Source organism: Orcinus orca, chromosome 14 (assembly GCF_937001465.1).
Source record: "Orcinus orca chromosome 14, mOrcOrc1.1, whole genome shotgun sequence".
In the NCBI taxonomy this organism is placed as follows: domain Eukaryota; kingdom Metazoa; phylum Chordata; class Mammalia; order Artiodactyla; family Delphinidae; genus Orcinus; species Orcinus orca.
The window spans coordinates 24,662,460-25,815,892 of NC_064572.1; the positions used below are offsets into that span (position 1 = coordinate 24,662,460).

General features: G+C 36.4%; 5 protein-coding genes, 1 long non-coding RNA gene and 2 pseudogenes across 6 annotated transcripts in view; 3 read left to right on the forward strand and 5 right to left on the reverse strand.

The window, feature by feature from the left end:
* Positions 1 to 83,017: 83,017 nt before the first annotated feature.
* LOC101281286 (E3 ubiquitin-protein ligase RNF13-like) lies at positions 83,018 to 83,970 on the reverse strand (annotated as a pseudogene).
* A 115,844-nt stretch (positions 83,971 to 199,814) lies between these two features.
* On the reverse strand, positions 199,815 to 201,289 carry LOC101281032 (BUB3-interacting and GLEBS motif-containing protein ZNF207-like). Its single transcript, XM_049697204.1, has 2 exons — positions 200,924 to 201,289; positions 199,815 to 200,834 (listed from the first exon to the last, which is right to left on the reverse strand). The coding sequence occupies exons 1-2, from the start codon at positions 201,030 to 201,032 to the stop codon at positions 199,999 to 200,001; spliced, it is 945 nt and encodes a 314-aa protein (XP_049553161.1). The 5' UTR covers positions 201,033 to 201,289; the 3' UTR covers positions 199,815 to 199,998.
* Positions 201,290 to 211,113: 9,824 nt separating this feature from the next.
* On the reverse strand, positions 211,114 to 969,920 carry LOC101279843 (catenin alpha-3). Its single transcript, XM_033407650.2, has 12 exons — positions 969,909 to 969,920; positions 968,858 to 968,938; positions 953,547 to 953,699; positions 797,696 to 797,788; positions 712,066 to 712,222; positions 616,790 to 616,990; positions 542,555 to 542,706; positions 394,442 to 394,534; positions 353,809 to 353,990; positions 283,004 to 283,109; positions 271,237 to 271,371; positions 211,114 to 219,444 (listed from the first exon to the last, which is right to left on the reverse strand). The coding sequence occupies exons 1-12, from the start codon at positions 969,918 to 969,920 to the stop codon at positions 219,157 to 219,159; spliced, it is 1,653 nt and encodes a 550-aa protein (XP_033263541.2). The 3' UTR covers positions 211,114 to 219,156.
* LOC101280519 (capZ-interacting protein-like) lies at positions 252,884 to 255,420 on the forward strand. The gene has a single exon (XM_033407648.2). It carries the CDS (start codon positions 253,079 to 253,081, stop codon positions 254,219 to 254,221), a length of 1,143 nt encoding a protein of 380 aa, XP_033263539.1. The 5' UTR covers positions 252,884 to 253,078; the 3' UTR covers positions 254,222 to 255,420.
* On the reverse strand, positions 655,022 to 655,336 carry LOC101280782 (40S ribosomal protein S21-like). The gene has a single exon (XM_033407649.2). The coding sequence runs from the start codon at positions 655,281 to 655,283 to the stop codon at positions 655,032 to 655,034; it is 252 nt and encodes an 83-aa protein (XP_033263540.1). The 5' UTR covers positions 655,284 to 655,336; the 3' UTR covers positions 655,022 to 655,031.
* On the forward strand, positions 722,212 to 793,453 carry LOC105748578 (transmembrane protein 33-like; annotated as a pseudogene).
* A 150,480-nt stretch (positions 969,921 to 1,120,400) lies between the features above and the next one.
* The window catches only part of LOC125961073 (uncharacterized), a 131,697-nt gene continuing 98,664 nt past the window's right edge, over positions 1,120,401 to 1,153,433 (reverse strand). The window contains exon 2 of the long non-coding RNA XR_007471399.1: positions 1,120,401 to 1,122,254. This is a non-coding gene — a long non-coding RNA (uncharacterized LOC125961073). The remainder of the gene's footprint in view (positions 1,122,255 to 1,153,433) is intronic.
* Positions 1,131,748 to 1,153,433, forward strand: part of LRRTM3 (leucine rich repeat transmembrane neuronal 3) — a 199,551-nt gene continuing 177,865 nt past the window's right edge. The window contains exons 1-2 of the mRNA XM_004280831.3: positions 1,131,748 to 1,132,308; positions 1,132,654 to 1,134,185. Of these exons, the coding sequence (XP_004280879.1) occupies positions 1,132,305 to 1,132,308; positions 1,132,654 to 1,134,185 (1,536 nt within the window). The 5' untranslated portion in view covers positions 1,131,748 to 1,132,304. The remainder of the gene's footprint in view (positions 1,132,309 to 1,132,653; positions 1,134,186 to 1,153,433) is intronic.

The following is a 1,153,433-nucleotide window of genomic DNA, read 5'->3' on the forward strand; positions in this document are numbered from 1 at the left end:
CAGTCAACACCTGCTTCCTTAGGGGTCACCCGAAACACATGGACAAACCAAAATTCTGCTCCAAATAGTAATAATAATAAACAGTGACACTGAAGAAGTGACAAGCCCCTGAAATAACCCTCTGTCAAACACAGATTATGACCAGAAACACCAGAAAGCTGACTCCAGAAAGTACAGTTCAAGTGACCCATTATTTCCACTGCTCTAAGGGATGCCCCCACCTGGGCTGGAATCTAACCCCACAGAGTTTAGACAATATTTTGAATATTCCAACACGAAGGAGATTTGGGTAAAGAAAGACATGGGAGCCATTAACAGACTCAGTAAGTTTTCTTTTTCTTTTTTTTTTTTTTAACATCTTCATTGGAGTACAATCGCTCCACAATGGTGTGCTAGCTTCCGCTCCACAGCAAAGCGAATCAGCCACACACATACACACGCCCCCACATCTCCCTCCTCCCGCGTCTCCCCTGATCCCACCCTCACTACCCCACCCCTCCAGGCTGCCACAAACCACCAAGCCGATCTCCTCATGCCACGGGGCTGCCCCCCACCAGCTATCTATTTTACGTTTGGCAGTGTATATATGTCCATGCCACTCTCTCACTTTGTCACAGCTTACCCTTCCCCCTCCCCATGTCCTCAAGTCCATTCTCTAGTAGGTCTGTGTCTTTATTCCCATCTTATCCCTAGGTTCTTCATGACCTTTTTTCTTTTTTTTCTTTTTCTCTTAGATTCCATATATATGTGTTAGAACAGTATTTGTGTTTTCTCTTTCTGACTTACTTCACTCTGTATGACAGACTCTAGGTCCATCCACCTCACTACAAATAACTCCATTTTGTTTCTTTTTATGGCTGAGTAATATTCCATTGTATATATGTGCCACATCTTCTTTATCCATTCATCTGATGATGGACACTTAGGTTGCTTCCGTGTCCTGGCTATTGTAAATAGAGCTGCAATGAACATTTTGGTGCATGACTCTTGGAATTATGGATTTCTAAGGGTATATGCCCAGTAGTGGGATTGCTGGGTCGTATGGTAGTTCTATTTGTAGTTTTTTAAGGAAACTCCATACTGTTCTCCATAGTGGCTGTATCAATTTACATTCCCACCAACAGTGCAAGAGGGTTCCCTTTTCTCCACACCCTCTCCAGCATTTATTGTTTCCAGAGTTTTTGATGATGGCCATTCTGACAGGTGTGAGATGATATCTCATTGTAGTTTTGATTTGCACTTCTCTGATGATTAATGATGTTGAGCATTCTTTCATGTGTTTGTTGGCAATCTGTATATCTTCTTTGGAGAAATGTCTATTTAGGTCTTCTGCCCATTTTTGGATTGGTTTGTTTGTTTTTTTGTTATTGAGCTGCATGAGCTGTTTGTAAATTTTGGAAATTAATCCTTTGTCAGTTGCTCCATTTGCAAATATTTTCTCCCATTCTGAGGGTTGTCTTTTGGTCTTGTTTATGGTTTCCTTTGCTGTGCAAAAGCTTTTAAGTTTCATTAGGTCCCATTTGTGTATTTTTGTTTTTATTTCCATTTCTCTAGGAGGTGGGTCAAAAAGGATCTTGCTGTGATTTATGACATAGAGTGTTCTGCCTATGTTTTCCTCTGAGTGCTTGATAGTGTCTGGCCTTTCATTTAGGTCTTTAATCCATTTTGAGTTTATTTTCGTGTATGGTGCTAGAGAGTGTTCTAATTTCATACTTTTACATGTACCTGTCCAGTTTTCCCAGCACCACTTATTGAAGAGGCTTCTTTTCTCCACTGTATATTCTTGCCTCCTTTATCAAAGATAAGGTGACCATATGTGCATGGGTTTATCTCTGGGGTTTCTATCCTATTCCATTGATCTATATTTCTGTTTTTGTGCCAGTACCATACTGTCTTCCTTACTGTAGCTTTGTAGTATAGTCTGAAGTCAGGGAGCCTGATTCCTCCAGCTCTGTTTTTCTTTCTCAAGATTGCTTTGGCTATTTGGGGTCTTTTGTTATTCCATACAAATTGTGAACATTTTTGTTCTAGTTCTGTGAAAAATGCCAGTGGTAGTTTGATAGGGATTGCATTGAATCTGTAGATTGCTTTGGGTAGTAGGGTCATTTTCACAAAGTTGATTCTTCCAATCCAAGTACATGGTATATATCTCCATCTATTTGTATCATCTTTAATTTCTTTCATCAGTGTCATAATTTTCTGCATGCAGGTCTTTTGTCTCCTTAGGTAGGTTTATTCCTAGATATTTTATTCTTTTTGTTGCAATGGTAAATGGGAGAGTTTTCTTAATTTCACTTTCAGATTTTTCATCATTACTGTATAGGAATGCCAGAGATTTCTGTGCATTAATTTTGTATCCTGCTACTTTACCAAATTCATTGATTAGCTCTAGTAGTTTACTGGTAGCATCTTTTGGATTCTCTATGTATAGTATCATGTCATCTGCAAACAGTGACAGCTTTACTTCTTCTTTTCTGATTTGGATTCCTTTTATTTCCTTTTCTTCTCTGATTGCTGTGGCTAAAACTTCCAAAACTATGTTGAATATGAGTGGTGAGAGTGGGCAACCTTGTCTTATTCCTGATCTTAGTGGAAATGCTTTCAGTTTTTCACCATTGAGGACGATGTTGGCTGTGGGTTTGTCATATATGGCCTTTATTATGTTGAGGAAAGTTCCCTCTATGCCTACTTTCTGCAGGGTTTTTATCATAAATGGGTGTTGAATTTTGTCAAAAGCTTTCTCTGCATCTATTGAGAGGATCATATGGTTTTTCTCCTTCAATTTGTTAATATGGTGTATCACGTTGATTGATTTGCATATATTGAAGAATCCTTGCATTCCTGGAATAAACCCCACTTGATCATGGTGTATGATCATTTTAATGTGCTGCTTGATTCTGTTTGGTGGTATTTTGTTGAGGATTTTTGCATCTATGTTCATCAGTGATATTGGCCTGTAGTTTTCTTTCTTTGTGAGTTTTTTTTTTGTTTTTTTTTGCGGTACGTGGGCCTCTCACTGTTGTGGCCTCTCCCGTTGTGGAGCACAGGCTCCAGACGCGCAGGTTCAGTGGCTATGGCTCATGGGCCTAGCCACTCTGCGGCATGTGGGATCTTCCTGGACCGAGGCACGAACCCGTGTCCCTTGCATCGGTAGGTGGACTCTCAACTACTGCGCCACCAGGGAAGCCCTTTGTGACATCTCTGTCTGGTTTTGGTGTCAGGGTGATGGTGGCCTCGTACAATGAGTTCGGGATTGTTTCTTCCTCTGTTATATTTTGGAAGAGTTTGAGAAAGAGAGGTGTTAGCTCTTCTCTAAATGTTTGATAGAATTCACCCATGAAGTCATCTGGTCCTGGGCTTTTGTTTGTTGGAAGATTTTTAATCACAGTTTCAATTTCAGTGCTTGTGATTGGTCTGTTCATATTTTCTATTTCTTCCTGGTTCAGTCTCGGCAGGCTGTGAATTTCTAAGAATTTGTCCATTTCTTCCAGGTTTTCCATTTTATTGGCATATAGTTGCTTGTAGTAATCTCTCATGATCCTTTGTATTTCTGCAGTGTCAGTTGTTATTCCTCCTATTTCATTTCTAATTCTATTGATTTGAGTCTACTCCCTTTTTTTTTTGATGATTCTGGCTAATGGTTTATCACTTTTGTTTATCTTCTCAAAGAACCAGCTTTTATTTTTATTGATCTTTGTTATCATTTCCTACATTTCTTTTTCATTTATTTCTGATCTTTATGATTTCCTTCCTTCTTCTAACTTTGGGGTTTTTTTGGTTCTTCTTTCTCTAATTGCTTTAGCTGCAAATTTAGATTGTTTATTTGAGATGTTTCCTGTTTCTTAAGGTAAGATTGTATTGCTATAAACTTCCCTCTTAGAAGTGCTTTTGCTGCATCCTGTAGGTTTTGGGTCGTCGTGTCTCCATTGTCATTTGTTTCTAGGTATTTTTTTATTTCCCCTTTGATTTCTTCAGTGATCACTTGCTTATTAAGTAGTGTATTGTTTAGCCTCCATGTGTTTGTATTTTTTACAGATCTTTTCCTGTAATTGATGTCTCATAGTGTTGTGGTCAGAAAAGATACTTGATATGATTTCAATTTTATTAAATTTACCAAGGCTTGATTTGTGACCCAAGATATGATCTATGCTGGAGAATGTTCCATGAGCACTTGAGAAAAATGTGTATTCTGTTGTTTTTGGATGGAATGTCCTATAAATATCAATTAAGTCCATCTTGTTTAATGTATCATTTACAGCTTGTGTTTCCTTATTTATTTTTATTTTGGATGATCTGTCCATTGGTGAAAGTGGGGTGTTAAAATCCCCTACTATGATTGTGTTACTGTCAATTTCCCCTTTTATGGCTGTTAGTATTTGCCTTATGTATTGAGGTGCTCCTATGTTGTGTGCATAAATATTTACAATTGTTATATCTTCTTGGATTGATCCCTTGATCATTATGTAGTGTCCTTCTTTGTCTCTTGTAATAGTCTTTATTTTAAAGGGTATTTTGTCTGTTATGAGAATTGCTACTCCAGCTTTCTTTTGATTTCCATTTGCATGGAATATCTTTTTCCATCCCCTCACTTTAAGTCTGAATGTGTCCCTAGGTCTGAAGTGGGTCTCTTGTAGACAGCATATATACGGGTCTTGTTTTTGTATCCATTCAGCCAGTCTATGTCTTTTGGTGGGAGCATTTAATCCATTTACATTTAAGGTAATTATTAATATGTATGTTCCTATTCCCATTTTCTTAAATGTTTTGGATTTGTTATTGTAGGTGTTTTCCTTCTCTTGTGTTTCTTACCTAGAGAAGTTCCTTTAGCGTTTGTTATAAAGCTGGTTTGGTGGTGCTGTACTCTCTCAGCTTTTGCTTTTCTGTAAAGGTTTTAATTTCTCCATCAAATCTGAATGAGATCCTTGCTGGTTAGAGTAATCTTGGTTATAGATTTTTCTCCTTCATCACTTTAAGTATGTCCTGCCACTCCCTTCTGGCTTGCAGAGTTTCTGCTGAAAGATCAGCTGTTAACCTTATGGGGATTTCCTTGTGTGTTATTTGTTGTTTTTCCCTTGCTGCTTTTAATATGTTTTCTTTATATTTAATTATTGATAGTTTGATTAATATGTGTCTTTGCGTGTTTCTCCTTGGATTTATCCTGTATGGGACTCTCTGTGCTTCCAGGACTTGATTAACTTTTCCTTTCCCGTATTCGGGAAGTTTTCAACTCTAATCTCTTCAAATATTTTCTCAGTCCCTTTCTTTTTCTCTTCTTCTTCTGGGACCCCTATAAGTCGAATGTTGGTGTGTTTAATGTTGTCCCAGAGGTCTCTGAGACTGTCCTCTGTTCTTTTCTTTCTTTTTTTTTTCTTTATTCTGCTCTGCAGTAGTTATTTCCACTATTTTATCTTCCAGGTCACTTATCCATTCTTCTGCCTCAGTTATTCTGCTATTGATCCCTTCTAGAGTATTTTTAAATTCATTTATTGTGTTGTTCATTGTTACTTGTTTCCTCTTTAGTTCTAGGTCCTTGTTAAATGTTTCTTGCATTTTCTCTGTTCTATTTCCAAGATTTTGGATCATCTTTACTATCATTATTCTGAATTCTTTTTCAGGTAGACTGCCTATTTCCTCTTCATTTGTTAGGTCTGGTGGGTTTTTACCTTGCTCCTTCATCTGCTGTGTGTTTTTCTGTCTTCTCATTTTGCTTATCTTACTGTGTTTGGGGTCTCCTTTTCACAGGCTGCAGGTTCGTAGTTCCCGTTGTTTTTGGTGTCTGTCCTCAGTGGGTAAGGTTGGTTCAGTGGGTTGTGTAGGCTTCCTGGTGGAGGGGAATAGTGCCTGTGTTCTGGTGGATGAGGCTGGGTCTTGTCTTTCTGGTGGGCAGGTCCACGTCTGGTGGTGTGTTTTGGGGTGTCTGTGTCTTTATTGTGATTTTAGGCAGCCTCTCTGCTAATGGATGGGGTTGTGTTCCTGTCTTGCTAGTTGTTTGGCATAGGGTGTCCAGCACTGTAGCTTGTTGGTCGTTGAGTGAAGCTGAGTCTTGGTGTTGAGATGGAGATATCTGGGAGATTTTCACTGTTTGGTATTATGTGGAGCTGGGAGGTCTGTTGTGGACCAGTGTCCTGAAGTCACCTCTCCCACCTCAGAGGCACAGCCCTGATGCCTGGCGGGAGCACCAAGAGCCTTTCATCCGCACAGGTCAGAAAAAAAATTTTTTTAAATAAAAAGAAAAAAAAGAAGAAACGGTCGGACAGAACCCTAGGACAAATGTTGAAAGCAAAGCTATACAGACAAAATCTCACACAGAAGCATACATATACATACTCACAAAAAGAGGAAAAGGGGGAAAAATAATATATCTTGCTCTCAAAGTCCACCTCCTCAGTTTGGGATGATTCATTGTCTATTCATGTATTCCACAGATGCAGGGTACATCAAATTGACTGTGGAGATTTAATCCGCTGCTTCTGACATTTTTGGGAGAAATTTCCCTTTCTCTTCTTTGTTCGCACAGCTCCCAGGGGCTCAGCTTTGGATTTGGCCCCGCCTCTGCGTGTAGGTCGTTGGAGGGCATCTGTTCTTCGCTCAGACAGGACGGGGTTAAAGGAGCACCTGATTCGGGGGCTCTGGCTCACTCAGGCCGGGGGGAGGGAGGGGTATGGAGTGCGGGGTGGGCCTGCGGTGGCAGAGGCCGGTGTGACGTTGCACCAGCGTGAGGCGCGCCGTGCGTTCTCCCGGGAAAGTTGTCCCTGGATCCCGGGACCCTGGCAGTGTCGGGGTGCACAGGCTCCCCGGAAGGGGGGTGTGGATAGTGACCTGTGCTCGCACACAGGGTTCTTGGTGGCGGCAGCTGCAGCCTTAGTGTCTCATGTCCGTCTCTGGGGTCCACGCTGTTAGCCACGGCTCGCGCCCGTCTCTGGAGCTCCGTTAAGCAGCGCTCTTAATCCCCTCTCCTCGCACCCCAGGAAACAAAGAGGGAAGGAAAAGTCTCTTGCCTCTTCGGCAGGTCCAGACTTTTCCCCGGACTCCCTCCCGGCTAGCCGTGGCGCACTAACCCCTTCAGGCTGTGTTCACGCTGCCAACCCCAGTCCTCTCCCTGCGCTTCGACCGAAGCCCGAGCCTCAGCTCCCAGTCCCCGCCCGTCCCGGCGGGTGAGCAGACAAGCCTCTCGGGCTGCTGAGTGCCAGTCGGCACCTATCCTCTGTGTGGGAATCTCTCCGCTTTGCCCCTCGCATCCCTGTTGCTGCGCTCTCCTCCGTGGCTCCGAAGCTTCCCCTCTCCGCCAACCGCAGTCTCCGCCCGCGAAGGGGCTTCCTAGTGTGTGGAGACCTTTCCTCCTTCACAGCTCCCTCCCACTGGTGCAGGTCCCGTCCCTATTCTTTTGTCTCTGTTTTTTTCTTTTTTCTTTTGCCCTACCGAGGTATGTGGGGAGTTTATTGCCTTTTGGGAGGTCTGAGGTCTTCTGACAGCGTTCAGTAGGTCTTCTGTAGGAGCAGTTCCACGTGTAGATGTATTTCTGATGTATCTGTGGGGAGGAAGGTGATCTCCGTGTCCTACTCGTCCACCATCTTCTCCACACCAGTAAGTTTTACAAGATTTCAAGGTTCCTTTGATGGTGGGACACAACACACTGACACTGGGATAGATGAAAGGCAGAACTCTTTGTTACCTATAGCTTCAAATGAGAGAAGGTCACACAGCGGCTGTACGTGGAGACCGGGTAACATAAAGTTGGAACTGTATGGGGCCCCTTCTACATGGCAAGTTGGGTGGGGTATCCATTTTTCTTGGCCTTCCGGTGGATTAGCTTATTTGAATAATTTCCCAGGCCCTGAGACAAGGGGGCTGCTGCTAGTCATTTTATAACTGGCCCTGGTCCATTGTTGCAGGTGCGTAACAGCCCAAAGTGTGAAAGTTCAGTAATGGAAGTAGTTAGAATATAGACTAAATTAGCTGCTCAATAAGGGGAGTTTTAACCTCAAAACTAGGTTAAGACATCCTTTAGAAAACAACTACAACAAACAAAAGGCTATATTGCAGGACTTATCCAGGCCTGTTGAATCCGAATCTGCATTTTAATATCTCCACAACCTGCCAACGCACATTCAAGTTTGAGAAGCACTGCTTTAAGCAGTTCCTTTTCAGAGACAGTTGAAACACTGGAAATATTTAATTTGGAAAAGAAGAAATGTTGAGATGAATATTGGAGGTGAGTCAAAATGCATTTTTAAAATCTAAATATATGAGGGCTCTCATGATATTACTGGTCCCTTAGGAAAGAAAATGAAGTATTAAATACGAGTTCAAGAATATCGATTTTGTTGAAATAAGATCATGATCAACCCACTGTATGGTTTGGTGACCCTCTCTATAGAAGAATTATACATCCTCATTCTGTTTAACTTAGGCACAGCAATATAACTTGTCCTGGCCAATGAAATGTGAAAGAAAAAGACATTTGTTGTCTCCATGTGGAATCTTTAAGAACTTCCCACATGGAATATTTCACCATTTTTCCTTTCCTTGCTTCTGGGATCATAAAAATATAGGTCAAGACAGAGCTTCCTGTAGCCTGTGTACCTCAGGGCATATAATAAGTAGTGTTTTGCTATCCTGCAGTGGACATATAGTGTGAATAGGAACCATTTTTGTTTTAAGAACCTTTTTTAAAATTCATTTGTTTCCTTCTTTTAAGCCTCTGAAATTTGGAGGTTGTTTGCTACGAGTGTAGCATAACCTAGGGTGACCTGGCTGAGACAATGAGGAACTTTCTGAAATAAGAAGTATGCAAAAAGGCAATGCACTTTCTTCTGAGGAATGGGAATAAGGCTTTGCAGTCAATTAGACATTGACTGAAATCCCAGCTCCACTGTTCCCAGCCAATTACATGTATATGGTCTGGCACCTCATGAATGTTTGATAAGTGTTACTTTCCCTCCACTAATGCAGCAGTTTTCAAGTAAGTCTGTGGAGCTCCATGTTCCCATAGGGGTGCCTCAGGGATCCCAGTATACCTCTGAGATGCTAAAGGTCCAGAGCTCCAGGTCTACAGTCTCCTGTTCAATCAGTGTGACCCTACATGAATATTTTTACATATTACAGTGGCATTTAAATTTAGCTGACTAAAAACCTCCAAAGGGGCATGGGATATAAAACTAGTGCACTAGAGAATTCCTTGTGAATGGGAATATACTAAACATTTCAGTTAACTATAGTTGAGCAAAGCTAGGGTGGAAAATATGCTAGCTTTCACAGGCCTGACTACTTAATTAGTAATTGTTCCCTTTCTGTGCTCTCAAAAGTTGCCCAGTTTGGATAATAAATTATGTGGTAACCCCAATAAAAAGTTGAGTATAATGGCCTTCTGAATAAATGATTATGATGATGATAATAAGCAGTTAACATTTACATAACTGCTCACAATGTACTGAACAGATTTCTTTCCTTTTTAAAAAGTGATTCTTTTTCATCTGATGAATAAATGGACTAGATATACTTTAAAATACATTTCAACTTTGAAATTCTATCATAACATAAACAACAGAAATAGCCTAGAGTAATTCAATCTCTTTAGAGGATGAAGAAACTGTCATTGCTAAAAATAATAAATATTGATAACACCAAATAAATAGAAGCCATGAGAAGAAGAAAATTTTCAATTGGCTATCATTTTTACTATTTGAAAGCATTATGTGGTTCTAAGATATAAGATATATCTTATAAGAATGCAGGATTCCATTATGTTCAAAAATCTTTAGAGTTGCAGGGAAAAGTCTACTATATAACTTAAAAGCAATAAAAATAATATCCAACTGAGAGCCAGAGCCATCAGGTACCAGTTATATACTTTAATCTAACTTAAAATATAATTTTTAAATCTAAGGGGCATGTTCAGAATCACCACTTACACCTTTTTGTGATAGAGTCACTGACAATTATAGAGTTCACATGTATCCTCAGTCCTAACGTCAAGGGTTCAGCTGCATCCTAGCCAGTAGTTCCAGTTCTTAAGTACTCAGAAAATCAAAAGAGCAGCTCCAAACATGTTGGTTTATGAAAGCAGGGCTTCAAGTTATGTTGGCTTATGTCATTGTGGTGTGAGTGGTAAGCATTTTAAAACTTATGAAGGCTTAGAATCACTTATAAAAAATAAAATTGACTTTATATTATTTTATATGAGGAAATCTAAGCATATACCTTTATATTTTAGCTATTTAAGACAATATGACTTTTAGGGAAATGACTTCAATATATGACTCCAATTTCAAAAATAAATAATTGCGAGTTTAGATTTTAAGTTGAAATCGTCCTAAATTTAAAAACAATATTGGAATGTTTAAGATAACTTAGAATCACTCTACTAAAGTTTTAATGTGTCACAATTTTAAGAGTCACCTGAGTGCTTTCAAAAGTTTATCAACCAAATAATGGAGGAACTTAAAAAGGTAATCCAGTATTTCAAAGTATCTGATTGGCATAAGGACTATATGCAGAACCTAGCATAGTTTAAGTACCTCACATTGTCATTTAAATTGTGTTGGCCAATATAAACCAAATTTAGAAAATTCATCCCTGTATAAGCATCTCTGTGGGGAAAAGAAACAACCAAAAGTGGTCCAATATATATAAATGTGTGTTTTCCTAAGTAGCCACACATCCATCCTGTTTCCTGATAACTTCCATCCTTACTTTTCAGGTGTGAAAAATAATGACATGTGGCCACAATGAAGTTTAAGTATTTAAATGTAATCATAAATTTGACAAAATACTAGCCTCTTGTGAGCAATGGGATTTGGGAGTAAATCTAATCTTCTCCATGCAGAACATTATTTCTATATCTTATTAATGAAAATAGACAATTTTCAAGCCATAAATGCAACCCAGTGTGAAAAGTCTAAAGCTCAGACCTTGAGTTCTTAACTGATGAAAAGTTTAATCATGAAATCAATATTTTGTGAACAAAACTTCTAGTGAGTTTTGTGTGCCTGGGGACAACATTTTTATGGCTCAATGATGCTACTTAGTAAGTGAAAATCATTGAGGCATAACCTAAGAATGAAGTTAGTGAAACAGAATATTCAGCTGTGTTTACAAGATATTGAGCAATGCAAATTATTTTGTCTAACCGCTTTGCTTTTTTTTAAAGCTTGCCAATTCCTATATAACGGCCCATTAGGGTACTATAACTTGTAGTTGTGTGTGCTTTTTATTCCCTTGAGTTTATTGATACCTAATTCCATATTGTAAGTCACTGTACATAGCATTGCATAAGGTTAAACAAAGTTTTTAGAATCAAAAGAGATTTGGGGTGGAGAAAATTGTGGCACATCCTTTTCTTTCTCTCTTTTTTTCAAGGAGAAGAAAGAGGCTGAAAGAACTAGCTCCGTATGCGGTCATATAAGCATCCACAGAGCACTGGGGCAGGAGTATTCACATTTAATCTTTCCCGTACCTTTCACGTGAGGTTTCTATAATTTACCATAACCATGACCTCCCCACATGCCACAAAGCTCCACAGCGATAAGTCATTTTGGTGATGACCAATGTTCTTGCATGGTGACTTCCCTGATTCTAGAAAACAGAGCAGAACAATCAACAGGAAGACATTTTCTTTTTCTGTGTAAGAGTGAAAGTAATGAGGTTAAAAAATGAAAGAATAAATACAAATATGAATATAAGGGAAATTCTGGTCAGACAAAATGCCACTTACTCAGGGGAAAGATCAAATAATTAAATAATTGGTTGCCTCTCTCTAAGTAGATAAATGGCTATGTTGACCGGATACAAGTGAAATGTACTGCTGATTCTCTCATCTTTTCGTTTTGGGGTTTCTTTCTTTTCTCTTGTTATCCCACTATTCCTATTCTATGAATTGAGGGATCTAGGCTTCCCTAGTGGGTAAGAAGGACACACGTGATATAACTCACCAAAAGCAAGATCTGTTTCAAGTCCTTCAGCAAATCGTGTGTCTGTCATTGTCTCATTGAATCTAGGCTCAGTTCATTTCTTTTCAAATGCAGCTAGTTAATCTAAGTGTGATAGACACAGTGAGTGCCACCCAGATCCCCCTCAAGAAAGGACTGCCCTGCTGCAGGAGTATTGTCAGCAGAGAGCTTCCAACAGTCAGCTCTATTATGATCAGTTTCAGCTGCAGAGAACAGCTTCATCAGAGGTTGCAACTCCCTGGGAAGTTCATACTGGAAGAATGAGAAGGCTGGGGTATAAATGCGCAGTCATTTCAGCTCAAAATATAACAACTCTAGTGGATAATACCCCTCCTGCAGGTTTACCAAGTCTTTGTAGGACCTACATCAGACAAACTTCTTCTGTCCAATCCTGCTTCTTCACTTTTTTTCCCCGCAAGTCTTGATATCTAATAAATACTATGTACCCAAAACTTCATCTTAGTGTATGCTAAGCCCTCCAACATGTAATGTCAACAAATTCCTATTAAAGTATTGCTAGTAAATAACAGCTTAATACACAATGCTCTGGGTGCATTGTAGCTGAAGAAGAAACCCTTGAAAACACAAAGCCTTTACCTGCAAACAGTCAGTTTGTAATGCTAGAATTCTCACAACTTGGTAGTGCAGAAGTTTTTGCACCTGTTTGTAGGGCAGGAAAGTCTTCCTAGGTTCATTTTAAGGGACCTCTTTAGTAGGTGACTCAATCTTTATCGACCGTTTTACCAATGCAGATAGAATGAGAAAACATCAAATTCTCTCTGAAAGACAAATTATTTCATTGCTGATAGTATTTACAATTATTTTAAAACCAACACTGTATCAGATACTGTATTAAATTATGTACATTTATTATAACTAATCCACTTATGGGGCAATCTGTATTTTACTCTATAGATAAGAAAACTGAAGCTCAGAAAAGATGAATGAATGAATGAAGAGATAGATAATAGATAGGTACATAAATAGTGAAGCAAAGCAAAGCAAAGCCATCGGCCAAAATATATCTGAAGACTGTGTTTCTGTCTTCCTGGGGGAACAAAAGGATGAGATCTGGGAAGAGGAGATACTGCTGATGCCTCCACTAGTATACCCAGGAGTTGGGAGCAGAGATTCAAGAGAAAGAAAGAGAAGGAAAATGTAGAGGCCTGAGAGAATTTCTCAACTATTTATTTTTCCCTTTGGAATTACCCTAACCAGAGTCAAATACTTCAAAAAATTATTTTTGCATGAAGTTTGACATAAAATAATAAAAATGAAATGTTTTAACTTGAATTCCCTATGTATAAACTAAAGCTTTTAAGAATGTAGTAAAGAGGAATAAGTATAACCTTATCAAGACCTTTGCTAATAACTGACTAAAAATGTAAATAGCTCAGCATTATTACATATTTATTGAGTCTCTAGGAAATACCATGTGAAGCACAAAGACACATTACCTTGATTGCTTTTATTATTTACTTGCAGTCAGGGTTTTCAGGTATCTAATGATAAACTCCTAAAGGCAGTAGGCAGAAGGATGGTTACCTTGGCAACTGAGTCTAACCAACCACAGAAATATCTTAGTATGACAGCAGCACTGTCAGTGATAAACAGAACCAGTTTGACACAGGAGTAAAATTGGCACACTGAACCTGAACAGGACAGGAACACATATAAGATAGACACAAACAAATGCTGCAGTAGGATGTGTTCTAAAATTCTACTTGCAAGAAAAATCATTGCAGTTCAAAAACGTATTCTAGTTGCCAGGGGATGTTTAATATTCCATTGTGCCCTGAGTGCTCACAAGGTTGAAGCTATAGTTGACCTGCCATAATATTTAACAAAATTATTGGAAGGTTACACTCAATCAAGTCTAGGCACACAGATGATATTTTGAAGTGGGCTTTCAGGGCACTAGAAAGCTCTTAGTAAAGTGCTCCATGAGTGCCTTTGAAATAAATGGATGCAGAGATGGCGCTGAAAGGTCGAAGCTTAATTCATTGATCTCATCTGTTAAGTAGGTGTGGAGAACTAGGAAAGTGAGAAGACTTCAGTCTTCCTCATGCCTCTTCAAACATATCACAGGGGGCTTCCCTGGTGGCGCAGTGGTTGAGAGTTCACCTGCCGATGCAGGGGACACGGGTTAGTGCCCTGGTCCAGGAGGATCCCACATGCCGCGGAGCGGCTGGGCCCGTGAGCCATGGTTGCTGAGCCTGCGCGTTTGGAGCCTGTGCTCCGCAACGGGAGAGGCCACAACAGTGAGAGGCCCGCGTACCACAAAAAAAAACATATCACAGGGACAGTTCCTCCTCTCTTGATTTGTGAGACAGAGTTTAAGTGAGACAGAGTTTAAGTTGATGGCCTTCCAGGAAAGTTCATTGAAATGTCTTTTTTTTATAGGCCAGACTAATCCCTACGGATTGGTTTTGGATCCACAAAATAAGATAACTCAGTTTGCAGATAATATGCTGAACAGTCAACTGAGAATCCTACACTATATTTCAGTATGTACAGGTAGCTGGATTGCAAACACCACACTAAAATTAGCATATTTGCTCAAAAATAGTCCATTTGTTGAGGCTGAATAAATATGGGCATAACACAACTCTAAAAAAGAATCGTACTTTGTATTTCTTGTATCACTGAGCCCTATTAGAGATAGTGATAATTTCAGTGTGGCCTCCTCTGGCCTGCTTTTTCAAGGCGGGTTAGGTACCCCATTTTTTCATCTGCCTAAATAACCTTAAAAAACTATTTATTGAATTATTTTTTTATTTTTGTATACTGGCTTGCATCTTCTTTGTACTGAAAGCTCTTTGAGAACAGTAATCCTATTTATATAAATGCATATCCCCAGGATGTTATCCAGCATCTAGCTCAGAGTATATGTAAAGTAAATGTTTTTTGACTGCACCAGTAAAATAGTAGAGAACACGTGTGAATTACAGTTATTATAGCTAGTGGGACTCCTGCTGACTTCTCATCTCCTCTCTGATGCGGCTGCCTCACACAGAAACTTGGTAACTTGGGCTTTCTTGATCTACAAGAAAATAAACTGTGAGTGGGAGGGCAACTGCTGTTTTCCACCACCCCCCCTTTTTTTGTTGTTAGACTCACATTCACTCTGAATTATCGGTTGTCTAGTGTTGGTTTGAAGCAATCTTACCTATTGGAATTTTCCCTTCCCAGACTCCCCAGACGTAAACCTCAGATCTAAGATCTTAAATTTATCACATGGACTGATGACTCCCTACACTCCTTGTCTTGACTGGTTGCTGCTTTGAGAAGCAGCGGACTGAGCCCCACTCAGGCTGTTGAATCTTGGTCCCTGACCTGTGCCTGCCTCCAGATCTGCTTAGTGTAAATTATTAACATTGATGACCAAGGATTTTGTTTTTTAAATTTTGTTCAGTTTCTTTATGCCAAGAGATGCTCAGAAATTACATACATTTGCATCATGAAAAGTGAATCACATAAAACTGAGATCATATAGAATTTGTCTTTCTGTGACAGGCTTACTTCACTCATCAGATTGTCCTCCAGGATCATCCATGTTGTCACCAATGAATAGGTTATAATCAACGTGAGAGTATAGATACCTCTTTGAGATAGTGATTTCATTTTCTGTGGATACATACTCTACTATGTTCTGAATGTTACTAAACCCCCAAATTCCTGTGTTGAAATCCTAACCCCTAAAATTGATGATATTATTAGGTGGAGCCTTTGGGAGGTGATTAGGTTATGAGGGAAGAGCCCTCGTGAATGGGATTAGTGCCATTATGAAAGAGACCTCACAGAGACCCTTAGCCCCTTCCATTTTATATGAGGATAAAATGAGAAGTCTGCAATCCAGAAGAGGGCCCTCCATACTGGCACCTTGATCTCACGCTTCTAGCTTCCAGGATTGTGAGAAATAAATTGTTGTTTCTAAGCCACCCAGTCTGTGACATTTTGTTTTAGAACCTCAGCCGACTAAGACATGCACAGAAGTGGCATTTCTGGGTCATATGGTAGTTCTATATTTTTTTGAGGAACCTCCATACTGTTTTTTATAATGGCTGCATAAATTTATATTTCCACCAACAGCATATAATGGTTCCCTGTTTTCCATATGCTCACCAACATTTGCTATCTTTCATCTTTTTGATAAAAGCCATTCTAACAGGTATGAGGTGATATCTCATTGGGGTTTGGATTTGCATTTCCCTGTTGATTAGTGATTCTGCTTCCCTGTTGATATACCTGTTGGCTATTTGTATGTCTTCTTTTAAGAAATGTCTACTCAGGTCCTTAGTCCATTCTTAGAAGCAGAGAGCAGAATAGTGGTTGCCAGGTGTTTGAGGGGTGGGAAAAATGCGGAAATGTTGGTCAAAGGGTACAAAGTTTCAGATATGCAGGATGAATGAGTTCTGGAGATCTAATGCGCAGCGTCATGACTATAGTTAATGATACTGTACTGTACACTTGGTATTTGCAGAATAAAAGAGTAAATCTTTATTGCTCTGGCAAAAAAACATGTTAACTCTATGAAATGAGGATGTGTTAGTTATCTTGATTGTGGTGATCATTTCACGGTAATACTATATCAAAACATTATATCATGTACACGATTTTTATTTATCAGTTAACACCTCACTAAAGCCGGGGGTGGGGTGGGAAGTCTACTAATCATCTTATCGTCTGTTTGAAAAAAATATGTATGTACAGGCACACTACATCTTGATCATTTTTCTTTTTATCAGAGAGGAATATTTACTTGGAAGTTACCATTTGATCTTTGTATTAACAGTACCATTGCACTCAAGATAAATATTCTATCCCTTTTTTAGATGAGCAAACTGAGATTCTGGAAGTTATGAGTGAACTAGCACTTACAGAGCCTGGACAAAAATCCAGGTTTATTTTCTCCTTGCGACCCCTACAGATAACATCCCATATCAGGAAAAACAACAAAAAAACCCCACCTTACATCTTTATTAATTCCACTTGGGTCATGAAAAAATGCTGTATTATTCATACTGTTCTCAAATAAGAGGGTGTTATGATGATTTGAGAGGATTTATATATACTAGCAACAACATAGTAGGTGCAATATTAAAAAAAAAGGCTTTTGTGTATAATTTGTCAAGTTATTATGTTGTAAAAAAGTAGAAAAGCCTTTCAGAAATGTTTATTGAAAAAAATCTGGCAAAGATATCTTTGCTTTGCTGTATATGGCGCGGTTTGTATGCGTTAAAGGTCTCCTACTTGAAGACACCTCATAATTCATTTTAGGTCACTCGTATTAGAAGCTTATCTCTATATTTTTATCCATTGTATCATTTCTCCCAGAAATCTGTGCAGTATTTTTTCTAGGAAAATATCTTCCAATTTGATGAGCTAGGAAGCTACATTATAATAGGCTTCTTGATAGACAGGCATAATAAAAATTTATTTAAACTCATGTCATGAAGACAAAACAAATGTCATATTTTTTAAAAAAATTACAAGATGACCTTTTGAAGCAAGGCTAACGATCTCATACCAAGATGCATAAGTGATATAGTTAATATTACTTCTCATTTGTCATGATGCACAACCACACAAATGACATCTGTATTTGAAAAGGTCAGGATGGATGATGTGATTGCTTACTAAGATTAACACCCAATAAAATTTAAACTAGGCATTTTACAATTGCATTATTGAAAACTTTTAATGGCCATGGGGATAATTGAGAATTGAGTCTGAAATTTTCCCATTCTAAAATTATCATGGCCATGTGTAATTGTCTATGATTGAGAGTGGTAAAAATGTTAGATCTCAGAATTTTTTTTCTGGGATCATATCTTGGGCCTGCAGAGAAAGCTTGGGAAGTGTGGCTGTATTCCAACAGAACTTCATTTATGAAACTGAGAGTGGCTGAATGGGCTGTAGTTTGACTCTTGATAGAATAACAACATCTACAGTTTTGACAGACAAAAATTATTCTGAAATCTTAGTATACAAGTTACCGAATAATCTATTGTGAACAGTATTAGTCATGGGATTTTCCTTGAAGGAAAGGCACTCCTCTCATTTCACCAGCTTCCTATTTACCCGAGCCTTTACTGAAAAAAATAGTATTTCTATGCAATATTATTAGGCTATTAGTAATTGTGTGGTTTAAACTTATGCTAGATTAAAAACAATGTAATAGGCTTTTTGGGAGCAAGAGTTATGGTAATTTTTAATATAACAAAGTGCACCATGAATCTTCAAAAGGGGCAGGAGAGTTTTTCTAAATTTATTTTATGTGCGAGCCTCCTTCTTTAGTATTCTTTTTTTGTTTTTAACAAAACATTTCTCAATGAATAGTTTTTTGTGGGACACAGTTTGTAAGAAAATTAACTTTAGTTTGTGAGGGAGTAGGTAGTGATATGTTCAGTTATTTAAACTGTTATTTTAGGTTTTTTGTTGATGTTGTTTCTTTATAGATTTGGTAAGTATCCATCTTAAGAAAGCTGTGAGTTACCTCACAATATATGTCATATAAATCTGTGCCTTTAAGGAAGGTTTGGAATTAAGATAAAATAGAAGAAACATAAAATGACAGTGCTGTCATCCTACTACTCATGAAAACTTCACAAAGAGAAGTATAACCATGCTAACCTGTCAAAGATTTCCACACAATTAGGATTTCTACATTATAATGCTCTTGGCCATTTAAGTAATACAACTTTCAGACATTTTTTCCACTGCGGTCTGTAAGTGAAAACAAGTTTATTAATATTAAAGGTAATGTGAATTCATGAAAGCATACCCAGAATATTTAAATCAATTTTCCTTTTGTTAACTCAATCCCCAGACTTCTAATTGCTTTAATACATAATTTCAAACAGACCTACCTCATATAACTCCTTTCTTTTTTTTTTTTGGCGGTACATAGGCCTCTCACTGTTGTGGTCTCTCCCGTTGCGGAGCACAGGCTCCGGACGCGCAGGCTCAGCGGCCATGGCTCACGGGCCCAGCCGCTCCGCGGCATGTGGGATCTTCCCGGACCTGGGCGCGAACCCGCGTCCCCTGCATCGGCAGGCGGACGCTCAACCACTGCGCCACCAGGGAAGCCCATATAACTCCTTTCTTAATAATTTTTTGTTATAATGGCTCTTTCGAAAGTATTCCACTTTTGGAAAACAACTTAAAAAAATAGGTGAGGAATAATAAGAGGTACAAACTTTCAGTTGCAAAATAAATGAGTCATGGGTATATAATGTACAGTGTGGGGAATATAGTCAATAACTATGTAATATTTTAGGATGGTGACAGATCATAACTAGCTTATTGTGGTGATCATTTCAAAATGTACAGAAATATTGAATCACTGTGTTGTGTAACAGGAACTAACATAGTGTTGTAGGTCAAATATACTTCAAAAGTAAAAACAAACAACCTCATAGAAAAAGAGATCAGATTTGTGGTTACCAGAGGCGGGGGTGGGGGAGGGAGGGGGTGTGGACAGGGAATTGGATAAAGGCAGTCAAAAGGTATACACTCCAGTTATAAGATAAATAAGAACTAGGGATGTAATGTACAAGATGAAAAATATAGTTAACACTGCTGTAATGTTATATCTGAGATTTGTTAAGAGAATAATTCCTAAGAGTGCTCATCCCAAGGAAAATTTTTTCTATTTGTTTACTTTTGTCTCTATATGAGATGATGGATATTCACTAAACTTACTGTTATAATCATTTCATGATGTATGTAAGTCAACTCATTATGCTGTACACCTTAAACATATGCAGTGATATATGTCAATTATATCAATAAAACTGGAAGAAAAAATATATATATAATCACATCTTATGCAAAAGACACCAATGTGTAAAGTACGACACCTGGACATTAAAAATTCAAGTAAAGATGCCGTCACAATTTTTTCAACCCAACCCTCTTCATTCACAGAACATCATATGAAATAAATGTGAATGTACACCATATTTGGACAAATCCACCACAGTTTGCCTTGCCTACTTTATCAAGGATGACAAAAAATGACTACACTCTCTTATGATTCTTCTATATTCCTCATCCACCAACCACTGCCCACTGTCAGCTTGTCTGTTCCTCTTTGGTGATTATGTATAAACTCTATGTTTATGTTTAAATTGTTCTTTACAAATATAAACTCTTTTCTGTCTTTTTGTTTGTTTCTCCTACTTTTATTGAAATATACTTGACATATAGCACTGAATATGTTTAAGGTGTACAGCATAGTGATTTAACTTACATACATCAAGAACTGATTATCACAGTAAGTTTAGTGAACAGCCATTATCTCATGTAGATAACAAAACTAAAGAAATAGAAAAAAAATTTTTTTTGTAATGAGAACTCTTAGGATTTACTCTCTTAACTTTCATGTGTAACATAAGCAGTGTTAATTATATTTATCATGTTGTATACTACATCCCTAGTACTTATTTATCTCATAACTGGAAGTTTTTGCCTTTTGACCACCTTCAGCAAATTCTCCCTCCCCTCATCCCTGCCTCTGGTAACCATAAATCTGTCTTTTTCTATGAGTTTGTTTGTTTGTTTGCTTACTTTTGAAGTATAATTGACCTACAACACTGTTAGTTCCTGTTACACAACATAGTGATTTTATATTTCTATACAGTGAATATAAATTTTTTATATGTTCAATTGATATGCTTTTCCTTTTGTGAAAATTGTTTGAATTTCCTTGGTTAGGATGAAATGTATCATTTTCATTTAAAATTGATAATATTTTTCTATTAGTGTTTTTCTTTATTTGCAGAAGAAAGGATTAAAATCATTAAATTGAGGGATAGATGTGATAGGTATCATTTCTATTATTGTCTGTCAAATATTCCCAGTTAATTTTAAGTTCTTGGAATGCAGAAATCATGTTCCATTTTTCTAATATCTTCCATAGGACATAATATTATGCTGGGTATCAGGTAGATTGATGGAGTGATTAAACTTCCTCAGAGAGCAACTGATGAGGCTTTCCTATGGCTCATATTCCTTAGGGATTTTTATTTAGAAAAACCAATCTTCATAAGAAGCAATTTTTATAATAAAAGGTTGGTGTATATTATAATATTAGAACTAACATGGGAAAAGCATATGATATATGTCCAGGGAACATGAGTTTAAGTTTCTGCCATTGTGGTTATTAATAGTATCATTATAACAACTTAGTTAACTAGTCTGAGCCTCATTTTTTGAAAATTTATTTTAATTTTTATTGGAATATAGTTGATTTACAATATTGTGTTAGTTTCGGCTGTACAGCAAAGTGAGTCAGTTATACATATACATATATCCATTCTTTTTTAGATTCTAGTCCCATATAGGTCATTACAGAGAATTGAGTAGAGTTCCCTGTGCTATACAGAAGGTTCTTATTAGTTATCTATTTTATGTATAGTAGTGTGTATATGTCAATCCCAATGTCCCAATTTATTCCTCACTTCCTTTCCCCCTGGTAACCATAAGTTTGTTTTCTACATCTGTGACTCTATTTCTGTTTTGTAAATAGGTTCATTTGTACCATTTTTTTTTACATTCCACATATAAGCAGTATGATATGATATTTGTCTTTCTCTGTCTGACTTACTTCACTCAGTATGACAATCTCTAGGTTCATCAATGTTGCTACAAATGGCATTATTTTGTTATTTTTTATGGCTGAGTAATATTCCATTGTATTTATGTACCATATCTTCTTTATCCAGTCCTCTATCAATGGACATTTAGGTTGCTTCCATGTCCTGGCTATTGTAAATAGTGCTACAATGAACATTGGGCTACATGTATCTTTTCAAATTATGGTTTTCTCCAGATATATGCCCAGGAATGGGATTGCTGGTTCATAAGGTAGCCCTATTTTTAGTTTTTTAAGGAACCTCCATACTATTTTCCACAGTGGCTGTACCAACTTATATTCCCACCAACAGTATAGAAGGGTTCCCTTTTCTCCACACCCTCTCCAACATTAATTGTTTGTAGATATTTTCATGGTGGCCATTCTGACCAGTGTGAGGTGATAACTCATTGTAGTTTTGATTTGCATTTCTCTGATAATTAGTGATGTTGAGAACCTTTTCACGTTCCTCTTGACCATCTGTATGTCTTCTTGGGAGAAATGTTAATTTAGATCTTCTGCCCATTTTTTTATTGGGTTGTTTGTCTTTTTTGATATTGAGCTGTCTGAGCTGTTTATATATTTTGGAGATTAACCCCTTGTCTGTGGCTTAGTTTACAGATATTTTCTCCCACTCTGTGGTTTGTCTTTTCATTTTGTTTATGGTTTCCTTTGCTGTGCAAAAGCTTTTAAGTTTAATTAGGTCTCATTTGTTTACTTTTGTTTTTACTTTCATTACTCTAGGGGGTATATCAAAAAAGATCTTGCTGCAATTTATGTCAGAGAGTGTTCTGCCTATGTTGTCCTCTAAGAGTTTTATTGATATAGTATTCAGTCTTACATTCAGGTGTTTAATCCATTTTGAGTTTATTGTTGTGTATGGTGTTAGAGAATGTTCTAATTTCATCCTTTTACATGTATCTGTCCAGTTTTCCCAGCACGACTTATTGAAGAGACTGTCTTTTTTCCATTGTATGTTCTTGCCTCCTTTGTCGTAAATTAGGTGACTATATGTGGGTGGGTTTATCTCCAGGCTTTCTATCCTGTTCCATTGACCTAAATTTCTGTTTTTGTGCCAGTACCATATTGTCTTGATTACTGTAGCTTTGTAGTATAGTCTGAAGTCAGGGAGTCAGATTCCTCCAGCTCCATTTTTCTTTCTCTTGCTTTTGCTATTCCTCATCTTTAAATGATAATAACAGAACCAGCTTTTCAATATCACTGTGAAGATTAAGTGAGATAATGAAAGTTCACAGAAGGAGGGAAAATTTAATATGTCGCCATGTTCCAAATAGACAACACAAGCACAAATTCACAAATAATCACATGAAAAACTAACAAGTAAAAAAGTAGCAAATAAAATGTCAAAGGGTATAGAAAAGGAAACATTATCTTTAACTAAGGGTGCCCCCCAAAAAGGAAATGGTGTAAGAAATGGGTGTTGCCCTGTGGACTGTTCTAAGTAGAAGTCAATGAAATACATTTCAAGTGTAGGTGAATATGTGAATAAAGGTATAAGAGTTGTGGGTAGAGAGAAAGACACATTAGGGAAAAGAAATTAGGTATGTTTGCCAAATGTCTGGAACTTCCTTTGAAGAAAGTTGTAAAGACAAAGTGACGTAGATCTGTGCTGACATTAGTACTATGATAATTATTTTAGATTTCATTTGATAAAGAAGGAAATGGATGGTACATGCTTCTAAGCAATGGAATCTCCAGGACATAATGATTAACTAAATATGCATTAAAAGAAGGTGAAGTTGGTGTAAAATTAATTTCAAGTTTGCCTGGGGTATAGGTGATGCTAATAACAGGAAGAGAGAGAACAGTAACAGAGCCAGATTTCAACCCAAGAACTAGTAAAACAAAGATTAACAAAGAACATTATAAATATATCTGGGAAATAAAATAATTTAAAAGCACATATAAATTGAGTGAAGTCATATATATGACTTGCTTGTGTTTGGAATAACTGAGACCCTTTCACTATGAGGACATTTTGTGATTTCAAGTTTATTTACACAATATGATAGAAATTTTAAGAAGCAGAGTAAAGCCTCAGTTAGATGTTGATCTCAGGAGCTGTGATGAATGGCCGTCTACTCTCTCCTTATTCTATTTTGCTAATTACAGTAATTAGCAATAAAGTAGCTTTAAATTTTTTGCCTCTGAAAGAAGTTTAAGAAGCATAAATATTGTACAGCTGAATTCTTATATCATTCAGTTCAAATTCTTTATTTTATAGAGGCCCAGATGACTTACTGAAGGATTCAGAACATGATTTCCAAATCATGATTTAAAACCATCTTATTTTCTTGTAGAAAACATCACAGTTCATGGTGATAAAGTACAGAATATCTTTAGCATTAAGAGAATTTAGAAATCCTGGTCTTCCTTGGTGGCGCAGTGGTTGAGAGTCCACCTGCCAATGCAGGGGACACGGGTTCGTGCCCCAGTCCGGGAAGATTCCAAATGCCATGGAGCGGCTGGGCCCGTGAGCCATGGCCGCTGAGCCTGCGTGTCCGGAGCCTGTGCTCTGCAATGGGAGAGGCCACAACAGTGAGAGGCCCGCGTACCGCAAAAAAAAAAAAATTTCAATCTATAAACTTTAACAGCTATGTAGTCTTATGAAATGCATCACAGCATCAAAAATATTTTTAAGCTGTATTTTTTGCATATACATGTGCAAAAATGAAAAATATGAGAAAGAGTTACCTAATATAAAAATCAATAGCAAAACAAATGGGCACTTAAAAATGGGCAAAAGACTTGAATAAGCATTTCTCTAAAGGAGACCAACAGGTGTGTGTGTGTGTGTGTGTGTTTGGGTGTATTTCCACTTGCACATGTGTGGAAATTCACATGCTAATTCAATAATGTATATGGAGATGCAAAGGATATGTAATATTCAAGCCAATTTTGAAAAATAACAATGATAGGAAAAAACTATTTGATTTTAAGATGTACAATAAAGAAATTGATATGTGTAATCAAAAGAACAGAAGAATATAAAGTCAAGAAATAGACTGACACATAGGTAGTCATTTGATCTTCAACAAAGGCACCAATGTGATTTAATGGTTAAAGCTTAGTATTTTCAATAAATCATGTTGGACAACAGGATATATATCTATGGAAAGAAACTAACCTTGACCCTTGCCTAATATCACATTAAAAAAATACTCGCAAGAAATTATAGTCTTAAAGATAAAAACTAAAATAATAAAACATCTACAGGAAAACAGGAAAAAAAATCTTGGTAGCCTTGGGATTGGTAAAGATTTCTTAGATCACACACACACACACACACACACACACACACACACACACACACACACACGCATACACCCCATAAAAGAAAAGCTGATAAATTGGATCAAATTGTGATTTAAATTGTCTACTCCTCAAAAAACACAATAGAGAAGGGAAAAAGTAAGCCACAGACTGGGAGGATACATTACAGTTACTATATCAAACAAAAGAGTTTTATATGTAACATATGAAGAATTCTAATAATTCAATAATAAAATTAACCCTGAGATGTGTAAAAAAATGTTGAAAGACATTTCATAAAAGATTTATGAATATCCAATAAACTCATTCAGAGAAGCTTACATAATTAGTAATCAGAGAATGACTTTGAGATACCTCAAAACACCCACTGGATTGGATAAATTTAAGAAGGCTGGCAATACCAAGTATCAGTAAGGATGTGGAACCAATTGGTGTTTAGAGTGTAAAATGGTACAAACACTCTGGAAATGAAGTTTGGCAGATTTAGCAAAGTTGAAACACACTTATATGAGACACCAATTCCACTTCTACATATTTTCCAAAAAGAAATTAAAACACTTTATTAGCAAACCAAATCCAACAATACATTAAAAGGATCATACACCATGATCAAGTGGGATTTATCCCAGGGATGAATAATAATTCAATATCTACAAATCAATCAGTGTGATACACCATGGTAACAAATTGAATGATAAAATTATATGATTATCTCAACAGATGCAAAAAAAAGCTTTCGACAAAATTCAATATCCATTTATGATAAAAACTCTCCAGAAAGTGAGTATAGAGCAAATATACCTCAACATAATAAATTCTGTATATGATAAGCCCACAGCTAACATCATATTCAACAGTTAAAAGCTAAAAGGATTTCCTCTAAGATCAGGATCAAGACAAAGATGCCCACTCTTACCACATTTGTTCAGCATAGTCCTAGCCACAGTAATCAGGAAAAAGAAATAAAAGGAGTCCAAATTGGAAAGGAAGCAGTAAAACTCTCACTGTTTGCAGATGGCATGACACAATACATAGAAAATCCTAAGGATGCCACCAAAAAACTACTAGAGTTCATTGGTAAAGTTGCGGTATACAAAATTGCTATACATATATCTATTCCATTTCTATACACTTAACGACAAACTATCAGAAAGGGAAATTAAGGAAACAATCCCATTTAAAATCTCATCAAAAAGAATAAAATACCTAGGAATAAACCTACCTAAGGAGATAAAAGACATGTTCTTGGAAAACAATAAAACACTGATGAAAGAACTGAAAATGACACAAACAGATGGAAATCCATGTTCATGGATTAGAAGAATTAATATTGTTAAAATGACCATACAACCCAAGTAAATCTACAGATATAATGCAATCCTTATCAAAATACAAATGCTTTTTTTTTTTACAGAACTGGAACAAACATTTTTAAAATTTGTATGGAAACATAAAATACCCTGAATAGCCAGAAAAATGTACAGAACTGGAGGAATCATGCTCCCTGACTTCAGACTGCACTACAAAGCTGCAGTAATCAGAACAGCATGGTAGTAGTACAAAAACAGACACAGGTCAACAGAACAGAGTAGGGAGTCCTGAAATAAACCCACACCCTTATGGTCATTTAATCTATGACCAATACAATGGAGAAAGGATAATCTCTTCAATAAGTGGTGATGGAAAAACTGGACAACTGCATGTAAAAAAAAAAAAAAATGAAATTAGGGGCTTCCGTGGTGGCGCAGTGGTTAAGAATACACCTGCCAATACAGAGGACATAGGTTAGAGCCCTGGTCTGGAAAGATCCCACATGCTGCAGGGTAACTAAGCCCATGAACCAAAACTACTGAGTCTGCGCTCTAGAGCCTGCGAGCCACAACTACTGAAGCCCACACGCCTAGAGCCTGTGCTCTGCAACAAGAGAAGCCACCGCAATGAGAAGCCCATGTACCACAACGAAGAGTAGCCTCTGCTTGCCGCAACCAGAGGAAAAAAAAGTCAGCATGCATCAACGAAGGCCCAATGCAGCCAAAAATAAAATAAATTAAATAAGTAAATTTTTTAAAAAATTAGAACATTCTCTAATACCATATACAAAAGTAAACTCAAAATGCATCAAAGACCTACATGTAAGACCAGATACCATAAAACTCCTAGAGGAAAACATAGGAAGAACACTCTTTGACATAAATTGCAGCAATATTTTTTTGGATCTGTCTCCTAAAGTAAAGGAAATAAAAGCAAAAATAAACAAGACCTAATTAAACATAAAAAATTTTTGCACAGAAAAGAAAATCATCAGCAAAATGAAAAGACACCCTACTGAGTGGGAGAAAATATTTGAAAATAACATGACCAATAAAGGATTAATATCCAATATATATAAACAGCTCATACAACTCAACATCAAAAAAAAATCAAACAACCCAATTAAAAAATGGGTAGAAGAAATGAATAAAAATTTTATCAAAGTGGAAACACAGATGGCCAACAGGCATGCAAAAAGATGCTCAACGTCACGAATCATCAGGGAAAAGAAAATTAAAACCACAAGGAGACATCACTTCACACCTGTCAAAATGGCTGTCACCAAAATGAACACAAATAAATGATGGCAAAGATAAAGGATAATTTTATGTTGGTGGGAAAGTAAATTGTTGTAGCCACTGTGGAAAAGTGTACAGTTTTCTCAAAAAACTAAAAATAGAGCTATCATGTGACCCATCAATTCCACTCCTGGGTATATATCCGGAAAAAGAAACATACTAATTCAAAAGCATATATGCACTCCAGTGTTCATACCAGCATTGTTTTCAATTGCCAAGATATGGATGCAACCTGTGTCCATTAACAGATGAATGGACTTGGAGGACATTATGTTAAGTGAAATAAGTCAGAGAAAGACAAATGTTGTATGGTATTACTTATATGTGGAATCTAGGAAATAGAACAAACTAGTGAATGTAACAGAAAAAGAAGCAGACTCACAGATATAGAGAACAAACTAGTAGTTACCAGTGGAGAGAGGGGGGAAGGGGCAATATAAGGATGGGGGAGAAGTAGGTACAGAATACTGCGTATAAAATAGGCTTCAAGGATGTATTGTACAACATGGGGAATATAGACAATATTTTGTAACTACTGTAAATGGACTGTAAACTTTAAAACTATAAAAAATGATTTTTCCTAAAAAAAAAAAATACGTACATACATACAAAAAAAAATATGGAGGCAAGAGGGTCTGACATTATATAATCTTTTGAACAAGGAGATGAAAGTGCAAGTCATTGAAAAGACTTCTAGAAAAATTATTTTAAGTGAAGGGGCTTTCCTGCCGTTTCCTTTCACTTATTTCTATCTGAAATGCTGATGATATGGTGTTAGTAAAGCAACTATTATGCAACCACGAGGTAATAAGATGGAGACTATAAACCACCTTCCGAAGATGACTAAGCAGAAGTTTTGACAGTATTGTTTCACTGACCACATTCTCAAACTACCATATCAGCTCCAGATCAAACATCTTTTTAGTTCTTGTTAGATGGGGAAAAATTAAACTGATTTAGATACACTCATTAGTTAGATATTCTGTTACACTCAGGTTTATTCCCAGCTAATGTAGAAAGAAAGTGTTGTCTTATTTATCTTATTTAGTAAGCACAACTGTGATCAGTTGTTCCCTCTACTTCCTCACCTGGTTTGTCCCTTAAGATACTTTAGCCCACTACAAGTCATGTATCAAGTCCCTTTTGTAAATCAGGAAAAGATTTCACAGAGTATGTCCTCCTGCATGTTCAAGGCATACCTAGACTTATTCCAGTAGTATCCCTTTGAGAAAAGATTCATAAAAGCATATAAACATTTTTATAATTTATAACAGGAATAGTCCTCTGTCTCTTTTTTAGAGTCTGAAATGATGTCTTTTGTTCTAATCTGTTCTCCTGTTAAAACTTATTTCTTGCTATAATTCAGCTAAACCAACATAGCATAGCTATTTTTAGGTATAGATGAATTTGCTTTCATGTGATTTTTTTCTTTTATCTACAGTGAACACAGGTCCAAAGAAAGTAATTTTCCAGAAGTTTCATGACGATTTTTCCGTTAGCTTAAGAAATAAATGGCAGCCATTCAGAGAAGCAGAGAAACTAAAATATTGTGCATTTCCCAAGAAAAGAAATCATAATATAAAATTAGATATAATTAGACACATTGTCTCTTGCCTGTTAATTATCCATGTTCAAATCCAGTTAAAAATACCTTACCCACTTTATTCTTTGTTCCTATTTTCATCCAGAGAACAATTAATATCCTAATATGCCATAAAGAAAGACTGCTGTACTATATTTTTTTTGAAGGAATGAAAGCTAAAAGCAGGGGGTGAAATGATTGTTTACCTTGGTCCGAGGTAAAATTGCTTTAATTTTCCCAGCTATGTTGCTGCAGTAATTTAAAAGCCTGAGCACGTCCTCCCAGTATCATTAAAACAAAACTGGAATTAAGACCCAGCCCACTCAATCCATATCATAAAGCAGTCAAGGAAATGCTGATGGTGTTTGAACTATTGACAGTGGGTTGAATTTTATGAACTAATGGAATATATATCATCACCGATTATGCTGATAATGAATTGATGATGTTATGCTTAAACAAAGAAAAGGGCTTGCCTAAAAGATTTCCTATTTGAGTAATCATTTTTCTTTCACTTCATGCCTACAACACGGATATGGGTAAGAAAAAAATTACCCATGAAAAGAGATACTGTTACATCTGAAACTCAAATGTGAACCGTGTCAGCCAGATAGAACGCTTGGGTTCTACAAAAGTATAGTTAGAACATTCCATTTTGCGGTGGTGATGTGTTTATGTGAAGTACTTAGCACTAGAGAGAGATCTCCATCCCTGCAAGAGTGTCTCTGTTTTGAAAATTATTGTTTAGTACCTCTCCTTTAAGTGGTGATGGTGGTGGTGGTGGTGGTGGTGGTGGGGTGTGTGTGTGTGTGTGTGTGTGTGTGTGTGTGTGTGTGTGTGTGTGTTGGGGAGCAGAAGTGGTTATTGAGGGCTAGTCAGCCAAATGACGATGATTATTAGGGATATCAACAGAGTTGGTATTGAAACCAAAGGAATCAGTGGAGCCAAAATTCAAAGGAGACGCTGTGATCAGTAAAATAAACACACACCTTACCTACAACCCAACAATTCCAATTCTATGTAGATAACTATGGACACTCTGGCATAGGAGGCATGTACAAGAATTTTTGTAATATAAAGAAAAAGGGAGGGCTTCCCCGGTGGCGCAGTGGTTGAGAGTCCGCCTGCCGATGCAGGGGACGCGGGTTCATGCCCCGGTCCGGGAAGATCCCACATGCCGCGGAGCGACTGGGCCCGTGAGCCATGGCCGCTGAGCCTGCGCGTTCGGAGCCTGTGCTCCGCAACGGGAGAGGCCACACAGTGAGAGGCCCGCGTACCGGAAAAAAAGAAAAAGGGAATCAACCTAAATGTCACCAATATTAGGCTGAACAAATTAATTATTATTTATTCATTCAGTGAATCATATGCACAGTAAAAATGAATCAATAAGCCATATGCATCAGATATGATGAACCCTAAAAATGTAATACTAAAAAAAGGAAGCAAGTTACTTTTGAAACTTTAGTTCAAAAGCAGATAGTACTAAGTAATATAATTCGAAAGGACAATTAACATGAATTTAAGAAGAGCAATTTAAGGGAGCAATTTTGAAGGGTATGGTGAATGATGGCTAGAAAAAGTTTTCCAAAATACAGTAAATATTCAATTTTTAAACTTGGTTTGGTAGAAACAGGAATGTTTGTTATGTAAAAAATGTGAACCACTTTTATTGGCTCTCTTTCCTTGAGAATTGTCTCATGGAATTTTCACAATTTATCATATATTACCATTATCCTACTTTATGTAAAGGCAAACTTAAGCACGTATTAACCTGGCCAAAGTTGCACAGAGTGAATTATCCAAAATAACACAGCTAGCAACTTTCAGAACTGGGATCCAAATCTCGGTAATTTGACTGTAGAGCAATGCTCTTAACCACATGATTATAGACCCTCTGTGCCCAGGGCATTATCAAAGCACATGCATAATTTTAATGTAGCTATAATCATATCCTGCATTTTATATGTAATATCGCATTTAGGGAAACAGTCTGTGTCATTATTACCTTCTGAAAATATACATATTAATGGTTGCATAGTATTTTATCCTGTCTGTGCCATACTTTATATAAAAAACAAATTTTGATTTCCAATGTCTTGATATAATAGTGTTTCAGAAACATCCTTGAAAGTATCCATTATTTTCCTAAAGTAAATTTTTAGAAATCCGATAACGGTAAAACATAAAAACACAATTTTTAAACATTCTGTCTAATTACTCTCTAAAGGGTCTTTATCAACTCATTCTCTTCCTAGCTGTTTATGAGAAAACAAGCATTTTGAAAATTTGACACATTCTGATTATATAATAGTGCTGTTTTAGTTTGTATACATCTAATAAGTAATGGAATTTTATATTCTTTCTGATAAACAATTTTTATTTCTTTTGATGATCTTCCTATAGCTATATTAGCATTTGTTTTAGTGTTTGGTAAGATAATTTTCTGTAAAAAAAAAAAGAAAAAGGGATTCTCTGTCATATTTGTTTAAATGTTTTATTAGTCTACAGATACCTTCTAAGTTAATTTTTAACCTAAAACTTTTTCAGATTCTTCATAAGTCTATGTGGCGTTAAAATTTTTTTAATATGTTTAGGAGATAATTTTCACCACAAAATGCCATATGTAGGCACCTTTTTTCCTTCTCTTCATATTTTTAAAATCATAAGTTCTCATTGCACCTAAAAGTATATGTTATTGTCAGATGTAAGATAAGGATGTCACTTTTTTCAAAATTATTTCTTAAATTTCCAGCAATGTTTGTATATTTACTCTTTTTAATTAATTTGGGTATTTCAAAACTTATGCATGTATATTATATATACAATGGTCAATTTCTGGGCTGTCATTCTTTTCCATTATTTTCTCTATCATTTCTTGCCCTGTTGATTTCTAAATCACTGACTTATCTATCAACTTTTGTACTAATCTCTACTCCTACAAACGTAGTAGCATCATCAATTTCTTGGATGATTGCAATGACATCCTCACTGGTTTATCTACTTCATCACTGCCCTCCATCATCAGTTCACCATGTAGCAGTCAGAGTAAATCTCAAATAAGTCAATCACATCATTTCTCATTGTAAATACTCTAGCAGCTTTTATTTCATTTTTAAATTTAAACTAATCATGGATTACACATCTCCATAGCACCTGACCTCCTCACCCTGGCCGTAGTTTTTGACTTAATTATCCATTTCTCTCATTCTTCTCTAGTCATTTCTGCCTTCTTAGTATACTAGTGACAAACCAAGTATACTTCTCTCCATACAAAATGTTAAAATTTAATAACATTTTCAGTACTTCCATGCTTATTTCAGTAGTGATTTGGAGGAGAATAAACCTGTCACTGCTAGCTCTCTTAGTACATTTTAATCAGAAAACACTTGACAAGATTTATAGATCTTGAAATGATGTTGGCATCAATTAAAAATAATATTACTGTCATTTTCCAGTTTCTAAATGCAATAAATATAAAATAAATTTGTATTGCTCAAGCAGGCTTACCAACAGACTTAGATAAAAACTTTTTTTTTTTTTTTTAACATGAAAGGAGTACCATGTTACTTACTGATGAAAACATCTAAATTGTAGCCCCCGGTTAAAATCTAATCACAAAAATGCTACTCTCTCTGAGATTTGGGAGTGACTACCAGCCCATTTGAAAATTAGGGGTAGGTGAAGCTCAGGAATTTGTGTCAGCACAAGAGTCTCGGGGAAATTAGTTACATCCCACTCCCAACCCTCAATTTTCTTGTGACAAAAACTATAGTGAAAACACATCCAGTAGTCATATTCTATCTGTTAAAGGCACAGTGTGGTTAAGCAGAGGTCATTGGCTACCCAATGACTTTCCTGGGTTCTTAGTTTATTTTTCTTATGACTCTTTAAAACAGCCTAAGAATACAGGAAGAGGAAATTATTATCAGGCTTTGTTTACAGATGAAAAGATTAACAAACAAATTTTCTTTTCTTTTTTTTTTTTAACATCTTTATTGGGGTGTAATTGCTTTACAATGATGTGTTAGTTTCTGCTTTATAACAAAGTGAATCAGTTATACATATACATATGTTCCCATATCTGTTCCCTCTTGCGTCTCCCTCCCTCCCACCCTCCCTATCCCACCCCTCCAGGCGGTCACAAAGCACCTAGCCGATATCCCTGTGCCATGCGGCTGCTTCCCACTAGCTATCTATCTTACGTTTGTTAGTGCGTATATGTCCATGACTCTCTCGCCCTGTCACAGCTCACCCTTCCCCCTCCCCATATCCTCAAGTCCGTTCTCCAGTAGGTGTGTGTCTTTATTCCTATCTTACCCCTAGGTTCTTCATGACATTTTTTTTTCTTCTTAAATTCCATATATATGTGTTAGCATGCGGTATTTGTTTTTTTCTTTCTGACTTACTTCACGCTGTATGACAGACTCTAGGTCTATCCACCTCATTACAAATAGCTCAATTTCGTTTCTTTTTATGGCTGAGTAATATTCCATTGTATATATGTGCCACGTCTTCTTTATCCATTCATCCGATGATGGGCACGTAGGTTGTTTCCATCTCTGGGCTATTGTAAATAGAGCTGCAATGAACATTTTGGTACATGACTCTTTTTGAATTTTGGTTTTCTCAGGGTATATGCCCAGTAGTGGGATTGCTGGGTCATATGGTAGTTCTATTTGTAGTTTTTTAAGGAACCTCCATACTGTTCTCCATAGTGGCTGAACCAATTCACATTCCCACCAGCAGTGCAAGAGTGTTCCCTTTTCTCCACACCCTCTCCAGCATTTATTGTTTCTAGATTTTTTGATGATGGCCATTCTGACTGGTGTGAGATGATATCTCATTGTAGTTTTGATTTGCATTTCTCTAATGATTAATGATGCTGAGCATTCTTTCATGTGTTTGTTGGCAGTTTGTATATCTTCTTTGGAGAAATGTCTATTTAGGTCTTCTGCCCATTTTTGGATTGGGTTGTTTGTTTGTTTTTTTGTTATTGAGCTGCATGAGCTGCTTGTAAATTTTGGAGATTAATCCTTTGTCAGTTGCTTCATTTGCAAATATTTTCTCCCATTCTGAGGGTTGTCTTTTCGTCTTGTTTATGGTTTCCTTTGCTGTGCAAAAGCTTTGAAGTTTCATTAGGTCCCATTTGTTTATTTTTGTTTTTATTTCCATTACTCTAGGAGGTGGGTCAGAAAGGATCTTGCTGTGATTGATGTCATAGAGTGTTCTGCCTATGTTTTCCTCTAAGAGTTTGATAGTTTCTGGCCTTACATTTAGGTCTTTAATCCATTTTGAGCTTATTTTTGTGTATGGTGTTAGGGAGTGATCTAATCTCATACTTTTACATGTATCTGTCCAGTTTTCCCAGCACCACTTATTGAATAGGCTGTCCTTTCTCCACTGTACATTCCTGCCACCTTTACCAAAGATAAGGTGTCCATATGTGAACAAACAAATTTTCTATGCATCAAGTACCTTTATACTGGGGATAAATTTTCCCAAGCAAAAAACTCAGCTTTCAAGAAACATTGTCTTTTTTTTCTCTTGGTTGACTGAAATTTATTTATAATTCAAGGCTTTAGTCCACTAGAAGAAAATAACTTAATCTAAGTAAATTGAGTTATTTTCTGTGTACACAAGGATCCACTTTCATGATATCTGCTCTTCTACGGATCAAATCTAATTTCCTGATGGGAGTTGCATACAAATCAGGCATTTTGTTTAATATCATTATCCATGGTGATATGACTTGGGCACCCAGATTCCCATTAGCTCTCACAATTCACAAGGTCCAGGAAGATCACAGCTATAATCTTTTGACCTCCAACTGCATGAGCATTTTAGATCCTACATTTTTCAGTTATTTTCATGACCCAGAGAAGACATAGGAAATGATTTCATGCCCTCCTGCACATCTCTGGGGCTATGGAAAAACTCTCTTAAAACTACCAGCTCCTGGGGAAAGAATAGTCTCTTCAGTAAATGGAGATGGGAAAACTGGACAGCCACATGCAAAAGAATGATGTCGACCCCTGTCTTACACCATACACAATAATTAACTCAAAATGGATTAAAGATGTGAACTTAGGACCTGAAATCATAAGACTCCTAAAGAAAATATAGGCAGTAAACTCCTTGACTTAGGTTTTGGTGATGATTTTTTGAATCTGACAAAAAGTAACAGAAGCAAAAGTAAATAAGTGGGACTATATCATACTAAAAAAGCTTCTGCAAAGCAAAGGAATCCATCAACAAAATAAAGCAACCTACTGAGTGGGAAAAAATATTTGCAAGTCTTATATCCAAAAAGCAGCTAATATCCAAAATATATAAAGAACTCAAACAACCCAATAGCAAATAAACAATCTATTTAAAAATTGGCAAAGGATCTAAAAAGATATTTTTTTCCAAAGAGGACATACAGATGGCCAACAGGTACATGAAAAGATGATCAGCATCATTAATCATCAGGAAAATGCAAATCAAAACCACAATGAGACTTCACTTCACACCTATTAGAAAGGCTATTATCTAAAAGACAGGAAGTAACAAGTGTTGGTGAGGATGTGAAAGAAAAATCCTTTTACACAGTTGGTGGGAATGTAAATTAGTACAGCCACTATGGAAAACAGTATGGAGGTTCCTAAAAATATTAAAAATAGAACTACCATATTATGAAGCAATTCCAGTTCTGGGTATTTATCTGAAGAAAATGAAAACACTAACTTGAAAAGATATATGCACCTCCATGTTTTTTGCAGCATTATATACAATAGTCAAGATATGGAAACAACCCAGGTGTTCATCAGTGGATGAGTGGTTAAACTGTGAGATATATATTTATATGTATGGAATATTTTTCCACCATAAAAAGGATGAAATCTTGCCATTTACAACAACATGGATGGACTTCAACAGTATTATGCTAAGTAAAATAAGTCAGAGAAAGACAAGTACTATATGATCTCAGTTATATGTGGATTCTGCAAAACAACAACAACAACAAAAGCTCCTGTATACAGAATACAGTTTGGTTGTTGCCAGAGGCAGGGGAGGGACTGGGGAAAATGGGTAAAGGGAGTTAAAAGGTAAAGAAAAACAGCAACAACAAAAGTAAATATGGTGCAGCATTACTGAGCAACAAAAAAGAAAATTTTGAAATGAGAATCTCTGATTATTTCCTGGAAGGTAGGTAGAAGAGGAGAAATAGGGAGGGAAGAAAAAGAGTAAAATATTCCTTGTCTTATTTAAAGATTATGATATAGATTCTGATTAAACTCTAGAGGTGCTCATATAAATACAGTTCTAAATATTTGTATTAAAATTTTAAGGGTAGAGAACTTTCTGAAAAACCAATAAAATGATGGCAAAATATTTTTAAAAGATATATTTCCCAAAAGGGTGGAGAATGGTAAAGAAGACAATAAGTAGATGGACAAGTGGTAAGTGACGCAACAGACTCAAGAAAGCTGAATCTTAGAGCATAAGTTGGAAAGCTGGAAAGGATACCATAGAAAAGGAACACTCAGTGTAAGAAATGAGCATTTGGAAATTAAAAACACGACAGTAGAAATGAAGAGATGGAAACTAAAGTGAAGGAAATCTCCCAGAAAAATAGAACAAGGGATACAAGAATAGACAGTAGAAGAGAAATAGAAGGTAGGAGATCAATCCAGGAGATCCAATAGTCAAATAATTAGTCAAGAAAGAGAAAATGGAGAAGAGGAAATTATTTACAAAATGATTTAATTTGATACAGTTTTCCAGAATTTTTGCCATGATGTGCAGTACTGCTGTGAACACTTGTATATTGTTAAGAACACACCACCATCATTTAGCCTGTGCATATTTTCTCATTTTATGCATTTTGATTTGCTCGTGTATGCATTTATGGATGCATTTATTTATATAATGAATTTCCATAAACCCACTACCCAACTAGCCAATAACCAGCTATGGTATTCTTGCCTTTCAATAAACAAACCAGCAAATAAATACGACCTCCCATATTTTAATCCCTTATATTGTCCTTTCTACTCTTCTGTTCCCAGAGAGTTAAGAGCTTTGCTCTTTGAAAATCTACTTGGGAAACTGGTCACAAACTCCACACTCATCAATTCTCATAACCTCCTAGAGAATCTGTTCTTCAGTTCATCCATCTATACCCCAGGAAGCAGTCCTTGTAGTATGGCAGGTCAGAAGGCTTTTTTCTCAGGAAAATATACAGGTGATTAACTCCTTTCTTGCCATCAGACTTCATTTTTTCTGCCCTTTCTCTAAGTGGGGGAGAAAACTGACTACTACTAAGGAAGCATTCTTCTATGCTCAGTATTAGCTTGTAATGCACATTTATGTCTACAGTTATTATGGGTTGTGGCTTTTGTAATAAAAAAGTAATTTTCCTTGAGAGATTATACTTCTGTGGTGATTTTAAAATCCCATTCTGAAACTCAAAAGCCAATACTTGATAAGTTTTGTTCTTCGTATTTTTATGTGGTATCTTTTACTGAATGGACCAATTAATCATTCTGAATGAAGGGAAAAGGGCAAAAGACAGGAAAAAATTCTTGAGAATTAAAAAGACATGCATCGATATATAAAAATAGTCTCATTTTAAAATGAAACTACTCAAGAAAATAAAATCAAAGATGGAAGCTCCTGTTTTCCAATTTCTAGTATATTGCATTGAATAAAACTGGCTTCATTGGAATATGGATGATCAGAATGTTAACTGAATCCTAGCCCTACTGGCCATCTTTTGAATTATCTCCCTATCTATCTAATCTCTATCCAGTATCATCTATCTATGGACATGCAAATAAATAAGAAATATAGACACATAAAACTAACACTTGTGATTCACAACTCAGTTGAAGAAGTAGAGCATTACAAAGAACTTTCAAAACTGAAATACCCTTTGAAGTCTCCTAATTTTTCTCTAGTATCAAATACATTTCTCAATTTTATGCTTATCACTCTTTTGCTTTTCACAATAGTTCTAATGCAAGTGGATGTGTTTTTAAATATGAAACTTATACTTTGTATTCTTAAAAATTTATATTAATAAGATTATACTAAATGTATTATTGCCATTTTCTTTTTTCACTCAACATTGTTATTTAATATTTATCTGTGTTATTTCACACAGATCTACTTGATTTTTTTTAATGCTATCAGTATTCCATTGGTTGGATATTCCACAATTTTTACATCCATTCCAGCATGTTCTGCATGATACCATTTTTTGAACTTTTTTGAGATACGCTTTTTGCCTCAGTGCAAAGTAAATTTTCATAATTTTGTTCATGGGCAAGAATATACTTGGGTTGAGATGATTGCATTTAACATCACAGATCAATGATTCTAATATAAAATACAACACACCCTTCTTTCCTCTTCAGTTTCATGCTCTGAAAGCAACCCTGTGCATTTTATTCGTTGGTAGATGTGCCTATGGGGAGATATCAGTCCTGCTGCCATGAGTATTACAACCTCTTTGGTAGTATTGCTTTTCTCCTTGCAACCAATATATTGGACTTGTAATTTATATGTCAGTCTCTTGTGAATCTTACTTGGAGAGAACAAATCAATTTTCTGGAATGGCAAATTCGAGGATCAAAACCCTTTAGCCTCAAGCAATTTTGTTTCCCTAGAAGACTTTTCATCTTTCTTCTTACTATGCCACACAGTTGCTCAGAGAATTCCTTCTCAGAAAACTATAGGAACCCACAGTAGCTCTACTGTATATTCTCTGAAAAAATGTGTAATCAATGAAGTGGCATATGACCAAAACAAATAAATAAAAGTCCTCATGATATAATACAACATTGGTCACTCTTTATTCTTTTAAGATATTGGTTGCAGTATAGATTAACACACAATGGAAAAAAAAAAGTCTCCTTTTTTTTCTCATTTTTTACTTTCCTTTTATTGTTCCTTATTTTCATCATTCATTTTTTGTTTTTACTTTAATTGCTTTCCTTGTTGATAGTTGAGAAAAGCTGCTAAGGTTTAAGATAGGGTTATGAAGGAAAAGCAGTAGAAAATAATCATATGCTATTTTAAAAATTGTAATGTATCATGATAATTCATGAGATAAAGAATGGTAGAAATCTGTTGAAACCTGAGAAATAATGTCATTTAAAGATACTTGGTGGGAGCCAAGATAATTTCTAATTAATTATTGACAGTTAAATAGAGGCAGATAAAGTAAAAAGTATGAACTAAATTTGGAGTAAGATTGCCTTTCTAAAGAAGCATATGTTGACTTCCAAAGCCTAAATTCTGTCAGAATTTTTTATCTTTGAGCAAACCAACAATTGAATTTTCTTGTAGATTTAAGGAAAATTATTACTTAAATATGATGCTAGTTCTTGATGAATCTACTGTGTGAATTTGATGAATCAAATTCCTTGCTCTACTCTAATTGTCTTATGTTTGCCTGAGGATTATGTTTGGATGTTATCATGGTAGTCTGCTTATTCTGATATTCATAAACGGTCTATTTATTCATACATATTAATGCTATGAATCAAATAAACTGTGTCATTGCCACAGGCAAAACTGTATGAAAAAGGAAATCTGAAAGGTAGCTTTCTCAGATCACATTAGTATTGTTCTGTGTCTGTCTTATCCTTCATTTGTCTATAGGTAAATAATAAAAATATAACTTTCAAGGTAATTCCTCTCCTCACAGAATTATTTTCCCAACAAGTTTCAAATCATATGTTATAGAGATTAATATTTTCTAATTTCCCCTTTTTTGCTAATTTCTCCACATTTGCATATTTCCTTTGTGAAATACTACATACATGTGATTATCATTGAATATGCCCTGACAGTGCATGTCAGACTCATATCATCTACATGTATGTGTGTATATATATATATGTATGTATGTATGTATGTGTATATATGTATATATAAAGAGATATATAGATAGATATCCTCATTATTTGCTGATCCCATATTCATATATTTTTCTACTTGGGAAATTTTATATGCGATACTTGGCAGTACTTCTGCAGTCACTCATGGACATACACAGAGTGGTAAAAAATTTAAGTCCCCTAAGGTACATGCTCCCAGCCAAGGTCAAACAAGACGATGCTCTTAGCTTTATAGCTTTCATATTATAAACAAATGTGTTTTTTTCCCACAGTCTGCTTAGTGCCGCACTCTTCACATTTTTGTGCTTTTTGTTGGTTGATGATTTTACTGTTTAAAGTGGCCCACAGGCATAGTGCTAAAGTGCTCTCCAATGTTCTAAGCACAAGAAGCTGTGATGTGCCTTACGGAGAAATATGTGGGTTAGGTAAACTTAGTTCAGGTATGAGGTATAGAGCCAGTTGGCTGTGAGTTCAGTGTTAATCACCTATATATACTTATATTTATATTCATATTTATGTATTTATTTATATTATATAAAGTGTCTTTAAACAGAAACACACATAGAACAAGGGTACTTATAAATCAGTTGAGGAAGATGTGGTGACCAGGCTCACAGGACTCTAACCTTGTGAGACTCTAAACTTTATCTTAGGGCAATGGTTCAGATTTCATTAATTGAGATTTTGCAGAGCCTATAGATTATAATTACTATTATTAAGGAGAATTGACTGTAAATGGATGATAGATGGTTGATAGACAGTTATATAGGTGTATGTATGCATACATAAAATAGTGAAAATATAGGTGTTTTAATAACTTTTCTACAATGAGCTCTGATATATTTCCCACAGACACTTTTTTTTGACTGTGTATGTCATGCAAATACATGAACATTACACAGAAATATTTTGTAAACTTATCTATATTCCTGAGTTTCTGTTTTAGCACAGATAAGTTATAATTTCTGTTTTCGCATAGATCTGTGGTTTTCGAAGTGCATTCCCTGAACCAGCAGCGTCAGGATCATCTGGGAAGTCGTTAGAAAAATCTCAAGCCTCACCTCAGGTTTAGTAATTCTGAGTCTCTGGAGGTGGGGCCCAGCGATGCTGTTTTTAACAGGGCTCTAGGTGATTCTGACACACACCAAAGTCTGTGAACTGCAGGTCTAGATGATTGCAGTGGCCACACAGAGATTTGGCAACATTCTATTATCACAATTCAAAAGAAGAATCTTAATTTGAATGAAATAGTAGATTTATATCAACTTAATATTTGGCTTCTCTACTTGACTACATTATAAATAAAAATGATGACACCTTTCAATTTCAATTTCTTTCATTGCAGCTATGATTCTTAGGAGATAATCCTTTATAAACAGTCGTAGACACCTTCAGTCAATCATACATAACAACATACCACATGTTCAATAATGCAACATGTCACATGCACATGTACAAACACACACCTAAGCACACACACATTAAGTCTTTATTCAGGCTATTTGATGGCAGGTCTTACCAATGACAAGTAATTTCAAAAATAATTTATTTGTGCTTATGTTACAATAAAAATACGAAAGATAGTTTCAAACTACTTATCTCAAGGACAAACATAAACTCGTTAATATGGCATTCTTCATTTTCTGAGGATCTTTGTATATGATATAAATTATAGTTCATTTATATTCTATGAACATTATTAATATGGGATTTCAACAAGGAAATTAGATTAACTGTAAACACCCCGAAAAGAAATTCAGATGCTCAAAGATAGTAACTATGCAATATCTTCAGGTATAGAAAACAAACCTACATCTGAGAGATATTACTAAGAAGATAATTCTAGTGTCTTGGCATTTTCCTAAAAGAACACTGATTTCAGAATGAAACACTACAGAATCTGCTTAGGTTCATCTGTCTTAGATATCCACATCTGCCAGTAACTTATTTTTAAATTTTTTTTTCACAATTTCCATCATGCCAATGGCAAGTTATATGGTGAAGCCAAACCTTAGCAACTTCTAGGACTAAAATCAGTAAGTCAAGGATCTCTTGTGACTTCATCTGGGTTTTAAAAATATCTTGGGCAAGATCATCAGCCTTGACTCTTGACATCTCTGAATGACTTCTCGAAATGTCTTCACACAGACCTAAAGGTAGAAAGAAGACCTGAAGTAAACGGGAGATACAGTACTGTAGTTAAACTAGTAAAGTCTAAGGTTGCAGCAAGCATAATGATAACCTTGTCCTTTTTTTGTTTTGTTTTGTTTTCCCTTTTGCAAGATAATTTGACTTTCTCTCATGGAGTGATTTTATAGGCTTAGAAATAAACACTAATTTGCAGGTAGTAAATATTTCTCAAAGGGTTTACTGCAGCCCAAAATTAAGAACTGGAGAAAGCATAACTACATGTTGTGTTTACAGAACAAGAAGCTGTATTTTGACCAAATTCTAATATTTCCAGTTTGAAAAAGAATAATTGAAAATGTGCTGCTTACAAATGTAATGAGAGTTTCACTGTATTGTTGAGACGTCTCAGCTTTTTAACTGGTTTTGTTTTTTTTAATGAATTTATTTATTTATTTATTTTTTGGCTGCATTGGGTCTTCGTTGCTGCACACATGTTCTCTAGTTGTGGCGAGTGGGGGCTACTCTTCATTGCAGTGCTCAGGCTTCTCATTGCAGTGGCTTCTCTTGTTGCAAAGCAGGGGCTCTAGGCGTGCGGGCTTCAGTAGTTGTGGCACGTGGGCTCAGTAGTTGTGGCTCACGGGCTCTAGAGCGCAGCCTCAGTAGTTGTGGCACATGGGCTTAGTTGCTCCGTGGCATGTGGGATCTTCCTGGACCAGGGCTCGAACCCGTGTCCTCTGCATTGGCAGGCGGATTCTTAACCACTGGGCCACCAGGGAAGTCCTTAACTGTTAAGTGAACCCCTTTGAGCCACTTTACGGAACAATCTTCTATGACTTTAGTGTTTTTGATTCTTTATCATCAGGATTTGTCCAGAGCTTGAGATCTGCCTAGAACATTTCTGGGCCTGTATCCCAACCAATCATAATTCATACATACATGTAATTCATGAAATTTCCCGAGAGCTGTTCTGCCAAGTAAATCTATTCTGAACCTTGTTATGTATATAAAGGTTGGACTTATGATGTGAGTAGAGAACAAAATTATTATCTTCAGATGATGAGCACAAACATATTTTATTTAAAGAAAACTCCCAGTTGGTGCAGAACTGAGAACAGATGGAACCAGCAAAATTGCCTACTTGCTTAGGCTCAATGCATTAACTATTTCAGATCACTAGGAAACCTCTAAGTAAATTACTGTTCTGAAAAACTCCGATGGTGGGATAATACAGCTATGCTAATTAGAATGGTTCAATAAATACGTGGGCCTGAAATCTAGGAGTCTATTGGTAAGTGTCGGTCGTTTAATACAACGTGAAGTGATACTGCTTTCTAGGGTATTACTTACTAACATAATCAGATTTTTCACATTTTAAGGGCAATGTGAGAGCAAGTAAGAATTGAGAAGGGAACGAAGTATGATAATATCTTTGAAAATAAAAATATTTAAATTCCTTTCTAGAGCTGCTTTATATTAGAGAATACCTCAATGAGATAACTAAGCAGATAAGAAGTCTTAATTTACTTCTTATAGTTTTTTTGATGCTATAAAATGCCCCACATGTTTGCATACATATTTTTTTTTTCTTCTCTGAGAACATGAATTGCTCTGGTCCATTGCCTGTTTTTGTTTTTTTGGGTATTTTGGAATAAAATACACGTAATGAAAGTTACCATTTGTTATATTTAGTACATTCACAATGCTGTGCAACAATTACCATAATTGAGTTTGAAAACATTTTAATCATCCCAAAAGGCAATCAGACCCATTATGAAGTCACTCTCCATTCCCGCCTCCTACTAGCTCCTTGAATCCACTAATTTGCTTTCTGTCTCCATGGATAGTCTAATCTGAATATATCATAGAGATGAAATCACTTAATGTGTGACCTATTGTGTCTAACTTCTTTCACTTAGCATATTTTCAGGGTTCATCCAAGTAGTAGCATGTACGAGTACTTCATTTGTATTGCCAAATAAGATTTCACAGTATATATCATTTCATCAGTTGATGAACATTTGAGTTGTTTCCACTTTGGGCCATTGGGAATAGTGCTGCTCTGAACACTTGTGTATACGTTTTTGTTTGAGTACCTGTTTACCATTCTTTTCGGTATTTACCCAGGAGTAGACTCAAATGGTTATATGGTAATTCTATGTTTAACTTTTGAGGAACTGCTAAACGATTCTCCAGAGTGCTTGTACCATTTTACATTCCATCAGCAACATACAATTTCTCCGTAATTTGGTCAACACTTTTTCTTCTACAATAGCGTTTGTAGTGGGTGTAAATTGATATCCCATTGTGCCTTGATTTGCATTTTCCTAATGACTAATGATGTTGAGTATCTTTTCATGTGCTTGTTTGTGACTTGTAAATCTTCTTGGGAGAAATGTTCATTTATATCCTTCATCCATTTTTTAAAAATTGGGTTGCTTTCCTTTTTGCTGTTGAGTCATAATAGCTCTTTTTATATTCTGGATACTAATTCCTTATCATATATATGATTCACAGATATATTTTCCCATTCCGTGGGTTGTCTTTTCACTTTGTTTATAGTGTTCTCTCGTGCATGAAATTTTTAATTTTAATAGAGCCAGATATATTTCTTTTTCTTTTTTACCTGTTTTTTTTAATGTCATGTATAATTAACCATTACCAATTCCAAGGTTGTGAATATTTACCCCTAATATTTTCTTCTAAAAGGTTTAGGGTTTTAGCTATTATATTCAAGACTCTGAACCATTTTGAGTTAATTCTTGTATATGGTTTGAAGGATCCAACCTCATTCCCTTGCATGTTCCCAGTGCCATTTGTTAAAAAGACAGTTCTTTCCCCATTGAATGGTCTTCACACCCTTGCCAGAAATTACTTGATCATAAATGTATGGGTTTATTTCTGTACAGTCACTTCTCTTCTATTGACCTATATGTATATCCATTTGTAATATCAAACTGTTATAATTACGGTAGCTTTATAGGTACTTTCGAAATTGGAAAGTGTGGGTCCCCTAACGTTATCCTTTTTCAAGATTGTTTTGGCTACTTGGGGACCTTTGCAATTCCATACAAATCTTAGAATAGGCTTTTCCATTTCTGCAAAAGAAAAGAGCAGGGGCTGTTGGGATTTTGATGGAGAATGCATTGAAAACATAGATAGCTTTGAGTGGTAGCACCATTTTAACAGTGTTATATCTGCCAATTCATAAATACAGATGTCTTTCCATTTGTTTATTTTCATTTCTTCCAAAGATATTTTGTAGTTTTCAGTGTACATATTTTGTAGCTCCATAGCTAAATTTATTCTAAGTATTGTATTCTGTTTGATGCTAATTATAAATGGAACTGTTTTCTTTCATTGTGTATAGAAATACAATTAAATTTTTCATGTTGTATTATATTCAGCATCTTTGATGAATTCTATTAGCTGTAATAGTTTTTTCATTGATTCTTTAGGAATTTCTATAAGTAAGGTCATGTTTTCTGCAAATAGAAAAAAATTTACTTTTTCCTTTCCAACTTGGATGCTGTTTGTTTCTTTTCCTTGCCTAACTTCTTTCACTAGAACTTCCAGTAGAACATTGAATAACAGTGTAAAAATGTGATGCTTGTCTTGGTCCTGATTTTAGGGGTAAACTTTCAGTCTTTTACCATTTAGTAGTATGTTAGCTGTGGGTTATTCATAAATGTTCTTTATCATGTTGAGAAAATTCCTGTATATTCCAACTTCCCTCTTTTTTTTTTTCATGAACCCATGTCCCCTAAATTGGCAGGCAGACTCTCAACCACTGCGCCACCAGGGAAGCCCTTCCCTCTTTTTTATTATGAAAGGATGTTGGATTTTGTCCGAAGCTTTTTTCTATGTCAACTGAGAGAATTGTGTCAGTTTTCCCTTCATTCCGTTAATGTAGTGTATTATATTTATTGAGTTTCATATCTTGAACCACCCTTGCATTCTTGAGATAAATCCCATTTGGCCATGAGGAAAAATCCTTTTAATACTTTGCATTTGGTTTGCTACTATTTTGTTGAGAATTTTCACATCTGTCTTCCTATGTGGTCTATTGTTTTCTTTTCTTGTGTAATCTTTGTCTAGCTTGGTATCAGGATAATTTTGACCTTATAGAATGATTTAGGGAATGTTTCCTCCTTTTCTATTTGTTGGAAGAAATTTGAGAAGCATGGATGTTAAATCTTTTAAAAATCTCTGAGAGAATTCACTAGTGAAGTAATCTAGTCCTAGTTATTTCTTTGTTGGGATGTTTTGATTAATAAATCTGTCTCTTTATAAGTCTGCTAAGATTTACTATTTATTCTTGAGTTAGTTTTAGTAATTTGTATGTCTCTAGTAATTTTTCCATTTATGTAGTTTTTTCTAATGTGTTAACATACAATTGTTTATGGTATTCTTTTAATATTGTTTTTATTTTTGTAGGGTTAATAGTAATATCTTCACTTTCATTTCAGATTTCAGTTACTTCTATCTTCCCTCTTTTCGTAATAGTCTACTCTAATGTTTGTCAATTTTGTTGCTCTTTCCAAAGAACTAACTTTGGTTTCATTCCTTCTATTGTTTTTCTATTTTATTTCATTTATCTTCATTCTAGTCTTTATTATATTCTTCCTTCTGCTTGCTTTAGGTTTAGTTTGTTATTTTTCTAGTTCTTTAAGATATAAAGTTAGGTTATTGATTTGCCATCTTTCTTCTCTCATAACTTAGGCATTCATAGTTAAAGATCTCCCTCTGAGCACTCCTCAGAGGTGTTAAAGAGTAGTAGAGGGAAAGTGTTCTATGGCCTTATGATTAAACCTCAGTCTTTAAGTGGGCCTCTTCCTAAGAGCTGTGACCTTCACGAGTTTCTCTTACCTTCTATTTTTTTTTTCCCTCTTCTTCTTACCTTAGGTGAGACAGGAAGGTTAGAGCTGGGTGGTTTTGACACCTGTCATCTCTGTGAATTTGACTCCATATTATGTTGTCCGTGATCCTCACGGACTAGCTTATAGCTCTCTTGAAAGTGACTCTTGGCTTACTCCTTGTTTCAGTCTGGGTGCCCTGAATCTCAGCTGATGCATGTCGGGCAGGCAGAAAAACATCCAGAGAAGGGCAATGTCCAATAAATTTAAGAAAAGAGAATTTTGGAAAATAGGAAATATGAGCATTGACAAATGTAATGGGACTACAAAGAAAATCATGTTTGAGAGGCTTGGCCAAACACACACACACACACACACACACACACACACACACACACACAAGGAATGTTTTTGAGGCCCTTTGAGACAGTATAGTACTGGATACACAGACAGGATCATTGCTGGTTAGTTTGATTTAATAGATGTGTCTGTTTATTTTTTAATGTTTTTAGACTTGAAGTAATTTGTTTTCTCCCCTTAGAATATGTGTATATCTACAATATTCACTAATTTATCTTTTATTTCTTCAAAAGTAAAAGCAGTAAAAGAAAAATGTCTCAACAAAGAAAATTAAATAAGGAGTAGACAAATATTCTATCATAATTCAGAGTAAATGACTATTATTGCTTTCATTAAAACAAGTTTCATAAGATATCTTGTGAAAGATGATATCTTTGCATGGAAAAGTGACTTTATCTAATTTTTTTTTCAAAAGCAGCATCAGTTCAATTGAGAACAAGCTATGAAAACCTGTATAAACACTGTCAGAATGCATTTATAGAAATTTTATTCAAACATCAACATCTAAAAAACATTAAATTACACTTCCCATTAGAGTTGGCACATATCTAACCCTTTACAGGTGCCCATAAATGTAATCTTACATGTATATTTTTCAGTGTCACATATTGAAAATTTAGTGGTAAAAGGAATTTTAGAAAACACCATCATCTATTATGTCTTAATTTGTACAGCCCTCATTTAACATTTATGTTCATGTAATGACTGGGTTGAAACTCACATAACAGTGAAATTCTAGGACATAAAAAGAAGCGAAGTTCTGTAGCTATTCTCATGAGGATGCTAGGGTGACAGTTAAGATAGGTTATAATTGACACTAATTGGTGCTCTGGATTGCTACAGCATTATCTTCTTTATAATAATGTGTGCAGAATAGCTTGATACTTTCAAAGCATCAAAAACATGTCTTTTATGAAATAAACACACTGGTATCTATAACTGAATAACAGCAACAAATAGAGGTGACATTTTGAAAAATTCATTATTGTTTTACAAAAATATTCAGAGGTGATATAGAAATGCTGTAGATTCCATATATTTTTTCTTTCTAAAGTGAATTTTTATTATATTAATTAAAAGATAAACATAAATATTAAAAACTATGCTATCTGAAGCATAACTATTCAGTCACAACTATTCTCTATGATGTGTGTAGTTCCTTCAAGTTTTCTTTTTGTAGACAATTGAAATATTAAATATGATTTTAATGCTGATTTTTTCTTCTCTTATCTTCAACTAATAAATATTTTCCCAGTATATTCCAATAACATTACCTATTAACATTTTCAATGGCCACATACAATTTTAAGTGGTTCATCACCATTTACTTAGCCTTTCCCCTATGTTTGGAAATGTAAGTTATTTCAGAATTGTACAGTTATAAAAACACACTACCTTTAGTATCTTTGTGCTAATCAATGTTTCCAATTCATAATTATTTCTAAAATAAACAGCTGTAAAACTTCTGGGATAGACACATAAACATTTTAAGTGTGTTCATACAAGGATATATATTGCCAAACTGCTTTATAAAAAGATAAACTCACTTGACAGTCTCAATAAAAGATCTTATGAATACTAACCAGCCTAGGTAAGTTTTTTCTAATTCTGTTTTAAGCTGTATTTCTCTTATTACTAAGGAGGCAGACAATTTTTATACATTTGCCTAATACTTATATGCCAAAGGGATTATCAGTTCTTTATCTTTACTCACTTTTTAATTAGGGTCACAATGTTGCATCTTATTGCTATATAGGTTTCTTATTTAGTAAAATATAAATGTATGTCATAATGACAATAAATGTATTCCCTGTTTTTGATCTGTGGCTTCTGGTTACTATTTTACATATCCAATTTTCAAAATTTTGTGGAGTTAAAATCTATCCATCTTCTGCTTTATAATATCTCCTATTATTTTAATAAAAATTAGTCTATCCAAAATAACTATATTTTTATCCATTTAGAATGTTTTGGTTTGTGTTGTAAGATAGGACTCTATCATTTTTCCAAGTGGTTTATCAGTTGTCTCTACACTGTTTAATATAAATTCCATTCCTCCTTGATTTATGCTTTCTCTTTTATCATATAATAAGCTGATATGTAATAGGTCCTGTTTCCTGGCTGTCAGCTCTGTTTTATTGCTCTGTTTCTCTAATTTTATGTCGTTTCATACTATTAAAATTAGGCATAAAATGGCTAGTGACCTCTCATTGCCCTTCTATATTAGAATTCTTTTTGCTGGGCTTGTCTGCTTATTTTTCTTGATAAGTTTCAAAATCATTTGGTCAAAACTCCAAAATAAGGTCTACTGTTTTTTTGTAGAATTGAATTAAATCCGTTAGTGAATAAGAGTTAAAATTTGTCTAAAAGTGGCTTCAACCCAAATTAAGGAAGCTATTCTGAATTCATCACTGAGATTACGAGGATTAGTAGTCAAAATTAATTTGGTCAATATTTCTTCACCATTGTCCTCCAAGATTTATAAATATTACTGTTAATCCATGTAATTCAGCATTTCTTATTTATTAAATGTTACCATTCAGTCCCTGTGAATATTCCAATATGTAGGAATTATGAGACTTTCACTAGTCATCCCGTATGATTTCACTAGTCATGATGCTGGACATGAGGAACAATTAAGCACTGGGATGTAGTACTGAATGTTGCAAAAACATGAATGAGCAAAAAGCAAGGTTCACAGTACAAGGCTTACTTTCCCTGTCATAAGAGTGTCATATATTTTCCCACATTTTGTTAATCGTGGGAGGAGAGTGGACTGTGTGAATATTTGCAAGGGGAGGAAGGACTGTTTCTTCTTTCTCTATAAACACTGTTAAGAGTGTCAATTTCTAAGTTAGCTGGGAGAAGTTCTTCCCCTAGTTGCATTAGTATATTATATTTCAGGATCCTTCTCCACAAAAGTGAGATTTGAATTCTACATAATACTCAGGTCCTTCAAAAGTAGCCTTGATATTGGAAACATTATCTTCATCATATTTATTTGTATTTTTCCCATGAGAGATATCATTCATGCATTCTCCTTTATGCCAGAAAAATTAAAAAGGGCAGTTGCAATAGTTTTCCATTTTATTTATTCAATTATAGTCCACTTCATTTTTCATAAGATATGAGGAGTCTTGAATGAATTAAAGTAATTTAGGAGGAAAATTTGATAAAAATCAGGATCAGAAAAAATACAAAAAGAGGAAATGATCAAAAGTGAGGAGCAGTATGAAATTTATATATGTATATATATATTAAACCAAAGTTCTACAGAATTAAGGTTGAACTGCAAATCCGGCTCAAATAAAATAGATACACTTTCAGCTATGTGACTCACTTTGTTCATCAGGCCCACATATACTGATTTCTCAGAGGAAAAGGATCATTTCCCAGGCTTTTGTTAAGGAAGAAATTTCAGACATGAATCTCATCGTGCAGGCAAGACTGATGATGTGAGAAGTGTTGGCGCCTATATCCGTTTAATAAATGGAATAACCAAAGCTGTACAGATTGTTACCGCAATCTTCAATATTGGTCAATGTGATGGTGTCAAAGTATAGGTCTGTTATCACCCTTTTGGGTGGGGAGCAAAACGGAATGACCAAAGCACCCAGCTTTCTGATCATTTGCCTTGATTCAAGATAATAACAAAAGGATATAGAGTAGATGAACTGTGAATCGCAAGCTGCCTTACAAATATATCAATTCTTTCAACCTGACCTTTAACAAAAGTTACAAATCAAACACTTTGAAATCATAATCTTTGGCCTGGTCTATGTTGTTCATTAAAGAAAATTTATATACTTTACAACTATATGAATAAATAACATGGTCTGTTATCCTCTTGTGAAAGTAGGTAGTAGCTGCTGAGTGAGTGTCTAGTCATTATACCACTGAAGAGGGCTGAGATTTTTTTTCTCAAAACAGAGAGCTTATTCCTCCACTGGTTCCAATTATAGTTGACCTTGTGTATTGGAACTACATTCTGCTTACATTTTGATTGATTAACTTGTTTCTAATATTGACATTTTTCTGTTTTAAATATTGCTTCATTGAACAGATATCTTATCCCGATATTAAATTACCAGTGGGCATTTTGTTTTCCTTTTATTCATTTTCTGAAAATGTTACCTGAACTGATGGTGATCTACCCCAAAATCTCATCTATAACCACTCTTCAGCATCTTACTACACAGGTCTTTGCTTAAATGTCACTTCCTGAGACACAAGTTCATGGACCCCTTTGTCCAGTGTATCTGCCCACGCTCTCTCTGTGCCACCACTGGCTTTTATATTCTTCAGAGCACTTACTGTAGTATTTGTCCCTCTCAGTAGAATGCAAAACCTATGAGGCCAAGAACTTTTAGAACCTAAAACAGACTATAACACAATGAATATTTGTAGGATCGATGAATTAGAGAAAGCTGAATGAATACATGAATAAAATTGTTAATGTAAGTAACATGTGCTGACTTCTTAATTATAATAATGACTGGTAATTGCAAGTAAACATACTTTAGCACACTAAAATGTTTACCTCTGTCTTCTCTAATAATTGTATAATATGAGTATTGGATTTTATCAAAATTTTAAGAATAATATTGATGCATTAATTATTTTATCTGACCTTTCAAAATCATATACTTTACTACTATATATCCCAATTTTCCTTGTGTATTTGGGTAAACCCTACCTAGAGGATCACCTTTAAATATACTCTTCATTTCTATATGCTATTATTACATCAAGGATTTTTACACCTACACTTCACAGTTTTTAATTAGTTTATATTAAACATAAATAGATTCATTTAGTTGTATACCTTTTAAAAATATTAAAATTTTCCTTTCTTAACCATTTTTTCTTTTATTTTGGGTGTGAGCTATAAAATGGTCCATGCAAAGAATGATCTGTTATATTTAGGCCTTCAAGGTGTTATCCCTTAAATTAGCCAATTTGATTGACATCACAGTTAATATTAGATGAAATATATAAAATATTTTCTGAAATATCTGTTTCAGATGGATATTTAAATTTATAGAGAGAAATTATTTTAACTCTAATGGAAATTAACTTTTTAACTGAAGAAGTAAATATTGTGCATATGCTTTTTGTAGAGGGTGTGTGTGTGTGTGTGTGTTTGTATGTGTGTCTATTACTTACCTTTCAATGTATCCAAGAAAATTTGGGATAGCCATAACTAAAGGAAAATTAACACAATAGATATTGAGATGCAACTAGCACAACTATGTATAAACTATACAAGATTATACATAGATCCCTCAACCTGGGATGCATATTTCTTTGTACTAGATGCAGTGTTAGTTCTTCATATATTTGTGGTAACATGAAGAGAGCCTTAAGGACAAATGACATTTAAGTTATGAACTGGAAGAAACCAGCCACTCTGCTTTTGTACTGGAGGATGACATGGCCCTTAGGTCTTAGTATATTTTGATATGTTCCACAGGATCTATTTTATTTTTCTAGCATGCCAATCTCTTGTACTGTGTTAATGCCAATAAGTTATACCAAATATTATGACAAAATGTCTAGTATGCTCAACTGGGGTAATAAAAATGTCCTTGTTTTTTCCTGCCTGAGGTAACGTTCAGTTAAAAACAATTTCTGCTCACTGAGATTCAATAGCTAATCAGAGATATATATATATATATATATATATATATATATATCTTGTACTTGTTGATGGGCTGTAGAGGAAAAGAAAATTAAAACCCTTTCTTTGACCTTTGCAATTTGGAAATAATCTTTTATTACACACTGATTTGACATATCAGTTAAAAGTGCAAATTTTAAATGGCAGTTATCCCTCTCCCATCTACTGAACCTTTTGATACACATACAGAAGCACAGAGAATTAAAACGAAGCAGGAAATACTGGAAACTTGCCTGCTTGCTGCTACTTTTATGTGTTGCATCGGAAAATGAAGTTAACCTCTTTGCTTCCATCTCATTTTTCACTTATGTGTTGTGATAGAGGGAGTTAGCTGCTATTTGTAAAGAGCTTCAAAGCTGAAAACTAGGTGTGTAACCAGCGAAAGTGCTTCAATTAGATTTCAGATGATGTAAACACAGCCCAGTGTAAAGCATCTCCTCAAACACCTGCTCTCTCTTTTCAAATTAATGTGTTTTTCCACAGAACATGAGTTCATTTGAATTACTTTTTAAAATATATGCTTCATACACATTTTTAGAGTCCTGTTCTATTAAAGAAATTGATTCACATCTCATGTAACTATGTTTTGAAATGACTGAACTTTCCTCTCTCTTATAATTTGCTTCCCCACTCAAAGAATAAGTAAGAAAAAGTATGGACTAAATGAAACAACTGACAAAGCTAAGAAAGAGCTAAAGAATGCATGTATTGGTTAACCCTAACTACGTTGCCTCCTACGTGAGATTTAATAAGTAAATGTAAGTTACATAGCATAATCTTTGTGAAATAATCACTAAATGTAAATACAAATACGTTATAACATTTACTGATTAAAATTCTCCAGAAAATTCAGTATTTCACTTTCTTCTTTATGAAGTACATTATCTCCTTGGCATTTTCAAGTTTCCAGTTTTAAAGTGGGAAAGCAAGTTCAAGTTTGTGGGATGTTTGTGGTATTCTAAGACAACTTGATCTTGCCCATTGTGAGGCTTGTGAGCAAATGGGAAAAGATTTCTTTTGCATTTTGGAAAAGAGTACATATTTACTAGTATTTATTGAATTCATAACAGCTTCTATTTTTTAATGAAAAAGTAGCTCAATTCGTATCTACCTAGTAGTGCTTAAATGCATGTCAATACTTGTAGCTGTTATACAAGCAAAACTCATAGTTGTAGTTCATCCTATAATATTTAATAAAAATACAACTTCTTTCTTTTTTAAAAAAAAATTATACCTGGGGCTTCCCTGGTGGCGCAGTGGTTGAGAGTCCACCTGCCGATGCAGGGGACACGGGCTCGTGCCCCGGTCCGGGAAGATCCCACGTGCCGCGGAGCGACTGGGCCCGTGAGCCATGGCCACTGAGCCTGCGCGTCCGGAGCCTGCGCGTCCGGAGCCTGTGCTCCACAACGGGAGAGGCCACAACAGTGAGAGGCCCGCGTACCGCAAAAAAAAAAAAAAAAAAAAAAAAAAAAATTATACCTGAACCATTATGTCAAAATATCCTACCAACAAAATTTCTGGAATTTAGCCCCCATTTAATGGGTTTTTCATTTATGTCTGAGTTTCTCAGAAGAAGGCCTTCTGATTCTTCTTGCCTTGACAATATTGACTTTGCAATTCAGAATCCTTGAGATGCTGTCATCTTGCTGCTCAGAGCTGGCCCTCATTAGTGACTACTGCTATCCCTCACACTATTCTTTTTTCTTTTTTTTTTTTTTCTGGTACGCGGGCCTCTCACTGCTGTGGCCTCTCCCGCTGCAGAGCACAGGCTCCGGACGCGCAGGCCCCGCGGCCGTGGCTCACAGGCCCAGCTACTCCGCGGCATGTGGGATCTTCCCAGACCGGGGCACGAACCCGTGTCCCCTGCATCGGCAGGCGGACTCTCAACCACTATGCCACCAGGGAAGCCCCCTCACACTATTCTTGATTGTTTCAAGGGTAATGAGAGTGTGTTTGTGGTGAGATGGTGCACTTATCTCCTCATCACCTAAAAATTGGTGTAGACCTAACTTCTACAAAAGAAGTTTGGATATACAACTAATAAGACCTTACTAAGGATTTGAGGGTAAACCAAAGCACATCACACCACACACACACACACACACACACACACACACACACACACACACACAGAGTTTTTACAAAGTAACCTAAATTTGCCGCATAAACCCACACTACTTTAAGAAGCCTTAATCTTATTTCCCTATGTTGCTCACTACATCTTACACCTAGGCTTGGAAATTTGGATAAATTGACCTCAGGTTCTAGATAGAGGCAATATTTTTATTTTAAGCAGATTTTTAAGGCTTGCTTCCAGAAGTTCTTATTTTTTGCCCCTTTTTTTTCCAAGGTGACTGGCACTTGGACTGCACATTCCATGAAGGCAAATGTCCGCCCTCCCACTATGCACGCTTGCTTTATGGTCCTGCCAAAATATCATAACACATTCCAAAGCTGATAATTTCCTAAGGTCTGGATTATTTATTATCTATAGCAACTGTTGTATAGCAGTTTGAAGATTTTGATATAGTGTATTATGTTTGCAAAATGAAAATCACAAATAAAAATTGCATCATTTGTACATTATAGAAATCTGTGAATAGTTGAAAAACGTAAAATTATACAAAATAGTACCAACTACAAGATCACTGCTATTTTTCATTTTGGAACACTGATTTATCTATAGCAATCAAATAATTGATAATCTACTAATGGTTACTAGATACATATAACACTGTTTTAACCATTTAGAAAATCTTGATAACATAGCTATATATTTAACATAAATAATAAAACTATATGGGTATTTTTTTTAAGTTTAATAGGAGTTTTAAGGTATTGCTGTTAATGATTTCATTCAAAACATCTAGAAGGATGTGAGTGTGTGTGTGTGTGTGCATGTAGCACACATGTGAGTGTTTTGAAAAGCTAAACAAGTGTGTACCAGAAAGTGTGTACAGCTTCATACACTGTAACTTCTTAAGGAAATGTTTGCATTTCTTTGTGTAATTTGTACCAGCTTATTGTACATAACAATAGATGTGAGAAAGATAATTCTACTAAAATTCTTTTCTAAAAATCTTTAAATGATACTTGCTTTTAGAGAAACTGTGAAGTTGTTGCAGCTCATAGAGAAGTACAATAATTTTGAACAAAATGTGAAATTGCCAGTATAAGTGATCAGCTTCTAGTTCACAGTGTAATTTAAAACCATTTTTTCTCTTAATTCTTACACTGTTTTTGCAGAGCTATTGTGTGCAAGGCAGTCATTGTGTTTGAAAGATCTAAAAACACAGTCTCTGCTTTGAAAGATATTTCAGTATGGTGGCGGGTTTGGTGAGAGAACAATCCTGAGATTAGGTATGAACGTGAATATAATGTATGCAGAATATGTAAAATGTTCCAAAATATTAGAAGGATTTTGCATGAAGATATTATTACCTTCTGTAGGGGGACTTCAAGAAGGATTAAGGGAATATTTGGATTGTGAGGTTGGGACCCTATTTGAAAGGAGTTACATTTAAGTGAGGTGAATTAGATTTAAAATGTGGAGTTGAGAATGGAGTTTAATTTGTAGGTTTTACACTAGAGATAATTATAACAAAAATAATTACAGCTACAATTCGTAAAGTTGAATTAAGTGCTATGGGCTAAGATAAATAGTTGGGAGGCATTATTTCATATAGTTGCAACTAATTCCTTATAGCAAGGCACTGCTTACTATCATCCCCATTTTATAGGTGAGGAATCTGAATCGTAAACATCCTGGATAATGTTCACAACTTGTAAGAGGTGGACTTGAGTTCAAGAAGCAAAAACCATCTTTGTAAATGTAAAGGCCATGCTCTAAATTAAAACTGTATAGTTTTCCCACATAACAAGGATCAGAACATGGCTTTGGTCATTGAAACAGCATAGGCCTCCTTGGTTCTAAACAGCAGATTCAGAGAAACGATATGGAAAGATAAATGTTTATAAGCAGGATATACTGGATCTGAGTGTCATAATATTTTTAGCTCTGATGAGCTCAAATATGTACCCCCAATAAAAATGATAGTTATAAAATAGATTATGTGAAGTAATGGTTTTTCATCCAGTAACATTAACTAGCTTGCTATAATTATGTATAATGCTTTAAGGTTTTATCTATTGATACTACAATACTATAACAATTAACAAGACATTTAGAAGTATTATATCTCAAATGTTTACTTTTATATTTTATATGCTTTATAATACACATGAAATAGTAGTTCAGGTACATATAAGGAGTGAGGACTCTAAATTATTTTAGACAGACATAATATAATCAAGCTAATTTGCAGACCACTGATTAAAGAGGCTGCCATCACAAGGGTCCACATCTAAAAATTAAAAATGTGACCATAATACTTAATTTTAAAAACCTTCCACTCTCTTTCAGCAGAGTAATATTTTAGTATTTGGCTTCACTTTTAACTCTGTGAGTAGATTTTTTCAGTAGCCTACTAGGAGACTTATTTCTCATATATAGATTTGCAGTAATTTTCAGTAATTCTTCCCATGACAGATTAAAGAAAAATGCATTTCTGCCAAATGCATGCAAAACATTTTTACTCCCTTCTTCTTTTCATTTTTCCCCTTATCTTTCAAACTGACTGATTCTTGAGTTCCATGTATACTGTAGCATTATTTTAAATGTTTATTGTGAAATGTGATGCAAAATAAATATTCTTCCATTGAATAGCCTTGGAACCCTTATTGAAAATCAAATGACTGTAAAAATTTAGATTTATTTCTGGACTCTCAGTTCTATTCTGTTGTTCTATATACGTCTGTCTATATGCCAATACCACACTGTTTTGATTATGATTACATACCTCTGCAGTAAGTTTTGAAATCAGGAAATATGAATCCTCTTTGTTCTTTTTTTTTCAATGTTGCTTTAGTTATTCAGGCTCCCCTGCATTTCCATATGAATTTTAGTAGCAGCTTGTTGATTTCTGAAAAAGAAGCAAGTAAGATTTTGATAAAGATTTTGTTGAATCTATGGATCAATTTAGGGAATATTGCCATCTTAGCAATATTAAATATTTCAGTTCATAAATGTGGGAGGTGTTTCCACACAGTTTGATCTTTAATTTATTTCAACAATATTTTGTAGTTTTCACAGTACAAATTTTACATTTCTTCTGTTATGTTTGTCCCTAGGTATTTTATTTTTTTGGTATTATTGCAAATTGAATTGGCTTTTTAAAATTTCATTTTCTGATTATAGCTTTGTATAGATATAAAATTATTAATTTTTGTACACTGATCTTGTACCCTGCAACTTTATGGAGCTCACTTTTTTCTAATACTTTTTAGTGGATTCCTCAGGATTTTCTGTATGCAACATAATCTTATCTGCCAATAGAAATTGTTTTACTTCTTCCTATACAATCTTTATGCCTTTTATTTGCTTTTCTTACCAAATTGCTCTGGCTGGAAACTGCAGTATCATGATGAATAGAAGTGGTTAACATAAGTGATAGAAAGAGAAATACTTGTCTTCTTTTTGATTGCAAAGGGAAAATATTTGGTCTTTCACCATTAAGTATAGTGTTAGCTGTGTATTTTCATAAGTGACCTTTATCATGTTAATGCCCTCTAACAATTACATAGATATACTTTCTATTCCTAATTTTTTCATTGTTTTCATCATGAAAGGGTGTTAGTTTTTTTTCAAATGTTTTTCTGCATCTATTGAGATGATCATGTGGTTTTTGTACTTTTATCTACTGATGCTATAATATAACATTCATTAGTTTCATCTCTTAAGATAATCTTGTATTCTTGGGATAAATGCCACTTCCTCAGGGTGTATAATCTTTTTACTATATTGCTGGTTTTGGTATTTTCTGAGGATTTGTTTGTTTGTTTGTTTGCTAAGGATTTTTGTGTCTATGTTTATGAGATATTGGTAAATAGTATTTTTCCCTGTGAGGTAAAAAAAAAAACAAAAAAAAACACGTTATTTTCCTTGTTATTTATATAAAGATAATACTAGCCTCAGAGAATGAATTGATAAGGGTTTCCTCTTCTTTTTTTCTGGGAAGAGTATGTTAAAAAATTGTATAAATTCTTAATTAAGTATTTCATAGAATTCACCAGTGAAGCCATTTGGTCCTTTTCTTTTGGAACTTTACTTTGCGGGGTGCTTTTTCATTACTAATTCAGTCTCTTTCCTTGTTAAAGCTCCATTCAGATTTTCACTCCCCTTTTGAGTCAGTTTCAGTGGTTTATGTCTTTGTAGAAATTTTTCCATTTTATTTAAATTATTTATTTTTTGACATCCAGTTGTTCATAGTATTCCCTTGTGATTTTTCTATTTCTGTAAGGTTGATAGTGATGTCCTCTCTTTCATTCCCATTTTAGTAATTTGAGACTTTTCTTTTTTCTCTAGGTTAATCTAGCTGAAAGTTTGTCAATTTGTTGATCTTTCAAAGATCAAATTGTTTTGTTTCATTGATTTTCTCAAATGTTTTTCTATTCTAATTAATTTTTGCTCCAGTATTCATTATTCCCTCTTTCTGCTTGCTTTATATTTAGTTTACTCTTCTATCTTCAGTGTATTAAGGTGGAAGGTTAGGTGATTGATTTGGGATCTTCTTTTTTTTGGGGGGGGGTATCTTCTTTGTAATATAGGTATTTATACTTACAAATTCCTTTCTAAGCACTGCTTTAGCTACACACAATATGTTTATTATTTTTATGTTATTTCCATTCATCTCAAAGTATTTTCTAATGTGTTTTGTGATTTCCTCCTTGATTTATGTTATTTGGAAGTATCTTGATTGCTTTCCACATATTAGCAAATTTCCTAAAGTCCTTTCTGTTACTATCTCTAGTTTCACTCCATGGTGGTCAGAGAACATACTTTATATGATATCAATCTTTTTAAATGTAATATTTTTATGGCCTAGTATACAGTCTATCCTGCAAAATGTTCCACGTACACTTGAAAATAATGTATATTAGGCTATTGCTTTGTTGAGTGCCATACAAAGATCTGTTAGGTCTAATTGGCTTATATTTCTATTCAAGCATTTCATTTATTTCTGTGTAGTTATTCTATCCGTTTGAAAGTGGGATACTGAAATCTTGAGCCATTATTATTGAATTATATATGTGTCAGCTAGATATTGTCAATTTTTGCTTCACGTATTTTAAGTCTCTCTTGTAAGTGCTTGCTTATAATTGTTATTTATAATGGTTAATTTTTTATAATGTTTCTAACTATAAATATTATTGTATATTTGTATTAAATATTCTTCATGTATTAACCTAATTATTAAATCTTATCTCTAGTAACATTTATTTGTTTAAAAGTCATTTTGTCTCATGTTAGTAATGCCATTCCACCTCACTTATGGTTGCTGTTTCCATGGTATATCTTTATTCATCTTTTTATTTTCAACCTACTTGTACCCTTGAATAGCAAGCATATCTCTTTTAGATGATATATTGGACTTAGCATTGTGTATGTTTTCTTTTTAATCCAATCTGACTCTCTTTTCTTTGGATTGTTTAATCCATTCACATTTAATACTATTATTAAAATAGTTGAATTTACCTCTGCTGCTTTTTTTAAAAATTATATCTTATTTACTTTTGTTCCTTTGTTCCTCTTTTATGTTGTTTTCCTTTTGCATTAATGGAGTATCTTTTAGTGTAATATTTTAATTTCTTAATGATATACACTACATTAAAATTTTTTGTTTTAGTAATTGCTCTAAGGCTAACAATATACAACTTAATTTATCAGAACCTACTTCGTATTTACATCACCTTTATTCCAATGAGATATAGAAACATTATTCATAAAGTTCTGTTATCTCATCCACATTTTTGTGCTATTATGGTTATGCATATGACATCTATTTATATTACACACCCAACAATATATAGTTATAATTATTACTTTCTATAATTTTATGTATTTTAAAGAAGCTGGAAAAAGAAAGGATAGAAAGTATATACTTCAGATTTTGTTATATTAACTTTTTTTTTTTTTTTTTTTTTTTTTTGCGGTATGCGGGCCTCTCACTGTTGTGGCCTCTCCCGTTGCGGAGCACAGGCTCCGGGCGCGCAGGCTCAGCGGCCATGGCTCACGGGCCTAGCCGCTCCGCGGCATGTGGGATCTTCCCGGACCGGGGCACGAACCCATGTCCCCTGCCTCGGCAGGCAGACTCTCAACCACTGCGCCACCAGGGAAGCCCTGTTATATTAACTTTTATACTTAGAATTCTGGGTATTCTTAATTTTCTATTTCAGTTTTAAGGTCCAGGCTTTGGGCAGCACACAACTTAAATGTCAGCTGTGATCTCCCCTTGGTATCTTTCTCATGATTTATTCTGTGGTGAAGAACAGCAACATGTGTCTCTTTTTACTCCACGTGAATAAAAATATTAGTGAGAATATATAATTTAGAGCACACTACATATTTTATAACACGTTGATTTATCCTTCGACCAGAGACAACATATGTTTGATCAACGTTCATATAAGCAATGAATTTGTGTTACTCTTCAGTAATTCATTTGAGGAAATTCTATGCGTGGGATGAACACTGCATGCCATGTATAGAGCTTGGGTCCTCTCATCAGAATTCATTTTACAAATTTCTAATTGGATTGGATGGGACTTAGATTTATTGTTTCTAATCTTTAGTCCTGCTTGGACTTCTGATAATGCAACTACCCCTCTCAAACTAGTGGGAAACAGGAAAATGCAGCTGGCAAAAGAAAAAAGCAACTTTAATACTCCCAAACACAAACCTGAAAAAGATTATATAGTACTGGCATGTTTACATGAAGGTAACATGTTACTAAAAAACATTAGGAATTTTAGCAAATCAAAGATACCTGTAATTGTTGAATAGCAGGTGGTTTGGCCATTATACTAGTGAGATCCATTTCCTTCACTAACTGTTCTAAATACATTTCTTCTGCAAAGAGGAAACAGTAGGATGCTGATTATTTCTCATCCTTTCTGGCCTTGTATCACACTTTCAAAGGAAAACTGCCCTTTTAACTATAATTTATAATGCATTATGTAATTTACTGCTACAGTGAACATGCAGAAAGTATTTGTTTGATTTGCAATTTGGGGACTGCTGAGCTTGGACCAATTAGTGGCAAAGCAGAAATCTTTTACTTTTGCTGAAACTCCACATTCCACACTCAATACTTGAGCAAACTTTTTTTTTTTTTAACATCTTTATTGGAGTATAATTGCTTTACAATGGTGTGTTAGTTTCTGCTTCATAAAAAAGTGAATCAGTTATACATATACATATGTTCCCATATCTCTTCCCTCTTGCGTCTCCCTCCCTCCCACCCTCCCTATCCCACCCCTCTAGGTGGTCACAAAGCACCGAGCTGATCTCCCTGTTCTATGTGGCTGAGCAAACATTTTTGATATGTCAGCTTAACCATATGTCATTTCCTTTGTAAGTTGAATTCTATCAATCACAATTTTGATTCCCACTTATGAAAACAAGCTCTTTATAATGACTCACATATATCTCAACTTGGCTGCAGGTATTCCATAATAATAAGTCATTTCCTTTTTTACAGATGATAAGCAATTTAATAACATTGATCAAGGGTTTTGGTCTTCCTACATTCTAAGCTAATAAATGATGATGGGAGTGCTATATGTTTGTGTGTGTGTGTGTGTGTATGTGAGTGTGTGTATATCTCTATATATGTATATATATGTACATATATATGAAAATAATTTTATTAATATTTTCATATAATTTGTGAGTGATCATTAATCCTATTTGAAGCTGACCTACTCTTTAATATATGTGGCCAAATACCTAAGGAATGTTTCTTAGCATTTATCTTATTTCCACCTGATTAATTTGGGAAGCCACAGAATTTAGATCACCAGTAATTTATAAAGGAATGAAAAGACATTATTTGGACACCTACTTATAACCCAAACCCCAAAGGCAATACTGGAAACCTCAAGATCCCAAACCATTAGCAGCAAATCAAGACTGACATTAAGAATTATTGTTTCCCAGTTATCCCCCCAGGAAGTCAGGCCCCCTGCATATATTTCCAGAAGTTGTGTACTACCCAGCATTAGGGAACTCTAGTCATATCAGCTTGTGAACATCAACCATCTTCAGTTTAACTCCATTTGTGACTCTTTGCCCTCAGGAGAGCCAGCAGACCAGCTTCAGGCAGGGTTAATTCCACTTCTCTGATGGGATCTGTTTTATGTAGAATAGAGACATTCACTCTCCTCTCCTTTCCTGCTTCCATCTCCTCTTCTGATACTTTCCTGCCCTGCCTCCATATTCAGTATTTCCCAATTGGTAGGGATATCAGAGATTTCTTATCCATGAAGCAAGGGATGTTTAGTCTGTTTTCAGCAGTTTTCTTGGAGATATTTGGCTAATTTAACACTGGGCCCTGTCCCCACCTGGTTAGTGAAGATAAGTCTCTCCTGTTCCTGGTAAATTTTTCGCTTTTTAACTAGTGTCATCTGCCTTGCTCTCAGTTCTCTGAACGTTCATTTTTTCACTCAGATTGAGAAAAATATAGATGCACATAATTTAAATATACCTTCTAAAAACCATGGAGGATAGATATTATTATCCCAATTTTATAAATATGGAAACCAGATTTTATAATTCACCCAAGTCAGGCTACTGATAAATGGTAGAATTCTAGTCCCATTCTATCTTATTTCAGTATCTTAAACTCTTTCTGCTAGTTAACAATTTCTTAAGATTGCATTTAGTGTTCTTAATTCTCCCTTTCCATCTCCCTGACTCTTACACTTTTGATCTTGTTGGCAAGCTTTCATAGTAATATCTGGATGTAATATATTTTTCTTTGAGGGCTATGTATTCTCATCAGTTTTCTTCTAAATTGTGTATACCTACCACATTTTGTTTGTGAAGAGGGCTGGATTATAAACCTCGGGAGTCAGTGACATCTAAAACATTATTTTTTAATTAAAAAGATTTAGGAAGATACCACAATAGGTGAGCACAAAGTAAGGGTAATTTTATGATACTGATTTTCATCAGGAGACCTCATTCCAGGAAACAAATCTGACTGATGCATTGACACATTCTGCTTGCAGATCAGTGTTGCCCTGCTGGATGAAAAGCCCACTTTAAGCCCCAAGTCCCTGAATGCAAGATTGCAGCCTGTCTCTTAGAGTTTAAAGAGTTTTCAGGTAAGGACATTTGGTATTTCATAGAAATTAGAAATTTAAAATCCTTACAAATAAAATATACCTCAGATGACAATGTCACTTACATGAAGATTGGGAAGCACCTCTGCTTTGAGAGTTAATTTTACTCTGTTTGCTAGAAGAGATTGCCCAGGAAAATCAGAATCTTCGGAGCAATAGTTGAGTTCAAATCTCAATTAGAGTGTGCATTTTCACTCCCATGTTCATTGTAGCATTATTCACAATGACCAAGATATGGAAACAGCCTAAATGTCCTTTGATGGATAAATGGACATCTATCTATCTGTCTACCCCTATCTATCTATTTAGATATAAATATGTAATGGACTATCATTCAGCTATATAAAACAAGGAAATCCTACCATTTGTGACAACATGGTTGAAACTGGAGGGTATTATGCTAAGTGAAATAAGCCAGACAGAGAAAGACAAATACTGTATGATCTCACTCTTGTGTGGGAATCTATTAAGAAAAAAAGAAGAAAAAGCAAATTTCATAGAAATAGAGAATAGAATGGTGGGAAGGGAAAAAAGGAGGGAGGGCGAATCTGTAGGTCTCAAAAAGTACAAGCTTTCAGTAATAAGACGAATAAGTTCTGGGGATCTAATGTACAGCATGGTGACTATAGTTAATGATACAGTATTATACACTTGAAAGATGCTGAGACTAGATCTTAAGCATTCTCACCGCTCAAAAAAATGTAAAAGTTAACTATGAGAGGTGGTGAATGTGTTAATTATCTTAATTTTGGTAATTATTACACAACATACTTGTATATCAAATCAACACATTATACACTTAAAATATATTCAATTATATTTGTCAATTTTTCCTCAATAAATTTGGAAAAAAGGGGAAAATAAAAGAAGAGAAGAAACAGACCTATGCCGGTAAAACTGAAAACAAAAGAAAATAGCCCACACAGCTTATGTCAATTAATTTGAATATCAATGTGAAGTAAATGTTTTGGGGAAAATAAATATTACTGCTATTGACCCAAGAAATCTAAAAAAGAAATCATCAAGTTAATTGAAAAGTCAATTAAAGATCTCTCTGTAGTATCCAAGGATCATGTAATTAATGTACTCTTTGTCTCTTAGTACAGAAAAAAATTGGAAAACTCCAAATTCACTTTATGACACTAAATTATGTTGATAATACAATGGTTAATGTTAGCCCCCAGAAGAAATGTACTGGGGGACCCACAACTGGTGTATTACATTAAGAATATGCAGATTCTGATCTGCTGAAGAAGGCGGCACAAGCCACGCACACGTGGTCAGCGGGTAGCTCCCAAAGAATCCAAGCTCCTCCTTTGGGGAAGTGAAACCCACAGTATCATTTTGATTCAAGTCACGTTTTCAATACACTGACACAAAAGAAATAGTCACAAGATCCCAGAAGCAAAGAGGCTCAATGAGCTGAGTCTTTCCTCCAAGGTCAGAAGTGAGCAGAAGATAAGGAGCAGAATAGAAAGCAAAGATGGTTGGGGTGAGGGTTACTAACTTTTCCCAGGCTTAACTCTGAGTGGTTACTATTTTTAAAAGTGCCCAGGAAAAAGGAAAGCAAGAATTTATGATAGGCATCCTAAATTCAAGTTCTTATCTAAATGTCCAGACTCTGGGTATGAGCAGGGTTATTATACTGTAAAATGCCTAGGCGGCAACTCAGAAAAACAAAAGTTGTTTTTCTCCACAGCTGTTTTTCTCATCACAAAAAGTTTGTTCCAATTTCATTTACTAAATTGAATTAAAAAAATTATAAATAAACTGTTAGCAAATAACATTCAACAGTTCTTTAATTCATACTTTGTCCTATCTTAGAAGGCATTATACCCCCAAAAGTTGCAAGGATGTTACAAATGAAGAATTATTTTTATAATTTACCACATTGTCAAATGTGGTTATTTGAATAGGGAGTGACTATGGGAAAGTCTGGAGGTAGGAAGATATAATTAGGTATTCATGAGTAGCACTAAATGACCCTGATCTTGGTGACTATCTATGAACAAGAAATATCTGTCAGTGTCATTTTATCAACAGACACCCCTGTGGGTAGGAATAGGCTTTACCTTTGTTTCAGCCATCTATCCCTGCTGAGAAACTATCCCAAAATTTAAAAGGAAACTAACTTTCTATTTCTCATGATTCTGCCATGTGTGCGTCGCTCAGCTGGGTAGTTTATCTGCTACATGGAGTGTGTTAGGGATAGAACTTCCAGGATGGCTGTATTAGTTCTCTAGGGCTGCCATAACAAAATCCCACAGAATAGGTAGTTTAAACAACCTCAATTTATTTTCTCACCGGTCTGGAGACTAGAAGTACAAGATCAAGATGCCAGCAGGTTTGGTTTCGCCTGAGACCTCTCTCTTTGGCTTGCAGACAAGAGGCCTTCTCAGTGTGTCCTCAGGTGGCTTTCTCTTTGTGCTTATGCATTTCTCATTCTTCCTCTTTTATAAAAATCCAGGCCTATTGGATTATGATCCTACTCTTATAACCTCGTTTAACCTTCATTACCTCCTTTAAAGTCTATATTTCTAAATATAGTCACCCTGGAGGGTTAGATCTTCAACATGAATCCAGGGGTGGGGGTGAGGGGTGGCACACAATTCAGTCCAAAACGGTGGCTTTATTACTCACCTGTTCTAATTCCTCAGTTGGGATGGTTGGAACATCTGGAGGCTGGTGGGATACTCTTCTCTCTCCAAAATGCTTCTCACTGTGGCTAGCTTGGGATTTCCTACAGCATGGTGGTCTCAAGATAGTCAGACATCCTATATGGTGCTGGCTGTCAAGAAAATAGAAGCTTTGAGGTCTCTTTCTTGAAGGTTAGGCCAGAAACTGATAGAGCATTATTTCTGTCACATTGTATTAATCAAGGTAATTAACAGTTCAGCCCAGATTCAGAGTGGGAGGAGTGGAGATATGGACTCTTCCTTCTTCATGGGTGCAAGGGCACACATATGTAAGGAAGAAAGGAATTACTTTTTAAAAGTTTTTATTTATTTTTGACAAATAAATATTGTATATATTTAAGTTATACAATGTGATGTTTTGATATATGTATACATTGCAAAATGATAACAACAAGCAAATGAATTAACATAGCATTCTGTAGTTACCCCCCCTTTTGTGTTTGGTGTGGTATTAACATGAGATCTACTCTTTTAGCAAATTGCAAGTATATAATACAGTATTATTAACTATAATCACCATGCTGTACATTAGGTCTCCAGAACTTATTCATCTTACAATGGAAAGTTTGTGCTCTTTGATTAATATCTCCCCTTTTCCCCCACCCCCAGGAAGGAATTGATGAGTTCTTTCTTCTAATGCTTTCTATCACACACCTAAAATGAATTAGTGTTCCCAACGTCAAGCAACCTATGAAGGTTAATCCTGGATAGGGAATAAATTTCACTAAAGAGACATTATACCAACTCAGGAGAGAAGCTTCTTTTTTTTCTGGGCAATAGAATAAATGTCCATATTCCAAGCCCTCTGGAGGCCTGAAGCAGTTCTAGAGTTGTTAGAAAGATTGGCTGAAATTGATTAAGAGACCCAACGCTTGGCCAGAAGTTTTACTTTACTCTTGTGCTGTAATTTCCATTCGTTGTCCATACCCTTTCATTAAACTCTGACTAAAATTACAGCCTGGTATTGGTTCTGCTCTCTGGAGAGAGGAAAGGGTCTATGTCCATAATTGAGATGAAATGATACAAAGGGAAAAGCAGTGCCCTTTGCCCAAAGACTAGGGAGGAAGTATTAGGGGTGATCACTAACAGGAAATAGCCCAACCAAGGCATTGCAATAAGGCAAATATTATTTATAATAGAGACAGTAACAAGGTTACATCAATTAACAGTTCCTAATCTCATGAGAAGCTATAACCTAGGAAATAATGTTGGTGAATATTTGTGCCACTGTGATTGGATGCAGAAAGACATCATACTAATCCCTGTTCCGAATTAAATTACTCATGTCTTCTAGTGTATCTGGTCCCATTCATGTATCTGGTTTCATTTAAATCACTCACATCTTAAAGTGCATATAGGATAAAAAGTAAACATCATAGCATAATATAAAAAGTCCTCTGTGATCTTGAGTCCATGGATGGACATAATATTGATGAAAAATTCTTCACAAAATAGAGTGTGTGTCTTTTCTGATTAAGACATTTTCCCTCAGATTATTAGTAGAATTCAATATCCAAAAAAAAAATAAAAACCACTGTCTTACTACCTTATTTCTCACTGTTATTTCTGTGACCTTCAGTCACATTGTTTGCTATTCCCTGAAACTGTTTTGTTCTTCCATATTAGCATGCCTTCGTTTGTTGTATTTCTGAATCCTGGACTCCCCTATCCTTTCTGTGTTCCCTCAGAAATCAATTACTAAGATTCAGTGCAAGCCTAACTCTTCAATGAAACATTTCCCAATAATTCTTAGCTCCTGACAGTTCTCCGCTACTATATTGTGAACTCCTTGATGGTAAAGACCACACCTTACATACATCTCCAAGGAAAAATAACAGGAAACATTTTTAAATGATTAAAAGAATGATATAATATCACACTCAGATTTTAAATGGAGATTGCACTGGCTTTCAATCCCATGAAACTTCAATTTTGAAGAAACCTGACAAAACAACAAATTAATCTCCATATGTTCTTCTTGGAATGCATATGCATACTGAATCGCAGGGTAAAACCTCAGAATTACATAGGTTCTTAAAATAAATGTGAAAAGTAATTCTAATGATAATATTTTGTGGCATATGTTTTGGTCAAATAAAAGAAACCATAGCAAATATGCTGCAAAAATGCTTTGGTTCAAAATGTCCTTTTAGATCATCTTTTCCCAGGCAAAGATAAATGTGATTCTAACAGTATTTGGCCAGTAAATGTGTTTTCATTGATGTAGGTTGGCATTTTCCTTTTGTAAACTAAAAATTAATAATTTGAGGGATTGAAAAGACATGTAAGGTATGGTAACTGAGAAAAGAGACATTTATAACATCGTTTAAAAGAGTAGAACTTTCATGATATGTTTCTTCTTGGTATGCAGTTATAAAAATGTTTTTTTAATGTTCATAGTGTAACAAGTTAGTTTTTTCCCTCTTGATGCTAAAGAAAAATAATAAAATATTATATTCTCCTTTGGAGTGTTATTTCTGATACAAGAAATCAAGTGGACATCAATGCATTCCTCTGTATAATCAGATTGCTTTATTGCAATCATCAGAAATTAACTTTGCTTAAGCATAATAGAAACATTTTGGAAGAATATCAGGTCTTACGGAATTACACTATAGGCTAGATAATCAGGTCCAGAAAATGAACAGACTTCACCACCACTCTCTAGGTTATTGCCACTGACAGCCTGTGACACTGATATTAATAATTTCTCAACTTTGCTATACCTTTGACTCAGTTCTGAAGAAGTCAAATCTCTAGATGACCCTGCCTGATGGGGAGCAGGGACTGAAAACATCTTACCTCTTTCTCACTTGTTGTAGGAGGTGGGACATAGGTAAGGAAGATTTCCCAAAACATAAAAAGAGTGTTGAGAAATTGGTAGCCTTCACATGTATAACTATATGGTATACATTTTTAATACATCAGGAGATAGAACATATTACACATTTTGGCTCTTTTCAAACTCAATATTTGGCAGTCTCCATGTTAATCTAATATAAAAAGTAAAGATTGTGAGAGGACTCATTCTTTTCTATTTGAAGTTAATTTTCATAATATACATGGGAATAAAAAGATAAAAGATAAAAATATGTTACTGTAGAGTATGGAATCTTCCCTTATATTAATCAGACTGTTTGTACAGCATAAACTTGACAATTTTAGAGTTGACATAAAAAATAATCACCAGAAGTAAGATTTTTGTTTTAGTGCCCCCAAACTGAGTCATTTACTAACTAGTGGGGATTCCAGAGAAGATTATGTCATTTGTTTGATGAGAGTTTAAAACCCTGCATACTGTGATCCTGTGCTGACTCTTATTTTTAATGCTGTAATAACAAAGTAAATGCCAATGGTTATAATTCAGAAGATAAAGACATTTCTTATGGAACTGCTGAAGGCAAATCAAATCACCAGAATAGTGTCAAGTGGTGTCAACAGAATGGAGATTATTAAAGAACATGAAAATACTAACAAAGTATCCTCACTGAAGTTTCAGTAGCATGATAATTCTTGAAATGGTGAACAACCATCACAAATAATATGTATCACCACTGCTATTAAAAAGCCATTAGCCTAGATTGGGAAGAACTATTCAAACTTAGAAGTAATAGAAGAAATTACAAACAGAGGTATAGGCATATTAAAATATAAAACACTTGAAACTGATATGTATCAAAGTAAACATCACATCACAATTAAAAGCAAATAATATGGTACTTAAAATATTTTCAGTAAATATGACAAAGGATTAATATTCTTAATGCATCAAAAATGCTTTCAAATTGATAGCCTTTTAAGATCTCAATATATAGATGGATAAAGAGCATAATTAGAATCAAGAAAGAAGATGCTGAAATAGCTTGTACAAATATAAATATATGTACACATTCCTCAACATTTTTGTAATAAAATAAATACAATTAAAAGCATCATATTTCACTTAGAAAGCATCAATTTTTTAAATGATAATATGCATTGTTCAAAAAGTACAGTAATAAAAGGGCACTTGTATTTATTCACTCTCATAAGACCCGAGGATATGATAAGTTTTTTGAAAGCAATATGGCTCTAGGTATCAAAGCAATACATTCATAAACTTGAACTCAGTAATTTAAATTATATGGATTTAATTTGTCACAATATAAAAATACTGTTTATCTCTGTATTATTTCTTGTAATTAGAAAACAAAAACTAAATGCTTAACAAGAAATAAGTGAAACAAACTATATTCAGATAAAATAGTTCGACCATTAAAATAGTTATGAGACAGTTTTAGCTCCAGAGAAATAGTCACTCCCATCATTACAACAACAATTTAAAAATGCCTCTTTGACTCGTCAGAGAAGTGAGATTTCAGGGCACATTATTTTCATGAAATTTAGAGAGACAGGTGAATTCAGAAAGTTATAGCAGAGATCTGATTACCTGGAACAAAAGTCATTGGAACCATAAAATGGTAGGAGCACTGAATGGTAATTTTCATTAATTGCTTTAGATTGAATATAGACTAACGTGAGAGGAAGAAACTCCTGGAGGCCACAGTCTTGGTGGAATGTGGGCAGCAAAATGTTCATGAGCTTTACCTCTAGGAACTCCACTAGGTTCTCATGGTTGAATATCTAAGAAAGGGCACCTTTTGATTCAATCAACTAGAAAGAAAGAAAAATCATTCTGAAATATTACCACCACATTGTCTATAACAAAGGCCTTCTCTCCAGGATAAAGACTTTACCAGAGTCTTGTTCCAGAGTCATGGAGGAAGGGTGTTCGTCTCACTGCAGCCCCTTCTATCCTTCCTATTTTACCCAAGTACAGGACTGGAGTGGGAAACTCTACGAGAATAAACACTTGTATAGGTCACAGGTCACAGACATGAACACACTAAAAGACAGATTTACCTAGAATGCTTCCAACTCCCACACCTTACCACCACACCAAGAGGGCTCCAGTGTAATAGTGGATTATCAGATATAGTAGATAGCTAGTATCTCTGAGGAAGGGTATATAAGGAAGACCAAAGTCAATACAGGAGACAAAAGCAAAAACACTACAGGATTTTGAGATCCCTAGGGGGTACACCTACTGCAAACATTAAACATGGCACAACTCTTAGCCAGATTTTTAAAAAAGCACAGTGAAAGAGACAAAGCAGATATTAGAGCCAGATCCAGGTATGACACAAATATTTTTACACACAGGAATTTCAAAACACTATAATTAATATGGTAAGGGCTCTAATGGAAAAAATAGACAATATGCAGGAACAGATTGTAATGTTACTAGAAAGATGGACATTCTAAGAAAGAAACAAAAGAAAATGCTAGAAATAAAAACACCCTACTAGAAATGAAAGCAATCTTTGATAAGCTCATTGGTAGACTAGACATGACTTAAGAAACAATCAGTAAGCTTGAGTTAAATCAACAGAAAGTTCCAAGACATAAATGCAAAGGAAAAAAAGACTGACAAAACAGAACAGAATATCTAAGAACCATTTCAAAAAGTGCAAAAATGCATAACTGGAATACTAGAAAGAGAAGAGAGAACAAATGAAAGAAATACTTAAAGTAGTATTAACCAATGACTATGCAAAATTAATGGCAGACACCAAACCACAGATCTAGGAAGCTCAGAAAACACTAAACAAGATAAATGCTAAAACATAAACATATGTTTATCTTATTTACATTGTAGAAAATTAAAGACAAAGAAAAAATCTTGAAAGAAGCAATAGGTTAAGAATAAGGATAGGAATTAAAGTGGATTTTTCATCAGAATCCATAATAGCAAGAAGAGTTGTGTGAAATACTTAGGTGCTGAAAGATAAAGCCCTAAGAAGTGAGAATTCTATATCCGATAATATAACTCTTCAAGAGTGAAAAAGAAATACTTTCTCAGACAGACCAAAACTGAATAAATTATTCACCAGAAGATCTGTCCTGCAAGGAATGTTAAAAGAACACGTTTGAGGAAAAGAAAAATGAAACTCAAACCTAGAAACTCACACTCAAAACTCAAATGAAGATAAAATAACCTTTTTTACTTTTCTTGTTCTTAATTAGTCTAATAGTTAACTGTTTAAAGTTATAATAGTAATATTTCATGCAGTGATTATAGCATATGATAAGTAAAAGGAATGATATTAACATCAAAGGGACAGAAGGGAGGAACTGAAACTTCATGTTAAATGGTATAGTGTTATTTCAAGGTGGACATATATTAGTTACAAATGTGCAATTGGAAATTCTAGGGCAATCACTAAAACATTTTTTAAAGCATAATTGCTATGCTAAGAGAGGAAGTAAAATGGAATAAAATACTCAATAAAAATGCTCAGTTAAAAGCAGAGAAAGGAGAAAAAGAGAAAACAAAGAACAAATGCAAAGATTAAAAACCAGTTACCAACGTGATATATATTAATCCTGCTATATCAATAATCACTTTTTTATGATAGTTGTATGGAATCAGTTTATTCTGCAAGACTAAAATAAAATGTGTGTATATTTAAGGAGGTGGCATTCCATAACGATTTGGAACAGTCTTTAGAGTCAGACAGAACTAAGCAGCTCTGTGTCCTTGTGGAAGTTTCCTAAACTATGTCTTCATTACTTCATCCTTAAAATGAGTTTATAATACTTCAAATTGATTTAAATGAGGTTATGCATATAAAGCTCTTATCCCAAAGTCTGGTATGTGGTAAATGTTAAATAAATGGTAAGTATTATTATCAAACTTTTTATATTCCTATGGGAAGAAAGTCCCACTCAAGGTAAATTTCACATCACTAACAGAAAATAAGGGCAGACACATTCTATATGGATGTTGCAGAGAGGAATTCATTCATAGGGTAAATTGTTTCTATGTCTTCTCAGTTGAAATGTACAGTGATGTTATGACTTTGGTCTCCTAGTCAGTGTTTTCACTTGTGAATTTCAGGAGGAAATAGAAAAGGCATTATATCAATAATCATTTTAAATGTGAACGAGCTAAACACACCAAATAAAAGAAAGAAACTGCTAGAATGGATAAGTAAATAAGACAACCCAGGTATATGTTACATATAATAATGGATAGATCAATATATGGATGGATAGATATATATATAGAGAGAGAGATAGATGACAGATAGATAAATTAAAACTTAAAGGATGGATAAGATATGTCACACTAACGCTATTCAAAAAAAGTTGGAGTACTTATATTAATTTCAGACAAAGTACACCTCAGATCAAGTAAACTGATGACATATATAAAGAAAGGAAGTACACAATGATAAAGGAATCACTTATCCAAGGAGATATAAGATTCTTAACATATATGCTCTTAACAAGAAAGCATCAGAATATGGGGCACAAACTGCTGGAAATAAAAGGAGCACTAGGTAACTTCACTATTACAACTGAAGACTGCAACAGCCCTCTTTCAATAATTGATACATCAAGCAGGCAGAAAATCAGTAAAGATAATAGTTGACCTAACAGGACTATAAATCAACTCGATCTAACTGGCATTTATAAAGTACTTAATTCAACATCAAAATACACATTCTTCTTAAGAAACATGAACATTCACGAAGATATACCACTCCTGGTCTATGAAGGACAGCTTAATAAATTTAAAAAACAAATCCTATAAAGTATGTTCTCAGACCATAATGGGCCTGTATTCAAAATCAATAACAGAAAGATAGCTGGACGATCACCAATTACTTGAAAATTAAACAATACAATTCTAAATAATACATGGAGAAAAAAGAACTCTCAAAATAATAAAACAGGGCTTCCCTGGTGGCGCAGTGGTTGAGAGTCTGCCTGCCGATGCAGGGGACACGGGTTCGTGCCCCGGTCCGGGAAGATCCCACATGCCGCGGAGCGGCTGGGCCCGTGAGCCATGGCCGCTGAGCCTGCGTGTCCAGAGCCTGTGCTCTGCAACGGGAGAGGCCACAAGAGTGAGAGGCCAATGTACCGCAAAAAAAAAAAAAATAATAATAATAATAATAAAACAATATTTTTAACTAAATGAAAATGAGACTACATCTTAGCAAAATATGTGGAATGCAATGAAAACAGCATTTGAAAGGGAATTTATGTGTTAAAGAAATATGTCAGAAAAGAAAAAGATCTAAAAACTATCTTAAACTTCCATCTTAGGAAGTCTTTTAGAACACCAGAGAAAGAAGAATTTAAGTCTAAATCAAGCAGAAGTAAATAAATAATAAAAAACAGAGCAAAAATCAATGAAATTGAAAGCAGGAAATCAATAGAGGAAATCAATGAAATCAAAAGCTATTTCTTGGAAAAGATAAATATAATTGATACACATGTAGGCGGGTTAACCAAGAAAAAGAGAGAAGACAAAACTTACCAATATCAGATATGAAAGAGGGTTCATCCTCGCTGATCCCACTATCATTAAAATTATAACAGAGAAATACTATAAAAAGTTCTATCAATTTGATAAATTACACATAAAGTATCAATTCCTTCAAAGACCAAACCACCATAACTAGGTAACCTGAGTTTCCCTCTTTCTATTAAAGAAGTGGAATCAATACTTAATAACCTTACAAGAGAGAAAGCACCAGGCCCAGATGGTTTCACTGCTGGATTCTACCAAACATTTAAAGACAAAATGTTATCCACTCTCCACAATATATTTCAGAAAATAGAAGCAAGTAAAACATTTCCTACCTCCTTCTATAAGGCCAATATTACCCTAGTACCATTAAATACCATTATAACCAGATAAAACCATTACAAGAAAAGAAAGCCACAGACGAATATCTCTGTGGACATAGATGAAAAAGATTCTCAACAATATATTAGCAAGTGGACTCCAACAATGTATAAAAGGAATTATACACCATACCCGACCTCATCCATAGTTTTAAGAGGAAAAATCATATGATCATATACACTACTCCCTCAAGGAGATGGAACATAAATCTCCACTCCTTAAGTGGTGGCTACACAAAGTGATTTTCTTCCAAAGAGTACAGTTTGGAAAGTGGGAGAAGGAGAGTAACTATACAATGCAAAAGTTGATAAATACCACTTCAGTTAGGTGGTCAAGGTTAACATCAACAAGTATAAATCATGTTGATAGTTTGTACCCTTAATATGGTAGGATGAAAATGGCCTCTTCTGTGGTCTCCTTCCCCAAATCACTTACACTAATCTAATAATAAGAGAAATATCAGACAGATTTCAATTTAGGGGCGTTCTATCCAGTACCTGACCAGGGATCCTCACACTATCAACATCATTTAAAAAAAAAAAAAAAAAGTCTGAGAAGTTGTCATAACTAAGAGGATCCTGAGGAGATATGATGACTAAATGTAATGTGCTATCCCAATACTGAAACAAAAAGTATATCAGGAGAGAATTAAGTAACTCTGAATAAAGTGTGGACTTTAGTTAATAATAATATATCGATACTGTTTCATTAACTGTAACATGCACCATTCTAATGTAAGATGTTAATAATAGGGGAAACTGCAAGTTATTTGGGAACTCTCTGTACTATTTTGCAATAAATCTTCAAATCTAAAAATTTTCTAATATATAAGGATTATTTTTAAATATGAGTTTTTTAATGACGAGGAGGCATGCTTATATTATAAGATGACGTGAAATACAGACACAATTAAAAATATAGTAAGATCTCAGCTAGGTTAAACAATGCTCATGCAAAATAATCTGAAGAACATCTACTACAGTATTATCAGCATTGTTTGTTTTGGAGAGGCTGTAGCAGAATAGGTGATGCTTATTATTGTTTTTATACTTTGTACAATTTCAAATAATAATTAGAAAAATGTTACACTAAAAGGTATAAATAAAGGTTGATACCTCAGCTTTGAATATTTGAAATCACAGAATATCACACCTCAACATATTTTCTCAGTTTCTGTAACAGTGTCAATGTCAGTAAAAGAATAAAAATTTTAAAAAATTTTAAAAAAACAACAACCTCTTTGAACTACTCATGCCAAGTGTTACTATGGCAATATTCTAAATGAATAATTAAAGTACATTTTAAAATTAATGAACATTTGATAGTTTGGAAATGTTCCCACAGTTTCTATGGAGATAATTATTATGCCTATTTGAACAAATATTTCTCTTGATAAATGAGACAGTTTATTTTCAAAATTAAAACTAAGACCTTCTTACTTTAATCTACTTAACACAAAACAGAATTAAACAAGTAAAGTACTCTTAACAGTCACTGAAGACTAGAAACCACAGAAATTTCTGCACTCTATGCTTTAAAATATGAATATGCTGGATCTTTTATTGCAAGGAAAGAGACACTTCGGGCATTTAGCTTTCCCTGAGAATGAGTTTTCAAAGACTGTAGAATCAAAGATGAACTGAGGTTACTTTTCCAAAATGCAGTGTTTAGGTTAGAAGTTTTATTATGAAAGAAACAAAATTAAACTTGAGCAGTAGTTTAGGTTAAAGGTCATTATAAAGCAAAGATTTGTTTGATTAAAACATGTCAAGCTTTGTCTTAAACTCTAGCCCTGATAGAAAATATCAAGGATACTTTCTATCTGAACTGAACAAGGAAAGGGTAGAAAGAGTGCCCCTAAGTCTAATATGATGACTTGTAAGGCGATAAATTGGCTGGCTAGTAATTCATATAGCTCTCTACAAACTTACATTATATGAAAGATCTGGAGCGGGCGGTGGGGGTGAATGAATTTGATATTAGGTAGACAAGAACCAATTAGGATTGTCTTCAATTTTAAGCAAAAGACCCAAGTCTCTCTGGACTCCATGTGACTTTCCTATGATAGATTTGGTGGGACCATGATTTTGATTTGTCCTTTCTGACTATTAGCTAGAGAATTCAAGTATGCTCAGGAACAACATCAATGCATGTATTATATGAGTAAAGAAATGTGATAATAATGTGAAGTGTATTATCTCTGAGTTTATAAGACAGTGAAAATAGCATTTGATATTTTGTGAGAAAACTGCTCAAAAGAAGTTTGAATGCTAAAGGTGCTTAAACATGTCATTTAGAGGCAAAGAAGAAAAAAAAAACATTTTCACAAAAACTGTATGAGAAATCAATATTAAGAAGACAAACAACCCAATCAAAAAATGGGCAGAAGACCTAAATAGAAATTTCTCCAAAGAAGACAGACAGATGGCCAAGAAGCACATGAAAAGCTGCTCAACATCACTAATTATTAGAGAAATGCAAATCAAAACTACAATGAGGTACCACCTCACACCAGTTAGAATGGGCATCATCAGAAAATCTACAAACAACAAATGCTGGAGAAGAGGGATCCCTCTTGCACTGTTGGTGGGAATGTAATTGATATAGCCACTATGGAGAACAGTATGGAGGTTCCTTAAAAAACTAAAACTAGAATTACCATATGATCCAGCAATCCCACTACTGGGCATATACCCAGAGAAAACCATAGTTCAAAAAGACACATGCACCCCAATGTTCATTGCAGCACTATTTACAATAGCCAGGTCATGGAAGCCACCTAAATGCCCATCGACAGATGAATGGATAAAGAAGATGTGGTACATATATACAATGGAATATTACTCAGCCATAAAAAGGAACAAAATTGGGTCATTTGCAGAGATGTGTATAGACCTAGAGACTGTCATACAGAGTGAAGTAAGTCAGAAAGAGAAAAACAAATATAGTATATTAACACATATACGTGGAATCTAGAAAAATGGTACAGATGAACTGGTTTTCAAGGAAGAAATAGAGACACAGATGTAGAGAACAAACGTATGGACACCAAGGGGGGAAAGTGGAGGGGAGGATGAATTGGGAGATTTGGATTGACATATATTCACTAATATGTATAAAATAGATAACTAATAAGAGCCAGCTGTATAAAAATAAAGATAAAAATAAAAATACTATGTGAGAAATGTTTCAGGGTAGAAAAGTTGCAATGATTTTGAGAGGCTCTGAGTCACCTATGGACCTTATTATTGTAGGTTTGATGAAAGTGGGGTTCAGCTCCTCTGTGGGGTTGACCTTGTGGACACACCTTGTGTGGCTAACTTGACCTGGTCCTCTAAGCCTTTTGTCTCTTATATTATTCATTTGTTCTCTTACACTGTTGATCAGTTCTTTTTTCTGTTCTCTTAAAGACTTTTAAGCCTGAAACCATAGAAATTCACAATGAGAGTTAAATGTTCCATGCTTAATCAAATGCTTTGTCTCTGACTGTTTTTTTTCATTTTTAACCTTTCCAACATGAAAGTAAATATTAAAATATGTGTATTTTTTAATTTCAATAGAAAGTCATTGGATCTTTTTATAGTTAAGGCCATTTTTGAATCTAGAAGCATGACATTGTCTTTCTTGGAAGTATTCAATTTTACATCTTAATGTTTTAATACAAAGAACTCTTAGAACTTTCTAAAATCATGGAAGACTTTTTGATTTCTATAGTGGGGTTGATTTTTTGTAATTTATAAAATTAAGTTTCTTGAGATGTGATTTATATACAAATACAACCATTTTAACAATACTAGGTTTTGTTTTGTTTTTATTTTTATTTATTTTTTACATCTTTATTGAAGTATAATTGCTTTACAATGTTGTGTTTCTGCTGTACAACAAAGTGAATCAGCTATACGTATACTTATATCTGCATATCCCCACCCTCTTGTGTCTCCCTCCCATGCTCCCATCCCACCCCTCTATGTCATCACAAAGCATGTAGCTGATCTCCCTGTGCTATGCGGCTGCTTCCCACTAGCTATCTATTTTACATTTGGTAGTGTATATATGTCACTGCTACTTTCTCCCTTCATCGCAGCTACCCCTCCCCTGCCCCACCATGTCCTCAAGTCTATTCTCTACGTCTGCATCTTTATTCCTGCCCTGCCACTAAGTTCATCAGTACTGTTTATTTTAGATTCCATATATGTGTGTTAGCATATGGTATTTGTTTTTCTCTTTCTGACTTACTTCACTCTGCATGACAGACTCTAGGCCCATCCACCTCACTACACATAACTAAATTTCATTCCTTTTTATGGCTGAATAATATTCCATTGTATATATGTCTTTATCCATTTATCTGTCTATGGACATTTAGGTAAGCATACTAGTTTTGACAAATTTAAATTTTTGAGTAATCACCACCTCAATCAAGACACAGTATTTTCATCCACCCCAAATGTGCCTTTCCCAGGCAATCATCTCCTCCCAACACTGGCTCCAGGCAACCACTGACCATCCTTCTGTCACTATACATTCAATTTACATTTTCTAGAGTTTCATGTGAGTAGAATGATATGGTACATAGTTTTTTGGAGTCTAGCTTCTTTGTCTCATAGTGTATGTAATATTTACAATCCTCTTGTGTTCCTCAGTAGTTTGTTTCATGTTATTTTGAGAAGTAATCTATTCTTTGAATATACCACAATTTGTTTATTCATTTAACTGTTGGTAGATTTGAGCTATTTACAGTTTGGGGCTACAACAAATAAAACTGATAGGAACAATCATGTAAAGTCTTTGTGTTGATGTAAAGCTTAATTTCTCCTAGAAACATCTAGGAGTGAAATTGTTGGGTCATACAGTAATTGTAGGTTGAAATTAATAAGAAACTCCAAACTGTTCCAAATTGGTTGTATCATTTTGCATGTCTACCAGCAGTATATAAGAATTCCAGTTGCTGATATCCTTACCAAAACTGGTACAGCCAGTTCTTGTAAACTGAGCCAATCTATTGATATGTAGTATTATCTGCTTGTGATTTAGTTTGAATTACCACAGTGGCTAAATATCTTTTCATGTGTTTGTCTATATATCTTCTTTTGTGAAGTGTCTGGTTTAAATAGTTTGTCCTTTTTTTTTTTTTTTTTTTTTGCGGTACGCGGGCCTCTCACTGCTGTGGCTCTCCTGTTGCAGAGCTCAGGCTCCTGACACGCAGGCTCAGCGGCCATGGCTCACGGGCCCAGCCGCTCCACAGCATGTGGGATCTTCCCGCACCGGGGCACGAACCCATGTCCCCTGCATCGGCAGGCGGACTCTCAACCACTGCACCACCAGGGAAGTCCGTTTTTTTAATTGGAGTTTTAGTCTTATTATTGAATTGTTAGTGTTCTTTATACATTCAGCATACAGTTCTTTTATCAAATAAATACACATATATATTTATTTATCAGAATTACATATAAATGTACATATTCATATGTCATATATATTTCTTTGAAGTATGTGATATGCTTTTTTATTTTTTAGTTGTATCTTTGAAAAAGCAGAAAATTTTAATTTTTTTAAGTCCAATTGTCAAGTTTTCATATTATGTGTGTATTTGTACAGTCTTAAAATCTGATAATATTATGTTCTCCAATGTTGCTATTTTCTTTTTAAATTGTTTATTGGTCCTTTGCAATTTCACATAAATTTTAGAATTGCCTTGTCAATTCCACCCAAATAAGTATGCTGGGATTTTGAGCAGGATTATATTAAATCTATAGATTCAAATGGTGGATAATCTTAAAAGATATTGAGTCTTCCAGTCCACAAACATAGTATTTCCTCTTTTGCTATATGTTCTTTAATTTCTTGGCAATTTTTTTTTTTTTAGATTTTTTCATTGAATAGGTCTTTAAATATTTTGAAATAATTTATCTCTAACTATTTTAGGTATTTTTATGTTTTATAAGTGTTATTTTGCTTCCAAGTTCCAATTGTTTATTGCTAGGCAGTAAGAAACCAAATGCATTTTGTATATTTATTTTGCATTTGGGAAATATTAATCTCACTTATTTTAATAAATTCTTTGCAAATTTTGTGAGATTTATATCATATAAAATTGTCACCTGCCAGAAAAGACAATTTTGTTTCTTCCTGTCCAATCTGTATGCCTGTTATTTTTTGTTTGTTTGATTGTATTGCACTGAGTAGGATCAATACAACATTGAATAGAAGTTGGAAGAATTGTCTTTCTTTCATTTTACAAATCTTACCAGGGAAGCTTTCATTAAGTATGATGTTAGTTGTAGTATTTTTATTTATTCATTTATTTATTTATTTTTTGCCAGTTCTTAAAGTGGAAAACGTGTTTATTAACATTCAAACTCCCTTCATACAAGGCCATATAAAAATTCTTAACATTTTGACTGTACATAAGTCTATATTTTCTACATAGTTACAATAATGTATAATTTAGCTTTTCATAATACATTGTTTAAATACATCATTAGTCCTGTTAAACATAAGCAATATTTGCAAATCTAATACTTGAACAATTTCCTCTGTTCATAGTTTAGCAGGACTAATTAGCATAAGATGCTCTTTTTTAAGAGGTATATAATCTGAGTATTAACAATTACTGAAGTTTGGTATTTCTATACAGCATTTTCTTTTTGCTTTGATCACAATAACACAAAAAATCCTTAAGGATACTGAAATTCAGTGACTAAAGCCCAGAGACATTAGCCAATAAGTCAAGTTCATACATAACACTATAGTATTAAAAACCTTAAAAAAAAAAAAAAAAAAAAAAAACCTTTTGCAATCTGCCCTAGTAGAGACTGTTCCTCTCAGGATAAGACTACTTGGCAATAGAAAGGAAAAAGACAACTTTGAGTCTCTGTGGTGCTGATCGGAAGAAAAATGTTAACTTACCTTGTCGCCTCTCTCTAATGATGGCAGTAATACCAGAACAACCATATTCCAGCTCAACAACTCTAGGTAACTTTATGGAGATGGGAGTTGGCTTAGCTCATGCTAGGTGACCACAGCACTGACCTTGTGTGTAAAAACATGGAACATTTGCATATTGTGATCTAGGTCTTAATTGTAAGCTATACTGAGGAATTTTTTTTAATGTTTTGGCTATATTTCATTCCAAAAGAAGAGTTGATTTGATGCTTGAGTTACAGCACCAGTCTGTATTAGTTATTAGTGAAATGAAGTACACTCCTGCAGATAAATACCAGGTCAAAAAAACCTGTTTCAGTAATCTGATTAACCTGTGGAATACTAAAAAATAAGTTATTTCCACAGAAATCTCTGAAGGGAGCAAAATAACTATATGCCTAAATAAACATTTTAAAGGGAAATAACCCAATACCCTCTGAAGGTCAAACAGTGTTTGCTATGTTGTAATCCTATTCATCATCAGGCTGCAGTTGGACCACAACACTATGTTCATTAGCTTCGTTTTCTGCATCACTACTGTCAGTATCTTCATTGTCATCTTCCTCATAGTCTGAAGATTCTGTCAAGTTCTGATGTGAGCGGGATTCCGGCAAAGCCCCAAATGACTGGGTGCTGACAGAAGCCAAAGGTCTGAATAAAGGCGTATGTTCTGACACTTCATTTTCTTCTTGACTACTCTCTGTGTCAGAGTCTGAATCGCCTTGAGAAGGAACAACTTTTTGCTTGCAGACTGGACAGGTTTTTTTGGTTTTAGTTAGCCAAGGATCTACACACTTGCAATGATAAGCATGGGAACACGGAAGGATTCTGAGCTTGTCTCCATCTTCATATTCATCCAAATCAATGGCACATACCTCATACTCATCTCCTTTTTTGAATTTATGTATAGGGAGTTTCTTAAGTTGATCTTTACGAAGTCAGTTTCTTCTAGCTCTATGTCTATCCTGGACAGATTTTGTGATCTGTACTTACTGTCCCTGGATCCCATGTTAATGAGGTCATCAGAATCAACAGTGTGAACTATGGCTGCTTTGTATCCTGCTCTCTGTGCATTTAAAACCTTTTCATCAAAATTACAATCAAGTCTTCTAATTAACCCGATGAAAGGGCCAGATGAATTGTCTCTTAGTGGCGGAGGCACTATGAGTTCACAGGCATCCTCTGGTTTTGAGTTAATCAAAAAACCCTTTAAACCTTCAGCTGGAAGTCTATAACCAAATCATGCTGGAAGGTCATCAATGTCAGACGTGTTTTCAAAATTACATGCTAAAATGTCCACTTCTACAGGCAGTAGGTTTAGGAATGCAAACAGCTGGGCCGTCAAGATGGTATAGACTTGTGTGGCCGACAGCATAAGCATCCCTATGGAGAGCAGCATCTCACTGTAAAGTCACCTGGAAGCCTGACGCCACAACACAAATAGGCTCGCCAGCCACATCACTGCGGGAGAAGTCCCTAATCCTGACTTCATGACTGAATCTCCGCACCGACCCCCACCCTAGCTGTAGTATTTTTATTGATGTCTATTATCAGAGTGGGAAAAAAAGTCCCTTTTGATCTAAGTTTGCTGAGTGTTTTTATCATGCATGACTGCCGAATTTTTCAAGTGCTTTTTTCTGCAACAATTATCAACAAAATAGGTGTTGAGGTGGTCAATTGGACAGAAAGACTGAAAGTACTAATCAAGCCTTTATTCACTTACTGTGACAGTGAATAATGCAAGAGGTTAAAGGAAGCTCTGGCTCCCTGCTATTTTGTTTTTCTTCATAGAATGGCAGGAGAGGGTCAGATGGATGGAGCGCAGAAAGGGGTAGCTGTCTCTGAGGAGAGGCTTAACAAAAGGCTCTTGTCTCTTCATGGACCATGGGCTGAAGGTAAGGAAAGAAAGAAGAGGTTAGGAGTTGGAAGGTACTGAGTTGAAGTACAGTGCCTTAGCCACGGGCACTGAGATGGAGGCCTCAAAATAGGTGGTCAGGGCTAGGAGTGCCCATATGCCTATGAGGATGCAGATGAGTGGGGTGGGGGAAATCTGAGTCCTTGACTACAACTTTCTTCAGAAAATTGCAGTGTAACGTTGTGCACCAAATCTGGTGGGGGGAAAGCAGCTTTCACTCATGAGGCCTGTCAGGCAAAGCTTGGTAATTGCCTATAGTTGGGCCTAAGGATTCCACACAGGATTTGGGGATGGAGCCAGACTCCTCAGTCACAGGTTTTTCTCCTTTATTGTCTTGATAAAAACAATACTTTAAGTTCATTCTTCTTTCCTAATATATGCATTTGGAGCTTTAAGTCTCCCTCAAAGCACCACATTGGCTACATATCCTGTTATTAGCTATGCCTTGCCTTTTTTTTTTTTTTTTTTTTGGCGGTTACTCATGGGTTGACATTATGCATCTTTAAATTTTCCAGTCTGCCTTCAGATAATATTGAACCACTTCACACAGAATCAAAGGAAAGGCTGAAATGAAAACAGGGATCTGTGATGTATTATTTTAAAGCAGGATACTTTTTAGCTGGCTTGCTGGTCCATGAGATTAGGATAAGTTGAATGTGGAGGTACAAAAGTGTGATGTGTTATAACTGATATGAAGATATGAAGGAGGTATTCAGGAAGGCATCAAGTGCCCAACTGAGTTTGGAGAACACAAATTTGTAATGGCACTTGTGCGTAAGGCTGTATGGTTTTCTCCAGCAGATCTCAGCAACCTGAGTAATAAGTGGAAAAACGTGGGTTGGAGTTGAGTAGGACTGATGGGGTAGAAAGAAAAAGCTCAAGTATTGATGGTGAAATTAATTGATTGAAATGACACATCATCTTCCCTAAACTGGATAAGAGAGAAAAGGAATTGATGAGGTAGGTGAAAGATTAGGAAACAAGGAAATTCCATATTCAGTCTAACATTTCATTTTCATGATAAGTGTGAGATGAGAAGAAAATGTACAAAAATTGAGGGAGAGAGGGAAAAAAAGCATGAGAAAAATTTTAGATGTAGCAGAATTTAACAATGATATAAAATCTCTATCAGATCCAATTTGCACCATTCTTCACTGTACTCTTTGCCCTGAGAGGATAGCCTGCATAGAATTATATCATCAATAGATTTCCTTTACCTCAAGCTTCTTTCTAGGTTTGAACATTGAGAGGCACTAGCATGAGATCAGAAGACAAGACAGGTCAAGGTAGTTATTCTTCTTGATGCCTCTTTGCCAAGCCGCAGCTCCTGCCAGGATGTTCCTTCTATAAGGCTCCTGTCTACAGATTCTAATATTTATTTCCTTTCTTTGTCCCTTAAGAAGTAGGGTCGTAGCCGTTTCAGGTGCCGCATTATTCCCAAAATGCTGCTCACACCTTTGTAGAGCATCTCCTTATTAAATTGACCCTGAACTTTCCAGTTTGAGTGTGCCATCTGTTTCCAGTAGGACCCAGGCTAACACACATGCACACGCATACACAGTAATAGCTCAATGTGATGTCAGATTTCCTTCCTCACTGAAAATCAGTATTTCTCTTGGATTTGTCATACAAGTTCACATGTTATACAGGTTCACGTGTAAGTGGAAAGTATGGCCACCAAAGTGCTATGTCTTGAGTGGACAAACTGTCTGATCTTTATGCCCCACTAATTTTGGTGTCTAAAATCATATTATTAACCACTCTAAAACAAGATAATGAATCCAGAAAAACCTAATCCAACAAATATTTATTTAAATGCTTGGTATGTACCTGGCACTGACCTGATGAAATGAACATGACTCAATGTGTGTCATGAACACTAGTGCAAGTGATTTATATGAATTATCACTGCATTTCTCCAGCACCTAATGTCTTCATTCTTCTTTAAAACTTCATAGAAAGTTCTGTTTGAAAACACATATTTTAAATGTCTAGCTTAGCTTATACCATTGTTTATCTTTGTATGTCTAATATATATATTTCCCTGTCAGATTCAATGTAATTCATTTTTATGAATTCTGAATTGCCTGTATTTTTCAATACCCTTCATTTGCTACCAATCAACTTAAGACTCATAGAATTTGAACAGTTTTTTTGGTTTTTTTTTTTCAGGATGATATTGAAGATACTCATGTTGTTAGGTCAGCAATCATATTTCTAACTGCCTCCCCCCAATATCTGCCTTCCTCTTCATATGGCATTCATCCCCTGTGCATATCTGTGTCTGCATTTGTCCTTTTTATAAGGATATCTGTCATGTTGGATTAGGGGCCAACCCTACTACAGTATTACTTAATCTTAATCTTAACTAATTACATTCCAATGACCCTATTTCCAAATAAGGTCACATTCTCAGGTACTGGGGGTTAGGACTTCAACATATGAATTTGGTGGGGGGGACACCATTCAATCCATAACAATACTCAATAAATAAACTACTGCATTATTTGCCAAGTGCCTCAGGTGGACCCCAACTCTGAGACTTAATACATTTATCTTATTATAAAATACTGACAAGAAACTGGTTAGGTATACTTTGCTAATCATAAGGACTAATTTTATTTTCTGTACTCCTGATAGCAATTTATGGAGGTAGACTAGAAGTACCTCGTGAATGAATCCAAAAGACTACCTTCAAAGCTTAGAGCACAAAAGGTGGAGTATTAAATTCCAAGCGTAGGCACTTGTCTGATGGATGAGTTCTTTGATCCTTCTCTCCCTTTCTCTGAAGAGGATTTAGGGTAAAGAACTGAGTATATATAAGTACAATCTCTTTTTCACTCTCCTCCTCTCCAGTTCTTCCATTTCACACCCTATTTCTTTGTATAAAAGACTTTGGAGAGCCCAAGAGCATAGCAGGCGTTTTTTATGTGTGTTTCAAATCAAAGAGATATCCAGTCAGCAAAAATCAAAGATCACAAGTAGCAAATCTGTCAGGTCTGAGATGTAACCCTGTGTCTTTTTTTCCAAAAGAGACAATTGACCTTCTCAATAAGTCATAACTTATGTACTATGTACAGAGGTATCAAGGGTTTTGAAAGCACAGCATGTTTAATACAAAAAGGTGTATTCTGCTATCTATAAGTAACAGAAAATAAGAGAATAAGTGTGACTGCGTCCACTTTAGTCTAATTTTTATGCTAATAATAATGTATCCTAAAGAGCACAGATTGTTTTTCCCTTAGTAGGTGGAAAGATATAGAAACAGATATAATGAAAGCTAGATAACATAAAATATGATTTTTAACTACTTATTCATTTCTTTTGTTCTTGAAAATGTGTCACATTCACTACGTAAGTGAGAAATAAGTGATAAGAAAGAAGGGCACCCCAAGCTTGAAGAAATAGCAGAACATGGAAATAAGTCTGAGGTGAGAACCATGAAATAAGATTCAGATCAGGGAAGAGAACAATTCTAACTAAAATACACTCTGAAGAATAAATGTAAGAATAAAGGCAATTTTAATCTGTCATCCTATTTGAAGCTTAAGTCCACATTAAATCTCCTACTACTGGAAAAAAGGAGGTGGTAAGAAAATACAAAGGAAGAGATTATTGGAAACTGCATAAATTAGTTGATGAGGATTCATGCATAGGAGCTTTCCAAAGTTTCAAACACATATTCTGTATGTGTGTGGGTATTTGTTTGCATAACTCATATTTTGTCAAGTTCAAGACAATTGTGACTCGCAGGATTGCTGAGGGTCTGAGAGGGAGAAAATGTATCTAAGAACAACTGCCATAACAGTTGACATATACTGGAGGATTAAAATTAGAAGTCAGTTTCTGGTGTTGGTTTCATTAGTATTGGCAGCAAAAGTTTTCACTTTGATTAAATAATTTTCTCTTTTATATTCAAAAGCTGGAAAAAGATAACCTACAAAATAACATTAAAGGAGAAAAAGTAGGATGATAAAGCAGCTTGTTCCCAAGAAATCCTTGAATCTCAAAAAAGAGAATGATTGTTGTTTCTTGTTGTTGTTGTGTGTGTGTGTGTTTTAGGAAAACAGCTGTATATATCAGCAGGGGATGGTTAGGTTGGGCAGAGGTCATGAGAGAATAAGTGATATGAGAGCATTTTATTTTTATTGTCTGGAACTTTTTTCTCTGGGATGGAGCTTCAAAAATGGAACCCTCTCCCCTCAAGGTTTTCTCCTCATAGATATTTTGAAAAAAATCTTTATTTTAAGGATTTTTTTCCATGATGGGTTAAAATAACTACATAAATTATTTTATGTAGTTAAAAGGCTCCAGATAGGTGACAGGGAGATTGAAGAAGGAGGATGATATGGTCCAGAAAAACTATTTCCAAGAAAACCCAGCCCCTGAAAAATCACGTGAAGTGTTTGACCGTATAGCAAGGTGTTTTAGATTCCTTTTTATTTTCAGTATCTTTAAGGGAAAAGATGGATAGGTAAGCACCTAATGAGGCATTAACTAAACTGGGGTGGAAGGCGGGGAGATGCATAAGAAGGGAAATGTAATCATTATGGTATGTATCTCAATTATGAATAATACTATGAATTATTATGTATTTCATAATAATGAAAATATGTAATACAATTTGCCCCCATATTTGGATATGATTACATTGGAAGAATACCTTTAAGGTGAGGAGCTTTATAAGAGTGCTAAACCCTCATTTTACAGATTAGGAAGGCAGTAGGTAACATGTGTAACTGAAAAATACATTACATTATAAGTGTGTAATTTAAACATATAGTGCAAATACCTCCCAAAATAGTTAGAAATGTGTTTCTCTCTGTGAGTGAGCAAAGGAGATTGGAGGGTGGAAGGTGGGGACTGCTGACTTATACAATGAATCTAAACAATAAAAACATATATTTTTAAGTCAAGAAAGAAAGAAATGATAAATATAATTTTTAAAAGCTATCTAGTTTTTCAGGAATTCCCTGGTGGTCCAGTGGTTAGGACTTGGCACTTTCACTGCCAGCACCTGGGTTCGATCCCTGGTCAGGGAACTAAATCCCACATGTCATACGGTGCAGACAAAAAAAAAAAAAAATTGTCTAGTATTTTATCATAAACATAGAATAATGTTTGGACACTGTGACTAAATTAAAAAATAAATTGTTTCAAAGATAAAAGCTATGCTTGTCTGTATCTTAAATAAGACAGCGGGAAGAAAGACAAAGAATGTGAAAGAATAAAGACCAGGTTGCATTTGTGCATATGAATATGACATAGCACTTACTTTTGACAGCACATATGTAGCTAAAAATGCATACATACATCTAAATGCTAAGCAGTTCTACTGCCATATATATGTAACATATTCACATCAAAGTTAATTAATGTGTTATCATTCTAAAAATAAATACCAGATTTTACCTTATGTGTTTCCCATGTCCAGGCTTCAAGACTTTATTGTGCCATTTATTCCTTTAAGCAATTGCTACTCAGAGGAATATTTAGTTTGGTTTGGCAATTAACAGCATAAAGAGCTTAAGTGGCATTTGTTGAGAACTTTTTAGCCTTGGACAGAAGCCTTCTCATAGAACAAAGTTTCATATATATTCTTCAGAGAAATAATACCAGAAGGTGCTCCTTCAAAAGAGTAGTTCCAAGACAAATTATTTTGGAAACAACATATTACACTTTCATTTTGGATTTTGACCAATATATCCTTAATGTTTTCCTCAGCTTGACTACACATTAGATAGGTTTATTCCTGAATCTAGTCCCCTTTTTCTTAGAACAATGGCAGTTAGAAATATGATTGCTGAGCTAACAACATGATTATCTTTAATATCATCCTAAAAAAAAAAAAAACTGGTCAAGTTCTATGAGTCTTCAGTTCCCTTTTTCTTAGAACAATTACTATAGAAACCTTGCAATTGTAAGTTCTTTCTCTGTCCCTTTGAGATGTAAATCTTCCCTCAGTCAATTACCAGTTTTACAAACCAGGAAGGTCTCTCTCAAACATCTGCGAGCCATTCCTGTGAAATGTAGTCATAAAGAAAGATAAAGTCCCCATCTTCCTATCTCTGGGGCAGGTATCACTAGCAAATAGAGATGCCCTGATCGCAGTCACCACCCTTCCATATAAAGTCATCTAGTACATTTTCACTAGCTCACCTCACGGCTTCAAAACTCCTAACTTTTGTTTCAGTAGAGAGGAGTTCAATCTCTCTCCCCTATTTCAATAGTCTTGAATAGTTTTCCCTGCCTGTTTAACGCCACCTGTTGCAGTATTGCTTTGGCAATATTTATAAAATACATTTTATATTAAATATTTTCAGGAATACTGCAGAAAAGAAACGAACCTACCTGAGGTTCCTAACCAAATGTTCCCAATTCATAGCAAAATGAAAACTTTTATTTGTTAATACATATTCCATTATACCAGTAGTTTTCTTCAAAGCATGGCTCAAAGACCAGCAATATCAGCACCAAATGGGAACTTGTTAGAAATAAAGTTTTCAGGCCCCACCGAAACCTTTTGAATCAGACAATTTGGGGGTGGGGCTCAGTAACCTGTGGGTTACCAAGTCTACCAGGTAATTGTGATGCATGCACACTAAACCAACACTTTTTATCACATGTGTTGGGAAATTCAATCCTAGGTAACAGCAATAAAGAAACAAAGGCCAGCTAAGAAAGAGCATTACTCTATTTATTTATTTATTGCATTTTAATAATTGAAATTAACACTCAGACAAATTTCTGTCCTAAAATTAAGAATGCAGAGCAAACAAATATATTTATATTTCATTTATGACTAAAGGCTTTTTAGGTTTCCTTGTTAGCTGTCCTCTCTGCCATGCACTCTTCTTTCCTGCTCCATGCATTATATGAATACATTTTTATTTGTCATTATTCTAGAACTAATATAAAAGTTTTATGATCAAGAATCTGGAGGTTTATTTGCACTCATTACTGTTAATTCTGGGAAGTCTTTCTCTTGTCATAGTTTTTGACATCCCATGAAAATACAAAGCAATTCTCCAGCACCTAATGTCTTCTTTCTTCTTTAAAACTTCATAGAAAGTTCTGTTTGAAAACACATATTTTAAATGTCTAGCTTAGCTTATACCATTGTTTATCTTTGTATGTCTACATATGTATATTTCCCTGTCAGATTCAATGTAATTCATTTTTATGAATTCTGAATTGCCTGTATTTTTCAATACCCTTCATTTGCTACCAATCAACTTAAGACTCATAGAATTTGAACAGTTTTTTTTTTTTCCAGGATGATATTGAAGATACTCATGTTGTTAGGTCAGCAATCAGATTTCTAACTGCCATTACTAAACCAAATATTGTTTCTTGTGATTAATGTATTTCCTTCCAGATGCATATATAAATTGCATGTTACATTCAGAAGTAGTACAGAGTCTGCAGAGAAAGCAGAACTCTGAATTAGAGGCGATAGCCCTTACAGAAAGCTCATGTGACTTATTTTTTGGGTTTTTTAGCTGTGGAGAAATGACACTAACTACCCATATTATACAAGGCTGATTTTCTCCCTCCTTTACAAACAAGATCCATTCCCCACCCACATCTTTACCTTAGGTCTTTAGACAATATTTTTAACACTGAAGCTGGAAAAGCTAGGACTGAGAAAGTGGGAAGCTATGATCACTACATACCAAAGTGTACTTAATAATCACAGTCATGCACAGAGATAAAGTTCACCTTTTATAATAACATTTGTGAATTTTTACATTTACATAAGTGTAATAAGCCTAGCAGTTCCTCCAGGTATGCATATTAAATCTTCAAGCAAAGACAGGTATACTGCATATTTCCTTGCATTTGCATTAATATTTGCCACTTTTTTTCATTGTCCCATCGTGAATCTGTTGGAATCTACAGACTTTCCAGTTGGTTTTGTTACAGCATTTTCTTTTGTTACCAATTTGTCACCACATTATAGATGAGAATGACACCAAATATAACTATCACTGAATGAAATTTGAAATTTTTAGCGCATTGGGAAGGACTGTTGGTTGAAAAATCTACTCATTCCCATTTTCCCAGAAAAATCAATGAGAGGAAATGAATTCAAGTGCTCTTCTTGAATTCATATTCACTAAATATCTTCTAGAAGATATTTAGTCAACAAGCAAACTGTTTGTCACAGATTGCTTAGGGTAAATTTTACTCTGAGACAGAGAATTGTCTACATGAGAGCATTAGAATTCTTGACAGACATGGACTATGTCTGGAGGAACATCTTTGAACTTGGAAGCTGAAGATCCTGTTTATAAATATAAACCTACTTCATATTTTTGTAAATTTCTCTGCTTTTCTATTTTCCTTTGTGTTTTGAAGGTGTTCTGTGCACTGATTTAAAAACTATTGGGGACCCCACTGGGGTTAATGAATAGGTAGAACCAAATACTTTGATGTCACGAAGACACTGATTGGCAGTGATTGTGCTGGCAAAACACTTTCCTCTCTTCTCTAAATTCTCTATGATACCATTTTCTGTTCTGTTAGTCACATAACTGTGTGGAGGATAAACCTTTTCAGTTTCTAATTGCACTTGTTGTTTACTGTAAATTACTCTTATGAAAATATTCCCATGTATTTGCCTGTGCAAGTGTGCATGTAATTGCATTTTGGCAAGAGGGCAAAAATACATCCACTTTGAAAATGAAGTCTAAGGGGTGCTTGTACATAGACACTTTTAGCTTGACTCTTAGTTGAAATTTCTTTTGTACTCCTAAAACTGACAAGATGACAGTCTCGTCATCTTAGCTTCTCCAGCCACAAGATAGGTACAAAACTGATGCTTCTAGGTTTTTCCTGACATTGAACCTTTGTCGAACATGCCACATTTAAGGATAAAGGGAATTCTCTTGTAAACTCTCATATCTTGCTGTGGGCATGCATATGTACCTCTCAAAGCCCATCACCAAGTCATATGCAAATATATTCCAAAAGGTGCCATTGCTGTCATAACAGGGAGGTGAATTGGAGGTCTTTCCAGAATAATGGTAGAAAGCTGAGCTGAAGGACTGCTGTCTGCTTCTACCTATGAATAACCTATCAAAGGTGGCACCCCAGGCAATCAGCTCACTCATGAGCAGATGATAGCTGTCTGGAGTTTCATGTCATAATTACTGAAAAGGAAAACTTCTGAAGTGAAAAAATAGGTTTGATAAATACACAGTCACCACAAGAGTACAGAAAAATTATTTTTTTATAACTACAGTATCAAAAATAGGCTATACATGTTCCTTCTCAGAATAAAAAGTACTATTATGAGGGTGCTAGAGCTTTGTATAATCTTTGTTTTCCCAGGTAGAGATCATTAGGAATTTTACAGGCTTGAGCAAAGTGATCTGGCAATAATAAATGGAAATATGAGTTTATAAGCTCAGCTGTCTTGCCAGGCTGCACTGTCTGCCCATCTCTGGACTATTATTTGTGTAAGAAATAAACTATCTTATTTAAACTACAAAAAAAAAAAAATGGAAAGAATAGTGAAAGGAGAAAAATAGGAAAACTAATGGTGTTTCTCTTTTATTATTTGGATTTTATTTTATTTATTTTTTATACAGCAGATTCTTATTAGTTATCTATTTTACACATATTAGTGTATATATGCCAACCCCAATCTCCCAGTTCATCCCACCACCAACCCCTCTCCGGCCACTTTCCCCCCTTGGTGTCCATACGTTTATTCTCTATATCTATGTCTCTATTTCTGCCTTGCAAACCAGTTTATCTGTACCATTTTTCTAGATTCCACATATATGCATTAATATATCATATTTGATTTTCTCTTTCTGACTTACTTCACTCTGTATGACAGTCTCCAGATCCATCTGCGATTCTACAAATGACACAATTTCTTTCCTTTTATGGCTGAGTAATATTCCACTGTATATATGTATCACATCTCTTTATCTATTCACCTGTCAATGAGCATTTAGGTTGCTTCCATGTCCTGGCTATTGTAAATAGTGCTGCAAAGAACATTGGGGTGCATGTGTCTTTTTGAATTATGGTTTTCTCTGGGTACATGCCCAGTAGTGGGATTGCTGGGTCCTATGGTACTTCTATTTTTAGTTTTTAAGGAACCTCCATACTGTTCTCCATAGTGGCTGTATCCATTTACATTCCCACCAACAGTGCAAGAGGGTTCCATTTTCTCCACACCCTCTCCAGCATTTGTTGTTTGTAGATTTTCTGATGATGCCCATTCTAACTGGTGTGAGGTGATACCTCATTGTAGTTTTGATTTGCATTTCTCTAATAATTAGTGATGTTGAGCAGCTTTTCATGTGCTTCTTGGCCATCTGTATATCTTCTTGGGAGAAATGTCTATTTAGGTCTTCTGCCCATTTTTTGATTGGGTTGTTTGTTTTTTTAATACTGAGCTGCATGAGCTGTTTATATATTTTGGAGATGAATCCTTTGTCCGTTGATTTGTTTGCAAATATTTTCTCCTGTTCTGAGGGTTGTCTTTTCGTCTTGTTTATGGTTCCTTTGCTGTGAAAAAGCTTTTAAGTTTCATTAGACCCCATTTGTTTATTTTTGTTTTTATTTCCATTACTCTAGGAGGTGGATCAAAAAGATTTTGCTGTGATTTATGTTGAAGAGTGTTCTTCCTATGTTTTCCTCTAAGAGTTTTATAGTATCTGGTCTTACATTTAGGTCTTTAATCCATTTTGAGGTTTTTTTTGTGTATGGTGTTAGAGAGTGTTCTAATTTCATTCTTTTCCATGTAGCTGTACAGTTTTCCCAGCACCACTTATTGAAGAGGCTGTCTTTTCTCCATTGTATATTCTTGCCTCCTTTATCAAAAATAAGGTGACCATATGTGAGTGGGTTTATCTCTGGGCTTTCTATCTTGTTCCATTGATCTATATTTCTGTTTTTGTGCCAGTATGATATTGTCTTGATTACTGTAGCTTTGTAGGATAGTCTGAAGTCAGGGAGTCTGATTCTTCCAGCTCCATTTTTTTTTCAACACTACTTTGGCTATCCGGGGTCTTTTGTGTCTCCATAGAAATTTTAAGATTTTTTTGTTCTAGTTCTGTAAAAAATGCCACTGGTAGTTTGATAGGGATTGCATTGAACCTGTAGGTTGCTTTGGGTAGTATAGGCATTTTCAAAATATTGATTCTTCCAATCCAAGAACATGGTATATCTCTCCATCTGTTTGTTATCTTTGAATTCTTTCATCAGTGTCTTATAGTTTTCTAAGTACAGGTCTTTTACCTCCTTAGGCAGACTTATTCCTAGGTATTTTATTCTTTTTGTTGCAATGGCTAATGGGATTGTTTCCTTAATTTCTCTTTCTGATGTTTCATTGTTAGTGTATAGGAATGCAAGAGATTTCTGTACATTAATTTTGTATCCTGCAACTTTACCAAATTCATTTGATTAGCTCTAGTAGTTTTCTGGTGGCATGTTTATTTATTTATTTATTTATTTATTTATTTATTTATTTATTTATTTATTTATATTTTTGGCTGTGTTGGGTTTTCATTGCTGTCCATGCGCTTTCTCTAGTTATGGTGAGTGGGGGCCACTCTTTGTTGTGGTGTGCAGGTTCTCATTGCGGTGGCTTCTCTTGTTGTGGAGCACGGGCTCCAGGCATGCAGGTTTCAGTTGTTGTGGCACACAGGCTCAGCAGCTGCGGCGAATGGGCTTAGTTACTCCACAGCAGGTGGAATCCTCCCAGACCAGGGCACGAACCCATGTCCCCTGCATTGGCAGGCAGATTCTTAACCACTGCGCCACCAGGGAAGCCCTGGTGGCATTTTAGGATTATCTGTGTATAGTGTCGTGTCATCTGCAAACAGTGACAGTTTTACTTCTTTTCCAATTTTTATTCCTTTTATTTCTTTCTCTTCTCTAATTGCCATGGCTAGGACTTCCAAGACTATGTTGAATAATAGTGGCGAGAGTGGACATCCTTGTGTTTTTCCTGATCTTAGAGGAAATGCTTTCAGTTTTTCACCATTGAGAATGATGTTTGCTGTGGGTTTGTCATATATGGCCTTTATTATGTTGAAGTAGGTTCCCTCTATGCCCACTTTCTGGAGGGTTTTTATCATAAATGGGTGTTGAATTATGCCAAAAGCTTTTCTGCATCTATTGAGATGATCATATGGTTTTTATTCTTCAATATGGTGTATCACATTGATTGATATGCATATATTGAAGAATCCTCGCATTCCTGAGACAATCGCACTTGATCATGGTGTATGATCCTTTTAATGTGTTGTTGGATTCTGATGCTAGTATTTAATGAGGATTTTTGCATCTTTATTCATCAGTGATATTGGTCTGTAATTTTCTTTTTTTGTAGTATCTCTGTCTGGTTTTGGTATCAGGGTGATGGTGGCCTCATAGAATGAGTTTGGCAGTGCTCCTTCCTCTGCAATTGTTTGGAAGAGTTTGAGAAGGATGTGTGTTAGCTCTTCTCTAAATGTTTTATAGAATTCACCTGTGAAGCCATCTGGTGCTGGACTTCTGTTTGTTGGAAGATTTTTAATCACAGTTTCAATTTCGTTACTTGTGATTGGTCTGTTCATATTTTCTATTTCTTCCTGGTTCAGTCTTGGAAGCTTATACCTTCATTTCTTCCATGTTGTCCATTTTATTGGCATAGAGTTGCTTGTAGTAGTCTCTTATGATGCCTTGTATTTCTGAAGTGTCCATTGTATATTCTCCTTTTTCATTTGTAATTTTATTGATTTGAGTCTTCTCCCTCTTTTTCGTGATGAGTCTGGCTAAAGGTTTATCAATTTTGTTTATCTTTTCAAAGAACCAGCTTTTAGTTTTATTGATCTTTGCTATTATTTTGTTTCTGTTTCATTTATTTCTGCTTTGATCTTTATGATTTCTTTCCTTCACCTAACTTTGGATTTTGTTTTTTCTTCTTTCTCTAGTTCCTTTAGGTGTAAGTTTAGATTGTTTATTTGAGATTTTTCTTGTTTCTTGAGGTAGGATTTTATTGCTATAAACTTCCTTCTTAGAACTGCTTTTGCTGCATCCCATAAGGTTTGGATCATCGTGTTTTCATTGTCATTTGTCTCTGGTATTTTTTGATTTCCTCTTTGATATTTTGGTTATTTAGTAATGTATTGTTTAGTCTCCATGTTTTTTTTTTTTTTTTTTTTTTTTACAATTTTTCCCTGTAATTGATGTCTATTCTCATAGCCTTGTGGCCATAAAAGATGCTTGATATGATTTCAATTTTCTTAAATTTACTGAGGCTTGATTTGTGACCTAAAATGTAATCTGTTCTGGAGAATGTTCCATGTGCACTTGAGAAGAAAGTGTAATCTGCTGGTTTTGGATGGTATGTACAATAAATATCAGTTAAATCTATCTGGTCTATTGTGTCATTTAAAGCTTGTGTTTCCTTATTAATTTTCTCTCTGGATGATCTGTCCATTTGGTGTAAGTGAGGTATTGAATTCCCCCACTATTACTGTGTTACTGTTGATTTCCTCTTTTATAGCTGTTAGCAGTTGCCTTATGTATTGACGTGTTCCTCTGTTGGGTGCATATATATTTATAATTGTTATATCTTCTTCTTGGCTTGATCCCTTGATCATTATGTAGTGTCCTTCCTTGTCTCTTGTAACATTCTTTATTTTAAAGTCTACTTTATCTGATATGAGAATTGCTCCTCCAGGTTTCTTTTGATTTCCATTTGCATGGAATATCTTTTTCCATCCTGTCACTTTCAGTCTGTATGTATCCCTAGGTCTGAAGTGGGTCTCTTGTAGACAGCATACGTATGGCTCTTGTTTTTGTATCCATTCAGCGAACCTGTGTCTTTTGGTTGGAGCATTTAATCCATTTTTGTTTAAGGTAATTATCGATCTGTATGTTCCTATTACCATTTTCTTAATTGTTATTGGCTTGTTTTTGTAGGTCCTTTTCTTCTCTTGTGTTTCCCACTTAGAGAAGTTCCTTTAGCTTTTGTTGTAGAGCTGGTTTGGTGGTGCTGAATTCTCTTAGCTTTTGCTTATCTGTAAAGCTTTTGATTTCCCCATCGAATCTGAACCGAGATCCTTGCCAGGTACAGTAATCTTGGTTGTAGGTTCTTCCCTTTCATCACTTTAAGTATATTGTGCCACTCCTTTCTGGCTTGTAGCGTTTCTGGTGAGAAATCAGTTGTTAACCTTATGGGAATTCCCTTGTATGTTATTTTTCATTTTTCCCTTGCTGATTTCAGTAATTTTTCTTTGTCTTTAATTTTTGTCAGTTTGATTCCTATTTGTCTCGGTGTGTTTCTCCTTGGTTTTATCCTGCCTGGTACTCTCTGTGCTTCCTGAACTTGGGTGGCTATTTCCTTTCCCATGTTAGGGAAGTTTTTGACTATAATCTCTTCAAATATTTTCTCGGGTCCTTTCTCTCTCTCTCCTTCTTCTGGGACCCCTGTCATGCAAATGTTGGTGAATTTAATGTTGTCTGAGAGGTCTCTTAGGCTGTCTTCATTTCTTTTCATTCGTTTTTCTTTATTCTGTTCCACAGCAGTGAATTCCACCATTCTGTCTTCCAGGTCACTTATCTGTTCTTCTGCCTCAGTTATTCTGCGATTGATTCCTTTTAGTGTATTTTTCATTTCAGTCATTGTATTGTTCATCTCTGTTTGTTTCTTCTTTAATTCTTCTAGGTGTTTGTTCTTTAATTTTTTTAGGTCTTTGTTAAACATATCTTGCATATTCTGGATCTTTGCCTCCATTCTTTTTCCGAGGTCCTCAATCATCTTCACTATCATTATTCTGAATTATTTTTCTGGAAGGTTGCCTATCTCCACTTCATTTAGTTGTTTTTCTAGGGTTTTATCTTGTTTCTTCATCTGGTACATAGTCCTCTGCCTTTTCATCTTGTCTGTCTTTCTGTGAATGTGGTTTTTGTTCCACAGGCTGCAGGATTGTAGTTCTTCTTGCTTCTTCTGTCTGTCCTCTGGTGGATGAGGCTATCTAAGAGGCTTGATGGGAGGGACTGGTGGTGGGTAGAGCTGGGTGTTGTTCTGGTGGGCAGAGCTCAGTAAAACTTTAATCTGCTTATCTGCTGATGGGTGGGGCTGAGTCCCTTCCCTGTTGGTTGTTTGGCCTGAGGCATCCCAGCACTGGAGCCTACCTGGCTCTTTGGTGGGGCTAATGGCAGACTCTGTGAGGGCTCACGCCAAGGAGTACTTCCCAGAACTTCTGTTGCCAGTGTCCTTGTCCACGTGGTGAGCCACAGCCACACCCTGCCTCTGCAGGAGACCCTCCAACATTAGCAGATAGGTCTGGTTCAGTCTCCTGTGGGGTCACTGCTCCTTTCCCTCAGTCCCGATGCACACATTACTGTGTCTGTGCCCTCCAAGAGTGGAGTCTCTGTTTCCCCCCGTCCTGTGGAACTCCTGCAGTCAAATCCCACTAGCCTTCAACGTCTGATTCTCTAGGCATTCCTCCTTCCATTGCTGGACCCCCCCTGATGTGGGGCTCAGAACCTTCACAACAGTGGGTGGACTTCTGTGGTATAAGTATTCTCTGGTTTGTGAGTCATCCACCCAGCAGTTTTGGTTTTTGATTTTATTGTGATTGCACCCCTTCTACTGTCTCATTATAGCTTCTTATTTGTCTTTGGATATGGGGTATCTTTTTTGGTGAGTTCCAGTATCTTCCTGTTGATGATTGTTCAGCAGTTAGCTGTGATTCCAGTGCTCTCGCAAGAGGGAGTGAGAACATGTTCTTCTACTCTGCCATCTTGAAGCAATCTGTCTTTTTCTGACTTAATCTTCATCTGCTTGTGACACTATTGACCTCCCCCTTTATAATCCAATCCTAAAATATCTTGCCAAAGTTTCCCACTTTAACGTTCTGGTATAGTCAAATATATTGTAAATATAACTTTATTCTAAATGTGCCTCTTTCTTTCTATCCTATGTGACTTTATTTATCTTGTACTCTCATTTTGGAAGCCCTTCTAATTGCATGAAAGTTGACGGTGATTGTCCAGAAAGAACTCCTGCTCAGTGACTCTTGCTGCATTCTCAGTTTCTATTTGTACTTGACTGAATGGATGTCTTTCACTCTTATCTAACTGTCAATAAGTAAACATCTCAAGCCTTTCAGGTGGTGGTTCCCAGACTTAAGCTTCTTTACATTTTCTATTATGCTTTGTACAAAGAGAAGGCATCCATATTTCTTAGTAAAGTGTTTTATAATAGGTTTACTGGCCTTGTGATTTAATAGCTGACTATTAGGAGGATTCTTCTATCTTATTAAAACTCATGACCACCCATTATCACTATCAGAGGGGGATTAAAACAAAGGGCTATGCTTGCTGATGTTTGTAAAAGCAAGACAAGTGGGAGAAAAAGATATGGAAAAGCTGATTTAGCATATAGAATACTGGTATCATGGTTCAGTTTCAGGGGTTCTGGCAACTAGGGCAGTAGTTATAAAATGGGATGATCAGTTTTAGAATCAAAGTAGGTATTATTTTAATGCACATTTCTTTTTCTCCTTGAAAATTATTCACATATTGGGAAGAAGATTATTGGAGGTGAGTGGAGTATGCATGTGCATTTTGACAAATATACCCAAACTATTTAGAAATCCCTGTTATATATTTTCTCCCACAGGTAGGAAAACAATAACATAAGGATAGAGAGCCATAAAAGAAGAGATATAAGACTGATTTACCCCCAGAACTTCACCTTTGTGGTTCCTGGGCCTAGCACAGTGTATGTCATAGAGTAATTGTATAATACATTTGTCTTGTTAAAAAGAAAAAGAAACAGCACTACTTCCACAGTGGCATTGCATACCTACAAACAGTTCTGTAGTCAGATTTGCTTGGGAAATTCTGGATTAAATGAAGCTTAACCAAGTCTTTCCTGAAGTCTTCTCACAAATGTAAACATGCTTTGTAAGTTTTCAAAAGAAGCCATATGTTTCCCAAACTGATTTTACCAAAGGATCCTATCCCTGTGTTTTTCCAGGGATTCTAATGGAGCTGTGATTCCATGGAATAAACTATTAGAGATACTGAATTAATTTTTAAAAATTAAAGAAAACATATGTTAATATAAAAGATGAAGTCAAGCTAATAGGTCATTTGTGTTATGCTTTAACATTATTTCTCTAAAAATTTACCTTTGTTATTTACCATTTTATGTTTAAAAATATAGTTTAGCTGTTTGCTAAACTATATTTAACAGGATATAGTGAATGCAGGATTTTTTGATTATTCTTTTGTTAGTGAAGTGTGCTTCACACTGACTCACACCTCTTAACCCAACCATCACCTGTAGAAATGGAGATCTTCTCTATTCAGAATTCTATTTTACATCTGAAAGAACAAGGCCATTAAATAATTGTGCTCTTATAACAGAGCTTGGACTACAACCTGGATGTCAACTCACCAGCAGTGGGTCTTCATATACAATCTTTGATGTCACATTTCTGTCTACCCCTTGATCTCATGTTTCAAAATTCTCATGAGATACTCCTTTCAAAATTATTAAAAGAAACAATCAATTCATATTGTCAAGTGTTACTGATTTGCCTATGTAGATTCGCCACTTCCAGGTTTTCAGATAGTATAATTCACTTCGTTAAATTACTGAAGGAGATTATTTCGTCTGTATCTATCAAAGAGGAGAGAAAAATACTGATAGAAGTTGTAATGCTTTAACAAACATTTTAATGATTTCGTATAGAAATAAACCATTGTTTTGAAATATTTAAGTAATAGAATCTGTCGAAAGTCAGATCCACAATAAATAGCTACCTCCAAAAGTGACATATATACTTTATGCAGTTTTCCATTTTTTATTAATCATTATGAATTTATAAATTTCTTCATGAAAAAAGATAAATACAAAAAAGTAAAGAGAGTGGTGTAACAAAACCTCATGTACTGCCTACTTCACCTCACCAATACCAATACAAGTACAATTTTGTGTCATCTCAAACATTATACCCTCCCACTACTGAATTATTTCTAAGAAGAAAATCCCAAGCATCATATTTTACTCATAAATTCTTTAGTACCTTATGTAGTTTCATACAATATATGTGTTGCAATAAATACAATCAGTATTATCCTAATCACATTATTTTCTTTTTTAGTTCAATTCTAATGAGAGCTTCCCCAGGCTGATTTTAGGACACTGGAGGGTCCTAAAAATGGCTGCTCTCTATTTACTCCTAGGACATGCTATTTCCTATCAGGATGGCAATTTCTCATTGTTCTTGTCTTTTTTAATTGAATTATTTTATTTTTACACAGAAATTCCTCTAAGTTTCTGGGGAAATGGAAAATATTACCATCTTTGTAGGAAGTCTGGGTAAGGTTAGAAACCTCTGCTTACCCTTCTTTTTTGTACAAAGTTCAGATCCTGATGATTAAAAATGACTCGATTGGGCTTCCCTGGTGGCGCAGTGGTTGAGAGTCCGCCTGCCGATGCAGGGGACACGGGTTCGTGCCCCGGTCCAGGAAGATCCCACATGCCGCGGAGTGGCTGGGCCCGTGAGCCATGGCCACTGGGCCTGCGCGTCTGGAGCCTGTGCTCTGCAACAGGAGAGGCCACAATAGTGAGAGGCCCACGTACCGCAAAAAAAAAAAAAAAGACTCGAACATTATTATTCATTGTATATTTTAGGTTATTTGAAATAAATAAATAAGTAGGCCAGAGCGTTCTGCATTTGTTTTGGAAGTAGCTCTTGTACCAAGTCTTTAATCTGAGAGTTGGTTATTTAAGTATTTTTTTCTGTCCTTTCTAGTAGGACCTATATTTCAAGGTAACCAAATAACTCTAAGTGATAAGGAAAAACTCTTCTTTACAAAATAACCCCATCTAATATACAGTGAAAGAAAATTTTAAAATTCACCACTTTTCTTACTAAGTAATTTCCTCAAGCTAAAACCATTATATTAAGAAAAAGTGTTTAGGAATTGAATATTTACAGTGTCCAAAGTGTCATCTGGAGTAATATAAAGATTTGTAATGGAGGAATTAGAGTATAATCACCTGAACCCCAAGCTAATTTTATCCAAACTAATAGAAAGATAAATAAGACACACCTGTACACTGATGTGATCCAATATGTAATACACAGCTTCATCTCCAAAGTATTCTTGCCTAATTTTTAAATCTGAATTCAGTTAAGTCTCTTTATAAGAAATGTAGGGGATAGAGGGATATGTAAAAGGAACTACCAGGATGAATTAGATAAATCCATAAAGAAAACTGATTTTCTCCCAACAAGTTCATGGAGTAAAATACAAGGGAAGAGCAGTGGCGTTTCTAGGTTAAAAGAGATTAAAACGACATAATATCTGACTCTCAGTAATTGATTGTAGAAAGATACTTCAGGTACAATTGAAGAAAAGTGAATATGAATTGAACATCAGATGATATTAAGGCACTACTGTGATTTTGGGATATGATAATGATACTGCTATGAGAGAAAACTGCTAATGCCTTTGGTCATGCATACTAAAGTAGTGGTGAGATATAATGTAAATAAATGTAATTTATATAATAAATATATAAATAATATTTCTGTTACCCCAGAAGTTGCCCTGGACCTGCTTCAAGTCAATCCATTCTTCCACAGAGGCAACTGCCATTCTAATTCTTATTATCACAGATAAATTTTGCTTGTTCTTTGGCTGCTTATAAGGGTTGTCAAATAGATGTAATTTTTGTATGTGGCTTCACTCAGCATACTGGTATCATGTTCTTTTGTATAGCTGTATTTCTTTTTTATTTCTGTGCCATATTCCACTGTATGAATATGCCAAAATTATTTTTACTTTGCTCAGAGTTTTTACTTTAAAAGGGAGAAACATTTTATTAAATGTATTTTATACATGTATTTAGATGATAATATATTTTTTTATTTTTTGGTGATGAATTATATTGATTGACTCTAGGTTCTTTGAATTTTAGGATCAGCCTGTCAGTTTCTACGAAAATCTAGCTGAGATTTTATTTTTTAAAAATTTTTAAAGTATTTTTATTCTATTTATTTATTTTGGTCATGCCACACAGCTTGTGGGATCTTAGTTCCCCAGCCAGGGATTGAACCCAGACCCTGAACAGTGAAAGTGCAGAATCTGAACCACTGGACTGCCAGGGAATTCCCTAGCTAAGATTTTAAGTGTGATCTGATCAAACTATAGATCAATTTGGAAAGAACTGACATAACAGTATTGAGCCAATCCACAAACAAGATACAGCTCTCCATTCATTTGCATCCTTACTTTCTCTAAGCAACGTTTTGTAGTTTTCAGTGTACAAATCTTTCATATCTTTTGTTAGAATTATTTCTAAATGTTTCATATTTTGGTGGTATTGTAATATTTTATTCCAACTTCTTATTTTTCAATATAGCAAATAGAAATACTTTTTATTTTGACCTTGTATCCTGCAATATTGGTAAACACACTTATTATTTCTAATAACTATTTTATAGATTTTATCTAATTTTCTTCATAAACTTTAGTGCCATCTGTAGATAAAGACCATTTTATTTCTTGCTTTCCAATCAGGATGCGTTTCATATATTGGGTTGGCCAAAAAGTGCCTTCGGTTTTTAAGCAAAAATGAAAGACACATTTTTCATTTTCACCAAGAACTTCATGGAGCAATGTATTCACCCTTTTGTTCCACTACCTTCTGCCATTTTTCAGGCAACTTCATAATTCCATCTTCCCAAAACTTTTTTATCTTTTTGAGCAAAGAACTGGTCCAGGTGCCTTTTACAGTCTTCCAGGGAATTGAAATTTTTTCCATTAAGAGAATTTTGTAAAGACCGAAATAAATGGAAATCCAAAGGTGCAATGTCTAGTGAATACAGTTGATGAATCAGAACTTCCCAGCCAAGCTGTAACAGTTTTTGCCTGGTCATCAAAGAAACTTGTAGTCTTGCATTATCCTGATGGAAGATTATGCATTTTCTGTTAACTAATTCTGGACACTTTTTGTTGAGGCTGCTTTCAGTTGGTTTAATTGAGAGCAGTACTTGTTGGAATTAATCGTTTGGTTTTCAGGAAGGAGCTCATTTTAGAGGACTCCTAATCCCACCATATATACAACATCACCTTCTTTGTATGAAGACCGACCTTTGGTGTGGTTGGTTCATTTCACTTGCCTCACAATCTCTTTCATGGCACATTATTGTACAGTATCCACTTTTTGTTACCTGTCAAAATTTGTTTTAAAAACAGAATGTTTTTGTTACATTTAAGTAGAGAATTTCATGTGGAAATAGGGTAAAGAAGTGTACTTTGGCTTAACTTATGTGGAACCCAAACGTCAAAGTGATTAACCTAACCAAGCTGGTGCAAATGATTTTCAGTGCTTGATGGATATTTTGAGTATGTTGGCTGTCTCCCATATGGTATAACGTTGATTGTTCTTGTTGATTGTTCTCAGTTAATGTCTCGATTTGATCGCTATCAACTTCAACTGGTCTACCCGCCCGTGGAGCATTGTCCAGCGAGAAATCTCCAGCACAAAACTTCGCAAACCACTTTTGACATGTTCCATCAGTCACAGCACCTTCTACACACACTGCGCAAATCTTTTTTTGCGTTTCAGTTGTGTTTTTACCTTTCTTGAAAATATAAAGCATAACATGCTGAAAATGTTGCTCTTTTCTTCCATCTTCAATATTAAAATGTCTATACAAAAATTCACCAATTTTGATAAACCTTTTTTTAAATACACACTATGACAGCTGTCATAATCTAACAAAATTGTTTTGAATGAAGTAAAAGACAAATAAGTGCTACTAGAGCCATCTTATGGAAAAAAAAGGAAGGAACCTTTTGGCCAACCCAATATTTTTCTACTTGATTACACAGGCTAGAAACTCCAGTACAGTGTTGAATAGAAGTGGCAAGAGTGGATATTCTTGTCTTGCTCTTGCCCTTAGAGGAAAATCATTGAGTTTTTCTATCAGTATTATGTTAGTTAAAGGATTTTCAAAGATACCAATTTTCAGTTGAGGAAGTTGCCTTCTTTGCCTAAGTTGCTAAGAGTAGGTTCGGTTTGTTGGTTGTTTTATCACAAAGGAATGATGGATTTGTCTAATGTTCTTCCTGCATTTACTGAGTTAATCACATGAATTTTCTTTTTAGCTTGCTAATGTGGTGAATTATCTTGATTGATTTTTGAATGTTAAACCAAATTTATATTCCTTGGAGAATCTCCCACTTGCTCATGATACAATGTTCTTTTTTACATATTGTTGAATTTCTTTGTTCAAATGCTATTTTTAATCTTTTTGTCTACATTCATGAAGACATCGATTTGAACTTTTCTTTTTCCCCTCTTTATCCTTTTTCAATCTGATAGAATGAGTTGGAAAATATTCCTTCTTCTTCAATTTTATAGAACAGTTTGTGTATAATTGGTATTATTTCTTTCTTAAGTATTGGTTGAATTTGCCAATGAAGGCATTTGGGCCAGGAATTTTCACTTTAGGAAGATTTTTAACTCTAAAGTTAATTTCCTTAGGGGATATAGGACTCTTCACATTATGAATTTTTCTTGAGTGAACTTTGGTACCTTGTGTCTCAAAAAAAATTGTCTATTTCACCTAAATCTTCAAATTTATTGACATAAAGTTGATAATAATATTTCTTCATTATCTTTTTGATATCTGGTGAATATCTCACCTTTTTCATCCCGCTAATGGTGATCTGTATCTTTTCTCTCTCTTACTCTCTCTCTCTTTTTTTTTTTAAATCTATCTGGCTAGACATTTATAAACCAGTTTTCATGCTTTAAACAATTTTTCTCCATTGTTTCTGCTTTATATTTCATTAATTTTTTATCTGATTCATTTTATTTTTATCTATATAACTTGGTTTCATTTGCTCTTTTTTGTCTAGCTTCTTAATGTGGAAGTTAAATTCGTTGCTTTGAGATCTTTCTTATTTTCTAATACAATAAGTATAATGCTATAAATATTCCCTAAGTATTGCTCTAGTGGCAACTCACAAATTTTCTTGTGATATGTTTTCATTTTCATTCAGTTCAAAACTCTTTCTAATTTCCCTCTGTATTTTTTTTTTTTGACCATGCTATTTTGGAATTTTTTTCCCCCTAAATATTTGGACATTTTCCAGAGATCTTTCTATTTTTTTTTCTAATTTTTATTTGAGTGTAGTTGATTTAAAATGTGTTAGTTTCTGCTGTACAGCAAAGTGAATCAGATATATGTGTGTGTGTGTGTGTGTGTGTGTGTATATATATATATATATATATATATATATAGTCACTCTTTTTTAGATTCTTTTCCCATATGGATCATTACAGAGTATTGAGAAGAGTTCCTTGTGCTTTACAGTAGGTCTTTATTAGTTAGCTATCTTATATATAGTAGTGTATATGTGTCATTCCCAGTCTCCCAATTTATCCATCCAGAGAGCTTTCTATTGATTTCCAATTTAATGTCATTGTTTTCAGAGAACATACTTTTTATATGTCATGAATCCTTTAAAATTGATTGAGATTTGTTTTACAGCCCATAATACGTTGTGTACATGTGTAAGAAGAATTTGTATTCTGTTGTTTTGGGTGTCAGGAGAGAGCGTAGAAATGTTAATATGTCAGTGTTCTTTTATATCCTCTTTGATTTTCTCCAGAGTTCTCTGGGCCCTACATAGTCTGTGTAGTGTTTCCCTGAATACATGACGTTTTCTTATAAGTATCTCCAAGGGGCAAGACACCATGTTTTAAGGAGGAAGGCAGGCCAATGCCTGGTCTCCTGACAAGTATAATTCCAGGGATAGATGGTGCTTTTATTAGAAAAAAATATTGTTGTTTATTATTGTTGGAGCCACTAGGTAAATCATTCTTCAGTCAGACAGCAGGTTTATAGTGCTTAAGGGACCTCCTGTGGAGCCTCCTAGACAGCTGATAAACCTTAAAGTTCCTCTTCTGCGGTGTATCACACTGCAAATTCAGATCACATCTAGCCCACATCACATCACCCTGTGTGGCTTTGGACATGAGGAACTCATGAAATGTTCACGGGGAACATGAGAAGCTCTCAGTGTACTCTTCTGGCTGTGAGCAATAAATGGTCTATTCTTCTGAACCAGGGATATTTTGTATTCTGTCAGTATTCATTAGCCTGCACGTAAAGTAAGATGTCAGACCCTTCAGTTTCTTACTTAACAGAGGTCTGTTAGGATTCTTGGAAACGAGGAGTTTTGTTTTCATCAAATTTGGATTTTTTTCAAACATTTCTTCTAATATTTTCTGTCTCTTCCTCTCTCCTCTTCTTGGATTCCAATCACATGTACATTAGGTCACTTTAACCTCTCTCACAGCTCACTGATACTCCTTTTTTTTTTTAACATCATCATCATATCATTCTCTTTTCTCTCTTTTGTTTTGGATAATTTCTATTGCTAAAATTTTCAAATTTACAAATCTCTTTTTCTGCAATGTCTAATCAGAAGTTGATCTCATCTAGTGTATTTTTCATCTCACACATTACAGTTTTCATATTTGCAACTTAAATTTTTGATCTGATGAGTATAGTCATTGGTGAGAGACAATTCTTTATGAACTGTTTCTACATATCTTGCCAGCAGAGGGACTGACAGTCTTTATGTTTTCAAGGATGGTTGTAGAGCAAACAGGCTTGGAAAATAGAGATAGTGTCTCTCTGTGGAGTAAAGAGCAGAATTGTTTATTTTACTATAGCAAATATAATGTTTTCCTCTGGGGCAAAGGGCAGGTTTATTTGCACTTCATTTATAAAAGATTCTGATTGTCTTTAAGGTTCCTCAGCTGTGATAAAACTCACTGTAGGTACAACTTTCACCTAGGCCCTTTTGTGTGACTCCAGAATTTGGAGGCAAGAGGTATAGATGTCAACATAAGTTCATGGTTTTTTGCTATGAATAACAAACTCCTTGGTCCCTGACCCAAGTGTCCCATGTCTTGTGAGAGTATCCATAAAACGATGGTAGTCTAACTTGTCAGCTTGCAACTAGTATAAAATTTCAGACCCTTCATGGTTCTTGACAGTTACCATAATTAGTTTAATATCCTTATCTACTAATTCTAAAATTTGTGTCAGTTCTAGATTAGTTTCAATTGATTTATTGTTTCATTTTAGGCTTCATTTGCCTTCTTCTTAGTATCCCTGGTAATTTTCGATTGAATTCTGACACTGATTTTTATCTCATTGGGTACTGAATAATTTTATGTCTCTATACATACACTTTTTTTTACACATATATACATTCTTTTTTTATATTCTTTTATATTATGGTTTATCCCAGGAGATTGGATATAGTTCTCTGTGCTATAGAGTGGGACCTTGTTGTTTATCCATTCTAAATGTAATAGTTTGCATCTACTTACCCCAGACTCCCAGTCCATCCCTCTGCTCCCCCTCACTTGGCAACCACAAGTCTGTTCTCTATGTCTATGTGTTCGTTTCTGTTTTGTAGATAGGTTCATTTGTGCCATATTTTAGATCCCACATATAAGTGATATCATATGGTATTTATCTTTCTCTTTCTGACTTACTTCAGAAAGTATCATACTTCAGTATGATAATCTCTAGTTGCATCCATGTTACTATAAATGGTATTATTTCATTCTTTTTTATGACCAAGTAGTATTCCATTGTATATATATGTACCACATCTTCTTTATCCATTCATCTGTCGATGGACATTCAGGTTGTTTCCATGTCCTGGCTATTGTGAATAATACTGCTATGAACATAGGGGTGCATGTCCTTTTACATACTCTTGAGCTTTGTTCTGGAATGCTGCCAAGTTATTTGGAAACAATTTGAACCTTTAGGTTTTGCTTTTAAGATCTCTAACTTAAGCTAAACCATAGAAGTTCTCAATCTAAGGCTCTGGCACTCCCGTTGCATTTAAAGCCTTATCCCTGTCATTATATTCACCATATTATAGTGATATTTATTAGTTTCCTTTCATATCAGACATACAGCCCTTTAAGGGAAATATCAAACATGCACATAATAGATACTTAACAAATCTGAGCTCTTCTGAATTTTTATTCTTTTCCTACGTTTGTATCAATATTCTGCATCCAAAGATTCACTTCATCTAGCGCCATCCACCCACTTCCTAAGAGGCAGCTCTCCTCATATAAACAGATCTCTTGGCCATTCTAAAATTAGAAGTTCCCAGTGGAACTGTATATAAAATAGCTAACTAATAAGGACCTACCGTATAGCACAGGGAGCTCTACTCAATACTCTGTAATGGCCTATATGGGAAAGTAATCTAAAAAAGAGTGGATATATGTATAAGCGAATCACTCTGCTGTATACCTGAAATTAACACAACATTGTAAATCAACTATACTCCAATAAAAATTTTTTAAAATGAAGTTCTCAGTGGAATTATCTGAGTCTCTCTCACAGCCATCTCTCAGTTTTACCATTTTGTTTCAACCAGTAGATCTTATGTAGCTCTTAAGTCATTTAAAATGTTGACCTATTATTGGGATAACATATGAAAACTCCCTCCATATGACAGATAATAGATATCGTGTAAGTACTAAAGACTAATTCCATAGAAAGAATTAAATCATACCATATATTTATTAGTTAGTACTACATCTGATTTTTTTCTACTAAACATTCATTTTTATAGACAATTTTATGGAAAATTTGAAGAAAACGGGCAATATGATATTCAAAGAAGTCGGTCTCCACCTTTTACACTCATGGCACTATATTATGCCTTGAATTCTTTGTTGCTTTCTTAAACTGTGCAGCAAACACTTTTCAGAGGCTGAAAGAACTTTGGTAGATACATATAATATGCTTTTAAATTCTTTTAGTAGTTTTATAGAGAAGTACCTACCAGCAATAATTTAATTACACACAAGTTATGTGGGTGTTATAGTTTAACTACACCCTGGTGATCTGCTTTGCCTGTGTCAGATTACCAACCTCAAAGACAAGCTAGCCATGTGCCAGTTACTGAGAGACCTTTCAACACTTAAGACAGTTGCTTCTGCATTTAGTGTCTGTTTTGAGCCACACATATATTTTTGAATTGACGTTGTATTCAACTTTATACTTTAAACATGGAAAGATTGTAACAGAATGCTCTGGCTGGAATATTTTAAAAAGATACAAATATCTCAGTGCAATTAATTTGCTGTCTTCAGAATCATCATTATTGACAGCAACAACAACTACAATATGGCTTTTTCTTCTTCTCTTTGGTTTTACGTTCCAAATATATGCTCTTTTTTTGCAATAGTTATAAAAAAGAAGAGTTGAAGGAGAGCTATGCGATGGGCATTCTCTCTCCTTAAGCTTTTAAGAGAAAATGGTAAAAACAGCTTTCTGTTGTATTAAACTTTGTTTCACAAAGAAAATGCAAATAATTTAATAAAAACAATCTGAACAACAAGACTTGTTACAAGTGTCAGAAAGTTTAACAAGTAACAAATCTACTAATCATTGCTTTTAAAAGTAGTCACTATCTAAATAAACAAAAGAAAACATATATTAAATATTTTAATCACTGTTTTTTTAAGACACCAATCCTCCATCCCCAATGAGACTTCTTCCTATATATAACCTTTATGTCATTTCTTTGACATGGATGGTTTACATTCTGGGCATTTTCAAAATCTTTCCTGCTAATGCTTATGCTTTTCTCTTTGAATTATTTTTCAATTAATGGAATATGCACACAAAAAATTAAGAACACAGCCATTATCTGAATTCTTCTACTATTGCAGTAAATATCATACAAGGTTGTCAACTATGTTTTTCTGAATGATGCAATACTGGAGAAACAAGCCAAGTAAATATTTTTTTCAATTTTATAAATCTGTTTTATATTATCATGGTGCTTAACTGACATTATTGCTCATCATGGTATCTATATTAACATTTTTCCTATGTAACTGTTCTATCAGAGTAGAACCATTATATTTTTCTATAGTGCATAGGTTTTTTTTGTTTTACATGTAATCATGAAGGTCCAATTTAAATTTTATTGAACTCTAAGGTATATTTCTAAGAGGTAGGAAGGTAGCATAAATGCAACAAATGCTCAATTTAGTAGGGTCTGTGCAGAATTTAATATGACGAGATCATAATTCCTGACTTCTCAGTATTCATAATCCAGTTAGGGTGAACAAATACCTGTAAGGATAACTTAATAACAGAGTAGAGTGTTATAAATGCTCAATAAAAATGTATTTTCATACAATAGGAGTTTGGAGTGATGGAGATGCTTCTGAGTTAAGGGATCTAGAAGACTTCTCATGGGAACTATAGATTAGCTTTCTCTGGAATTATAGATAAGACCTTTATAAGCAGTTACAAAAATGGAATGGGATTGAGGGAGACTCTGAGTAGAGTGAACCAACATATATAAGCAGAGTAATCAAATTTAGATTAATAATTTTTTCATTATCAAATAGAATTGTTTGTTTCATCATTTCCCAGGTGTGTACTGAAAGTTTGTTGCTTAACTTCTATGAGCTCCTCTAGGTTTTTTCCTCCTATTACTTTGAGAGTAAAGGGTAATTTCATATAAAGTAGTGAGCACAGCACTCAATAAACATTTACTTGTATATATTTAGCATTGTTATTATTTTGTTAAATTAAAAAATATAAAAACTTTTACCAAAGTAAATTTGACAAGGATTTTAATATTTATCAGGGCGAAGCTTCAGCTAAAATTATACTAGCATTATGTACATTATTAACATTCTTTATTTATTCAATTAGTTGAATAATGGTAGGTGACATGTTTCTCCTATTGAATTCTTCCTTTCTCAGTATTGAATGTCCAACATTCCTACATAATTTTCATGCTAATTTGCTAAGAATATATATTGAATCAGTGGGCTACATAAGGAAATTGATAAAAGCCAAAAATACAGTGATTGAAAAAGTAGTCATGACATAGAACATGTTTTTTAAAAAATCAGTTCTTAACTTGGAACCATGTATCATAACCTTTTTATATTGCATTAGGGAGAACTTCAGTGTCTGAAAATGGACCAGGGGATTAAAATGGCTAAGAATAGTTTATGGGCTAATTGTAATTGTCTAGGTTATATTAGTTATCTCTACACTAGCAAAGTTAGGTACAGACCTCAAATCCTCTTATTCATACCAGCCATCCCTGACTTGAAAGAAAATAATAGATTTCCTATGTGTTTGTTGAAACAACTGCTAAGTCATTTCTACTAAGGTCTCTTTCTAGAGAAGGTTAGGGAAAGAGACAGTATTTATCAAATCATTATCATCTTTAGTCAAGTGGGATTTGTTATAATAATTCAGCCCGCTAGTTCATAAATTGTCTCCTGAACTAGCGTTATCTTTATCCTGTGTCTGCAAATGAAAACTCTTTTTACATTGAAATCCTCTGGAAATTGACATTGAATGAAAACTGACAACATCAGTCTAACTCTTGCAAATGTATTTACACATTCTCTGAAGTGGTAGCATTTATGATTTACCACTCGTTTAGCAATTAAGGCAGTATTACATTTATTGTGCTTTTGTTCCGTATAGGTAATTAGCATTTCCTCTATAGAAGTCCTTTCTCTCCCAATCTAGAATAAATACACTAGAATAAATAAATACAACAAGAGGCAAGAACAACATCAACGGTAACAACACCACTGGAGGGCAAAGGCTACCCATTAGTCTTCAGATCTCCCTACAGAATGAAAATAATGTCCCCTTTGTGTCTTCATATATAGACATCAATTCAATGAAATCAGAGAGCTGTCCATTGTTAGTATTTATAAAAGCTCTGATTATTTCTCCTACTTTCATGTCTTTCTATTCCAAAACAGCTTGACACAATTTGTGGGATATGATTTGATTTCTATGATAGTCCTATAATTATTTGATAGTCATCACAAGTATATACTGTACTTTTATTATTAAAGAGAAGCTGTGTTTAGGGATATAACAGAGAACGTCACAAGAATATCTAAGTTGTTTTCCTTAACCTCCTGGAAAGCTCAAGATTGGGTTGTCGCATATAACTGTCAGGCTCTCTAATAAGAGTGTTTTAAGCTGTTGATTCTTTCTTCATTAGTGCATGGATAAATGACATAATAAACTGTAATAACTTCAATTACATAAATACATATTTAGGAACTTTTTAGGATGCATACTTTTGACACAATCCACGCTAATAGCTTCTTCAAAGATCTGTTGTTTCACAGTCTGTTTGAAGGTGCTTCGTAACATAAATTTTCAACTCTTTAACATTCATATTACTGACAAAAATGTAAGATAAAACTTTTTGTTGTTGCAGTTATAGCTTACAATGAAAATAATTTATGTTCTACTTGAATATCACTAATTTGTGGTTTCTCTTTTACAGTCCTTAAATGTGTGTATACGTACACAGAGATTGAAATGCCAGCAAACAAAACTGGGTGCCTTTTCATAACTCTTAAGTAAGTATCGAGCACATTTTTATAAATACAGTCATTTAGCAATATGGCTTAAGTGTAGTTTAATCAAAGGCATATGGCTTTTAATTTAAGCTTAATTAAAATACAGTTATTTTAAAATATTTGTATAATTATTTGGCAGTAATATTGTTAAGCGTGATTATATAATGTACATTACTTATGTAAAATGCAAGCCATTTGTAAAAGCACACATGAAACAAAAGTTGTGCTTGATTAAAATAGTATAAGTGTACCTACATAGCAATCAAATTCCAGATCAGCTTAAGAAGTTGTCACTGGAGTACCCTCATCTAGTGATTAAATAGTTTTGGCACTTTAGTTCAACTCAGCAGAGGTCTGAGATATGAATTGCATATGGATCTTATTCTTTTTTTTAATTTTTATTTATTTTTTTAAAAATTTATTTTTGGCTTCATTGGGTCTTCACTGCTGTGCGCAGGCTTTCTCTGGTTGTGGTGAGCAGGGGCTACTCTTCGTTGCAGGTGCGGGCTTCTCATTGCGGTGGCTTGTTGCAGAGTATGAGCTCTGGGTGCACCGGCTTCAGTAGTTGTGGCTCGTGGGCTCTAGAGCGCAGGCTCAGTAGTTGTGGCGCACGGGCTCAGTTGCTCCGCGGTATGTGGGATCTTCCCGGACCAGGGCTCAAACCTGTGTCCCCTGCATTGGCAGATGGATTCTTAACCACTATGCTACAAGGGAAGTCCGGATCTCATTCTTAAACATACCTAATTGTTTGGTTAATTTTCAGAGATTCACGTTTTCTGAGAACTAGTCTATACATCAGTTTTCTTGACATTTCATGTGTTAGTATGCCAGTGTGATGCTCTCCTTCTTAGCACAGGGTTTGCACTTACATTCTAAAGGTGTTGAAATTGTTTTCTTAATTCCTCAATTATATTTCCTGCCCTCACTTTCCACCTCCCCATACCACACCTTACCACCTGGAAACCAAAATATATCTATTAATAGTATATGTGTCCTTAGCACATCCCGTTTAAATTAACAGAAGTTCTGTTTGATCTGAAAGTCAAAATTGGTCTCAATGATATTTCAAGTGAGATTTTTATTTATTCAGCTACAAACCTGAGGGTTTCCCATGACTATAGTTCCAAAGAAGAGTTTTATACATTGGACAAACTTGGATTTTAATCCCAGTTCTGCCACAGAGAAGTTATTATCCTTAAACTTACTGTTTGAATCTGTAGATGTTGTGAGAATTCACTGAAATCCCATATGTAAAACCCCTAGCTCTATGTTGCCATGTCTGGGAAAACATCCTCAATTCCCTTTATATTTCACTTAAATTTTGATATATCATTTCGTACAATGCTACTAAATTTCTCTATGCAACTCTTGTGTTTGTGTGTCTGTTTGCTTGTTCAGGGATTCCAAAGCATATTGCTTACATGAACTCTCTTTCCATGAGAGGGCATGCTTCACAGCAGCAGCAGATTTTTCTATTCCTCCCCTGAGAAGCTCAGATGTTTTTCCTTCCATTGAGCAACAAATAGATGCTAATTAGAATTTGGTCCCAAGATAAGGCTTTCTTTTTAAAAATCTCTCATTTACAGGTTAATTTGTATTATATGGAATTTTGGCTCCATTGTCTCAAAAATCACAACACATTATTCTATCATCCTACCACTGTTCTTTTGTTTCATGGCTTAAAAGCAGAGTCAGAAGGGCCTTTAAATATACAGCCCTGGATCCATATTTTGCAGTTGAGAAAAATTCGGAAAACTGGAAGGGACATAATCTAAGTCACATTGGAAGTGGCATAAACAGATTTGAACTAGGAGATGCCTCATTTAATGCCTTTTATCTACTATACAATTTGGCTTCACTGAAAACATTTCCTATTCTATGAATAAACATCCCCATCCCATGCACATACATGCACTACCCCTGTTGCCTTCCTGAGAAAGGAACTTCTGAAACCTCATGATCAAATGAAGTATGAAAAGACAAAAACAAACAAACAAAAACAAAAAAGAGAAGACACTGCCACGCCTGTCTACTGCAGACTTTGCTAGCATTCCTTTCAATAAGCATAAACATGACCTGACCAGCAATAACAGTCAAATTGATGTAATTGTCATGTATGGGATACTCCACCCAATTAAAGCAGGATATACATTCTTCTGTAGATTGCATGAAACATTCACCAAGGTAGAACATATTCTGGGTCATAAAACACACATTCACATATTTAAAAGGGTATAAATAATACAAAGTATGTTCTCATACTGCAGTTCACTTAAACTAAAAATCAATAACAGAAATATAGCTGGGAAATCTTCCAATCTTTGAAAATAAATAATACTCATCTAACCTAAACCTATGGATAAAAGAAATCTCAAGAGGATTTTTAAAAAATATTTTGAACTAAATAAAATTGCAGTATGATTCATCAAAATTCGTGGGATGGAGTAGAGGGAGTGCTTAAAAAGAAGCTTATAGCTTTAAATACGCATGTCAGAAATGAAATAAAAATGAAATAACCAAATTTTCTACATTAGAAAACTGGAGATAAAAGAGCAAATTAAATTTAAATCAAGAAGGAGAAAAAATAACACTAGCACAGAAATTATTGAAATTCAAAAAAAAGGAAAATAATATAAAAATCATGACACCAAAATCTAGTGCTTTGAAAAAATCAGGGAAGTTGATGAACCTGTTCCAGTGGACATTAAAACGATAATAAGTAACATCATGAACAATTTAAGGCCCACAAATTTGATAATATACATCAAATAAAACAATTTCTTGAAAGACACACCTAAATGATTTTTATAACCTCCAAATAGGAAAAAATCAGGTCCATATGACTTTCATTACTGGTGAATTCTATCAAACGATAAAGGAAGACATGACACAAATTCTCTAAATTTCTTCCAAAAAAATAAAAGCAGAGGTAACATTTCCTAATTCATTCTATGAGGCCAGAATTACCCTACACCAGAACCAGATAAAGATATTACAAGAAAGGAAAATTAAAAGCTGTAATACCTATCTAAAAATGTTTATGGCAGCTTTATTCATAATCACTGAAAATTGGAAGCACCTTATATATTCTTCAGTAGTTGAATGGATGAACCAAATGTGGCACATGCATACAATGAAATATTATTAAGTAATAAAAAGAAATGATGTATCAAGCCACAAGGAGACATGGGTGAATATTGGTGAATACTGTTGAGTAAAGGAAGATAGATAGCCTGAAAGGTCTACGTACTACACTTTTCCATTGTGGAAAAGGCAAACCTGTAAGGACAATAAACAGGGATTATATGTGAAGGGAGGATTAATTGGTGAGGCATAATGGATTATCTATGAATAACTACATGCAGAAAAATGAAACTGGACCCTCATCTTACACCATACACAAAAGTTAACTCAAAAAGTATTGAAGACTTGAACATAAAACCTCAAACTATAAAAATCCTAGAAGAGATCCTAGTAGTGGTAAACTTCTTTACATCAGTCTTGACAAAGTTTTTTGGATTTGACACCAAAAGCAAAGGCAACAAAACCAAAAACAAACAAGTGTGACTTCATGAAACTAAGAACTTTCTACACAACAAAAGGAAACCATCAACAAAATGAAAAGCCAACCTATGGAATGGAGTAAATATTTGCAAATCATGTAAGGGATTAACCAGTATGGAGGTTCCTCAAAAATTAAAAATAGAACTACCATAGGATTAGGTGATCTCACCTCTGGTTATGTTCCCAAAGGAAAATGAACAATATCTTGAGGAGACATCTGCACTCATGTTTATTGCAGAATTTTTCACAATAGCCAGATTATGGAAACAATGTAAATGTCAATAGATGAATATATAAAGAATCTATCTATCTAATATAGATACAGATATATATCTCACATATATTTAAATATTACAGATATTATTTAGCCATGAGAAAGAAGGAAATCGTGTCATCTGCAAAAACGTGGATGAAACTTGAGGGCATTATGCTGAGTGAAATAAGACAGAGAAATTCTTTATGGTATCACTTACATGTGGAATCTAATATAGCTGAAACCGTAGACTAGAATGCTGGTTCTGGAGGCTGGGAGGGTAAGGGGAATTGAAAGCTATGGATTCAAGAGTACAAACTTCCAGTGTTAGATACACACATTCTGGGGATCTAATGTACAGCATGATGATTACAGTTAATAATTCTGAATTAAATACTTGAATGTTGGTAAGAGTGAATCTCTGGTGTCCTCACTATAAAAAGAAATGGTAATTAGGTGACATGATGGAGATGTTAGCTAAAGCTAGCTATGGTTGTAATCATTTTGCAATATATAGGTGTATCAAATCAACACTTGTTTTATTGGCGTGTAAAAACATTGCTTTACAATGTTGTGTTAGTTTCTGCTGTACAATGAAGTGAATCAGCTATATATATACATATATCCCCTCCCCCTTGGACCTTCCTCCCACCCCCCCACCCACCCACCGACCGAATCCCACTCATTTAGGTCATCACCGTGCACGGAGCTGAGCTCCCTGTGCTACACAGCAGGTTCCCACTAGCTATCTATTTTATACATGGTATTTTTAAAAACAATTATTGGAGTATAGTTGTTTTACAATGTTGTGTTAGTTTCTACTGTACAGCAAAGTGAATCAGCTATACGTATACATATATCCCCTCTTTTTTGGATTTCCTCCCCATTTAGGTCACCACAGAGCAATGAGTTCCCCGTGCTATACAGTAGGTTCCCATTAGTTATCTATTTGATACATAGTATCAATAATGTATATATGTTGAGCCCCATCTCCCAATTCATCCCACCCTCCTTACCCCCTTGGTGTCCATAGGTTTGTTCTCTACATCTGTGTCTCTATTTCTGCTTTGCCAATAAGATCATCTATACCATTTTTCTAGATTCCGTATATATGCGGTAACATATTTGTTTTTCTCTTTCAGAAAGAGAAAAACTTCACTATTATAAACTTCACTACACTAAAAACTATAAACTATTATAGTTATAAACTATATAGTTTATATTATAGTTATAAACTATTATATAGTTTATATTATAGTTATAAACTATTATAAACTATTATAAACTTCACTACACTAAAAACTTCACTATTATATATATATCAATCCTAATCTCCCAATTCTTCCCACCCTCCCTTCCCCCTCCGTGTCCACCTGTCTGTTCTCTACATCTACGTCTCTATTCCTGCCCTGCAAATATGTTCATCTGTACTATTTTTCTAGGTTCCACATATATGCGTTAATATACGATATTTGTTTTTCTCTTTCTGACTTACTTCACTCTGTATGACAGACTCTAGGTCCAACCACATTTCTACAAATGACCCAATTTCATTCCTTTATATGGCTGAGTAATACTCCATTGTATGTATGTACCACATCTTCTTTATCCATTCATCTGTCGATGGACATTTAGGTTGCTTCCATGTCCTGGCTATTGTAAATAGTGCTGCCATGAACATTGGGGTATATGAATTATGGTTTTCTCAGGGTATATGCCTAGTAGTGGGATTTCTGGGTCATATGGTAGTTCTAGTTTTAGTTTTTTAAAGAACCTTCATACTATCTCCATAGTGGCTGTATCAATCTGCATTCCCACCAGCAGTGAAAGAGGGTTCCCTTTTCTCCACACCCTCTCCAGCATTTACTGTTTGTAGATTTTTTGATGATGGCCATTCTGACTGGTGTGAGGTGATACCTCATTGTAGTTTTGATTTGCATTTCTCTAATACTTAGTGATGTTGAACATCTTTTAATGTGCCTCTTGGCCATCTGTATGTTTAATGACACAAAAACAAAAATAAACGGGACCTAATTAAACTTAAAAGCTTTTGAACAGCAAAGGAAAACATAAATAAGATGAAAAGACAACCCTCAGAATGAGAGAAAATACTTGCAAGCGAAGCAACTGACAAAGGATTAATCTCCAAAATATACAAACAACTCAGGCAATTCAATATCAAAAAAACAAATAACCCAATCAAAAAATGGGTGGAAGACCTAAACAGACATTTCTTCAAATCAACACATTTTACACCTTGTTGGAATATGTTACACAACATTACATGTCAGTTATATCTCAGAAAGAATTTTCAGGACTTAACAACGATGTGGGAGATAAGAAAGACATGTCAAGAAATGGCATTCAGATTTCTACCCTCTTGAAGAACTAGAATTTGTTCCAAGGAACACATTTTAAGAGTGCTGGAGCTGAGATGAATCATGGTCCTTTTTTACCTACTTAATGTTCTGTCCATAATATTTTGATACTGAATATCTTGATATTGATAAAAAAATATTATATACTAAGCCCTTGAATTTGATATGAATATTGTTCAGCAATTCTCAAATTATCAAATATAATTTCTCCCATTAAGTACAATAAGAAAAATTTAAACTTAGTAAACTGAAAATTCAAGACACTTCTTCAGTTCCTGATAAGCAATAATGAAAGATCTAAAGCCACATCATGTGGGGATGCTAGGAAGTGACTAAACTCTCACTGTCTTCTCTGTACACAGAGTTTCACACCTGCACCTAAATAAAAGGACAAGTTATTTTGGGTTATACATTTTCAAGTTTTCATGTGACTAGTGGTAAATAAAAATATTATCCAGTACAAATAGCCTCTGTAGCAGTTAACATTTTGGAGAAGTAAGCATTTATTTTACTATTTTTTAAAATTCATTTATTTTATTTATTTATTTTTGGCCATGTTGGGTACCCGTTGCTGCACATGGGGTTTCTCTAGTTGCGGCGAGCAGGGGCTACTCTTCCTTGTGGTGCACAGGCTTCTCACTGCGGTGGCTTCTCGTTGCAGAGCGTGGGCTCTTCTAGGTGCACGGGCTTCAGTAGTTGTGGCACTCAGGCTCAGTAGTTGTGTCTCATGGGCTTAGTTGCTCCTTGGCATGTGGGATACTCCCAGACCAGGGCTCAAACCCATGTCCCCTGCATTGGCAGGTGGATTCCCAACCACTGCGCCACCAGGGAAGCTCTGAAGAGGTCAGCATTTAAATTAAGCTATACTGGAGTTGATTTTGACCCCAAAGTCTGTTGTTTCAGAGACTATGAGGAAGATTTAAACTCCCAAACTATGTGAATTATTGCAGCTTACTCTAAAATTTGGGGGGATAACCTGCACTCCAATTTATGTGCTGACTTACCTTCTTTCAGTCGAGAATAAAATGGAATCTTAAAGAAAATATATTAACAATTTTTTAGTCTCTCAAAGGGTAATCAACTTCATTTATGACATTGACTTTTCTCTCAACATCTAAAGATATTACTTCAGTGTAAAATTCCTGTTAGCTGGGAAGTTAACATTAATACTTATCCCTATATGACTAGTGATTATTAAAGATGTAGAATGAGCAGAAACATTGTGTTAGATCTTGGAAAGAGATTTCTAATTCTACCGTGTACTTTCTTTATAAGAAATGTCTTGAGAAATTCATGCCACTTGCCTGGAGGCAAGCATATCTCAGTCCTGGTGAATAAAGCTCTGAATGAATTAGCCCAATTCCATTATGTTAAGTCTGAGAAGTGTTGCCTTTACCCATTGAAAAGTTTATAATTTATTAAAGCCTCATGATCATACAATTCAGCCCCTTGAAATGGAGCTCAGCTTGATTAATTAAATTGGAAACATACGCCTTTCTTGCAGTTAAATAGAGAAAACACATTGTTTAGGATGCCTAAATTGCTGGTATATGTGTATTTGTGGATGGAAAAGGATAAGCTATCGAATAATCCAGTGACAATTAAAATACTTTCTGAAGAATATTTTGGCTACTTTTACCCTCATTAAGTGGAATTTTACTGAGCTAAGGATCGTCTGTTGGTTCCAGAACCATTGCCATCGGTCAAAGTTCAAACCTCTGAAGTTTCAGAAAATTAAATATTAAGTCACAGTTACCGGATTGTTCTTGAAGTACATAGAAACTTTAAAAATGGCCTATGAAGGTAGCTATATGTCCAAGGCAATTAAGCTTAGAGAAAATTTGAGGGTCTAGAAATGTTTCTCAGAGTCTAGTCCTTCACTCTCTACCTTGAGCGTGGGAATTTTTTCTCTGTTACACTTTTAGTATTGTGATTGGTAGCCAATATTTTATGTTGCTGAGAATGGATAGAGGAAAACAAGAAGCTAACCTATTAATATGAGAACAAACACTAGTCTTCTCTAAAAGAGTCAAACTCTGAGCATCTCATCTAATCCCCCAATTCATTATCTCTGCCATCTCAACTTGCTACCTCCACCTCATCATAATCACTTCCTGCCCCCACCCCCACAAAACACAAGTGCAGAAAGCCACAAGGGTGTGGTCTCCATTGTGGTTCTATGGGCTCTAGAAGACCTTTTAGAAATAAACATTCAGCAGAAGAGAAGTAGTCATAAACTGATAAATACAAGAAAGAATAACGTGAACTCTTATTCTGTTCTTGTTGGAACCTTAAGCAAGTCACTTAATTTCTGAGTCTATTTTTTTTTCTTCTTTAAAATAGATGTAAACTGTCCATTTGTACAACTGATTCAAAAACACCTCCAGATTTGTCCACACCTTTTTCTCTTGCAATGTATGTTTTTCTGAAGATGACTGATTGGCACCATTGCAAAAAAATCCAGTCATGATTTTTCAAAAAAAAAAACCTCTAGTTATTGAAGGTGAGCTTGCATTCTGCCTCAGCATGAAAATATGTGCATCTCACTTCTCTCATTTTGCAATAAGCTCAAATATACTTCTTTGTCAACATAGAAAAACTCATTAAGAATAAAGCCAAATTGGAGGTCACTCTTCATTGTTTCTGAGTGAGAACACACAGATTCTGTCCCTAGAAGACCCCAATACTTGCCAAAAGTAAATTGTCATAAGTTGTGTGCTCATTTACTCTACACTCATGTGATGACTTTAAAATAATGAAATAAATGAAGCATTTAATTTAAATGATACTTCATCTGTTAATGGTATTTGTGCCAATTTTCAATAGCTTTTGGTAGTGTTAATGTTATTTGATTTCTGAATAATTAAGCAATACATTTAGTACTGGCAAAATGATTAATTAGAAACGTTGGACAATGTGCCAAAAAAGTTATCTTTTCCTTCTTATGTTATTTATTTTTGAAGCATTACAGGAGACTAGATTTATATAATTTCAGGCTTGTAGATCTTAGAGGCTATATAGTCCAACTGCCAACCTGAGGCATATACCAGGTCTACATTTTCCCAGGAAAGTAGCTGCTTAAAAGGTATTGCAACATACATTATTACTTTCCAAGGAAAACTAGGCCATTGTTGAAGGGCCTGAACATTAAAAACAAACACAAAAACAAAACAAAAAAATTAAACTACTTACACTATCTATCACCCCTAATGTTGCAGAAACTCTATTTGATGCTGGAAATGCAAGGTTGATTTAGGCAAAATTCCTGCTCCCAGATAACTTGCAGTCCAGTAGGAGATTAACAGGTAAAACAGATAATCCTGACTCAGGACACAAAATTTTTGATAGAGGTGTTTGTAGGACACAGTAGGAAGATGGAGGAGGGCAGTTAACAAAGATTCAGGATTGAATAAAAGCTTGTCTAAGAGCTGAGGCCTGATCTGAATCTTGATGAAGAATGAATGCCTATAATAACCTAGCGGGATATTTGCAACGGACAGTTGAGTATATAGGCTGAAGTTGAAAGGGTTAGAGAGATAGAGCTGGGAGTCATTAGCACACGCATTTAGAACTCAGAAGCATAAAAGGGGGCTTCCCTGGTGTTGCAGTGGTTGAGAGTCCGCCTGCCGATGCAGGGGACATGGCTTCATGCCCCGGTCCGGGAGGATCCCACATGCCACGGAGCGGCTGGGCACGTGAGCCATGGCCGCTGAGCCTGCACGTCCGGAACCTGTGCTCTGCAACGGGAGAGGCCACAGCAGTGAGAGGCCCACGTACCGCAAAAAAAAAAAAAAAAAAAAAAAAAAAAGCATAAAAGGGACTGAAATTGCTCAGTGAACGTGTAGAGAATGAAGAGGAGTACACCAAGAATGGGTAGACAGAGGAGAGGCCTGTGAAGGAAAAGGAATGGTCGGGGGTCTTGTACCCAAAGGTATGTAATAGAGAGACCAAGAAACAGCTATCTAGAGTAGCATCAGTCAGGGACCCTGAATGTTACTGGGAAATTGTCCAAAAGCAAACCATCAATTTCATGGAATAAATTGAGAGGCCAATCCAAGTACAAACAAATTGCTTATCAAAAAAACTGGATTAATTCAGGTTTGAAATTTAAACTGCAAAAGCAAAATGAAGAAAAAGGCCAAGATTACATAGTAAATGGGGTTGTCATTGAAAGCGTAAGTGACAAAGCAGGTGGGTTGGGAGGATGAGCAAAAGTCCCTGAGTCAAAAAGCATATCATTAATTCTAATGTACAGCATAGTGACTATAGTTAATAATACAATATTGTATAGATGAAATTAGCTAAGAGAGTAGATCCTAAGTGTTCTTACCAAAACAAAAACAAACAGAAAAAGTGACTATGTGAGGCGATGAATGAGTTAATTAACTTGATTGCATGTAATCACTTGACAATCTATGCATGTAGGTACCAAATCATCACATTGTACATCTTAAACTTTCTGTTTTTGTGTAATTTATTGACCATATTAGGGGCATGGCCTAGGTGTAGTATAAGTCTTAACGATTGATTTTTTTTTTTCCATGCAGTTACCTGACTTAAGCTTTGATTGCTGTGGCATCCACTTCAAAGAGGGCTCTCTGAATAAACACACTGTCAACCACATGGCTAGATAAAGAGCCAGGATGTGCCCCCTGCACTCCCCTCTCCCCCACATACATACCCAGACTCTTGGTTTTAGAGATCTTGGTTGATTTTAACAACTGACCATTTGGGCCTCTTGTTTTTCTCTTTCTAAGCTTTACATTTCCACTCTTACGTTTTAAATTCACCAATAAAAAGTGAGCCCACAAAACCCTTATAAAACAAGGGAAATAAAAGAGCATCGCTTACCAACTAGTTCTACAAGGATTGAGTCATTAGTCACTGCAGTCACCAACCAACAGTGCACCCTGAGAAGAATTCAGAATGAAAACCAGGATGAGGCACTCTGTGCTTTGGATAAACAGGCCATATGGGTAGTTAGATGCATATCTCAGGAAGAATTCTAATGAACGCAGATTCTTGCATCTTCCCATACATAGAAAAGCACTAAAATCATGAACTTGGGATATCCGTTCTTTGTGACTAGCTGTAATCTTTTACCAAGATGTACGTATGCTGGACTGCACATATTCCCTAGCCAAAAGTTATATACTGGTTTCTCCCCTACTTCTCTGGAGCAATTTCCCCAGAGCTACTGAGAGGCTATCTCCTGGGCTATAGTCCTAGGTAAGATCCTGAGTAAAACCTAAACTCACAACTCTTATGTTGTGCATTTTTCTTTAAGTTGACACCGTAGGCCTCCACCATTCAACCCAATAAAAACAGAATTTCAGGCCTGCGTGTTCTCTCTGTCTCGCTCTCTGTGACCTCACTGTGTGGCCCCAGAACCTGTAAATATGAAACCTGTCTATTTAAACGTTTTCAAATGGTTATTGCTGAGGGTATCTTGTAATCATAAGAACAAGGGTTGGTCAAGCCACAACACAGGTTATTCATATGCAGAGACTGTAGGCAGATAGGGTTAGGAGTCCCCAGAAAAAGAAGGGAAAGACATAGCTTTCTTGACATAAGAGAAGCCATTTTAGGCCCCAAGGCATTCTGTGATCTATGCCTGACCTCAATACTTGCCCAAGCACATTTCTTGCAGAACTTCCTGGTTGAAACTGTAGAAGAAGAGGCCTCAGTAGTTAATGATTTTAAAGGAACAAAGAATGCAAGAACAAGCATCTATTACCAGACCAGGAAAATAGTTTGACCATATCTGAGACAATAAATCAGTCCCACAGACTCCCAGTTCTGTTTGAAAGTAAAGATCAGCCTGACGCACATTGCACATTCTTGAGCTCTTTTGCGGGTTTCAAACCCCTTGAGCACTCAACCACTGGACTAACTGGAGCCTGAGAATCAATGAGGCCAACCCTTATTGGCCCTCATGACTTCAATCAGAGCCTGGACTCTGTCAACCTAGAATGACCTTTGCCCCAGTTCTGTGATGAAATCTCATCTCCACCAGGCAAGCACCCCTAGGACTCTGTCTCTCTACCTGAAACGACTATACCTTTCCTTCACATAGTATATGCATGCACCCTTAGCTTAAAATTTCCCTGATCTTGCTATTTGGTGAGACACTACTTTGGGAAGTATCCCTGGTGTTCCCCTTAACTTGTTGCAAGGAATAAAATCCTCTCTTCTCTTGCTCCTTAACTTGGTTGTGCCCTCTGACTAGATACCCACCAAGAGGTGAACCCAGTTTTCAGGTAACAAAACCAGCACAAAACACCTGGGCCTCTAGAGACATGACTGAAAAAGGAATATGCTAGGTATAGCTTATGGCTGAGTTCTAGAGTGGGTGTGCCCCTCCCCCCCTTTAAGGACAAGATATCTTTTTCTAAAGAATGGACTTTTAGACTTCTTGTGTTTCAACATTCTAATTTGCATCTAAAGCTTGCACTCAGCGGGTTAAAACTTTTATGATATTGGTCAAATAATTGGATAATTCAACTTTTTCCATTAATTTGTGTTTTGAGCTCCGCAATGTAAACAATATTAGAAACTCAATTCCAGAATTCCTCCTAGGGAGGGAATTGTCTTTGCTTTCAGAAATTCATCAATGAGTGATTAAGATAGAAAATTATGCCCTGAATGCCTGAGGGATGGCTGCCAGTAAAGCATCAGAGAAAATGGTTTATAAATAAATAAAGAGATGCATTTATTGCTGACTTGGTATTGTTTTCTCCTAGGAGGAGGGATAGTGTTGAGATTAGAAAAGATGACAGAAAACAAGAGATGACAGCGGGGCTATGAAAGCATGTGCTCTTGGCTGCTGTGGAAAGATGGAGAGAGCAGCCACTGGGTACATGTGAATAAAGAATATTTCACAGAATAGAAATTTCTAATAAACTGTTTTATTTTTTTTCTCTTATGTTCAATATATGTTATAAATCCCATGCAGCCATTATGCGGTTGAATTATTTCCAGAGGCTAATGCAGCTGAAAATGCTGAGCATTTTATGTATTTTAGACATGGTACAGAAGTCCACATGGAAGGAACTGCTCAGAGGGAAAGAAGTAAGCTTTGATGGGAAAATGCATAATTGAGGGATTGTGTCAGGCTATCACAAGGTATGACATGGGGCTGAGGTATAGGTGAAAGGTTAAAGATAACTTGATTTTACCAATAGCTGATAAAGGCTATTTTGTCCTAGCTCATAGGTAGATTACATTGTAAAGAAGGATACTTCACATTACTTGTTTAAATATGGAGTTTGATTATTGGCAAAAGACCAAAGAATTGCTGGGTTTTGACTGGTTAAATGTCCTTAAAGTGTGATTGGTCCATAACAAGTGACACACATTTGCCTGACTGGGCTGCAATAACGTATCTTGCAGGGAAGTGTGGTTGTACCAGTTTCATATTTTACTAGGTACAATTTAAATTTTTTAGATTTGCTTTATTTGTTTGAAACATTTTACAATATCAATTTCAATGGATTCCATAATTAAATTCCTCAAAGAAAAATGCTCCCAAGATAAATGGCTGAAAATGTTTATTTGTATTATAAAAATTATACTGTGAAAATGGAGCAGAAACATGTTCATTGTCAAATTCACATTCTCTTGTTAGACCAAGAACATATTGGTTGTAGTCTAGTGTTAGGCTGATGGTCTACCAAAATTTCTAGTATAATTCAACACATAGTTCATGACTTATCTTTCATACCACACAGCTGCTTTTTGTCTTTTGAGCTATTTTTTATAAACATAATTTAGCAATTATATTCTTTGTCTTTTTAGGTTGATGTTATACAAAGTCCTAACACTTCTCAAATATCTAAGGCAGAAATAATGAAGGTATATCTTAGTATTGTTTTCATTAATATTTTTATTTCCAAGAAGCTTCCTTTGTGATGTTAAGCTCTGTGCACATAGCTTAATTATCAGGATTGAGAGTAGAGAACAACATTTTCTAAGGATTTCGTGATCAAGAAGAAGGCAGTTAAACCAATACGTAACTTCACTGCAAAACAATTTATCTGAACAAAGAGTTTGCTCATCTGAGAAAACAACTTACTTTTCACAGAATAGTTTACTTACATGGATTCATTTCAGTTCTCAGTTTGCTGTGTCTACCAACCCTAAACTGTTATATTACAAATGTCGCCCAATTATGATTTTTTCCCCTTTAAAGTAAGTAAGTTAAGAAAGTAAGAGCTAAATTTGATTGATCAATAGTTTTTCTGGTGGTCTTTTTATGGAAGATGACAGTCATCAACCTTATCAGGTTATTTATGTCAACGTGTCTGTTACATTATTTGTAAATAGAATCAGTATGTTTTTTGTGATTACATGAAATAATTTAAGTAATATACTAATGACAGTTCCAAGAACATAGTGATTGCTCAGTAAAAATTGTTTATTATTAATCAAAAGCATTAAGAGCAATCCCATTGTTCTTAGAAATACATGGACACAATATAATAGTTTGATTTTTTTATGATAACAACATTGTTTCCCCTATAGAAAATTATGTTAAATGAAAACGATGTTAAACTATTTCTTAACTTCTTTTACTTTAATCTGTTTATTTAAACCAGGTGAGGTGGCTTGATATTTTATTGAGCACTAGGTGCAGTTTCCTCAGGTGATAAATTTAAAGAGGAATAAAGCATTAACAAATACACTCTCAACCATCCTTTATGTGAGATGCACCAGGGAAAGGAGTGTAGATATTTCTTGGAGAGAAAAAACCTATGAGAATATGAAAACGTGAATCTGGTTGTAGGTCAATAACGTCTAGAGAATCAAGGAACAGAGTGAGAAAGAGTAAGTGATAATCAGTCAAGGAAAACATGTTTCTTTTTCCCTGGTAAAAATCCACCTATAAAATTAACTCAGCATCACCTTTTCATTGAACTGTTCAAACGTGGCCAACGTGGTTTTATTCTTGCATTAAAAGTGTTTTTTTTTCCACAGGTTTATAGAACAAACCTGACACAACAATAAAGCTTTCACAAACATGTTAGTCTGTCTAAATTTGGCCATATTTTTTGCTTCAGTATGTTTTCACACTTGTCCGAGTCAAAACCATCTTTAGATTGTGAGGAAATACATTGCAGGAAACTTGTTAAGCTGAAGCCATCTTACCTGTTAAGAGAAAAATGCTTCATAAAATTCTCATAATGACCAATAGAGCAAACATCCTTATTCTATAGTTGCATTAGTGAATTTATTACTTAATGTGTCTCAAACATTTCTGTAGAGGCCTTTGGTTTTCTTTTATTTAAAATTTTTATTGTGAGTCATATGAGAAACTTTGCTGTGTCCTATAAAACAAGCTACCTCAGTTTTCAACCTAGCTAAAATTCTATCTTTAATGTGATGGGAAATGTCTGCATTTTCTGGAGCTCTATCTTTTTATGAATCCCATTTCTTTAATTGCCAAAGAACTGAGTGGTATCTTTATTGACATCACAGACATGGCGACAAGGGACTGACTTTCCAATTCTTAAATTATTTAAAAACAGACAAATGAAATATCTTTGGGTGAGGATGGGTAAAACTCATCACTTAATCATCAGTTGTCTTCTCCTTCTTCCTCTCCCTCTTCTTTTTCCCCTTCCCCATCCCCTTCATTTCCATCATCAGTACAAGCAGCTGTCCTCTTATGGCCACATATTGACCCTTCTCATTTCATAAGAGTTTTATAGGGTTAAATATAAAATTTATGGAGAATAAAGCCATATTGAAATTTCTGTTTTTGCATAATCAGATAATTTCACTCATTAATCCAGTGTTTATCAAACTCTGGGTCATGATATCAGTGTGAACATTAAATACATAATTAGATTAAATATATCATGATAAGAAAATGAATCATACATAGAAACATTAACAGACTTTTACTTGATTATCTGTTGTAAATGCTCACCTGTATTCAAGAGAATCCTGGAACTAAATTTTGTAGAATCTCCTTCTATGCATTTTTCCTTGTTTAGAGGCTTCAATTAAGAAGCACTCAAGTGGGTAAATTCTGATGACAATTTAGAAAGACTCACCCATAGGCAGAGTTTGAGCTCTTGAGCATCGTCTCCCTTAAGGATATGGGCAAATAAAATCTGTGGCAGTGGTGGCCACTCCTGCATACCTAGAGCTTCAAGTTGTTGAAACTGTGGGTAATCAGTCAAATCCATTTCACCTGCTTTCACTAATCAAGATCGTTTTAATTATTGCTAAAAAGACTTGCATGTCCTCCAAGAGGCTCGTAGCCTAAACAATAAGATGTTTGCCTGAGTTGTGTGTTTCAGGAATTTGGAGTCAGCTGTGTCTACTTTGAGCTGAGCTGGTTAAGATTGAAATTGAATGTGAATAGGCCTTGTCGCTTAGTTACGCCTGCGCAGAACGGTGATTACACACATTTTCCCAATCATCTTTCCCCACGCTCCCCACGTATCCCACGTTCCCTACGCTCTCTACGTGTCAGAACGTCTTTCTTTCTTCCTTATTTATTCCGTAGGTAGCCCAGGCCCCTTACCTTTGGACGCCAAAGGTTGCAGTATCCTGACTTGCTGCGCGTTGGGCAAAACAAACCTGGTTGTCTCCGGACTGGTGAAGCTAAGATTTACCATCTACATTCTAGCATGAGGTTGAGACTGTCTTCAGTCTTCAGCGTCTCCCTCAGTAGTCCTGAGACTCATGGTGGCTTCCAGGTGAGTTCCAATGAGTCATAGCTTTTAAACGCTGCTTTTATTTTTTCTAATTCCACCAGCACTCCCAAAGGTATACGTAAATCTAATGTTATGATTTCTCTGACGAACTCCCTTCAATTGCTTTTTAGTTCTGTATTTTTTGTTGTTGAGTTGAATGAGCTGTTTGTGTATTTTGGAAATTAAGCCCTTGTCCGTCTCATCATTTTGCAAACATTATCTCCCAGTCTGTAGGTTGTCTTTTCATTTTGTTGATGGTTTCCTTTGCTGTGCAAAAGGTTTTGAGTTAATTAGGGCCCATTTGTTTAGTTTTGCTTTTATTCTATTGCCTTGGGAGATTGACCTAAGAAAACATTGTCGGAGAATGTTTTGCCTATGTTCCTTTCTAGGAGTTTTGTGATGTTGTGTCTTATGTTTAAGTCTTTAAACCATTTTGAGCTTATTTTTGTGTATGGTGTGAGGATGTGTTCTAACTTCACTGACTTGCATGAGGCTGCCCAATTTTCCCAGCACCACTTGCTGAAGAGACTTTTCCCCATTGCATATTATTGCCCCATTGTGTATTCTTGCCTCCTTTGTCAGAGATTAATTGACATAGGCATGTGGGTTTATTTCTGGACTCTTTATTCTGTTTCATTGATCCATATGTCTGTTTTTTGTGCCAATAACAAATGCTGTTTTGATTACTGTTAGCTTTGTAGTACTATCTGAATTATGGGAGGGTTATACCTCCTGATGTGTTCTTTTTCCTCAGGATTGTTTTGGCAATTCTGGGTGTTTTATGATTACATATAAACTTTAAGATTCTTCTAGTTCTGTGAAAAATGTCATGGGTAGTTTGATGGGAATCACATTAAATCTGTAGATTGCTATGGGCAGTGTGGCCATTTTAACAATATTAATTCTTCCAATGCAAGAGCATGGGATATCTTTCCATTTCCTTGAATCAATTTCAGTTTCCTTTATTAACGTTTTGTTGTTCTCAGCATATGTCTTTCACCTCCTTGGTGAGATTTATTCCTAAGTTTTTATTTTTGTTTCCTTGATTCGATTTTAAAAGGGATTTGTTTGTTTACATTCCCTTTCTGATATTTCATTGTCATGTCCCTTTAGTCCTCCCCAATCTGTGGCATTTCCTCAGTCTTTTTTCATTCATGACGTGAACACTTTTGAAGAATATTGCCCAATTATTTTGTAGAATGTCCCACAGTTTGGGTTTGACTGATTTTTTTCTTCATGACTAAATTCAGGTAATGTGTTTTTAGTAGAAATGCCACCAAGTGATGTTCTGAGTTGTCACCTTCTCAGTACACCGCATTGGAAGGCACATAACATCAATATGCATCAGTATTGGTGATGCTAACCTTAGTAATTTGGTTAAGGTGATGTGTGTCCAGTTTCTCCACTGTCAAGTTACTATTTTGCCCTATATTATTAAGTATATTATGGGAAGATATTTTGAGACTATGCAAACATCCTGCTTATCATATTTTTGCTCACCAATTTTAGAATACAGTGATGATTCTTGTTGGGAACAATTATTACTGTACTGTTTGCCAAAAGACACTTTTCAATTTCTGACATTCTTTCCATATTTATGAAATTGAATTTTTACTATTAAGAAGTTTTCTCCTCTCAATTTATGTATACTAGTATTGTTTTATTCTACTTATATTAGAATGAAATCATAGGTATTTTGTTTACATTATCTCTGATTTCTCCATTGACAGCCCCTTCAAGTTGTTGGCTATTGACATAACACCATTTTTTGAGCATTTCTTACTTTCCATGACTACAAGATGTTCCAGGATCACCTTGTGTTTTCCCTGTCCCAGCAGTCTTTATATTAGTCAGTTATATTTAGAAAATAAGATATGAACACTAGATATTCTCATTACCATTCATGTATATTTTGCCTCCAGGCCCTCTAAGCAGATATACATACATATAACTAAATCTATTTATCTATCTATATATACAAGACATGAGTTCATACTGATAGCTCTGAGTGCAGTCTAACTCCATAGGGTTTATTCTAACCTTTATTTATTTATAACTCCTGTATGGAAAATGAGAAACCTGACTCATTTCCTCAGGTATTTCCTTATTTACTCAATCCTGGAGTACTTTAAATTTTTTGTTAAATACCTTCAAAATTGTTAACCTCTTTAACCCTCTGAAAAACGTACTGGCTAAATGGAGTATTTTGTATCCTTCTTTTTGTTTTTAACTTTCCAGTATACAGTCAAAATTCCTTTTTCAAAGTTACTTAGATGAGTTATTTTCTATTCAACATTCTTCACTGTGATTATGTCATGAATCTGTAATGCAGTCAGGTTCATTTGTAGATCATGGAATCTAGAAAGAGAAGAGAGGGAAATCAGAACAGAAGAAATATTTTAGAAGATACTATTTGAGAATTGTCCAAAATTAATGATGAATACCAAATCACAGTTCCAAGATACTCATAAGTCAGCAAAGCAGGATAAATGCCAACAAAAGCACACACACACACAAAACTAAACATATCATATTCAAGCTGATGAAAACCAAACACAGACAAAAAAATCTTAGCAACCATAAAAAAATGGCATACAAATAAAAAATATAATAGTAACAGTAGATTGCTAATCAAAATCATGCAAGCCAGAAGAAAATGGAGTAAATCTTTAAAGTACTGAAATTGAAAAAAAACAAAAAACTGTCAATCAGAATTCCATACTAAGTGAAAATAACTTTCCAAAATAAAGGAGAAATGGATATTTTTTCATATAAACAAAAACAGATAGTTAATTGCCAGCAGACTTCAACTAAAGAATTGTTGAAGGATTCTTCAGGTGAAAGTAATATGTTTAAATCAAACCTAGACCTAAGGGAATGAAGGTGTTGTAAATGGCATAGATGAAGGTAAATAAAACATTTACATTGTCCTTATATTCAATAGTTCTAAAAGATAACTAAAGCAAAAATAGTAGTATGTGCTGTGTTCTTACTGTATATGCAAAATTTAAAGGTATGACCAGATATCACAAATGATTGGTGGAGAATTTTAAATTACAGGTTGTAAGTACCTTACAGGATATGTGAAGGTAGACGTTGATTTATTAATGAAATATATTGTGGTAGAGTATCCATTAATTTTGTTATTTGTGTATTCATCTACTCTCATTTCCACCTTTGTTTTAGTCTTGCGTCTACACATATATGTTAAAGTATTTACCATCAGTCTTTTTGCTGAAGGTTGGATGAAGCTCATCCTCTAGTAGTTTCTTTAAGAAAGACTCAGGGATGCAGAATTCCCCTGGTTCTTTTACATTTAAAACCATTTTTTCCAAAGCTTTGATTAAAAGATTTAGGACTTGTAAAACGCTCAGAATGGTATCCGACACATAGGCAAGTGCTTCACTGACAGGTGCTTTCATGTTCTGATACAGTGAAATTTTCTGGGACAGATTGGGGTGTATTTGATAAATGGGATCAGGCAAGGATCTAAAAATATCCACAGTTCTTCAGTAGAGTTGAATTAGTGAGGCTAGTTTGGACCTGAAGCCAAGGTGTAAGCATTGTACATGCCCTTGGAATGAAAAACAGTCACGTCTATACACCCTTAAACACCTACCTTATTTTATTATCACTAGAAAATATGGAAAGGAAAAGGATGGTAAATATGCAGAATTAGCTCAGTCTGCTTACCATAGGGAGAGAGGAAGTACAGGTGTTCATTGTGATTAGGTGCAGGTGGACTCAAGGGACTGTAAAGCCGAGGCATGAACTGTGTGTGACCTTTAATCCCACCAGCCAGCGAAACAAGAGCTGCTGGATATCAAGCTCTCACAAATTAGTTTATTTACTCCTGTTTCTCAGAAGAGGGGCGAAAAGAGCGTGGAAACTAATTCCAACATTCTCCTTTTCTAGGTAACTTTATTGAGCACTTATTATGTGCTTCATTGTACAAAGCATTTAATATGCGCACTATCCCTCTTATCACAGTAATTCTATAAGGTAGAAACAATGATAATGAATATTACACATGAGCAAACTCTGATGAAAGAAGGTAAAGAGTCATCTACAGCAGAGCTTCTCAAAATTGAGCGTATTAGAACCACCCTGAAGGCTTGTTAAAATACAGATTTCTGGGTCCCAACCCTCTGCCTTTGATTCTGTGGGTTTGGAGTGGGAGCCCAAAATGTGCATTTCTAACAAGTCCCTGGGTGATGTGATATTGTTCTTAGAGGACCACACACTGAGAACTACTGCTTGGTAGAAACATGAGGGTAAAGTGAGAATACCCTTCTTCACCCTCCAACATTCCCCATGTTTGTTCTCTTTATCTTAACAACCAAGCATGGTATTAATTAGAAACTTGGGTCTCATTAAGGCCATTCCTGTGATTTCTAACAATATTCCTTGGGATTTCTCTGTGATAATCGGTAGAGAATTTAGTTTATGCCCCAAGAAATATCCAAATTCTGTCAAGTCATATTGCACCACAGGTCAGTTATTTACTGCCTTTTCTGTTACGTGTTTCAAATTATACCAACCATGTTTTTCAGTGTAACTCACCAGAGATTACACAATGAACTCTAGTATATAATGAACAAAAACTCAAATGTGAACACTATCAAACGCATATTATTCAATTTCCACAGAAAAACTAAAGTAATAAAATAAAATAACCTTAAGCTGAAGTTCAAAGACATTAAAAGCCAAACACTTTTCCTATTCATTTGTTTGTTCAGTTTCCTCCATCGTATCTTAGCAGATGAAAGCCCAGTTCCTTGTTTCATTTTTCTTCATTTTTTTCCCAGTAGAATAAATTTGGCTTCTCTGAATGCTCCAAATTTGAATAAATCCAATTCCAACCTGATCCTGGCTTGTCTTCCTTTTCCATAGATACTGTTAATGGATTTAATATTAAAAGAGGATAAAATCAGGATTCTCACATAAAATGAACACATTAAAATCTTTATTTTACTCACACTAATGAGAGAACCAGGTAGTTATTACAGCTAGCTCAAAGGAGAATCCAAAAAGACAAACACATTTATAGATCAGAAATACTGAAATAAACTTGTAAATGGATATAAAAGTGACTTTTTCAAGGTGGGAAAAGAGTTTTCCCACGAACAGACAGGATTCTTTTGAATACCTACAAACAAAATTAATTCTACATTGCTGCCACTTATCTGTGATTTACAAAATTGTAAAATAGCTCAAAGGAATTTAATGGCTAGAATGGATAACCCATAAGGCTATGCCCCAACAATGTACATTCTTCCATTGGATATACCCAGTAATCTTTTTGCTTATTCCAAATTTCCTTAATACTCCAAGGGTCATGGGGTATGTCTATATGATTATCATAATACCTACACACATCTATAAAATTTTGAAAACACATATAATTTTTCAAGTCATATAATAATCATTCCAAGAAATAATTTTTCTTGGACACAGTATAGAGTATAAGACAAATCTCCAATGTCTGAAAATCAGGGGTTATGGTAGAGACTTGAAAAGAAGCTAGAGAGAAAAAAAAAATCATTAAAGAGATTTCATTATGTTTTTCAGCCTCTTCATATTAAGAAGTTAATTGAAATACTAAGCTTGCCACGTGATGTTGGAGGAGGTAGTTCTAAATAAGCATACACCCTCTATTGTCAGAGGGCAGCATTTGAAATCTTTTGCATTTTCTTGAAAATTTTAAACGTATGTACAGTGGTGACACCCACCTCCTCCAGCTTCCCATCTTCTGAGACTCCCCTTTCCCTTTAATACTCATCCCACATATTTAAAACCACTTAACATTTTGCCTTTGAGTCTTAGATATCTGGCCTTCTCTATATACAGGCTTCGTCCCCTTTCCTCATTCCAATTAGAATATCTGATATTTATAACAGGAAACACCATAAGCACAGTTTATTGTCATGCATTTTGCACAGATACAATATGCTGTTCTTCTTTGTGCCCAAAGTGATCTTAATACATTTTTAGTTGCTCCATACTTGCAGATTCTGCTTCCTTTTCTGTAATTTTTCAAATGCATAGGTTATTTTTGCCTCAGTTGGAGGATCTCCACAATAACTTGTTGAATTGAAACAACTGGTGATGCTAGAAAATAAATCATCCGTGACAGGTCAACATCCCTCACATTCGCTGTCCCTCAGCTATTGAATTTTTACCCAGAACATACTTTCTTTATACATCTTTTCTTCAAATAATTATCTATAATTCTAATGTTTTACTTCCCCCCTCCCAGTTATTGTAAATAAGTCCAGCTATATGTTTATCACTTCAAACTACTTATTTTAGTTCTTTCCTTCCCCACTTCACTCATACTTTTCACTGGACTTAGAGACCCTCCTTCTTCTTGCTTTCAGGTCCAACCTTTACCTTCTGTCTTGTACTCCAGATTCTGTCTTGCAGAGTCTCCTGTAGTGAGACATATAAAAACAATGGGTTTTGAATTTTTCAAAAGCATACACCATTTAAGTAAATTCACATAACCTTCTCTCTCATGAAGACTTGATTTTGGTTTTTCATCTCTCTGTGCTTTTATTTAGAATTTATTTAAATTTGCCAATCCATCCTTCATATTAACTCTATTACTTTACAATGTATTTCATACTTTCAAAAGTATTGTACATTAATTTTCTCAGGACTTCTTCATTCAAATTCATCCAAATGTTGAATCATCTCATAGCTAATTTAATCATTATGGAGCTGTTTCTCAATTGCTTTCATAATTGATTTTTGATTAACAGCTTAAAAAGGAGTCCTCATTATAGATTTCGGGGGTCTTGGTTCCTCTGGAGGAATCAATTAGGCATCTGAGATCTCCTCTTTGTTTTGTTGTTTTCCTCTTGTTTTGTTGTTTTCTTGGTTTTTCTATTTTTGTTTTTTTATTTTCAGCTCTAGTGACCCTCCTAACCAACAACAGCTCAATTTTCTCCTATTCTTAGTTCCATCTTTAAGGTAGGCCTTCTCTTCCCATTTGATAGATAGATGATAGAGTGATCAATCAATTGATAGATAGGTAGGTAGATAGACTAATAGCTTGGTCTCTAAGATCTCAGTCTTTCTCAAAATAAAATCACTTCTTTCCATCAGGCAAACCATGTGTCTTTCTTTTTTCCATGTTTCTATTTGAACTGCAAGATCATTTTGGATTTCAATTTATACCATTCATTCTTCTACTGAACAAACATGGCAACTAGAAGATCTGGGTTTAAGTAAGTCTTTTTTTTTTTTTAAGTTTATTTATTTATTTATTTTTGGCTGCACTGGGTCTTTGTTGCTGTACGTGGGCTTTCTGTAGTTGTGACGAGCGGAGGTTACTCTTCATTGCGATTCCTGGGTTTCTCATTGCAGTGGCTCTCTTGTTGTGGAACACAGGCTCTAGGCACGCAGGCTTCAGTAGCTGTGGCATGAGGGCTCAGTAGTTGTGGCTTGTGGGCTCTAGAGCACAGGCTGAGTAGTTGCAGTGCACAGGCTTAGTTGCTCTGTGGCATGTGGGATCTTCCTGGTCCAGGGCTTGAACAGTGTCCCCTGCATTGGCAGGTGGATTCTTAACCACTGTGCCACCAGGGAAGTCCCTAAGTAAGTCTTTTTAATTTCCTTCCAAGATTTTATTTTTGTAAAATTACATTAAATTATTCCTCTACTTCAATCTAAGAAAATGACATATTTCCATATAATAAGGATCCTCATTTTTATGTTATTTAATGAGATGTACTATTTGAGCATAATTAACCTACAGGCTATGTCTCTGAATTAAACAGCGATAATCAGAGCTTATAAAATAGAACAAAATTTATACTGTGTACATGTGATTGAAAATAATTGTCTGCGTTCTGGTGATGGCATAATAAAAGAAGAGAATGCAAAACAAAACACACTTCCCTAGCCAACCCAACTATGCTTAAATAGCCTATATAGTGATGTTATTCTTTCTTTGAGGTGAGCCTTACCTGGAAATTAACAAAAAAAAAATTCCTGATAATCTAGCATCTAGACCATCTAGGCCTTTAGGAATATCCATGGTCACAGTATAAGAAGCTACTGAATGTGCAGTTTATTTCTTGCTTGCCCTAGGTCTGCTAAAGCCAGTTACAGCACTGGCACCTAAAGCCTGATTCACTATACAGTACTTTGATAAAACCCAAACCCGTGTCCGTGTTTATTCATAAGGATTTCTTGTTAATCTCTCAATATTTGCAGTGGCATGGGGAGATATGAGAGTAAGCCTAATACTCATTCCTCCTTGCTTTGGAGTATAACCAATGAAGAATAGACCCAATGAACTAGGCCTGGAATGGATTTAAATTGGGGATCAATATGTTAGTTTTAATAACTGGTCAGGAAGGTACCCAGCAGCTCAGTACTCTGAAAGAATAAGGCCATCTAATAAAGTTAAATTGGAAAATGCAGCTTGAATCAATAATCAAAGTGGAGGGCTCCTTACTATCTCCCCACATTTAGAACTCAGTTATCATTGATGGAAAGAACTGGGTCTGCAGAGATATTATAGCTGTTGACATTGAAGATTTTAGACTTACTTCATCACATAATTGTTGGCAAGACACTAAGAAGAAAGGAGGGAGAAAGGGTCACACACTGTCTTAATGCAGCAATCCTTAACTCCTAGTATAAATGTTAGATGCTCGGTAATAAGAGAAAATCTCTATCTCCCTGTAAGAAGAATGAGTTAATTAGATGAAAAGAGAGGCTCAAAGCATTTATTCTTATAATACACCCTTGTGGGGGAGAAAGAAAAGCCACAAAATGTGAACAAGACATAGATGGGTCCTAGTGCATTCCAATATTTAGATGGAAGGGTTGATGGTCTAAGGGTCATCTTTTTCATGAACATCCACAATTAGTAAAATTGTCAAAAAATGAATAGGTTAGAGAAGTAAAAAAAATGATTTCAGTAATATTTTTTTAAAAGATGTCAAGGAAAAAGTATGATCAAAATACACTAGTGTAATTTAAAAAGAGAGAATGGGAAGAAAGAAGATGGAGGCAAGGCTACAGGATTATGTTTGCACAGGAAACATAATTGGAAACAAAACTGGGAGTAGAAACCAGATAGCAAGTGAGGGACCACTTACTGGGAGTACAAACCAGATAGCAAATGGAGACAAAGAAAGCACATCCCTCATTTAAAAGTTTGGTAGAGCAAGGGAATGAGGGACATAGTGAAGATGTTTACATGATTGGACAGAACTGCACACACTTACAAAGACAGATGGATCAAGTAAAGAATTAGTAAAACTACCTAGGACCTGCAGAAAGGATGAAAGGGGTACTCAGTGAGAAGAGGCTTCTTGATTTGGTCCTGTATACTTAACCTTATCAAAAATCTACCTGGTTCCCCAACTACTGAAAGTTAAAATAGTTAATTGTAGAAATGAAAATGCCAAGAAGGGATGGTGTCTGGGTGCAGTAATCTTTAGAGGGTATGAGGGAAGACCTTCTTAAACTTAAGGGAAGGATGAGAAGATAGATTTAGAGCTTAGTACTCAACCTTCGTGCACACAAGAATGATCAGCAGAGAGTTTTAAAATTCTGATACTCCAGTCACACTTCTGCCCAACTACATCAGAAGTTGTGGGAGTGGGAACAGGAATCATTGATGTTAAAATTACCAAAGTGATTCCAATCGGTAGCCAAGATTGAGAAGCACAAACGTAAAGCACATTTCCCAAACATGTTCTATGAAACATTAATATGCTCTTGAAATAGTTCAGATATTGAAATGACTTGGGGAAATTGTCTCCTCTATATTCTCTTTCTAATTCAAAATGTGTAGAATATCAAAAAGCCTGAGAAATCCCACAGTTAAGGAAAAAAGCCAATTCCATATTGATAATCCAGCATTTCCCCCAAGTTATACACCACAGAACTTGAGTTCAATAAATCTCATTTTAGAACTTGGAGGTATAGGGGAAATGGGCTAATTAGAAATGAGATTATGCATAACATTTATAGGTGACATTAATCTCTTTTTTGAAGTAGGTGGCAAGGAAGACAAGAAGACAAGACATATCATGTACTAAGCTAGCATGTGGTGAATGAGATTATGGACATGAAGCCTAGAGAAAAAGGTTTCAAAGAGTAGATATGGGAGTGTGATAAGGTATCAGAATAAGGAAGGGGTGCTATGCAGTGGTATTGCTCTTAACTTTGCTGCTGAGGTAGCATTACTTTTAATTCTTTTTTAAATTTTTGGCTGTGTTGGGTCTTCATTGCTGCTCATGGGTTTTCTCTAGTTGCAGTGAGCGGGGGCTACTCTTCGTTGCAGTGTGCGGGCTTTCATTGCAGTGGCTTCTCTTGTTGCAGCACACAGGCTTTAGGCACGTGGGCTTCAGTATTTGCAGCACGCGGGCTCAGTAGTTGTGGCGCACGGGCTTTGTTGCTCCGTGGCACATGGGATCTTCCTGCACCAGGGATTGAAACCTTGTCCCCTGCATTGGCAGGCAGATTCTCAACCACTGTGCCACCGGGGAAGTCCAGCAGCATTACTTTTCATGAAATAAAACTACATAGTGACAGTATGTCTTCATACATAAATTGAGTTTCTAAGTGGATAAGCCAATGTCACACAATTTATGTTAAATTAAGGATCAGAAGGAAATCTGCAGGATATAAATGATTTTGTTTCAAATTTTCAAGCTTAAAACAAGAGTTTTAGTTAGAGCCTTATTTTAGATCTAAAAACTGTAATGAAATTGTGAGGTGTGATTATTATTCAATTGTTAGGTAATAAATACGAGAATGATGTTTGTGGTATTTTTAAAACTTGGCCGTTAGTTTTAGGGGCATAGAGTCAATCATTTGTAAAAGAATATAGGATTCTGCTGTACTTATTTTATGTTGTATGAAATGACGCAGGAACATTCAAAACAAGTTTTCCTAGCTTCATTGATAGTGCTTTTATGCTACCCTATGTTTATATCCTGTTCAAGTACTGAGGTCCAGGGAAGCAATTCAATGATTATATTTCTTGAAGTTTCAATACTAAAAGCAAAATTGAACTGAGCATGTACACTTGTAATTTATTCACTAGGCTTTTGCCAGTAAGATATTAAAGGTATTTGTTTGGTCATGAAATTTTACACCCCCAAAACAAATTTACCAAGCTAAGAAATATACTGAATAATCTCAATAGTATAATGTTCATGGATTCTTCATCCAGGGATTGTTCATTAATGGAATTCTTAGATCTTTCGTCGAAAGCTATTTTCAGTAATGCAATAAACACTCTTATTTGGAGAAGTGGAGGCAGGGACAAGGGAGTTAGAATTTTCTGCTATTCCAATATTGGATTTTCATCATGTATCGAGGGCCCGTTTTTAAACACTTAAGGGAAAATGAAATACATTGACATCATCTTAAATACTGTTTGCTCTTTGGTAAGTTGATAACTAACCCACTTGTGTCAGTTGCTTCAGGGTTCCTTAAGGGCATAAAATTTTATCACACTGTAGAAGGTGGATAAGAATGATTGTGCTTCAGGGAGATTAACTCAGTGCTTTGTGACAACCTAGAGGGGTGGGATAAGAAGGGTGGGAGGGCTAGAAAAACTTTTTTTTCTAGATAAGGGTAAGGGGCCCTGTTTAACTTCTTTTCATGGTGAAGTTATAAATTACAGTTTAAATTACTTCACCGGATGATTTTGTAAAAAATGAATCAAGCTATGTGTATGAAAATGATTTGCAATGTATTGTGTATTATTCAAATGTAAGGCATTTTTAAAACATTATATGGATGGCTTTTTGATATGTCCTATTTGCTGTGAATCTTCATCATTAGAAATAAAAAGATGAGGCAAATTTGAACAACGTCTGAATCACAGAGTTAATGTGTCATCATTCCCAAGTGTCCTGGGGCCTTATCAGTAATGTATGTAAAAGATTTGTCTGCGAAACATACCAAGAGAATGGCAGATGGTAGCAGGCTTCTCTGACCCACGACCCAGGGCCATGGCCACATGTGTTTGCTATCTTTTTGTTCACCTAAAGGGGAGCAAAGTATTTGTCTATGAATAATTCTTAAAAAATCCATTGAGAAACGTTTCACATAAAGCCACAACATGCTGAAATTCCAAAGTAAAAATAAACACACTGTCTTTCTGCAGTTTTTCATTGCAAACTTCATGTTTCTAACTAACAGCAACTTACAAAATTTTTATGACAGACAAGATCAAAAGAATTTCCCTTTAGACTATTTTTAACAAAACTCTTTGGAGAATTTTTCAGCCAAATATACTCTTTACATGTGACAGTTCTTTCACACTCTAAACAAGTGTCATTTTAATCAAGTATGTGAATTTACAAAATGTGGTATCAGCCTCGACATTTCTGCCACAGAGAACATTTCCTCCTAAAGGAGCATTGACAAACATTGAAAATCATTAAATATGTTTAGGTTTTTCTAGGCAGTAATTTTGAGAGATTATGTTAGAGTGATGACAAAATGAACACAGGTGAGAGCTATATGGCATTTAGACAGCCTCTTGGAGGATAGGGAGCCCTCTGGCTTCACAAAATAGAGCAGTGGCCTGAAAAGAGGGCAGACAACCGTGGCATGGAACCACACCTTTCTATTCTGGATGATCTGCAAACATTGGTGATAGAGGGAGTTTACAGTCATTCACATGAAATGCAGAGGCTGCTAAGGGCAAGGACGAAGCACTGTGGGAGAATCACATTTCAGAATTCAGTATTTCCCCATCACATCAGGCCAGGTTTCTTTGCCTGGAGTCTGTGTTTTATAATGAAAGTTTTTTGGGTTTTTTTTGTTTTTTTTTGTGGTACGCGGGCCTCTCATTGTTGTGGCCTCTCCCATTGCGGAGCACAGGCTCCGGATGTGCAGGCTCAGCGGCCGTGGTTCACAAGCGCAGCCGCTCCGCGGCATGTGGGATCCTCCCAGACCCGGGCACGAACCTGCGTCCCCTGCATCGGCAGGCGGACCTTCAACCACTGCGCCACCAGGGAAGCCCCATGAAAGGTTTTTTAACTCACTCAAGAGTTAGCATCAATATAAAGGCTGTGGTAGTGTTTAACATGACTTGTTAACTGATGTTCCTCCCATCACATTAACTGTTTTTAAAAGTCATCTATTTTTATTTGAGAATACTTTTGCACATATAGAAAAGTTAAAAGAATATTACAGAGAGTTCCCAAATACTAGTTTTCCCTATTGTTAAGATTCCTGTGGTGCATTTGTCACACTAATAAACCAATATTCATACATTATTATGATCTGAAGGGCCTTTATAAGGCTTTGGCTCCCTTCCCCATAACAGTCTGAATTTTACCCACATCTGTGTCTCCCAAATGCAATCATTATTATTATTGAGATATCTTTAGATTTTATCTAATATCCTTTCCATGTTCTAGAATCCCACCCAAGGTACTACATTACATGTAGTTGTCAAGTCTCCTTAGCCTTCTCTAGACTGTGAGAGCTTCTCAGAAGTGCATTGTTTTTTTATGACCTTGACAGTTTTGAGGAATACTGGTCAGATATTTTACTGAATGTTCCTCAGTTTGGTTTGTCTGAAGTTTTTTTCATGGTTGACCAGGGTTACGTGGTTTTCAGAGGAAGAGCACAAAGGTAAAGTATAATTTACATTATATCAAAAGTGCATACTGGGCTTCTCTGGTGGCGCAGTGGTTGAGAGTCCGCCTGCCAATGCAGGAGAGGCGGGTTCGTGCCCCCGGTCCGGGAAGATCCCACATGCCGCGGAGCGGCTGGGCCCATGAGCCATGGCCGCTGAGCCTGCGTGTCCGGAGCCTGTGCTCCGCAGCGGGAGAGGCCACAACAGTGAGAGGCCCGCGTACCGCAAAAAAAAAAAAAAAGTGCATACTATCAATGTGAACCATTACTCACGATGTTAACCCAGCTCACCTGGCTGAGTTAGTATTTGTCAGATTTCTCTACCATAAAGTTACTCATTTTCCTTCTTTCCAAACTGTACTCTTTAGAAAGAAGTCACTATGAACAATCCACACTCTGGAATGGGGAGAAATTTGCCATATCTTTTAGGGAAAATAATCTATATAAATTATTTGGTAATTTTCTGTATGAGAGATTTGTCTTTCCTATTTATTTATACATTTATGTATATGCATATGGGCTCATAGATAGTTATTTTGTACTTTGGGCTATAATCTAATACTATGTTATTTATTTTGTTGCTCAAATTCTTTGGCCATTGGGGGCTATTTCAGTTGGTTCCTGTGCTCTTTGACAGATCTCCATCATTTTGTGTTTTTAAGCTTCCTTATTTTCTGGCACCATAAGATACTCCAGGTTCATTTTGTATATTCTCTGCCCCAACCCTAGAATCAGCCATTTCTCCAAGGATCTTTGATTCCTTTTATTGGAGAATATTAGAAACCAAGATACAGGTGAAGGGTGTGTTTGTTGCCACCAGTGTATCATTGCTTCAAAACTCTCAGTGAGCAAAACTAGTTAAATATGTGTGTACCACCTGTGTATACACATATATCTATGAATATTTCTGTATGTAACCATCTGTATATATTGTGAAAGGAATATCAAAATGGAGTCAGTGTTGCTAAGAGAGCTCTCTAAAATGAAACCAGGAAGTGTGAGGAAGTGTGACTTACGCATGTCTTAGCCTGAATGGAATCTGACCTTTTGACCACTTTTTCTCTTAACATAGGCATTCAGAACATCTACCAAATGTTCCAGAAACTCAAGATACTTATTGGGCCCTTGCCCTAAAATAACTCATGACAGCCTATCCCTTAAGGACAAATATTCCCTTTCCTGCGCCAGAGTCAATTATAATTCCTGCTAGACAGCTTTAACAACCTTGTGGGTTTTGCTTGTATAAGCCCCTGACTCACTTTCCCTTAACACTCTTTTGGTTTTACTGTTTTGAAATTCCCAAGGCCCCAAATAAAGCTTTCTTCTTTGCAGCCTTGATACTGATTACTGCCTCCCTCTCCCTCCCTCCCTCCCTCCCTCCCTCTCTCTCTCTCTCTCTCTCTCTCTCTCTCTCTCTCTCTCTCTCTCTCTCTCTCTCTCTCTCTCTCTCTCTCTCTCTCCCCCTCTCCCCCCCCCCCTCACACACACACACACACACACACACACACACACACACACACACACTTTATACTTTCGGATATAAATCTATCCAAGTATTCATACTGATGTTTCTTACTCCCACGCATTACCATATATTTCTTTCTAAGCTTCACCCTTTGCTTATTGGTAACCCCTACTCCAACAGTGAGAAACCTACTTCCCTTTAACCACCATCCTACCCCAGAATCCATGCAGAGTCATTTCAGAGCTGTTTACCTGTGTCCCATACTTGGGGCAGGGTGAGGAGAATTTATCAACTAGAGTACAGTTCTTTTTGTCTTTAATCTTACAGTTTCCAATTATTTTCAAAATTACTGAGATCAGCATCTTTTTCCCTAACTCCCTTCAGTGAGGTGATGTCAAACATTTGTGATACAGTTAGATCTTTTTATTACAGTCTACATTCCATCTTGGGGTTCCTCAATCTCCTAACTTATTTTTTCCCAATTAGTACACATTAAAGCTCACTCTTTATGCTGTAAGATTCTGTGTTTTGACAAACTCATAGTGTCATGTATCCACCTTGATAACATACAGAATAATTTTACAACCCTAAAAATTACCTGTGCTTCTCCAATTCAACCTTCCCCAAACTTCCAATCCCTGGCAATGTAGACCTATTTCCCATCTCTACAAGTTTTCCATTTTCAGTATGTGATATAAATGAAATCATATAGTATAGAGTCTTTTCAAGTTGGCTTCTTTCACTTAGAAATACACGTTTAAGATTCACACATGTTGTTTTGTGGATCGAAAGCTGATCCCCTTTTATAACTGAATAATATTCCGTTGTATGGAGGTTCCACAGTATTTACCCATTCAACTATTAAAGGACATTGTCATTGCTTCCACATTTTGGCAAGCCTGGATAAAGCTGCTGTAAGTATTGGCAAGTAGGTTTTCCTGGGAACATCAGTTTTGTATTCAGATGAACAAATTCCTAGGAGGGAAAATGTTTAATCATGTGGTAAGACTGCTTATCATTGTAAGACATTGCCAAAATGTCTTCTAGAATGTCAGTACTGTTTTTCATTCCCACTACTAATGAATGAGAATTCTGGTTTCTTTGTATCCTAGTCCGCAACTGAATATTGTCAATATTTTGGATTTTAACATTCTAATAGGCTTGTAGTTATATTCATTTTTTCAACATGGAATTGGGTGGTTGACACAATTTTAAATTGAAGTATCATTGATTTACAATACTATAGTAGTTTCAGGTGTACAACAAAATGATTTAATAGTTTTGAATTTGAAGATATTATAAAATATTGGCTACATTCCTGTGCTGTACAATATATCCATGTATCTTATTTATTTTATACATAGTAGTTTGGACCTCTTAATCCCATACCTCTGTCTTGCCCCTCCACCCTTTCCTCTCCCCACTAGTAATCACTAGTTTGTTCTCTGTATCTGTGAGTCTGTTTTTGCTCTGTTATATTCATTGATTTGTTTTACTTTTTATATTCCACATATAAGTGATGACATAGGTATTTGTCTGACTTATTTCACTACATAAAATGCTCTCTAGGTCCATCCGTGTTGTTGCAAATGGCAAAATTTCATTCTTTTTTATGGCTGAGTAATATCTCGTGTGTGTGTGTGTGTGTGTGTGTGTTTGTATGTGTATCACCACTTCTTTTTCCATTCGTCTGTTCATGAACACTTAGCTTGCTTTCATATCTTAGCTATTGTAACTACTGCTGCTATGAACATTGGAGTGCATGAATCTTTTTGAATTAGTGTTTTGTCTTCTTTGGATATATACCCAGGAGTGGAATTAATGGATCATATGGTAGTTCTATATGTAGTTTTTTGAGGAAGCTTCATGCTGTTTTCCACAGTGGCTGCATCAATTTACATTCCCACCAGCAGTGTAGGAGGGTTCCCTTTTCTCCACACCCTCTCCAGCATTTATTATTTGTGATCTTTTTGATGATAGCAGTTCTAACAGGTATGAGGTGATATCTTGTAGTTTTGATTTGCATTTTTCTGGTGATAAGAAATGTTGTGCATTTTATTCATGTGCCTTTTGACCATCTGTATGTCTTCTTTGGAAAAATGTCTATTCAAGTCTTCTAATTAAAAAAAAAAAATTATTGAATGAGCTGTTTATGTATTTGGGATATTAACCCTTTATCATTCATATCATTTGCAAATATTTTCTCCCATTTAACAACTTGTCTTTTTGTTTTTCTCAGTGGTTTCCCTTACTGTGCAAAAGTTTTAAGTTTAATTAAGTCCCGTTTGTTTATTTTGCTTTTGTTTCCTTTGTCTTAGGAGACTGATACAAAAATACATTGCTACAATTTATGTCAAAGAGTGTTCTGCCTATGTTTTCTTTTAGGAGTTTTACTGTTTATGTTATTGCATTTAGGTCTTTAATCCATTTTGAGTTTATTTTTATATATGGTGTAAAAAATGTTCTAATTTCATTTTTTTACATGTAGCTGTCCAGTTTTCCCAGCACCACTGATTGAGAGATTGTCTTTTCTCCATTGTATATTCTTCCTTTGTCATAGATTAATTGATTCTAAGTATGTAGGTTTATTTGTGGGCTCTCTTTTCTGTTCCATTGATCTCTGTGTCTGTTTTTGTGCCAATACCATACTGTTTTTTTTTTTTTTTTTTTTTTGCGGTACGCGGGCCTCTCACGGCTGTGGCCTCTCCCGTTGCGGAGCACAGACTCTGGACGCGCAGGCTCACCGGCCATGGCTCACGGGCCCAGCCGCTCCAAGGCACGTGGGATCCTCCCGGACCGGGGCACGAACCCTTGTCCCCTGCATCGGCAGGCTGACTCTCAACCACTGCGCCACCAGGGAAGTCCCATACTGTTTTGATTATTGCAGTTTTATAATATATAGTCTGAAGTCAGGGAGTGTGATACCTCCAACATTGTTCTTTATTCTCAAGATTGCTTTGACAGTTCAGGGTCTTTTGTGGTTCCATGTAAATTTCAGGATTATATGTTCTAGTTCTATGAAAAATGTCATAGGTATTTTGATAGCTATTGCAGTAAATCTGTAGATTGCTTTGCATAGTATGGACTTTGCTTTTTTTTATTTGCTGATTTCTTTATTTTTCTTTTTTTAATTTTTTTTTTAAACATCTTTATTGGGGTATAATTGCTTTACAATTGTGTGTTAGTTTCTGCTTTATAACAAAGTGAATCAGCTATACCATATCTCTTCCCTCTTGCATCTCCCTATCCCACCCCTCTAGGTGGTCACAAAGCACTGAGCTGATCTCCCTGTGCTCTGGCTGCTTTCCACTAACTATAGGTTTTACATTTGGGCAAAGTGAGAGAGTGGCATGTACGTATGGACGTTTTAACAATATTAATTATCTCAATCTATGAACATGGAATATATTTCCATTTCTTTGTATCATCTTCAATGTCCATCAATGTTTTATAGTTTTCATGGTTTCTTTTCCACCTCTTTGATTAAGTTCATACTTATGTATTTTATCATCTGATGTAATTTTTAAAAGAGTTGTTTCCTTGTTTTCTATTTCCCTTTAAAAAAATTTTTTATTGACATGTAGTTGATGTATAATAGTATATAAGTAACAGGTGTACAATATAGTGATTCACAATATTTGAAGTTTATACTCCCTTTATAGTTATTACAAAATATTTGCTATGTTCTTAGGGAGGAGCACTATAGTGATAGGGGATTAAGAGGTACAAAATATTAGGAATAAAATAAGCTACAAGGATATTTTGTTTTCTATTTCTGATAGTTCATTTTTAATGTATGGAAAAGCAACACATTTCTGTATATTAATCTTGAATCCTTCAACTTTACTGAATTCATTTATTCTGATAGTTTTTGGAGGGAGCCTTTAAGGGTGTTTATATGTAGTATCAGGTTATCTGCAAATAGTTTTACTTCTTCCTTTTCAATATGGATTCCTTTTCTTTTTCTTACCTGATTGCTTGGCTAGGAAGTCCAATACTATGTGAAATAGAACTGGAAAGAGTCAGCATCCTTGATTTGTTTTCAATTCTAGAGGAAAATATTTCATCTTTTCACCAGTGAATATGATGTTATCTGTGGGTTTGTCATAAATAGGCTTTATTATGTTGAGATATTTTCCCATTTATACCAACTTTGATGAGATTTTTATCATGAATAGACGTTGAATCTTCTGAGAATCATGTGATTTTATCCTTCCTTTTGTTAATGTGGAATATCACATTGACTTGTGGATATTGAACCATCCTGCATTCTGGTAACAAATCCCAATTGATCATGGTGTATGATCCTTTTTATAGCTTGTTGAATTCAGTTTGGTAGTATTTTCTTGAGGATTTTTGCATCTTTATCAGAATTATTGGCCTGTAATTTAATTTATTTTTTAGTGTTTTTGTCTGGTTTTGATATCAGGGTAAAGATGGTCTTGTAGAATGAGTGATAGAAGTGTTCCTGCATCTTCAATATTTTGGAATCGTTTGAGAAGGATAGGTATTATCTCTTTATTATATGTTTGGTAGAATTCCCTATGAAACCACCCAGTCCTGGACTTTTGTTTGCTGGGAGTTTTTTTTTTTTTTTTTTAACTAATTCAATTTCAGTACTAGTGATTGGTCTGTTCAGATATATTTCTTCCTGATTAACTCATGGAAGATTTTTTGTTTCTAGAGGTTTATCTCTTTTCTTGTAAGTTGTCTAATTTGTTGACTAACTGTTTATAATACGCTTTTATGATTTTTTTTGTATCTCTGTGGTATCAATTGCAATTTCTCCTCTTTCGTTTCTTATCTTATTTGGGTACTCTCTCTTTTTTCTTGATGGGCCTGTTAAAAGTTTTATCAATTTTATCTTTTCTAAAAATCAGCTCTTGGTTTCATTGATCTTTTCTATTGTTTTCTGATCTCTTTTATTTATTATCTATCTGATAATAATTCCTTCCTTCCTTCAGCTGACTTTGGCCTTTGTTTGTTCTTTTTCTAATTCCCTTAGAAGGTAGCTTAGATTATTTGAGATTATTCTTTTTCCTTGAGCTAGGCCTGTATCACTGTATACTTCCCTTTTAGAACAGCTTTTGCTACATCCCATAGATTTTGGAAAGTTGTGTTTCAATTTTCTTTTGTCTCAAGGTATTTTCTGATTTCCTCTTTTTTTTTTTTTTTTTTTTTTTTTGTGGTACGCGGGCCTCTCACTGTTGTGGCCTCTCCTGTTGCGGAGCACAGGCTCTGGACGCGCAGGCTCAGCGGCCATGGCTCACGGGCCCAGCCGCTCCGCGGCATGTGGGATCCTCCCGGACTGGGGCGCGAACTCGTGTCCCCTGCATCGGCAGGCGGACTCTCAACCACTGCGCCACCAGGGAAGCCCTCTGATGTCCTCTTTTATTTCTTCACTAACTCATTTTTTAGTTACATGTTGTTTAGTCTCTACCTGTTTGTGTTTTTCCCATTTTTTTCCTGTAATTATAATTTCATACTGATGAGGCCAGAAAAAATTCTTGACATAATTTCTATACTCCTAAATTTGTTGAGAATTGTTCATAGCCTCATGTGTGATCTATCCTGAAGAATGTTCCATGTGAATTTGAGAAGAGTGTATATTCTTCTGTTTTTGAGTGGAATGTCCTGTAGATATTAAGTATGACTCCTGTAATGTGTCATTTAAACTACCGTTGCCTCATTGATTTTTCTGACAGGATGATCTGTCCATTGATGTAAGTGGGATGCTAAAGTCCCCTACTATTTTTGCATTATTCTCAATTTCTCCCTTTATGTCACTTAATATTTGCTTTAAATATTTAAGTGTTCCTATATTAGGTGCATATAAGTTATTGAATGTTATAGCCTCTTCTTATATTGATCTCTTTATCTCTTTATCCCTATATAATGACCTTCCATGTCTTTTTATAGACTTTATTTTAAAGTCTACTTTATCTGGTATGAGTATTGCTATCCCCACTTTCTTATCATTTCCATTTGCATGAAAAGTCTTCTTCCATCCCCTCACTTTCAGTCTGTGTGTGTCTTTAGCTCTGAAGTGAGTCTCTCATAAACTGCATGTAGATAGGTCTTTTTTTAATCCCAATCAAACACCTGTGTCTTTTGATGGTAGCATTTAGTCCATTGACATTTAAAGTGATTATTGATAGGTCTGTCATTGCCATCTTGTGGTTGGACCTTTTGGTCTATGGTTGTTTTTATCATTCTTCTATGTTCTTTTCTTCTTTCAGTTTCTTAATTTCTGGTTTGATGATTTGCTTTAGTAGAGGCTTGTGTTCCTTTCTCTCTAGTTTTTGAGCATTTATTGCTGGTTTTTGAATTCTGATTATCATGGGGTTTATATGTGTTGACGTATAACTATATCTACTTGTTTTAAACTGATAGTCATTCAGGTTCAAACACATTCTAAAAGATCTACATTTTTCTCCTTTCCCCCATATTTTTTCTTTTCGATGTCCTAGTTTACATTTTCAAGTTTATTCCTTCACTGGTTAATGTAGTTATAGTTGCTTTTTACAATTTTTTGTCTTTTAATCTTCTTACTAGGTTATTTAAGTGGTCAATCCACAACCTTTACTACATATTTGTGTTTACTGGTGACATTTTTCCTTTTCTATAGATTTTTACTCTTTGTAGGTTTTCTTTTCCACATAGAGAAGACCCTCTAACATTTCTTTTTAGGGTGAGTTTAGTGTTGATGAACTCTTATGTTTTGCTTATCTGAGAAGTTCTTTTTCTCTCCTTTTGTTCTCAGTAATAATCTCACTAGGTAGAGTATCCTAGGTTGTAGAATTTTTTTTTTCTTTCAGCACTTTAAATATAACATGCTGCTCTCTTCTGGACTGCAGAACTTCTGCAGAAAAATCAGCTGATAGCTTTACAGCAGTTGTCTTGTATGTGACTCTTTGTTTTTTTCTTGCTGCCTTTAGAATTCTCTCTTTAACTTTTGCCATTTTAATTATGATATGTCTTGTTTTGGTTCACTTTGGGTTCATCTTGTTTTGGACTCTGTGCTTCCTGTACCTGGATATCTCTTCCTTCTTTAGCTTTGGGGAAATTTTAGCCATAAATTCATCAAATACATTTTTGACCCTTTTCTCTCTCTCTTCTACTTCTGGGACCTCTGTATTGTGAATGTTAGTACATTTGATGTCCTAGAGGTCCCTTAAACTGTTGTCATTTTTTTTTTCTTTTTGCTCTTTTTATTGGGTGATTTCCATTATTCTGTCTTCCAGATCACTTAAGTGTTCTTCTGTATCACCTAGTCTGCTGTTAATTCTTTCTACTGTGTTTTTTATTTCAGTTATTGTATTCTTCAGTTCTGAGTGGTTCTTTTAATATTTTCTAGGTCATTGTTAAAATTGCCATTGTGTTCATCTATTCTTCTCTAGTTCAGTTAGTATTATTATTACTAATGCTCTGAACTCTTTATCTCTGTTTCATTAGTTGTTTCTCCAGGGTTATTTTTTCTTGTTCTTCTGTTTGAAATAAATTCCTCTGTCTTCTCATTTTGCTTAACTTTCTCTGTTCCTATGAAATTATGTAAAACACTTACCTAACTTGGTCTTGAAGGAATGTCCTTGTGTTGGAGCACCACTATGTAGTCTACACATACCCAGTGGCTTTGGTGGGAGAGCTGGTTCTGAGATGAGTGTGCGTCTCGTCCTTCCCCAGTAATGCTGCTAACTATCACCTTGGTGCTAGGTGTGGCTGGAGTTTGAGGGGCTAGAGCCAGAACCATGTGTTAGGGCTTTGCCTATGTTCAGTGGCCAGCTGCCCTATTGCGGGCAGGATCTGGCCCCAAGGTGGTAGAGCTGAAGCCCTGAAGGTCGGGTCCAAGCTGGTTTTGTACTCTCTATTTTTGCGTTTTCTTACCTCCCAGCAATGGCAACTTTGCCCCTGAAGGGATTAGCCCTGGAACAAGAGGAGCCAGAGTGGGCACCTGGTACAGGGCAGAACTCATGCTGGGACTCTCCCACCATAACAGTGAACTCTTGTTCAAGACAGCTCCCAATAAGCCCCTTCACAAGTGCCAGTAACAGCTGCCCTTGAGCTATTTAGATGCCTTGATGGGTTCTAGCCAGCTCTGTCCCCAACAACTGCACACTCTCCTTAGCGATGGCAGTCTCCACCCTAGTAGGGAGTTGCACTGGAGCAAGAGGGGCTTGAGTGGGCACTTAGTGTGGGCCATAGTGCGCTGGGGCTGTCGTGGAAAACCACCCATAGTCCCAGGCAGTTAAAATCTGTACCCTCTGCCTTACTGTGGGTAGTAAGCAAGCCAGTGCATGCTCTTCATACTGAACCTAAGTTTTTTTACAGCCATCTTGTTAGTCCCACTGGTTTTCAACCAGCTAAGGGAACTGGTCTTCCAAGTGTCAGACCTCAGGGCCAGGGTGCCCAAAATGTAATTTGAACTACTGAATCCCCAGGGGGCGGATCTCTGAGCTCATGTAATCCCTTTCTTCTTCTATGTTTCCTCCTAGTGGCACAGGTCCCGATTTGATCACTTCTCTTCCTACCTGACTCCATGTGATTCTACAACCTTGGTTGTAGAAGAGTCTTTCTGCCAGTCTCCAGTTTGTTTCCAGTGAGAATCACTCCACATCTAGATGTATCTTTGATGTGTTCTGGGCGGGGTGGGGGGCGAGGAGGGCTCAGCATCCTCCAACTCTGTCATCTTGATCGCTTCCCTATTCCTTGTTGCTTTAATTTGCATATCCATAGTAACACATGATATTGTACATCTTTTCATATGATCATTTGCCCATCTGTATATCTTCTTTCCTGAGATGTGTCTTTAGAGACACCTCATTTTGCTCATTTACTACTTGGGTTGTTTATTTTATTATAGTTGAATATTAAGAGTTTTTATATATTGTAGACATAAAACTTTTATCAAATATGTGTTTTGCAAATACTTTCTCCCACTTAGTGCATTGTATTTTTATTCTCTTAGTGGTTTCTTGTATTTTTTTTATTGAGGTAGAGTCATGTACAATATTATAACTTTCAGTTGTACAACAGTGATTCACAATTTTTTAAAGTTATACTGCATTTGTAGTTATTATAAAAATATTGGCTGTAGTCCCTGTGCTGTACAATATATCCTTGTAGCTTATTTATTTTATACATAATAGTTTGTATCTCTTAATCATCTACCCCTATCTTGCCCCTCCTCCCTTCCTTCTCCCCACAGGTAACCACTAGTTCTCTATATCTTGAGTCTGTTTCTTTTTTGTTATATTCACGTTTGTTGTATTTTTAGTTCCACATATAATTGAAAAGCTATAGTATTTGTCTTTCTCTGTATGATTTACTTCACTAAGCATAATACACTCCAGGTTAATCAATGTTGTTGCAAATGGCAAAATTTTATTATTTTATATGAATGAGTAGTAGTCCATTGTATGTACTTGTAAGACATTATAACACATATTCTTTATTCATTCATCTGTTGATGAACACTTAGGTTGCTTCAGTATCTTGGCAACTATAAATAATGCTGCTGTAAACATTGGGGTACATATATCTTTTCAAATTAATGTTTTTGTTTTCTTCAGATGTACACCCAGGAGTGGAATTGCTGGGTTATATGGTAGTTTTAGTTTATTGAGAAATCTCTATACTGTTTTCCACGGTGATGCATCAATTTACATTCCCACCGACAATGTATGAGTGTTCCCTTAGCTCCATATCCTCACCAACATTTGTTATTTGTACTCATTGATGATAGCCATTCTGACAGGTGTGAGGTGATGTTCTGTTGTGGTTAGTATTTGCATTTCTCTGATGATTAACAATGTTGATCATCTTTTCATGTGCCTGTTGGTCATCTGTATGTCTTCTTTGGTAAAATGTCTATTTAGGCCTTCCTCCATTTTTTAATTAGGTTGCTTTTTTTATATTGAATTGTATGAGCTGTTTATATATTTTGGATATTAGCCCTTTATCAGTCATGTAATTTGAAGATATTTTCTCCCATTCAGTAGGCTTTTTGTTTTGTTGATGATTTCCTTTGCTGTGCAAAAAATGTTAAGTTTAATTATGTCCCATTTGTTTAATTTGTTTTTATTTCCATTACTTTAGGAGATGGATCCAAAAAAGATATTGTTGAGATTTATGTCTAAGAGTGTTCTGCCTATGTTTTCCTCTAGGAGTTTTATAGTATCTGGTCTTACATTTAGGTCTTTAATCCATTTTGAGTTTATTTTTGTATATGATGTTAGAGAATGTTCTGATTTGATTCTTTTACATGTAACTGTCCAGTTTTCCCAAAACCACTTATTGAAGAAACTGTCTTTTCTCCATTCTTGTCTCCTTTGACATATATTAATTGACTGTCAGTGTGTGGGTTCATTTCTGGGCTCTCTATTCTGTTCCATTAATCTATGTGACTGCTTTTGTGGTAATACCATACTATTTTGATTACTGTAGCTTTGTAGTATAGTCTAAAGTCAGGGAGCATAATTCCTCCTGCTCTGTACTTCTTTCTCATGATAGTTTTGGATATTTGGGGTCTTTTGTTTTTCCATACAAATTTTAAAATTATTTGTTCAGGCTCTGTGAAAATATCCTATACAAAGGACATTGAATCTGTAGATTTCCTTGAGTAGTATTAATTTTATATCCTGCAACTTTACCAAATTCACTGATGAGCTAAACTAGTTTTTTGGTGGCATCTTTAGGATTTTCCACGTATAGTACCATGTCCTCTGCAAACAGTGACAGTTTTACTTTTTTCTTTCCAATTTGGGTGTGTTTTATTTTTCTTGCCTTATTTCTGTGGCTAGAACTTCCAATACTATATTGAATAAAATAGTGGCAAAAGTGGGCATTCTTGTCTTGTGCCTGATCTTAGAGGAGATGCTTTCATGTTTTCACCATTGAGTATGATGTTAGCTGTGGGCTTGTTATCTACAGCCTTTATTATAATGAGATATATTTCCTCTATGCCCACTTTCTGGAGAGTTTTTATCATAAGTGGATGTTGGATTTTGTCAACAGATTTTTTTGCATCTATTGAAATGATTTTTATTCTTCAGTTTGTTAAAGTGGTGTATCACATTGATTTGCAGATATTGAAAAAGTCTTGCATCGCTAGAATAAATTCCACTTGATCATAGTGTATGATCCTTTTAATGTATTATTGGATTTGGTTTGCTAATATTTTCTTGAGGATTTTTGAATATATGTTCATCAGTAATATTGACCTGTAATTTTGTTTTTTGTGATATCTTTGTCTTGTTTTGGTATCAGGGTGATACTGGCCTTGTAGAATAAGTTCAGAAACACTGGCCCTCTGAATTTTTGGAATAGTTTGAGAAGAATAGATATGAATTCTTCTCTAAATGTTTCGCTTAGAATTGACCTTTGAAGCCATCTGGTACTGGATTTTTGGTTTTGTTTTGCTACCGATCTAATTTTATTACTGGTCATTAGTCTGTTCATATTTTCAATTTCTTCCTGGTTAAGTCTTGGGAGATTGTACATTTCTAGCATTTCATCTATTTCTTCTAGGTTGCCCATTTTATTGGCATATAGTTGTTAATGGTAATATCTTATGATCCTTTGTATTTCCATGGTCTCAGTTGTAACTTCGCCTTTTTCATTTCTGATTTTATTGATTTGGGCCCTCTCTCTTTTTCTTGATACATCTTGCTAGAGGTTTATCAATTTTGTTTATCTCATCAGAGTACCAGCTCTTAGTTTCATTGATCTTTTCTATTGTTTTTGAGTCTCTATTTTATTTCTGCACTGGTTTTTATTATTTCTTTCCTTCTGCTAACTTTGAGTTTTGTTTGTTCTTTTTCTAGTTATTTTAGGTTTAAGGTTGTTTGGGATTTTTTGTTTGTTTGTTTTTGTTTCCTGAGGTAAGCTTGTATCTTTATAAACGTTCTCTTAGAAATGCTTTTGGTGTATCCCATAGATTTTGGATCATTGTGTTTTCATTTTCATTTGTCTCCATGTGTTTTTTTATTTCTTCTTTGATTATTCAGTGATCCACTGGTTGTTTAGTAGCATACTGTTTAGCCTCCACATGTTTGTGTTTTTTGCAGTTTTTTCCTGTATTTGATTTCTAGTCTCATAGCACTGGTCAGAAATAATGCTTGATATGATTTCTATTTTCTTAAATTTACCAAGGCTTGTTTTGTGGTCTAGTATGTGATCTGTGGTGGAGAATGTTCTATGTGCTCTTGAAAAGAACATGTATACTGCTGCTTTTGGATGAAATATTCATATATACCTATTAATTTCATGTGGTCTGAAGTGTCATTTAAGGCCAGTGTTTATTTATTGATTTTCTGTCTGGGTGATCTGTCCATTGGTGTAAGTGGGGTGTTGAAGTTCCCTACTATTATTGTGTAATAGTCAATTTCTCCCTTTATGTCTGTTAATATTTGCTTTATATATTTAGGTACTCTTATGTTGGGTGCATATACATTTACAATTCTTATGTCTTCTTCTCTGATTGATCCATTGGTTATTATGTAATGTTGATCTTTGTCTCTTGTAACAGTCTTTGTTTTAAAGTCTATTTTGTCTGATATTGCTACCCGAACTTTCATTTTATTTCAATTTACATGGAATACCTTTTTCCATTCCCTCACTTTCAATCTGTGTGTGTCTTTAGATTTGAAGTAAGTCTTTTGTAGGCAGCATATATATGGGGCCTGTTTTTGAATCAATTTAGCCACTCTAGGTCTTTGAGCATTTACTCCATTTACATTTTAAGTAATTATCCATATGTATCAGTATGTTCTTGTTGCATACTCTCTTTTCTAATTTAAAAAAATTTCTACCTGTGGGGCTTCCCTGGTGGCGCAGTGGTTGAGAATCCACCTGCCGCTGCAGGGGACAAGGGTTCATGCCCCAGTCCGGGAAGATCCCACATGCCGCAGAGTGGCTGGGCCCGTGAGCCATGGCCGCTGGGCCTGCGCGTCCGAAGCCTGTGCTCCGCAACGGGAGAGGCCACAGCAGTGAGAGGCCTGCGTACCGCAAAAAAAAAAAAAAAAAAAAAAAAAAAAAATTCTAGCTGTGACCTTTTCTTTTCCACTTAGAGAAGTTCCTTTAATATTTCTTGTAAACCTGGTTTGGTGGTGCTGAACTCTTTAAGCTTTTGCTTGTCTGTAAAGCTTTTGAGTTCCCCAACAAATCTGAACAAAGACCTTGCTGGATAGAGTATTTTTGGTTGTAGCTTTTTTCCTTTCATCACTTTAAGTACATTATACCACTCCCTTCTGACCTGCAGAGTTTTTGCTGAAAAGTCAGATGATAGCCTTATGGGGGTTCCCTTGTATGTAACGTGTTGCTTTTCCCTAGCTGCTTTTAATATTCTCACTTTATCTTTAATTTTTGCCATTTTAATTACAATGTATCTTGGTATGGTCCTCTTTGGGTTCATCCTGTATGGGACTCTCTGCCCTTCCCGGACTTGGATGTCTGTTTCCTTTCCCAGGTTAAGGAACTTTCCAGCTATTATGTCTTCAAGTATGTTATCAGCCCCCTTCTCTCTCTTTTCTCCTTCTGGGACCCCTATAAGGCAAATATTAGTGTGCTGGATGTTGTCCCAGAGGTCCCTTGAACTGTTCTTATGACTTTTCATTCTGTTTTCTTTTTTTCTGTTCAGCATCAGTGATTTCCACTACTCTCTCTTCCAGCCTGCTGGTACATTCCTGTGTTTCACATAGTAGTATACTCTTGATTCCTTCTAGTGTATTTTTTTATTTCAGTTATTGTATTCTTCACCTCTGGTTGGTTGTTCTTTATATATTCTAACTCTTTGTTAAAACTTCTAACTTCTCACCCTGAGCATCTGTTCTTCTCCCAAGTTCTTTCGTCATCTTTACAGTCACTCTCCTGAACTCTTTATCAGGTAGATTACTTATTTCCACTTCACTTAGCTCTTCTTCTGGGGTTTTATCTTGTTCCTTCATTTGGAACCTGTTCCTCTGTCACCCTGTTTTTGCCTAAGGTACTGTCTTTATTTTTATGTATCTGGTTGGTTGCTTACGTTTCCCGATCTTGGAGAAGTGGCCCTTTGTTGGAGATGGCCTATGCCTCCTATCAGTGCACTCCCCTTTCTTCACCAGTACTACTTGATTTAGGGGTTCCTCCTATGAGGGCTGTATGGGTCTTTCTGGGCTGACTATATGGGTGGTCTGGTGGAATTTCATGGCCCCAGTCCAGTTGGTAGTTAGCCCCTACCTTGTGTGGAAGCTGTCTTTTGCTGGTTGGCAAGACTGGGTCACAAGGCTGCTGACTGTGGGACCCTGGGGGCCATGGGGCTAGTGCTGCATTACTGGTGGACGGTGTCAGGGTGCAGGTGGCCCTCAGGCTGTTGCCTGCCCACTGGTGGCTGAAATAAGTACCTAGGGCTAGTGCCAACCTAATGGCTGGTAGAGCTGAGTCCTGGGGTCTGGTTGCAAGGGCCCAGGATCCCAGAATTGGTGTTGTATTGCTGGTGGGAGGGACTGGTTCCTGAAACAGTTGGCTGCAGTTTCCAGTGTGGCCCAAAACTTGTGTTGGCATACTAGTGGACTGGGCCAGGATCCAGCCAGTCCTAGGGTAGGTCTGGCCTCCTGGTGACCGGGCTCCTCCACAGATGCACAGCTGCAGTTTTCTTGAGGCTGGTTTCTGCTCCCTGGTGGGTGAAGCTGGGTCTGAGGGTAGAGCAGCCATGCTGTTGGGCAGGGCCAGGGTCTAACTGATCCCAAGGCAGGGTTTGGCCTGCTGATAGGGAGGCCTGGTCCACAGACTATGGGTCTGCATTTTCTTGAAGCTGCTGTCTGCTCCTGGTGGATGAGCTGGACCCAAGGCTAGAGATGATGCCCTAGTGGGCAGGGCTGGGGCATGGGGATTCTGGGGCTGGTACCTGCCCACTGGTGGGTGGAGATGGGTCCTGGGTTCTCTGGCTGGAGGGCTTTGTGAGCCCCATTCTAGTGCCTATGCACTGATGTGCCTATGCATATCCAGGGTGGCTGTGAGTTAAAATCCCCCACTATTATTGTGTTACTGTCCATTTCCCGTTTTATGGTTGTTAGCATTTGCCTTATATATTGAGGTGCTCCTATGTTAGGTGCATATATATTGACAATTGTTATATCTTCTTCTTGGATTGATCCCTTGATCATTATGTAGTGTCCTTCTTTGTCTTTTGCAGTAGTCTTTATATTAAAGTCTATTTTGTTTGATATGAGTATCACTACTCCAGCTTTCTTCTGATTTCCATTTTCATGGAATACCTGTTTCCATCCCTTCACTTTCAGTCTGTATGTGTCCCTGGATCTGAAGTGGGTCTCTTGTAGACAGCATATATACAGGGCTTATTTTTTTATTTTTTTTAAAGAAGATGTTGGGGGTAGGAGTTTATTAATTTATTTATTTTTGCTGTGTTGGGTCTTCATTTCTGTGCGAGGGCTTTCTCTAGTTGTGGCAAGCGGGGACCACTCTTCATCGCGGTGCATGGGCCTCTCACTATTGCGGCCTCTCTTGTTGCAGAGCACAGGCTCCAGACGCACACAGGTTCAGTAGTTGTGGCTCACGGGCCTAGTTGCTCCACGGCATGTGGGATCTTCCCAGACATGAACCCATGTCCCCTACATTAGCAGGCAGATTCTCAACCACTGTACCACCAGGGAAGCCCCCCAGGGCTTGTTTTTATATCCATTCAGCCAGTCTGTGTCTTTTGGTTGGAACATTTAATCCATTTACATTTAAGGTAATTATTGATATGTATGTTCCTAGTGCCATTTTCTTAATTGTTGTGGGTTTGTTTTTGTAGGTCTTTTTTCTTCCCTTCCTTTTTGTTCCCTTGTGGTTTGATGACCATATTTAGTGTTGTGGTTGGGTTGCTTTTTCTTTTGTGTGTGTGTAGCTATTTTAGCTTTTTGGTTTGCATTTCCCATGAGGTTTTGATAAAACAGTCTATATTTATATATACACAAAGTTGTTTTAAGTTGCTGGTCTCTTAACTTCAAGTGCAATTCCCATTTCCTGCATCTCCTCTTCTCACAGTTGTTGGTTTTGATATCACACCTGCTTTTACTATATGTTTGCCTTTACCAGTGAGCTGTCCCATTTGTGATTTTCATGTTTCTAGTTGTGGCCTCTTTTTTTCCCCCCCTTGCCTAGAGAAGTTCCTTTAGTATTTTTTGTAAAGCTGGTTTGATGGTGCTGAATTCTCTTAGCTTTTTCTTATCTGTAAAGCTTCTGATCTCTCTGTAGAATCTGAATGAGAGCCTTGCTGGGTAGAATATTCTTGGTTGTAGGTTTTTCCCTTTCATCACTTTGAATATATCATGCCACTCCCTTCTGGCCTGCAGAGTTTCTGCTGAAAAATCAGCTAATAACCTTATGGGGATTTCCTTGTATGTTATGTGTTGCTTTTCCTTTGTTGCTTTTAATATTTTTTCTTTGTATTTAATTTTTGTTGTTTTGATTAACTTCTGTCTCAGCGTGTTTCTCCTAGGGTTTATCCTGTATGGGACTCTCTGTACTTCCTGGACTTGGGTGACTATTTCCTTTCCCATGTTAGGGAATTTTTCAGCTATTATCTCTTCAAATATTTTCTCAGGCCCTTTCTTTCTCTCTTCTTCTTCTGTCACCCCTATAATTCGAATGTTGGTATGTTTAATCTTGTCACAGAGGTCTCTGAGACTGTCCTCATTTCTTTTCATCCTTTTTTTCTTTGTTCTGTTCCACAGCAGTGATTTGCACCATTCTGTCTTCCAGCTCACTTACCCATTATTCTGCCTCACTTATTCTGCTATTTATTCCTTCTAGTGTATTTTTCATTTCAGTTACTGTATTTTTCATCTCTGTTTGTTCTTTAATTCTTCTAGATCTTTTGGTGTTGTACCAGTAACTCATCTTCCAAACCAAGTTTATGCCTATCTTCACCTATGTTTCATTTTAGAAGTTTCATAGTTTTGCATTTTTCATTTGGGCCTCTGATCCATTTTGAGTCAAGTTTTGCTTGAAGTGTGAGGTCTCTGTATAGGCTTATTCTTCTGCATATGGAAGTCCAGTTTTTGAAAAGATCATTCTCTTTCTGTTGAATTGCCTCTGTGCTATTATCAATAGTTAGTTGACTACATTAGTGAGTCTGTTTTGGGCTCTCAGTTCTGTTCCATTATCAATGTGTTTATTCTTTTGCCAGTATAATGCTGTCTTGATTACAGTGTCTTTAAAACAAATTTGAAAATCAGGTTTCAAGGATGAGAGTGATGACTTCCAAGTTCTTTATATATTGGAGCTGAATCTAGATATTTCATTATATTAATGTTTGCATATATTCAAATTGTCATAATTTAACGCATGTCCACACCAAAAGGAGGTACAGTTTTACTCTACCACCACTTTCTACCTTTTAGGATTTCTAATTTCCAATGACATTTCACATAATCTTTAATCATCCTAGTATCTGTGACAGTAAGGGAGAACTAAGTAATATATCCTTATTTTTCTGTTAAATAAATTAAGACAGAGATAAAGTAGCTGACTTATCCAGATTCATACAGCTAGAACATGGCAGAAAGAAGTTATTCTTTTAGAAGACTGAAATTCTACCTTTTCAGAAATAAGAGAAATACAGCTCATTATCAAAACTTTCTTAATTCATTCTGTCATGTTGAATAAATTTTAATTCTTGTTTTTAATAGAAACACAAACTGGGACTTCCCTGGTGGTCCAGTGGTAAAGAATCCATCCTGCAATGCCGGGGATGCGGGTTCGATACCTGGTCGGGGAACTAAGATCCCACATGCCACAGGGCAACTAATAAGCCCATGAGCCACAACTACTGAGCCTGCACATTTCAACTAGAGAGCCTGCGTGCTGCAAACTGCAGAGCCCATGCACTCTGGAGCCTGTGTGCCACAACTAGAGAGAGAAAAACCTACACAACACAACTAGAGAGAAGTCTGTGCACTGCAATGGAAGATCCTGCATGCCGCAACGAAGATCCTGCATGCCGCAACTAAGACCCAACACAACCAAAATAAAAAATAAATTAAAAAATTAAATATTAAAAAAAAATAAAAGAAACAGAAACTCAAGTCAAAATTCCCAAAAGTCTTACAGTGAACAAGTACCATTACTTTATAGTCACAACCCACAAATAATCATTTGGTTTTTCACAAAGTTCTTTCTGTGGTTATAGCACCAAGTGAAACATAATTGTATAGGTTAAACATTTAGGAGGTCAAGGAAGATAATCACCATTGGTTTATACTAGCCAAAATCCATTTGTTATTTAAAATATTTACTCTTCCCTGATTCTGAATTGCTCTGGATTTTCCTCTGGTGTCTAGATGTAGATTGCTGGCTGAAATACTGAGTTTTAAATTCACATCTTGGCAATGTTTGTAGAGAAAATTGAATCTACATCGCATTAGTAAGTTCACGCCCCCAAGTGCCTGGATATTACAGCTTTTGTACGGAATTGGGGAAATAAGAAACCTTGTTTACAGTCCTAATTCATTATGACATTGCTTTGTCCCAGCTGTAGGAGTTCCTTTCAATGAGCACTTTACCCAGAATACTAAAAGTTCTTTTACACTTTGAAATATATTATGGCATTTGACAATTTCTTTACATTTTTTAAAAATTAATTAATTTACTTTTGGCTGTGTTGGGTCTTCGTTTCTGTGCGAGGGCTTTCTCTAGTTGCGGCAGGCGGGGGCCACTCTTCATCGTGCTGCACGGGCTTCTCACTGTCGCAGCCTCTCTTGTTGTGGAGCACAGGCTCCAGACGCGCAGGCTCAGTAGTTGTGGCTCACAGGCCCAGTTGCTCTGCGGTATGTGGGATCCTCCCAGACCGGGGCTCGAACCCGTGTCCCCTGCATTGGCAAGCAGACTCTCAACCACTACACCACCAAGGAAGCCTTTCTTTTCATTTTTGATCTAGTTTGTTATATACATCAATTTTCGTTCTAGTTTGTTATATACAACAATACATCAGTGTAATACAACTTCCAAACTTACGAAGGTGCCACCTATGACGTTTCAGAAATACCTTATATTAGAGTATAAAGTTCAAGGTCTAAACTCCAGGCCTAATTACCATTGTATCCTAGAGCCTCAGTCTGGCATATAGTTTGTACCTAATATTTTTTAATAAATTATTTGGCACAGTGGATATCATCTAACCTGCCATTGTTTCTCAGTTCTAGCAAGAAGTTGATGGGTAGTTTTTAGAGATCAGTGAGTAGAGCCTGTATTTCATGGAAGACTCTAGGCAAGTTTTTGCTCTAGTCTTCTAAATGTTTACAGTCAGTTTGGAATATAAGACTTAGGATTGAAGAAAAATAGTAAAAAAAAAAAAAAAAAAAAAAGAGACACTGAGACAATGATGTAAACATTTTAGAGAATATAGTATATCTCTATGTTTTAAGTATGTTTTAAATTGATGATAAATGTAGCATTAAGTTTAGAAAGAGGTAAATTTTACCTAGGTGAACATTAAGACTGTATGAAAATATTATTTTAAAACATGTTGATAAACTGTTTTTAAAACTTGTCTGCCACCCTTTCCTATTGCATTCCCCGCATAGCATCAGGGGCTCAGAATTTATTTTTTTTTACATAGGAGGAAGACAAGGAGAAAAAAAATTAATTTTCATCATTAGGCTTTAAGATCCAAGGGACCATTTTAGACACGAAAAGAGTGAAAGCCACAGTTTAATTACAGGGAATTTTTTGTGTGCTGTTTTTGTAGAGGTATAGTTGATTTACAATATGATATTTGTTTAATGTGTACAACATAGTCAATATTTTCAGATTATACTCCATTTAAAATTATTGTAAAATAATAGTTATATTTTTGTGTGCTGTACAATATATCCTTACAGTTTATTTTATACATAGTAGTTTGTGTCTCTTAATTCCATACCCGTATCTTGCCCCCCTTCCCTCTCCCCACTGATAACCACTAGTTTGTTCTCTATATCTGTGAGTCTGTTTAGTTTTTTCCTACCTTCATTTGTTTTATTCTTTAGATTTCCACATATAAGTGATAATATAGAGTATTTGTCGTTCTCTGCCTGACTTATCTCACTAAGCATAATTCTCTCTAGGTTCATCCATGTTGTTGCAAAATGCAAATTTTCATTCTTTTATATGGCTTAGTAATATGCCATGGTATATATATATCACTTTATTTATTCATCTGTTGATGGACAGTTAGCTTTCTTCCATACCATGGCTAATGTAAATAATGCTGCTATGAACATTTGAGTGCATGTATATTTTTGAAATAGTGTTTTTGTTTTCTTTGGATATATGACCAGAAGTGGAATCAATGGATCATATGGTCATTCTATTTTTAGTTTTTTGAGGAACGTCCATACTGTTTTTCATAGTGACTACATCAATTTACATTCTCACAGACAGTGCATGAACATTTCCTTATCTATGCATGCTCGTCATCATTTGTTATTTGTGGTTCTTTTTTGATGATAGCCATTATGACAGGTGGGAGGTTCTATCTTGTGGTTTTGATTTGTATTACTCTGATGATTAGCAATGTTGAGTATCTTTTCATGTGTTTGTTGGCCATCTGTATGTCTTCTTTAGAAAAATGTATATTCAAGTCTGTCCATTTTTTAATTGGGTTGTCTGGTTATTTTGGATATTGAGTTATATGAACTGTTCATGTATCTTGGACATTAACCCCTAATGGTCATATAATTTGCAAATATTATCTTCCATTTAATAGCTTGTCTTTTTGTTTTGTCAATGGTTTCCTTTGCTGTGCAAAAGCTTTTAAGTTTACTTACATCCCATTTGTTTATTTTTGCTTTTATTTCTTTTGTCTTATGAAACAGATTAAAAAAAAATACTGCTATGATTAATGTCAGAGGGTGTTCTGCCTATGTACTCTTCTAGGAATTTATGGTTTTGGGTTTTACATTTAGGTCTTTAATCCACTTTGAGTTAATTTTTGTATTTGGTGTGAGGTAATGTTCTATTATTAATCTTTTACACATAGCAGTCCAATTTTCCTAGTACCATTTATTTATCTGTATTTCTCCATTGCAAATCTTGCCTTCTTTCTCAAAAATTAATTGACCATAAGTGTGTGAGTTCAATTCTGGGCTCTCTGTTCTGTTCCATTGATCTATGTGTCTGCTTTTGTGCCAGTACCGTGATGTTTTGATTTCTGTAGCTTTGTTGTATAGTCTGAAGATAGGGAGTGTGATATGCCCAGCTTTGTCTTTTGGTGTTTTTTTTTTTTTTTCTCCCTCAAGATTTGCTTTGGTTATGCAGGGTCTTTTGTGGTTCCATACAAATTTTCGTATTATTTGTTCTAATTCTTTGAAAAATGTCATGGATATTTTAATAGAGATTGCATTAGATCTGTAGATAGCTTTGCATAGTATGGACATTTTAACAATATTAACTCTTCCAATCCAAGAATACAGGATATCTTTCCATTTCTTTGTATCATTTTCAAATTTCTTCATCAGTGTTTTACAGTTTTCATAGTACAAGTCTTTTACCTGTTTGGTTAAGTTTATTCCTATGTATTCCTTTTTGATACAATTTTAAATGAGATTTTTTTTTTTGCTTTCTTTTTCTGATAGTTTATTATTAATGTACAGAAAAGCAACAGACTTCTGTATACTAATCTTTATCCTGCAACTTTACTGAATTCATTTCTTAGTCTTTTGATGGAAACTTTAGGGTTTTCTATATGTTGTATCATGTCACCTACAAATAGTGACAGTTTTACTTCTTCCCTTCCAATTTGGATATCTTTTATCCTTCTCTGATTGCTGTACCTAGGGTATCCAATATTCTGTTAAATAGAAATGGTGAGCATGGGCATCCTTTTCTTGTTCCTGATATTGTAGGAAAGAATTTCATCTTTTCTCCATTGAGTATGGTGTTAGCTGTGGTTTTGTCATAAATGGCCTTTATTATGTTGAAACATGTTCCCTCAATACCAAATTTGATGAGAGTTTTAGCATGAATGGATATTGAATTTTGTCAAATGCTTTTTCTGCATCTATTGAGATTATTATGTAATTTTTATCCTTCATTTTGTTAATGTGGTAAATCACATTGAATTGCAAATGTTGAGCAATCCTTGTGTCCTTGGAATAAATACTGTTTGATTGTGGTTTATAATCCTTTTTATATATTGTTGAATTCAGTTTAGTAGTATTTTTTTTGAGGATTTTTGCATCTATATTCATTAGAGGTATTGGCCTGTAATTTTCTTTTTTATAGTGTCTTTGGTTTTGGTATGAGAGTAATTGTGCATCATAGAATAATCTTGGAAGTGTTCCCTCCTCTTTATTTTTTTAGAATAGTTTGAGGAGGAAAGGTATTAGCTCTTATTTATATGTTTGGTAGACATCACCTGTGAATCTGTCTGATCCTGGACTTCTGTTTACTGTAAGTTTTTAAATTATAAATTCAATTTTACTACTAGTGATCAGTCTATTCAGATTGTCTATTTTTTCCAATTCAGTCTTGAAAGATTGCATCTTTCTAGAAATTTGTCCATTTATTCTAGGTTGTCCAATTTATTGACATTTAACTGTTCATAATATTCTCTTTTGATTTTTTTTGTGTGTTTCTGTGATATCAGTTGTAATTTCTCATGTTCATTTCTTATTTTGTTTATTTGGGTCTTCTCTATCTCTCTCTTTTTTTAATGAGCCTGACTAAATGCTTATTAATTTTGCTTATCTTTAAAAAAAACTCTTGGTTTCATTGATCTTTTCTATTCCTTTTTTTAATCTTTATTTTTTTTTTTTTCGGCTATGGTATTTATTATTTCCTTCCTTCTGTGAACTTTGGCTTTGTTTGTTCTTCTCTTTCTAACTCCTTTAGACAGTCAGTTAAGTAGTTTATTTGAGATTTTTCTTGTTAATTGAGCTAGGCCTGCATTGCTATAAACTTCCCTTTTAAAACTGCTTTCACTGCATCCCACAGTTTTGGAAAGTTATATTTCCATTTTCATTTGTCTTAAGGTATTTTCTGATTACCTCTTTGATTTCTTCACTGACCCCTTCCTTTTTTAGTTACATGTTGTTTAGTCCCCATGTGTTTATGCTTTTCCCAGTTGTCTTCCTATATATATAATTTATTTCTGGTTTCATACTGTTGTGGTCAGAAAATATGCTTGACATAATTTCTATCTTCCTGAATTTGTTGAGACTTGTTTCTGGCCTAGCATGTGATCTATCCTGGAGAATGTTCCACGTGCACTTGAAATAACATGTATACTGCTGTTTTGGGATGGAAGGTCATGTAGATGTCAGTTAAGTCCAACTGTGTCATTTCAGACCATTGTTGTGTTACTGATTTTGACAGGATGATCTGTCCATTGATGTGTGGTGTTAAAGTCCCCTATTATTATTGTTTTGTTGTCAATTTCTCCCTTTAGGTTTAATATTTATTTTACATATTTAGGAGCCCCTGTTTTGGGTGTATATATGTTAATGAGTGTAATTTCTTCTTGTATTGATTCTTTCATCACTGTATAATGCCTTTTTTTTTGTCTTTGGTTATAGACTTTGTAAGTATTGTTAACCCTACTTTCTTGTCATTTCCATTTGCTTGAAATATCTTTTACCATTACCTCACTTTTGGTCTGTGTGTGTCTTTTGCTCTGAAGTGAGTCTGTTATAAGTAGCATATAGGTGAGTCCTGTTTTTTAATCAAATCACCACCACCTTATGTCTTCTGATTGGAACATTTAGTCCATTGACATTCAAAGTAATTATTAACAGATATGTCCTTATTGCCATTTTATTATTCGTTTTCCTGGCCATTTTTTGTACTTCTTTTTTCTTCTTATTTCTTGCACTTTTTTGGATTATTTTCTAAAGTAGTATGCTTGTGTTCCTTTCTCGCTAGTTTTTGTGTATGTATTGAGGGTTTTTTATTGTGGTTACCATGGGGTTTATATATGTTGACCTATAACTATATCTGTTTGCTTTAAACAGGTAGCACTTTAATTTCAAACACATTCTAAAATATCTACAATTTTAATTTCCCTCCCCCACGTTTGTTTTTTTTTGATGTTGTATTCTACATCTTCATGTTTTTCCCTTTTCTGATTATTGAAGTTATATTTGATTTTACAATTTTTTGTCTTTGATCTTTGGTCTAGCTAATTTAAGTTGTTGTTCTTCAGCCTTTACTATGTATTTGCCTTTACTAGTGGGATTTTTTAATTTCCTATGGATTTATTCTCTGGTAGCCTTTTCTTTTCCACTTAGAGAAGACCTTTAACATTTCTTTATAGGTAGGTTTACTATTGATGAACTCTTTTTGTTTTTTCTCGTCTGAGAAGTTCTTTATTTCTCCTTCACTTCTGAATAATAATGTTGCTGGGTAGAGTACCCTAGGTTGTAGATTTTTCCCTTTCAGCACTTTGAAGATAACAGGCCACTCCCTTCTGGCCTGTGAAGTTTCTCAGAAAAATCAGCTGACAGCCTTACATGGGTTCCCTTATATATAACTCTTTGTTTTTCACTTGCTGCCTTTAGAATTCTCTCTTTCACTTTGCCATTTTAATTATAATATGTCTTGATGTTTATTTCTTTCAGGGTTCATCTTGTTTGGGACTCTCTGTGCTTCTTATACCTGGATATCTGTTTCCTTTTACAGGTTTCAGAATTTTTCAGCCACGATTTCCTCAAATACATTTTTGACCTTCTATCTGTCTTCTCCTTCTGGGACACTATGATGCATATGTTAGTCCACTTAATGTTGTCCCAGAGGTCCCATAAATTGTTTTCATTTAAAATTTTTTTCTTTTTGCTTTTTGACTGCATGATTTCCATTATTCTATCTGCCAGATCACTTATACGTTCTTCTATATCACCTGGATTGCTATGAATTTCTTTTTGTGTGTTTTTTGTTTCAGTTATTATATTCTTCAGTCCGACTGGCTCTTTTTTATATTTTCTTTTTCCTTGTTAAAATTCTCACTGTGTTCATCTATTCTTTTTCCCTAATTCAGTTACATTCTTATTACTAATGCTTTCAATTATTTATCTGGTAAATTTTTATTTCTGTTTCATTATTCATTTTTTCTAGAGGTCTTCTCTTGTTTTTTCAAATGGGACCAATTTCTCTGTCTTCTCATTTTGCTTAACTTTCTATTTCTCCATGAAATTAAGTGAAAAAAAACCTTCCTATTGTGGTCTTGAAGGGGTGTACTTCTGTGGGAAAGTTCCTCTACAGTCTGCATGTGCCCAGTGACTTCGGTGACAGAGCTGGATCTGTTGTGAACACAAGTCACATCTTGATCAGAGTGTGCTGGCAGCTGTAATGTTGGTAGGAGGTAGGGTTGGAGATAGAGAAGCTAGGGCTATATCCAGGTGTGAGCCAGGATTTCTCTTCTGCTCGGTGTCTGTCACTCCCCTATTGGTAATGTGAGAGAGTCTCAAGTCCCTGGAGCAGTAGCCCTGAGGGTCAGGTCCAAGCTGACTCTGTTTGCTTTGTTTATCCTCCCCCTGCTCCCAGCCACAGTACGTTCACTCCAGAGGGGAGTGGTGCTACAGCAAGAGGGGCTGGTGTGGGCACTTGGAGTATGTCAGGGCACATGCTTAGGTGGTCCAGCTGGGGTTGGAGATATACACTACTTCTCACATCCTGCCTGTTAATTGCAACAAATGGCTGACCCTGCCCTGCTCAGATATCTCTTCAGGTCTGAGTTTCCTTTGTCCATCCATGCTCACCACCAGGGACATGCATGAGAACCAAGCCTTTGCTTTAGGATAATCTGTCATCATTGAGATCCCTAGAAGTTTTCTCTGGAAGAGCTCTACTATCTGCCATTTTGATTGCTGTCTAAAGAAGGCATCCCACACACAGCTGTTATCACTGATTAATCATTCACTTCTAGTAACCTCTCCCTGGACATAGTTTTGTAAGCCTATCTGAATTCTCCTGAGTGATGATTTTCCTTAAGCAGGAGTGAATGCAAGATACCCAGAGGGAGTAATAGTTGTTAAAATGGAAAAACATGGTCTGTCACCTCTGCTGGTTCTGCTTTACCACTCATCAGTTGTGTTCATTGTTCTGTATGCTTTATTTTTCTTATTTGGGCTGAATTAGTTAGAATCATTCCCACCCCAAAATAGACAAAGATAAAAATCTATCCCATGTGCAGGTATCCAAGTTATATCTGTTGCAAAAATGAGACACAGTGAGAAAAGTTGAGTACCTCTGTCTATTCCTTCCTATTAATTTAAAATTTGGAAGCATAAGGATCCAGGAGCCCCAGTACTTACCTTATTAATATAATGAGACCAATAACATGATTCATATAAGCATTTTGAGGAATAAATAACTAAATATATACTTAATAGCTTAGCAGTGTTCAACACAAAGAACATACTAATTAAAAATATGTACACCTCTCTCATTCCCCAACAAAGAGATGGAAGTGAAATAAGCTAAAGGAGTAAAGGGAAATCCACAAACAGCCTAATCAAAAGTCCATTGGGAAAGGGAAAGAGAGGAGGAGTCAGAAAGGCTTCTCTCCTTAACACAATTGGCCAATCGGAGATACAACCAATCCCTTCATTTTGGTTTTCTTCATTATCTGCAATCTCTGGGCCGAACAGAATGGGCTTCCATGCACTAACTGTGAAGACAAATGAAACAAGTGAATTGTGTGAGCCATGGTCTGTTTGTTTTATGCAGTTAGGCATCAGCTGTTCTCCCAGAGAACAACCCACGACCAAATGAAGAATGTGACGTTTTAAGTAGAATTCATCTAAGAAGCACCATCTCCCTGACCGCACATCACAAACAGGTGGCATTCATTTTCCATTACCCTTCGGAAGTCACCAAAAACATCATAACATTTCATTTGAGCTGCAGTTGAGAGTAAATGTCCATTTTATTATCTCTTTAAGCATTAGTAGATGAGCAAGGAGGGGAGAATTTAACTGTCTGCTCTTTTCTTTTTATAGCCTTTGACAGAAGTAGAACCTTAACCAACGGATAGACAGTGGCACAAAGAGGCACTAAAGTTATATTAGTTATGTTTGCATCTTATTATTCAGGTCCCATCTTGAACAGATGTCTCAGCATCTTCAAAGGGGATTTAGAGCATTAGAAAGCAGTGCAGCAGCCCACGTAAAGAAAGATCTCTGAGAAGTCAAAGTCACAGATCTGTGAGGAACATAAGTCAACCCAAACATTATCACTAATTATCACATGTGCTGGCTAAAGTCATAGTTTCATTATTGGTATTATTCCAGAAAGTTACAGATAATTTACAGAACTTAGGAGAAACTTGAATTATGTAACAATCTTTAGCCTACTGCATGAGCAACAGTTGAATTTGCCAGAGTCTAGCAAACACAGTGATGGGACAGAGGAGTTGGTAGTGATAATGAGTAATGAGGGGAGATTGGGGGAAATCCAGCAATCATTTTTTATTCCCACACCCCAATACTACTTTATTTTCATTATATTTAGAAAGGAAAAGAAAACCCTGGCATCTGGTCTGCCTTCACACTCTGAGGGATTATGCTCGGTTCTAGGCCTTCAGCATAATCACATTGGCTGATTGAATTTGGAGGTCTGTGGACCATCTTAAAATATTTAGAGTTCATCTTAGAGGAAAGCTCTTTTTAAAAAAATTATAATCGTGAACATTTACTATTGCTACTGAGGCCTGTCATGTCTGTGAACTCTACTTTATCCCTTATCACTTAGACTCATTATTCTGGATACGTTTCAGTTTTCTTATCTATGTGTTAGAGAATAAAAATAGTAAACACTCCTACTGTGATTGCTATTATTAAGTGACTATATTCATATAAAGTGCTTAGCACAGTAAGAGGTATATAAAAGCACTATTATTATTATTTTTGGTTATTGTGAAAATCCTGTGCCACTACAAAACATGACTGAACATCAAGGAATGTTCTTTTTTTTTTTTTTTAGGAATATTATTTCTCATGTCAATCAGAGTCCTACCTGAAGATACGTAATCTTTTTCTGAATGTTATATTGTCCCTGTGGACATTCTAAAATTTAATATGCTAATCCTGTTTTTTGTAAAGTCTCTTAAGATTTTATGTTCTTTCCAGTATGGTTAGAATTTTATAATACAGTATTGAAATTGTAGTCTGCGGCTTAATAAAACCTCCAAGGGTATCTAAGATAACTATATGTGTGTATGTGTTGTAGTAGTAGGAGTAGTAGTACTAGTATAGGAGTAGTAGCAGTAGTAATAATTGTAATAGTGTTTTTCTGTTTATGCCCTGAATAGGACAAAAAAGGTGCTTCTACTATGTAAGAAGAAAAGAAAAGAAAAAATAAAAATGCCACCATAATCAGTAGACTGGATTGAAGAGGGCAATGATTACAAATAGAGTTTTGTGGGCTACTTTTAATGTAGCCTATCACATACTATTGAAAGCAATTTAAGTTCATTGACAAATTTCTGAAGCAAATTTGTGAAAGATGCCACCAGTAAACCCCACATATGTGAAACCAAGTAAAACCTTTAGGGTGTGCTAACTGCCTTCTTCCCCTTTTCTATCTCAAAGGGTCATGTATGCTCTCTCCACAAAGTCAAGAGAACGGTAGGGAGAACGTAAAGAAAAGAGAAGGAGTTTTCAGTGCAAAGGAGATCAAAATTAAAAAAAAAAAAAAAAAAAAATCACCAGTCATGGAAATTTAGCATTACACAGCAAAGAAAACTGTTTAGAAGACCTGAGTGGTAGCTCGGAAATTCCATTCACTTAATTTTGATGGCATTATTTTTATTATTTTTTGTTAATGTCTCTAGTTTGGAATGGATGCAAAATATGCCATTTTCCATTCTAGAGTGTCTAATATTGTTTTGAAAGGTATTCAGACTTATGAAAAAGTGAGATAGAGTGTTTGCTTTTTTCATCTCATTTTCTTTTTTCTCTTCCTTCTTCCCATCTACACATTTAATTAACAGTTTTTATGGAATCTTTAGGGTTTTCTACTACTATGTCATCTGCAAACAGATAATTTTCTTTTTCCAAATTTAATGTCTTATTTATTTTTTTCCATTTGTCCTGGCTAGGAATTCCAACACTGTGTGGAAGAGAAGTGTGGAGAGTGGACATCCCTGACTTGTTCTTGATTATAGCAAAATTTTCAATGTTTCACCACTGAGTATGATGTTAGCTATTGGCTTGTCATATATGTCCTTTATTATGTTGAGATACATTTCTTCTATACCCAGTTTCTTGAGAGCTTTTATCATGAAAGTGTATTTAATTTTATCAAATGCCTTGTCTGCATCTATTAGGATAATCATGTGATTTTTACCCTCTGTTCTGTTAATGTGGCATATTGTACTAATTGGTTTATATATATTGAACCATCCTTGCATCACCCCCATAAATCTGACTTGATAATGTATTGGCATCTTGATTTCATTTAGTTATCTCTCTGTGTTCTCTTATAACTCACTGAGCTTTTTTAAGATGATTACTTTGAATTCTTTCTCAAACAATTCTTAGGCCTCCACTTTTAAGGATCATTTACTGGAGATTTATTTTGTTCCCTTTTTTTTGGTCATATTTCCTAATTCTTCATGTTACCTGTGGCTTTGCATTGATGCCTGTGCATTGGAAGAACAGTCACCTCTCTGAGTCTTTACAGAATTGCTTCATCAAGGAAAGACCTTCACCAGTCAGACTGGCTAGAGATTCTGGGAAACTCTTGAAACTTTTCTATGATTGTATGCATTTTATTCCTCTTCTTTCCTCCTGGGAGAGTAAAGGTGTAACTTTTCTTAGTCTCAGAGATGTGCTGGTCACAGTAAGCCTCCTACCCCTTTCCTGAGGCAGTACACAAAAAGACAGGAACAGTGGATGCACACTCAACTCCTCTCCCTCCCTCGTGATGACCAAGTCTTAGCATTGAGCATCTTCTCCCAGTATCACAGAACCATACTGGCTGCTGGGAGCCACTCATTCCTTTTCCCTAGGTCAGTGTACTGAAATTCTGGGACATTGAGTGGAAGCTCCACTTCTCTTTCTCCTGAAGAAAAAGTCTAAAGATTATGTACCTTCTCCCAATTTTGCAGGGCCATGCCAGCTGCTGAAAGCTGTCTGCCCCTTTGCTTTGTTCTTTGTCTCCAAGTGTTGTAATTATGCCAGTTCCCTCAGCATTCTGGTTGAGATTATACAGTAACAGGTCTCTCTGAAATGCCTTGAGACTTGTTGCACAGTTAACTCTTTCCACTTATGGAGAAATTGATGGCTGAGGGGATCTATCTGGCTGCTAAGTTATGCTGGTTTAGTAGAAGAGCTGACACAGGTAAAATGCAACTACTCTTAACTATTTCAGTGTGACTATTCTCAGTTTTGAACTCATCTAATGTACTGCAACTTCTTAACTGGATTCTGGAGTTTTCATAAAGGCATTTTGTTCCTTAAAGTGTTATTAAATTAGTGCTTCTGTTGGGGGGTGAGGGCTGGGACTTCCTATTCTGCCATCTTGCTGATATCACTCCCTCTAATCTAACTCAGTTTCTGCTCTTCCAATCAGAAGAGTCAGGGAATGTCTGTAGTGAGATATTTAGCATAGAAATAAGAGAAAATAAGGTTTTGTTTATTTTATGATATTATATCAAATATTGTTTTGGTAGGTGTTTATTTTTATCTACTTTGAATCTGTTTATGGCCTCTAATACAGACTTTTAATGAATCCTAATTGAAATTAACCCTACTCATCATTAAGAGAAAAAAATATTTTTTCACCCCACAGCTCACTTTGAGGTAGAATAACACCTCTGAAAATGTAATTACCAAATACCCTTTGAGTGAAAAAAATGGCCCACTCCTTTGTTCATTAATCCATCTCAAGTGCATGATTACCTATATATCTGAAATGAGTTTATACACTTTTGATATTCCCTCTGAACATACCAAAACTTTACAACTGGAAAATCATATTGCTACTATGCCATCGAGGTTCACACAGATTATTTTGAGAATCAGAGCAGAATAGGATAAGCATTCTTGTAGAATTACAATGATTCTACAATTACAGTAAGGACTCAACCCACATGTTTCTGAAAATCTGAAAATATGTAGGTGGAAATATTTGTATGATAAACGTCATTATTGAAGAAAAACTCATAAGGTCATATAGTCCTATATTTTCTGATCTTCAAGATGTAAAGATTAGTCACTGAGTTTCTATATAAGATGACTCACAGCTTATCTAAATGAAGCAGAAAGCCACTGTCATGGACCAGTGTTTCCACAGGATACCTGAGATGCTTCAGGCCACCACATTTTGGGGAAACTGGATTTAGGCTTCTGTTATGGTGGACCAACAGACAAATCAATTCCATAGTTTTGTACTGAAGCCAGTTATACTTTTTACTGAATAGAGTATTCAGTGATTCCACTTACGATAGCATTAAAAAGACATGTCAAGGAAAAAATATTTTTGGAAGTAGAATCGTTTTTTGTTGTTAACTTGAATTATCACCAAATTTCATGACCTCAATTCCATTATGAAAGTCCATTTTTAACAGATTTAGTAATTGGAAAATTAAAGTTCAACCATTACCAGGTTTAATAATTTACTCAGTTCAGATCTTAAATATTTTAATTATTCAATATGTTAAAAAAATCTGTGCAAGAAAATGTCTTACAAGATATAAATCAAGAACTCTCTGCTAAACTATGTTTTAAAAGCTGTATCTTCTACCTACTCAACTGCCCGTTCTCTCACTCCATACCAACTCACTACTTACCTCTGCCCACAACCACTCCATACTCCCCTCTTTCAAGTTTCTGAATTAGACTCTCTTCTGAACTGATAAATATCAGGATTATAGTTAATTCCATAAAGAGCAATTTGCTCTTATATACACGGACAAAGAACTTTGTGTATTTATTTTTCTACAAGGGAAGCATTTGTAGGAAAGTCTCTAGATGATGTCTTTAACAATTTTTTGTGTCCTAGGATGATACCTTTGTGGTTTCACCTGTGTGAAAGTTTGTGGCAGTCACGTTGAACATTTATATTTAGGAAGGAAGAAAAACATAAAAATAAAACTGTTAGGGGAACACTAACTGCCAATTCTTATTTGAGCTGACCTTCCCTGTCCACAACATGTGTTGTTCAACACAGTCTAGTTGAGAATTGCTGAGTAATGATGGAGTTCTTGGCTTTTGTCATCACCTCATTGCTGGTGCTCTGGAGCTCTCTAAGAAGCCAAGTCCTTCATCCTTACCTCATTACTTAATGAAGTCCAAATGCTCATAATTGGTCAATATACTTTTGAGAAATGGAAGGTCACTTTTTTCCTTTTATTTTTTAAATTTTATTTTATATTAGAGTATAGTTGATTTGCAGTGTTGTTAGTTTCAGGTGTAGAGCAAAAGGATTCAGTTATATATATATACACACACACACACACATATATACACACACACACACACACATATATACATTCTTTTTCGGATTCTTTTCCCATATAGGTTATTACCTAATATTGAGTAGAGTTCCCTGTGCTATACAGTAGGTCCTTGTTGATTATCTATTTTATATACAGTAGTGTGTATATGTTCCCAAACTCCTAATTTATCCCTCCCCCCACCTTTTCCCTTTGGTAACTGTGAGTTTGTTTTCAAAGTCTGTGAGTCTTTCTCTGTTTTGTAAATAAGTTCATTTATATCACTTTTTAGATTCCACATATAAGTGATATCATATGATATTTGTCTTTCTCTGTCTGACTTACTTCACTCAGTATGACAATCTCTAGGTCCATCCATGTTGCTGCAAATGGCATTGTTTCATTCTTTTTAATGGCTGAGTAGTATTCCATTGTATATATGTACCACATCTTATTTATCCACTCCTCTATTGATGGACATTTAGGTTGCTTCTGTGTCTTGGCTATAGTAAATAGTGCTTCAGTGAACATTGAGGTGCATGTATCTTTCCTAATCATGTTTTGTTCTGGATATATGCCCAGAAGTGGGATTGCTAGATCATATGGTAATTCTATTTTTAGTTTTTTAAGGAACCTCCATACTGTCCTCCAATTGACATTCCTACCAGTAGTGTAGAGGGTTCCCTTTTCTTCACACTCTCACCACCATTTATTTATTTATTTTAACATCTTTATTGGAGTATAATTGCTTTACAGTAGTGTGTTAGTTTCTGCTTTATAACAAAGTGAATCAGCTATACATATACATATGTCCCCATATCTCTTCCCTCTTGCATCTTCTTCCTCCCACCCTCCCTATCCCACTCCTCTAGGTGGTCACAAAGCATTGAGCTGATCTCCCTGTGCTATGTGGCTGCTTCCCACTAGCTATCTGTTTTACATTTGGTAGTGCATATATGTCTTCAGCATTTATTGTTTGTAGACTTTTTGAAGATGGACATTCTGACTGGTGTGAGGTGATACCTCACTGTAGTTTGGATTTGCATTTTTCTAATAATTAGTGATGTTGAACATCTTTTCATGTGAGTTTTGGCAAAAATGACTATACCACCCAAGGCAGTCTACAGATTCAGTGCAATCCCTATCAAATTACCAATGGCATATTTCACAGAACTAGAACAAAAAATTTTACAATTTGTATGGAAACACAAAAGACCTTGAATAAGCAAAGCAATCCTGAGAAAGATAAACAAAGCTGGAACCATCAGGCTTCCTCACTTCAGACTGTACCGCAAAGCTGCAGTCATCAAAACAGTATGGTACTGGCACAGAAACGGAAATATAGATCAATGGAACAGGATGGAAAGCCCAGAAATAAACCCACATAGCTATGGTCAATTAATCTCTGACAAAGGAGGCAAGAATATACAATGGAGAAATGGCAGTCTCTTCAGTAAGTGGTGCTGGGGAAACTGGACATCTACATGTAAAAGAATGAAACTAGAACATTCTCTAACACCACACACAAAAATAAACTCAAAATGGATTAAAGACCTAAATGTAAGACTGGATACTATAAAACCTTTAAAGGAAAACATAGGCAGAAAACTCTTTGACATAAATTGGAGGAATGTCTTTTTGGATCTACCTTGTAGAGTAATGAAAATAAAAACAAAAATAAACAAATGGGACCTAGTTAAACTAAAAAGCTTTTGCACAGCAAAGGAAACTATAAACAAAACGAAAAGACACCTCACAGAATGGGAAAAAATATTTGCGAATGAAGCGACTGACAAGGGATTAATCTCCAAAATACACAACAGTTCATGCATCTCAGTATCAAAAAAACAAACAACCCAATCAAAAAATGTGAAGAAGCTCTAAAGAGACATTTCTCCAAAGAAGACATACAGATGGCCAAGAGGCACATGAAAAGATGCGCAACATCACTAATTATTAGAGAAATGCAAATCGAAACTACAATGAGGTATTACCCCACACCAGAATTTCACCATTTAATATTGGAGTAATTACTAGGAGTAGGAGTGTTAGTCTTGTTGGAAAGATAGACATATAAACAGATATTTTTAACCTATGAAAAGCAAGTTTGAGATGTTATGGGTTAGAAAAGGAGCACCATTGCTTGCTATGTTAGTATTGAGGGTAACCAAGAGTGCCTTAATGTTCCCTTCAGCTTGAATAAATTTAAGACAGCTTTCTTCCTGACTATAAGCCCCTGACTTCCTTTTTCTTAGTGTATTTACTTTAGAAAACTCATGATTGTAAATCCTTTCTCTGTCCCTACAAGGTATAAATATTCTCACAGCCATTTTACAACCCAGGTATGTCTTTGTCAAGGACCTGGGCACCATCCCTTTGAAATGTAATCATCAAGGAAGATAGAACCCCCACCTCCCAGTCTCCATAGGGGAGTCCAGGTCTATCTTAGATCAACACCAATTAGCCAACACAGATGGCCTAATCATATTGACCAACCCCTCCCATTAAAATCTTCCAGCATTTATCCACTAGCTCACCCCAGCATTTCACAACTCTCCCACTTTTTGTTTCAGGGGAGTTGAGTTCATTCTTTCTCCTTTATTGCAATATATTGAATACAGTTTTCCTTGCCTGTTTAACCTGTCTGGTACAATGAATGACCAAATACAAGATCCCAGAAGAAAGTTTAGAAACTAGTGAAAGCAGGATAAATAAGCATTATCATGGTTGTATGAATTTGGCAATTTCTAGGGTCTGGGTCAATGCTTCCTGCTTTTCTGAGAACGGCACAAAGCACTGATGATTACAGGTAGAACCATTCTATGCTTCCCAGCAGCTACGAAGGAATTCTCTAATATGACAAGGGGAGAGAGTCCTTCAGCCTGTACATGGATTTTCCTTTAACATTCTTCTCTGTCCACCCTTATTCATTCTCTCTTACAAGCCAGTTGTAACACTCTTTTGCTATTTCAAGCTTCTTTGTCCTTCCCCTTCTGTAAAGTTTTAAAAATTAAAATATTTTTTTTTTAAAAATTTGAACACTCTATTAAGAAATTTTACATTTTATTACATAGGCTTGATTTTAAAAATGCATTTCATCCATCCCCATACCTCAAATCATAACATATCCCTTTACTCTGGCCCTTTTTAAACAGAAGGTAGTGTAAACATTTTCCAAGGCTTGTCTTTTCGGGAGGTCAAATTCTAGCACATGATTGCTGAAATGCAGTCTTAGACAATCTACTCCATAGTTTTAGACTCTCTGCCTGAGGGAGTCTCCATTCTGATTCCTCTTCCTAATACCATGCCGGCCTTAGGAGAATATTGTTGTCCCTTTCTCTATTTCTTCAAATGGGCAAAATATTAAATGCTCCTTCTTTTTCCCTCATCAAATAAAAGATGTACAGTCCATGGGAAACCAAAGGGGAAATTGACAGCAACAAACATTTAAACAGGATACAGCTGTTCAGTTTGTATTTTTTCAAATTTGAATTTCATTAAAATTTGTAAAATATATAGAAATGGATTACTCTCATTACAGTCAAGTTATCTAGAGCTTCTCCTCCTTCTTGTTCTCCCTCCTGTACCCTGTTATAGTCCTGAGAATCTTTCATTAAACTTTAGGTCTTTGAGAAACTCAAATTGAAAACTATTGATCTAGAAGATGGGAGTCATTGTGGTTTTCAAACGTTAGGGTGCAAACAATCATTGGGAATCACTTGAAAGTGAAAATTGGAATAGACCATTATAAAATGGGAATACTGAGACTATCTTAATAGGGAAAATCATGAGAAATTTTATTTTAAAAAATTGAGGCTTAGGTTATTCCTGTGGGGGGGGGAAATGTTTTAAAGTTAAAAGTGACTTTGAAATTGAAGGGAAACGTAGACAGCTGCAAAAATTAGTAATTAGTTAAATTACACTCTTCAAATGGTTAGCAAGTTCATCTTCAATTCTGCTGAATAGTGCCTGTTTCTCATTTTGAGTTCCAGGGATCCTAGAATGCTATCTTCTCTAACATTAAAAGAATTACTTTGGAAATACAATTTAGACATCTAACAAAGAGCAAGCATCCTTTATTCTTCTTCCTGCCTCCATTTCTGTGCTTTAAAAAAAATGTTGCTGACAGTTGGCTTGCCATCTGTTCTAGCAGAGCAAAAGAATAAAATTTTGAGATAGTTTTCAATGGAAGCAGTTGATTATAGATAACATTATTTTCAGAAAATACGTCTGTTAATGTCTCATTAAAATATTAACCAACAAAGCATTTAATCTGAAAAGAAACTTCAAGAACAAAGTTGGCACATTTGTTCCCAAGGTATCCATAATTTTGTTTTTCATGTTAAAGCTACTAAAACTTTGAAACATATGTTTGGGCAAAGTGTAGGGACAGCGGAGTGGTACACTCATAACTTTCCAATCTGACATTTTTGACTGCATGGGCTGAAGACTAAACTGGTCATTATTATTATACTAAATATTATTATAATGGTGGAACAGGGACAACTGGTAAACTGTTGTGGGATGATAAGTTCTTTGGTCATTCAATGAGAAAATGGAAAATGTAATTTCTTCCAATATCATTTTGTGACTAGTAGCAACTACTGTTTATTTTAAGCCCTCTGGAAAATTTGTGTAGTGAATCCACTTTCTAGATCACAGTTTTCTCTCCTGTAGAATGGGAATATCCATATGCACATTTTGCCTTTATTCTACTATCAAAAGAGAGCCCAGTTACTCAGCCTTACTGATCTTTCCAGTAGACTCAGAAATATGACTCTTACCTGCAGTCTAGGTATATGGTGACAGGAGGTCCACAAAGTCATATAGTGGGACTCAGGTCAGCTGACAAACCATGTCAAGGGTGCAACTTATTTACATGTGTCCTAATGGAAAAAACACTGAGAAGAGACTCCACAGATATTAATCCTTAGCCCACTCTACCCATTTTTCCCCATAATTAACTACTAGTTTCCCACTTTCAGTTATTTAAGATATTAGTATCAAGTTATTGGCATGGTAGAACTTGGAGAAAAAAATCCATCCTTACTACAAAACCATCCTAGACTGATGCAGTCATTCAGTTTTTCATGTCCTTGTCCAATTTCACCAGTAACAACTTTCTCTCTCTTACTCAGATAGATTTTAAAACCATGGTCTATAACCAGAATTCTTCCTATTGGGTTTCCTCTTATTCTGTTATCAGTGCTGACAGTGGAGAATTTTCACTGCAAGTCTCCAAGCAAGATTTTAAAGTGGATCCTTTGCCCTTAGTTAATTATAAAATAAGTACTTCTCTTCCTTTAAGTGCCCTCCTGTCCAGCAGGGATTGTGTTGGAGGAAAGCACACCCCAAGAGTCACTGTTCTCTCTCTGGGAAGTCTCCACTTATGTGAAGAACATTATTACTTTGCCCTTCAAGTTGCTTCTCTCCAAAATGAATAAATTCAATTTCTTTCATCTTTCCTCTAGGGCTTTCTTTTCCATGCATTTGTCATCTTCTCTTTGTATGAGACATCCAGAAATAACAATCTATGAGTGAACAAAGCCAAATGTTATAAACGTACAATTAATATATCCAATTAATTCCTCAATGCTATGTGGGAAAAAGTAGCTTAAATGTTATTTTGCTTTACTTTCAGAATATTCAAACTAAAAAATACTGTATTTTTGTTGTTTATACATTAGTATTAATTTTTCCCTAGCCAAAAATATCACTTGTTATGTTATTAATCTCTTGCAATGGATACTGTTTAAAGTAGAGCAGGATTGTTTTAACTTCTGTCCCTCTTGACCTTCTGTGTATAATGGTTTATTTACTGAACAAATACAGATCAGAGATATTTAGTCTTCATTAAAGCCTGTTGGCTCAACAAAAGTGTAATAATAAAAAGAAATCTGATAACAATGGAAGTGAAGAAAAGAAATCAAAATTTATTACTCTGTTAATGTGCTGGCACTCCCTAATGAAGACAAACTCTTCCTGGCCAACTGAAGGTCAATGTCAACTTGAATCTCCTGTATTTATATATGTCCCCGGTACCTATAAAGACCTTGGGAGACTTGAAGGAATAATTTGTGTGTTACTATGTAGAATAAAGTCTAATAACACTCTAAATCTTACTTCTAACCCTAAGTAACCAAGACATGACGTGAGGATAGACTTAAAATTGTTTTCCCACTCACTCTAACAATACAGACCTGCTGCACTTACACCGCTGTAGATCTGTTCCAAGCTAGTATTTTAAACCTTCAAATGCCTGAAACAATAACCATAAAAGTGTATAGAAACTTGTATAAATATACACCAAAAGGTCCTTAAGGGCCCACAAGAACATTTAACAGTGGCCGCCCCCTTTAAAAAAAAGGAGTAAAGTATGTACTGGGAAGAAGGGGATGGTGGTTGTGTCTGATTAAAGGGGAATTTTAATTATTAGTTAAAATATTTCAGTATTTTTGGATTCTTTTATTGTAATACTATATCAATGCATCATTTTGTACAATTTAAAAATAATGTAAAGCAATAACCTTTGAAAAAACTAACATTCTCAAGTAGTTCAAAAAAATCTCCATAAGTTGATTAAAATTTTTACTTGAAATACAGTACCCATTAATCCTAGGTGTTTATAGTTTTTCTTCTTTTCTGGTATACCTTTGTGTAAGCTGAAAACTGACAACAACAACAAAATTTGGATGTACCTGCATATCCCCAAATGTCCAACATTAAGAATTACATTCCTGGAAGTAGCAGGAAAAAAGCCATCATACATCCCAGATCAATTCAATCACCAGAAATAAAATCTCTGGCTACAGTTCTGGTTAATTGATCTGTTTGCATTGGCTTAATCTCAAGACTGAGTCTGTCAAATTCATATATTCTGTTGCAGGGTATGTAGTTCTTTTTTTAGAAAACATTATTACTAGATACCTTAAAATACTGCCTAATAAAAATGAATTTTGTTACTCCCTTCACAATATTTAACTGAGAGGTAGGCCAATATGCCATCAAAGCAATAAACAAATTGCTACGTTTAATGCAAGATGTTCCCTGACACAGAACTTATTCAGCAGGTGCTCCATAGAACACTGATGACATCCAACGGTCAAAACAATGATTTGCAGAGTTTCAGCTGCTCAGTAGCAGGGCCTTCCCTCAGGTGGTATCTATCCCTCTTGGCATCACCCACATGTGGTATCTTCTCCATAACAAAAAGATTCAGTATAGTCTCCTTATATGGAGAGAGGCATGAAGAAACCAGAAAAAAAAAAAAAAAAACAGAATGGGAAATGGAGAATAGCAATCTTTGAATTACCTTGCAAAGGCAAACTCTGAAGGAGATCATTTCTGTCATGAAGCCTCATGGGAAATCTCATTTAGATCCATGTTTCTATGCTTCAGCTACATTTGGTGTGAATGCTGCTTAGATGATAAAGTTTTGATGATAATTAGGTTTTTTGAAATCAGAGGATCCCATACCACAAGTTAGAAATATTTGAGGAAATTGAAGACACAAAGACACTATTGTAAAATACACCTGTTCTTGTGGTGGATGAGTTCTGTTCCCTGATTTTGTTACAGTTACATCATGTCCATTAACTCTGATAACACAGTTGCTAACTTCCAGAATGACTGTTACTATATCATTTTCTTCTTGGTTAACAGCCTGCTTCATTACCATTACCTTAAAGGTGGCTTGTGACAAATTAAGAATGAATCAACTGTGAAACAAGAATGAAAAATGGGGGGCTTTCCTGGTGGCACAGTGGTTGAGAGTCCGCCTGCCGATGCAGGGGACACGGGTTCGTGCTCCGGTCCGGGAGGATCCCACATGCCGTGGAGTGGCTGGGCCCGTGAGCCATGGCCGCTGAGCCTGCGCGTCCGGAGCCTGCGCGTCCGGAGCCTGTGCTCCGCAATGGGAGAGGCCACAACAGTGAGAGGCCCACGTACCGCAAAAAAAAAAAAAAAAAAAGAATGAAAATGGGGAATGTTTTGTGTAGCTCCTTTGCACCTGTTCTGTGAATATGTTGTGTGCTTTTACAGTCTTTGCCTTTGCTTTTCCTGATCCCTAAGACTGAAGTCATATTCTTTCTACTTCCAACAGGCTAAAGTCAGCTCATACCATAAGTTATAATTTTATATATTTTTTCCACTTTATTTTTTATGAAGTATAGTTGATTTACAGTATTTTATTAGTTTCAGTATACAACATAGTGACTCAGTATTTTTATAGGTTATAATCCATTTAAAATTACTGAAAAACAATGCTTATTTTTCTCTGTGCTGTACAATATATCCTTGTTGTTTATCTATTTTTTATATAGTGGTTTGTATCTTGTAGTCCCCTACCCTTGTCTTGCTTCTCCTCACTTCTCTCTCCCAACTGGTAACCCCTAGTTTGTTCTCTATATCTGTGAATCTGTTTCTATGTTTATATATACATTTGTTGGTTTCCTTTTTTTAGATTCCACATATGAATGCCAACAATATTTGTCTTTCTTTGTTGGACTTACTTAACTAAGCATAATACTCTCCAGATGATCATGTTGTTGCAAATGGCAGAAATTCATGCTTTTTGTGGCTGAGTAATATTCCATTATACATATATACACAATATCTTCTTTATCCATTCATCAGTTGACAGACACTTAGGTTGCTTCCATATTTTGGCTATTATAAATAGTGCCATGAACATCGGGGTGCATGAATACTTTCGAATTAGTGTTTTTGTTTTTTTCAGTTATGTACCCAGGGGTGGAGTGGCTAGGTCGTACAGTAGTTCTATTTTTAGTTTTTTTGAGAAACCTCTATACTGTTTTCCACAGTGGCTGCACCAATTTACATTCCCACCAACAGTGTGTGAGGGGTCCCTTTTCTCTACACCCTCACCAGAATTTGTTATTTGTGGTCTTTTTGATGATAGCTATTCTATCAGGTGTGAGGTGATATCTCACTGTGGTTTTGACTTGCATTTCCCTGATGATTAGTAATGTTAAGCATATTTTCATGTGCCTGTTGGCCATCTGTATGTCTTCTTTGGAAAAATGTCTACTTAGGTCTTCTGCCTGTTTTTTATTGTGTTGGTTTTTTTTGATATTGAATTGTATGAGCTGTTTATATTATTTGGATATTAACCCCTTAAGTCATATCATTTGCAAACATCTTCTCCTATTTAGTAGGTTGTCATTTAGTTTTGTTGATGGTTTCCTTTGCTGTGCAAAAGCTTGTGAGTTTAATTAGGACCCATTTGTTTATTTTTGCTTTTGTTTCTTTTGCCTTGGAGACAGATCAAAAAAAAATATTGCTATGAGTTACATCAAAGAGTGGTGTGCTTATGTTCTCTTCTAGGAGTTTTATGGTTTCACGTATTACAGTTAGGTCTTTAATCCATTTTGAGTTTAGTTTTGTATATGGTGTGTGAATATGTTCTAAGCTCATTCTTTCACATGTAGCTCTCCCGTTTTCCTAGCACCACTTACTGAAGAAACTGTCTTTTCTTGATTGTGTATCCTTGCCTCCTTTGTCATAGATCAATCAACCGTAAGTGTGTGAGTTTATTTCTGGGCTCTCTATTCTGTTCCCTTGATGTATGTTTCTGTTTTTGTGCCAGTACCACATGGCTTTTATTACTGAAGCATTGTAGTATAGTCTGAAGTCAGGGAGCGTAGTACCTCCAGCTTTGTTCTCTCTCAAGATTGCTTTGTCTAGTCGAAGTGTTTTGTGATTTCATAAAGTTTAGGATTATTTGTTGTAATTCTGTGAAAAATGTCATGGGTATTTTAATAAGATTGTATTAAATCTGTTGATAGCTTTGGGTAGTATGGACATTTTAACAATGTTAAAAGTCTTCCCATCCAAGAACATAGGATATATTTTCATTTCCTTATATCACCTTCAATTTCCTTTATCAATATTTTTATAGTTTTCAGAGTGTAAGTATTTTAGCTCTTAGGTTAAGTTTTTTTCCTGGGTAATATATTTTTAGATCCAATTTTAAATGGGATAGCGTTTTTACTTTCTCTTTCTGGTAGTTCATTATTAGTTATAGAAGAGCAACAGATTTCTGTATTTTAATCATGTGTCCTGCAACTTTACTAAATTCATTTACTAGTACTAGTTTTCTGGTGGAGACTTTAGGGTTTTCTATATAAAGTATCATGTCTCCTGCAAACAGTGACTGTTTTACTTCTTCCTATCTGATTTGGATGCTTTTTACTTTTATTTCTTGTCTGATTGCTGTAGCTAGGACTTTGACGACCATGTTAAATAGAAGCGGTGAGAGCGGGTATCTTTGTCTTGTTCCTGATTTTAGAGGAAAGGCTTTAAGCTTTTCCCAGTTGAGTATGTTAGTTGTGGGTTTGTCGTAAATGGCCTCTATTATGTTGAGGTATGTTCCCTGTATAACCACTTTGATAAGACTTTTTACCACGAATGGATGTTGAATTTTATCAAATGCTTTTTCTGCATCTGCTGAGATGATCATGTAATTTTTATCCTTCCTTTTTTTAGTGTGGTCTATCACATTGCTTTTGCAAATTTTGAACTATCCTTTCATTCCTGGAATTAATCCTGCTTGAATATGGTGTATGATCCTTTTTATGTATTGTTGGATTTGGTTTGCTAGTATTTTGTTTAGGATTTTTGCATCTAGATTCATCAGAGAAATCGGCCTATAATTTTTTTTTTTTTGGTAGTGTCTTAGTCTGATTTTGGTATCAGGGTAATTATGGCAACCTAGAATGGGCTTGGGAATGTTCCTTCCATTTCAATTTTCTTGGAATAGTTCAAGAATGATAGGTATTAGCTCTTCTTTGGTAGAATTCGTCTGTGAAGCCATCTGGTCTTGGACTTTTGTTTGCTGGGAATTTTTTAAATTGCAAATTCAGTTTCATTTCTAGTGATCACTCTTTTCAAATTGTGTTTTTCTTCTTGATTCAGTCATCAGACTGTATGTTTCTAGAAACTTGTCCGTATCTTCTAGGTTGTCCAGTTTGTTGGAATATAACTGTTTATAGTTTTCTATTATGATTTTTTACATCTCTGTGATATTGATTGTTATTTCTCCTTGTTCATTTCTTATTTTATTTGGGTCTTCTCTGTCTTATTTTAGGTGAGCCTGGGTAAAGGTTAATTTATTTCAACCTTATAAAATTATTTTAATTTATTCTCATTTTTTAACTTTGTTTTTCTTTTTGCTGTTCTGATTGAGTGATTTTCATTATTGTCTTCCAGATCATCTATGCATTCTTCTATATCACCTAGTTTGCTATTAATTTATTCTAGTGTGTTTTTCATTTCAGTTATAGTATTCTTCATTTCTGACTGGTTCTTTTTTATGTATTCTAGTTCCTGGTTGACATCTCCCTGTGTTCATCTATTCTTTTCCCTAAATCAGCTAGCATTCTTATTACTGATGCTTTGAATTTTTTATCTGCTAAATTGTTTATTTCTGTTTAATTAGTTATTTTTCAGGGATTTTCTCATAGTGTTTCATTTGAGATAAGTTCCTCTGACTTCTCATTTTCCTTAATTTTCTCTTTCTTTATAAAGTTATGTGAAATACTAACCTATTGTGGTCTTATAGGGGTGTTCTTATGTGGGAGCTTCCCTATCCAGTCTGTGTGTGCCCGTTGGTTTTAAGAGCTGAATTTGATTTGAGCACAAATCATGTCTTTCTTCAGGGTGTGCTGGTGGCTATCTCCTTGGTAGGCAGTGGGGCTGGTGATGCAAGGGTTTGGCTGGAGCCAGGTGTGAGCACAGACTTCTCCTTTGCTTGCTGGCTGTCATAGCCCTATCAGGGGACGTGGGCAGGTCTCAAGTTACTGCAGCAGAACCCCTGAGTGTCAGGTCCCTTTTATGGTACGTTTCCCCCCTCCAAGTACCTGCACCTCCACACCATAGGGGCAGTGCTGGAGCAGTAGGGCTCGCATGGGCACTCAGCTTGTGTCTGGGTGCAGGCTTTGGCAGTCCAGCCTGGGACAAAAATCTGGATTGCTTCTGATATGCTGCCTGCGTAAGTACCAGCCATGGCTGCCTCCACCCTTCTCAGATGCCACCTTGGGCCTAAGTCTCTTTTGTTTTTCTCAGCTGGACTCTTCCCCCCAGCCTCTGGTACTGTTCTTGCCCTAGTGTGGGCCATGCTGCATGTTGGGCTGGGCCTGTGTGGGCTCTCAGTGTGTCAGGGTGCAGGCTGTGGAGGTCTGGCCACAGACGGAAATAGGGATGCTTCTGATGAGCTGCCTGTGTAAGTGCCAGCTCCCGCTCTGCTCAGACGCCACTTTGGGACCAGCCGTATCTGTATCTCACAGCAGCATTCCCAAGCCGGGTTGGAGAATTTGCTCAACTCAGGCTGATGTATGCCCCGGGGTGGTTGCAGGAAACTGAACAGCCACTCATGCAGGCTTCTATCCACTACCCCCACCTGACTTGCTAGTAAGGATGCAAGCAAGCATGTGCTCCTTACGAGTGGAATCCAGGCTTCCCAGAGCCCACCTGCTATTCCAGTGGCCCTCCAACCAACCAAGGGGCTCGTCTGCCCTGTGTTGGACCCTAGTTCTGGGGCGCCCAATATATGGCTTGAACCCTCCCCAAAGAGGGTCTCCACCCATGTAATCTTCCTTTTCCTCTGTGTCCCTTCTTAGGGGCACATGTCCTGACCTGACTGCTTCTCTTCCCTTCCTACTGATTCTCTGTGGATCCTTCTTACAGCCTTGATTGTATGCGAGTCTTTTTCCAGTCTCCTGTTAGTTTTCAGTGAGAATTGTTCCACATGTAGATGTATCTTTGACGTGTTCATGGGAGGAGGTAAGTTCCTTGCCTTCCTTTTCTACCTTCTTCATCCCTCCTGATAATTCAGTATTTTAATATAGGTTTCTCGAACCAATCTATTAGGAATTACACATTCTTTCCTAGGTTGAGCGACAGCTTTGTTTCCTCACTTTCTACCAATTTCCGTCACATTTTACCCTATGTATCAATTCCCAGCTCTCAATTTTGAGATTTTCAAGAGCAAGAACCAGATATTATCCATGCCTGGGTCTTTCATAGTAATTCAGCACGTGCTCAAATCATGTTGGTTTAGTTAATGTCTTCACATTATTACATGGTCTTGTCTATTCTCAGTAGTCATATTTTTAATCTGTTAACAACATTAACACATTGGATTATTTTTCTGTTTGGAACACTTTGTTCATTTGGCTTTCAGGACAACACGATTTCTTGTTTTTTTGTTACTCTCACTGGCTATAGTTTTTATTGGTTTTGGTTCATCGCTACAGCTTCCAAGGTGGTGGATTGAAGATTCTACATTCTCTACCTACATCTGTTTCTTTGGAAGACTCATCCTGTCACAATATATTAAATTTTATCTATATTTTGATGAATATCACATTTCTGTTTCTAGCCCAAACCGTACTTCAGACCCCAGGTAGTCATCTGAACTACTGATCTTCATCCTGAAGCATTCCTCTCCTATTGTCTTTTTGAAAGCAGCAAATGGGCAGTTCTACCTTCTGGATGCTTAGGCCAAAGCCCTTGAGATGATCCTTGCCGTATGTGCTTTATTCACAATGTACAGTGATCCATCATGAAATCTGGTCGGCTCACTTCTTTTCTCACCTGTCCAAACGCTATAATGTTTAATGTGGATATAGCATTAATCCTTGAACTTGTCTTTCTGCTTCTGCCATTATCTCCATTCAGTTTGTTTTCAACCCAGTAGTCACAGAGATTCTTTTAATATAAGCCAGATTAGGGAATTTTTCATCTTCAAAACCCTTCAGTAATTTCTTTCTTAATCCAAAGTCCTGCAAGGCCCAGTATAGTCTAACCTCCTTGACCTCATCTCCTTCTACTTTTCTCACTCATTCCTCCTCAGACTTACTGGCTTACATTTCAAATAACTTCTACTTCAGAGCCTTTGCATTGCTTTTTCATTTTCCTAGAATACTGTTCTCTCAGAGAGACATAGCTCTCTCCCCTACTTTCTTGTCTTCCCTCCCAAACATCACCATTTACAATATTTGATATTGTCTGTCTCTACCTGATCACCACATGAAAATAGAACTTTTTGTTTGTATTGTTTTATTTATTGCAAATAAGTAATGATATTTATTATCCCTAACACCTAGAATAGTACACAACAAACAGAAGGCACTCAATAAAGTTTCCTCGAATGAAAGAATAAATGAATAAATGATTGAAACAACATATTTGCTCAATTTTTCCTTGTGTTCCTAATACTAGGTAGGAGAACCATGACTGGACTGTCCTCAAAATACATTCAAACAACTACTTAGAAACATAACGGATGAATACATCTGCCTCTTTGCAATTTAATCATTTCTTTCCAAAATCCTAGGGCAAGACAATCTATAGATTATATTTTAAATATATAATAACTTATGCAGTTATATAAATTGATACTGTAAATCTCTATTATATATTAAATATTTTCCATGATTTTTGTTAAATAAAAAATGGTGATTATAAACGATTATATACAGCCATTTTTCTTCGATGAATGGAGTAGAAAGGAGGAAGGAAATAAAGAAGCCATTTGAAGACTATAGACCAACATGTTATCAGAAGTTATCTATGTGTGGTAAAGTCATTTACTTCTTTTTTTCCCAATTTTCCATTTTTTATACATTTCATAATGAGCAATGTTAATCAGGAAAAATGTGGAAAAGCTAAAGTTTCATACTGAAAGAGATCATGAATTCTTGTGTTTGGACTACCATTTTTCTTATTTAAACAAAGTAGAAGGAATAGCTAGTTGAATAGGGCCTTATTCTTAAAATAAAGTGAAAACAGACTCTTTTACTTTTTCCTTCCTTTAGAAATTCCTGTCGGATCCTCACCTTCACTCGCTTATACATTTTCTTCTACATTCTGCTTTTGGTGGAAGTTGATACATACTTCTTTAGCGATCTGAGATTTAAGACTTTTACTCCTTCTCTCTGCTTACTTAATTACTATAGGAACAGTTGTATTTCTTGTCCGTTCCATAGTTTGCCCCTCCAAAAAACCAACCAAACACACAAAAAGCTCCCATAAAAAAGGAAAAATACATAATAAAGTCACAAATAGCTTTCTGAGAAACAGTTTTTTTAAAACCTCAATACTTGTCAAGGCAGAGCCTGATCATGCCAGAGAAATAATTCATCTCTAAATATTTTTTGAGAACCCAGCTTGCTTGAACAGTAATGAAGAAAACAACTGCCATCTCTTGTGTTCTAACAATTAGATTTATTTACAATTCACTTTTAATTTTAAAACAATATGAAAGTAAATTTAATTGTCATTAGCATGGATCTCATATTAACTAATGAGTATTTTCTGGGTGGCATTGTTTTCCCTTTTCAGCATTTCTCTGTAATATTTATTTTCCCTCTCTTTTCATACCTTGCTTTTTGCCTTACAATTTTACATCTTTGTTTTTATGTCAATAAGAAATCCTTTTTTTCTGTGGTTTTATTTGTTTGACTACACTTTTGTCTTTCTTGAGCATTGAAGCACTTTGGCATTCATCACTTGAAACTATAGGGACTAGTTAGGTAATGAATGAAGCTAAAATATCAGACCTATAACAGCAAAGGATCATTTCTTGTTCAGGGTATTTATCCTGTTGACCCTGGAACAACAGAGGTTTGGACTGCATAGGTCCACTTTTGTGCAAATTTTTTTTCAATAAATGTATATTATATGATCCCTGGTTAGTTGAATCTGCAGATGTGGAACCATGGATATGGAGGGTCAACTATAGAGTTATACACAGAGTTTTGACTGTGCAGAGGGTGGGTTGCCCTAACTCTGGCAGTGTTCAAAGGTCAACTTATGTATATGTATGTGTGTGTGTGTGTATATATATATATATATATATATACACTTCTACATGTTGTCTTCATTCTAGTATCCAACTTGAGGAGGAAGCCCTTATCTGGAATATGGCTGGGCTTGTGTTAAAAGAAACATGGTGGGGAATTTCCTGGAGTTCCAGTGGTTAGGACTCCACAATTTCACTGCCGAGGGCACAGGTTCAATTCCTGGTCGGGGAACTAAGATCCCACAAGCCACACGACACAGCCAAAAAAATAAAACCCCAAGAAACAAAGAAACATGGTGAAACACAGCAGGCTTTTTCTTAAAATTTCTACCTGGAAACAACACATGTCATTGGCACTCTCATTCTATTACCAAAGTAAGTCAAATGACAACTTACAACTTCGGTAAGATGGGGATGTATGATACTTGTACAGAAAGAAACAATAAATGTTCATTGCTTTATAACTTATCACTTATCCCAAGTCTAGGAAAATATCTCAAGTTTAGGAAAATAAATCAGAAATGTAGTTCTAGTGGAGGTGAGCTTGGAGTAGGGTTTTTAAGAGGAATCACTAAGTTATGATATAAAGGGTCACACATAAAGGCAGGGGAAGAGAAAGTATGGGAAGGAGGCCAAAGTAAAGAGTTTTTCATGGCATGTGACTCTCTACGTTATGAAAATTAGGTGGTTGAGATTGTTAGTAAAGGAAATGGGACTGGTAAGGACTTAAAGGTTAGCAGTATTCACACAGAAAAAAAAAATGGACCACAATAATCTTTTGTGTATTGAGCTGATGTAACTTTAAAATAGCACTATGATGTAGGCATCTAACATTCTGTGAGTATAGGCAGTGAAGTTAAGGTGCTTATTTATCAGCTGGTGACTTCCAGCATGCTGTGTTTGTCTTTGGATGTATGTACTTCTGCAAATGTGATGTATGTTTACTTGGAGTTTTGTGATGGATAACTACCACTGAGTGACTGCTGTGACTATAAAAATACTCTCCCTGTCTAAGTTAAAAGGTTTTTTATCTTTCATTTTTTTGCATTTTTTCTTTTTTTTAAGGAAGTGTAGTTGATTTACAATATTACATTTGTTTCAATGTACAACATAGTGATTCAGTCTTTCCATAGGTTATAATCCATATAAAATTATTATGTCTGCCAGAAAAAGACATACGCTGTTATCACTTACATGTGGAATCTAAAAAGTAAAACAAACATGTATATAACAAAACAGAAACAGACTCACAGATATAGTGAACAAACTAGTGGTTACCAATGGGAAGAGAGAAGGGGTGAGGGGCAAGATAGGGGTGTGGGATTAAGAGATACAAACACTGTATAAAACATATAAGCAACAAGGATATATTGTACACCACAGAGAAATATAGCCATAATTTATGTCAGAGTGTTCTGACTATGTTCTCGTCTAGAAGTTTTATGGTTTCGGGTCTTACATTTAGGCCTTTAATCCATTTTGAGTTTATTTTGTATATGGTATGAGGAAATGTTTTAAACTCATTGATTTACATGCGGCTGTCCGGCTTTCCCAGCACCACTTGCTGAAGAGGCTGTCTTTTCTCCATTGTATATTCTTGCCTCCTTTGTCATAGATTAATTGACCGTAGGTGTGTGGGTTTATTTCTGGTCTCTCTATTCTGTTCCATTGATCTATGTGTCTCTTTTTGTGCCAGTACCATACTGGTTTGGTTACTGTAACTTTCAAATATATTCAGAAGTCAGGAAGGGCTATACCTCCAGCTTTGTTCTTTTTTCTCAAGATTGCTTTGACATTCAGGGTCTTTTGTCATTCCATATCAATTTTAAGATTTTTTTTTATAGTTCTGTGAAAAAATGTTCTGAATATTTTGATAGGGATTGCATTACATCTGTAGATAGCTTTGGTAGTATGGATATTTTTAACAACATTAATTCTTCCAATCCAAGAGCACAGTGTATCTTTCCATTTCTTTGTATAATTTTCAAACTCCTTCATCGATACTTCATAGTTTTCAGAGCATGTCTTTCACCTCTTTGGTTAAGTTTATTCCCGGATATTCTATTCTTTTTGATGTAATTTTATATGGGATTGTTTTCTTTCATTCTCTTTCTGATAGTTCATTTTTAGTTATAGAAACCAACAGATTTCTATATATTAATCTTGTATCCTCAACTTTACTGAATGCATTTATTCTAATAGTGTTCTGGTAGATACTTTAGCGTTTTTGATATAGAGTATCATGTCATCTGCAAATATTGACCATTTTCTTCCCTTCCAGTTTGGATAGTATTTATTTCTTTTTCTTGTCTGATTTCTGTGGCAAGGAAATACAACACTATGTTAAGTGGAAGTGGAGAGAATATGCGTCTTTGTTTTGTTCCTGATTTTAGAAGAAAGGCTTTCAGCTTTTCACTGTTGAGTATAATATCAGCTATGAGTTTGTCATAAATGGCTTTTATTATACTGAGATATGTTCCCTCTTTACCCATCTTCATGAGAGTTTTTTTTTTTTAAACATCTTTATTGGAGTATAATTGCTTTACAATGTTGTGTTAGTTTCTGCTGTATAACAAAGTGAAGCAGCTATACATATACATATATCCCCATATCCCCTCCCCTTGTGTCTCCCTCCCATCCTCCCTAGCCCACCCCTCTAGGTGGTCACAAAGCACTGAGCTGATCTCCCTGTGCTATGCGGCTGCTTCCCACTAGCTAGCTATTTTACATTGGGTAGTGTATATATATCAATGCCACTCTCTCACTTCGTCCCAGTTGACCCTTCCCCCTCCCTGGGTCCTCAAGTCCATTCTCTACATCTGCGTCTTTTTGATGAGAGTTTTAATCATGAATGGATGTTGAATTCTGACAAATGCATTTTTTTTTCTTCTTGTATTTGTTGGGATGCTGTTGTGAGTTTTCCCTTAGATTTGTTAATGTGGTGTATCACATTGATTGATTTGTGAGTGTTGAACCATCTATAGAATAAATTCCACTTGAATATGGTATGTGATCCTTTTATATAGCACTGGATTTGGTTTGCTAATATTTTTTTGAGGATTTTTACATCTGTAATCATCAGAGATATTGGCCTGTAATTTCCTTTTGTGTAGTGTCTTCGTCCGGTCTTGTAATCAAGGTAACGTAGCCTCATAAACTGAATTTGGGAGTGTCCCACCCTCTTCAATTTTTTGGAATAGTTTGAGACTAAAAGTTATTAGCTCTTCTTTATAAAGTTGGTAGAATTCCTCTGGGCTATTTTTTTTCTGCGAGTCTTTTAAATTTTAATTCAATTTCATGTCTAGTTATCAGTCTGTTCAGACTGTCTCTTTCTTCCTGATTCAGTCTTGGCAGGTGGTACAACTTCTAGAAATTTGTCCATTTCTTCTAGGTTGTCCAGTTGGTTGGCATATAACTATTTGTAGTAATCCCTTATGGTTTTTTTGGTATCTCTGTGGCATGAGTTGTTATTTTTCCTCTTTTATTTCTTATTTTGTTTGGCTTTTCTCTCTTTTCTTCTTTAGGCTGGCTAAAGGTTTATTTTGTTTGTCTTTTCAAAAACAAAGGTTTGATTTCATTGATTTTTTAAAATATTTCTGTATTTATTTACTTTCCAATCTTTTCTCCCTTCTGCTGGGTTTGGGCTTTGTTTGTTCTTCTTTTTCTAATTCCTTTAGATGATAGATAGGCCTAGCATGTGATCTATCCTAGAGAATGTTCCATCTGCACTTGAAAAGAATGTGTATTCTGCTGTTTTTAGATGGAATGTCCTCAAATACCTATTCAGTCCACTCTGTTGTGTCATCTAAAACTTTAGTTGCCTTTTTGATTTTTTGTCTGGATAATCTTTCCACTGATGTCAGTGGGGGTGTTGAATTCCCCCACTATTATTATGTAACTGTTAACTTCTCCCTTTTTGTCTTTTGGTATTTGCTTTATATATATAAGTCTTCCACTATTGGGTACATATATGTTATTGAGTATAATATCCTCTTCTTGTGTTGATCCTTTTATCATCATATAATGCCCTTCTTTGTCTTTTGTTATAGACTTTGTTTTAGTCTATTTTATCTGAGATGAATATCGCTATCCCTAACTTCTTGTCATTTCTATTTGCGTGAAATATCTTTTTCCATTCTCTTACTTTTAGTCTGTGTGTGTCTTTAGTTCTGAAGTGAGTCTCTTTTAAGCAGTATAAGATCTACATTTTTTATTTCCCTTCCCCACATTTTGTGCTTTTGATGTCATATTATACATCTTCAAATTTATCCCTTTACTATGTATTTTAGTTATAGTTGCTTTTACAATTTTTTTCTTTCGTTCTTTGTACTAGCTTATTTAAGTGGCTAATCCTCAGCCTTTACTATATGTTTTTCTTTACTAGTGGGATTTTTCTGTTCCTGTGGATTCTTTCTTCTTGTTAATGCCTTTTATTTTCCACTTAGAGAAGACCCTTTAACTTTTCTCTAAAGTAGGTTTAACATTGATTAACTCTTTTAGTTTTTGCTTGTCTGAGAAGTTTATGTCTCCTTTAGTTCTAAATGATAATTTTGCTGGGTAGAGTATCCTAGGTTGCAGGTTTTTCCCTTTTATTTTTATTTTTTTTAAATTGCAACTTCAGGAAAAGTTCCTGCTTTATTATTCCAAATAAATTTTTGCATGTAAAATAAATGTCCAATAGTTCCTGGTATGTGGGAAGATAATGTCTGTTAAAGTCACAATGAAGCCTTATTGACAGAAGCTTGGCTATATAAACAGCACAAGTTGAGAAAAGGTTTAATCTCCAAACCTATTAGACTGGATGAAGTAAGATCAGTAACGGCCACCTTGCAACATTACAGGAGGTCTCATTCCTATCCGAGGTTGAGGAGGCCCACCTTGGTAAGGGGGCACCATTGGCAGTCCCTGCCCATACGGCAGCATAGCACCAGGAAGATAACCTGGCATGCCTTGATGATGACCACCATACTGACCATGAGGTGGCATTGGGGGTCTCATTCCTTGTTGCTGTGGGATGCCTGGCTGTGGTGGCCTCATACCTCCAATTGGTCCAATGGGTGGATTACCAATGGGAGCCTCTCCTGGTCGAGGAAGATTACGTTGATATTTAGGTAACTGTGCTCTTCTCTCTTCCAGCAATATATCCTCATCTGGATGGATCAACTTACTGGTTGCACTGGTCATCATAAGTGTAGCAGGCTTACTTGTTATTGAAGCTGCTGGTTTAGCTGCAGTGCTATTTGTTGTACTAGTGGTTGAAGCTGTAGACTGTGTATATGCAGGGAATGTAGGCTTTGGGGGTTCTGTAGTTGTTGCAGGGGTACTATTTAAGGGCTTGAAATCTGTACCAACAGGCCCTTGGACAGCTGCCTGAGCCTGTCTCACACTGGGGAAAAGAGGCTTAGTAACTGGAGGCTGTGGAGCTGGAACTGTTGCTGTTGGTGTAGGTGGTCTGTAAAGAATATCTGGCACTGAAACAGCCTGTGCTTGAGTCATTGGAGGAATTCCAGGACGTGGAACAGGAGGGGGAGTACCTGGTGGCATACCAGGCATCAGAGGTGGTATTCCCGGTCCAGGTGGCATCATTCCACCCATTGGCATCATTCCAGGTGGCATTCCTGGTGCTCCTGGAGCTGGTGGTAGTCCTGGTTGTGCCATTGGGGGGATATAACCTTGTTGAGGTTGAACAGGCTGTGGTTGAAATGAAGTTGAAGCTGCAGAGTCATCATCATCATATTCATCATAATCCTCTGGTTGCTTCTTTTTTTGACTCTCTGCTTGTGTTTTCTGTTCAAGAAGTCATCTTCTTTCATCCATGTCTTTTTTTGGAATACTTTCCATACCATATATTTCCAACTCTATGTCTGTTCTCCCAGGTATTGCATTTGGTACTGCATCTATTGTCTCTTTATGCACCTGCATGCAATGAATAGCTAAGCCAGGTCCTGTATACAGTTTCTTATGACATATATGACATTTAAAATGCTTTGCTTTTTGGTGCTGTATAAGGATCTTCTCATCATCAAAATCTCTATTACAATACCAGCACCATGGCTTCAGCTCCTGCTTCTTCTTGTGACCCATAACTACGCTCTACCGACAAAAAAAAGGGAGGAGAGAACAAGCAGGAAAAACTAGCCGAAGAGTCGCTCACTCTTCCGACCCAACCGCCACCACCGTGTCCCACAGGAAAACCAGGTTTTTCCCTTTTAGCACTTTCAATAATGATGCCTGTCCCTTCCAGCCTGCAAAGTTTCTGCAGAAAAATCAGCTTATAGCCTTATGGTGGTTCCTTTACATATGACTCTTTGTTTTTCTCTTGCTGCCTTTAAATTCTCTGTATCTTTAACTTTTGTTATTTTAAGTACGATATGCCTTTGTGTGGATCTGTTTGGACTCATCTTGTTTGGGATCCTCTGTGCTTCCTGGATTGCATAGCTGTTTTCTTCTGAAGTTTTGTGAAATTTTCAGCCATATTTTCATCAAATATATTTTCATCAAATATATTTTCAATCCCCTTCTCTCTCTCTTCACCTTCTGGGACCCCTATAATGTAAATGTTGGTATACTTGTTGTTGTTCCAGAGATCTCTTAAATTGATCTCATTAAAAAAAAATTCCTTTTGCTGTTCTGATTGGATGATTTCCATTATTCTGTCTTCTGGATCACTTATGCATTAATCTGTATCACCTTCTCTGGTATTAATCCTTTCTCGTGTATTTTTTATTTCAGTTATTGTATTCTTCAATTCTGACTGATTAAAATTCCACTGTGTTCCTCTATTCTTTTTGCTAATTCAGTTAGCATTCTTTTTACTAAGCTTTGAATTCTTTATCTGATACATTATTTCTCATTATTTGTTTTTTCAGGGGTTCTTCTCTCGCTTTTTCAAATGAGACCAATTTCTCTTCCTTCTCATTTTGTTCAACTTTTTTGTCTCTAGAAAATTTGGTGAAACAGTTCCCTGTTTGAGATCTTGAAGGTGTGCCCTTATGTGGGAGCCTCCCTGTACAGTCTGTGTGTGTCGTGTGGCTTTGGTGGGAGAGTTGGATTTGATGTGAACGTAAGCCATGTCTTTGCTGTTTTGCTGGCAGCTATCATCTTGGTGGGAGGTAAGGTTGGAGAAGGGGGAGCCAGGGCTTGAACCAGATGCCAGCTGGGGCTTCCCCTCCTCTGCTCAGTGGCCATCATCACCCTATCGGGGGCAGGGGCCCATCCCTCGTTGCTGGAGCAGAAGCCCTGAATAACAGGTCTAAACTTTCTCTGTTCTCTTTAAGTGTGTGATCTCCCCTCTCCTAGCACCAGCAAACTTCCCCCATAGGGGAGAAGTGCTGGGGCAAGTGGGGCCCATGGAAGCACTTGGTATGTGTTGGGGCATGGGCTGTGGTGCTCTGACCACATACAGAAGTCTGAGCTGCATGTGATGCACTGCCTAGGCAAGTGCCAGTGCCTGGGTCAGCTGCCTATGACCTGCTCCACTCAGGTGCTACTTTGGGTCTGAGTCTCCTTTGTCCCTCACAGTTGATCTCTCGTCTTTGCCTCTGCTACCCCTGCCCTGGTTTGGAGCTGCACTGCAGTGCAGGCAGGGCCCATGTGGGCTCTTTGTATGTATCAAGGCACAGGCTGTGGCGGTTTGGCCACAGACAGAGTTTGGGCTACTTCTGATGCACTGCTTGTGCAAGCACCGGTAGTGGCTGCCCCAGCCCTGCTCAGATGCTGCTTCGGATTTGAGCTGCCTCTGTGTCACGTGGTCGAGCGCTTTTCCTTAGTCGTAGAGCTGTGATGTGAAGTAAACAGGCTGGAGCATTCCCTTGGCTCAGGTTAGGGCTCACGCTGGGGATGTCATGGGAAACCAGTCAGCCTCCTCAGCAGTTTCAATCTGTCCTCTTTGCCCTGTCTTGGGAGCAAACCAACTCATGTGTGCTCCTCGTGAGTGGAGTCCAGGATTCCCACGGCCCTCCTGTTAGCCCCACTGACCCTCCAGGCAGCCAAGGGGACTAGCCTTCCCTGTGTTGGACCCCAGGACTGGGGTGCCCAATATGTGGCTGGAACCGTCCATTCCCTAGGGAGGATCTCTACCTGTGTAATCTCCCTTTTCCTCTGTGTCCCCTCACAGGGGCACAGGTCCTGACATGATTGCTTCTCTTCCGTTCCTACTGATTGTGGGTGGATCCTTCTTATAACCTTGGTGTACAGAGTTTTTCTGCCAGTTTCCAGTGGGATTTGTTCCATATGCAGATGTATTTTTGGTATGTTCCTATGGGGAGGTGAGTTCCACCTTTTCCTCTTCTGCCATCTTCATCTCTCTCTCCCAAGTTAAACATTTTAAGAAACAGAAACTGACTTAGGATGGATTAAGCCAAAAAATATTGACAAGTTTATTGTAAGTATATTGGGCAGCTAAAATCAATGGGAGAGCTGGAATACCGGGAGAAATGGCCAGAACCACATCTCAAACCTGGGTTGATGTGGAAAATTCTTCTCCCCTCACTACCTCTGCCAGGAAGCAACCACCTAAGCCCTTGGTTTTTGCTGCATTTAGCTCCTGAGGCAAAGACCAGAATGCATGTATCGAGTGCTGTAGCCAAAGATAATGCCAGGGCCTAACTGCAGGAAAGTCGCATAAGCAAGTGCCTGGCAACTCGCTCTTTAAAGAGAGACGCTTTTCCCATGTCAAATCAGACTCGAAGTGTGAAAACCCTAAATATCAAGAGGCATTTAGATGCTAATTGTCAAAATGAAGGAAAATACCCATACGAGTAGAAAGTAAAGAAGTGACTGATATGAAAAGAAATAAAAGAGTTGATTGGGAAAATGGGTATTGAGAGATGGCAAGAGGAGATCTGAAATTAGTTTGGGGAGTGTTTGTGCTAAGGGACCAGGAAGATACACATACTTTGATGGCAAGAAAATCATGACCTTTGGAGCCAAAGAGAAGGGAATTTAAATCCTTGTCTTGATGCATATTAGATGTGTGTCTTAGTCAAGTTACTCCAGGAACCTCAGTAAATTGGAGATAACGATATTAGTATGAAGATCAAATAAAATATGTAAAGATCTGTCATTCTGTCTACCATATGGTAGGTACTCAACAAACATTACCCACTCACCTATTCCCCCCAAAGCTTTAGGATAAAAGCAATGAGGAAAGTCAGTACAAAGATTTCCATGTTGTTCTAGCATCTAATGTCCTGAATTCCTCAGGAGATGATGGTTGGTAAAGGAACAATAAGAGAATAAAATTTAGAGGTAAGTTTTGTTACTGGTAAGGGATAGACTCTTTTTCTGGAACCTAGCTGGATCACAGGTTGCCCTATGGTTATCTTTAGTTTTCTCTCAACCAAGGTGCTGAAGACAGACTAGTCCTTGAACAGTCTTAGTGAGCAGGTGTACCCCCTGGATTTTCCTCTGCTTCTGCACCATTTCTGTCCAAGTAGATCTGGATTTCCATCCAGTCTTACCTTCTTCCTTCTTTTGAGTCCTTTCTGGAAGGAAAAAATAGGAAGCAGCCAATCTAAAGGGAATTCCAGTTAAAGGCATTAAGAGTCATAAAAGGTCTACAAAAGGGCCCAAATTCAAATATATTGATAAATATTAGCATCATCCTTGGGCAAGACAATTGTAAGTAGTGAGTTGATAGGACTGAGGTTTGTTTGAACTTAAAGGAATTCAAATTCAAATTGCTTATAACTCAAGCAAAGTGAAATATAAATGAAGGCAGATCGCTGTCAGGTTACAGATCCTAGCCTACATCTGGGGTTTCTTCTCAGAATCCTCTTGCCTCTGAGGAAACATGGGTTGGAAGACCCAAGGTGTGAAGACTTTCTGTTTTGAACTCAAGCAGCTTTACGTTGCATCTCTCATTCACACTGAGGTCACACAAGATATTATTTGAAAACAGGGCTGTGTGGCTAAAAAGGACATTTAGACTGTGATGCTCTTTTATGCAGATTTGCACGACTCTCTCATCAGATTTATAGTAAGTGAAGACTCCACTTTTCCCAAAGCACTTCCACATATAGTCTTTCAATGACCCTCTTAAGACCCTAGTGAGGAAAGCATATGACTTGAATATTGGTGATCAAGAATATAGCCACATATAATTTTCAGTCAATGGAATAAAACGATGATTTTTTTGAATGGTGGAAGAGAGATTACTATTTTCTTCACAGTCAGTGGTTTTTGCTAAGTCTCTAACAGGCTTATTCTGACCAGGAAAAATGGATTTGGGTTGGGAACATGGAATGTGAAATCAGTGTTTCAGGGGTATGGACTTTCACAGAGGCCTCTGCAATCACCATGTTCCTGGCTAGTAAAACCCACTGAAATTATTTTCTTGCTATAATGTGATTTACAACTTAAACGTGTTCTAGTAAATAGAGATGCTTCCACGGCTCTACCGCTTCCCACCCTTTTTGCCAGATCTAGGCACATCTGAGAAAAATTATGAGATCTCATGTTACAAGATCTAATGGTACATGAATTGTGTTTCTCCTTATGTCTTGATGTGATGGGGAAAAACAAGTCTCTAGAATTGGCTATTTCATTCTCAACGGCACCAGTTATTTAAAAGTGTCATTTATATACAGACCCTGCAGCTACATCAGTGCAGCTGGAATTTAATTTAATCCATTTACTCATTTGTTCAATTAACGTTCAGTGAACACTGAATGGTACCTGTGGTTGAGCCACAATAATGGGAAAAGTTATGACAAAGGAGACAAGAATATACAATGGAGGAAAGACAGCCTCTTCAATAAGTGGTGCTGGAAAACTGGACAGCTACATGTAAAAGAAAGAAATTAGAACACTCCCTAACACCATACACAAAAATAAAGTCAAAATGGATTAAAACCTAAATGTAAGGCCAGACACTATAAAACTCTTAGAGGAAAGCATAGGCAGAACCCTCTTTGACATAAACCACAGCAACATCTTTTTTTGATCCACCTCCTAGAGTAATGAAAATTAAAACAAAAATAAACAAATGGGACATAATGAAACTTAAAAGCTTTTGCACAGCAAAGGGGATCATAAACAAGATGAAAAGACAACCCTCAGAATGGGAGAAAACATTTGCAAATGAAGCAACTGACAAAGCATTAATCTTCAAAATATATAAGCAGGTCATACAGCTCAATATCAAAAAAACAAACTACCCAATCAAAAAATGGGCGGAAGACCTAAATAAACATTTCTCCAGAGAAGACATTCAGATGGCCAACAAACACATGAAAAGATGCTCAACATCTCTATTAGAGAAATGTAAATCAAAACTACAATGAGGTATCACCTCACACCGGTCAGAATGGCCATCATCAAAAAATCTACAAACAGGACTTCCCTGGTGGCGCAGCGGTTGAGAGTCCGCCTGCCGATGCAGGGGACACGGGTTCGTGCCCCAGTCCGGGAAGATCCCACATGCCGCGGAGCGGCTAGGCCCGTGAGCTGTGGCTGCTGAGCCTGCGTGTCCGGAGCCCGTGCTCCGCAATGGGAGAGGCCACAACAGTAAGAGGCCCGCGTACCGCAAAAAAAAAAAAAAAAAAAAATCTACAAACAATAAATGCTGGAGAGGGTGTGGAGAAAAGGGAATCCTCTTGCACTGTTGGTGGGAATGTAAATTGATACTGCCACTGTTGAAAACAGTATGGAGGTTCCTTAAAAAACTAAAAATAGAACTACCATATGACCCAGCAATCCCACTACTGGGCATATACCCAGAGAAAACCATAATTCAAAAAATCACACACACCCCAATGTTCATAGCAGCACTGTTTACAATAGCCAGGACATGGAAGCAACCTAAATGTTCATCAACAGAGGAACGGGTAAAGAAGATGTGGTATATATATACAATGGAATATTATTCAGACATAAAAAGGAATGAAATAGGGTCATTTGTAGAGAGGTGGATGGACCTAGAGACTGTCATACAGAGTGAAGTAAGTCAGAAAGAGAAAAGCAAATGTCATAATAATGCATATATGTGGAATCTAGAAAAATGGTATAGATGATCTTAGTTGCAAAGCAGAAATAGAGACACAGACGTAGAGAACAAATGTGTGGATACCAAGGGGGAAAGGGGTGGGGAGGGGGGAATTGGCAGACTGGGATTGACACATATACAGTATTGATATTATGTATGAAATGGATAACTGATGGGCACATGCTGTATAGCACAGGGAATTCACCTAGTGCTATGGTAACCTAAATGGGAGGGAAGTCCAAAAGGGAGGGGATATCTGTATGTGTATAGCTGATTCATTTTGCTGTGCAGTGGAGGCTAACACAACATTGTAAAGCAGCCATACTCCAATAAAAATTAATTTAAAAAATAATGGGAAACGTTAATGGATGTATAGAGCTTTCTATATATAAAGCATTGTTTTAAGTGCTTTTATATATATTATTTGTTTAATTCTTTTACAAGTCTAAGCAATAAGTACCCAATTTACAGATGAGGTAACACAGGTACAGAGATATGAAATAATTCAAACTTGGGTTGTCACACTCAGAGTTCTCACTTCTAACCATTGTACAGCCCTTCCTCAGAGTCCCTGTGGGGAAAGCACCTGTCTCATCTGATCGTCTTCCTGTCTACTCCAGTGAAAGCCCATCCAGGATAGACCCTCTAACCAGGTACTAAGCAGATGTCTATGAGCTATTTGATATCTTCACTTTAGTAATCAATGGAGATCATACATACACAGATGGGGGTGTGTGTGTGTGTATATATATATGTATCTATATATGAACTAATGGAGGTTTTAGTATCTATGCATATAGAAATGATGTTTTACGTATATGATGGACGTTATATATAGAAGGATTATATGTATATAAATGGAGTTTATTATGTATATATATGTAATTACAAATTTCCTGCATCTTCTCCTCCTCTTCCTCCCTCTCTCTCGTCTCTTTTCCTCTAAAATACCTCATAATAAATGACAAAGGAGGCATTCCCTTTTGGACCTCCCATTGTAAATTCTTCCTAAGGATGAATAACTCGACCTCGAATTCCTCCCGTCATGTGTGAGTTTCACAGAGGGACTGGAAATCCCATTTCTAACCCACCTGCGAGAGGAAGAGCCCCTGTGCAGGGGTGAGATGGGGAGATGGTTTAGACAGGACAGAGCCCTGAGCAGAGGAAGGGGTCCAGAGCGGAGGCTGTGACTGACACAGACAATTTGTAGCTGAGGAGTTGTGCCTTCTATTTGGTTTGAAGTATTTCCGTCATATTCAGTAAAATGGATGGCAGAAATAGAAGCCCATGTACTTTGTCCATTTGTAAGAATGCAGCCTAGGGTCATACATACTCTCCCTCCCTCCCATGTCAAGTTGCCATGAGGGCCAGCGGCCTGGGGGTGGAACAGGGGCTCTGAGCGACGGCTGAGCTTCCTTAAGGAGCGCATCCACGGAGCTGGGCTCTTGCCTTGCTGGCCCTTTGGGGAATCCTGAGGGCAGGATTTGTCTTGGCCCTTCATTGTCTCCCCCACCATTTCCACCTGGAACCTGGCTGCGTCTCTGACTTCCTGTTCCCCCAACCCAACCTGCACGTTCTCCACTAGCCTGCTTTCACACGCTGTGCGCGGGGGCCCCGGCCCACAGACAGGAGTTTTGCACCTACTATTAACTCTGTTTTCAACACTCTTCCCATCCCGCTTCACCTGCTGAAACTCTACTTGTTCCTTTGATTTCAGCTTAAGGCTCACTTCCTCAGACCAGCCTTTCCAGATTGTCCTAATTCTGCCAAAAGCCCTTCATTTTAGCCTCATGGCACCTGTGTGTCTCTTCTGTGGCCATTGTCAAAGATACAGTTTTACACTGTTGGACCCGTTATTTAATTAACTCCTAGTGTCTCTGCTCATCTTTAAATCCTAGATGAAGGAAGATTGTTTTTACTGACCAGCACCTAGAAAAATATCCAGCCCACGGGTATACGTACCTGTTGGCTGGGTGAATATGTCAGCTACTCTCTGCCATTCCCTGGCATGCTATGCTCTCCTGCTCCAGGCTTTTCTTTCTCCCTGGCCCTCCTATAAAGAAGCTTTCAGAAGTCTGTTCTGTGTGTGTTTAATCTTGAAGCTTATAAATTGTATACATAATAATAATGGTTAAATTTTATATTGTGTTTACCTTGTGCCAGGCATCCTTCAAAAGTACTTTACTTACATTCGTTCATTCAATGCTCATAGCCATCCTGTGTGGTAGGTTCTATCTCATTTCATTGAATATGAGGGACGTTGATTGTAAAACACATCATTGTTTTGTCAGTCGAACTCTGAAACGTCATCTCTCTCTTACAAATGAGAATTTCAGGATAATGAAAGGTTTAGCAACTTGCCCAAGAAAGGCTGGTGCTAAAAATGATGGAGCCATGTTGCAGATGTGGTAAGGCAATGCCAGAGGCCATGCTTTTCACCATGGGGCCATCTTGCCACACAAAGAGTCACACACCTGGGCTGTTTCTGCATTTCTTAAATCAGATACAGCCATCCCAGCGGATCTCAGAGGCCACGTGAAGTCACAGGATAAACACGGTGCCACCTACTTGACTATCACTATTTGACAGGAAAATGTTAAATTGCCTTTATAGTAAAATATACTTTATTAAAATAAATAAGGATATATTAAATAGTAGAATGCAAAATGTATCCACGTTTTAGATAGAACTTAAAACCTGTGATTGTTTATGTTTGATGCTTTATAGTTTATTTTGAAAATACTCTTTTAATTCCTAATGCTATCATTTCGCCCAGGCACTTGTTTATATCACACAGGATTATTACAACTGATGTTTCCTATTCACTTTCCTTACTCTGAATACCAACCCTGCATTTCACTGTCTAACTAGTCATCTTACAACTCTGCTTGTATTAGAGAACTTGTTTGCTAGGAGATATGAGTATTGTCCCCATTTACAGATTAAAGCTTTAGCACCTTTGCCTGACATTGAGATCCTCTGTGACTTAACCCATTCGTGTCTTTCTGAGCTCCTATCCCAATGGGGTCATCTAGAACTCTTTGCTTCAGCCAGTTGACCCCCATGTGTGACGTTCTCATTCCTGTGTTTGTGACTTGGGTCATGTCCATCCTCCTGGAATGCTATCTTCCTTCATCCTGCTGAACTCTACTCTCCTATTAAAACCTCTATAAAGGTCCCCCTTGAGTCCTGAAACTTGCATTGCTTTCTTGTGCCCTGGGTGAGATTGCCACGAGCTGCATTTTTATTTCCCTTCCTCTGCTATTTACTTTAATTAACTTGATGAGTCCATGTCTTGATTCCAAAACATTCATGCTTCTTTCTGTCACCCATAGCACCTTTGCATATAACAGTCCCTCAAGAAATATTTTTGACTGTTGAATAAACAAATGAGTGAGAAACAGCCCATGGCTTTTCCTCATCAGTGACTTTCATTTATCTAGGGCGGCAGTGATGGTTTTGGAAGAGTAACACGGAGAATTAGGAGTTTTCAAATCCTGTCCTTGACACTAGTTACTGTCTCTGTAAACTTGAGGATCAGAAGCAGAAACATCAGTAGAGCCAATGGTATTCCGTGCCCACCCTGTAGTATGTGTTCAGTCTTAGAAAAATTATTGGTTCTTTTCATAAAGTCTTAAGCTAGAGAACAGTTCTTTAACTACACAGACATTATTTAAAAAACTTAATGTCCATATTGAACAAAAAAATGCCATTTAAACTGAAAATTTAATTCTATCCCATATGGTCTATGTTACTTGTGTTCATACGGTAGTTTGTGAAAGTACCCTCCCAAATTGTAGTACATATAAGTGAAAGAGAGTAGCAATGAAGGTAATACCTAGACTAGTGGTTAGACTACTCAGCAATTCCTTACCTTCCCTTTTTTGTTCCCACTCAAGACACATACCACAAAAGATAAACGCCAAATGCATAAACAGTTCTTTCAGTTTTATTGCTTTAACATACATAGTTTAATTATCAGTTGAGCAAATTATTAACAAACTACAGTGACATGAGTTGAAATAAATATTGTTTCAAATAATACTGCATAATTTCAAAACAAACCCAGTGTTACATGCGTGAAAAAATTGAGAACACAATGAAAAAAAAATTTTGATTCAGTTAAGCACAAAAGGAATGCAGAATCCCAAACAAGGAATATCTGACCTTCTATGTCAATGTCGTGAGGGTATTAAAGAGCTTTATCTATTCCTGGATAAATAATTCATTTTTATTGATTGGTGAAATTGACTTTAAGGATAAATAATGACCAGAAAGCTCTACAAGTGCTTTTGCCAAAGTCTATCTATGGCCAAACCATAAACCTACTTTGAATTCGCAGTTACTAGAGTGGATGCTTCACTCAGCCCCATTCTGCCTTCTGCACAGCAGGGTGAGGTGTAGAAGCCAAGGTACTGATAGGTTGAAACACCTCAAATGCCACTAAACTTAAGTTCTCAAGATATTGCTGCAATAAACATGACTATTATCAGCTGCTTGCTTTTACTTAATCTCAGGCTGTCAGCTTAAATCTCCCTTCATCCTGATTTACAATGTGCGTTCTACCTTCGGAAATGTCACTAAGTTTAAAATGTCAAAGTTGTTGCCTGTAAAAGTACATAAGGTAAAGTAAGTGAATTTTTTTTTTTTTTTTTCCCAAGTCAGTATGGAACTAAAACGTAATCAAAATGGAAAGCAGGGGCATCTGGAAATCTTTCACTGGAAGTTTTAATTCATATTTAATCACCCAAAAACTTGCTCAAGAAAATTTTGTTTTGTTTTTTAAAGTCCCAACTATTAGGTACTAAATTGGGCATAACATATGGCTACTTCTGTTTTCAGGGAGTTGTTAGTCATGGATATCAAAGAAAAATTATTATGCTGTCATTCAGGGCCAATGAAATTTTCTTTGGAGGAATTTTACCACACAAGGACAATTTTCAAAATCAGTCAGAAGCACAGCTTAACCCTGCAAGACAGTTGCTGAAATTCTCATATTTATATCTCATTGTATACCAGCACATAAAAATAGAGTTATAATGGTATAAGATTCAGCAAGCAATGGAATACTATCTCTACAGTATTTTCAAAATTAATTTTATGTTTAAAGCTTAAGGAAGAAGAAAAGTTCTGTGTAACTGAGAGTGTGAACTAACCTCTCAGACTTGCCCCTTTGCCTTATGAATAAACACTCCAATCCAGATTTGATGTTAGAAGCCCAGACTTGTCAGTCTTAGCTAGACTATCACTGAATATCACAGAGAGGTTCAGGTAATTCATAAAGATGGGAAACTGATGGACATGTTGAGGGCTGGCCTGGGACTACATAATACATGGTTGTCTGAATAGAAAAAGTAATCTGCCGGCTTTGAACTACTGATATAATTATTGAAAGGGGGCTTTAAGATGTTTAGAGATGCTACGTATCTTTAAGACCGAATACTCAGAACAAAAAATAAGCATTCTTCTTGAAAATGCAAAGGAAAGAAAACTTTATAACTAAAAAATACCTCATTTGGAATGAAAACACAGGACATAAGTAGAATTAGTATTTTGCTAATACCATTTAAGTGGCGGTTGTATATATCCTACATTGAAGAGATTTTTAGAGATGGTTGTTAGAAATCTGAGCCTCTTTCAGAAAGAGTTTCCCTCCAGAGCTTCCTTTTATGACAGTTGGCAGCAGGCACCATCATGACTGCCAGGTACCCAAAATTGAAGACCCCAAATAAATACATTCCCAGTTTAAGGAAACATTTCTGGCTCTACTTTAAGATTAGAAAGTCATTTAACTACCCCAGGCCTGAGATAGGGAGGTCTATCCAGCAACATGGGCAAGAGGGAGAGTCTAGACTTCAGTTGTCTCTAGGAAGAAGGACCATGTAAAGTTAAAGGACTAAATTTGCTTACAGTCAGACACATACTGTATACATTGTTACCTCTATAAAGAAGGAAACATACATTTCCTATGGTTCAGTCAGTGTGGAATACAAAGAAACTTTAGCTTATTTCAATAACCCTTGGCCCATCCTCCCTGGGATATATAATTTTAAACACACATTAGCAGTAAAGAAGGAAAGAAATGGTGTCAACAAATTGTTTTCACCAGTCAATGCTAAAGATGGATTTTAAACAGGCATCTCCATGGAAGATTTCACCTCTGTGGAAGTGAAAGTAATTTGGTGTTTTCATCTGATTTCAGATCACGTAGATGAAATATTCACTCCTCATATATCTGATATTTTTATTCAATTATTAGAGGTTATAACATTCAGCTGATTACTTATGTACCTGCTTTTTATTTGCTTTGAGTGATGTAGGCATGGATTTATATACCATATATATTTAAGTTTTGATCCTTTTGCTCTTACATAGGAAGCCAGCCAGCATTTGAAATGTGCATCTCATTTTCAACTAAAAAATCCAATCCCATTTTCCAGGAAATCTGGATGGTGTGGTGGCTAAAAGTTCAGACTCGAGAGTGCAACCAAATTTTAAGGCCAGTGAGTTTTCAAGCAAGATCCGTCTCCTTAGTTTCTTTTTCTGAGGAATAGAGCTGATAATGTTTATCTCCTAGGGTTATTGAAAAAATTAAATAAGGTAATAGCATTCAGCACAGAGTCTGCCCATAAGGGCAAGAATCACTGTTTGTTTTGTTATCTGGTATATCCTAAGAACCTAGAGCAGTGCCTGGAACATCAAAGTTGCTCAAAAGATATTTGTTAAATATATAATATCCTGATTAACTCTGATACTGGGGAGAATTTCACCCACCAACATGCTAAAAAATTGGCTGAATTTCAATTTCTCATTTGCAAACAATATCACTAAATGATCCTCAAAAGTTACATAGTTTGTCCTCTGCCCTGACACGACTTCACCCAAACTGCCAAAGATAAGTGCCCTATCCTATCCTTAAAATCTTCCTCAGGAGAAGGCTGCCTAATCTTCATAGAACTCAAAACTCTTCCTCCCTCTGGTATAAAAGTTACCTGCTTCTGCAACTACCTTTCTTATTCCCTCCTCTACCTCTGCCACTTTCTTACCCATTTTCTTTTAGAACTGCTCTGTATTTACTGCTTTTTCCCCCTCCAACTTGTTAAATTCATTTTGAAGTTCATTCCTTGGGTTTTGTTCTCCTAAACCAGTGGGGACTGTTGGATTCTAGAAGCCAGCCTGCAGCCATGAAACATCTCATCCCAGGATCTACATAAAGGCCAGCCCTACAAACCATCTATTGTCTGTAGGTGGGATTCTGGTAAGGTTGGGTTCCATTTGGAAGCGGTTCTCTCAGTTAGTATAATCTTCTTTTGAAGTGTTCAGGAATAAGTCCTGTCTATCTTGGTAGGGGAAGAAAATTCACATGTAAAATGATTAATATAGGAAATCATTCTTTCTTTTGCTTTAATAGAAAATGTTTCTTGTTCATGTAAATTAGTTAAAATGGCAAAAGAATGCATTAAAAATTTTAATCCTTCTCTCTTTCAGATGTCTAGGATAGTGTTAAAACCTTGATTACCTCTTTAGTTGCATACACCTGGTTTTAGTAACATCCACATTTTTATATCCTAATAGACCCAAAGAACCAAAATGAAAACTTTAAACTACTTTGTGTGTAGACTCTTCTGTGATTAGGCCTGGCTTGTTTATTTGGCAGTAACATGCAAAATATTTACTAATATTAAAGATATTATGATGATAGGGAAAGAGAGTCATGACAAAAAATGCTATAGGGTTTTTGTCCGATTAAGTGTTGTTTTCTGGTATGTGACATATAAATGAAAATGATAAATAAATATAAATTTTTAAGGTTGCAGACCTTTCTCTAGTTGACTTAAAAAGAATTATTAAAATGATATGGAAGTTATAGTCTTTTAACTGGATGCCCCTAAATTTTCTGATGCAGTCAAACAGAAGTATTTCTGACTTTCCAAAAAGAAAAATGGCTGTTTGATACCTAAATATGCAATAAGTAGACTGTCTTAACAAAAGACAGGCAGACAAAAGAAAGTACAGATTTTACTCAACTTGATACTCTGGCGCTTGCTTTGCTAACCTAGAGAATTACTTACAGTGAAGGTGAAACAGGCTGGCAGCTCTGCAAGGACTTCACTAGAGAAAGGTGAATATCACCAGGAAAAGTCTCGATCTCACTCTGCTCATTCTACCACTGTACAGAAATGTGTATCCATGGGAACCACAGTGTCTAGCATGGAAGTGTTCAGTTGACACCGAAAAAGATAAGAATGTTTTCTGGAATAGAAAAAAAAAAGAAAAAAAAAAAGATAATGGCATTGGGAATTAAAATTAGTAATTTTAACTAGAATGCTACAAAATGTATTAATCAATTGATATGTGGGATGGTCTCCTAAGGGGATGAGAGATGAGCGAGAGAGATTTTGGACTAAGAAGGAAGGACATTATTTGGGGGTAATTGATTGGGATGAGCAGGCCTGCTGCATCATTCTGGTAGCAAACTGTCAGCAGTTTATAGGAAGATACGGAGCTCAGGGATGGTGAGATGAAAAGACCACCCTGAATGTGAAGGTGTAGGAAGTCACTGGAAATACTTTCTCTGTTGTCAGACATTAGTCTTTTCAGCCACTCATGAGTACTCATTAGTACTCATGAGGAGTACTAATTATTAGGTTTGAGGCCCAGATTGGGCACTTAACGGTGTGTTCACAATTTTAAATATCTTGCTTTACTGTGACTTGAAAACTGACCTCTCTGAAGATGTTAAGTGTGCAAGGATGTCAGCCTGACGACGCGGGCCTTTCTATAGAGTTGTGGAGGTACTTACCCCTTATACAGAAGGAATTTTATGGGGAACGTATATGTTATCTTAATACTGATAAATTCAGAGATTTGCAAAGACCAGAGGCAATTTTAAGAATATTGTATTTTCTAATACATTCACAGTTTTCGTTCATGTCGTAAGACAAGCAGAAAGGGAATAATTAACAAATTTCCTTAGAAGTTTAGTGTTTGATTTTTTTTCCAGACTCATTCATTTAGTCCATTAGAAAGAAGGAAATATTTTAAGCCATTAATTTCCACTTGTGATAAGTAAAAGGGAAAGATTTATATTTATCACCTTTCCTATTTAATGGAAACTTTCCAGTTTTTCTAACTAAAAAATCTTGAGTGGATTCACAGACATTTTCTAACTTATCATTCTGATTTCAGTCTAATGTTTGCCAGTGATGCTGGTGGCTAACCAGGACGGAACTGCTGTCCTTCAAAGGTGATATAAACCCTCTCCTCCCTCCCAAAGATTTTTTTTCCTTCATAAATTAACATAACTCAATTTCACTAAAAGAGAAAGGTGAGTTTTGATTAGCAAGATAAAGCAAAAGTATCATTAGAAGAAGCACCAATCTCTGTGATGCAATTTCAAAAGATGCATAGATGGGCCACCAAGCAATCACTCTCATTAAGAAATTTCTGTCATTCCCCTGCCAGAAGAAGGGCTTAGTTATAAATACATACACCACCTTCTTACTTACTGATTAGATTCATTTAACTAGGTTTTATAATGGGAGGATTTGTTAATATATTTGCTGCTAATTTTTCTTCTAAGTATTATACTATTAGCGGGTTTGAATTGAATTAAATCCTGAAATGCTGCCCACTGCAGGAATTGAGTCAGGTGGACAGATGTTCTTCTCAGCTCTGTACATCTTGTTCTTATTGCACCTCTGATTATTGCACCAGACTTTACTCCTGGGACATTCTCCAAGTTAATGTTTTTTTTTTCAATTAAGTTTTGCTTAATTATAGTTGTTTGCTTTGAGCTAAGCTGGAAATCCCTCTACTTTGAAGAGGAGGACTTGTTCGCATCTCATTTTTAAAGAGTCATTTTCTTAAGATAGATACAGAGGTTATTTGATAAGTGTATAATTTCAAATTAGTTATGTTCTTTTGGCATCGAGCGCTGCATTCTAAACTCTAACCTGTGGAAAGCTGATGTAGAATTAAACAGACATTAGATTTTGTAAATGAGACTCTTAAGATTCTTGAGCATGTGGCTTTAGGAACTAAGATATACTAGTAGTTTGGTAATTTTTTAAGAAATTATTTTCTCAACTAAATTGTAAATTCACGCTTCTACCTGACAAAAGGAAGTGTCATAGATGTAACTCTTGTAATGTCTATCTTAGAACAGAAAATGATGGTAGCATGTCAACAAAAGAAATTCCCTGTTTTGCCTCAGTTAGCTAGCGAGTCCTGGACAATATAATTATCTGGATTCTCTAATTCCTTTCTGCACTGCCTTTTCTTTTAGGGAGTGGACTCTGTCCAGAATAATATTGATCGTGGGCCAGTGCACACTGCAAGAGAGGCAGGAGCGTATTGCTTTCACTCTTAGAAAGTGTATGTATCAATACTGAGCCCAGGTAACCTAGCATTTTGGAAGAACAATATAACATATTACAGTGAAAAGTTCACATTTTCCCTATAATTTATTAACATATTGACCGATTAAATCCCTTTCCCATACCATTTTGTTCAACATACTCCCATACCATTTTGTTCAACATACCACACACATCATGCTCTCAACCTTTATGCCTTCTTATGTTTCACACATTCTTTTACCCAAACTGGCCGTTCTAACATCAGCTGATGTTGCATGTTTAAACTTTACCTAGTCAAACTAAGATGACATGGCTGTTGAAACAGTTCATTGATGGAAACGTTTTACAAGGTGAAGTTACGATGTGGGTATAATTTTGATAAAGTAGAATAGGAAATTCATGTTTAAAATCCTGTGAATGGGAACTCTATGCATGAGAAAAGGTAAAACTGAAACTTAACTCCTCCAGAGACAGACAGAAAGAAGTAGAAAGAGAGAAGCAACACACTAGACTCTGAAACTATTATAAAGTGCATTATGAACTCAATTCGGCATCAGCACAATGACTGCAGTTATAAAATGACCTCAGACTTCTATTTTAAAAAATGTTATTAAAATCACTCCAGCTTCATTGCCACTAACTCTACTTCAGAGTTCAGCGGTACCACACACATTTTTTGAGTTGTATTTTACTCAATGACAAAAAATATTTTTCAAACTGGCCTTTTCCTTTTAATTATACTTGCAAGGTGATACAAACGGAGTCATGCAGAACTCCTTGCATTTCTGTTATCAGTCATAACTCGCTTGGGGATAGAGTTAAATGCCCATTTCCCCAACGGATGATAACGCTTCCTCCATATATGTAGTATTCTGGTGGGCCTTTTTAAATCCAGAACTCAACGTGCAGAACAGCTGAGCACAGTGGAGTCCTGAAATGCACACTTGTGGCATGAAAACTCATTGTAAACTTTATAATGTTAATAAATTGTTTCATAAATAATTAAGGCGGACCTTGAAAATCCAGAAAGCAACTTGATTGCTCAAGCTTGGTTAGTTTCTGATGGATATTAGCCCAATCAGTTGACAACAGTTGTTACAAATATCTAGAGATTGAATTTTTTTTTTTCCTGTAGAAGGAATCACACATGTCTGTCAGGTTACATCAGATAAAGGAAGTATGGAGATTAAATGGGAGAGTATTTTATGAAATCTTTTGTTTCCGTTGAAAACCAAGTCAAGAGCTCATATCACTATTTTAATTTAAAATGAAGAGGGTGAGTATACTTAAGCTGGTACAGGTGAACAGGACTCATTTGAGTCTCCTGTGTTCATTTAGTAATGAATATAAGATATTCTCCGTGATGGGAGAGGCTGAATGACCCTGAAGATTTCATTCATTCAGCAAGCATCTGTTGATTCCTTATTAGGTGCTGGCCATGCAGAAATGACAGTGGCATGATCCCCAAGATACGTTGCTCGTGTTGGTTAGGCTTTCAGTGTTTTACATTATTTGTGGGTTAAATTCTAAGTTAGTGAACTTACAGAACTAATCAAGTGTAAAAATAAAGCAGTGTGTTTAGCCAGGACTTTGTCATATAAACACTAGAGTAGAATAGTGGTTTCAGTAGATATGTCTTCCTCTAAATTCACTCATCACTTGCACTGGGTGGATTTTTTTCTTTGCTGAGCCTCGTCTGACAGCTGCATAAGTTTCCTCTGGTTTCTCTCTTTTAATCAAGGGTTTTTTTGCAGGAGCCTTCATTCTCCACATAACAACTGGGTGCCGGGGCCCAGCAGGACTCTGAATTCGGATGATCTTGGTTGAGGCAATGTAAGACATTTTCACTGTTTGCACTACAGCATTCATTAAATTTTTGGCTGCTTGGATCAGGGAGGTGACACTGTCCAACTGTAGAAAAAAAAACAAAAAGCAAATTATTATTCAGAGAATGTAATCAGGAATTTAAAGAGATTTAATGTTACAGAAAATGAAATGTGCCACTTTGTTTTTATCCCAGAAACGAATGAGTTATTCCTCATTTTATACACCTAGGTAAATTATCACATCAATCTATTTTTAATCATTTATCTAGTCATCTGATGCATAAGTAGTTCCATATTCTATTTTCTAAGATGATAGCTTAGATTTTTTCTTTCTTGGTTTTCAGTGAAATCAGTTCTGTACCTTCTATATCATACCATAAGAACCAGATGGTCACTGCTTTCTTTGTAATGGATCTCCATACTTCCAGGGTTAATGTTCACCCCTTTTGTAAGAAATGACTGTCTACAGTAAAAGCTATATCATATATAAGTAACTTAATAAAACAACAACTGAAAAATCTCAGGGAATTCACAGTCTACAATAAATATCATACACACGTATGCATATACACATGCATGTATACCACTCATTTTCATGAATATTTCCCAAATAATTCCACCTACAAGAGTCTCTTTTTTAAAAACACATAATTCTTACACCTATCAGGCAGTGTATTAAAACAGATCTTTTCAGTCAAAGTTGGTTTAAATTCCAGATCTGCCTGCCATTTAGTAACATAAACAAATCATTTAACTGTTTTCTCCTAGTTTCCTCAGATATAAAATAGGAAAAGAGTACTTACTGAAGTTAAATAACATGTGTAAAGAGCCTAGTAGACTGCCACATAGTTGTTATTAATTATTTCCTTTGTTTCTTGGGAAGGCTGACAAAATTGCTTAATTATAAAGATATACCAATGAAATTACTGAAAGACACCTTTTCCCACATGATTCTATTTTGTAATTGTTGTTATGTTTTCTGGGTTGTTCACTAAAACCATCTCAGGGCAAAACGAGGTGACAGTCCTAGAATCTTGCAAAATACTTTAGCGCTAAGCCCAGTTGGTTCATTTTTATATAAATAATGCCTCTTCCATTATTTTAGTTTGGCAGATTGTCACCCACAGCCAACTCACACAGGAAGATGTGCTTCCGCTGTCACCTGGCTGTGATGTGTGCTGTCAGGGTGAGGCTCAAACACTGCCTCTGTAGTCACTGAAATCCATCAGCAGCTGACTGGCCTGAGTACTCTACTCAGTTTGCAGTTCGAGGCATCTCATCTCACACAGAATAAATGAGCGAAGGAAAGTAGTAAGCTCAGGTTATGTGCCTGGGGCAGTGGTCTAGCTGGCTGCTTCCTCAGTGAAAAATTTAATTAGCCCCATTATAATGCTAACCCTGAAATCCTTAAAAAGGTAACACCAAAAAATATGTAATTTGAAAGGCAGTAATACTTGAAAAGTACACATCTTTGAGTCTTTTTACTTATTGAAGCCAGAAATGTAAAATCTTTGTATGTGTCAGGAATGACAAAATTTTTTTACAAACATTAAACAGGATTTCATGAAGCACTCACATGTATTTCACAGAACACTCAGAACTTCTGAATCTGTACACAACTTAAAAAAAAAAAAGACAGACTTTGAATAGAATAACACACTTCGTAATTAACGTTACACTGTGGACAAACTGCATGCTAAAATCTGCTGTTTAATAATTAGCAGTTTTCATTAAAGACCTCCTAGAACTAGTTAGTTAGATTCTGAAAGTCGTTTCCAATCTCACTGTAGTAAGAAGAAAGTTTTTCTAAGTGATGAATCAACCTGAATAGTATTGAGGATCCTTGGTCATCTCTTTCAAACATGAAACTATTTGGTGTATTCTCAGGGCTCTGTGCTGCCATTAAGTCTTCTGGAGAAGAAGGTCCTAGGGACCTGCTGTCATTCAAGATTTCACCAGAGCCTCTGGCCTTCCCACCCTAAAACTTACATTCTCTTCTCCTTTTGACTCTGTAATCTTGTCATGTATAGATTGTATTTATTTCATTTGCTTTTGAAGCAAATGAACCCACCCATACAAGTGGGTTTTATATATAAACCTATAGTCTTGAAAGGAGGTTTAAGTTAAATTCATGACTTAAAATGTGGAAATTGACTTGTCTTCTTTCCTCACTGAATCAGCAAAGCCCTGTCTGTGCCATTGTGGTTTCTTATTCTGGCCTCTGACAAATCTTTTTATTTAAAAATCCCAAATGCCTGTAGTAGGACTTCTCCAGTAGACTGAAGAAAACCACAGGACAAATTATCCCTCTAGGAGAGCATGAAAACTAGTTTTGCAGACAGATTAGGACAATTGCTGCAAGAATACTGTTATTTCACGAGGAAAGCTTGTAAGACATTCTATGAGGATCTTTGAGGTCCAAGAGCTATATGCCCTAAGAGGCCTGACTTTTTGCTATTAGCCAAATCACAGGCCACACAAGCAAGGGGCACAGGCAAGCCAAGCAAGTGGTAGGGAATTTTGTTTGAGGCCTAAGCAGTGCCTCAGGCCTACTCATAGAGAATAACTGCACAATTTCATGTCTCCAAAAAGTATTGTAAGTCCTTTTACCAGGCTTAGTTTAATGAAAAATCCTCCAAGGGAAGAATTCAGAAGAATTCCCTTTGTGGAAACAAAGCATATTTGAGTAGGCTAATGTACCACTTTGGGATCTCTGTGTTCAATTTCTTGAACAAAGTTCTCTGAATTTCACAAGTGTACCTGTGCCAGCGAGAATGTTATTTTACTCTAAAGCCCTGGTAAGCCAGTCAGACTATAAAACTCAGGTCCAAAAATTCTCTTACCATTACAAATCGCTTTCATCAACTGAAAAGGCTTCTACGTAAATGTAACTTGAAATGTTTGCCATAAAACGAGCTATTTTTCCTAACATCTGGTAACAATCCTCTCTGATTTGGATGAAGAGTTCTTGATCAGGGTATCAACTGAGAAATGAAATGGCTTCTAAGGCCCTGAAACCTCCTAAGGTTATATGTAAATATTTGCATGCAAGTACATATAAGCAGCTTCCTGTTGCCTTCTTTCCATAAACGTGGATGAGGTTAAAAAAAATAAGATCTTGATCCAACTTAAAGGCCTGTGATCTATATAAACTGGAAGTCTGTTCTCCTACCATAGTAAATAGGAATACAGCCATCCTTCTTATGGTAGTGACTTGTGCTTATTCTTACAATACTGATGTGGTTTCAAAATAACTTATGGGTCTATTAATGTCACAATAAGATCTTCAATATTGTCTATGTTCAAAAGTAAATCGGGCATAGTTCATAAGTTCTGCCTCTTTTTTTTTTTGAGGATCTACATGAATATAGAGATGATGCCCAGTGTTAGCTCGAACTGCAAGATGTATTTTGCAAATAATCCAAATTAAGACCATCTAAATAGAGTCCTTCTCAATATTATCACTCTACAGATCTTAGTTCATTTTATGGTAATGTCTCTTTTGTGCTTTGTGGTATGTGATCTGTGATTTCAGTTAAGCTGCAGTACAAATCTGTCCAGTTCTAAGAATGTTTTCAGACAAAAGGCTTGGTCCTAGTTAGACATGTGTCTGCAAGCCTTTGTTGTGGAAAAGGGTTAGAACAACAATAAAAGGTATGTTCTTTTCCCTCATAAAATGTCAAAATTTTTGTTCATGTATACATAAAATGGCTGGATCTTTTTACAAAACTCGAAGTTAAATACCTGTGATAAAAGTCCTCAACAACCACATCAGAGTGGAATGTGTGCTGGCAAATCTTTGTTCAGATCTTACTGTAATTATTGATAGTTAAGAGGAGTATCCAAGAAAGACATGCTAATTATTCCTTCTTTTAATTTTGTAAGTTCCTCATCCACGTTATGTCAGAACACCAGAATGTCTTGTACTATACTACTCTAACTCTCCACGTTCTGGGTACAAGACCTTTGTCAGAAATGTGTTTTGCATGAGGTTGCTAACGCCCATTGATGTAGATCCCATACCCTTGCGCCTGGGCTGTCACCTGGGGAAAGCATAGATCGCTCCCCACCCCCTGTGTGAAGTGCCATGGCAACTACAGTTGCTGGGACTCCTGTGGAGAGAAAAGCCTGGTGTTGCCTGGAGAAATACATTTCCTGTCCTATAACCTTCTAGGTAAACTGGTGCCAAGGTAGCCTATGATATTCTTGTAAGTCTCAATGTTTACCTGAACTTAAAGACCCCTGGGGGATGTAGCACCTGCACAAAAGTAGTACTTGAAAGGCAAATGTGTGCGGTTTGGCTCCAAGTATAACAGCGTATAATAATTGCTAATATCTATTGTGTGCCTCCTATGTGCTGGCGCTGTTCTAAACAGCTGACATAAATTAACTCACAGCAATCCTATGAGGTAAGTACTATTATTATCTCCATTTTAAAGATGAGGAAACAAAGGAACTAGGTTTGGAAGCTATCTCAAGGTGACACAGCTATTAAATGGTAGAGTTGGAATTGGAGCCAAGGCAGTGTTGTTCAAGTACCTGGTACTTTTACCCATCACACAACACTGCCTCTCAGTAATATGTCACTTCCGATGTGTATTTATTTTCAGATATTGTATAGTTGAAGAAATTGCACCAACATTAATACAATGTCTAAAATTTTAAAAAAATGACTATTCGATAACTGTTTTTAGAAAGGTTATAGAATTTTTGTATGCATGTTGGTACTAAGAAAAATGAGGGTATCTTACTTGCCAGTGTATTTTGTTAGGATGATAGTTTGATAATGTTTATACTCCATTATTTTCCAAGCAGCATGCTTTTGAAATAGTAAATAGAAATACTCAGTCATCCTCATAAGCCCCAAACAGTTTGAAGACTTTGAGATTAAAGATATTTTCTAACAAAACCTTTTAAAATTTTAAAATGTAGATCTCAGTAAACATATCAATAAGGCAAAGATAAACCATAAACAAATCATATTATAGTTTCTAGGACATGGAATTGTATAACATTTACTTCATCTTTAAAATGTGTCATACTGTAAATACAAAGAAAACTTTTTTTTTCTGATTCTCAAACAAAATTAAATAAATTTGTTTGCCTTGGTTTTGCAGTAGAAACCAGGATTTTGTCCCCAGACCCTGGAGTTGCTCGCTAACCTGTACTTAGTTTTAAAATGCTCAGTTAAAGTATTTGGAAATAAGGTTAACATAGGTAAGTAACGTTAAAGGGCATTACATATGTGTGTTGGTAGATAACAAGTGACAGCTTAAATATTTCTTAAAAGTAAACACTGTTATAGTCTTTCTAACTTATGATTGATCTAATAATGGTAGTTGTACACCATAGGAAATATTTAAATACACATTTGTTGGCAAAAATACATCATCTAATTCAACATGTTTTTAGTATCCACCCTGAACTTTTCTTGAGGACCTAATTTTATCCAAATACGTGCTTCACACATCCTTTTGTTTCTGAACAGATTTTTAGAAGAATGGCCTGTATTGAAAACATTCTCCTTTTTAGGTTGCATTCAAAAATGTTAAAGAGCCAGCCTGGCTTAATGGGAAGATCAAATAAGGGGCTTTGTTAAGGCTAGTCAAAATGGAGTTATACATCCAAATTGAAATTGTCAAGCTTATAATTAAATTGAGAAGGTGGCGCCTTCTTTGAATATGAAGAGTTATTCCACTGGGCCACTGATAGGATTCATCTTGTAAATTTGTCCTTTGCCAGCTCTCCATCAGATCATAACAGAAAAGGACAACTTAAGTTGAAAGGGGGAAAATCAATGTATGGAATAACTAAAGAAATTTAACACTGCTGAAAGGGCCATACATGAAGTGAAATATGACATTTATTCAGTTGTAATATATTGTCCTGTCAAAAAGCAATTTTCAGATCTTATTGTTTTCTAAAGCACATCTTCCAGGCCAAAAACATTTTATGTCATCTTAAAAGGAAATAATAAAAAACATAACACCAATTCAGGTGGCTACTCAGAATGCTTTTTAATTCTATCTGAAATGGCCTATTTTGGAAATACTATTGGTAATGTTAGTGATTAGCTATCCTATAGTCATGTTGGCTTAAGGCAAATGATTAGCTGAAGAACTAATTTTCTATAACAATTATACCCCAGCTACTAGTTACACAGATTCTTTACTAAGTAGTGCTAGCAGGAGGGGCTGGGTTTGGCATGGTTCTCTGACCTTCTGTGTTTCAGCCTGTGCTGTTCTTCTCTCCAGCATCAGGCAGCGCTCTGAGTTCTGCCCTTTTCACAGACATCTACTGATAATACTCAACCTGACATCTTAGTGACGTTGCAAGGACTCTGTGCTGAGAGTAAGAAAGCACCGTTGCTGGTCCTAGATCGTACACTCATCTCTTGCATGACCACAGGTAAGGAAAAACTAGGTTGTGTGAAGCTAAAAATCCAAAGAGCATCGTTCTCCAATCCATGTAAGGACTTCCATTTCATAGACCTTCTCACGTTCCTCAGTACTATTTTTCCACCTGTTTGATCATCATCATTCTACCATTTTAAACATTTCTTGGCTTGCTTCTGTCTGCTACAACCAACCAGTAGAAGACAGATGTCCGTGCTCCCAGCACTGATCCATAGGTTACTCTCTCTTAGAGAATCCCCTCATTGGCCAGATGGGTTTCTAGATAAATTGGTGGCCACCAAGCTGAAGCTGACAGACAATGCTTTTGTGTCTTTAGCCAATTATTGCACCCATTCTACCCAAACACTATTTCAAACTTCCACTCTAATCAAACCTTTGTCACCTCACATTCTCACTTGTTCTGCAGATTACTTCACTTAAAATATAAAACAAACAAGAAAGCAAGCAGACAAAATAGTAACAAAAACAGAAGCAGCAAAATGAAACTGCCTAAACTTGTCCTTAATTCTTGTCCATTTTTATTAAAATGAAAGTTATCTCTTTTTCTCTCTATAAATGATACTTCTAATTATACCCTAGACTCTATTCCCTCTCTGCCTTCTTGGAGATTTTGCACAATTACTAATTATTTTCTACCAATGCATCTTCATTCTATTCCTTTCTATTGGCTTTTTCACTGTAGTATTTGTTTATTTTTTATATATTTTATTGAAGTATAGTTGATTTACAATGTTAGTTTCAGGTGTACAACACAGTGATATAGATCATAATACATTTAAAGCTTTTACAACATATTGGCTATATTCCCTGTGCTGTACATTATTACATACTGTATCTTATTTATTTATACATAGCAGTTTGTATCTCTTAATCCCATACCCCTATCTTGTGTCTCCCCACTGTTAATCACTAGTTTATTCTCTATATCTGTGAGTCTGTTTCTGTTTTGTTATACTGACATTTGTTGTATTTTTAGATTCCACCTATAAGTGAAAAAATAGTGTTTCCTGATTCAGTGTTGTGAGACTGCACATGTCTAGGAATTTGTTTCTTCTAGGTTGTCCATTTTATTGGCATATAGTTGTTCTTAGTGATCTCATGTAATCTTCTGTTTTTCTGTGGTGTCGATCATAACTTCTCATCTTCCATTTCTCATTTTACTGATTTGGGACCTCTATTTTTCTTGATGAGTCTAAAGGTTTACCAATTTTGTTTATTTTTTAAAGAATCAGCTCTTAATTTCATTGATTTTTTTAATAGTCTCTATTTCATTTATTTCTCCTCTGAGCTTCATGATTTCTTTACTTCTACCACCTTTGGTTTTTTTTTTCTTTTTCTTGTTCCTTTAGTTGTAAGGTTAGGTTTTTTATTGGAGACTTTTCTTGTTTCCTGAATTGGTCTTGTATCACTATAAACTTTCCTCTTAGAACTTTTTCCTCTTTAGATGCTTTTGCTGCATCCCATAGATTTTGTATCATTGTGTTTTGCTGCATCCCATAGATTTTGTATCATTGTGTTTTGCTTTTATTTCTCTCCAGGTATTTTTTGATCTCTTCTTTGATTTCTTCAGTGATCCATTGATTGTTTAGTAGCATATTGTTTAGCCTCCCCATGTTTGTGTTTTTAGCAGTTTTTTTTTTTTTTTTTCTTGTCGTTGATTTCTAGTCTCATAGAGCTTTGGTTGGAAAAGATGCTTGATATGATTTCAATTTTCTTAAAATCTTTTTGGGATATAGGGCTAGAGTTGGAGGGGCTGGAGCCTGAGCCAGGTGCACACTGTGGCTTCTCCTATGCTCAGTGGCCATCACAGCCCTAATGGGGTTGGGAGTGAGCCCCAAGGAGCTGGAGCTGAGGCCCTGAGAGAGCTGGGTTTCTCCTGGGTGTGGTGGCAGTCTCTGACTTGGTTTCAGATGTGGCCAGAACCTAGGGGCTTGAGGCTACACTTCTGTGCTTGTTTCACTTTTCCCTGTGTGTATTCCTTGGCTGGAGACTGGATCATTTTTGGAGAGGTTGATGCCACACCACTGAGCTGGCCCCGCCCCTCCCAAATGGGCAAGAAACACATGCTCCTGTGATGGTGGTTTCTGCCTGGAGCTATCACTGCTCCCTCCAGAGTGTGTGCAAGGACAGATGAGAGAGTTGGGAGTGGCTGCCTCTGCCCCGATCAGAGGCAGGGCCGGGGTCTGAGCTGCCTCCATTCTCTCCAAGTTTGTGCACTCTTGTTGGCAATGGTTGCCTTGCACTAGTGGGGAGCAGCACTGAAGCAAGAGGGTCTGGAGTAGGAGCCTGGTGTAGGCTGAGGGGCACAGAGCCCCGGGCAGTTTTAAATTTGCTGCCTCTGTGCTGTGACTGAGAATAAGCAAGTCTGTGTGTGTATTCTTCAAGAGTAGAGTATTGGTTTCTTTCTTACAGCCCTCCAGTAATCCCCACCAGTTTTCAAACCAGCTAAGGGGGCTCATCTTGCCAGTGTCAAATCCCAGTAATATGTGGCTTGAACCATGTTTTCCCCTGGGAAGATCCCCTAGTCTGTGATATCCCTCCTCTTCTTTGTCCCCCACTAGGGATGTGTGTCTCAACCAGATCACTTCTCCTCCCTTCCTACCAGACTCCATGTGGATCTTTCTTTATAGCTTTGGTTGTAGAAGAGCAGTTCTACTAGGCCCCAGGTTGATTTCATCAAGAGTTGCTGTACATGTAGTTGTAGTTTTGATGTGTTTTTGAGGGGAGGTGAGCCCAGTATCCTCCTACTCCTCCATCTTGATCTCTCTCCTCATTCACTGTAGTATTTAAATGTTTTTGAAAGGTTTTCTATACTCCCTGACAATATTTTCTTCACTTCTCACTTATTCTCAAGCAGTCAAACTCTTAGTACGTTTTCCCTTTTTTCTACTAGATACTGATAGATATATACACATATTAAATATATAGGGTTTAATATATAATTAAAATATCTAACATTACATATGTGTTAAATATACAACACATGTTAAGTAATTTAATGTGTAATCTTGTATATTTGGTTTCTTTCAATCATTTCATTTATAAGATCAATTAATTCTCGTTCTGCCGTACTATTCCATTACATAAAGAGTATATAGTTTGTTTAGCCATTTTTCTGTTGATGGACTTTTACATATTTTGGGGCTATTATGAGTAGCAATTTATAAATATTCTGGCATGTATGTTTTGGTGAACAAATATATGAAACTTTGTTGGGTAGATACCTGAGAGTACAATCGCAGAGTCATAAAAATGCATATCCACAGATTTCTAAAGTGCTGTTGCAAATTTACACTCCCACCAGCAATATATGAGAGTTCCAATTGCAACACAAGTTCACCTATGCCTTTTTCCCCATCATCTTTTTCACATTAGCCATTTTGTCAGGTTTATATTTAAGATTTTAATTGGCACTTCCCTGATAACTAATGAAGCTGAGCATATTCTTCTATGTTTATACTAACCTGCATCTAGAGACCTTGCAGAATGCTCTTAATAATTCTTAAATATTTTTCCAGATTTTTGGATTTTCTTAGTATACAAAGCATGTCATCTATGAATACTGACAATTATATTTCTTTTTTATTTTCTCTCTTTTTCCCTTGCATTATTACACTACATAGAAATACCAGTACAGAAGTGGTGATACCAGGTATTATTTTATTCATCTTCCATACCAGAGAATGTTTTCAATATTTAAGCATTGATTTCTTTGTTACCTCATGGACTAGATACTTTTTTGAATTTCCTGGTAAGAGAGGATTTACTGGTTTTCTTCTTATTTTCTACGTAAAATACTATTGTAATTCGAGAACATGCTCTGAATGATTTCAAAAATGTACTATTTGTTGAGGCTTTCTTTATGACCCAACATGTGGTCAAATTTGATATGTGTCAGGAATACAGGAAAGTAAACTTTAGTATTGTTATATCAGTGTTGTTTTATATCAGATAGTTTCCTTAAGCCTCTTCTCAGTCAAGCCCATCCCCATCCCAGGTTTCAGGCAACAACTGATCTTTGTATCACTATATAGATTAGATGTACCTTTTCTAGAGCTGCATACAAATGAAATTCTAGAGCATGTACTTTTTGTGTGTTTTACAAATACAATGCTGAGGGAAAGCAAGCTTCACCCATGGTACTGCATGTATCAGTAGTTTATTATGTTTATTGTTGAGGAGTATTAAATTTTATATGTATACCAAAACTTACTAATCCAATCATCTGTTGACTAGCTTTTTTTTTTTTTTTTTTTTACAATTTTCATTATTATGAAAAAAGATGCTATGGCCATACTTGTACAATTATTTTGTAGTATGTTTTTATTTATAAGAAACTATCAAAATGTTGATCAAAGTTATGTTACCATTTTAAATTACCACCAGCAATAATATTAAATTATAATTACTCTACATCCTAGGCCATATTTGGTTTTTTTGATCTTTTTAAATTTTAGACATTCTGGTGAGTATGAACTGAAATGTTACTGTGGCTTTTCTCTGATTGTTAATGAGGTCGAGGATATATTAGAGTACTTAATGAATCTTCACACATCTTCTTTAACTGTTAAATATTTTGCTTCATTTTTTAGATTACCATCTTTCTAAGTTTTCTTTATACATTCTGGATACAAGTCCTTTGTATATTTTCTTCCAGTCTTATTTTTCTTTTCATGTTCTTGTCTGAGTCTCTTGAGAAGTGCAAGTTTTTAAATTTGATGAAATATTTATTAAAGATTTTCTTTTATGATTTAGATGTTTGAAGTTTTAGATTTATGTTTAAGGCTAGGGCCAACTTTGTATTGATTTCTGTTTATGGAGTGATGTACAGTACATTTATTTCTTATTGATAACCCACCAGTTTTCAAGCACCATTTGGTGAAAATACTATTTTCCTTTGAATTATCTTGGACTCACTGTCAAAATTAAATTGATCATCATATGTAGCTGAGTCCATTTCTGGACTTTCATTTCTATTCCATTTCTATGTTTCTCTTTATCTTAAATACTATATAACTTTATGTTTGGAAGTAAAATATATTGAATATAAACTTGTTCTTTTAAACCATTTGATTATTTTAGGTCATTTGAACTGCTATATGATTTATAAAAATGATTTATAAAATTAAGTAGTTTGGTAAGTAAGCCCTACAAAATGCCTACTGGGATATTGATGGGGATTATGTTTAGTATATGGATCAAGCTGGATAGAAATGACAATTTAGCAACATTGACTCTCAACCTATGAAGAGAGTTTGTCGTTTTTGGTTTAAACATCTTGCACATATGACAATAGATTTCTTGCATATATAACAATAGATTTTTCCCTATTAATTATTTTTTGATGCTACTGTAAAGGTTATTTTGAAAATGTCATTCTCCAATTTTTCATTGCTGACATATAATGGATTTTGTTGTTAGTTTTTTGTATTTTGGTCTCGTTTCTTGCAACATTTCTACAGTCCAAATTGTCTCTAGGAAGAAATCTGGAGTTGATGTAGGGCTCACCTTGTTTGTTTTCCTTCTCTCAGAGATTGTGGTCTTCTGATATTTATTGACCAGTATTTGAAAATAGTTCTAATATATATCTCATTCAGTGTTGTGGTTTCTCAGGTTATGTTTACAACTATCATATTACTCATTGTTTCATTTTACATATTTTCATATTATTATTTTCTTCTTTCTTGTTTTGGGAGGCTAATGAAATATTTTACATTATTCCTTTTTTACTCCCTAGTACCTCCTCAGTTATATATACATTTAGACTACTTTTGATTGATTTACTAAGGTTTAATATAAAGTATTACTTATACCACACTTCTGTAATGCTAGAATCATAGAAAATTTGAATTCCACCTACTCACTCATTTCAATTTTTACAATACTGTCTGTCATCCTGAATTTCAATTCTAAACAAACATTGTAAACTCAATAGGGAAATTTTAGTATCACTTTGTACAGTAAAATTACCTTGGACTCGCCATTCTCCTTCACCCGTAACATTTAGTCAATCACCAAGGTCCGTTAGTACAGAAGGAAAGTATTGACAGGATTAACCTAAACTATTACTACCTTAGAGCAGGTCATTATCCATTTTGCTCCCCTCTAGTCCATTCTCTACATTAAAACTAAAAATGATCTTAAAAAAAAAAAAAACAAAAAAACCATTTCTTTTACAGTACACTGATGGATTTTCATTAGACTTATCTTCATTCTAAGCTTTTGTTACAGATCCCAAAGCCTTAAATTATCTTGTCTCTTCCTGCTTTAACCAACTTTATTTATTGCTTTTACATTATGAGGTCCAGCCATACAATGAAACTAAACTAATTAAAATATTTTAAATATGCTGCATATTTCTCCTCACCTCCAAGCCTTTGCATAAGGGAACTCTTCTTCCCTTAGGTGTTACATTAATATCACTTTCTCAGGGAAGCATTCCATGATACCTAGACTAGGCTGGAACACCTTTTTATATGTTGTTATAGCAATTTATATTTCATCTAACATTAGAGTCATCATAAAGCAATGAGGTCCATGTAGAAGAGATAATACTCTCATTTTCACCCTAATTGTTTGTTTGACACAGGTTACAGGAAATATTAGACACAAAAATAACTTGAAATATTTATGAGTCCCTGTGTCTTTCATCACAAGAAACTTGAGGAGGAAGTTTGGAGCACAATGATCCAAACCCTATGGGATGCAGCAAAAGTATTTCTAAGAGGGAAGTTCATAGCAATGCAATCTTAACTCAAGAAACAAGAAAAATAAACAAACAACCTTACACCTAAAGCAACTAGAGAAAGAAGAACAAACAAAACCCAAAAAGTTAAGTCAGCAGAAGAAAAGAAATCAATCATAAAGATCAGAGCAGAAATAAGTGAACTAGAGACGAACAATAGAAAAGATCAATGAAAGTAAAAGCTGGTTCTTTGAAAAGATTAAACAAAATTGATAAACCTTTAGCCAGATTCATCAAGAAAAAAAGGGAGAGGGCTCAAATCAATAAAATTAAAAATGAAAAAGGAAAAGTAACAAAGGACAATACAACTACAAGCAACTCTATGCCAATAATATGGACAACCTGGAAGAAATGGACAAATTCATAGAAAGATACAATCTCCCAAGACTGAATCAGGAAGAAATCACAAGTACTGAAACTGTAATTAAAAAGCTCCCAACAAGCAAAAGTCCAGGACCTGATGGCTTCTCAGGTGAATTGTATCAAACATTTAGAGCAGAATTAGCACCTCTCCTGCTGAAGCTATTCCAAAGAATTGCAGCAGAAGGAACACTCCCAAAGTCATTCTCTGAGGCCAACATCACCCTGATACCAAAACCAGATAATGATACCACAAAAAAAGAAAATTACAGGCCAATATCACTGATGAACATAGACGCTAAAATCTTCAACAAAAATACTAGCAATCCGAATCCAACATGATCAAGTGGGATTTATCCCAGGGATGCAAGGATTTTTCAGTCTCTGCAAATCAATAAATGTGATACACCACATCAGCAAACTGAAGAATAAAAACCATATGATCATCTTAATAGACACAGAAAAAGTTTTTGACAAAATTCAACAGCCATTTATGATAAAATCTCTCCAGAAAGTGAGCACAGTGGGAATATACCTCAACACAATAAAGGCCATATATGACAGACCTACAGCTAACATCATCCTCAGTGAAAAGCTCAAAGCATTTCCTCAAAGATCAGGAACAAGACAAGGATGTCCACTGTCACCAGTTTTATTCTACATAGTCTTGGAAGTCTTAGCAATGGCAATCAGAGAAGAAAAAGAATTCAAATTGGGAAAGAAGAAGTAAAACTGTCACTGTTTGCAGAAGACATGATACTATACACAGGAAATTCTGAAGATATTACCAGAAAACTACTAGAGGTCATCAATGAATCTGGTAAAGTTGCAGGATACGAAATTAATAAACAGAAATCTGTTGCACTTCTATACACTAACAACAAGAGATCAGAAAGAGAAATTAAGGAAATAATCCCATTTACCACTGCATCAAAAGGAGTAAAATACCTAGGAATAAACCTACTTAAGGAGGCAAAAGACCTGTACACAGAAAACTGTAAGATACTGATGAAAGAAATCGAAGATGACACAAACAGATGGAACGATATACCATGTTCTTGGATTGGAAGAATCAACATTGTGAAAATGACTATACCCAAGGCAATCTGCAGATTCAGTGCAATCCCTATCAAATCACCAATGACATTTTTCACAGAACTAGAACAAAAAAATTCACAATTTGTATGCAAACACAAAAGACCCCGAATAGCCAAAGCAATCTTGAGAAAGAAAAACAGAGCTGGAGGAAGCAGGCTCCCTGACTTCAGACTATACTGCTACAGTAATCAAGACAGACAGTATGGTACTGGCACAAAAACAGAGATATAGATCAATGGAACAGGATAGAAAGCCCAGAGATAAACCCATGTACCTATGGTCACCTAATCTATGACAAAGGAGGCAAGAATATATACAATAGAGAAAAGAGAGCCTTTTAAATAAATGGTGCTGGGAAAACTGGACAGCAGATGTTAAAAAAAAATGGAATTAGAACATTCTGTAACACCATACACAAATATAAACTCAAAATGGATTAAAGACCTAAATTAAGACTGGATGCTATAAAACTCTTAGCAGAAAACATAGGCAGAACACTCTCTGTCATAAATTGCAGCAATATCTGTTTGGATCTGTCTCCTAGAGTAATGGAAATAAAAACAAAAATAAGCAAATGGGACCTAATTGAAATTAAAAGCTTTTGCACAGCAAAGGAAACCATAAACAACATGAAAAGACAACCCACATAATGGGAGAAAATATTTGCAAATGATGCGACCGACAGGGGCTTAATCTCCAAAATGTACAAACAGCTCATACAGCTCAATATTAGAAAAACAAATAGCCCAATCAAAAAATGGGCAGATCTGAACAGACATTTCTCCAAAGAAGACATACAGATGGCCCAGAGGCACACGAAAAGATGCTCAGCATCGCTAATTATTAGAGAAATGCAAATCAAAACTACAATGAGATATCACCTTACACCAGCCAAAATGGCCATCACCGAAAAGTCTACAAACAATAGCTGGAGAGGGTGTGGAGAAAAGGGAACCATCCTACTGTTGATGGGAATATAAACTGGTACAACCACAGTGGAGAACAGTATGGAGGTTCCTTAAAAAACTAAAAATAGAGCTAACATATCATACAGCAATCCCACTCCTGGGCATATATCCCTAGAAAAACATGGTTCAAAAGGATACATACACCCTGATGCGCATTGCAGTGCTGTTTACAATAGCCAAGACGTGGAAGCAACCTAAATGTCCATCAATAGATGAATGGGTAAAGAAGACATAGTATGTATATACAATGGAATATTACTCAGCCATAAAAAAAGAATGAAGTAATGCCATTTACAGCAACATGGATGGACCTGGAGATTATCATACCAAGTGAAGGAAGTAAGTCAGACAGAGAAAGACAAATATCATATGATATCACTTATATGTGGAATCTAAAAAAAAATGATACAAATGAACTTATTTACAAAACAGAAACAGACTCACAGACTTAGAGAATGAACTTAGTTACCTGAGGGGGAATGGTGGGGAGAGATAGACTGGGAGTTTGGGATTGGTATGTACACACTGCTATATTTAAAATAGATAACCAATAAGGATGTACTGCATAGCACAGGGAACTCTGCTCAATATTCTGTAATAACCTCAATTGGAAAAGAATGGATACATGTGTGTGTGTGTATATATATATATATATATATATATATAAAACTGAATCACTTTGCTGTACACCTGAAACTAATACAACATTGTTAATCAACTATATTCCAATATAAAATAAAAAATTTAAAAATTATTTGAAATATTTATATGTTATAGAACTATAAGTACAGAAACCATATATAAAATATTTTCAAAGATAGGCATGATTTCAATTATTCTCTTCTATTCTTCCCCCAAACAATATTTCCCAGACATTCCACCGCCAAGGTCCATAAAACAAACTTTCTGGTGTCTAGAAATGGCATTCTTGATTAAATGATGCTTTTCATTATTTGGCAGAAAATTACAAATTCCTACATTTAGATAAAGATCACTGAGTGATTTAAATGTAGTATCAATAAGATATGTCTAATAGCCTAAGAATAAAATCATTTTTGTAGTATATAACCATTATATTTGATTCTCAATTCATCACATCCTAGATATGCAGTCAGGGAAGAAATTAATTAGCTTCCCTGAGCTTCTGTTTCCTTTCAGGGTTGGTTGTTAAGATTAAGTGTGATACTTAGGTAGGGCTCTACACATATATGTACAGATGCACATAATGAAGCTATGACTTTTACAAATCTATAAAGTCAACTGGCAAATAATACAACACAGAATTTGGAGATGTGGATGGAACAAAACTAAGGACAAATTCTACCTACGTTTTCAAAGCCAGGAACAGCACAAGAACATTTCTTGAGAATAAGGTGCAAGAACAAGTACTAAGACTCTTTCTCATCCCAGCACACACAAACACACACACACACACACACACAGAGATGTCTCAAATTAGCATGAAGCCAGTTCTGCTCATCACAATTCTTTCAGTGAGTGTATCAGTCAGGGTCCAGTGAGGAAGATATAAACTATTTCAGGTGTTTCAAACATGGAATTTAACACAGAAAATTGATTACTGTGAGGCAGTCCTCAATTTGCCATCAGCATGAAATATTACCATTCCTAGTACTGAATGAAATGGAAAAGATGAAGCTATGACAAGCAGCTAAAACACCAAAAGTGGATGACTGCCTGCCAATAGGATGCCAATTGCTCCCACTGGTTAAACCTAGCTAAAAAGTAGTAGTCAAAAAAATCTTGGGTAGAGAAAGGTTCTGGGAGCAAAAGTGACCGTGACTAGCAAAATAAGATTTTTGCCTGAGCTAGCACATCCCCTCAGTTTCAGTGTGTCATGCTTTCATTCATAAAATCTCACAGAACTTACCTTTCCATTATGTGTTCGAAAAAGAAAGTTCATGTCTTTGCTGTCATTAAATCAAACAAATGCTTACACAAAATCAAGTGGTTCTTTTCCTACCTCTATTCTTAGTTAAAAAAAAAAAATATGGAGGAATGCTGGCTTCTTTAGCTCTCAAAGATTTTACATACTTAACGATCTTTAAGATGCTGTCAAACACATCTATGATTCTTTAGAAAATTTTTGCTATTTTGCTGGGAAAATAGAGGCTACAGGAATAAGGGAGTGCATAAATGAACTCTAAAATATTATATAGATAAGCACATACATTTTATATATTTATATAAAGGACGTGGTTTTCCGACAGTAAGATGCCACCTTCCCTGTTTTGAAGTACATCTGAAATTCCACCTCATGTTACAAATTTCCTCTCCAACCTAGACTTTCCAGAGTCTTTGATGTTGACCATGGTTTAAACATACCTCTATAAAATATAGCATTAGTCTCTATTTTAAAATTAAAAACAATTTCACAATTATCTATAAAATAAGAGCTATACTGAAACCATGACTCGCTTTAGGTAACTGCCAGTTTTCTGGACTCTTGTGTACCTTTTTAATATCGTATGCTTCCTGTGATCTCACTTAAATGGTAGATCTGGGTGTGACTCCAGCCTCATGCCCACTATGTCCTACAGACATTACAGTCATGTTCTGTGTCAGTGGTTTGAATCTAGGATAGGAAGCAGCTTAACTCATACCATTATTGCTTCATCCACACACTGGAAGGAAAGGGCGGCAGGTAACAAGACAGAGCAGTGCTTCAGAAATTATTCCAGGGAAAGCCTGGAGCAACATAATGCTGTTATCTCAAATGTGAAGCATGGAATATGTCAGGTGTAAAAACCGTACCTCGAGGAAAACAAAGTGTTTTGAAAAATGACTGTCTTCTATTTATTTGAGACTCACAAACTTTGTATCTGAGTAAATATCAGAGGTTAGAAAAGCATCCACAATGGGGAAATACTAAAATGTTCTGTTCTGGAATTTAGTCTCTTTTCAAATCAGAAATCTCTCTCATCTTGCCTAGAATGCGTTATAAAACAGAAAACCCTCTTCCAGAGTCTTTCTATAGATAATCACAGCTGTCTCTTAGTTGAGGAGATGAGATTCAAAGGCATTTCAGAGCAGCTGGTTGTTTCCTCCCAGCTGCTTGGAAAATGGGAAACTTTATTGGCAGCAAGCCCCAGGCCCAAAGCAGTAGATATGTAAACTAGCTCTCAGGCACTGGGATTCAGCAGGCAGCCAGCAGAAACATGAAGCCGTGAGTGTTTTTAAATCACCGTGATCTTAGCTTTTGTGTGAATTTAAAGAATAAAGCCCACAGGGTTGGTAGGTTACTGTATAGGTGTGCAGGTATGTGTGGGGAGAGGGGAGGAAGGAAGGAGAGCCAGGTGGTTAGGAATATGGACTCTGGAGACAAACTATTTAAATCCAAACAAGTTCTTTCTCTAGGTCTCAGTTTTCTCCTCTGTAGAATGGAAAACCAACAACATCTACCTCGTAGGATTGCCATGCGGACCGATTAAGGATATAGCACAATGCACCATATATATACACTGATTCACTGTCATTATTATATTACTAAGGTTTTGAAAACAACAACATTCCATTCCCACTGGTTATTGCAAAAAGTAAAAGAATGAGGAAGGGGGAAGTTGTAATAGTGACCCCTATTTTGTAAACTTGTGTCAAGACCATATGCTTTAAAATAGTATCTATAATCCTAATAACAACCCTATGGGGTAGGTATTATTTTTCCCATTTATCAGATAAGGTATCTAAGAACTATGACTCAGAGAATTTCAATGCCTTGTCCCTGGTAAGAGGTTTTGGGATTAAGCCCAGATCTCTATAACTCCAAATCCCCTGCTCGCTCAACCATCTTGTGCTGCTACGCTCTCAAGAAAAATATTTTGTAATTTAGTGAAAAGTCTTGTTTGGGACTGTTTTGTTCTGGCTGAGACCTCCCAACCCACTCTTCTTGTTCTCCCTCAAATATGTTGCACTGAGGTATTCCTCCTTTTTCTCTGGGGAGTCTTTTAAGCCCTGAACATTTAACTCTGTTAGTGATCTCCAATCAGTTTCTCTGAATGGCACTCCCCAGTCTTGTACTCCAGAACTGTGTGCCACATGTGATTGCTCATAATTTTCCTACTGCATCTTAATCAAGAGAATGATTGATTTTTCTGATAAAAATTGTTTGAATTTATAGGTAAATCTCTATTTTTGTAGCACATGATTTTTGACTGTTTATTACATGCCTAACAATGGGCTGAGTGTTGTGTGTATGTGTGTGTGTTTACCACTTCAGATGCCTAGGGTTTTCTCTTCTCTTTTTAATCTCACTATTCAACTTGAACATCTACACGTCCAGGGAATACAACAATGTAATGACAATAACAGAGTGGTCACAAAGAAAGAAGAGGGCTGTCCTCTAGTTGAAAGCTTTTAACCCAGAGTTCAGACACACTGGTGCATTTCAATTACTTGTGCCATGTGTCACAGGGTTCAGAATTTGTTGGTAATAATAATAGTTCAAACACTGAAATTGGGGAATGATATATTGTTTTCCCATAAATTAGACTGGCTTCAAGGTTATCCCTCTAATTATATCCTTTCACTCACTTGCATTCTGATATACTTCTTGGAGTGAAAAAGAAAAGAACTAAAACTAGTTTCCTAATAATTAAGCTAGAAGCCCACTTTATCAATACAGTGTTCAGTGAAGTGTGTCTGCTCATAAGAAATATGTTCTGTATATGAACGCATGTCATGGCAGCAAAACAAAAACAAAAAGTTACTGTTCTCTGGTAACTGGAGGCTGAGACTAAACAGATTATTCCCCTTCAAAGGTGTTCCCCATAACACCAATATGAAATAAATAATACGGTCATCTTCTAAGATTCAAGGTCTAATTTACTTTTAATAATCTCTGTTTTATACATTTCATAAGTATCCAATTCATGTTGCTTCATATTCCACAGTGTCTTCTGTGGTGGACACTAGCAGCTGAGTACCCAATAGTCATTTCCCTATTCTTCCTTAATAACTAAATTTCTGCCTGATTTTTATTCAGGCAGAAATTTACCCACCATTGAGAGATGAAACATTGGTCTATGACCGTTTACAAATGATTGGTCTAAGGGTGTTTTATGTGACCCAATCCTGAACAACTGGGTAGGGGAAAATCTCCTGGGCGTGATTCTGGGAAAGATATTTTTGTAATAAAAAATCATGTCATATAAAGAGAAAGCTCATTATTTTACTTCTTAAAAAGCTGTGTAAAAACATGAAGTTTGCAGCCGCTGCATTCATACTGAAATTATAAGGGAACATTATAATTTAATGTTATCATTTAAATTATAAGAGATGACGGTAGAGGGAAATATGGAAAGAATCTAACTTTAATGATATTATTAAATATTGGAGCAACCACTATCTGGACTTCTTGTTATGGTTTAAACCACTGACAGTAAATTTTGTTACTTGCAATTAAAATCATTCTTCTCTCAAATCCTATTACCACTTCTGTAAGCCCAGCCCAAAATATTCAGAGGAAGATGATGCCATCATATTCCTAGCTGGTATTCCACATCCCAAACATCATGGAAACATTGGTTGCAGCTATTTCCCTCCAGCACTATTCGTTCAAGAACATACAGAAACTCTTTACTATGGGTTTCATACTATGGGTACTCGGTTTTGCACTCACTTATTTTTCTCCCGGGTCATATCTTTACTTAAGCATGACCATTGCATTTGCTATTGCTCACCTACACCTAGTTCATTCTGCCTCACAATTTGAATCGCAAACTATTTACCTATGAAACCACACCACACTCACCTAATTTGTATCGATTTCCACCTCTAAAATCCAGGTTTTAAAGCAAAGTAATCGATTATTTCAATGAAAACAGTGTCTGTAGGTATGGAGCCAATCAGCATGATACTGAGATCTTGTTCAACAATCTGAGAAAGAAATAAAAAACGAACAGAGAAGTCTCTGAAAAAAGGATAGGATAAACTTCTGGGAGAATGGAAAGAGGTCAAGGCACAAATGTTGCTGCATTGAGGACCAAAGGCAAGCTCCCTTAGGAGTGAAAGACCTTAGGTACAAGGAGGTCAGACTTTTCACCTTAGATAAACATTGATTGGGGACCTATAAAAGACAGTCACTCCTTTTAGGAAGCCGTGTGGCTTTTTAAAGCAGAAACTGGGGCCTAGCATTGCAGAACTGGAGATTTCACCACCTAATAGAACCACAACATCACCGAGAGAAAAGGGACTTTGCCACCTTATTTGCCACCAATCCAACTATTCATAGTTCCTTTCTCATAGCATACAATGAAAACCATGCCACCTTGCCTTTGTGGATGTTTGCCTCTATTTCAAGAATTCTTTCTTGAATTGATATTTATTTTTCAAGACTCAGCTGGATTATTCCAGTAATTCCCCAGTGAGATGGTCACGATTTCCCCTACTCCATTTTCCCCTTTCAGATAGAGACCAACATTAGTTTCTCTGTGCTCCCTATTTTACTTTGCACATACTTCTATAGTAGCACTTACCACAATGAACTGCTGTTTACTTTCATTGATCTTCACTGTGGAAAACAGAGATGCAAAACTAAAAATGTGGGATAAACCAAACTCTAATTTTATTTGGTTGTTGGCCCACATTAACTGGTGATTACATTTTTTAAAAAAATCCTAGATAGATGGCTATCACTTTCTTTGATTTTGTGGATCTAGTAAATCATGACACTTTGCAAGCATGTCTGCCACACAAGAACAATCAGAATAAGGAGTTGAAGAGAAATGCCAATTAGTCAAAACAGGTTCAGATTTACTGTCCTATATCCAAAAATTGAAAACAAAAACAAAACATATTAGCAGGCTCTTTTGATGTTGCCTTAATACACACCAAGAACATTTAAAAGAATGGAGGCGGCCGAATAAAATACTCCATCAAGGAAAACAAAAAAGAGATTTTTAAGGTGAACAATGGTTGTGAGCAGTCTCAGTAAGAATGCTATAGTTGAGGTGACAGTTATCTCTGGATTGAGTGTGAAAAATCAATAACCCTCTGAACTTAGTTGAATGTTGTATTCTGCAGTACTTGACTCCATTAAAACTGGAATCTTAATGCTCTGTTCCACTTTCCTAACACTGATACTTAAATATGCTTCTTAAACCACCCTAACCAAAACACCTGAGTAATCTGTATGTAATGTAATGGCACCAGGAAGAGAATACACAATTTCTTCTCAGCCCAATTTGTTTCTCCCTGTGCTGTGTCAGAGATGATGCAAAATATCACTGATGCCATGACTTGACTGGCCACATTTACAACCCTGACACTGTTTACTGGAATTAAGTAGGCAGTGACATTGGTTGGAGGCTCAAAGGGGTTGGTAAAGACTTGACAGGAAGAAGTCTGATTTATAAACTTTCTCATCTATGGGTTTTCAAGAGAACTCTAATGTTCTAACCTTTGTGGCAGTGTCCAATTTATCCAATAAACTGTCCAATAAACAGTTCTTGAGAGGTTTGTGAGGTCTTGCTGCGACTATCCCCCCAGGGCTCAACACAGAGAGCAGACAGAAAAACCCATCTCCCAGTCTTTCCCTGGAAGAGGCCTATTTGCATACTATAAAAGCTGCTGCCTAAGGGTCAGGCTTCTGATTCAGCGCACATGTAGGAGCTCATTGCCCTCCTTCCCAGAGACTGGGGAGGCCAATGGGTACCATTTCCACATTCTCCGTCTGGCTCACTCCGGGTCCTGGAGTCTCCCTGGAGGGAGCTTATAAACGTGTGGCATCGCAGCTTCTGCAGCTGCCACCCAGAGGATGGACCCCTTGACTGCCTGGCTCTGGTGAACAGTGGAGCTTGTGTTCCCAGGCCACACAGGACTGTTGCAAACCAAGGAACGGTTCTTAACCAGCTACTACCTACCCCCTCTTCCCACCAGGGCTCAGTGCAGAGGGAACAGACAGAAATTCCCATACCCAGTCTTTCCCTAAAGAAGGCCTAATTGCATACCTTAAAAGCTGCTTCCTGCGGGTTAGACTGCTAATTTAGCACCTACGGGCTGAATATGATCTTCCCCAGAGACCAAGGCAGCAAGCAGACACCATCTCCACCTTCTGCTGATACCTCCCTAGAAGGAGTTTGTGCTCAGGCCTGGCAACATGGCTTTTGCAGCTGACACTCTGGGGACACACCCCTGGATCGCCAGGCTCTCACTGGCTTGTGTTTGCCTCTTCCACACAAGAGCAGCAAACAGTTTTCAACCAGCTATCTCTCCCCGACCCCCACCCCTCAGGGGCTCAGAGGGAACTGAGAGGAACTCTCATCTCTTAGTCTTCACCTGAAAGAAGTCTATTTGAATAATTTAAAAGCTGCTGCCTTAGTGTCTGGCTTCCAATCAACCTGCATCTAAGTGTAGAGTGTGATCCTCTCCTCTGGTACACTGACAAATCTTGGTACAACTTAAATCTTGGGAGCCATTAAGAACAAAAAGGTGGCTTTAACAAACAAAAAGGTTTGTTTTTAAAATGATAGTTTCTTCACAAAAAGGTTATGAGAAAACTAGACAGCCACGTACAACAGAATGAAACTAGACTACCATCTTACACCATCCACAAAAATTAACTGAAAATGGATGAAGACTTGAATATAAAACCTTGAAGACATAAACTCTTAGAAGAAAAGGAGGTAAACTCCTTGACAGTGGTTTTGGCAAGGATTTTTTTTTTTTTTTGATTTGACAAAAAAAGTAAAGGCAGTAAAAGCACAAATCAACAAATGAGACTACATCCATCTAAAAAGCTTCTGTACATTTAAAGAAACCACCAGAAAATGAAAAGTCAATGTACAGAATGGGAGAAAATATTTGTAAATCATACATTTGACAAGGGGTCACTATGTAAAATATATAAGGAACTCATGCAACTCAGCAAAAAAGCAAAACAATACAATAAAAAATTGACAGGAAAAAATGAATAGATATTTTGCCAATGAAGACATAAAAATGGCCAACAGGTACGTGAAAAGGTAATCAACATCACTAATCATCAGGGAAATGCAAATCAAAACCACAATAAAATATTAGAGTGGCTCCTAATCAAAAAGACAAGAGATGATAGTCATCGGCAGGGATATAAAGAAAAGGGATCCCTTGTGCACTGTTGGAAGTTTAAATTAGTTCAGCCACTATGGAAAACAGTATAGAGGTTTCTTAAAACTTAAATAACTACTGTATGATCCGTAAATCCAACTTCTGGGTATACATCCAAAGAAAATTAAAACCGGATATCAAAGACAAGTCTGCACTCCCATGTTCACTGCAGCATTATTCACAATAGCCAAGATATGGAAACAACCTAAGTGTCCATCAACAGATAAATGATTAAAGAAGTAGTAGTATATATACGATGGAATACTATTCAGCCATGAGAAAGAAGGAAATCCTGACATTTATGTCAACACGAATGAACCTTGAAGGTATTATGCTAAGTGAAATAAGCCAGACAAAAAGAGAAATACTGCATGGTATTGCTTGTATTTAGAATTAAAAAGAAAAGTCAAATTCATAGAAACAGTAGAAAAGTGGTTTCTAGGGGCTGGGAGGTAGGGGAAATAAGGAGAGGCTGATGAAAGGGTACAAACATGCAGGTGTAAGATAAATAAGGTTAGTCTAAGAAAATAATATAAAAGGTAGTGACTATAGTTAATAACACTGTATTGTATAATTGAAATTTGCTGAGAGAGTAAAACTTAGATGTTTTCACCAAACAACAAAAGAATGTCAGATAGATGTGTTAATTAACTAAATGGAGGGAAATTCTTTTAAAATGTACGTGTACAGTAAATCACCACGATGTACACTTTAAATATCTTCTAACTTTTAATTATATCTCAATAAAGCTAAAATTTAAAAAATGTTAAATACAGTCATAAGGGTGGGGCTCGAATCAGATAGGATTAGTAACTTAAGATCTCTCTCGGGGCTTCCCTGGTGGCTCAGTGGTTCAGAGTCCGCCTGCCGATGCAGGGGACACGGGTTCATGCCCCAGTCTGGGAAGATCCCACAGGCCGCGGAGCGGCTGGGCCTGTGAGCCATGGCCGCTGGGCCTGCGCGTCCAGAGCCTGTGCTCCGCAGCGGGAGAGGCCACAACAGTGAGAGGCCCGCGTAACGCAAAAAAAAAAAAAAAAAAAAAAAATCTCTCTCTCTCTTTCTCTCTCTCTCTCTCTCCACCATGTGAGGACATTGCAAGAAGGCAGCCATCTGCAAGCCAGGAAGAGAACTCTCACCAGGAACCAAATCAGCCAGCACTTTGATCTAAGACATCCCAGCCTCAAGAACTGTGAGAAAATAAATTTCTATTATTTCAGCCACCCGGTCTATTGCATTTTGCTATGGCAGCCCTAGCAGACTAAGACATCACACATGCCACTTGTTCTCCTGAGTTAGTAGAGATATTTGGAATATAATCCTGTACTACACAGATATTTTACCCACTCCTCATAATTTACTAGAAACTACACCCTAGCCTAATGGAATTCTATGAGTTTGCATTATCCCCTAGTGCTAGCCTCCCTGGTGTATCCCTTCTAAATTCTCAATGAACATATCAATTAACAAAACATCATCTATTTACATATATATTAGATTCTCAAACTATTATCATAGCACAGTTTGGTAATATGAACAAGCATGAATGTGCTAGAGTGTAATTATTTGATAAACTGGGTAACTGTACGATTCTTTCTGCTTTAGCAAGATTACAACAAAACACAATATGGTGGTGTTTGGGGCAAAAGCAACTTGAACACCAAAGCTTTTAATCTTGATCAATAAAGGGGGAAACATGAAATATCCAGGTAGGGAACTGTGTATTATTCATGGAAAAATAAGTCAACTTGAATTGGGCAACAGATTTTTGTTGATTAAATAATGTATTTGTGTACCTACTAACTGATAAATTTAATAATTAATAGAATACTCCAACCAAAAGACAAGACATCCACTTCTAATTTGTATTGATAATTCAATTTCAGTTTGATGGAACTCAGTATTTCCTTTAGTGCATAAAAAGCATTTCTAACTCTGTAAGATGGACCCTAAATAATCAATATGTTGTAAAAATTCAGATGGACTACACTATTAAGCATGGAGTATAATTGTTCCTTGCACTTCTAAACCAAAATAAACTGTAAAAGACCTATTCAATATTATTTCATAATAACAGGGAACTTAGCAGCTACTTATTGAGAGGGAATATTATATTCGATGATATCTAGCCCCAGATTAGTCTAAAACATTAATAATCTAGAGTATGGTCATTTACAGCTCTTGGCCTCACCCTACCATAACAGAAAGCTAGCGAAACATATTATTTTACTATGTCCTTTATATATTCATGACCAATATATACTATATTTTGTTAGGCAAGCTATACTGCCCCTCTTACAACATATTGAGAAGAGATTAGATGAGACTTGGGACAAATGCAAGAGTACTGACATATTTATTCAGAAGATCTGGGGGTTCATTTTACTTACAGACCTTGGTTGTATACACATGGGTTTTTAGCAAAAACAGAATTTAGATGCATAGGCTTCTGTGCGTGCACTGCAACAAAATTTATCTGATTTAAGGATAACAGTCTAAGTATTTCAGTCTTATACATGGCAAAATACTGGCATTTACGGATTCCCAATCAAATTTGGGGATTATAGCTTATTCAGAAATCAACTTGTAAAACTTGAAATGCTTTTCAAAAAGAAAGCAATATTATACATGGTAGTAGTATGCTTTCTCAGACTATCTACTAAATCTTTCTTATTTAACTCATGTTATATATAAAGTATCTATGGTTATCATGAATCCCAAAATAATAATTAGTATCTACTGGTTCATTACAACAAAAATATTACATCTATTATCACATCTATTTCTGCAGATGAACCAAAAAAATTCAATGGGATATGTGAAATTGAAATTCCCATTTTATACTAGGTAAAGGAGGTTTATTACCTTTTCCAAGATCACAAGTCTAGTCTAAATAGCTAGTATTTATACAGTTTAAATGCACAATAAACAGAACTTGTTATCTGCTAAGCATTATTAAAGAGCTTCCCTTGTATTTAAATAATTTAAAACCATCACTCCCAATTTTTGGTTTAATATCTTTATTAAATTGATTCTAATGTTTACCTCCCAAATATGATTGTGGCTTGTTCCACATGCTTAAACCTAACCCTGAGATGTGTAGTCCCAAGATGTTCTGAAGATGTTGATGACTTGCAATAATGGGGAGAATGTAAGTGGGTAAAAGTCACATTTTTGGAAAAGTTCAACTCCTGTTTATGATTTATTTCTGGTGTTTCTGGGTCACTCCATTTTAACATGGAATGTTCATATCATGTAAATTCCTGCCCCAGAGCCCCCATCACTTGTTTTGTTTTAATTTAATGTTTGTTTAGATAGTACAGATGAAAAAAAAAACATATTAGACATAGGTGAATCTTTAAAAGTGTCAAAGGAGTAGTTTTTTTGTTTTTTTTCTTTTTTGCGCGGTATGCGGGCCTCTCACTGTTGTGGCCTCTCCCGTTGCGGAGCACAGGCTCCGGACGCGCAGGCTCAGCGGCCATGGCTCACGGGCCCAGCCGCTCCGCGGCATGCAGGATCTTCCCGCACCGGGACACGAACCCATGTCCCCTGCGTCGGCAGGCGGACTCTCAACCACTGCGCCACTAGGGAAGCCCCAAAAGAGTAGATTTTACCTAGATTTCAGAGAAGAACTCTATACTCATCTGTTCAATTTTCATGAAAGCAAGCTGATCTTAAAATCATTAAAATAAAATTTAGAGCAGGATGAGGGACAGGCTCCCTGGTGGTGTGGAGAGCTGCTGGAGATACACGAGAGCTTGGGGATGACAGCAAGGAAACTGCCACTGTCAGAAGACACATCCCTACAAATTCATTTTTATTTTATTTTTTGTCTCTTTTCTCTTCTCCTTAATAATATGTCTTCCTATTGAAACTTCTTATAGGGAGAATGAGAACTAAAAAGATATTTAGAACAGAGGAATTTTATATCATTAAGCTAAAATTATTCATTTACTTAAAGAATTTAGATTTGAGAGACGGCGAAATATCCTGGGTTAGGAGTGCAAGCTCTGGAGTCAGAAGGCCTCGATTTGAATCCTGGCTCCACCACATACTAATTGTGTCACTTCAGGGGCCAGATACTTAATTTTTGCCTCAGGTTTTAATTTGCAAAGTTGTGATAGCAATAACATATCTAATTTAGTTATTTTAAAGATTAAATAAAATAATTCATGTAAAGAACTTAAAACACTCTGGCATATAGCAGGCCCCAGTAAGAGTTAACTATTGTCACTGTTGCTATTGGTAATAGTAATGTTATTTCTAAATATGCATTGTGTTCTAGATGCTAAGGTGATAGTTTTACACAGAGATCTATACAAATCACAACCACAACTACTCTCCAATATTGCTGATGGGATACTCTAATGAGAAACAATACCGTATTCTGATATGATGTAGGAAAAACAAAATCTGCAAATGACCTTACATCAGCGGTCCCCAACCTTTCTGGCACCAAGGACCAGCTTCGTGGAAGACAATTCTTCCACAAGAGGGGGGTAGTGGTGATGGCTCAGGCGGTAATAAGAGCAACAGGGAGCGATGGGGGGCGGCAGATGAAGCTTCGCTTGCTCGCCCGGGCGCTCACCTTCTGCTGTGCGGCCACGTTGCTAACAGGCCGCAGACCGGTAGTGGTCTGCCCCCCAGGGGTGGGGGACCCCTGCCTTACATCAAACCCATTTGCTGCATGCAGCTAGCAGGGTGAATGGTAGAGTGGCAAAGTGGAACTTTCTATCAGGATTTCCATTTCCATAGGCTCTTGGACCCACAGACGTGAACATTATGGGGTCTCTGGAGGGTTTAGGCATCGTGGACAGGTCCCTATTTTTTTATTCCATTTCTTTAAAAAGCAGGAGAACCTCTTAACAAAGCATATGGGTGAACTTTAGAGTTAGAGAAGCCTGAGTTCCCCCCTTGGCTTTACCTTACAATAGGTTTGTGAACCTGAACAAATTATTAAACTTCTATGAGACACAGACCCAACATTTGTACAGTGGAGACGATAATACATACACACTAGGCAGATGAGAACTAAAAGGGATGATGTATATAAAACATAGTTGCTTATATATAATGAGGCTTTAGCAAACTGGCTATTCTTGTATTATAATATCTAAACGTTAAATTGGAAAATCAAGCACAAACTTACCTTTTTTTAAAAAAAAAAGCTAGTATATGTGTACATATGTATGTATTTTCATATTTAGGCAAAGGCCCTTGGTATACGTCCCCAGAGATCATGGCTAAAACAAAATCCTTTTTACTTGAGAAGCCCTTTAAATCTGAAAGGTTGGCAAGAGCAGATTCTTAAGTCCCCTTGTATGAATTAGTAGACCATATTTCTCAGCTTTCAAATTGCTTTTCCCAACATAGACCACAGTCCAAATATTTACACTGACCCCTCCAAAGTATAAGCAAACTGGGCTGGTACTGAAGCTTTGTTCATCACCTTCCCATTTCTTTGCAGCTCACTCCCAGGCACTTAATGCCATTAGGCAAAAGTATGCCACTGATGACACTTCACTTGGCAGGGCTGGTGCCCGCAGGTGGAGAAGCAGATGAGATGTATGATGGACCTATTTGAAAATGCTACATTAGAGAAAGAGCTCTACAAACAAAATCAGTGAGATAATGCCGAGGATTGCTCTTCCTTTTGTGCCATCATAATTTATCATCCAGAAAAAGGAACTGCCAGGTAAACCATGGAGGAGCACAATTAAAGGGGAAGGCAAAGTGAAGGAGTTTTGAGGTGGCAGACGTCCCCTGGATATCGTGCAGGGAAAGAGAATGCAAACTAAGGCATTCGGCTCATATGTCCGTGCATGTTAAGCCATTTAGCTGGCGTATGGAATGTTGCAGGTTGTCCCAGGGGTACAGACAAGGAATTAAATATTGACTCAGCAAGAGCTCAAATGAGAGGTCTAATTTAATTAAATAGTACAAAGGGGAGGCTTTTTTCATAGACTTCAGTAATTGCTTAAAACTCAAAAGAGACTAAATAAAGGTCAAAAAGGTAGAGTAACAACCAGGCAGGTACATGTAGTGAGACATAGCATAGAAATGAACAAAAGTTCAAAGGCTATTGTTGGCCCAATTCTGAAAAATGATTCGATGTTGTCATGACCATAAGTAATTAGTGCTGCCTTTGAAGTCTGGCATTGACACGTGCAGCAGCATGTTAGTTTTAATTTTACTTTAATGGCTGGCTATGTGCAGAAATGCCTTAGGGTAATGCCCTTTCCTTGGACGGACTTGATTAAGAGCTCATGGAGAATAGATGTAATACTTTTGAGCTCTAAAAGTGCTGTGTTTCAAGTTCCACTCCAGAAAGGACAGTGTGTAAAGGACAATGAGGATGACTCCAGTGTACTCAGGGTTGGCTATTTCATAATACAATGTTGGAAATATGGGATAGCATTATGTGAACAGGCGGAAAGATGAAGAAGGACTCTGATTTTATTTCTGTGACCCCAAAGCTACTATCACTGGACACTGGGGGCAGCGGAGCCCCTCCTAGATGAGAGAATGAAGGTGGCAGAGAGGAAGAAAGAGATCTCCCTCGTTGTACTTAAGCTCTCTGAGCCTTAGTTTCTCATTTTAAAATGGAAATAATAGTGGGACTTTCCTCAGAGCATTGTTTGTATATAAAATAATGAATATATGTGAGGGATTTAAAATATCTGGTCATTATTAAGAGATCAATAAATGGTTATCATTGTTGCTATCATTATTCTTCTTGTGATTATCACAGAAGTGAAGAATAAGCACCTTGTCCTAAAAAAGTGCCTCATCTGCTCACATTTTGAGATATGGACCCCGAATCTACTCAATTTTCCATTTTCACTACAGCTTCAGTGTGCATTGCTGGGCAACTTAGTATTACTTATTTATGCTTTAGAATCAGAGGACTGGGTTTAAGTCTTGCCCTGCCTCTTAACAGCTTTGTGGTCTTGGAGAAGTTGTTCAACCTCTTTAAGTTTCAGTTTCCATATCTATAAAATAGCAATAAAACTTTCTGATAAAAACTATGAAAGCAAATGCATTTCAAATATTTAGGGCAATACCTAGCATTAATGAGCACTCAGTTTCATGTACATACACAGACATCCATATATTACATATATGGTTTACATATATGAGCTATACCTGCATGCACACACACACACGCACACACCACCATTTATTCCCTAAAATCTAGAGTCACAGAAGTTTTTAGCTTGATGAGACCTAGTCATATGGTTCATTCTCTCTGTCCTCGTCAGTCTCTGTTTCTATCTCTGTCTTTCTCTCATTCTCATTCACATTCATTCATTCACACAACACACACACACACACACACACACACACACACACACACATGCTATGCAGGGAAAATGTTTAGGGGTTTATACTTACACTATTTCTTAATCCAGACATGCCTTTCCTGATTTATTATTTATCTAGCATTTATTAAATTATCTGACATTTTAGAGCAATTCATAATTTCAGCTCAGTTTCATAGACCTTTTCTTCTCTCCACCTAACCAAATTCTTCCAATTTTTTTTTATTATTTAGCTCAAATTTTCTGTGAAGTTCTTCAGACTATACAAATCAGAGTGCTTTCTTTGCTGCAGATCTTGGTCATTTATTGCTTAAAACGTATTTGTTTATTAATTTGGTGCTACTCTTAAGCATTTCTGTAACATATTGACTTAACGTCCTCTGCCCAACATCTTAAAATCCCATGCTATCAGAAATGTTGGTCTTGCCAAAACAGTTCCCCTGAAATTTGGGGTGGCTTAAGTTCTACTCTGTGTTGCAATTGAATAATTCTGAACATATGACATTTGCATAAACATTCTAATGTTGAATAAAAATATTTCTGTGCCCAATCTTTCTTAAAGTCTAAGAGTTAAATGTCTCCATTTGCATTGGCAACAAGTAGACTACAGTCCAAATGTCTACCTGAAGATCGTTTATCTTATGCTGAATGCAGTCAAGGATAGCCTAAGCTGTACTTTGTACAATTCTTCCAATACTCATCAGACTTGCATGGACCAAACTCTAACCTTGGCTCAGAAGCAAAGATAATTATTCTTCCTCAAAGCCCTTATCAAATGCCACTGCTAAAAAAGGGATGGGCAATAAGCAGTCTTACGATATGCCGAGGAATTATCTCACTAAAAGGAGAACGTTTTCCTAGGCTTCTCCTTAAATGTAATTTGAAATAAACATTTATAACTAGATGAAACACATCAATAAATAATATCACTTCATGAAAACTTATCATTAGCCCACATTAGCTAATATTATGACTACTGCTACTACTACTATTACTGCCACCAGTTAATATTTAATGAGCACCTGCTATATGCCAAACACTATGCTAAGACCTTACATGCAGTATTTTATTTCCCTCCTGGAAGGTGTTTATCAGCCAGTGAGCAACACTTCTAGCCTTTCGTTTCCTAGTACAGAGATGTTGGAGGTCTCACAGTGAGATTTGAGAAAGTACATAAACACTCTTTCTGATTAACTATGTAAGTAAAAGCTCCCTAACAACTTGTATCAATCTTAAAAGTGACCAAAAAGTAAAAACTTTGTTGTTTCAAATCACTGAGAATTGGGAACCATTTGTTGTGACAGCAGAATCTAACCTAAATGGACTAACTCAGGGTTGTTGACTAGAAAAACTTTCTTTTTTCCATTATAGATATTCTTTTCTATGCTATTTGATGCAGAACCTGAGTCTAGATTAAAAATGATTTATTTTTGTGCAAAGGGGAGTTAATCTGTACTCTACATCTGCTCGAAAGTATAAGTGAAGCTCCTAAAACATTCATAAAAGGATGTCGTCCTTCCTCGTTCTCTAGCGCAGGGCGCGGGCGGCCCGAGCAATCCCGCAGCCAGCGAGCCGGGCGCGCAGCCGCCCACTTGCGCTGTGCCCGCCGCAGCCGAACCCGGCCCAGGCGGGAGCCGAACGGAGAGCGGGGATCGCGAGCCCCGGCCAGAGCGAGCGCGCGCGGCCGCCGCCGAGTCGGCACCTGGAGGACATGGAGGAAAGGCCGGCAGAGACCAACGCCAGTGTGGACGACTCAGCGCCCCCCTCGGTGGCCCAGCTGGCCGGGCGATTCAGGGAGCAGGCGGCCGCTGCAAAGACACCAGCCAGTAAGCCAACAAGAAGGAAACCGCCCTGCTCCCTCTCTCTGTTCCCCCCCAGGGTAGAGCTGGGCCAGAATGGTGAAGAGAAGTCACCGCCCAATGCAAGCCACTCTCCTAAAGTCAAGGTGAAGAGCTCGCCTCTGATCGAGAAGCTCCAGGCCAATTTAGTCTTTGATCCAGCGGCCCTGCTGCCTGGGGCCTCACCCAAGAGTCCTGGACTCAAGGCCATGGTGTCACCATTTCACAGCCCGCCTTCTACCCCCAGCAGCCCTGGCGTGTGGTCTCGGGCCAGCGAGCCGGAGGAGGTGCCCGTCAGCTTTGACCAGCCTCCTGAGGGCAGTCATCTGCCCTCTTACAATAAGGTGCGGACAAGGGGCTCCATAAAAAGGCGCCCTCCCTCCAGGCGATTCCGAAGGTCTCAGTCGGAGGACTGTGCGGACCTGGGGGGGCTCAGGGCCGAGGAGTCCTCCCAGGAGAATGGTGCCAAGGAAGAGAATGGGGACGAGGTGTTCCTAGCCAAGAGCAAGACCCCAGGATCCCCTCCTCTGAGGAGGACGCCCAGCTGGACAGAGAAGCAGGAGGAGAAGGGCAGGGCTTTGAGGGTAGCCCAGCAGCACGAAAAGGCCGTGGGGAGCTCCGAGGAGGGGGCCAGCCAACGTCCAGCCCGAGCCTCCAGCCCAGAGGCAGAGGACGGGGGTGGGAGCCCCACGGAGGAGAAACCGGCTGAAGGGCAGATGGAAGAGCCTACGGAGGTGAAGGAGAGGGCGGCCAGCGAAGAGGAGGAGCCTGAACAAAGCAGCCGAGACACAGAGGGGCTGGAGGAGGGAGCTCTGGGGGAGGAGACCCCCCAAAGCCCCCCTGGAGGAGGGGAGGGCGACCACAGTTCTGAGCAGGGGGCTGGCAAGGAAAAGCAAGATGACGGGACCATCCTCGAGCCAGGCTGTGACCCTGTCACTGACCACGTCCAGCCGGACACTAGCAGTGAGGTCCCCAAGACAGAGAATAATACCCCTGTCCAGGACACTAAAATGTGAAGAAGATCTCACTGTGCCTAGTGATGAAGCTGCTGGAGCCGTGTCCTTGAAGTAGCAGCAATGATTGTAGCGGCAGCAAAGGAAGCCATCGCAGAAGCAGGATGGGCTGAGGGTCTGGAGTCAGCCTGAGAACACAGGGTGCCATTTCCCGACCTCCGCACCATTGTGGACAGAGATTGGATCTGAGGGCAGCAGACTTTTATCAACTTGATAAAAGTTGTGTCACTTGATGGACTTGGTTTAAAAAAAAAAAAAAAACTTATTTAAAACAATTTACTATGGTGACAACTCCCCAGGGATACTGGTCAAACTGTGGGGCCCATATACTGTCCACACCCACCTAACCCTATAGCTGACCTCAGAACTGGACTGGGATCTACCTAATCAGATTGTGTTTGTGTAAGGTGACAACCTTTTTATTGTTCTTAAGTTTTCATGATTCTCAAGCGTAAGTAAAAACTCATTTCAAGTAGCTAGAAACAAAGTAGTATCACTGGAAATATAAATCCTGTAAGTTACAGAAGACCTTAAATTGTATGGAGACCCTGAGACGACCTTTCAGCTTGGTCCAGATTTGACTGGCCAACCAATTTTGAAAACATTGGCCGAGAAGAGATAATTCTTGAAACATTGAAAAATATGTGTCTGTTCCAGCAACAGGAGCTTTTCCATCAGGTAATTCTCTAGCTGGTGATACACTGGGAGGCGACCAGCTCGGCTCACCTGCTTCTGCCAGGGGGAGAGCAGGCAGAGGCAGGCAGCAACTCCTTTGGAGAGGCAGGATGTCTCTGTGCTGCATTTCCTCATCCTGTAAGCAGAGCAGTGACACCTGGACAATGCCTGCCCTCTGGTTAGGATGAAGTTTGTGCTTCCAGAGGGGGAGCCTCGAGCATGGATTAGATTTCTCCTGGGAAGTGCTTTGAGCATCGTGATGTGCAAGCTACATAATGAGAACGTCCCTCCTGGCTTCCCTGACTTGAATGGAAACCCAGGCTCTCCTCCCCGACTCAGGAGGGGTGGGGCGGGTCTTCTGTCTGTTCCCCCTGGGTAGCTCTTGCTTCATCGGTCTGTTCGGAGAGTGCATGAGGCTTCGCCGGGGACAGGGGGCCTGATACCCCTTCCTTGACATATCCTCTTCCCACACTCCTGCTGAAAGATGCTCGTCCAAATAAATGTTTAATCTTAAGGGTTGGCCCTTATTCAGATTTGAGTATTTCAGTATCTCAACATGCTGACTTGGTAGCTGGAGCAGTCATTTTTCTGGAGGTCTCTTAGACCACACTCTACTCTGACCGCAGAAAGTAGTTTCCCAGACTTAAAAGGCCTTATCTCACTGCTGGTACCTCAGTTTATCACCCCATTTACAGTTTTTCTAAATTTACAGTTTTTCTAACTCCAGGATAGTGTTAATATTTGGGATATATATTTTTTCAAAAACTATTTTTAAATCAAATGCAGCTTCTAAACCTTGTAATCTAGTGAAGACTGATACCATAATAAGCTGTGTATTTTAGCAGAGTTTGGGAGATATGTGTGTCAGTTATTTTGAGATCTGTATAATATCTATCATCTATCAAACCTATCATCTATCTGTCATTGACAGAGAAGTATACCCCCTAAACAATACATGGATTTATTTATTAAAAAAAAAATTAAATAAATAAAAGGATGTCAATTTTGTCATTAGCAATAATACCATGCATGTGTACACGCGCGCACACACACACACACACACACACACAAAAGCACACACACATATACACAGTACTTGCTCAATGTTTGCAATGTATGAGTGATATCTAAACTGTATGCACCTTTTGGAATAAGCACAGAGCTTTTTCATAAAATTCAACCATGAATTGTCTGTGACCCAGGCCTTGACCAGAAACTTTCTTGAGACATCTAATGTTGCAAAGAGATGACTTAATGCATTTGTTTCCCTTGGGGTGTCAGAGCATTATTTTTGTCATCAGCTACAACATCCGAAAGCAGCATTTCCAGACCATATTATCCTAACTCCCTGCTGAAAAGCCTTGACTAAATTGAGGTTTTATGTGGCAACTTTAGGTTTATTGAGGGTCAGTATTACAAAACGTCTGTCTGAACATTTCTGTCTTTTACAGACCCCTAGGTTAGGACATCATTCATTACATTATCAATTGTTACTCAAATAATAACCACACACACTACATTTCTTTGTAAATTTAAAGCCTGATAACCTTTTTCTCTCTAAAGAAATTTCTGTGCTGCTTATCATCAAGCAATGAAAACTATATAATACAGTTACTTATTTAATTTCCAGATTAATATACTCAACTAGAGCAATTTAGCCAAAAGCTTGGTAATACACATTTCTTTGTTTTTTAAAAAAATATTCTTTAAAGTATGTTTTAAGTTTTAGTGTTGAATTCTTATATTTTTCTTGATTTATAAAACTGCTAAAACTTTTCAGAAGCATGAGGAATACAAATTCTATTTGTGAGTTAGCATATCCTAAAATTAACTTTTTTTTCTTTTTTGCTGTTTTTTTTTTTTTTCAACTGAATTCCTTTAGAACAAGGATTGTTGACTCATCTCCATATTGTTTCAGGGCAGCAACGTGAGAATAAATATATGTTAGTGCAGAGTGACACAAAGAGCTCTGAAACCAGAGCCTGGATTCACATTTTCACTCTATCACTTACTAACCATATAACATTTGGCAAGTTTACAAGTTTACTTGTAGCACTGTTGAGAGGATAAGAGAATATATACAAATGTGTCAATAAGAGTGGTGTATTCAGCAAATTCTCCTATCACCTCTTTTCTATATGCAAAGAAATTGACAGTAAAGGACACAGTGATGCTATCATTTGTCTCTGGAGTAGGTACCTACGAAGAGAGCTTGAAAGGAATTTGTGCATGTGGTTTACTGAAGGTCTGTCCTCAGAAAAAGGGTAAGAAAGAAAGAAGAATAGGGTGGGTGAGGGTAAAGCTAAATAACATTACTAGTATCAACCAGAGGCCAGCTTTGGCCTGATTGCACAGGGGGCTGTGAAACTGCACAGCAGAGTTGATTCCATCTTGAGGCAAGGAACCTGGACTTTTGTATCCTCCTCTCAAGTCAGTCACTGGCTATAGGCTTCCAGGCATGCGGGGGGGGGGGTGTGTGTGTGGTGGTGGTACATAACCAGACAGGGTGATTCCTGCTTGACTGAAAACAATTATCCAGAGAGGGGAGCAGCTGTGAGATGTCAGCAGCCAGAACTTGCAGCAGCTGGAAGATAGGAGAACTACCAGGTTAAGGGATCTGGCAGGAGTAACAACATCAGTAGCAGCACTATTCCCTTAATTCTTATCTTCCCTTAGACCACTAGTTCTCAACCAGGGACAATTTTGCATTTGGCAGTGTCTGGAGACATTTTTGGTTATCACAACTGAGTGAGAGGGTATGGGGTGGGCACTGGCATCTAGTGGGTAGAGTGCAGGGATACTGCTAAACATTTCACAATGCACAGGACAGCCCCCCAGAACAAATAATTATCTAGCCCTAAATCCCAAATGCCAATAGTGTCAAAGATGAGAAATCCTGGAATAAACAGATACAGAAGTCAATGTGTAGTATTTTTTATTCACAGTTATTGATTTGCTATTAATATTATTCAGACTTTAGGAATCAAAAGGGGAAAATGTCAGACTTCCCTGGTGGTGCAGTGGTTAAGAATCCGCCTGCCAATGCAGGGGATACAAGTTTGAGCCCTGGTCTGGGAAGATCCCACATCCTGCAGAGCAAATAAGCCCGTAGCCACAACTACTGAGCCTGCACGCCACAGCTACTGAAGCCCGTGCGCTTAGAGCCTGTGCTCCGCAACAAAGACCCAACGCAGCCAAAAATATATAAAGTAAATAAATAAATTTATAGAAAAGAAAAGGGGAAAATGTATTGATTTCACACACACATACGCAAACACACCCTCACAGGAACTTTTTATCTTGTAAATGTAACTACTATTACTTCATAATCTGCATCAACAGGCACAAATTCAGCATGAGATGAATCACAGACTGAAATGACCACTTTTGCAAATGCCATCCATACTGCCTTGTGCCTTTTTTTCACTTCTGTCACGTCTGCTTTTGCCCATGCCTTTATGGGTTTTGACACCAACACTTTGCTGTCCTAGAATCTTCAGCTCCTTGATTTTTCCTTCTCTCCCCTTTTCTTCTGTGCTTTTTCTCCCTGGCTTGCAGCTGAACTCAGGATGAAGTGAACATCAGGATGTTTGCATCCAGCTCTGCTCTTTTCCTTCAGCTGCACTTTGTCTAATGGGGAATTTGGCACCATCCTACAGCTGTCAAATACATCACGCTCGCTTTCAAGGCCTCTCTTCCCACCTCTCTGAAGTTCTGTGTTTCAGGTTGTTTAGCACACAATAGAAATAATGAGCCCCTTATCGTCTTTTCTAAGGATTGTTAACAATTAAGGTAATTCTTTTTTTTCTAAAACAGAAATAGTCTTTTCCATTAAATTTTAAATTCTTCCAGTATTTTCCTTTTTAATAATATAGAACTATTTGACATACAATAAGAACATGGCAACAATTATAAGAAGTAAATTTAACAGTAGAGACTCTCACATCACATTTATATTTTTCTTCCTTTTCCCCCTCCATTTCTTTTCTTCTTAACTTTTGTGTGTGTGTGTATATGCATTATCCAGACGTTTTATCCTCTCCATCTCTTAACTTCACAAAGAAAATTTCACAAAATGGATCACTGCTGTTCTGTGAGAGAGACCACAGCAGTCTCAGTAAAGCCATGTCAAATCAATCCTATACTTATGGACAGTATATTGCACCATTTTAATACACATCTCTCACTTTTCTCTAGGTCTAAAATTAACAGGTAACTCCTAAAGCATCTGATCTCATTCTCACTGATGGATATTGTTTAAGCAAAATTCCAGTAGCAGTCTTTTATTAAAACAAGTAAAAATAAAACATCTTGCTATGTCATATTATAATTTGGCAATTGGTGCTTAGAGGAAAATTCTGTATAAGAACTGGGAAGAGAAAGTGAGAGCAAAAGGAAATGAGAAGATTCTGAAACGATAGTGAAATAGGAAGCACCAAAAATCTGTCGCCCCACACAGACCACAACTGTACCGTACAATTGTCCAATCTGACTTATGTAACTATTTAGGAACAATGGAGTCTACTGAAGGCATCCAACTTCCAGAGGAAGTTTTGGAAGGTACATTATGGTTAATTTATGTCAATTTCAGCTCTTAGCACAGTAGCAGCTATCCATCCCCCACTCCTTAGCCACTTGACAGGCAGCCGTGCACATGTTCCTGTAGTAGCTTGCATGCAACTTATGAGAGCTAGGGTGGAAAAAGTATGCTGTCTCAATATCAGAAATCTGCGATCTTATCCCTGAGTGCTGCTTCTCATCACAAAGGTACAGACAAAGTGGCAGAGGCCACTGTTGTTGCACCTACCCTCATTGTTATAAGCCCTTTCCACTCTGGCTCAAGTGACTTCTAGGGGCACCTGTCTTTACCCTCATTTTTCTTTTTTCTTTCCTCTTTTGGAAGCCAGATACTGAAGATTAGAACATTCAAAACTAACCACAAATACATGGGGAATTAGAAAGTCACTGCACATACCCAGGGGAAGGCACAGGCTCATAAAACACCTGAGAAGACCGCCAGGTTACACTTTAGGCTGATCACTGACACAGAGATAGACTGCAATAATCAAAAAGCAAAACAAAAGACCTCACAAAAAACCAAAAGCAAGCACACACATACACAGCAAACCCTTGGGGAAGAAGGAGAATCTGATTTGCAAAATTACATTCAAATGACTAGTTTTCAACATAAAAGCACACAACATACAAAGAAATAAGAAAGTATGTTCTATTCAAAGGAAAAAAAAAAAAAAACAGAAATTGTCCCTGGGAAAGACATGATGGCAGATCTACTAGACACAGACTTTAAAACAACTGGTTTAAAGATACTTAAAGAACTAGAGAAAGATATGGAGAAAGAAAATGATGTATGAACAAAACAGAAATATCAATAAATGGAAGCCAAAAAGAATCTCTGGAGTTGAAAAATACAGTAACTGAAATGAAAAATTAACTAAAGGGATTCAAAGGCCAACTTGAGCAGGCAGAAGAAAGTATCAGCAGCCTTGAAGATAGTACAAAGAAATGAACAAGTCTGAGAAGCAGAGAGAAACAAGATTGAAGAAAAGTGAAGAAGAGCCTAACAAACTTGTGAGATATTACCAAACAGACCAACATACCCATTTGTGAGAGTCCCAGAGGAAGAGAGAAAAGGGGGCAGAAACAATATTTAAAGAAATAATGACTGAAAACTTCCCAAATTTGATGAAAGACATGAACATAAATATCCAAAAAGCTCAGTAAACTCCAAGTAGGATGAACAGAGAGACTCACTCCAAGACACATTATAATCAAACTGTTGAAAGACAAAGACAAAAAGAGAATTGTGAAAGCAACAAGAGAGAAGCAACCCATCAACTACAAGGAATCCTCAATAAGATAATAATCAGACTTCTCACTGTAAACTTTGAAGACCAGAGGGTAGTGGGATGATATATTCAAGGTGCTAAAAGAAAGACTGTCAATTGAGAATACTATATCCAGTATACTGTCCTTCAAAAGTAGGGAGAAATTAAGACACTCCCAGGTGAACAGAAACTGAAATAGTTCATTACTACCATTAGACCTGCCCTGAAAGCAATGCTAAAAGGGGTCCTGCAGGTTGAAATGAAAAGGCACTAGAGAGTAACTCAAAGTTGTATGAAGAAATAAAGGTCTCAGTAAAGGTAAATGCATGGGCAATTATAAAAGCTAGTATTATTATAACAATAGTGTGCAACTACACTTTTTGTTTTCCATGTGATTTAAGAAGCTAACATTTTTTTTAAAAAAGCAATTATCAGTCTAAAAGTAAGTATGAATGTATTTTTGGTTTTTAACTCCACATTTTGTTTTCTACATAATTTAAGACACTAATGCATTAAAAATTTTATTTGTTTATGTTTTTGGACAATGTATAAAAATGTAATTTTGTAGCATCAGCAACTGAAAGGAGTGGAGAATAGAGCTGTTAAGGAGGAAAGAATTTGTATGTTATTGAATTTAAGCTGCTACAAATTCAAGTTAAAATGTCATAACTTTGGGATGTTAAACATAATCCCCATGATAATCACAAATAAAATAGCCACAGAATATACAGAAGATGGAATGAGAAAGAAATTTAAATATTCAGTACAAAAGAGAATAAGATCAGAAATTCTGACTTGGAAGGAACCATAGAGCTCATTTAATTCCAAACCTTAGTTTAAGAGATAGATAAAGAAACAAACCCAAAGAGATCTAGACTACAATCTGGGTCTCCTAATTTGGAGTCCAGTAGTTTTCCCTCCTGTTAGCTTCTCATGTTCAAGATGAAGAATGTGTTCTGGTCAGGCTTTCTTAAAAATCTGAGAACATTAAGTCATCATTTTTATCAGTTAATACTGTGTTCAAGTCAGTGTTTTCCAAATCTTTCTATTAAAACCATTCCTTATCTTTGGGAGACTGGGATTGACATATATATATATATATATATATATATATATATATATATATATACACACACTAATATGTGTAAAATAGATAACTAATAAGAACCTGCTGTATAGCACAGGGAACTCCACTTTGCTGTACATTAGAAACTAACACAACATTGTAAAATGACTATACCCCAATTAAAAAATAATTCCTTATCTCTTGATGTCCACAGCAACTATCCCAGCTGAGTATACCAAGACCACCTCCTGCCATTTTGCCGCTAACCCCACTCGGAGGCTACAGAGCTTACTTTCAGTAGTGATGGAGTAAAGAACTTGAGAATTAGATTCTAGCCCTGACTCTGCTTTTAGATACTGTCATGCACTAAGGCAAGTCATTGAAAGTCCTTGACCTATTTCATTGTAGAGCTAATTTGAGTTAGTTATAACATGAAGAGATTATAAGATTCCTTCAAGTGTTATTACAACCAGATGCATAGCACAGTCAAGAAAATCTAATCCACTGTGATATCAGCTTACCTAAATACTAAGAGAATTTCATAGACTACTTTACTACATTGCAACGAAAAAAAAAAAAAGAAAAGAAAAAAAAAGACAATACCCCCACACCCTTTCTTGTTTTTAAAATATATTCTGGGCTTCCCTGGTGGCGCAAGTGGTTGAGAGTCCGCCTGCTGATGCAGGGGACACAGGTTCGTGCCCCAGTCCGGGAGGATCCCACATGCCGCGGAGCGGCTGGGCCCGTGAGCCATGGCCGCTGAGCCTGCGCGTCCAGAGTCTGCGCTCCGCAACGGGAGAGGCCACAACAGTGAGAGGCCCACATACCGCAAAAAACAAAACAAAACAAACAAACAAACAAAAAAATAAAATATATTCTTTGAATTACTAAGGTCTATTACTTCCATTTCCCTCCTATTCAGCATTAAAAACAAACTGAAAACTCCCAACATTCTTGAGAGTTAAATTTATTGGCCAGGTGTCTTCTTCCTTCTCTTTACTTTTTCTCCTCGCCCTTCTCCCCTTCGTCATTTCTTTCATCTCTCCCCATTCCATTTCATACATCTCCTAGTCCTTCTATAAATCTCTAAATACTTCAGGTGATTTTCCAAATCTTCTTTTAGTTTTCCCAGTGTTCTTGATGACTACCAATGACTGCAGCAGGTTCAGAAAGCTCATTAACTAATTCCCTTAATGTCTTAACATGGCAAGCACATTAACCTACTAAATCATTCTGTATGCAATCCATTGCCTGCGTTCTGCAGGCCCTAGTGGCTCTTTCAGTCAATAGCTGCATTGTTACTGTTCCCTATCATTCCTAGTTGAATGCGCACTGCCCCTTGATTTCAGCTAAAGCTGAAGTGCTGTTGTTTGGCAGATTTTCCATCGTGCTGATCTCTCCCCCCCTGACTGATTAGTTTTATTATTTATCCAATTTTTAAAATTGTGGCTTTGGCACACCTGCTCAGGGTAAGACAGCACAATTAAACACATTAAAGGAAATGCACAAAACATGGTGATTATGTAATTAATCAGCTTTAGGTAGTATAAAAAATTGCTAGCCTAGAAGCATAACACTTTGGGAAAGAGTAATTTTAAGAATTTAAAACAATTTTAATTATTTGATTTTTTTCTCTTAAACTTTATATATATATATATATATATATATATACACACACACACACACACACACACACACACATAGGCTAGAATATAAGAATATTTATTTCTTTATAGCAAGACTCCTTTCACAAGGTAAAATATCTTCCGCACTTGGCACCATGCTTAAGGACGCTAGAAGAACGATTGACAGATAATTTATTGGAATGCCCTTAGGTAACCCAGGTACATTTTAATCTTCTTAGAGTTATATTTGTAATGTATTCCTAATTAGTACATTAATAAGTCAAGAAGCCTATGGAAAATGATCTGCAACAGTAAGTTTAATTACATGGTTTCACTGTGTTTTGCTATCATTTTTTTCAGTTAAGCTTTTATATATTCCCCCTTTTTGTGAGAGAGGATAGCCATTGGAAGGCTTCCTTTTCATGTGACTGAAGGATAAAATGAAGCTGAGTCAGTTTGCATAATCCAGGCAATGTCCTGGAGCTCAGCACTGGTAGAATAATGTCTAGCATACACTATATCTGATTACTATCTCAAATCATTGGTATTAACTTAGATTATTTTCTCTTCTAAGCAATACTGGAAAGTCTTTGAATATATGGACATATTTACTTTGTTCTTTTGCCAAAATAAAACTGTGGATAGAGCACTCAAGTCTTAATCTTAATGGGAAATTACTGCTCCCATTTTACCAAAATGACTGTATCTAAATGTTTTTATATCCTCATTCATCTGTATCTAAATGTTTTTATATCCTCATTTCTCTTCATTTATCTGTATCTGTTGCTCAGGAGAAAAGTTCTTTTTTTCCAAATCTACACTTTCTACCTGTTATCTTAATTCTACTCCTTCTCCCTTGCTTAAGATTTTATTCTATCAGCTACAGTCTTAATCCTTACAGATTCATTCTTTTCTGGCTTTTTGCTCTTTACGTAAACATTTGCTCAATTACTACCATTTAAAAAGTACATAAGTAAAATGCTAACGAAAAAAAAGGGAAAAAAAGAGTAATAAGAAGAAGCTTCCAGCAATTCCATTTGCCCAAGTCTGTCTCAGTCTCTTCCCCAACCCCGACTTTCTCCTTCCTTTCAACTACAAACTGCTGGAAAATCTAGTGTAAGCTACTATCTTTTCTCTCTTACTGCATACTCATTATTCAGCCCACTATGGCCTAATTTTTGCTTTCACCATATTACTGATCCTGCTTCAGAAAAGATGTAAAGATACCTTATAAATGTAAAATCCAATATGTGCTTTAAGGCTCAGTTAACCTGAATTTTCTGTGTTTCTAGTTACTGGCTATTGTATCTTCAATCATTCAAAAATATTCATGGACTTTATAGTCTAAAGGAGAAAATGTATAAAAAAGCAGATAATTAGAATATATATGAGTACTGCTGTGACTTTTGTCATAATAGAGGGATATGGTATAATTGCTAGTTGTCACCCAATAACTATGCTCTCTTCATAGAAATAAAACTCTGATTTAGTTGGGGAAAGCAACATGCCTAGATTAAAACACACAGAAACAAACAAACAAATTTTACATTTTGTGGTGTCCTTTGCAGTTATACATAGCCATATAACTGAAGTCTTGGCAATAATATGTAAGAGAAAGCATTTGCAAGAGACTTATTTTGATACTAATAAAAATGGAAACCAGAAGCCAAGCATAATAAAGCAAAAGACATAAGAGCCTGATTCCCTGATGACTTTGTGAAGCTGACATTCAGAACTGCCCATTCTTGGATTTATTTATTTTTTTTTTATGGAGATAGTAAACTCCCAATTTCTTTAAACGACTACAACTAAGTCTCTGTGTCTGACACAGGCACATTAGAATAACATGTGTAGGAAAAACATTCTTTCTGGATCTCTGTCTCAGCTATTTTTGGTCTTATTCAGCATACTTTCACTGGATGATCCCATCTATTTCTCCTTCATACCTCTCTCCTCAGTTCCAAAACCATATACCCAACTTCTCCTAGACTTTTCTCCTTGGATACCTCTTAGTTGCTTATGACTAAGTCACTTATGACTAAAACCTGAATAAGCTGCCTTACCCTTCTGGATCTGCTCTTTCTTCTGTGTATAGCTTTTGGCTAATGATGCCACTTTTAACTATGAAAGCTAACAACTCTCAAAACATTGGGGGTAAGTCTTAATTATTCCTTCTTCTTCATCCTTAAAATTCAATAGATCATTGATTCTAATCATTTCTACCTCAGAATTTTTTCTTGCAAGGATACATACATCTCCATTCTTACCAAGACTGCCTTAACCTGGGTTCTCACTGTTAATGCTCTCGGACTTTAAAAAAAATCATTCCTAAAGAGTCTTCTATCTTCCAGTCCCTCATCTTTCCATCTATCACCACCCTGGTAAAATAAAGATGTAGCATGCAGATGCATACACACACACACAAACACAAACACACACATGGGAATATTATTCAGCAGTAAAAAGGAATGAAATTCTGCCATTTGCACAAAAAAACATGAATGGACCAAGAAAGTATTATGCTTAGTGAAATACGTGAGTTAGAGAAAGGCAAATACTGAATGCTATTACTTACATGTGGAATCTAAAAAATAAATGAATAAATATAGCAAAACAGAAACAGACTCATAAAGACCAAACCAGTGGTTACCATTGGAGAGAGTGAAGTGGGGAGGGGCAAGATATGGGTAGGGTGTTAAGAGGTACAAACTACTACGTATAAAATAAATAAGATACAAGGAGTCTCTCAAGGCAATAGAAATAAAACAGAAATAAACAAATCAGATCTAATCAAACTTACAAGCTTTTGCATAGCAAAGGAAACCATAAAAAAAAACAAAAAGACAACCTACAGAATGGGAGAAAATATTTGCAAATGATGTGACCTAAAGGGCTTAATTTCCAAAATATACAAGCAGCTCATACAACTCAACAACAAAAAAACAAACAACCCTTTCCAAAAAATGGGCAGAAGACCTAAATAGACATTTCTTCAAAGAAGACATAAAGATGACCAGTAGGCACATGAAAAGACGGTCAACATCACTAATTATTAGAGAAATATAAATCAAAACTACATATAAATATATACTAAATATAAAAAACTACATATAAAATATAAAAAAACTACATATAAATATAAATCAAAACTACTACTACTGGTCAAAATGACCATCATTAAAAAGTCTACAAATAACAAATGCTGGAGAGGGTGTGGAGAAAAGGGAACCTTCCTACACTGTTGGTGGGAATGTAAATTGGTACTGCCACTGTGGAGAATAGTATGGAGGTTTCTCAGAAAACTAAACATTGAATTACCATAAGATCCAGCAATCCCACTCCTGGCCATATACCCAGATAAAACTATAATTCAAAAAGATACATGCACTCCAATGTTCACTGCAGCACTATTCACAATAGCCAAGACATGGAAACAGCCTAAATGTCCATTGACAGATGAATGGATAAAGAAGTTGTGGTACATATATACAATGGAATACTATTCAGCCATTAAAAAGAACGAAATAATGCCATTTGCAGCAAGACAGATGCAACAAGAAATTATCTTACTAAGGGAAGTAAGTCAGAAAGAGAAAGACAAATACCATATGATATCACTTCTATGTGGAATCTAAAATATGACACAAATGAACCTATCTACGAAACAGAAACAGACTCACAGACATAGAGAACAGACTTGTGGCTGCCAAGGGGAAGGGAGAGAGGGAGAGGGATGGACTGGGAGTTTGGGGTTACTAGATGCAAACTATTACATTTAGTATGGATAGACAACAAGTTCCTTATGTATAGCACAGGGAACTATACACAATCTCCTGGGATAAACCATAATGGAAAAGAATATAAAAAAAAGAATGTATATATGTGTATAACTGAGTCACTTTGCTGTACAGTGGAAATTAGCACAACATTGTAAATCAACTGTACTTCAAGAAAACAAAAAAAGATGCAAGGATATATTGCACAGCACAGAGAAATATAACCATCATTTTATAATAACTATAAATAGCATATAATCTATAAGAACACTGAACCACTATGTTGTACACCTGAAACAAATACATTATTATAAATCAACTATACTTCAATAAAAATAAAAGGTTAGGTATGAACTCTTTAAAAAAATGTTAACTTCCGAATACATATATTGGTTTATACCTATTTCAAACTTCAACTTTTTCAATTACTCTCAATTGCCTACAGGATAAAGTTGAAATGTTGTTAGTGATCCTTTAGAAACACTCTCAGTTTCATTTAAAGCTTCTTTTCTATTTCCCACCCCCCTTAACACACATCAACAGACCAAGTACAGTTGTTTGCAATCACTTCAGACTGTTTGTTATTTCCATAAAAATCCTCATCTTTCCCTATTTCTATCTTTCTACTTCAGTTGTTCTATCTACCTCAAATCCATTTCCCCTCCTTCCCTCATAAATATACAGCTTTTTTGTTTTGTTTTCTTTTTTTACCTATTAATCAAGGACCAAATTAGAGTCAAACCACTTTCTGGAGCTTTCTCTTGTTCACTTGCCACATCAGTGGAATTAATTATTCCTTCACCTCTTACCATATGCTTTTGTTCATTCAACTATCATATGGCCTATTACATTATTTTGAAGTCATTTTTGAATATTTAGGTATATTTTATGTACATTAATTTTGCACATATTTGAGGATCTTAAAGGAGGCTTTGCATCTCCCAGATGTTCTCAGATGCCTGGTACTGAGAGGATGCTCAATTCACAGCTGGAGTTTTGGACTAACTACACTTTGGTTTCGTTATAAATAAAAGATGTAACTTCAGGCTAAATGCTTGCAGATAGACATAAGAATCATTGGAAAATTATTTTAATTAAATGGTCTATTATGAGAATGATTTCAAATTCCTTTATGTTATGAACTCATCTTCTTTATCCTAAACCCTGACACTCCAGACCCAGAATACATTCTGCCCATTCACTCCAGAAATGCATTCCATTCATACCTATTTCCTTCTAACCAAGTATATTTGTTAAAAGTAATGTTTCATGAACCTGATTTTGGAATGCAAGCTTTGAAAAGTGTAGTTTTGAATACCAAATTTCTGTAATTTTTAATGGGTTTCCCTGCTTTACAATCAGGTTTATTACTTTTCAGAAGACCTCATGGAAAAATGATGGTTTAGTTTAGAACTTCTTCTCAATTTAAAGAAGAAAGAAGACGAGAACTCAGGATCACAGAGAGAATAAAGCAATTGTGCTTTGGCACACACAAATTAAATGTATTTTATAAGCTTTCCAGGATCTACCTGCAAGCAGATGGCAGTAAGGCATGTAAAAGGGTGCATGACATGCTCCCTTTCTTCAGAGTTATTTTTTCTAATGGAAAATTGTGGGTGAAATGATGACAAAATAGCTTTGGATTTGCAATGCTATTCTTCATTTTATATAATGACAGCTTTTAAATTGTAAATAATGGATTCTAAATGGTTCATGCTTAATCTATCTAAAATACGTAAAGTTCATGAATTTGAATTGTCATATCAAACAGGAAGGGATAAAAATTCAATTTGTACATCTGGAGGAAATTATATTTGGAGGGACCATTAACAGTAATACATTTTAACACAATGTATAGGCCAAACTTCTATCAACATTTTTGAAAGCTTAGCTTCAGACAACATGAAGAGGTAAATATATAATTGGAAAAGAAAATTCATATGGATTTAGACCTTGTGAATGATGGTAAGTGTGAGAAACTGAGAAAAGTAAACAGATGACAGGCTTGGGTATACAAATAAATATATTTTTTACACATTTAAAGTACTATGATGGGAACTTCCCTGGTGGCGCAGTGGTTAAGAATCCACTTGCCAATGCAGGGGACACGGGTTCGAGCCCTGGTCCAGGAAGATCCCATATGCTGGAGCAACTAAGCCTGTGTGCCACAGCTACTGAGCCTATACTCTAGAGCCCAGAGCCACAACTACTGAGCCCGTGTGCCACAACTACTGAAGCCCACACGCCTAAAGCCCATGCTCTGCAACAAGAGAAGCCACTGCAATGAGAAGCCTGTGCACCGCAACAAAGAGTAGCCCCTGTTTGCCGCAACTAGAGAAAGTCCGCACACAGCAAAGGGGACCCAACACAGCCAAAAATAAATAAATAAAATAAATGAATTTTAAAAATATAAAAATAAAGTAGTATAATGTTAAGTGAGAAAATGAAGACTGAGTGTCTAATAATCCAAAATAAACATACAATATTTTTAAATGTTTATATACGTATATGCATTCTGTTTGTATATATGCATATATGTAGTCACACATGGAATCATATACCCACACACATGTCTGCGTGGATAGACAGTGACTACTTAAAATGCATTTTCCTTTGAAAAATGATAGGGAACCAATATAGCACAGGTTATGTTGGTTTGCATTACTGTTTTTGTACAATTTGAATATCAAGGAAACTAATTTTTTATCTCTAATAATTACTTAGACATAATTTCCAAATTATTCACTTTTAATTTTTGGTTTTCAGTTTCATCATAGATTCAAGCCTGTCCACCTGAACAGAGACGGCAAGACCTTTGAAGGTAAACCCCCAGGTCTGATTTACTAATAGGAATTTGGGGAAGCTATTTAACCTTTCTAAATTTCCTTTTTTTCAAGTTTTAAAGAACATAAAACAAACAACTAAACAATCTATCTGGTATGTTATTGTGAAGATTAAATGAGACAAAATATAGGCAAGAGATAGTCAGTAAGGATTAGTTCCCAGCCGTCTACCCTTGATGGTAATTCTTTGCTTTCTTTTTTTTTTTTAAGCCAACTGTGCAGATTGCCGGATTTTAGTTCCCTGACCAGGGATTGAACCCGGGCCCTTGGCAGTGCAAGTGCAGAGTCTTAACCACTGGACTGCCGAGGAATTCCCTTTGCTTTTGTTTTTGCAACTATGTTCTTTTGAAAAATGTTAGTTCATTGGGGGAAAGACCAAAGTCTGGCTAAAGAGCTCCCAGACTTACACATTTATATGTATGCTATCATTTTAAAAAATTTGTCCTCATGAATTTAAGTTCCTAGAATGTTCATGATGTTTCACTTTAACTTAAATTTATAATCTTGGTCAATGTCCTTCTCAAAGTCACTGATAACTGAATCCAATATAGACATCAAATATCATTTTATTACAGACCCACTCTAGAGAAATGATCTACTGTTGTTATTAAAAGATGAGTAGAATAGGTAGACATTATTTCTACGATGGTCATTTTATAGCAATTTGAAACTCAGGGTCACCAAAGAATTTATGAAGGTTCCTCTAAACCTATTTACATTCTATCATATTCTACTGCTACAATTACATCTGGAGATAACAGTTTTCAAGACCTGAACTTCTATGATATAAAAATGAATAATGAGAAAGTGAATATTAATTAATAGTAATAAAGCAATTATTTCATTGATTTGCAATTACATATGCCCTTATTTTTCTAAAAAACTAGAGGATTCAATTCAGAAAACCATGCTGTAAATTCACATCCATTTCTTATACAAGGGGCTTACCAAACCTGATTCACTGTAAAATCGCTGAAGTAAATAAAGACAAGCTATACTGACTTAACATTTCTTTAAGAAATCTGGCAAGCTTTCTTGCTCCTTTAGTTTCATGCAATTTTAGATACTCCAGCTGAGTTTTTTCTAACCTACGTGGTCCTAAACGATTTGGTGGGTAAGGTGGGGTGTAGCTTCTTTGTTTCAAGCCTCTTCCACATGTGGTGGGGTAAGGCTGGGGCAGTACTCACCGCTGACATGATGAGCTCTCCACCCAGGCTCTGGATCTCAGCTTTAACCTGACTGCAGATTTTCAGCTGGTGAGAGTAGAATTTAATCTGTTCCAGGTAGGCCAACAAGTCCTGTTTGCATGATGGATCTGGGCACTAAACATGCATGAGATAAAAATGGAAATAGCAAAACAAAGAGTAAGTAGATCAGAGCAATTCAATATTGAGATTGCAAGTATCTTATAAGGCACTGACTTTATTTGCATTGAGTCCCGTTTCTCCGACCAAGGCCATGTAGATTCTGATATGCTTCCACCATTAGAAGAGTTTCTCCATGTTCCAACCTTAACTACTTTAGCATAGACAGAAGAAGTAGTAAAGGAATTTCCAGACATGAAAAGGTACATGAAATAATTGCCTTTAATTTATGATAAGGTTAGAAGCCTTAGATTTCATTTTTAGGTAAATCTGAAGAAGTATTTAAAATGCAATTATTCCCTTCATCTAAAGTTGCTATTAGAATACTCCTCGGGACCCATAGTTCTGCATTGTCTGTCCTTCGTTATTTATATGGGCATTAAAAACATCTGCAACAAAACATATATTATGTTCTATTACTTCCAGCATTTAATGTTTTTAGCTATTACTGACAAAAGAAATCATTTCCACCTTAGCTAACAGCTGTGGATCTACCTGGAGCCAAGAAAGAGGCAGCAGCATACATGTTTTAGAGATGTATTATTATTATTATTATTTTTTTTTTTTTGCGGTACGTGGGCCTCTCACTGTTGTGGCCTCTCCTGTTGCAGAGCACAGGCTCTGGACACGCAGGCTCAGCGGCCATGGCTCACGGTCCCAGCCGCTCTGCGGCATGTGGGATCTTCCCGGACCTGGGCACGAACCCGCGTCCCCTGAATCGGCAGGCGGACTCTCAACCACTGTGCCACCAGGGAAGCCCTAGAGATGTATTAAATTTCTTTACGAAAAACAGTCTCCTACATTATGTTAGCTTCTGTGAGGAATTTCCTGGAGTAGAGCTTTGTGCTTAATCATAACATGATAAATATCTGTGGTGTTTAATGTTTGTGTTCTTTCTCCTATGCAATTAGAATAGATTTTTAAAAATCCCCGATAACTTAATTTCACTTTAAAAACATTCATAAGGATATGGAAATATGAACTGTAACTTATATGCAAAGATATTCACTGCAGCCTTACTTACAATAGCAAAATTTGGAAATAAATATTCTATAATAGTGAAAAGATTAAATAAGGATACATATCTATATAATATGATATTATACAGTCTCAAAAATTAGTATTTTCAAAGGAAAATGTTTTTGGAAGGAAAAAACACAGCATTTAAAATTTCACATACTGGGCTTCCCTGGTGGCGCAGTGGTTGAGAGTCCGCCTGCTGATGCAGGGCTCACGGGTTTGTGCCCCGGTCCGGGAAGATCCCACATGCCGCGGAGCGGCTGGGCCCGTGAGCCATGGCCGCTGAGCCTGCGCGTCCGGAGCCTGTTGCTCCACAATGGGAGAGGCCACAACAGTGAGAGGCCCGCGTACCGCAAAAAAAAAAAAAAAAAAAATTCACATACTATCTCAAAGTATGTAAAAAATATGTGTTTATGCTTGTGTTTAAAACATAGAGGGAAATAAATATGTGAAAATGGTAAATAAACACGATATAATCAATATTTTTCACTCTTCATATTTTACATATCTTAATATATATTACTTAAATTATATTATTTCTATAGTAATAAAAATGTTATTATTTAAAAAGCTTTAATTCTAATAGCCTAAAATGAAAACTGAAAAGCAGGACGAAAGACCTGAAAGTATTCCATGCATTTCTGCTTTTACGTAGTAGTTAATAAGCTGGAGTGTTGTTGAAAAAATCCTGAGAATCTTCTTCTCTTTTATATTTGCTAAATAGACTAATCTACATAGCTCCAGAATGTGTGGACAAGATGAGAACAGGTGACTTTTGAGTAAAATTTAGTCAACAAAGGTAGCAAAGCTATCAATTCTTCTGCAGAAATACTATCAACCTGCTAGATAGGCATGGACAGATGACATGACACATGATAACCAGACAGACAGACAATCAGATAAGATGATAGAGAGACCGTGATATTAAGGGCGTTTCTCAAATTTTTAACACAGAAGAAAGGATACTCCCACAAGTCTCATCAGGAGGATTAAACTGTAACTAAGTAAGAAGAAAGAGAAGGAGAGGAAGGAAAAGAAGAGGAGAGAGAGAGAGAGAAGGGAAGGGGGGAGGAGGAAGAAGAAGCAAAAAACAAGTAAAGGAAGGGATTTCTCCAATTTACACATGAGAAATGAGAAGTTTAGAAAGCATAATAATTTTCCCAGGATTGAAGAGCTTATGCTAGAGCCAGTATTTGAATCCATATCTACTTGCTTTTAAATCCATTTTATTTTCAATCGCTGAACTTAGGAGAATTTGGAGTGAATTTTTTTTTTAATCACAGATTACCATGGGTTGCATAATTTCAAGGAAAAAGAGAATTTATGGGAAAACTATGTCTATTTTGAAATAAAGATTGCTTAGATTTTTTTAAAGACAAAAATTAGCTATCTAGAATTACCTATAATGATGACAGGCAAGTCATCTCATTGTTTTACCACGACAGGAAGTTGATCTTTATTAGGTACTTCTTATGTGTCAGGCACTGTGCCATGTCCTTTACATGCATAATTCTAAGTCAGTATTCATAGGGTCATTTTACTGAGATCTAATTATTGTCATTTTGCATATTTGCAAGCTAGGTTTTGGATAGAATTTATGATTTGCGTAAAGATTTGAATTGAGTTTTCTCTGTTTCATTCACTACACAATGATCTCCTATGACATTCATTCAAAACGTTGCTTTGTCTATCCTGAGTAATGAATGGTCTTATCTATTGTTTGTTCTTATGGATGGACTCAATGATAATCTTTGCCACATACAGTGTTCTATCTGTCATATACTCTTCTAGGTGCTTTACCTATAATAACTCTTTTAATAATCACACAACTTCATGAGGCAAGTTCTATGCCTCCTTCTCTATGCCTCAGTTTCCTCCTTAACAAAGGAGGAAACTGAGGCATAGATAAGTTAATTGACTTGCCCAACTGAGAAATAGTAAAGCTGGTATTCAGACTCACATGATCTGGCTCCAATCCCTACCTCTAAGGTCTAGGAACAATATCAGTCTTCCTGCCAGTTTTGTCTTATATATAAACAGTAAATTGCCACTCTGATTTGTAAATTGGTTGCTTAAATTGACACTCTTATCTGTATACTGTAGGTAGGATTTGGGTGAATTTGTTCCTTAAAGACCAGCACCACTACATAACTTCCGATAAAATCAAACTTGCAAATTAATAATCAGATTGTTAACTGATAACCAATGTTGCAATCACCTAAGTTTAAGCAAAACATACAGTCTCTCTCAAGACACTTTCAAGGCCATGCTAGAAGAGTCTAGAATTGTGTTAAGCAAAGAATGAGTCAAATGAGTAGAAAGTTTGAAGTTGAACTTTGGAAATTAAAAGTTACTTGACCCAGGGCTTCCCTGGTGGCGCAGTGGTTGAGTCCACCTGCCGATGCAGGGGTCATGGGTTCGTGCCCCGGTCCGGGAAGATCCCACATGCCGCGGAGCGGCTGGGCCCGTGAGCCATGGCCGCTGAGCCTGCGCGTCCGGAGCCTGTGCTCCGCAACGGGAGAGGCCTCAACAGTGAGAGGCCCACGCACCGCAAAACAAAAACAAACAAACAAACAAACAAACAAAGTTACTTGATCCAGATTTATCCTTCATTCCCAGAATTGATGAAAATGTTGGTTACACCTAAAGACAGTAGTTTTATAAGTGAAGTATGAAAAACATAGTGATTGGTAAATTCCATACTGTAAGACTTGTTAAAGCCTTCTTTTCTATTGACATTTGGAAAGTCTTTCTGAGTCACTTTTAGCTGCCCAGAAGCAGAACCAGGAGAATGAATCATTCCCACTTTAAGAATGCTCTTCTACTATTTGCCAAATCTCCGTTATTAAAATCAAATTATGTTTTCCTCACCTTTTATATTTTTACATAAAGCTAATTGAAAAAGTTTGGGACCTAGATTGGTACTGGGTGGGCCAAAAAAGTGCCTGACACATTTTTCATTTTCACCAAGAACTTTATTGAACAACGTATTCACCCATTTGTTCCACTACCTTCTGCCATTTTTCAGGCAACTTCATAATTCCGTCTTCCAAAAACTTTTTATCTTTTTAAGCAAAGAACCGTTCCAGGTACCTTTTACAGTCTTCCAGGGAATTGAAAATTTTTCCATTAAGAGAATTTTGTAAAGACCAAAATAAATGGAAATCCGAAGGTGCAATGTCTGGTGAATACGGCGGATGAATCAGAACGTCCCAGCCAAGCTGTAACAGTTTTTGCCTGGTCATCAAAGAAACATGTGGTCTTGCATTATCTTGATGGAAGATTATGCATTTTCTGTTGACGAACTCTGAACGCTTTTTGTCTAGTGCCACTTTCAGTTGGTCTAATTGGAAGCAGTACTTGTTGGAATTAATCATTGGGTTTCCTGGAAGGAGCTCATAATAGAGCAGCGGTCCCCAACCTTTTTGGCACCAGGGACCAGTTTCATGGAAGACAATTTTTCCACCGATGGTGGCTGGGGGCGGGGGGGATGGCTCAGGTGGTAATGCGAGCGACAGGGAGCGATGGGGGGCGGCAGATGAAGCTTCACTTGCTTGCCTGCCGCTCACCTCCTGCTGTGCGGCCCGGTTCCTAACAGGCCGCAGACCGGTACCGGTCTGCAGCCTGGGGGTTGGGGACCCCTGTAATAGAGGACTCCCTTCCAATCCCACCATATATACAACATCACCTTCTTTGGATGAAGATTGGCCTTTGGTGTGGTTGGTGGTGGTTCATTTTGCTTGTCCCACGATCTCTTCTGTTCCACATTATTGTACAGTATCCACTTTTCATCACCTGTCACAATTTGTTTTAAAAATGGAATGTTTTCATTACATTTCAGTAGAGAATTGCATGCAGAAATATGGTCAAGAAGGCTTTTTTCTCTTAACTTATGTGGAACCCAAACATCAAAGCGATTCACATAACCAAACTGGTGCAAATTATTGTCAACACTTGATTTGAATATTTTGAGGATGTTGGCTATCTCCCAAGTGGTATAACGTTGATTGTTCTCAGTTACTGTTTTGATTTAACTTCAACTCTACCCGACCATGGAGCATTGTCCAGAGAGAAATCTCCAGCACAAAACTTCACAAACCACTTTTGACGCATTCAATCAGTCACAGCACCTTCCCCATACACTGCACAAATCTTTTTGTGCGTTTCAGTTGGCTTTTCCCTTTCTTGAAATAGTAAAGCATAATATGCTGAACATGTTGCTTTTTTTCTTCCATATTCAATATTAAAATGGCTACACAAAAATTCACTTTTGATAAGTCTTTTTTATAAATGCACACTGATATGACAGCTGCCACCCATGATCTAACAAAATTGTTTCAAATGAAATTAAAGACTACTAAGTGCTACTAGAGCCATCTTAAGGAAGAAACCTTTCAGCCCACCCAATAGAACATTCATGTCCTTTACTTTTCAAAAAAATAAAATTTGTACAAAAACACTTTTAAAGGAATACTGCTAGGGACTTTTAGTCAAATCAAGTGGTAGAATATCATAACACATTTTGGTTATTATGTCCCAGTTTATTAAGATAGGAGATGTTAACCAGGACACCTGGTTAGCTTTTTAATTCATGGATTTTCTTTTTTTTAATTTAAATTTTATAACCACCAGGACACTCACTACAGACAAGCAGATGGCATGTCAGCCTAAGTGGTTTTGGCACATTAAACCGGCTTTCACTCTTCTAGTAAGATGCTTCATACCAATACAGAATACATCATTTAGTAATGAGAGGAAAAGTGAAGAACATTTATTACCTTTCAGTTTGAATTTTAAGGGTATTAGCAAAGTGAATACTTTTAAAGACCTTTATTCCATTAGTTTAGCTATTTTTTTTTTGCTCATAATGGAGTTTAAACTTTATTTAAGACACAATTAAAATGACTTTCGCAATTACAGACAACAAATTCTGCTAAGCTGGCAAAGTTTGTTAAGGGAAAGTTATTAGGTGTCATTGTGAATTTCTAGAGTAGAAATTTCAAGCAACCAGTGAGAGCAGAAGCATTCTGTGTCCATGACCTTTCCCTTCCCACAGGGCTCATTTCTTCACCTATACTCCAGCCCAGAGGCTGTCTCATTTCACCTTCCTCAGGGTCACAGATCACCCACGATCCCATCTTTTTCTGTACTTTTAATGTCTTTTTCTATCCTTGAATTTATCAACATAAAGTCCCTCAAACCAAAATCCCTCCCTCAACCCTGTAATCCCATCTTTCTCTCCTCTTGTTCACGAACATGCTTTCTAAAAAATTTCAATGCCACCCTTATTGGTGTTCTGAGTTTTCATTCTTGGGTATCTTTTCACTCTTACCCTCTTCTTGGATAATACTATCAATATATGCTGCTCTGGCTTCATTGATCACTTACAAAATAAACATGACTAAATCTCTATCATCCAGCCCTGTCTTCAGAAAATCCATATACATATTGTATTGCCCCAGCTCATCTCACTGTCTTACCAAGATTTCACACTCAACACATATAACCCCCCACTGTCTCATACTCCATCTTGCCTATTATAAAACCATTTTTCCGGTTCTATTAACTATCTCAATAAAGAGTGCTTCCTTCCTCTCTCCCATCTATTAAATTTGGTCAGTCATTTATTTGGGTTGATTCTACATCCAGAAATCTCAGCACACTTTGAACGTTTTTCTTCTTTGTTATGCCTATCATTGCTGCTCTTTAGCAAACTACGGTTTCTAAGACACAAAAGAGAAGGGTATCTCTGGAAGTATGGTAAAAATACAGTGGGACTCTTTTATGATGTCATGATGGAGGACGACATTGATTCATATGGTCTACAGTGGACCTGCTGACTTGTGAGAGTTATATTTGGGAAATTATACTTTGGCATTTTTCAATGCATAAATGTTGTTTTACCAGAAATTGTATATGTTGTTCAAATTTTGTCACATCTCCTTATTTAGACTAAAATGGTCTTTTAAAAACAAATTATTTATTTTTGGCTGCGCAGGGTCTTCATTGCTGTGTGCAGGCTTTCTCTAGTTGTGGCAAGTGGGGGCTACTCTTTGTTGCGGTGCGCGGGCTTCTCATTGCGGTGGCTTCTCTTGTGGCAGAGCACAGGCTCTAGGCACGCGGGCTTCAGTAGTTGTGGCATGCAGGCTCAATAGTTGTGGCACTCGCGCCCTAGAGCACAGGCTCAGTAGTTGTGGTGAACGGGCTTAGTTGCTCCGTGGCATGTGGGATCTTCCTGGACGAGGGCTCGAACCCGTGTCCCCTGCATTGGCAGGCGGATTCTTAACCACTGTGCCACCAGGGATGTCCCTAAAATGGTCTTTTTTAAAAAAAATATTTATTTATTTTGGTTGTGCCGGGTCTTAGTTGCAGCGTGAGGTCTCTTAGTTGTGCATGCAGACTCTTAGTTGCAGCATGCATGCGGGATCTAGTTCCCCGACCAGTGATCGAAGCTGGGCCCCCTGCATTGGGAGCATGGAGTCTTACCCACTGGACCACGAGGGAAGTCCCTAAAATAGTTCTGAGTTTAAGAACTGCTTCAAATTCATTTTTAGTTTCAACTTGGTTTGGACATACAATCATTGAGAGACTGCTATCAGTGACATATCCTTTGAACACTAATACAAATTAAAGACAAAGATATTTTCCATCTTCATCAAAGCTTCATCCTTTAGTAGGTATAAAGTTCTGGCCCAACCTACTTTTCTGCTTTATGCTGACTTCCATGAGAAATTCTCAGAAAGACTGGTTTCCCTATGTATTAGATTAAAACTCAAAACACATCATCTCCCTCCCTGAAACCTGTCAACTGAAGAGTTACGGGATTGAAATAAACTTATACAAATGTTTTACCCTGTATAAAGAATATGGATATGGTAAGGATGGTGGAAAGGTAATTCAGACAAATTTTGATTCTTTGGAATTTTTGGTTAAAGTCAGCCAGCCACCTGTAAGGAGAAACTTTCCTCATCTTTCGTCTTCCCCTCTTACACCAAATAGCCCCTTCTTCCTAGACCCTAAAACACCTTATTCTGGGTACCCAAGGCTATAGTTTTGCATACATGAAATAATACTGAATATATAATCACCCTCAAATCATTTAAGGTATTGTTTCAATGGGAAAATGACAAAGACCCAATAAAAAAGAAAAATAGTAAAGCAGCATGCCTTTTAACAGGAAACTCTTACTTCAAGGATGCAAACAGATAAAATATTTTCAGTATTTTATCTATTCCTATTTAATTTCTGAGAACCTGCTATGCATTCATTTTTATAAAGTAGGGGTTCATTAATCTGGAGAACAAATCTAAGTATCAAATTCTCTGTTCAAGATAAATTCCAGACAAATAATTGTGTCAAAATACAAATATTGTCACAAGATGCATCTAGAAGTTATATTCTTAAGAGACATGTTAGAATGATGTAATTAATGCTTCATAAGTTTCTTTTTAGTGTAGTTTTATTACTTTTTTTACTCATAACATCAGCAGGAAACAATACAAATAGGCTAGCCACCAACAGTATTTTGTCAAAATATCAATATAAATTACCCTTGGAGATTGTTTTGTTCATAGTTGAGTGCACTGTGTATGATTTGCCTTGTAATTCTTTATCTTGTTTTTTAAATGTCATCTTTCTTAAATTAGTTTTGGCTTTCAATATATTTAACACTGAAAATTCATTTTAATTGTGTCCTGTTATGGTTAGGTGGGAGTACCCAGTCAACAATCTGGATATCTTTGCTTTGGAAAATTTACAGTGAAGGAGTATTAGGATTCAGACACAACACTCAGGGATTAGAAAGTCCAATTTTGTCCTCTTCTTGCACAAAACACTTTAGCAGATGTTAATTTTATTTTGTTTCCTATTCACCTCTTTTCTATTTGAGGTAGGTTGCTTCTGTGACTAATTGAGATCTTTCAGTGTATTATTCCTACCTTGTGAGGTATTTTCCAGTTCATCTAATTTAGAATACCTGCTAACATGATGATTTATCATGAAGAGTCAAAGAATAGAAAGAGATGTGTACCAAGAGTCCAAAATACTAAATTTGTAAGAAGCATACTTCTCCAACTTGTCATTCTCTTTATTCATGGGGAAAATGTTTAAGAATTGTGATAACTAACAACATCCTGACCCTCAGGAATATACTGGCTAATGGAGACAGGATTTGTACCAGAGTTCTACAGGACTTAAACGACATGGTCTTGGATGGCATATGAAATCTACCTCACCATCTCAAGATAATTCTAAATCCAAGAGATGTTGAGTGATTGGGACAAGTAAGCTTACATTATGCTTCTGTATGTTACAACAGAAGATTTTCAATCATCTCTTCCTAGCTACCTAATGGTAATGCCAGAGTAGTAAATTGTATGTAGTTATATACAATAAACATATGTTCAAGGAAGCAAGACAGGGAAGAAGGGTTAAAAAAAAAATCCAGGAAGGCAGAACTAGAAGTCTCAATTTGATTTCATTTCATTCTCTCTGCATATGAACTTTGACTATGAAACTTTATAGAATGAAACTAAATTGGCCCAACTATATATATATTTCACAAATCCATGTTGGATAGAATTGAAAATTGATTGATGTTTGACCTTCTGACACTCTAGCCAAAAGCAGACTGGAAAGCATCATAAAAATTATTAAAAGGTTTTTGGGCTATTAGTTTGTTCAAAATTAAAAGCAAGCGATGTTCTGGCAGAGTTTTTTCATAATATACATTGACACTGTAAAAACTGCCTTACTTATTTACATTATTCAATTGTATTCCACAACCAATTTCAGTAATTATTTTTGTCTAAATTTTTTATGTTGACCTATCAAAAAATATCCGAAGCACAATCATAGAGAATCTTCCCAGATAGTCACTATAATAAGTGATTCAATTCTGATTCTTCAGAGCCGTATTTCTTCAGATGAAAATTAAATATATCATTTGAAACTACTTTACTATATGAAATGGAAAAGGCCAAAGAGAGTCATCCATAATTCTTCATTAGTCAGTGACTGTTTCTTTAAGCTTCTTTTAAAATGTCAAAGGTATATGGAAGTGAGACAATACTTTTGCTTTCTTCCATGCAATGTGAATAATGTTAAAAACAATAGCGTGATTTAATACAGCTATGTTATAGAAGCACCTACTGCAAGGTGACCTAATCCAATTAAAGAAGTATATCAGTTAAGAAGAAAAGGACAACTTCAAAGTGACACGATTATTTGGACTTTGAAAATTGTGCATTCTAAAACAAACAGAAGTACACTGCTAGGAATCATTAGTATTTTAAAAGTTATTAGAACACATGAATCTGTTTAATGTATTATGGTTTCATTTGTCTTACTACTGTTTTGTCTCATAAAAGTGAATGCAATAAAATTCTAGAACACAGAAAACCATGGGCAGATTTGGGCTTCACTCATTTATTCATAACAGATTTTGAATTATATTAGAATAGAGTTTGTTTTTAACTGTAAATGCTGAATACTAAAAAGATTAATAAAATGTTTATAGAGTAGTAGCAAGAACTTGAAAAAATATATATGACCATATATGTGAATATATATATTCAAGTATGTTTTAAAATATTTGTCTCTGTTATTATTTTTCCTTGTTTATTTCTCTTCCCTTATATCCAAAAATATAATATCTAATAAGAGAAAGTTCCTCAGGTTCCAAGAAAAAGAGGATAAAAAAAATAATAATAATAAGTAGCCTAATAAAGTTTCTCTTAAAGTATATGCACAAAAAAGATATGAAGTCATTTCAGACTCAAAAAGACAAGTGTTTTTTTTTTTCCTCAAAGATAGATAAATATGTATTATGGAGTTGAATAATGTAAAACCTGCAAAGGAATACTATATCTCAGTTTGAAACAGTAATTGAATATCTCAGTACATTAACTAAAGAAACTGACAGATTTCTCAATTAAAGTTAAGCAAAAGGTAACTCTAATAATGTAGCTGCTGCTTAGAAAACTGGAATAGAGACATCAGAAATCTAAAGAAAGGAAACCAAGTATTCAGAGCATCTATAAGGATTAAATGCTTCCTACATTTTATATCTTCACTTCAGTATTCTACTAATTACTATTTGTCTCACAGTTTTACACAGAATGCCAGAACATATTGTTTACACAGAAAACCTAACATACGTCTGAAAAGCACTAATTTTGAAGAGCAAAAATAAATCTGAGATATTAAGAAAAAGAATACTAACATTGGGTATGACAGCCAATTAAAATAATTTGAGTACATCTGAAACTCATAAAGCTGATATTTAGGATAATTTGAATGTATTTGAAGCTCAAAAATCTTAAAAATAATCCAACCCTAAATAATAATAATGATAATAGTAGTAATAATAAAGCACCAAGAAATAAACTTCCTCAGAATAAATTTTCCACTACTTGTGTGTTAATTATGCAAAAAAAATTAAAAATAATTCAATAATAATTTAGGAAAAAACAATCCAACAGAGTAAAAATTCAACTTTGTTTTAAACAATGTCAAATGACAGAGAGCAATTACCATGAACTTTCATCACATCCATTTGTAAAGAACTCACCTGGTTGGCAATCTGCCGAGCAAGGACGTCCATCCTTGATCCTGATTCTGATATCATTTTAGCTGCATAGATCACATCAGTTGTATGCTTCAGTGGTCCTTTTCCCCTTAAAATAAAAGAATACATGTTTGTTGCAGTGGTTCATGCTAAGATACAAACACACACACATAAGATTTGTACCCCAAAGTATAAGCCATTGGTTTTACAAACTTAGTTTTAAACAGGCCATGATTAGATTCCAGTATTAAATGAAAAATTTTAAAAAAAAGAAGGCCTATTTTGTTAAGGTTCAGGATACTTTGCCAAGAAGATGGACTCCATTTGATCTTCATTCCCATGTATTTTGTACAATAAACCTTAGCCCAGAGATACTTTTGGTGGATGTAGACCCCTGAAGGCAAAGGTATTTTCTTCATTCTGGGTGGAAACATGAGATTTTGGACATCTTATATGTTCAACAGTGTACTTTGATTAGCAGGGATGCTGTTAATCCTCCTATTTTTAATCTTTTTTTTTTTTTTTTACAGTCTTTTGGTTAACTGTACTTTGTTTTTATCACATTACCTCTCCTCCACAATTATTTCCTAGTAATATCAGAGTAGTTGAGTATGAATCTGGAGTCACACTATCGTGGACTGTTTCCCCACACAGACTGCTTCTTACCATTTGTGTAAGTCGAACAAGATAAATACCCACTTTATGCCCCAGTTTCCCAGTGAGAGGAAACAGGAGCACCCACCACATGAAGTCATTCTAGGGACTTCATGATTTAATTTCCACAAAGTGCTCAGAACATTGTTTTAAACAAACTAAGCATTCAATAAGTTGTTATTTTTGTGCTTGTTATTTTAAGATAATTTTGGTTTCTAATGCCATGGAATAAAAGTTAGGTTTATTTAGGGATTTGCAATGTAGTTAAGAAAGAAGTACACTTCTTACATAGTTGGAGTGGGATAAGGAGATATTCTTCTGTCTTCTCATTCCTCAAAAATAAATGAATAACTGACCTGAATGAATATAAATGTTCCTTCCACCTAAAACTGCTCCTCTCCTTACTCCTTTAGGCCCAATTCCTAACCCTCTACTGAGTATCGACACACTGGCTATTCTAATTATGTGGTTTCTGTTCCTTGTTCCTAGCAGAGAATAGGACCCTGAAGAAATCACTCACTAATGCAACTGTTTTGATGCTTTGCCATCTGTTTCGATGCTTTGGGAGTGAGAAGAGTGAGGAAGGTGGGAAGAAGGAATAAGCCAGTCAGGGTGAGGAAAGGGAGATTTTGAGAGGCCAAAATACAGTGGAGTTGAAGAGGAGGGGAATGGACACAACCTTTGTCCAATATCTTATTTACATCTTGGACCAGTCTTGAGGGTAGATGCCCTAATGTTAAATCTAATAAGATGTGTTGTTAAGAGAAAAATCTCTGTTCACGTAGGGACTATCATTCTATACTAATACAACATAGGGGGATTCATGCAAAGGAAAATGATCAGAGTATTCTACACCTGAAAACCTGAACATCAAATCACTTGTGACTAGTATGTCAAAAAGGCCCTTTCACTGCATTTTATTCGTGGGGCCTCTCAAATACGTTACAAGCAAGTTTTCCTGTAAAAATGGAACCTCACAGCTAAGAGGATGAAAACCTGGCCTCAGTAGATAGTTATCACCATACTTCTCCTCTTTGAATCTGCTGACACAGGTTGCTTTGAATTTTTCTAAAAAATCAACATTAATCGTTACAATTTTTTTGACTTGCTCTTATCAAATTTACTTTATGAATCAGGCAGGACTAGATGTTATGTACATGGTTATGTTCAAGACGGGCACTGCATTTCATTATGTCTATGCATCTCCAGAGAAAGTTAAACTTAAATAAAGCTGTCCAAGCTCCCAAAAGGCAATGCATCAATTTTCAAGGTCTTAAACAATGGACAAAATTTGTTACTAAGGAGAGGGGCTAATGCTCACTTAGCTTAAACAATGGACACAGAGTTTTATCTAAGGGATGTAGCTAACGTACCCTTCCCCTCACAAAGAATATATGTCCCCGTATAAAAACCCTGGGCTGATGAAAAGGAACTTACCTCTAGCTTTAAATACACACCTTGTTATGCGACGACTATCTTAAACACATATAGAACTTAAAAGTAACAATAATATATTGTGACAGACTACAATTATTCTCTTTTCCTCATGCTCCTAATTAAATGTATTGCCTGGCAAGCTTCCTACTGAGAGCCAAACAAAATATACATTTACAAATGATTCCATCTTATGCCAAGTTCCAGAGGAAGCTGCAATTACTGAAACTATGATAAATTTTTAACATTCTCAGCCTGAAATGTGCTATGTCATGAAGGCTTTTTAAATTGGAAAATACAAAGGTTGTTTCTGCCTTCATTTTCATAATGGGTTTTCGGGATCTCTGTCAGCCACTTCTGTCTTAAATCATTGAATTTGGATCCTGCAGAGAAAGATACCCAAGGAGGAGGGGGCAGACTTTGGAAATATGTTAAGGAAACCAGAGGCCAGAAATCTTTCATAAATAGTGGTTACAATAATAATCTATCTCCTCAAAAAAGAGGGCAGACCAAGCTCTGGAGTAGACAGTCTGCCAGTTAATCTCTTAAGTTATAGCTTAGAAGGTATAATGAGAAAGGCTGAAATAACCCAGTGATGTTGATACCATAGACAATTTTATTAACAAGTGAAAGGGATGTCTTTGAAACTTGATTTATTGGTACAACACAAACCTCTCAGCCATTTTTGATACTGCCCCAACCTGGATTCTCACTCCTCTCCCTGCTCTCTCTCAAGTTCTGGCATCCACCCCTCCCTTCCTTCTACTGATTAGCATGAGAAGCAAGAAGATGGTATAGCTGATCAGTAACAGCTCAACTAACTAGAGATCTGGTTTGATAATAGAAAATATCAAATAAGTGTCGTGGACTTATTTTATCTTTTTAGGGACAGAGAATATCTTTGAAACGACTTGGTATTTTCTGCTACTGATTAAAACAAAAGGCTTGTTTTATATCTTTTGCACTTTGTAGCCCCTAAATCTTTGATAATGTAACATTATTCCCCCTTTCACGACCAAAAACTTTCCCTTTAATCCTTTTCTCCTTTATATTTTTATAGAATAAGTCTCATGACATTGTGGTTAACGTAAGAGATGAAAACAATGATAGCATATATTATGGTCCATAACAGTAGTTAACACACTTAGTATTTTCTATGTGCTATATACTATCCCATACACAAATTAATTTGATTAAAATAATCCTATGAATTTAGAATTATTATTATCCTTATCTTGCAGATGAGAAATCTGAGGGAAAGAGATATTACATATATATTTTATCAAGTTACACAGCTATTAGGTATCAGAGATGGGATTTGAACTCAGGTAGTCTAGCTACAGAATCTGCTTTTAATGACTATTCTACACGACTTCCAATAAAATATACTAAGATGACATTACAATATTTAAAAAGATCTCCTTAGACACTGGTGGGAGTTACCGTGAATGCAATAGAGAGCAAAGAGGAGGCTTAGATTTAGACACCAGGTGGCAAGGAGGCCCCCCAGCAGTTACTTGCTCATACACAACAGCCTCAAGGAACACAAACCAAATGTGTCCCAGACCCAATGAAATAAAAATGTGCCACATTACACAGGCTTTTTCAGTCTCGTCAAAGTGTTGAAATAGCACCAGCACCAGTTTTGAGATTTCTTTCTTGAGATATTATAACTTTTCTTCATTACTTTTCTTGGTACCTTTCCTCCCTCTCCCTTTCTCCCTGGATTCTAATCACTAAAGTCAAAACTCAACCGCTATAAATGCCATACTAGGATGAGAGATGGAATGTTGATTTTTATTTATAATACAACAAATAGAACTTTTACCTGAGAATCTCAGCTATAGACATAGTTATTTAATTCTAACACTCAAATTTAGTGCCGCAATAAAGTACAGCGAAATGAATACGGACTTGGGAAATACATTTTGTCTGTGTCCTAATACTTATTAGCCATGTAGCCTCAGGTAAATGAGTTTGTTGGTCTGAGCTTATTTTCTCTTCGTTAAAATAATAACTGCGTTACTTGCCACATGGTAAGGATACATAAAATCATGTATTTTACACAATATTTGGCACACATTAGGTGCTCAGCAAATTTTATGTTTTATTTTCCTAATCCCTTTACAAATATTTTATAAAAATTTACCTTTTGAATTTTTATTTAATAATTATAGCACTTGCCAGACGATATGAACTGACGATTAAATTGAGTTCCTTCTTACACCTGCTGACAATATAACTCTGTACAGCCTTGTCCATAATATCCTTCTACTAATAAAAAAATATAAATATACCTATAAACTTCGTGTGTGTGTGTGTACTTGTTATTGTTGTTCAAGGCTGTTCTTTAACTGCTTTTAAGGAGCTGAATTACATTTAATGACAGGTCTTTTTGCTGTTATAAATGTCCCAAGATTAATGATTTAGCTCTACAAGGGTACTGTCAGAATTCTCTTACTTATAATTCTGACTTCAGATACAAAAGAAAAAAGTAATTATCATGGAAGCAGCTGAAAATGATGAGATAAAGAGAGATGCCAGACTCAAGCAAGGACATACTGTTTCTGTACTATTCAAACATGAAACTTGAATTAGGCAACTCTCTCCCTCTGGGTGTTACTTTCACTTGTAAAGTGTCATTCTCAAGTTTTGAGGACTCTATAAAAGTCCTTAGAAAATAAGCTAGTGAGTTATCAGCTAACAACCATCCTGAGTAATTAGTATCCTGAGGAATCTTTGAGATTCAAGTCTGAAAAAGGTGTTGCCCCATGAACGAGGGAAAATATGGTCTGAACATTGCATATGTATATCTTTTCATTTCTGCTCCCCTCATTCCATATTATTCAGAGTAGCCTGGCTGCTATAAGAACAACATAAAAATATCGTAAGGGCTTAACCCAATAAAGGTTATTCCTCTCTCACATCACAGTCAAGGTGGATTGTGGGTGATGGGTCATGTACCACACAGTCATTTAAGAACTCAGGCTCCTTCTCATTATAAGATAACCTAACCTCTAAGGCTTCACAGCCCTCAGAAGGATTCACTGCATCCAGACACCTGACATGGAAAATGAGTGAGGATCTCACGGGAAATTTTAGGGATCAGGATAAGAATTAGAATACATCACTCCCACCCGTATTCCAGAATCCAGACACACAGACTCATGTAACTGCAAAGAAAGCTGGAAGAAGTATTCTATCTGGGCACAGGAAGAAAAGAAAACAGCGCTTTATGAAATCATAGCATTTCCTCTATATACAGTCCCAGAGGTGCTAAAATCCTATATTTTCTTTTGTCGTTTTAGCAACGAAAGTGTGTGCTCCCTGTGAAGGGAATTTTGGATGTCACCAAGTAGGTGGGGAAATATTGGGAAAATCCCAAGTCTCTTCACCAATACAGCTGAAATTATAGGAGATGTACTTTGCCTGGGCAGAAGACCAATTCTATCTTTTGTTTGGAAATTGTCACTATGTAGATGGTTTATTATTAAAAATAAAAATTACATAAGTTTACTTTGTGCATGGTGATAATAGCCTTTCATGTTCAATGTTGTGTTTGTCTATGAAACAAGGATAGGGCTTATTTTAGAGATCTTTTGGGGGATCAGCCTGGAGAGAATACTTTTAAAGTTATTAATATTATTTTAATATTATTATTGTTGCTGCTGCAGTTGTTGTCTGTGTGTATATGGGCTCTGTGTACATGCATGAGTGTGTGTGTGTGTGTGTGTGTGTGTGTGTGTGAAGTAGGAATTCCCTTCCTCAAATGTAAAAACTAATTTTCTAAAAAAAAACTGAGACATAAATCTTGTCTATTCTTAACTCTCAAATTTTCTAATTTACTCTCCACCTGGTAATGTTGTTTCAAATCCTAGACAGATTGTAAAATTTAGAGGAGATTTCATGGAATACCCTTAAAGAACCAAAAACGCTAAACATCTAGGTGGAAGCAGAAGAATTAGAATTCTTTAATTATAATTCTATATAATTATATAGGGATAGACCTTATTTAGCAAAGCTCATTTGTTTCCAACTTGTAGGCAAAGAAGAGGTCACCTAGCCAGACAGTCTTCTTTTTGTCTTTAGCAAAACAGATAGACAACCTTCTTCAGTTCTTCCGAAGTGTGAAGATTTTACTATTTTCCTATGTAATTTTGTACTGAAAGCATATATAACAAACTTTTTGTGTGCTTACTATGTTCCAGACACTGTTAAGTTACTCAATTTTCTCATACCCGGCACTGCTGCATAGTGTTGTGCAGGTTGTTCACTGCAGAAATTTAAGAGTTGCCATTCATATCATGGATACTCCCATAATAGTGCATATCACAATTTATGCAGCCTTACATGCTCATTCTGCTCCTAGAATCTATTATCTTTGTCCTACAAACAAGAATCAAAAGCTTAGAAGTTCAAAGTCCCTTAACTTTTCTCCAAGCTATATGAATATCAGTTGGTCTAAATTTAAAAGCAAGGAGTTTAAGTCATTGGTACTTTCAGAGCCAATTAAAAAGAAATCATGTAGATGGAAACTGTCATAAGTTTTCTGTCAGTATGCATCTTGAAACACTGAAATTCAATGGACAGCTCTGAATCAGTGGAATGTTTCATATACTGCAAAGAAATATACAAGAGCAGAGATTCTTAGCCATTGTCCTGAGTGGGGTCCTATTAAAACATCATTATCTGTCTATCTGAACATTCCCAAGGGTTATGAAATAAATAACCTCTTTTTCAATGAATGTTTTTTTATCAGTAACCTAACATTTATCTTTCTCTTTCTCCTTTTTCCCCATTCTACTTGGGGCTAAAAGAAGATATATGTAGGGAGAAAGAAAATCACAATTGTTTTTTTCCCTCTCAACTGGATTTTTGAGTTTTGGTTCAAAGAGAGATGTAGCCCAGTGATGGGGGCCCATGATTGATCATCAGAAGTTTGCTAGAACCAAAAATGAAGCCATTAATATTCATTTGAGAATTGTAGCACTGTTGAAATTTGTGGTGTATAAGTCTAAATTTTTTCTAGTGAACTCAGCCCAATTTGTGAGTAATAAAATAAGCTGTTTTACTATCTCACCTAAAGATCATAGACGTCTAAGAAACACTGTCACTATCAACCACTTTTCCAATGGCAAGGAAATGCCTGTATCAACCTAAAGAGAAAACTATAGTTGGTAGTCGCACGGATGCCGATTCTCACTGCTCCCTCTATATTTAATCCATTGTCCTCCTAATCTTTCTTCAAGAAGAGTCACTTTATTCATTTCCTACTGCTGTTGTAATGAACTGTCACAAACTCAGTGGCTTAACACAACACACATATCATCGTACGGTTCTAGAGGTCAGAAGTTCTAAAGAATTTTCACCAGGCTGAAGCCAAGGGCTTGGCAGGGCTGGTTCCTTCTGGAGGCTCTGAGGCCAGAATCCATTCCTTTGCCTTCTTCAGCTTCTAGTGGGCACCTGTGTCCCTTAGCTGTGGCTCCTTCCTCTGTCTTCTGAGCACATCACTGCAATTGCTGCCTGTCATCACATCGATGGCCTTCTCCTTTCTGATTTCTTGCTTCCTCTCGTGAGGACCTCTGTGATTACATCAGGCCCACCCAGATAACCCAGGATAATTTTCCCATCTCAGTATCTCTAATGTAATTACATATACGAAGTCTCTTCTGCCATAGAAGGTAATAGTCACAGCTTCTGAGGACCAGAAGGTGCACACCTTGGGGAGCCACTATTCAGGCTGCCATAATCCTCCAGAGTCACGACCAAGGAGTCAGACTTGGCTCCTATGAGGGAACTACTGGTCTTCCTGGACTTAGACCAAATCAGCTCGAACAACTTGACAGCACTCTGGTGGTTGCTTCTCCAGCCTGCTAGCTCTTTATTTTTACAATTGCCAGTGAAAGTTTCAGGTTCTTAGTTCTTAATGGTTTGCTAGCTGTATATTCCTTTCCTTACAATTCATATCAAAGGGTGGCGCCTGAAGAAATCTGAAGATCTGGGAAAAGCAGAGTTACCCAGAGAGACTATTTTTGTGCCGGGTGCTGCCCTTTCCCCATCCAGCACACAGTGATTTCAGCGTGCCTCTCTCTCCTCCTGGAGCTGCCCGTGAAACACACACAACCACTGCCTGAAAGCATGTCAAAGTCTAACATGGGGCAAAACGAGAGGGGAAGTCCTCTTCTGGGGGAGATGGGGAATGGTTTTCAGATGATTATTATAAATATTCATTTTTTTCTTTTGGACCTACAGGCCTTGAAAACTCTGAAACTTGTTTTCCTAAGACATTCAAAAAGTGTACCTGCTGCTTACGTAAAGGGGTCATTTAGGGACACTATGGTTGCAATCATTTAAGAAACCTCTTAGAAGCAATTGGTTAAGAAACTGTGAAATAAGGGATAAACGTCTCAGTGGTGGCTCTCCAGACTCACACAGGGGGTGAAAACTGACAAGGAAATCCATTTGTATGTCCCCTCATTCATGGGAAAGTACCCCTCCAGCAGCAGCAAAGCCCACCACCACCAAAAAATAGGACGGTATGTCATTATTCATCGATACTTTCTCAGGACATAATGGAAAACCCATACTGAGCACCAACATTTGAAAACAGGTCTTTTCTCGCCCTCTATACATTACTTCTCTGAGCACACATCAGCCCAAGCCAATGCACCGTAAATACAATCACACTCTCCGACTGTGGCGGTCCCTCTTTTTCCTGTTGGCAGTGGCCTCGGCATTAAATCACGTACACAATCTCTTACAGAGCCTGGGCACCTTTTCCAGCTTCCCCTTAAACCACTGTGATATACGGGCTGCTCCTGTTCCTTTAATATCAGACCAGATTTTGGGGCTCAGAAAATAATCATTTTCAATTTATGAAAACAATATAATTTAGCTTTTATTATTCAACATTTAGACCTTCTTAAAACTAACATACCAACTCACTTCTAAATCTGGTCATGGCCCAATGTTATCCTAAGGTCCAGTTGAAGAAACATACAGGGGGTGAAAAGGCCACTAACTTCGTAAAGGCTTATCACAGCTAATAGATTGAGTACAGAGGGGGTTCAAGTGTCTGGCTTGCCACCAGTATCTGACCTTGATGTTTTGGAGATGATAAAAACTGCCAGTAAATTTTTGGCATGCCCTCCCTCCCCTAGTCTAGTCAGATATAGCTGCAGTTTATTAAATATTAGGACGCTATAAGGCCTACCTTTTTCATTGGGCTCATTCAGATTGAGTATGACTTGAGATATCCTGATTTCTATAGCTAGTCTCTTTGTTAATGTGCCACTATTGCTGCTCTCCAGTGATTTGCTATATTGAATTATTTTATTGTACAGTGACCCAAAGCTGATTTTCATTTAAGTAAAGGGTATGATTTTAAAACGTGAATGAAATAATCAGTGCTAGTTTAGACACATTATTTTTTACTTTCTCCCCCTATTTGGCCTAATAGTCAACTATTTAGCTAATGCTATGTGAGACAACATATGTAATGCCTCCTCAAGTAAAAGTTAAAACAATATTATTGTAAAATAGCAGTCATCCAGTATTATGCCCAGCTGTGTGATCCACCCTCTTGTCTGTAGGTGCCAGCCTTTGCCCTAAAAATCTCTTGCCTTGGGGATAAGATAAACTCATACCATACCCAGGTATTTGGACCTGCTTTTATACTGTATGGCTCTGTCTAGAGGGTCACATGGTGATATCAGACTGAAATATATTAAAAGGACTATAAACTAGTTTCGAATTGTATACTTTATTTCTGATTAAACCAAAATTACAATAGAAACATATAGAAAAGAAAAGTCAGGGCTGAGATTTTTCTTTTTCCTTCCTTCCTTTTTCTTTTGTAACTTTCTTAGATCGTGTTGCTCTTTGTTAGGTGCGAGTGCTTTGGTGCTGCCCCAGCAGTGTGCCTTGGGCCATGGTGCCAGGATGTATCATAGCACACACCTCCTCCACCCTTTTCTACAGGGGGTCTATTTCATTTAAGGCCTGTCAGTTCTGTCTTTCTGAAAATAGGCCTCAAATGTTTCCTGAAATTCTTTTGAAAACTTTAATGATGGCATGCGAGCATATCAAACTTGACTCAAATAGCTGCCTTTCTCTCCGGCCTAAAACTCTTCTCCAAACCCCAGTGTTTCTTTTTTGAAAATGTTCTTCGAAATGTGAGACACTGGGATTCCAATGAAGTGTGGGGGTTATTTAGGAAGAAAAGAATAGGAAATGAGAAAATAAATGGCCACGTGCTAGGATGGTTACTCTGAATAAAATCCAAATTTGCACCTCTCACGAGGAAGCTCATAAAATTCATTTCTATGGCTTAGACTCTGGTGCTGAATAACTTTTATCTACCCCCCAGATGGAAAAACATGACACCTTCCCAGAGGCTAAAATCATTAAGATTATGCCTGTTCTATGGGATTAGCTCTAAGAAGGCAAACATGTTTATGCTAGGAGCTGGCATTCTGAAGACCTCTTCATATTGAACTGTTGGTGTTTTATTAGCAAAACATTCATATTATAGCCAAATAGGTTGCTTTGGGGCCTTTATACATCCTACTCTGTCAAGCATAGAGTAACACATGTTTTACCTTCATCTTCTATATATGCTATTTATTTATGTTACGTGTGTACTATTGTGCTAATAAATTATGTATATTACAAAACATATACAGAAATGTAAATTGTAAAGAGATCAATTAAAGATAAAAGAAACTATTCTAAATATCTTGCTAATGATAATGTCATTAAAACAATCTCAAGATGCAATACTCCCTTAAGGAGAAATTTAACATGAGTATTAGGGAATGTAAATTCATAATTCAAGCAGTCTTCTTGATAACTAATTTTATTAGCCCGGTTCTTGTCAGTTCTGATTAGATCATCATTGATCTTCCTTTGTAATATGGCTCACCAATAACTCCTTCTAGGAATAGAGAACTGTTAACTCTGACATCTTGTTTTTTGCTTGAGCTTGTCTTCTAATGATCCTCAATCCATGTTTTCATTTTGTTTCGTTTTGTTTTTTTGGTTTGTTTTTTCTGAAAATTTTAAAGCAATGTATCCTATTTAATGAAGGTTAGGTTAGCTTAGTTAAAACTAGATAATGTAATTCATAAATCCAGTTAAACAGGTACATTAATTGTGATATGTTGAAAGCTACTGAACAAGTGAAGGCACCATAATCAGTCCTTCTAGGCCACTGAAATCTCTTGCCTGAGATATGCAGGGCAGTACCAGTGTCAGTCATATATTAAATACTGTTAAGAATACAATTCTTTTCGTCTTGTTTATGGTTTCCTTTGCTGTGCAAAAGCTTTTACGTTTCATTAGGTCCCATTTGTTCATTTTTGTTTTTCTTTTCATTTCTCTAGGAGGTGGGTCAAAAAGGATCTTACTGTGATTTATGTCATAGAGTGTTCTGCCTATGTTTTCCTCTAACAGTTTGATTGTGTCTGGCCTTACATTTAGGTCTTTAATCCATTTTGAGTTTATTTTTGTGTACAGTGTTAGGGAGTGTTCTAATTTCATTCTTTCACATGTAGCTGTCCAGTTTTCCCAACATCACTTATTGAAGAGGCTGTCTTTTCTCCACTGTATATTCTTGCCTCCTTTATCAAAGATAAGGTGACCATATGTGTGTGGGTTTATCTCTGGGCTTTCTATCCTGTTCCACTGATCTATATTTCTGGTTTTATGCCAGTACCATACTGTCTTGATTACTGTAGCTTTGTAGTATAGTGTGAAGTCCTGGAGCCTGATTCCTCCAGCTCCGTTTTTCTTTCTCAAGATTGCTTTGGCTATTCAGGGTCTTTTGTGTTTCCATACAAATCGTGAAATTTTTTGTTCTAGTTCTGTGAAAAATGCCATTGGTAGTTTGATAGGGATTGCACTGAATCTGTAGATTGCTTTGGGTAGTAGAGTCATTTTCACAATGTTGATTCTTCCAATCCAAGAACATGGTATATCTCTCCATCTATTTGTATCATCTTTAATTTCTTTCATCAGTGTCTTATAATTTTCTGCATATAGGTCTTTTGTCTCCTTAGGTAGGCTTATTCCTAGATATTTTATTCTTTTTGTTGCAATGGTAAATGGGAGTGTTTTCTTAATTTCATTTTCAGATTTTTCAACATTAGTGTATAGGAATGCCCTTCTGTCTCCACACTGGTAGCCACTAGTTTGTTTTCTGTATCTATGAGTCTGTTTCTGTTTTGTTATATACATTCTTTTGTTTCATTTTTTTAGATTCCACATATAAGTAAGAGCAAACAGTATTTCTCTTTCTCTGTCTGACTTTTCTCAGTAAGCATAATACTCTAGGTCCATCCATGATATGACGAGTTTTATGAAGAGCTAAGGTGTCAGAATTGACATTTTGCAAAAGAAGCTGTGGAAGGCTGGTGACTTTATGGAAAGGGAGGGAGGGATCAAGAGAGAAGAGAAGTAAGGAAGAGAAACAGTAACTTTTCTGTTTCAACCTTCAGTAGGAACTAAATTTATAGTAAGATGATATTTGCACTTTAACATAAAACTCAATGTTCTAGCATTTAACCGTATGGACAAAACTCACTTTGTTAATAAATGGAAACAGGTATAAATTTCATGGCCATATCAATTTTTAAACATTCACTATGGTTAATTTCCCATCCTCTGAAAGTATGCGTGTGTGTATGTATCTACGTATGTATGTATCTATCTATCTCTGACTCTCTTCTCTATTAACAAAGTTTCGTCTCCTTACAGACAGTATTCAGGCTATATTCAGCTTATGTAGCACCCTAACATTTCTCCCTCGGTTGTTTGTTTTTATCACCATCCTTGAATTTTTATACTACTCCATTTAATGACTGGTTTCTGCCTCTGTCAAAAGTGATGCTGTGTCAACACCAGGAATCTGGATGCTCATGTCAGTGTGCTGTAATCTTGAGGTGTGAGGCACAGGAATCACTTACAGGCATTCTCTACTTAACGTCTCTCAGTATCAGATCTCGCCTCTTTAAAAAGGGCATACATAGTATGTCAGTCTTGCCCATCTCATGGAATAATTTCTAGAGTTTAATGGGTTAATGCATATGAAAGTACTTTGTATACTTCAAATTTCTGCAGAGATATATGAATGCCATTATTAATAATATCTGCATATGATGTTGAAATTCTTTGAGACAAATACTTTAATAATCTGGCATAGTTAACTAGTAGACACTCTCTTAAATTGATACCTGCCTTATATAAATGTGCATAGGAAATTCTCCATATCTGGAGTTGTGCTGAGAAAAATAAGCACGTCTATACAATAAAATAACCCCTCCACTCAACTGTGGATAGAGACTATTGTTGGTCTTGTGCATGCATTTGTTTCTTTGGTAATATACACTACATATTACATTTATTCAAATAATCAATATTGTTTTACATATGCTATTTGTCTATATTATTTTCATGAAATATGCTCCTAGAAGAGAATACATTAGTTTCAGTAGTTTAGTACATTATAAAACCATTGTATTGAGTGGACCAGTATTCAACAAATAAGCCGTTTGTCAAAAACTATTAATCTATGTAATTTACATATATTAGTATCAATTAAAATTACATGTATTATCACAAATTTTAAAATAGCATACCCTAAATTGGGTAATATATATGTGTTTTATACACACACACACACACACACACACACACACAACCTCTCATCAGTATTTTGTTAATGTACTTTGAAAGTTTCAAATGTTTGTGCAATAGGCTTTGATTTCCATGAAAACCTTTTATGTTTAAAATAAACATTTTCTATTGAGAGAAATTATTTCAGCAGTTGAAATTTAGTAAAACAAATAAATTATAATATTTAATTTAGGTAACACATTGTAGAGGAATATGAACAGAATTTTTAAATTTACATTTTGGGTTAGCTGTGTTTCTAGAACATCTGTTATGCTATTATGACAGGTGTTTATTAATATGGATATATAATCAGATCTCTTGGTTGCTAATAGCTTGGCAATTCAACATCTAAATATTGTCAAAATCCTTGATTATATGTTGAAAACTGTAGGTAATTGATTCAAGGCTGTTTGCCTTGACTAGATTAAAAAATTAAAACTTGTCCTGTGTACTTCCCTTAAGAATCTCAATTTTTTTCTGAAACTTCTAAAACATTTCAGTAATAAGAGCTTGTGAACAAATAAAAGCCTTCTACAAGCCAAGATGTGTCTTGATTCAAATTTCTTTAGGCTGTTCATTATATAAACACAAATAAATTATTTTTAATGCCCTGGGCTGGAAGTGAGTTCATAGAGGGGAAATAATGAAGTAATACAGTTCATATACACACACATACACACACACACATATACATACATAAAGAGAAGAGCCTACAGAAAACCCCCTTTTGGGTGCATGAAAGCTCAGATTTTTAAATTAAATTTTCTTAAAATTATTTAATAAATTCTGAGTAACAGAAGTCAACAAGAAGCAATTTAGTTGTATAGCTTCTTTACATCACAGACCCAGAGCTAGAATTTTCCTTTGAATATACAAGGGTATGACACAAATTTCTAGGAAATTTCTGTGCTAATAATATCAAACAGAAATCTTTGCCAGTATGAAACTTGTAATTGTAGATTCTGAAAGTTTAAAATTTATTTCCTTCTGGCACACTTTAATTCTATCACTTACATGAGAATGTTTGCTTTTTTATCTTTAATGGTTAGGTACGTGTTCTTAGTCGAGTATCAGCACTGCCCAACAGAACTTTCTACAAAAAAGAACATGTTCCCTGTGCTATTCAATATGGTAACCACTAAAATCATTTGAAATGTGTCGTGTGCAGCTAAAAAATGGAATTAATTGTATTAATTTTAATTAATTTATACTTATTTACATAGCCTCACTTGGCTAAGGGCTACTGTGTGGGACAGTGCAGTGATTTAATAAAATTGCTTCATTATAGTTCAGAATAATGCTAAATTACTTGCATAGATACTTCTGCTAGAATGCAATGATTTTTTATGTATGAGAAGGAAAACAATATCAGCATCTAATGGACTAGTGATCTTTCTAGATATTGTTTTGCTGTGGCAGAAATGAAGTCACAATGACAATGAACATAGTTTATTAGAGGGTGAATATATTCAGAATTTTTTCCACATGACCTAGACCAGGAGTTGACAAACTATGGCTGACAAGCCAAGTTCAGCCTACCACCTGTTTTTGTAAATAAAACTTGATGGGAACCAAGCCACACCGATTCATTTATGTATTGTCAGTGACTACTTGTGTGCTACAACTGCAGAGTTGAGTAGTTAAGACTGAGACCATATGGCCTGCAAAGCCTAAGATATTTGCTACTTGGCCCGATATGAAAAAGTTTTCCAGCCTCTGTTCTAGATGAATGGTTATGCGATAAATGTTAGGATAAAGTCTCTCTTATGGAGAAGTATGCATAATATGTATTATATTTATATGTAATATATAAATATATATATTATAATCTATATAGCAATTTAGCAAGTGAGATGATAAAATCATAGATATGTATGATATATATATATAATTAAATATTTAACAAATAAAAACTTATGTTTTCATCCATTTTCATGGTAAATTTGAGGCACAATCATTTATAGCATCTGCTTTCTAGTTTAAGAAAAAAAGGAGAGCTAACATGTCTTTGTAAAGAACCTTGGTGATCAGAGAGTACTGGACCTAGAGTGGAACATACGAGTGTATTTCAAACTCATTTTATGGATAATAGCCTAAGAAGTTCTGAGATGCCTAAGGACACACAGAGATAATAACCAGTTAATCAGTACTCATTTATTGAGATACATCTGTTGTATAACCACCCAGTTAAGCCTATGTGGTATGTAGAATTCAGAAACATAGTACTTTAAGAGCTCTGGATACAGCCTGGGAGGGAAACCCTGTGAACTGTCATTGTGACTATGCCATATATGACATATGCCCTCATCTCAATCCAATAGAGAAGAAAGACAGTCTTCAAATTAGATTCCCATCTTGGTTTCTGTAGCGTGTATATTCCATGCTATCAACTGCTATTAGGACACAGAGGAGAGTGGCATGCACAAGGGAAAAATTATGGTCTACCATTTAAGGACACAAACAATTGGCAATCACAGATGACTTTTCTATCTCAGAGGATAGACTCTAATTGCTCAATATAAGCACTCAGATTTTAGACCTCACTTTACTCATAAGTAATTTTGAGTTAGTTTGAAGACTTACACCAAAATAGAAACATGCCCCTTTGGATTACATTACAATCGTCTGAAAAGCAAGTCTAATTGCATTGAAATTTACTTAAAGAATTCCATTCACTGTTAGGAAAAATCCTTGAATTAAAATTTACTTTCTGACCTCAGTAGAACTGGGTCTTTTTATAGGAAAAGGAAATGTATCATAAAGCAATAGACTTTTTATAGACTTTTCCTTTTTATAGGAAATGTATCATAAAGCAATAGACTTCTACTCAAATATAATCTGAAATTTGGTATAAATTTTAATTTGGTATGAATTTCAAAGTAAGACATATGGCATTACTTTCATTAGGGACTTTCATTAAAACTTTATATATGAGTTTCTGGAAGGTGTGGAAGAAAGCAGTTATAAATTCAAATTAATGTATAATGGTAGAAAAGGGTATTTCAAATTCTGCATTGGTAGAGCCTTTAACCTAAGCAGAAAACCATCTGGTTTTCACTAACCAGATGTTTAAATAAAAATTAATATCACAACTTAGGATTTTTTGTCTCTTCTTTCTGTCTAACAGTATAGATCTTGGGTTCATAATACAATTAAAGTGCATAATACAACCTGAGCTTTATAGATGCCTGAACTACATTTTTCTTTTTCAGCAACGTGTATGAATCTAGATCTTTGAATGGATTGTAAAATGCAGACGTACTCAAAAAGAGATCCAATTTCATTACAATTGGATCATTTCAATTACATTACATTGTACTACCAAGAATATTTGAGAATATGCTTCTTACACTTTTCTGAAACACTGTTCTTATTCCTGTGTGATGCCTTATTAGTCCTATGAAATCAATCAGGTGGGGATAAAGGTGATAAAAGAGACTTTTGTTATTCCAGAGTTAGCTCTGACCACAGCAGCCCACGGAGAGATTCCAAATAAAGCCCTGGATAGCCAATAGTGAGTACTACAAGTAGCAAGCCTTAAAACATTACCTTTTGCATTCTGTTGGAAGAGATAACTAAAGATCTCCGTAGATTCTTTAAGTTATTTATATTACCAAATGAAATACTATTGAAGAAGTTTTATTTGAACTGCAAGCAAAGGTAAAGCAAAGTCACTACAGGTGGTGTTACAGCTGAGAGAATTTAGCTGTTTTACACCATGACAGCGGGTTGATATATTAGGACTAGAGATCTCCAGCAGTGAGAGAACCTCTGAACCTCTTATGTGTGAATAGGCATATAAACAGGAGACAGCGTGAAGCATCCTAAATACCCCTTAATTATAGTGCCAAACAGAGCAATTGTTATCTGACAAGATGCTATGCATCACATTTTGGGTTTGACAACCGAGAAAATGGATTTTGTTTGTTGATGCAGTTCAGAATGACATATACATAAATACTGGGATTTATACTAATTCTCTGAAGAATAATTCATTTTCTCCCAAAGATATACATGATTTGTTCTCATATCTTCTATGCCCTTCTTTATCTTTATTGTACTGATATTATCACGGCTAGGTATATCAAAACACATGTGTTTGGGACAATCTTTTGTATCATCTTAACTCCTTGACCACAGGAGAGGATGACTGGTCCTACAGAGATCTTTTCAGTTCTATCCCAGAAACGTGTGACATGACCCAATATCTGTCATATTAGATACAAACTGCAAAAGACAAACACACCCATGGTCCTGGAGCTCAAGTGTTTATCTAACTATACTGGGAAATAAAGTTAATAAAAATACACATACATAAAAATAAAATACGCATACATACACACATTCTTTTACTGGTTGACAAAGAATGAGTGCAGAGGTGTTCAGTATATAAAATAGCCTATGCTGAAACAGCAAAAGTATTTTTATTCACTACTTTTAAGTTTTATTCAATAAAGCACTACACTACTTAATTAGTTTGTAAAGGTTGCAGTTGCATACAAACCATCACATATAAGTATGGATGTTATCCAGGTGGACAATGAGGAGGACTTAATATATCATCAGTATTATTCTAAAGGAAAATACTCAGTCACACACAGATAAACATTCAGATTGCTTAATGAGCACAATTAGGACATATATTTTACCAAAGTCATTCTTTATGGGCACTCCAAACTCATGTAGAGCAATTACACTGCAATATGTTTTACTTATTACATAATCAACACTTCTGTTTTGTGTGAAATGTCACATTAAATCTAAAGCCCTGAAGTTCAGTGGCCTTCAGAGAGATATCAACCATTTCTCAAACCATTCACCCTAGAAGGGATATTGAATTTTTTAAAACAGCAATTATCTTCCCTATCTGTAAAATGAGAGGGTTGCAAAAGATAATCTTGTAGGACCTTCTAGGTCTTAGATCTTATAATTTTATGTCTTTTTCCCTTTCAATAAATAATTCCGCAGAATAAATAAACTATACATTTGTCTTAAAAAAAGTATACTTTATAGTGATGATAATCAATCATATTTATATTTATAAGTGAAAAATATTTATCTTCTGTATTAGTTATAAAGCAAACATGTTTTCATTTTCAGCTATCTGAAACCAGTTAGGAAGACAGCTGCACAGATGATCGACCATATGGCATTAATAAATATATAACCAAGACAGACATGAAACATTTTATATTTTAACCAAACTGCTAAACTAACTCATGAAAATGTCATATATTACCTATTTAGCTGAGAATTTTATTGCAAAGGAATTGTGTCATAATTTAAAATAAACAGAGGACCAACCATTCTATTTTATGATTACTTCTCAAATTTTTTTAAAAAGATGAATTATCTTTCATCTACATTCAGTTATAGCTCCATATAATTATATGTGGGAATATATAAATATCTATAATTATATGAAAATGACTCAATCAGCTCTATGAGTAGTATTTACACAGAAGGCATGATGGGGAATATAATCAGTACAGTTAAATACATAGAATTTTTAGGTAGATCAGTAATTCTCAAACTGTCTTCCACTGAGGTGTCCAAGGATATAGAGAGTAGAAATGAAGAGCTAGAAAGAATGCCAAATTGGAAGACCTCATGCCTCTCACTACAGCATCCTCTAGTTTATCTTCTGTCTGTACTTGTATGATGTAGTTGTATCTATGGTTCTGATTTTTAAAAAGATCCCAAATACTTTAGAAAATTAAAAGAAAAATCTGTGATAGTGAAATACTTTAATACTATATTAAATGATCTATATAAACACAGGACTACAGGAAAAAAAAAGGGAAGAAAATGAGAAAAAGGGAGTAACTGATAAAAGCCCAGGGGAAACAGACATTTAAAGAAAAGATGCAGACATAATAAATATATTTAAAAATTTGTTAGTATAATTTGATGGTACTGTACTTCCCATGTCTATAAAATGAATAAGGTAAGAAAGGAACTTCGATTATTTTGTCATATGTCTGCCTGGAAATGGAAATATTTTAGCATAGCTAGCCCATTAGTCCTTTAGTGTTTCCTCCATTTTATCTCTGTAGTATTGTAATTAACACAATATTACATTCATTATAGATCTGAGAGCAACTATTTTCTGTAGGGGAGTTGCAGTGGAAATAGATTGAGTTATCCAATCATACTGGATTTTCAAGCATTCCAAATTTAATATAGATAAGACATTTACTTCAAAACTATTCTTCCCACCATTGCAAAATTCTCAACAGCAAAACAGTTGAATATGATTTTATATATTTCAATCGTGTCAATAAAAATGGCAAATGACATCAAAACAAATTCCACGATAATTTCAAAGCTTATAAGACCAATTTTTATTTGGAAGAAAGGCATACTCTGCACACATCTATCCCAGAAGGTTAATTTCAGGAGTATAAATTTCAGGAGTATAGACTTGGGCTGAAAGAAAATGGAGGAAGGCTTTGCCGAATGGAAAAGAGGGAGGGGGTAGCACATGCTAGTTACTGAGTTGCTCTGGGAAAAGTCATCTAATTTGACCAGACCAGAGAATTTCTACAGCAGAGTGCTGAAGAAAGAAATAGGACAATATGTAAGGACCAGATCTGGAGATCTGGGAATGCTGACATGTCTGGGACAACTCTATTCTTGCCACTCTTCAACAAAAACTAAACACGTCTGCAGAGTAAAGAAATGGTGTTAAATATTTAAGCAGCATTAATTTCTCTTTCAATATAGCCAGTAAACTCTCTGATGCTCAAAGAGCGCTGGCTGGCCTCAGGGGCGATTTTCCAGTTGGCTGGGTCTTCCATATGCTCTCAGGAGTGTGGTTCCTAAGTCTAAACACTTGATAATGATCTGAATTTTACTCATCGTTAATCACTGCCCGTTTCTTGACCCTCTCTGCCTGACCACCAGTAGCTATTAAACTTCTCCTTTCTCTGCCCATTTAATCTTCACTTTCTTAAATATTTTTATGGCTGTCATCTATCTCTCTATTTCTCAAGGACATTACTTAAAGAGAAAGTCTGGTCTACGTATTTTTTGTATAGTCCCAAACACAAGGATTGTGAATGCTCAAACACTGTCAGTAATTAGTCTGATTACATCAAACCTAATGCAATAATTTAAAAGGCTGAATTTATCTACTCCCTTCATATGCTGGAAAATCAGTGTTATTAAGGAAAAATATAGATTAATTTCTTATAAGAGGATTGCCAAACTGGAGAAAATTGTAACAATTATCTACCGGCAATTTGTGTTTGACATTATTCTGTGTAATTTGAAATGTGAATTATTGTCTTAAGTACTCATAATAGTATTTTGAAAAGAGTTTACATTAAGACTAACTTGGGGAATCTGTAAATAGCACTATGTTGACAACACGTAGTGAATGTTGGCAGAATTCTTACTCACTGATTCACTCCTATTTGCATTATTTATAAGATACTAATTGGACTCTAAAAGAGATGCTAAATATGGTACTCTACAAGAGCTCTAATTTAATAAAGACCAAATAACAAATATTCATAAAGCTCTCAAATTTTGAAGATTCCATACTTGATAAACCACAATATTAGTGACTAAAATTGAGAAAAATAAAAGATTAAATGAAAATAAAAACTATTTTAGCTTGACTGAATGACTACTTTAACTGACATGTTCTTCTCAAAATAATCTGGAAATTCTATATATAGTACCTTTGCTATGTTTTCTGTTAGATGATGTCTTTCATAAAGGTGAGGAGTTAATTTTTGACCTTGAATTTCCCTGGTGATACGTTCAACCTTCACATGCTGGGTTCTTCTTACTTTTACACCACCCTCCCCAAATAAATAGCAAACACAGAATCTCCAGGAGCTCTGAACAAAAGTCATATTCCAAAAATGAATAATGTATGTAAGTATCCTCAACCTATATGCAAAGTACAAGGTTGAGGAGAACTTCTCTTTTGCTTTAATGAAAGACAGCTCTGCTCATGACCCTCTTCAAATTCTTCAGTGTAAACATTTGCCGAAAAAAGTATTCATGGTTCTATGACCTGTGATGCATTAAAAATTACATGACAGTAACTATTTTAGAAAGGAAGGGAAAAGGGGACTGTGCTTGTCCCACGTACACATGCCTTACCAACAGCACAGCACCCAGAGACAAGCATATGATCTGATATTAAACACACATACACACCTCAAAAGCAAGCAAGCTTCTTAGCAAGGCATACAAGATTATTTACCATCTGGGCTCCACCTATCCAGCCGCACCCTGCCATATGCAACCATTCCTCACCACACGTTTTACGCCAACTATGTGGACTCCTTCATCCTTATATGCCCTTGCATTTTAATCTCTGTCATTCTGTTTCCTTAGCCTATAATTTCCTTCCTCCGTTGTCCACCTAGGAGTCCCAATTCATTTTCTGGCATCTAATGTTTAATGTCCACCTCTTCTCTAAAAAATAAGTGGATAAGACCTTCAAGATGGCGGAGGAGTAGGACGTGGAGATCACCTTCCTCCCCACAAATACATCAAAAATACATCTACAAGTGGAACAACTCCTACAGAACACCTACTGAACACTGGCAGAAGACCTCAGACCTCCCAAAAGGCAAGAAACTACCCATGTACCTGGGCAGGGCAAAAGAAAAAAAGAAAAAAAAGAGACAAAAGAATAGGGACGGGACCTGCACCAGTAGGAGGGAGCTGTGAAGGAGGAAAGGTTTCCACACACCACGAAGCCCCTTTGCGGGCAGAGACTGCGGGTGGCGGAGGGGGAAAGCTTTGTAGCCACAGAAGAGAGCGCAGCAACAGGGGTGTGGAGGGCAAAGTGGAGAGATTCCTGCACAGAGGATGGGGGCCGATCAGCACTCACCAGCCCGAGAGGCTTGTCTGCTCACCCGCCAGGGCGGGTGGGGCTGGGAGCTGAGGCTCGGGCTTCAGAGGTCAGATCCCAGGGAGAGGACTGGGGTTGGTGGTGTGAACACAGCCTGAATGGGGCTAGTGCGCCACAGCTAGTCGGGAGGGAGTCTGGGAAAATGTCTGGAACTGCCTAAGAGGCAAGAAACCATTGTTTCAGGGTGCGCAAGGAGAGGGAATTCAGAGCACCACCTAAATGAGCTTCAGAGACGGGTACAAGCCACAGCTATCAGTATGGACACCAGAGACGGGCATGAAATGCTAAGGTTGCTGCTGCAGCCACCAAGAATCCTGTGTGCAAGCACAGGTCACTATCCTCCCCTCCCCTCCCAGGAGGCTGTGCAGCCCGCCAATGCCAGGGTCCCGTGATCCAGGGACAACTTCTGTGGGAGAACACACAGTGCTCCTCAGGCTGTCGCAATGTTACCCCAGCCTCTGCCACTGCAGCTCGCTCCGCATTCTGTACCCCTCCCTCTCCCCGGCCTGAATGACAAGACACCTTAATCAGCTGCTCCTTTAACTCCCTCCTGTCTGGGAGAAGAACAAATGCCAGAGGTCAACCTACATGCAGAGGCAGGGCCAAATCCAAAGCTGAACCCAGGAGCTGTGCGAACAAAGAAGAGAAAGGGAAGTTTCTCCCAGCAGCCTCAGGAGCAGCAGATTAAATCTCCACAATCAACTTCATGTACCCTGCATCTGTGGAATGCCTGAATAGACAACGAATCATCCCAAAATTGAGGTGGTGGACTTTGGGAGCAACTGTAGGCTTGGGATTTGCCTTCTGCATCTAATTTGTTTCTGGTTTTACGTTTACCTTAGTTTAGTATTTACAGCTTATTATCACTGGTAGATTTGTTTATTGATTTGGTTACTCTCTTCCTTTTTGTTTTTATATACATATATATCTTTTCCTTTTTGTGAGTGTGTATGTGTAGGCTTCTTTGTGTGATTTTGTCTGTATAGCTTTGTTTTAACCATTTGTCCTGGGATTCTGTCTGTCCTTTTTTCCTTTTTTTTTTTTAGCATAGTTTTTAGAGCTTGTTATCATTGGTGGATTTCTTTATTGGTTTGGTTGCTCTCTTCATTTTTTATTACCTTTTTATTTTTAATAATATTATTTTTTTTTATTTTAATAACTTTATTTTATTTTATAATATTTTATTTTCCATCTTTCTTTTTTCTTCTCCATTTTCTTCCAAGCCATGTGGCTGACGGGGTCTTGGTGCTCCAGCTGGGTGTCAGGCCCAAGCCTCTGAGGTGGGAGAGCCGAGTTCAGGACACTGGACCACCAAAGACTTCCTGACCCCATGTAATATCAAACAGCAAAGTCTCTCCTGGAGATCTCCATCTCAATGCTAAGACTGAGCTCCCCTCAATGACAAGCAAGCTACAGTGCTGGACACCCCATACCGAACAACTAGCAAGACAGGAACACAACCCCACCCATTAGCAGAGAGACTGCCTAAAATCATAATAAGTTAACAGACATCCCAAAACACACCACTGGACGTGGTCCTGCCCACCACAAAGACAAGATCCAGCCTCATCCACCAGAACACAGGCACCAGTCCCCTCCACCAGGAAGCCTACACAACCCACTGAACCAACCTTAACCACAGGGGGCAGACGCCAAAAACAATGGGAACTACAAACCTGCAGCCTGCGACAGAGACAAAGAAATACACAGCAGATGAAGGAGAAAGGTAAAATCCCACCAGAACAAACAAATGAAGAGGAAATAGGCAGACAACCTGAAAAAGAACTGAGTAATGATAGTAAAGATGATCCAAAATCTGGAAACAGAGTGGAGAAAATACAAGAAATGGTTAACAAGGACCTAGAAGAACTAAAGAGCAAACAAACAATGATGAACAACACAATAAGTGAAATTAAAAATTCTCTAGAAGGAATCAATAGCAGAATAACTGAGGCAGAAGAATGGATAAGTGACCTGGAAGATAAAATAGTGGAAATAACTACTGCAGAGTAGAATAAAGAGAAAACAATAAAAAGAATTGAGGACACTCTCAGAGACTTCTGGGACAACATTAAACGCACCAACATTCGAATTATAGGGGTCCCAGAAGAAGAAGAGAAAAAAAACGGGACTGAGAAAGTACTTGAAGAGATTATAGTTGAAAACTTCCCAAATATGGGAAAGGAAATTGTCAAACAAGTCCAGGAAGCACAGAGAGTCCCATACAGGATAAATCCAAGGAGAAACACACCAACACATAATAATCAAACTACCAAAAATTAAATACAAACAAAAAATTTTAAAAGCAGCAAGGGAAAAACAACAAATAACATACAGGGGAATCCCCATAAGGTTAACAACTGATCTTGCAGCAGAAACTCTGCATGCCAGAGGAGAGTGGCAGGACATATTTAAACTGATGAAAGGGAAAAACCTACAACCAAGATTACTCTACCCAGCAAGGATCTCATTCAGATTCGATAGAGAAATTAAAACCTTTACAGACAAGCAAGAGCTAAGAGAATTCAGAACCACAAAAGCAGCTTTACAACAAATGCTAAAGTTCTCTAGGCAGGAAGCACAAGACAAGGAAAAGACCTACAATAACAAAACCAAAACAATTAAGAAAACGGTAATAGGAACATACATATCAATAACTACCTTAAATGTAAATGGACTAAATGCTTTAACCAAAAGACATAAACTGGCTGAATGGATACAAAACCAAGACCCGTATATATGCTGTCTACAAGAGACCCACTTCAGACCTAGGGACACATACAGACTGAAAGTGAGGGGATGGAAAAAGATATTCCATGCAAATGGAAATCAAATGAAAGCTGGAGTAGCAATTCTCATTTCAGACAAAATACACTTTAAAATAAAGACTATTACAAGGGACAAAAGAGGACACTACCTAATGATTAAGGGATCAATCCAAGAAGATATAACAATTGTAAATATTTATGCACCCAACATAGGAGCACCTCAATATTAAGGCAAATGCTAACAGCCATAAAAGGGGAAATTGACAGTAATAGAACGACAGTAGGGGATTTGTAACACCCCACTTTCACCAATGGACAGATCATCCAAAATGAAAATAAATAAGGAAACATATGTTTTAAATGACACATTAAATTAGATGGACTAAACTGACATTTACAGGACATTCCATCCAAAACCAACAGAATACACTTTCTTCTCAAGTGCCCATGGAACATTCTCCAGGACAGATCATATCTTGGGTAACAAATCAAGCCTTGGAAAATTTAAGAAAATTGAAATCGTATCAAGTATCTTTTCTGACCACAGCGCTATGAGAGAAGATATTAATTACAGGAAAAAAATCTGTAAAAAATATAAACACATGAGGTTAAACAATACACTACTCAATAACCAAGAGATCACTGAGGAAATCAAAGAGGAAATCAAAAAATACCTAGAAACAAATGACAATGAAAACACGATGACCCAAAACCTATGGGATGCAGCAAAAGCAGTTCTAAGAGGGAAGTTTACAGCAATACAATCCAACCTCAAGAAACAAGAAACACCTCAAATAAACAATGTAAACTTATACATAAAGCAATTAGAGAAAGAAGAAAAAAAAAACCCAAAGTTAGCAGAAGGAAAGAAACCATAAAGATCAGATCAGAAATAAATGAAAAATAAATGAAAGAAACGGTAGCAAAGATCAATAAAACTAAAAGCTGCTTCTTTAAGAAGATAAACAAAATTGATAAACCTTTAGCCAGACTCATCAAAAAGGGAGAAGACTCAAATCAATAGAATTAGAAATGAAAAAGGAGAAGTAACAACTGACACAACAGAAATACAAAGGATTAATGAGAGATTACTACAAGCAACTCTATGCCAATAAAATGGACAACCTGGAAGAAATGGACACATTCTTAGAAATGCACAACCTTCTGAGACTGAAACAGGAAGAAACAGAAAATACTAACAGACCAATCACAAGCACTGAAATTGAGACTGTGATTAAAGCTCTGCCAAAAAACAAAAGCCCAGGACCAGATGGCTTCACAGGAGAATTCTATCAAACATTTAGAGAAGAGCTAACACCCATCTTTCTCAAACTCTTCCAAAATATAGCAGAGGGAGGAACACTCCCAAACTCATTCTATGAGGCCACCATCACCCTGATACCAAAACCAGACAAAGATGTCACAAAGAAAGAAAACTACAAGCCAATATCACTGATGAACATAGATGCAAGAAACCTCAACAAAATACTAGCAAACAGAATCCAACAGCACATTAGAAGGATCATACACCCTGATCAAGTGGGGTTTATCCCAGGAATGCAAGGATTCTTCAACATATGCAAATCAATCAATGTGATAAACCATATTAACAAATTGAAGGAGAAAAACAATATGATCATCTCAATAGATGCAGAAAAAGCTTTTGACAATATTCAACACCTCTTCATAATAAAAACCCTCCTGAAAGTAGGCAGAGAGGGAACTGACCTCAACATAATAAAGGCCATATATGAAAAACCCACAGCCAACATCATTCTCAATAATGAAAAACTGAATCCCCACTAAGATCAGGAACAAGACAAGGTTGCCCACTCTTACCACTATTATTCAACATAGTTTTGGAAGTTTTAGCCACAGCAATCAGAGAAAAAAAATAAAAGGAATCCAACTCGGAAAAGAAGAAGTAAAACTGTCAGTGTCTGCAGATGACATGATACTGTACACAGAGAATCCTAACGATGCTACCAGAAAACTACTACAGCTAATCAATGAAATTGGTAAAGTAGCAGGACACAAAATTAATGCACAGAAATCTCTTGCATTCCTATACAGTAATGATGAAAAATCTGAAAGTGAAATTAAGAAAACACTCCCATTTACCACTGCAACAAAAATAATAAAATACCTAGGAATAAACCTACCTAAGGAGACAAAAGACCTGTATGCAGAAAACTATAATACACTGATGAAAGAAATTAAAGATGATACAGATGGAGAGATATACCATGTTCTTGGACTGAAAGAATCAACATTGTGAAAATGACTATACTACCCAAAGCAATCTGCATATTCAATGCAATCCCTATCAAACTACCACTGGCAGTTTTCACAGGAGTAGAACAAAAAATTTCACAATTTGTATGGAAACACAAGAGATCCCAAATAGCCAAAGCAATTTTGAGAAAGATAAACGGAGCTGGAGGAATCAGGCTCCCTGACTTCAGACTACACTACAAAGCTACAGTATGGTACTGGCACAAAAACAGAAATATAGATCCAAGGAACAGGATAGACAGCCCAGAGATAAACCCACGCACATATGGCCACCTTATCTTTGATAAAGGAGGCAAGAATATACAGTGGAGAAAAGACAGCCTCTTCAGTAAGTGGTGCTGGGAAAACTGGACAGCTACATATAAAAGAATAAAATTAAAACACTCCCTAACACCATACACAAAAATAAACTCAAAATGGATTAAAGACCTAAATGTAAGGTCAGGTACTATAAAACTCTTAGAGGAAAACATAGGCAGAACACTCTATGACATAAATCACAGTAAGATCCTTTTTGACCCACCTCCTAGAGAAATGGAAATAAAAACAAAAATAAACAAATGGGACCTATTGAAACTTAAAATCTTTTGAACAGCAAAGGAAACCATAAATAAGACAAAAAGACAACCCTCAGAATGGGAGAAAATATTTGCAAACGAAGCAACTGACAAAGGATTAATCTGCAAAATATACAAGCAGCTCGTGCAGATAAGTATTAAAAAAACAAACAGCCCAATCCAAAAATGGGCAGAAGACCTAAACAGACATTTCTCCAAAGAAAAACACAGATTACCAACAAACACATGAAAGGATGCTCAACATTACTAATCATTAGAGAAATGCAAATCAAACTACAATGAGATACCACCTCATACTGGTCAGAATGGCCATCATCAAAAATCTACAAACAATAAATTCTGGAGATGGTGTGGAGAAAACGGAACCCTCTTGCAGTGTTGGTGGGAATGTAAGTTGATACACCCACTATGGAGAACAGTATGGAGGTTCCTTAAAAAACTAAAAACAGAACTACCATACGACCCAGCAATCCCACTACTGGGCATATACCCTGAGAAAACCATATTTCAAAAAGAGTCATGTACCACAATGTTCATTGCAGCTCTATTTACAATAGCCAGGATATGGAAGCAGCCTAAGTGTCCATCGACAGATGAATGGATAAAGATGTGGCACACATATACAATGGAATATTACTCAGCCTTAAAAAAGAAACGAGAGCAACAGGGGTGCGGAGGGCAAAGCGGACAGATTCCAGCGCAGAGGATCGGGCCGACCGGCACTCACCAGCCGAGAGGCTTGTCTGCTCGCCCGCCGGGGCGGGCGGGACTGGGAGCTGAGGCTCCGGCTTTTGTCGGAGCGCCGGGAGAGGACTGAGGTTGGCGGCGTGAACACAGCCTGCAGGGCGTTGGTGCGCCGCGGCTGGCCGGGAGAGAGTCCGGGGGGGGGGGGGGGGGTCTGGACCTGCCGAAGAGGCAAGAGACTTTTACGTCCCTCTTTGTTTCCTGGTGCGCGAGGAGAGGGGATTAAGAACGCTGCTTGGGAGAGCTCCGGGGACGGGCGCGGGCCGCGGCTAAGAGTGCGGAGCCCAGAGACGGACAAGGGACGCTAAGGCCGCTGCTGCCGCCGCCAGGAGGCCTGTGTGCGAACACGGGTCACTGGCCACACGCCCTTCCGGGGAGCCTGTGCAGCCCGCCACTGCCGGGGTCCCGGGATCCAGGGACGGCTCCCCGGGAGAGCGCACGGCGCGCCTCGGGCTGCAGCGTCACGCCGGCATCTGCCGCTGCAGGCCCGCCCCGCACTCCGTGACCCTCCCTACCCCCCAGCCTGGGTGAGCCAGAGCCTCCGAATCAGTGGCTCCTTTAACCTTGTCCTGTCTGAGCAAAGAACAGACGCCCTCCGGCGACCTACACGCACAGGCGGGGCCAAATCCAAAGCTGAGCCCCTGGGAACTGTCAGAACAAAGAAGAGAAAGGGAAATCTCTCCCAGCAGCCTCAGAAGCAGCGGATTAAAGCTCCACAATCAACTTGATATACCCTGCATCTGTGGAATACCTGAATAGACAACGAATCATCCCAAATTAAGGAGCCCTGTGGATGAAAGGCTCTTGGTGCTGCAGCCAGGACTCAGTGCTGTGCCTCTGAGGTGGGAGAGCCAACTTCAGGACACTGGTCCACAAGAGGCCTCCCAGCTGCACATAATATCAAACAGCAAAAATCTCCGAGAGATCTCCATCTCAATGCCAGCACCCAGCTTCACTTAACGACCAGCAAGCTACAGTGCTGGACATCCTATGCCAAACAACTAGCAAGACAGGAACACAACCCCACCCATTAGCAGAGAGGCTGCCCAAAATCATAGTAAGTCTACAGACACCCCAAAACACACCACCAGACGTGGACCTGCCCACCAGAAAGACAAGATCCAGCCTCATACACCAGAACACAGGCACTAGTACCCTCCACCAGGAAGCCTACACAACCCACTGAACCAACGTTAGCCACTGGGGACAGACACAAAAAACAACAGGAACTACGAACCTTCAGCCTGCAAAAAAGGAGACCCCAAACACAGTAAGATAAGCAAAATGAAAAGATAGAAAAACACACAGCAGATGAAGGAGCAAGGTAAAAACCCACCAGACCTAACAAATGAAGAGGAAATAGGCAGTCTACCTGAAAAAGAATTCAGAATAATGATAGTAAGATTGATCCGAAATCTTGGAGATAGAATGGACAATAGAATGGACAAATTGCAAGAATCAGTTAACAAGGACCTAGAAGAACTAAAGATGAAACAAGCAACGATGAACAACACAATAAATGAAATTAAAAGTACTCTAGATGGGATCAATAGCAGAATAACTGAGGCAGAAGAACGGATAAGTGACCTGGAAGATAAAATAGTGGAAATAACTACTGCAGAGCAGAATAAAGAAAAAAGAATGAAAAGAACTGAGGACAGTCTCAGAGACCTCTGGGACAACATTAAACGCACCAACATTCGAATTATAGGGGTTCCAGAAGAAGAAGAGAAAAAGAAAGGGACTGAGAAAATATTTGAAGAGATTATAGTTGAAAACTTCCCTAATATGGGAAAAGAAATTGTTAATCAAGTCCAGGAAGCACAGAGAGTCCCATACAGGATAAATCCAAGGAGAAATAGGCCAAGACACATATTAATCAAACTGTCAAAAATTAAATACAAAGAAAACATATTAAAAGCAGCAAGGGAAAAACAACAAATAACACACAAGGGAATCCCCATAAGGTTAACAGCTGATCTTTCAGCAGAAACTCTGCAAGCCAGAAGGGAGTGGCAGGACATATTGAAAGTGTTGAAGGAGAAAAACCTGCAACCAAGATTACTCTACCCAGCAAGGATCTCATTCAGATTTGATGGAGAAATTAAAACCTTTACAGACAAGCAAAAGCTGAGAGAGTTCAGCACCACCAAACCAGCTCTACAACAACTGCTAAAGGAACTTCTCTAGGCAAGAAACACAAAAGAAGGAAAGGACCTACAATAACGAACCCAAAACAATTAAGAAAACGGTAATAGGAACATACATATCGATAATTACCTTAAATGTAAATGGACTAAATGCTCCCACCAAAAGACACAGATTGGCTGAATGGATACAAAAACAAGACCCATATATTTGCTGTCTACAAGAGACCCACTTCAGACCTAGAGACACATACAGACTGAAAGTAAGGGGATGGAAAAAGGTATTTCATGCAAATGGAAACCAAAAGAAAGCTGGAGTAGCAATTCTCATATCAGACAAAATAGACTTTAAAACAAAGACTATTAGAAGAGACAAAGAAGGACACTACATAATGATCAAGGGATTGATCCAAGAGGAAGATATAACAATTGTAAATATTTATGCACCCAACATAGGTGCACCTCAATACATAAGGCAAATACTGACAACCATAAAAGGGGAAATCGACAGTAACACATTCATAGTAGGGGACTTTAACACCCCACTTTCACCAATGGACAGATCATCCAAAATGAAAATAAATAAGGAAACACAAGCTTTAAATGATACATTAAACGAAATGGAGTTAATTGATATTTATAGGACATTCCATCCAAAAACAACAGAATACACATTTTTCTCAAGTGCTCATGGAACATTCTCCAGGATAGATCATATCTTGGGTCACAAATCAAGCTTTGTTACATTTAAGAAAATTGAAATTGTATCAAGTATCTTTTCTGACCACAACGCCATGAGACTAGATATCAATTACAGGAGAAGATCTGTAAAAAATACAAACACATGGAGGCTAAACAATACACTACTTAATAATGAAGTGATCACTGAAGAAATCAAAGAGGAAATCAAAAAATACCTAGAAACAAATGACAATGGAGACACAACGACCCAAAACCTGTGGGATGCAGCAAAAGCAGTTCTAAGGGGGAAGTTTATAGCAATACAAGCCCACCTTAAGAAGCAGGAAACATCTCGAATAAACAACCTAACCTTGCACCTCAAGCAATTAGAGAAAGAAGAACAAAAAAACCCCAAAGCTAGCAGAAGGAAAGAAATCATAAAAATCAGATCAGAAATAAATGAAAAAGAAATGAAGGAAACAATAGCAAAGATCAATAAAACTAAAAGCTGGTTCTTTGAGAAGATAAACAAAATAGATAAACCACTAGCCAGACTCATCAAGAAAAAAAGGGAGAAGACTCAAATCAATAGAATTAGAAATGAAAAAGGAGAGGTAACAACTGACACTGCAGAAATAAAAGAGATCATGAGAGATTACTACAAGCAACTCTATGCCAATAAAATGGACAATCTGGAAGAAATGGACAAATTCTTAGAAATGCACAACCTGCCAAGACTGAAACAGGAAGAAATAGAAAATATGAACAGACCAATCACAAGCACTGAAATTGAAACTGTGATTAAAAATCTTCCAACAAAGAAAAGCCCAGGACCAGATGGCTTCACAGGCGAATTCTATCAAACATTTAGAGAAGAGCTAACACCTATCCTTCTCAAACTCTTCCAAAATATAGCAGAGGGAGGAACACTCCCAAACTCCTTCTACGAGGTCACCATCACCTTGATACCAAAACCAGACAAGGATGTCACAAAGAAAGAAAACTACAGGCCAATATCACTGATGAACATAGATGCAAAAATCCTCAACAAAATACTAGCAAACAGAATCCAACAGCACATTAAAAGGATCATACACCATGATCAAGTGGGGTTTATTCCAGGAATGCAAGGATTCTTCAATATACGCAAATCTATCAATGTGATAAACCATATTAACAAACTGAAGGAGAAAAACCATATGATCATCTCAATAGATGCAGAAAAAGCTTTTGACAAAATTCAACACCCATTTATGATAAAAACCCTGCAGAAAGTAGGCATAGAGGGAACTTTCCTCAACATAATAAAGGCCATATATGACAAGCCCACAGCAAACATCATCCTCAATGGTGAAAAACTGAAAGCATTTCCACTAAGATCAGGAACAAGACAAGGTTGCCCACTCTCACCACTCTTATTCAACATAGTTTTGGAAGTTTTAGCCACAGCAATCAGAGAAGAAAAGGAAATAAAAGGAATCCAAATCGGAAAAGAAGAAGTAAAGCTGTCACTGTTTGCAGATGACATGATCCTATACATAGAGAACCCTAAAGATGCTACCAGAAAACTACTAGAGCTAATCAATGAATTTGGTAAAGTGGCAGGATACAAAATTAATGCACAGAAATCTCTGGCATTCCTATATACTAATGATGAAAAATCCGAAAGTGAAATCAAGAAAACACTCCCATTTACCATTGCAACAAAAAGAATAAAATATCTAGGAATAAACCTACCTAAGGAGACAAAAGATCTGTATGCAGAAAATTATAAGACACTGATGAAAGAAATTAAAGATGATACAAATAGATGGAGACATATACCATGTTCTTGGATTGGAAGAATCAACATTGTGAAAATGACTCTACTACCGAAAGCAATCTATAGATTCAATGCAATCCCTATCAAACTACCACTGGCATTTTTCACAGAACTAGAACAAAAAATTTTGCAATTTGTATGGAAACACAAGAGACCCCGAATAGCCAAAGCAATCTTGAGAACGAAAGAAGGAACTGGAGGAATCAGGCTCCCAGACTTCAGACTATACTACAAAGCTACAGTTATCAAGACGGTATGGTACTGGCACAAAAACAGAAAGATAGATCAATGGAACAGGATAGAAAGCCCAGAGATAAACCCACACACATATGGTCACCTTATCTTTGACAAAGGAGGCAGAAATGTACCGTGGAGAAAGGACAGCCTATTCAATAAGTGGTGCTGGGAAAACTGGACAGCTACATGTAAAAGTATGAAATTAGATCACTCCCTAACACCATACACAAAAATAAGCTCAGAATGGATTAAAGACCTAAATTTAAGGCCAGAAACTATCAAACTCTTAGAGGAAAACATAGGCAGAACACTCTATGACATAAATCACGGCAAGATTCTTTCTGACCCACCTCCTAGAGTAATGGAAATAAAAACAAGAGTAAACAAATGGGACCTAATGAAACTTAAAAGCTTTTGCACAGCAAAGGAAACCATAAAGAAGACCAAAAGACAACCCTCAGAATGGGAGAAAATATTTGCAAATGAAGCAACTGACAAAGGATTGATCTCCAAAATTTATAAGCAGCTCATGCAGCTTAATAACAAAAAAACAAACAACCCAATCCAAAAATGGGCAGAAGACCTAAAGAGACATTTCTCCAAAGAAGATATACAGAGTGCCAACAAACACATGAAAGAATGCTCAACATCACTAATCATGAGAGAAATGCAAATCAAAACTACAATGAGATATCATCTCACACCAGTCAGAATGGCCATCATTAAAAAATCTAGAAACAATAAATGCTGGAGAGGGTGTGGAGAAAAGGGAACCCTCTTACACTGTTGGTGGGAATGTAAATTGATACAGCCACTGTGAAGAACAGTATGGAGGTTCCTTAAAAAGCTACAAATAGAACTACCATATGACCCAGCAATCCCACTACTGGGCATATACCCTGAGAAAACCATAATTCAAAAAGAGTCATGTACCAAAATGTTCATTGCAGCTCTATTTACAATAGCCCAGAGATGGAAACAACCTAAGTGTCCATCATCGGATGAAGGGATAAAGAAGATGTGGCACATATATACAATGGAATATTACTCAGCCATAAAAAGAGACGAAATTGAGCTATTTGTAATGAGGTGGATAGACCTAGAGTCTGTCATACAGAGTGAAGTAAGTCAGAAAGAGAGAGACAAATACCGTATGCTAACACATATATATGGAATTAAAAAAAAAAAAAAAGTCATGAAAAACCTAGGGGTGAAACAGGAATAAAGACACAGACTTACTAGAGAATGGACTTGAGGCTGTGGGGAGGGGGAAGGGTAAACGGTGACAAAGCGATAAAGAGGCATGGACATATATACACTACCAAACGTAAGGTAGATAGCTAGTGGGAAGCAGCCGCATAGCACAGGGAGATCAGCTCGGTGCTTTGTGACCGCCTGGAGGGCTGGGATAGGGAGGGTGGGAGGGAGGGAGACGCAAGCGGGAAGAGATATGGGAATATATGTATATATATAACTGATTCATTTTGTTGTGAAGCTGAAACTAACATACCATTGTAAAGCAATTATACTCCAATAAAGATGTTAAAAAAAAAAAAAAGAAACGAAATTGAGTTATTTGTAGTGAGGTGGATAGACCTAGAGACTGTCATTCAGAGTGAAGTAAGTCAGAAAGAGAGAAACAAATACCGTATGCTAACACATATATATGGAATCTAAAAAAAAAAAAAAAAATTGGTTCTGATGAACCTGGGGACAGGACAGGAATAAATACACAGACATAGAGAATGGACTTGAGGACACGGAGAGGGTGAAGGGTAAGCTGGGACGAAGTGAGAGAGTGGGATGAACATATATACACTACCAAATGTAAAACAGATAGTGCGAAGCAGCCATATAGCACAGGGAGATCAGCTCGGTGCTTTGTGACCACCTAGAGGGGTGGGATACTGAGGGTGGGATGGAGACACAAGTGGGAGGAGACATGGGGATATATGTACACATATAGCTGATTCACTTTGTTATACAGCAGAAACTAACACACCATTGTAAAGTGATTATACTACAATAAAGATGTTAATAAATAAATAAAATAAAAATGGGATTAATATGTGAGGATTAAAAAGTAAATAAATAAAAAATAAATGCACCTCCCCAAAACAGTATTACTCTCTCATTGTTCTCCCATAGCACTTAGAAAAGAACATAACCAGCTCTTTTGTTGTTGATCTGAATAATATATTTGCTTCTTCGCTATAATTTGAATACCTCAGAGTCTGCGTCACAGTTTTTTGACTGTCTCTAGTACTTAGAACAGAGCATGAACTATGTGCTTAATAAATGTTTTAAGAAAGGCTTTCACCAACCACTGTTGTCTATGTTTGCTTAAAATCTTAACCCAGAAAAACAATGTTGAAACAAGCATTAAAATAGCTTTCAGGAGCTTATGGCATTACTATTTTTTCTTATGTTGCAACAGAATAATAAGTTACAACTTTGCATTTAAAAAGTATTTTTGCCAAATACAGAGAGCTTTTGAACTTGGTACTTCGTCAGCATTAACAACTGATGAATTTAAAGTAGCAAACAGAGAGACAATGTTTGAAGCAGGATGTTGACTCATACTGACATCTGCAAATTTTGACTTAGTCACCTGGCTTCTCTATTTCCAGTAATGAAAGAGATGGAGGCGATGTATACCACTGTCTTACTACAGAAATAAAGGTATCAGGCAACTTAACTAAAATATACCTACGAATGTTACAACAAATTTTACTTTAAAAATACCAGCACAAATGTGTTCAGTGATGAAATGTTGCTTTAATAAGGAATCTGAGTTCTCCCCAGATGTATTATCAAATTGCTTCCTGAAGCCTTTCTAGTCTCACTTCCTCACTTGTAAAATGAGAAGGTGGACTATATGAACATTTAGGTCTCCTAAATATTTGAAATCTAACACTTGATAAGATAATTTATACAATAACTGAATTGCTAAATCACTACTACAGTCTCCAAAAAGCCCTCCTTCAGAAAAAATCACAAGTATTTACACAGTTAGAAAAACCTCCAGACCCTACATGTACCTTGTTCCACTAAATTTTAATCAAGTCAAGTTTATGGTGACTATTCAGAAACACTTCTCACAAATGGAATAGAATTAGATTTCTTTTCAGTAGCATAATTTGGTTCAGTAAGAATCAAAGATATGCACCTCTTCTAATCATTTGAAAAACTGATGAGAAGTTTAAAAAAAAAAAAAGACTTTGCCCAAAGCCATTGAGACAGTTTCCCAGATTGATAAGTGGTATGAAAATGCCCATACTTTGGTGTATGAGCCTTTTAACAAAATGATACCATCTTCTGTAAAGATGGACTCTATCAATGTATAGTTCATAAAATCTATATATTACATATTCTTTCATAAACAAATCAAAATAAGAAACAATCATCAAACTCTATCTCCCAGGCAACATATTAGTTCAACACTAAGCTATCTGATAATGTAAACAATGGCCAAATTAAGAAGTGGAACATATGCTTGCAGAGATGAGTAGCAGATTTGGGAAGCTAATTAAAGACTGATTCAAATGATGAAACTAATCTATGACTAGCCTGAGATAGACCAAGACAAGTTTCATGAATGAGTAAAAGTAGCACAAGTTAAGTGACTTAAGATTCAGTGTTCCAGACAGCACAAGACTATAGCCTCTGTAGCAGCATCTGGCTTGATAATACATCATGGCCTGAGGAGACAGACTGATTTGACACAGATCACCATTTCTAAACCACAGACATAGTAATATTCCTAACAGTAACAGCATCATCTCTTACGGGGTTTTTTTTTGCATTTTTCTTTTTATTTTTTTTGGAGTATAGCTGATTTACAATGCTGTGTTTAGTTTCTGCTGTACAGCAAAGTGAGTCAGTTATACATACACCCATATCCACTCTTTTTTAGATTCTCTTCCCATATAAGTCATTACAGAGTATTGAGTAGAGTTCCCACTGCTATTCGGTAGGTTCTTATTAGTTATCTATTCTATATGTAGTAGTGTATATATGTTAATCCCAATCTCCCAATTAATCCCTCCACTCCTTTCCCCGCCGGTCTCTTATGTTTTTAAATGCTAAATCTAGTAGTGACAGTTTTGTATCCAGTTGAATGCTTTCGTTAACACTGATTAAGAAGCTAATGCTGGCTTCTTCAAGAAAGCCTTTCATTTTGTGAAAGAAATATAGAAAATACTGCCAATGTCCATCATGTTACATGCCCTGTTTTGGTTTGTCTGCTGTTGCAAACAGCACACACACTCCAATATGAACTGGAGACGTTAATTCAGTTGGGTAGAGCACTGGGTTAATGAGGACAAGGTCACAGATTTTATCCCCTTTCAGCCCAGTTAACTTGGCAGAGAAAAACGTTGCTACACAAGCTACAGCTGTTATTTCATCAAGCCCAAATGTAAATGCATAGTGTGGGTAATGGCAGAGGGGATCAAAACAACCCACCCATCCAGTCTCCTAGAAAACAATTCCAAATGTGTGTGGTTCAAGTTAGCAATTGTGTATTTTATTTAAATGACACCATTTTTTTTTTTTTCAGATTTTGCTGGGCTCTGAATACTGATGGAAGATGTAAGTTCAGAAAAACTTGTTTTACATCACTGAATGTGTTCTTGCATATGATCTACTGTCTGTTTCAGGTGGTTTGTCCACCTGTAATGAAGGAATAATTCATACATCCTAAGCTGCAGAATTCAACTTTCATCAGGCAGAAATGGTGAATTCCAAGGGTATAATTATGTAAAATGGAATACATTTTCTGAGCCTCAGACGTAGAGGAGGATTTTCAGCAATGGAATATGTTGAACTACACTAATAACAGGCATTCTGCTACCTAAGCATTATGAGTAGGAGACATCCTGTTTCATGAAAAGAATCATGGTTTTAAAGTGAGTGTATGTGGCAGATTAGCAAATCAGCTATAAAAAAGATTCTGCACAATTATGCCAATGTTAGAAGCAACCCACACTAGTCAATTGTACATGTGTGTGCCAGGACACACACACACACACTTAGATCAAAAGTCAAAATGTGAGTTCCATCATCTAATATTAACCTATATTATATCTCCCTATGAGCCTCCTATCAAATTTGTGAGACTTTATCATTAATGATCTTTAAAATCTAATAGACTCAAATCTTGAAAGTGAAGTAAACTAGCTCCTTCTGATTTCTAGTTCTGCTGATGAATGTCTGTGTCCTACTTACATGTGCTTTATGTGAAGGACTATGGCATCTGCTTCATGTAGGAGAAAAGAAAAACAAATTGGCTCAACATGCAAGTCATTTTACAGATCCCTATACACCTACATTCCAAAAAGACTTTTCATATTAACTTTTACTTTAGTAAAGATGTTTTCACTGAGTTAGGTTCTATTATTCCTAAACTTTGTGCCTTGCTCTTACAGTTACTTTCAATTGATTTCTAAAGAACAGAAAAGTAAAGGCACACATTTAAAAATTCTATCTAGGGGCTTCCCTGGTGGCGCAGTGGTTGAGAGTCTGCCTGCCAATGCAAGGGACACGGGCTCGAGCCCTGGTCTGGGAAGATCCCACATGCCGTGGAGCAACTAGGCCCGTGAGCAATGGCTGCTGAGCCTGCGCGTCTGGAGCCCGTGCTCCGCAACAAGAGAGGCCGTGATAGTGAGAGGCCCGCGCACTGCGATGAAGAGTGGCCCCCGCTTGCCGCAACTAGAGAAAGCCCACGCACAGAAACGAAGACCCAACACAGCCAAAAATAAATAAATAAATAAGTGCAGAGTGCATTAAAAAAAAAAAAATTCTATCTAAACAAAGTAAAGTATCAGAATCATTACACTCTTCAGGAATATCTGCAGAATGATAAAAGTCAAGAAGCCTTCTTCAAGTGAAAGTGTTAAAAATTTAGCATTCTATTAGACCCTGTTTGACTGATAAATACTTTCCCCTCTATTTCTGTCCCCTAGAATGCTGAGCACCAAACTCTGTCTACAGTTTCTCTATTTTAATATTACTGTTATTTTCATCTTGCTCATTTATTAAGTAATTTCGCAAGTCTATTTGTATTACCTCGTTAGCAATGCAGACACAAGATTTGGAAATCATACAGTAAGTCAGAAGAGAATCAGTTTAAGGGCTTTGATTGTTGGGCTCCAGTTTTCAGAGGTAACATGATTACTGTAAGAAAATGGTGCTTCTAGGTGATATTTGTAAAGTTCAAACAATAATACTGATCCTGTATTAGAATTTCTATGTTTTTTCCTTTCTGTTGAGTTCAGTTTTGTTTTGTTATTCCAAACATTGGTATATGTTAAGAAAAATAAAGTGAAACAAATAGGTGTTATGAAAATTAATAAAGAGAAACCTTACTAAAATGCAGTTGGGAGGCTGGAATGGGGAGCTCTCATGCAGTACTATTTGATGTCAATTACAGAAAGAATTGTCAATTACAGACCCCAACAGAAGAATCATTAATAGGAAAGAATCATTAATTACAGACCTGTCCAGTTTATACAGGAAAAAAAATGTGCACTGCATCTCCCACAAGAAACTGACTATCCAGCAACTGATACAATGAGAAACCATCACCACCCTGAACTCTCATTTTTCTCCAACAACTTCCATTCTTTCAAAACAACCCCTCCCAACTTCCACCTTTTACTCTATAAAACAGTGTCTCTCTCCTTTGTCTGTTGGACTTGCCTATATTTTTTTGTTGTGATTTGCTCACCTCGAATTCTCTGCTATTCCCAAATAAATCCATTTTTGCTGGTAAAATAACTATTTTATTTTGAAGGTCAACAGTATACAAGTCCAGAAATTTTAAAGACTATCTTACTAATCTGTATTTTTTTTTCCTCTTTTTAGTTGAAATATAGTTGATTTACAATATTATATTAGTTTCAGGTGTACAATATAGTGATTCAAAATTTTTGTAGATTATGCTCCATTTAAAGTTATTATAAACTACTGGCTATATTCCTTGTGCTGTACAATATATCCTTGCAGCTTATTTATTTTATACAAAGTAGTTTGTATAAACTATGGTTTTATTTTACAAGGCATTGTGGAGCAGAGTTGCAATGTGAAAACAAAACAATAAAATAAAATAACAATAAAAAAGCTTAAATGTGTATCTCGTTTACACGATGCTCCCTCATGAAATAAAACCTTTGAACATGCTATGCCAGGAATATGCTTCCTACCATTTTCACCTTGTTAACTCCTCCTTATACTCAGATCTCTTCATAATTGTCACGACCTTAGGGAAATCTTCTCAACCTCACTATGTCAGGTACCTTGCTATATTTTTAAAAGAAAATAAGAGCACTTATCGCTTATAAAATATATTTTCTTATGGTTCACAGGAAAGGAAGCCTCAGTTTAGGATCACGTACACAAGCAACAGACTTGGCAACACCAATTTATAGCAAATAATGAGGCTGAAATTCTTTTTGCAAATGGTCAATCCTTTTCCAACTCCAATAACTCTCCTCTACCCTGACTCACAGGTGACTGACAGTCACATATTTCTCTTGTGGGCCAAAAGGTGAAGGCTTCTCTTCTAATAAAAAAAAAAAAAAAGTATAAAAAGTATATTCTGAGTTCTCTTTTAATACAAATGTTGAAATCCTAATTCAAAGTGTTTGGAGTCCTCCATCTTAAAGGCCAGATTCATCCCACTTATTCTTGGTCAAGTGAGACAGAGACAAGTCTCACCTAAGTACACAAGTGTACAAGTTTGCTTTTCTTTGGCTTATTCTTAAATATAAGCAGAGATCCAAGAATTCTATACATTTAAGAACAGCCTTAAACATGAAAAAGAAATAGTAAGATAAACAGGGGAGAAATGACCCTTAAGGAGGCTCAGATTATTCAAGGAAAATAAGCAAAATAAAACTAAATTGAATCAATCCAAATAAAACTCTCAATACTAAATAAAAGGATTTATGAAGACAGTATATCCATAATGCAATAACTGGATAATAAGAAGAAAATAAAGGGACTTCCCTGGTTGCACAGTGGTTAAGAACCCGCCTGCCAATGCAGGGGACACAGGTTCAAACCCTGGTCTAGGAAGGTCCCACATGCCACAAAGCATCTAAGCCCGTGTGCCACAACTACTAGAACCTGGGCTCTAGAGCTGTCAAGCCACAACTACTGAGCCTGCGTGCCACAACTCCTGAAGCCCACATGCCTAGAGTCTGTGCTCCACAACAAGAGAAGCCAACACAATGAGAAGCCTGTGCACCCCAACGAAGAGTAGCTCCCGCTCGCCGCAACTAGAGAAAGCCCGCACACAGCAACAAAAACCCAACACAGCCAAAAATAATCAATTAAAAAAAAAATAGAATAAAAGCATTTAAATACAGGTAAATTAATTCAAATGAAATAATTAGAAAATAAAATCAAGGATAAGAGGCAGAACTTTGGAGAGGAAAACTAAGAAATATATAGAATCAATAGAGAAGATCCAGCATTCAACAAATAGGAGTTCCAGAGAGATAGGAAATAGCAAAGTGATGGAAATCTCAAAGACATAAAAGATATGGAATTCTCAGAGGTGGAGGGCACATCGTATTTTTCCTCAGTTTTTGTTAGAGCTACAAATTGCTCTCTTTGCCTTTATCCTTGCCTCATATTATTTTTCTCAACACAGGAATCATCTGTTTAAAATGTACTACAAAGCAGTGAACATCTTTACTCAAAACTCCAAAATGCCCCATTACATTCAGAGAAAAAGCCAAAGTTCTCACATGACCTGACTTGCACTCCCTATCACATCTCTGACCTTATCTCATATCACTTAGCCCAGGCTCAAAGATCAGGCATGCTCCCCAGCAAGGTTTTCTCTAACTGAGCCTTCTGCCTCAAATTCTTTTTTCCCAGATATGCATGTTTAACTTCCCCATCTCTTTTAACTTGTGCTCAAATGAGGCCTATTCTGATCACAATATTTCAAACTATCACCCCAACCTAGCGATACTGGTCTTCCTCACTCTTCTCTATGTTTTGATTTTCCCATATCTTTCTCAAATATGATCAAATTTGCTTATTTATCATATCCACTCTTTAATGTCTGTTTCTATTCAGTGGGATATAATAAGCTCCATAAGGTCAGGCACTTTTGTAGTTTTTATTCATTATTGTGTTGCAAGAGCCTGCAACAGTGCCTGGCACATAGAAGATGCCCTATAACTGTTTATTGAATGAATAAATAAATAAACAAATAAATGAAGAATTTCTCCACTGAGTGGCATAAAACCTGAATAATGGCATTGTAAAAAAAGAAACTACAACCTGAGCATACCATCCATTGAGATAAACAATATTTATAGCATGAGTAATATAGATAATACTTACTGGTTTTGAAACATATACAATCAGCCAATAGACACCACATAAATGTTATAATGATGGTTATAAAGTAATATTGCCAAGTAAAAATCAAGATACATTCCTAAAATTTGGTAAGGTAGGAAGGTGGCAGGATAGGTTAAAAAAAAAAAAAGTTAAGATAGCTACTGTGTCCTCATCACACAAACTGGGAGTACAGACAAATCCTGTTCTCATCATGGAAAGTGGATGATTGGTTAACAAAATAGTTATTAGTGTGATTTTTTGAAGTTATAGAGATGGCTAATGACAGAACTAAAAACAAAAACAATGATGGTATAAATTTATGGGGAGTCAAAAAACAATGATCATGGCTGGTAAATTATAAAATAGCAATATAGTCATTTAGTGAAACCTAGATAGCTAAAAGAAAAGCTAAATATTAAAGTAGCTAAAAGTGGTTATATGTTGGAATTTGAATTAGAAGAGGGAAGGTGTATGTGCAAGAGAAGACTTTAAAAAAAATATGTTCTGGGCTTCCCTGGTGGCGCAGTGGTTGAGAGTCCGCCTGCCAATGCAGGGGACACGGGTTTGTGCCCCGGTCCGGGAAGATCCCACATGCCATGGAGCGGCTGGGCCCGTGAGCCATGGCCCCTGAGCCTGCGTGTCTGGAGCCTGTGCTCTGCGATGGGAGAGGCCACAACAGTGAGAGGCCCTAGTACCGCCAAAAAAAAAAAAAAAAAAAAATATATATATATATATATGTTCTTATATACTATTAGATATTTTAGTGCACAGTATTTCTTTGATAAATTTTTTTAAATATTTGAAAAGAAACAAAAAACAGCCTGGAGAATGCATATTAATAATTACTAACCAGTCGACATTCTTTTCATTCTGTATGTGAAAAATGAATGATTTTATTACGTAGAGGTATTTTTCAGGTGAAATACAACAAAACATGGCTACAAAACAGAAAAGGAAAATAAGAATAAAATTAAAATGAGAACCCTGCTACTAACCCTTCATCCTGAGACCAAGGCCGGAATAATAGGTCTAGATAACAGTACAGTATTTTTTCCACAGTCCAGAGGTTGAAGCCATAGTCTCTTTAAGGTGGAACAATGAAAGTACTGGTGAAAATCAGAACTTGACATTCACTCGTTTGTACAACTCACTTATTTTTTCATTCACACGTCAAATGTATATTGTGTACCTGTTAGATTCTAGGCAGTGTGTAACATTTTATGAGAGAAAACTCATATAGCCACTTTCTCATTTCTAAGTATTATTATCTCATTTCCAAGCATTATTTTGTCATGACCGAAAGCCACAGGAATTTGATAAGCAATAACCACCAGCTGGAATCATTTACTAAAATATCAACAGAAATACATTATTAACAATATATTAATTTTACACATAAAGTTATAAAGTATATTCATGTAAAGTAATATGTTGCTTCATAACAACCCTGTGTAGCAAGTAGTTTTCTCTTCCTAACTTACAGAGGAGGAAATAAGCTCAGAGAAGGCAAGGGACTTGCCTAAGACCACATATTTCGAAAGAGGCAAGTTCACTGCAGTTGCCGCCACACTTCACCTACTTTTGCATCATTCTAATGCTTCAGTTGGACATGTTCGTGTCATCCTTCTAGTTATTCTGAAGACATATCAAGTGCTCCTCTCTGGAAGTTAGAGTGATTCAGTTCAGGCACAGTAATCGCTTCCTTATCGGGATTCTAAACCTTGTATGCTTGTATGTGCATGTGTTTGCATGTGTGTGTGCACATGTGAGTGTCTGTGTGTGTGTAGCATTTATCCTATTGTTTCAACATGCTTGCATATTTTTTGGACTAAGAGTGCCACGTAATACCTGCTAGCTTGTATGCTGCCTCATGGAAATACATTCATCGTGCAGGCTTAGAAGAACTTTAACTTCTGATCCTGACTGATTAAAAAGCTTAAAGGCTGGATTTCATAAAACTTCACACCCAAACAGATGACATTTTTCTGTACTTCTGTACGTCACCTAGAGACATGCATTAGGAATCACAGAATTACATGATCGCACAGCTTCTACCTCCTTCTCTGCCATATGTGGGGGACAGACTGGGGCTGACTCTGGAGTCAAACTGGGTGGATTCAAATCCTCTCTCTAGCATTCACCAACTATAGGCCTTGGGCTGTGAATATATTCTCTCCATGCCTCAGTGTCTTCATCTATAAGGTAACAGCAGTATATGCGTCATAGGATTGTTCAGAAGGCTAAATGAATTTATTAAATAATTTAGAACAGTGTCTGAAACACAGTGGCACTTAATAAATTATTATTAGCTATTTCATCTTCCTCACAGGTGATATGGATAATCAAATTAGATGGTGCATGTGAAAATGATTTGAAAGTTCTCTTACTATTTCTCTAAGTCATATATTTATGAACAACGAAATGCACAAGTTTAAAACATGTTAAATGACTCATCATTCATCTTAAGGATTACATGAAAATAATGAAATACTATCTAGTAAGGAGTGACTGATATTGTGAGGTCCTCAGAGAACTCCCTGTCAATTCAGTTATCAATGATTTCTGATTCATTCTACCATAGAATTCTGAGAAAAGAAAACAAAAGGGAGAGCAGGCTTTTGCCCTTCTGGGGCCCATATATTCCTGGTTACGCCCTCGCCAGCCCGATTCTTCACAACTGTCACCTAACTTCAATAGCACCGGTAGCACAATGCTCAGTGATGGGAACATTACATGTTTATTTAGATAAGTTGAAAAGCTAGCTTCTACTCCTTAACTGCATTTGCATAATTGCAAGCTGAATATTATTTTGACCATTTACTAGCTTTATGCCATTTATAAAACAGTAATTTATACACTGAGTATTCCAGAGAACTCCTTTAATAGCCACTTACTTTCAATTTCCTGTGGCTGAAACATCATTCAGTTGAATGACAAGGGATCAGTGTTAGTCAATTAAAGCTCATGAAAGGAAAACAGACACTACCCATAAGGAGAACCCTGAACTGTGGGTTAAGAATGCAAAATGTACTGTGTACCTGCAAATCGGAACCTGCTGTGATTTTCCTGAACATTCAATTATACTCTACTATGCTTAGAGTCAAACTTATGTCTCAGTCTCAACAAGAGTTTCAGATTTTTATTTTTATGTTTGAGTCTCACTCAGTGCAATTTTACAACCAAATCCTTTTTCCCTTTTTGCCTTGTACATTTCACTTCTTTCAAATTTTGTTTACTTCAGGTATTTGACATGTTTTTTCAATCTAAATTAATTGTATTTCAAAATAAGCAGGGAGGATAATTAGATGGATAGATGGAAATTGAGTGTATTTTGGAGGAGTCTATATAGCAGAAAAGGATACAGGTAGGGAATGAAAGGGACATTCCAGGGAAATGGAATAGTATGTATACAGAACACTGAGTCCCAAAATGACGTTTTCATTCATTCACCTCCATCCTCCCTTGGGTGGCATCTTGGCTGCCCAAGAATTTATAATAATCCAAGAATAATATTCCATTGTATATATGTGCCACATCTTCTTTATCCATTCATCTGTCGATGGACACTTAGGTTGCTTCCATGTCCTGGCTATTGTAAATAGAGCTGCAATGAACATTGTGGTACATGACTCTTTTTGAATTACGGTTTTCTCAGGGTATATGCCCAGTAGTGGGATTTCTGGGTCGTATGGTAGTTCTATTTTTAGTTTTTTGTTTTTTTTTTTTAACATCTTTATTGGGGTATAATTGCTTTACAATGGTGTGTTAGTTTCTGCTTTATATCAAAGTGAATCAGTTATACATATACATATGTTCCCACATCTCTTCCCTCTTGCGTCTCCCTCCCTCCCACCCTCCCTATCCCACCCCTCCAGGCGGTCACAAAGGACCAAGCCGATATCCCTGTGCCATGCGGCTGCTTCCCACTAGCTATCTACCTTACGTTTGTTAGTGTATATATGTCCATGACTCTCTCTCACCCTGTAACAGCTCACCCTTCCCCCTCCCCATATCCTCAAGTCCGTAAGTCAGAAAGAAAAAGACAAATACCGTATGCTAATACATATATATGGAATTTAAGAAAAAAAAATGTCATGAAGAACCTAGGGGTAAGACAGGAATAAAGACACAGACCTACTGGAGAATGGACTTGAGGATATTTTTAGTTTTTTAAGGAACCTCCATACTGTTCTCCATAGTGGCTGTATCAATTTACATTCCCACCAACAGTGCAAGAGGGTACCCTTTTCTCCATACCCTCTCCAGCATTTATTGTTTGTAGATTTTTTGAAGATGGCCATTCTGACCAGTGTGAGATGATATCTCATTGTAGTTTTGATTTGCATTTCTCTAATGATTAATGATGTTGAGCATTCTTTCATGTGTTTGATAAGAAGAAATGAAATTGAGTTATTTGTAGTGAGGTGGATGGACCTAGAGACTGTCATACACAGTGAAGTGAGTCAGAAAGAGAAAAACAAATACCACATGCTAACACATATATATGGAATCTAAGGGGGAAAAAAAAAGGTCATGAAGAACCTAGGAGCAAGACGGGAATAAAGACACAGACCTACTAGAGAATGGACTTGAGGATATATGGGGAGGGGGAAGGGTAAGCTGGGACAAAGTGAGAGAGTGGCATGGACACATATATACTATCAAATGTAAAATAGATAGCTAGTGGGAAGCAGCCACATAGCCCAGGGAGATCAGCCGGGTGCTTTGTGACCACCTTGGGGGGTGGGATACGGAGGGTGGGAGACGCAAGAGGGAAGAGATATGGGGATATATGTATATGTATAACTGATTCACTTTGTTATAAAGCAGAAACTAACACACCGTTGTAAAGCAATTATACTCCAATAAAGATGTTAAAAAAAACGGAGAAAATAAAATCAAACATATTAATTCAAAAAAAGAGAGAATAATCCAAGAATAAGACAGAAACTTACAGTACTACAGAAGAAGCACAGGATTAAAAACAAAATCAAACCAAACAAAATAAAGGATTGGGAGGAAATAGATCAATATTCCCATGAGAGACAGAGAGAGAGAATAGTAGCGTAATACAAGGATAAACAGTATTTTCTACCTTAACCTTTGTAATAAACATATTAGATTCTCAATAGAAAATTCTGACTCACACATAAACCTTTTTAGATGAGGTATTTGGGATGAATTTATATTACACATATTTCTTCAGCTGTTTATGTTTCTACTGCCAATATTTGAGGTTAGCAACCATATGTCACTTGCCTTATATTCCCAAAGTCTAGCATAGGGCCTGGTCATAGGAGAACTCTATAAATACTTAATTATGTGGTAGGGGTTAGGGATGGGGGAGGGATGAAGAATGGGCAAGACTGCTCATTATGCACATTAACTGATGATTTTTTAAAAATGAAAACAGAATTTTTCTTAGGAGAAATCAAAATTTACCTGGTGTCCAGATGAATGCAACAAAGTATCATATACTTTTCTATATCCTTTGATTTTACACACACCATGCCCTCATCTCCCACATACCCGCACCCCCTTCCACATACATACATGTTTGTAAGCTAGAAACTTGTGAAAAATAGTTTCAGGTGACTTCAATGGATAAAGCTTATAGAGTAAAAAATAAATATCCCTTTTACCCCTGCCTTGTCCCTCTGTCCCCTTGTCTAGCGGAAAACATCCAAAGATGTTTTATAGATACACAAGCACAAGCACAGAACACAAGCACAAATAACACACATGGATGGCAGCAGTCTACACAAAGAGTTGTATACATCGTTATTTCCTCCAGATGATGGCGAATTATATTAAACATGCATTTTAAGCCGGTATTTTTGAAACAGTTCACGGCAGAATAAACTAGGAAGCTACAAATATTCTCAATCACTACACCCTGACATTCAGATATTTCTGATCACAGTTTGAGAACAACTGTTCTAAATGGGTTTACTTTTGTTGAAACTACGCACATATACACAGCTGAACTCATCTAGGCGTTCAGAAAGAGAATTATCTGTCCAGGCTTCTATTACAGAGGCTTATCAGAGAGATGCACGCAATTTATACAGTACTTCCAAATTTTAAAATGATTCAGATTTGAATCATATCAGAAAAATTATACATCTATACAGGAAAATGTTGCTTAATAAACTCAGTTTTCTAGAATATTATGCCCTCCTGGGTCAGGATAGTTCAGAAATAAATCTGGTTAAAAGAATAAACACTGGTTAATGTAAACAACACTCAGATTAATTCTAATGTAACTCTCCCTTGCAATCCAAGATTTTTATACTGCTAAATATAATCTGACAGATCCCTTCAATTAGTTTATGAGGTTAGGCCATAGTCAAGCTCCTCACAGGAACCATAATTCAATCCATTTTGTCTTCCTTACTTGCCTGCTGAATGAATGAATACCCAATTCATATCACAAATCCTCATCTTAAACCTAAACCTTAAACCTAAACATAACTTTAATAATATGGGGGATGGAGAAAGAGGATTCAATTTATTCAAGGACCCTCATCATTGCCACCACCTAGAAACACACAGTAAATGAAGCATGATGTGATGACACATTCACATAGCAAAGTGGAGTCAATTCCTGGCAGAGTGCCCTTCCTCCTACCTATGCTCATTCCCCATTTGAAATGAACATGAGAGCAGAGCAGGAAAGGCCTCTGTTATCATCAGCCTCCCCTGTGTTGTTACCGCTACTAGAAAAGCAATTTCTCTGGTTTTCAGCTGGGCTGGGAGAACACAGAGGCCTTTGTTTTATACCAAACACTTGCACATTGCTTTGAAAATAACGTCTCTGTCTGTATTACAACTCCACAGGAATACAAAACAAATGTGCAGCAAATGTGAAAAGATTATTAGGATGAATCTGAGAGTCATTAATACAGTCTTAAGCCTATATGTAACACACATATATATAAAAACATGGGTCTGCAACATACTGTGTGTATATGAACTATTTGTTTATTAAGGGTGAATTCTAAGCCAATTGGTAGCTTGCTTTTGCTTGAAGGTGTCTCTTCAAGTGATAGAAAATTTCTGTGTAGGAGGTACTGAATGGTATGCGTTACTGTGGCAGAGTTACAGGTTAAGGATGCACCTAATGGGGATCATCTTTAAAATTGCTCATGTCTGTGAAGCCAGCGCCTTCATGGCTGCATCACCCAGGCCGGCATCCCAGCAGCCTAATGCCAGGACAGGGTCTGAAGCTGTCTAACTGAAAACATTTTGAGCATTTAAATAACCTACTGTCACTAGGATATACAGGTGAGAAAAGGCTTTTTCAATGCTCTTATCTGAAAATTGTGGATATTAACTGCTCAACTTCAGAGAATTCTCATGAGGATTGATTAAGTAACAGATAGGTGAGAGCTTGAAAAATTATGATCCGCTTTAAAAAAACCAAGTTATCAATATTATTGGAAGACCGCTAGGGAGGGAGAACAAAGGATAAGCTGCTCCTCTGCCGTGTTCCTCCTCTCTCAGCTTCTGACGTCATCGTCCTCTTCCACCTCGTTACTCCAAGAATCATCCTTTCCCTTACTACCCATATTCAATCAGCAATTAAGTTCTGTCAACTTTTTCACATAAATAATTCTTGAATCTGCTCTCTCTGGTATTTTTCTCTTTGCCATCCTGATCCAGATTTTCATAAAACAGTCTTCAGCTGGCAAGCCTACCACCATCCAAGTATATCTCTCAAGTCTATTCTCTAAATAGCTGACCAAATATATGGTCAAAATGAGTATCAGTTATGGCTATTTCCTGCTTGAAATGCATCCAAGATTCCCATTCATGTCCATGCTTCTCAGTATGACAAATCATTCCCTCTACCGCAAGACCATTTCCTGTCTTCAAGCTCCCTCTCTCCACATTCTCTGCCTTCCATTTACACTCCAGCAATGCCAATTTACTTACTACTCGTCCTTCAAGACTTAGCCAAGGTAACACACCATCTAGGAAATTTTTTCTTGATTCCACCCTCTCCTAAGCCACAGCACATTCCCTAGGGCTTCTATAAAATCCTGTATCTCTTTGTATCCCTGCATTTTCTACATATTTATCTTATCTTGTTGATTTATATGTCTGTCTCTTCTAGATGGGAACTCCTTAAAGGAAAGGTCTGTGTCATATTAGGCCCTTATATTGTCGGCATGTAGTGAACCTCAATAAATACTTATTTCTAAGTGTGAGTAAAGGAGGCTGAAGGAAAAAGAATGATATGGAAATAACTATAAAAATATAAGGAGAAAGAGATGGCACAGAAACATTGGAAGTAAGTCACTTGTAAGAAAGAAGCAAAAAATGATAGGGGCAAAAATAAAGGGAAAGAATCATTGATGACATATGGATAAGGAGGGTCATGGGGAAGAGGCAAATGTTGAAAGGAGAAATAGGAGAAGGTGGAAAAATAAAAAAAGAATGGGTTGATGGAGAATAGGTCTATTAGAGGACAAGATAAGAGAAGCAGATTGTAGAAGGAAAAGGCAAAATTGACAAATAAAAACCAATTATGTTGAGCCCAGACAAACAGAAGAGAAGAAACCAGAAGGTGTGTTGATAAGCAATAACCATGGAAAGTAGCAAACATAAAGTAGCTATTGGGGTAGTAGAAGAAAAAAACAGCCTAGAATAGAGAAATATAAATGATTTAATGTCAATATGAAGGAGGGAACACCTAAAAGTAAACAAGCAAACATGGAAAAGAAAGAGTAAGAAATTATGACTTGGAAATATACTAGAGGCTGTCTTTTAAATACTGAACCATTTGTCTGTTAGAATACGGAATTTGTTAAAAACAGTAACTTTTACATATCTTTCTTTATTAAAAATAGGGACAGATATTGACACCAAAGTCAGCAATTCCACTGGCAATGAAGTCATTAAGTACTACACAGCTATTCAGGCCTATTTTTTTTAGGTTAATTTTTCCATGTAATTACATTAAATGAGTTTTGCTCTCATCAAGGGCAATTGCGATTTAGTATCTGCCCTTAACTATAACAAATTAGCCAGACTTGAAATACAAAATGTTCTTTTCTATCGGTACACTGTAAAAGACTACCAGTCTCCACTGGCATCTTAGAGTTGCTTCATTATACAAGGAGAAAATTGGAAGAAAAGCACCACGGGCAGATGTCCTGAATGCTGTCAGAGCAGGTGACATTTATGTGATGTGACTCACCTTGACATCTCTTGGTATTCCATTACAAATCTGAGAGAGAATGTTTTCGCTTGTGGGTTGCAATTGCCTCAGGTACCCTGGTACTATCCATGTTCTTCAGCAGGGGTCAGCCCATACTCATTGTTAAACACCAGTCTAACATATGGTGACCAGCTGGCAAATTGACAGTCCTGCAATGCATCAATCTGCCCTTTCTAATAAAATATTTTGTAGGAGGTAGACCTCAAGGGATATCATGATGTTAGTTATGATGTGTCTAAAAATGTAATAGGTCTACTTCTGTTTAAATGTAGTTTCATTGCTTTATAATCACATTCTTTATCCAGAAAAATCAAGAGTATACCAAAGCAAATTTTATAGCTATTTTAAACAACACCCTTCAATAATTGTCTCTTTTGAAACTGACTAGAAATGCCTACCTGAGGAAACTTTATCTTCTCATTTCTGGCAACGTAGAATATAACCTATTCCTCTCCCTACTGTACTTCATCCTTTGGCTCTCCTTTACTATTATTAATAATGGATTAGTATCCATGATGATTGATCCATGCCATTTTATGGCCAAAATATGTCAACCTCTCTTTGCCATCAGCTGTTGACTATAAACTTTCTCATTTCCCCACCATGCATTATGCCTGTATGTCCCATGTTCTCTCTAAATTTTGTGGGATTCTGTAAGGAATTTAAAATTCCACACCCACTTTTTCTTAGGGCTTTTTCTCTTGCCAATCCACATTAGTTTTTAAAGAATTTAAAATCAGTTGAAAATATTAGTCACCGTTTATAGTATCCCTACTCTACAACCCAGTGGTTTTTATATGCATTATCTATATAATTGTCACAGCAAGCCTATCAGGTGGGCTTTGCTTTCCTCATGTTAATGAGGGAAACAAACAAACAAACCTGAATTTGGAGAGTGTAAGTGATGTATGCACACCACAAAAAGCATCCAGTAGCCAAGTCAGGATTTGAACCTGGTGTGTTGGATTCTAAAGCCAGTATTTATCATTAAACACCAGACAAACAAATGATAACCTCTTGGCATTTTCCATGTGCATAGTACTTTCATATGCACCTGGAAAAATTCAATGAGAAAAATAATCTGCTGGGAAAACAAACAAAAAAACCTGAAAGTCTTATACACTTAGAATTTTGTTGGCACTGTTTATCTCAATTAAGCAGATACCAGAAAGCTTCTTGTGTACTCTGAGCCTAAAGAAACATCTCAAAAGCCAAAGTACTCCATATTGGGAAGAAATGAGAGTCATTTCCAATATGCACTCATGACATATTGCTAGGTTTCATCTACCCAAATCCCAAATTGTTGTGGCTTTCTTTGTTTTCTGCTCAAATTATGTACACTTGAAAATTTGCTGTGGCACTACAACCCCTGCTCTTAAACCACACTCAAAAAGCAAAGGGTAAGGTAAAAAGCATTAAACAAAAATATTACTAATCGTTATAACATTAAAATATTCTGTGTAGAGTACATTTATATATTTACTTATTATTTTGGTATTTCTAGTGACATCTTTACTAAAACTGCCTTCTAATAATATAAGGTGCTCTAGCTTTAGCTTAAAAATGAAATGAAAAAGAAAGTTTTCACTGCTTGAACCCTGTTGCTATTATATATTCCTACCCCAGGGCAAATGAGAGTACTGTGGTACAGATTCAAAGTTAAATTTTCATTTCTTTTTTTGTTACATTGAAGGACTACTGAAAATATAAGTATATCTCCTTCTAGACTACTAAACTCCAATCTGAAAAAAGGAACTGAGCAAAGTACAGCTCTTTTTTCCATAGAGACATGACCATTTGGGTCTGCAAGGGATCCATGGGACACATAAAATCCCATTTCTGGGCCCATTAAGATGGTACATTATCACATATACAAGAACTTTTAAATAATTTATGAAAGAGAAGCAGGCTAATGAGCATTTTAATATTTTAAATTTTTGAATAGATTTTATTATTTTTTTATTTGTAAATTATTATTTTTTATTATTATTATTTTTGGCCATGCTGAATGTGGCTTGTGGGATCTTTGTTCCCTGACCAGGGACAGAACCCTTGCCCCCTGTAGTGGAAGCATGAAGTTCTAACCACTGGACTGCCAGGGAAGTCCCTTGACTAGATTTTAATACTCAGACTACAGTTTTCTTCTTTTTTTTTTTTTTTTTTTTTTTTTGCGGTACGCAGGCCTCTCACTGTGGTGGCCTCTCCCGTTGCGGAGCACAGGCTCCGGACGCGCAGGCTCCGCGGCATGTGGGATCTTCCCGGACCGGGGCACGAACCCGTGTCCCCTGCATCAGCAGGCGGACTCTCAACCACTGCGCCACCAGGGAAGCCCCAGTTTTCTTCTTCTTTTTTCACATAGCCTGCCTTGAGAAACTCATTGACTCTTAACAGCTTTAACAACAGTCTCTTTGAGAATAATTCCCAAATTTATATCTATACCTAGTATTATTCTAAACTCTCATTCCTCTGTTCAATAGGAAATTAGATATTTTCACTTACATGTTTTATCTGAAATTCAAAATATCTGTATTTGAACTCCATCCTCAAAATTATCTTTTCTTCAAAACTCAGATTCCAGTAAAATTAAAAAAAAAAAGAAAAGCACCTTTATTTTCCCCTATTTTTCATATGCAACACATTAGGGTCATGTTAAACACTGGCATCCCCAGGTTTTTATAAGTTGAAATTCCAATTCCAAGTTCTTTATGATGCTGCTCCCAACTCACCCTAGTACATCTCCTGCTTCTCTTCCTTCTAATCATGCCCTACATTTCACATTCCTTCTTTGAAGTGCTTTTCTCCTTCTTACCCTGGGAAACTCCCACTCATTCTTCAAGACTGAGCTCAAACAGTTCCTCTTCTGCAAAGTATTTTGCTCAAGGCATAGCTGGTCACTTCCTGGGTTCCTAATAGCTACATTTATTCCTTCCCTAATTTCTACAAATCCTTGAGGGCAAACATTGAATCCAAATCTAGATTTCTGCTTTCTATATGAAGAATAGAACCAACGTATAATAGGTGTTCACTAAATATTTTTAAATGCATGCAGAAATAAATGAGTGAGTACATGAATGAACAAATAGTTCAATTAATATTGACTTCTCTTAGCATCTTCATGGACTTTATATCACTACATTTTGTTTTTCCTTTATCTACTTGAAAAATAATTCCTTAGGTAGTTAATATCTGTTTAAACTAAAAAGTCAAAACTTCCATTAAATATAATTCAGCTTCTTTTTCCAAGGTCATAATATGTTGATGAACTTTAAAAACATTTTGTAGGTCCCAAATAGTTGCAATAAATTATCCATAAGACAACTGTGAATATGTTCCCTGCGTATGTGGACAAATTATGATGACCACCACCAACAAAAGAGCTTCAAAGTTCAAAGGGAAAAATAATATATTTAATGTTTTTATTCCTACAAATCAATTTCCTTTCATTTTTATTTCTACTCTCCCACATACTATCAATTCCATCAGATAAGAAATATGATGGAAACGCTTCCTGAAGTTTTAGTTTTTCCTTGTAGGACATAAGGAAATATTCTCTGCAAATAATGGTGGAATTTGGGGGGGGTTAAGGGTGTTTCCCTAAGGAAAACTCGAAATATAGTACCCCCTTCTAACACATTTAATTCCCAAGAATATCTAATTTAAAACTCTGGATGTTTTGGTCTCTACAATAATGGAATTATGATTTTTTTTGTCTTTTGTTGTTATTATTAACAGACAAAAATACTTTAATCCAATAAAAAATCCATTAATAAGCATCTGTAAAATAAATCCTATGTTTATAGTAAAAATGAATCTAAGAAAATAAACATAAAAATTTGAAAGCAAAGAGTAAGCTTCCATGGAGAAATCACTAAATGGCCACTCTGATGGCCTTGACCTTTCCTATGAGCAAAGGAAGGCAGCCTCACATTTTAAGCGTCAGGATAATTACAATGATAATGAATATTTATATAGCTGCATGCAACTGACCAGTGCATTTGTTGGCAAGACAAAGCAGAAAGGACCTGGCTAATGAGTCTGCGAGCACCAAGGTGAGGGCACTGAGATCAATTCTTACCCACAATCAGGGAATATGGTCACAAAATGTAAATATCAAAGACTGCCTTCAATGTGGATACTTATTCCAAGCGAAGGATGGGACAAGAAGAGGAAATTACCTGTAATCAAGGTAGAGTGCTCAACAGAACCCAAAGGCTTAAAGAAAGTAAGAGAGAAGTTCATCTAGAGGGAGGATCCTTCTGCCCCAAATTAAAAATGACAAGCAACTACATACCAGAGTAATAAGAATTTAGTATCTCTTTGAGGCTCCCTCTTTCTCTAACACCTCCTGGTACAAACACACCCCTGATCATAAGGAAAGAAGGGGTGAAATTCAGTCTGAAGCCCAATCAAAAGACAGAAGGAGGCAGTGTTTGGACTGAAGCAGTGTTGAGATTTTGCATGTCATGTGGTCGCGAGAGACAAAGAGATCAAGAGAGTGGTTGTTACAGTGTAGGCCAAGTGGTCTAGGCTGTATAAGAAAGGCAAAATAAAATGACTAAAAGTAGAGGAAAAATGAAAGGATCTGAGGCCAGAGAACATGATAAGGTTGAGGATAAGGTGTTAAAACTTTTAGACGTGAGAGAGTTAGACATAAGAGTGGGAATTTAAGTTATCAAAGTGAAAAAATAGCCTATTTGTAGATAATACTCATCGAAGTACTATAGAAGGGAAAATTAACTCCAAACTTCACTAATTAATGGTTCTTGAACCACAGCAAGAATAAGGCTGATAAAATTAGTTATATTTACAAAGATTCCTCTATTGGAATATATCACTGTTTTTTTTCTTTTAACCAGTTACTTTTAAACTCACTGGACATTGATTTAGGATACAGATTTTCACAGACTGCTCTTCTTTTTTAAATACAGTATTTTGTTTTTAAATATAAAATTAATCCAATATTGTTTGCATAATTATCTATCCATCACCAACTCAAATAAATGATTATCAGTTAAATTTCTGAGAGACTGAAAAGACAAAAGGACAATGACCAGACTAAATATGACAAGAGAGCTTTGACCCACAACTTCTGCCGCAACTACGTCAAGAAATTAAACCACAGTCTCTGTAGCAATTGGCCCAGAATGGACTTGAACAACAAAAGCCAGCCTAGCTCTATTTGCCCCTGCTTTAAATTCAGTAACAATCAGAGAAAGCAAAATGTGCTACCCAAACCAATGACGTACATATGATTGCCTGCTTCTTCCCTGTGTCATTAATCTCCAATCAGAGATACCTGAAGTCTTCCCTTTTTTCTATTTTAAAGCTTTGTGTCACTGCCAAAAGCAAGTGATGATGGCTACAGTGAGCTCTGAATAGTCTCTGCATGTTTTAGTTTGGCTGTTCTTTGTTTATTCCCACATTTATAACAGTTGAGGCTCCAGTGTTCTAAGACAATTCATAATTTAATTCTACCCTCCTGAAATCTCTGCAGATTCACACAATACAGAACCGTTTTGCCTCTTGGAAACTGGCAGAGTCATTTCACCAAATTCTCTGATAAATTCCCCACAGCCAGACATTGAAATACCAGATTTCACATAAAAGTATGCTCTCATTCTCAGTGAATTTTTGTTTGTTTGTTTTTTTACGGTATGCAGGCCTCTCACTGTTGTGGCCTCTCCCGTTGCAGAGCACAGGCTCCAGAAGCGCAGGCTCAGCGGCCATGGTTCACAGGCCCAGCCGCTCCGCGGCATGTGGGATCCCTCCTGGACCAGGGCACGAACCCGTGTCCCCTACATCGGCAGGTGGACTCTCAACCACTACAACACCAGGGAAGCCCTCTCAGTGAAATTTAATAAACAATTACTAAGGTGTTATATAAACTGATTTTTGCCCATTACTTATCATATCAGAATACATGTAAATTTTTATCATGTAAAAATAAATGTCAGACAGAATTATTCTCCTTTATGTTAAAGTATTTCTCATTGGCATTACTGTATAATGTTTCCAGTGATTCAAGGCTCTACGAAGTAAAACAAACCAATTCTTTACAGGAGAATATTCATGCAAAAGGCAATAATAATAGCCTATAATTACTCTAACACAATGACCAAGAGAAAGAAAGAGGGCCATCATTTAGAGCACAGAAAAATAATTCCTTCTCCCTGATACAATATTTATTTCAAATATGGAATGAATGCCTTCTTAAAGTTATAAACTGGAAGGCCTTTTCAAAATCTTAAGTGATCTACATATCTCATATTTTATATTTTCAATTATTTGCTATATATTTATGTATATTTTTAACACATAAGGGAAAGAGAATTAGGTAGTTTTATCAAGTAAAGCAAAAGTCACCTTTCTCTGCTCTTATAGTTTAAATCATAAGACATAAAACTGCTTTTAAAAGGAAGAAACATAAAACTCACCAATATTTCTTATTCCCTTTGCTGTGTGGGCTAAAACATTTAAATTGCTAATATCGTTAACACATTGTGTTAGAATATAAATGCTTCACCTCAGAGAGTAAAACAAACCATGTGCAAAGAGATTCTGTATTTACCAAACAAAAGGATGTAAGGCATAGAACATATGAATTTCATACGTTTATGCTTCCAAAAAGGCTTTAATTCTGAAGTTCCAGCTGAAGAGAAGAATGGTGAGCTTCTATCCTTCTCTCTGCTCATTTGCTATTTCATCCCTCAGGATTGCATCTTGGAAAAGGAAGGTGGGGCAAAAGGGTTTCTTAGATACAAGCTTGCGTCCAGTGGGAGGTACACAGATAGTGAGAATAAAAGCACCCCGACTTCCAAACAGTTCGTCATCTGCCATCACTCTACAGTTGCCTCATCCAAGGACTCTCTTTCTACAGATGAATGCAACATGATTTCTACATGAATATTCATGAGGGCTCTTCTCTTTTTCCTTCACTTGGACAGCCTTTATTGCCCAGTCATTACTTAGGATACCCTGGATATAAGGAAAGCTGAGAGCTCAGTGTTTTACCGGAAACCCCTTTACATCTACACACTCCTCCATATTTTAGGTTAACTTCTTTTGAAATGCAGTTCTTGTATTTTCTTTTCTTCTTTTTAATTTTATTGAAGCATAGCTAGGATAACTCTTGAGTGCAGCAGGCCATGCTTAAAATGGTTAGAGTGATAAAATGCCTGAGAAAACTGGCCCATTAGCAGACAAGTAGGCTTAGCTTGCTGGTTTGGCCGAGATTCTGAGAACATACAGATAGTGTAGAAAAATAAAACCAGAAGAACTGCTGGTTGTGGTATTAACTACATAGGATAAGCCAGCCCAGCCCTTTCCCTATTTATATCTCAACTCCTAGCAAGCTTCTTCAGTTTCTCTCAGAGCTGAATGTCTGCTGTCACCATGTCTACTCCTACTTTATTATCATTCCTTCAGATCTTTTTTCTTTCATCTTTCTGCCTTGCTGTCCATCTTCCTGTTCTCCTCACCTCTTCTATCTTAGGCTACCCTAGTTCAAAATTCTCCACTGTAGGTATTGGTATATCCTTCATACCAGGACAGTGCCTGATATTCTACAGGTGTTCAGTAAATGAACCCAAAAAAAGTTATAGAAAAGCCTACAATCTAGTACATCATTTTTTCAAGTGAAAATTGACACTGCATTGTATCTTAAAATATAAAATTTGATGAGGATAGATAAACCACCTTGGTATATTTCTGAATAAGTAGTTTAAAGAATATTAATGCTTAAAGCAGCATTACTTTTCTCTAGGTATTTTCAGTTTTTTAACTGTATTAATAGTAACATTACAGTCGGTACACACTTAGAAATCACTATTTTTTGACAAAGATGAAGTTTTGTATTTCTTATTTGAGGAAGAGTTATCATTTTTATCTTTTTCCCATAAATTTTCAGCAACTTTTAAAAATGCATCTTAAGTGACCATAGAAGATACAATTATCTAGAAAGTTTTACCTAGAACTTGTCTCCTGTTCAAATGAGGGAAAAGAATTAGATGTTCTCAAGTGTTATGTAAACCATGAAATGTAGAAACTAAGTTTAGCCAAGATATTGCTTGCACAGAATTTACCTGAGGTGAGAAAAGGAAAGGGGGGAGCATTATTCATGAAGAAAACATTAAATATTCTAACTTCCAAATATCATGAAGAGAAAACTTTCACAACCCTAGTAAATCCTAGTGGGTTTGCAGGTTAAGATGGCAAATTGTCACCTATATATAACTTTTCTTCTTCTCCAAGCATCATTGAAAATACAGATGAGTTGTCTTTCCTTTTTTCTTTTTTTTTTTTCTTCTTCTTCTAAAAACCTAAACCTATTAGGATGCAGAGGACAAAATATGAGAAGAGGCAACAGCAAGAAATATTAGGAAACTAGGAAGCAGATAGCAAGTGGGAAATACTACAGTCAATCCAAGGAAGTCAGAGTCTAAATCAGCAGTGGGAAAACTAAGCATCAAACTGATTTAAACAGAAAGATACATATGACTGAAATTTGGGGTGAAAGGAGAGACCAAAAGTAGCAGTTTGATTCCATCCCCTGTTCTACACCATTGAATATCTGCCTCTCTCTCATCCCAGGAAAAGTCTGGAGATTACTCCCTGAAGAGAATAAAGTAGAGTCTTTGCGTTAGAGGTTTTTAGACTTATTTAAATGGTATAGTACCTTTTACTGACAACAGGGGTATTAAGTGAACATCCGAATTCTTAATACTAAATGTAGAGACTACCAGCGACTCCACGCTCCACATCTCTGCTCCCAGAACCCTTACATTTCAGGCAGGAATTTGGAAGATGCTTCCCTGGGAAACTAATCAGTGCAAGGGGGAAAGGCTTGCTTTCCTCTAGCAAGCCTTAAGTCCTTCAGTCTGATTCTGGAAAGTCCCAGAGGATGAAGAAAAGGAATGCTGAATTATGAGAAGATGTCACAGGTTCAGTGTAATAATGTAACATAGCTTATGTGACTGTGTGGATGGTCCTTCACCAAGGAGAAATCATGTTTAAAACACTAAAGCCTTACTTTTCTGCCCTGGAATGAGTGTATCACGATCGTAGTGACAGAAATACACAAAGAACCGCAGTAAAACCTGCTCCACCTCTCCCCTTTAAGCTGGAAGAAGCACTAAATGGTTGGTGAGCCAAGGGGCTTGTGTCAAGGCTCAGAAATGGTTACATCAAGTTTTACAGAAGTAATTTTTCCAGCCCCTGGTACAATACTTTCTAGGAATTTATCAAGATTCTATTAGCCACATATATATACTACCAAATGTAAAACAGATAGCTAGTGGGAAGCAGCCACATAGCACAAAGAGATCAGCTTGGTGCTTTGTGACCACCTAGAGAGGTGGGATAGGGAGGGTGGGAGGGAGACACAAGAGGGAGGGGATATGGGGATATATGTATATGTATAGCTGATTCACTTTGTTGTACAGCAGAAACTAACACAACACTGTAAAACAATTATACTCCAATAAAGATGTTAAAAAAAAAAAAAAGATCCTACTAGCCTCTATCAGAATTGTCAGAGCCTGTCTAATTATTTGGGTCTCTCAGTTGCGGCTAGATCCGCATGGGTTGAGTCTCTGCTGGCACTGCCATCCAAAAGTGCCTGTCCTTCCTACCACATGTCATACTTAGATTTATTTTTTTCTATCATGCCACCATCCAGATTACAATTCTTGAATAGTTCCCTATTTTCTACTTCATTTAAAAAAATAAACAAAAAACCTGTCCATTTTCTAATGACTTATATAAGCTATCACTTTCTTCATGCCCATCTTAACTTCTTCCTGTATTTATATAGTTTTCTGAGAGCCCCCAAATGGATCTAACACATTCCTACTTCCCAGCCTCCATCCTGGGGGTTTTATCACTTATATCATCTCACTCCGCAATTCAATCCCCATATCTCACTCAAAGTCAAATACAAACTTCACTTGTTCAGGTTTCCTTCTCTGCTTACTCTGGTCTCCACTGCTAATCCCTCTCTTCCGAAATCCCAGTGTATTTACAGCTAGAAGCATACCATTATTCTTATTTTTAATGTGTCATTTTTGTTTCTTCTTGAAGAAAGGACTGGTTCTTGTGTTGTGTTTAGCACGAGGGTGAAGATTTGTAATACAATGAGTAGGTACCCAGATTCTGAAATTGAACCAGCTCCAATTCAGAGTCATTTGTGTGTCCTGGAGCAATTTACCTGACCTCTATGAATCTCAGTTTAACAATAAATTAGAGAATATAATAATCAAACTGTCCTGAAAATAAAAACGAGAAAACATGTATATTCATCATAGTGCAGTACAGAGTAAGCATTCAAAGTTTACTATTATGCCTCTTATTAATAATAAAATAGTAGTTAAAGAAAATGAGAAAACAGAGCATTCAGTGGCACTTTAGAGAATATAATTTATTATTTTTTCTTATTTAAAAAATATACAGCTATTTAAAAATCTATATGTGGGACAGAGACTGTATGCCTACCAACTGATCGACTACTTGTTGATAAATATTATACTGGCAGCTCCCACTGCAAACAAACTAAAACACCTCCAATGAGATAAATGTGATATGGCCAGAATTAAGGAATAATCTGTAAATAAAACTGCTAAACTTAAACCTCAGTAAAACATTGCAGTGTCTGAGAAAAACTCTTAAAACAATTGGAAGTGAAAATAAGAACAAGGTTTCCTCCATTTTAAAACAATTTGAGATTTATCAGTTTATATGAACTGAAATTAAACTGAATGTGGGTGCAGTTCGAGTGTAAAAGATTGTCAGAAACTGAAATTCAATTTTGCTCCCCTACCTTTACTACAATTTGAACACACAGTATTCCTGTTCTGCAGCTGCCTTTGGCAGCAACACCTATAGGTTGTGAGAATGTTGGACTGATTAGTTTTTGCAAAACATGACACATGTCTTATTTTCCAATGAGTTATCACTCTGTGGAGTTGTGAATCTTCTTCTAACACACTAGTTACAGATTACAACACTCTCAAAGTCACTGAGCATCCTTTCCAAAGTCATATTTCAGCATCCCTTCCAACTTGATTCAAAGTATGTCAACAGCAAAACATTAATTCCTTTGGGAGGGAAACAGATATAGAGTAGGGAAAACTAAAGTCTATATCTTTATCACCTGTTGGTGACATATCCTTACCTTTCCACCTTTTGTTCTACTCTCCAACCTTATTTCCCTTCTGTCCCAGTCTGGGTCCAGTCAGTTATTTCAATATATTCTTTCTAGTAGTTTCAATTCTCTCATCCCCCTGAATTCTACTGAAAATTCCTTAACATCCTAGGACTTCAGGTAAGTCTAATTCACTAGTTCTCTCAAAACAGGTGAAGAGAATCTATTCACTCTGCTAATAAATGTATTAGGTTTTGAACTGGTGACTAACTCTAAGTAAATGACTGAAAGAATAATCTTTTAGGTTAACTACTTTTTTTTTTTTTTTTTTTTTGCAGTACGCGGGGCCTCTCACTGTTGTCGCCTCTCCCGTTGCGGAGCACAGGCTCCAGACGCACAGGCTCAGCGTCCATGGTTCACGGGCCCAGCTGCTCCATGGCATGTGGGATCTTCCCAGACCGGGGCACGAACCTGTGTCCCCTGCATTGGCAGGCAGACTCTCTACCACTGCGCCACCAGAGAAGCCCAGGTTAACTACCATTTATATCCCCATATCTGTTTCTGTTTTGCTACCCAAGCTCTCAATCCATTTTTGCCTTTTCAAGGCTTCACATATTCCACAGTTGACATCACTTAGCAAGTAGAATCTATTAGGCATATACTTCCTTAAATTCTCTCCGTTTATTCATACATTTCCTTCCTCTTTTAGAAAGAGATGTTTCCTCCGCTTTCCCATGGTTCCTAGAAAAAGTATTCCTATATGTCTCTGTTAAATGATAGATTTTTCTGTTGTTGCTGTTTGTACTTATAGTAGTATTGTACTTACACTTTTTAAAACTACTAAGCTTGCTACATTTACACATTAGAAATACTGATATACCTAGCATGTTTCATAAAATGATTGAATTTTTATATTCACGCCACATTTTCTTCTCTATATTTTTCTCATTTTCTAACTTCTAGCCCTCCACATTAATTTAATCTATTAATATGAAAATTTCAGAGATCCCTTATAAATATTAAAAGGCACTATACGCATTCTTTATGTAGCAACGTATAGTATTAATACTTCTAAATTTTCCCTGAATATAAAAATAGACCATTTAACTCTGATCTCACTTACATGTTCCCTGTGTAATGTTGCTACTTCACACAGTCCTTCTGTGTTGTCGTCATTGTTCCGCCAAAGCTTATTTGAATAGACCAGCATGGTTTCTGATTTATTTGCTCACCATTGCTTCTTGCATCTTAATTCTTCTCTAAAGGTAGCCTTTTCTGGTTACGTAATTTGAAATTCATCAGTTTAATAGGTCATAGACTTGAAGTCACTATTTCTTAAAGACCTTTATTTGACCTAGACTCCAAGGAAAATAATTTTGATGTTCCCTCAGGCTGTTGCATAGAAAGATTTCTAGTTTCCTTTTTAGAGGCACAGCTCTAGGCTTTTCCAAGGACCTCATCTCTAGCTCCCGACTATGTGTCTCCTCTTAATGCCAGGTGGGCATTAAAATTAAAATCTTTGTGTTCAACATTTAGGATCTATATATGGGTTAAAGAATAAACACAACGAGTTGGTGTCAAGAGCTTAAATTTATGTTACTCCACTGTTTTTTGTTTGTTTGGGTATTTGCTTATTCCTGGCTCCTTCTGAGTTCAAGTTGTTTTTTTCTTTTTAGTTAATTAATTGAAATTGTTAAATGTCTTAATTCATTCAACACATTATTGTATACTATACATATATATGCATATGAATATGCTATAGTATGTGCAACTACATATACGTGTATATATATATATGTATTCTATTTAGGCTGTTATAAGTTCTGGGTATAAAAAAAATAAGTCAAATTTCATATTTTCACACCACTTATGCTCCATTAGGGATATGGAGGAAGAGCATATGTAAACAAATGAACTAGGTAATCCAAGAAGTGCTAACTGTAAAGTAGAAAGTAACAGGATGTTGTAACATAGAGAGACAGGCTGGGGGGAGTCTTTATGCCATTTGGCCAGGAAAGGCTTCTATGACGGACATTCTAGCTAAGATTAGAAGATACACCATGTAAACTCATGCAGGTTAATTCTTATATCTGTTTTTGTTTACTTCTTTCTTTCCCTATTTCTCAGTGTTTATGCTCTACCCTTTTGTCTCATTTTTGGCTACAGCTATTGAATAAAAGTTGAATAACTTTTACAGTTTCATTCTATCCCTCCCCATTTCCCCTGTCCCTTCAACCTAGAATATATTCAAGTTATTCAGAAATCTCTAAATCTTGTCTTGATCATTTGCCTCCTTTAAGTTACTACTTTGAGTATCTTTGTTTTATCATCTGCCCTTTTCTCATCTACTTCATAATGAATTAATTAGGCTTTTTAATCTCTCACCTAAAATTTAGTGAAGCTACTCAAACAAAAGTAACCATAAATTGAGAATTGCCAAAACTATACTATCTTTTCAATCTTTACACTAATTAGGATCTCTTCAAGTAAAACACTTAATTGATAACTCACTGAAACTTCCTTAACTCTGGCCCAAGAATCGTTCTTTGCATATTACACAATTTCTTATTAAGTGCTCTGTCTTTATGGGATTCTATCTCCTCTGACCACTTCTTAAAAGCTTTTTTTTCTCATGGCTTTGTCCTTGATTGTTTTTCCTTCTAACTTTATATTCTGCCTATATATATACTCTTTATACAATATGGTGAGAAAGATTAAGAGAACTCTCATTGACACATTTATCAAACTGATGTTAAAACATAGTTCTTAGTTCAGGTTTCTTTCCATGATGTGTTGTTTCCCATATAAATATATGGGTACTTCATGTATGTCTAAACTCTAATTCAACTTTCTACTGGAAATATGTTTCCTTCATGTGTGTTTCCTATCTAGGTTAATTATATCAGTGTCATAAACATTTTATTTATTAATCTTCACTTTCAGAATAAACCAGTAGAATAAGCATGGGTGATTTAGTTATTTAGAAGAATGTAAATGTTACATTAACTATCAATATAAAAGAGGTATACTAGAAAGAAGTTGGGTTACAAATGAGATGTAGAAGAGGAAGCAGTAACAGGCAAAAGAAAGAGTAAGAGTGGGTATTTCTTCAACATACAGAGTGAGAAGTTGAGATATAACTAATATACATATAGCGAGAAACACTTTATGGATAACATAATATTATCAAGGTCTATAAATATAAGTAATAAAATATATAAATTCATGAAACCAAGGAAAATATAGACAAAGAGATGAACAGTCATATAAATGACCTACATTCTCATTTGCAGGAAAAGTCAGTAAACCATATCTCAGAAAGTGTATTGTTTAGAGATACAGAGATAATCACATGGAATGAAATCATAAGGTTAAAAGTACATGCCTCCCCTTTGTGGAGGTAAGGATGTTTCTCATAATTTTTTATTATTTAATTGGTTTCACTTTGCTATTTCTCTCTCCATATACATATAATATGTAGAATATAGTATTGCTATATATAATGTATTGGTATTTTTTACATATGAGGAAAACGTACGTGCATGTGTGTGTGTGTGTTTAGTGTTGTCTGGGTCAAATTTCCTAGGAATATGGTAACGCCTTTCTACATGTCCATTTAAGTTTAGTATTATGTATGGAAAACTTTCTTGGTTTATACTTTTAAATATTGGCTGTTTTATTATTTCTTTTTTTTCAAAGTGTCTAACATATGTCTATCAGATCTCCTTTGCCTCTTCTCCATTTCAAGCTATTTTTCTCTGAGCCTTTTCTTATTTTTTTTTTAATCTTTATCTCACAGTCATTCTCTTGGTTAATCCCCTGCTTGTCCTCCCCTTATGGAATTTTTATCTGAATCTATTTTCCTTTGGACACTTTATAATTTTTTTTTATTTTTTAGATATTTTTGTCCTTTAATTTTTTTCCCTAAGTTTTATTAACTCATTGCATTCCTCATTGCATTTTTTCATTTTTTGTTTTAAATTTACCTTCTTAGTTTTTGATCTTCTGAGTCCAGGTTTTAAAAACATGTATCTTCAACTCTTAGTTTTTGAAATTCACTGTAGTTTGGAGTGTTGTGTTATAGTTTTATTGTTGTTTTGTATTTGTTTTCTAGATGGAAGGTTTTCATCCGCTGAATTGTTTTGATTCTCACTTTTTTCAGCTTTATGGAGGCATAATTGACAAAACTGTAATATATTTTTAGTGTACAATGTGATGATTTGATATATGTATACAATGTGAAATGATTACCACAATCAAGTTAATTAACACATCCGTTACCTTACATAATTACCTCTTTTGCATGAGAACTCTTAAGATCTACTCTCAGCAAATTTCAAGTATTAATAGCTGTGGTCAATATGCTATATATTAGATCCTCAGAACTTACTCATCTTATAACTGAAAGTTTGTAATCTTTGATCAGCATTTCTCTACTTCTCCCGCCCTCCAGTCCCCACCATGCTATTCTCTGTTTGACTTTTTTAAGATTCCACATACAAGTGATACCATCCAGGACTGGTCTTTCTCTGTCTAGCTTATTTCACTTGGCATAAGGCTCTCCAGGGTCATCCATGTGTCACAAATGAGTAGGGTTTCCTTTATTATTTAAATTTATCAGATACACAAATTTACTTTTTATATATGACATTTTCTCTATCTATTCATTCACTGATGGACACTAAGACTGTTTCCATATCTTGACTACTGTGAGTAATGCTGCAGTGAACCTGGGAATACCAATAACTCCTAAAGACAATTATTACATTTCCTTTGCATATTCATTTCCAGAAACACGTTCATTTTCTATATCTCATTACGTAGCTTTGCATGTCATCGGTCTGAATCTCTTTCATTTTAGACAGGGCTCCTGGACCAAGAATACTCTCTTTAATCATTACTGTGAAGTATACTTTCTTTAATGGATAACATTTTTGGTGGTGGTGGTGGGGAAGGGGAGGGGTTGACATATATTGTGATTCTCTTTCATTTCTCCAGGTTCCTTCTTATTTCCTATCTATGTCCTTTTCGATCACTGACATACCTTCAGTGTCACTTGTCCTGTATTTTCCTTTTTTTCTCAAAAGTGACATTTCCCAAATCCAGACCCATTCAATTTTAAGCTAAATCTCTATAGTTAATGTTGTAAAATGACAAGTCCCAGGCCTGTGGTTCAGTATTTTAGCACTTAGCATCAGGTGTTCTCATTTTGGTCCAATTTTCTTTTGTGCTTTATCTATTGCTTTATCTATCACATTCCTCCCATTTCTACTAGGTGTTTTAATTTTCTCAATGCCTGCTTTCCAGATCCACAGGTTTATGTTGATGACAGAGTACCAGCAGTAGCTCTGTTGGAATTTGGTGTTTATTTCTCTACTTAAAGGTAGTACTTTGAAACTCACACTATTTTCTGTATCTTAATAATGTTGAAAGCTGACATCACTTAAGGTTTTATTTGTGCTTCTTTTTAGTCTTAACTTTTGGGAAAGTTTGCATGAAATGATTTAAGTTTAGTCAATTTCCACTCTCCTAGGACTAACTTGAAGCAAAATTATAAATTATTTAAAATACCTATATACTCATCATAGAAAATTAACAAATTATAGAAAAGTAAAAGTAATTAACTTACCCACCACTAAACTACCAAAACATAGTCAGTATTTAATATCACTGTAGTATAGTTTGTTTCTTATACACAGGCACATTCATGTCTATGTTTTATATATATATAAAATATACGTGTGGAGTAGAGGGGGAGAAGTTTCTCAGAATCTTTGTAGAGACTGAGCAATAGGTTAAAACTGAATTCTGTGTATGAAAGGAAATGGTAAGACATTTAAGAGTCATGGTAGGGGGTTAGAAAAAAATGGCAAGAACCGAGAGGGGCAAACATAAACTGATATCTAACAGGCATTCTTTATGAAACTGTATATATAATATACAGATATAGATAGATATAGATATTAAAAGTCTGTGAAAGTTTTTAGTTTATATATAGTGCCAAATTACCACAAGGCTTATATCAATATATGCTTTCATTACCATACCTTCTCTGTAAAGGGCTATTTTAAAAGTTTTGGCCAGTTTTACAGAATTAAAAGGTACGTTATTTAAAATATTTTAGGTTAAAATATTTTCACATACTTACGCCTCATATCTTTTATGGGGAGAAATTGGTGAGCTATCTGCTCATATTTTTTGCCCATTCTTCTACTAGGACATTTAAAAAAAATTAATGCCTGTAAGTATTCTTTACATACAAATGACATCCAATTTTTGTTATTTTTTGTTATAGATGTTTACCTAATTATCCATTTATATTTAAGTGTTGTTTAGGACATTCTATTGACATTTTGAAATTTTAATGCCACTCAATTTAATGATCCCTTTTTATGAGTTCTTTGTCTATAATGCTTAGAAAGCTTTCCTCAATCTTAATTTTAATGAAATATTCATGTATATTTTTTCCATTTATTATTATTTTAAAATTACATTTATTTCATTACTCCATCTAAAAGTTATTTTTGTGCTTAATGTATAGGGATATAAATAAATAGTTTTGTAATTATACTAGGACTGTTTCAGAGTATTCTTCTGTACTGTGGCTTTTATAATTACATCAAGACTAAATTATTTTAATTGTTGTAGTTTTGTACATTTTAGTAACTGGTACTGCTCTTTGGCTAGCTCTGTAAAATAATAGTTTGAAGCTATAAGAAACATGTTTATTACTTCTAGAATACACAATGTATGATTCCTTTGTGTATATCATTAAGTCACTGTAATTTCAAATATATCTAGTTGATATCTCAGTATGTAGCTAAGAAAATCAATCATTCGGATAGCTCCAATAGAGATCATAACTTGATTTACCACTTTCTTTGTAATAAAAAAAGGAAAAAAAGCTAATACGATACACAGAGAAGGTTCCTGATAGTGAGGACATAAATTGGTTTCTAAAATTATTCCTCAGCAGTTTATGAGAAACTCTGCCACAAAACTTTACCAAAACCTCTAGAAGAACCTACGTACAACTTTCTAATTCTTTATTATTTGCTTTTCCCATACCACTTAATATTTAGCACCTGACACTCAGAGAAACTTAAGGTTTCACTAATGTGACAAATGTTTCTAACACTGTAAATTTACACATCATTTCCCACATAATTACCTTGTGAAGTCTGTCATCTCCATCATGATCATACACATCTTCTTGGCAAGAACAATGATATCGTTGCTCGTATCGTCCCATATCTCAATCTCAGCATCCAGCTTACTCTTTACTTTCTTGAAATCAGCAACTTGCTCAGCTATCTTTTCCTTTTCTGCCTCAGGCAACTGAGTCATCTTAGCCTAAAACAGGTGATAATTAGATTTAGAATCATTCCACTAGGTCAAAATACATTTTAGGAAAAAAGCGATCATTATAAGATGTTCATAAAACTTGTTCATTTAAGAATAGAGACATATCATTTTTTTTTAAAGTCATATAAAAACTTTCCAGGTTTAATTTTTCATATAAATATCTATTGAATATAATTGTTTGCTCTAGAACTACAATGTTAAATTTAATACAAAAGTATAATTTAATATCTGACATATTTAAATCTACTCCTTAATATAAGTGTATGACTTCTCACATTTCTAACGTATTAAAATTTTAACTTAATTCAAACTTAATGTAATTCCTCACATACGTTAGAAAAGCATATACCTTATTTAATTTTATTAATAGTATGCTTCAAAAGGTAGAAGTATAACAAACTATAGCTTGAAATGAGACTGTTTATCGATGTATGTATATACATTGATAGATCCTTATGTAAACGATGAATACACACTGGTAAATAGTACAGTATACATTTATAAACTGTATGTATACAGACAAGCACATATATAAAATCCTAAGGATTAATATATGGTGCATATAAAGTGTGTGTGTATGTGTATTCAAGTGTGTATGTGTATTACAAACTGTCTGGGGAAGAATAAAAATGTTATGGGCAGGGTTTATTAAGCCAGCCCTCCCTAATTAGCATCCTGAGTTTTGAGGTGCTATTTTCTTATACACAGTAAACTTAATGCACTGGCATAGTACTATTCTTTGTATATGTCATATTTTGAACAGTATGCAAACTTGCCTCTTGCACTTGCAATTTAAAATGTGGGATGGTAGAAAACTATCTATACCCCTAAACTACCATATTCACAACCATAGCACCTGGGACCTAAGACTTTTTGTCAAATAAAAAAGAACTTTGGGGCTTCCCTGGTGGCACAGTGGTTGCAAGTCCGCCTGCAGGGGACACGGGTTCGTGCCCTGGTCCGGGAAGATCCCACATGCCGCGGGGCGGATGGGCCCGTGAGCCATGGCCGCTGAGCCTGCGCGTCCGGAGCCTGTGCTCCTCAACGGGAGAGGCCACAACAGTGAGAGGCCCGCGTACCGCAAAAAACAAACAAACAACAACAAAAAAGTCCGTACATAATCCAATAGTAGAAGAAGTAAATAGGTTTGAGAAGGAACATTTAAAAAGGATAAATCATATAAGTGGAATTTACTTATTTGATTATTCACAGGGAACATGTGATACCTAAAATGCCTATATATTAATATTTCCAGATGCTGATTTCTAGTTCACCTATAAATGGGGAAATTGGAAGAAATCACCTCACAAAGCTTTACAAAAACGTGGTTGCTAGGTTCAGAATACTAAAAACACACTTTATTGAGGCAATAGTGTACAAGAGCAATAAAATTAAATATATGAAATGAAGGAATTATAAGAATGGTCAATGGAAAATCCGACCAAAATATAAAAATCAAAGAAGCAATATCAAATATGTGTCATTTATTATCTATCATAAGCCTAATTTGGGGTCTAAAATAACTTGACATTTGTAAAATCTCAGGATTAGTTATCCATGCTTCAGTTCTAACCTATTAAAGAAACTAAACGATGAAGCTTTCTGAAGTTTTCTTTAAGCTCCTTAGCATAAGGCTTGATACATATTGAGTTCACAATAAATGATAGTTATTCCATACTGAATAAAAAATAAAAATATATTCACATATCTAGCACTTAAAATTTGCTTTCTTTTCATTATATATTTTATTTTACTTTAAGAACTAAACTAAGCTATGAGACTCAGTTTTTTTTGTTGTTTTGGTTTTTTTTGCGGTATGCGGGCCTCTCACTGTTGTGGCCTCTCCCGCTGCGGAGCACAGGCTCCGGACGCGCAGGCTCAGCGGCCATGGCTCACTGGCCTAGCCGCTCCGCGGCATGTGGGATCCTCCCGGACCGGGGCACGAACCCATGTCCCCTGCATCGGCAGGCGGACTCTCAACCACTGTGCCACCAGGGAAGCCCTAAGTTTTTAATTGATGAGTGTACAGATGACTCTTCCTTAGGAGCTGAAAATAGTTTGTAGTTTCTTTTCTCAGGAAATGTGGCCTATGTGACACATTAAAGGAAGAGCAGCTTTTACTGCTGCTGGTATGTGGCAAAGCATGTAAATAAAGACACAACTCTCTTATGTCTGAAATCAATAGTATACAAGCCATTAAGAAAGCTGTAAGCTACTAATGCACTAAACTAGCTCTAAAATAGAAATGAATTTTCTCCTTCTTAACTACTGGTCATTATCATTCTCTCCATTTTCATAAAAACATATTTAAACTTCCAAATGATAATAGCTATAGACCAATTTGTTTGGGGTCTCTTTTTACAGCCTTTATCTCAGAGATAATAAATGCATGACTCTGGATCTAAGAAGTAATTTTGACGTGTATACTGGCATACAGTGGAAAATTTTTCACTATCCTCATGCTAAAGTTTAAACCATTTAAGAGATTATCTGGTTAAGTGTATTCCAAGTTCTGTTCCTTGGAATGCCATTGATTCACAATATGACCTTGAGGAAGTCACTTAACTCTCCTGTCTACATTTCCCCAGACACAAAATGACAATAATTGCAACTGCTATCCACCTACCATGCAGGAAACAGAGTCGATTATTGGCTAGCATTGACTGACCCTGTCCTGGACAAGAATCTCATGGGTTGCACTCAGTTTCCTTAATAACATCTCAACTCACATGGTGAATTACAATTGGCAGATATTTACTTTTGCCAAGATAAGGGCCAAAAGTTGGGCAATAGTTTACAAAACTAAAAGTTCTGGAGAATTCTGACTCTTTTTTTACAAGAGGAACAACAGGGACAAAAAAGCATTAAATTACTGACACCTTTACTGAAGATTTTTAGTGCTTCTGTGAATGATTTATCATACGCCATCAATCAATTGCAATCACTATGAAAATGTCAAAATAGAACTTCAGAGAATACTTGATATTTAGGAATTCTGGGTGAATGTTCCTTGTTGGCTTATTTTTTGCTGGATAAGCAGAGAAACTGAGGTACAAAGCTTAAGACAAATCACGTAAGTGGAATCTCTGATATTTATTGCTAGCTGGCTAAGTGGCTCTGCTGCTGCTCACATATATAGAATACAACTCTGATATAAACAGCTAATAAAGGCTTTTGGAATCCCTGCCATCCAAATGAAATTACATTGTATGTTAACTGATTCGAAAATGTGTTCCCGAAGACAATGAAAATAACATGTATATATGCCAAACACTCTTCTAGGCGCCTTAACATATATTTAAAATTTAATCTTCATAAGAGCCCTCTGAGGTAAGAACACTATTATGCTAAGATTACGAAGCTGAGTCTCTAAAAGGTTAAGTGATTTACTCAAGATTGTAGTGTTAGTAAATGGTAGAACCAGGATGAAAACCCAGAAACTCTGACTCGAGTTTTTGTTCTATCACCATCCCTGCAAACAAGAGGAATACTGCCCACCATAGGCCAAAATATCTACATTCTCCTCACTGATATTTCTCTATCACCTTCTACTTTTGAATGTAATTGTTCTCCAAAATATAGCCACATATCTTTTACAATATAAGTTTCCTTATTTGCAAACTAGAAAAAAATGATATTCACATCATGGGTTATTTTAGATATCAAAAGAATGTATATGAATATACTTTTTAAAATTCTTAAGTGCTGGGCTTCCCTGGTGGCGCAGTGGTTGAGAGTCCACCTGCCGATGCAGGGGACACGGGTTCGTGCCCCGGTCCGGGAAGATCCCACATGCCGCGGAGCAGCTAGGCCCGTGAGCCATGGCTGCTGAGCCTGCGCGTCCGGAGCCTGTGCCCCGCAAAAGGAGAGGCCACAACAGTGAGAGACCCGCGTACCGCAAAAAAAAAAAAAAAAAAAAAAAAAAGAAAAAAAAAAAAATTCTTAAGTGCTATTAAATGCTAACTGTTACTCATACTAAGAGATTCAGTTCTTCACTCTATACAGTTAGTGATCCTCAGAATTCTACTTCTCAGGTTATTCTCCTCTCTTCAACAAAAGTTGTGTGTTCCCATTAGCCTATTAGGCATTTTCAAGTATACATATATCATTTATAATTTTAGCTCTAAAACAGAGGTAAGCAGAATTTTTCTGAAAGGGCAAGACAGGACACAGTATACATTTTGCAGGCCGTACCATACCAATCTATTGCATTACTTAACTCCACTGCTGCTGTAATGTGAGAGCAGTCACAGAACCTGTGCTAACAAATGAGCATGGCTGTGTTCCCACACAACTTTATATGGACACTGAAATTTCAATTGCCTATAATTTTCACACATCACAAATACTATTCTGATTACATCTATTCTAATTTTTTTCAACCATTTAAAAATGTAAAAAGAAAGCAAACCCCGAAACAACAACAACAAAAAGCCCATAAAAAACCCAAAACAAAACAAAACAAAAACATTCCCAGCTCATGGGCTGTACAAAACAGTCAATGGGCCAGATTTGACCAGCTGGCTATAGTTTGCCAATGCTTGCTAAATCCTTTATCTTTATGTTCATTTCTGTCAGTAGTACTACCTGCCATCCAGTCTTGAAATCTCATTTAAAAAATAAAAATTCTCCCCTTTTATCTATCCTGTTCTGATAGGCACAATACCACATCCATCTCTTTCTCTGTCTTCCTATTACTATTATACAAGTTTGGGTCTTAATTTTCTCTTTCATTTTCAATCCTTTTGTCTTGCCACCATTTGATTCAATCTTTCTGATAGAATTGTGCAATTCTTCAGCTAAAAAACACCTTTCATGTCTCCTTATTGAATAAAGACTATAAATTCCTCAAATATCACCATTAAATTGAATTAAAGTAGAAAATTCACATAGAAAAATGCCCAAATCTTAAATGTACAGTTGAACAACTTTCACAAACTGAGGGAATCCGTGTACCTAGCACCCAATTAAGAAAAAAACAGCATCACCCCCAAAAGTCAGTATCTCCCAAGAGCAATCAAATAACTACCCGTATATCTAGAACTATAGATTTTCCTGTTTCTGAACCTTATAAAAATGGAATAATAATATATATACTCTTGTACCTGGCTTTTTATGTCCAACATTTATATATTTGAAATACATCCATATTATTGCATGGAGTTATACTCTGTTTATTCTCATTGCTCTATACAGAGTATTCCACTGTGTAAACATATACCAGTCATTTATCTGTTTTTCTATTAATGGCCTTTTGGGAAGCATAATATTTTTGGCTATTATGAATAGTAAATATTCTTATATTTTTCTTTTGGTGCACTTATGGGTGCGTTCTTCTTCAGTCTACATCTAGGAGTGAAATTACTATGACACAGGCATCACCATTACCTTTGCCCCTACCAGCTTTTCTTTTTATTTATTTATTTACTTATTGGCTGCATTGGGTCTTTGTTGCTGTGCACGGGCTTTCTCCAGTTGTGGTGAGTGGGGGCTACTCTTCATTGAGGTGCGCGGGCTTCTCATTGCGATGCCTTCTCTTTGTTGCAGAGCACTGGCTCTAGGCACGCGGACTCAGTAAGTGTGGCTCACGGGCTCTAGAGCACAGGCTCAGTAGTTGTGGTGCACGGGATTAGTTGCTCCGCGGCATGTGGGATCTTCTGGGACCAGGGCTCAAACCCATACCCTCTGCATGGCAGGCAGATTCTTAACCACTGTGCCACCAGGGAAGTTCCCCTACCAGCTTTTCAATGTCATTTCATCTTCCACTGTACCCTCAAGCTAAACCAAGCTATTTGCTGTTGCATTTAAATACCTTAAGATATTGTCCATTAATTATTTTGTTCATCTTCTTTCCTTTCCCCATCTCTGTTGGTCCAAATTTAATCATATTTCCAAGCCCAATTCATACAGTATATCCCCCTTTCTTCTCCAGAAAAAAGGAGATATATTATATAATTATATATTATATTACATAATATATAATTATTCTTTTAAAGGTTTCAGAACATGTTATCAGTTTTTCCCTCAGGATGTTTATACTGTTCTCTATTGTAGCCTAATTATTTGTAAATGTGACTATCTGTCTATCTTATTTGCTTTTTTGCGGGTTTTTTTGGTCTTCTGCCCCAGACTATAAGATTCCTGAATGTAGGAACATATACATGATAAATGTTTGTTTGCAGTTGTTAATAGAAACTGTCAAGACATAAAGAAGAACAGGCTTGTGGGATCAAAATTTTATAGCACTGATCTTGCATTTTGTCACTTACATTTACACATTTTCTAAGCTTCTACCTGTACAAGGTAGAAATTAATTTCTCTTATTTTTCCAGTCCACTTTCTTTTTTAAAATTTAATTTTTATTTTATATCGGAGGATAGTTGATTTACAATATTGTGTTAGTTTCAGGTGTACAGCTAAGTGATTCAGTTATACCTATACATAAATCCATTCTTTTTCAGATTCTTTTCCCATGTAGGTTATTACAGAATATTGAGTAGAGTTCCCTGTGCTATACAGTAGGTCCCTCTTGTTATCAACTTTATATATAGTACTGGGTATATGTTAATGCCCAAATCCTATATTTCCTGTCCAGGATTTTGTTATTCCTCTAAGACTATATTAATAGCACAACTGATCTTCTCATTTTTTATCTACTTTTTAATTTCATTATGCTCATCACTACTACTTAAAATGTTGATATACCTATATTAGTTCTTTACTTAAACACTTTAAATGATTTTTATTAACACTTAAAAAAGATAAAAAGGGGGCTTCCCTGGTGGCACAGTGGTTGAGAGTCCGCCTGCCAATGCAGGGGACACGGGTTCGTGCCCCGGTCCGAGAAGATCCCACATGCCGCGGAGCGGCTGGGCCCGTGAGCCATGGCCGCTGAGCCTGCGCGTCTGGAGCCTGTGCTCCACAACGGGAGAGGCCACAGCAGTGAGAGGCCTGCGTACCGCAAAAAAAAAAAAAAAAAAAAAAAAGATAAAAAGAAAAAAGTGATAATAGAAAAAAATGCAAAACTTTGTTGTCATACAGACCTCCATTCAAACTCCAGCTCTGCCAAGTACTAGCTTTGTAGATAGTAACACAACCATCCTAGACCCGAGTTTCATCACATGCTAAATGATGACAATCTTATTAGAGATTTTCTGACAATTAGAGTTATGTCTGTAAATAGTGATACCTAGAATACACTAGGGACTTAGTAAATGGTGCTTACGATTAATGTATATAAATATGATAGCCTTGCCGCCAAGACTTTCTACAACATCGTGGGAAAGGACAGTTAAAAATATTCACTTAGCTACCTCACAGAGTTTAGGCAGAGATCAAATAGTATATTTTGAGTGAATATATTCCATAAGCAATAAACTATATGGTAATAGAAGCTCACTATAATTCTGTTATTTTCAGAAGCTCTAGAATCCAAATTGCTTATTTTACAGATAAGGAAACTGAGTTCCAGGGAAGAGAAATGTCTTGAAAAATATTACCCATCTGGTTAATGGCAGATTTGGTACATAAATCCACCTGTTGCCATTATCAATAGTTCTCTCTTCCCACAAAAATGTTCTGCTTTACTTAGCTATAACTTTTTTTTTTTGCTACAACTTTTACATGAAAATTGAATTCTTAAGTAAATCATATGACTCTGTTACATTCCCTATCCATAAATCTGGATAGAACACAGAAATAGTATTTTATTAATAAGTAAGCCACAATTACTAGTTTTTATAAATATTAGGGAATTCCTAATCAATTAGTATTACTCGTGTGGGTGGGTAGCTAGAACTCAACATTCAAAATGAAATGTTTTATAAACTTTTAAAATGTATGTATGCATATTGGTTAAATATTACTAAAAGGGGAATTCTTGTTCTTACCTTCAGAGTACACCTAATTTAATAATATCATTTATAATTTTTAAAATAAGCCCAGAGGCATTTCGGAATGGATATATTTTTAATATATCAAAAACATAAGCAGTAGAACGTTTCACTGGAGTTTAGAAAATCTGAAGTACTGCCGGCAGAAATTCAACTTAATTAAAATTGAGAGAACAAATTCATAAAAAAAGATTTTTGGACTGATTTTTTAAGCATACTAAATTGTGATTTCAAACATATTCATGAGAATTCATTAGAGAAAGTTTTCCATAATATTTTAAAATGATATTTAGGGATTAAAATTGGACTCTGCTTTAAGGAATAATATACATTTCTACATTTTTATATGTAGTCCTTTAAATCAAATTTATAAATATATTACCTTTAAAAAGTTTTCAGCTTCCCCACCTGTCAAAACTAGCACTCTTAAAACCTTGTGGGGTACACTCACAGATTCCTATCAGCTATAAAACTATCTCATTTTATTATAACACCTTATAGGCTTCAGGGGCTGGGTTGAAACAGTATTAAATCATTAGGCTTGATTGATTGCCTATTTTCATACCAAATAAACCTGCAACCCTCTTTTCAATTTTTAAAATTTTTGGAATTTTATTTATTTTTTTATACAGCAGGTTCTTATTAGTTATCAATTTTATACATATTAGTGTATATATGTCAATCCCAATATCCCAATTCATCACACACACACACACCCCGCCCCACCACCACCCCTTTTTTTTCCTCCCTTGGTGTCCATACGTTTGTTCTCTGCATCTGTGTCTCAATTTGTGCCCTGCAAGCTGGTTCATCTGTACCATTTTTCTAGGTTCCACATATATGCGTTAATATACGATATTTGTTTTTCTCTTTCTGACTTACTTCACTCTGTATGACAGTCTCTAGATCCATCCACGTCTAAAAAATTATCCAGTTTTGTTCCTTTTTATGGCTGAGTAATATTCCATTGTATATATGTACCACATCTTCTTTACCTATCCATCTGTTGATGGACATTTAGGTTGCTTCCAACCTGGCTGTTATAAATAGTGCTGCAATGAACACTGGGGTGCATGTGTCTTTTTGAATTATGGTTTTCTCTGGGCATATGTCCAGTAGTGGGATTGCTGGGTCATATGGTAATTCTGTTTTTAGTTCTTTAAGGAACCTCCATACTGTCCTCCATAGTGGCTGTATCAATTTACATTGCCACCAGCAGTGCAAGAGGGTTCCCTTTTCTCCACACCCTCTCCACTATTTGTTGTTTGTAGATTTTCTGATGATGCCCATTCTAACTGGTGTGAGGTGATACCTCATTGTAGTTTTGATTTGTATTTCTCTAATAATTAGTGATGTTGAGCAGCTTTTCATGTGCTTCTTGGCCATCTGTATGTCTTCTTTGGAGAAATGTCTATTTAGGTCTTCTGCCCATTTTTGGATTGGGTTGTTTGTTTTTTTAATATTGAGCTGCATGAGCTGTTTATATATTTTGGAGATTAATCCTTTGTCCACTGATTCATTTACAAATATTTTCTCCCATTCTGAGGGTTGTCTTTTCGTCTTGTTTGTAGTTTCCTTTGCTGTGCATAAACTTTTAAATTTCATTAGGTCCCATTTGTTTATTTTTGTTTTTATTTCCATTACTCTAGGAAGTGGATAAAAAAAGACCTTACTGTGATTTAGATCAAAAAGTGTTCTTCCTATGTTTTCCTCTAAGAGTTTTATAGTATCTGGTCTTACATTTATGTCTCTAATCCATTTTGAGTTTATTTTTGTGTATGGTGTTAGGGAGTGTTCTAATTTCATGCTTTTACATGTAGCTGTCCAGTTTTCCCAGCACCACTTATTGAAGAGACTGTCTTTTCTCCATTGTATATCCTTGCCTCCTTTGTCATAGATTGGTTGATCATAGGTGCATGGGTTTATCTCTGGGCTTGCCTTACTTGATTGATTGCCTATTTTCTAATGGTAATAATAATAATGGTAATTAACATTTGTTCATGCTTCCCATATGTCAGTCACTTTGCTAAGCACTTTTGAAAAATTATACCATTTAAATAATAATATTATAGGGTTGATATTGTTAATATCTACCTTTTACAGTCATGGAAAAGAGGTCTCTAGGGGGCATATACATGTCTCCTATAAATGAAGAAGACCTCCTCCAATTTTTTTTCCTTTTACATAATACCTCATTGTTTATGGTTTCATTTACAACATAGTTTTTAGCACTAGGGTTAAATGTTAGTTTTGAAAAAAATTAGTCATATATTATTTGTAAACCAACTTGTGTCCTGGGTCTAGGAGAAAATAAAGCTGTAAAAGGCATTTGGAAGACAAATGGAGAAATCTGAATATAGACTGAGTATTAGGAAACATTAAGAAGTGATTGTTAATTTTCTTCCATGTGATAACAATATTGTGGTTATATAAGAGCATACCCATTATTTTAGGAGACACTGGCTGAAATATTTAGGCACAAAATGCTATGGTGTTGCAAATCATTCTGAAGTGGTTCAGAAATAAAAAGTAACTATGACTCTGGAAGTATGTTAAAATTACTATATCTAGATCATGGAAATACGCATGTACATTGTATGAGGGTTAAATTTTTCTATACATTTTAATTGAAAAAATAAATCAATAAATAAAATAAAATGTAAATAAAATGAAATAAAGTTAAAACTTTTAAAGAATTATTTGAAAAAACTTTAAAAGCTTGGAGAACAGATAATATTTTCTATTTTCTTATTTTGTCATGGTATCAGGGATTTTATAGGCCATATAATCTATTCTCTTAACCCAAAATACCATTCCGTCTGTCATATCCCTGAAGATGCTTCAGCCTCTCCTTGGACATACCTGAAGGCTCAGTTCTGAGTTCTCCGGTGCTAAGAGATAAGTAAATTTTACCAGTAAAAACCAAAACTGAATGAGATTCATGACCTGCAAAAGTAATCCTCACATAGATTAGTGTGGCTGAAAACCCATAAGAAACAAGTTCACTCAGAATCTTGGTGTATATCATATGACTGAAATTTAAATACATGTGGCTATAGCATCAACCTTTCTCTAAAAAGAAAGGTTGCTAACTCAGAGTTGGTGATCTACATGGAGGCTCAAAAAAAGTGGTGCTGGTGGGAGGAGGTACCACAAATCTGACATGAGAATCCCAATCATTTTGACAGATGTGACCCTACCATGGCCATATAGTTTTTGCACTACATGTTTTAGCTATAGGGTTAACACTAAGCCTTTAACATCTTTCCTCTGGTTCCTTTCTCACCAAAACAGGTAGGTTATTATAAGTTGTCGTCCAAAGTAGCCTTTCTCAATTGGAAAGGCATACTTTAACAAGCTTATATGAGTATTCTTATCTAAATGGTTCCATATATATTTTTTAATCTAAACATTGCAAGGATTTAGATTAATTTAAATTCAATTGAATCATGTTTCCTTTAGATCTTCGTTCCAGGTTTTTGTAATACTTTTTGTCTTGGGTATTGCCAAGATGGAAAAAATAGAAATACTCATGTTTTGAAATTACACAGCTACACATAAAAAAGGAACAATTCAGGTCTTCCCTGGTGGCGCAGTGGTTGAGAATCTGCCTGTGAATGCAGGGGACACGGGTTTGAGCCCTAGTCTGGGAAGATCCCACATGCCGCGGAGCAACTAGGCCCGTGAGCCACAACTACTGAGCCTGCGCATCTGCAGCCTGTGCTCCGCAACAAGAGAGGTCACGACAGTGAGAGGCCAGCGCACCGCGATGAAGGGTGGCCTCCGCTTGCCACAACTAGAGAAAGCCCTCACACAGAGACGAAGACCCAACACGGCCAAAAATAAAAATAAATAAATAAATTGAAAGAAGGCTCAACATTTAAAAAAAAAACGAACAATTCAATAAGTAAATATTATAAAGGCTGTGAGAAACTCAATCATGTTTTAGAAGCCCATTCATTTTAATCACAAGTCTGCCTTTAGGATGTGACTCAGAGCCTAGCGTATTTTACTTTGCACACAATTTAAATAAATTTAGTTGCCTGAATTCCATGCCCACTTTACAGTAAACTGGAAGTAGAGAGGAAGAGTGCTAGTCGGCTCCCAAGGAAGGAAAATAAAATCTATCAAAGACGAGACAGAAAGCTCAGATAACTGGGGTCTTTCAGTTTATGAATAAACTTTCCTGCTCATATCAGGACACCTCCATCCTATCACTGTATTATAGCATAGTACAGTTATGTTGGGTCATAATACTGACAATGAGTCATCTACCACATCATCACCCAGCATTTACTGATTTTCTACTGCATGGGAGTTAAAAAGCACCATTCCTGCTCTCAAGGAACTTAAAATCTCTGTGCCCAGAAAATATCAAATTATATTTGGAATATTTTAGTTGGTAAGTTAAATTGCATGGAATACAATTTGAAGACAAATTCAAGTAGATATTATTTTTGAAGTTAAAAATGTATCTTCGTCCAAAACAATTTGTTCTATAACAGTTCCAGGAAAGCAAGTGTTTTACTAAATATAGTTTTCGTATATCTTTGATGGTGTAATATTTAATGTTTGTTTATAATTAATTAAAAATTTTTTCAAACATAAAATCCTGACACAGTATATGAATAGTGTACCACTAAAATAGGTATACCCACTAGAACAGGTATAATTTGAGAAGAAATTCTACATCTCTACTGATAGTTAGCATAGTTCCTTCTTTTTTTTAAGTTTTTTTTTTTTTTTATGTGGACCATTTTTAAGTTTTTATTGAATTTGTTACAATATTGCTTCTGTTTTATGCTTCGGTTTTTTGGCTGCAAGTCATGTGGGATCTTAGCTCCCCAACCAGGGATCGAACCCGCACCCCCTGCACTGGAAGGTGAAGTCTTAACCACTGGACCAGCAGGGAAATCCCAACTCCTTCTTAATTATACTTTTGTAATGAATATAATTTTATAAAATTATACATGTATTAAATGTATAACTGAATATAATTAACAGATTTCTTCCCAATAGTTTATGGAAATCTGAACACTTTATCTTTCTAACAACATTTTTCTTCATAGAATAACAATCTGAGGAATGTAGTATAGAATTGCAAATAACTGTCCATATATTATGCTTATATATGTCTATATTATTATGATTTCATATAGTGCCATGTTTATGAACTATATAAATATGCTGAGAATGCTTGCCATCATATATACATGGTAAATTTTAAAAATCTCATTAGATTAATGTCAGTTGAATACAGGATATGTAATCCCCAAAGAAAAGTGAACAGTTATAATTTGTAACCTATTTAAGACTTGCTAGGTATTTAAAAAAGAAAAACATATATCAATTTAGAAAATTCACAAATATTGTTTAGTGACTACATTACTGGGTAACTGTCCATTTTTTCTATTCTGACCCACAGTTAGCTGAAGTTTCCATATTTAAAAAGAAACTGTCAAACTCCTTATCATACATTCTTTGAAAATTCCCTAAGAGCACTATAAATTACTGAGGACTTACATCCCCATTGACCAACTTTCTACTCTGCATTTCTGCCCTTACTGATCTATTCCTTTCACTTGAGACTAACCTTCCATGACTATTCCCTTCTCACTATGTTATAGTGGCCCAACATTTTTAAACTCTTTAAAAATCATCCATATACATAATTTGTGTAATGAAAAAATTGTGAAGTTGTTTAGGGGTAATATGGGAATTTCACAAAGTGGGAATGAAAATATCTTAAAATTATAATCTATCTTGTTTTTATCTGAATATTTAGAAAATTGGAGAAAACACTGTTTCCACATTAAAAAGAACAAGTCAGAAAATCTAAAAGTTCATGACCATTTTATTAACCTATCAGAGACGTCAATGAAAAATTACACTGGCTAAATTAAACAAGCAAGGAAAAATTTATTCAACAGTATTGCATACGGGAGAGAGACTGAACTCAACTCTGCTGAAACAAAAGTTGGGAGAGTTTTTAAGCACTGAGGTGAGCTAGCAGAAAAGCATTAGAGGACATTAAAGCGGAGTTGGTCAATGTGGTTAGACCATCTATGTATGGTAATGATGCTTATGAAAGTTTGGCTCCTACTATCCAGCAGAGGCTGGTAGATAAGAGACACTATCTTTCTTGATTATTATACTTCAAAGGGCTAGCTCCCAGGTCCTTGTGAAAAATATTCCTGAATTGTAAACCTGGCAAGATGCTGGGAGAATATTTGCATCTCAAAGGGACAGAGAGGGGCTTCCCTGGTGGCGCAGTGGTTGAGAGTCCACCTGCCGATGCAGGGGACACGGGTTCGTGCCCCGGTCCGGGAAGATCCCACGTGCCGCGGAGCGGCTAGGCCCGTGAGCCATGGTCGCTGAGCCTGTGCTCCTCAACGGGAGAGGCCACAGCAGTGAGAGGCCCGCATACCACCAAAAAAAAAAAAAAAAAAAAAAAAAAAGAAAAGGGACAGAGAAAGAATTTACAAGTTTTCTAAAGTAAATGCTCTAAAAAAAAGTAAAGTCAGTGACCTATAGTTAGGAAGAAACCTGTCTAAAGCTTAGTCAATCTGGAATGAACAATAAGGTCTTCTTGTTTAGAGGTCACAAGGCAACCAACTAACCTGAAGTCTAGGGGGAGTCAGGTGCCTGCTGGAAGAAGTCCTAGCAAACGCTTGCTTGTCTTGGGCAGGTGCCATTGGACATTGGTAAGATGAATTTAGTTAAAAGAGTTGACAAACTGGTTGAGCTTGGATCATCTTATGATAACAAAAAGTAAGCAATTCCTCAAAAAAGGGGAGCCAAGGGGCTTCCCTGGTGGCGCAGTGGTTAAGAATCTGCCTGCCAATGCAGGGGACACGGGTTTGAGCCCTGGTCTGGGAAGATCCCACATGCCGCGGAGCAACTAAGCCTGTGAGCCACAACTACTGAGCCTGCACGTCTGGAGCCTGTGCTCCACAACAAGAGAGGCCACGACAGTGAGAGGTCCACGCACCGCAACGAAGAGTGACCCCCACTCGCCGCAACTGGAGAAAGCCCTCGCACAGAAACGAAGACCCAACACAGCCAAAAATAAATAAATAAATAAATAAATAAATAAATAAATAAATAAAAAGAAACAGGAACCAAACTCTAAAAGCTTCCAGTAGCAAAGGTGGGACAACTGGTCAACAAACTAGGGTTAAATCCACAGAATACAATAAATATGCAGGAACCAACTGTGACAGAAATAAACTGAATAAATAATGTGAGAGAAGGGGTAGCTCTTCCTATTAGTTCTAATTAATAAATTCAGAAGAAATAGGGATATAAAAAATGACTTAGGCAAACATCACTGTAATATCTGTGGTTAGATTAAGTGATGAACATTAAAATTAGTAGATAAACACTTGAGAATAAGATTTGGATAGCCTTAAATCATTTTCTCCAAGATATTTATTAATTACAAAGAAAAAATGATCATAAATTTACAGTAGAGAGAGCTAACAACCAACACTTTAGCCAAGTGATAAAGGCCAACATCACAAGAAATTTAACATACTGACATCTTGTACCTCCTGATTTGATGGACAGAGAACATAATATAATCATGAGAAAAATATCAGACAAATCCAAATTAAGGGACAGTCTGTAAAATACCTGATCTGTATCAAGTATCAAGGTCATAAAAGACTAAGAAAGGTAAGGAATTGGCATAGTTTATAGGAGACTAGGAGATTTGACAACCAAATACAATCTTGGCTTTAATCTTAGAACAAAAAAAGAATGTTAGTGGAAAAATTGAGGAAGTGTATATACTTTAGCTAGTAGTATAATACCAATGTTCATTTCTTAGTTTTGACAAGCAGACCTTAGTTATGCCAGATGGCAACATCAGGAGAAACTGGGTGAAGGGTATATGGGAACTCTCTATATTATAACTGTAACTTTTCTATAATTCTAAAACTAATTCAAAATGAAACTTAATGAAAAATGTACATCTCAATGGTCAAACATACTTCAGAAAGCACATGATAATTTATTTTTTAGTGGTCACCTTTCTTTTAAGGGTCATCTTCTTAATTTGCCCTTTTCTCTCCTATGTGTTCTCCTACAAAAAAAAAATACTGTATATTTTTAAGCAAACTTTTAAAGTATTGTCTGATATCTATTCACACCTCAGAACCTCATTTTCCAGCACCGCACAGTATATATTCCTGAAGAAAGAATCCTCTCTCTCTAAAAGAAAGTCTGAAATTATTAAAAATTTTTTTTCTTTGCTAGAGTTCTTTTTTTGAAGAAGTAAAAAGAAGCAAGGGCAAAAATAAACATGAAATTGTTAACCCAAATAGGAATTTATTCCAAGGACACAAGGATAGTTCAACATCCTCAAATGTGAAACAACACATTAACAAAATGAAGGATAAAAGTTTTATCATATCAGTAGCTGTAGAAAAAGCTTCTGACAAAATTCAACATTCATTTAAGATTAAAAAAACTCTCAATAAAGCATGAATAGAGGGAATGTATCTCAACATGATACAGGTCATATAAGACAAGCCCATAGCTAACATTGCACTCAATTGTGAAAAGCTGAAAGCTTTTCCTCTAAGATCAGGAACAAGAATGACCACTTTCACCACTTTTATTCAAGATAGTATTGGAATTCCTACCTGGTTCAATTAGGCAAGAAAAAGAAAGAAAAAGACATTCAAATTGGAATGAAAGAAGTAAAACTGTCACTATTTCAGATGACAATATATTAGATGTAGAAAACCCTCAAAACTCCATCAAAAAATTGTTACACTAATAAACTCAGTAAAGTTGTAGGATAAAAATTAACACACAAAAATCTGTTGCATTTCTATACACTAATAATGACTATCAGAAAGAGAAATTAAGAAAATAATCTCATTTACTACTGCATCAAAAATAATAAAAGTCCTAGGAATAAATTTAACCGGGGGGGGGCGGTGAAAGAACTGTATATTGAAAATTATATTATTGAAATAACTTGAAAAAGACACAAATAAATGGTAAGATATTTCATGATCATGAATTGGAAGAATATTGTTAAAATTCATATAATGCCCAAAACATTATACAGATTCAGTGCAACCCTTATCAAAATTCCAATGGCATTTTTCACAGAAATAGAACAAATAATCCTAAAATTTGTATGGAATCCTATAAGACCCTCAATAGTGAAAGCAATCTTAAGGAAGAAGAACAAAACTGGAGGCATTATGCTCCCTGATTTCAAACTATATTACAAAGCTGTAGTAGCTAAAACAGTATGGTATTGACATAGAAGCAGACATGTAGTTCAGTGGAACAGAATACAGAGTCCAGAAATCCATGCATATACAGTCAATTAATGTAAACAAAGGAACCAAGAATATACAGTGGGGAAAGAACAGTCTCTTCGATAAATGGTGTTGGGAAAATTGGATAACAACACACAAAAGAATGAAAATGGAACACTATCTTACAGCATACACAAAAAATAACTCAAAATGGATTAAAGACTTGAATTAAGACCTGAAACCATAAGACTCCTAGAAGAAAACAAAAGAAGTAAGCTCCTGAACATAGGTCTTGGAATGATATTTTAAAACCTGACACAAAAGCAAAAGCAACAAAATTTAAAATAAACAAGTGGCACTAAATCAAACTAAAAAGCTTCTGCATAGCAAAGGAAACCATCCACAAAATGAAAAGGCAATGTACTGAATGGGCAAAAATATTTGTAAGTCATATATCAGATAAGGGGCTAACATCCAAAATATCTAGAGAACGCATACAAGTAAACAGTAAAAACACAAACAATCTGGTTAAAAAATGAGCAGAAGACCTGAATAGACATTTTTCCAAAGAAGTCATAGATTGCTAACAGGTACATGAAAATATGCTGTACATCTTTAATCATCAGGAAACTGCAAATGAAAATCACAATGAGATTATCACCTCAAATCTGTTAGAAGGGCAATTATCAAGAAGACTAGAAATAACAAGTGCTGATGAGGAGGCAGAGAAAAGGGAACACTTGTGCACTGTTGGTAAGGATGTAAATTGGTGCAGCCACTTTTGAAAACAGTATCGAGGGGCCTTAAGTAATTAAAAATAGAACAACCATACAATTCATCAATTCCACTTTTGGTTATTCATCTGAAGAATCAAAAACACTAACTCAAAAAGTATGTGCACCCTCATGATCACTGCAGCATTATTTACAATAGCCAAGATATGGAAAAAACTTGATGGATGAATGACTAAAGAAAATGTGGTATATAAATATATATGTATGAAAATGGAATCTTTTTCAGCCATCAAAAAAGAGAAGGAAATCCTACCATTTGCAGCAACATGGATGGACCTTGCAGACATTATGCTAAGTGAAATAAGACACAGAAAAGACAAATACCATATGATCTCTCTTATATGTGAAATCTAAAACTATTTTTTAAAAAACCTCATAGATACAAATACCAGATTGATGCCTGCCAGAGGTGGAGGGGTGTGGGAGATGCATAAATTGTTTCTGTTTTTGTTTTATACTTTAAAAAAATTGATTCTTTTAATAAAAGAAATTATTATCCTAAGATTCTAGATTCCTACCAAAGCAAAATCAGAACACTTACTTATAAGCTGAGAAGCTGTAAAAAGTCCACCTATTTTTGGATAACATCATCATTTCTTAAAGGAACTTTTCCCAAATCTTGAAGCTAGAATACCATCATTAAATGACACCCAAGTTATGATTTAGAATGTTTAAATGGGCTTTCATACCACAATAAAATAAAATGTGGTCCAGACTATTCCTACCAAGAGAAAATCTGTGAGAGTAAGGCAGCTGGGCAAAGCAACCTGTGCTACTCTTCCTTAGATTCATCCTCTGCCCCACTGGGTAGTTTTTCTTAAATACCACTGCCACCATATCCTTGGTTTCACTTGAGGGCCAGAGTGTCTCTTCCTACATACTTCCTACTAGCATCTTGCTTGTGTGGACAAATAAAATTTCTCTTAACTACCTCTGGCCAGCTAACATAAGACTCTATTATATATATATAACAACGTTATATAAAATATTAGAAATAAGAAATGACAGTCAGATTAAGAGTAACATGGTCTTGGGCTTCCCTGGTGGCGCAGTGGTTGAGAGTCCGCCTGCTGATGCAGGGGACACGGGTTCGTGCCCCGGTCCGGGAAGAACCCACATGTCGCAGAGCGGCTAGGCCCGTGAGCCATGGCCGCTGAGCCTGCGCTCCACAACGGGAGACGCCACAACAGTGAGAGGCCCACGTACCGCAATAAAAAAAAAAAAAAAAAAGAGTAACATGGTCTTGGTAAAGAGACATCTAAAAATGGCTTATTATTCCATCGCAGTTATTGCTCACCCTCTATAGTGAGAAAGTCATTTCAGTATCCATTGCTGACCTCACAGGCACCTTATTGGACATCATTGTGTCCCAAATATAATCATAGGTGACCAAGTCCCAGATAGAAAGGATTTTTCTATTCCAGCTCCCTGAGCACCCATTTTTTCTCAAATTGACTGACATTAGGAACGTGAGTTAGCCTTCAGAAGAGACCAATGTACTTTCTTTTCAAGTTTGTTACTTTCCTTCCAGTTATACTGATACATAATTCACATAAAGCACTGTACAAGTCTGAGGTATAAAACATAATGATTGACTTATATACATCATGAAACAATGACCACAATAAGTTTAATGAACATCGATCATCTCATACAGATACAAAATAAAATATAAAGAAAGAAATATTTTTTCCTTCTGATGAGAATTCTTAGGACTTACTGTCTTAACAACTTTCATTCAACAATGTTAATTAATCATGTTATACGTTACATCCCTAGTACTTATTTATCTTGTAACTGGAAGTTTGTACCTTTTGACCACTTTCATCCCATTCTCCTTCCCCCACGCCCCGCCTCTTGTAACAACAAATCTGATCTCTTTTTTTTTAACATGTTTATTGGAGTATAATTGCTTTACAATGGTGTGCTACTTTCTGCTGTACAACAAGGTGAATCAGCTATATGTATACATATATCCCCATATCCCCTCCCTCTTGCGTCTCCCTCCCACCCTCCCTATCCCACCCCTCTAGGTGGTCACAAAGCACCTAGCTGATCTACCTGTGCTATGCAGTTGCTTCCCACTAGCTATCTGTTTTACATTTGCTAGTATATATAAGTCCATGCCACTCTCTCACTTGGCCCCAGCTTACCCGTCCCCCTCCCCGTGTCTTCAAGTCCATTCTCTATGTCTACATCTTTATTCCTGTCCTGACCCTAGGTTCTTCAGAACCACTTTTTTATTTTTTTTATTTTTTTAGATTTCATATATATGTGTTAGGATACGGTATTTGTTTTTCTCTTTCTGACTTATTTCACTCTATATGACAGACTCTAGGTCCACCCACCTCACTACAAATAACTCAAGATGCCACCAGAAAACTACCAGAGTTAATCAATGAATTTGGTAAAGTTGCAGGATACAAAATTAACGCACAGATATGTCTTGCATTCCTATACACTAATGATGAAAAATCTGAAACAGAAATTAAGGAAACACTCCCATTTACCATTTCAACAAAAAGAATAAAATACCTAGGAATAAACCTACCTAGGGAGACAAAACACCTCTATGCAGAAAACTATAAGACACTAATGAAAGAAATTAAAGATGATACCAAGAGATGGAGAGATATACCATGTTCTTGGAATGGAAGAATCAATATTATGAAAATGACTCTACTATCCAAAGCAATCTACAGATTCAATGCAATCCCTATCACATTACCAATAGCATTTGTTACAGAACTAGAACAAAAAGTCTTAAAATTTGTATGGAGATACAAAAGACCCCGAATAGCCAAAGCAGTCTTGAGGGAAAAAAATGGAGCTGGAGGAATCAGACTCCCTGACTTCAGACTATATTACAAAGCTACAGTAATCAAGACAATATGGTACTGGCACAAAAACAGAAATATAGATCAATGGAACAAGATAGAAAGCCCAGAGATAAACCCACGCACCTATGGTCAACTAATCTATGACAAACAAGGCAAGGATATACAATGGAGAAAAGACAGTCTCTTCAATAAGTGGTGCTGGGAAAACTGGACAGCTACATGTAAAAGCATGAAATTAGAACACTCCCTAACACCATACACAAAAATAAACTCAAAATGGATTAGAGACCTAAATGTAAGACAGGACACTATAAAACTCTTAAAGGAAAACATAAGAAGAAGACTCTTTGACATAAATCACAGCAAGATCTTTTTTTATCCACCTCCTAGAGTAATGGAAATAAAAATAAACAAATGGGACCTAATGAAACCTTTTGCACAGCAAAGGAAACCATAAACAAGATGAAAAGACAACCCTCAGAATGGGAGAAAATATTTGCAAATGAATCAACAAAGGATTAATCTCCAAAATATACAAACAGCTCATGCAGGTCAATATTAAAAAAACAAACCCTATCCAAAAATGGGCAGAAGACCTAAATAGACATTTCTCCAAAGAAGACATACAGATGGCCAAGAAACACATGAAAAGCTGCTCAACATCACTAATTATTAGAGAAATGCAAATGAAAACAATGAGGTATCACACCAGTTAGAATGAGCATCATCAGAAAATCTAGAAACAACAAATTCTGGAGAAGGTGTGGAGAAAAGGGAACCCTCTTGCACTGTTGGTGGGAATGTAAATTGATACAGCCACTATGGAGAACAGTATGGGAGTTCCTTAAAAAACTAATAATAGAATTACCATATGATCCAGCAATCCCACTATTGGGCATATACCCAGAGCAAACCATAATTCAAAAAGACACATGCACCCCAATGCTCATTGCTGCACTATTTACAATAGCCAGGTCATGGAAGCAACCTAAATGCCCATTGAGAGACAAATGGATAAAGAAGATGTGGTACATATATACAATGGAATATTACTCAGCCATAAAAAGGAAAGAAATGGGGTCATTTGTTGAGATGTAGATGGATTTAGATACTGTCATACAGAGTGAAGTAAGTTAGAAAGAGAAAAACAAATATTGTATATTAACGCATATATGTGGAACCTAGAAAAATGGTACAGATGAACTGGTTTGCAGGGCAGAAGTTGAGGCACAGATGTAGAGAAGAAACATATGGACACCAAGGGGGGAAAGCCATTCAGGGCTGTGCGTGGAGGTGTGATGAATTGGGCAATTGGTATTGATATGTATACACTGATGTGTATAAAACTGATGACTAATAAGAACCTGCTGTATAAAAAAGAAATTAAATAAATAAAAAGATTTACCAAACAAAAATGAGATATTCATTTGAAAACTTTAAGATTGTATTTTAATTCAGTGTTAGTAACAAAATGAGTATGTTAGTGAGAAAGATATGACTGGGAGAAGTCAATGGGGAGGAAGGGCAGATGGATAGTGATAAGCAGGGGAAATGTGGTAATAGAGAAAGCACTGAGTTGGGTCTCTCATTAAATGGTTGACCTACTTTGGACAATTCATTTAGTCCAACATGAGTTTTCCATGTAACAAAATGAGAACTTGTGACTGTTGTTATAATTTAACCAGTTATTATCCAATCACTTGGACCATAGTAATTCTCAGAGTAATTTCAAGTGTACCTGGAATAAAGTACAGCTTGTCTGTGGAATGAGTTAATAATGCAGTTTTTGAGTAATTTCTTTCCTTAATTATAGGATAACTTTACTGTTTACATTTTTCTTGTTTATTTTTTAAAATTTTATTATCAATTGAAAAAAAAAGAAAGAGAATATGGAGAGTGTTCTGAGTCATAACGTTGGTATGTTATTCCAACCGTTCCCAAAGAATCTAAGTGTGCTGATTTTAGCACTTAAACTTAGATTCTTTGGGAACTGGTTGAATCTAAGCTTAAGGCCTAAAAACAGCAAGTTTATTTTACATATTTATGCTTATCATTACACTACCAATAATATCCATAATTCTCCAATTACCACCAGGCTCAATATATCTACTTCTTCACGTATTACAATGTTAGATATCAATTAAAGCCCTCTTCCCTCGACACAAGATGGAGGTATTTCAATTCCTTTCTTTCATGCAGTTCCAAAAAAATTATTTTACATGTCTGAGATTCAAAATGGTTAAAACTCCTTTGCTGCTGCAAAACGAAAACACAGAGTTAATAGTGATATGTGTTCCACGTCAGCAGCCCTAACAATACATTTAAAGTATACAGGCTAAATCCATATGGTCAGAACACACACCAAAGTTAAACAAACAAAATATAATTCTTCCTGTCTTCTGAATGTGAATTTGGAGAGGCAAACCTCTGGATTAGGAAGGCACTTAGCAGCATACAGGTTTTTCCAAGTAAAACTCCATTCAGGAACTAGAAATGAGACTCTGCTCAAGAGGCAGCATCTGACGTGTGAGCCTAACTTAGCACTGAGACAGGATGTAGATGAAGCTGTGCCCATGGATGAGCACAAGCAGATAATAAAATTAAGGGCTCAGTGAGTCAGGCTTTCAATGGTAAAACTCCAGGGTGTTTGGAAAAACCATTTTTACTGCAGCCTCAATGTAAACAGCTCACAAACAAAATCTATAGTGTTTAGAAACATTTTCAAAGTAAAAGATGAAACAGAATGCTTTTTGCCAAAGGTACTCAAGTATGGAATTGCACAGGCCTGTAAATTTGTTTTAAATGAGAGGAAAAACATGTGGCAAATTATTCTGTTTTTCCAAATAAGGTCATAAAACACACACAAACATCTGCATATACACACATTCAAAACAAACAAATGATGGTGGGGGAAGAAAAACTTTATCGCAAAAGACTTACCATCCACTATCACTATTATTTATTTTTTTTTAAAAAAGAGTATTTTAACATTAAAAAAATTCAGAAGGACCCAATTGAAAAAGACAAGCTTTTCTCAGAAAGAACAACTGATACTATGGTTGGTGTTACCTTTCTCCCACCCCACCTTATTGTCATTTGGCAATCTCTTGAGATATTTTTGGTTGTCACAGCCAAGGTGGGGTGCTACTGGCATCAACTGGGTAGAAGCCAGAGATGCTGCTAAACATCTTACAGTGCACAGGACAACTCCACACAGCAAAGAAGTATCTGACCCCCAGTGCCATCAGTACAACAGTTGAGAAGCTATGCCTTACACAAATGTTCTGCCCAAGGGTCAGTGGATGCTGGCTCTGATCCTGATGTGCTGGTCAGATTGAGAAGTCAGTGATAACCTGGTGAGCTTGTATGTCTTTTAATTTGTATTTTGCTTACAATCATTCTTAACAATAATAATTTAGCAATAGAACTGCAGTGGTAAAGTTCTACTCTACCAATTAGGACCAGACTGAAACACTGGTCACTAAACTGCAGGCCTATCACTTTGACATAGATCCCAGTTGCTTATTAGCTGGTATCTAAACATCAACACATTAGAGTCGATTAGGAGGTGGTGTTATTTTTTACTGGGAGGTAAAAGAATATTTTGCCAGGTTTTAACAACACATGCTTCATTAAATATTCAGTAAAAGAGCATATACATTTTATTAATGTAACTTCTTAAAGACTGGGAAAATAGAATGAATTTATAACCATGATTCCCTCTCGTTAGTAAAACTATAGGCAGCTTCTTTTTTTTTCCTTAAGTTTATTTGGACAATATGCATGTATAAAATTATGAATTAAACTGTAAATAGTACGGTTGACTTTTAAATTTTATTTATAAAATACTTTTTCATATACCAAAGATTTAGCAAGTGAAATTTCAATGACTATCCTTGAATAGTACACATACATGTGATTATTTCTACAAATTATATTACAAAATGGGATCTTACCTTGTATGCTTTTCTGTTATTTATTTAACATTTTTATATAAAGTATTTACATATTTGTAAAACGCAGTTTCATCACTTTATTTATTTATTTTTTTTGCGGTACGCGGGCCTCTCACTGTTGTGGTCTCTCCCGTTGCGGAGCACAGGCTCCGGACGCGCAGGCTCAGTGGCCATGGCTCACGGACCCAGCTGCTCTGCAGCATGTGGGATCTTCCCGGACCGGGGCACGAACCTGTGTCCCCTGCATCGGCAGGCGGACTCTCAACCACTGCGCCACCAGGGAAGCCCTCATCACAACTTTAAATCTCTCTTATCCACCATACAGATCTAGTATCATCTTTTTACATGTCTGTAATGGTTATCAGGGGTTTTCCATTTCTGTATATATGTATGTATACATGGAGATAAGTAGGTACATATGTTTGTATATCTGTATGTATATATGTGTATTGAGTAGGCTGTGACAGATATCTTTCTACATTTCTCCAAAGGTATCTGGAGGGAAAATTTTAGAAGATAAATCAATTCTATAAAGATTTTTAATACATAATTTCTAATTTCCCTCCAGAAAATTTACCCTAATAAACATCCCCACAAACTGTGTTAAGTGTCTACTTTCCAAGATATTTTCTGTCCAGATATCAACAATTTTTTTTTTTATTTTTGCATTAAAAAAAAGACAAGGAGATAGTTTTTCATGTTTGTTTTTGTTTGCATTTCTGTAATTTCTGATGAGATGGAACTGTTTACATGCTTACTTTAAATGTGCATGGATTCTTTGTGAATATCCTGTTCAGGAACTCTGCCCAATTTTCTGTTGGTGGGGTGAGGGGTGAGAATCTGTTTATATACAAACACTTTCTTACATAAATTGTGCTTATCTCCCAAATTTGATATTTCTCTTTTAATAGTTTTTCAGACTTGATTTTGTTTTGTTTGTTTTGGTTTATTTTACTTTATTTTGTGTTCTCAGGAGTAAAAGCTTGCCTGCTTTTTCTTTTCTTTTTTTTTTTTGGATTCTCCATTTTTATTGTAATATACATGTTCTTTGTTTAGTATATAGAGTTTTAAAATTTTTATATTGGAGTATAGTTGATTAATAATGTGTTTCAGGTGCACATCAAAGTGATTCAGTTGTACATATACATGTACCTATTCTGTTTCAAATTATTTTTTCCTTTGTCTTTTTTTTTTCCTATCTTGGAATCATAGTTAGAAAGATCCTTATCATCCCAAGGTTACAAAAATAAGTATTTACTTTTTTATCTAGTACAGACTGTGTTAGTCATATTCTGCAGTTCATTGCACACTATCACTCTTGGTAAATAGAGTGCTCTCCAAACCCCAAGATAATTCCTTCCTTCCTTCCCTCCTTCTTGCCTTCCTTGCATCCATTCCCATTCCTTATGCCTATTTCTCTATTTCTTCCCTGAAAATTAAAATACAAACTGTTGTTTTATTAACCGACTCTGGTTCACCTTGACTTAGAGGGTTGTTTTTAATTCACTGCACAAATATATGAGTCCCTTATGATTAGACATTACTGTATTTCACAAACACTATATTTTAATAAGACTGATCCTGTGTCAAGCATGTACTATGTTTCCATCACTGACTAGATCCTTTACAAACATTCTTTCTTATTACAATGCTTCAGGAGAGGTATTATCTAAATTGAAATATAAGGAATCAGAATCTCAAAGAAATAAATAAATTACTAAGAGTCATACAGTCACTAATTAAAGGAACCAACATTCACCCTAGCGAAGAAGGTGGCTTTAAAGCCAGAGCTCTTTTGTTTACCTCTTAGTGCCTCATAAAAATGAAAGCAAATGGAACCAAGGGAGTTCTGCATATTTTCAGAAACTACGCTTTGCAAATAAAATCCCTTTTCTCTATCACATCATTTTATGTAATTTTAAGAAATTTCAGTAACAGTAGTTTCTAACTTTGTCATTTCACAGAACTACACTAATTTAATGTGACATGCACGGCTACACAATTGCAAGCAGATGGATGTGGGCAGCAGGTGTAATAACCGCCCTGGTTCTGCTTCTATGCAGCTCGATTTCAAAATGTAGATTCCTGCCATTTTAAACGAGACTTGACGCCAAACTTGCACTTGCAAATCAGTCGCAGTTTCCCATAAATCTAGCACATTTTGCCAGGAGTATGGAGACAGGTTTCATTCACACAGTCCCATCAAAGCCTGGACTGCAAGGAGGGGGGTTGTGTTGTACAGAGAGAAGAGCAGGGGCACAGGCGGATCCCTGAGGCAGACACACCTGGGTCAGCCTCAGCTGTGTCACCTCATACTACAGGATATTGGGTACTTGCACAAAGTCTCTGTGTCTCTTTTTCTAGGTTTTTGAAGTGGGGATAGTAATACCTACTTCAGAGGGTAGTTGTGGAGAAAATTTAACAAAGTACCGGCTACATACTAAGCATTAATTAAATAACTGTTGTTTTTACTGTTATCATCATCATCATCACCATCATCATAATAGGCAACTGTGATGCCTAAGGTATACTCATGCATTTTACAGATAAAAGCATAATTTGATAATAAACTTGGAAATGTTTTAAAACTGGGAGGATAACTTCATGCCACAGTGACTCCTCCATGGAAGGCTGTGTTAATTCCAACTTCCCTAAAAGTATACTTCAGGTACCAATTCTATGATCCTGATCTCCTAAAAGTCACATTTATCTAATTTCAAGTATATCGTTTCTTCTTAACTTAGTAGGCAATAGAAGACATGCTTATTCAAAAGCACATAGCTATGAAAGAGGAATAGGCATGCAACTTTAGTACAACAGGAAATTGAAGGAATTTTTTAAACTGACATTATTAAATTCAATTTTAGGAATGTGTAAAACTTCAAAGTTCCATCAGAAAGCCAGTAAAGATCAATGTCATTCACAATTTTAAAAAGAACTATTAAAAAGGTACATATGCTTTACTGCTAATTTTAGAAGACATTCCTTTCTTTTAAAATTCTAACCTTCAAGTCAATTGAAACTATAAAAAACTCTGTTGCCACCTAGATTCTTTACTCTCCTCTGCACCCAGGATTTTGCGTGTAGAAGAGTCTGGACCTCTTATCCCTAGTGAAGCCTAAGAACTAGGAGAGAAGACTAAAGTGGTTCTGTCACTTTAAATTTCAAAGATGGGCTGATAGTAGCTGAAGAGCAGAGAGATCAAAACCTTCCAAACTGTTGCTTTGGAAACACATAATTTACACTTTACATGACAATCCCTTGGACTGATGAGGAGAAATCTGAGTATCTCACTGTGTCTACCTAGCCTAGACAGACAGCTGAATATTCTCAAGTCACAGACTTCTAGAACTTACTCAAGTTCTCTACTTGTACAGTGCACTTGCCATTATTAGCGTGGAAGGTGAAAATTTTGTTTGCCAGGTGGTGATGTCTTCACATTTCTATTCTGCTGACTACATATCCCCTCTACACAGTTCAATTGCTATGTCTTAGATTGCAAGTTCTAAGTGACCCAGGACCATGAATCATATAGGCAAGTGCTTCGTGAACATTTCTTGGACGCAGATGACTCTTACCTTCCTTGGCAACAGTCTGGTGTGGTATTATTATATTCTGTGTGCCTATCTTAACATCCAATGCACCCAATATCCACTTATAGCCTGATTTCCTCTATCGCCTTCCACTCAAAGAAACAACATAGACCTCATTTTATTTTCATACACAGCTTGAAAGTAGACCAGGGTGGGCCATCTACCTTGATTCAAGGGCTCCCTATCCATAAATTAACTACAAACCCATGAGAAGATCCATGCAAAGGGATAGAGGAGGGACTTTATTTAGCTTTGCCAATCAGGCTGGTTCTCTCCACAGATGTTCTGGAAAATCTGAAGAGGACTAATCAGTAAAGTGAATGTTGCCAATCTGCAGAATTAGCAGAGGTGTCATAAATGTGAAACCATTCAACAAATGATGATGATGATCATGATGAAGGTGGCAATGATAGTGGCATTGGTGGCAATGATCATCATGATGATAGTCACCTAAGTCTGAGCAGTTAACTCTGCATCGCGTTGTACAAATATTAACTCATAAGCTTCACAATAACCCTATGATGTGAATAGATCCATCTAAAAAATAAGCAAACTGAGACATAGAGGATTTCAGTAACTTGCTGAATATCAACAGTTATAAGTGGCAGAATCAGGATTTAAACTTGGGAGTTTGACTCCAGAAATTGTGTTCCCTCTCTCTAAATTGTATTAGAATCAGAAAGGAGGAGACGTGTCTGGAGATGACATTTTTAAAAAGCTTTGTTTCTCACAAGTACATGAGCTTTATAGAGCCAATGACCCCACACCAGGGGAAATGTTTGTGTTCTATGCCCATTCATATTTACATGTGATATTAACCAAGCCATATATATATACACATACACAAATATACATATACATACCTCATTATAAGAAATATAGCCAGTATACCTCATTATAAGAAAAACATGTTTAAATTTATTTAAAAAAAAAAGGTAGGTTAATAATCACTCACTAATTGAAAATATGCATATAAACACACAAGATTTACAAAAAATGGGCAGAAGACCTAAATAGACATTTCTCCAAAGAAGACATACAGATGGCCAAGAGTCACATGAAAAGATGCTCAACATCACTAATTATTAGAGAAATACAGATCAAAACTACAATGAGGTATCACCTCACACCGGTCAGAATGGCCATCACCAAAAAATCTACAAACAATAAATGCTTGAGAGGGTGTGGAGAAAAGGGAACCCTCCTACACTGTTGGTGGGAATGTAAATTGATACAGCCACTATGGAGAACAGTATGGAGGTTCCTTAGAAAACTAAAAATAGAACTACCATACGACCCAGCAATCCCACTCCTGGGCATATACCCTGAGAAAACCATAATTCAAAAAGAGTCATGGACCACAATGTTCACTGCAGCACTATTTACAACAGCCAGGACATGGAAGCAACCTAAGTGTCCATCGACAGATGAATGGATAAAGAAGATGTGGTACATATACACAATGGAATATTACTCAGCCATAAAAAGGAATGAAACTGGGTCATTTGTAGAGACGTGGAGGGACCTAGAGACTGTCATACAGAGTGAAGTAAGTCAGAAAGAGAAAAACAAATATAGTATATTAACGCATATACGTGGAATCTAGAAAAATGGTACAGATGAACTGTATAGATGAACAATGTAACTTTGCAAGGCAGAAATAGAGACACAGATATAGAGGACAAATGTATGGACACCAAGGGAGGAAAGCGGGGTGGGCGGGGGAGGGTGGTGATGGTGGGAGGAATTGGTAGACTGAGATTGACATACATACACTAATATGTATAAAACAGATAACTAATAAGAACCTGCTGTAGAAAAAAAGTAAATAATATTTTTTTAAAAACCCAAAAAACCCAAGCTGTAGATTGAGGTACTTTAGCATGCAAAGGTAATTTTTATAATATCAATTTTGCTTTTGAGCTCTTTTTTTTTTTTTTTAACTACCTTAACCATTACTTGATACACATTGTTTTTAACAGGAAAAGGAGTAAGCACATATATCATATTTCACCAGAGACTAATCATTCAGAATTATTTAATTTAGATACGTTAAATTTTCAGCATTAAAAGAAACAGGACTTTTTTCAATGACAACAATTAAAAGAATGGGATAAAGGGCACTACTTTGTAGCCACATGTTCATTACAAACACCTATAAACTCGAGAAGGCAAAGAATCACCTGCACACTTTAGCCTCAGAAAATTTTTCCAAATGACTATTGTTTGGGTAATTATCTATTAAAACACTAGTTTTGAAAAACAAGAATTATGTTATTTATCTTGCAAGCTTTTATTGGCTGAATATAAATGCTGTATCCGAAACAGCTGCCCTCCTCTCCAGCTTTCTGCACACGTTTCTTTTCCCAAAACACACTTACGGTCAACATCATTCATCCACTTATTCACTCAGTAAACATTTATATAGCATATTTATTATGTGCCCAGCACTTAAGTTTGGGGAATATATCATGGGAAAAAGGATTAAAATTGTTGCCTTCATTGAATTTACTGTATAGTAGACATACTAAACCAACGAAGATGTAGTATGTCAGATAGTGAAAGGAAGTGTTAGGGAGAAAAACAGAGAGGGGAAGAGGTTTATATGGGGGTGGGGAAGGGACTGCAGTTTTAACCAGGGTGGTCAGTGGAGATCTTCCATCAAAGGTAATAGTTAAAAAAGCAACTGTATCAGAAAAGAGAAGATTTGGCGAAAATGAGGTCTGAAAGTAGAGGGAAACTAGACTTAAACTAAAATATCAGCTTCTTTGAGGAAAAAAAAAAGCGGTCACCATGTAATATATAAAACTTCTCTATAAATTGAGAAAGTTGTAAAATTGTAATATAAAGCTATGCATGTGAAATGAATTCCGGTCTGGTTTGCAAATTTCAAATCTGTCTACTTGACATCTTCAGTTGGTTGTCTAATAAGACTTTTAAGACTTAGATATATTCAAAATTAATTTCTGATCTTCTACCATCTCCAATGTGCTCAACTGTCTCCTCCAAAACGATATAAATGGTAAGTCCACATTCTCAGTTCTCAAGACAAAAACCTTGAGTTGTCCTTGATTCCATTCTCTCTCTCTTATACTCAATATCTAATCTTCAGAGAACTCACTGCTTCACCCATCTCTATATATGTTCAATCAACAACTTTCAACCTCTCTATTTTTAAAACCACAGTCTCAGCCTCCATCATTTCTTACTTGGATAATAGTGATAGTTTTCTAACTTCCAGCTTTCTCCTGTACCACTACTCAGACTGTTTTCAACACAACATAAAGAAAGACCCCTTTAAAATAAAAGTCGTACATCACTCTCTGGCTCAAAGCCTACCGTTCTCCAAATAAAAGCTAAATGTCCTACAATGGCTTTTGTGACCTACAAGATCAGGCCTCCTTTTTAGTCTCAGACCTCCCCTCACCTCACTAACACTGGCTTCCCAGAGCATTCCTTCCTTGAGGCTTTCCTGCTTGCTATTTCCTCTTCTATGAAAGCATCAATGAGTAGAAAACACTCTATTTAAAGCTTGATGGAAGGTTAGGTTCACTAACTAATAATAATGAAGATTAATTATTTCTAAAGATAAATAAGACAATTAGAAACAAGAGACAAACATACCAGGCATTGAAGATTAGTTACTAAGCATTAATTTTAACTGAGAACTTCCCAACAACCAAGGTAGGGTGAAACGTATATAGTTTAATGTAGTTCCACTGTCTGACAAGTGAGAGTATGTTAAGGTATTTGGTAACAATCTCTCCTGGATTGCCATTTCAAGAGCTATTTATTAAAATATTATAAAAAGTTTCAGATAAAATAATAACAATGCTTTAAACTTTAATTTTCTCTGCCTAGATTTTTACACAGTGACTTGTAAAGTCAGAGGAATGACACTAAATTTCAATTCGGGTAAAGAATTTGTATAAAACGAAGTTGAAACTTCCAGGTACGATACTTCACTGTAGATACAGAAAGATAGAGCCTAGTGACCTTAGCACATAAAAATCCAAAATGAGTAAGCACACTGTCCTTTAGACTGCTTCTCAGTAGAAATTTTTGTATCATTAAATCAATAGTGGCTAAGTATAAAGAAAACCTCTTGGAAATTAAGGGAGTCGAGCTCACCTTAAAGTACTTTTGTATTTGACGGAGTAAAAAAGGACAAAAGGTAGACAATTCAGACATGGGAAAAATCATAGCCTCAGGGATAGTTCTAACTACCAGGAACACAAGAATCAGTTTAGCAAATAAAGAGAGTTTTTGGATTTGTATGCCTAGAGGGCCAGGAATAAGGAGGCACTGTGAAGGACTTTGGCAAGTAGAAGAACAATTAACATTTATACTAGCAGGTACTGGGTAGTAGGGAGCCACTGAATACTTCAGAGTAGTGACCTAGCAATTTATAGTAAGATTTATCTGGTTCAAGTAAGTACAACTGTTGGAAGGGAGAAAGATCAGGAAAGAAATTAATGTAATCCCCTAGACTTAATCTATTGAAGACCTAGTGTACTTTTGAGGCAAGGTGGCTTACAAAAGGAAGGTGATCTTTATCTTTTTTCATCTAAATCTACCAGGCAGTGTATGAGGCTCTGTATATATAACACTAAATGAGACAAAAACATGTTCTCTGCACTAATGAGGTTTACTTAGGTTTACTGAATGGAGGAAAAAAAAGCCATCATGTAAGAAATTATACAGGCACAAGGAATGTCATGATATGGGAATCTCCATGTATTACAGATGGATGTTGGGAGGAAAGTACACTCGGACTTACATTTCGGTGAAGTCTAAGCTAATCTGGAATCCTAATGATAACCAGGTATTTAAAGATGAAGAGGAAGACGGGGAGTTGAGGGAATTGTTTTCCTAAGAGACGGATGTGAGGGGAGAGCCTGTGCCTTCTAGGAAGAATGATTTACACACAAGGGGTCAGGTTTGGAGAGAAAGTGGTGAAATATGAGGCAAAAGAGAGGAGCGGGGAGCAGATCCTGAAGTTCTCTTACGTAGGGCATTGAGGAATTGGATGGGGAGACACTGAGACCTGTAAGAGGTTTAATGCATGGTGATAGATGACAGATTTGAACTTTAGAAACATTACACGAGTTCATGGTAATTCAGTATAAATTTAAGTTATTGGGAGTGTATTATGATAATAAATAGGACCTATTAAAATGTTTCCGGGCTTCCCTGGTGGCACAGTGGTTGAGAGTCCGCCTGCCGACGCAGGGGACACGGGTTCGTGCCCCGGTCCGGGAAGATCCCACATGCCGTGGAGCGGCTGGGCCCGTGAGCCATGGCCGCTGAGCCTGCGCGTCCGGAGCCTGCGCTCCGCAACGGGAGAGGCCACAACAGTGAGAGGCCCGTGCAAAAAAAAAAAAAAAAAAAGTATTAAAATGTTTCCAATTCTTAAAATACACCACTTATTCATGGCAATTTTTCTCTTCTCATGGTTGAGGATATTCAGCGGACTACATGTTAAAAAGCAGCAATGAGGGTGTTCTCCTACCATCAACATCATATTTAAGTGTACATGGCTTTTTTCTTTTTAATACCAAGAATCACCTCCAGTATTTTAAGATTTGATACGCTCCAATTCATTTGCTGCTGTTGACATTTTGGGGTTGTGTCGAGTAACCTAGCAACTGTTCTTATTTCCGTCCTAATTTACTTCTATTTATAGAGCATATAGAGACTCAATGGCCTCAATGATATTAAGGCAGGACCGGTTTACAAATTGTATGTTCTTAAGTGAGCATAAATGTTAAAGATAGGACATATATTAGTCATCGCATTGACTACAAGTCACAACTTCTTTAATTCTGGGTCATCAGTAAATATGATGAATCTTTAAAAAGGTGTCATAACTTTATCATGCTGAAATATGATATGACTACAGCTGAAATTACAAAATTTTAAGTGTTTGTTTTTAATGTTATATTCATTAAATTTAATTTCAGCAATTAGAGACCACAGCATCAAATGCCTTCAAATAAAAATCTGGCCCTATTCAGCACTGTTAAATGAGTTCCCTTTTTCACTCCTTATCTATAAGACACTATGATCAAAGTTTAAATTATGTAAGGCAGAACAGACTTTTTGATTTCGTTTTTAGACCTTACTGGCTTTCAAGCTGTTTAGGCAGAGGGAACAATCACTAGAACGTCTGTCCGTCATGGACAGGGGTAGAGAAAGGTGATTTTAAATGACTCCTTGCAAAACTGTCTCCAACATGCATCCTATAAAATATCAGGATGCTTTTTCTGTTTTTATGAGTATGTACCATAAAACTAGAAAATTAAGCCCTATATACCTTGCTGAAGGTAACTGAGGACTCTAAGATAGAAACTAATAGATCACCAAGCTACTATAATTCCACAAAGAAGAAAAACTCCCAGTGCAGGGCCAAGCATTCTAAAATCATTGAAGAAAATAAGAACTTGACAACTTTTGGGTAAAACTTTCTGTTCCTACTACCAAAAGTTCCTTTTTGTGATCATTATTTCAGTTCTACATTATGAATATAAATGTACATAAAAGTGCTAGCATCATTAAGAATCATATTAATACCATCTTCCTTTCAACCTTTTAAGGAAGTTCCAGATATGTCCCCCTGCTGAGGGAAAAAGAAATTTCAAAAGATTTTTGGTAATAGAGTGCTAAATATTTACCCCACAAAACCAGGAGACCAAAGCAGTCTTACATTGAAAGACTGAGAGATTTGTATTTACAAAGCTCCTTGAACTACTCAAAAGGAAGTAAAGTATAACATTAGCACACACAAATCTATACACGTCTTGAAATTCATTTTTGGAAACATCAAAATTTATTGAGCATTTCCTTTGTGTGAGAAATGAGTTTTCATATATCTAATCTTCAAAAGCAACTATAAAATAGGCACTATTTTCTTCACCCTTACTTTGAGCATTTTTGACCCCCCTTTACCCATTTCTCCCACTCCATCTATTAGTAATAATAGGTATTATTATTATCACAATTTTACAGATGAGAAAACTGTAAGTTAGAAGTATAAACTAACTTTCCCAGGGTCATATGGATAGTAATTGGTAGAACCCTGATTTGAACCAAAGTTTATGTGACCCCAAAGTGCATACTTTTAACTTCTACATTATATTTATATAGCAGGGCCAAAAAAGGCAAGTCACTTTCTCACCCATTCTATTCACAAAACTCTTTCAATCCATTTTATTGAGTCCTTCTAAATCCACAGTTGTCTCCTAGGTAGGCTTGAGGAATATACTTTTAGCTACCACCCTACTGACACTCGCAATTTCCTGAGTATCTATGGCTACTGCTGCCCAAATTGCCCACAATAAACCAGGGAAAATTTCTAAAAATTAGAATGTTCCCTTTATTCAAATATCACAGAAGCCAATGCGATAAGAGGCTGAGTGAGGAGTAACTGCCTCTGTCTCCGGATCCTTTGCTTGGAGACCCCAGATTGCTGCCCAAGAAATTCCTCCACGGTGTGATTCTACTTGAGTAGAATCCATCTCATCAGTGCAAAGTGATCCACCAGGGAGACTATCAGGATCTGGGCATCGCTACATAGTTTCCAAGTAGTACCCAACAAACTGATTTTGTTATTGATGGGAGACTGCAGTATTGGGACATTTAGAAATTTGTGAGACTTAAACAGATCTGATACTAAGGTTTATGGCCTTCAGTTTCACGAGTCATCTTTCTGTTAGAGGAATTACAATATTGACACCATGATATGGCTGTAGCGATAGTACAGCAATGAAATCTTAAGGAATCATGAGATTCTACCCAAGTTTATAAGCATGCTACACTGGAAAGAGTGTGGCTGGTACCAGAAGACCTGGGATTTGGCCCCATTTCTATACGACTTGCATAAACTATTGAAACTCTTTGAGTCTAATTCCCTAATTAGTAAAATCAAGAAAAAATTACAAACCAAAACCCAGGGCTTTTGTTAAATAAGACAGCAATTTGGAAATATTCTATGAACCATAAAGTGTTAATGGTAAATGACACGCCTCTGTTTAAATAGAAAATATGGCTTAACTTATACTTAATAAAATTTTTAAGAAGCTTTTAGGATTTACAAAAAAATCTTATTATCAGTGAGTTTAAGAATTTTATTTTCTTAGTCTATTTTAATTTCTTTCTGAGTTTTTAAGATAAAAGATGTCTACTTCATCCTTGCTAAGGGCATGAACAGAATAAACAATGAGCTCTGACGAACGCTCTATAAACCTGTAGCAAACCCACTCTCCTGTATCACCATGGAATGCCTGATCACTGGATATAACCAGAGGATCAGTCCAGTGAGTATTCATGTATAATAATTAAGATAATCACTAATTTCCACCACTGTTCCCCTGCCACCTCATAAGGCATGCACTATTGGTCTTTCAGTATTTTGCTCTCATTAACTGCGGACTCTAAATCATTATTTGTTGGTTACAGACCTTTACAATGCCCAGTGGCATTTGCCACCAATGACAGCAGTAACAGATGATGTCGAGCCAAAGCTACTGGGAGTGAAATGCAGAAAGTAAAATGACAATAAATAACTGCCACTCCATTACTAAACAGTGCCTAAGACTGGTTCTAGTACATGTACAATAGAGCAGAGCCTGCATAATCCCAGAACCAAAAAGGCATTTACTCCTCAGTAATAGCTGCAAATAAAAAGGAACCCAAACACTTGTCTTGTGCAGTGACAAGGAATTCTTCATTGAGAACGGCGTAAGTATTCAAAAAATTCTCGACAAATTCCACTTCAGTATCTTCTCAAATTAACGGTATTTGGCAAATATGTCAAAAGGTATACTCTGGCCAGTGGACACAAACTTCAGGAAATGCTGGATAGAATACAAAGTCTCAAATGGCCATAAGACTGAACATATGGACTTCCCTGGTGGCTCAGTGGTTAAGAATCCGCCTGCCAATGCAGGGGTTCAAGCCCTGGTCCAGGAAGATCCCACATGCTGTGGAGCAACTAAGCCCATGTGCCACAACTACTGAGCCCACGCGCCACAACTACTGAAGCCCGCGCACCTAGAGCCCATGCTCTGCAACAAGAGAAGCCACCGCAGTGAGAAGCCTGCACCAACCGCAATGAAGCACGGCTCCCCGCTTGCCACAACTAGAGAAAGCCCGCCCCCCCAGCAACAAAGACCGAATGCAACGAAAAATAAATAAATTTATAAAAAATAAAATAAAATAAAAAAGACTGAACATATGAATATACTCTAAGTACAGGGATGCAATTATAAGAAATATGGGAATATTAGGGATATAAGATGCCTGGGAGAGAACATAAAACCTATCTAAACATGATCTTAGTTCTGGTCAGGTGATTTAGGTAGAGGACAGATTTGAGCTATCCTCCTTAGCTAGTCATATAAACTTCAGGTATGACAGCAGAATCTGTTGTGATAAACTCACAAGATAGATATTCAATAAGAGGGTGTTATTGGAGTTAAGTTATCCATACCATACAATAATTATTCTTTAAATTTTAAAAAATGTATACTCTTCCTTTCTTTCAGATTGCTGGAATATCCTTTATTCTGTTCTCTTTCATTCCACCGATGATCTATCAGGTATGTTGTGGTGGGGTTCTCTGTCTACTTTTTAGTAAAGGATTCATTCTGCTAACTCTATGTCCTAAGTAAACTGACATGTGGTAATCACTAAAGTTCTTAGTGTGGAAACATAATCCACTTATTAGACAAGTTATATAAATCGGAGCCTCAGTGATCTTATTAGTAAAACTGGGATAATAGTAGCAGTATAGCATAATTAACACGATAATTAAATAAATAGCACATGTGATGTGACTACCTTTTCTCATTTTACCCCAAAAGCAGAGACTAAGAATGGAAAGTATCTGGGGGAATAGATCTTAAGGAACAGAGCTAAGAGCCTAAGAATGAATCAGGAAAGAAAGGAGAGCCAATCCAAAGATATGTTATCAAGCTGGTCACTGCTGCTGGAATTGGCTTGATCCCTTGGGGAACTTTCGGGGACCTGTGGAAAATGCAGTTCTATATGGTTCATCCAAGGAATGGAAGAGTATTGGTTAAGAGTTGTTCTGGGAGGTGTTAGTGCCTCACATAAGGTTGTGTATGTATTAGACTATCTGATTTGCTTCCTGAGGGATTCCACACAGCAATTACAGGAAAGCCTCAAGGCAGGAAGTGAATAAAATCCAAGCTATTTGGAATGTATAGGGGAGATTTACAAAAACAGAGAGTGGCTGTGTTGAATATAATGTTGCTTCCAGTAGATTTGATGGTGACGGATCTCTTTTACTAGATAGTGGTAAGGGTATAGCCCACAGGCATTACAAATGAACTGGATTATCAGGAAACTGCACAATGGAACACAAAGCCAGGATTCAGAGCACTTTCAGGGTGATTGCCACAAGGTTAGAAGCAGTGGCTTCTATGAAAGGGTCTTAAGATCTGGAACCGTGGAGGTCATCAGCTTTATAACCACCATGGGCAAGTGGTCATTTAGCTGCTGTTTTTCCCAGAACAAAAATATAAATAATAATAAGAAGAAGAACCTTCTCCTCTCAGCATATAAAGTTTATGAAACAGTCTCGTATGCATTGCCTTCTTTGGAGTTATGAACGATGCTGTGAGAAGGTGTAGTATTATTCTCATTTTTCAGATAAAGAAATTTGAACTTTCTAAATTTTAAGGTTCTTAACCCAGGTTTCATTGTCTACACGTGATAAGGCAGAATGAGAACTAGGGCATGTTTATATTAATCCTAGCATCCTAAAAGGTGCCTTTATTTTAAGAAAATTCCCTCCGATCAGTTACTTTGTGCGCCCTGACACACACGCTCCACCTCCAGTGGCCCAAGTGCATCAATCGTTCACTTCGCTGAAAGCGTAAGCAAAGTTTACCATTGCCAAAATTCATTTCCAATTCCATGGCCATTTGTAAGATTTTATCTCCTACCGAGAATGCCTACCAGATTTGAAGGAAACTAACTCCAGGTGCTGTGTGTCCCCTGGCTACTACAGGACTTATAGATCAAATAATCAGCAAGAAATTAAAACTCAAGATAACCAACATTTCTAATAAAACACAGGTATTGTGACTGACATATACCTGTTCTAGGGAATTTGAATATTTGAAAACACAGGACTGTCTTAAATTTATCTGTTTCATACATTTCCAAATTTTATGACACTGAATTAAACTAATTAAATAATAATAATGACGATGCTGATAATAATACTATCACTACTTAGTTCGTTCTCAATAATCATTATTGAGAACTTACTAAGAGCTAGTCACTGTGTTAAGTGCTCTATTCATTAATTTAGTTGATTCCCACAGTAATCCTCATATAGAGAATACCATTAGTATACTTACTTTACAAATCAGAGAACAGAGGTAGAGAAAGGCTAAGTGAGTTTCCCAGTAACCCAGCAAGGAAGTGGCTGATTTAGATGTATTCCCAGGCAGTCTTAGCCACTATGCTATACTACCTGGCTTTCAGACTCAAGTCCTATAGTCTGTTCTCCAGTTGCAAGCTATCAGTAGCTAGGAAATCAAACTTTCACAAACTCCGAAGCATTGGGTGTAAATAAAGTGAAACAGAACATCTCAGAGTAATTCAAAAATTGATGAACATCATTGGTGTGCGTGTGTGTGTGTGTGTTGATGGGGCAGAAGAAAGCATTGTAGAAAGGAAGAAAAGTAGAGGAATATTGCCTCAGAAGTTGATTTTTCTCCCCTAGAATTTCCAAGTGTATTTACAACTTCGTGGTTTCTCTTTTCTACTCTAAACAAACAGGTACAAATTTCACTTTGATATTCCCATGACTGCTATAAAGACCAAAAGTAGCACGGAGTGATTCACTACCTAACCAGAAATGGCCTCACTGTGAGCTCTCAAGGTAGAGGACATCATTCCCCTCATGACGGTGCTCCTGCATTCTAAGGCTCTTCTCCCTGTGCTTTACGAGACCAGCCCCAAATGCAGGGATCCCTACTGTGAGAGGCTGCCTGGATTGACAAGGAGAGGGCATGGCACACGGCTCTCCCCCCAGGGAGGGGACTCACCCGGTCAGTTTTCCCTTCAGTCTGAACACTGGTGTGACTGCGGACCTCGTGATCTTCTTCCAGGTCAGAAACATCCTCTAGTTCCTCTGGAGTCTATAAAAAGAAAGCAAAACACTGCTGGTGGAAATGCAAAATGGTAACCAGGCTGGCAGCACATTAAAAAGGAAGCACAGAGTTATCAATATGACCCAGCAACTCCACTCCTAGGTATGTATGTAAGCAGCTCTTCGTAGGAAACTGCCCTCAGTAGGAAGCCCCTTTCACTGTCGCTTTAGCAAAGCTATATTGTAACTAACTTTTAAACCAGGCACCTCCATGCTCTACTCATCTCTGGCTCAAGCACACCTTTCAAATCTTTTAATCACACGAAACGTTGCCTAACTTGTCTGATCTTTCCATAGATCAAAGAAGTAGAAATGAAGAATAAGTAATTTAACAAATGACCAAATCTCTTCCCTAGCTTCCCCTTCAGTAATCTCAAGAACAAACTAAGATTACTTCCTTTCTTCCCTTTAAAAGCTTTCAGGCCCGAGTAGAATCTTCGGAGGTGGTTTCTGGAGGATGTTGAATCCACCGTCTCCCCAGATTGCCAGCATTTTGATTAAAGGCACCTTTCCTTTCTTTATCTCTTGAGTATTCATTGTTTAAGTGGCTAGCAGCAGGACCCAATCCATTCGATGACATACCCGAGAGAAATGAAAACATATGTCCACACAAAAACTTGTAAATGAGTGTTCATAGTAGCACCAATCATAAAAGCCAAAAAACGTATCTAGTGATGAATGAGCAAACAAAATGTGGTAAATCCATACAATGGAATATCACTTGGCATAAAAAGGAGTAAGTACTGATACATGCTGCGACATGGGTAAACCTTAAAAATATTATGCTAAGTGAAGAAAGTCAATCACAAAATAGCACATTACTGTATGATTCTATGTATTGGAAACTCTAGAACAGTCAAATTTATAGAGACAGATATTTGATTCCCTGTTTCTAAAGGAAGGAGTGGAGGAGAGGGTTGGGAGCAGTGACTCTAATGGGTGTGTGGTTTCTCTTTGGGATGAAAACAATGTTCTGCAATTAGATAGTGGTCATGGTCACATGATCTCATGAATATATTAAAACCACTAACTTTAGTACTTTAAAATGGTGAATTTTATGGTATATGAATTATATCCCAACAAATTTTGAAAGAAAAGGAAAGCAAAAATGATCAGAAGGACATTTTTCTCTGAGGAGCAATTTGGCTAACCACTATGTGCTTACCGCAAACCAAGGCGTTTACAGGTGATAAATGGAATAATTATCATTAAAACCATATGACAGGGCTTCCCTGGTGGCGCAGTGGTTGAAAGTCCGCCTGCCGATGCAGGGGACACGGGTTCATGCCCCGGTCCGGGAAGATCCCACATGCCCGTGAGCCATGGCCACTGAGCCTGCGCATCCGGAGCCTGCGCTCCGCAACGGGAGAGGCCACAACAGTAAGAGGCCCGCGTACCGCAAAAACAAAACAAAACAAACAAACAAAAAAACCATATGACATCGACATCAAAACACCAGAAATTGAGAAATTAAATTTTCTCAGAACTTAATAAGTTAATATCAACTTTAGTGTCTATGCTAAATAGTTAACCTACTTTCATTTCTTTTTTTCTTTTTTTTTAATGTCAGCTTAAACATCTCTTGTTCAGGGAGGTGTCTTGATTAAGAATCCCCTAGACTGGCTTGAGCTCCTCCACCAAGCATTTCCTGAAGCCCTTTGCTTTCACTATCACAGTGCTCATCGTACTTTATTGTAAGCATTGTTTGTTCAATTAGTAAGCCGACGGTTGAACTGTCTGTCCTTTGAGGTAAGGACTAGGTCTGCTCTGCTTACTATCATCTCACCACAACCTAGTATTCATGCATACATGCTTTTGAATGAATGAAGCAAAATTAACAGTGATAGCCAAAAATACAGTTGGATATGAACAGAACAAAACATATCAACAGCAACAACAATTTGTCCTCACTGAACCTCTACTGTGCTTCCATCTTCTGTATTTCAAACTAAATTGCTTTATTTGCTTTTTGTTGTTTTTCTCTGCTCAAGGTTTCCAATCCCTCGGTCCCGCCGGGGCAATAATTTAAAGATATCAGTCATTATTGCAAATACCAGTATTGCAAAGTAAAGGCGTTATTGCAAATATAAAGTACTTAATGAGAATTCGTTTAATATTTTAGTTTACACAGTCTCCATTTTAATCTGATTCCTTTGTTACAAAGCTCTGGTGAGAAATCCAAAAGACAAACGTTTAGGTTTCGTGAAAAATATCCAAAAGTGGAAGTGGAAGGTGTCTTGCATATACACCTGGCTATTAAAGGGTGGAAAGGGGCAGGACCTGCCTCCTCAGAACAGCTCCGGTTTCCCTTATACCTTGCTCTGCACACAGGCCCTTTGTTTATTTTCAGGGCTGTGAAGAGCTTTGCTTCCCTGGGGCCACTCCAAGAAGTGGGGATTTGCAATGATCAGCTCACACTGTGGGGCAAAATGACCAATTTCCTAACTACTAATGGTCTCAGAGTCTTTCTCAGCTCATGGATCTTTAACCAGCAATTTCTTTGTTCTCTGACACTTGCACTGAGCAGCTCCCATCACTTTGCACTGATTTCAACTGACTCTCATTGGATATTAATATCCACCCTCCCACCAAAGCCTCCAGTGTGCTAAGTAGTTGTTATCTGTATGGTGATCTCTGTATGCAGTCCTCCTTTGCTGCAACTACGTGCAACTATGATCACAGGGAAATTTACGGGCAATTTACTCTCTTCTGAGGTATTAATAGCATGAGTTTGCCATGAGGGAATTTCTGTACAATCACATATTTCGTTATTAGCTATTTTTGTGTATTCTTCCCAAATAGTCTTCAGAAAGCATCTTTACAATTTCCCTCTTGATACACTACCAGCCCCTGTAACATCTGAATAAGTTCAACTGATCAAATTCCTTTTCTTGAGTCCTGTTGTTTTGCAGCTGAAGGCTGTCTGGTGCCCCTACTGTGATCTGTTTCTTATAAATGTCTGTTGTTTATTACTTGGATTATACTCTATCACGTGGTGACATATAACTTCATCATCAATCCCAGTATTCTGTGCAATTCGAAAATAAAGTGACATAACGGAAAGTAAGAGCAACTGATGCTCTCAGAAGTCACAAGTACCATTTTTGTTGGTGATACGGCAGGAAGAGATAAGCCTACCATTTACGCCCACGTACTTATGTACTTTTCCTTATCTTTAACAAGGGACTAATAGTTTTCTTGCAAAACCACCACAACTGACCTCTTCTTTTCATGAACAAAATCAGTGCGGGAGCGTTCAAAACACTTGCTGGCAGCATTCTGCATTCTGTAAGGTAAGCAGTTGGATGGTATTGTAAAAATAAAAAGTTAAATACACAATGTTACAGTTTAAGTGGAAACTAAGAAAGAAATAGGAGTCCTCTAATCATTTTGGGGGTGTACATTAACACCTTCAAGCTGAAGACAAATAATAACAGAAAGAGCAAACATTTAAAAAAGGGAGGAGGGAGGATGGGCTGCCCCATATTTACACTCTTAGAAACAGCTTGCTTTTACTCATCTAGTCACTTTGGAAGGTTAAACTTCTGGAAGGTGTGTGTATGTGTGTGTGTGTGTGTGTGTGTGTGTGTGTGTGTGTAACTTGTGTGTTTCTAATCAATTTTCAACCCGTGGGAGGGGAAACCAACTATCTTAGATCAGTGTTATATAGGAGAAAGACCATAAACTGTTGAATAATACAGACCTGAATTTGAATTCTGCCCCTCCAGTTAGCAATTACAGAACGTTGGGCAACATGTGTCTCGTTTTAAACTTTGATTTCTTCAGAAAAAAAATTTGGATAATGATAATTAACCCTGAAGATTGTTGTGAGACTCAATTGTACTGAGAACGCTTTAATTTAAGAGCTTAGTCCACAGAAACAGCTGGGGTGCAACAAAAGTTTTTTCTTTTTTTTCTTTTTTTTTTTTTTTGCGGAACGTGGGCCTCTCACTGTTGTGGTCTCTCCTGTTGCGGAGCACAGGCTCCGGACGCGCAGGCTCAGCGGCCATGGCTCACGCGCCCAGCCGCTCCGCAGCATGTGGGATCTTCCTGGACCGGGGCACGAACCCACGTCCCCTGCATCGGCAGGCGTACTCTCAACCACTGCACCACCAGAGAAGCCCAAAAGTTGCTTCTTTCTGTCTATAGTGTTTGTTCTCCTCTTCCCTCACTACCTTATCCCTCATACCATCACAACTTAGATTTGCATGATAAAACTTTTGTGGCAATTTGGATGCCTCCATTTTACTCCATATCCGTTACTCTGTAACACGATATTTACTAGCTGCCTCTAGTTATGTTCACCTGATTTTTAGTATACAATGTCATTGTGCTAACAGGGTATAAAATAATTCCACATACAGTGCTTTCTTCTAAATTTCAAGTAAAGATCTCTTTTGATCCAATTTTAATCATGTATAAGAGTAAGATTATCTCTTAAATTGGTCCCAGCAGAGATACACTCTAACATAGATTCTCAGGGATGACTGAAATAACTTTCCTTCTCTAAGCTGAGCTGTCTCTAAACCAGACCAATAGAAAGATATCCTATTTTTTTTTCTGGAAAAAGTGAAGTTAAACTCAGTTATTACTCATTTATTTCTCCTATAGGAATTCAGGAAAACTATTCCGTATATTCCTATTTTAACTCTTGCTTATTGTGAAGCCTTCCTTAGGCCACCCAAAGTGATTTGAAATTACCTGAGTTTCCTCCACCTTTAAATCTCACCCTCCACACAAAGGAGCTCAATGCTTCCTACAGACTTATCTCATTAATTCTTTCAGCATCCTTAGTGAGACAGGTAGGCAGTATTATTATACCTTAAAATTCACTTGCACAAGACTTTATAAATGTTTAATATTTAAATATAAGGAAGTAAATTCATGGTCACCAAAACAGCAAAAATAAGGAAAGAAAGAAAGAGGGAAAGAAAGAGAAAGAGGGAGGGAGGGAAGAAGGAAGAAAAAATAAAGAAGGAAAGAAAAAGGAAAAAAAAGATAGTCTAGGAAATAGGAGTCATGCTTGGCGTTTTCTTCTCAGAATTAAGGTTGAGTTCTAAATCATACACATGATTTGATCATAAATCATACTTCTCTGATGATCCCTCAATGGCTTACTACAATCAAATAACTGCGACAACGTCAGTGGTGGTCTGACACAGAGAAGGAATTATGCTATCGATAGTATTCTGAAACAGGAAGCTGCAGTAACATGTTCAGTGAGATTATCTTAGCTGAGGTGATAACAGGCTGATTTTGGAATGTTAGGAGAGACCAGAATTAAAATAAATTAATTAAAAAAAAGGAATAGATATAACAACAGCACAATTCAAATTACAGAAAACTAAAAAACACCCCTTGTTGAATGCGCACACACACACACACACACACACACACACACATACTTTTTTCTTCAAGAAATCAATATTCTGTTCTTGGCATTTATTGACAAGGTTGTTGATCCTTTTCCTGAGCCACTGTTTTTCTAGTTTCCAAGTCCTATAAATTATTTAAAGGGTCACATCTCAGAAAAATGTAACCATCACATTTAACTGTCAAGCGTTTCAAAATATTACTAGAAAATAAAGTATACAACTGGTTGTGTGTTACACGTGGGCTTTTGAAACCTACAAACCCCTGGAATCAGCCTTTGAGGGAGAGGCCCAGTAACCTATATTTTTTATAAAGTTGTACAAATGATTCTGATGTGTAGTTCTTCATGAGAACCATTGGCCTGACATTGAACTTATTTTAATTTTTTGATTGGTTTGGGCTTAGTTAAGTGTCCCTGTAACAATATGAGTTGCAAGACTGTAGCGGCAATAGTTAATCCCAGTTTTTCCCTGTCACCTGAAATGCAGCCATTTTGCATTTTAAGTATGCCTTCCATTGCTTGTCAGTTGGAGGGTTAATTTATCACATTCTTGGACAGATAATAAGTGGCCAGAAGCCATTTTGACTATTAAACTAAATTATACAATCAGTTGGAGTTTCCAGAGTTGTCAGAGACAAAGGACTTTATTTCTCATGGCAAGCACTATGGATCCATAACACGTGGACTTTTTCTGCTCCTCAAATATGCCCCAATCATCAGTTCATTCCGCATCAAGATCTTTGGCTCCTAGTATCTACTGCTCTCCTGCCTGGCATGCTCATCCTGCAGCTTTCACAGAGCTGGACCTTTCTACCATGCGAGTTCAGACGGCCTATACTCAACCCTATCCAGTCTTCCCTGGTCAGCCCATCTGAAGTTAACCCTTTTTCCTACTTCATGTATTAATTGTATCACACCCTGTGCATTTTTCTTTAGCCGCTTCCCTGCCACCTATCTTGAACCATAAAATGTCTTTGAAAAGACAACTCAAAAAACCCTGCTCGTTTCTCAGGCTGGCACACTGGCTTTAAGTTATACGAGCTTGAAACCAATTCAGTTTTGGCCCATAATATGATAGCATGAGCAAAAGCTTGCCAATGGATCTGCCAAAAAAAAACGCTCCTGAGTTATTTCTTTTTCTTCTCTTTTCTTTTAAAGTTCCATGTAAATTAGGCTATACTAATCAGCAAAACTACTAAATGCGTTTTGGACAGAGCTGAGTTTATATCCTATTTATAACCTATTTCCAAATTATAAACAGAAAACCTAAGGTAAGTAACTTGCCAAAGTTCTTATAGCAAGGCAGGGACTCTGATGCAACAGAACATAAAGACTGCATATCTGGATTCTAGGTCAAGTGCTGCCTTCAGTAGCTGTGACCTCAAACAAGTATTTAACTAGTTGAGAACTCACCTTCTTCAGAAGTGAATGAAAGGACTGAACTAAATGATTTATAAAATCTCATTCAATTCTACTGTTCACTCTATAAGTCTATTGCAGGTTTGGTGACACTGTATCGGGAAAGATACTTTTTTTTTCAAGAAAATTCTGAATTAGCAGTATACCCTTCTTTGGAAATGCTAAACACAATTTTAGATCCCAAGTCCCTTTTGGTTTGTTAACCTCTCAGGAGCATAGAAACAACTTTTAATACTTTGTCCAGGACTACATAGGACAAAGTTAGGCTCTTCACAGGCAGTAATTGATGATGCCATGGAGAACTGTGGCAGTACAGTTACGGTCATTGTGCTATAGGTGAGAATGTGCTGTTGGAAATGAAGCAATAATAAAAATAAGCGTAGTAGTGGAGATGGTGGTAATGGTGCTGGTGGCAACAGAGGCAGCACATGACTAATCACGCAACCCAATCTTTAAGTCTTAGGTGTACACACTGCTACCATGAATATCAGACACATTCTGCTGTATTTGACGAAGGAAAAGCTCAACTTTTCCATCAAACCCTATGCCAAACAGACTCTATGTGAATGTGTGTTCTTATCTTTAGAATAAACAGCTGAAGAGAGGTTATCTAACTTAAAAATTATTTTTTTTCAAAAAACTATTCTACAGATGTTAAAACGAGTTTCAGAGAATATCTAAGGGCAAAGGAAAAGCATTTAATACTCTTAATACTCTTAACAATGTATATGTACATATATTCTAATTACATAAAACAATGCATATATATATGAGAGTGTTACAGTGTTCTATGTGGCTTTCTTCTTTATAACTGATTTGTTTCTATATTTTTACAATATATATTTATTATGTTTATCATCAGGGGAAAAAAACAAGCAATGAATGTTACAAGAAAATCTGCTTAAGGTTGAATATGCCACTTCAAGGACATGTCAGCAATAAAAAAAAGAGCAAGATTGCAAAACTCACTGCACGGGAGCAGAGCTGGCCTTGTCACTGCAATAGGTCTATCAGTGCGGCACTGTATTTGAAGCTGGTGTGGACACAGACAAAAGCTCTCAAGAGGGGAGAGGAAAATTGCAGTGTAGCTCTTCATTAGCAGAGCAAACACTAAAGAAGACTGATAGCAGATACAGAGATCTATACCTCATCAGGGCCTTACGCTGTTCCCCCATATTGCATGGTCTCCTTCTTAGCTCTGTGGATCCATGAAAGCAGTTGCTTTCTTATTTCATGGATCACATTTTCAGTGTCCTGGAAATTGGTTTTATAAAAGTATTCTGTAATAAAGATTCTGTGGGAAAGAAGAGTTGTGGTGTGACTTCCCAGCAGGGATATATATTTTTTAACCTATAGGAAATCTTTTACTTCCAGAAATTGTTAGGCAGCCAGGCATAATATCTACGGTCCTAACCAAATTCATCTATCTAGATTTGCAAAGTAATCCCAGGCACAGTAATGAAGCAAAAACCTGCCTGATGTGTTCCAGCCACGGGTATTATGTCAGGCTAAGCAGGATGTCCGCACCTGACACCCCTATTTCACACTGAACTAAAGAACGGAAAACTATGAAAGAAGTTCCACATTACAGAGGAGATGTTGCTCGATGAGACAGTAATTCAGATCTATGTTAGGCTTTTGTACATATTATTCAGGGTTACTGGATTGAAGTTTGCTTTATGGGACATAAGAATTCCCTACACTAGTAGAATAAAGTCGCCTAAGTTGGCAGCTTATATATGAAATAGAACACTAGAATGCAGCAAAACAAATATTTGGACAACCCCTAAGGAAGAATTATGCTCTCTCTAAAAGGGATTTTTAAGTCCCCAAACTAAAAGGCCTATTTGTAGAAGCGAGTGAATACATCATCGTTGAAGATGTAGTCAGATGTAAATGGCTATGAAACTAGCTCACGGCAATGCATTGTGCTGTTTCCACACAGGTCTGTCTTGATCTATGGAATTAGGACAAGAGGTAGAAGCAAACCTAGTGGGGAAATTAGATTTAAAAATTGCATGTGTTCCTTAACATGATATACATACCATAGAATCTGGTCACTCCACTCCTAAGTGTTTACCCAAGAGAAATAAAAACATATATTCACAAAAACGCTTGTACACAACTACTCATAGCAGCTTGTTTTGTAATAGCCAAGTAGCAGGAATGACCCAGATGTTCATCAACAGAGAATGATAAACTGTATGATATTCAATAGAATATTACTAACATTACAATAGTAATATTCGATAGAATATTACTCAGTTAAAAAAGGGAATGGATTTTTTTTTTTTTCGTTACGCGGGCCTCTCACTGTTGTGGCCTCTCCTGTTGAGGAGCACAGGCTCCAGATGCGCAGGCTCAGCAGCCATGGCTCACAGGCCCAGCCGCTCCGCGGCATGTGGGATTCTCCCGGACCGGGGCACGAACCCGTGTCCCCTGCATCGGCAGGCGGACTCTCAACCACTGTGCCACCAGGGAAGCCCGGGAATGGATTATTGACACAAATAACAACCTGGCTGGATCTCAAAATAATTATGCTGAATGAAGGAAGCCAAATAAGAGTACATTCATATGATTCTATTTAGACAGCATTCTAGAAATTGCAAATCAATCTACAGTAACAAATCAGTTTGGTCTGTGGGACCATTTGGGGTCTGCAGCAAGGAGTGATTAGATTACAAAGTGTCATGAGAAAGTTTTAGGTTTTGATGTATATATTCCTTATCTTGATTGTGGTGATAGCTTCAGGGTTAAATACGTATGTCTATAAAACATATCAAATCGTATGCTTTAATATGCATAGTTTATTAAATGTCAGTTACACATCAATAATGCTGTCAGAATTTGCATCTACTTATTCAAATGCCTACCTAGACATATACTACATAAAGTAACAATTGTTTGCTTAGCCCAAGACTATAATTACAACTGGGACCACGCAATGTGAATTTCTGTTGAATAAGTACATGAAAGGAGTAATACTGCAAATTCAGTTTTAATCATTTAATATCTCTCTTGTTTTCACTATTTAATAAAATGGACTTCAATTTGTAGTAAGGGACCACATATTTAATTAAAGATTGTTAATTTTTGTTATCAATGTTAAATGTTCAGTTCACAGAAACCTTATCCATGGGTCATATCACTAGGGGTGCTTAGAAATAAAAAAGTCACAGCTTTAGTAAAATAATACCAACTGCAGGCTTTTATATATGGACTCAATGTGAAAAGACCACTGATAAGAATGGTAAGATGTTATAGCAGCAATGTGATTTTTCTATCACTTAACGTGTTTATAAAATATCAAACCAAGCTTTAAACTTTTTTTTCACTTCATTCAAGGCCATGGTTTTCAAAAAAATGTAGTATTAAAATCCCTTCTTAAATGAAATTAGAGAATGCTAATATTCACAGCACTGCAAAATATGTAATGATTCTGACTAAAGCATAAATCAGTAAAGCAGGTGTGTGTGCATGTGTGTGTATGTGGGCATGTGTGTGTATACATGGTGCAAAGCCTGGAGAGTCAGGCCTCCCTCTTGCCCATCTTTTATTGCAGTCTGGGAAATAGTTCTACTCATACCGACCACCCAGAGACCACTATGCTTTCACCCTGGAGAGTCTAACCTCCCACGTTTAACCAGAAGTTGGCCCATGCTATTTCAGTAAAGTATCATGAGACTCCCAGTTAAATGTGCAGAATTAATGATAATTACATACCTGCACTTCCTCTTGTATATGATTAATGTGACTATATGTTTAGTTCATTTAAAAATATAACAGTAAAATAATAAAATAGCAATTACAAATGTTCACTGCAATAAATACAGGGGTCATCTACTGCATTTCATCTACTCTACTCATGTGCGTCTCCCTCTGGATTTATCCAGAAGTAGTCTTAGATGTCACAAGGCTCATGTCGTGCATGTGTAGATAAAAATATTGTTTTCAAAAACCTACTCAGACTGTCTTTGGATGAACAATATTAGAGTGTCATTTATATAAAACACTGAAGCTGTATGCTAAATAAAACTAAAGATAGCATATGCTATATATAAAGTCAATAATTCTTTTTACAGCCTGATGAAAATTAATCCTAAGTACTCTTCAGCTGAACTATCTTTTCTTACTTTTCAACTCCCACCTTTTATTCTTATCTTTTCACCGATTCAAAGTAATTTAATATGCCAATCATTTTTTTCTAATATTGTTCTATCTTAAAAACTCCTTTTCCCTGCAGATCTTATCTACTATCCAGAAACCAGAAATAATATTTAGTCTCTGGAAAGGAGAAATCGTTTTCAAAATCATTTTACAATGAGAGAGACAATCTGCTTTGGAACAGGATCCCTGTTATCAATGTGGCAAGATGAAAAAGTATGCCATGTTCTATGTAAGAGAACTTGCTAGGCTTAATTTAATTAAACTCAGTGACTGTCGGGGCTGGGTGTGGGTGTGGGTGCATGTGTTTCATGTGCGTGTGACACTATCTTTTTTTTAATTTAAAAGTATCAAACATTTCTTTTTTAAAATTTGAAAAGAGAAAAAAATTAAATAGATACAGATTCTATTCCCAAGATATTTACAGATAACTGTATGAAGTGCAGCCGAGTTAGGTGTTATGGGACTGTCATAAATCGTGAGGTCACCACCTTTATGAAACTAAGTTCTGTGTATGGAGTTTTAGTGAAAATTTCATGAGTATTGAAATACATTATTCACATTCTCCTATCAACATACACCTTCATTTGCACAATGAAAAACTTTGATTCATGCAAAACATCCTGTTTGACTTGTTTTGTTAGACTCTACGAGCTGTTCCTTATTACACTCTCACTAATATTTACAAATTGTTTTAGCTTCAAGCTAAAGTGAATAATGCAGTGCTCCTCAAGATTTTCCATGATCTTATGGACAGGGTAGTTTTTAATTCCTCATGTTGTTTAACCATCTTTTGATCCTACTAAGGAATTAGACCATCTAAACACAGTTTTCACTTAAGATCTCAGCTCTGGAATCTTGGTATAATTAAAATAATAACAACTTCAGTATTATATTTTAAACTAAGTAAGGAATAAGTTCCGCATTTTGGGGCAAGAAGTCAGAAAAACTAGCTTCTCATTTTTGCTTTACACTCATTCATTCATTCACTTTTTCATTTAGTAAGTATTCATTAAAATGCCAGACAAAAAAGAATTGATATTGTACCAAAAGTGTTTCCTCATCTAATTGGAAAATGACATTTATTTATTCTGTGACCCTAGAAGGTTATTTGGTAATTGGTCTTATGTACTATAAAAGAAAGATAGCTGTCCCTGACTTCTTCATGTTCTACATTTCACTACCTCCTCATCAAGATGTTATTACGGGCAACTCAGGTGATAAATATAGACTTAACTGTATACATAATGTAAGACAGTCTTTTCATTTTTATGTGAAAGTAGTTTTATAAAGCCACTTTCTCACTTCAGGGAACATAGTAGTTTCTCACTAAAATTTTCTCTTTGTTCTTTCTGTCCTAAGATGCAGTATAGGAGATAAATTAAGACCACGCACGTTGGAATGAAAAAAAAAAATTAAATTCCAATCCTGATACACCACAGGTTAATTGTGGGTATGGGGGAAGTATATCAAACTCCTTCAATTTTGATGTACCTATCTTATAGGGCTGTTATAAGAAATATATGAGAAAGTAATATGTATTATTCAATCTAGTACCAGGAACACAATAAGCACTCACATAAATATTAGCTATCATGTCATTCTAACTTATGTCAAGAAATATTAGCTATTATGTCTGATTAATATTGTATTGAAATGCTAAATAAAGAATATTAGACCAGGAGTTAGAAGACTGGTCCTGGCTCCATCACTTACTCACTAGATAATATCAATCATGTTATTTTTAACTTTTAGAGTCTAAATCCTTTCTTCTATAAAATGGGATTCATTATATCTGAAAGGGCTTGAAAGTCTAAATAAGTATATAAAAATTATTAAAGTATGTTATAAATGTCAATTAGATGCCAGCTGTGAAGATTATTATTAAGTTGCCTCACCTTTTACTTTCACTCAGTTTATTAGATCATTGAAAACACTCCGAAAAACCAACTCAAAGAAGCTAAGTTGGGCTCAAACAGAGAAAACTTGAGATAATTAAAAAAAAAAAAAAAAAAATGAATGCTTCATTTCTTCAACAGGTATACTGAAGGTAAAAATAAGAGGCCCAGGAGAGGACAAGAAAGCAGCAGAGACCCGAAATTATGTAAGTGGTTCAGAATAGAAGGAATTGCAAACTACTTTTAGTCACCTAATGCAAATGGAAGTAAACAACAGAAGCTATGAAAATAGCCCAGGTGAAAAGGCCAGTGGCTTTCACACATTTTGTGCTCCTCTCTATAAAGTACATTTTTCCATATAAAATCTCAGCTATCATATACACGCACATGCACACAAACACACATGCTTACATGATATGACGACATGATTCAACTGAAGGTAGGAAACCAGAAACCCTGCCCACTAAAGCCCTCTCTTTCACCAGCACAGAGGCCCCTGATTTATTTCTTTGGAAGGATCAGTAAAACATAGTAGTTCAAGAAGTAGAGGTCGAGGCTTCCCTGGTGGCCCAGTGGTTGAGCATCTGCCTGCTAATGCAGGGGACACGGGTTCGAGCCCTGGTCTGGGAAGATCCCACATGCCGCGGAGCAACTAGGCCCGTGAGCCACAACTACTAAGCCTGCGTGTCTGGAGCCTGTGCTCCGCAACAAGAGAGGCCGCGATAGTGAGAGGCCCGCGCACCGCGATGAAGAGTGGCCCCCACTTGCCACAACTAGAAAAAGCCCTCACACAGAAACGAAGACCCAAAACAGCAAAAATAAATAAATTAATTAATTAAAAAAAAAAGTAGAGGTCAACAGTTAAAATTATGTCAGGTTTCTTAATTGAACAAAGCCTTTACTAGGCTTTGGTCTAATTTTGGCAATTCACAGTTAAACAGTGGAAATTAAAAATCACTAAATACTGTTGCTTATAAATCTCTACACCTAATTTAAAACACTGCCAGTTGCACCTAGATAGAGGGACCTATTTCTTTCAGCTCTCTATTACTTAGAAAAACCTGCAAAGTTCTTTGATTACACATCTTCCTCAGTATTTCCTCAGTTTAATTTTTATGCCATACACATATATATACACATACACATATACTACATTATATATACTAGCTTAATATGGCCATCGCTTTGTATTTCAGAAGAGATCAACACTCTTAGAGTGATCATGTGAAAAAAAACATTGTTGAGATTTAGTAACTCTGAAATATTTGCCCTAAGACAACCAGTGAAACTGTGGTACAAAAGATTTTCATGGTCATTTTTCATCTCATTACAAATTAGAATCTATTACATGTTGTAGTTTTTTTTACCACATAAACAACATTATCGACTTTAATATTTTTGTTGCAACAAGTGCCCATGAATGAGACAGTGAATTGATTTTAAATATGGTACTATCTCTCCTTCTGTGCCAACAACCTAAACCCGATTTTTATTCCAGTCAGAGCATCTGCTCCATACGGCACATCTCCAGGGAGTTCTGATTCGTCTAAATGACTCCTGGTATTTAAAAATCAAGACCAGGAAAGAGGTGTGCTCACTGTAGCTAAGGCATCATTGTTCTAAGCCCTTTTAGTGAAAGGACCTAGGAAGTTATTTTGAAGATTATGACTCCATACTCACAAATAACAGTACATAAAAAAATATCACATGGCAAAGTGAGATATACTCCAGAAATTCAAGAATGCTCCACTATTAGGAATTCCAATAATATAATTCACATTACTAAAGTAAAAAAAAAAGATTCCTCCAGATACACTGAAAAGCCTTTGACAAAATTCCATCTTTCCCTAATTAAAACATTCAATAAAATAGAAAGTTATTGCTACTCCCTTAATATGCTACACCTATTTCAGCTCTAAAGTCGGTATGCTAGTTAAAAACACCACAGGCATTCCCACTAAGGTTAGAAACAAAGTGAAATGCCAAATGTCTCTATTATTTAACATTGAGAAAAACATCATAATTGTTTGGGAAGATTAGAAATAAACAATCTCTATTTGCAAGTAATATGATGTTATACATGAAAACCAAAGAGGCAAACAAAAATCTAAACAACAAAATAACTCATGAGACTTCTGGTTTCAGCTCTGACATGTGAAGAGCTTAGAAGTTGTCCTCACTGTAAGAAAAAAGCAGAACAAACTGAAAATGACTGACTCTTCTTAGCTTCATCAGAAAATTGAGGTCACAGGACAAACTTCTACTCCATAATCTAGAGAGAAAGGTAAATAACATGAAGAGAAACTCAACTAAGAAAAGCTTACCTTTGGGATTGGGATTGACATATATACACTAATTTGTATAAAATGGATAACTAATAAGAACCTGCTGTATAAAAAAAATAAATTAAATAAAATTCAAAAATTAAAAAAAAAAGAAAGAAAAGCTTACCTAAAGCAGAAGCTGCAGAAGTCGTAACTGGTGGAAACACTTACATGGTAATTTTTATCAATTGTTGAAGACTGAGAGTGAGCTAGCATGAAAGTGAGAAATTCCTGGGGGCAGTCACAGCCTTTGGGGGCCCCCATACATTTTCAAGGGTTTTACTTCCAGAAACTCCACCTGGTTCTTATGGTGAAGATTTAAGGAAAAAAACCTCAGGTCTCTAAGATGAGATGGGAAAGAAAAAATATTGTGAAGTATTCCTAGAGTGTTCTCTGTTTTATATGCTTCCTCTCTCCAGTTCTTTATCCAACTTGGGAGGTTATCCAACTCCCACCACCTCTAGCCTTCCTGTATCACCTAATGTGGGGCTAGGAATAGGAAACACTTGTGAAGCTCACATGCCAGGTGCAGGCCACTAAAAGACTCAGATATAATCACAGGTTCCCCTCCCCCGCACCCTACCATTACATTAAAACAAGACCCCGGTATAATAACAATGGATTACACATATAAAGTGCTGCAAAGAGCAGACGCTATTAAGAAAGAGTTCCCAGAGAAACCCAGTGATAACAGAGGAGAACGCAAACAGGTACAACAGAGGAAACAAGGCTCTGGCACCAAAAGTGCATCAAACAATAAACACAGCCCAACTCCTAGGCAGCGTAACATAAAAACTCACACTAGAGCTTACGGGAAGATGGCGGAAGAGTAAGACGCGATCACATTCCTGCCCACAGATACACCAGAAATACATCTACACGTGGAACAACTCCTACAGATCACCTACTGAACACTGGCAGAAGACCTCAGACCTCCCAAAAGCCAAGGAAGTCCCCACGTACCTGGCTAGGGCAAAAGTAAAAAGAATAAACAGAGCCAAAAGGATAGGGACGGGACCTGCACCAGTGGGACGGAGCTGTGAAGGAGGGAAGGTTTCCAAACACTAGGAAGCCCCTTCGCGGGCGGAGACTGCGGGTGGCGGAGGCGGGAAGCTTCGGAGCCGCGGAGGACAGCACAGCAACAGGGGTGCGGAGGGCAAAGCGGAGAGATTCCCACACAGAGGATCAGGGCCGACCGGCACTCACCAGCTCAAGAGGCTTGTCTGCTCACCCGCCGGGGCGGGCGGGGCTGGGAGCTGAGGCTCGGGCTTCGGTCGGAGCGCAGGGAGAGGACTGGGATTGGCGGCGTGAACACAGCCTGAAGGGGTTAGTGCACCACGGCTAGCCAGGAGGGAGTCCGGGGAAAAGTCTGGACCTGCCGAAGAGGCAAGAGACTTTTTCTTCCCTCTTTGTTTCCTGGTTTGCGAGGAGGCGGGATTAAGAGCGCTGCTTAAAGGAGCTCCAGAAACGGGCGCGAGCCGCGGCTAAAAGCGCGGACCCCAGAGACGGGCCTGAGACGCTAAGGCTGCTGCTGCCGCCACCAAGAAGCCTGTGTGCGAGCACAGGTCACTATCCACACCCCCCTTCCGGGGAGCCTGTGCAGCCCGCCACTGCCAGGGTCCCGGGATCCAGGGTCAACTTCCCTGGAGAACACACGGCGCGCCACACGCTGGTGCAACGTCACGCCGGCCTCTGCCGCCGCAGGCCCGCCCCGCACTCCGTGCACCTCCCTCCCCCGCGGCCTGAGTGAGCCAGAGCCGCCGAATCAGCGGCTCCTTTAATCCCATCCTATGTGAGCGAAGAACAGACGCCCTCCAGCGACCTACACACAGAGGCGGGGCCAAATCCAAAGCTGAGCCCCTGGGTCCTGTGACAACAAAGAAGAGAAAAGGAAATCTCTCCCAGCAGCCTCAGAAGCAGTGCATTAAAGCTCCACAATCAGGTTGATGTACTCTGCATCTGTGGAATACATGAATAGACAACGAATCATCCCAAATTCAGGAGGTGGACTTTGGGAGCAAGATATATTATTTTTTCCCCTTTTCCTCTTTTTGTGAGTGTGTATATGTATGCTTCTGTGTGAGATTTTGTCTGTATAGCTTTGCTTTCACCATTTGTCCTAGGGTTCTGTCTGACCATTGTTTTTTTTCTTTTTACTTAAAAACATTTTTTTTTTTCTGACCTCTGTGGATGAAAGGCTCTTGGTGCTCCAGCCAGGCATCAGGGCTGTGCCTCTGAGGTGGGAGAGGCAACTTCAGGACACTGGTCCACAACAGACCTCCCAGCTCCACATAATACCAAACAGTGAAAATCTCCCAGAGATCTCCATCTCAACACCAAGACTCAGCTTCACTCAACGACCAGCAAGCTACAGTGCTGGACACCCTATGCCAAACAACTAGCAAGACAGGAACACAACCCCACCCATTAGCAGAGAGGCTGCCTAAAATCACAATAAAGACAGACACCCCAAAACACACCACCAGACGTGGACCTGCCCACCAGAAAGACAAGATCCAGCCTCATCCACCAGAACACAGGCACTATTCCCCTCCACCAGGAAGCCTACACAACCCACTGAACCAACCTTACCCACTGAGGACAGACACCAAAAACAACGGGAACTACAAACCTGCAGCCTGTGAAAAGGAGACCCCAAACACAGTAAGATAAGCAAAATGAGAAGACAGAAAAACACACAGTAGATGAAGGAGCAAGGTAAAACCCCACCAGACCTAACAAATGAAGAGGAAATAGGCAGTCTACCTGAAAAAGAATTCAGAATAATGATAGTAAGGATGACCCAAAATCTTGGAAATAGAACAGAGAAAATGCAAGAAACATTTAACAAGGACCTAGAACTAAAGAGGAAACAAGAAACAATGAACAACACAATAAATGAATTTAAAAATACTCTAGAAGGGATCAATAGCAGAATAACTGAGGCAGAAGAATGGATAAGTGACCTGGAAGATAAAATAGTGGAAATAACTACTGCAGAGCAGAATAAAGAAAAAAAAATGAAAATAACTGAGGACAGTCTCAGAGACCTCTCAGACAACATTAAACACAACAACATTCGAATTATAGGGGTCCCAGAAGAAGAAGAGAAAAAGAAAGGGACTGAGAAAATATTTGAAGAGATTAGAGTTGAAAACTTCCCGAATACGGGAAAGGAAAAGTTAATCAAGTCCTGGAAGCACAGAGAGTCCCATACAGGATAAATCCAAGGAGAAATACGCAAAGACACATATTAACAAACTATCAATAATTAAATATAAAGAAAACATATTAAAAGCAGCAAGGGAAAAACAACAAATAACACACAAGGAAATTCCCGTAAGGTTAACAGCTGATCTTTCAGCAGAAACTCTGCAAGCCAGAAGGGAGTGGCAGGACATATTTAAAGTGATGAAGGAGAAAAATCTATAACCAAGATTACTCTAACCAGCAAGGATCTCATTCAGATTTGATGGAGAAATTAAAACCTTTACAGAAAAGCAAAAGCTGAGAGAGTACAGCACCACGAAACCAGCTTTATAACAAACGCTAAAGGAACTTCTCTAGGTAAGAAACACAAGAGAAGGAAAACACCTACAATAACAAATCCAAAATATTTAAGAAAATGGGAATAGGAACATACATATTGATAATTACCTTAAATGTAAATGGACTAAATGCTCCTACCAAAAGACACAGACTGGCTGAATGGATACAAAAACAGGACCCGTGTATATGCTATCTACAAGAGACCCACTTCAGACCTAGGGACACATACAGACTGAAAGTGAGGGGATGGAAAAAGATATTCCATGCAAATGGAAATCAAAAGAAAGCTGGAGTAGCAATTCTCATAACAGACAAAATACACTTTAAAATAAAGACTATTACAAGAGACAAAGAAGGACACTACATAATGATCAAGGGATCAATCCAAGAAGATATAACAATTGTAAATATTTATGCACACAACATAGGAGCACCTCAATACATAAGGCAAATACTAACAGCCATAAAAGGGGAAATTGACAGTAACACCATCATAGTAGGGGATTTTAACACCCCACTTTCACCAAAGGACAGATCATCCAAAATAAAAATAAATAAGGAAACACAAGCTGTAAATGATACATTAAACAAGATGGACTTAATTGATATTTATAGGACATTCCATCCCAAAACAACAGAATACACATTTTTCTCAAGTGCTCATGGAACATTCTCCAGCATAGGTCATATCTTGGGTCACAAATCAAGCCTTGGTAAATTTAATAAAATTGAAATCATATCAAGTATCTTTTCTAACCACAACACTATGAGACATCAATTACAGGAAAAGATCCGTAAAAAATACAAACACATGGAGGCTAAACAATACACTACTTAATAACGAAGTGATCACTGAAGAAATCAAAAAGGAAATCAAAAAATACCTAGAAACAAATGACAATGGAGACACGACGACCCAAAACCTACAGGATGCAGCAAAAGCACTTCTAAGAGGGAAGTTTATAGCAATACAATCTTACCTTAAGAAACAGGAAACATCTCAAATAAACAATCTAACTTTGCAGCTAAAGCAATTAGAGAAAGAAGAACAACAACAACAAAAAAAAACCCAAAGTTAGAAGAAGGAAAGAAATCATAAAGATCAGATCAGAAATAAATGAAAAAGAAATGAAGGAAATGATAACAAAGATCAATAAAAATAAAAGCTTGTTCTTTGAGAAGATAAACAAAAGTGATAAACCATTAGCCAGAATCATCAAGAAAAAAAGGGAGTAGACTCAAATCAATAGAAGTAGAAATGAAATAGGAGGAATAACAACTGACACTGCAGAAATACAAAGGATCATGAGAGATTACTACAAGCAACTATAAGCCAATAAAATGGAAAACCTGGAAGAAATGGACAGATTCTTAGAAATGCACAACCTGCCAAGACTGAATAAGGAAGAAATAGAAAATATGAACAGACAAATCACAAGCAGTGAAATTGAAACTGGAAGATCAAAAATCTTCCAACAAACAAAAGCCCAGGACCTGATGGCTTCACAGGCAAATTCTATCACACATTTAGAGAAGAGCTAACACCTGTCCTTCTCAAACTCTTCCAAAATATAGCAGAGGGAGGAACACTCCCAAATTCATTCTACGAGGCCACCATCACCCTGATACCAAAACCAGACAAGGATGTCACAAAGAAAGAAAACTAAAGGCCAATATCACTGATGAATATAGATGCAAAAATCCTCAACAAAATACTAGCAAACAGAATCCAACAGCACATTAAACGGATCATACACCATGACCAACTGGGGTTTATTCCAGGAATGCAAGGATTCTTCAATATACGCAAATCAATCAACGTGATACACCATATTAACAAATTGAAGGAGAAAAACCATATGATCATCTCAATAGATGCAGTGAAAGCTTTCGACAAAATTCGACACCCATTTATGGTAAAAACCCTGCAGAAAGTAGGCATAGAGGGAACTTTCCTCAACATAATAAAGGCCATATATGACAAACGCACAGCCAACATTGTCCTCAATGATGAAAAACTGAAAGCATTTCCACTAAGATCAGGAACAAGACAAGGTTGCCCACTCTCACCACTCTTATTCAACATAGTTTTGGAAGTTTTAGCCACAGCAATCAGAGAAGAAAAGGAAATAAAAGGAATCCAAATTGGAAAAGAAGAAGCAAAGCTGTCATTGTTTGCAGATGACATGATACTATACATAGAGAATCCTAAAGATGCTACCAGAAAACTACCAGAGCTAATCAATGAATTTGGTAAAGTAGCAGGATGCAAAATTAATGCACAGAAATCTCTGGCATTCCTATACACTAATGATGAAAAATCTGAAAGTGAAATCAAGAAAACACTCCCATTTACCATTGCAACAAAAAGAATAAAATATCTAGGAATAAACCTACCTAAGGAGACAAAAGACCTGTATGCAGAAAATTATAAGACACTGATGAAAGGAATTAAAGATGATACAAATAGATGGAGAGATACACCATGTTCTTGGATTGGAAGAATCAACGTTGTGAAAATGACTCTACTACCCAAAGCAATTTACAGATTCAATGCAATCCCTATCAAACTACCACTGGCATTTTTCACAGAACTAGAACAAAAATTTTCGCAATTTGTATGGAAACACAAAAGACCCCGAATAGCCAAAGCAATCTTGAGAACGAAAAACAAAGCTGGAAGAATCAGGTTCCCTGACTTCAGACTATATTACAAAGCTACAGTAATCAAGACAGTATGGTACTGGCACAAAAGCAGAAATATAGATCAATGGAACAGGAGAGAAAGCCCAGAGATAAACCCATGCACATATGGTCACCTTTTCTTTGATAAAGGAGGCAGGAATGTACAGTGGAGAAAGGACAGCCTCTTCAATAAGTGGCGCTGGGAAAACTGGCCAGGTACATGTAAAAGTATGAGATTAGATCACCCCCTAACACCATACACAAAAATAAGCTCAAAATGGATTAAATACCTAAATTTAAGGCCAGAAACTATCAAACTCTTAGAGGAAAACATAGGCAGAATACTCTATGACATCAATCACAGCAAGATCCTTTTTGACCCACCTCCTAGAGAAATGGAAATTAAAAGAAAAATAAACAAATGGGACCTAATGAAACCTCAAAGCTTTTGCACAGCAAAGGAAACCATAAACAAGATGAAAAGACAACCCTCAGAATGGGAGAAAATATTTGCAAATGAAGAAACTGACAAAGGATTAATCTCCAAAATTTATAAACAGCTCATGCAGCTCAATAACAAAAACACAAACAACCCAATCCAAAAATAGGCAGAAGACCTAAATAGACATTTCTCCGAAGAAGACTGCCAACAAACACATGAAAGAATGGTCAACAGCATTAATAATTAGAGAAATGCAAATCAAAACTACAATGAGATATCATCTCACACCAGTCAGAATGGCCATCATCAAAAAATCTAGAAACAATAAATGCTGGAGAGGGTGTGGAGAAAAGGGAACACTCTTGCACTGTTGGTGGGAATGTAAATTGATACAGCCACTGTGGAGAACACTATGGAGGTTCCTTAAAAAACTACAAATAGAACTACCATATGACCCAGCAATCCCACTACTGGGCACATACCCTGAGAACCATAATTCAAAAAGAGTCATGTACCAAAATGTTCATTGCAGCTCTATTTACGATAGCCTGGAGATGGAAACAACCTAAGTGTCCATTATTGGATGAATGGATAAAGAAGATGTGGCACATATATACAATGGAATATTACTCAGCCATAAAAAGAGACAAAATTGAGCTATTTGTAATGAGGTGGATAGACCCAGAGTCTGTCATACAGAGTGAAGTAAGTCAGAAAGAGAAAGACAAATACTGTACGCTAACACATATATATGGAATTTAAGAAAAAAAAAATGTCATGAAGAACCTAGGGGTAAGACAGGAATAAAGACACAGACCTGGTAGAGAATGGACTTGAGGATATGGGGAGGGGGAAGGGTAAGCTGTGACAAAGCGAGAGAGAGGCATGGACATATATACACTACCAAACGTAAGGTAGATAGCTAGTGGGAAGCAGCCGCATAGTACAGGGAGATTAGCTCAGTGCTTTGTGACCGCCTGGAGGGGTGGAATAGGGAGGGTGGGAGGGAGGGAGACGCAAGAGGGAAAAGATATGGGAACATATGTTTATGTATAACTGATTCACTTTATTATAAAGCAGAAACTAACACACCATTGTAAAGCAATTGTACTCCAATAAAAAAATTAATTAAAATAAATAAATAAACCTCACACTAAAGACCTATTTACTTCAATTCCTATTACCCATGTCCAGCTTTCAATAGGAAATTACAAGGCACAGTATAAGGCAAACCAAAAACATAGTCTGAAAAGACAAGGCAAGTATCACAACCAGATTCAGATATGACACAGATTGTAAAATTATAGACAGAGAATTAAAAAAAAAATCTATTCTAATCTAAAAACAAAAAAATACAAGAACTGATGGGTAATGTAAGCAGAGAGATAAAAACTAAGAATGAATCAAAAGGAAATGCAAAAATTCAAAAACAATGAAAATGAAGAATTCCTTTGATGGGATCATCAGCAGATTAGACACAGCTGAAGAAAGAATCAAAGCATTTCAAATTACATCAATAGAAACTTCCCAATTTAAAATGCAAAGAGAAAAAAAGAATGGGGGAAAAACCACAAACATCCAAGAACTGTGGGACAATTAGAAAGGTATAATAAATAGATAATTAGAGAAAGAGAAGAAAGAGAAAACAAAGCAGAAGAAACATCTTAAGTGATAATGGCTGATAATTTTCAATAATTAATGACAGATAGCAAACCAAAAATCTCACAGAATACCAAGTAGGATAAACAACAATAACTAAATCTAGGCATATCATATGCAAACTACAGAAAACCAAAGATAAAGAACAAAATCTCAAAGAATTTAGAAGAATAAAACACTTTATTTATGGAGGAAAAAGAATACGAATTTCAGGTTACTTCTTACCAGAAACCATGCAAGGAATAGAAAAGTAGAGTGAAATATTTAAAGTGTTTATAGAAAAAAAAGAAAAAACACCAACCTAGAATGCTATAAACAGAAAAATTATCATTTTTAAATGAAGAAATTAAAAGTTTCTTCATTTTAACAGAAGTACTATATTAACAGAAGATGTTAATAATAGGGAAAACTGGGCACGAGCTATACGGGAATTCTTACATCAGAGAAAATAACAGTAGGCTTATTTAGTATAATTTTTTATGTATTTTGCCCATTTAGTTATCAAAAGCCTCATTTCCAGGACTAATGTACAAGGATCAAACATCTGGATCTTTATACACTCTCTCAATGACAGTAATTTAAAATTAATCTTCATTTGTTTACAATTTCAAATTTCTATACTGAACGACCAGAAAAGCCAAAGCTCCCCCAGGTTTTCTGGTCATATTGTGTTCCTCTGCCCTGTGTGATTTTCTCCCTACTGACTGAAAGGAAACCTAAAATCTGACAGATTAACAATGAAATCTTTTACATCATTTCCTGAGATTCATCTCAGATTTATGGCTGCACACTTAGAGATATCATGATACAGAAATGATGGGCAAGAAGTAAAACTGTATTTTCCCCTTTCTTACTTCAGGGGAGTACAATTTCCATTTATTCACACCGTATTTCCTCACACTGTACGTTCTTCAGTCCAAAGGCTATCAATCTGAACAGATTTATGGGCAAGAGTACCCCTGATGCCATGTATACCTTGCTGGCATTTTGTTCCAGCTTGGGAGAGCCACTCATATCGCATATGAATGGCTCACAACATGTACTCACTTAGATGTTCCTCTGTAAAATGAAAGGTCATCCTTTGACTACAATACTCTTATTTTGGTTAGTTATTTATAACACAAACTTGATAATGAGTTAAAAGAAAATCTGTTTATGAGTGTTCAGAGTTTACCCAACTTTGCTTTTTTCAGGTGTTACAAATTAGATTCAAATTTGCAGAGTGAGCAGTCCCCTGCTTTGTCTTATCTCTATTTCTAGAAAGAATATTTAGGGGCTTCCCTGGTGGCGCAGCGGTTGAGAGTCCGATGCAGGGGACACGGCTTCGTGCCCCGGTCCGGGAAGATCCCACATGCCACGGAGCGGCTGGGCCCGTGAGCCATGGCCTCTGAGCCTGCGCGTCCGGAGCCTGTGCTCCGCAAGGGGAGAGGCCACAGCAGTGAGAAGCCCGCGTACCGCAAAAAAAAAAAAAAAAAAAAAAAAAAAAAAATTTAAAACATTTAAATTTTAACATTTCTCATACTAGAATAGAGAAGCACAATGATCCCTTTCAAGGTGCTCATGTATTTGTCAAGTGAACGGCATGGAGAGACACCGCAAGCATTGCACAGCTCTAGGAGGAACTCAGAGACAGCAAGCCCCAGTCTTGAGTCATCCCTGACATGATGTTTGGATCAGACAAGGATGGAATATTCCGGGTTGAGCCCTAGGAAAGGAGTTCTGTCTTCTTGCTCTTTTTCCTAGTAATTTAGTGAGGACCCAGGAGGGTTGAAGGGGCATGTTGCAAGAGGGGATTTTGTGGTACTGAAAGGAGCCGTATTAGTGAGTAAAAGGATCTTGCAATTGCATGATGGATGTCCAGGGTGTTTGCTAACCATGCTTAAAGCACTGTAGACCTTCGGGAGAAGTTGATGTTTTGAGTAGTTGCTCCTTTGTCTGCAGGATACAGACCAATATTCCAACTAACTCATTGCCAGACAACACAAAGAGACCCTGGAAATTCTAAAGAAAGACATACTATCTGTTACTCATCTTTCAAATTTTCCCATCAAAATCAGAGCTAGAGGAAGTGTGATTTTTATTTAGTTAAATCCCATCCTCCTTCCAATTATTTCCAGAGAAGCATGGTAAGAACCAATAAACTATGAGAAGGAAATTTAATTTTTAAATACATTTTAAGGGTGTGACTAATCCAAGAGCAAAAGAGAAAATTAAGATAAAAATTCAGTTTCCTGACATTTTATGATACTCACAATGAACCCGAGGAACAGAGATGCATACCACACTTTCTTTTTTAAAATTCTTAAAAACGTTGTATACGTTATTTACAGATTACTTTCCATTTACAGTTATTACAAAATATTGACTATATTCTCCAAGTTGTACAGTACATCTTGAGCTTATCTTACACCCAATAGTTTATGCCTCCCATTCTCCCACTCCTATCTTGCCCCTCTCCCCTCCCCACTGGTAACCACTAGTTGTTCTTTATATCTGTGAGTCTGATTATTTTTTGTTATATTCGCTAATGTGTTGTACTGTTTAGATTCCGCATATAAGTGATATCATACAGTATTTGTCTCTGTCTGACTTATTTCACTTAGCATGTCCTCCAAGTGATATATATCATACCTTTATAAATGACTCTTTTTTAATGATTTAAGCCTGATCCATAAAGGCATCAGGCATTGAGGGTTACATTTGTCTTCACGTATTTGCCCTCTTTGACAATAAAATAACCACTGTTTATTGGCCACTGTTGAACAACAAACCTGAACAGGCATCTAGGAATGTTCTGTCCTACCCGGCAAACCCCACACTCCATGGTTAAAAGAGAAATATGACCAGCTCATTTTTTGGAACTTCTGTGTAAGAAAGTGTCAACTGATATTTTTAAACAGTTGGTTATAAAAGAAGTGAATTTTGACTTTTCAGTCTCTTGGATGGTTGATGGGAAGCGTCTCCTCTCTTAGGTCATGCTTCTTGTGTGTGTGTGTGTGTGTGTGTGTGTGTGTGTGTGTGTGTGTGTGTGTGTGTGTGTGTGTGTGTGTGTGTGTGTGTGTGTGTATTTTTAATTTTAAAGGAATTTGTTATTCTTATTGCTGTTGGTGGTGACGGTAGTTGAGGAGAAGCTGAGGTTAGGGGAGGTGATAATCTAAGAGCATTAGATAGAACATTTTAAGACAAAGATTTTACTTGCAGTGTAGTTTGTTTAATGGTAATTAGTTTATTATTGAAAATCTGGGGAATTCATGAGATTATAAATTTACACTAAAGAATGCTGTTAGTGATACAAAGAACAACAAAGAGATGATTTCTCAGAATTTGAGATTAAAAAAAATAAGGTGCCCTCAGACAATTTAACATATAAACTGTAGAATGAACACAGAATTGCTCAGATTAGAGACATAAGATATTGTCAGTTGCAAAGAAACTTTCAAACCTAAAACAAACTTAGCCTAGCTTGACTCAGAGATACATAAAGTAAGATTTTAAGGGATGAGGTACAGTTGAATATAGATGAAAATTTTATTAATTTTTCTAGCATTCCAATAGATTATGTAACCCTTGGGACCATTTCCTTATCTGATAGTGATAAATTACCCAAATAAAATAATGTTAAACATAAGAAGAGATGATTTAAATTGAACTTAGGGAGTCACTGAAAAAAAAAAAGTTGCCTTCCAATGTAAGTACTGCCGAGAAGTTGAAAATAATGTGTATTTTAAGGCAGATGTTTCCTTATAGAGAAGATGGACATCCAGGTTATTAAAGTTGATATAATTAGTAAAATCCACATGTCATCAACTGCTTTTAATTTGTTTCTATTCTCATCAATCTTCTAATAATTTGGCTTCCTGTGTAGTTTTCCTTTAGTTGGAAAACATACTAGGTGAAACTTGTGGGAACTTGTAAGTCTTCTTGAGAGTTACATATTTCTTATTATAAATTAAAACATAAAATCACGGTTTATAGCCTTTATTTTCTAATGAGTTTAATTATGAATATTCAGTGTTCCATCAACTAAAGCAATGTCTGTGATGAACTAACAAGACTTTTTTTCCCTGAATGTACAAAATCCTGCCTCTTGAAGGGGTTTCAACCACATGACCTCCCTTTTGATAATGTTATGAAATTGTCCTCTGACTTCTTTCAGATATGTATAAACTACATCACAGGAAGTGAGTTATTTTTTTAACAGTATAGTACACTAAGTATCTTGTTCATGCAACTTATTATATACTTGGCTCTCTCTACCAAAACCTAGCAGTACCTATTTAGTACTGTGCCCAGTTTAACAAACATCACGTATACAATCTAATAACCTCTACACAGCTATCAGTTTATTAGACTATTGAGAAGAGTGGGAAACAATTTTGTCCCTTGCCTATCATGCACCAGTCATTGGTAGCATTTTCTCCACATTACAGACTCACAAGAAGCTGAAGATCAGAAAATTTATCCTGTCATTCTGCTAAGAACTGGTAGAGTTAGTTTTGGGCCAGGATTTATGCAAGATCTGTGTGACTCCAACATGGAACTCTTTCTGTGACACTGTGATAGTAACTCAACTACCATAAGTACCAGGTAGAGAATGATACATTATAAGGATTAAGGATCTGACAATAATGTGTAACACTTGTTTTTTTCTTTGGTACTATTTTCCCCCATTTAATTTGAATACTATAGATACTACTGGCAGAAATTATTTAGAAAAAAGAGAAGCATATAAAAATAAATAAAACAACCATATGGAAAGAAAAGTGAATTGCAGAGGAGGGAAAGTTAGAAGAATTGTTTTTTTTTTCTAAGATGGTGATAACACTTAGTAAATTGTTCCAACTCCTTCTGATTACTGGCTTTACTGCCAGAACAGCAAAGCCAAGTTAAGCAGTTAAACCACCTGAATTTATGATAATGTAATGTATTATTATATTTTGAGTATTCTGGGGGAAAATATTTTAATACATAAGTGCTCATTTTCTCCCTAATGGAATACACCACCCAACAGTATTATGGAACTCAGTTATAAAAATATGAATCATTTGGGCTTCCCTGGTGGCGCAGTGGTTGAGAGTCCGCCTGCCGATGCAGGGGACACGCGTTCATGACCCGGTCCGGGAAGATCCCACGTGCCGCAGAGCGGCTGGGCCCGTGAGCCATGGCCTCTGAGCCTGCACGTCCGGAGCCTGTGCTCCACAACAGGAGAGGCCACAACAGTAAGAGACCCGCGTACCGCCAAAAAAAAAAAAAAAAGAATCATTTAACAGAAATTTGCTATCCTGAAAACTGGAATATATATGAATTATTGATTGAAATATGCTTACAGTATCAAAAATGTATGGAGTTTTTTCAGTGTTTTAAAAGCTTGATATAAAGACATCAAGTAATAGCTACTGAAATACAAGGGGGTTTTGAAGCATTACAACCATGCTTTCTATTTTGCTCAGAGAGCTAACTGAGCTATAATTTTTTTAAGTTTGTTTCTGAAAAGTTGGAGTCCCAGGAAAGGAACTTAGGGCACTGATAAAGTAAAACTGCCACTTTTCAACTTGGTAGTTAAACATATCTTCCCTCTGTCTATTAAGCACAGTAGTTCTGTCACAAATCTTGTTTCTTACTTATAATTAATTAAGTAAAACTAAATCATTTAAAACTGCTACAAATCAAATTTAATTTAAATGGCTATAATAACTTAAACAAAGATAAATGGAATGGCTTTCTTATGCTTCATTACTTTCTCTAACTTCTTTTAAAACATTTCTATAAGAGAAGTCTAAGGATGGAGAAGGAGGAGGGGTTGACCACTGGAATCCCAATTAAACTACCAAAAGAATACTTAAACCCCAGTGGTTCCAGGACTGGTTCTTTCCACTTATTCCATTCCCTTTGTCATCTCAACTTCATAATATGAATTTTAAATATATATATATAACTGTTATAGTCTAATTTATCTTGAACTTTAGACCATATTTCAGTTCTAATGTGGAAATGTAATGTTGATTTAGGGGTCTAATTAAAAAGATGGCTAAATTGTAATTTACTTAATTACAAGTTTAAAATATGTCATATAGTATGTTCCAAGACTGTACTCTTTTACCACTAAGGGGCATCTGAATGAATAAAAAAAAATTCCATACCCTTATAAAATCCTTTTTAATGTTTTTGTTAAGGCAATCTATTTTTGTTATGTCATGAATTCATTGCATTATTGTGATTTCTTTTTTTAATATAAAACCCCTAAAAGCTCTATTTATAGTTTATGCATAGAACCAAGAGCAGAATGGAATTTATTAAAAGTAGGCTAAGCAGGGCTTTCCTGGTGGTGCAGTGGTTGAGAGTCCGCCTGCCGATGCAGGGGACACAGGTTCATGCCCCGGTCCAGGAGGATCCCACATGCCGTGGGGCGGCTGGGCTCGTGAGCCATGGCCACTGAGCCTGCGTGTCCGGAGCCTGTGCTCCGCAACAGGAGAGACCACAGCAGTGAGAGGCCCGCGTACCGCAAAAAAAATAAAAAAATTAAATAAAAGTAAGCCAAGCAATTTTTTAAAAAATTCAGATCAGATCACATAATGTTTCTGTTTTGTTTCCATGGCTATGCAAGAAAATTAATTTTCAGTCAATTATATAACTTTATGCAGAACTTATTTTTGCTTATTTAATCTTATAATTTTATCCAACTGAATGGTACATTGCTAAATTCTGAAAATGTTGGGAATTTAATTAATCATTTATTTATTTCTTGAGCTTAGAATATCATATGAAAAAGAAAATGTGCTGTTGTCTGGTTAGCTCTTAAGTTTTTAGTAGGTCAAGCACTCAAATAATTTAGCAGTTGAAGCTACACTGAACAGTGTACACAGGGAAATCTCACTACCACACTTGATACACACAGCCAGGCCCCCTACCACACACACACTTTTAGAGAACTCTATCTCTTAGTTTATTTTTCCAGTATTTCTTTTAGCAAAATGCAAGAAAATGTATATATGTGCCACTTACTTCACCACTGCTTGTATAAAAGGTAGCGATGTACACTGTTCTCTTCCTTTTTTCACTTAATATATCCTTGTAAATACCCCACATCAGTACATAGATATCTTCCTAATTAATAAAGGGGAACCTGTTTCCTACTTGTTACCAGGAATAAAAAATAGCCTTTTAGCCTTCTCCCCGCTGTCTATCCACATGCTGTTGAAAATCTAACATCTGTAAGTTCTGCTCTATAGCTGTAGCACTTGGCCACTCCTTTGAAGGCCATTTTCCATGTAAGGACAAAAGGGAGTGCAGATTATCACCACACTGTACAGATATAGAAGCATCAGAGAGGGACATGGCCCCCAAGGCACCATTATGCCACAGAGAGATCTGCTTGGATAGATGGGACTAGCTGAATTATACACACTATGGAGAGGTCCCCCCAAAAGAGACCCTGGTCCACATATGTCTCTATATACTATTTATAGGGAAAATGGGGCAGGAGTTCTCAAATGACCATGTGAAAATAGGCACTTCTTGGTGGAGGAAACAGTCTGTAGAAAGGGGTAACCTCTGGGTCTCAAAGGCCCTTACCAGCAAGGTTTTTCATTGTGCTAACTCAGATCTCCTGAGTCAGCTTATTGCTAAACTACTGAAAGGGGGAAGGCAATGAGCCTCCAGGGCCACCCGAGTTTGTCTCTCTTCATGAAGTGTTTTTATTTTTTCCTGAGCACTGAGGCTTATTCATCGATATGGAGAGAAGTAGAGTCAAAATGAAATGTGCATGCTGGGTCGACGGCTAAGTTCCCTTGCTAAGCGGCTCTTTCTTATATCTCAGCCTTACGTTATGAGATCCAAATCTGAATCTTAGTAAAATTAAAAATACTGGCCTTTCTAGGCCATTTGCAATGTTAAACCAGGATAGCAACGTTCTCTACTGAATAAAACAAAATGACATAAATCCAAAATAATAAAAGGAAATAGACCTACTTCAGAAGAACATCAACTGAATTGTAGGCAGGAAGGACTCCAATGTCACTCTCTAGATACCACTTAGCACCTAAAGGAATATTATTTGGGGTCCAGCCATGGAGAAGATTTTAGACACTAGGATAAGACAAAGGACACACACATTATAAATAAATCACATTAGGATTTTTTTTTTAACCTGTACATTAAAACATTAGTGCTTAGGAAATCTAATGGAGGCAGAAGCAGTAAAGGGTAGTTTTATGGGAATAACATCACAGATTTTCTGTAGAATACACAGATTTTGACTGGTTAGAAAGTCAAGGAGGATTGCTTTTGTTCTGAAGATATAAACCCTCTTCTAAACTGAGCTGTTATTGGAAGTTAGAAATTTTTTGTTGCTATTATATTGCTTTGTGTTTTCATTATTATTCTATTTGCATCTCCCTTGTTAAGCCTTTGATTTGGGGAAGAGTGCCATTACTGGAAATGAGTTTACAGAATTAATCTCAAAAACAGAAGAAAATTTTTCTCACCTAAATATTAAGAAATAATCTCTATACTGATGTACTAGCAGAATTATGATTCAGGGGTAATAATTCTATGATATGTAATTAAACACACAATATATATTTTTTTCTTTTAAATTTCCATTGTTACCTTTTTAAAGTACAATTATAATTCAAGTTCTTTGTAACAAGTGAAATTTAAAAAGATTAAAGGAAAAGACAGTATTTTACCACTTGCCCTCCTTTCCCACTCCCTGAAATGACCAGCATAATGTGTAGCTTTCTCATTTTATCCAGGTGTTCTGTTCTATGCATCTGTAACATAATGTTTCTCACTGTAGAAAAACAGATTTAGCTCTCACTCTTTTTATAGGCTACATAACAGTCCATAGAACAGATGTACCATGTATTTCAGACTTAGCTTTTTGAGGGACACTCAGGTTGCTTTCTGTTTTATTTTGCTGTTCTGCTAATCTGTTTAACAGCAGAAAAATATTTTTTAAAATATATATCTATTTGAAGTGTTGCTTTTATTTCTGTAAGATATGTTCAGAAGTGGAATTATGGGTTAAATTTTAATTTGAATAGAAACTGGCAGTTTATTTCCTATCACAACCTACATTTTCATACACTCAATAACATGATGCTATAACTTGTTTCTTCCTCATTTTTGTTCATCTAAAGGGTGAAACAAGGCAGCCTATTGTTGTTTTATTTCATATATCCCTGATCATAAATGAGGTTTAAAGTCATATCTTTATTTCTAAAATGTTTTTCTTTCTTTCAATTAGGCTATTTTATGGATGAACTGTTTACTTTTAAAATTATTTTTAAGACCCCTTCATGTATACTAAGGATATTAATGCTTTCTAATTTATAATCAAAATATTTTTCTTAGTCAAGATTTTTCTTTTTACTCTGTTTATGGTATATTATGGTCTATATTTTTAATTTATATTTTTATATAGTCAAACATATCTACTTTTCCCTATGTCTCTTATTTCCCTGTCTTCATTAAGACCATCTCACCATGACAATGTTACACAAATATTATCTCCTAGTTTTTCAAAATAAATACATACGCATGTATGTGTGTGTATAAACATTTAGATCATACATATACAAATATATATGGTATATGCAAATATAAAGCATATTCATTATATATAAGACAAAAATTAACATATAAAAGTACATTTAGGGCTTCCCTCAGTGGTTGAGAGTCCGCCTACCGATGCAGGGGACACGGGTTCGTGCCCTGGTCCGGGAGGATCCCACATACCGCGGAGTGGCTGGGCCCGTGAGCCCATGGCCGCTGAGCCTGCGCTCCGCAACGGGAGAGGCCACAATGGTGAGAGGCCCGCGTACCGCAAAAAAAAAAAAAAAAAGTACATTTAGATTTTTAACCCATTTAAAAATTATTTTTAGCATGATGAAAAGTATCTGTCAGTTTTGTTTTTGTTTTTCTTGTAAATGTCCAATAATGCCAACCACATCTATTAGCTAATCATTTCTCCACTAAATAGGCACTGAATTGAATTATTTTTTAGAATCTATTATGTAATTATATGTTTCCCTCCTATAATTTGTTTTCATAACTTATACTATTTGTTTTTCTAATATATAAGCATCTCTATACTTTTGTAATAAGTATACTTAATCACAAATAATATTCTTATTGCACTGTTAAATTTGATGTACTTTTACTTTTTTTACAATCTTGGCATCTTCAAGTCATAAGGGAAACTTGTTTATAGTTTTCATTTTTTCACCAAGTTATTAGTATTAACACTATTTACAAAATGAATTGAGTTGATTGTCCTCTAGTCTCATAGTCTGCACTTTAATAGGAATGGAATAACCTATTTCACCTAATGTTAAAAAAAAAAGCCATAAAAATATCAAACCCTTCTATTTGTTCATAATGGTAAATCTTTAAAAAGTTTTTCCGAACTTTAAGAGTTTTCTTCTTCCTAGTTTCCAAATTTTCTTGGGTTAATACTAGAATATTATTATACTGTCATAATCTTTCTAATCCATAATGTAGCTTATTTTGGCTTTATTTTGTTTCCCTTAATGGTGTCTGCAAAGTTATATAACTGATCTTTTTAAAAATTTTTCAATTTAATTCATTGTTACTAGCTCAGGCTTCTTACTTCCTTTATTATGATTGCATGTTTTTCTTTTAATTTAATTTATTATGATATAGCTCATTCTTTAACACCTTTAGTGAAAAATAATTTTATAACATATAATTCACCATTATAAGTATATAAAATAATAATTTAAAATAAATTCATAGAGTCATATAACCATCACCACAATCTGATTTTAGAACATTTCCATCACTCCCCAAAATTCCATCACACCCATCTGTAATCTTTGCAAATCCCAATCCCAGATCCTTTACACATTAATCTGCTTTCTTTCTCTATAAGTTTGTCTTTTTCTAAACATTTCATATAGATGAACTTATACAATATTTGGTATTTGGTGGTCTGACTTCTTTCATTCAGCATTTTTGGAAGTTCATCCATGTTGGAGCATATATTATAATTCTATTCCTTTTATTGACGAATAGTATTCCATTGTTTGAATATTCCACATTTGTTTATCCATTTGCCAATTAATGAATATTTGATATTTCCCCACTTTCAACTATCATGGATAATGTTGCTGTGTACATTTGTGTACAAGCCTTTGTGTCTACATAATGTCTTCATTTCTCTTGGGGAGATATCTAGGAGTGGAATTGCTGGGTTTATGGTAAATGGATATTTAACTTTTTAAGAAACTGTCAAACTGTTATTCAAAATAGCTCTATCATTTTCAATGATACAATGTTCATGTTTGAGGGTACAATTTTTCTACTTCCTCCCCAAACACTTGGTATTATCTGTCTTTTAGATTACAGCCATTTTAGTGGGGTGAGTAATGACATCTCATTATTTTAATTTGCATTTCTCTAGTGACTAATAATGTGGAACACCCCTTTAGGTGCTTCTCATTGGTATACCTTCATTAAATGTCTGTTAAAGCACTGGACTATCTTTATATTAGATTTTTTGGCTTATTATTAAATGGTGAGTTATTAATTTTTTCTTGGTACAATTTCTTTATCAGATATATGATAGGAAAATATTTCTCCAAGTCTTTGGCTTGTCTTTTCATGCTTTCAATGAAGTACAATTTATCTTTTATTTTCTTCTATGGCTTGTACTTTTGGTATATTATCTAGGAAATCTTTGCCTAATACAACATTCTGAAAATTTTCTCCTTCATTTTCTTCCAAGTTTTATAATTTTACCTCCTTACATTTGTGTATAATCTATTTTGAACTCATTTTTGCAGAAGGTAAGAGTCTAAATTTGTTTATTTGCTTATGTACATACAATTATCCTAGTACCATTTGTTGAAACAAAAACAAAAAACAAACCTTTCCCCATTTCATTGTCTTGCCACCTTTGTCAAAAATCAATCGATTGTAAACGTGTGAGTTTATCTCTGGATCCTCAGTTCTGTTCCATTGATCTATGTGCCTACCCTTATATGAATATCCACTATTTTCAATACTGTACCTTTATAGTAAGTTTTGATTTCACGTTGTATATGACCTCTACCTTTGTTTTCCTTTCAGAAAATGTTTTGACTTGAAGCTTATTTTTAAATTTTTAATTGCATTTATAAAAATTATTCCTAGATTATTTCTAACAATAATCCTCCAGTTAATCCTTGGAGTACAGTTTTTGCTGTGCCCTCAAGGTTTTGCTATTGGGGATTTTAATGTTTATCATAGTATATATAATTTATAGTTTTAGTTTTTATTTTCTCTTTGATCCTGGAAGAATCGTTGTAAATAATTCTCAATTTCTAAATAGTTTATTTTATTATCTTAATATTTATTTGATTTTATTCAGAAAATATTCTATAAAGTTTCTTGTTAGGAAATTTTAAAAAATATTTTCTGGGCATTAAAGCGTCTGTGTCTGATTCTCTATTCTCAATTTATATTTAAGAAATACAAAGCTCCATGCTTGTGGTTCATCAAATCCAATGTTTTTACATATTGTTTCCAATGTAGTTAGCCAAAAAATACTATAATTTGTAGAAAAAATTTGATCTAAGATTTTATGATTAATAACTTTAAGTGTTGGGATTAAAACTTGTGAGCTAGGAACTCCCCTGGTGGCACAGTGGTTACAAATCCGCCTGCCAATGCAGGAGACACAGGTTTGAGCCCTGCTCTGGGAAGATTCCACATGCCGCCTGTGTGCCACAACTACTGAGCCCACATGCCACAACTACTGAGCCCACATGCCACAAGTACTGAGGCCCGTGCACCTAGAGCCCATGCTCCACAACAAGAGAAGCCACCGCAATAAGCACACACACTGCAACGAAGAGTAACTCCGCTCGCCACAACTAGAGAAAGCCCACCCGCAGCAACAAAGACCTGTGCCCCCTCCAGTGGAATTGTGGAGTCTTAACCACTGGACCGCGAGGAAAGTCTCTGAGGATGTTTATTTCTGATGCTCATCAGTTTGTTTCTTATATTTGGTAATATGAAATGCAAAAAGACAAAACTTAAAAGTTCCATAAACGTAAGTCAAATGTGACACTTTTGCAAGAAAGAATTCTTGATTTACCAATTCTTGGCTTTCTATAATATATTAAAGATAGAAGTATCTCCTGTAAATATCTAATAAAAAGAAGTATACCTCCCTCTGCTCTTCAGCTGCTAAAGGGAAACAAGTACAGACTCATCCCTACAGATGATATCAATCACCTCCCTAATAACTTTAAATGTCTCAATATATTAAAGTTTGAATTGAGCTATACCAGAATTAAAAGCATTAATCAGGTCCTCAGTCACTTTCCATATGTATTTTGATTTCTTTTTAAAAATTACATAAAGTCATATCTTAATTATGTATTTAACAAGGAATGACAGCCATCTGGTACATACTAGTACAGGAACATATAAACTGAATGCTACATGAGTACAATTTACGTGACTTCATTGCCATCAGAGAATTTAAGAAGTCCTATAAATCACTACTTCTGATAGTCTTAATAACCCAGAACATGGAAGTCATATTGTATCTATGACTATGCTTGTTTATATAATCATGACAAATTATTTGTACATAATTGGCACAGAATCATTTCATTCCTGCTGCAATAGGAGGAAAAATAAGTACCATTTGAAGACATTCTACTAAACTTGACAGAAATATTAAGACAGCACAAAATTTCTTCAAGGTACTAAATTATGAATAACCAGAATGCTAACCATGAAAGTCAGTATACATTTAATTTAAAAAGTAATCAGGGGCTTCCCTGGTGGCGCAGTGGTTGAGAGTCCACCTGCCGATGCAGGGGACACGGGTTCGTGCCCCGGTCCGGGAAGATCCCACATGCCGCAGAGCGGCTAGGCCTGTGAGCCACGGCCACTGAGCCTGCCTGTCCGGAGCCTGTGCTCCACAACAGGAGAGGCCACAACAGTGAGAGGCCCGTTTACGGCAAAAAAAAAAAAAAAAAAAAAAATATATATATATATATATATATATACACATATATATATATACACACACACACACACAATTATACTCATTATATTAATAATTATATTACTAGAATAACATTATAATAATAATATATAACATAGTTTATAACCAGGAACACAAGTGAAATTAACAGATGATTGAAGTGAAAGGGTAAATGAAGGTAAGCATGATCAGAGTTATTTCTGTGGAAGAAAAAGAACATGAACTCTGTCCTAAAAGATACATAAGATGTGAGCACATGTGGATAAAGTTAATAAAATGCTAAGGGGAATTCCAGGCTTGGGCTTGGTGATTGTGTTGTGGGGAGCAGTGGAGAGGAATTTGAGAGGAGCTTCAGACACACAATAGAGGTTAGGAGGGTACGAAAAAAAGAGAGGTAACTTCACTTAAAAAAAAAAAAGAACTTTGAAAATCAGGCAGAGGAGTTTAGATCTGATGAAATGTCATTTGCTTATAAAAACTTAATTATCATAGAATGTAATATGTCCTATCACAAGGTGGTCACATGTGTCTCTTAGAAAAAAAGATATATGCATCAAGGGAAAGGGACACAGGACTCTGTCATATGCAAAAGAAAATGAAGATTAAGTCAGACAAAGTTTTGATTTCTACTTTTAAAGTGAAAAATACCACTTTCCTGCCAAAAATTATTATTGTACAAGAAGAGGTTAGTAAGAAGAAAACTATTCTACATGTCAGATTACTAAATAATTCAATAATTATAGTTATAATTACAGTATTTGAATTATAAGAATTCTTATAATTGAAATTCTATAAGAATTGAAACTAGTTAGAGAAACAGCATAGTTTACAAGTGTGACAGTAAAATTTTAAGCCCCCTGTGAGACTGTGAAGTGGCTTTGCACCTTCCCTAGAGATCATCGGGGTTTAATGGACCACCAAATACAAAAGAATAGTTTTTAAAAATTTGTTAGATAGGAACTTTAATTGACTAAGTAAAATGTGTTAAATTAAAATCATTGAAAATAAGAATGTTTATGATATTATTTTAGTTTAAGTCTTGGCAAGACAGGAGAACTGAGGTGTCAAAAGCAAATTGATCTGCTTTACCACTTTGTTAGTCTGGGTCCTCTGAGAAGCAGACACTTAAATGGGATTAAATATGCAAAGATTTACAAAAGAACTGTCTGTGAGACAAAAATAGGAGGAAGTTGGAAAAGGCCGAGAGAGTCATTAGACCAATGAAAGTATGACTCTGAGTGAAGGAGTCAAGGAAGGAAGGAAATGAAAACTTTATGCGCAGTTTAAGGAAAATGAGGCAAAGTCACTGGAGAGTCCTCAAGCCAGAGTTAGTCATTAGAGGCATCCAGGGTCTCCAGGAATGCGCCTGCCTTAGAATCTCAGATGCACTTAGGCATTGGCGAGGCACAGCCCATGGGGCACCCAAACATACTCTTAGCATGGGAGCAGCAATGGATTTCAGAGCATAGCAGCTGGAAGACTTGGTCAGTTCCCCTCCTTGCAGTTGGAGGTCTGAGAGGGGCATACCCGTGGATTCCACGATCACTTTGCTTAAGGCTGGTCATGGGTCTCATATGACAGTAAAAGGAGTTTCTGGGCATTTTATTTTTGATGGACAACATATAATTGTAAGCTGTGAACTCTACCAAAATCTAGTAATTTGGTCATTTTGTGAAGACTCCTCATGCCATATTGTCAAATTATATTTTGAAAAACAGTGAGAGCCACAGCTGTAGGCAGGGAACCATTACTTCTGGTAGGCTACTGCGTCATCCATCCATTCATTCATTTAATCTATCAACTTATTAAATTTAAAAAAAACCACACATAGTCTGACGCCTGCCTGATTTCTCAACTTCATCTTCCACACTATGCCCATTGCATACTGTACTGTTCAGTGAACTTTTTCTAGCCATTGAAGAAAACTAAATACTTCCCAACCTCAGAATATTAGCACTTGTGGTCCCTCTTGCCTGGAATGTCCTTCCTTTCAATTTTCACATAAATTAAATGTGCACCTTCCAAGGCTTTCAGCTCTGTATGGTATCCTGTTAGAAATGCTTCTAGAAAAATTTTCCTTTGGTTAGGCTCACTAGGGTCGGGTTGGCCTATTACAGAAGAGAACTAGTTTAATACTGTCTTGAATAACTGAATTAGCTGAATCGTGGAGCCATGATTTTACAGGTGGTGTGATGGAGAATGGCAGGCCCTGGATATAAGGAAAATTTAATTACACATTTAATACAATTAAATCATGAAGTCATGAGGGAACATAAAAATTAAAAATATAGGGCTTCCCTGGTGGCGCAGTGGTTGAGAGTCCGCCTGCCGATGCAGGTGACATGGGTTTGTGCCCCAGTCCGGGAAGATCCCACATGCCGCGGAGCGGCTGGGCCCGTGAGCCATGGCCGCTGAGCCTGCGCGTCTGGAGCCTGTGCTCCGCAATGGGAGAGACCACAACAGTGAGAGGCCCGCGTACCGCAAAAAATAAAAATATATGATCTATGCTGCTTGGTAGCTGGAAACATTTTCACATTAGAGACCTAACTTCTATTATCAGTGTCAATATCTATATCATGCTTTAATATTTCATAAGTATTCCACTAATGAAATTAGGAACACAATCAGGTGGCAAGGAGTAGAAAGCTCCCTTATTAATAAAATACATTGGCAGTGTTTGCTCTCTTCTCCACAGCAGAGGAAACTTTGCTTACCCTTCACTGGTCTGAATTATATGCATCTCTTCTGAGATGGAAATCTAATTTGTATGATTAATGTTACATGCTTCCTGAAAGTTTAAAGATATGACCAAACAGGCGATAGCAGCAAAGCACACAATTTTCCTTTACCATAATTGTGAAATGATTAAAAATTGAGTTGGATTCCCTATATTTAGTACAGAGTACACATTTATGCAATAATCACTCCATTAGTTTAGCAGTCTTTGTCTTTCTGTCATAAATATATAATTCCAAAACCTAATTTAGTATTTGGCTCAATTAACTCTTTTACTGTCAGTTCTGATACTTTTGGAGTTTGCATAGTTGGACATGTTTTACATTGTCTCATATAATTGTTTTTCCTAATTTTTATATTAATGTTCTTATTTGTATTTTATCTACATTCACACACACACATACACGTATGAATATAAAATATTCATTTTCTTTTGAATATTTTCCATTCAGCCATTTTGTTATATTTTTATGACACTTTAATACTGATGAACAGTATTTAAGAGAAAAATCCAAAGTAATTTTTTTTTTTTTTTTTTTGTGTTACACGGGCCTCTCACTGTTGTGACCTCTCCCGTTGCGGAGCACAGGCTCTGGACGCGCAGGCTCAGCGGCCATGGCTCACGGGCCCAGCCGCTCCGCAGCATGTGGGATCTTCCCGGACCGGGGCACGAACCCGTGTCCCCTGCATCGGCAGGCGGACTCTCGACCACTGCGCCACCAGGGAAGCCCCCAAAGTAAATTTTAATTCATCATATATATGCTGAATCAATGATATTTCTTTGGGAAAGAAAGTCTTGTTTAATCTAACAATCAACTTCAGGGAAATTCACACAGAGTCAAGGGGAAGGAAAGGACCACCTATCTCAAGAGCTGTATCCACCTTGGAGCCTTGTGCTGCAGTCTGATTGTCCTCACATACATACCTAAACCATGAGTTAATAAGGAATTCATTATTTAATCAGAGGACTTGTTCAAAACAAACACATAAGCAAACAACAACAACCAAAATCTGGTACCCAATTTAGATATTATAATAGTCATCTTGGGGGATATAAAGATAAATAAGAAAACAACCCTCAGCCCTAAGATAATGCACATTTTAAAGAAGAGCAAAAGCATACACACAACCAGTGTAGTCTATGATAAGGGTCTTAAGGGAGAATACACAAAAAACTGGAAATTCAGAGGTGGTGGTAGGGCAGTCACTTCTAGTTGAAGAGAAATTTTATGAAAAAGCATAACATCTTTTCACATGCATCTTAATAAATTAGAAGGGCTTTACTAAATGAATAAGGATATTATTCATTTCAAAATTTAACATGATAACTGAATTGTAGAACCTTGGGGGAACATCTGTTTATGTATTCAGGAAAAAGAGCGGGCAAAAACGGAAACAGTGGGGTATGAGATATTTTGGGGAAAACCGAGAAACAACATAGATGTAGAAACCAATTGACAAGAGGTCAATGGAGAAGGAAATAGCTAGCAATGCCACACGTTCAAAGTGATCAACAAGGATTCATATGGAAGATATATCATTTAATGTGGTAACAAAGAATATCAAGTGACCTTCAAGAGTTTTTCAGAGACGTTGAAGGAGCAAAAGATGGAATGGTTTAGAAATTTGGAGATATTGGATACACATATTAAATTTAATATTTAAATAATAACATAATCACAGCCATCATTAATTCATGCATTCAATATTTATTTGCACCTACTATGTTCCAAGCACTCTTATAAGAACTGAAGATATAAAGAAATGAAACTGAGGCACAGAGATAACTTTAAGTAACTTGCTCAGCTGGTAAGTAAAGATGCCAGGATTGAAAGCTAGGCAGTCTGACTCCAGAATCTGTGTTCCTATCCACAACAAAATATGGCCCCCTTTCCTCTGTACCAGGCACTCTACTAAGTACTTTATGTACTTTATTCAATTCTCACTACTGCCTGCGACATATTGTTTAGATACCCGATGTTTAGATAAATAAACTGGGGTTTTGCCAAGTTACATAGCTTTCCAAAGTCACACAGCTAGAAAAAGGTAGAAGCAGAATTTTAGCCTAAAGAAGCATAATACCAGAGCCCAAGTTCTAATTTATTCTACTACATTACACAGAGATATTTAGGAGAGATGTTGGAAAACAGTAAAATATATAGAATAAAATACTTCTACCCAGAGAAAGCTACTATTAGTATTTCAGCATATTTCTTTGCAATATTATTGTAGACTTTTACATTATTGAAAATTTGAAATATATACAATTTTAGAACACACATTTTTTCCACTGAGTCTTTAATATGTTTGTACCTCTTTAAACACTCCTAGTAAACATAATTATTGGACAAAAGCTTATCTCATGGTTATATCAAAATTTATTTACTCTCCCTCAACATATTAGGCATATAATTTGTGACTTTTGATTATTAAAAACAATGTGGTAAATTATAACTTGTTGCAAATTTTTAAAGCCCTTGATATTTATTGGTAAACTGTTCTACAGAAGATTTGTAGCAATTACAATTGAAAAGCAATTTGTAAGATTGCTCATTTCACTATATCTTTACCAGCACTGCATATTATTATTATTAAAAGTCACTCTTAATTTTATAGGTAAGAATTGGTATCTCACCTAGAGTAGAAATTTTATGATGAGATTTTTTCTTCCCAGTAATTGTGCCTGACACATTTATTGAGGGTGTTCAATAAATATTTGTTGATTCCATTAATTCTTTTTTTTAAATATGGATATAGGCTTTGAAGATTTTGGTAACTAAAAAGGTATAATCATGAGGGCTGCACATGTGTTTGCCTACCATGCTAAAAAAGAAATATCAACAAAGAACATACACAGAGACCTGATGGGGCAACACTCACCCAGGAGGACCTCACAGAAACAAAAGAACTTGCAGGTCTGTAGGTCCACTGTTACCCACTGCCTTCTAGGGCTTCACTGAGATCTAGAATTGCTGGAAAGGTCTCTGACTCCTGGAGTATGATGATTTTAAACAGCATGATCAGGGGAGCCCCAGGATAGAACACAACAGCAATAAGACCGAGCAGAACCCACCTCTCTGCTGGAGGATCAGCATATGTGGTTGGTATCGGGTGACAATTCTCTATGGATCACCCACATTGCTGAACATCTCGGTAGTGACGCACTGACTGCCCTTTGTTCAAGACTATCTTTTCAATGATGTCTGCATATCAAACTGCCTCGGGTGACACACAGAGTGTGTCCCTTTAGAGCAAAGAGCATTTTTCCCACAGCCTTGGAAAACAGTGTCTCTTTCTGAAACAAAAAGCAGGCATGTTTACTCTTCACTATAATAAAGATATCTCCCTCCAGAGCAAAGCATATACATGCTTACCTCTCATTATAAAAGATTCAGTTTTTCTAAGCTCAGTGTTTCTCTTCCGTATCACAACTTACTGCATGTGCAGATACCATCCAGCCCTCTTTATGTTCCAGTGTAGGAGATGAGGCTTGAGTACCTGGTGTAAAAGTGCTCGTACACTGGCTGCTGCTATTGCTGTAAGTAACAAAATAGCCCTCACATCTGACCTAGCAGTCTCAGGTCATTTCCTAACATCCAAGAAACTGTGGTAACTACATTGCAAGCCTACACATATGGTAAAATCTCAGAACCTTCAGAATTTCTGACAGTTGGGAGGTTCACCAACCTCTCCCTTGGGTGGGGACAAAGCCTCGTTGCAGCTCTATAGCATGGCTAACTAGCAGCAATTTCAGCACATCAACATTAATGATTAGAAAGCATGAGTCTTTCTTCTGTTATGATAGAAGAGAGGCTGAGGATAAGATTTGTGGTTACCAGGAGCAATCATCTCCATAATGGACTGGAGTCACTGGAGTTTTACAGGAAGCCAGGCTGCAGGAGAACTGCTTTAGACAAGTTAAACCCTCAATGCCAGCAGTAACGAAATATTTTATTTCCAGGGTCACAAATAAGTACGGTTTTAGTAAATAAATGAGGAGTCAATGAGAACTAGTGACTAGAGACGTTAGAAAGAAGGGAGACACTGGATTAAGCAGTCCTACGGTAGGAAGGAGTGATGTGTTGAAAGCATATGAAGTTTAAAGTTAGCTGCAAATAAAACAAGGTTTGCTTTTTTTTTTTTTTTTTCAGAAATGGGAGAGTAGAGACAAGGGAAAACTGAGACAGGGAAAGGGAGAGAGGGAATTGGTAATGAGACAGAAATTTTGATGTGAAAAAGGAAGGCTGTTAGGGTTCATACTGGGATTACTTTGGGTGGGTATAAAAGTAGAAGTAAGGTAGCGGGAGTAGGTGGAATTGGAGACTTGGTATAAGTGAAGTAACTTTGAATCCTCTTACTGAGAGACAGTATGGCAGAGAATCAATAGGCAATGAATAAAAAAGACTGTGTGGAATGAAAGAGCACGTGGCTGATATGCATATAATGGGGATCATGTACTTTTTTTTTTTTTACAGATCTTTATTATAGGATACCATTGAAATTAGAAAGCAGTCCCACGTCTTTCAGATTGAACTTTGAGCTCTTTGACAGCAAGAGCACTGTTTGAAATATTGTGGTTTCTTAGTGTTACTGTAGTTTCTGGACCACCGATGCTCACTACAATGACTGAATTAATACTGGACCTTATCCAGCAAAGTTGAGCCAATTTGAAGAAGTAGTCAATTAAGAATTGGTTAGTTTTGCCTCTGGGTGGGTGACTCACAAACTGGAGAACAATAATGCCATGGAAGTCCACCCACTGGAGTGAAGGTTCAGGGCCCCAAGTCAGGGTGCCCAACTTCCCCGGGGGTCCAGCAACGGGAGGAGGAATTCCAAGAGAATCAGACTTTGAAGCCAAGTGGGATTTGACTGCAGGACTTTGACAGGCCTGGAGGAAACAGAGACTCCACTCTTGGAGGACACACACAAAGTAGTGTATGCATCAGGACCCAGGGGAAGGAGCAGTGACCCCATAGGAGACTGAACCAGACTTACCTGCCAGTGTTGCAGGGTCTCCTGCAGAGGTGGGGGCAGCTGTGGCTCACCTCTGGGAAAAGGACACTGGCAGCGGAAGTTCTGGGAAGTACTCCTTGGTGTGAGCCCTCCTGGAGTCCACCATTAGCCCCACCAAAGGGCCTCACGGTAAACAACCAATAAGGAAGTAACTCAGACCCACCCAACAGCAAACAAACAGATTAAAGTTTTACTGAGCTCTGCCCACCAAAGCAACACCCAGCTCTACCAACAACCATTCCCTCCCATGAGGAAGCCTGCACAAACCTCTTAGACAGTTTCATCCACCAGAGGGCAGACAACAAAAGCAAGAAGAACTACATTCCTGCAGCCTATGGAACAATAACCACATTCACAGAAAGACAGACAAAATGAAAAGGCAGAGGGCTACGTACCAGATAAAGGAGCAAGATAAAACCCCAGAAAAACAACTAAATGAAGAGGAGATAGGCAACATTCCTAGAATTAAAGAACACCTAGAAGAATTAAAGAACAAACAAACAGAGACAAACAATACAATAACTGAAATGAAAATACACTAAAAGGAATCAACAGCAGAATAACTGAGGCAGAAGAACAGATAAGTGACCTGGAAGACAGAATGGTGGAATTCACGGCCATGGAACAGAATAAAGAAAAGAGAATGAAAAGAAATGAAGACAGCCTAAGAGACCTCTGAGACAACATTAAATGCAACAACATTCGCATTATAGGGGTCCCAGAAGGAGAAGAGAGAGAGAAAGGACCTGAGAAAATATTTGAAGACATTATAGTTGAAAAATATCCTAACATGGGAAAGGAAATAGCCACCCAAGTCCAGGAAACGCAGAGAGTCCGATACAGGATAAACCCAAGGAGAAACATGCCGAGACACATAGTAACCAAACTGACAAAAATAAAGACAAATTATTAAAAGCAACAAGGGAAAAACGACAAATAACATACAAGGGAACGCCCATAAGGTTAACAGCTGATTTTTCAGCAGAAGCTCTACAAGCCAGAAGGGAGTGGCATGATATATTTAAAGTGATGAAAGGGAAGAACCTACAACCAATATTACTCTACCCGGCAAGGATCTCATTCAGATTTGACAGAGAAATCAAAAGCTTTACAGACAAGCAAAAGCTTTACAAACAAGCAAAAGCTAAGAGAATCCATCACCACTAAACCAGCTCTACAACAAATGCTAAAGGAGCTTCTCTAAGTGGGAAACACAAGAGAAGAAAAGGACCTACAAAAACAAACCCAAAACAATTCAGAAAATGATCACAGGAACATACATATCAATAATAACCTAAATGTAAATAGATTAAATGTTCCAACCAAAAGACACAGGCTTGCTGAATGGATACAAAAACAAGACATATATATGCTGTCTACAAGGGACCCTCTTCAGACCTAGTGACACATACACACTGAAAGTGAGGGGACGGAAAAAGATATTCCATGCCAATGGAAATCAAAAGAAAGCTGGAGTAGCAATCCTCATATCAGATAAAATAGACTTTAAAATAAAGAATGTTACAAGTGACAAGGAAGGACACTACATAATGATCAAGGGATCAATCCAAGAACAACATATAACAATTAAAAATATATATGTGCTCAACACAGGATCACCTCAATACATAAGGCAACTGCTAACAGCTATAAAAGAGGAAATCAACAGTAACGCAATAATAGTGGGGGACTTTAACACCTCACTTACACCAATGGACAGATCATCCAGACAGAAAATTAATAAGGAAACACAAGATTTAAATGACACAATAGACCAGATAGTTTTAATTGATATTTATACAACATTCCATCCAAAAACAGCATATTACACTTTCTTCTCAAGTGCACATGGAACATTCTCCAGGATAGACCACATCTTAGGTCACAAATCAAGCCTTGGTAAATTTAAGAAAACTGAAATCATATCAAGCATCTTTTCCAACCACAACACCATGAGATTAGAAATAAATTACAGGGGAAAAAAATGTAAAAAACACAAAATCATGGAGGCTACACAATACGTTACTAAATAACCAAGAGATCACTGAAGAAATCAGAGGTAATCAAAAAATACCTAGAGACAAATGACAATAAAAACACCATGATCCAAAATCTATGGGATTCAGCAAAAGCAGTTCTAAGAGGGAATTTTATAGCAATACAATCCTATCTCAAGAAACAAGAAAAATCTCAAATAAACAATTTAACTTTACACCTAAAGGAACTAGAGAAAGAAGAACAAACAAAACCCAAAGTTAGTAGAAGGAAAGAAATCATAAAGATCAGAGCAGAAATAAATGAATTAGAAACAAAACAATAGCAAAGATCAATAAAACTATAAGTTGGTTATTTGAGAAGATAAACAAAATTGAAAAAACTTCAGCCTGACATTTCAAGAAAAAGAGGGAGAGGACTCAGATCAATAAAATTAGAAATTAAAAAGAAGTTACAATGGACACCACAGAAATACAAAGCATCCTAAGAGACTACTACAAGCAACTCTATGCCAATAAAATGGACAACCTGGAAGAAAGGGACAAATTCTTAGAGAGGTATAACCCTCCGAGACTGAACCAGGAAGAAATAGAAAATATGAACAGACCAATCACAAACACTGAAATTGAAACAGTGATTAAAAATCTTCCAACAAACAGAAGTCCAGGACCAGATGACTTCACAGGCGAATTCTATCAAACATTTAGAGAAGAGCTAACACCCATCCTTCTCAAACTTTTCCACAATATTGCAGAGGGAGGAACACATCCAAACTCATTCTATGAGGCCACCATCACCCTGATACCAAAACCAGACAAAGATACTACAAAAAAAGAAAATTACAGACCAATATCACTCATGAATATAGATGCAAAAATCCTCAACAAAACACTAGCCAACAGAATCCAACAACACATTAAAAGGATCATACACCATGATCAAGTGGGATTTATCCCAGGGATGCAAAGATTCTTCAACATATGCAAATCAATCAATGTGATACACCATATTAACAAATTGAAAAGTAAAAACTATATGATCATCTAAATAGATGCAGAAAAGGTTTTTTACAAAATTCAACATGGTTTATGATAAAAACGTTCCAGAAAGTGGGCATAGAGGGAACCTACCTCAACATAATAAAGGCCATATATGACAGAGCTACAGCAAACATCATTCTCAATGGTGAAAAACTGAAAGCATTTTGTCTAAGAACAGGAACAAGACAGGATGTGCACTCTCACCAGTCTTATTCAACATAGTTTTGGAAGCCCTAGCCACGGGAATCAGAAGAAAAAGAAATGAAAGGAATACAAATTGGAAAAGAAGAAGTAAAACAGTCACTGTTTGCAGATAACATGATACTCTACATATATCATCTTAAAGATGTTACCAGAAAACTACTAGAGCTAATCAATGAATTTGGTAAAGTTGTAGGATACAAAATTAATGCTCAGAAATCTCTTGCAATCCTATACACTAACAATGAAAGATTAGAAAGAGAAATTAAGGAAACAATCCCATTCACCATTGCAACAAAAACAATTAAATACCTAGGAATAAGGCATTTTACCTAAGGAGTTAAAAGACCTGTACTTAGAAAACTATTAGACACTGATGAAAGACATCAAAGATGACACAAACATTTGGAGAGATATACCATGTTCTTGGATTGGAACAATCAATATTGTGGAAATGACTCTACTATGCAAAGCAATCTACAGATTCAATCCAATCCCTATCAAATTATACCAGTGGCATTTTTTACAGAACTAGAACAAAAAATCTTAAAAGTTGTATGGAGACACAAAAGACCCCTAATAGCCAAAACAATCTTGAGGGAAAAAATGGACTGGAGGAATCAGACTCCCTGACTTCAGACTATAGTACGAAGCTACAGTAATCAAGACAACATGGTACTGTTACAAAAACAGAAATATAGATCAATGGAACAGGATAGAAAGCTCACAGATAAACCCACACACATATGGTCAACTAATCTATGACGAAGGAGGCAGGAATATACATTGGAGAAAAGACAGTCTCTTCAATAAGTGGTGCTGGGAAAACTGGACAGCTACATGTAAAAGAATGAAATTAGAACACACCCTAACACCATACACAAAAATAAACTCCAAATGTATTAAAGACGTAAATGTAAGGCCATACACTGTAAAACTCTTAGTGGAAAACATAGGAAGAACACTCTTTGACATAAATCACAGCAAGATTTTTTTGACCCACTTCCTAGAGTAATGGAAATAAAAACAAAAATAAACAAATGGAACCTAATGAAATTTAAAAGCTTTTGCACAGCAAAGGGAACTATAAACAAGACCAAAAGACAACCCTCAGAACGCGGGAAAATATTTGTGAATGAATCAACGGACAAAGGATTAATCTCCCAAATATATAAACAGCTCATGCAGCTCAATATTAAAAAAAACAGACAACCCAATCAAAAACTGGGCAGAAGACCTAAATAGACATTTCTCCAAAGAAGACAACCAGATGGCCCATAGGCACATGAAAAGCTGCTCAACATCACTAATTATTAGAGAAATGCAAATCAAAACTACAGTGAGGTATCACCTCACACCAGTTAGAATGGGCATCATCAGAAAATCTAGAAACAGCAAATGCTGGAGAGGGTGTGCAGAAAAGGGAACCCTCTTGCACTGTTGGTGGCAACGTAAATTGATACAGCTATTATGGAGAACAGTATGGAGGTTTCTTAAAAAACTAAAAATAGAATTACTGTATGACCCAGCAATCCCACTACTGGGCATATACCCAGAGAAAACCATAATTCCAAAATATACATGCACCCCAATGTTCACTGCAGCACTATTTACAATAGCTAGGTCATGGAAGCAACGTAAATACCCGTCAACAGATGAATGGATAAAGAAAATGTGGTACATACGTACAATGGAATATTACTCAGCCATAAAATGGAATAAAATTGGGTCACTGTGGAGACGTGGATGGACCTAGAGACTGTCATACAAAGTGAAGTAAGTCAGAAAGCGAAAAATAAATATTGTATATTAATGCATATATGTGGAATCTAGAAAAATGGTACAGATGAACTGGTTTGCAAGGCAGAAATAGAGACACAGATGTAGAGAACAAACGTATGGACACCAAGGGGGGAAAGTGGTGGTGGGGAGGTGGTCGTGGTGGTGGTGGGATGAATTGGGAGATTGGGATTGACATATATACACTAATATGTATAAAAAAAGATAACTAATAAGAACTCGCTGTATAAAAAAATTAAGTTAAATTAAAAAATAAATTCATGCTAAGTTCAGCTTACTTTATATTTACCACTTTTAATGCTATTTGTACCTAAAATGTGCATATATACTATAAAAAAAAAAGAATTGGTTAGTTTTGTATAACAAAATTCAAGGTGTAGAGGAGTCTAAACACATAGGGAAGAGCACATTTAAAGACTACTTTTCTAAAAGAGAGAATAAGGTGTCAAAAGACAGCCAAGGGACAAAGCAAAAGCTTACTCAGAGGTAATGGAAAAGGAGTAGAAGGAATCAAGCTTAGGGTCAAATAAAGAATGGCCATATGATCCAGCAATCCCATTTCTGTCTATATATGCAAAAGAATTGAAATCTGGATCTCAGAGACATGTGCAATCCCATGTTCACTGCAGCATTATGTATAATAGCCAAGATACAGAAACAACCCAAGTGTCCATCAATAGATGAATGGATAAATAAAATGTAGGGAACATATAATGGAATATTATTCAGCCTTAAAAAAGAAGGAGAGCCTACCATTTGCAACAACATGGATAAACCTAGAGGACATTATGCTAAGTGAAATAAGCCATTCGTGTAAGAACAAATACTGCATGATTCCAATTATATGACGCATCTAAAATAGTCAAACTTACAGAAGTAGAAAACAGAATGGTAGTTGCCAAGGGCTAGGGGGAGGGGAGAAATGGGGAATTGTTTGTGTGGGAGGGAGGGGCAACAGGAAATGTGTATTTACATACAAGTACATTGGAAAGCAATTTCCATTCATCTTTTTTTTAAAAAAATCTGCTACAAAAAGTTATTAATATATTCATCTTTTGCATGCAAAGTACATGGTTTTTGTTTTTAATCTCAGTATGAATTATCTCTTAATAATAAAAACTTAAGCTACAATGGACAGTCAGATGATTTGGCAATTTACAATCTTTTTTCAAGAGGGAGTGTCTGAATTTTAAAAGACAGTACATATAGGCAAGACATTGTATATTAAAAGGACTCCTTCAAAACAGAAAATATGAACAGACCAATCACAAGCACTGAAATTGAAATGTGATTAAAAATCTTCCAGCAAACCAAAGCCCAGGACCAGATGGCTTCACAGTGAATTCTATCAAACATTTAGAGAAGAGCTAACACCTATCCTTCTCAAACTCTTCCAAAATATAGCAGAGGGAGGAACACACCCAAACTCATACTACAAGGGCACCATCACCCTGATACCAAAACCAGACAAAGATGTCACAAAGAAAGAAAACTACAGGCCAATATCACTGATGAACATAGATGCAAAAATCCTCAACAAAATACTAGCAAACAGAATCCAACAGCACATTAAAAGGATCATACACCAAGATCAAGTGGGGTTTATCCCAGGAATGCAAGGATTCTTCAACATACACAAATCAATCAATGTGATACACCATATTAACAAATTGAAGGAGAAAAACCATATGATCATCTCAATAGATGCAGAGAAAGCTTTCGACAAAATTCGACACCCATTTATGATAAAAACCCTGCAGAAAGTAGTCATAGAGGGAACTTTCCTCAACATAATAAAGGCCATATATGACAAACCCATAGCCAACATCGTCCTCAATGGTGAAAAACTGAAAGCATTTCCACTAAGGTCAGGAACAAGACAAGGTTGTCTACTCTCACCACTCTTATTCAACATAGCTTTGGAAGTTTTAGCCACAGCAATCAGAGAAGAAAAAGAAATAAAAGGAATCCAAGTCAGAAAAGAAGAAGTAAAGCTGTCACTGTTTGCAGATGACATGATCCTATACATAGAGAATCCTAAAGATGCTACCAGAAAACTACTAGAGCTAATCAATGAATTTGGTAAAGTAGCAGGATACAAAATAAATGCACAGAAGTCTCTAGCATTCCTATACACTAATGATGAAAAATCTGAAAGTGAAATTAAGAAAACACTCCTATTTACCACTGCAACAAAAAGAATAAAATATCTAGGAATAAACCTACCTAAGGAGACAAAAGACCTGTATGCAGAAAATTATAAGACACTGATGAAAGAAATGAAAGATGACACAAACAGATGGAGAGATATACCTTGTTCTTGGATTGGAAGAATCAACTTTGTGTAAATGACTCTACTATGCAAAGCAATCTACAGATTCAATGGAATCCCTTTCAAACTACCAATGGCATTTTTCACAGAACTAGAACAAAAAATTTCACAATTTGCATGGAAACACAAAAGACCCCGAATAGCCAAAGCAATCTTAAGAAAAACGGAGCTCGAGGAATCAGGCTCCCTGACCTCACACTATACTACAAAGCTACAGTAATCAAGACAGTATGGTACTGGCACAAAAGCAGAAACATAGATCAATAGAACAGGATAGAAAGCCCAGAGATAAAGCCATGCACATATGGTCACCTTAACTTTGATAAAGGAGGCAAGAATATACGGTGGAGAAAAGACAGCCTCTTCAATAAGTGGTACTGGGAAAACTGGACAGTTACATGTAAAAGTATGAAATTAGAGCACTCCCTATCACCATACACCAAAATAAACTCAAAATGATTAAAGACCTAAATGTAAGGCCATACACTATCAAACTCTTAGAAGAAAACATAGGCAGAACACTCTATGACATAAATCACAGCAAGGTCCTTTTTGACCCACCTCCTAGAGAAACGCACATAAAACCAAAAATAAACAAATGGGACCTAATGAAACTTCAAAGCTTTTGCACAGCAAAGGAACCATAAACAAGACAAAAAGACAACCCTCAGAATGGGAGAAAATACTTCCAAATGAAGCAACTGACAAAGGATTAATCTCCAAAATATACAAGCAGCTCATGCAGCTCAATATCAAAAAAACAACCCAATCCAAAAATGGGCAGAAGACCCAAATAGACATTTCTCCAAAGAAGATATACAGATTGCCAACAAACACATGAAAGAATGGTCAACAGCATTAATCATTAGAGAAATGCAAATCAAAACTACAATGAGATATCATCTCACACAAGTCAGAATGGCCATCATCAAAAAGTCTACAAACAATAAATGCTGGAGAAGGTGTGGAGAAACTGGAACCCTCTTGCACTGTTGGTGGGAATGTAAATTGATATAGCCACTATGGAGAACAGTATGCAGGTTCCTTAAAAAACTACAGATAGAACTACCATACGACCCAGCAATCCCACTACTGGGCATATACCCTGAGAAAACCATAATTCAAAAAGAGTCATGTACCAGAATGTTCACTGCAGCTCTATTTACAATAGTCAGGACATGGAAGCAACCTAAGTGTCCATCAACAGATTAATGGATAAAGATGTGGCACATATATACAATGGAATTACTCAGCCATAAAAAGAAATGAAATTGAGTTATTTGTAGTGAGGTGGATGGACCTAGAGTCTGTCATACAGAGTGAAGTAAGTCAGAAAGAGAAAGACAAATACCATATGCTAACACATATATATGGAATCTAAGGGAAAAAAAAAAAAAGGTCATGAAGAGCCTAGGAGCAAGACGGGAATAAAGACAGAGACCTACTAGAGAATGGACTTGAGGATATGTGGAGGGGGAAGGGTAAGCTGTGATAAAGTGAGAGAGTGGCATGCACATATACACGCTACCAAATGTAAAATAGATAGCTAGTGGGAAGCAGCCGCATAACACAGGGAGATCAGCTTGGTGCTTTGTGACCACCTAGAGGGGTGGGATAGGGAGGGTGGGAGGGAGGGAGACGCAAGAGGGAAGAGATATGGGGATATATGTATATGTATATGTATATGTATAACTGATTTACTTTGTTATAAAGCAGAAACTAACACACCATTGTAAAGCAATTATACTCCAATAAAGATGTTAAAAAAAACAAAAAAAAAAGAAAAGAAAAATTGCATCAAAAGAAAGAGAAAATAAAAGTCTAATTCATTCTGGTAAAAACAAAAAAAAAAGTACTCCTTCATTAAATCCTAGAAGATTGAATGAGTGTTCCTCTCCAGCATGAAATGTAGCTGTCCTTTAAAACAATACAGAGGACTTTAGAAATTCTCTGTGTGATGACAACTCAATTTCTACAAGGCTGAAGCAATCTTCCTGAAATTGATGATCATATGTAAATGCTAGGCTTATTGAAATATCTACAGTTAATACAATATTTTGTACTTTCAAATGTTAAAAGGACAGTTCTCATGTTAAATGTTCTTACCACAAACACAGACGTACACACACACAAGAACAATAGAACACAAGGAAATTTTTGAAGGTGATGGATAAGTTTAGTTACTTGATTATGGTGATGATATCACAGGTGTATGCATATGTCCAAACTCATCAAACTGTATATACTATATCTGTATTTTTTTATTTATATATATATATATATATATATATATATATATATATATATATAGTTTACCTCAATAAAGCTTAAAAAAAGAAGTTTAAGAAGTCAAAATCTTGACCGATGGAATTCAAATCAAACTGAATTTTTTTAACGTGTAATCAAATAAGAATCTACTGAACTGGCAGCAGCGATGAGTTTTACTAGAATCCTGTAACTCCTGATAATAACCAAGGTAAAAGTGATCAGTAAGAGTATGACTCTAACAAAAGTAGCCAGGTGAAGAGAATTTGAGCCACATTTGAAGTCACTAAGGAAGCTGGAAAATACCGAGGGATTGGAAGATGTGGGGAGGGGGTGCTGGAAGTATATAGGTAATAAATGCAGAGACACATGTCTGTAGAAAAAGCAAAGGGTTTGAAGACAGGCAGGCAAGTCTCAGGTGGACCAACTGTCAACTGTGTCATAACTGACATTTTGTTTAAACAAACTGAAAATCAGTTTCAATTTCCTCATCTCCAAAATAAAGATAATAGTATGATGTGTGGTAGCTAGTCTCCTAAAATGACCCTCCATTCAGGACCTTCCTGACATTCACACCCTGGTGTAGTCCCCTCCCCTTGAATATGGCCTGGCAATGTGCTTGCTTTTGACCCTTAGAATGCAATGATAGGGGTGCTACGTGACTCTAGATTACAAGAAACCTTGCGGCTCTCTCATGGGTCTAGGTGACCCTAGGGGATGCCAGCCAGTAGGTAAAACTTCTGACCACTCTTATACTGCTCTACTGTGACGAAGCCCAATATGGTCCCATGGAGAGAGGTGTCAGACATGGGATTGGAGAAGCCATCTTAAATATCCAGCCCAAATGAGCCTTCAGATGGAGGTGTGGGTTGAATTGTGTTCCTCAAAAAGATATGTTCAGGCCCTAAACACTGGTATCTGTGAATGTGACCTTATTTGGAAATGGGGTCTTTGTGGATATAATCAAATTAAGATGAGGTCATATTGGATTAGGATGAGTTCTAAATTCAGTGTGACTTGTGTGCTTATAAGAAGAGGGAAATTTGGACACACAGACATAGAGGCAGAAAGTCATGTGATGACAGATACAAGATTGGAGTGATGCAAGAGACCAGGAACACCAAAGATTGCTGGCAACTATCAGAGCTGAAAGAGGCAAGAAAGGATTCTTCCCTACAGCCTTTGGAGGAAGCATGGCGCTGCTGACACCTTGACGTGGGACTTCTACCATCTAGAATTGTGAGACAATACATTTCTTTTGTTTTAAGAGACTCAGTTTGTAGTACTTTGTTACAACAGTACTGGGAAACTAATACAGATGGCTTCAGATACAGGCACCATCTGACTGCAGCCGCATGAGGAAACCCAAAAAAGCATCTTCCAGCTGAGCCCAGTCAATTCCCAGAACTGTGTGAGATAATAATAAATTGTTATTTTAAGCCACTAAGTTACATGATGATTTGTTACATAATAAGTGACAAATGAACAAGTTATTATCAAGATTTAAGTTCATATACACAAAACACCAGCTCTGCATCTAGAACACGGTAGGCATTCAACAAGTGAGTGCAACTGTATTATACATTTATAATTTTAATTATATTTACATGTTTAAATAGTGTTTTAAATGTTTAAAAAGTACATTCATGTATACTATGTTATTTGCTGTTCGATGCAGTCCTAATAGAAAACATGAACTTTGTTATATTCACATTTAACAAATGAGAAATTCAAACTGTGAATTTAAGTAATTTACCTAAAGTTATACAAACAAGCAGTGGTAGTGCTTGGCCTAGAATGCTAAGTCAAATAAAATACATGTAAGTGTTAATCAGAGTACATTGTCTCAACGATTGAGAAATGAAGTCAGGTATTTAATTTCTACTGAGAGCTTACTGTGTGCCATTTTCCACTCCCTGTGCTGGACGCTGGATGCTATCTTACTTCACTCCCACAATAGCCCTTGTTACAGGTGTTATCCTAGTCCCACAGAATCAACACACACACACACACACACACACACACACACACACACACACGCGCGCGTGCGCGCTGCACAGCTGAGGCTCTGAGCGGTTAAGTGACTTGCTCATACCCATGCTTCTTCCATAACATCATGCAAGGAGTGTGCATTCTTTTCCTCTACAACCAAGGGGGGAGAATAAGCAGAGTAACATGAGAAAGATGTAGAATATGAGGACTCACATGAGGAACTCCCACGAAGAGAAAAGACCAGGTCAAGGAAAATAAGGTCAACTTAAAGCAGCTGAAAGCAGTGTAGGGATATTCATGTAGAAGACAGGGTGATCACCAGACACTGAATAGCTAGGGGTGATGGACAGTATTGAGAGACACACGCTGTCAAGAAAAGGAAGGGGTTGCAAAAGCGCAGGACTTTATGTCCAAATTCTTCTGAACTGACCGCTCACGCTGGTGGCAATACATTAGTTGGCTAATCTCTCTGCCGCTCTCTAACTTATCTCTCAGGTGCTGGCCCTCAGCTGAGGGTAAACACTCAGGATTCATCAGCAATATTTGCTTAAAGAACAAAAATATGCCATTTCTTGGAAATTGCTTATAAAAGTACCTCATAGCAAAAGAATTAGCATGGGTTAAACCTATGATGACACCGACCCCAAGGAAGAGTAGGTTTTCAAAATTATCTCTGCTGCCAACTCCACAATCGTCTTACAAAGGGATGAGCTCAAGGATTCTTTGGAGTTCCATTCAGCTTCTCTAATTAGGTGATTTCTCTATCACGGTCAGCTGGAGACTAATCAACAGTTTCATTTACTGAACTTCAAGAAACTTAATTGGTGATAATCATAAAATTGTAAAAAAATCTGCAGAGATGTTCCACTGCTGCTGTAACATCGGCTTTAATACAAATTCGGTAGCTGTGGGTGTATTTGTCTCTGTGTCTGTGTTTGTGTGTGGGTGTGTTTGTAAAGAGTGGATATTCAATCGGATGAAGAAGAAAAGAGATTTTTAAGGGAATGTTACAGATAACGGTCTGAAGGTAAGGACAAGGAGAAGGCTTCTGAAGATAATCATTTAGATACAAAAATGGAGGCCTATATAAACCCTGTTCTGACCTTATGCATATGAAGTATTTTTAAACCACTGAAGTCTTCAGAAACTGCACATAGTTTCTTATGGGAAAAAAAAAAAAGTGTTCTCACTTAATAGGAACTCCTGAACTTAGAGAACTGAGCAAAGGAGAGATGAGACAGTAACTTATAATTCTCAAAAAGTATTAAATCCATATAAAACTCACAATGCAGAACAGTCACCCATGCACAGCCTAAATCTAACCACTTACTGCTTAAAAATCTGAATGTCTTTGGGAAGTGTACCAGGAAAGTCTAAGGATTTTTAACTTTTCCTAACCTCTTTATTGTCACCGAATTGCAGGTATACTAAAAACAATATGTTCACATAAACTAGAGTAATATAAATCAATATAGAATTTTCCAAATCTCCTGGATTGTTTTAAGATTAGAAGCAAAAAAGGAGAGAGAAAAGATAATTTTTTTAAATTAATGAATAATCTGATTAGGTTCAACAAATAAGGAGAAGCATATTATCTAAAAGCCACCATAAAACCAGAACATTAAAAAAAAATTGGTTCTTAATTTTAATAATAAGACTGCATTTTTGAAGGGATCTACTTTCCAGGGAAGGAAATATGAAATTCTGGTTGGAAAGAGAAATCATTACAATTTATCTTTTTGAATTCTAGCCAAATTATAAAAGGAATGATTCCATCAGTGATTTTTTAAAAATGAGTTTTGTAATATATTGCTAGTGTTAGACAGCAGCATGTTACCATTTTAATGACAAACTGTAGCAATTACTTTATGCTAAAAACCTTAACATACAAAAAAGTGAACATTTTATATGAATATAAATTATGTCTACCGACTATCTATATACATATTTTAAATTTCCATGACTTAACCAAATATCTACTCAGAAGTAGGTCATTTTGATAAAAGAAGGTCTTTAAAACATAGATGAATAATTCAAAATTTATGCATAAACATCTCAACTATTCATAATATAAGTACAGACACATTTTTCATTATTAATTTCCTTTAAAATGTATTAAATTTGATTGTTAATAAAATTTTTATTTAAGGCAGGCATATTTCTATGAGGAAATGTTTATGCCTAGCTAACACACATGTTTAAGTATATGATACTAGAAATATTGATGCAAAGACCCTATAGTTTTACTTTGTAAACCTCTTATCATTTGTACTTAACTTTGAATCCTTTTTCTCAGCTTCTCTTTTCTAGTTAAGCACATTAAGACAATACTAAAAAAAATTAAATATAAATTAGCAACTCTTTTGTAAAATAAAAGTTAATTTTCAAGACTTCCACTTCTGGGAAGATGCAGTAGGCACACTTTTCTATATTCCTCCTACTAAGTATGATGTACAGCTAAAAACCTTGGAATAAAGGTATATACGTATTACAAATTCTGAAACAGAGCAAAAGAAAAATGTTTGCCATCTTTGCACACCACATAACTAACAAAGGACTAGTATCCGGAATATTTAAAGAATTCTCAAAATCCAACATTGAAAACAAACAATCCACTTAGAAAACAGGTAAAAAACATGAGCTGACATTTCACTACAGAATATACAGATGACAAATAAGCACCTAAAAATATGTTCACCATCTTCAGCCATTAGGGAATTGCAAAATAAAACCACAATGAAATATTACTGCATACCTATGAGAATAGCTAAAATAAATAATAGTAATAACATCAAGTGCTGGTGATGACAGTGAAACTGGACCACGCATGCTTTGCTAATAAGAATATATCAATAAAATGATACAACCACTCTGGAAAACAGTTGGACACTTTTTTTTTTAGTTTGTTTTTTAAAACACTAAACATGTAACTACTATAAGACCCAGCGATTGAACTCCTTAAAATTTGCCCCAGAGAAATGAAAAGTTATGTCCACACAAAAAGCTATATATGAATGTTTATAGCAGCTTAACTCATCATGATGGCCCCAAACTGGAAACATCCAGTACTTTAATGAGTGACTGCTGAAACAAACTGTTATATCCATACCATGGAATCTCACTTAGCAAAAATAGGACTGAACTACTGATGGATGCAAGAAACTGGATGAATCTCCAGAGAATGGTGTTGAGTGAAAACACCCAATCCCAAAAGGTTACATACTGTGTGATTCCATTTATATAACATTCTTCAAAAGGCAAAATTTAGAAACAGAGAAGAGATTAGTGACTGACGCCAGTTAACGAGGGGTTGGGAATGGGGGCGAAGTATGTATGGCTATAAAAGGGCAACAGGAGGAATTCTTGTGATAATGTTAAAGTTTTGTACCTTTATCACAAAAATTCCTCCTGTTGCCCTTTTATAGCCATACATACTTCACCCCCATTCCCAACGCCTCGCTAACTGGTACCTTAACCATATCAATACAAATGCTGGTTGTGATATTGTGCTATAGTTTTATAAGATGTTAACATTGGATGAAACCAGTAAAGGGCACATGAGAACTCACCATATTATTTCTTACAAAGGCATAGGAGTCTACACACTTCAAGTAGATTGTTCAATCTAAAATTAAATAAATAATAAAACTGCAAGCCCTGAAAAGATATTCACAAAGGGGGTCACAAAGGAGATCTCTAGGTTTGGGATTTTTTTTTTCTTCTATTTTTCATTTGTATTCTTTTCCTACAGTGAACTTATATTGCTTTGATAATAAGAGAAAATACAGTACTCTTATAATCTAAATTTTACACATAAGCACATCCTTCTGTTCATATCATTATAAGGTTCTAAGACTAAAAGTCAACTTTTACATTCATCCTCTAATATTAAAAACACAACCTGTGGTCAGGATATTTTATGGTGCGAATATGAACTTGTAATTTGAATAAAGTGAACGAGTTGATAGTAGGAGAACTGGCCTTACATCATTTTCTACCCTAGGTTCTCTTAGAGCCATTAACATTTACGAAAATTAAATTTTCTTTCAGAGCTTAAAAGTGTTCTGAATCTTAGAGATTCTGACCTAATGGCTGTATTATGACTTTATCCTGCCAATTAGATAAAGTAGCATTGGGAATCACCTCATATCATTTTATCATTTTTGCTTGGCTGGAAAAAGTGTGTGCACACACATACACAAGCTTCCAATTTCTGCAAAGGATTCCTCTTAGTTCTTTAGAAAACTGCTGGCCTATTTTCAAAAGCTGAAAATAAGCTGGAGCCCAGTGCTCAGTTTCAGAAATCAAGAGGCTATTTAAGTTATGGTGATGGAGGGTTTCAGCGAACACAAAAGATGAAATAGAAGGGAGCTGGATAAAGATAATTCGGTTCCAGAACCCAAAGCATGAGAGAAAATCAAGAAGTTAGAGGTCAGTATCATTGAAGAGGGAATGGTTTTGTAGCTCTAATTGATTCTGTAGTCTCCTAGAGGGAATGAACTTTTGGGAACATAAAAGTGTAGGGCATAAGCGTAAAATATATATCAGCTACGGAACCAATAATTACCCCAGAATCATCTCAAACTGTAGTATAATTAAATTCTGGAGGCTTCAAGCAAAATTCTTCAAAGTTATCTCCTTGTAGTCCTCTAAAGTAATAACCTTGACCATATGCCCTAAGAAAAGATGTTTTCATTAATAATATGGCAGAGCTTACCAGTCTTAATTTAAAACATTACTGTGAAAAGGAATATAAGTTCGTAAACTGTTAAAATCTTACATGAATGTAAAAGTGTTAGGTCACCTCCATTATCCGCTCGCCTTAAAACTATAGAATGTGATTAGTCTGAAAGGCTAAGTTAAGCTTGAAATAAACCTTGTTGTGTGATGCAAATTACTTGGGTAATTTGCTTTGTGCCTAACTTCTGTTTAGTGTTAGGTCTGCCATCTAGTGGCCCAATAAATAAGTACAAGCTGCCATCATAAATTAAAGATCATATGAAAATTTTAGGTCATCCAAATGGGCTATTTCAACACTGTTGCCAAGCATAAGCAGACAAAAAATTAACTGGTGGTAGGAAAATTTTTATTCAAGGATTTCATTAAATATAACTGCTTACTTAAAACACTTAAAATTTGCTTTTTGAGTACAAAAGCAAATTAATAACTTTTTTATATTTATGCTGACTTCAAAATAAAAAATTATATTCATAAACTTTCACCGAGTTTAAAACAAATAAAGTAACTGTCTTGTTAATTATTTTCACTTAATTATCTTTTATTTTAATCACATGTTTCTCTTTCCTACTTCTTAATTTAAACAATGAAATAAAATGTTCTTCAGTACTTGGATTTGTGCTATCTGCCAATTTGCCAAAGAATCAACAGTTATAAAATAAAACATAGGGCTTCCCTGGTGTCGCAGTGGTTGAGAGTCCGCCTGCCGATGCAGGGGACACGGGTTCATGCCCCGGTCCGGGAAGATCCCACATGCTGCGGAGCAGCTGGGCCCGTGAGCCATGGCCGCTAAGCCTGCGCGTCAGGAGCCTGTGCTCCGCAACGGGAGAGGCCACAACAGTGAGAGGCCTGCGTACCGCAAAAAATAATAATAATAAATAAAATAAAATAAAACATAAACACAGTTTCAAAATTTGAACTCTTAAATACACAAATATAATATTAAAAAGATGCAAAGACCCTTTGGAATTAAAAAAATTAGTATTGTTTTATTTGTTAATGTAAGTGACAGATAATGTTAGGCCCTCCACACTCAGTCTCCTGGCATAATTTTAGTAGCTGTTTGTCCAAAGCTATATGCTTCACTCCCACCCCCATTTCCTTCCAGAGTTCTAATCTGATGGCTTGTTTTCTAAAAGCCCCAATATTTTAAAATGGCTTATTCATATGACTGAAAATGCCGCTTGCAGTATGTCCAAGTATACTGAATACACCCTTAGAAGTATTTACAAGCTAAATTCATTAGACAGATGCCCAATATTCATGTTTCAATGTTACAATTGTTATCTTAATTTGTTTGTTTTCTCAACTGGTATATCTATGCAAATTACAGTCCTTTGACATTCTAATCAGTTATGGTAAAAGCATTCAAATGAAAAAAATATAAAAAATCCAATAGCCATTAACCATGTTTCTCATTACTGCCGCATGCAGTTAAATCGCCTCTTCAGCTTATTATTGCTTGAGATAACAAGTTAGCACCACATTGTTCAAGCTGGAAGTACAGGTAATTCTGCAATTGCTAATACTGTGTTAAAATGTCCTATGATAATCCACAATCCTATATTCCATGTTGTTGACACCCAAACAAGTCTGCACAAGGCAGCCAAAATAATGGAATGATACGCAAACTGCTTAATCCTTGACTTTGTGTTGCCCATTTAATTTTAATTCATAAATATAACCTTCTGCAGCCAACTATGGGAGCGTCAAAGTACAATAAACTCCAATTTAAGGCATGAATGTTAGTGGATACACTTATTTCTAAGACAGTATCTCACGTGACTTCTGAGAGTAATTCTGTTAAGACTCACTCTGAGAATAAGCACCCCAATGCGTGGACTGTTCTTTTTCTACTCAATCTGAATACTTTCTAACAATGTGGCCAAACTCCCAAGATCTTGTGAAAGAAAGAAAGAAGAAAAGAAAAAAGGAAAGAAAGAAAGGAAGGAAGGAAGAAAAAGAAAGAAAGAAAGAGAAAGTGTGAGAAGAGAGAGGGAGGGAGGGAGGGAGGATGGATTTGTTTTTACAAAAAAAAATAATTTCAGATTTCTAAATGAGAGCAAAATATCCATACTCATAGTAAAATCAGTCACAAGATTAAAGCCATGATCTCTAAGAATCAGAAGTCCTTTACTTATTACTCTACTATGTGTCAGAGACCTATACAGGGCCAGGCTCGTGAAGGGGAATGTAACATTAAATGAGCATTTTTTTAAAACTACAGTGTGGTAAAATGAGCCCTCACTATGAAGTCTGGCTCCAGAAGCCTCCCTAGAAAAGTCCTCACTACCAGGACAGCTTTTGCAGCAATTTCCTCAGGGGAAAATCCATCAAGAAAGGGGATTCATTTTCAAGAGACAAGATGGTTACCATATCTCAAAGAGGATACAACACTCAGAGGTGGGGGTCAGAGACACAAATCTTTAGACAGCCCATCCCGCAGCGCAGGGTTTGGACGTCACAATCCAAGGGCCAAATCCAGCCCTCCATCTGCTTTTGTAAATAAAGTTTTACTTTCTATATCCCTTTGTTTCCATATCATGTATAACTTCTTTGCAATGTAACAATAGAGTTGAGTAGTTGCCACAGTGTCCCTGTAGCTACACAAAGCCTAAAATATTTATTATCTAGCGTTTTACAGAAAAACTTTGTCAACGCAACCCTTGTCCAGATAGCAATTGCACTTCTCATTCCCCATACATGCCTCATACTTTTCTTTTTAGAAAAAGAAATCCCTTCTACTGCTTCATGGACATTTGGGTTGGGTCTAATACTTTGATTTTTGCTCAGTCCTGTTTCTATGATTCTCTTGTACATGTCTACTGATTTACAAAAGATTTAAATAATCTTTTGTGGTTTTAGTTTGCATTTTTGTCATTACAAATGACATTGAGGGACTTCCCTGGCGGCACAGTGATTAAGAATCCACCTGCCAATGCAGGGGACAATGGTTCAAGCCCTGGTCTGGGAAGATCCCACATGCCACGGAGCAACTAAGCCCGTGTGCCACAACTACTGAGCCTGCGCCCTAGAGCCCATGAGCCAAAACTACTGAGCCTGTGTGCCGCAACTACTGAGCCCGCGTGCCTAGAGCCCATGCTCTGCAACAAGAGAAGCCACCACAATGAGAAGCTCGCGCACCGCAATGAAGAATAGCCCCCGCTCGCCGCAAATAGAGAAAGCCCGTGCACGGCAATGAAGATCCAATGCAGCCATAAATAAATAAATAAATAAATAAATAATAAAACAAATGACACTGAGTATCTTTTCAGATAGGGTCATTAATAACCATTAATATTTCATCTTCTATGAAAAGTCTATTTAAATCTTTGGCTTCTTTTCCCTTTTAGTTTGTTAACCTTTTTGCTTTATCATATTGAAGGGTTTTTGTTTATATATACCAGATACTAGTTCTTTGTCAATTATATATTGTAAATGTCTTGTTAATTTTATGGCATGTCTTCCCACTCTAGATATGAGGCCTTTTCACAAGAAATTCTTAATTTGAATGTAGTTGAACTTAACTATATTTTTTCTGTATGGTATGCAATTTCATACCTTGTTTACTAAAACCTTCCCTATCCTAGGTTCACATAGGTATTTTTCTACATTATACTCTAAAAATGTTACCTAATCTGGAATTTAGTTTTGTATATAATAAGATAGGGAGATAATTCCATTTTTATGTAACCATTTTTTTTCCAGCATCATGTATTGAGAAGTCTTTTTCCACTGTTTTATAATGCTAATAACTCTGTATCATAAATCAAGTTTGCTTATGTTTAAAGGTCTCCTAAATTCTATTATTTCAGATTGTTCCAACTGGAACAAGATAATGGTGTCTTAATCTTTTAATTCTGTCTATATTCAATTTGTATATTTTGAGTCAACATTATTTCACCATTAAAAAATTGTTATATCTTTCTGTCAAATCAAACCTCTTATCCTTATGCATTGACTCTCTTTATTCATATTCTTTATTTCTACTAATGCATTTTGCTCTGAAATTTTTTCTTTAATATAGCTACATGAGTATTATCATGAAGAATGTTCACCAGATGTATCTTAATTCATCTATTAACTTTCAATCCTTGTATGCACAGAAATCTTATTTGTAGAGCAAAACTGTTTTGCAATGAATTGTACTGTTGTTGAACAAATATTTGTAACCTATTTTTGCATGACCTTGCTATAAACTTTCTGAATGTGATAATTATCATCATGCTTCATGCAACTCTGCATAGCACCCATCACTAAAGAAACTGCATCATTGGGTGCAACACATAATGACCTCTCCTAACCTTCCCACTGAATCATCTAAAGCAGTGCAATTACTAATTAAGAAGCAATTTACTGATCAATGAGTTTTTTACTTTATCAATAAAAATTTAAGTAAGGGAACAGAAAAAGCATCACCTTGAATGATAAATTTAGTAGACACACTGATAAGATGGCAGACGCCAGTAATATAACAGTAATAAAGAACAATTTTAAACAAAAGTTTACAGCAGATTGATGACTATACAGATATAACTGTGTCCACTTAGTATTAACAGTTAGAATACTTGAAAACAAATGCTTGAATGAATATAACTTGTTCTGCAAATAAGTAAAAACCAAAATATTGGAAATGAGTTATTCAAAGTTGTAAGTGAATTCATGAAAATGAATAACACATTTGCAAAATGCATTGTACATGCAATTACAATACTGATATTGTACCCTTAAATGACATAAAGGTATAGAGTTTTACATCAGGAAACTGTTGAAAATCCTGAGATTTCAATAATATATTTTTATTCACAGAGAAGCTGATCCTCCTATGTAGAATTTTCCTTTAAATTTAATAATTAAAGGGATATCTTATTAGCGAATCTAAAATAATCCACAGTCCTAGAGTCCTATATATTTTCATGTTTAGATAAATAATTGGAATCAAATGATTCACTCCATTGTTTAACAGATAAAATGTTTGCCTGAAGTTTATGAGTTAAACAATACAAAAAACTGTGAAAGAGTCATGCTTTACAGATTGTGTGAAGGGTAGTTCTGGATTTTAAAAATGTCTATTTAACTGTTGTGTATTAGAATCTGAATAAAGTATAAGGGCAATGTGAACATGTGAGTTTGTGTGTGTGTGTAAGCACTTATATACATATGTATTCACACACACACATATGTTTATCTCTGGAGACACATATGTATGTAGTCATACATACACACATGCATAAAAATATATGAGCATGTGTTGCAAAATTTATGGACTTAGAACAAAAATTCAATTTTGGAAAAATTCACTAATGATGTTTAGTCAATGTTACAACTTGAATCTTAAAAGAAAGATTATGAAGGTGGGAGCAGTATCGCCTGTGTACGCTTAAGGAAAATCTTCATCATTATCTTAAATATTTAATGTAAAAAAGAATGATATAAAACTAAAAATGTGTTTTCATTATTATAATAAATATCAACATTTTATGTGTTAAATATTTTTTAAATTCTCACACACTTAAATGTAATTTTAGGGCTTCCCTGGTGGCGCAGTGGTTGAGAATCCGCCTGCCAATGCAGGGGACACGGGTTCATGCCCCGGTCCGGGAAGATCCCACATGCTGCGGAGCAGCTAGGCCCGTGAGCCATGGCCTCTGAGCCTGCGCGTCCGGAGCCTGTGCTCCTCAACGGGAGAGGCCACAAGAGTGAGAGGCCCGCGTACCGCAAAAAAAAAAAAAAAAATGTAATTTAAAAAATAAAATTATCTTAATTATTGTAACGTGCTTTCCTTCTGTCAGGAGAAACATTTTAGGCATTTGCTATCAATTACTTGTACAAACTTTACCAGCAATGGAGACTATGAAGAATTTGATGTGGTTGATATCACCAGGAATGCTGGTGAAAGGACCTCCAAAACTCTTTTCCTCCATAAAAGCAAGAGGAACACTGGCAAAATTGTCAAAATCAACTCTTTTAGAAATCAAAACTAAGCAAAAGCTCTTAATAATACAGGTAGTGTTTATTTGAGAAAAATGACTGAATCTTGGTAAGAACAGGAGGTTCTGTGGTATTTTAATTTGCCCTAATACCATCCTTCTCTCTCCAAACATTTCCCTTGAAAACCAATAACCCCATGATCACAGTAAAAACTTTTTAGAAGTGTAACCATGTCTGCAGGGGGCAGAATGAATTTAGAGCAACTCCAAGGCCTGTTTTCCAGAAAACTGTCATTATTTGATCTGCCCGAAAGTTCCCTGGAAAATCCCATGTGCAAAACATCTCTTTACCTGACCTGACTCAGAGAATTCAAGAGCAAGCAACCTTTTCCCCATGGGCATTTGTCATAAAGAATCATCAGCAATTGTCAAACATTATAGATAGCAGCAGTGGTATACCAGTTGGAGAAAACAACAAATTGGCCAAAAAGGTAAGAGGAAAAGTTGGGAATGAGGCGTCCACAAGTGGATTTGAAAAGCTGTGACATAATCCTGGGAGTCTAGAATGTCATGCTCATGTTCACAGCTGTGTGCATACCCAGGAAAAGCTAGGGGAGGCCCTAAGCTGTCACCTTGGAAGGATATTGAGGTTCTGTGCAAGCAGGAAGTAAGGGCTAAGGTGGAATTGTAAACTGCCTGTATGATCATTGAAGGTGTGCTACAACATGCACACTGAGCTCTTAAAAAAAAGCTGTGAGTCTTACTGGTTCCAGGCATTTAAGGAAACCTCTGTCAATCATTAGCTGACTCATAAATTAAGCAGAGACTTCAATGACCACATAGGAAAAGAATACTGATATTTCAGAATTAATTCAGAAAAGTCATTCAACAAATAAACAGCAGCAGCATCAACAACAAACAGCAACAACAAGCCATGGAGAAAGATGGGGAAAGTCTGATTTTCAGAGTTGCCACAGCATATTATTTAAAATTTCCAGTTTTTCAGTTAAAAAATTATGAGGCATACAAAGAAAGACAAGACAGTGCACATAAAGGAAAAAAAAAAGCAGTCAATAGAATCCATCCATAAAGAAGCCCTTACATTGGACTTACTAGACAAAGACTTTAAGTAAGAAGTTTTAAATATATTCAAAGAAATAGAGAAAGTATGTGAATGATGTCTAACCAAATAGAGATTATAAATAAAGAGACAGAAATTATTTTTAAAAACACAATAGAAATTTGGGGGTTGAAAAGTACTATCTCTAAAATAAAAAAAAAAAAAAATATCACCAGGAGGGCCCAATAGCAGATTTAAATAAGCAGAATTAAGAATCAGCAAACTCAAAAATAAGTCCATTGAGATTATGTAGTCTGAGGAACAGAAATAAAAAAGAAGGAAGGAAAATGAACAGAGCCTCAGAAACTTATGCGACACCATCAACTGTACCAACATACTTATAATGGGAGTTCCACAAAGAGAGGAGAGAGATAAAGGGATAGAAACAATATATGAAGAAACTATGGCCAAAAAATCTCAGATTTAAAAAAAATAAATCTGCATATCCCAAAACTCAAGAATCTCTAAGATAAATCAGAGACACACACACCAAAATACACCAAATCTACCTAAAATCAAGACAAAGAAAGATTCTTGAAACAACAAAAGATATGTGACTCAATACAAGGGATCCTCAACAAAATTAATAGCTAATTTGTCATCAGAAACCCAGGAGGCCAGAAGACAGTGAGATGACACAAAGTGTGTGGCAGAGAAGGGGAGGAACAGTCAAACAATAATTCTATAGCTAGCAAAAATGTCCTACAAAATGAAGGAGACATTAAAATAGTACCAAACAATTTGTGTCTTACACCTAAAGGTTGTAAATAATAAATAATGCAAATAATAACCAAAAGAGAACTGCAGAGGCTATGCTGACACCAGACAAAATAGACAAAGACTTTAAGTAAAAAAGTGTTACTAGAGACAAACAATGATACTTTATAATGATAAAAGGGTCATTCCATCAAGAAGAAGATATAGTATCTATAAACATATGTGCTTGTGGTCTGTTGAAATTTGCCCCACCCAAAGATATCTATGTCCTAATCTATGTATCTTGTGAATGTTACCTTATGTGGCATATATTATTTTTTAATTATTTAATCACACTTTCCAGATGTAATTAATTTATGGATCCTGAGATAGGAAGATTATCTTGAACAGTGGGCCCTGAATGAAATCCCATGTATCTTTACAAGAGGGAGGAAGAAGGAGATTTGACACATACAGAGGAGAAAGAAATGTGAAAATTGACCAAAGAGAGATTTGAAGATTGGAGTGATGTGGCCACAACCGAAGGAATGTCAGAAGTCATTAAAAACTGGAAAAGGCAAGGAACTGAATCTCCCCTAGAACCTCTGGAGGGATGGCACCCTTGTGGATGCCTTGATTTTGGTCTAGTGAAACTATTTCAGACTTCTGGCCTCCAAAACTGTGAAAGACTGCTTCTGTTGCATTAAGCCACCAAGTTTCTGGTAATTTGTGACACTAACCACAGGAAAATAATACAATAATCCTATACACAGAGTGCCAAAATTTATTAAATAAAACTAAAAAAAAAAAATCAAAGGAAGAAACGGACAATAATGGTTGAAGAGTTCAAAATCTCACTTTTGTTAATAGATACAACTAGACAGAAGGATCAACATGGATATAGAAGATGTGAACATAACTATAAACAACTTAGAACTAACAGATATCTGTGGACCACTCCAGCCAATAAGAACAGAGTACATACTGCTCTCAAATGCATACAGATTATACTCCAGGATAGACCATATATAAATATTAGGCAATAAAACAATCTCAAAATATTTAAAGGATAGAAATCACATAAAGTTCCCTGACCACAGATAATGATATTAGAAATAAATGCAAGAGGAAAATTTGGGAAATTCACACATATAGGAAATTAAATCACATACTCCTAAAAAGTCAGTAAATCAAAGAAGAAATTACAAAGAAATTTGAAAATACTGATAGGTCAATGAAAATGAAAACACAATATGTAAAAACTTGTGGGATGCAGCTAAGGCAATACTTGGGAGGAATACACAGCTGCAGAAGCCTATATTTAAAAAAAAATAGAAGAGTCATCCTAAACCAATAACCTAATCTTTCTGCTTAAGAAACTAGAAAAGAGGTAAAATTAAACCCAAAGAAGAAAGGGAGATAATAAAGATTCGAGTTGAAATAAAATGAATTAGAGAATAGAAAAACAGTAGAGAAAATCAACAAAACTAAAAATTGGTTCTTTGAAAAGATCAATAAAATTAACGAAACTTTAACTAGACTGATAAAGAAAAAAAAAGAGAAAACATATTACTAAAATAGGGAAGGAAAAATGGATATCATTTTGATCTTAAAGAAATAACAATTTTATGCCAAAAAAATAGACACAGATAAAAACAAATTGCTAGAAAGACCAAAAAATACCAAATGACTCAAGAAGAAATAGAAAATCTGAATAGACCTTTAACAACTAGAGATTGAATCAGTAATCAAAACTCTTCCCACGAAGAAATGCCTAGGACTAGAGAGATACACAAGTGAATTCTACTAAATGTTTAAAAAATAATTAATACCAATTCTTCACAAACTGTTTCAAAAACTAAAAGAAGGGGAAGTACTTTCCATCTTGTTCTATAAGGCCAGTATTACTCAAAAGCAGAAAAAGATAGCCAAGAAAGGAAAAATAGAGAACAATATCTCTTATGAATATACACAATAAAATCTTCAACAAAATGCTAGTAAATTAAGTCTAGCAACATGTTACAAAATGATACACCATTACCAAGGGGGATTTATCCCAGGAATGCAAGCTGGTTCAATACAATCTATATAATATATTAATGAATAAATAAACATACACACACACACACAATCACATCAATAGTTGTGGAAAAAAGTATTTGACAGAATTGAAGAAAATTTCATGATTAAAAGACAAAAAAAATGGAAACGGAATAGAATTAAGCTCCCTCCACATGATATAGGACATCCATGAAAAACCCATAGATACCATCATACTTAATGTTGAAAGTCTCAAATATTTCCCTTAATATCCTGGAACAAGACAAGAATATCCACTCTCACCATTCTATTCAACATTATCCTGGAGGTTCTAGCCAGAGAAGTTCAGCTAAATAAATAAATAAATAGTATCTAGATTAGAAAGGAAAGAGTAAAACTGTCTCTATTTGCAGATGTCATACTCTTCTGCACAGATAATCCTAAGGAATACACACATACACAATTAGAGATTATAAACAAGTAGAGCAAGATTGCAGAATACAAAAATCAATATACATTACCAATTTTATTTCTATGTATTATATGGGCAATCTGAAATAAAATCAGAAAGCAATTTCATTTCCAGTAATACCAAAAAAGAATAAAATGCTTATGAATAAACCTAACAAAATAATGATATGACATGTATACCAAAAACTACAAAACATCGAAAGAAATTAAAGAAGACCAACATAAATGGGAAAATATCCTATAGCCATAAATCAGAAGACTTAACACTGTTAAGATGGAAATACTATCCAAATTGTTACACAAATTCAATGCAGTTCTTATCAATATTGCAGTTGCCTTTTTTGTAGACCTTGACAAGTTTATCTTAAAATTCATTCAGAAATGCAGCAAACCCAGAATTGCCAAAACTATCTTAGAACAAAAAGAAAGTTGGAGGACTTACAACTCATGATTTCAAACCTTAACTAAAGAACTATGGTATTCATAGTACTATAGTTTATGTTGTACAACCATAAAGATAGGTGTGTGTGTGTGTGTGTGTGTGTGTGTGTGTGTGTGTATTTCTCTCAGTGGAATAGAATTGAGAGTTTAGAAATGAGCCTTTACATTTATAGTCAATGATTTTGAACAAATGTACTAAGATAATTCAATAGGAAAGAACAGTGTTTTTGAAAAATTTTACTTGAACAAGCAGATATCTACATACAAGTGCTTAAAATTGGATCCCTTCCTCACATCATAAACAAAAACTAAATTAAAATGCATTAAACACCTAAATGTATTAGTTGAAACAATAACTCTTAGAAAAAAAGAGAGGTATAAACACCACAACCTTGAGTTTGGCAATGGTTTCTTAGTTATGATACTGAAAGCAAAAGCAATAAAAAAAAATATACATATATTGGATTTCTTCAAAATCAAAAATGTTTGTGCTTCAAAGGATATCATCAATAAAATGGAAACCAAACCTACAGTATGATATAAAATATTTGTGAAACAAATGTCTGATGGTACGTATCTAGGATATATAAATAACTATTACAGCTCAATAATAAAAATACAAAATAACCTAACTTTAAAAAATTGACAGATGATTTAAATAAACATTTCTCCAAAGAAGATATACAAAGGGCCAATAAACACAAAAAGAGATGCTTAACATCATTAAGCATAAGAAATTTTAGGAAAAAACACTGTTAATTCTTAGTAGACATACAACTCAACTGATAGAAGTTGAAGTGTGTGTCATAAGGAAGAATGGTCTTCTGGACCTGGGAGTGCCCTACGACTAGCTGTAGAGTGCTGTGGACTTCAGATGGAGTGGACTTTACCATTAATCTGTTTACTAAAGGTTAGTTGGAAGAAATTTTATTATACTGTACAAAATCTCATGTCACAGAGCGTTTAGTATAGATCTTGTTCAGCAGTGATTTTCCCTTTAGCCACTCTTCTCACAAACACCTAACTTAGTCAATGTCCCCCGTACATGGTTCATAAGAAGTCTCTGATGAGTCATTTTCCTGGTTATGCATACTCATTACCTGAGCTAAGTTTCCTTTCTTCATTAGCAAAACCTGAGTTTTAATCTGTTCTTTTTTTTTCCCCTTATGTCTTATGCTTGTTTTATTTCTAATGTTCTATCTGTCATGAACTTCTTTCTACATCTTCTAATCTCGTAATGTCTTTCATAAGGTTTAGAAAGGCTCCGAGCAGGGTAACTGGCCCATCATCATCTCTCTGTAGCTCCAGAACGAGGAGAATTCAGTGAAACAAGTTAAATCTTCACAAAGATCCTGCCTACCAGCTGGTAGATTGTTCCTGAAAAACAAGGGTCCTTCACTTTCATAGTCTGGGTATAAACTGTAATGACTCCAGTGCATACGACCTGCAGAAAGTCTACCCAACAAGACCTCTCACAATTGTATTCCTGGAGCTTATGGCCATTAATAAGTTTCCAATATCCACATTTATTCATATTATATTGGAAGTAAAGGATAAGATTTCTAGAGCAAATCAGAGTATTATACCTTCTGGGATAATGTGATGACAGCCAGATGGACAGGCCTGCACACACAAAAGGGGATTCTATCACTACTGAAGAGTAACTCAGAGGTTATAAACTGGACAGCTTATATACACATGGTTCCATTCACTTCCTAAGAGAGGGAGAAAAATTTTGCTCCCTACTTGTAGTAGGGAGCAAAAATTCTCTTAGAGAATTTCTAGATTCTTGTGTTCTTACACTTTGGAATGGAAATAAATGTCCCCACAGAAAAAATAAGACAAGACTCTATATGCTTACAACCTTTGAAAAGTCTCCATGGTCTCAGGCTTCATCCTTCTTTGAAATGTAAACACGTGTCAGGGGAGGTAAATTTCTCCAGATACTCTCTCACTGTCTTATCATCCTTTAAATTCCAAGGGTTATCCTTTAAACCAATTAGGAGGTTTCTTTATTCCCGAAACCCAAACCACACAGAAACCAAAATGTATCCTCTACAGCTCCACAGTTACACTTCCGCCCTCACAGTCTCTGCTTTGCAATGTTGCCCAAGCCTTGGCCCTGCCTCCATGTAAGCTGTATGACTTTTTTTCATTCCTATGACACCCCTGCATTTTTCTATTCATGGCTTAGACTAGATACTCAGATTCAGAAATATTACTGCATGATTTCCTAATCTTGGATCTGTGTCCCATGGTCTGCCTACTGAAATTTTCTGTCTCTTTTTTGGGGGACAGACTATACATAATGAGCCTGAACACTAAAGTCCCCAGAGTGGTCAAGTTCTGAGATGGTTGTTCCTTGAGTCCAGCTCTCATGGATGGGTGAGGCTTCATTGTGAGGCAGCCTGAGGCACCTCTTCTTTCTCCAGGCTCATTTTCAAATGTCAAGATATCCAATTATTTTTGTGGTCTCAAGCACCTCATAATTCCACCAGGAATCCCATTTACTTCCACTTGACCATCAAGAAAGTCTATCTTTTTGTTCTGAAATCCTCCCTGAGCAAATTAAAGACATCTTCAGTTAGCTTTTTGTTTAATTAATACTTTTAACCCTGCCAGCTAAATACCTCCAACTACATCATGATTTTTGAGAAAGGATTTTCCAAATTTTAGTAATATCTCCACCTCTCTCAACATACTCTCAGTAGTTAAATACTGCCTATGGATTGATTGCATACAGAAAATAGTTTACTGTAAGAAAGGAGTTTCACGTCATACCCACATATCCAGCAAATATTTGGTGCTACGGAATAGAAAGAACTTTGTGAAATATCATCCCAAAGATTTACCCTGTGTTTCTGATGTCCCAGTAACTTTAAGTTGATAAGAAAACTTGAAGTAAGGTAAGTGAACTCCACAAATTCATAATACTTTCAGTAGCTTTAGGGACTAAATAAGCATGACTATAATGACCACATACAAATAAATTAAAACCTTTTTCCCCCCAGTATTTTAAATATAAACACTCAAATGCTTAACAGGAACAGCAAAAACTGTGCATGATCTGACCCTTGCCTTCATTCTTAGATTTACTGCCCGTGGGCTTTAAACTAGTCTGCCTTTATTTTTCAAGAATAACATTTTCTCCCATTTTAGGGTTTTTGCAATTTCTCTGCCCCTTGCCTGAAACATTTTTTAAGTCTCCCACGTTGTATAACTAAGTTTCTTTGCATGTAAGTTGTCTTACAATTGTGTTTCTTTCATTTCAAGTGGTTAACTCTCATTGAAATTATCTTGTTTGCATAATTATTTGATTGATTACATCTCTTCCACCAGCCTTACTAGTTCCCTGAGAACAGGGGCCATCTGTTTTTTGCCCCCTATTGCATCTCTAGTGTGTAACACAGTGCTTCACAAAGAAAAGGTCTTCAGTAAATTTTTGTGAATAAAGTTGGTGAATAAATCATAGAAAGATTTCCTTAGAAAATATAAAGGTGTATGCCTCTATTTATTGGCAGTAATGAAAGCCATGACAATTTGCCAGGTCTGTTGGGAGAAGGTAGAGTGAGAAGAGGGTCAAGAAATAAACCTTGAGGGACTCAATAAATAATGGCTGGTCAGAGAAAGACGCTACTGCAAAAGAATCTGAAAAGACATAGACAGAGTGTTGGATAAACACCATAAGACCATGGTGTCAGAGAAACAAGGGAAGAGAATGGCTATGGAAAGACCAAGTGAAGCAAATGCTCAGACATATCCATTGGATTTGACAAGGAGGTCACTAGTGGCGATAGTGAAAGTTGATATGACAGCTTGATGAGAATGGAAGTCATATCATATCAACAAATCTCAGGGCCAATACTGAACTACATAATCTGAAAGAATTATCAACCCAGAAATTGTCCCTAAAAATAATGCTGCATTATCTAAAATCAAATGTGAATCTGATTGAGGCTTCTCAGTGTAATTACATATTAGTAATTAATTCAGTTATCCTTATTCCTTAATGCACTCCCTCATTTATTTCAGTATGAAAGCACAATTCACAGAGGATTTCTTTCCAAAAAGCATGGCAACATATACTGGGCTATTCTTTATTTGCTAATAACCCATCTCATAGCTCTTGTGGGTGCATAATATTCACTGAAGTCAATAAGAATTATGGGCACAGAAGTGCTGCAAGGCTGAGTCTTTAATACTCAAGAATATATTGTCTATACACAGCCAAACAGCACTTGTGAATATAATTCTAATAAAACCTAGCATGTCTTTTCTTTCAGGGAGGAAGAAAAAAATGATGGAAATTTCAATATGGTATATTCTGGAAACAGTGTGCTTGTGGAACAGCCAGAGGGATTTTCAAAATTTGATCATCTAAATGTAGACAACTATTCTAATGTAGGAGCAATATAGTAAGAGGCCACAGTATTAGACTATAGGTATGACGTGGGAGAGACTTTGTAAAATAGCGGAATTAACATTTTTCTTAGGAAAGTATTTCAATAACTATAACTAAATTTCTCACTAAGCATTCGATATGCCAAAATAAATTTAAAATATAAACCAACCTACTATTGAAAATACTATATGAAATTTGTATGAATACTCCATGAAATTTACTTATGTCAAGAATTTGAAACAGACACGTAAGAAAGGATATCAATACCCACTATGTTTCTTTTCTCAGATTTACCAGGTACGCACATCCTATTCTCTGTCCTTGTGACATGGCTCTGCAGAGTGTCTCATTATTCACCAGCTGAAGCATAGTTATGTTAGACCAGCATTGGGAAGACCAAGTTAAGTAAATTTATGTCTAAAATCAGGCTTGATTCTGCCTTGTCCCACCACTGAGGTAAGGAGAATTCCTGAGTATATTTCATGTGTTATTCAAGTGACTCAAAGGAATATACTTTGTTCTAGGAGCAAAATTAATTTGCTATATGAAGTACAGGCAACCTCTTAATGGTGTATCTGCACACACACTTTAAAAATGACATTAAATCATTTAGGTAGACTCCTATGTATAAATGTTTAGTTTAGATGGAATATCTCTAACAAAATGAAAGGAGTTTTATCATACTGGCCACTGATAAATGGAGCCTACAGTTTTCACTGCAGCTAAATATCACTGAGAATTAGAGGACAGATCAAAAGCTTCCCTGTATCATTTTTTTTAGATGACCCTTTATTTCCTCTATAGATAACACTACTGAAAACAGGTTAAGATGTTTCTATCAATCAGCAATATCTAAAATGCAATCTTTGAACTGCTATCATATACCACAAGTGGGGAAGGGGAGGAAGAAAAGAGAAAGAAAATAGGCAATATTTACATTTAACTAAGATTGTGAATATTCTGGACATTACTGATAAAGTAAATAATATTTATTAAGAATTACTACAGATTAATTCATTTGTATTGCTGGGATCAAATCCTTTTGGAAGATGTGTATACCTCTTTCTGTTATCAAGGTAGTACATTTATTCAATGCCAGTAATATACCAGGTGCTGCAGCAGAAGCAAACCAGATGGTCCCACAGTTTCCACATGGAGAACAAACTTGGGCAAGTCCTTGAATGCATTTTATTTAAATCTTCCCTATTTGCTATAGAAAAGTGTCAACTAGAGTAAGTTACTGTGCTGTCTAAGGCAGAGTGAAATTAATGGAACATTGTCAATATCTCCTCTAATTTTTATTGCTTCTGCTGACTTAGACAAAATATTTTTATAGTGAGATGAACATATATACAGAATGTTAACAGATTCTGAAAAAAGTAAAATCCTCCTGGGTGAACACATGTTAGCTAGGACCACAATAATGAACTATAAATTAAGGTTGTAAAACACTGCCAACAGCTTGTAAAAACATCTATCTATAACTACTGCCTAGCTCCATACATACACACACACACACACACACACACACACACACACTTAGCCATAGGACATGTTTACCAAGGATATTTGTGATATTAGAAGCATTCTAAATTCTTCAAAGAAGGAAATTATTAAAAGAAAGTCATATAATATTTACACTAAATCATTCTATGTAAACGTTAAAAGAATGTGGTTTATTTTCAGCTTCCAAATTGGAAAGATATACATAGTATAAAAGAATGAAAGAAAGTTTACGGAAATGTGGAACAGAAGTTAAAATTTTAAAAGTCTATATAGGCCAGCCAGATAACATTAACGAAAGAGGTAGGTGTAAGGCCCAGACTCCTTGGAAAACTGTCTGAGGCAAAGCTTAGGTGTTAAAACTTTGTTGAGAGCTGCAATCTCAAGCAGCAAGCACAGGGGAAAGAAAGAGAGGCGTGGAAAGCCAGGCAAAGTCAAGGTGGTGTTTTACCAAGGTGGTTATGACTTCATGAAAGGATCCAATTGGTTGCTTGGCCAAACACATCTCCAGGTCAGCCTTAGAGAACTTCCTTCCTCTGTACATCAAAGGAAGGAAAGGAGAGGGATCTAACTCCTTGAGACCTCCTGCCCCTCACTGATGTGCATTTGCATTTACTACAGGCATTAATTCCCTTGCTTCCAGGTTACTCCTCGGGGCTCCTTGGATGGCTTCTGAGGAAACCATATCCCACCCCCTGTTGCGGGGCACAAGTAGTGGGGGAAACAAGAGCCTTTTCGTATCTGATTAGGTTAAGCAGGATGGCCAGGCAGGAAGGAGCAGTGGAGGCCATCCCAGAGCCCATAACTCATTCCAGAGGCAGCCAAGACCCACAGTGCTGTTAGAAGCTGAGGCAGATTCAGCTGCAGTGGTGGCAGCAGCAACCAGGATCCTCCGTGAGCTAATGGCCGAGGGCCCAGTAGACAGCTGAAGCTAAGTGAATCAGAGCAGGCTCATAAATTGGACCTGTTAAATTAGGTGGGACAAATTACAACTGACATTCATCCCCAGTGAGGGGAATATCATAAGGAGTGATAGAAACTGTGGAGAATGTGAGAGGGCATGCTGCTACCCAACTCTAGGAAACTGCCACAATGCAAGAACATGGGGCCAAAATGCTGCATTAATTTATAATTTACATCAATATTGGACAATACACAAGATTTCTATTCTCCCTGGAGTCTGGAAGCCCAATGACAGCCACAAGGTGTGGTCTTAAGGAGAAGTTCTTGAAAAATATCACAAATAATTTTAGTTATATTTGAGATTCAGGGATTATGGTAACACATGCAAGCCTAGTAATGACCTGCAGTTTTGTGGTGTGTTTCTCTTCCTAAAACGAACACTAGCTTTTTGTAAGCCTCCTTGATCTTTAAGGTATAAGAAAATGACTTATGTTTACCAACTTGAGAGGATAAAGATTTGGTTCAGGGATGACTGGAAAAAGTAACATATAAGGGAACTATACAGGAAAAATAACTCTAGGGAGACAAAGGTGAATAAGAATTATTAGTAAGAGACTTTTTTTTTGTAGGAGGCTAAACATTAGATTGAGAGTAAAGCCTCCATCCTTGGAATCCGTTAGATCTAGACTAGATGTATGTCTAATTCCTGAGCTTTTCCAAGGATTGAGAAAGCAAATTTTACTAGATCCTTGATTGCTTTCCTCTTTAAGAATATTTAAGTTTGTTTCTATTTGAGTCAGGACTACTCAACAATTTTTTAGTTATCCAAAACTTCATTGGCATTTCTCATTTGAGGCAACCTCTCTTCCTGAATTCTGTCCTCATGTTTATATATATTTTTTTCTAAGCATTTTTTAGCAAGATCTGAAGAAAGAACAAAGTGTAATTTGTATATGATCTGTCATCTATAACTAGAAGCAAGACAATCCCTATTTTATGCAAACTCTTTCATAGAAGACATAAGAAGGATGACTACTTGACTTATTTGGTGAAACAGTCTAACTTTGGTAGCAAAAACCAGACAAGAAGAGAACAAGAAAGTAAAATCATAGATGAATGTCACTTATGTATATAGGAAAAATATTAAATAAAACACTCCTAGCAAATTCAATTTGCCAAAGTATGAATAATAATACTCATAGGAATTTAAGATTGTTCAACATCACATAACCTATTAAAATATTTACTATATTCATATTAAAGAAAAAATCTATCTTCTCAATAGTATTAAATAAAATTCAACATTCACTAATAATGAAATGACTTAGTAAATATGAAAGAAAACCTTCTTAATCTAATAAAAAAGTATTTACCTAAAAACCTACAGCATCTATCTCTATACTTATATCTATATCTATATCTATCTATCTATCTATCTATCTATATACATATAGAGAGAGAGAGAGAGAGAGAATACATTAAATTGCATGAAGTCTTTAATTCCATGTCTATTGCATTGTCTTTATTACTTTAGTGAGAACAAGTAATATTCTTGGGTCTTTATCTTCCTTTTGAAGATTTTGAAGAAATGTGTTTTCATTCAGCTGGGTTTCTAGATAATTAAGATGATAGACACTAGTTTTTCAACTGCTCTAGAAATAAGTGTTAGTATCCAGCACTTGAAGCTGAAATCTTCCTTTTATCCTGCCCAAAATAAGATTTCCTCTTTTTTTATTGAAGTGCTGTTTCCATCATGTGAATAATGTTCCTTGATACTAACATGACTTCCTACTTTGTTTTCCAACCTGAAATTTCAAAGTTGGCATCATATCCTTGGCTTTCTTCCTAAGGAGCCTGAATTCAAAGGTGAGCCTAGCTGTTCTTATCAAATCATTTAGCAGGAAGCTAGTGGAAGCAGCACCAGTTTTAAATTAAAATTTCAATGATTGACTTATTAAAAACATTATAATGTAACGTATTAAATTGGTTTTAACCTAATATCAAGAAAATGCCAACAACCCATATGAATATATTTCCCTCCTGGTAGCTGACTCTATCTTTTTTAATCACACAAAAATAATCAATTTTTGTAGACTAACTAAAATGTCCTTTCACTAATAAACATTTTAATGAGTTGAAAAAAACTCAGTGTCATGTTATCTCCTACTTACAATTCAAGATCAAAAAACTATCACCATACACCATCTCACTGCACTTTAATCAACTACCTTTTGACTGAATACTCATGGGCCTCACAGAAACAAGAAATAGGACTAGAAAAAAACAATCATTATCAACTTACTTTAAACTCCTTTCTACTATATGATGCAGTCATCCCACTTTGGGGTATGTACCCAAAATAATTGAAATCTGGATCTCTAAGAAATATCTGCACTCCCATGTTCACTGCAGAATTATTCACAAGAGCCAAGATATAGAAACAACCTAAATGTCTATCAATGGATGGATGGATAAAGAAAATGTGTCTTATATATATATAAACATACACATATATATAACATAATATTATTCAGCCTTAAAAAAGAAGGAAATCTTGCCATATGCGACCACATTGATGAATCTGGAGGATAATATGCTAAGTGAAGTAAGCCAGTCACAGAAGGACCAATATTGCATTATTTGACACATACAAGATATCTAAAATAGTGAACTCAGGTGCAGAGAGTAAAATGGTGGTTGCTGAGGGATATACGGAGCTATTATTCAGTGGGTATATGGTTTCAAGATGAATAAGTTCTGGAGATCCGCTGTAAAACACAGTGCTACAGTTAACAAGACTGGACTGTACACTTAAAAATCTGTTAAGAGGGTAATTCGCATGTTGTGTTCTTATCAAAATAAAACTCCTTTTTACAAATTTTAAATAATGAAGACCCACTTAGAAGCACGCATACAGACACACACACACGCACGCACGCACGCACGCACGCATTAACTCATTGTGTCTCACAAAGAGTCAGGCCAGGGCAGAGTTTCCAAGCAATAGACTGAGGGTGGTTTTCAGGGGAGAAGAGAAGATATTGAGTCAGGGTTAAGAATCAATGGGAAAATGTTTCACATCAAATTCATTAGGGATGGGCAGAGAGACAAGAATACAATCAGAAGCAAAGGGATCTGTAAACAAGCTCAGAAGAATGAAGTGAACAGTTTCTGAAGCATGAACAAAAGTAAAATAACCTGGAGTGATTACCTGACCACCAGCTCTTATAGGGTTATAGAATTTTTAAGATGGGAATGGAGCTATTAAATGTACTGAAGCAGTTTGAATAAATACTAGCTAGTTTTGGAATGATGATTTAAGTTCCGAGATGAAGTTCAATATAAAATATGGATGAGAGTATCACTGACTGGACTTCTCTTTAGAATTGCATTGCAAATGTGTCCAGTAAAATTTTCTTGATGTAATTTCTAATTTATGACCATGGGCAGTCTTTTTATATTTTTATTCAATCCTTCTACTTCTGAAATATGCATACGAATCACATCCCTGGGGTTATGGTATTTTACTGAAATCTTACTGTATTAAACATTATTCAGCATATAAAATCTAACTTAACAGCTAAGGCCTAGGCAGTATTTTGCTATAAGGCAAAACTGCTTAAGGTTGCAATTTGTAGAAAACATTCCAACTATAATGATTAAATATTTTAAATCACCCTTACTCCTCATAACTCCAGCATTTAGATTAGAATTTTTATTATCCATGTTACTGACACCTTTGAAGCCAGTGTTGCCAGTTTATATGACGTTTGAAATTCAGTTTCTTTAGCTCATTTACTACACTGACTTCTAACATAGAACTTATCACCCAGTATTTCTCCATCCTCAAAATCTAGAACTTTCTTAGGGATATCAATTCCACTCTCATTAGCTATTAAATTTCCACATCATCCACATCAAAATCTCTGTATCATTTACTCCTCTTATCATTTATTTCTCTAGCTTCTGACTACACTTGACTCACTACCCAGACTACGATTCAGTTTAATTCTGTCATTGTTGCCTTCACTAACAATGCCTGTCTTCCAAAGGCTCTTTACTGTCCCTCTATCTCAGCTACTATCCCCAATCTTCTCTGGGTTGCTAATCTTTTATCCTGAATCATTTCTACTACCTTTTTTGTTAGCGTTAATTTTTTTTTATTATTATTGTGGGGATTGTCACCTCTCTCATCACTTTTCTTGTTTTTTCTTTTTAAGGTGTACATGTGTTAATTTTTTTTAACATCTTTATTGGAGTATAATTGCTTTACAATGCTGTTAGTTTCTGCTTTATAAAAAAGTGAATCAGCTATACATATACATATATCCCCAGATGTTAGTGTTAATATTTTTGAAAAGGCAGAAAAACAGATTTTCATTAGCAACTGGAATTCCTTTACTCATTTTGTATTGGTTTTATGCTGAATTGTCTAGACAATACCCAATCTCTTTTTTCCATAAGGAAGCCAAAAACCCCACTTTATTTTCTCTAAAGTAGATGTTGCCAGAAGAACCATGCAGTAGTAGTTTCATCTACTCTTCCCAGATTTCAAAATATTTGTCACTGTAATACCCTTACCTCTCTCTTTGGAAGAATATATTCTACTTTTCCAAGGTTTGCTTTTTCTTCTAGACTTGCAATAGATCCTACTGCTCTCTCAACTCTTTGGGTTGTTTGATTCTTATCTTCTATTTTTAATCAAAGAAAGCTATTGCACCTACTTCAAATAAATTATTGTTTAACATTCCATAGTTCCACACAATCTCCTCTTAGCCCCTATAACATACATTTAAATTTCTAGCATTTTAAAGTGATCAAACTTTTATTACTTTTTGGTTTAACCACTGATATGTTTCAATCTTCCCTGAGCTTTTTGTACTATCTATCTTGCTGTATTTCTTTTTTTTTTTTTCTTGAAACTCTGGCTCTTCTGACGTATCTTTGCTTTTTAGTTGCACTTTCTGTGAGCACTGCCCAAGTTTCAAGTCTTGGTCTTCCTGGTGAGAATTTAAGCTCTTTTAAGGTGGTATAAAATTATTGATAATTAGCAATAAATCATTTACTAAACGTGTTTTAATTTTTAGATATCCTTGGAAGAATAAAAGTTAACAAGGTTCTTGCCCTTCAATGAGGGCTTCTTTTACACTTGTATTAAGAAGTGTAAATATGAGAAAAGAAAGTCTCTATGCGGACCTTACTGCTGAGGTCCAGGCTACACTTTATGAGACAAATCACTGAATATTACAAGGAAAAGTTTGGAGTTTAGGTGAGAATCAACCTTACAAATCCACCTTCATCACTCTCTTCTAATGGAGGTTCCAACCACTGGTGAAAAAACAGCATTAACACCATATTTGGAAAATTCAGTAAGATTCCTCAGAACAGAGAAAGGAATAACTGTGACATTAGCTGAAATGGCAAAGTATTTGAGGCAATACTATGGATTTAGAGAACAATGCAAAGACCCAATGAATTTTAATTATAAATCAGCAAAGTTGTAAGTATAAACTAACAGTAGTAAATAATGCTTTATAATACTGTTATGGTTCAAGGAATACCAGAAAAATGTTTCTGAATAGTGACAAACCCAAATTTGCTGAAATGAAATTTCCGAGTCTTCAAGACGACCTAGGTAATGGAGGGAGCAGTCCCACTCTTACAAAAACAAAGCAATAATCATGGAAATGTCATAGGAATAAAAGAAGATATGAGGGCCACAATTCTGAACTAGACATAATCTCAAATGTTCAAACATCACCAAAGAAATATGCTATGGTTTTGAACACTCTTTTTGAAATTATTTTCTTTCCAAGGAAAAGAAGAAATTAAAAACAATAAAATAAAATCAACCCAGCCATTCCACTTCTAGATATTTTAAGAATACAAAAATGCTAATTTGAAAAGATATATGCACCCATATATTCACTACAGCCCTATTTACAATTTACAATAGCCAAGATATGGAAACAACATATAAATATCCACTAATGTATTGATATATATATGTGTATATATATATATATGTGTGTGTGTGTGTATATATATATATATATATATATAACTCAGCCATAAAAAAGAATGGAATCCTGCCATTTGCAACAGCTAAGTGAAATACGTCAGATGTCAGATGGAGATAGACAAATACTGTATGATTTCACCCATATGTGGAATCTAAAAACAAAACAAAACAAAAGAACAAATAAAATAAAACAAGAACAAACTCACAGTAAAGGGAACAGGTTAGTGGTTACAAGAGGGAAAGGAGTTGGGGAGGGGAGCAAAATGGTTGAAGGGGGTCAACTGTATGGAGATGGATGGTAACTAGGCATGTGGTGGTGACCACTTTGAGAGTATGCAGATGTCAAATTATATAATGCTGCACACCACAAACTTATAAAATAAAAAATTGACTAAAATTACCTAATTTTATTAACCCACCAGAAAAAATATGAACATCTAGGGTTTACAGGCTAAATATGCCCAGTTAAATTTGAATTTCAGATGATCAGCAAATAATTTTATTATGTTTTTAGTATAATTATTCATTATTTATCTGAAATTCAATTTTAAATTGGTGTTTTATATTTTTATTTGCTAAATCTAGCTACCGTATAAGGACCTAACTGGTGAATATTATTTGTGTTCATATCTAATTACTTCTGGTCCACCTCTCCACCCCTACGAAGATTATAACTTCTAGTAGGGACCATAATCTTTCTAGTAGGTACCATAACTTCTGCATGGAAAATTCCAAATTCGTAGCTAAAGAATTGACATTTGAAGGTGGGCCTAGGATGAACTTCATAGACTCACTTCCATCCTTGTTTTCTAATAAAGCTACCAAACATTAGTAAAAAACAAAAATCTCCATCACATCCTGAAAGCTGAGTAGATGCTCCTTCACAAAGAGTAGGGTCTTGTAAAATAGTTATTTTAAATAAAGGGATGAAGACAAAAGACTCGCACTGTTCGCTCTCTCCATTTCTTGGTTACTCCGTACAGCAGTCAAGTTCTCCTTGGTTGCCAATACTACGTGGTGGCTGACATAAGCCATCAATACATCTAAATTTTGCATTCAACTCTCTCTCATTCTCTCTCTCAGCTTCTCTTGTCAGACAAAATAATGACTCAGCTGGGCTGACGAATAACAAAATTTTGGAAGAAGAAGGGATAGAAAACAAGTTAATATCCTTTATTTTACAGATTAAAAAAAAATAAAGTTCACATAACTACAAGAGTACGTTCCCAATCAAAACCTTTCAATAGCTCTGTTATATATAAGACAAACTTTCTAAAATCTTGGTATGGTGTAACTATCCTCCAAAATTCTGCCTCCATCTTCCTCTCCAGATATGTATCTCATCACAGTACTGGATATTGTATACTTACGCTTATAACTAGTATACCTGTGCTCTCACTGACCCATAGGTGACCACTTCCTTCCCACCCTTGTCCTCCCATCTGTTCATGTTTCTATTACAGCACTTCTAACACTATGGAATTTATCAGTTTAAACATCTGTCCTCTCCTCTTAATATGAATTGTGTGATTGTAGGGAACATAGCTCATTCCTGCTGGAATGCCTATTCCAAGTACAGAGTAGAAGCCCAAGGAGCACTTGACAATTGAAGAAACACATACAGTAGTAAGGGCATAAACAATACCAGAATTTGAGTACTGTTATGAACCTATAGGATTAAGCTAAGGATATATCAATATTAATGTAAAAAAAGGCAATGAATTTGGAGATGAAATTTGTCGTAAAAAATCACTGTCAGCAATCTCTGAAGCTCACAGACATGCTGAAAAGCCTGCTTTAGAACATTCACAAAGTTTTCTATTTTCCACTTTCCTGTCCACTAAATAAACTTGATTTTCTTTCAGGAATAGTTTTGAACTTGAGTATCTATTTCTTATTCCATTCTGTTTAATTTCTGCACGACTGTGTTCTGCAATTATTTATCACGTGAGCGCACACACACACTATTTTAAAAATAATGTGGATTGAGATTTTAGAAGACTATTCTGGGAATCAAAACACCTTCGATCACATTGTTTCTATAACTATTCCAAGTTCTCAACTCTCAATTTAGAAATGGATTTCTGGAATTCAACTTGTATGAAAACTAAGACTTGCCATTGTATGCAAGGTGGGAATAGCAAAAAAAAATTCTGCATCAACTTGTAAACCCCAAATCTGCATATGGTTATAGACATGCTTTTCCCTTGTAAATATGTTTTAAGCAAAAATTTTAAATGACAAATATATGTATTAGTTGATGCATAACTGCATCATTATTTTAAAATTTTTAAATTTCATTTAGATTCAGTTTATAAGCAGATATAATAAATTTAGCTACATGGCCTGTCATAATGTGTGGATGCATTATTTATGTCTACATCTTTTAATAGAACATTTAATAGTTAACATTAAAAAATACAGTATAAAATCTGTAATTTGTTTTATAATTATAAGAAGTTACCACATATATGCCATGTTAAGTACTAGCTATGTGCAAGGCACTAAACTAAATGTGTGAATTTAAACTTCATTACTCTCCAGAAAGTTCAGTAATAGCATTACCCCTAATTTGACCAAAAAAAAGGAGACATACAAATTTAATGAATATATCCAACTGTAAAAGAAGGGCTTTGTAGTTAGGGAATTTGAGATCGACATGTACACACTGTTGTATTTTAAATGGATAACCAACAAGGACCTACTGCATAGCACAAGGAACTCTGCTCAATGTTATGTGGCAGCCTGGATGGGAGGGGAGTTTGAGGAAGAATGGATACATGTATATGTATGGGTGAGTCCCTTTGCTGTGCGCCTGAAACTATCACAACATTGTTAATCAGCCATACTCCAATATAAAATAAAAAGTTAAAAAAAAAGAAAAGAAGGACTTTGTTACATAACTATTACTTAGAAAAAAAGTGGTCAGTTGATATTTTATTCCTTACAAATTTAGTCATTTTACCAGATATGTTCTCAATTATTTTATTTTGATCACCATCATTACGGAATTAATTCTAGCTTGACTAATTATAGAGGTCACTTATGTGAGTTTAAAAGAAAAAAGAAAAGAAATATAACACAAATTTAGTAACAATTCCTGGGAATACTGTCTCACAATTATTAAGTATCAGATATAATTTTAAGCAAATATTTTGAAAATCACCATATCAAAGTAAGTGGTTACCTTTTGGAGATCATGACTATATACCTATGGAATAAATGAATAGGTGGGAATGACCTAATTTTCTGAGACAATGCTTGTGAAATACATGTTACAATGGTAACATCACCCACACTTTCATAAATTTGAGTATTTCAAACAGAGTGATGTTCTTTGGACAATTGTTTTAGATGACGCCAAGACTCAGAGATTAAGCTGCTGAGGTCTCAAGATGCAAATAAAGAACGCAAAGAATGCAAAAAAAAAGTGTTTTATTACATCTAAGCAAAGACCAAATAAACTTCTAAACTTCTAAATTAATGTTATACAATTTGTATTATAAATATAATTTAAATTAATATATTAAGTTATTTTCAGATATTGGACTGTTTCATCTACACCCTTGAAAGATTTTGTCATTAAATTGGCCAATTATAAAAATGTCTCTTCTCTGTAAAATTAAATATTGGCTTATATAATGGGATGTTTTATATTTGTAGGCATGTATTAGCATGTAACCACCATTATACGGATAATAAATTGTAGAATCAGACTGACCAAGGTCTGCCCACCTCCACAGCCTAGGAATTTAACTAAACATGTATATCTGCTAAAAATGTATATCTACTTTCCTTCCTCTAAACTTTTTAATATTAATTGATAATATAAAACTACACATTGGTAGTCTTTAATACTTTTTAAAGGCACTGTCTTGGTAGAGGAAAGGATGTGCTTGTAGATTTAGTATTCATGTACTTTCTCAGAACTTGGTATACTTTGGTGAGTGCAAATAAATAATATCTAACTACAATTCACCTTAAAGGAAAAAGATTGTAAGACTAGATACAGAAGAAAATAATAAGCTTTCATAATATATGATTTGGGATGTTATTATTTAATATATATTGACCTAAAAGGTATGAATATTTTGATCCTTAAAGGTCACACTGTGATTGTATGACATTCCTGAAATTTATCCATTATATTTCATGAAAAAAAAAGTGTCTAGGCACTCTCAGGAAGGGTTATTTTTTTGTATGGGGTCAATATGTTTCTTTTGTATATAATATAATATGCAACCAAAGAGAAAAGTATCTCTCCTTCCCAAAGAACATCATTGAAAATAGACAATGTACAATTCCCCCATGTCTGAGATATCTGCATAGCCATGAAATGGCTAGAGAATCTTTTCTAAAATGTTCCGCATGTCTTAGCCACATATCTCACTCTTATTTTATTTCTACCCTCAAAATGAGCCCATCTTCTAGATATGCCATCAATTTATTTTTCCAAAAAAAACAATTTTAAAAAGTTGTGCCTTTTACATTGTAAAACTAATTATGGCAGAGGTGATAAATGGAGTAGGCAAAGTGTTTACTGATTATATTAATTTATTTAGACCTAGATATATTAATTGCTTTCTAAATATATGAATTCAAATTTTAAAAAGATGAGAGCTGGTGGTAATCACGTGGCTCTTATCATACTATTGTGCTCATTTGGATTGAAGTAGTGGGGCAATGCCAAAATCACTATTTGGAAAGTAATTTTCTACCTGGATTTATTTATTCACATTAATAAAAAAAAATATTTTGCTGTAGTCTTTTGGAGCAGCTGAAACAGCCAGACACAAGTTCGTCTAGGATGATGTAATTTGTATTTGCCTCCACAGTGCTTCTCCCAGGCATAATCAGCTACTCTGTCAGCATCAGTGAACCTCTTCTCTGTAACGTTTAAGGAAAAATGTGGAGAAGGAATATCAAAAACATTTTTATCGGGGCTCAATTTTCTACCCCACTTACAGTTCCAAGATTCCTAGGCAGTAGATGAGGCTCAAGAAAAGGTGAAAACGGCTAATGATCTTGGTTTCTCACTTCTGGAGTAAGAAGTAGGTAGATAAATGGAGAGGGAGATTGTAGAGGATCTAGTAATTCTGTAGCCACTCAAACATGGGAAGGAAAAATGAAAAGAACTTTAAACCTGCCAACGTCTCTCCCTTTACATATTCGCAGGAGGTAGATTGCAAAGAGAAAGTACAGCCACAAATGATATTGGACTTCTGTGATCATTCCTCAACTGACAGTATTCTAGGACAATATAGTAAAGCTTAACTGAATCAAAATATATATTGCCACTACGAGCGCGCCATAGGGTGCTGTGAATAACTTCCTTCTCACAAAGGGGCTGAGGAATATCTGGACTGAAGGCTCAGCAGTGCCTGTTCACCAGAAACTAGAGCACACAGAACGACACACACATAAACACATACGCTAGGCACCGCAAAGTGGCTGTGCCCTGCTAATGACACGCAGGTTCTTACGTGGGGCTGGGGGGAGGTAAATTCTAGTCTTCTAGCTCCCCATGCTACTCAACGATTCCATGAGTCCACCGTCTTAGAGAGGGGTGTCTGCTCTACTGTTAGGCGGTAGACAAAAGTACAACAGCGGTGACGACAGGTTCCCAACAATGTCGAACGCCTGGGTATAGGCCTGGGTAGGAATCCTGGTTGCCTGGGACAAGTTTCTTTACCTCTCGAGCCTTTTTCTCTATTTCCCAACTCTATACAGTGAACAGTGAGATCACACGTATTAAAGTGCATGTTGCCCGAGGCCTGGTGAGAGCCAACTTTAGAAAAGCAGTAGCTGCAATATCAGCCATCACTCTGTCCTTAAATATATAAATGCGTGTGCACAGAAAGAAAAAAAAATATATATATATATATAGTCACTAAGTAATAGTAATTAAAATAAATAGAATTTGTACTGTGCCATTTCTGAATTATTTGGATATACAGCACTCTGTGTTTATATCATCTTTAGCAAACATAGAAAACCAAACTTCCCCAGAGTGGTTTAAGAAGAAAAAAATCAAGGACGCACTGAAAAGAATTTAAAAAGGAGAGATGTATGTAAAAGACTATACATCGGTAGAAAGTAAATGTACGTTGCAAAGTAACATTTAATGGCCTTGTATTATGTTTCCATGTACTGTTTTGTTCAACTGTGTAATTAAATACCACTGCCTTCTTCATATATACATCACACACTCCACATTCCCACATAAGCACCACTGTTTGAATAATGAGGATTCTCCTCTCTCAGTCACCAGGGGAGTCAATGCCCAGAGCGACTGGCTTTAGTCTTCTGCACTCCAGTGTCCACCACTGCCCTCCACCAAGAATACTATCTGAGTAAAGGTAATGCATTTTATGCAAATATATATATATTTCAAAATTCTCCAACCCCATCTCCATCTATTAAGGAGACGGAGATACCCACAATGGAGTTTAGAAGCTTGGATACATTAATAAGAGTTTTTCCAATTAGAGTAGCAACATAATTTTGGCTATGTCCTACATTTAACGTTCAATAAATATGTAACTTTACACCATGCATTGTTGTAAGGTATGGGGACACATAAGTGGGGGGAAAAAAAAAAAAAAAGACAAAAATTCCTGCTCTCTTGAAGCTCACACTCTAGTGAGGGGAAGACAAACAATGCAATGAATATGTTAATGACACTGTATTTTATAAGGAAAGAAGTGCTATAAAATCACAACAGGATAAGAAGGATGGAGAGAACGAAACCATTTTAAATAGGGGAGTTAAGGTACATCTCATCAATAAGGTAACATTGGGAAAAGAACTGAAGAAAGTGAGAGAGACGTCCACTTATACATCAGAATTAAGAACATTCTATGCAAAGAAAAAGCTAGCTCCAAAGCCCTGAGGCAGGATCATACTGGCTGTGTTTAGGGAACAGTGAGTGTGAATAAGTGGGTGGATAGATAAGGTAAAGTAGAAAATGCAGTCAGACTACAGGGATTTTAGAAAGCAATTTGTTATAAAAGTCATGAGAAAAACAGAAGAGTCAGGGATAAGCCCATTTTCCATATTTTCCATACTTTATAGTAATAAATTACTATAAACGTCTCCTTAGAAATCAGGGCTATAGGAGAGCAAATCAGACGGACTCAGGAAAACTTCAGCATCTGTTTCTCATTTTGGGTTAAAATAGGTATATGCGGTAGCAGATATTTATGCATATTATATATGATTTAATATTAAACATTCCAGTCTATTCTCCAACTAACTTACATGTGAGAATAAGAGAACACCGAGAGAGAGAGAAGTAAAACAGAAAAATGTAGTAGCTAAGGAGGCAGTTCTCTAACGATGTTCCTTTCTGGCTCTCATGTTTTGAAAACACAGTCAACTGTATTACTTGATATCGATTTGTAAGAAAATTCATCTGACATATAATATCCAAGGTGTGTTAAATTAATGTTTGATTGACTATTTAAAGTAATGGTATTGTACAAACCAACTGAAGTAAAATAAGTATGGGAAAGGAACCTTTGGCACTGAAAACAAACTTTGTCATATATGGGAAGAAAAGGCTTAGGTATGCCAGGAAGCATGATCTCAATATATAGCTGTTATAGGGGAAAAATGGCCATGACGCTGAAGTCCTTTTTCTAAAATTTAGTAAAGCAAACAAGATAATCAAAGAATCAGATACAGAATCTTGGCTTATTCAAGTAATCACACTTCATTTGGGTCAAGGATACTTGCATTAAAAATAAGGGAGTACAGGGCTTCCCTGGTGGCGCAGTGGTTGAGAGTCTGCCTGCTGATGCAGGGGACACGGGTTTGTGCCCCGGTCCGGGAAGATCCCACATGCCACGGAGCGGCTGGGCCCGTGAGCCATGGCCGCTGGGCCTGCGCGTCCGGAGCCTGTGCTCCGCAACGGGAGAGGCCACAGCAGTGAGAGGCCGGCAAAAAACAAAATAAATAAATAAATAAGGGAGTACAGATTTTTTATCTTGATAAGAAAAAAAAGCTGCAGTTATTATGTGATGTATTACGCCTAGCAATAAGCAACTTTTTTTAAAGGGAGGTCTATTTCACAATTCCAGAGCAAATCACTGCTTGGATACAAATATTTCTTTCAGTGGATGTTTACAGTGATGCTAATGTTGTTTTCAGGTAGCCAGCAATTATACTTTTAGTGCCAATAAACGTATACATTCGGGTACACTGTTATTTTCACAGAGTTTAGATTTGCACTAACTACAATAACATAACATGTTTTTGTAACGCAAGATACCAGTGTCTCCTGAACATATTTACAATTCTATGCTAAGCAGATGGGGGAAGCAAGCAAACGAAAAACCCCAACACAGCTGCACAAGGTTCAAAAAACAATTCACATGCTGTTTATAAAATGGGTTTAAAACATGATCTGATTGAAAATGACTGAATTATTGATGACATTTTTCTAGGACCTAGGCCACTTTGTAAATAGAGGAAGTCACAGTTCTTGGGAGGCTTAGCCACACTGAAATGTTCTCAGATTTTACATTGTCGAAAGAATACTTCCCATAAACAGAGAGCTCTCTGGGGGCATCTACAGGACTAAGTGGTAACTCTCAGTGAAGCAACGGTTTGGGAACTTTCGGGCATGCTGTACCATTAATGAATTGCCTGATTTATAACCAATGTAAATTCGGAGCTGGCTCCTTTCCCAGGATGCTTCTAAGGAAAAGCCCAGCAGCAACAGTAATACCATCGACACAGAAAAACACAGCAGTTGGAGGAATTGAAAAAAATGGAAGTTTTGGCCAAGGCATAAAGATATAACGGATGCTGAGTTCCAAAGGAGAAGCTAGACCTCGTGCAGGATATAAAAACTGAAATAGTAAAAATGAGTAATGTTACATTTCAATCCTCACCACGCTAAAGACTTAAAGGGTTCCAGATATGTGGACAACCAACATGGGCAACATCTGTGAAGACATTATTGTAGGGAGAGTGATGCTGTGAGTATACCTTTTACACAAAAAGGGAAGAAGGGGAGGGTGCGGCCAGAGGAATTGAAGGCTAAAGCTTTCAGTGGTGTACTGTCGCGATTAATTTTCATTTACTATTTGCATAATTTATTTATAAAATTTGTTTAGCTCTCTCTCAGGAAAATACCATTCAAGACAAGGAGTTTCCTTTCTGCCCTATGTTGTACAAATAGCTTCATTAACACCTACAAATGTATCATTTATCCCACTCTTTTTCCAAATTTTTCAATTAAGATAGTTTTCCTTTAAATTAAGGACATTTTTCTTTTACTGCGTTTCTACTTATAATTCACAGGATACTTAGATAATCTTTAAATAGACAAAAAATATTTATTGTGATGTTAGGTATCCTCATATTTGAAGATGGATATAGGAAAGAAATCCCCATAAACTGCAATGCCCCATACAGGATTCCAAATGTCTTTACTTGCTTTGGTACTTCTGACGTAGCATTACAGACTAAAAAAATTTTAAGCAAAAAGTAATTAATTCATATATCATACTAGCTAGATGAATTACTGATTAAGCTGCATCCTTTCTATGCCAAGGGAAAATTATAACATTGTATTAGTACTTAAAATAGATATAAGCAGATGATTTCCAGCATAATTTCACTATTATCTTACATTAGGGTATGAGCTAGATTGATGAAAAGAAATATTGAAACTGTCTTGTAAACATCAGTGATACTAACCTACCTCGGCCTCCTAAATCAGTTCTAGACACGCCCATCACAGACCATGAACTAACTTGAGACTTCCAAACTTTTTAATTCACGGTGTTCCTAAGTGCCTACAATTGTAAGACACATGTAAGGGAGAATGAGGTGACTAAATGCCCAATTCATAATGAGATAATGAGTAGTATGTAAGAAATGGCAGGATACTGCTTAGCAAAGCTGATTTTCTGCTTTGGCTCCTAGCCATATTTACCCAAATTTCTTGGCGGGCGGTGGGGGGGGCAAGAATTTTTCCTTCTTTAGAATTGCTTCACAAAAGTGGAATTCAAGAAATTTTAAGTCACGTAAAATGGGAAGCGAGCAGAAACTGGGGTTTTGGTTGATAGTAGCCAAAAACATTGTAAGGAGCATTGGAGGCTGTATAATTTTGAAATGATTGTTTCTACGCATTGTATTCAACAGTCTACAGGAGCAAAAATGATAAGAAAAAACGATTTAGCAAAAAGCTCCATTGCCAGGGATGTTGGCAGCCTGCCGAACACACAGAGGTAGCAACTATTCCACTTCCTTGACTGTCTTTAGAGTAACATTACCCTTCCCCACTAAACAAAAGAAGAGGTGCAGCCTGCATTCATGCCTGCTCAACTTGTGCTTGCTTTTCCTTCATACAAAATATTTGTGTATCTGCTAGCAGGACGTTACATCTTTACCTAGCATATAAGTTGAAGAAAATAGCATGTTAATTTTTGACATGATGATAAAGACATAAAATCTTAGGTAAGTGTATTTCACTGTATTGTTTGTAATTGTACATTGGAACAGGCTTGTTGTATTAAATTTATTTTTGCTACTGTGTGTGTATGTGAGAGAAAGAGAGGAGAGAGAGAGAGAGAGGGAGCTGCTGCCTGAAAAGTCCAACAAAATGTATTCTTCATTGTTCCTAGAAGTGAGGGTTGCCTCCTGTCTCTTACTGTTCATTATAAACACAGCTATTTGGTTAGGATACCTTCTCATTTTCTATCATATGACTTATCATATGTCATATCAGTTTTAGATATTTCAGGAAAGAGAAGGGGGAGAAACATATTGTTCAATGACTGGATTTCCTGAACACAAAATGAGAAGGGTAGAGAAAGCAAATAGTGCTCCCTTCTGATTCTGTAAAGGACATAATAACCTTGTCTCTTTGGAACAAGAAGTCTATTTGCTTGAGAAACTGAGCAACTTCCTAGAAAGGGTTCATTCTATGAGAAATAGAAGTGATGTTCATAATTGTGTCCAAAAATGCAGGTTGGCTGCCTGAGGTCAGAGGAGATTCTTAGTGGGGTGTGATGATTTCCCTAGACGTAGCCCCCAACTCAATTCCCTACAGACTTAGGACTCATGAGTGAGTCTCAGGAAAAAAGGATACTTTCTGTTGTGGAGTATAGAGCAATACCTAAAGAGAACAAAATGGAAGAAAGACCTCTTTTCAATTTGGCTTCTGTCCCTACTGGAATCTAATGGGCAGAGTCATGCACAAGAAATGACAGAGGTGATGGGACACATAGGAGGTGAAAGTACCCATAAAATATGACACAACTGTGGACACCATTTGGCTGTCATTATGGGGCAATGCAGGAAACAGAAGGTCCATGAACAAATCCAAAGGGAAGCACAGCAGAGGAAAAATAGGTGCTGGCAAATTGAGTTACTGTTCATTCAGTGTTTAAGCCAACATGGGCAATGTCCTATGCCTTTTACAACCATTATCTCATTTGATCCCCATAGCAAGTCTTTAAATTAGATATTATAATCCCATTTTGCAAATGAGGAAAGTGGTTATTTTGAGGGAAATACCTACTTATGGGTACCATCCTCCTTTTATGCATGAAAAAATGCAATGATTCCATCTCTAGGAGCTCTGGAAATGAAAGCGCTGGATTGTAAATCAATATTCAAAAGCAGGAAGTAATATAGTTAATAAGAATGTATAACTAGAACAATACATGGCAATTGTTTATACATACACTTAAGACAGAGGCAGAGAGATTATTAGCTATAAATGACTTAAAATGAAACTGTATTTTACAGTCTAAGATAAGACACAATGAAATTACTAATAGTACTAAATAATAACCATGGATTGGGGTGGGGGATGAATAACACAAAAGCTGGGACCAATAGTTTAGGAAAGTATCAAAGGCTTATGCCGTGGCCACAGTCAAGGAAGAAAATAAACCTTTCAAAAATGCCACCCCATGGTAAGAATAACACAAGTGATGACTTACATTAAATTCTAGAAGGACTTCACTCTCCCCCTCTGCCTCTCCCATACTACCTCTCTGGAACAGATTTGAAAAGTAGGAAGAAAAGGAAGATAGAACCTCAAGTCTCATGTGCTTTCACTTCCAGATGTTTCCTTACTAACCTCAGCATAAAATTTATGTCACTACAAATTATCTTTAAAAATTAACTGGAATTTTTTAAACCAATAAAAAAAGATTAAGCAATGTATATCCACTGGTACACCGTTAACAGGTGAAAGAACTGGGATTTGAATACAGTCTCTCTGACTTGAGAAGCCATGTTTTATTTTTTAACTCTTTATTTTGAAAAGATTATATATCTACAGGAAGTTTCAAGATAGTACAGAGAGAGCCCATGTACCCAGTTTGCCTCATGGTTACATTGTGTACATAAATAAAGTATAATATCATTTGCTACTGGTGCAAAGTGTGTAGAGTTCCATGCCATTTTATCCCATGTAGAGATTTATGTAACCACCACCACAACCAAGATTCAGAACTATTCTATATCACAAAGATCTCGCTCACACTCTCTTTTACAGTCACACCCACACTCTCCCCTCAACTATCTCTAAACCCTGGCAACTGCGAATCTGTTCTTTATATTTTTATCTCAAGAATGCTATATAAATGGAATCATACAGTATGTGACCTTTTGAGATTGATTTTTTTTTTCACTCAGTATATGCCCTTCAGGTCTATTCAAATTGTTGCACCTATCAAGAGCTTATTCCTGTTTTTTTTTTTTTTTTTTTTTTTTGCGGTACGTGGGCCTCTCACCGTTGTGGCCTCTCTCGCCGCAGAGCACAGGCTCCGGATGCACAGGCTCAGCGGCCATGGCTCACGGGCCCAGCCGCTCCGCAGCATGTGCGATCTTCCCGGACTGGGGCACGAACCCGCGTCCCCTGCATCGGCAGGCAGACTCTCAACCACTGCGCCACCAGGGAAGCCTGAGTTTATTCCTTTTTACTGCTGAGTAGTAGTCCATTGTGTGGACGTATCACAGTTGGTTTAACCATTCATATGTTGAAGGCCGTTTTGGTCATTCCATTTTTTGACTATTACAAACAAAATTGTTATTTAAAATCATGCATATGTGTTTGTGTGGACATAAATGTTCATTTATCTGAAATAAATACCCAGGAATGTGATTGCTGGGTCACAAGGTAAGTATAAATTTAGGTTTGGGTTGTTTTTAAGAAACTGCCATTTTTTTTCCCCCAGCATAGGGAGCTGTGTTTTAACCCCTCCTTTTCTAGCGCTTTCTAAATTTGAACAGACAGCATCCATGGCAACTGGATGATGCCAGCATCACGGCAGCCCAATGATCCCTGCCTCCTCCTGATATTCAAAACTGCGTCTAGCTCCCTCCACATTTTACTAAGGCTGGAATGTAGGGCCAATAGATTATTACAGAAGTCATGGTGTACTTCCAAGATTAGGTTTTAAAAGCCTGCCTTTTCTCTCCCTCTTTCATCATTTGCTTTGGAGGGAGTTATCTTGTGAGAAGCCCTCTGAGAGAAGCCCAGCAGTGAAGAACTGAAGCCTCCTGCTAAAACCACATGGGAGAGCTTGGATGTGATCCTTCAGCCCAATTAGAACTTCAGAAACTATAACTCTGCCCAATACCTTCTGCAACCTTATGAGAGACGCAAAGCCAAACTCAACCAGCTAAGACATTCCAAGATTACACACACACACACACACACACACACACACACACACACACACACACACACACCCTATGAGACAGAAAATATTTATTGTTGTAAGAAGACAAGTTTTGCATACTTTGTTATGCAACCATAAATAGCAAATATATATTTTCATACAAGAAGTTCTTCCATAATAAAAATTTAAAATGTTAGAAAAGCTTTGTAACTAGGTAACAAATGGAGCTGAATAAACTGTAAGAATTCTGAGGAGCATGCTAGTGAGGTCTTAAAATACCTTGAATACACTATTCATAGAATTTTTATTTTCTGAAAGCTAGGGGTGAGGACTTAAAAGAAAGTGAGCAAAATCTTATTAGAAACTGGCAGAAAGAGAACCCTTGTTATACAGTGACAGAAAGTTTAGCCAGTCACATGTGGAAATGTAGAAGGTAGAAAATATACCTAATGAATCGGGTGATCTAACTAGTGACATTTCCAACTAGAGTATGGAAAATGCCACCTAGCTGCTTCTCCCTCTTTAGAATAAAATGCAATAGAATAAAATGCAATAAGGGAAAGATTAGCTACAAAAGGGAGGAGGAGGCTGTTAAACAAAATCTAATACTTCAAACAAGTCTTAACTCCAAGATCCGTGCCTTTGTTAGAAGTCAAACAATGGGAATATTAATAAATGGCTCCCAAGCAAGGACCATATGCAGGGAACTCTGGGGGAAAGTATATATAAAGATGAAGCAAAAGTGTGCCTGTAAGATCTTGAAACGATCAAAGGGTAAGCCTCCGATCAAAGGCCTTTCTTAAAAGCATGGCTCACCAATCCTCTCAAGCGATAGTGGTTTAAGGTTTTAGGAATCAACCTTCACTGTTTCAGCAGAAAACCAAGACAGAAAGAGGCTTATCTCAAAGAGACTTTTGGGGTGGCTTCTGTCTACTGGAGTATCCATCAAGAGATGAACGAATCTGTTTTTATTTTTATTTTTTTTTTTGCGGTACACGGGCCTCGTACTGCCGTGGCCTCTCCCGTTGTGGAGCACAGGCTCCGAACGCACAGGCTCAGCGGCCATGGCTCACGGGCCCAGCCGCTCCGCAGCATGTGGGATCTTCCCAGACCAGGGCACGAACCCGTGTCCCCTGCATCGGCAGGCGGACTCTCAACCACTGCGCCACCAGGGAAACCCACGAATCTGTTTTTAAAAGAATTGTATCAGCAGAAACACTGCCAGCTTAGAATGAAAGAAATAAAAACGGTGCAAATAAGAAGAGACTTTGGGCCACCAAACTTCTAAAAGCAGGAATCAGACTACTCAGAAGACTACTGAGCTGGAAGCATGTGCTTCCTTTCATGAGGAAAAAAGTGTGACTCGGGTTAAAGCCAAAATGGAGCCACACTCCATGGAGAGTAAGTCCTGGGTAGGGGTAGGACAGAGTCCTCATCAAGAAATTCCCAACATTCTTTTGGTTGGATTTTAGGACTCTTAGGTAGCAAAGAATCCTGTGTATCTTCTGTTTTCCCCCTTTCTTATTAGAAATATCTACGGTGCTTATGCTATGCCTGGCTCACATTTGTATGTTGATTATGAAAAGACAGATAACCCATCGCTTTAGTCTACAGGCCTTCAAATGAAGATGAACAGTCCTGGAGAAGTTACACCTACAGAACTACAACCAAGGAATGTTATACATACATGAACCTGATCCATGTAGTGAGATTCTAGATTAGGAGCTGATACTGTAATGAGATGAGGCTTGGGGTGGCCTTGGGAGAGGGTGATTATAGTTTGAATGTGCAAAGGTTATGAATCATTGGGGGCCAGAGGGCAAAGTGTGGCAAACAATCTCCAGGATCCTCAAATCCTGGTATTCACACCTTTTTGATATTCCATCCCATACTGTGGCAGGATTGGTCCATGTGACCAATAGAATATGGACAAAATTAATGGTATGCCACTTCCGAGATCAGGTTACACAGAACTGATTTCTGTTTTGACGTGTCTCTAGTTCACTTGCTCACTCGTTCATGCGTGCACACACATCTTTCTCTCATCACTTCCTCGAGGAAAGCCATTTTGTGTGTAGCCCACGTGGGGAAGAACTTAACCCTCATGTCAACAGCCACAGGAGTAATCTTAAAACCAGATTCCTCAGTCCCAATCAAGTCTTCATCTATTGCAACTACAGCTAACACCTTGACTGGAACCTCATGAGACAATCTGAGACAAGACCATTCAGCTAAGTCACCCTAGGATTCCTGATCCACAGAAACTGTGAGAGAATAAATGGTGTACCTTCAAGCCACTAAGGTTTGGGGTAATTTGTTATGCAGCAGTAGACAACTACAGTAGCTGCTAATAAGGCTTAAGAATTAGGGTATCCACAAATAGAGCAACATGGATTACCAGAGGCAGCAATAACTTGAGAAAATGTCTATAAAAATGTGATTCTAAAGGCAGCTAAGATGTCTAGGATGTTATCTCAGAAAGGCAGAACTGAATTGTGATTATAATTGAGGAAACATATCTCTAATACATTGCAGCTTACATTCTTTGAAGAAAATATAAAGCAAAAGGGGCTATCAGTGTGTCTTTTACACTATTAAGGCAAGCATATACCCTGACCAGCTAATGTGAATTCACTGGACCCATGTTTCCTTTTATCAGGGATTACATAGAATTGGTGACTCTCTGTCATTCAACCAACTGATCTGGTTCTGATCCTACACTCACCAAGCCATCTTCTAATTATAAACTGGCTTTAGTATATAAATTTTCCTGGGGGGAGCACTTCACTAGTTAGCTAATGTTAGTTTCTAAGCTATTCAATACTTGAGACCAAAATCATAACTAAATAAACATTCTGATTAAAATATAAGTATGTTGTGGCCATGTTAGCAGAAGCCAGTTACTGTCCCATACCATCCTGATCAATTCTGGATGTCCTGAAAAAAAAAGTGTTTCTTAATCTTTAAGTCCAAAGAATATGGTAAATACACTGAGATCTTAACAACTGGTGAGTTTCCCTCTGGTCTCTCTAAATTCAGTACAGCTATTATTAAATCTTACTGTGTCATCCATATAGCCAAAATGCACTTAATAGTTTTCAGAAAATTATGAACATATTTCCATTGAATTTTTTTTACTAATGAAACAAAACTAAAAAAGCTGAATGAATAAATGATAAGCCAGATGAATTTGTGAATTCTTTGTTCGAAACAGGCATTTTGAATGTATTAACAAGGCAACATAACCTGCCAGTGGGAAAAAAAATTACATGGCATAATGTTTAGTGTGGGTACGTGCTTCAATTTTGTCAGCCAAGTACAATTTTACAAAGCCCTTGTATTTGGAATGATAGTGCTTAAAAGTATAATAATTTTGCATCTGGGGATTTGCCTTAAGATAGACAGAGGGCCAGAGGCTTCTGGGTTGAGTACAAATTACAGAACAGGGCCTTGCAATTTTTATGACCTAGATTATTGTCCAATCAATGGGTCACTGGATCTTTATTATTTTAATTAAAATCAGTTCACTTTAATGACATAAAATATATTGATTTAGGCTATTCTGTTCAGAGTCTTGAAAGTTTTGCTAGAAAGTAGCAGTCTCCACTTTCTCAGGATACCTAGTCTGTTTCTCTTGGACTGATTTCTCTTTTCTTCTTTGATTTTACTTTTATGTGACTTTTTATTTCTATTCATGCTTCTGAGTAATTTTATGAAGATGACACCCCATCCCTGAAGAGTAAATACCAGGAGTCATAACTACTCTGTACTTGATAAATTTACAAAGGGCCCATGATCATTCAAAATGTCTACTCATTCCCTACATTGCTACTTATATTTCTGCACTCTTAGCTTCACTATATTTTAATTCAAATACCATCATTTTGACCACTGTTTTTTTTTTTCTCATTCCTGTGTTTGTTCATTTATTCAAAATTTAGTACTTACTGTATACTACACAAGGTAAATAGAAAGGAAGGAAACAAGGGAGAGGGAGAGTGTGGGAGGGAGGAAGGAAAGTAGACAGAAAAAAAGAAAGAAAACAGACTCTACTCTCAGATGTCCCACAATCCAGCAGAAGGACACGAAAACAAATGAGCGCACTAAAATGTTATAGGTGTTCATACAGCAGAAAATATTTCAAAATAAAGTGCATTCTTTTCTACGTGGGTATTCTCTTCTAGAAAAAGTTCATCTGGTTAAATGTCCTTGTTTTTTTAAAGTTACTTGGTAATAACTGTCCTCCTAACCCTATTTTATTTATTTCATTTGGTGTATTTGAGATGTGGATAATTAGATATTTGGATTATAAAACCCATGTTATTATCATCCCTGCTCTCAGCTCTGAGATTAAAAACAAAAACAACAAACAAACAAACAAACAAACTTTCACAAAGTGTCTACAATTCCATTAAGCTGACCTTTCAAACATCCCTGAAATGTATCTTTGGCTCACAATTTTTATTCATAATGTTTTAAATGGTATTTTTAAAAAATCAATAAAAGCCAGGTAAAACAAGTAAGGAATAAAAATCTAAATGTCTAAAGAATAATACCAGGTAGCAGAAAGGAAGTTAGCATTCTTTTAACTACTTATGCATACTAGGTATTGTGTTATGTATGAAAAGTCAGTACATGTCCATAACATTTTTACAGAAACTCTTTGGAGCAAAATATGTTATAGAATTTTTTTTTTTTTTAATTTTAGAGAAGACATGTATTCATTTCTCTTTTCACTACATAATGTTTCAACAAGATAATTCGCACTAGATAGGACTGAAAAAAAGACTATCAATCATCTCATAACACTTTGCACAAATTTTGATCTATTTTACAGATGAGGAAACTGAGGTTTAAAAATATAAATTATCCAGCCTATCAATTAGTGGCCAGATAGAAATGCCCAAGATCACTACATTAATATTTAGTAGGAAGTGTTCAGTTCAATAAAGATTTATCCAGTGGAGATTCAAACTCATGCCTGCCACATTTCATAGGCCATACTTTTCTACTACCCCAGGTTGTATCAATTAGTACAAGATACTTTCTCCACAAGACTTGGCATTGGAAATGTCATACAGCATATTGCTGCTCACCATGATAATAATGTGGAGTACAGTGATTTTATTCAAAAATATTTGCTTTTAAGTTTGGAACTTTTTCAATTTTTCTTCCCACAGGGTGGATATAAATGAGAGTCAGACACTGCTGCAATTCTCACCTGCTCAGTGATACTTAAATAATACAAGTAGAAAGAGGATGAAATAAAGGACTTGATCTAACAGTTAACTAATATGTTTTAAAGTCCTGAGAAAGTTCTAACTCCAGTGGGGAGGAGGTAGCTCTCCTAAGATATGAGCTAACCATAGATGGTGCTTTATAATAGAGCTCTCATGTAGCAATTAAATGGCATTATAAACTGACATTTATAGTCCTAACAGGTTTTCAAAAGCAGTCTCAATTTACTTCCTAACTGTGATTTTCTTCTATTTCTGAATCCAACCTCGTTCCAAAGAGTCTTTCCATATAGAATAATTTCATAATTGGCAAAACTCAAGATTTACTGAGTCATCAAGTACTCTTCTTCGTTTCTGATGAAGTCACTTGAAATTTCCTAATAGCCAGCAGTCATCCCTCTGAAACACTTTATGGTAGGAGGCAGCTCTCCCAAAATATGAAGGTTTAAGGACGTAACCTGATATAACAGGAGCTTGACTTCTTCGCTCCTGATTTTAATGCTGTTTCCCCTCATTTTACACTAAGACAGCTTCATACAATATAATTAGTGGTTTTAGTCACACACTCATTTCAAAGGGCAAATAAAATGAAATGTTTGGAATGGGTGTATATTTTAAATTAATAAAGTTACTTTATTTGATCCTTTATTTGATCTTTTACTAGAGAAGCTCAGTGCAAAACTGAGTAAATAAGCTAGCAATTATTATCCAATTATCCACAAATATGTGTATGATTTAGCTCTATTTGTAAGGATGCCAACAATGAGAAAGTTGAGAGTTTCACAATTATCTGACAAACCAAGTCCCCTTCTCTCCCCACTCCTCCTTGCTGTCAGATTTCAAAAGATCAAATTAGCACTACTGAATAAATTATCTTAATGCTATACTACTGCTTCTAAGGAAGAAATTCTGTTACCATTTGAGCAGAAAATTTGGTTTCACCGTCTAAACAGAGGAGAGGGATCTAGGGAGATCAAAAGGAATATAACCTGCAACTTGGGCTTATCACTGTATAGTTGGAGGTTTTCAGAGTTAAATCTTACAGAAAGTGATGACTGCTGCAAGGCTCAGCTGAGATAGCAGTCCTGGGCACCACCTTGCTTTTAGCCTGGTGAGACCCTGAATAAGAATCCAGCTAATTTGTACCCTGATTACCAACTCATAGAAACCCTGAGACAATAAATCTGTTTTAAGCTGTTAAACTTGTGGTAATTTGTTATGCAGCAATAGACAACAAATACAATTTACCGTGTTCATTCATGAGAAGATTCAGGATTGTAAAGATGTCAATTCTCCTCAAGTTAGTCCAGAAATAGATCGACATATATACAGTCACTTGATTTATGACAAAGCTGACCTTGAAGTGAAGTGGGAAAATGATGGATTCAGTAATTTTAACAAGTCTATAGGATATCCACATGGGAAAAACGTATCTTGACTTTTATCTCGCAACATAGTCAGACGTCAATTCCAGGTGGACTGTACATTTAAATATGAAAGAAAAAACAATAGAGCTACCATGCAATCTCATGACCTTAGAAAAAACAATAGAGCTACCATGCAATCTCATGACCTTGAGGTTTGGCAATTACTTCTTAAACAGGACAAAAAGTTATAAGAATCTTATAAATCGATTTTAAAAAACCAGAAGACTCATTTATAAAATAGCTAAGAGTCTTAAATAGGTACTTCACAACACAGGAATTTCAAACGGTCAATAAACATATGAAAAGGTTCTCTATGTCCACATCCATCAAGGAAATGCATACTAAAATGCAATACCACTACACAGCAACTAGAATGGCTAAAATGAAAAGACTAATACTATCAAGTGTTGGCTAAAATGTGGAACAGCTTAAAAACCAACCCTTGAGCACTTCTGGTATATATAAAATTGATCTAAAATAATCTTTAGAAACTGGCAATATCTTCTAAAACTGAATACATCATATATGATGACCTAGGACACTCCTAGGTATGTATCCATTGGAAATGTATTCATATGTGTTAAAAGAAATGTACAAAGAATGTTCACAGCAGCACTACTACTAATTGCCAAAACCTTAGAATACTTTTTTTCACCCATGAAAATGAACGAAACTTGCAAGACAAAATGTCGTAGTTGAATCTCACAAATCATTTTGAGTAAAAGCCTGTGGTAAATGTGTACATACTTGATTCCATTTATACAAATTGAAAAAATAACAGACAACACTAATTTACGATTGCTTTTATGGACTGAATGTTTGTGTCCTTTCAAAATCCATATATTGAAACCTTCCTCTGTCCCCTATGTGGTGGTATTAGGAGGTGAGCTTTTGGGAGGTCTTTAGGATTAGATGAGGTCATGAGGGCTGACCTCATGCATGAGATCAGTGCCTCACAGGAATCACAAGAGGGCTTGCTGCTTTCTGCTCTCAGCCATGTGAGGATACAATGAGAATACGGCAGTCTGCAAACCAGAAGAGGGTTCTCTCCAGAATTCAACTATACTGGCACCCTCGTCTCAGTCTTGGAGCCTCCAGAACTGTGAGAAGTAAATTTGTGTTATTTACAAACCACCCAGTCTATAGTATTTTGCTATAGCAGCCTGACTGGACTAAGATAGTGGTAGAGAACAATGGTTACTTTTTAGAAGGTTAATGACCGGGTAGGCACACATGGCATGCTCCTAGCATACTGATAACATTCCATTTCTTGATTACATGGTGCTTTCGCTCTGCAAAATGTCATGAAGCTGTACATTTCTGAGTTTGCACTTCTTCGTATGCACGTTACACTTCAGTAAAATACCTATCATATAATAATCCAAAGAAATATGATTTTGTTATAAATCAGGTATGGTTCTTCAACACAAATCCATCTCCCTGTATTAAATAGCAGGATTTCCTTGTCCAGGGCCCCCATGGAGTCACGCGTGCATGCGTACACACGCACACACACACGCACATACCTGCCAAATACTGTTACATTGAAGATACACTTAAGAAGCATCACAGATAAACACTGACTTTTAAAAATCCTTGTTGTTATGTACCCCATATATTCAATGTGTTATCTGTAGTTTCTTGATGTAAAACAGCTAATTTTTATAAAACTGTGTTAAAAGTATTTGAGTGAGACTGACCTGAGTAAAATGGGAAACCTCTATCTAGTGACCTATACCCTTGAGGCTGATAAAAATTATCACGAGGATAACTTGTTATTTTGCAATGTGTGATAATCAGCTTCTAAAATGGCACCCAATGACCCCTGCCTCCCAGTATTTACAGCTATGTGTATTCCCCTTCTCTTCAGTGTAGGCTGGATCTAGTGACTTGCTTCTCATGAATAGAATACACCTAACATGAGATGTCACGTCCAAGATTAGGTTATAAAAGACTGTGCCTTTTGTTTCCCTCAAATGCTCTCTCACCTTATCACTTCGCTCATTCTGATGAAACCATCTGCCATGCTGCGAGCTGCTTTTTGGAGTAGCACACATGATAAGGAACTGAAGGTGGACTCTGACAGTCAGCCTAACAACCTGAGATGTACTGAATCCTGTCAAAAACCACGTAAGTTTGAAAGCAGATACTTCCCTGGCTGAGACTTCAGATAGACTGCAGCCCCAGCTCACAACTTGACTGAGACTTGGGACAGATCCTCAACCAGAGGACCAAGCCAAGCTATGTCCAGATTCCTGATCCACAGAAAATGACAGATGATAAACACTGCTGTGTAAGCCACTAAATTTGGGGGCAATTTGTTACATAGCAAGAGACGAACATGCAATACACCAAACTATGCCATTTCTTTATTCTATTCTTTATAATTTTTACTTCCAATTTTTAATTTTTAAGATATAATTCTATATAATATGTAATTATGTATAACTATAATTGTATATACTTTTGATTATATATTTATTATATATAAATATAATTATATATAATATATACTTATACACAGTAATGTATAATAATATATTAATATAATACAAAATAATTATTTTACTTCTTCTTATTAAAAATAACCATATATAATCTTAATTCAGTTATATTTCAAAGCTATCTGATGCCTTCTTTCATAAGTTTAACACCCAAAGATTAGTCAACTATTTGTAAGTATATTTACAGTAATTTCTTTAGATATTTATAAGTAAATTGGTCGCACATTTTGTTGTTGGAAACAAACAAAGAAAAAAAATCCACAAGAAACATATATAGAATGTGAGGAATGAGAGAAACATATTTTCAGATGGTTACAAGAAAAACGAGCAGGGGAACTAATCTGGCAATATGTAGGACCAGATTTAGTAACGATTTCAGATTATGTATTACTTTACTGGCCATTTACATCACCTATCAGATCCATAGCTCTGTCCTACACTGGAGTAAATAAACTATCTGTTCTATTTTTTTTAAGGCATATTTAATTTAAAATATTTTTTCTCATTATCTATTTACTCACACTAGTACATTTGACACACCGATTTCCCCATTTGGGTTTTGGAAAATATAGTCACTGTAATTATGGAAATGTCAAAGGAAACTTTAAGTTTCTCTCCTTGAGTTGTTTTTAGTCTCATTTGTTTTTAAAAAAAAACAAAACAAAACAGTAGTCCTCCCAGTGGAGGCCTGAAACCCAGACGGTACAAACCCTATATGTGCTGTTTTGTTCCTACACATACTGATGGGTGAGCCGCATATACAGTGTGGAGAAGCTGGACAAAGAGATGATTCATGTTCCAGACGTGATGAAGCAGGAAAACATGGATCTCGTCACTACTCAGAAGGCACACATTTTAAATTTGTAAATCACTTATTTCTGAAAACTTCCATTTAATAATTTTGGACGACAGTTGACCATGAGTAACTGAAACCAAAGAAAGCAAAACCTTGGATAAGGGTGTACTACCATACATGAAGTGTATCTTCATTTATCTTCCCTTAATCCCTGTAAATGAGGGAAATTTATGGTTGGAAAAATAGATGAATAGATGGAGAAAATGAAGCATAGAAAAGTTCAACCTTAGAGAAGCAGTCAGAACTAAATTCAAGTTTTTTTAATAATCAATTCTGCCTTCTTAATTTATGTTTATTTTTTCCCTAGGTAAGTAACTCTTACTGAATTAGGCTGTCTAATACCCAAATAAACTACAAATATATCAAGCATATAAATTCATAGGAAGGCTACGCTTATGACTAGATATGTGCCAATAAATCTAGACAAATCTAACTTATACTCTGAATCTGCTGTAATTATCTAAATATTTGGTAATATTTAATCTTTAAAATATTCTTATGGGGTTGAGTGAGGATGCATAATTTCTTCTTTTTTAGAGAAAATGTCACCTGCTAGTCTTTGTAAAATATATAGAGTTTGAGAAACCTAAAATCAGAGCCATTCATAACTTTCAATAAGAATGTAAAATTATTAACAAGAGTTGTATATTTTTTTCTGAAATTGTTCCCCCATCCTCGCCCACTCTGTGGTAGCTAATCCAGTTGTCAGACAAAAAGCACACAGCAGATAACAAAAGTAGTTTTCCAGGTTTAACTTTCTAGCATACTTGTATTCATTTAGAATTTGTTCAATTGTTGATTTTAAGTTTATTTTCTCATTCACAATAGTTACATATAGTTGATAAGAACCTCAAATACCTAGTCTATTTCCACATTTATGAAAACAGGAAAGAGGTTTTATATTTAACAAATGAATGTCTATCATTCATTTGTTAAATATAACAAATAGAGCCAGGCAGTCTTCCTCTCTATCACCAATAGAAAAGTAATTTACAAAACAAGCAAAGACTTGTGCCTACCTAAATTTCATATAACATTCTGTGGCTTCCTACTGGAAATTTAAGGGAATTATTGTATCTTGCAGGAATAGAAACACAATTGTTAGAATCAAGCAATGACTAACGTGACATAGTTTGCATGTTTTGTTAGCCAATATTCTCTGGGTGGAATGCTAACTACTGAATACAGGATATACCTTTCTTTGCAATTTGAAGGCATGATTAGGCATCATAGTGAACACTTATTTGTAATTTGCTCAAAATATCATTTTCCTTGGGTCAATACTGGAGTTTTGTGATTTAGAACAAAAAGGTATGAATTTGTAGTACTGCAATTCCAACAATCATCTGCAGTACTGGTGATCTAGGAGTTGCTATTTAAAACTGTCTTTTTTTTTCTTTCTGGATATGAAGAATTCATTACTTAGGGGAACGCTGTTTTACAAAACGCTGATAGGATGGTTTCTGTCATTTATGCTCTAACTTGAGGGTCTCTGAAACAAAACGGGGCCTGTGAAGGTATCTGGCTAATCTATACAGCTAGCCACAAAAGGACTACCTTCATTATATGTCTGACATATAATGCTAAAATGGTGTGATAGGGCAGGTTTAGAAAACAGCAGTAAATGAGGCTTTGAGTGGGGAGGCTTAAACTGGGGGGTGAAAAACAGAGATTGGAGAACAATATGTATAATCCGATCCCATTCTGGAATACTAATAAATTTAGAAACATATATGTTTGCATACATCTACATAGAAAATGTCTGAAAGAACATATAGTAGTTATCTCCAAATGGTAAGACAACTGATAATTTTGTTCATTTGTTTCTATTATTTCTAATGTTTCTATTACAAATCTGCATTATTTTTCTAAAAAATTGCATAATTTAAAAAATTGTTTAAGTAACCATGAAATAAGCATTCATTTTTTCCAATGTGAAAAATATTGTGGTAGATGTCAGCATTACATTGGTGAGTAAGATAAATATGGTCCCTATTCAGGAGAAGCTTATATTTTAATAGAAAAAATAGAGAATCAACAAAGAAATTCTAATAACAAATAGTAAGTGCAAGGATAAGTTAGACACAAGGTTTTATAAGAGCATATATCAAAGGTGTCTAACATAGTCCAAGAGCTAACCCATGGCAAAAGAAATAATAACCTTAATTATAAGAAATTCTTAAAAAGATGGCAGTTTTATCATTAATCATATTTTACTTTTTCTAAAATATAAAGTATACTCATATTCTGTTTCAACTTTTCATTCCCTTAACACCGGGGGTGAAAAAGCTAAGGTACTATTTGCCCATCCCCAGCCTCCCGACTCCAGGGTATTTTACCATTAAAATCAGTGGGTGCACTGTTCACCTTTGAAAGGCCGAATCCTATCATTGCTCGTTTTATTTATTTATTTTTTTTTGCGGTACGCGGGCCTCTCATTGTTGTGGCCTCTCCCATTGCGGAGGACAGGCTCCAGACGCGCAGGCTCAGCGGCCATGGCTCACGGACCCAGCCGCTCCGCGGCATGTGGGATCTTCCCGGAGCAGGGCACGAACCTGTGACCCCTGCATCGGCAGGCGGACTCTCAACCACTGCGCCACCAGGGAAGCCCATATCACTGTTCTTTGATAGTCTTCTTCTGTCCAAAAACCGTGTTGAGAAAACCTAATAGATTAGGAACTTTCAAGAACAACATCATCATCACCACCATCAACAAAAGTACTTTGCAATCATTTAGAAAGAAAATGAGGCAATTATCACATCACCAGTAGCATTCTACAGTTTACTCAGAAATATCCTTTGAAGTGAACATGTTCCATACTTGCTTTTCATCAGACACTTCAAGTATTTCCTTTATGAGCTTCAGCTGGTATTGATACTGGTTTGTTTACTGTTTTGTTCATATTGTCTTCAACTATGTACACTGTTTGGGACAACTCATGATGTTGTGACATATACTACTAAATATTTGTTTCACTGTTAAGTTGGACAGTTTTTCTTGACACAAAATCCTATATATTACCTTTTCCCATTATGTTCAGTTTAAATTCCTCTGCCTTCTATTCTAAGAAGAATTCCTCTGCCTTCTATTCTAATAATAATTCTATTATTATTTTTAATAATAAATATTAAAGCAGGAATATTTAAAAAAGTGTTGTCAATTTAACAGAAATATATATACAAACATATATTAATATATATTATTTTGACAAATGTATTCCCTATAAATATGTGTTAAAAGATAAACTGAAGTAATTAAAATTTTGAAGAGTTTATGGTATTTGAGCAAATATCAATTTGAATTGCCAACACAATACCAAAAACGACTAGGAGTCCTTCAGTGGAGCTATAGGAAAGGCTTTTATAAAGCAGACATGGAAGCAAAGCAAGAAAATTATTTGATTTGCTATAGCTTAAGCAGTTGCCTTATTTGGGAAAGCCTAAGTTGGCCATTTGTGATTGGTGGTTTTTAACTTTAATTTCTTAACTTTGAGGTGTTTACAGGAATAGACTCTGGTTTAGGTTTCAGTTTGCTTACATAGGTTGCCAAGGCATTAGAACAATCTCAGTTTAAAGGCCTCCTTATTTAATTACTTTAACATATGTAATCTGTATTTCTGTATTTTCCTTGTAATGATAACTTATACATTGGGTGTATTTTTCCACTCAAGCCTGCTTAGTGGGAAAGTCAGGGTTGTAATTACCCCATTTTGGCTTTCTGTTCTCTTTGGGAACTCCAGGATTCTAAAAGTCAAGGCCTATGGAAATGAATTATTAATATTTTAAATGAAGAACCAAACTCAGGAAATGCAAATCACAATTCTGATATCAACACTAACTTATGCAAGTGGCCCATTTGCAATTACCACACTTGACTTTTCTGCTTATAAAACATAGATATCTTAACCTTAAGCACTGCCTCATCCATACGTGTTTCCATCTTTGGGCTTCTGAATATATACCAGCCAAGCAAGACAAATAATACTCTTTATAATACCTACAGATCCCTGCAAGAACCAAATAGATAGTCTACTGGGTTACCAGATGCACTGTAGTACTACAAAATTAAAGGAACAGATGCTCTTTGTTAACGTTATTTTCTAACAAAAAGTAAAGTTTTAAAAATAGAGATTGGGAGAAAACTCAGAAGCCTATTATCTCCAAACATCGGGAATTTTAAAAGAGAGGGATAATTGAAAGTACTTGTTAAAATCATAAAGCTAAAGATGAAATGATATTCTTTGATAACAAAGAAGACAGACATAAGGAAACAAAGGATGAATAACTATAATGCATGGTGGTAAATACAAAACATGCAACAAAGAACAGGAATAAAAGTTAACTAGGCAATCTCAAAAATATTTTTTTTAATTACTGAAGAACAACGCTATTATATAATCTTTGTTTAGAAAAAAGAATAAAATTGTTCGATTCAGTCATGGTAAAAACAGCTAATTTTAAGGAAATAGCAACCTAAGGATTTCAAATACATATAAATACAAAAATGATATTTTACATGTAGTGACCCATGCATTGCCTTATAAGTAAGAATGAGAAACTATTAGGGAGATTGAGGAAAAATGAGGAACTTTTCAAACTCACTCATATTGTCCCAGATAAACCACAAATAAAAAAAACAAAACCTTAAACTGTCTTTGTCTTCTTAGAAAGGTTAAAAAATAAAAGATGTGCACACATACAAGGAGTGATGTAAAACTGGTGAAATTTGAATAAGGTCAATGGATTGCTTCACTCTTAATTCCCTAGTTGTATAGTGCACTATAGTTAACCAAGGTGCTACAGTTGAAGGGTACATAGGATCTCTCTGTATAATTTCCTGCAGCTGCATGTGAATTTACTAGTATCTCAAATAAAAGTTAAAAAAAAAAGGAAAAGAAAAGATGCCCAGTAGAATCATATTAGAGTTATTATTCCAATGACAAATTAATCTTACAAATTTCCTTCAAATGGTCTGACACCCTATCTTTGAGGATATAACTAAGATCCTGGGCTAATATAATAGGAAATTATTTAAAATTAGTGAACAAAGAGAAGAATCAAAGGCAATCAGGTGGTCAGAGTGAGAGTATTTTATGACTACAGTCTGAAGAGAACTCAGTAAGTCTTAAAAAAATAGTGAGCCACTTAACTGAGCAATCATAGAGCTATAGAAAGAAATCAAGAATGAAAATACCAGAATCACCAATCAAAATAAAAAGAGGGGGCTTCCCTGGTGGCGCAGTGGTTGAGAGTCCGCCTGCTGATGCAGGGGACACGGGTTCGTGCCCCAGTCCGGGAAGATCCCACATGCTGCGGAGCGGCTGGGCCCGTGAGCCATGGCCACTGAGCCTGCGCGTCCGGAGCCTGTGCTCCACAATGGGAGAGGCCACAACAGTGAGAGGCCCGCGTACCGCAAAAAAAAATAAAAATAAAAATAAAAAGAGGAAAACCCAAATAATTGTTTTAAATGTTAATTGGGAGAAAGGATACTTGTAAAATTAAAATAAATAAATAGCATTTTAAAATTCCACATACACAGGAATACTCAAAATTTCTTTAAGATAGATAATAAACCCCAATGTAAAACTTGAGACCATTCAGCTCCTAGAAGAAAATGTAGGAGACTGTTTTCACAATCTTGGAGTAGACAAAGTTCTTTTTAATCCTTTTATTTTATTTTATATATGATACAAAAAACAGTAACCATAAAAAAATTATGTTTTTTACAAAATTAAATTTTTCTGCTTATCAAAACAGAGAAACACACCACAGACACAGACTGGGGACAAAATATAATCACAGTACACAAATCCAACAAAGGACTCCTAACAAGAATATATTAAAAACTCCTACAAATCAACAACAAAAATATGAAAAATTTGATCAGTATACGGGCAAAGGATTTGAACAGATACCTGAAAAAGGAGATACACAATCAGCCAATAAACAATGAAAAGGTGCTCAACATCCTTAATCAACAAGAAAATCCACATTAAAACCATCAGGAGATACAATTTTGCACTCACTAGAGTGAGTAAAATCAAAAGGACTGACAATAGTGAATGTTGAGAAGTGGAGCAGTCAAAACTTTTCATGCATCGCAGATGGGAGTATAAAATGGAAAGGAGTTTGGGAGTTTCTTAAAAGGTTAAACGTATATCTACCCTATGCCTTTGCAATTTCACTACTAAAAATGGAATTTGTGAAGGAGAAATAACAACTCCACAAGAAAATGTGAATAAGAATGTCCATACTGTCCTCATTCATAATAGTTCATAAGATGAGAAACACCTAAATGTCCATTAATAGGAAAATGGATCAACAAATTGTGGCATAATACAACTGAATACTTATCATCAATAAAAAGAAATGTACTATTGACATGAACAACATGGATGAGTCCAAAAATATTATGCTCAGCCCAAAGGAGACCCACACACAAATAAATAATTCATAATATATAAAATTCATCATGAAGTGATTTATTAAAACTAACATCTTTGGATTTGTAGCTCAACTTGCTCATGAGAAAATAATGAACAATTACCCTCAGAGTTTCGACTGCCCTCAGGATTCTCTAGTCAAAATCCATACTAACCTCAAACTTCTCATACTGATTTATATCTAGATTTATTTTCAAAAAGCAGTACAAGTGATTATTGAAATGAATTTTCTCTAATCCGGTTTAATGCTATTGACATTGCATCATTTTCTGTTCACACAGCATGCAAAACTATTAATATTTCTGCAAATTGTTCCACTCTAGAACTCTGAATTTACCTACGAGAATGATTACAGCATTTAAAATTACTAGTTGAATTGTGAAATTTCTCTGTTTACTTCTAGAAATGTTACACACTATAGTCTCACTATACATAATAATGACAGGGCAAAGATCCTCATTAGTCCAAAGTATAGGACACCAGCACAAACCTACTTCATAATCTTGGAATCAAAACACCCTCAGGGGCACAATAATGGATTCAAAATGGCAGGTGCAAAATTTCCTGCATATCCAGATATGTTGCAGCTCTAATGAACTTGCTGTTTTATTATTATCCTATCAGCAGTTGCCTATTGCTCTCAATCCAATTGTCTATGGTAACTCAACTACTCTCTGTGCCTCTGTTGTTTCTTCTCTTGCCATTAAAAACTCTACATTCTTTCAAAGTTTATTTCTGCTTTTTCAGAGCTTTTTCTGTCTCGTATTGTCACCTCACTACTGCCTTTTATTTTTGTGTCTCTGGCTTCTGGAATTGCTTCTGTACCATTGCTACTTCTGACTTTTTATATCATCCACTGAAAAATATCTGACTGAATTGGCCAATTACCATATATGGCAAAGAATGTAAGTACTGGATGGTATAGACCTCTCATACTGGTCTACTTTATAAACTATTGATCATTCTACAAGAATGACTTTGGATGAGAAATGATCTTTGCTCCAATAATCTATGGCTAGTTTTACGGAGACATGTGGAACTAAAGACAGTAATCCATGCACCGGAAATCCCTTAGAAAGGAACCATGAAAATGCCAAGCACAAACAAGCTCTCCAGAAAGAAGACTGTAGCCAGAAGCCACCTTGAATGGCCTGCGCCAATACATTCATTGATTAGGTCTCTTTCAGGGACATCTCTTTTATTCTACTGATCTGTCTTTGTATTGGTGAAGCAGTACCAGATGATTAACACCATACATTTGAAATTCTTTAAATATCTGACAGTTGAAAATGTCTTCTCACATTCTTCATTTTCTAAATTTTCTTATCCACTTGGTTAATTTTTGTTCTTGTTGTTAGAAAGTAATTTTAGAATAATTTTGTCCATTACCAAAAATTCTCCCTCAAAAATTAGGCTGGAACTGCATTTTTATAGGTTATTCAAGGATAAATTAGCATCTAAAATATTGAAACTTTCCACCAAGGCATTGTAATAAAATCCATTGAACCAAACTCTTGTAATTCAGTAGTTCCACACTGGCAACCTAAAACTAAACAGGAAAATACCGAAAGCAATACAGCTCCACATGTACACAAGAAATATTTTGTGATATTTTATGACAAAATGATTTGACAATATAAGAATGATACTAACTACTCTTTAACATAGTTCAGAAATTGGAAATATAAACATTGTTTGAATAATAATAAAATAATAACTATTTAGTAAGCATTTACTATGTCCCAGAGTTCCAAGTACTTCCAAGGCATGGAGCATTTAATCCTCAGTGGGGATTTATCAACGCCATTTATCAAATGAGGAAACATTTACAGAGAGGTTAAGCAACTTGCCTAACATAACACAGCTATCAAGTAATGGAAGCAGAATTTGCTCTCCAGGCAGCTTGATCTAAAATATACTGTTGGGCTCCCCTGGTGGCGCAGTGGTTGAGCGTCCGCCTGCCGATGCAGGGGACACAGGTTCGTGCCCCAGTCCGGGAAGATCCCACATGCCACTGAGCGCCTGGGCCCGTGAGCCATAGCCTCTGAGCCTGCGCGTCCGGAGCCTGTGCTCCACAACGGGAGAGGCCACAGCAGTGAGAGGCCCGCGTACCGCCAAAAAAATAAATAAATAAAATAAAATAAAATAAAATATACTGTTAAATATTATACTATATCTATCTACAAAATATGAAAAGCATCAATTTAATCTAGCAGAAGCATTTCTTTGAGATATATATCAACTTTTATATATATTAATGAGAACTTTAAAGCAAATGAAAAGTTTTGTGAGCATAAAAATCTATATATATTAGTACTATCTTATTTATAGTTCCCTAATCTTTATATGATTGTCAAATGAAGTATCAAAACCAACCTACTAATTTGAGAACACATTTTAAATTTTATTTGCCCTAGACATCAATGTATTTAAAGATATTAATCACTTATTAATTAAAAACATTATTCTTGTAATTTTTCATCTTAATATTCCTCTCTAATTTTAAATATGGGTACAAGCCATTCATTCATTTATTCATTCAAAAACTAGTAACTCAGTATCTACTATGTGCCAAGCATCATGATGACACTTCGAAGGAAAGAGATTTGGAGCCATAGTCTTGGATTTCCCTGGAGTTTAGATCCTAACAGAAAATATGATAAACAGTCATAATCAATGTCATAATTGGCAGGCATAAGAACTACATGAATATATGAGAGTACCTAATTCATAAGTAGGGTTGAGAAAATCCTTCCAGAAGGAAATAAAAACAATCAGATATCCAAGCTTGAGTAAAAATTATTGTAGAGAAAGGGTACAGCGTTCGGACAGAATGACAAAATGATTGACTATCCACAGATGGCAGGAGTGGGTGAATAATTTGAAGAGGTACTGTCAGAGCATAATGGCCAAGTTTCTGGCTCCAGTGGTCAGGTAATTATTATTTCCTGAAATCTGCATTTCTAAACCGTTTTCATACCCACCATCTCTATAAAATCTAAGAACAACTCTTTGGAGGATACAAAGGTATTTTATAACTGAAAATATAAAGGGTTTGCATGGTTTGTCTAAAATCTCAATTGGAGGGAAAGTCGTTAATGGAAAGCACATGGAATTAAATTCTTTTTACCATCATTCCTACTCAGTTTTAGAACACATGTCTAATTCTATTGTTTAAAATACATGTGTTCTTTCAATCTAGATTGTTATCTGGATTCAGGCCTATGTTATATTACCCGCTTTGGGATCTAATGTAGAAATTCCTAACTGGCTGTCCTGACAGGAGCAATCTGTCATCATTGCGCCATGGCTAGTGGAACACTTTGGACCAACCGTGTGAACACCCCTATCATTACCACCAAGTGCAAATGCACATGGGTATTCAGTGTAGTGGCCAAACAGATGCAGAAAGTCAATATATCTCTTCAAAAGAGGTCCGCAGGCCTCTTCCTTGTCTAGTCACCTTCCCTCTTGCTTTCTAATCCATATTAATATTTAGCAAGCTTTGCTCATATTTTCCAGTTGAGATATAAAACTCATCTGACCATACTACAAGGTTATGTATGGTCACGAGAATCCCTTTCTCCATGTACCTACACTGCCCCTTGTGAACTTAGATAGAAGTGAAATAGCCAATGAGGACTCGGAAGCCATAAAGCGTCCTCTTGGGGGGCTATCTTATTGAAATAGTGGCAGAGTTTACCAATTCTCTAGCTCTGCCTGAGGCAGGCACCTCAAACTGGTTAAACTGTATCCACCACAGTACTAGTACTCTGAACCTTTTCTTTCACAATGGCTTTGCTTTTGAGGGGTGTCCAAAGCCCTGCTTGTTGACTCTCTCTCTTTCCCTTTGTTTGTTTTTGATGGGGGAAGGTTATTAAGTGTTCTGTCACTTAAAGGGGAGTTAGCCTGACAGCAGTTCCAACAGGGAGGAACAAAGTCTAGAGACACCAGAAGAGTCACTTCTGCATAATCCAGGCAACATGTGGGCAGCTACCCTTGAACAGTAATAGGAAGAAAGAGGGTTTTCAGTCTAGGTGACAAATTATCACTCAAGTGGAGATTGACGCTCTGCAGGTGTCGGCCCGGCCCTTCCACTAGGCTCCTTGGCCTAGCTATGAAAGCATTCATCCTCAAAGAGGCTGGGCAGCCTCAGATGCATTTTCCTCTTTCTCCTTATGGTCCAGACAAGCCTAGTCCCTCAGACTTTCTTTGTCACTAACCTTCCAAGGCAGACAGCTCTATTAAATACACCTCCTGGGGGGTAATGGTATTTAGTTCTTCCTCTAACCTCTGTTAAATCTATTTATTGATGATAAACTTTATATTCCTTCAAGACTGGACTTTTGCTTTTCAAAATTTTTTTCTTCTTCACTCTAAAAACAAATGCCCTGTACTTGCAATTCATCAACTTTAGCTTTAAAATGATTTCTCCTTAAAGAGGGATATGAATTCAAATTAGCAAATGGTAGAACCAGGTGAGGCCTATCTGACTGAAGAGCAACTCCATGTATATGTAAAACATTAGCAGGATTCTGGGAAAATAGAAACGTTCTGTGTTAGAGTCTATTCCTGCCCCATGTTGACTCCAAGTCTCTACATCTGGGCCAACCTGCAGAATCAGACAGTGAAAATGAAAGTCTCGACCTGCAAGTAGAAATCTTAGTGACAAGAACAGTTTTGCAAGACTTGCCTTGTCTCCTTGACTATTAATTCCTGTCTTTACCTACTCAAATTCCTACAAGCTCTAAACATGCTGAGTTATAAGCAGGGAAAAGCAGAATAGGTAAATGACAGGAGGTTTATATTCAAAAAATCTTTGCAAAATAATGTGCAATGTCTAACATACCACCCTTTTTTCCCTTAATCTTACCTTCTTTATACTTGAATTTAATTGTTTTCTAAATTTTTAAGGGTAGTTCAAAATACTAAAATTAATCTCCCATACCCCTGTATCCAGGAAATCTAGACATAACATAAAGATCATTTTCACTTTAGTGATTAATAAAGGCAGTATGGGTAGCACAGTGAACATGGGCTTTGGAGCCAGACAGAAGTTCCAGAGTCTGAACCCTGCTGGACCACTGTCTGTCAGAGTGACTTTGAAAGAGTAATTTTAAATTATTTGTTTCCTTTCTTGTCAATAAAATGGTTATTTAAATCCCTTCCTTAAGGGTTTCCTTAAGGGTGAAAGGAGAGAATTATATGTAAAGTTCAGGTCAGGTAGTGATCTCTCAACAAAACTTTCTTCCCTTAAGCTAGATTTCTTTATCAGCAGCTCAAGGGTAAGCCTTTACCTCTACTGGATCTTCTCAGTTTCTGTTGGGAATTTTATTTTAAACTGAAGGGCATTTTCTCTTTGCTTCATTTCTTAAACAAATTCAGTACATTTAAATTATTTCACTTGATCCTACCTCATCTTCTCTTAGAGAAAAGCGAATTTGACCTTCCCTCCAAGCGACTTGTCCCTTGTCCCTTTATCTTTATATTAATGAATTACTGCATTTAATTACTACAATATGCTGCACTAAACACATTTAATTACAATTATATTTAATTAATACAATGTATTTGCTTGTCTTTTTGTTAGTTTGCACTTATGGTTGTGGTAACATCAAAAGTGCACTGAATTTGGAGCCAGGAGACCTGAATTGTAATTCTGATTTTGACACTAATTAGCTATATGCACTTAAGTCACTTGGCCTCTATAGGCCTCAAAGCCATCTAAGGATTTTGATCCATGTGATTTTTCATTTAATTCAGCTCTATCATTTCAGGGTTTTATGATTCAACTTTTGCAGCAATGCAATGCTCCATTAATGACATTATATTGGCTTCCCCTATTTTTCAACCCATGACCTTCAATGACTACTTGCTTCCATTTTTCCTTACATGTTTCCTGTGACTGTCTTTCCCATGTCTTCTCCTTCATTCTTTCTCTACCTACAGGAAAAGCTTATCAGCAAGGGATGTGTCATTGACAGTAATGGTCCTGTGAGGGAACCATTGACCAAAACCACCCACCTTGGCCAGGCAGGATGATAACTGCTTTTCTGAGTTGTCACAACAAGAGGTCCTGATAAGGAAAATGGTGCTGCCACCGAAAACTAACTGGGAAAATCTGTGAGGGGACAAAAGAGAGAGGAGACAACCAACCTCCCAGAGTTCTTTGCTTTGGAATCCATCTTGGCTGCGAGATGCTCGTGCCACAAGGAAGGAACCTGAGTCAGACTATGGGCCAAGAAAGATGAATGGCAGAGCAGTTCTCCTGGGTTCCCTTACCCTGCTGCTCTCCACCCGGGTGCCGCTTCCCAATAAAGTATTTTGCTTTGTCAGTACATGTGTCTCCTTGGACAATCCATTTCCAACTGTTAGACAAGAGCCCACTCTCAGGCCCTGGAAGGGGTTCCCCTTTCTGCAACAGGCCCTTGCTAACTTTTATTTGGGGTTGAAACTAAGAGAACCTGATGCATGAAATTGTAAAATTATAAAAATCAAATCAAGTTTCATAACAGTAGCGTAGAATGGTCTTATTTTTGCAAAACCAACCAAACAAAAGATACAAATACACAATAAGCAGATGTGTTAGGATTTACGTAGAAAATGATCTTAAAAGATATATACAAAATTGCTAAAAGCAATTAGCTCTGAAAGAAAAAGTGTGAAATGGAAGAGTAATAGCAGTAAGGGCTTAAGTTTTTACTATAAACTGTCCTACATTAATTTTTTATCACAAGCATGGGTTATTTTTATAACAAAAGTGCTATCATTTACTAATATTGATTTTCACTTATATAATTTTTAAGTGACTTTGTAGTTTACCATATATTGGGAATAAACTTATTAATAAGATAGTGAGTTGAGGTGGAGGGATGTTCATTAGTATTACACAGGAAATGCATACACATAGCCAGTGGGTGAATCTAATTTCACCTCTGACCCAAGCAGGAACTGATACCTTCTTCAAAAAGTAACTTGAGACCACTGCTCTCATTGCATCTAGGGTAATAAAACTAATTATGGTAATTAAAATATAATAGGAAGAGGAAACACAGGTTGAACTAAATCTTACATTAGAAGAAGTGCTGAGAGCTAAGCAAAAGCCAATATTGGAGTTATGAATAGAATAGGGTGGCAATGAAAAGGAGCAGGACCCTCTGGGGCCCTCCCACCCCTGTCTCCCCCCCACCAACCCCACCATGTAAATAGGCTTCATTCAGACTCCTTGACCTTCCCTGAGTTCCAAAGGGCAGATTCAAACAGTTGCCAATCAGGGAAGAGAGGGAATGCAGAAACAAAGGAGGAGTAGTCAAGAAACAATAGTGTAATGATGGGGCAGGGTCCTGGTTCCTTCTCAAGGAATATACATAACAATATCCTTGAGTTCTTCTGTAGGAACTAAGGCCCCCACCCAGGTGGAGGATGGTAACTTCAGGCTGAACACAGGATTCCTGGAACACCACCCTGTTACCTCACCACCAACAATCAGAAGAAAATCTGCAAACAGTGGAAGATAAAGAAGGTTCTGACCCCATCCCCTAATGATTCTCCCTTTAAAAACTTTCATGGTCAGCTGAATCTTCAGAGTTGTTTTTTGGACAGGAGTCCACCTTATCCCCAGGTTATCAGCCTCCTGAATAGAGCAAACTTTTCTTTCCAACCAACACTTGTCTCTTGAGTATTGGTTTTCGAGCAGCAATCAGCTGAACCTGAGTTTGGTAATAGTAAGATTTTCTAGAAGATACTGGAACAAAACAAATCAATAGAAACAACTGGCATTTAAAGATAATTCTTTCAAAAAGTACACAAAGACAAATGACTCTGTAAATATTCATAAGGGCACAGGAAAGAAGAGGCCTTCCAAGCAAAGAGCATAGTTCAACAGCAAAAACTGTAAGAACAGCAAAAAAAAAAAAAAATGGGGCAGGAGCCTAGAACTGAGACATTAACAGTCATTAACAACTAACGTTCTTGTGAAAAGCTATATATAATGTTTACAGTGTATGACTTTATGCCTACACAAAGCATAGAGTTCACTTTCAGAGTGTGGGTTCAGTCGCAGGGTATCAGGCTTATTTTGTTATTGTTCCTCCATTTATAGCGTGAGGACATCACAGAGTGGCCCAAGGGCACTCCAAAGGGAAAGGAGAGAACTGTTTAATATCTCTTTCAGAACACTACACGTTTCAAAAAATCTAATCTTTTTGTCCCTGTCCCAAATCCCCTACTTATATCTAAGCTCTATGGAAGTGTACTGCTCCCAAAAAATTGGCATTTCTCTCAAACTACAGTTGGAATATTTAGCTCATTTTGCTAGCTTCAGCCTTAGTCATCAGTTCCAGGAAACCCTGACATCAATACACCACATATCTAAATTTACATTACCTACTTGATCATCTATGTGTCCAAATACAATGCACACATCTCATTTTATCAGTCCTCTAAGTGACATTCTACACAGTCGAAAAACTCTTGCCCTGGCTTCTTCGATAGCACTCTCTTGATTTTCTTCCCATTTTTCCTGTTACTTCTTTTCAGTCTCCTTTGCTAGCTCTTCAGCATGAATTCTAAATATTTTTTTCTATATCACTTTATTCTTTTCTTATACACTTTCTCCAAGTGTGACTACATTCTACGCTAAGGGAAATCAAATTCCAATCACAGGCCAAATTTTTGCTCTACGTTTCAAAATCATATACTCAATGACCCATAAAACATGTCTGTAAAATAAGCAAATTTAACGTCTAATGAGCCCACTAAAATGGAATCAAACTTCTACCACAAACTGTTTTATCTAAATCTCCCCTAGTTCATTAAGTAACACTCATATACATGCTATGTCCCAGAACAAGAAACCTAAGAGCTAAATTTATTTCTCTAATTTATTTCCAAATTTAATTTCCTTAAATTCCATATTGATTCCTAGAAAATCTAGTCAATTTTATTTCCAAAATAAATTTCAAATCCATCTACCTCTTTTGCCAACTCTCTAGTCTAGCACTGTCCAATACCAATATAACGCAAGCATCCTATAGAATTTTAAATTTGCTAGTAGGCACATTAATAAAATAATAGTTTGTATAGATCAAATTGATATTTTGATATATTTGGTTAAAACGTATTTTTTAAAATCAATTTGTCATGTACCAATGTAAAAATATATGTGAAATATTTTATATTCTTTTTTTCTTACTGAGTCTTCAAAATTTGTTGTGGGTTTTACACTTACGTAGCACATCTCAATTCACACTAGCCAAGTTTCAGGTGCTAAACAGACACAGGTACCTATTGTATTGCAGAGTGCAGTGCTCATCTACATCAGTGTCATCCGCTGCCTGGAAAACTACAGCACTCATATTTGGTATTCTCACGTCTATTCCTGCCAACCTCCACCTGGAACAACATATTTTCATGGACTAGTGAGAAATGAAAACAACATAATTCCCTGATCCTGTGTCAAACAATAATGGGACTGGGTAGACTTTCCTATTCCTGTATTCGTAATAGAAAGATTAAGCAATAATAACTTAGCTGCTTTCCCCAGGAAATACCTGCTCCTAGAAAAGAAAACTGATCCAGCTAAACTGATCGGTTATAAAGAATAACAAAGTCATCCAGATTCATTTCATAATCTTCAATTCACTGTGTCCACCCACCCAAGTCTACTATGTCACCTAATCCCAACCAGTTCTCTCTCTCTTGAAATATGCCCTTTAAAATCTCTCAGCACAGGCCTTAAAATGACATAAAGAGCCTTATCTAATTTCCGCATTTTGAGACACTAGTAAGACTGTCAAGGTGGTGTTCTACTTTACTGCACTAAGTCTAATAGACATAGTTTTGCTTGATTAACATATTTTCGGAGATCTTTTGGAAAGTGAACCTTCACCAAAAGCAAGAGGGGCCTTCTTAAAATGCAAATGGGATCATGTCATTCACCTATTAAAGATATTTCAATAGTTCCCAATGCTTTGGAACAAAATCCAAACTGTTTAATATATCTGACAAGGCCAAAATAATCTATTCTCTGTCTAGCTCTCTAAAATCATATTAGATCACTCCCCTCTTCCATTCACTAAGTTTTACACACAGTGTCTTCTTCCTTTTCTTTAGGTATAACTAGCATTTTCCCAAACTTGCCATCTTTGCATTTACTCTATTCTGCCTGCAACATTCTTCCCTGTCTTAAAAGGGATGAATCATCCTGATTCTTATTAACTAAGTCAAATTTGATCTCCTCAGAGAGGCTTTCCCCGACTCCTGTATTTAAGGTGTTATTATCTCTTATGCCAATTTTCTCTCCATCACATCATTCTACTTCCTTAATATCACTCATCATAACTGCCTTGTCTATATCTTTCTTTGTTTACTTTCTCCTTCCACTAAGAATATAAACTTCTTGTAAACAGAGGTCTTATCTATCTCTTCCATCTCTATATGCCTAAATATTGGATAGATTTATTGACACGTAGGTATTCAATAACAATTTATCAAAATAAATTAATAAAAAGGATCCAATGAATATATTAAATAATGAGGGAAGGAGAAGGAAAGAAGGAAAGAAAGAAGAAAGGAAAGACCCACTAAAATATGTGATATAAGCATTACAAGTTTGATTATCCCCCCTTATATATCAGGACACTGTGTAACAGTGTGTTAAAGGGACAGATCTGGGAATCCACAGCTACTATATAATGTAGCTGAGACCAGGATCAAGGTCTTCTGATTTCTAATCCAGTGCTCGTCACAGCATAACACACTGTCTTTCAACCTTCTGATTGATGTGGTTCTTTTGAAGTAAACATGTAAAGCTTCAGATTTAATAAAGAAACAAGGCATCTGAAGGAGAAAATGATTCTCTCTGCATTCATTGGTGAGTTCATATTTTTTGCATTTATATCTCCCACTTGCATTTTGACTAGCAATTTCTTCCATCAATTTAACACCAAAATCCTCTGTAATCAAAGACATGTAATATTCTGGAATAGACTCAGTGAATCCCTGCAGCTGGAAAGACAGTCCTTCAATCCTTCACCTTGGCTGCTCTAGTGGTGAACATGCCTGACTGTCAGTCTGATTTCCTAAATCTCCTCAGAGACAGTTAGGCAGTTAAAAATGCTGTTGGCATATGCTTGGCTTCAGCTCACTGCAAATACAAAAATGCTGCTTGGTTCCAAACACTAGCTTCACTTCTTTTCCATTATTATCATCATCATTACTAATATTATTATCTTTATCACTCTTCCAATCTCCCTTTTGGAGATGTTTCATATTCTAAGGAAGAGCAATTCCTGAAAATTACATTTGATCAATATATTTAGTGAGGCATAAACCATAAATTGGCATTTGATGAAAACTCCTGTCCTTCTCTAATAGTAAATATACTGTAAGGGATTTGTTGTTGTCTACCCAATTACTAATTTCTTCTACTGTCTTGCTAAAAGAACCAGAATTTTCAAATATTAGGCAGCTTGAGGTGAATGACTGTGGCAGGTGAGACAGAGCATTACTGCTCAACCCAAATCCCATGGAAAGAATCTTGAATACTCTGTGCCAAGCCTAGTGATTCTGTTCCTATTACCATTTGGCCAAGTCATGTCTCTTTGAAATGACATAAAAAAATATTAACAATCTGGAATCCTCCTACTTTTCAGTCTTCCTACACCTGTATACTGGGGTCCAGGCACCTTGGCTTAATTGCAGTTCTCTAAACATACCTTTACCTCTATATTCTTGCAAAAGGCCTAAGCCACAATGCCAACTACACAACTCTTACTCTTTCATCAAAGCCCAACTCAAATGTCACCAAACGGTTACATCTTTGCATAATTTTCTCCATGGCAGAATTAAAAACTCTATATTTCCAACAATGATTCTATATGCTTCCATTATAGCACTATCACAATAAAATCCTATCATTTGCTTACGTATCTCTTTACTCCATGAGAATGCCAGTTATTTGAGAACAAGGATTACATCTCACTCATGTTTGTGTTCTTAAAACCTAGCACAGTGCTTGAAAGACAGAAGATTCTCAAATATTTTTCAAGTGGTTGACTGAGGAGACTACATAACAGATAGAAAATTATTCCTTAATATGGTACCTTCTTCATTCCGTGCTATCCAGGTTCATGATAATTTCATATTCTACACATACTTCTCAAGACTTTTATTCTATTTTGTATTTCCTAGATATTTATTTCAAAGGCATTTATTTTTCAAAGAAGATATAAAAAAGACTGTGCATAGCTTAACATCTTAAATAAGAAAATGGATACATTTAGAGAAGACATTAAAATGTGGCAATTTAAAACTCTTCTAATTAACTAGCATATCTGATTAATCAGAACTCCCAAAACTCTGTAATTAAACAAATGATCACCTGGAATAGTTTAAGCATATTTCCATTGATTTATTTTACTACTTAATAAGAAGAAGCCTGTTTAAATTAAACGACGGTCACAAAGTTAATCAGTAAAAAATTAGTAATAAAGACGATGACAATAAGAGTATTATAATAAGGCATATTGCATTTTCCAAAGATGGGCACAAATTACTTCCCAACCTATATGTTCCTTTTGACCTTTATACTCCTTCCATTGAAAGGTAGGGTTCATGTTTCCTCTTCTTGAATTGAGGAGGCTTTTGACTTGTTTGTAACCAATAGATTATAGCAGAAGTGACGCTGCATGATTTCAGAGGTTAGGTTAGAAAATAAAATATTATATGTGCTTTTTTAACTGTAACACTTATTCTTGGATTCCCTAAATGCCATGAAAAAAGCCCAATATCCATAGGCTGTCATACTGTGAGAAAGCCAAGCCTCATGAGAGGCTAAATGCAGTTTTCCTTAGTCTTCCAGTCCTCAGTCCAGACATCAGACGTGCAAGTGAACAAGCCTATGCCCTTTGTGAACTTCTGACCCAGAGAATCTGGGAGCATAATATATTGATTGTTGTTTTATGTCACTAAGTTTAGGGTAATTCATTGCACAGCAATAACTACTGGAAGAAAGAGTGTGTGACAAGGAATGGTCAGATGTTCACCAATCCCATTTCTTTTTGGACGTAAAGGAATGAGACATTTACCACCTCCTTTGCAGTTGATTTGCATCCTATTTGAATGAGTGTTGGCCATTGGGATGCAGAAGGAAGTATGCCTCATAGAAGTCTGGTCATCAAACGTCCTGTTTAATCATCTACTGTCTGTTCCCTTTCTGCAGTGACAGTGAAGGTCACATTATGGCAGGATCAAAAGATTGGAGGACGGTGACTCACTGAGTTATCACCTAGTAGAGACCTATCCAGGAAACTAGCTAGCATCAAACCAATGTATGAACGATAAATAAACCATCACTGAGATAAGCTACTGGGATTTGGGGGTTGTATTACAGCAGCTAGCATTTGTTGCTCTAATACACATAACAAATTTATTTTATTTGCATTACTAATTTGTTATACTGATACTGCTTATTGAGCACTTAAACAACGTGTTGGAAACTTCACTGAATGCTGTGTATGTGTTATCCCATTTAAACTCAGATCAAATGCAGGTATATTTGTTTTCCCTGTTTTGCAAGTGCAAATCCAACCTGAAAGAAGACCTGAGTTATTCACGGTCACAAAGGCATTTCAAAGAAAGAGAATTTCCTTGAAGATGGAGCACGGTGAGGCAAACCTAAAGTAAGGTTATGTTCTAAGAGTTAAATTAGCAAAACTCATTGGAGAGGTTAGCTGTCTATAAATTTATTTTCAATAAAAATTTCCATTGAACAGGCACTCTGAATTTATTCCCAAACCATGAATTTTACTGATAATGGACAATGTGCAAAAACACCTGGTTTGAGAGAGGAACCAACAGGGTGGAGTAGAAGGACGTGCTCTCACTCCCTCTTAGGAGAACACCAGAATTACAACTAGATGCTGGATAATCATCAACAGGAAGACACTGGAACTCACCAAAAGAGATACCCAACATCCAAAGACAAAGGAGGAGCCACAATGAGACAGTCGGAGGGGCTCAATCACAGTATAATCAAATCCCAGAAATGCTGGGTGGGTGACTCACAGACTGGAGAACACTTATACCACAGAAGTCCACCCACTGGAGTGAAGGTTCTGAGCCCCACGCCAGGCTTCCCAACCTGGGGGTCTGGCAACGGGAGGAGGAATTCCTAGAGAATCAGACTTTGAAGCCTAGTGGGAATTGATTGCAGGACTTCGACAGGACTGGGGGAAACAGAGACTCCACTCTTGGAGGGCACACACAAAGTAGTATGTGCATTGGGACCCCGGGGAAGGAGCAGTGACCCCACAGGAGACTGAACCAGACCTACCTGCTAGTGTTGCAGGGTCTCCTGCAGAGGTGGAGGTGGCTATGGCTCACTGAGGGGACAAGGACACTGGCAGCAGAAGTTCTGTGAAGTACTCCTTGGCATGAGCCCTCCCAGAGTCTGTCATTAGTCCCACCAAAGAGCCCAGGTAGGCTCCAGTGTTGGGTTGCCTTATGCCAAACAACGAACAGGGAGGGAACCCAGCCCCACCCATCAACAGTCAAGTGGATTAAAGTTTTACTAAGCTCTGCCCACCAGAGCAACAGTCAGCTCTACCCACCACCAGTCCCTCCCATTAATCCTCTTAGATAGCCTCATCCACCAGAGGGCAGATAGCAGAAGCAAGAAGAACTACAATCCTGCAGGCTGTGGAACAAAAACCACATTCACAGAAAGACAGAAACGATGAAAAGGCAGAGGGCTATGTACCAGATAAGGGAAGAAGATAAAACCCCAGAAAAACAACTAAATGAAGTGAAGATGGGCAACCTTCCAGAAAAAGAATTCAGAATAATGATAGTGAAGATGATCCAGGAACTCTGATAAACAATGGCAGTGAAGATCTCGAGGAGATGCAAGAAATGTTTAACAAAGACCTAGAAGATTAAAGAACAAACAAACAGAGATGAACAATACAATAACTGAAATGAAAACTACACTAGAAGGATTCAACAGCAGAATATCTGAGGCAGAAGAACGGATAAGTGACCTGGAAGACAGAATGGTGGAATTCACTGCTGCAGAACAGAATAAAGAAAAAAGAATGAAAAGAAATGAAGACAGCCTAAGAGACCTCTGAGACAACATTAAATGCAACAACATTTGCATTATAGGGGTCCCAGAAAGAGAAGAGAGAGAGAAAGGACCCGAGAAAATATTTGAAGAGATTATAGTCGAAAACTTCCCTAACATGGGAAAGGAAATAGCCACCCAAGTCCAGGAAGAGCAGACAGTTCCATACAGGATAAACCCAAGGAGAAACACACCAAGACACATAGTAATCAAATTGGCAAAAATTAAAGACAAAGAAAAATTATTGAAAGCAGCAAGGGAAAAACGAAAAATAACATACAAGGGAACTCCCATAAAGTTAACAGCTGATTTCTCAACAGAAACTCTACAAGCCAGAAGGTAGTGGCATGATATACTTAAAGTGATGAAAGGGAAGAACCTACAACCAAGATTACTCTACCTGGCAAGGATCTCATTCACATTCAATGGAGAAATCAAAAGCTTTACAGACAAGCAAAAAGTAAGAGAATTCAGCACCACCAAACCAGATCTACAACAAATTCTAAAGGAACTTCTCTAAATGGGAAACACAAGAGAAGAAAAGGATCTACAAAAACAAACACAAAACAATTAAGAAAATGGTCATAGGAACATACATATCTATAATTACCTTAATCGTGAATGGATTAAATGCTCCAACCAAAAGACACAGGCTTGCTGAATGGATACAAAAACAAGACCCATCTATATGCTGTCTACAAGGGACCCACTTCAGACCTAGGGACACATACAGACTGAAAGTGAGGGCATGGAGAAAGATATTCCATGCAAACAGAAATCAGAAGAAAGCTGGAGTAGCTATACTCATATCAGATAAAATAGACTTAAAAAACCAGAATATTACAAGAGACAAGGAAGGACACTACATAATGATCAAGGGATCAATCTAAGAAAAAGATATAACAATTATAAATCTATACGCACCCAACACAGAAGCACCTCAATACATAAGGCAAATGCTAACAGCTATAAAAGAGGAAATCAACAGTAACACAAGAATAGTGCGGGAGGGCTTCCCTGGTGGCACAGTGGTTGAGAGTCTGTCTGCTGATGCAGGGGACATGGGTTTGTGCAGTGGTCTGGGAAGATTGCACATGCTGCGGAGCGGAAGCCCGTGAGCCATGGCCACTGAGCCTGAGCGCCCGGAGTCTGTGCTCTGCAACGGGAGAGGCCACAACAGCGAGAGGCCCGCATACCGCCAAAAAAAAAAAAAAAATAGTGGGGGACTATAATAACACCTCCCTTATACCAATGGACATATCATCCAAAATGAAAATAAAGAAGGAAACAGAAGCTTTAAATGATACAATAGACCACAAAGATTTAATTGATATTTATAGGAAATTCCATCCAAAAACAGCACATTAAACTTTCTTCTCATGTGTGCATGGAACATTCTCCAGGATAGATCACATCTTGGGTCACAAATCAAGCCCCAGTAAATTTAAGAAAACTGAAATCATATCAAGCATATTTTCTAGCCAAAATGCTATGAGATTAGAAATGAATTACAGGGAAAAAACGTGAAAAACACAAACACATGGAGGCTAAATAATATGTTACTAAATAACCAAGAGATCACTGAGGAAATCAAAGAGGAAATCAAAAAATACCTAGGGACAAATGACAATGAAAACAGGATGATCCAAAACCTATGGGATGTAGCAAAAGCAGTTCTAATAGGGAAGTTTATAGCTATACAAGCCTACCTCAAGAAACAAGAAAAATCTCAAATAAACAATCTAAACTTACACCTAAAGGAACTAGAGAAAGAAGAACAAACAAAACCCAAAGTTGGCAAAAGGAAAGAAATCATAAAGATCAGAACAGAAATAAATGAAATAGAAACAAACAAAACAATAGCAAAGATCCATAAAACTAAAAGCTGGTTCTTTGAGAAGATAAACAAAATTGATAAACCATTAGCCAGACTCATCAAGAAAGAGAGGGAGAGGACTCACATCAATAGAATTAGAAATTAAAAAGAAGTTACAACAGATACCACAGAAATAAAAAGCATCCTAAGAGACTACTACAAGCAACTCTATGCCAATAAAATGGACAACCTGGAAGAAACAGACAAATTCTTAGAAAGGTATAACCTTCTAAGACTGAATAAGGAAGAAATAGAAAATATGAACAGACCAGTCACAAGGAATGAAACTGAAACTGTGATTAAAAATCTTCCAACAAACAAAAGACCAGGACCAGATGGCTTCACAGGTGAATTCTATCAAACATTTAGAGAAGAGCTAACACCCATCCTTCTCAAACTCTTCCAAAATATTGCAGAGAAAGGAACACATCGAAACTCATTCTATGAGGCCACCATCACCTTGATATCAAAACCAGACAAAGATACTACAAAAAAAGAAAGTTACAGACCAATATCATGGATGAATATAGATGCAAAAATCTTCAACAATATACTAGCAAACAGAGTCCAACAACACATTAAAAGGATCATACACCATGATCAAGTGGGATTTATCCCAGGGACGCAAGGATTCTTCAATATATGCAAGTTAATCAATGTGATACACCATGTTAACAAAGTGAAGAATAAAAACCATACGATCATCTCAGTAGATGCAGAAAAAGCTTTTGACAAAATTCAACACCCATTTATGATAAAAAAAAAACTCTCCAGAAAGTGGGCATAGAGGGATCCTTCCTCAACATAATAAACCCCACAGCAAACATCATTCTCAATGGTGAAAAACTGAAAGCATTTCATCTAAGGTCAGGAATGAGACAAGGATGTTCACTCTCACCACTATTATTCAACATAGTTTTGAAAGTCCTAGCCACGGCAATTAGAAAAGAAAAAGAAATAAAAGGAATACAAATTGGAAAAGAAGAAGGAAAAGTGTCACTGTTTGCAGATGACATAATACTATACATAGAGAATCCGGAAAATGCCACCAGAAAACTACTAGAGCTAATCAATGAATTTGGTAAAGTTGCAGGATACAAAATTAATGCACAGAAATCTCTTGCATTCCTATACACTAATGATGAAAAATCTGAAATAGAAATTATGGAAATACTCCCATTTACCATTGCAAGAAAAATAAAATGCCTAGGAATAAACCTACCTGGGGAGACAAAAGGCATGTATGCAGAAAACTGTAAGACACTGATGAAAGAAATTAAAGATGATACCAACAGCTGGAGAGATATACCATATTCTTGGATTGGAAGAATCAATAGTGTGAAAATGACTCTACTACCCAAAGCAATCTACAGATTCAATGCAATCCCTATCAAATTACCAATGGCATTTTTTACAGAACTAGAACAAAAAATCTTAAAATTTGTATGGAGACACAAAAGACCCCAAATAGCCAAAGCAGTCTTGAGTGAAAAAAACGGAGCTGGAGGAATCAGACTGCCTGCCTTCAGACTATACTACAAAGCTACAGTAATCAAGACAATATGGTACTGGCACAAAAACAGAAATATAGATCAATGAAACAAGATAGAAAGCTCAGAGATAAACCCACACACCTATGGTAAAGTAATCTATGACAAAGGAGGCCAGGATATACAATGGAGAAAAGACAGTATCTTCAATAAGTGGTGCTGGGAAAACTGAACAGCTACATGTAAAAGAATGAAGTTAGAACACTCCCTAACACCAACCACAAAAATAAACTCAAAATGGATTCAAGATCTAAATATAAGACAGGAAACTATAAAACTCTTAGAGGAAAACATAGGAAGAACACTCTTTGACATAAATAACAGCAAGATCTTTTTTGATCCACCTCCTAGAGTAACGGAAATAAAAATAAACAAATGGGACCTAATGAAACTTGAAAGCTTTTGCACAGCAAAGGACACCATAAACAAGACCAAAAGACAACCCTCAGAACGCGGGAAAATATTTGTGAAAGAATCAACGGACAAAGGATTAATCTCCCAAATATACAAGCAGCTCATGCAGCTCAATATTAAAAAAACAGACAACCCAATCCAAAACTGGGCAGAAGACCTAAATAGACATTTCTCCAAGGAAGACATACAGATGGCCAAGAAGCACATGAAAAGCTGCTCAACATCACTAATTACTAGAGAAATGCAAATCAAAACTACAATGAGGTATCACCTCACACCAGTTAGAATGGGCATCATCAGAAAATCTACAAACAACAAATGCTGGAGAGGGTGTGGAGAAAAGGGAAACCTCTTGCATTGTTGGTGGCAATGTAAATTGATACAGCCACTATGGAGAACAGTATGGAGGTTCCTTAAAAAACTAAAAATAGAATTACCATACGACCCAGCAATCCCACTACTGGGAATATACTCAGAGAAAACCATAATTCAAAAAGACACATGCACCCCAATGTTCATTGCAGCACTATTTACAATAGCCAGGTCATGGAAGCAACCTAAATGCCCATCGACAGATGAATGGATAAAGAAGTTGGGGTACATATATACAATGGAGTATTACTCAGCCATAAAAAGGAACAAAATTGAGTCATTTGTTGAGACGTGGATGGATCTAGATTCTGTCATAAACAGTGAAGTAAGTCAGAAAGAGAAAAACAAATATCGTATATTAACACATGTATGTAGAACCTAGAAAAATGGTACAGATGAACCAGTTTGCAGGACAGAAGTTGAGACACAGATGTAGAGAACAAACATACGGACATCAAGGGGGGAAAACTGCTGTGGGGTGGGGATGGTGTTGTGCTGAATTGGGTGATTGGGATTGACATGTATACGCTGATGTGTATAAAACTGATGACTAATAAGAACCTGCAGTATAAAAAAACAAACAAAGAACAACAAAAGAAAAAAAAACCTGGTTTTATTTTTTTATATTTTGTAGTATACAGACCACTATGCACTGGTTAAAATGTATTTTACAGCCATTTTTAAGGATTAGAAATAATTTTTGTTATGATATCTTTCTATATTTTATGACTTTAATTAAATTTCTGATTTCTGTTCCAAACACTGCAATATAAGACAGTATAAAACACATTTTAATCAGTAAATTTGTGGATAATTTTGTGATTTTTTTCAGAGCCTATAACACCAAGGGACTGATAATACAAGATAATGTGTATAAAATACACTTCAGCAAGTTCCACAAACTCCATCCTCAAGGATCTTTCCTTCTCTCACAACCCAACAGCTAATGCACACAATCAAGAAGTCACATCAGGGGTGTTCTACAACTGCCATCATCTTTAAAGAGGAATCTTGTCATGAGCATTAGGTAAAATAAAGGACATTTTAAACCAACTACATATATCCTACTTTACAGAAGCTCGTAGTGAGACAAATAGCATTGACACAGATGTGTACGCACATTTGTGACAGCATTAGTGGTCACAGAGTACAATATTTAGTAAAGATCATTGGCACTGTCAAAATTATCTTAAACCAAAGATCAAGCAAATTTTAATTCTTCGTGAAAATATTTATGGAGATAGTTTCCTATTATCCATCACTATTTGTAATATAAAACATAACAAAGTAACATTTTTCTTGCCCTTAATTCTGTGAGGTCGAATGATTATATTTCAAACAAATGTCAAATTTGGCAACCAAATCAATCACTTTAACTGTGAAAAAGCCTAACATCTTATTTTAGTTTAAAGGTCTAAGAATTCCTTCTTTTATATAGCCTATATTCTTGTATGGGGAGACAGGCAATAGATAAATAAGCACATAAGTATATAATGCCATCTGTCATGGTAAACATAAACTTCAGGAAGAAGATAAAGGCTGTCTGAAGTGGAAGATGCTATTTTTATTCATGATTCTTAAAGGGCTTATGCAGGATGTTATGTAAGGTAATGATAACTCAGACCTGAAGAAGTCTGCTGAGCAATTCTTGTAGAAAGCACATGGTTAGAGTACAGGTCTTTTGCCTCCTTAGGAAGATTTATTCCTAGGCATTTTATTCTTTTTGATGCGATGGTAAATGGCATTGTTTCCTTGATTTCTCTTTCTGATATTTCATTGTTACTGTATAGGAATGCAAGAGATTTATGTGTATTAATTTTGTATCCTGCAACTTTACCAAATTTATTGATGAGCTCTAGCAGTTTTCTGGTAGCATCTTCAGGATTTTCTATGTATAGTATCATGTCACCTGCAAACAGTGACAGTTTTACTTAAAAGAACATGAAAAGATGCTCAATGTCACTAATTATTAGAGAAATGCAAATCAAACCTACAGTAAGGTACCACCTCACACTGGTCAAAATGGCCATCATCAAAAATCTACAAACAATAAATGCTGGAGAGGGTGTAGAGAAAAGGGAGCCCTCCACCTCACTGTTGGTGGAAATGTAAATTGGTACAGCCACTGTGGAGAACAGTAGAGAGGCTCCTTAAAAAATTAAAAATATAGCTACCATACAATACAGCAATCCCACTCCTGGGCATACATCCGGAGAAAACCATAATTTGAAAAGATACATGCACCCCAATGTTCATTGCAGCACTATTTACAATAGCCAGGACACGGAAGCAACTTAAATGTCCATCGACAGAGGAATGGATAAAGAAGATGTGGTGCATATATACAATAGAATATTACTCAGCCATAAAAAAGAATGAAATAATGCCATTTGCAGCAACATGAATGGACCTAGAGATTGTCATACTGAGTGAAGTAAGTCAGGCAGAGAAAGACAAGTATCATATGATATTGTTTATATGTGGAATCTAAAAACAGGGTACAAATGAACTTATTTACAAAACAGAAATAGAGTTACAGATGTAGAAAACAAACTTATAGTTACTGGGGGTTGGGGGTGGGGAGGGATAAACTGGGAGATTGGGATTGACACATACACACTACTATATTTAAAAGAGATAGCTAATAAGGACCTACTGTATAGCACAGGGAACTCTACTCAATGCTCTGTAATGGCCTATATGGAAAAAGAATCTAAAGAAGAGTGGATATATGTATATGTACAACTGATTCACTTTGCAGTACACCTGAAACTAACATAACATTGTAAATCAACTATACTCCAATAAAAATTAGAAGAAAAAAGAAAGAAAGGAAGCACATGGTTAGAGAGGGCAGTAAGTGGAAAGACACCAGAAGTGTAGGCATGTCTGCCAAACTGGAGAAACAGTCAGGAGGTCTAGGTATCTGAATTTGAAGGTGCAGGGAAGAGAGTTGTAGGGTAAGTATTCTTCAACAAATTGCCCCAAAAGTGGTTCTTGGGATTTCTGTGTTTATAACTAAGTGGCCCATCAACAAAGGGGAGTCAGTGAGGTACAAGGGCTCCTGTTGAGTGCATAACAACACTGGGCTGTTTCCTTCTACCGAGGTAAAGGAACATGTCCTGAACCAGGTGCTCAAAGACTCTGGATCTTATCCTGTTACTTCCCCATCAGTGTGTGACCTCAAGAGCCTCACTTCATTTCCTGACCTTTGCTATCAGGCTCTAGAATATTTCTCCCTTTGAAACTCCATCGTTTACTTTACGGATACTGGAAACACAAAAGTCTCAATATCCCTTCTACTATGAGTTATGCCAAAGTCTGTATCTTAAAAGTCATCACTTCATAAATTGTATCTTTCAGACTTTTTTTCTCTAGAAGGCTTATTCAACATTCCAAAAGTTACTTTTGAAATGTGGGCAGCCAAACATTTCACTTGAGTTAAGCGATCAGCCCCCCATAAGAGTTTTTAGGATGAAAACAAAATAGAAAATAATGAAAACGTATTATTAGATTTAACACTTAATATATTTACTAATTTAATTACTAATGCAAGTTTAGTTATAAAAATTGAAATAAATTATTTAATAATTAACTTACCAGAAACAAACGATAAAAAAAAATCCCTTAAGATTCCACAACTAAACATCCCCCCATCCTCCCCATATTATTTTTCTATTCACAGTGCTAGCTATTTCCCCTGAAGGTACTTTCAAAGAGAGATGCTTGGCTCCTTAAACTCAGCTACTCTGAATCAGAGGCTCTGCATAGCACTTGTGTAGAGTTCCCTGAGTGCAAGGCTAGTCTGCATCAAAGCCCTTTTGCACCATGGACTCTCCTGCCAGTCCACGGCTCTGACCCTTTGGTGAAAGACCACTTCCGAGAATGACTTCAAGCTGAACCTCTCTCTCCCAGCATGAGCAACAGAGATCACTGACTGGTGCTGCTTTGTAGCTTAACCAACAGGTTTCTCAATGAACACTTTTTCCTACTCTAGTCACCTCTGTTCCCTTAGTCAAAAGTCTCTTCAAATGGTGCACACATGAGGAAGGTCATTAAGTGCACTGAGAGCATACAGTCTCACCTCTTGCTGACCAGCGCTAGCAGGCGATTCTGCTTTTCCTTGCCTTAAACTCTTTGTTTTCAGAGGAAACAGCAAGAGCCTCACTACAGAATTCTTCCCAGTAATGTCTGATTTAAATCTGCATATAAAGCTAAGGTTACTCTGCTGCACGTCTTTTATTAAATTTCTTTAGAAAGCCCCCTGGAAATTGGCTTCTCTACAAACTGGCTCTGACACTACAAAGGAGTCATATCATTTCCAAAAAGGACAAAGTGCTTTAATTGGTATTCCCTGGCAAGACTCCTGTGAGAATGTAGAGTGACTAAGATGAATTCAGGAAATCTGCTTTCCACTGAAAAATGAAAAGGTGTAAATTCTTGAACGTTAAATAAATGTGAATGGTGCCTGAATAGATTCTCCACAGCCAACAAAGGGTCTGCAGAGCATGAAGAGTGGAAGGGAACATTTGCTAGCAGTTAGGCCTATGGAAAGAAAGTGTCGGAAAACCTGGCTTGATAAAGTACTGTGATCGTTAGTGCCCAGGCACTGTGGAACGTAGTCTGGTGGGTAAAAATGATGCAACATGGGGCCTCAAGCAGCATAATCAGGACCCAGAAACTAGAGTGAACATAACAATATATCGTCCAAATTTGATACTTTTGAGAGTGAAAAGGGGGATAATCCAAATCTGTCCTAAGGAAACCAAGACATACACTTACCCTAATTCACTGCATGTTTAAATTCACTCAGCAAGTACTTATTTTATGAAAATTCATTTGCAATCCAATAATCTTTGGACAAATTTGTTACTACTATAACATAAAAAAAAAATAAGAAGTAATGGTTGAATAAAGTTGATGAATTTCAACATCATGTAGGTCTCAAAAAGTGAATTTCAAAATGTATGATAATCAAAGGCTAAGCTAAAATTTAATTTTATCTGCTGAATGAAAATACCAAGAACGCAAAAAAATTCCATTCAGCTTTTGGAGAAGGGTGAGTCCTAGTAATTAAAGGACTCTCTCTGCAGGAATATAAAATTTGCAAAGGAAGAAGCACAGATAGCTCAAACTACAAAAGAAAAGGTAAAAAAATTTGAGCACCTAAGGCGTGGAAGCCCTCAGGGTAAAAAGGAGGATGGAGAAAGGAGGCTGGGACACTTCCTATTCATCCCTTCCCGTGGGAATAGAAAGAATTAGCAGAAGTTGTTCTAGGTGGTCACATGATTCAAGGAACTTGGAAGGAAAAACAATTCTAATATTCAAATGTTTTGGACAATTGGATTTATAAGGGAAAACTAATAAAGGAGTGATTGGATCCTTGGGCAAGTCATTCAAGATTTTGGTAAACAGTCAAAACAGACTATCTAAAACAAGGGTGAGAAAACTTACTCTGTAATGAACCAAATAGTAAATGTTTTAGGCTTTGTGAGCTGCATAGTTTCTGCTGTAGCACAAAGAGCAAGGTATAATATATGGGTGTGTCTGTATTCCTAAAATTAGAATTTCATATAATTTTCACATTTCAGAAATTCTTCTTACAAATTTTTCAACCATCTAAAAATATTAAAATCATTCTTCACCTGAAGACCATACAAGACAGATGGTGGGCTAAATTTGGCCCTAAGGCCGTAAGTTTGCCAACCCCTGATCTAAGATAATAAGTAATGAGTCACAAATATAGGGAATAAAAATCAACAAAAGAGGAGACATGCATTAGAAATATCTGGTAGGCAGACAGTTATAAAGTAGAAAGGTGTTAATTTTATAGTATTCAAAGTGTTAGCATTTTCAGAAGTCCAAGCAGGCCTTTCTAATTAGTCCTAATTAATACTGTTTGGTAGGACTTTAATTAAAACTGCCTGTGGGGGCTTCCCTCGTGGCGCAGTGGTTGAGAGTCCGCCTGCCGATGCAGGGGACACGGGTTCGTGCCCCGGTCCAGGAGGATCCCACATGCCGTGGAGCGGCTGGGCCTGTGAGCCATGGCTGCTGAGCCTGCGCTCCGCAACGGGAGAGGCCACAACAGTGAGAGGCCCGCGTAACGCAAAAAAAAAAAATAAATAAATAAAGAACTGCCTGTTTTCTAAGGTGTTGGCTACTGGGCAAAACATTAATTTCTTAAATTATCTTTATCAATATAATTTACAAGTAATTTTATGTGTACAATTTGATGAGTTTTGACAAATGTATATACCCATGTAACCACCTTGGACTATTAGTCTTCATAAAAGTCTGCTGAGAATTTGTTTGGGACATCATTAAATCTAAAATCAATTTTGGGGGACTTCCCTGGTAGCACAGTGGTTAAGAATCCGCCTGCCAATGCAGGGGACACGGGTTCGATCCCTGGTCTGGGAAGATCCCACGTGCCTCGGAGCAACAAAGCCCGTGTGCCACAACTACTGAGCGTGCACTCTAGAGCTCGCAAGCCACAACTACTGGGCTCATGTGCTGCAACTACTGAAGCCCTTGCGCCTAGAGCCCATGCTCTGCAACGAGAAGCCACCGCACTGAGAAGCCCACACACGGCAACAAAGAGCAGCCCCCGCTCACTGCAACTAGAGAAAGCCTGCACGCAGCAACAAAGACCAAACACCGCAGGAAAAAAAAAACCCAAAAAATCAATTTGGGGAAAATTGACACCTTTAGCAATACTGAGTCTCCCAGTCCAGAAATATGATAAACTCCAAATATTTAAGTAATTTTAGTTTTTCTTAGTAATATTTTTGAATATTTGTAAAATTGAAATTTTTATGATTTTCGGAGTTTAGATCATGTACGTCTTTGTTAAATTTATCACTAAGTTTATTTTATTTTTAATGCTGAAATATACTGTACTTTTAAAAGATATATTTTCTAGTTGTTAGTTACTACTATACAGAAAAATATACTTTGAGTTTCATTGTATTTCTCTACTGTACTTTTCTTTTTTTTTTTTTTTTTTGCTGCACCCTGTGGCATGCAGGATCCTAGTTCCCTGACCAGGGATCGAACCTAAACCCCCTGCAGTGGAAGCGCCGAGTCTTAACCACTGGAGGACCAGGGAAGTCCCTGTTGTACTTTTATTTCATTAATTTTGCCCTTATTTTTATTTTTCCCTTGCTCCCATTATAAAATTGTTTTTTGTATACTGACCTTGTATTCTGTGATCTAAACTTATTTATCAGTTCTACTAGAATGGGTTTTTTTGTTGTTATAAATTTATTTTTTAGGATTTTCAATGTAGTTGAGAATATAATTTACCAATCTAGACAGTTTCACTTTTTCCTTTGTAACTAATATACTTTTTATTTATTATATTATTATTATTAATATTATTATGATTATTGATTTACTGTTCCGGCCAGAACATCCATAACATTGCACTGCTTTGGAAAATGGACATTCTCACTTTGTTCCTAATCTTAGGGAACAGTGTTTTGTCTTTCATTTTAAGTACAATTTTAAAGCTACTTTACTAGGTAAAAGTAGTAATTTAATGGTATGCTTTCATTTCCCTCCACAGCGAAGAAACTAATGATATCATTGTTATTGATATCAAATAACAATGTAAGTGGTAATGTAAAACAGGGACTTCAATGCACGTCTTGATTTTACACAGTATTTTTTTCACTATTTCTTCATTTCCAAGTTGCATTACACAGAGTTCTAACTGTACAAGATAATATTCTACACTGGTTAGCTTCTAACTGACACCACCGTAGCCGTTCTCTCTGGCAGTGTGAGTGAGCCTTCAAAGAGAAAAACAGCAGCTCAGTCCAGAAGACATATAAAGAAAAAAAAAATTTGAGGTCATGAAGAAAAGACACTACGGTGGACAATGAAAGAAGTTCAAAGAAATCATGACAGTGCAAGTAATTTAAATTTTAAAAATTATATATTATTCCAGTAAAAGCTATAAATCTATCTACTTCTATACACATAGTAGAACTGGACACAAAAGGTTTTTCTGGCTATATAAGCTGAAGTTGTATATTAAACTATGTTCCAATTCTAGAATCCATTTAAATGATTCAGGTAAAGATGGTCCATGTAAACTGGGACATGTAAATGCTTTTTTAATTTATTTTATTTTTCTTTGTTTTTTCAAAAATTAATTTCCATCAAGTGAGATATCCAAAATATGTTCCTCTTCCCTGAAACATAAAGTTAGAAAACTAACACAGAAAATCTAAATTTATGATGGTCCTGAAAATCTTCACATTCATCTTTGGAAAGTTCTCTGTATTCTCAGAGAACTTTTGATAACTCACATGTGAAAATGCACAAAGAAAATATATGAAAGTCTACATTCTGAACACCTGTTACAGGATGAATTTTTGCTGAATCTTTTCCTCTCTTTGAGAGTATTTCACTTCTGGCCACCCACGCTAGTCTCTCACAATTCACTTATGCCATCCTTTTCAAATTTCCTCTATTTCTGGTTAAGCACCTTTTACCAAAAAGATGAGCCACTGAGCCTCCTTGTATGTTTCAAGAGGTTAAGAAAAACAATACGCAGAATTATAACGCTAGCTTAAAGTAATACGGGTTCAAAAGCAAAATTTGCATTAAATCAACTATAATTCAGACACCCAATGCTGATAAACATGGCTATCCTCTTATACAATGTAAACGGTACGGTGAGAAAAAAAAATAATGCTTTGAACTTCACCCTTTCAAGTTACTTTTTGGGTTTCAGCTTCACGTTGCTCCATGAGCATATTTCTACAGCTTCTATAGCTAACATTCTTCAAGATATACAAAATCATAGGCAGCTTCAGTAGTACTAGTTCTATTCACAGTGGTAACAGCAGCAGAAGCTATCTTCTTATTAGACTATTTACTAAGTACTTCATTTCTGTTAGCTCATTTTGTCAGCATAATAATCCTTTAAAGTAGGTATAATACCAAGTTCATTTTACAAAGGAGGAAACTGAAGCTTAGTGAGATTTGTTACTTGCTTTCGTTTTAACCATTATATTATTAGGGTTCTTGCTGGGCTGCACCGCACAGGCCTACAAGCCCTATGCTTGCCCAGCTTCAAGACTGAAGAAAGCTGGGAGTCAGCAACAGAGACGTCAGTGGTTTAAGGGATGGGGGAGCTTACGCGTCTGAAGCAAGGTCCTGGAGAGACACCCCAGCGTGTGCTTCAGAAGACAGGCAGGACATGGCCGCCGTGCTCACTCCCGGAGAAAGGGGAGTTTGCCAGTTATAGGGCAATTGATTTCAGATGGGCTCATTAGTCACCAGGGAAACCAGCAGAGGGGAATGCTCTTCACAGCCCCCTTTAATAATAACAATCACTAGCTGGGGCCTGGGGCAAGTATGTAGGAAGGTCAGTCATATGCATAAGATACAGGTGAAGCAGGCACTGGTCGGGGAGGGGAGGTACAGAGAGCAAGAGAACAGCCATCTTAAGTGGCCTGACCATACAGCTCTTAATCACTGTAAAATTTACACATAGATATTAAACACCAAACAGATAAAAAATATTAATACTTCCTACTCTCCAAGGTTAAGAATGAGATTCCACAAACTCAATTGTCCATACACTGAATCCAGTGGAGATAGTAATAGTAAATGTCACAGTATTTGACTCAGAAATTTAAAAAATAATCTAAACAATGGCAAACATAGTTATTCATCAAAATAAATATTAAAGACCAGTATAATCATATTTTTTTGTAAAACTATAAAATATCAGGCTACGATCTTAAGTGAGTATTTTATCATCTCAAGAGCACTGAAGAACACTCATGAAAATTCAGGTGCAAGACTGGATTCTGTAACACGCACACACATTCTCAAGAGCACAGCTTAGCCTTCCCTGAACTTGCATAATTATACATGTATTGCCTTAATGTTGACACTCTTTAGATACTCTAAATAAGTTTTGCAGTTCTAAGTTCAGGATACTGGTCAGCATTACATCTGACCTTTGAAAGAGAAGATTATATCAGATCAATTTTATTATCGTCTATGATAAAGGGACAGTCCTCAAAGGGAAAAAAAAAAGATTTTCATTAATTACACCTGAGTTACCCTTCTATTTTTTTCATACTATAATCAAATTAGCAGTTAAGTACAACGGTTTCTGGGTCATCATCCAAGGAATCCCTGCAGAAGTGCTGTACAGGTGCCCCTAGCAGCTGTCTAGGAGACTGGGGGTGTAGGGACAGAGATAATGGGCCTCTAGACTATCCTGCATCGTTTCAAGCACAGGATTTCTGCTTTTGTCTGTTTTTCTTTGGCCATAAAATGTGTTTGAAGAAAGAGTATCTTTACCTCAACAATCAAAAAAAACATTCTTTCAAACCGAACACTTACCAGTATGTTCTCAGCTGGCTGGAGCATCAGATTCTAAGGGATCTTAACACTAATGCCCTTAACTGGAGCTATCTAGCAGGGATTAAGGGCCAATATAATTTAATATTTTTATTTGTAATCTAGATGAAGGAACTAAGATTATAATCTCATATTTCTAATTCATACTAATTTAGGTATGGTCACCAACCAAAATTAAAAACAACCTGATAAATTACATGAAGAATCATTTAGAAATATAATGCAGGTTTAATAGCATTAGGATTTGGGGCCAAGAGCAAACACATCAAATCAAAATGGAGAAGGGATATACAAGCAACAACAGTATAAAAAATAAAAACAAAAATGTTATTGTCTATCCAATAATCATGGTGTTTAAGAGGGGAAAAATTAGGCTAACAGTAGTTGGCTGTATTAATAGCCGTAATGTAAGAATATATCTTCCACTTTATGTGACAACGGACTGGCTCTAATTAGAGTATGCTTTTTGATAGTCTCATTTGAGAAGTTTGTTGAAAAGTGAAATAAGGACTAGTAAAGAACACAAAATACTAAATTATTGGGCTTCCCCAGTGGCGCAGTGGTTGAGAGTCCGCCTGCCGATGCAGGGGACACGGGTTTGTGCCCCGGTCCGGAAAGATCCCACATGCCGCGGAGCGGCTGGGCTCATAGCCATGGCCGCTGAGCCTGCGCGTCCGGAGCCTGTGCTCCGCAATGGGAGAGACCACAACAGTGAGAGGCCTGTGTACCGCAAAAAACAAAACAAAACAAAACAAAAAAACACAATTATTTCTATGAGGAACAGTTAAAAGAAACTGAAGCATTTACCTTGAAAAAGAGATGGCTATAGGGAAAAATTACTGCCCTCTAAGTCTGTTAAGAATTACAATAAATTGTTCTCCTGCCCTAAACAGGACTGCTGCAAATGAGGGATATATAGAAATAATGGCAAGACAATTTAATTTGCTGTAAGTAAGCTATTTTGATAATAATAAAATTTTTAAATACTAGAATATTCAAGTGGGAGAGGTTATAAAACTTTTGTCCCTAGATAGCTTTTGCAGAAAAAAACAAAACAGAAACCAAAACGCATTCCCTGCCCTGGTTCACCTATGCTATTTCACTGGTTTATCTTCTCAAACCTCCACCAAGGGATACTGGAAATGTGGGGCTTTCACTCTTGTAAAGCTACCTCCTGAAGTTTATGTGCCTTCTTCATACTTTCAGTGTTTCCCTCCTGGTTCCACCTATCCAGCTCTGAATTAATACTAGCCCACTAGTCACCTAGTCCACACAGGTAAGGAATAAAAACTTTTGTTAGAAGAAGAAACTATTTGGCAAAGGTACTTTGCAGTTCAGACATAGTACTAGTACACTACCACTGTTCCCAGTCACATACGAACAAATACTTCTAGACTGTTCGTAAATATATACTGAGGTTTCTCCCTGTATAACTGGCTTGCTGGCAGGTTTTCCCGAGCTCTGAAGTGCTAGATCCCATGTCTTGACACCTCTAGACTTTCTCTTACAATTTCTTCCATAAGCGTCCATCTGCCCTGCGAGGCTCCTCGACTTCTCTTGGCCCTTTTCCCTACAAGGTCCTCAGTTGGCTCCATTTTTATGAACTGCTCCATGTAACCTATGACATTCAGACCTGTCAGATACTACTGAGGCTCCATCCTTATCTCCTCAGTACATCCAATTCCATCTCACAGTCTTACTAACAGTTAATTCCAGAGGCCTTCAAATTGAACTCTACTCATACTTACAAATTGCACTCACCAGTCTTACTGATTCTTCTTTCCTTTACTCTGCCTCAGGGTGGATTTTGGCCACAAGAGCTTGATTGGTCCTGCAGGAGGCTCTGGTAACACCTCTGAAGAGAGGTGGCCTTTAACCAAGGGTGAATAGGTGGATAAGCTGGATTTTGTTTCCCTAAGGTAAGATAATTCTGAGGTGTGCTCTACAGTACCCTCCTAGAGTTGCCCAGGCTCAAGCCCAAGTTGTCTGCAGTGACTCATAATCGCCACTTGTTGGTTCTCTGTCTCACTTTTTCCTAAACAGACTAATGTTAACACAAATATTTGACTCTGCCTCCAGGTGAACCAATCCTAAAATAATCTATCTCCATATATTTACATGTGCATTTTCCCAAGAACTTCTACTGTTTTTTTGTTTTTGTTTTTTTGCGGTACGCGGGCCTCTCACTGTTGTGGCCTCTCCCGTTGCGGAGCTCAGGCTCCGGACGCGCGGCTCAGCGGCCATGGCTCATGGGCCCAGCCACTCCCCGGCATGTGGAATCTTCCCAGCCCGGGGCACGAACCCGTGTCCCCTGCATCGGCAGGCAGACTCTCAACCACTGCACCACCAGGGAAGCCCTTTTTTTTCTTTTTAATAGCATTAAAAAAATATCCCACATTAACATTTTGAGTAAAAACAAATAATCTTGGTCTGTGTATATGCGGTGTGCCCACAACAAACGACTCAATTTCACACTCAGGAAGATGGTATGTATTCTCCCCAATAGACAACTCTCAAACATTTCTTGTTTCTGGCAGTTACAAGTGAGATTTCTTACAGAACACTCTGATTCTATGATCTAGTATGAGAGGGTTCAGCCATAGAAATACCTTGTTTTAGACACATTTTTCTATAAATTTCAGTAGTGATGAGAAAGATCCTCTCCTTTCTGCTCAAGAAAAGAAAGTAAATTACTTTATGTATTGTTCTTTGGCTTTTGATATGCTATGTGACACTTCAGCAAATCCTGCACACAATGATTTCTATCATTTCTGCACATGTGGCAGTTAAAAGTGCTCATTTGCATAAGTTACAACCATATACATAAGTAAAAGCGTTGTTTTTGACAGTAGATCTGATTTTGGGGATACATATGAATTTCTAAAGTTCTAATGGATTTCAGCGTTGACGTTACGGCATAGAAATAAAACATTTCTTGCAATCATTCCAGGCATACCAGATGGTGAAAAGTGTTACAATAATTCAATAGAAGGTAAAGCAAACTTACCCGAATCATCATGACTGAACATCTAATATCATGAATTGTATCATAGATCTTTTTTGAGATGTCCACAAACTGATCATCATCAAACACATCCAAAGAGTTTTTACTTAAGGCTTCCAAGGCAACATTCACTTGTGTTACAAATTCCGGAATTACTGTTAAAATGAATAAGAAAGAGAAAATTGTCCTATTTGTATTTTCAGATTTCTGGGGTTTCCGGGAAATGGGGAATCATATTTTTAAACAAATACTTGATTAATAATATTTCAATTATTTTTTAAATGTAGGGAGACAAAACATTCTGGCAGGATAATCTTGAATCTCTGAAATACAAAGGTAACCAAAGACAAGAAAGGCATCGTTATGGAAATGTTTTAAAAGATTATCTTTCTCCTTTATAGCATTTTTGTTTTGACCAAGGTTGGAACCATATAATTATTTTTCATCCGATCCAGTGTAAGCTCAAAGAAATGACAAAAAATAATTGGTGTGAATAATAGTTGAAATTGTAAACATAAAAATGTTTAAAGAAAAGAAACATTTGAGTTGCTAAATAGAAGAAAATTAACTAAAGACACTAATTCTATCTCATAGAAATAATAAAACTACTGTAAACTTTCTATTGATAAAATATTTCCTCCTCATCAAAAATATTAATGCGAAGAAACTGGTGATCTTATATGCAAAATGTTTCTATGTAAAATAACACAACATTGAATGAGTTTAGGGATATATCAATCAGTAAGGCCAATTCATAGAATGCCCTTTTCTTTTATTAAGATTTCAAAATAGTCTCAATTAAAAACATTTTTCTGACTTTACTTTTAAGGTTAATGATAACAACATTCATTAACTCTTCAGTAGATTCAAGGCAGTTTTCTAAGTGTTTGCTGTGATTTAAATCTTAAAACAACCCCAGTATTAACCTGGGGTTCATACTTAGTTGAATGACAAAGACACAGAGAAATCAAGAATCTTTCACAGAGTCATTCTGCTAATATGACTTTTAACTACTATACCATATCATATTGAATAAGTTTCTTCCCCATGTGAATATGCAGGATAAAAGCAATTGATTTTTAGAGCAATGATTCCAAACCTGGAAGATATAGTACTTTATCTAACACAAAAATATTAATAAATATTATTTTTTCCTCCATCCAAATCTCTATCTGCATGTATGGCACACCATGTCTTGCAATCCTACCTGCCATGTTCTTGATATGGGGAAATGTTGGCAATATACATAGGTACCCATATTTTATCTAGTCTCATCTTTCCTCCACCTACTAAAATGTATCACCTATACCCTAATTCTTAGCTACTATACCCACCAGGATTATCCACTGTGCTTTTCTCCTCTGTCCATTCTCCAGGTGTACCATCCAATAAAAAGGGGCACCTGGCCACATAGGGCCACATATGACTAGGACACATTAAATTCATTAAAATTTAATTTAATTTGAAATTGAGTTCCTCAATCACATTTACCACATTTCAAGTGCTCAGTATACACCTATGGCTATTGAATTCTGTTTTGAGAGTGGCAAGATGGAATGTTTCTATCATACCAAAACTTCTACCGGATAATATTATTCAGTAGTGAGATTTCATGAAATCATTGTCTCACTTTCAGTGAACAGAATAACAAAGGCAAGGAGAAAGCTAACTCACACCCCTTTGCGTAGGAGAAACACTCCTGAACCACAATTCCCACTAATTTAGGTGTGACTCCCAAAGTGTATCTCTAATCTAACCTTTTCCCTGAATTCCAGAGCTATAAATCCAAAATGGTCCACTGCAAAATTCTACCTAAATCTTTCGTAACACCACAAATCCCAGTCATCAAGGAAAAAAACTCAGGTGTTTTCTTTTACCTCCTACTCTTTTTTAACCTCTATATCCAAATGTCCTCTAAGTGAAATCTCCTCTACCATATAAGTACATTTTAAATCCATTGCCAGTGCAGCCCCACTGCCTCTAGCCATCATTATCTCCTGCTTGAGCCCTCACTATAGTCCTCCTGCCTAAGATCTTCTCATCCTTCACACTCATCGTAAGTATAATCTTATTGACAAAGCCAACTCTTAGCAGTGAGTACAACAGTGTCTGTCACAAAACAGATTCTCAATAAGTTGTTTTATTAGTGAGTCACATCCCTACACTGTTCAAAAATGTTCACTAGTTCCTTGAAACTTTTTCCTGTTTGTATCCCAAGTGTCTAGCCTGGCACATGGTAGATACGTAATTGAATTAAGTAATCGAATGAGTTAATGAATGAATAAATATAAAAACCCCACAAAAATGTAGGTACAAATTTAACATGTTAAGCTTGCATTTCAATGTAATTTAGGTTTTGTTCATACTAGGGAATCTCCAAAAATATACTTATGTGGGCTTATAAGAATATTTGACATATTTAATGAGTTAATCTTTACTTTTTATAGTGTTGAGAAAGGAGGAAACTCTTACAGAAAAGTGTCCAGTTATTTCACATTTCCTTCAGGTTCTTGGGGTGAACAGCAAACCCCCCAACAAAACTTCTACTCCAAAGAACACGGCAGAGAGTCTCCTGATCACTTTGACATCCTCTATTAACCCTAAAGACATAGATAAATACAAAGAGATGTGGTTTCAAAACTTCTGGTGGGGCTTCCCTGGTGGCTCAGTGGTTGAGAGTCCGCCTGCCGATGCAGGGCACGCGGGTTCGTGCCCTGGTCTGGGAAGATCCCACATGCCGCAGAGAGGCTGGGCCCGTGAGCCATGGCCACTGAGCCTGTGCTTCCAGAGCCTGTGCTACGCAACGGGAGAGGCCACAGCAGTGAGAGGCCCGCATACTGCAAAAAAAAAAAAACCTTCTGGTGGTCTACCACTGACAAAACTCTTTTCATAGTCTTCCCCACTAAAAAAAGGTTTTTCTCATTCACCAAACACCAAAGTGTTCCATACAGTAATAATTTAACTCTATCTACATCTTCAGTTTGTTACTAACTGCCTCTACAATTTGAAACTGCTCCTATCATCTTCCTATGTAGATCTTGGCCAAAAAAAGAGACAAGCATCAAATCATGTAAAGGTCTAGTTTTCACTGCCATGTGAGATAATGTGAGAAAGATTTGGTGTATTTTAAGGAAAATACATCATAGCCTTTTCATTATTGCAACATGATTTCAATTTAACTCCCTTAGGGGCCTCTTACTAATAAACTAATATTAGTTCCAATTAAAATAAAATCTTTGAGAAGCCAATGTTTAATTTCTGAAGTACAGATGGAAACTACTACTTTTTTCACTCTAACAGCATAAATGAACTATTCAAAGCCGACATGTAATACATTTCTCATTTCATTAGCTTAAACATCAGCTGTGGGTGTGTTTTATTCATACTATGGACATATGGTTGCTTGGATTAGAGTGGGCGTGAAATTTTTTAATGCTTTCAAGAAAATACAAAGTGAGTATAATTAAGTAGCCAGTTAGTGGTAATTTAGAAGGAAAAACAAATTGACAAAGCTATCTCAAATCCATAATCTACCTACATTTCAAGAAAACAAGGTTTACACACAGTATACCATCCATCATGTTATACAATCATTGATCAGAGAGGGGGACACCTTAAACAAATTCACTCTAATCATTTGACATCCCAGGTAGGATCAACTGTTCTGAACTTTGGAGTGTAGATTTATTAAACACAAGTGGCCTTGGGGTCAATACCTTGTCAACTTCAAAGTATCTTGTCTATTTTATACTGCCAAATTCTAAGCCAGTCCTGAACTCGTTAGAAGTCTGTACTTTCTCTACCAACCTTATTCAGAATATGCAGAATAATAATATCCATTGAGTGCTTACTCATCTGGGCACTGTGCTAAGCATTTTGTATGCATTGTCTCATTTAATCCCCACAGCAGCCCTGTGAGGCAGGAACTATCATTATCCTGATTTCACTGATGAGGAAACTGAGGTCAAACAGCTAGTAAGTGGCAGGCTGGTAACTGAGACTCCAGAGCTTGCTCTCCGAGCCCCAAAGCTGCACTGCCTCCTTTTTTTTTTTTTTTTTTTTGCGGTACGCGGGCCTCTCACCGTTGTGGCCTCTCCCGTTGCGGAGCACAGGCTCCGGACGCGCAGGCTCAGCGGCCATGGCTCACGGGCCCAGCCGCTCTGCAGCATGTGGGATCCTCCCGGACCGGGGCACGAACCCCTATCCCCTGCATCGGCAGGCGATCTCTCAGCCACTGTGCCACCAGGGAAGCCTCACTGCCTCCTTTTGATAAGTAAAATACTTTGGGCTTCTTAATTTCAGTGCTCCTGGGGCACTGAAATTAATGTTAATGTTAATTAACATTAATGTTAATGTCAATTAATTTCTAAATTAATGTTAATTTCCTGGCAATAGAGCCAACTTCTCCCAGGCCTTGAGTCTCGCTCTGGTACTAACTCAGGAATATTTTATCCCTTCTCATTTCTTGCTAGGTTTATTAAGTGCTTTTGAAAGTAGGTAAGGGTACATAATTATTGGATTAAGTAGGTCAGAAAAAAATCCAGACTCATTATAGGTAATCATCTCCAATGATGTCACTGAATTATGTTTCTATCATTAATAAAATGCAGATTAAAATATTTCTAATCATACTATTATCTTTGAAAATTACCAATGATAGAGGTATTTGGCTTTGAAAATTCACATAATGCTAAGTCACCATTTCTTTACATGATGCTAAGTGGGAAGAACTTACAGCAGAAAGTGCAATTAAGCATATATGCATGACTTCTATAAATGCCACATACTCTTCATTTTTTAGATTGATTGAACAAACATTGATTATCAAGATTCAGACCTTTTTTTTTAAGGAAGCAAAGAGTATGTATCAGTACTGTGTTTGGTCCCTCACAGATTACGTATCATAAAAGTCAATAACTGGTGAGAATTTTTCCTTTTTTCAAATGAGAGAATCAAGGATTAGAGTGAGTGCTTTATGACACATCACACAGTTAACAAGAGCCATACTGGCCTCACTATTCTGCTCTACCCCTACCTTTCAAACATCTGGAATAGCTCAAAAAAAAAACCCTAAGAAATAACAGAGAGAAAAGACTTTGTTGTCATGGCTTCATGATACTATACTGATACTTTTTTCCCCCTTTGGCAGAGATGTTTTTTCTATATATGAAATTCTGGATCATTTAATTAGCCTGAGTGTCCAGCTTTGGGTATCTCCAGTGCCTTAGGGACTTAGCTGTTTTCCCTAAAGCTTAATCTTGATGTTTCTCAATAATACATTAATATTAATAAATAATATTAATTTATTTAAATGTTTTAGAAATTAGTCATGACTACTTAATATAAAATTTAGCTCTTTCACAATTTTCCTCATAACATTTTCAAATTTGTTAACACCACAATAATTGGGTAAATGGATGTAACTATTTAAGTATTTAAAGTTGGACCTGGACCAAGTAATGGTCTCTGATGACCTCTGCTCATTATGTAACACACTATTTTAATGGAGTTATTAACAAGTTGCCTCTGAAAAAAAAATTTTTGTTAGCTGTTTTTGTATTTCTTAGTATGAATTCTCAAATATTTAAACTATCAATGCAATTTCCTATACTATCAAACCTCTCAAAATTCATCAATGTAAATTTTTACCAGGTGTAAGAGCCAGCACTCAACATGGTCTCTAATGATCCCAGCCTCCAGGTATTCACGTCTTAGTACACCCCTTCCCCACATTGTGCCAGACCTGTGTGCCAAACAGAACGTAGTATAAATGATGGGATGTTGCTTCTTAGGCTACTTAAAAAAGACTTCAAGAATTCCATCTTGGTCATTCTCTCTCATGTACTGCTTGCTCTGAAGAACTTTAGATGTTATGCTGTGAACAGCGTAATTGAGATGTCCACATGGCAAGGAACTGAGGCTGCTAGCCAACAGCCAGCAAGGATATGAGGCCTTGGACCAGCAGCCATGAGCTTAGAGGTGGATCCTCTAGTTTCACTCGAGCCTTCAAAATAACTGCAGCTTCAGATGACATCTTGACTGCAATGTCATGAGACTGAGGCAGAATCACACAGCTAAGCCGCTCCTGGATTCCTAACTCTCAGAAAATGTGAAAGATAATAAATGTTTGCTGTTTTAAGCTACTAGATTTTGAAGTAATTTGTTTTACAATGGATATATACCACACTAAGAGACTGGAAAGGTCTAAGAGAATACATTAGTTTTGCCTGTTTCAGTTCATTCAAATGGAATCATACTGTATATATTCTTTTTTTGTTTTTAACATCTTTATTGGAGTATAATTGCTTTACAATGGTGTGTTAGTTTCTGCTGTATAACAAAGTGAATCAGTTATACATATACATATGTTCCCATATCTCTTCCCTCTTGTGTCTCCCTCCCTCCCACCCCTCTAGGTGGTCACAAAGCACCGAGCTGATCTCCCTGTGCTATGCGGCTGCTTCCCACTAGCTATCTATTTTACGTTTGGTAGTGTATATATGTCCATGCCACTCTCTCACTTTGTCACAGCTTACCCTTCCCCCTCCCCATATTCTCAAGGCCATTCTCTAGTAGGTCTGTGTCTTTATTCCTGTCTTGCCCCTAGGTTCTTCATTACCATTTTTTCCCCTTAGATTCCATATATATGTGTTAGCATACGGTATTTGTTTTTCTCTTTCTGACTTACTTCACTCAGTATGACAGACTCTAGGTCCATCCACCTCACTACAAATAACTCAATTTCATTTCTTTTTATGGCTGAGTAATATTCCATTGTATATATGTGCCACATCTTCTTTATCGATTCATCTGTTGATGGACACTTAGGTTGCTTCCATGTCCTGGTTGTTGTAAATAGAGCTGCAATGAACACTGTGGTACATGACTCTTTTTGAATTATGGTTTTCTCAGGGTATATGTCCAGTAGTGGGATTGCTGGGTTGTATGGTAGTTCTATTTTTAGTATATATTCTTTTCTATCAAGTTTCACTCAACATTAAACTTACGTGATTTGACTCATATTGCTGAATGTAGGTTTAGATTTCTCATTCTTATCACTGTATAGTATTCCAGTGTATAATTATACCACAATTTATTTATCCATTCTATAGTTAATGGGCATTTGGATAATTTCCAGTTTGGGACTACTATACATAGTGATGCTATGAAATATTGTGCACTTTTTGGTGCTAGGAATATATGCACATATTTTCAGGGAATTTACATACATATTTTCAGGGACTATACCTATCAGTGGAATTTCTGAATCACAGAATATACTTTTGTACCATGTTAATAGACACTGACAGTTTCCAAAGTGGTTGGAACACATTTTACTCGTATCAACAGTGCCTGAGAGTTCTAGCTGGTTTACATCCTCACCAACACTTGGCATATTCCAGCTTTTACATTATAGCCTTTCTGGAGGGTATATTTCCCTCTTCCTTTTTAATATATTGATCAGATGTGTGTGTGTGTGTGTGTGTGTGTGTGTGTGTGTGTGTGTGTGTTCTACTGGGTAAGCCTCCGGATTACTTTCATTGTTTATCTACTCTCTTGTTGTTCTTGAGTTTTAACAGTTTAAATTTTCCTCCTTTAGAATCACCTACCATCTTATCTATTGCTTAAGCTCATTCTTTAACCTCTTCAGTTTCTACTATCAAGAAAAGCACAGGACTTCCCTGGTGGCACAGCAGTTAAGAATCCACCTGCCAATGCAAGGGTCATGGGTTCGAGCCCTGGTCCGGGAAGATCTCACATGCCGCGGAGCAACTGGGCCCGGGCACCACAACTGCTGAGCCTGCGCTCTAGAGCCTGCGAGCCACGACTGCTGAAGCCCGCAAGCCTAGAGCCCGTTCTCCGCAACAAAGAGAAGACAGCGCAATGAGAAGCCCGCGCACCACAACGAAGAGTAGCCCCAGCTCGTCGCAACTAGAGAAAGCCCATGCACAGCAATGAAGACCCAACACAACAAAAACAAATAAATAAATTAATTTAAAAAAAGAAAAGAAAAGAAAAGCACACACAGGAAAAGAGTGAAAGAAAAATAGAGAAGTAAAGGAGCTCCATGATCTGTATCTCTAGCTAAATACAGATCAATGTGCAGGGGATCACACACTGATGACCATAGGAACATGGACCATAGGAAGAGGTAAATGTAAACATTAATAAACAGAAACCTCATTTTAAATGGATTTGGGAAGACAGAAGGGGCAGCTCTTGATAACCCTACCTCTTGTTATCAATTGCAGACCCAACAGGAAGAGACATACCTTTGCATCTCTGAAAGGAAGAAAGTTCCTATTTTACTACCCAGCAGGATGAAGGAAGAACTTCTCCTTGCCTGGCAATAGCCCAACCAATGAGAGACTGTCTCAACTCTGCCAGTGAAAAGCCCTACACTTCAAACTCCCAGTTTCTTCCAATGGACATTTTGTTTGTAACAGCCCCGCCCACTCTTCCTTCTCCATAAAAGAATGTTCCTCTCCTTTGTTTTCCAGATCTGCCTATAGTTTGCCACAGATTCCATGTCCTGAGTTGCAGTTCTTTGCTGTTCCTGAATAAACCCATTTTGCTGGTAAATTAACTGACGGTTTTAATTTTTTAAGTCAATAGAAATGTCTAGGGGGGAAATATCTTTAAAGATGCTGAGGTGTACAAACAGATTGGGAAGGCTTCCAGTAGGAGAAACATATCTTTATTTGACATATCTTTGTGGTGTTGAGGTTGTCCTTCACATGTTGCTGGGGATTTCTTGGATGAGAAGAAAAAGAGTTGATCTCAGCTCCCCAGACTCCAACTCTCTCTGTCCAGCTGTCTATGATTATATGCCTGAGAACAGCCCTTTTCCTAACCCTGTCTACCTGGTAACTTTCTACCCACAATTCATATTTATCTTCAAAGATATCAGTTCTTTGTGAAACTTTCCCTGATCACCAGCCCACCCATGCTTCTAACCGTGTTAGGCAATCTTGTCTCTTGGACTTGCTGACACTAAAGACATACATTTGCTAAAGATCCTATGACTCTAACTGCATGTGTTTTCCTGTACTCAGCCACTTCCAAAATCCTGACAGAGAGCTCAGAAACTCTGTCAAGCCACCTTAGTTTCCTCAGGAAAGGGGTAGGTATCAGGGTCAGAATTCAGCACCAGGTATTCAGACTCACAGCCTGTACCCATTACCACTACATTCTACTGCTGGATGCAAGGATAACCACGCTGAGACATATCCTCAAACATTAAAGAACAATGAGGGTAAAGAGAAGAACTAAATCTTCAAGAGAGAAAGGGTCATGTATAAAGTATTTAAATCAGATTGGTATTAGGCTTTTCATGAGCAACACTGGATACAAAAAGGAAAAATATGAAGCAACGCATTCAAGTATTAAGTAGAAATTATTTCAGAAATGAGATTCAATACTCAGCCAGTTAATTAAGTGAACAGTGGGATAAAGATTTTTTCAGGCATGCACGTACATAGAATATTTAATCTCCATGAACTCTTCATTAGGGAGATACTTGTCAATAATTCTCAAAACAAAAAGTGAGTCAAAGGAGCAAGATATGGGGCTGAGGAAATAGTGGAGTCGGAATACCAGTCAGAAATACCTGCGGGTATTTCTGTGTGTTGTACGTGGAAACAAGGAGTAAACGTGTAGCTATTTTTGAGAGCCAGGGTTCTCACTATGGAATAAGAGAGGTACTACAATGGAATGTGATAAGACAAAGAACCCTATGGGACGGGATTGGATTGGAGGTGTCAGCACGAACTTATGATTTCATACGTAGCAATATATTACCTTTTGTGTAAGAGTGAAGAGGAAATAAAAAAGCACATCCTTAATCTGCTTATTTTCACAAATATTAAAAAAAGACTCACATGAAAGATACAGGAATAAGGAAACTTGTTATTTACAAGGGATGCTAAGAATTGGGTAGAAGAAATATGAGAAGATAGATCAGCAGCTGAGTATATTTTCTGTATTTTTAACTCTTGTAAGCGTGTTAACATTATACAATTTTAAAAATATAAAATTGACAACAAACATATGGGCAGGGGAAGGAAACCTAAAACCAAATGTAAGTAGCAACAAATGAACAAATGAATTTGTTTTGAGGTGTGTATCATCGAGGTACATATCATCAGGTTGCTTACACTTGACTACTTTCTAAAGTCGTGCTGCCCAATCCGCTAGCTGCTAGAAATAGCCTGCTATTTAACTAAATTTACATTAAATTGATACAAATTAAATACAATTAAAAATTCACTTCCTCGTCACTCTAGCTCACCACATATGGCTATCATTTTAGACAGTATAGATATAGCTCAGTTCTATCCTTGCAAAATATTCTGTTAGCACTGTTCCAAATACTTGCAATCAAGCATTTGTTGAGCACCTGTCCTCTGTAGGACACTGGTTTAGATTCTGGAAGAGTGAGTATCACCTGTGTAGTTTTTCTATGTATATTTCACAAATACAAGTTATAAACCTTTGGAAAAAACCCTCTTTCGCACCTAGAAATGTCCTGGGCCATTGCAAAATTGTGTCAGGTTCTATTTACTGATACCATTCTTAGCTTTTTTGGTCAATATATATTCACCTTTGTATAAATATAGATGACTACCTAAACAAGAAAATGTATGTTTTGTTTGTGCTTTGAGAAACTACAGGTATCTTTGCTTACTGTGTGAATCCCTTGAGGGCTATGGAATTTCACATCTGCTGAAATTATACTAGTTGAACTATATGTTAAAAATGTTCTGAAATTTCAGTGCCAACTTGTTATTTTTACTTTGACAGAATTGTCATTATTTTTAGTGAGTTATAATATTACAGTGAAAGAGTAGAGACTCAATCTCATTGACAGTAGTGATTTTACTTTCCCTTTAGTCATTCAGTATCACAAGGTTTGTAAGGGCTTCCTATGTACAAGTGTACAATATTAAGATTTTTAAAGAACAAATTCATTTTTCTTGTATCTGATATTCATTTATCTTGAACCTTCTTGCTATTATAATCAATATATTAAAAATTTCAGGGAGCCCAGATTAATATGATTTAAATATATATGCACGTATGATTCATTCAATAGATGTTTTTCTAGAAAGTCGAATAAAAATTGATTGTGAACTTCTTGAGTGAGAGAGCCTGTTGTATTGAATTACTCCTTTTACTAATATTTCTTGATCAAATGAAGAAAAGTCATATTTTAAATGCAGCAGGGCAGCTTCTATTTAAGGCAACTGAAATTACTTATTTTATAAATATTTATCCCTTAAGCTCTTTTTTTGTAATGCTGGATTTATGTACATTGGTTACAAACATTATTATAAACAAGTTTACTGAAGTAAATCAAGATTTATAACTCTGCTAAAATTTTTTTAAATAGTTACAGAAATCCAGAAACCTCTGCATCAATGTAAGCTAGGATTGTGGAAGGTTAGTCAATTTTTTTTTTTAAGGGAGCTAAAATTCTGTAAAATGAAGAAACTGGTCTATTTCTAGCATAGACTCTCTGGATCCGTAGGTCTATTCATAATCACACATGCACTGTGCTCACTTTTTCTAGCTACATTTGGTTACAAGCAGAAAGACATTAGAAAAAGATAAATGAATGGACAGGAGGATAGCAAATGTATGCACAGATGAATGGGTAGTAAAGTAAAGCATGGGTTGTTGGAAGAAAAGATAGGTGTATAGAATCATGGGGGTAAGAATTTGTGAGTGGATGGAAGGAGAGATTAATCTTTATAACTTTCCTATTTCCAAAACAGAAAAAAATTCAAAGAAGCTCAAAAAAGAGGCAAGGGTACAGTAAGCTTTTAAAACTTAAAACAAGGCCAAAATAACCAACAGCCACATAACGAAAGTTAGGGAAGACAAGTGTAATTACATAAAAACTTCTAGAGTTAAGGTACAGCAATTAATTATAAAACTGATCTGTTGCATTCCAGGCAAAAGTGAAGCAATGTACTACATGGTTCATATTATTTACTAAAATGGGGCTCGGCACTTTAAAGTTTTCACTGGGAATGACTTAAAAAGATCTTCCTCTTCAACACTATATGCTAAGGGGAGTGAATGTACCACTTATGTATTTATATTTCTCGTTATTAAAAAACATAACAAAAAGAGTCTTCACAAATAGTGTTATAAAAGATGTGAAGGCATTCTTCAAAAGAATATTTATTTTATACAACATTATCATCTGCTTCTTCAAAAAGTTGAAGTCCTAGAATTTTTGGTTGGCACCTTTTTGGATTTCTGATATGATACGATACAAAAATAGGACTTGGAAAATTTTGATTCTAGGCAGAAATTTAATGGATAAATGAATGAATAATCTCAGCATGGCTCTGACAGGAGTGAATCATACAATATTTGAAATTGATGTCAAGAGTGAATTAATTCTTGAAGGATGGGCATTCAGGGTTATCAGAAAAAAGAACTTCCATTTGTTTTAGATACTAAGTGCTGACAGGGTAAATTGATATTTTCCTGTGAAAATGTAAGTAACTTGTATTCTTGGTGCAGAAAGTCTCAGATCTGGATTCCAAACATGATAAGCTATCTGAAAGTGACCACCACAATACCTCATGCATAATACGGTTCCAGAATAATAGCGGACCAACATTTATTGATTACTTACTAAGTACCAATAATCTTGCTCGTGTTTTACCTATGTTGAAATCAGTAAAGCGTGATGGTGACATGTCTAGACTTGCAGTCAAACTTCCTAGTAGGGGGCACTTTCTTCTTTGCACTTTATTCACATTGTACTCTCTGGAGTTGTGCAAAGCTGTAGCTCTGAGCAAATAGTATTAATATATTCTTTCCTCAGTAAACTTTATCGTGACACAGTGGTTTTTGAACTTGGCCCTGAATCAGAATCACCTGGAGAGCCCATTAAAACACAGAGGGCTGAGCCCTACCCACAGAGCTCCTGATAAAAAAGTCTGATATGGAGCAGAAGAATTTGAATTCTAACAAGTTCCCAAGTGATATAATGCTACTGGTCCAAGGGATCAAACTTTGAGAATCACATGTAGCAGATAAAGTTGGTTGGCTACCCAATACTCATTATTAACATCCTTGTTAAAAGAAACATGGATTTGTTCAGCATCCAAACAGCAGAAAGGTGATGTAGCTCTCAGTTTAGAGGTAAATTCTGATTATTACCCAAGCATTTCCTCTGGCAGTGATTGGTTTAAAGAGAACCTGAAACCCTGTTCTAGCCAATGACATTTAGGAAGTGTACTGGGGGAAGATTTATGGGAAAGTTATTCATGCTCAAAGAGAAATACTGGAGAGATGGTCCCTCTTCTTTCTCTGGACATTTTCCTATCTGGATGTGACTTCTAAGAACTGCTGTGGTCATCTTACAACAAAGAGAAAGCTGTCATATCGAAATAGCAAAGAAAAAAAAATATGTATCTCTATTAGTGTTAATGAACTGGTGAATTAAACAACACTGGACTTCGTGATATATAGCCTGTAAAAATTTCTGTTACTCATGGTTTGAAGAGATATAACTGATTAAATGTAATATAATTTAATCCTAAAAATAATCCCACTTTAAAGATGAGAAAAGTAAAACTTTGATAGCTGCTCACATTTATAGTTAATAATTAACAGAGCCAACTTTTATACATAGTTCTACTGACTCCAAAGCCTGTGTTATTTCCACTGCTCTTTATACTGATGGACATGTTTTGAGGGGGTTTTTTTTGTCTGTTTATTTTAATTGTTCTGCCTATCTCAGTGATTTTTTTTTTCTCTAAGCTAAACAGGAATAAAAGATATAATTCAACACAGATGTTTGAGATCACTCTATTCCATATATTTTTAAATTCAAATGTTAGGAGGGAAAAAGAGAAGAAGTTTTAGTATTATATTTAGCAATAAATAGGCAACACAAAATATGCCCCCATTAACACTAAAGGGTTCTCTTTTATACTTGTGTCTTAAATTTAAAAGATGTTTTTATGGTTTGTGATATTAACTCAATAACAAGGACATGTGGTAGGATGACTACCTTTAAAATACTAAGAGAATCTTCAGAAAATAAACATACAAATGAAACCGAAGACATAAAATATCAGGGATTTTGGAACCAAGATCAAACACCAAATCCTAAATGGTCTTTTCTCTTTTTACAATAGAAAATATGTACAGTACATGCTTTCTTTAAAAAGTCTTGAGTTCTCCAAACATACCTAATTGACTCCATTGTATGATTTTATAAAATCTTTATCCTGGGTTGCTTAAGAGCAAAACTATGTATTTCCTACACTTTAACCCAAATTACATTGTTCTTTGTGATAACTGAAATGCTGAGTGCTAACTATGCTATTGATAATATAAAGTATTTGAATTAGATGAGGTACATCTGTTCTTTCTTGTACATTCCATTTACTACCTATACAAACAGAACTTCCGAACTACTACACTTGGCTCTCATTTCTCTCCCTAGCCTCACATTTGTGGCCTTCAATGTATCTCAAACTATGTAAACTGTAAGTTACCTTTCAATTCAACATGTACAAAAATGAAGTCATCACCTTCTTCTCCCAAATTTGCCATCTTTCTTGTAGCTCCCATCTCAGCAAATGTGATTACCATCTACCCAAGGCCCTAAACAAGATGACTGGGAGTCATTCTTGTCTCCCCGCCGTCTACCTCTATCTCCCCTCGATCATCAAATATGGTTACTTTTTGCATCCTGTGTAATTCTTGAATCGGAATTCTTTTGGAAACCCCAGGTCTTCCTTACCAGATCTCATGCTGACTGAGCTGATAGCCTCCCTAACTCTTCTGCCATATCTAGTTCTCAGATCTATCCATCCCACTACTATCACAGCAATCATTCTAACCATCAATGCTCACCATTTCTCTGACCTGGTAAGACCCCTTGGTGGACCCTTAATTTTCGAAAGGATGATATTCAAAATTTTAGTCACAGAATTCATTGCCTCCATTTAACTCATTCCTCCTCCTTTAGCTCCATCTCCAATAATTTCATATCTGTCATTGTACGCCTCGAACACTCAAAGCAGCTTATAGCCTTCCCAAAAAGCTAGCTTATTTACACCTCTCTATATTCGTTCATTATTTCCTTTCTAAGGCATGCCCTTCTTCATGTTCCTCATTACAGTAATTTTCCTCTCTTTTTAAAGAGTCGATACAGAGAGTACTTGTTCAGGGAGCCTTTTGTGGCTTTCTCTTTTCTCTACCCACATCTCAGATTGGATTAGTATTCTGCTTCTGTGCCTGATACACTATCATTTGTCACTCTACTTTACGTTCCACAAAGATAAGGTACTTAGAAGGTGTGTGTGTGTCCTAACCTTCTGTGTCATCAGCTTCTCTCACCAGATTTACTCCTGCCTCTCCCTATGTAGCCTCCACCCTCCATATTCAGTCAGTCACTAAGCCTGCAGATTTTAGCTTCCCAAATACGTTTCTAGCACATAGCAGTTGCTCAGTAACTGTGCATTGAGTGAATTTGCTTTTCTAGCTCAAGTTCTTATAATTCAATAATCCTACTTCTATGTATTCTTGGACTGGGAGAGTACCTCATAAGTTGCCTAATTTTACAACTAGAACTCGTAGTGAATTTATTTTGAAATAATGCACTTAGTAACTTTACCATTAGTTAAAAGAATTATTGAATCAGTTGCAGAACATTTAAGTTGGGTCTCTCCCTATGGAAAAGTTCACTCTTCAAATCTGTCCTGTTCTTGTTCACTAAAGTTCTGCCCCTGAAATGAGTAGCTTTGCCTCTATACTGCCCACGCAGTACATTTAGTATACTACGGAATGACAAAGGTCTGAAGTTAAGAGGATTAATTAGGATAAACCCCGAAATACCCAAAGCTAACACCAATTCCATGGGTCAGCAGAAATGTTCTGAAAACCTTTCCTTTGAGGTGAGAAAAGCCTCTCACTCTGGAATTCTCTAAAAGTTATCAGGAATCTGCAGAAGTAGAGAGAGAAAGTATATATAAGCATTTTTGTTGTTTTTATTCTTAATAGTCTTAGATTTATCTGCTTCTTTCTCCTCAGAGCACCTCATCACTGTGCTTAGGTGTCAACTGTCCTCAAGATTCCCACAGATGTCCAGTAAACTCTCATATCTCAGGCTATTTTTGTGCATTGCTTTTTTCTCTACTATGGGAAAAAAATCATTTCAATAGATATCTATTTACCTATATGTATAGTTAGCTCTATTTGAAGAAGAAGAAATCAAGGTTCAGTGAGACTAAATACATGTGCCTAGAATTGCATAACTAGTAAAAGATGGTCCACAAAATCATTCTAAAAAGCAACCTTTATCCCTTATACTTTGAAAGCCTACCTTTAAAAGGTTAACAGTCTGTTTGGTGATGCAACAAGTACATAGCAAACTACATGGGGCCACAAAGGCAGGTTTTGAACATGTATTATAAAGTGATCTCAATAAGTCATCTGTTATATATTTACTCGTGTTTCCTATTACCTGTAGAAAACAAGACAGAAAAAGGCAACTACAATAAGAGAAGCACATTAAAAGAATGGTGAGATTATATCCAATTAAAGATATTTTGGAAAATTCTCATCGAAGAGGTGACATGGAAAACCTTAGGCCTTGTAGAATGACTAAGACATAAAGAGAGAAACATAGGAAGGCAAGTTGGGGGAGAAGTATATTACACAAAGAATAGAACATGAGGAACTACAGAGAATGGTTGTGATTAAGAAATAAGCAAAAGTAGGGTTTACACGGTCATAACTGTACAAGTAGTAAAATAGCAAAAATGCTAACAGTTAATTTGAGTTCATACCAGGTTTTTATTAAATTCCAAGCCAAAGACTATGTTCTTCATTTGGTAGATAATTAATGGCCTTTGGAAATTTTGAGTAACATTCTAACATGACTAGTGGTGAGAAAGAAAATCATTTCCTACCAGAGCTGGGACAAATTTCTTATATATAATTCATCACTTTTTCTGGGAAGTAATTAACACTCCTGATAAAATAACCAGTGTAAGTTTTTTGATACTCATAAGGTTATGACCTCTTCTAGGAATTTCAACCTACCTCAACTAACCATCGTGCTAAGAGCCTGTTGAATTTTTGGTATAGTTGTATACAATCTAATAATGTTTATCTAATTATCTTTTTTCCCCCATAAACCATCTTTATTAAGATGATCCATTTGAATTTACTTTTTCTAAAGCTTCTACCCTTGTAGCATATTTGAAATACAGTTTTATCATCTGGTCATGATTAATTTGTTTAAGAATATGTTTTAACAGTGGTTCTCAACTACATTCCGATGAGAGTGTCTCAGGGAGTACCATGGGTGGCAGAGGAGCAGTAGGTAAAGAGAAGCGTGAATGGGACTAGCTGTGAGATCCCATACTCAATCCCTGCTTCAAAGAAAGCAGCTCTGATTTATATATTTGGGTTCCATTTCATTTGAATAAAAGGTTGCAATACTAAAAAGATTGTTTGGAAAGCACTGCTTTACATAATTGATTTAGAAGTGGTGTATAACTGTCTTGTATAACTGAAGCAGGAAGACAAGTTAGGAGACTTAGAGCAAAGCTAAACAAAAAGTTTATAAAGATTTGAATGAGGATGTTTGCAATGGAAAGGCTGAGCCATTTGGTACTGAGATAGAAATGTCAAGATTTTATTACTGACTACATGCAAGAGGTAAAAGAAAGGAAGGAATGCAAGACAACTAAGGTATTGATACTGGATATCTAGAAGAAGTGGGGGAAACTATTATCATCATAAAGAAGCCAGGAGGAAAAGAGGTCTCAGAAAGAGGATAGTCTACTCATGTTGACTTAGGGGTTACCTTCAAGTCCAGATATCTACCAGACAGTCAAGAAGGAGACTGAGATAATGGGGAGGGGTAGGGCAGGAGGGAGAGAGAAGGGGAGAATGAGAGACAGAGAGACAAGCATTTGACAAGCATTTGCATAGAGATGACATTTGGTGCTGTGACAGTAGGCCAAATCATGGAACTGTGAAGAAGATATTCATCTGGGGGAAATATGTGGAAGTGGAGTTAGCCAATGTGACAGAGATTGAGCTGAGAGACAGTTAGAAGGAGAATCAGGGAAACATGTACATTAAGATACATATGCTTGGTGCCATACTAATTTTCCTATAGTTTCAAAGAGGAACGTGGTCGTCAGAATTAAATGTATTTTTATTGATAGCATTTCACAGACTTGAGACAGAAGGAGCTTTGTCCTTCAGGTGATTAGCTATATATACTGCAGGAATATCTGTACTGTATCCTAAAAAGCTACAGAAATCAAAATGAGTTTTCAAATGTAAGATGGAAGTATTTTTGACACTGTTGTTACTCTTAAATTATGACAGAGGCTTATCAATGTAAGACTTTTCTCTTTTTTCAGCATTCATTAATGAAACTGCATTTATCTAATGCATTGTAGGAGCAATGTCCTACTCAAGCAGTCTAAAAATAGGTTAAAAAATGCATAATCATTGACTTAGTAGTCTCTTTATAGGCAATGGTAGTAGAACCAACTTTCCAGCAGGGAGAGCTGAGTAACTCAGGTTCTATCTGCATGTGACTCTATCTGCATTGGAACGGGGCTTAACTTATTTTGCTGTTAAGCTAGTAGGGAAAATGGCACCTGAACTGAAAGGCTGTGATTGCACAACATGGGAGGTGATTGTGTATATAGGGGGCTAGGACAGAGAGGATGCATGCAGAGACCATTTGCAACAAGGCAGCATCAGTAACAGTCAGCAAGACAAGACAGAAGTCAGGATACCATAGCAGCCAGAAGGAATCAAAAACAGACTCTGCTGACCCAAAGGCTACAAGGCCACAAATGTCAAGCTCTCCCCTCAGTGACTGCTGCTGTCAACGACAAAATAGTCTCTCTCCTGGCAAGGACAGCAGTTCACACATTTCAGTTATTGTTCAGGAAATAACCTGTCAGCACATCATCTCTGAACACAAAGGACAAGATAATTGTCCCAAGTTCTGTCAGCCAAAAGTCCCAGTCATCTGAGGAAGTAGTAATATGGAACGTGGGGCACTCTTATTAATATTATCTCTCACTGTCCCTTGCTTTAGTAGGAAACAGTCTGGAGGTGGCAGTAACATTTTGTAGTATTGGGTTGTTTTTTTCAATATCTTTCTTAATGCAGGGGATTTATTTCTAAAATTGTAGATAATAAGTAAGGAGTTCGATGTTGAATGATTATCATAATCAACAGTGATTTTTTTTTCCATTTTCTGTTTTATACTTCAACCAAAATAGAACAAACACAGAGGTAAGTTCCAAACCCACTAAGAGTATTTTTGGGTTGTGTGTAGGGAAATTAACCCGTTATTAAAAATAGATTTTAAAGGATGTATAGGAGGAGGCAAGTAGATGAAATGGCCCTGTCAGGATATTTCATGACTTTTATGGGATAAAGGTAAAACTGTATGATTTCTATTATACTTTCTCAGCTGTTATTCAAATTGATTATAACCATAAAGGAATTTCATATTCTGATTCATCTCCATGTTAAATGACTATGAAGTCTTCTAAACAAAAGCATGAAATTCTGCTTCCTCTTCCTAGTACTAGATTTACACAGCAAGGTCTCTCTAAAAATGGTCATCACATTTTTCTGTTTATTCCTAAATGTGTTTTTAAAATAGCTAAAGTTGGAATTTATAAACAAAATAAATCAAAAAACTGATCATGCCTGTTGACTGATTTTGGAAACTACGGGGAACTGTGTAATGCTTATAATCCAAGGGAAGATTATCTGTACGGATTTCAAGAAGATCCTAACTCCCTAAATGTCTTGACATTTTAGAAAATGTTGGTTAAGTGTCATTCTTTTTCCCAGGCTTTGAAAAGTCACAATCCAACAGAGTTTGAAAGCTTGATTAACAAACACAAATAACAAATAGAAAAGTGGAATTACTCCAGAACAATATATTAAAAAAAAAATGGATGTGTTAAATTGAAAGCAAACAAAGAAATAGGCATGTCTTTCTTGCTCCACTGAAAATCCATACCCAAGATACTAATGACTGTCTTTTCTTTTTCTTGTTACTTTTGGAAACTGACATTCCCAATTTTGTCTGTACTGAACAAGACTCACAGTGTTACATCATTTCACTGAATGAAAACATTAATGAAATTTAATGTGTGAAAAGATATATTCTGTGAATTTATGTGTGAACTTACACAAGAAAGGAAAGTATGGCAGTAGATATGGGATGGGAGTGAATCTAGTCCTATATACTCATTAGGGAGGAAAATAGAATCATTCCAATGAATAGATTCATCCTTGAAATAGAAAACTTTAAAATAATTTCTGGAAAAATAATGGAAGTATAAACTTGGAAAGAAACATTCTAAAAAGATGTAGAGACACAGATGTAAAGAACAAACGTCTGGACACCAAAGGGTAAAGTGGGGGGCTGGTGGGATGAACTGGGAGACTGGGATTGACATATATACACTAATATGTATAAAATAGATAACTAATAAGAACCTGCTGTATAAAAAATAAATAAAATAAAATTCAAAAAAAAGTAGGTTCAGAATATAATTAATCATATATTTTAAAAAAGGAGTTTTATATAGTAAGAGGCAACTTTTACATTGGTATCAAAATCCATAAGCTGAAAGAAAAAAATCACATGATCATATCAACAGATGCAGAAAAAGCACTGGACAAAATTCTACACCCATTCATGGTAAAATTTCTCAGCAAACTAGGAATAGGATAAGAAACACACCAAGGCTGTCTGTTCTCACTACTCTTATTCAACATCATACTGGAAATCCCAGGTAACAAATAAGACAAGAAAAGGAAATAAAAGGCATATGAATTGGGAAGGAAGAAACAAAACTGTCTTTGTTTGCAGATGACATGATTGTTATTGTAGAAAATACCAAAGAATCAACAAAAAACTCATCAAAATAAAAAGTGATTATAGCAAGTTTTCAGTATACGAGGCTAATATACAAAAGTCAATTGGTTTCTTATATACCAGCAATGAACAATTGGAATTTGAAATTAAAACATAATACTATTTACATTAGCACCCCCAAAAGAGAAATGTGTAAGTGTAAATCTACCAAACATGTGCAAGATCTACATGAGGAAAACTACTAAACTCTTGATAAAGAAAAGAAAGAATATCCAAATAAATGGAGCGATAGTCCATGTATGTGGATAAGAAGACTCGATGTGGGCAAAATGTCAGTTCTTTCCAACTTGATCTAGAGATAACACAATCCATATCAAAATCCTAGCACATTATTTTGGATATTGACCAACTGATTCTAAACTGATTCTCCTTAACATGGATTCTAAACTTAGCATGGAGAGGCAAAAGACCCAGAATAGCCAATACAATATTGAAGGACAACAAAGTTGGAGGACCGACACCACCCAACTTCAAGACTTACTATAAAGCTATGGTAATCAAGACAGTGGGTTTCTGGTGAGTAAGTAGACATGATAAACAAGGAAACTGTGAGAAACTACCACATTTTGGAGGACACTGAGAAGACATGGCAAGTAAATGCAATGTAAGATCCTAGATTAGATCTTGGAACAAAACATGGACATTAGTCGAAAAACTGGTGAAATCTGAATAAGGTCTGTAGTTGAGTAAACAGCCTTGCACCAATACTATTCTTAGTTTTGACCAATGTAGCATGATAATGTAAGATGTTAACTTTAGGAGAGGCTAGTGGAAGGGGATGGGGGAATTTCACTATCTATACTATCACTGAATCTCTTCTGTAAATATAAAATTGTTTTTAAATAAAAAGTTTTAAAAAATTCTAGACTAGTTGTCACTCATGTACATATATACTAAAATCCTAATATTAGCAAGCAAAAATCTGTCACCACATAAGAAAGATATATACCATGCCGAAGCTAAATCCATTTCAGGAAGACTACTGTGCAAGATTGTTTTAAAATTAGAACATTTATTAATTTTCTAATTCACTTCATTAACAGATGAAAGGATAAATTACATATAATCTTCTCAATAGATACAGAGATGAACAATAATTCATGATGCAATCTCTTATCAAACTAGGAGAATGAAACATCTTTAGTTTGGTATAGCACATCCACAAAGATCTACAGTAAATATCACTTTCAAATGTGAAAAATTAAAACCATAATTTCGAAATAAAATAAGATAAAAACAATTAGGATATGTACTAACACCATTTCTCTTTATTATTGCCTGTATATTACTATGAGAGAAAATAAAATTAAAAGCATAAAAATTAGAAAATAAACCAACCACAACAAAGGGTAAGAACAAAGGTAAGAATAAGTAATATGCTCTGGAAAAAAGAAAAGCCCATAGGTATGGAAACTTTCCCTACCAGTTATCAAGGTATTGTAAATTTAGAACAATTAAGATGCATTGTAAAATAATAGAAATGGACATGTGGACTACTGGTTCAAAACAAAGATCTATGTACAGACTGTGCGTTTACGTAAACTTTATATATGGTAGATATGGCTCTGCACATCGATAGAGTAGGAAGAGCATTTTAATAAAAAGTTCTTGTGAGGGGCTTCCCTGGTGGCGCAGTGGTTGAGAGTCCGCCTGCCGATGCAGGGGACACGGGTTCATGCCCCGGTCTGGGAAGATCCCACATAACGCGGAGCGGCTGGGCCCGTGAGCCATGGCCGCTGGGCCTGCGCGTCCGGAGCCTGTGTTCCGCAATGGGAAAGGCCACAGCAGTGAGAGGCCCGCGTACCGAAAAAAAAAAAGTTCTTGTACAATTGTCTATGCAAGTGGAAAAAACAAAAATAAAATCCTTCTCTCACAATATACAAAAAATTCAAATTTATTAAGACCTTAAATGAGAAAGGCAAAACTTGAAACTTTGAGAGGCAAATATAAAAGAATATTTTCAAGCCCTCAGTTGAAAGAAGGACATAAAATGACAAATCTTGAACTTTTCTTCAATAGTATCATAAAGAGAATGAAAAGGCAAATCCAAACTGGGAAAAGATAAAATACATAAAACCAATAAAACAACCGAATAGGAAAATGGTTCAATGTCAAACAGGCATTTCATAGAAGAAGAAAAAGGAAATGTCAACAAACATATTTAAAAAGTGCTTAATGTCACAGGAAATCAGAGAATGCTAATTGGAAACAGGTTATTATTAGATATTTCATATGGTATAGACTGTCAAAAATTCAAAATCTCAGTTTGCACCGAGTCATCGAACACCTGAATTTTGCCTTCATTACTTTTCGGTGCCTAAAATGAAAAAATCTTTTGAAAAACAACTTGATATTGCCTCTTAAATCTGAACAATCACATAACCCAGGACTAGTCCTTTGTTCTTAAGTATGAATCCTTAAAAACTTTTGTACCAGACACACCAGAACTAAAGTGTTCACGGTACCTTTATGCATAATAGAAAAAGAGAAAGGAAGAGACAAAGAAGGAAAAAGAAGAAGAAATGTCCCAATAGTCTATACGCTCCTTTCAGCAGCAGAATGAATACATTTTGATATATTTATATATTGGATTAATGAATGCATTAGTGTTTTGAAAACAAAATGTGAAAAAAGCAGGTTGCAGAGAAATAAAAAATAAATTTTAAAAAATAAAATAATACTGAAGTATATCCTCACACATACACTACAAACACATATCTAAGTATTCTATTACTATGTTACTTTAAATATGTACAATTATAAAAACAGACAAGAAAACGATCAACACAACATTCAGGTCACTCTAAGAGAGAAGAGACTGTCATACAGTAAAGGTAAGTCCATAGATATTTAGTTGATTTATTAATATTATTTAAGTAACATATGTTATATTCACTCTAGTATGTGAGATATATTAAATATTTTTCAATAGCAAAAAAATAAACAAAAAATTTGAATTTTTTGTTTGAATTTTTTATGGTTCCCAGCCCTCCTCTTGCTTCTCCCTGGTCCCTGCCTGTTCTGGCAGCCTGATCTTCACCTCCTGCCTCGTACCTGAGCCGTGGTTTAACATAACTAAGTTATTAGTTTCTCTCGCTTGCGTCCAAGTATCCTGACTGAAACACAACATGAAAATAACAGCGCCAACTCAGAATGACAAATATTATGCCCCTAGGTATTCAAGTTCCATTGGTTTTATTAATTTTATTGCCTACACCTTATCAATTTCCAAGTACTTTTGCAGATTTCTAGAAAATGATTTATGCAAAACAGTGCTGATAGTGTATTCAACATAAAGACCAGGAAAAAAGAAAGAAAAAAGAAAACATGGTGAAGTAAACAGAGTCAATCTTGTTTTCTCAAGTGTACTACACATTTGGTTAATTATCCTTAATAAATCTTTAATCCTTTGTTGTGTTCCTCCCATCATCCTACATGAAATCGGCGAAAGTAAGTTAAAATTCCATTAAGCAAAATATAACCATCACAAAGAATCAACTGAAAGAAAAGTAAATCATATATGACTTAAAATTCTGATGGTGCCTTATATTTTTCTGCTGCTTTCGTAGCTGAAGTCTTTCAGTTAGTGAAGTAGTCAGTTTAGGAATTGCCTGTTTTACAAATAAGGAACCCAAGGTCCAGGTAGGCTAAAAGTTTCATCTGAGGATGAAGGATGACTCTGACACTGATGCCACAAATTCAGAGAGAATTGTCTACTTCAATAAAAGGGACAATTTATATAAAGCACTTGCTACAGTGATGAACACATGGTAAGTTCTCAACAATAAAGGTGAATTCTCTCTCCTATCCCCTGCATTTTGCTTTATCAGTTCATTGCAACTGACTCTTCTGAGCTACAGATCCCAAGTTTCAGCAAGAGTGTTGAGTTGACAGTATCCAGTCTCATAGTGGTTTTTCTATCCTGACCCAACTAAATGTATTTTGGCCAATCTGTCACTTGTCAATTATTACTACATTTGGATTATCACATGATCCCAAATTCCAAAAAAAAAAAAAAAATCTAGAATGTTAGAAAAACTCTAGATTTTAAGCAATACATATATGCAGTGTCCAGATAGTTAACTGATTTTTTTTCCAGCTTCCATTTGGTATAACCCATAGGGTTCAGACCATAGAACTGGACATCAGCCACCTGGACTTTGTTTTCTGTGGTTTGACCTTCAGCAAATCATGTAACCTCCCTGAATTTCAGCCTCCTCACTTCTGCATCTGAAAACAGAGCTGGTTTAACTAGACATTCAATCAGGTTCCTCCCTGTTCTGAGTCTTTTTTTTTTTTTAACTGCCACAGATTTACAGTATCTTCTGATTACTGCCAATACAGAAAGCCAAATGACAGCTTTAGGCACTGGTGTTTCTCAATGATGCATTTTAGGCTATAGCACAGAAGGCTTAGTGAATCAGAGGTGGTGCCAGAAAGAGAATTTATAGTTGCGTCTAATCTATTGTTTTTCTACTGAGCCATACTGCCTCATACAGACTCCATTCAACAATAAAACAACACTTAAAGGGCAAAACTTCATGATCTCATTTCAGCATATGCAAGGGAAAAGGGAAAGACGCTGCTGTAAAATCATCTCACCATAAAGACTATTGAGTATTTACACTGTTGCAAAAAATGTGTACTTGTGGGCTCTTGCTTGACAGTAATATTTGGTTCAAAGACTATAGCGGAGTTTTAAAATAAAATTAGATCCTGGTTACCCATATGTCTGAAAACTCTGCATACAAAGGTACATTTGAACAGCCCTTATTAATAAAAAGGATAAGTGGACTTCTAAAAGTTCTCGCAACTTTGTACTTAAGGGACTTTGGCACTGAAGGGATATAAGGCAATGAGCTTAAAACTCAGGGCTGAAAAGAAGTGCTAACTGAAGCAAACCTTATCTATTTCAAGATCCCAAATTACAAAAATAATATTTCTAGGAACAGTTACTGAACATGTGTTGCTGAGGTAAACACTACTATTATTCCCAGTTTATATATGAAGAAACAGAGGCCTGAAGTTACGTATCTAGTACAGGGAAAAGCAGGAAGCAAGAATGGTTTCTGTTAAACACCATGCTTTCTTCCTGTCCGTAAAATAGCCGTGTCAATGAATATTTCACATGTGACTTTTACACGCTCGTAAAGGAGCATGCATTAAAGTACACATTCTCCTATGATGTAAAGTAATTAAAAAAAAAACTTTCAAAGCTAAAATTAGTTTTCTTTATCAGTCTATTGATCTCAAAACTTTCACATATTACTTGTTTAGGTGAAGTTAACTGTTTTAAATGGAAGTACACTAAAGCTTAAAAAATAAGGCTTGCTTCACAAATGAAAACAAGTAAATTTTTAGTCATGGTTTTACAAATGCTTTTATTGCATATTGTAACCTAGAGAGGTGGGATAGGGAGGGTGGGAGGGAGGTGCAAGAGGGAGGGGATATGGGGATATATGTATATGTATAGCTGATTCACTTTGTTATAAAGCAGACACTAACACAACAATGTAAAGCAATTATACTCCAATAAAGATGTTAAAAAAAGAAAAAAGAAAGTATATATGCAGCTCCAATCATCTCCAAAACTTCCTTTTATTCAGAGATAACATTTGATACCTCAAATCCTGATGTTATTTTCTCATTAGCTGTTTCTTTTTCTTAAACTGACAAAACCATATTTAAATTTGATTTAGAGCGAAAATAAATGAAGTCTATTGTTGATTCTAATTTGCAAACTTTGACACTTGTTATAAAGTTCATAAAAATCATAGGCACTGTAATTTATTGGTCGGGAGACCTGAGTTTCATTTTTAGTTTATTTCCTGAGAATTCATTTTGTGACACTGCCTGAAGCATATCCTTTGCAAATACACAAATTTGTTTCCTAAATAAGGTTTACTAGCTGAGACTGAACTTCCTCGTCAAATGTGGCAAGAAATTCATGCTGCTTCTCAACTCCATTAAGCACTCACTGTCTGCTGCTATAAATGTTCTCAGTGGTGGGCATTGGTGCCAGAGACATGCCTGGAACACAGGGTGATAGGATCACCAAGCGGCCTCCCTAATTTTCAGGACTGAAGTCTCATCTAAGCAGTGTTTTCATGGATGCCCATGTCTAAATCATACCTTTGTTTTTACTGTAGGTGGCAGGATTTTTATGCTTTACATCTTGCTATAACCCTATATTTTCTTGCAAATGAAAAATTAACGTGCCCTATCCATCAGATCATGTTTTATGAAAATATTCACATGGCTCCAGAGAGAATGGCCAGGCCCTTGAAGGTGGGTACTTTTTGTTCTTGTTCTTGCTTATAAACTAATACACATTTTTTGATCTGATCATACTTTACATGTTTTATGTTTTCCTTTTATCCTGCAATTTTAGTCTTTTCCTAAATTTTGAAAATTATTCCATAAATTAAAAACAGTAATTATTGAAACTCTTAAAAACAAAATGCACTCCTGTTTAAATTTTGAAAATTTATATCTCATGGAATCAATTATTCCAAATGACTTTACTTCAGACTGTTGATAAGCATATTTATCCCTGAAACAGGGTATCATTTTAGCCATTAATAGCTGAAAAAAATAGCAATTTAAAAACATAAAACAAAAATTAACCAATTTTTTACGCTTATGAACCTGTGACTCTTAAAATCTTTATATATGCCTCCAATAGTATAAAATACTACCATTCACATTTTTGTGATATTTACATAGATTGGTGTATAGTTAAAATCATCATTATTTTTTCATTCTGTATTAGAACATTTTCATCATCTGTCTTTTTAAAAGCACATTATGTCAGTGAAGATAATTTTCTTGGCCAACCCTTGGAAAGACTAATTTACTTATATTTTAAACACCCATAAAAATTCACGCCTTATTATTTATTTAAAAGCTTTAAAACAAAATAATTAGGATGGCTTGAAGTTCATCAAAATGCTTTGGCTTCTCCTTTATTTGAAGTCAACATATGCTCTTCCTTAATAACTGTTACTTATTCTACTCGTGGCAAATAGCAAATTATCTAAAAGGTAAACAACCCAAATAGCTTAATATTCTATTTTAGCCCCTTCACATGTCTTCTACTTGGCCCATACTCTCAATTAACCCATGGAAAAATCTCTGTACAAATCACTACATTTGCAAATAGTAAAATGGCTGTCATTCACATCTGCTTAAGGAGAACCACAAAAGTTATACTTTGTGCAAATATGCTCATGCAGGCATTTTAAAGGGAATTTTAGCTTTTTTTAGGTCTAACTTTATGAATATTTCTGGGTAAAAAACAATGAAACCTAGAACTATTCTCTGCTCTCATTTTAAAATCTTCATGACTTTTCACCAAAAATTTGCCACAGTGTTTGAAATACTTAAGTGTGTCAGCATGGCAGTAACACACACACACACGCACACACACACACACACACACACACACACACATCCCTTACTAATGATACTTTTTTGTTTCTGGAGCTCAAGATTGTGTCACTAAGGCTAGATAATAACATTATTATAAATGGGAAACTTAGGGGCAAAAAAAAAAAAATCTCCTAATATACTCTCAACAGACTGTAGACTTTCTCACAAAGAAAAACATTTTCATTTTTTCTTTTGCACACAACAGATCTTAAACTTTGGATGATATCTTCCATTAGTTTACCACTTTCTTGTCTACAAAATACTTACACAGGGTATCATCTGAGCTTTATGGTAATTTTGTGATTTAGGTATAAGAGTAGCATTCTCATTTAAGAGAACAGAAAAAATCTGAGGCCTACAGAGGTTGATTTGCTCAACATCATGCAGACTGAACCCAGGTCTTCTAATTCTAAATTTAGTTCAGTACTTTACCACCATCAATCTCCGTACGATAAAGTATTTTTCTAAATTGCTTTCCCTTGGGCAATAATGCATAATAATTGTTCCAGAAAACTGGGTACAAAATATGGCAAGATTTCCTTGGAAATCTGTGCTATGGTAAATTCAGTTTCTCAAATGTCCTACTATGTGTTCATCCTGGCCTCTCCCACCATCGTCTGCAGAGGACAATACAGAAAGTAAACATTTATGCCTGATTATTCCAGGCCATATTCCAGTTGGGCAATAATATTGGTATATGTTTAACTTAACTCTTTCTTGTGGAAATAGCATTGATTCACTTTTACATAGATTACGGCTCCAAATGCAATGATGTTCCACATCCTGCCATAATACAGGCACAGTGTATCCCAGAATCATTAGCATCAAGTAACTGCATGTCCACCTTATGCAAAATATTTTATGTACAGATACACAAAGAAGGCTGATGCTCCACAGATCTTGCAGAGCAGATGACGAGGTAGGAACTGAAAACCCAAATGCATAAAAGTAGCTACCTTAACGTTTTTATCTGGTTAAGAGGAAGGCAAACATCAAAGAGTTTGTTGCTCTTATTGACATTTTAGGTTTTAAGTGTTTTCCCTCTGTGGTAACTCACACTACCTAAAAGTGGCATGGGTAGAATCATGTTCAGGTGTAAGGCAAAGCTGAACCGCTGAGCTTCTAAAGCCTTTGTGGGTAGCAGTATCTCTGAGACTCAGAGAAAATAAAAACCCGGCTCAAGATTGGACAGCTAGTAAGTGACAGGTCTGCCAGATTTTTAAGTCTAAGATTTGCTCCTGTTTCATGCGGCTTTGGGAAGGATTAAATGAGAGTTCCCAATGAATTTAAAAACAAATCATATTATAAGCAAGCATCTGCTCTTGCTATCTATTACTCATGTCTATGCAAAAGTGAGGTCCATTAAAAAGAGAAGGACAGCAACATGGTGAGTAGTGTGTTCCTTTTTCACTTTTTCATGGGCTGTACTTTCATCTCAGGAAGATATAGAAAGAACTGAAGAAGGGAAAGGTCAAAATTTTCAAAGGCAATTAACAGTGAACTATGGTGACTTAGTGATCAATTTTACAAAAAAACAATGTATTGTTCCATTTTTTTCATTACAAAGAAGTAATTTCTCTCTTAACTACAAATATTTTGTGAGTAAATACTGGATTTACAAAAGTTTCAGGAATCTCAATTCTGACGTTACAATTTCTAACAACTATTAGAAGAATATATCCTCTATCCTGTTCCTATTTTGTTATTAAAAACAACAATGAGGTGCAAATATGGGTCAGATTTGTACAAGGGGTTTTGTATATTCTACCTCTAACGTCTACCACAACCATGCAAGGTAGGGCTTATTCTCTTTTTATGGACAAAGAGAGACTGAAAGGAGTTGAATGACAAATTTTAAAGGAATCTGTATTTGAATCAACTCAGGGCTAAGTGGCTCCAAATGACTTGTTTCCCACCAGTGTGTGTGTGTGTGTGTGTGTGTGTGTGTGTGTGTGTGTGTGTGTGTGTGTGTGTGTGTGTGTGTGTGTGTGTGTGTGTGTGTGTGTGTGTGTGTGTGTGTGTGTGTGTGTGTGTGTGTGTGTGTATTTACATGTTGTTATTTGAAAATTGATAAAAATTAGATCCATGTTTATATACAACTTGTTAATTACTTCTGGTATTTCAGATATATACCACAAAGCTTGTTACTAACCTGCTTAAATTTCAGGCCAGATGTTATAGAAAAGAGTGAAGGTGATAAAAACCAACCTGTTAAGAATTTCTTGTTAACTCACATTGTGACCCACAGAGAAAATTACTGTGTAATGTTCTGCCCTCTAAACAAAGGTTACAAGTTCATTCTTCTAAGTAGAGGAAAAGCTAAAGCCTATGTTCTCAACAACATGATAAAAATCTAAAACATAAAAGCAAATAAATGATATCCTTAAGCCAGTCTTTGGAAAGATTTTAAAGTCCGACACCCTTTTGCTCCCCTCATCTTAACATCATAACCTCAATTCAGATTTCAATTATCCAGTCAACAGATAAATATTTTTAAAAGATTTCATACAAGTTTACCTTGTCTGGATTGTCAAAATCTGTGAAGTTTTCTCATGAACTGGTGACTACAGAATAAACCTAATTATATATAACTTTTATTACACAGAATTAAATAGCAGAATGATTAGTGATCTTAAAAGTAGTGAGGAGATAGATAAAAGCTTATAAAATATACACATTATCAAAAGCAGAATAGTTCACTTTTGCATCACTCTCAAAACAGAATTTTATTTCCTTCAGAAATTCATACTTAACAGTACAATTTTATCAGTATAGCCTAATGATCAGTTAGACAATGAAATAAAATTCATGCGCCAAATTTCTGGTACGGAAAGACTATGTTAAGTACATTAAAATAAAGAGAAAATAATGATGCTTCAAATAAGTATTCATAGTTTAATATCTGATTGTCCAAGGCATGCCTTTGAATAACTTAATTCTTTTTCTCAAAATAAATTTCTGGTTAGTTAAGTTTTGCCATTTCTACCTAATCCTCAGTTCATTTGGGGTTGTTCATCACACAATTTTGTAGGAATACTTGTAAACATTGTTAAATTCCTTTTTAATTTATCCAATTAGTTTGGTTTAATGTCAATGACATGAACAGTCTAGGAATGTACAGTGATTAATTTCTAAGGTGTTCTGTTGGAATGGATATTTGAATTTTCCATTTGCCAAGGTAATGAAAACAACCTCCAAAAGCTCCCAACGATTTTTATCAAATAACACAGAGAGTGGTATTTAAATCACATTCACTAATATGTTCTTCTTTTATTTCATAAAGTTTGATATTTATTAAGTATTTACATTTTAGGAACTACATGGACCATATACTAAAAGAAATGTAAAAGAGGTAGAAAGTGTTGTGGAGTATACTTAGAAATACTCCTTGGAGGGCTTCCCTGGTGGCGCAGTGGTTGAGAGTCCGCCTGCCGATGCAGGGGACACGGGCTTGTGCCCCGGTCCGGGAAGATCCCACATGCTGCGGAGTGGCTGGGCCCGTGAGCCATGGCCGCTGAGCCTGCGCGTCCGGAGCCTGTGCTCCGCAACAGGAGAGGCCAAAACAGTGAGAGGCCCACGTACCGCAAAGAAAAAAGAAAAAAAAAGAAATACTCCTTGGAAAGTTTTAAGCTCACCTACAGACCCCTCTCTGCATGGAGGCCCTTATTTCTTTTGCCCATGAAGCATCTCAGCTACAGTCTAGCTGACCCAGTGGGATATCAGGGCTTTACTCTGCCCTCTTTCCCTGGAACCAAGTCACCTATGAATAGTCAGTGGAATCAGCTGAGTAAGGTCATTTGCAGATGTAGTAGCTGAGTTAGAAAAAATAATTATATGAATATAAATACAAATATATATATATATGTGTGTGTGTGTGCTAATTTAGATAATTGATTATTTTCTATAAAATAATTCAGATTCTATATTCCTGATGGTCACAGTAATCCCCATACCTGGATGCATATATTTAAGTCCAGTGTCTTTCTTTGTATTCTGCCCTTGTGATCATTTGAGACCAATTACTCCAGTCTCCCCTCATTTCAATCTGATTACTCCCAACTCTCCTTTGTGCACTCCCAGCTTCCTCTCTGATCTCCATATGCCGCATACTTTTCCTCGTCTACGTCATCCCTCAACCTACTCCTTCCATGTGAACTTTTATTTCCACGTTTAAGTCTCTCCTACTTTCTAAAAACAGCTTTGGAACATGAGGATGATTGTTTAGGCAGCCATATTTTAACTCCTAGGGCAAGTCCAAAAGAATCACAACATCCTTACCCTGATATTCTAAGGTCAGTAATCATCTACCTCCAAAATTCTTGTCATGAATAAAAACCCAAACCACTATGATGTTTAAGTCACTGGTAATGTCAGTTAATTGTACTCAAATGCAATTTCTAACTGAAACAACTGTCTTCCACTTCTTACTCCTACTCTTCAAATAAAGAGAGTATGTATATATTTGTAAGACTGAGAAAATAGTATATAGACCCATCACCTAGTTTATCTGCTCTCTTGGGTGACAGCAGATGTTCAGCTTGTGACTAAAGCTGCATGGGTGAGTTTAATTCTGAGGAAAACCTATTAAGAAGGCCATTAGGAGTCTAGTTTATTCACAGGGTTCATTGCACTCTCAAATCCATCCAACTGCCAGTAATAAAGCTGGCATTTTGACCCATCGTCAAGCCTACGCTTTACCCACACTGTGGGATTGTTGTAAGGTTTAATGCAGCATTGAATATAAAACGTACAGTCTAGCACCTGATGCGTAAGTATTTGCTACCATAATCATGATCATCATTATCACCATCATAATTGTGAAAATCATTTTTACTGGTGAGTCCCAGCTGTCCTGCTGGCTTTAGGCTGTCCTTTTAATTCCTTCAAGCCTCTCTCTAGTTGTAATCTTTGGGTTTGCTTTACTTTGTACCATTTATGCATTTCTTTTTCTTGCCTGCCTAATTCTAATTTTCCCTGCTCCTGGCTAGTTGGCACATTGCTCCCTTTGATGTGTATCTTGGCTTTAAATAATGTATAAATAGTATTGTTAAAGGGATCAGCATACTGTCTTTAACAAAAGAGACATTCAACCAATGTAAATTGAATGTGAATCCTAAAAATCCTTGTCTTAGCTTTTTCAGTTCCTTGTCCCGCGGGCTATCTTCACAGCCCTTGTCCCCTGGAGCATGGTATATCCACAGTTTGGATCTCTGCATATCATTAAGACTTTGCTGCAGGTCTTGGTCCCCTCTTCCTTCCCCTAGCTTGAGACATTCTGTTCCCAACAACAACAAAAAATTCCCAAATAAAACACACATTTCTTTTTTATACATAACAATCTATGTCTTCTGATATCCCTGTAAAAATATGTTTGACCTTATGATTTAACAGATACTTGTAACATCATGGAAAAGGGACATATTGTTAAATGTGAACAAAGGGGGGAACAGACAGAAATAAGGAATAATACAAAATGAAGCGTCTCATATATACTGATGCATTTAGATAAAATGGCTGAAAAAATACTCTTTTGTGCGAAGAAGTGAGCAAATATAACCATCTTCCAAGCTTATGACCTATCATCGCATTTACATTATGTATTATGATCACATCAGGAATGCAAGTATAGGGGCTTCCCTGGTGGCGCAGTGGTTGAGAGTCCGCCTGCCCATGCAGGGGACACGGGTTTGTGCCCCGGTCCGGGAAGATCCCACATGCCGCGGAGTGGCTGGGCCCGTGAGCCATGGCCGCTGAGCCTGCACGTCCGGAGCCTGTGCTCCGCAACGGGAGAGGCCACAACAGTGAGAGGCCCGCGTACCGCAAAAAAAAAAAAAAAAAAAAAGAATGCAAGTATAATAAATAACTCTATCTCCAAAAGCAATGACTTTACCTTCCAGACCAAGGCCATCATGAACAGCTGGCCAGCCTCTCCTCTGTACAGCTGGAGGGGGTCCTGTGCATACGGACTAGGATGTGAATAGTGTCCTTTAAAGCTGTTTTACATGGTGGCCAAACTCCAGGCTCTGCCTCAATAATTTTTAATTGTTTAGGGCTGTCTTTGTTGAAGAGATAAAAAATAAAATTTAGATTTGAAAAAAAAATCAGTTATTACATGTTGGAAGATCTTTCTGCAAATGATAATTCAGGGAAAATCATGTTTATTTTTGGGGATCAGAATTTTATCCATTTTATTAAGTAACTGGACAAAAAATAATAATTAGAGATAGGTAGTATACCTTGGTAGATTGCTAATGTTTAAAGATTGTTGGTGAAAAAGGGTTGGACTTGTTGGTAATCCTTAAAAGTAACATAGTGTAAAGTGAAATATTGGTAAAATCAGAAAGTGAAAACTGATATAAAATTTGTAGCTTGTTTTAGACTCATTCAACTTATTATCAATAATTCTATTATGTTTCTTCTTAATGTTCTCTTATACTCTCATTAGTTAACTGCATATAGTATTTTTTTACAACTTGTAGTGAATACTCTTTTATAAGAACTACTTAAATGCCGATATATATATATATATATATATATACACACACACATATATATATATATATATATATTTTTTTTTTTTTTTTTTTTTTTGCGGTATACGGGCCTCTCACTGTTGTGGCCTCTCCCGTTGTGGAGCACAGGCTCCGGACGTGCAGGCTCAGCAGCCATGGCTCACGGGCCCAGCCGCTCCGTGGCATGTGGGATCTTCCCGGACCAGGGCACAAACCCGTGTCCCCTGCATCGGCAGGCAGACTCTCAACCACTGCGCCACCAGGGAAGCCCTAAATGCCAAGATTTAAATTTCAAAATACTATTTTTCCATGATTAAAACCATAATAACATAGTTTTCATACTCTCAAAGTTTGATTTTTATTTTACCAAAGTGCTTTATGTAAGTAATAAACTTTTTAAAAGTCTTTACATTTTAACATTTGCCTACCGCTACCAGAAAACTCCAAATAATACTCTTAGATTATGCTGAACCAGTGGAAACGTGTATATGCTATGCGTTTTCTAGTGCCCAGGCTATAATATCTGACCTTGAGTTCTTGTCCAAAACGGAGTAATTCGGAAATAGATACCTGCTGATACAAGCTAGGTTAGAGTATCTGTCTCAAGGATTTACATTTGAAACGGAAGCAAACTGAAAATTAATGATGAAGTGACAAATCCCCAATTATACACCTTTTTTTTATTCTGCATCTCTAAACTATTATTATAATTTTAAATTTTTATTTAATATGTATTTATTTTCTATTGCTTGCAACGAAACTATCCTTTACTAATACATATAGCAGTAGGAATGTCTTATCTTTCTCTCTACTCCAGTCAAGAAAGCCAATATAACTGGCATATCGCATTACTGCCACAACAACTGTAATAAATAACGATTTTGAACATGGCACTCCACTGCTTACTTTTTAATGAATCATTATTGCCTCTAAATAAGAGCTCTCTGAAGTAGGCACTGCTGCTATTTGATAAACACTCCAAAAGGTTGAGTAATCTGTTAAACCAAACAAACAAACAAAAAAAAACATGCTTAGAAAGGGACAGAACTTGGAACCCAGAACTATCAGCTTCTAAAGCCATACTTTTTTATTAAAAAGGAAACATGTTTAACATATTCGTATAGAACTTTAGATTACATAATGCTTTCCCAGAATGACTTACTTTTATATTCAATAGAACCCTGAGAGAGAATGTATATGGCATTTATGCTTATTTTATTCATTCAATAAATTTTCTGATCTCTTATTGTGATCGTTTTGATCATATAGTTATAAATAAAAGATAAAACATTTCCTGATCCTATCAAGCTTACCTAACAGTGGGTAAGCATCAAAGCAATACATAAACATATATTTCCAGTCAGGAAAAATTATTGCAAAGGTGAAGGACAGGGTGCCAAGCACTGTAAATTATCTGAGATTTTAAATACACTATTTGAAAACTAACAAGTTATTTTGTCACAGTTTCACAGATGCTAGCAGGAGACCTGAGATTCTTAGGTCAGAAACAAAGGACAGTTGTTGCTCACAGCAATAGCAGCACCCAGCAGTATCAGCACTGAAGCAATTTCTCAAGCCCCAGTTCCCACAGGGCAATATGAAGAGGACAGGTGACACCTACACACACACTGAATCATACCACAGGAAAGGGAGCCCGAGCTTAGGGAAACCAAACATTTTATAATGTACAGTAAGCCTACTTGACCTTTGCTGTAGGGAGAAACATTATATTTATCATACTCAACAGTGAAAAAAAAACCCAAAATAACCCCCTAACTTTTGCTAAAGAGCCCCACAACCTCTATCTTTCTAGTCTGTTTGCTAAACAAATATTCTTGAAAAGATAGTCTAGGATCAAAGTTCAGTTTGAAGACGTGAGGTAGCTGGAATCTGTGACATACTGTATCAGAGAAGAGGGAGCTATGCAGAGAAAGAGTTCCAGAAATCTACATATGGGCCTCCTGGAGTCTTTGAGTCCTAATCTTTGAATAAAAAGACATCACAAGACATTGCGAAGAAAAATTCTCAGGGAAACAACAAATCCTGGGGAAAGGACAACTACCAGGGACTTATGCAAGGTCATGGAAGGAGTACCTCAGTTCTGAACATTTTGGAAAGGGTCCTCCAATCTTTAGAACACAATGAATATTGCTGACTGTACATTATCGGCTCCACTTTAGTGTCAACCTGAGGAATAAAAGATTTTTACCAAAACATGGAGACTTGAGTTAAAGAGAAATTACATGGGATACTTGTCAAAATGGGAAGACAGATTTTAACGAGCTACTGTGATAGCAGGGAGAGACCTCAATACAGAATTTAACTCAGGGTCACTGAAGCAAAGATGGGAGAGTTTTCAAGTGCTGGGCTGAGACTGTAGAAAAGTTCCTGAGGATATCAGTCAATGTGATTAGGCCATCTATGTTTTCTAATTGGCACTGATTAAAAAGGTCCCTTTCTTCCCACAGAGGGAAACAGGAGTGCTACATTTCTTATACTTCAAACCAGTAGTTCCCTGTTTTAGGAGAGGAATTCCTGGGTTGTACAACTGGCTGTAGGCCAGGAGAAAATTTACATCTCAAAGGCCATAGAAACAATTTACAATGGCAGGCTTTCTAAAGTAAATGCCCTAAGATTAAGGAAGTCAAGGACAAAAAGAAACCTGTCTAAAGTGTAGTCAAGGTGAGGGGAATGTTAAGGTTGTGTTGGTCACTTGTTCTCGGTGGTACATCTTACTTAATGCACCACTCCCACCGGGACAGGGAGAGAGCAGGGAGCTTCTTTTCCAAACTGAGATCTCTCACGGGCCTTGTACCAGTCCCCATGAATTCTCAAAAACCTCTCTCCTTTCTGATCATTTCCATCTTCTAAAATCCAAGCACTCACATTGTCCTTCCAAAACAACCCATCATAATTCGTCTGAGCCCAGACATGAACAAGCAAAAGCCAGAAGTAAGTTGGCTGATGGGTTCCTGGTAACTTCTGCTTTCAAATGTGCAGCACAAATGTCTCTGAGGTAAGACACCACAGGACTGGATTCCTTTTAATTTTTTAAAATGCATTTTAAATGACAGAAGAGGTAAAAATAAACCTAACAGCATTAAGAACAAAACACAAACTACTGTCTCAATAAATTAAACTGCCACATTCTCTAAATTCAAACCAAATGTTTTTAACCATTAAGTGTTACATTTAAGGTCTTTCTTGACTTGCCATCTGCATATTCATTTTGTGGACAAAATGCTCTGAGAAGCCATCATTTAACCTGATGGATGCTGTTTGTCTTCAGCTTGCTTCAGTTAGTTTATCATCATTCTTAAACCAGATTTGGGGATTTAAAAGGAACGAAGGTGGAATTGAGCAGAGTCCTTATCTGACCCATTCAAATGTTGGAGGCATGGGAATAATTATATTTTGAATGTTTCTAAGTCAGAAATACAGAGTTGTTATAATTTTACAAACCAAACATTGGAGGCACTTTCTGGACCTAGCTGCAGGCAAGGTAAACCCAAGCAGAGCATAGAAGTCTTACTCAGCTGTGGAGAGAGGTCAAATTTGGAGGAGTGAGATAGCTGGATTTGTGGGTCACTGCACCAGAAAGGAGGAAGCTACACAGAGAAAGAGTTCCAGAAATCTCCAAGGAAGTCCTCTTGCATCTTTGGGGACTAAGAAGCAAATGTTAAAATAGGAATAGGCATACAAAAGTCAGGAGAAATTTACCAGGGACGACTATAGTCCCTCAGCAAAATGCACCTTGGGTTTTTTTGTTCTGTTTCTGTTTTCTTTTTGCTTAGTTTTTACAGGTTTGCTTTCTGTATTTTAATGGATAGACGAAAAAGAAACATTAAAAATGTGCTGAGCATCTTCTATGTGCAAATTTTGAAAGACAGAAATGATTCACATTTCAAGGGATAGAAAATAATAAAACAGGAATAAAGGTTGAGTTGTTAGTGTTTTGGCTGCAGAAAGAGAACGTCGTTGTTTTTGTTTTTAAATAACTGTCTTCATGATACTATACATAGAGAATCCTAAAGATGCCACCAGAAAACTATCAGAGCTAATCAATGAATTTGGTAACGTAGCAGGATACAAAATTAATGCACAGAAATCTCTTGCATTCCTATACACTAATGATGAAGAATCTGAAAGAGAAATTAAGGAAACACTCCCATTTACCATTGCAACAAAAAGAATAAAATACCTAGGAATAAACCTACCTAAGGAGACAAAAGACCTGTATGCAGAAAACTGTAAGACACTGATGAAAGAAATTGAAGATGATACAAACAGATGGAGAGATATACTGTGTTCTTGGATTGGAAGAATCAACATTGTAAAAATGACTCTACTACCCAAAGCAATCTACAGATTCAATGTAATCCCTATCAAACTACCAATGGCATTTTTCACAGAACTAGAACAAAAAAATTCACAATTTGTATGGAAACACAAAAGACCCCGAATAGCCAAAGCAATCTTGAGAAAGAAAATGGAGCTGGAGGAATCAGGCTCCCTGACTTCAGACTATACTTCAAAGCTACAGAAATCAAGACAGTATGGTACTTGCACAAAAACAGAAATATAGATCAATGGCACTGGATAGAAAGCCCAGGGATAAACCCACACACATATGGTCACCTTATCTTTGATAAAGGAGGCAAGGATATAAAATGGAGCAAAGACAGTCTCTTCAGTAAGTGGTTCTGGGAAAACTGGACAGCTACATGTAAAAGAATGAAATTAGAACACTTCCTAACACCATACACAAAAATAAATTCAAAATGGATTAAAGATCTAAATCTAAGGCCAGGAACTATCAAACTCTTAGAGGAAAACATAGGCAGAACACTCAATGACATAAATCACAGCAAGATCCTTTTTAACCCACCTCCTAGAGAAATGGAAATAAAAACAAAAATAAACAAATGGGACCTAATGAAAGTTCAAAGCTTTTGCACAGCAAAGGAAACCATAAACAAGACCAAAAGACAACCCTCAGAATGGGAGAAAATATTTTCAAACGAAGCAACTGACAAAGGATTAATCTCCAAAATATACAGGCAGCCCAGGCAGCTCAATATGAAAAAAACAAAGAACCCAATCCAAAAATGGGCAGAAGACCTAAATAGACATTTCTCCAAAGAAGATATACAGATTGCCAACAAACACATGAAAGGATGCTCAACAACACTAATCATTAGAGAAATGCAAAGCAAAACTACACTGAGGTATCACCTCACACCAGTCAGAATGGCCAGCATCAAAAAGTCTACACCAATAAATGCTGGAGAGGGTGTACAGAAAAGGGAACCTTCTTGCCCTGTTGGTGGGAATGTAAATTGATACAGCCACTATGGAGAAAAGTAGGGAGGTTCCTTAAACAACTAAAGACAGAACTACCATACGACCCAGCAATCCCACTACTGGGCATATACCCTGAGAAAACCATAATTCAAAAAGAGTCATGTTTTCATTGCAGCTCTATTTACAATAGCCAGGACATGGAATCAACCTAAATGTCCATCTACAGATGAATGGATAAAGAAGATGTGGCACATATATACAATGGAATATTACTCAGCCATAAAAAGAAATGAAGTTGAGTTATTTGTAGTGAGGTGGATGGACCTAGAGTCTGTCATACAGAGTGAAGTAAGTCAGAAAGAGAAAAACAAATAATGTTTGCTAACACATAACTATGGAATCTAAAAAAAAAAAAAAAAGGTTCTGATTGATGAACCTAGGGGGAGGACAGGAATAAAGACACAGATGTAAAGAATGGACATGAGGCCACGGGGAAGGGGAAGCTGGGACAAAGTGAGAGAGTGGCAAGGACATATATACGCTACCAAATGTAAAATAGATAGCTAGTAGGAAGCAGCCACATAGTACAGGGAGATCAGCTTGGTGTTTTGTGACCACCTAGAGGGGTGGGATAGGGAGGGTGGGAGGGAGAAGCAAGAGGGAGGAGATATGGGGATATATGTATAGCTGATTCACTTTGTTATACAGCAGAAACTAAGACACCATTGTAAAGCAATTATACTCCAATAAAGATGTTAAAAAAACAAAAACAAAACTATCTTCAATGAACGAGTGTTCTAAGAAAGTTCCTGCTTTTCTAAATCTATCCTTCAAGCAAATCCAAATGCAATGCATTTAGTTCAGATCAAGTCATAAGGAATGACCTCTTGACCCGAGAGGTTTAGCCACAACAACTATGAAAGTGGGTCCAAACAAGGTTCTGCTACTAGAGATCATTAAACCTAGGACTGACAACCATCTGTCTGAGATATTTATCTGCTCATTTAAAAAAATTAGACAACCAAATAGTTTGAAGTGGTGAGAGCAAAAGTGCAAAGCAATGTCTATTATAAAAGAGTTTCAGCTTGCTGAATTAAAGTGCTTGTTTAAGTGGAGCAGAGGGATTTCACAGTCAAAGTCACACTCAACCATACATGAAAAGAGTCACCCTTTAAAAATAGTTGAAAAAGCCAATTACTCAACTTTAAATGTCTTCATTGTTTAAAGTAATTGATTCAAACTTTGGAGAACTAAGTCAAAACTCTGTAAAATGAACAATGTCATCCAACTAATCCAAATATGGAGTGGTGTTGATAATTTAAAAAGTAATACTAGGATGTGAACGACTACACTGCAATTCATAATGCTTTACCATGCAATACAGAATGACTTAAAAGATTCTTTTGACATGTAGAAGAGAATATCTCAAACAGCAGAAATTGGTAGACTGAAGGAAACTGATACTTGATCTACCTGCTGTACTTCACTATTGTCTTACAATGTGCCCATCATTCCTTATGCACATTCTTCTTGTAGATAACCAAGAAAAGTTTCTCATAAGGCAGATGATGCTACCTTGATATTTGGCACAGGTGGTACTTATAAATGTCTTACAGTATGGCATCCATTTATGGGATTGACATAAAGGGCAAATTCATATCTAAAGAGTGTATTAAGTAAGGTATTAAATGTTTTTTCAGAGATAAATTCAGAAAAAGTACAGGGGTATAAATTACACGTCACACAAAAAATTAATGTAAGTTACTCAAATGATGCTTAGGAATGCAGAATATTGAAGGGTAAAAACTATACATTATCACTATAAATAAAAAATAATTGTTACAGTCATTAATTGACATGTATCTTTAATCCAGACTTACAAATTAATATTTATTTATGTGCTCTAAAATCATATGTGAGGGGGGTTGTTGCAAGTTCTTTTATGTGCATTCATAGTCTGTATTATCCCCTTTTTTGGCTAAAAAATTGTTCTTTTACACTTTGGTTCATTCACATTTGGGACAGATGGCGGAGTAGAAGGACCTGAGCTCACCTATTCTCATGACAACACCAACATCACAACTAACTGCTGAACAACCATCAACAAAAAAGGACTGGAATCTACCGAGAAAGATATTCTACTTCCAAAGACAAAGAAGAAGCCAAAACGAGACAGCGGGAGGGGCGGGGCACTTTCATGATGCAATAAAATCCCATACCCGACAGGTACAGGAGGTACTTATAAATGCCTTAAAGTTTGGCATCCATTTATGGGATTGATATAAAGGGCAAATTCATATCAAAAGACTGTGTTAAGTAGGGTATTAAGTGTGCTTTTCAGAGTTAAATTCAGAAAAAATACAGGGGTATGAAGTATGAGTCACACAAAAAGTTAACGCAAGTTACTCAAATGATGTTTAGGAACACAGACTATTGAAGGGTAAAAGATATACATTATCACTATAACTAAAATATAATTGTTAGTCATTAATTGATATGTACCTTAAATTAATACATATGTATACATTCATATTTACATATGTACTCTAAACTTGCATGTCAGGGGGTGGTTACAAGTTCTTTTATACGTATTCATAGTTTCTATTACCTCCTTTTTTGTCTAAAAATAAAAAAAATGGTTCTTTTACCCTTTGGTTCATTCAGTGAATGAGTTTTCAAAATAAAGTTTTCAGTATATGTTTTTATTTTGATTCATAAGAGGAAAACAAATGTAGGTTGAGAGTGCTTTAGATTTTAATTCCATCATAATTACTTATATGTGCAAATACATAGAAAAGTTTAGGCACACAGTTAGGCAGCTAACTGTGTTGAAAATACAATCGCATGCTCACAGAGATAATCATGCCCCTAGGGTGTACACTTCTGTTCCAGAACTATTTTTAGGCCCTCAGGAACTTGAGCCACCTCTTGACTCTTGGAAAACAAAGTCGAAATCTAACTAAATGTAACCTAGCATTTATTCCAAAGCAACAAGCCTAAATTTGATTGCAATGTAGCAATAAGAAATTAGAAGTTTAAAAGCTGTCAACTGTGAATGTGACAAATAGGAATGCTCCTGCCATGAATTTTCTCTGTATACAGTGAATAATTACATTACATAAGGAACTGATGTTCTTCACAGTAGGAAAACAGTCATTTATTGCAAACCTTAAACTTGATAGGAAAATTTACTTTCTGTTCTCATTCTTTGTGAAAAAGAAAAATAGTTGGCACATTTCAGAAGACTCTGAGATTTCAATTGTTTATCTAATTAAAAAGTAGATACATTAAAGTGTTAAGAACCTTAAGAATTTAAGAATGTTCTTCATCAGGGAAAAAAAAAAATCCTGAAATTTCTCTACCCTGATGGCACGTATTTCTTCACCATTCTATTTCAACTGTTGTATTCTAGAATCAAGTCTCTTATAATACCCATTTTCTCTTGAAAACATTCTCTAATCTTATTCACCCCTTTAATTTCTCAAATGTACCTCTTAGGAACCTAAATTGAATTTTTAAAAAAATGTCCCTTGTGTATACTGATGTTTAGAAAGAAAAAGGGAAGAGAATTAAGATGAACATAAATTAGCTGAAACTTATCAAGAATAACTTGCTGTATGTTACATTTTATGCACTAATTCGTAAGTGCTATATTATTGTGCTATCTTGCACTATAAGATTTTCTGTCTAAAAGCATTTCTGAGCATATAAATGTTTCATAATTTTGATCTGTTATCCTTATTTTACTCTTTGCTATTAATCATTTTATATAGATGGCCAATACACACATGAAAAGATGCTCAACATCGCTAATTACTGAGAAATGCAAATCAAAAATGTGATGAAGTACCACCTGACACCAGTCAGAATGGCCATCATCAAAATAGTCTACAAATAACAAATGCTGGAGAAGGTGTGGAGAAAATGGTGGGACTACACTGTAGTGGGAATTCCCACTACACTGTTGCTGGGAATGTAAGTTGGTGCAGCCACTGTGGAAAAAAGTATGGAGGTTCCTCAGAAAACTAAAAATAGAATTACCATATGATCTAGGAGTCCCACTCCTGGGCATTTTGTCTGGGTACAGGCAAAACTATAATTCAAAAACATACATGCACCCCTATGTTCATAGCAGCACTATTCACAATAGCCAAGACATGGAAACAACCTAAGTGTCCATTGACAGATGAATGGATAAAGAAGATGGGGTACATATATACAATGGAATACTACACAGCCATAAAAAAGAACAAAATAATGCCATTTGCAGCAACATGGATGCAACTAGAGATCATCATGCTAAGTGAAGTAAGTCAGAAAGAGAAAGACAAATACCATATGATATCACTTACATGTGGAATCTAAAATATGACACAAATGATCCTATCTATGAAACAGAAACAGAATCATGGACATAGAGAACAGACTGGTGCTTACCAAGGGGGAGGGTGTTAGACGAGGGATGGAGTGGGAGGTTGGAGTTAGCAGATATAAGATTTTATATATAGAATGGATAAACAACAAGGTTCTACTGTATAGCACAGAGAACTATATCCAATATCCAATGATAAACCATAACGGAAAAGAATATATAAAAAGAAAGAAAGCGTGTGTGTGTGTGTGTGTGTGTGTATGTGTGTGTATATATATATATATATATATATATATATATATATATATAAATGTGAATCACTTTGCTGTACAGCAGTAATTAAAACATTGTAAACCAACTGTACTTCAATTTAAAAAAAACATTTTATGAGAGAGATGCCATAGTTATTTGCTCCAGAAAAAAGACTTTAAAATATGGAAAAGGAGATTATTTCCACTAAGAGAAGATCAATGATGGGAATTTAAGACCACCTTCTCAGCCAACCATTCTCCCAGTATTGGCATTGTACCATGTCAACAGCATTCCAAGTGTGATTTCTGCCAGAAGGTAGGTATCTGGGGGATGAGGATCCATATATCCAACAATAGCAATCATTTATTTGTGGGCCTCCTAGGGGTCAGACACTGTGCTGAGTGCTTTCCACCTATTATATTTACTCCATATAATAAAACTGTGAGGTAAGCATTATTCCCATTTTATACATGACAAGCCAAGTCTTGGATCATTTCCCCAAGTTATAAAGCTAGTAAGCAGTAGAAGTGATATTCCAACCTAAGAATCCATTGTTTTTAACTGCTCCTAAAGTGGTGTCAAGTGACAGCTGAGACAGGAGACTTGAGCATGAAGAAGAGGACCTACAGGGATATCAGCTCGGTGCTTTGTGACCGCCTGGAAGGGTGGGATAGGGAGGGTGGGAGGGAGGAAGACGCAAGAGGGAAGAGATATGGGAACATATGTATATGTATAACTGATTCACTTTGTTATAAAGCAGAAACTAACACACCATTGTAAAGCAATTATACCCCAATAAAGATGTTAAAAAAAAAAAAAAAAAAGAAGAGGACCTAAATGTGATGTCATGGTACTTCCCTGCCATTTTCAGACAATCTGAATCCATGTGAATCCAAACTCTATTCACTAGGAAAAAGTCTCCCTTTTTCCTTTAAAATTAGTGCATCTCAGATTTATTCTCTATAGAGAAATCTTTCTTGATGACCACAAGATTCTTTCTCAGGAAGGTCATGGTCCATTCTGCATAAGTTGTAATAGAATATAATAAGTGGTAGTGCTCTGTATACACCACGAGTCTTCACTTCTCCATGTAGAGAACCTAGAGGTTGATCATATTTCAGAAAATAAAATATAAAATACTGAGCAAAGCACTATAATATGTTAAGATAAAAATGAAAGAATGAATGAGCAGATAAATGAATGAGTGAATGAGCAACACACCCAGTTAAATGAGCATATTTTTTCCCAAAGACAAAAGTTATATCAAACACATTTAGAAAGTTTCTAGTGTTTTAAAACTCAAAAATTAATTTTGAAGAAACTGCTTTCAGTTTATTTAACATCCTGTGAGTCATTAAGCCCAAATAATTTGACTGTAAATTAAATTACTTGGACTCATAATATACAGGTTATTCCTCATGCCAGTTTTCATCAGAAACTCTCATATGATATTCTGGAATTTATTCTTTATCATGAAATAAATATTGTATACCTGGTTAACTGGGACATGATTCCAAGCTCGAAAGAATAAAATACAGAACAGCCACTTCATTGGTTGGTTGCAAGATATGGAAGATACATAAAGAGATACATTCTTCTTCCCAATTTCTGACCATCTAAACTTCAGCAATCTTTTATTTGTCCAGCCATTCAATAATAACTTTGGAATTCTTGCTTATGTGAAGAAAATGCAAGGACTTAAAAAATCTACAAAACCATCTCTAATCCTAAATTGTTATATAGCTTAAGACATTCCTCATCAACACCTCACAATCATTTCCCAGTTGCCCAAAGAGCCTTTGTTCATACAATATTTTTTTGTAATATTGTCTATTCATACAAGTCCCTGTTTTCAAAAATCTCACGTTTCATTTCCAACAATAGATTAAGTTCTTCAAAAGTAAGCCCCAAATCATTCATACTGTGCACAGTACAGGGTCTAATTAATTGGGCTGAAAAACTCCCTTATATTCCTTTCAGCAACGGTTCTCAAAGTGTGGCCTAGGGCTTTGGGGTGAGGGGGGTCCCTGAGAATCATCAAGAGATCTATAAAGTAAAAATATTTTCAAAATAATACTAAGACCTAATTTGCCTTTTTCATTCTCATTCTCTCCTAAGTTTACTATGGATTTTTTTCCAGAGGACACATGCAATGATAATACAACAGACTGAATGCAGAAGAAGATTTGAGAACCCAGCTATCTTCTATTAAGCCTAATATTAAATAGATTTGCAAAATGTAGAACAATGTCACTCTTCTCAGTAGATTATTTTTTCTGAAAATATATCTGTTTTCCATAAAATGTTATTTATTTGACTTATAATGGTTTTTTATAATTATTTCAAAAATAAGTAAAGGAATATTTTTAGAGTTTCTCAGTTTTAAATTGTAATATAATAAATGTCAAGAAATACAATGCACATAACACAAATTCTTTGGAGTGTTCAATAATTTTTAAAAGTGCAAAGAAGTTCTGAGACCCCAAAGTTTGAGAATTACTGCTTTTAAGGGTTTCTCAAAAGGATAAATACTGATAAAGTTATTAACAAGAATAGTAACTACCATTTATTGACTTTGTCCAATCAGCTAGTCATTTCATACACATTATATCATCTAACCCGCCACAGCACTAGAAGTCAGGTGTTGCTCTGCTCCTTTTATGGGAAAGAAATCTGCATCTCAGGATGGTCAGGGTGTTCACCCAGAGATGGTAAGAGGAAATGGCCAGAGATGGTAAGAGGAAATGGCCTTTAAAATGTGTGACTAAATTTATTTATTTATTTATTTATTTATTTATTTATTTATTTATTTAACATCTTTATTGGAGTATAATTGCTTTACAATGGTGTGTTAGTTTCTGCTTTATTGACTAAATTTAAATTCAAATTCTTAACCATTGCAATAATCAACTTCAAAAAAGACTCATAAACACGTTGCATGAGCACACGAAGACATCACTATCATAAGTCATTAGGGAAATGCAAATCAAAATCCCAAGGAGCTGCCACTTCATACCTATTATAACAGCTCTAATAAATAAGCCAGACAAAAACAAATATTGGTGAGGATATAAAGAACTGATGAATACTCATATATTGCTAGTGGGAATGTAGAATGGTACAGCCACTTTGTAAAACAGTCTGGTAGTTTCTCAGGCAGTTATACATAGTAATTATCACATGATCCAGCTATTCCATTCCTAGTTGTATAGCCAAGACAAATGAAGCATATGTCCATGTAAAAACTTGCACACAAATGTTGATAACAGCATTATTCATAATAGCCCCAAAGTAGAAACAACCCCAAATGTTCATCAATTGATGAATGAATAAAATGTGGCATATCCACACAATTAAATATTATTCAGTCATAAAAAGAAATGGAGCTCTTATACAAGCCACAACATGGATAAATCTCAAAAAAATGATGCTAATGAAAGAAGCCAGACACATAGGACTGCACACTGTATGATTTCATTTACATGATGTGTCTTGAAAATGGGAATTTAAAAAGCCAAGAAGAAATGAAAAGAGAAGAAAAGAGTAGATAAGTGGTTGACTGGGGTTGGGAGTGGGAACAAGAAGTAACAGTAAACAGGCATAAGGAATCGTATTGTGGTCATAAAAAAGTGCCCTAAAACTGATTTATGATAATACTTGCACCACTCAGTAAATATACTGAACACCATTGAATTGTATACTTGCAATGGGTGAATTTTATGATATATAAAATATGCCTAAATAAAGCTGTTTACAAAAAGACATGTTGCACAGGTTTACTGACAGCTATTTGAAAATGTCTATTACCAATTACTGAAGAAATTTATAGCAGTTAAAGAAATATCAACCTAGTAGTTGAGTAATAGTAAAGAAAAAGATGTTAACTTAGTGACTGAAAGCCTAATACAGATTAGGGAGACAATACAAGAAGATGGTCAACACAGGATAAAGATGGGAATGAAAAAAACTTAAACAGAAAAGAGTATGAGAATAATGAAGCAAAGACCAGGGAACCAAGTTGGTACTGTTACTTCAAATTCTGAGGGCAAATTGGTGCTGGCCAGATTAGAACAGCCTTTGTCCAAAGCAATGTTAAAATAGACATCAAGACTCCAAAATTTTTATTTCCTTTGAATCAGGGATTCCTGCTATGGGAATTTATGGCAAAGAAACTGTCTTAGCTACAGAAAAAAATGATTTACACAAAATAATTAAAATGTAAATCCTTATCATTATTCACAATGATGGAAAAATTGAAAATTACCTAAATTCTTTAAAAAGAATACTTTAAGTAAATAACTGTATTCATATATGAACTATTATGCAACAATTAAATTGATTTTACTAATGAAACTGTGACAAAAGAAAATACTTATGTCAAAATGTTTAATGTCAAAAGCAAAATACAAAACTGTATACACCATGGCCTTAAACAGAACAACATAGAAAAAGGACTGAAACTAAATATGCCAAAATATATATTTTAACATTTCATCATATGAAAATAATAATGGTCACTTTTTCTGAATTCTGGAAATCTAGATGATTTATTATTTTTTCTTTTTAAATCTTTTTTGAGGGGATCACTAGATTTTCTAAAATTAGCATGTGTTAAAGTTGTGATGAAAATTGTTTACTTAACAAGCATTTTTAAGGATATACTGTTTATTCATATTTCCACTGACTTCAACCTTGAGCCTTAATAGAATTTTAATCATAGTTTAGGTTTCTATTTTTGAAGTGGGTCTGGAGAAACAGTCCAATCCCAGAGACAAAAGAAATTTAAAAATTTTTAAAAAAGAACAAATTTTAGAGGTTTGAGGGAAGGGACTTATTTGTAGAGACCTAAGGAATCAGGGTTTAGACATAGGAGTACAAGGAGGTACTTCATTGCCTGCAAGCATATATAAGATGGAAACACAAAGCAAAGCAATGCCAGACCTTCTCAATTACTGTAAGATTTATGAAAATAAGATTAAGTAATGACATTTTAAATAAGGACCAACTTACTCCACAGAAAATTTGATTAAAATTTGGAAAGACGACTAAAGGAGTTAAAGAAATCACTATTCGGGCTTCTCTGGTGGCGCAGTGGTTGAGAGTCCGCCTGCCGATGCAGGGGACACGGGTTTGTGTCCTGGTCTGGGAAGATCCCACATGCCGCGGAGCGGCTGGGCCCGTGAGCCGTGGCCGCTGAGCCTGTGCGTCTGGAGCCTGTGCTCCGCGACGCGAGAGGCCACAACAGTGAGAGGCCCGCATACCGCAAAAAAAAAAAAAAAGAAATCACTATTCATGAAGGTTGCTTAAAGACTGCTTAAGTTAGCCAATAACTTATTTTAAGTTAGGAAGAGAGGGCTTTTACATAAGGGGAACAGTAAGGCAAGCAGTTTAAGTATTGAGTCTCTGGAATTGAATGACTTGGCTGTACAGCCTGAGTTTTTTACCTACCCTTACTAATGTTCGGTGTATTTATCTGTATAAGAGTTAATACTAGAGTCTGCCTTTACCAACAAAAATTATGATTTTTGTTGAGGTAATTAAATGGAGCTAACACATGAAACATATGCATTATTAAATACAGTGAGTGACACATGTTAAGTGATTATTTAAAGTTAACCTCTTATTGAGATAAATTGACTCACAGGAGACTCAAAAAAGAATAAGAAGTAAAACAGAAACCTAATTTAGTTAACGATTAAGAAAACAATATTTTTAAAATCACATTTATTTCCAAGCAAATGACAGAAAAAAAATTAGCATCAATATGATCAGTATTTAAATCAAACTTAATTTCTGTAATATAAACATAAAAACTGATTGTTCTGTCTTAGAAATATTTTATAGGGTCAGCAGGAATCTTAAGTTCACCAATTTTGATTTCCTCCTTTGACAAGAGAAAAAGAAAGATTGGAAAAGAGAAAGAAACATAAGCTAAAATAAAAAGACTGATGAAGACAGTAAAGGAAAGAACTAAGCTCAATCAGGATAGATTATCATGTTCTGCTTAGTTTCTTAACCCCCAGATTTATTATTACCTCCACAAATAGTACCATAGACAGCTTCCTGATGGCTGCGTTCAATCTAATGTCCCAATTCTTATCCTTTCTCTAGTGAAAAGGGGATTTTAAAAGATCAATGCTCAGAAGAGTCAGAATCTACTTAATCTTGTAGATAGTCCAGTACTGACCTTGGGCTAATTCTAGTAACTGGACTTCTGGTTTACCCATGACAGTAATGCAATACTTTCTACTTGATTTCAACAACTTGGATTCTTCATTGCCAGAGTTCTTTGGTGGACCTCCTGTTCACTATACTGGTCCTTTACTGGATCTGTCCTGTTGGAACTCCATGGATCTCACCCTTGAAATATAGCCCAACGGCCAGAGTCTTGTAGATTTCCCTTATGCTGACTGCCCATTTGACTTCATAGTTAATATTACATGCACCAATAATGCCAAAGATTGTGCACACCTGTTACATATTCATAATACAGTACAGGGTTATATCTGTCTGTCTTGGTTAATATTAACTGCTTGTATAAACTGCCATGTATTAGCTGTCATCACATACTCAAAAAACTCAACTTCCCTTGCCTGATTGGCTTTCTTCACTTATGATATTGATTATTAGATCTGTTTCTCCAAACACAAGTACTTATAGCATCCAAAAATTCATGTCCAGTATATAAAGTTTCAACTCCACTAGGGGATTTTTCCAATTCAGATAAGAAGTCCATTTCTGGACAGTTCCAGAGATAAATTTTAGATTTAGAGAGGGAGAGAGGTTAAGGGTATATAAGAAGTCCCTCAGGTAATTATACCTAAAGACTTTTAAAATCTATACTCCAATTTTTCCAGGAAATTATGCTACTTCCTCTACAATGTATTTTTTTTTTTTTTTTTTTTTTTTGCGGTAAGTGGGCCTCTCACTGTTGTGGCCTCTCCCGTTGCGGAGCACAGGCTCCGGACGCGCAGGCTCAGCGGCCGTGGCTCACAGGCCCAGCCACTCTGTGGCATGTGGGATCTTCCCGGACCGGGGCACGAACCCATGTCCCCTGCATCGGCAGGCGGACTGTCAACCACTGCGCCACCAGGGAAGCCCTCTACAATGTATTTTTAATAGAATATTTGAGCTAAAGCTAACTGAAATCAACTTAGGAAGTATGACTTTATTATTGAAATGAACTCCAGATGTCTTTATAATGGGCAAGTGGAGAAACATTAAATGCCACTGAGAATACGAATTTTGAGTCCTCCTAGAGTCCTATGTATTCTCATGGCTATTGTTAGAGATGTTTTTCTGAAACAAACATGCTCATTGATGAGTTACAAGTAGATGAAACAAGATGATAAAACCAGACTCCCTTTAGGAAACTACAAACACTTCAGCAACCATCAAATTCCTTACACCTTCATCCTAGTAAATTATGAGCTATCAAAACTGCACACATTTTGAAAGTTTACTGAATGCAATAAAGTCATCTAGTTGCTATGCTGTAACTTGAGATAATAAGGGACTTAAAAAATAGATTCAGTGGAAGCAAAGCCTGATATCTTTGGGTGTCAGAGGCTACTTTGACTAAGCTCATTTCAAATTACAACATCAGCAAAATTAAGCTATTAAAACTATAAATAAAAGAGTACTGTTGGTCCTAAGAAGAAATAGGACTAATTGGATACTCACATGCCTCTTAGGCTATATTTCTTAAATGTGCGGCTCATCAGTAGTTATTACTAAAGTTGGCAGAAATGACAGACATAGCAAATTGCATTTCTAGACTTCTTTTTATGCAAAATGTTTCAGGTCACAGAATAAATGTTTGAGTCACTGAATAAAATCTAAGAAAATAGATGTAAACACGCAGACATCAAAACACATAATTACTTTTGCCTTTACCTTTTCATACTTGCTTTTGCAATGATGCATGGTTAAATGAACCTCATAAATTTAAATTCCAATAGAAAACAAACACTTTCTATATTCTATTTAAGTATATGAATTGGGTGACCTAATTGAAAAAAATAATACCAATAATACACAAACTCTTAAAAACAATTTGAGGGAAATTGGAAATTGAGAACGGCTGCTGAGTCTCAGTGCTCATCGGGGGTTGTCTCCTACCGCTGGTACCATGCTCAGAGCGGGAAAAAATTGTGGAAACAGAACGGAATGATAAGTCTTCAGAAATCATAGCAGAAAGACCAATACTCCTATCACCTTTAAGAAGTAGGCATCATTACCTCTGTGTGTGTGTGTGTGTGTGTGTGTGTGTGTGTGTGTGTGTGTGTACAACAAGTTATTTCAAAATAATGAGCTTGAGGTACAAGGACAGTTTATAACTCACCTAAGATCTCACAGACTTCAAAAGCAGAGTCAAAGTTCTAATTCAAACCTATCTGATTCTTAGGTGCGGATGGTAGTTCTCATCTAGGTCATAGATTACATTTCATTCTTGCAGCAAACTTTAATAATCCAAACAGTGCCTAGTTTATACTGTTTTTAGCAAGGTTTTTAGACTAAATCAATGCACTTTGAAGATCAGGTCTTCACCACTGTTTCCCCAGAGGTCAGAAAAATGCCTGGCACAGATCAGTCATTTAATAAAGAACAGTAAATGAACAAATAGTTTAGCAAATGAAAAGTGCATTCATTTAGAAAATTGTGTTTATTTATAAACACTAGAATTGCAAATCAAACATTTTCAAACTCACAAAATCTCTAGATGGTTAAATCCATAATTAATGTACAAACGGGTGAGGAGAAATTTTTTTATGTAAGAAAATATTATGCTCTTCCATAGAGTCAATAGAATTTTAGAGAACAATGTCCAAAATTTATGAAATAATCAGTTGCTTACTGTGATCATCAATAAAAGAGACCGTTTTCTATTTAATAATATATTGTGAAGCATCTATATATAGAAGGAAAGAAATAGGTTCTATCTTATAAATACTGGTCATGTAAGTTATTAATTCCTTGACTTATCCACCAAGATAAATGGACTATTTGAGGTACTATCATAAGCTACATCATAGGATCTTTATTCTTCAATATTCTGGATTTATTCTTCAATATTCAATAATATTTGGAAAATACTATATTTGTTAAATTCTTTGTTCAGTGCCCACTAATTCCAAAGAATTATTTGTTGATTAAAAACTGTGAGCAAAATACATCAAGCTTTTCACTGTATTACTTAATTCTCACAACAAATCTATCATGAGTTCACCATTTTACACATACGAATACTACTTTTCAGAAAGATTATGCACTTTGCCTAAGAACGCAAAACCAGTGACAAAAGTCCGAAGTCAAGACAAGCACTTGTAATCTTCAAAATCAGTAATTTTACTGTGCTATGATGCTTCCATAAAATCAAACATTGCATATTTTTGTATGTTTCAAATTTAAAAAATCAAAATTCTTGCCATTGTTTAATGATTTACATAAACCTAAGTTCAGATACCACTACTTTCTTCATCTAAAGTCTTCTCTCTGGTTCCAAAACCAGTCTCTCTTTTTTTTTAAGTTTATGATTTCTGTAGAAGGAACTATCCTCAGACAAACTGACCAATGATGCTGGCAATGTACAGAAGGCATCTGGTTTGAAAGCCACTTAGTAGGACCACAGGCTCCTCATACTCAACCCCTCTTGGCTTTAGAATTTTCAGAGTATCCAGATATAAACATGAATGCTTTTCTTCCCACAAGTATATAGCAAATCATGTTCCTTTAGTGGAAATTTGGAAAAGAGAAAAAATTCTAGTCCTGCACTAACTGTACTTAAGAGATGTTTTAGGAAGTATATTAAATATAATCCACAGGTAAATTTCAAAATACAGAAGGAGAGTGATGCAGTTAAGGGATAGGAGCAGGACAAAGGGCTAAAGATTTTTAGTAACTTTAAAAAATATATATGGCATAGTCTTCATATTTTCAGCCATAAATTTTTTGTAGCACTCCCAATCATAATTTCTGCTGTTGAGATAATATTGTCACTAAATAACACTACATGATGGGAACAAAAGCAAAATGCCAGAAGACACAATAAAGGCTAGAACGTTGTTTAGAGGCAATTTGGAATATGTCAATGGTTTCTGGAAAATCTATAGCATCATAAAAACCTCAAAGTCACATTTCCTCTGAAAAATATTAACCAAAGGTATCAAAGATAAAAATGCTTACTTATATATTGGCTGATGACGAAGTTTAAATCAAGCAGTATGAATGGCTGATGTGCTCTACTCCTCTGTGTCATTATTCCTACCACTTCATTCTGAGAGGAATTACTGTATCCTTATCAGATAGAAATAATTTTCAAGCCTCTGGGAGACTTTTTTTTCTTTTAAATAAATATGAGAATGCCTATTTTTGAGAAAAAAATGTACTCAAAAAAGCTGGAAGTTTGGAAATTTGGTATGGCCTTTAAAAACAAAGGTGTGATTTCACTTTGGTAAGTATCACTTGGTTGAGTTTTTCATGAAATAGCAAGACTAATTTTGGGAAGTCCTTTATATAATGATAAGCTATGTATTAAAAAAAAAGTAAAATAGAAGAAAGCTTCTGAATCATATTAAAATATCTAAACTAACATTTTAAACAATACTCACTTTGAAACCATAGAAAACATCTGCCAATTTGTTGCAATGTAGCAAACTAAATTGGATAGTAAGTATATTTGTAGCAACTAAAAATTCTTCCTGGGTAGCTTCTCTTGTGAGAGTTTTGTATGACTGGTAATGACAAGACTAGAGACTTTTGCTTGCAGTTTCACGGTAGAATAAACAATTTTAATTACTTGATCACTACATAATAACTTACAAAAAAACATTTTATCACATTTCCAGGATCTAAATAAGATAGGAGACTTATTCCAATGACAAACTAATGGATAAAGAAGATGTGGTATATATACAAGGAAAACTAATCAGCCATAAAAAAGAATGAAACAATGCCATTTGCAGCAACATGGACGGAACTAGAGATTATCATACTAAGTAAGTCAGAAAGAGAATGACAAATAACATATGATATCACTTACATGTGGATTCTAAAATATGACACTAATTAACTTAGCCATGGAACAGAAACAGACTTGCAGACATAGAGAACAGACTTGTGGTTGCCAAGGGGGAGGAGGGGTGGAGGAAGGATGGATTGGGAGTCTGGCATTAATAGATACAAACTATTATATACAGAATGGATAAACAACATAGTCTTACTGTACAGCACAGGGAGCTATATTCAATATCTTAAACCATAATGGAAAAGAATATGAAAAGAATAAATATAAATACATATATATACATATACATATATATATATATATATATATATATATAACTGAATCACTTTGCTGTATACCAGAAACTAATACAACATTGTAAATCAACTATACTTCAACAAAATTAATTTTTTAAAAAAGGAGACCTATTGAAAGGGAAAAAGAAAGTGTTGTAACCAAATATGAAATAATTGTCTTTTAGGGCACATATTAGTATTGTAATGGGCATTTAGACTTAGGTAGTAGGGAAATGGAGGTGATGAAAAGAAGAATCTTGATTAGAATTGGAACTCTGGAATGGGGCTAATGTGTTCTGAGATCTGTAGAAGCAAATGTGTATCTTCTCCAGGGGAAAAAAAAAAATCCTCATAAGAATTCATAGAATAGCAAATATCAGATTTAGATTCTCAAGGACTTCATGTGCTGAAAATATATACATATATACCTGTATTGCTTACAATAGGCCAGGTGCTGTTTAAGAGCAGCTTTAAATATATCAAATGATTAAATTATCCAACAACTGTCCGAGGTTGAAACAATTTTTATATTTCCATTTTACGTATGAAAAGAGTGAAGTACAAGGAAGTTTTATGTTTGTTCAAAGCCAAACAGCAAGAATCTACCAAATATGTAAAATTCAAAAATACATGTGTTTAAAAAACCAGAAAGGATGGATTAGCATATAACATACAACTGAAGAGAAAATTAAGAATAGAGAATAAATAAAGTCAACTGACCTTTGGCAAAGGAGAAAGGGAAAACAATGCAGCAAAGATAATCTCTTCAACAACTGGTGCTTGAACATTCGGACATCCACGTTAAAAATGAAAAAGAAGGGACTTTCCCGGTGGTCCAGTGGGTAAGACTCTGCACTCCCAATGCAGGGGACCCAGGTTCAATCTCTGGTTGGGGAACTAGATCCTGCATGCATTCCACAACTAAGAGTCTGCATGCCGCAACGAAGATCCCACATGCCACAATTAAGACCCGGCGCAGCCAAAATAAATAAATATTTTAAAAAAAGGAAAAAGAATCTAGACACAGACTTTACATCCTTCACAAAAATTAATTCAAAGTGGATCATGGATCTAAATGTAAAATAAAAACCTATAAATCTCCTAGAAAAATAACATAGGAGAAAATATAGATGACCTTGGGCATGGTAATGACTTTTTAGATACAACACCAAAGGCATAATAATCCATGAAAGAAATAACGGATAAACCAGACTTCCTTAAAATGAAAAACTTCTCTTCTGTGAAAGACAATGTCAAGAGAATGAGAAGGCAAGTTATAGACTTGGAGAAAATATTTGCAAAGACACATCTGATGAAGGACTGTTATCCAAAATATAAAAATAACTCTTAAAACTCAGTAATAAAAAACAAACAGCCCAATTAAAAAAAGGGCCAAAGGCCTTAATAGAAACCTCACCAAAGCTATACAAATGACAAATAAGCATATGAAAAGATGTTCCACATCACATGTCATCAGGGAAATGCAAGTTAAAACAACAAGATACCACTATACACCTTTTAGAATGGCCAAAATCCAGAATACTGACAACACTAAATGCTGGAGAGAATGTGGAGCTACAGAAACTCTCACTCATTCACTGCTGGTCAGAATGAATGCAAAATAGTACAGCCACTTTGGAAGACCATTTGGCAGTGTCTTACAAAACTAAACATACTCTTACCATATAGTCTACCATTTGTGCTCCTTGGTATTTACATAAGGGAATTAAGAACATTATGTCCACATAAAAACCTGCACATGGATGTTTATAGCAGCTTTATTCATAATTGTAAAACTCTGAAGCAACCAAGACGCCCTACAGTAGGTGAAGAGATCAGTAAACTGTGGTACATTCAGGCAATGGAATATTATTCAACACTGAAAAGAAATGAGTTATCAAGTCACAAAAAAGACATGGAGGAAACCTAAATGCACATTGCCAAGAGAAAGCAGCCAATCTGAAAAGGCCACAGAATGTATGATTCAACTACATGACATCTGGAAAAGGCAAAACTATGGAGACAGTAAAAGATCAGTGGCTGTTCAGAGTTAGGGGAAAGGGAGGGATAAATAGGCAGAGCACAGAAGATTTTCAGTGCAGTGAACCTACTCTGTATACTATAATGGTAGATCCATGTCTTTATCCATTTGTCCAAATCTATAAAATGTGCAACACCAAGAATGAACCCTAATGTAAACTATGGTCGTTGGGTGGTAATGATGTGTCAATGTAGGTTAATCAATTACAACAAATGTACGTCTCTGGCGGGGGATACTGATAATGGGGGAAGCTATGCACGTGTTGGGGCAGGAAGTATATAAAAAAATCTCCGTACCTTCCTCTCAGTTTTGCTGTAAAACTAAAACTTCTCTTAAAAACTAACAAAAAAGGGACTTCCCTGGTGGCACAGTGGTTAAGAATCTGCCTGCCAATGCAGGGGACACGGGTTTGAGCCCCAGTCCGGGAAGATCCCACATGCCACGGAGCAACTAAGCCCATGTGCCACAACTACTGAGCCTGAGCTCTAGAGCTCGCAAGCCACAACTACTGAGCCCACGTGCCACAACTACTGAAGCCTGTGTGCCTAGAGCCCATGCTCTGCAGCAAGAGAAGCCACTGCAATGAGAAGCCCGCATACCGCAATGAAGAGTAGCCCCCGCTCATGCAACTAGAGAAAGCCAACGCACAGCAATGAAGAACCAACACAGCCAAAAATAAATAAATAAAAATAAATTTAAAAAATAAAATGAACTTACATAAATCAACAGGAAAAAGAAAAACAAAAAAAAGAGAAAACTAATGAATTGGAAACATGATACAGAGAAATTAATTGATTTTCAGTACAAAGAGTGAAGCAAAGATATGGTAATATATAAACCTGAGATCAAGAATATAAAGGATAGAATGAGAACAAACATCATGTATACTATCAGAGTCTCAGAAAAAAAAAGAATAGAGAGAATGGAAGAAATTACCTATTTGAATAGAGGATAGCTATTAATTTTCTAAAACTGTTAAAGACATGATTTCACAAATAGGCAAAATGTATACCAAGCAATATAAATAAAATATATATCCGCACTTAAGTACATCATAGTGAAACTGCAGAATGCCAAAGATAAAAAACAAAACAAACTTAAAAGTACCAAGAGCACCTAAAGATGAAAGAGAATTAGCCTGGGAGCAGACTCATAAAGGAATATTGTCTTTATTCCCCATGTCTACTCTTTCTTCAATGCTTATTGCAAAAAATGAAGATATAACTTCATCTTAGGTAAAATGTGCTGACATAATTAATAATTATTCAATCAATTAATCTATATTTTTAAAATCAGTCCTAGAATAATGGTTGAAAGAACAGGCTTTGAACCACAGACCTGTATTTCAATATTGTTCCAGTCTCTTAATTAGCTGTTTACTGTTGTAAAATTAGACGAATCACATAAACCCAGTGAATTTCAGTTTCTTCATGTATACAATGTATATTATTCCATGATAGCATTGTTTACAGGGATTTTCCCTGGAACGTAGAAGACAAAATACATGGGAAGTATCAGGTTGACCCATATAAAATTATGTTATAGGTCAAAACAGTTGAAAATCAGTTATTATATTTAGGCCAACTTAATATTTATAGTAAATATGGTTTTCATTAGAGAAAGCATCAAGTTTACTTTTAAATTCATATACAATGAAGAGAAAAACTATTTTTCAAAAGAAGCTAGTTCAGAATCAGCCTTGCTGTCTACCCCATTAAAGTCTGTAGGAATTACTCTAGGCCTGTCTACTTGTTTCATTAGGTTCAGGCACGCTTTTATTGAAAGCTATAAAGTATTTCCCTGGTATGTCCAACAGACCATTAAGGTGGCCACCATAATACTCTTATCTTGAGTTTGAGCAGGAACTATGACTTGCTTATAACCAATAAGATATGGGAAAGTTGATAGAATATATGTGATTATGTACACATGATTATAAGATTATATTACATAAGATTATAGCACTTGCCTTGCTGAGTGTCTCTTTCTTGCTGACTTTGAGAAGACAAGCACCTGTTTTGGAGAGTTCCATAGTAAGAACTGTGGGAAGTCTCTGGGAGCTGAGAGTGTCCCTTGGTAGACAGATAGCCAAGAAAAAGAAAGTGAAGCCCTCAGTCCTAGAACCATGAGGAACTGAATTCTGCCAACGACCTGAACGAGCTTGAAAGAGGATATTTCCCTAGTCAAGCCTGAGATGAGGCCACAACCCTGTCTGACACCTTGATTTATATTTTACAAGATTCTAAGCAGAGGATCCAGTTAAGTCTTGTCTGGATACCTGACCAACAAAAACTGTGGGGTACTAAATTGTATTGCTTTAAGTTGGTAATGGTGTGATATTGTTACTCAGCAACAGATAACTAATACACCTAGAAAGAGAAAGATAAATCATCAGACAGTGGCTCATGATAGAAGATAAAAGGCAGGTTATTCTTTCCAGAGCCATTCACAAATTCCACAACCATACTAACTTGTTCTGCAATAGTTGCAATCTTTAAAAAATTGCATTATCAAAATAATCTTTAAAAGTAATATTTTCCATAGAAATCATTTTCACACTGGTAATGGCCAAATGAAGAGGCCCTGAATGGACAATTACTGATATTCTTCAATTCCCCAGGAAGCCACATTTCTCCTACCATAGCAATATATGCCACTGGTGGTATGGAATTGTGACATTCAATGTATAGAATAATTCTGTGTTTTTAGTGTAAATTGCTCTAACTAGCCAACATAAATTGGGTATTTTGTTGAGAATGTGCTGTCCGAGTAGCCGCCATATACCGGCTTTTGTGAGACACTTCAAAGTGTCTTCATTGGCTCTGCTGTGAGCATTCTTAGCTGCTCCACTGAAAGATCCTTAGGGCTGCACATGGAGAGAAGAACCATGGAGGAAAGATTCAGGTCAAGGCATCTAGCATGAAGTATTCATGGAGAGGACTCCTTTTTCCAATTGTTCTGCTTTGTCAATCAATCAACTTTATTAAGGCTCCCAGGTGAGCTGTGCATTCTGTTATTTATTCATCCACTGAACCTATATTTATTGTCTACTGCATGGCAGGTTCTTTGCTATGTTTCCAAAATTAGATGTTAGACCAGAAAGCAGGGGGGTTGAGAGATATAACCACTCCAAAAAGTATAGTCTATTTGTGGACATGGAAATAGATTGAGCATATCCAGAATATAAAACACTTAGCAGTTGTGGTAAGCAGTCTGTAAAATGGCTCAACGGCCTTGCTTCCTGATATTCATACTCTGTCTTTAAGTAACTTAGTAACCCATTGAATTTAGTAACTCCCTTCTAACAAATTGAATATAGCAAAAATGACGGTATACTACTTCAGAACTTAGGTTATACAAAAACACTGGCTTCCATCCTAGGGTCTCTCTTTCTCTCTCACTCTCTCTCTGGTTTGGATTGCCTGCTCTGAGGGAAGCCAGGTGCCATGTTGGGAGAATACTTAGGCAACATAAGGGAGGCCCACGAGGCAAGAGAGCAAAGTCTCCTGCCAGCAACCGTGTGAATGAGTCCAGCCACACCTGGGACTTGGATGAGGGCGCCCAGGCCAACAGCCTGACTGCAGCCTCATGAGGGACCTTGAGCCAGAGCCACCGAGCCTTACTGCTCCCAGATTCTTGATCTCAGAAACCACAGGACAGTAAATGTTTGTTGTCTTAATTTGCTAACTTTTAGGGAAATTTTTTAAAATTCAGCAATAGATAACTATTAATATAGAAAGGATAAGCTTTGTTATAGCTCTGCGTTTTTAAGGGGGCAGAGTAGTGAAATGGTAATTGGGTGGAATGATCTCACAATTGGCGGAAACAGGCCATAAAAGACTGAGTCAGTACTGATGAGAAATGTTTGTCCATTCACTATTGCTGTGTATTGTGTGAGTCAGTTATTCTAAATCAAATGAAAGTTTAGCCACTAAGGTTTCAGAGTTTAGAAAGTCCTCTGAGGAAAATACAGCATGATCCAGTACTTTTGGCTGCATAATGTCCAATTATGAAAACTTACTAAGGACCTTCAAAAAAGGAAAAAAAAAGCAGTTAACAAAACCAAATGTAACCATTTGCCCACTTGCCTTGCTCTGTACGTTTAAGGTAAATGTGTGTGTGCTTCTTCTTGGTATCTTCAAATACATTTTTTTTTGTAAATAAATGAGTTATAACTGCAACAATTATACAAGGTTGAAGAATTTAAAGGGTCTGCAAAATTCTGTATAACACACTCACATAAAACCTATTCAAGATAAAGCATGCAGCAAAGCAGGAGAAAGAATGTACAAGCCAGCATCGGGGCCTGGGACATTTGCAGGCACACCTACACAAAGTCTTTTCTTAGTCACACAGGATGCACTTCATCTCTGGGTTATGACCTGCCAAGAGAGATATGCAAGAAATTGTGGTTTTAGGAGAGTTAAGGCAAAAGATTCTAGCGGAGTCTTTTATGCCCCACTGGTCATATAGCCAAGCCGAGCTATGAAACCAGTGAAATAGTTGTAAGCCATCAATCTACACATCCCTAAATAACATAAATAAGCTGGCCCTGGGTGCCACCAGAGGGATTTCGCACTTTAGACAGTGCATTATAAATTACTAGCTAGTCAATTATTTCTGTCATAGCCAAAGTCGGTACTAGACTTCCAGATGTCCCTGGAGATATGTACGGATCTGTTCAGGTTGTTCTGTATGATAACTCTATTTTATACAAAGACCATTAAACACACAGGCAAAAACAATCAATAATTTTGTATATAATGTAACATATGCACTATACATATATAGTTACACTAATACTAAATATAATAAATTATAAGATATCTGTATATAAATATTACTATCATAAATGGATATAAACATATGCACATATGTATATGTGTGTATGCCATTTATACATACATATATATAAATACATATTCATAATAGACATAATAGGTAACATTTACCATGTGACATGAAATCTAGTTTCTTAACAATGACAAAAGACATGACAAACACAGACAATAAACAAATACAAATAGTTAAGCATAAGCTGATAACAAGGTAACCAGACAGTTTTAAAGTTTTAGGATTATGTAGTTGGGTTCACAATATTCTAAGCTAGCTAGGTGACATCTTTTGGAAAGGATAGTGAATTGCCTTCTTTATCATGTGACTAATTTAATGATTCTGTTTGTCTAAATGTATTCTAGGCTCCTTTTACAATTATTTTTTCTTGCAGCCCATGACTTTCTATTCTAATTTGGATCAGTTGCTTTCTAGACCTGCTAGAGATCTGCCATCTTGTCATTTTATTCATTACATTTCTGAGTTAGCTTTACTATTTCAATTCTCCACATTCTTACTATTTCTGATTTTTCCTCATTTTGCTTGAATACATTTTCAAGTCATTTCTCAAAAAGGGTTTGTGTAACTTAAATATCCTGGGTTCTTACGTATACAAAAAGGTTTTATTTTGCCACACATTTTGGATGAAAGTAGTGTTCTAAGTTCAAATTAATTGTCTTACTGAATGTGAGGCCATATTATTTCATTGTTTTCCAGAATTCAGTGATGCTAACAGGAGAGCTGGAACCCTCCCTCTCTGACGACCTCTGCTTGTGCATACCCTGGATTGAGGTGTTTGCTGCTCTTTTCCATCTATCTGCACGTTTCCAGCTGCTTACTATCTTCTGGATGTTGCTTTTCTCTGATGAGCCAACACCCATGCATTTCACGTTATGGGCTCATTCCTTTTGTTTCCCTTTACTGTTTTATAAAAGCGATGTTAAACTATAGAGTGAGGTAGAAATATTTTGTGAATCTGCCTTCTTGCTAACTTTTTTAATAGATGAAAAAGGAAAAAAACACACTGCTAGTCCCTGAGCTCAAAATTATTTGATTGTAATTGTGAAGATAGGATGAATACATTAATAAATACAAATAATGAAGAAGGGATAACTATTTACATACTGAAGTAGTTGGCAGAAGGAGAATAAATAAATATGGTAGGGGAGATGGTAAGAGAAGTACAATATTTTAACTTACTGCTTCTTCCCTCAAAAATAATTTTGTTTTTTATCAATATCAGTAATCTATTTCCTCTTTCTAGTTACATAAGAATTTTAAGGCAAGTAGTAATTTTGCACAGCAAAGGAAACTAAAAACAAGACGAAAAGACAACCCTCAGAATGGAGGAAAATATTTGCAAAGGAATCAATGGACAAAGGTTTAATCTCCAAAATATACAAACAGCTCATGCATCTCAATATTAAAAAAACAAACAACCCAATCCAAAAATGGGCAGAAGACCTAAATAGACATTTCTCCAAAGAAGACATACAGATGGCCAACAAACACATGAAAGGATGCTCAGCATCACTAATCATTAGAGAAATGCAAATCAAAACTACAATGAGATATCACCTCACACCGGTTAGAATGGGCGTCATCAGAAAATCTACAAACAACAAATGCTGGAGAGGATGTGGAGAAAAGGGAACCCTCTTGCACTGTTGGTGGGAATGTAAATTGATACAGCCACTATGGAGAACAGTATGGAGGTTCCTTAAAAAACTAAAAATAGAATTACCATACGACCCAGCAATCCCACTCCTGGGCATATACCCAGAGAAAACCATAATTCAAAAAGACACATGCACCCCAATGTTCATTGCAGCACTATTTACAATAGCCAGGTAATGGAAGCAACCTAAATGCCCATCGACAAATGAATGGATAAAGAAGAAGTGGTACATATACACAATGGAATATTACTCAGCCATAAAAAGGAACGAAATTGGGTCATTTGTAGAGACGTGGACGGACCTAGAGACTGTCATACAGAGTGAAGTAAGTCAGAAAAACAAATATCATATATCAACGCATATATGTGGAATCTAGAAAAATGGTACAGATGAACAAGTTTGCAAGGCAGAAATAGAGACAGATGTAGAGAACAAATGTATGGACACCAAGGGGGGAAAGTGGGGGATGGGGGGTGGTGGTGGTGGGATGAATTGGGAGATTGGGATTGACATATATACACTAATATGTATAAAATAGATAACTAATAAGAACGTGCTGTATAAAAAAAATTAAAATTAAAAATAAGAAACTAAGCTTTACCATCAAAAAAAAAAAAAGAAAGTAGTAAAGGAATGTGCCTTTAACCTTTGTTAAATCACTATAACCTACATTCAAAATCAACTTTAAAATATCTAGAATCTTAAAGAAATACTGGCAGCAGTGTTTATAATAAATGATAATCCCTATATCAGCAGAGAAATTTTATAATATAAATTGTTCACTTAACTTTAACTGCTACAGACTTTGGCAGACAGTAAAATTCAATGGTGGATGCTCACCAGAATATATTATACTTTCTAAGATGCTGCTGGGTTACTAATACATGTCAGGAGAAGAACCATTCCTAAGTCCTTAGCCTGCTGTGTGGGGTTGTTAAGCAGTAATGCTTTCTTTTGTAATTGACAAAAGAGGAAGCTGTAAATTACCATGAGCTACAGAATTCAAATATGTGAAATGAAAATATTTGTCAGCAGAAATCAGCATGGGCACATGGTGGGAAAGAATTTCCACATGCCTAAAATCCCTTTGGCTTTTCTTGAGCTACATCCTTACTGAGCTGGGTAAACAGGACACCTGATCAATGTTTCCAGAGACTCTTTTATTCCACTTGTTCTACTCCCAGCATTGTTATCCCAACTGTGGCTATCATTTAAAATATACTTCCCTTCCTCAGTCAAACAATCCTTTCTTCCTTCACTGAAGATCTTGAGATATCCACTAAGTTTATAGTATTCCCCAAGTTTACAGTTTTCACCAAAAGGTGAAATAATCTTTAACTCACCCAATCATGATAAACGACTTACATATGGACTTTATGTGAAAATATTCACATCTATTCATAAAGCTTATAGATAACACTGTCCTTTGAAAGTATTGGCCTTCTGACAGTGTAAATGCAACATTGCCTTCTTTTGGCAGTAGATACCTACTGTTCACCTTTGAAATGCTTAATCCTTCACTTACTACACTTACTCTTGTCTTGAAAACTTGGCAATATCATCATGGCTATTGTGACCACCCTCATCCAAGCAGCACTACATTTGAGGAATCCCAGAAAAATGGACATGAAGGACAGGTGGGAAGGAGAGGCTGGGAATGAAATGGCTAAAACTATTGCCAGTTAAGCTCTGCTATCTACACCAATTACTTAACACCAGAGGAAATGCAGTCTGTTTCATACATTCAACTTCACATGGTTTATGCTCTCCCCAAAGCCAGAAGATGGAAAATCTGAGAGATGCCCCACATCAGTTTATTTTCTAGGCTCAGTGACCTTGAACCTCAAATACAGTTTTTCAGATGAGTATGTAAATGTACCAGCTCACAGCAGTAACTGTATAACCAGACTTTCCAGGCCGCATATAATGATCTTAAAAAAGTAAAATTAACTTGTCTTTACAACTGAGGACTATTAATACATGAAACAGATACTTGTAATGACTGGAGTTATTTCATTAGTTTCATAAATCGGACTTTCAAGACGGAGTACAAGGAAGGAGATTCCTACCAGATATTAGCTCCCTTTTAAAAACATAAACTATGTTGCAGTTTATAAAACATTTTACAGTAATTCTATTATAAAGAGACAATTGTTGGATTACCCAGGTGATAAAAGGCTATTCCAGAGCTTCCTAACAACTGTTAGGGTGTGTTTTAGAGGGTTACTGGGGTGTTGAGATATTGATGCCCATAGCCCTCAGAAGGGCTGGGAAAGACCTAAGACTGTTTACGACTCCAGAGCCTCTGATCCTCTCTGGCCTTGAATAGCCACTTCTCTTTTCCCAGTGGCTGTGCAAACACTATGATTTTAGAAGGCACTAGTCTCCTCTCTTACAAAGAATGTCTAGTACTTAGTAAATCTTAAAATGAATGAAGTCAAAGTCCCCATCCCTTTAGGTTTAAAATAAAATGATATAGTTTGGTACAGTATTACTGTATTTGAACAATAATAGGATTACAGGCCTATTAATTTTTTGTCATTATTGTCGTTAAAGAAAGAAAAAAAGAAGAAACCCCTGAATGATCCATTTTTCTACTTTTCACAAAACTTCATAGACACCCGTATGTTTATCTTGCCACTATCTTGGTAACAGAATCACATTCACATCGTATATTCTAAGGCACATCATCCCTGAAACACTTAGATTTAAAGTGGTATCATAATACCTCATTTAATAAAACCACCAGGCATAAAGCATGGCTTTATGCTTATTTTTAAAATTTCATAAACCATCTGAAAGAAATGGGTTTGGAAACAAGCTGCTGAAAGGCCGTGCTCCTGTTTGGGTGATACGGATGGAAGCATTTCCATTGTTCCAACACAGATGATGACCAACCAAGTTGGAAAATCAGTACTCAATTTCCCTTCTCTGGGTCCTTTCACTCCTTTTTTTTTTTTTTGGCGGTACGCGGGCCTCTCACTCCTGTGGCCTCTCCTGTTGCGGAGCACAGGCTCCGGACGCGCAGGCTCAGCGGCCATGGCTCACCGGCGCAGCCGCTCTGCGGCATGTGGGATCTTCCCGGACCGGGGCACGAACCCGTGTCCCCTGCATTGGCAGGCGGACTCTCAACCACTGCGCCACCAGGGAAGCCCCCCTTTCACTCCCTTTTTGATGCTACTCCTCTCGTGCTCCTTGCCACCCCCACCTCCCTTTGCTCACAGACTCCAAAGCCCTTTCTGTGCATGTTCAAATTCTCCACTTACTTTCCCAACGATCCCTTCCTTTTAACCCGTGCCATTTCAGCTCATCAATTTTTAATCTATCCTTCATTTAGCATCAGCTTCACAGTTCCATATTTTATATTTTCCAGATTTGGGAAGGTATCAGCCCCTCTTTATGACTGTCTGAAATCCACCCTTAAGCCCTCTATACCATTTCCTTCCTTGACAATAAAACGTCTACTAGTGTGTCAGAACGCCTTCTTTTTATTATTAAGGACAGTACTAACAGTGGCTTTTTAGATTATTCCACGTACCTACCTTTCTTAGGACCTAACTATATCAAAAATGTCAAAAAAAAGCCTTTGCATTACCCAGTACACATAGGGGATTTCAGTTCTGATGGTACTTTTTATCTGACAAGTTTATATTTCCAATAACTTAGAACGTCAAGATAAGCACGTACCCTCAGCCCGCTCACTAGATCTGGGTCCTATTCAAATCCAGGTCCCTTTGGACAAAAAAAACAGGTTTTCCACTCAGAAGTTCTAGAAGCTTCTTTCTTCAATTCACAGTGTCAGTTCAAAGTGCCAAACGCCTGCAGCAGCAGCAGCACTTCTAAGGCCAGGGGATCTTACTCTTCTTTAAAGAGGCTAAACTGTCATTTAACTTTTGATTTTGGCATCACCAACAAGAAGACACTGGTTCTGCAGGCTGGCCAAGTGATATGCAGATAGAAGTGGTTTATTAATGCTCTCTGACTAACTGTGTTCAAGGGTGTCAGATTAGGGCTGAAGCCAAAAGGAAGAAAGTGCATAATCCCAGAGGGCTGTCTCAGACTGCTACCAGGGGGAGGAAGTTTGCCAGCATATGCTTCTGAATTTGAAGGCACGGCTGCTACCCTTTAGGGGGATTTGCGGGAACCATTAGTGAAAATAGGTTTAGTGGGATCTTTCAACAGATGCAGTTCAAGGATGGTTCTTGGAAGTAATTATTTATACAAAAGTCATGATCTCTTGTTCAAAAGCTTGCTAAAGAACCTTTTAAGAATCTGATCCGAAGTTCTCTGAAAATGGCTAATATCTGACTCCGGACAGTAATGCATCACCTCCCTGATCTTTTCTCTGCCCCAGCCTTTGACATAGGCCACTGCTCTTGGGTTTTGTTTTTGTTTTCTTTCCCCACAAATTGAGATGATAGCTTGTCCTCTTGCTTAACTGTAGTAGAATGTGTCACAGTATAATCTTACAATGAATTTTAAATTTAAAATTGGGAGAAGGACTTGAGTACTCCTACAATGTATAAAATGCTATTGGGAAATATGAAAATAAATAAAGTGTGGTATCTACCTTTAAGTACGTTACAATCTAGTGGGAGAAACTTGTATGTAAATGGCTGATTATGATACAAGGCAAAGTGAAATAAGCATTAACTAGAGGATAAGCTCATCCATGGTAACACAGGTAATGGAGCAATTAATTCTAACTGAAAGGGAATCAGAAGCTCCTTTGTAAAGGTGGTGGCATTTGAGAAAGTTATAAAGAATAATTATAACTGTAGAGGGCCAGTAGAGAAGAAAAGGTGTTTCACTGCTGGAATAAAATTAGCATAAGCATATAGGTTCAATTCAAGAGTTGTTTTGTTCTGTTTCATTTTAATCTGGCACATGCAAGACATTATGGTAGGCTTTGGAAGAGAAGCAAAGAGAAACAATACAAGTTTTCTTTTCTCCTATAACTTAACTTCTGTTTTGAAAGAAAAGTCATTTCTAGATAAATATACCTGAAGAGTTCATCAGTAACATACAGTTGCCTGTAACAATGCACCTGAGTGGCAAGTCCTTTAAAATCTACAGCACAGGGGACCAAGAAGAGCTCACTATTTCCAGAGAGTAAAAGAAAAGGTTTCTAGAGTACACAGGGGTATGAGCTGTTTCTTGAAAGGTGGATAAAATTTGATGTGATAAATAAGGCGCAAGGGTATTCAAAATGACAGGTACAGCATGGACAAGACCTAAAGGCAGAAATGATCCTGGTATGCCCATGTGATTGTGAAAGCAACAACTTAGATGGAGTAGAAGGTGCCTTTTGGCCCATACTAGGAAGAAGAAAACAGAAATTCACATTTAGGTGAATTCAAACGCCTACAAAGTTCAGGTAGGTATATTAAGTGAGCAAAGCAGACTGGGCATACAATGAGAGGTAATAAAGGAGACTATGGCCCAGTCTCAACCAAAAGAAAGACACTACTAAGCTCCAGCCATTTTCGTTTCCATGGTAAACTCTGCTCTAGTGTTGCCAGACCCTCCAATTTGTTACGATAGGCCATTAATCTGGATATATATATATATATGTATGTATATGTATATATGTATATATGTATATATATTCATATATATAATTAGAAAGTAATTCTTATAATAAAACATAAAACTTTGTTGGTCAAAACTCTACTGGACACATAAGAATTCTCTGAGTCACACTGAATCACATCCAGTATATGGACCACTGAGTTGCAACCTCTGCTGGATGGTAGTGGGCAAAGACGGCTGGAACTAAAGCTTCTGTTTTATATCCTATAGCCATTTAAGATTATAAACAGAGATGCAACATAAGGACAGTAGCTAAAAAATGTTTCAATTAGGCTACAAGAATGCAGGCTATTTGTATATGAAAACTATTAAATGAAGGAAATTGATCGGAATTACTAACTGCTATTAAAGTTTTTAAAATGTTTTTTAGAGAAATTCATCTTAAAAGTCTATCCATTGTTTCAACCGGTCACAAGAAAAATTTACAACAAAAATTTGGAAATATTTATTGGCTCTAAATTGTTCTCAACTGTCTCATTTGCCTTTAAGAAGAAAAATTGCAGCTATACGACTCTTCTCCACTCTAACAGGGGAAAGCGTTCAAGTTTGGGCCTGAAAGAGTACTTGATGAATGACACTTTATTTGCCATCACTACCAGTTGCCAATGTTGGAGGCCACCAGGATGTCTTGGTCAGGTTCATCTGTGTGTTTGTTGTGTTTTGGTCCATGAGCCTAGCTGACTTTGAAACCAGGTGGAGTTTGAGTGTTTGCAAAAGATGATTTGGGTCCTGCTGATTTCTGAATTGATAGAATTCATAAATCACTTACAAAAAATATTATGTGTGTCCACTCTTGGTTTAGGTTTTCTCCCAGCCTAGTGTGAAAAAACTGAAAATGATGTTAGGTATACAACTTCTAAGCCTTCCCATTGCAATCCAGAAGGCTTGTTATTTAACACAAAAGCTAATATTTTCTCTCCCCTATTGGGAATTCCTGACAGGTAGAGGAGCTTAGTAACAGGGAAGAATTGGGCGGAATAAAAATTTCTCATGGAGATTACAATACTCCGCCTCAGTCTGAATGAAATGCAGCATTCCAGATGTTGCCTACATTTCACTGAAAACCAGCTGGTTGATTTCATGAACCATGCAAATCCTGCAATGTAACAGGGCTTCTCTAAGTGCTGATAAAACACTTAGAAGATCAACAAATCTTGAAAATGTGCTAATGAGCCACAAAGTCTGATTAAAAGCAAAGGTGCAATGTTCCAAAAACATTCTTTGTGACTTAGAGAAGTATGACTTAGGTTTCATCATTGATGACAGTACTTTAAAGGCAAATTGTGCAAAGATAAGAAAGTCTCATTAATAAGAACAATTCACAATAGCTCCTTATTGAGTTATTTTCGGAAAAAGGGTTAAGACCTGAGAACTGCATAAAAGGAAAAGAAAGAAAGAAAAACAGGTCACATATACAGACCGTTCACTTGCTAAAATATGAACTATTAAGGCTTCATAACATAAAACATGACATTTTGAATTATTTAATTTGATGATTATTTATAAATAATAAGTCCAAGTTATGGGCAGATGTGAACAAAGATGAACATCTTCTGTTAATTAATTGTGGAGGATAGAATAGTTGGAAGTATTTTTCATAGACAATATCTCTATGGGAGAGAAAATGCTCATATATTTTAGCTTTGGTTAAGATCAAACTGATCAAATTAGCATTTTCATCTAATTTATTGCTCAGAATTCCCTTTAGTGAGGAATGCTTTTGATAAATTTCAAGGAAAGCTGTTGCAGAAAAGTTTGAAATTAGACATAAAAAACCCCAAATGAGAAGATTTTAAGATAAGCCAAAAAGTATCTAAAAAACTAAAACGACAAAATTGGAAAATCATAAACTATACTGTTATATTACTAATAAGATGTGACTTATACAGAATAACCCAGCATTATTCCGTATTTATTGTATTTGTATTTGGGGTACAGGACATAATTTACCTGGAGAATTTCAATTAAAGTTACATACAAGTAATTAGAGGAAAAAGGATTTCTCTCTCTTCTGATTGAATGATAATGTAGCCATATTGGTTAGTTATTTTGTAAGGTCATCATAAATCATACAGGTATTGACAAAATTGTAATTAAATGTGTAAATAACTTTGTTTCATTTTTGTTTTCTGATTTCAGATTATAAGAATTGATTGTGAATGGAGTGTTCCCACAACACATTTCACATTCTGGACACTTCAAAATTTCACTTCCACTTCTTTGCATGTGAAGTCCAGATATGGGCGCTATACTATAGAGAATAAAACTATAATCTTAGTACCTCATACAGACATGGTGACTATAAGAGTGTGTTCACAAGACATTACCAATACGATTACAAAACTGAGACAGAAACAAGATGTAGGTACAATTTCGGTAGACTTTAGTCAGTTCCCTATAGGACATTTTTCACTGGCTAAAAGGAGAACCACTGATGCCTTCTTCTTTTTACTTACAATGCTATCCCCAGAAGGTAGAAAAAAATCAGAGAACTCTGTACTTGATTTTGACCAACAGGAAAGGACCAGCTAAATTTAGTTTAGGGAAGAGATGCTGAACTACTCTAACACAATTATCTCCTTAAGCAAGTAAATGTATCGCCACACCTCACTGATAAAGCAACTACCCTGTACCCTATTCGTGACACCAGTGACTTTTGAGTAGTATAGAAATATCATATCAAGAGTTGCAAATACACCTCCTTCATCTTTCCTTAGTATATCTTAAGCATTTCATTGTTTTAGAAATATTTTAAAAGAGCTACTGAGAAAACTATGCGCCAAGATTCATTAATGAGTTCTGTATCAACATGCTAGGAAAAGAGCAACACTAATCCTCAGTTCTCTACAAAACTTGCCAAGGCTACCTGTGGTATAGCTCTTCAGAACTATTCCCTAATGAAGGCTATTCAAATGCTGATAAGCTTATCTTTATTAATTTCAAGGAGCAGCTTCCTCTCCCCCCAAATCACCCATCTCCATCCCTTCTACCCCTTTCACAAAACAAGTATGTACATCCAAACACAATATGCCCCATGCATAATATGAACAATTCTCTAGGTAGGATCAATGACTTAAGTATGGAATTTCAAATATTTTAGGAATCATGGGTCCACTGTCACTCTCCTCTTATGAAGTAATTAATAAGAAAAATTCAGCCTGAGGTTTTCACAGATTACAAGGGCTTTTCACAAGAAAAACTACTGCCATGATGACTTCTAAAGATGGTTGGTTGCCCTCATTCAAATTGCATCCACTGTTTTTGAATTCATAGGAATTTAAATGCTTTTTTGAATGTTCTATAAGTGTCTTGGAGAAATGTTAATAACAGTGCTAAAATAAGAATACTATTTTAATGTGTGATTCAAAAACTAAGCATTTATTAGCTGATTTCAGAAAATATTAACTTCGGTGCTGCAACCAAAACAAAATCCTGGTCTGGTATTTCTTAAGTAATCAAAGATTATGTGAAAGAACAAAATAGTGTTTTGCAAACAGATTGCAAAAGAAGGTAGAAAGCATTTCTCTGGAAACATAGGACAAGTTTGCTCTGTTTAAGCAATGTAAACAAAAACCTGGGGGGTACCAATCAGACAGCTAAAAGAGAGCTTGGAAACTATTACATACTTATCACATCTGGCCTAATTATATCTCCTACCAACTCTAGCATTAATAAACATTCATAAGTGGCTAAAGGCCTGTGGGTAATTTATATAATGCATATATGTATAAAAGCCTTTTTTCTCCAGTGAATATATTTACTTCCCAGAGATAAATTTCAAATCACACAACCACAGGATGTAAGCCCCTATCAGATAGTAGAGCAATCTATTTCAAAACAAGCCACACAGACTGAGATCTCCTTTCTATATGTATGAATATTTGGTAGCTATGTAGATGCAAATGTCAGGAAGAGAGCAGCTGTTATTGGGGACAGAGACTTACCAGTACTTGTCAGGAAGTTAACATTTCTCATCACACCTTCTGTGTAAGCTCCTGGCTCGTAACTGTCCATTTCACCTGTGACAATGTGAGCAACTCTTGCGGCCCGTCCTCTGATAGCACCTGCAGCTCGATCTAAATTATCAGCATCCTGGTCTCTCAAGGCTATGATACATTTGTTGACATCTTCTAGGATATGGCTCTCTGTAAGTAAACAGGTCAAATTAGTTTCGTGTTTTTTTTTTTTATCACACAAATCTAGCATACTATAATTCATGTTAATTTCTGGTTGTGGATAATGTGCACATTGGGAGTAAAAGACATTGACAACTAAGAAGAAAAAAATACAGATGTGACTTTGATTATACCTTTTTCAATAGCTCATCTTGTAAAACAAAAATTTTGCATTTTTATCAGCAAGTTTTACAGATTGCATCTTATTTTAGATTCTAGTTCCAGTAGGTTAGATTTTAGATTTAAGTGACTTACAGATGGAAATTAAGGAAAGATTCTAGATGGAAACAAAAATAAAATGTATAATGATGGAATACTTAATCCTGATTAAGCACAATACTATGCAGATTATGAAACTCTTAAAAAAATCACCTGCCCTAAATATATAGAAAAATAACTACGGTGTTCCATTCAACTAATGTTCACTGATGTACAATATTTAACACAATTACAGAAATATTATAAATTAGCAAATGATGAAAATGGTGAAATATATAATTTTATACTGTAAAGCAATAACCTCACTACATCTGTGAAAAGACATATATAAAAAGGGCTTTAAAAAGATTGATTGATTTGAAGTAAATGAATCCCAGAGAAATTTGCTCACTCTGAAGAGTATCTCCAGACCTCTTTCTCTCCTTCCTTCTTTGCATGATTAAGGCATGAAGACCGCTGGGAGTTATTACTATAGTCCAACAATGTTTACTTTTTCTATAAAATGATTAATACTCCCGGAATAAAACTAATGAGTGGAGCTGAGTAAATATGTAGAATATCAACAAGCATGGGCAATGATATTTCTAAGAAATTAAAAGAATACTAAAGAAATGGTTTCTATTTTTATTAAATGAATCCCCACCCCAAATCTTTAAAGACTCTACTACTTCAAAACACACAGAGAAAACAACTACAACAAAAAGGCCTCAGTAATTCCAGAACATATTGTTAACTTCTCCTTCCCCCTCCCCCTCCCCTTCTCCCCCCCTCTCTCCCTCTCCCTCTCCCTGGATTTGCTGACTTTCTGCAGGTAAGCTACACAAGACAGGTATTCATAAAGCTATTTCCTTGCAGAGTCACACCTTCCTCTTATTTTGTAGAGCATAATATCCAAACCATCAAAGAATATGGTCGTTGGTGAACTTCTTAGACCTGATGTCTACTATTCCTCTGCAGGTCTCTCATGCTTTAGTTATTTCTATTTTACAATTTTCCAAATCTGCCATGTTTTTTCATGTCTCTGTGCCTGTGGGCATATTAGAACCTTGACCTAGACTGTTCTTTTGGGTTCCTGGACCCAATGTCAACGTGTGTGTGTGTGTGGGGGGTGCTTCCCCACAACAACAAGCAACTCTTTGTACACCAGCTGGGTGACGTGTAATTCAACTCAATTCTGACACCATCTACCTGGAGATAGCATCAGATTCCACAGGTTAAGGGTTTAGTCCCACAAGACTGCCCCTTCCCACCCCCCTACAGACACCAGTCAAAAGCCTAGATCGTTACCTGTGCTTCTGCTACAATTTGAAGGTTCCCCCCTTCTGGACTTCAGACGCTGGTCCAACTTCAGGTTGTTACATATATTTCTGACCAACTAGCTATAAATCAGAGGTTCCCACAACCTCCTTTTTAGGTTTGATTATTTTGCTTAGAGTAGCTCACAGAACTCAGAGAACCATTTTACTTACTAGATTTAACTTTTATAACTCAGGACCAGCCAGATGGAAGAGACGCAGAGGGTAAGGTATGGGGTAAGGCCCAGAGCCCCATGCCCTCTCCAGGCATGCCACTCTCCCCAAATCTCCATGTGCTCACCAACCTAGAAACTCTCCAAAACCCATCCTTTTGGGATTTTATGGAGGCTTCATTACATAGGCATGATTGATTAAATCACTGGCCGTTGGCAACTGATTCAGCCTCCAGCCCCTCTACCCTTCCCAGAGGTAAAGGGCTGGAACTAAAAGTTCTAATCACATGGTTGGTTGCCCTGTCAACCAGCCCCCATCCTACGGCGGGGGCGGGGGGGTGGGGGTGGTCCCAAAGTCATCTCATTAACATACAAAAGACAGCTTTACGGGCCCTCATCACTCAGTATATTCCAAGGGTTTTAGGAGTTCTGTGCCAGAAGCAGGAAAAGACCAAAGATACACCTCTTATTCTAAATCACAATATCGTAATTGCCAATCCCCTCTCGTCTGCTTGCTCAACCCCTACTATTCTTTTTTTTTTTTTTGGCCATGCCTCATGGCTTGCAGGATCTTAGTTCCCCTACCAGGGACCAAACCCGTACTCCCTGCAGTGAAAGGGCCGAGTCCTAACCACTGGACCACCAGGGAATTCCTTACTATTCTTTTAAGACACTAGTTAAATGTCCTGCCTCAGGAAATCCATGCTGACCTAGAACAAGGCAAACTTTGTTCCAAGTTGTTTGGGGTTCACATAAAATGTTTTGTATGTTTTCATTAGAGCTTCTTTCTGTGTTTTAGTGATATACTAATGAAACTATCTCTCTAGTAGACTAACAAATATATATGAGTGCAGGAATTTTATCTTATTCCTTGAGGTATCTAGCCCTTGGTACAGTACATAGCACCTGTTAGGTTAACCAGAATGTTTGTTGAATGAATGAATGAAGTCTTCTTATAAGATGCACCTGGGAACAGTACATTATTTTGTCTAAATCCTAAATCATGGGTTATGAACATTGGTAGACACATTTCTGTAGCCTTAAAATTAGTCAATTTAAGCCACATTAAGGACAGTAAGTTCATTTGCATGAAAAAGATTAAGTACTGAAAACCTTCATTATAAATTCACTGGAGTTTTAACCTAATTTGTAGCATTCAGTTACAAATGTGTCATTAAGGCCTGTAATAAATCGAGGCAAAGTCCCATCTCAACAGAAAGCACATGTGTATCATCATCATCATGTTTCCCTTGGAACTGAAGTACAAGTATAAATGTGGAAGGCGTAATAATGATCATTTTTTTAAAAATCCACAGATGTGCCCTTTAATGACACATTAGGAAGCTGTTATTTTCCAAAATATGTTGGTAAGTGTTTTTAAAAGCAAACACAATATATATGTATTCAATGCATGTTTAATCTGTATTCACTAAAGGTGCTTAATTTTAGATTGCAGAGCTGTTTTTCTCAGTTCTGTGAAAGTGAAAAGATATTTAGGAAAGAAAAAACATTGTTCATTTTTGGAAAATTAATTATCTAATAAACTCAGTAATTTCTGTTTAATTAAAGGTGAAATTATAGCTGTCACAAACTATTTTTTTCCTATGAATTTTTCACTGGAAAAAATACAAAAAATATTCACTAACAATGAATGTTCACTTCTATAAAACAATGATATATATGCTTCACAATTTATTTTATTACTTTAAATGAAGAATAAAATATACAGTAAGAATTTTTCTGATTCTTTTTTGCTTGGCCTTATAGAAGTTTGTGTGGTTATTGCTTTAGATTGCCCAACACAATCAGAAGCCCTGGTGTTAATTATGTTGAAGAACCATAGAGTTAAGGTCAGATATGGAAATAAAAACCTTACATGAAAATATACAATATAAAAAATAAGGAAAATAAATGACAAGAAGCATATACCCAGCGTTTATCTGAAGCAGCTATATTGAGAATGTCGGAGATGATGACTAAATGATCTTCTGAATTACTAAGATTAAATATAGCGCAGAAGCATTAGGAAAGGTTTGTAAGATTTCCATTATTGTGACACTTCCCCATTATTCTGAATGTTTCACAAAATGCCAGCAACAATTATTTGCATGAAATTCTAAACACAGAGTACCAGAAAAAGAAAAAAAAATATTGGGCACCTCCCATATACACAGTAACTAAACATTAAGCTAATGTCTTAAAAACAAGTATTTCTTTATTTAAGGTGAACTTAAGTAGTTAAAAAGGCCTTCATGATAGCTTGAGTTTTTATGTCTAGATATATAAATCCACACCTATAGGAAAGAAATAAAACACCAAATACTTTGCATAAAACTTTCTACTGACATATCTCTTAAGTCTTCGCTGATGGAATGAGTTTACTCATTAGATGCAGAAAAAATCATTAGGAACTCTACCTCCAATTTATTTTTTTTCTCAACTGCACATGTACTTGGATTTAACAATTACGTAACTTTTACAATGAGGTTTAAAAGAAAGAAAATATGTTATTATAAAACAAGTACACTTGGAAAACAGTTGACTGTTGAACAATGCTGGCGCTAACTCGTGTATAACTTGTGTCAATAGTTGGCCCTCCGTATCCCCAGTTCCTCTGCAGATTCAACTAAGCATGGACGGTGTAGTACTGTGATATTTACTGTTGAAAAATATCCTCATGAAAGTGGACCTGCGCAGTTCAAACCCATGTTGTTCAAGGGTCAACTGTAGTATATGTTTTGAAGGATTGATTGAAGATTTGTCTTAATCGTTTCAAAGTGTCAGCTTAACATTTGATTTGGGGTGAGGGGTGAAATGTCCTAGTATTACTGCAAATCCTGAAGTACATTATTTTAAGAGCAGAGAATAGCTGAATGACTAGCAATTACTGTCACTCATTTTATAGCTATCCTGAGAGGCAAAGGATGATTTTTATTATGCTGGAAAACAGTAATAAAGAGGGCAATAAAGGAACTGATCTTAGACTGCAGGACATTTCATTTGTTGCAAACTTCTGCGGGTGGCTCCATCTTCAGTCATCGCAGCAAGTGTAGCACAAAAAGATTTTGAAATATATTTTAAATTTTTTTTGACGATTTTTTTCTTAATTCTTCAGTTTTCTACAATTAAAGCTACAACTTGCCTCAGGGAAAGTAGAAAACATACAAAGCAGAATTTTATAAATCCATAACCCAAAGAACAGACCTAAAGTAGAAGGACATTTTATTCGCAAAAGCCACACTTAAAGTTGCTTTCTTTTAATTCCCAAAGCTGGGCTTTGAATACATCAATGGCAAAGCCTGAAGAGGTTTATGCTATAATCCATTGAATGGGGAATAATCTACCACCAACTGTTTCCTCCCCTGATATCTGCATATGTAAAACAAAATTCTAAGGAGGAAAGGAGAAGAGAGAAAAGAATCTTTTTCTAAAGAGGAAACTTTCCTAAAGAGACTGAATTATAAGCCAAAAGAGATTGAGTTTCTTAAATTGGCAAGATAAAGTTTAGCAACCCATTGTATATGAGCTCAGAGATTTAACTATGTATAAGAAAATGTTTCAATTTTGCACACCTGAATCTCTACCTGTAAATTTAAAATTCATTACACAGGCAACTACACAGTAATTTTTCTCCTTCACTCTCCCCCCAAAAAAGAAGCTATAAAGCCAATGGAATACACCAGTATATAAGTTAATTGTTGTTTATGTATCTACTTAAAGGTGGCCAAAATTTTTTTTAGTAAGAATTTGATCATGATGATTGTTCTCCAAATAACTAATATCCTGCATAAATATCTAGGCAAATACTATTCTGAGAATAAAGAACATGTATATAGCTAAATGTAAAACTTTTTGAAATTTCATATCCCTTTTCTACATCCTTAGAACCTTTCCTCTGTCTCCTTTCCTGAACCTAAGTATTGCTATGTGTTAGAAAATGTAGATGATGTAAAAGATAAAGGTAAATCCCCTTCTGTAAAAGGTTTAAAAGCTAGAAACCAGAAAGAATTTTCTTTTTAAAAATTAAAAAGAAATTATTGAAGTACAGTTGATGTAAAATATTATATAAGTTATAGGTGTACAATATAGTGATTCACAATTTTTAAAGGTTATGCTCCATTTATAGTTATTATAAAATATTGGTAAGAAATACTTTCTTTCATTATCTTTTATTCTTCCCAAAATACGATAGTCAAAATTATCTCATCATTTTAACGAAGTTTTGTTAACCTTTATCACAAAAGTTTGCCTAGTTTCTCTGCACTATAAGCTATTTATTCTTCATTGGACTTTAACCAGCTCAAACTTACTTGACCCACTTCTGACAATAATCAAAAGAAAAATAAAGATTGCTATTCCCAAACTAGTTCTTTACCAAACTATACTTAAAGGAATTCTGCAGTACTTATGCAGACACAGTTCTATAGAAATAAACACACACACACACACACACACACACACACACACACACACAAAGTCACTGAAGTCTTCATATTTCTTTTCATAAGTCTCAAGTAGGCTCTTACAACAGTTTTCTCTGTGAAGTAAAGAAATTTATCAAAAGCTTAGAAATAGGCAAAAGGTACTATTGCTTGTCCCTTCAGTGCCCTCCTGGGCAGACATTGTGAACCAAGCCTACCTGGCAGATATCTAATTCTCCAGCAGTGTGTATCTTTTTACCACCTGCTATTTACTATTGGTTAGGATGTTTTACAATTCTGTAGGGGTTTTACAGTTCTGTAGATGCTCATTTTGTTAAAAGGGATAGCTGGGTAAATAATTCTTGTCACACAGGAATGCAAATAAATTTTTATCTGAGATGGGAATAATTTTTATAGAAAACATAATACTGAAGGTTACATTTTTACCGTTCTACAGGACCATCAACCAGTTTTTTTTCTAAGTTAGAATTTTATTTAACCATTCTTTCTTTATCCAGTTTTCCTTAAACAAGTATTATCATCTTGGTGTCTCTCAATAGTGAATTTTTGACAGCTGTTCACTTTAAATTTGTAAAAGTCTTGCTTTCAGCTTCGGAAAATTATTCTTTGTGTGTTTTGTCTTGAAAGCTACTAACTTTTCAAGTATTTTTTCTACCCATGGGGAAAAAATGTAAAGGATAAATTACATGTGGAATCATAGACCTACATGTAAAGTGCAAAACTTTAAAGCTCCTAGGAGAAAATCTAGGTAGCCTTGAATTTGGAAATGACTTTTTAAATACAACACTGAAAGTATAAAAAATGAAAGGAAATATTAACAAATTGGACTTCATAAAAATTTAAAACTTCTGCTCTGTGAAAGGCACTGTTTGTTAAGAGAATGAAAAGGCAAGCACAGATCAGAAAAAAATATTTGCAAAATATATTTGCAAAAGGACTGGTATCTGATATCTACAAAGAATTCTTAAAATTCAACAATAAAAATTAAAAAGTCTATAAATATTAGCAAAAGATCTAACAAAGACACCCAAACAAAGAAGACATATAAATGAAAAGTAAGCATATGAAAGGACACTTAACATCACATATCATCAGGGAACTGCAATTAAAACAACGAGATACCACTACACACCTATTAGAATGGCCAAAATTCAGAACCCTGAGAATACCAAGTACTGAGGAGAATACAAAGCAACAGGAACTCTCATTCATTGCTGGTGGAAATGCAAAATGGTACAGCCACTCTGAAAGACAATTTGTCAGTTTCTTATAAAACCAAACATGCTCTTACCATGTAACCCAGCAATTGTGCTACTTGGTATTTACCCAAATGAGGTGAAAACTTACATCTACACAAAAACTTCACATGAACATTTACTGAAGCTTGGCTTATAATTACCAAAACTTGGAAGTAACCAAGATATCCTTCAACAGGAGAATGGATAAACAAACTGTTATACATCAATACAATGGAATATTATACAGCAATGGAAATAAATTCACTATCAAGCTATAAAAAGACATGGAGGAAATTTAAATACATATTGATAATAAATTAAGCCAATATGAAAAGGTTACATACTGCAGTATTCCAACTATATGACATTTTGGAAAAGGCAAAACTATGGACACAGTAAAAAAAACATCAGTGGTTGCCAGGGATTCAGGGGTAAAAAGGGAGGAATGAATAGATGTAACACAGGGGATTTTCAGCATAGTGACACTATTCTGTATGATACTGTCATGATGGATGCATGTCATTATTACATTTGTAAAAGCCATAGAATTTAAAACACATAGTGAATCCTAATGTAAACTGCAGAAGGTAGTTAATGAATCAATATTGGTTCATCAATTACAACAGCAAAGAAGATTCTTGAAACATTCACTATTCAGTGCCAAGTCCACTTGAGACCTTTAACAAGCACTGTGTTCAGTTTCTAAACTGGAAGAAAACTGATAATGTTCAATCTTACATATTCAATAACATTCATTATTTACAGATATCTATAATTAATGTGATAGGAATTTTGAACATTCTTCAATTTTCCAAGAATATAATTAAGAAAAAGTTTGATCCTTTCCCCAACTCTTTCCTAGCTTTTACACAGTAACATCTCTGATCGTCAATTTGCTTGAGTTTTTTTTTTTTAATAAATCATCATATTAGGGGATATTATTATTTATTTATTTATTTATGGCTGTGTTGGGTCTTCGTTTCTGTGCGAGGGCTTTCTCTAGTTGCAGCAAGCGGGGGCCACTCTTCATCGCGGTGCGTGGGCCTCTCACTCTTGCGGCCTCTCGTTGCGGAGCACAGGCTCCAGACGCACAGGCTCAGTAGTTGTGTTTCACGGGCCTAGTTGCTCCGCGGCATGTGGGATCTTCCCAGACCAGGGCTCGAACCCATGTCCCCTGCATTGGTAGGCAGATTCTCAACCCTGTGCCACCAGGGAAGCCCTTGAGTTTTTAACAAATAATTTTGGAATGCCTGTTTTCCATAATGTGCATATCATAATCAACATATATGCACATTATTTCATTAAATTCTTATAACATTCCTAAGAGGTAGGTCTCTTACCTATCATTTTTTTTCAAAACATAATGAACTTTGTTTTTAAGGGAAGTTTTACATTCACAGCAAAATTGAGCAGAAAGTACAAAGGTTCCCACTTACCCACTCATGCACAGCCTCCCCATTATCAACATCCCCAACCAGAGTAGTACATTTTTTACTGTCCATGAAGCTACACTGACACAATATTATCACCCAAAGTTTAATACATTAGAGTTCACTCTTGCTATTTTACATTCTTTGGGTTTGAACAAAGGTATAATGACATATATCCACCATCGTAGTATCAGAACAGAACAGCTGCAGTGCCCTAAAAGTCCTCTGTGCTCTATTTATTTATCCCCCATGCAACCCCTGGCAACCACTGGCCTTTTCACTGTCTCCACAGTTTTGCATTTTTCAGAATGTCACGTAATTGGAATCATACAGTATGTATCTCTTTCAGATTGGCTTCTTTCATTCAGTACTATGTGTTTAAGTTTCCTCCATGGCTTGTTGGCTTATTTCATTTTAGCACTGGATGATATTCCATTGTGTGGATGTACCACAGTTTATTTATTCATTTACCTACTGAAGGACATCTTGCTTGCATGCAGATTTTGGAAATTATGAATAAAGCTGCTATAAACATCTATGTGCATGTTTTTGTATGGATGTAACTTTTCATTTTATTTTGGTAAATACCAAGGAGTGTGGTGATTGTTAGGTCGTATGTTAAGAGTATGTTTAGGGTTGTTTTTTTTTTTTAATTTTTATTGGAATATAGTTGCTTTACAATGTTGTGTTAGTTTCTACTGTACAACAAATGAATCAGCTATATGTATACATATATCCCCTTTTTTTTTGGATTTCCTTGCCATTTAGGTCACCACAGAGCACTGAGTAGCATTCTCTGTGCTGTACAGTAGGTTCTCATTAGTTATCTATTTTATACATAGTATCAATAGTGTATGTATGTCAATCCCAATCTCCCAATTCATCCCACCTCCCCTTTCCCCTTGGCATCCATACGTTTGTTTAGCTTTGTTAGAAACTGCCAAACTGCCTTCCGAAGTAGCTGTATCATCTTACCTATCAGTTTTAAAGATGAAGAAATAAGGCTTTGAGCAGAAATGTATAATTCCAAAATTCATAGTTACAGCAATTGAGCCATAGCTTGAAATCAAGTTTATCCCACCTACTAAGGTCCTAGAAATGCTAAGGTCTCATCTGGCTTTAAAATATGGTTATTCTATAATTATATTATTCAGCTACCCCAAATGTACAATGAGAAGGAGAAATTATAGGTCTAAAATATTTTCTAAATTTTATAAAATGGTGCAAAAGATTGTTTATAATATTATGTACCTGAATGCATTATAAGTTTTCACATTAATTTTAACTGAGCATGAAATACCATCTAAGCATACTTAGAGGGAGAGTTTTTTTTTTTGTTTTTGTTGTTTTGTTTTTGCGGTACGCGGGCCTCTCATTGTTGTGGCCTCTCCCGTTGCGGAGCACAGGCTCCGGACGCGCAGGCTCAGCGGCCATGGCTCACGGGCCCAGCCGCTCCGCGGCATGTGGGATCTTCCCAGACCGGGGCACGAACCCACGTCCCCTGCATCGGCAGGCGGACTCTCAACCACTGCGCCACCAGGGAAGCCCTATTTATTTATTTTTTTGTAAAATACTACTATATGTCATAATACATAAGTTTCATCATTTTAATGATTACCATTTCAAATTATACTCTATCTTTAATTAACGGTGTTATTAAAGAGTGCACCTCAATAGGTAACATTTAGATGACTAAGCACACACCAGTTGTTAAGAGCTATATATTGCTAAGGTAAATATATGCCTGATGCCCCCTAATATCAAGAACTAATATCATTAGTTCTTCCAGGATTATTTTTCCTCTCTCTCAACTTTCTGCCTGAAAACTAGTAGTAATTGTAAAGTGGTATTTTTAAAAATTCATTTATTCAATGAGTATTTACAGAGTTCCTACCACTAGATATATTGCCGGGTAAAGGAGATGACAAGATAAATAACTCATTGTCTTTGCTTCAAAAGAACTCACAGTCTAATGCCAGAAAAGAGCACCTAAATTAACTACAAGAAATGTGATTAGTGTCATACTATACATGGGTAAGAGTGTGGCTAAACCATTTCCTTTTCCTACGGTGCACTGCCTCTTTCTATGTTCGTACATCGTTGCATTACATACCATGGATTGTTCCATTAAGATCAGATTGATCCAGAGAGTATGTCTTGGTCTTTTTTAAGTTCATTGTGTATTTACATGTTCCTTGATGACTGTGAAAGTAGGGGTGTAGTAATTTTCCTATCAAAATGATATGTATATGATCAATAGTCTCTAATGGCTCTAACTATGAGAGTTTGAAGACAAGTAACTGATGTTCTGTCCTATTAATTGCTAGCGTGATACCTGTATAAAAACTGAAGAATTATTTAAAAGGTATTTTAGTGGGAGAGTTTTATGTTATATAACCAATTTATAAATATTATTTCATTAGCTCATTTATTGTTAACATCTTTTTTTTTCTTTGCACATTTTAATTGTTTTTAGGTGCTCCTTTTATAACTTGTTAAGTACAATCCATGTCCTTTGTGTGTGGACATCTTAGTTCAGCTTAGATTCAATACAGGAAAAGACAGGCATGGAAATTTTAAAACTTCCTATTTAAAGATCAAAAAAATTAGTTCTTTTTTTTTTTCCCCAATTCTGTGCTTAAGAACAAGTTTTTGCATCATACAGAAACTTCCAAAGTAAAAATTGGCACGAATAGCAGTCCTGTCCAGCAATTACAACAACTGCATTGGACCAGTACAACCTATCTACAAAATACTGCAGTTAAAAGAAATTTTTGCCAAGATTCAAACATGATGAAAGACAGTAGCACATGACACAAACATTCATATACTAAAGATCACAGTAGGGGAAGCTAGTGGAGGTACTGTAATGAGGCTGATGATAATAAAATGAGGAAGAAAAGTAATGTGACAGCAAAAACTGCTGATAGTAATAAGAGGTAAGCTGCTAAAATGACTCCTAAAAATGTGAAACAAACAGGTTGTGGGGTTTTTTTTGATGCTATGTCTACATAAAAAGCAGAAAAATATAATCTTTGTTCAAGATCTTAAACAAAGATATGAAACTTCTAAAAAAAGTGCCAACAGCCCAGTTGGCCTACAACAGCTTATTCTTTCAGTTTTAAACCTCTACTGTCAGACCATCTAATCAAACCATCTTGAACCAATTCAGTGTTACTATCTCAGCAACCTTGCCTGGAAGGTCATTCCTCCCATTTAAACATCTGCGCATGAAGCCAAAATGCAGAATTTCTTTGCTCATTACCCTGCCATACCATAGATCTATGCCATCATCTGAAGAAAATTGTCACCTACTGCTGAAAAACCTCTGGGATATTCTGCATCCGAAATCAGGGACTACCATCATTCTGAAAAGACAACAACGTACAACAAAACATAGGGCAGCAATAAGACACAGAGGCATTAAAGCACAAATAATTTATGTGGCCTTATTGTCAGAGTCCTAGATGATAATTTTGGCTCTTCTACTTACTAGTTCTATAAACTTAGAAAAAACAATATCCCTAAGCCTTAGTTTCTTCATTAATAAAATGGAATGAATAAGATTAACAATCTCTGAGACTGTTGTTAAGATTAACTAAAAATATACATAAAAAACATAGTACATGGCATCTAGTAAGCAACCAAATACAGTTTACCCTTAAACAATATCAGTTCGAACTGTATAGGTCCACTTATATATGCATCTTTTTCATTAAATAGTAATACAAGACTATACAATCTGTGGTTGTGGAACCTCAGCTACAGAGGGAGGGGGAAGACCACTGTAAAATTATACGTGGATTTTCAATTGCACAGGGGTTGGCAACCCTAACCCCAAATTGTTCAAGGGTTAACTGTATTATTTAATGTTTGTACTTTGATTTTACTTTTGCAAATCAGTCCCATTCCTAAATTAGTCCTTTTATTTTTCTAGTGGTAAATAGAACTCAAACTATCCATTCACTTACCTAATTTTTTCACTCAATTTTATGTAAGCAAAAGGTATTTCTTATTATTATCCTTTAAATTCATCCATTTAAATAAACCTTGTATATATTTAATATGTACAACATGATGATTTCATATAGAGTGAAATGATTACTATGGTCAAGCTAATTAACATATCTCCTCACATAGTTATCATCTTTTTGTGTGTGATGAAAGTACCTGAAATCAATTATTTTAGCATCTTTCCAGTGTTCAATACAGTATTGTTAAATACAGTCATCATACCTGTACTTTAGATCTTTAGACTTATTCATTCAATATAACTGCAACTTTGTACTCTTTACAAAGTACATCTTCCCATTTACCCCATCTCACCAGCTCCTGGTAACCAGTATTCTCCACATTTGAGTTCAACTTAAAAAAAAAATTATATTCCACATATAAGTGATAGTAGGCAGTATTTGCCTTTCTGTCTGGCTTAATTCACTTAGTATAATGTCCTCCAGGTTCATCCATGTTTTCACAAATGGCAGGATTTTCTCCTGTCTCATGGCTGAATAAATGTTGTGTGTATGTATATATATATATATATATATATATAGTTGTATATATGCTGTATATATGTATAACTGTTGTATATATGTTGTATATATGTATAAATGTTGTGTATATATATATATACCACATCTTCTTTATCCATTCATTTGTTGACCCGCACTTACGTTGTTCCCATACCTTGGCTCTCGTGAATAATGCTGCAATGAACATGGGAGAACAGATACCTCTCTGAGATCCTGATTTCATTTCCTTTGGATATATACCCAGGAGTGGGATTGCTGGATCATATGGTAGTTCTATCTTTAATTTTTTGAGGAATCGCCATACTGGTTTTCTTAATGGCCATACCAATTTACATTTCCACCAACAGCGTGCAAGGGTCCCTTTTCTCCACTTCCTCGCCAACACTTATCTTTTGTCTTTTTTGATGACAGCCATTTTAACAAGTCTGAGGTAATATTTCACTTTTGTTTTGATTTGCATTTCCCTTATGATTAGTAGTGTTGATAATCTTCTCATACATCACTTGGCCATTTGTATGTCTTTTTTTTGAGAAATGTCTACTCAAGTCCTTTGCCCATTTCAAAATATGGTTATTGGTTTTCTTGTTATTTAGTTGTTTGTGTCCCTTATATATTTTGAATATTAATCCCTTCCCTGATCAGATATATGTTTTTTTTTGTTTTTTTGCTGTACGCGGGCCTCTCACTGTTGTGGCCTCTCCCGTTGTGGAGCACAGGCTCCAGACGCGCAGGCTCAGCGGCCATGGCTCACGGGACCAGCCGTTCTGCGGCATGTGGGATCTTCCCGGACTAGGGCACGAACCCGCGTCCCCTGCATTGGCAGGCGGACTCTCAACCACTGCGCCACCAGGGAAGCCCCAGATATATGTTTTGTAAATATTTTCTACCATTTAGCAGACTGTCTCTTCACTCTGTTGATTGTTTCCTTTGTTGCGAAGAAAATTTTTAGTTTGCAATCCCATATGTCTAGTTTTGCTTTTGCTGCCTGTGATTTTCGGTTCATAATCAAAAAATCATTGCCCATACCAATGTCAAGAAGGCTTTTCCCTATTCAAGAAGCTTTTTCCCTATCATCATTTACTTATTGAGTAAATGAGGGAAAAACACTCAAAATGGAAAACTCTCAATGTACATATTATCATTACTCAGTTTGGAAGTACATTTAACGAGGCAATTAAAACACTTCTGAACAAAAGAGTAACTGATTTCATCTCACATGAGCCTGGAGTACCTCAGGTATAATTCATGTGATTAACAGAATGGCTGTTATCATTTCATACTATATTTAATGTTACTGATAATTCAGGGAACATAAGAAGGTAATCACCAATCCAAGAGGTACATAGCTTTAAAGAGAACATACTGAATTTAATTATTTGAATTTTTGATTATCAAAACTATTGATTAGATGCATAGAGCTTATTAATGGTCTGGCTGTTCATATCTCTCTTTACTTGTTTGTTTCCCTGTTAGACTATGAGCTCCTCGAGGAAAAAACACTGCTTCTTCCTCATTTATTGAAGCTTCAGAACCAAGATTGGTGTCAAAAATATAATAAACACTCAATAAAACTTGTTAAAATGAACACTGTACATTGGTATTTTCTTACATTATTAATTTACAAATTATATTGTTTATTCATATGTTAATATATCAACAATAACAGACCTGAAATATTATTTGCAAGACAGGTACTGTATAATATTTTATTCATCTACTTAGCACATTATTTACTGGATTTCTATTATGCACTGGGCACTCTGCTAATTTTAAGGTAAACGGTAATTATATTTTTCAAAAGTCTTGGCTGTCTTGACTTGGTTTCAGTCCTTGCTACACAGCTCTAGCTTAGACCTAATCAAACTTTTTGATAGAATGTTCCACATGAAAACCTAGGGTTGTGATGTTGAATTAGGTAATTTATATTAAACGATTTGTCTGATGTTTGGCGCATAATATATACTTAATAAATCATAGCGTTATTATTTCAATTAATCAAGGAATTACTTAAAAAGAAGTATCTAGTGAGATGATCTCTAAATGAATTTTTATTAATTAACTTTAAACAGTTTGTCTAATTTCAAGTGTTTGCTACTTATTTTGCCTCCTCAAGGAGGTGATAATGTCTCTCCAGCCATGAAGAGTATTTCTGAGCTATATTAGATTGACCCTCACTTAATGCTCTTGCAACCATTTGTGTCCAGTGTTCTTCTCTTTACATATGAGTGATGAAGGAATTCCTACACATTACACAACTCAAAACCATATAGATACCTCTGGGACATTTTCTTTGGAACCATCACCCTTCTCTGCGTAACACTACTATCACATTTCTTATTCTTTCACTGCACTCTACATTTGAGTAGTACATTAAAATGTACTGGACCCAGATGACCTGTGTTCCTGCCTTGTGCCACACTGGCTTGCAAGGTTGTTATTTTTCTTGGCAAGTTATCTCTTAAAACAGGCTTCAGACTAAACCCCCTGTCTTTCTAATTTGTACAAACTCTCTTCTGGTCAGAATATTGGTGACTGGATTTGTTACACCTGTTCCTTTTAGCCATACTAACCACCAGGTCTGTGTTGGTCACATATTGAAAGCAGCATCTTTAAAGACTGACTTTTCTGCCTAAATAGACATTTTAACCTTTTAGCTTTTACTACACAGTAGAATGAGACATTTATCCAACATCATGATTTGGGGAGGCAAAGAAACATTTTTTCTGCAAGTGTTATCTACAGTATCATCTCTCCATGAAGAACAAGAAAAGGACACTATCTAATGGCAGCTAATCTAAATAGGAAAGAAACTGAGAACATACGAGAATCATTTTGAGGAATGTTTTCCAACTATATGCATCCTCCTGACCCCCAAAGAAGGCCTGCCTCCCCTTTTGAGGGTCAGCATTTAGAATAGACAGGAGTGGGCTTCCCTGGGGGCTCAGTGGCTGAGAGTCTGCCTGCCGATGCAGGGGACACGGGTTTGTGCCCCGGTCCAGGAAGATCCCACATGCTGCGGAGCAGCTGGGCCTGTGAGCCATGGCCGCTGAGCCTGCGCGTCCGGAGCCTGTGCTCCGCAACGGGAGAGGCCACAACGGTGAGAGGTCTGCGTACCAGAAAAAAAAAAAAAAAAAGAATAGACAGGAATTATGACCCATTGGTGTGATGCAGAGGTAATGATTGAGATGCTTTAATCCTTCATTTCTTCATCTTTAGTCACTCTCCTTCATTAAGACAGAGAATGAGAATGGAATACAAAATACTGTGGGGCTTTTATCTCCATTGAAGGGTATTTTCCTCTCCACCATCTACTTTATATGTGAGATCTATAAGCTTTGTTGTACGGATTTCCAGTGTGACAGGGAAAAAGTCAATAGTAATGTGACTTTGTTTTCTGTATCAATCTTCAGATATTTAAACCTGAAACTGTATAAAGAAAAGCCATTATAGTTATAATAAAACCCTACTTGTATGTTTAAGGTATATATGTGTATACAAGTAAACGCAAGTACAAGTACTTGTATGTACAGATACATACATATATACAAGGAACAAGTACATACAATATACTGGTATGTGTATTGTTTGTATATTAGAATTTCCTTTAATTGTCCAAAGAACACAAATAAATAATTACTATTATTACCCTCATTCTTATCAAAGAAACAAAGGCAAACAGTAATCAAATGGCTTATTCCAAGTTCAAATACTGATAAGTGGTAGAGCTGGGATTGACCCCAGGAAGTTCACATCAAGAGCTTTTGCTCTAAATCACTTCTTGATGCTGTTACTTTAGTATAATTATGTTATTAAAAGTAATAAATACATAAGTTTTCCATGCCAATTCAATGAAATAAGCATTCATCTCCGTCACAGAAAATGTAGATTGTGTTGATATGCTTTACTTTCTTGAGGTTTAAAAGCTTTCAGAATAAAATTTTCTTTCCAAGGACTTTATCTAGAACTCATTAAATTGTTGTTTTGTTAAACAGCTTTAGGGGCCCTTCTGATAGTAATGAATGTCTGTCATCTGACTTTCCAAGAACATCAAACACCTACTAGCAGATTTATGTGAGAGTGGAAAACATCCAATTACTTTCAGCGAATGCTTTCTTAAAAGGGCATGCATTCTAACTATACAGGGAATTTAAACAACTGTGCTTAAAACAGAGAAAACAGGAAAGGAAGATTTGAGTCAATTCATCATTTTTATTAGGTACTCTCAACCCTACCCAAACCACACCTAAAAACCACATTTCAGTGGCATTTACTACTACTTCCCCACTCCATTTTTAAAGCAGCCTGTGCACATATCAAATGGATGGACTTATATATCACATAATGTAGGAGGAATACTTAGCATCAATAATAAGAAGAATTAAAGAAATTCTTTGAACATTGCTGCTTTTTAGATCACTCCTAATATCTGATTATTCCTTCTTTCTCTTATTTCTTTAATTAGCTGTGGCTTTGATACTAGGCATACATTTATTGGAAGCCAGAAGACCACTCTTAACAACTTGCAGATATTCAAAAATGTTTTCACTCATTATTTACAGTTCTACTTTAACACTTTCAAATTACTTTCTAATAAATTTCCAATTGTATATATTTCTCATTTTTCAAAGGGTGGTTTCTTCCTCCCTCAAATGTAAAATTATAGTTCATTCAACCATTTCTTTCTCTTGATAAAGTACATGTTATCTTTGAGTCTCAAATTAGAAGCTCCACCACACACAACAGAGGAAGCCCCCAGATCATTCTTATTGGCACAAAGGACCAGAAGAGACTGTGAAGTGAACAAAGATTCACTTCAATGTCCTTCTTTCTTTATGTCACTTTCTAATGTATCTTCTTCCAAAACCCAAATTTTAATTGTTCTTAAGCTCTCCAAAATATACCACCTAGGCCTGCCACAGAGATCTCCTTGATATATAAATATCCCTCCCACTCCCTATGTATTCTTTCAATAATACTCTTATTCTTTAGTAAAAATGACCTTGGCAATCAACGTTTCGATTAAAGAAATTCAAACTAAAATGTCAATGACTGTAATTCAGATGTTTAAAGAGTACATGAAACCTTTTAAAAGAACAGTGTGGTAAACTCACTGAAAATGAATGTGTAATTCGCAGACTGGAATGGGGAGATATGGTACAGCTAGACACACTGGTGCAGTGTGATAGATATAAAACATCTCACCACATTTGACTTTGTAGAATTTGATTTGAGAACACTTTGAGAAATCAGAACTCAAAATGTAAGCTCGATAGCAGTGAGCCCATAACCATATACTAGATCACTGTCTTCTAGCTGAAGTCACTATAGAGACATTTGGTTTGTGTATAAAAATAGCAAAACAAGACTTAAGATTGAGAGTTCTCCTTCTAAAATGATAATAGGTCGCATTCCAAAACTTTAAAATGCAATGTCTGAAACCTAATTATACAAAATTCAAATCAGAGACCTTCTCTTTTGTTTAGCTTCTCCTACGTAAGCCCTTTTAGAGTGCTCTGAATCAATCTCTTCTGCCCTTGGAAACCTCCAAACTCAGGAAGCACTGAGTGCCCCAGATCTTTCCCACTTTTCTTTCCTTACTACCTGTTTCCACTCCTTCAGTAGCCTGAATTGCTCCCTGCTACTCTGATTAAGTAATCCGTACTAAAAATAGGCAAAGAACATACAGATAAATACACTTGTAGTTTTTTAAAAAATTCCTAAAGGGAATGTCCTAATTACAAAATGCTACAGTGAGACAATTGAGGAATGACTCTGCCTAAAGAATCAGATCAAAAAGAAAAAGATCAGCCTTGGCCTTGGGATAAACTTTGGTGAAAATAATTATCCTTCAGCTGGAGTCAAGATCCCAGACTCGCCTGCTCCTCAGAGAATCTTTTTATCTGAAGATAGGACCACTTTCCTCCATCCAGCAGTTCCATCATACTTTAGGGACCTACCCAAGCCTAGCTCTAGGAAAACATAGGGTTAACTTTGCAACCCAGTACCAAGTCAAGAGTACGCTAGTCTTACTCTGATGTCAGGCCCTAGGCTTCTGCATCTTGGCCCCATGTCTTTATCTGGTAGAGTTTCTCCTCTAGAATGAGGCTCTACCTCTGATCCTCAGCCCTTGGGCTGAGAGCATCCAAAGTACTGATAGACTTCCCCTGTGGTTTCCCTTTACCTCTCCACATATTACCTGCACCTTGGTTCTCTGTCACTATGTTTCCTCTGCCTTCTAGAATAATTAATCACCGCCAGGACATTCTTGTCACAGATCATTTGCCCATATTTTCAGATTGTATCTTTTTCTACCGTCAGCAGATACTACGTTACAGCTGCCAGAGTGGCACTTCTTGCATCTGGAATATGCACTGTGTTTCCAAGATCCCTTCTAATCCTAGTGCAGGCCTTAAACTGCCTGTGTTTCCCAAAGCTTACTCTGTTGGTAAACAATTAGGATGAGCTAGACTAAGGATAATTGATCTTTCTTTTTCTTATGTACACAAGAGTACAGAGGTCTAACAGATGAGGTGAATCACCCCAGATGGCACAGTTCATAACTGTCAGACCTGAGAATATAATCCCAGTCTCATGACTCCTACGGTTTGGGCTCCTTTCTCTATGCAATTTTGGTGGATTACAGACAGCCAAATGCCATGCCATTCTTCAAGTAAGATTATGCAAGGAGGTGAAAATAAACATGTTGACTTGCCGGACTTTGAAGTGGAAGAAAGTATTAAATTGAATTACCTGATTTATAGGATATGTTACCCTAAGCAGATATTTAGCTTCTCTCAACTTCAATTTCTTCTGTTTGCAAATAATAATGTCATACTTGCAAATACTGTTTGAAAATTTAAAAAGATGTGTTTATGTGCTTAAAATTCTGTCTGGTATAAAGTAGGCCTTCAGGGGCACCTTCAAGATGGTGGAGAAGTAAGACGTGGAGATCACCTTCCTCCCCACAAAATACATCAAAACTACATCTGCATGTGGAACAAATCCTACAGAACACCTACTGAACACTGGCAGAAGACCTCAGACTTCCCAAAAGGCAAGAAACTCCCCACGCACCTGGGTGGGGCAAAAGCAAAAAGAAAAAAAAGAGACAAAAGAATAGGGATGGAACCTGCACCAGTGGGAGGGAGCTGTGAAGGAGGAAAGGTTTCCACACACTAGGAAGGCCCTTCACTGATGGAGACAGGGGGTGGTGGGAGAGAAGCTTCAGAGCCACAGAGGAGAGTGCAGCAACAGTGGCGCAGAGGGCAAAGCAGAGAGACTCCTGCACAGAGGATGAGTGCTGACCGGCACTCACCAGCCCGAGAGGCTTGTCTGCTCACCCGCCGGGGCAGGCGGGGCTGGGAGTTGAGGCTCAGGCTTGGGAGGTTGGATCCCAGGGCGAGGACTGGGGTTGGCTGCGTGAACACAGCCTGAAGGGACTAGTGCACCACAGCTAGCCGGGAGGGAGTCCGGGAAAAGTCTGGACCTGCCTAAGAGGCAAGAGACCATTGTTTCCTGGTGCATGAAGAAGAGGATTCAGAGCACTGCCTAAACAAGCTCCAGAGACGGGCACAAGCCGCGGCTATCAGCGTGGACCCCAGAGACGGGCATGAGATGCTAAGGCTGCTGCTGCCGCCACCAAGAAGCCTGTGTGCGAGCACAGGTCACTATCCACACCCCCCTTCCGGGGAGCCTGTGTAACCCACCACGGCCAGGGTCCCGTGATCCAGGGACAACTTCCCCGGGAGAACACACGGCACACCTCAGGCTGTTGCAACATCACACTGGCCTCTGCCACCGCAGGCTCGCCCCGCATTCTGTACCCCTCCCTCCCCCACAACCCCGCCTGAGTGAGCCAGAGCCCCCTAATAAGCTGCTAACTTAACCCTGTCCTGTATGAGCAAAGAACAGACGCCCTCAGGAGACCTACATGCAGAGACGGGGCCAAATCCAAAGCTGAACCCCAGAGCTGTGCGAACAAAGAAGAGAAAGGGAAATTTCTCCCAGCAGCCTCAGGAGCAGCAGATTAAATCTTCACAGTCAACTTGATGTACCCTAAATCTGTGGAATACCTGAATAGACAACGAATCATCCCAAAACTGAGGCGGTGGACTTTGGGAGCAACTGTAGATTTGGGGTTTGCTTTCTGCATCTAATTAGTTTCTGGTTTTATGTTTATCATAGTTCAGTATTTAGAGCTTATTATCATTGGAAGATTTGTTTATTGATTTGGTTGCTCTCTTCCCTTTTTTAAAATATATATACATATTTTTTCCTTTTTCTCTTTTTGTGAGTATGTATGTGTATGATTCTTTGTGTGATTTTGTCTGTATATCTTTGCTTTTGCCATTTGTCCTAGTATTCTGACTGTCCGCTTCTTATTTTTTGGTATAGTTTTAGTGCTTGTTATCATTGGTTTATTTGTTTTTTGGTTTGGTTACACTCTTCTTTCTATTTATTTTATTACTTTTTTATTTTTTAATTTTTAATATTTTTTTCCATTTTAATAACTTTATTTTATTGTATTTATTTATTTATTTTTTATTTCTTTCTTTCTTTTTCTCCCTGTTCTTCTGAACCATGTGGCTGACAGGGTCTTGGTGCTCTGCCCGGGTGTCAGGCCTGAGCCTCTGAGGTGGGAGAGCCGAGCTCAAGACACTGGTCCACCACAGACCTCCTGGCCCCAAGTAACATCAAATGGCAAATGTTCTCCCGGAGAGCTGCATCTCAACACTAAGACACAGCTCCACTCAACGACCAGCAAGCTCCAGTGCTGGACACCCTATGCCAAACAACTATCAAGACAGGAACACAAGCCCACCCATTAGCACAGAGGCTGCCTAAAATCATAATAAGTTCACAGAAACCCCAAAACACAACACCAGACGTGGTCCTGCCCACCAGAAATACAATATCCAGCCTCATCCACCATAACACAGGCACCAGTACTCTCCACAACCCACTGAAACAACCTTACCCACCGGGGGCAGACACGAAACACAATGGGAACTACGAACCTGCAGCCTGCAAAAAGGAGACCCCAAATACAGTAAGTTAAGCAAAACGAGAAGACAGAGAAATACACAGCAGAGGAATGAGCAAGGTAAAAACCCAACAGACCAAACAAATGAAGAGGAAATAGGCAGCCTACCTGAAAAAGAATTCAGAGTAATGATAGTAAAGATGATCCAAAATCTTGGAAATAGAATGGAGAAAATACAAGAAGCACTAAAAGAACTAAAGAGCAAACAAACAATGATGAACAACACAATAAGTGAAATTAAAAATTCTCTAGAAGGAATCATAGCAGAATAAGTGAGGCAGAAGAACTGATAAGTGATCTGGAAGAAAAAATAGTGGAAACAACTACCACGAAGTAGAAAAAGAAAAAAGAATGAAAAGAACTGAGAAAATTTCAGAGACCTCTGGGACAACATTAAATGCACCAAAATCCAAATTACAGGGCTCCCAGGAGAAGAAGAGAAAAAGAAAGCGACTGAGGAAATATTTGAAGAGATTATAGTTGAAAATTTCTCTAATATGGGTAAGGAAATAGTCAATCAAGTCCAGGAAGCACAAAGAGTCCCATACAGGATAAATACAAGGAGAAACACGCCAAGATACATATTAATCAAACTATCAAAAATAAAATACAAAGAAAAAATATTAAAAGCAGCAAGGGAAAGGCAACAATTAACATACAAGGGAATCCCCATAAGATTAACAGCTGCTCTTTCAGCAGAAACTCTGCAAGCCAGAAGGGAGTGGCAGGACATATTTAAAGTGATGAAAGGGAAAAACCTACAATCAAGATTACTCTGCAGAAGACTCAAATCAATAGAACAGAAGACTCAAATCAACAGAATTAGATATGAAAACGGAGAAGTAACAACTGACACTGCAAAAATACAAAAGATCATGAGAGATTACTACAAGCAACTCTATGCCAATAAAATGGACAACCTGGAAGAAATGGACAACTTCTTAGAAATGCACAACCTGCCAAGACTGAATCAGGAAGAAACAGAAAATATGAACAGACCAATCACAAGCACTGAAATTGAAACTGTGATTAAAAATCTTCCAACAAACCAAAGCCCAGGACCAGATGGCTCCACAGGTGAATTCTATCAGACATTTAGAGAAGAGCTAACACCTATCCCTCTCAAACTCTTCCAAAATATAGCAGAGGGAGGAATACTCCCAAACTCACTCTACGAGGTCACCATCACCCTGATACCAAAACCAGACAATGATGTCACAAAGAAAGAAAACTACAGGCCAATATCACTGATGAATATAGATGCAAAAATCCTCAACAAAATACTAGCAAACAGAATCCAACAGCACATTAAAAGGATCATACACCATGATCAAGTGGGGTTTATTCCAGGAATGCAAGGATTCTTCAATATAAGCAAATCAATCAACGTGATACACCATGTTAACAAATTGAAGGAGAAAAACCATATGATCATCTCAATAGATGCAGGAAAGCTTTCGACAAAATTCAACACCCATTTATGATAAAAACTCTGCAGAAAGTAGGCATAGAGAGAACTTTCCTCAACATAATAAAGGCCATATATGACAAACCCATAGCCAACATCATCCTCAATGGTGAAAAAATGAAAGCATTTCCACTAAGATTGGGAACAAGACAAGGATGCCCACTCTCACCACTCTTATTCAATATAGTTTTGGAAGTTTTAGCCACAGCAATCAGAGAAGGAAAGGAAATAAAAGGAATCCATATCAGAAAAGAAGAAGTAAAGCTGTCACTGTTTGCAGATGACATGATACTATACATAGAGAATCCTAAAGTTGCTACCAGAAAACTACTAAAGCTAATCAATGAATTTGGTAAAGTAGCAGGACACAAAATTAATGCACAGAAGTCTCTTGCATTCCTATATACTAATGATGAAAAATCTGAAAGAGAAATTAAGGAAACACTCCCATTTACCATTGCAAAAAAAAAAGAATAAAATATCTAGGAATAAACCTACCTAAGGAGACAAAACACCTGTATGCAGAAAAGTATAAGACACTGATGAAAGAAATTAAAGATGATACAAACAGATGGAGAGATATACCATGTTCTTGGACTGGAAGAATCAATATTGTGAAAATGACTATACTACCCAAAGCAATCTACAGATTCAATGCAATCCCTATCAAACTACCAATGGCATTTTTCACAGAACTAGAAGAGAAGTTTTCAGAATTTGTATGGAAACACAAAAGACCCCGAATAGCCAAAGCAATTTTGAGAAAGAAAAATGGAGCTGGAGGAATCAGGCTCCCTGACTTCAGACTATTCTAAAAAGCTACTGTAATCAAGACAGTATGGTACTGGCACAAAAACAGAAACATAGATCAATGGAACAGGATAGAAAGCCCAGATATAAACCCACGCACATATGGTTACCTTATTTTTGATAAAGGAGGCAAAACTATAGAATGGAGAAAAGACAGCCTCTTCAATAAGTGGTGCTAGGAAAACTGGAAAGGTACCTGTAAAAGAATGAAATTAGAACACTCCCTAACACCATACACAAAACTAAAGTCAAAATGGATTAAAGACCTAAATGTAAGGCCAGACACTATCAAACTCTTAGAGGAAAACATAGGCAGAACACTCTATGACATAAATCACAGCAAGATCCTTTTTGACCCACCTCCTAGAGAAATGGAAATAAAAACAAAAATAAACAAATGGGACCTAATGAAACTTAAAAGCTTTTGCACAGCAAAGGAAACTATAAAAAAGACGAAAAGACAACCCTCAGAATGGGAGAAAATATTTGTAAACGAAGCAACTGACAAAGGATTAATCTCCAAAATATACAGGCAGCCCAGGCAGCTCAATATCAAAAAAAGCAAACAACCCAATCCAAAAATGGGCAGAAGACCTAAACAGACATTTCTCCAAAGAAGATATACAGATTGTCAACAAACACATGAAAGGATGTTCAACATCACTAATCATTAGAGAAATGCAAATCAAAACTGCAATGAGGCATCACCTCACCCCGGTTAGAATGGACATCATCAAAAAATCTGCTGGAGAGGGTGTGGAGAAAAGGAACCCTCTTGCATTGTTGGTGGGAATGTAAATTGATACAGCCACTATGGAGAACAGTATAGAGGTTCCTCAAAAAACTAAAAATAGAACTACCATATGACCCAGCAATCTCACTACTGGGCATATACCCTGAGAAAACCATAATTAAAAAAGATTAATGTACCACAATGTTCATTGCAGCTCTGTTTACTATAGCCAGGATATGGAAGCAACCTAAATATCCACTGACAGATGAATGGATAAAGAAGATGTGGCACATATATGTGCCACATATGGAATATTACTCAGCCATAAAAAGAAACGAAATTGAGTTCTTTATATTGAGAAGGATGCACCTAGAGACTGTCATACAGAGTGATGTAAGTCAGAAAGAGAAAAACAAATACCACATGCTAACACATATATATGGAAGCTAAAAATAAAATAAAAAAAATTGTTCTGAGGAACCTCGGGGCAGGACACGAGTAAAGACTCAGACATAGAGAATGGACTTGAGTTCACAGGGAGGGGGAAGGTTAAACTGGCATGAAGTGAGAGAGTGGCATGGACATATATACACTACCAAATGTAAAACAGATAGCTAGTGGGAAGCAGCCACAGAGCACAGGGAGATCAGCTTGCTGCTTTGTGTCCACCTAGAGGGGTGGGATAGGGAGGGTTGGAGGGAGACCTAAGAGGGAGGAGATATATGTACATGTATAACTGATTCACTTTGTTATACAGCAGAAACTAACACACCATTGTAAAGCAATTATACTCCAATAAAGATGTTAAAAATAAAAAAAGTAGGCCTTCAGTAAGTAACAGGTATCCTCTGTCACTAAATCTTTCCCCGTACCTTAAGTAAAATAATTGATACTTAAAATATAGCCCAGAATATTAAGCAAATTAATATAAAACAAGGTGTGTATATGACTAAGTTCTCTAAATTTTTTATTGTAATGGAGCTGTTGAGTATATGGGAACACCTCAGAGATACTGCAGGTTTGGTTCCAGACCAGTGCAACAAAATAAATAGTGCAATAAAGTGAGTAACAATTTTTTTCGTTTCCCAATGCATATGAAAGTTATGTTTACACTATACTGTAGTCTATTAAGTGTGCAATAGCATTACATCTAAAAAAAAGCAATGTACAGACCTTACTTTAATATACTTCGTTGCTAAAAAATGCTAACCATTATCTGGGCTATCAGTGAGTCATCATCTTTTTGCTGGTGGAAGGTCTCGTCTTGATGTTGATGGCTGCTGACTGATCAGGGTGGTGGCAGCTGAAGGTTAGGGTGGGGTGCTGTGTCAATTTCTTAAAATAAGACAAGAGTAAATTTTGCCATACTGATTGACTCTTCCTTTCACAAACAATTTCTCTGTAGCGTGCAATGCTGTTTGACAGCATTTTTCCCACAGTTGAATTTATTTCAAAATTGGAGTCCATCCTCTCAAACTTTATCAACTAAATTTAGGTACTTTTCTAAATCTTTTGTTGTCATTTCAACAATCTTCCACAGCATCTTCACCAGGAGTAGATTCCATCTCAAGAAACCATTTTCTTTCCTCATCCATAAGAAGCAACTCCTCATCTATTAATGTTTTATCATGAGATTACAGCAATTCAGTCACATCTTTAGGCTCCACTTCTAATTCTAGTTCTCTTGTTATTTCCACCCCATGTGCAGTTACTTCTTCCCCTGAAGTCTTGAACCACTCAGTCATCCATGAGGATTAGAATCAACTTCTTTCAAACTCCTGTTAATGTTGACATTTTGGCTTCTTCTGATTAATTACAAATGTTTTTAATCGCATTTAGAATGATGAATTCTCTTCAGAAGGTTTTCAATTTACTATGCCCAGATCCATCAGAGGAATCACTTTCTATGGCAGCTTTAGCCTTACAAAATGTATTTCTTAAATAATAAGACTTGAAAGTCAAAATTACTCCTTGATCCATGGGCTGCAGAATGGATGTTGTGTTGGCAGGCATGAATCTCATTGTATACCTCCATCAGAGCTCTTGGGTGACCAGATGCATTGTCAGTGAAGAAATCTTTTTATTTTCTGAGGAGTAGGTCTCAACAGTGGCCTTAAAATATTCATAAACCATATTGAAAACAGATATGCTGTCATCCAGGTTTTGTTGCTTCATTTAAGCAGGACAAACAGAATAGATTTAGCATAATTCTTAAGAGCCCTAGGATTTTCGGAATGGTTAAATGAACTTTGGCTTCAACTTAGTCACAGCTGCTTTAGCCCTAACAAGAGAGTCAGCCTGTCCTTTGAAACTCTGAAGACAAGTATTGACTTCTCCTCTCTAGCTATGAATTACTAGATGACATCTTCTTCCAATAGAAGGATGTTTTGTCTACATTGAAAATCTGTTGTTCAGTTTAGCCACCTTTTTTTATTATCTTAGCTAGATCTTCTGGGTAACTTGCTACAGCTTCTACATTAGCACTGACTGCTTCACTTTGCACTTTTATGTTATAGAGAGAGCTTCTTTCCTTAAACCTCATAAATCAACCTCTGCTATCTTCAAACTTTTCTTCTGCAGTTTCCTTACCTCTCTCAGCCTTCACAGAATTGAAGAGAATTAGGGCTTTGCTCTGGATTAGGCTTTGGCTGAAGGGAAGGTTGGGGCTATTTTTGATACAGACCATTCACACTTGCTCCATATCAGTAATAAGACTATTTCACTTTCTTATCATTGGTGTGTTCACTGGAGTAGCATTTTTAATTTCCTTCAAGAACTTTTCCTTTGCATTCACAACTTGCCTGTTTGGTGCAAGAGGCCTAGCATCTATTTTGGCTTTTGACATGCCTTCCTCACTAAGCTTAATCACTTCTAGCTCTTGATTTAAAGTGAGAGATGTGCAACTACTCCTTTCACTTAGAGGCCATTGTAGGGTTATTAATTGGCCTAATTTCAATATTGTGTCTCAAAGACTAGGGAGGCCTAAGGGGAGAGAGAGAGATGAAGGAAAGCCTAGTCGATGGAATAGTCAAAAACATATCCTACATTTGTGGAGAAGTTTGCTGTCTTACATGAGCATGGTTACAAGAGTAACATCTAAGATCACTGGTCACAGATCGCCATAACAAATATAATAATAATAAAAATGTTTGAAACATTAAGAGAATTACCAAAATGTAACACAGAGACACAAAGTGAGCAAATGCTGTTGGAAAAAATGGCACCTATAGACTTGCTCTATGCAGGATTGTCACAAATCTTCAATTTGTAAAAAAAAACTTAGCATCTGCAAAGAACAATAAAATGAGGTATGCCTGTACTCCTTAACTTATTTTGATTTTCTGTTTTTCTTTGATTATGTTTTTCCTTTTGATATGTCAAAACTCTAAAATTTATCAGTAAATTAAATGTATAACATTACTTATATTTTTTTAAAACTTTTTTCTATATAATAATCATGAAAGTAATCATTACTCTGTAGTGATTTTTATATAGATACAGGATTCACAAATCCATTTAAGAAGAATTTACAAGATCATCAGTTAAGAATAATTTTGGTATTTGAGACACAGTGCTAGACAGGAAAGACAAAGTTACCAACCCAAGAAAGCCTACATTCTATTAAAGAGGAATAACAGCAACAAAAAAACCCCAAAACAAAAAAAAAAATGGGGGGATGGATAAGTATAATAACTTCTGATGCTGATAAATACTGTAAATAAAATAAGGTAAATAAATAGAATATGGTGGAGGTATAATTTTAAATAGGGCATATCTTAGATTGGTTCTAAGGAACAGATTTGTACATGAGGAACTGCATGCAGATTTGTTGAGGAGCTCTCCCGAAGATACACCTAGAAAGAAATGAGGAAGGTAGAACTCTGCTAAATGAGAAGTGGACCCACTGAGCTCTAAAATGATACTCTTAGGTGCTCTGGAGCCTATTAGAATTCTCCCAAATTGAAGCAAGGAGTTAATATATCCTCATATAAATATAAGCCAGTCCCTAACTGCAGGCCACCACTTGGGAGGCGGCATAACTCTGGGAAAGGAAGTTTCCTGCAGTGAAAGGTGAGTCCCAGTGAGGGGCACAACCATGAGACACTGGCAACAGATATTCCTAGTGGCTGAAGGACAGTTGCATAGTCCCTAAAGATGATGGAGTACTGCAGGACCTACTACAGTCTATCCCTTGTACCACTCATATTTACTTGTTTCTTATCATAAATTCACTATATCTAGGAATAGCTTCTCTGGGGGATCCTGGCTGGTGTTGTGTCCTGGGTAACTTACACGTAAAGAGTTAGTGAGACGAATTACAACCTGCACTAATGTAGCTGCTCTTGGGGTTGTAACCAAGACTCATGATTGTCTCTTCCATAATCCATTTTATTTTCTCCTAATCCTTAGCCAGCACCTCTGCTAATCAAGGCAGCTTGAATGGTGAGATGATCCTGACTCATCCCTGAGAGGTCCAAACCTCTAGTCACCTTTCCTCCCCAGGTCATATCTACTTGTACTTGTCCATTTTTTTAAATTAAATCTTGGTGTGAAAATACCAAGAGGTGTCAAGAAATCCATCAAGTTTCACACATTACTATTCTCTGCACCAAATATGTAGCATAGCCCTACCTTCCTGTTAATCAGGATTAATTACTTTTACCCACATAGTTACTCCATTTGTTACTTGCTGGCTTGACCTGGAATGAGTAAATGGAAGTACTTATTAAATGAAATGAATAAGACTGGAGAGGAGTAGCTTTAGAAGAGAGAGGGAAATCAGGAGTCTTTTTTTGATCATGTTATTTCTGAAATGTTCATACATATATGCCAGTAAGTGAAGATGTCAAACAAGTAGTGGGATATACAAGTCCCAGCCAAAACCAAGGTTGAGATTAATGTTAAACAATTGGGAGTCATCAAGTTGAAGACTGACGACTGGAATGGGTGGCTAATAATAGTGTTGAAGAAAAAAAATCAACGGAAGTGAAGACGCCATGAGATTGAGAGGCTAGGGTACTGGATAGTTCATATGAACAAATGTGAGTCACATGTAATCAGGACAAAACAAAACAGTGGAAAGGAAAGCCAAGATTTACATATTAATCTTTGTTTAAAGTAAATCAATATCTTTTTTTATGGTTCATGGAACATTATTCGGTAAAACTTGAGAAAAAGAATTAATTCCATTACTAGTTTAAGAAATGCCATGGTTAAAGAAAGTTAAGTGGGTAAAATAACTTTAGAATTTCTTGAAATATTTACCATATTAATATTTATTTTAAATATACAAAAGTAAGATAAATATACGGAGTATCCCAACCTTATTATCTTATAGGACTAGCATCTACAAGAAACATACTAAGGAAATACTAATCAAGACTTTATAGAGGGGTAGGTCACACAAGTCTTGAGAATGTGATAAAACTTACAGGTACTCTCCCTTGAAAATGCACACACACACTCTGTGCACAACATCATATAGTTCACACAAACCTTGAGACTCCTCCATGGAGCCTAGGTTACAAACCTCTACACTCTATTCTTGCTACCGATGTCTGGTGTATTGACCAGCACCATGAGCATGACTTAAGCACTTGTTAGACATGCAGAATCTCAGGCCCTATCTCAGACTTACTGAATTAGAATCTTAAAAAGACTCCCAGGTGGTTTCAAGTTTGAAAAGCCCTGCTTTAGAAGAAGGTCATATCGTTCATTTTCATACTCAATAAAAAGAAAAACTGTCTTATATCACTAGACAATTTCAATAATTTCCAACATTCTTCTGAATTTCCCCCAAATTTTTATGCTGAATCATATTGACCTTAATCACAGCTGGGAATTAGTTCTTTTAATATTTTGCCACTTTTATAAAACAGATAATGGTAAAATGGTATTAACCACTAATTATTTGGTGCAAGCTATGAAGCTTGAAGAGGCATCCTCTTGTACCTTAATACTAGTAAGGTACAATTTACAAAGGCATGGAAATGTAATCTCAGGAGTCTTCATGTTTCTTTAAAAGATTAAACAGCCACGAAATTCCATTATCTAGAAGGTTAGACAGAAATGGCACTGCCTGGGTGTCCCACAATGTAGAGTGACGATTTGTAATAACAAAACACAAGGTCTTTCTTTCAGAGGTTTATGTCTGACTGCGATTTTCCATGTCCAGATACCCATAATCAATAATAGGTACAGCTTTAACTACCAAAATAGAATTTTAAAATATAAAAGGGAAGATACAGAAAAGAAAGTGGAAAAATAGTCCCCATGCATTAAATCTTCACAGCTAAGTCCTGCTGTTTGATATACTCAGTCTATTCCTTCTTTCCTTCAAACTACACTATTTAAGAGAAAAACTAATAATTATCTGATTTTCTTAAATTTGTTCCACCTGTTTTGTTCATTGGTGAAACAGAAGGACTATTATAGCATTTAAATATATAAATATTTTCAAAACAAATGGTGCTCTGGTTAGGCAATTTAATTCAAAAGGGGACTTTAAAATTCATAAGAGCTTCATGATAAATGTGATATAGATATGAGAAAAAAATGAGCTCAGAAATACAAAGCTGAAATGAACCCTGCTGGTTCCAATTCTTTACAGAAGTAAGTGGGGCACAGTTTGTATTTTTTCCAAATGGAATTTCTAGAGATTGCCATTTCTGGGGCCCTGACTTCATGCTGTCTATAAATGTTCAATGTTGACACTTCTCGACTGATCTTTAGAGGTGACCATTACACAAATACACTCTTTCTTTTATAGTTACTACTTTAGTTATAGTCAATGACTTCTTGCAGCAGGTTATTTTTTTAATGGTGGTGACAAACTGCTCAAAATCAGACTGATAAGGACACTTGAAAATGTTTACTCCCCATCAATCCTTGCTAAATAATAAAGGTCCGATTTCTTATGGATGCCTCATTAAATCTATTTTCTATTATTTAAACTTTGTTTTTCTCCAAGACCACTCCTATTTTTCTGTATCTCTTACAAGAGAAGAGCATGTATGATTCTCAAATCAAGGCTTGATCAGTTACTAACAGAAGAATATTGATTTTCTTTCATGTAGGTCTATTCTATTTCATGTACAACATTATGTTCATTTTGTTTTTAAATTTTTTTTCAAAAACAGGAAGTTGTTACTGTTATTGATAGTCCATTTTACAGTGAATTGTGTCTACTCATTTTTCTGATACATATCTCTAGGGTAGATTGGTTCTACAGAAAGGCTATTTTTATATCTTACCATTGTACTTATCTCTTTGCTTTTTTCCCAAGTCATTTAATCTAGCCACAGAATTGCTATTGTAATCTCAGAGAGATGAAGGAGAGAGAGAGAGAGAGAGAGAGAGAGAGAGAGAAAGAGAGAAAGAAAGAAAAGAAAAATGAAGAAAAAGCAAAAAAGAAATTAGCTATGCTAACAGTGGCTTGGGAAAGCTTCAATCCCTTCACAATCTCATCCAACACAACTACCCCTGGTGGTGGTTTTTATAACCTCCTGTTGAACCATAATCCTCTCCCATATAGAAATTCTAGAGCTACCAGGCTTTTACTGAATATAATCATTTTTAAGAATAATAATGCTACTTGGTCATGATGTGTTTCTTTACATGTGTGGCCATTTTAGATTTAACTTTTAAGTCCTTTTAAGGACTTCATATTGCATATATGTTTATATATAAAATTGGCCTGTAATTTTTGTTCTATTTCTGACTGCTGTGGATGTTAAAATTACACTGATAGACTTAATCATGTGACTTTGCATCTTTCTTTAGTCTTGAAATAATTTGTAAAAGACAAGACTAATCTCCTTGAATATCTGGTAGAATCTGCTTGGAAAAAACATCTAGATCTGATATGTTTTGCTGGGGGCAAAGGTGGAGGATTTAATTTATTTGCAAGTTTACTCAGGTTTTCTGTTTTACTTAAGTCTATTTTTAGTATAATTATTGAATTTTCATTCATGAAAATTGCTCATTTCATCTAAATTTCCAAGTGTATTGAAGTTGCATTCCTTAAATGCAAAATTCCTTAACATGTTTCATATTATTTTCAAATGATATTTTTGCTCTACTCTATTTATAGTTTTATTTCCCTTCACAGTTAGTGTTTGTAATCTTTAAAAGAAAAAATTGTATTCTGTCTTGCAAGAGCTTTATTTCATTGACAAAACTTGTAAAGAACCAGCTTTAAAATCTGTTTTATTTTCTATGATTTTCTTGTCTACTCTCTATTTTTTTCTACTTTTTCCAGCTTAACTCTGTTGTTCATTAGCTAGTTTCTAGAGATGAATGCTTAAGTAACTTTTTTTCCCATTAAAAAAATAAGTTTAACACGATAACTTGCAGTTATTACAGACTTAGATGCATTTTATAAGTTATAAAATGGATTCTTATTGTCTTTCAGGTATATATATTTCTTACTTTACATTATGAGTTCCTCTTTAACCTGTTATTTAAGAATAATTTCTTTGCTTTCAAACATGTTTTTCTGCATATTTTTAGTGCTAATTTAATCATATTATGGTGAAATAACATAGTTTGTACTGGACTCATTCTCTGGAACTAGATAGACTTTTTTCCTTTGTTATATACTATGTGGTCAATTTTTATAACACTCCATGTGTATTTGAAAAAAATATATTTTTTCTTTGCTATAGAGTATTAATCAAGCCTTTGAGATGACTTGTTCAAATCACATATAACCATTTAAAAATTTTTGCTGTTCTGTTTGAGATTTCAGTTTCTGATAGCTGATGAATTTGACCTATTCAGATTTGGGAAGCTACTTCCCTGAGGAAGTTATGCTTAAACTGAAATCTAAATGATAAGCAGAAATTATTCTGGAGAAAAGGGAAAGAAAGGCCATTCGTGTAAATTTAACTAGGTAAATTAATGAAGTTATAGCCTCAATTCATTTTAAACTACTCTTACAAATAAGCACTATTTCATAAACAGTAGTTCTAAATACCACTTGGTGATTCAAAGATTAAATAATTAAGAATTCCTTCTACTCAAGTTATTTGTGAGAACTACATAATGCAAACATTTGTAAAGGATTGATTACTTTTAGAAAGGCTGATATTGAATTTAATTTTTAATTTACTGTCTTGCAGAAATACCTATTGTATATTTTAGAAAAATTCTGCCATTTTTCCAGTATATAAAGACACTTTGTACAAAGTTTTGATACACATGTAGTTAAACAAATTTAAAAATCCTAGAAAATATTTCCTTTAAATGGTTAATAAAATGAGAGATGAAAGAAATAAATGAAAGGAAATTAAAGGTGCTGGGGTTGCATGCACCAACACGAAGTGGTTGTATCCACAAGTTATGGGACAATTGGGTGAAAATTGCACTGTAGAGCTTTGGGGATTTTTTTTTTTTTAGTGCTGATTGGAAATCTGTAGTGTATAGAAATGCGAAGCAATAAAGAAGCAAGAGGGGAGGGGGAAGAGGGAACCAACACAATGGAGATCCCAGGCGCTGCACTGGGCCCTTTTCTACATGCAGTATAATGTGGTGAAAAGCATATGAGCCATGTTATCATTTTGTTTTTCAATTGCTTGATTTGGACATTTCAACAACTGAAATTAAAACTGAGGTTTTATAGTTAAAGTTTTAGCTTGATAAATAATCTTAAGTAAAAAATTATAAATGAATGCCTTTAGAAAGCTTTTTCAATTCCAGGAAATTCCAGGAGCTGTGCTTTTTTGGTTCCTATAAATTATAACATTTAGCAAAAGGCAGTAACTACTGCATTACCAAAGGGCATTCATCCAGCAAATCTAGATTCCAGACAACACCATCATTTTAGGGAAATAATTTAATGACTCAGAGTCTAGCAATATATCTTTTAAAATAATAACGTGCTACAGAGTGTTAACCTGCTATTTTTGTGGCAAGAATACATGCATTTCTTTTTGATTGTTTTCTACATGAAAATGGAAATAACTGAGTTGACAAATGACACTAAAATACTAAAAGTGCCTAACTTTATAATGGGCTTCATTTGTGAAAGGAAGATAGCATTGGCTTTGATTAACAGATTTCCTACTGGGAAATAAATTATCTTTTTCTCCATCTTGGGTTGTAGTCTAAGTTTAAACTCATTTTTTAGATGTAATTGCTATATTAAATAATTTTCTATAAAACTCATCCTAACAATCAAAAAGCGAAACCTTCAACCGCTCTGAGTTCCATTCCACAGCTCAGAAAATAAAGCAGTTAACAGCCCAACCTACCTCCAAATAATTGTATACAAGATGTCAGCCAAATATCTTAAAAGGATAAGCTCTTTTTAGAAACTCATGCAATTTTAATTTATTTTCTCATTTTGTTCTTTTGCAGTGATAGTGCACATGGTAGAAGGTTTTGGTATTCTTTTCCAAGAGTTTAAAAAATCTACTTTGTTTGAAGTGCTAATATAAATACAGTTTGAATAAATAACCTGTAAGGTGAAAGTGAATCTAATGTATATAAAGAACAGTTTGTTGTCCATTGTTTCTTGTACAACACAGTAAGGCTTTAGACCTCACTTTATTCTATTAATGTTAAAGGGCCACCATTCAGCAAAACACTAAGAGTTTTACATTTCAGGTTTAGTAGAAATAAAGTGGTAAATATTCATTTTATAGTGAATGAGTAGACAGGGATGATATCAGGGAACATCATAGAATATAGTAAGTGACTGCATTTTACAACACCGAGAAAACATTTCTTAGAATATTTACACTTAAAAGAAAAATCTTGTTCTGCTGCATCACCTCTCAAAGAAGAAATAGCAACAGAAGAAAAATGTACTGGGTTTAAGATTCTGCTATAGTAGTATTTAAAGTGCTGCCTCATTTTCTCACAAGCTAGAGAAGTTACTTTGCTCAAAATTAATTATTCCTTTTTTTTCAAGTTGCTTATGAACTAGATTTGTAAAGATTCCTAATTAGCCTAATCATTCCAACCACAGTTCCCTGTCCAAGTCACAAGCTTAGCTTTTTTGAAGATAAAGTAAGACTAGGAAGATTTTTCTAATTTTAGCATTCACCAACCTTGTGACTATGGGCTGATCACTTGGTCTCTCTGTGTTTGTTTCCTCCAATATAAATAGGACTTCGCAATAGTACACACCACATAGAGCTTTGAGGGGATTAAATAACCATGCACACACACACATATACATACTTACATTTAGTACATTGCCTTGTATGTGACAGTACTTAAGCAAATCTAATTAATAATTGGTTGTAGTAATGATTATAGTCCGAGTTGCAAGAGCATGGATTAAGATGGTATACGTATAATCACGAGTAGCTACAGACAATATTTAGTGAGCAGTCACTATGTGTCAACAGATACTTTTTTATGCTTGACTTGTATCACCTTATTTAACCAGCAAAACAGTACAATGAGATAAATAAAATGCTCACCTCCATTTTATGGATGAGGAAAACACTAGGGCACAGAAATTAGAGAAATGAATGCAACACAGAAGAGAGAGAGGCATATGTGTTTTAGAAGGTAATAAAATAAAAAGGTTAGAAGAGAAAAAATATTTTCTAGATGCCTAAGAAAACATATAAAAATTATCTAGATTCAGAGACAATTTATTAATTAAATGTTAAATGTAAAAACAATTAAGAACAATACAGTTGTAAAAATTTCCTTAAAACTTTAAGAAAATACTGATTTATTGGACTCCTGGATTTGTAATTCCTTTTTTATAAAATATCACTGGAAAATTAAATTATAAAAAAATTTGGCTGACAGCTCTCCTGAAAAGTTTCAACCCTTTTATCATAACACAAAGCAAATACTAACTCCTGTTATCTCTTTTTTTGTTTTCTTAACATCTTTATTGGGTTATAATTGCTTTACAATGGTGTGTTAGTTTCTGCTTTATAACAAAGTGAATCAGTTATACATATACATATGTTCCCATATCTCCTCCCTCTTGCATCTCCCTCCCACCCTCCCTATCCCACCCCTCCAGGCAGTCACAAAGCACCGAGCTGATCGCCCTGTGCTATGCGGCTGCTTCCCACTAGCTATCTACCTTACGTTTGGTAGTGTATATATGTCCATGCCTCTCTCTTGCTTTGTGAGCATCCTGCCAAGGTCAAACCTGCCACGCTTTCCAACGTATTATCTGTAACCATATTTCATGGTAGTTCAAAATTTCTACCTGAAAGATTTGGGAATCATTCTAATCCCAGATTTGAATAGTTCCTGATTTATAAAGGTCTAAAAAATAAAATCACGTACTCTTTCATTTATAAAATTTCTCCTATACTTTTATATTTTTAATTACAAAAAGTCAAACAATATAGATATATCATGTAAAATGTTAAATCTCTTTTAATTATTTCCATTCCATCCCATGGATAGCTATACTTAACAGTTTATCTATATCCTTCCAGTTCTTCCTCTGTAGTGTTCTCTTAAAAATAAAACACACCAAAAATTTTGTATACTATATATTTATTTGTGACAAGCTTTGTTTTTACTTGTCAATTACATATACGAGACATCAGTACCAACAGATCAACTTCACACTTTTTTTTTTTTTTTTTAGGTTTTCACTCTGTATTTATGACACACGTTCCACATCCAGGATCCTCTCCAGTCAGAAGTTCTTTGAGACAATGCCGTCAAGCTTGGCCAGTTGGAGAATGGAGTCATCTGACTCGCCCATCCTGAGAATGGCCTCGCAGATGGCATAGGTTTTAAACTGGCCGTTGAACCTGCCTGTCACCTTGTCAACCTTGGCCACGTTCATCTGGATGGACGCGTGGTCCTTGGCGCCTATGATGCGGTTGCTGGCAGAGCATTTCCGCAGCATGTACAGGTCCACGAACTCGCCGGCATTGTTCTGCATGTTGAGGGAGCGTCTGGTGGCACCACAATGAGCGCGAGTGCAGAAAGAACTTCACACTTTTTTAATGACCATAAGAACCCATGATGTACCTGAATCATAATTATTTATATCCTTTTCTATAGAAATTTTATCTCTATTTGTTGTTATTACAGAGTAATTAATATCTTTATAACCTTGTTCGTATGTGAAAATATTTTTGTAAGATAGATTCTTAAGACTGGAAAAGCTGGATCAGTACATTCTCAAATTTGTAGAGTCTGCCAAATTGCCCTCAGAGAACATTTTCACCAATCCGCACAAGATAAATAATCCTACCAAAAGTGAATAAGAATATGATTTACAAAACCTCAAAAATATTTTGGTATAAATCTAGCAAAACATGTACAGGATCTTTATGCTAAAAGGAACAAAATGCTGATGAAAGATGCCAAAGACCTAAATAATTTGAGAAAAATACTATGCTCAGGGGTTGGAAGGCTCGACATTGTAAAAACATCAGTTGTTCCCAAATTGATACTTATATTTATTGCAATTCTAATGAAATTCCAAGTAGGATTTTTTAGATATAGACAGCCTGATTTTTTAAAGTATATGAAAATTCAAAAGACCTAGAATAACTAAAGTGATTTTCAAAAAGAAGAATAAAGTTGGAGGAATCATTCTACCTAAATTTAAGATTCACTGTAAAGCTATGGTAATCAAGACAATGGGGTATTGGTGAAGGGATAGACACATAGATCAATGAAACATAATAGTCTAGAAATACATGGATAAGTGATTTTTCACAAAATGCAAAAGAATCCAATGGAGAAAAAAATAGTCTTTTCAACAAATAATATTGGAAAAATTGGATATCCCTATGTAGTAAAAATAATCTACCCTAAGCCTCATATGTTATCAAAAATTTAACTCAAAATGGATCATGATCTAAATATGAAATGTAAACCCATAAAATATTGTTTTAAATATAGGAGAAAACTTTTATGACCTGGTGTTAGATAAAGAGTTCTTATACATTATACCAAAAGCACATTCCATAAAATAAATAATTATTAATTAGATTTCAACAAAATTTAAAACTTTTGTTCTTCAAAGACACTGTTGAGAGAACGAGAAGATAAGCTTCAGAATTAGAGAAAGTATTTATAAATTATATATCTGATAATGATCTTGTACCCAAAATATATAAAGAATTCTCAAAACTCAATAATAAGAAAACAAACAACTCAATTTAAATGTTCCTGAAAATACCAAGTTCTGGTGGGAACGTGGAAAAACTGGAACTCTCACATATGTGCCGGTTGGTAGTTTCTTCTTTACCATATGCCTCAACAATACTATTCCTGGGAATTTAAATAAAAATTTATGTTCACACAAAAATCTGTAATGAATATGTAGGTAAGCTCTATTCATAATTTCTAAAAAATTGTAAATAATTCAAAATCCTGGCAAAGGACTGATTTGTCTTCAAAGAAACAAGAAATTCCTGTTAGATCCAGACAATTTATAACTTACAAGAAAGCAAAAGAAAGATGAGCAAAAGTGCCAGCTCCCCATGTCCCTGGTCCCCAAGGATGACACTGAAACAAAAGGGGCCAAATAATATGACGATGTGACATGAGTGTCAGTGTAACCTGTTACTCACTGAGAAGCCAATTTCAATTTAAAGGTAAGCTGTTTTATAGTCTGTCGTTGTACACTAATGGCAGCAAGGCAAAAATTCTCACATCTATTCAAAACACTGGAGGTGATAAGAAACTGCCTCATGACACCTTCCTGGGAAGATAGGTAAGCAGGTGGAAAATGGTCTTGTTCACAAGCTCCGGCATGCTCTCATGTTCCAGGAATATCGCAGGGAATTCTGCCAAGACTTAGATCTGCTGTAGTTAAGCCTTTCCCACATGGCCTATGTGGAGACATGCAAGGCAGATGCTTACTGTATGCCTCAGAAATCCCACTCCTGGGTATTAACCTTAGAGAGTGAAAACTTACGTTTACTCAAAAACCTGTACATGAATATTTATAGCAATCCTAGTCATAATCATACAAACTGGAAATATTCCAAACGTCCTTCAACAGATGGATGAACAAATGTGATACATCCGTTCAATGGCATACTACTCAGCTATAAAAGAATGACTGATGTGATCAACAACTTGGATGAAAGCACTGTGTTATGGATTCTAGATTTGTGTTTTGTGTTTTATATGGTAGAATTCCTTTACTCTTTAAACATATTATCCTTATAATTTCATCAAAACATTTGTGTTTTTTCTTTCACATATATTATGAACTGAACTGTGTCCCCTCAAAATTCATATGTTGAAGCCCTAACTGCCAACACGACTGTATTTGGAAACAGGACCTTAAAGGAGATGGTTAAGGTTAAACAAAATCATAAGGGCAGGGTCCTAATCCAATAGGACTGGTGTTCTTATAAGAAGATGAAGAGACACCAAAGCTCTCCTTTTCAGCTCACACACAGAGAAAAGACCATGTGAGGACATGGCGGGAAGGTAGTCATTTACAAGCCAGAGAGAGAGGTCTCACCAGAAACCAACCCTGTCAGCATATTGATCTTGGACTTCTAGGCTCCAGCACTGTAAGCAAATAAATGTCTGTTGTTTAGGCCACTCAGTCTGTGGCATTTTGTTATGATAGCCCTAGCAAGCTAATGCTATGGAAATTACTTTTTTGTTATGATGCGAATAATGGACTTAACATTTGTTTCTGCCAACATAAACAATGAAATGTCAAAACAAAATGTATTAAATGTTTTCCCAAATGGTCCAAAATGCCACTTTTCTTAGATTAAATTCCTGTTTCATATGGATCTGATCTTGGTTTCTCTACTGTTTTTCATAGATCTATTTGCATATTCCTGTGCCTATACTATACTGTTTTAATTATAGTAGCTTTTATGCTTCGTTTAATACCTGGTACAATAAGCCTTCACTTATGTTCTCTTGTCAGTTTTCTTAAATAATTTAATTCAATACTGCCCTCAGTTCCATTTGTCTATACAAATACTATTCAAAGTGCCAGTTCACAAGGAAGTAATAATCTTGCAGCAGAATGTAAATTAAATACAATACTTTGTGTACTGTTTATCTGACAGTTTTCATAGTAAGGCGTTTTCCATAAACAAACCAGTGCATTGATTCTGACACATTCTAATAATGAATTGGAGAAAAAACCATCTACTCATATAAGTTGCAGATTTGTGGACCACACTATAGTAACATCGGCTTAGACTTCCTCAACCATGAATAAGCTAAAACCAGGGAACCATGTTTGACCTAGAGGTTTTTAATCAGCCTGCAATAGGGCACAAGTCCCTTATTCTTACGTTTCCTCATCAGTGTTTCTGTTGACTTTCCCACTCTTCCCAGTCTGGGGTACAGAGAAGGAGAACTAGGACCTTCTCAAGGGTTTAGGAAGCATATAATCCCAGGTAAAATTTCTCATATCATTTCTCACTTACCAAATGGTTGAACTTTTATTTTCTTCACAACTGCTGGGTACATTGCTCTGACATCAAATTCTGTATTCTTTCCTGCTCTATTATTTATAGTATAAATTCTGGTTCTTTGGAACTCACAAATCCCTTTTTCTCTCAAGAAATTTCACTTCTTATAATAAAGCCTTGGTGTCTAGACTACTGTTTTGGTTTGTTGTTTTAAAACATTTTTCTTTGTGTGTTTTAAATTCCTTAAGCTATCCTCAGCCCTTCAGGAAAAAAAAAAAGTGTTAAATGTTAGAGCTTGGTGTGGGTTGAAGTGATAAAAGAGGGAAAAGTAGTAGCATGGAGAAACAGTTACAATCTGGCAAAAACTGACCAACAGAGGAGCCTGGAGTTGGAGTAGAGAGTGAGAGAATACAAGCACAAGTCAGACATGCTTGTGGGACATGAGTATTTCCCAGGGATCTGAAAAATTTGTGGAGCGAATCTCATAAAAAGACTGGACATTGTACACTCATGGAAGAGGAGTCATAGGCAGACAGATCATTCTAGATGAGTCGTAAAAAGAAGGGTGACCCCCACAGTTGAAGAAGTTATAGATATTCAGATTCCATATATATAGTAGACACTTATATGTAGCATATATTTTAACAACAGTCCATTTATTACGGCTATTACACACTATATAATTGAAATAAAATTTTAAAAGAATAGGGAATATGTTGCTGAGTGATTAGGTCATACATTTTCTATAAAAACTGATTTTCTATGAAAATGATTTTCTGTGAAATTAATGAGTAGAGGAATAAAACAGTACAGGATGTGACCCTGGCTTTTGGATGGCAGTCCATCTATAGACGCTCTAGCAGACAGGATTGATGTCTCAGTATTTCACATACATAGCTTCTGTTTCTACTTGCATCTTATCTCTTACAACAAGTTGTAATATTTCAAAAGTACTATAATCGTTTCCTCATCTCAAAGAGTGCTCTTTTTTCATTCATTTACTGAGGTAATATTCTTGTATGTCTCCAATTATTACTTGCAGAAAAAAAAGTTTTATTTAAATTCCCTCCACATGGATAACCTCTCTACTCCTCAAAAAGAATGTACATTTAAAAGAGAAAGAATGCAATAAACTGGTTTCACATGCCATTTATTTATTGATAAGAAAGTCTCCAAATAAAGTTGGAGGGGGGTATGATTTGATACCATGTATAACAACTTTCTATAAAGTTCAATTTGCTTTTACTTTGTAACAGAATGATTTGAAATCTGAACTTTACATATGAATAAAACTTTATATATGAACTTCATATATTACCTTCTTTTTTATTCTTGGTAGATAAAACTGCCTGTTATTTTCCCTCTCATATGTAATATCAATATAATTATAATCTCATTAGCATTTGTATACATGCTTCTTCCTATTCTATTTATTACTACCATCCTTTCCTCTGTTTCTTTCCTATTTTGTCCCAGGCCCATAATACCAGGTCAGCATGTACCTGACAGTGACACTAAAAATAATGAAAGCCAAGATTTATAGAAGGCTTATAAAATGCCAGTCCTTATGTTAAGCATCTTATAATCGTACGTAAATTATTTCATTTCATTCTCACAACAATCCTATAATACAGGTAATAACAGTTTCCCTTGTTGACGAGGAAACTGAAGCTGAATGACTGAGTAATTTCACTGAAGTCCTAAGTAGCTGGAAGTGGAAGAACCAGGATATGAACTAAGATCTGAGTGCAGAGTTAGTGTCATTAGAAATTAAAATAATCCTTTGTACTTAAAACAGTATTCATCTCCTACAAAATTTTTTATTTTCCAAAATTTTCTTTAAGGATGATTTTCTAAAGTTAAAGGTCAAACTAAGAGAATGCATTTGCATTCTCAGAGGATGAATGAACACAAAGCAGTTCCTTTCACTAAATTGCTATCTCCTATCATTAAATTATTATTTCTTACTGCAGTTTTCCTAGCTTCTGTGTTCACATGTTTTCTCTTCTGCATTTCTATTACTTCTAAATGATCTAGCTGAAATTCTTCTTTCAACTTGAAAACTTTCCAAATAACAGACTTCAGGCTAAGATGTGAGTAGAAGAACATGCAGAAAAAGTGACTCCCCAAACTCCATAAAAAATGACCAGGAAAGCATTAGCACTATATGAAAAGTCATTCCCAAGACCAGAATAAGCTATGAAAGTTATGAGACTCATGTATACTCTATAATCTGAAAGGAAATTAAATAATCCCCTATATGACAAGAAGGAACTCAGGAACTATTCCTTCCCTTGCTCCAGCCTGGAAAAAATAGGTTTAATTCAGGCTATGGAAGAAAAGTTGGAACTGGGCAAGGTATTTTGGAGAAGCAAAGAAACTACATGGTCGGAGTAGAGGAGCGGCCCCTTCTCTATTTTTTACAAATCAGCATAAGGAAGGAACACGTTTCATAGATAGGCGGTAAGGAGTGTAGATGTTTAACTGGGGGCACAGGATCCTTCCGGTTCCATGTGCAATTATATACTTAGTATTTTATTTATTTATTTTTTTTTTGCGGTACGGGGGCCTCTCACTGTTGTGGTCTCTCCCGTTGCGGAGCACAGGCTCCGGACGCGCAGGTTCAGCGGCCATGGCTCACGAGCCTAGCCGCTCCGCGGCATGTGGGATCTTCCCGGACCGGGGCACGAACCCACGTCCCATGCATCCGCAGGTGGACTCTCAACCACTGCGCCACCAGGGAAGCCCTATACTTAGTATTTGATGGAAAATGGTTTAGTATTTTCTATCAAAAAATCGTATTAATATCTTTATTTTAGAGTCTCCGAAAAATTATGAGGAAGGGAAAGTATGTTATCGGGCAAAATTTCATGAAATTAAATCTCTGGAGAATTTTGACTTTCGTTTCAGGCCTCCAGTGAATATGCATTATTTTGAAATAGAAAAAATTCAACTAAAATATTTCCAGGAAGTGCATGATAGTAGGTCTAAATTTCCCCTCTAAATGTCATCTCCTATTCAGCAGGGCTTAATCCAATTCATTCTTCCCCACAATGTTCTCACTCACACTTGCTTCTCTGTGAGCATTATTCCCCTGACATGACTGCTATTTCCTCCTCAAGGAGCAAGTATAGCACATGAAGATGAAAAGTCAAAATCTTTCTCTTAAACGTAGGAAAATAAGATTATTAAACTGGATTTAACAATGACAAGAAATTTGCCTTTTATAGGCTAATTGGAATGGACAATTATTCTGAAGGTAGCCAGCTATATTAAAAACCAAAACCAAAAACACACAAAAAACAGTTTCAACCAGAAAACTGGAACATGCTTTTAAACAGTGTCCCTATTCAACTAAATTCCAAATATGGGCTTGCAATGGAGAAACGCTGATTTTCTTCCTTGATTCCATATGGTATCTGGTATTAAGAATGAATGACATAGGGTGCAGAAAGGACAAACGGTAGCAGAATTTCAGAAGTGGGAAAGGCTACCTAATGATTACAATAGATTTCAGAGCTACAGCTATGCTACAAATAAATAGCCTGTCAGGAGTTAACAAAATGTCCCAAGAGATGTACTATAAAAGTCAGCCACAGAACACATTCAATATAAGACAGCTGTCTTATTTTAAAGTTTAGGGCAATAGTGATTGATCACCAAATCAACAGGCTGATGTGCAACAGAAGCTCCCTCCTGGGAAACACTGTGTGTTCTTAGAAGACGAAAACATCTTTTGGGACTTGTACACGGTGGTAAAATTTTCAAATATTTAAATAAGGTAAGTAAGTATTCAGACTTTGGATCACCTTCAACGTGACAAAATATATCTGATATTACCCAACATCCTGATCTTTGCCATATAAAAATCCTGTATCAGGTTAGATAGTCCTATTACGGTAGCTTTGCAGTGAGAATCTGGTTAAGACCTGCATTAAAGTAAGTTCTTCGATCTTACTGCACATGAGAGCAAATTGTTTATTTCCTTGCCTCTGAGATGCCAAGGCAAGTAGTTTTCACAAAGACAAATCTAATGCGACTGTTCTACTTGTTGAGAACTGGGCTCAGGAAGCATGTCCTGTCTATTCTGAATTGACCTGCTTCATAACCTTGGTGATCTGGGGTCTGCTTATTTGCTCAGAAAATTCTAAAAAAAAATAACACAGAGAACACCACTGGGCGTCAATGTGGTTCCTAACTAGAAGTTTTGTTCCAAGTGTATATGGTCCGAGGGATTATCTAATGGGAATATCATAGAGTTGTGGATTTTGGAACTAACAGGAACATTGGAAATCATAAAGTGTGACCCACTGACATCATAGACATGACCAATATTTATTAGATGGAAATGATAAAACCAGATCACATATTTACCTGCCCTCTGTGTTATATCTTATGTGTCAACTTGGCAAGGCCACCATACCCGGATTTTTAATCAAACACATCTAGATGTTGCTGTGAAGGTATTTTTCAGATGAGATTAACATTTAAATCAACAGATTTTGAGTAAAGCAGATTCCCTCCATAATATGGGTAGGCCTAACCAAATGAATTGAAAGACTTAAGAAGACTGGCCTTCCTGAGGAAGAGAGAAATCGGCCAGCAGACAGCCTTCATACTCAAACTACATAGTCAGTTCTTCCCTGGGTCTCCAGCCTGAAGGTCTACCCCTGCATATTTTGGATTTGCAAGCCTCCATAACTTCATGAGCCACTTCCTTAAAATCTTTCTCTCTGTCTCTGTCTCTGTCTCTCTCTCTGCTCTGTTTGGTTCTGTTTCTCTGGAGAATAGTGACTAATCCACATTTCATCCTGCAAGGGTATCTCATCACACTAAGAGCTATCTAAAATCCTTTGCATGACCTACAAACTCTCCATGATCTGACTGTTGGGAGATCCCTTTAACCTCATTCACTGTGTCCAACTATACTAACCTTTTAACCTTGCGTTTAGTCCTCTCGTGGAATTGTATTCTCTATAAGAGCCCAGTCCTTTATTTCACTCAGGTCTCTGCTCAAATATCACCCTTAAAGGCTCACAACTCAAAGTGGGGTTCATGAGCTAGCAGCATTGACAAGACCCAGGAGCTTACAAGAAACAAAGAACCACAAACCTCATCCTAGATCAACTGAATCAAAATCTACATTTTAGTAATATCCCCAGCTGACTCATATGCACGTTAACGTTTGAGAAGCATGGATGCAAAGTGTCATTTCCCATCCTTCTTTGGCCCTTTGCCTGCTTCTTCTTTAAGGCACTCATCAGTAACTGACATGATAATATATGTTCATATATCTGTTCATTGACTGTTCCTCCCACTATATTGTAAACCCCAAAAGGCCAGGGACTCTAATCCCAAGACTAGAACCTTTCCTGGCACATAGTAAACCCTTCCTCTCTCTCTTTATATATATATATACCGACACACACAATGAAGAAATGGCAGACATGACAGAATTTTCTTCTTTAACCAGTTTTCTCTGTCTAGAACACTCTTCATGAGCTCTTTGTTCCTTTAACGCTTACTTATAACTTAGGTCTCAGCCAAGACAGTTCTTCCTTTGGGCAAGTTCTTCTTGATTCTTCTTGTGTTGATTGTGCCCTTTGGATGTGCATCCATGTACTACCTCATCAGAATACTTATAATACTACATAGTAGGTCCTCAATACAGCATTAATGAGTGAATGAATGCTGACTGCAGCAGACAGCTCTTAAATAACCACTCAGCGTTCTCTACCCAGTTTCCCCTAAGCAAATACTGATTTTTGTGTACGTATCAAATCTCCTCCAGTAGGTCATGTACTTCAAACTATATCCGTTCTGCAGACTCAGAGAGTAGGATCTAATTGTCCAAGACAAAAATAGCGGACCCTTTGTCCTTGCCGGGGATTGGTTTAAGAATGGGCATGCACTTCAGTTCTAAGCAAGGAGACATGAGACCACATCTGGGCTCTTAGAAAGGGACTCAAAATGATATAACTCTTTTTCTGCCTCTGGAAAATTTTGGTGTACAGGTTTAATACTCAGAAATGCTATAGCCATCTTGCTAACAGTTAAAAGATGAAGCCAACCTGCATGAAAGGGTTTAGAGAAGTGAAGTCAGAGCTTAGACGGTCCTACCCAGGGAATTTTTGTCCTTGTTGAAGATGAATGAGATCTGATTTTAATTATTTGAAACTGGAAACGTTTTTTTTTAGGTTGGTAATCTGAGTATTAACTTATACACCTTCCTGGTGTTTGAAAAACAAGAGTGATACTAGTAATTATTAGTGCACATATTCTCTTTTTCTTCCCCAACCAGAACATCCAACAGTACTGAGAGAGTCTTCTGTAGTATAATAAGTAGCTAACCCTTGAACTTATAAAACTTACTTCTTAGTAGCCATTAATAAATAAGCATTTACCAATGGCATAGCTATTATACTGTAACTGAGAGAATATCAATTTTAATATTAAAATGCAAATCAGGAAATTCTTACTTGTTTTAGCTGTCTGAAAAAGCATTTCTAGACAACTTACATAAATTCTTTAAACAGTGATATAATCAGTACAGATGTTATAATAGTCAAGACCTATGGTATCAGACAGCCAAAAGGAAATAGGAATTAATTGGATGCATTTCAAAAAGTAAGAGTATAGGGAGATTATACCAAATGATTGTCCACCTGCCTAAATTGTTGAAGGAGTCTGTGCAGGAACAGTATAAGCAAGATGGCATATTTTAAAGGTAGATTATTCCCTGAAGTAGGTATTAGTGTTACATAGGTAGTTTTTCCTTAAAAGTTTGTGATTTGACTCAATTAGAAATTTAAAAGGACACTCAACAAAAACCTGAATCCAATGCACAAATAAGGATTGCATCCATTTACTCATTCAGCAAATATTAATTAAATACTAGATTGTGCCCAGTACTGAACTAGACACAGGTAATGCAACAGTGAACAAAAACCAGAAACAGTCTATAACCTTATGGAATTCACAGATTAGAGGAGAAAAAATAAATTAAATAATAATGCAATTATATGTTAAGGATGAAAGTAAGTTACTGAAAATTATGCAAGCATATATCAAATAATTTTTAATAAGTCTGGACTATTTGGGAAGCCAGAGAACTAAAAGAGGAGCAGAAGTTAGAAGGAGGTGGCGAGGAGATATCTGAATCAAGGAGTACAGAATTAGCCAAGGCCAGATTGGTTCAAGATGGCGGAGTAGAAGGATGTGCTCTCACTCCCTCTAAAAGCTGAACAATCATCGACAGGAAGAAACTGGAACTCACCAGAAAAGATACCCCACATCCAAAGACAAAGGAGAAGCCACAATGAGATGGTAGGAGGGGTGCAATCACAATAAAATCAAATCCCATAACTGCTGCGTGGGTGACTCACAAACTGGAGAACACTTATACCACAGAAGTCTACCCACTGGAGTGAAGGTTCTGAGATTCACATCAGGATTCCCAACCTGGGGGTCTGGCAACGGGAGGAGGAATTCCTAGAGAATCAGATTTTGAAGGCTAGTGGGATTTGATTGTAGGACTTCGACAGGACAGCGGTAAACAGAGACTCCATTCTTGGAGGGCACACACAAAGTAGTGTGCACACTGGGACCCAGGGGAAGGAGCTGTGACCCCATAGAGACTGAACCAGACCTACCTGCTAGTGTTGGAGGGTCTCCTGCAGAGGCAGGGGGTGGCCCTGTCTCACCATAAGGACAAGGACACTGGCAGCAGAAGTTCTAGGAAGTACTCCTTGGAGTGAGCCCTCCCAGAGTCCGCCATTAGCCGCACCAAAGAGCTTGGGTAGGCTCCAGTGTTGGGTGGCCTCAAGCCAAACAACCAACAGGGAGGGGACCCAGTCCCACCCATCAGCAGACAAGTGGATTAAAGTTTTACTGAGCTCTGCCCACCAGAGAAAAAGCCAGGTCTACCCAGTCCCTCGCATCAGAAAACTTCCACAAGCCTATAGATAGCCTCATCCACCAGAGGGCAGACAGCAGAAGCAAGAAGAACTACAATCCTGCAGACTGTGGAACAAAAACCACATTCACAGAAAGACAGACAAGATGCAAAGGCAGAGGGGCTATGTACCAGATGAAGGAACAAGATAAAACCCCAGAAAAACAACTAAATGAGTGGAGATAGGCAAGCTTCCAGAAAAAGAATTCAGAATAATGATACTGAAGATGATCCAGGACCTCGGAAAAAGAATGGAGGCAAAGATGCAAGAAATGTTCAACAAAGATCTAGAAGAATTAAAGAACAAACAAACAGAGATGAACAATACAATAACTGAAATGAAAAATACACTAAAAGGAATCAATGGCAGAATAACTGCGTCAGAAGAATGGAAAAGTGAGCTGGAAGACAGAATGGTGGAATTCACTGCTGTGGAACAGAAGAAAGAAGAAAGAATGAAAAGAAATGAAGATAGCCTAAGAGACCTCTGGGACAACATTAAATGCAACATTCGCATTACAGGGATCCCAGAAGGAGAAGAGAGAGAGAAAGGACCCAAAAATAGATTTGAAGAGATTATAGTCGAAAACTTCTCTAACATGGGTAAGGAAATAGCCACCCAAGTCCAGGAAGTGCGGAGAGTCCCATACAGGATAAACCCAAGGAGAAACACGCCAAGACACAGAGTAATCAAATTGGTAAAAAGTAAAAACAAAGAAAAATTATTGAAAGCAGCAAGGGAAAAACGGCAAATAACATACAAGGGAACGCCCATAAGGTTAACAGCTGATTTCTCAGCAGAAACTCTACAAGTCAGAAGGGAGTGGCATGATATATTTAAAGTGATGAAAGGGAAAAACCTACAACCAACATTACTCTACCTGGCAAGGATCTCATTCAGATTTAATGGAGAAATCAAAAGATTTACAGAGAAGCAAAAGCTAAGAGAATACAGCACCACCAAACCAGCTCTACAACAAACGCTAAAGGAACTTCTCTAAGTGGGAAACACAAGGGAGGAAAAGGACCTACAAAAACAAACCCAAAACAATTAAGAAAATGATAATAGGAACATGCATATCAATAATCACCTTAAAAATGAATGGATTAAATACGCCAACCAAAAGACACAGGGTTGCTGAATGGATACAAAAACAAGACCCATATATATGCTGTCTACAAGAGACACACTTCAGACCCAGGGAAAGATACTAACTGAAAGCAAGGGGATGGAAAAAGATATTCCATGCAAATGGAAATCAAAAGAAAGCTGGAGTAGCAATACTCATATCAGATAAAACATACTTTAAAATAAAGAATGTTACAAGAGACAAGGAAGGACACTACATAATGATCAAGGGATCAATCCAAAAAGAACATATAAGAATTACAAATATATATGCACCCAACAGAGGAGCACCTCCATACATAAGGCAACTGCTAACAGCTATAAAAGAGGAAACTGACAGTAACACAATAATAGTGGGGGAATTTAACACCTCACTTACACCAATGTACAGATCATCCAAAAAGAAAATTAATAAGGAAACACAAGCTTTAAATGACACAGTAGGCCAGATAGATTTAATTGATATTTATAGGAAATTCCATCCAAAACCAGCAGATTACACTTTCTTCTCAAGTGCACACAGAACATTATCCAGGATACATCACATCTTGGGTCACAAATCAAGCCACAGTAAATTTAAGAAAATTGAAATCGTATCAAGCATCTTTTCTGACCACAACTCTATGAGATTAGAAATCAATTACAGGGAAAAAAATGTAAAAAAGACAAACACACGGAGGCTAAACAATACGCTACTAAATAACCAAAAGATCACTAAAGAAATCATAGAGGAAATAAAAAAAATCTTAGAGACAAAAGACAATGAAAACACGACAATCCAAAACCTAAGGGATGCAGCAAAAGCAGTTAAGAGGGAAGTTTATACCTACCTCAAGAAACAAGAAAAATCTCAAATAAACAAGCTAACCTTACACGTAAAGGAACTAGAGAAAGAAGAACAAACAAAACCCAAAGTTAGGAGAATGAAAGAAATCATAAAGATCAGAGCAGAAATAACTGAAATAGAAACAAAGAAAACAATAGCAAAGATCAATAAAATTAAAAGCTGGTTCTTTGAGAAGGTAGATAGAATTGATAAACCATTAGCCAGACTTAACAAGAAAAAGAGGGAGAGGACTCTAATCAATAAAATTAGAAATGAAAAAGGAGAAGATACAACAGGCATCGCAGAAATACAAAGCATCCTAAGAGACTACTACAAGCAACTCTATGCCAAAAAAATGGACAACCTGGAAGAAATGGACAAATTCTTAGAAAGGTATAACCTTCCAAGAATGAACCAGGAAGAAACAGAAAATATGAACAGACCAATCACAAGCACTGAAATTGAAACTGTGATTAAAAATCTTCCAACAAACAAAAGTCCAGGACCAGATGGCTTCACAGGTGAATCCTATCAAACATTTAGAGAAGAGCTAACACCCATCCTTCTCAAACTCTTCCAAAAAATTGCAGAGGAAGGAACACTACCAAACTCATTCTATGAGGCCACCATCACCCTGATACCAAACCCAGACAAAGATAGTACAAAAAAAGAAAATTACAGACCAATATCACTGATGAATATAGATGCAAAAATCCTCAACAAAATACTAGCAAACAGGGCTTCCCTGGTGGCGCAGTGGTTGAGAATCTGCCTGCCAATGCTGGGGACATGGGTTCAAGCCCTGGTCTGGGAAGATCCCACATGCCGCGGAGCAACTAGGCCCGTGAGCCACAACTACTGAGCCTGCGCATCTGGAGCCTGTGCTCCACAACAAGAGAGGCCGCGACAGTGAAAGGCCCGCGCACCGCGATGAAGAGTGGCCCCCGCTTGCCGCCAACTAGAGAAAGCCCTCGCACGGAAACGAAGACCCAACACAGCCAAAAATAAATAAATTAAAATAAATAAATTAAAGTAACTTTCATCTTAAAAAAAAAAAAAAAATACTAGCAAACAGAATTCAACAACACATTAAAAGGATCATACCCCATGATCAGGTGGGATTTATCCCAGGGATGCAAGGATTTTTCAATATATGCAAATCAATCAATGTGATACACCATATTAACAAACTGAAGAACAAAAACCATATGATCATCTCAATAGATGCAGAAAAAGGTTTTGACAAAATTCAACACCAATTCAGGATAAAAACTCTCCAGAAAGTGGGCATAGAGGGAACCTACCTCAACATAATAAACGCCATATATGACAAACCCACAGCAAACATCATTCTCAATGGTGAAAAACTGAAAACATTTCCTCTAAGATCAGGAAGAAGACAAGGATGTCCACTCTCACCACTATTATTGAACATAGTTTTGGAAGTCCTAGGCTCAGCAATCAGACAAGAACAAGAAATGAAAGGAATATAAATTGGAAAAGAAGAAGGAAAACTGTCACTGTTTGCAGGTGACATGATACTACACATAGAGAATCCTAAAGATGCCACCAGAAAAGTACTAGAGCTAATCAATGAATCTGGTAAAGTTGCAGGATACATAATTAATGCACAGAAATCTGTGCATTCCTATACACTGATGATGAAAAATCTGAAAGAGAAATTAAGGAAACACTTCCATTTACCATGGCAACAAAAAGAATAAAATACCTAGGAATAAACCTACCTATGGAGACAAAAGACCTGTATGCAGAAAACTATAAGACACTGATGAAAGAAATTAAAGATGATACCAACAAATGGAGAGATATACCATGTTCTTGGATTGGAAGAATCAATATTGTGCAAATGACTACACTATATACTATATATCCAAAGCAATCTGAAGATTCAATGCAATCCCTATCAAATTACCAATGGCATTTTTTACAGAAGTAGAACAAAAATCTTAAAATTTATATGGAGACACAAAAGACCCTAATAGCCAAAGCAGTCTTGAGGGAAAAACATGGAGCTGGAGGAATCAGGCTTTCTGACTTCAGACTATACTACAAAGCTACAGTAATCAAGACAGTATGGGACTGGCACTAAAACAGAAATATAGATCAATGGAACAAGATAGAAATCCCAGAGATAAACCCATGTACCTATGGTCAACTAATCTATGACAAAGGAGGCAAGGATATACAATGGAGAAAAGACAGTCTCTTCAGTAAGTGGTGCTGGGAAAACTGGACAGCTACATATAAAAAGAGTGAAATCAGAACATTCCACAACACCATACACAAAAATAAACTCAAAATGGATTAAAGACCTAAATGTAAGGCCAGACACTATAAAACTCCTACAGGAAAACATAGGCAGAACACTCTATGACATAAATCACAGCAAGATCTTTTTTGATCCACCTCCTAGAGTAATGGAAATAAAAACAAAAAGAAACAAGTGGGACCTAATAAAACTTAAAAGTTTATGCACAGCAAAGGTAACTACTAACAAGACAAAAAGACAACCCTCAGAATGGGAGAAAATATCTGCCAACTAATCAACGGACAAAGGATTAATCTCCAAAATATATAAACAGATCATGCGGCTCAATATTAAAGAAACAAACAACCCAATCCAAAAATGGGCAGAAGACCTAAATAGACATTTCTCCAAAGAAGACATACAGATGACCAAGAAGCACGTGAAAAGCTGCTCAACATCACTAATTATTAGAGAAATGCAAATCAAAACTACAATGAGGTATCACCTCACACCAGTTAGAATGGGCAACATCAGAAAATCTACAAACAACAAATGTTGGAGAGGGTGTGGAGAAAAGGAAACCCTCTTGCACTGTTGGTAGGAATGTAATTGATACAGCCACTATGGAGAACAGTATGGAGGTTCCTTAAAAAACTAAAATAGAATTAACATATGACCCGGCAATCCCACTCCTGGGCATATACCCAGAGAAAACCATAATTCAAAAAGACACATGCACCCCAATGTTCATTGCTGCACTATTTACAATAGCCAGGTCATGGAAGCAACCTAAATGCCCATCGACAGACAGATAGGTAAAGAAGATATGGTAAATATATACAATGGAATATTACTAAGTCTTTAAAAGGAACAAAATTGGGTCATTTGTAGAGACACACATGGACCTAAAGACTTGAAGTAAGTCAGAAAGAGAAAAACAAATATCGTGTATTAACGCATATATGTGGAACCTAGAAAAATGGTACAGATGAACCGGTTTGCAGGGCAGAGGTTGAGGCACAGATTTAGAGAACAAACGTATGGACACCAAGGGGGGAAAGCCGCGGGTGGGGTGGGGGGGGATGAATTGGGTGTTTGGGATTGACATGTATACACTGATGTGTATAAAACTGATGACTAATAAGAACCTGCTGTATGAAAAAGTAAATAAAATAAAATTTTTTAAAAAAGGAATTAGCCGGGCTTCCCTGGTGGCGCAGTGGTTGAGAGTCCGCCTGCCGATGCAGGGGACACGGGTTCGTGCCCCGGTCCGGGAAGATCCCACATGCCGCGGAGCGGCTGGGCCCGTGAGCCATGGCCGCTGAGCCTGCGCGTCCGGAGCCTGTGCTCCGCAACGGGAGAGGCCACAACAGTGAGAGGCCCGCATACCGCAAAAAAAAAAAAAAAAAAAAAAGGAATTAGCCAATGTCCTAAGGTAGGTGAATTCATACTTTTGAGAAAATAAATGTCTTTTTTAGTTGGAACGCAGTAAACAAAGGTGAGAGTCCCATAAGAAAAATATGAAAATGTAGTAAGATGTTCGCTCATGAGATTCCTTAAAAATTATGTTAAAATTGTCTTCTTTATCCCAAGAACAACAGTAAGTTATTAAATGATATTATGCAGTGGGTATATAAGAGGAGTAGAACTGAGGTCTGTATACGAGAAATGAAAATTGTATTCTGAAAATAACACTCTGCCCTACGGACACAGAAATAGAAATGGTCAAAAGTGAATGTAGGTACACCAGCTGGGGACTATTACGATGATCAAAAGTGAGGGATAATGAAAGCTCTAACTCAGATGATAAAGAAAATTAAGAAAAGTGAACACAACAGGTATTTAAGAAATAGAATCAATAAAATCTGGTAATGGATTTGAAAGCAGAGTAGCAATAAAGAGAGTGAAAGTGGTGGCAATGTGGTGATTTGGAATGAAGGGCCATGAGTTTAATTGTGGACATGCTGAGTTGGAAGCACCTTTGAATTAACTAAGTAGAAATATAAATGCTATTGAGTTCTTAGGTCTGAGGCATACAGAAGAAGGCTATGGAGATATAGATTTTTGAATAACCTGCATCTAACCGTGATCAACATAAGAATTTTTTAATCTTAAAAATGAATGAATAAGATTACCTTACTAATCTAAGGGGTAAGGGAGAGATTTTGGAGTAAGGAGAACATTGTACCTTGGAGGACACCTAAAGACCTAAGAAGAAAATGAACTTGCAAAGGAGTCATGGAATGGAAAGCCAAGAAAGACAGAAAGAAAGCCAGGAGAGTGTGGGTTTATGGATGCCAACGGAAGAAACCGTGTCAAGAAGAAAGTGGTCTACACTGTAGAATGTTAGGAAATTTTACATACATTGAAAAGTGAAATACGTACCTTGTCTCTAGTATTATTTAAACAATTGTTGACTTTAAGAAGAACCATTTATATGAAGTAATGGAGACAGAAGCCAGACAATTGAAGAAATGAACAGGAAGAGGGGAAACAAAGATAATATCTTTTCTTTTGAGAAGTTTGGCTATGAAGGAAGAAAGAGACAGAGGCAGCCTATAACTGGAGGAATTTTTGTTTAAATGTAACTTGCGCATGTTTAAAATATGTGGGGGAGAATCCACTTAAGAAGTAAAACACACATAAAAATACATAGTATAAATACATAATAAATAAACATAAATAAAATATATAATATAAATATGATTAAGTAAGTAAGATTCCTGAGAATACAAGAAGGAACAGGTCCAGAAGAACTTGGGAATGTTGGCTACGGGTAATAGGAACAACTCTTCTACTGGAAATGGAAGAATCCAGAATATGTTAGAAGTTCTAGGCATGTAGTTTGGTAGAGAAAACTGACATTTGTTTTTGTTCTTTTTAATCTATAGAGTAGGAGGCAAGGTCATATAGCAAACATTAATGTGGAATGCATTAATAGCAAGTTTGAAGAGAGTATAGAAGTTTTCAAATTGTAGCTCCAAGTAGTGAGAGATCTGGATAGACAGAAAAACTCTGTAGGATTTGGAGATATTAAGGGATCAAATGAAGTTAAAATCATTATTTTTTAAATTTTTTTTTTTTGCGGTATGCGGGCCTCTCACTGCTGTGGCCTCTCCCCTTGCGGAGCACAGGCTCCGGACGGGCAGGCCCAGCGGCCATGGCTCACGGGCCCAGCCGCTCCGCGGCATGTGGGATCCTCCCGGGCCGGGGCACGAACCCGTGTCCCCTGCATCGGCAGGCGGACTCTCAACCACTGCGCCACGAGGGAAGCCCCAAATCATTATTTTATAGTGATATCAGTCTGCCATATTGTGTTTTCCCTAGTAACTCTCAGCCACCTGGATCTAGACATGGAAACAGTGGGTAGCTGGAATCATACAAGGCTGGAAGATTTGAATGGAGCATTCCAAAGACCGTTACGAACATGGATTTTAGTGGAAACCTGGGGTATTAATTATATTACTCAAGGAGAATGGATAATCTAATAGAAAGGAGAAAATGCTGGGAAGAAAAAAAAAAATACCAGTGTTAGGAAATAACGGAGTAGGACAAGCCGGCAAAGGAGACTGAGAAGTAAACAGAAGTGGGAAGATAGCCAAGAGAGTCCAGAATCATACAGAATGCAGTAAAAGAGAGAGTCAACAAACGTAAGTAGTCAGCAGTGTCAATGAAAAAGACAGGTGGATTAAAATAAGAAATAGCATTGAGCCTTTGGTAATTAGACTATCATGAATGCTCTTGAAAAGAATAGATTGCGTAAGGTAGACAAAAATATCTGACGAACTAAAGACTGAGCAAGATACTTTCCAGAAGTCTGACCCTGAAAGAAAGGAGTAAGAGATGTCTGTCATCATCTTAACTTTCACCTACTTAGAATGGATTCTCATTTTTACATCTCAACCCGTAAGAATACAGAGAAAATGAAAAGGGGAAAAAAAGGATTTTTTGTTTGCTTGTTTTTATCAAACAGTTAATAATGGTAACCTGTGGGGTTGCAAATATGAAAGAGCTTTCATTGTTTACTGTCTATGCCTCTCTATTTTTTGAAAACTTTTCACTGAGAAAGTAGTCTTTTTGAACTGAGTCACTTTCCTGTACAGCAGTAATTAACACAACATGTAATTCAACTGTACGTCAGTAAAAAAAAAAAAAAAAAAAAAAAAAAAAAAAAAAGAAAGTAGTCTTTTTGTAATTATAAAAGCAATTATAATTTTTAGCATGCTTCTAGTATCTTGGTGTTCTATCTTTAGTATCATTCAATATTGGAAGATGAGTAAAATGCTTTCCCATACTGTCCTTATACCGATTAAACTCGAAGTTGCTTTCTACCTGCCTCAAACAAACAAAAAAGCCTTACAAATATATATTTGTTGCTGGAAATGCTCACATACTCATTTTGAATATATTCCAAATCTTTTAGAGGGTGGATTTTTCTTTCTTGCTCAATTTCACACTGACATATGTAAAAGTATAATAAGAATTTGCTATTTAGTCCATTATGTACAAAAGAGCAGGTTGTCTAGTGTTTCAAAAGCATCTTCTGTGGGCTTTTAACTAATTACTCAGTCACGTGAGAAAAGCTGAAGAGAGAATAAGATGCCAGCCTACACAGAAACCATGGAAGCTTGAATCTGGCCACATACGTTGGCAGAAGGAAGGGTGCTTTTATCCTAGTGAACAGAAAAAAATGAGATTAATTTACTTTTATTTATTTATTTATTTAGAGAGCAAAGTGTGATTTACACATGAAGAATCATCGAGCCCAGGTTTGTTGAGATTTGGACAATACTTTCTACAGCAAAGACATCTCCCCTGTAGACTCTGGAACATGCTGTATTATCTTATCATATAACAGATGACCAGCCATATGGCGAGTGGGGAGGGAAACCAGGGAGGTAACAGTCTACGGTACCAGTAGATGCGTGACTGAGAAAACAAAGGTTAAAACCATACATGGGCAATGTGGATGATTTTCCCATTTTAGTTAGAAGGTTTTTGGTTTTTGTTTTGGAATGGTATTTCCTGTTATATGAGAATATATTTTAAAAACCATATTTATATACAAAATTTTCTTTTAAAAATATATTTTTTAACGTGTTCTTCACAATAGCACAATTGGGATACAGCCTCAGGGTCAATTATAACATAATATGATCCATATATGCTCACTCAAAAAGTCTAGTCTTCCAGAGACATTAAAAAAGATTTAAAATATTTATATGAAATAGCCTAATTCTCCCAGTATGCAAGTTCCTGCCTGGTGGTAGGTTACTAAACTATTTTAGGAGTCTGCAGTCGTTCTTTCAAGACACAAAAATACAGCGTGGCAGTAACTTATCTAATGTTACCTCAGCTGCTTAAAGTCAAACCAATTTAAACAATATCTCATTTAATGTTTTGCACTATTATTCATAACGCTTAACAGAAGTAGAAATTTACAATGTGACACTTGCCTCCCACTGTGCAAACTGTTTCTTCATTTTTCTTGAAAAAGTCAGAGACTGACAAATGCCACGGTAGATACACAAAATATGATGTTACAATTACCTACTCAGCTATGGAGAAAATGAAGTATTCCAAATACATGTGATTTTATCACAATTTCTATCTTAGTTATTTATAAAACTCATTTTCCTAGTTGAAAATGTAAAGTAATAAGAATAAATTGTGTGAGTCATTATCTTGGCTATGTTTGGCTTGACTTCATGTTGTAAAGCATTCTATGTCACAAAATGCATACTTTTTCAATATAAGACATGTTTACATAAAAACTATACAAGTTATAACTTTTTCGCACTTGCACAATAATTTCGCATATTCACAGGCATAGATAGATAGATATCCACATGTAACAATCTGTTCTTTACAAAAGTAAGCATTTTTTCAAGATTAACAAATATATTCAAAAATGAAATCACAAAGGTATATTTGATTTTTTAATAAAGTGAATATATATTTAATCATCATCCAGAACAAGAAATAATATATTGCCCCATCCCAGATACCCCTCATATTCCCTTCCAGTTACTACCACACCTCCCAAAATCTAACCACTAGTCTAACTTTAGTTAATACAGACTAATTTTGACTATACTTGAACTTTATGAAAAATAATCTAACTATGCCCTCTTCTTCTGTGTTAATCTTCTTTGACACAACACTGTTTTTATGTCTACCCCAACTAACTGCAAGTAGCAGTAATTTTTTCATTTTCATTCCTGTATAGTATTCCACGGTACAGATATATCATGATTTATTTATCCATTCTACAGTTAATAGATACTTGGGTCTTTTACTATTTTGAAAGCTGGTATAAGAATTTGAGCAGTGGAGAGATATTATGTGACTTGAACTTTAATAGAATAATTCTGGATCCAGTATTGAGAACGGACTGGTGAAGGGGGAGAGTAAGGGTGAAAACAGGTAATAACTTTCCAATATCTGTTTGGCATATTAGAAGCTAAGAGTTATTAGTAGTGGTAAAAACTGGAAGAATTCCAGATAGATTTGATTTCTTTTCAGTATACTGTCAGCTTTTGCTGATAAATTAGATATAGACAATGTTAAAAAAAGAGAAGCATTAAAGACAACTCCACTGTCTTTTGCAGAAGCAACTGGAAAAGAGTTATCTTTTACTGAGATGGGGAAATGTATGAGATGAAAAAGTTTATGAATGGATAATTTTTTTAAGCCACAAAACTTGATTTTAGCTATCAAAATAACTAGACTATTTATAAATCCATCCACTAAGGAAAAAAAAAACAAATTTTCTTACAGAAACTATTAGGAAAACAGATGCATGCTTCCTTATCCTTGTTTTCTAAATTACTCCAGTTAATGGAGAAAATGTCTTTAGTCTCACTGAAAGAAGCACACTCACAATTTAGAATATTAGCTTCTTAATATAAACAAAGAAACACAATGTACCTCAAAGGACTTTTTTTTTTTTTTTTTACCTTTCTGATGAGTAAAATAAAAAAATCAATATCTTAATTTTAGAATTCTGATGGGGTACTGACTCCAATAAAAAATGGCAGGATACTCTCAAACTTTTATATACGGAAGAACGGCAATTACTGACTCCTTGTACAAGGAGTTACTGGTTATCAGTTATTACAAAACCTGAGAATCACTTTGAGCATGAAAGACCTAGAGCTAATACATGTAGGACGTTTTATCAATATTCATGAGTATAACACAAAGCCTTGTTGCAACTGGAGAGAAGATAATGATGTAATGAATGCTAGATTAGGTGAGTAGAGAATGCAATCATTGCTAAAGCCAGTTTTCATAGCCAAACTAGTTTCTCACTCCAGGTAAACTTTGAGCACTACTTTCTAAACCCTTCTCATTTAAGAAAATGTACTTTACGAGATAAGTAAACTAATGGGAAAATACATCAGATTTGAGATCCTGCTTAAATATAAACCTTACAATTTCAGAAAAGCCTTTGTGGGAGACGTTGTGCAATTCACAGATCAAAGAATAACCTGTATATTGTTCTGTTTCAATTATTATGGAAACTGAAGCCAGTGACATGCATTAAGGGTATGTTAAGGCAATATGTTTGCTTCTTCCAGTTCTCTCTCTCTATATAAATAGCAACATTTGCATGGTGTATTATAGTTTACAAAGTGCTCACTTGATTTCTGATTTTACATCTTAGATTCAAAGGCACACTTTAAATAGCAATCATTATCTCTAGAAAAATGTAAGCACTGGCAGAGCACACAAATGTAACCAACTCTACATTTCATTCTGTATTTAGATAAGAACTGCACAGTAGTTTGCAGCGACTATTAGCAGATATTTGCTTTTTGTGGCTTCACACATACCTTAAGTCCAAGCAATATTCTCTCCCCTACATGCCATCTTCCTCTTTGTCATTATAAGAATCCTTTCTTTGTGAAACACCAGTTCATGGCCACGATATAACATATGAACTCTTTAAAACACTCTGTCTCTTGCTCTCTTCTCTTAAACTGACAGTACTTAAAGTCTAAGCAACTCCATAAAGCATGTAACTGAAGTGGATGGTGTTCAGCTTGATCTGCCTATCTCATTTTGAGTATTTTTCTGCTCTTCACCCAGGTCGGTCCTCCAAATATCTAGAAATACCACTACTTTCAACCTTGTTCTGTCCTCCAGACCTCCAAAACAGAGCTTTATGATTTTGATTTCCTACTAACCATGTCTTTTGCAACCCCCTTCCAACCTTCAATCTACAGTGTTTGCCCTATGCCCCAGCTCCTATCCTCTGCTTCAAAACAGTTTTTAAATGTACAAAATAAAATGGTATATAATGGTGTCAAATTATTTTCATGTTAATTGTCCCACACTGAGGGGGATTATAATGATAAAATCTTTTATTAAAGGAGATCTACTTGGCAATATTACATAAGTGCCTTGTCTTTGCTGAATGGGAGCAGTAGGAATATTGCTTTCTGTGATCAAAAGTAGTAAAAAGGGACTAATTCCTATAGGTTATTAAATTTCAGGTCTGTGGTAAATATCAACATATGCAATCTGTACAAGTACATCAGGTAGAGATCATTATGTCCATTTAACGGATCAGGAAACTCTAGGTTTAGCTTAATTAAAGTAACCACAGTTTTACAGTCACATCAGCAATAAATGGCAGAGGCATATTTCCTACAAATCCAGTCTGTCAGACCACAAGGCTCATGTTCTTTCTCATACAACAACAACAGAATATGTATTTATATAATATACTGTATTAGTCTGATAGGGTTGCGATAGCAAAATAGCACAAATTTCTGGTACAAAATATACAAACAGCTCATGCATCTCAATTTTAAAAAAAATCAAAAATTGGGCAGAAGATCTACATGGACATTTCTCCAAAGAAGACAGACAGATAGCCAAAAAACACATGAAAAGATGCTCAACATCACTAAATTATTTGAGAAATGAAAACCAAAACTACAATGAGGCATCACCTCATACCGTCAGAATGGCCATCATCAAAAAATCTATTAACAATAAATGCTGGAGAGGGTGTGGAGAAAAGGGAACCCTCTTGCACTGTTGGTGGGAATGTAAATTGGTACAGCCACTATGGAGAACAGTATGGAGGTTCCTTAAAAAACTAAAAGCAGAGCTACCATATGATCCAGCAATCCCACTCCTGGGCATATATTTGGAAAAAAATCATAATTCAAAAAGACACATGCACCCCGATGTTCCTTGCAGCACTATTTACAATAGCCAGGACAAGGAAACAACCTAAGTGTCCATTGACAGAGGAATGGATAAAGAAGATGTGGTAAATATATACAATGGAATAGTACTCAGCCATAAAAAGGAATAAAATAATGCCATTTGCAGCAACATGGATGGACCCAGAGGCTGTCATACGGAGTGAAATAAGTCAGAAAGACAAACATCATACAATATCACTTATATGTGAATCTAGAGAATGGTACAAATGAACTTATTTGCAAAGCAGAAACAGAGTCACAGATGTAGAAAATAAACTTATGGATACCAAGGGAGGAAGGAAGGGGTGGGATGAATTGGGAGATTGGGATCGGCATTTATACACTATTGATAAGATGTATCAAATAGATAACTAACGAGAACCTACTGTATAGCACAGGGAACTCAGTGTTCTGTGGTGACCTAGACGGAAAGGGAATCTAAATAAAGAATGGATATATGTATATGTATAACTGATTCACTTTGCTGTACAGCAGAAACCAACACAACATGGTAAAGCAACTATATTCCAATAAAAATTAATTTAAAAAAAAGAAAACATACACAGAGAAAAGCTTTGCTCACTCTACTTTTGATTTAATCATAACTACAAAGTGTGTCTTTATAATAAAAATAACAGTCTTTACAAAAATGACTTCTCAATGTTTTTACTGAAAGAATTAAAATATAATTGAGTCTTTTCTCTAACATAGCTGGTTAAAATTTGTTTTTATTGTTTACTTTTATTATTTATTGTTTCTCTTCATTAGTATTTATTAAATAATAAAACAAGCATTTATTGTTTGCTTTTATTATTTATTATTGTATTATATACTTTAGAAAAATATATATCACCTTCACATCTTATAATTGGTAACATGTAAAACCTCTAGCAGGTTATTTCTTAAATGAGCTGTAAGATATCAGAGCATTTACAGTTTTCTTCTGTGATGATTAATCTTAAGTACCTTTAGAAATAATGATTCTCTGACTACTTTGACATCAATGCCTCATTAGAGTAGCATATTTTGCTTTATGCTATTTCTTTGATGTTAATGTTTTTTGTGAAATTAGAAAGGAATATTTTTCTGATATCTTCGTAAGTCACATTTCTTGTCATTGATTAACAATCGAAATATATATTCCTTTTTCTACTAAAATTTGTGTCTTCTCTAAATAAATTGTTCCTCTGATTTTACCTGATATTTTATTACAATATTCTCTGTTACTTAATAAATAAATGTAAAGATGACAAAAAGTAATACTTTATGTACATCAATTCTGGATTCCGTAAGTTTTCACTTGTTTAACTGACTATCTCAAAACATCTTTCCAAATTGCAATTAACACAACATATCTGGGTCTTATCGACATTTTGAACAAATGCTCAACAATCTTCTTTTTATCTGTACTTATCTTCTTAATCTTTTATATTATATCTTAAGGCTTTTAAAATCTTGACATACCTATGGTGCAAGAATTGAACAGAACATTGTTTTGGGAACTGGCTGAGGAGAAGCTGAATTAAGATACTTTAAGTTTAGCGAGATGTATTTATGTGTTTGACAGTCATTTCAACATGTGACGTAGGGAATGGCTTGCAAGGATATTCCTACTACCCACTGTGACAATTCACTCAGCTTCATGGCAGAAAAGTACAAGAAAAGAAATAGTATTGCAGTATGAACATGTCCTACAGCCACACAGACTCTTATCAAACACAGGAGAGTATGACACGGAAGAGAAGTCATAGTCAGTATTGCCCTAAAAACCAGACAAGAAGTAATACTGTCTTAAACTTCACACTTCAGAAGACTCCTCATATCACAAACACTCACAAAAACATTTATTAAAAAAATCATGCATGACTCTCATTCAGGATTTGTATCTAGAGCTGATACAGTGAAACTCACAACTTTAAACATCTACTCGCATGAATAACACCATCAGGCCCTGGGGAAATACTTCTCTTCTGTTTAAATTCTGAAAACAAAAGGTCATTGATTGTTAGTGCCATGAAGTGAGTCTGACTCCGTTTCTGAGTTCAGGAAGGATTTAAGTAGAGAAAGCACTTAGGTAACAGAAAAAACAAATTAATGTGTTGATGAGTCTTCCTCTTAGATAGCAGTAATGCAACAGAGTCTTGAATAATAAGACACCATTTCCCAGCAGTTCTCCATAATATTTATTACAGACCTGTTTCACATAGGTCTCCATGTATATTCTTCTCCTTAAATTTCTGGAATGTTAGGGGTAGATTAAACAATTTCAATTAAAATATTCTATATTTTCAAGTTTTATAGTCCCCTCCAAAAACTTGAAAAGGGCCCATGCAAGTGAGTAGCCCTGAAGATTTAGGTTCATTTACTTTATGGTGACCTTTACCTGGCCTGCTTCTATGGACAGGGATGAGGTGTAATCATTCCCATTTGGTGATGACTTGTTGCCTGTGTGGCTTTCTGCTCCATGGTCACTTAATTATAAAGTCATTGTTAGTATATATTTAATGTACTGAATTGCCCAGGTGTGCAGTTCAAGTCTTGGCTCTACCATTTTCTATCAATATTTCCTTAAACAATGTCCCTAGGTTTCCTCTTTCCAGATCTCTACACTGAAAGGGTTAAACTAAACCACAGTATATTACTTGGGTTCAAAGCTAGGCTTCTGTAAAATACACACACACACACACACACACACACACACATATATATATATATCTCCAATAATAACTAAGTGAAAAAAATAGAAATTTATTATTCCCCCTTGTAGCAGTCCAAGGTGAGTGTTCCAGGTTACCAAGAAAATCTGTTCTACCTTGTTCATTAAGGGACCTAGGTTCCTTATACTATATTCTAACTCCAACCCTAGGCATTGGTGTGGTCCGCATAATAAGAGTTGTGTTCTCTTGGATTTCAGTTGGTGGGAAGAAGAAAGAAAATATGGAAGAGACACACCCTTAGTTAATTCCACAGCCTGTAAGTGGCACCCATTCTTCTGATTGTACTCCACTGGTAAGAACTTAGACACACAGCCACACCTAAATTTAAACAAAGCTAAGAAAAGTGGTATGGCTGAATAGACATGAGCTTGGCCAAAATTCTATTTCTATGGCTGAAGGGATACTGGATTTTGGGTGAACAAGGAGCAACATCTGCGATAATCCTTAAATTGTCTTCAAGTTGTGAAATTATAATTTTTATGCCTCAAGTTATTTATTGTTTCATTTTTGCCAAAAGCACATCTAAAATCTGGATAAAATTAGTGCTTGGTAGAACTTTATATTCTGTTGAATTTTTATTGCATCTGCATCAGTACAACTCTCCCATAAATATTAAAAAGTGGGATTGTCATTGTTACATACCCTCCCTAAGTTTAGGGTATAAGAATGACAGTAGGTATGAACTGTGGGCTTATTTATGAGACATAGGTAAAGTTTCTTAAAAAATTAGTGCATTTTACAACTGTTTCTAGAGACAGCTGTTGTTGTTGTTATTTTTTCACCATTATTGTAACTTTCTCCGGGCAGATATGTAATGCTAATGTTCTTTTCTTTCCAATTGTGATAATTTATGCTATATTATTTGAATCATACTTCCATCTACAACATTCAACTTTCTATTTAAAAAATAAGTTTAGACTCTGCATATATGAGAACTACTGTCTCTTTTTTAAAGCATGAAAAGGTCATAAAGAATAAGAACTACGTGCTAATTACACCAGAGGCTTTTTAAGAAGTACATATTTCTAGACTAAATGACTCAAGTACACAAAATTATTTCTTTGGTAAAATTTACATGCAGGATAGTAATTTTTTTTGGAAACTGATCACAATATGAGGGCAATTTGAACTCATTTTAACTAATTAACATGTTACTTATATTTAGTCATAAAAACATGTCCAGAGCACAGTAAAAAAAACTACATTATATTTACAAAAGTCTACCTTAAATTTTCTCTAAGATGAGTGAATTCTTTAGAACCATCATAGAAAATGACACCATGATTTTCATGTTACCTCTGCCAGATGTTCTGTTTGTGTTGCTGTTGTTTTATAGTACCTTGGAGCTATAATTTTTTCTAGGATTTCTCTTTTAAGTGTATTACGAAAACAAACAAACAAAATTCTTCAATATACCTCCAATGATCAGGTGGAGAGTTCACAATTTGAGCATACTTTAGGGAAGATGTCTAAGGCTAATAATGGGCTACTCCAAGCTATTTTGACTCTAACGCATGGGGTCAAAGTGTGGTCCCTAGATCAGAATCATCAGCATCACCTGAAAACCTGTTATAAATGCCAACCCTCAGGTCCCACCCCAGATTTACTGGATCAGAAACTCTGAAAGTAGGTCCCAGCAATCACTGTTCTACTAAGCTCATCATGCTTACTGACAAGACGGCGGAGTAGGAGGGCTCAGAACTCACTCCCCTCCGCCCCCCATGAATATATCAAAAACACATTGACATGTGGAACAATCCTCACTAAAAACTAACTGGAGACTGGCAGAAACATTCCTGTAGATCCACATGGAATCAGGTAGGAAGGGAAGCAATCAGGTTGCAACCTGTGCCCCTGGGAAGGGACTCAGAGGAGAATAGAGATTACACAGGCAGAGATCTTCCCTTGGGAGTGGGCAGGTGTAGGCAACATTGGGTGCCCCTGCCCTGGGGTCTGAGACTGGGAAGAGTAGTCCTGTGGGCCGGTTGGAGGGCCAGTGGAACTGATAGAAAGGATATGGGAAGCCTGGACTCCCTTCATGAGGAGCATGCATGTGACTGCTTACTCTGGGGGAAAAAGGGCAGAGAGGGCAGATGGAAACTGCATGGGATGTTGCCTGGTTTCCTGCACCGGTTTTGGCATGTGCCCCACGTTCAGCTGAGTGCCAGCTCTGCCCCTCTGATCATGATGCAGCTCCACACTGGGAGGAGGGCTGCTGCCTGCCATGGCTTGGGGGAGAGCTCAGCTGTGAGGGACAAAGGTGGCTCAGACACAGAGTGGCATCTGAGCTGGCAGGGGCAATCATGACTGGTGCTCACGGAGGCAGCACATCAAAGGCAGACTGGGTCTCTCACTGCAGATGGGGCTGCCTAGACCTTTGCTGAAAACCAGGACCAGCCCCCCCTGTTCCAGCACTGGTCCTCCCTGGAGCAAGGGTGCCGGTGCTGGGAAGGGGGAGAACACTCATTAAAGGGAATGAAGCAAGCTCAGACTCGACCCTTAGGGCTTCTCCAGAAACATGGGACTTGACACCACTGGCAATAGGCTGGTGCTGGCCAATGAGCAGAGGCAAAGTTTTGGCTCACACCTGGCTCTGGCTCTGGTCCCTCCATCTTCAGCCCCACTTACAACTAAGGTGATAACTGCCAGCACACCCTGGGGAAAGATGTGACTTGTGTTCATGTCAGATCTAGTTCTTTCACCAAAGATATCAGGCACACACAGGGGCTACAGGTATGCTCCCACACAAGGACACCCTTTCAAGATTGCAATAGGTAACTGTTTCACACAATTTCATAAAGACAGAGAAATTTAAGCAAAATGAGAAGACACAAGAATATGTTCCCATTGAAAGAACAAGAGAAAATATCTGAAAAAGACAACTAATGACACAGAAGTAAATAACTTGCCAGATAAAGAGTTCAAAGAATTATTAATAAAAATGCTAAATAAATTAGGGAATTTAATTTATGAACACAGTGAGAATTTTAACAAGGAACTAGAAAATATAAAAAAGAACTAGTTAGAATTGAAGAATACAATAAACAAAATTAAAAAAAAAACAAACTAGAAGGAATTTACAGCAACCTAGGTGATACAGAAGAATGCATAAGTGATCTGCAAGATATAATAATGGAAATCACCCAATCAGAACAGCAAAAAGAAAAACAAACTAAAAAAAGAGAACAATTTAAGGGGCCTCAAGAACAACACCAAGCATACCACCATTCACATTATAGGGGACCCAGGAGGAAAAGAGAGAGGGAAAAGGGTCAAAAATGTATTTGATGAAATTATGGCTAAAACCTTCCCAAACCTGAAGAAGGAAACACATCCAGGCACAAGTAAAACAGAAGGTTCCAAACAAGATGAACCCAAAGAGAGCCACACAAAGACATATCATAAGTAAAGAAGTATCTATAGGAAAAGAAAAATCTCAGCAGTAAAGGCAAATATGTAGCAAAGGCTGAGGATCAACCACTTAAGCTGGTAAAAAGTTTAAAAGACAAAAAAGTATAAAACCAAGTATAACTACAAAGAACAGAGTAGGGATAAATATAAACACTAGAAACAAAATGTTGGGGAGGGGAGTAAAAATCTAGATCTTTGAACAGTTGAACTTTGAGCAGTTGAACTTAAGTGGCTACCTGTTTAAAACAAGTAGATATAATTATAGGTCAACATATAGGAACCCCATGGTAAGTAAAAATAAAAAAACTCAATAAATACACAAAAACTAGAGAAAAAGGAACACAAGCATACTACTAAAGAAAATCATCAAACCACAAGGGAAGAAACTAAAGGAAGAAGAAAAGAACAGAGAAGAATTACAAAAATGCTCTGCTTGTGGTTCTAAATGCTCTGTCACTGCTATACATTAAGCCAGAAATTGTAGTGAAAACTGGCGTCTCTTGCAGACACACATATATTCACATATACATGCATATACATATATACATACAAATATATACATATAAACTTTGTAAATTACATATAATTTTTTAATCTTCTAATTTTTGTGTTCTTCCTTCTTTATTCACTGTGCATGCTTTGAGACCAATTTTTAAATCCGTGAATTTGTTAGAAGTCAATTTTTTCCCATGAATCACTATCTATTTAAATACAGTGTAATCTATATATAAGCTTATTTTTCTATGATCTAATACAGGTTAAAAATGTAAACCTAAGGAGGAATTTATATAAATTCATGAACCATAGATGAGTAAATTATTATTGAGGAAACAGAAAATTTTTAGAATATATCCATGGTATCATTAGGGCAATTCTCAAAGGTCAGTTCTGTCACAAAGATTAAATTTCTCTGCCCATTTGAATTCAGGCAGCATAGTCATGAAATGTAAGCAAAACAGCACTTCTTAGTAGAAGTATGTGTGTTGTTCCCACACTCTCCTTTCCCGGAAGCAGGTATATAGTTTCCACATTCTCTTTTCCTTGTCCCTTTGCATACAAGGAAGCTTGTATGAAGATAGAGCCCCTATCAGTATGGATCTCTGAGTCCATGCAGAGACCCCCTTGCTGACATGCAATGAACCCATAATGTTGTGAGAAATAAGCCTTTCATTTTAAGCTGCTGACTTGCTTCACTGTTTGCTACCAGTGTATAACCCAGTTTGTCATGCCTGATACAACTCTGCAAATTTTATGATGTTGATATTTTGTAATTTCTCAAAGTCCTCAAGGTCCTAAAACAAAGGGCTATAGGTAATAGAAAAAGGGTGGGATTAAGAAACTATTGCAGGACCTTAGACATTTAGAGATGTCAATCAGAGCTACTCTGCTTTTAACTATTTTATATATAGTTCTGTTGCTCTCAATCTGCTCCCCCTCACCAACAAAAAAGAAAAAATAGTACACCACTATTGCCATGGATAACTCTTAAAATTCCTATTTTAGTCAAATACTAAATTACACTCCACAGGCTTGCCCTGTAATAGCTTCATGTTTCATTCCACACATATTTGATAAGAACCTATCACATACAAAGATGGGTTATAGGGCTTTGTGGAAGATTTAAGAAATAGAAGGTTGCGTTTCTCGTTCTCCAGAACGATATAGTCTAGCTATAAAATTTATAAAATTTCTTTAAAATTTTCTCCAAATGGGGTGGGAGAAGCCTGTTAACACTTTTTTGACATATTTATTTATTTTAAAGAGAATGCATAGAATTAAGTATAATAACCATTTATTTTTTTAAAATGCATCTGCTGTGAAAGAAAGCTACCTGTGAGTAGCTACCTGTGAGATATCTGCCTGTGAGAAATAAGTATCATCTCTGATCCCTTGCTTTAAGCTCTTTTGTTTTAGGAATCCATTTAACTTTTTGATAAATAGACAACCTTAAATGAATTTTAGGGCAAAACTTGTCTCTTTGTATCCCCAAAATTCAAAAAGAGTTACAATAGGATTTCAAATGGTAGCCTAATTTTGTTATAAGTAGAGTAATTAAAAGGATTAGAAAAAGTTCTCCCCTTTTTTAGACAGATAGTCTGCATGAACTACAGAGGCTTACAGATAACCCTTTGCCTTCCATCCCTAGCCACCACAGGAGCAGTTCTGGGACTGCTAGACAACTGAAAATTCTCGCCTTCAGGCAAAGGGCTAAAAACAGTATCAATAATCTCTGAATAATGCATGTGATAGAAACCATAGAAAATAAAAGGCATATGAAAAACTGCAATAAAAATAATCCCAGTATGGTCTGATCCCAAAGGAAAGAGATTCCTAATTTTACCACCACCTAAATAAGTGATGAATACAAATAAATACAAGGCAGTGTGTAATAAGTACCATGAGTGACCACGATGCCATTCTTTTTATTCTGAATACATTTTTCTCCTCTTCCCCATTTTAGTCTTTTGAGTGGCTTCTAGCCACCAAGGCCCACTTCAAACTCTATTTCTTTTTTTGAACTATTTTCTAATCAACCCACCAGGAATCACCTGCATCCTCTCTCTGGTCATGTTGCCCTCACTACGATGCATTTAGTCTTCAATGGTTCACGAGTTGTTGCACACGTATTAGCCTCCTCTCCCCAGACAGGAACTGACTTGTTAATTAGCACTGACTATGAAATTGCAACCCCCCATTCCTACCTTTCTCAACATGACCCACAAGGAAATAATGAGTATATACTAAGTATCCTGTAACCCCTGTGTACCATCCATTTCTGCATAATCCCTTCATCTACTCTAGCAACACTAATAGAAGACTATACCCTTAAAGTAGGAAGCTGGGTAATTCTTAGTGAATTTACCATCTTCTTTGTTGTAGATAATTATAACTTGCTTAAAATTCTGTTTTGGAAAATTGTCAAAGTTCAGCAATTAATGATAGTAAACACCTATGTTTTCCTCATTTTTGATAACTGGAAGAGCACTTTCCCCCTCTTCAGTTCTCTAGCACTATTGTTATTGCCTGTGGTTCTGCAAAAATTACTGAAAGTCCGGGGGGGTGGGGGGGACCTTCAAGATGGCGGGGAAGTAAGACATGGAGATCCTCCTCCTCCCAACAAATACATCAAAAATACATCTACATGTGGAACAACTCCTACAGAACACCTACTGAACGCTGGCAGAAGACCTCAGACTTCCCAAAAGACAAGAAACTCCCCATGTACCTGGGTAGGGCAAAAGAAAAAAGAAAAAACAGACACAAAAGAATAGGGACAGGACCGGCACCTCTGGGAGGGAGCTGTGAAGGAGGAAAGGTTTCCACACACTAGGAAGCCCCTTCGCAGGCGGAGACTGCGGGTGGCGGAGGGGGGAAGCTTCGGAGCCGCGGAGGAGAGCGCAGCAACAGGGGTGCAGAGGGCAAAGCGGTGAGATTCCACACAGAGGATCGGTGTCGACCGGCACTCACGAGCCCGAGAGGCTTGTCTGCTCACCAGCAGGGGTGGGTGGGGCTGGAAGCTGAGGCTCGGGCTTCGGAGGTCGGATACCAGGGAGGGGACTGGGGTTGGCTGCGTGAACACAGCCTGAAGGGACTAGTGCACCACAGCTAGCCGGGAGGGAGTCCGGGAAAAGTCTGGACCTGCCGAAGAGGCAAGAGACCATTGTTTCGAGGTGCATGAGGAGAGAGGATTTCTTCCCTGTCTGCCCAGAGAAGGCAGAGCACCACCTAAACAAGCTCCAGAGATGGGCGTGAGCCGCGGCTATGAGCTCAGACCCCAGAGACGGGTATGAAACGCTAATGCTACTGCTGCAACCACCAAGAATCCTGTGTGCAAGCACGGGTCACTATCCACACCACCACTCCCAGGGTCCGGTGATCCAGGGACAACTTCCCCAGGAGAACACACGGTGTACCACAGGCCATTGCAAAGTCATGCTAGCCTCTGCCGCCACGGGCTCACCCCTCATTCCAATTATAACTACTGTAGCTCTCCCTCCCCCTGGCTTGAATGGCCAAGAGCCCCCTAATCAGCTGCTGCTTTAATCCCATCCTGTCTGGGCAGGGAACAGATGCCTGAGGGCAACCTACATGCAGAGGTGGGGCCAAACCAAAGCTGAACCCCCTGAGTTCTGAAAACAAAGAAGAGAAAGGGAAATTTCTCTGTGCAGTCTCAGGAGCAGTGGATTAAAACCTCACAATCAACTTGATGTACCCTGCATCTCTGGAATACCTGAAGAGACAACGAATCATCCCAAAACTGAGGTGGCAGACTTGGGGAACAACTGTAGACTTGGGGTTTGCTGTGACTGATTTGTTTCTGAGTTTTATGTTTATCTTAGTTTAGTTTATACTGCTTGCTAACATTGGTGGATTTGTTTATTGGTTTGATTGCTCTCTTTTATTTTCTATTATTATTTATTTTTAATTTTTTATTTTAATAATTAAAAAAAATCATTATTATTTTTTCTTTCTTTTTGTCTCCCATTTTTTCTGAGCCATGTGGCTGACAGGGCTTTGGTGCTCCAACCTGCTGTCAGGCCTGAGCCTCTGAGGTGGGAGAGCCGAGATCAGGACATTGGACCACCAAAGACCTCCCGGCCCCATGTAACATCGATCGGCAAGAGCTCTCCCACCCAATTGGTGGTATAATAAAAGTACCTGGCTGCTCTAAATTGCATCAAGCCTCTAGGCTAGACAAATCATATCCCAGAATTCTGAGGGAACTGGCAGATGTTGACGTAGAACTACTTTCAGTGATTTTCTTTTTTAACATCTTTATTGGAGTATAATTGCTTTACAATGCTGTGTTAGTTTCTGCTTTATAACAAAGTGAATCAGTTATACATATACATATGTCCCCATATCTCTTCCCTCTTGCATCTCCCTCCCACACTCCCTGTCCCACCCCTCTAGGTGGTCACAAAGCACCCAGCTGATCTTCCTGTGCTATGCAGCTGCTTCCCACTAGCTATCTATTTTACATTTGGTAGTGTATATACGTCTATGCCACTCTCTCACTTTGTCACAGCTTACCCTTCCCCCTCCCCATATCCTCAAGTCCATTCTCTAGTAGGTCTCTGTCTTTATTCCTGTCTTACACCTAGGTTCTTCATGACCTCTTTTTTTTTTTTTTTTAGATTCCATATATATGTGTTTGCATATGGTATTTGTTTTTTTCTGACTTACTTCACTCTGTATGACGTTTTGGCTATAAACACTACACTATTATTAATGCGAGAAATTCTTCCACAGAGAGCTGGAAACACAATACAATGCCCAATACAATCTCTAAATATTAAATTAAATCAGCATTTAAAAATGAAAGAAAAGGAAAACTATTTCCAATTAACCAACTGGACAATAAAGCAGTATGAAGCAGATACTGCCATATGGCATTTCAGGGTATCTGATACTGGTTATTCCATTCACTTCCAGAGTGTGGGGGACATGCTAAAAACTTCAGTATCATAAATATCTTTTTAAAATTTATGATTCATTTTCCCTCTATTCATACTGAAAATAGTCACGAGCTCATTTCTATGGTTTACACTTAAATCAACAAAGAACTGTGACCTTGGGTAACAGGTCACCTAGAGTAATACTGATGTTTTCCCAAATTCTTTCTTAAAGACAGGTAGAAGCAATGGAATAGGTGGTGGAACAAAAAATAAATTATCCTGTCAGACATAGAATTGTTGAGAGATTGGAAGGTTAAGAAACAGGAAATGTAACAAATCTTATTTACAGAAGGGAGGAAGGCTCAAGACATTCATTTTTAAGTAACTTTACTTTAGAGTCAACCAATATTGTTGAGAGGACTCTATGCCACATTACTCTGCTATACACTTTCACAGCCATTGTCTATTTAGCTTCAAAAATTATCCATGAGGTAGGAATTATTATTGTCATTTTACAGAATAAGGAAACAAAGGATATTAAGCAATTTGCCCAAATCTACGTAACTGGTAAGTGAGGGAGGGCTCATGATAAACAGTGATGTTCTCTGCAAGATGAGGGATGAGGGAGCTATCCCCGGTTGTGTGCTGAATGACAAAAGCAGAGGAGAAGGCGTGAATGGTGCTTCCATTCACCAATCTGCAACAAATATTTGCCAGGCCATACCCCATTAGCTTCCAATTAAACTATGTCTACTTTTTGGTATATTAACATGTTGACCACAATAGGATAGCACATGCATATATCACTATAACTCAGGATGCTAAAAATTATTCCTGGCCCGCCCATAAACTCTCAGAGTTCTTTTTCCACCCCACCACCTTAACCATCACACTGGAGGATCACTTCCCATGAGGATAAAAGAGAAACCGAATTATGTTAAAAATACGATTAATGACTATGAGGAAAGCTGATATTAGAATGTATTCTAAAAAGCCATGATTTAAACTTGAATTTGATGTGATCAATGGGACAAGTTTAAAGAGACTATAGTTAAGGATAAAAACGAAAAGCTTCTGTTTACATAATATTTCATTAGTATCTGGAGATACAGAGATCAATGCAGTAATTAATGACATAGCTGTGATTCCTTACATCTTATTAATCATTAACAGGATATAAAAGTGTGTATATAATTGGGAAATTCAGCTAAGCTTCATTATAAAAGGAAAAATACACTAGAAGTCATTTTTGTTTAGCTCATGTATTAAAACTATTTCCACCAGGCAGTAATGACAGCAATCTAAGAAAATTTCCTAACAAGTAGATAGCACACAGTGATACATAAAAAGAAATTTTTTGATTTTTTCCCTTTATTTTCTGTATCATTTTCACATTCTCCTTCAGTTAACTGGGCACTTAGCTAAGCCATATATGTCATATGTCATATATGTCATAATGAAAACCTTTCACTAAACTCCTAAGGAAACAGTTTTTAGCATCACCATATCTACTGTGACAACTATGCTAAAACCAAAAGACGAACCTTGATTCTTTTCAATCCACGGAATAATATGGTGGGTGAGTCATAAAGAAATTATTTTACCGTCTAGTGTTCAAAATAAAAATACACTAATAAAGCTGTATTTTAAAATGGTACATCTACGTAAAGTATGATAATGAAGTGATTTCTAATTTGATTAAATGTCATAATCACTATTTTTCTTACTTTAATAATTAAGAAACAAAGGCAAAAACGTTATCATATGATCAATACCAGAATTTAATTAAGTAGGCCATTGGACAAATCAGAAGATCCTTACAGAATTTCAGAGGTCCTCGACTGCCAAAAGTAAATTCAGTTTTGGACAATAAAGAAAAATGTTGGAAAGTAAGGCTGGATCACTGAAGCACGGTTTCCATTTATTTCTTCAATGTTAGGGGTCAAAGAGGAAATTGCCTCAGTGCTTCTCTACTTCACTGAAACAAAACTTTAGCTCACAGTGAATAAACTATGTAAGAAATCACTTTAATGACCTTTATCGAGATACTACTGGATACAAGATACTGTGCTAAATGGTCTGGAAACATACATAAATAACAGGTGTATTATTTTTTAGGGCTGCTGTAACACAATATCACAGACTAGGTGGCTTCAGCAACAGAGATTTATTTTCTCAGTCTGAAGGCTGCAAGACCAAGATCAAGGTGTGGCCAGGGTTTGCTCCTTCTAATGCCTCTCCTTGGCTTGTAGATAGCTGCCTTCTCCCTATGTCTTCACCTGGTCTTCTCCCTCTGTACATGCCTGTGTCCTAATTTCCTCTTCTTATAAAGACACTGGTCATACTGGATTAGGGCTCATCCTAAAGACCTCATTTTAACTTATTTACATCTTTAAAGACCCTGTCTCCATATATAGTCACATTCTGAGGTACTGGGGGTTATGGCTTCAGTGTGTAAATTTTGGGGAACTCAACTCACCCAACAACAGTAGCATTCCCGCCCTCTGGGACTTTTAAAATAATAGAGAAAAATATAAAAGTAACAGTAACATAAGGCAGAAGTTACAGCAGGAATTCAAAATTATGAAGGAGCATAGAAAGGCTTAAAGGAGGAAAAAGTTTAAAGGATGAAGGTTTTCTAAGGACAGAATTTCAGCAGACTTGAGATGAATATGGTGAAAAGGGCAGAAAATGACATGATCAGAATAGGCACTGTGTAGGGCTAATTTTTCTTTTAATAATCAAACCTTACTCTGATTGACATATATTATGTGTTTAAGATGATAAAGGTCATTTGGTTGCTGATAGCAAAAGCGGCAATATGAAATCATATTTTCTTCAGCGTTCTATGTAAAATATATCACAGGCAAATTAAACATATCATTTTAATTCCCAACATATCATTTGCACTTGTGGGCATTTTTGAAAAGAAATAGAATACAGAGAGAAGTAGAACTGTACCCGCCGTACGCCAGAAGTAGATATGGATAATAAAAGTCCAACAGCAATTGGATTATCCTTGTAAGAAATCTATATATCAAAAAACTATGCCTAAAGTAGCTCTTTTTTCCTGAGGGTCATTTCGCAAATTTATGTGATGCAACAGTATTTTAAATTCTTTCCTGTTATAAAGTGTCACTATCTGAGTAAAAAAAAAAAAGTAGATTTGTGATATTTTATTACCAGTGAGCACAACCTATGTTCATCTGCCCAACACACTACTCTTAGTCCTGTTTGCAAAATAAGTAATATTTCTGACAATAACAAAGAAATATTCTCAATTTTAATCGATTTTATTTAAAAAGTAGAAGAGAGTAGTAAGGAACCTCACAAAATACCCTTTTATATTATCAGAGGAGAAAAATGCTGAACTTTCAATGAAATTCATACTAAATCTGTGCTTCCTTATAACTTCTTACATATGTCACTGGCAGATAAAATGAATTTTTACTTACTACTTAAAATTACAATGCAATAGCACTCAGCCATGTGACATTAAAAATGTGGTAAAGTACAGGATTTTCATTTTGTTTCCAGATATTTTTCCAAAGGCATATTAAAGTTCTCTTGTCTATTATCACGGCAATTATTTAGGTTAGTGTCAGAAAATGTTTGAAAGACATATGAATTCTGCATTTCATATCACTTGTTAGTCCCTAAATAAGCAGAAAAAAATTTAAGTTCAGTGAATTACAAAAACAAAATTAAAGTACTCAGGTTTTACATTAGGAAGTAAAGATCTTGGCACATAAACCTTTAGCACTGCAGGAAATGAGCTTCATTTTTCACACTGGTGAAAGGTACAGAGAGATTGTTCTGTACAATTATATAGCTAGGCAGAGCCTTGATTTGGATACAGTACTATACCAAAAAAACCCAAAAACTCATTTTGCATAGCTATGCTTAATTTTTGCAGTTGCCTAAAGTAGTTATGCTACTTATACAATCTGGCTTTGCTCTAAAGCCTGTGTTGGGAGGCTCTGAAACGTAAACAGAAAAAAATCTGTCCCAGATCACTGGGAAATTACTTCTGTAGAAATCAAATGAGAGTTTATTAAGTAAAACAGATTTAGTTAAACTAATGTTTGTTAAGTACCTCCTGTATATCAAACACTGTGTAAGACACTGCAATGAAGGAAAACCTAACAAACTGAACATATCCATAGTGCGTGGTTGCTTCTCTTTCTTTGACTTAATTTTTTACTAATCTGATGTTTTGAGTGGTGGTGTTTTTGGATGTTTTCGCTTACCTTTAAATTCTTCAGAATCTCACTAAATTCTGATGTGGGAAGAAAAAGTCTCATATTCCCAGCCAAACCATATTTAGTCTAGCTCAAAGGGATATTTATTTTGCATTATCATGATCATACAAAATTGCCCAGCTGTGTCCACATGGACAACCAAAGATTTATAGAGGAAGGGACTTGAGCTTTTGTTAATTATTTGACTCAAAAGCTGAATGAGTAACAAATCGAAAGTTAGGCTTAAGAGTTAGGTACATCTGTCTCCTTGATTCAAGAAAGTTCCAGATGGAGAAACTCTGAATTATGGCCTAAACATGACCTTCATATTTTAACATTTAAAAAAATAGCCAAAAGCTATTTTGCAAAAATATTTTTTTTTTTTTTTTTTTTTTTTGCGGTACGCGGGCCTCTCACTGTTGTGGCCTCTCCCGTTGTGGAGCACAGGCTCCGGACGCGCAGGCTCAGCGGCCATGGCTCACGGGCGCAGCCGCTCCGCGGCATGTGGGATCTTCCCAGACTGGGGCACGAACCCGTGTCCCCTGAATCGGCAGGTGGACTCTCAACCACTGCGCCACCAGGGAAGCCCGCAAAAATAATTTTTAATAGGAGACAATCTGATGTGATTAAAAGGTAACTAAATGTAACATTATTATTTATTGTATTAGAGAATTTGAGCAATTCAGGAATTCTCTGTGACAGGTCTCTATACATTAAATTTGATTATACTAGCCAAATTCATTCTAGGGGGAGCAATAAATAGAAATATCTACGGAACTCTTAGAGTTCTTGGCCTAAATGATCACACACATATTAATAACAGCATTTCTTAAGAAAAATAGAAGTTAAAAAAAATATGCACCAAAATAAGCACATGCACACACACTATGGAACAGCTATTTAAACCATATAAATATTAATGCAAAAAATTATAAATTCATTTATTTAAACAGTGACAGTGTAAATGTATATCATGCCTTAATAAAAGTACTTTTAATTAATACAGCCACCACACTTATTTTTGTTAAATACGATAGACAAAAACTAATGAAACCATCATAAATCTATAGTTTTAGAAGAAGTCACCATTGTTCCTTAGCAGGTTTTTATACTTTGAAAATGATGTTAACTAAAAATGCAATGGTTTATGATAACTTAAAATTTTCAAATAACTAGATTTTATAACCCAGTTCACAAAGAAGAGTAGAGTCACAAAGCTGAATAGTTAGGTGGAGAGAATTTATATGCAATTTATTATGAAAACATAAAGTACATAAATCACCATCAAGATGGTGGATGCAAATTTTCAAGAAGACATTGAATAATGCCATGGGAATTTAAATGTGGCTATAATATACTGAATTATTTAGATACACAAAAAAGCACGTTTTTCATTACTCCAATGATCATTATACAGTATTAGTACTGTATCCAAAAAACAAAATTTAATCTACATATGAAAGTTCCTGAAATTGACTAAATTGAAAAGGCTATGGGAAGTTGTGTGGCAGTCGGTTTGCATGGCACTGAATATTTAAAAATAATATATTACAATTAAGTGTTAGAGTTCTGGTGATTTCAAGTCTTATCAATGTTTTTTGTTGTTGTTCATTTAGATTTTTAATAGTCATAATCTGATGGCCAAAAAACACATGAAAAGCTGCTCAACATCACTAATTATTAGAGAAATGCAAATCAAAACTACAGTGAGGTATCACCCTCACATCAGTCAGAATGACCATGATCAAAAAGTCTACAAACATTAAATGCTGGAGAGGGTGTGGAGAAAAGGAAACCCTCCTACATTGTTGGTGGGAATGTAAATTGATACAGCCACTATGGAGAACAGTATGGAGGTTCCTTAAAAGGAACTAAAAATAGAACTACCATATGATCCAGGAATACCACACCTGGGTATATATCCAGAGAAAACCATACTTCAAAAAGATACATGCACCCCAATGTTCATTACAGCACTATTTACAATAGCCAAGACGTGGAGGCAAACTAAATGTCCATTGACAGAGGAGTGGATAAAGAAGCTGTGGTACATATATACAATGGAATATTCCTCAGCCATAAAAAAGAATGAACTAATGCCAGTTGCAGCACCATGGATGGACCTAGAGATTGTCATACTAAATGAAGTTAAGTCAGACAGAGAAAGACAAATACCATATGATATCACTCATATGTGGAATATAATTTTTTAAATGAACAAATGAACTTATTTACAAAACAGAAACAGACTCACAGATTTCGAAAACAAATTTGTAGTTACCACAGGGGAAACATGGTGGAGAGGGATGAATTGGGAGCTTGGGATTAACATATACACACTACTACATATGGAATAGATAAACAACAAGGACAGCACAGGGAACTCTACTCAATATTCTGTAATAACCTATACGCGTATAGAATCTGAAAAAGAATGAATATATGTATATGTATAACTGAATAACTTTTCTGTACACCTGAAACTAACACAACATTGTAAATCAACTATACTCCAATAAAATTTAAAAAAATAGTCATCATCTAAAATTATTATTTAACAGGTACTGTACTAGTATCACGAAAACTTGAAATATCAGAGCAACTGATTCTCTACAAGAAAATCTATGATATAGAAAGGAAACAAGCACTTGTAAAATTATCTATAAATGGATGCAAACTCTTAATTTATTTGTAAATTCCTGCTAATTATATGTTTTAAAAATTGTTATAGAGAACCAGGTTGAAAATTGGTTACTGTACATCCGTAATTTATAGAGATGAATGAAATAACATTATAGTGAACTTGGATTATGCTCTGAATCTTCTTTGAATTAAATCCTGTAAGTCCTTATAATAAGCTACTAAATGCCAATATGAAAGAGTGATCACATATTCAAGTAACAATAAAAAAGGATGAGGTTTCAAAGTCTGGCTGTCATATGGTTCCTTTCCTTATAGAAAGATAGCCTTGGCGTTTTTCCCAACAATTTTACCACACTGTAATTGGCATCTGAGGGCTTGTTTCCTCTATTAGACTACAGATCCTCTGTGAATAAGTCCGATGATACCACTGTATCTCTTCGGTGAATAGAAATTGATCAATAAGTAGTTGTTAACTGACACAATAAATGATTAACTTACCAATACCAAAGTATTAATTGGGTGCTTGCTTCAAGAAAATTCATTCCTCCATTACTTACCATCAAGATTGCTAATAAGATGGTAGCACAGAATATCATTTAAAACTTGTTGACATGTCCCTGTGGGAAACTTTTCAGCTTTAGCTTTGAGTTTTATATACCCAAAGTGAGAAAATTCTATTGCCTGAGGCAGGTTTTGGTTATTTTGATGCCTTAGATCTTGTAATCCAATGGAAGGAAACTGTCTGTCATGCAGATATGCTTATTAAGAGGCAAGCGCTTTCATCAAAATCCTTAGCAAAGGGAAAATTATAAAATCTTAGGAAAGTTACACAGGGGGCTTTAATTATGCATGTAATAACAAATGTGACAAGGGTTAAAGTTTGTAAAGCTTTACAGTATGATTACATTGTTTATCATTCTACATATTCTAGTCTTTTATGGATGCTTGAAATGTTTCACAATAAAAATATTTTTAAAAATCTAGCCATCCTTTCCCCACCCTTATCCACAAAATAAGGTAAAAAATAACGTAAAATCTCACAAAATATTATTCCATCAGAGATTGACCCTGGTTGATGAAGTTTTAGGTATTTTTCACATTCACAAAGCATTTTCTTAAAAGGTATTACAGAGATTCACAATCAAGTTCCATAATACTGGACGATCAGCACTATTTGGTGAGTTTCAGGTGCTGATATGGGTGGCCTGGGAAGATTTCTCTGTTACACCAGGCACACAATCCACCATGCCAACTGTTTTTGCACATTGATATTTACTTCTCCTGTTCGCTCTCTTTTACCATAAAAGTTTAAGATTTCAATTAGGTCCTATTTGTTTATTTTTGTTTTATTTTCATTACACTAGGATGTGGATCAAAAAAGCTATTACTGTGATTTATGTCAGAGAGTGTTCTGCCTATGTTTTCCTCTAAGAGTTTGATAGTTTCTGGCCTTAGATTTAGGTCTTTAATCCATTTTGAGTTTATTTTTGTGTATGGTGTTAGTGAGTGTTCTAATTTCATTCTTTTACATGTAGCTGTCAGTTTTCCCAGCACCACTTATTGAAGGGACTGTCTTTTCTCCATTGTATATTCTTGCCTCCTGTGTCATAGATTAGTTGACCACAGGTGCATGGGTTTATCTCTGGACCTTCTATCCTGTTCCATTGATCTAGATTTTTGTTTTTGTGCCAGTATCATACTGTTTTGAGTATTGTAGCTTTGTAGTATAGTCTGAAGTCAGGGAGCCTGATTCCTCCAGCTCCATTTTTCTTTCTCAAGATTGCTCTGGCTATTTGGGGTCTTTTGTGTTTCTATACAAACTGTAACATTTTTTATTCTAATCCTGTGAAAAATGCCATTGGTAATTTGATAGGTATTGCATTGAATCTGTAGATTGCTTTCTGTAGTATAGTCATTTTGAGTATTGATTCCTCCAATCCAAGAACATGGAATATCAGTCTGTTCATGTCATCTTTGATTTCTTTCATCAGCATTTTATAGCTTTCAGAGTACAGGTCTTTTGCCTCCTTAGGTATGTTAATTCTTAGGTATTTTATTCTTTTTGATGGGATGGTAAATAGAATTGTTTCCTTAATTTCACTTTCTGATCTTTCATTGTTAGTGTATAGAAATGCAAAAGATTTCAAAGCTTTTGCACAGCAAAGAAAACCATCAACAAAATGAAAAGACAACCCACAGAATGGGAGAAAATATTTTCAAATGAAGCAACTGACAGGTGATTATCTCTAAAATATACAAACAGTTCATGTAGCTCAATATCAAAATATAAACAACCCAATCAAAAAATAGGAAGAAGATCTAAATAGACATTTCTCTAAAGAAGACATACAGATGGCCAAAAACACATGAAAAGATGCTCAACATGACTAATTATTAGAGAAATGCAAATCAAAACTACAATGAGGTATCACCTCACACCCATCAGAACAAAAATCTACAAACTATAAATGCTGGAGAGGGTGTGGAGAAAACAGAACCCTCCTACACTGTTGGTGGGAATGTAAATTGGTACAACTATTATGGAGAACATTATGGTTTAAGGAACATAAATGTTCCTTATAAAACTAAATACAGAACTACCATATGATCCAGCAATCCCACTCCTGGGCATATGTCCTGAGAAAACCATAATTCTAAAATATACATGCATCCCAATGTTCACTGCAGCACTATTTACAATAGCCAAGACAGGGAAGCAACATAAATGTCCATCAACATAGGAGTGGATAAAGAAGATCTGATACATATATACAACGGAATATGACTCAGCCATTAAAAAGAATGAAATAATGCCATTTGTAGCAACATGGATGGACCTAGAAATTGTCATACTGAGTGAAGTCAGACAGAGAAAGACAACTATCATGATATCACTTATATGTGGCATCTAAAAAAATGGTACAAATGAACTTATTTACAAAACAGAAATAGAGTCACAGATGTAGAAAATAAACTTATGGTTACCAGGGGGAAAGGGGGGAGAGGTAAATTGGGAGATCGGGATTGACATATACACACTACTATGTACAAAACAGATAACTTATAAGGACCTACTGTATAGCACAGGGAACTCTACTCAATACTCTGTAATGACCTATATGGGAAAAAAATCTAAAAAAGAGTTACATGACCATGTATAACCGATTCACTTTGCTGTACACCTGAAACTAAGACAACATTGTACATCGACTACACTCCAATATTTTTTTTTTAATTTAAGAATAGTAGAAGTCATAATAAAATACAGAAAATAATCTATCTACTTCAATAATAATAGAGGCTATTTCTTCATCAGATTTTGTTGATATTATCTTTAAGAATAAAGCATTACAAATATAATCAAAGTCCCATAGGTACTCTTTTTCAGTGCCATCCAACTCCTCTTTCTGCAGAGTTATTCACTCTTAAGTATTTGTTTTGTATGACTTCTATGGCTAGTCCTACTGTTCCTATTGCCTAAAACTTGCTAATTACTTAACATTGCTTTTTAAAAGCTGTCCTATTCGCATGTGAAACAAGTTTATTTGTTTTAACTACTACGTTTGCTGCTATTTATTCATTCTTCTACTGATGGGTGTTTATATTACTTTCAAGTTTTATTTTAAAAAATCCATAATGATCATACTTATACAAGTCTTCTTTATGAATATGTGTACAAGTTCTCCAATAAATATAGAAAGGTATTTGTGGCAAAATAATCCAGGTCCACATATTATTGTTTTGTTCTTCAAAGAGATTATAACAATTTACTTCCCAGAAGCAGTATATGAGAATTCTCATTTTACTACAGCTTGTCTCATATTTGACATTATCGTAAATTTTTACTGTCTTAACATCTGATAGTTATACACCATAGATTTTAAGATAATTCTTCAGTTATTCTGATAAACTATAAAGTACTAACTTTGGGGATAGGTTTAACAAAGATAGCTCCTTTAAAAAGATTTTTCTTTCTCATATCTGGTTTAAATTTTAACAATGGTCTGCCAATGGTATTAGTGATAATGGTTATCTTTTAATGGGCAACTTACTATGTCCCAGACACTCTTCAAATCATTTAAAATATATTATTTTATTTTTTTTAATCATGCAAGAATATGTACTCTAAGAAGGCAGGGAGTTTTGTCTGTTCTATTGACTATTCTATTTCCAGGATTTAAAACATTCTATCACTTAATACGTGTTCAGTAAGTATTTCTTAAATAAATTAAAAAATGTATCACTTCATTTGGGCTACTATAACAAAATAACATAGACTGGGTAGCTCAAAAACAACAGAAATTTATTGCTCACTCTTCTGGAGGCTGAGAAGTCTAAAATCAAGGCACCAGAATGGTCACATGCTGGTAAAAGCCTTATTCCTGCTTCACATCCAGTGCCTTTCACTGTAACCTCACAGTGGTGGAAGGCGCTTGGGAACTCCGTAGGGTCTCTTTTATGAGAACACTAATTTAATTCATGAGGACTCCACTCTCATGACCTAAGGACCTCCCAAAGGCCCCACCTTCTAATATTTTCACATTGGATATGAATTTTGGGGAGACACATTCAGACCACAGCAAAATGATATAATTATTAGCATTTTACAGGAGGGCATTTAATGAGTCAGAGGTTAATTTATTTCCTGAAGATCATAGATCTGGTAGGATCTGGCAGACTTGTCAATCTTAAGCATAGTTAGTTAGCCTCCTCCTAACAGACTCTTCTCTTTCTATGCTTTCCATAGATTCTAGAGATAAAATCTACTGTCTTCATGTCTAATCTATAAGAGTTCTTTTAGTGGTGACATTTTAGTGATAATGATATATGCTTTGTGAAAACGGAATTCTTGGCTGCTTTTCTCCAATATACATAAATTGTTCCCAGCACAGGCTCTGGAGCCACTCTGTAAGTGGAAGTTTTTATTGCTTTGTTAAAAAAAATCCCCTAGGATGCTATCAAAGTCCATACGTCTATGCCAACACAAATTTGAAAGCTCAGATACATGACTTCATATTTTCCAATCTTGTATCTGCACCCACCTGGGTGGCAGGAGGCATGCTTCGTTCTAGGTCCAGAGGAAGACCTTTGGAGAGCATATAGGGAAGGATCAGCCTGCTTTTCCTGCCTAAAACCCCTTCATCTCTAGCTGAAGTCTTTGGTTTTTCAGAATGCTCAAGAGCACCTCTTGGACTCATTAGCAGGTGTGGGGGCCAGGGGTGGGGAGAGTGGGTATCACATGACAAAAATAAACCTCCCAGCTAATCCCTTGTCTGACCTATAAAGTGTCCACAGGATTCACCACATTAGGATTTTAAGTCATCCATATTACACTGATGAAATGCATGTGCTTGGAGTTGAAACACTGCCCAGAAATAACCAAGAACGAATTAAATTATGAGACTCACTTTGACTCTCTGTTTTTGTTAAAAGTTTCTGTCAATATATCTGACTATGGCAAATAGTATGGCTATTAATAACTTCATACACTCACTGAAACAATTTTAAGGAAATCCTTTATTAAAGATCTATCTATTTATTAGTGCTATTTACTATGTCAGTAAGATTATTGATGATTACTACAGCTCTACCTTAAAGTTCTGGTAAAAATTCTCAAATCTGACTGATTTTGACAAAGTCGAAAAAGAACTTCTAATTATAGCTTTTCTGAAGATCTAATTCATAATATTCGAACAACAGTCCTGCTGTGTATTTACTGTTCATTCAGATAAGAGCATCTTGAGTGAACTTGCCTGTTAGTACATGGAATGATGCATGTTAAATTCCAGTTCATATGCCCAAAGTACTCTTCAGTCATGTAAGTACAGGCAGTAATTCAAAACATAATTATCAATAGAGCAATAATGGATTACTTTGGGGGAGCTTACTCAGTTACTTTTGAATGCACGCTTTCTCCCTGTTGCTCCATGACTTATGAAAAGCTGTGTGTATAATTTTTCTGGAGTCTCTACAATGACTGAGCCATATACCATCACATGAAAATATAATCGCAGAGGACTCAGAGGAAAAAACCTACAACCGCAACAAGACTCTCTCCTGATTTTAGCCACTGGCATAGAATATCCTGGCTGCAAGTCATCACTGAACTATTCTGATGGGGACCTTCTTTTCTTCCTAAATGCACACCTGGGTTTTTCAGCCTAAGCTAGGTTTAAGTCATCCAACTGGCTCTCACCTCACCTTCCTATTGTTATATCTTGTATGTGTGTGTCAGTCTTATGTTTTAATTTCTTGGAGGAGGGGTGGAGGGAGTGAGGGAACACCTGCTTTATATTGGGATTACTTTCTTTTCACTTCTAAGAGCAATTAAAGCATTATGTAGCACTCACTCTCTACTTCTATAAGAATGTTTTTCAGCATCTGGAGTTACTTTTCTGAAGTATTGATGACACGACCATTTAAAATTTTAGACAGCTTATATTTTCTTAGAAATGCTCAGGCCTTTATATAGTGTTATCTGTTGACTTTCTGAGTCCAGTACCAATCCAGATGTACCCTCTGTTCCTGTAATACTGGCCAACTTGCTGTCCCTCAAACCCACATGCACTTTCACATGCTTTTCTCTCTTTCAGTATTTGACTTGGTGGTTCACGCCACTACATCAGTGTTAGATGTAGACTGAGGGGTCACCACTGTCTTGGAACTACAGATAACCTAAGCATTGCTAATAGAATGTGTCCCTCAGGGAAATACTGGGCTGATTTGATATTGAAACATACCAAGAACTTTTGGTCCAAACCAGATTTACTCTTAAAATTCTATTATGCATAATTTGAGTATTCATCTCTATTTTGGAAGGTATGTAGCAACTTGGAAGACTCTGTATATAATTCATAATTGTCATCTATTCCCCTGAAAAAAAAATAATCTCTTAATGTTTCTAAGTGCAGTGGAACATAGAAAAAAATTCAGAAATTTATCAAAGACAGTCCACCATAGCAGATTTATTAAAGACTATTCCAGTATAGTATGTGGCAAGTACATATACTAACCCAGAATCATTCCTTATGGAGGGTTTTTACTTAGTTTTTGTTCCTTTCCTTCAGTGTTTCTATATTCTTCACACTGTCTCATTTTCTAACATACTCTAGCAAACTTAAAGTCCATAAAAAGACCATCTCCCACTCATTTAAACATGTAAAAAAATGATATTTCAATAATTCAGTTCAACCAGTATCTCCTTAACAATGCTCCCCTCAATACCCTGACGCTCCAGCAGCATTAACTGCACACATTTGAGTTCCCTGGAAGCAAACATGGTGCGTTTTTCTTCTTTGCATCCTCCTCCACTTCCCAGCATACTGCCTTGTACATAGTTGCTATTCAATACACTTTTATCGAAATTCATTTTTGTAGGGCTTCCCTGGTGGCACAGTGGTTGGGAGTCCGCCTGCCGATGCAGGGGACACGGGTTCATGCCCCGGTCTGGGAAGATCCCACATGCCATGGAGCGGCTGGGCCCGTGAGCCATGGCTGCTGAGCCTGTGCGTCCGGAGCCTGCGCTCCGCAACGGGAGAGGCCACAACACTGAGAAGCCCGCGTACCGCAAAAAAAAAAAAAAAAAAAAAATTCATTTTTGTAGAATATGATTTCAAATATCAACTTTAAAAGAATAGATCTCATGCCTTGATGTCTTTAATCAATTAAAATTTCAAATAGGTATATGTTGAAGAGATACATAAGAGAATGTATGATGATAATTGGTTATAATTATATTATATAATTTATCTTTGCATAGATATGTACTATGGGTCATTTTTTTACCCCAACACCTAACCCATAAACATTGTATGAGATTTAATAGTGCTTAGTTTGTGTGCAATTAACATTTGTATCTTGCTACTATTATGTATTTATTATTAACTTATGAAGAAAAAGAAAATCTATTTTCATTTGTCAAATGATTCTATTTTCATTTTCATTTGTCAAATGATTCTATTTTCATTTTCCTTCACAGAAGCCATAGATCACATTCACTACAATTTCATGAACACAAAGGACTTTGTTAGTGCATTTTTGATGGCAGTATCAGAGTTATACTTGTGTCACTAAGTCAAGGTCACAGAACATTGTGATGATTAATGCTCAAAGTTATTTTTCATTATTTGAATATTTTAAAAAATATTCATTCTAAGGCTGAACACCTTTAATGAAAGCGTAAGACGTAAATCCCCCAAATTAATCTTGCAGAATTGAGAAGGGGAATAAATACTTTTTTTTTTTTTTCATTCAGCAAATACCTATTGAGAACCTTCAAGCAAAACTTTGGAAGCAGGAGGTTCAATTAAAAAGATTACATGATAATTCAACTAAGAGATAGTGGCTTGAACTAGAGTGATAGCAATGGACATGGACATTAAAGAGAAATGTAGGACATGGAATAAAGAAAATCTTTAAGCATCCTCCAATACTATAATTCACAAAGAATCAATATGATGTTACCTTTAAAATGAGAAAACCTTTTACAATAAAGGAAGAGCAGTGCTAATTCTAATCAATAAGTGGTCAATCTGTCTTTTAGAAAATTCCAAACCATTGTCAGTTGCTTCCTCCATTGCTCATGTGGTCCCCTCTCTCCAATAATCTCCACTGTCATAACTCTCATAAAGTTATCCTTTGTACTAATTTTTACTCATTATTTAATCTCCAGTACCTTTTGGAGGGTTTAGCATTTAAAATTATGCAATAAATATTTAATGAATGAATGAAAGACTAAGTGAAACAAAGATCATACCTTCACAAACCCTCACACTTAATCAGTTCTTAGTAATTGTTAAATAGGTCCAAGGCATCCCCTCTTCTATCAAAGTTTACTTCTTCTAAATTCAATTCCTTGGGATTATAGCTCACTATGAGTCAATTAATGCAATAGTTCAAAAAGATGATTCATGCGTTAATATGCTTCCTCTTTCAAATTTGTATCCTAGACAGAGATCTTAAATATTTTTTTTACTCTCACACAGATAACTAATACTCGGAATTTCAGGAACCATGGCAGGCTGGAAAGATGGAGTTTCTCAAATCTTATCACATGGACACATCTTCTGTCTATACAAAAGAGAGACGTTGATGTGGTCAAAGAATCTTTAGACCAGCTACTTTCTGACAGGTGTTTTGTTATATGTGTTTTCAGAGAGTGACAGAAAGCACTGTGAATGGTGAGGGGATAAGCCCTGTGGTCAGTGATAAGACAGAAAGTTTGGGGACCAATGCATTTTGAAGACTTTTTCTAATTACCTGTAAGATGACAATGACAGTATTACATAAATAACATTAAACTAAAAAGAGGCTCTTGGGCTTCCCTGGTGGTGCAGTGGTTGAGAATCTGCCTGCCAATGCAGGGGGACACGGGTTCAAGCCCTGGTCTGGGAGGATCCCACATGCCGCAGAGCAACTGGGCCCGTGAGCCACAACTACTGAGCCTGCGCGTCTGGAGCCTGTGCTCTGCAACAAGAGAGGCCGCGATAGTGAGAGGCCCGCGCACCGCGATGAAGAGTGGCCCCCACTTGCCACAACTAGAGAAAGCCCTCGCACAGAAACGAAGACCCAACACAGCAAAAAAATAAATGAAATAAATGAATAAAAAGAGGCTCTCTTGGACAACTGAATGTCAGAGAACTTAGTTTGCCAAACAAACACTTTGCTTTTGGAAGGGGGTTTGGTTTACTGTTTCATTTTATTTTTACACATAAAAATTTTAAAATATATAATACATTTGTGAGATAACTATATTCCTTATGATTTTTAAAAAAGGACTGATTGCACTTATGTTTGGAATTTTCTATGTATAGCAGGAAACAAAAATGGCTTTTGAAAATTGGTATTTCGACTTCTGTATCATGAGAAACTGGTGATTATATAAACATATAATTTTAAAATCATTATTTTAAAATAATGATATTTCTATGTTTAGAAATGAAATAAATAAAAGACATTTGGTATTAAAAATGTCATTATTCCAAGAGCTACTAGTCAACATGGGATGATCTGATCATGTTAAAACATTATATAGGGCAAAGATTTTACTACTGTGATCCCTACCTTTGCTAATGACAATAAAGTAATAAAGTCCAAGAATCTTTTCTCACTGATTTTAGGGTTTAATTTTTGTTTATATTTTAATGTGGAGAGATGATGTTCTGAGAATCCAACATCATCAAATCCAACTTTTTACAACTGACTCGGGAGAAAGTAAAAATCTTTTCAGGACCCCTATTCTTTTTCTTATAAAAAAGATCAAAATAATTGAGCATTGCTATCAACTACTGGAAGAAAGTCCAAGAAAAATATGAAATGTTTATAAAAAAATGGAAAACATAATATTCTCAAGGTAATTCATAATTATGATATCCTATGAACTAACCTGTCAGTCATTCTACCTGGCAAAACAGAGGAAGCAAAGTCTGTGAATACAAACAGCATATTCTAAAAGATCATTGCAAAGTAGTACCAGAGAAGTCATCCATCACTGATGATGACGATGAGAAAAAGAAAATCTGTCCCACACAAAAGCTGCCAGATTGTCACCAAGATTAGCCATCTGAAGAAAGGTCACCCATCCATTGGTTGGTCTGTGATCTTGGACTTAGGACTTCTGGCTCAGTACTAAAAATAATTATAGAGCAGCTAGAGTCTTTCTCATTTATTTGACTAGGAAGATTTAGAGAGGAGAAGCCATTATATCTGGGAACAGATGTTCAAAAGTTATCATGTAACAAGAAACATCACTGGAGCTCATGCTAAACTCTCACAGGTACGTTTACGAAGACACAGAAACTTGAGAAAGCAGTGGACGCCACTAAGTGTTCGGGGTAAACACATTTTTTTCTCTAGCCATTTCCACTTTGTTTCTGCTGATAAAACCTCTGATTTTGTTTGTATAGTAAGTGACTAGTCAGAAAGGTTGAATTGTGACTGGTCTAAGCCCAGTGGTCTGTTAGGATAAGCTTATACCTAACATAAAAATAGGCTCACAAGAGCTATTTGTATGCATCTCTTCCCAATGCAGAGTTCAAAGATATCGCAGTGGCAGCTGGAAACTCACCCGTGTGGGAGTATTTATGTCACAGAAATCAGCAAGTGCTGCAAATTAGTACTACTACTCTCTCTGGCTCGAGTCAGTTGTTAACCATTTACCAGCACTCTAAGCCCATCATGGAAACCCCATTCCCTTTTGCCATCAATTGGTCCAGAAGTAGGTACAGGACCAAGTTCTGACTTATGATTAGAGAAAATCTGATGGAAGGCATCTGGGAAAGACTTCCTCCTTGATAAGTTAAAGCCAACAAGCCACCTTGCCTTCCTGCTTTAAGTGATATTGTGTAGCACTTTGAGATGTAAAATGAGGGAAGGTCAATAGAAATCCAGAGATGCCTACATAGGTCATTAATAACCTCAAACCACAACCAAACTGGCAATCAAAGGGCAGGAAAGTGAGAACAGTCCACACCAGGTATAGAAAATAGTGGAGTGCACTGTTTGTAGAGAATTTAAAAACAATAATGAAACACATTAAATATGAATCCACTTTTTATTATTACCCTGTACTGGCAATTCCAAAAAATGTTAGTGATAAGATACTCCTCCCCACATACAGGGACTATTCCTATCCAGGTCCTCCGGTGTGCTAGGGCCAGTAAGTCTAGAATCAACTATCTTAAACATCTAGTTACATGAGATAATTAAAGGTTTTTGTGATTCAAGCAACTTTCATATGAGTTTTCTGTTACATGCAGGCTCTTAAGTACTATGGTTTTTCACAGAAAGTAACAGACTCAGGTTAATCCAGCATTGAAAGGAAAATAGGAGCTTCTGCTCTGAGGACCCACAGAGTTGCTTAGATCCCAAGCTCCCCACAGCTCTAATCACACAAGCCCTGGCCAGTTATGGCTCCTATTCTTACACGTTCAGGAGATTCTCCCTATTCTGCCATCAGCTTTATTAAAATAAACTGCCTCTACAGTGACTAGTGTGAGTAGGTTTGCCTTGTAACCAAAAGAACCAACTAAAAATCAGAACCTGGCATTTAACAACTAAATCACAAAAGACTGACCCAACATAAGATGTTGATTGGATTCACACTGCAAAGTCTATACTAAGAGGATAGCAAACAGACAGAAATATGCTTAACAGAGCATTGCTTATAGTAGTTAAAATTTATCTAAATGCTCATGAAAGAAAAGATAAATGAATGATTTTTTGAAGAAAATATAACAATGTGGGAAAATTCAGCCAACTATTACCTGTAAAAAGGCAATACATAATTACACAATTATTTGAAAACACACACACACACACACACATATATATATATATGCTGGTTGGAAATAAATCACATATTAGTAGTTGTTATTTCTGAATAGTGTTATCAAGGGATTTTAATATTTCTCCTGTTCATTTTCTATTATTTTCAAAGTTTTAGCTCTAAAGAAATAAAACAATCTAAAGTAGTTCATTAGCACATATTTCCTTTTCATTAGTATATTATGAAAATACACCAGGTTTCAAGATATTGTTCACAATGAGAAAGCATACATATATGAAAGTAATTAAATTGATAAGGTAGATAAAATACAATCAGGAAACTTTAAAAAAGATAAAATGATGTTAGAAACTCATAAGAAATTGCATTTTATAAAAAGAATCATCACATTCCAAGAAACTCTCTCTCTCAGAAAAAAATATGTAATTTATTTTAGTGAGAGGCTTAATTTTTAAGAGAATAAAACAATTAAAAAGCATTTAGTTATTTGCTGTTACAACAGTATAATCAAAACCTGAGTTATGCTTCTGAGAATATAGCTTTATGAGAGTAATTTCACAATCTTGTGGGATGCTATTCTAATATATGATGAGAGAATTATCTGAATTTGACGTGGAATCTCAAGCCTGTCTGTCTGTTATTGATGTAGTTAGATGTTTAGTCTTGTTTATTTTATTCTTTAGATCACCACTATTCAAATACATATAGTGGTAGTTGAAGTATATATTATATCTCAAATCAATGAAGAGTTTTCCCATTAATATACATTTTTTTTTTCTGAGTAGAGAAAAATCTGGTTGGGAAAAAAGTGCAGGAAAATGAAGAGATATAACTATATTAAAAGGAGGGGGGAATGATGATTTACTTGTAAAGCCAGGAAATGCCTAAATTTTCCACATGCTATTTTCAGTTATGCTTTGCCCATGAATAGGAATTTCTTTTAGAGAGTGTAACTTGTTGAGGTGTATGGATTACAAGGCATGAGGCTCATTATCCTAGGGTAGATCATATGTAGCAGCACTTTGCTTCAGAAAGGCTATCACTAGAAAAAAGTCTCATAATATTTCATAAAATTCATTACATTCAGTATCATCCTATTACAATTTGTATGGAAACACAAAAGACCCCGAAGAGCTAAAGCAATCTTGAGAAAGAAAAACGGAGGTATTTCATAAAATTACAAGAGCAAATATAGAAATTAAAAGATAAAACCATACCAGATACAGCAAGGAAGTCATCAATGCTTGTAATGTCATCTACAGCTTCAGTGAGGACATGGATATGATTCTCCCACGTGCATCTGTACATTTCCATGGTTTTTTTGACCACTTGACTTTTGGGTCTTGCAGCCAAAGCAAGTGCAGCATTAATAATCTGGAAAGATGTAGAACGTTCACATAGTGATTTCTTTCAGAATAGTTACCATTGTGCCTGTGACAGGTATTCTTTTTTAAAAAAAATTAGATATGTTTATGCCCTCATGTGTAACTCCTTCTTTGCTTTTGCTAATAGTTTAATTTTATTTTTGGTAATAATTTAATTAATTTTAGAACTGTTTGTTGAGCATCAATGCACTAAGAACTGCAAGAGACACAAAGATAATTGGTATCTGCCTATAAGAAGCTTGCATACTACTCAATGGGAAGGGCACCATATAACTCCAGCTCAGTTCGGGATGCAATACATGCCATAATTACAAAAATGATAGACGGTCTTTAGAAAGTAGAGATCACCTTCAGCAGAAGTTCTAAGAAAAGGCTGTGAAAAAGGTGCAGGAAAATGAAGAGATATAACTATATTAAAGGGGGCGGGGAAATGATGATTTATTTGAAAAGCCAGGAAATGCTTACATTTAACTGGTCACTTGGATTCACATTGCACAACTATGTAGTGAATGCCCATTATATGCAAATCACGGGAATAAAAGCTTGACTTCCTTGAGGACTTGAAAATTTTTACCAAGAGATATTCCCTGTTAATTAATTAATTCATTCGTTTGTGCATTCACTCATCATTCAGTATTTTGAATATATTCTGAGTGTTTTTTTTTTTTTTTTTAATGTATCAAGCACTGTTCTTGATTTTAGGGATATGGCAGTGAACAAGACACAAGCAAAAATCATTTTCTTCATGGAGCTTATATTCAGTTAGGGGAGGCAGGTAAATAGCAAGTTAAATAAGTAAAATATATATATGGTCTCTTCGATGGTTATAAGAAATAAGGAGAGAAACAGAGCAGAGAAGGGGGATAAGGGGTGGAATGGTGGTGAGGGTAGGAAGTCTGCAGTTTTAGCAAGGCCTCACACTGAAGTGGACATCATGGGTGAGAAAGTATTGTGGAACAGAGAAGTAGCAATATTCAAAAAGTGAGAAAGCAGGCTAAATGCTATGAGAATGGTGAGCAGGCTCACCTAGACCCTGGCTATGCATAAGGAGTCCTTGACCGTCTTGCTCAGGACTGTGACCTTATTTGGAAGGTACTGGAGCGTCATTTAAACTTTTGAGTGATCTGCTCAGAACTACACTATAGAAAATTTTATTTGGCAAACAAGGCTACTGTAATAGGTTACAGGAATAAGAAAGAGTTTGGACTGCAGTGGTGGACGTACTGAAAAAGTTTTGACAGGACTTACAATAATTTAAAGGAGGATGTGGATAGATCAATTATTGCCAAAAATATCATGCAGACATTAACACATCTGTGAGAAACAATGCTTAAAGACATGGAAATATATCCACCAAAGTGTAGTTAACAGCAGATTACAAAACACATCAAGCTTCAGAGAAGTCGCTTCTAGCAAATATGCTAGAACTAAAAGTTAGATGAATCCATACAACAAATAACAATGGTTCTCTCAGAGTGGTGGAATTTCCAGTGCTTTTTATTTGATTTTGTGTGTGTAACTGAATTTTTCAGATTTTCTACAGTGAATATGTTTTAGTCATATACTCAGAATAAATGAAGTTATTCTCTAAAGGAAGTGATTGCTAAGGTTTTTCCATGATTAATGAAGAGAATGATTATAGTATTGATAGAAAATGAGAGATCAGAGAGTTAAACAGTCAGGGTTGTAGAAGGAGATGTGTGAAACTGTTTTGGAGGACACTGTTGATGAAGGGTATTAGATGTCAACTTTCCTAATACAGAGGTTGACTCTGAAGTGACTCTTGTCTCTCCCTACAAATTACATAGTGGCCAATCACAGATGTGAAATCGGAGTTCATAAAAAAGTTGTCATTCATTTACTCATTTGCTTGTTCATGCGTTGAAACAAATTAGTGCCATCAGATTCTACATGGAATACTAAAGACATCACAATGAAGAAGATTCCATCATAATTTCTAAAACAGCCCATAATCTAGAAGGGGAATAAGCCAAAAGCCAGGCAACTGCAACATACCGGTGATTCTAAAACGTTAGCCTCTATCAGAATCCCCTTGGATGGCTTGTTGAAACAGATTCCTGAGACCTGCTCTAGAGTTTCTGACTCAGTTAATGTGCTTTGGAGCCTGAGAATGTGCACGTCTAACCAATTCCCAGGTGATAGTGATGCTCCTGGTCTGGGGCTCCCAGTTTGAGAACGACTGCAATATATAAGTGCTATAATGTAGGGGTTATTGTAAAGGCAAGCAGAAGATGCCTTATAACACATGGGAGAGGTATTCAGCTCCATAAGGAAAGGTGTTTCAAAGGAATAAAATCTGAGAAATAAGTGGAAATTAGTATAAGGTGATACCCATTTAGGAAGAGGCAGTAACATGTGATAATAATGATGATGACCTAGAAGCAAGGTAGAGCCTAAACCTCACCTCCTGAGGGGCAGGAGACAGTAATAAAGTTGTAAGAAAATCAAAGAAGACAATGGAAAAAGGGAGGAAAGAACTCACCTTCGCGTTCCAATATAAAGTACCAGTATGTATGAGGAAAGGATACAGTGGAAGTGATAAAGATGAGAGAAGGAATCGTTGGGGAGGTAGAAAAGTAAGGTACTGAAGAGTCAAGACGAGGAAGAAAATCTTTTCAAGGGTCAAATGCCATAGAAATGTCAAGAATAATAAGGACTAAAAATGGCTTTTGAATTTGGAAAACAGGAATAATTGGTGTAGCAGAATACTGGATACAAAATTCAGATTTCACCAAAATATAATGGCAACAATAAAAATAATTTTTTTCTACTCAGTAACCTAAAGGCTGCACCTTACATACATGACTTTCAACAAATTATTGGAGGTACAGAAGGAGAAAAATTAGTTGCTTGAAAATATTATGTTGATATTCTCATTTCTTTTTTATGAAAGAGGAACACATTGAATTTTAAGGAAACACACACTACCTTTAGAAATAACAACTCCACAGTATTCCTGGACTTTAGTTTTACAGTTTTATTAACCTATTAACTTACAATGTACGTTTGTGTACACTGCAGAGGCTCTGGTCTCTGGTGTTTCATTGCCCTGCAGTTGAACAACTGTACACATGTGGTTGTGTACAGTTATGCCTTCACACTCTGTGCATAGTGTTAAAATACTTGTGCAGATCCCTCAGTGGAGATATGGAATCATGAATATAAGGCAGGCTATATTTTGTAAGAAAACCTCCAGTTCTGCAGCTGATCCAATTTACTGATTCAACAATGCACACTATAAGAAAATGTATCCTCCTTGACTCTCCTGATATTCAGCTTAAATCTAAAAGCAGACAAAACTCAGAAGATGTGCAAACCCTCTTTAAGGCAGAAGAAATCTTCATCCCAGAGTCATACTCCTAACATTTTAGCTACATATCTAGAGGTGGGGGGGGGAACCATTCTTAAATCCTCTTCATGTGTAACTAAAGATGACTTAAATCTGAAGCGAATGATGTTGCTTTCTGAGGCATCTTTCTTTAGATTATGGTTGAGGTGTGTACATGTCAGAATCACCCTTGACCCTGAGAATCACCTAATTAGTTCAACTTTGACATAGTATCTTTAACTTTAAGAACTTACTATATCTTAATAGGACTACTTTAATAGCCTTCCAAATAGTTTCCTAATTTCAGTCCCTATTTGCTCCAGGTCATTCTCCTTGCTACAAACACATGTATTTTTCGAATGCACAAGGGATCCTGTCCCACCATGCCTGATAACCTTTGATAGAATCCTAGTTGATTGAAGATAAAATCCAAATTCCTTTTCACCAATTCACAGTCTAAAAGCCTCCACAGGCTAGCCCTTACCTCCATTTTCAGTCTGCTGTAATAATCTCCCTCATTTTAGCCTACGTTCCAGCCATCCTGTCTTCAGCTCCATTTTCTGACCACATGATGTATCTTCACACCTCCATGACTTTGTTCTTACAACTGAATCTGCTTCAACACCATTGCTCCATCCCTTTCCCTGCTCTGGTCCTTCTGAGGAAACATTCCTTTAACAAACCTGTTGAAATGTCATTGCATACTGTGAAACCTGTCCCTTTCCTTATACCCAGGAACCTGAATTGTCTTTGGTGTTTTAAAAGTACTTTGTCCATATAACTAAATAGTAGTTATCATATTGCATGATTGTTTATACACATCTGCTCCATATGAGCCTGTTTATAGAAGGGGCTGTGTTTTATTCATCTTTGCTTCTATACTAAGCATGTGAATCATAGTTACTGCCATATTCATAAACCGTCCCTAAAACACCTTTTTCTACTCCTAGTCTACTCTTAGCTCCATAGGGAGCCAAGTTTGGTATCACATTTTTCCCTCTTCAAAACTGCTGAGATCAAAGGCTGGCACCCACTTCAAGGACATCCAATCTGTAGGCTGACCAGTGATTGGTCATGGGCATGATGTAAAAGGTTGAGCTGGTCAAACCTCTCTTGAAAATTTGAACTAGAACTTACAGAGAAAGAGTTAGTTAGCAATGGAAATGAAAGATGAAAAAAATATATATATATAGAGAGAGAGAAGCCATCTAGTAAAATCAGAACCAGAGGGGTTGATGGGGTTAAGGCCATGAGGAAGCAAAACAAACCAAAGTTGAAAGGAAAAAGAAACTATGAGTTTGAAGTTATTATGTAAAGAAAAGAATGAGCATAGAGCAAAATAAGCCAGTGGATTGAAAGAAAAATGGAGGAAATATGTAAAGAGAGTCAAAAGCACCAACAGAGAGAAAATACTCAGAAAAAAAAAGAGCTGGGAGTTGACTCTTTTTGAGAGCTTGGTATTTGGGGTTAACAGTCCACAGAAAAAATAATAGCAATAATAATAAATACTAATACTCAAAGCCTCTGCTCTATGCCAAACACTGTTCCAAGCACTTTCTCTATACTAACTCACCTAATTTTTACAACTCAGTGAGGTATTACCATCCCCATTTTTCAGACAAGACCGTCCAGTTATTAAGTGGAAAAGCCATGACTCTGACCCAAGTTCATTCTCACTGCCACATCTTAGTGTCTCCTGTATTATTTCTACAATAATTTAGGACACCGAGAGTGAGTCTATGATCCTGAAAACCAAAGGGGCCTTGCTGAAGAAAACATTACAATGCCTGGTGTGGGGGAAAAAAATGGTGTGTGTGCGTGTGCTAAAATGCATATAACATAAATTTGACCATTTTACCCATTTATAAGTTTAAAATTCTGTGGCATAAAATACATTTACATTATTACGCAACAATTATCACCATTCACCTCCAGAACTTTTTTTTTTTTTTTTTGCGGTACGCGGGCCTCTCCCGTTGCGGGGCACAGGTTCCGGCTGCGCAGGCTCAACAGCCATGGCTCACGGGCCCAGCCGCTCCGCGGCATGTGGGATCCTCCCGGATCAGGGCACGAACCCGCGTCCCCTGCATCGGCAGGCAGACCCTCAACCACTGCGCCACCAGGGAAGCCCTCCAGAACTTTTTCATCTTCCCCAAATGAAACTGTATACCTATCAAACAAAAACTTCTCATTCTCTCCCGCCTTCAGCCATGGTAACCACCATTCTACTTTCTGTCTCTACAAATTTGACTATTCTAGGTACCTCGTAGAAGTGGAATCATACAATATTTGACATTTTGTGTGTGGCTTTTTCATGTAGAATGTTTTCAAGGTCCATCTCTGTTGCAGCATGGGTCAAAATTTTATTTCTTTTCAAAGCTGAATAATATTCCATTATACGTACATATATTTTGCTCATTCATTTATCTGTTGGTGGATATTTAGGTTGTTTCCACCTTCTGGCTACTGTGAATAATGCTCCTATGAACACTGGTGTACAAATATCTCATCAAGTCCTGGCTTTCAAATGTTTCATTTATATACCACAAATGAAATTTCTGGGTCATGTGGTAATTCTAAATTCAATTTTTGAGGAAATGTCATACTGTTTTCCACAGTGGCTGTACCATTTTACAGTCCAACTAGCAATACACAAAGGTTCCAATTTCTCCACTTCAGTGTTCCAGGAACAGTTTCTAAGTAGTTCATTTGAATTAATGTTTTGAATCCAAAGAGGAAGGTCCTACCAGTATTCCCATTTTACTGGTAAGAAAATGGAGACACGAAGAGATTGAATAATTTGTGCAAAGTTATAGAGAGAGCTCTAGATTGTAAAACAAGAGGCTTAAATTAGAGTTTTACTTTGCTTCAAACTATTTTATGTACACAAAAGAGTCATATTAACTCTCCCAGGACTCGTTTTCCCAGGAATTATAGGTAAGTCTGCACTGGGGTAGGGGGCAGTGTTTGAATTAGCTCATCCCACTCAAGTTCCTTCGGATTTGAACATGCAGATTTAATGCTATCAACTGATGTATATACTTTTCTTAAAAGATTCCTGAAAACAGTTACTTTAAAAGTGAAAATAAGTCCACGTAATTTAATTTTCCTCAGAGATATTTCAATATTGGCATTGATATAAATAATCTTAAACATCTTAGTTAATATAACAAAAGCACTTTGTGGATTAAAAAGATGAGTTATGTGTAAGTACCTATACGTCTGATTACCTCAGTGTCATGGCATGTAGAGAAAATTAAAATAACTAGATATATGATACCTCAAATACATCTAAGCTAGTATGTGAGGGGAATTTATATGACATCCACTTAAACTGGTAACACTAATAATTTTGGAATTGTAGCAACCATGGTAATGACATCAAATTCAATGCTCTAATTTTGTGCATTCTTTTCTTAGTTGCTGAAATAGTATTCTAGTACCAAATGTTTCTCACTTTCTATGTTGGTTTTTCCACATTTCCTTAGTTTTGATAACCTTTTCTTTTTGTCTTCTTTCATTTATGGGAAACTGTCATTACATTTTAAAACTAAGCCATGTGATATTTGTCATCAAGAATCTTCATAGTCACATCTTTTGTTAAATGATAAAAGCATTTTGAGGTTGGGGAGGGGTGGTGGTGAGGAGATATAACCTGTCATGCACCCTCACAGGTTTATAAACAATTAGATTGCATTCAACTTTGGCCTAACAATGTTGTAATATCCTTATTCCAAGAAGAGATGATCCACGCATGATAGGATTACTCACATGAATCACCTCATGAGGCTTTCACTTGACTTTGGATACACATAAAAAAACTGAGATAACCCACTCCAGGGGTGAAAAGTAATTTTTAAAAAGGGACGGGGGCGAAGCTGATTTCTGGGAGTATATGGCATTCTATGAAAGTCTATACATTTCTTTTATATTTATTCTAGTATAAACGTTCATATCTCTTAATCCATACTGCTAGAGAAAAGGAGAAAAATTCAACCTAGGACTATTTAGGTTATGGAAAATGTAATGCTCCCTAGAAGGTCTGTAAAAGGCGATTATTTACATGAAAATCAAACTACTATTATCCTGTCTTCTATACTAATTATTAAGACAGGACAACCTATTAAATGCAATAGGTAAGTGAGGGAGGAAAAGAACATCAAATGAATTATCTGGCATGACATAACAGTAAGTATGTTTTATAGACAAATTAAGTTGGAATTTGGGGTATAATCCCACATTTTAATCCAGCTCTATTACTTATTAGTTTTGTGTGATTTCAGACAAATTTCCTATTCTGAGCCTCAATTCCTTATCTGTAATGGTTAGAAAAAAATGCTTATTACAAAGGTTGTTGGCAGAATTTAATCAGGTTAACTAAATAAAACGACTAATACTCACCCAGCACAGTGTTAGACATTTTATGAATGTTTGCCTCAATGCAGATAGTTTGGGAAAAAATACAAAGAATACTTTGGTAATTTAAACACTATATATACAAACACACAGACATACAGAATTTACAGTTCTGATAGGCTCAACAATCATTTTCATATGCTAATTATAAAAATATCCCTCAGTTAAACAAATAAGAATTTAAGGAAAACTGAATCTACAGAAACAGTATACTGTTGAGATTTACCTGTAATATAAAACTAAAATAAGAGAAAATTTGCTTTAAAAAAGAAAAAAAATTCTGAAAACAATATCATAAATTACAACTTAAGGTAATGGGAAATACTTTAATTTCTAATGATGAAAAAACAGAAACAACAGAGATTTTTGGATCCCATATAATCTGCCACTTAGGTATCTAATAAGTTTTGAATTTGGAGATGAGGAAATATCTACTATCTTCCAAATCATTGGGGTTCAAGTGGAGGAATTAAAAATAAATTTGACATCTTTGCTAAATTAATAAATTCCCTTTTTTTAAAAAAGGAATTCTATGTCAGAAACAACTACAAAGTTCCTTTTAATGCACCATCCAATTCCATATAAACATAAAGGCAAAATGCAAGCTATTCATTAATTGCCAAAATGTGTTTTATACTAAGAAGTTGGCAAAATTTAAAATGAAAAAAAGCATATATTTGCAATGTCTGAATTCTTGGGATTGGACATTCTCTCCATATACTTGGAATTTCTGAAGATTCAACTTGGTCTTATCAAAAACCGTGAACTAAAACAAGTTCATGCAACATTAGGAGATTTAAATTTTTTAATTGTCAAAGAATATTTGCTCTTTATCTACTATGTATCTAAAGTAAAGAAACATTAGACAGGACAAACCCCGAAAATATTTTAACGGTGTTAAGGGAGAAAAGCCATGCACAAATATTTAGTAAAGGCTAACAGGTATATAAAACCCAGATCGTGTAAAGCAATATTTTCCCTGAGCTTCCAAGATATGTTAAAAAGATATATACATAGGGTATAGGGTATAAATTGGGTTAAAATAGTCAAGGATGACTTGGTCTCTCTCCTTTTCTCATTGCTTTTGTTCTCACTCTTCCTCCCTTTAATGGGTTCCTAGAAGATAAATTACCTTAATGTCCTTGACCTAGCATTTTGGCTTCTTGGCTACTATGTCCACATCCACAAACCTACTCTATGGTACCATGATCTGCCAATGGGACAACTGAGGTAGCTTTAACCCTGGTCCCAGCCACTCTCTACAGATTAATATTTCCAAATTACAAATCTCACAAAGCTCCCATTTTCCTTTTTAATCTTAGGATAAATGCAAAAGTACTTCACTTGGCCTAAAGCCCTGAAATATTTGACACCTGTTTATTTCCCTAGCATCGTTTACCATCAGCCCCCCTAACTTTCTACCTTTTCCTAGGTAACTCTAATTCATCTAATAGAGCTCATATCAAGAATCACTTCGTCAGGATAGCTTTATCAAATCTAGGTCAGGTTTCTTGCGATATATTCTCATAAAACAATGTCCTTTTCCTCTTGAGTGTTTATCTCACTAGGTAATGTGATGTTCATTAGAGTGAACTTTTGAGTTCATTTGATAAATGTATGATCCACATCCCTCATTTTACTGAAAAGCAGGAATTTTAATGTTTTAACGTTATCTCCCCAGGGAGTGTGGGGAGCGTCAAACAGAATCCCCTTCTCATATAACCAGGGCTCCAGGCTATGGTTCTTTCTACTTGGCAGGTCTACACATTTAATAAAGCCTTTTCCGAAGTGAATTAGTCCATCCCTACAAGAAAGTCTTATACTAGTACCTACAATTATATATATATATATATATATATATATATATATATATATATATATATATATGTATGTATATACATTTTCCCAAAGAAGACATAACAGGGATGGTTAACAGGCACATGAAAAGATGCTCAATATTGCTAATTATTAGAGAAATGCAAATCAAAACCACAATGAGACATCACCTCACACATGTCAATGGCTGTCACCAAAAAGACCACAGATAACAAATGCTGGAGAGGAAGTGGAGAAAAGGGGACCTTTGTACACTGTTGGTGGGAATGTAAATTAGTGTGGTCACTATGGAAAACATTATGGAGGTTCCTCAGAAAACTAAAAATAGAATTACCATATGACCCAGCAATTCCACTCCTGGTATATATTTGAAAAACATGAAAATATTAACTCTAAAAGACAGAAGCACCCAAGTATTCATAGCAGCATTATTTGCAACACCAAGTTATGGAAGTAACCCAAGTGTCCATCAGCAGGTAAGTGACTAAAGAAGATGTGATATATATATATATATATATATATATATATATATATATATATATAAAAATATATATACAATATTCTATTATATATATCACAGAATATTATATATATATATATTATATATATCACAGAATATTACTTAGCCATAAAAAATAATGAAATTCTGCCATTTGCAACAACTTGGACGGATCTAGAGAGTATTCTGCTTAGTGAAATAAGTCAGACAGAGACAAATACTGTACGTTATCACTTATCTGTGGAATCTAAAAAAAATAAAACAAACAAATACACATCACAAAACAGAAACAGACTTACAGATATAGAAAACAAACTAGTGTACACCAGTGGGGAGAGGAAAGAGGGGAGGGGCAAAAGAGGGATATGGGATTGAGAGACATAAATTATTATGTATAAAATATATAAGCAACAAGCATATATTATATAGCACAGGGAAACATAGCCATTATTTTATAATAACTTTAAATGGAGTATAGTCTATAAAATATTGAATCACTTTACCATACACCGGAAACTAATATAATACTGTAAATCAACTATAATTAAAAAGAAAAAAGTCAGATACTACCAATAAAAGGGAATAATACTGAATTTTTCTCGGCTACTATTTTATAAAATTCTTCTTGAGAGACAGAGAGAGAGAGAAATTCCCTGAGAATGAATTAGAGTTGCCTTCCTCAAATTAGAAGCGTTGTGTATAGTTTGGGCAACTCAATCTTTGTAGCTTTTTTCTTTAATCTGTCAAATTTGGAATATAATATCTAGCCTATAGAATTATTTAGAACTATCGATACATAGTAAAGTACATTAGGAGTGATTTGAAAACATAAATAAACTATATAAACTTAAGGTATTATCATGCCCCCTCAAATTCCTGGTTTTTTAAGATATTAAGAGTGAGAGTTGGAGGAGAAAGTCATTTTCATTCTGGAAATGGAAGAAAAAATATCTTGTTTCCCCAACAAATAATTATAAACATTATTGTTTAAAATTTACTACTATATTGGAGAAGACTACTTCTAGGTCACAATAGATAGTAAAAGTTCTGGATGTTTATTTCACTCTCCGGGACCTGGAGTCCTTAATTGCTGAAGCATATTCACTGGTGCATGTGAAATACCACAGTGATGCACTACTTATTGTAATAACCACACATTGAAGAAGCAATGGCCTACATTCAGGAGAACTCTCTTTGTCAGTAAAACAAACAAACAATCTGAATTGTTTGTAAAGTATGCTTCTCAAGTAAAACAAGCAATCTGAATTCTCAGCTGCAAATGAGTTGGTTGACAGATATTACCCTAGGAAGATACAATGATACTATACACTGGAAAATAGCCCCTCTTTGTTGAATGCAGACTTGAAATTCTTAATTTTAAAGTGCTATTTATTTTGTGCTCAGCAGGCTTGAGCCATAACATGCATAGTAAAAGATAAATACGGTTGTGGTTTTTAATTACAGACTTGAATACACTGGGCTATGTATAGAACTCAGGAATAAAGTACTACTGCTTCCTGGGAGTTGGACCTATGTAAATTAGATTGAGTAGTAGGACACAGACTATGAACAGGAGGTAATTCTCTCTGGGGAAATATAGGTGACAAACCTACAATGGCTTTTAGCAGCTAGCAGGGTCTATCTGACGTGCTAATGTCATTTCATGTAATGCATTTTGGGAAGAACTGGATGCTCTCCATGATGCAGGCCAAGCATCAGTTCTATGATGACTGAGTTTTCTTGACATAAAAGACATGTTTCCTTCCATTTTCTAGCCTCATTTGCAGCCCTCCTGGTGAGGAAAGGGAGGGAGTGGTCTACATTTCTTCATAGTCAGCTGAGGCTGTAGCTGCAGTGAAAGCAAGATTCGAGGGATAATTTACATGCAAAATTCACAGAATTATGACCAGATGAATGTGAGGGATGAGAATTAAGAAGGAGTCAAGGAGAGTTCCCAAGTGTCTGGCTTGAGTTACTCAGTTAATGGTGGTTCCGGTGATGGAAATAAAAAAATATGGAAGATACCATTTGGGGGAGAAAAATTTTAAGTTGCAAAAGCCCAAGATTAAATTAGAAGCGAAGCATTTTATGTGGAAAACAATTTTTACCAAAGAAAGACTTACATAAAATTTAAAACTATGGATGGCTCATTCAGTTGAATTCAGTAGATTTTTTTTTTCTTTCATAGAAATTGTTTTCACTTTTCAAATAATGTGACGGGTTTCTTCAATTTGACAAATGGTTGTAAAAACAAGTTTGTAACACATAAGAATATATAGCAATCTGTTCCTGGATGAAACCTGATCATCAACTTAATTCACAGAAACTAATGATGCACAACAGTAAGGAACAACAGGACTGGGGCCACAGTGACAAAGACCAGACTACACCTTTCTGTCAGAGGGCAGGAATTTCACTTATATTCAAGGTTCAGTATTTTTGAATGCAAAGACAAAATAGATGGTAACACAGAACACAGCCCATACAGTGGTTTCATTCATTAACTTCGGAAAATCTACCACTGAAAGTAAGACTTTTCTTAGTTTATCTACCATTACGTGAGATAAACTCAAGGCAAACTTTTGTGGCCCCTTTCATTTCCCTTTAAGAATGGGGTCTTCACTACGATGTTATTAAAATCAGCAAAAAGGGTTAATATACTCTTCAAAGCAGGAAAAAAAAAATGGAACACCATCTTCTCACGTGTTTCTCTAAGATCCTTTCACTGTACTGGAAAGAGTAAAAGATGTAAGTCAGCCCTCAGTGCATATCACAAAGCCCCCATGCCCACCACTACCAGGGCAAGGAGTAATAACCACCTTCTCAGGAAGTCAATCATAGATATTGTCTTTACATGAGATAACACACTCTTTCTTACAGATTATCCCCTATGGGGAGGACCACACCCATGGTCTCATTGCATTAAAGCGATCAGTTCCTTCCTGGCTACTCTGTAGCAACACAACATTTTAATTCTTTCACTGGGTAGACTAGGGCAGCTCAGATCAGAGGTCAAAGCAATATCTTTTGTTAGAAAAGTTGGCAGAAGTCCTTATTCAAACACTTTCAAGGTAATGGCCTTAGCGTTGATAGGGTAATTAGCCTTATTGGACTTTGCAGAGCAGCCTTGCTATTTCTGGGAAGATGTTTCCAGAGCTTAGTTCTTATAAATCTGCTGTGTTTAGAGCTGAAATATTTAGTGACTTTGGAAGTATCGACTTTGAGCTTGAACAGCCCTTCCTGTGGTAAAGTTTAAGAATGGGGCAGTGTTGCAATCAACATAACCAAAAGGAAAGTGCTTGCTTTTCGGAAGGTTCAACCTGAGTGGTTCTAGAGCAGTAACGTGACTTTCCTGAATCAGGCATTTGAAACTTTACTGATAAACCTTTTAAATAGTTATCTAAAGGTCACTTGTACCAGGTAGGCTAACCACTGAAAACATGAAGAAAACTGCTGATTTTAAGCATTCTGATGACAGGAGGTACTGTGGATTTAAAGAAAATATAAATGTTTTCTGTCTTAATATAAACAAAATCCATCCTAGCGAGAGTTTAGCTGAGTAGGAAAGGAGCATTTTTAGAGATCGTTAATACACTTTACTCTTCAGGTTTAACCTTCTTTCATTATGTTTTGCTTTTTCTCGTAGCTCGATTATTTTATTATTCCACAACTTATCAGTTTTCTTTGTTCGCTTACTAGATGTGTCTTACCAACCTACAGAACTTTTGTTCCAGCAAGATGATATATGCTACACTACTACTGTTATCATCATTGGAACTATCATTATATTACACTACCTCATAGAACTGTGTAAAACATTGTTGCTCAAAGTGTCATAGGGCAACTACCACCATCAGTAATATCACCTGCATTGTTAGACATACAGAATCTCAGGTCCCATATCACACCTACTGAAAGAGAACCTGCATTTTAACAAGACCCTCAGGTTATTCATAGGCACATGAAATATTTCAAAGCACTAATGTGAAGGATTAAAATTACTTAGGTAAAGTAACTACAATAGTTCCTGGTTAATGTTGAATAAACATTTCCTTCCCTTTCTTAACTAACTCAGAAAATGGATTAACCCATTTTCATTTCATTTTAACAATCTCTCCTTTTATCTCTATTTGTTAACATCACACACACCAAAAAAGAACCACTATCATCACAAATACCAATAACAAAAACAGACATTAAATCTTTACTGGTTTTAACACATACAAATGCAAGCCATGATCCCTGAACTAGAATGTATGATCTGTTTGGGATGACAGAATATTATCTAGAAAACTTAAATGTGAGGTACCTGTGTAAATAAAATTTAATTTCTGTCTGTTTGTGAGTAGCATCACCAAAACAAAAGGACTAGGTGGCTGGTACTTTTGGAATGGTCTCACTTGAAATACAGGTTATTTGTTGTACATGAAATTCACTTTGGTAGCTTATGGTTTAGAGGAGATCAAACCAGAAAGTTAAATGGTCATTTCTGAGATCAGGAGAAAAAGATACAATGCAAGAAAAAGAATCACTTGACCACTGATTGAGAGAGATATGCCACAGGTATCTTATGCTTTGGACATAAAAAATAAAAATGGTTTTTGGGACAAAACCCAGATCAAAAGTCATTAGTACAGATGTTCTAAATTGCAAAAATGAAGTTGAGGGCTTCCCTGGTGGCGCAGTGGTTGAGAGTCCGCCTGCCGATGCAGGGGACAAGGGTTCGTGCCCCGGTCTGGGAAGATCACACACGCCGCGGAGCGGCTGGGCCCGCGAGCCATGGCCGCTGAGCCTGCGCGTCCGGAGCCTGTGCTCCGCAACGGGAGAGGCCACAACAGTGAGAGGCCCGCGTACCGCAAAAAAAAAAAAAAAAGAAAAAAAAAAAATGAGGTTGAGCCATTTTTCACATAAATTACTGAAGGCGAGCATGAATAGCAGTATCTTTAGGTGTATTTTACTTTTAAAGCAAGTCTTAAAAAAACAAAACAACAAAAGCGATAGAGACAAAACTACCTCATCTAAGGTTATCTGGAATTTGGAAGAGCCAGACTTGAGTCTAGGTGGATGTTGATTGACAAACAGAGCTACATTCCAAGTTCCAGTTTATAAATTGATAAGTCTGTGTTCACCTTTTATGTACCTTCCAAAACTGTGTGAAATTCGAAATTATGCCCTCTCAGGCTTTATCTTTTAAAATGGATGATCCTCATATACAAATTCTTCTAATTTTCCTTAATTTTACCTGGATCTTTTCCATATCCAATTTTTTTTTAATCAAAGTATAACAATTAGACCTACATTCCATATTTATGGCATATGCTAACCCATTCTGGGGATTTTATTCTCAAACAAATCTTAATAATTACCAACATTTTTAACCCATTTGTTAAAAAATCAATCCAACAATTTCAGTAGACAATCTACAGTAATGCTCAGGTTCCTCTTGTTATTATTTCCTGTCCAAATCTCATCACCCTACAGGGGTGGCTTGAATTATTTCCTTTTAAATCTATAGCATATTTATCACAAAAGAATCTGATCTCTTTCATTTCTGCTCAATCTTCCAAAAGTATAACTACTTCCTCAAATTTAATCACACCAATTTGGCATCTCCTTGGTGTTTTTATTCTGTACTTCTACTTTGAGATACCTTGCAAAAATGTTAGTGTATTAGAATTCCAGTAAGTTTTTTTTCTATCAAGTCCTGATTGGTTGTAAATTTCTTCCCTGTATCTAAGATACTTACATATATTATAAAAATGTTTTTACAGTGAATGTACCTCTCACTCAGTCTTCTATTAACCCATGAAAAAATTCTAACATATCATTAGGCACAATGTCCTTCTATAGAAGTCATCTTTCCTCCATAACATATGTTTCCTTCAGTATTCTGTGATTCTAAGACTTAAAAGTGATGTTGACATTGTACAAAGTCAAGACTTTTTTTTTTAATGGATAAACTGTTAGGTTGTAAAACACATGCTCATCCTTAGGGGAGAGGATTTTTTATTCTTTCCCTTGCTACTCAGTGGATTCTAACTTTACAACGCTTAAGAGAGGCAGATTATCAAATGGCTGCTATAGACTCATTTAAGAAACTCCTATTTCTATGTGTGAAGAGTATTTTGCAATGCATATTTTAAAAACTGTAGATGTGCAGACTTTGAGATAGCAATTCACTTTTAGAAATGTACTCTAATGAAATAACCAAAGATGTATATTGGAATTTAACTTAACAACACCACAGTAGTGTTTAATAAATAAATAGTACATAATAAATGACCAAAATGGAGATTGGTTAAGTAAATTGTAATACAGCTTTTTAATGAAATACTATACAGCCACAAAGAGTTACATTGCAGGACAAGATTTAATAACATGGAGAAGGGTTCAAAGCATCTTAAGTGAAAGAAAAGACTAACAATAGGAGCATGATACAGTTTGGTTTGATGTGTAGAGATACCTACCTATTACTGAATAATCTAAAAAGGATGTACACCAAAGTATCACTCTATTGTTTCTGGTAGAAGAATTACAAGCAATTTTTTATTTTTAAATTTATTTTTGTTTCTTAAAAAAAACACAAATGAATTACATTTCTTAAGATGGGAGGAGTAAAGGTCTATTAGAGTTATTCAAAATATTTCTATTCAGCATCTCTGTTTATCTCACAAGCTCATTTCAATTATGAGAGAAGCTATGAGCAGCATGTAACAACATCCAATTTGCAACTATAAGAGGATTTAAAAAGTTTCTTCTCATGGTGAAATAAGGGAATCAATGAAAATTTTTGAATTATCCTTATTCAAAATTTAGCTAAACCTTTTTGAGATATGTATTTGTTCTTCAGCATTTTAATTTTATTCTATCCACTTTTGAGCTAAATGAAAAACCTATTCTATTTACCAGCTCCATCAGTAGTTTTATTTACTGCTTCAGACTTTGAAACAAATTAATGCAAAAGATTTAATGATACTTTAGGATTTACTTCACACAGAAAATTGACTCAAGGTTTCATCTGCTATAATGTCCCTTTTGGTATTAAATATTTTAATATGCTAACCATGAAAGATACAGGATGGCCAGCTTCCCAGTAAATGACCAACCTCCTAGTAAATTTCCTTCTCCTTCTTTGTACCATGTAGTTTATTAACCTATAAAATCCCTTCTCCTCTAGTATAGGCAGGAAATCTTTACTCAAGACTTGATGTTAAACATTTTCTAATGCTTGAGAAGACCCTGTATCAGGGGTGTGGAAAAGGATAACTAATCATTTCAAGCAAGGTTTGAGTTGCTGAGACTGCAAACGTCACTTTGGTCCATTTTCTATTTCAAGGATTTTGTGAGTATGTAATTCAAAAACCAAGCCAGAGGAGCATTTTAATATATATAAATTGGGATTGCTTTTTAGAAAAAAAAAATACCTATCTTATTTTTAGTAATATATTCTAGGTTCAAACTAATAAATCTCTTGAATATTCAATACACTAAACTTATATGGCCACATCATATGAGTGAATAAGCTATCATCTCAGGAAAAATGAAGTCAACACTCAATTTCAATCTGTGGGATAATCGTGTTTGGTTTGCTTTTAATCTAAAGTCCACAGTCTAACAAATACAAAGGTATCAGAAGAAAATTTAATAAAATATCTCAAGCTATTCTGTTAAATAATATCAACAACTTTCTTGCATTTCATGGAAAGAGAAAATATATACTGTGTACTTCTCATTATTTTAAATTTTCTAGGACCAAATAAACCAGATTTTCTATTGCCCTTCTACTGGTTTGGGAAAAGATTTATGTAACAAGGCATTATCTTCTAATTGAAAATCATAAAAGATGAGGGCAGTTGTTCTTATAATTAATCATATTATAGTATAGTTTCTATAACTAATCCTATAATTTCTCACAGTGACTTAACAAAATACATTTAGATATGAATTTTAAATACTGAGAAAAAATATTAGAGATGAATGGGTAGGATATTCTCTTCTTTTAAGACTTTATATAGTGGAATAAAACACAATAAAAACAGAACGTATAGTTTTAAAATCATCACAACACCACCTGATTTGAGAAAGAGAAATATTGCCATGAGTTACACATCCCTATATCTTTCTTTTCCTTTATAATTGTACTGTATATATATGCAGTTCTAAATATTATACCTTGGTTTCATCTGTTTCTGAAATTTATAAAAGCAGCCAACTCTATGCCCGGCTCTTTAGTCAACATTATACTTCTAGACTCATCCAGGTTATCATATGTAAATATGTCATTCATTTTGTTAGCTTTTTCCATCATATAAATATAAACCAAATTAATTCTCCATTCTACTATCAAACACTTTTCTATTTCTAGTTTGGGGCTATTACAACTAATCTGCCATAAACATTTTCTATATATCTCCTCATGCTTATATGCAAGAATCTCTTCAGGGTATATGTCTGAGAGTGAAATTATTGGGTCATAGAGTGTACGCACTTCCACTTTAAGAGACAATGCCAAACAAGTTAGCATCCATCCATACCAATTTATTTATTTATTTACTTATTAATTTTCAAAATTCAGTGTAGCAATGTGATATTCACATTGCTACAGGTTCTTATTAGTCATCAATTTTATACACTTATACATCTTATTAGTCATCAATTTTATACATCTTATTAGTCATCAATTTTATACATATTATTAGTCATCAATTTTATACACTTCAGTGTATACGTGTCAATCCCAATTGCCCAATTCATCACACCACCACCACCACTCCCCCACTGCTTTCCCCCCTTGGCATCCATATGTTTGTTCTCTACATCTGTGTCTCAATTTGTGCCCTGCAAACTGGTTCATCTGTACCATTTTTCTAGGTTCCACATATATGCGTTAATATACGATATTTGTTTTTCTCTTTCTGACTTCATTCTGTATGACAGTCTCTAGATCCATCCACGTCTATACAAGTGACCCAAATTCGTTCCTTTTTATGGCTGGGTGATATTCCATTGTATATATGTACCACAATTTCTTTATCCATTCATCTGTCGAGGGGCATTTAGGTTGCTTCCATGTCCTGGCTATTGTAAATAGTGCTGCAATGAACACTGGGGTGCATGTGTCTTTTTGAATTATGGTTTTCTCTGGGTATATGCCCAGTAGTGGGATTGCTGGGTCATATGGTAATTCTATTTTTAGTTTTTTAAGGAACCTCCATACTGTTCTCCATAGTGGTTGTATCAATTTACATTCCCACCAACAGTGCAATAGGGTTCCCTTTTCTCCACACCCTCTCCAGCCTTTGTTGTTTGTAGAGTTTCTGATGATGCATATTCTAACTGGTGTGAGGTGATACCTCATTGTAGTTTTCATTTGCATTTCTCTAACGATTAGTGATGTTGAGCAGCTTTTCATGTGCTTCTTGGCCATCTATATGTCTTCTTTGGTGAAATGTCTATTTAGGTCTTATGCCCATTTTTGGATTGGGTTGTTTGTTTTTTTAATATTGAGCTGCATGAGCTGTTTATATATTTTGGAGGTTAATCCCTTGTCCGGTGATTTGTTTACAAATATTTTCTCCCATTCTGAGGGTTGTCTTTTGGTTTTGTTTATAGTTTCCTTTGCTGTGCAAAAGCTTTTAAGTTTCATTAGGTCCCATTTGTTTATATTTGTTTTTATTTCCAATACTGTAAGACGTGGGTCAAAAAAGATCTTGCTTTTTCTTTCATTTAGTTAATGTAGTAAATTACAGTAATTAATTTCTGAGTGTTAATACAATCTTGTATTCCTGGAATAAAAACATCTTTCTTGTGATGCTTTTTTTTTTTAAATGTTTCTAGTCGGTGGAAATACATTACCCTTTTAATATATTATTGGATTTGGTTTGCTAGTATTTCTTAAGGATTTTTTTTGCATTTATATTCATGAAGGATGTTTTTCTGTAATTGTCTTTTTCATATAATGTTTTTAAAAGGTTCTGGTATTAGGATTATGCTGGCCTCACTTGAGCAGTGATTCCTCCATCTCAGTTTTTGTTTGTGTTTATTTGAAAATCTTTGTATATTATTTTTGTTATTTCTTCCTGGACTATTTAATAGAATCTACCTGTGAAACCATCTGGACCTTATGGATCTTTACTAATAACCCCTTTTTTGTTCCTAATTTTGATGATCTGTGTTCTCTCCTTTTTTCTTGATCAGGCTAGCTAGAGAGGTTTGTTAATTTTGTTTATACTCAACAGCTTCAAATAATGAGCTGTTGGCTTTTTTTTTCATCTGTTTTCTATTTCATTGATTTATTTTATCTTTATTTTCTTTTATCTACTTACCTCTTAATTATTTCTACATTAAAGCATAATCTTAAGTCATTAGTCTTAGATTGCTTTTCTTTTCTAATATAAGCATTTAAATCTATAAGTTTTCCTCTAAGTATGACTTTAGCTTCAACCCACAAATTATGATATACTGTATTTTCCCCGTCATTCATTTCAAAATACTTTTCTATTATGTTGTACATACGTTTTAACCCCATGAATCCTTTCAAAGTGTTATTTAATTTCCAGATATTTGAAGTTTTCTTCAATAACTTATTGTCATTGATTTCTGTTGTAATCATGTTATGGTCAGATAATTCACTTATATGATGTTGATCACTTTTAAATTTATTGAGACATCTATTGAGTGGCATAGGGTCTAATTTGGTGAATGTACTATGTACATGGGAAAAGAATATGTATTCTCTAGTTGCATGTAGTTTTCGATATTTATAAAATAAGGGTTGTTGGGCTTCCCTGGTGGCGCAGTAGTTGAGAGTCCGCCTGCCGATGCAGGGGACATGGGTTCGTGCCCCGGTCTGGGAAGATCCCACATGCCACGGAGTGGCTGGGCCTGTGAGCCATGGCCGCTGAGCCTGCGCGTCCGGAGCCTGTGCTCCGCAACGGGAGAGGCCACAACAGTGAGAGGCCCGTGTACCGCAAAAAAAAAATAAATAAAAAATAAGGGTTGTTAATAATTCAAATCTTTTATGTCTTTGTTGATTTTTGTCTAAATGTTCCATTAATTGGTTAAATGGTGGCATTATAATTTACTACTATAACTATGGAATTGTCTATTTTTCCCTTAAGTTCTGTCAATTTATGCTTCATGTATTTGAAAACTGGTATTAGGCACATATACTTTATAATTCTTATGTCTTCCTGATGAATGTCCCTTTCACTATTATGAAACATTCCTCTTTATCTCTAATAATATACTTTGCCTTGAGGTCCACTTTATTGATACTAAATATATTTCCTCAACCCTTCTTATGCTTAAAGATTACATGGTTTATTATTATTTTCCATTTGCTTACTTTCATTCTATCTGCATTTTTATATTTTAAGTAATATACAGTAAGAACTTGCTTTGTTGTATCAGCTCTGACATTCTCTATCCTTTAATTGGAGTGTTTATATAAGGAGTCAGCAAAAAATGGCCCACAGGCCAGCCATCTAATTTTGTAAATACAATTTTAAATCAGACATAGCCATGACCTTTCATTTACTTATTGTTGATGGCTGTGTTTATGCTGCAACAGTAAAGTTGAGCAGCTGAGACCTAGACCATATAGTTCTCAAGAAGAAAATATTTACTATTTGTGTCTTTAGGAGAAAGTTTGCCAATCACTAGTTTAGACTGTTAGTATTGCATGTAATTATTGTTATAATTGTTTTAGGTCTACTATTTTATTATTTTGTTGCTGTTGTTCCCCTGTTCTCACTTCCCTGTCTACTTTTGAACTGTTTAAATATTTTTTAGTATCTCATTGTAATTTGTATCTATTGGCTGATTTTGGGGTCTGTTGGTTTTTTGGCTATACCTCTTTGAATAATAATAATTGTTGTTGTTGTTATTGTTTATTCCAGAGATAATAATATGCCTACCTAAATTTTCAGGGTCTACTAAGAGTTATTATTGTATCACTTCACTTAAAACTTAGACATGTTGCTACGTTATAAGTCCTTTTGCCCTACTTAATTTTAGGTTATATTTATTGCATTAACATATATTGAAAACCCTTGAGCAATTAATTTTTACTTTCTTAAATAAATTTAAGCAGAAAAACAGTTATTATTCTTATTGTTTACATTTATCCTAATATTTACCATTTCTGTGTTCTTTCTTCATTCCTGAAGATCTTAAGTATTAATTTCATATCATTCCCCTTCCTTTGGCCTTTTATGTTCTTTTTTGAGCAGGTCTGGCTAGTGATTAATTTTCTTAACTTGAATTTTGCCTTCATTCCTGAACAATATTTTCAGTGGATATAAAATTATGGCTTGACAGTTCCTTAACCACTTTAAAATGTTCCACTGTCTTCTGGAGGGTATTATGGTTAGCGAAATAAGTTTGACAGAGAAAGACACACACTGTGTGTTATCGCTTATATGTGGAATCTAAAATGTAAAACAAACGAATGAATATAACAAAACAGAAACAGACTCACAGATATACGGAACAAACTAGTGGTTACCAGCAGGGAGAGGGAAGGAGGACGATGCACGACAGGGGCAGGGGATTAAGAGGTACAAATTGTTACGTATAAAATAAGCTATAAAATAAAATAAGCACAGGGAATATAGCCAGTATTTTATAAGAACTTTAAATGGAGTATCAACTATAAAAATATGAAATCACTAGATTGTATACCTGAAACTAATACAAAATTGTACATCAGCTATACTTCAATAAAAACTAAACAAAAACAAACAAACAGCTGTGTCCCAGTACATAATGTCATTTTTCTCTAGTTATTCTAAAGATTTTTCTTCATCTTTGGATTTCAGCAATTTGATTATAATTTGCCTAGTATACGTGGTTTTCTTTGAGGTTATCCTATTTGGGGTTTGCTGAGCTTCTTGCATCTGCAAAATTATAACCTTCATTAATATGTACAGTTTACTCTTTTTGAATTGTCCATATAGGCATAGCTCAGCTTATTCTGAGTTGTACAGTTTCATTCATAGGATTAGGGGTTCTTCTGCAGACTTTTTTTCTCTACTCTGGGACTTCTCCCTCACTCTATAGCCTCTGGGGGCTTTTGTTGTTGTTGTCCCCCTGGCCAGAAGCATGGGCTTCCTATCAGAGTTTTAGCCACAGAGACCATTACCACCATCCCTGTGGTGTTTCACAACTGGGTCCCATCCTTGGGGTAAGGCCATAGGAGAAAATTTTAAACACACACATGTGCACACACACACAGAAACTCAATCCTGTGCAATTGCTTCTTCAAGTTTTGACTGTCTTCTAACATTAACCTTTCTTCTTGTTGTTATTGTTTTATTTTTTCACTTTTCAACTTAAAATTAGAGATCTGTTTCTTCATTTCTTCAGAGTTTTCAGCTGTGATCTGGGAAAAGTATGGGCTATAGTGCACTTACACCACGATGCCAAAACCAAAATTATTTTTTTATGGTTCTCAACACAAATAGTTTATAATTTGTGTAGGGATTAAATATGTATACATTCATTTCAGAGGTTGGCCTATAATTTTTCTTCTTGAAGGGTCTCTGTCTAGTTTTTGGTCCTCACAGAACAAGTTTGGGGGGCACAGTCTTCCCTCTCTTCTTCTAATTTTTGGTGGAAATTGTGTATGACTGGTGTTTTACCATTCTTAAATGGTTGGAAGAAATCACCAGTAAAACCACCTGAGTGGAGTTTTCATTACAGAAAGGTTGGTTAATTACAGATTCAATTTTGTTAATACTTACAGGACTTTTCATATTTTTAATTGCTTTTTGTTTCAGCTTTAATAAGCTGTACTTTTCCTGAAATGCGTCCACATTATCTAAACTTTATCAGTATGAAATTGTTCATAATATTCTCCTATTGTATTTTTAATCTGTAAGACCTATAATGATGTCTCCTTTATGTTCCTGATACACTGGTGATTTCTGAGTCTATTATTCTGGATCAGTTTCATTGAGGGTTTATTAGTTTTACTAGTCTTTAAAACTAACTATTTTTGTTGATTTCATGCTTGCTTCTACTTCATAATTTCTCTCACACCGTTTACAAAGATAAATTCAAAATGGACTAAAGACTTAAGTGTAATACCTGAAAACATAAAACTGCTAGAAAACAACATAGGCAGTATGCTGTTTGACACTGGTCTTGGTAATACTGTTTTTGGATATGTCTCCTTAGGCAGGGGAAATAAAAGCAAAAATAATGTCACTACATGAAACTAAAAAGCTTTTGCACAGCAAAGAAAACTGTCAACAAAATGAAAAGGCCACCTACTGAATGGGAGAAGATATTTGCAAATGACATGACCAATAAAGGGTTAATATCCAAAATATACAAAGAATGCATAAAACTCAACATCCAAAAAAAAAAAAGAAGAAAAATAAACCCAAACAACTTGATTTGAAAATGGGCAGAGGACCTGAATAGACATTTTTCCAAAGAAGACATACAGACGGCCAACAGGCACATGAGAAGATGTTCAACGTTACTAATCATCAGGGAAATGCAAATCAAAACCACAATGAGATATTACCTCACATCTATCAGAATGGTTACTATCCAAAAGACAACAAATAACAAGTGTTGGTGAGGATTTGGAGAAAAGGGAACTCTTATGCACTGTTGGTGGGAATGTAAATTGGTGCAGCCACTATAGAATACAGTACGGAGGTTACTCAGAAATTTCAAAATAGAACTACTATGCAATGTAGCAATTTCACTCCTGGGTATTTATCCAAAGAAAACAAAAACACTAATTCAAAAAGAGATATGTATCCCTATGCTCATTGCGGCATTATTTACAATAGCCAAGATATGGGATATATCTTGGATATAATGGAATATTACTCAGCCATAAAAAAGAATTGAATCTTGACATTTACAACAACATGGATGGACCCAGAGACTATTATGCTAGGTAAAATAAGTCAGACAGGGAAAGACAAATACTGCATGATTTCACTTATGTGTGGAATCTGAAAAACAAATGAAGAAACATAACTAAACAGAAACAAAGCATAGATACAGAGAACAAACACATGGTTGCCAGAGGGGAGGGAGTCAGGGGGAGGAGAGAGATAGGTGAAGGAGATTAAGAGATACAAACTTCCAGGTGCAAAATAAATGAGTCATGGGTATGAAATATACAGTGTGGGGAATACAGTCAGTAATTATGTAATGCCTTTGTATGACAGATGGTAACTAGACTTATCATGGTGATCATTTTGAAATGCATAGAAATATCAAATTACTGTGCTGTGTAACAGGAACTGACATAGTGATGTAGGTCAGTTATACTTCAAAAACAAACAAACAAACTCATAGAAAAAGAGATCAGATTTGTGGATACCTGAGGCAGGGGAAGGGGGAAGAGGGAATTAGATGAAGGCAGTCAAAAGGTACAAACTTCCAGTTCTAAGATAAATAAGTACTAGGGATGTAATGTACAATGTGATAAATATAATTAACACTGCCGTACATTATATATGAAGGTTGTTAAGAGAGGAAATCCTAAGAGTTCTCATCACAAGGAAAAAACTTCTTTCTATTTCTTTAATGTTGTATCTACATGAAATGATGGATGTTCACTAAACTAATTGTAATCATTTCATGATGTATGTAAGTCAAATCATTATACTGTATACCTTAAACTTATACAGTGCTGTACGTCAATTATCTCTCAATAAAACTGGAAGAAAAAAATCTGACAATACGGTTGTAAATTTTTCTATTTCTTCTAATAGTTTTGTAAATTTTAACTTGTATGATTTGAGGACACATAATTTAAGTGCGTAAGTATCTAGATAAGAATATATTTATATTTATCCATCTTTAAATTTATTAGAATTTTTGAATCTATTATCAGTTTGGGATAATTCTCAGCCAAAATCATTTTTAATATTCAGTCTCTTCTCTCCTTCTGAGACTTCAATGGTAAGTCTAGACCATTCACATTCTATTTTTAACAGCTGTTACTCTTTCTTTTGCATTTCAACCCTTTGTCTCTTTGTATGCTTTCTGTGGGGTACTGTGTGGCCTATTTCCCAGTCCTCTGTTTATCTGTACATAATGTGCTGTTTAACCCATTCACTGAGCTCATAAATTCAGCTATTTTCTTTTTCACTTCTAACATTTCTATTTTAAAAATGTAGGATGTCACTTTCTAAAATTATAGTTCTCATATTTAATCTTGTTTTTAATCCCATTGTACATACAAATCACAGACTCCTTTCTTCCTTCCTCCTTGCTTTTTTTTTTTTCTTCATTTTTCTGGTACCCTTGTGAGGCCGAGTCCTCCTAAAACTGAGTTCCTCTGCCGAGTTTATGATTAAACTCTCTACCCAAAAGGTTATTCCTTTTTAGTCCAACACCTGTTACCTTCAAGACTGAGGGGGATCAAAACTGCACACAAGGCCCTGTGTCCCTTTTGCTTTAGTATCCCAGGCCTCCCCTGAGTCTCAAAGGGCTGGCTCAAGAATTAATGATTAGGAAATGTGAAGATGTAGAAACAAAGAATATTTGCTGGGCCAGGAAACTGGTAACAATTTAGACTATAAACCGGCCACATAGCAGAGTCACCAAACTCCCAGTTCCCTAAAAGATATAGGTAAAGGTCTGACACATATTCCTAAGTTGTTTTTACAGAGAGCAGACACCCACTAGATGAAAACTGCTGACCACCAGCATGTAGACACAAGACCGGTTGAAACCAGGTGATTGGTGATGCTCGAAAATTCACCTTGATGCCAACCAGTCCAAGAATTGAGCACAAGCTGATCATGTACCCTGCAGCCCCCTCCCTCACACTGCCTTTAAAACCTGTTACCTAACCAGCAACTTGGAGATGGGCTTAACACATTACTCCTCCATCTTCCCACATTGCTGAGCTCCAGAATAAAGCAACTTTTCCTTTTCCACCAACACTTGTCTCTCGAGTATTGGCCTTTCAAGTGGCAAGCAGCAGAACTTGGGTTTGATGCTGGCCTTGTCCAGTTACACTTGTGTTTCTACTTCTTTATTATTTTTCCCCTGCTATATTTATGTAATTTTGGTCCTACAGTATGCTTTGTTCTTTGATATGTGTTGAAACTTTATTAAAACAATATTTGTTTAAATAATTTGAGAGCCAGGATGATGATTCCATCTGAAGGATTTTCATGGTATCCTGGGCAGGATCAATCCAGACTGCCTTAGTCCAATCTTAGGGTTTGAGATTTTTTTTTTTTGGCCACCCAAATTACTTTAAAATAGGCTCCAGTCTATGTGCAGGGTGGTTTAATTTTGTTTCACTTTTACTCCTACATATAGTTCTTCAAGGTTCCTGCCCAAAAGAGATGGTGTTTCTCCTCCCTTTGGCGGTCCCTTACTTTGACTTTTGTTCCATATTATTGAGGGGCTTTCAAAAATTCTGCTCAGCTTCTCACTGCTTTCCAGAACTACAAATGCCTTTAGGTTAGGGTTTCCATGCTTAGAAAATAAAAAAAAGAAATTCCTGGTTACTTTTACATTTCAGATCAACACTGCATATTTTTTAGTGTGAGTATGCCCCATGCAATATTTGGGAGATACTTATACTACAAAAAAATCACTGTTTATCTGAAATTCCAGTGTAACTGGGCATCCTGTGTTTGATGTTATAACCCTACCCCAAGTCAGAGGTGACCAGAATGACTAAATCACTTCCCTGGATTTCCATTTTCATCTAGATTAAGCCCACTCTAATCTCATTATTTTATTACACTTTGATGCTTTTAAGAAGATATTTTAAGCAATATTTTGTCCAACTATTTTAGTTATTTTCAGTGAGAAGTTGAGTCCAAATTACCTAGTCTAACATGAGCAGAATCAGAAAGTTAATACCCCATTTTCTAGGTGTTACATCCACCGAATCCACTGAATATACCAAAGATTACATCAAGAAGCTTTAACGTTAGAAATGATGAACATAATACTTTGCAATTATTTTCATTTTTATAATTATAACTTTTATTCCTACTAAGTACCTATTAAACTTTTATGGTTTGCTCAGTTCAGAATTTATCTTCCAAAAGAATATATATTCTCTGTTTTTCATTGGATTAAACAATATGCATATTGGGTGTGCGTACAGGGTGAAAGGGTGTGCATACTACAAAGTGACAGAAAATAATATGCATCATTAATACTAGCAAATCAGTCTGTCACAAGTTCTCTTAAATATAAAGCACCATAAATGGGACCCAGCAGAGTTGATGACTAAGTGATTCCCTTGCATATATGATCATTATCCAACCTTCAGCCTTTATTCCCAAAGATATATGATGAGGACAAAAACTGATATATTCTATGTTTAGTATCTGGTCATCAAACACATCATGAATGTGTGAAACATGCTTCACAGTAAGGGTTTGTTAATATGATGATAAAGGCATAGAATGATGAGGAAATTGTCTGCAACAGTGAGGTTTTTGTTGCTCTCAACATGCCATCTGATTGACACCAATGGCTAAGTGAAGGAATAGATGGGCCTTAGTTATTTCTGGCTGTTCACATATGAAAGTGTACTGTCAAAACTGGAATTTCTATATTAATCTCTTCCCTTGGCTTTCAAAATTGTTGACTTACTCCTTTTCCTGATTATGAAAGAAATATTCCTAGTCTTTCATCTTTATAAAACATTCAGCTTTAGAATATCCCGATTATCAGATTACAATTTTAAAATATTTCTTTTACTTCACTTTTTTCCTGTTACTAATTTTGAGTTGGTTTTATTTTATTCATTTGCTTCTGGTGATTAAACCCATGGAGAAATAGTCATTAGCTAACAACTGGCTAGTGGTTGAGTCTGCTCAAGTATTTCCACTATATATATTAAAAATAAAATTATTTTGACCTTCAAGGCCAATTATACTCCTTAGCTTTGAGAATGACATTGTCAGAGACACTACAGGCTGCCACAGAGCTGAGAATAGGTGTAAAATGAGAAAATAAGCACAGGGGAACCCTGGCATATGGATAAGCAAATGCCATCATTTGTATAAGGCTTGGATACATTTGGCTAGAGCACTGTTTCCGGCATTGACCTCCCAGGTCCTGCTGTCAGACTTGAAGCCTTCAGTTCTGCATGTAGCAGCCGACTCTCTGCCAACTACAATCCTTTACAAAAAGCCAAAACACTTCTGCTTTTCTATATGAGTTATGTTTTTAATTTATCTGTCTTTCTTTCCTACTCTTGCCAGGATTTTGTTCATATTATAATTTTCTGTTGGGGAAAGGGAAGAAATAACTGTTTTACTGCTTAAAGAGGCATATTAAATATTGGAAATCTTTGACAATTTTCCAAGATTCACTAGTATTCTGCAGAATTCTGGGTGAAAAATATAGCCAATAATTCTACTTTATGATAATCATTAGGTATATATTTCCACATGTAATAAAACACAAAATTCACTGATCTTGCTAATCTCTACTTTTTTTAATTTTTCACATCTCAAATATATATATGTGTGTGTATGGGTGTGAGCGTGGGTATAGTGCAAGTGCATGCACTATGCTTTGTGTTATTCAAATAATGAGTAACTCTGGGTAAATATTTTAAATATCTGACAACTTCATCAATGTATATGGCAAACCTGACAGCATGAGTCTGGAAAGAAATTTAAACTGCTATGGGGAGACTTACTGGTTATGACTGCAACTTCTTTGAGGATAGAAGAAGTTTCCTATTCAATTTCACTTCCACAGTTTTAATTAGTAACTATTAAAATCTCACTAAAACATTTCTATTTCAGTTTCTCCTCTAAATACTAGATCCATATCCAAATGTCTCCCTGATGTTCAACTTAAATTTTAGAAAAGTCATTCAAAGACAACATGGTCTTCATCTTCCACATCTGGTTTTCTTTCTGTGTCTCGTTCATCAGTAAATGACAATATTCTCTACCCATTTGTGCAAGGCAAAACTGAGGATTCCTCTTTCTTTTTTGCGGTACGTGGGCCTCTCACTGTCGTGGCCTCTCCCGTTGCGGAGCACAGGCTCCGGACGCGCAGGCTCAGCGGCCATGGCTCACGGGCCCAGCTGCTCCGCAGCATGTGGGATCTTCCCGGACCGGAGCACAAACCCGCGTCCCCTGCATCGGCAGGAGGACTCTCAACCACTGCACCACCAGGGAAGCCCGAGGATTCCTCTTTGATACCTCTTTTTCCTTCAGACTCTTTATATCCAGCCCAAATACTTCTCAAGTCTATCTTCAGTTTTGCATTTAAACCAGAACCTTCCTACAGATCTCAGTTACTAACTACTCCACTAGCTCCCTCCTAATGATTTTCCTGCCACCTACTCCACTCTACTCTCTACTCTGCAGCCGCACCGATACTTGCAACGTAAGTCTGGTCTTCTTGCCTCCTTTCTTAAAAACCCTTCATTCTCTTTCTCTGGTTCTTAGAATAAGGACAAAAAAATCTTGATTTGGCCTACAAGCCTTGCATTATCTGGTTCTTACTTACCCCTCCAAGACTATCCTACACCTTTTTATTCAATGAGGGGTGACTTGACTCCTTCCAGGGGACGTTTAGCAATGTCTAGAGATTTTTTTTTTATTATTATTGTAACAACTGGGGTGGGGCATCCACTACTGGCATCTAGAAAGTAGAGGCCAAGGACGGTGCTAAACATCCTACAATGCACAGGAAAGCCTCTAGCAAATACTACTACTATTAACAACAACAACAGTAATAATGATAATAAGGAAGAGGGAAGGAGAAGAAGCTGTTCAAAACATCAAAAATTCCAAGATTGAGAAACCATGTCCTATGGGTTTTAGCCATAATGCCTGTGATGGATAGATGGATAGATGGTGCTCTACTTAGATCCTCTTGCAAAAGAGGACTTGTTGGGAATGCCTGTCAAATAGGTTCATCTGTCAGTCCTGTCAGAGACTGACTGCCTCGGCTGAACAGTACTCCCTCACACAAGACGGCACCCTGCCCAGGACGGCCCTGCATCTAATGACTGATGGGAGTAGGGGTTTTAAGATTGGCCATCTCAGCCTGAAGCATCCTCAGGTGGACCATTTAAGCTCTATAGTTCCCATAAGGTCAGCCTGGCTTCTCTTTCTGCCTAATTCTGCTTCTTTTCCACTCCCATCCCCAGATGGTAATCCCAAGCACACTCCCTAACAAATATCCTATGCTCTAATTGGATTCTGCTCCCTGGAGAATTCAGTCTGCTATGTCAATTTTTTTTTAGTTTTTTGTGCCACCATGCACCCCATCTCAGGTCTTGTGACCTTTATACATGCTCATGTTTCTGTATGAAATGCTCTGTCCTCATTTATCTGGTTAACATGTAATCATCTTTTAGAGCAAATTTAAACAACTATGAATCCCCTTCTACTCTCTCTGACTAGAACAAAATCCTACCCCCATCCTACCTTTTAAGCTTTTATAGCACCATGTGGCATTTCATTTTTAGAGCTTCTATTATTCAATTTTACTTTCATTGAACTAATACTTGGATACTGTCTATCTCTACTGTTACAGCTTAATCTCTTATTTTGTTCACTGTGTCATAGTGCCTAATCCAGTGTCTGACACACAATAGGCATAAAATAAAGACTTGTACAAAGAAGGCAGAGAAGGGATTTTGTGACTCACACAGAGGCTTCTCAGAAACGTCTGATTGAAAAAAAAAAAAACCATAATGTGATTTTTTTCATCTTTTTAAAAGTTTAAATTCAACAAATGGAAATTATTCCCTAATATTTCTTTTCTGCTAAACAGACCATAATAAAAATTTCCTCCTTCTGTTCCATCTTCTAAGCAAAGCATGGTGGCAGCATTTTAGGTTCTGGACTCTGATTGTTCTGGATTTACATTTTGGGATAGAAGCTTGAGCAAATTTCCTAACTTTCTGAACCACCATTTTCTTATCTATAAAACAATAACTTATCTCCCATAACTACTGTCATTTGAATTGCCTGCGAAACACTTAACACATAATAGATGTATAACAAGTAGTTTTCTAACTATTATTATGCTGACCTCAAAACTAAAAAAAGATAATTGTCTCTATATTTTTGCAATGCATGGTTATTGCAGTAGGTGTTATAGCATACATATGGGGAGCACACTGCTACACCCCTGCTATAGTATTACCATGACTTTTTGTGCTTTATTCTTTTGGAATCTATAGCTGCATGTCCTATGCTATTTGTAAAGCTCAATCAATATCATTTTATAAATTCATTATTTCAATGAGACCAGTAAGTACTAAGTTATGATTTATCATGGGATAACACTTTAAAAAATATGTAAACTCAAGAAGAAAATAATTATTATAGAGACAGCATTATATATTAAACATTAACAAGTTATAACTGAAACAGTTTTACATAATTTTTAATCTAAAACCAAGGGGGGTAAAATCCTGAAAAATATCAATGTTCTTCTTCATTTTAAAAAAAATCATCTTTTCTTTTAACATAACATGTAAATAATTAAGGGAGCAAGATAGAGGTCCATGTATAGTAGCAAAACTTTATTAGTGGATTTACATTATACCTAACAATCATTATAATGTGCCAGGCATTGTACCCAACACTTTACATATACTATCTTAACTGACCATTACGGGAAAGACATAAGAGAATATTATTTATCACAGATACATGAATAAACCTGCCCAAAGTCATTTAGCTAGTGCATGGTAGAACCAAGTTGTCAACTCAGACTTTTTAAATCAAAAGCATATTTTTAAAATCACTTCTGTAAAACCTCACCTATGTAATATAACTAGGAATAGAAAGAAACATGTCTTTGTCATAGCAAAGATCTAATGGGGAGTTAGGACAGATTTTCATAGTGCCTTCGTTTATAGGATAAACAAAACAATATGGACTACAGTTACTTTTGTTCTCTAAGGGAGATGGAATATGTCAATGCTACAGGGCTTTGAACATTTTATGGAAAGAGCACTTTTGAGAAATTTTCAGTGCTTGGATGGCCGTAGGATTTATAAGAATAGGCATTTAGTTGTTTTTAGTTGTTTAGTGGTTTCCACTGTCTTATATTTTGTATATTCCTATATGGTTTACATTGCTCTAATTTACCTAAAACCTTTACTCAAATCTGTTTATATACCTTGTGAGTTTGGTTTGTGGGGAGGCAGAGATCAAAGACAAGAAATTGAGTACAACATATGGAATGGGTCAGAGAAGAAGGAAAAGAAGAGAGGTAGGAGAAAAGCTCTCAGTGTAGACAAGAGTTCAATGAACAGAATCCGAAAGCCATCTATAGATTCAATGCAGTCCCTATCAAAATTCCAATGGCATTTTTTCCCAGAAATAGGAAATATAATCCTAAAATTGGTATGGAACCATAAAAGACCCCAAATAGCCAAGGCACTCTTGAGAAGGAAGAACAACATTGGAGGCATCACTCTCCCTGATCTCAAACTATATTACAAAGTAATCAAACAGTACAGTACTGGTACAGAAATGACATACAGATCAATGGAACAGCATAGAGAGCCCAGAAACAAACTCACATATGGTTAACTAATATTCGAAAAGGAAGTCAATACTACTCAATGGGGAAAGGATAATCTCTTCAATAAACGGTATTGGGAAAATTGAATATCCACATGCAAAAGAATGAAATTACACCCCTATCATACATAACTCACAAAAATTAACACAGAATGGATTAAGGACTTAAACATAAGACCTGAAACTATAAAACTCCTAGAAGAAAACACAGAGAAAAACTCCATGACTTTGGTTTTGGTAATGCATTATTGGATATGACACCAAAAACAAAAGCAACAAAAGCAAAAATCAACAAGTAGGACTACCGCAAACTAAAGCTTCTGCAGAGCAAAAGGAACAATCAAAATGAAAAGGCAACCAACAGAATGGGAGAAAATATTTGCAAACCATATATCTGATATGCATTAATGTCCAAAATTTATAAGGTACTCATCATCTCAACAGAAACAATTCAATTTAAACTGGGTAAACTGAATTTTACCCAGAATCTGAATAAACATTTTTCCAAAGAAGACATACAAATGGCCAACAGGTACATAAAAAGGTGTTCAATATCACTAATCATCAGGCAAAATCAAATCAAACCACAATAAGATATCATCTCTCACTTATTGTAATGGCTATTATCCAAAAGACAACAAATAATAAGTGTTGGCAAGGACGTGGAGAAAGGGATTCCTGTGCACTGTTGGTGGGAATGTAAATTGGTATAGTCACTATGGAAAACAGTACAGAGGTCCCCCCCAAAATTAAAGAGAACTATCATATGATCCAGCAATTCCACTTCTGAGTATATATCCAAAAAAGATGAAATCATTATCTCAAAGAGATATCTGCACCCCATGTTCATTGCAGCATTATTCACATTAGCCAGTACATGGACACACCTAAGTGTCCACTGATGGATGAATGGATCAAGAAAATGTGATATATATATATATGTGTATGTGTGTGTGTGTGTGTATATATGAAATCACATGTATATGTACATACATATATTTTATGTATGTCTATATATGTACATATATTATTCAGCCATAAAAAGAAGAAAACCCTAACATTTGCATCAACATGGATACATGGATGGACTTTTAAGGCATTATGCTAAGTGAAATGAGTCAGAGAGAGAAAGAAAAATACTATATGATCTTACTTACGTGTGGAATCTAAAAACAGTAAACTCAGAGAAACAGAGAGTAAAATAGTGGTTTCCAGGGGCTGAGTGGTAGGGGAAATGGGAAGATGTTGGTCAAAGGGTACAAACTTTCATTTATAAGATGGATAAGTTCTGGGGACCTAATGTACAGCATGCTGACTATAGTTAACCATATTGTATCATACACTTGAAAGCAGCTATGAGAGTAGCACTTTAATGTTCTCACCGCTACCACCACCACAACGAAATGATAACTATGGGAGGTGAAGAAGGTGCTAACTAACCTCATTTGGGTAAGCATTTCACAATATATGTGTATCAAATCATCACACTGCATACCTTAAACTTACACAGTGTTATACGTCAATTATATCTCAATAAAGGTTGGGAAAATAGTATAGAAATGGGTCAGAAATTACCATGAAAACATAAGGCCTGGTATTTTTAAATAGATAAATATGTATGTATGTATGTGTATTTTATACATATATAAGTAAATACATATTAGTGAGGAGACAGGACATTGCACATCTCACAGAATGCTGGTGCTGGAAAGGAAACTGATGTCAATTTTACTGAAATCTCATTGGTCAAGAAGAGCTTTAGCTAAAAGCTCAGTCTTGCTGTCATATATAAGGTAATTCACAAACTGCTTCTATAAACTTTGTTTTTAATCCTTACTACAATCTTAAAATGTAGATATTTGTATTCCTGTTTTAAAGAGAAGAACTGAGAAGAAACTGGCTGAAGTTCACTCAGGCAGGTAAACAGCCCAGCTGGGATTTCTAACTCCAAATCCAGTGTAACTTTCCCTACACAACATTTTCACCTCCTTAAGAAATAGTTGAGTCCTCTTTATCCATTACCCTTCTGAGAGTCCATAGTGCAATTATCTGAAGAACATTTTTAAAGGATAACTATCAAAAGCACATCAAATTTTACTACACTCAATCACTCCACAATATGTGAGTACATTAAATAACATCAGGCATATAGTGGCCCTACCTAGTGGCTGGAACATACAAGAGACTCGGTCTTATTTGTGTTGTTCTCATTGCACTTTGTGAATATGTACTGAATGGAGATGATTTTATGCTATCTCTTTTAGTTTACTGATTATACAATATTCTATAACTATAATTATTATTTTATCAAAAATAGATCAATTCAATTAGGTCCCTACCTTGCCCTATTTTTATTTATTAAAAATAGTAATTTTTAAATATAAAAAGTATTTTATTCTCCAAAAAAGCTTCAAGTGTTTCACTGAAAATATCTTTACACTATTTGATCAATAATCTCATCTTTCATACTCGGTTACATTTCAGTCTAGCTGCAGCATAGTATAACTACTATTAATGAGAATTTTTACTGCATTTCTCAAAAATTAAAATAACTTTTCTTGAAAATAGGAAACATGAGCTTGAGCCATATTCACATGTTGTAAGGGAGGATGGCTCCATGAATACATTATCCCTTGCTTTTGCCTTTTATGTGCTGGTGCAGAACTGTCACTGCAGTGGAACACAGCAGGTGACCGTAGAGCACTCAACATCCCTTTGTGTTCTGTAGCTTACAGGAGCTTTATAATTGCAGAGTTCATAATTATATTAAATAACACAATATAGAATAACTACCACTCTTTTCCTCCAAATCCCTATCATTAATAAACGTCCCAGCCCTCCTTATCAGCCATAAATGCATTAGGCAGCACAGCTGTTTTAGACTAGAGCACAGTTTTAAAAACACAGAGGAGCAAATCGAATTAAATAAACACATCTCCTTTATTTTGAAAATTGCAGAAGAATTAAAAGTAATTCTTCTTACCAAAGTTTTATTTTTCTCTACGAATACAGGCATTCCAAATCCTGATTTGGTTTTCTATGCTGAAAATATGCTGTCATTTTGGAATTCATTTAAAAAGATGAAGAAAGAAAAAACTGTTGCATTCCAGAAAAAAAGAAGATTTTGTAAAGGCCTACTTATATAATAACTTTGCTAGTTGTTTTGTATTCTTCCTCACAAAAATTGGTATCATTTTACATACATATATATAAAATGAGGTCCTTGGCTAACCATCCCCCTGTCTTTAAAGACTTTGCCAAAAGTTGTCTGCTGTGTTCAAGTTTTCAGAGCTGCAAGTCTTGTACTGGCTCAGAGTTAAATGGTGAGAAAGGTCCTTACTGCTATGCCTGCGATATGCCACAGGCAAGGCCTCTAGCCAGAGCCTATAACCAGCAGGTGCACAACCAGCAAGACTACAGGAAAAGGCCTCGGGGTAATCCAAGAATCAGCTGGGCTGGAGCCTCCATGGCTACACTTCCCCATTCCCACTCATGGGCCTTCTTCACTCAGAATCCAATTCTGTGGCACTTAGCTTCTCCAAGCCCCTCTGGAAATGGAAAGTGGGGATACCCTTAGGGTGTGACTGTCCCACTGCTCAACTACTAGTTGGCATATAAAGAGTGCTAAGTCAACATTCGTTGAGAGAGTCAAAGAGTGGCTGTCACGATGTGAATGAAGTCTTCTCTTCCTGATTTCCAGGGGCTTATAAAGCACAGAACCGCTCATTCTCAGTAACCTGTCATTGCACACATAACCTGACAAAGTTGCCTGAAGTGCCAATGTCATGAAAGACATAAGAGAAGAGGGAGGGACAGGCAGGAGAGCTATCGTATAAAAGTGAACTTGCATTGTTTGAAATAGGTAGCTTATATATGATACTTATTCAATTCTTACAATGAACAAGCAAGGGAAATACTTGTATCTTCTTTTTTTTTCAGGTGAGAGAAATGAGTTGCTCTTAAGTGAAAGCATTTGCTCAAATATTATAAAAATTAGAAATAGCATTAGAACTCACATATCTTTGGCTATTTCCATTGGGCAGCTCTGCCTTTTCTATACATATCCGAGAATCAAATATATTCTCCTTTTTTTCTCTTTACGGAAATGCTTTGCAAGTTTGCAACTATTTAGTCATAGAGCAATAATTAAAATACTTTGCTTCATTATAAAGGAAACTTTTTGTATTAATGATATTGTAAAAAAAAGAAAGAGACTGTCTGTAAGTATTTATTATCTAAAGCCAATAAAATTGACAGCACCAATAAAACAATCACTCTATCAATTTACTGTTAGGTTTACTTGATCCAATGGATACACTGGATTCTTCCCATTCTGAATACAAAGGATACAAGAGATGGAGAGAGAAATACAGTCAAATGTATGTATAAGGATTGGTTCAAGATGGCGCAGTAGAAGGATATGTGCTCACTCCCTCTTGCAAGAGCACCAGAATCACAACTAACTGCAGAACAATCACCAACAGGAAGACACTGGAACTCACCAAAAAAGATACTCCACATCCAAAGACAAAGGAGAAGCTGCAATGAGATGGTAGGAGGGGATCAATCACAATAAAATCAAATCCCATAACCACTGGGTGGTGACTCACAAATCGGAAAACAATTATACCACAGAAGTCCACCCACTGGAGTGAAGTTTCTGAGACCCACGTCAGGCTTCCCAACCAGGAGATCTGGCAATGGGAGGAGGAAATCCCAGAGAATCAGACTTTGAAGGCCAGCGGGATTAGATTGCAGCACCTCACATCAGGACCCAGGGGGAAGGAGCACTGACCCTATAGGAGACTGAAGCAGACCTACCTGCTAGTGTTGGAGGGTCTCCTGCAGAGGAAGGGGGTGGCTGTAGCTCACCCTGGGGACAAGGACACAGGCAGCAGAAGCTGTACGAAGTACTCCTTGGCATGAGCCCTATGGAGTTCACCATAGCCCCACCAAAGAGCCTGTAGGCTACAGTGCTGAGTCACCTCAGGGCAAACAACCAACAGGGAGGGAACTTAGCCCCACACATCAGCGGACAAGTGGATTAAAGTTTTACTGAGCTTGGCCCACCAGAGCAGCACCCAGCTCTACCCATCACCAGTCCCTCCCATGAGGAAGCTTGCACAAGCCTCTCAGATAGCCTCATCCACCAGAGGGCAGACAGCAGAACCAAGAAGAACTACAACCCTGCAGCCTGTGATATGAAAACCACATTCACAGAAACATAGACAAAATGAAAAAGCAGAGGACTATGTGCCTGATGAAAGAACAAGATAAAACCCCAGAAAAACAACTAAATGAAGTGAAGATAGGCAAACTTCCAGAAAAAGAATTCAGAAAAATGACAGTGAAGATGATCAAGGACCTCGGAAAAAGAATGGAGGCAAAGATCAAGAAGATGTAAGAAGTGTTTAACAAAGACCTAGAAGAATTAAAGAACAAACAGAGATGAACAATACAATAAATGAAATGAAAAATACACTAGAAGGAATCAATAACAGAATTACTGCGGCAGAAGAACGGATAAGTGACCTGGAAGACAGAATGGTGGAATTCACTGCCGCGGAACAGAATAAAGAAAAAAAGAATGAAAATAAATGAAGACAGCCTAAGAGACCTCTGGGACAACATTAAATGCAACAACATTCGCATTATACAAATATCCCAGAAGGTGAAGAGAGAGAAAAAGGACCCAAGAAAATACTTGAAGAGATTATAGTCGAAAACTTCCCTAACATGGGAAAGGAAATAGCCACCGAAGTCCAGGAAGCACAGAGTCCCAGGCAGGATAAACCCAAAGAGAAACACACTGAGACACACATAATCAAATTGAAAAAAAATTAAAGACAAAGAAAAATTATTAAAAGCAACAAGGGAAAATTGACAAATAACATAAAAGGGAACTCCCATAAGGTTCACACCTGATTTCTCAGCAGACACTCTACAAGCCAGAAGGGAGTGGCACGATATATTTAAAGTGATAAAAGGGAAGAACCTACAACCAAGATTATGCTACCCGGCAAGGATCTCATTCAGATTCGACAGAGAAATCAAAAGCTTTACAGACAAGCAAAAACTACGAGAATTCAGCACCACCAAACAGCTCTACAACAAATGCTAAAGGAACTTCTCTAAGTGGGAAACACAAGAGAAGAAAAGGACCTATAAAAACAACCCCAAACAATTAAGAAAATAATAATAGGAACATACATATCAATAATTACCTTAAATGTGAATGAATTAAATGCTCCAACCAAAAGACACAGGCTTGCTGAATGGATACAAAAACAAGACCCATATATATGCTGTCTACAAGAGACCCACTTCAGACCTAGGGACACATACACACTGAAAGTGAGGGGATGGAAAAAGATACCCCATGTTAATGAAAATCAAAAGAAAGCTGGAGTAGCAATACTCATATCAGATAAAATAGACATTAAAATAAAGAATGTTACAGAGACAAGGACACTACATATTGATCAAGGGATCAATCCAAGAAGAAGATATAACGATTATAAATATATAGGCACCCAACATAGGAGCACCTCAATACATAAGGCAAATGCTAACAGCTATAAAAGAGGAAATTGACAGTAACACAATAATAGTGGGGGACTTGAACACATCACTTACACCAATGGACAGATCATCCAGACAGAAGATTAATAAGGAAACACAAGTTTTAAATGACACAATAGACCAGATAGATTTAATTGATATTTATAGGACATTCCATCCAAAAACAGCAGATTACTTTCATCTCAAGTGCACATGGAACATTCTCCAGGATAGATCACAACTTGGGTCACAAATCAAGCCCCGGTAAATTTAAGAAACTGAAATCATATCAAGAATCTTTTCCAACCACAGTGCTATGAGATTAGAAATAAATTACAGGGAAAAAAACACAAACACATGGAGGCTACACAATACACGACTAAATAAGGAAGAGATCACTGAAGAAACCAAAGAGGAATCAAAAAACACCTAGAGACAAATGACAATGAAAACACAATGATCCAAAACCTATGGGAAGCAGCAGAAGCAGTTCTAAGAGGGAAGTTTATAGCAATACGATCCTACTTCAAGAAATAAGAAAAATCTCAAATAAACAATCTAACCTTACACCTAATGAAACTAGAGAAAGTAGAATAAACAAAACCCAAAGTTAGTAGAAGGAAAGAAATCCTAAAGATCAGAGCAGAAATAAATGAAATAGAAACAAAGAAAACAATAGCAAGGATCAATACAACTAAAAGCTGGTTCTTTGAGTAGATAAATAAAATTGATAAACCTTTACCCACACTCACCAAGAAAAAGAGAGGGAGAGGACTCTAATCAATAAAATTAGAAATGAAAAAGGAGATGTTCCAACAGACACCGCAGAAACAGACACACTTTGTGTGTCATAAGAGACTACTACAATCAACTCTATGCCAATAAAATGGACAACCTGGAAGAAATGGACAAATTATTAGAAAGGTATAAGCTTCCAAGACTGAACCAGGAAGAAATAGAAAATATGGACAGACAAATCACAAGGAATGAAGTTGAAACTGTGATTTAAAATCTTCCAACAAACAAAAGTCCAGGACCAGATGGGTTCACAGGTGAATTTTATCAAACATTTAGAGAAGAACAAACACCCATCCTTCTCAAACTCTTCCAAGAAACTGCAGAGGAAGGAACTCTGCCAAACTCGTTCTATGAGGCCACCATCACCCTGATACCAAAACCAGACAAAGATACTACAAAGAAAGAAAACTACAGACCAATATCACAGATGAATATAGATGCAAAAATCCTCAAAAAAACACTAGCAAACAGAATCCAAAAACACATTAAAAGGATCATACACCATGATCAAGTGGGATATATCCCTGGGATGCAAGGATTCTTCAATATATGCAAATCAATCAATGTGATACATCATATTAACAAATTGAGGAATAAAAACCATATGGGCATCTCAATAGATGCAGAAAAAGCTTCTGACAAAATTCAACACCCATTTATGATAAAAACTCTCCAGAAAGTGGGCATAGAGGGACACTGCCTCAACATAATAAAGGCCATATATGACAAACCCACAGCAAACAACATTCTCAATGGTGAAAAAGTGAAAGCATTTCCTCTAAGATCAGGAAAAAGACAAGTATGGCCACTCTTGCCACTATTATTCAACATACTTTTGGAAGTCCTAGTCATGGCAAACAGAGAAGAAAAAGAAATAAAAGGAATACAAATTGGAAAAGAAGAAGTAAAAGTGTCACTGTTTGCAGATGACATGATACTATCCATAGATAATCCTAAAGATGCCACCAGTAACCTATTAGAGCTAATCAATGAATTTGGTAAAGTTGCAGCACAGAAACTTAATGCACAGTAATCTCTTACATTCCTATACACTAACAATGAAAGATCAGAAAGAGAAATTAAGGAAACAATCCCATTCACCCCTGCAACAAAAAGAATAAAATACCTAGGAATAAACCTACCTAAGGAGGTAAAAGACCTGTACTCAGAAAACTCTAAGACACTAATGAAAGAAATCAAAGATGACACAGAAAGATGGAGAGCTATACCATGTTCTTGGATTGGAATAATCAATATTGTGAAATTGACTGTACTACCCAAAGCAATCTACAGTTTCAGTGCAACCCCTATCGAATTACCAATGGCATCTTTTTACAGAGCTAGAACACAAAATCTTAAAATTTGTATGGAGACACAAAAGACCCCCGAATAGCCAAGCAATCTTGAGGAAGAAAAAACGGAGATGGAGGAATCAGACTCCTTGACTTCAAACTATACTACAAAGCTACAGTAATCAAGACAATATGGTACTGGTACAAAAACAGAAATATACATCAATGGAACAGGATAGAAAGCCCAGAGATAAACCCACACACCTATGGTCAACTAATCTATGACAAAGGAGACAAGGATATACAATGGAGAAAAACAGTCTCTTCAATAAGTGGTGGTGGGAAAACTGGACAGCTACATGTAAAGGAATGAAATTAGAACACTCCCTAACACCATACACAAAAATAAACTCAAAATGGATTAAAGACCTAAATATAAGCCCGGACACTATAAAACTCTTAGAGGAAAACATAGGAAGAACACTCTGACATAAATCACAGCAAGATCTTTACTGACCCACTTCTTTGAGTATTGGAAATAAAAACAAAAATAAACAAGTGGGACCTAATAAAACTTAAAAGCTTTTGCACAGCAAAGGAAACTATAAACAAGATGAAAAGACAACCCTCAGAATGGGAGAAAATATTTGTAAAAGAGTCAATGGACAAAGGATTAATCTCCAAAATATATAAACAGCTCATGTAGCTCAATATTAAAAAAACAAACAACCCAATCGAAAAATGGGCAGAAGACCTAAACTGACATTTCTCCAAAGAAGACATACAGATGGCCAAGAAGCACAGGAAAAGCTTCTCAACATCACTAATTATTAGAGAAATGCAAATCAAAACTACAATGAGGTATCACCTCACACCAGTTAGAATGGGCATCATCAGAAAATCTACAAACAACAAATGCTGGAGAGGGTGTGGAGAAAAGGGAACCCTCTTGCACTGTTGGTGGGAATGTAAATTGGTACAGCCACTATGGAGAGCAGTATGGAGGTTCCTTAAAAAACTAAAAATAGAACTACCATACGACCCAGCAATCCCACTCCTGGGCATATACCCAGAGAAAACCATAATTCAAAAAGACACATGCACCCCAATGTTCATTGCAGCACTATGTACAATAGCCAGGTCATGGAAGCCACCTAAATGCCCATCGACAGATGAATAGATAAAGAAGATGTGGTATATACAATGGGATGTTAGCCATAAAAGGAACGAAATTAGGTTATTTGTAGAGATGTGGATGGACCCAGAGACTGTCATACAGAATGAAGTAAGTCAGAAAAAGAAAAACAAATATCATATATTAACGCATATATGTGGAATCTAGAAAAATGGTACAGATGAACCGGTTTGCAAGGCAGAAATAGAGACACAGATGTAGACAGCAAACATATGGACACCAAGGGTGGAAAGCTGGAGTATGGTGGGGGTGGAGGTGGGATGAATTGGGAGGTTGGGATTGACATATATACACTAATATGTATACAACAGATAACTAATAGGAACCTGCTGTATAAAATAATAAAATAAAAATTTAGAAAATGTATATATAACAATGAGAAAAATGCCAAGTAATAACTAATCCATATAAAGTGCTGTGTGAGCTGAGAGATGACAGCTATTCATTCTTCTGGGCCATGGGGTTCAAGAACAAGGGCCTTAAGTAATGTTAGGGAAGATCGTCCTTAGAAGTAGAATCAGACCTCTGTATCTATAGGTTCAGGATCTAGGGAGTCAACCAACAGAGGTTCAAAAATATTTGGGAAAAAAAAATCCAGTAAGTTCCAAAATGTAAAACTTGAATTTGCCATACACTGGCAACTATTTATTACACATAGCACTTACATTATATTAGGGATTATAAATGATCTAGAGATGATTTAAGGTATACGGAGGGTATGTGTGAGTTATTTGCATACACTACATCATTTCACATAAGGGACTTGAGCATCTGAGGAGTTTGGTATCTGCTGGGGTCCTGGAAAATATCTCCCCCCAGGTACAGAGGAATGACTAATACTTAAGTTGGATCTGGAATAGTGAATACTCCATAAAGCGAAAGAAAAGCGGGAAGATAATTAAACAGAAAGTCTTACCAAATATCAAGTGAAGTAGGGAAAGTCTGGGGCAAAGGCCCAGGAAAACTCACAGCTGGTTGAAGGACGGCAGGCTGCCTGTTGCAGGTTACCATGAGGTCTCACCTGAAGCCGCTGCAATTCTTTCTCCAAATTTCTGCTTTAGCAACATCAATTCAGGAGACTTTTTCTGATCCCCAAGACTAGGTCAGGTCCCTCGAGTATATGTTTTCCTAGCTCTGAGCTCCTTCCTCTCATAGCACTGATCTTTGACTGTGTACAGACATTTGTATAATTTGATTATATGCCCTGCACCCAATAGGCAGTAAACATTATGAGAAGAGGAACCTCATGTGGTATTATCCTTCATTTTATCCCTAGCACAGCATCTAACGTATTAGCAGACACTCAAAAGAAAAAAAAAAAAGTCAAATAAATAAATGTTGAAAGAAATCACAAAGATGAGAGAAGCAGGTAGAGGCCAGAATACCAAGAGGGTAATGGATGTTGTCTTGTGGACAGTGGGAGCCACTTAGTTTTCCAGCAGGAGGAGAACATGATCAAGGCTGCATTAAAGGTTAACTCTGGCTGCAATGTGGAGGACTGGTTGCTGAGAGTAGAGCCTGGGGGCAAGAAGACCAGTTAAACAAATGTTTTAGGATTCTCACTAAGAGATAATGAGGTCCCAAACTAGAACAGTGATTAGACTTGGAGTGAAACAGTGAAAGGACACAAGGGAAATATATTTAAATCATTAGGATTTGGTGACTGATGGAGGAGTGGCAAACGGAGGAGTCAGTTATGATTGTCACTAGCATCCTAGATCGCGTCAGTGAATACAAAAGAATTTGAAATGTAAAGAAAAGGGCTGGTTCTTTCCAATAGGAACATTATGACGATAAATGTGTACTCAGATTCATAGGCAGCTTAACTTATGGAGTTGAAATCATTGTATCTTAAATATTCAAATGATTCAAATTCAAAAACAATTCTCATGAACTGAGTGGGATTATTTATTTTATTTTGGGGTTGCATGAAAAACGTTTTCGAATAGGTAATCCACAGAAAGAAAAATATGCCATAACCAAGTGTATACAGTAAAAAGTCAATTCCCATCCCACCCATGTCTCTTACTTCTCTATATGCTCTACCTAGAGGCAACCCCTGTTATCACTTTTCTGTGAATCTTGAGTATTAGTAATCATCAAAAAGGTCACAAGAGAAAACAAAGTGAATTTATTTCCAGAAGAGTGATTTGAAGTAAACAGCTGAAAACTGTCAGTGAAAATAGATATTAGCAAATTACTTTAAATTACAAATGCATCATAGCTTTCTGCTTTACCTTTCTTCTGAATCTGAAAAAAATAAATGCCTTGGTAACTTTTTAAGCTTGAGGTTCATTTTTCAGTATCGCTCAATGCTGTGCTGAATCACGTAAAGGGACCTCACTGACAGCTGAGGGACAAGGAATCCTATGAATAAAATAGACAGCATGAAGTCCCAGAGAGCAACACGGAAGAGATGATGTTACTGTGTATTACACATCCTCCGGAAACCAATGGTCTATCCTCCACTACCTGACATCAGAGTAAAATAACATCCTGAATGAAAGGGAATTTTGAAAATAGCACCTGAAAACAATAGCAGTGATAATGCGGGTAAGACACTATTTCCCTTATCGCCAAATGGTAGCTAGCTACTCTGTACAAATTTATCATCCTAGCATTTTACCGAGATATTGTTTTCTTGCATCTCTCTTTGAGGTCATTGCCACTCAACTATATTCAACTTTGTTATCCTTATCTCTGAGCTGGCTTCTCTCCACCTTGGTCGATCATTCATGTTTCTGGCTCAAAGACTCGGGCCCCCACCACAGCCATTCTCCAGGTTACAACAGTAAAGTTTTCATTTGCTCTGCTGATCAAAAAATCTGGGCCCTGAAAATGTTGTAACTGACACAGCTGCAGCACCATCCATTGAAATAACCACACTAAAATATAGGGATTCTTCAAACATTCATACAGGTATCTCCAATACCTTGGAGATATTGCAGGTGTGATTCCAGACCACCACAATAAATTGAACATTCCAATAAAGTGAGTCATATCCATTTTTGGTTTCCCAGTGCATATAAAAGTTATTTTTACACTACACCGTAGTCTATTAAGTGTGTGATAGCATTATGTCTAAAAAAATGTACCTACTTTAATTAAAAAATAATGCTGTTGGAAAATGGCATCAATAGCCTTGCTCGATGTAAGGTTGCCAGGAACGTTCAAAGTGTAAAAACACAGTATCTTTGAAGCACAATAAAGCAAAGAACAATAAAATGAGATGTGCCTGTACTTCCCACCTACGTACTCATTGTGGCTTTACTTTCATTTGCCACTCTATATTCTTTCATCTTGCAATGATGTAATCAAGGAGAAGCAGGAAATAGATAGGGTCCAATGAAAGAGCATGTGCATATTAGTCAGAAAAATGATGCTTCACACAACATTCTTTCCAAACAAAAGTAGAGCAGGGACCTAAAAATGATCTTTTGTATCCAAATTGGTGCCTAAGTAATTGCTGACAGTGCTTCACTTAAAACCAATCAGAGACTAACCCGACTGTAGATAGATTCATTCCAACAGACATAACAAGGAATATATCTCTATTTTGATAATGTTTATATGCAAAAAAAAGAAATCACTTGGAGAAACATCCAAATACAGCAATTTCAATGTATGAATTATTTCCCCTCAGTTCATGGACAACATTATTAAGTGCTGACATCAATTCCACTAGGGTGGTTTTTCTCCCCTCCTTTGGAAGTGACTAAAGAATTTAATGACACACCATAGGGGTGGCCACTTCTACAACTTGAGCTGCATACAGAACACAGAATTTTTAGAACTCAGAATCTGGTTCAACTGACCTTCATTGCGCAGTTGAAGACATTGCAGCCCAGGAAGAATAAGAGATTTGCCTGAGGTTACACAGCTCGGAAGCAGCAAAACAAGCTTAAAGCCGGCTGTTTGCTGCAAACTTGGTCTCTTTTTTTGGTCTCTCTTTTACCTGTAACAGTCAAACACTAGCAGGAACAGCTGGAACACTCAGAAATGGTGACCAAACAGAGAGGGATGTCAGAACAATTTATAGACATGGGGCAGAGGCAAGGGAAATCCACACAGGAGATGAGTCCACCAGAGCTGCAGGAGAGGAAGGCTCTGCCTCCTATCTCTATGACCTGAAGGACTAAAGAATGGGGAGAATTGCATCTGTAGCAAAGGGCCTGCAGTAACCATGGCCGTGGAAAGAAACACAGCCTCTGATAAACTGTAGCTCTGTCAGGAGGAAACCAGGGAACAGAACCCAGACCTCACTTTTCTCCCATCCACCAGTCCTCTACTAGTGCCTCCCATTGGCCTTGCCCAACCAAAAGCCAGAAGGCAGAGGAGCCCCACTGATGCTATCCTAGGTCCACAAGAGGGTAGACAGGGGATATAGAAGGGCAAATGGAGAACATCCAGTACAACACTCCTTAGCCATACCGGCCTTTTGCTTTGCAATTTTCTTTTCCTTACCATCCCCTACTTTCTTCCACTGAGACAAAAACTATCACAGTTAACGAATAATCATGGCCATGCAAAAACAGCATCATATTCTGTATGGACTTTATCTAAAATTCACTCAAATATAGTAGAAGTCTCTAGATGGAGTACAATAAGCAGGTATAATTTGCAATATTTACTCAAAAGTAATCATCTCAGTACTCTGACTCATTAGCTGACAGGAAACACAGTAATAATATGTTTTGTGCACAGAACAATTTTAATTAATAGGCAGGACATATTTATTCGAAAATTACAATAAGACATCATTATTCTCAGAACATGAACTTGGATGGTAGGTGTTAGCATCCTGTTGAGTTCCAGAGAATGAATTTCCGGATATTAAACCTGATTGCTTAGAGACCTCAAACAAATCAGCCTTGTGCGGTCAGCTATTATCTACACTGACAATTGTTTATGGCTGCAAATCACCCATGCCCAGTGTGACGTCCAAAAGCACTTCAGTAAGATATTATGAGCAATATCAGGTGTGGGTGGTAGGAAAGTCATTTCAGTAATAAAACAGAGTTCAAAGTGTCGATTCAACGCAGAGGCATTACTAATAAAATAATATAGGTAGAAACCTCAAAAACTGTTTCCTTTCTTCTTAAGGGCAAAACTTTGAAGAGCGAGGTGAGGACAGGGGAGTTGTCTACAACCTTTACCTTTCTTTGGTTTAGCACCAATCCATGCAGATGTTAAGAATGACTCTAATTTCTTGCCTTTCCGAAATGGGATAAAAGGAAATCCCTCCGTTATAGACAGGAAAGATGATACAAAAGCAGTCTGACTTGAGACAGACCCTTTAGTTAGAAGGTTTAGCTATGTGTGGGTTTGGTGCCCCACTCCCACCCCACATTACTACTGAGACCTAGATCCTGGAGAAAACCCAGCATTGCCTTAAACTAAAGGCAATAGATGTTATTTCTTCGTGTAAGTCTTTCTAAACTATGGATTTAAGAAGGCCAAACATATCGGAATAGATTACCTAATGACTTTTAAAACCCACCTGAATTATAGATAAGATTTTATATTATCTGATGGAAACATTTTCTAAACCACATGAGTTAGTGAAACATCTTTTATCCTCAAAAGAAGAAAGAACCAAATGTTTCCTAGCTGAAAAAAAAAAAAAATGCCTTGAGCAAAGTGTCTGCGAACATACATTTTTAACTTTCTCAGATAAAAACAGTTTTGAGGGAAGGGCTCTCAAAAAAAGTATCCCGATGTTCTCCTAATACACCAAGAAATAAACTGTCTCCAAATGTTGAGATTATCTTAGCTTAGTGTATGTTCCAATGGACCTGGCTCTAAATAAAACATTATTTAAGCGAGATAATAATCAAGGTGACTGAGAATCTTAAAAATTACTTAAGAACATGTACTCAGGCTTGCCTGATGAATATTCTCTTTCCATTATTCTCAGAGTAAGAAATAATTTCTCCATATTTGGAGTTTTACCAAAGCACTTGTTCTGGAACTTTCTGATGTGTTAACACATTCTTACTTTACTATAGTTGTATGTATAGGTGTCTTATCACACCTGCTAGACCATAAGAAGTGAGCCTGAATCAGTCACCTCTTTCCTTTTTGTAGATAAACTATCTCCAAAGGTGGTACAACTATCTGCCCTGCATTCCAAACTAAACACATGCTTTCATATAAATTGTCTCTTTTGGTCTGCATTATAACCCTGTGACAAAACCAGGACAGCAATTATAGACCCCATTTCATGGATAAGGAGGCAGGCTTATGAGAGTTAACACGGCTCACTTAATGCTGCATGGCTGAGCAGATCTCTGACTCATTACTTGGGCCCCGTACAGGAAAACACATATTTGTTGAGTGTTTCAAAATCACAATTCTATGTCTTTTGGGTACAAGGTAGAGTACAGATGGTAGACTAACAGATAAAAAGAAAGCTAATACACAGTACTTATTACCTGAGAGGTTCTTTTACAAGAACCTTATAGATTTATTTCCTTTAATCCCATAAGAAGCCTATGGGGTAGCACTATCGTCATTGTCATGTTACAAATGAGGAAGCTGACCATGTAATTAACTTGTGCAAGGTTACAGAGGCAACTTTGACTTTAGATAAGTCCATGTTCTTAACCATTATACACACTGTCTCTAGAGATTCCAAATCCTATGGACAACTTTTCATTATACTTCATGTCCTCCAATGGCGAAGCATGAATAAAAAATGAATATGTCTGTGAAAACCCATGTGCACACAGAGGCATGAGCACTAGACATAAGTTATCTATCTATCTATCTATATGTACATGTCTTTTATATGTTGGGACTTGAAGATGACGGATGATCTCATTGTGTATGGTTATCATTCCATTTAGGCCATTCCAAACAAAACAAAGCAAAACAAAAGAAACAATAACCTAGATGAGTGAGATTTTCTAAGCCTTATCTTTAAATGGGGAGGAAAAAAGAAAAAGAAAGAAAAGCTTCCCAGATTGGAGACACACTTCTCCACATTTAACTTTCAAAATATTTCTCAAAATATCTTTGTATTTAAAAGAATCCATCAGCCTTTGCAAAAAGAGAAGAGAAAATAGATTTGAGGAAGATGTTCCTTTCTGTGTGACTCAGGAGACATGATTCTTTCTTCTATGCAATGCTTTACCATCATCTGCCAAAGATGTGTGTGCAAACATCAGTCTTGCAAACAGAAAATGTTTGCACTACATTGAAGCTAACTTACCATCTGGTTATCAGATGTTTGGAATTCAATTTGTACAGTTTCCCATGAAACTAATGTTTCTTCTAATGACAAATGGAATGACGGGGCTCTGATAACAAGCATCCGTGTACTGGGCTGACATGCCACATACTCACATAAAGTAACAAAAACAGTGCATGTAAGAGAAATGGCTTATGTTGTGCATTGGTCTTTTACAGAAAAGATGAAAATATTTTCTGTGGTTCAGGTCCACATGAAATATAAAACCTCTTAGTTCAATATGTATATATCTGTCTCAAAATTTGGAGGATCCACTGATGTTCTGTGTTATTGTATTTCAATGTTAGGTCTAGCAGAGTACATCAACTAAAAATGCAATCACAGTAAAAAAAAAATTCTAATTTCTGAATAAGCAAGGGCCAAACGTACAATCCTAACGTAATATGAATGATGTGATTGACTACTAGCGTTGCTCACAGCCCATAGCTTCAGGTAAAGCATCTGTCTCCCACCATTAACGAGAAAAGAGATAGCATTTTCTGTTTAAAATTAATAACTGTAACACTCTAGGATTACAGGACAAATTCTGTGTTTCACACAAAGTGCTTCACAAAATTTTACTGAAGTTCAACAAAAATCATTACTTAACAAATTCATATGAGAAATTCTTGTTAAAGACTTTTTCTACTGAATTGCCTATTCATTTTTACCTGCCCAGAATCTAAAATTTTCAGCAAGATGAATATTAGCAGAAATAAAAATATCTTTTCTATTTTAATATCCCTTACCCTCAGTTTTAAAAACCAGTTTAGTCATTTAATATCTTAGAATGTTCCTCACTTACAGTGAATAGGTATATTCTTGTATTTAATCCAAACCACTTGCTTAGCCATAGACAACACCATTAATTCCAGTTCAGGTTATACTTTTTTGGACAACTTTGGGCAGTGGGTCACCATCAGCAATATCAACAGAATACCATCATTCTCTGAAGAACTGTAATACTCATGTACTTTATGCTGGTAACAGTACAATGCTTAATGTGCTCTTAAAACATAATAGAGGGGCTTCCCTGATGGCGCAGTGGTTTAGAGTCCACCTGCCCATGCAGGGGACACGGGTTCGTGCCCCGGTCCGGGAAGATCCCACATGCCGCGGAGTGGCTGGGCCCGTGAGCCATGGCCGCTGAGCCTGCGCGTGCGGAGCCTGTGCTCCACAACGGGAGAGGCCACACAGTGAGAGGCCCGCGTACCGCAAAAACAAAACAAAACAAAACAAAACATAATAGAAACTAATGACATTTCAGGAATTTTTTACTTTGGAGAAGTTATCAAGATTAAATACCACACTTTTCAAATAGCAACAGCTTCCTCAAAAGACTATCATGTCTGTTATCAAAACTGTGCAGAAAGATGAACACAGACGAAACTAGTACCCATATGTCCATTTAATTATCTTTCCTGTTGCTGTCCTACTGAGGAAAATTTAATTTGGAAATGTCCCCATACTATGGTGATAAACCAAGGTGCAATGGAGCAGGATAGAAAGGAAGAAAAAAGAAAAGGATAAACAACAATAATGCATGATAGTCAGGTGGAAAGAAAAAATGTAATCACTATTTTGTTTTGGTCAATGTTCACTGAAAACTCCAGTAAGGTACGGAATGAGAGCAAAGTTTCTGTTATGTTTCTGTACAGAAGGAAGAGCCCTCTGAAATATTAGAGGGAAATAGAGTCAAAAGGACCAGTGAAATATGTAAAAGTAAAAGAAAAAAAAAGAAATTAGAACAGAAAAAAAAGAAAATATCTTGCTCCTTATATCTGGATAGTATTTTCAGTTTATGAGGTATATAAATCACAGATCTATCATCCAAAAATATTTCCCAGTCCATCTGAAGAGAAACAGATTGAAAAAGGCTCTACAGCAAGTTGATCTTCCTTCTGGCAAGCTACTACCTCGCACAATCAAATTACTGAGCATTACGCAAAGTATAAGACACTTCAGAAAAATCACTGTCCACGGTTACTTGGAGTTTTCCGCAAATACAGTTTTTTCATTATGAATTTTCCTCTAAAAAGCAGATATGCAACTTATGGATTCAAGGATGCCCGTGCCATAGTTTATCCTCAAGAGGGGAATGTTAGTCTATACTCCAGACCCAACTAGAGTCTGAAATTAACCACATCCCTTCTTTTAATATTGACAATATTGCATGGGTCGGATGTCCCAGGAAGGCACTTGACTCTATGTGTGATTGTGAATTCAAGAACCTAGAAAGCATGACAAACTGGTTTCCAGAACAAATAATCACAATCTTGATTTTAGTCAAGAGGACTAGAGTCCTCTGGCTATATCTATCAGTTGAAAGCTGCAATCATGATTAAGTACACATTAAATATCAGTATTTTTATTCAGAATTTGATTGAAAATGCAGCGACTGTCCCAGCCAGTGTCTTTTTTACTGCAGAGAGAGAGGACCAGGAAGGCAGAAGGGGATAGGAAGGGAGGGAAAAAGGAGAACTAAATTCTTTTAGAGTCTTACACCAATCCTGTGAGGTAAATATTACTATGCCTTCCTTTATGAAAATACGAGGCTAAGAAAAATTAAGCAACTCGTGCCAAAGCCACAGAGGTAAGAAATTCTCAGGCAGGCATTCACCCCAGGTCTTAGTGACTCTGAAGTCCACTTCACGGTGGCACAGCTGATAATTCTGCTCAGAAAATTTAAATAATTTTTAAGTAAATAATTTAAATATTTTTTCAAATTATTTAACTACTAATAATAGGCAAAAATGCCTGCATCCCTGAGAAGTTCTTTCCCCAAACTGAAAATAATAATAGTTGCAGTTTACTGAGCACATTCCATTCGTCTGGACCATTTCAGTTAATCTTGGTCAAGGGAGTACTATCCTCACTTTGAAGATGAGGCTTAGAGAGGTAAAATAACACGCCCCACATCCTACATCTGGCAAGAGGCAGAGGTGGAATTCATACCAGCTGTCTCTGAACTCCAGAGACTGTGCTTTTCCTCACTATTCCATTTCACCTCCCCTCCACAAGTTTTTCTAACAACCTTTTGGGTTCAGGAATTTCTTCTGTTTTCCATGAGAGAATAGGTTCAGAGAGAATGCGGATTGGTAACTAGAATACGGCCAGGCAGGGATTCGAACCCAGGCCAATCTGACATCTGAGGCTCTTGCCACTGTATCCTGTGGACAAGGGCAATGAATAAGAATGAAAAATGGGTGCCCCTCAAAGCAACAGCACAGCTGTGGAATCCAGGGCTTGGGAGCCTTGAATCAGGCTGAATACACAGCCTGAAAATACCCTTGTGAAAATAACTGTGGGCTCAGTTGCTGAGTATCCCGAAGTTCAGCTGGATGCCTCACCTGTTAGGAGGTGCTACGCTGCAGTGGGCAGAACAGCAAAGGAATTCCATTATAAAGGGCAGAGAGGTGTGAGAGGAAGCCCAGCACAAAGCTGAGTGTGTGCTGATAAAGAAATCACTCCCCTTTGCCCACAGATGGTGGCTCTGACAAAGGTCCCTTGCAGTCTCGTGCTGTGCAACTGTCTCCAGTGTGGACAGGAATCACGTGAGGGCTTGTTAAAAATACAGTTTTAGGGCCGCTTTGTCTGAGATTCTGATCCAGTAAGTCTAGAGTGCTGCGAAAGAATCTGCGTGTTTTACAAACATTACAGCTGATTTTGGTGTGAATGGGCTGTGGACTTCATCCTGAGGACCCTGATCTAGTGGACGAGGGAGTCTTTGGGTGAAGCTGTCAGCATCAAGCTAAGTCTGGTCAGAAGAACAACACAAGATAAAAGTTAAACCTAACATAATGAATTAGTTATTAGTTAAATTCCAAGATGATCAAGATAGTCATTGTTCTAGTGTAATTCAACTGGGACACATTCTTTTAGTTTCCTTTCATATTAGAATGTCTTGATTTCCCCTTCATTGCAGAAGGAGGCTTCTACTGGATATGAGATTCTGAGCTGACAATTCTTTTCTTTCAGCACTTGAAAAACATTGCATCATTTTCTGTTGGCCTTCGTGGCTTGTGGTGAGAAATTCAGTGTCGTTTGAATTGTTTTTCCTCTATATGACATGTAATGCTTCTGACTGTTTAAAGTTTCTTTCCTTTGTCTTTAGTTTTCAGAAATTTGATGCTAATGGGTCTTGGTGTGGATTTCTTTGGACTTATGTTTGGGGTTTTCCCAGATTCTTGTATCTCTAAGTTTTGAGGATTTGGCCAAATTTGGGAAGTTTTCAGCTAGCATTTAAGTGCTTTTTAAGCTGACCTTTCTCTCCTCTCCTTCTACAATTCCAAGGACACAAATGTTAGATTTTTTGTTATAGTCCCACATACTCCTATGACTGTGTTTGTGTGTATGTGCCCATGTGCCTGTGTGTTTTCTCAGTCTATTTTCTCCCCATTGTTCAGATTTGATAATTTCTATTGTTTTATCTTTCAGTTGACTAATTCTTACCTCTGTCCTTTCCATTCAGTTATTGAGCCCATTTATTGAGGTCATTTAAAAAAATTATTATTTCAGAGCTTCCCTGGTGGTGTGGTGGTTAAGAATCTGCCTGCCAATGCAGGGGACACGGGTTCAAGCCCTGGTCCAGGAAGATCCCACATGCCGCGGAACAACTAAGCCCGTGCGCCACAGCTCCTGAGCCTGAGCTCTACAGCCCGCGAGCCACAACTACTAAGCCCAGGTGCTGCAACCACTGAAGCCTGCATGCCTAGAGCCTGTGCTCTGCAACAAGAGAAGCCACTGCAGTGAGAAGCACGCATACCGCAACGAAGAGTAGCCCCCGCTAGCCGCAACTAGAGAAAGCCCGCACGCAGCAACGAAGACCCAACGCAGACAAAAATAAAAATAAAATAAGTAAATAAATGTATTAAAAAATTATTTCAATTATTGTATTCTAATACTTCTATTTGGTTCTCTTTTGGTGGAAGGTTAGGCTGTAGGAGGAATGGAGACCCCATTTATGCTGTATTTTTTTTTTTCCCCTCTGGAGTAGAGTACAAGCTTTCTATCTTTCTTTACAAGCTTTCTATCTTCCTAGGCTGTCCTGTTCCTGTTCCTTTGGCTAAAAGGAGAAGGCTTTTATTGCAGTTCTGTTTGTGTGTTTATTTGCCAGTTTCTGGGTTGCTGGCTTCCTCAGCTCCAGTTGTGGGATAAGTGAAGTAAAAAGAAAACCCAGGGATCTTACTATCATGTCATTTCTTTGGACTCAGGGTCCTTAGCCAGACTGCCTTCTTCTCTCCACCTTTCAGAGTCTTCTTATATTTGCTTTATATATACATAAATATATATGTTTATTAGAACACATTGTAACTGATAGGGAAAGTATGTCTATTCCATCTTTCCTGGAAGTGGAACTGTTCTAGCTGGGTGATTTTAATGAATTACTTCAGTTTCTATCCCACAGTTCCATGATTATCAATGAGGATACCACTCCAGGCTCTGACAGTACTTGATCAGTAAACATTAGCAGATTTTAAACTTCATTCTATGGGAGAAAACATTTGCAAATGAAGCAACCAACACGGGATTAATCTCAAAAATATACAAACAGCTCATGCAGCTCAATATTGGAAAAAACAAACAACCCAATCAAAAACCGGGCAGAAGATCTAAATAGACATTTCTCCAAAGAAGACATACAGATGGCCAACAGGCACATGAAAAGATACTCAACGTCGTCAATTACCAGAGAAATGAAAATCAAAACTACACCTCACACTCATCAGAAGACCCATCATCAAAAAGCCTACAAACAATAAATGCTGGAGAGGGTGTGGAGAAAAGGGAACCCTCCTGCACTGCTGGTGGGAGTGTAAATTGGTACAGCCACTAGGGAGAACAGTTTGAAAGCTCTTTAAAAATCTAAAACTAGAACTACCATATGACCCAGCAATCCCACTCCTGGGCATGTATGTGGACAAAACCATTATCCGAAAAGATACATGCACCCCAATGTTCACTGCAGCACTATTTACAATAGCCAAGACATGGAAGCAACATAAATGTCCACCGACAGAGGAATGGATAAAGATGTGGTACATATAAACAATGGAATATTACTCAGCCATAAAAAAGAATGAAATAATGTCATTTGCAGCAGCATGGATGAACCCAGAGATTGTCATACTAAGTGAAGTAAGTCAGACAGAGAAAGATAAATACCATATGATATCACTTATATGTGGAATCTAAAAAGATGACACAAATGAACTTATTTACAAAACAGAAACAGACTCACAGACTTCAAAAACAAATTATGGTTAGAAAGGGGAAAGGTCAGGGGGAGGGATAAATTAGGAGGTTAGGATTGACATATACATGCTACTATATATAAAATAGATCATCAGCAAGGACCTACTGTATAGCACAGGGAACTCTACTCAAAATTCTGTAATAACCTATATGGGAAAAGTTAAAGATTCTTTTTAAAGAGATTTAAAAAGATATTTTAATTTTTTTATTACTAAGTATAACTTTTGATTATATCATAAGCATTAAGTAAATAATTGTATTAAAATACTTGTCAATTAGAAAAAATAACTTTATTCTAATCTGTTATTAAGGAAATTTTTTTAAATAAAAGAGGGAGGAAACCCCCAAAGTTCTGGCTTTCCCAGGAATTTCTTTCTTGGCATACGGAGCCCAGTCATTGGTTCTAATATGTGAATTCATTTTTCCTTTCATTGTCATTCTTTCATTCAATAAACATTTACTGAGAACCATGTGAAGAGTCTTAATTAAATATAAGGGATATAAAATTGAATAACATGTGTTCTCCGTACCCATGAAGCTTATAATAAACCTCCTCTAATAAACCTCTCCAACTTCCTTGTCTGGGTCATGTTTTGCCTCTGTCCTCTGCTCTTCTGCCCATCGTACCCTGAGTTTTCATAATATTGGGTTGGCCAAAAGATTCCTTTAGTTTTTAAAGTAAAAATAAAAGATACATTTTTCATTTTCACCAAGAACTGTATTGAACAACGTATTCACTGTTTTGTTCCCCTACCTTCTGCCATTTTTCAGGCAGCTTCATAATTCTATCTTCCCAAATTTTTTTATCTTTTTGAGCAAAGAACTGTTCCAGGTGCCTTTTACAGTCTTCCAGGGAATTGAAATTTTTTCCATTAAGAGAATTTTGTAAAGACTGAAATAAATGGAAATCTGAAGGTGCAATGTCTGGTGGATATGGTGGATGAATCAGAACTTCCCGGCCAAGCTGTAACAGTTTTTGCCTGGTCACCAAAGAAACGGGCAGTCTCACGTTATCCTGATGGAAGATTATGCATTTTCTGTTGACTAATTCCAGATGCTTTTCATCGAGTGCTGCTTTCAGTTGGTCTAAATGGGAGCAGTACTTGTTGGAATCAATCGTTTGATTTTCTGGAAAAAAGCTCATAATAGAGGACTCCCTTCCAATCCCACCATATACACAACATCACCTTCTTTGCATGAAGATCCACAATTAGTGTGGTTGGTGGTGGTTCATTTTGCTTGTCCCACAATCTCTTCCATTCCACATTATTGTACAGTACCCACTTTGCGTTGCTCGTCACAATTTGTTATAAAAACAGAATGTTTTCGGGATTTCCCTGGTAGGCCAGTGGGTAAAATTCTGCACTCCCAATGCCAGTGGGCCGGATTAGATCCCTGGTCGGGGAACTAGATCCACATGCATGCCACAACTAAAAGTGTGCATGTGGCAACTAGGAGCCCTGCACAGCCTAAATAAATAAATAAATAAATATTAAAAAAAAAAAAAAGCGGAACATTTTCCTTACGTTTAAGTAGAGAATCGCATGTGGAAATATGGTCAAGAAGGTATTTTTCGCTTAACTTATGTGAAACCCAAACACCAAAGTGATTAACATAACCAAGCTGGTGCAAATGATTTTCAGCTCTTGGTTTGGATATTTTGAGTATGTTGGCTATCTCCTGTGTGGTATAACGTTGATTGTTCTCAATTAATATCTCAATTTGATCGCTATCAACTTCAACTGGTCTACCAGACCCTGGAGCATCGTCCAATGAGAAATCTCCAGCGAGAAACTTCGCAAACCACTTTTGACATGTCCGATCAGTCCCAGGACCTTCTCCACACACTGCACCAATGTTTTTTAACGTTTCAGTTGTGTTTTTACCTTTCTTGAAATAATAAAGCATAATATGCCGAAAATGTTGCTTTGTTTTCATCTTCAATATTAACATGGCTATGCAAAAATTCACCAATTTTGATAAGCCTTTTTAAAATGCACGCTGATATGACAGCTGTCACAATACAATCTAACACAATTGTTTCGAATCAAGTTAAAAGCATCTAAGTACTACTGGAGCCATCTTGCGGAAAAAAATGAACTTTCTGGCCAACCCGATACATTCTATGTCATTTTATTGTCTTCTCTGAAAAGCTGCAGGTTTCTTGAGGGCAGAGACCTTGCATTTGTGGCATCATTCTCAAATATGTCACCTTATGCAATGTGATTTCAACAAATATTTGCAGTATGAATGAATGATGAAAAGAGAAACTCTTACGCCAAGTAGCTAAACCCACAGGCCAGATCCCTTCTGTTAATACAATGCTTAAAACATCTGCAATTGGACATCATTTTTCATTACATTATTTGGGGGCAGATTGATATCGGGGTAGGACCTTGAAGATTAACTAGTATATTAGCCTTATTTCATGTATCTCATTAACCTTCTAATTGTTTCATAATCCCCAAAATCAGAGACATGCAAGAAGGGGAAGAGGGCTAGCATATTTCCACGGAAAAGAAAGAAAAAAAGAGCTCTTGTGAGCATCAAATATTATGGGCATAAGTCTTAGGTAATCCAAGGCACAAAGGGGGAGTTTGCTTCCAAGGATGGACAAGGCAAAAACTGGTTTAACATGTACTGATTTATAGGATTGGGATAAGGGGGGAGTGGAGATGAAAAAGACCTTTGTCTAAAGCAAGCTGTATCAGTGAAGTTACTTTGGGTTGCAAGCAGAAATTCAACTCAAGTGGATTAGCAACTAAATAAATTTGTTAGCTCATGTAGCTGAAAAATTCCAGCTGTGAGTGGTTTTCAAGTGAGAAGTGATCTGGCAGAGCTCAACAATGACACTGAAAATGTGCTTTTTCTTTTCCCTTGATTTTCACTTTGTTTTCTGAATTTCACTTTGTCCTTAAGTTGGTTTTCTTTGTGGTTGCCAAAAAGATGTCAGTAGCTCTTAGGTCTATTCAGTACCCTTGGTCACATCACATTCAGAGACAGAGAGGAGAAGGAGAGGGAAGAAGAAGGGAGGGGAGAGAAGGGGGCTGGGGAGGAAGGCAGAGGAGGGACGCCCCCAGCTACCTAATGAAAATGTTCTATTTCACTTTGATTGTGACAATATACATCACATGCCAAACAGGGAATTGTTTGTTTTAGTTAATCAGTACCTCCACCTCCCCATGGAACCGAGGAAAGGGATGGAATGGGTATGGGAGAAAACCAACTATGTTCTATATCAACATTTTTTGTTTTACAATAAATACCTATGGCTGTTGCTCTACATCATTATGCATCAACATCGACAGAAATGTCCCCTCCTTCAGGGTGGGAAACTAGAATACTTGTGTGACTGGGTTTAAACAGTCAATCATAAAAATTAGAGATTCCTTTTTACTACTTTTAAGAGTAGGATGTGCGCTTTTAATTAAGAAATAGCATACAAGCTGAAATGTGTTAATATTAACAGAAATAATAGCAGCTATTTATTCTAAAACAGATGGCTTAACATGCTCTGACTCACCATTTGATTCCATTGCTTTTGCCTTTAGATGAGAACACTTAGGGAAAAACAGTCATCATCAGATTAAAAGAAGGACCATTCCATGTTTCAATGGGAATAAAACAAGTGGGTTTAGAGTGCTATGTTATATGAACCGCTTTTGAGACTCTCATAATAAATGTTTCCCTAACTATGTTTTTTTAACAATAGAACAAAATTACTTTCTTCTTAAAGTATGCAAAAAAAATATTGAAAGCAGTACTGTTTTTGAAGAAAAATATTTAGTAGTATAAAATGTTTAAATAATAGTGAAGATTGTGAACTGATGATTCGAAAATATTGTTTCAATATGTTAAATTACAATATAAAATATTTGTCATGTGTTTAAAATATGATACACTGGTACAAATTTTTAAAGTTAAAGTCTTCCTGAAATTGTACAAGTTTAGATCTAGAAGCGATCTTAGAAATCTAGTTCAAATCCACCAACTTACAAAGGAAAGATTAACAAACCTGAGAGTTTAAGGTTCAAATAACTTGTCTAAAGCCACATAGTTAATCAGTGCAGAAGACTAGAGTGCCCATTTCCAGACTAGAAACCCACTGTTTTTCTTCCTTTCAACATACATGAAATATTAAATCACCTGTACAGGACAGCTGGATACCAGCAAAAGACATGTAACATATATCATTTTGAGAAAAAACTGAAATCTAGATTATTCTACCATTTGTTAAGGCATAAACCTAAAGTTATATACATTTATCCAAATACTGGTTATGATTCTATTAAAATAGAAAACCTACTGGTTAGGATTCTGTTAAAATAGAAAAAAAAATAAAAACAGTAAATGAGGAAAATGTATAGGAATGAGAAAAACAAGGAAAATGAATCAGAAAGCAAGACATATTTGATTCAGTGAGACGAATTACATTAAAATTGCCACTGCATTTATTTTTAACATAGTCATGTAACATACAGGAATAATGTTAAAATTAGATACGGTTCACCACACTTCTAAAGAGGAAAAACAGTATTAAAAAACAGTAATTATAAAGGCTATAAAATATACCATTGATTGATGATGCATTTGATTAATACAGAAAGGGAGAAAAATGACTTACGTATGTGCAGAGATGGCATTTCTAATATATTTGAAACACTTGTTTGTGGAAGCTAGAAACACGACTTAGTTCTGCATGCCGAGTAAAATTTAATACAGTCTATAACTGAATGAGAGTGGTTTTAAATGAATTATTTTCTTGTCTTCTCTTATTAAGGGAATCAAAACAACAGTTTTGTCCTATTTTGCTGACAGTGGTTTCTGCAGTGTGATTGCTACTCAAGTGGGAGAGAATAGCACATCATCCATATCATTTTAAGAACTTGAGTTGGCTCCTAGAAATGTTTATAATTTCCCTTGCAAAAGAGAGCAACCTCAGTACGTTGGAAAATCACTGGTCAGTCAACAAGTGCTTACTGAATCCCAGGTATGTGTTCAGAATCCCAGCCCAGCTCACAGAGTGGGCTATAAAACATAATGGCAGTTTTTTCCCCCCATTGAGGGAGAAGGGATATTGGAGAATAATATCAATGCCCATAGAAGGAAGAGTAATTAAGTGCTTTAATTAATAAATGTGGTCCTTCAGTGCCATTACAAATCAGAAGGGGGAGAGATCATTTTGAATAAGAGCAGCCTGAAGGCAAATGAAAGAGAGAATAAAATCCCAGAATCTTTAAAGATAGAAAAGGCTTTCCTTGATCTCATTCAATGATGGGATGTCGTCTGTTTCTTGAGGCTGTCCATTCGACTGCTGGGCTGGTCTGGCTGACTCCAGAAAAGTTTCTTTACATCGAGCTGAAATCTACCCTTTTAACTTCCATCTATTTGCCTATTTTCAAGTCTCAGCTGCTCCAGTCCTTCCATGTGGCAGAATTTCAATGCAAGTAATAATATAATACTACCACTCAGTATTCTCTAGTCTGTCAACTATGATAAAGGTGCCATGCTAGTAGTCATCATTTTATACTCTGTAATTTATCAAAATCCTCTTTAAACAGATTAACCAAAAATGACACAATACTACAAATGAGTATTGGCTGATGAGAATACACAGGAAACATAACTTTCCTTGACCTTCTGAATGCTATACTTCGATAATTACAAAAGTAAGAGTGTATTAGCTTTATTAGCACCTATATCACCCTATCAGCTCATATCGAGCTTTAGGGAATCTCCTTTGACCTCTCCCATCAACTTCAGTAAGGCAAGTTCTGTAAGAACTTATATATATATGAAGGATGAATTTAACTTGGATATAGATTTTATAGTTATTGCTGTTAAATGTCCCCTGTTGACTTTTGACTCATTCTTCTAGCTTGACAAGATATGGTGACTCATGACCTGATCATCCATAACATTAGCTTTTTCAACCAGATTTATGTTAACAACAGACTTTATAAAGAGATTTCTGTATTTTCAAGAGACCCATGCAATAGTACCTCTTTACAGAGTTGCTGGGAGAATACAAATGAGATAATGTAGGGAAAATGCTTATCACAGTATTTAGAAAATAGATGTTCAATAAATGTTAGATCTTTTCTTTTCTTCAAAATAAATATTTGAAAAGGACATAAAGAAGTACAGAGCCTCCAAGATAAAACTGATCTCTTTATTGAAATCCTTTGTGTTAACCTACTACAATTTTTCCTAATTACACCAACACTCAGCTTTAAGTTTTCTGTCTTGCACACAAAGATATAATTATAGATCTTGTCAAATACATGTTGGTGAAATATATCATTGAGTTGGAGTGTGTAGGAAAGGTAGAATGTATATAGAGGATAAAGAGGGATGGAAGGAAATTAGTGCTGGTCAGGTGTCCACACAGTTATGAACAAACGCCTAGACATAGGAATAAAGTAGGTTGATTCAAAAGATTAAGGGATGGATATACGTTGGTGTGAGGTGGAAAACACCTGGTAATAAGTGCTTGGTTTTCAAGCACAAAAGGAAATTGAAATTGATGCAGGAAGCAAGAGCAGCCATCAGATGACCTTATGTCCAAGGTGGGAGGAGTGAAGAGGGAAACATCAAAGAGTCTGCGCAGGGTAACAATGTTAGCCAGATAAATAAGAGGAGACTGTCATGGAGACAAGCTCTGGTAATAGTGGGGGCCAGAAGAATGAAGACTAAAATAATGGTAATGATGTTGGAGTGAAAATTTACTCCAAATTCAGATAAAGATGAAAACAAATTGAAAGAGAATTCTGAAGATCATACAATTAGAAATGCATAAAAAGGAATGGGAGAACATTTGAGAAGTATGACAGAATAAAACAAATTTAGTTTTGATAATTCTCAAAGTGTGGACCCAGGGTCAGTAGCATCGACATCACCTGAGAACTTGTTAGAAAAGCAAATTCTCAGGCTCCACCCCAGATCTACTGAATTTACCAGTAGCAATTTGTTGGTAAAGGTTTAACAATAAGCTCTTCAGAAAAAAAAAGGGGGGGGGATGTGTGGGGGGAAGCCCTGATTTGTAGCATTTGGGGATTTCTGATTTCCCTGATATGTATACTCCTACTATGGTCAATTTCAAGGCACAAGGGACATGGAGTTGGTGAGAGATACACATAATCAGGTCTCCAGACCCTGTACTAGACTACTCCATCACAACACTATTGAGGTGAAGCTATAGCGTGTATCAGGATCACTCACATACTTGTCAAAACACAGCATGGCCACATCACTGGGGTTTCTAATTTATATGGTCTAGGGTGGGCCTAAATCTTGCATATCTAATAAGTTTCGAGGTGACACTAATACTGTTGGTCTCAGGACCACACTTTGAGAATCACCACTCTAAGGGTCCTTTGGGTCACCTTATTCAGAAATTTAACTGGCATACAGAATGAGTCTTAATTAATAACGCCCCATCAGATCAAGTTTTGTCTACTATTCTGTTTGTAACCAAAATCCAAAGAGTAGTTTTTCAGGTCTCACCTTCCCTGAGTCTCAAGCAATAAGTGACCTAAGTTAAACACCTCCTTCTAGTGTTTCTAGTTTTCTAAACTAATTCTCTAGTTTTCCACTATTCCACCTTCTTATGGCTTTCTTCTTGTTCTCTGGTTATTTTTTCTCAGTTGCTTTTCGTGGGTTTCTCCTCTGCTGTTAGCTGACATTGGAGTGCCCCATAATTATAACCCTCCTTCCTTCCTCTTCTGAAGACTAAATTCTCCTTTGGTGTTATATCATCCCATCCAATGGTTTTAAATATAATCTATATGTTGACAATTTTCAATTTTCCTGCCTAAACCTCTTCCCTAAACTTCACACTGGATCTCTCTCCTCCACCTGACATTTACACGTGATTATCTCATTCCTAGAATATTGTCTAAATAGAACTCATTTTTCACGTCCCCAAATGGCATCTCCTCAAATCTTTTGCAGTTCAGTAAATGACACCACTGTTCACTCTGATGTTTAGATCCCAAACTTCAGAGTCAATGCCTAATCATGCTCTTTTCTCACCTACCACATTCAATAAACCCTATCACCACCATTTCCAAAATATTTTCTCAGTGTTATAGGTTTCACTATCTCCATAATCACCACCACAGGTTGAGCCATTATCATTCTTTCCTAGACAACTGGATAGCCTCCTAACCAACTCATCACCTTTCTTTCACTCTTGTAACTCTATCATCCATTTGCCAGACATCAGCCACTATACTGATTAAGTTCCTCCAGTAGAACCGCAGTTACCTCCTTCACATGGTCTGACAAGGTCTAATCCCTGCCTTTTCCTTTTCCTTCCTACTCAACCCTACGTCTGTTCACTCAAACAGGTTGAATTCATTCCCATTTGGGCGCTTTTACACAAATTGCTTCTGCCTGAAAAGCCCTTTCTTCAAAACTCCACAGGGTATGTTTTTTCTTGCTGTAAAACTATCAACTCAAATGTCACCTCTGCATCCAGGCATTTTTTGCCCATAGTCCCTTTCTATCTCAGCTTACCTGATTTCCCTCATAGTGCAGCATGCAGCACAGTGGGTAACAGTATGGGTTCAAAGATCAAGCTGTTCGGATTTGAATCCTAGCTCCCAGCTCCTTTCCCCTCTGACTTGACAAGTTACATGAATGTTTTGGACTCCAGTTTCCTCATTTATAAGAATGTGCAAACAATAGTACCTGCCACTTAGGTTTACTGTGAGGATTAAATGAGTTCATATATAAAAAAAGTATTTAGAACTGGTCTGGCACATACAAAAGCTATGTGTTAGGTATTATTATCCAAAATTATCTTGCCTATGGCCTTGTTTCCAGACTTATTATTGCTAGCTCTCGTATAGAGTATAAGCTCCAATAGGACAGGCATTTGACTGTTGTATTTACTATAGTATCCTCAGTGCCTAGAAAAGTACTGGGTATGAAGCAGGTCCTCAATAAACATTTGTAGAATAAATCAATGGATCTTCTGTGTTAAGTGACATGACTCCCAAAAGACAATACCCATTGACCTACATGCAAAGCCTAGGTTAAAAATCCCATATCTTCCAAAGAGATCTTTCTAGAAACTATTTGTTATGAAAACTCTGTCTTGAGAAGTACTACCCACGACTGCAACAAATGACCTCATTTTATTCATACTTGTGTTCTGAAAAGATTTCAAATCTTTGTCTTTGCATTTTGTGATTTATAGGAAACATCTGGCAAAAAGCAAAACCATAATTATTATTTATTGGCCACTGACAGCGTACTAAGCACAAAGAAGCAAGGGTTTCAACAGGAAGGTGGTGGCTGTCACCTCTTTATTCACTTATCAGTAAAGCTTGGCTAACAGGTACTTGCCTCCCAGGTCACAGACATAAGTATTTGCTTGAGAGAACAACCATGAATTCTTCTTGGAATGCTGACAGGGAGTTTTGCACTCATGAGCTGTGATGGGTCCTTACACTTCTGACTCATTTCCCCTAAGCTGCCTCACACTATAGTCTGCTTTCCTGTCTGATGGCCCCTACTCTCAGATTGGTACCAGACCTATCTGGAGGCCAAAGTCTCTTTCCTTAAAATGTTTTAGCTCACTACTGTATTATCCATGAAATATCTCTATCTACACAACAGTATTTCTTGGAAAATGAAATAATACCTTTAGCCAATGACAGGATTGTTGAGAAGGAAAAACAAACAAAGTGTACTCTAAATAGCAATCAAATATTGTACTAGAATAAGGATCTAAAAACTGGCTACAGGGGCTTTTCTGTTCTTGTCTTCCCTTTTTTGGGAGGGTGGGGAAGAGGTTGGAGGAATGACCTCAAAGGTCTTGGGAAATAAATTCGAAGGGCTTAAGGCAAGCAAACATTTCCAGTTTGCCATAGTTTCTTCCAGACTTACTTACACCCTGCCTGTTCTTATATTAAAGTAACTTCTCTGGCCTCCACCCTCCACCAACATCATTTAAATATCTTCAACATCACCACCAAAAACATTCAACAGCACTTATATGTGAGGGATAGTAAGTGTACACTTCTTGGGTCACTATTTCACCTAGGAATGGAGCTAAAGTGTTTGGGAAATATTTATTTCTTATTCAATCATTCACTTGTAATTAATAACTTTCCAGATTAGAAAAATTATTTGAAATGGCTCAAAATGACAGGCATACAGAGTCATTGTTGATGTAGAAATATATAATACTAAAAAGTAGAAAGAAGAAAATTCAACAAATACCAAGACTAATATAGTTACTGAAATTGAACCTTAAGTTTAGTATGAACTCGTCTATAATCATTACCTCAAAACAAATACATGAAGTTACATAATTTCCTTAACTGATAAAAGAGACAATGTTCAAAAGGGTGTGATGTTTTAGAGTAAATTCTTCTTTTTGTTTGTTTTTGTTTTTGTTTCTTGCGGTATGCGGGCCCCTCACTGACGTGGCCTCTCCCGTCACGGAGCACAGGCTCCGGACGCGCAGGCTCAGCAGCCATGGCCCACGGGCCCAGCCGCTCTGCGGCATGCGGGATCCTACCGGACCGGGCACGAACCCGCGTCCCGCGCATCGGCAGGCGGACTCCCAACCACTGCGCCACCAGGGAAGCCCTAAAGTAAATTCTTAAAAAATTTAGTATATTGCCTGAATCCTAAACAGAGGATTTAAATATAAAAGAATACTTTTCAAGAAAATGAGAATACACAGCTTGAAACAATTCAATCTTTTAAAGTCAAATTGTTCTTTCTAGCATTATCCATGTATGGGCTCAAAGGGACCAAATATTGCTTTATTATCTTAAATATATACTTTTATACCCAGCTACCTGCCCATAGAAGCTTTTTTAATCAAAAGCTTTGACTATTAAATATTTGAAAATACTATAGCAAAAAGACATGATTAACACATTGATCTATTGTTTTTTGCCCATCCTGTTAAGTAAACAGAGATGTTAATTAAGTGATTTTAGAGGACAAGAATTATATTCTAAATTCTTCCCCAAGTGTTCTGTGTAATCTTAGAGAGCTCATTTAACCTCTCTGGGATTGAACCTTACTCAGTGTGATAGCTTAAAGAAATTACAAAGCCTGTTTAAATAATAAAGTGATACATAAATATCAAATAGTACTGCTACCCTTTGTGAAGAAGCCAAGGTTAGAATTCTGAAATAGCAAGCCCTAAATACATGAGGGTCAAAAGGCATTACAGACTCTATCTTGAAAGTAAAGACTTCTGGGAAATTTTCTTTATCACCTGTTTTACAGAAAGGAGAAATAGAAAAAAAGTGTATGTTCTTTGGAGAATTACACAAATATGAATAGATAAAAAACTCTGTTGAAATAATTCCCCTAAAACCAAGAAGAATGTTAGTATCCAAATCCTGAAGAAATTCTTCTTCCTTATACATATAAAATTAGTCCAATGACTCTATGTCACAAGACTGTCACAAAAGTATGAAAACTCTGGGAATGCAACTGCCACATCCCAGTTGCATGACAGATGGCCATCTCTTCCTCAATGTACTTTGTTACCAAGTGTTACATATTCAGAAGGTGTATATATGTTCAAAAGCAGATGGTACGATTATTTTGTCAGATTTTTAACCCACGTTGTTTTCATTCGATGAAGAATGGAATTTTATTACGATATAAGTACAGTGACTGTTATTTCTCAAAGTGTAGGTCAAAACACAGATTAAATCTACTTTTAAAAATATAAACTGTTCAATGTGTTATTGATACCTTGCTACTTCTTAGAAACACCATTTTGACTCATATAAATTCCCCAAACTAGTTCATTCTGTCTTATGGAGCAATGACCTTATAGCTTCTGGACCTCAACACAGTTCTATTTCACTCCCCTTGATCTGGTATCTGCACATTGCCTTTTATATGGAGCACATATGATAACGGTATGTCTATTCAAATTGTTTCCCATTCCCCTAGTCCTGTTCTCCCTGGGTGACCCAAAATGGCAGAGTACTTTATTTTATGGAACACTGTCAGAAAAGGCAGCTTTAGAACAGAAACTATAACGTTAAAAAAAAAAAATGATTGTTGGTCTACATATATTCTTTTCACATTTATTCTTAAGTCTATTCCATTGCTCTCTTAAAACTGACTTCCCCAGGTCATTTCCCTACTCAGTGTATATTCCAAGAGACTGAGAGTCATCTGATAGTTCCAAGTTTCTGATTCAGTGTGGATGTGCAAGTGGAACACCCTATTCTTGAAAAAGAATGCAGAAAATCCCTCTAAGTCTAAATTGGGATGTAGGGGTCAGTGGCATTGTCAATAACAACACATAAAATGAGAGCTCAGAGCCTTTCAGTTATAGGACTATAATTTGGAATCTTGGTCTTATTTACCGCTTATCAAAAATCTGCAATAGGTCCTATTCATATTTAACTCCATGAGGCTGTGCTCACTGAATTAAAACATAATTTAGAGAACACAGCTCGAATTACTTAAAGACCTACTGTACTGTATAGACACTGGAGATGAAAAGCAATATTGAAAAATTAACTGGAAGTAAAAAGTATGGTAAGACTCTAGAGTAAAGTCTGCAGAGTGGGGATTCCCGGTGTTTTTCTTTTCCACAGTTAGGTTTACTTTTCAATGTCTAAGGGAAAAAAAATTTACAATTATATCGTCCAGCCCCACTCTCTCCTCCTTTCCCACAAGGACACCAGAACCTCTCTTGTTAAGATCACTGCTGACTTCCTAATTTCCAGCTCCACCAGAGACTTGTCAGTACGCACCCCACCGGAGCTCTCTGGAGCACGTGGCAGCACTGTCCACTGTGCTGACACGCTCAACTTGCCAGGCTTCCACCAAGCCACCTGTTCCTGAATTTCCTCTTACTTCAGTAACTGTTCTTTCTCAGATTCTTCTTCTTCTCTCCTAGGTGTCTTTTCTTAAGGTTCTGCCTTTGATCCTTTTATTTTCTCTTGCTCTTTAGCAATCTGGTCCTACATGTATGGTTATAACCATTGCCTCTATATGAATGGCTACCATATCTAGCTGTGATATCTCAAGTTCTTGTATGTGTTTGCTATAATCTCAACCTTATCTTGAGAATACCTTAAATATATTTAAAGTATTACTTGGATGTTGAGGAAGCACTTTAAATACATTAATTCCTGCCCTAAAGTGACTCCTCCTTCCTCATCCTATTTCCAATTTCTCCTAATAGAACCACTATCCTCCCAGGTATAAGCCAAAACCATCCAAAATTTATCCTCTTTGCCTCCATCATCACCATCATCTAATTTGTTTTCAATTTCTGGCCAATTTATATCATCCATTTATAATTTATCCCATCTATAATTTTTATTCTCATGTCTCTGATTCAATTTCTGACTTCTGTGTATTATATTCAATAATCTCTTAACTGGTCCTGCCTATCCCTTTTTCCACTCAGTTGACACATAGTTTCCAGATTAATACCCAGGAAGCAAAGCTGTGATGATGTCAGTCTCCTACTCAAAACCAGTAATGAATCGCCGTCCTTTACTAAATTCCAAATGTAAATTCTTTCACTTGGTAGTAAGGGCTATAACCTTTGTTTCAATTGTGGATCCAATCTCTCCCTTTTCCACAGCCTATGCCCTCCAACTTGCTCTCAAATGAGGCAATATCGCCTAGAAAGCACTTGGAAACGTGTGGAGGCATTTTTGGTTATCACAAAGATTGTGCTGGGGGAGATGGTGATTGTGTATCTAGTGCCCTAGATTCTGGGTTTTCTGGCATGTAGAACCCCATCTGGCATTTGATGTTGTTGTCCCATACAACAAAGAACTGTCCCACCCCAAATGCCAGGAGCTCCTATTAGGAAACAGTGTGGCTTAGACAGATTAAATTACTTACTTTTTTTGCAATTTCTGTTACATACTTTTCCATCTCCTCTGCTTAGAATGCCCTTTTTACATTTTCCCAAATGTCCAAATCTTGCTCATCCTTTAAGGCCTATAGAAAATGTCACTTTTCTCAGAGTCCTCCCAGAATCCCCTGACATGTATTTCTAGCTTCCATTGCATTTCATGTATTCTTCCATAACACCACTTTGTTTCTATCAATACCTGGATAATATATTTCCCCTTCTCATTGGAAATATAATGTAGTAAAGCTCCGTCTTACATTTTCCTCTGTAACTAGACGCTGGCACAGATCCTTTATGCTAACATGCTTAATATTATAGCATACACCGTGAGTGTAAATGAGGGCTCTAGCATAGACTCTCTGGTTTGTGAATAATCCTGAAATTACTGCCTCAGCCTTCATTTGGAATCACAATTAGTTCTGGCTACTTACTTTTAAGCCATTATCTAACTTTGATCCCACGTCCCCACTAAAATTTAATGGCTGTGACTTCTCTTCTACAACTTCCATTTCTTCTTCCAGGACACATAACCTCATAATTTCTTAGATAAAGCCCCTCCTAATTGAACCCAGACCTCATTCCTGAGAACTGTTTTAGTGGGTACCCCATGAATCTTTATTGCCTGCTCCTTGCTTGCCCTAGTTTCACAGATGCTCCTAATAGGTGTTCACCAAATGTTTGTCAAATTAAAGAGATCCTTGGGTTGAGGGGAAGGGAGTGGCCAACTGTGTAATCAGGACAGGATTCAGAACAATGATACCACAATAATACAGAGCTTAATTTCCAGGCTTGGAAAGCAACTGTGTTCATAGCTTTCTCAGGCACTGTCTCTCCATATAAATATCACAGTGTGGCAGAGAAGAGACTGATCCTAGGCTTCCAGTCTGAAATCATCCTAGACAGTCCTGAGGATCAACAAGCCAATCATAATCAGCTTTAAAAAAAAAAATGATCACCTCATTTTAGCCTTTTTATGTCTTGCATGACTCTTGATTTCCAAAATCTTAGATTTTTTTTTTTTTTTCCCATTCTCTGAAGAGAAAATAAATAGATTAGGTATAATTGTAAAAGGCCTGTCACAACTCTCATAGGTACACTCTGGGATTGTTAAAGAATATGATTATTCTAAATTGATTATTTGAGTCCTACACTGTTTAGCTGCAAACAAAACATCCATCATTATCATCTACAAAAGATGAAAAGAAAACATATCTGCTTCCCCAGAGTATGATACTTAGAAAATTAAGTACTTTTAATTCATAGATATGACAGCTCCTTGATCACAAAAACAACAACAAAAAACTCATACAAATCAGGACATACTTTTCCATTTGAAAGTGATAGCCCAATGCCCTTACTGAAGCGTGAACTAAATACAGTAACACATCATAACGTAATCAGAACAAGCTGTTATTATAACAAAACAATCCTGTCCATGCAGAGACAGATAATGCTAGTCACTTTACATGACTTGTACTTCAAGTGAAGTGTTATACTGGGACCTTTTATCGCTTTGGTTAGAAATGGTTAGAAACTGCAAGTTTCTATACTTAGAGAACAAAGAAGGATGAGGAAGAGTGCCGGCTTTGACCATCATGCCCCTGCCAATGTCTGCCATGCAAAATAAGTTCATGCAGATATAATCATTCACTCCATGAAAATGTACTGATTCGGGCTTCCCTGGTGGCACAGTGGTTGAGAGTCCGCCTGCCGATGCAGGGGACGCGGGTTCGTGCCCCGGTCTGGGAAGATCCCACATGCCGCGGAGCGGCTGGGCCCGTGAGCCATGGCCGCTGAGCCTGCGTGTCCGGAGCCTGTGCTCCGCAACGGGAGAGGCCACAACAGTGAGAGGCTCGCGTACCGCAAAAAAAAAAATGTACTGAGTACCTACTATGGGTCAGGCATTATTCTCAGGGTATGTCAGGGAACCAAAAATACCTACCTTCATGGGAATTTTATTTTTCCACGTTTAAATATAAATTCAGGTGATCTTCAGGGCACACCCTCCCGCAGGTACTTTGTTCTTTTTATACTTCACAGACTTCTATGTCTGGGCAGCCTCGACTTTCCTCCCTACTTTTCAACATACCTAATATACAACCCTTATAGAAAGTAATTATAGATTTCCAATAAACAATTTATGAAAATATATCCCCAAGCATATGACTGAAAATAAACTAGATGCCTCTGCATCTGTCAGGTCATTGGATACCATTTGATGAAAGGGATAAACAGAAGAAGATGAAACGAAGCTGAACGAGATATTGATGCAAATGTGACAGAGATTTGAAAACTTGACTTGATTTTGGAAAGTCTAAGCACCTGTGAGAGTCTGCCCAATTGAGTGTAAGCGTATTCACCGTAAGGGAAAATATCCAAAGTTTTCCCATGCTTTTTACAATTAAAGAATCTTATTTAAGACCATCTAATACCTCTACCACCCAATCACGAAATTCTCTTTCCAACATCTTTGACAAGGCATAGCCCATTTGACTTCTGTTTAAAAATCACTTCCAGTGATGAGGTAATAACTAACTCTGGCTTAAACAACTCATTCCTCTTCTACCGAGCCCTTAAATTGCAGGGCCTGAACCCACATGGTATTCTAGACGTGGACATTTCTGTGCCAAGTACAGTGGGAAGTTTCCCATATTCTACAAGCTAAGCCCCATAATCACTTTAAAGCCGTAAGATGGTCCCCATGTCATGCTACTGACTTATAAAGCTGTGTCAGCTATACAAATGTCACCTGTTTTTGATGAATATCAAAGTAGAAAATACATTAATTTTGAGTAAAGAGTTGAATAAATTTTACTTAAAAAAAATTTTAACTCTATTGACCTAATTTCACTATAGAGCATGAGAATGCTTTCATGGACCAGTGTTTGGAATTCACTGAACTAGATAACAAATGCCCCTCTCGACTCCTGTCTTTCCAGGCGCTTTTCATAAGCAATGTTTTGCCTATCCTCTTGCGCAATAGATTTTATTTAACCTAAGGCTCTGACTTTACATTTACCATTTTAAATTTTAGCTTATGAGTTTTCAAACATTAGTCCAGATTACCAACATATTTTAGACCCTTGAATTCTTTCTCCTATTTGTGCCATATGCAAATATAAAATGCTTACTTTCAAAATAACCTTCCAAGTTACTTGTTAAAATGGAACAAGGATTAGGCCCTCTAGACAGTGATGGTTTTATCCTTCTGCCAGGTTAAGTTCTAATAGCTATAGTACTCCAGCAATGCTATCATCCAGATCACATTTCTCTCCTTTAAATAAAAGACACATCCATTAGAGGATCTCAGGATTTGGGCATTAAAAGGCTTGCAGGCCAACTTCTTACCCTCTACACAATAGCTTGGTCTAAAGATCACCCTCCTTACCTTTAAATGTCTGTGGCCTTGAGAAACTCCAAATCCCTCCCTCTCAACAAAGTCCAATTTCCTCCAGGAGAGCTCCTTTAGAAAATTCATTCTATACTGAGATAAAATTTGTATCTTTCTAGCTCTTGCTCATAGGTTGTAGTTCTGCCCCTTAGGGACCTTCAGAGCAAGTCTTTCACTTTGAAGATTTGATGATAGTGATCATGTTTCTCCACGTCTTACCTTTTCCTGGCTAAAAATTCCCTGTTGCTTTTAGGAGTTTTTTATATGGCATAGTTTCAAGTCATGTCACTACTTCAGCTATTCTCTGCTAAATATGCTGCAAGTGACAATCTTTTAAAAGTGTGACACTGTAACTGGGCAAAGTATTACAGTTGTAGCCCTCTAGACACAGTAAGAACAGGATGATCCAGTTCACTGAAACCTAGGTGAATTCAATGGCATTTAACAAAGGGGAATTAAGTGCAGTCTCATTAGCTCCTTCTGCCCTGTGTTTTCTCAAGCTGACTCACTTCAGAATTAATCTAGAATTTTTTAAATTGGTTAGGTTTTGTTTTGAAATTAAGAAAATACCTATTTCTGGTTAAACTAAGAGTCCTTAAAGAAACAGAATGAGATCTGCAAGTATTCCTCCTGTTTCGCTTCTTGGAAGTAAACACTATTAAAATTTTCATGTGAACCTTTTTGAAAAATTTTCCTATGAGTACATAAACATATGACTCAATCGTCTCCTTTTTTTCACATAAGTGGGATAATATACATACTCATGTGAAATACACCTTTTTCAATTATCTTGGGTATCTTCCATACCAAAACACATATTGAGCTGACTTACTACTTTCAACGACTTTTTACATTCTCTGCTCCCCGATATTTAGGTTGGTTCTAGCTTTTGCCATTACAGATAAAGCTGCATAAGAACCGTGCTCATAACAAACTGGTGGTGCCAGAGGGGACGTGGTGGGGGGACAGGCAAAACAGGTGAAGGGGATTAAGAGGTACAAATGTCCAGCTGTAAAAATAAATAAGTCACAGGGACGGGATGTACAGCATAGGGAATACAGTCAATAATACTGTAATAACTCTGTACGGTGAGAGATGGTAACTAGACTTGTGGTAATAAATTCATAATGTACAGACATATCGAATCAACATGATGTATACCTAAAACTAATATAATAATACTCTATGTCAATGCTAATTCAATTAAAAAAAGATTTTAGAAAACTTGCTCATAGACTTTTGTGCACGTGCACACATATATCTGTACTATAAATTGCTGGAAGTGGAATTAGCGGACCTATGCACATATTTTATTTTAAGAGATATTGTCAAAATGGAGCTTACATGCACATGTGCATACATACATATGTACATGCATACATACACAGGCAACTGGGGTTCACTCTAGACCCACTAATAACGAATTTCGAGACATACCATATAAAAAATACTCAGCTTGAAAAAATAATTTTGAAGTACAAAGGAGGTTGAGAATGTTTTAGAACTTATTCTTTGATGAAAAAATGTTAAATCATACTAGTCTTTTTTGACAGCTACAGCACACTGGTGATTCACACCAAGATTACTATCAACTAAAACTTCTAAGACTTTTGGAGAGTAAATTTTTCCTAAGCTATATTTACTCTATTCTCTACTTTTAAATTTGTTTTATAGTGCTCAATATCCATGGTTTAATATTTACAACTATTATATTTTATCTGGATACTGATATTTAGTCCATATTTTGAATATTCAAATTCTTTGAGACTGGACTCTTGCAGCTAATATAGTTCCTTTATCCTCTTTTTTGTTTGTTTGTTTTTTGGTTTTTTGGTTTTTTTTGTTTTTGCGGTACACGGGCCTCTCACCGTTGTGGCCTCTCCCGTTGCGGAGCACAGGCTCCGGACGCACAGGCTCAGCGGCCATGGCTCACGGGCCCAGCCGCTCCGCGGCCTGTGGGATCCTCCCGGACCGGGGCACGAACCCATGTCCCCTGCATCGGCAACCACTGCGCCACCAGGGAAGCCCTATACTCTTATTTTTAACTGAAAAATTTAAGAACGTAATTCTATAATTTTATCCAAATCACTAGTAAAACACTGAAATGAGCTAGGCCAAGAGCAGACTGTAGCCCAGCAGTAGAGGTCTCACCCTTGGTTAGCAACTATACATTAATCAATCATTTTAAGGATTTTGTTTTTCATCAGTTACAACTCAAACTAATTCTAAGGTAATTTTTTTTTACATTGTCAAAAAAAAAAGAAAAAAGACATGCCTTGTTAGGAAAAGTATCATAAAAGATGTTACAAAAAATCTTGCTGCCCTCTATGAATATAGAATGATTTAACATTCTAGAAACCCTATCATTCACTTATATATTGGACAAATAGTTATTGAGCATACAATATATGCTGTATTTCTGCTAGGTATGGGAGACATAAGTAGTGAACAAGGAACTATAAATCATTGCCTTCATGAACTTTATGTTTGAGTGTGTACAATGTATAATAAAAAGTAACAAAATATAATTTCAGATTGTAGTAGATGCAGAAAGACATATGTCATATGATATTACTTATATGTGGAATGTAAAAAAAAGAGACTTTAAAAGAAACAAATATGGTGACATAATAGGTTATAGCTGAACAAGTAACTTAGGGAGATTGATGTCTGAGAAGATGATATCTGAGCTCAGTTCTCACAAATTAAACGTAACAGAAGCAGTCCATATGGCCATATGAGAAAAGCACACTGGAAAATTACCAAGTGTGAAGTCCCTCAGGTTGGAAGGCGCTTACTGTATTCTAGAAACAGGCCAATGTGCAGAGATCTAATGAGTGAAAAGGAAAATAATATTAAGTAGGGCTGAAAGCTAAGCAGTAGGAATTTCATATTAAGTGTGAATAAGCCATTAAAAGAAGTTTGCATTTTACTGTAAGGGGCTAAGGAAAGCAATTGCTATGATAAACATTTTTTTAAAATTTTACTTTGGCTTTTACACAGAAAGTAGATTAGAGAGATATGAGTGTAAGAATGGAAACCATATAGGATGATATTTCTGTAGTCAAAGATAGATGATGGTGGCATAGGCTATGATGTTGACAAACGAGATGGAGAAAAGTATGTAGATTCAAGATAACTAAGTTTTGGTGAAGTTGATAGGGCTTGTTAATGGATTAAATAGGAAAACCAGCCATTAGATATCATTAGAATATAAACTTCACAAGGGCAAGAATTTTTGTCTAATTTTTGTTTTCTTTACTGTTTACTCCCCAGTTGCATAAATAATGCCTACCACATAGTATATATTCAATAAATATTTACTGAATAAAAAAAGTAAAATCTTTAGGTTTTTCCCCAGAGCAACTACTAGGTGAAAGGCCATGCCATTAACTAAAATCAGAAAGTCTGAAGAGGAAGCAGAATGAGGTGGAGATAGAGCAAACATTTGTTCCATTTGGGCTATTTTAAGCTTTAGATGTCTTCTAGGTATCAATGTGGAAATGTCAAGGGCAAACTAAGTATGTGAGTCTAGTCTTTAGGAAAGAGGGCTGGCCCGGAGAGAAAAATTTGGATGCCATCAGCATGTGGCAACATTTAAAAAGAGATCTGATTATGGAGATACATAAAAACATGTTTAGTAGTGGAAATATTTAATATTTTGAAGGAGTCATTATTCCATAAAATAATATAAAACCTAAAACATTTTAACAATTTCAATAAAAATTCTAATATGTATTTTTATAGAACTTTGCAAGTAGATCCTGAAAGTTATAAAAGAGCAAAGAGTAGAACAGTAGTACTTTAAAGCAAAAAATGAAGTAACTGAATTTGCCTAGAAGATATCAAGATGTAATACAAAGTCATAATTAAGACTGTGACACCCTCATACCAAAACCAAAGACACAACACACGCACACAAAAATTACAGGCCAATGCCACTGATGAACATAGAGGCAAAAATCCTCAACAAAGTATTAGCAAACCAAATTCAACAGTACATTGAAAGGATCATACACCACAAACAAGTAGGATTTATCCCAGGGATGAAAGATGGTTCAATATTCTCAATCAATGTGGTATACCACATTAACAAACTGAATAAAAATCATATAAGCTTTTGAGACAATTCAACATCCATTTATAATAATTAAAAAAAAAAGTTCAACGAAGTGGGTATAGAGGTAACATATCTCAAAATAATAAAGGCCATATATGACAAGCCCACAGACAACATCATATGCAATGTATGAAAGGCCAAAAGCATTTCCTCTAAGATCAGGAATAAGACAAAGATGCCCACTCTTGCCACTTTTATTTAACATAGTACTGGAAGTAATAGGCACAGTATTCAGACAGGAAAAAGAAATGAAAGGAAGCTAAATTGTAAGGCAAAAAGTAAAACTGTCACTGTTTGCAGACAACAAGATCCAATATATGGAAAATCCTAAACCTGTTACCAAGAAACTATTATAACTCATCAATGAATTCAATAAAATTACAGTATACAAAATTAATATACAGAAATCAGTTGTGTTTCTATACACTAACAAACTATCAGAAAGAGAAATTAAGAAAATAATCCAATTTACAATTGCATCAAAAAGAATAAAATACCTAGAAATAAATCTAACTGAGGAGGTAAAAGACCTGTACTAGGAAAACTATAAAACACTGATAAAAGAAATTGAAGAAGACACAAACAGATGGCTTTCTAATATCTTTATATATCAAGTTGATGGATTGGAAGAATTATTATTGATAAAATGACCATAGTACACAAGGCAATCTACAGATTTAATGTAATCCCTATCAAAATACCAATGGCATTTTTCACAGAACTAGAACAAATAATTCTAAAAGTTGTATGGAAACACAAAAGATCCTAAATAGCCAACATAATCTTGAGAAAGAACAAAGCCAGAGGTATCATGCTCCCTGATTTCAAACTATACTACAAAGCACAGTAATCAAAACAGTATGCTACCTGCATAAAAACAGACACATAGATCTGTGGAACATAAAAAGGAGACCAGAAAAAGGAACACACACTTATACGGAAATTAATCTACGGCAAAGGAGGCAAGAATATAAAATGGGAAAAAGACAGCTTCTACAATAAATGGTTTTGGGAAAACTGGACAGCTACATGCAAAAGAATGAAACTGGACTATTTTCTCATACCATGTACAAAAATAAATTCAAAAGGGATTAAGACTTAAATGTAAGACCTGAAACCATAAAACTTCTAGGAAAAAACATAGGCAGGGACACTTCCCTGTCATGCCTCAGGGCACCACTGAGGGTTTCCCCTCTGCATCACCACCTCTTCCCCACAGGAGTGAAGTGAGCACTTCCGGGTTCAGCAATAACCTGGAGCCGGTGTTAGGTTGGCCCTGCTGGGCCTTGTTCCGAAGCTCTGCCTTCACTTCGGTCTTTCTAGAAACCCAGATTTGCTCTTGGCCGTGCTGGACAGCGTCCCAGATGCGTGTGTGAGCCCCCCATGGCGGATATGGCCTGAACAGCCCCCAAGGGGCACGCAAAGTGTAATTAATGATGGCCAATAAACGACATGGCAATGTGGCTTTCTCGCTTGTTCACAGTTTACGGCTCTGCTTTGTTCTGCCTCTTCTTGGGTTGCACGAAGCAGCAAGCTTTTACCAATGTGCTTTGCTGGCAAATGCTCTGACTAGTGCTCTGAGGCTGCACCAAAGATTACCACACTTCCAGTTAAGCAGAGCATTCCTGGCCCACGCTTCGTCAGAGGACAGCTGCCACTACCTGTTCTATTCACTCATTTTTGTCAATTCCCTACCCTGTTACAATGAGCATTTTCCCAGTGCTGTTATTTTATTTGCTTCATGCTGCCACATACATGAAAAAGGTCCTTGATGCAAAGCGTTCGAATAGTTTACCTCTGCTGAGAGCTCTCTTGGATAAATCAAGCGCTAATCAACAGAATATTCTGAAATTCATTGCTTGTAATGAAATATTCTTGATGCCTACAACAGTTTTTATGCTTTTTAGTGGTCAATTAAGTTTGCTCCACCCTTTTATATGCTATATTCCTCACTCTTTGATACTCCTCTCGAAGAAATCCATATTGTTGGACTTCGTTTAATGAACCGAGGATTGTTGTTGAACATCTGATAATGAAACCTGCTTGCTCACTGTTTGTGAGAAGACTTTGTCTCCAGAGCATTGCCTTTATAAGCAGACTGGCACCAACAGTTGCATAGTTTAACACTCAGCTAAGTTATATATAATATAAATGAGCATTGTTAGCTGCTGGTACTTCTGTTAGGGATGGTTAATTCCAGATGTAAAAGTGACCTCAATGCAATTTACATAATTTACATAAATGCATCTCAAAAGAAAAACATTCATTTTCCTGGCATGTTAAATCAAGCCTTTTAAACACTTGCTGAGAAACTTTATTGTAATGTGTTGTTAATAGTTAGGGAAGTTTGAATCTTGTGATAAATGTATCAAAAATTCTTTAGATGCTGCTGTGCCTTTACCATGAAGTACATTTATTTCTCTGGTAAAAATAGCTCTAAAGTTTGTCTTCATCTAATTGGTAACCTGAATTTATATCTGGCATGAGTTCACTGTGGTAATATTAACATGTAAATTCAGTATATTTTGAGACAGTATTCTTTTGCTATTCAGTAATTTTGGTCGACGATTTTAACAAAAACACTTCCCACTGTAATTTCAAATTATTTCTAAATTGATTTTGTGCTGCTGTGTTAGGACAGATTTATTTTGGATGTACCATTATAATAGGAATTCTGTATGTATCTTATACTATGACCTTCCAAAATTTTATTTTCATAATTACTTTTGTGGCTTTGAATATTTTTTTAAAAGGCCCAAATGAAAGCTTGTTAACCAACTGGGTAAATATTTGTGGTCACCTAAGCGTTTTACATCAGAGAGCAGTACAGTAGTCAGTCAGTTTTCCTTTCAGAGATCCATTGAGTAACACTTCTCAAACAGGAAATCATTCTTTTAGAAATGCGGACATACAGGTTTTAGTATTATCATAGTTTACACAGTTATTTAGATCAGATTCTTGACTGCCACTTTTCTCGGTTTCTTAGGCTTGAATTGTCATAGATGGTTACAGCAGTTCAGATGCCTTTTGAAAGTAATGTAACTGAAGATTGAGCACATGACTAAACTTTGTATCTGTTCTGAAATAATAATGAAGATTGTACATACTTACCCATCATATCTGACTTAAAAGATTAAATAGAAAGGTTTATAGGAAAGGTTATTGGTTGGGAATGGAGCCAGAGGAGTTGTGGGGGAAACAGTGTGCGTTTCAATGGCGTAATGCACAGATACGGTTGGGGGGATTGGATGTATTATGCAACTGTGATTTGAGTTGTGTAATATGTTAAATACATTCATTCAGCTTCCATTAACTCCTTTTTAAAATTCATTCTGATCTTTATTCATTGTTGCATGATTGCAAATGTTTAAAACATTGCAAAATGTTAACACAGAGTCGTGTCATGGTTTTTGTAACCAGTTTCCTTCTATGTGCATGTAACTTGGATTTCTCAAACATACTTGGTGACTTATCGGTGACATCAGTGACATCAGTGACTTATCAGTGACATTTATTCAACTTTTTGATCTATAGAAATGTGATACCTACTTGATAGCTCAACTGTAACCAGCTAGTTTTGTAATTTTGTAATATTTATCTACTAAGTTAGAGAAGCCTCGTAATATACAGTTGATTGTGTGGGGGGCAGTCGTCTTATCACTATGTATGTAACCTGATGGTTTTAAAAACTAAGTTTTCTAGAGCAATAAAGTAACTACAATGTTAAGTAAACAATAAAAAGAAACTCAGGTAGGATGCTCTTTGACATCGGTTTCAGCAATATTTTGGGGGGATAAATCTCCTTAGGAAAGGGAAACAAAAGCAAAAATAAACAAATGGGACTACATCAAACTTAAAAGCTTTTGCACAGTGAAGGAAACTGTCAACAAAATTAAAAGGCCTCATACTGAATGGGAGATATTTGCAAACAAAATATTCATTAAGGGGTTAAGATCCAAAATATACAAAGAGCTCATTCAACTCAACATCAAAAAAAGAAACAACCCAATTAAAAATGGGCAAAGAACCTGAATAGACATTTTTCCAAAGAAGATATACAGATGGCCAACAGGCACATGAAAAGATGCTCAATATCACTAATTATCAGGGAAATGTAAATTAAAACCACGAGCTGTCAACTTCACCAGAACGCCTATTATACAAAAGATAACAAATACCAAATGTTGGCAAGGATGTAGCGAAAAGGGAACCCTTAGGCATTGTTTACAGGAATGTAAATTGGTGCAGTCACTATGGAAAACAGTATGGAGATTACTCAAAAAAATTAAAAATAGAACTACCATATGACCCAGAAATTCCACTCCTTGCTTTTTATTCAAAGAAAACAAAAACACTAGTTTGAAAAGATATATGCATTGCAGTATTATGTACAATAGCAAAGATATTAAAGCAACCTATGTGCTCATCGATAAATGAATGGGTAAAGAAGATGTGCTAAACACACACACACATAAACACACGATGGAACATTACTCTGCCATAAAAAAGAATTAAATCTTGCTATTTGTGACAACATGGAGAGACCTAGAGGGAATATGCTAAGTGAAATAAATCAAACAGAGAAAGACAAATGCCATATGATTTCACTTACATATGAAATCTAAAAAAAAACCACAAATGGACAAATGTAACAAAACAGAAACAAAGTTATAGATACCAAGAACAGAGGGGAGGGGATGGGGTGATGAGAGAACTAGGTGAGGGAGATTAAGAGGTACAAACTTCCATGTATAAAATAAATGTCATAGGTATGAAATATACAGTGTGGGGAATTTGTCAGTCATGACATCATATGTTTATATGATGATAGATGGTAATTAGACTTATCATGGTCATTTTGAAATATATGGAAATATTGAATCACTATGTTGTGCACAAGGAACTCACGTAGTGTTGTACATCAATTATACTTCAAAAACAAACAACCTCATAGAAAAAGAGACAATATTTGTGCTTTTCAGAGGTAGAAAGTAGAAAGAGTGGGAGTTGGATAAAAGTGGTAAAGTTACAAGCTTCTAGTTATAAGAAAGTATGTACTAGGGATGTAATGTATAACATGGTTAATATAATGAACACGGCTGTATGTTATGTATGAAAGTTGTTAAGAGGGTAAATCCCCCCCAAATTTTTTTTTCTTTCTTATTTTGTATCTATATGAGATGATGGATGTTCACTAAACTTACTGTTGTAATCACTTTATGATGTATCTAAGTCAAATCATTATGCTGTATACCTTAAAATTATACAGTGCTGTATGTCAATTATATCTCAATAAAACTGGAAAAAGGTTCCATAATACTGTGGCAGGGATAAAGAAATGAGTCACTGGAATAGAATAGAGATCCCAGAAAATTGTATACTTTGGAACATATTTCAATTTATCTATCAATTTATATTTCATACAGAATAGGAGTAAAGAAACTATTCAGATTTGATATGTATGTATTATACATGTATAATGTATTAAAACGTATATATATGCATGCGTTACCTATGTTATAGTTTATGCACATATGTATACAAATACATATAAAACAATGGAAACATTTAAAAAGTGTGTGTGTATGTGTGAAAAATGGTAACATTTCACATTAATTGGGAAAGGATCAACTATTTAATACATGACGGTTTCCCAATGGTTACCACTGTAAAAAAAAAAAATCCCACTTCATTTAGACATAAAAATAAATTTCAGATGAAAAAAAGATCTAAAGGTTAAATAACAATAATTCAATATTTTAAAAAGAAAATGTGGGAACTATATAACATTTTTGTTGCAAGAATTTCTTGACAAAGCACAAACCAACAAACCATGGCACTGGGTAGGTGCTCAAATATCTATTTAAGAAATTAAAAGATAGATCATATGTTCACATTAAAGTTCTTAAAATCTTTTATGATTAAAATATTGTTTTCAAAGTTAAAAGAAAAGCCATAGTCAACAGAAGACATTTTTAATAAACCTAAGCAATGCAATTAAAAAAAAAACAAAACTAAAACTTGGCAAAGGGTTAAGGCAACTCAGAATTAGAAAGCCAAATGGTTAACAACTGTTTTAAAAAAATGTTTTCTTGAGTAATCAGAAAATTATAAATTGAAACCAATGAGATACATTGAATACTATTTGGATTCAAAAGACATTTCAAAAATGACAGCATCAAGTGTTATCCACCATGTGGAGAAATAAGAATTCAGACTCTTGAGGGGAGTGTAAGTGATTCTGCCACTTCAGAGACCTCACTGCAGAGTTCTGTTCCCTGTGGAACCTCACAGAAAACTGACATCAGTTACGAGATCTCAGGTGCAGGTCCTCAGACTGCATTTCTTCAGCCCGCGTTCACTTGTTAATCAACATTAAGTCTAAGGAAGCACTCTCCCTTACTGTTTCCTCAATATTCTTAGAGATGAAGTCACCAGCAAGGCAAATCAAGAATTTAACACACACTCTACTTTTAGTAAAATCAGAATCTAAGAAGATGTCCAGAGACTGGAAGTTTCTAATCATTATTATATTTCACATCCTTACAACATGTGTGGTTTTTATTATGAAGTAATTATCCATACTATTTATTGCTTATTCTAAGACAAGGAAGGTGTTTAAGATTGACCTCATGTGTATCCTGATTCATGGTTTCAAGACAGTCCGTCATCTAAAAATAATTCCCTAATGAACGTGTTGCTCTTCAGATTTTAAAAAATTCCTGAATTGCAGACAAGAAAATATTTCTTGGCTTTTTTCAAACTCATGCCTTATTTTGATAAAAGAGGGGAAAAAAATTAATGTTTTATAATTTGAGGTTTCAAAATAAATAAGACTACAAATAAATCAGATCTGTTAGACAAAACACTGCTTTGATTTCAAACTATACCTTTCACAAAATTCTAATATGGTCCCTCAGGATACGTTACAAGAACCAGGTGTTAAATAAAGAATGAGGTGCTTAGCAAACAACTAAGTATGACCTTAGGATGAGTCACTGTCTGTGTTTAAAACATATATTTTAAAATATTTCCATATGTATGAAAGTCTGAAGCATTACATATAATTTTTTATAGCTAGTTTATTGAAAGAGTCAGTAACTTAGTTATCATACCTGTGGACACAAGGTTTCCAGGTGATTGGCTGCAACTTTGACAATCTTAATTCCATCTTCATTTGTTGACATGGAACAAGCAAGATTTGCCACCTTAAATACAATATAAAACAATGGACATTATCTCAGATTATGAAGGAAATGAAGAAACATTTGTCATCCTAGACAAGTAAGAGTATGTATATGTTCATTGAAAATCTCAATGACAAACAACAGCATTTTCATAAATGTCACTGGTATCTGCTTTATGGAAGCATTCAGATAATCTATTGATATTAAATAACAACAAAGGGCCATGGAAAATCATTTAAAGCCAAAAGGAAGACTGGTGAGTGAATTAGTAAACCCTGTACAGTCTCTTGGTATCAACACCTAACCCATAATAAGATGCTAACTATTATGGTTTCCTATGGGACTGAAAAAAAAGTTTACTTATGGATTGAATGCTGATAGATTCTTGGAATCTCATGTGATTGTGGTTTATTTTAAGTTTGTAATTGGTTTATTATTTCCCAGAGGTCTATTATGCATACTTAAGTTGCATTAAGCATGACTGTATCTTTATTCATGTTTTATTCAGCATCAAATATGCTGCAAAGCTGGACAAATACAAGATAATTGAATTCTTCTTCCTGTTCTTGATTTTCTACCACAACTTCGTAGGCACTATTTGACATTCGAGCAGTCAATTTGATTCAAGCCCTTAGTAATACCCATATTCTTTTATACATTATTGCTTTTTAAACTAACACTCTTTTCCAGGGAAATGGGTGCCCTTTTAAATAACTGCATTCACATCCATTACCTAAGTCCAATGTTTACAAATAATTTCTTTATACCATGAATGAGTGATGAGAAAGATCATGGAATTCCTTTCTTTTCCTCTGAACCTCGCTCTTATTCAACATTTCCCTTGCTAACAGGTGAGTATTCATGTAGAGAGGCAATGTTTTCTCTAATCTACAAAATACGTTGTTGTCTTCATCACTGCAAACAGCTTGCTTTTCTGACAATCACTTTCCGAATATCTCTGTTAGTTATTATATACTTTAGCACATGGCAAGTTTTACTGATCAAATCCAAAATGCATTCAGTTGCAGAGAAACCGCACTTAAACTGCATGCAGTGGAAGCGAACAACAAACATATCCTTGGATGACTATTTGTAGAGTACCACAAACTGTTACTTACATGGATTTGCAGCCTTTTCTTTTTTTATAGCATTACTTTAAATATGTCAACAGTGAAACAACTCCATGGTTTGCATTTACATATAATGAAACAGCAGCCATACATTATTTAACTGGGGAACGGCATTGTTCACTTTATTAATATACATGGAAATGGCTTACTTGAAAAGGTCTTTTGTTGGCTTGAAGGTCACAATGCCTCAACTTTCATATCTGACACATAATTAGCACATTTGTGAATTGTCTGAAAAGGGCAGCAGTTTCTTTGCCCCTCTCCCCCACTCCCAAAGCCCCACTCACAGAAAGTAAAATGTAGCAGTCTAACTGATTTAGTATGTCTCATAGTAATATGCACTGCACTTGCAGAAAACAGCTATCTGTAAATTTGAGCACTCTTTGTTTTAAGTAAAAATTTTAAATTATTGCCTCAATCTTTTGGTTAAATCAGATGAATGTTGGTTAATCCAAAGTTTAAAATCACAGAAAGGTACTCTATATAGGCACTCTTTTTTTAAAAAAAGTTATTTTATATTGGAGCATAGCTGATTAACAATGTTGTGTTAGCTGTACAGCAAAAGGATTCAGTTATATATGTATCTATTCTTTTCCAAATTCTTTTCCCATTTAGGTTATTACAGGACATTGAGCAGAGCTCCCTTGCTATACAGTAGGTCCTTGTTGGTTACATATTTTAAATATAGTAGTGTGTACATGTCAATCCCAAACTCCCAATCTATCCCCAACAACCCAATCAAAAAAATGGGCAGAAGACCTAAATAGACATTTCTCCAAAGAAACAGACATACAGATGGCCAAGAGGCACATGAAAAGATGCTCCACATCACTAATTATTACAGAAATGCAAACCAAAACTACAATGAGATATCACCTCACACCAGTCAGAATGGCCATCATCAAAAAATCTACAAACAATAAATGCTGGAGAGGGTGTTAAGAAAAGGGAACTCTCCTTCACTGTTGGTGGGAATGTAAATTGGTACAGCCACTATGGAGAACAGTATGGAGGTTCCTTAAGAAACTAAAAATAGAGCTACTATATGATCTAGCAATCCCACTCCTGGGCATATATCCAGAGAAAACCATAATCCGAAAGCATACATGCACCCAATGTTCACTGCAGAGCTATTTATAACATTCAAGACATGGAAGCAACTTAAATGTCCATCAACAGAGGAATGGATAAAGAAGATGTGGTACATATACACAATGGAATATTACTCAGCCATTAAAAATGAAATAATGTCATTTGCAGCAATATGGATGGACCTGAAGATTATCATACTAAGTGAAGTCAGACAGAGAAAGACAAATATCATACGATATTGCTTATATGCGGAATCTAAAAAAAATGATACAAATGAACTTATTTACAAAACAGACTCACAGACTTAGAGGCTACCAGGAGGAAGGGTGGGGACACTCTTTTACTTTATTTTTAATGTTTCATCTTTACCTTTTTTCCCTTTTAAAAACACATTCTTCTTCTGGACATTTTCTGGTCTCCATGTTTATCGTAGCCAATTCAGTGACTAATGTTAACATAAAAATCATCCTAAACACAAAGCTTCTGTTTATATCAGAAGACTTAAGTCTTACAAAACTCTCAATTGAAAATACAGAAACCTCAAAGTTTTCTACTCAATTAATCATTATATTAACACTCTTTTTGTCTTCCTTTATTCAGACATACCCAAACTTCTTACCAGAACTGTTCTATGTCAGGTAAACTTTCTAGATAATCAAGTACTATTTCCAGATTAAGGCATGTGGAGTTTTAGTGATATTTTATACAAACAAATTGAATTTATAGGATAGCTAGTATTCTGCGACCAAATAGAGAAAGTTATGTGATAAAAATCGCTTTCCATTTCTAATTTGAGTGATTTGTGACATATTTTCTAAGTCACATGAATGTGTAAATGAAAGCCAAATTTTTCTAACAATACTCCTAAGTTCTGCGTGGCTCTTTAGGCAGTCAGGTATGTTCCCCAGCGTAGCATGAAGGCAACTCCCTATTGGTCAAAGAAAACAGCATGCAAACAAAATATTTTATAAAACAGTTTGAGATATTTGGACATCTGACAGCTTTTATACATCTAACTTTGACAGTGTTTCAAAAGTCTGTGTAAAGTTTCATTATTCAAGAGATCCTTGTGAAAAATTTCTGCCCACTAAGGAAAACTGTTCACAGAGAGGTTTTGGATACAAATAGATCTGGGTTTTAACTCAATTCCCACAATTAATAAAATTTCTGACCATGGGCAAAACATCTCTGAGATCATTCTGTCACCTATAAAATGGGTATGATAGTATCAATCTCACTGGAGTACTTTGAGGATTAAATGAGATAGTTTGTGAAGACAGCCTGATACCAGGTAGCCCTGACCATGTATCAATTTCCTTCCAGCTCATCTCCCTTCTATTAATGGGGGGTAGGAAAGAACATTCACTTTCTCAAGAGGTTTTATAGAATTAAAACTTTAGGAGTCTAAAGAAATTTGACAAAATGTCTAATCAAAGAGCCACGAATTCAAATGTTTACAGCACTCATGCAGGGGATGCAAACATAGCGTCTAGATATAACAGTGGTTAGGGTGCATGGTGGTGCCCCAGGCAAACGTGAGTGTGTATGCCCTGCCTAAAGGCATAAGGCCTCATTAAAACATGTTGAAATACAAGGGAAAACTCAATTCCTTAACCAAGCTAACAGTCTGTTGACTTACTTTAGTTCATAGTTCACCAATTTGTGACCTCTGACCTCATTCTCTAATCCTCTATTGTATAAATAGGAAAACAAAGTCAGAGAAAAGAGACATACTCAAACTATCCGAGGACAGGGAGACTATTAATCAAGGCTATGTGTGTGCTATTTATGCCATCCTGAATTAAAGCAATGAAAAGTTTCCTGCATTGAAATGACTGACCAGACCTTTTATTGATATTGTGCTATATCCTTAGCCAAGACCAAGAAAATCAGAGCCTAAATTAACCTAAATAAATGAGACCAAGCACACTCAGGTAAATTCACAAGTTTATTAAAAAGACAAGGCCAGGGCTTCCCTGGTGGCGCAGTGGTTGAGAGTCCACCTGCCGATGCAGGGGACACGGGTTCGTGCCCGGGTCCGGGAGGATCCCACATGCCGCGGAGCGGCTGGGCCCGTGAGCCATGGCCACTGAGCCTGCGCGTCCGGAGCCTGTGCTCTGCAGCCGGAGAGGCCACAACAGTGAGAGGCCCACTTACCGCAAAAAAAAAAAAAAAAAAAGACAAGGCCAGGACACAACGTTCTTTCATTTTTACAAAAGATTAAGCTATATCACTAAAATAATTGCTGATACTCTAATAATTGCAAAAGTCAAATTTTAAAAATATTTCAGACAGGGACATGTTTTCATGTTACTCAGAGGGGAGTGATTTTTTAACATCAGCACCTCACTTGTGAGCCTCTTTCCTTCTCACCAGTCCTTGTGCCCTCTAAGATGTATATCTCATTCTAAATGCTTTAAACTTGAATTTACTGCCCTTTCAGGTCTATTAAAAAAAAAGTTGTAGACAAAAACGCCTGACCAGACAATTCTTGACCTAATTCACATTTATTACCATCTTGTTGGTGTTTGTTCTCCTCTTCCTGGTTCCTAGTTCAGTTTCTGTATACCAATTTTGAATGTCCCTGCCATCTTTTCTATTTGCTGGACTTTTCCCCCTTCACCTGGCATAGAACATGGTACCTCTCACTCCCTGACCCATGTTCTGAAGTAAGAAATTCCCTGCTCCAGAACCTGGCTTCATAAAACCCTGCCAGCTAGGCCGGTTCCAGCAAGGTCAGGGAGTTGGCCATACTTGACCCCCTCACCACCAATGACTCACTAATGGCAGTATCAAGGAAGGCTATAAAAAAGATATTTGGAGAGTGGGAGTATTTTCAATGACCTTTAAATCAGTCTACCATGCTATACGCTTAACTCTGCTGTTTATCATTACTCTGTTCTGAGCTGATCAAGAGATTGAATTTTAAAAGTACTGAATACCAGAGCATGCTATATTTTAACATTCTAATATCAAGTGTTATTTGAAATCTCAGGTGCACTAGCTGTCCTCTCAAGTCATCTTAGACAACCAAAATGGTACCGTTGCTAGGAACAAGCTCACTATTTGGACAGCTGCTCATCATACATCACTCATTCTGTCACTAAGGAGCTCTCACACAGATATTTACCTGCGATATGATTTCTCAAGAACATGAAGCCAACTTTGATGTTTGGTGAGATTTCCATTTTTGCATATTCATTGTTTATATATAGTTCACATAGTTAATTGTAATATCATGTCACTGTGTATCTTAGCTCTCAAGGGGGAAGAAAGGTCACTGTCTCATTTTCATTCATTTTCCTCTCTGGCAGATGGTCATGCAACTCCTGTGTAAACACTTTCAGAGACAGAATTTACTGTTTTGCAGGGCAGCCTATTCCCGTTGCAGGGTAGCCCAAAGTTACACAAGTTAAGAAGTTCTTCCTTATAATGAGGTGAAATCTTTCTCTCAACAACTTTCTCACAGTGGTTATAGAATCTAAAATGTCAAATATCTTCAATAATAGAAATAAGGTTGGGCTCATAGAAAATCTTCATTAGTAGTCCTCAACTTGTGGGTTAAGTTAGATGGTTAGCATAACAGAATCACCAGTATAGCTATTAAAAGAAAAGTTCAGGTTCCTCTGCCAAGATATTCTGACATATTAAGTCTGTCTATGGGTGGACGTTAGAAGAGGTATAAAGTACGTTTAATTCAACTGTTAAAAGTTCCCCAGGTGATTCTGATATACCACCGTCCACACACACATACACACAACACACAGAAACATACTTAGACTTTGGGTTGATTTTCATTTGTTTGGATAGACACTCCTTCCTGAAAATTAATGTAAAGGGGTGAAAGTCTACAAGAAGTATGAACTGAATATATATGGAAGAGGCTAGGAGTCATAGAAAAGGCTTCACAAATTAGAGACAAGAAATAATAACCTATACTACCACCTGAGAAATAGGGCTTAGTCTATTAGGGCTGCTATAACAAAAGTAAATACACTGGGTAGCTTACAAACAGCAGAATTTATTTCTCGCAGAGCTAGAGGCTGGGGAGCCTAGAATCAAGGTGCTGGCAGACTCAGTGTCTGGTGAGTACCAGCTTTCTGATTCACAGAATACACCCTCTAGCTGTAACCTCACATGGCAGAAGAGGTGAGGGATCTCTCTGGGGCTTCTTTTAATAAGGGCACTAATCACTTATATGAGGGTTCTTCCCTCATTACCCAATCACCTTCAAAAGGTTCTACCTCCCAATACTATCACCTTGGGTGTTAGGATTTCAACATATGAATTTTGGGGGACACAAACATTTAGTCTATAACAAATAGAGAAAAGTTTAAAAATCAAAATACTCAGGAAAGAAGAAAATCAAGTGTACGAGAAATCTCTGGCCTTCTCCCCAGTATCCATTCCTTTTTCTGTCAATAACACTCTGATTTCCCTTTGGAGAACTACTGTCTCCTCCTCTAACCCAGTGGTGTGAAATCTTGGTATGACAGTTAATCAAAGCTCCTAGTAGTCCAACCCTGGCCCTGGTGTGGGCATATCCATCACTTCCTGCATGGAGTCCTGGAGCAGTTCCTGTTCCTACCCAATCTCAGCCCTCTTCTCTCAGTTTGCCTGTATTTACGTGCACTACCTTGTATCTTCAAATGAAGTCTCTTTTGTTTTCTACTTAAGTAACCCAAATTCATACTATCTTGCATGCAACTATAACTGAATGTAGTACTGAACCAGAAATTTACACACCACTTATGCACTAATTTCAGATGGTTACTCTCAGCAAAGTTAAAGGCTGGCAATGCAGAACCATAATCATTTCAGTGGAAGGCACTTTCTAGTCGAATGTCTGCCTCTGGATTTAGGCAACCTGGATACCCTAGTATCAGGGCAAATGCAGAGAAGGAGATGTTCATTTCAGTTCCTGCACATATAGATAAATGTGTTTTTACCTGTCTTGTTTTGAATATCTAATCCCTAGATATCTATTAGAACATTTTACAGACCAGGTAAAAAAGGACATCTAATTCTTGAAGAAAATAATTTAGCAATTGTGTTTATCCTTTTGTAAGCTGTTTATTGTATCTAAAAGCCATCCTTTCATGTGCTTTTTTTTTTAACATCTTTATTAGAGTATAACTGCTTTACAATGGTGTGTTAGTTTCTGCTTTATAACAAAGTGAATCAGTTATATATACACATATGTTCCCATATCTCTTCCCTCTTGTGTTTCCCTCCCTCCCACCCTCCCTATCCCACCCCTCCAGGTGGTCACAAAGCACCGAGCTGATCTCCCTGTGCTATGCGGCTGCTTCCCACTAGCTATCTACCTTACATTTGGTAGTATATATATGTCCACGCCTCTCTCTCGCTTTGTCACGTGCTCTTTTTTTTTTTTTTTTTTTTTTTGTGGTACGTGGACCTCTCACTGTTGTGGCCTCTCCCATGGTGGAGCACAGGCTCCGGACGTGCAGGCTCAGCAGCCATGGCCCACGGGCCCAGCCGCTCCGCAGCATGTGCGATCTTCCCGGACCGGGGCACGAACCCGTGTCCCCTGCATCGGCAGGCGGACTCTCAACCACTGCGCCACCAGGGAAGCCCTGTCACGTGCTCTTTTAAATTCATACCTATACATTAAGGCCTGGATCAAATAACATCTCCTCCACAAACCCTTCTCAGACGCCCAGAATCATAATTCATACTCCCACAGTATAGCACCTACTTTATTCTTCCTAGACTTACTTATGTATTTTTCAGATGCTAAACTGCTAGAAGGTAAAGACAATTATGTATTCTTTTTTAAAAAAAATTTTATCAGCCAAAGTATCCTAAAAACAGAATTTAGTCTATGTAATTAAAAACTAGTTTATCTTTGTTCACCTGGAAATTGAATTATCATGAATAGATATCTTCTATTGTGTCTTAATAAATGCAATGAATGTATATCTTAGAGGGCTTAGCACAACTTAATTGGAAACTATGTCCTTCCTCTGCCCCTTCCTCATCAAAAAAAAAGTTTCTAATTATCTATTACATGAGTATAAAGGTTAGTATCATTACTTTAAGTTATGGAGGAAAATACTTGAGGGAAGAAAGCCCTTGAGTCATTAAACTTAATTGCCTTGAGCTGATTTCAGTCTGACTGTTTGTATATTGGGAAAGTCAAAATCTGACAAATCTGTAGCAAAGATACAAATAAACACTTGAAGTCAGGATACAGAAACAGTATAGCTAAAACAAGTTCTTTATTTGTGACCTGGCATTTACAAAAGATTGGATTGCTTTCTGAATTTAGAAAAGAATAAAGATTCACAAAAGCTTCTGAAGAGCTGTGAAGAAGGAAAAGAGAGGAAGGGTCTACAGTGGATGTTAATTAGGAAGCTTCTAGCTTATCAATAGCAATTGGATGTGTGTGAGTAGGGAGTAAATATTCTTAGAAGAGTACCTAAGATACCAATATTTATTAGGCAGATAGAAGAAGATAAACCTATGATGAGTCTCGGAAAAAGTGGCCAGAGATAGAGAAGGTTACCCACAACACTCTGATGTCACAGAGGATAGAAGAAGAAAAAGTTTCAAGAAGGTGGTTTCAAGTATCAAATAATAAGAAGTCAAGTAAGTAATTCCTGAAATTATTCACTGATTCAGCCACACAGAGGGCCATTGTTGGTTGAGGCAGAATGATAATGGTCAGACTAGTGTAGTGTGGACAGAGGACAGTGCAGGTGGTGAGGTAGCCCCATGTGTCTTGTGACACGAAGCACAGAGCTAGAGGCTGCCTAGACAATACTCACTCCCATTCCCTTATCAATCCATTTGATTTACTCTCTCAAAACATCTCCTGAACCATCTACTTTTCTTGCTCCCCACCCTAGTCAAGTTTACTGTCAGTTTTATTTTTTCATTCAGACTTAGCTTTGATTCTCAGCCACTGTGCCTTCTCTACAAGATGTTCACCACACTGCAGCTGACGATTTTTTCAAATGCAAATTTGATTCCCTCGTCATCATCTCCCATTCCCACTCCACATTCCCTTCCCTACAAGGTCCTCTATAGTCTGGTCCAAGACTCATCACCCATAGTTCTTTTTCTCTCTTTACTTCAGCTATGTCAACCTATTTTCAACTATCCATGCTTCCTTCTGCCACAGGACATTTGCACATGCTGTTTTCTTTAGCCTGGAATGTGCTCCTCCTCCTTCATTGCCACATTTACACCACTTAGACAGAGTTAACTGCAGGTCTCTGCTCCCAAGTGAATTTTTAGAAAGTTTTTCACCAATACTGCATCCCCTACCCACCACTGAGACCTCTCTAACCAAGTCAGGTTTTTCCTTCAGAGCCTGATTCTCAATTTGTAATTATACGTTTACTGAAAAGATTATTTGATTAGTGACCATTTCTTCTGCTTTATAAGAGCAGGGCCCTTACTTGTTCATCACTGGACCCTCAGTTTCTAGTACCTGATATATGGTAGCCAAACAACAGTCCTTCAGTGGATGAATAAATGCATGAGTGCATGGATTAGTATGCGTACGAATGTATCATCCCCAAAGAGAGGATGAAAAATTGAGTTTAGAGGGAGGAGGCAGCAGCAGAAATTCAGGACAAGCGAGAAAGGGAAATGAAATTTCCCTCTGAAATTCATTTGCAATATTCCACAAAGGCTTAGACAGTTGGACCTCAAAGAAAAGTAACACACTTTTCTTCTAGTCTGGTCATTGTACTTAACAAAGCTTGGGAGGCAGCTTCTTTCGAGTTTTAGTTTCACTTAAGATATCAAATTGGGAACAACTGATTAGCTCCCAATTTAGCTTTTAATTTATTTATTTTTAATCAAGCAAAATAACTCTTCAAAGGACCCAGGCTGGCTGCCAAATGCTGGTGAGTAAGGCAGATGGAAAGAGGCGCGATAACTCCCATGAACAAGCCCAGGAGCTTTTGTATCTCCAGCAGAACCTAATGTAACACATGCTTTGTGTCCAGGTAAGCCTAGCTCAGAGCACTGGGACTGAATGTGAGAAGTGTAGAAGGGGGTCTGTGATCTCTCAGTGTTGGGGTCCAAGTGACCTCTGGCTAAGCAAGCCAGTTCTTCTGTTCCTCCTGGTCAGACAATGCTGCTGCGCTGCCCCTTGCAGCAACAAGAAATGACCATGAATTACGAGTTTTGTAGAATATTTAACTAATAGAATTGTGTTATAAAAGTGCATAGCAAGGTGCAGGTAAACAGTTTCATCAAGTAACAAATATTGATTATGCACCTATGATGTGGGCTAGAAACTGCCGGAGAACTCAAAGACAACACAAGCAAATCTCAAGAAACATAAGCTATTTAAGGGGACACATGAAAGAGAGAATAAAACTGTATAGTTTCTAAGTAGGATAGGAAGCTAGAGGTAGGTGAACCTCTTAGTGGTGACTGTAGTCAGGCTGTTTCATGGAAACAAACTATTGCCAAGGAACTTAATATCCTCTAAGACTTTGCATCTCAAATTGCCTCCCAAATGTTATAAATCTTAAATCACACAATCCTGTCTCTGATATTAGTTTTGCTAATGTAACCATTTACTTCTCTGTCTTTGGTTATCCATCTATAAGATGAGCAGATTAATTATTTGACTTCTAAGCCCCCTTCCATTTAAATGATCACATTTTACTGATTGTGTAACTTGATAACAAAATTAGACAGAAAGAAGGCAGGGGGCAGAACTATCAGGTAATTTTGTTTTTAATTTAAACGTCACATTTCTAAATAAAATATTAGCAAATTAACTCTAACTATGTAATTAAAGGCTAATAATACAGCAAAACAATGCAGTTTCTCCTAGGAATAAAACAGTGGCTTGTGATTGGGAAATACTACCAATGAAATTCCTTATTTTACTATATTTTAACAGATTTTAGGAAAGCATTTGATAAAGTTTTATGCATATTCTTATTTTTTAATTTATTCTTATATATATATATTTTTTTTTGCGGTACGCCGGCCTCTCACTGTTGTGGCCTCTCCCGTTGCGGAGCACAGGCTCCGGACACGCAGGCTCAGCGGCCGTGGCTCACGGGCCCAGCCGCTCCGCGGCATGTGGGATCTTCCCGGACCGGGGCACGAACCCGCGTCCCCTGCATCGGCAAGCGGACTCTCAACCACTGCGCCACCAGGGAAGCCCCATATTCTTATTAATACAAAACAAAGCTAAACTAAAACAGAACAAAAACAAACAAAAGTCTTAGTGAGCTATGAATAGCATAAATTATCCTTAACCTGAGACAGGTCAAATTACAGAAAATTAAAGAAAATTATAGAATACTGCTCAAAAGTCAAGATTAGGGCTTCCCTGACACTTAATCATGACACTTACTGCAAAATCGGAGGACCCAGAATCACTTACAAATAGGGTTTCCAGAAAATACAGATACAACATTTAAGGGCTATTAGGTAGAAAATAGCTTGGGTTGTTTCATAACTGTTTTATTTAAAATGATTCACAAATATGATTGCTAATTCACAATAGGAAGACCAGACATTGGTTTTCCCTCATGTTGTCTTTAATATAATGGCAAATATCAAATGAATCAAAGCCCACTGCCAATGAGAAAATCAGACCACCCAAAAGTGATTTTAATAACGAATAAAAATTCAATTTGTTTGGAATGTTAATGGCATTCCACGCATGGGGTATGTGTGTATGTGTGTTTGTGTGTGTCTGTGTGCGTGTCTGTGTCTGTGTGCAATAGATATAAGGTGATGATTCTTGTGATTAAGAGATTATAACATAGTCCTACATTTCTTTTCTTTTTCTTATCTTAACCTTGCTCTCCAGCTCAACTCAAATTTGCATCTGAACTTCTTGTTCCTCTCCAATGACTCATTAAAGATGAAAATATTCATTTGTCTAAGTGGACATATGTCAATGTTATTCTAAAAAACAGTCATTAGTATGCTGTGTCAGGATGTGTCATCACAAAAGAAACAAATGAGATGAAAACACACACACACACACACACACACACACATGCACGCACGCACAGGACTTAAACAGGTTTGGCTGTTAGAGTATTGCTTCTAATAAATTATCTGAAGTATATGTTACATAGCTCAAATTGAGGACTGCAATGTATACTGCTCTAGAAGTCCCATTTTACCAAACACATTTCTCATATTTTATTTTGGAACAGTATATAACTGTCTATGAATATACATACACCATAATGATATGCAATGTAAATTATAAGGGTAAAACCAACTAGACAGTGTTCTCAAGGTCCCTCTCTAAATTAAGCTATTATTCACCTCAGAATCACAACCCAAAGGAAAAATGTGCCACCTGCCAAGTTAATGTAATATAATAAACAGCATCAAATAAAACCTATTTAACTACCCAAAAGACAAAACAAATCTAAACCATAAATTAAAAACAAGATCACGTATCGTTTCCTGAACTAGTGATATACTTTGTTGTCTCCTGAAAATTAAGTACAAAGTGAAGCATGCAGGTCTAATAAGTCCTTATTAATAGGATCAGTGTGTAAAGGGCACATGTCAAAAAATACTCTAATCGGCCTTCAGTATCACTGAAATCGACATCAAACTTCAAGGCAGTTTTATAGCCAGTGACCTGACCTCTCAACTGGCAGAAAGAGAACTGATTTTTTTTAAAGACAGACAGAATATGCTATAGCCAATATAAAGTTTTTCAGTTAGTTTAATTCTGAGCCAACTTTTGTACATATCACCCTATTAAAATGCCATCACGGAAAAAGAAGTTGTCATACACTGCAAAGTTAATTGAATTGTATAAACGTCAAGGATATGTCAAGACTCTCTGATTTCCAGACAAATCAAGACATCCCCACCCAGATGCACTCCCTGCTTTCTTGAAAGAAGGGGTCTCTTAGCAGAGTGACACTTGGTAATCAATTGTCGACAGCATTGCCTTCAGGGGATTGATAGTTTATTTAGAAAAGAGTTAAACAGTAAAGCGTAATGACTCTGGTAGAATTACAGAATGTTATGGAAACGAGAAGGGCTTCTAGCTCAGCCTGGGGAGAGGGGCAGGTGAGAAATGACACCTTCCAGGAAGAAAGCAGTGTGGGCAAATGCAGGGAGGTGGATGCTGCGTGAAGAATCTGCAACGCTCACAGAGGTCCAGTGTGCTGGAGGGAGGGTGGGAGGGGCACATACCTCTGCTCTGCGACTCCCCAGTCTCTCTGTAATTCATGGCTTTCTAATTTGCTAGCTCCCAGTGGACTAGAGTTCCCTATGGCAGAAACCTTCTCTTGGAGGTCTCCTGAGTCCCTAGTGCCTGTGTGGTGTCTGGCATTCTCTGCTCTTGGATGTCCTTCATGATGCTCTGCCCCAGCGTGCTCACAGTTGAACTCACCCACTTCTAATCCTACGCCACAACCTGGCCCTCTGCTCGGTCTCCTATCTCAGGAACCAGTTTCCACGTCCCCCCGGTTCCTGAGCCAGAAGCCTGGGGTATCATTCTGGACTCCCCTCTCACTTATTTTGGGAGATATCAAAACAATAACCTGTGCAACTATTTTTTTTTTTTTTTTTTGTCTCGCAGGCATCTGTTTAAGATTAAATTCTAACTTTGAGAGACACAGGCAAACAAGCTTTAAAATTACGAGAATTATATAAACCCGGAGAAAGACTCTTATCTCTCAGCATAAATGGCCCATAGTGAATCAGACAAATCAAAAGAACACGTAGTGTATGTGAGAGAGTGTGTGTTTACAGAGAAGTGAGAGTGGGGTAAGCATGTTTGTGTTTGTGTGTGTGAGTATGAAGTTCCCAGCAAAATATGCAAATGTATACTGGTGTTAAATACTATGATTTCCATGTCCCCTCATCCTTGGGTTCCCTGAATCTTTGAGGGCTCCTTGAATGGGTTCTGGATTTAAATCACATGATAAATAGTGGGGTTAGCTAAATAATGTGATATAATACAAAAAGAAAATCAAAGATTTAGGCCCCTATAAATTTGACAAAGATATGAGTTATAATATGTTTGATCTCAACTACCCCTTAAGTTTCCAATAGGTCTAGAATGGAGGAGGGAGACAGAAGGAGAAAGAAACGTTATTTTACTAACCTTCCTTAATTGGAGCAAAGCAATATGTTATTTCTATCTGCACAAGATTAAATTGTGAAATCCTTGACAACAGAAATCATCTTACCTCTCTTTGTTGTTCTAAGACTTTGCAAGGAATGTTACTCATAAAACTCCTATCAAATTGGATAAATTCAAGCCAACATTGCAAATAAAATATTTTTCACATCATCTTCGCTACAAAGTTCATGATTGACCTGTTTATAGAGGGCTAACGACAACATTCAAAGAACAGAAGATGGGGACAAATAGTTTCCAAGGTTCAAGAAATGAAAGATTTAGATATAAATACACAAAACAAGATATTACATGAGTAAAAAACTAATTGCTGATGGTCTTCAGAGTAAGTAAATAATGCAATGAAGCCTTAAAAAACGTAGTTGGATTATTTTTAAGAATCTTAAGGAAAGATAGTTTCAGGACTTCCCCGCAGGTCCAGTGTTTAAGTCTCCGTGCTTCTACTGCAGGGGGTGCGAGTTGGATTCCTGGCCAGGGAACTAAGATCCCACATGCAGTGTGGCATGGCAAAAAAATAAAATTTAAGAAAAATAAGAAGGCTTCCCTGGTGGCGCAGTGCTTGAGAGTCCACCTGCCAATGCAGGGGACACGGGTTCATGCCCCGGTCCGGGAAGATCCCACATGCCGTGGAGCGGCTGGGCCCATGAGCCATGGCCACTGAGCCTGCGTGTCTGGAGCCTGTGCTCCACAACGGGAGAGGCCACAACAGTGAGAGGCCTGCGTACCGCAAAAAAAAAAAGAACGATAGTTTCTATATATCAAACAAACTATTTTTTAAACTACAAATATGACTACCTTGTTAAAAGGTACATGTTAATAGAAAACATAAAAATTTTAATAAATCTCAGTACTGGAAGATCTCTGGATAATAAAAATCAGAAATTTCTGGATAAAATTTAAAATTCTCTTTAATAACTAGTGAATGGTCTAATGAAAACTAATGTTATTCCAAAAACCTAAAGTTAAATTTTGTTATTGTTACAAAGATAGAAATGGAATAGTTCCTATGTATTTAGTTGTTTTCAATTTTCATATCAAGCAATATGAAGCTTGAATCAAATTCAAGAAAGTGGTGCTTCACCTAAGGTAACTGTGTGCACGTCAGCCACACGGCTCCACATGGCTGCACGGGCCAGGCCGGATCCTCACCAGCACTGCTTCAAGGTCTCGAATCAGAGCCATGGGAATTGGAGGACATTTTGCAACATCTAGTCCATCTCTTGACCCTGCTTCAGGAAGCTCGCTTGCTTGTACTGCATCTGGAGCCTTTCAAAATGTTGTCAGGTTCAGCCTCTGAAGGAAGAAATCCCACCACGTTCTGCCTTTGCCCAGTGTGGGCAGTTTTGTTTCAGAGATCAGGAGACAGGTTGCTTCCTGTCCTAGCTCTTAGGGCAGAGGGTGGGCTTTCTTGCCTATGGGATGGTCACCTTAATGACGGCCTCCCTCATGGGACTGAAAGGAGGGTACAGAGCCCTGAATGCTTAGTAGCCAGAAACAGAGAATGCCCAATAAAAGCTCCGTCCATTCTTTTGCTCCTACTTCACCTTCAGCCTCAGACTACTGTGGATTCATCCTGCCTTAGGCTGTCAGGCTTCCGAAAGCACATCCACACCTTGTATCTCTCTCCTGGTGGTTAATTAACACTAATGGGCAGCTGTCCTCGCTTCCTAAAGCCACAGCCATCGCTGGATTACTTGAGGGCTAATTACGTTGTCTGTCCAGGCCCAGTGTCTCTCTTCCTTCCAGCAGCCTCCCCTTGGGACCCTTACTTCTCATTATCACCTCCACCAGCGGAGGAACAAGACAAGACTGTCAACTGCACCACTTCCTACATTTCCAAGAAAAAACTTCCATCTAAGTCATGCCATTACAGGCTTCCTCAGCAGGGGTTTTTAGCTAATAGCAAAATCCTTCCTGTGATCTTTGTCCATAATTTCTTCCTAAACGGTGAATTATATAATTAAGAACTAGGGGTTCCCTGGTGGTGCAGTGGTTGGGAGTCTGCCTGTCGATGCAGGGGACACGGGTTCGTGCCCCGGTCCAGGAAGATCCTACATGCCGCGGAGCAGCCGGGCCCGTGAGCCATGGCTGCTGAGCCTGTGCGTCCAGAGCCTGTGCTCCGCAACGGGAGAGGCCACAGCAGTGAGAGGCCCGCGTACCGCAAAAAAAAAAAAAAAAAAAGAACTAGAAATCGTTTCTGCAAATGACTTACTCTTAAACTTGCTTTTCAGACATCTCTAAGAGTCATTGGCAACTCAGTGCAATTCTTTATCTCCTCCCTTCCAGTACATTCTATTCAACCTATTTATTTCACATGGATGCAGGATTTCTCCTTTCTTCCTTCAGCAATGGACCTCAGAATCTATTGCTCTTTCTGTCCTCATAAGTAGACTAATGCCAGTCCCTGCTATCTCCCTCCATTCACCTTCCACACCTAGTCCTCTTTTTCCAATGCCACCCTATCATCTCCCCTTTTCTTAAACTAAACTGCCACATCACAGCTGGTACCAATCTCCAGGTGCCACAGTTGAGCTACTTTATTGATTTCTGGACTCCTATCACTTTTTTTCTTTCTTTTTTTTTTCTAACTCCTATTCTCTCTACACGTCTTCCCCCTCTCACCAATTCTTCTATCTTCCAGATTCGAAGATTGCTTCACACTTTCCCTCATTCTACTCTATGACTTGACCATCTCTCTGGTAAGTGAAGCATAATATATAAGCCATGTGGAGTCTTCTCTCTTTGTACTTTAAAAATATATTTATCTGCTTTCCCTTTTAGTGAATCATTCATTTCCTGTTGTTTTGCTAATAGAGTCTGTGAGTCAGGGGTTAGTTCTACATCTGTGTTTAGTAAACTGGGTAGAATATTTTGTCATAATGCAGCAAGTGTACCACACTTACTGCATCAGTCTTTTGGGAGCAATGAAATCCTGAGGGGCAAGACTCAAATGCTGTGGTAGATTAGTTAAACCACAGAAAAAGTAACTAATTGTAACTGCTTATATAGTTTAATATTATGAGGCACACTGAGTGTTTCAGCTAGTTTTGAAAAAACTCTTTTATTATTTCAAGACTTGCATCCTAGTGACAGTGGCCATTTTTTAAGTAGGTCCAGTAAAGTAATCAGATTTACCTACACTCTGTTAATAGGTACAGATGAAATGGAGGTTGCTCTAATAAAAATATGAAGCAATCTGATTTGAAAAGAAGACATGGCAGTATGGATACTGGGATCCAGAGACTGAACTCTCTCTGCTATTACCTTGTATTTTACTTACAACATCTACCATGCAGATGACTAACCTCAAAGGTCTCATTATCCACCTGATGTAATGTCCTACATTAAGTTAGTGGCAACACATCATACCTCTCAGAGAATTACTCAATAATAAAAATTCAAATCCTTCTAACTCTCCACTCTTTCCAAATCTGCAGCAAAAAATTAATTTTGAAGCATCTATTTAGAATTCACTGTGTATATACTGGTTTGGGGGTTCATAATTGTTTAAAAAGACATAATCCGGAACAAGAGTCATCCTAACATTGTGTGCCACTTAATGGTTAAATAAGTACATGTGTGACAGAAACAAGTGACCCTAATAAATTTTACCCAAATATTCTACTTCATATATGTCACCTTTAATTGATCACTGTGATCATATAAAACTTCTGGATAGTTCAAAGAAAGACTTCTTTTCTATAACACCTGTCACACTATGAATGAACCCTTTGCATGCATATATATATATATATATATATATATACACACACACACAACACATACATATAAAGTGTCACAATTTAATGATTTTAAAATGACTGTGTGCTTAGTATAAACTATTTGGGAAACGCAGTTAAATATAGAAGAATAAACACACACTGTCAGGGTGAATAAGTTGGCTCACTCAGTGCCTACTCTCAACTCCTCTTTGCTTTTGCCTTTCTACCACTCTAGTGCATAGTGTGGACCTCTAGCCAGATCCCCTCGTCAGAATGGATGCACTTATCTTCCAGCTGCAGGGAATATCTGTTATTGATCATCCAAAGCTTAGTCCCTCACTAGGAACAGCCCTTGATTGTAGGAAACTACCTTTCCCAAGGTAATGCCCCTTCCCAGCAGGCATTCAGTTAATAACAGCATGAACCAGATACAAAGTTCAGCCCCTTTGCCTCAGTTTGTGACAATTCCCAAGAGTCACCTGAGTTCCAGGACACCCAACAGATCAGGTGAGACCTCAGTTGCAACCACATTGTAATCTAGCTTCTCTCTCTATCTAGTCTTGCCTTCCTCCCTTCCTTATAGGTTAATCTCCCAAAATAACACCTCAATAAACTTTCTGAATGCAATGTTCTGTATCACAGTCTATTTCCAGGGAACCTAATTAAGAAAACCAAAATACTTAGAAAAGAAAATACTTTTTCTCTCTCCCTTGTTGTTCGGCTTGGCCATGTGCCAATGAGATTAGGCACAATTTCTCAGGGAATAATTGTTTTTTCCTCCATTTATAACCAAGATTCACCAGGAAACGTTTCTTTGACATTTTCCCTTTTGTCTTGCTCCCACCCTGGATACAGAGAAGATAACAGCAGGGCTGCAATATCAAAGCTGACACAGCAGGCATCCATCTGGGAAAAGACCCCAGATGTTTGAAAACATCACTGAGTAAATGAACTTATGCCAGCAATCATCAACTCCTAAGCTTTTGGATAAGTGGGGAAGAAAACCCTCTTTTGAAAGTTCGTTGTTACTTGCAGCCAAATGCAACTCCTAAATGTTACAGTTAAGGAATCACTCTATCTAGAAATATATGTATGTGTGTAGTCAAGTGTTATTTATAACAACAAAGAAATGGAACAGTTTTGTAAATGCTAAATTTTGGCCCATCCTTAGGAATGAAAATTATAGTCATTAAAGTAATTCCTTTGAGGACTGATTTCGTGTTGTTGAGAATTACTCTTGATGCCATATTAAGTGTAAAGATATAAATCCCGGGGCTTCCCTGATGGTGCAGAGGTTTAAGAATCCACCTGCCATTGCAGGGGACACAGGTTAGAGCCCTGGTCCAGGAAGATCCCACATGCCGCGGAGCAACTAAGCCCGTGCACCAAAACTACTGAGCCTGTGCTCTAGAGCCTGTACTCCGCAACAAGAGAAGCCACTGCAATGAGAAGCCCGCGCAACCACAACAAAGAGTAGCCCCCGCTCACCACAACTAGAGAAAGCCCACGTGCAGCAGCAAAGACCCAACTCAGCCAAAAATAAATAAATAAATAAATAAATTTATATATTAAAAAAAAGATGTAAATCCCATTACATATATACACCTATATGTTTGATGAAGTCACCAACCGTGTGGAGATTCTTTATGGAAAAACAAATTTGCCTGCCGTGACACACTGTATTTTCTATAAAGATGGCCAAACTAATATATATCTCGTCTCACATGCTTTTCTAAACATGAGTCTATCATTCTTTGTACGGAGGGGTGGGGTCTATGATCCCTCACCTTGAATCTCAGTAAGGGCTTGTGACTGCTTCTGACCCACAGAAAACGAGAAAGACAATAAATGATTGTTGCTGTTTAAAGTCACTGCATTTGGGGATGATGTGTTATGCACCACTCGATAACAAGAATATCTGTAGATTATCTTATTTGTTATCTGATTTTTTTGGGCTTCCCTGGTGGTGCAGTGGTTGGGAGTCCGCCTGCCGATGCAGGGGACACAGGTTCGTGCGCCGGTCCGGGAAGATCCCACATGCCGCGGAGCAGCTGGGCCCGTGAGCCATGGCCGCTGAGCCTGCGCGTCCGGAGCCTGTGCTCCGCAATGGGAGAGGCCACAACAGTGAGAGACCCGTGTACAGCACAAAAAAAAAAACACAAAAAAACAGATTTTTTTTTAAACTTGAAAACTACAGAGAAGTTTATAGCTTTACTTGAAACATATTTAATATGCTCCCATTGCTCTTTTTAATTGTGATGAAAAATGAGAAAAATACCTTAAGATAAGCTTAAGTGGTGGAATCCAGGACCTTCACCCTAGAATTATTAATGAGTCTTAGTAGTTAAAATTGCATCTGGCAAAATTGTAAAGGTCAACACCATTGTCTCATTGTTAATAGCACTTCAAAATCTGTGCCAAACATATTAGTTCTTCTAACCAACAGGCTTCTCATTCCTTGTAGGAACTCTGTAAACAAAGAAATGCTACAGTAGAACACATCTGAATTTACGAGTAAAAGTGCCAATTCCAGGCTAAGGTTTGAGAATACAGAACTTGAGCCTGTTGCCTCCCTCTGTGAAAAAGCACCTTGGTAGGAAAATGGGCAGCAGATAGCTTACACTTCAATGCCATAATATGCAGATAAAAGGCAACAGAGATCAAGAAAGTAGCTTACTTCTGTATGTTCTTTGGGTCCGGCTCATCTATCCCCAATTTCCCATGTGTCATTTAAACTACCACAGTGTAAGAGAAAGATAACTGAAATTCTCATTTTTCTTCAGAAAAGTCTCCAATAAAACTGGTAATATTTCTTTAAAGCACACACACACACAAACACACAGAAAATATGACTAGGTCATTTAAGCAATACCATATACATTCACAGAAAATCAGCAGTTCAGGTAGAACATGCCTCACCTACATACCAGCTGTGCACAATGTTGCTGGGTCTGAATCACTGCCAAGAAGTTCAGCATTGGCATATCTCCACTTTTCAATTTGCTACAACGCCCTTCATCTACCACTGTTATTCAGTGTCCTGTAACTGTAATACAAGCACCTGTGTGCTCACCTGAACTCAACTATTTCCTTGGTTAGAAATATTTCCAAACAGGGCGATAAATATAAATGCCTGCCATTTTCAAAAGTACATATAATAAACATTCCTGAAAGACTGCAGTTAACAATAAACTTTTGTATACAAGGATTAGAGAATAAAGGGCAAGGTAAACTTTATTAGCGCACTTTTAAGTACTTGATTTATTATTTCTGCAGTGACATCCTTGCAGAATTTCTTCAATAACACAAAATAGTCAATATCTCAGCTGATGAAGGCCCCAGTTTAGAATCCCAGTGGTATACCCAGACAAGTCCTAGTGATTATTCATGGAACAACCTGTGCCAACACCCAACTCATTAAGCAGACCATTGAAAAGACCTTTTCAAATCTTAGATGTAAAGAGAAACCTAGATAGAGATAGATAGATAGATAGATAGATAGATAGATAGATAGATATTGTACATAGATAGATACATAGATACATAGATATAGATATCAGGTGATAACAAAGATCAGATACTAACAAAACTAAACCATAGGTGTTCCAGTCAGTTAATGAAGAATAACAAATCATCCTGAAATTTAGTGATTTAGAACAACCATGATCATATAATTTACAAGATAAACTTGTAAATCCTACCATTGACAGTTGGGAGTCCACCTTATCCTCATATTCAAATAAAATTTTATTTCCAAGTAGAAAATATTTTCTTTCTTAACTCTATGGTGATCTGAATGCAACGTCTAGTCGAGGACATAAAAATAGCAACTTTGCTTGTCTGGTAATCGATGACCTTGTTTGTGACTCAGAGCGTAATATTAATGTACTTCAAATTCTCATTCCTTAAATCAATCTATTCCTTGTCAACACTTGATTTTGAACTTGAAAATTTTGTAAACATAGCTATACTTGCATTATAAGTTATAAATGGGAAACTATTTATGTGCATCTTATTTCTAGCAGAGGTGACAACATAATTACCAAACCATGTAGATGGAATTAGGTAACAAGTCTAAACTATATTTTACAACTAGTTGACAATTTCCCAAGCTCCTGTGCTCTATTTTTTCATCTGTTGTAATACATAAAAGGGTCTAAGAAATACTTTATCCTAAGCTTTCTCTGCTGCAAATCAATGTTCATTAATTCACTTCATCAACAACTACAAGTATTTGCTATCTTTCCTCATAAATTCAAAATTAACCACTGTAAAAAAAGATACAAAACCTACTGCCTTCATTCCACATTGGTTTTATCTATTTTTCTACTTCTAAATATATTTTATTCCCAAATCATGACACATTCAAATAAATTGTATACAAAGAAGAAAGTATAGACACAAGATGTAGATTATCCCAAGTAGAGTATATTGCAACTGTTTCACAAAAAGAAAATGACAAAATTATGGTGTGTTCACACAACATAATACTATACTACTACCTAAAATAAGCTTTAATTGAAATCTTTCTTGAGATAATTGTAAATTCACATGCAGTTATGATAATACAGAGACATCCCTTGGACATTTTGTCAACTTTCCTCCTCCTGTAGTAACATTTTATAGAACTATACTATCAGAATATTGACAATGATAGAATCCACTAATCTTGTTCAGATTTCCCCAGTGTTACCTGTACTCTTTGTGTGTGGGGGTGGGTGGGTATGGATTAAGTTCTTTAAAATTACGTCACCTGTGTAGGCTTGTATACTCACCACCACAGTCAAAATACTGAACATTTCCAACACCACAAGAATCTTTCCTATTGCCCTTTGATAACTATACACAAACCCCTCCTATTCCTACCCCCCACACAATTACTAACCTGTCCTCCATTAATAAATTTTATTATTTCAAAATGTTACATAAGTGGAACCATACCGTATGTACCATAGGGATTTTTGTTGTTGTTGTTGGGGTTTTTTGGATTTTTTTGCAGAGCATAATTCCCTGAAGATTCATCCAAGTTGTTACATAAATCAATAGTTCATTAATTTTTATTACTGACTAGAATTCTATGATATGTTTATATTTCAATGCAAATATTTTCTCCCATTCTGAAGCTTGTGTTTTTATCCTTTTCACATGGGCTTTCACAGAGTAAATGTTTTTAATTTTGTTAGATCCAGTTTGAAAGTTTTTCCTTTATGGTTCATGACTGTGGCATCAAGTCTAAGGATGCTGCCCTAGATCCCGAGGTGCCAAAGATTTTCTACTAGTTTTTCAAAAAGTTTGATTTCCATCTGACTATTATCCATTTTGAGTTTATTTTTGTGTATGGTCTGAGACCTGGTTCAAGGTTTTTTTGTTTTGTTTTGTTTTTTGCCTATAAATGTCAAACTGCTACGGCACCGTTTGTTGAAAAGGCTATCCTTCCTCCCTTGAATTGGTTTTGTACCTTTGTCAAAAAACAGCTAAGCATGTGTGTGGATATACGTCTGGAGCCTATATCCTGTTCCTTTGATCTATATATCCATCTCCCTGCCAGTGCCACACTGCCTTGACTGTTGCAGCTGTATAGTAAAAACTTAATATCAGGTAGAGGAATTCCTCCCACTTTATTCTCCTTTGCTTAGAGTCTGTGAGCTATTTTAAGGCTGTGCCTTTCCATATAAATTTAGAATAATATCATGTATGTCTACAAAAACTTGCTGGGATTTCCAAGAAATTGCATTAAACCTATGAATCCATATGGGGACTATAAATTGAAATTGGAGAAGGAAAGCGTAACAGAGCAGACACAGATAACATTATGGAATTGGAAGAAAACTGATAAAACTAATTCAGGATGAGAAAGACTGATAGGAAAAATAGGATATCTATTTAAACCATACATGTGTATGTGTTTGTATGTGTGTGTGTGTGGGGGGTATACCCAAGCACAATTAATGAGTGAGCAATCAACAATAAATTATAGCACAACGAGTTAAATTTAAATATGTAGTCATCAGAGTATTGCTGGAATGGAACCAATAATTCAAATATAGCAATAGAAGGCTTGGCTTTTTTAAATAAAAGTACTGGCTTTATGTGTGTTTTGGGGTGGAGGGCGGTGGTGAGAGGAAGGTAGGAGGTTATCAATAACTTTATGCCTGTGTGGAAATACATGCAACTTGGGTTAGTAGTCTGCTAAAGCCCTCTACTTTTTTAAATACCTCTTAAGTATATGAAGTCATATCATTTTAAAAACATCTTTATTGAAGTATAATTAATGTACAAAGAACTATACATATTTAATATATATAATTTGATGAGTTTGGAAATGCACACACTTATGAAACCATCACCACAATCAAGGAGATAGACACATCCATCACCTCCAAAGTTTCCTTGTGTCCCCTTTTTTGTGTGTTTGTAGTAAGGACATTTAATGTGAAATCTACCCTCTTCACAAATGTTTAAGTGCACAATACAGTATAACTGACTACAGGTACTATGCTGTACAGCAGATCTTTAGAATTAACTCATCCTTGCATAACTGGGAGAAAGAAATGGAGAGTTGTTGTTCAATTAGTATAAAGCCATCTAGTGCCAAAGGTTAAAGGAGAGAGGAAAATAAGTGATCTTGTTAGAGTGTACTCCAAACTTCCAGGCGAAAATGAGAAAAGTGATGTGGCTTTCCTGATCGAGACTCTGCAACTGAAACAAAGGCAGCACAGAGCAGTGACCTGAGCTTCAGTCGCTGGGTTCCCATTGGCGAAAAGTATCCTCGACAAGTCTTGCTCAGATAGAAAGGCAATAAGAAGAGAAGTTCGTTTCAAATCCCATGCTAACCGATCAGAAAGAATTTGTGATCGAAACAGTGGATACCCTGAGCAAAGTTACCTTGCTACTTTAGGGTTTGTAATAGCCAGAACTACAGAAACAGTAGATTCTAAAAAGTTCAGAAACAGTAGGTATAACTTAATGGCTCCAAATTATGTAAAAATATGACTGAGAAGGTTCAAAGGCTTTCAGAAAAAAAAATCCTGTCATCATAGACAGGAAAACATTAGGAAAACGCTGTATCTCTAACTCCACAAAAAGATTACATATAAAATGGACAAAACCGAGATAGAAATAAGGGCCAAGCACAGGATGTAACATATAAGAGGTGCTCAATTCATATTTTGGTAAAATAATAAATGAACCTTTTAAAAGTAAAGGTAAACATGTAAAAGTTGTGTATACTGTAAGCCAGAAGAGTCAAAGTATACATTATCTGTTCACTTATCATGCAGCCCAGCAATATTTATTGAACATTTATTATGGACCAGACACTTTCTGCTTTCAAGGATATCAGAGTCTAGAGTAAGAAACTGATAAGCAAACAAAAAAATCAAAATATAAGAAAGTAAGTACAAATAAATAATTGTTTAAAGTACTGTGGGAACAGACAGGATGGAGTTATTAATTAACTGAGCTTGGGGAAAGAAAGACTATAAAAATGGTTCACCATGTAATTAATATTTGAATAATTTTTAAGAGCAGCTGAGATATGCAGTTTTAAAAAGAACTCTAAAAAAATGAACTCTATATAAGTTTAAAAATAAGAGGAAAAATAAGAGGAAAAGTACTGTTTAAAAACCACTAGTGAAATGTTAATGAGCTCAGAGAATAGCAAACAGATAAACTATCTGCATAGGGTTTAGAGAGCTAAATTGTACCCTCAATGGCCAGTTCCAAAGACTCAAACACCCTATAAAAATTTGGGGCAGTTAACACTACAAAATTGAAAAAATTTTACGTCTGCTGTGATTCCTTCTTGTCACCTTAAATCCCATGTTTCCACCCCATTGACTCTGCTTTTATGCATCCTCCCTAGCTTAGCAATTCTCAACCAGTGGCTTTTATATCCTGGCAGCTTATTAGAACCAGCAAAAGAGCTTTTACAAAAGATTTCTGTCTGGGTCCACCCCCAAGGATTTTGATTCAATTGATCTGGGGTTGGGACCCATGTGTTGCCCACGGTGACTGATGCTCTCCAAAAGCTCTGTGGGAAATCACTCTGGTTTGCCATGGTGAATGAGTGTCTAACAGAAGAGGGTAAAACAAATATCAGAAAGAAAGAATTAATGTCATGGAGTTTCACATGAGTTTACAACTTAATGACTCATATAACGGCATACAGAAAAAATTTGCTCAAGATAGCTCTGTATATTGCAGCCAGGATCTTGAAGAAAGATTTGAACATGTGAATGCTACCAAAAGATTGGAGACAAGTGACTCTTACTCTAAATTTATCATAGGTGTAATGGGAAGGCAACTGAAAAGCTTTCTGGATTGCACTGACAATTTAAAATGTGTACATTACAAGAATTATTCTAGCTGGATCCAAGAAAATTGATTGGAGAAAGGCACAGATGATCCCCAACCTTTTTTGTTTGGAAATAATCTGAACATAGATACCATTCACTGAGAGGTAACAGAGGAAAAAGCACAGTCTTACAGTGAGATTAGAAGGAAACATAACAAGTTCTAATGTGGATGTGTTGACTTTTGGGTAGTACAGGAGGAAAAAGAAAAAACAAATGGGAGATATGTATTTGAGATCCATGCACATACAGCTGGGTTTTGAACTCACAAGAATGGATGAGCTTGTTCTGGGAAGGTGTGTAGACTTTCTTTGGGAGAAGAGAGTCTAAGACAAAATTTAGAAGAACATTAAAGCTGGAAATCAGAGAAACATCCACAAAGCAGATTAAAAGGAAACAACCAGAGGGGAAGAAGGAAAACCAGGAGAGTGTGACATAATGGGTGTCAAGAGAGAAGAGTATTTATAGAAGGAATGACTGAACAGTACTTGTCAAATGTTGCAACAATTTTAATGGAGGGTAAAGCAGAAATCTGATTATAGTAGATTAAGGTGTGGGTAGGAGGTAAAGTAAAAAGTAGAAACAAGTACAGTTACCTCTTTAAAGACATTAGTGAGGTTGATTAAAAAGATTTTTCCTCTTTCTTTTTTGAATCATAATATACACACAATGTGGTACTAAACTTTAGATTTAAGAAGAAAGAAATGTGAACATTTTAGTTCTGATGAAGAGAATCTAGAAGAGAGAAAGATGGTGAAACTAAATGAGAGAGAAAATGATAATTATTAAAATGTGCAAGGTACCTGGGATGAGAGCAGGGAAGGTAGAAGAATTAACCTAGCTTTGCGCTGTGAGGAGGGAAAATTCCAGAATAATGGGCAGAATGGAGGAAACCATGAACATGGATGCAGTACGGTTGGAGTTTTGGTGAAAGGATACGGAGGTAGTTCTTGTCTAATGGCTTCACTTTTCTTGTTGAAGGAGGAGAGATCTGATAGAGGAAGGGATAGTAGAACCCAAAGTTTGAGGAAGTGGAATGGGCTTGAAAGAACAACTAGAGAATCTGAGAGAGAGAGAACTGATTGGGAATTACAGAAGAATCGCCAAGGAGTGTCGAAACCCCAATATGTTTCCTGAGTTAGAAATATAAGTGTACATTTTTAGGAGTAGTGATGGCAGAAAGTATGTAAAAGCTGTGTAAGTACTGACTCACTTTAGGCTCTATACCATCCAACAGAATGTTGGGACTTACAGAAAAGCAAACAGTATTCAATAATAGAAGTACAATAACCAAAGCAAAGACTTGTCTCATATCTACCGTACGAATAGTAGTCGTAGTAACAGTAGTAAACATTTTTGAGTATTTAATGATTTTTTTATGTTAACTGTATTACATGAATTGTAGTGCATAGATGGTCATGACTTATTATTTTCAATGGCCTAATGAGGGAACAAAGGCTCAGAAAAGTCGATTAATTTTCCCAAGGTCAAGCAGCTACTAAGTGGCAGAGATTTTGGACAGCTAATGTAAGTCATGTCCAGAGGAAAGTGAGCAGGACAGCAAAGGGTCCAGAATCTCTGAAATATAAGGAAGAGTTCGATAATTGAAGATATTTTGCCTAAATAAGACTAGCAGCAGCAAATAAATATTACTTTAGTACTTTAATAGTTGCCATATGGAAAAGGAATTAGACTTTAATATGTAGCTTCAGGGAGCAGAACTAAAACCAATATGCAGAAGCTGCAAGGAGGTAGATTTCAGCTGGAAAGAATGAAGATTTTTGTAGCCACGAGAAATATGGATGAAACAGAAGGGGGAGTTTCACAAGTGAAGTTCCAGTGTCTGAGGTGTTTGAGCCAAGGGAAGGGGCGTTTGGGAAGGAGTTCAGACCTAGGGGCAGAGAGGACAGGCGGGCCTAGATGAAGTCCAACACCCTTTCCAATACTGCAAGTCTGCCTCTGGTGTGCATTTTATTAACCCACGACACACATTGACTGCTTTATTTTCTCCCCAGAGTCAGATGTTTGGCAGATACATAAAGCACTTGGATCACTGCTGTGACAATATTTGGATAAAACAGATAAGAAATAATGCTGTGCCAAGTCTGCTAGGTCTGGACTTTCAATTGCTTCAAGAGCTCTAATAACTCAGATGAGAGAGAGAGGAAAAGAGGGGGGAGGGGGAGGGAAGGAAGGACGCTGGGAGGGAGGGAGAGAGGGAGAGGGGAAGTAGAAGAGAGCTAGAGAGAGAGAGAGAGAGAGAAATAAAGAATCCTTTTAGCTTGCAATTTAGCCTCTTCCCAGGAGCAAGCAAATATTCTACAGACCATTGTGAAACTGTTGCCTGCCAAAATTGTCCTTTTTGAAGTTTTTAAAAGTTAATCCGTGTTTCTACCACACTTCTTTATACTCTCACATACACCTTTACGCAAAAGCTCAAACAAGAGATTTTGAAGCTCTTCTCTGAGCAGAGTTCAGTGTTTCTGGTGTAGTGCCAGGCTGAGTGAGATTTTTTTTTTTCTCTCTCTTAGGAGAAGGCATGACGGAGCTATATGCTAAGAAGTAAGATGCTCTCTGCTTCCTGAACCTGATGCCAAGAGAGGGTCCATGCTATACTGTATTTGACATTTTTAGCCTTGAATTGGCTGCCAGATTTGTTAAAAAGAGTAATATGCTTTACAGGTTCTAGATGGTAAATTCTGAGTTTTGCTCCTGCCCGCCCTTAGAGAACTTTTCCTTATAAAGCAGATCTTGTTTTTTAATCTTCTAGCACATTACTGTGTTCTTTCCTCCTGTTCTTCCATGTGGAGAATATTATTTGTTTGTTTGGGATGTTAGGATGCCACAATTACAGCCATCATGCCAATTCTCCATGATCCATGGGCGTCATATATATATATATATATATATATATATATATATATATGCAGTCACTAATATGTGCAGTAAATCCTGCAAAGATGACCATTATATTTTGAAGCAAATGAAAAATTCTTCACTTACTACAGGAGTTTCTTTCCTTCATTTGTCTCCTTCTCCAGGAGCTGTAATCTTTGCAATTCCTCTCAAATCTGGCCCAAATATTGCTGAACAATATACTTGCATATTTTGTCCTTATGAACCACTGCACGCCTGTTTCTCTACGAATTTTACTTTATTGAATATAGACTTCTACCCATTTATCATAACATAATATATGGCAGCCCTAGTCGCCAAATACCATTAAAAAATACTTCCACAACTTTGCCACTTGAAAATCAGAATACTGTTTTATTCTTTCCTTCAAATCATTACAAAGCTATTGTATGGTAGAGACAGTCATACAGTTAGGCCCTGGTTATTAACAATTTCCGGAGGGAAATTGCCCATGGCAACATCACGGCTGAAATATTTACATTTCAGTTCATCTTTTTTGCCAATTGTTGAAAGCAAATCAAATCAGGAATTTTTGACAGTAAGCAGCTGTAATATAAAACAAACACGGAGAGGTATATACTCACCATGGGGATGTATATCCCTTTCAATTTAATCTGTCTGATGAATAGGAAGAGAGACATACTGTTTTTGTTTATCTTTTGTTTTTTTGTTTTGTTTTGTTTTGTTTACAATTTTCACCTCATTCTGGGTAACCTATCAGAAGACGTGGGCTTGAGTCCTGTTTCTGTCACTTTTCAGGATGTGACTAACAAACCATCCTCTCTCTCCCTCTCTCTCTTTCTCTCTCTCTCTGCATTCATTTGTGAAACCAGGGTCTGGGTTAGATAATCACTAAAATCTCATCCAGCTCTAAAATTCTGTTTCTATGAGATGCTATTTCTGGATGAGCAATTAGGAAATAAGTAAATGATATGATATGATATATCAAGAATATGGTAGCTGAAAGGATATGAGAGACTAAACTATCTTTTTTAATCCCTGAACAATTCAGTGGGGAATTATTCTGTCTCACTAAAAATATACGAGAGAAAGGTAACTTTCTGTGTTACCTCTTCATGGCAAACCAAGTCAACGGGGCCACAGTCAAGTGCCAGCACTGGAGAATTAAAATGTCAACCCAAAATGGGTATAAAGCTGGGAAAAAATAGGTGTGGCAAATGGAGGGTACCCTGAGCATCGGCAACTTGACCATTTCTGTTTTTATTTTCTTCACAGTCTCTTTCTTTCTCTCTCCTTTCCTCCCTTGCTCTCTCTCTCTTTCCTTCTTTCCTTTCTCCCTGCCACGCTCTCTTTCTTTCTCCCTTCCTTTCATCCTCCTGCCTCCCTCCCTCCCTTCCTCCTTTTTGTCTTTCCTTTTCCTTCTTTCATTCATCCAACATCACTCATTGAACAGATATTTATTGAATACCTACAATGTAAATGAAACTCTTCTGGGAACTGGAGCTATGTGCTGAACAAGAAAATTTCCCAGCTTTTGTGGAAATTACATCTAGGTAAATAAACAAAAAATAATAAGAAAATACTTAAATATATAGATTCAGGTAAATATACAATGCTTGAGATAATGGGATAATGAGATAAAAACTGACTAGGAGAGAGGCTATTTAGATAGAGACAGAGAAGGTTTCTCTGAGGAGGTGACTTTGAGCAGAGACCTACATGAAGCGAGAGAGAGAACCACACAGAGATTCCTGGAAGGAGCTTAAGTTTTACCAACCTATTGACTAAGATCTTTGCTTCCATTATATTTTCTAACTGGCTGTTGTTAGAAAAGACTTATTAACTGTGTACTTTCAAGGTATATTTAAATGCATGGAGACCAGGGAATTTAACAAAAATAGAGTACTTCTAGGAATAAAAATATTATTACGGCAATGTTCCTGGTTCTAATAGAGAATAGAGAATTAGCCCATCCATTTGGGTTCCAGAACCTTCCCTGCCCATACACCTGGTGACTGAGCATTGGCTAAAGTATTGGAGAAGCTCTTTCTCTGTCCACTTGTATACTTCAAGGCACCAGTGTGGTTCTTTGAGATCCCTAAAATATTATTTGATATTCTTTTGACTGTGTATTTGATTCATGAGGCAGTTGGGATAGGTTACCTTGTGATATGCTTTGAACTCCTAGCTTAAATCCTAAGGGTAGCTGGGGTCTTCTCCATAATCCCTTAGGGACAGCTTTCAAAGTGCTGTAGCTCTCAGAGCTGTGATGGTGAGGAAAGGTTATGGGATTGAGCCTTGCAAAGGTCAGTGACAAACCTGCTATCTCTGAAACAGATGGTTAGTTACAAAGGAGCCATGATAAGAGAATGTGAATGCATAGAAAATTTATTCTAAATTTAGAATTCAAACATGTCTTACTTAAGATGGGAACCATAATCTACTTTTATAATGCTGGCTTTATTTAGGATGATATAAGAAAGAGCCACATGAAGAGTTTGCCTCCTCTATAAAACAGTTACTGTGTGTGTCTATTATACTTTTTAATGCTGCTTGTTGCAGCAATAATTTTCTCTTAGTTAGAGGCAAGATGGTATGGATGATGAAATGTAGGACCGTAGACAATATCAGACAGAATTGGGTAGAAATTACAACTTGCCACTTATAAAAATGAATGAACTTGAGAAAGTACTTAAACTCTGCTGACCTCAAATCCTTCTTCTACAAAATGGGGAACATAATACCTAAAATGAGCATTAAATATTATCTATAATGAACCAGGTGTAATGCCTGACATACAAAATAAAGCTCTTAATACCTATGACTTTTCTTCTCATTTCTAGATTTTTTTTTTTTTTGAGGAATGTTAACTCATTCAGTATCTTAGGTACCAATTAGAATTTTTTTTTTTCTAGAAATGGATTTGGGCTTTGAAATAATACAGATTAATAATCATAATAACAAAATGTGGCCATGAAGAAGAGTGTTTAAAGCCACAGGAATTAGATGCACCCCATAATCCTGGGTTCGAGTTTAGGTTTTGTCTCTAATTAGTCTTGCTATTTGCTGGCTTCTCCTCATTCTCATTTGTTTATTCCTCTTCATTTTCCTATTCAGCATTAGATTGCTGCAGGGCTCAGTTACTGGGTCTAAGTTTTTGTCTATCTACTCTTACTAACTTCTTGATAATAAACAATATCATAGTTTTAAATAAAACTCTCCAATTTATATCTCCAACCCAAACTCCAGATTTATATGTCCAGCTGCCTCCTGGACATCTCTACTTGGCTAATAGGAACGTAAGCTCATCTTGTTCAAAACAAAATTCATGATCGTCCCTAACAAACCTGCTCCTCCTGCAATCTTCCTCTTTCAATTAATAGCAACTCCTGGCCCTCCAGTTGCTCAAGTCAAAAATTTTAGAGTCAGTCTTTCCTCTTTCTTTTATACTCCTCACTCAACAAACAAACTAATGTGACAGTTCTATTTTCAAAATATATTCAGCATCCAGCTACTACTCACTACCTTTTCTTCCTGCTCTCACCCTGGATTATTGTATCTCTCTCATCAGATTACTAAAACAGCCTTCAATCTGGCCTTTCTACCTCCTCACCTATTCCCCAGCAGTCTATTTGTTTTAATTTAAGTATAATTGATTTACAATATTATACTAGTTCCAGGTAAACAGCATAGTGATTCAGGATTTTTACAGAATATACTCCATTACAAGTTATTACAAGTTAGTGGCTATAATTCCCTGTGCTATAAAATGTATCTTTTTTGCTTAACTATTTTTTTTTTTTTTGAGGTATGCGGGCCTCTCACTGTTGTGGCCTCTCCCGTTGCTTAACTATTTTATACATAGTAGTATGTATCTCTTATTTCCAAATCCCTAATTTGTCCCTCTCCCCTTCACTCTCTGCTTTAGTAACCGCTAGTTTGTTTTCTGTATTTGTGAGTCTTTTTCTGTTTTGCATGTACATTCATTTGTATTATTTTTTAGATTCCTCATATAAGTGATACCATATTGTATTTCTTTCCCTGACCTTTTTCACTAAGTATAATATTGTCTAGGTCCACCCCTGTTGCTGTAAATGGTAGACTTTCATTCTTTTTTATGCTTGAGTAATATTCCATTGCGTGTATATACACCAGGTCTTCTTAAGCAAATTGTCTGTTGATGGGTATTTGGGTTCCTTCCCTATTTTGGCTATTGCAGATAGTGCTGCTGTGAACATTGGGGTGCATGTATCTTTTCTGATTATGCTTTTGTCCACATATATGCCCAGGAGTGGAATTGCTGGGTCATATGGTAGTTCTATATTTAGTTTTCTGAGGAACCTCCATACTGTTTTCCATAGTCGCTACATCAATTTACATTCCCACCAACAATGCACAAGTGTTCCCTTTTCTCTACATCCTCCCCAACATTTGTTATTTGGACACATTTGATAATAGCCATCCTGACAAGTGTGAGGTGATATCTCATTGTTGTTTTGATTTGCATTCCTCTAATAATTAGTGATTTTGAACATCTTTTCATATGCCTGTTTGCTGTCTGTATGTACTCCTTAAAAAAAATATCTATTCAAGTCTTCTGCCCATTTTTTTTTTTTTTTGTGGTACGTGGGCCTCTCACTGTTGTGGCCTCTCCCATTGCGGAGCACAGGCTCCGTACACGCAGGCTCAGCAGCCATGGCTCATGGGCCCAGCCGCTCCGCGGCATGTGGGATCTTCCCAGACTGGGGCACAAACCTGTGTCCCCTGGATCGGCAGGAGGACTCTCAACCACTGCGCCACCAGGGAAGCCCTGCCCATTTTTTTGATTGGGTTGTTTGTTTGTTTTTTATGATAGAGTAGTATGAGTTGTTTATGTATTTTGGTTATTAACCCCTTGTTGGTCATATAATTTTTAAATATTTTCTCCCATCCCATAAGTTGTCTTTTCATTTTGCTGTGCAAAAAAGCTTGTAAGTTTAATTAGGTTGCATTTGCTTATTTTTGCTTTTATTTCTTTTGCCTTTGGAAACAGATCCAAAAAGCACTGCTAAGATTTATGTCAAAGAGTGTTCCCATCTGTGTTCTCTTCTAAGAGTTTTATGATTTCAGGTCTTACATTTAGGTTTTTAATCCATTTTGAGTTTATTTTTGTATATAGTTTGAGGTAATGTTCTAATCTCATTGTTTTAGATGTAGCTGCCCAGTTTTCCCAGCACCACTTGTTGAAGCAACTATCTTTTCTTTTCTCCATTGTATATTTTTGCCTCCTTTGTCATATGTTAACTGACCATATGTACGTGGGTTTACTTCTGGGCTCTCTATTCTGTTCCATTGACCTATGTGTCTGTTTCTGTGCCAGTACTGTGCTGTTTTGAGTATTGTAGCTTTGTAGTATATTCTGAAGTCTGGAAGGCTGATAATTCCAGCTTTGTTCTTTTTTCTCAAGATTGCTTTGGCAATTTTGGGTCTTTTATTGTTCCATATAGATTTTAGGATTATTTGTTCTAGTTCTGTGAAAAATTTCATGAGTATTTTGATACCCAGCAGTCTATTCTTAACTGCCAGGGTGATCTTTTCAAAATTAAACTTAAATCAGGTTATTTATTTATTCAACACCTTCAATGTCTTTCCATTTTATTCAGAGTAAAAGCTAAGATCATTACCGTGACCAAATGGTACCACCTCCTATATTTGACCTAATCTTTTCCTCATCTCCCTTTTACTCATTCTACTCTGAATATCTAGGCTATTGATCCAACATATCAAGTATATTTTTATCCCTAGGGCCTTTGTACTAGCTGTCCCCTCTTGCTGGAATTCTTTTTTCCTCAAATGACCATATGTGTCACATTTTTACCCCATTCAGATTTTTGCTCAAATATCAATAAAGTTTTCCTTAAGCTCTCTATCCAAAACTGATCTCCACTCCTATTATCCCATATTCCTGTTTCTTGCTATATTTTTATCCAAAGAATTTCTCACCATCTAACAAAAGAAGATAAACAAAAAGGAGAACATGTTGTATGACTCCATTTATGTAAGATTCTAGAAAAGGAAAAAACAACCCCAAGTGATAAACCTGATAAGTCAGTGGATACCTGAGACTGAGCTAAGGATGACTGTAAAGAGGCATGAGTGAATTGTCTGAGATATTGGAAAGGCTCTGTCTTGGTTGTGGTGTTTGTTACTTGGGCTTATTATGCATTTGTCAAAACTCACCTCACTGCACACCATAAATGGGTGTATTTTATTATATATAAGTTAAGCTATAATAAAGTTGGTTTAATAAGTAAAAATCATCTAGGAAACTCAAGTTGAACTAGACTCATTGGTCTTTCTCATTAATATGAAAAGCTTTAGAACATCAGATTACCCTTTATTTAAAATATGTACTAAATTGTAGTCAAAGAGCAGAAGAAAAGTTTAAAAAGAAAAAGAAAAATTAAATTATTATGTCTTCCCTTGAATCAAATTCCTTCTCACTGAAGTTTCCAACTGCAGACTCTATTTTAATCCAACAGATTTTCCATTCCAAGTCAACCGTGACCTATTGCCTTGGTCAAGATTCCCAATAACAGAGACGTCAAGAAAGTAATTGATATTTCTAAAATGTTAACTGTTAATAATGTGACCACAGGAAGGTTCAATGTGTCTACCAGAGCTGATATAATTCTCTGTATAGAAAAGTTTGATCTCAGCCAACTTTTACCCCACTCCACTAAATTTTTCAATAAACATGTATGTCAAGCAAAAGAAAAAAAAAAAAAAAAAAAAGAATTTCTCCCATCTAATATCTTATTTATTTATTTATTTAATTTATATCACCTCTTGCCCATTAAAATGTAAGCTCAATGGGGTCAGGGACTTTTATCCACTACTATTTCCAAGGCCTGGTGCAACCAATATTTGTTGAATGGACTCATGAATTTCGATCATGTTTTTGTTAGAATTTAGCATAAACGTTCAGGAGAGTGCCTTGTATATAGTAAATACTGAATAAATCATAGCTATAATTATTATGAAAGAACCAACTGAATCAGTATGTATGTATTTTTTTTCAATGCTGAACAATTGGATCAGTCTTATTAGACCATTCATATAGCTAGTTTCAATTACACAAATTTAAGAACCTAATGCCATTTTTATTTTTAATCTTAGTAAAACATTTACCTTGTTCAAAAATAACTTCATAAAACAGAAAAAATAAGCCTGTAGGGAGAGAAAGATACTGCTTTGTCTCCAGGATTTAGATAAATGCACCAAAAGAAAAACTATGCATACCTTGGCCACTATTGCTAAAGGGCTAACTTTTATTAGCCTTAAGGTTGCTAATGCAGCCTTTATCACTGAAGAGATTAATGTAAAATTGTTAAGAGCCTGCCAACAGGGTAAATGCTTCCAAAGAGATGGCATGAGCAGCAAGGTAAGATATTTCAGTGCATCAACATTTCTTATTATTTCTCAGTGAAAATGTTAAATGGTTGAATCAACATTTGGCAGATTTAAAATTCAGCCCAGCAATTAGTTTGTAAAAATCATACAGCTTCAAAACGCTCATTCAAAAAGTGGTAAGTTGCCCACCATCTATACACATCACAAATGAACAAGTCTAGTCATCACAAGTAACCCCTACATTTGCAGATGGAAAAATCCATGAATCTTAGCAAGTAGAGGACATATGCTGAAAAATTATTTATTGTTTATTTAAAATTCGAATTTAACAGGATGTCCTATATTTTATCTGGCAACCCTATTCATGGGTAGATTACATTCTCCAAAAATTCTGCTGTTAAACTATGCTTTCTTGAGTATCCTTAGAAGTATTGGTATCTAAAGAATATTAATTAACCAATTAATTAAAATGTACATTTCTTACAATAACAAAACATAAAATTTACTGACTGGTGGCTTCCCTGGTGGCACAGTGGTTGAGAGTCCCCCTGCTGATGCAGGGGACACGGGTTCGTGCCCCAGTCCGGGAAGATCCCACATGCTGCGGAGCGGCTGGGCCCGTAAGCCATGGCCATAAGCCATGGCTGAGCCTGCATGTCCGGAGCCTGTGCTCCGCAACGGGAGAGGCCACAACAGTGAGAGGCCCGTGTACCGGGAAAAAAAAAAAAAAAAATTTACTGACTGGTCTTTCTGGATTCAGGACCACCAACTTCAAAAGGACACTCAGTGTAGACCTGTAGTCCTGCTACATTTGCCTGGAACTTTCCCGCTATCCTAGATGACAACGTCCTAACTTTTCTTGTCTCCTTAAATTTTAACAACACTACCACTGTCCTTTGTCTTTGCAGGTAAACTTGCTTTCCCTTTGATGAATAGAAGCAATTGGAGAAGATCTTCTATGCACTCTCTTCACATCTATTCACCACCACGCCCCACCGCCCATATCTATGGCCATGTACTCTATATTTTTTCTGTCTCAGTCCTATATAAGGCCAGCCCTCCTTTTATGTACTAGATCCCATTTTGCCTCTCAGGGCTAGTTCTCCCACAACTGTTGCCTCTCTCTCCTTCAAAATCAACTTTCTCTTCTCGAATGCATTATTCCCATCAGCGTTCAATCATGTGATAAGAAAGAAAAGAATAAAGGAAGGGAAGGAGGGAGGAAATAGGAAGGGTGGGAGAGAGGGGAGAAGGGGGGGGGAGTAAGAGACAGGGGAGGAGAGGGGAGAAGAGGGAAGAAGAAAATGCTTTCTTTAACCTCATATATCCCTTCAGCTCTGATCACAATTTGTTGCTTCTTCCTTTATAGAAATACTAGTTTAAAAATTTACCTATACTTTCTGCTCTCAATTTATTCCATCTTATCTTTTCTCTTAACCCCACTCCAATCAGGATGCTAACCCATCTTCCCCAATGAAACTGTTCCTGTCTAGGATAACTCCACCTAGCTGAATCCACTGGCAAATTCTCAGTACTCATCTACCACAAACTGGGTGGGCTAAAACTACACAAATGTATTATCTCACGGTTCTGGGGGGCTCTAAGTTCACAATGAAGGTGTCGGCAGGGCCACGGTCCCTCTGAAACTTGTAGGGAAACCCTTCCTTGCCTCTTCCTAGCTCCTCATGCTTTGCCAGCAATCTTCGTCATTCTTTGCCTTGCAGGTATAAAACGCCAATCTCCGCCTTCGTTATCACACAGTGTTCTTCCTGTATGTCTCTGTCTTCACATGGTTATCTTATTATAAGAACATCAGTTACACTGAAAACGAGGCACACCTTACTCCATGTTGCCTCATTTTAACTAACTGTATCTGCAAAGATGCTATTTCTGAATAAGGTCACATTCTGAGATACTGGGTTTTAGGACTTCAACATATCTTTTCGGAGAGACACATAATATTTCCATTTGAATGTTGGACAGTTATCTCAAACTTAGCATATCTAAATCCCAATACCTGACGGGGACCCTAAATAAGGTCCCTTCTGCTTCCACAGCCTTCCACATCTCAAAAATGGTTACTTCATTCTTCTGATTATTCAGATACAAAAATCTATGGAGTAATCATTTCCTCTTTTCTCTTTTCAATGCGCATCAGATGCATCAGAAAATCTTGTCAGCCTATTATTTCTCACCACATCCACTGCTGCCACTCTGGTCCAAGCCCACAGTGTCTCTCCCCTTAACCATTACAATCGCTTCTAACATGTTTCCATACATCCAGGCTTACCCTATTACTATCTATTCTTAACACAGAAGCCTGAACCATCCTTTGGAAAAGGCAGATCATGTTACTACTCAGCCTAAAATCTTCTAATTACTCCCCTTTCTTTCAGAGTGATTGACAAAGTCCTTACAAGGGCCTATAAGCTCTTCCCCCCATGACCACTAACCCCCAGACCAACACACTATTCCCCTTAACATGCCTTAGAACTTATTCTTCGTATTTGGAGGGTCTCTCCTCCTCCACATTTGTCCCAGATACCTTCAGGGCTTGCTCTCTCTCTCTCTCTCTCTCTCTCTCTCTCTCCCCTTAGTTCCCTGAAAAAAATATCCACATAGCCATACTTTCTCTGATAAAACTTTTTGTTTGTTTGTTTGTTTTGTTTTTTTACAAAAGCAACCCCTTACCAGGACCCCTATCACTCCTTTCCTTCTTTATTTTTCATAGTGGCCCTAATGCCATCTGAAACACTACAAATTTAAAAAATCACCTCTCTGACTTACTGCCATTCTCTCTACTGGAAAGGAAGTTCTAAAAAGATGGAGATTTTTGTCTTTTTTTCCCCCACTCTACTGTTGAAATAAGGAATCAGTGAGTCAATCATAGAAAAACCTGTCAAAAATTAAACAGGGTTCAATTCTGTATACCAAGTTCAATGTCTTATGGTCACTGAATGCTTAAGCTGAGCAAAATAAATAGAAAGCTGTCAAGACTTACATAGTCTTACAGAAAAATTAAAAGCCATTATACTTCATAAATTAGAGATATGTATTTTTTAAATTATCATTAATCTCCAAAGAATCTTTTTTGGTTGGACTAAGACTCCTATTATTTATATATTCTCTTCTCTGTCACCTTAAATAGTGACATTATTTGCTGCTTAATATTTTGTTCCCCTTACCTGCTGTATAAAAAAATAAATAAAATAAAATCCAAAAATTCCCAAAAAAAATATTTTGTTCCCCTTAATAGAAGATTAGAACTTGTGTAGTCACTTCAACATGCAAATTCAGCTTAAACCTCTTCTGCCAAATGTGTGGTACTAATTTTATATTTTATATTAATTTTTCATCATATACGAAAGGTTAATCTTTTATACAAAAGGTTAATCTTTAGTCTCTGTCCTGTTGAATACTTATCAGAAGTTTAATCTCCCCCAGACACTTTTCTATGAATATTTACAGGGTTGACATTGAATAATAAAATGAAATCCCATGATACTCTTGCCCTGTCACATCTCAAATAGTTAAAAAAATAAGTGTCAACCAGCTTTATAGCACTAAGCAAGTCACACATAGCTCAAGGACCCTAAATTTACCAACCAAAAAGGAATAATTTCTGGAATGTTTGGAGCTTGGTGGGTAACTGGTAGTGACCTCCATAAATATTGGTCCCATCTCTGTGCAGAGAAGAGCAGCTCTTGGCCTGTGATTTCCTTGTGAGGTCGCATGAGACTGGGCTGGTAATTCTGAGCCTTGCCGGGCCCTTTAGGAAACCATCAGCATAGGCTGGTCATCTTTGGTGCCGTGATGATGACAGGTTGAGAATCTGGAAGCATGATTCTTAACTGAGTGAAATTATCTGAGCATGTGCTGTCTCCCCTGATTCCTCCTGGTCAGGGCAGAACACAGCAATCAGGCGAAGCACTGTTGTTACTACAAAGTAAAATCCCATGGGGGAAAAAAAAAAATCATTCATACTCTCCCTTGGGAAATGATCATTTGAATAGCCCCTTTTAAGGCCCATTTATTATTATTATTCCATTTTGTCCTCACAACAATACTACAAAGCTTTGGTTTTCAACCTTGGCTGTACATTTGAGTGACTTAAAGAGATTTTTAAAAATAAATAAAAATCCGGGCCCTCCTACAAACTAGGTTAGGACACAGACACCTCAATTTTATAAAGACTCTCCCAATGATTACAATACACAATAAGGATTAAGAATTACACAAGAAAGATTGACTGGACCAATGGTGTCATCTGATTTACAGGTCAGGAAAAAGAGACTAAGTGACTTTTCCAAGGTCACATGGCAAGAGATCTCTTCTTTCAATTATATCATGGTGCCCCCTTCAACTTCCCCAATCTCCCTGTCACAGAAAAATTTTCCTCCTTTTCAGCCAATGAAGTGTATTTGAGTTCAGAGGAGACAAACACAAAAAAAAGTAGACTAAAGTGGGAGTAGGAATGGTTCATGAAGAATAATTAATCATTATGTTATAGTCACCCAATCCTCCCAGACTAAGTCAGCACAGGAGAGCTGCCAGATACTTCACAGTTGTGAAACTGAAACAAGGAAATCAGGCAATCACTACTACTACTACTGCTGCTGCTGCTGCTACTACTACTGCTGCTACTACTACTCCTGCCAACAACAACAAAAATAAACACAACAACACTTTTGGCACTTTACAGATTACAATCCTATTTATACTGTAATTTCAGTAACAACTCCCATAAATGCAAAAGCCATACAACTTTATCCTACTCTTTTTAAAATATACCTTTTTATTTCAGATACTCTGTGCATAGGCCTAGGCTTCAACTGAGTACACATGTGAGAATCTCTACTCAATGATGAGTCAGAAAAAGTCAACTGACAGATTCTTATAAACCCTGTCTAACCTCCTTGACTGACCTAGGTTAAAGCCAGGATAGGCCAGTAATGCTACCTTTGTCCAGAGAAACCTTAAATGCTGATGTTTTAGAAGTATAAAAGACCCCCAATTATGGAGAGATGATAATGGCAGAGACCCTGACTAGCAATGTTTTTGTATAACAATAACTTCTACTTCTTAACATAAAACACCTCTTTTGGGTAATGAAGTTTCTTTCCCTCCTATTCTCCCTGAGATTATACTTTCTAAAAGTGACATTTGTGTCTCATATGACAACTCAAGGTCCCAGCCTGGTAACTGATGACTTTTAAGTACTTGGTGAATTGCTTGAGAGTATGGGGAAGACTGGGCAATAGGAACAGCATCGTCATATCATAAATTACTGAGTCATAGAATCTTAGATTTCTAAAACTAGAAAGGATAGATGTAATCGAAGTCCAACATATTGCATGTAAGGATATTGGTGACCTGCTGAATTCTGGACAAAGCAGATAGCAGAAGTCATCTGCATGCCCTAATTTCCATGTCTAAGAAGCCAGAATGTCTACCTTGGAGCATTATATAATCTAAGTTTATCTAATTCTGTTTTTTCCTTCAAGATTGCCCAGTATCACAAAATCAGGAATGAAAGAGATGCTAAGGTCATCCTGTCCATTTAGGGATTGAATCTTTTCTTTCCTGTCCCCTACACCATAGGGTTATGTACATGTATGTATACTGGGTTATGTAGGATATAGTATATCTCGTGACAAAGAATATTATTCCTAATGAAATAACCATTTCCATTTTTGGATACTTTGGACAGGTAACTTATAATATTTAACCAAAATACTGCTCAATAATTAGATCCCTTTTGTCATAAAACAGCTTCTCACATATTTAAAGATATGTATAAGAACCCCTTCCATTTCACTTTCCCTAGAATAACCATTCTTTGCCCTTTAAAATTTCTTCATGTCACGCCATCCTCAATGTTCTCTTTTGAATATTATCTAGTTTTGAAATATGTCCTAAAATGTGCTATTCAGAAGTGAACACAATATTTTAAACAGCTAAGAACAGTAGAATTTTTCTTTCATTATTCTAGAGTATTCGCTATTAATAAAGCCTATGCATTCTCAATGAGAGTGATATTGCCCATAAGAGGGTGAAAATTGATTCTTGTAAGAAAAAAGCTTACTCTTTTTATAGATAAAGCACATAGATATAGCACATTAAGAGATATACAGTACACCTGTGCCATTAAAATTTAACTGGGAAAATGACTAAGAAAAAAATGTTAAAGGATTCATTAGAGGGACAATAATTAAAAAAAGGTTGAGAAACAGTGACATAGCCTAAGATCACATCAGCTGTTTTATAACACCACCATACTATTAACTTCTATTGACAAAATCCTTAAAACTGTTTCAGTTGGGTTGCTGCTAATAGGTATATCCTCTATTTTGTGGTTTCTAGTTTGTTTGGTTGATTGGTTGGTTGGTTGTTTGGTTTTGGTTTTTAGGGAGTGGCAGATTTTATTTTGTTACTACAAGACCACAAGTTTAAATTTGTTCCTGATAAAACTCTCCTTGTTAGGTTTTGTCTGTTACTGCCTGTCGAGATATTTTAGAACCTAATTCAGCCAACTAATACAGTCATTATTCTCCTAAGCTCTGATTATTTGCAAGTTTTATCTCATCATCTAGATTACTCATGCCAATAATTTGCAGAAAGAACACTGAAGAGTGGCCTGAGAATAATATTGTCCTACGCAGAGCTCCTCCATTTCGTTAAAGTATTAATCACTGTGCTTTAACTAACATCTATTAATGTGACCAGCTGTACATTTCCATGCATAACATCAAGTTTTCTGTCTTATTCATTTGTACACTATGAGAAACCTTGTCAAATAATCTCATAGTTATCCTGACTCTATTACATTTTCTGACAGTCTAGTAACCCAAGCCAAAAAAAAAAAAGAAAGAAGGTTTAGCCTTTTATTTTTCTTTAATAAACTTGTGGTAGCTCATGATGATCACTTCTTCATTTTCTCTATTTAATAATAATCCGTAAAGCCACCTCTGTGCAGCAGGGATTAAGTATTCTATCGATTATGTTTCTTCTTATAATAGTATTTGTCAGTTATTTTCAGTTGACTCTTACTCTGTTCATTTCTCTTTTCATGGGTATATGTCTTAACTTTCCAAAAAGATTATAAATGCCCAGGGCTGAAGCCATATACCCCACAGTTGCCTGCCGAAGTATCACAGAAGATAATACAAATATACTGTTTAATTGACTACTTAATAATATCACTTGGTTTCTACTCACTAACAACTAAGGTCAAATGAAAGGATCATAAATCACACCCACACTTTAGACCAGGTTTACAGATTGTTTTAAAGGCTTGCCCTGGTAAGATTATATAAAATAGTCTCCTCCCATATTCAAATCTGTTTACTAATTTCTCACTAAAAAATAAGGTTTTTACTAAATAATAGGGAAATTAAAAACTGACTATGGAAAAGGAGAAGGGAACTATATAGGTTATGAAAAAAAATAGAATGTTTACTTAGGATGGGGAGGCTCCTCACATTTTAACAAATAAAAATCATTTAAAAATAGACATATCAGGATGGACTCCAAAGATGTTTTTCTAAATATAATTAAGCATATGTGTATAATTTATTTAAATTATCATTCAGCTCTGTGGGTGAGATTTTTAAATTAGACATTTTGACTACATTAAAAACACAATGACTACTTAGTTGAAAACTGGCTTACTGAATTATATTAATGAGCCATTTGTTTTCCATTTGATGGTAGTGTATTTTTATGTCTTAGATATTTTATTATTCTACATGTATATGTTCTGATATTCTAAATCGATAATGCAGTTTAATTATTTGAAAACAGGTATTAAATGATAAAGGAGGTGGCAGTCTTTAAAGATATCAACATAGCAGGCTCCTGAATTCCTCTCCTCCCGTGGACACACTGAATGAACAGGTACATACAGAGCAATTTCCTCTGAAAGAAATGTAGAAGCTAGCTGAGCAACTCCTAAACACTGCGTGAACGAGAAAATACCCATATGAAAATGGATAGGAAAGGCTGAGACACACTCTTATCATAAACCTCACCACCAGGACAATACCATACAATTGGGAGATAACCACGAACTCCTAGCCTTTTCCTGAGGACTGAAGGGTTTGAACCGTGCATCTAGTGTCCCAACTTTTAGGACTCCCTTTTAAGGGACAGGCCCCTGAAAGCCAACGGGGCTTACATTCCTGAGACCCGGAAATTTAAGAAAGTACCAAATAGAAACCAGAGAGCTAAAGAATATATTAACTGAGTTAAAGAATTCAATGGAAGGGTTCAAAAACAGACTAGATGAAGAGGAACTCGAAGACAGGGCAGTGGAATTCATCCAACTCGAGGGGCAAAAAGAAAAAAGAATATAAAAGAGTGAAGATAGCTTAAGGGACCTGTGGGCACCATCAAACAGATAGATATACATATTATAAGAGTCCCAGAAGGAGTAGAGAGAGAGAAAGGGAGCACAAAGCTTACTCACAGAAATAATGATTGCAAACTTCCTTAACCTGGGGAAGAAACATATATCCAAATCCAGAAGGTCCAGAAAGTTTCAAATGAGGTGAACCCAAAGAAACGCCCACTGAGACACATCACAATTCAACTACCTACATTAAGAAAAAAGAAAGGTCTCAAATGAATAACCTTACATTATAATTCAAGGAACTAGAATAACAACATAAGCTCAAAGTTAGTAGAAAAAAAGGAAATAACAAAGATCAGAGTGGACATAGATGAAATAAGGGACAGTGGAAAAGATTCATGATACTAAAAGCTGGGCTTTTTTTGAAAAGATGAAAAAATAGACAAACCCTTAGCTAGACTTACCAAGAAAAAAAGGGAGTGGACTTAAATAAATAAAATTAGAAATGAAAGAAGAGATATAACAACTGATACCACAGAAATACAAAAGATCACAGAAGACTACTATGAACAATTATATGCCAATAAATTGGACAACTTAGAAGAAATGGATAAATTCCTAGAAACATACAACCTATCAAGACTGAATAGACCAGTAACAAGTAAAAAAATTGAATCAGTAATCAAAAACCTCCCCAAAACAAAAAATCCAGGACCAGATGACTTCACTGGTGAATTCTACCAAACATTTAAAGAAGAACTAATACCAATCCTTCTCAAACTTTCCAAAAAATAGAAAAGGAGGGAATGTTTACAAATTCATTTTACAAGGCCAACATTACTGTGATACCAAAACCAGACAAGGACACTGCAAGAAAAGAAAATAATAGGCCAATATCCCTGATGAACGTAGATGCAAAAATCCTCAACAAAATAAAATTCAAATAAATTAAATGGATTGTATGCTCTAATTCAGTGAGATTTATTCCTGCGATGTAAGAATGTTTCAACACACATAAATTAATTAACGTAATATACCACATTAATACGATGAAGAATAACTACTGTATTATCAATAGATGCAGGGAAAAAAATTTGACAAAATTCAACATTATTTCAAGGTAAAAGCTTTTAAGAAACTTTGTATAGAAGAAATGTACCTCAGCATAATGAAGGCCATGTATGACATTAACATTGTTCTTGGTAATGAATTTTTGGACTTGACACAAAAAGCAAAGGTAACAAAAGCAAAAGCAAATAAGTGCTACTACATCATACAAAAACTTCTACACAGCAAAGTAAACCATCAGTAAAATAAAAAAGCAACCTATGGAATGGGAGAAAATATTTGCAAGTAATATATATAAAGGGTTATATATATATAACCTTCATATATTCTTCAAAATATATGAAGAACTCATACAACTCAATAGCAAAACACAAACAACCTGATTTAAAAATGGGCAGAGGAACTGAATAGACATTTTTCCAAAGAAGACATAGAAATGACACACAGGTACAGAAAAAGGTTTTCAACATCACTAACCATCAGGGAAATGCAAATCAAAACCACTATGAGATACCACCTCACACCTGTCAGAATGGCCATCATCAAAAAGATAAGAGATTTGAAGTGTTGGAAAGGATGTAGAGAAAAGGAACCCCCATGCACTGTTGGTGGGATTGTAAATTGTTACAGTCACTATGTAAAACAGTATTTCGGTTCCTCAAAAGATTAAAAATAGAACTACTGTATGATCCAGTAATCCCACTTCTGGGTACACATCCAAAGGAAATCAGTTCAGTATCTCACATAGATATCTGTACTCTCATGTGAATTACAGCATTATTCACAATAGCCAAGATATTGAAAAAACCAAAGTGTCATCAATGGATGAATGGATAAAGTAGATATATTATTCAAACATGTATTATTATATTATTCAGAGATATATTATTCAGAGTACTAATCAGCCCTGAGAAAGAAGAATGACGTTCCCTTTGTAACAACATGGATGGACCTCGAGGGCATTATGCTAAGTGATATTAGTCAGACAGAGAAAGATGAATACTGTATGATATCACTTATATGTGGAATCTAAAACGGCAGAACTCAGACACTGAGAGGAGAGTGGTGTTACCAGGGACTGGTGGATGTTAGAAATGGGAGATGTTGATCAAAGGGTACTTGAAAGTTGCTAAAAGAGTAGATCTTAAATGCTTGCATCACAAAAAAAGAATGGTAACTATGTGATGTAATGAGGGTATTACCTAATACTATGGTGGTAATCATTTTCCAATATATGTGTATCAAAGCAATACTTTGTACACCTTAAACTTACACTATGTTATAAGTCAATTATATCTCTATAACACTGGGAGGAAAAGAATAAAAAGAAGAATTAAAAGAATGATTAGGAGGGGAAAAAATGAAGCCTACATTATTTTTATGTTTTCTTTCTTAAGCTGATTGGTGCTAACAACAGTGTTCATTTTCCTCAAAGTCTTTTGGTATATCTAAAATATTTCATAATAAGGTATTACAGTAGGTTTTTTTGTGATATCAGATGATGTTAAAAATGTAAACAAAAAAAATCAAATGTTTTATTCCTTCACTCAACTGCTATATTTACCCACAGCACCTCTCTTCTGGCAGCTCTTTTTAATTAAGAGAGGGAGCATTCAGTGGAGGATGGTATGGGCACACTCCTTCCCAGTTGGCTCTGTAAATAGCAGTCCTCTTTAGCATACATCCTCTGAAGATTTGATAAGAAAATTGAAGAAAGTGAAGAAAGGATTAATCTTTAAATTATTGTCAGCATACAGTTAGATAGAGTTTATTCTTCTTCAATTTTAACAATTCTTAAAGGTACAGAATGCTGAGGTTCTTAAATGGCGTCCTTGGGACAGTGAGGGTGGGGAGAAGATGGTAAGAGAAAAGAAACTGCATGGAAAATAAAACACATTTCTATATTTCTTTTAAAAAAAGTTGGTCCACACAATGTTCATTGCAGCTCTATCTACAATAGCCAGGACATGGAAGCAACCTAAGTGTTCATCAACAGATGAATGGATAAAGAAGATGAGGTATATATATATGATGGAATATTACTCAACCATAAAAAGAAACGAAATTGAGTTATTAGTAGTGAGATAGATGGACGTAGAGTCTGTCATACAGAGTGAAGTAAGTCAGAAAGAGAAAAACAAATACCATGTGCTAATACATATATATGGAATCTAAAAAAAAAAAAAAAAAGGTTCTGAAGAGCCTAGGGGCAGGGCAGGAATAAAGACACAGACGTAGAGAATGGACTTGAGGACACAGGGAGGGGGAAGGGTAAGCTAGGACAAAGTGAGAGAGTGGCATGGACATACATACACTATCAAATGTAAAATAGATAGCTAGTGGGAAGCAGGCGCATAGCACAGGGAGATCAGCTGGGTGCTTTGTGACCACCTAGAGGGGAGGGAGACACAAGAGGGAGGAGGTATGGGGACATATGTATATGTATAGCTGATTCACTTTGTTGTAGAGCAGAAGCTAACACACCATTGTAAAGCAATTATACTCCAATAAAGATGTTAAAAAAATAATAATAAAAATAAACTTCCAACATTCTATTCAAAGTAAAAAAAAAGAAGTGCCAGTCCAATAATGAAAATTGAGAATTTTGAGAAAGAAATATTTGAATAATATAGATGTTTCACCTCAAAATTCTTTAAATTCTTCTTTCAATGGGTCCTGAGAGTCACTAAGAACCACTATCTGAGATTATGTCCACGTTTTCTTTTCAGTATATAGTAGTTTCCTATCGCTGTCATAACAAATTACCACAAATTTAGCAGCTTAAAAACAATACAGATGTATTATCTCACAGTTCTATAGGTCAGGAGTCTGGGCGGTTCAGCTAATTCCTCTGCCCTGGGACTCAAAAGGCTCACATCAAAATGTTGGCCAGCCTGGACTCTTATTTGGAGGTTTGGAGGAAGAACCCACTTCCAAACTCATTCAGGTTATTGGCTGGATTCACTTCCACGCTACTGTAGAACCAAGGTCTACATTTCCTTGTAGCTTTCAGCCAGGGAGAGAGCCCGCATTCTTTAAGGTCCTCTTTCTACATCTTCAAAGGCAGCAACAGTGGGTTGAGTCTTTCCCATATTTTGAATCTTTCTGACCTCTTCTGCCTCATCTCTTCTGTGCTCATCTCTCTTACTCTTCTGCTTCCTTCTTCTGCTTTTCAGGGCTTATGCGATTACACTGATCCCACTGACATAATCCAAGATACTCTTCATTTTTTAAAGTCAATAGATTAGTAACCTTAACTTCATTACATCTGCAAAATTCCTTTACAGCAGAACCTAGATTAGTGTTTGATTGTAACGAGAAATGGGAATCTTGAGGGGACACCTTCAGAACTTTGCCTACCACAGAGTACGCCCACCAGCTTCAAAGTAAACTAGAATTACAGGTAGTGGAAGACACTTGAATAGATATTTGCCTGGAATAATGCCTCTAATACCCCATTTATAAATGATGAACACACCCATAGAAACAGACACACACACAAAACATGACACAGTCTTGTATTCTTTTCAACAAACTGTCAGATTTATACATATATACACACGTATATATGTAAATGACTTTGTGTGTATATATATATGTTTTCAATTTGTAAAACATAAAAGTTTAAAGCATTCTCAAACATTATTTGAGTACTTGAGTGGATAACTTCATGGCTAATGATAAATCTTTTTATTCGGAATTTCAATTAAGATCTAATCAATATCAATTTTGTACAATTGCTGAAAACCATTACTGAAACCATCCTATTAATATTTGAACTGGAGTGCATTACTTCTTTTAAAATTTATGTATTACCAAAGACCTACAGTGTAGGTTTCTGTCATAGTCTGGATCCTAAAGATGGACATCACTTTCAGAATAATAAGAACTAAGATTGACTGAGCCCAGATTAAGTGCTCAAGAGTCTTAAAACTTTATTTCAAATGCTTTTTTTGGATATTTGAATACTTTTCCCAAGGCCACAGAAGTGGTTAGTTGCAAAGCCAGAACTGGAACCTAACTCTCATTCTTACTTCAACTTCTTTCCACCTCAGTTTGTATTCTAATTGGATGTAATGGGCATTTACTATTGTTGAGGATAGATTCTAAACTAGTGATTTAATCCACGGCTAATGAGGCATTAAATGTCCACAGCTGATAACAAATTGCATGCAAAATATTTGAAAACTGAATTTATCATCATTTACCATCACTTTAATAAGACTGTGTACTACCTTTGTTTATGTATTTCATCATGCTTATTTCTTTGTTAAAGATTCTTGCTCATTCAATCATCGTATAGACAAATTACATGCATTAATGAAATTATAATCCTGACACTAGGGGTCGAAGTCACTAAAAATTATTGGAAAAAGAATAAAAGATTCATTAAATGTTGCTAAATTATGTCAGTCTATGTATTCTCCCCTCAAATCAGAAGAAACAATCACATTAGAACATTATAAAAGTCATGACCACAAAATAAAATGACAACACCTTAATAAAGCAGGCTTGACTGAATATTGGAATTTTTTAGTTTGGGATACAAAAATTCTAGACATGTGTTTATTAAGAACCTCTTCAATGATGGAAAATGATACATGTAAGCTTCCAATATCTCAATAATTAAATTCCTTCAATTAGATGTAGCAAATGCAGCTACATCATCAAAGGATATACTGCATAATGTTGAAGGCAGTGCAGACTACATATGGACCTCATTATATTCATCATTTCAAAGTAAACATCAAAAGACATCTGAATAAACTAAACAAGGGCATTTTTCTACTTATTTCAAGTACACTGTCTGGCTTAGAGTGTCAGATTAGAAGCTCAATGTCAATTTGACTTCTTGCCTTTATAAATATTCTTGCATTCTATTAGGAAGTTTATAGGGTTTTTTCTTTACTATGGAAATTCAGAAATCTCACAATAATGTTTAGGTGTGAGTCTTCTTTCATTATTATTGACTCAGCTTTTGGTCTGTAGCCTCAAGTCTTTAGCTCAGGGGAATATATTTTCCTGTGATGATTGCTTCTCCTCAATCAACTCATTTTATCTTTCTAGGATTTTATGTGTTGGATCTTTGTGTCTAAATTCCATGTTCCTAATATTTGCTGAGATTTTCCAACTCCTTGTTCTCGAATCTAAGGTATGGGATAATTCCTTGAGTTTGCTTCTGGTTTTCATGGGTAGCTGTTCTGTTTTTACTTTTCCTATTAATTTGCTTGTTTGTATTGTTGTTTTATTTTTCCTTTAAAACAATAGCTACCTTTCAGAGTAATAATTAAAAAGTATTGGCCTGGACTTCGGTTCTTTTGAGCCTTGGCCTGGCAATTTAATAGCTATTTAACCTTGGGCAAGGTATGTTAACTATGCCTCCGTTTCCTCATCCCATGGAGCTAATAATAACCTATCTTTCATAGGGTCATTGTGAGGATTGAATGAGTTAATATGTAAAGATCAGAGAACAGTGCATGCTGTATAGTAATCTTTCAGTAAAATTACCCTATTGTTCCTTTTACATAGCACTGTACTATTTTACAGAGACAAGATGACAAAAAAAAAAAAAAAAAGCTAACGTCTCAAATATCAATGAGGACATTAATTAGAATTTTAAATAGTTCTCTTCTGATTACCTATCTGCAATATCTATGTTTCCTTTGTTTCATTGGGAACATTCTCTCTGAGTTCCAGCTTTCCTCTTTTTCTCCCCAATGACGGGTTATTTCATTATCTTTTCATATTTCTGGGTTCAGGTTTAGATGGCCCATACCGGGGTGGCTGTTAATGGCTCCTTATGCTTGAGCCAACATTTGATGTCATGAAATTGCAATGTTCAGGGAACAGAGAGAAGCAGAAAGTGAGATTTCCTTCCAGGTACAGGTACTGGGAATGAACCTGACAACTGTGTTCCAAAAGGAAAAGCAAGAGTGAGGTGGGTAAGAAAAGCTCCAACTGCATTTAGGATGCTGACGACAGCACTTGGAGGAAGCACTAAAGCAAATACTTTGTTTAACGTCTTTCTGCAGAGCTCTGATAAATTCTAGAAGCCCTACTGTGTTATTCTCACTGATACACCCATCCTTCCGAATAGGGGTTAAATAATGCTATAGTTTCCCAAGCCTGGGTTTCCATCAGTTTTCTGTTGGAGAGATTTGCTGACTTGCCTCTCAAGGTTTCCCTACTTTGCTGATATTGGGCTTTAAAAAAGCCCTTGTCAGCTCCTTGGTAAACCCAACACATCTTCATTTTCAAAAACTAAATTCCTGAAAGTGTCTGCTTATTGATGTCACCCTTCCCTGTTTTCCAGCATTGTTACAGATTTTCTTTTGCTCATTTGGTACTTCTTTAGTCAGTTCCATGGCATTAGAGTATGAAGGGAAAGAAAGAAATATGATTGGTTTAATTTCCCATCCGGAAACTGGAAATCCATTTTAGGTATTGAAAATAATAAGATGTTCATTTTTACTATGGCAGTCAAGTTAGCTGAGGAATAGAATCTACAGAGTAATAGCTTGCTTATTTAGCTAAAATGATGCAAAGTAAATAGCTGTCAACATGATTAAAATTACTGGCAATCTGAATTTAATTAATTTGAGAGCTGTGTTATTTTCTTACTTCCTCCAGCCTCTTGACCACTTAATAAGATTTACTTTTAATTCATCTCTAAAATTTCTATGCTTATGATCAAGAGTAGTGATGTGGACCACTCAAAAGAGAAAATCAGCCTAAATCATTTTATTGGCATATGCTCCCATTATGAGACTGTGTAGATTACAGTTTTCCTTTCTAATTATGTTATCTTCAAGCTATAGGAAAATAAAATTTAAATCTTTTTAAGATTTAACTTTTGACCCAAACATTGACCCTATTGACCCAAAATATCCAGGAGGGAATATCTAGAGAAAGGAAAGGCCAAGCTAGCCAGGTATTTGAATCTGGAAGCAGAGAGGACACATACTGACTGTATGTAAAACAAATGGGACCAAAGACAGGTGTACAATTTCAGAGTTACTGCTTACATAAAACCAGTCATGTCTGTATCATTGGTAGAAAGCATTTGGTACAATGTGAAGATTTACTTACTGTTAACATAAATAATGGTGATTTATACAAGTTGCATTCAGTACCTTTAAAACACATACACACACAGTTGCAATTTAATTTATCTTATTTCTTCCAGCTTGTGAAATGGACTGGAAAAGAACAGCGACAGAGAAAGAGGTGAGACTGACTTGTTCAGGTGGGGGCAGGTTGTCAAAATCGTAGCGGGGTTGGGGAAAGGGAGAGCATTCAGCTTTATGCAATGGAGGAAGCTCTACAGACTTGCCCTGAGTGTCTGTGAGATCAAATGCTGTGCACCCCAATCTACTTCCTGAAATTAATAGCCAGGTGTTATACTAGTTATGTACCTTAATCATTAATTATGACTGTGGCAGCAAGAGAAAAAAGTACTAGGACACATGAGCTCAGGTGACTAAAGGAAAGCATCAATCACACACAAGAAAGCCAAAGATATCCTTTCTGCCTGGATGCTTTCATCTGTGACTCTGCAGACTCTCTCTCACATCAGACTTCAAACTTCAGAGACATCATTTCTCATTGTCTTTTTTTTTTTTTTTTTTGGTAGCAACCAGCTTTGGCCATGAGACTCAGATGAAAACAAAATAAAATGCATATGTTGGCAATGTCCATATTTTCCAGGTAGCATCACCAGGCTCTAGATTAAAGGCATTTTCCACAAACAAAATTGTCAGTCAAGAGTTATTATTCTTTCAATAAAGGTTAAAGTAAGCTACATCAAGAATAGATTTTGGAATCAACAGTTAATAGTCATACTAGCAGCACAGGTTGCCCTTTAATTTTGCTACAATGTCAATAATAGTGTATTGTATATGTTATCTTAAGCAGGTGGGCAGAGCAGGCCAATCTCCCCAAAGCCCCATGCCACAATACAGTGCATCACAAAGTTTGAGAAGAAAAAACACAATCCCCATTCTGGTGGTATCAAGCGGTATAAATGGGGCATTTAGAAACAGGAAGAACAAGACATTATTTTGGTGAAGTAAACTAAGTGTTGATTCCAGTTTGCTAGCAAATCTTGGATAGATTATTTCACTTCTCTAGTGTTCAGTGCTCTTGTCTATAAATGACTGGTTTTAGCCATATCAAGAGTCCTTCCGGAGGGCTACATATGAGCTTCATGAGGATCTGCAGAGAGACTCTACACAGAAAATTTTGTCAACCAGATTCTTTAAGGTTTACTGAAAAGACAGGCGTTAAAGGAGTGTTCTTCTGTGTACTAAAGAACTAGTTATTTTATCTTTCCAATCTGTTATGAACCAATGCTTTAAAAAATATATACAAAGTATGAATAAAAAATAAATTTATACAACACAGAATCCTAAATTTTTCTATTAGATTAAACAGATATAAAAGTCCTCTGTTAAGTCACTATAACAATTTCTAAGTGCTTTCCATCAACTGGGGTCACTGTTAGGGACTGACCAGCACTAGTTCACAGACCACACTTTAGGTGGGGACTGGGTTAAGGTTCCTTCTAGCACTAACCTTCAAAGTTCCTGTATGAAATCTAGATTCCTGACATCCATTCTGCACCAGCTCCACCTACCCAAATCATACAACCCAACATGTTATCACACTCAGAACAAAATTAAGATCTGTCTTCCTTAGAAAGCAATGTGAGATTGTAAATAATAATGACAACAACAACAAAATATGTTTCCCCCAGTTACTTGTGATTACTAATGTTCCCTGAACAGTAAGGGTAAAGAGGAGGGGGAAAGCCTGTAGAACTCATTATCACAAAGCCCAACCATCTGCTACCTGACCTACTAGTTCCCTCATCTATGCTTCTCCAATCACGTGATTACCCAGAACTGGCAAGTCTTTACCAACCTCTACACTGTTTTATATTTACAGCCTCATTCAAGATTCTTCACTGCATTTATTAGACACCCAAAGCTTCTCATATCCAGGAAGGGGACAAAAGGAAAAAATATGGTCTTCTGCCCTCAAGTTGTTTAGAGCATAACAGTTCTCATAAGTATATTGTGTTAAGAACCACAACTAGGGTATGCAGAAGGGGTAATGCTGAAGAGACAACAAAGTTAGCCTGGAGGGTCACATAAGGCTTCTCAGAAGAAGTTATGCTTTTTTATACTGTGTCTTGAGCTATGACTACTTGGTGATCTATCTATAATATTAGAGAAGTTTAGTCTGCTCATTGGACTATTGTTTGTGGTTCACTACTTTATTGCTACATGCTTAATTAAAAAGGATGTCCTTCCCAGAGATCTTTCTTTGATTAAGAGTGCTCTAACTGACAAAAAAAAGAAGTGTGTATATGTGTTAATTTTGTGTGTTTCGTGGGAGATAGCAAAGAACCAGGAAGGGCAGTGCATATAAAGTAAATGGTGAAAGGTATCATAAAATATGACTTTATCAAAGAATGTGGTAGGGAGGGTGAGGCAAGCAGTGAGAGATGAGGCTGGAGAAAGTAAGGGCCAAGGTCATGAAGCTTCTTGGTTATCTTCTTAAGGATTCTGGATTCATCCAAAGATCTTTTTAACTCATTTAAAGGCTTTAAGTAAGGGGGTGATAGGATCAATATTTTGTTTTAAAGAGACCATTCTGGCAGCTTTGTGAAGGATATCTAGGAGATGAGCAGGATGGAGTACCAAGGGATTCATCTAATAATTCGGGTGAGAAATCAGGAGGTCCTAGACCGAGTCAGTAGTAGTTAGGCATGCAAAGAAGGGGACATAGTTGCAAGACACCAACAAGGCAGAATTACTAGAAATGAGAGATGAATGATTTTCAGGACACTGGCTTGGGAAATTTGGAGGTTGGTGATTTCATTACCTGAAAGAGAAAATACTGATGTAAGTGCAAGACGAGAGTGGGGGTGGGGGAAGAAAGAGAGTTCAGAATTGAATATGTTCAATAATTCAAGGTATCTGCAGAAAGTTAAAATGGAGGTGTCTGCAGGGAGTTTGAAATAGGAGTCTAGTTTGGAGATGACTCTGGGCTGGAGAGAGAAAGGTTGCTCTGCAGTGATTGTAGGCATGAAATGTGTGTGATCACTTGGACAAGGCTTGCCCGAGGAACTTTATTCCACTCCAAGAGAATTTACTTTATTCCATAAATAGGTGGTTTTTATCTCTTTCATCTTCCCAAACAGTATTAAGGGATCATACAAAAATATGCATTTTTACTTAAAACTTAAGTGGGAAAGTAAGCTAAAGCGTAAATGATATAAAACAATAAAGTTAAAGCTTTATTTACACACAGTGTACAATCCACTAGATACCGTTTACGTCCCAGGGACAGGTCACATTTTTGCCTCAGGATTTTCAACCAGCAATGAAAAGGGGAAGTTACAAATTATATATTATATATTTTAAACCCATAAAAATAAACCAACTTCTCAAAAACGTAATTACTTATGGTACTGGGAGGTGAGAAAATTTTTCTCATAAGAAAAACACTGTACTATAGTGAGAAGTATTCTTAATAACTCCCCTAAAGTGAATAAAAGATGAAACATATAACTATTATGTCCATCAGTGTAGGGTGATGATGTAACAGCTAGAGTAAAGGCAATTCAAGGAGGAAGGAAGGCAAATTATGTAAGTCACCTGTGGAGCCTAGGCATGTTGGTATGTATGAATGGACAGCTACATTTCCTTCAAGCACTCATCTATAACACCCTAAATATATTTTATCTCCCAACCTAGACTGTTGTGCCCTCACCCACCTCACTATTTAAGGTCCACAACCTTCTTCAAGACACATTCATTTGTCCCTTCAATATTCAATGATTTTCTGAACTAAAATTAAAATTTATGAGAGAAGTGACATTATTTTGATAACTCCCCTAAATCCAGTGGCTTAAATAGTACCTGGAAAATAAGTAGCTGTTTAACAAATATTTTGAATAAATTAACAATTTACTGAATAAATAATCCCGATGATATTATAGAGGCTAGTGATGTAAAAATTAATGAGATACTGTTTTTGCCCTCCAAGTACTAACAATCTGAATAAAAAACACTGAAGTTGATTATTCTTCCAATAAATACTAATTGAGTGCCTACTTTGGGACATATTGGCAATAGAGAAAGGAACAAAACAGATAGAATGTACTCAGGGAGCCTATGTTTCACAGGGGGAGATTCAAAAATTATATATGTATAATAAAATTATATATAATATACAATATTAAAATAATATACATATATTAATATTATTAATATATACTTATATATAATATATAATAAAATTGTATATATTTTATATATGTGTGTGTGTGTGTGTGTGTGTGTGTGTGTGTATATCTTGAAGGAAATGAGGGAGCAAGCCATGTAGATATTTGGGACAAGACTGGTCCAGACCAAAAAAAAAAAAAAAAAAGAGCACGTACAAAAGTCCTGAGGCAGTGCAGCAAAAACGAACTAATTCTAGTGGAAAGTTGTAAGAGATGGTGGCGATGGGTTGGTGTTTGTTAGGGACTTATAGGCCTTTGTAAGGACTCTGGCTTTTCCTTTGAGTTCCATGGGGTATCACTGAAAAGTTCTGAGCTAAGGAATGACACAATTTGCCCTAGTGGTAAGTGCAGTGACTGTGACACGTATGTCCGATATATTTCATGAAAAGAAATGAAGACTCAGGCTAAGTCATACAGGATGCTTAGGAATTACCCAGACAAGGTAGGAGACAGGATGGGAATAGAAACACTTTCAGACAGATGGATATATGGCCTGAAGAAAGAAACTAAGGGGAGAAAAAGTTTGGTGTGCAAGGAAGTACAAGCAATTTATCATGGCCACAAAGCAAATCATAAGGCAGAGGGAATGATGAAAAGCAGCTGAAGAGACAAGCAGGAGAATACTGAAGGATTTTACTCATGTCCCTAATCTTTGCAAATAAACTTCATATTCTCTGGGGCAGGGATCATACGTAACATAAGCCGTGTCTATGGCACAGAAGTAATCTTCAGTGTCTACATAAATTTTGTGCAACTTCACTGATGAAATGATTTTCACCATGGCTGGAAAAAAACATTTGGATACATATTGATTGACTGATATGCCAGATGTTATGTTTGAGTGTTTTTTAGAAGAAATTACCTACTTGTCTATTATGTAAAAGAAAAGTAGTTTCCCCCCAAATGAGGCCTTGGGGAGCAACTGCATGTTATCCTGACTCATTTCACTATCCATGTGCTGAAGTCACCATTAGAGAACTGCTCTGCCTAACTCACTTGGACCCGATGTTGGGAGCTCTAAATTCTAACACCTTCACAGTAAATGCCTGGGAATCCAAACTGTAAACTGATAATTATATTCCAAATAGGAATAAATATTCTAGAAAATGAAACCTAACATACTTTCACTGACCTTTACAAAAGTCAGACTGGAATAGGTGGTCTGAAAATAAATTTACCTAAAAAATCATATTCAAAAGAAAAAATCAGTACCGGTGCCCTGGCTTAAATAAAGTGGTTGGTTACTGCCTTCCTCCTTAGTCACCTCAGGCCCTTGTAGTATGAGGACTTTTATCATTTTCAGCTGCTAAAAGATTCAGTAAGGACACAATGTGCTGTACCTTTCATTTAACTAGGCAACCCAACATTCTAAATAAGATTGAATGGTTGCCAATAGTTGGAAGAAGAACCTCAGGGATTTCTTAAAAGATTTTTACTTTTCTTACTTCTCTAAGACTGTCTTTAACCTAAAAATGACTTTTTCATTTTATATAGAAAAGGTATCCTTTTTAATTTTTCTTTTTTTTTTGGTTTCTCATTTCCCCCAAAGGAGGTTTTTCAAAGCGCTTGGATTTTAATGGAAATTAACTGCTGGGTGTTTGATAGCCAAAAAGAGTGTGTTTCCATCCCAGGCAAATGGCAACTTTCCCCACAGCAGCATAGCAGCAGATCAGCGCAAGACCACTCAGCTGCCAACCAGCAGAAATGCTGGGTCCCAAGAGTCAGTACCACTTGCATGAGCCTAGTCTCTAAGTGGGCTGGGAGGAGGCTGATCTCAGTAAGTTTCAAAGAGTATGTCAGTTCTTCAGCTTTGATGCAAATTCTTCCAGAGTTGCCCATTTGTCCATACATGGTAAGAGACTCCATGAAATGTGTGTAATCTAAGAGGCACTGGCAAACTTTCTGTGTAGGGACAGTTTTGGAATGACCCCTGGCTCTGTTGAGACTAGTATTTCTTTAGCTCTTCCCAAACCTATCAGTCTTTTTATATGGGGTTATACAATGTACATGTATATTAATTAAAAGAAAAAGAATAAATGTTATTATGTAAGAATTAATGCAAAAGAAATATAGAGGCTATCTCCTCAAAAGTGAGCCTCTGAATGGCCACAGATTAAGATATGGATGGAAGGGAGAGTGGGAACAAAGAAAGGAGTACGAGAATGAATCTAATACTCTGTATTTTGTATGCAAACAACAAATCGAGTAAATTATTTTCTCAGGAGATTCTTTCTCTAAATCATTGAATTTTACTATCTATGAATCCACGTGAAATCCTCATTCTCCAGCATCTGCATGGTGAAGCCTTTTCAATAATAAAAGAAAGAGGTAAATAATTATGGAAGCAAGACAGAAAAATGCAAAATAAAAGAATACATTGAAATGTGAGGCCAAAGACCTAAATTGAGTACCATCATTCACTTGCTCTGTCGCTTCAGTCTCCTGGGCTTCGGTTTTCTCTGCTTCTTCTGAAAAATGGAGGCATAATAATACTTGTCCTGCTTGCTTCATAGTGTTGTGGAGCAAATGAGATAATCAGTATAGATCACTCATCTCCAATTCTTAAAGAGCTATGCAAATATTAGTGACTTAGGAAAGTTATTTAACTCTGATGAGCCCCATGTATTCATCTATCAAAGAAAGCTCTGCTGCTGGCCTGCTTACTTCCAAAGTGATCTTGTAAAAATCAGGTAAGGTGGTTGCAGCACGTTCTTTGAAGTGTAAGGTGCTATCAGGCATAAGGCTTTCAAATCTGTTCAAACAACTGTGTGGAGGAAAAAAATTATGGCTGACTAGAAATGACAAAACTTTAGACGCATTCTGTAATCTTAGGAAATAAAGCTGGTATGCATGAAAAACGTGCTGATATTAAAATTTTCACCTCTAACACAGAAAAATAGATTAGCAGAAAATTCTACTATCAAAATTCTAGAACATTAACTACCAATGCTATTATAAGTGGTTAAGAAACAGTAAATGAAACTTTGTAATGCTTTCCCAAAGGAAGTGGAAATACACAGTCATTACTTAGAGTTTAAATTGGACTGGGAACAGTAGGCCAACATGCATTATGGAGATGCAATGCTTCAGTGATAGCAAAGTGAACCAAATGACACTACAGATCTTTTCCATATTTAATGTTTGATAGGCAAAAATATTTGCATGAATGCAGTAATGTGCTAGGGGGGTCATCACCATGGGAATGCTCAATCAAATCTTTAAAACTTTTAATAAGTAGCATACTATGAGAGCATTTTTTTTCTTTCAGGTGCAACTCATTCAAGTTTGAGGGAACTGCTAAATTGTTGCACTTGGTAAAATCTAGAATGACAGCCTGATGTAAACAAAAGCAATCCTTTTATATTTTGGGCTGGTTTGAACGAAGATAGGGAATGTGGAGTAGGCATGAGGACTTAGGATACCCTAAAGGCAATCAGGTAAAACCCTTGCTATATGGCAAAGGTAGGGTAGGCAGGAGAAGGCAACGTTTTTAAATAAAGGACCACAATAACTAAAAAATACATAGTAATCTAACACACACACACACAGAAGGAGCTTTGATCAATGATAGAGGTATGAGGCATGGCTCCTAAAAACAGCTGTGTTAATGACTAGTCATCTGACCTGCCATAAAATAAGTTGACCTCTCTATGATTTTGTCCCAGTTTGTATACTTCTCAAGTGGGGTGTGCGGGGAGGGCAATTTTACCAGGAATATTTGGCTTATTTAGCTTGTCTGATAGGAGGAGGGTGGTGGTGGTACTGGCAGCTAGTAGGTAGAGGCCAAGGATGCTGCTGAATACCCTACAATGCATAGCACATTCCCCATAACAGAGAATTATCTGGCCTCAAAGTCAATAGTACCGAGATTGAGAAACTATGTTCTAAGCTGAAGCTACCCAAAAAGTACATTATGGGGTAAATAAGGACTTGGTCATTCTCAGCATGAAAGCAGTGTAAAAAAATCAATATTTTATTAATATTATTGGCATTGCTTAAGCTTCTCTTCCACCTGAGTTTTGTTTTAATTATAAAGTACTTGGCAAAAAAATAAGTCATTTTTATAATAGACTTAGTGCTTTCTTTTTCAGTAGACTTTTTTCCAATTAATTAACATTTAGCAGCTTTCTTATAATGAATGCCAAAAAATGAACTATCTCCCTTAACTTCTCAGAAGAAGTTACAAAACTCAATGAGATTATTAACTTTTTCTGATAAAAATTTGTAGGACTTAAATTTAGAAGGTTTGTCTCCCTCAGGGATGTTATTTATAAACATTTCTTGGAAGTCTGAAATAAAGTAAAAACACATATGCACAGTTCTGGAGGCTTGTTATGTTATTCATGCTGAAAATAGAATGTTAGTGCTGGAGAGTTCATTTCTGAATGTGTCAGTGAGATGAGGTAGCTAAAAGCCAAGGCCATACCGTGAACCAGATCTAAATCCCAGGTCTCCTGATGCCCAGTTTCTAATTTGATTCCTGTTCATCATAAACATAAAACAGCTTTACATGACTAATAAATCATTCTAGAACAAAAACTGAATTTTTATTCTTTAAAACTTGGAATGATATTATATGAACAATATCAGAATCAGGGAACATTATTACAAAGCCTTTCCTGGCTTCTTGTAACTGCAGTTTATCTGATTTGCCACATAGAATTAAAAAAAAAAAAAAACTGAACTGTCATTTATTAGTGATTATATAGGATTAAACATGTGACAATTCTAAAAAGTTTATTTTATAATCTTTGTTGGCATGTATAAAAAAAAATAAGTGAAAAAAGCAATAACCTAGATGTAGTTCATAGATTTTTTATCGTGGCGAACAGTTCATGTTTTGCGAACTGTTGGTTTGAATTATTGCCTTTGCTACATATAAAAATGAAAAGTTTCTAAAAGAACATGATTAAAATGAAATATTCAGATGAAAAGCAGGGAGAGCTTAAAATAAGACATTCTTACAAGAATTGTGTTTTTTGAATTTTGCTACTGCAAACGAGACCAAAGAGGAGGGGGAAAAAAAACCCTGACCAAGAACAATTTTTATATATCCACAGGTCTATCGTTTTACCAAAATTAAAAGTGTAGAGTACTGGAAGCAGCACAGAACTAGAAGCCATGATACTTGGATTCTTCTGCTCACCTTGGCTGTTTCTGAGATGTTGAGTAAGTTACTCAACCTCACTGATTCTTCATTTGCCTAACTGCAAATTGTGGGGATTGGAAAAAGAGATGTACAAAATCCCTCCCAAGTCTAAATTTTTATGATTTTATGAAACTTTGACCTCAAAAATCTCTTGATCTGCATACAGGATACAGCAGTTTAATTTTTTTATATTTTTATCTCAGTGAGGGTAGTTTGTGTTCTGACAGAAAAACTGACTCAAACTAGCTGAAGCCAATAAGGGGATTTAGACTACAAAGTCTCAATCACTTTTTCAATTCTGTTCCACAGACTCCAAGGGCATCCTCAGTACTTGTTTTCTCTCCGTCTCTCAATTCTGTTTATGTTATTTGGTTTAATACCCCAAATATACGCAGTGATTCCCTGACGCTCCAAGAACAATTCTTCTCAGTTTCAAATTCCAGTAAAAAGAGATGAACATGTCTTTCTCTTACTACTATCCTAGCGAGAGTCAGCTTATTTATAGTTTTATCTGATTAGATGAGAGGCCCCTTTATGAACCAATAACTACAGTCAGGGAAATGAGATACACAAATTTAGGTGGTGTGGAAGACACGTCTTCTCCTGAAACCAGAGATTAAGTTACTGGGAAAGGGGGTGCCTGGAGCAACAGGAAATTATGGTGTATATTTGGAGGATTAAACTGATATAGTATAAATCAGGACTGAGAGATGGAAATAAGCCAAATAATGAGGATGCTGGCTGAGTCCCTGGAACAATAGCTGCAGGAAGACTGAGACTTTATAGAAGACAAACTCATAAATCCCCTTTACTTGCTTAAGCTAGTTTAAGTTGGTTTTTCTATCATAACATAATTAGTACCAACTGAATTAAACATAAACTCTTTTTTAAATTACAGAATATTATATCCTGCATTCAGATTAGTGAAAGATTTTAAGCTCAAAGAACTCAATGATCTCTTTAATACATAGGATATACCTTGTAGTTAATAGGCACTCAGTAGATATGTATTGCTTAATACAGTGTAACACACAGAATTGAAAGAAGTCTGTGTGTGTTAAGAGAACAGTAAGAAGTGTATTTTGCAATCTATAGAATAATATGGGGAAAAAACATATAAACACATAATGCAGAAAAGAGGCAAAAATGATATATTTCAAAGTTGAAACACTCAAGACGTGATAAAATGAAGAGACAAGAGGCAAGGGCCAGGAGAACATGAACTATCCTTAACTCTTTCTTCTATCTCTTTTCTCACCCTAAAAATTGTGATCTTTATCTCCTGCCTTTATTAATATATACACATAACATTTAATAAGCTAGATTCCAACATTCAGAACATATGAAAGTGATTATCTTCTAGAAACTTATGTTTTAATGAAAGAGGATAGGCTGTATTTTATTATTTGGAGATTTCACATATTTCATAATTAGTGGAAGTTGGAAAAAATGAAATTGAGACCAATTATGCTGTAGGATCTGTAGGATAACTTCCCTAAATGTGTGAAAGTTTTTAGGTTTGTTGAGCTTGGAAGGGGTAAGGAAGAGAGGTTTTTGTCAAATATAAAGTGAGAAGCTATTCTGGGGTTAAAAGATGCTAGGAAAAAAAAGTAGTAGAATGAAACAAAAAAAAACTATGGGATCTAAAAGAAGATTCCTACAACTGCTTTTTGACCCCATCTCTGGTAGAAAGAACCGGAAGGGAACAGGGTTTACATGGCAGAAGAGCAGAAGGGGTGTCTCTTAGAATCTGCATGAAGATAAAACAGAGAGCATGTCCATGGGTATCATGAAATCATGTCACCCCTCTGATCAAAAAACAACCAAGAGTTTCTCATAGGTTTTAGAATAAAACCCAAATGTCTCCCCTGTCTATTTTTTCAGCATCGTCACTCATCTGCTCTCATTACATTACAGTCGTACTGGCCTTCTTTCTTACCTCAAACTCACCGTACTCGGTTTCATTTGTAGGAGTTTGGCAGGGGCTGTTCCCTCTCCCTGAAATGCACTGCCCTCCCCCAATAGTCCCACGACTAGCTCCTTCTCATCAGTAAGGTCTCAGAGCAAATGTCACCTCCTCAAGGAGGCCCTCCTTGACACCAGTTACTTTCTATCACCTAGCCTGCCTATTTTCCCCCTCCTACCAGAAGCCTGTTTGTTTGTTTATCTTCTTACTTTATTGTCTCCATTTTCTAAGATGAAAGCCGTGTAAGAGCAAGAGCTAAATGCCTATTTTGAGATATCCTCAATACCCAGAAGACTGCCTGGCACGGAGCAGTACATCAATTATTACTGAAAAAATTCATTTTTAAAGGTTTTTGTTGGCCTAGACAACTATCACATAAAGTTCTCTCCAAAACTGGGGACTCAAAGGAAAGAATTAATCCATGAGAAACTGCCTTGTACAGGGTCCATTTCAAGTATTTTTACCACTTCATAATCACTTTTATCTGAATGGGGTTTAATGGACTTTGGGAATGATGATCCCAATTACTTGTTAGAGTCACTTGCTATTAATATCATAAAGAAAATTTAAAGGTGATATGAATGAGATCATATTAAAATACTGTGGTCAGTTTTCCTGTGGCCCAAATGCCCTTGGAGCAATTTAAAGAAATTTAGACATCTCAAAGCTCTTTGACACACTAATGATATTGAATGTCACCTTACTTCCTTACAAGGAGTCCAAAAATGTTCAAAATCATAAATAACAAGTGGAGTCAACTAAATAATAAGACAGTAACTGCTGCTGTCAAAAGGTAGTGAGACAAACAATAAAGGAGAATGCAGCAAGACTGTAAGAGAAAGAGAAAAACCTGAGAAGATAAGTACGTGGATGCAGCTGGCGTTTCACAGGATTCCCAATACTTGTGACATAGTTCCACAAACACAATACAGTGGTGCCTCAGTATCCACGGGGGACTGGTTCCAGGACCCCAGCAACTACCAAAATCTGAGGATGTTCAAGTCCCCTATATAAAAAGGTGTAGTATTTGTAGATAACCTACGCACATCCTCCCGTATATTTTAAATCATCTCTAGATTACTTATAATACCTGATACAACGAAACTGCTAACTAAATCATTTTCAGCATGTGTCAAATTCAAAATTTTGCTTTTTGGAGCTTTCTGGATTTTTAAAATATTTTCCATCTACAGTTGGTTGAATTCGCAATGCAGAAGGCACATATGAGGGCCGACTGTAGAAAGGACACAGAGAAGGCAAAATTCCACAGATCTGCATTTCTTTACCACTGTTTTAAAACTCTGGGAAATTAAAAATAAAAAATAGAGGAATGAGGAAAGCAATGAAAATTGCAGTAGATAAAAGGACAAGGCTAATGAGTATTAGGCCAAGGGGAATTTTTTAAAAGGGAAAACAGACAAAAGAGTCATAAAGCTCTACAAAACATTCCTCCAAAATGAGGCGTGCATGTGAGCCTGCACGTGCACACACACGTGCAGGTGTAAGTGTGGGGATATGTGCACAGTCATGTGTCAAATGCGACTGTGAGGGTTCATCAATGGCTCTAGAAATAGGTTGTAAGAGGGACTTGGGTGTAGTTTGCATTCTAATAAAACTTTATTTATGGATATTGAATTTTGAATTTCATATAATTTTCATGTGTCACAAAATATTTAGGTGTTTAAAGATATTTAAAATATATCTTTAAATATATCTCTAAAATATACCATTTAAAATATATCAAAACCATTACTAGGTTGCAAGATGTACAAAAACAGGTGGATTGGGCCACACAAGCCATAATTTGCTTCCTCTACAAAAGGATAGCATTCTGTAACCTACAAGTGTGAATTTCAAGGGATCACAAAGAGGCAAAGCATAATGGAAGTTGAGAGCAGTAAAGAAAAAATAAGTTCTTATTACTATTGCCAACAAATAGGAAATGCTACTTTTAAATTTGGTATTTCCTTCTGTGCCTCTTTAGAAATTATTTTAAATTCCTTTCAGAATTCATTTATTATTAACGTACACAGATTGTTTCAGTATGACATTTCTTCATTGAAGTGATTTTATTTTGAACTCAGCAGGAACAACACATTTGGCTATTTACTAACCACAAAATATACAACCACTGTAAGGTCTATGGCGCCTAGAGAAATTGACTACTTTGTTATCCCCAAATGTTCTGATACCTCAATGTTACTGAAAAAATGCCAGAGATATTTCAAGGGATTTCTTTTCCTTTCCAAAGAAGTACATTAAATAGATTGCTATGTAATGCTGGACACATCACCTGTTCTTCCCCTAAAGGGAAATGCAGGTACCTGCATGTTTGATTTCTGCCTCCCTGGCACTGTGGCTGGAAAATATCAATGAAACAAGCAAGGCTGGGATTCTTCAGAATCAGGCAAACCTGGGTTCTGCTACTTAGGAAACATGTGTTTCCTTGGGGGAAATGGAGTCTTAGTTTTTTCCTCACTGAAAATTAGACCTTAGTTCCCTCACCTCTAAAATGGAGACAGAAATTTCTACTTCCCAGGGGAAATGAGAGGTTTAAATAAAGTTAAATGAAACAAGAAAGTATATGTAATGTTCACATCGCTAACACAATGTGTAGAATCCATTATTATTACCCAAATAGCCTCTGTGATATAAGTAAGAATAGGTACAGCTTGACCCAGCAGCCTAGAAGTTGGTTGAGAATGGCTCTATACTTACAATAAAACTCATTCCCAGAATTTGTTGCAAGGAAGGAAGTGATCCCGTCACAAATGTATTGAGATAGAAAAACACAGAAGGCAAAAAAGATGTTTTTCCTTATAATTGCTATTGGCTCATCTGATCTTAAAAAGTAGATTCCTGCCTACAAATTCCTGCTTAAAAATTCATGACTAATTCGTAGTGTGAAACAGGTCAAGAGAAACAGTGCAATGCAAATCCTGAGGTCTTTTTGCATAGTTCAAAACTAATGGCAGTAGTTTGGCCCATTCCAAAATACGGTGAAAGAGAAGTGGGACGGGGGGTAGGGGGCAGGAGAATAAACATATATTTTTCTAACTAGTTTTCAAGCATGCTTATTCCCAAATAGAGCCGTATCCTTGCCAGAATTCCAGGGGATCGAGAAGTTGAGATGGCACTACCACCTATATAAAATATGGCCACTTCTGAACTACATCCTAAAGAAAATTAATAGATACGTAAGGTACAACAAGGCAAACAATTATATCAAAATGGAAATCACCCTTTTAGCAGAAAATCCAATACAACTTTTAAGTGCAAAAAAGCCATATCTGGTGAGCTTTCTAACCTTTTTTAGGTGTCATCAGTATTTCAAGAACTGATTCTTGCATTTTATAATAAAGAAATGTTATCCACTACATCACTTTCCAGCCTTTCTGATAGGCATATACTAATGTCAGGAGGAGGCAGAAAAATTGAATATATAATGTCTCATTATAGACTATCCACCATTTAAACCTCCAGGCTGGCAACATGTGTTTAAATAATATGTCATAAAAACCTCTTGGTACATAATGATGTAATAAATATGAGAACGTCTCTAAGGCTAACTAACTTTTTTCCCAATTGTTAGGTTACTCCCTGCTACGATCTCATTACCAAGTGAAATTTTAGGGATATTCCTTTGGGCAAAAGAAATAGTGTAGGGAAAAATGTTACTAATTCTAGCCGGAATGATAAAACAGCCTCTTGAACATCTAAGTGTTTTTTGTGGGTCAGATTTCTCTCTGCTTAGGTCAGTTCAACTACAAAATTCTCAGTGATTTTTTTAACATTCAACTTTCCAAGATACCTAGATGGAACTGTTAGAAAAACCTGAGATTTCATTCACTGATTCATTACATTTAAAAAAGAAAATGTACATACACACACACACACACACACACACGCATCAGAATGCAAAACTTAACTTCATTAGTCAGATGGAAATTTGAGGAAACTGTATTGGGGTATGGAAAAATAAATGCTAGGAAAAGCAACTATATATGTATGTATATATCTATATATATGTATATATAGATATATAAAATCTCCCAAGTAAACTAATCTTGAGAAAAAAGTTATATACACAAATATCCATACACAGAATATGGTGAGTGTGTATATGTAGACAGATAAATATTCCATATACCTATATTATATATCTATTATATGTATATATATAGAAAGAGAGAAAGAAAGAGAAAGAGAAAGAGAGAGAAAGAGAATATAGGTTTAGCAAACCTTGGAAATCTACTTCAAAGGAGTAGTTTCAGAAAAAATTGGCAAGAAGTAGCATATTACATAGCTGATAGCTTGGAACTGCAATACTTCCAATGATTACAAGCTTTAAAAATGCTCAGTGAGCTCCTCTATGAATTTTAATATGAGTATAAATTAAAACATATTAATTTTTTTAAGTTGCATTCCCAGGGCATGAAAAGACATTGTCCTGAGACCACCTATCTGAAGTAACTTTCAAAATTTTATGAACAGATACTATAAGCAATAAATTAAACAGCACAGGAAAGCTGCTTGTATAAACTCTGCTAACATATCGTTGATCTTTTGTTCCAATCACATCATAAGCATTGCTAGACTGGCTCAAGCCAATGGTTCATTTAAAATGATGTTTTTATCTCTATAAAATATTTATTCTTTTAGAATCATAACACACTGTGGAGTTTCAGGTGACTATTTTGACCACCATTACAAGGAAATGGGTCTTCTGATTTTTGAAAAAATCTGTAAACAACAACAAAAAAATTTCCAGAGATATACAGAAACCAGCTCTGTCTTTTACTTATGTCTGAATGGGATCTTAATGATATTTTTTTAAATAAACAGAACTTGGTATTTATAAACATTCTCTAAACAGATTCACATATGTTCTTAATGTAAAAATCTTCTAGATGTGACGCCCCATTGAGCTTTCCATGTCTGGTGAGGTATCTTTCTCTGTAAGTGCCACAGGCAGTTTCACTGAGAAACAATGCATCTGCTCCTGTTCACACAGATTCCCACTTCTGATGGGACTTGGTACTCTTGACATTATTTAGCCAAGCACTTAATTCAGTCTCATAATGTGTGTGTTTTTAACCCTTCAATCTATCACCCACCTAAAGTACCGGCAGGTGGCATCAGAAGTGAGATCTGAAATGCCTGGGGCCCGATTATAAAAAATGTTAAGTGGCATTTCATATGGCGGTAGAGTGTGCAGATTCTTCCTCTAGATTCATAATTCTCAACAGTATCACAAGTGTATCACACTCAGAAGATAAAACTGTACTGAAGTAATAGAAGAAAGTGTCCAGAAACAGCAAAAAAATAGTTCACCTAAGATACAAAATCTTCTGACAAAATGAAACCCTGAACTAACAAATAGATATGTACTGATATCAGGCCTTAAAACTTATATTACTGAGAGATGAAATGTGGGAGACAGGAACTTAGATAGGGCCACTGCATTAAATTCATGATTATGTTAGCTAAAAAGAATAAAGCACAAGAGATAAAGAAAAGCATCCAGGAAATTCATCAAGATTTATGTTGCAAGCAGTGTACTGATGTCTGAGACTATCTACATATGAGGACACTAATAAAAGCACTGTTCTGTTGGACCATTTTAAAAATCTCATTTGTTTTGAAATCCAATAAAATTGACTGGCTTGAGTAGCAGACTATCAAATTTCACATATATTTATGTCTGTGTGTGTTTATATATACACACACATACATGTATACATATATGTATGTATACATACACACATACAATCACATATGTAACATACTCTGGTCCACCTATATTTCATATGGGTAATTCGAAGGTTTTTTTTTTAATAAATAAAACTGAGACCTGTTCTTTCCCAACACCTATTCATGCTACTGTGAACCAGACCTCAGTCAAAGGGCTTTGAATATGTTCGTTTAATCCTTCCAACAACTTTGATTTGTACATTTATTACACAATTTTACAGATAAAAAACTGAGGCACAAAGAGTCTCAGTAGCCTGGTGAGTGTTATAGTTTTGTAGCTGGCAGAGCAACTGTCTGAACACCAGCAGTCTGACACCAGAGCCTCTGTGCTTAACACCATACTACACAATCTCTCAACTGAAGTGGAAGATGCAAGAAAGAGCAGGGATTAATTAAGCCAGGAAGAAGAGTATATTTAGACGGATTTGAAGGCAGAGGAAATTCAACTGATTCCAAATATTCCTCTCAAGCTTAAAAATAAATCAGAGAAATAATTTAAAATATTATTGGAAAATATACTGTGATGCAGAACGTATGTACAGATGATACCAGAAGGGTTAAATCTTTGGTAGATGGCTATTTCTTTACTCAACAAATAAGAATTTCAGGTGTTAATCAAATAGGTGTTCCTCTGTTGTGGCGTAAAGCAGGGGTCCCCAACCCCCAGCCCGCGGACGAGTAGCGGTCCGTGGCCTGTTAGGAACCGGGCCACACAGCAGGAGGTGAGCAGTGAGCAAGCGAAGCTTCATCTGCCGCCCCCCGTGGCTCTCATTACCGCCTGCACCACATCCCTCCCACCCCTCGCCACCAGTCCTTAGAAAAATTGTCTTCGAGGAAACCGGTCCCTGGTGCCAAAAAGGTTGGGGACTTCCGGCCTAAAGGGAAATCTAACAGGGTCGTGATAAAAGCATAGTCCAAAATCCATTTGAAAACACCAGCCACTCTTCTAAACCACTTTGAACAACACAGTGGGCATCAAACCAAGATTACAGGCATGAATTTGGTGTCAGCATGGGAGACTATTCCAGGATACCTCTATTCCAAATCTTCGTTAAACTACGACCTATATCTTAGCGGTCTACAATGGAAACTATTTCCTGCAGCATTGCTAGAGAAGCAGCAGTGAGTAAGGATTGAGTCAACTAGGTTATGTGGCCAGACTGAAGGTAATCATGACAGAAGCAGGTTCGACAACATTTGAGAATAACACGTGAGACTGGGCAAACTCAGGCCTGGACACCATCAGTAATGTCTCTCAGATAATGTTCAGAAGGGTGGGAATTTTAAATTAAACAATCTATGAAATGACATGCAAAACCCCATTGAAGAGTTATGATGAAAAGAAATACTACATACAAAAACTCCAAGAATATTTTACTGTACTTTTGAGATAAAAATTTGACCTCAGATTGAATGTTCAAATGGTAAGGAGCTTTTCAAGGAGTATGAATCCACATGGCTTTGTTGTTGCGAGTGGCTTTGTTTTATTTTAAACGTGCAAGTGTTCCTAAGTTGACTATAACAATGAAAAGATACGCCTTACTTTAAATTGTACTTTTCAACCTTGCAAAATGAACGTCAGAATTTAGAAACATTATTTACCTACTTCTACACCTGTAATCGAGAATACATTATTTTGTGCTGGAACAGAAGCCATATATACCTCAGGCTTTGATGTAGTGAATTAATTCAGTTTTTCTATTTGTTATGCACTCTTCTTTTTGCTCCTTTCTTATGCTTTCCTACTATCTATCTATCTATCTATCTATCTATGGCTGTGTTGGGTCTTCGTTGCTGCATGTGGGCTTTCTCTAGTTGCAGCAAGCAGGAGCTACCCTTCCTTGCGGTGCACGGGCTTCTCGTTGCCCTGGCTTCTCTTGTTGCAGAGCACGGGCTCTAGGAGCGCGAGCTTCAGTAGTTGTGACACACTGGCTCAGTAGTTGGGGCGCACAGGCTTAGCTGCCCCACGGCATGTGGGATCTTCCTGGACCAGGGATTGAACCTGTGTCCCCTGCATTGGCAGGCAGATTCTTAACCAATGCGCCACCTGGGAATTCCTCTTAATATTTTTATTGACGTATAATTGGCATAAAATAAACTGCTTATATTTAAACTGTACAATTTTATACATAAAGTTCATTTTTTATATAGAGACAACCAATTGTTCCAGCACTATTTGTTGACATGATTTTCCTTTATCCACTGAATTGCATTTGCAGTCCTGTTGTCCACATACATATAGATCTATTTCCGTACTCTATTCTCTTCTGTTGATCTATTTTTCTAACTTTCCTTTAACACTGCACTATCTTGATTACTGAAGCTTTATAATAAATCGTGAAATCATGTATTCTTAATCCTCCAGTTTTGTCCTTCCTTTTCAAAGTTGTTTTCATGAGTATCAATACTTTGCATTTCAATATGAATCTTAGCAGCAGTTTTTCAATTGCTACAAAAATACTTGCTGGGATTTTGGTTGGAATTGAATTAACTCTACAGATTGATCTTTCAGCATTAAGATGTTTGCTGTAGGCTTCACATAGATGCTCTTATCAATTTGAAGAAGTTTCTTTCAATTCCTAGTTTTCTGGTAGTTTTTTCTCAAGGATGGATGTTGAATTTGATCATATGTTTTGTCTATTGAGATGATGAAATGTTTTTTCTGTTTTTTACTTTGTTATATGGTGAACTTACACTGATGTTTTTAATGTTAATCCCCTTTGTATTCGTGGAATAAATTGCATGTGGTCATGACCCAACATTGTTGGATTTGATTTCCCTACATTTTGAAAAATAAATGTTCACATTTATTTTCATAAGATATATTGGTCCCTCCCCTCCCTTCCTTCCTTCCTTCCTTCCTTCCTATCTTCCTTGTATTGTCTTTGGTTTTAGTATGAGGGTAATACTAGCCTTAGCCAATGAGTTGGGAAGTATTCCTCTTCTTTAATTTTCTAGAAGAGTTTGTATAATGCTGGTAGTATTTTTTTCTTTTTTCTTTGATAGAATTCACCAGCAAAGCCATCTGGACCTGGAATTTTCATTATGGGAAGGTTTTAAACTACAAAATCAATTTCTTTAATAGACATAACACTATTCAATTATCTATTTCTTCTTGAATGGCCTTTAATAGTTTGTGTCTTTCAAGAACTGTGTCCATTTATTCTCCTTAAAAAACTAAAAATAGAACTACCATATGACCCAGCAATCCCTGGGCATATTCCCTGAGAAAACCATAATTCAAAAAGAGTCATGTACCACAATGTTCACTGCAGCACTATTTACAATAGTCAGGACATGGAAGCAACCTAAGTGTCCATCGACAGATGAATGGATAAAGAAGATGTGGCACATATACACAATGGAATATTACTCACCATAAAAAGGAATGAATTTGACTTATGTGTGGTGAGGTGGATGGACCTAGAGTCTGTCATACAGAGTGAAGTAAGTCAGAAAGAGAAAAACAAATATCATATGCTACCACATACATATGGAATCTAAAAAAACTGGTACTGATGAACCTAGTGACGGGGCAGGAGTAAGGACACAGACGTAGAGAATGGACTTGAGGACACGGTGGGGAGAGGAAGCTGGGACGAAGTGAGAGAGTAGCATTGACATGTATACGCTACCAAATGTAAAATATATGGCTAGCGGGAAGCTGCTGCATAGCACAGGGAGATCAGCTCGATGCTTTGTGACGACCTAGAGGGGTGGGATAGGGAGGGTGGGAGGGATGCTCAAGAGGGAGGGGATATGGGGATATATGTATACATATAGCTGATTCACTTTGTTGTACAGTAGAAACGAACACAACATTGTAAAACAATTATACTCCAATAAAGATGTAAAAAATAAATAAATAAAAGTTGTTCATAATATTACCTTATTATACTCTTACTACCTGTAGAATCTGTAGTACAGTCCCTCATTTCTGATATTGGTAATTTGCATTCTCTCTCTTTCTCTCCCTCTTCCTCCCCTCTCCCTTTCCCTTTCTCTGTCCTGACAAGTCTATCATCTCTCCTCTTCTCTTCTCTTCGCTCCCCTTTGCTCTGTTCACTTCTCTTTGCTTCACTTCCCTCCACTCCCCTCCCCTGCTCCCCCTCACCCCTCACTCTCTTTGTCCTGATAAGTCTGGATAAATGTTAATCAATTTTATCGATTTTCTCAAAGAAACAGTCCTTGGTTTCACTGATTTTCTTTATTGTTTTCCTGTTTTCTATTTCATAGATTTCCACTCTGATATATATTATTTTCTTTCTACTGTTTACTTTGGGTTTAATTTTCTCTTTCTTTTCTCATTTCTTAAGGTTAAAGATGAGGTCGTTTATTTGAGAACTTTCTACTGTTCTAATATAGGGCTACAAATGTCCCTGTAAGTTTTCCTTGGAACTTGGTATGTTTTCATTTTCATCCACTACCAAATACGCTATAATTCTTCTTTTTGCTTTGTTCTTCAACTCATAGGTTATTTAAAAGTGTGTTATTTAGTTTTCAAATATTTAGTGACTGTTTAGAGAATTTTCTGTTATTGATTTTTACTTTGATTCTGAAGAGCAGAAAGAGAAAATAAGGAAACAATCCAATTTACCATTGCCTCAAAAAGAATAAAACATCTAGAAATAAACATACCTAAGGATGCAAAAGACTTGTACTCTGAAAACTATAATATGCTGATGAAAGAAATAAAAGAGGGCACAAACGGATGGAAAGATACACCATGCTCGTGGATTGGAAGAATCAATATTGTCAACATGACTGTACTACCCAGGCAATCTACAGATGTAATGCAATCCCTATTAAATTACCAATGGTATTTTTTACAGAACTAGAACAAAAAAATTTTTAATTTGTATGGAAACACACAAGACCTCAAAAGCCAAAGCAATCCTGAGAAAGAAAAATGGAACTGGAGGAATCAAGCTCTTCAGACTATACTACACAATTACAGTAATCAAAAAAGTATGGCATAAAAACAGAAATACAGATCAATGGAACAGGATAGAAAGCCAATAAATAAACCCACGCACTTACGGTCAATTAATCTACAATAAAGGAGGCTAGAATATACAATGGAGAAAAGAGAGTCTCTTCAATAAGTGATGCTGGGAAAACTGGACAGATACATGTAAAAGAAAGAAACTAGAAAGTTCTCAAACACTATTTGCAAAAACAAACTCAAAATGGACTAAAGACATAAATATAAGACTGGATACCATAAAACTCTTAGAGGAAAACACAGGCAGAACACTTTGACATAAATTGCAGCAATATATTTTTGGATCCACATCCTAGAGTAATGAAAATAAAAACAAAAATAAACAAATGGGACCTAATTAAACTTAAAAGATTTTGCACAGCAAAGGAAACCATAAACAAAACTAAAAGCAACATACAGAGTGGGAGAAAAGATTTGCAAACAAAGAGACCGACAAGGAATTACTCTCCAAAATATACAAAGAGCTCATGCAGCCCAACACCAAACAAACAAACAACCCAACCAAAAAATGGGCAGAAGACATAAATAGACACTTCTCCAAAGAAGACATACAGATGGCCAAAAAGCACATGAAAAATGCTCAACATCACTAAGTATTAGAGAAATGCAAATCAAAACTACAATGAGGTATCACCTCACACCAGTCAGAATGGCCATCAAAAAAAAGTCTACAAACAATAAATGGTGGAGAGGGTGTGGAAAAAAGGGAATCCTCTTACACTGTTGGTGGGAATGTAAATTGGTACAGCCACTACGGAGAACAGTATGGAGGTTCCTTAAAAAACAAAAATAGAACTACCATATGATCCAGCAATCCCACTCCTGGGCATATATCCAGAGAAAAACATAATTCAAAAAAAATACATGCACCCCAATGTTTATTGCAGCACTATTTACAATAGTCAAGACATGGAAGCAACCTAAATGTCCACTGACAAGAAGATGTGGTATATATATATATACAACAGAATATTACTGAACCATAAAAAATGAATGAAATAATGCCATTTGCGGCAACATGGATGGACCTAGAGATTATCATACTAAGTGAAGTAAATCACACAAAGACAAATGTCACATGATATCACTTATGTGTGGAAACTAAAAAAATGGTACAAATGAACTTATTTACAAAACAGACACAGACTCTCAGACTTCAAAAACAGACTTACGGTGACCAAAGGGAAAAGGCTGGTGGATGGATAAATTAGGAGCTTGGGATTAACATATACACACTACTATATATAAAAAAGATAGTAAGCAAGGACAGGGAACTGTACTCAGTGTTCTGTAATAGCCTATATGGAAAAAGAATCTTAAAAAGAATGGATATATGTATATGTATAACTGAGTCACTTTGCTATACACCTGAAACTAACACAACATTGTAAATCAACTATACTCCAATACAAAATAAAAATCAAATTAACAAGAAAAGAAAATATACTCTATATGACACAAATCCTTTTAAATTTATTGAGACTTGTTTTATGGGCCAAGTACAGCCTATCTTAGTAAATATTCTGTGTACCCTTGAAAATAATTTATATTCTACTGGTTTGAATGGACAGTTCTATAAAAGTTATATGGATTAAGTAGGATGATAGTGTCAATCAAGTCAACTAAATGTTTACTGATTTTTTTGGTCCATATGTTCCATAATTTATTGAGAGTGAGGTGTTGAAATCTCCAAATATAATTTTAGATTTCTTTATTACTTCATCATATTTGGAAGCAAATATGCTTCTCTTGCTCTATTTTTTCATAATGTTCTTCTTTGCTCTTTTTTTAGCCATACTGGTATAACTAAATAGCACACACGGTTACAATGGTTTTTATCCTAACCATCATCTCTTTATTTCTAGGCCAACTAGGTCTTTCTACCTCCTGTTTGAAACAAAATACCTCATTCTTCTCTATAAAATGGGCATCCCTCTCAATCATAAGCAACACAATCCTCCTGGACACAAATATTATCAAGCCATGAACCATCTTTGACACTCTTTTATATTAAATACATCTCCTCAGTTCAACCTTTATTTAGTGTATTATGCTCTCTCTGTTCAGTGTAGGACAGTGGCTCATGTTGTGACATCTTAAACTATTATGGTAAACCACTTCATTTCCTAGAATAGTAATATGCATATCATCAGTGCTCATTCCAAGGTTCCCCACTGCCAAAAAGCAGAAACTAAACTCTTCAGTCTTTATTCAGGTTCTAAACTAGTTGTCTTTTCTTTTCTTTTTTTTTTAAACCTCTTTATTGGAGTATAATTGCTTAACAATGGTGTGTTAGTTTCTGCTTTATAACAAAGTGAATCAGCTATACATATACATATGTCCCCATATCTCTTCCCTCTTGCATCTCCCTCCCTCCCACCCCTCTACGTGGTCACAAAGCGCTGAGCTGATCTCCCTCTGCTATGCGGCTGCTTCCCACTAGCTATCTATTTTACGTTTGGTAGTGTATATATGTCCATGCCACTCTCTCACTTCGTCCCAGCTTACCCTTCCCCCTCCCCATATCCTCAAATCCATTCTCTAGTAGGTCTGCATCTTTATTCCCATCTTACCCCTAGGTTCTTCATGACCATTATTTTTTCATTTTTTTTTTTTTAGATTCCATATATATGTGTTAGCATACAATATTTGTTTTTCTCTTTCTGACTCACTTAACTCTGTATGACAGTCTCTAGGTCCATCCACCTCACAAATAACTCAGTATCGTTTCTTTTTATGGCTGAGTAATATTTCATTGTATATATGTGCCACATCTTCTTTACCCATTCATCTGTTGATGGACACTTCGGTTGCTTCCATGTCCTGGTTATTGTAAAGAGAGCTGCTAGTTGTCTTTTCTTGTTTTCTCTCTTTTACTCTCTCTCTCCCCACCCCATCCTTCTTCCATTCCTTCTTATTTTCTCCCTTTAACAAATACTGACACTGTCTCTAAAACGCTCGCTTTCATGCAGTTAATCCTCTCAATGTCCTCAGAAGATAGCTTAAATTTTCTATTTGGACCACGTGATCCCACCCCTCTCTCTATGAAAGTCCTGCAAGACCAATTTTTAGCCCAGTTTCTGGATGAAGATTTTCTGTCTTCAAAGACATAGATTTCTCTCTTTTCTGACCATATTATTGTCTGTGCTCATAAACACACTGAGAAGCAGTGGGTTAAAAGGGAAAAACACAGAAACCACCGCTGCCTCTATTAATTATGAGAGAAAGGTCAACAATCTGACTTTTAAAGTGATGAAAATACTAAGGGAAAAGGCAAATTGCTTCTCAGGAGTATTGTGTTCATGATAGCACTAGTAGAAAGGATAATCTTTTTCTCTAAAAGACAATAATGAATTCTGATGAATACATAAATAAATAGAACTTCCCACTATGCAGAGTCCATATGAAAAGTGGGAGCTCACCAAAGCATAAATAGAAGAAAAGGTTCAGTTTGTCTGTAGATGCCTACACAAAAAGGAGAAAATGAGTTGAAGCCACAGTAATGACAGGGTGGTTCAGTAGAATCAAGTATGAAATTTGCAGCATGGAGAACCAAGGCTTGAGATTAAAAACAAAGCAAAACAAACGAACACTAGGAGGAAAGAGATACTGTACAAGACTATAATGTATACAGTTGACAGAAGTAGTAGAGAAACAAGAGACACATAGCAATATGATAAAAGAAAATATCAATGCTAAAAATACAGAAGAGAATGTTTAAAATAAATGAGAATAATCATATATGTCAAATTTAAGCATTTAATATTGCCTGTTTAAATAAAGAATAAACTATTCTTTAAAAATCCCTTATTCAAAGTTCCAAGATAAGAACATTACAGAGGTATTGTTCATATCAGGAAAACAAACTTCAGGTAGAACAACTCACTATTTGATCATTTTATTAATGTACAATAAGGTTGGATTCATATTCATTAAAGTCTACATCCACCTTATATACAAAGTATGGAGAAAGGGGAGCTACAGAACGTGCGTCTAAACAAGGATGGGCACAGTGCGCTTTGGGTTATGTCCATATTCACAGTCTTATGTAATAATTGCATTTTCATGTTTTTATCTTCTCTTTCCAACCAGATCTTAAGCTCCACAAGGTCAGGGCCCTCTGTCACTTTCTGTGTATCACATATAGTATCTAGTATGGTAGATATTAAATAAAGATTTGTGAATTTATTCTCTGGTTGTTAATCTTAGTTGTAGATAGTGATTCATGTCTCTCCCATTGATTTGAGCCCACTGTGAGTGCCAAGTATCCCTAATATTACATCCTTGGATTAGAGACTATAATAGAAAAATTTCCTTTAGTAGAAAAGAAACTAATTCAAAAGATCAAACACTTTCAGGGAAAGTACACTGACGACAAAGATAAGATGTACAAGAGTGAGCTACCTATTTCAAAAATATATTCCATGTGTCAGTTGGTGTTAACTACTGTGGACGTAGACAATCACTACAGACAATACTCTCCAAGTCTTCATATTGTACCTACTTGGAAAAATGTCTGTAGCCAGCAGGACTGAAATGTAGTTACACTTTCTGTAAATGTTATCATTTTAGACCTACATAGGCAAAGCGTTCTGGTTTATTCAGTTTTAATTGGTAGGGAATTTCAATTAACTTTCCATCTGTTATCATGTCGAAGTCACACAACCTAGGGTCTTGGCAGGTTTCTGTTTTCTGAAGAACTGTAAAAGGTAGAAGTAAGTTTTATAAATAGTAAAATCCCAAATATATATTGGAAATGATAATACCACTAACTGGAAAACATACTCAGTACTATTGAAGAGTAACTCTAGAAAGACCCTATTCTGGAGGCCATGGTATATAAGGCCTAAAACTGAGAACTATACTGATGTGGCCATTATACAGAAGTGTCTTACTTTACTAAGACATAAAGGGCTGCATAATAAAATACCATAGACTGAGTGGCTTAAACAAAAGAAATTTATTTTCTCAGTTGTGGGAGCCAGAAATCTAAGACCAAGGTGTCAGGTTTGGTTTCTTCTGATTTTTCTCTCCTTGGCTACAGAGGGCTGCCTGATCTCACTCTGTCCTCACATGACTTTTCTTCTCTGTGCACACGTTCCTAGTATTCTGCCTGTGTGTTCAAATTTCCCATTCTTACAAGGACACCAATCATATTGAATTAGAGCCCACTCTAACAGCTTCATTTTAACTTAATCACCTCTTTAAAGGCCTTATATGAAAATACCTCCTGATTTACTAGAGATTGGGGCTTCAACATATGAATTTAGTAGAGTACACAGTTTAGTTCCTAACAAGAGGCCAGAGAGCTGTCAAGAGATTCCAGAAAAAGATAAAATTCTCTTAAATAATATTTTTACTTAATGTCACTGAGTTTTGAGCCAGAAGGCATCTAAAAGATTACCTTGTCTAACCATGCAAGCAAAACAGAAATCTCTCTTAAAGTTTCCCTGACTACTGCCAGACTTTGCTTCCTTAATAAGGGAATTCACCTCTCCCATGAAAATGAATTCTGTTCATACAGAGAGTTATTATTTGGTGGGATAATATTTGGAAATATTAACCAACATGGTCTTGATTTTTCTTTTCCTTTTTCCACCTCTGATATTTTCTCTTCCCCAACTCCACTTACTTTGATTCTGTATTTATCACCTCAGAGAATTGATATAAAGTACAAAGTAATCACGTTTAAGTGTCAAAAAGTCTAGGTCCTGTGGAGATCAGGAAGGATCTGACATATGTGCTCTCACAGGTCCCATTCCTCCAGGTCAAACCTTAAAGTATAAACCAGGGGTCCCCAAATGGTCCGCGGCCTTTTAGGAACCAGCGGCACAGCAAGGAGGGGAGCGGCCGCGAGCTGGCGAAGCTTCACCTGCCGCTGCCCATCGCTCACATTTCTGCCATACACCCCACCCCCGGTCCGTGGAAAAACTGTCTTCCATAAAACCGGTCCCTGGTGCCAAAATGTTTGGAGACCGCTAGTATAAACAACAGTAGCAGAGACCTTATATAGACTTGAGGAAGAATATAGGGGAGTAACAAGACCTCAGGGTAGCATGGCTTAGGTTCTGTGTCTCCTCAAATGGACCTACAGCCACCCACAGAATTTCCTGTGCCGCACTGTGGCACAGAAACATGATTCCCATCTGCCAAAAGGAGCCTTGACGTAGCTGATGTAGTCTCTGAGGACAGGAGCAAGTGTTGACCCAGCAGCAATCTGCATGGGTTAAGAACCAGACAAGATAATGAGTTTCAGCAAATGCCAGATAAAATGGGTGATCAGAAGTCCTCATCCCTTAGCACTATGGAAACTCCCAGAAATTAACTGGAACACTGGGGAAAAGCTGGGAGAATCCAAAAATGGCTGAGGTTTCATGTTTGCCATTCAGTTTCAAAATGAACACTATATAGAAGGAAAAAGTTAAGTTTTTGAATATCTGAGTTTATGACTACCCTTATGTGAACAAATATTAGTTTTTTTCATTACTTCTCCACTTGCTTATATTGCTACAAAAGTGTGGATTTTACTGAAGTTGTTGGTTATTATAAGCAAGATTGAATTTGATCTATTAGCATATGTATATGTTCTTACACATGGGCATTGCACAGTCATTTCAATGCCTACTCATGAAGGTTTCCCAGGCTGGTAAAATATGGTTTCCTATAAATTAAGAGGTTTGAAAATGTATCAACAACCATGGTTGATTAAAAGTCTCACCGATGTTTTCTTTAGTAACCAAATCAGAATACCTAACACTTAAAATTTCACTATTCTAGTGAGGAAGAAAAATACAATTATGATATTTGAAATGCCAACTATTAGAAATTAAGAAGAAACCTAATAACACAATATGCCACTCTCTTCTTCAATAAAGCAGTTATAAAAATAAAGTGCACGTGTCCATCCTCTGAGATTAAGATCAACTGTGGCAACAGAATGTTGGAATTAGAAAGGTTCTTAGAAACCATCTGGTCAAATACTCTCATTTAAAGATATGAGAATTGAGACCTGGAAACATTAAAAGATTTGTTTGGGTCAAGAGCAGTCACTGGCAGATCCAGTCTATAAGAGTATTTTCATATTCCACTTCTTTTTCTGCATACCTTTTCAAGGTCAGAACAGAATCACTTCTTCAAAGCCTTTCTTACTCTTCTACAAGGGCAATCACATGATTGACACTGATTTAAACTATTTAAAACTATCTGCAATGGTGAACGAGAAAACAAGTCAAGATCCTGGTTTATCCCAAAAGCTGGTTCAGCTTTCCTCTTCTGAAGAAATATTTTTCTAACTGATAAAGACTTTGGTTTCTTAACTTTTATCCATCACTAATGGCATGCTCTGCTGACAGAATGGTGGAATGGCATAGATTGTTTAGGATATATTGAGTTGGCAAAACAGTTTGTTCGGGTTTTTCTATAAGATGTTATGGAAAAACCTGAATGAACTGTTTGGCCAACCCAATAAAAAAAACTCTGTGTTAAAAAAAAGAAAAAGAAAAAAAAACCTTCAACAATAAGGTAAACTGAGCTTTTTAAACATTTACATGTAGCTCCCAAAGTATTCATAATGAAATGCAAATTCTTTAATAAGTGTTTTTTTCCTGAAGTTATCTCTGTGGTAATTCCATAAATATTTTGAACACATATTCAAAATATATGTTTTGAATATACAGTTTAAAAGTGTATATTTGAAATATATGTTCAAATATAATGAAATATAATTTGACGTAAGAACAAAATAACTATTTGAGTTATTTGCAGTTCAAGGTTGAAACAAATTTTAAAATTTTGTTATGCATTTGCACCAATTATTAGTTTTGGAATTCTCTTTGCATCAGGTATGTTGCAAATGATGCTACTTCTTCAAACATTTACCATTTTCTACCTGCAGAATATATATATACTGTTAATCTTATTGTGCTTTGTCAAAGAACCTTTTAAAAAAAGTATTAACAGTTCATGTTGAAATGCATTTTTTTCTTCTCGTTGTAGATAAATGGATTCAGGGTTACCTACCTGAAGTAGATAATGTGGAAACCCACTCTCAAAGATATTTGTAGTGGGGGAAAATTGTACTGTGTTCTACCAATTGACACAAAACCTCAGAGTGATTTGCTAGAACTATACATTCTCTGTATGGTCAAGTAATACGGAACTTGGAATACACAATTAGTCTCTTCAAGAAACTTTAGTAAGATAAAGAACACAAATACTTCCTAACCTTCAGCTTCAGAAACATCAGAAAGAATTGAAACAATATAAATAAGATAGATATATATCCTGCAATTCAAGAAGTGTGTAGGTCTAAGCACTTGACCCTTCTAATAACACATTATCCTTAGTGTCTGTCATTCACATCTTTCGTCATTCAATCTGCTTTTGTCTTCCCTGTTCTTTACGTTGCTTTTCCTGTTCAACACAATTTAGAATTATGTGGTTGACCTTTCTTTCTACAGTTCTTCCTTTGCTCATATTTTACTCTATAGAATGTCTGTCGGATGGCTTTCCCTCTTTCTGACTGTCTCCCACCAACCCCGCACTCAGCCATCTTTTCTGGGCTCACTCACCTTCGCTAGGTCAAAACCTCCCTTACACCAAAAATAAATTTCCCTCATGCCTTCTTGTTAGGGTACAGTACTGGTGCAGCTGAAATAAAGCCAACATAGTCGTTTATATCCTCTAACTGGGTACTTATTAGCCACAAATCTTAGAAAGGGAAGGATGGTGGAGAATTCTCTGAAGATGCGCAAATGGGAAGCAGTAAACATGTAATATTTACAAAGTGAGATTCACAATTAATTCAGGGAATGTCCAAAAACATATTAACTTAAAAATTATATCAGTGATTTCCCTTAGGAGGTTTAGAGCACAAGATTTTCTAATTCTCGATGAGAAATGATGAAGGAAGTAAATGAATTGGTAAACATTTGACCTGCATATTAAGAATTTATTGTCCCAAAGAGCTGTCTTTAGCTCAGATATGTCAGTATTGTTCAAGAAGGTAGCCATCCTCAGTTTTAAAAGTGTCAACTTTATCTGAAAGTTGTTACTAGCGATTTTTTTCCAGATATGAAAATGTAGAGTTAATACTTGTCAAAGCAAATAATCAAAATCTCTCTCCCTCCCTCCCTCCCTCTCTCTCCCTCCCTCTCTCTCTCTCTCTCTCTCTCACACACACACACACACACACACACACACACACACACACACACACACTCAAACACACACAACCCCCATACCATGGCAAAACCCATTTGAATACATTGTCAGCTCTCCTTTGCCTACAAATGCTATGACACACTACAGTGTATTCTTTTCCTTCAGAGCTCTGAAGTAGCATAATGAAAACCTTGCTTAAAATTGAGCAACACATTTTCATGCTGAAAGACTTTATTTTACATTTTCTCTGATACAAATAGAAAAGACATCTCACATTCAGCTTCCTATGCTAGACTGCACCACAGTTAAGCAAATACTTTTTTTTTAAACATCTTTATTGGAGCATAACTGCTTTACAATGGTGTGTTAGTTTCTGCTTTATAACAAAATGAATCAGTTATACATATACATATGTCCCCATATCTCTTCCTTCTTGCATCTCCCTCCCTCCCACCATCCCCATCCCACACCTCTAGGTGGTCACAAAGCACCGAGCTGATTTCCCTGTGCTATGCAGCTGCTTCCCACTAGCTACCTATTTTGCATTTGGTAGTATATATAAGTCCATGCCACTCTCTCACTTTGTCCCAGCTTACCCATGTAAATTGATACAGCCACTATGGAGAACAGTATGGAAGTTCCTTAAAAAACCACAAATAGAACTACCATATGACCCAGCAATCCCACTACTGGGCATATACCCTGAGAAAACCATCATTCAAAAAGAGTCATGTACCAAAATGTTCACTGCAGCTCTATTTACAATAGCCAGGACATGGAAGCAACCTAAGTGTCCACTGACAGATGAACGGATACAGAAGATGTGGCACGTATATACAATGGAATATTACTCAGCCATAAAAAGAAACAAAATTGAGTTATTTGTAGTGAGGTGGATGGACCCAGAGTCTGTCATATAGAGTGAAGTAAGTCAGAAAGAGAAAAAGCAAATACTTTTAGAATGTGTCCATATGATAATAACAACTGTGGAAAGCATAAGATTATCCATATACTTGTTTCTTCCTATTTCTTTATTTTCTTTTAAAATCCAGGCCATCTCCCTGGAGGCACTGGGAAAAGTTGGATACTCAGATAGGAAACTGCAGGTCAACTTTTATTAGTACACTCATATCTTAACTAAGGAGTCCATCATATACTTCTCCATCCTCCTTCCAAAACCCTCAAGACAACAGATCTCTAGCTCCACACAGCAGGCCTGAAAACCACAAAGCTAGCAGGGTGATGTGATCCGTGCCCCTCTCTCCCCCTTGCCTACCCACATCTTATTTTCCCTCCTTATTAGACAGAAATAAGATCCAATTTTTAAAAATTATTTATGTCTCTATCAACATTAACCAGTAAGAAACTCACTGTGGTTCCCACAATTGCCTCACTTTCCATCTTTCTTCTCAATCACCAGTGGCTTTTTTCCTTTTGGATTTTGGTTCCAAAAGTAACTCAAACCAGAGAATCTCTCTCATTTGGCAATATTAAGCAGACTAGTACTCTATGTTTTCAAGTTAGGCTCCTGGCAGGGCTTCTCGCTGTTTGGTTTCTGTCTTCACTATGAGTATTAAAGATCTTAAATAAAGAAATTAGTGAAAACATCACCCTGAGTTGGAAGCTCCGTTTACAGAGTGGATTGTCAGTCCACTGCTAATGGACTGTGCTCTGGCAACACTGTCATTGTACACCACCACAGAACTGTGCTGCAATCTTCCAGGCCCACCACACAGTCTCACTCTCACTGCTGCCTGGACTCCAGACTCATGGTAACCCGGAGTCTTCCTGGTTCCATCTTTATCCACCAGTATTCTATCTCCCGGTCTATGAATCATCATTAAAAACCTGGTCACTCCTCTCAACCAAATCCATCAGTGACATCCCATACCATTCAGGGTACTCAGCACTCTTACCGGGTCCTGTTTTCTCTGTCCCCCTGATATCTCTCTGCTCTCAACTCCTATTACTCTCCCTTCATTCACTCCTTTCTTGTGACACTGGAATCCATGCTATTTCTTAAATATACATCACAAATTCCTAACTACCATTTTTCCCCCACATCCCTCTCCATTTATCTTTCTCCTATTTACTTTCTCCTCTTTCCTCTCCATCTCTATCCACTCCCGTGGTCCTTTCCCTCCTTCCCCTCTCACAGTCCCCTTAGATACCCAGTTAAGGTCTCCCCCTTACTACACTCTCCCCTTTCAGGCCAATGTCTCTAACCTTCTCCCCTACTCCCAGCTCCATCTCCTTGGGGCCTTTATTTAACTTTGTGCTTGTACACAATACTTTAACTGTGTAAGGAATTTATCCTTTATTTAGTTTCTTTAATTTGAATGCCTACTGAGAGCACCTGTTCCACCAAATAACAGATATTTCTAAGAGATCAAACATTTTGGAGAGGAAGAGGGTCAAATGGAGGGTGCTGAGAAAAAGAAAGTTATAATTTATTATTTTTTCTCTTTTAAAGTATCTAAAATACCAACATTAGTACTTGACACTTAGAGCCACTACAGTATGCTCTGCCTTTCACACCCTGCTATCAGGAACAGGACTCCTGTGTGTTTAATATTGGCTTCCCTCACTAACAACATTGAAGCCTCAGAGAAATGTTTTTCAACATGTGTTGCCCATTTCCTTAATGTTTTAAAGAAAAAGAGACAAGGGAGTGTGCCTAAATGACACGAAGTGTCTGTCTAGGTTGAGAAGGACACTGCTTCCTAGTGTGGAGAGAACATGAGCAATGGAAGTGCTTAGGGAAGACAAAAGATAAATTAATGACCTTGTCAAGTCATAATCTCAGAAGAATGCAATATATTCTTGTGTTCAGTATTTTTTCCCAGGTGTACAGAGTATCCGTATTCTTTACGCTCTTCTTGTTCTAATTCTTAGCTTCATAGGTTCCTACAGTAGTCACAACAGTTCCACGTGTTGACTCAGCAATATTCTGCAATATTAATTCCTATTACTCTGAAACATGTAAGTATGTAGATCTAGTCATATCATTCATGAGGTTTATAAAGACATCAAATTTTTATGTAAGCAATTAAATGGATACTAAGCACTATAAAATATAAAAATATTAAATGATTTAGATAAAACACCTTAATTTTTTAAATTTTCCTTTTTTTTTTTTATACAGCAGGTTCTTATTAGTCATCAATTTTATACACATCAGTGTATACATGTCAATCCCAATTGGCCAATTCACCACACCACCACCACGACCCCCCAGCGGCTTTCCCCCCTTGGTGTCCATACATTTGTTCTCTACATCTGGGTCTCTATTTCTGCCCTGCAAACCGGTTCATCTGTACCATTTTTCTAGGTTCCACATGTATGCATTAATATACAATATTTATTTTTCTCTTTCTGACTTACTTCACTCTGTATGACAGTCTCTAAATCCATCCACGTCTCTATAAATTACCCAGTTTCATTCCTTTTTATGGTTGAGTAATATTCCATTGTATATATGTACCACATCTTCTTTATCCATTCATCTGTTATTGGGCATTTAGGTTGCTTCATGACCTGGCTATTGTAAACAGTGCAGCAATGAACATTGGATTGCATGTGTCTTTTTTTTGTTTGTTTGTTTGCGGTACACGGGCCTCTCACTGTTGTGGCCTCTCCTGCTGCGGAGCACAGGCTCCGGACGCGCAGGCTCAGCGGCCATGGCTCACGGGCCCAGCCACTCCGCGGCATGCGGGACCTTCCCGGACTGGGTCACGAACCCGTGTCCCCTACATCGGCAGGCAGACTCTCAACCACTGCGCCACCAGGGAAGCCCGCATGTGTCTTTCTGAATTATGGTTTTCTCTGGGTATAGGCCCAGTAGTGGGATTGCTGGGTCATTGGTAATTCTGTTTTTAGTTTTTTAAGGAACCTCCATACTGTTCTCCATAGTGGCTGTATCAATTTACATTCCCACCAACAGTGCAAGAGGGTTCCCTTTTCTCCACACCCTCTCCAGCATTTGTTGTTTATAGATTTTCTAATGATGCCCATTCTGACTGGTGTGAGGTGATACCTCATTGTAGTTTTGATTTGCATTTCTCTAATAATTAGTGATGTTGAGCAGCTTTTCATGTGCTTCTTGGCCATCTGTATGTCTTTGGAGAAATGTCTATTTAGGTCTTCTGTCCATTTTTGGATTGGGTTGTTTGTTTTTTAATATTCAGCTGCATGAGCTGTTTATATATTTTGGAGATTAATCCTTTGTCTGTTGATTCGTTTGCAAATATTTTCTCCCATTGTGAGGGGTGTCTTTTCGTCTTGTCTATGGTTTCCTTTGCTGTGCAAAAGCTTTGAAGTTTCATTAGGTACAATTTGTTTACTTTTGTTTTTATTTCCATTACTCTAGGAGGTGGATCAAAAAACATCTTGCTGTGATTTATCTCAAAGAGTGCTCTTCCTATGTTTCTGGCTAAGAGTTTTATAGTGTCAGGTCTTATATTTAGGTCTCTAATCCATTTTGCATTTATTTTTGTGTATGGTGTTAGGGAGTGTTCTAATTTTATTCTTTCACATGCAGCTGTCCAGTTTTCCCAGCACCACTTATTGAAGAGACTTTTTTCCATTGTATATCACTGCCTCCTTTGTCATATATTAGATGACCATAGGTGCATGGGTTTATCTCCAGGCTTTCTATCTTGTTCCATTGAACTATATTTCTGCTTTTGTGCCAGTACCATATTGTCTTGATTATTGTAGCTTTGTAGTATAGTCTGAAGTCAGGGGGTCTGATTCCTCCAGCTCCGTTTTTTTCCCTCAAGACTGCTTTGGCTATTCGGGGTCTTTTGTGGCTCCATACAAATTTTAAGAATTTTTGTTTTAGTTCTGTTAAAAATGTCATTGGTAATTTGATAGGGATTGCATTGAATCTGTAGATTGCTTTGGGTAGTATAGTCATTTTCACTATATTGATTCTTCCAATCCAGGAACATGGTATATCTCTCCATCTGTTGGTATCATCTTTAATTTGTTTCATCAGTGTCTTACAGTTTTCTGCATAAAGGTCTTTTCTCTCCCTAGGTAGGTTTATTCCTAGGTATTTTATTCTTTATATTGTAATGGTAAATGGAAGTGTTTCCTTAATTTCTCTTTCAGATTTTTCATCATTCGTGTATAGGAATGCAAGAGATTTCTGTGCATTAATTTTGTATCCTGTAATTTTACCAAATTCATTGATTAGCTCTAGTAGTTTTCTGGTGGCATCTTTAGCATTCTCCATGTATAGTATCATGTCATCTGCAAACAGTGACAGTTTTACTTCTTCTTTTCCAATTCGTATTCATTTTATTTCTTTCTCTTCTCTGATTGCCATGGCTAGGACTTCCAAAACTATGTTGAATAACAGTGGTGAGAGTGGACATCCTTGTCTTGTTCCTGATGTTAGAGGAAATGCTTTCAGTTTTTCACCATTGAGAATGATGTTTGCTGTGGGTGTGTCATATATTGCCTTTATTATGTTGAGGTAGTTCCCCTCTATGCCCACTTTCTGAAGAGTTTTTATCATAAATGGGTGTTGAATTTTGTCAAAAGCTTTTTCTGCATCTATTGAGATGATCATATGGTTTTTATTTTTCAGTTTGTTAATATGGTTTATCTCATTTATTGATTTGTGTATATTGAAGAATCCTTGCATCCCTGGGATAAATCCCACTTGATCATGGTGTATGATCCTTTTAATGTGTTGTTCGATTCTGTTTGCTAGTATTTTGTTGAGGGTTTCTGCACCTATATTCATCAGTGATATTGGTCTGTAATTTTCTTTTTTTGTAGTATCTTTGTCTGGTTTTGGTATCAGGGTGATGGTGGTCTTGTAGAATGAGTTTGGGAGTGTTCCTTCCTCTGCAATTTTTTGGAAGAGTTTGAGAAGGATGGGTGTTAGCTCTTCTCTAGATGTTTGATAGAATTCACCTGTGAAGCCATCTGGTCCTGGACATTTGTTTGTTGGAAGATTTTTAATCACAGTTTCAATTTCATTACTTGTGATTGGTCTGTTCATATTTTCTATTTCTTCCTAGTTCAGTCTTGGAAGGTTATACGTCTTATAATGGACTAAGAATTTGTCCATTTCTTCCAGGTTGTCCATTTTACTGGCATAGAGCTGCTTGTAGTAGTCTCTTAGGATGCTTTGTATTTCTGCAGTGTCTGTTGTAACTTCTCCTGTTTCATTTCTAATTTTATTGATTTGAGTCTTCTCCCTCTTTTTCTTGATAAGTCTGGCTAATGGTTTATCAATTTTGTTTATCTTCTCAAAGAACCAGCTTTTAGTTTTATTGATCTTTGCTATTGTTTTCTTTGTTTCTGTTTCATTTATTTCTGCTCTGATCTTTGTGATTTCACTCCTTCTGCTAACTTTGGGTTTTGTTTGTTCTTCTTTCTCTAGTTCCTTTAGGTGTAAGGTTAGATTGTTTATTTGAGATTTTTCATGTTTCTTGAGGTAGGCTTGTATGGCTATAAACTTCCCTCTTAGAACTGCTTTTGCTGCATCCCATAGGTTTTGGATCATCGTGTTTTCATTGTCATTTGTCTCTAGGCTTTTTTGATTTCCTCTTTGATTTCTTCAGTGATCCCTTGGTTATTTAGTAACGTATTGTTTAGCCTCCATGTGTTTCTGTTTTTTATGTTTTTTTCTCTGTAATTCATTTCTAATCTCATAGTGTTGTGGTCAGAAAAGATGCTTGATATGATTTCAATTTTCTTAAATTTACTGAGGCTTGAATTGTGACCCAAGATGTGATGCATCCTCAAGAATGTTCCATGCGCACGTGAGAAGAAAGTGTAATCTGCTGTTTTGGGATGGAATGTCCTATAAATATCAATTAAATCTATCTGGTCCATTGTGTCATTTAAAGCTTGTGTTTCCTTATTAATTTTCTGTTTGGATGATCTGCCCATTGGTGTAAGTGAGGTGTTAAAGTCCCCCACTATTATTGTGTTACTGTTGATTTCCTCTTTTATAGCTGTTAGCAGTTGCCTTATGTATTGAGGTTCTCCTATGCTGGGTGCATATGTATTTATAATTGTTATATCTTCTTCTTGGATTGATCCCTTGATCATTATGTAGTGTCCTTCCTTGTCTCTTGTAACATTCTTTATTTTAAAGTTTATTTTATCTGACATGAGTATTGCTACTTTAGCTTTCTTTTGATTTCCATTTGCATGGAATATCCTTTTCCATCCCCTCACTTTCAGTCTGTATGTGTCCCTAGGTCTGAAGTGGGTCTCTTGTAGACAGCATATATATGGATCTTGTTTTTGTATCCATTCAGCAAGCCTGTGTCTTTCGGTGGGAGCATTTAATCCATTCACATTAAGGTAAATATCGATATGTATGGTCCTATTATCATTTTATTAATTGTTTTGGGTTTGGTTTTTTATTTAGATAATTTTGATTTTAAGCGCTGATATGCATTAATATAATTTGTACTTTTTTTTTTTTTTTTTTTGCCGTACGCGGGCCTCTCACTGCTGTGGCCTCTCCCGTTGCGGAGCACAGGCTCCGGATGCGCAGGCTCAGCGGCCATGGCTCACGGGCCCTGCCGCTCCGCGGCATGTGGGATCTTCCCAGACCGGGGCACAAACTCGTATCCCCTGCATCGGCAGGCAGACTCTCAACCACTGCGCCGCCAGGGAAGCCCAATTTGTACTTTTTAAAAAGTTATATTGAATAACTTTTAGAAAACAAATGAAAAATAATTCTAATTTTTTTAATGTTACATTTTCTTAAGTATACCTTTTGATATTAGTATGTGAAATTTTGCCCACTTGTGGACAATTATGTTTTATATTTCAATCCTTTAATATCATTACCATCAATAGAACAAAAATTATATAAAAGCTGCTTATTATAATCTAGTAATTTCACTAAAATGACATAGAAATAATGTGGAATTAATGTATAACATGTATGAATCAATTCATGTCTGTCCACATTTTGTGATTCATGCAGTCACCACAAGCCCATCAGTCAAAATCCCAGGGGGATGAATGAGCAAATTCATCCATCTTTGATGTACAGGCAAATTTAAATCATAGAAAAGGCACAGGTGCAGTATAAACCCTAAATTAAATGCCAAGGCATCCACTGAAAAGAGGTGTGCCCTTCAAAGACAGCTATCTCAAGTAAACACACTGCCAGCCACACAACCAGACAAAACGCCAGCTTGCCTCCCCTTTGTTTTAGAGATCTTGGTTGATTTCAACCAAGATCTTATTTTTCCTTTCCACGTGCTTGAAATTCCAGCTCTTATGTTTTAAATTCACCAATAAAGAGTGAGCCTGTGAAACCCTAGGCCCCCACCCTCCTCCCAAACGCAAGCAGAACCCCATGTGTACTTTCTTTCTACTCATGGCCTCACTGTGTGGCCCCAGGTGTGCTGTGTAATTTCCATATCCTGTAAGTAATAAACCTTTATTTTTTTCAAAGTGACCTTATGGTTATTGTGAAAGGGCATCTTGCAATCATAATAAGAACCTCAAGGGCCAGTCCAACCACAACATTGGTTATTTATAGGCTGAGACTGGCACAAAACAATAAACTTACACACAGTTTTAAAACTTGTTATTATGTGAATCTAAGTATGTGAGTGTGTGTGAAGGCAGAGAACTAGAACATATATAAGAGCTTGTTTTCTTGGTTTACAACATATGCATATTTACATATTTAGACAAATGGAAACCGAAGCCTTCATTTGTACTTTTGCCCTGATCCATTCAAATGTTAAGGGTGAGCCTATCTCCTTCCTCCTGTGGAAGAGAATAATATTAAATGTGACTAAACCTAAAGTAATATTTAAAAAGTAGAAAGACACACTATAGAGAGAGAAAAACCACATAATAGCAGCATTATGAAACAAAAGTGCCCATTCTGACAGCTCTATCTTGTAAGAAAGGAATTAAGTCACAGACTTAAGGCAATCTACCAAGAGATCAATGCTTAACTGTGCTCAAAATGCTACAATGGTGAAGGTATGCTGACTGTAATAGATGAATGAAGTATTAACATATTAACAATATTTACTTCAAATGTTTGCTAATGGAGTACTGTATTCTGTAGATGAATGACATTTCCCTCTCTTTTGGTTTAGCATACTCAAAGCTAGGTGAAGTTGTATTAAATTGCACCTTTACACCAATGACCTAGAATTAAAATATAAATCCATTCTCTTTCTGGCTCTCTCCATAGATTACAAACCTGGGCTCTTTCACACATCCAAAGCCAAAACAACCAGATACAGAGTGATTCTCAACACCTCTGTTTTTCTTACCTACAGCGTCCAAATTCAGTCAGTCAGCAAGTTCCTACTTCCTAACATTCTTTTTTTGAGACTCTTCATCACTGCCTCTATAATAAAATTCTCATGATTGTTGCCTGATCTATTATAACAATCCCCTATCTCATCTACTCTCTGTAGTTTCACCTCTCTGAACGATTCACCATCTATCCTCCTGTTGTTGAACAGTGCTTCTTATACAGTGTGGTTCCCATGTCAGCAGCATAGCATAGGAATTTGTTAGACATGCAAATTCTTGGGTTCTACCCCAGTCCTACTGAGTCAGAAACTCTGGAGGTGGAGCCCAGCCATCTGTGTCCCAACAAGCCCTCCAAGTGATTACCATGCATGCTAAAATTTGAAAACCAAAGTTTTAAAGTGATATTTTAAAAAGGCAAAACCAATCATGTCACTTGCCTGTTTGAAACTCTTTTAACAATTCCCTACCATATAAAGGATAAAGTCCAAGTTCTTAGGAAGATGTATAATGCCCTTTTCTGTTCTAGTTTTTCAGTCCTCTTTCCACTTCCTCCCTCCCACCCAGTGTTTTAGTCATCTGAACATTTTGAAATATTCTAAATGCACCCTGCTTTTTATGCCTTTTCCTAGTGCACCTCTTCCCACACACAATTTATCCACCTGGAAGAGTTCTATTCATCTTTCCAGATCCACATCAAATGTCCCCTTTTGTACAATGATTTCTGAGGGCTAATTTCAATAACTTACTTACAGCCTATTTCCATTCTTTCAGGCCCACCTACATAATTTTCCTGAATTAACATTTTTAGATATCCAGCTCTTAAGAAAGAAATGCAGTCTGTTTACTGGGTACAAAGAGACAAAAGGTAGAGATAATAATGGTATTGCTTATTTCATCTCCTCTGCTCCCACCCTCTTTCAAGGGTTAAAGATGGTCATCCATCTCTTGGAATAGTTGTGGCTCCTTGAGGATACCGGTGGCTTCTCCCAGACATTGGCTCAACTGTTTAGTAGTGATCCCACCTCTACATTTGCAGAACCCAAGGCAGGAGTACAAGTGGAGGCCCACATACCACATGACTAAATATAAAAGTTATAAATAAAAATAAGAAGATCAATAAAATATGTTCTATCATTGTGTTACCTTAAAAAATAATTTCTTAATGACAAATCGAAAGTATATGTAAAGCAAGGATTTTTAGATGCCTAAAGTTGGCAAAATATCAAAGACACTAAATTTAATATTCACTGTACATACCTGGATTTTCTGTTGATGAGATGGCAATGTTTATATGAGTAATAAAACAAACAGTTCATAAACTCTTGTGTGTGTAGTCCATAAAATTTACATTTCTTGCCTTATCAAAATATTACATTGGTTTAATCAAGATTTTCAACTAATTTGTGTATTACTGACAGTGATAACCCAAAGGATTTAAAATAAAATGCAATTTTAATGAAATGGCAGAAAATGCAAATATATTTTATCAAAAAGTAATATAAGTACTCAAAAATAAAATTACTTTTGTTTTAAAATTCCTTTCTCTTAAAAATTCAAAATTTCCTATTAAAGTAAAAAAGATGTATGTAATAAATATCAAATTTTAATTCCAGAATATTTCATTAAAGCTGATATTTTTATCTTTAAAATCTTTAAGTCTCATAGCTTGCCATCTGCTTGCCAGTATAAAGAATTGATAGCATGTTTCATTCATGTCTTCTCTAGTCTTACACATGTGCAAATTTAAGAGTAATATGAATGGTTTAATAATGCAATACATATCTTAGTCACCATGTGAAAATACTATAATTTGTATATACTTTCAAATCCACCAATGAAACATGAAAAGAATCAAGAAAATTGATGTTCACCTCTACTTGGGGAAACAATTCTTGGTTATACAAGGATTTTGTGCATTTATTCCAAGGGAAAGAATCTGAAAGTTTATCACTTCTCTTACACTGTTTAAATCCACTCCCCACTCCCCCATAATCCAAAGCAAGATGTCTGTCTCCAATTGACATGCACAGCAGTTCAACCTGAATGCTTTCTTGGCATTTGCACTCTACTGTCTTTTGCTTTGATGATGTAGGAAGTGACACAGAGGACTTTTTCCTGGGGCCTGAGTCCTATTAATCATGAAGTGGCTGTTTAGAGTTACAGATTGCATTGAGCCAGTTCTAAAGGCCAGATATGAGAAGCATTTATGTGGTGTGTCTGTGATATGTGTGCCCCTCTAACACATAGGGCCCAAGACAGAGACCCCTTTTCCTTGGTTCTAAGTGAGGTACTAATTAGACGTTTGGTGCCCTCATCCTAGCCAGAACCAGAGGAGTAAGGTTGAGTTTTAAGGTGCTATCCTAAGGGAATAACTCTGATACATCTAGGAGTTAGAACTTTTATACATTTGCAGTGTCTCATCCAGCTTTGATCCATCAGAGCAAAAACAACAACAACAAAGCTTTTATCTTCTAGTCACCCCCATGCCAAAAGATTGTTATATCAAAAGAGGGAGTCTCATTTTTGGCTTAGCTGTCTTCTAAGTGGAGGTAGAGAAGACAGAACTCATTATATTCTGAGATTTATATTTAAAGTTTTATGTTTAATATGTTTAATAAAATATGTTCATGTTTAATAAAGCAGCATAGTTTTGTGATTGAGTTTAATAAAATATGTTCATGTTTAATAAAACAGCATAGTTTTGTGATTGAGTTCTTTGGTACAGTTATCATTTGATTCATCATGTTTGAGCCAAAACGTACCCACTACACGTCATCACTATATGACTTTCATGTCTCTGTGGCCACAGATATGAAGGGAATGTGAAAGGGATACAGAAATTTGTAGGGGAATATTTTCATATATAGGTAGTGTGATAGTTAATTTCATGTATCAACTTGGCTAGGGTATGGTGCCCATTGTTGGTCTAACAATTGCCTAGCTGTTGCTATAGAGGTATTTCTCATAGATGTGACTAACACCATCAGCTGACTTTAAATAAAGGAGATTACCCTTGATAATATGGGTGGGCCTCATACCATTAGTTGGAAGCCTTGTGAACAAAAGTAGGTTTCCTAAAGAAGAAGGAATTCTGCTTCAAGACTGTAAGATAGGAATCCTGCCTGAGTTTCCAGTCTGACAGCCTGCCCTACAGATTTCAGACTCAAGACTGCAACATCAACTCTTACCTCAGTTTCTAACCAGTCTGTCCTATACCTTGAGGACTTCCTAGCCCCAAACCCACATCAGCCAACTCCTTCTGGAGAACCCTGACTGATACAAATGGATATTTCCATCATCTTGTTTTATCTCAATCCCCAAAGTTACATAATCACCAAGAAAAAATAAACATACGTGTGTACTATGTACCTTCTCTCTTTACCTTCCATAGTATATTGTAAAAACACTGTCTTTAGAATTTATGGCATTAATATTGTAATAATATATTTAAAAGTCTGTCTCCTACTCTAGACTGTGAGTTCCTTATGTGCAGAGGCTGTGTTATTCATTGCATTTCCCAAGGCTAGAAATTGCCAGTCACTTAATAAATGCTTGCTAAATGTCTGCCAAGTGTTAGATAAGCAAAATTAATGTTACCTGGATCAGGTGGCATGTGGCAGAGGATAGGAGTAAGGGATGGTGGAAGAACAAAGGGAAAGAGGGAGAAGGAAGGGGAGAAAAAGAGAGAGACAGGGAAAGAAAGAAAAAGAAAGAAAAAGAAAGAAAGAAAGGAAGGAAGGAAGGAAGGAAGGAAGGAAGGAAGGAAGGAAGGAAGGAAGGAAGGAAGGAAGGAAGGAAGGAAGGAAGGAAATAAAGAAAAAGAGAGAAAGAAAGAAAAAGAAAGAAAGAGAAAGAAAGAAAGAAAGAAAGGCAGGAAGGAAGGAAGGAAGGGAAGAATGGAGGGAAGGAGGGAAAAGAAAAGAAGGGAAAAGAAAAGAAGGGAAAAGAAAAGAAGTCTCCCCAAGGTAAGACACCACATGAGATGGTATTCAGCCAGGTTTCCCAAGCTCCCGGCAGTCTCAATCACCTTTCTCAGCGACTTTGATAACCCTGGCTGAGGAACTTGGTATCTGCAAACAATTAACTTTAAAAGCCAACGGGTGATTTTCTTAAAAGAATGTTGACCATTTGATTTGCTGACAGCAGCTCTAGATGCTCTGATAACTCAGCCATGGCTTCTACCTTTGTCCTTATGAACACAGGCTGCAATTGTGAGTAATGAATGAGAAGGTAGCCAGCGTGTGATTGTTTTAACAGTGAAACTTGTAATCAGCTTTATGTCATCATCGTATATTACAAATAGGACCAAAAAGTCTTTCCAAGTTATGAACAAAAGCATAAGCAAGCCAACAAGTGGTAACTGGCATAGCACTTTAGAGTTTCCGTAAATGTCTGTTGAATGACGAGATACAAAAATGCTTTCATCTGTATTAACCTGTCCTTTTTTGCTCTCTGCACCTATCATCCCACTACCGAAGGCAGAATCCTGGGAATGATTCTGAAGTTCTCTTTCCCCTATATCAATACTTCTCAAATGTTTCCTTATTGTCCTATTTTGTTTACTTATTTCTTTTCAGTGAAATGGCAGCCTGATGGGTTTCCCTGGTGTTAGTCTTAGGTATCACCTTTTCTATAACATCAACATCACTGCCTGTGTCCTCTTTCCAAAATACAAACATTATTTCATTTTTGTGTTCAAAATTTTCAATAGTTCCCAATTGCTAATTGAATATAGTGGAATCAAATCTTAGAGTTAAGTTTTAAGGAAAAAAGGCAAAAACCACATTTTACTCAAAATTAACACTAAATATGCCTTAAATTGCCCAACAAATATAGTATATTTCCCAATATATATGAAACCCTGTACAGTAATACATGTGTTTGCATATATAGTAATTTAAAATCTATTATAAAGAAAATGTAAACTTCATGAGGGCAGAGATTTTCATTTGTTTTGTTCACTGATATAGCTCAAGGGCCTAAAATAGGCTTATCATATAGCAGGCAACGAATAAATATTTGTTAAATGAATAGGGGAATTCACTTTAAAGAATACTATTTAGGACTTCCCTGGTGGTACAGTGGTTAAGAATCCGCCTGCCAATGCAGGGGACACAGGTTCCATCCCTGGTCCGGGAAGATTCCATATGCTGCAGAGCAACTAAGCCTGTGCGCCACGACTAATGAGCCTGCGCTCTAGAGCCCATGAGCCACAACTACTGAGCCCACATGCCACAACTACTGAAGCCCATGCACCTAGAGCCTGTGATCCACAAGAAGAGAAGCCACTGCAATGAGAAGCTCGCACAATGCAATGAAGAGTAGCCCCCACTTGCCGCAACTAGAGAAAGCCCATGCGCAGCAACAGACCCAACGCAGACAAAAATAAATAAATAATTCACTTAAAAAAAAAGAATACTATTTAAATTTCTTTCTTTCACTCGCTCGCGCTCTCTCTCTCTCTCTAATAACACATATACCACCAAAATAACACAAATTAAGTCTGTGTGTGATGCTACATCAGTAAATTTACATTTCTTTCTACATACTACATACAGTCTTCCATGATCTATGCTATCAGTCATGCTTTTGTACTTAAAGCTTCAGTGTACCAAATCACTCAACTTTCTCCATAAATGCTGTGCTCTCACCTGTATCTTTGCACTTTGATCCTTCAAGCCTATTTAGGTGTCCTATGCTCTTGAAGAACTTTAGTTTTCCTCTAATTTAAGTATCTATTAAATATTTTAAATGAATTGCATTTTATTGTTTTCTTGTGGATCTTCCTTCTTGATCAGATTCTAAAATCCTTGAGTGTAAAATTTATGTCTCTTTTAATAGTTGTTTCCACAGCACAGTGCCTGGCATATTGATAGACGTATATGGAGTTTCTGACTTGTATTAAGTGTATATCTGTGTGTTGATCTCTATATCTGTTGTGCTGAGCACGATCCCTTACTCATGCTGGGTGTTCCTTCTAGTTCCATCATGGCCTGGTATGTTACCTTAGACAAGTCACGTAAACATTCTGACCTTATGTTATTATTATCTGATAATACCTGTTCTGCTCTTTAGGAGCAAAAGATATACTCAAATTTTCGGAATGAATGAAGAGCAAATAACTTTAGTATCAAAGTTAGACTGCAGTAAGCATCCTTTGGTTCAGTACTCAGGCCACTGTTAGCAGCTTCAACACACGGGACATACATGGTACCACTTCAGAAAAACTTCTATGCCCAGAAATATTGCAAAGAGACCAGGGTAACCGGCAGCTGGATGATCCTGGAGAATATCTGCAGCAGCAGTGCCTGGCTATGCTCGTATGTAGTCTGTAGGAAACAGACTGCTGTGAGGAGGTCAGCAGGACATATTGTGAGACTTTTTCCTGTGTAAATGTCTGCCTCCCAGGTGGCTCCTCGAGATGATAGAGCGGGCTTGGCTGTGAGAAAGGGGAGAGATGTTCTTTGGCCTCAATGGTAGCAGCTGAGCACAAGTATAATTAGATACTAATCTTTAGATTCATACATTTCAACTCACATCCCAGGTAGGAATGTGAGTTCAGGCATTTAGAAAGCTTTTTCACAATGAGGGCCAAAGGAACAGATGAAAGCAGAAGGTGGAGGGGAAAGAAAGTTTCCTGGTGGTTAACTCATTGCTAACATACAACATATGTGTATGCATATGTACAAATAAAAATAAAAGCTCTGTGAAGAACACCACTGTTCAAGCGTTAATTAAATGTTTCCTCTGATTTAGGTGTCATCGCGCTAGCAAAAATTCTGGAAAGACTTTCTCCTCATCCTACCCTCAATAAAAAAGAGGGAGCAAAAAAGAAACAGAAATGAGCTCCTTACTATTAGGACTTTCTGGAAATAGAGATAAGTCGAAGGACTATTCTGAAAGTGAGAAGGTAAAGATAGTCATTTCTGATGCCCGCCCCCTCCCGTCCTGCCAATCATCCACTGTATTTGTCTGGATCTCATAACCTACTTAACAAACAGAGAGCAAAGCAAAACTTCAGCTTCGGGACAACAAGGACATGCCAACCTTTCACCTGCAGCAAGATGCTAGGGCTGCTGCTGTGCAGGCTGGGCTGGCCTCTAGGGCAAAACTGTGCGCCAGGCTGCCTTCACCAGAATGAGAATTCACAACACGGCCCTCCTCTCAAGTGACTGAGGAAAACTGAAGGAAGGCAGGCAAAGCAGATCTTTTCCAGGAACCTCTCAGGCCCTAGCTTCCCATCATGAGGGTTGACTAGGACCTGTGGTAAATGACTTGCTTACCCCAAGCTAAGGCCTAACAGGCTAACTTGAAGAAAAGAAGAGTCCCTTGTCAGCCTGGGGTCAGACTCATGGAGATTTTTACTTAATTGGCCTGAGATAGGGTCCCTAGACTTTTTAAACTGCTCTCCAGGTTAGTCAAATGTACAGACAAGATAAAGAAATACTGGGTTATAGGGCCAGCATGAGAGCCAGAGTGAGATTTCAGGCACCTGGTCTGCAAAACAGAGCCAGACTATCGGCTTTCCTGGTGGAAAGAAATCCAAGTGGGTGAAATGCATTTTCAGAAAAGTGATGTAGGTACCTGGTTTATGAATGAGGCAGCTTGATCTACAAAAAAAAAAGTGATAAATTTCTAGAGCAATGGTTTTCTAAGGTGTTCACTCCAGAGGTTGTGCAAGATGACCCATAAGGATACGGAAGAAAATAATTGAATTTATTTATATTTTCTCCCCGTTATTTATTTTCCTTCTGTGTATGTTTTAATCTATACCCAACTTATTAATATGATACTGTATATTATTTACAAATTTAAAAAATATGTATTAAGCTATATCCTCAATAATATTTTATTGTTAGACATGAATGATTTTAAAAGTTTGGAAACCACCGTTCTAAAGAAAGACCATCATTCCTCACTGTAGTCTGCTGAAAAATCTGTGAAACTTGTCAAATTCAGAGAGGAACTAGCCAATTCCTCCACCCAAGTGCCTGGTAAGAATGATAAATATCCTGCTATTAAAAAGAAACAAAACAAAACAAATCATAAGCCCAAAGAGGGCAAAAGAGGCTGTTCTGCTGGGGGATGGTGGTGAGGCCATAGAAACAGAAAGTGGAAGCAGCAGGAGGGCCTCTTCATCACTACTATAAACAACAGTAGCAACAGAAGAAATAATTGTTACTACTTACTGAATCCCTAGTAAGGTTGGGCATTGTGTTCACCACTTTTCCAGCATTACCATTAATCCTCATAATGACATGCCCATTTTACAGATGAAGAGAAAAAGCTCCAAGACAATAAGTGGTACAGGGATACTTTACTCCAAAGCCAATGTTCTTGACACTATGTCATTCTCTCAACAGTATGGGTCATGAGTGACATTAGGAAACAGTGAGAGCAGATACATATTATAGTACTTCAGGACATTATAATCTGACCAGGTTATACTTAACAGCTTTTTTTTTCTTTTAATTAAAATCCTAAACTAGACATACAGATGACTAACAGGCTTACAAAAAGATGCTCAACATTGCTAATTATTAGAGAAATGCAAATGAAAACCACAATGAGATATCACCTGACACCGGTCAGAATGGCGAACATCAAAAAGTCTACAAAAAACAAATGTTGGTGAGGATGTGGAAAAAGGAACCACTTCTACACTGTTGGTAGGAATGTAAACAGGTGCAGCCACTGTGGAAAAAACAGTATGGAGGTTCCTCAAAAAACTAAAAATAGAACTACCATATGATCCAGCAATTCTACTCCTAGGTAGATATCTGAAAAGAATGAAAACACTAACTCTAACAGATACATATACCCCAATATTCATAGCAGCACTCTTTACAATAGCCAAGATATGGAAGCAACCCAAGCATCCATCAACAAATGAACAGATTAAGAAGATGTGGTGTGTGTATATATATATATATATATGTGCAATGGAATATTACTCAGACATAAAGATGAATGCAATTCTGCCACATTCCACAATGTAGATGGACTTACAGAACATCATGCTTAGTGAAATAAGTCAAACAGAGAAAGACAAATACTCAAATACTGTATATTATCACTTACATGTGGAATCTAAAAACTAAAACAAACAAATGTATATAACAAAACAGAACCAGACTCACAGATATAGAAAAGAAACTAGTGGATACTAGTAAGGAAAGGGAATGTGGGAAGGGCAAAATAGGGGTATAGGATTAAGAGATAAAAACTACTATGTATAAAATAGATAGGGGCTTCCCTGGTGGCACAGTGGTTGAGAGTCCACCTGCCGATGCAGGGGACACGGGTTCGTGCCCCGGTCCGGGAAGATCCCAAGTGCCGCGGAGCGGCTGGGCCCGTGAGCCATGAACGTTGAGCCTGCGCGTCCGGAGCCTGTGCTCCGCAACGGGAGAGGCCACAACACTGTGAGGCCCGCGTACCGCAAAGAAAAAAAAAAGATAAGCAACATGGATCTATTGTACAGCACAGGGAAATACAGCCATTGTTTTGTATTAACTTTAAATGGAGTATAATCTATGAAAATGTTGAATCTCTATACTGTATACCTGAAACTAATACAATATTATAAATCAACTATACTTCAATAAAAAAAAAAAATTCCTAAACCTTGGCCAGTATCTTTGTAAATAGGGAATTGGTGCTGGCTTCCTAAACTATCAAGTAGAGAGTCGGGATTTCCTTCAATTGTAAGTTTGACATCCAAGTTAAGAGAAGTGTGACATCCACTATGAGATTCAGGCCCTCAAGCCAAAGGTAATTCTTTCCATTACAAGGGAAAGCCAAGTTTATCAACTCCCTCTCCCAAACATGCACACATCTTTAAGTACACCCTGTCCCTGTATTCACCCTTTTCAGAGACCTTCTATCCAAACTTGTGGCTCTAAAAGCACTGATAGCAACAGTGAACTCCTGAGGGCACTTCTCTAGAGCTATCTTCAGTTTAAGCCTTTACTCATAGGCACAACGGTGAACTTGAAGGGAATCTGAAATATCAGCAGAGCAGTAAGGGTCATAGGTGTCCTGAAGGAAAAGTGTAGCTGTTGAATAGATCCAGACTTGGCATCAGAGTCCCTCTTCAGGTCTGAGGGCTGTGTAACCCCAGCAAGGTCAACATCCCTTCTGTTTAATCACGGTGTGAGACCAGGTGATTTCTGGTCTTTTCTGCTCTAACATTCTAGGTTCTTGGTCACTCCCTTTGATTTTTATGACTTGCTCTTTGTTCTGCTCCTGTCTAGCAAGAAAAAAAAATAAAGCAAAAGAACGGCATAGAAAGGAGTGAACCAAACAGACCATTACTTTTAACTATTCAGATATAAAATCAGCTGTTTCTTTCCTTATGAGGGTATTAGCTACATGACACTTGTTTTTAGAAGTACACATTTTCTCGTTTGAATTTTTGGACTTTTTTGAAGTATTCGATACTTTTATGACCATCGGGAAGATGCTGATGCCACTGTTACTTTTTGTTGCATCACACAGCCCAAAAACACTGAGATCTTGTTCTTGGAGTAACAAAAGGTGTCTCTTCAAAAAAAGAAGCACAGAATCTGTCAAAATATGTCTCCTGTCTGAAGACATTTGCCAACCTCAGAGCTTCTGGCTTAGCTCCTTTGCTCAAACCTACAGGGAAAAGTCTCAGCAGTTCTTTCTACTGTCAAATGGAATATGAGTATGTATATCCAAAGCTACAAATCTCCAAGTCCCATGTGAACACTTCAATTTATCTTTGCAATATCAATAGCCTCATGACACAAAAAGAGATGAGATGAGAAGCAGACCTCATGTGGGCAAGCTGGTTTGTTAACACACAGTGGGCATCTGATGTTTCTTCTCTCAGTTAAAAAATTAAAAATAAAAATATTTTGTGAGCAGATTGTTTTTTTTTGCAGTACACGGGCCTCTCACTGCCGTGGCCTCTCCCGTTGCGGAGCAACAGGCTCCGGACGCGCAGGCTCAGCGGCCATGGCTCACGGGCCCAGCCGCTCTGCGGCATGTGGGATCTTCCTGGACCGGGGCACGAACCCGTGTCCCCTGCATCGGCAGGCAGACTCTCAACCACTGCACCACCAGGGAAGCCCAACAGCAGATTGTTTTTTAAACCAACAAAATTTTTCCTGGGCTTACCAGAACTTCCTCCTCACCTCAGTCCCACCACTGCCTTCATTCCCCTTTTCAGCTCCCATCTCATCCCAGCTCAATTCTTCCCTGCTGGTCTCTCTCCTCCACACATCTACTAAGGTGGCTTGACTGTTGAAATTCGCCTGCATGCCCAGGATCATTTCAGGCTCCTAGTTAATCCTCACTGGCTCAGCAAGCATCCTGGCAGGTTTGTCTATAGGACGTATTAGGAGGACTTGGAATTAAGTTGTGTTTCAAACTAAATCTGGGATTTACAGTGCCAGAGCCCTGAGTTTCCATGGAGCCCTTGAGTTGCCCTGTGCTAGAATTCAGTCACATGTTGGTCCAGGTTTCAGGCCACAGTATCTGCCTTGATCCCTGATCTGGAACTTGCCTGATGACTCTCCTTCTAGCCCAGTTTCTTTCTAGAATTGGAGCCTACATTTAACCAAGTCCTTCTGTCTTGTTTCTTCTATTCTGTCCAGTTTTTGCCTAGACAAGAGAAGATTCCAGGGTTGGAGTGGGGGAATCTGTTCCCTGTATTCCGGATCATTGTCTGGAGGCCCTGACAGGTGTCACAATGCTGCTTCGTCTCTTCCCCGTCTACTGCCTGGCATCTTTCCATATGCTGCCATACCCACCAGACTGTACCATCTAGGATGAGGACTTGGAACACAGTGTCTCAACTTCTTGTCACAGCCAAGCCCTACAGCTGCATTACAGTCCCTCATCTTTGGCAACAACCTGTTACCAACATGCTTGGAGGCTGAGCCCACTCTCTTTAAGAAAATCTTTGTGTTATTCCCTCCATTCTGCTGACAAGAGGTTCTAGGCGTATTTGAATCAGTAATAAATTCCTGTTCAAATCTTACTTCTTACATTAAGTATAATAATATTGGTCTTCTAGGTCAGGAATGGCACACTGGAAGCCTGATCTAGTCTATCAAAGTACTTCTTTAGGAAGTCCATTTGTATTCTTTAAATACCCAAAGGGCCATAGGCTCCACCATTCTCCATCACCTTATACCTCACTTTTCCATGGAGGGAGGGGTATTCTTACCAGCTTAGCCTTTAAGGGCATTTACATTTTTTAACCATTCTGCAGGACTTCTAACAGCTTCTCGCCTATCTCACTACTTTCATTGTTTCTTTCCCTTCTACCTTCATATTCCAATGTACCTAAGTGAATTTTCACCAGGCTCTTGGTCAGTGAGGGCACCCACACTGTTCATCTGTACATCATAAGAGCTACATCTGAAGAGGAAACCCACTGAAATCTACCTGCTCACAGTAGATGGCCTGAATCCCCATCACACACACTGTCTGAGGAAGCAACAGGATTTATCCCATAAAACCCTTTGTCCCTGCTTATTTTAGTCACCTTAAGAAGCCCAGGACTCATCAGGCTATGCAAATTATCTAATCTGATCCAGTTTCAAACCCCTACTTAACTACTCACAAGCCTTCCACCATACCCTCTGGAAACCACTAGCAAAATCTTCTGAACATTCCTTTCAACAATTTGTTCTAACATCTGATTGCCCCTTAAAGATACCTCCTACAGACCTCTCAAAGGGTGGCCTATTTTCCCTTCTAAACTTCTCTGCTATTGGCCTATAGATGGGTGGGTTACGTCCCCTTCTTTTCACTTCCCAAATATTTTTTCCCTCTTCTCCAAACCCCCAAAGTTGCTTTGAATCTTGACCCATCAGACTTCATAGGAACTACTTCGACCTCTCACTGTCAGTTACGTCCTTATGCTCCCTCTACAGTGATTGCCATGGAAGAAGGGACTGGATCTGACTTACTGCTGATTTTACAGACCTTAGATCATTGCGTAACACATAACAGATCATCAGTAAATATTTCTAAAGGGAGTAATTGAATAAAATTCATCCAATGGACCTTCCTCCCTTACCTTGATCTCCTAAGTCAATACCCTCTTGTGTCAAAGTTCCTACTCCAGTCACCAAACCTGGTGACTACCTCCTTAAGCTAAGAATCCTCAAAAAGCTGCCCAGGACCATGCCAATCCTTGACCTCACAGCCACACATGTGTTATAACTGGGCGCCTCCTGTCTGGAAACTACCTCCTTCAGTGTCTGAATCCCTACTTCTTCCTTCTCTAACTGTTCCTTTTCTTCCCCATTTTGATGCCCTTACTGCCAGCTAAGTGTTCTCAGTGTTTTGTCCTTAGATGTTTCCTGTTCCATCTTTTCACTCTCTCCTTTGGTGACAGCATCCAATCCCATGAATGAAACATAAATCTGTGTTTTTAGTCCCACTTTTTATTGTATGTTCCAATCAATCACTCCATGGGAGATAACTATAAATGTATCCCACTAATATTTCAGATGGAACAAGTTTAAATCAAACTTACTATTTTCCTTCCTGACTTGCCCCTTTTTCTGTTCTCCTATGTCTCATAATGAAATCCTAATACTCCTAGTCACCCATATTTGAAATTCCATAGTCATCTTGAACTCCTCCTTCTTCCTTTCCCTAATACCCAATTAGCTGTGTAATCTTGTCACTACTACCCGGAAGTCTCTGATGTTAACTTCATCTTTCCACTCTGCAATCACTCCTAACTGGGACTTTATCTCTTGGATAGACTACCCGAATACCCTATCCTTCTTGAGAGAAATTGGTTTTCCCAGAGTACATCTTTGATTTTGTCACTTCCCTTCCTCAAAAACCTTCATAATTGTCCCATTATCTATAAAATATACCCCAAACTCTTCAGAAAGGGCCTCCAAAATTTGGTTACAATTACTTTTCTAGAGCTCTTTCTCGTTTCTTTTTTTCCTTTATTTTATTCTTTCGGTTTAGGCAACAAATTTTTCTCTACTATTCCCAGTTTAGGCACAAAATTTTTCTCTCTTTCCACTGCTGCTCTTGTAGTTTTGTTTACTTTTCTTTTTTTTTTTACACTTATCTTTCCCTACCACGACCCTACCCAATGCCTCAACTTTCTAAATCCTACAATCCTCTATAAATGGAAGCAATGGCATTAAAACTAACACTTCAAATTATACCCTTGTGCACACACACAGGCCTAAAGCACTTTGTCTTATAGACACAGGGCATGACTGTGCCAACAGCCAAGGCCATCAAAAACATCCTAAAGGCCAGTTCACTACACAGGACCTTCTACAGCTATCTTACTTACTAATTCTGGATAAAAACAAATCCCATCAGGGACTAGAATGGTGACCCTGCTTGTGAATAATGGCATGCATGCAGTGCCCTGGGAGGGTTACCAGAAAACAACAGCATAAGTTAATAGCCTGTGTTGTCTCCTAACTGCCCATTGCCAGCAATAGGTTTTGCTCTATATCGTCTGGATTCCTAGTTTCAAGGGTCTTCACTCCTATCAGGCAGAATTCTGTAATGAGAACAAGCTGAGAAGGGAATGATACAGGCAACAAGGCAAAAACCAAGTTGTGTTAGAACAGCCTAGTCAGGGAAGCAGGAAACGAATAACTGAAATTAGAAAAAAAACTAGATTTTCAGAGGCGGGAGCAGTATCATCAATCAGACTTGAAATTTTAATTTGAGGGCTTTTCTCCTCCTTGCATCATATTTTTTTCCCTCCTAGAGTTGTGCTGCAGGCCTGAACAGAGGAAGTGGAATGTAATTAATCAATGTGAATCTGCTTCATTAACGGATTGCTACTCCCTGTGTTTCCTCTAGTCAAGAATGTTTCTAAAACTGTTATTTGGGAACAATGCTACACACAGTCTGGATAATGGTCCATGGCAGGAGAACAAACACTGCAATACTTGCATGAAGAGAACACATGTCTGCTGCTGACTGATGGAGAAATTAAGTTACTTAGCTCATTAGATGTTCTGCCTACAAAGAGTACTCATGCTTTTTAATCAATTGACATGTGTCCAATCAAACCTGATTTCTCACAACAATTAAATACTGGGATTCTGCCTCAAGACAGTGAGATATGAAGTTCCCTTTGCAGTTCACAAATGATCCTAAAACCCCTAGAAAACACACATGTATGCGCATCTCTATACCAACAGCAAATATACCATTAATCTGTACTACTAAAGGGGAACAGCAGGCTAATCATAACTCATTTATATTTGGCTCTGAAATGTGTTATGCGGTTTTGGGCAGAGATTTCCCTTACTAATTATGTTTTACTTAAATTAATAATACAGTTAATTTGCATTCCCTTAGCACATACCAGTTGACAGGGAGAAGTAACATGCTAAGTGATGAGCGGGAATCATCTTGAAATTTAAAGCATCTCTGAATAATCTGTGTGTATGTGTGTTGACACTGTACATACATTTAGCATAAAAATCCTCAACATATGAGGAAATAAGAGTTAAAATTACGTGTGAAAATTCCCGTCACTTATTATGTGACAAATTCACATTGTCATTGTTTCTCTGCAGAGAACAATGATGAGAATGAAAAGAGAAACACTTCGTCTGAGACTAATAAATTAGCAAGTTAAACCTTTAATCAATAAACATGTGTACGGTGCCTACTTTATGCTGAGTACGATGCTCAGCATTGTGAAAAGGTTGGAAGAAATATAGTCTATTTTCTGCTTTAAGATGGAAAAATCTGGAGGGAGAAATATGAAGAGACCCATTCCTCATACACTCTAGTTGTAAACTGCCTTGTGTCTACAGATAGTCACTCTCTTATAACATCTCCTACGGACCTGGATTGCTGATGTGGGAGAGACAATAGTAATTAATGGGTTTACCTTTGAACAGAGTTAAGGAAGGTGAGATGGGGTATCTGATTTCCCAGTAAATGAAGTTTATAAGCACAATAGACCCATGTATCCTTGATGAAGCTCTATGAAGTGGAGCTTTAACTGTCTTCCCCCATTCTAGAACCAAGAGTTAGTAATAGTATCCTCCAGCAATTCTATACTGGCATAAACACATTGCTTAGTTGCGCCACTTATGATACCTTCCCAGACAAACCCAGACAGTTGGTCATCCTGGCAGAATGAAGACTCTAATGTCCTTTAGCTGAGTAAAGTACCTGATAATATAATGTTGATCTACCTGCTTTTGGAAATAATCACTCAAAATTGGATATGGAAAGCAAATCTCACTTGTTTTGCTATTCACAGGCATGTTAATTTAAGAGATTGTAATATAATGGTTTTAACCTCTCTCACTTTTAGTATAAGCATTGCATAAGACCTTTGCAAGTTCAGCTAAGAAATACTAGTGAGTCCCTTCTATTATTTTTTCATGATTAGTTAGTCCTTTGGGCCAATATATATTCATTGTTACCATTATGATATAGGAGGAAAAAAAAAAACAACAGAGTTAGACTTAAATTTCTTCTAAACTTCTTTCTTTATGAACTTGGACAAATTACTCAATTTTGATGAGTAAAATATAGAGACTGATATCCACATTATACTGTAGTCATAAGAGTTAGAAACAACATATGTTAAATACTTTAGCAAGTGCTTTATGGACTTCCCTAGTGGTGCAGTGGTTAAGAATCCACCTGCCAATGCAGGGTACACAGGTTCGAGCCCTGGTCCAGGAAGATCCCACATGCCATGGAGCAACTAAGCCCGTGTGCCAAAACTACTGAGCCCACGTGCCACAACTACTGAAGCCTGCGCACCTAGAGCCTGTGTGCCAGCCACAAGAGAAGCGACCACAATGAAAAGACCACACAACAGAAATGAAGACCCAACGCAGCCAAAAATAAACAAATAAATTAAAAAAAGAAAAGAAAAGAAAGGCATGGATTAAGACGATAAAAAGTCTTTTAAAAAAAAGTGCTTTATTATTCTAGGAATATCCCCTTTCTTTGAGTAGAGCCACACTTTGATTCTTTTTAGTTGCAATGACAGAAATTTTAGGACACAAAAATCAGAGACTTGTCAAAGGAGGCTCTTTTCATAGGATAAAACAGGAGATTAGCAAAAACTAAAAAATAAATAAATGATATAATTAAATAGCTAAAGCGTGTAATTCAATAGCTTATTAATACATAAAAAGTATATACTGGGCCTCCCTGGTGGCGCAGTGGTTGAAAGTCCACCTGCCGATGCGGGGGACATGGGTTCGTGCCCTGGTCCGGGAAGATCCCACATGCCGCGGAGCGGCTGGGCCCGTGAGCCATGGCAGCTGAGCCTGCACGTCCGGAGCCTGTGCTCCACAGCGGGAGGGGCTGCAACAGTGAGAGGCCTGCGTACCGGGAAAAAAAAAAAAAGTATATACTGATATTAAGTTCAATAGAAATGAACACTATGGCATGGCTTTGAAAAGCTAAATCATTAGGGCAAATTAATAAAGTGCCTGTGGAAGTGAGATGATAGTCTCATAATCCAGTATGCTACCTGCGCCAACGCAGGAATACTACATTCCAATCTGAGTATCATATGGAGGAGAAGTACCAAAAAGTAAACTGCAGTGTATTCAAGAAGAGTGTTTCTGACAAGGAAAGAGCCAAAAGTAACCACTGAAGGGACCTCCAATTTTACCTTGGAGAGGAGGGAGTGTATAGCTGACTTCAATATATCTCAAGGGACATCATGGGGAAGAACCCTAAACGATACAGTAACACTTATTAGGTAGACAGATTTTTTTTTTTTTTTAATGTAAGTGTAGAAGAGTCATCTTTTTAGAAAAAAACATGGATACGGATATGGGACCCAACAAATCCACCTGCCAATATTTCACCTCCCATTAAGCAGCAATGTGACACTGGACATTAAAATTCTCTGAACTTTTTTTTTTTTATAAACTGTAAATCATGTTAACAGTAAGGTTGGTATAAGGATTAAGTGAGGGAAGACGTATAAAAGCATTAGAGTAGTGCTTTGTACTCAGATAGATGTTTGATGAGAATCTGTTTCCAGCAGTCCGATGTGAAAGATGTTGAAAGATGGAATTGAGTGTTATGGAGACAGTGATTTTCCCACCCTAGGAACTGCTTTCGTAAAGGCTAAATAATCACTTGGAAGAATGTGAGAGAGGAAACGAAAGCTTCAAAGCTGAAATTAGCTTATTTTCAGCATTCCTTCCAACTTTAAATGTTAAGATCTTGTGATTCTAAACAAACAAACAAATCTTAGAGAAAAGGTCAATGAGTAGTAACACCTATTTGCAAGAGTAAGCACAAACTGACAAATATTTAGAAAATGATTCTATCTCCCTGTTGAGTCAAGGCATACAGTGGTCCATTTCACACTGCTCAAGGGAAAAATGAAATTGGTAAAACCCAACGCAGACCACGCTGCATTAAACAAGCATATCTTTCTTTGCTAGATGTACAGAACAGTTCTACATTTTCGGAGGACATTCTGACAATGATCAAAAATAATAACCTAGTTGTCCCATTCCTTGATATTTATATTAAAGAAATATTTATTTTTAAGAAATGAGTAATTTTAAGTCAACTAATAGAATAAATTCAAGAAAGGAATGATGTATAGCAAAAAACAGAAAGGAGTTTTAGTAAATTAATAAATGGAATGTTGAATTCAGCAGTGGCTATGACCAATGCCATGGACTCATCCACCACATTCTATGGAAAAAAAGAGAAAGTGGTTTGTTAACCAGTAGCCCAGACTGCTAGGAACATACATCCATCAAGTGATAGGTAATATTTTTTATAAAATTTCAAAGGTAAATTGTGGTGTGAGGGTTATATAACAAATGTAAAACTTTTAATTCAAATGTGATACATGAGATGTTATAGATTCATTCAGGCTATGAAAGAGTCATTTACTTTTTTAGTTAAAACTTTGCTGTATTTATGTGAGGACATTTTTGTATCAGGGTAGGAGGGCACTTACATCATATCCTGCACTAAATGAAGGGTCTATTGTTTATAATATAATGTTACATGAGAAAGTAGAAGGTAATACTGCATATACATTGTAACAGAGCCAGCAGCTGTCCAGAAAACCTAGTTTTTCCTTCCTCACTAGTAATAGATTTGTAGTTTGGCACATGGCTGCCAGCACCACATCCCCCAATCTCCCCTGTACTTAGAAGAGGTCATGTGACTAATTTCAATAGAAGGTAAGCAGAAGTGATGAATGACACTGATAGACTTAAGACTAGCCTAGTCTTCTCCACACTCTCTCCACCCCTTCGTATAGGCTAACCAGACTGAACTCAGAGACCACATGGTGAAGAAGGCAAGTCCACCATAAGCCTGAGTCCCTGAGTGACTGTGTAGAGCAGAGGCACCACTAACCTGAAATATTCATTCGTGACTGTTATGTGAGAGAAATACATTTCTATCTATCTAGTTTAAGCCACTGAATTTTGGATTTTTTTTGTTTGTTTTTGCTGTTACAATAGCTTAGCATTTGACCCTAACAAAACACTCCAATTAAAACTATGCAAAAACATATGTTTATACAATGATACAATGACAAGAGGCCCTAGGGAAGTGCAAATAGTGATTGTTTTAGGTAATGTTTTATCAAGTTATTTAAATATTTTCAACAAAATTTCTTTTGGGAAATCAACTATTATGATCAGTAAAGTGTCAATCAAACACAATAATATTTCAGTAGATTCTGTCTTCCTCTGAAATCCAAAGAAAAGCCATATATTAAAAACAGAAGCAAATTGCTAGGGCAACTCACATTTGACACGTAATTATACATTTACTGGAAGGTAATTTGGCATTTGAATTCAGCATTTAAATCCACTATTCAGCAGCAATCTGAATCCCTCAGTTCAATTAAAAAGGTCATTACCCTCTGGAACTGAAGGTGCTCTTTTAATTACAATATTGCTAATGAATTGAGAGAGAAGATATTTTGGCTTAGTTCAATTAGCACATTTAAGTCAAAGCAAGATCCAGTGAATACTGTGTGACTTTCCCAGAGAATTACTGTTTTTTTCCTTTTTTTTTCCTTTCCCTTTCTTTTTTCCTTCCTTCCCCCTCCTTCCTTCCCTCCCTCCCTTCTTTCCTTCCTTCCTCCTTCCCTCCCTCCTTTCCTTCCTTCCTTCCCCCCTCCCTCCCTCCCTCCCTCCTTCCCTTCCTTCTTTTTCAAATAGGGGTTTGAACATAACCCTGGCACTTAAGTCTCCAGTCTCTATTTTACCTGTAAATTGCTGGTAGAGCTATTAATAGCTAAGTGCCTACAATATTTTGTTTTACAAAACTCCTCAAACATATGAAAACTGACAAAACAGTTTTATGAGAAATTTTCAACCTAGCTTTCAGAGACAGAGTAAAACCTAAGCTATGTTTTCCCTAGCTTTAATAATTATCCAATTGCTTTATCATGGTCTATTAGACACACTGTGCTATGGAAAAGGAAAAAAAAGGTGTGGGGGGGACATATTTGGCACTTGACTAACAACAATTGTTCATCAAAGTTAATCTACATTAGTAAAGAGGCATTTCATGACGACATTCCAAACTAAAGAATATGTTTCTGTAGAGAGCTCTGAGCTTTCCTATTGGCAAGGATTCAGATGAGCTTAACTCTTTTAAGTTTTCAAGTAAATAAGAGATAGTCTTCTCCTCAAAGTGACTTGTAAAGCTCAGAAAATTAACTCTTATGCTCAAGCTAATAATAATAAAAACTCTGCTACCAGATTAAATTTTAATAAAGTTCATAACAGCTGCCAGTAACATCTGGAATAAAGCTTTGGGGGAGATAGTTGACTCTAATTTACCTAGGTTATTCTCCTCCTTCCCTATTCCAAGAGGGGGCCTGGAGAAGTTGTCCATGCAAAAATGTCCCGCAGATTTGAGTCAGCTAGACTGGGTGTTTATTCATTTACTCAACAAAAGCACTGACCAGACCACTGTGAGCTTGAAGCTGGGCAACTACATAGAGAAAATGCTAGACCTCCCTCTTTCTGTAAATTGTCATTAAGACCTTGTCTTAGCAAAGGAGGAATGATTTGCCTCTAATTTACCACTGCACTCACAGACACGCATTCAGAGCATCTTCCTTTGACAAGCCATCTATTTGGCTTTGTACCCTGAGCAAAACCTTAAAATCTCTCTTTTTTTTAACATCTTTATTGGAGTATAATTGCTTTACATTGTTGTGTTAGTTTCTGCTGTATAACAAAGCGAATCAGCTATATGTATACATATATCCCCATATCCCCTCCCTCTTGCGTCTCCCTCCCACCCTCCCTATCCCACCCTCCCTATCCCACCCTCTAGGTGGACACAAAGCACCAAGCTGATCTTTCTGTGCTATGCGGCTGTTTCCCACTAGCTATCTATTTCACATTTGGTAGTGTATATAAGTCCATGCCACTCTCTCACTTCATCCCAGCTTACCCTTCCCCCTCCCCAGGTCCTCAAGTCCATTCTCCACGTCTCTGTCTTTATTCCTGTCCTGCCCCTAGGTTCTTCAGAACCATTTTTTTTTCCTTAGATTCCATATATATGTGTTAGCATACAGTATTGGTTTTTCTCTTTCTGATTTACTTCATTCTGTATGACAGACTCTAGGTCCATCCACCTCACTACAAATAACTCAATTTCGTTTCTTTTTATGGCTGAGTAATATTCCATTGTATATATGTGCCACATCTTCTTTATCCATTCATCTGTCTACGGACACTTAGGTTGATTCCATGTCCTGGCTATTGTAAATAGTGCTGCAATGAACATTGTGGTGCATGACTCTTTTTGAATGATTGTTTTCTCAGAGTATATTCTTTCTTATTATATTCAACTAAACATGTTCTTTAAAAGAAAATCTGGAAATAAAGAAAGAAAAACAAATATCCTCTCTCTTCCCTAAAACACATACTGTTAACATGTTTCTCTTTTTTCCTTTCAGACACTGTTTATCTCTTTTCTTTCTCTCTCTGTGTAGTTTCTTTTATATATATATTATATATCAAGTTGCAATGATACTGTTTTTCTTCATTTGTCCTTGTTGTTATTATAAACTTTTCATAAAAAAATTAAATGGAAGCATATTTCATAATATGCCATGATTTTTTGTTTTCTTCCTCATTGGGGGTATAATTGAGATAATCATCTTTGTAAATGACATTTTCCTAGGAATAGAAGTATTGAGTCAAAAAATAAATATATTTTTAAGTTGCTTCATTCATATTGTCAACGTGCATTCCCGAAGGATTGAAACCAATTGCCCTCTAACAACAAGAGAATGCCCACTTAATTCCACTCAGGTATATACATAATATATACCCTACTTGGATGTATGTATAATTTGCTAATGATTAAGAAAATTATTGTTTGTCATAGGTATTTTAAAAATTTCCTATATTTATAATTAAAATATGGTGCAATATAGGGGTGAGGGAGTGGGAGGCACAAAATATGGGGTGTAAGACAGACTCAAGGATGTGTTGTACAACATGGGAAATATAGCCAATATTTTATAATACTGTAACCATCTTTCATATTTCTATTGTTCTCCCAGAAGCCCAAACTTCCGTAACCATACAAAAGAAGAAAAGAAGAAGAGGGGGAGGGGAGGAGAAGGTAAGCAGCAGCTGCAGATACTGTTAGTTATTACTATGTATTGTTTAGCATGTTAAGGAAATACCGTTTTACTTTTATAGTTCTCCAAAGTATTTTGTTGCTGGTGCTGGTGAATAATTTTTTATATTTAAAGCCAGAAATAGATGTTCTATTTTATCAACATTTTTTGACATCTACCAAAACGATCAAATTTTTTTTTATGTTAATCTCTTATTGATGTAATACATGAGTATTTTCTTGATTACATAATACTAAACCATTACTCTTCTGCCTAAGAAATGATAAAAGTTTTCTGAATGTTTTTTTGATTCACTTTTCTAGCATTTTATATTGGATCTTGACACCTTTAATCATAAGAAATATCTTCTATAATTATCACTTTTGTACTATCTTTGTCACTTCTGCACTATCTATATCTATCAGAATTATGACTGGATACTTAAATGAATTGGTAGCTTTTTCTTTTTTCATGTTCTGTGACAAATTCTATAGCATGGGAATAATCTAGTTTTAGAAGTCTTAAAACGTTGGGATCATTTATCTTATTTGGATGTAATTATTTGATAACATTTTTAATATTATTCATGACTAGTGGCACTTGTAGAATGTTTTCACTTCTATTTCAATTTGGCAATGTGTATTTTCTCAGAAAATTGCTTCTGAGACTTTCAAATGTACTAAGCTTTAGTTGTACATAGTGTTTTCTTAGAAGAAAAAAAAACTTTGTTAAGACATTCCCATTTTAATTTGTTACATTTATAACTTTATATGTTTAGCTCTTATTATTTGATTTGCTATGAGTCAGTCTTTGTTTTAAATAATCAGATTTAATGTATATATAAATTCTTCTGATAGTTTCTAATAAGTAAATCCCTGCTTTTATCTCCATCATATTCTTTTCTCATATTTTTTTTATTAGAGATGAGATTAAAGAATAAATTGTCATTTCTTCAAAATTCATCCTTTGCTCCTGTTCTTACCATGGTTAACTTGCTGGCAAAGTCAACTCCCTACTCACTGACTTAGGTTTGACCATGAGACTGGCTTTTAGCAATAGAAAGTGTGCCAGGTCCAAGCAGTGGTTTTAAGAAGCATTCTGTGTGTTCCTCTTCATGTTTTGTAGTCTGCCCTTTGCCTTAGGAAAAAATATTCGATGTAAGTGGTGATCCTTCAGTCACCAGCACAGAAATAAAAGAGTGTGCATGGAGCAGATGTGAACTCATCCCACAGACTGGAGCTGAGCTGCAGCTTCTCTCATTCAACCTGCTGGAAAATACATCTTTAGGGTAGCCATTGAGTTTGCATGTTACCATGCAGGGTGACCTAGTGAAAAGTGACTAATGCAATTATATTAACTTTTCTATCACAGTAAGTTGAACCCATACTTCATTTATGTTCCATTTTTCTTGTTTAATAAAAGCCAAAATTGTGCCAGTGAAATAACTTTGTTAATATGTCAGAAATTTGATATTTTCATTTTTAAAACTTCCTAAAACGTATGAAATTGTAGTTATTATTTTCTATTTGACCTAACAGATACTTTAAAAATATATTTTTAAAATTTCTACGTGTGTGTTTTTATTTTTTAACGTGTTATTCACTTACAGCACTATTATCATATTTTTAGAGATATATGGCCTTATGAATTTCATCCTTCTGAATAGATTTAAGTTGTCTTTATGGTCTACAATATATTTTAAAACTGTTTTGGTAAACAGTTGGAAATAATATTTATTTGACCTTTAGGAACACTTTAGATTTAGATTTTTTTAACTTAATCTGAAAATTTAGATTTAATTGGGGAGATAAATCAATTGCCTTTAATATTATGACTGACAAGTTTGGATATATTTCTGCATTGTTTGTTTTCATTTTCTTTAGAGATACAAAAATAAAACTTTAACATTCTCCTAAGTTTCCAAACACATCCTTGAACCGATTAGCAAATTTAAGTAAAATGCAAAAATATTAGCCTGCCAGCACATGCCCCTGCCCTAATTCAGTGAAAAATGAAGAACGCAAATGGTTTTTCATTTCTAGACAACCTTAATTCCCAATATTCAACAATATATTTTGGTACCAGATGTTGATTATGACTATTTTATGATCAGAATAATCATATAGTTACACTCTTGGATTTTTTTAAACCTTTGCAATATATTCAGTGGCTAGCTTTACAAAGAATTCTTGTGAATTAGTTATTTTGAACTAGAATCATGCCCACGCTAGCATTTATATGTTATTGAATCCTCCATTTTTTAGTTGTCAAGTACTCTTTGTTTTTCATTTGGTTGGAGAATATTTTCAAGCAGGATTATTCAGAAGTGATTCATCAGTGATATATATTTTTTAATCCTTGCATTTTAAAGACTATCTTCTCATACAAATGACAACATGAAAAATAATTGAAATGCAATTTTTGTTTCCTGTAAGACCCCATATAAGTGCCTCCATTTTCTTCTGACATTTATTATAGTGCAAACAAAATGAGATACTGACTTAATGGCTGTGCCTTTTAAGTAACATTGCTCACTCCTCCACACAGAAGGATATGTGTTTATTATTGGAATTTTAAAATCTAGTAGTATATTTCTAGACATGGTTTTTTTTAAAGTTAATTTTCCATATGTTTCATACACAGTAATCCCTTTAAACTTACAAACTCAAAATCCATTAGCTCAGAAAATAGTTTTTTTTAATTATGACTTTATTATTCTTTTTGATCAGTTTGCTTTGGTGTGATTTTCAAGGATCGTCGGCTATCTCTAAATTGCATCTTTGTTTTTTCTCCTGCATATCTATTATATCTTTGATTAGTCTGCATCTTTAACTTGCTTTTCTAAGTCGTTCTCTAAGTCACTGATTGGATTTCTCACATTTTGACGATTCTGTTTTTACAACCTCCAATGAATACATATTCATATATTTTAATTTTTCTAATTTTCCCTTTTATCCCAGATTTTTTATATTCACAACTTGTATCTCTGCAAATGGCCATTTTATACCATCTTTCTTCTCTTCAGTGATTTTTTGTTTTCTGGTTCTTTATTGAGAAAGTAAGCATACACATTTTAGAAAAATCTGTTGCTAAAATAATTACTTATCTTTGCAATCTTAGGGCACCAAATCCTTCTTATGTTATTCTTTCCACGGACCTTAGCTTGGTTTTTTATCAATTTGTATAAAAGGATCTCTACTCAAGTCCAACATGTTTCATACAAATGGGTATATATGCTCCCTTTAATTTCCATCACTATTTACCCAGGTACAGCCAGATATTCCCTTTCTGACCTTGTCAGTGAAACTCAGCTTAACAGAGGTTGTATCTTCTGCCTCCCTAATCCTTTAAGTAAAACTGGTCAATTTATTTCTGGATAATTTTAAGCAGCCTCATTTTTTTTTTCAATAGCAGAGTTCTTTTACTGTTCTACTTAAAATTTACTTCATCTAATGTGTTGTATATTTTCCCCAATTCTTTTCTTTTCAAAATTATTTTATTTTTTAATAAAAATTATGTGCATTCAAGGTATACAACATAATTTGATATACATCTATAGTGAAATGATAACTGTAGTCAAGAAGATTAACACATCTATCTCCTCACATAGTTACTTTTTTGGGGATGTGTATTCAGAGTACCTGAATTTACTCTTAGCACATTTTTAGTATTCAATACACTGTTATTAATTATAGTCATCATGCTATACATTATACCTCTAGACTTACTCATCCTCAGTGACTTCAACTTTGTATGCTTTGACCAATATATCTCTGCTCCCCCCACCTCCATGCCTGGCCTTAGGAACCACCTTTCTGCTCTCTGCTTCTATGTATTCAACTTTTTTAGATTCCACATAAAAGTGAGATCATACAGGGTTTTTTCTTTCTGTGTGTGGTCTGTTTCACTTGGCATAATGTCCTCCAGGTTCATCCATGTTGTTGCAAATGGCAGGGCCTCCTTTTTTGAGAAGATACATATTTCACAATTTCTTTATCCATTCATCTGTCAATTGATACTTTGGTTGTTTGCATATATTGGCTACTGTGAATAATGGGAACACAGATATCTCTTGGAGGTACTAATTTCATTTCCTTCCAGTATATACCCAGAGTGGGATTGCTGGATCATATGGTAGTTCTATCTTAGTTTCTTGTGGAACCTCCAATTGTTTTCCATAATGGCTGTGCCAATTGATATTCCCACTAACCAATGTACAAAAGCTTCCTTTTCTTCACATCCTCACCAACACTTGTTACCTTTCATCTTTTTGATAGTAGCCATCCTAAAAGGTATGAGGTAATACCTCATTGTGGTTTTGATTTGCATTTCCTGATAATTAGTGATGTTGAGTACTTTTTCACATATCTGTTGACCACTTGTATGTCTTCTTTGGAAAAAATGTCTATTCAGGTCCTTTGCCCATTATTTAATCAGGTTGTTTATTTTTTGCTACTGAGTTGTATGCTTAAATATTTTGGATTTTAGACCACTACTGAATACACAATTTGCAACTATTTTCTCTCAGTCTCTAGGCTGCCTTTTCATTTTGCTGTGCAAAAGCATTTTAGGTTGATGTAGTCACAATTATTTATTTTTGTTTTTGTTGCCTGAGCTTTTGCCCACTCTTGCCATGTTTATTCAACAAAATACTGGACGTCCTAGCCAGAGCAGTCAGGCCATTTGTGAAAACACCACAGCTAACGTCACAATCAGTAGGGAAAACTGAAAGCTTTTCTTCTAAGATCTGTTACAAGGCAAGGATGCCCATTCTGGCCACTTCTATTCAATGCAGTACTGAAAGTACTAGCAAATGCAATCAGACAAATAAATAAATAAATAAATAGAAATCCACATTAGAAAGGAGAAACTAAAGTTATTTCTGTTTGAAGATGGCATGATTCTATATGTAAAAAAACCTTAAAGATTCCACATCAAAAACAAATTCTGTTAGAACTAATAATTAATTCAGTAAATTTGCAGGATATAAAATCAACATACAAAAATCAGTTGTGTTTTATTACACCAACAATGACTTATCAGAAAAGGAAATCAAGAAAGTAATACCAATTAGGGTAGTACCAAAAACATAAAATACTTTGGATTAAATTTAAGGAGATGAAGCTTGATACACTGAAAACTATAAGACATTAATGAAAGAATGTGAAAAAGACACAAATAAATGAAAACATATTCCATGTTCATGGATTAGGAAGAATTAATATTTTTTATATAAATTTATTTATTTTTGGCTGTGTTGGGTCTTCATTGTTGCACACGGGATTTCTCTAGTTGTGGCAAGCAGGGGCTACTCTTCATTGCAGTGCACAGGCTTCTCATTGCGATGGCTTCTCTTGTTGCAGAGCACAGGTACTAGGCACGTGAGCTTCAGTAGTTGCAGCACATGGGCTCAGCAGTTGTGGCTCACAGGCTCTAGAGCACAGACTCAGTAGTTGTGGCACACAGGCTTAGTTGCTCCATGGCATATCGGATCTTCCTGGACCAGGGATCAAACCCATGTCCCCTGCATTGGCAGGTCGATTCTTAACCATTGTGCCAACAGGGAAGTCCCAGAATTAATATTGTTAAAGTGTCCATACTACCCAAGGAATTTACAGATTCAACATAATCCCTATCAAAATCCGAATGGTTAGATGGAGAGATATACCACGTTCTTGGATTGGAAAAATCAACATTGTGAAAATGACTCTACTACCCAAAGTGATCTACAGAGTCAATGCAATCCCTATATCAAACTACCACTGCCAGTTTTCACAGAACTAGAACAAAAAATTTCACAATTTGTATGGAAACACAAAAGACCCAGAAAGCCAAAGCAATCTTGAGAAAGAAAAACGGAGCTAGAGGAATCAGGCTCCCTGACTTCAGACTACACTACAAAGCTACAGTAATCAAGACAGTACGGTACTGGCCCAGAAACAGAAATATAGATCAATGGAACAGGATAGAAAGCCCAGAGATAAACTCACGCACATATGGTCACCTTATCTTTGATAAACAAGACAAGAATATACAGTGGAGAAAAGACATCCTCTTCAAAAAGTGGTGCTGGGAAAACTGCACAGCTACATGTAAAAAGAATGAAATTAGAACACTTCCTAACACCGTACACAAAAATAAATTCAAAATGGATTAAAGACCTAAATGGAAGGCCAGACACCATCAAACTCCTAGAGGAAAACATAGGCAGAACACTCTATGACATAAATCACAGCAAGATCATTTTTGACCCACCTCCTAGAGAAATGGAAACAAAAATAAACAAATGGGACCTAATGAAACTTCAAAGCTTTTGCACAGCAAAGGAAACCATAAACAAGATGAAAAGACAACCCTCAGGATGGGAGAAAATATTTGCCAATGAAGCAACTGACAAAGGGTTAATCTCCAAAATTTAAAAGCAGCTCATGCAGTGCAATATCAAAAAAACAAACAACCCAATCCAAAAATAGGCAGAAGACCTAAATAAACAGTTCTCCAAAGAAGATATACAGACTGCCAACAAACACATGAAAGAATGCTCAGCATCATTAATCATTAGAAAAATGCAAATCAAACCTACAATGAGATATCATCTCACACCGGTCAGAATGGCCATCATCAAAAAATCTACAAACACTGAATGCTGGAGAGGTTGTGGAGAAAAGGGAACCCTCTTGCACTGTTGGTGGGAATGTAACTTGATACAGCCACTATGGAGAACAGTATGGAGGTTCCTTAAAAAACTACAAATAGAACTACCATATGACGCAGCAATCCCACTACTGGGCATATACCCTGAGAAAACCATAATTCAAAAAGAGACATGTACTGTAATGTTCATTGCAGCTCTATTTACAATAGCCAGGATATGGAAGCAAATTAAGTGTCCATCGACAGATGAATGAATAAAGAAGATGTGGCACATATATACAATGGAATATTACTCAGCCATAAAAAGAAACAAAATTGAGTTATTTGTAGTGAGGTGGATGGACCTAGAGTCTGTCATACAGAGTAAAGTAAGTCAGAAAGAGAAAAACAAATACCATATGCTAACACATATATATGGAATCTAAGGAAAAAAAATGGTCATGAAGAACCTAGGGGAAAGACAGGTATAAAGACACAGACCTACTAAAGAATGGACTTGAAAATATGGGGAGGGGGAAGGGTAATCTGTGACAAAGTGAGAGAGTGGCATGGACATATATACACTACCAAACGTAGAATAGATAGCTAGTGGGAAGCAGCTGCATAACACAGGGAGATCAGCTCGGTGCTTTGTGACCACCTAGAGGGGTGGGATAGGGAGGGTGGGAAGGAGACACAAGAGGGAGGAGATATGGGGATATATGTATAGCTGATTCACTTTGTTATAAAGCAGAAACTAACACACCACTGTAAAGCAATTATACTCCAATAAAGATGTTAAAAAAAAAGACTAATTCCCTATCCTTAGGCTAGTAAAAATATATATATATATATATATACTTTTTTACTTATATATTTCACTTATAGATAAAATATATTTTTAAGGAAAAAGAAAACAAAGGGCAGGATAGTGTGTCTTCTGTGTAAATTGTCTTAAAAGAACATTGGTAAATAAATAGAACCATATTGGTAAATAAATAGAACATTTTTCTGGAAGTACATATAAGAAATCTGTAACAGTTGTTACTATTATGAAGAGGAAATAAAGTAGGAGACTGGAGAAAAAAAGAATTCAAATGGTATTTTTCACAGAAATAGAAAAAGCAATTCTAAAATTCATATAGAACCTGAACAGTCAAAGAAATCTTGATGAGGAACACAGTCAGAGGCATCACACTTCCTGATTTCAAATTATATTACAAAGCTGCAGTACTTAAAACAGTTTGGTACTTGCATAAAAGTAGACACAGGGGCTAATGGAACAGAATAGAGAGAGCAGAAATAAATCCAGACATATGCAGTCAACAATATTCAACAACGGTGCCAAGAATACACAATGGAGAAAGGATAATATTTTCAAATGAATGGTGTTGGGAAAACTAAATACCCACATAAAAAAGAATAAAATTGGACCCTACCTTACACCATACACAGAAATCAACTAAAAATGGATTAAAGACTTAAGCATAAGTGTTCATTTCACTTCTGATAATGTTGTATCCTTGAAGTTGCAGTTTCCAGAATGTATATAAAGAAGAGATGCTGATGAGACTTCCCTGGCAACGCAGTGGTTAAAAATGTGCCTGCCAATGCAGGGGACACAGGTTCGATCCCTGGTTGGGGAAGATCCCACATACTGCAGAGCAACTAACCCTGCACGCCACAACTACTGAGCTTGTGCTCTACAGCCCGTGAGCCACAACTGCTGAGCCCACACTCCACAACTACTGAAGCCTGTGCGCTGCAACTACTGAGCCCATGTTCTGCAACTACTGAAGCCCACGTGCCTAGTGCCCATGTTCTTCAACAAGAAAAGCCACTGCAATGAGAAGCCCACGCACCGCAATGAAGAGTAGCCCCCGCTTGCCGCAACTAGAGAAAGCCCACACGCAGCAACGAAGACCCAACATAGACAATAAATAAATAAATAAATAAAATAAAGAAAAGATGCTGATTGTGACTGGGGGATGTGGAGGAGGATAGAAAACTAGTTCAGTTATCTCAGTTACACTGAGACCTGGATGACCAGATTCTCTGAATACACATACAGACTATAAATTTCTAAACAAAGGTTCCAAAGTGGGATGGGTGGAAGACAGCTCCTAACCAATTCCTACTGGACCATACTCTTCAGATGTCTCAACAGTTGTCCACTACCTAATCGCTTCTCAATCTATTCCAATTCTACTATACTTAGAGCAGTGGTTCTCAAACTTTAGTGTGCATCAAGAAACACCTGGAGGGCTTGAAAACAATAAAACGAAACAAAACAGACTGCTGTCACATCCCAGAGCACCTGATTTAATAGAACTAAGGTAGGGCCTGATAATTTGCTTTTCTAATAAGTCCTAGATGATGCTGATGCTGCTACTCTGAGGACACACTTGAGAATCACTAGTTTTTAGCAACTCTCCCAAGGGAGTGGTCAATCAGAGATTAAAAATGTTTTCAACTTTGCATCAGGGCATGTATTTTCATAGGTATTTCCATGGTCAGCTAAGGATAGGTGAATTAAGCATCCACTGTTAGTGATTTAAAGTATATTATTATATTTCTTATTTTATTTAAAATTTTTATTATTAATTTTATTTTTAAATTATCTTTTATATATATATATAGTTATAGTTATGAAGTGGCCAGTAGGAAACAAAATGCTATGTTTTATTCTCCACTAGACCTATCAAAAGTACCTTGTTAAGACTGTTTAATTTGCAAAATTACTTCTAGGCCAGCATTCTCTGGAGGAAACTCGTTTTTAACGGCAGACAGAAATTAAAAATTCTTTATATGAAGATAGAATTCAGCCCAGAAAAAAAAATATATATATATGTTTATATATATATATATATATATATATATGGGAGAAAGTTTTTAGAGGAAGACACAAGGAAGAATTCTAGTATCTGGCTGTATTTAACCATGAAGATCACCTTTCTGAGACTACAAAAAGCATGCCCAAGATGACTTGAGAATTGGGTAAGAAAGGGTTGCTTATTCCTGGCTGGCCACATTCTGATCTTTTGGAAATTCATGTTTTGAGGGCCGAGTTTTGGGACATGGTGTCTCTATTTCTATTTGTTGCTTTGGGTTACTGAAGAAAAAAAAAAAAAAAAACTGGGCACTTTATTAAAAAAAGAAAATGATGTTACTGTTTCAGTCCTGTCCATGTCTTGAAAGTTCTATTTCTCTGACAGTGGCCAGGCATGGTGAGACTTTACTCAATCAATAAGAAGAGCACCATGTCCTTTAATAACCTAAAGAAATTAGACTTGAGGCTTTTGTGCCAACAGTTTCTTAGTGACAGTGCAAAACCTAACATACACAGAGATGCCACACCAACACAGCATCTGTGAGGTTCAGGGGTATATGCTCCCTAGGTTTGGAAGATTCTGTGTTTCAATTCCAAAAACAGAAAATTTCAGATTACCTTTATGTGATTATACTGTAATATTCAATTTTGTCAAATTATTTTTCTTTTCTACATTGAACTATTCCTTTTTTTCCATTTGTCTTAGGAATTAACAAATTTGGATTTTCCAGCACATGGTAGTTCCTTTAAATGGAATAAAAATGGGCTTTAAAAATTTCTCTTTTGCCTTCTATAGTTTGTTTTTCTTCATGTGAAAAGGACATTTCTTTGTCAGATGTGTTGCTCCATAAACACAAAGAGAAGCTCCTTTTGCAATTGAACTCCTTTTTTTTAATCTTTAAAGAACTACCACTATGAAAGTTTCATGAGCTAGAAAATAAGCATGATTAAATACTACTTGACCTTGTTTGGCCCTTTATTCACAGAACATTTCCTAGAACAAGGAACTCTGGGAATACAGAGATGAAAAACAACCTTGCCCTGAACTTTGAGAAGCAAAACTCCCTTTAGATTGTACTGTTGTTCTCCAAGTGTGGTCTGTTAGCATCACCATCATCATCTGTGGGCTTGTTAGAAATGTCAATTCCTAGACCCAACCTTACTTAAGTGAACCTGAAGCTTTGCTTAAATAAGCCCTCCCCAAAACCTGTTTTAAAAAGTCATCAAGGTGATTCTTACACACATTAAAGTTTGCAAACCACTGTTATAACAGAAGGTAAATTATAATTAAAAATTTTTAAAGGATGTCTTAGCAGATTTAGGAAGTGGAAGCAATGCCTTCTGATGTAGATAAGGGAAGGTTTCTGGCATCTGAACTGAAAAGTAAGGGGGAGGTCCTTACGGGGAATAATCATGTGGAAGGGAAGGAACTGCATAAACAGATTTCCAAGGTCAGGGAAAGACAAATATATCACTGTATAGAGAGCAGGTAAGTCAAAATATAAAGTCTAAAGACATTATCAAAGTACTTTGTGAGTGCCATGGGAGAAAATGTCTGATACCAAGGAAGAGTGAGGGGAGGCCTCTTGGAGTGGCTTATACAGTGCTGGATCAAGAAAAGTAATTCCCATTTACAATGGTCATTGTAAACTGAGGACTCAGAAAACACAAATTCAGATTCTTAGAGCTTAAAGAGGCCTTCAGGATAATCTAATACAACTCACGACACAATTCATAAGTTCCTCCTCTACAAAATATTAGATAAGTCCAATTGTTCATGTGGCCTGTTAGGTTGTATTGCATGCTTACCAAGATTCCCTTATACATAAAGATATCTAATTAGCAAGGCAAAGGGTCCTTTTCCAGTGCTCTCAGTTTTTTTTTTTTTTCTTTTCTGTCATTTTCACCTGCTCATGAATCAGTATTTCTGGATATATATATTTTTTTAAGTGTGTATTTTATTTTATTATTCATTTTTTGGCCACGCTGCACGGCTTGTGGGATCTCAGTTCCCTGACCAGTGATCGAACCCAGGCCCCCAGCAGTGGAAGCATGGAGTCCTAAACCACTGGACCACCAGGGAATTCCCAATAATATTTTTAATATATGTTGTGCTAGCCTGTTTTATTATATTGCTTAATTAGTAAGCTTGTATTTTATACCATTTCCCCTGTGCCAGTTTTCTATCATTTATGCATGAATTTAGATAACAACATGAAAGACCAAAACAACTTATTCCATTGACAGGGAATGAAGAGGTATAAAATTAAATTATGTGGCATAAGATTCAGGATAGTCTAACACATAGGCCAAGGTTGCATTTACCTTTATCGTATGATTGGAGGAGCACCCAAAGCCCTGACTGACCCAAAACACCTGCCCAAAGGGTGGTTATATTGGATAGATAAGATATATGTAGTTTACAGGGCCATGAGATTCCTTCAGATATCTACAGCATGAATAGGTATCATTGTATATGTTTACATACAGAGTAACTGTTAATCTATAAAGAGGACAGACCCATCGAATTAGGGAATAAGACTTCTAAAGAAGATAGACCTCTGCAAATAAAACTAATAAAATCATTAGGATCTGACTTTTTTATTTGTATGTAGAAGTTTGCTTATATGTAAATTAACCCTCATTAAGAGATTTTATAAATATTGATACTTCTGAAAAAATGAGACATCTTGTAGTTAATAAGAGCTAGATACTCGAAATCCATTTTGGAGATTCACCAGGTTGTGTTCTCGCAATGACACAACTTATATTTCTGCTGTAAGGAAAACTATAATACATCCAATTGAATTGTAAAATGCCTAGCATGAGGTGCTTCTAGTTATTGATAAAAGAGAAAATCGTATAGGAAGAGTGTATTCAGAGGGTGAAAATGAGAACTCTAGAGAGAAGGAGGAGGAGACAGAGAAGGAAAAGCAGGAGAAGGGAGGGGACAGAGAGTAAATTGTTGGTGGAAAGGCTACAGTCTCTAGAAAAGTGACTGCCATAATGCAGCAAAATCACTCTATAAGAACTTTATCTTCTTTTTCTAATAATTAATTTTTATTGCAGTATAGTTGCTTTACAATGTTGTGTCAGTTTATGCTGAACAGCAAAGTGAATCAGCTATAGGCCTCTTTTTTGGCTTTCCTTCCCATTTAGGTCACCACAGAACATTGGCTTCACTGTGCTATACCGCAGATTCCCATTAATTATCTATTTTATACATGGCAGTGTATATATGTCAACCCCAATCTCACAGTTCATCCCACCCCCCTCCCCCCCTTGGTATCCATGCATTTGTTTTCTACATCTGTGTCTCTATTTTCCTTTAGCAAATAAGTTCATTTGCATCATTTTTCTAGATTCCACATATAAGTGATATTATACAATATTTATTTTTCTCTTTCTGACTTACTTCACTCTGTATGACAGTCTCTAGGTCCATCTACATCTCTGCAAATGGCACAATTTTCTTCCTTTTATGGCTGAGTAATATTCCATTGTGTATGTGTCTGTGTGTACACACACACACACACACACACACACACACACACACACACACACACCCCACATCTTCTTTATCCATTCCTCAGTTGATGGACATTTAGGTCACTTCCATGTCCTGGCTATTTTAAATAGTGCTGCAATGAACATTGGGGTGCATGTATCTTTTTGAATTATGTTTTTCTCTGGGTATATGCCCAGGAGTAGGATTGCTGGGTCATATGGTAGCTCTATTTTTAGATTTTTAAGGAACCTCCATACTGTTCTCCATAGTGGCTGTATCAATTTACATTCCCAGCAACAGCGTAGGAGGGTTCCTTTTTCTCCACACCCTCTCCAGCATTTACTGTTTGTAGATTTTTTGATGATGGCCATTCTGACTGGTATGAGGTGATAACCTCATTGAAGTTTTGCTTTGCATTTCTCTAATAAAGTGACGTTGAGCATCTTTTCATGTGTTTGTTGGCCATCTGTATCTTCTATAAGGATCTGATTCCATGCTGGAAATAGAAGCTTTGGCCCATTTGTTAAGTTCTACAGCTAATATGTATGTACCAAAGACTAATTAGGTATGTTTGTTATAAGACATTTGTGCAGCTCTTCTTAGTTTAGGTTTCCATTTCTTTGAATTGGTCAAAAATACCATCCCTTTAGCTAATTACAAAGCTATTTATTATGGAGGACATAGAGTCATGTAATCTGCATATGACATTCTTTTTTTTTTTTTTTTTTTTTTTTGCGGTACGCAGGCCTCTCACTGTTGTGGCCTCTCCCGTTGCGGAGCACAGGCTCCGGACGCGCAGGCTCAGCGGCCATGGCTCACGGGCCCAGCCACTCCGTGGCATGTGGGATCTTCCCAGACCGGGGCACGAACCCGTGTCCCCCGCATCAGCAGGCGGACTCTCAACCACTGCGCCACCAGGGAAGCCCTACATTCTTCTTTGAATTGTAGAATTAAGTGATAGAACTTTAGTGCTAGTATCACTTTATAAATTCTGCCACATCTTTATATAATGGAATGGTTAACACTTTGTCAAGTTCACTCAGCTAGTTAGTGAGAGTGTTGGTGAGGACAGAGTATTTGTCTTGTGACTCAGTGCTGCTCTCTTTCTGCTGCTGCAAATCACCTCTCTAGATATTATCTAATGGTCACTGTATACTCAGAGATTAGCAGGAAAAAGTTGTTTGCTTTGCTTTCAGATTTTAAAATCTGACTTTGTATTATTATATAATTGATAAGTTTAGTTAGTTCAAAATCTCAAATACTGTTTCATAAAAAGGATCACTACCTTACACATGACCCCAAAACAAAATGCTTACCAAATAACTAGAGAAAAATAATTAGCATAATTAAGCTTCTTTTGTATTTCAATAAATGAAACTGCTCATTTCAGTTCACTCTTGAATCTCAGGTGTAATCACTATGTCTTTAGGAGTGCTAAGGGTTTCTTTACATTGAGAAATGAATTGCAATAAAGTATTTAAGAATTCATCTCCTCCAAGTGATTGTTTAATGACTTCTGAAATTTCTTATTTCAATTCTAAGTGTCAAATTCTTTTGGCCACACTAACACAGGAGCTCTTTAAAAGACAAGAGTCACAATTTAGGACCCGGGCTTCATCATTTTATATAGATCGGCACAAACTCAGTCAGCTGTTCACAGTCAGCTCTGCCCTCAGCACCCTGTGGCTCTCATTCACCATGTTGTCATCTCCATATACCCAGTTATCAGTCACAACAAGGTCTGTGGCTCTCCTTTCAGTGTACCACGTTATTTGTTATCCTCAAGTACCAGGCTTTTCAAGTTCTGCATCTGCAGAAATATCAACACAGCTTCTAAATATTTTAAAACTTTATTAAAAAAAAGAAAAAATAAACCCAGATGTACCTTATATTTGGTTATTCTGTAGTTGCTCAAGACCATCCAGTAAACTTGGTAAAAATCACACCAAAGAACAAGCTCATCTGCTGGCATTAACTCTACCATTTAGAAACATACTGTCAGGATGTACAGAGTATCTAAAAGACTAGAGTATCTGTACACCATCCTTTAAAAGCCAGGCCTTCTTCTAAAGAGTATCAAGTGTTCACATTTATTTTCATTCTATTAAACTACAGAATGGTGACTATATGCCCCATACATGGAGCGTCTGGTAATGCACAGAGCCAGAATTCTAGATATTGATGACTTAGAGAAAGAAGATATATAATATTACTCTATGATAAGACATGAGATTATGAGTCATATTAATGACATTTATAATAGGGGGCTCTGGTAATCACCCTTGTACTAACTAACTGTATGCCTTAGGCATTTTCCTTAATTTTCCCATTTGCAAAATAAAGATTACAGGCTAGAAGTGCCCGTAGTCTCTTCTATTTGGTTGTCTCCTGTCCAATCAGATGTATTAAAGTTGATTTTTGTCATTTGGAGTAAATGCTAACATAGTACTTGACAATTTTAGAAAAACAGATTTCAAATCAAAAACCATTTGTCAAGACAAAGAAAGATACATTTTATAAAAGGTATATTAGAATTTAAAACTATGGCCTTTGAATCCACTCAAACCTGTGCACACACTGCAGCTCTGCCAACTTCTAACTGCGCGTGGTTGATAAGCTGATTCACCATTCTTAACCTTCCTTTTCCATAAAACGAGGCAAATAATATCTAAATGTGATAATTCATGTAACATTGTCTGACACACAAAAGTACTTACACAGGATAACTATTACTATAAGCATTATCCACATAGTATTTTTTTTTCCTTTTCTAAGCCCTTGCATGTTAACCATATAATTTTATCTTCACAGTACTCTGTAAGGTAGTATTATTCCCATTCTGTATTTGAAGAAACTGAATCACAAAGAAGTTCAGTCACTGCCATAGGGCATGTTAGGAAACAACTTCGTTGTCTCTCCACATAAAAACAGAAGGAGAGTCTAAAGTGAGAGTTCCCTGACTCCCCAAGAGTGCCAAATTTTGCAAAACTATTTTCATCCCAATAGAGTCAATCTTTAAAAGTTTGTTCCCACAACTTTAAATGTCTTCCCCTTACACACTGCTAAAAGTAGATGCATTGTGGTGTGTGTGCATGTGTGTGTATGTGCTGAAAAATTTATCATGAATTGTGATTGGTAGAAGGGGTTATTAATTGCATACTTGGTACATTTTTGGTTAATAATCTCAAAGAATTACCCAAATGAAAAAAATATTCATACCTCAATAAAGATCTATTTAAAAATTAAAAGTAAAATGTAACTAAAAAAAATGAATTAGATTAAAAAAAAAAAGATGATGAAGGTAGAAGGCACAACAGAAACAAAATGCTGGTACACTATGACTTTCCCAGTATCACAGTGTCCACAGTCCAGTGGCAGAGCCAGAAATAGAAGCAAATTAAAATGTTTTTATTTTATATCACTTCCATGTTGCTTACAAGCTTAGAAAATGTCTATCATCTAGGGCCTTAATGTTTTATTTTTTCCTCTGTGGTCCACAGCTTGGAGAGAGAAGGTATTCAATCTATCAACAATGTAAAAAAAAAAAAAAAAAAAAATCCTTCCTATTCTTAGGAAAATAATACATGAGCTGAAAAGTCTTAAGGATTAAATGGTTAACATGGCCACATTTGTGAATAGGAAGTTGCTAAATCCATATTTATGTAGTGATCACACCATGGAAGGCTTCAGACCTCTCTATTTGGCTCTTGTAAAACTGCCTGTACTGCACGTCACACTCTCAGTGCAGCACTACAGTCCTTTTTTAATTTAGCAGGTAGCTTTGTGGCTGTGAATCTTCTGAACACAGATTGATTTATGGAAAACTGGTCTCCACACCATCACTTAGCTATCTGCCAGTCACGATTCAGGTCCAATCTTTATTAGCTCCCTGCAGAAATGTCTGAGACTGACCACAAATTCCAGAAGTGACATGATGGTTTGTCATGGAAATGTGGTTTTCATATTCTGGAAGATTTAGAAAACAGGACTACAAAAAAAGAGACTCCCTTGATGAATAACTACTATAGTGTGGGTTGTTCTGGGACAATTCTTAGGGAGGAAGGTATCCTAGAAACAATCATAAAAATAGATGGATCTTGGGTGATCCCTATGCTTTTCCTCATTTATTTTGCTCTTGCTTTTTAAAAAAGGCTTATAGCAACCAGGAAAATAATAAATTTCGGTATATAACGAGGGTATTCTTTTCCCCCTGGCATGAGCTCATAGGTCAAATGGGACACTTATACTGACAGAAGTCCAGATGTCTAAACAAAAGAATTGATGGTGACAGTCCATTTCTTAAAGAATGACTGTGCTTCCTGCTGTCAGTTCTTGCCACAGAGCTCATCGAGGTATCTCTGGTGTCAAAAGAATCAGCACCACCTCATGCCAAACCTAAGCAAGAAAATCTAATGCTAAGGGGCTTTGAAAATTGGAAAAGTATGATAACATAAAATGTATGCATCTGGGGATTAAAAACCTTCAACGTTCTCACAACAAGAATGCCAGATCCATTTGTGTTTTCCCAGACTTATAAATGGCAAGTCCATAGCCATTTATTGCTGAAAATTGTTGATTTTTTAACAATGAAGATCAGAAAGAGAAATTAAGGAAATAATCCCATTTACCATCACATTAAAAAGAATAAAATACCTAGAAATAAACCTATCTAAGGAGGCAAAAGACCTATACTCTGAAAACTGTAAGACACTGATAAAAGAAACTGAAGGTAACAAAAACAGATGGAAAGATATATCATGTTCTTGGATTGGAAGAATCAATATTGTCAAAATGACTATACTACCAAAGGCAATCTACAGATTCAATGCAATCTCTATCAAATTACCAATGGCATTTTTCACAGAACTAGAACAAAAAAAAATTTAATTTTTATGGAAACACAAAAGACCCCAAATAGTCAACACGAACTGGAGAAAGAAAAATGGAGCTGGAGGAATCAGGATCCCTAACTTCAGACTATACTACAAAGCTACAGTAATCAAAATAGTATGGTACTGGCACAAAACAGAAATATAGATCAATGGAACAGGATAGAAAGCCCATAAACAAACCCATGCCCCTATGGTCAATTAATCTATGATAAAGGAGGCAAGAATATACAATTGAGAAAAGAGTCTCTTCAGCAAGTGGTGCTGGGAAAGCTGGACAGCCACATATAAATCAATGAAATTAGAACACTCCCTCATACGATACACAAAAATAAACCCAAAGTGGATCAAAGACCTAAATGTGAGACTGGATACTACAAAACTCTTAAAGGAAAACATAGTCACCACACTCTTTGACATAAATCGCAGCAATATCTTTTGGGATCCACATCCTAGAGTAATGAATATAAAAACAAAAATAAACAAATGGGACCTAATGAAACTTAAAAGCTTTGCACAGCAAAGGAAACCATCAACAAAATGAAAAGACAACCCACAGAATGGGAGAAAATATTTGCAAACAAAGAGACTGACAAGGGATTAATCTCCAAAATATATAAACAGCTCATGCAGTTCAATATCAGAAAAACAAACAACCCAATCAAAAAATGGGCAGAAGATGTAAACAGACATTTCTCCAAAGAAGACATACTGATGGCCAACAGGCACATGAAAAGATGCTCAACATTGCTAAGTATTAGAGAAATGAAAATCAAAACTACAATGAGGTATCACCTCACACCAGTCAGAACGGCCATCATCAAAAAATCTACAAACAATAAATGCTGGAGAGGGTTTGGGGAAAAGGGAATCCTCCTACACTGTTGGTGCAGGATGCAAATTTGTACAACTATTATGATGAACAGTACAGGGGGTTGTTAAAAAAACTAAAAACAGAATTACCATATGATCCAGCAATCTCACTCCTGGGCATATATCTGAAGAAAACCATAATTTGAAGAGATACATGCACCCCAGTATTCACTGCAGCACTATTTATAACAGCCAAGACATGGAAACAACACAAATGTCCATCAAGAGAGGAATGGACAAACAAGATATGGTACATATAAAAATTGAAATATTCCTCAGCCATAAAAAAAAATGAAATAATGGCATTTGCAGCAACATGGATGAACCTAGAGATAACCATATTAAGTGAAGTAAATCAGACAGAGAAAGACAAATATCATATGATATCACTTATATGTGGAATTAAAAAAAATGATACAAATGAACTTATTTACAAAACAGAAACAGACTCAGACTTCAGAAACAAACTTATGGTTATCAAAGGGGAACAGTGAGGGGAAGGATAAATTAGGAATTTGAGATTAACATACACACACTACTATATATAAAATAACAAGGACCTACTGTATAGCACAGGGAACTCTACTCAATATTCTGTAATAACTTACGTGGGAAAAGAATGTGAAAAAGCATGGATATGTGTATACGTATAACTGAAACACTTTGCTGTATACCTGAAACTAACACAACATTGTAAATCAACTATATTCCAACACAAAATAAAAATTAAATTAAAAAAAATTAAAAAACAAAAAAGTGTTGAATTTTTGAAATCAGATAATTCTGCCACTTTGAGTGTAAATGTCCCCTTGTGGATGCTTTCCTAGGTGTATTTTGTATCTTATGTGCTGCTACTTGATAGATGTATTACAACTCCTATCTAATTAATATCCTGGAGATTCTGGCTATAGTGTTTACACAAAAACAATGAAATAATATTAATCGACCGTTAATCAGAGATAAATGAAAAAGTTCACTAATAAAAGACATTTTAAAGTGAGATATTATCTTAGAATTTATTTTTTATACTACCATATTTTCATTTTTACCTGGGACTTTTAAAATTAATAAAATAATCCATAAAATAATAAAGTTTATTTTTTACAACAGTTTTAGGCTCACAGCAAAACTGAATGGAAAGTGCAGAGATTCCCCATATAACCCCTATCCCCACACATGCATAGCCTCTCCCACTATCAACATCCCCCACCAGAGTGGTACATTTGTTACACCTGATGAACCTTCATTGACATATCATATCAAATACAAATCATAATGTAAAACAGTTTACATTATGGCTCACTCATGGTGTTTTACATTCTATGAATTTGGACAAATGTATAATGACATGCATCAGGCATTATGGTGTCATACAGAGTATTTTCACTGCCCTAAAAGTCCTCTGTGCTCTGCTTATTCATTCTTTCCCCCAACCCCTGGTCTTTTTTATTGTGTCTGTAGTTTTGCCTTCTTTAGAATACCATACAGTTGAAATCATATAGTATGTAGCTTTTCAGATTGGCTTATTTCACTTAGCAATATGAATTTAAGTTTCCTCCATGTCTTTCATGGCTTGGTAGCTCATTCCTCTTTAGTGCTGAATAATATTCCAATGTTTGTCTGGATGCACCAGAGTTAATTTATCCATTCACTTACAGCATAACATCTTGGCTGTTTCCAAGTTTTGGCAATTTTGAATAAGGCTGCTAGAAAAATTCATGTGCAGGTTTTTGTGTGGACATAAGTTTTTAACTCCTTTGGGTAAACACCAAGGAACAGGACTGCTGGATTGTATAGTAAAGGAGTATGTTTACTTTTGTGAGAAACTGCCTACTGTCTTCCAAAATTTCTGTACTATTTTGTATTCACATAAGCAATGTACGTGAGTACCTACTGCTCCACGTCATAGGCAGAATTTGTTGTTGTTTCTGCTTTGGATTTTGGCCACTCTAATAGATGTGTAATGGTATCTCATTGTTGTTCTAAATGACAATTCCCTACTAACATATGACGTTGAACATATTTTCATTTGTTCACTTGCCATCTATCTGTGTTCTTTGGTTAGGTGTCTGCTTAGTTCTTTTGCCCTTTTGCCCATTTTTAATAGGGTTTTTTGTCTTGTTATTGCTGAGCTTTAGGGATTCTTTGTACATTTTAGATAACAGTCGTTTATCAGATATGTCTCTTGCAAATATTTCCTCCAAGTCTGTGCCTTGTTTTATTCTCAATGTTGCCTTTTGCAGAGCAGAAGTTTTTTAATTTTAATGAAGTTCAGCTTATCAGTTGTTTCTTTCATGGATAGTTCTTTTGGTTTTGTATCTAAAAAGGCATTACCATAACCAAGATCATCTAGGCTTTCTCCAATGTTATCTTCTAGGAGTTTTATAGTTTAACATTTTATATTTAGGTCTATGATTCATTTTGAGATGATCTTGTGTAAGTTATAGGGGCTGTGCTAGATTCATTTTTTTGCATGTGGATGTCCAGTTGCCCTAACACCATTTGTTAAAAAGACCATATTTGCAAATATTTTATCCCATTTGGTAGGTTGCCTTTTCATTTTGTTGACAGTTTCCTTTGCTGTGCAAACGTTTTTTTAGTTTGATGTAGTCCCACTTGTATATTTTTCCTTTTTTTGCCTTTACTTTTGCTGTCAAATTCGAAAAGCATCACCGAGACTGATGTCAAGTTGTTTACTGCCTATGTTTTCTTCTAACAGTTTTATGGTTTCAGGTCTTACATTCAAATCTTTAATCCGTTTTAATTTTTGTTTGTGGTATAAGATAGTGGTCCATTTTCATTCTTTTTCATGTGGCTGTCCAGTTTTCTTAACCCATTTATTGAAGAGACTGTCTTTCCCCATTTTATTATTCTTGGCTACTTTTACTTATATTAATTATCTATAAATGTGTGGGTTTATTTCTGGGGTCTCTATTTCATTTATCTACGTGTCTGTTTTCATGCCAATATCATGATGTTTTTTTGTAATATAGTTTGAAGTCAGGAAGTGTGATGCCTCCAGCTCTGTTCTTCATCAAGATTGCTTTGGTTATTATTAGAGGTCTTTGTAGTTCCATACAACTTTGGGGATTGTTTTGTTTATTTCTGTGAAAGATGCCATTAAAATTTTGATAGACATTGAATTGAGTTCATAGACTGCTTAGAGTAGCATGGAAATTTCAACAATATTAAGTCTTCCAATCCATAAGTACAAAATCTCTTTCCATTTATTTGTGTCTTCTTCAATTTCTTTCATCAATGTCTTATAGTTTTCAGTATACAAATCTTTCACCTCCTTGGTTAAATTTATCCCTAAGTATTATATTTTTTGATGCTCTTATAAATATGATTATTTTCTTAATTTCTCTTTCATTGGTGGTACATAGAAATGCAACCAATTCTTGTATATTGATTTTATTTACTGAAACTTTGTTAATTAATTATAACAGATATTGATGGAATCTTTATGGTTTCCATGTATAATATCATGTAATCTGCAAATAGAAACAATTTTACTTTTTCATTTCCAATTTGTATGGCTTTCATTTATTTTCTTGCCTGACTGCTCTGGGTAGGACTTCCACTACTATGTTGAAGAAACATGGCAGAAGTGGGCATTCTTGTCTCGTTCCTGGTCTTAGAGGAAAAAGCTTTCAGTGTTTCACCACTATGGGCCTATCATATATAGCCTTTATTATGGGGAAGTATGTTCCCTCTACACCAGTTTGTTGAGAGGTTTTATGATTAAGTAATGTTGAATTTTGTCAAATGCTTTGCTTGCATCTACTGACATGATCATGATTTTTATCCCTCATTTCATTAATGTGGTGTATCACACTGATTGATTTGTAGATGCTGAACCATCCTTGCAATCCTTAAATAAATCCCACTTAATCATAGTGTACAATCCTATTACTGTACTGTTGAGTTAGGTTTGTTAATATTTTCTTGAGAATTTTTGTTCTCAAAAATTCATCAGGGATATTAGCCTGTAATTTTTTTTTTTTTTTTTTTCTAATAGTGTCTTTGTCTGGCTTTGGTATCAGGGTAATGCTGGCCTCATAAAATGAATGCTCTTTTCCTTTATTGTTTGGAAGATGTTAAGAAGGAATAGTATTAATTCTTTAAATATTTGGTAGAATTCACCAGTGAAGCTATCTGGTACTGAATTTTTCTTTTGGGGAGGTTTTTGATACTGATTCAATCACCTTATTTCTTCATGATTTGGTCTTGGTAGGTTGTATCTTTCTAGAATATATCTATTCTTCTAGGTTGTCCAATTTTTGGCATATAATTGTTCATAGTAGTCTCTTACACTTCTTTGTATTTGTGTGGTATCAGTTGTAATGTCTCTTCTTTCATTTATAATTTTATGTATTTGAGTCCACACTTTTTTCTTGGTGAGTCTAGCTAAGGATTTGTCTATTTTGTTTATCTTTTAAAGAAACAGCTCTTAGTTTCTTTGATCTTTTCTATTCTTTTCATGGTCTCGCTTTCATTTATTTCTACTGTGACCTTTGGTTATTTCCTTCCTTCTGCTAACTTTGGACTTAGTTTGTTATTCTTTTTCTAGTTACCTGAGATGTAAAGTTAGGTTGTTTATTTGAGATCCTTCTTGTCTCTAGTTTGTTATTCTTTTTCTAGTCACCTGAGATGTAAAGTTAGGTTGTTTATTTGAGATCCTTCTTGTCTCTTACTTTATACTTTATTGCTTTATACTTCCCTTTTAGAACTGCTTTTTCTACATCCCATAAATTTTGGTATATTGTATTTCTGTTTTCATTTGTCTTAAGATATGTGTTTGTTTATCTTTTGATTTCTTCTCTGACTCATTGGTTGTTCAGAAGAATGTTGTTTATTCTTTTTGTTCAATTTGTATAAATTTTTGTAAATTTTCCAGTTTTCTCCCTATAATTGATTTCTAGTTTCAAACCCTTGTGGTCAGAAAAGATGCCTGATATAATTTCAGTCTTCTTAAATTTACTGAGACTTGTTTTGTGCCTAATATATGATCTATCCTGGAGGATGTTCCATGCATGTTGGAGAAGAATGTGAATTCTGCTGCTATTAGATGGAATTTTCTGCATGTATCTGTTAGATACGTCTTGCCTAATGCATAGTTTAAGTCTAATGTTTCCTTATTGATTTTCTGTCTAGATGATCTATCCACTGTTTAAAGTGTGGTGAAAGGGGAAGTCCCCTCCTATTATTGTACTGTTGTCTATTTCTCCCTTCAGGTCTGTTAATATTTGCTTTATATATTTAGGTGCTCCTATGCAATGATAATGTGTTTTTAATTTCTAATTCTACTTGGTCATTGCTGGCTATAGAAAAGTGATTAAATTTTGTATGTTAACTTTGCTATAATCAACCTTCCTATAATCACTTATTAGTTCCAGCAGATTTTTGTCCATTATTTCAGATTTTCTACATAGACAATTTTGTCATCTGTGAACAAAAACAGTTTTATTTGCACCTTTCTTCCCTGAGATTTTTTAGGCTAATGTTTATTGCAACGTTACTGCATTGTCAGACATTGTCATAAAGGCTTTACTTGCGCTACTTCATTTAATTCTCACAAAATCTTTATGAATAAGTATGCTATTATATCCATCTTCCTAAGGAGAGATTTGAAGCCCAGAGAGGCTAAATAAGCTGCTCAAGTTCACATGATATTGAAGTCAGGATTTGTTTGTCTGATTCTGTGTTCTTTCCCACTACATTAGTCTTCAGTGCCTTCTAGGATTCTTACAAGTTTTAGTATTAAAAGCAGCACCAAACTTTTTACTTACATTAGTTTCCAAGTAAGGCCAGCTAATTAATAGGCAAGTTTCCTGGCATTCACACAAAATACACACCAACCCCCCCCGCCCCATAAATTAACAAAGTAAGTAGAAAATCTTAAAATGGATTTGTTTAATGTAAGAAATAATTTAAATTTGCTTTATTATTTAAATATTTAGTAACTAAAAATGTTTGGATGCTGGAAAGTACAAAATACTGATGAAAAAACTCAAAGATAGTGTAAACAATTAGAGAGATATATCATGTTCAAGAACTGGAGGACTGAATATTATCAAGATGTCAATTCCTTGTATACTGATCTACAGATTCATGCAATTGCAATCTTAATCCCAGCTACAGTTTTGTAGGTATTGAAGGAATTGTACCAAATTTTACACAGAAAGACAAAGAAATTAAAGTAGCTGAAACAATTTTTAAAAAGAACAGTATTAGAGGACTCACAACACCTGATTTCAAGGCTTACTATAAGGCTACAGTTTTTTGTTTGCTTGTTTTTTTGCGGTATGCGGGCCTCTCACTGTTGTGGCCTCTCCTGTTGCGGAGCACAGGCTCCGGACACGCAGGCTCAGCGGCCATGGCTCACGGGCCCAGCCGCTCCGCGGCATGTGGTATCCTCCCGGACCAGGGCACAAACCCGTGTCCCCTGCATCGGCAGGCGGACTCTCAACCACTGCACCACCAAGGAAGCCCAACGCTACAGTTTTAAAGACATTGTGGTGTTGGTGAAAGGTAGACACATAGAGCAATGGAATAGAACGGATAAACCAGAGGCATACCCACAATATAGGTTAATTGATATTTAACAAAAGTACAAACATGATTCAATGGAGAAATGATGCTGAAACAACTGGACAACCGTATGCAATAAATACATACACACATAAACAAACCTTTACCCCTACCTTGCACCATATAGAAAAATTAACTCAAAATGGAATAAAAACTCAAGTGTAAAAACTAAACAGTAGGGCTTCCCTGGTGGCGCAGTGGTTGAGAGTCCGCCTGCCGATGCAGGGGACACAGGTTCGTGCCCCGGTCCAGGAAGATCCCATATGCTGTAGAGCGGCTAGGCCCGTGAGCCATGGCCGCTGAGCCTGTGCATCTGGAGCCTGTGCTCCACGATGGGAGAGGCCACAACAGTGAGAGGCCCACGTACCGCAAAAAAACAAAAACTAAACAGTATAAAACTTCTAGAAGAAAACATATGAGAAAATCTTTGTAACTCTGAGTTAAGCAAAAGTTTCTTATATAAAACACAAAAGTGTGATCCATATTTACTAATATCGATAATTTTGACTTTTCAAATTTTAAATTTCTGCCCCAGATACTATGAAGATATTAACAAGACAAGCCACAGATATAACAGAAAACATTTATGACTTACATAAACGAAGGACTTGTATTCAAAATATATAAAACACTTTTAAACAATACAAAAATAAGTAAATAAACAACTCAATTAAAAAATAGGTAAAATGTTTGAACAGGCACTTCCCTAAAGAAGATATACAAATGGAAAAAAGCATAAAAAAATGCTTGGGGAATTCCACATGAAAATGAAATTAAAGCCACCCATATTTGAAATGAAGACATATAATTATATTCTCAGATGACATGATCTTATATATAGAAAATATTAAGCAGTATACACAAACATATGCAAACTATTAAAACTAATAAAGTCAGCAAGCTGCAGGATACAAGATCAATATACAAAAAATTGCATTTCCATATACTGTAAAAAAGAACCTAAAAATGAAAACAAGGAACAATAACATTTACAATAGCATCAGGAAGAATAAAATGTCAGGAATTACATAAGAAAAGAAGTGCAAACTTATATGCTGAAAACCACAAAATGTTGAAATAAATTAAAGCAGTTCTAAATAAATGGAAAGACATTTCATATGTGAATCAGAAGCTTAACATTGTTAAAATGTAAATATTCCCCAAACTGATCTATAGATTCAACACAATCCCTATCAAAATTCCAGATTTTTTTTCTCAGAAATGACATACTTATCCTAAAATTCATATGGAAATTCAAGGGACTCATTATAGCCAAAACTATCTTGAAAAAGAAGAACAAAGTTGGACTCACATTTTCTGACTTTAAAACTTATAACAAAGCTATAGTAATCAAGACAAGTGGTACTGACATAATAATAGACATATAGATCAATGGAATAGAACTGAGTCATGAAATAAACACTCAAACTTACAGTCTACTGATTTACAGGATTCAATTGGAAAATAGTAGCCTTTTCAACAAATGGTGCTGGGACTAATGGATATCACATGAAAAATAATAAAACTAGATTCTTCTTGAATATGTAACACCATAAACAAAAGCTAACTCAAACCAGATCAAAGACCTAAATGTAAGAGCTAGGGCTTCCCTGGCGGCGCAGTGTTTGAGAATCTGCCTGCCAATGCAGGGGACACGGGTTCATGCCCCGGTCCAGGAGGATCCCATGTGACGCGGAGCAGCTGGGCCCGTGGGCCATGGCCGCTGGGCCTGCGCATCCGGAGCCTGTGCTCCCCGACGGGAGAGGCCACAGCAGTGAGAGGCCCGCATAGCGCAAAAAAAAAAAAAAGTAAGAGCTAAAAGTATAAAACTCTTAGAAGAAAACATAAGAGCAAATCTTCATAACTCTTGATTATTCAATGGTTTCTTAGATATGAAACCAAAAGCACAAGGAACAAAAGAAAAAAGAGGTAAATAGCACTTCATTGATATTTAAAACTTTTGTGCTTCAAAGAATACCATCAAGAAATGAAAAGACAACACACAAAATGGGAGGAAAATTTGCAAATCACATATCTGAAAGAGACTTGCCTCTAAAATATATAAAGAACTATTATATCTTGATAATAAAAAGACAAACAATCCAACTTGTAAAATGAATCAAAGATTTAAACTAGGACTTCCCTGGTGGCACAGTGGTTAAGTATCTGCCTGCCAATGCAGGGGACACAGGTTCGAGGCCTGGTCCAGGAAGATCCCACATGCTGCGGAACAACTAAGCCCACACATCACAAGTACTGAGCCTGTGCTCTAGAGCCCGCGAGCCACAACTACTGAAGCCTGTGCACCTACAGCCCATGATCCGCAACAAGAGAAGCCACCGCAATGAGAAGCCCACGCACTGCAACAAAGAGTAGCCACTGCTCGCCACAACTAGAGAAAGCCCACGCACAGCAAGGAAAGACCCAATGCAGCCAAAAATAAAGTAAATAAAAATTTTAAAAAATTAAAAAAAGATCTAAACTAATATTTATCTAGAAAAGATATACAAGTAGGCAAAAAGCACATGAAATTATGTACAACATAGTTAGCCATCAGGGAAATGCAAATCAAAGACACAATGAGACGTATACACTAGAATGAATATAATCAAAGGCAAACAATAACAAGTGTTGACAAGGAAGAGGAGAACTGAAATGCTCACACACTGCTGGTGGGAATGTAAAATGGTACAGCTTGGTACCATCCAAAAGAGTCCCGCATTTTCTCAAATATTCAATATGGAGTTATCATATGACCCAGGAATTCCACTGTTAGGTATATACCCAAGAGAAATAAAAACATACACTCACACAAAAACCTGTACAAAATGTTCATCAGAATTATTAATAATAGCCAAAAAGTGGAAACAGCCCAGACGCCCATCAACTTATGAATGGATAACTAAAACATGATATACCCATACATAGAATTGGCCATAAAAAGAATGAAGTACTGATACATGCTACACATGATTAACCTTGAAAACATTATGCTAAGTGAAAGTAGCCAGTCACAAAAGACCACATGACATATGATTCCATTTACATGTAACATCCAGAATAGGCAAATGTATAGAGACAGGAAGTAAATTAGTGATTGCCTAGTTTAGGTGAGATAAAATGCTTTAAAAATAAGTGTGATGGCTGCAAAACTCTGTGAACATTCTAAAAATCACTGAAATGTATACTTTAAATAGGTGAACTGTATGGTATATGAATTATATCTTGATAATTCTGTCATAAAGAAGATACTCAACATCATTAGTAATTAGGGAAAGGCAAATTAAAAGCATAATAAAATAATACTACATACATTAGAATGGTAAAAACAAAAACAAAAACTTTGACAGTACCAAGTACTGGCAAGGATATGGAGCAACTGGAGCACATATATACATGGCTGGAGGAATGCAACATAGTCTAGCCATTTTGGGAAAAAAAAATTGACAGTTTCTTATAAAGTTAAACATGCATGTATCATATAACTGTCTGTACCATATGAGAAATCTGTACTCTTCATTTCTGGCACATTAAATGTACCAGTCCTTCTGTCTCTAAAATAGCCCTGTTTCCCCTTCTCCTTTGCCTAATTCGACTTTTAAACCAACAGCCCTTTTAAATTTATAGCTTTAAGCCAATTCGTCAAAATTGTAATATTTTTATCCTAAACCAAGCCAATAACCACAAATGTCCCCAACAGGACCCAGTAGTTCATCCCTAACATCATTTATCACATCCAAACACAATTGCAATTTACTTTTCTTTACTTTCTCTTAGATGGTAAGCTCCAATAGGGCAGAGTCTATCTTTTCTCTGTCTGTGATTGACTCCCCAGCACCAATACAGCTCCTGTCTTGAAAAATATTTATTTGAGGAATAGGTGGCTTTTTGCAAATATAATGCAAACTCTTTAGACATCATGTTGCTAGCAAAGGCAAATTAAAGCAACTAAATGTTCTCCTTTCACACTTCGATTAATAATTTGACTATACCAACGGTTGGAGGGAAAGAGTGAGAGGGAGAGTTAAAGTGAAAGAAAGATATGGGGAGGACAAAGGGAATTTGTAGCAGTCATTTACCAGACTGACTCAAAGCACAAAAGTCAAACCCTCTAAGGATGTTCTGCTTTTATTTTGGCACACCATGAATAATTTCACAAAAATGTCAAAGAATGATTTAGAAAACCCAAGTCTCTTTTCATGCTCCTTATACTTTAGACAAAGTGATCAAACGAATGCAGAATAAATTTGACTTTGCCACTAATGAGAGCATTTCTTTTAAAAGTATCAAATGTAACACTTCCATTGTGAAGAAAGTTCCAAGTGTAATTGATTTCTCACGAAAGGAATTTTCTGAACATACACAGCTATAGCTTTAACTTGGTCTAACATATATATGAAATATCCTTTGGCAAGATCCCCCTTTCTCTCTCCCCATTCCTACCCTAGAATTGCTTCCAAGCAGCAGAGGAGATAAGAGGAAATAGCTGATCTTCTCTGGGTTCTTAACCCTTTGCAATTCACCTCCTATTTCAAAGTTAACCACTACAGGAAAGAAAATTGGAAGGAGCCTACTTACCCAAACCAACCTCCCTTCCATAGCTAGCTTCAATACCTGATTCTTACTATCAGGACATCCTCCAGATCTTATCTACAGCTCCTTCAAAAATTCATCTTGGGGAAGCTTGTCTTTCATAACTTGACCTCAGAGCAGAGACTGAAAAAACTAGTGGTCCTTGGCATTATGTATTGGTACAAATGATGAAATTGTGGTTTTGTTTTTATTTTGTTTTAAACTGATTTAGTTGTCTACACCTAGAAATCAAAAGAATTTTACATTAAAATCTATATTTATGAGTTCTTTTAAGAAATTGTAATGCCTGAGAACACAGGGCCTGCTTTCATACACAACAATAATTGACCAAAGATAATTTGAGGGGGCTTCCCTGGTGGCGCAGTGGTTGAGAGGCCGCCTGCCGATGCAGGGGACACAGGTTCGTGCCCCGGTCTGGGAAGATCCCACATGCCGCGGAGTGGCTAGGCCCATGAGCCATGGCCGCTGAGCCTGCGCGTCCGGAGCCTGTGCTCCGCAACAGGACAGGCCACAACAGTGAGAGGCCCATGTACCGCAAAAAAAAAAAAAAAAAAAAAAAAAAAAAAAAGATAAGTTGAGGTCAATCCTTTCAACTCAGTTTATGTTCTCCATTTCATCAGAGGCCCATCTACGGAGCGTTTACATTCATTACTTGTCTGTCCCCTGCTGTAAACATTTGAATTTTCTGCCCCTACCTTAGGAATGCTCTGCACACAAGGTTATAAAAGGGATGAGTGAAGGGGAACCCCTAAATGCATTTTAGGTTAGGAAGAACACTTCTAATAAAATGCTCTGCAATTTTTAATTTAATAGGCCTTTGTGGACTAAGGGAGCTAAATAGTATAAATAACACTGATTATAAGGCAAAATATATTTCAAGTTCCAAACAATCACCTTAAAAATGGACTCCTTGTACTATTTCATCAGAAGATGATGCCTGATCTCACTTAGGTCGTACATCCTGGACTAACCACTAAGCATTAGCTATGCAGTTACCCAAGAGTTACGAAGAATGACCGAATGCAGAAGGATTTCAAGGGCATAAATGTGTGCTTCTGACTTTCTGCTTCTCTAGCTAAGGACGGTAGAATAAGATCAGAGATTCTTAGAAAAAAATGAAATCCACTCTTGGAAGTTTTGCAGCTTGATCCACTTAATAGCAGGTCTCTTGTCTAAAAGCATTCAGAAAGGTTTTTCCTCTCTCCATCATGGAATGAAACAAGTAAAGCTTGGGCTCACTTTCCATTTTTAAATTTATTGGGCTTCCTCTATTCCTTTAATTTCTGCCACTGATAGAAACAAGTTGATTCCCTACTCTGTCATTTATTAGATGTGTGACATTAGGCTAGTTGCTTCATTTCTCTCAGGCAGGGTTTCCTTATCAGCAAAATGGTAATAAAAATATTTTTCTCAATCACATTGTGAGCACTGATGATATGAGGTAATGAGTATAAAGCTCTTTGTATGATGCTGGTACAGATTACTAAATCTTTTATTTATTTTCCTATATTTTCTTCCCTTGTTTTTCTCTTATTACTAAAAAAAGTTACTTTTATGCTATGAAATCCATAAAATAACCACTCTTCCAATACTTTTATTTAGCCAGCCTCCTTCACCCAAGTTATCTACACATATAAAACAAATAGAAGAACTCTTCTCTTTAGTTTCTAGAATTTTGAATGTCAGGAAGAGAGAAGATTATTTAATCCTTTACTTTCCATTTACAGATCATTAAATTGAATTCCATAGAGGCTGAGTAATTTGCTAAAGTCACCTAAGCAGGGGAGTAGAACTCATATGTTTTAAGACACAAAAGACAAAAATGAAACCAGTTCTCAACAGTAGGGCTCTGCATAAATGAGCTCTATAGATCACATTGCAGGGACTCGCTATTTTTGTTTTTAATTGAGTGAATTGATTAAAAGAAATAGATTAGCTCCAACTTGCATAATCAGACTGGTGATGTAAAAAAAAAGTTTGGCTTCTAGGCCTGGGATTATTCATCAGTAACTGTCAGCATGTTTGCTTGTTAACTTTTGGCCAAATACCATCATGAAGCGTAATATGGGGAAGTTTTCAGTTTCAGAGAAGTTTTACACGTTAATTAATTACATATCAAAATGTTGGGTACACAATTTCGGCAGGAGATTTTTTTGCACGTGTCGTTTTATTGCCTGTTAATGTTCCTGAAAAACACTTTTATCTGTATTTGGAAGTTGCATACAAAGGTCCAACAACTACAGTATATTTGACATCACCTTATAAAATAATTTTTTTTTTTTTTTTTTTTTTTTTTTTTCAGTACGCGGGCCTCTCACTGTTACGGCCTCTCCCATTGCGAAGCACAGGCTCCGGACGCGCAGGCTCAGCGGCCATGGCTCACGGGCCCAGCCACTCCGCGGCATGTGGGATCTTCCTGGACCGGGGCAGGAACCCGTGTCCCCTGCATCGGCAGGCGGACTCTCAACCACTGCGCCACCAGGGAGGCTCTAAAATGAATTTTTTAAGAGGAAATTTTCATTGCTTATCAGGGGTATTGGAGATTCAAGTAACCTCTTTCCAGATTGAAAAAAAAAAAAAGAACACATGTTAAAGAGAGGAAAGGGAAGAAGAGTAATATTCACCGAACAATGATGTCCACATCACGTGGCACTTGGTATTTTAACGTGTCAACCTAATCTTACTGTTACCTTCACTTTACAATGGAGTATGCCTTTTACAGGACAGATACAAGAGACACTAAGTCACTTTCCCAAGAACATCAAGAAAGTCTCCATATTTCACACTTTACTCAGTAAGTCACAGTGTTACCATTTTTAAGATCTCCTATAGGATTAACGGACATTCTACTTCATTTCTTATACTAATTCATTCAACAATGATTTATTGAATGTTGTGCTTACTGTATATCAGGCCAGAGAAACAAAACAAAGGCTCTAGAGTCCCAGAGTCCAGCACAGTACATGGCACATGATAGGCACTGAAGACATGTTTGTTAAATGAATGACTGTATGAATGAATGAATACACTCTTGTCCTCATCTTGCCAATCACCTGTCTAGAACTGCACTATCTAAAACAGAGCTGTGAGCCACTTATGGCTATTATGCCCTTAAAATGTGGCTAGTCTAGATTAAAATAGGCTGTAAGTATAAAATCTATACCAGATTTCTAAGACTTAGTACCAAAAAATGTAAGACATCTCATTAATAGTTTTTATATTGATTACATGTCAAAATGATAATATTTGGAGTATACTGGATTAAATAAAACATATTAAGATTAGTTCACCTGTTTATTTTTACTCTTTTTAGTATGGCTACTAGAATATTTTAACATTATATATGTGGCCTGCCTTCTATTTCTATTGTATAACATCAATCTAGTGCCATTAAGTTCTGGGACACTTGTTTTCTGCTCCAATTTCATTATTAAAACTAGTTTTCTTTTCTCCATTTATTGTAGGATAATAAATAGGTTCTAAATCCAGTCATTTTAAAATGCCAGCTTATGTTCACGAGATTCGAATCAATTTTGGGGGGTTAGAAATTTTTATGTTCTGATGCAAAATAGCCTCCACACAATATGACTTCCCTTGAGATCCTTCCCTGCTGAGAAACAACTGCTGCTTTCCAAATCCATTACTGGACCCAGTTCTATAAGATGAAATCTAACTTCTTCACCCTAGCATTCAAATATTCAAGGCTCTTCATCAAGTACTGCTATCCCACTTCATGCTCCAGCCAGTTTAAATCTAGATTTCATTTTATTCTTTATTCATGCTGTTATCTCCACTTGGAGTTCTAGTTTTTCATATCCAAGTCCTGCCTAGTTTTTAAGGTTTAATGTAAATATTGCGTACTTCATGCTGAATTTCCAAACTACTCTAATCTCATATAGTTTTCTTTCTCTTAATTCCAAAACACTGATATTCCATTCAAAAATAAACTACACTTGACTATGGAAAGTCTCTGACTTGTCTATAATTGTATCACTGAACTTTCCCTGTATTCCAAAGACCATGAATAGAAAATTTATAAAGAAACCTCTAAAACATGGAAAGGTCACTCCCTGTGCTTTCACGCTAGGCTTTGAAGAATCATGTTCATCATGTCTTTTAACTAAAAGAAGATTAAAATGCTGAGCAGTTTCTAATCCAGGGAGTGGGCAGTCACACCTGTGTGCTCTATTCTATATAAGCAAAACCATTTCTGACTTAGCTATAATATCCTTTCCCCAGCAAAAGAGGAGAGCTGCCAAGATGCTCACTGAGAACAGTTGTTGGTTTGTGTAGAACAGTTGTTGGTTTGTGTACAAGCGTAAATATGGGTTTGTTCTTTTTTTTTTCTTTTCCCACTTTTTTTTTTCTTGTCGAGGACGAGAAAGAAGGAAGAATGGGCTGGGTCTCTAAAAGCTTGATTTATTTATAACCAAACATATCCTTATTTGATAACAGATGATCAATTAAAGCAATGCGTGACATTTGAACAGCATTCTGTCAAAACGCAACGATATTAGAAGAGCTGATAGCAATGAGCACTTCTTGCAAACAGCAAGAGTCCCCCTCTAACGTCTTCTCTCTTGGCACTGGGGCTTTGCTAAATCTGGCTTGCCATTTTGTGAGTGGGAACAATCAGCTTTGTAGGTTGGAGGGAAGTATTATAATTAAATGTCCACCCACTTTTTCCTTTTTGATGAAAGGCTCCCATGAAACTTACTAAAATAAGGTACATCAAGACAGATGAATTTTTGATGAATAAGTCAAAGCACTGACAAAGCTGGCTTTTCACATAGAGAAACTTCACTAATTCACAGGAAATTTCCAGGTCTTGATCATTAACACTGGCAGGCTTAATGATAATTAATATGATAAAATCCATGGAACAAACAGGAGATTTTATCATTTAATTGGTAGCAACTGTAGTGTTCAACATGAATTGACTTGCTGAGAACAAACTGTAATATGATTCAGAAATAATAGTGGGGTTTTTAAAAATTAGTTTTAGAGAAATATTTAATAGCCATTATAAAAACAATGTCTTTATTGAATATATAATGGCATTCTTCTGAATAATAGTTACATTACCACATTAAAGCTACAAACTTTATCTCTGAAGTGGGCAAAGTTCTTTAAAGATGTTATCAAATTGTCACAAACTCCTTCTGAAGGAGATCTGGAGCAGGGTTTATAGTGTCTGTCTGTTTTTGATAACTAATGGCAAAGCCATTTGCTAATATCATTGTGTAGTATTATTTTAAAGTATCTTTGTACAACAGAGTAGGGAGGTACTCAAATAATTGGGATCAGGCATATATGTCAAGTCCAGTTACTGGAATCCTCAGAGTCAACTTTTTAGAGAGGAAGAAAACTGAGCGAGTGTTATGAATGTGTTTCTTCATTTAAGACAGATCTATTGAGAACTAGCTTATAGACTTTGCTATGAGAGGAAGCTTAAAGCGATAAAAAATAAAATCCTTACCCTCTAGAATTACTGAATATTTTTCTTTTTAAGATAAAATTAATATTTTAAACTTCTTGTTTAATAGGTATTATTGGTGGAAACCAGTAGAGTTAATGGTGCCCTAAGACACCATCAGTGCAACATCAAAGTACTGGGGAGCACCATTCCATAAGCACATTAGTCATTAATTGCTAATCACTATGTGAGCTTAATTTTTAAAAGGCCAACCTCGACTCCTGCGTCTCATTCTTATTGTGCCTTGGTGGATCCAAAAACAGACTAATTTGGATGTTCAAAGTAGGAAAAGCTTTGCATAACAGTTACTTAATTCAACATAAGTAAAATAAAATTAGCTACAAGGCTCTAAGTTCTCCAGTTATTGGTACTGCCCAGGGTTTTATAACCATCATTTCACCCATGGTCACTTTATGCTAAACTTACTACATGGTAATAAAATAGACATGACTTCACTAGAGAATGGGAATGTTCAGGCCCAATTTATTGGCCACTTTTTTCCTCATTCTCATTTCTTTCACCAATACTCCAAATCCTTTTTGTTTTCTAATTATTACTCACAGAATTTCTTAAGGCTTTGTGATTTTGCTTTGTGTTCAGTTCGACTTTTTATTATTCCTTTCGTAAAAGTTACAAGTTAACCGTTATCTAAAGCATTCCTTTAACAGCATGGACTTTTTCTTCAAAGATCTGATAGGAATTCTTTAAAAATAGACTAGTTTTTTTCCCACTTATGTCTTACTTCAACAAGTTCACTTTTAGATTTTAAATTTCTCGGACAAACATAGTTGAGGCATCAAAACCCAAACACATTGAAAATAGCTTTTTCTTGAAGTCATTTAGTATCGAATCTGCGCTGCTATGTCAAATAACCCAGCTTGGGAATAAGATGGGTATATGTGCTTGTCTGTGTAGGGCGGTGGTAAGGAAAAGGGACATGGAAGACTGGTAACCAACCCATACAAAGTGAACTCACAATGTCCTCTGAAACTGATATATTTTAGTTCTCTTATTTCCTCAAACTCTGCCCCAGACACTTCTATCTCAATGTTTGTAGTAAATTAATGATGATTTTCTCTCTTGCTTTGGTTAGACAGCTCCTTTCAAAAAAGAATTTTCCTGGGACATAAATGCAGCCCTTTTTTTTTTCCTTCTTGATATATATAAACAACCTAGTGTTTGAGCAGTATACTTAATATGTCTATATCTCTTAAAGAGCTAGGAGTCTCTCAACTGTAACAAGTATTTCTCAGATCTTACAATTTTAGAAACTGGTAGTGACCTTAGACATTACCTTGTTTAACCTTCACTTTACAGCTAAAGCAAATGAAGCCCTAAGAAGAGACGCGTAAAGGTGGCCACAAATACTCTGTGCTCCTTCCAGTGAGACGTGGAGTCTCCTGCTGCCTCTTCTCTCCTTGTGTTTGGGCAGGCTCTGTGGTTGCTTTGATCAATAAAGTACAGCGGAAGCTGTACCCTGCCAATTGCTGGGCCCAGGCCTTAAGAGAATGTCAGCTCTACTTCCTGTTTCTGGCTTGCTCTTGGGACTTCTCATCTCAGAACTCAGAAACTACGCTCTGAGAAGCTGAAGCCACATGGAAAGGCCGTGTATTTATTGGCTGGTGCTCCAGTTGACAACCACAGCTAAGCTCCCAGCTGACAGCTAGCATGCACTTTCCATCATGTGAATGTACCATCTTGCTTGTCTAGCCAAATCAAACCTTTGAAGGGTTCCATCCCCAGCCAGTATTTGACAACCAGCACATGAAAGAGACCCAACATGAGAACTGCCCAGCTCTGCTCAGTCAACCTGCAGATCAGTAAGAGAATAATAAATGATTATTCTAAGCACTAAGTTTGGGGATGGTTTGTTAACTAGTAAAAGCTTACTGGAAATGAAGACGAGTTTCTAAGTAATATCAGAGTGAGAACTGGAAGACTCCAAAGCCAGCATAATCTCATCATAATGTGTTAAGGGAACCAAGAGTTAAATAAGACCCATTCTCAGTCCCCCAGTAGCTCAAAATTCCAAAATCTGTTATTGTTTCATATTCACATGAACTACAGAATTTTCAAAATCCTTAAACATTTAGAATAGATTCTTAGAGCTCTATCTAGATAGCAATAAACTGTCATTTGGTAATAAAATAAGGTAGTATTCTCAAGTGTTTCTGGAAGGCAGTGCCTTACTAATAAGCATCATGAAAGAAAGAGAACTTTAGATAAATTGATTTGGGGAAATTCTGACTTAAAGAGAATTCTTTATATCTGGATTTTTCAGATACGTAAAATCTCCAAGAGGAGAAATAGAACTTTTTCCCCAAAATCGTGGGATCAAGGAGTCCTATATTGAGCACCTCATGAGATTTATGTTTCATTAGAAACTAAACTGAAAAATAGGAATAAGGATCCAACGTTATTAGCACAAACCAACTTTTACTTTCAGAATATTTCACCAAAAAAGGTATTTTCATAATTTGGTGCTCCTTCCGCTTAGAAAACACATTTCTAGACAAAAGATTGATGATATTTAAGAGCCACACTTAGTTAGGTGCCTTTAATGACCTGCTCCTCTGTTCTGCTCTCTTTTAATTTTTAACATTTTCCTTTGGGAATAGTTAGTAAATATTTGAGGAATGAGTACAAGAAGGAATAAATAAAACTAGATAAGTAACAAATAGTTGAATGAATTAGTTAAACACGGTAAACCTAGAAATCAGCTTCGACTCTCATTAGCTTGTTTTAGGTTTTGTATTTTTATTTCCACGTAAGGCCAATGGGAATTACATCAGCTGCCCTGTCTCACAGAGTTCTTGGCAAGTTCAAAGATTTCAAAGTCGTAGGTGGGGTAGTTTTAGGGCTGAAATTCTTAGTAATCATCTATCTATCCACTCTTATTTTCTAGATGTGAAGACTGGGACCCGGTGGAAGTCCTAGCTACATCGGAAACTTCCTTCCCAGTTGATCCACATTAAAGATGTTGGAAAAGTCCTCAACTTTAGTAAACGTCGTATAGAACGTTTACTATACAACGTTTCTAATTCAAGGGGGGACTATTTCTAACACAAGTTTTACAAGCAATTTGGGCCCCCAAACACATATTTCATCACAGAATTCATGGCCTATATAGGAAGGTGTGGCAGTCAAAACATTTAATAACCAGCATAGCACATAGCACTGACAATGAGTACGAAGACAAGCCATAAACAATTGATAGAGTCACACTGATGGGTACCAGCATTGTATCGGTCTAGTACAAGGATCTGGTCAACCACATTTTCCCCTTCCTTCCAGTGTTTCCTGGACTTGCGAGTACTGTCACTTTACTGAGGTTAGGAATTCTTCCATTCAGGCTTTCTCTTATACCGTGGTTGTTATTATTGATGTCCATAAGACAGTAAATTCCACTACCTGTCTTCTAGGAATCACCCAGCACTTCATAGCTCCTTCAGCAATATGCCCCCCTGCCCCCCAAATCATGGGGCATTTCCATGTTTCCAGTTTCCAAGCAGGAGGAAATTACAGTTTTATCATCTCCTCTTGGCTCTACTGGGACATGGACAAATCCACTATCCCTACTTAATTATTCTGTGTTTCTCTATCCCTGTATACCCTACATTCATGTCCTATAGTCATGTTTCATAGTTGAATATGATTTGAAAGGCTGAAGGAGTAACAACCATGAAAAGATGGGAGAGAAACAATAAAGTGGCATGAGAGAAAGCATCTAATACTTTTAAGTTAGAATAGGAAGAAAGTATTTGTAAGGATAAAACCTGTGTTTAACCAGGTTTGTGTATGTGTGTGTGTACCTCTGAAAAAAATACACATTAAGAAAATATATCGATCATATTTTCATAATTCTTTCTAAATAACTTGCTCCTTTTCCAAGCCAATGGGGGATAGTTTATACAATTTGACATACATACCTTCATAGTACTTTGGCCCAACTCTGCTTCATTTGCTATAAGTGGACAAAAGTTTTTATTTGAATCCAATTCAGCTCTAAATGCAGAATGAGAGCCCTATTCTCCTGGATTTAGAGTAGTTACATTTCTAGCACACTCACCTCTACAAGCCTGCTGGTGTGTTCACGAAATATTGCAGCATATTCTTTTATTTCCTTTTCCCGGCCATTCTTGGCAGCTTCAATGAGAACCAAAAGTGGGACTGTCGTATCCAAAAAGGAGTCTGACACATGATCTATAATAGCCTTACGGAGCTGAGGAGAAATAAAAAATTCAGTTTTTTTTTTTTTTTCAAGAAATAGTTCTTGTTATTTCCTATTTTTACGATCTCAGTAATTACAAACTTTTATATGTATTTTTGCAGTCTCTAAAATCGTAATATCTAAGACTGTATGAATGTCACTTACAACGCTAAAGCAAGCTAAACATCCAAGAAAAAAAATCATCGACCAATAGCTCTCTTGCTCTCAAAAATAACTATCTTTTTCTTAAATTGTACTTAGCCCAGAGGTCAGATTATAAGTGATAGTACTGTATTTTTCCCTCAAAGAAATTGCACTATTGTAATGTTTATGCATGTGTACAAACAACATTGTACATCATGTATTTTCATAATTACAAAATTATAAAATGTTTTCTACTTTGTTGGAAGAACTCATGATAAATTTTGATTAGCTGAATTGTAGACTTCATGGTAATTAAACCAAGTTAGATCACTGATTATGCCAGTGGGTAACAGATTAATAGAGCAAGGAGAATAAAAAATGAGTTTGATGTCCAATTTTCTCCATTTGCATTAACTGTTCTTGCCTTCACACCTTAAGTTATTAAACAAGTATAACATTCTACTACAATTAGTTCTTTTAAATTAGATTATGTGTAAGCTTATAAATGACAATCAGGCAATTACTCTACTCAGCAGATATTTTATGAAATTTAAAACTGAGTTGGAAAATTAATGCATTGTATTTATATAATATTGAGTCCTTAAAGATCTTGAAATGTTTCATTAACAATGTCAGTGATTATGAATGGCTCCAAAGTTTTTGGTCAACTCCCTCAATTTAATAATCTCTGTAATAAAGATATGACTAGCTATCAGACAGGGAATTTGTAACTTGCCTTCCGTGAAAATTATATTTTAGAACATTTTTTAAAACCAGCAGACACTTACTCTAGTTTTGGATTACATTAGAATTAATATATTTTCAAGGGGTTAAATGATATAGGTACATGAAAAAAAAGCACTGTCTCTCTTCCTATAACAATTGTAGGATAATAAGTCCATAATAATTATAGATTTGGGGGAGAAAAATACCTTTGTCTAAGACAATGGAGCTTTCTCAGAAGAACTGTGAAATTTTTATGGCTATCAACAATTTCACAAAGGCAGCAGGAAGATCCCCAAGGAAAGATTCTGCTTAGCATGCAGAACAGCAAATGACTAATGGCAACTCATTAACATTTACTGAGCATTTACTTGGACAGGGTGTAGAGTGCTAAGTGTTTACAAGGCAAAGGGTACACCTTGAGTGAATGAACTGTTTGATGTCCATAAAGAGTGGACCAGGGAAGTCAGGCAAGAGATCATAAGTTAGGAGTTGCGCTGGGAAATGCAAGTTGTGTTAGTTCCACGTACGTGAGAGAAAAGTAGAAGAAATCTCTCAGAAGGGGAGCTGTTGCCAATGACCATCCCTCCTCCCCTTTATCCTTTTCTTCCTTCATTTGTAACCAGGACATATAGAAGGGAGGCTAAGAGGAGATTTACACTAGAGATAGGTGGCTGAAAGCCAGCATACATATGGGAGGTAATTCAAGCCAAGGAGGTGAAGAGAATCATATAGAGGAAGATGCGCAGTGAGATGTCCAAGAATAAAATCTTAAAAAATATTACCACTTATGGTAGTCGTGCAGATGGAGAGTAGGACCTAAAAAGAGGCTGAGATCATGGCCAAGAAACAAAGAGAAGAAATGACCCAACAGCTGAAAGGGAAATTTTCAAATAAACCTCTGTATCAATGCTCTTCAAATGAACTTATCCTACCAAACACAATTATAACACCCACATTATGGATGTGTTGAATCTTCTTTTCTGTGTATTTGATTTCATTCAATTCAACAAGCATTTCTGAACACCATTTCCTTACATTTCTACCAAGAGCTAGGTATTGTGATAAATGTCAGGTTGGAAACACATGATCCCTTATAATCCTCCAGAATCACAAGTATCTAGTGTGACTGGAATGTGGTGGTAGAGAAAAGATTGAAATAGAGTCTCATTAGGCACAATGGAAATAGTGAAAGGTATTTCAGGTAAAAGAACAAAATTCAGACAAAAAGATTAAAAGATGACAGAAGGAAATGGCCAGAAATTGGTGACTTGTGTTAGACATGAGTGATACGCTTAAGAGATAGCAAACCATCAGCAGGCACGGAAATATCCTTCCCTTTGAAAGCATCCTCGACCCATGCAAACAAACAGCACAATTAATGCAAACAGCCCACAGTTTTCTCACAAGATTCTCTCTCTTACTGATTCCTGATCATTTACCATTACATTCACAGCTATGATTATAGGCTACATTAGAGGCCTTTGGTACTTTACATCTCATCCACTGGACCAGTCTCTGATTTCAAGTGTTGCTGGGGGGTGGGGACAGTTCCACGTCCTCCAAAGACATCCCACCTCGAGTGCATTCCATGCTTCTTTTTGTTATTCTTTCTCAGGGCCTGCTCCAAGTCTCTATGAGATTCTCAGCTCAAGCACAAAGAGCCTCAAAGTTCTAGAGAGTCAATACTACTGGGAGCAACCCTCAACCAATGGGTACGGGAGCTACTGGATAAAATTCCCAGCTTCCATCTATTGGTCAGACAATTCTGGGAGGCATTCTGTCACTTCTCAGAGGTCCTTAAGCAACTGTTGCCTATAGTGATGACCTCAATCGCGTATCCTTTCCTCCTTCCCTGCCTGTTCTCTTATGCTTGATATTCTTTCACACTTGCTTCTTGGAAGTGCCTCTCAAATAAATAACCTGAATAAAGGCCCCAGTCTCAGGATCTGCTTTCAGGAGAATCCAATATAGACACATTTATCTGGTGTTGGTGCTGTTTGTTCGCGTAGCAAGTAATAGACTCTGATGTCTTACATAAACTGCCCATTGGTGATCACACTCTGCCACTTCTGCTTTGCACACCACTGGGTTTAATTCTGCTATCTCCTGTATTATGGCTGACCATGAAAGAGGAAATATTATGAGATCAGACCACAAATGAACATAGGGACAAAATACGGAAGATCCCGAATGCCATGCTAAGTAATTTCCTTTATATGTTCTGACATATTCATATGGAATTTTTTTCATTTCAATTGTACATTACCACTGATGAAAGTGGTTTGGGATCTCAGATAAAATATTTCTCTACAGTGGAATTCCAAAAGTGACGGCTGTATGTGCAAACTGTAAGAAAGACCCCACCCTCTAACCCCCACCAAATAAGGGAATAGAAAAAATGAAACTGTGTGTGAAAGAGGAATGGAAAGAAGAGAAAGTGTTTTAGAAAAGAATCACCCTCAGGGAAGTATAAAACTTATATTTGTGTATTATTAATGCCATTTTAATTTTAAGTCACAGAGCCAAATATGACTTTCAAAACTCAATAGGAACTAAATCAACTAATAATTAATTCAGCATATACCTACTGTGTCAATTTAATGAGATGTGTATCTTATGGATACTTAATATTATTTGATGACAAGAATGAGGAGAAGGAGGTACAAGAACCTAAACACATTTTTCTGAGTGTGGCACCGATACTACCAACATGGAAAAGAGATGAGTACAGCAATTCAGCAACTCAGCAGCTAAAGAATCAATCAAATTGTTGTGTTTCTTTTTTTGTTTTCACCAGAATCCTATTTTATTTGACATACCTTAAGTCTTTATTATGGCCTTTATGAAATAGACAATTATTTCTCAATATATATAAAAATTTTAACCTGCCTTTAGTGAAATCAAATATCTGTTTCACTCTGCATAATTCAGTAGAAATGGAATACACTTGATTGTTTTAATTTTCTAATGAAGTAAAGAAGGTTTAAAATCTTCCTTATTAAGAATTTTAATATGCGTGCAGTTCTCAAATAAATGAGAAAAGAGATTAAAGGAACAAGAAAATTGAAATTCTAAAAACATGTAAAATAAATAATAAGGAAGAAAAAAATTTATAATAGTAAAATCAGTGTATTACACACTAGAAGTTCTGAAGGTGAATAGGTCATTATTCCTGGCCCCTGGCATAGTGGTTACAAATTTGGGCTGGGTTTAGATGGATGGACCTGTGCTGAAACCTTGGCTCTACCAGTTAGCTAGGTAATGTTCAGTAAATTGACTCACCTGAGAGGTTCAGATAGTCATACTATGGCATTATTTCTTGCTCCGGGGATAAAAATCAATAATGTAAGGACTACAGTGGGTAGAAAGCATTTGCTAAATGAGAGATGTTGTCATAACTATCATTTTAAGGATTTAAAATCCAGTGTGAAGAAAAATCCACTAGAGAAGAAAAAGACAAGCAGTATATGATTACTGCTGAAGACAAGCAGTATATGATTACTGCTATAATGCAACTACCAATGCTGTAAGTGCTCTAGGAAGAAAAAGAGTAATTTCAGCTGATAAAAATGGCAAAAGTTTCATGGGAGAAATAGCATTTATGTTAGTCTTGAACTTCCTCAGTCACTTAGGGGTTGGGTAGGGAGAGTAAGGGAAATAGGAAAGGCACCACATTGAACAAGCCATATATACAAAGATGCATGTGTATCTGGAGGTGAGTATGGAAGTGGTGGGAAATCTGGTGAATAGCAAGTAGACTCTAGCCAGAGAACAGGTTAGTGTGCTGCTGTGAAGCAGGAAGAACTGAGGAAGAAAGTGAAAGGAGAAGGAACGTTAAGAATTATGAGGACTGAGAGGAGACCTTCAAGATGGCAGATGAGTAAGACGTGATCACCTTCCTCCATCTACATGTGGAACAACTCCTACAGAACACCTACTGAACGCTGGCAGAAGACCTCAGACTTCCCAAAAGGCAAGAAACTCCCCACCTACCTGGGTAGGGCAAAAGAAAAAACAGAGACAAATGAATAGGGACGGGAGCTTCCGGGAAGATGGTGGAAGAGTAAGACGCGAAGATCACCTTCCTCACCACAGATACACCAGAAATACATGCACACGTGGAACAACTCCTACAGAACACCTACTGAACGCTGGCAGAAGACCTCAGACCTCCCAAAAGGCAAGAAACCCCCCTCCCCACGTACGTGGGTAGGACAAAACAAAAAAGAATAAACAGGGACAAAAGTATAGGGAGGGGACCGGCACCAGTGGGATGAAGCTGTGAAGGAGGAAAAGTTTCCACACACTAGGAAGCCCCTTCGCGGGCGGAGACTGCGGGTGGCGGAGGGGGAAGCTTCGGAGCCGTGGAGGAGAGCACAGCAACAGGGGTGCAGAGGGAAAAGTGGAGAGAGATTCCCGCAAGAGGATCGGGGCCGACCGGCACTCACCAGCCTGAGGCTTGTCTGCTCACCAGCCAGGGTGGGTGGGGCTGGGAGCTGAGGCTCGGGCTTCTGTCTGAGTGCCGGGAGAGGACTGGGGCGGGCAGCCTGAACACAGCCTGCAGGGGGTTAGTGCGCCACAGGCTAGCCGGGAGGGAGTCCAGGGAAAAGTCTGGACCTGCCGAAGAGGCAAGAGACTTTTTCTTCCCTCTTTGTTTCGTGGTGCGCGAAAAGAGGGGATTAACAGCGCTGCTTAAAGGATCTCCAGAGACGGGCGCGAGCCGCGGCTAAAAGCACGGACCACAGAGACGGGCATGAGACACTAAGGCTGCTGCTGCCGCCACCAAGACGCGTGTGTGCGAGCACAGGTCACTGTCCACACCCCGCTTCCGGGGAGCCTGTGCAGCCCGCCACTGCCAGGGTCCCGGGATCCAGGGGTAATTTACCCCAGAGAACGCACGGTGCGCCTCAGGCTGGTGCAACGTCACGCCGGCCTCTGCCAACGCAGGCTCGCCCCGCACTACGTGCCCCTCCCTCCCCCCCGGCCTGAGTGAGCCAGAGCCCCCGAATCAGCGGCTCCTTTAACCCCGTCCTGTCTGAGCGAAGGACAGACACTCTCCTGCGACCTACACGCAGAGGCGGGGCTAAATCCAAAGCTGAGCCCCTGGGAGCTGTGAGAACAAAGAAGAGAAAGGGAAATCTCTCCCAGCAGCCTCAGAAGCAGTGGATTAAAGCTCCACAATCAACTTGATGTACCCTGCATCTGTGGAATACCTCAATAGACAACGAATCATCCCAAATTGAGGGGTTGGACTTTGAGAGCAAGATTTATAATTTTTTCCCCTTTTCCTCTTTTTGTTAGTGTGTATGTGTATGCTTCTGTGTGAGATTTTGTCTGTATAGCTTTGCTTCCACCATTTCTCCTATCCATTTATTTTTTAAAGATTTTTTTCTTTTTTCTTATTTTTTTATTTTAATAGCTTTATATTTTATCTTACTTTATTTTATTTTACTTTATCTTCTTTCTTTCTTTTTTTCCTTCCCTCCTTCCCTCCTTTATTTCTTTCTTTCTACTTCTACTAATTCTTTCTTTCTACTTTTTCTCCCTTTTATTCTGAGCCGTGTGGATGAAAGGCTGTTGGTGCTCCAGCCAGGAGTCAGGGCTGTGTGTCTGAGGTGGGAGAGCCAACTTCAGGACACTGGTCCACAAGAGACCTCCCAGCTCCACATAATATCAAACGGCGAAAATCTCCAAGAGATCTCCATCTCAACACCAGCACCCAGCTTCAATCAACGACCAGCAAGCTACAGTGCTGGACATCCTATGCCAAACAACTAGCAAGACAGGAACACAACCCCACCCATTAGCAAAGAGGCTGCCTAAAATCACAATAAAGACACAGACACCCCAAAACACACCACCAGACGTGGACCTGCCCACCAGAAAGGCAAGATCCAGCCTCATCCACCACAACACAGGCACTAGTCCCCTCCACCAGGAAGCCTACACAAACCACTGAACCAACCTTAGCCACTGGGGACAGACACAAACAACAACGGGAACTACAAACCTGCAGCCTGCAAAAAGGAGACCCCAAACACAGTAAGATAAGCAAAATGAGAAGACAGAAAAACACACAGCAGATGAAGGAGCAAGATGAAAACCCATCAGACCTAACAAATGAAGAGGAAATAGGCAGTCTACCTGAAAAAGAATTCAGAATAATGATAGTAAAGATGATCCAAAATCTTGGAAAAAGAATAAATACAAGAAACATTTATCAAGGACCTAGAAGAACTAAAGATGAAACAAACAATGATGAACAACACAATAAATGAAATGAAAAATACTCTAGATGGGATCAATAGCAGAATAACTGAGGCAGAAGAATGGATAAGTGACCTGGAAGATAAAATAGTGGAAACAACTACTGCAGAGCAGAATAAAGAAAAAAAAATGAAAAGAACTGAGGACAGTCTCAGAGACCTCTGGGACAACATTAAATGCACCAACATTCGAATTATAGGGGTTCCAGAAGAAGAAGAGAAAAAGAAAGGGACTGAGAAAATATTTCAAGAGATTATAGTTGAAAAATTCCCTAATATGGGAAAGGAAATAGTCAATCAAGTCCTGGAAGCACAGAGAGTCCCATACAGGATAAATCCAAGGAGAAATACGCCAAGACACATATTAATCAAACTGTCAAAAATTAAATACAAAGAAAGCATATTAAAAGCAGCAAGGGAAAAACAACGAATAACACACAAGGGAATCCCCATAAGGTTAACAGCTGATCTTTCAGCAGAAACTCTGCAAGCCAGAAGGGAGTGGCAGTACATATTTAAAGTGATGAAGGAGAAAAACCTGCAACTAAGATTACTCTACCCAGCAAGGATCTCATTCAGATTTGATGGAGAAATTAAAACCTTTACAGACAAGCAAAAGCTGAGAGAGTTCAGCACCACCAAACCATCTTTACAACAACTGCTAAAGGAACTTCTCTAGGCAAGAAACACACGAGAAGGAAAAGACCTACAATAACGAACCCAAAACAACTACAAAAATGGGAATAGGAACATACATATCGATAATTACCTTAAATGTAAATGGACTAAATGCTCCCACCAAAAGACACAGATTAACTGAATGGATACAAAAACAAGACCCATATATTTGCTGTCTACAAGAGACCCACTTCAGACCTAGAGACACATACAGACTGAAAGTAATGGGATGGAAAAAGGTATTTCATGCAAATGGAAACCAAAAGAAAGCTGGAGTAGCAATTCTCATATCAGACTAAATAGACTTTAAAATAAAGAATATTTGAAGAGACAAAGAAGGACACTACATAATGATCAAGGGATCGATCCAAGAAGAAGATATAACAATTGTAAATACTTATGAACCCAACATAGGAGCACCTCAATACATCAGGCAAATACTAACAGCCATAAAAGGGAAAATAGACAGTAACACATTCATAGTAGGGGACTTTAACACCCCACTTTCACCAATGGACAGATCATCCAAAATGAAAATAAATAAGGAAACACAAGCTTTAAATGATACATTAAACAAGATGGACTTAATTGATATTTATAGGACATTCCATCCAAAAACAACAGAACACACATTTTTCTCAAGTGCTCATGGAACATTCTCCAGGATAGATCATATTTTGGGTCACAAATCAAGCCGTGGTAAATTTAAGAAAACTGAAATTGTATCAAGTATCTTTTCCGACCACAACGCTGAGACTAGATATCAATTACAGGAAAAGACCTGTAAAAAATACAAACACATGGAGGCTAAACATACACTACTTAATAACTAAGTGATCACTGAAGAAATCAAAGAGGAAATAAAAAAATACCTAGAAACAAATGACAATGGAGACACAACAACCGAAAATCTATGGCATGCAGCAAAAGCAGTTCTAAGAGGGAAGTTTATAGCAATACAATCCTACCTTAAGAAACAGGAAACATCTCGAACAAACAACCTAACCTTGCACCTAAAGCAATTAGAGAAAGAAGAACAAAGAAACCTCAAAGTGAGCTGAAGGAAAGAAATCATAAAAATCAGATCAGAAATAAATGAAAAAGAAATGAAGGAAATGATAGCAAAGATCAATAAAACTAAAAGCTGGTTCTATGAGATGATAAACAAAATTGATAAACCATTAGCCAGACTCATCAAGAAAAAAAGGGAGAGGATTCAAATCAATAGAATTAGAAATGAAAAAGGAGAAGTAACAACTGACACTGCAGAAATACAAAAGATCATGAGAGATTACTACAAGCAACTCTATGCCAATAAAATGGACAACCTGGAAGAAATGGACAAATTCTTAGAAATGCACAATCTGCCAAGACTGAACCAGGAAGAAATAGAAAATATGAACAGACCAATCACAACCACTGAAATTGAAACTGTGATTAAAAATCTTCCAACAAACAAAAGCCCAGGAACAGATGGCTTCACAGGCAAATCCTATCAAACATTTAGAGAAGGGCTTCCCTGGTGGCACAGTGGTTGAGAGTCCACCTGCCGATGCAGGGGACACGGGTTCCTGCCCTGGTCTGGGAAGATCCCACAGGCCGCAGAGCAGCTAGCCCGTAAGCCATGGCCTCTAAGCCTGCACGTCCGGAGCCTGTGCTCCGCAACGGGAGAGGCCACAACAGTGAGAGGCCCGTGTACCGGAAAAAAAAAAAAAAAAAAAAATCATTTAGAGAAGAGCTAACACCTATCCTTCTCAAACTCTTCCAAAATATAGCAGAGGGAGGAACACTCCCAAACTCATTCTATGAGGCCACCATCACCCTGATACCAAAACCAGACAAAGATGTCACAAAGAAAACTACAGGCCAATATCACTGATGAACATAGATGCATAAATCCTCAACAAAATACTAGCAAACAGAATCCAACAGCACATTAAAAGGATCATACACCATGATCAAGTGGGGTTTATCCCAGGAATGCAAGGATTCTTTACACAAATCACTAAATGTGATAAACCATATTAACAAACTGAAGGAGAAAAACCATATGATCATCTCAATAGATGCAGAAAAGCTTTTGACTGAATTCAACACCCATTTATGATAAAAACCCTCCAGAAAATAGGCATAGAGAGAACATACCTCAACATAATAAAAGCCATATGTGACAAACCCACAGCCAACTTCGTTCTCAAAGGTGAAAAACTGAAACCATTTCCATTAAGATCAGGAACAAGACAAGGTTGTCCACTGTCACCACTATCATTCAACATAGTTTTGGAAGTTTTAGTCACAGCAATCAGAGAAGAAAACGAAAGGAATCCAAATTGGAAAAGAAGAAGTAAAGCTGTCACTGTTTGCAGATGACATGATACTATACACAGAGAATCCTAAAGATGCTACCAGAAAACTACTAGAGCTAATCAATGAATTTGGTAAAGTAACAGGATACAAAATTAATGCACAGAAATCTCTTGCATTCCTATACACTAATGATGAAAAATCAGAAAGAGAAATTAAGGAAACACTCCCATTTACCTTTGCAACAAAAAGAATAAAATACCTAGGAATAAACCTACCTATTGAGACAAAAGACCTGTATGCAGAAAACTATAAGACACTGATGAAAGAAATGAAAGATGATACACACAGATGGAGAGCTATACCATGCTCTTGGATTGGAAGAATAAATATTGTGAAAATGACTATGCTACCCAAAGCAATCTACAGATTCAATGCAATCCCTATCAAACTACCAATGGCATTTTTCACAGAACTAGGACAAAAAAATTTCACAATTTGTATTGAAACACAAAAGATCCCAAATAGCCAAAGCAATCTTGAGAAAGAAATACGGAGCTGGAGGAATCAGGCTCCCTGACTTCAGACTATACTACAAAGCTACAGTAATCAAGGCAGTATGGTACTGGCACAGAAACAGAAATATAGATCAATGGAACAGCATAGGAAGCCCAGAGATAAACCCACACACAGATGGTCACCTTATTTTTGATAAAGGAGGCAAGAGTAAAGAATGGAGAAAAGACAGCCTCTTCAATAAGTGGTGCTAGGAAAACTGGACAGCTACATGTAAAAGAATGAAATTAGAACACTCCCTAACATCATTCACAAAAGTAAACTCAAAATGGATTAAAGACCTAATTGTAAGGCCAGACACTATCAAACTCTTAAAGGAAAACATAAGAAGAACACTCTATGACATAAATCACAGCAAGATCCTTTTTGACCCACCTCCCAGAGAAATGGAAATAAAAACAGATATAATATAAACAAATGGGACCTAATGAAACTTAAAAGCTTTTGCAGAGCAAAGGAAATCATAAACAAGACAAAAAGACAACCCTCAGAATGGGAGAAAACATTTGCAAATGAAGCAACTGACAAAGGATTAATCTTCAAAATTTACAAGCAGCTCATGCAGCTCAATATTAAAAAAAACAAATAACCCAATCCAAAACTGGGCAGAAGACCTAAATAAACATTTCTCCAAAGAAGATATACAGATTGCCAACAAACACATGAAAGGATGTTCAACGTCACTAATCATTAGAGAAATGCAATGCAAAACAACAATGAGGTATCACTTCACACCAGTCAGAATGGCCATCATAAAAAATCTACAAACAATAAATGCTGGAGAGTGTGTGGAGAAAAGGGAATCCTCTTGCACTGTTGGTGGGAATGTAAATTGATACAGCCACGGTGGAGAACAGTACGGAGGTTCCTTTAAAACTACAAATAGAACTACCATATGACCCAGCAATCCCACTCCTGGGCATATACCCTGAGAAAACCATAATTCAAAAAGAGTCATGTACCGCAATGCTCACTGCAGCTGTATTTACAATAGCCAGGATGTGGAAGCAACCTAAGTGTCCATCGACAGATGAATGGATAAAGAAGATGTGGCACATATATACAATGGAATCTAACTCAGCCATAAAAAGAAACGAAATTGAGTTATTTGTAGCGAGGTGGAGGGACCCAGAACCTGTCATACAGAGTGAAGTCAGTCAGAAAGAGAAAAACAAATACCATATGCTTACACATATATATGGAATCTAAAAAAAAAAAAAAAAAAAAAAGTTCTGAAGAACCTAGGGGTAGAACAGGAATAAAGACTCAGACGTAGAGAATGGACTTGAGGACACGGGGAGGGGGAAGGGTAAGCTGGGACGAACTGAGAGAGTGGCATGGACTTATATATACTACCAAATGTAAAATAGCTAGTGGGAAGCAGCCACATAGAACAGGGAGATCAGCTCTGTGCTTTGTAAGCACCTAGAGGGGTGGGATAGGGAGGGTGGGAGGGAGACGCAAGAGGGAGGAGATATCGGGATATATGTATATGTGTAACTGATTCACTTTGTTATAAAGCAGAAACTAAGACACCATCGTAAAGCAATTATATCCAATAAAGATGTTAAAAAAATAAAATAAATAAAGTTTATAGCAAAAGTAAAAAAGAAGAAAAAAATTATGAGGATTAAGTTGGTGCCAAATTATAGAAATTCTGAAACACAATGCCAAGGACTTTTGTCTTTGCTCTCTAGTGCAACAAGCAATGAAATCAGAGCAAGAAAAGACAAATTGTTTATTTGAAATAAAAAAACAGTAAATCACCTGTAGGACATTCATGTTATTACCCCAAAATGTATAATTTGCTTTTTCCCAGCTATGTTTAAGAAATCTATCTCATTCCTCACAGATGAAGTCCATTGATTCTCTGAGCTAAAATGTTTCTGTGCTGCCAATGGACAGGCCATGGGTAAGCAAAGGAATTAAGGTGAATGAGCAGGGAGACAGGCTTTGTTTGCTTGTTTTTTTCCTACTAAAAACAAGCAAACAAACACAGATCTAGAACAAGAAAAGAACATTAAATATTCCAATGAAAAACACTGTAAGGAAAGGGACTTTCTCCTTCCTCTGTAAAAAGTACAGTATATACAGGATGCTTAAAACAGACTGCTTAATAAATTTTGCAAGAAGAGGTGGAGATGACTCATGTTGTTTAAACTAGTTTGTATTATTGCCACAAGCATAAACATCAGGATGGAAAATTAAGTTCTTGGGAAGGCAAGTGAGGATACTGAGAACAAATCAGAGCAACTACCTCAACTCACACTGAAGACCATGGATGTCTCCAAAGACAGCTCCTAACAAGCCCATCTTCCCATATACACATGCCACTCTTCCCATAAGAGATAGTGCTTTTACTTCCTCCTGTTGACCTGGAGCAGGGTTTGTAGTATGCTGATCTATAGAATGCAGAGGCAAAAGCATCCTAGTGACTTTGGAGCTCAGGCACTAAGAAAGCCTGTCAACTTCCATCTCTCCTTTCTTGGAGCCTTGAACCAATGTGTAAGAAATCCAGGCTCCCCTGACAGAGAGAAAAGCCACATGAATGGGGGCCTTAGGGGATTAGACACCACGTGGCGAGAGAGAAAAAGAAGAACTGAGGCCTCAAATACTAAGCCCTGAACCCAGACACCATTTGAACTACCACTACCTACGAGACCACAAGTGAAAATACTACAGAAATGGACTCCCTAACAGCCCCACCTGCACCCCAGCCAACCTATGGAATCATGAAACAGTAAAATGGTTGCTATTGTTTATAGTGGTTTGTTAAGCAGCAGTACTTAACCAAAAAAATGAAGATGTGACCTGTGAAACCACAGGGAATTTTCATAACTCTGGAACACAGTAGTTCTCTAGGAGCTAGAAACATCCTCTTACTACGAAGAAAAGTATTAGTAACCCACTTGCTGTTTCTCTGTCTCACTGATGATGTGAGGTGGAAATCAGAGTAGGATTGCAAGATGAAATACAAGATTCTTGGTTAAACTTGAATTTCAGATCAACGCAACTATATTTTATACGTAATTATGTTCCCATGCAATATTTGTTAATCTGAAATTCAAATTTAACTGGTCATCCTGTACTTTGATTTGCTAAATCTGGTAATCCTACACACAAAGGATTGCTTTATTTTAACTTTTTTTAAAGAAAAATAATTATTCCAAAAGCTTTGGAGGTCTAAATGTACATCAGGTCTTTGTGCATAACTTTGTTGAAGGGAATCTAGAGGGATGAGACCAGAATGAAAGACACAGTTGTTAACAGCTCATAGTAACAACTTTTCCAAGTCCTGGGAGGAGCAGATGGGGTAGAAATACTGAAGAAGGTAGAGAATGAGAGTAGTACAACTAACAGGGAGGACAGTCCTGAGGGTGAGAGTTCCTGAAGTGGGTGTAGGTTATGAGTGGATGTAGGTTCAGTCCCCTTCCTCCTTAGGTGGGTCACCTCACTACACTAACCCGCTTTCTCATCTGCATCATAAGACAGGTTGTGCTAAGATCCTTCCAACTCTTACATTCCATGATTTTAACTGCTGACAGTAGAAACAGAATTCCCATTAAGGCCATAAAGTTGAGAAATTGGAATTTTCCCAGCCTTCAAAATTGTGCTTTCACACAGCTAATATTACCTGGCTGGGGATCCCTATTTATTCCACTTCCAAATCTACTTCTGAATTAAAAGATTGCTCAGGCCATTTTACTAAATCTTCCCGTTAAACTACAATAATATATTGCATTAACAGTTCATGGTTGAAAAGTTTTTGCCCCACTTTTATGTGTTGATAGTGACCAAGTTAAAGCTGTACATGAAAAAGAACTCCGGTTATTAAATAGTGGAAAGGAATGGAAAGCAAAGGTCTTTGAAAATAGCTAAATCTTCATATTTCTGGAGGAAAAAATTTCAACTTGTGGCATAACACTAGACTTCTAAATTATTTAATGAAATCCTTTCTAATCCTATGTTCCTGATGACCTAAGGTTAAAAGTAGCCTTAACTTAAACAGAAACTAATTTTTGAAGCATCCTGGCAAGAGTTAGAAGGGGAAATTGGTAGGGTCTCTGAATTGCTAGCTGTTTGCTCTAAGCATTTGGATAATAAACTCAGTTTTTAATGTAATAGAATCAATTTACCAACATTCTCTAAAAATTTACTATGTACCAGGCACTCAGAGGCATTTCAGCCCTATCGTGTATTATTAATTCCATTTTATAGGTTCAGAGAGGCTCAGAAAGGTGCAATCTGTTCCTGAGGTCACAGAGATGATGATGGCAGGGCCAGCATTTGAATGTAAGTCTGCCTAATATTAAGTCCCTTTCTTCTATCTTACGTTTGCCACAAAAACAGCTGAGGTACGTAAATGTGGGAAGTATATATTTATTGTTCTTGTTTTGTGTTCTAAATTAATTTAAAAAGAAGAAAAAAAGGTTCCTTTTGCTTGGTGTTTGTCTCCACGTTTCTCTCCTCACTCACCTGTCTGCGAAGGTCTCTTGTCTTCTTGCACATGTTTTCTATTGCAATATTCAAGGTATTACTCCTTTCCTTTTTTCCAGTCTGCAAGGGAGAAAAAAAAAGTGGCATAAGCAATGGTATCAAATTACTCTTTATCACTTAGCAATTTGCTTTCTAAATTTCCTGAAAATAACAGCTTGAAAATTCAAGAATAGGTCTCAAAACTGCTATGATATTGCATATGATTCATGAGTACTTCGCTTAAGAGTAAGTCAAATGCTGATTAAAGTTCACATTATTTTCTTCTTTAAGCTTTTGTAATATTTATGATATAGTGCTGGGCTGCATTCAGTATGGCAGTAGGCAGAGCATTATCTCCAAGAAACCCTGATCTTCACTCTTTACAAGTCGACTCTTTAACCACTAAGCATGCAATTAGCTTAAAAGCATTAGATGCCCAATTTGTCAACTTCCGTGGGAGTTTCTGAAGTCATTTTCATGGTGTATTGTGTAAGTTATGCAGAGCCATATTGGAGCTTTGCTAACACTAAATAAAATATGCAGTGCAAATTCATACAATTTGCAAAAGTTGACCACAATTTTAGCTGACAATATTCCAAGAACAAATTGTTTCAAGTAAAAACTGGACGCTGTTTTTGGCTCTTTGAGATAATTTGTGCAACACCTTTAAGCAGAACAGTTCTCTCTGTTATATCCTTAACCTAAATCTTTAGGCTATTAATCACACTGAGAGTCACCTTGGTTGGTATTTTCTACATATTACTTTTGTGGGAGACAACTGAATTGAATCTAATCATACTTTTTCAGTGATACCTTATATAAAAGAGATTGAAAAAAATCATTATGTGATTCACCTCCAGGAATATTGCTACCATTTAAAATAATAAACTGAAAGAGCTCTTTAGAGGAGAACCTGAAAATCAGGAAGGCAAGTTTTAAGCAGCTGATACCTGAGGGAGTTTATAGCATGGACTCTGTGAAGAGGGACATTGAAACAAAGTATAGACCATTAGGCAGCATGCCATACACTACTCCCAATGGCTTAACTCACACATAAATCCATACCTTCAAGTGGAAAGACTCCTTTATAAGAAATTCAAGACCATCTATTCTCTATCCTAATCTATGTTTTTAGTCCTATCTTCTGCCACCTCTTCTCAAGTACTGTCCTTTACAGTAACAATATTTCTATACATTTCTATCTCTTCTCCCAAGTTCTTACATATAATGTACCTTTGACTACAGCAAGTGTCTCCCAAAATAACTCCCTATTAAAATCCTACCTGTTTCTCAATGGTTTCCATGCAGTTATCCCCAACAACTCTGCTCAAAAGTAAACCCTCACCTCTCCTTTTCCAAAAGCATTTTGAAAATTTCCTAAAATGCTCAGTTTCGTACATGCTCATCACCTTTACGATATTGTTAAAATCTTGATGTTGGCAAGTATATCTTAATTTTTTTTATTCCTGAAAGTAACATGTATAGAACTTATTAAATAGTGTTGACTAGTTTATAAGTGAACAACTTGATTCAAAACACAACATAGTTTTACTAAGAACCTACTAGATTCTGGAAGAGATTTTAGCATCTGCTCAAGGCACAGCTAAATCATCTATTAGCTGAGGTGGTTGGTACCCACCTAAACTTCAGTTAGACCTAGTTTTTCTCAGCAGTAGCATTAATGATATTTATGATTGGAAAGTCACCATCATCTGAGCCCATTCTGTACTCGGCAAGATGTGTGGCATCCAGGGACCCCTGTCTACTAAATTCCAATAACAATGCCCAGGCACTATGAGAGACAAAAATTGACCCCATGCATCTCCAGATACCTCCTAAGGGGAAACACAGTAGAGGGCTATTAAGTTCTTTACCACATTTTCTTTTTGAGAGTGAGTGTGCAATGTGTGCATGATGGAGACTGTGTCTAGTGAAGGAAGTGGGGAGAAGAGGAAGGGAGGAATAGGAAAGAGAAATAAAATTCTGAATGTCATAGTAATAAAACAATGGTAGCAATTACTCGGATTGCCACCGATACACAACGGGCTGTACGACAGGTTCTCATTTTACCTGAAGAATCTATCCCTTACTCTCCAGTTTAAGGCACTGGTAGCTCTTGGTTTTCTCTTTCCACTTCACAAAAGCAGAGATAGTTCAAAGGAGGCAGGAGTAGGACAGACAAAAAGACACTTCCCACCCCCAACACACACAAAGCATCAGGAATAATATGAAAGACTTCTGTTGTGTTGGTCGTAAAAACTCAATAGTTTCTGTGATGTGATTCATCAAACAACTAAAAGATGTCAACCTTCGCAGAGCTAACAGCAATGGCACAGAAAACTTTAATAAAGGATGACAGGGGGTGACAGCATGAAGAAATTAAATAAGGACTATAAAGATGATTTCCTAATTTCTACACAGAGCTTCACCCTAGTTTAAAAGGTTTCATTGGGTCAAAGACATTTTGTTCTCCAGGTAATAAAAGAAAGTCACTATCATTTCAAGAAGTATAGTTTTCCCTTCTCTCTTCCCTGCCTCTCTGCTTCCGTTCCCCACCTTTCTTTTTTTTTCACCCCCAGAGTTTTACTGGGTCCTTGCTCTATTTATCCAGATGTATTTGGCTCAGTCAAGCCGTTGTATGCCTTTTTATTACTTTCGCATGGCATAAAAATAAATAAAGCAAGGAGAAATAGCCCCATCCTGCTTAAAAGCCCTCATTACTTCTGTTTTCAAAGCCTTAACAAATCATCAAGCAATGAGCTAGGACTGAAGGTGAATTCTGTGTGCTGAGGTAGGGGACAAAAAGGGCAGGATATTAAAACATAACCACAGATAACAGTCAGAGCCTGCCTACATCTGCTCAGAAGAGAAGATGCTCCTCAAAGGAAGCCTTAACAGAAGCCATCATTAGGTCAGCATAGCCCTGCTAATGGAAAAGGTACCACTTACAGTAAAGGGCGGGGGCAAAAAAACTCAGAAAACACAGTACAGATCAGCACTGTATAGGGAAAGCAATCACATTCTTCATCAGTAAATAAACTGCCAGGAAGGCTATATTGAAAAGAACAGTTCTGAGTACAGACTTCATTCAATGAAATCTCATTAAAATTATTATTGAATATTATAAAAACTGTCCCAATGTGATCTAGACTTATAATCTCAACTATGAGTCTTTCCATGAATTCTGCCTCACCATTGCTCCCATATAACTATCACAGTTAACGGCACTCTCTCATGTGGTTCCCTAAAGCTGCCCACACGTTTGGAAAAAGTCACTTTATAAATAAACTCTTCTTGAGTTATCTGAATTTGAGTGTTCCATCTGTTTCCTGCTGGGACCCTGCTGGATAACTTTCTAATACTGGGCTGTCCAATATGATAGCTACTGGTCATATGTGGCTATTCAAATTTAAATGTAAATTAATTAAAATTAAATAGCATTAAAAATTCAATTCCTCAGTTTCTTAATTTAAAGTGAGCAATAGCCACGTGTGTCTAGTGGCTACTATACTGTACAGCACAGACACAGAATCCTTATCTCAGAAAGATGGATTAAACAGCACTGTTCTAAAACATATCTTTGTTTATTCAAATGTATAATGAGTTCCTACTTTTACATAAGTCACCTTTTATTTGAGAATAAAATAATGAGCAAGAAAAAAACAAAATCCCAACCCTCAAGATGTTTAGTAAAGAAAATCGAGATCTAATTCTGTCCCTTTTTTGTTCTGAAAATCTTCACTCTATTCCCATTGCTAATGGAATTAAGAACAAACTCTTGATCATAGTGTTCAAGGTCCCACAGGATCTACCCCCATATTTACTCATCAAACATTAATGAGATACCTTAATGGATCTTTTATTTTTTAGGCTATACAATCAGGACTTGGGAACTCACAACAGGTGAGTGACAGACAGATCTTTATTTCAAACACATCAGTCTGGCTGGAGTCTGCACAATGTATTTGAGGAGATTAAGAACAGAGACATGCCAAAGAGTTAGACAGTTCCAGCAACAGCCCACAGGAGAGATGAAAAGTGTGAAAATTCATGCAATGGCAGTCATGAAACCAAGCAGGACCCTGTGGGGCTCCTGGGCACAGAAGCTTTTCTGTGTCCCCTGTTTCTTGTTTGTAGGGAATAGATTCCAGCCTCCATGAGCTGCCCTGATTTCCCAAGGGCAGATTCAAACAGTTGCTAATCAGGGAAGGGATGTGATGCGGAGACAGGGAGGTGCGATCAAGAAACAACAGTGCAGCCTTGGGGCAGGGCCCTGGTTCCCTCTCCAGGGATACACATAACATCTTTCAGCTCTTCTGCAGAACTAAAACCCCTACCAAAGGGAAGATGGTCCACAGAGAAGGTCACAGTTTGATAACCTAGAGAAACTTGTCAGGAGACCACCTGAGGCCAGATTAAAGGAACCAGAGAAGCTCGTTAGGAGACCATGTGAGGCCAGATTAAAGGAGTGCAGGCCCTACACACACTCTGATGCTTAGCAGCAACTCTGCCCTTGGACCATTGCTATAAACCTCCTCACCAAATCCCTCCGGGTTGGGACACATGGTTTTGAGAGGCACGAGCCCACTGTGGCCCCCTTTGCCTGGCCAAGCAATAAAGCTATTCTTTTCTACTCCACCCAAAACTCTGTCTCCAAGATTAGATTCAGCACTGGTGCCCAGAGGCTGAGTTTTCAGCATCAGTCAGGATGAAGATGATAGACTTAAGGACTCTGAATGAGTAATCTGGGTAGGATGACACTGACAGATGCTGGCAGGTGAAGAAGAGAGAACAATCTCTCTCACTAGACTTTACAGTCCTTGATGGAGAGAAACTTTGCACGTGTAATTTATCCCTCATAGCGTCTAGCACAGTGCTTTGCACATAGTAGGAGCTCATAAGTTATTTGTTGAATAAATAGAGGACAGAAAGATTGGATAATCTTTGGCAAATCTTTTGCAAATCTCATAACATTTCTAGACCTTATTTTTCACACCCATAAAATGAAGATTTGCCCCAAATTGTTCCCATATTTCTAACTCATATTCTATGAAAGGGCCATGTTCTCTTTTAAAAATTATAGAATAATCTGTTACTTTTATTGTACAATATCTTGCATAAACAGCTGTTAAAAATGTGTTGGAAACATTCATGCATAATATAAATCTGCGTTGGTACAAATAAAAGAAGACTTTTGAACTAGGAAGGCCACGATGCTGACCTTACAAAAACTAGGAAGTCTCAAACACTAAGGGATGAGGTTTAAAGCAAATGAAAATTTAACTAATTCACAGTCAAAACAAAATGTTATCAGGGCAGAGAGGAGCTCTGTATGGAGTTTAAAAAGCAAGAAAAAAAAGTTTTTGTTGTTATTTTGTTATGTTTTCTTTTTGTTTTTGTTTTTTAAATGTGTGCCACTTTATTCAACCTTTTAAAGTGACACAGTTCCCTTTAAATGGGAAATCTTTATTTCATGGTAAATATGAATTATGATGCCCTTGAATTAGTTCCTCTCTACAGAAATAGCTTTAAAAACATTTTATGTTTAACACACAGCAGAGGCACAGATTCTAGTCCACATTTTTCGGGCATGAAAGACATACAAATAGACGAACATAAATGAAAAATGAATTATCTTCTAGACTGCCACTGTACTGAGTGGCATGTCAGGAAAACTTCTTAACATGGTATCCTAAAAAATCTTTCTGAATCAAGGTTTGTGCTATGAAAGTGAAATTAAAATAAACAAAAAATTAACTCTGAGATTTGAAATAAGGTTTTTAAAAATCAGTTTATAATAACAGAATGACTTAACTAACAAGGGAAATAGGTTGAAGATTTCAAGTGTCTTGAACTTTCATATCTTTTGGGAAAGTACAATGCCACCCCAAGTAGCTGCCTGCTGGGGTGGAACCGGAAGTCAGTGAGTGGGAACCAACTTTGTCCAATGTCTGCCACAGCTAAGTATTTTACATGTATCTCCTCAAATGCCATTCGCCATAACTCTTCACACATTTGCGCATGAAGACACTGAAGCGCAGTAAGTTTAAATACTTACCCCAGGAGGAGACATAGTAAGTGGTAGGATCAAACTGAACTGAGTCTAGTCTCATACTTTACCTACCATACTTGAATGAGCAGTAACTTAAACCCAAATTAATGTTTTATATAAGTTGATATCTTAAAAATAATGAGCAGAGTAGCATAGAAGTTTGTGGAGTCAGTTAAAATTGTTTGAATCTGTGGCTTGATGGCTTTGTGTCCTTGGACAATTAATCTCTCAAAGTTTTAGTTTCCTTACCAATAAAATGAAGATAATATAGCAATTATATCATAGGGTTACTGTAAGAAATGAAGAAATGAAGGATGTACAAGTTACAGCAAACAGTAAGGGCTCAAGACATGTCAGCAGTTATTACTGTGCTTGTCAAGAATGGCACCATTGTTACTAACACTTGCATTTCCTCAACTACACCAGCCAGCTGATTTCCCTATGCTTTTCAAAACACTAAACCTTTATCTTGGAATGCCCTAATCAGTTCTCTTTCAACAGGAAATTTCTTAATTCGTAACTCAAATTCAGTCCAAGCACCTCAGTCATCTATTCTGACTCTCCTCAATCTAAACTGCACAATAAAAAAAATAAGACATAAAAATAAAAAGCCCTCTCATCTCTTTTTCCACTAATTTCTCCACATATTTTAATTATAGTACCTGTGAAACTTCTTGTCATCTTTTATTTACACTCTGACTCATCTTTTAAATTGCCAAGTCTGTAATCTTAGTATCTACTCAGCGTTTGGCACTCAGTTAATGGCTGTGGATGAAATACAGAGATGGAAAAATGGTTAACCACATTTTTATTATAGTAAATAATAATCAAATAGTTTTATTAATAAAAATTATTATTTATCTTTTTTAGAAAGTAATTAACAATCATCCTGTTAGCTGTCAAATATTTTATTCAATCAGTGTTTTTGTTCAAAGACTATTACCATTACTCCTTACAAGAAGGTACAACATAAACTTGGTGTGAGGATGAAACTAACATGTGGATCAGAAAATGGGAGTTTTGAAATAAGCAACCTGTGTGACCTTAACTAAGTGGACCCCCCTCTCTTGTCCTTATTCTTCGCATCTGTAAAAGAAGGCCATGAGGGGCTTCCCTGGTGGCGCAGTGGTTGAGAATGTGCCTGCTAATGCAGGGGACACGGGTTTGAGCCCTGGTCTGAGAGGATCCCACATGCCGCGGAGCAACTAGGCCCGTGAGCCACAACTACTGAGCCTGTGCGTCTGGAGCCTGTGCTCTGCAACAAGAGAGGCCGCGATAGAGGCCTGCACACCGCGATGAAGAGTGGCCCCCGCTTGCCACAACTAGAGAAAGCCCTTGCACAGAAACGAAGACGCAACACAGCAAAAATAAATTAATTAAGTAAAAAAAAATAATAAAAGAGGGCCATGAGACTAAATGATCTCCAGAGTCCCTCCCAGCTCTTGGAACAAGAGGTGCTAGAGTTCTCTGTTGATATATAGTCTAGTAAGTGTCTAGTCAAGCACTGAGAACATGACACTGCAGCCTGGTGCATGTGTTCTCAGACCAGAGACGCCTATGCCAGATCCCATGATTTCAACAGATACACCCCAAGCACGACAGAAACATCTGTGGGTTTGCACTGCAATAACATCCAAATCGTTTTACTGGTGATGTTCCTCACCTCCTTTAAATCTCAGAGATGGATATAAACCATGGCCTTCTCCTTTAACCATGTTGCCATGGAAGATCAGTCACACATATGTGCAAGTGCAGAGGCAAAGATCCACTCCGATAACCAACAGGTAACTTTGAAAGTGACTGGAAGAGTCAGGAGTAACCTGATACTTTTTTTTTTCCGAAAATCACTGGCCCTTTCACTCACCAGTTCTCACTTCAAGCTGTTTTGTGATAACCTGTCTCAATCCCCGCCTCCCATTTTTCCTCTCTTGCTGCTAGCGTTTATTGTCCTCCACTCAAGCCCAGCAAACTCTGGAACTGACAGTGTTCTTAATAAAAAGAAATTGAAAAGATAGAGTTTATTAATTTCAGTGATTCAGCATTCACCTAAATTTGCTGTGACCCCCGCTCGAATGGGTTTCAGATCTTGCCAGCTCCTAGGTCAGTGACTATTCCTATAAATCACACTACGGTTACTATTAAATAAAAGGAGTATGTTCAAAATTGAAGGTTTTACTTAGGTTCAGAGTAGAATCCAAGGATATTGTATACATTAAAGGTACCTAAATGCATGTCTCAGGTTCATGCAGTGAAAATACAAAATACAGATAATCAAGGTATGTAACCATATTTCCATCTTTTATGTTAAATTTTTTGTCATTTCTTTTATAAAGTGATGGCTTGGTTATTTAATGGTAACATAACATTTTTATTTGACATAGCAAAATAAGAGAAAACCTTCTGTCAGTCTCACAGGTTGTGTATGTGCATGTGTTTTGTTTCTGTTTAAATAAATATAAAGCTTTGCGAATTAATGGTTTGAAAAATGAAATAAGAAATCTGCCTAATCTCACAATCAAAATTGACTAAATCAGTTAGTGGTGCTGCTGATGTATAAACAGATTGAAATAATTTCTGCGCTTTTGAAACTGAACCTATTTTCTCAGCTTGTTCAGACTTTTCATCAATTGCATTGCATTTAAATCAATTGCATTGATTTAAAAATAGCATTTGTGTTAAACTGCTTTTAAAAGTTGGTATAATAGTGGAATCAGATAAGATATTCTTCAAATCTTAGTTCCAAGACTTATTAACAAGGTGACCAAATACCAGTTATGTAAGCTAAGCTTCAGTCTCCTCATCTATAGAGTAAGGATGACAATACTTGCTGTAGGGGTTGTTGTGAGAATTAAATGAGATAATGTACATAAAACATGTAGGGCCATAACTGCCTTATAACTGACATTTAATAAATTATATTTATTATTAGCAATAAAAATAATTGTCTGTTAGATCACTGAGGGTTAAGGGCATAAACCATTTTATTCACTGCTATATTTCCAGTGCTTGGCCATAATAGATGCTCAGCGTTTATTGATCTGAATGAATAAAAAAATGATTGAACTGATGAATGAATTAACATATGAAACATGATAGAGATCTATGTGAAAAAGATTTGCCTATTTTCATCTAAAAGACTGTAGATCTTGTTACACAGCTCATGGACCCCTTGAAAATAGTATAATCTTCAGGACAGTCAATGTAGACAAAATATAGATATCTAGGCCAAAGTTCACAAATCCTCTAATTTCAGTTAATGGTTAAACTGTGTATTATGTCTTTACTGACATTTAAATTTCCAAAATCCCTTTATTGAGTCATTGTCAGAGGTTGCTACCATATTTCAGAAGGAGGTATGGCTCATTCTAGACATCCTTTTGATTTTGTGATGCCTGACCCAACACCAGCTTCATGACAGTGCCTATACATGAAGAAAACAACTATGATGTTAAGTAAGAGTGGCTGTAAGGAAGTGGAAGAATGCAATATTTTGTGTTGTCAATTATACCTTGAGTTCTTATGGCAAAAGCTTTTTTTTTTTTTTTTTTTTTTTGTGGTACGGGGGCCTCTCACTGTTGTGGCCTCTCCCGTTGCGGAGCACAGGCTCTGGACGCGCAGGCTCAGCGATCATGGCTCACGGGCCCAGCCGCTCCGCGGCACGCGGGATCTTCCGGGACTGGGGCACGAGCCCATGTCCCCTGCATCGGCAGGCGGACTCTCAACCACTGCGCCACCAGGGAAGCCCTCTATTTTCCATCTTTTAAACAGAACCACTGTTCTCTAGTAATTTTTCTGTCTCTACAATGCTTTGGGAGGTAGAGTATTAGAACAATACCGACCTCATTAAAATTTTATCGCCTGTCATTCCCACAGTTTCTTAAGTCTAATTCCCACTCCTTTTGTTTCCTAAGCCAGGTTTTCATAGTTTAATTATACTCAATATGTCAAACTTCAGCCAACAGTGAGCTTTACAGTGTTTGAGTTACAGTCTAATTTTTTCTATTGCCCATACATACGAAATCTAGACCACATTGATTTCCACCATTTTGATTACTGTTTTCACTTTCACCATCAATTGTAATCTGTGTCTTTCAGACATGTTTATTTTTAACACTATAAAATAAGAGTACAATGCATTTATTTTTTATTGATTAAAGTAAATACTTTCTATCATTGCTGTCTTCAATTAGCACTTTCAAGGCTCATAATTCAAAGAGTTTCAGATTCTGCAGCATGGAGGAAAGTTAAAGAAAGGTTCCACTTAGAAGAAACTTAGCCTATAAAATTCTTTTTCTTTAAAATTAATTTTAGCAGGTAATATTTTTCTTTAAAATTTCCTTATAAATAAAAGATAATAGGCATATTCTTTTATATCAAGTCTGCTTAGCCTATTGAAAAGATATTTTTTATGAAATTTGATTTGTGCATATATCTTTAACAGAAAAAAAGTCTCGTAAACAAGATCTAATTTATGTGCAGTCAGAATAACTATTGATCCATGTGGTGTAATTTGAAAGGCACCAATGGCGACTGCTTGAAAATATTCTGTCCCTCCCATGTACCCACTCCCAGACCCTACCGGGTATATGAAATGTTCCATTCCTCTCTATTACATTTAAAATATACATACGGCATTTCACATTGAGGTACCAGACCAAGATAATGATTTTCAAAAGAAATAATTAACCTCACATATATAACGAAGGTATAAAGGTCAAAAAGTGTGGAGACTGAGGAAGATTTTTAGGAGAGGATTTATAGGGACAAAGCTAATCTGAGATTCCCATCCTCCCCCTACATCCTCATTCACACAAGTCTAAAAGGGACCGTTTGGAAAGTGTAATATGAGTCCCTGGCAGCTGAGATTCAGTGGGCAAACGTCAACTCTCTCCTGAGAGATCTACCTGCTAAGAGGTGGCTGGCTAGTTGCTGATGAACAGACAGAAGAGGTGACTGAATTCTAATGTGTGAACATTTTCTGTGGTCCAGATGTGACCCTCTTGCCAAAGAAAGCTGGTCTGGGGTCAACTTGGTTTTTGTTCAAGATCATTTCCTCCATCAGTAAATAAAGCTAAGTTATATCAATGACTGGATTTAAGAATAAGTAGGCAGTTGCAGGAGAAGTATCACTCACATCAAGTGAATTGCAGGTGAAATGGGGACCTTCCAGGAACTCGTGAAATCACTGGTGCCAGATTTTTATCCATTTGCCCCTCCAGATCCACTCACTACCGTTTTGCATCACCCTCTAAGCCCAGATTTTATAAGGATGTTCCCTTGTTCCCTGGCTTCAGGTGGGTTTGGTCAGTAGGAGGCACAGGAAGATGAGAGGAGAGTAAGGTTGGGGTATTTATTTTCTGGTTGCTATTCTGCGGGGTTGCTATAAGCTGACTGTGTTTGTCTCCTGAAGACACAGCTTCTGTCAGGCAGCCTTCTTCATACGCAAGCTGGGGAAGACTCCTTCACAGCTGTATCTGGAATGAGTTTTTCTCTCTGTTTCTCTGCCTTCTCACTCCTCCATGGCAGAAGGTAAATTCTCAGGGAAGTGCTGAACAGCCTTAGTTTAGAGAAAAAAGGAATAGGAAGCCCTTTTATGAGCAAGCCCAGTCCCTTGTCTAGTTTTGTTAGTTCTAGTTTTCCTGGAAGGGAGGAGGGGCAAGTGACAGGCCACAGCAAAAGCATAAAAGTAGGCAGGCACTAGTGGCAAAAGATATTCTCATTCTCAATCTAATCAGCAACATTTAAAATGAAATGAAATATCATTTGGCCAATGGCATGTGTAATAGATACTTGTGCTACCACGTCTTCTCAAATATGCAGATTTAGTGAGTGATTCCTCTGCAGACTACCAAGGCACAGAGATTTCAAGGTCCTTCAGTAAGCTTTAATTAATGTTATCAAACAGAGCCTAGAAGATGCCCGCATATCTGAGAGGCAAAACTAGATACTGTATATTCTAAAGGGAAGCTATAAAATAGCGGTTACTGCCGCTATCTTACCATCTCTTCAGGAGATTTATACATCACTCTTCATCTTAAGTTTGCAAGGCAAAACTAGGTAACACCTTGGCTTCATTATTATTTAGCCCTGAACAAAACTCAGTAAATTTAACTTAATAAATGATATCATCTATTTTGGTTCAGGGGGTGTTCAGAGTCTTAAATGTTAGTTTTTTATTTATTTAATGACCACTGCTCTCTTTCCCAAGGGTCAACTTTCCTCCTCACTGAGACTGTGCAAACTGGCCTACCCAGTAGTAGAGACGGACATCTGGGGAGTCATAAACCAGGCCTCTCTGAGCTGCGGTGATTTGGACGCAGTGTTATATATCAGTTCCAGACGTCAGGGAAGACTGATACAGCAGTGCAAATCTCCCGATGAAGCACAGCTGACTTGCAGGAGATTGCTGTGATGATAATCACCAGAACAAACCATAAATTCTGGATGCAGAATTAGGAATGGCCTGTAAACAGCAAATAATGGGTGTCTAAATTGAAAATGAAGCTATCTGTTGCCTGTAATATTTCTTGCAGTGTGGCTTAGGGAGCCAGTAATTTTCGAGATAGGCATGATGTTTCTCAATGTCTCCCATTAGAAAGCCAAGCGTATTAACTCCTCCTTCCATCAACCTCAGGAAACAGAACTAAATGAACTAGCTAGAAATCATGGCGCATAAAATACAGACTTAACACTATGCAGCAAGAACATTACAGGTTAACAAAAAATACAGAGAAGCACAAGTATTGCATTTAAAAAACCACCGTAGCAAGCACTAAAGGAAAGAGCTTAAATAATTTACCTGGGTCACTCTCTCACACACACTTATATAATAAAAAAATGAATCAAACTTGACTTTCCTGCACCTGATTGTAAGGAGATGTCAGTCAACTTAGTGTGAATCTTGATTACACAACAATTTTAAAGATATGGAAGTATGTGGATCGACGATAACTACAGATACATACTGTTGAAACTGGGCTATGACTTGAAGGATATTTTTGCCACTTTATTAGATAGGTAAGAATCATGTAATAAGCACATTTTTAGTTCAGTGGGATAATTTATAAATAATAAGTATGTTACTTGTTACAAGTATGTGAAAAAACTTCTTCCACCATTTTATAAATGAAACACCATTTTTGCTCTATTTAAATGCTTTGTTCTTATGACAACAAACTAAAGCCAAGATTTATAGGTTAGTGGCTTCTAAATTCATGAAAATTTACTGTTACTCCTGCTCAATCAATATAAGCATACAACCCATTTAACCAAGATTTTAAGTTTTTTATACTGAACTTATGGAAGAATAAAAATTCTTGTGGATTCTTGGTACTGTAACGAAATAGAATGTTTTCTGTATTGATCTGAGCTAATAAGATGCATGAAGCAGTTCACCACGAATGTGGGGTGGGGGTAGGCTGGTGCCGTTCAAGATATCTGACAAGCAGCAGTGCATGAGCACAAGCTCTTCAGCACGGGCAGGGGGCACTCAGGGACCTGGAGCGGCGGGGGGGGGGGGGGGGGGGGGAAGCTGTTGCTTACTGGTATGGAAGTATCTGCGTATTTAAGTCATCCGTGCTCCACAGGGGCAAGATGCTGAATGTTAGCTTGGCAGCATTTGCTGCTGGAGAGGTGAAGGAGAAAAATTTAAATTGATACACAGCAATCCCAAGGCATACCGAGGACTCTTTATAAGCATTGTGCCTCAATTAGGAGGTGTCTCTACCCAAAAGAATGTTCCCTACTCCCACCTCCATCACTCTACAGGCCAGAAATATTCAAGTTAAAGAGAAAGAGAGCTAAGAGACAAAAATACTACTTCTGAATTAACAAGTAAAGCCACGACCAATATTTTGCAGAGTACATGGAAGAGAACCAAAGGCTAAATAATACCAATAATGTAACAGCGATAATGACAAATATTAATAGTTTACTTGTAATGTACCAACCACTGGATCTACAGACGTTATTTTATTGAATCCTCTCAACGGCCCTACTAAGTAATTACGGTCTGCTTTTGGCATAAGCACACTGAGGCTGAGAGGAGCAAACTGTTCCTCGTGAACACAGAGCTACAATGTGATACACTCAGACTTAGGACACAGGTGTGTCTGACTCCTGAGGTTTTAATTGCTATGTTACTTTTCTCCCATATTGCTAAACACTTGTTTCTAGAAATGTACCTTAAGTTATTAGATTAGCAAATATTAACTGAAAAGAACCCATGTACAAAAGAGCAATACCCCAGCAAAGAATATGTTTGACAAGAGCAGTATGAGGCACAAAAGAGGGCCATCGGGCGACGGAAGAAGGACACAATTTCATACAGAACATAAATTAATTCCTTTGCATCCTTGGAGCGGAGGGATATGAGTTGAATATCAAAGAACCACTGGAAAATTTCCATATTTTGTGATATACCATAGTTACTGTATAATTAAATATATGTTATCCTCACCTTAAGTTATAAGATTGGTCATCCTAATCAAGTAATTTTATCGTCTTAATAAAATTGGAACCAAAGAACGTCTTCATGTCCAAAGCTCCTGACCTTTCCACCCGAACTTGGATCTCTTCACCACCAGCCATGAAGGGCCACACACTGGAAATGCAGATTCCACCCCGGCTCCTCCTACGCTTGCCAATAGCTCATCAAGGCCTTTTATTAATACTGCTGGAATCCACTCATTCTTAACCACCACCACTACCATAATCCTTTATTGCTTGTACTACCGTTACCATTCTCTAACTGGTCTACCTGTAACTTTCACTCTCCCAGCCTCTGAGCCAACGCATTCTCCAATCCGCAGTCAGTGTGATTCTGAAATAAATAAATAATTAGAAATTCCCTTTGTGTCACATCCCCCACTTTAAAGCCCATCACTGGTTTCCCTTTAAAAGTTTTCTAACAGGGACCCAAATCCTTACACCCTAAAGGTCCTAAAGTCTTATATCCTAAGGCCATGATTTGGCTTCTACCTAACCATCTCTCCAGCTCTGTCTCAGGCCACCTCTTTACTGTTTATGTGCCAACCATTACGGCTTTCCAGATTCTTAAACATGTCATTCCCTCCCTCTCCACAGGGCTCTGTTCATGCTGTTTTCTCAACTCAGAATTCTCTTCCCACACTCACCTCCTGTATTCAGATCGTGGGTATTTCCTGCTCATCCTTGAGATCTCAGTTCCAGTGCTGCTTCTGCCAGAAAGCCTTCCCAGACTCACAACAATTAGAGATGCTTATTGCAGCTTGTAATTATAAATTCTTTTTGTTGTCATTAATTGAGTAATGGCCATCTCCCCCAATTAATAAACTGGAAATACTAGGAGGGCAAAGGACTGAGTCACTTTTGTTTACCACTCTCCCCAGCACTTAGTATATGCCTGACACTTATAATCTGCAATAATTATTATTGAATAAGTGAATGAATTAATTGCTCATATTTATAAGGATATTAGATATTTTTATAAGAATATTGGGGCTGAATGGCCCTTATTACAATTAATATTTTCTTATCTGAGTAAGCAGTACTCTGTGGAAAATACTATCTTACCAATGTTTATTCCTATATGGGTGGACTACATTTTTCATTCATCCGCTAAATTATCTGGTACATTGTTAACTTGTACAACTGCCAAATATGTAAGATTTCACTGGGAAAATGGCACATCACATGAAAGAATAACAATACTTCTAAAGGACTATTTTGTAAAATAATTTTAAAAGACTGATAACGTTACACTAACAAATTATAAGTTATGATGAGGCATTTGCCTCTTTAATTTATTTCACCAGTTGCCTATATAGCTTTGATATGCCAAATGTTGACTTAAAATATCTTATTTTCTAAATATATACATATTTTTTAAATTTCACATTATACGTATTATATTATGTATTACATATTTTAATATATATATAAAACCTCCTTTAATATTTAGCTTGTAAAGTAATTATCTTTTCTGAAAATGTGTACTTTATATTTGTTCTGGTCTTGAGGTTAAAAAAGGTACTTGAAATCAACTATCATTTATAGGAACAAGTATTGTCATGAAGTCTATTAATATTCTCCACATTTCATTATTTTAAACTTGTGACTCAGTATCATTAATTCATATGAAGCAAAATTTTAAGTTTTAAGTGTTCCAGAGCACTGTTTCTCAAACTTCAGTGTCCATAAGAATCACCTGTGCATCTTGTTAAAGTGTAGCTTGTTTCTTTAGGTCTATCTTCCTGCAGTCTGGAATTTTGCATTACTAACAATCTCCCAGGTGATACTGATACGTCAAGTCCATGAACCATACTTGGAGTAGCAAGGATATAGAATAAATCACATACTCATAACTAAATCCCACACTGCTGATATACCCGACATTCTCTGTTCTTTTTCTTTTTGCTTTGAATTCTGGCACACAAACACATACAATCCCTTAATGTTATCAATGTCAAAAGTCAATTACCACTCGGCAAACTATCCCACCTATCTGTTTTTGAAATATCAAAATCTAACCTGAAATAGTAGCTATAGTATTAGGCAAAATCATGGAAGATGTTATGAGAAGTAATCATAGCAGTCTAAAACAAACTTCTAAAGATTGCTCGGACACCCACATATGAGCATGAGTTGGCGTAAAAGCTGCCCTATTTAGGAAATTATCTTTTCTACAGGTTCACAAGAGTGTTGAAGGGTTTTGTAACTATTGTTTTTCACTGATCAACAGAATATGGAAAACAAAAGAATCTTACTAAATATGTACAGAAATCGCTTCATTTGTAAATGGAAAATTGAGTCAAACAAAAGTCCAGGACCAGATGGCTTCACTGAGGAATTCTACTAAACACACAAAGAAGAATTTATACCAATCCTTCTCAAACTATTACAAAATACTGAAGAGGAGGAAACTCTCCTAAATTCATTCTATGAAGCCACCATCACCCTGACACCAATCTCAGACAAAGACATTATAAAAAAAAAAAAAAGAAAGAAAACTGCAGGCCAATATATTTGATGAATACAGATGCAAAATTCCTCAACAAAATATTAGCAAACCCAACCCAACAACACACACAAAGGATCATACACCATGACCAGGTTGTATTCATTCTAGGGTTGCAAGGATGGTTCAACATACACAAATTAGTAAATGTGATACACTACATTAACAAAAGGAAAGACAAAAACCATATGATCATCTCAATAGATGCAGAAAAGGCATCAAACAATATTCAAAATTCATTCATGATAAAGACACTCCCAATGCAACAGAAATAAAAGCAAAAATAAACAAATGTGACCTAATAAAACTTAAAAGCTTTTGCACAGCAAAGGAAATCATAAACAAAATGAAAACACAACCTATGAACTGGGAAAAATATTTGTAAACAATGTGAGTGACAAAGGCTTAATTTCCAAAATATATAAACAGTGCATACCACTCAATAACAAAAAAAAACAAACAAACAACCTAATCAAAAAATGGGCAGAACACCTAAATAGACATTCTCCAAAGATGACATACAGATGGCCAACGGGCACATAAAAAGATGCTCAAAATGCCAATTATTAGAGAAATGAAAATTAAAACTATAATGAGGTATCACCTCACACTGATCAGAATGGCCATCATTAAAAAGTCCACAAACAATAAATGCTGGAGAGGGTGTGGAGAAAAGGGAACCCTCCTACACTACTGGTGGGAATGTAAATTGATGTAGCCACTATGGAAAACAGTATTGAGGTTCCTAAAAAACTAAAAACAGAGCTACCATCTGACCCAGCAATCACACTCCGAGGTGTATATCCAAAGAAAACCATAATTCAAAAAGATATATGCACTCCAATGTTCACAGCAGCACTATTTACAATAACCAAGACATGGAAGCAACATAAATGTCCATCGACAGATGAATGGATAAAAAGAGGTGGTGTATATATATATATATATATATATATATATATATGTACAGTGAATACTACTACAAATGAAATAATGCCATTTGCAGCAACAAGTATGGACCTAGAGATTATCATACTAAGTGAAGTAAGTCAGACAGAGGAAGACAAATATCATATTATATCACTTATATGTGGAACCTAAAATATAATACAAACAAACTCATTTATAAAACAGACTCACAAAGATAGAAAATAAACTTATGGTTCTCAAAGGGGAATGGTGCGAGGATAAATAGGAGCTTGGGATTAGAAGATACAAACTACTATATACAAAATAGATAAACAAGGTCCTACTATATAGCACAGGGAAATATATCTGATATCTTGTAATAATCTATAATGAAGAAAGTATGAAAAAGCACACCAAAAACTACCACAACATTCTAAATCAACTATACAGTAAGTCCCCTACATACAATCCTTCAAGTTGTGAACTTTCAAAGATGCAAACACGTCCAATCACGTAAGTTAGTTCACGTGTCTGGTGTACACTGTCATATGTGTGCATCCTCTACAAGTGGTTGTGCTTTTGTGTACTTTACTGTACACTACTATATACAGTACAGTAGTACAGTGTCTTTATTTCAAGCCCAGGATGTCCACAAGCAAATGTAAAAGCAGTGGTGATGTAGCTGGTACTGCTAAGAAGTGCCAACTGTTGTACTGTACTACTGTACTTTTCTAGGCACTCTACTGTAAGATTAAAAATGTTTTCTTTATTTTTTGTGTTTGTTTGTTTATGTATTATTTGTGAAAAGTATTATAAACCTATTATAGTATAGTACTATAGAGCTGATTGTGTTAGTTGGGTACCTAGGCTAACTTCGCTGGACTTATGATCAAATTGGACTTACGAATGCCATCTCTGAATGGAACTCATTTGTATGTAGGAGACGTACTCTACTTCAATTAAAAAAACAAAAACACCTCTCACCAAAGTGGGTACAGAGGAAGGAACATATCTAAACATAACAAAAGCCACTTACAACAAACTCACACCACAACACAATACTCAATGTTGAAAAGCTGACAGCCTTCCTGCTAAATGCAGGAACAAGACAAGGATGCCCACAATCACTGCTTCTATTCAACATAGTGTTGTAAGTCCTAGCCACAGCAGTCAGACAAGAAAAAGAAATAAAAGGTATCCAGGGCTTCCCTGGTGGCACAGTGGTTGAGAGTCCGCCTGCCAAGGCAGGGGACATGAGTTCGTGCCCCAGTCTGGGAAGACCCCACATGCCGTGGAGTGGCTGGGCCCGTGAGCCATGGCCGCTGAGCCTGCGTGTCCAGAGCCTGTGCTCTGCAATGGGAGAGGCCACAACAGTGAGAGGCCCATGTACTGCCAAAAAAAAAAAAAAAAAAAGGTATCCAAACTGGAAGGGAAGAGATAAAACTATCACTATCTGCAGATGTCATGATACTCTATATAGAGAACCCTAAAGTCTCCACACAAAAACTATTAGAACTGATAAATGAATTCAGCAAGGTAGGATATACAGAAATATACAGAAATCTGTTGCATTTCTTTATGCCAACAATGAAATATCAGAAAAGTAAAAAATAATCCTGTTTAAAATTCCATCAAAAAAAAAAAAAAAAACCTGGAAATAAACTTAACCAAGGAGGTGAAAGACCTATATGCTGAAAACTATAAAACACTGATAAAGGAAACTGAAGACAGTGCAAAGAAATGGAAAGATATCCCATGCTCTTGAATGGGAAGAATTAATATTGGTAAAATGGCCATACTATCCAAAGCAATCTACAGATTTAATGCAATTCCTATCAAAATACATACGACATTTTTCACAGAACTAGAAAAAATTATCCTAAAGTTTTTGTGGAACCACAAAAGACCCAGAACTGCCAAACAATTCTGAGGAAAGAAAACAAAGCTGGAGGTATAACCCTTCCAGACTTCAGACAATACTACAAAGCTATACTAATCAAAACAGTGTGGTACTGGCACAAAAACAGACACATAGATCAATGAAACAGAATAGAGATCTCAGAAATAAACCCATACACCTATGGCCAGTTAATCTATAACAGAGGAGGCAAGAATATACATTGGAGAAAAGACAATGTCTTCAGCAAGTGGTGCTGGGAAAACTGAACAGCTACACGTAAATCAATAAAATTAGACCACTCCCTCATGCCATATACAAAAATAAACTCAACATGATTTAAAGGCCTAAATATAAGACATGACACCATACAACTCCTGGAAGAGAACACAAGCAAAATATTCTCTGACATAAATCATAGCAATATTTTCTTAGATCAGTCTCCCAAGGCAAAATAAATGAAAGCAAAAATAAACAAATGGGACAAAATCAAACTTAAAAGCTTCCATATATACAGTGGAGTATTACTCAGCCACAAAAAAAATGAAATATTGTCATTTGCAACAATATGGATGAATCTAGAGAATATCATACTAAGAGAAGTCAGACAGAGAAAGACAAATATATCACTTACATGTGGAATCCAAAAAATAATACAAATGAATTTATGTGAAAAACAGAAACAGATTCACAGACATAGAAAACAAACTTAAGGTTACCAAAGGGGAAAGGGAGTGTGGGAGGGTAAATTAGGGGTATGAGATTAACAGACAAAAACTACTGTACATAAAATGGATAGGCAACAGGGATTTACTGTGTAGCAGAGGGAGCTACAGTCTATATCTTGTAATAACCTATAATGGAAAATAATCAGAAAAATTTTTTCACTGAATCTCAACTTTGATTCCTACAGATAATTTTTTTCAGACTTGTTTTTTGTTGCTTTGTTTGCCTATATCATATAAAATTTCTCCACCCTAATGGATAATTTTTGTCCTAATTCTTCCTATGTTTTGGGGGGAAATTTTTCTCACAATGGAAAATAACCTGGAAATATATATATATATATAAAACTGAATTACTTTTCTGTACAACTGAAGGTAACACAACATTGTAAATCAACTATACTTCCATTTTAAAAAAGAACTGGAGGGACTTCCCTGGTGGCACAGTGGTTAAGAATCCACCCGCCAGTGCAGGGGACACGGGTTCGAGCTCTGGTCGGGGAAGATCGCACATGCCGCAGAGCAACTAAGCCGATGCACCACAACTACTGAGCCTGCACTCTAGAGCCCGTGAGCCACAACTACTGAAGCCCGTGCACCTAGAGCCCATGCACCTCAACAAGAGAAGCCATCACAATGAGAAGCCCGCGCACTGCAACAAAGAGTAGCCCCTACTTGTCGCAACTAGAGAAAGCCTGCGCACATCAACATAGACCCAACGCAGCCAAAAATAAATAAATAAATAAATTTATTTTAAAAAAAACGAATTGGAAAAAAAATTACCTGTCAAGTATCTATTATATACCAGAAACTGTGCTATTCTCTGTATATGTATCTTATGTACTTCAGTAGGCACTCTGAGGTAGAATATGATTATTTACAGTTTAAAGAAGAGGAAATAAAGTCAAATACATTTTTAAAAATTATGACTGGTAGGGCTTCCCTGGTGGCGCAGTGGTTGAGAGTCCGCCTGCCGATGCAGGGGACACGGGTTCGTGCCCCGGTCCGGGAAGATCCCACATGCCACGGAGCGGCTGGGCCCGTGAGCCATGGCCGCTGAGCCTGCGCGTCCAGAGCCTGTTGCTCCGCAACGGGAGAGGCCACAACAGTGAGAGGCCCGCGTACAGCAAAAAAATAAAAATAAAAAAAAAAAATAAAAAAATAAAAAAAAATTATGACTGGTAGAGTTCATATTTTTTACAGTATATACTACATACTTTAAATGTTTACCAGTATTTTTAACATTTTTATTATAACATCCTTTGAACCTGAGCTGTTATTTACATGCCTATTAAATTGGCTCATGGTATCTGGCTCTGCTCTGTTGATGTGTCAGTACAATAATATTTTTGCAACTACATAAAGAGCACTACTATTTATGCCCTGTACTGGGATCACATTCCTGACCGCTCCCCCTTACTGGAGTTATATGAAGCTTGGTTTCTCACATGAGACATTAATTACATATACAGTAATACACAAGCAAATTTGGAATTTTGAGTCACTAAAGATCAAAGTGTCCCACTCACCTTCTGTTGAGGCAACTATTTAATTGCAGGCTAGTACTTTTTTTACTTTTTTTTTCAGGCTACTACAATTTAATACTAAGTATTTAAGATCAAATTACCTAGCGAGATATACATCCTGAAAAACCGGGTTAAAGCAAAATTAGGCCATGGCTTAGAAGGGCACAGAGATAACAGGGTAAAAGATCCAGAAATCTAGAGAACACCCCACAAAACTCCAATTAGATGCATCAATTTTTAAGCCTTAAACAACAACTACCCCTTACGTGAATAAGTTGGGAAAATGTCATGGATCAAAGTCAAGTATATGCAAGTATAAAACACAGCAGTTTGAAAGACCAAGTAAATATTAACAATGAATGAACGAAATACACCGTAGCCGTATTCAAAAGCACAAAGGCTTCTGAGGCCATAAGCCATCTGATGAAGTAAAAGTGATCTCATCAGGATAATCTATCCATCACTCTCCAATAGTATCAACGCTTTAACTAGTCCACACAGGTTCTGAGCTGTCTAGGTTTTTCATTATTGTAATTTTTATTATCCTCATCATTATTGTTTTCTTCTTGTATTTCCTATAACTATTCTTTGGGTTTAGAATCTGTTGACACAATTTCAAGGAAAACAACTGGAATTAGTGAAGAGCTTATAAATTTATTTTTTTCTTACTAAATAACAAGGGCAAGAAAGTCAACTTGTTGACCATAAAGTGCCTCAAGTGATTATGTTTTCTTTCTTTATTCTTAGTAATTATTCCCAATTCCTCAGACCCAAACAAAGTCCCATCACAGAGGAGGCATATTTCTTGAAGCCGTAAAATAATTTAAAGATATCACCTCAATACTTATATGGTGGCAAAATACGTTCAGCTAGGTGATGCCTGTATGGTGGTTTAATTATGGTTACCAGGATGGCTATCCTGCATTTACACCACACAAGCAGCCCCACAAAGATACAGTTCACTGCCTCAAAGGATTCAGCAATAAAAAGGAACACATTTAAATACTAAAGCCATTGTGCATGAATAAATGGCAAAATAAAGGAAACCCTTTAAGTGCTTTCCAGCCATTTAACCCAGAACAATTCAATCTCCCTTTGTTTTTCCTCTTAACAACTTCTTTCCTTAGGTAACACTCAGAGAGCATAGTACCATTATGACCTTGAATTTGGTATAAAGCAAGTAACGTATATTGATACTACCAATAGCTGTTCATGTATGTGATTTTTCTGTTTATAAGGAGATTTTTTTTTTTTTTTTTTTTTTTAATGGAAAGCCAAACCAAGATTTGGGGCTTGTTCTTTCTAAAGTTTCTATGATGTCCCTGTCCTAGGTCTCAAGTTATTTATTGCAGCTCAATTTGGAGAGATAGGGCAGGGTTTTCCCTGGATTATTTTCTTCAGTCTACAAATTAGGTTAAACTCAGGGAGTAAGGAAAGTAAGTTAAGCTGAAATTAACATAACAATTATTTACACATGTTAACTTTCATAATAATTTCATACTTATTTAGCACTACCCTCAATCTTATAATGTCACAAGCCAGGTATTAGAGCCCTTGTAAATTATTATAGATTCATTCAGATATATACCTAGATTGGCTTTTGATATGTATTTTACCACAAAAGACTACTTAACTAGTCAGATTACTACTAAGATTACTCAGTCTCCTCTAAGTTTTCACTAAAACACCCATGAAAACATATGGAAAAAAGTCAAAAATTAGATTTTTTGATGATGGCCATTCTGACTGGTGTGAGATGATATCTCATTGTAGTTTTGATTTGCATTTCTCTAATGATTAATGATGTTGAGCATTCTTTCATGTGTTTGTTGGCAGTCTGTATATCTTCTTTGGAGAAATGTCTATTTAGGTCTTCTGCCCATTTTTGGATTGGGTTGTTTGTTTTTTTGTTATTGAGCTGCATCAGCTGCTTGTAAATTTTGGAGATTAATCCTTTGTCAGTTGCTTCATTTGCAAATATTTTCTCCCATTCTGAGGGTTGTCTTTTGGTCTTGTTTATTATGGTTTCCTTTGCTGTGCAAAAGCTTTGAAGTTTCATTAGGTCCCATTTGTTTATTTTTGTTTTTATTTCCATTACTCTAGGAGGTGGGTCAGAAAGGATCTTGCTGTGATTTATGTCATAGAGTGTTCTGCCTATGTTTTCCTCTAAGAGTTTGATAGTTTCTGGCATTACATTTAGGTCTTTAATCCATTTTGAGCTTATTTTTGTGTATGGTGTTAGGGAGAACGGACTTGAGGATATGGGGAGAGGGAAGGGTGAGCTGTGACAGGGCGAGAGAGAGTCATGGACATATACACACTAACAAACGTAGTAAGGTAGATAGCTAGTGGGAAGCAGCCGCACGGCACAGGGATATTGGCTCGGTGCTTTGTGACAGCCTGGAGGGGTGGGATAGGGAGGGTGGGAGGGAGGGAAGACATATGGGAACATATGTATATGTATAACTGATTCACTGTGTTATAAAGCAGAAACTAACACACCATTGTAAAGCAATTACACCCCAATAAAGATGTTAAAAAAATAAAGAAAAGAAAAAAAAGTCAAAAATTAATAACAATATTGATAACTATGTCTTGCAGTTAACCTATGTTTAAAATTATTGAATATCATTAGGCTTAATCACTTAGGATCAGGTCAGTTTTTTAAAAAGTGAGCTGATTTAGAGTTTGTTTCAAGGAAGTACTAGACAAATAATAGTACAGGTGATGTTTTAGATATGGAAACAAATGTGAAATGGTGTAATTATGATGGAAGTTTAGGAAACTCTAATTCATTGTAGATATAACTATTTTAGGTAGGCAAAGCATTGTCTAACTCAATTTAGATCAGTAGCTCTTTCTACATCTAGTTTGAGATTCCACATTTCAGAAAATACTGGGTAGAAAATGGAGGGAACTAGAGATAGTACATTGAATTCTAGGAGTTGAGGCCCAAACAGGTAAGCTATAAGTGGAGTAGTCATACAAAAAGATTCTAATATCAGTACATAGTGGGTATTGTAGCATTTTTGTCATGTACTTTACCTGATCAAGGTTTCAGAAAGCCAAAATACAGAGATAAAAAATAATATTTCAAGCCTGTTAAGCCATATTAGATAAAAGCCTGCTAGACATCTACAACTGTTTTATAAATCATATGCATTAATCTGTCTCCATTTATACATGTGAAGGGAATTCAGCCACCTCAGCAAAACAAAGTGTACAATTAAACAAAGTGTAATTCCAAGGTAATATGTATACATTGTTTCTTAATAAACATCAAGCTACTAGAGAGCTTTCCTTGCTCATAGAATAAAAAGGAAAGGGAAAAAAATGCATGGTTTAAAGATTACAAAGGTAACATAAACCTACCTTTGACAGAATCAAACTGATCTGCCAATGACTTAACTCACTGGCAGAAAAAATTCAACATTCTTAAAGGAAGATTAATATAATCCAGAGCCTCTAAAATATATGATCTACAATATATATTTATTGTTATTTATTGTTTAGCTTACAATAAAATATATTTATTGTTATTTATTGTTTAGCTTACAATAAAAATTGAATAGGCATGTAGAGGAAGCAGGAAAAGGTTAATTATAAGAACTAGAATAGCCGATAGAGATGGATTCAGCCTGAGATTTTCTAGATAATGGAGTTAACAAACAAGGACTTCAAAACATCTATGATTAGTACATCAATGAAAATGAGTAATAAATGAACAAAATATATGAAAATATAGAATATTTCCACAGAAAATTTGAGTCTATAAAGTATCAAACAGACATTTTAGGACTGAAAAATACAATATATGCAGTTAAGAACTCATTGTACAAGATTAATAGCAGATTGGACATAGGAGGATGGGATTAGCAAATCTGAAGAAAAGTCAATACAAAATATCCAAACTGAAGCATGGGAGCGGGGAGGGAGGACCACAGGGATGAGCATAAGAGAAATGTGGGAAATTGTCTGAAGGCCTAACATACATTTAATAGGAGTCCCAAACTGAGAGTACAGAGAGAATGAGACTGAGGAAATATTCTAAAACATAATTTTACAAATCTAAAGAAAGTAAAAAAACCTCAGTTTCAAGAATCTCAGTGAACCCCAACCAGAATAAATTCAAGGAAAACAAAGCTAGGCACATCACAGTCTAATTTGCATCACTAGAGCAAAGTTAAAGATAATGTTTTAAAAGCAACCAGAGAATAAAGACTCATTTAGGGAAACAACATTTTGGGAAATGTTTGGGAAACATTTAGGGAAACAACAATATGAACAATGGGACAACAAAACAACGGAGGCTGTGGAAGCTGATGACAAATGACACCTTTAAAGCACTAAAAGAAAAAAATTCCCATGAATTGAGAATTCGACACACTTCAAAAATAAGTAAAAAAGACATTCTAAGATACACAAATGCTGAAAGAATGTATTACTAGATGTCACACACCACAGAAAATACTAAACAAAGGTCTTTAAGTAAAACTGAATCACCAATATTCTTGGTGGCACAGAGTACAATATTGGGTGGAACACATTTATATAAATAACTCTGAAATAAAAAGATATTTAGAAGAATTAGATTATGAATGTGAAGAGCTGAGTAATAACTTAGTCCATGTATTCTGCTTATATTTTCCTCTTTGATGTAGTATACACAATAGTGATTAATGTTTTAAGAATATGCTAAATTACTCAAAAGGGCTCTTTCAATAAATATACCATAAAAAGCGTAAGTGATTTAAAAACACTGTATCATAACTTATTTGGCAGTGTTTTGTTGTCTTTCTTAGTGGTATATAAATTAATGATGTATCTTACTATCTACTGAATGATAGGTTTGATAAAACACAGCAATAATTTAAAAATTAAAAATGCAGAATTAAGAGAGAAATCTAAGAACAATTCTTTGGGTAAAATACAATGATACAGGCAAATATTTGAAACATTTAGCTATAAGAAAATGGAAGTAAAACAGACAAAAGAAACAAATGGGATAAATAAAATAAGGCAATTTTCAAATGTTCCCAATACATTTTAAAATATTTTTTAAATTTCTGGAAAAATATAAAACAATTTTGTCATGAAAAGGTAGACAAACATCAAGGAACTACAACTATACAAAAATTGAATGAATAGATATTTAAAAATTATCTCTATTAAATCTTCTATGATTTAACTTATTCCTCTACAGATTTACATATAAAATTTTACAAATTCTATATACTACTATATAATCCTTATGTTCTGAATTTCTTTCAGAATATAAAATATTCGGAAATTTTTGAAGTCCTGTAACATATGTAATTATGTCTATGCAATTTTAAAATATCAATAAAACAGATTATGGAAAAAAAATATGACCAAACTGACTTAAGATAGTCTGAAAGGCTAATTAGTGAAGTAGCCAAAATATATTTTCAAATAATTCCAAATAGAGTTTAAGCTCAGGAAGCTTAATGGGTGAATTCTTTTAAATTTTTAAGGGATGATTTTTTTTTTTTATTCTCATATAATAGAAATTGTTGCAGAACAAAGAAAAATGGAGAAGATTCTCAATCCATTTTACTTGTTAGTATAAGCTTATTTAAGAAAATCTGACAAAAGTACCACGAAAACAACAACAAAGAAGACACAGATCTTATCTGTGAAAAAAGATGTAAAATATTCCTAAATAAAATACAGCCATGTTTCACACACACAAAAGAATTCAGACTGAGATGGCTCCATTAGTGAATTCTACCAAAAATTTAATGTCATGCTACTATAGAGAATCTCAAACATACAGAAAAAAGGAACATTATCCAACTCATTTATGATGCTAACATAACCCTAATACCAAAACCACACTAGCCAATTTCCAACATAATTATACATGCAAAAAAATTTTAACAAAATATTAGCAAATCATATTCACCACTATATAAAAAGATAATACACCTTAGCCAAGTAAGCTTTATCTCAGGAATGCAAGGTTTGTTTAATATTCAGAAATCAGTATCATTTGCTACATTAAAATAATAAAGGGAAATAATTATTTGATCATTTAAATATGTGCAGAAAAAAAGCATTAGAGAAAATTCAACACCCATTCATGATAAAAATCTCTCAGCCAGTTATGAATAGTAGTAAACTTCCTCAAATCAAAGATAAATCCAGAGCTATTACCAAGTGATTTTTTTCTTCTAGGTTTATAATTAAGACGAGAATGTCCATTCCCCACACCTCTATTCAATATTAGGCTGGAGGTCCTAGTCAATGCAATGAGGCAGCAAAAAAACTAAAAGGTATAATAAATATGAAGGACGAATAAAAACCATCTTAGTTTTTCAACGTGATTCACAGACAATGTGATTGTGTACATGGAAAAGTCAAAGACATCTATTATTGAAATATTAGGACTAGTAAGTTTAAGGCAGCTCATAGGCTATATGATCAATGTTAAAAAAATCAATTATATATGTATATACACTAGCAATGAACAAATGGAAAATGTAATTTAAGAACAATACCATTTGAAGTAGCATCAAAAATCATAAAAAACTCAAGGATAAATTTAACAAAAAAATGTACAAAACTCTACATTAAAAACTAACAAAATATTTCTGAGACAAAGTAGTCTTAAACAGATACCTATGACATATAGATATTGGAAAAGCAAATATTGTTACACTGTCAAATCTCCCAAAACCAGTCTATAGATTCAATGCAATTTCAATCGAAACCTTAGCAGGATTTCATTGTAGAAATTGGTGAAAACTGATTCTAAAATTTATGGAAATGCAAAGAATCTAGAATAAACAAAACCATCTCAAAAGCAGAGTAATATAGGAAGAATAAGAGCACTTGATTTTAAAACTTCCTATAAAGCTACAGTTACCAAGAAAATGCACAAAAGGATATATAAATCAATGAAACAGAAAAAAGAGTTCAGAAATAGACCCATATTTATGTGGTATATATATATATATATATATATACACTATATAAATATATATATATATATATATTTTAAAGGTTCCAGAGCAATTAATGGCAAAAAAAATCTTCAGTAAATGGTGCTGGAACAACTAGAAAACCATATTTTTAAAAACGAACCTCAAATCCTTTCTCACCCCACATGCAAAAATTAATTTGAAATGATTCATAATATAAAATCCAGGAGCAGAAAGGTTCTTGAAGAAAACATAAAATATTTTCAATCTTAGAGAAGGCAAAAATTTATTGGACATGATAAAGTACTGACAAATTAAAGTGCTTATAAAAAGAATGAGTAGACAAGACACAAATTGGAATATTCACAGTACATACATCTAACAACAGACTTGTATGAAGAATATATAACTCCAACATAATAAGAAGACAAATAAAAACAATGATAATGGGCAAAACATTTTTTGAACAAATACTTCACAAAAGATAATGGCCAATAAACAAATGAAAAATGATCATTTTTGTTTTTTACCCATACCAAATAACATTACATAGACTGAATGCCATTTCAACCTCCACTAAAATGACTATAATTAAAACAACTGACCACATCAAATGTTGGCAAGGTTGTGAAACAACCTGGAACTCTCTTCAATGCCAGTGAAAGTGTAAAATGCTACCACCTTTTTGCAAAAAGCTTTGGCAACATCTTATAAGATTAAATATATATCTACGACCAGACAATTCCACTTAGTATGTGTTTAAGAGAAATTAAAATATATGTCAACAAAAGGAACTGAACAAACCCAAACCAGAAACTACTCCACAGTCCATCAGCATGAGAAAGGACACATCTGTAGTGTATTCATTCAAAGGAGCACTACTCAATTATTAAAATGTTCAAACTACTGGTATAGGCATCAACTTGGAGGAATTGCAAAAATATTTTGCTACGTGAAAGAAAGTTTCCACATTTCATTTATATGAAACTCTAAACTGGGCTATAAGGTATGGTAAAAGAATTCAGCCTGAGGGTGTGCAGCACATAGGGGTGACTGCAAGGGGGCCCAAATGAACTTAATTTTTCATTGAAAATACTCTGTATCTCTATCTCTATTCTATACCCTGTTAGGAGTGTGAGTTACACCAGTGCTTGTATTTCTCAAAACACATCAAACTTCAACATGTAAAATTTCTATACTTAATTTAAATATGCCACATTTTAAAAACATAAATGTGTTGCAATCATTGTGTATTCTTACAATCCATAATTCACTTTTTTCAAGCGGTGATTTTTACTTCATTTTGATTAGGTTTTGGTTTTCTACTTGGCTCTTTTACTACCTCTCACATTCATATCTTACAATCCACCAATATCAACTACTTATCATTACCCAAAAACAAATTCTGTTCTGTTTGGAATGTCCTTTCCCTCCTTCACCTACAGAACTTTCACTCATAAATTTCAGGACAGCAGTGAGTTCACTTCCTCTCCAAAGAAGAGAGTTCCTTTCCTCTTTCAAGTAGGATAGGCTTTGCAGAGGAAGTTAGTATCTTTGGAAAGGCAAAATAGTATCTTTCACTTCTGTTCCATTCTGCACCTCACATCAACTTTTATCACTGTACACTGAATATTTCAATAATTTATTTGCATGTCTCTTTCACCACATATGGTCCTTAAAGGTGAAACTGAGCAGGACCCTGTGGGGCTCCTTTGTGTCCCTTATTTCTTATTTGTAGGGAATAGACGCCAGCCTCCATGAACTTCCTTGAGTTCCAAAGGGGAGATTCAAACAGTTGCTAATCAGGGAAAGGAGGGGATTCAGAGACAAGGGAGGGGCAGCCAAGAAACAATAGTGCAGCCTTGGGGCAGGGCCCTGGTTCCACCTCAAGGGATACACATAACAATATCTTTGAGCTCTTTACAGCAAGGGTCCCAAACCTCCAGGCCACGGACTGGTACTGGAAGGAGGTGAGCAGTGGGTGAGTGAGCGAAGCTTCATCTGTATCTACAGCCACTCCCCATTGCTCACCTTACCACCTGTGCTCTGCCTCCTGTCAGATCAGTGGCGGCATTAGATTCTCATAGGAGCGCAAACCCTACTGCGAGCTGTGCACGCAAGGGATCTAGGTTGCTCACTCCTTATGAGAATCTAATGCCTGATGATCTGAGACGGAGCTGAGACAGTGATGCTAGTGCTGGGGAGCGGCTGCAAATACAGATTATCATTAGCAGAGAGGTCTGACTGCACAGAGACCATAATAAATCAATTGCTTGCAGACTCATGTCAAACCCCTATCATTGAGTGGTAAGTGACAATTAAGCTGCATCTGGTGGCAGGCTTTCTAGTGGCAAGTGAGGTGATGTACTTGAATTGTACAGCTGCAGCTGGTGGCAGGCTTTAAGTCAGAATCTGACACTTATTTTAGTCCACGTGTGGCCCGCCCATATTTTATTTGCCACTTCCGTCAACGCCTCTTTCCCACACTGCACACTTGTCTCAGTCACAGTTTTGGTAAGCCCACAAGCTAACCCTAGCCAAAATGAGTAAAAAACAAATGTCACTGGAGAGCTTCTTTGAAAAGGGGGAGAACCCAATGACGAGACAGGAGAAGACTCTAAGACTGCCAACCAAAAGAAAGCTGCATTTAAAAGAAAATATCTAGAGTCCTACTTAAATTACCCAGAGTCCTACGGGTTCATTGCAACAGGTGATTCACATTCTCCAAGCCCGCTCTGTATAAGATGTGACGACCGGCTATCCAACAAAGCCGTGAAACCTTCAAAACTGCTTCGCCACATGGAGACCAAGCACCCTGCATTAAAAGACAAGGCTTTGGAGTTTTTCAAAAGAAAAAAACATGAACACGAAGAACAGAAGCAATTACTGAAGGCCACCACTTCATCAAATGCGTCTGCACTGAGTTCATCATTCTTATTGGCTAACCGCACTGCTAAAGCTAAGAAGCCCTTTACTGTTAGTGAAGAGTTGATCCTGCCTGTGCTAAGGACGTGTGTCGTGAACTTTTAGGAGAGGCTGCAGTTCGAAAGGCGGTACGTGTTCCTCTTTTGGCTAGCACCACAACTAGACAAACTGATGAAATAGCAGAGGATATCGAGGCACAATTGGTAGAGAGGATTAATGAGTCACCGTGGTACACAATCCAGGTTGACGAGTCTACCGATGTTGACAACAAGACAACAATGTTTGATTTTGTGTGATATATTTTTCAGGAGGATGTGCCTGAGGATATGTTATGTGCACTTTTATTGCCAACCAACACCACAGCTGCAGAACTATTCAAGTCTTTGAATGATTACATATCACGAAAACCGAATTGGTCATTTTGTGCAGGTAGCAGGTATATGCACGGACAGAGCGGCTGCCATGACTGGACGGCTTTTTAATTTCACTCCTCGGGTCAAAGAGCTCACTTCTGAATGTGAGTCAGTGCCTTGTGTCATCCATAGCGAAATGCTGGCTAGCTGAAAAATGCAACCTGAACTTAACAACGTATTGCAGGATGTGATTAAAATTATCAGCCACGTTAAAGTACATGGCCTTAACTCACGTCTGTTCGTGTAGCTCTGTGCAGAGATGGACACAGAGCACACACGTCTTCTCTTATACACAGAAGGGAGGTGTCTTCTAAAGGTAGATCACTGACCAGAGTCTGAGTTATGAGAGCCTCTCCAGAGATTTCTTTTAGAAGAACAGTCACCACTGGCAGCACATTTCAGTGCCACAGAATGGGTCACAAAACTTGCTTACTCGTGTGACATATTCAGCCTGCTCAACGAACTCAATCTGTCACTCCAGGGGAGAACGACAACTGTGTTCAAGTCAGCAGATAAAGAGGGTGCATTCAAAGCCAAACTGGAATTATGAGGGCAATGAATGAACACTGGGATTTTTGACACGTTTGAAACATTAGCAGAGATTTTGAAAGAGACTGAGCCAGGGCCTTCTCTCTCCCAGCTGATGCATGATCACCTACCTCAGCTTTCAAAAGAGTTTGAGCATTACTTCCCAACCACAAAAGACCCCCGAACTAGGAAGGAATGGATCCATGACCCATTTGTAAATAAGCCAGGTGAATCGACTTTGTCTGTGCTAGACGAGGATCAACTGCTTGAGATCGCAAATGACGGTGGCCTTAAAAGTATGTTTGACACAACTTCAAATCTCCATACGTTCTGAATTAAAGTCAAGGAGGAATATCCTGAGATGGCCACAAAAGCACTGAAAAGCCTGCTTCCATTTCCAACATCCTATCTTTGTGAAGCAGGGTTTTCTGCACTGACAGCAATCAAAACGAGTTCACAGAGTAGGCTAGACATAAGCAACACACTTCGGGTGTCCCCGTCTCCCATCACCCCCAGATGGGACCATCTAGTTGCAGGAAAACAAGCTCAGGGCTCCCACTGATTCTGCATTAGGGTGAGTTGTTTAATTATTTCATTATACATTATAACGTAATAATAGAAATAACGTGCACAATAAACGCAATGCGCTTGAATCATCCTGAAATCATCCCCCACCACCCCAGTCCATGGAAAAATTGTCTTCCACGAAAATGGTCCCTGGTGTCAAAAAGGTTGGGGACCACTGCTATACGGAACTAAAACCCCCAACAAATGGAAGATGTTAGCATTCTTCATTCCAGAGAAGACTACCTGAGGCCAGATTAAAGGAACCAGAGAAGTTCATTAGGAAGAGACCACCTGAGATCAGATTAAAGAAGTGCAGGCTCTGCACACACCCTGATCTTATCAGCAACCCCACCCTTGAACCATTGCTATAAAATTCCTCACCACATCCTCCCGGGTTGGGACACACAGTTTCGAGGGGCATGAGCCTGCTGTGTCCCTTTGCCTGGGAAAGCAATAAAACTATTTTTTTTCTACTTCACCCAAAACTGTCTCTGAGATTCAATTAGGCACTGGTGCACAGAGGCTGAGTTTTCAGCATCAAAGGTAGGGACTACACCTATAGCATCTACTGTAGAGTAGCAACAGCAACAACAGGAACCATTTATTGAATAGATACTTTGTACCTGACACAGACAAGCACCTTTCATAAATACCTTATTTAATTTTCAGCATAATTCTCACTTTAAGATGATCAAATTGAGGCATAGAGAAGATGTGTTGCCCATCAATAGTCACAACACTAACATATTGAATGATAAGCTTTCAACTAAGGTCTCTCTGATTCCAAAATCCATGCTCTTAATCACTAAGTAGGATTAACTACCTCCCACTCCCAGATCTCCTATGAAAAAATAATAGACATTAAACAATGATTGCATTGAATTGGCCAAAAAATCGTATCTTCCTTATGACACTGATAAAAGACATTTGCAATCAAAGATGCCAGAATTTTTTTTAAGCAAGACTCTGTAAGTATTGTTTTTCTTTCTCATCTGTTGATACTGACATTTGTGGATATTTTCAGGCAAAAGTGTGCTCTTTGACCCTTCCATGTCATCTGACTTAATTTTTTCTTTAATATTGCCTGCTGTAATTAGCTGTGTATGTGAAAAATGTTCTTTATCTTAAATATATTTCCATAGTTCACCCAAAGAAAAAGAAAGAATACACTACAAGCTTTTAAACTGGCTTCCAGAATATTGAAACCCTGATTGATAACCCCAAAACTCCCTGGTTTCATCTTTCAACCAGATTCCTTTTGAATTTTTTGTTTAGTTTATTAAATCATTGGGCTTAGTTACTTTGGCCCTGGTATCGCCAGCTGCCCTAACTCCTCATTAGTGACGGCCAGCATCATTTCTACAAACGCTCATCTGTGTCCTCACTCACTGTCACTTCTGGCAGCACTCTGTCTGTCCCCTGCTCTCCTAGTAATGAGAATGAACATCAAATCCTTTGTTCTGCAGCCAGCATACTTCATAGTTGCCCGTTTATGCCCATTCATAAACTTTATTTTTTTTTATTGTACAATCTCTGAGACGTTTTATGAGAGGATCACTCCTTTCATAAATAATTAGAGGGAGATAATCATGGCTAATTTTTTCCAAAGGGGCACTGAATATATCAATTTTTATTAAACTTCTATAATATAAGATCTATATTGCTCTCCTCAGTTATTTTCACACCTAAACCTGCTCTATAGTAGTTGTCATGAAAACAAAATTTTCAAAGATTATATAGATTCAGAAATATGCTAGATTCAGTTTGTGTGCAAAAGAGAGTTAACATAGCAGACCTGAGACTGCTATCCCTAGAAAGTCCTATTTGCAAGACTGACCTTTGGCTGGAATCTAAGAACCTGAATGGTAAGCAGTCCCCCCCGCCCCACAGACTGATATTAAGTTTTCCCTAATTAATAAGTGTAGTTCATTGTGCCTAAGTGATATACAAACAATATGGTTTATACTGAAGACCTGCTTTTTTTCTGGGAGTCTAGAATTTTGGCATATATTAAGCAGAAGCTTGATTACATGGCCAGTTCCCAATAAAAACTGTGGACTTTTAGATTCAGCCAAGCTTCCCTGGTAGACATTTCGTACATGCCTTCGCAATTTGTCGCTGGAAAAATTAAATGTGTTCTGTGTGACTCCACTGCGAGAGGACTCCTGGAAGTTTAAGCCTGGTTTCAAACTCTATCCCTTTCATTTTCTTCCTTTGTTGACTTTGCTTTGTATCTTTTCAGTGTAATAAATAGCCCATGAGTACAACTATATCCTGAGTCTTGTGAGTCCTCCTAGCAAATCGTAACACCCGGTGGTCTTGGGGATCCCCGACACAGCTAGTCTTCAGTTTTATTTTTTATTTTTAATAAAGAAAAAGAACAGATCATTTAGTTTAAAATATCTTTTTTTCAAGACTAAATTTAATTCCTTTAATGGATTTTTTTCACTCTTTGTCTTGAGACTCCTTTTTTTATAGTATACTCTTCAACTGTATCCTTGGTAATTCAAACAAGCAATAATGGTAATTTAGGAAGAGTAGAATGTAAGATGTTCTGAGATGTTTATTTTCATCAGAAAATTCAAACCACTGCTTTCACTTATTCATCTGTAACTCAAATTGCTAAGAGGAATCGACAGGTCCAGAAAAGTCAGAAAATACTAGCTGAAGTTCTAAACAGTTGGTTCCTTGAAAATGACCATCATTCTCAGCAGGAGGTAATGTTTTGAAGGAGTTATAAAATCTATTTTCCAAGAAAAGAAATGTACATTTGTGTGTTGGTACCACGAGCAGTGAGAAGTATAGTTATCGGTATAGTGGGAACAACTAGAAAAGTATGTATTAACTGAGTGGTGCAGAGTGCCAAAAAAGTTTTTTTCAGCTATCCTACTTTTCATTTTCTAATTTGAATGGATTATTTGACACTCCTCATCTTATACCATTCACAAGGGTACTTTGGACTATTTCAAAGCAATGAAATGGAGAATTAGTTAAGAAAAAAGGTCATTCTGATATAGTAACAAAAAATGTTCAATGATGAGCTATCCAATAAATAGGTATTTGGTTATATGAGTGCTTTGGGGAAACAGAGGAGTAAAAGAGAGAAGGAAAAATCTTAAAGCATTAAATGCTAAAGTTAGAATATGACATAAATAACAATTCCTAATGACATAGTGTTTATGATGTGCCAGGCATTGTTTTACATATTAAGTCATATACTCTTTGCAACAACCCTAAGACATAGTTGACGTTATTATCAACCCCATTTCAGTAGAGGTTCAGAAAGATAAATGAGTCACTGAACATCACACATTGAGTACGAGAACTGGAATCCAAAGCCAGGTCATCCGACTCTAGAATCCAAGCTCCTAACCATTATGCTATGGTATAAACTTAAACACAAGACATATATACAAAGATTTCTCAAAACAGTGTTAAAAATTATGGCTTGCTTACCAAATTTGTAATTTTATAAGGAACTAAACCTGGGTCGAGGGACCAAAACTCAATTATTCTAACTTTTCTCACAGGACAAACACTGTTCCTTCCATCCACAGATAAGTCCAAGGAAAGCCTAAGACTTTCCTGAGACCACATTCACCATGGATCTTTCAAATGATTGGGAAGTATTTTCAATGGTCATAACTACCGAGGGTTTACGGATAAATATGTCATGAGTCTATATTAACAGAGACCAAAACACAGGCATACAGAAGAGAGGTGACTGGAAAAAGTATGGGCTAAAATTAAAGGTAATAAAAACAGCAAACCTTAAACAGTGCAGGCATAAAAGGTAAAAAGAAAGGACAACAATGATAATTTTCATAAATATACTTAAAAACTATATTTTAGCCTCAGAAATCTCAGGTTGGTGCCCATCCCCATCAGTGATAGGAGCCAAAAGTTTGTTCCTGTACTTGGAGGACTCATGTCCAACTCAGTGGAATAATTAGGCCAGTGTCCCTTAGCCCAAAATGCCTCTCTCTCAGTATGAGTGAAGTCTCTGGATCTGTTTTAGAAAGGAAAGGAAAGGGAAGGGGAGGGGAGGGGAGGGGAGGGGAGGGAAGGGAAGGGAAGGGAAGGGGAGGGAAGGGAAGGGAAGGGAAGGGAAGGAAAGAAAAGAAAAGAAAAGAAAAGAAAAAGAAAAGTATGTAAAGAGCCAGACAGACAGCAGGCAGTTACTTTCTTTCTGGGCCTAAGTTTTTTCCTTTGAGAGTTGAGTTAGAAAGAAGCTTGACTTTTCATGTGCTCTGATATGCTTTCTCGCATTTGTTAATAAGAGCTATATTACCTCTCATATCCATTTTGACTTAAGCTATCAAGAAACTCATTTTTAGAAGCTTCCTTTAGTCTAGGCTTTCTATGAGTATTATCTCATCACTCTTGCTTGCTTGGTTCTAGCTTTGGTATGCTTAATTTAGTTATTTTATTGTATTTGTTGCTCTCATGATAAGCCATCACAAATTCTCTTTTGAAGTGTATTAAATATAACAGGTTTATGAAATATACTGCCTAAACTGAGAATAAAACAGCTATGTCTCATCAGCAAAAATGTAAAAGAAGAGATCCAGAGGTTTGTTAAACAGTAAGTTCAATGTGGTTAAATAGTGTGCTGTGAATGCTAACAAGTCCAGTTTACTTATGCTGCATTCAAAGGTATATAATACCTACCATAACAAGTGATGTGTCCCTGGTGAAGTACTCAGCACATTGCAGACCAGCCAGTCAATGTGTTTCATAAATTTAATTGGATATTCCTGTTCCTTAAATCACACACGGAATACTGTGTTCAATGAGTAAAATCACACTTTTAAAAATATATGTCTGGGACTTCCCTGGTGGCACAGTGGTTGGGAATCTGCCTGCCAATGCAGGGGACACTGGTTTGAGCCCTGGTCCAGGAAGATCCCACATGCTGCAGAGCAATTAAGCCTGTGCACCACAACTACTGAGCCTGTGCTCTAGAACCTGCAAGCCACAACTACTGAGCCCATGTGCCACAACTACTGAAGCCCGTGCACCTAGAGCCCGTGCTCCACAACAAGAGAAGACACTGGACAGGAATAGAGATGCAGACCTACTAGATAACGGACTTGAGGACACAGGGAGGGGGAAGGGTAAGCTGGGACAAAGTGAAAGAGCGGCATGGACATATATACACTACCAAATGTAAAATCGACAGCCACATAGCACTAGGAGATCAGCTCGGTGCTTAGTGACCACCTAGAGGGGTGGGATAGGGAGGGTAGGAGGGACATGCAAGAGGGAGGAGATATGGGGATATATGTATAAGTATAGCTGATTCACTTTGTTATAAAGCAGAAACTAACACACCATTGTAAAGCAATTATACAGCAATAAAGATGTTAAAAAAAAAAGTTAAACATATATCTCTCATATAACTCACCCATATCATTCCTAGGTATTTATCCAAGACAAATGAAACACGTCTACGAAAGGACTTGTACATGAATGTTCATAACAGCTTTATTTGTGATAATCAAACATTGGAAACAAGCCAAACATCCGTCAAAAGGTGAATGGATAAATAAATTATGAAATACCCATATCCATCTATCCATATGGATACTATTCCACGATAAAAAGGAACAAATATTGATGCATGTAAAAACACTGATGAATTTATAAGGCATTATGCTAAGTGATGAAAGCCTGATCAAAATAAAATTGCATACTGTACGATTCCATTTGTATAAAACTCTAGAAAATGCCAACTAATCAGTAGTGATAGAAAGCAGGTCAGTGGTTGCCTGGGAAAAGGGTTGGAAAGATACATGAATTACAAAGGGTCATGAGGAAACTTGAGGGGTTTAGAAATTGTTGTTCTGTTTTAATGACGGTTTCAGGGATATATGCATATGTCAGTGCCTCCAAATGGTCTCCCTACTCCCACATTTACCCTCTTCCTATAAAACCCAGAGACTTTGTAGAGCAACCAGGGTGATCTTTAAAAAATGTAAATCAGATTATATAATTCCCCTGATAAAACATTCCAGTGGTTTTCTATTATACCTGGAATAAAATCGAAACCCTCTACCACGTCTTACATGGTCCAGCACTTTCTGTCCTTATCTCATACTATACCATCATCACTACTGGGTACACTGGGCTCCACCCTGACACTCATCTTACTGGTCTTTAAATATAACACAATTTTTCCCTTGGGGCCTTGGTCCCAACTGTGGTCTCTGCCGGGAAACTGTTTCTCCAAATTGTTGCCTGTCTGGTTCCATCTTATCACTTAAGTTTAAACATCGCCTTTTCAGACAAGCCTTCCCTATCCGTGGATCTAGCTGCTCTGCCTCCACAGCTGTCCTCTATCTTGTGAGCCTGTTTTATTTTCCTCATAGAAATTAATGCTGATACATAATTTATATACGTGTCTATTTGTTTATCGGATTATCCTCTACAGAATGTAAACTCTAGAAGAAGGAGGGTTAGGTCTATTATAGACACTCAAGTATGCCCAGTGCTATGACAGATTTATGGTAGGCAGTCAATATTCGAAAGACATACGTCTGTTCAAGACCAAGGGTTACTTTCTAATAAACAGTTATTCAAACTACATTTAGACTACTTTATAAAAAAATATTTTCTCAGCACTTCCAGGGTTACTTAATTACTTTTGAGTATAAAAAATGTTACACATTTATAACCAAAAATCTAGAATGAGTTATTTGCTCACAGCTCATTTAAAACTATAAAAAGAAAAATTCACTAATAAAGTCAACATTTTAAAACAAATATTATTTTGAAAAAATTTATGTTTAAGTTGATAGGCAATGTTGTTTTATTGAAATGAAATTATTTCTTGCAGCATGAATATGGTACTTCTGGCTGTTACAGCAGCAGGTCATTAGCATTTAGTCACCTGAACCACTATGCATTATGTAAAGACACTCACCTCATGTCATTTTCTTCTTGTTTGAACTTGAATAAAACCTTCATTCCTCAAACTCACTTTGACTTCATTTGGAAATTCTCAAACACTTATTCTTCTACATAAACTTTAGAATTGTGTGTTTGTGTCTGTGTGTGTGTACATGCATGTGTGTGTCTGTGTGTTTGAAATCAGGTATTTTGACTAACATTGCATTAAATTTATAAATTTATTTGAACAGGAATTATATCTTTATGATATTAAGTCTTCTCATGTAGAAACAGTATTTATTTCTAGTTATTCAATTCTTATCTCCATGAATAATTTTTAAAATATAGGTTTATGTATGTAATTATTACAAGTACTCCTAGTTATTTTGTTTTTGTTGCTAGTGTGAAGAGACTTTATTGTTCAATTATTAACATTTTACTTTGCTAATGTTTTCTTGTATCTGGGCTCCTCACTAAATTCTCATTTTTGTTCTCCTAATAGGTTTAATTTGAGTTGTTTAGATTTACCATCAAATCACTTATAAATAATTATTAATTTCTTTTATTCCATTATTTATAAGGCTTATTTCATTTACCTGTTATTAACCAGATATACCAAACAATGTAGAATAATCATGATGACAGAAAGCATCCTTGATTTGTGTCATATTAGAGGATCAGTCTTTAACATTTCTTCTTATTATGTGATGCTTTTAGTTTGGTGTTAGAAGATCTTTGGTATACTTAGGAAGTTTTCTTCTATTCCTACTATACATATGTTTTTACCTAGAATGGCTACTGATTTTTATCAAACGCTTTTCATGTTCGTGTTTCATATGATTTTGCTCTGTAATTCTTTTAATATAATAAATAATACTGGTATATTGTTAATTGTAAAATACCCATTCACCCATGGAGTATATGCCATTTTAAACAAAGCAGTCAAAATTATAGTTCTAACACCTAAAGGTACACATGCATTGTGGAGGTGTTTGGGCATCGCAGCAGCTCGTACAAACTCAACAGTTCCCCTACATCCCTAAAACCACACCTCCGTGCATCTTCTACCTTTCTGGAATATAACAACCTCCAGCCAGGCAGAACGTTGAAGTTATCTTTGATCACTCTCTTTCTCTGACTCCCACATCCAATCTGTCCTCACATTCTGCTTATTCTACTTCCTAAACATCTCTCAATTCCAGGTTCTCCCATTCATGATTTATTTAGGCCCTCAATATCTCTACCATTTTGGCTAGAGATTTCTAACAGGATTTGTGGTCTCCCATATTGCTTCCACACCCCCAAAATACTTCCTACACTTCAGCTAGAAACTGAGTATGACATACTGTTGCTTAAAATGATTCAATATTTCCTCATAAATAAGAAGATGGTTTCCAAACTCATTAAAATGGCACATAATGCATTGCCTGATCTGCCCCTCAACACTGCCAGTCTCTGCTCCCATTCTTCATGCATATAAAACCATGAATGCTGTAGGAACAGCACGTATGTTAGCATTCTCTCCATACTCATCATGATCTCAAATGCCCCCTTGCAGTTACACATGTCCTTTCATCCTCCTAGCTAATCTGCGTTCTTCCTATGTGCTTCTCCCCAAAAGCGCCTCCACTAACTTGCATGCTTCCCTGAGAGAAATCTTGCCTGATTATCTCTCTCATAGAATGAGCTACTCTTAGACTATTAGTTTATTTTCCTCCTCCTATTCATTTCCATCTCTGAATCCTCAGAATTTGGAAGAGCATTTGTACTATGTGGAGACCCAGTTGGGTTTGAATGTATATTGTGAAACTTTAGATGAACAAATTACATTCAGCAATAGCTGAAATAATCTGCAAGTTAATACTAAAGGTCAAAGTAAACAGTAAGGTCACGGTATATTGTGCAAGTGCTACTCCATATGGTATACTGTACTAAAATAAGGACATATATTTTAAACAAAACAGTGAAAAATAAGAATATGTCCAGAGAAGGCAGTATGCTGAGGACTGTGACAGCAAGGGCACATAACAAGCTTTTCAAGATGTTTCGGATCAACAGAGGACTAGCAACACAGCTGCAGGAACTTCAACTGTTGAGACTAGAAAGAGAAATAATAAAAGAGACAGAATAATTGTCTCCATTACTTAGAGTCTTCAACTTATAATTGAAGAGAAAAAGAGGAATAGAACCACAGATCACAGAATGAAGAGCCAATTCCCACCTTAGACAAAAGAAATTCAAGGAACTTTCATCCATATGCCAGAATTCATAGTAATAAAATAGCTATAATTCTTTAGCTTTCTCCAGTGTTTCTCAAAAAGAAGTGAACAGCAGTGAATGGAGAAGCTCCTAGTTGTATAAAATTATTCTGGGCATTTCAGAACACTTAGCATCTCAGGTTCCCACCCACGAAAATCCAGGACTGGTCCTAGGTCATTGGGACAATCAAAAATGCCTTCACTTCTGGGCAAGAGCCCCACCCACCCCTGCATTGCAGCAGGCAAGTGCACACAACCTACATAGGGGACTCCCCTTGGGCACCAAACTCTAGAGGCCAGATGAAACTGCACTCCTGGGCCCCACAGGACACCTCCTACACAAGGACGCTCCTTTAAGACTAGAAGAGGTAGCTGATTTGCTTAATACATAGAAACAAACACAGAGATTCAGGCAAAATGAGGAGACAGAGTAATATGTTCCAAATGAAAGAACAAAGACAAAACCCTCAAAAAAGACCTTAATGAAATGGAGATAAGCAATTTACTTGATAAAGAGTTTAAAGTAATGGTTATAAAATGCTAACAGAACTCAGGAGAAGAATGGATAAACACAGTGAGAACTTCAATAGAGTTAGAAACCATAAGAAAGCACCAAACAGAAGTTACAGAGCTGAAGTGAAAAATACAGTAGAGGGGCTGAACAGCAGACTGGATGAAGCAGAAGAATGGATTAGTGAGCTGAAGACAATGCAATGGAACTCACCCAAACAGCAGAAAAAAAATTTTTTAAGTGAAGCTAACTTACAGATTTGGGGACATCAAGTGCAATAACATTTCCATTTTAAGGGTCCCAGAAGGGAGAGAGAGAGAGAGAAAGAGCCAGAAAACTTATTTTAAGAAATAGTGGCTGAAAACTTCACTAATATAGGGAAGAAAACAAACATCCAGATCTAGGACACCCAGAGAGCACCAAATAAAATGAAGCCAAAGAGGTCCACACCAAGGTACATTATAATTAAAATAGTAGAAGTTAAAGAAAGAGAATCTTAAAAGCAGCAAGAAAAACAACAACAACTTGTTACATATAAGGGAAACCCTGTAAGTCTATCAGAAGAGTTCTCAGCAGAAACACTGCAGGCCAGAAGGGAGTGCCATGACATATTCAAAGTGTGAAAAGGAAAAAAACTTCCCACCAAGAATTCCCTATCTAGCAAGGTTATCATACAGAATTCAAGGAGAAATTAGAAATTTTCCAGACAAACAAAATCTAAAGGAGTTTATCACCGCTAGACTTGCTTTAAAAGAAATGTTAAAAGGACTTTTAAGCTGAAAATAAATGGCACTAGTTAAAAAAGGAAAACATAGCAAAGTAAAAATCTCACTGAAAAGGCAAATATACAGTAAAGGTAATGGATCAATCACTTATAAAGCAAGTATGAAGGTTAAAAGACAAAAGTAATAAAATTAAAATTACATAATTAATTAAGGAATGCATAAGGAATGCAAGGTAACATAAAAATATAAAATTGGGGGAGTAAAAATGTAAATTTCTGGAATATGTATAAATTTAAGTTGTCATCGACTTAAAACAGATTTGTTTTATAAATAGGATGTTATATGTGAACTTCATGGTACCCACTTGTTTTATAAATAGGATGTTATTTGTGAACTTCATGGTACCCACAAAACAAGAACTTACAGTAAATACAAAAAAAGAAAAAGAGAGAGAGAGAGAGAAAGAAACCTACACATAATGCTATAGAAAGCCACACAAAAGGGAAGAGAGAAAGAGAAGAAGAAACAGAGGGGAACTACAAAACCAGCCAGAAAACAATTAACAAAATGCAGTAAGTACCTACCTATCAATAATCACTTTAAATGTAAATGGACTAAATGCCTCAAATAAGAGACATAGGGAAGCTAAATAAATTATATATATATAAAAAGACCCATCTTCCATCTATATGCTGCCTATAAGAGACTCACTTCAAAAGTACGGACACACACAGACTGAAAGTAAAAGTATATTAGATATATACAGAACATTCCATCCAAAAGCAGCAGAGTACACATTCTTCCCAAGTGAATGTGAACATTCTCCAGAATAGATCACATGTTAGGCCACAAAATGAGTCTCAATAAATTTAATGGGAATCACGTCAAACATCTTTCTAACCACAATGGTATGAAACTAGAAATCAATTGAAAAAAGAAAACAGGAAAAACAACAAATATGTGGGAGATTAAACAACATGGTACTCAACAACCAAGGAGTCAATGAAGAAATAAAATAAGAAATTAAAAAAAAATACTTAGAGACAAATGAAAACAGACCAAAACCTATGGGATGCAGCAAACCAGTTCTAAGAGGAAAATTCATAGCAATACAGACTTACCTCAAGTAACAAGAAAAATCTCCAATAAACAATCGAATCTTACATCTAAAGGAATTAGGAAAAGAAGAACAAAACCCAAAGTAGGTAGAAGGAAGGAAATAAGAACAATCAGAGCAGAAATAAATGGAAAAAAAAACGAGCAAAGAAAACCCCCCAAAAACCCAAAACAGTAGAAGAGAACAATGAAACTAAGAGCTGGTTTTTAAAAAGATAAACAAAATTGACAAACCTTTAGAAAAACTAACCAAGATAACCAAGAAAAAGAGAGAGGGCTCAAGTAAATAAAAGCTGAAATGAAAGAGGAGAAATTAAAACTGATACCACAGAAATACAAAGAATCCTAAGAGCTACTATGAACAATTATACATCAACAAATTGGACACCTAGAAGAAACAGATAAGTTCCTAGAAACCAATTTTCCAAGGATGAAACATGAAGAAATAGATAAGTTCCTAGAAACCAATTTTCCAAGGATGAACCATGAAGAAATAGAAAATCTGAAGAGACTGCTTATTAGTAAGGAGATTGAACCAGTAATCAAAAACCTCCCAATAAACAAAAGCTCAGGACAAGACAGCTTCACTGGTTAATTCTACCAAACATCCAAAGATTTAATGCCTATTCTTCTCAAACTCTTCCAAAAAATTGAAGAGGAGAAAACACTTCTAAACTCATTTTACGAAGCCAGCATTACCCACACACTAAAACCAGACAAAGAACACCACAAAAAATATAAATTATATGCCAATATCCTTGATGAACATAGATGCAAAAATCCTGTACAAAATAGTGACAAACAGAATGCAAGGATACATTAAAAGGATCATGCACCATGATCAAGAGAGATTTATTCCAGGGACGCAAGAATGGTTCAACATACCCGCAAATCAATCAATCTCATACACGACATTGACAAAAAGAAAGAAAAACTCATACGATCATTTCAATGGATGCAGAAAAAGGCATTTGACAAAGTTCAACATCCATTTACAATAAAAACTCTCAACAAAGTGGGTAAAGGGGGAACATACCTCAATATAATAAAGGCCATATCTGACAAACAAAAGTTACTATCATACTCAATAGTGAAAAGTTGAAAGCTGTTCATCTAAGATCAGGAACAAGACAAGTATGCCCACTCACACCACGTTCATTCAGCATAATATTGGAAGTCCTAGACATAGGAAGAAAATAAATCAAAGTTATAAAATTTGAAAAGGAAGAAGTAAAACTGTCAGTTTGCAGATGACATGATATTATATACAGAAAGCCCTAAAGACTCAAAGAAAAAAGTATTAGAACAAATGTATGATTTCAGTAAAGTTGCAGAATACAAAATTAATACGCAGAAACCTGTGGCATTTCTATACAGTAACAAACTATCAGAAAGACATATTAAGAAAACAATCTTATTTACAACTGCATTAAAAAGAATAAGATATCTAAGAATAAATTTAACTAAGGAGGTAAAAGAACTGTAAATTAAAAACTAGAAAACACTGATGAAAGTAATTGCAAAAGACACAAATAAATGAGAATCAATTGTGGGCTCATGACTTGGAAGAATTAATATTGCTAAAATGTCCATAATGCCCAAAGCAAACTAAAGATTCAGTACAATCCCTATCAAAATTCCAATGGCATTTTTCACAGGACTAGAACAAATACCTCAAAAATTTGTCTAGAAACACAAAAGACTGAATAATCAAAACAATCTTGAGAAAGAAAAACAAAGCTAGAAGGTACCAAGCTCTGTGATTTAAAACTATACTATGAAGCTATAGTGATCAAAACAGTATGGTATCAAAGAAAGAGTACAGTATCAGCATAAAAAGAGATGCAAATATCAGTGGAGCAGAAATGAGAGCACAGAAATAAACCCACACATACATGGACAATTAATTTACAACAAAGGAGCCATGAACATACAATGGAGAAAGGACAATTTCCTCAAAAAATGGTGTTGGGAAAACTGGACAGCCACATGCAAAAATTAAAAAATAAATACAGACCACTATCTTACATTATACACAAAAATTAACTCCAAATGAATTAAAAACGTGAATGTAACACCTGAAACCATAATATTCCTAGAAGAAAACGTAGGCAATAGACTCTTTGACACTGGTCTTAACAATGTTTTTGTGGACCTGACTTCAAAGTCAAGGAAAGCAAAAAAGAAAACAAATAAATAGGACTACATCAAAATAAATAGCTTCAGCATAGTGAAGGAAATAAACATCAAATATCCAAAATGAAGAGCTCATACAACTCAACAAAAAAACAAATAATCTGATTTAAAAAGAAGCAGATCTGAGCCTGAACCAAGATGGCGAAGTAGAAGAACATGCTCTCACTCCCTCTTATGAGAACACCAGAATCACAACTAGCTGCTGGACAATCATCGATAGGAAGACACTGGAACTCACCAAAAAAGATACCCGACATCCAAAGACAAAGGAGAGGCCACAGTGAGATGGTACGAGGGGCGCAATCACATAAATTCAAATCCCATAACTGCTGGCTGGGTAACTCACAGACTGGAGAACACTTATACCACAGAAGTCCACCTCCTGGAGGGAAAGTTGTGAGCCCCACATCAGGCATCCCAACCTGGGGGTCCGGCAAATGGAGGAGGAAGTCCTAGAGAATCAGGCTTTGAAGGCTAGTGGGATTTGACTGCAGGACTTCGACAGGACTGGTGGAAACAGAGACCCCACCCTTGGAGGGCACACAATGTAGTGTGTGCATCGGGATGCAGGGGAACAAGCAGTGACCCGAGGGAGACTGAACCAGACCTACCTGTAAGTGTTGAAGGGTCTCCTTCAGAGGCGGGGGATGGCAGGGGCTCAGCGTGGGGACAAGGACACTGGCAGCAGAAGTCCTGGGAAGTACTCCATGGAGTGAGCCATCCCAGAGTACGCCATTAACCCCACCAAAGAGCCCAGGTAGGCTCCAGTGTTGGGTTGCCTCAGGCCAAACAGCCAACAGGGAGGGAACCCAGCCCCACCCATCAGCAATCAAGCAGATTAAAGTTTTACTGAGCTCTGCCCACCAGAGCAACAGTCAGCTCTACCCACCACCAGTCCCTCCCATCAGGAAACCTGCACAAGCTTCTTAGACAGCCTCTTCCACCAGAGGGCAGAAAGCAGAAGAAGAACTACAGTCCTGCAGCCTGTGGAACAAAAACCACATTCACAGAAAGACAGACAACATGAAAGGCAGAGGCCTCTGTACCAGATGAAGGAACAAGCTAAAACCCCTGAAAAAAAAGTAAATGAAGTGGAGATAGGCAACTTTCCAGAAAAAGAATTCAAAATAATGATAGTGAAGATGATCCAGGACCTAGAGAAAAGAATGGAAGCAAAGATCAAGAAGATGCAAGAAATGTTTAACAAAGACCTAGAAGAATTAAAGAACAAACAGAAATGAACAATAAAATAACTGAAATGAAACCTACACTAGAAGGAATCAAGAGCAGAATAACTGAGGCAGAAAAATGGATAACTGCCCTGGAAGACAGAATGGTGGAAGTCACAGCTGCGGAACAGAATAAAGAAAAAGGAATGAAAAGAAATGAAGACAGCCTAAGAGACCTCTGGGACAACATTAAACACAACAACGTTCACATTATAGGGGTCCCAGAGGGAGAAGACAGAGAGAAAGGACCTGAGAAAATATTTGAAAAGATTATAGTCGAAAACTTCCCTAACATGGGAAAGGAAATAGCCACCCAAGTGCAGGAAGCACAGAGAGTCCCATACAGGAGAAACCCAAGTAGAAACATGCTGAGACACATAGTAATCAAATTGGAAAAAATCAAAGACAAAGAAAAATTACTGAAAGCAGCCAGGGAAAAATGACAAATAACACACAAGGGAACTCCCATAGGGTTAACAGCTGATTTCTCAGCAGAAACTCTACAAGCCAGAAAGGAGTGGCATGATACTTAAGGTGATGAAAGGGAAGAACCTACAACCAAGATTACTCTACCGGGCAAGGATCTCATTCAGATTCAATGGAGAAATGAAAAGCTTTACAGACAAGCAAAAGCTAGGAGAATTCAGCACCACCAAACCAGCTCTACAACAAATGCTAAAGGAACTTCTCTAAGTGGCAAACACAAGAGAAGAAAAGGACCTACAAACACAAACCCAAAACAATTAAAATAATGGTCATATGAACGTACATATCGATATTTACCTTAAACGTAAATGGATTAAATGCTCCAACCAAAGGAAACAGGCTTGCTGAATGGATACAAATACAAGACTCATATATATGCTGTCTACAAGAGACCCACTTCAGACCTAGGGACACATACAGACTGAGAGTGAGGGGACGGAAAAAGATATTGCATGCAAATGAAAATCAGAAGAAAGCTGGAGTAGCAATACTCATATCAAATAAAATAGACTTTAAAATAAAGAATGTTATAAGACACAAGGAAGGACACTACATAACGATCAAGGGACCAATCCAAGAAGAAGATATAACAATTATAAATACATGCACCCAACACAGGAGCACCTCAATACATAAGGCAACTGTTAACAGCTATAAAACAGGAAATTGACAGTAACACAATAATAGTGGGGGACGTTAACACCTCACTTACACCAATGGACAGATCATCCAAAATGAAAATAAATAAGGAAACACAAGCTTTAAATCACACAACAAACCAGACAGATTTAATTGATATTTATAGGATATTCCATCCAAAAATAGCACAATACACTTTCTTTTCAAGTGTGCATGGAACATTTTCCAGGATAGATCACATCTTGGATCACAAATGAAGACTCAATAAATTTTAAAAAACTGAAATCATATCAAGCATCTTTGCTTACCACAACGCTATGAGATTAGAAATCAATTACAGGGAAAATAAAGTAAAAAACACAAACATGGAGGCTAAACAATACACTACTTAATAACCAAGAGATCACTGAAGAAATCAAAGAGGAAATCAACAAATACCTAGAGACAAATGACAATGAAAACACGATGATCCAAAACCTATGGGATGCAGCAAAAGCGGTTCTAAGAGGGAAGTTTATAGCTATACAAGCCTACCTCAAGAAACAAGAAAAATCTCAAATAAACAAGCTAACCGTACACCTAAAGGAACTAGAGAAAGAAGTAGAAACAAAACCTACAGTTAGCAGAAGGAAAGAAATCATAAAAATCAGAGATGAAATAGAAACAAAGAAAACAATAGCAAAGATCAATAAAACTAAAAGCTGGTTCTTTGAGAAGATAAACAAAATTGATAAACCATTAGCCAGACTCATCAAGAAAACGAGGGAGAGGACTCAAGTCAATAAAATTAGAAATGAAACAGGAGAAGTTACAACAGACACTGCAGAAATACAAGCCATCCTAAGAGACTACTATAAACAACTGTATGCCAATAAAATTGACAACCTGGAAGAAATGGACAAATTCTTAGAAAGGTATAACCTTCCAAGACCGAATAAGGAAGAAATAGAAAATATGGACAGACCAATCACAAGTAATTAAATTGAAACTGTGATTAAAAATCTTCCAACAAACAAAAGCCTGGGAACAGATGGCTTCAATGGCGTATTCTATCAAACATTTAGAGAAGAGCTAACACCCATCCTTCTCAAACTCTTCCAAGAAATTGCAGAGGAAGGAACACTCTCAAACTCATTCTATGAGACCACCATCACCCTGATACCAAAACAAGACAAAGATAGTACAAAAAAAGAAAATTACAGACCAATATCACTGATGAATATAGATGCAAAAATCCTCAACAAAATACTAGCAAACAGAATCCAACAACACATTAAAAGGATCATACACCATGATCAAGTGGGATTTATCCCAGGGATGCAAGGATTCTTCAGTATATGCAAATCAATCAATGTGATACACCAGATTAACAAACTGAAAAATAAAAACCATATGATCATCTCAATAGATGCAGAAAAAGCTTTTGACAAAATTCAACACCCATTTATGATAAAAACTCTCCAGAAAGTGGGCATAGAGGGAACTTTCCTCAACATAATAAAGGCCCTATACGATAAACCTGCAGCAAACATCATTCTCAATGGTGATGAACTGAAAGCATTTCCTTTAAGATCAGGAAAAAGACAAGGATGTCCACTCTCACTACTATTATTGAACATAGTTTTGGAAGTCCCAGCCATGGCAATCAGAGAAGAAAAAGAAATAAAAGGAATACAAATTGGAAAAGAAGAAGTAAAGCTGTCACTGTTTGCAGATGTCATGATACTACACATAGAGAATCCTGAAGATGCCACCACTGATTAGCTCATCAATGAATCTGGTAAAGTTGCAGGATACAAAATTAATGCACAGAACTCTCTTGCAATCCTATACACTATTGATGAAAAATCTGAAAGAGAAATTAAGGAAACACTCCCATTTACCACTGCAACAAAAAGAATAAAATACCTGGGAATAAACCTACCTAAGGAGACAAAAGACCTGTATGCAGAAAACTGTAAGACACCGATGAAAGAAATTAAAGATGATACCAATAGATGAAGAGATAAACCATGCTCTTGGATTGGAAGAATCAATATAGTGAAAATGACTATACTACCCAAAGCAATCTACAGATTCAATGCAATCCCTATCAAATTACCAATGGCATTTTTTTTTTTTACAGAACTAGAACAAAAAATCTTAAAATTTGTATGGAGACACAAAAGACCCTGAATAGCCAAAGCAGTCTTGAGGGAAAAAAAACGGAGTTGGAGGAATCAGACTCCCTGACTTCAGACTATACTACAAAGCTACATTAATCAAGACAATATGGTACTGGCACGAAAACAGAAGCACAGACCAACGCAACAAGATAGAAAGCTCAGAGATAAACCCAGGCACCTACAGTCAACTAATGTATGACAAAGGAGGCAAGGATATACAGTGGAGAAAAGACAGTATCTTCAATAAGTGGTGCTGGGAAAACTGAACAGCTATATGTCAAAGAATGAAATTAGAACACTCCCTAACACCATATAGAAAAATAAACTCAAAATGGATTAGAGACCTAAAGGTAAGACTGGACACTATAAAGCTCTTAAAGGAAAACATAGGAAGAATACTCTTTGACATAAATCACAGCAAGATCTTTTTTTTGATCCACATCCTAGAGTAATGGAAATAAAAATAAACACATGGGACCTAATGAAACTTAGAAGCTTCTACACAGCAATGGAAACCATAAAGAAGACCAAAAGACAACCCTCAGATTGGGAGAAAATATTTGTAAACGAATCAACGGACAAACGATTAATCTCCAAAATATATTAACAGCTCATGCAGCTCAATATTAAAAAAAACAAATAACCCAATCCAAAAATGGGCAGAAGACTTAAATAGACATTTCTTCAAAGAGGACGTACAGATGGCCAGGAAGCACATGAAAAGCTGCTCAACATCACTAATCATTAGAGAAATGCAAATCAAAACTACAATGGGTATAACCTCACACCAGTTAGAATGGGTGTCATCAGAAAATCTACAAACAACAAATGCTGGAAAGGGTGTGGAGAAAAGGGAACACTCTTGCACTCTTGGTGGCAATGTAAATTGATACAGCCACTATGGAGAACAGCATGGAGGTTTCTTAAAAATCTAAAAATAGAATTACCATATGATCCAGCAATCCCACTACTAGGCATATACCAGAGAAAACCATATTTCAAAAAGACACATGCACCTCAGTGTTCACTGCAGCACTGTTTATAACAGCTAGGTCATGGAAGCAACCTAAATGCCCATCGACAGACAAATGGATAAAGAAGTTGTGGTACATATATACAATGGAATATTACTCAGCCATAAAAAGGAACGAAATTGGGTCATTTGTTGAGATGTGGATGGATCTACAGAGTGTCATACAGAGTGAAGTAAGTCAGAAAGAGAAAAACAAATATCATATATTAACGTGGAACCTAGAAAATGGTACAGATGAACCAGTTTGCAGGGCATACACTGAGACACAGGTGTAGAGAACCAATGTATGGACACCAAGGGGGGAAAGTGGCGGTGGGGTGTGGGTGGTGGTGTGATGAATTGGGCGATTGGGATTGACATGTATACACTGATGTGTATAAAACTGATGACTAATAAGAACCTACTGTATAAAAAAAATAATAAAATTAAAAATTTCAATTAAAAAATAATAAATTAAAAAAATAAAATAAAAATAAGCAGATCTTAAGAGAAATTTTTTTCTGAAGAAGAGACTCAGATGGGCAACAGGCACATGAGAAGATGTTCAACCTCATTAATTATTAGGAAAATGCAAATCAAAAGCACAATGAGGTATCACCTCATGCCTGTTAGAATGGCTATTATCAAAAAGACAAGAAACAACAAGTGCTGGAGAGGATGTGGATAAAAGGGAACACTTGCATACTGCTGCTGTGAATGTAAATTGGTACAGCTACTATGTGAACAGTATAGAGGTTCCTAAAAAAGTTAAGAAAAGAACTACCATATGACCCAGCTATTGCACTTCTGAGCATTTATCTGAAGAATGCAAAAACACTAATTAGAAAAAAATATATGCACTCCTATATTCATTGCAGTATCATTTAAAATAGCCAAGGTAAGGAAACAACCTAAGTGTGCACTGATGGATAAAGAAGATGTGGTATATAACATATGCACAATGAAATACTACTCAGCTATAAAAAAGAATGAAATCTTGCCATTTGCAAGGACATGGATGTAGGTGTTATATTAAGCAAAAATGGTCAGACAGAGAAAGACAAATACTGTATGATTTCACTTATGTACAAAATCTAAAAAATAAATAAAACAAAACTCATAAATACAGAGGCAAATTGGTGGTTGCCAGAGAGGAAGGGGGTTTGGGGTTGGGCAAAATGGGTCAAGAGGGTCAACTGTATGATGATGGATGCTAACTGGACCTTGGTGGTGATTACTTTATAGTTTATACAGATTTCAAATTATAATGTTGTCCACCTGATATTTATATAATGTTATAGACCAATTTTACATCAAAAAAATTTCCTCAATCACTACAAATGCTTTCATTTGAGGCCCACTGAAGTCCTCAAATAGTCCACTATTTTTTGGAAGTATGCAAGATATTTTTAATATTTTTAAAAATCCTCTCAATAACCAACAAGATAGGTACTGTCATTTCCATGTCAAGAGGAAGAAATTAAGTCTGCTATGAGTAAACAGACTTTCTGAATCAGATTGCCTGTTTGTTTCTCTAATAGTACACTTTAAGATTTCTCTTAGATTACATGGTCTATTCAGCTGAGAATGTGTTAAGTTGCTGAGATGCTAACTATTGGTTTCACTTCCAAGTCCTTTCAGTGGTCATAACATTCACATCCCTGCTGTTGCCTCCTGAGCTGAATCTACTTCCTGTGGTAGCTCTACCACATTTAGATGATGAACTAGCTTGATGTCCCATTTACTTCAAGTTTGGCTTATCTCCCTGTAGATCAGCCTTACAGTATGTGAAAAGTCTCTCCTTATTAAAATAAATCAAGTAGTTTAAGTAGAGAGAAATGAGGCAAATTGTCGAAGATCATAAATAAAGCTGGAGTCAAATCCATGTCAGTACTGAAATCAATAAATTGAGGATAAAGGGAGTCATATTTTAGTTTTGTGCAAGGAAAATATTTATAGGTTATATGTAAACATAGTCTAGGAAAATATCTTAATTTTGATTGCTAACATATTCTAGGAAAATATCTTAATTTTGATTGCTAAATACAGAGAGCCCATAGAAGTCTGGAATTTTGTTACCACAAAATATAATTATATGATATTCTTCTCTGAAAAAAGAATGCTAAATCTTAATTTATCGAGCCAAACAAAGGGAGATAAAATATAATGGTTAAAAATTCATGACCTGCAGATAGATTATCTAAGTTAGAATCTTAGCTTGACAATTTATTAATTTTATGACTTTGGGTAAGTTATTCAACCTCCTATACCTCAGTAGATACCTGTGGTATCTACTTCATAATATGTGAATAAACTAATATCCTAAAAAGTACTTAGAATATTTTCTGGAACATTAAAAGTTCTCTATAAATTTTAACTAAATATTATTATTAAACAGCTGTATAATTCCAACTCTAACGTTTGATATCTTGAGAAAGTCCCTTTATTTCTCTAGGTTTACTTCCTTGTCACTAAAGAATAGTTTAAAAGAGAAATTCTAGTTTTATAAATACAAATTCATCACAATTCTTTTATTTTTTCACTGTGTATATCTCACTGATGCATCGAAATAAAGGTATCAATCATCAGTTGCACATTTCCTTTTGAATATTACATAACCTCTGTCTTACATCACTATTTTGCTGACACCTAAGCAGTAGTTATTTTTGGTTGTTCCCTGCATTAATTGGTTCTGTTAACACCTTATGACAATTGTTCATGGTTCAGTCTTTGTAGCTGCCCACCGAAGGAACACAAAGTGCAGACTGGGAACACGAAGTGCAGACTGGCTATCATCGCTCTGTTTGCTTAATGAGAAGGGGAAAGGATATAATACTTGCAAATGCAACATGTTCAGAGCTTTGGAATATTCAATTTGTCGACCTTCGAAGAGATTTGCTTATGAAATATCTGTTTTATGTCTTAATCTAAGACAGCTTTCTCTGCAAAATCTACAATCCAACTGCTGCATTTTATCCTGTCAGCTGCCTCTTTGGGATCTTGTCTAATAAAATATACAAGTGTCTTCTTCCCCTCCTATTCATTATCACTAAAAGCATTTCAGTATCTTATTTGGTGATAACAAGTGTCTACTCAATTTGTGAAATGATAGGAAATCTATGTTTTAAGTCACGCTTGTCAACCACCTGAGCGTCCACTAGAGTTAGGAAACTTTAACTTACAAATGCTGCTTTATTACTAAATCAGCTCCATGAATTATTCCATTCAGCATGAAATAGTAACTTCAATAAAAAGAAGAAATTTCTATGAAACTAGTTAATAAATTCAATAAATTCTTCTAAAGGTTACCGGTCATTCTTTTATTAAAAATTAATTAGTTTCTATTATATTCCAGGCGCTGTACTGGGCATGAAAAATTTTTTAAACTAAGATAACATCACTCTGTCCTTAACAAAAGTATCAGGGTCTGAGAGAGTAAAATAATTCTAAAATAAAATAACCTTTTGAAAGATTCTAAGCATGAAGCTGGGAGGGGCAGGATCAAATTTGCCTTAGAGACTGATTTTTCTGGGGGAAGGGGTGTGTGTGTGTGCACGCACGCATGCACAAAAGAGAGAGAGACAGTGAGAGTGAAAGAGAGACAGAGAGAGGGAGATATTGAGAGAAAGTAGAGAGGCAAAATTTCAGGCAAGAAGCTTTTTGAGATCAAGAAAGCCTGAATTAAGACAGTGACAATTGAAATGAAAATGGGCAGTACAGATTGTAAAGATACTGGGAAATACATTCAATAAGACTGAAGACAAATTAGATGGGTGAAATATCAAGGATGATTTTACAGGTTGCTAGCCCAAGAGACTGGGAGGATGATGGTGCCACTGAGGAAAGTGGACATATAGAACAAGAGCTCATAAAGGTATCTGGGCTGGGTATAGAGATGTAGAAGGCAGCAGCAATACAGGGAAGAGTGGAAGCCAGTGGAGTGGGTGACATCATTCCTAGGAGAGAAGAGGGAAAAAGTAACAAAGACATCAATTGTTGACAAATGTACAAGAAAAGGATCCTAAAAATAGTCTGAGAATAAGATGGAAAGAATTAGAAATTATCTTCAGCAATTCATTTAGGGTCAGGCTTATGATGAATGATTTATATAAACATCCCTTCATTTAAAAAATTAAAGCGCAAAGACAAATAAAAATCTGGAAAAATATTTGAACATATGTGACAGATAAAGTTTAGCATCCTTGATACACAAAAAATAATAAGAAAAAATAAAATAATCCAATAGAAGAAATGAAAAATTAGCATAAACTCATGCAGATGGTCAACAAACACAAGCAAACAAAATTAAAATTAAATAATCCAATAACATGCTGTATACAAGAAGAACATTTAGTTTCGAAGGCACAGAAAGAAAGTAAAAGGATGGAAAGAGATATACAGTTGTCCTTCAATATCCACAGGGGACTGGTTCCAGGAAACCCTCCAAAACCGAAATCTGAGAATACTCAAGTCTCTTATATAAAATGGCATAGAAAATATTAGCATATAACCTAAGCACATCCTCTCATGTACTTTGTTTTGTTTTGTTTTCAAGACGAACTTTATTTTATTTATTTTTGCCTTCCAGTTTTGAGATATAACTGACATATAGAACTGTACAATTTTAAGGTATATAGCATAATGATTTGACTTACATACATCAATAAATGATGACCACAGTAAGTTCTGTGAACATGCATCATCTCATACAGATACAAAATTAAATAAATAGAAAAAAACTGGTTTCCTTGTGATGCGAACTCTTCAGATGTACTCTCTTAACAACTTCCAGATATAACATAGAGCAGTGTTAACCGTGTTTATCATGTTGTACATTACACCCCTAGTACTTATTTATCTTATAACTGCAAGTTTGTACCTTTTGACTGCCTTCCTCCAAGTCTCCTCCCTACGCCTAACCCACACCTCTAGTGACCACAAATCTGATCTCTTTTTCTATGACTCTGTTTGTATTTGATGTATAATTGACCTGCAATACTATGTTGGCTCCTGTTCAACAACATAGTGATTGGATATTTCTATATATTTCAAAATTATTACCATGATAAGTTTATGATATTTCATCATATATAGATATTAGCTATTGACTACATTCCCCACACTGTACATTTCATACTTGTAACATTTATTTTGCAACTAGAAGTTTGTATCTCTTAACCTCCCTCACCTATTTATTTCCTACCCCCATACTCCTGTGAGTTCTCTATATCTATAATTCTGTTTGTTTTGTTATGTTTGTTCATTTGTTTTCCTGGATTCTACATATAAATGAAATCATACAGTATATGTCTTTTTTCTGCCTGACTTATTTCACTTAGCATAATACCTCCTAGGTACAGCCATGTTGCCCCAAATGGCAAGATTCCATTCTTTTTTATGGCTGAGTAATAGTCCATAATGTAAATATACCACATCTTCTTTACCCATTCATCTATCAATGGACACTTAGGTTGCTTCCATATTGTGACTACTGCAAATAATGCTGCAATGAACATAAGGGTGCATAAACTTTTTCTAACTGGTAGTTTTGTTTTCGCCAGATATACAACCAAAAGTGAAACTGCTAGATCATATGGTTGTTCAATTTTTAATTTTTTTGAGGAATATCTATACTATTTTCCATCGTGGCTGCACCAATTTGCATTCCTGCCAAAGGTGGACGAGAGTTCCCTTTTCTCCACTCCCTCACCAACACTTGTTATTTGTTGTCTTTTTGATAACAGCCATTCTCATGGGTAGAGTATTGTTGGTTGTAGGTTTTTCTCTTTCATCACTTTAAATATATCATGCCATCCTCTTCTGGTCTGCAGAGTTTCTGCTGAAAAGTCAGCTGATGGCCTTATGAACTACTGTAACTTACAGTTTTTCCCTTGCTGCTTTTGTTCTCTCTTTATCGTTTTTATGATTTTAACTATAATGTGTCTTGGTGTGGTCCTCTTTGGGTTGATCCTGTTTAGGACTCTCTGTGATTCCTGGACCTGAATGTTTTCTTTCCCAGGTTAGGGAAGTTTTTCACTAGTATGTCTTCAAATATGTTCTCTTCCCCTTTTCTCCCTTCTCCTTCTAGGACCTCTACAATGCAAACGTTAGTGCGCTTGATGTTGTCGCAGAGGTCTCTTAAACTGTCCTCATTTCTTTTCACTCTTTTTTTTCTGCTCAGCTTCAGTAATTCCCACTACTACCTTCTAGCTCAAGGATCTGTTCCTCTGCATCACTTAATCTACTGTTGATTCCTTCTACTTTATTTTTTATTTCAGTTTTTATATTCTTCACCTCTGTTTTGTTCTTTATATTTTCTAACTCTTCTTAAAAACTTCTTACTTCTCACTCTGTTCATCCAGTCTTCTCTGGGCTTCTTTGAGCATCTTTATGATCATTATATTGAACTATTTATCAGGTAAATTACTTATCTCCACTTCAGTTCGTTCTTCTTTGGGGATTTTATCTTGTTCCTTTGTTTGGAAGATATTCCTTTGTCACTTCATTTTGCCAAATTTGCTGTTTTTATTTCTATGTATTTGGTAGGTCTGTTATGTTTCCTGACATTAGACAAGTGGCCTTTTGTAGGAGACTTCCAAATGTGTCCCAGCAGGGTATCACCCTCTGGTCACCAGAGCTCTGTGTTCTAGAGGTACCCCCTATATGGGCTGTGTAGGTTCTTTTGTCGTGGTATGCTAACTATTGTGGGCATTCTGGTGGGCATGGCTGGATTCCACAGCGAGCCGTCCTGGGATCCAAAGTGTGGGAGCTGGTGTTGACCTGCTTGTGGAGGGGGCTGAGGACTGCAGGGGACCAGAGACTGGTGTTGGCCTGCTACTGGGTAGAGCCAGGTCCTTCGTTCTCTGGCTGCAGGGCCCTGGGGGTCCCAGTGCTGCTGTCAGCCCACCTGGCTTCAGGGGCCAGGTGTCCTGAAACTTCGGTCTGCCATTTGGTAGATGGGGCCAGATCCTGTGGTGGCTGGCACCAGGGCCCAAATTGTCCCAAAGCCAGTATTGGCCTGCTGGTGGGTGGGCTATTTCCTGACATGGCATGCTGCAGGACTGTGGTGGTCCTGGGGCTGGTGCCCACTGGCTGGTGGGCAGGGCTGGTGCCCACGCACTGGTGGATAAGGCCAGGTCCTAGGGCTAGTGGCAGCCCATGGTGGGTGGAGCTGGTTCCTAGGGCCTCTGACTGCAGGGCCTGGGGTCCTGGAGCGGATGTGCTGGCCTGCTGGTGTGTAAGGCTGCTCTTGGGGTTAGTGCCAGAACCAGTGAGTGAAGCTGGGTCCTGGGGTCTCTGGCTACAGGTCCCTGGGGATCCCAAGGCTAGTGCTGTTGGCTCAGGGGGTCTTAGGGCAGCTGGTCTGTTGGTGAATGGGGCTGTGTCCTGCCTGGTTAGTTGCCTGGCCTGAGGCATCCTAGCACTGGGGCCCACAGCCTGGTGAGCAGGGCCGGGTCCCAGTTCTATTAAGCTAGAGGGAAAACTTCATAATGGCACTTGCTAGCACCAGTGTAGAATAAGCTCCCAAAAATGGATGTCGCCAGTGTCTATGTCTCTAGGGTGAGCTCCAGTTGCCTCCTACCACTCTGAGAAACTCTCCAAGATCAGCAGGTGGGCCTGACCCAGGCTCCTTTCAAATTATTGCTTCTGGGTCCCGGAGTATGTGAGATTTTGTGTGTGCCCTTTAAGAGTGGAGTCTTTATTCCCCACAGCCATCTGGCTCTCTGAAAGTAAGCCTGTCTGGTCTTCAAAGCCAAATGTTCTGGAGGCTTGTTCTCCTGGTATAGGACACCCGAGCTGGGGGGCCGGATATGGGGTTTGCACCCCTCTTTCCTTGCAGAGAACCTCTGAAATTGTAATTATTCTCTCGTTTGTGGGTCACCCACCCAGGGGTGTGGGTCTTAACTGTATCTCATCTCCTCCTACCCGTCTTGTTGTGGTTCCTTCTTTATATCTTTAGTTGTAGAAGATCTCTTCTGCTAGTCTTCCAGTCTTACTCATCAATAGCTGCTCTGTAAATAGCTGTGATTTTGGTATGCCTGTGGGAGGAAGGGAGCTCAGGGTCTTCCCACTCTGCCAGTTTGGCCACCAACCTCCTCCTGTATAGTTTAAATCATCTCTAGATGACTTATAATACCTAACACAATGTAAATGCTATGTAAACAGTTGCTGTCACAGAGAAAATACAAGTTTTACTTTTGGGAACTTTCTGGAATTTTTTTCCTGAATATTTGCAATTTTCAGTTGGTTGAATCTGCTGTTGCAGAACATGCAGATATGGAGGACTGACTGTACCTTGCAAACAACAGACAAAGAAAGCACCAAATACATGAAGCAATATAAATATACATTAATAAAAGCCATAGAATTGAAGGAAGAAACAGAGAATTCAACAATAACAGGCGGGTTCAATACCTCACTTTCCATAATAGATGGAACTAAACAGAAGACCAACAAGGAAACAGAAGACTTGAACAACATGATAAACCAACTGGACCTAACAGCTACTCAAAGAACCCTCCTTCCAAAAAACAGCAGAATTCACATTCTTCTCCAGTATATCTGAAACTTTCTCCAGGATAGACCACATGTTGGCAAATAAAAAAGTGTCAATTAACTTAAAACGATTGAAATCATACAAAATATGTTCTCTGTCCATGACAGAAATTAGAAATCAATTAACAGAAGGAGCTTTGGGAAATTACAAATATGAGAAAATTAAAAACACACTGTGGGGACTTCCCTGGTGGCGCAGTGGTTAAGAATCCACCTGCCAAGGCAGGGGACGTGGGTTCGAGCCCTGGTCTGGGAAGATCCCACATGCTGTGGAGCAACTAAGCCTGTGCACCACAAATATTGAGCCTGTGCTTTAGAGCCTGTGAGCCACAACTACTGATTTAAAAAAAACAAAAAAGCAAACAAAACAACACACTGTGAGATAACAATAGGACAAAGAATAAATAACAAAGAAAATTAGAATACTTTGAGATGAATTAAAATAAAAACATAACATATCAAGACTTTTGGAATACACCTAAAGTAGTTCTTAAAAGGACAATTAGAGCTGTAAATATCTGTTAAAAAAGAAAGAAAATCCAAATAAATAGCAGAGCCTTCCATCTTAAGAAGCTAGAAAAAGAAAAAACAAACTAAACCCAAATTGAGAAGAAAATAATAAAGATTAGAATGTAAAAAATTACATAGGGGATAGAAAAACCACAGAGAAAATCACAGAATCAAAAGTTGGTCTTTGAAAAGATAAAGATTTACAAAGTTAGCTAGACTAACCAAGAAGAATATTTTCAGATTATTAAAATCAGGAATGAAAGCAGAGACACAGAGAAATAAAAAAAGATGTTAAGGGAATAGTATGCACAACACTATGCCAATAAATTAGATAAGCTAGATGAAATGGAAAATTCCTGGAAAGACACAAACTATACATAAACTCAAGAATAGACAAACTGAATAGACCTATAACAAATGAAGAGATTGAATTAGTAATCCCAAAAAATTACCCACAAAGAAAAGCTCAGGATCAGACAGATTCATTGCTGAATTCTTCCAAACATTTAAGGAATTAATACCAATTCTTCACAAACTATTCAAAAATAAAAAGAAAGGAAAGGAGAAAACACTTCCAGCTCATTTTATGAAGCCAGCATTATCCTGATACCAAAACCAGACAAAAAAAAACATAAGAGACCTACAGACAAATATCCCTTAAAATATAAGTGCAAACATTCTCAACAAAGTACTAGCAAATTGTATCCAGCAACATAAAAAAAGGATTATATACCATGACCAAGTGAGATTTATCCCAGGAATGCAAGGTTTGTTTAACATATAAAAAAATCAATGCTGGGGACTTCTCTGGTGGTCCAGTGGTTAAGGACTTCACCTTCCAATGCAGGGGGTGCGGGTTCGATCCCTGGTCAGGGAGCTAGGATCCCACATGCCTCCCGGCCAAAAAACCAAAACGTAAAACAGAAGCAATACTGTAACAAATTCAATAAAGACTTTTAAAATGGTCCACATAAAAAGAAAAACTTTAAAAATAAATCAGTGCAATACATTGTATTTATAGAATATAGGACCCAAACCACATGAGCATTTCAATAGACCCAGAAAGTAATTTAACAAAATCCAACACTCTTTCATGATTAACAAAAAAAAAAAAAAAAAGTGACATACTAGGAATAAAGAGCCTTCCTCAACCTGAAGAATGGTATCTGCAAAATCTGCTCACAGGTAAGAATATACTTAATAGTGAAAGACTGAAAGTTTCTCCCTAAGATCAGGAACCTGACAAGAATGTCCACTCTTGCCACCTCTATTCAACATTGTGTTAAGATTCTAACCAGGGCAATTAGGCAAGAAAAATAAATAAAAGACATCCAGATTGGAAAAGAACTCAATTATCTTTATTTGCAGATGACATGATTTTGTATATAGAAAATCCTAAGGAATCCACAAAAAACTATTTGAGCTAAAAAGTTCTGCAAGGCTGCAGTTTGCAAGATCAATATGCAAAAGTCATTTGTATATATGTACTCTTGCAATGAAAAATCTAAAAATGGAATTAAGAAAAAAATTCCCCTTACAATAGCATCAGGAAATAACATTTAGAAACAAATTTAACAAATGTACAATACTTGTGCACTGAAACAAAACATCACTGAAAGAAATTAAAGAAGATTTAAATAAATGGAAAGATGTTCTGTGTCATGGATTGGAAAACTTACTACTGTTATGATGGCAATAATCCATGAATTGATCTATAATTTCAATGCAATCCAGATCAAAATTCCAGCTGTGTTCTTTGCAGAAATTGACAAGTTGATCATAAAGTTCATAAGAAAACGCAAGGGAACCAAAACCCAAACAATCTTGAAAAATAACGAAGTTGGTGTATTAAACTTTCTAGTTTCAAAACTTACTAAAAAGCAATAATAATCAAGATTGTGTGGTACTGGCATAAAAATATACCCGTTTTTTAACAACTAAAGGGTTGGATCAACGACCCTCTGTGAAGTCAAAAATCCCGATATAACTTAGTGTCAACTCTCCATATACGTGGATGCGCCATATCCACAGTTCCACACCCACAGATTCAACCAGCTGCAGATTGTGCGGTGCTGTATAGTACTTACTGTTGGAAAAAAATCCACATAAGTGAACTCTGGCAGTTCAAACCCTGTTGTTCAAAGGTCAACTGTATAGATCAAGAGAACAGAATTAAGAGTACAGAAATAAACCCCTCCATCTACAGCCAACTGGTTTTTGACAAGGGTGGGCACCAACAATTCAAAGGGGAAAGAATGTTATTTTCAATAAATCGGGCTGGGACTGGATATCTACATGCAAAATAACGAAACTGGACCTTTACTTCACACCATATACAAAAGCCAACTCAAAAGGGATCAAAGACTTAAACGTTAAGAGCTGAAACTATAAAACACCTATAAGAAAGTGTATATCTTGTGACGTTGGGTTAGTTAATAGTTTCTTAGATATTACATCAAAAGCATAAGCAACAATAGATAATGAATTTCATAAAAATTAAAATTTATTTTTCTTCAAAGAACACTATCAAGAAATTGAAAGAATGCACAGAATAGAGAAAAAGTCATTATCAGCTAAGGATCTACTATACAAAATCTATAAAGCACTATTACAATTCAATGATAGAAAAATAACCCATTTAAAATATGGACGAAGGATTTGAATAGACATTTCTCCAAAAAAGACAAAAGGCCAATAAGCTCATGAACGTATACTCAACACCTTTGTTCATTAGGAAAGTGCAAATCAAAACAACAGCAAGATGCCATTTCACAACCACTAGTATAGTTACAGTAAAACAGACAGAAATAACAAGTGTTGGCTAAGAGAAATTACAACTCATGCACATTGCTGATAAGAATATACAATGGTGCAGCTGCTATGAAAAACTGTTTACAAATTGTTAAACATAGAGGTACCACCTCACCCAGCATTTCCACTCCTATTTATGTACCCAAGAAAATTAAAAACATATGTCCATACAAAAAATTGCACATGAATATTCATAGCAGCATTATTCATAGCAGAAGAGTAGAAACAACCCAAATGTCATCACACGATGAATGAATAAACAAAATGTAGCACATCCATAGAATGAAATAGTATTCAGGCCTAAAAAGGAATGAAATATTGATTCATGCTCCGTCATAGCTAAACCTTGAAAACATGATGCTAAATGAAAAAAGCCAGTAACAAAGGCCACATTTTCCATTTATAGAAATGCCTAGAACAGACAACTCCATACAGGCAGAAAGTAGGTTAGCAGATACTAGGGGTTGGAGGAAGGAGGAACAAAAGTGACTGCTAATGGGTATGGAATTTCTTTTTGAGGTGATGAAAATATTCTAGAATTAGATAGTGGTGACAGTTGCACAACTCTGTTAACTAAAAAGTATCAAAGTATACATTTTAATAGGGCGAATTTTATGGTATGTTAATTATATTTCAAGTAAAAATAAATGATAAGCATGCACACGTACACATACATATAACCTGGGCATTATTAGATGCTTAATAAATACTCGTCAAGTGGCTGAAATGACTAAAGGAGCAAACATGCATATCAAAAAAGGAAACAGGAAGAAAAAAAATGTCCATGTTACTTATAGATTGGTGAGTAGTTTCTACTGTCTGTGGTATGGTTTTCTATTTCAATTTTTTTTATTTCTTTCATAATCAGTAAAAGAAATCCAGTAAGTAAGGTTTAAAATTATAAAACTGGTTCCTAATCTCTGGCTATGACCCAAATAATGTTAATTTATATACAAAAAGATCTTCTGCAAGGAACAATTCCTAGAAATGAAAGTCCAAATATTAGGCCAACATTCCCTTTGGCATATACAAAAGTGATATATGTCTTTCTTACGAAGTATTCATTTACAGTCTCAGTTCCACCACGATTAACTTACTAGTCTATATTAATTGACTACAAGGTGTTTCTGAACATTAACAGCATATAAGATTACTTGGAGAGAATTACTTAATTAGAGATACACCTGAAGCTAATTTAAATCTGTGTACACGTGTGTCGTACATATCAAACACACAGCTGGGTCTATCTGTATAGGTTCCTGGACTTAGAAGCAGCAAATCTGTAGATTTTGTTATGACATACTTGAAAAAAAAAATGTGATTAGGTGTGCTTGGCATTTTAAATCAAAGGGAAATATAAACATGACAGGCTAATCATTTTGAAAACTGAGAAGCCCATACAAGGTATGACATGTCAAATTATTTCCAAATGTATAATGCTTTGCCATCAGGTCCTGTATCCTTATTGGCATATTCCAAGTATAAATATCTGAATGACTACAAGAATTTGGACAACAAAGATCAATACAAAACAAAGCACTGTAGTTTAATAGGAACTGGTTTGGGAAAAGTGGTAAGGGAAAGAAATAAGTTGAGGAAGCCAAGTAATCAGGAGTTCAACACAATTGAAAATTCAAAGGGGTATCAATTTGTAATAATACAAAAGCAACAGAATCCTTAATCATAGAGCTTTACTACATTCTAAAGGGCACTATCCATTTTCAATAAGGTTGCTCTGAATTGTAAGAGAAAATGGTTCCTAAGTGTTCACTGTTACTTCTAGAGGCCGAAAGGACACCAGGTTTGTCCCCCTTTGAAGGCGTTTCTTGTGAACTTAAGCAGAGTTAATTCCTTCCTTTGTTTGGCGAACACTCAACCTAGTTCATGCACTTATTACTATTGCATTTAATACAATGTATTTATTGTTTCTGCAATAGTTTTCACACCACCATCTCCTCTAGTCAACAAAAGCTCCTCAGGACAGACACAAGAACTTATTTAGCTCTAGATCCATAGCATCTAGCACACAGTAATTGCTAAACAAGTTTTGGCTGAAAGAAGAAATGACTGGAGGATTGTCTCTGTAACTCACCTTTGTCCTGTGTATTTTATGAAGCACAATGTTTAAATTTTTCACACTCTGGAGTATAAACAATTATAGCTGCCATGCTTTGGTCCAGCACAAATGGTGAATCCAGGGATATACAAATTGTTATTACCTTGTCCCACACGCATGGCAGACATTTTTAATCAATCATGGCATTCTTTCTAGAGTTAGAATGGGTCTTCAAAATCTGCACCACAGTGCTCTCGGGAGCCACCACTGATCAGCTGAAACTGGCACAAGAGTTCTAACCATTTGCTTTTCCTGATCTTCTGAACACTCTCAGAGGAATCGTCTTTGGAAACCCATTCCTTTTCAAGATTTATAAATGCAATCAATGAAACATAATTCTTCACCTGTACATATCGAGAGTTCTCTAAAACACACCATTATACTCCTCACGTGCCCTAGAATTCTTCTCGTGCAATGCCACATTAAATGAGGCTCAAGTGACGCTTCCTGTAGCCTGTAATTAAATGTTTTCAATATTAGACTATTAACATCACCATTTTTAACCATAAGGCACAGGTCCCATTAAAGTTACTACTTTTACCTCTTATGAAGATAAAGGGGAAGAAAAAAAATATAAATGCTTGTGGTGAGGACTCTTGAACTATCCCTCTGCCAGCGAGCCCTGCCAGCAAAGAAGCTGCTGCCTTGGCTGTGCAGAGCAGGCCCTGCTGATTGATTTAGCAAGTAAGAAAGCTTTGCATTCCTTTAGGTGTGGGATTATCCTCTTCCTGCTGCTCGGAAGCATCTGATCCTCAGGCCAGCACAAAGAAAGCTGCATTCTTTAACTGAGGCAGTAACAGACAGAACAAGAAAGGCTCCATGGCGGGGCATACTGAGAAGACAACTAAAATTACTACTCCCTGCAAAGCATGGATTTGTGAGTCCTAGCAGGGGGCCTGCAACAGCTCTGGTAGTGCCACAGTCCCAGACCAGTCCCTCAGGGCCTCCAACAAATGCAGACTTATACCTAAGGGTCAGAAAAATCTGTTTATCAACAACTTTTCCATATTCCTTACTGGTATAAGAACTGAACAGTGATTCTGAGAGAATGCTACTGGTAGAAGTTAGCTCCATCTGGTTTAAAAAAAAAAAATAGAACTTGATAACCTTTAAAAATTTCTACTTCCTGATAAACTCCATGAGACCACCAAGGCAAAATCCTGTATGCAAAAGCATTTTATGATTAATTTCTTAATTCAAATGGATGTTTTAGGTGAATTTTCAAAAACATTTTTTAAAACATTATTTCTTCTTTAAAATTGTGGAAGCATCCATTCTCCTTCTGCAAGAAGGGTGAATGCAGAGTTGTGGTGGAGGAAGCTGGAAGCTGCAGCAGTGGGACCCTGGCCATCAGAATGTCTGAGCAGGATACCAGGCAGGGAGTGCAGTCAAAACACTGTCTGCTATTAATGAAATCATGGCTGATGCATCCAGTTTTTTAAAATTACTTTATCACCCTAGATACCAGGAATAATAGTAATAAGAAGAACAGCTAATGTTTACTGGGGCTGTTTTTTGTGCCAGACCTTGTGCTGGGCAATTTACATGCTTAATCCCATTTGAGTCTAAATCAGATTTAGGAAGTAGACATTATTATCTAAACACTATGGAGCAAAACACTAAGGCTTAGAGAGGCTAAGTGACACACATAATGCCACATTGCTAATAATTAGAGGGGCCAGAATCAAACCCAAGAATTGTAAGTTCAGGGCATACACTCATCCAGGAATAAAAGGTTGAAAAGTCACAATATTGTCTTCAAGGGTCTCAAAAGCCCCAATGAATTCAAATGTATTTAGTGGACAGGTAGGAAGAAAATGTGACTATTCTCTCTTTAGTCCCAGAAGAAAGAAGCCTGTGGATATGTCAGGCACCTATTTTTTCCAGGGAGTGGGCCCAAGTCCATTTCTTAATAGTTAAGGAATGCTGTATTAAAGAAGCAGTACAGGATCCTTACTCAACTTTGGGTGTTTCAATTCCTGGGAAGGTTTGAGAGTATATAAGAAAACGAATGGCTCAGCAACCCGTATAGGCACATCTGAACACTTTCACCCCAGTCTCACCAATCTGTGATATGGCAGCTAGAAACTAGCACAAAGTTCAAGCTAAATCATATGATGATACAAGTCATGGATCAGAGCACAGCTAAGCATTTAGCCTCTGTTACTGAACCACCACAGTGACTGAAATATAAATTTCAAAGGCCTTAAAATCTTGGAAGAATTTCTTGGAATCTTTCATTCAAATTCTTACTGATTTGATGAGAAATTCCTCTTTCCAGGAAACCCTGGTAGACGGAAATAAATGTGACACCTAAGATGAATAGATAAGGCAAAAAATACTTTGAAAATGATTTGAGGATAATATGGGGTTTACCGTTCAAAAAAGATTAAAGTAGCAAAATCCAAACATAAAGTTAATTACACTTTTGATTTGTGGATGGAACTTCCATCTGTTATTTCAAAAGCAGATAGTAAGAGGGAAACACCAGACAAACCCAAATTGAAGGAAATTATGCAAAATATCTGACCAGTAATCCTCAAAATTGTCAAGGTCATCAAAAAGAAGGAAAATCTGAGAAATCATCACAGTCTAAGGACCCAAGAACACATGGTAACTAAATGTAACATGGTCTCTTAAATGGGATCCTGGGATTAAAAAAAAAAAAAGGGCACTAGACAAAAACTAAGCAAATACAAATTAAGTCTGGAGTTTGGTTAATAGTAACGTACTAATGTCAGTTTCTGAGCTTTGACAAACGCAACATAGCTATATACGACGTTAACAAGGCGAGAAATGGATAAAGGTATGTGGGAATCTATAATATTCTTACAATTTTTCTATAAATCCAAAATTTTCTAAAATAAAGCTTATTTATAAAAACAAATCTCATACAAAGACACACACACACAGCAGACAGTGCCCTTCCAAATGGCCACATGTTAAAAGCATATTCATTAGCACTTAAATAGTGCCTGACATATAGTGAACATTCAACAAATAAATTTTTGAATGAATGATAAATGAATAAAGCAGATCTCTTTCTCTAGTTTAAAAAAAAAATCCTTTGATTTTTCCTCATTTTCTTAAATCTACACTCAGCTTCATTTTCAAGAGCCCTCTACAAACTAGCCGGACTCCCACTTTCTACAGGTCATCAGCGTACTACTTCTGTTTGAGTCAGAAAAAGTCTTCTCACTCGCCCAGAATTGCTCAGCCTTCATTCCTCACTTGGCTTTGTAGTCCTCTTGCCCCAAAGCTGAAATGTTCTCCCAACTGATTCTACCTGTTCCAGGCTGAATTCAAGCTCACCTGGCTTTAAGAATTATTTCTAAACACACATTCTTCTCCTGAAATCTTCCTTCTCTACACTCCTAGTGTCTACCTTGTCAGTTCAACATGTATATATAACATTTGTATATAAAATTGCTTTAGAATGATCAGTCTAAGGTTGTACGCATTTAGTTTCCCTTTTGATGCAAAAGTCATTTAGGAGAGATTTTTAGAGACAGGGAGGGGCGGAAAGGAGAGATTAAAAAAGGACACAAGGAAAATAGGAAGAATGATCAATATGTTCCTTATTTTGATTATGGTGATGCTTTCATGAATGTAGACATGTATCAGTCTTACCAAACTGTATACCTTATATATGTGCAGTTTATTGTTAAGTCAGTTATAGTGTGATAAAGCTGTTTAAAATGTCTATGTGATTAAATGTTTTGGTTTCTAAATTTTTTATGGTTTTATACAACTATTGTAAGATAATATAATTTGCATTATTTTCTGAGTTTTAGGCCAAAACTAAACCTCAACAAATTCTAATTTTTGAAAATATTACATGACACTTGAAAAAAGGCCTGTGTGTTCTCTAATATTACGTAATTTGAGACATATATTTTATCTCATTGATGTGTTAAGGACTGAGAAAGTTAAAGTCTCTTACTTCTATGATATCCTGGTAACCTTAAAACTGATGGAACTTTTTAAAAAATTAGCAAATCAGATCACTGCTATCGGTTTATAGCATAATTATGCCAGTTACGTGCCACGGAGTCGCATCTTCATGTGGCTCTTCATCCTTCACAGCGTCCTCAAGAAACTTACCCTAAATCTTTCAACCACTTTCCAATTACTACTCCTACCCCTCATGCTCTTTTATCTGGCAACAATGACACGACCTGTGTGACTGAACTGTACCAAATCACTTATGAGTTGTCAAGACCTGGCTATATTCTGACTATAGTTTCCTCACTGACCAGCACCTGTGGCATCAATTTTGACTCTGGATAATTGGTATGTAAGAGGTTCCAACTTCAGAATGAAGGTGGCAGCTACAGTCTCTGTACTGGGGCTCAGTCTCTTTGACGAGTTTCCTGTCTATGTCCATTCCGTTACCCCTGTCTGCCCTACTTATGACTTGTGTGGTCTTTGCTAAATTTTTCCTTTTTTTTTTTTCCCAACCTGTCCTGCTGGCTGTAGTGCTTCATTAAACACTAAATCAGCTCCACCTTCTTGTCATCCTGCTTCATCAAACTCTCCTACCATGTTCTACCTAGTATGGTTATTAATTTTCTTTCATGCCCTACACAATCTCATCCATCCATACAATTAAAAATGATACAATTTTTGCATTTCTATTGCTAAACAAAAATTCCACTCCTTCATTTTGGTCTTTCTTTTTTTGTATCTTACATATAGCAAGATTATCCGGCTAGGCAATATAGTGGAAAGAGCTTCCTAATTGGAGGCTCAAGACTCTGTCAGTCCTGGTTCTGTCCCTGACCAGCTGTACTATCTGGAATAACTCACTAAATCTCACTAAACTCCAGTTTCCTCATATTTCAAATAGCAATGTGAGAGTTAGATGAAATAATGCGGGTAAACTACCTTACAAACCGTAAAATGCAACACAAGTGCAAAATATTGCAAATAGACAATGTGTTTCTATTCTTGATACAGGTATATTTCTTTGAGCTCTGTGAAAAATTAAGTACAATATTCCATCTCTTGCACTAAAAACTATCAACCCTTTTTGAAAGCCTCACAGTAGTTTGGTAGATATAAAACTAGAGACAAAAATTGCCTTTCTGAATACTAGAGCTTTATGTAGAAGATGAAGCAGAGAAGATATAAAACACAAGTTCACTTCAATATGGAGAAGTGGATAAAATTGAGGTACTAATCAAAATGTTTGAAGACTGTCATCCTTCTAAGAATAATGCTATGCTTAAGAGCCATGTGTTCAACATCTGCAAACCAAAAGCAAATGAAAAATTCTATTAGCTTGTACCAGAAATGTGAATACTCAGCTGAAACTAAGACTATTGTGGGGGGTATAATTCAAAGTAATATCGGGATGGAAATGATGAGTGAGGAGAAAAGGTAAAAAATATTACATAAACACAATTTATTTTGGAAAAGCATATGAGCACATGCAAGGCAGCAAAATCTAAACTTTCTCTTGGTAATTGAATAGCAGAATCAGCACAGGGTTTCAGAAGAAAATCAGAAACCAAACTGAACCAAAGAAGTTTCATCTGTGAAATTTTTCCTGATTCCCCTAGGCCAACCTCAGGTACTTTATGTTTCATGTTGCAATTGTCCCTTGCACCTACTTCCATTGGAACTATTACCATAATGTGCTATAACCATCTGTGTATGTGCCAGTTTCACTTAAGCTGCCCTTTCTGGAAAGCAGAAACCATGTCTTTTTTTCCTTTGTGTCCCTAGTACCAAGCATGTTGCCTGTCCCACGGTGATCAATAAATTGTTATGAAATGATGAAGGCACTATTACACTTTGACCAGTAACATGTCTGATGATGAATCTCAGCTTCTTCTCAGGACAGCAAATAAAGACACATTCATTTATAAACATTTAAATGTTGGTGCATGGCTTATGGAAACAGCCTCATTATTTTATTGAAACCCAACTATTTTGTACAGTTGGGTTCTAGATCTGTCTAGAATTTTAGGGGCCTACTATTCAGAGAGTCATAATCTGGGTAAGATCATTCCCATGGATGATTTCTGACACCAGTGAAAGCAAACTGACAGGGTTAGCTGCCATGCTTGTCAGACAGAACAGCCACGGAAGGTTTGGCAGTTTGCATACTGCACAGGTCTGTGGAGGTGCTATTCACCTGGAGTAACTGCTAAGAGTCAAGTAACGCAATATGTACAAACCACATGATAGCTCCCTGACGTCGGCACTTGATGATGAAATCAGCCTATTTTGCAGGCAAAATATTTATCCTTATTCCCTCAGCAATTTCACAAATGTGTGCCTTTGTTTAAACAATAAAGGGTTAATGTTCTTGGACCACTTCATGGATGAGTACATTTCAGTGACTATAAAAAAATAACCCTGAATTTCCATCATGGAATGCCACTTCTGCGGGCTGTTTATAGAGATCCTAGCAAAAGTGGTTGACGGACTAATTGAATCAGAGAAACACAGGAATAAACAAAGTTAAACTCATTCTTTCATTTACGATATCCCAGAACCTCTAATATGCTAACATTAATCTATAAAAGACATTATATTACACAGTGTTTCTCAAATTTATTTCACCCCAGACACTTTTTCAAGAAACATTTTGCAAGATTAATGTGATCTCATGCATGACACTCAAAAAATTGCCCCATAGTGACCATCTCAATTTGTTTTAAATCTCCACCTACTGATCAGAAGCTTTGAGGTATGTGGGATGAGGTATGTGGGATAGGTATCTCCACCTACTGATCAGAAGCTATGAGGTATGAGGATACCAGGGATGTGTAATTTTTTTTTTCACTATTCATTTATTTTATTAAGGTATAATTGACATATAGCATTATATTAGTTTCCAGTATACAACGTAATGATTTGATATTTGTATATGCTGGGAAATGATCATCACAATGGGTCTAGTTACCATCCGTCACTATACAAAGTTACAATTTTTTTCTTGTTATGAGAACTACTAAGATTTACTCTCTATAATTTTAACAAGCTCCCACAGGGGATGTTTATGTGGTCAAACGGGCACCAGTCAGTGGACTAACGTTTGGGAACAGCTACACACTTCAGCCTAATTTCTCATTATTACTGATTTCTATCCTCAGAAGTTAAATTTTTGAGGCTCATCTTTCACAGACCTCAAAATCTCCTCTCATGTCTATAAGCAAGGGTGTAAAATAGAAAGACAGTTTTATTTTTAGTTCCAGATTTACCATATTATAGGTTCCGATTTCTGATACTGTTAGCAAGGCTTCTCACTCGTTCAATCTAGAATTTCGATATGCATGCCAACAGGGATTCAAAAAGCATTAAGATGTTCAAAATGTAAATAAACACTTGGAGACTTTTCCTCCCTAGAGTTCTTTTACATAGGCATTCACAGAATCATGGGTGATTAGAACTGAAGGGAGTGCCTAGGGAGGTTATTTACCCAGAGTCAAGTAGCTCATTAGTGGCAAAACTAGGGCTTAAATTCAGAGCTCTGACTCTTATTATGGTGCACCTTCTTCTACTCAAATCAACACAGCATCTAGAAATTTATTCTGAATACCTAAACCTCACAGCTATTAATCATTTTGGGGGCAGTCTTTAAGTCCTCAAATTAGGGATAGCAATAAAGGGGAAAAAAGATTTTTGTTTTTATCTGTTATTCAACAATAACTTTAAAGACAATTATCTGAAAATGAAATAAAGACTCCATAGCTTTGTTCAGATGAAGCAGATACTCCAGTATCTACCACCACCCGAGTCCAAGGCTGCTGCATCATCATCATCATCATCATCATCTCTTACCTGGACTATAATAATAATTTTATCATCAAACTTGTGTCCTTCCAACTCAGTTTCAGTTTCCAGCCTACAGGAAAAAGACATCTTTTCAAAATGGAAAACTGACCACGTTATTTTCTTTCTTCAACCCTCCAGTGACTTCCTATTACTTTTTGGGTTCACAATCCATAAGGGCTTTTAAGATTTTGTCCCTCCAATTCTATTTCTGGCCGATCTCCCCTTGTGCACCAGGCTTCAGCCATACTGTCTTTTTGTATCTTAATTGTGCTGTACTTTTTGACGTCTTAAGATTTTACTAAATGCTTTCCCTCTGCCTAGAACATTTCCTGCATCCGATCCAAGCTCAACTTCTTTGTTCGGCTAACTAAAAATCAACCTTCAACTCTCAGGTTTAAAATCTATTCTGGGATGTCCTCTCTGGCCTTCATTAACGAACTTCATTTTACTCTGCATTGTAATTGTTTACTTAAATGATTCTTCTCCTAGACAGTAAGCACCATGAAGGCAGATACCATACTAGTGAATAAATCCTAAGCCTACCTAACACACAGTGGTGATTCAATAAATACTTATGGACAGAAGAAACAAAAAGGAAGAAAGAAGGAGGCGGGAAAGTGTGGGTGGGACAGAGGAAGGCAAAGGAGAGAGGAAGGGGAAGAAAAGCAGAGGAATGAAGAGAAGGAAGTATAAGTTGCTATCTTCCCTAACACAACACCCTTAATATGATGGTTTTTTTTTTACCTGGTAAGATTAGAAAAGGGATATTCTGATTAATTCCCATTCACTTAATTAAGTCACATTCAAGGTTTCAGAACAACACACAAAAAACCCTCTATTATATGAAATAGAGTACAAAGTCTATATCAAACAAATAGCATAATGAAAGGAGTGAAAGTTAACCAGGTGCATTAAAATGAACGACATGCCTAGCATGTAGCCATTCCTTCTGAAAAACACAGCATATTCCGAAACTCAGAGGTACAGCAAACTATTAAGTCATTCACAGCTCAATTAAAGCTTACATTAAAGAAGTAACACTTCTGTAAGTTAGAGAGAAGCCAACACTCATTTTTTGGCAGCAAAAATTACTCTGTAGTTTTGATGATAAACTGTTATTTCTACCAATAGAGGTCTGAGACCCTGTATAAGTCTATAAGCAGTAGACAGGACCTTAATTTTGAAAGTCTCATGCTAGACATCTAAGACCACATATTGTAAAAGAACATACAGCTCAATTTATCCGTCTTGGAAGGAAAGTGAGCCAGCTGGACCCTACTGGGATTTGTACCTGAAAGTCACAGAAAAATTTGAAGATACGGGAACAGTTCTTAAGGCATACCAGTTAAGCAAAAAAAATTGAGAAATATGTTATCTTTGAGAAGGCCATTGGCTGAGCTAACAAAATTAAATTAAAAGTCACAATCACTGAAAAATAAAAATATATATACATATATATTCTAATTTTAAGTCTCAGTTGTTTCTCTGTAATTGAAAAAATTTTTTTTGACTCTAGATACATTAATTCTCAAACCACCACCACCCCCACCCCCCGCAAAAAAAAAAAAAAAAAAAAGGCTTCATATGACTCAACTCAGAATCAGATTCCTATAGCTGGGAGCAATCTCAGAAATAATTTAGTCCAAGTTCTCATTTTATCAATTAAATAAAATGAACCCAAGAACATTAAATGACCTGAGCAAGGTCACATAGTGAGCTATTAACACAGTGAAGACCAGAACCTTAATCACCTAATTCAGAAGTTAGATTTCTGAACACCAGATCACTCTGGTGAGCACCCATGTTTTTCTACTCAGTACTTTTTTTTTCCAAAGCAAATGCATCACATTCTATTTGAGCTCGTAGACATCATCTAAAACCCCCAGATGGTTTCATATCAACTTCCTCCAAGGCAAATCACCCGCATCCTGAATTTGTGCAATAGATTATTTTTACTCTAAAAGAAGTACTTTATTTATATCCATGTTATATTTTATCTTGGTGCTTTCAGATCATTGTTCCTGCCTTTTGAGATCAATTTGAATTTTGGATCTGCATTCATGGTATTAGCTACTCCTCCCAGGTCTGAATCACCTATGAGTCTGAAGAGCATAACTCCTATATCTTCATTCAGGTCACAGAAAAGACACTGAATGGAGAGGGCAGAACTGCAGCTAGCCAGCCTGCCAGGAGACTCGATGCACGAACCAAGACATACTGCATGTGGTTGTTCAGCAGGCTCTGAACTTAATTAATTTAAGTAATTTAAAGATTCTTTCCCTCAATCAACATTTTTCTAGCCTGTTTTTTTTAAGTTCTATAATAAACACAATTGCATTGACTACCTATAAAGCCTTATACTAGAGGCTTTTTGAAAATAATATCTTGCATTTCTAGCCCATTTTACAGTTGACAAAGTACTTTTATATACATTATTTCACCTGCAACTTAGTGAAGGCAAATGAGTCAATAATTATTACTTCTGTTTTGTAGATCAGGAAACTAAGTTTCACACAGGTTAACTGATTTATCCACCATCAGCAAGCTAGTCAGTGTCGAGGCAGAGGATCCCCACAGTCTCGTGCCAGCACTTCTTATGCTATTTTGTTTATAGAGAGCATAGGTAATTGTCAAATATATGACTGACATAAATTTCAGTGCACCATAGTACAAACTCTCAAGTGCATGATATATCCAATTTTCTGAACACTATGAAAGCCCAAGAGGGAGAGAAATATCTTTCAGAAGACTTCCACATGTTTTCTCTAGATGGGCTCTACAGGATTTCGCAAACCCTGTTTCAAATATTTACCATAAATGCGCGCGCACACACACACATGCACACAGTTTGGTATTTCCTATTTTGAATACCTAAGATAGCCCACCCATCCTACCCTTTGTCCCAGTAAGTTATGTCTTTATAGTCAAGAAAAAAAGTCCCAGTTTTCAGGCCAAAACATTATTGGGAGACACCCAAACACCAACAACAGAATATACTGTTTCCCGTTACTCCTGTTATTTAAATGACACACTCAGCTTCTTGTCATTGCCCTAGTTTCCAAAATGATACCATCAAGCAAAATTCCAAAAGCTTGCAGTCAGTCCCCAGTTTTTCCTGCCTCCTAAAGTCTAGCTAATAACCAGCTTTTATACTCACTTTTGTATATTTGCTCCCCATGCTCAGGATAGCTAGTATCAGATACTGTTCCGAGAATCAGCTGCCACAGATCTCTAAGGGCCCAGGAACACATACACAAGCCAGATGTCACATCTTAAGGGTCTATCCTGTGTCCTGACCATGCTGAGTATTATAAGGAGCTCATATAATGCTTCAGAGTTACATAGCATTTTAGAGTTTACGAAACACTTTCCTAGATATCACTGTGACCCTCACACAACTTAAATAAAATAAACAGTACAGACGCCACCATTTCCAATTTATGGACGAAGAAAGTGAGACCCAACAAATTAAATGACCTGCCTAAGGTCACAGAACTACTTGAGTGGCCAAGATATGTCTTAAACTAAAGTCTTCTCACTCAAGTTTAGCAGAAACCTAATAAGTAATTTTAAAATGCAACTTAAAAAAAAAATGCAACAGTCAGATAACAACATTAGCCACCCCTATTCAAATGCTGCATTTTAAGAGTTCAGGAAAAAAGTTGTAGACATCCCACCTGATCTCAACAATGAGGTGTGCAAGGCCTCCTAGAGCTGTCATGACCAGTAAACACTTTAAACTGTGCTTTCATGCATTGGAAAGAGCTTCTATTCTGTTGAAGAGCATGAGTAAGAGCATGAAACTAAGGTGGATTAGTTTTTTTTTTTTTTTTTTTTTTTTTTGCGGTACGCGGGCCTCTTAACTGTTGTGGCCTCTCCCGTTGCGGAGCACAGGCTCCGGACGCGCAGGCTCAGCGGCCATGGCTCACGGGCCCAGCCGCTCCGCGGCACGCGGGATCCTCCCTGACCGGGGCACGAACCCGCGTCCCCTGAATCGGCAGGCGGACTCTCAACCACTGCGCCACCAGGGAAGCCCGTGGTGGATTAGTTTTTTATTCAAAGGAAATAAAGAAGAGGAAAAATATCCTGTTCAACCGAGCGAGTGATCTGGATGGCAGTAAAAGGTGTGAATCATGAGGCCACAAACACTGCAATGAGGAAGCAGCTGAGTTTCATCCTGACACAATAGCAAAGTGGCAAGCCTGTAGAAACTTAGTAGGAGAAGGAAGAAAAATTACAAAGTGAATTATAACTCTCAATAATATCTTGACCGAAAATGGAGGGCTCACAGGCTCTTGCACATTAAAAATCATGCCCCATACGATGTGGGCTCTACCTTCTCCAGGAGAAATCACAGACAAGCTAAATGTAGAACAAAGGAGGACAAAAAGCCAGGAGGCAGAAACTCACCCAGAAACAGATCATTCAGAAGATGTTCTAGGGCTTCCCTGGTGGCGCAGTGGTTGAGAGTCCGCCTGCCGATGCAGGGCCCGGTCCGGGAGGATCCCACAGGCCGCAGAGCGGCTGGGCCCGTAAGCCATGGCCGCTGAGCCTGCGCGTCCGGAGCCTGTGCTCCGCAAAGGGAGAGGCCACGACAGTGAGAGGCCCGCGCACCGCAAAAAAAAAAAAAAGAAAAGAAAAAATTTGTTCTAGAGTGGTGGCTCTCCAAGAGTGCTCCCGGCAACAGCAGCTTCAGCGTCAGCTGGGAAGACGTCTAGAAAGGCAAATCAGCAGGCTCCCCCCACTCCAGGCCTACCAATCAGAAACGTTGGGGGTGGGATCTAGCAATCTGTTTTAACAAGCCCTCCAGGGGATCCTGATTTAAGCCAGCGAAGAACATGGTAGGCCAGTTACCATACTTAACCCACATCACCTGCTTTTTGGCCGTGCTTTCAGCTGAAGAATATGAGTTAGATGAGGCGTGCGTTTCCACGTGCTATGAGCCCCGGAAATGATACAGCTTTGCCACCACCTGCTACGGGTGCTATAAATAGCAGTCGCATTTAGCATTATCCTCTGAAAGCTTGATAAGCACAATGGGACAGGTATGAGATAATTAATCATTCAATTGTGGTCAGCATACAGTTAAGTAAAAGGAATTTATTCCTCAATTATTTCGTCCCTGGAGCAGTGGTTATTGCACTTTAGCATACCTCAGATTCACCTGGAAGGAGGGCTTGTTAAAATATTCCTGAGTCCCAACCCTGGAGTTTCTAATTCGGTAGGTTAGGGGTGGGGCCAGCTAATTGTCACTTCTAACAAGTTCCCAGGTGATGCTGACTGCTGGTCCAAGGACCGCATTTTGAGAACACCCGTACTAGAGAATAACAACAATGAAAAAAAAAAAGAAAATCAGTGTTTTAGGTACACTGACCCAGGGTTGCGCTAGCAAATGCTTCACAACTTGCTCTCCAGGGAGGAACTTAAAACAACAACTATTGGCAGCATCTGCCAACGTCCTAGTAGAAATACTCCAACCATGGCCCATATCAAGCTACCAACATGATGTCACTCAGCTCAGAGTCAGGAAGAGATGGGCATAGCCCACTTCTAATAGCCAGCTCCAGTGCACCACTCTGACCCCCTCACATTTCTCTGCGCTCGATAATGTGTAAAAACTACAACACCATGCTGCTTAAATTCCACAGTTCTCCAGGGAAGAAATATGCTGAGTCATATAGGTATTCCATGTTAATTCTGCTTCATTCTTTGGTGAGTCCCTTACTCTAGCAGGAGACTGATGTACAGATCCATTTCTCACAACAAAACTTACAGTAAATTTCCCCAAATAGAGATGCATCATCCTGAGTATCTGACACTCTGAAATTGATTTGGGAATGGCCTTGGCAGCAGACTGTTCACTAGAAAATGGGAACAGTATAAAAGTAAATGGGAAAACATAAAAAATGTATTGCCAGGCAAGTCCTGTAGTGGGATTTCTAAAGTAAAATGGAGGTGATTAAATCTAAGGAAGAATTCAAATATTAAACGTGGTCAAACTGCTATGTGGCACATAGCTAATAACCCAATTCCTTTTTAAATATGGAATAAATGCTCCTAGAGTGAAACACTCAGAAACTTTAAATAGCACCTGGTAAGAAAAGATTAAAGAAAAAGAACCATATTCTGCTTTCCTTTCCTTTTGAACCTCTCAAACATACATTTTGGAAAAAATTCTTTGACTCTGTGAAATCATGGTATCCTCTCTCACCCCCACACAGCCTGTTTTAAATGCCATTTGTGCTCCCCCAACCGACCAATCCTCCAGTTTGGTCATAATCCTGGTGAGAATCCTGACTCACACTGAATAATCAAAATCTGACTGTAAAAGTGAAGGATGTCTCAGGTTTCTCTTGATTTGTGAAGGTACAGGTTTCTTTGAACAAGATGCTGAGAAAACATGGATCCACAAACCAGGGGTCTTTAAAAGAGTCCCTTTCTTCAAATCTACTTACCAACAGATTCTCCTGACCATGAGTTCCAGTCAAAATTATTGTTGAATATGGAGCATCTGGAAGTTTTACCGTTACGAATAACCATCAAAAGCCTTTTGGCTGAGGACAAAGCGACACCCAATTTGAATAACAATTTTCTCCATGTACTAATGAAAATAGTTACTTTTGACCCACATTTTTACCAAGTACTAAGGGACAAAGACAGCTGGTCCAGGTTTCACTAGCCAACCCCAGTCTTCCCAAGCTTTCAGCCACCCCTGTCACCTAGTTGCCATGAGCAAACAGTGAGCCCTGCCTGAAGAGCTTAACCTACACAGAATTCGCTTGGAGTCGTTCAGCACTGCTCTGTAACTCCACGCTTGAAAAGTCTCTCTTGTTGCTGGACCACAGCCAGAACAAAATTAAAGCATTTTCTATTCATTTTTGCCAACTGCAAGAACTCATTTACTTAAAGCCTGACGACAATAAGTTGATTCAACTGCCTTTCAAGAAGAAGCAGTTTTGTAAAACGTGTTTCCAGTCAACAGCTCACACTAAGCTTCCATTCTCTCTGCTTCTCTTTCTCCCAAAGATTCAGAAAAAGCTATAATCCTGAGAATGTAGCTTTTTTGGTGGTCCCACTGAGGAACAAGAGTCACTGGATTCAATACATATACCATTACATGCCATGTACATATCACTGTGTTCCTGAGGACAGACACAATCAATAATATCTATAAGTGTGCTTACTTTCTGCATCTTCTTGGCCACAGCTCTGCTTACAGATGCCTCTTTACTCATAGCTTTTTTTTTTTAACATCTTTATTGGAGTACAATTGCTTTACAATGGTGTGTTAGTTTCTGCTTTATAACAAAGTGAATCATCTATACATATAAATATATCCCCATATCTCCTCCCTCTTGCGTCTCCGTCCCACCCTCCCTATCCTACCCTTCTAGGTGGTCACAAAGCACCAAACTGACCTCCCTGTGCTATGTGGCTGCTTCCCACAGGCTATCTATTTTACATTTGGTGGTATATATAAGTCCATGCCACTCTCTCACTTCATCCCAGCTTATCCTTCCCCCACCCCATGTCCTCAATTCCATTCTCTATGTCTGCGTCTTTATTCTTCTCCTGCCCCTAGGTTCTTCAGGACCTTTTATTTTTCCTAGATTCCATATATATGTGTTACCATATGGTACTTATTTTTCTCTTTCTGACTTACTTCACTCTGTATGACAGTCTCTAGGTCCATCCACCTCACTACAAATAACTCAATTTCATTTCTTTTTATGGCTTAGTAATATTCCATTGTATATATGTGCCACATCTTCTTTATCCATTCATTTGTCAATGGACACTTAGGTTGCTTCCATATCCTGGCTATTGTAAACAGACGTGCAATGAACATTGGGGTGCATGTGTCTTTTTGAATTATGGTTTTTTCAGGGTATATGCCCAGGAGTGGGATTGCTGGGTCGTAGGGTAGTTCTACTTTTAGTTTTTTAAGGAACCCTCCATATTGTTCTCCATAGTGGCTATATCAATTTACATTCCCACCAACAGTGCAAGAGGGTTCCCTTTTCTCCACACCCTCTAAAGCATTTATTGTTTGTAGATTTTTTGATCATGTCCATTCTAACCGGTGTGAGGTGATACCTCATTGTAGTTTTGATTTGCATTTCTCTAATGATTAGTGATGTTCAGCATCCTTTCATGTGTTTGTTGACAATCTGTATATCCTCTTTGGAGAAATGTCTATTTAGGTCTTCTGCCCATTTTTGGACTGGGTTGTTTGTTTTTTTCATATTGAACAGCATGAGCTGCTTGTAAATTTTGGAGATTAATCCTTTGTCAGTTGATTCACTTGCAAATATTTTCTCCCATTCTGAGGGTTGTCTTTTGGTCCTGTTTATGGTTTCCTTTGCTGTGCAAAAGCTTTTAAGTTTCATTAGTTCCCATTTGTTTATTTTTTGTTTTTATTTCCATTTCTCTAGAAGGTGGGTCAAAAAGGATCTTGCTATGATTTATGTCATGGAGTGTTCCACATATGTTTTCCTCTAAGAGTTTTACAGTGTCTGGGCTTATATTTAGGTCTTTAATTCATTTTGAGTTTATTTTTGTGTATGGTGTTAGGGAGTGCTCTAATTTCATTCTTTTACATGAGCTGTCCGGTTTTCCCAGCACCACTTATTGAAGAGGCTGTCTTTTCTCCATTGTATATTCTTGCCTCCTTTATCAAAAATAAGGTGACCATATGTGCATGGGTTTATCTCTGGACTTTCTATCCTGTTCCATTGATCTATATATCTGTTTTTGTGCCAGTACCATACTGTGTTGATTACTGTAGCTTTGTAGTATAGTCTGAAGCCCAGGAGCCTGATTCTTCCAGCTCCATTTTTCTTTCTCAAGATTCCTTTGGCTATTCGGGGTCTTTTGTGTTTCAATACAAATTGTGAAATTTTTGTTCTAGTTTTGTGAAAAATGCCCTTGGTAGTTTGATAGGCATTGCATTGAATCTGTAGATTGCTTTGGGTAGCATAGTCATTTTCACAAAGTTGATTCTTCCAATCCAAGAACAAGGTATATCTCTCCATCTGTTTGTGTCGTCTTTCATTTCTTTCATCAATGTCTTACACTTTTCTACATACAGGTCTTTTGTCTCATTAGGTAGGTATATTTTAGGTATTTTATTCTCTTTGCTGCAATGGTAAATGGGAGTGTTTCCTTAATTTCTCTTTCAGATTTTTCATCATTAGTGTATAGGAATGCAAGAGATTTCTGTGCATTAATTTTGTATCCTTTACCAAATTCATTGATTAGCTCTAGTAGTTTTCTGGTAGCATCTTTAGGATTCTCTGTGTATAGTATCATGTCATCGGCAAACGGTGACAGCTTTACTTGTTCTTTTCCAATTTTGATTCCTCTTATTTCTTTTTCTTATCTGACTGCTGCGGCTAAAACCTCCAAAACTATGTTGAATAACAGTGGTGAGAGTGGACACCTTTGTCTTTTTCCTGACTTTAGAGGAAATGCTTTCAGTTTTTCACCAGTGAGAATGATGTTGGCAGTGGGTTTGTCATATATGGCCTTTATTATGTTGAGGTAAGTTCCCTCTATGCCTACTTTCTGGAGGGTTTTTATCATAAATGGGTGTTGAATTTTTGTCGAAAGATTTTTCTGTATCTACTGAGATGGTCATATGGTTTTTCTCCTTCAATTTGTTAATACGGTGTATCACGTTGATTGATTTGTGTATATTAAAGAATCCTTGCATTCCTGGGATAAACCCCACTTGATCATGGTGTATGATCCTTCTAATGTGCCGTTTGATTCTGTTTGCTTGTATTTTGTTGAGGATTTTTGCATCTATATTCATCAGTGATATTGGCCTGTGTTTTCTTTCTTTGTGACATCTTTGTCTGGTTTGGTATCAGTGTGATGGCCTCGTAGAATGAGTTTGGGAGTGTTCCTCCCTCTGCTATATTTTGGAAGAGTTTGAGAAGGATAGGTGTTAGCTCTTCTCTAAATGTTTGATAGAATTTGCCTGTGAAGCAATCTGGTCCCAGGCCTTTGTTTCTTGGGAGATTTTTAATCACAGCCTCATTTTCAGTGCTTGTGATTGGTCTGTTTATATTTTCTCTTTCTTCCTTGTTCAGTCTCGGAAGGTTATGCTTTTCTAAGAATCTGTCCATTTCTTCCAGGTTGTCCATTGTATTGGCATATAGTTGCTTGTAGCAATCTCTCATGATGCTTTGTATTTCTGCAGTATCAGTTGTTACTTCCCCTTTTTCATTTCTAATTCTATTGATTTGAGTCTTCTCCCTTTTTTCCTTGATAAGTCTGGCTAATGGTTTATCAATTTTGATTATCTTCTCAAAGAACCAGCTTTTAGTTTTATTGATCTTTGCTATGATTTCCTTCATTTCTTTATCATTTATTTCTGATCTAATTTTTATGACTTCTTTCCTTCTGCTAACTTTGGGGGTTTTTTGTTCTTCTTTCTCCAATTGCTTTAGGTGTACAGTTAGGTTGTTTATTTGAGATGTCTCTTGTTTCTTGAGGTAGGACTGTATCGCTATAAACTTCCCTCTTAGAACTGCTTTTGTTGTGTCCCATAGGTTTTGGGTCTTCGTGTTTTCATTGTCATTTGTTTCTAGGCATTTTTTGATTTCCTCTTTGATTTCTTCAGTGATCTCTTGGTTATTTAGTAGTGTATTGTTTAGCCTCCATATGTTTGTATTTTTTACAGATTTTTTCTTGTAATTGATATCTAGTGTCATAGCGTTGTGGTAGGAAAAGATACTTGATACAGTTTCAAGTTTCTTAAATTTACCAAGGCTTGATTTTTGACCCAAGATATGATCTAACCTGGAGGATGTTCCATGAGCCCTTGAGAAGAAAGTGTATTCTCTTGTTTTTGGATGGAATGTCCTATAAATATCAGTTAAGTCCATCTTGTTTAATGTATCATTTAAAGCTTGTGTTTCCTTATTTAACTCATAGCTCCTAAACCCACAGAGTCATTCCTTTCCTTAATCCAAAACCCAGTGACAGTACAGGTCTAAGTCTGAAGGGTCTTCTTCATTATTCTCCTCTTCCATCAATAAGGTAAATAATATGTTTTTCTCAAAAAAAGCCAAAGAGCAAATAAGACCTGACTGGTTTATTTTTACACAGAAATCCTAGGATAAACCTCAAAAGTTACAAAGTCTTTTATGATGCATGACCTAAAAGAATATGAAGCAGGTCAAGAACCACAGACCAAAGAGGGACAGTGAAGCTACAATCACTTATAGAGCACTCAACACAGAGATCTTGTTTCCTAAAGTTCAGAACACACTGAGTTGATGTTAGCTGATTCACATATAAGCAATTTTGCTTTAATTATTTTGTGTTTAGAACCTACAGCTTAGTAATAAATGGTATCTATTATTAGTACCATTATGATTACGTTCCTTTGTCTTCTAAAAGGTAATTCTTTAAGAAAACTAATGCTTTGATGCCAAAAAGTTTCAATTGCATGTCAATACTCAAATAGTGGATGCCCAGAGAGCCATAAAGGGGCAAATGTTGAAGCCATGTCTAAATTCAGCAGGAAAAAACAATGCCTTCATCAATTAGAGATAAATACCATAGGTTTGGGTAGCAGGTCGGTTATGCATTTGCACCCCTCCTGTCCACTCTTGGTACTAGACAGACTTTAAGGTTCTCTAGTAGAGGAACTGTGCATACACATATGTACATGCAAGTGTGTGCTGGTGTGTTTTACACTTCTGTATTATCAATCCTTGGTGCATAGAATCTACTTTGTAAATATTAGTTAAATGGAATGCACTGATGTAGAAGCACTAAAATGTAGCTGAATAGACACTGGACAAAATGCAGGAGGTCTATGTTCTGCAAACCAGCTGGTGAAAGCAAGTATATAACCTCAGACAAATCACTGAACTATCCCAGGGCAGTTTTTATAAACAGTTAGGCAGGATAATTTCTAAGTCCTTTTGCAGCTCCAAAATGTATCATTTTGTTGTCCCCTCTTTTTTATTTGGAGAAGACAGTTGTGACCTATGTTATCAATATATGTCAATACACCCATACTTCAAAAAAAATGGGATCAAGAGTGAGCTCTGAAAACGTTTGAGGTTTAAAATAGTTGAAAGTTATGAAAGCATCAGATAAAATGGACTGTGATAATGTCAGAAGGCCACAGAATTTTTTTAAATCAGAGTCTGAACGTTGGTTTGCTTTTTTAGCGCTGAGCCTCTAAAATCTGATTCTCCTCATTCTGTGACATTTGTCAATGACCACTACTGACCACCTGCTTGATGATGTCTGAGCTAGAGGTTTATGCTGGTGATCAGAGACGGAGGGAAGGGGCCACTGTCAGAAATGTGACTACAGAAAGGAAAGCATAACATAGAAGATGAAAAAAAAGGTAAACATTCTAGTTCTCAGATGATATATGACACAGATATGAGTATTTTACAGAGAAGTCATAAATATGTACAGAATTACTAAGCATACAATCCAGTGAAATGGAATCTAACAAATGTCTTATCAAAGCAAAAAGACACAAAACCTCATAATAATAAAATTTTTCATCCATTCTGAATACCTAGGCTCGAATCCAAAATAATACTTAATGGCCCATAAAAAAAGTGTACACAGACAACTGTTCCATGATAGTCATACAGCAAGAAGTGTGAAAAGTGAAAGCATTTATGGTGACTCTTCATATGTCAATCTCCTAATTTCTCAAAAAAGAACATTCAGGAAAGCACTAACTGAAAAACAGAATGAAGAGATAGAGAAAGAGAACAAATTATAATAGATTTAATTTTATAGTAGATATGATTTTCCACATATAAACACAATATAATGCTCTCCTGTCTTAAAATTCTGAATACTCTATTCCTCAGTGAGGATCTCCTGAAATTTTGATGACATCAGCCCTCACCATGAAAATACAGTTGTCCCATTTCATAATTGTGAAATTTAGATGTTTGAAGTGTCCAATTTGGGGTGGTAGGTGTCTACTTATTAATTAAGCAATTCTACGATGAATATCCCTCAAGTTATTTGATTAGAAAGCTTACAGATTGTTTTAAAAACTATCCGAAATAGGCCAAGTATTGACCACTTGCAAAGCTAATGCTGAGATTCCTTCAACGGTGTTCCAGCTACCATGTTCATCCCGAAACGTAAGAAGCCTTCATTGCTCAAGAGGTGAATAACCCCAGACCAGAGTAGACCAACTAAATCAGATGTAATATTTTTCAACTGGCATTTCTGAACCTGAGCAGGACCCTGTGGGGCCCTCCTCGGCACCAAAGCCTTTCTGTGTCCCCCATTTCTTGTTTGTAGGAAGTAGGCTTCATTCAGCCTCCTTGACCTTCCCTAAGTTCCAAAGGGCAGCTTCAAACAGTTGGTAATCAGGGAAAGGAGGGAGTACAGAAATATGGAAGGAACAGTCAAGAAATAATAGTGCAGCCTTGGGGCAGCATCCTGGTTCCTCCTTAAGGAATATAAATAACAATATCTTTGAGTTCTTCTGCAGAACTAAGGCTCCCACCCAGGTGGAGGATGGAAACTTCTGGCTAAGCACAAGATTCTTGGAGCACTGCCCTGTTACCTCACCACCAACCAGTCAGGAGAAAGTCACATACCTTGGAGCCCTCACTCCAAATTTTGCCTATAAAAACTGTTTCCCAAAAAACATCAGAGAGTTCAGGGTTTTTTTTTAGCACGACCCACTTGTTCTCCCTGCTTGGCCCTGCAATAAACCTTTCTCGGCTCCAAACTCCAACATTTCCGTTTGTTTGGCCTCACTGTGCGCCAGGCACATGAACTTGTGTTTGGTAACATTTCCTTCATTCCCTTTGCTGTTACAGACAATGTCAGGCCAACTCTGGCTTACCTTTAAGGACTTAGTCCCTCCACTGCCTCTTCCAAGCAGCCACCTTTCACACACACACACACACCATTCTGGGTTGGGAGCTTTTCTTCAGTACCACCTTGACATGCTTTGCAAACCTCTATCATTGCCACCTGTATTTTATTTGCTTTCTATCCCCAGCACCTGGAAAGTACCTCAAACTTGGTAAAAACATAGAAAGAACAAAAATCCTAATCCATGTTGACTGAATGAATGAAGTCTTTGAGTGTAGTATGTCAAAATATTTTGCAGAACATTTTCATTGAATGCATGAATTAGAAATTAGAATTTATTTGCTTTCAGTGTAGAATTGCATAAGGTCACGATATCAAATTAAAGTTAATTCTCTCTCTCTCTCTCCCCTCGTATGTTTTATTTTTTCACTCACATTACTCACTAGCTTTTCAATAAGCACAGAATTAGGACTCAGAGACACTCAAAGTGAAGCCTGGCTTGCCCCATGACTAACCATAGGAGCCGTATAATAAATGAATTTCCTCCTCATCTGTAAAATGAGAGAACTGGAATAACTGATCCAAGTGGAAGGTTTCCTTCTGGCTCTGTATTTCTGCAATCCTCTACAGTTACCTGGCATATGATATTTATTCAAGAAACTACATTAATTTGAACTGCAGTAATTTGGAATTGGTCAGAATATCGACTGAGATAAACCTGTGGTATTGGGTTTTTTTTCATTTGTTCGTTTACTCTCTTAAGAAGAAAAGACTAGCTAAACAAATTAACCACATAATGAAAAAGGTTGAGGGCACCTCTACTCTGCTAAGAATGCAAGCTGGTCTTTAAGTGCTTTAGAAGTATCTATTTACTTACAAACAATATAATTGCAATATGTGCAGGGCTGACACTGTTCAGACTAGTATTTTGATGAGCTAATTAGAGATCATCCTTATCTATTAATTAAAAAACACTAGGCAGTATCTGAGTTGTTATAATAGTTGCAGTTATTGTATGTCCTTAAAAGGGTTTCAATCTAAAGCAAGTATTTGCCAATTTAATTAGTTTTCCTTTCAACTCATTCAAATTAGGGATGTTTGACTATGTTTATGTTAAATGAAATTATTTTGGAAAAAAGCAGCTATATTAAAATAAATTACAAGAATTTTGATAGAATGTCCATTAGATCCAAATTTCAGGATTGCAATAAGAAGAGCATTATATTGGCAATCCTTATTCCCAGAGTATAAGGATAGCTCAACAAAATCGGCACTTGTCATGATTTAAGTCTGTCTACAAAAATCCATTCATAGTAGTATTTTGTTGAATTGAAGCATTATTTATGAAATGAGTGAAAAAAAGCATTTCAACTCAATAATCATGTACTGAGGGCTAACATGCTAGGTCCTGTGATTGTATAACGTATGGGAAATACACAGATAATTAATTGTTTGGAACTTACAATTAGGCAGTTACAGAAGCAAACATAATATAAAGTACAATAATTGAACTGCCATAAGAGATATATGGAAGAAAGCTCTATGAGCTTCAAAGTTAGGAAAGATTATACCTCTCTGCCAGAAAATAGGAAGAGAAGCCAGTTTTTATTGCCACATGCCAAGCTGTTTTACAGTTTACCATGCACTTTTTTCTTAATACGAACATTGACCCTTCAAATAATATATTAGTGTTTGATTACAAAGAGAAACAGTAATAGCTTGCTAACAATAGGAGGCAGGAATAAGAAATAGGCATAAAGAATCAGGAAAGACCCCTGCTTTGCCGCTTGTCAGAAAACACCAAGTCTGTATACCTGGCTAGAAATATTTCCAACTGCCATTGGTTTGAATTTAGGCATAATTTCTTCTAATTAGATTGGATTTCTTCTAAATGAGAATTTACTGTGTACTCTCGATTTTGGGACTGCTTAGTCCCAATCACTACTCTTGTTCTTTTGAGTAGTTTATGTTTTTTTCCAAATAATATTCATCAGGCAACTCAATTATAGGGAATGGTTCAGTTCCTTGGTTATTCTTAGTCGATACCTGAGTGAAAGTGGTGTATCCTTTTCTTGCTGCTGTATAACACTAGTCATTTATTTGGTAACAGACTAGCCTATTGATTGGTGAAGGCTTGTAAAATTAATGACCGAGGAAGCCACTTAGCCTCATGGTGTTCAATGAAATCCCCAGAGTTCTTTGAACCTTGTCTGCAAATTATTGTCCTTATGTCACTTGCTTTTACATACATGCAACAGTTTCTCATTTAAACCTTGGAAATTTGCTTTATATAAAGGTTTTTCTTCATCTCTGTGATTGGCTAGTCCTTCGTGAAATCTTCAGAAAGATTTATATTGAGGAATCAGTAGCCTAAGAGGTATGAAGAAATTGTTTCATGAATCAAACCATGTGTGTCAGTGGGAACACCTTCATGCTGTTCCTTTTCATTATATTATAGAGTCAATGATTTACAATGTAATTCCCCCCTTTCTCTGGAAGTAGAACAGACTAAGTTGATATTCTCTGACAAACGGTTGTTTGCAACATTTGTTTAAAGATAACTCTCTACTATGGTTCTAACATCTTGAAGAGTCAAGCTTCCTTCCCCCTAATTCCTACATTTGGTTCATAATAAATCTGGTTTCAAATAGTAAGGATATGTTGGGTTCTGGAAAAGAGTGCAGTGAGAACTATAAAATGTTTTAAAGATAGTGTTTATAGGCATTTTGTGGAACCAAGAAGTATTCAAGTCTTAGCAGAAAAAAAATTGCAGTTAAGGAGACAAACTAATATACAGATTATAGTGCCTTGTGTAATTTTTTAAAAGAAAGAGATCCATACAAACAATAAGGTACACTTCCTTTAAGAAATAAGACTTCGGCTTCCCTGGTGGTGCAGTGGTTGAGAGTCTGCCTGCCGATGCAGGGGACACGGGTTCGTGCCCCAGTCCGGGAAGATCCCACATGCTGTGGAGCGGCTAGGCCCGTGGGAGCCATGGCTGCTAAGCCTGCACATCCGGAGCCTGTGCTCCGCAACGGGAGAGGCCACAACAGTAAGAGGCCCACGTAATGCAAAAAAAAAAAAGAAATAAGACTTGAGGTGGGCTTTAAAAAAAAAATGAGTAGCTTTTGCATTGACATGGAGAAGTAAGGGATGTCATGCTAGGCAAGGAGAAGAGAAAAAATAACAAAAGTGTGGAGTGGGCATGATCTAGATATGAAATGATGACTAACTATCATTACTAATATATCCTCTCAACATCTACGAGATCAAAATTATTACTTTTGTTGCTTAAATTGTCTTCAGTTTTTTTGTTTGTTTTTTGTCTGCTTAACGTATCATTTTCTGATAGAGGATGCTAAAATTCTCCCATTCTGATAGTGTATTGTCAATTTGTCCTTGTAACTCTGTCAGTTTTTGCTTTACATATTTTGAAGCTATCCCATTAGGTGCTTACAAGTCTGTCAGTGTCATATCTTTCTGATGGATTTTTCCTTTTTTTATTAGATTGAGTTACTTTTTATTTATAGTGAGTTTTTTCCATAAATTCAATGTTTTCTCATACAAATAATGCTATAATTAATCTTTATATTAATATTTTTAATAATAGACATAAATAAAATATTTCTTATGATTAATATTTGCATGATATATCTTTTTCTATTTATCTTCAAACTTTCTGGGTAGATTTGTTGCAAGTGAGATCCTTAGAAGCAGAATATAGTTGGATCATTTTATATCAAATCATATTACCTTTTAATTCATATTCATCTATTATGATTATTGATATATTTGGACTTAATTCTGTTATCTGATTTGTTACTTCATGTTTGCTTCCTTAATTCTCCTTTCCTGATTTCTGTTTGGTTAATAAAGTTGTTATAATTTTTTTTCTTAACGTGTTTGGGATCTATAGACTACCTCTTCCCTTTTGTGTTGCCTTTAATTTTTAACATATGCAGATATATTTTCTCTAGTAAAGTGTCTAAAGTTATTCAGTATTTCTCTATTCATTCAAACACAGGACCCAAGCTTAAATTACTCACTTATTGTTGGATCTTTTCAATTTTTATCTAGAATATTAATTTTACCCTCCTGTAACCAAAAAAACCCTAGTTATTCTTATTTTTCACAGATAGTAGAGCTTAAGGTCAATTTTTAATCTCCCTGTTATTTTCTACATCCCATGATTTCAATCTGGATTTACTTTTCTTCTTGCTTAATTAAGCACATCTTTAGTGGTGCTTTTAGTAGAGGTTTCTATGGGACAAATGTTCTCATGTTATGTGTAAAAATATTCTTATTTTGGCCTTTTAAATATTAATTAGTTTTGGTTTATTCAAATACAAATTCTAGTTTGACAGTGTTTTCACTTAGCACTGTATTATGTTGTCCCTTTTTTCTGGTATCCAGTGTTGTTGAGAAATCATCTGACAATTTAATGGCCACAGACCTAATTTTACACCCAGGCAACTGCAAGCTTGTGTGTAAGCATCTTTTGATTTAAAATAGGAATGATCTAGTCAGCCCTGAAAAAGGTGTTAGTAAAATGAGAGAAGAGTATACTGGATCCTCCCTCTCATGAGATAGCGAAGGGCATGTTCCCATCAGTTCTTGTTTTCACCCATCAAAAATGAGAAGTACAGGATCAGAGATAACTTCATTTAAAGTACATTTTGCATTATTCCCAATGAAAATATTCCATATTCTCCCTATAGCCCTTAAGCATTGTTTAAAGAATGTTGCTGTTAAACAAACACCAAATTCTTGAAGATAAAATAGACTTCATCAGACTAATAAAATAGAACATGTTGATATATTTAAAGTTAATGTACAGTAATTTAGTACTTACAGAAGACATATTTGAAACCAAACTTATCAGAACAGTAGATATGTTGAAACACCTTGGACACCAAATAGATTTTTTGGTGTGTCTTTGAGGAGTATCTATGCTGCAATATTAATTATGGAAAACCACCAAATGAAACTATAATGACAATGATACGATTAGAGTGTCACAAGATTATTTTCAGATTTTATTTCATAACTGAATCATATTTTATTATTACTCTAAGATATTTATATTACATAATTGTGCATAAAATCCTCCACTAGACAATTCAGTAAAGAATGAACAAATTAGAAGGCAATAATGAAGCCATCCCCAAATTCCAGATGGATACAAAGCTAATTTGATCTTCAGGGTCCTGCAATCTGTTCTTTTTATTTATTTTTAAGCATTACACATTTACATACCTTCAAGTCAAAAAACCAAAAAGCAGATGCATTTATAATGGAATACTTCATTCATGATGGGAAAAGTACAAAAAGCATAACTTATTTTGTAATGGTTTAGTGGAATCTGGTTAAATATTCAAGGCATCAAAAATTCCAAATAACAGAAATAATCAGGCAATGGGAAAAGAGAAAAAGTAGTAAGATTGTAGTAAATCCTATAATATAGTGGCCATATAATTGGTATGTTTTTTTTTTTTAAGTAAGGTCTAGTTTTATTATATTTTTTCCTTATTTGGTAAGTTTGAATTAAGATGTTGAAACTTTTTAAGCTGGTATAGTGGGTTGAATAGTGTCCCCCAAAATTCATATCCACCTAGAACTTCAGGATGTGACTTTATTTTGAAATAAGGTCTTCGCAGATGTAATAAATCAAGGTAAGGATTTAGATGAGATAATAGTGGATTAAGGTGTACCCTAAATCCAATAACTGGTATCCTCATAAGAAGAGGAGAGGACACAGAGAGACATACAGAGACACAGAGAAGATGGCTATGTGAAGTTAGCGGCAGAAATTGGAGTGATGCAGCTTCAAGTCAAGAAATGCTAAGAATTGCCATGCTAAGAAGTACCAGGGGAACCACCAGAAGCTAGGAAAAATTATTCCCTAGAGGCATCAGAAGATGACCAGGTTGCCACCTTGATTTCAGACTTCTAGCTTCTAAACTGAGAGAAAAAAAAAAAAATTATATTCTTTTAATCCACCTAATTTGTGGCAATTTATTAAGATGGCCCTAGGAAACTAGTGCAGCTGGTAAAATTTACTCAATGTAAATTTTGAAATCTTTTGAAAGCTTAAACTTTTGACTTTGGAAATCTTTACATATCCATGAGAAAAAGAAGCACCATGGAAGATGGAAGATATGAAACCTTTTTCTGCACTGAGAAAATATAAATCAAATTGGACTCTTAAGAAAAGTCCATTAAAAAATGTACACATGGTTCTCATTCCTAAACTACTCAAAATGTGTTTATGTACTTTTTTTTTTTTTGCCGTACGCGGGCCTCTGCTGTGGCCTCTCCCGTTACGGAGCACAGGCTCCGGACGCGCAGGCTCAGCGACCATGGCTCACGGGCCCAGCCACTCCGCGGCATGTGGGATCTTCCCAGACCGGGGCACGAACCCGCGTCCCCTGCATCGGCAGGCAGACGCTCAACCACTGCGCCACCAGGGAAGCCCTATGTACTATATTGACTAAAGCATTCATTCAAAAGTTACAAAAAAAAGTTATGAGGAAGAAATGTTGTCCAAAGGTATTTCAGAAAGAATAAATGGAAATTTATAATCTGAAAGTAACATCTTTACTGCTTCCTTGTTGATCTAAATATTTCATCTTATTTCACAGGGTATTAGTTTCAAGTTTGAAAATTAATTAAGATAATCAATATCTAACAATCAATACCTGATCTTTATCCCTGCTTTAAAAACTGTCATGTGCCTATGAGAAGCCAGAAGCCTATGAAGGTGGAAAGGGAAGAATACAGAATCATTATGTTTAATTTTACCCTGCAAATTTAAGAGTCAGAAAACTTGTTTTCTTTTTTCAAAATCTAAATTTTATTTAATCTTTTATTTGGCCAAAAAACTTTGCTATTCTATATGCTTCATTCATTCTTTGGGTGTGTTTTGTTAATCAATTTGCAATACCATGTAGCACTGGATTTAGGTGTATGCTTACATGCAATAGCATATAATATATGATTTTTTTTCTTTGATCACTCCCTAATACCATTGCATTTTGATTACTCTTCTTAAATAACAAGGCAACAATTTTCATTCTTTTTTTCTAGCTGAGTAGAGTATGTGAGTAGAGTAAGATCAAGTCTGAAAACTGAAAACCTATCAAGCCTGTTCATTTTAAGGAGCTCAGGCCACTGAAAAAGTAAATCTTGCTTTTTGGATTAGTTTCAGGCAACCAACTTTTCTCTGAATTCTACAGTTTTCTCCTCTACTTCCAAAGGTACTTTCAAACTTCCTTCAGATTACCAAAATGAAATTCATTGCCAACATGGCAACAATCAATCAGCCAAATAACATTTTCTAGGGTCATTTCAGAGATTTAAAATTAATATTTCTAAACTATTATATCCTGCTTTCATCATGTGCCTTGCTACCAAAAACTCTGCATGTCTTCTAATGCCTCATGAAAGAAAGTCTAAACTCCCATTCACCCTGGCAAAGACAGCCTTTACAACCTGGCTCAGAAAATGCTTTTCCAATTTCCTCTTCTAGGATTGCACATTCAACCCCTATTCTCCATGATGTTGGGCCCATCCATTCACTGCTTCTGAAATACACTATGTGTATCCCTGTTTCACCTCCAACTCAACAGAAATGTGTGTCACTCTTTTCATACATCCAATTCCCCTACCTTTAATCCTTACACTTCCTTTGAACTAACAGCTCTTAATACTTGGCCTGATAATTTGTCATTTAATCACATAGGGCCCACAAAAATTTGAAAACACTATTTTTTATTACTAATTAATTTTCACAATAGAAATTTTCACTGCCTGCTTGACACTCGCTCTATGTTTGACCATCACTCCATGCTTGAGCAACTGGGCAACTGAAATCTGAATCAAAGACAGTGAGATGAAGCATGGCTCAAAGATTGGGTAAAGGATGAGGATGAGGGTCTAAGTCAAGGTGGAGCTCAGAAATAGACTGTCAAAATGAATGCCAGGTATTTTCTTGCAAACATCCTTACTTACATTTTGAACTGACTAGGTCAAACACCATCCATGACAAACAAGCTAATGGCCATGTGAATACTATACTGTTTTGACTACATATTATTTTATGTATCTTCTGTTATTTCTTAAATTGTATCATATATTATTACTGAAATCCAATGGTTAACATGGATATCAACTTGAACATAAATTACTTGATGCAAGGCTCCTTTCTCTGACTCTTCTCATACTTTTCAGTATAGTACCACCTGTGACCATAAAAACATTTGCTATTTCTTATTAAAATGCTATTATTAGATATTTAGAGTTTAGGAAAGTGGGTGCAAATCCAAAAGAAAACAGTGTACTTGCAACTGTTAATATACAAGTATGAAACTTAAATGTCAAAGATGAATCCTTTAGAAGGCAACAGGCAATTCAAAGGGATTAAAGACTTAAATTTGAGATATGAAACCATAAAACTCCTAGAAGAAAACATTGCTCCAATGTTAAGCGCACGTTCCTTAACATTGGTCTTGGCCATTATTTTTTCCATTTGACACCAAAAGCAAAGGCAACAAAAGCAAAAATAAACAAGTGGTATTACATCAAACTAAAAAGCTTCTGTATAACAAAGGAAACCATCAACAAAAGGGAAAGGCAATCTAAGGAATGAGAGAAAATATTTGCAAATCTTATATCTGATAAGAGTTCAATATCCAAAATTTATAAATGTATGAAGTATACAACTCAATAGCAAAAAAAATGAAAAACAAAAGCAATCCAGTTAAAGACTGGGCAGTGAAACTGAATAGCGAGTTTTCCAAAGAAGACATACAAATGGCCAACAGGTTCATGAAAAGGTGCCAGACATCATTAATCATCAAGAGGATGCAAATCACAACGTTAATGATATATCATCTCACACCTGTTAAAATGACTATTATCAGAGAAACAAGGGATTACGAGTGTACGCCAGCCTGGCGTGTGGAGAAAAGGGAACCCTTGTGCACTGGTGGTGGGAATGTAAACTGTTACAACCATTATTGGAAACAGTATGGAGGTTCCTCAAAAAATTAAAAACAGATGTCCCACATGATTCAGCAATCCCACTTTGGGGTATACATCCAAAGGAACTATAATCAGAATCTCTTAGAGGTATATCTGCAGTCCTATGTGTGTTGCAGCATTATTTACAATAGCCAAGATATGGAAACAACCTAAGTATTAGTCAATGGATAATGAATAAAGAAAAAATGTTATCTATCTATCGATACACACACACACACACACACACACACACACACACACACACACACACGATGAAATATTCAGCCATGAGAAGGATTCCTGCTGTTTGCAACAACTTGGATGGACCCTGAGGGCATTATGAAATAAGCCACAGAGAGAACAACGAATACTGCATGGTAGCACTTACATGTGGAACCTAGAAAAAAAGACAAACTCATAAAAACAAAGGGTAGAAAAGTGGTTATCAGGGGCCAGGGGTGGGGAAAATAGAGAGAAACAGGTCAAAGGGTGCAAACTTTCAGCTATAAGATGAATAAGGTCTGAGTATCTAATGTATAACATGACAACAGTTGATAATGTAGTATTATATAATTGAAATTTTCTAAGTGAGTAGAACTGAAATGTTCTTACAAAAAAAAAAAGAAGAAAAAAACATGTGAGGTGTGTGAGGTGCTGAATGTGTTAACTAGATGGAAGGAATCCTTTCACGATATATATGTATATCAAATCATTGCAACGTACAAATTGAACATCTTACAATTTTGTCAATTATACCTCAATGAAGCTGAATAGAATTTTTAAAAAGGCAACAGGTACAGGAACAAAGAGTTGAACATTCTCAGAAGGAAGATAAATATAATTCTCCATAAAGTGATAGCAATACTTTGGTGCTGTCACCAACTTTTACAGTTAAGTGACATAAGTGAAACATTATGGAGAAACACGAAGAATAAAAAAAAAAAAATATTAACTTTGCAGAACAGACTGCAGTATATTTTCTAATGTGGATAGTCCCTAGCAAAATCAATAATTTAAATTTACCAACACTTGTCCTAATTTGTAAAATGTAAGTGTACTTGGCAGTTAAATGTAAATCTCATTTTTTCCTATAAAAGATATTCCTGCTGCTTGTAAAGTCTGTTTTATAATTTTTAAAAATTTTACTCTGAGTTTTCAAGGCTTTGCATTAGCAGTAATATTTTTTTTTAATTCATCACATAATCCCTGCAATATTTTAAAAATCCACCACTAATCAAAATTGCCTTAAGACAAGAAAAAGCGGCTTTTGGACTTACAGTTAGAATTTAAGATAGAGGTGGGCCAACTATGGTCCAGGAGCCAAATCTGGCCCATTGCCTGTTTCTGTATGGGCCACAAGCTAGGAACGGTTTTTGCATTTTTAAGGAATTGAAAAAAAATCAAAGAAAAATAATATTTCATGATATATTAACATTACATGTAATTCAAATTTCAGTGTCCATAAAAAAGTTTTATTGGAACACAGCTCATTCGTTTATGTATTGTCTATAGCTACTTTTGTGCTATGGGGTACTTGCAGCAGAGGGTGTATGGCTCACAAGCCTAAACAATTTAGCATCTGGTCCTTCATAGAAAAAGTTTGCCTATCTCTGATTTCTGAAAAGGAAAAACAAAATAATTCAGCTTTATAAAATGGGTTGTGAGTTTCAAATTACTTCTTCTATGTGCAATTAGATGAGAACATTCTATGGTCCAGTTATATATATCCCCAGAACAACTAAGCACATACTCAGCTTATAATTCATAACTTCAATAACATTATTTTAAGAGCAATTTTTTCACAACATTTAATGTTTTTATTTTAATACAAACCAATACAAAAGATACAATATACTAGTTGTGACTTGCAACGCAAGTAACAACCCCACTGGTCACGAGAAACTTACTGGTCTGTATAAAATCTCTAACAGGTACAAAGTTATGCTATCTAAAGCAAGCAAAATGAAATAACCCATTGTGGGAATCAGAATGATTTTCTAAATAAATATTAAGGAAAAAAATTATTCAGAGCTACTAAGGACATCCTAAGCAACATTTTTGTTTTCATTTTTTTTCTACTTTGCTATTAGAGGCTATCTAAGCATTGTTTCTTCTAGATATTGAGAAAAGTACATAATTTCTGATAAGTATGCTACTAGCATTAGTGTTCTTTTAATGAGTACAAGATGTAGATGTGTTAAGTGCATCTTAAATGCACTGAATATGAAATTCTTCTGCATGAATGTGAAAAGGAGATGTTCTAAATAAAGACTGTGACTGTTAAACCATTTATGATTATACTATCATCCCGCACTATCAAACATATATACACTTTTCTATTCTCTTTCCAGTTGCTTAAGCAAATGACCAGAAATAGAGAAATGCCCGTATTTATTTATAGGTCACTTACTTTATTGGTTTGCATGCCAAACCAAAGCAATCATAAAATCCCTTTAAAAAGTTGACACATTTGGGAATCAAATAACTTTATACAAAATAGAGATATATCCAAAAATAGGGATGTTTTGCACTGTATCTCATACTATATGTGCAATTGGGTTCTTTTCCTGCCCGAAGTATAGATTTGTAGGTGGCCTTAATCAAATTGCTTATTCTTTCTTCATTTGTTGTGTATTCCTTAAGCAAATATTTTTTTAGCATCTACAATGGAGTAGGTACTATGTGGGGTGTTATACAGAAAAGAAAAAAAGAGAGAGATGAATCAGAAATAACTCTGCTCTCAAGGAAATCATAAACATGTAAGAGTATTAATCATATGCCCAAATAACTGTAAGGTAGAAAATGATGAGTATACCTGAGAGAGGTACAGATAAGACATTTTGGAAGGTCAGAGGGAGAAGCTATTACTTCCAGCTGGGATGATCCAGGAGGGATTTATCGATGACTGCATTTGAGCTGTACCTTAAAGGATGGTTAAGAAGGGTAAATCAACTTGACTGGCAAGGGCATTCCACAAGCTAACAGGGTGCATAAATGACAGGTGAGAATGTGGTGAATATGTGGGTGAAGAGGAAATTGGTATTTGCTTGCCCAGTTATAGCTAAGTCAAGAGATGCAGCTTGAGGTCAGAACATGAAGGCAGCGCAGTCTGGAAGGAAGTCTTGGATACAGACAGCTCTAGGTTAGAATCCTGGCCCAAGACACTGACTATCTGGGTAAACTAGGACAATTTTAGTCTTGACAGAAAGTCTAAAAAATGCTTACCTGACTTTCAGGGTCACTGTACAGATGAGAAATATATATGCATATTTTCTAACACAACGTCCGGCACATTATAGATGCTGAATAAGTGGTAGCTATTACTGTGTCCATATTATATTGAATAATAGGCTAAGAATTTCAGACAGTTGGGTAAGATTTATTGTACCAGCTATGGGAAAATACCACAAGGTCGTCAGTATCCAGAATGAGGAACTATTTTGAAAATAAGACAGTCAGAGAGCTAACTAGTGCTTTTTAACTGGGACTGCCCATTACAATCATCTTGTGACCTTTGTAAACAGAGGCATGACTGGGCCTCACCCCAGACCGATGAAATCAGAATCTCTATGCCTAGGGCCTAGGGCATGGTATTTTTTTAAAGTGCCCCAGGGTCTCTAAAGCAAAGACAGAGCTGAAAACTACTGTTGCTTTAGATGGAACTTGTTACAATTAATATGAGAAATACAGCAAAATACACTTTATTATTATAATCTGAGTCATTTTTACTTTACTACATATCAGTTTTCAGATCGTCTTTCTCTGTTTCTGTGCCATACTCTTTTGCTTGTACCTATCCAGTACCTAACACAGGACCTGACACGATAAAGACCAAGTAGATATTTGCTGAATGAAGGCAGGTTTGACTGATATTATTCCCATTCCCCACAGATCAAAGTGGCAACCTGAAGAACAATATAAGATGGGTACTATGTGGCAATATTTAAGATATTTACCCTTTAATCCTTGTTTTCTTTTGCAAAAGCTGTCATTTATTAAAAGTTAATATTTACATCATGTTCATAATAATGAGTAAAACAGCTACATCTAAAAACTAAGATCATAGCCAAAATATGCAAGGGCAAATTCAAAATTGGCAACATAATCTTTAGATTTATTACCAACAATATCACAGTGATGTTGTCAACAACTTTTTTTAAAAAATCTGCATTCCAGGGGCTTCCCTGGTGGCGCAGTGGTTGAGTCCGCCTGCCAATGCAGGGGACACGGGTTCGTGCCCCGGTCTGGGAAGATCCCACATGCCGCGGAGTGGCTGGGCCCGTGAGCCATGGCCGCCGAGCCTGCGCGTCCAAAGCCTGTGCTCCGCAACGGGAGAGGCCACAACAGTGAGAGGCCCGCGTACCGCAAAAAACAAAACAAAACAAAACAAAACTGCATTCCAGATTGTATTTTACCTAGATCCTATACACAGAAATATTTAAAAAAAAATTTTTATCATGTTCATTACAATAGTCCTACCATATTATTTTGTGAAGCAACTGATAGAGTTATGCTGTTAAATTTGCTAATAATCCTAAGAAATACTTTTGTTCATATTAAGTATGAATAAAGGAATATTGAGCTATGCTGAGGAATGAGTACTAAGGGAATACCTGTGGTTTCTTAGTAATTGAAGGGAATTTAGAGGTGGTCTGGGAGACTATTTCACCAAAATCAGGAAATTCCTCTCCTCCTGAAATGTACTGTGAAGGAAAAATCTACTTGCTTCTTGTCAAATTACTGAAACACTTATTGAAACATCAAAGCTCACCTTCAACATGGAGTCCCAGATCTTGGGGCTCTCTCCTGATATCTTAGTGGGTTGACAGCACTTCTAAGGACCAAACTGATTCAAAAATAAAACAAACAGATGGCAAATTCTACAGTCAGCAGAAGTAATGTGAGTATTGAAATGTTACCAGCAGGCTCCCTAATGGCTCTTATTTTGACAGGTGTCTACTCAGGTGCTTACTGTTTTCTAAGCAATGTTTTCTCTATTCCTGTATACAAGCGGCCCTCACCTTTTTACGAGTATCTATGCCATCGCAGTATTTACTATACATAAGACAATCACAACCATTAAACTGTCTCTAATCCTTTCCCCTTGTGGTTACATAAATTATTTGTTTACCCTGAGAGTACATGAAATTTTCATAGGCACAATCTAGGATTGCATCTATCCAGCTTTCCTCTGAAATAAATCTTCTGCAAATATTCAAACTCATGTATACCTCAATGTAACCACACTGTAAGCCCTTGTCTGCTGCTTTCACATGAACAATACAGGCCGGCTAACAGGCCCATCTCACAGCCAAGAGAATGCTATGATCAAATTCTAATTCTCTCTGGTTTGGTTCATTTAATAGCCTTCTCATGGAGGAGGTCAAGGATATTCTGTAAGTGGGGTCTCAGGGAATTCGCTGCAGTCATATCTTCTTAAACTATCATATGCAAATGTTTCATTCATGCAACAAATTTTTGATGTAGGGACTATTTTAAGAATACTGTGATGAACAAAAGTGAAGTCACTGCACTGCAGGAAATTGTGTTCTAGAGAACAATAAATAAATAGAAAGGAAGTCAGATATATGCTATGAAGAAAAAGAACGCACATTGAAGGGAGACGGTGACAGGAGAAGAAGAGAGAAGTTGAGAATGATTTCCGGAATTTTTGTCTATAAGCCAAAACTGATAGAGTTTCCATTTCATGGGAAAGGCTTGAGAAGAGCAGGTTTGTGAGAGAAATTCAGAGTTCTGCTTTAAAGACATTTATTTTGAGAAATCTACTGGACAAGCAAGTGGAAAGGTTGAGTAGGCACTTAGATACACTCGTCAGAAGTTCAGAGAGAAAGTCAGGGATGGGGTATCTAATTTGCCTGTAATCAGTATACAGACAACATTTAAAACTAGAGAGCTAGTGGAGATCTCCTAGTGAGCTGATGTGGACATAAGGATTTCTTCAGAAATGGAGGTAATCTCACATGGCTGGAAGGGAACATTTCATAATTCACAGAACACCCAACACAATATAGCCTTATAGAAGTCAGTAAAATGTAGGAATTACATTGATGTAATAGGTTGATGTTGGCCTTTCTCTTTATTTTGTGGTAATTCCTACCAAAATGCTATTACTTCATCAGTCACTTCACTCATTTGATGAGACATATTAAAGTTATTCAAGTATGTGATTAATATGCATACTATAGTTTTTCTTTTGTATTATTGTTTTCAGATTATAAAGATCTAATAGGCATGTTCTTCATACTAATATATACTGAATAAATTATTCTGATAATTACACTTTCTAGGCTAACATTCACTTGTGATATGACTCTAGGCAAGTCACTCCTATTTTTGTCTTGATCTAAAGTAATTTATTTTGGTTTTAGTTTCTATGAAAAATGTTTCTATTTAGCAAAGTTATAAACACTGCAATAGCTGCTACTACACCCAAACTCTTGTTTAAAAGTCCTGCTTAACATGGAGGTGATTTTTAAATAGTTTATATAGATACAGATAAATTAAACAACTTCTTAGTACACACAGAAAACATAAAATACATACATATATACCTGAAAGTGCAATATAATATAATGCTAATATAAAAATGACTGCCATATTAAAATATGGGATCTTTCAAATTTACATATTTTATTGTGATATTGTAATAGAATTTTTCTACTTTATCTTTCCAGAAGTTAGAATAGCATATTTTGGGGAGAAACTATAAAATAGTAGAAAGAGAATAGGACTGAGAGCCCCAACTATGCCACCGTTGGTATATCAAAAAATCACTTAACCTCTTAAGCTATAACTTTTCCTTATTTATAAAATACAAATATAAGAATAAATGGTTGCTAATTTCCTTCTGACGCTAACATTTAAGAATGCTATGATTCAGCATGAGTACTTATTTGTGCGTGTGGTTTTAGTGCAGATCTGTAAGGAGCTATCATTTTATTCCAGGAACATTTTCATTGACCATATTTTATGCAAACTATATAGCAGAAACACGGTCAGGAGTAGGCTCTAATATTATCAGGTAAAAGAAACATAAATATATAGTTTCCAGCACTGTGTCAATAACTAATCAGACAGTTCAGAATAATTTTTGGCATGTGCGCTTTTATCGCAACCATAGTGTTCCATTAATGTGTTTTTTTTCCTTGTTGAATAGTCTTGATTCCTTTAAACAAATTTTAGTTAATTAGTCACTTTATGCATATAATTTTCATATTTTCATAATTATACCTAATTATGTACCTAGCAAAAGTTATGTAATCAAAGACTTGCCATATGCAATTATATAAAAGCTATAAACATTGGAAAAAACTCACAGATGATATGTTAACATCAAGACATGTTCTTTTTGCTTCCAGTCATCCATATATTTAGTACTGACTTTAATGATTTTCATTTTTAATTTAAATAACCAGATATCAAAGAGGAGATTTTATTCTTAAGGGGAAAATTAACAGTAATTTCCCATAGGTATGGTATATTATTAAAATACAACATAAGTTGAACATTCTAAGAAAAATTACATGTTATATACAAATTTTTTCAGGTGTATTCAGAGAAAATACAATTTCTTCTTTGCTTTTACCCTTAATACTCTTGATTTTTAATATGTTAATCTCACTTTTAGTCATACATGTTCTTGTTTTATCTGTACCTTTTTTTTTTTTTTATAATTGTGTTTATTTATTTTTACTTGTTGACAGTTTGCTTTATTTATTTATCGCTATGTTGGGTCTTCGTTTCTGTGCGAGGGCTTTCTCTAGTTGTGGCAAGCGGGGGCCACTCTTCATCGCGGTGCGCGGGCCTCTCACCCTCGCGGCCTCTCTTGTTGCGGAGCACAGGCTCCAGACGCGCAGGCTCAGTAGTTGTGGCTCACGGGCCCAGTTGCTCCGTGGCATGTGGGATCTTCCCAGACCAGGGCTCAAACCCGTGTCCCCTGCATTAGCAGGCAGATTCTCAACCACTGCGCCACCAGGGAAGCCCCTATCTGTACCTTTAATTGCCTGTATTTGAATACAGAGCCATAGAACCAGATCAAAGAAATTAAAATAAATGTAAAGGTTGTCTAGGACACAACCACCTGATTTTACACACTGAGAAAATGAGGTCCTGGGAGCCTGAATAACTTCACATGGTCACAAAGGTAGTTAGCAGCAGGGCTTAGCCTGACCTAAGAACCCCTGCCTGCCAGTTCAGGGCTTTTTCCTTCTACACCAAGAGGATATTCTATTTAGCACCTAAATTACTGTATTTAAATGATCTGTTTTTCTTTTTACATCCTTAACTTGAATGTGAAATGTGTGAAGACAGAGATTAGGTCCTCACCATTGCGTTCCTTCGAAGTCTAAAAGAGTACCTGGAACATAAGCACAATTGCTCAAGATAGAGTTCTCTGAAAGCATTTTTTTTTAAACTTTCGACCTTTAAAAACAAAAAAAAAAGTCTCCTCACCTATCATAGTGGGTACACAATAAATGTTGGCTTAATGACAACTGGTTGAATACCTTAGTGTAAAAGAAACATTAAATATTTGAAACATGTATTTTATTTGGCTTTATAAAATATAAAAATCTGTTATGTGCGTATGTACCAAAACCTCACACTGAATGGCAATTACAGGTTGTCAGCAAGAAGCAACAGAGTATTACAAATTCTCTGGCACTTCCATGGCAGAACTGTTTAACTGATGAACTTTCATTATATCAAAATTATCCTAACTCAAACCCTAGTGAAATAGAAACAAAAGAATCGCTTATAGGTGGAATATTAACACCACAATATGTATTTTTATTAGTGGCAGCCTCAACGTTTTCTTTTTCAAAGAACCCTATTTAAAACCACATGTGTATTAGCACTTGGATATTAAGCAAACGCTTCTGGGTTTCTCTTCTGGAGGCTCCACCGGGTAGATCTGCTTTTATTTTGCTTCTATTTAATAATTGATGTCAAATCAATGACAAGTTTGAAGCACTTAACAATATTTTACCCTAGAATTTGCAAATGATAAATAAGGCATTACTCAGGGCATTACAGAGAGTAAACAGAGGAGGAATAAACTAAGATTCCATTGACTCTCACATTACATAGGTCCCTTGTAAGGGATATAGCTTTGGCAGGGGAAACTCAGCACTTTGACTCCTCTACCTTCCATAAGGTAGGTAGCTAATATTTTGGTCAAGATCAAAATATAAAATAGATCCCATGATTAAGTTCAAGCCTCATGTCATTAGTGGGAACACATAGCAAGTATCAATGAACAAAATAAATAAAATACTCTGAACATGCAATATGCATCTGCTACATCTTATGAAGTCAATATCTTTTGATGTGGAAATGTGTGTTTACATTTCAAAAGAATAGCTCCAATTCTCATTCTCTCCACATTTCTGCCACATACCAACCTCTCACTGCTAGAGACCGAGCCAAGGTGCTACCAAAAATGTCTTTTAACTGAGCAGGAAGAATTGCATGATGTCAAATATTTTGCTGTTTTAAATTTGAAGGTTTTTAAATACTTAACAAATACACTCCTTAAGGATAGGGTCTGCTCAACACATTGAAGATACTATTTATGATAATGATATAAGTATAAAAAAAGATTTCATTCAGAGGCAACCACCAAGCAGACTGCACTACTCTAGGTTCTATGCACTCACGCAAATAGTCAGACACAGTCCCTACCCTTAAAGAGCTTACTCTGAGCATCAGAGAAACAAAATGTACATAAAATACATATAATGCTTTGAGGCATTAAAAAGCTAAATAAAAGATGGGTATGATGAGCACATAGGAGTTTTAAAATGCTTGGGGAAAAAAACTGCCTGGAGGAGATGAAATTTTTGGACCTTGAATAAGGGACAAAATATAGATTCAGAAGTTGCAAGCTCAAATGACTACAAAGATCAGCTGAATATGGCTGAGTAGGAAGGTAGATGCAGCGTTGCCCACGTTTTTCAAGAGAATCTGGAATTCCAATTTGACATGTAACAAATCCTGACTTTTTAAATGGTGTCCATGAACTCAATTGAAAAAATTAAATGCTGTGTAGGCCAATGAAACACTATATTCTTACGGACTGCCTGTCTTTATTTTCTTGTGGTATCCTCAAATATTGGAGCAGAGATGAAAAGGCAAGAGGCACTGCATGAGCTAACGAACTGTGATGACACCAGATATAGTTTAATTTAAAAGAACCATCAGAAGACCAGCAAAGGAGGTAAGCAGTAGAGGGGATAAATTGGGGTTAGACTGGGGATGATTTCTGGGTGTGAACAAAAGCACTTACATTGATTCTGAAGGCAGATTAGAGAATCAGTGCTATAGGGACAGAGGTATGGTAGTGGCAACAACAAATTGGCACTTGCCGACTACCTCCACAAGGATTAAATCATGTGCTGCTGCAGCTGCTGATTTTCAACACCCCCTGGAAGGAGTTCAGGGTGGAGAGCAGAAATGAGGCCCTCTGTGCTCTGGGAAAAACTGGCAGAACAGGTCTTCAGATTGTTAGATATTTTCAGGAGCCCATTGTATGAGCCCAATTCTTGTATCTCCTCATATCTCGAGAAGCACTAAAATCCTTCATGGTGACGCCTGCTCCTCACAACTAGCCGAAACCTTCTGCAAAAAATATGTGCTTGATTGTATGTTCCCTTCCTTCACCAAAATCACATATATACTAACATTCCCCCCTGCCTCTTTGGAGCAGTTTCTCAGAGCTATCTGAGATGCTGTCTTCCGGGCTGCAGTCCTCATTTTGCCTCAAATAAAACTTAACTCGCAACTCTCAAGTTGTGCATTTTTTTAAGTCGACAATAGTTTAAAATACATCATCTTGAATAAAGTCAAACTTCTCTCAGTATTGACATTAATCCTTTTGCCAAGTTTAATTGCTGAGTATAATCCATGGCATTTTAGAAACTTTAGAAGTGGTAGGAGCCAAATACCACCCAGAGGCCTCAAAGAAAGGTTGTTATGTTAGCTTTTTTTGTTTTTTTTTTTTTTTTTACTTATATTACCAGTAATTCCAGCTAAAGGTATTTAAAACTTTGACTAGGATTTCCCACAGCAGTATCCCAGAGTGCCACCCAGTTTGGACAGGCAACTAGGCCACGTTTCAGCTGAGAATTTTTTAAAAACGCCATTATATGAATATTTGGTGCCTCCTATAAACTGACAATCCAGTTTGTTAGAAATACATTATGTAAATTAGGAAATTAGCCACAAACTACATCTGATGCTAGTCGTTACTATCTTGTTCACTTCAGATTTGCAAAAATGCAATAATGCTGTAAAATCTACCAACGGATGTTTTGTTACTGCTATTAATGGACAATGTTTTATTGTAATGTTAAATTTACTGCAAAACCTGGGAATTTACAATGGCATACATTATCCTACACAATCTAATATAATTCAATTTCCTTTGTCCTATGAGAAAAACAAAGGCAAAGTATATTGTCAACATATTCACTTGAGCTCAAACTTTTCCTGTTCATTAAATATTCAGCCAAATTCAGTAGCACCCCAAGAGCTGTGAACCAATTTCATATTCTTCAATGGAAAATTGAAGAGATTTCAGTCTAATATTGGTGAACATTCTAAGCTTTAGCCACGCTTTTCTGCTCAATCTAATTTTAGCATCTCTCCTCTGTTCATTGATTGTTCCTACTGTTACGCCACACATTGATGCCAAACTCCCACTCCAGAGGCAGCAAGTATAGCAGAAGCCATTATTGTGACTGTGTACTGTAGTTCATTTTTTATTTTCCTTTGCTGCACACTTGTTTATGCTTTTCTTTGTAAGTCCCTTTGTCCATCAGTGTCTCTACCTATATTCAACAACTAGGTCATAAGTGTTTCTGTTTGGAACACTCTCACCAATGCCCTAATGTGTCTGTACTGGACTAAAAACCCAATTCGTAAAAAGTGTAAGGAAAACCAGATCACACACTTGAGGCATCATGAACTGAAGACAGAGGCTGTTAACTGACTCCTCACATATTAATAAGATTATTTCAAAATATGCTTTACAAACAGGGCTTTTTTCTTTGTTTGTTTTGCTTTCCTTTGCTGGTTTTATTTATTTGGTTTTGTTTGTTTCTTTGTTTAGGCAGCCAAAGTATGTTTGTAAAACTCATTGGTAGAAAACACAGAGCCAAAGCAGGAAGTGCCCAGCAAAGCTGATCCTCCTTTACTGAAGAAAGTCTTACAAACATTAAGAAACCATCATTAGATAATTTGTATTCTCTAACTGATTTAAACTATCATTCTGCTTTACAAAAATAATTTATTCAACATTAAGTTTTTCTGACAAAAGTTCATATGGAGTTTGAAACAACTACCAAACTTGGATGTTATGTGTTTTAAAAAGTCTAAAATATATAGAAAACTCAAATCATTGCATCTTCCTCCGACTTCAGGGGAAAACAAACTCATCTCCCTTAGTAGAAGAAAGATATACAAATGTTCACTAGAGAAATTTCCAAACAACACTCTGGCAAGCCTATAATATCTGTATCCCTCTAGTTAAATATATTATACAATAGAAATAGAAAACTAGGACTCTGTCTTCCACCTTGCTATTTAATATATTGGACAGGGCTCTGTGTTTCTCAAGAGGCAAATGAAGGCGTATGAAGACAAACCTTCCATGTGATTCTCTAGAAAGCTATTTGGACATTTGGCTTTGGAATGGTCTTTTAGCATAGCCATTTATAAGATGTAAACTTAAGATAAATCATTATCGTATCGGTTTAAACAATGAAAGTATAGTATTTTTTCAAATGCAGTAATTTGAAGTTTTGTCATGAATTCTTTTCATTACTCTTAATTATTCCAGAATATATTATATAATTACTCCTTAATTTTATATCCTAAAATAAACCAACATAGAATTACATAATTAGACAAAATATTATAAAAGAAAAAGAGACTTTAAAAGTCTGAGATATTCATTTCTAATGTAATAACTTTATCTATAGCATTTATTAAATTGATCAGTACATAGTATATATCACAAATCTACCAAGGTAAGAAGAAAAAAGAACAACTTTTTTTTCCAAATTTAGGATAAGCAAGGAGATTCAAACAGAGTTCCCATTCCTGGCTTGAGGCACGTGATTCACAAACATATAAAGAAAAAGGTGATGAGGGTTTTCTTCCTGTTGCTTCAGTTAGCTTAAGATACTTGTAGAACATGCAGGGTCTCCTGAGGTTTGGCGAACATGAATGCTCACCAATGTAAGAACACGTTTGCTCTTAAGGAGCTTTTGTTTCAAAATCTGGGTCTTTCTAGGGAGAATCATGATCATGTTTTTCTACGTTACCATCAATAATCTATGCTTAATAGTTTGATTATATTTATTTGCATATGAGAGCAAGAAAAAAATTTGATAATAACTAAGGAAGTATTTGATGACTAGCTAAGGATTCTTATACTGACACCATTGCCCAGCCTTTTCGTTTTTTTTATTTCAAAAATAAAACTGTTGAAACTTTAGAAATTGCTATAAGAGAGATTTAAACTTCTAAAAACAAAAATATGTAAACTTAAAATATGATTTTATAAGATTATAAATAAATATACATATTTATTTAAAATATATATCAACACTACTTTTAGAAATAAGTTAGCTAAATAGTGGCTGCATTAACACTTTCGGGCCACTGTGGCCTAATAAAAGTAAACAAAGTGCTCTGTTGTGATAAATAGACAGAAATGCTCTGGAAATCTAAGGGTAATATGCTCCCAATATTAATTTAATTGTATGTGGTGGTTCAGAAATATAAGACAATGCCATACCCTTAACCCCTGAGTAGAGTATTAATGAGCTAAAGTCCATTACATCAAGCACAAGAAGTCAAGATTCTACAATCAGGAAAAAAAAATCCAACTTGCTTTCTTTTTGACAATCTTCCCTGTTATCAATCTTGTTGATTAGCATCAGTAGTCATGGTACTCAATTCAACTGGGAATTCTGTTCTTTATGAATGCACGATACACAATCATGAATCGCTCTAATGAATATTTATACATATAAAATAAGCAATATCAATAAAATAAAAAATAAATTGCAAAACTTTCTGTCAAAATTTGGAAATAAAAAGGACAAACCCCAAAAATTAAATGAATAGCTTGCCACTGAAGTGCATGTACTATTTTGGAAACTTCATATTGACAAATTACGGAATGATAAATGTCAGAAAGAATAAGTCACCTATAACTGGCATTTATTAGGGATTCTGAAATGATGATAAATATGTGAGTTTAGGAAAATTAATTTTCTTTTATTTCATGACTCACCATTTTACGTGATAAATTCATGCAAGTATTTCACAAAAATATTCAAATCAATAAATTTTACACACAACTGTTATACTCTCTGTTCTAGTGCTGTGCAAGGTACAAATTCTGACACTATATTTTCCATTGAAACACAACCAGTCAAATTAGTTTTGAAGGACAATATAAAGTGATTAAAAAAAAATCTCATATATACCTTTAAAATGTATATCTATCTGAGAAATAAATGCCCACTTAAACTACCGAATCCTAATCTTCATGAATTTTTCCTTATTTGAGGAAGCAGTTTCTTTGTCGTTTTTGCTCTAGCATACATTATTTCATTTAATCCATGATGTAGATGTTATTAACCACATTTATGTATGAGCAAACAAGATAACAGAGGTTAAAACTTTCCTAATTTCATACACCTATTGTTGTAAATACCAGAACTCAAATTAAGATCTTTCTGATTCTGGAGCTCATGTTCTTAATCCCTACTATACATCATCTCCTGAGTTTATACAATAGAGCTTCACTTTTCCTCTTTTTCTATCCATCTTTTCCCCTCCACACTCACTTATGCTCTAGTCAAAGGGTCTGACTCCCCATTTCCCAAATACAGGTTTTGCATGTCTCTCTCTTGTCCCAAACTGTTTCCTTTTGTCTTTCCCACCCAGCTAGGCAGGTGTCAATTCTTAAAGGAAAATTCAAAATTCTAACTTCGTCTTGAAGCCCTCCCCCCGCTGGAAAATATAGCCTTTGCCTTGGCTGTACCCTCACTGGGCTCTTCCAATAGTTGGTGCATATGTTCTCTCTTTCCTTTCAAGGGCTTCTTAATGGAAGGATGAGTTAGTCTAGACCCTTCAAGAAGCAGATGTCAAGACACAGTTAAACATGTAAGAATTTTGATCAGGGGAGGAAGGCTGGGAGAGTCTCCAGACATCACATCTGATGCGAAGGCAGGGAGGGAAGGTTGGGTGGAAGCTTCCCAGACTGTACAGTCTAAAGAAGGTTTAATAAGGCCGTTGGGAAATCCTGGAGCCAAAGTCAGCCAATGAAGAGATCCACGTGTCCCAGAACAGGTCTACCTTAGACTCTTTGCTGGGCTCAGTCATTGGCTAGGAGCAGCCCTTGGAGAATGTGGCCTGGATATAAACACAGCAATAGATTTCAGAGCAGAGAAGCTGGAAACCCTGGTTAACTAAGCACCCTGGTCAATTATACTTCTCATAATTGGAGGGCTGCAAGGTATATTCCTAAGACTGTCAAAAGGAACAATTTCCAACTGGGCCACTTACAAGATCTGCCACATTGGGAAAGTTATTGATCTCTCTGCGACATTTTGTAAAAGTAGAACTGTCATAGGGAAGAAATATGATAAACTGTGTGAAAGTATCTATTGCAGGAACTATGTTTTAAAAACCATGTGTTTTTATCTTTAACATTCGGTAGATTACCTGCGCCTGAGAAATAACACAGAGTAGGTATTTACTACTGCTTCTTATTCTATGTGTACAAGTACAAACAAACATGAATTTGCACCCACATGCACATATAAATGTAACTTTGCTTCTATTTCTGTTTAGAATTTAAAGAATCTTTCTACTAAATTTCATGTTTCATCTTTGAACCACATTTTTCCTGGTATATACCAATCTATATTATTTGCTTCGTTACCAAAAGAGACACTTGAACGAGTGTAGGTATTAGACTGACAAGGTCCTCTCTCTTAAAAACAAATAAAAAATAACAATATTATAAACTTCTTTACCTTCTGTGTTCATTTGTTCATTCATTCTTTCAATTATATATTCATTCAACAAACATGCAATACTCTGTGCCAGGCACTGTGCTAGGGAAACAGAAACTGTTCATATCTTTAATCAGCTTATAGTCCAGTAAGGAGAAAGTCATTAGCCAAAGGATCACATAAATAAATATGAAACAGCAATCACCACAGTGCAATGAAGAGCAAGTGCAGTGTGCAATGAGAGCCCAACACAGGCAGACTGGATGGAATCAGAGCAGTCACCAATGGCTTTCTGGACGTTGTGATACTAAGCTACAAAGGAACAGGAGTTTATAAGGCAATGAAGATAGGAAAAGATAGTCCAAGCAGAAGAAACAAATTATGCAAAGTCCAGTGTTGGGAAGAATGAAATGGGAGAAGTTTCATGTGGAGAAAAGTAGGAGAGGAGAAGGTTGAGAAACTGGAAAATTAGGAGGGTCCATGTGTGAATGTAATGATTACATAACTGTCCCAAAGGACTGTACCTGAAGAATATACCCAGATCCCATTTCCGGCTTTTCAGCACACTCAGTGCATAATCGCCGTCCATTTTGGCATGTTCACTTTTAATCACTGATTTCTTTAAAGGAAAGTAAATAGCAGGAAACACAGTAAGGGAAAATGTCAAACAGCCAGCTGCAAATCACCTAATAGCATTTAAATCGCATTACAAATGTGTTCGAGACTACCAAAATGCATTATTTTAAGCCTCTTGTTGATTGTATCTCTCTATATATCCAATATCCAATTTAATTGTTGGACTATATGGAAGGTAGTTATTCAATAATATGACAACATAATAGAAAGCTTTACAATAATAAAACTAGACAATCTGTTAATCTCATCTCACAGAGAAGAATAAAAATGTCATCTGACCCAAGAATGTTGAGATATTCTCATTAGTACCCTATTTCAGTGCCTGAGGCACAACCATAGGACTAATAAAATTATTGGGGAGAAAGCGTAATATAAACAAGCAATCAACCACTGGCTTAGAGACCATCATTGCTAAGACACCCTATGGATCAAAAGAGTCCTTAAAGAATAAAGCACATTCAGGGCTTCCCTGGTGGCGCAGTGGTTGGGAGTCCGCCTGCCGATGCAGGGGACACGGGTTCGTTCCCCGGTCCGGGAAGATCCCACATGCCACGGAGCAGCTGGGCCCGTGAGCCATGGCCGCTGAGCCTGCGCGTGCTCCGCAACGGGAGAGGCCACAGCAGTGAGAGGCCCGCGTACCGCTAAAAAAAAAAAAAAAAAAAAAAAAAAGAATAAAGCACATTCAGAGCTTTATGTACAGTATAAACTCTTAGCTATTTTTCAATGCCATCCACGTGGCTGTGGATCTGTGGTGTGTGGATCCGTGGCTGATGTGCTAAATTCCCAAAGGTTATATCAGGCAGGCCTGAGTCTTGTGTAAGATAAATTGAGATCACGCCCTCAGTCTCTTAAGGGAGTGGTGTTACTAAACAGAATATGTAATAATATCCATCTTCTTGAAGAAGGAATATATACAGTTTTCCTAATTTCATGACTGTTATGTCTTCAGGGAAAGATCTGGATCACAACAAGATGGACCACAGAGTGGCTGCAGTGTGTACTCCTAAGAAATCCACTCTGAAAACTTGTTGGAAAACAAAAAAACACAACGACCTTAAACTAGTAAAGTAGAAACCTAAGCATGTATTAGATTAAACAGAAAAACAACTGATGCTAGTCCAATCACTAAATCTTCTAAGAAAATAAATTGAGATAAGGAACAATGTGGATATTACCTTTGTTTTTAGTTTAGTTTTCAAAGCCATTGGAAAACCAGGTGTTTTCTAAGAGTCACTACTAGTTCTTTCTTTCTTTTTTTAATTTATCTTTTTATTTTTAAAAATGTTTCAGCTGTGCTGCGTGGCATGTGGGATCTTAGTTCCCTGACCAGGGATTGAACCCGGGAGCCCTGCATTGGAAGCATGGCATCTTAACCACTGGACCGCCCCGGCAGTCCCAAGAGTCACTAGTTATTTCTAAGCGTCACTATTTCATTTTAAAATGCTCCTGCCGAGAGGGAAGGGTAAGTTGGGAAGAAGTGAGAGAGTTGCATGGACATATATACACTACCAGATGTAAAACAGATAGCTAGTGGGAAGCAGCCACATACCACGGGAAGATCAGCTGGGTGCTTTGTGACCACCTAGAGGGGTGGGATAGGGAGGGTGGGAGGTAGATGCAAGAGGGAGGGGATATGGGGATAGATGTATACATATAGCTGATTCACTTTGTTATACCAGCAACTAACACAACAATGTAAAGCAATTATGCTCCAATAAAGATGCTAAAAAAATTTTTTTTCTAATAAAATGCTCCTGCCCACATGATATGCAATCCTTATTTAAGCTAGTTCTTCCAATAATGCATTACCATGACCTTGATCAAGAATATAATGTTGGATATATTCTCATACACATTTATACTCATGCAAGGCAAATTTTAGAAAAGTATTAGTTTTCAACTCACCTGCAGCCATGATTGAAATCTGGGACCTGTTACGAATTTTTTTAAAAAATAGAACAATCCTACATTCAGTCCTGGCAATGATTAACTTTAGCAGAGTCATGGTTGCTGTTAGGTGAGAAAAAAAATACAAATAAAGGCAAGAAAGCAGAAGCAGGAGAGCTGGAAGAGAAAGGAGAAAAGGAAGAGTGAAGGAAGAAAAATCCCCAGGCACAGATAAGGAGGAAAAGAGTAATCTACAAGCAGTTGTTCTATGACAACTGAACTCTGGAGATCTGTACTTATTAGGTTCCCTGCATAAGCCTGTGCTTTCTCCAGGAACAGTTTTTTTTGTTTTGTTCTTTTAAAGACTAGCGTGAGGTTCTGGGAAGCCGTGAGACACATAATCCAAAGGGCATGGTTGCTCTCTGCCTTTCCTCTGAAGATTCTCAGGACTGAGTACCGGACTAAGCAGCCTGATTTTTTTTTTTTTTCTTTTGCCTCTGAATCACCAGATTACTTACCTCTCTCTCCTTTTGACCCTAATTCCCAGCTAGCTGGCTTGTTTTGATAAGACACCTTGCCTCTGATCCCATCTTGACCCCTGCCTAGACCTTTTCACATTAGGACTCTAGGCACTGTCTTCTGGCTTATTTTCAGCAGGTCTTAACCAGTAGACTGACCAAGACCCAAAGGTAATGTGGACTCCAGAATTTCTAAAGAGTTAGAACAGGATGGAGGGGGACACGGAAGGGGGAGCTACAGAGCCTCTCTTGAAACTGTTCTTTTGCACAGCAACACTTTTACACTTGAATTATGCTTTCTGAAAGTGGACTTGAAGTGGACAGGGCTAGGGGTTAGCTCCAGCTCTGAACCTAGCCACAGCACCTCTCTCCCCAATGCCTGCTGCCTTTTATTACCATCTCATTAACTATCACCTATTTGTGCTTGTACTAGAGTCAGCACTAGTTAGAAGAGAGTAGGGACAATAGTAGATGGTAGGAAGATAGAAATCTAGTAAGATTCTCTCACCGTTGATCTGTGAGAGGGTCACTTACATTGCTCCTAGAAAAGCAATGAGGAAATCTTTTTAAGAAAATTAATCCGGCTTTCCTATTTCAAGCCTCGTGATCATTCTCAATTACTGACTCTTTGAACTCAGTTTACAATCACTTCTTTTTATTCTATATATTATATTCTTGCCTTGATCTGGAAAAATAGAAAGTTCCAATCTTAGGTAGGTAATTTTGGATTCTACCAAAAATCTAAGAAAATTTACGCTATTTTTGCATCCAAATCTAACCGAGAGATTAAAGTTTGCTTATAATTCAGATCTGTATGGATGTATAACATTTAAAGCTTAGAAATGTTACACTCAAAACCCTCAATAGTTAAAGCTGCTAAGGTACTAGGGTTTTGAATAATTTCCCCACTACAGAAATTACTAGTTTTTATAGTGGGTAAAGAAAATGTAGCTTAAGAAATCCCTGGCAGTTCTCACTGGGCACTAGGTTTTTAAAGGACAGGAAAGGAAAACAGAGCTTGGATAAACTAGACGGAGAAAGCACTGCCACTCACCACTCTCACTGTCCCCTCCTTTCATGCTCCCCTGACTGTGAACATGCATTTCAGATTTGATATCAATCCAATCTGCCACATTTTGCTTTGTGTACTTGCTGAAGTCTTTTGTCCCTTAAAACTCAGATAAATCTGTGAAACCCTAAAGAACACAATGGAGCCTCAAAGCCCCACTACTGAAACAAGGTATCACACACATAACAACGCATGAAACAGAATGGTGCAGGCAATTGCACAAGCTTCCCAATAATTCAAAACATTCATAAATTCCATTTTTCCCGCACACTGCCAGTATCCACAACAAATTAAATTCTCATTCAGTGCTCTGCTAGGAAGCATCGCAACACAAGACTGCGCATGAACCAAAGTGGCTTCTTTTTATTTCTTTTTCTTACTATTTATTTCAATGTCCTAAATGGAGTGGTCTTCTGTCAATTGCCATTATGGTTTTACCTGATTCTCGGAGCAACTGTGGTCAACATTGTTACATCACAGCCTCCTCCCACAACTAACCAAATCTCTCATACCCAGCCAGCCCTGGAGTCACTGCAGGGAACGGTACCAGCAGCCTAGCGGGCCATAAAGAGGAGGCTCTTTCTTATCCGTGGAGTGACCCCACCATGTGAGCTTTGGTGGGGCACCTGCTGCCAAAATTCTTCTGGATGGTTCCCTCGCTATAAATCTACTCCTCCATCTGCCTCTGTTTTGCAAAGAAACTCCAGGAAGGGGCTTCCCTGGTAGCGCAGTGGTTGAGAGTCCGCCTGCCGATGCAGGGGACACGGGTTCGTGCCCTGGTCCGGGAAGATCCCACATGCCGCGGAGCGGCTGGGCCCGTGAGCCATGGCTGCTGAGCCTGCGCGTCCGGAGCCTGTGCTCCACAACGGGAGAGGCCACAACAGTGAGAGGCCCGCGTACCGCAAAAAAAAAAAAAAAAACTCCACGAAGATAAATATCAGAAACAGTGTTGCTTTTTAGCCTCGAAGTGATATATTTTCTTATACAGGGTAAATATTAATGGTAGAATTAGCTATTTTTGAGCAATAACTATCTGTAAGGCACTGTGCTAAGTGTCTAGGAGACTTTATATCATCATCTCAACAGTTCTATGAAACAGATATTATAGATATTATAATATTATAATAGATATTATAACCATTTCACAGAAATTGTAAAGCGGCTCAGAGAAGCTGAGTCCCAAAAGTGCACAGCCATATGTTGCAGGTTCTATAATTTGAACCCAAAGCTGTCTGGCTCCAAAGCCTTGCGCGCTGAACTGTAGTCACTTCCAAATCATGGTAATAGTATATTGATTTGAAGCAGAATCCAGTTCCAAACATTCACTACCATGAATCATGAACTTCGCTGTGTCATTAATGAAGAGACTTTAAAACTTTGTGTAAAACCAAGCAAAGATATTATCATTAGGAATCGCAATACTCATCTTAAGACTCTTAAGCCATGGACTTTGCACCGTCAGCATGCACTAGAAACAAGAATATAAATCCCATCATAATGGTAATACACTGCTCCATGAAACCAGAGCATATGGGTCACATAAAGCAAATCAGAGTTCCCTAGTCCATCACCCAGGCATCCATTTTCTCAATAAATCTTACCATACATTATTATGTTTTTAGTATCTTCCTGAGATCTTTGGGATATGCAGTAATAGATATGGCTCCTGTCTTACTAATGACCTAATACAAGAGGTAAGACAAATGCCCAGGAAGAATTAAGTCATGATACCAATCAGCGATGCACATACCAGCTGAGTGACACAAATCAAAGATGGAATTGGAGTACAGCAGAGAGAGAACAATGCTCTTGGGTTCCTGGACAGGGAACTCTAGGAGTAGAAATGGAGGGCACAGTGAAAATCATCATGCAGAGGTAGGTAGACCTGGGCAATGTGTGTTTAGGAGACCATGAGTATGGCTGGAGTTGAAAATTCAAGTGTTCATGTTGGAGATGCACAGTGAGAACTTTGGAAATATAGCCAGACAGCAGACATTGTACGAGTGAAAACTAGACATATATATTAAGCTACTGATGTTTTAGAATTTGTTACTCAAACAGAGCCTAATCTCTTCTTACTAGTACAAAGACGACTGTGCCAGAACCGATAGTTGTGCTCAGGCACGTTGAGGACTCTGGCCTTGGACTCAAACCTAGAAATAGATAGAAACCAGAATTTTCCAGTGACTTGCGTAATGGCACTAACACATTACATTTAAAGAATACGTGCTTTTCCAGGGATAAATTAGGAGCTTGGGATTAGCAGATACAAACTGCTATATATATAATAGAAAAACAACAAGGTCCCACTGTACAGTACAGTGAACTATACCCAATATCCAGTAATAAACCATAATGGAAAAGTATATGAAAAAGAATATATATATAACTGAACCACTTTGCTGTACACCAGAAACTAACACAAGATTGTAAATCAACTACACTTCAATGATTTTTTTTTAATTTTAAAAATTTATAACAAATACTTGCTGTTCAAGGAAAGCAATGACAATTCTCCATTTAATTAGATTAAATATGTCCTTTTAAAATATCATAATATTATATTAATTAATTGACAAAACATAGAATTCCTTTTAATAACAGCAATAGCAGCATAATAGCAGTGTTCCTAAAAAGCTAAACTAGAAACTCTGAAGAACCACATACAGCCCTGAAACCATAGGCTTACCATTCTTAGGAAATTTCTTTCTGTCTTCTGACTATATAATAGTAGAATGGCAGTAGAATAGAAAGAGAAGGCTGCAAGACACTCTTTGGCGCATTTCAGTATGGGGGTGGGGTGTGGGGGGAGAGGGAGGGCGTTGAATTAAGCAAGTAGAGTTTCATCCTGCCACTCAGCTCACAGCTCTATGCCAACCATGTCATACGTCCTCAGGCAGCATTCCGGTTGACTTACTGGCAGGTTTTCTCAATCATTATAATTACCAAATTCTTATACCCATGGATATTTTTACTCTTGGAGTCTCTAGATGGAAGTATACGCAATGAAAACAACATAAAAGGGAGTTTATATTAACTCATTTCCATCATTACTCAAGATCATGTGCTGGTGTCCACACGTCAGCCAAGTAATCTGAGTTACATGGTCTTCCAATGCAGGGAATACAGAGTGTATGGCATACAAAGTCGATATGCAGTTGACCTTTGAACAATGTGGGGGGCTAGGGGCACTGATTCTCCATTAGAATCGAAAATCCTCGTACAGTTTATAGTCAGCCCTCACTATACACAGTTCCTCCATATCTGATGTTCTGCATCCGCAGATTTAATCTACCACAGTTAGTGTAGTAAGGTAGTATTTATTGCTGAAAAAAATCTGCATATGAGTGGACCCTTGCAGTTCAAACCTGTGTTGTTCAAGAGTCAACGGTACACTTTTTTGCCAGACAGAAGGCACCTGCAAGGCCCCGAGCAGGTTTAAAAGAACAATCTGCAATAATGCAATAGAGTAAAGCTAAATAACCCACATGGAAACTAAATCCATGATCTTGGACATATTAGGACTGAGCTGTAACCAACAGAGCTAATTATGACAACAATAACCAGACAAGGTATGATTTAAAACTTCCATCTGAAAACTACATCCTGGACTATACCTTTAAGTTAGACCAAGACCTGGGCTGAAATCGTTCTGAAAGCCCTGACAAATGACCTTCTCAGAGTTGTTGTCGAGTGCCAGATGCCCATGCTGATTCTATGCTACATTAGGTCACTGGCATTTTCCAAGAGGACACCTACAGATTCTCTACATAGGACACAGATATGAAAATACCCTATACATATCAAAATATTTAGCAGCAACATGCCGCTTTGGATGGCATTTTAAATTGGCTTCTTAGGGGTCTTTTGTGGGGAATAGTCAAGGGGTGGAGACATCATTACACTAATCCTGATCAGCCAAACCCAAAATGTACCTCATGTGGTCATGGAAACTATTCGTTTTAATTCAAAATTAATTAAGTTTGAGTTAGAGCAGAAAGGGAGTGGTCCCATAGCTTTCATTGCAGACATTCAATACAGCACAGAGACTGGCATCCCAGTGCTTTGGCCTTGAAATTCTGCCATCAAAACCATTAGTCCATTCAGAGACAGAGCTTGAACACTTGACTGCCTACACTCACTGCCGTCTGTTATGTGCACCATTGCCAATACACAGGCTGGTGTGCCAATGGCTCTGCGCATCGATGGTTCTCACGGAGCATGCAGGATGCCTACGTGCTTCCGCCCGAGCAACATCATGTCATCTCTCCTGCTAGAAGAATGATCTATCTAAATGCAATACCGTGAATTTATATTTGCTTATTCCTTTCTTATTATTTTAAAAATGTATGCTATATGACCTTAGTACAAAGGGCTTGGGGTTCAGGCAAAGCAAAAATAATAAAATTAGGAACTACAGAACAAATGGGTTAAATGTGTAATTGAGAAAAATAAAGGAGTTTATCAAAGGGGAAAAAAATGAAAGGTTGAAAGCATGGATGGTAAGATTTAAGTAAGTGTTTTTAGACTATTTTACCTTTGCTCTAATTGATTTAGATCCTTTGGTCTAATGACTGTTGTAAGAGATAAAATTATCAACCTAAACCAGTAGTTCTTAACATATTAGAACTCCCTGGGGAACTTAAAAAAAAAAAAAAACCAGACATGTAGGTAACACTTGGCATTCAGACCAATTAAATTAGAATCTCTGGGATGGAACTAGGCATCAGGATTTTTTTAAAGTGCTTCTGGGGATGCCAATGTACAGCCATGTTTGCGAACCACTGACTTAAACAAAAGAATGAGGTATCAGTTTGTGAGGCACAAAAGAATGAGGTATCAGTTTGTGAGGCACTGTTGTTTCTACTACAGCTCATTCACTGTGCTGCAAGAATGAAATAAGTATCCCTAATTTATATCTGTGGAAAGACAATTTTAAAAGATTGAAAAGTTTGCTTAAGGTCACATAGCTCATAGGCAGTAGAGCAGAGGCTCAGAGCAAGGACCCTAGACTGACTGACATTTTCACTAAGATACACTCAAGTCTCTGGACAGGATCACTGAGGGACTGGCTTAATGGGGGATGGAGGTGAAACTTTGGACTGAGGAGAGCTCTGATAATAAATGTTGCCACAATGATTCCCACTATTTAGAAATCTGAGTTATTCCAAGGTCACCAAAACTTCCCAAATAATAATCAGTGTTGTTATTATAGCTACCAATGATTGTGAACCTGTTACATGTAAAACCCTGTCCTAGTTGTTTTACATACATGAGTCCGACTCTGAATTACATTCTGCAAGGTAGATATCAAAACACCCATCTAAGAGTTGATGAAAGTGAGGTTTATAAAGGTTAAGTAACTTTCCCAAATCATATAATTAGTAAATGGCAGAGACATGATATGAACTGGCTGTATGCTCTTTTTTAATTTTTCTGTTATGTTGCCCAAAGAAGCTAAATATTTTAACACACTCTCAATTACCAGTTTAGTTGGGAGGTTTCATCATCAACTAAAGTCATAAGACATGAGACAGGTGAACTGAAAGCAAGGGTGTGTGGGGGATGTGATGGTTTTAAAATATGTCCACCAAATTTTTGATATTCCTCCCTTCAGAAGATGAAGTTTAATTTTCCTTCCCTTGAGTGTGACTTAGTGACTTGATTCCAATGACTAGAATATGGAGGAAGTAACAGTGTGTGACTTCTAAGACTCAGTGATAAAAGGCATCAATCGCTCTGGGAAAAGGCAGCAGTCCTACCAAAAGGCATCCTGCCAATAGCCGTGTGAGTGAACCATCTTGCAAGCAGAGTTTTCAGCCCCAGTCAAGCCTACACATGAATACAGCCCCTCTCAAGAGCTTGACTGCAACCTCATGAGAGATCCTGAGCCAGAAACACCCTGCTAAACAACTCCCAAATTTCTGACCCATAGAAACTGTGAAATAAAAAAATGTGTACTATTTTAAGCCACTAAGTTTTACAGTTATCTGTTACCTAGCAAAAGATAACAAATGGAAGAAAAACTGAGGGACGCAGATAATAAATACCCAGATTATGGGGCTCAAAGAGGCACAAGAGTGAACAATCCTGAGCACCAAGAGACACCGGGCGGGGGTGGGCAGAGCACTGGGTAACTGCATGAGGACATGGGAAGGGGTTGGAGTCAAGAAAGGGCAAGGAGGGTCATCAACTATTTACAATAACTCCTTTTTGAAGGAAAGAAAGAAATGCTGGTTGAAGGGTGAATTCCTTTTCCCAGGTTATTTCAGATTTTTTTTTTTTTTTAGCGGTACACGGGCCTCTCACTGTTGTGGCCTCTCCCGCCGCGGAGCACAGGCCCCGGACGCGCAGGCTCAGCGGCCATGGCTCACGGGCCCAGCCGCTCCGCGGCACGTAGGATCCTCCCAGACCGGGGCACGAACCCGTGTTCCCTGCATCGGCAGGTGGACCCTCAACCACTGCGCCACCAGGGAAGCCCTATTTCAGATTTTGACAGCACTCCATATGACATAGTAAAAGGCACCCAAGCACCTGAAGCAATAATGTGCCATCCAAAGTCAAGTAACTTACTTACTGGCAAGATATGACTCCTGTATCACAGAGAATCAAAGTATGTCTGTCCCTCGATGTGCGGAAATATAGGCAGGAAAGTCAAAATCATTTGCAGCAAAGTTTGTGTTTATGAAATAGGTGTGGATTTAGAAATGGTCCTCTTTGGATTATGATATTTAAAGGTTGAAACAGCAGGACTTCTTTTCTTTTTTCTTTTTTTTTCTCTTTAATTGGGGTATAGTTGTTTTACAATGTTGTGTTAGTTTCTACTGTACAGCAAAGTGGAGTTCCCTGTGCTATACAGCAGGTTAGTTATCTGTTTTATACATAGTAGTGTATATATGTCATAGTAGTGTATATATGTCAATCCCAATCTCCCAATTCATCCCACCCCCCCACCCCCCTTTCCCCCATTGGTGTCCATACGTTTGTTCTCTACATCTGTGTTTCTATTTCTGCCTAGTAAACCAATTCATCTGTACCGTTTTTCTGGATTCCACATATATGTGTTAATATATGATGTTTTTCTCTTTCTGACAGAATGTCTTCTTTTACTAGTAATATGCATTGAAGTTTCCTTCATGTGTTTTCATGGCCTGATACCTCATTTCTGAATAATATTCTGTTGTCTGAATGTACTACAGTTTATTTATCCATTCACCTACTGAAGGTCATCTTGGTTGCTTCTAAGTCTTGGCAATTGTGAACAGAGTTGGAAACAGCAGGACTTCTAAAGTCCTCTTGCTATTTTACATAGTTCAGTAAGGCAGGTCACGAGACTATGATGTTGTCAATGTGACTGCGTTGACCTGAGTGAAGAATTACATGTAAGAGCCCTTTACCTTTTTAACTTAAGGCAAGATGTTATTTATGTCTTAATAAACAACTGTATCTACTACAAAGAGATACAGATGTTTGAGTTTTGGCTTTTCAATTTTCCTTGTTCAGGCTTTCATCTGCGGAATGTCCAGATTCTAGACAAAAGCCCCCTCTGAATTCCATATACTGTGTTCTAACAAGTCTGTTTGGGAAACACTGGGGAGATAACAGGATATACTGATTTTGTTCTTGTCAGCAAATCAGCTCCCCAGGTAACTGTCCTTATAATAATAATGCCAGCTGGGTGGCAAGTCTCTACGCCAAGAAAAGGTTGTATTTTAGTCCTCTTGTTCGTTCAGTACAAATTTTAAAATCACAAGGAAGATGAAAAAAATAAAACTCTTGCTGAATAAAGGATAATAGAAAGGGAGAAAAAAAATTTGGAGAGATTCTTTGTAATGCACCTCTGGCATCGCAGTTGATGCTATAAAGGGCAGATAACTCGTGCTTCCTTAAGAAAATAAATTGATCACACCAGTGACTGATAACCCTATCTCTGTTTGCCCGACTGGATAACAGGACTTTCTTCACTTGATGATCATCTGTAACATATCCTCTTCCAAAAATGTATAGAAATGTCTACAGCGGTACTTTCCGAAGGTTGAAAACAAAGAGGCTTCCTTTTTTATGTTTCTTACTGCCCCCATACCCTCATACCCTCTAAATGTTTTTGCCATGAATGAAAGAAGAGAAAGAAAAGAAACAGAAATGCATTTAAAAATAGGATTGGAGAAGAGAAGGGAATATAAATCAGTTTTTAAAAAAGAGCTTTGGAGAATGTTCTGGAATAGTTTTTTCATTTTCCTGCGGCTGGGGTCCTTGGCCTCCACTTATAAGCTTAATAATCTCACTATGATTAACCCTTGTGTGGCCTCAGAAAGGATGGACTGAAGAAGCTCCAGCCCAATGACCTGGGACTGAGCATCAAATCATCTAATGGTTGTTTGGTTTCACAGTCAGGTATCTTCACCCTGTTCCCAGGCCCAGTTTCCACCTTGATCACGCTCATGATCCTTGAATTCTGTATTTTAGAATCTCAGAAGCAAGGTACTGCCTCACTTTGCCTTCATCCCCACTTCCAGTTGACTACAGATTTCGGTTCCTCATCATTGTCTGCTCGTGGATTCTCTAGCAATACATTGAATTCTGCTCTTAGGACCAGACAATTCATTTTTCTCCTGCCAACATCCTCACCTAATCAACAGCCTTAACAAGCACAAGCTGTCAGTAGCTAGATTTTTCCAGAAAGTCTAGGATTCTCCTAATACCTCGTCCCTTTCCACACCTGCACCCCATTTCCTTAATTTCTGGTCTTATCCCATTTTAGACTGCCCATTCCATTGTTATTATGTCAGGCCATATCCTGAGATACAACATTTTCCTTAGCCAATGAGAAGCAATGGAATGAAATGCAAAGCTTCTTTTTCTCAGAATATAAACTAGGAAAAGCTTTTCTTCTTCAGTCCATCAAACTTGAAATCCTGAGACAAATTTGTCTTAAAAAAAATCGTACTGTTTTAAAAGAAAGACTTTGATTGATTGATTCACCAGTCTCAAACTAATGTTGAGTTGTAAATAGCAATGACATTTCTTTTTTTCCCACTCCTTTTATTTTTTTTAACATCTTTATTGGAGTATAATTGCTTTACATTGTTGTGTTAGTTTCTTCTGTATAACAAAGTGAATCAGCTATACATATACTTATATGCCCGTATCTTGCGTCTCCCTCCCGCCTTCCCTATCCCACCCCTCTAGGTAGTCACAAAGCACAGAGCTGTTCTCCCTGTGCTATGTGGCTGCTTCCCACTAGCTATCTATTTTACATTTGGTAGTGTATGTATGTCAATGCCACTCTCTCACTTTGTCCCAGCTTACCCTTCCCCCTCCCTGTGTCCTCAAGTCCATTATCTGTGTCTACGTCTTTATTCCTGTCCTGCCCCTAGGTTCTTCAGAACCTTTTTTTTTTTTTTTTTTTAGATTCCATATATATGTGTTAGCATAGGGTATTTGTTTTTCTCTTTCTGACTTACTTCACTCTGTATGACAGGTTCTAGGTCCATCCACCTCACTACAAATAACTCAATTTTGTTTCTTTTTATGGCTGAGTAATATTCCATTGTATATATGTGCCACATCTTCTTTATCCATTCATCTGTCGATGGACACTTAGGTTGCTTCCATGTCCTGGCTATTGCAAATAGAGCTGCAATGAACATTGTGGTACATGACTCTTTTTGAATTATGGTTTTCTCTGGGTATATGCCCAGCAGTGGGAATGCTGGGTCATATGGTAGTTCTATTTTTAGTTTTTTAAGGCACCTCCATACTGTTCTCCATAGTGGCTGTATCAATTTACATTCCCACCAACAGTGTAGGAGGGTTCCCTTTTCTCCACACCCTCTCAAGCATTTACTGTTTGTAGATTTTTTGATGATGGCCATTCTGACCGGTGTGAGGTGATACCTCATTGTAGTTTTGATTTGTATTTCTCTAATGATTAGTGATGTTGAGCATCCTTTCATGTGTTTTTTGGCCATCTGTATATATTCTTTGTAGAAATGTCTATTTAGGTCTTCTGCCTATTTTTCGATTGGGTTATTTGATTTTTTGATATTGAGCTGCATGAGCTGCTTGTATATATTGGAGATTAATCCTTTGTCAGTTGCTTCAGCAATGACATTTCTAAGGGCTGTACTGCATCTTCAAACACCAGGTGATGGATATCCGTGGAGTTTCATGAGAACAGGAGAGCTGTCACAGCACTGGCTCTGTTCTATATGCTCTGCTGGTTTGCTAGCTAACAGTTATGTAATATATATTTGCTCACTCTCCATGCAAACAGATCAAGATTGACACTTACTAGCTTAACATCAGTTGGGAAAGAAATCTTTAGGACTCAGAAAAATATAATTTAAAACAAACTTCTGTCTGAAAAATGATTGTTGCTCTCATCCTCTCTCAGTAGTAATACCCTCTTTCTTTACATGATTCTGTTTCAAAATCAGTAGCCCACTAACTCCTTGTGCTAAAAAAGGGTTACTGTAGTTCCTAAATGGAATGTATGTATGGGGGAGGGGGTAGCAGGTACAAGTAAGCATAAGAAATAGGGAAATTTAAGATGAATTTTAGAGGTAGAACTATCAGACTTTATGGTGAATAAGATATGGGGATGGGTGAATGAGGGGAAGAAATCTAGGATGGCTCTTGTGTTTGGGGCTTATGCAAGTTGAGCACATGATGGTACCATTTACATAGATGAGAAAGACTGGGGATACCACAGTTCTGACTGGTGATTTGGAGACCAAAATTTCCATCTTGGACTTATTAGGTTTGAAATAGCCTTGAGACATCTAGGTAGAGATGAATGAATCTGGAGCTTAGGGCCGAAGGTTAGGCAGGAGAGTCATTAACCTGTAGGTGGCTTTAAGCCAGTGGAACTGAATGATATCACCTATTTAAAGAAGCGTAAGAGAATGTGTAGGGACAAAAGGAGAGGAGAGGAGAGGAGAGGAGAGGAGAGGGAGGGGAAGGGTGAGGAGGGGAGGGGAGGGGAAAGAGGGGAGGGGAGGGGGAAGAGGGGAGGGGAGGGGAGGGGGAAGAGGGGAGGAGAGGGGAGGGGGAAGAGGGGAGGGAGGGGAGGGGAAAGAGGGGAGGGGAGGGGAGGGGAAGAGGGGAGGGGAGGGGAGGGGAAGAGGGGAGGGGAGGGGAAGAGGGGAGGGGAGGGGAAGAGGGGAGGGGAGGGGAAGAGGGGAGGGGAGGGGAAGAGGGGAGGGGAGGGGAAGAGGGGAGGGGAGGGGGAAGAGGGGAGGGGAGGGGGAAGAGGGGAGGGGAGGGGGAAGAGGGGAGGGGAGGATCTGAGGCATTCAAAGATTTAAAGGTTAGTGGAAAAGAATAACAAAGAGGAGAAGACTGTGAATAAGTTTTTAAAAAAATATGCATGATGTCTAGATGGGCAAGAGAGGAGGGTGATTCAAAGTGGAGAAAGTAGGCAACTGTATTAAACGCTGCTAAAAGATGGGGTAAAATGAAAGCAAAGCAGTGGCTATTAGATTTGGTAACATGGAGATCTTTAAGAAAAAACCATTTCAATGGTGCAGTGGGGAAGAGACAGATTGAAAGTAGTTCGAAGAGTGAATGGTGTATACAGAATTGGAGTTGATGCAGATACATTAAAAAGTTTATTATATAGAGGAGAACAGGGGTTGTAGTTAAAGGAAAATCCAAGGGAAGGCTTTGGGCTATTTTCATTTTTAAGATGTGAGATTTTGAAGAATATTGGTATATTTATGGAAATGGTTCAACAGGAAGAGAAAGAACAGTGATGTAGCAAATATGCCACAATTGAAGGAGTAAAGTCTTCGTGAGGGACTAAAGGTGTGAAATTCAAAGCACAAGGGGAAGAAGCAGGGGAAGGAAAAGAGCCATTTTCATGGTCCACCCACTTCAATTCTGGAAGAAATCTCTGACCACACCCCAAGCCCTTCTCAAACCTAAGGTTTGCATTAAAACCCACCCCTTTCCCCTGCCATCTTTCCTCCGTGGACTTGTGGGTAGAAGGATCACCATGTCTTCAGTCTATATTTTAAGATATGACAGGAAAAGTTATAATAAGCTATTTATCCCAGTGGAATCAGTATTTCTCTTCCAGCTTTTATTTCATTGGTCGTGCATTCCGAGATGTTAGCCATCTAATTTATCATCAAAGGTACAAATATACTTTACTTCGTTGTTACATATTATGGTTAAACACACATATTAGGAAACACTGAAAGGATCAAGAGAACTTGAAATAAATGCCAGGTTAGGTATTTCTTCAGAAGTCAGTCTAAGTTCATGAAAAATGGGTCTGATGGTTCTAATAATAGCAACTCTCACTATGGAATGTCTAGTGCCAAGGAAGTCAAACTTTTACACAAATATTTAGAAAAGAATTTGAAAGGTATTTTGATCACACATTCATCATTTCTAATCATATTCTGAAAAACTTCAAACTCTGTCTTCAGTGTAAGAGAACAGTGAACATGAAATCCCCTAAAAGAATGTAACTATCTTCTTTTTGTAGATGTCATGCAATCACTTTTGTATATTTTCCATAATCTCCTTCTTTGATTTTTTTTGCACTGGTTTCTGCATATTTTAATAACTGTGTTATAATATGTGATGTGGCATCAGCCACTAGGAGTCAAAGATCCAGATTTAAGTCCTGGTTTTGCCATTAACTAATCACACAATTTTAGAAAATTATTTATCCTTTCCTGAACTCTATTTTACTCATCTATTCGATGAGATTCTAAGAATTTTCCTACTTAGTCTATTAAGATTATTGTGAGGCTCATGTAAGGGTTTGTAATATTATATGAGGCTCAAATGAGATGGGCAAGCAAGGGGGGAAAGGAGGTTGAACAGGAGATAGGGAGACAGTAATGAGAGAGGATTTTTAAAACCACAGAATGCTACACAAATGTATGGAATGGCTGTATATAAATAAAGCTCATGCTAAGTCACCAATGAATTATACAAAGAAGTTTCCATTTCATTACAGCCCCTGGGCTAGAAATTTTATGTTTCTATTTTCTGGGATTCCACAAATCAAGACATCTCAAGGCACAGAAAATTCAGATAAGGGAAAAAGCACTAGATTGGACATCCAGAGACCTAAGGTTTAGTCTCAGTTCTGCCATTGCCAGTTACGTAACCTTGTGCATGTCACTACACCTCTCTGATCTATATTGATTTATGGTTTTGTACATATAAAAATATCAAAAGCAACATGTTAAAATTAATAAAATTATAAGACACATGTTTATAATGGAAATAATTGCAGTTCCTTTACATCTTTTATTTAAAAGATGAGAACCCTTATTTAAGGAAAGGAGAAGAAAAGCTTTAAGTACAACGGCAACTAAAATGGCAACTCAAACAAGATGAAATTGCTTCCGAAGCACTGATGTTTTAATTAGAGAGACTGTCAGAACGCAATGTGTTCTCTTAGCTTCATTGCTTTGAATCTGTTTCTTGTTTCCCAATAAACTGAAGAAATAAACAGTGATTTTTAAAATAAATTAGGTAGCACAATCTTCCTCCAGGAAAACCAATATAGCGTAATTTTCATTAACTATATTGTAAAGTTCATTGCTCTTTTGGAAAACATTCAAGAGTCCTTTTATTTATAAACCAATAGATGAGAAGAATAATACATTTAGATTGTGTCTGGCTACTTACAAAGGGGGCTTCTTATTTGAAAAAGACTAGGTAGAATTCAACAATGGTATTGTTCCTTCTAAACTTTTAAAAATGAGAAACTACTCAATATATACTTGAAACCAGAAATAGTGGCATCCAGGGTTAAACTGCAGAATTCAGGATGCTAATTAGCTAACCATGACTGTATATATAATGAAGATATTACGCTTTCTCTAAGAACATTGCAACTTGAAATTCAAATAACTAACGTTATGGGATAATTGGGAAATATGATTAACTGAGTTAGACATTACTGAAAATGCAGCACAATTCCCTTTCAAAAGGAAGAACAAACATATTCTATAGACAAATGTCAAAATCAGAATTAGCACATAGTCAAGAAAGGAGGTGACTAAGAGCACATGGGTAACCATTTTGAAAAAAATTGCTTTAAAGGGAGTCACAGTGTGAATGAGGATAATTAAACGGCTCTCAACTCTGCTCATGTTTTTTTTTTTCTTTTTTTCTCTTTCAATTGCAAATCCTCTCAACTGTCATGTTTAGTTGTCTCTCTGAGATGTTACTGTACATGGTAACAGATGAGACGGCTTTTCTGTGAGTTTTATAAATGATCTTAGCTCACACAGCAAAGGCATTAAGCTTAGGTGAGGAAAGGCTTGACCCTTGGGTGCTTGCATGCAGTTTTCTATTGCAGAAAATCTTCACAAAGCTCTACAGGAAAATTTGAAAAGACATCAGAAAATAATTTGAAATTCAGGAGTAACCAGGATGTCCTGTACCTTTTCATGGCTTGCACTGACTGTGTGATTATATAGAAGGGTAACTAAATAAATTAACAAGTGATTCCAAGGAGAGGTGTATCTTAAAAGGAATGGCTAATTTGAGCCCTCTGGATTCTTTTAGAATATTCCAAATAATTACGTATAACCACCCTAACAATCAGGATATCAAGAACAAAAATAATTTAATGAAATCAGTGTAAAGATGGATTAATGTGCGAACTTTCTAGAGGAGATGGCCAAGAGAATATTGCAGGCAAAAATATTTCAAAATAGAAAACAGATTGAACAGAACTATAAACAAGCACCGTGGAGAAATAAAAATCATAATCCATCTGCAGGAATTTATACGTGTAACCTTAAGATAGCTACAGTGACTTGTATTTACCTTACTGGCTTACTAATCAGTGTGATGATAAACGTTAAGAAAAGCAAGACTTCTGGGATAAGATTAGAGAATTAAGTTTACTCCGTCCAAGAAAACAATGGAGAGAAAAATAGGGGAAACCTAACATATTACAATTTAATTAAAGGTGGATCATTTCAGTACTGAATGAAAACCTCCAATTATTCTGCTGTAAGACTACATACTTAGCTCTTCCGATTTGACATAGGTATGCCTAAAGGATCATAGTCAATCCATTCTAAATCCAAGCAGGCCCTTTGGCAGAGGCAGACAGAAAAATTTGGCAAGATCCTTGCAATAGGGATGTTATCTTACTCCTCCTTATATTCTTTGCATGTAAACTGTTGAAAAAGCAATAGGTGTTTGAGACATGTATACATTTTTAAATTTTATGTTTAAGTGGCATCATCTACAGAGTATGTTTGTAGAATAAATTATAACAGAAAGGAAAAAAAGTTATTTAACGTTACCTAAATCATTTCCAGGCAAAATACATACAAATAAAACAAAAATATTAAATTAGGTACTAACTTTATTCATGACTTACTAGCTGCTCTCACGTTCTCAAGACAATCTGAGAGGCAAGTTATATGTGCTAATTTTTAGAAACAAGGAATCTGGATTCCACAGATCATTAACAATTTGAGCAGAGTATTATAAATGAAGGAATTTGAAAAGAACTCATGACTGATGGTTACCAGAAACCATATTCTCTCTACTTTATCACTCTAAATTATCAAGATTATCCATAACTCTGATTTTTTGTGTTTTTTTTTACGTTGTTCTTTCTTCTGTCTTCTTTTATGAGTATTTATTCTATTTTACCAGTTTCCTTCCCTTCCCTCTTCCTCTCAAGTATGATAAATATTATACAATGTCTAACTTAAGTCAAGCTTCTTTCTTCATAGACTAGATATTTTTAAAGTCATCAAAAGACAGAAGAAAAAACATGGAAACATATAAAACAAGGAAAACTTAATATAAACAAATAATTTTTATAACCAGAAAATTAAAAATATATATATATATATATATATATAAAACATTTAAATCTAGGGTCCTATTTATATAGTAACTGAAAAACTAGTTATTTTTGTCTCCATATTTTTTGGATTCATATTTTAATGAAGACATTCATAATTATTTTCCTGATATTTATCACTTTGATTCCAATTTAGATTTTTATGGAGATTTTTTTAAAGCACAATAATCTCAACAAAGAAAGGAAAGACATAGGATTCAGCAGTTTCTGGTTTTCATATATGATTGAAGTCAATTAACTGTGGCATCAAATAAAAAAGGCTGTTTCCCTTGAAGCAGGTCTTTGCAAATACTGTACTTTATGTATATACATATGGTAGATTTTTCACTTGCATTAAGATTAGAAAAATGATCAGGGCTTTGCTAAATATTGAAAAATGAAGAAATTCACAATAAATTTGGAAGCAGTCCATGGAGCGGCCACATTTCTGTATAATTGTGCCATCTGTGAGAGCTGAAGAGGGAAAAGTGAAAGATAAAAATAAGTGAGGATGACCTGTTTAGAAGTATGTATGGTAGTGCACTATCAGAAGCAGATTCAGCCTCAATTCCATCTTTCACTTCTTTGGGACTTAGCAGGGTCTAGAAATAAATATGATCTTTGCAGAGTGACCAATGGCTACTCTGAGTCTTAAAAGCCTTAAAGCTCTGTTCCAAATCTCACACTTTATTGTGTGAGACAAGAGGCATGAATTGTAGTCTTTACTTGTCACCAACCAGCTACCTTTTGTAAGACTTCATCTGTCAAGCGTTGGGTATCAACAGACCTTTAGCCATATCCTTAAAGAATATTCACATTTTTTGTGTGAGGTAGATCAAAATGTATTGTCACTAAAGTCAAATAAGATTTGTTAATTAAGTTGGGAAAAGTAATTTCTAAAAATTTCTTAATATAAGATGTTCTTTCATATATTTTCTTCAACTGTGTTACCTCCTTTGGCTTCTTTCTTTTTTCTATATTCCAAGAAACGGAGGCAGTATAATATAGTCATTAATACCATTGACCCTGGAGTCAGACTGCCTAGTGTGAATACTGCCCTGCCCATTCACTACTTATAAACCTTGGTAAAGTCACTTAATCTCTTCGTGCTTCAGTTTCCTCACTTATAAAGTGGGGATAGCACAAGTACTTCCTTATAATGAAGTCATGAGGATTAATGGAGGCATTACATATAAAGCCCTAGGACAGTGCCTGCCTAAACACAGTCATAAACAGTAACACTCAGTAGGAACAAGTTTAGCACAAGATCAGATACTTATTTTTAAATTTAAATGTAAATACTGCACGTTGCTCTGCAAAGAGTGCCATGACTTTCAGGTGCTTTACCACTGAATATATCCCGCCTTCAACCTCTAGATGACTATGACTATAGTATATAAGTAAAGGGCCGTATGAAATAACACAAGTCATATTTTTGTTTCTTTGAAATTTCTATACTTAGATCATATAACAAGTTTGGGAGGCGGGGAGTGGCCAGATGGTAGGTACTTGGGCCACAGGTTGGTTGGTTAGCTGGTTGGTTAGTTGACTGGTTGGTTGACTTTAAATAATGATATTTTATTAAGGTTTTGTTCTCCTCATACTCGTTTTACAGCACATCCAATAGGTTATGTTCTGATATTTAAGAACAAGTTTGACAGTAGCATGAACCATAAATCATTTCTTAAATAATGTTGGTAAACAACCAAATGAAGGGTGGTCTTTCTAAAATAAAACTCCTGCCTCAACAGTTCCATTTTAAAGTCCTATTCTTTTTAGGCTACTGAGAATCTTCAAGGCCACATCCAGACTCCAAGCCTCAGAGTACAAGAACTCCACTGCTTAGAACCGCCCCCCCCATCTGATTCTCTAGCCTCATCTCTCTAGGGTCCGTGTTCTCATTTCCTGGTCCATGGGAATTCATGTCTGCTTCCCCCGCTACCTGAACACTCTGGTCTCCACCTTTAAGCTGGCCAACTCCTACCCATTCTTTGGGACTCAGTTTAAGGCCTCCCCATTGCTGATGTCCCTCCTGTGGGCTCCTCTGGCAGCACTCTGTGCTCACTTCCATCAGCACTTACCACTGTGAAGTAATTGTTGGTTTAAGTGTCTCTCTCTGTTATTAGATCTTAAGCTACATCATAACAGAAGCTGTGGTTTATTAATCTTACCACAAGAACATTATATCTACTTTTGTTGATCTCTCAGTAAAAGTTTGTTGAATGAATGAATAAATGAGATTACCTACCCTGGTTCCTGGATAGGTCCCATGTTTAAAATGTCTGCTTTTTGTAAAAAGAATGAGGAATACTACTGAGTACTCTTAGCATATATTTTTAGTGAAAAGGAGCAAGATGTTTAAGCATATACAGTATGCTAACTTTTATCAAAGAAAAGAGGGATAGGAATACATATATAGATATATCTGTAATTTTTTTTAGAAAGGAAAGACAGACCAAAAGCTAATAAAAATAGTGACATCCAGGAAAAAGGGACAAGGTAGAGATGCTAGAGTTCTCTGAATTTACTTTACTTTGAAATTTTAACTTTGGGAATGTAATAATGTTTTAAATAATCTTTAGACAAAATTAATTCAAACTAAAAAAGTAATCCATAGAAACCAAAAGCAAAATGAAACAAGGGAATATAAGTTTGTGAATTGGTAGCTTAACCACATGCAAATTATTTTAAATGGCATAATCCAATAACTTGATTATATACTCCTAGTGGGTATATCCTAAGGACAGTAACAACTGCAAAGAAATTTTAAATTGTTTTTACTAATCTCATTGTTAATATTACTGTTGTTATTCTAAAATTATTATTCAATTATTATATATATACAACCATATGGAACTAAGTTTCTCAGTTTAAGAAAAAAAGAGATAAACATATGAAATCAAAGACTTACAAACAAAAATCTATAAACCAAAAGTTGAATTGGAAATATGGAAACTATGGAGGTATCAATATAAACATACAAAGTATTTCTCTTAAAATCTTTCTTCAGAAAAGGCCTAGATCAGTGACCAGTTGATTAGTCATGATTATTATCCAGACTGTGGCCTATGAACATCATTTCCCACAAAAGGAAACAAGATGCCTTAGAGATATGGCTGTTTCCTGGTCTTGCTGAAAATATAAGAGAAGAACCTAGGATTACCTGTCCTACCAGAAAGTGAGAATGTATCAGTGACTACTGGGATCATTTCAAAAGGACTCAGGAGCAAAACTGAAGAGATTCCTACTGGTAAAAAATAAGTTAAACAACATAAAGAACAATAAGAGCAATGAATTGAAAAATGTCAAATATGATAAGTTCCATGCGGTCACAATGACATATAAAAACCACTCAATAGTCGTCTCTAGAGAATTTTAGAGAACCAAACTATTATTCTGAAAACTTATAATTAAAGAGAGAGAATCAAGCATTTTTTTCTGCTTTCCTATACAAAATGTGCCTCAACATAAACACTAGACGCAGTAAGGTTATTTTCTAGAGAAGAATTCCAGCTATTAAATGAACAAAAAATGACAGAATTAGAATCTTACTATTTTGCAATACCTGTTGAACAAATAGATCAGTGTAATCATTATCAGTGACACTAAACCATCAGGTGAAAAACTGACAGGGAATTTTTTAATGGATGAGTCAAGTCAATCTTAACACCATAATAAAGAGATACTAGACATTATGGGTTTCCTAATGTGGTGCAGTGGGAGGAACCCAACATTCTGAATGAAGTATTTGTGCCAAAATATCAAATCTGGATCCGACCAAACGTCTATGTCTAGATACAGCTTATAGGAAATAGGGGTCAGAGGAAAGTTTTAAGCAATATCATGGAGGAGCATTCAGCAAAATACAGAATGTGGGAAATACTACAGGAAAGTAATCTAATTTCTTTAACAAATAAAGTGCAAGGTAAAATGGAGGGGAAAGTATATAGTTTAAAGGAATTTTAGATTTATATGAATAAACTGCAAAGTGAGGGTCTAGTTTGGATCCTGATTCTAAAAATCCAACCGTATATGTATGTATGTATGGGTATGTGTGTGTGCATGCATATCGAATTTAATGTTGACTGGAATTTGATTGAAGTTATCACATTTTTGCTAACTTTTAAAAACGAGATAACAGCATCCTAGCAATACTGTTTTTTTTTTTTTTTGTTTTGTTTTTTTAAGAGTCCTTATCTTTTAGAGTTACATACAGGTGAATTACATGATTTCTGGGATTTGCTTCAAAAACAATTCATTAGGGTGGAGTGATTAGTGGGGGTATATATAAATGAAGCTTGGCTGTGTGCTAATAATAACTGTTGACACTGAATGTGGGTTGATGGGTAAAGTTCATTAATTGTTCTCTCTACTTTTGTCTATATTTGGAAATACACATAATGGAATGCTTAAAAAAATTATGATGGCACAGAATGAAACACAAAAATTCCTGTTGAAGTTTTGCTCATGTAGCATTGAATTTATACATGGATTAAAGGCTGTTGAGCCTTCCAATCAAGAAACCTATTCTCTCTCTCCCTTCTGTTCCTCAGTAGCATTTTTGTTGTTATCTTTCCACTTTTGTTTCTATTCTCTTGGTAGATTGTGCACATTGCCTAAGGTAAGTAAGAGGTGATTCATAATTTGCAAGATTATTTGTTTTATTATTATTTTTTTTTTTTTTTTGCAGTACGTGGGCCTCTCACTGTTGTGGCCTCTCCCGTTGTGGAGCGCAGGCTCAGCGGCGATGGCTCACGGGCCCAGCCACTCCGCGGCATGTGGGATCTTCCCAGACCGGGGCACGAACCCGTATCCCCTGCATCGGCAGGCGGACTCTCAACCACTGCACCACCAGGGAAGCCCTGTTTTACTAATTTTTAAGTATTTTTCTGTTTTACTAACAATAGGCTGTTTGAAAACAAAAAGGAAACAATTGTTTTTGTATATTTACTTTTTAATTTTTCTGGTTACTATACTGTCTTTCTGGTCCTAATAAATTTTCAATCTAATATCCAATTTCCAATCTAATCTAATCTAATTTCTTAGACATTTCAGGTGGACAATCCATAATGTACAAATAAAGAATAATGTCCACAGACTGTACTGAAAGTTGCAGTTGTTTCCTGAGATCCATATTTTGAGAGGTTTTCTATCATAAAGCAAACAGAAACTTGTATCATGTTCCTGCCAAACTTGGAGCTCTCATATATAACTCATATAGGGAACTCTGAGATTAATATAGCTGATGAATTTGCACAGTGATTGAAGTTCTCAACTCATCCTACCATCAAATGTAGTTCAAAGAACACCATCAATATCTAATAGTTGAGAATATCTACCCCTAACACATATCAAAATATAGGTGCCACTACCACAAGAAGATTAGTTAAGAGAAGGCTTCCTTGATTCTTATTTGCAGGCTTATGAAATATGATGATTAAATTAATATGAACCCAGATTGCCTTTTGTTACAAAGTGGATATGTAGAAGACTCAGAAATTGACTAAAAATTTTGAAGCCAATCTTAAAACATAAACATGAGGGTGTGTGTGTGTGTGTGTGTGTGTGTGTGTGTGTGTGTGTGTCTGTGTGTCTGTGTGTCTGTGTGTCTGTGTGTTTTACCATAAGGGATATATTTTGTAGAAAAGTTACATTTTTATTCCAGAAGGCATTATCTTGGCTTCACTACACATAGCACATGTGGGAATTATCTACTTGAAAGCCTTGGCTAGAAGCTCTATCTGATGGCCTCAAATTGATTCTGATATTGAAAAGTCTAAAGGAAGTTAGTGCATACCACAAGGCAGGCTGCTTGGCATAAACTGCCTAAGACACCTAATTTTCCCAGGGGAAGAGACTAAAAAAAATTGAATCAGAATTCCACATTGATTTTGCATTATGAGATAAAAACTTTTCCCTTCAGTATACTGCTTCTCACAATGACTTTGATTTTGCTTCGACCTCAAGCTCTGCGGTGACAATGCGACTCCATGCCAGTTTTTGGCAGCATACAAGCTGCCAGGCACAATTACTCCTGACAACAGGTCCACATTTGTCTCAGTCAAGTTATAGTATTTGTGGACAAGGATATTATCTAAGCAGTCGGCACGGCACCTCATCTGTTTTAAAGGATGTTTAGGATGAAAGGGTGGTGCAGACTATCAAAGACGCCTTGAAGTGGACTTTTAAAGATACTGACCAATAATTCTTGCCTGGTTTTTCATGACTGATATCTTACAGGTATTCATGAAGAGGTGCTGGTTATGCTGAATACTAGTTAGGTTAAATTTCATAACTTGTCCAAACCATCTCTACTGAGTATAACTGAGAACTTATAAAACAAAAGAATTGTTCTTGATATTGCTCTGGCTAGAAGTATTAATCATTCATTATTTTAAAATCATGCACTTTTATCACTGTAGTTTTTCTTTGCTGGGACTTAATTCAGTTCTTGCCTCTGCAATTTGGGTCTACGTAGCTGCCATTCCTATGAAGTCACACGGCATCCTGTGCTTTCTTCGTGACAGCACTAACTACCCACATTGTAACAAGTGTTTCATCTGTACGCCATTCTGGATTGTCAACACTATGAGTATAGAAATGTGTCTTTTCTCTTCTCTTAATTCTACCTCCAACACCTAGAATGGGAACTGGCACAAAACAGACATACAAGGGCCAGATTACAACAAGTCCTTTAGGTCAGGCTTCTTCAAGCTGACTTCTGAAGTCAACCTTATTGAAACTGTGGACAAGCTTTTATTTGAAGCTACAGATATTGCAGTAAGCTCCTTAATGAAAGCCCACTTAAGGCAAAAAGCCCCCTGAGATAATACCATGGGTAAGGAACAGAGGAGTAAACAGACCCAAATAAGGAGTTGTTTTTCTGTGAACACAAGGTCACTGCCTTTAGACACAAATGGAAGTGCCCTCAGAGTAGAATTTCTCAGGTCGGAAGAGAATGCGGGAGCAATAAAAATCCATCTGCAACACTTTTTAGTTGAATAGGGACTGCAAACGGGAAAAAATAAACCAGTATTCTGGCTCATTGACCCAAATTTTGAGTGTCTGTCATACTTGGTACACACATTTCCCTTATATTTGAGCATGTCTTGGGTAACATAGACTTGCGAGTCAGCTACAGCACTCCTTCCAGGGACTCTTCACTATGATAGGAGTATCTCCCCTTGAATCATCTTGATTTTTTTCCTTTCGACAAACACATATTGAATATGTATTATGTGTTACCAGTAGATATTTGAAGATGAATTATATTCCACCATCCTTGAATTTAATGGATATTCTGTTGGAAAAATTTACATATAAATGATTATAATACAATGCATTTATATGTCATATGTATACGGTATATAACCCAAAAGTGCTTATGAGGAAGTCACCAAAATCCCTAGAGAAGGTTTTATGGAGAATATAACATTTGATCTCATAGACAATTGCACCTGATAGATAATGGGGGGTGGGGAGCTATTCCTATAAGGGAGAACAGTGTAAACAGTGACGTAAGGCATGATAGAACATGGTTTGTTCAGAGAATTGTAAATACTTTGATGTGACTGGATTGTAGGTGGCATAGCATATTGTACATTGAGTGGAAATGAAGACAAAAGGATAGCTTTGGACAAGATAGTAAAGGATCTTTGAATCAGATTTCATCCACTGTCCTTCATAACTGCAATTGGCTCCCTCTGAAGCACCTGCCAGGTTTTATACAACATGACTCTGCCAACCTCACCATGACCCTCAACCCTCCATCACATCTGATTAGACTCAGGGTGGTCACTGTATTCAAGAAAAACCAACTCATAAGCCAGATAGCAACCTATGAGGCGGCATTTCAGACTTGCCTTCTCTAGAATTTTAAACTGAAAAGTATTGAAGGAATGAGCTGATTTGAAATAAAGCTGAGTCATGAGGTAGCGTGTAGGCAATGAAGATCTTGTGGCAAGCCAACCCCATAAGAAGCAAAAACCATGAATAAGCTGGAGCTCTGAGGTGAACAGAGGTGAACACAGGACAGGTAAGACAAATGGAGAACAGCAAAGTGCAGGACACTAAAACGAAGCTACAATTCCTTCCCCAGTAAGGTTCCTGCTTTTCTTCACAGCTGATTGTTGGGCTTTATCTAACAACAAAATGAATCAAATCAGAAGAACCTTGTGTGTCATGAGGATGAGTCTGCTATTTAACTAAAGGCGACAGTGAGCTATTCAAGGGATTTAAGCAAGACAATAACGTAACCAAATTGGTGGTAGTGTTTTAGGGAAGTAGTAACACCATTCTCGAGTTGACCTTTGGGTTGTTCCACTGAAAACTCACCAAATTCTTCTCTGTGTACCTTGTCCTTTGGCGTGGGACAACTTGCTGTTTAAGAGATTATGTTAGCCATATGGGAGAGAGACTGTATATTAGAATATAAGTGATTTCTTTCCTTTTCAGAGCCAATAATTTACATGTTTCAGTCACTTAAGGGAAGGTAAGCCTGAATAATTCAACATCAATAAACGTTGTTCTATAAACTAAATTTCCAACAGTAGAAGAAATTTAAAATAACTGTTCCATCCATTTCAAGGAATGTGATGCATTAAATTCAAGTTAGTGAAAAATTTGTATAATTGCCAAAATTTGTATAATTTGTATAACTGCTAAACTTTGGATAGTGAAACCATGGTCCCTATGTTTTATAATGAATATTTATTGCTTTTATAATAGAAAGGAAACAAAGAATAGTTTAAGACATATGTTTTACTTCTAACAAAACAGATTTTGTCTTAGTTGTATAGATAAATCTATATGAGGATAGGTAAAAAGTTATCTATTAATGCCTGCTGTTGTTTTTCACATAGTACAAAAACTTTGGTTTGGATTCAAAGAAGACACAATGGTCATAAAAAATATACTAAGAGTCAGAGGATCTAAGTTCCACACAAAGTTCCTGTACCCATATCATATGTCAATTGAGCCAGTTACTTTATCTCTCTGGGTTTCAGTTTTCTGATATGTAAAATGTGGACTGGATAAAATAACCTCAAAATCCTTTCCAATTCTATGATTCTCTAAGCCTTTATATCATTATTACTTGGTATTACTACAATACTCTCCAAGTTAAACTTACAAAGCTTATAAGCCACTTAAAATTATGTAAAACTTCTCAAGCCTTTTAGAAGTACCCACAGGAAACCTTCAAAGCTTAACAATTAGGACTAATAGCCTAAACATGGGATGACATGTTTAATTGCTTTGGTTTCTTTAGGCAGAAACACAGAGTACCTCAGCAGGAAAACACCAAGACTGAAAGTAATGTATACCAAGTCAAAAATATTTTCATGATTTTTAAGTAAATACTATAGAGAGAAAAAATACAGAATTAATGCAGACTGTTGCCTTTAAGAGAAAGTCTGGCCTCAAACTGAGCCAATGAATTAAGGAGAACATTTAAATGACTATGTGATACCTATTACTAGTTTTTGAATAGAGTCCCACATTGTGTTATTCACTTGGATACTTGGATCATAAATAAAAGTTTGCCTAGTTGAAATATTATATTTACTTGTAAAGCTCTACTTCTTAGCGATGTAAAAACACACATACACACACACACACACACACACACACACACACCACAGACCATATTAAGTTCAAGTTTTTCTAATTTTTTACTACTAAGTCACAAAAATAAATCTGAGAAGGAAAAGTCGTTCTAAAGTATAAGTGATAATAATAACTGAAACCAAAATTTTGATACAAAAAGTGGGAAAACAAATCCATATTTCAGTTCAGAGTATAGTTGGTTGCTTGAGAAAACATACATAAAATTCTATTATCTATATTTCATTATAAAATTATAAATTCATTCTTTTGAGAAAATACTGGGCTCAGGCTTACAAATACTGAAAATGTGTAAATTTGCAAGTAGTTGTAATAAATACAAAATATAAAATGCTAGAGAAAATTTAGCTTAAATGAACATGATGGCCTGAAAAGTCATTCTATTTCCACCCAATATATTCACTCAGCCACAGCAAACTATAAACACAAAAATGGTATTTCAATATATATATTTTCCTAGCACTTTTGAAGGCTGCTGGCTTGCAAAAAAGAATAGGTTGCTCTGGGCTAAAAGGGATGTGGGAGAAACCTCACAAAAGTGATGATTCAGAAATAAATGAACAAATGGGGGTAACTTAACTGCGACCCACAGAAGAATGAATGAAACGACAGTAGGCACACACTGAATTATACAGCCAACGAAGCCACAGGTAAGTACAATATAGCCAAGTTTCTTCTGATTTAAAACACTGTATAGAGAAATATGTACATAGTAAGAGACCTTACAATGATTCTGGGTAAGATGGCCTGGAAGATATGAATTTCAAAGAGGAGAGCAGCTCACTTTTATGATTGAAGACTTTTACCTCCATGTCTATCCTTGGGCTACAGTCCTGGCTTATACGGCAGCTTTGCTACTCTCTTTCCGAACCTCTGTGATCACCTGCCATGCCTGAAATCTGTCATGAGAAACTGATATCTTAAATATGACTGATTTATTGCACATTTTTATTACCTCTTCTTCCTCAAAACTCATGTAATGACAAATGAATACAATCGAGGATAAAGAGGAGGTAAGAATGGATGAACAATTTCTACAAATTTTTGGAAAACAAAGAATATGTAATAAATGAGTAGAGTCAAGAAAGCTACAATCTAAACGCTTACTGAAGGGGGACCCTACACTGTGCAGCAAAATCTTTAAAGCCTCCAGAAGAGGGGGCTCACTTAAAATACAAGGACTGGTTTAAAGTCTTCATGGTGAGTGACTGACTGCCAGATCCCCAACTTCACCCCAAGAAATCTAGAGACTATCCAGTATGGGCTGAATGTTTGTGTCCCCCCAGCAAATTCTACGTTGAAGCCCTAATCCCCAAAGTGATGATATCTGGAGGTAGAGCCTTTGGGAGATAATTTGGTCATGAAGGTTGAGGCTTCACAAACAGGTTTGTACTATTATCAAAAGAGAGATGATCTCTCTCTCTCTCTGCCATGTGGGGATACAGCAAGAATGCATCCATCTGCAAACCAGGAAGAGGGACCTCACCAAACACTCAAACACGCTGATCTCAGACTTTCTGCCTCAAAAACTGGGAGAAGTAAATTTCTGTTGTGAGTTACCCACTCTGTGGTATTTATTATATAGTCAGCCTGAGCTAAGATACTACTCCTTTCTTCAAGCAGAGAAGAGAAAATGCTTATTTTCTGGCAAATTCAAACACAAGAAGCTAAACCCAAGTACATGAGGCAAAGGAGTAAGGCTTGGACCTGAAAACAGAAGAATTAAATGAGAATGTACATAATGAGTTGGGGACCTCGCCACCCTTCCCCTGCTTTGTCCCAGGACACTGGTAGCTAGCAGTCCTAGTGCAGGGGGCTTGGGGGTCTTCTCTGAAGGAAAAAAAAATCTATATTCATGCATCTGGACATTCCTCAGTAAAAAGGCAAGCTCACTGTTTAATCCTGCTACCACAAAATCCACAGCCAAAAGCTTGCCTACACACAGGGGACCTTCTCTCAGTTTTTAGTGCCTCACTCATTAACCTGAATGAACACACAAGAAACTTAACATTTGAGTAAAGCTTCCAACATGAAATAAGCCAAAATGAACTAATTACCTCAGTGGCAACAGTGGCATTGAAGCAAGCAGTATACTACAAAAATACTTCATGCAATGTCCTCAGAGTAAGAAGAGGTCACATCGATAGACATACAGCATGATGATATTAAGAAGAAAATAAGAGAACCAGAAAAGAGCTCCTGGAGATAACAAATATGATCACCTAAACTGGGAGAAGAGGGAGGATCCGCAAACTTTTTCTATAAAGGGACACATAGTAAATATGTGTCCTTTTTTTTTTTTTTTTTTTTTTGTGGTACACAGGCCTCTCACTGCTGTGGTCTCTCCCGCTGCGGAGCACAGGCTCCGGACGTGCAGGCTCAGCGGCCATGGCTCACGGGCCCAGCTGCTCCGCGGCATGTGGGATCTTCCCGGACCGGGGCACGAATCCACGTCCCCTGCATCGGCAGGTGGACTCCCAAGCACTGCGCCACCAGGGAAGCCCTATGTGTCCCTTTATAGACACATATTTTCAGGCCTTACAGTCTCTAAACTCTGTCATTGCAAGGTGAAAGCATCCATAGACAATCTATAAGCGAATGAGCATGAATGTGTTCCTTTATTTACAGAAACTTAACTTTATTTACACCACCTGACCCAGCAGCATCACTGCTGGATTTAATTGTGTCATAGTTTGTTGATACCTGATCTAGATTTTTAATAAATAAATAAATATTGTAACACAAAGCTGAGGAAATCACCTGAAAGTAAGACAAAAAAGATAAAGAGATGGAAAATAGGAGAGGAAAACCAAAGTATCAATCCAAGAAGTCCAAAATCTGTGCAATAAAAGTTCCAGAGAGAGAGAACAGAGAAAATGGGGAGAGGTAATTTAAAAAGAAGACATAATTTTACAGAACTGAAGGACACAAGTCTCCAGATTTAAAGGACCACTGAATACCCAGCACAGTGAATGAAAAAAGGCCCAAACCAAAGTATATCCTTGCTTAATTTCCAAATACCAGGGGAAATAAAGTTCCATAAAAGCTTCCAGAGAGTAAAGAATAAATTATACACAAAGGAGTGGGAACCAGAATAGCCTCTGATTCTCAGCAGCAAGAGTGGGTGTGAGAAGACAGTGGTGCAATGGTTTAAAGATTCTGAAGGAAAATGATTGTCAACTGTGAATTATACAGCCAATCTTTTAATCAGTAAAGATAAATTTTAAAAATTCAGACATGAAATTTTTATTTCACAGGCACCCTCTCAGGAATCTGCTAGTGAATATGCTTCAACAAAACAAGGGGTAAACTAAGAAAATGAATATATGGGATCCAGGAAACGGGCTATCACCATTGGAGAATGGTGAAGCGGGTACTAGGTTAACAGCTGTGATTAGATATTGGGGCAGAGAAATGGAGTGTTGCAGAAGAAAGGGATTATCTGAACTGACTGAGTATTTGGATCAAATCTTTTCAAATATTGGGAAAAACAACTAACCCTAGGTACAGACAAAACTAAGCAAATTTGTGGGAGGGGAAAGAGAGGGAATAGGGACAATTCTTAACTGCAAGAAAAACAAAAAGTTGAATGAGAATGGAAGCACAATCTAGTATACCACTTAATCCAGCAGCATCATTGCTTACATAGTCATCCTAAGTTAAATACTGTTTATTTATTTAATACTACATTAACATGAAAAGTGGGACAGTGAGAGAAAGGATGATACTAAATCTTCAGTTACAATAGCAAGAAATGAAAATCTCAACAAAATTCAGAAATATTATGAGAAGGAAATGATAGTTAAAATAAAGTGACTGAAAAAAAAAAAAAATAAAGTGACTGAATCTAAAAGAGTAATTGGTGAAGAAGCTGAGAAGGAAAAGCAAGTATGGGTATTTTTATATTTTTAATTTTTATTTTTAACATCTTTATTGGAGTATAATTGCTTTACAATGGTGGGTTAGTTTCTGCTTTATAACAAAGCGAATCAGCTATATATATACATATATCCCTCTTGTGTCTCCCTCCCATCCTCCTTATCCCACCCCTCTAGGTGGTCACAAAGCACCGAGCTGATCTCCCTGTGCCAGGCGGCTGCTTCCCACTAGCTACCTATTTTGCATTTGGTAGTATATATAAGTCCATGCCACTCTCTCACTTCATCCCAGCTTACCCATGTAAATTGATACAGCCACTATGGAGAACAGTATGGAGGTTCCTTAAAAAGCTAAAAATAGAACTACCATACGACCCAGCAATCCCACTACTGGGCATATACCCTGAAAAAACCATCATTCAAAAAGAGTCATGTACCACAATGTTCATTGCAGCTCTATTTACAACAGCCAGGACATGGAAGCAACCTAAGTGTCCATCGACAGATGAATTGATAAGAAGATGTGGCACATATATACAATGGAGTATTACTCAGCCATAAAAAGAAACGAAACTGAGTTGTTTGTAGTGAGGTGGATGGATCTAGAGTCTGTCACACAGAGTGAAGTAAGTCAGAAAGAGAAAAACAAATACTGTATGCTAACACATATATATGGAAGAAAAAAATGGTTCTGAAGTATGGGTATTTTTAATACAAATCTTTTCTCATATTTGCTTTTCAAACTATGTACAAAAAATTCAGTTCTCTGATACCTTAATATTTCCCATTTCTCAGAGTTACCTACTAAATTTCAAGTACACTGAGAAGGGTAACACTATAAGCCATTATCAGCTAATACCATACAATTCATTTGTTGATAAGTGGGAAAAAAAAAAGATCCAGAAGAACTGGGTCACCATAGGTACCTGAAGACTAAGATTTGGAGATGAAAGAAAATCACTGAGGGAGAGGCAAGGAGATTCCTGGGGGAAAGGCTTCTCTTTTTCTTGCATGTGTGAAACTCTTGTTTAAACAGTGGGCTTATTGTGCAAGGATGAGATATGACTGATGAGGCCTGCAACAGTCTTTGAGTGGGTGGGGTCACATCTGTTGGAGCAAATATTCCTGATGACAACCCCCAATCAGAAAACTGGATCTCACAAAGCTAACTCTGTATAAGAATCACTGTATGAGTCATATTGCTTTGTTTTTTCTCATTGTGTTATCTCCTAAATTTTTTAGTTTTTAAAAGAATTTCTTAAAATGTTATCTAAACTTTCAGCTGTGCCACTTGTCCCAAAAGGAAATTATGTCCACTCTTGGGCTGAAGTGTCAAAGGAGGAGCAGCAACACTGTAAAGGTGTTGGTGGTGATCAATGAAAATCCCAAAGGGAGATTACATCTGAGAGAACAGAGTCACATGAGTTGTCTTCTACTTGCTCTCAAACGTGAAGTCCTCAGAAAGGGATTTTCTGACCACTCCATCAAACTGTCGCTAGCCCGTAAACTCTGTTATTCTTCTTCATAGCACTTATATCTCTAGTTGACATTGTAATGTGTGCCTATAATGTTTATTTTTTACTATCTCATCTAGTGATGCATGCAACTAGAATGCAAGTCCTCTGATGGTAAGTGCTTGGTCTTACTCACTGCTGCATCCCCAGCACCAAGAATGGTATAAGAGCTTGATAAATATTCACTGAATAAATAAATTCCCAACTCAGTACCAGATAAAGAAATTTTATTTTTATGAGAGATGCATGGCTTTACTTCCAAGGACTCAGTCAGTTTCTGCCTGAATCACAATTTTGCCACATGGGGGCTCTGCTGTGAGCCACAGGAGATTCCTAAGCATTCCCCACACTCTTAAGGGAAGTAATTTTCAATCAGGATTAAAAGTATTTATGTTACAGAGAAGGGTTCTCCAGCCCAGTTTAAGAAAGTCCCCAAATAGACTGAAATATTTTCATGTAACATAAGGACCCACAGCTCCTACACTGCCAACCTATGTAAAATTTCTTTTCTTTTCTTTCTTTCTTTCTTTTTTTTTTTTTTTTCAGAATTTCTTTTCTATCAGAAGTTTAAAATCTCTTAGGTCTCCAGCATAAAACCAAAACCCAACAAACATTGTTTCAGAAACAAAAATAGAACTAAGCAATGGAATATTAACCTTTTTTCTCCAAATCAAGATTTCTATCGTCTTTCCCCACCTGGGGGTTAGGAAATTTAATTCTTTTTTTTTTTTTTTCAATTTTTGAATTTTATTTTTTTTTTATACAGCAGGTTCTTATTAGTAATCAATTTTATACACATCAGTGTATACATGTCAATCCCAATGGCCCAGTTCATCACACCACCACCCACACCCCCACCCGCCACTTTCTCCTCTTGGTGTCCATACGTTTGCTCTCTACATCTGTGTCTCAGTTTCTGCCCTGCAAACTGGTTCACCTGTAACATTTTTCTAGGTTCCACATATATGTGTTAATATATGATATTTGTTTTTCTCTTTCTGACTTACTTCACTCTGTATGACAGTCTCTAGATCCATCCAAGTCTCTACAAAAGACCCAATTTCATTCCTTTTTATGGCTGAGTAATATTCCATTGTATATATGTGCCACATCTTCTTTATCCATTCGTCTGTTGATGGGCATTATGGTGCTTCCATGACCTGGTTATTGTAAATAGTGCTGCAGTGAACATTGAGGTGCATGTGTCTTTTTGAATTATGTTTTTCTTCGGATATATACCCAGTAGTGGGATTGCTGGATCATATGGTAATTCTATTCTTAGTTTTTTAAGGAACCTCCATACTGTTCTCCAGAGTGGCTGTATCAATTTACATTCCCACCAACAGTGCAAGAGGGTTCCCTTTTCTCCACACCCTCTCCAGCATTTGCTGTTTATAGACCTTCTTATGATGCCCATTCTAACTGGAGTGAGGTGATACCTCATTGTAGTTTTGATTTGCATTTCTCTAATAATTAGTGATGTTGAGCAGCTTTTCATGTGCTTCTGGGCCATCTGTATGTCTTCTTGGGAGAAATGTCTATTTAGGTGTCCTGCCCATTTTTGTATTGGGTTGTTTGTTTTTTTAATATTGAGCTGCATGAGCTGTTTATATATTTTGGAGATTAATCCTTTGCCCGTTGATTCATTTGCAAATATTTTCTCCCATTCTGAGGGTTGTCTTTTCATCTTATGGTTTCCTTTGTGGTGCAAAAGCTCTGAAGTTTCATTAGGTTCCATTTGTTTATTTTTGTTTTGATTTCCATTACTCTAGGAGGTGGATCAAAAAAGATCTTGCTGCAATTTATGTCAAAGGGTGTTCTTCCTATGTTTTCCTCTAAGAGTTTTAAAGTGTCCAGTGTTACATTTAGGTCTTCAATCCATTTTGAGTTTATTTTTGTGTTTGGTGTTAGGGAGTGTTCTAATTTCATTCTTTTACCTGTAGCTATCCAGTTTTCCCAGCACCAATTATTGAAGGGACTGTCTTTTCTCCATTATATATCCTTGCCTCCTTTGTCATACATCAGCTGACTGTAGGTGCATGGTTTATCTCTGGGCTTTCTATCTTGTTCCAGTGATCTATGTTTCTGTTTTTGTGCCAGTACCATATTGTCTCGATTACTGTAGCTTTGTAGTATAGTCTGAAGTCAGGGAGTCTGATTCCTCCAGCTCCATTTTTTTCCCTCAAGACTGCTTTGGCTATTCAGGGTCTTTTGTGTCTCCATACAAATTTTAAGATTTTTTGTTCTAGCTCTATAAAATATGCCATTGGTAATCTGATAGGGCTTGCATTGAATCTGTAGATTGCTTTGGGTAGTATAGTCATTTTCAAAATATTGATTCTTCCAATCCAAGAACACGGTATATCTCTCCATCTGTTGGTATCATATTTAATTTCTTTCATCAGTGTCTTATAGTTTTCTGCATACAGGACTTTTGTCTCACTAGGTAGGTCTATACCTAGATATTTTATTCTTTATGTTGCAGCGGTAAATGGGAGTGTTTTCTTAATTTCTCTTTCATATTTTTCATCATTAGTGTATAGGAATGCAAGAGATTTCTGTGCATTAATTTTCTATCCTGCAACTTTACCAAATTCATTGATTAGCTCTAATCATTTTCTGGTGGCACATTTAGGATTCTCTATGTATAGTATGTCATCTGCAAACAGTGACAGTTCTACTTCTTCTTTTCCAATTTGTATTATTTTATTTCTTTTGCTTCTCTGATTGCTGTGGCTAGGACTTCCAGAACTATGCTGAATAATAGTGGTGAGAGTGGACATCCTTGTCTTGTTCCTGATCTTAGAGGAAATTCTTTCAGTTTTTCACCATTGAGAATGATGTTTGCTATGGGTTTGCTGTATATGGCCTTTACTATGTTGAGGTAGGTTCCCTCTGTGCCCACTTTCTGGAGAGTTTTTATCATAAACCGGTGTTGAATTTTGTCAAAAGCTTTTTCGGCATCTATTGAGATGATCGTATGGTTTTTATTCTTCACTTTGTTAACATGGTGTATCACATTGATTGATTTGCGTATATTGATGAATCCTTGCATCCCTGGGATAAATCCCACTAGATCATAGGGTATGATCCTTTTAATGTGTTTTTGGATTCTATCTGCTACTATTTTGTTGAGGATTTTTGCATCTATATTCATCTGTGATATTGGTCTGTAATTTTCTTTTTTTGTAGTATCTTTGTCTGGTTTTGGTATCAGGGTGATGGTGGCCTCGTAGAATGAGTTTGGGAGTGTTCCTTCCTCTGCAATTTTTTGGAAGAGTTTGAGAAGGATGAGTGTGTTAGCTCTTCTCTAAATGTTTTATAGAATTCACCTGTGAAGCCATCTGGTCCTGGACTTTTGTTTGTTGGAAGATTTTTAATCACAGTTTCAATTTAATCACTTGTGATTGGTCTGTTCATATTTTCTATTTCTTCCCAGTTCAGTCTTGGAAGGTTATACCTCTCTAAGAATTTGTCCATTTCTTCCAGGTTGTCCAGTTTATTGGCATAGAGTTGCTTGTAGTAGTCTCTTAGGATGCTTTGTATTTCTGCAGTGTCTTTTGTAACTTCTGTTTCATTTCTAATTTTATTGATTTGAGTCTTCTCCCTCTTTTTCTTGATGAGTCTGGCTAATGGTTTATCAATTCTGTTTATCTTCTCAAAGAACCAGCTTTTAGTTTTATTGGTCTTTGCTATTGTTTTCTTTGTTTCTATTTCATTTATTTCTGCTCTAATCTTTATGTTTTCTTTCCTTCTGCTAACTTTGGGTTTTGTTTGTTCTTCTTTCTCTAGTTCCTTTAGGTGTAAAATTAGTTTATTTGAGATTTTTCTTGTTTCTTGAGGTAGGCTTGTATAGCTATAACCTTCCCTCTTAGAATTGCTTTTGCTGCATCCCATAGGTTTTAGATCATTGTGTTCTCATTGTCATTTGTCCCAGGTATTTTTTGATTTCCTCTTTGATTTCTTCAGTGATATCTTGGTTATTTAGTAACGTACTGTTTAACCTCCATGTGTTTGTGTTTTTTTACGTTTTTTTCCCTGTAACTCATTTCTAATCTCACAGCGTTGTGGTCAGAAAAGATGCTTGATATGATTTCAATTTTCTTAAATTTAATGAGGTTTGATTTGTGACCCAAGATGTGATCTATCCTGGAGAATGTTTTGTGTGCACTTGAGAAGAAAGTGTAATCTGCTGTTTTTGGATGGAATGTCCTATAAATATCAATTAAATCTATCTGGTCTATTGTGTCATTTAAAGCTTCTGTGTCTTATTTTTTTTCATGTTGGCTGATCTGTCCATTGGTGTAAGTGAGGTGTTAAAGTTCCCCACTATTATTGTGTTACTGTCAATTTCCTCTTTTATAGCTGTTAGCAGTTTCCTTATGTATTGACGTGCTCCTATGTTGGGTGCATATATATTTATAATTGTTATATCTTCTTCTTGGATTGATCCCTTGATCATTATGTAGTGTCCTTCCTTGTCTCTTGTAACATTCTTTATGTTAAAGTCTATTTTATCTGATATGACTATTGCTACTCCAGCTTTTGATTTCCATTTGCATGGAATATCTTTTTCCATCCCCTCACTTTCAGTCTGTATGTGTCCCTAGGTCTGAAGTGGGTCTCTTGTAGACAGCATATATATGTGTCTTGTTTTTGTATCCATTCAGGAAGCCTGTGTCTTTTGGTTGGAGCATTTCATCCATTCACGTTTAAGGTAATTATCAATATGTATGTTCCTATGACAATTTTATTAATTGTTTTGGGTTTGTTTTTGTAGGTCATTTTTTTCTCTTGTGTTTCCCACTTACAGAAGTTCCTTTAGCATTTGTTGTAGAGCTGGTTTGGTGGTGCTGAATCCTCTTACCTTTTGCTAGTCTGTAAAGCTTTTGATTTCTCCATCAAATCTGAATGAGATCCTTGCCCGGTAGAGTAATCTTGGTTGTAGGTTCTTCCCTTTCATCACTTTAAGTATATCATGCCACTCCCTTCTGGCTTGTAGAGTTTCTGCTGAGAAATCAGCTGTTAACCTTATGGAAGTTCCCTTGTATATTATTTGTCATTTTTCCCTTGCTGCTTTCAATAATTTTTCTTTGTCTTTGATTTTTTCCAATTTGATTACTATGTGTCTCGGTGTGTTTCTCCTTGGGTTTATCCTGTATCGGACTCTCTGTGCTTCCTGGACTTGCATGGCTATTTCCTTTCCCATGTTAGGGAAGTTTTCGACTATAATCTCTTCAGTATTTTCTCAGGTCCTTTCTCTCTCTCTTCTCCCTCTGGGACCCCTATAGTGCGAATGTTGTTGCGTTTAATGTTGTCCCAGAGGTCTCTTAGGCTATCTTCATTTCTTTTCATTCTTTTTTTTTTATTCTGTTCTGCAGCAGTGAATTCCACCATTCTGTCTTCCAGGTCACTTATCTGTTCTGCCTCAGTTATTCTGCTATTGATTCCTTCTAGTGTAGTTTTCATTTCAGTTATTGTATTGTTCATCTCTGTTTGTTTGTTCTTTAATTCTTCTAAGTCTTTGTTAAACATTTCTTGCATCTTCTCGATCTTTGCCTCCATTCTTTTTCCGAGGTCCTGGATCATCTTCACTATCATTATTCTGAAATTCTTTCTGGAAGGTTGCCTATCTCCACTTCATATAGTTGTTTTTCTGGGGTTTTACCTTGTTCCTTCATCTGGTACATAGACCTCTGCTTTTTCATCTTGTCTATCTTTCTGTGAATGTGGTTTTTGTTCCACAGGCTGCAGGATTGTAGTTCTTGCTTCTGCTGTCTGACCTCTGGTGGATGAGGCTATCTAGGAGGCTTGTGCAAGTTTCCTGATGGGTGGGACTGGTGGTGGGTAGAGCTGGGGATTGCTCTGGTGGGCAGAGCTCAGTAAAACTTTAATCTGTTTGACTGCTGATGGGTGGGGCTGGGTACCCTCCCTGTTGGTTATTTGGCCAGAGGCAACTCAACACTGGAGCCTACATGGCTCTTTGGTGGGGCTAATGGCAGACTCTGGGAGGGCTCACGCCAAGGGGTACTTCCCAGAACTTCTGCTGCCAGTGTCCTTGTCCCCATGTTGAGCCACAGCCAACCCCACCTCTTCAGGAGACCCTCCAACACTAGCAGGTAGGTCTGGTTCAGTCTCCTCTGGGGTTACTGCTCCTTCCCCTGGGTCCCAATGCACACACTACTTTGTGTGTGCCCTCCAAGAGTGGAGCCTCTGTTTCCCCCAGTCCTGTCGAAGTCCTGCAATCAAGTCCCACTAGCCTTCAAAGTATGATTCTCTAGGAATTCCTCCTCCTGTTGCTGGATCCCCAGGTTGGGAAGCCTGATGTGGGGCTCAGAACCTTCACTCCAGTGAGTGGCCTTCTGTGGTATAAGGGTTCTCCAGTCTGTGAGTCATCCACCCAGCATTTATGGGATTTGATTTTACTGTGATTGATCCCCTCCTACTGTCTCATTGTGGCTTCTCCTTTGTCTTTGGATGTCAGGTATCTTTTTTGGTGAGTTCCAGTGTCTTCCTGTTGATGACTGTCCAGAAGCTAGTTGTGATTCTGGTGTTCTCACAAGAGGGTGTGAGAGCACGTCCTTCTACTCCGCCATCTTTGTTCAGGGCCCGGATTTAATTCTTAATGCTAACATATTTGTCAGGAAGGCAAATTTTAAAATATACTACTGTACCCATTGAAACTATTATACAGAATGCTTTAAAAGTACAATAGAAAACCTATAGACTGAATGTTTGTGTTCCACGTCCACCAAATCATATGTTGAAACCTAATCCCCAAAGTGATGGTATTTGGAGGTGGAACCTTTGGGAGGTGATTAGGTGAATGGGATAAGTGTCCTTAGTAAAGAGGCCCTTGAGAGCTCCCTTGCCACTTAAGCTATGCGAAGTTCCAGAGAGAAGGTGGCAGTCTGTGAAGCAGGAGGCAGGAATGCAATCTCACCAAACATGGAATCTGACCACATCTTCATCTTGGACTTCGCAGCCTCCAGAACTGTGAGAAATACATTTCTGTTGTTTATAAGCCACCCAATCTATCACATTCTGTTACAATAGCCCAAATGGACTAAGACAGAAAATTTTCTTTAAAAAAAACTTGTACATCAGAACATATGTAAAGCAAATATAGCAAAATGTTTATTATTATACCGTTTAAATAATATTGACTTTATATTCAAAGCACAGCCATACAATCATTTAAAGTAAAACATCAAATATTAAGGTACAAATTTGTAAGAGACTTTTATAGTTACTCTAAAACTCCTTTGTTCTGTTGTGAGAAATCATAAGAATTTTGGGAATATATATAGGACTATAAATTTTACAATGTGGCTCTGGTGCCACATGTTCCTTCATGGACTTTGTTCCAGATGAAAAGTTAGAAAACTGTTTTCTCTCAATAAAATGACTACAAATGAATTTTGATGGCTGTTCTCTTGAAAGTAATTTTTTGAGCCTCTGTTAGAAGACTATTCCAATATTAATATAAAAATTAGCAGGTTTGTTTAGCAAGGAACAAAGCAAATAATTGCTTTTGACAACTATGGGCAAAAAAGCAAGTGCAGTGGAAAGGGAAGAACAGAAATACTAGTAAATATGAATGGTAAACCAACCGAGACTTGTGACACCTTAATTTTAATTATTGCTCTGAAAACTTGCCATTTGACCCATTACTGTATTCCCTGGTAATACAAACAGAACAAAACAGAAATACATATTTTCCTTCAAGTTCTAAGTCTCACATTACTCAAAAGTTAATGCAAGTCTTAACTTTGCTACCAAACGTGAATAGATGCCCCAAGTATCAATTTGGGGCTGGATATCCTGCTTAAATTAATGAATGGACTCTTGCTCAACATGTATGCCATTAAAACTTACTCCTTACAACTTAAATGATACAGGAGAAGGAATCAACTGAACGTCAAACATGGAACAAGCTACAGTTCAAATGACCTGGTACCTCCCAATAAACTGATGGCATTAAAAAATTAGAGAGACTTCAGAAACATGAAAACCAAATGCAATATTTGGGCTTCACTTAGGTCTTGACCATAAACCAGCTTTAAGAACTTATCGTTAAATATGTTAGGTGTTCTAATGCTAGATGGTTAAATTAAAAGTCTTTACGGGTTAGAATTACATACTGAAACACATACACACACACACACACACACACACATATATGTAAAATGACATGATTTCTGAGATTTGCTTTTAAAATACTCCAGAAAGAAAAAAAAAAAAAGTGTGGGTGTGTGTGAAGGAAGGTGGGGATAGGTGGAACAGAATTAATTAGTGGGTGTGTGTGAAGGAAGGTGGGGATAGGTGGAACAGAATTACTAATTCTGTAATTTAACAGTACCCAAACTGTTAAATATAGTAAACATTGTTAATGTTTACTATACTATACTCTCTACTTTTGTGTATGTTTTGAAATTTCCACTAAAAAAATAAAATAAGAACAATTGTTTCCTCAAAGTTATGTAGTCTTTTTCAATCTTCAGAAGTCTACCAATAAGTGTTACATTTTAAGAGTTTGTTATTTTTCCCTATCCTCAACTTTAGCTTAGGGCTACCTCTGTAGGAAGAAAAAGTGAGGAATGCAATAAAACCTGAGAGTATGGATTGATGCTGCAGCATAAACGTATCTTTAGGTGAGGGAGAGGGAGATGTGTTGGATAATCTTGTAGGTCTCATTCATTTGAATTTGCCTCATTCCAAAAAGACACTGAGAAACCATTTTAATGGTCAGACCTGGAAATTTCTTCATCCATTTATCTAAGTCAGACATATTCACTTATAACCATATGTGACCAGACAGGGTTTTTAATGGGGCCCTTGAAGCAAGCAGATGGAAACCAAGGATATTTCAGAGACATGTTAATGTTCGATGGAAGATCAGAATATAGTTATAAGTGTACAAATGCATTTGAGTATTCTAACCAACTAGAAACGAAGAAAATAAAATTTTCATAGCTGTAGGGACTCTACAGCAGCATTCTGACTATCTTATTACATGATAGGGTAGCTGAGTCAAAAACATTAAGCTCTTTACAACACCTAGATAACATGACTTATTGGTGAAAGCACTTTATGAGTTAGAATGTCAATGATGTATGCTGTATAATAAATGGTTGTGGTATTAAAACTGTAGTAGAAAGGGAATACTGAGAATTTTTTTTTTATAATATTAGTAAATTCTGACTCTGCCCTTGGTCATGTTAGTGACCCTTGATATATGTTTGTTCCAGTATATGCTCATGACCAGAGCACCTAGACAGAATTCAAAGAAAAATTAATTTTCTCACAGGTACACTGATTTCAGAAATATTTTGTAGCACTTTATAGTCTACAATGTATTTACATATAAATTATGGAAATTGATCCTAAATAAAAACTTTAGAGATTCATAGCACAGGTTTTATGAGTACTATTTTGCAGATAAGCAAACTGAGACCTTAAGAAGACTGGCCAGAATCAGTTCCAAATTCCAAATGTCAACTGGCATATGCAATAAAAAGTATGTGTCATTCTCTATATTATTCTAGAAAAACATTTTGGATTTTTACCGAATTTATTTCCTAAAACTCTTAGTCCACATGTTCCCATATCTGGTCTTTATGTAATTTTCAGTTTTCATCAAAGCTTTTGATTCCATTGCCTTCTAAGACAATTTGCAAAGATGTTGCCACTGTCCAGACCGTCTGAATAGAAATCCATGTTGCTATTGTTAGTGCCTAATTTTGCTCTGTCATTTTACAAACGATTTTAAAATACATCATGGTTCTTTGAGGCCTAATAACAAGAAGATGTTTGCAAAAATTAAAGTCTCACAAAACTGAAGAAAGTTGAGAACCAAATTCAAACAAAATTCAAATGTGTTGAACTCTTGATGTTATTCCCCGAACCTGACCTACAGAAGCAGCTGATGGCTGTACCATCCCTCCAGTTGCTCAGCCCATAAAACTAGCAGTCATCTTTTTTTTTTTTTTTTTTTTTTTTTTTTTGCGGTGCGCAGGCCTCTCACTGTTGTGGCCTCTCCCGTTGCGGAGCACAGGCTCCGGACGCGCAGGCTCAGCGGCCACGGCTCACGGGCCCAGCTGCTCCGCGGCATGTGGGATCCTCCCGGACCGGGGCACGAACCCGCGTCCCCTGCATCGGCAGGCGGACTCTCAACCACTGCGCCACCAGGGAAGCCCCAGCAGTCATCTTTAATTTCTCTCTTTATCTCATACCTTCACTTCTAATCCATTAAAAAACTCCTGTTGGTTTTACCTAAACATAAATCTAGAATCTAACCAATTCTCACCACTCCCACTGCTACCATACTGGCCCAAGCCACAATCATCTCTCTTGACTGGTATTATAACCTCCTTACTGGCTTCCCTTACTACTCCTTACTACTCTTGCCCCTTTAGAGTATATTCCCTCTCTGACTTCATCTCCAATTACTCTCCCACTTGCTCTCTCCACTCTAAGACTGACTGGCCTTTTTTCTAGTCAATGAACACACTATATACTCCCACAGAGGGCCTTTGCACTGGTCACTCCCCATACATATTTAAGGTTAACAACCTCACCTCCTTCAAGGGTTGTTCAAGCCACTTTCTTAGTGGCCCTAACCATCCTATTTAAAACTACGATCCATCTCACCCCTTCCACTCTTAATCTTCACTATCTTTCTTACTTTTCTATAGTACACACTACCTAATAATATACTACTTATGTTTGTTTTTTATTGTCCATCTTACCCCTTCAGAATGTAAGCTTAGATCTTTGTTTTGTACACTGATATACTCTAAGTGTCTGGAACCGTGTCTAGGACTTAGTCGGTACCCAAACTGTTAAATAAATGAAATCTCCGAGAACAACCCATTGTCAAGATATCAGTATATCCACTTTAAGCCCTGATTTTCTAAGTTTATATATGGCAATTCAGTTTCATATTACACTGAAATTTGCCATCATATAAGATTGGATTTATTTACCCAATTTAAACAAAATATGTCAAGCTATTTGAAGTACTATCAGTGCAATTAAAAAAAAGTCTTTAGCTACATGACACTATATTCCATAAGTATATAAATCATTAAGGCCCTAGGTTCATTGGGGAAATTTAAGTTGTCCGGTAGTTTATGTTTTTTTCTGTATGTGGTGTTAAGTACAAAAGAATTTGCTAAATACATAATGTAGTATAATTTTGCTTCTTTTGAAAGGCAAGTAAGAAATAATCATCTTGCTGTAGTCAACAAGTAAAAGGAGAATAAACTTTAAAAGGTAACCAGCAAATTACTAAAATCTTTTAGAATACAAGGTTTTGTTTTTCTTTTGAGAGATTACTCGATGTCTTGGGAGTGATTTCTGTAGCCTCAAGTATTCAGTCTGGTTTAGCGTTGCACTATTTTATTTTTGGATTTCTCTACTAGCCTCTTGACTGGTCTTCCCTCTTCAGGCACTTCATTACCTTGAACCAGGATAGACCTGGTGGTGGTACTGGCTTAAGAGCTAGTGCCAAACTAGGAGCCACACAGAGGGCCTGGAGTCAGACCCAATCCAAGAATGGCTACTGATCACTACTGAGAAAGAGATCAATAATCAGCATTAAGAGAAAATATCAATTTTGAAATCCAAAAGGTGAATGTGAAGTCAGAACTATGGAGCAAAATAAGATCAGAAGCCAAGGTACCAGGAAAATGTCTAAAAACTAAGGGCAAGGTGTGTGACGCAGCAGCAAATGTTATTCACCAGAATTGATCCAAGAAGATTTCTCCCAGGAAAAGCAAAGTGAGAGAATTACCTTCTCAGTGGGCTCATCTGTGCTTCTGTCAGGGAATGAGAGAAGAATAAGAAACACAAAGTTGATGGGGCCTCCGGCCATCCTAGAGCAGCCCTCTGCAGCTGTTAGGCAAAACAGACAACGGATAGCTGCTTCCCTTGGAGAAGCAAGGATGGTGAAGAGAAAAATCAGAGCCTTTCAAGCAACAGAGATATGATAGAAGAGTTATAAATATGATTCCCTTTAGTCTTTTTTTTAATAGATACAAGTTGCCAAGCCCTATTTGGGATGTTAGAGGATAAAAGTTGTAACATGCCAAAGGGAATATTCAAACCTATACTTACTATTCTCATAAAATTTATGGTTTAACTATGAAGACAAGAGATATCTACATGAAAAGTGAAGATCACTTGCTGACCATGTGAGTATTTCCGCTTCCCAGTTTCTTGCCTTATAACATACATTTTTTAAGAACACTTTCTCCAAGACTGTATCCAATCTCACTGGCCAAGGAACTTTTCAGGGATCAATCCCATGTACACAAGACTAGCATTACATAACCAGTTTATCCTACATCAAATGTACCTGTGACCCCCATAAAAATGTATTTATTCAATAAATCTTTATTGAGCATCTATGATATGCCAAGCGCTATTGCAGGTTTCAGGGAAACTGAAGTAGACAAAATATTGTCTTTGTCCTCATAGAATCTATATCACAATGTCATAGATTTATATGTCCTCTCTTCCTACTAGGAGAAAATTTATTATTTTTATTCATTCCCTTACAGTGCATTTTTTAAACAAAGTTGTCCATCAGAGTCTGTTGATAAGTGTAGCCTCTTCTGTCCCCTTGAATCAAAATCTTGGGGGGAGGGATTGGGAAATTTATCTTTTTAACAAGCTCTCTGGGGGCTTTATGCGCATTGATAGCAAGAATAATTTGGGAGGAAACTGCCCTATTAATGGCATACTATCTGAGGAATTGCATGATGTCTATGGGATCCCTTTTGATTATCATGACTGTTACCAAGCTTCTCATCCTTAGAAGATATGAAAGCTCTCCAGGGTTTTCCACAGCCAATTCATCTAACTAAGACTAACACTTTTATTTTTTATAAAATTACCATTTATTTTTAAACCAAATGGTTTTCTCTGTGGGGCAGATGTTACCATATTCTGCTCTGGGAAGAAAATAATCAAACATTAATTACTAGTTATGGTCCACTAGATACTCATTTTAAAGATAAAGTTGAGATGACGGCAATTTAGGAACTCTTCTCATCAAAGAAGGCAAGACTGAAAGGATCTCAGAAATCCACTGTAAACAATATAAAAAATATTCATTGAAGTAGTTCTTTGTGAGTAAATGAAAGTGAGTATACTCAATATTCAATACTAAATAACATGCAATACCAGCAAATACAGTAAAGTTGATATTATTCAAATAACAGCTAACGCAGGCTTATCATGTGCCACTTACTATTCTAAGTACTTCACAGACATTTAGATGACTTAATTCTCAAACCCTCTATGAAACGGAATTTTGTTATTATGCCCATTTTGCAGAAGAGAAAACTAATGCATAGAGAAGATAAGTAACCTAGTGAAGGTTACAGAGCCAGTAAAGTACAGCCAGGATTTGAACCTAGGTGCAAAAATTCATCCTCTTAATCATTAGGCTAAGCTTCTCCTCTTTAGTTTTTATGATTCTTGTTAGAAGACTCATACCAAAGAAGTTTATGAAAACCTATTCTAGAAATCAAGAACTTTATTTTATTACAGCTTCCCTGACACAATGACTTAGGATAATTTTCATTTGGCTCATTTTAAAGTAAAGATAACAATGTTGTTGAAGCAGGATCATCTAGCAGTTAGAGGTGTAAGCTAAGAGAGCTATGGTTCGAAATCTCAGTTCTGACACTTGCTTGCTATATGACCTTGAGCAAGTTACCTTTCCAAGTCTCGGTTTCCTCATCTTCAAAATGAAGGTTATAATGGGACCTACATCATAATATTGTTTACAGATAGAATAAGATAGCCCATTTAAAGCACTTAGAAAGTGCTCAATAAATATTGCTAGTGTAATAGTAACAGCATCAATAAACTGAACCAGATGATCTCTTGATTCTTGTACTCACACTAAATATGGCTTATTTCTCTTGTAATTAAAAAAATAAAATGACAGCAACCAAAACAACAAACCATGTCATAAGCCATGAAACCAATTATGTCTTTTGTGGGAAAACCAGAGAGGTTATTGGATACATTAGTTTATATGTCACTAGTTATCCTCTCTACTCCAAAATGTATGTGTTCTAGCATCCTGAGACACCTTGTATAATATAATCGCTGTGACTCCAAGAGGTCAAATGGGCAGGCAGCTCAATAATTCATTTTATAAATTTCAGTTCAAAGCTATGCTGAGGTTAAGAAAAATTGACATTCGGTCTGTGAACTTAATGTCAAGCTCAAGAAAAACTCTGGGCAGCGCATGTTTAGCGATTAAGTGGATGCAGACAATAAAGACGTTGCCAAATTGTAAAACAAGACTTGGAAATTACAGAAAATGTTGCTAGTTATTGATTACGGTGACCATTCAGTTCCTATTGAGCGACCCAAAAGAATCATTCATTTTCCAACAGAAAGCCTGCTCATTTGCAAGATAAAAGAGAGACATTTCTGCACATGCCCATAATGTTCTTCACCACTGGGGGCAGCTTTACATAAGACTGCATTCACTAAAACCAAAGCAACAGTCCGAGCAGCTTTCGGAATGACAGTCTGCAGAAGTGAGCTGAGCGTGTGCACGGTACGGGGCTCTCCTGCCTTCCGGGCTCCAATGCAGCGCTGTGGCTGAAGTGGGTGCTCGCCACCAGAAATGCTGGGCTATGGGATACAGATGTGGCAGCTCAGGTAGCCTCACGTTGCCTGGAGGAATACATCTTGCTTTCCGATAAGAAGAAATTGTAGAAGCCAGTTTTTTTTTTTTTTTTTTACACCGCCCCCCCCACAAAAAAACTGTAAAGATGCAAAAACGTAATATTCATGAAGATCCTATTACCTAGGAAGATTTTGATGTTTTGCTGCAAATGCGGTGTTGGGATTTATTTGTTCTTGGAGTGTTCTGCGTGGCTGGCAAAGAATAATGTTCCAAAATCGGTCCATCTCCCAAGGGGTCCAATTTTTCTTCCTGGGTGTCAGCGAGCCCTGACTCACTACAGTGCAGCTGACAGGGGCTGTCATGCAAGTGGCCCCCTAAGCCAAAGCAAAGACCTAAGGACGACCTTTGAACAATACAAAGGATGGGTATGTTTTGTCATTTTTCTTCTTTTCTTCTTAAAAAAACAAAACCAAAAAATCCACTAATCTGTAAATTAATTCTGCCTTAATTGTTGTAGAGATTACCTTGCTCTGCTCTAAGACTATAAATTCGATTGCTTAGTTGCCATGTTTCCTTGCTTAACTATTAAAAAAAAAAAAAGCCTAAAGACAATTCTCTTTAAATTATAAGGAGATGCTATTTGATGTTAAATGTTTTTATCTAGATTTAAATTTCTAAAAAAGAAAATACATGCTTATTTTTGCTTGATTAAAAAATAAATGAATTCCTTTTTTGGGGGGATAACTTTTCTAAGTTGTTTTTATTTCCAGGTTTCAATGTAATTAGGCTACTGAGCGGATCAGCTGTAGCACTGGTTATAGCCCCCACTGTCTTACTGACAATGCTTTCTTCTGCCGAACGAGGATGCCCTAAGGGCTGTAGGTGTGAAGGCAAAATGGTATATTGTGAATCTCAGAAATTACAGGAGATACCCTCAAGTATATCTGCTGGTTGCTTAGGTTTGTCCCTTCGCTATAACAGCCTTCAAAAACTTAAGTATAATCAATTTAAAGGGCTCAACCAGCTCACCTGGCTGTACCTTGACCATAACCACATCAGCAATATTGATGAGAATGCTTTTAATGGAATACGCAGACTCAAAGAGTTGATTCTGAGTTCCAACAGAATCTCCTATTTTCTCAACAATACCTTCAGACCTGTGACAAATTTACGGAACTTGGACCTGTCCTATAATCAGCTGCATTCTCTGGGATCTGAACAGTTTCGGGGTCTGCGAAAGCTGCTGAGTTTACATTTACGATCTAATTCCCTGAGAAACATCCCCGTGCGAATATTCCAAGACTGCCGCAACCTGGAACTTTTGGACCTGGGATATAACCGGATCCGAAGTTTAGCCAGGAATGTCTTTGCAGGCATGATCAGACTCAAAGAACTTCACCTGGAGCACAATCAATTTTCTAAGCTCAATCTGGCCCTTTTTCCAAGGTTGGTGAGCCTTCAGAACCTTTACTTGCAGTGGAATAAAATCAGTGTCATAGGACAGACCATGTCCTGGACCTGGAGTTCATTACAAAGGCTTGATTTATCAGGCAATGAGATCGAAGCTTTTAGTGGACCTAGTGTTTTCCAGTGTGTCCCAAATCTGCAGCGCCTCAACCTGGATTCCAACAAGCTCACATTTATTGGTCAAGAGATTTTGGATTCTTGGATATCCCTCAATGACATCAGTCTTGCCGGGAATATATGGGAATGCAGCAGAAATATCTGTTCCCTGGTAAACTGGCTGAAAAATTTTAAAGGACTGAGGGAGAATACAATTATCTGTGCCAGTCCCAAAGAGCTGCAAGGAGTAAATGTTATCGATGCAGTGAAGAACTACAGCATCTGTGGCAAAAGTACCACGGAGAGGTTTGATCTGGCCAGGGCTCTCCCAAAGCCGACATTTAAGCCCAAGCTCCCCAGGCCGAAGCATGAGAGCAAACCCCCTTTGCCCCCCACAGTGGGAGCCACGGAGCCTGGCCCAGAGACCGATGCTGACACTGAGCACATCTCTTTCCATAAAATCATCGCAGGGAGCGTGGCCCTTTTCCTGTCTGTGCTCGTCATCCTTCTTGTTATCTATGTGTCGTGGAAGCGGTACCCTGCCAGCATGAAGCAGCTGCAGCAGCGCTCCCTCATGCGAAGGCACAGGAAAAAGAAAAGACAGTCCCTAAAGCAAATGACTCCCAGCACGCAGGAATTTTATGTAGATTATAAACCCACCAACACGGAGACCAGCGAGATGCTGCTGAATGGGACGGGACCCTGCACCTATAACAAATCGGGCTCCAGGGAGTGTGAGGTATGAACCATTGTGATAAAAGCGCTCTTAAAAGCTGGGAAATAAGTGGTGCTTTATTGAACTCTGGTGACTATAAAGGGAATGTGGTGCCCCTCTCCCTACCCCTCTCCCTCTCCCTTTGCTGGCAAGGTCCTTCCCTGTCCGTTTTAGTACATTCATAATACTGGTCATTTTACTTTCATACATAATTAACCCATTGAAATTTAAATACCACAATCAATGTGAAGCTTGAACTCTGCTTTAATTTAACGCCTATTGTATGAGACCCTTTATTGATTCCATTAATGTCACACTTGTTTTAAGACAAAACTTCTTTCATAAGTAATCCTTCCCATCGGCTGTTATTCTCCTGGCAAGACCGAATCTATAGTCCTAGAAGGTTTGCAGTTCATTGGGAAATCAAGGAAAAAGTGAATGATCCCAGGTACTTGGAGCCTGAACTGATTTTAGGTGAGGACTTGATTACAGAACACTTAGGGACAGCCTTAAAACAATGCCTAGCTTAAAAAGAAAACTGCAGAAAACTACTGAAAGATGGTGTTCTGTTAAAGCAGCACCACGAGCAGTTTCCAGAGGTGTTTGAATTACAGTAAAGCAAGCCTAGGGAAAACTGTTGAAGGGTTAAAATGCTGCAAGTAGACAACTGCAAAATGCAAGGAGACAGTAAAAATACAAAGTTTTAGACCTGAAGCCTTGTCTCTGAAACTCTTCTCTGTAAAAATCAGACTAGAGGTTTCACCGTCAATTTCTTCTAGCCTCCACATTTCTAAAATAAGTACATAAATGAATAAATAAATAGATAAAACAGGCAGGAGGCAGATTTCTCCACTGTTCCTCACCTTAAGGAGTTTTCAGAGATGAGGCGTGCAAATGGGAATGCAGCTTGCTAAATGCATGTGGTTGGAAGCTTACCAAAATTTCTCTTTGCAGCTCTTTTAAGGACCCTAATGTAGGGAGTGGAATCATGAGCTGTCTGTTCTGTTTGGGATTTGTCAGGCTGTCCTGTTGTGTTCCACTCTATGCTCTGCACACACACCAGTCCCCTGATGACTGACACTTCATTCAGAGGTGTAAAGAGAACACATTCCAAGACACGCTTTCCACCACCGACAGCCTCGTTGAAAAGGATAGTTTTGACAACACCTTAATACACGTATAAAATAAATCTTACGGGACAAAAGACCAACCCCATGGCAGTTGTCTTTTGCTTTTCTGTTGCTCATGTTACAGTGTCCCCTTGTTCACCTATATTGTGAACTCCATTCATCAGTATGATTCCGTACAGACCCTGTTGGCAATCTGCAAGCTGCATGCATGTTTTTATGTCAGTGGTGAAAGTTTATTGCCTGCAGCACAAATATCACAGCTTCTGTATTTAAGTAACTTCGACCACAGTTCATTTAGATTTTAGAAAAATGTCTTTAGCCAGTATTCTCTTTCATCCTCCAAAACGAAGAATTCTATTATAGGAACAAAAATCAGGAATTGCAACATTGAGCCCGTTTCATTTAATTTGGCTTGTCAACAAGCTTTATATCTTTAACCATGCCCCTGTTCTTTCCAAACAGAATCACTGCAGCAAAAAAGAAAAAGTAAATGGCTATTTTTACCAGCATTTTTATATAGTTTGGAGTCTTTTCATATTCTGAGAGGAAAAATCTAGGCAAGTCACCATGAGATATAATTGCAAAGAAGCCAGATTATAAAAATCATACTTTTATAAGCAATAAAGAAAAAGGAACCTCGAAAGTAGATTTCTCAAGGAACTGTACTTTGATTTTGATGAAACCTTAAAATAGACACCAGTTCAGAAAAGCATCATAGCTACAAGATATTTGTCCATGCCTAACTGTTGGATATACACTTATTAATGGCAAATAGTCACGGATTCCCACGTGATTAAAATGCAGATACTTCCTTACAGTACAATGAATTGGATGACTGAAACTACTGCGATGTTTTTCACTGAAGTTGTCATTTCACATTTTTCATAAAATGTCAGTAAATACATACTCCATCTAAAAACAAAACTTTCTTTGGTCAGCCTCATTTTTACCTGTACTAAACATGATTGTTTTAATTAAATGCAGTGTTAAAGTGAAAAAGCCCATTTTTATTCTTTGACTTGACCTTCTGCCTCATTTGTCACGGATACCAAATAAATGTAGGCAAGGCATAGTTATATTCATATTTTGAAACTCTTGCAAATACTTGATGCTGTGGTACTGCTAGTATATATAAAATATGTTCGCTGTATTAAAAGTGTTTCTAAAGTTCAAAGCCACTTGGTGTGTTAAGATTACATGAATGACCAAAATTGTGAAGGTTGGTCATTTTTTAATGCCTAAATTTAACTACATATAAATTTAATAATAGAGAAGAACCAAAATAAAATCCCTTAGATTGTAAAAGCAACTTTGATTCAGTACATGGAATTCCAAAAAAAAAGTCTTTTCCCTCTCTTTGGGAATGAAGCTTCTTTAGTTCTCAGTACATAATTCTCGTAGGTTAGACAATCACTAGTTCGCCACTATAAATTCAACAAAGCCAGCTGGTGAATGAATGTTCTCCTGCTCAAAAGTCATCGTCCTCACCACCACCCCATGGCACTTTTTGGACTGCATACCATAAATCTATTCTCATAAGTATTTAAAAGCTCATTGCATATTAGAAAAATATAACTGATATTTCATTTTCTATTCCAAATTTATATCAAGTGTCTGACTTTCCTCAAAGGTGACAACAGTTAAATAAACAGCCTGACCTGTTGAAATACACAGCAGAGATGCATCAAAGAAGAACGGATTCAGTCTTTGAATGCTTTACCAGAGAGAGAGGAAATACAGTTTAGTCTCTGAACTGTATGGGTTTTATCCCCAAATTTTTATGAGCCCTGGTACGCATAGTGCTACTGTAGCATAGAGTTAATAGTCCAAGTGCCAGTCTTCCAAGCAATAATTATGCAAGATATATTTCTTTTAAATGAGTTTATATTTTCCAAGGATGTTGACATTACATCTTTTCAAAGAATTTAAACCATTTTTTCTTGATTCAGTGAGTCAACTGCCTAAATAGACAGGCAATAGACTGTATTACTGTGGAGCATCAGCGACCTCCAGTGGCTGGTTAGACTAACCACAGCTATTCAAACATTTTATTTAGTTTTTTATCCTGAACCCTTATGTAAATGTGGTTTACAACATATGGTTTTCAATCCATGAATCAGATTTTAATTTTATTTAGTTCATCTCCCTTGGAAACATGGTTATAGTACAATTTTTTTAAGTTATATTTTGTATATTGACTTATTTAGTAATGCCCAGAGGCCACAGAACTGGAACTAAGGGCTAGAAATAAGTGTCCAAAGATGAAGAGCAAGTAATAATGCAACAAAAATCGATAAGACATATTTTTTTAAGTATTTATAATCATCAACATAGGCCAAATATTCTGATATTTTCATTAAGTGTGAATATTTTCCACAGGCAGGATACTGAAATATAATTTAATAAGTTGGGGAAAACAAATTTCAATATTAATACTGAAAGAACTAGCATCAGTTATTTACCAGTCAGGAGTGTCTGAGCTGTGGAGTGAGTGAGGCCTCCGCATCCAGCTCTGGAACTCTCCAGTTTGTTACCATGCCAGTGACCTGTGCTTTGCCCCAGCGCTCTCTCCCTCCCTCCCCCTTTCCAGTCAGCTGAACACTATTCTATTAGGCTCTCTGACAATGATGTTACAGTCTAAGAGGTGATGATTCATAGATAATGAAATTATGCTCTCCTTCTGGGGAAGGATAATGCAGAGTCAGATTTGTAGATTTGGTAAGGATTTTCAGGATGCTGTAGGTGCATGAAATACCTTCTCTTCCCTTGACATTTACCAAGAAGAGAACTCAACTAGCTTATTTAAAGTGTGGATTGAACTAGCATCAGAAACAGCATCAGGCCATGAAGCCTAAGACAAAATGAGTTCCAGACATGACAAATGAGAACTGAGAAATGAGAAATGAAAAATTCAGAAACTGTGTTGCCTCTTTTATTCCCTTTTCCCTGGATTCTCATTAGAATCTGGATTTTATGCAAACCCATGGAATTTTGCTATACTTGTATTGTCTTAGCTACCTACATCAAAAATCAGAGGCAGCTGGAATAAACCATGAACACAAAAAGTAATATCAGTGGATTTTAATTACAAATGTTGTAAGAGAAACAGAACTGATGAAAGCCAAATAGGTTGTATTAAATGACTCTTGAAAACTAGTAAGATAATACACAGGTGAAAGTAAGACTTTCTAGAATCTAACATCATAATAGCCTATAGAATTGGACCCACTTTTGCCTACTCTTCAAAATCATTGTTGATTTTTGCAGTTGGGTAGAATACAGTAGAAATACTACAGAGAAAATCTATATAAAAAGATATTATGATTCTTTTGATTTAAGGAACATATCATGGCCATGTAAATAATAGAGTATGGGCCTTAGATTCAAATTTCTCTGACACTTGCAAATCAAATAATCCCGAGGAAATTCCTCAGCTTTTCTGAACTTGAAGTTACTCATCTGTAAAACGGGCAAAATTATTGACTTCATATGGTTACTGGGAGGACAAAATGTGAGCAACACTTCGTAAACTCTAAAATGGCAACTATCTATTATTTTCAAAAAGCATTTAGTGAGATAATCAGTTATGTTTGCCAGTGTTCTATGTTTGGCCTGGGTGAAAAAGACATTACTAACCTCTATGTAACAGAAGCCTAAATCCACTTTACATTAATATGAATTCTGAGACTTGGCAGTGAGTCTATAACTTAATTTGTCTTTGACGTTTATTTTCCATAAAAAGTTTCTTCCATCCCATATCAATAATGACCGCAATGTACAATAAACATAAATAGACACCAACCAGAGCTTATCAAACTAAATCAAAATTCTAATTGGGACCCAAAAAAGATCATTATAGAAAAGGTTTTCAATTAACATAGGTTACTTGCCCTACCCCTCTTCAGTATCACTATTTTGAGCCCTTGTCTACTTTATACCTTATAAATATAACATTTATGGCAAGATAACGTCATTATTGAGCAAAAAGTAATTGCCTTTAACATGTTACAGTGGGATTAGCACATATTCCAGGTATCGATTACATGACATCTATTCTGTTGTTTCTTTCTTTTCCCCCAGTGAAAGATTATCCAAAATTTCCTCCTAGTATAGAAATTACTATTGACTTTACCAGTTATTACTGTTGAAAATCACTGGATTAAAAAAAAGTAGCATAAAAATACAAAGCTTTTTTTATGAGTTATAACCTATTCATTTATGCAAAATTAAATACTTAAGAGTACTCTTTTTGGGCCTTTCATCAAAAAAATGACCAGTGTAATCAAAAATCTCTCTCTACTGGACGTAGCTTTTCTTACCAAGTATGATGTAGCAGACGTATTTCCAAAATTCTTATAATTTAAGTAGAAAACCATCCTCTTTGATAGCTGAGTTCCTATGAAATCTCTTGAGAACAGAGAGAGGATGATGGTTTTTCAGTGGAAAAAGCATTTTTTAATTTTATTCTGCTTTACCTTCGTAGGATTATTGTTATATGTTTTTGAGTTAGGTCTCCTGAACATGTGAGGAGAATTTCAGGAACACAGAGAGAACAAGACTATCTGGGTCACAATGTAAGACCAAACAGAGGGAATCTATTTAGCAACTGTACTTTCTAATAGCAGAAACTCCATATGCAATAATAATCCATTTTATTGAAAAAAAAAGAGAAAAAAAGAAAAAGAGCTTCTCTCTTAACCTATCCAGCAAATGTTGTAATACAAATTGATAACTCTTTTGATAATTCTTTATACCTTATTTTCAGGGACTCCCATTTCCCCCTGACCCAGGAAAAAATTTCAGTTATGCTTTTATCCCACTCTTAAATTGTTGTTCTCTACTTCCTATGTCACACAAAAAAGGTCTTGCCTCATATAAATCAACACAATTGGTCATCTTACTCAAAGGAGAATCCTATCTTCAATAAAAAAAGTTAGACCATAAAACAAAATGTAGGGCTTCCCTGGTGGCGCAGTGGTTGAGAGTCCACCTGCCGATGCAGGGGACGCGGGTTCGTGCCCTGGTCGGGGAGGATCCCACATGCCGCGGAGCGGCTGGGCCCGTGAGCCATGGCCGCTGAGCCTGCGCGTCCGGAGCCTGTGCTCCGCAACGGGAGAGGCCACAACAGTGAGAGGCCCGCGTACCGCAAAAAACAAAAACAAAAAAACAAAAAAACAAAAAAGTGCTTCTTGTCATTAAGTTTGATCTGCTGTACTCTCTGAAAAAAGGAACATGATTTTTGATGCGGTCAACCACCATTTCACAAGAATGTTTAAAGGAAACTTGTAGGACATACCATGTTGATCTTGAAGTAGTTGAGTGACTTTAAAGTCTCTGATAAACCTGTGATAACTTACCACAGTGAAAGAGGTTTAAAAACTTGACACTTTAGGATCAGTGTTGGCTTGTTTTTCATCAATTTATGAAAGGGATTCTGCACAATCTGTATGAAATTTTAAAGTTAAAAGGTATAAATATTTGGTTGGAGTGCTGCCATTTACCCTAAGGAAGGTTAGGTAACATCACTGAATTACAATTAAAATGGAATAATTAAAGATCTGTTTAATATGGCACAGGACATATTATATACATAAGTATTCTGTGTTTTCCACCAAGCTAGACATGTTTTAGATGCTTAGGGGAAAAAAAGAATCCATGTCCTTCCTATAGGATTATTCACATTTTATCACATATTTGTTTACGTGTATGTGTATTTTTGTGTACTTGACTTATTATGTGCCAGGAATGTGTATATAGTTTTTTTTTTTTTTTAATATAAGAACAGAGTCCCTATATTGACTCTGTTCTGATAAATTTCATCCATTAATCTTAAATCTTGTCCCTCTTTATAGGACTGCCCTAAAATAATTCATACCCTACCCACACAAGGCTTCTCAAGCCAAATTATACACCTCCAGCTCCATTAGGAAATGATTTCTAGTAAGTTACCATTAGGATATCCCTCTGCTAGTTAAATTCTGATCTGCTAGTGTAGTCATCTTCCCAGCCTGTGGCACTCACTCCAGCCTATTTTATGTTGTTAAAAGGCAACATGCACTTAGCCCTATGGACTTTTACAAGGAGGACTGAGTAGTAAAATGTAAAAATCTACATATTTTTATGGGCTTCACTTTGGTTGTTTTTATGGTTGAACACACAGAGATGTGCGGGGTCTTAGTTTACACTGAAATGCAAAACCATTAAGCTAGCTATAAATTAAAAAGAAAAGGTCAAGGTAGACAAAAAAAAAAAATAGAGTCTAAAGATCATGTTATTTATTTCTTAATCTTAAAAATAATACTAAATAATGAACATCCTGTATTTCACTTTCCTGACATCTGTTTTACCCTCCACGTTTCCCATCATATTCTCAAATTTAAGGTTCACGTTTCTTACATTTTCCCACTTCTAACACGGAGGTTTCTTTTGTTTGTTTTTTTAGTTGTTTTGTTTTGTTTTCTGCCTGCAGATCTTTTCCCAATGCTTTTGTTGTATCACTTTGCCTGCTTTTCTAGACTCCCCACTCAAATTTTGATCCTGTCAGAAAGTCACAGGGTAATTCATCAGTTCTGTGATTGGATTGATCAGACAAACGGACTGGGTTTGTCTCTAGAGTGCAATCTAGTCAAGTCTGGGATGTGTGCCTTCTGTCTTCCCTGCCTCCACTCCCATGCCTTTTCTCCACTTAGGATTATCCGTACTGAAATTCCTCCATCCAGTGCTACCGAGGGCTCTCTTGGTTCCTTACTCCTTACCCAATATGTATCCCCAGATCTCAACTAGCATCATTATGGATTCCAAGGACACTTACACCTAAATGGGGTAAAAACCTTTTGCTAAAGGTGAGAAAGTCATATACTAAGAGCAGGGGTTATGCTTCGAGGGCAAAAGTGCTTTGCAAGCACTTCTGAAATTATCCTACATAGAAACCTCTATATTTTTCTCAAACATGAAGTTGGGCCTTCCCAAAGGAACCAAGGCAGGACAAATAATCCATGTTTCATTCAGTAAACTATAGTTTGAGAAATCTCTTCAGTGAATTACCATTATACACAGGCTTTCTCCTTAGTTTTTCTCCACGGAGAGACAATATTGTATATAATAAAAAACGTGGGCTATGGAACCAGGATGAAACAGTTTGAATTCTGGTTCTGGGACTTAATAACTGCAAAATCTTGAGTGTTAGCTTCTTCATCTTAAAAATAAAAATGTGTAAAATAATATAATCATCACAGGATTGTCACAACAAGGCAAAGAATCAGCATTTCTTGAATATTTTTATGTACTTTGTTTTGGCACATTGCATATATTATTTAATTTAATTTAATTATTTAATTTAATACTCATAAAGTTCCTAGATGATTAAATAAGATGACTTAGATGACATCACTTAGTATAAAGCTTGGCACATAATCGTAACCTTCTCCTTCCCTTTATTAGCTCTAATTGCTAAAAATTTCAGTATAACAGAATGCTTTAATAGCTGTATTCCACTATCTATTTTTACATGGAATAACAAACAGATATCTGGCAGACTTTCAAGAAACAGAATCTTAACTGCCATAAGCTCAGGGGCAACTGGGCACATGATTAATACTGAAGAGTAATGTGGTACATAAGACCAAAATCCTAAACCTCCCATCAAAGCCCAACTACATCCCTACCTTTATTTCCACATTATTCCCCATGCTCTAACACTGGCCAGTTATTGAAGTGCTTTCCTACCTCTGTGCTTTTGCTCAAGCTATTTCCTTTGTGAGAAATGGTTTTCCTCTCCCAAGTCCTCCTGTCAATCTCTGAGTCTTCTTATAACAGATCCAACTCAAATTCTACTCATTCTAGAAGTCTTCTTAATCTTGCTTGCCCTTCCCTGTTTTCCATGATATTTTGTATGTCTACTGGAGACAATATCACAGGCTGCCTTATGTGAGAGTTATTAATGTGTTTTCATACCCTTTTTGAGGAAAGGGACCATCTCTTCTTCCATCCAGTGGTGATTGGTTATAGACTTTTATTCATAGTAGATGTCTGTTGAACTGATTTTCTGTTAATTATTATAAGGTTATTGTCAACCTTTTTTTTTTTTTTTTTGCGGTACGCGGGCCTCTCACTGCTGTGGCCTCTCCCATTGCAGAGCACAGGCTCCGGACGCGCAGGCTCAGCGGCCATGGTTCACGGGCCCAGCCGCTCCGCGGCATGTGGGATCTTCCCTGACCGGGGCACGAACCTGCGTCCCCTGCATCGGCAGGTGGACTCTCAACCACTGCACCACCAGGGAAGCCCTACTGTCAACCTTTTATTTATATAGTCTGTATGTACATTTTTTGTTTTTATTTTATATGTACTTTCTCACATATAAAGTTTTCTCATTTATCAGTAAACTGGTTTCAAAAATTATTCTTACAAAATATGGTTTTTAAGAATCATGTTCAGATTTAAGTTGCTTCTATGTTGTGAATAATCTAACAACAATTTTTCTTTGACAGTAACCAAGGGTATGACCATTTTAGCTGGCATGTTAAAGTTACTAAGAGCTAAAAAAAAATGTGGGACAAAGAAAGAACATTTCATTCAAGAATGAATACATCTTGATTTCAGCGAAGGTTGGGTAGTCAGCTTTTGTTGTAGAAGCCATATATCTGTGACTGCTCCTCGTTCACTGCCTCTCGGGAAAGGTCCTTTTCCCTTCAGCTTCATATCTTCTCATCCCATGCCTAGTGCCACAAGGCTTCTGCTTTAGACACACTCCCAGGCCTCTCCTCCCTTCCCAAAGTGGCTACCCTACACTGTCACAGAGACCAAGTCACAGGTCTTTGGCTTTCTGATTATATACATTTTCAAAGTAACTATTCTACTGAAGGTTTCAAACATCAAATACTAAGAAGTTGACAATTAGAAATGCTCATTATTTGTTTACCTCCTGAACACTGATTTTGCAGAAGGCACAATTGATTATAGAGGATTGAAGCGTCTGCCGTTTGCTGGGTCTCTCCTTTGCTACCTTCTGTCCATCCTCTTACTCCTTTTCACTGAATTTTTTTTCTCTCTCTCATCACCACTTAAAATATCTTTCAATTTTTCCCTCTATCCAACTTTATTGATAAGTCAATCTATACTATACTTGACTATGTACCTACTGACTGGGTTAAGAGGAAAATACTAATGTTTTGTTTTTTTTTTTTTCTCTTAGAAAAGCAATAATTAAGATGACACAGTCTAATAATTTAATTTAAAAGGGAGTCAAAAATCTATTTGTATTCAACAGCTTTTTTTAGTTCTATAAATGAAGAACTATAATTTTGTAAACTGTAGTTTAATTTCAGAAATAGAAGTTACATCCCCCCTGAATATATTTTTAAGTCACATTTTAATCGTGATTTGTAAAGGCAGGGCAGATTTGTAGAACATCCAAGTATTCCTTTAAATGGGAGGTATCACTCAGACTCTGGACTGTGGTAATCTTTGCCATCAATGGAGCAGATTCATTTTTGGAACATATGTAATAATACGAGAATTGAAATGAAACCTTCATTTAGTCATAAAACTTGTAGCTATGAGGGTTTTTGAGAACCTTGCAGTCCATGTTCTTACCTTCTATTTCAAACTCTAAGCTAATTTAATTGTATTTTTAATGATCTTCCAAGGACTGCATTCCTTAGTCCCTCTCTTAGTTATCCATTTCAGGGTTTTACTATAAACACTGCATCAGTTTTTACCTCTAATCTATATCTCTCTTGCTTAAGATATACCCAGTGGTTACTTTAATTTTAAAAAGAAATTTTTTTGTTTCCATTCTTATTTAAAAGAAAGAAACATAAGAAGTGGTCGAGTTCTGGTTTTATTTTTAATCTTCAGTATTGGAATCTGCTTGGTCTAGCTCAGGTAGAGGGCCCTGGGCTCCATGGCATATAGTTTGACAAGATGAAATACCACTGTTCTGAAACTGGCATTAATCTACTATAGATTCAAGAAATTCTGTGTGGTTAACAGCTGAATGAAAGGAACTCAGTGCTTAACTAACCTATAACCAATCACATAGGCAAGAAGTTTCCAGCAGGATGTATTCAGCAGTTTTCAATGCCAGGCTCACAAATTATACTTCCAGAGGTCAAATTTGCATGTAACTCTTTGAACCACAACTACCTCCTCATACTCAACTCAGTTTTAACATCCAGCAGTGTGTTGTGCAGAAATAATCAATGGTTAAATTATTCCCATTTTGTTGGCTCAGTTCACAGTAGCCCACTGATTAGTTTAAAAAAAAAAACACAAACTATGTGATCTTCAACTGTATTTCAACTGTACCCAAGTGCAGATGCCATCTCTGGTAATATGACAAAACAGATTTAAGTTTATAAATGTTTCTGTGTGCTCCAATCACAACACGCATCCTGCAGTAACTATACTGTAGTGCAAAGTGTTGTAAAAAATGCAACTGAGTTTCCTGGAGAATCATTTTAGAGTTAATTAAACCTTCTCCACCTGTAATTTAAGAAAAAAGAAAAAGCCCAACACTCCTAAAGACTATGGGGGAAAGGCAGTTTAAGAAATAGAAGTCCTCTGTTTATCCAGGGATGTACGTTACAAGGCAGACAGCTACACCACAGTAGAGGGACAACATTTCCTCAGCTGATTCGGTTAATTAAAATGCACAGTTACAACAGGCTTTCTTAGAGCCTGCAGCTGAATGACTGAAGTCTCCATTTTCCTACAGTGTCACACAGAACGTGAAGAGGCAAACATACTGCCCAAGCACAATCTGACTCACTAAAATCCAGCACTCTAAACACGAAATACATCTCTCAGGCACATTTTAAAAGACGTATTATCAAGATTTATGGCACAAGGATAGAAATAATTTGCAGTTAGGCAGGACCAAGAGAGTATCCTAGGTTCCTCTCAAAGTAGTTTTAAGTAAAATTTATAAATAAATCTTATACAAATAAATTTCTGCACTTTCAATGCGGAAATCGTCAACTCTTTACTTTCAAATGTATGGAATATGAATCTGACAAACAGCCCGTCTGCTGCCAGAATTTATGAGTGATATGAAAAATCAAAGGCCACAAAAGCTGTTTGTCACATAAACTGCAGAACGCAATACCAGTCTGCAGGGCTCATTTGCAGAACTCATGATGAGCATGGGAGGAGGGGATGCTAACAGCTGCAGCCTTGACTGCACTACCGTGCCAGCCAGAATTCAAGCCGCGTGAGCTGGGTATGGGTGAAAGAGAGGGCCAACAAATGAAAAAAAACGAAAAAAAAAGAAGAGGTTTTTATATCTAAGTTTTTATTAAATCAGCATATCAGTGTGCACAGATGAATACCTGCAGAACCAGTTCAAGACAGATGTGGCCTGCAGGTATTCAAATTAAATCTGTTCACGGAAGACTACATTTATTTCCTGGTATGGAAGAGATATTACAGCCTTTGAATCAGACTAGCAGCATGGCATCGTGTCAGTTTCCTCATCTGTAAACTGGGAACAGTGCTTCACATCTCAGGGCAATTTCCAGAATAAATTGAGATAACATGTTTGTGGGCACAGCAAGTAATAAGTTATTCTCATCTCTCTCATGAGGTGTTTTCACAATGCAATGAGTTGATATGAATGGGAAAGTGAAAGTTCCCATATTAACCATATAAATTAAGAAGTCTGCAATCTATAGAAAATGATTAAATATTCCTGGAGCTTAATTAATAAGTCATTAAATCAAACTCAAACAGGGCTTACCAAAAATCTGAAAACCCTCTATTAATATCCATTAATGGAATTGTCATATTAAGTTTTGTTCTGTAACAATTTTGCTTAGAACCACAACAAAAAATTTTTGATCTTAGTATTGTCCTTTTCTAATAATTCAGCATCATTTCCTTTTCATAAACATTACTTGAAGAACTGACTCCATTACCTTTCAGATGTCTCTTTAAAATCTGCTCTAACGTCTGTCTGTATGTCTCTCTTTTTTTTCATTTTTGTACCCCAAACATGGACATATCACATCCCCCCCAACACTCAGTACTAAAGGGAACATGCTATTACTATTGGAGCAAATAAAATAGTCTATATAACTTAGCACCTAATTCACTTCTAGTGGGAAATAATTTAGGCATTTGGAAGAAAGGAACACAATATTATTTATGTTTTCAAAAATTTCAATTGAGTGTGTGAAATAATGGTTGAATTATTCAAAGCAATTTATCCAAAAGTTACAATAAAAGATTTCAATGGATATTTATTGAGCACCTACTACATGCAGGCATGCAAGTGGATTTTTGTTTTTACTCAAGGCAAACAAAACATAACAGATGGCAAAGGATATTTGAAATTTGGAGTCATTTCACCAGGAAAGACATTTAATTATTTGACTGGTTTTGGAAAGTCACTTGTTCATAAAGCATTGAGTTTTCTCTTTTCAGGAGAGAAATTTGATACGTACCCTTCACTGGAGACATGATAATAATTAGTTCTTTTTAAAGATTTTTGAAAAGAGCAGAGATGAAAAGAGCTGTAAGAGTTTCTAAATGACACAAGATCTGTGAAGTGGTAGATAGTTAACACAAACCTCATACAGCTGTTATGTGGATTCCTTAGTTAATCAGTTAATGACTTTTAAGTGTAAAATCTTATTAGACTTTTGTTCTTATACTTTAACACATATGAGAAAAAAATTACTGTCTGAAATTAAAAACTGACTATACCATTCTAATATATTGGATCTTTCCATGACATACCTTCAAGATGTTCTTTCCTAGTCTGATTTTTTTTTTTTCCAGACAACTCCTAAAAAGCCCTTCTAGACCCTGATCCCCTACCCCTTTATTTTTCAGTATTGGCATTGGCTTCCAGTTAGCACTAAGCATAGAACTGAAAAATCCCCATGACAAGGTATTTTGTGTAATAAGGTGTTATTTGATGACAATGGCATCAACTGTTAAACATGCTATTTAAATGCAGTTTCGTATCTCAATACAGCAGCGTAGGGGAAAAAAAAAAACTGTTGGGTAAATCTGAAAGAAAGTGAACAAGGGAAGGAGTTGAAAACCCAATGATAACTACCTTGCTCTTTGGAAATAGTGACTAATTTCCCTCCTGCATGCTGGGAATTTGAGAAAGGATGGCAGAGGCATAACTAGTTTGGCAATATTCTACTATGTGGGAGACATTTCTATAGCTTAAACAAAGATTATGGTTGACATACAATATACACAGAGAAAAGTGCACGTATTATCAAGGTTATCCAAGCCAAATGGATATTGGGCACTCCTGTGTTCTCTGCAACCAGATCAAGAAATAGAAGATTCCCAGAACTCCAAAAGGCCCCTCTGGTTCCTCCAATCACTAGCCCTATTTCCAAGGGTAACAACTACTGTTAACTCTAACAGCATTAGGATAGCTTTATCGGGCTTGGTACTTTATATAAATGGAATCATAAAGAATGTACTCTCTTTTGAGTCTTGCTTCTTTCTGGTGACATTATCTTTTATGAGATTCATCCGTATTGTGAAGTGTCGTTGTAAATCTACAGATTTCTAATTGTGGTCCCTCCACCCCTCCCTCACCCGTACACACACAGATTTAACCCTTTTATTCAAAGAATGGCCAAGGATCCCTGTACTGGGAAGTCCTTGATGAACTTCATGGGAGACTCAAGAATTGCTAGTGAATAATGTCCTCCTGTCTCTTTTCTTTTTTTCTTTTTGCATCAGTAAATATAATGCAATCTCAAATTATTTTGCACTTTTAAAATCTGGTCATGGAGAGAACCAGGTCTAAGGAGCACACTGAGGTAACCATTTTTTTCAGTAGCCCTTGTTTTCAGCCCTGAATCCCCTACTCAGCTATCCTTACCAGCAAAGCCCTCTGTCCCTGTCCTTCAGCTCCCAGAAACCCTGCCCTACTCTAGCAGCTGTATAAAAAAACAATTGGGTAAACTACTTCACACCAAGGTGTTAATGCCTAAATCCTTAGCTCTCTGAGGTATGGCCCCAGGACAGTGCTGTGACGCAGAGGCCCAGTTACTCTCCGATTACTCTCTAATGGGGTCTCTGGTAGAGCTGCAGTTATTGACTTGTGCTATAAGGTTCCTTTACACTGAAGGACTCTAAGAAACAGATTGGTGGCATCTGATGCTGTTTTGACTATTAGAACATTACTGAAACTATTATTTCACTACATCACACAGTGTTCTCTTTATGAGAGTCCATGGGGAAAGGGAGACTACTACTGCTTCTTCTAATTAACTTTATTTTAAAATACATTGCTATTCATGCAACTGATCTTGCCAATGCCATCCCCTGCACTTCCCCCACCTCTCTCCTGCTAAAAATACCAAAAAATAAGAGACAAACACTTCTAACAAATGTTAAGAAATTTATAACTCGTCTTTTTGGTCTACCTTCCTCACCCTTGGTTTCATCTTTTTCTTATGTTCTCTTTTTAAATGTCTTTAATTTTTTTAAAACCCTGATGAATTTAGGAAGAATATAGATTAATTTGATGAAATACGCTATCCCTTAAGAAAAAATTTTCAGTCCCTGACATCAGACCAAGCTGGACAACTGAGGGCTGTATATTTTAGGCAGAGGGCTCTTCCAGCGATTTTTAAGTTACACCCCATTGGGTGGCTGTGATCAGAAAGAGCGCAGGAGCTGATTTCTGAGGCACTGGATGGTATCGTGCCTTACGCAACATAGGTTTTTATAAAGCTTTACTGAATGCATTGACTGAAGGTATTTTCCATCAAGTGAAGTGGACAAGAATGAGAGAATGTCTAGGAAAAATGTAGATCAAGAACAGAATAAAAGATAAATGTACTTGTGAGAAAACACGGAGCTGAGTTTCCAAGACAGTGGAACTGTTACTATATGTGATATTTTGCAACTACTAGTCCATTCTTATTTTGAAGGCTCTCAGAGCTCTACTTGGGAAGATTTGATGAATGCATTATTTATTTGAGTCATTGATTTATGGAGCTTAACCGTAAGCTACAGCACAGCTCATTTTCTTTCTAATATTTATATCTACAGGAATAATACCACAAGGACGGGGGGTGTTCTACCCTTGACTAGTTATCCACAGAAGCAATCACCCAAACTGACAATATTGAAAATATTAAACAACAATCTGTTATTTACTCCCTTCATTGCTAGGATCCCACTATTTAAATTAAGTGAAACAATTCCCAGAAACTAAGTGATAATCTATAAATCATACCACAAAATGGTCTAGGACATATCCCAGTGAAATGTTTTCTGTGAAATGGGGAGGAGAAGATGTCAAATGTGGATCTCTTAATTCCTGTGTTAATTTTTAGATCAAAGAAATAATTCCAGTTCAGATAAATTAAAATTGTGGCTTTTTTTTTCTTTTCTGTTAAAGCTATTTGATTATGACACTCTAGAAAAAAAGCATATTGCCTTGCAAAAAATACAAATTTATTATCAGAGATTATGTGAGATTAGCAAAAATTATAATATATATTGATGATATTTCTAAGGTTTTCAATGGTGCCAATCAGTAATGTAACAAAATAGTCATATTTAAGTAATTTTTATTTATTCCAGTATATTTTGCCAAATTCAAAATAAATTTGTTTAGAAACTATCATTCCTGAAGATACCATGGTAAATATTCCCTTTAAAAATTACTAAATCCAATATAAAAATTAGGACCTATTAGGTTAAATTTTTTGTTGCTGTTGTTCAGCAGTGACTATAGAATTAAACATGACTGGAGTACCACTGTGTATATTTCAAATGCTCATAATGTACAAAAATGAACATCAAATGCTCATAATGTACAAAAATGAACATCCAGCAGGCTTGCTGGACCCTGGCAGCCTCCAATTTGACAAGGCCTGCATGCCCAACATGCACGTAAAAAGATCTCTCTCTCTCAAATACTGTGTGATTCTAACAATGTGTGCAGAGAGAAATGGATACTGAAACTATGAAATGGAAAAGCATTTTACTAGATTTCTGAGTGGTTCAGAATCCAGGCCCCCAAACCAGACATTGCGTAGTGAACTTGTCACATCACAGCTCAGAAACTTCTAACACCTCCCCAGGACTGGTCTCAATCTGGGCTCAACCTACTCTTTCAGCTTCTCTCGTGCAATTACCCTTGTACCACTGCGCTCCAATAAAACCACAACTTACCATTCTTTGAGCATCTCCCTCAGAGCCCACCACTAATTTGTTTACATTTTTCTTCTCCTTGGAACATTCCTTTTTTGCCAAATTCATCTTATATTTTATGACCAAAATCAACTCTTTCACGAACTATCAATATTTTCTGATTATTATAGCTGGAAGTATTTTTCTTTCTCCCTCAACTTCAATTGTACATTATTATTATTGCTATTACAATTATTTACTTCTATAGCCATTATTATTTTCTAACTTGTGTTATATTTAGTTATGTCTAAGATATATTATCTTCCTTACAGGGAAATTTAACAGGGAGGAAACATGTCTTACATGGGTTTTTTGTTTGTTTGTTCGTTTTTGTATTCCAAACATGCTTAAGGCAGGATTTAAGATATAGTATATGCTTAATAAATGTCTTTAGTGAACTAATGTGTGAATAAATGAATGTCACACTTGTGGGAGTCGTGCTGAAACTCTAGTATGTTAAACAATAGATTCTTATTCCCTTACCCTTGCAAAAATATTCATAAGAGGTTTGGGACACAGTTCATACCATAAAACATTACACTTCATATATTTCATATATTTTCAACAAATGTTTACCATTTACAGTTATGTGAATGACCCTACATAGCAAAAGAAGCATTAGAAATATAAAAGTGTCATCCTATAAATTATAAAATCATTCTTGAATTATAAGCAGCCTTAATTGCCATATACAAAACATATATTGAGCTGCAACCTGGGAGGGCTCTGAATGATGGGCATGGAAGGAGCTTTCAGAGATTTTGCATGGTGCAGTAAGTTGGCTATTAACCCATCTTACAGGAAAGAAATTGAAGTGTAATCACAAAGAGCTAGAATTTGAATCCTGATTTGTCTATCTGGGTACTTATAGTCCCTGAACAATAAACTCTCTGAATGCTAACTTCCCTCTGAATAGATGGGATGCTTATTTCTATACAAGTCATTTTGCTCTGCTACATAGTATTCACCACAAGACACTGTCAGTTTTTCCATATTTGCTTTCAAAAAAAGTACAAAAACACAAAACTACCTCTTTTGAAAGGCTTACTATGAGGCACTATGCTAAATGCTTCCCTTACATATTTAATTCCTACAGCAACCCCGTGAGATAAGCACTGTTTACTCATATTCCAAGATAGGGAAACTGAAACATACAAACTTAAAGTCATAAGCTCAAGATCAGTTTCTGTTTTGTTTCTACTAGTGCTTCTAGTGTTACTGGAAACTACTACTTCTAAGGACAGGAAATGGAATTTAAACTCAAGTCTTTCTTATTCCTGAATCCAAGTTCTTAACTATTCTATTTTATTGCCTTTTATTCATTTTTACTAATCCTTAAATAAGTTTTTTTTTTCCTAAAAAGAAAATTGGATTACTTGAAGCTTTATTTAGAATATGTAGCTTATCATGGGAAACATGTAACACTAAACTTGAAAGCAATCTAGAGGAGTGGCGGGAGAGGAATTAAGAGATGGGCTCATCTCACCTGGTCTGACTAAGCTGTTTACATTTTTCAGAGGTCCCATCTCCAAGCCCAGCCTCTAATGACAGTGAACCTGGACCCATCCCAGGGCCATTTAGATAAACAGAACATACATCAGGGAAGCAGTCAGTGCCCTTAATGAATTGGCTGGCTTGCTTCTCATCCCAAATCCGTGACTTACAGCAGCTAAGCGTAATGTGGGAAATGAGTCAATATTTTCCAGCATGTTGAGGCTATTTCCTCCCCCCAATATTTTTAAGCACAAGACAGGTGCAGAAATCATTTCAGCTGCCACTGGAGGGGTGCACAGCAGCTGTCACATGGTCATACAGCGGCAGAAGTGTTTGCTAAGATTCAAAATGAAAAGAATACTCACTGTAATTGAAACTATGCAGGGGACAAAGCTTTCCAGATGCACACAAGAGTTCTGAAGGTTTGAAAAGGGACAGATGCCACTTTTATACTCAAGCTAAGACATAC

Bases quoted from the DNA above. Each gene is read 5' to 3' on its own strand.
- LOC101279843 (XM_033407650.2), bottom strand. The intron at 953,700-968,857 runs GTGAGTGAGGAG...ATTTCTCCTCAG, and splicing joins CAAGAGACCTTCGCAGACAG to CTCCGTAAGGCTATTATAGA. The intron at 353,991-394,441 runs GTGAGTCCCCTC...CACCTGTTTTAG, and splicing joins CTGAAGGGAAAACTGACCGG to GCTAAGATGACTCAGTTGCC.
- LOC101280782 (XM_033407649.2), bottom strand. From the start codon at position 655,283: ATGCAGAACAATGCCGGCGAGTTCGTGGACCTGTACATGCTGCGGAAA.
- LOC101280519 (XM_033407648.2), top strand. From the start codon at position 253,079: ATGGAGGAAAGGCCGGCAGAGACCAACGCCAGTGTGGACGACTCAGCG.
- LOC101281032 (XM_049697204.1), bottom strand. From the start codon at position 201,032: ATGGTATGGAAAGTATTCCAAAAAAAGACATGGATGAAAGAAGATGAC. The intron at 200,835-200,923 runs ATATGATGATGA...CAATGGCACAAC, and splicing joins CAACCAGAGGATTATGATGA to CAGGACTACCACCAGCTCCA.